Raw genomic sequence first — 1,153,433 nt, 5'->3', positions numbered from 1 at the left:
AAAGTATACTCCGAGATCCTTTTCTATAGAAGTCTCTTCAATTTTAACATTATCTTGTACATTTACAAAATACTCATTCTTCTCATTGGTTTTCCCCATGTACAACATCTTGCACTTGTTGGCATTGAAAGGTAGTTGCCATCTGGTCGACCAGCTAAACATATTATCAAGTGAGATCTGCAATTTTTCTTTAGATTCCCCATAATCATAAACTTTAGTATCATCAGCGAACATCTTGACTTCTGATAGTGCAACTTCAGGCAAATCATTGATAAAGAGTAAGAATAAAATCGGACCAAGCACACTTCCTTGCGGAACACCACTTACCACATCCGACCATTTCGACAGAGTCCCATTTAACATTACTCGTTGTATTCTACCTTTTAAGAAGTCTTGAATCCAATAATAGACGTTACCGGAGATACCATAAGGTTCAACAGAATCGAAGGCCTTTTGGAAGTCCAAATATGCTACATCAATATCATGCCCATCATCTAAAAGCTTAGACCAATGTTCTACTATCTCTAATAATTGCGTTGCTGTGGATCTACCGGACCTAAAACCATGTTGATGTTCCGATAATAAGTTATTGTTGACAAAATGCTTAATTAAAGAATCTCTAATGATGCTTTCCATAACTTTATAACAAACAGCAGTCAAGCTAACAGGTCGATAATTATTTACTTCCACCCTACTTCCTTTTTAAAAAATGGGTACAATATGAGCTTCTTTCCAATTCCGAGGAACAATACCTTCTTTCAATGAAAAAATTTTACTTAGCGGCGGCTCAGAAATATAAGCTCTGCACTCTCTTAAAATCATAGGGTGAATACCATCAGGTCCTGGACTCTTAGTCACATTTAAATTCTTTAAATATTTTTCAACGATTTGGGGTGATATTTCAACTTCAGAACAAAATGTATCAAAAACTCTTCCTTGAAACTCTGGTACGTTATCAATATCTTCCCTTACAAAAACTGCAGAGAAAAAAGTATTAAGTATCTCAGTCTTGGACTGATCATCACTGTGTGTCACATTGTTCTCATCTTTCAGGGATGGCAGTCTCGCTTTAACTTTGGTTTTGGAGTTTACATATCGCCAAAATGATTTGCGTTTCTGTTTTATTTCGGAAGCAATTATTTTTTCAAAGTTCCAAATGGCCTTCTTTTTCATGGATGTTACTTTATTTATAGCATCTTTAAATGTTGCTTTATTAGATCTGCTTGGACAATGGTTATACCTAAACCATGCTTTTCTTTTAAGCTTTATCATTTTCTTCATACCCTTGTTTATCCAAAGAGGCTCTTTGACCTGTTGTCCCCCTTTTTTACCTTGGGAATGTGCCGTCCACTAGCTTCTGCAATAATTTCACTAAACAAATTCCAACACTCTTCTGATCCACCATTTTCAAATTTCTCCTCCCAATCAATCTTTTTTAGCTCTTCATTAATTTGAACATAATCACCGTAATGATAATTTGGTTTTAACAAGATATTGCCTTGCGACTCAATGTAACAATCAAATTGACATGTTAATACTGCGTGATCGCTTTTACCGAGTGGTGCACTATAACAAATGTCGTCGATGATGTCCTCTTCATTTGTAAAAACCAAGTCTAAACGACTAGGATTCTGTCCATCTCTAAATCTAGTCGCTTGTGTTACATGTTGAAAATAAAAATGATGCTGGACCCAGTTCATAAAATATGTTCCATCATGACTATCAGAGTATGCTGATGCTTGATTAATCCAATCAATACTACCAAAATTAAAATCACCAGTTTAATAAATGTGAAAAATTTGTGCTGCATATTATTACTCAACTTGTCCAAAAATAAAACGTTCTGCTCCCGACTATTACTAGGGCTCCTATACGCACAAACTAAAAGTAAAGAATCATTGTCTTTCAATGAAAGTTTCACATAAATAATATCTCCAATATCTCCAATGGATGTCTCTGTCACATATCCACATAAATCTTCTTTTAAATAAATGTCAACACCTCTACCGTCAAAATTTGTAGAAAAAAATACTTGATATCCATCCAAATTTAAATCAATCTCCTGTATCAAATTCTTCTTACTTGGATTCTTTGGGAATATCTCAGTCAACATAATTATACTTGGATTATTAATTGAAATCAGAATCTCCATCTCATTCTTTTTACTTAAAATCGAGTCAACGTTAGAATATACGAAAACAGTTAGGCTCTTTTGCACCATCAAATAAATTACTTCTAAAATTAATGTTTTCTTCTTTGCATTTACAGGATCAGCGAAAATTTCCTTGAAAATTGTCTTGGGGTCTTTGTATAATTTTACCCCTAGAGATAAATAGATTAGGTTCACCTGCACTAATTCGCTCCTGCAACTCTCAGCTTTCTATTGGATTATCTTTGTTGGAATGTTAAATCCGGTGTAATATATACATTATTTTCCCATCCTTCTAATTTCTTAAGATTTTTAGCTCTCGATAGAATTTCTCTTTTTGTTGCTATTTCCTTACACAACACTCTTATCATTCTTGACCTTCTGATATTGTTATTCTGACCAGACACGTCCTTGGGTGTTATCCTTGCAATATGCATTTCGCTTGGTTGAAGTCTTAATTTATCAAGAATACAATTTATTTTATCCTGGTCATGTCTAGATTTTTCCTCTTGGGAAAACCCAACTGGAGCCTCAGGAACTCCTTTAAAAATCAAATTATTAACTCTCTTATCCCGTTCTCGGTGTTCTCGCACCACAATCTGGACCTTCTATAGTGACCATAGAAAATGGTACACTCAAAACTGACCTATTCCGTAAACCCACGGATAAAAATATGTACCTGCTCCCTAGCAGTTGTCATCCCCGACACTGTACTAAAAACATACCGTACAGTCAAGCATTACGTATCAGACGTATCTGTTCTTCAGATTTAGATTTTCAGAATCGTACCGAAGAACTAACCGGACATCTCCGGAATAGAAATTACAAGAAGGAATACATCGAAACTGCTATAAAGAAAGCAAAAGATATTCCTCGATGTCAAACACTGACGTACAAACCACGTCAGCCAAAAAATTCGACCAGAGTGCCATTGGTCACAACCTATCACCCTAGGTTGCCTTCATTACGGGCTATTATTGAGAAACATATGCCCATTCTACAGTCCACAGAACGTCTCAGGACTGTTTTTCCGGAACCACCCATTATTGCATTTCGTAGACCTCACAATCTTCGTGATTTTTAGTCAGATCCAAATTTAAGAGTGAAATTAACTCTCATGACAGCCAAAATTTGGGCAGTCACCTTTGCGGCAAATCTTGCAAAACTTGTTCATTGGTTGATTCTACTGAAAAATTTAAGAGTAACCAAACTGGCCGCATTTTTCGGATAAGACAATCAATTAATTGTCTAACCAAAAACGTCATTTATCTCATATACTGTAATATTTGTGGCAAACAGTACGTCGGAGAAACAAAAAACACTCTCCGTATGAGAATGACACAACACAGATCAGCTATCAAACCATTAAAGCTTGATCAACCTGTAGCCGAACATTTTAATTCAGCTGGTCACTCGATTGCAAATTTCAGAGTTATTGCAATAGACCACGATGTCAAATGGAGCGACAAAACTCGCAAAGACAAAGAAAACCACTGGGAATTACAACTTAAAACCACAAAACCTTTTGGACTTTAGGAACATACTCCCAGATCGGTAAAATTATTCCATTGACTACCAAAATTTAAGTTTCAATATTAATAACCACCATTTAAGCTGTTTTTTAGTTTCATTCCAAAATTGTTTATATCTCTACCAAGCTACCTTCTTTGTTTTCTACTCTTATTACTCCACCCTGCCTTCTGTTGTTGTATTTCTTTTATTCCTGTCCACCCAGGCAGCACTTGCCAGCTCTTATACTATGACGTTATCCAAATTCCTTCACTTGCACTGATGAAGGGCTAGTGTTGCCCGAAAGCTCTGCTAACTTTTCTGGCTGTTTTACTTATCGTTTTGATTTAGCTTTTCGCTTTTTTTTTTGTATCTCCATTGAGATCCAGCCATTGATACCCACAGCATTGTAATTTTTTCAGTAATTGCCTTTGGATTTACATAAATCGAGATAAACACAAATATGTTTATATGTATTTGAAGTTAGATAAGCAAATAAATGATTTTATTTGCTTAATTAGTTATTGGTACAACTAACTAGTCTATCAATGTAAAAGCCAAATAGGCTATTGGAGTAATGTTGGTAATTTCTTATATTATATCTAACCTGGTATCCCAGGCACTTTGTAGGTACTTTTTACAAGCCAAGTCAAAAATTTCTCTAAGAACAACGTTTTCATTATGTAAATTGTCTAATAACAAATGTAATTTCATTTCAGAGGTTCCTTCGTAGAAAGATTTCCAATAATGTTCAAACCCGTTATTCATTAATTGTAATTTCATTGGGTAGAAGGTTTCTTTTCTTAATTTACTAAATGTATTACATTCTAACATAAAGTGTGCGATAGTTTCAGTGTCATTATTGCAGAGTGCACACACACCCGTATTCGTGGGTGACCATGACTGTTCCCTACCTTCAAGGTTTAGAGAGTTAGATCTCACCTTAAATTTCAAACAACTTCTTTTAAGTCATTTTTGTACAGAAGGTATGGTTCTAGTATCGGTTTATTCTTGTACAATACTGTGTCAGAGCTGAGATGATTTTGATTGTGCTCTCTTTTGCCATTCGTTATTATCGATATCCTTGTTCTTGCATTTAAATTGGGTTAACCAATTACCGGGTGATTCGTTGGTGAACATATCACCCATGTTACATTTATGTAAGGCTTCTTTAACTTGATTTAACCATCCCCATTTCAATTTATCTTCAAGAATGTTTATGGCGTTAAAAATCACATTGGAGTAGTTTTGAAGCGATTCTAGTGATTGCCAGCCCAAGTCACCGTATAGAGCTCTTTTGCAACGTTACACGGAGAATGGAGAAAGAATGGTTCTCGCCATTAAAAACTGCAGGTTTTCAACTTTTGCCATTGTTGTTTTTCCGTTACAGTACCAAACTGAGCATGCGTAATTAATGGTAGGGATTCCGATAGATTTCCATAATAGGTCCCCGTAATAAATTCTGTTATAATCGTCTTGTTCATTTATAATGGATTTACTATACGCAATGATGCGATTACCCTTCTTGATAACTTCGTCGTGAAGATTGTCCGACAACGTGCGAGAAATATATACTCCCAAATATTTGTATTTATCAGTTTCTGTTTTAGAATTGTTTCCTAACCTCCATTTTCTATATAAGTTGGTCCTTTGTCCTGTGATAAGGACATTTGATTTATCATAATTAAATGACATTTTTCTTTGTTTAGCGAATTCTGTAGTAGTTTGTAGGAGCATTTTATGTTCTTTCTCGTTTTCTCCTATTAGCACGACGTCGTCGGTTATAGTAAACAATTTATTTTAGTGTTAAAGATGTTAACACCTAGATCTGAGTTGTTAAGCATTATTAGTTCATTAGTAATTCATTGATGTATATTGAGAAGAGTGTTTAACACCTTCATTGATATCAATAACTCCGTCTCTAAATTAGCAAATTGGACCTTACATTTAACATTCTCATATACATTTTGTACGATATTATTTAATTAGGCTACCTTTATACCGATTCGACGTAATGCTTTTATTAGTCCTTCTCTCCAGACTGTATCGAATGCTTTTCGGAAATCGAGAAAAGCCAAAAATGTCTTTTTACCCTCGGCTTGTCGAGTAGCTATCAAGCTTTTAAGGGTGAAGCCCGGGGGGGTGAAGATATTATGGTCTTCACATCGTCTATCTCTACGGAAGCCCCCTTGTGCTTCGGTTAATAAATCATACTCTTCAAGGAATTCTGATATTCTTCGAGAAATTATGCACCTGTATAGTTGTCTAAATTTCGCTGGTCGCCTTTTTTAAATATAGGAACTATTGTGCCGTTGTTCCATTCATCTGGGATACATTCGAGATGAGAGAGCCTTTTAAACAGTTTATACAGTGTTGCAACCATTGTGTTACCGCCGTGTTTTATCAATTCGTTAGAAATATTATCATTGCCCGGGCTTTTGTTGTTTTTACATAGGGAGACTGCGTATTTTACATCTTCACATGAGAATTCGAGTAATATCCAGAGTAGCGGTTTGAAAATTCGTGTTGTAGCTGTCAGCTAAACTGTCATCAAATAGATCATTCTCTACATCTAAGTTTTTCTTACCTAAGGTATTAAAGTAATTCGTTAACAAAGACTTAATTATGGGTGCGTCTGATGTTACATTGTCCGTTCCCGGAATTATTACCTCCGCCAAGGAGGTTATGTTTTCACCCCTGTATGTTTGTTACCTCCGCCAAGGAGGTTATGTTTTCACCCCTGTATGTTTGTGTGTGTGTGTGTGTGTGTGTGTGTATGTGAACAGCCTGGAGGCCACATTTTTTATCCGATTCTCACCAAATTTGGCAACAATGATCTATGCCCCAAAAGCTCGGACGAGTTTGGGGAACTCTAATTTGCATTCTGTCAAATAAAATCAATGTATAGATATAATACAGTATATGCATACTTGACTTTCACTCGAAAGGAAATTTATCAAAGGACTTTCTTACTCTTCTACCTCCTTTTTCTTAACGTGTACTGATAATGCCATTCCATTGTGTAATCAGTTACGTAATTTATAAATTCTGATTAAAATATTACATTTTCCCATTAACATTTTCATGTAAATATTTCAGAATCAACCGGAGAATGCAGGTCAAAGTGCAAAACAGTGTGCACCTCGTCCACAGAACGGAAATGCTGGATTCGTGTGGGCAAATTTCATGTAATGGTGCTCAATTTTTTCAATTTCATGGTATACATAATTACCCAGCTATTGCTGGAAGCACAAGATTGCAAGGTATGTAAAAGCATGACATAATCTGGTCCTTACTTGGACAAACCTAGTCCTTACTTCGACAAACCAACAACTGCCATTGTTTGAGTTCTATTGCAGGAAACGCATACTCATACTGTTTACACATGAAGCTGAATGCTTATAGGTACAAAGAAGGTAACAGTCAGAGACAAGAACAGGGTTTACATACATATACCTAATTTAGGGTAAGTACTAATAGTATTTATCCTATATATCTACGGACCACTTGCATTTATCCAAGTTACGTTATTGTAAATCATTGTGTATCTTTACTTGCTAATTGCATTATTTTCATCAACCTAGTACACTTACTGTACCTACAATACTTTTCATTTAATCTTAACACTACAGTAAAGTTAAAAAGACCCCCTTCCCTACGTTTTTTAGATCTAATTTAAGGTCACAAACTACAATTAATGTAAAAATAAATATTATATGGTAACTTTTTTGTCTTTAAATGGGTAAAAATGTGAAAAATAAGTTGATTCTAGTAATTTTAGAGGCCCGCTATAAATCCGAAAATGCATTGCGTGCGGATTGATATTTTTGTTTTTCTTCTGTAATTCACCCACTTTTTGATTGATCGTGAGACCAAAACAAATGGAAGACTCATAAATTTTCACCGAAAATACCAGGTTTTCCCCATTTTGTATCAACGGAGTCTGGCAAATATAGAAAGACAATTAATGCAGCAACTATACAACGTCAGGCTAGGTATATAACTAGCATACGATATTCGTACGTTACCGATGTTTACCGGCTAGGCCTACAAATATTCCTGATTCTGCATACGAGTGGGAGAGATCCGAGACGTGGACTTAGAATTATAGGATTATAAAATTCCAAACATGATGGTTACAGACATCAATGGTAGTAAAATCTTTTATCTAATCTGCTCTTTTCATTAAGGTATCATTGGTACAGAAGACTGCATATGGCATGAATGAATGCTTTTGAATGCTATGACTACGATTACGCTATGTTGATTATTGAAAGTCTTGATCCTGACACAGAATTACGACGTCTTCACCAATCGTCATTGTGTCTAACGGTTATGTTGATTTGATCAATGGACCACAAGATCACGGCTGGTGTCATGGGTACACATGTCAAGAGCGCATCAGCACATTTATGTCTATCGTTGCAATTGGAGAGACTTATGAGATGTATATGAGAGTTCAACGAATCCTCAAACGTTATGACTTCATTTCCTGAACACAGCTCCAGATCAGAAAATAGTTGTCGGCATCTGGTATGCCAATCCTCAACGCTTAGATGTGTACCATCAAGGTCACTATGTCATGCCAAATAACAGGCAGCTGGATGGAGATATGTTCATATGGGTTCCAGAAGATCCAAATAGACCAGACGATCAGTTCATGACTCCAGCATTTATGGCGAGAACTATTTTGATCGCGATTGGCAGACTCTTTGGATACTTATACGTGGTAGTGACCCAATTGACATCATCACTACACCGGTTATAATGGTTGACGTTGGTGTGGCTTCTGTTGATGTTGATGACTTCTATGAAGAAGATCTTGTTAACAATCTTGCCAGTTTGGTATATATAATACAGTAAGTAAATAGCTTTCTTTAACCATATTAAAGTATCACATAATCTATCCAGATTTCTTCTTTTTTCAGTTTTATATGTTTAGAAATGAGTTGAATTTTATTTCATTGCCTATTCTTTTAATATCTAAACAATAATTAATATTTCTTCCTTACAGGCAATTCAACCCTAGAACATGATGAGTTAGTTAACCTTCAAGCAGAAATTGTTAATGCAGCACAAACCGGTACTTTGTACGAGAGTCTTGTGGTTGAGGTTATTAGCAATGACCGATCCTTCTCCCCCAGCCGAAACCCAACAAGGGGTGTGAGAGCAACAAATACAACAGGAGGTCCAAGTACAGGCAATAAAACGTAAGTCACATTTTAAGAAGTAATGAGTTGAAGTAGAGTTTGTTTTAGAGTTACTGTAGTAAAGAACTGGCTTGTATCGTCTTGTCCAAAGTCTTAAATTGTATTCTCATGTGTTGCTTGCAACGAACATAACCATAATGCCTATATCATTACAAAACAACATAACTAATTGGTTCACATGTATTCTGAGAAGCAAGCTGAAGAAGAGGCATCTAGTGACCCAGGAGTAGAAATCATCTATCAATTCCCAAGCACAATGAGTATACGTTTACAACGGCTGATGCTATTTGAGATTCAACCTTGCATCTCTATATTGGATACCAGTGTAGATTTAACACAATTCTTTCTAAACTGCAATATAGGCTTTCAAGCTGTGGTAATACACCATAGGTTTCTACGAAAAAAAAGGAATTATTCAATGATTTTTACAGGGTGAAATTGTGCAAAATCTGGGACATTCTTCACATCCATGGAAAATGCCCAGGATTATCTGATGCAGAGCTCGTCAGCAACAACACTGTAGATATAATCCATGGCTGGGCCAACTTCACTGATCTTGCCATTAATCTGTCAGGAAGTGGTTACTTCTTTAAATTCAGCATTGTTTATTCCAACTCATCTACGCTAGAAGGTATCAACTCAACAGAGTTTTCTGTCATTGAGGGTGTTTTCCACATATCAATCGCAGATCAACACTAAAAGTTGTTGAGAAATTTGATGTTCAGTTTAATCTATAATTGAAGATTTTACAATGGATATTGCAGAACATCTGGATTCCAAGGTTGGTGATTTTGTAATTAATTATAAGTCATTTTCAAATTGTCAATGCAGTTTTTCTCTCTAATTAACCATCCATCTTCTATTTAATACTGCATTATAATTCTAAAATCACCATCAATTGTAGACTAGTGTATCCAATCTAAGAGCAACTTCTTTTTGAAGACTACAGTCCATTTCAAATTTTCAATGCAGGTCTCCCTCTATTTAACCCACTACCTTCTATTAATACTTCCCCCTACCCCAATTTTAAAAGCATCTTCAATTGTAGACTATCGTATCCACTCTAAGAGCAACAAACGTTACTGTTACCATGAATAGGTATAATAAGTTCAATTTATCCACGGAGGCCCAGATCAACACAGGGTTGCTCTTCCCAGCTTCTCGAACTTCACTAAATTCTTATTGGATGCTACACACACAGATCCTCTCAATTTAAGATGCAGACGAGCATGTTCAAACATGCATACATACTGTACATTAATTAAACAAATATCCAGTCAAATGTGTGTACAACAGGGTCATTGTTTAGAAATTGAGCAACGCATTGCTTTTTCAACCTTTGACATCCATTGACAGTTTTCATTTGAGCACCCACAGCGCCTTAAACTTCTCACTAAAGCTTTTCTGGTAGCTACTTAAAATCTATCCGTTTTAAAAGCAGGTATTTTGAGTCTCTAAGATGAGGAGTGCCATAATCTGTCTTCATATACAAAATGAAGTTTGTAATTGTTAAATATACAGTATATGTTGACATAGTGTGGACACCTTCTTCATCTAGACTCCGATATCCCAGCTCAAAGAGCTCTATGCGAGGAAACAAACAATGAGAAAAGTTAAGAGACTAAGGGGACGACCCAAAATCACATCAAAATTATAGAAAATGAAAAAACAAAAATAAACAAGTCTATGCACACTTTGGACAATAATCGCTCTGATTGGGGAAGTCTTGTTAAGTGCGCTATGTCGCAAGATGTTCAGCGTTCGTGATAGTGATATGTTTGCGGTACAGAACGATCACAGCATGTTGATTGAAATGTGGAGAAAAACGCAACCGTTCTTTTCATATTGATTTCATCATGCAACAATACTGTATGTCAAATAATTTGACCATACACCTACCGTGTATACGTTTATGTACTGTATGTAAGTTTTTTTTTAATATTGTGAGTTATATTATATATTTGTGTTTCTTTGTAGAGCACAATTTTCTAAAATAGAGAAAATGGCACTGCCTGAGAAGGTACCTTAAGTTAAAATGTCAGACTATGCGAATGAATCTAAGGAAGAAGAGTGCTAGCAGTGGATCTAATCAACTATTGTAAGTATTAAGCCTAAGAAATAAATATTTAGAATATTTATTCTTTGTGTTGAAATATACAGTGCCAGTAACTACTGTTTATGTGTACACTAAACTGTTTGCCAATCCAAACTTCTAGCATTCTCTTTATTTGCCTTCTTTCCTTCTTTGGAAACTTAAGATTATATAATCGTTGGGAAAACTAACATTATCAGCTCTATCACTCATTATTTCTGGTCATTAATGGTGATGATTTTTATATTTTTAATTAATAAACAATTTATTGAATCATGGCAATGATTGTTATTAGATTGAGAGAAAATAATTATAAATAGACCACCATGGTTCCTTAGGCAGGATGCTTTACTCTCATTGCCTTATTCTTCGGATGAGATGTAAAGCCGTTGGTCCTGTGTACTTAACAGTGCACATTAAAGAACGTGGTACACTGTTTGAAAAAAGTAGGGGATTGTCTCCCGGTGTGCTGATCTGGTAGGCGCTGCACTGCTGGCTGTCGAGGGTCCGTGGAGGGCCTAATCCGAATTTCCTCAGTTTCCAGTAAAGCTTGAGGACCAGAATAATACATTATAATAATACAGGTTGTGTTAAAATACTTCTATAAAGGAACATTCTTACATTGGAAAGTGTTAGTTCTGTAATTGATAGTGACACTTATTTATTTGTTTCAGATTTTTATGAGCCACATTATTCAGTTGCTTTCTTGGATATTGGAGAAGTTACTGTAGAAAGTCCATCGTTTGTACGTGAATATACATTTCATAATGGCTTCAGTCCTACTATCGGGATGCAATTCAGGATAATGTAATTCACCACACAGTTGGAGCAGGTAAGCAATACCAAAATACTTCTCTTTTCCTTATATAGTAACTTACATTTTAGATTTTAGACAACAACATCGGGGTGATGCCATTTGTCATTGGGTCATCTTCTCTTAGTCATGAAGCTGTTGATAAGTATGTGTGAGAATGGAGTCATCGTTTATAATTGGTACAAGCCTGCTCTTTGATTGCGATGAGTTAGAGGTAGGTTCAGTAAGAATATAAACATTTGTAGCATGTTACAAACCGAATACTGTAATTAAGCAATTATGATGAATTAGATTAGATAATGTATAAATGTAAAAATCATAATGAATGGAACAATGTTAATGACGATGAAATAAAAGTGGGAAACCCAAAAAAGACACACAAAAAAGATATAAACATTTTCAATAAATATGAACATTTTTATTATTCATTTTAAAAGATTTTATTTCTGTTTTTCAAATGTTATTATTTTGTCAGTTTGGGGAACTATATTTTGCATTCTGTCAAATAAAATCAATGTATAGATATTATATATGCATACTTGACTTTCATAAGGAAATTTGTCAAAGGACTTTCTTACTCTTCTACCTTCTTTTTCTTAACGTGTACTGATAATGCCATTCCATTGTGTAATCAGTCACGTAATTTATAAATTCTGATTAAAATATTACATTTTCCCATTAACATTTTCATGTAAATATTTCAGAATCAACCGGAGAATGCAGGTCAAAGTGCAAAACAGTGTGCACCTTGTGGTCCAGACAATGGAAATGCTGGATACGTGAGGGCAAATTTCATGTCTGGTGATAATGGTGCTCCATTTTTTCCATTTCATGGTATACATAATTACCCAGCTATTGCTGGAAGCACAAGATTGCAAGGTATGTAAAAGCATTACATAATCTGGTCCTTACTTGGACAAACCTAGTCCTTACTTGGACAAACCAGTTGAGTTCTATTGCAGGAAACGCATACTCATACTGTTTACACATGAAGCTGAATGCTTATTTGGATAACATAAAATTGCCATTGTATCCAAGTTATCACCACTGTAATGTTGAGGTTGTCCCTTAGTACTGTTTTATCATAAAATATGTCTTTAATATCGGAATACATTTTTGGTGAAACTTACCAAATGAATATATTTCAACATACTTATTCATTTACAAATAAAGGTATTTTGCTCTTTCTTATCAATAGATGTCACATTCGCTCATTTTGATACTGCGTGTAAGAAAGATCATTACGCTACTATGACCAATCCATCAAATGATGATGGTATCCACCCAATGTCCGCTGTAGGTACTGTACAAAGAAGGTAACAGTCAGAGACAAGAACAGGGTTTACATACATATACCTAATTTAGGGTAAGTACTAATAGTATTTATCCTATATATCTACGGACCACTTGCATTTATCCAAGTTACGTAAATGTAAATCATTGTGTATCCTTACTTGCTAGTTGCATTATTTTCATCAACCTAGTACACTTACCTACAATACTTTTTGTAATGTACCGATTTACAATACAAATAAGTGAGAGAGAGACAAGTTCTGTTATAGTTGAAAGCTAGCACTGAAGTGTTTATTCTTTATTCTACATCTACTATATATAATAACAATATCGGTAATGGGTAATTAATCTGTCAAGGTGGAATGTTTAGTGGTCTTAGCAGAGGGTCTACTTTAGCCATTAGTGACCATTAAGTAGCCAGGGTTAAATAGAAGTGGGTTAACATAATATATATGGTAACAGGTGAAGGAAGTATAAATAATTGGTAGCAAGTAATATTAATCAAGTTCAATACATTACATTCCCTCCCTTCTATTATAAACAATTCTAAGCTATTTATTTATAATTGAATCAAAGCAGCACTGTACTAAGTTATGGTTTAATAACACTTTAAATGTATATGGTATAATGCACTGTATAAAGTAAAATATAAGATCAACATTTTAAATTGTCCAGTAATAATGTCCATAAAAGTTTCTATATTTCAGTTATTAAAAATGTCCATATCTTTCCGGCGGTTTTCTATCGCGAGTAAGGTATACTCTTCGCTGAGCAGTAATAGACTGTGCTTCGACAGTCGATTGTGATGTTTCCACTGTTCAGATTTGGATTAATGAGCATTGGAGGTAATTGTGGAGGATCATCTTTGTTTGTAAGCTGTTTATCCTGAGTTTGAACAGGCCTATAACGCTTCCTGATATGGTCGGCATGACGACGACAAACTCGTCCATCTTCTAGTTTTATCTTGAATGAGATGCGACCGGATTTTAATATTATTGTTCAGGGTAACCATTTCAGATTTTGTCCTCTAAAGTTCTTTATATACACCTACTCTCCTTCTACAAAAGTGCGTTCTTTGCATGACGATCATGGGCTAATTTCTGTTTTTCAAGTTGAGTGATAACACGATCTGCTTGATAAGGGTGTAAAAGATCAAAATGCGTTTTCAATTTTTGCCAGTTGTGCTATGAGGTGTATTTCTATATTTAAATATGAATCTTGAATTGTTTTTTTTTAAACTTTATTTGGTAATCAAGGTTAAAAAACAATAAAATATAATACATAGAAAATAGAAAAACAATTGCACGGAAAAAACAGGCCTTGATTACAAGGAATGCCAAGAAAAGTTAAAAACTTATTTCCACTTGGGTCCTAAAAACAAGAAACTGATAACAAGAACATACAAATTACAAGATAAGAATCTTGCGACTTTTGTTTCGATATATCCATCTTTCATACGTTTCATTGTTTCTTTAAATGTGCGTACAGCACGTTCCGCAAGACCATTCGATGATGGGTGATATGGGGCTGTTAAAGAATGTCTTATTCCATTTCGCTTTACGAATGTATGAAATTCATCACTGGTGAAACATGCTCCATTGTCGGATACTATTTTATCTGGCAATCCATGCGATGCAAATATAAGCCTGAGCTTATCCACTGTGGTATTTGTCGTTGAGGAATTTACCGGAATTACCTCAAGCCATTTTGAGTATGCATCGTATTAAAAACATTTTTCCAATAAATGGTCCAGCATAGTCGATATGGCCAATTCCATGGGTGCAACGGTGCTTTAGGTGGTAAAGTTTGATTGGATTGGCATGTATCGCACTGCTTTGATATGTCTTTGTCCATATTAGGCCACCATAACGAATCCCGAGCAAAACTTTTCATTCTGACAATTCCAGTATGACCGTCATGTAGTGCTTGTAGCAACTGTTTTCTACCAGGCTGTGGAACAACAATTCTATTTCCCCACAAAATACATCCATCTTGTGTAGAGAGTTCTCTTTGTCAGATCCAATATGGTTGCAAGTTTTCAATTTTTGGATTAGTATTGGGCCAATGTAGTAAAGAACTCGAGAAAGTGTTGGATCTTTAACCGTCCAACCTTTAATATCTGCTGTGGAAACTGGAGATTGGTTCATTGACTCCATCAATAGAACAGTTTCGGCAGGTTGTGGAATTGATTCTGGTTTTCCTGGCAATGGTAATCTGCTTAAGGCATCCGCATTGGCATGGGACTTTGTCAGTTTGAATCTTAATGTATATTTGTATGTACCTAATTTCAGTGCCCAACGTTGGATTCTAGCTGATGCTTGGCTAGGCACAAGTCTGTACTCATTAATAAGACCCAGCAATGGCTTATGGTCTGTTACCAATGTGAAATGTCTACCATAAATGTAAGACTGAAATCGCGTTACTCCGAAAACGCATGCCAAACCTTCTTTCTCAATTTGCGAATACTTTTTTTCCGCTTCTGCAAGTGTTCTAGATGCAAATGCGATTGGTCTTTCTGTACCGTCACTTTGTCGATGTGCTAACACAGCCCCAATTCCATATTGAGATGCATCACACGATAATATTATTTCCTTTTTTGGATCATAATGTGCAAGTACTCTGCAGGAAAGTAGCAATTCCTTTGATTTATCAAAAGTAGATTGTTCTAAATTTGTCCAGTTCCAAGCTTTATCCTTACGAAGTAAGGCATATAACAGAGCACTTAAGTGTGTTGGATAAGTTTGCTAAAAACTTCATAATAAGATAATAATCCCAATAAGCTCTCAGTTCTGTCAAGTTTTGAGACGCTGGAGCATCTTTAATTGCTCTCACTTTGGCGTTTGTGGGATGCAATCCCTCTTTGTCGATCAGGTGTCCCAAATAACCAACAGATTTAACCATAAAAACACACTTAATCTTTTTTAGACGAAGTCCAGCATCTGCCAGTCGCTTTAGGACGGTTTCAAGAGTTTCGAAATGCTCAAAGTCATTTTTTCCTGTAATTAATATATCGTCCAGGTATACTGTAACACCTTTAATTCCTTGTAATAGTCCTTCCATGACACGCTGGAAAATCGCTGGTGCTGAAGAGACTCCAAACGGCAACCGTGTATATTGTAAAGTCCCTTTTGAGTGTTGATTACAACATATTTTCGAGAATCTTTATCCAATAGTAATTGTTGGTACGCTTGTGACATTTAGTAAATTTTTCTTCGGGGCAAAGGATACTGATCAACTTTGGCTGCTTTATTTACAGTAATTTTGTAGTCACCACAGATCCTAATGGTAGATTTATCTGCCTTAAGTACCGGAACTATTGGTGCAGCCCAGTCTGAAAACTGTATAGGTTCAATAATGCCTTCTCGTTGTAAGCGATCAAGTTCGTCATCTACTTTCTGTCGCAAAGCATACGGAACGTTTCTGGCTTTGCAAAATTTTGGCATTGTCTCTTTATCAACATACATTTTTGCTTCAGTACCCTTACGGGTACCTAGTTCATCATTAAATATTTCTTGGTATTTACCAAGCAGTGAACTTTAATCTAATTGGTTTATTACCTTGATTTGTTTTCAGTCCAACTTTATAAACTGAAGCCAGTCCAACTTTATAAACTGAAGCCAGTCTCGACCAATTAGGGTAGGTCCAATCGTTAACGGTAATATTGTAGTAGTACTCTGGTATGTAACTTCAGCATTAATTTTACCCAAAACATCCATTATTTGTCCAGTGTACGTACGTAGCTTAACTGACGATGGTTCAAGTTTTCTTTCAGGCCATAATTGCCTAAATTTCGTCTGCGACATTATTGATTATTGATACCGAGGCTCCTGTGTCAATTTCCATTTCAGTATCCAAACCATCTAACAGTATTTTATTTATTTTATTTATTCTTTCTTTTGACTGGATTGCATTTTCAGTAACGCAGTACTGCTTTCCAAAATGGTCCAGTTATAAGTTTAAAAGTAAATAAAAATTATAACATAAATACACAGTAGGCCTAATTTAAAAGATATATACAGAACAATTAAAAACAAATAAAATATAAAAAATAAAATACAAAAAAATGTAGGATCACTTGGATGACATAAGAGTTGCTATATTTTTGAGTTTATAAATATGTTTCCCAGTTACTTTTGTTCTAGTTTCAGTTGGTAAAAGATTCCATTCTTTTGTTGCTCTGTATTTGAAGGTTCTTTTACCTTGAGCATTTTTCCAATTTGGTGTATTATTAATGTTTTACAACTTTGGCTACGGGTGCATTTGGGGTGGAGGGAGTCATTAAACCTAAACATTGAGGATAAATATGATGGTGAATGGCCATTAATGCATTTGAAAGTTGTAAGTAGTAGATGTTCCCTCCATCTTTCATTTAGTGTAACCCAATTAAGTGTTTTAAAAATATCGTTTATCGGTGTATATATATCTGCGGATAGCAGAACTCTACCTAATCTATTGAATAATATTTGAAGTGTATTTAAAGTTTCTTTTGTACAATTAGTCCATACAGCACTACAATAGTCAAACAATGGCATTACAAGAGAATTTGCCAGCATAATAGTTGTATGAGATGGCAAGTAGTATTTCACACGCCGTATTACCCCCTTTATTTGATCCTTCCATGTCAATTTAGGATCAAATATAACACCTAAATACTTAAATGATTCCACTCTTTCAATGTTAGTTCCATTATCATCAAGTGAAATATTTTGGAAGTTATTTAATAAGTGACTAGTACCAAATACCATAAGTTTAGTTTTTTTAACATTCAAAGTCAATCTGTTGTTATCTAACCATTTTGATATTTTACAAAAATTTGAGTTTAGATTGTTTTGCAGAGTTATAGGGTTTGAGGAGCTACATAATAGAGTGGTATCCTAGTATCTTAACTTTCATAGGTGGAGGACTAGACGTGGTCTTTATTCCAAATAATTCTTCATACATTTCTGTAGCTATGTTGCTTGGTTCATCGCTTGGCTCATCTGCCACAACATTTTTAACTGTTTGGGGCTTCCCCTTCTTTTTGCTAAGACAAACAGATTGAATGTGTCCTACCTTGTTACAATAATGGCAAGTTGTTTGCTTAAAATAACATTTGTCTGGCAAATGGTTATTCTTTCCACAGCGAAAACATGGTTTCGACTTCTTATTTGTATTTGTAAGCAATTTTGTTTACATTTTCAACTGCAGCTGCAGAGGTTGGCTGCGCCAGATCTCTTACATTTCTTGTTGCAGTTTCGATGCTAGTGGCAATTTCAACAGCTTTTTCCAGTGTCAGTGCTTTTTCTGCCAAAAGACCAAATTCCGTGATTACGGACGCCAAAAACTAGACGATCTCGTAACATTGTATTGAGCGAGGCTCCAAAGTTGCAGAATTCTGCCATCGATCGAAGCGATGCCATAAATTCAGGCACTGTTTCATTATCACGTCGAAAGCGTGAGTTGAATTTGTATCGCTGTACAATTTCACTAGGCACTGGACTGTGATGCCCATTCATACCAGCTCATCGAATGTTTTATCCTTGGGTTTTTCTGGTGTAACCAAATTTCGTAAAAGCTTATAAGATGATGGGCCAATAACTGTTAACAGTGTTGCTTGTTTCTTCTCCTCTGTACAGTAGTAATTTCTTTTGCCTTGAAATACAAGTTACTTACTTACTTACTTGTTTTCATAGCTATCCCCAATATTGGGGACATTTCGCCGTCATTGACATTATGTTGACATAGCACAACTTTTCTTAATTTTATGAGAGACGTTAATTTTGATGAGAAGGTCATGGAACACTAATTAATTTTAAAAACAACTAAAAACCTGGGACCTGTAACCCTTGGTAGGGACCCTGACGGGTACTATCCCTCCGGGTCAAAGGGATATCGAAACTCATCGGTGGGCAGGGGCGCTCATCTCCCTGTTCAGGACTATTCCTGATGATTACCCAACCTATTTACATTTAAAATTAAAATTAAACATCAAGACATAACTTAATCAACTTAATGACTACTGGACATAGTCTTCTATAAAAGATGCTGGAAGCACTTCCTTATATAGTCTTCTCGGTCTAGTTGACTAGAGTTTATAGTTCTCTGAAGTATACTTGGGCTCGGTCTTCCTATCAATTTACTTTGATATCAAATTACTATGATCCCTTTGCAGGGATCATAGTTCTGTCTCCGAATACAGTGTGAAATCCAGTTAGATTGCTGTTGTTGGTAGAATTCAAATACTGATATCGTGTTGGTTATTGCGTAGAGCCTCTGGTTATTGACAACGTACCGCCAATCAGTTTCCTGTTGTTCTTCTTCTTCCTCAGACTCTAGTCTAAAGTCTAAACGCTCAACAAACTGTGACCAATCTTCCCTTCCTTCAATAAATTCTTCAATTTTGCCAATAAGGGCCATTCTCGTCGCCACTGTAGTGTAATGTACCGATTTACAATACAAATAAGTGAGAGAGAGACAAGTTCTGTTATAGTTGAAAGCTAGCACTGAAGTGTTTATTCTTTATTCTACATTTACTATATATTATAATAACAATATCGGTAATGGGTAATTAATCTGTCAAGGTGGAATGTTTAGTGGTCTAAGCAGAGGGTCTACTTTAGCCATTAGTGACCATTAAGTAGCCAGGGTTATATAGAAGTGGGTTAACATATTATATATGGTAACAGGTGAAGGAAGTATAAATAATTAGTTCAATACATTACACTTTTCATTTAATCTTAACAGTAAAGTTAATCCTTCTGATTGCGTGGAGATGGATTGTGATGCATTTAAGAAAGCAATGATTAGAGATGAAGATGGTGGAATTCTAGGAGGATCACGGCCTGGTTATGTTATTCCTGATTCTCCATACGAGTGGGATAGAGATCCGAGACGTGGACTTAAAATTCCTTATGATGAAAAATGTCCACATAAAGGTTGGTTCTCTGCTTTAATGTTGAATTTTAGCTTTTGTAAACTGTGATTCTTCCCTAAATCTTTCCTCCTATTAAAGTTGCACTCTTGAAACAAGACCAGTCCATTCACCGAGACTGGGCACGCAATTTTATTGTGGCATCCCTTTTTTGAGGAGTAGGAGAATCACTGTGTTGTAGCTGTGATCTTTTATATAATCTGCTCTTTTCATTAAGGTATCATTGGTACAGAAGACTGCATATGGCATGAATCTTGGCAGGCTTTTGAATGCTATGACTATGATTACGCTATGTTGATTATTGAAAGTCTTGATCCTGACACAGAATTACGACGTCTTCACCAATCGTCATTGGGTCTAACGGTTATGTTGATTTGATCAATGGACCACAAGATCACGGCTGGTGTCATGGGTACACATGTCAAGAGCGCATCCGCACATTTATGTCTATCGTTGCAATTGGAGAGACTTATGAGATGTATATGAGAATTCAACGAATCCTCAAACGTTATGACTTCATTTCCTGAACACAGCTCCAGATCAGAAAATAGTTGTCGGCATCTGGTATGCTCAACGCTTAGATGTGTACCATCAAGGTCACTATGTCATGTCAAATAACGGGCAGCTGGATGGAGATATGTTCATATACAATACAATACAATACAATACAAATCTTTCTTTATTCTGGAATAGCTCTTTCAATACACAAGTACTGGTCTCCCAAGAGGTCCAGATTTGGAAAAAAAATACAAGAAAAATAAAAGTAAAAGCTATAATAAAACTATGTACAATAGAAGTTATACAAGATGTTTAAATTCAACTTGACTAAGTGTCTCATAATTTTTACGGATATGTACAGGAAGATTATTCCATAAGGTTGATGCTCTATAATTAAACATTCTCTTTCCATAAATATTGTTCCATGCTGGAACATTTAGAGTTTTTGTTGATTGAATATTTTTTGTGTGAAAAGTGTCCATAAATTTGAATAGATTTGTTAAATAAGATGGTGCTAAACCCTGTAGGCATTTAAATAGCATAATTAATAAATCATTTTCCCATCTGTCATGGACACTCTTCCATTTTAGTGAGGACATCAATTCTGTTATAGGGGTGTACATATCAGCATAAAGAATGATTCTAGCTACTCTATTTTGAAGTACTTGAAGACGATTAACAAGTTCTAAGTTACAATTTGACCAAACATTACTACATTAATCAAAACAAGGTAATACTATTGCATTAGCAAGTAGTCTTAAAGCAAAATTTGGAATATAATATCTTAATCTACGAATAATACCGATACGTTGTGATACTCTAGAAGCTACTTGTTCAACATGCTGTTTCCATGACATAAGTGAATCAAATGTAAGTCCAAAATATTTAAAATTGTCAACTCTTTCGACATCATTGCCATTAATAGAAAGAGAAATATGGGTTCCAGAAGATCCAAACGATCAGTTCATGCCAACTCCTGACTCCAGCATTTATGGCGAGAACTATTTTGATCGCGATTGGCAGACTCTTTGGATACTTATACGTGGTAGTGACCCAATTGACATCATCACTACACCGGTTATAATGGTTGACTTTGGTGTGGCTCCTGTTGATGTTGATGACTTCTATGAAGAAGATCTTGTTAACAATCTTGCCAGTTTGGTATATATAATACAGTAAGTAAATAGCTTTCTTTAACCATATTAAAGTATCACATAATCTATCCAGATTTCTTCTTTTTTCAGTTTCATATGTTTAGAAATGAGTTGAATTTTATTTAATTACCTATTCTTTTAATATCTAAACAATAATTAATATTTTTCCTTACAGGCAATTCAACCCTTGAACATGATGAGTTAATTAACCTTCAAGCAGAAATTGTTAATGCAGCACAAACCGGTACTTTGTACGAGAGTCTTGAAGTTGAGGTTATTAGCAATGACCGATCCTTCTCCCCCAGCTGAAGACCCAACAAGGGGTGTGAGAGCAACAAATACAACAGGAGGTCCAAGTACAGGCAATGAAACGTAAGTCACATTTTAAGAAGTAATGAGTTGAAGTAGAGTTTTCTGTAGAGTTACTGTAGTATAGAACTGGCTTGTATCGTCTTGTCCAAAGTCTTAAATTGTATTCTCATGTGTGGCGTGCAACAAACATAACCATAATGCCTATATCATTACAAACCAACATAACTAATTGGTTCACAGGTATTCTGAGAAGCAAGCTGAAGAAGAGGCATCTAGTGACCAAGGAGTAGAAATCATCTATCAATTCCAAAGCACAATGAGTATACGTTTACGGCTGATGCTATGGAGAACCATCCATTTGAGGTTCAGCCTTGCATCTCTATATTGGATACCAGTGTAGGTTTTAACGCAATTCTTTCTAAACTCCAATATATTGTAGGCTATCAAGCTTTGGTAATACACCATAGGTTTGATACAAATATTCTACGAAAAAAAGGAATTATTCAATGATTTTTTGATTTTTTCAGGCTGAAATTGTGCAAAATCTGGGACATTCTTCACATCCATGGAAAATGCCCAGGAGTATCTGATGCAGAGCTCGTCAGCAACAACACTGTAGATATAATCCATGGCTGGGCCAACTTCAATGATCTTGCCATTAATCTGTCGGGAAGTGGTTACTTCTTTGAATTCAGCATTGTTTATTCCAACTCATCCACGCTAGAAGGTATCAACTCAACAGAGTTTTCTGTCATTGAGGGTGTTTTCCACATATCAATCGCAGATCAACAGTAAAAGTTTTGGAGAAATTTGATGTTCAGTTTAATCTAATTGAAGATTTTACAACGGATATTGCAGAACATCTGGATTCCAAGGTTGGTGATTTTTTAATTAATTATAAGTCATTTTCAAATTGTCAATGCAGTTCTCTCTCTAATTAACCATCCATCTTCTATTTAATACTGCATTATAATTCAAAAATCACCATCAATTGTAGACTAGTGACGTATCCAATCTAAGAGCAACTTCTTTTTGAAGACTACAGTCCATTTCAAATTTTCAATGCAGGTCTCCCTCTATTTAACCCACTACCTTCTATTAATACTTCCCCCTACCCCAATTTTAAAAGCATCTTCAATTGTAGACTATCGTATCCACTCTAAGAGCAACTTATGTTGAAGACTAGCCAAAAGTACCTACAAGTCACTCCCATAAAAATCCAATTACAGACTACTTTCAAATTTGATTTCATCGGCTGTATAAATCACCTCAAATTAAAGACAACCTCCCGAACAATTGGATAAATATTGGTCAAACATTGGTCAAACAAGGATAAATATAATATTCTAGGCTTTTCCTGAGGTTTTTGTCTGGCACTTACTTGTTTTGGGTTCAGGCAGTCTATAATTTCAGTATTTTGCAACTTAATAACAAGTTGGGTTAAAATACTTCTATAAGGGAACATATTAAGTGGATTGTTTTTAATAACAGATAATGATCACAAATCACAGGAGATCAGGAAAGTGCTAGATATGCACAAGCATGTGATGCGGTATATGCCCAAAATAAAAAGCAGGCAGCAGAGACTTCGAGGCCACAAGAACAGCCAATAGCCAAGGACATATCAACCTTGAAGAATTATAATGCAATTGCTGTAGTTGCGGGTGAAAACGTTTTAAACACGGCACATCTTTTTTTTTTTAAAATAGGCATTGTTGCTGGTACAATGCAAACTTCACTCTCACAAAGCATAAACACCTTAAAAACCAGAATCTCGCCAAAACCTAGATTATCCCAAAATATTTCCTGCCCTTTATATAGTCCGTACAGCTTATTACCCACACAGTACATATCTTTTACTTACCTGTTCTGCCAGTAGGTAATTGAACAATCAGCAAATTTTGTCAAATTAACAAGTGGCAACACTTGTACAGGTAAGAAGAATAAGAAAAAACACAAATGTACAATGTATCAAGAACGAAAATGTATAAAATATTAATGTTATAAATTGTTTTTGTTTACTACTATAGGAGATGACCTATACAACCATGACGATCTCACAGGTAAGTTTATATTTAAAAAGGTTCGTTCTTCACATGCCAAAGAGCATTCAATTGGTTAAAGAGCAGTGCATATATATGATTAGACTGGGTTCCAGCCCGTAAATAGTAAAGATAAATAATTTGGCACATATGGTATGATAACCTACGTCATTCTTATCGGATGTTTGCGGTCTGCAAATCGATTTCTTCACATATTTCCCCAGTGCGTAAATCTGAGTATTATATTATACGTATAAAACGCCATATGTGCCAAAATTTACGGGCTGGAACCCAGTCTAATATAGGATGGATGTCTGATGTTGTCATATGTACCTGTAGGCCTATACTTCTGTATTTAAGCATTTTAATTGGAATATTGTTGAACATTAAAAGGAAAGAGATCAATATAGTGTTATTTTTTAACAAGTACAGTACTACAGTAGTTATAAAATATGGGCCGGTTGTTGGTCGCAAATATTCAATTTCTCGATTCCAAGTGGATAGCTGTTATGTGACATCAAAATAGGACAAATTTAGGACAAATACATCTGTAAGAGATGATAGAATAATTGCATTTTTGTTTTTCTCATTTTGCAGGCAAGAAAGAGGTAGCGAAATTGTTGACATCAAATCCTGGATTCTCAATTCAAAATTGGATAATTATAAGGATGAAAGTTAAGAATGAAAAAATGATGCTGATGAGTTTTTGATTTTAAAAGGTTTGAAAATAGATATAACATAATGTATGTTAACGTTCTGATTGATATACTTGTTTTTAATAGTGTTACCATATCAATTTGTCAGGCTGTTGCACCTAAGAGCGCGTTTATACAACACGCTATTACACGTATATTCAACACGCCTACGAGAAGTGTGTTCTATAACATCGAAGAGATTCCGTGTAATGAGATTTTAATTGCAAAAAAAGGCTACTTGGCTGAATCCTAACATTTTGTGGATTCCCGGTTGCTGTTATTATTATAAATAATAGTGTAATTTGATATTTGGGCTACAATAGTCTATAGATTATAGCATGGATTAATTAGTTTAAACTAATTGATACATGGTTATATACTACAAGGTGATCAATTTGGAAATGTTTGCAATATTAAAAGTGTAATTTGATATTTGGGCTACAATAGTCTATAGCATGTATTAATTAGTTTAAACTAATTGATTCCGTAAATCTTCTAATTGTAACCCTGGGTTATTATTTTTTGATTGTTTTTTAGGGTGGGTTACTATTAGAAGTGGGGGGAAGGGGGGAGGGGGTTATTATTACTAATCTTAAATTAGGCACCTGAAATAGTAACCCACCCCAACTTTTCCGGTCAGCAAATCATAGAAAAATAATAAAACAGTACGAATAAATAAATTTGTTTGAACTTTATTTTATAAACTCAAAAACACTCAATCCTCCCGAGATCAACATGCATTATCTCCTTATTTTCAAAATATTGCTGCATAATAAATGACCAGTCTTAATGTCATTTTTTCAATAGTTTTTGTGACTCTAATAATAACCTCCCCCATGGGTTACTAGTAGTAGTAGTGGGTTATTATTATAGATTGACTTATAAGTTGGGTTACTACTAGAAGGGGGGTTACTATTAGAGTGTGGGTTACTATTAGAATTGACGGTACATGGTATAATACAAGCTGATCAATTTGGAAATGTTCACAATATTAAAGTGTAATTTATTAAGTTATTCAGTGATTAAATATTTCAAAGTATTTCAGCTAGAATGTCAATGTTTCTAATTTATTTTTCTTTACATTATGATCATTTATTTATACATAAAAATCATCACATATAAGACAAGAACAATTGTCCTGTAATTGATCCTGCTGGAGATAGATTTCATACATGTTAAAAACGTCAAATGTTTTTTAACAAAATTACCGGTATGAATATGAAAATATGAAGCACAATTAGTGTAGTATGTTCCTTAATAAAATTCTTTAAATTAATACTGTAACAGACTGAAATTAGGAACTATCGAGTGTATGTTAGATTCAATTAATAGTATTCCTAACACAGTACATTACTGTAGCAGCTTTGAGCGAGTAGCCAGATTTCTAATTCTTACATGATTGTACAGTAGAACAAATCATCAATAAAATAATCCAATACTTTTACTGGATTTGGACATCAGATGAATCTCTGATGAATCTAAAGATGTTAAAATTAAATTGTTATTTAAATATTTTCAACGTCATGACAATACAAATTACATATTTAGAATATGACATCAACTAAGAACAATATAGCCATAGAAAATGAGAAAAACTGCAACCAGCTGCCCAAGAACATTTACTCCATCAACACATCAGACACTAGGCCTATATGAAAAGGAAAAAGACATTATTAATGTTAACACAACGAGTACCAGACAACATAACTCTTTTGGGATCATTTCAGCCACCAGTTATTGCGGCCGTCAGTTATGCCAGTACATTTTTTTTTTTAATTTATTTTACATGTGCCAATAAGTATGTGTGATTTTTATAAATAAAGTTGTTTTGTTTCCGTTTTGGTTTTATTCTGCAAATTGTGTTTTTTAAATGTTGGAAATTAGTTTATTTATTATTAGTTACCATTACCAATATTAATAATTAATATTCATTTTATCGATAACAGGATTATGGTTTCTGTATCAAGTTATAAACTTCAAGTGCATAGGAAATGAAGAAGTACAATTAAAAAAACGGGAAATATTGTGTTTATGAGATGAGCCTTGTTGTTTGGGGTATCATGTATAATAATGATATGCAGAAATAAGAAAAGACGTAAAAAAAAAAGAAATATACGATTAATTATTATAATTAATTAACATTAAAACTAGATGTTAGATTAGTAAAATTTGTTTTGTATTAAGACACATTGATTAGTATTTATCGGCTGTTTAATAATTAATTAATATTTACTATATTCATAAAAACATTCCGCGGCTGATACTTGACTAGATACTAAACTAGTTTAATGTTCTGTGTTTATTTATGGCTATTTGGAGGCCTCCTTTTGTTTGGTGCGCATACAAAAGTGGGCCCGATCATCCGTTTAACACCCATACGCGAATCCTGGGCGAATATCTACTAGGCCTATTCTAGGCCTACCTAGCTAGGCTTAGGCTAGGGCCTGCAACAACAACAACAACAACAACAACAACAACAACAACAACAACAACAACAACAACAACAACAACAACAACAACAACAACAACAACAACAACAACAACAACAACAACAACAACAACAACAACAACAACAACAACAACAACAACAACAACAACAACAACAACAACAACAACAACAACAACAACAACAACAACAACAACAACAACAACAACAACAACAACAACAACAACAACAACAACAACAACAACAACAACAACAACAACAACAACAACAACAACAACAACAACAACAACAACAACAACAACAACAACAACAACAACAACAACAACAACAACAACAACAACAACAACAACAACAACAACAACAACAACAACAACAACAACAACAACAACAACAACAACAACAACAACAACAACAACAACAACAACAACAACAACAACAACAACAACAACAACAACAACAACAACAACAACAACAACAACAACAACAACAACAACAACAACAACAACAACAACAACAACAACAACAACAACAACAACAACAACAACAACAACAACAACAACAACAACAACAACAACAACAACAACAACAACAACAACAACAACAACAACAACAACAACAACAACAACAACAACAACAACAACAACAACAACAACAACAACAACAACAACAACAACAACAACAACAACAACAACAACAACAACAACAACAACAACAACAACAACAACAACAACAACAACAACAACAACAACAACAACAACAACAACAACAACAACAACAACAACAACAACAACAACAACAACAACAACAACAACAACAACAACAACAACAACAACAACAACAACAACAACAACAACAACAACAACAACAACAACAACAACAACAACAACAACAACAACAACAACAACAACAACAACAACAACAACAACAACAACAACAACAACAACAACAACAACAACAACAACAACAACAACAACAACAACAACAACAACAACAACAACAACAACAACAACAACAACAACAACAACAACAACAACAACAACAACAACAACAACAACAACAACAACAACAACAACAACAACAACAACAACAACAACAACAACAACAACAACAACAACAACAACAACAACAACAACAACAACAACAACAACAACAACAACAACAACAACAACAACAACAACAACAACAACAACAACAACAACAACAACAACAACAACAACAACAACAACAACAACAACAACAACAACAACAACAACAACAACAACAACAACAACAACAACAACAACAACAACAACAACAACAACAACAACAACAACAACAACAACAACAACAACAACAACAACAACAACAACAACAACAACAACAACAACAACAACAACAACAACAACAACAACAACAACAACAACAACAACAACAACAACAACAACAACAACAACAACAACAACAACAACAACAACAACAACAACAACAACAACAACAACAACAACAACAACAACAACAACAACAACAACAACAACAACAACAACAACAACAACAACAACAACAACAACAACAACAACAACAACAACAACAACAACAACAACAACAACAACAACAACAACAACAACAACAACAACAACAACAACAACAACAACAACAACAACAACAACAACAACAACAACAACAACAACAACAACAACAACAACAACAACAACAACAACAACAACAACAACAACAACAACAACAACAACAACAACAACAACAACAACAACAACAACAACAACAACAACAACAACAACAACAACAACAACAACAACAACAACAACAACAACAACAACAACAACAACAACAACAACAACAACAACAACAACAACAACAACAACAACAACAACAACAACAACAACAACAACAACAACAACAACAACAACAACAACAACAACAACAACAACAACAACAACAACAACAACAACAACAACAACAACAACAACAACAACAACAACAACAACAACAACAACAACAACAACAACAACAACAACAACAACAACAACAACAACAACAACAACAACAACAACAACAACAACAACAACAACAACAACAACAACAACAACAACAACAACAACAACAACAACAACAACAACAACAACAACAACAACAACAACAACAACAACAACAACAACAACAACAACAACAACAACAACAACAACAACAACAACAACAACAACAACAACAACAACAACAACAACAACAACAACAACAACAACAACAACAACAACAACAACAACAACAACAACAACAACAACAACAACAACAACAACAACAACAACAACAACAACAACAACAACAACAACAACAACAACAACAACAACAACAACAACAACAACAACAACAACAACAACAACAACAACAACAACAACAACAACAACAACAACAACAACAACAACAACAACAACAACAACAACAACAACAACAACAACAACAACAACAACAACAACAACAACAACAACAACAACAACAACAACAACAACAACAACAACAACAACAACAACAACAACAACAACAACAACAACAACAACAACAACAACAACAACAACAACAACAACAACAACAACAACAACAACAACAACAACAACAACAACAACAACAACAACAACAACAACAACAACAACAACAACAACAACAACAACAACAACAACAACAACAACAACAACAACAACAACAACAACAACAACAACAACAACAACAACAACAACAACAACAACAACAACAACAACAACAACAACAACAACAACAACAACAACAACAACAACAACAACAACAACAACAACTTTTGGCCCTAATTAATAGCGATATACAGTACTATGCGGCGACTATAATAGGCTAGGCCTAAACTTTTAGCTTAGCTGACTAGGCCTATGCAACTAGTTTTTAAAATTGGTACCAACTCACCCCCAACTCACACCTCACGCCCAGCCAGGCGGCAAAGGCCGCATCACTTAGACCTAGGCTAGGCCTTCTAGGCCTAGAATAGAAGACACTGACAACAAATTAAAAGACATGCCTCTAGGACCTAGAATTATTTATAAATTTGGTGAAACAGAATTTAACCATTTAATTATTTTGTTTTATATAAATTGTAGCCTTAAGGATTGACAGAAAACAAACTTAGATAGGGGTCAATCGGTTGATTTTACTTCCCTCTTTTTAGTGTAAAATGGCCTACGGGTAATATAATAAATTCCCCTTAGCACAGCGATTGTGGTATGAAAACGTTAAGGGGAAAGACAAAAAGGGTTATATCTGCCATTTTACCTACAAAATAAAAAAAAAAGTTTGTATCGTAATTGGAATCATTAAAAAAAAAAGAATATATTTAGCCGATATTTTGGTTTAAAACGGTTGTTGCTCCAATAGGGTTGGTGAAATCTGTCCACAATAGGTTACTTTTCTGTCCATAATAGACAGAAAGTAACCTATTATGGACAAACAACAGCGCCCTCTAGTCCCTATTGTGGACAGAAAGTAACCTATTATGGACAGAAAAGTAACCTATTGTGGACAGATTTCACCAACCCCGCTCTGTTTTCCTTATTTTCCCCTTAAGGTCAGCATTTACACACTTTCCCCTTAAGGCGCCTTCTAATGTAAATGTAATTATTATTATTATTATTTTTTTTATTATTATTATTTTTTTTATTATTATTATTTTTTTTATTATTATTATTATTATTATTATTATTATTATTGTTATTGTTATTGTTGTTGTTGTTGTTGTTGTAGTTGTTGTAGTTGTTGTTGTTGTTGTTGTTGTTGTTGTTGTTGTTGTTGTTGTTGTTGTTGTTGTTGTTGTTGTTGTTGTTGTTGTTGTTGTTGTTGTTGTTGTTGTTGTTGTTGTTGTTGTTGTTGTTGTTGTTGTTGTTGTTGTTGTTGTTGTTGTTGTTGTTGTTGTTGTTGTTGTTGTTGTTGTTGTTGTTGTTGTTGTTGTTGTTGTTGTTGTTGTTGTTGTTGTTGTTGTTGTTGTTGTTGTTGTTGTTGTTGTTGTTGTTGTTGTTGTTGTTGTTGTTGTTGTTGTTGTTGTTGTTGTTGTTGTTGTTGTTGTTGTTGTTGTTGTTGTTGTTGTTGTTGTTGTTGTTGTTGTTGTTGTTGTTGTTGTTGTTGTTGTTGTTGTTGTTGTTGTTGTTGTTGTTGTTGTTGTTGTTGTTGTTGTTGTTGTTGTTGTTGTTGTTGTTGTTGTTGTTGTTGTTGTTGTTGTTGTTGTTGTTGTTGTTGTTGTTGTTGTTGTTGTTGTTGTTGTTGTTGTTGTTGTTGTTGTTGTTGTTGTTGTTGTTGTTGTTGTTGTTGTTGTTGTTGTTGTTGTTGTTGTTGTTGTTGTTGTTGTTGTTGTTGTTGTTGTTGTTGTTGTTGTTGTTGTTGTTGTTGTTGTTGTTGTTGTTGTTGTTGTTGTTGTTGTTGTTGTTGTTGTTGTTGTTGTTGTTGTTGTTGTTGTTGTTGTTGTTGTTGTTGTTGTTGTTGTTGTTGTTGTTGTTGTTGTTGTTGTTGTTGTTGTTGTTGTTGTTGTTGTTGTTGTTGTTGTTGTTGTTGTTGTTGTTGTTGTTGTTGTTGTTGTTGTTGTTGTTGTTGTTGTTGTTGTTGTTGTTGTTGTTGTTGTTGTTGTTGTTGTTGTTGTTGTTGTTGTTGTTGTTGTTGTTGTTGTTGTTGTTGTTGTTGTTGTTGTTGTTGTTGTTGTTGTTGTTGTTGTTGTTGTTGTTGTTGTTGTTGTTGTTGTTGTTGTTGTTGTTGTTGTTGTTGTTGTTGTTGTTGTTGTTGTTGTTGTTGTTGTTGTTGTTGTTGTTGTTGTTGTTGTTGTTGTTGTTGTTGTTGTTGTTGTTGTTGTTGTTGTTGTTGTTGTTGTTGTTGTTGTTGTTGTTGTTGTTGTTGTTGTTGTTGTTGTTGTTGTTGTTGTTGTTGTTGTTGTTGTTGTTGTTGTTGTTGTTGTTGTTGTTGTTGTTGTTGTTGTTGTTGTTGTTGTTGTTGTTGTTGTTGTTGTTGTTGTTGTTGTTGTTGTTGTTGTTGTTGTTGTTGTTGTTGTTGTTGTTGTTGTTGTTGTTGTTGTTGTTGTTGTTGTTGTTGTTGTTGTTGTTGTTGTTGTTGTTGTTGTTGTTGTTGTTGTTGTTGTTGTTGTTGTTGTTGTTGTTGTTGTTGTTGTTGTTGTTGTTGTTGTTGTTGTTGTTGTTGTTGTTGTTGTTGTTGTTGTTGTTGTTGTTGTTGTTGTTGTTGTTGTTGTTGTTGTTGTTGTTGTTGTTGTTGTTGTTGTTGTTGTTGTTGTTGTTGTTGTTGTTGTTGTTGTTGTTGTTGTTGTTGTTGTTGTTGTTGTTGTTGTTGTTGTTGTTGTTGTTGTTGTTGTTGTTGTTGTTGTTGTTGTTGTTGTTGTTGTTGTTGTTGTTGTTGTTGTTGTTGTTGTTGTTGTTGTTGTTGTTGTTGTTGTTGTTGTTGTTGTTGTTGTTGTTGTTGTTGTTGTTGTTGTTGTTGTTGTTGTTGTTGTTGTTGTTGTTGTTGTTGTTGTTGTTGTTGTTGTTGTTGTTGTTGTTGTTGTTGTTGTTGTTGTTGTTGTTGTTGTTGTTGTTGTTGTTGTTGTTGTTGTTGTTGTTGTTGTTGTTGTTGTTGTTGTTGTTGTTGTTGTTGTTGTTGTTGTTGTTGTTGTTGTTGTTGTTGTTGTTGTTGTTGTTGTTGTTGTTGTTGTTGTTGTTGTTGTTGTTGTTGTTGTTGTTGTTGTTATTATTATTATTATTATTATTATTATTATTATTATTATTATTATTATTATTATTATTATTATTATTATTATTATTATTATTATTATTATTATTATTATTATGACTCCATGCGCATACCGAGTTTCGGCGTGTTACTGCCTCTAGAGGACCGCATCGTGACTAAAAAATGTTGTTGATGACCGACCGGTTTGCAAAAGTAATCCTGAAAATAAGCCCATTTCGAAATCAAACTCACTGGGCTTCTTTTAAATGATTATGTGGATGTACATGTTTGTCATAATCAATATATAGGACCTTACAGCCCTTAATACAACCAAGCCTCATACATTTACTTTACACTTTATTGTTTTCCAAATGGCGTTTTGATTGCATCTTGTATCTTCTTCTTGTACTAAAAATTAGCAGGGAATGTCTAAATTCATTCACAATGTTTACAGCATTACAGTTCCCCTCTTGAGCTTGCAAAGTAATCTCCAAAGGAAGCCCACCCAAAAGAAAAAAACAAAAGCCTATGGGCTTCTTCTCGAGGTTTTACGGTATAGCTTTACTCTCTGTTTATAACACTCGTCCGATTTTCCCCAGAGCCATATATATTTGTACTGTCCATTTCAAGAATCCTTCCAATCCAAGAGGAGCTGCTTTATCGCGGAATGACATTCTTGCTAACTTCAAGACTGTTTAGAGAATCCTTTAGCTCCATGAGAATACATAATCCTGTGCCAACATCGCAGTCATAACAACAGCTGCTGCTACGTGTAGTTAAAGGATGACGATGAGTTTTTAGTCGATCTCTTAACATGTAATGAGTGTGAAATCATATCAATAAAGATAATATACCGGATTTAGATGTCAGAAGAAAACAGTTTGTATTACCTAGCGGGTTTCAAAAGTAAAACAGCATCAGACTCACTGTGACCATTGTTTATCTTCAATACAGCATTTTTACATCATCAAAGTTAACTAAACTAAAAGATTATACCTCCGAAAGTTGGATGGCAATTTGTCTATTTCCGGGTGGTGATAGAGAATGTAACTCAGAGAATTTGAATATTTATGTCAACAATAAAATGATAGATAGAGTGAAATCGACTAAATTCCTTGGAGTTTATATCGATGAATATATCACATTTAAGGAGCACATCATCAATGTTACTACAAAGAAAATGCCCCGATGTTGGCATACTATATCAACTTCCCCCATCTGTGCTATTTTGACGATATACACATCTCTCATTCAACCATTACTGAGCAACATAATAATTAATGGTGTAGTACATTTCCAAATTATCTTGATGAGTTATTTAGACGCCAGGAAAGGGCATTACGTGCAATTTCCTGGTCCAAGTTTATTGATTCTATGACGAAATACTTTCGGCCAAATGCAGGCTCCGTGAGAGACTCTAAAGACTCGAAGGTCAGTCAAGCTGGTATCGGGATAAGAGCAAGACGCAAATGGAAAGCAGATGAAGCAGTGCAAAGCGCATAAAGCAGTCTGAAGGTACGGGATATCATATGAAACCCATGTATCGGCAGTCAGAGTCTAGGAAACAGTCATTTCCAGCAATGGAACAAAGAGAGACGGGAGATGGTTCAAATTGAGGCCAGAGAAAGAGAAGATGAAGTTAGAAAGTCAAGGGCTGTTAAGTAGGGAGCATAGGGTTCGTGGATCAAATGGGAATTACCACAGAGGAAGGTGACTTGGTCCGAAATATGGAGAATGGAGCCATTCCGCATTTCATTTTTATTTGCTTTTTATGACACCTTGCCAACCCCAACAAACCTGTATTTCTATGATCCGACGGAAGACCCGAGCTGCAGTGGAGAGAGGGGTTAACTTGCTCATACCTTATCAGGATGCAAGTCAGCATTAACTCAAGGACGGCACAGGTGGAGAGTTATACAGAGTTATAATTTGTGATTTGTAATTTGAAAATATAAATTGTTTGTTTGTTTTTGGCGTTGCTGTTCTATTGTTAGTCAACAAGTATATTATTATATTTTCCCGGAGAAATCTTATGTACGAGAATTTTACAGTAGGCGGAGTGGCTTTCTAGTTTAATTATTCAATACGTCAAATATCTTGTCTTTACTAATTTTTCATTTCTGATCAGCAGTATAACAGTTATACGAATACTTATTAATTTAAGAGGTTTAAAATTTCATTTTTAAACAGACCCCAAATATTTGCAGATTCTTTTTTCTTTAGTTTCTAGTTCTTTATAATATTATAGAATTTTTAAAAAATATATATATTAATTCATTTACAAGTTTGTTTTTTGTACACAAAATGACATTAACCCCATTGGGAAGTGTTGTTGTACTGTTACCTAATTCGGACACTCAACCAGCATATCTTTAAACTTTCTCCACACTTCGTATGCCTAAGGGCTAGCACGGCGGCGGAATTAGTCTAAGCTTCGAAGTTGGTCTAGAAATCGGCATCTTTGCAAATGTTCTATCCATCGGAGACAAACTATCTGTTTAAAACATGTTTATTCGGGGACGGTGCGGCCATACACACCAACTACCATAAACGTTTATTCATAACATATTAAAATACAATGGCGTGAAGATATGAAAGCAAAATCCTCACTTACTCATATAGGCCTATGCTGAATTTAAGACTGCACCTTTTATAGAGGAATATCTCCTTGATAGTACCAATTTTTATGCTGCCAGCTTAAAATTTAAGATACGCTCCAACACACTAGCTTTAGATGGTCGGACGTACAAGTGGGCCAATAGTGCTATAAATGGTAATTGCACATTGTGCTCACTTAATGTCATTGAAGATGCACTTCCTTTTTTATTGTTCAGCATACAGTTGGTAAAATTCTATGTAGCAACTTAAAATTTTAAAAAGCCACCCTTTTTATGTGTAACATACTTTTAACTTTGTTTTTCTAACATATTCCAGTCTATTAAACAATTTTGAAGTTGGTTTTCCCATTTATATTGTGTTTTTGGTATGCACGCTTTATATGCTACATCGGTAAAAGTGGAATAGAATTGTTTGACAGTTGTATAATTTGAAGTAACATTAACATTTTCTCTATTGTATCAACCTCTTTGTGTATAAAACAATAGGTTTCTCAACCACTATAACTTTCCAGCTTCTCGGAATAGCGTCAATTAGTGCCATATATATTAGAAATGCATTTCCCTTTCTTTTCACCAGAGGAGTTTTTTCATTAATATGCTTAAATCTAGACTTAGATTGATCTAACGTGATTTTTTGTTATGCATGACATAGAATATTCTCCCATAACCTCTGAGTTTTTATTTCACATATACATTGAGGTTTTTTTACATAAATATTATTAAACCCTATGCAGGCTTTAAGCATATTTATATAGAATTTATTTACACATTTGAGTGCATTATGCTTCTCAAAGTTTGCTTCTGCCATACCTAATGTATAATCAATTGATAGGTTCTTGATTAAAGGTAATGTTGCAAGAGTTACTAATTTTCTCTTTATCACAACCAATCCACATTCCCCTTGTATTGGATTTATTTAGCATCAGACCTGACATTTCACAAAAACAATCTATTTCGTTAAAATAACTTTGTATGGCTTTTTCATTCTTAGCAAAAATCACAGTATCGTCTGCTAATTGTGCAATCTTTACATTAACATTTTCATTAGTTACTGACGGCAATTTGATACGTTTACACAAATGATTATTTCTTATATTTTTTGCCATAACTTCGACAACTAAAATAAATGAAAGCGCTGAGAGAGACAACCTTGACGGATTCCTCTATTCATTAAAACACCTTCTGACATCCATCCATTATTTACAATGTAACTTTCAGTATCGTTATACATAACTTTAACCCATTGTATAAATTGAATGCCAAAACCAAATTTTTCTAAAGTTTTAAACATAAAATATCTGTCTACAGAATCAAAGACTTTAAAATCTATAAAAAAAACATTGTTGTATTGTTTCTATATCTCATTTTATAACTTTTTAAATTAATTAATATCTTATTATTTATATATATATGATGTATGTGTGTGTGTATATGTATATAGATATATATACTGAAAAAATGACTGTGGGTATCAGTGGCTGGATCTTGTTTCTTTGGACGCACCTTCACAAGTTGAAGTGTGCTACTGACAAAAAAAGTGCAGTGCCAATAAATTATTATTACTATTGCGTAATATTATATTACTGTAGAGTAATGTATAAATCTGTCACTCTGCTCACGGTTTGTCTTGTGGTTGTTGTCACGCATCAGTGAGCATCGGTGAAAGTGGCTTACCGAAGAGTCGATTTAGTCCAAAACGAACCGGTGTACTGTCGTACGGAAAAACGGTAATTGCTACCATTAAATAATAAACATTGTTTGCCGAGAACTCAATTATAAACTATAATGGAACGGATTTACAAACGATAGGCTTTGGCTATCGGGCCCAATGTTAAGACTATCGGGCCCAACGATTAAGATTATCGGCCCCAATGGATGCTGGTTAACCCTTACGTACCCAAACCAACCCGTAACCATGCCAACTCGTACCCAACTTGGCTAACTCAAACCCAAACCAACTCGTACCCATGCCAACTCGTACCTAATTATTTGGCTTACTTGTACCATGGAGTAAAGAATCTTTACTCCATGGTACGAGTGGGCCAAAATTTTGGGTACGAGTAAGCCAAAATGTGGGTACGAGTTGGTGGGTACGAGTTGGCATGGGTACGGTTGACCTGTATCCGGGGGCCCAACCCCAACGCTTAAGACGATCGGGCCAAACGTATAAAGACGATCGGGCACATACAAAAATGGGCCCGATCGTCTCTATGATGGCCTCGATCGTCCTTGGCCGGCCCCGATCGTCCTTGGTCGGCCCGGATCGTCCTTGGCCGGCCCCGATCGTCTGTCTTCTGGCATTATTATGCTTTTTGGCATTATTTAGAGGCCCACGGCATCTGGCATAATTCCGCGGCATTATTTAACCGTTAGCATAATCTGGCATAATTTTATGTTTTTTGAACAACTAAAAAAATAATATACCACAGAACAAGAATAATATTTTGTTTATTCTTACAATTTCGTACATATCAGCTTACACAATATCATATCGTACAAAACAGGTCTGTCGGGTTTTTTCGTACAATAGTGCATCCATCCTTTTGTTTCGGACTCGACCGACCCTTCAGATAGGAAGGCTGCTCACAAACTATAGGCCTACCGAAACCGACGAGGCTAGCCGCGATTGACCAATTATGCTGCTTAGTATTTCAGAGATCATGCAGGTTATTGGATCCCCAGATGTAAAGAAAATTAACGAAAAAAGGTTGGGTTTTTTTTCAGTTCATAATTATAAGCGGCCAAACCCCTACCCCAACCCTTAAAAATGGCAATTTTCGGTAAATTAGCAACTCTAATTAAAACTAGATTTGAACTCGTCACTTTGACGAGTTCGGGTTTTTGAACTCGTCACTTTGACGAGTTCGGGTTATCCGCGCAAACGCAACATGCACATACGTTAAAATATCAACGGCGACAATTATTATGCCATCCTCCAGGACCAGCCCCTGCCTAACCTCAATTTACTTGACTCTCTAATATATCTCTCAAAATAAAAGAAAAGCATTTTATATTTATTTTAAAAAAAAGAAATCCGTACCCCAGCTAGTAGAGCTGAGAAAATCCAAACGATAGTTACTAGAGCACTACGTCCGTTATGCCGCGCCACAATTTACACGAGTAATGAAAGTTGACAATATTATAGTCTTATACGAGCTTCATATTACGTCATTCAATAGCAGCCATCCAACCAACCCATTGATTGCTACTCCTATACAAATATTGATCAGTTGGTATGCCGTGCGTTATTATGCAAATGAGTTGGTGCAGGTGTTGTTAATCATTGCGGTCAACATGCCACACTGTTGAATGTTGATATTGTTGATCTTTACATTAGAAGATTATTCAAATCTTGTAAAAAAAAAACAATTTCTCCGGGCGGAAACCTAGCAGATCCCCTCATTTAGTTTGAAAGAAATCTCGAAAAGAAATCCATCTGGAAAAGAAGCCCTCCTAAGAGTACTAAAAAATGAAGGAGCACATTTGGCTTCAATTGGCCTTAATGCTGAGGCGGGAAGAGCACACCATAACATCTTTTTGATGTTGTAAATGTTATGTTTAGCACAAAAATCAAAATTTAACAGTGTGGCGTGTTGACCGCGAATGACTAACAATACCATCTTTCCCACTACACCTGTACAAACCCATTTGCATAACACCGCCGACATACCACCAACGATGAGATATAAATTCTTTTCTAAACACGTAACGAAGAGAACTATAATTCCTTTTTTTCTGACATTCAATTGTTAGTCATTCGCGGCGGTGGTCAACGCGCCACACTGTTGAATTTGATGTTGTTAATCTTTTACATTATATTATCCTAAATTAACCTGACTCTCTAAATATCTCTCTTTCAAAATAAAAGAAAAGCATTTTATATTTATTTTTAAAAAAAGAAATCCGTAGAGATTCGAACCCCAGCCAGTAGAGCTGAGAGAATTCAATCCAAACGATAGTTACTAGAGCACTACCCGTTATGCCACAATGTACACGAGTAATAAAAGGTGACAATAGTATAGTCTTATACGCGCTTCATATTACGTCATTCTAATCGTTACGTCATAAATTTGCATATTCATGACGTAATTTTGAGGAAACGAATCTAGTTTTAACCTTGCTATTAACCAGAGGGCCGGATAGCTCAGTCGGTAGAGCGTCGTGGAACACGATTATCGTGGGTTCAAACCCCATGCCGGTCGGTGGAAAAGAGTTAAAGCTATGCGAGCTTCTGTGTTTGGGGTTCACAGATTTAAACGTCCCCCTTTCCACCACACATTATGAGGCAATAACATCAAAGCATCTGATGTGTGGTACCCCCAAGGCTGTGAGAGAGCCTTACCGTGCTAGAGGCAAGGGAGCACACCATCATTTTTTTTTGCTTCCCGCCTCTTTCCGATCTCGTAAATTTTATGTTTGGCGCCCTCAATTTTAAGAACACCTAAGTTATGTCAGAAATTTATGAACAAATAAATAGAAATGTGTAAAGATGCCGATGCCTAGCCTGGCTAGTGTATTCTCTCTATTTATTTAAATACATATGCATCATTGTAATAAATAATTTCACAATTTCTGTGTGAATTATTAACTTTGAACAAACGAACATTATTCCAAACCATGTAATACATTTTACTGTGTTTGATCATGAATAAATGAAATGAATTAAGTGAATAATTGATCATGAGAAATCAAAACAACTGATACAATGAATTAAATGATGAACAATAGCAGCCATCCAACCAACCCATTGATTGCTATTCCTATACAAATATTGATCAGTTGGTATGCCGTGCGTTATTATGCAAATGAGTTGGTGCAGGTGTAGTGGGGAAGATGGTATTGTTATTCATTGCGGTCAACACGCCACACTGTTGAATGTTGATATTGTTGATTATTCAAATCTTGTAGGAAAAACTATTTCTCCGGGCGGGAACCTAGCAGATCCCCTCATTTAGTTTGAAAGAAATCTCGAAAAGAAATCCATCTGGAAAAGAAGCCCACCTAAGAGTACTAAAAAATGAAGGAGCACATTTGGCTTCAATTGGCCTTAATGCTGAAGCGGGAAGAGCACACCATAACATCTTTTAATTTTCTGTGGCTTTCGCCACCCGATTTTTAATGTTGTAAATGTTATGTTTAGCACAAAAATCAAAATTTAACAGTGTGGCGTGTTGACCGCGAATGACTAACAATACCATCTTTCCCACTACACATGCACACACTCATTTGCATAACAACGCCGACATACCAACGATGAGATATAAATTATTTTCTAAACACGTAACGAAGAGAATTATAATTCCTTTTTTTCTGACATTCAATTGTTACTCATTCGCGGCGGTCAACACGCCATACTGTTGAATTTTGATGTTGTTTATTATCTTTTAAATTATATTATCCTAAATTAACTTGACTCTTTAAATATCTCTCTTTCAAAATAAAAGAAAAACATTTTATATTTATTTTTTTTTAAAAAAATCCATAGAGATTCGAACCCCAGCTAGTATAGAGCTGAGAGAATTCAATCCAAACGATAGTTACTAGAGCACTATACCCATTATGCCACAATGTACACGAGTAATGAAAGGTGACAATAATATAGTCTTATACGCGCTTTATATTACGTCATTCTAATCGTTACGTCATAAATGTGCATATTCATGACGTAATTTTGAGGAAACGAATCTAGTTTTAACCTTGCTATTAACCAGAGGGCCGGATAGCTCAGTCGGTAGAACGTCGTGGAACACGATTATCGTGGGTTCAAACCCCATGCCGGTCGGTGGAAAAGAGTTAAAGCTATGCGAGCTTCTGTGTTTGGGGTTCACAGATTTAAACGTCCCCCTTTCCAACACACATTATGAGGCAATAACATCAAAGCATCTGATGTGTGGTACCCCCAAGGCTGTGAGAGAGCCTTACCGTGCTAGAGGCAAGGGAGCACACCATCATTTTTTTTTTTGGCTTCCCGCCTCTTTCCGATCTCGTAAATTTTATGTTTTGCGCCCTCAATTTTAAGAACACCTAAGTTATGTCAGAAAATTATGAACAAATAAATAGAAATGTGTAAAGATGCCGATGCCTAGCCTGGCTAGTGTATTCTCTCTATTTATTTAAATACATATGCATTATTGTAATAAATAATTTCACAATTTCTTTGTGAATTATTAACTTTGAACAAACGAACATTATTCCAAACCATGTACTACATTTTACTGTGTTTGATCATGAATAAATGAAATGAATTAAGTGAATAATTGATCATGAGAAATCAAAACAACTGATACAATGAATTAAATGATGAACAATAGCAGCCATCCAACCAACCCATTGATTGCTACTCCTATACAAATATTGATCAGTTGGTATGCCGTGCGTTATTATGCAAATGAGTTGGTGCAGGTGTTGTTAATCATTGCGGTCAACATGCCACACTGTTGAATGTTGATATTGTTGATCTTTACATTAGAAGATTATTCAAATCTTGTAAAAATAACAATTTCTCCGGGCGGAAACCTAGCAGATCCCCTCATTTAGTTTGAAAGAAATCTCGAAAAGAAATCCATCTGGAAAAGAAGCCCACCTAAGAGTACTAAACAATGAAGGAGCACATTTGGCTTCAATTGGCCTTAGTGTTGAGGCGGGAAGAGCACACCATAACATCTTTTATTTTTCTGTGGCTTTCGCCACCCGATTTTGATGTTGTAAATGTTATGTTTAGCACAAAAATCAAAATTTAACAGTGTGGCGTATTGACCGCGAATGACTAACAATACCATCTTTCCCACCCTACACATGCACACACTCATTTGCATAACAACGCCGACATACCAACGATGAGATATAAATTATTTTCTAAACACGTAACGAAGAGAACTATAATTCCTTTTTTTCTGACATTCAATTGTTAGTCATTCGCGGTCAACGCGCCACACTGTTGAATTTTGACGTTGTTAATCTTTTACATTATATCTATATATAAATTATGGTTAATTCTGACATAGGCGAGCACAATGCAAAAACTTCGGTACAAATCTCCGCCTTGGATACCTACCTTATCTATCTCAGATGTACCGCGAAACGTAGATTTGATAACATTAATGTGCAGTTCGACGCTATTTTTCCATATTTCTATCTTAGCAAGGTATTATAAAGAGTTTTTTAACAACATTTATGATTTCAACAGTAGATTTTCTACTCAATTTCAATTCTTGGCGGTCAAGTAATTTCCGGGTTTATGATAAGTTCACCTTGCAGCAACATGGTTTCAACTATTTTCTCTCTTTTATACACAAGGGAGCAGTTAAAATAATAGATTTGACCCTAAAGGTGACTGAAAACAGGCACTTTCCATCAATCAATACGGAAGAAAAAAACAGATACTATAGTAGGACTGGAGCTTAAGTTGGCCATTAGTCATAGCCATTTTAGTATTTTGTTTATTTTAGGAACGGACCGCGCGTGTGAAAGGTACAGTAGTTAAAAAATAAAAATTATACTGCAAATTAATAAAGATCAAATTAAATATACGCCATACAGAATCGGAATATATTGTGGGGAATAGTATTATAAATTACATAGGGAGATTTGACATTAATCGAGTGAAATCCCGATAACTGTAGGCTATCTGTGTCCTGTTAGGACCGAGATGTCTGCCCATGTTGCAAGCCGTAATGTCTTCTTTCTTGGGCCAAAACGGCCCACTCTGTCACGGCAGTTAGTTTCAAAAGATGTTTAAATTAAATAATGTATTAATACTTATTAGGATGATATTTATTTGAATAAACGCCTCTCCAATAAAACATCACTTTGAATAATAATCACAACTATCTAATAAACGTCCATCCCATCCACATTTATAATAACACAATTATACTATTTGTAGTAGAATTCATCGCACTGTTATCTACAATTTACCAAGCATTTGTTTTTTTTTTTTACCACTTTTCATATCTATTAGATAGAGGATTTCATTTGATTATAAATGTTACCATATTATTAAAACTAAAAAATTTAACATATATCCCTCGAATAAGCCCCTCCCTCAAATGAACTCCGCCTCCCCACCTCCGCCCTATAAGGGCCCTACCAAATAATAAAGACTATACTTTAAAATGTTATTAATCATCTAAGACACTGTGAAACAGAATAGTTTAGTTTTACGAATGTCAAGCATTTTCAATAATGGTAACCGACAGAAAACGTAAAAGAAGAACATTATCATTCCGAGAACCATCGTCTACACTTCCTAGAGGGGGAGCGAGCGAAGCGAGCTCACCCTCTAGTTATCCTAAATTAACCTGACTCTCTAAATATCTCTCTTTCAAAATAAAAGAAAAGCATTTTTTATTTATTTTTAAAAAAAGAAATCCGTAGAGATTCGAACCCCAGCCAGTAGAGCTCTCGAGAGAATCCAATCCAAACGATAGTTACTAAAGCACTACCCGTTATGCCACAATGTACACGAGTAATAAAAGGTGACAATAGTATAGTCTTATACGCGCTTCATATTACGTCATTCTAATCGTTACGTCATAAATTTGCATATTCATGATGTAATTTTGAGGAAACGAATCTAGTTTTACTAATTGCTATTAACCAGAGGGCCGGATAGCTCAGTCGGTTCAAACCCCATGCCGGTCGGTGGAAAAGAGTTAAAACATGGCCTTAAGGGGAAATTGTATTTAAGGGGAAATATAACTTTTCCCTTAAAGATGTATTGTCCCTTGAAACACAAAAAAATGAAGGTCAGAATATTCTAAATTTAAATTGGCCATATCAAAGTAATATTAAAGTTATTCACTTTAAGTCGAAAATTCGAGCCAAAAACAACAATTTTACGTAATTAAATCATCGCGAGCGAAAGTAAACAAAGATTTCAAACCATGATTATACATTATGCATGATGCTAATTAGGATTGTTTACAACTCGTCACGGTTGAGAAGGTGTTTTCACACAGATCGCGAGGAAGTTTTATGATTATGCATACAGAGTAGCCAAATAAGCGCGTTGCATTATGAGATATGTTTTGATCGAAAACTTTGACTGGAAGTCAAAGTTATTTTTTGAACCAAAAAACGTCTGTATTTCAGTTAAATGATTTTTTTTTCGACTAATTTTTGGTGAAAGTTAATAACTATTATGATACTTCAAAATGACCCACTTTTTTTCGAAATATTTTATTTTTTTTTTTTTTGGAATTTGACAAAGGGACAATACATCTTTAACGTTTGCAGTGTCAATACGGTACTGGCCAAATTCGGACAATTGGAGACTAGAAACTCAGAAATTTGACAGGTTTTATTAAAATCTCCTAAATAAAAGATAATACAGGTGTGTAAATTCCTGTATGAATTTTTATGTATAAAAGAAAATTTTTTTGTTATATGTTGCTTTCGAAAAAACACGACCTTAAGGAGAATATATATTTCAGCCAAATTCTAACAAATTTGGGATTATATCTTCATTATCTCCTTGCCAAAACAATTCACATATTATATTCTACCGCTGTTATGAATTTCATATTAATTGGTGCATTTTTCTTGATTTTCCAAAAAAACCGACCGTGATTTTGCCCGTTTAAAATCCAAAATTGCTTTTCGTGATTTTCACAAAAATTATTTTTGACGCAAGCGCACTTCTTCTCGAAACGAAGGAACGTCGCCCGCCATATTGAAATAGCGATCGGTAAAATGTGTGTGTATAATGGTTACTCATGACCTGGATTGACAAGCGGGGACTAGAATTATTACATTAGGCCTACTCCATGATCAAAGGGATTGCCGATCAAAGTAAGTATGCCTAGCCCATTATGGGTTTTAGAGTTTGTATTGGTGTGTACTGTAGGAGTTTACCAAATTTAAGTGTGTTGTAAATCACTCCCGGCAGTTTTTAGTACGTACGGTTAGGCCTCTAGCCTAGTAGGGGAGTGATTGCATGAGTCTCTAGACTCGTTCACGGACGAATTCCGATCGGGCCTAGCCTAGACGACGATCAGCTCCACGGACGATCAGGTTTAACCGTTCTAGGCATTTTATGTTATTTATTTTCTCCATGGTTAAATTATACCAACTCTGAATCTTTGTATATTTTTTTTAATAATTATGGTGACACACAATCGGACATTAATTAAGCCTAGTTTAGGCCTAGGCCTAGATTAATACTAAATAAAGTGAATAGGCTAGGGCCTACAGTAGTAGGCCTAGCCTACCCAGGGAGTTGTTAATTAGACAACTCCCTGGCTTACCCAGGCCTATGACATGAAGTTCATATGTAGTGAGTACTGAATTTTATTGATAATGTATGTGATGAATGAATACTCTACAGAGATCCAGAATCTTTACACTAATATTAATAATAATAATAATAATATAACTTGGACATTAGTAACTCTAGGTCTAGTAGTAAGCCTAAGACTGCTAGATAGCATTTACTGTAACATCCAATAATTACTGTTTATGTAGAAAAAGTGTGTATGGCTTTATTTTAAGACTAGCACTATTATAGTGCTACTAGCAGTAACCTGTGCTCCGTCTGCCTTAATATTTGGTTATACTAATTCGCATGGGATGAGTAAGTACTGGATAATATCCCTGATAAAAGTACTCTGACAAACTATTGTATCAAGAATAAAGTTCGGAACTATTTACGGCCATTGATTTTTTATTCCTTCACTTTGAAATATCTGTAAATTTAAAAATGAAAGCAATACTGGATATGGAACTTCATTGTCTTACTGCAGGACATTACAAAAACAAAAGACAATAAAGAAAAATTGTGCTGTGTGAATATTAATCTAGGGTGCGCATCAGAAAGTGACAACGTGCATGTACATGTCGAATAGGAGGGTAAGAAACAGAGATGAGAGGATGAACTCTGTCAATCAGACAGCAGTTTAAAACATGTTATGATAAAATATGAATTGCTAATTTATAGAATTAAGGTATGAGGTATTGGAATAATAATAAAACTACCTGCTTACGGATTTGAAATCAACACACAAAAGTGCATATGATTGTTGTAGTCGAAATTAGATGATGCGCGCCAATAAAAAAGTGGAATAAAAACTACATTTCTGCCTAAATTATACAAATGACCTCATATTGCTCACAATTTTAAATAATGTGTTTTCCATAATTGTGGTGTTTTTTTTTGTGTAGTGTTTATTTTTATTCATTTACATTTTTTTAAATTTCGATGGTTTTTGACATTTTGCATTTATTTTATTATTTACAAATTTCGCGAATTCGAATGGCCACAGCGTCTTTACTCACTGAGCTAACCATGATTTACAAAATATAATTAAATAAAATGTTCCATAAATTGTTAAAGATGTATTGTCCCTTTGACTAATTCCAAAAAAATAAAAAATAACGGATTTCGAAAAAAGGTGGGTAATTTTGAAGTATCATAATACTAATAGTTATTAACTATCACCAAAAATTTGTCGAAAAAAAAATCATTTAACTGAAATACAGACGTTTTTTTGTTAAAAAAATAACTCTGACTTCCAGTCAAAGTTTTCGATCAAAACATACCCCATAATGAAACGCGCTTGTTTGGCTACTCTGTATGCATAATCATAAAACTTCCTCACGATCTGTGTGAAAATACCTTCTCAACCGTGACGAGTTGTAAACAATCCTAATTAGCATATGCATAATGCGTACTCGTGGTTTGAAATCTTTGTTTACTTTTGCTCGCGACGATTTTCCAGACGAAATGTAATCAAACTAATTTACCTGTTAATTACGTAAACTTGTTGCTTTTGGCTCGAATTTTCGACTTAAAGTGAATAACTTTAATATTACTTAGATATGGCCAATTTAAATTTAGAAAAATTTGATCTTCATTTTTTTGTGTTTCAAGGGACAATACATCTTTAATTATAATTTCAAGTTGTCAGTTCAGCAACTGGTTGTAAGAAATAGATACATTTGTAATTACTGTAATTTGCAAACATTTAAATTTTTTTTGCTGGACTTTTATATTTCAATGCTAAATTGAATTACAATTAAAGCCTAAGATAATTTTCTACAATAACCTGTTATTCAATATCTGCTAATGACTTAGGTAGTGTACACCCACTGCTTCACATTTTTCTTTATTTTAACAGATTCCTAAAATAATCCATCGGTCAAGTGTGGCTCACAATCAGGGAGACATGTGAACAAGACTGTTGTTTTCTCTCATTTTGTTTCAACACAATACATGCCATCGTTTTAGGATTATTTAAACCTACCCATCCAATTACAAACCTTTCTATTATAATAAGTGCTTTTTTTTAAAATAAAAGTACTGTACATTACCAAAGACTTCCAACTAGCTACTAAGCTAGTACTACAAATAAACAGTGTGTTTTCCGATGAAAGAGTATGCCTCAACCGAAAACATTACTAACACCCCTTAGTAATGAAATGGAATGAGTCTCAACAAACGTTTCTTGGATTCATCAAGTGAAGATGAGAATGAGATAAGCAACAACACTGTCTGGGCTTCAAACTCTTCCTACTGTAAATTCATTGACAGTATAAATTTTGGCTATGTATTCCTAATTTACTTGAATGATTGTTTTTTATAGGAACCAATGAGAGAAAAAAGAAATATTCGTCATCCCATGAGGAATTTCAGAAAGCAGTTCTCAGGCACAGTGGTGGTTTTTGCTATGTTAAAGGGGAAATTTACCGAGTAAGTTTATTATAAAAATGTAATGTAAATGCATTGTTCAAAAAAGTTCCACAATTTTTAATTTTGCACAAACTTTTATTGTACAACCTCAATTGTAAATCGGTGATGATGTAGAGGGTGCATTTGTAATCTTACTGTATCTCCTTGTTTACTGTTGTAAAGATTGCTAAAACAGACATACAGGTGAGTCATTTCAATTGCTAATTTGATCAACTAAGACAATCAATGTTGATGTTGTAATTAGTAAACATATTCACAATGAATCAGCAGAAAGAAAATATGATGTTAACAAGATTTGTGTTTTTTAGATTTATTTTTAAAATGTATTTCATAACAAATTTTGTCGCTTTTTTTTATTAAAAGAAAATTTAATTTGTTAATATTGTTAATTAAATTTTCTTATTTGTTCCAGCATTTCTTAAATTGTAAACATATATTTTATTGTATATTATACAGTATTTGTTTATGTTAAAAGTAAGAAAAACATAAAGCAGTGGGTGTACCTCAAAAGCCATTGACAGTATTAGCTAGCGATATTGTTGTACCTGATTGGTAATGGTAAATGTCTATTCCACCTTTTTTGTTTTACCATCTGCAAGCAAGCATTCTTGTGACAAAGAGATATCATGTAATACTACTGTACAATTTTGTGGCAGTCTTTCACTAGAATAATTAATTGTAGTCTTTCTTCATTTTGATTTAGACAATATGTTATAGCCATCTAATGGAGATCTTCTTTTCCATGCATTTCTATTTCCTTCCCAAGTAACAGGGGCGGATCTATGGATTTTCATAAATAGGGGGCCGATATGGGAAAATAATCGTCTAGGGGGGTTTTTCTAGATGCCCGGACATAGCATCTGAGGCGTTTTGGCCAGTCGATTCTTGTCATATAATTATCTGAATATAGTGGGTTTTATAGACCATAGCCTATTTAATATACGAAACTGTTTTTTTTTTTTTCTTTTTTGTGCCAATAGCCTAAAGCCTGTTTTCCTGTTGACGAAACGTTTTGACTAGTTGCATTAAGTTGCGTTGAATGTTCAAATCATTAAAGTTGGAAAGAGCTGGACCAAGATGATTAATGGTTTCTTACAGATGGATGAGAAGTTGAACATCTCAAGGTAGTTTTCATTTGATATACATTTCTCTGTTGGTAAACTAGTATAAACCAGATGTTTAAATGTCACATTATAATGAGCATGAATTCATTTTGTTTTGTTTTTAAGTTTTCTCTACAACATTACAATATTCAGGAGCATGTTCATTGATTGTGAATCATATTAGCTGATTATAGTCAATATCAAATTAGTTGTTGTGATTTAAAAACAAATGCTATGTTAAAATGCTGACACTATGTAACTTGGGTGTAGTAATGCGTCATTGTGTCTTGACACAGGAAACCTATTAATTGCCAAACTATGATTTGATATATTTTTGTTCTCTATTGATTGATGATATGGATATGAAATCAGAAAATGTGGAGCTGAGCAGAGTTGATGAATGAAAAGCTTCTCAATCAAATTGACAAACTGAATGAAGTGGTTGCTGTATGGATTGTAATTGTAAGTTTCATGTTTAATATTTATATAATATTGAAACTAATAAATTCCACCCATATTCATGTGATGTATGTTTTGATATACTCCTATTTCATATTTATTATAAAAATTGGATATTACTGTCAGCAAATTACCTAATTCTGGGATTTGTCTGTTATTAAAAATGTTTGACTATTGTTGTGTACATATTCACATACATGTGTTTTTCTGTTTATTATTTTCTTGTACTGTAGATCTGCCAGATGTTTTACGTAAACTTAGCAATTGTTTAGCAGATGTGTCCACCAAACGATCGTCCATGTTTTCCAGATCAATTGCGACAATCTCTGGCAAAAATAATCCTAGGTAATTCATCAAGTTCATTTTACGATTTATCCTCTGTTAAATAGGTGTTCAAAATTAATCATTTTTACGCCTTGTATATTTGTCCGGAACTACAAAGTGCAGTAAAATAGTGAGACTGAGTTTAAGGTTAGTTGCTCTATGTAATGCTGAACGAATGATCACAGCCTTAATTTGGAGTGGAGTTGTGGCTTGGTGGTTATGATGCTTGGTTACCAATTCAAGGGTCCTGGGTTCAAGTCCTGTCAGGTGTCTGGATTTTTTCTAATGATAAATTACAACTCCACTCCCAAAGACTTGTAATAAGAATTTGTTTATGTAGAGCATCTTCTGTATGTTTGTCTTGTGAATAGGATTACCACCTTTTAGTATAGTATAGTGAATGAATTCGCTTATGGTTATCCTTGGCAATTTCCCCAAATATAGAAAGAATTTTATTAATTCATTCTTTTCTCAGTATAGAAGTAATTTAGAAGTTAGTCACAAGTTTAAATTGACTTTTATTAATACAATAAACTAAATTATTGTGCTGTCAGTATTTCTTTAATTTATAGTGTGTTGCAATTTCCACTATCAAAGAGTTTCTTTAGCAATAACTTAATCATCATAATCTCGTTTGTCCACTTATGGTGCCAGGCCTTCTTGTCCTCCACCTTTTTTTTCGATCCCCATCTACAGTACTATACCTAGGTCCACTTCTCTTCCATTATGCTTAATACAGTGTAACCATCTCTTTCTCGCCCCCCTCCCCCCCCCCCCCCCTTTTGGTCTTCTACCATTCCTACTCTTTCTGCTATCCATCCGATTATAGCATTCTTCTCCCTCATCTTTATATATCCATACTATTGTAATGTAATGATATACTTTTATAATTAAGAAATCAACCTTTGTATTTGTATTTGAGTTCACAAACTTGACCCAGAAAGTCCAGAGGAGAGTTTGTCCAGATGTTTTTAATGTCCATTTAGTTTATAATAGAATCCCTAAAGAAAACACTTTGTGACTTTTCCCATCGTTAAACCAGGAGAGATTGACACTATTTAAGTACAGATTTGACAGTGTCATCCATCATTGAAATACCTTATTATACCGTTAATCACTCCCACTTAAACACCCCTGGACCAACTTAGGACCAATCGTTACCCTCACAGATTACGTAGTGACATATGCAAATGAACCGAAGCCAATATACTCCCAAGTTTCAGATGAGCCCAGACACACTTCACAGCCACTTCTTCAGAAGAACACCTTACAGCCACAACACGGAACACACACCTTACAGCCACCTCACGGAGCACACACCTTAGAGCCACTTTACAGAGCACACACCTCACCGACAGCATCACTAATCCTCTGTTCCTTAGTCAGTTAGTTAGCTGCATCATTATTATTGTATCAAGTATATTCTGAATAAATAATATATGTTACGACAGCAAAGCGAGTAAAGAGTCTTCCTTACAAAGTACCTCATAACAACATTATATTACATGGTGGAAGACCCGGATTTTTATAAGGAACAGAGCGAGGAAACCAAAATTTACAAGAAAATTAACATAAAGACAAGAAGCAGAAAATAAAAGCAAGAGATAATTTCTTGAAACAGAACAAGATACGAAGACGAAGAAAACCAGCCACCAGTCAGATAATTGTTTGATAGGAGAAAACTGAAAATTACACGAAGACAAGCTAAAATTTATATTTTAATCAGACAAGCAGAGTTTTTTTCAATTAAGCATTTAACTGGAACGAGACAAGCAGAATTTTTTCAAGTAAGCATTTTAACTGGATCAAGAGAAGCAGAATTTTTTTCAAGACAGCATTTTAACTGGATCGAGGCAAGCAGAATTTTTAAATTTCGTATAACCGTTTGATGAAGATAAAGAAGATAATCAAGGAAGACACAAGAAGACTCAAGACGGAAAACAGAAGCAAGCGGACAAGAACTGTTTCATTTGGACACTTTCAACTTCACGCCAGTGTTTTTTTTTTCGAACGTTTTTTGAACATTTACTTTTTATTTTGACCATTTGAACATTGATGAACACTTTTCGCATTTCTTGAATTCGTTGTTTGAACATTTGAACGTTGTTGAACACTCTTAGCATTATTTCCTTTAATTCGTTTTTAATTGGATCCGAAGCATTGGGGTAAGTCAAAACCATTTTGAATTGTAACCCTGTGTGAAAGTTCATGGTATACACTTAAAATTTTTTTTTATTGTTAAATTAATCGTTAAATGAAACCACCGATAAGAATGAGAAAATTCAGAACACCGTTAATGTAGTAAATGACGAAACCAATATTGAATTTGTCGACGAACATGATAGGACACCCACCCAATTGCAATCAGATACCTTTACACACCCAACTAAAGTAGAACCCATTAACTTGCAACCTTACATTAACTGTGTAGAGAATAACATGGGATTAGCAGCCCCATTCCAAATGAAAGAAGAACAAATTAAGGAACAAACTAATTTAATTATGACAGCACCTAATGATTCAAATATGACATTAAACCGAGGTAGATTTAAAGCAGGACATTTCCAAGTTTTAGTTTCGTATTCTAAACCGACTTCAGCCAAACGTAACACCGATAAAACAAAACATGAATCCAATGTTCGAAAATTTTGGTGGAATATCGACAGATATAACGATACAGATAAATTGATTAAAGAGATTATTAATGATAAACAGATACCGATAAGTGGATCGCCAAAACGATTCATAAAACGTTTGTATAATGCAACAAGTTACTGATTTAATTTTTTTTGCAAGAATTTTTTTTAATTATGACATTTGCTAAATTAATGATAGCATAGTCTACGTATTTGATTTGATTTGTTTAGTAATGATGTGATTTCAGTTAAAGGAGAATTGAATTTATGATTAATATTGATTTTGTAACGAGTTTGATAATGATTATTTTTGAATTTTGATGATCGATATATTGAGATATTGAAAAGAACGACAAGCATTTTGTAACAAATATTTTGTTTAACCTTTGAGTCGTTAATCTCAAGCATTAATTAATTAATTGATATAAGAACAGGAGATTTTCTTAGTACTTTTAATTGTATTTTTACATTAAGTACAAAAGTCGAATTTGTCGACCGATTGAAATCGTAATTACCTGTGAATATAAATGCTTAAATCGATAAAGTTGTGATGATAACGATATATTGTGGATAAGTTTGTGTCAACGGGACACACATTTGTTTATTTTAAAGTTTTAAGTGATTAAGTTTGATATTTTGAGTTAAATATTGATTTTAGGCTAATCAGCCACAGTTTTCAGTTTTATGTTTTAATTTGATTGATTTATGTTTGAAGGCCATTAATTAGAACGCGATAAGTTGTCGCAGGATTTGTTGTATGTTCAATGTAACATACTATTTCTAGTTTAAGTTTTGTATTTTCATTTTTGACCGATTTATGTTTGATTTACGCGAATACCGTTATTATAGATTAGAGTGCATAATTAACAAGAGTTGCCTTCTTGACCGATGTTCTTTAGGGAAACCCAACCGTTGTGATGTCTTTATTTCGGTAATCCGAGTGTAGCATGCCTCCAAAGCAATGGACCCACAATTATGTCGATCTTGAAGAACACTTTTGTTTTTTATACATTTTTTTTCCCAAATTTTTTTATAAATTCCGGAAATTTTATACCAAATTCAGTTTTAATTTCAAATTTTTTTTTAAGAGAGAGAAGAGAGAGAGTGAAAGTGATAAGGTTACACTTCAGAGTCAATGGTTTTGGCTAACTCAATTTTTGCTTATATGTATAATCATGTTTTTTTCTTTTATATAACTTTAATTTTGCATGCCACTATTATAACCATTTTTATATTTTAAATAGATAGAAAAAAAAAACAGGGAAACAGAGGGATGTAATGTAATGATATACTTTTATAATTAAGAAATCAACCTTTGTATTTGTATTTGTATTTGAGTTCACAAACTTGACCCAGAAAGTCCAGAGGAGAGTTTGTCCAGATGTTTTTAATGTCCATTTAGTTTATAATAGAATCCCTAAAGAAAACACTTTGTGACTTTTCCCATCGTTAAACCAGGAGAGATTGACACTATTTAAGTACAGATTTGACAGTGTCATCCATCATTGAAATACCTTATTATACCGTTAATCACTCCCACTTAAACACCCCTGGACCAACTTAGGACCAATCGTTACCCTCACAGATTACGTAGTGACATATGCAAATGAACCGAAGCCAATATACTCCCAAGTTTCAGAAGAGCCCAGACACACTTCACAGCCACTTCTTCAGAAGAACACCTTACAGCCACAACACGGAACACACACCTTACAGCCACCTCACGGAGCACACACCTTACAGCCACTTTACAGAGCACACACCTCACCGACAGCATCACTATTCCTCTGTTCCTTAGTCAGTTAGTTAGCTGCATCATTATTATTGTATCAAGTATATTCTGAATAAATAATATATGTTACGACAGCAAAGCGAGTAAAGAGTCTTCCTTACAAAGTACCTCATAACAACATTATATTACACTATCTTAGCCTGCATTCATGAATTTTATCCCTCTTTTGTGTAACTTATAGTTTCACTCCTTTGATATCTCTCATGCATCTCATCTCAACAGCCTCCAGTTTCTTTATCTGCCATCGAGTTTCAGCCCCATGCATGCCTACTGGTCTATTCATGTAGTCTTATACCTGACTCTAGCTTCCTTGGCATCTCATCATATATCACTCCTCTAACATTCTTTCTCACTTCCTGTTCCTTGCAGTCTTCTTCTTCAGTTCTCTGTTCTCATGCAACCAGCTGCCTAGATACGTAACCTGCTTTAGTTGATATCTATATCTAAGACTCACAGATTGCTGGCGTGTTACACCTTTGTCTTAGCCTTGCTCATCCTTCCTATCAGTTATTGGGTTTGTAACTGTTCATACAGCTCTTCACTTGCTTTCTCTTAGCGTACCTTGCAGCTAACTTTGCTGCAGACATAGCCTGCTTATATCTTTCTCATGCTTTACTGGCTGGAGTTCAAGTTATCTTCTAATCTGTTATTTCCATTTCACTGCCTCCTGTATTTCCTTCGTCTACCACCACTCATCCGTGTTCCCTTTCTTTCCTAACTGCTGTCTCTATTATAATCATTCTGAACTGGTTCTATTTGGTCTCTGCCATTATATCTTCCCCATGGGATGGAATTGGTGGCATCTTCGTTGGCACCTCTCAGTAGTTTATAATACAAGATCTTAGTTTAGCCATAGCCTCATTAAAGACTTATCAATTTGTGTCTGCTGTCCACCACTTCTATAGGTGTGTATAGCTTCTTAAACCATGTGTTGGCAATCTATTCATTTAAGCTTCACACATAGCAGCTGCAGACCTTCCTTAATATTAACAATAAATAAATTATATAATAAACTATATCAAACAATTAATATTCTATCACTCTGTAGTTGTAATAATTATAGTTAGTTATAAATTGGTTATGTGACTTGTTTTTGTTTATTCAGATTAAATTGGCAGGAAGTCTTGAGGCACCAAAATATGTTGTGAAAATGTGAACAAGGGTAACTTAGAAAAAATACAGCAGATGCCTATTTCTTTTCAAGGGAGCATATGGCATTCCTTGGTAATCTTTACCCGATGTGCACAAGATAAGGTTAACTAAACCAGTATTAGCTAGTGATATTGTTGTACCTGATTGGTAATGGTAAATGTCTATTCTACCTTTTTTGTTTTACCATCGGCAAACATGTCCACTCACCCAGTCATTAGTTTTTCCCTCTGTCCATCTAACTTTTAGAATCCTCCTCCACAGTCTCATCTCAAATGCATCTATCATCAATTTTTAGTGTCCAATTACTGATCAAATAAAACATATTGATTTTTGGAGGTTTTATGACATATCTGATACAGCTACTGTATAACCCATCACCTAGTACTGATATGTTAAAGGAAATATTTTTTCAAATGGCTCTCATACTTATTCATATATTATATGTTGTGTGTTTTGTATCGAAACTTGTTGTCATGAAAGAGTTTGCAGTCATACATAATTGTGGATATTGTTTTTTTAATTTGTTGAATAAAGATACAGATATATATATATATTTGCATGTACCTAATTTTTATGGGTCGAATCTTTTCTTGTTAGAGCATTTCTCTGCTTTAAAGGAGAACCAATAAATAAATAAAATATACAATAACTTATAAATTATTGTTTTCTCTTTTAGATATTTTAAAAAGCTGAGAGTTTGGTGTGGAAAAAATATGTATACAGACGGCTATCCAGCAGTAACCTGTAGCAACGTCAACATAGCAATCCGGTAGACTAATTTCTCGCGTATTATTAGGCTAGAGAAATAGAAAAGATATATATATTTATATACATAAAACATCAATGTGAAAAATAATATTATTTATAGCATTAGTATTTATTATATTTATGGCGATAAAAATGGCGAATGTAAAAAAACAGTAGGCCTATGTTAAGGTAAAATAAAAAACATAGATGCTGACAAAAAAAATTTTAATTCACGACTAATATATGACCTTAATGTTTTATTTGATTGGTGTGTACTCAAAATTCTCTGGTGCTTGACTAAAAAGTCATGAATTGCATGTCTGCTTTGCAACAAAAATACCATAAATACAATTTTGCTTTAATGATAAACCAATTACTATTGTTTAGACTTTATTTTTTGATGTTACCCTTCAGAATAATCTAAAGTCGAACAAATAATTGATAACATTGTTACCAAGGCCCAGTAGAAAACTGTTTATGTTGCGAACCCTTACAAACAATCTGGGCTTCACAAAACAACCGTCCACAAAGGATATATAAGAAGATGCAGATGTTGTGTGGCACCCAGGTCTAAGTAATACTATTGAAACTATACAGAAAGGGGTATGTTGTATTATCCTTGGAATTTAAACTAGCCCTAGAAATTCAATCTGCTCTTGAAGGGTTTGATAACTAAACCTCATTCTTCTGACCTCGTACCTCCCGCTCGTTACCAAAAACATAATAGAACACCTAATTGTAATAAAATCACTCAATTTATACAAAACCTGATTCTTTAATAGCCCAATTCCATATTATATTCAATTACTTAATGACTCATGAATTATATATTGTATACCTGTAGTGACTACACAGAGCCACTCTTCTGATTGGTATTGCTGTTGGCCATCTTCCAAGGATGATGCCATACGCCTCTAAGTTTACTGTTTTATGTATTTCTCCTTGATTCATTGAGATTTAAATTGCAATTTTTATATTGTAATTTTTTTTAATAGTAAATATTCTTATTACCTTACAAGCAATTTGGCCCTTTGAGCCACCATGTGTAATATGTTGTTTTATGAAATAAAGTAACAGATATATATATTATAACAACATTGTCATTTTTATATTATTTTGAAAAAATGTGTTTTGTTTAGAAAATGTAATGATATATGCGGTATATAGCTTGCTGTTGTTTTAGCTATTCCAAATCCACTGTAAAAATAATTACATTTAATGCAAAGACGAATATGAAAAACAGTGTGTTATGGCGAAAATAATGAAATTATATTTGTTGAAAATTCTATGGAAATTAGTGTAAACTAGGTCTACACACATGTTCTAGCTATTCCAAATCCATTATAAAAATAATACCATTTATAATGCAAATGGCGAATGTAAAAAAAAACAGACGTTAAGGCGAAATCGCAAAATTATATTTGTTGACAAATGTTATGGACATTTTAATTTAAGACTGCTTTAATATCACTCTCCCCTGATATAGTATAGTTTAAACTACACACTGTTCTAGCTATTCCAAATCCAGTATAAATTATAATACCATTTATAATGCGATGTAGGCCTAGGCCTAAATGGCGAATGTAAAAAAAACAGACGTTAAGGCGAAATCGCAAAATTATATTTGTTGACAAATTTTATTGAAATTTTAATTCACGACTGCTTTAATATCACTCTTCCCTGATATAGTGTAGTCAAAACTACTATCACACATGTTCTAGCTATTCTAAATCCACTAAAAAATAATAATACCATTTATAATGCGATGTAAATGGCGAATGTTAAAAAAACAGACGTTAAGGCGAAATAGTAAAAAGAGCTGTCCCCAATTAAACGAGGGGTTCTACTATAATATAAATGTAGGCCTACACTATAATAGCTTATGAGAAGAAAATTTACTACACAAATGTTATAATGTAAAAGAAAAATACTAGTATCAAGTTTTTTTTTTTAAATAACTTAGGCGCACTTTTAGTAAAAAAAATGTTGTAAATGTATAATAGAACCATAGGCATCATATTTTGAAAAATAAAAAATGTCCAAATCATCTAAAATTTTAGTAAATTACCCAATTTTTATACTAAAGATAAATAAATACATATAGAATTATTGTACCAAATTTGAACAAAATTGAAGTTGGTTAAGTATTTTTCCACGATGGTTTTTGAATGGTGTTTTTACAGTTTTATTTTATCCAAATAATACTAAATTTCTATCACTAATAAAAATCTAACTTTTCGATATACTGTATTACAATTTTGGAATTAAATACTCTTTTATGAGTGGAACATACTTATGCTATTAAATATTAAAATGTAATGTAATTATTAGTCATTAATTAGATATTACTTAACTTTTTTTCCCCGTTATTTGAAACCTACGCGAAATAATAAGAGAGGACGCTGTTTTACTGGTAATAGATATGGTTATTATGTGTTGTATTCTTCCGCTCGAGTATTCTTTAACCCCCACAGACTACATCGCCCAGATAAATAGCGAGATCCTAAATATTTTTGTATTCTTATACTATAGGAAAGATGATTCCATTTTGCTAAAGGAACCTTTAGAAATACAATAGCTTTATTTATTTGCAGTTTATTCAACAAGAAACGGAAACTAAATATCTAAATAAATAAAGTATAGACATAATGAATTAAATTAATAAGTACTTTTAGTACGAGAAAATGTATTATCAATGGGCAAAATGTGTAGCATTGATGCCATAAAAAATAAATTGACGAGTATCGGTAAAAATGTAGGCTTAGCTCGTGGTTCAGTGTAGAGAGGAGGAAATTCACTTCAGCTGCGTATCCTTATTACCACAACGCTAACGAGGACTTAATTATGGGTGCGTCTGATGTTACATTGTCCGTTCCCGGAATTATTACCTCCGCCAAGGAGGTTATGTTTTCACCCCTGTATGTTTGTTACCTCCGCCAAGGAGGTTATGTTTTCACCCCTGTATGTTTGTGTGTGTGTGTGTGTCTGTGAACAGCCTGGAGGCCACATTTTTTATCCGATTCTCACCAAATTTGGCAACAATGATCTATGCCCCAAAAGCTCGGACGAGTTCGAATTTGAGGGGAAAAGGTCATAGGTCACAACTAACAAAAAACTATTTTACTGCCTAGAGACAACAGTTTTTATCCGATTCTTACCAAACTTAGCCACAATGATCAATGACAAATCATATAATTGTGGTTAAATTTTGAAGGGTCAGGGTCAAAGATCAAGGTCCACAAAAAAAAAAAAAAAAAAAGAAATAAAAAAATAATTAAAAAAAAAAAAACCTCAGTGGGACTTGAATCAGCGATCTCAACTGTGAGAGGCTGGATACATAACCATTACACCACACTGTCATCCACAACTTTGTAGTGTGCAGTTAACATATTTACACTTAGAACTAATAAAAAAAAATGTAAAAAAAAAAATATTCAGGGGGCATTTTATGTAGGGGAATTTTACAGTAGGCGGAGGTTTGTACTCTCGGAGTACCCTCTAGTTATAGATGTAACACTGTTCGTTCGTTTATTTCCTTTTAAAAAGAAGTCTCTAGACTGAGGTCCGCCTTTTTCCATTATTTTTGAACATCTATCCATCCGGATTTGCATCGTTTTTTGTCTAATTAATGTTTTAAATTCTAGAGAATATCCCTTATAGTTTCATTAAAGTCAGAATTAGTTTTGTTCTTACAATAAAGTCGGTGTGCTCGACAAGCTTTTTTTCGTTTTTCCATTGACTGTTCAATATCACAATCAAACCATTGTTTACTTTTTCTGGACTGTTTTTAATAACCTATTGTCTCTTCGGCAGCAGACACTACAAGGCGTTTCCATGATTCCCAGCTTCATTAGCATCTAAAAATGGGCTGGGTCCCAGTTAGTGAATTTAGATTCAAGGTCCTGTTGGAACGTTGTCCAATCGTGGTTATACTTTATATCCCATCGTTGTTTAAATGTTTCAGGGATTGTGTTATTATTATTAATGATTCCACATTCATATCAATTATAAACATTTTATGATCGCTACCTATATGTGAAAGTTACATTGGTCATCTATCATGAATTCATTTATATCGTTTTTAATATTTGTTAATACAAGACCATAGGCCCTAATCCAAAACACTTTTATGTTGATTCTTTTACCCACGTAAATACTCCTGTGCATTTTTCACTACCGTTAAGGATAAACAGATTTGGTAGAACTATTAAATTGCACTTTTACCCATAGTCGTTCGAGAGTATCACATCTCGTATCTAGTACATCCATTGTCATCTATGATCTTAATGTCGTCCCTAATTAGGAAGCCGATCCCGCCTTGACTTTTTTTAGCATATGATGATCTATTTTTCCCAATCCAATTATAACCTTTGATTTGCATATCTTCCTTATCTTTTAGAAATGATTCAACTATTCCAAAATACATTAATTTTATTGATATTTACAAATGTTTGGATATCATATACTTTTTGCTTTTGTAGCCTCTGATATTATTGTATGCTATTTTAATGTTAGAATTAGTATTACGAGTCAAATGGCCGAGCGGTTAAGGCAGGGGCGCCGTTTACCGTACCTAAAGAGCCAACAACATCAGCAAGAGTTCGAGGCCGACTCGCTCCTAGTTCTGGTGGTTGAACAAGACTTCTCGGATAAGGACTATAAACCGTAGGTCCAGTGTACACAGTTATAACCTGTGTGCACTTTAAAGAACCCAGTTCATTATTCGAAAAGAGTAGGGGGTTACTCCGGTGAAACGGTTCACAAAATATCCCCTGTATCAGGGGGATTACCACCTATCTGATAGGACAGTGATTAATTCACTATTGGTAATCCTTGGCCACATTGCCTAAAGACATAAAATAAAAAAAATAAAAAATTTAGATTTCTTTTTACCCCGTCTAACTTTAACATGTTTATGTTTATTTGGAGGCACGTTGTTTAACTTAGGATCAGGATTTACACTATAATATAGCGATATCTTCGCTATTTTTGTTAATTGTTATCTCATTTATACTACAGGTATTGTTATTACATTCGTCAATTAAGAAGTCGTATACATATTGTCATGGTTAAAAGACATTACATTAACCCACAGGTTTCTCCTGGTTGGTTCAGGATCGGTGTTTACCTCATTTTAATTGCCTGTTTCCTATTGTCGTTATGGTTCATAATGAGGTTCATAAAAAATATGCATGCATGAGCGATTTTCAATTGACCAATCAATTGCGTTGATTCTGCCGGAATTAATCCTAACCACTTTGTAACTACGGTAATATTATACCTGTCTCTATTTACCAACAGCGTACCACCACCAAAACAACTGTCCTCGGCCGGCCGTGATCCGAAAATACATCTACATCGTCGGCGGTTGCTAGGAGAGAGGCGCAGTGTAAAGTGTGTTTATCATCGAAAGATTGTATAAGCCGGGACCTAGCTAGGCCTAAAAAGGCTAGCACCATCTTCTCTCTCTAAACGCTGCACTGTTTGTGAGAAAAAAAAGGTAAGCCTAGGCCTAGCCTAGGCCCTAATTAATAAGAATTCTTTTGTAGGCTAGGCCTAGGCTAGGCCTAGGCCTAGCTAGGCCTGGCCCTAGCTAGGCCTAGATAGGGACTGGCATATATTTTTCAATTTATCTTTCTGCATTTGAATAGTGTTCAGTTTGAAAGAGTATATAATCATAAGCATTTTAAACTTTAAATCAACAAAATTGATTGAGTATTTCGAAAATTATGAATAAAATAAGGTGTACAATTTGGCACTCATCACTACTATATGCTTTGTTTACATAGGAATCCCCACCCCGCGTTTGTGACCTTGTACACAAATAGTCACTGGGTGAAAATACTACTAAAACACATATAAATACATTTTATGAACATATTTTTAATTAGAAAGTTGATGGTGACAAATATATATTTGCATAGTACCACATTTTGTTTGGAAATTGTGTCAAAAGCACAAAAATAAGATAGAAAGTACTTATTTTATGTTTACCCTCTCCCCGGACTGCGCGAATGTCCCGGAGGAATACCCCCACCTCAGCCAGGCTGTGTGATGACGTCATCAGGGACTTCGCGGCCTAGAATTGCTTACTCACCTAGCATCAGGTGATTTAAAACCTTTTGTGATCCAATATAGGTGATATTTATGTAAAACCAAAGGCGTACACTGTTAAAATATAAATATATCTAAAATATATAAGCAAAATCCCAAAAAAAAAAAATATTTTTTTCTGATTTTACTAACATTTCGAGCCCAAAATAAAATGTCATCGCGAAGACATGTGGGCAAAGGAATTTCAAATTATTTATCGGAATTTTCCGGAGAAGATCGTACAGTCATTCGTTTTTTCTGAATACCCAATCAGAGTTCGTAAATTCATGCGCAAGTTGACCCCTTTTTAACAGGTTAAGGGTCACACTTGTCTATTCCCTAAAGATGTCTGCTGCCCTCTAGCGGTTTTGCTAGTCGCTAGCCTAGAGGCTAGTATAGGGCTAGGCTAGGGCCTAGCTAGCCTAGGCCACCGCTAGTAGCCTAGCCGCCTAGGTACAGCATTTACACTTGAATATTATTTGTACCTCCGCCAGCGAGAATAGCATATAGGCCTAGGCTAGTGCATACATGTGCGATCGTAATTTACAGCAGACAGGTTGTATTACCCAATCAGGAGCGCGTCTTCCCGGTCAAGCAGAGTGCACGTGAACGTTTTTGTACACGCCGCAACTATTAATATTATTAGCAAAACCGTTACAGTGGCCACACAGTACCACTCTCTGTGTATTCTTTAGGCCTATCTATGAGACAAGTTGAATACATTTTTTATCAAATTTAGTCGTAATTAGAAACAAATAAAACATATAGGCCTAGGCCTAGCTAGGGTAGATGTACCAATTAGCGGTTTGTCCCAATTAGCGGTTAATTCATTTATTAATGTAATTCATTATTTATTCACAACTAGTATTATTTATCGCCCTGGCTAAAGATAAGGTACCCTATCCTAACTTCCGTTTGCTTAAGGTACGGTAAAATTGCATTACGTCATAATCAGCCAATGGGTTGCTGGTACGTGTGTGACATCATCGTATAAGGACTTTGGATTTGTTGTATCGCGAAAACAGTGATCAACCGCTTAACATTTTCTTTATGCTTCATTTATCGCTATTATCGCCGTCGTGTGTGACAAAAACTAAATGTAGCCTACGTCTGTAATTATTGAAAAGTCAAAACATGTTGATTTTAATTCTAGAATACAGAAAACCGTTTCAAAAGAGGCCTACTACGTACTATAACCTATAGCCTCATATATGAGTTTTTTTGTGTAGGGAAAGCGGTGTCAGGCTGTGGCCAGCTGCAGTGTACGCTGATTTCTGTGACTCAGCCCTGGGGCTACTGTCTAAATCATAGTATTTGAGGGCCCCTTTATTGTCCGCATTTGCTTGTTGTTTATGGTCACCATCTGTAAACAAAGGTTAATAAAAAATATAGGCCTAAATAGGCCATTTGGAATAAAAATAAAACCCTCATAGTAACTATGGACGAATGAACTAGACGCAACACAATTTCCAACATTGAATTATAATTCCTTTACTTCTAATTAGGCTATCAACATATCAGATTATAATACTACTACTATATGTTGTATAATGAAATAATATTTGAGATTGAGTGCATGTTTTAAACGCTTTATGTAACGTCCACCAACCACATGAACTTGCTCTATTACTACAGCTTCGACGTTGTCACCTGTTATTAAACTTCTGGATTCAACATTGCTGAGTCACAGAATCAGTGCACACATCTATGCAGCCTGGCGCTGCATTTTCTACAGACGCGATATGAAAAAATCCAAAGTCCTTATACGATGACGTCACACACGTACCAGCACCCCATTGGCTGATTATGATGTATGCAATTTTACCGTACCTTTAGCAAACGGAAGTTAGGATACGGTACCATATCTTTAGCCATGGCGATTATTTCTTTTTTATGTTAGTAGTGCCTTTTATTATTTAATATATTCTTTCAAAGTTACAATCCTTTATTTTATAATTCCCTAAGCTATTTCATCGCTAGCCATCAAAACAATGAATGACCTCTTGACCCCATGTGGAAAATTTCACGTCTTTAGCGCGAACTGAAGAAAGGGGGTACCCTCCACTTGATATACCTACAAACTGCATTTCACAATACTTCAATAAATAAAATACCTCATGGACTAGTCCATTGTACACTTATCTTACTAACTATTATGAGATGTAGAAGAAAAACCAGCTAATTGGACCAGCCATGTGGCCTGATCCAATTAGTTGTAGGTTGGTTTTTAATTAATATTTTTTCATTATTGTCACATTAAATATGTAAATGTAAACATATTTTCAATTAATTTTAAACTCTATACCAGACATTTTTGATTTTGCTAAAGAGTTACGTTCTACTGAAATTGGTTCAGATGATGTTCTGGTCTCTTATGACGTAGTTTCTCTATTCACCAATGTTCCACTTGATGAGACCATTAACATTCTTGTTCATAAGGCCTTTAAAGATGACTGGTTTAATATTGAACACGGTTTAAGGACCTACTTACAATTGTGACCAAAAATCAACTTTTCCAATATGATGGTGATCTATATGAGCAGGTTGATGGCGTAGCCATGGGTTCACCGCTTGAACCACTGATGGCAAATGTTTTCATGTGTTACATTAAAGATACCTTACAAGCAACAGGGAAAATGCTGCAGTTCTATCGTCGCTACGTTGATGACACAATCGTATCCATGCCAAGCCAGGTTTCAGCACAGAATTTTTTGAACACTTTGAACAATTCACACGATGCCGTTGATTTTACAATGGAAATTGCTAGAGATAACTCAATAAATTTTTTAGGTATGACTATCTCAAAAAACGATGTATCTCTTGAAACCAAAGTATATAAGAAATCCACTAATAAAGGCTTATTATTACATTATGATAGCCATGTGGATATCAAACATAAACGTAATCTAATTCACACAATGCTTAATAGGGCCTACAAATTGTCATCTACGCATGACATTTTCCTATCAGAGGTTGATAATGTAACAAAGATTTTTCAAAAGTTGAATTATCCTTTAGATCTTATTAGTAATATTGTTAAGGCTTTCAAGCAATCCATTAATACTTGTGTGACTCCTAGTAATACTAATGAAGATATGCTAACTGATGAATCTCCCCAGCCTATTAGGATTGTACTACCGTACAAGGATCAAACTTGTTGTAACACGGTTACTAAACAACTTTAACAACTTAGTGCGAAGATTGAAAATGATATTTTACCAGTATTTACAAGTCGTAAGATAGGTGACACCTTAAAACCGAAAGAAATGAAACCCAGAATCATTAATTCACAATGCGTTGTGTACAAATTTCAATGTGGTTTGTGTGATAGTTACAAACTATGTCGGTTACACTAGCCGACACCTTTACAAACGCATTAATGAACATAACAAAAGTATTATAGGCGATTACCTAAAACAACATGGCATAACTGGTGATATCTCAGAATACTTTAGAGTTTTATCTAAATGTAACAATAAGTTTGATTGCCTAATTAAGGAGATGTTGTGGATCAATCAATCAATCAATCAATCAATTTATTTGGAAATTGCACCTTCACATCGGTGGCACACACAGTAAGTGGTGCATCCATATTAAACACAATTAACATAAAATGACGGATACGGATACTTAAGCTAATTTACAAAGTTAAAAGATTAAAAAAAAAATAAATAAAAAAAAAAAAAATTATTACTATATACTGTGGCAATATTTGTCTGACATGAGTTGATACATCATTTTAGTTAAATATATTTATATAATGCATAAAGAGGAAGTAGTTACAAAAATAATTGTTGATGATGCTATTAAAATTATAATGATAGATAATATTGAAATGGTTTCTTATACAGTATAGTAATAACAATAATACATAATGATACAAAATGAAATATATATTAACAAAAAAAAAACAAAAAAACCAAAATACATTCACATAACGTCATAAGTTACTATGGAAAAAAAAATCAAAAAAAAAAAATCTTAACTATACTATACTTTATTTCGTTATAAAGTAAATATATTTAATGTAAGGTATAGCATGTTAATCATTACATTTACAGTTATACATTAGTAGTACCAGACTGGTATTTAAATATTTAACATTTTGGTACGTGAAGCCCATGCTTGTTTTAAGTAGCTTTTGCAAAACATGTCAAATATTTCATTTACTTTATTAACAATTGCTGGTTGCGTCCCAGTAGGAAGGCTAGTGTCACTTCCTAGTGTTAGTTTTAGTTTTAATACTGGGTTACCTAGTAGGAAGTGCAACCAGAATGTATAGAGATTACTATTATATAGGTTACGCTCAAGTTTACAATATTCCGTTAAGCGTAGATCATCAAAATATTTGCATTTGAACATAAAATGTATAATGTCTTCTTTATCATTTTTACATATAGGACATGTACCATCATTATCTTCTTCCCATATAGATTTCTTAAGGTTAAGTGCAAGTGTATTTGATCTTGCCTTAAATTTAAGACTTGCCCCTAAGAAATCTAATTTATCTAAAAGATACGGCTCTATATATGGTGTGGATTTAAGTGTGACATAATTCATCAATGAAGTTTTCTTTCTGGCTTGGTCAAAAATTTGGATACCATCAATACTTTTAATTATATTTTTTGAAATGTTTACCCATTGATTGTTAGAGATAAAACCTACACTCAATAAACAATTGGATTCCATCAAAGCTAAATTGTTTATCTAACTCAGTAGGAGGAGCTAATTACTTAATTAGCCCTCAATTAGCATTTCCTGTCACCAACTTTGGTGTTTAGTGCACATAATTATTATTGTTTTGTATTCACTTGATCTTGAAAATGGTTCTATGATGGTACCGAAACGTCGATCTCTCTTTTTGTCATTAAATTTTATATTAAAATTATATAGTAAACGTCTTTTAATTCGTAATTTTAAACATACTGTAATAAACAAGAATTAATATGAATTGTTTGTGTTTTATTTATGCTTTTAAACACTACGATCATGTTTACATTCTCAGTCACGTGACCAAACTCGAGCGGCGTATCAATTAAAAGCATTACCGCAAATTGGGTACTGCAATCTGGTGCACAGTTACCGCTGTTTGGTACATCAGCCGTCCTTAGTGTTTAATGAATTATTATTAATTAAGTGACCATTGTTTATTTTTTTATGTATTTTAATAAAGGATATACATTATTAATAATTGACAATTGTTCACTTACAACTATAATAACACATTTAGCGTAATAATGATTTGACCTTTCACTAACTGCAAATTGGTACATCTACCCATGGAGGTCTTTTTTATACCTCCATGATCTACCCTATTTACAATTAAAAAAATTTACCTTTATAATGTAGGCTTATATTTTTGTAATTATAGTTTCACCTTAAATTAACAACTGTAGGAGGTCAAAGAGACTATGGTTATTTTAAATTAAATTAGGGTTTTACACTAGCCTACAGGTAGGCCAGATCATAGAGGGAATTATTTCCTTACGGCAGCAGATGACAAATAAAAATAGCCAATCAACAAGGAAATGAAAGAGGTAGACAAGAGTGTTGAAGATATTAATAATATGTTTCAATTGTTACAATATTCAATTTAGGAAATGATAAACTGTTCGGTCTTCGGAGTTTACCGGTTTATGATTCCATTCATATTTATTATTTAACAGACTTTACTTGCAAATAAATGAGTTGAATAATTAAACCACATATCCTACAACTAGTAGTTAATACAGAATAATAAAAAAAATCAAAAAATACAAATATCAATTAATATATTATAATTTATTCATTTGTTACACATTTGCAAGCTTATAATAGAGTACAACTTATTAAATGATTTATAATAATAAATTTGAATATGATTATTTGTAATTATAATTTATTTATGCCTTATTATTATAATTAATAATAATATTAATATATATGAGAACCGTGTCGATATCAGTGAAGCAATCTGAAAAATGTAAAGAAAAAAAATGTTATTATAATAAATGATAATTGATATAAAGCAAAATAAATAGGCTAGTTTTCAGATTTTATTAGGCAAGAAAATACAGTAACAAATTCTTACTCTCTAGTTTAGTTTTTGTGTCTCGCGTATCTCTAAAACTTGCAATAATATTTTGGAACTTTCTCAACATATCATTCACGTGAAGTTGTGCAGCTAACATTTTCATTGATGACATTTACAATTGCACAATGTGACTTACAAAAACGAAACAACAATTTTAAATTGAAACTTAGCAAAAGTATAATTTATATCATGCGCTAAATTTTTGTTGAAAAAAAATGGCATGTTATATTGTTACACAGAAAGTTAGGCGTTTAAAAATGAAATATGCGAAAAATCAATTTCTAATCAACTTTCTACGTGTTTCATTTCATTTTAAGCATGTAAAAATGTCCATGCATGCGCAAATTTTCATGCGCATGGTTTGCACGTAGCGTTAAAGACATATTGTTTTTGCTTGAATTATGTTTTTCCAGCCTTTTCTAGTAATTTTACCAACTTTTAAACAATTTCGACTTAAAATCATGGCATACGAGCACGTCAAATTGGACAATCGCGCGTATTTTTGATGAAAAATTAATTGCAAAAATGGTCTTCCCACTTTACGTATCTGTGGTGTGCGCAAAAATGCAAAAAGTCGCGAAAATAAAGGCCGCGCGAAAATGTTGGGCTTTACAGTATACAATACTGTATATACAGTACTGTATATTTATATACAGTACTGTATTTCCTCATCTTTATCGTTTCAAATTAATTAATTAAATTTCAGTATATCACCGGGCGGTTTAGAATTAATGTTCTTTGCCTGCTGTGTGTATATACAGTACTGTATCTATATACCGTACATTGTAGCAGGTGAAATTATGGAACCCACATATGCTAATTTTTTGGTATGATGATGATGATGAAAATCAAACAAAAAGATGAAAATTTCAGAAGATATGATTTCAGCAAAAATATATAAGATTTGGAAGAAAATTGGACACCATGCCATGGGCGAAAATGTTTACAGATTGGCAAAAGATATAATAAACTATATTTCAACAACATGCACATGTGAACAGCATGAAGTAAATATATGGAGTATTTACACTGCTGTATAATATATACAGTGTAGAATAGAAGAAATTACGAGACCCATTTGAAGAATTTATTAACTTTTTACGAAAAAGATGAAAATCCGACTTTTTTAATTCAACTGGCCATATGATGACGTCATAAAATTATGTCTCATGTAAAAGAGAATTGATTGAGTAAAAAACAGGGAATAATTTCGCCAGTGTAGCATAGCAAAGAGCTATACAAAACAACCTTTTTGCTACACATTTTTAAAATTGTGTAGTAGTATCCCTATTTTAAGTCTAAAAAGGGCCAATCTGGGAAAAAATTAGAAACAAGTGTTTCTCAACTGATTTGAGTTATATAGGTTCTATATATCCACCAAAAAAAAGTTCCAGTTCATCTGGCCTGGGGAAAGCCGCCATTTTGGATTTTTAAAATGGCCGCCATAAAATACATATTTTTGCTCATATATCAGCTTCCACATCATGTATGGATATGATTTTGGTGGCAAAGTATATGTTTTGAGGGTCAATGAATCCAAATACAGCATTTTGAAGTTTACTGAATGTCCGCCATCTTGTTTTTCAAAATGGCCGCCATAAAATACAGATTTGTACTCATCTCAACTTCTACATCGTGTATGAACGTGATTTTAGTGACAAAGTGTAGTTGTGAGTGTCAAGAAATCGAAAAACAGCATTTTCGTAATTCACTCAATGGCCGCCATTTTGTTTTTCAAAATGGCCACCATAAAAATACAGATTTTTGCTCTTATCTCAGCTTCCAATCCATATAATGTATGGAAGTGATTTTGGTGGCAATGTATATATTTTGAGGGTCAAGGATTTCAATTACAGCATTTTTTTTAAGTTCACTTAATGGCCACCATTTTGTTTTTCAAAATGGTCACCATAAAATACAGGTTTTGCTAATTTCGTAGCTCATATACATAATGAAGACATGATTTTGATAACTAAGTCTATGTTTTGATTGTTACAGAATAAAAAATCAGCATTCTAAAATACAGAGTCGGAAAGTGATCAGATCTTCTTATTCCATTTAGGACCAAACTTCATAGTTGAAGGCTTCTGCTCCACTGGCTTTAGATGTTGCTTTTTTTTAATACAGTTTGTTAAATACAGTAATAGTTTTAAAATTCCCAATCAAACTGGCACAACATATAATAATGACAACATTTATGTACAATCCCCTTTGTCTAGTCTCCGAGATCTATCGCTATTACAATCCTCATTATTACTATGTCAACGTCGTGAGTTAATCACAAGATCGAGTTCCATACTGATTACGACCAAAGAGGTACACAAGAAGATACCAGAGAGTGTACTGTAACTATCATTCGCGAGAAGAAACTAATAAACAAGATATTCTAAAGAAGTTACATAGACATGTAAAGATATTTTCCAAATATAAAGAGAAGCATGGCCAACTTGCAGTTAAAAGTACAACTTATGGATAAAGCAAGTAACATATCTTAAGAATACATGGTAATACACTGGGAGATCAACACTAGTCACCCTAAATGGTCTGCATTTATGTTTAAATCTAGCTGCTTATCTGCCATCCTAATAACCTTCGATCAACCAATGTGACGTAAAGTAATGCAAATAATTATAGAAAGAAAACTGGCATTTGTCGTCAAACTCGAAAGATTCTTAAGAGCTTTCTGGGAAAGTCAAAAAGATATCAAGAACATTTAAGCTGTGGCTGTATCATTAGATGGTATAACTTTTTAGGCATGATTGTGCAATTGGGAGCTCCAGGTTCAGATATAGCATCTACAGTATGCTTTCATATTTGCAGCAGCTGGTCATGGCCAAAATGCCAAAAGTGGAAGGCTATATCTGGAAATGCTGAAAGACAAATTTCAAGATACATAAGGTTTTCTCTATTGTCATGTGCTCATGTCTGAAAACTGATTCTTCACCATTATAACACGTTGCATGATATCCATTCTTTTGGAACATCTTGTATTGTATGTATATGGAAATTTGTCGTTCGGGCATATTGGCCATCATGGTCAATTGTCCTATACTGTGTCTATATCTGGAGACAAAATGGTACATCCTCATCTCGTGTCATCATTATATGATACATAGCTGCATCTTCTAAGATCTTTAGAATATACAGCTCTCTTTAAAGTAGGTTATGCACAACTTCAAAACCTCAAGCCACCAGTATGTCCAATATAACCAAGAAAGCTCCTGAAAAGATAAACTCCTCCGTGTCTGATTATTATGACTGGTAGATGAGCAGCTAGATATACGTTTTCAGAGTGGCTGTACCATTGTATAAACTGTTGACATGTTAATTGGATAAAAAAGAATGATCGGCATAAACTATCGTCGATTTGTCCAGTTATCGCATTATACCTACATGCATAAATCCAGACCAGTTATGGTGAAGTAGTGTTAGTCCCCAGTGTATTAGGTAACCATACATTCAGTCACATAAGATATGTTGCTTTAAATTGCTTTATCTATAATGTATCTGATTGGAATATGCTTAACTAAAATTGGCCATGCTTCTCTTTAGGATTTGGAAAATATCTTAAAATGTCGTCTAACAAACTTTTTTAGAATATTTTATTTTTAGGTTCTTCATGCGAATGATATAGTTACAGTACATCGCTGATATCTTCTTGTGTACAGTATCTCATGGGTCCATAATCATTGTGGTTCCCATATATTATCACCAACATATTGACTTATTCTCGTCATCACTTTCCAACTGTATTTCAAAAGCTGAATTTTGTTTTTATTCTGTAACCTTCAAAACATAGGCTTAGCAAAATCATAATCATAGTAGCTCATAAATTAGGAAAAACCTGTAGCTTATGGTGGCCATTTTGACAATCAAAATGGTGGCCATTGAGTGAACTTCAAAAAGCTGTATTTAGATTTCTTGACCCTCAAAACATAAACATTGCCACCAAAATCACTTCCATGCACCTTCCATGTAGAAGCTGAGGTACGAGGACAAATCTGTAAATTTTATGGCAGCCATTTTTAAAAACAAAATGGCGGGCATTAGGTGAACTTTAAAATACTATATTTGAATTCCTTGACCTTCAAAACATATACTTTTCTACCAAAATTACGTTCATATGATGTAGAAGCTGAGATATGAGGAAAAATCTGTAAATTTTATAGCAGCCATTTTGATTTTTAAAATGGCGGCCATTGGGTGAAATTCAAATTAATGCTGTATTTGGATTCCTTGACCGTCAAAACCTACATTTTGCCACCAAAATCATGTCTATACATGATGTAGAAGCTGAGATAAGCACAAATCTGTATTTTAAGACGGCCATTTTGAAAAACAATATGGCGGTTATTGAGTGAACTTCAAAATGCTGTATTTAGATTCCTTGACCCTCAAAACATACACTTTGCCACCAAAATCATTTCCATGCATGATGTAGAAGAGGAGATATGAGCAAAAACCTGTATTTTATGGCGGCCATTTTGAAAATCCAAAATGGCGGCTTTCCCCAGGCCAGATGAGCTGGAACTTTTTTTTGGTGGATATATAGACCCCATATGACACAAATCAGTTGAGAAACACTTGTTTCTAATTTTTTCCCAGAGAAAGTGTAAAATGGGGATACTATAGCAAAAAATACAATACAAAACTATGTTTCTTGACTCAAAAATCAGTTTGATTAGGAATATTGCTAAACAACATTTTAAAATGAAATTTTCCCCTGACAAATATTAAAATCTTGGAGAAAATAGGGTACGGATAAGCGAGATGCACTCTAATAAATGTTATTAACTAGTACAAGTGAGAAAAAAATCCTTGAGTGGCCATATTATGCTTGCATTTCCGGACTCTGGTTACACAATTCCAGGTCATCTCAAAAGATTATTTAAAAGGATGAAATGATATACTTTATGTTAATGTTTTATTCCGGCATCTTTCAACGATGATTGTGTTGCTAGCCTACGATGGTATTTAAAACTTGTGTAGATGTAGCTAACTTAGACTGAATGTAGTAAGTTTAGTTGCCAGTTAAAATATGAAGAAACAAATAAAGTATTTTGGGAAAATTATTGTTTATCTGGAAGCGACTAATTATCAAATGCAGGCCATTTGATGATGTTGCTTCTCCTCGGTGAAAGAATGATGAACTGTGCATGCCACTAGCTAGGCCTACTCCAACCAAGTCCATGTTATGCGTTCGCTTCGGCCTAGCCTACAACCGAATTGTGTGGTATGGTGTATAAAACAAATATTTACTGGGCTCAGTGATCTGGATCGGGAGATAATATAGTCACCAGATGACCTTGGGCTATATTTTTAACAATGCTCCTCATCCCAGTAAACATTTGTATATGTATTGTGTTCCGTTTTATATTGGGTGATCCACTTGATAGTTGATTAACACTATGACTGCCAACAATACCATTGTTTATCTGAACATTTTTTTTATTTTCCAGAAATGTCTACAGAAGATTCAAAGATGGATTCACCTGTACCAAAAGGCCCAGATCCAGATTTAGGAACATTTGAGCAATCAAAATCTAACAGTGTTACACCAATACAGGAAAATGGTGGAAAAAACAATGAGACTAGCTTGGAAGTCGGTCGGTTGAGTATTTTGTCAAGTATTATTTATAATATAATAATTATTTTATAATATAATAATTATTTTATAATATAATAATTATTTTATATGATGATATGATCATTTTTTACTAAATAATGCCATATTAGACTGAATATGAATGCATGCTTTCTGAACATTTTGAGACCACTTTCTGCGACCAGTGGTTGCCGAGATACAAGTACCTATTTATATTTGTTTATATAATCATTGACCCTTTGACTATTGTAACATTTTTCAAAATGTGTAAGAAATAAAAAAATATATATTTCGAACAATTTAAGACCAAATTCAAGTGTCTACGACCAGTAGTTACAGAGATACATACATGCCATGGGTCAGAAATGGTATTTCCAGTCATTTCTGACTAAGATGTCCCATTAGACTGAATATAAATGTGTACCTTCTGATCAATTTGAGACCAACATTTTTGTCGAGATATAAGGACCTATTGGTGTTCGGTCTTATAACCTTTTACCTTGACCTTTTGCCACATTTTCAAAATGTGTAACCAAGCCAAAAAATGATTGTTTGACCACCCTAAACCAATTCATGTAGTCAAATTCTCTGGACCTCAAAGTGCATACGAAAATAAAATACATGTTGAATGACACCTAGTTTGGCCGGAAACGACACTCAGTAGCGAGCTAGCAAACAGCAAAACGATCGTAGCCTTCTTTTTCCGCTGTTAAACATACACTATAAGAAACATTTTTTGCGTTCATTACGAATGTCAAGGGGAAATTCCCAATGAAAAAAATAGCAAAACGATCGAAGCCTACTATTCTGCCTGTGAACATACGCGATAAGAAACTTTTTTAGCGTTCATTACGAACGTAAGGGGGAACTCTAGGTAGTCGGAAACCACATTTTAATTCACTTCGTAAAGTCAACTATACAAAGTTACAGCCATCACTCCCATCGATTTTCCTGACTAACCCGCGTTCTTTAATCTACCGTGTGGACGAACTAGAAACCCTTCTACTTCAAAATTGTATTGATTTAGCAGTTGTCACGGAGACTTGGCAAACACCGCAAATAACAGATGATGCACTGATGATTAACAACTTCAATATTTATACCTATCATAGAACGCATAGGAAGGGTGGTGGAGTGGCCGTATATGTTAATTCTGAATTTCTGTCGCGAAGAATACCTGAAATAGTAGTACCCGAAGAGCTAGAGTGTGTTTGGGTTTTTATAAGACCGAAGAGGCTTCCTAGAGCTGTATCCTCTATTATAGTTTGTGGAATATATATTCCACCTAATTCTTCTGACCAACAACTACTTTTGGATCATATTATTAAATCTCTTGACAGTCTTAAACTTAAACACCCAGACGCTGGCTTCATTATTATGGGGGACCTGAACAGAACTGACCTAGCCCCACTATGCCGTGCACATAACCTAAAACAAATTGTGAAAGAACCAACGCGAGGGGATGCAATACTAGATATTATAGCCACCAATCTGAAGCAGTATTATTGCAATCCCCGAATTGTGTCGCCAATGGGTGCTAGCGATCATAATTGTGTTCTGTTGTCAGCAACTACAAGGACGAATAGCAACAAAATCGAAAAGCCAATGAAAGCGCAAAGTGTTGAAGAATTTGGCCGTTGGATAACTACCCATGACTGGAACGAGGTTATTAACGCGAGTACTACTGAACAGAAAACGCAATCATTTTATTTGTCATTGACTTCTGCTATGAACACTTTCTTCCCGGTTAAATCCATTAAGATACATCCAACTGATAAGCCATGGATTTCGCAACAAGCAAAGGATCTTATAATGAAACGTCAACACGCTTTTACTAATCATGGTAAATCGATGCAATGGAAATTCTATAGGAATATGGTACAAAAAGTGATCAAGAAAGACAAAATGAACTTTTACAATGAACGTGTATTAAACTTATAAGCCACTAATCCCCATAAATGGCACCAAGGCGTGCAGATGTTAGCTAATAAAACTAAATCCCAACCACTTATTAGTGTAGAGGATATTCCGCAGGATGACTATCATGGTATAAGTAATTTTGTAAACAACCAAAGTAAACTTCCCAAAGCAGACCTAGTATTGGTTTATGTAAGCTTCCTACGTATTTACCTGCTAATAAACCCCCTAATGTAAAAGAATGGGAAATGTACAATCAATTAAGAAAAGTTAAAGTAAATAAGTCCCCGGGCCCTGATAATGTGCCTGACAGATTAATAAGAGATTTTGCATGCGAACTAAGCATCCCTATGACTAATATCTTAAATGCCTCCCTCAGTGAGGGTCATGTCGCAACTATGTGGAAGGATGCTATTGTTACTCCGGTTCCCAAAGAAAATGGTTGTACTAGGGTTGACAAATTTCGACCAATCTCGCTTACATGTATCCTAGCTAAGGTAGCTGAGGGCTTCATTAAAAAATGGCTCTTAACAGATATCGAGAAAAATCTTGATAACAACCAATATGGTTGCCGTAAACACTTTTCTACAACCCATAATTTGGTTGATCTACTAAATGTGTTCTATGAAGGTAGTAACATTCCCAAATCTGTTGGTCAGTTAGTTTTAACTGACTTTAGTAAAGCATTTGATTGTGTTGACCACACAATAGCAGTTTCTAAATTAGTAACACTTGGCTGTAGACCTGAAATTGTACCATGGTTAATTAGCTTTTTGTCAAACAGAACCCAACAAGTACGCTATAAATCCACATTATCAATGAGTGTTAATCTAACATGTGGCGTCCCTCAAGGTACGCTCCTTGGGCCTATGATCTTTCTTGCTCTAATTAATGATGCCATGCAAGACTCGCCATGTAAAACTTGAAAATATGTAGATGATTTGTGCATAGGACAGATAGTAAAAAAGGATGAAATTTCCTCAATTCAGAATGATGTTGCTTTACTGAATGTATGGTCTAATGAAAACAAACTAAAACTTAACCCAACTAAATGTAAAACTATGTATTTTAACTTTCAAAGAAATCAATATGAACATGAACCCCTTTTGATTGGTAATGCTACAATTGAAATCGTTAATGAAACTAAGTTACTAGGTTTATGGATACAAGCTAACCTCAAATGGGACCGTAATGTTAAAGAAATTGTATCCAAAGCCAGCAGACGTCTGCATATATTGTGTAGATTAAGAAAGTTCAATCTTCCGAAACTTGATCTTGTAGATGTATTTAAGAGTTACATAAGACCAAGTGTTGAATATGCTGTCTCAGTATGGCATTCTAGTCTCACTAAGAAACAAAGTGATATGATAGAATCTGTCCAAAAAAGGGCTTGCAGAATAATATTGTGTAATGACTACATATGTTATGACCAAGCACTCAATGATCTTTCTTTAGACACTTTATCTGATAGAAGGCGTAATCTATGCTATAAGTTTGCTCTGAATTGTTCAAAAAGTATTCATTTTGGAAAATGGTTTCCAGTGAAGAATGTAAGTAACATAAACTAAGACGTGTAAAGTATCAACAACCCAAATGCAGAGTTGAAAGATATAGAAAAAGTGCAATACCATACCTTATCTCGCTTCTAAATGAATAATCATTATATATCACCCAGTACTGCTATGCGATTCTTATTGGTCCTTTTAGGTGGTTTTTTTTTTTCTATTTTAATATTTTAAGCTAAACCTTTTGAATGTTCCTGTATTGTATTTCTTGTGTAAATTGCCTCCTTTTTTATATATAATTATCATTGGTTTTATACTTTTATACAAATTTTAATATTGAGAAAATGTAAATGTCTTTGTAATTCAGCTAAGGCTGCGATGATGATAGTGAAATAAATGACATGAAATGAAAAAAAAAAAAAAAATGAAATGAGCTAGCAAACAACAAATTTAACCTTCTTGATTGGAATGCACAATATTATATGATCAAAGCAACTAGCAAATGAATTGCGCCTTTGATGATGTGCATACTTTCCGACGAAAGAGTAAATTTCACCGATCCAATTAAAACTAGAGATCGAAGGAGAGACATGGCATGTGTCAGATTCATCAGATCTAGAAAGTACCTGTTATTAATCTATTTTTCGATTGGTTGTGGTTGATATTTTTAAGGGTCACGGATAAGGTTTTAAGCGGCACGGTAGAGAACCCAAGCATCACGGTACCGTGACGCTTCAAAGGCCTGGGGAGAACACTGAACCGTATATGAAAGCTGTCGAATTGTAGATATGAATTCATATACTGTAAAGACCAAAATTTTCGCACGCCCTTTATTTTATGCACCCCTTCGCGAAGACAACAACCGGCAGTATATCTCTCCGATCCCTCCCCTGTCTCAGACTCATGGCTCGGAGCCCTTTTGAATCGCTTGGCTCTGGTGATACAGCACAGGCCTAGCTTTCCTAGCTAGGGCCTCGCATTCAAACCCCACTTTTAACACAGCCACTTTAACAGTTAAATTAGAAGTTAAAATATTATTTACAGTTTTTAAAATTCCACGTTTAAGTGTAACTTGAACTGTATGGTTAAGGTTATACACATTATTTCTAGTCTTTCTCCGTAAATGGGAAAATGGCAACTTTATCGTTCAAGAAGTTAAGAAGACAGAATTTCACGCTCTGCCCATTTTGTTAAAGCTCATGCATAAATTATTCATGAGCACCGTCCTATGGCTTCCCGTCGTGTTTCGTAAAGTCCCTATTATATACTATGACACAAAATCAATTCTACATACATATTACTTCAGGTGATAGGAGGCTAGGATGGCATAGTCAACTCTCTGCGCTCTAAACGTGTGCATGTTGCATTTGCGCGTTCCACCTAATTCGTCAATGACAAATTTCATATCTAGTTCAAGTAATTAAGTTCTGTAAGATTTTAGTGGCGATTACTTGCGTAGAATTGAAATTTAACAAAAAAATAAATAAAAATTATTATTAGTCTATGACCTACAATCTATATTATATCCTACCATCCAGCATTGTTGGTTTACACATTGCAACCCAATTGTTCCTATTTTAAAAATCAGATGTGTGGGGGAAAACAGTACGTATTAATAAATTAAATTCACGTATGTTTTATCACAATTGCTTGAAAATATAATCATTTATACTCTAGGTGATCTGAATAGATATACTGAAGATGATAACTTTGTTTCAAATGACCATGGATGTCAAAAAAGTAATAGAACAAAGTTGGATTTTCCACCAGAACTGGAACCTAAACCAATAGATTATGTAAGTAAATACAAATTTTAAATGTGTTTTATTTATTTTCATTTATTCATAGGAATCACTTTTATTGTGATATAATAAAGAAAAAAAAATTACAATCAACAAATTAGACTACAGATCAAAACAATAATGTAGGTTAATTAATTAAAGTTGTCTAATCCATAAGGAGCAAAACAGGATACATATATTGATACTAGGTATCCCAATAAAAGCGCACATAGGAGTATCACTTTTGAAATAATCAAAAACTAGAATTTAATTAATCACTTAAGACAAATTATAGGTGACTAGGCAGTAACCTGTACTCTGCACGGCCTTTTTCTGCCATAATATGTGGTTATATACTTCGCATGGGAGGAGTAAGTATAATAAAAGTGCACTCTGATAAAAGTACTCTGACAAATTATTAAAATAAAAAGAAATTGTATAAGGCATTGATTTTGTTATATACACTATCCTTTCACTTTGAAGCTCAAATCTGTAAGCTCAAAAATGAAAGCAATACTGGATATGGAACTTTAGACTTTGCTTGTAACTGTTCAGATTTTATGAAAATAAAAAAAAACACTAAAAAAAACTAGAAAAATTGTGCTGTGTGAATATTATTCTAGGGTGCGCATCAGAAAGTGACAACAGCGTGCATGTACATGAGAGGGACATGCACGTTGAACTCAGTCGGCATTTTAAAACATTTCAATGATAAAATATGAATTGGTAATTTATAGAATTAAGATGTATTGGAATAATAACTACAGCTGCTTACGGACTTGAAATCAACACAAAAAAGTTCACATGGTGGTGGTAGTCGAAATTAGACATGAACATGAACGAAAGTCAAAACTATATTATTTTGGGTGTTTTTCATGGTGAATTATTTGATACCTATAGATAAGATAAAATAAAAAAGTGGACACAAATTGGAAACATGACATAAACATAATTAATTGTTTAGTAATAAAAATTATGCACAAATCAAAGTTTTGGGGCAAAATCGTGAAAATAATGACATTTTCCAAAAATTCACTATAGTACAAAAACTAACTATTGTTTCAGAATTTTGTTGTTGCGTGTTGTGATAAACACGATGTTGCCCTATTGGGGCGGGTAAATTTTGTTACTTTCAAAATGACCGCCATGATGCTACTCAAAACAAATTTCCAAGATAGAAATACTATTATATACTATACTATATATAATATAATTATAGAGGGCGCATGATTTTCAAGACAATAATACAACTATAGCGGGCCGTTTTTTTTTCCTGGAAAAAATTTTTAATGACTTGAAAAAATATTCAAGTTCATCGAAAAAATGTAGAGGGTGCTATATATTATAGGCAAATACAATTAAATCATTGTTTTGCCCATACCCGGTATTACCTTTTATACGTATTTCAACGACGTTTGTTTATACCGGGTAGTACCGGGTATACGTAGTGAAAGGGTTAAATGGTGATTCTTTTTATTTACATTTCGCGGATTTGAACTTAACTGTAATGAGCATTAATGTCAATGGCCACGGTGTTTTACTCACTGAGTTGAACCATGATTTATGAAATACATTATTAAAGAACTGTTGATAATTCTCTGATCAAAGGTACAAAGAAGGAAATTATTTTCCACTTAATACTTATAACTAGAAGTGACGTTTTGAATTTAGAACTAGAAGGGCACCCCGAGAGTGCATACCTCCTCCTACTGTAAAATTCCGCTACATAAGATTTCTCCCAAAATTATATATATTTTTTTTATTTTTGTGTCTTTGCTGTGTCTGATGAGGCTACTTTCACTACAACTTTGTGAATGTGAGTTTGGGGTAATGATTATTATATCCAGCCTTATACAGTTGAGGTCCCTAGTTCAACTCCTACTGAGGATCTTTTATTTTCATCTCTTTTTTTAAAAATATTTTATTTATTGTTTTTACAATTATTATTAATATTTTATTTATTTTTTATTTAGTATAATTTTCTTTTAATAGAATTTTTGTTGTTGCCCTATTTAATATTATTAGTGCAGGGCCATACCACTTTACTGAGATGTACGTTTTACAGAATAAAATAAATAATTATACACATGCTGGTACTAAAAAAAATGCTGCAAATAGTACTAACAGAATTTTTTTTTTATTAGTTGTATCAAAAAAACCTGTACTTTAAATCAAATTATGTTTTTAAAATTACAAATTTTCATCGACGCAATTTTCATTACATCGACGCAATGCATATTAATTTTCGTTCTAATGGAAAAGTTTGTCCAAAAATGTTTGGAAGTTTAGAAAATTATTTTAGTGGTTTTTTTAAAATATTTCAATAATCATACTCATTGGTTTCTTTAAAATATGTGATAATTTTATTTATTTTTTTTTTTATAGAGAGCATATGTTAAAGCAAGAGCAACATTACAAGAATTGAAATCAGACCTTTGGACAGAACAGCACTATGAAACAGTAGACACATTTTTCAATGTGTCATCTGCTGCTCGTCTATTAGTCGTATATGTTGATGCTCAAATGGGATTGTGCTTAAATAATAATGTGCCACCTAATATGACCAAGGATATGGCATACTTTATCAAGTTAGATTCTGGTGTTGAAATTAATTCTACAAACATTACAAAGTTAGTGCAGTATGGGACAATGAAACCAGGTCACATCAAAAGTTTACTAAGTTTGATGCAGAGTATTTATGTACCGCTTTTCATGGAAAACAAGTCTTGGCCTGACAGTATCCTTTAACATTTCTTTTGTTATATACTTAGTTAATAAAATATAAACAATGTATAATGCAATGTTTTCCAATTCCTGAAGTAAAATGAAATTGTAAATAACTGAAACTAAAGGTTTTTGTTTCTTGACATTTAGATCCACTAGTCATATCTAAACAAGCTGCTAAATTCCATCAGGAAAGAATATTCCTGTCCTATGTGACATTATATCTTCATGCAGGGAGTGTGTGTAGCTGGTACTGAATAATGCCAAAAAAATCCCCATCAAGTTTTTATGGAGTGCATTTATACTTTTATAAAAAACCTTAACACTTTATGACTAGGTATAAGAAATGATTTCTCAGCACAACTTCATCGTTTCATGGCAACTGTGACAGATACACACTACAAAATGCAGAACCACACTGTACTATACATACCGAATGAAGGTCTTAAAATGGAACCTATTAAAGCTGCCAAAGATAAAGAACTTGTTCAGAGACTTGAAAGTAGGTAGAAGTAGAGATACTATGTTCATTGGAACATACCCAGTCAGAGGAATTTATTGATCTTTGACCAAGTACAGTACTTGCGTTCAAAACGTGGCATTGTGTAGGCCTAGAAATGAAAACGTAACATAAGGTTTATAGAGATGGTTAGGCTACCTTAAACGAATAATTTGCTGAAAATTAATTGTCAAAATATTTACTACGTTCTAAACTGCAGGTGGCGAGAGACCTTGATATGGAATTCTTCACAAACTAAGAAAGTGGAATGAAACATAGGTTTTATTAACGAAAAAATGTACATTATTGAAAAAAACCTAAAATACATGAGAATATATTATTAAATTATAATTACTAGATGGAACCCTCGCTTCGCTTGTATACCATCTAGGTAGAGTTAGTTATCCGCACAACAACGCGCAGCGGCAAAAAAACTGAAAATTTTAAAATGTCCTGAAACGTATCGGAAATTGATTAGAAATAAATTTTGCGCATTTTAAAGTTTTAAATGCGCGTGCGCGCGTAACTTTGTGTGTAACATGCCATTTTTAATCAACAGAGAGTTGACTTTTGATATGAATTAAATTTTCACGAAGTGTCAATAAAAAATGACTTTTGGTTTTTAATCTATGATCAATCATTTAAATTCATAAAATCGCGCACAAGTCACGTTGGGCAACTTTGACGTTTTCAAAAATAGGAGGTGCACAACTTCACGTAAATGTCGATATGTTGACAAAGTTACGAAATGTTATGTTTACACGTTTTAGAGAAACACGACACAAATATAGGGTGGAAAGAAAGAAGAATAATACTGAAAAAAAAGTTGATGATGATCTCACAAGGAGTTTTCCGCCAAGGTGCAGATAACTAAATAGACAGTGATTTATGTAGTCAACTACAATTAGCACCCTGGAATTTACTTCCGAAAGAGAAACTCCCAATTTGTGTTTTGTATGTAACATTAGGGTTGAGGGATAGGGTAGAGGATCGGTGCAAAGAGATATTCTTTATCCACTCAGTAATGTTATCCACTCAGTAATGAAATATTTATGGCTACATCCTTGAACCCATATGTTATAAATCAAATTAAAAGCCTGTGGCAGCATCAAAGATTCTATCGTAGAACCGGAACCAACAGGTAGGTGATTAAATCCAGGTGCTAAAAGGAGATTCCCCACTTGTTACTACAATGAACTATGTGCCAAAAGCGTCAATGTGCCCCATCGGCGCGCGCCCCCATCTTCAGTTCCCAATTGTGTGTACTACTTACATCAACACAGAAAAAACTTGTAGATTCTACAAAACGGAGTAAATTTCACATATAGATCAGTGTATAATTGATAAAAAGTTTCAGCATCGGAGACGATTTCGCAACCCATCAATTATTTTTCGCGACCCAAACAATGGGTCAGGGTATCAATTTAACTACTATGATAAATGGTCTATAATAAAAGAAGAATTTGTAAAGCAAGGATTCAATGCAAATGTGTTTTGTAGAAATTTATAACAAAGAATTTAATTATTTTGTAAACATTTGCTTTCATTTTATAATACAGCTAGCCTGCTACTACTACTCACTAAGCTAGCTAGTGAGTCTGACTAGGCCTAAGTACTGTACTTGTGCCAACCTAACATTAAACGATCTATTCGATTACATTAAAAACATCCAAAGAACTTCAACAAATTGAAATAAATAAAAATTTAATCAATGAATGACCTTTGCCATTACACTGTGGAATTAATTGTTCTTGTACATAATGGAAATTGGCCAGAACTGTCTTGTATTTTCATGCTTACGTGACTGCTGTAAAATCTGAACGAGTGAACAACACTCGCTCAATGCGCAATCAAAACATGTGCTCTTAATCTACTCTTTTGAGATGATCCCTTTACCCTAACTTTCCCTTAATTTGGCATAACAGAACATTTGAATTTATGGGCACCTGGGGAGAAAGTCAATTCCTATGTTCCATTATAGTCTGCATACCCACACATTTAGAGTTAATGTTGCTGAAAATTAGTCGTCTGACAGAAAATTATTTTGGTATGGCACCATATTTTAAAAATAAACTAAAAATGACACCCCTTAACATATTGGTAAAAAGTAAGTGGACAATGGAGAAGATAAATTTAGTTCAAATTAAATGTTGCTTAATAAGTTCTTAAATGTTGTTATATAATACAGAGTTCATTTAGGTTAGTTTTGATTTCATTTGGAAGTTCATTCCATGCTTCAGTGGCATGGAATAAAATTGTTCTCTTGCCTTATACACAATTCCATTTCTGTTCTATTAATGAATTATTTGATTTGCTTCTGGTACATTGGGTATGGTTATTATGGTTAAAAATAAATCTGTTACATAGATAAGGAGGAGCATTTTTTTTAAGAAGGCTTTCTCTCCAATGTTCATTTAACCTCTTCCATTCTAAGGCATTCATTATGGACAATTTACACAGACGAGCGGTAATGGTAATAATAATAATATAATATTATAATAATATTTATTCGGCAAAAGTTCTTAAAATACGTTTTACATTTCATCTTGCCAGGAGCAAGTAATAGGCATGAGCCCAAATAGAAAACTGTTCTTACTCCATAAGCGGTAATGCTAATACTGTGTGACTTGTCCCATTTGCACAGCGCGTGGAATTTGTGAGCAGTGTGGCGAAAAGTAGGTGCTTGTAGGCCAAATAATTGTTAGTAGTACTTGATCAAATGCAACTACAATAGTCAAAAAAGGACATTATAAGTGCATTTGATAGCATTTTAGTAGTGTTGAAAAGTAGATACTTGTTAGTAGGTCTTATTCCTTTTGCAAACTCTTTTTTTGAAACTTTATTACTTAAGTGCATTTGATAGTATTTTAGTAGTGTTTAAAGGTAGATGCTTATTAGTATAGGCCAAACTGATGCTTATCTTATTCCTTTTACAACTTTTTGTATAATTCTGTACAGTTCTCAGTTTCTGCTAACTTTCTTTGTTCTAAAGAAATGAAATTCATGAATTGCCATAAGCCATTAAGCTTGATTACAGTACAAAGAACAATTTCATATTCATAAATGATATACAGTACAGTAATACATTTTTTTTTCTGCAGCTGCAATGGTACATTGGACAAGGCAAATCAAAGAGGTTCTAGCTTCACAAGATGCCATTGAAACCTCTGAGAATGCTGGTCCATTGGAAGAAATAGAGTTCTGGCATAATCGTTGTATTGATCTATCCGGTATTAGTGAACAGTTGCAGAAACATGGAGTCATTCATATCCAGACAATACTTGAGTTTTCCAAGTCTTCATATGTAACACCATTTAGGAAACTTTCTAAACTTATTCAGGTGTTTTTTCATTGTTTTGTTTTGTGTGTCAAGCCCAAACAGTTTATATAGATTGGCTAGAAGGCAGACTAAAAAGTGATCTCACGCTGATACACTTAATACAGGCGTAGTTGTTCTAGACTACGAATGGTTGATTGTAGCCTTCATCTTCTTGGTTCCCTCCCCATGAATAATCATTTTTCTAACTTTGATAACATTGGAGTTCACCCTCTAGCCAGTCTATATTACCTTGATGGTCAAATCATACCAGCTATTTTATAAATTTTTCAATTGAAATAGAAAATGCTGCTTAACGTTAAGCGTTGTTGCACACTCTTTTTTCCAGATTTCTGTTTTACAACCTTTTAACTTATTCCAATCATTAACATCGTTTTCTAACATATTTGAATTGTGAGCATTAATTTATTATTTGGGTCCACGTTAGCACAGTGTATTAACATACGAAAAGATATTAAAATTCAGTGACTTATTTCTATTTTATATCACTGTGCTCCCCTGGCTCCAAATTGGGTCCACTTGAGCACAGTGTATTAGCATACGAAAAGATATTACAATTCAGTCACTTGTTTCTATTTTATATCACTGTGCTCCACTGGCTCCAAATTGGGTTCACTTGAGCACAATGTAATAACATGCGAAAAGATATTAAAATTCAGTGACTTGTTTCTATTTTATATCACTGTGCTCCACTGGCTCCAAATTGGGTCCACTTGAGCACAATGTAATAACATACGAAAAGATATTAGAATTCAGTGACTTGTTTCTATTTTATATCACTGTGCTCCACTGGCTCCAAATTGGGTCCACTTGAGCACAGTGTATTAACATACAAAAAGATATTAAAATTCAGTGACTTATTTCTATTTTATATCACTGTGCTCCTCACTGGCGCCAAATTGTGTCCACTTGAGCACAGTGTATTAACATACGAAAAGATATTAAAATTAGTGACTTATTTCTATTTTATGTCACTGTGCTCCACCAGTGCTAAATTTGGTCCAATGGACCAGTTACCGTAGTACTATTTCTATTTCGGAAGTAAATAAAGGCATAAATGGCGCTCCGTAGAAGTAGAGAATGCTCGATCGTCGAAATGACGCTCTGAATATACCTCGTAAAAGAGCACATGGTTAGTGTTCTCCTCCTCTCCTCCTCATACAGACTACTAGCCTCTGCTGTATGCAGCGCATGCATATGGAAATAAGCAAGATTCTACCGTACACAGGGGCTTCAACGTTATGATACGTACGCGCTGACAATTCTTGATTTTTTACAACGCGACGATGTTTTTTGTACTCTTTTAAAGTCTGATATTTCAAAATAAGTGTAAGTAAAACTAAATTTTAATATAAAAATAATTTAATTTAATGTTTGTCTTTAGTGTCAAGACTAGATTAAGATATCAGCGAAAGCATGTCTTAGGCCGGGTGGGTTGAAGCATCAAAACTTGTAACTTTTTCAATTTTCACACACAGGCCCCGCTGCGCGTGACTGGCCTTGGCTTTGCAAAACTTCACGTCCCAGCAACGTCGAAAGAACCAAGAAACCATTAACGATCGTGTAATCGTAAAAATGGTGTAATATGTTAATGCTGATACTTTTCTATTTTCAAAGAATATTAATCAATCTTAAAATCAGCATCACTAGTCATAAGGGTGACCTAAGGGGATATGATGAATTTGTCGATTTTATTCTTAAAGTTAAAGAGACTGTGTAAAGTATCAACAGTAACATTTTATTTGTATTGACAGTGACAAAATATATTGAATTGAACATGATTTTCACCAAAAACTTAGTTAAATAGATGAATTCCACCTAGTTTTTAGCCCTCTATTAATGTTGCTCTTTTGGCGTTCCATAGAAACAAAATATTGAACATAGAATATGAGAAAAACGTCTGTAAAATCATCAATTTATTTAAAAATTTATTGTTATTTATTGACTCTTCTTCATCTAAGGCCAGAAAAAAAAAAATATTGTGTTGGCCACGTTTTGGGTAAATCCTAAAAATGGGTAGGTCGGTAGGAAAAGTTTTTTTTTTTTTTTTTTTTTTCAGACCAAAAATGTGTTGCCGGCAAAATAATAAACAATTTACACAATTGATACAAAAAGACTTTTAAACACTTTTCATCGCACCCTAGGCTCACGCTAGCTATAATTGTTTCAACAAAAGTTTAAAAAAGGTTTATTAAATAAACGTAGGCCTAGCTTTTTGAGGTAAAAATGCCTAGGCTGCTAGCCCTAGCTACCATTTTTAAAGCCAACAACAAAAACAATCAAGATCGAAATAAACTATTTCCGTGTTAATGCTACATTACGCAAGTTAACATATTATTCTAGATGAAAAATATTGAGTTTTATATTGTTTTATCCATACGTAATTACACTGGCATTAAATATATAACATTAAAATGTAGGCCGTTTTATGAGCCATATTTCGCTGATTTCTTATTGCGGGGAAATTCCCCACCAGCGGCATCGATCGATCGAGGCTAGAGGTCCGGCTAGAAGCCTAGCGTGCATGCCGGAACGGATGGATTATCGCTATATAAATAACAAGTTTGAACAAAAGAGCTTACGACAATCTTAGGTACATTTTTATTAAACGTATATAGGCCTACTTGCTTGGCAAACCCATGCCTTTTAAATCATTTAACAAGTCCGTAATCGGATCGTAGTACTGTACAGTAAAACCAAAAAACACCGCATCAACAACCAACGATCTGTTGTTCTTTTGCTGCAGATCAACATTGGTAGAGTCCATTAATTATGAGGGTGTTTAAAAATGTGATAACTATTAAAAACCTGTCTCAACCACTGTGTAATCAAAGTGTTTATTTTAATTTAAACTTGGATCCCCCAAAAACTAATAATCGCGTATTCCGGTTATCACGTGATTGATTCACGGTTGGTTGCACGCTTCTTTTTTACACGTCCGGCGGAGGTGAAATATGTTCGCCAATTTGGCAAATAAGACAATATTTTTTCACCATTTGGTTTCAAAATTGCCGTTTGGCTAAAAAAAAAAAAAAAAAAGCCGACCTTCATTTTCGGCAGTTTAGGGTCGGTCGGGCGTGGCCAACACAATAATTTTTTTTTTTTGGCCTAATTCTAAGGTCTGGTATTCAGGTTAAAGTTGGTTAACAAATTTAGAGTTAAAATACAAGGCATGTGTGAAAGTGAACTTTCGTAATCTTAGGTCTTGGGGGGTCTTAGCTTTCATGATCTTAGGTTTCGTGACACCCGAAACTTCCTGTTTAGTATTATTAGCCCTAGTTACCAGTTTTATACAAAGGTCTATAAACAGTTTTTTTCCCCTTGATAATGCTTGTTGAAAGCTTTCGATGGCTTGGTTTCAGCCTAGAAAGATATATCATGATACACCAAAAATCACAAAAAAATACCTTGTAGTTTTCCAAACAAATTTCTTATTCAGGTTCTCCTTGTATTCTTCTTTATAATGTTGCATAACTAATTTTTTTGTAAAGGTAGAAGTCACAATTTCTTCTATCTGCAGACCTATATTTGATATAAGCAACATGTCATGCATACTGTGGCCGACTGATTAACCTTCTTCTTAAAATGTTTATATATTAAAGTTGAAAATATATAATTTGCATCATTAAAAAAATGTTTAAAGATATCGTCGTAGTAAAAAATTATGATTCATTGCGGTATATAATTATCTATCTGCGCCAAAGTGGTTACTGCATAACAAATACACAGGAATATTCTTTTATTCAGGTGTGTATATGGCTCGGTGGTCTGTGATTGCGTCTATAATATTCAATGTATCGAGATCGAGTCTCACTTTGGGAAACGAAACAAGATTTTTGTTTCTATATCTGTATTGTTTGTTCAATTTTATTTCTTAGTGTATAAATTATATGCATGATTTATAATGAAATCTAGCGAAAAAATAATGTCTTTATTATTATGTAACAAGGGTGGTTTATGACATATACGCGGAGGGATCTTTGATCGAATTGTTTTATTCAAGTGTATACGGCTCGATGTGCAGTGATACCGGCTATTGTATTTGCATTTCCAAGATCCTATCTTTCATATAAAATAAATAATTAAAGATTCTGACAAAATCAATCAATAAATCTTTTAAAATTAAATTATCTTTATTAAATCAATGCATATAACCTATATTTCGTCATAGTTACAAATTAAATCTAGTTCTATTTTGTTTTTAGAGAAATCTATTCACTTCATAGTAATTTTTAAAAAGTGTATTCCTCAAATAAAAACGATAAAAAATATTACTGGTTTATTTTATGCCTTAGGATGGATCAGCTAAGGCTCAAAGCAACCTAAAGTTCCTGTCTACTCTATCAGCTGATTGTGAAGAACTTTCCAAATCTAGACCTGCTGATATACCCCCTCTGCTTCCTAAGCTCATCAATAAAGTGCGCATGATTTGGCTTAACTCTGATCACTATAAAAGCAGGGAGAGATTGACAGGACTTTTTCGAAAAGTTAGTTGTTTGTTTTTTTTTAGCTATTTCAATTAAAATGTCTGTAAAATCAAACTAATTTTGTGTATGGTTTTTGTTAAAATGTGATTTTTTATATGATGATTTTTCTTAATTACAGATGAATTTAAAAAATATTATTAATTATTCACTTTGAATGAAAACATTTTTACTTTAATATATTTATAAAATGACTCTTATACTTTTTGAAATTAATTTATATATTTTTAATTTACAGCTTAGCAATGAGATTATCCATAGATGCTGCAAGGAAATTAACCTAGATAAGCTATTTGATGGCAATGTACTTACATCAACCAAGAGCCTGAATGAATGTATTAATTGTTGTAACAGCTGGAAAGAGACTTACAGATGGGTAAGGTTTACACACATTTGTATTGTCATCCATTCATGTACCTAAATTATTGAAAATAAAGAAAATAAATCACAGGTAGGGGAAATTTCAAAGGTCAAGGGTAATTTATTCAGACCAACATACTTTGAGAATAAGATGTAGGTCAAGTGTTATTATAATGTTTTTGAAGCTAATTACTGTACTTATATGCCTGTAAAGGATGTAAATACAGAAGAATTCAGTCACAAACCTACAGAAGGATGGAAGGTCAAGATTCATCCATTCATGCCAAAATAATTTGACATTTTTAAGGTAGTTTCTTATTCGCTGTAGTTTGTACTTTGCAAAATTCTTGAATATTATTACTTGCTTTGTATGTTTGTTTGCATGACAATGTCCACAATTTTAAAATTATTATCCTATAAGTTATACAAGCATAATGAAAGTTACAGTCTGCACCCTCTGTGCTAGTCTGATAAGATAAAACAATTGTAAAAACGTTTTAAAATATGCTTCATTTTAAAATTTATTTAGCTCTTCAGAATGCAAGGCATTTTTAACATTTTTCTTGAAATGTATGAAAACTTGATAACATCTCATTTGCATATTAAATAAAATTTTAAAAGATCAAGAAAACTGAAATGTAATGATGTTTGTGTTGTATGTTTCCCTATGTGAAGAAAAATAAAAAAGGATAGAGGATGTAAGAAATAAACTGATATACTGCACTGTAGGTAAACAATTCATTTTATGGTTTTTAGATTCGTGCCATGCATCATCGTCTTAGTGAGGAAGGTTGGGTTCTAGACCAAACCAGCATCTTTGCTCAGGTAGAGGCATTTATTCAGAGATGCCGTGATCTTTTAGAGGCAAGTTACATAGATGATTTCATATTTTTGTTAAATTTCATGTTTTCTAAAACAAAATACTGTACCATAAAACCGTGCTTGCTTTTCACTGCCAAGAAGATAGAAGATGCAATCAAAGCACTTATTTTCGAGATTAGCTTATTTTCGGAAAGAAAACAGTATAAGGTTTTACTTTTAGGCTTGTTGACTAAAAATGTGTCTGTTTTCTTAGGTATGCGAGTGTCAGAGACATTTTGCACGACGTGAAGATGGTAATAAAACCCTAATGCCATATTTTTCTGGTCAGCGTGGGCCAGAGATTACTCGTAGTCTTTTGGAGATTGAAGGTACTTTTGAAAAAAATTTGCAGATTCTTCGAAATGTCAAACACACAATTCTTGATGTAAAAGCTACTACATGGCATGATGATTATAATAGGTGAGATTCATTTGCTTGATAAAGCAAAGTGTTTAGTCATATCATTGACAAATAAGAAAAAATTTGGCAGTAAGATAAAAGAATAATTTGATCTGCTAGTCTGTGCTAAATAACTGCTGTCTGCCTTTTTGAACACATTGTCTCTTGCCACAACCCTCTATGGGAAGTTGCAAATCAACTGATAATTTATAAATTGTATGTGCATTCTGATTACTCTATTGACAAATGTGTCGTGGTTTAATCATGGAGAAATAATTTCTTTTTGAATTGACAAGTGATTTTTATTTTATTAAAATCAGACCACAGAATAAAATTATTTGAGAATTATTAAGATATGTAATTTTTTTAATTTGAATTATTATACTGTTATCAGATAATTCCTAAAGCTTAAAATTACTTTAACCTATAGACTATTAAATAACTTTTTTGGATCATGTATGTCATGTGGAGTTTTAGATTTTTTTCATGAATTTCCCTATATTTTAGATATTGTAGTGTTTGTTGATTGGCTTTTGGTTTTTAGGTCATCTATTACACAGCCAATTACAGAGCCTAAACGAAGAGATTGGAAGTGACCATGGTTTTGTGTCTTGCATATCTTTGTGCCTTTGTTATGCAAATAACCGCAGCTCAGAGATTTTGCACTTGCACAGTTACTTGTGGTCGAAATCAATCCATTTAAGTAAAAACACTGAGCAAATTGCCCCTTGCTAGTAACATGAAGGGCCTAGCTGAAGGCAATATTGTTTTAATAATTAGTAGTATATTCCCTTTTCTAATCAAAATTAAAGCCTGTTTTCCAATCAACCTTGAGTTGCGGCGAATTGCATAAATTTACCGTATTCAACAGTTTTTTACAGGAAAAGTGGTAAAAATCACTGCTAAAAATCGTTAAAATCTGCAAATTTTGAAGTGAAACCAAGTTCAACTTCAATGATACGATCGTTAAAACCGACCAATCAAAATTTAAAAAAAATTACATCATCATAGTTTGTGAAAAAAATATTTATGCACAATTCATGAATTGTTACCAAGTTAAAAAAAACAAGTGTAAGTAAAGAGTCACTATCCAATTTTTTTATTTAAAACGATATAAATGAATATAATTATTTTGTCTTATTTTTTGTTTTTATGAAAAAATATTGTCCTCTTAATAGGGGTTGATGAATATCCCTGTCCCCTGAGAATGGGTTGGCCGTAGTGTTAAAACATATATTTCACCTTCATTTCATGAGAAAGTGTTCCCTTAATAGGAATGTCCCAAAGGAGGGGTTCTACTGTATTCATATTTATATTTCACAATAACTTTGATTTATTTGTCAGATTTCGGGCTGGAATCAAAGATCTAGAAGTCATGGTTCAAAATGTGATCACCACTGCATTTGAAACAATTTCTATGGTTGCACAGGGTGTTGAGCTTCTAGATGCTTTTCAGCATCTGTCTGCCAGAGAGGTAGTTACACTAAATTTTATCACTAGCAATGTAGATATAATTATAGACCTCCACTCCACTGTTGGTATTATTGTTGCTCATTATTTAATTATATTCTTTAAAGATAATAAACTCCTTCCAGATAACCAGCACAGATTTTTAAATGGAAGGTCCTGTACCACTTTGCTTTGCTCACAGATGCTATAACTGAATGATCAAAATTCTTGATGAGCATTCCCTTTCTCACATAGATGCAATATTTCTTGTTTGGTGTAAAGCATAATGCTGGTATCTGTGAGTGTGAATCACTGCTAGATTTGTTTAAGTCATGTATATCATGTAGGTCACAACGAGTTAAATTTAAGGTGTCTTTTAAATCTTGGGTCTCACTGGGTTCCATAATTGTACCTATTCCTTTTAACTTTTCTGTGTCTGACCTCCCTTCCTGTGTTGATTCTAAGATTAATATAGGGTCATCAGAAACACCCAAAATGATAATAATGATAAAAATATTTTACAAAGACCTTCAATTCAAGCTATTTGGTGTATTACCAATAAAATGCTACTGACAAATGTATGCTGCTGCATTTGACTAGATCTGAAAGTCATCATCCAAATCCAAAACAAATTGTATGCTTAGGTTGATTATGCATACTGTCAAATGTTGCAATAAAGATGTTATATATAGGGAAAAATTGTGTAAGTTGGTACAGTACATACTTTTGGTACTGATTTTTAACACCTAATAAACCCTGTTTACTAATTATAGTCAGGTTCCTCATGTATGAAAATAGGGAGTGAGATTAAATAAATAAAGATTCTGACAATATGATAATGCACATAACCTAATAAGTTATTCTTTAATGGCATTCTAGTATATTGACGGTTCTTGATATTTTCACTATTTTTATTGTGCTACTGGTTGGTAAATCAATGATTATGATTTCTTTGAATATAAATATTTTACATAAACCAAAAGACTATAATAAAATATGGACCTTTTGCAACTTGGGGAGGCATTCATATTCAGTCTAATAGGGAATTTAGTAGAAAATGATCAGAAATGCCATACCCACATACCAGGGCATCTTCATATCTCTGTAAGTACTGGTCGTAGAAACTTAAAAACATAGTTTCATGACTATTATACAATATGTCCAGCATATAACTCTATTACGTTTGACTTCCTAATATTGCATAACATTACGTCTATACGTCTCTGTGCAGTTATGTTGTTCTGTCACAATGCAAAAATGTATATTGCGAACAATTTAAGACCATTCAAGTGTCTACGACCAGTAGATGCATACATGGCCTGGGTTGTGGGTCAAAGGTCAGAAATGGCATTTCCAATCATTTTTTACTAAAATGTCTCATTAGACTGAATATGATTGAATGTATACCTTCTCATCGATTTGAGACCAAAATTATCTTGCTGCGACCAGTGGTTGTCGAGATTTAAGGACATATTGGTGTTTGGTCTTATAACCTTTCACCATGACCTTTCATCACATTTTCAAAATGTGTAACCAAACCAAAAATGATTGTTTGACCATCCTAAACCAATTTCTGAAGTCAAATTCTCTGGACCTCAAAGTGCATACAAAAGTTGATAGAACTACTAGAGCAATTACTACTTTTTATTGATTATATCACAACTTGGACTATAGAAAACAATTTATGAAATTTTTTTTATTGAAATTACATACAGTATAAGTTTGGCTTGAATATGTATGTAATTCACAAGCGGTCACACGTGCTGGTCGTCACAAACGTGATATCAGGAAATGACCCCCCAAACTGTCAGTTTCTAACTTTTTATTTTGCAGTCCTTATGTTTTTTTTAAGTTACTTTTTAACATTTTTTTTAACAGGCTATTCGACGTACAATTGATAAAAAAACCGTTGAAGTATATTCTATGTTTAATGATGAACTCAATAGTGTTAAGAAGGAACTTACTCGCAAGAATCCCCAGCTTAACTCAAACATGCCGAAATATGGTGGTCAGGCATACTGGGCAAGGTGTTTGCGTCGACGTATTGATCGGTCAATGGAGGTGAATTAAATGATATTTTGATTACATTTCCTAGAAAATATTTTAGCTGTAGCTGGGCATCATCTATGTACATTAGCTAAGGCACTCTTATGATAATTAATGCTTTTAAATTAGTTAAATACACATGTGCATAATTTTGAGTGCTTATTGCTATTATTGCTTTATGCTACTATAGGGTATACTTATCCTCCGGTGTATTTCAGTAGTTAATCATTCAGTTATTGGCATTGCTTCTTGTTGTTGTGCAAGCAGTACAGTGTAACCTTAGCAGTCAATACAGCCTATAACCATTGTAGGCATGACACAGTTGCTGCTGTGTTTAAACTTAGTAGAACTTCTTAACTAACCATGCCTTTGTCGGCTACTTTGTAGGATTCTGACATACTAGTTTATTTAGCTTATTACAGGCCCAAATATTCTTAACAATCTAGTGGGCATTCTTATGAGATTTTGCACCAATCCAATATCATGTATAGGAGATATCACTGCTTTGTTCTATCAAGTTCAGGTGCCCGCTTCTGGTGGTGACCGAATGAGAACTTGACAAAGGAACCAGTGACTTATAGGCTGACAGTTTGGTGCGAAATCCTCCCCTTCATGTACTAACTTTGCAACAGCCCCCAGGACAACAAGAATTTCATCACAAAGAAGTTCTGACCACTGTACTTAGGAACTTTTCTATGGATGACTGTAAGTCAAAGTTTTGAAAAGTGTAGTTACCTTAATCCTTGATGTTATTATGTCGACATGGTGGGCTCGATATAGCTACAGTAAATGTTACAGTGTTTGATTTTCTTTTGTTCCTTTGTTTTAGAAGGTAGCTGGTTATCGTTTACTCAGCTCAGTTGCTGTGTTTTTTTTTAGCATTGTATCGTTGTTTACCAGCACAGTGTAAACTGCAGTATAGCATGATAGTATGAGTATTAAAGTGAAACGTGAATACAACTATATTGTGGATTTACTTGTACTGCATCCATTAATATACGTACGAGGTATGAGCAGTGACCTAGTTGAAGTCAACTATAGTAAACAACGAAACAATGGCAAAGAGAGAGAGAAAATTTACAGAGAAAGGCTTGGAGTATTATATACAAAACTAGAGGGTACTCCGAGAGTACAAACGTCCGCCTACTGTAAAATTCCCCTACATAAAATGCCCCCTGAATATTTTTTTTTACATTTTTTTTTATTAGTTCTAAGTGTAAATATGTTAACTGCACACTACAAAGTTGTGGATGACAGTGTGGTGTAATGGTTATGTATCCAGCCTCTCACAGTTGAGATCGCTGGTTTAAGTCCCACTGAGGTTTTTTTTTTTTTATTATTTTTTTATTTCTTTTTGTTTTGTTTTTTGTGGACCTTGATCTTTGACCCTGACCCTTCAAAATTTAACCACAATTATATGATGTGTCATTGATCATTGTGGCTAAGTTTGATGAGAATCGGATAAAAACTGTGGTGTCTAGGCAGTAAAATAGTTTTTTGTTAGTTGTGACCTTGACCTATGACCTTTTCCCCTCAAATTCAAACTCGTCCGAGCTTTTGGGGCATAGATCATTGTTGCCAAATTTGGTGAGAATCAGATAAAAACTGTGGCAGACACACACACACACACACAAACACACACACAAACATACAGGGGTGAAAAAATAACCTCCTTGGCGGAGGTAATAAAGAAGAAAGCATTTGATAAAGAAAGAAAGAAATTACACTGGGTTTTCGCTTTAGTTAAAGAGGAATCAAATCCTAGTGAGGACACTATACAGGAGGTCATAGATCAAGAAATTACTGTGTGCCAAGCTTACGTAGATCTATACCCGCTGCTTAGCGAAGCAGAGCGTGGTTTGTATAAAGAAATTATAGACGTACTAGCTCATGCAGAAGTCATCAATGTATCTCTAGGCCTACATAGAAAGAGATAACTTAATTATATTCAGGAAGTGCCAACTTTATCTAATTTACATATCATTTACATGGCAGCATGCACAGTGTGTGGGCCTTTTGTTCCTTTGTAGCTGGTTATCGTTTACTCAGCTCAGTTGCTGTTTTTTGTTTCATAAGTTTGCACACCTTTGAAGTCAACTGTAGTAAAGATGTCTTGTTAGCCATACCAAGTAGTGACTGCTATAGATGTTGTCGACTTGGACTTTAAAGAGAATTTGCCTGCAGAAGAGCTCTTGGAAGTCAATGGAATGTGCAAGAATTAAATTCATCATTTTCAATGTGATGCCAACAAGAAAAGCAATCCTCATTCATTTATCATTTCAGCCAAGATAATCTTGCAGGAGCTATGTGGGTTAAAGAAAGGTTGGGATGAGGAAAATTGAAAGAAAGCATCTACGTTGCTGGCAAAGTTGGTGTCAACAGCTACCATGAATCATTGACCATACCAAAAAACTGCCAACCATTCAGGTTTGGGATGGTGGTAAACAAGCAGCTCCAGTTGCACCTCTTAAAAAAATACCACCCATAATGAATTGTTTGAATATTTATTTTGCTTTATACAATATATCGATCTGAAACACAAAATTAGAAATTTAGAAATAAAAGAAAGAAGACTATTCATACATACCACATAATAGTACTGTATTAACAAAATGCACAATATGGTACAGGAAATACAAATAAATGACTACGATTGAATAGTACTCCTTAAATCGTATCCGGATATTCACCCCCTGGACATTTACCCCCCCGGAAACTACCCCCCGGACAACCACCACCTGGACAACTACCCCCTTAGGACAACTACCCCTTTAGGACAAATACCCCCCGGACAACTACCCCCTTAGGACAACAACCCCCTTAGGACAACTACCCTCTGGACAACTACCCTCTGGACAACTACCCCCCGGACAATTACCCCCTAGGAACAATTACCCCCGGACAATTACCCCCCCCCCCCCAGGGTAATTACCCCGCGGACAACTAATATAGTTGGGAGACCCAAATATAGGTCTCCCTTTTCGTATTGGGTCTCGTGTCAGGTCTCTGGTCTCGGGTCTCTAGTTTCGAAACACCCGTTAAAAACAGATGATTTCATTTTTACAGAAACCGGTCCTATATATTTGTCTACTTTTGGATTGGGGGGGGGGGGGAGTAGTTGTCCTGGGGGTAGTTGTCCTAAGGAAGGGGGTAGTTGACCCGGGGGGGGGGGGGGGGTAGTTACCCGGGGGTAGTTATCCTAAGGGGGGTAGTTGTCCTAAGGGGGTAGTTGTCCGGGGGATAGTTGTCCGGGGAGTAGTTGTCCGGGGGGTAGTTGTCCGGGGGGTAGTTGTCCGGGGGGTAGTTGTCCGGGGGGTAGTTGTCCGGGGGGTAGTTGTCCGGGGGGTAGTTGTCCGGGGGGTAGTTGTCCGGGGGGTAGTTGTCCGGGGGGTAGTTGTCCGGGGGGTAGTTGTCCGGGGGGTAGTTGTCCGGGGGGTAGTTGTCCGGGGGGTAGTTGTCCGGGGGGTAGTTGTCCGGGGGGTAGTTGTCCGGGGGGTAGTTGTCCGGGGGGTTGTTATCCGGGGGTTGTTATCCTAAGGGGGTAGTTGTCCGGGGGGTTGTTATCCGGGGGGTTGTTATCCTAAGGGGGTAGTTGTCTTAAGGGGGTAGTTGTCTTAAGGGGGTAGTTGTCCGTGGAGTAGTTGTCCGTGGAGTAGTTGTCCGTGGAGTAGTTGTCCGTGGAGTAGTTGTCCGGAGGGTAGTTGTCCTAAGGGAGTAGTTGTCCGGGTGGTAAACATCCGGAGAGTAACTGTCTAGGGGGTAGGTGTCCTAGAACCCCTTAAATACAACAATTACGACATATGTATTTGTTTTATGTTAGGTTCTTGATAAAGCTTATTTCCTACCACACATTGGTACTGGTGCTGAAACCAAGATACAGTATACACAACTAAGCATTGCCTTGGATGAGTTTATTCGAAAAACATTTAATGAGTGGACAGCAACAGTAGATAAAGACTGCATGAAACTGCTGGAAGTACCATTGATGTGTCGTAGTATGGAACGCCATGGTATGATGGACATCAACTTTGACCGGTAAATATTGATAGTTCTAATTCACTGATTTTTTTTTTCAGAATAAAATTTAAATGGTGACATTTGTGACAGCTCTCCAATCTTACATCAGGCAGCTTTAATTTTGTGTACACATGAACCATTTTATCTATATATAATATAAATATGTATATGTTTGAAGTGCAGTATGAACAGCCAATTCGATAGTGCATAGCACTCAAGGCAATCCCCAGAGTGCTGCACCGTTGTCATGTATTATATGTTGTTATTTGTGCCTGAAAATTGAATAAAATAAAATTGAAGGGAAAGTATCGCTGCTCTTTTAAACAGCAAAATAACTTTATTATAACATTATTATATAACCTTATTTTAACATATAACATGAGTAAAATGTATTACTTTGTAGAACACTGCTAAAGATGTTTAACGAGATTCATTATTGGGAACGTTTAATGTTTGAGATTCCTCATTATGTTTCTGAAGTGTATTTAAAGAGAGAAGAACTCAGAAGTCTTCGTGAGTTTGTGTTACTTGTTGTCAGGGACTACAATCGGTAAGTAAAAACACAAAATGATTATTTGAAAGTAAACAATCATTTGTTGTGGAAAACTGTAATGAAATTCACTAAAACAATTAAATACACTAGAGGGGGAGCGAGCGACTAGGAAGTGTAGACGATGGTTCTCGAAATGATAATGACTCAGGTAAAAAGGTGTTAGAATGACATTCTCCTTGTATGTTTTCTGTCGGTTACCATTATTGAAAATGCTTGACATTCGTAAAACTAAACCTACTCTGTTTCACAGTGTCTTAGATGATTAATAGCAAGTATAGTGTTTATTGTTTGGTAGGGCCCTTAAAGGCGGAGGTGGGGAGGCGGAGTTCATTTGAGGGAGGTGCTTATTCGAGGGAGGTGCTTATTCGAGGGATATGTTCAATTTTTTAATTTTAATAATATGGTAACATTTATAATCAAATAAAATCCTCTAATAGATTGAAAAGTGGTAAAAAAGAATAACAAATGCTTGGTAAATTGTAGTTAACAGTGCGATGAATTCTACTACAAATAGTATAATTGTGTTATTATAAATATAATACAATATTGTGTGTATAAATACCATCCTAATAATTAATACCTTATTTAATTTAAACATCTTTTGAAAATAACTTCCGTGACAGAGTGGGCCGTTTCGGCCCAAGAAGGAAGACATTTTAGACGGCTTGCAACATGGGCAGACATCCCGGTCCTAACGGGACACAGATAGCCTACAGTTATTCCTGCCAGCTTACTCAATAAAACTCAGCTATCAGGATTTTACTCGATTTTAAACAAAATGTCTTATCATCAGATCTCCCTATGTAATTTTATAATACTATTCTCCACAATATATTCCGATGCTTTATGGCGTATATTTAATTTGATCTTTATTAATTTGCAGTATAATTTTTATTTTTTAACTACTGTACCTTCACACGCGCAGGTCCGATCCTGAAAATAAACAAAATAACTGAACGGCCAACTTCGTTGAAACCAGATAGTTGTGGCAAGATGAATCTGTGAACTCATCGTGAACCTGGAAATTACTCTGACCGGGTACAATTGAAAATGTTGAAAATCTACCGATGTAATCAGAACTTTTGTTTTAAAACTCTTTATAATATCTTTCAAGATAGAAATATGGAACAATATCGTAATAGTGAAAACTAATGACATCAAATTTACATTTCGCGGTACATCTGAGATAGATCCAAGGCAGAGATTTCTCCCAAAGTCTTTCCATTGTGCTCGCCTATGTCAGAATTAACCATAATTTATATATACTGTAGATACAGTACCATCTTGTCAGGATTCGATATCTTATAATTATTTATTAGACTAGACAATCTAGCATTTTGAGTGAAACAATTATTACAACAGAGATTTTTCTTTTTTAAATGGTCACATATAAGGAGATCAAAATTATCTCGATGATATACAAATTAGCTTAAAGATGTATTGTCCCTTTGACTAATTCCAAAAAAATAAAAAATAACAGATTTCGAAAAAAGGTGGGTCATTTTGAAGTATCATAATAGTTATTAACTTTCACCAAAAATTTGTCGAAAAAAAAATCATTTAACTGAAATACAGACGTAGTATCCCCATTTTACACTTTCTCTGGGAAAAAATTAGAAACAAGTGTTTCTCAACTGATTTGTGTCATATGGGGTCTATATATCCACCAAAAAAAAGTTCCAGCTCATTTGGCCTGGGGAAAGCCGCCATTTTGGATTTTCAAAATGGCCGCCATAAAATACAGGTTTTTGCTCATATCTCCTCTTCTACATCATGCATGGAAATGATTTTGGTGGCAAAGTGTATGTTTTGAGGGTCAATGAATCTAAATACAGCATTTTGAAGTTCACTCAATGACCGCCATCTTGTTTTTCAAAATGGCCGCCTTAAAATACAGATTTGTGCTTATCTCAGCTTCTACATCATGTATAGACATGATTTTGGTGGGAAAATGGAGGTTTTGGCGGTCAAGGAATCCAAATACAGCATTAATTTGAATTTCACCCAATGGCCGCTATTTTGAAAATCAAAATGGCTGCTATAAAATTTACAGATTTTTCCTCATATATCAGCTTCTATATCATATGAACGTAATTTTGGTAGAAAAGTATATGTTTTAAAGGTCAAGGAATTCAAATATAGTATTTTAAAGTTCACCTAATGAAATTTACAGATTTGTCCTCGTACCTCAGTTTCTACATCGTGCATGGAAATGATTTTGTTGGCAATGTTTATGTTTTGAGAGGGTCAAGAAATCTAAATACAGCTTTTTGAAGTTCACTCAATGACAACCATTTTGATTGTAAAAATGGCCACCATAAGCTACAGGTTTTTGCTAATTTATGAGCTACTATGATTATGATTTTGCTATGCCTATGTTTTGAAGGTTACAGAATAAAAACAAAATTCAGCTTTTGAAATACAGTTGGAAAGTGATGACGAGAATAAGTCAATATGTTGGTGATAATATATGGGAACCACAATGATTATGACCCCAGGAGATACTGTACACAAGAAGATATCAGCGATGTACTGTAACTATATCATTCGCGTGAAGAACCTAAAAATAAAATATTCTAAAAAAGTTTGTTAGACGACATTTTAAGATATTTTCCAAATCCTAAAGAGAAACATGGCCAACTTTATGCATGTAGCTATAATGCGATAACTGGACAAATCGACGATAGTTTATGCCGATCATTCTTTTTTATCCAATTAACATGTCAACAGTTTATACAATGGTACAGCCACTCTGAAAACGTATACCTAGCTGCTCATCTACCAGTCATAATAATCAGACATGGAGGAGTTTATCTTTTCAGGAGCTTTCTTGGTTATATTGGACATACTGATGGGTTGAGGTTTTGAAGTTGTGCATCACTTTAAAGAGAGCTGTATATTCTAAAGCTCTTAGAGGATGCATATAATGATGACAGGAGATGAGGATGTACCATTTTGTATCCAGATATAGACACAGTATAGGACAATTGACCATGATGGCCAATATGCCTGAACGACAAATTTCCATATACATACAATACAATACAAAAGATGTTCCAAAAGAATGGATATCATGCAACGTGTTATAATGGTTAAGAATCAGTTTTCAGACATGAGCACAATAGAGAAAACCTTATGTATCTTGAAATTTGTCTTTCAGCATTTCCAGATATTTAGCCTTCCACTTTTGGCATTTTGGCCATGACCAGCTGCTGCAAATATGAAAGCATACTGTAGATGCTATATATGAACCTGGAGCTCCCAATTGCACAATCATGTCTAAAAAGTTATACCATCTAATGATACAGCCACAGCTTAAATGTTCTTGATATCTTTTTGACTTTCCCAGAAAGCTCTTAAGAATCTTTCGAGTTTGACGACAAATGGCAGTTTTCTTTCTCTAACTATTTGCATTACTTTACGTCACATTGGTTGATCGAAGGTTATTAGGATGGCAGATAAGCAGCTAGATTTAAACATAAATGCAGACCATTTAGGGTGACTAGTGTTGATCTCCCAATGTATTACCCTGTACTCATAAGATATTACTTGCTTTATCCATAAGTTGTACTTTTAACTGCAAGATGGCCATGCTTCTCTTTATATTTGGAAAATATCTTTACATGTCTATGTAACTTCTTTAGAATATCTTGTTTATTAGTTTCTTCTCGCGAATGATAGTTACAGTACACTCTCTGGTATCTTATTGTATACCTCTTTGGTCGTAATCAGTATGGAACTCGATCTTGTGATTAACTGACGACGTTGACATATAGTAATAATGAAGATTGTGATAGCGATAGATCTCGGAGACTAGACAAAGGGGATTGTAGCCTACATAAATGTTGTTATTATTATATGTTGTGCCAGTTTGATTGGGAATTTTAAAACTATTACTGTATTTAACAAACTGTATGCAAAAAAAAGCAACATCTAAAGCCAGTGGAGCAGTAGCCTTCAACTATGAAGTTTGGTCCTAAATGGAATAAGAAATCTGATCACTTTCCGACTCTGTATTTTAGAATGCTGATTTTTTATTCTGTAACAATCAAAACATAGACTTAGTTATCAAAATCATGTCTTCATTATGTATATGAGCTACGAAATTAGCAAAACCTGTATTTTATGGCGGCCATTTTGAAAAACAAAATGGTGGCCATTAAGTGAACTTTAAAAAAAATGCTGTAATTGAAATCCTTGACCCTCAAAATATATACATTGCCACCAAAATCACTTCCATACATTATGTGGAAGCTGAGATAAGAGCAAAAATCTGTATTTTTATGGTGGCCATTTTGAAAAACAAAATGGCGGCCATTGAGTGAATTACGAAAATGCTGTTTTTCGATTTCTTGACACTCACAACTACACTTTGTCACTAAAATCACGTTCATACACGATGTAGAAGTTGAGATGAGTACAAATCTGTATTTTATGGCGGCCATTTTGAAAAACAACATGGCTGACATTCAGTAAACTTCAAAATGCTGTATTTGGATTTATTGACCCTCAAAACATATACTTTGCCACCAAAATCATATCCATACATGATGTGGAAGCTGATATATGAGCAAAAATATGTATTTTATGGCGGCCATTTTAAAAATCCAATATGGCGGCTTTCCCCAGGCCTGATGAGCTGGAACTTTTTTTTGGTGGATATATAGACCCCATATAACTCAAATCAGTTGAGAAACACTTGTTTCTAATTTTTTCCCAGATTGGCCCTTTTTAGACTTAAAATAGGGATACTAACGTTTTTTTTGTTAAAAAAATAACTTTTCGATCAAAACATATCCCATAATGAAACGCGCTTGTTTGGCTACTCTGTATGCATAATCATAAAACTTCCTCGCGATCTGTGTGAAAATGCCTTCTCAACCATGACGAGTTGTAAACAATCATAATTAGCATACTTGTGGTTTGAAATCTTTGTTTACTTTCGCTCGCGACGATTTTCCAGACGAAATGTAATCAAACTAATTTACCTGTTAATTACTTAATCTTGTTGCTTTTGGCTAGAATTTTCAACTTAAAGTGAATAACTTTAATATTACTTTGATATGGCCAATTTAAATTTAGAATGTTTTGACCTTCATTTTTTGTGTTTCAAGGGACAATACATCTTTAAATATGCAAATTAGGGTGAAATTACAAGGTTATAATATCTCAAAAACTACTAGTCGGAGAGAGTTGATTTTTTCACTGATTTATTCAGAATGTATATATTTATATTTGCTCTAATGAAACATTTTACGAAAAAAAAGACCGGAATTGCAACATTTGACCCTCGACCCCATTTCTCAATGCTTGCATACAATGAAATTAAAATGTCAGTAGAGACTTTGTTCTGCCCTCAAATGGCACAGATACAGGTTTCTAATAGTCAACATAGGATTGTTAAGTAAATCTCAAAATCACACCTGTAAATTAGTAGTACAAGTTACATGAAATATGCAAATAAGGGGGTGAAATTACAGGTTCCCATATTTTGAAAACCGATAAGACGGAAGTATGACATTTGACCCTCAATCCCATTTCTCAACATTTGCATATATAATGCAACTAAAATGTCTGTGCAGACTTTATTTTTGCCTCAAATGACTTGGATACAGTTTTTCTTTAGCCAGCATAGGACCGTTTAGTAATTGATAAAATCACGCCTTTGTCACACACCTCGAAAGTAAGCAAATTATACAAGTCATATGAATTTTGCAAATTACAGTGTTGCCATCTCGAAAAACGCTAATGATAGAGAGAGATATGGCAACTTTCAACCGTTGTCTCAATGTACATTTAGTATTAATTTAAGATTTCTTTCAAAAGGAACAGTTTTTAAAACATGTTCAGTACATTTAAGAAATGAACATTTATTATAACACTTTTTTGTGTCAGAATCGTAGCCGCATTGTCTATCGAAGAACGTAGCTTGTTCAAAGAGGTGATACGTCATCTTGATAAAAAGATTCATCCAGGCCTAACAAAACTTACTTGGGCAACTAAAGGTATTACAGACTTCTACATTGGTGAAAGCCGACAACATTCACAAAAGGTAATGTTATAAGAAATCATAGACATTAACTTTATTGCACATTGAAATTGCATGTAATATTACAAAAAAAATATATTTAATAAATATATATTGTAAAAAATGCATTTAAACTCTCAATACACGAATCACAGATATAAATACAGTTTACAGTACACCACGTATGTATGGTTCTGAAAAGAACTGTTGACTTTCTGGACCTTTCGATCAATATACTACTGAACTGATTGCTATTCGTTTTTTTTGGCATTCCAAACACACCAGAGAATCTATTAAAATCTAGAAACACAATACCGTTCTTTACGATATTGGATTTGTTATTTGATATTTTGCTATCTTTATTCAACAAGAATCGACAGTAAACCATGCCATAGTCTTTGGCCAGTTTACATTTCACAGCCCTGTCTAGACATATGGTATTTGTTTGGGCAGTCTACACCCAGCTTTCAAACAGTCTACACCCAGCTTCCAAACAATGCTCTTTCTATAGCTAGTTTCCATTCACCATTGTTTATGAGAAACAATGCTATATCAATCACTGTGAACATTGCTATTATTTGAGCTTTCACACCAGTCTTATATTCCTAGTTTCCTGAACATTCTGCATTCTAACTCCTGAGGACGATCAAAGTATATTGATTGAAATGTCTAGAAACTCGGCAGTTCTTTTCAGTAATATACATATGTGGTGTACCGAAAACTTTATATCAATAATAATAATACTGTAGTTTAATTAGCTACAATGCCCTTAACTTTCCTTGGCTAGTTTTCTAGCTGACGGATGATATGATTCACCAAAAACACAAGCCATATATGCGATTTAGGCCCAACTAACACCAAAGCTAGGCCTGCTTGATTCTGTCAATATCGTAATAACTTCCGAAACCAGTTAAAGTAAACTTTATAACTTAATTAATTAAGTGACTAACATAGGTAGGATAGTGACGTCACTGTGACGTACCACGTTGCTACAGAGTGATTTTTCAGTGTGTATATTGCCTTGGTTTGTGCGCTTAAAAATAATTTCAAACAATGGTTTCTCGTAAACTACTTGTGTAAATTTATAAAATGTAATAACTTTCTAATAATTTTAATTAAACACCCATTGCAAAGCTAAGTAATCTTAATATATAAAAAAAATACAAAAGAATTTCCAACAAAAGTAAGGTTTAATCATGTCACATTTTGTTATAAAATTGTTATTGTATGTTTTATTTAGGTTCAGGCAATTGTGGATGATTACAAGATGGCTAATTTAACCATTTCACGCAATTGTCAAATGATTAGTGAGATGTTGCTAGTTCGCATCGATAATAAGCGCATTTATGAAGGCATGGAGTTTGATGATGAACAAAGGCGACATCGTCTCAACATCCAGAAAAGACTGCAAACTATGCATGAGAGCATTTTAAACATTATGAAACATACATATGAAGTTTTCAGAAATGATGGAGTAGAGGTATTAATTTTATCTGTGAATTTATGTAAACTAATTAAGTTTTAGTTTTTTGCATGCGATTGTTCATGATAGTCCAGATGATCATAGAACACTACTTGCTAAAAGGTATCTTCTTTCAGAAGAGTATGTGGTATACTGTACTGGTCCATATTAACCCATGTCTTTGTGGGTAGACGATTGGGTGGCGTTCTGTGGTTCAAGGGGGAATCCCATTGACACGCTCTGTCTACTTGGTCATAAATATCACCATTGAATATGAAATTGTTTTTTTCCGTAGCAAGTAAAATTAATTTGCATAAATTGCTTTTGTTTAACCTCATATTATAATTACCATCAAACTATCAACGTCAAAAGACACCATACATTTGTGTGAAGTGTCAACATTTTGGACTTCCTTCACAAATGTGAACGAATCAGTCGCCACACATTGTTTAGGTAATACCAGAAGAAGTAATTAGCACAAACAATTTGTCAGAATATAATTAACAGTTCCAATAGAAGAAACTATTGGTCAAAATTTAGGTGTGGAATTATTTAAAAATATGTATATAAATATTAAATAACATTTAGTAAAAGTTCAAATACAAACAAACATACATTACATTCAGGTATATTAGTTATGCTACTACAAGACATTTACATTTAGTTTGTACTTTATCTTAAAGCATGTTTCTTTCATTCATTTCGTTTGTTTCTATGACTGGACTATAGATCAAAATACAGATCAAATATTTTACAGGTACAAAACCACTGGCACAGGTACACAGAAAAAATGGATCGTATGGTAGAAGAGGCTTTCAGATTAAATGTCAAATGGTCTTTACAAGAACTGTCGAGAGCCATTAATGGTGATGGAAAAAGTATGCCAAACCCTCTCTTCAGAGTAAAGGTTACCCTTGATGGAGTGAAGGTAAATCTTATTTAAATTAACTAACTTCAAATTTTCTTTATTAAGGTTAAAAACAGCTAGGCCTCTAGTTAAATTTTACAACACACCTGAATACACTCTTTGTCATTTTGAGTGATTGGAGGATTCTTGGGTCACATTATATTATATCATTCTATATAACTCTTTTAAACATTATATATTAGGCATACAGTACAGCTATTAACTATTGCTTCGTTCCCGCAAGTAACCATTCTTAAGTCTATGAGTGGCCAATTGTTTTTAGTCGTCTGCAACGCAACTCTACAGCTCACTATGTCGGTCTGTTGGTTGGTCTGTTGGTCGGTAAACACAAACTCAAATTTAAGCACGGTGTGACCATGGTGTTTTGTTTTTTGGTCGTGATCCCACAAATTCTACCCTTACAGTTACGCCCTATGTAGTATTAGTAGGCCCAGAGCCTAAGCCTAGCGATTAATAAGGCTATATTTCTTGTTAAGTTATAACAAAATAATATGATATTGTGTAAAAAGTAATTCCAAATGTGGCCCTACGAAAGACAATTATCCAACACCGCTAATAAAATACATTCATTAATGCATTGAATTTAAATCCAACTGGAACCCATGACCCACATCACTCTGAGCACACCGTCGACACGAAGTGAAAAAAACATGTGGAACATCGATGGCAGTGATGACAATTGACATGATTAAAAACAAAGAAGTTTAATCAAAACCCAATTCACTGTGTAACGTACGTCATAGACATTTCTATCTAAACATAGTATACGGTTTGAACATTTTGTAATACATTATACGTTGCGTGTCTTGCTTCCGCTATTTTCAATTCAGGGAAATTCCCGTTGTTTGGAGTCTGAATGATTTTTTTTTTCAGCAACAACATGCGGTATAATGTAGTACAGTAGAGTACGCTGTAGTAACGTTTGTTCAGTTGACAGGGAAATTCCCAGTTGTGTGGCTGTCACTATCGTGCTGCAAATCTCTGGCTATACGTACATACTGTATACAATGTTATTCTTAGTATAGTAAAGTGCAGTAATATTTTTTTTTTTTTTTTTTTAAATTAAAATACAGTTTTACTTTTATTTAAAAAAATTTGAAACTATAATGATGGCAAAATATGTCTGATCTAAATATCACAATAAAAAATCACAATTTTCCCATGATCTTTCACATTTTCCCATGGTTCTGCATGGTCCTAAAAAGGGTTTATACTTAAATGTAGGCTATTGTATGTTTATTTATTAAATAAACCTATCATCATGGTATAGAATAGTGTAGGCTTACATGTATTTAATGCGAATGATCTTTGTAGAAAAACAATTCCATTTGGTGTAGTGTACACGCACCCTTTTCTTATAAGGAACAACCACGTGCGTTCGTGAGCTGCATGATCAATCATTGGAAAAACAATTCCGAGTGAGCCGAACGATCGTTGTAGAAATTCCATTTGACGTACACACACACCCTAAGAAATTAATATGTGTGTTCTTGCCTGTATAGTATCTGTTCGTTTCTGCTGACAATTGGCAGAACATCAACATTTTTTCAACAACGTCAGCAGTAGGCTATAGTTTCGCGCTAGCTCAGTGGCGATTTGTCATGAACAACGCAGCTATTATTAAGACCATTTTCCGAAAGATATTTGTGTAACGTCAATCGCGAGAGTAATTATTTTATTTAATGATTTTTAATGAAAAGAAAAGCTGGAAAAGAATATTGTTTTCAGAATTATATTTTCAGCTAATAATATTAGCACTGTCTTTTTCATCCTGCTAGTCTAGTCAACAACGTCATGCATGTATATACCACCAACGACATCACACTATATTTAGACGTTGACAGAGTTTGCCCACTGGTCATGAAATATATATTCGATTCATTCATACATATAGTACAATGATAATTGTTTTCTTGGCAGAAAAACACAAACAAAACAATACACACATAATATTTACATTCATGATCAACATGGAACTTAACAACTGATCAAGCAATATAAAATACAAAAGACCTATCTTTGGAGCTCATTGTTGTGTAGTCTAATAGCGCTAGGTAAGAATGAAATTTATATCTAATTGTTTTAACTGGAATTGTTGTTAATCTTCCAGATCTGGTAACTACTAACTTATTGTTGAGAATTTGAGATTCATCAGCTAAAATACTATTTAATTTAGATATCATTTCATCATTACACATTTGTGTGATATCTTTAATCTTGACACCAGTAATTTTGCTTGCATTCCTAACTATGTTCTCAAATTTTTCTTTGTTAGACCATTTACCCAAGTAACACAACAAAGCTTAATACAGATTGAATAACACATTGATAACAAAGAGATAAAGAATTACAGCCTCTATTATATTGTTTCAACTAACTGAATACAGTCGTTAAACACCTAGAAGACACTATGTACATATGTGTATCCCAACTTAGATTCGTATCTATCCAAACCCCTAAATATTTATGAGACTCTGGATTTTCAAACATGATTTCCGTCAATAACGCGGAAAGTGGAATGTGACATTTTTCCTGAATAGTAGGCCTGTTAAGTGAACCAATCCTTCAAATTGTGGTAACATTCTGAAACTTTGCACAGTTCACTTTTCAGGTATATCTCTGCTAAAGAGGCACTTAGAGTTCTAATTTTAGGTGCAAATTATATGTTAATGGGGTCACAAAACATATTGGTATAACTAACATTTTGATTGCATGGTGGCCATGTTGGATTTCAAAATGGCGGACTTCAAATTTTTACTTTTCAGGTATATCTCTGCTAAAAAGGTACACAGAGTTCTGATTTTAGGTGCAAATTATATGGTAAACCAAACATATTGGTATTTAACTAACATTTTAATTGCATGGCGGCCATTTTGAATTTCAAAATGGCGAACTCAAAATGTTTCAGTACGGTACCTACAGTTATAATTTTAGGTACAAAGTATAATATGGTATTTAGGTCAACAAACATATTGGTATAACGTCTTTGATTGCATGGCGGCCATTTTGAATGTAGCTCAAACCATACTGGCTTTACACTATTTGTTTATGTTTATAGTTACATGCATTTAACACTTATTGTAGGTCACATTTTCCCTGGCAACACACAGCTCTGTACATCGTAAATCACTCTTTCTGCATTTAGAGCGTCCAAGATGACTAGTTAGCAACAGGTTAGCAACAGACTAGGCCTAGTCGGTACTTTACTACTCGACGTAGATACGCTAACTGACTCATAACAACTATAAGAATACTATTGAGACTTGTTTGAATACAACGCACGCGACCAACATAAGCGTACGTTCTTAATTGATACGCATAAACATAATGATGCATCGTTACGTAATTCGCGTATAACGCTTAACCTTAATTACAACATTATAATAATAATAATAATAATAATGTTTTCATTAAAATAAAATTATTTTTTCTATGAAATTGGTATCTTAACATTAATACACATGACTATGGATTTTGTAGACACCACCTGTCATTACCATAAATCCTATTTTCAACATTTTCCTATTCTCTTTTTTTGCTGAAATGGTTCATTAGAATGAATATAAAATATAAGGCCAAATACATGTTGCTATGAACAATAGTTTTATCAAGATAAAGCATATATATATATATATATGCCCTGAACATAAACAACGTTTGATGACCTGGTCCTTTGGTTGATTTTCACTGCTGTTGACAATGTGGTTTGTGTAAAATTAAAAGTTCAAAAAGAATAATTGTAATACTATATTCATTCAATAAAAGTTATATAAATATAAAACAAATTCATATTTTTAATGTTTTGAATTGCATACAGAAGTTGGCAATTTGCCAAGCAAGTGGGCGGACTCTACATTGCAGCTGGATTTTTAGTAAACATTTGTTTGGTCTGTTGCACTTGCCTCCAACCACCCTCTCATTTTAGTTGGTTTGAACTTCATTCGGCAAAGGGTGCGTGTGAAGAGATGAATGTAATTAGATATTCTTTGTGCTTCTTTTTTTTAAAATTAGAATTAAATCTTTCGTCTTTGTGGATTATTTTTTCAGGTTGAGTTTTCACCAACACTAATGCAATTAGCATCATTGGTGATGAGCACCAGTAGTCATTTGACCAAGGCTGTCTCTATTATACCAAGACTTCCAGATCTTTTGACGAGAAAAAAATCTACAAAAGAAGTAAGCTTGTGCTGTTTAGACATTAATATTTCAAACTTTAGATTCATCCAGCATACTAAAATTCAATATAGTACTTTGTAAGAAATTGATATATATTCATTACATTGGCCAAACATTAAAGGGGGGTTCCGGGTTTAAAATAAATAGTAAAAAATGTAAAATATATTTGTTTGTCTCTTGAACGGTAAAAGTTTCAATTTATATAAGCGCCCAGTGAAGCAGAACGAAGGCTGTGAAATGAGGCCAGATTACAAGTGCAGCTACGGCGATATGACACTGTGTTACAGAATAGGAAGTTCGTGAAATGGTCAATCTTCCGACGACTCGTTATCATTAACCATATCAATTGCTTTTGTAAAATTATACTTATCTGATGTAATTTTAGTCGGTCTTACCATTTATAAAGTCAATTTTCTATGAAAATTCATCAAAACAGTGAAAAATTAGATATGTTTGCACTTTACGTTTGCCGATTGTCGCACTGACTTAGGGAAAGTCTTCAAAATCAATGAAGCGTAACGTATACATTCCTGCTGAGCGAGGACAGCGAGACGACGATACACATGCTCTCTCTGCCCATGCCTGGCATCGTCACATGATAAGCAGATACAGTATACAATACCAAACTGGTCGGGTCGAGTATACCCCGTCTATAATCACAACATGAACGATGTACAGTATTTGATTAAAGGTCGACTCGACCTACCGGAATGGTATAGATAATATAGCTCGAATGAGAGAGTTGGAATATTTGTAAACATAAGTATTGCTAATTTTAAGTGTAGCCTATAGTAAAAGGCCTGGTAGTATCAATTCGCAAGGGTCTACTACACTAGCTAGCTCAATTTTTAACTGGGCCGGATCGGCTAGGTCTCCTTCCTACTACCTGGTCTACTTGCTTGATGCAGTATCCGCTTTTTTGGAGAGTAAACTAGGCTTATTTTAGGCCTACTTAGACGATCGGGACACCATACGTGCGGACGGCGATCGGACCTTGTTTTGCCTCAATATTTACAGCCGATTTTGTAGAATGTTTTAGGTTTAGATTGTTTAGGAGTTTGGTTGATAGGATGGGTTTGGAATCCACTGAGTTTTGTTATTTATGGGCCAATCGTTTAGTAGTAGGCTAGCTAGGCCCATGATGGGCCCCAATGTTTTAACGTAGCCATATGGAATCCCTAGTCAGAATGGCTCTCACCCATGAAAAAAAATGATTTAGGCTAGGCCTAGCCTAGTACGTGAAGCCGATAATACGATCTGTACTATTCGAGGTATAAAAATAGTATATAATTTATGACTCCGTAACTGTACTAAATTTTTTATTTCATTAAATGTCAAATAAATATATGCTACTACTGTTATTATTACACTTTAGGCCTAGCTTAGAAAATCTACAAAAAAATGTATTTCACAATGATCGGGTGGTCGTCGTTTGACAGGGGGAGAGAGATGTAAATTAGTTGACAAACACAACGTACATGACGTCGCGAGTTTGGAATCCACTGATGACGTGACTTTGTGAATATCTCATGAATATTAATGAGCTTCCCTAAGCTGCTGAAAAACAGACTTTCCATGAATTTACCCTAAAATGTATATGAAATTTAATTTTTTTAATTTCTCGTTACTACTTCTTCATTCTGACATGTCTATATTGTTATAATATTTTTTATTTAATAAATAAATGATATTTAAAAGCAATTTTAAACCCAGAATCCCCCTTTAACAATAGTAAGAAATACATTTTTTGAAATAATTTTAAAAATAACTGTACATATATTAATGTAATCAACCAAGTTTAAAAACTGGTGTTTATAATACAGTATCTGTATAAAATACATAATAAGTGCAAGGCAATCTAACAACAGGACGCTGAGCTCCGCCAGATCAAATGTTTACTTCTAGTTCCGAAACGATCAGTCTATGTCCCCTAAATGCTTGACTGATTTTCGATTTTCCAGTGGGTACCAAAACAGTACCATCCGTACAACTTATTGATAGCATTGCTTTATTATCCAAAACCCCTCCCACTTTCAATATATATATATATATTAATCAATGTGTACATTGAAGTATGTATATGAGAGGCACCCTTTTGGGGAAACATCACAATAAAGTGAGTATAAACATCTGACTTTATGCATTTTAATGACATTGTCAAAATGAAGGTTAAAACATAATTTCAATTCACTCGAAAAAATGAAAAATTTCAAATAACTGTTAACTATGAAATGTTCTGTCCACTTTGATAAAAAAAAAAAACCCAAAAATAGATGGCTATTTAAACTTCATATTTGTAAAAAATCAGACACAGACCTTTTAAAATACTAAAATACAATTAAATAGCAATAAAAACGCATGGTGTATATAGCCTATAATTTGACGGCTTTGTATGAATTTGTCAGATCAAAGTCTGTTATGATAGCCTATCTTGGCAAGTCGAGCTCAGTGTCCTGTTGTTAGATTAGCTTGATAAGAGACACCTTGTGTGTGGGAAAATATTATTTTTGGATGCCAAAAAAATTATATAATTTTATGTGTTGCCTTTTTTTCACAGCCAATATTTTCTGTTATTGATAAAGATGAAGAGACACGAAAAATACAGAAGAGTATTGACAGTGGTATGCAGGCCAATGCACAACACCTTAAGTCGTATCTAAGCACATGGGATAACTATCGAGAGATCTGGGAGATCAATAAAGATGCTTTTATACGTAGATACCAAAATTTGAATCCTCCTGTTTCATCATTTGATGCCGATATTGCTAGGTTAGGGTTAGATTATTTAAGTACAATAAAAATCATATATTCTCTTTTACATAATGTTGTTTTTATTTACTAACATTCACTACTGTAACTACTACTACTGGTAGATATTTAGTTACAATTTTTATTTTGTTTCTTTAATTTTTGTTGTGCAACATTCATTATGTAAAGAAGGCAGTAGTCCCTAGTTTTTAATGGCCTGTTCCTTGTTTAGGGACCAATGTCTAATCATATTCTATAAACAAAAATTGGTGGCTAATTTTGTTAGGTACAAATATAGTTTCTACATACATAATATAGTGCTTGGTTTTATAACCAATCACGCCTATTCGAATGCAGAATTGTGCATTGCCAATAATTCATATTATCTGATCTGTTGCAACTTTATAATTACTGATTAACTGTTTTTATTTGCAATATTTAAAGATATACTGAGGTAGCCAATAATGTACAAAAGGAGGAGACAGTTTTGAACATACAATTTGTTTTGCTGGATTGCTCTCCCCTCAAATTTGCACTTTTACATCACTGCAATGAGTGGCAGAGTAAGTTTACAACGCTCTTACAATTTATGGCCAGCCAAAAACTCACCAAGTTACACACATACCTTAAGGATAACTCAGAAAAGTAAGTCATTGATTTTTAATTTATAGGAATGTCAAAATAAAACAAGATTTTAATAAAACTTTCAATAGTTTATGTCAAGTTGAGAAAGCAGAAATATAGTATAATGAATGTTTATGATTGGAAAAGTTGAAATATTTCGGAAAAGTTAAAATATTTTGGAAGTTAAAAGATTGACTGTTCTCTTTCTATTCTATATGTAGAATCAAACAAATGAAATAATCTCTCCATTTCACTCATAAAGATATATTAACACACATTTGTTTAGTACACGCCCGCTGGCCAATGGCCATTAAAATGTATGGTGGATCTATAATAATACCTGTTCGACCAGTCAATTTTTAACAAAAGAATGTCACACAGTCAAAATGATCATTATGAAATGATCAAATTTCTTCAAGCGCGCCAGACACTTAGTTAAAGGATTGTCTCATAAGTCTCATAATACCATTCATATCCACTGCTTGTAGTCATAGCGCAAAGGTATATAATGTATATACTAGGAAAGATAATCAGCTTGCACAGCTTGTTCTTTGGCAATGGCATGCCATCTTGAAGAAATGCCTGTGCCTGTACCATTTGGTACGTACTATATCATGCTGTGAAATAATTGGATGTGGTACATCAAATATCGGCTTGATGGAGCTTGTTTTATTTTATTTATTTTTTATTTTAACCATATTTAATGAGGGTGATCCATCCAGCAGTTGCTGATCATTTGGGACCCTCAGAACAGATACAATACACAAAATACAACAAAAACAGAAAAGTGAAAGAAAAACAAAAACCTAAAAAATAAAATTAATTACATAAGAATAAAAATCTGAATAATAAGAAAATTTGGAATATAGAAAATAACTGATATGTTAAATTAAGCAAAAATATAAATATTTAGATCTAATATTTTACAATTTAAAATCTGGAAAGGGATTACATAGTTTTGAGAAAAGTCATAAGTCTAGTTTTGAAAGAGGAAAAGGATAAGGAATTGCGGATAGATAGAGGAAGATCATTGTAGAAATGAGGGGCCTTGTAGCTGAAGGAGAGTTTGAAAATTTCAAGAGAGGGTTTAGGATTTAGGAGGGCGTATTCGCCTAATTTAAATATTCAGGAACCATCCGTTCAGTACAGACATTCCAGAACCTGCTCTAGTTAGAAGGTATTACCAGGGAAGAGTGAGTTCAGTCAGTAAAAGTACCTAATTCCAATTTCCAATCCTAAAATGGCTTAAATGCAATACAATTACAAGTACAGTCTTTGTAAATAACTGATTATGATTTGCCTAATACTTTTTATACTGTGTATGTTTTATATGATAACATACACATATATCTATATATACTATGAGCATACAATATGTTTTATACTATAACGCTAGCTGTACTGAACTCACAGCGACGCCTGTACCAGGTAGTTAACCACAATCGAAAGACAACACAAGTATTTTCCAGTCGATGTTGAGTTCACCAGGTTCAACAATTTAACAGGCTTTTTATCGACTTAGTTCAGATCACTGAAATGTGATTGACAGGAAACCAATCAAATGGTTCACAAGTTACGACATTGTAGTTTGTGAACAAAATGTATAACCGCTGATGCTCCTTGAATTTTCATAACGCAGCAATCTTTTTCACCTTTTTGTAAACTTTTAAGGTCTGATGGTCTTTGAAATAAGAAGTGTAAGTCAAATTAAATTATAATAAAAAAAGACAATGTCATTTTAAAGTTTTGTCTTCATTTTTTTGTTGTTGCACTTTTGCATGTCCACTTGAGAGAGGATGCTAAACCAAGGTCGAATTAATGAATTTATGTTATTAGCAGTCCGGCTTGATCATCATTTATTCTCAACTTTATCAAGTTTAAAACTCAACACAACTCAACGTCGGTTGGAAAACCAATCAAATGTCAAGGATAAATTCATGTGTGTTATAATTAACATTAATTTGTTAGTACTGTATAACAATGTTGTTGGTAATTTAATTAAGGCATTTGGTTTTTTACTAACACTCTTCCAGGCTAAGTAAGCCTCCTCAAACGTTGGATGAACTTGGTGACAGCTTAGATTTACTTGAAAAGCTACAGAATGAACAACGAGAGATTGAGTCTCAATTTAGTCCATTACATGATGAGTTTGCAATTCTTGAAAAATATGAAGTTTCCGTTCCAGAACAGGTAATCACCTCAACACATTGTTTTACAGTATTTATTTAAAATATGATTTCTCACAGATAGACCGACCTGACATCTTGTACTCTAAGTAATGTGATATAATTTCAAACTGTAATACAGTGACCAGAATTGGTTAATGTATCAAGTATTGATGTTTGTACAGTGCATTGATATATATTGCAAATATTTTGATTTTGGCATCAAAGATTTATATATTCTCTACTAGATCAACTTTCATATTCAGTCTAATGGGGCATTTTAGTCAAAAATGATCAGAAATGCCATTTCTGACATTTGACCCACATACCAGGGCATCTTCATATCTTTGTAAGTACTGGTCGTAGAAACTTAAATTTTGTATCAAATTGTTCGAAATATACATTGAACATTTGAGACCAAAATTGACTTGCTGTGACCAGTGGTTGCCTACCTATTTGTGTTTGTTCATACAACCCTTGACCTTTTGTAACAATATTTCAAAATGTGTAACAAATAACAAAATGTATATTTCAAACAATTTAAGACCAAATTCAAGTGTCTATGACCAGTATTTTAGATACAGGAGATACATACATGCCCTGGGTTGTTGGTCAAAGGTTAGAAATGCCATTTCCAGTCATTTCTGACTAAAATGTCCCATTAGACTGAACATAAATGTATACCTTCTGATCAATTTGAGACCAAATCGCTGTGACCAGTGGTTGTCAAGATTTAAGGACCTATTGGCGTTTGCTCTTATAACCTTTCACCCTGACCTTTTGCCCCTTTTTTAAAATGTGTAATTAAGCCCTAAACCAATTTCAATAAGTCAAAAGTTCTCTGAAACCTCAAAGTGCATATGAAAGTTGATCTAGCTACTAGAGTAATAATATTTATGAAAAACGTATATTTGAATTTATACCATACTGTTATTTAAATATATTTAACGATATAGTCCAGTAAAACTATGGTTGAACCTAGAACAAATTGCAACAGAATTTTTTTTTGTTTTATATGGTTGATATGGTGAACATGAACATCATATCCAAAGTTTACCAAAATCGGACATCGGGAAGTGGGATAATTAGCATAAATTCAAAATGGCCGCCATTTGCTATTTGAAAGCCCCATATCTCCTTAACGGTTGGATTTAGACCACCTAAGTGCATTACGAGTAGATATAAATGTGATATTAAACATTCTAATTAGCATATTTAAATTCCCATATGACGTACCTATGACGTCATATGGTAGTTGTGACGTCATATATGATGTTATAAATGCTTAAATGACATTATACTATGCGAACAATTGAGAAACTGCAGAAAAACAAGTTTCTTAACATTCTCCTTGTTGAAATGAACATAATTTCCAAAGTTTACCAAAATCGGACGTCAGGAAGTGTGTTAATTAGTATAAATTCAAAATGGCCGCTAATACCTATATCATTTTGAAGCCCCATATCTCCTTAACGGTTGGTTTTAGACCACCTAAGTGCATTGCGAGTAGATATAAATGTGACATTAAACTTCGAATTAGCACATTTAAATTACCATATGACGTAAATATGACATCATAGGGTAGTTGTGACGTCATATATTATGTTATAACTGCTTAAATGACATTATCCTATGCTAAAAAATGTAGAAACTGCACACAAACACATCTCAATTCCCCAACTGGGAATTGAGATGATACATAAAATGATAAATGTTATACTGTAGTTTCGGTATAGTCAGCATCTCCATTCTGCTCTTTCAAAGTTGCTATTTCATTGCCAGAAATTGCATCTGTTTGGTGTCAATCATCGTTTATGACATATAATTTTTAGATTCAATGAGCATATAACAAGGACATTAAATAATGTGTCAACAAGGATGAAGAACCATCAACATCAACGGAATCCAAAAAGTAATTTTCAAACTTGCCACTACTAATTACAGTATTTAATTTTTCGACAACAGACAGTATTCAACTTCCTTGACAGAAAAAGTCAGAAAAATGGAATAGAAACTTTGAATGCAGATGGGGATCTATTAAATATATTACTTCGCCATCATTAAAAAAAGCGATTGCGTTTTAAGACAGAAGAAGCCAAAAATAGTGGAATAATTGGTACTTAATTAAAACATCTTAAGGAGCAAATTTGAAACATCTTTGTAACGCTCTGCACTTGCAAAGAAATATTCGAAGCAAGAACTGTTCAGTCCAAAATTAAAAAAGACATCAGAAAAGCCAATGAAGTAGACTCGCTGTGCCTACATGTATGGTGGAAGTATTTTGACATTTGACATTACATTTTCTATGTATGTATTTTGGATGGGAAACTTGCTGTGATCCAACTCCATATTTAGGATGGGGTCGAATTATTAAAACCCAGACTCATTACAGAATTAAGAATCTCTTTTCTTAAAATATATATGAGATATATATGCTGTTATAAAAAGTTGCAGAAAATTAACTGGAATGTGGCTGAATATCTTCTGATACCCATGATCTTAACCTGGATGTGTTAAATGTTCTACTATTTTCATGAGATTAAAAACATCTTTTCCTACGGTTTCTATATTTTTCCCTTAGAATAATGCTAATTGAGCATTATTGTGGCATAATGTCGTCATATATCTTATGACATCATAGGTACGTTATATGGTAATTTAAATATGCTAATTGGAAAGTTTAATATCACAATTATATCTACTAGCAATGCACTTAGGTGGTCTAAAACCAACCGTTTAAGGAGATATGGACCTTCAAAATGGTATAGTAAATAGCGGCCATTTTGAATGTAGGCTAATTAACCCACTTCCTGACGTCCGATTTTGGTAAACTTTGGAAATAATGTTTATTTCAACAAGGAGAATGTTAAGAAACATGTTTTCTTGCAGTTCTTAAATTGTTTGCATAGTATAATGTCATTTAAACAGTTATAACACAGTTATAACATAATATATGACGTCACAACTACCATATGACGTCATAGGTACGTCATATGGAAATTTAAATAAGCTAATTAGAATGTTTAATATCACATTTATATCTACTCGTAATGCACTTAGGTGGTCTAAATCCAACCGTTAAGGAGATATGGGGCTTCAAAATAGCAAATGGCGGCCATTTTGAATTTATGCTAATTAACCCACTTCCCGTTGTCCGATTTTGGTAAACTTTGGATATGATGTTCATTTGAACCATATTTACCAGATAGAACAAACAAAAATTCTGTTGCAATTTGTTCTAGGTTCACCCTATTTTTGACTTATCTTTACTGGACTAATAATGTAATGTTTAATTTAGCAATTAACGTATAATTTATGCAGATATTTTATATTTAACATTTAGACGTTGGTAAACAATTTTGAGTACCTTTACCACTCTTAGGGTAGCTCCGTGCTTAAAATTACTATATTTTAAAATAAAGCATAGCCATTGGTATCCCCAATGACATTGGTGCTGGAAGTGAAGCATGGGCATTGGTATCCCCAATGACATTGGTGCTGGAAGTGAAGCATGGGCATTGGTATCCCCAATGACATTGGTGCTGGAAGTGAAGCATGGGCATTGGTATCCCCAATGACATTGGTGCTGGAAGTGAAGCATGGGCATTGGTATCCCCAATGACATTGGTGCTGGAAGTGAAGCATAGCCATTGGTATCCCCAATGACATTGGTGCTGGAAGTGAAGCATGGGCATTGGTATCCCCAATGACATTGGTGCTGGAAGTGAAGCATGGGCATTGGTATCCCCAATGACATTGGTGCTGGAAGTGAAGCATGGGCATTGGTATCCCCAATGACATTGGTGCTGGAAGTGAAGCATGGGCATTGGTATCCCCAATGACATTGGTGCTAGAAGTGAAGCATGGGCATTGGTATCCCTAATGACATTGGTGCTGGAAGTGAAGCATGGGCATTGGTATCCCCAATGACATTGGTGCTGGAAGTGAAGCATGGGCATTGGTATCCCCAATGACATTGGTGCTGGAAGTGAAGCATAGCCATTGGTATCCCCAATGACATTGGTGCTGGAAGTGAAGCATGGGCATTGGTATCCCCAATGACATTGGTGCTGGAAGTGAAGCATGGGCATTGGTATCCCCAATGACATTGGTGCTGGAAGTGAAGCATGGGCATTGGTATCCCCAATGACATTGGTGCTGGAAGTGAAGCATGGGCATTGGTATCCCCAATGACATTGGTGCTGGAAGTGAAGCATGGGCATTGGTATCCCCAATGACATTGGTGCTGGAAGTGAAGCATGGGCATTGGTATCCCCAATGACATTGGTGCTGGAAGTGAAGCATGGGCATTGGTATCCCCAATGACATTGGTGCTGGAAGTGAAGCATGGGCATTGGTATCCCCAATGACATTGGTGCTGGAAGTGAAGCATGGGCATTGGTATCCCCAATGACATTGGTGCTGGAAGTGAAGCATGGGCATTGGTATCCCCAATGACATTGGTGCTGGAAGTGAAGCATAGCCATTGGTATCCCCAATGACATTGGTGCTGGAAGTGAAGCATGGGCATTGGTATCCCCAATGACATTGGTGCTGGAAGTGAAGCATGGGCATTGGTATCCCCAATGACATTGGTGCTAGAAGTGAAGCATGGGCATTGGTATCCCCAATGACATTGGTGCTGGAAGTGAAGCATGGGCATTGGTATCCCCAATGACATTGGTGCTGGAAGTGAAGCATGGGCATTGGTATCCCCAATGACATTGGTGCTGGAAGTGAAGCATAGCCATTGGTATCCCCAATGACATTGGTGCTGGAAGTGAAGCATGGGCATTGGTATCCCCAATGACATTGGTGCTGGAAGTGAAGCATGGGCATTGGTATCCCCAATGACATTGGTGCTGGAAGTGAAGCATGGGCATTGGTATCCCCAATGACATTGGTGCTGGAAGTGAAGCATGGGCATTGGTATCCCCAATGACATTGGTGCTGGAAGTGAAGCATGGGCATTGGTATCCCCAATGACATTGGTGCTGGAAGTGAAGCATGGGCATTGGTATCCCCAATGACATTGGTGCTGGAAGTGAAGCATGGGCATTGGTATCCCCAATGACATTGGTGCTGGAAGTGAAGCATGGGCATTGGTATCCCCAATGACATTGGTGCTGGAAGTGAAGCATGGGCATTGGTATCCCCAATGACATTGGTGCTGGAAGTGAAGCATGGGCATTTTCAACTTGTTCGCATATAATGCAAGAATTGAAGTTAAATTATCTATAAAGTACTGTACTATCATTATAGTTTATTCATTGTATGGAATTCACTTTATTTTTACTAATTTTGTTAGACACAAGAAATGCTTGATTCTCTGGGTTCTGAGTGGATGGAATTTCAACATTGCCTAATTAGTAGCGATGTCATGCTGAAGAAACATAAAGAGAAATTTAAATCTGGACTAATCCATTCTTCAGAAGAATTTAAAAAAAATGTACACCTTCTTCAAGAAGATTTCCATAACAATGGTAGGTAAATTGAGTTGGTTTAAGTTTTAGGTTTTATTTGATTGTGGTTATGGTATGAATACAAATCAATTGCAACAATGGAATGATAGTTCTGGAATTTAAGACATTTCAAACAACTAATATTGTCACTACTTTCAAGAATCTGATGCGAAAAATTGGATGGTATTGATAGTGGGTGGCAGTTAGTATGTCTCCATTGTTTGTAATTAGGTAATCTTGCTTCATTAATTCACCTTTGTACAGTTTTACAGAGATATCTTCCTCACAATTAGACATTGTATTTTACTTTAAGTTATTGTGCTGTCAAGAAAGATAGAGAAATACATTATGGAGTACATGTTTTACTTTAGAAATTTATAATAATTTTGTAGTTTCAATAAAAGTAAACATTTCTTACAAATGAACTGATTTATATTTTCTGCGTGTATAAATGGCATTTTTAATTTTAGAATTCTAATTCTATTTCCAATTTGTGTTATCATAGGTCCGTTCAATAGTCAAATTGAATGTAATACATCTTTAGAACAAATTGAAAATATACGTGCACAGCTAAAGGTATTGAAGGACACTGAGGCCACACTAAGAAGAGGTTTGAATATCTTCAAAATTGATCAACCTCCTTCAAAAGAAATACTACAACTTGATAAGGTATATAATATCAACCTTCCTTTAGTTATGAGTGTTTTGGTTTAGATCACTCGTACCCATGAGTTGTTATTACAAGAATGTATGATTCTCCTATCTACATGTGTAACATATGTGTCAGTGGCGGTTCTAGGATCTGACGAGGGGGGGTGGCCACGAAAGTGGAAAACGAGGTGCGTAGCACCGAGCGTGGGTGGGTTTAGGAGGGGGTGTCCCCCTCCCGAGCCTCAGACAATTTTGAAAAAATAGATGCTTACACACTGTTTAATAGGCTAGAGCAACTGTTTCCATCACATTTAATAACAAATGAATGTAAATTTAAATAAATCCTTCCTAAATACTGTACGGATCTTTTTCGACTAACTAATAATAAACTTTGATCGAAAAACACTTCCAACGAAATGAACATTTGCTAATGCGGTACTCGGAAAATGCCTCGATAGTGCATGTGTTGTGTACTGTGTTTTGGTGGTCTGTTAACCTCAGATATATACCCTACAGCCAGGTGAATAACTCAATGTAATTCAGTATACAAAGATTGCAGTAATCGCCATGTCTATAACACAAATCAATAAAATGCCAAATACGCCACACACTTTTTTTCGGCCGTGTACATACATGTTTATTTTATGCCTATGAAATAATAAAAGAACACCATGTTTCTTGTTTATTTTTATCATTTATACTGCATACCATTATTATATAAGAAACCCTCATAGCGGGAGAAACGATATTACACTCCACTTAGAGGTGTAAATATACCACGCTAACGCTTGCACACAAGACGGAGGACCAAGGCGGTAATTAACTGAAATGAAAAATGGTGTGTTTTTGGAGAGTGATGACGTCAGCATTCACATGAGGCGCGAGCTAGACAACGTGACACTGGTAGTAGAAGGAGTGCATGTGTTTTGAAAATAACTAATTTGTGGGTATTTTCCAAAGATTTTAAACCGCGTTTTCTTTTTAAACTCTTGAATTCATAAATAGTAATTAAACTCTTAGCTCTTTCACTATGTATGCCTATTTACACAACTAATGCTAACCCTAGCTCTAGGCCTAAACCTCTTCTTAATTAAAAAAAGTCAGGTGCGTCGAATCCACGTCTGGAGACGGCCGCGGGTATGTTGCATCTTTTTTTTTTCTTCTTTTTAACTTCCTTGCACCCCTATTCATAGACACTGATGTTTATTGATGGGCCGTACATGATAGGCTATGTCACTTTGACGTCTCAGCGACCATGTTAAGTCACTGTATAAACTACGCAACCTCTGTTGTGTACTGCCATGGCCGGATCTACAAATACCATGCCGGGCTGCTATAAAAACAGTCCTTAGTCAACCATATCGAATGATCGCGTCGTTGAAGTTTTAATTACACCTATGCCCTTACGTAAATTTATATATAGATTCTTTGAACAGAATGACTGTAAATCACGGTTTGGCTCAGTGAGTAAAATGCCTTGGCCATTGATATCAATGGTTAGTACGTTCAAGTTCAATCCGCGACATGTGTAATTATTAAGTATCACCGGTTGAAGCTAAAAATAAAAACTAGTCCACAATGTAATTACAGAACTAGCAAAAAAGATACGAAACCTCACGCAAAATATAAAAACACCATGGGAAAAAATGTAAATGATCTAAAAAAAACAAAAAAAAACACACACACAAATAAAACGAATCCAAATGGGTGTCGTGTTTCCACAAAATATCAACACCCAAAAAAAGTCTGAGCGCAACATTTAATTTCGGACACTTTTGCGCAAATTATTATTAAGGCAGACAAGACAGTGTGGAGGACGGGTTACTGCTATAGACCACAATTTAATTACAGAAGTTATAGCAAATAACTAACAATCTTCCACACAAAAAAATTGTAAAATATCAAAACCATTGAAATAAAAATAAATTGTAAATGAATAAAAATGAACAAACACAAAGAAAACGATTCCAAATGGCTTTATATATTGTTGAACATTAAAACAACTTAAAGATGTATTGTCCCCCAAAATCATGAAAAATAAAGATTTTTAAAATCGGACTTTGAATAGGCCATTTTGCAGTTTTAATGAAGTTGTTCACTTCCATAAGAAAAAAAACGGGGGAAAAAAATTATTTCACCTATAAAAAGACAAAATAAACAGTTAAATTACCCAAAAACTCATTGTCTTCCAGACAATTTGACCATTTTTTGCTTTAAATTACATTTTTCTCAGGTAAATAAATTTTTTTCAGACCCAATTTTTTGTGAGAGTGAATAACTATTATGTGACATTAAAATAACATATTCAACAAAAAAATTTTAAAAAATATTTTTTTAGGGGGACAATATATCTTTAACAATTCATGTTTCCACAGCAATGTATTTTTCAATCGATTTATGTTAAACTTTTTTATTTTATCTATATGTATCAAATAATTAATACACCATGAAAAAAACCCCAAAATAATTATAGTATGGTATTTTATACTATTGTTAGTGTTTGCGCACATCATCATTCACACAGCACAATTTTTCTTTATTTTCGTAAAGTCTGAACAGTCAAACGTAAAGTCTAAATTTCCATATCCACTATTGCTTTAATTTTTTAGCCTACATATATTATAAAGTGAAGGGATAGTGTATAACAAATCAATGGCAGTAGTTTCTAATTTTATTCCTGATATAATTTGTTTTTATTTTAATAATTTGTACGTACTTTTATCAGAGTGCGCTTTTATTATACTTGCCCATACAAAGTATACTACATATTAAGGCAGAACAAGACCGTGCGGAGCACGGGTTACTGCTAGTAGTAATATAATATAACAATATAAGAAATTTAAAATCATCATATTCTTTATTGCAACTTGAATTAGCAAATTTAAGTTTAACAGTACAGTAAAAATATAATAAGCTATCATTATAAAAACAGAAAAACACAATTAATGTAAACACAACAAATATAAAAATACAGCTATAAAAAAATAAATATACATATAAAAATATGAGAAAACAAGGCAGATTCTCTGAGCGACGTAACCAAGGCTACCATTCTTTGAAAATTTAGTGATAAATTTGCTCTCTCAGTTTTGATTTTTGAGGGTGGTAACTGGTTTACGTTTCTGAGAGAGTATTTGATATGCCGTTTGGTGTTTTAGTTTTATAAAGTAATTTTTACAAATTCTGTCGCAACGTTCAGAGAGTTCGGGTAAACCAGTAAGGGTCAAGAGCCTGATAGTAGCCAAACCAAGGGAGGATAATAATTAAGATGATAATTAATTAACCAATTGGCAAAAATACACTTAAGTGTATCATAACATCTTCACTTCTCGTGGCACTCTTCATAGACTAATGCACTGTTTTTTAGTCACTATGTCAACTATATTAAACTGTATCAGTGCAATTTTAATTTAATAATTTTTCAAATGTTTAGGACCTTGATAATATTGCAACTATTTGGCAACTAACCAAAGAGTGGGAATTGCTATGGAGTTCATGGAAAGTTGGAAAATTCAGTGAACTTGTCACTACAGAGATGGAACAAACAGCTGGTGTTCTTTACAAGAAACTCAACCGTTTAAACAGAGAACTTAAGGTATATTTAACATTTTCAGCATTGATGTAATTGTAACAAGGAAAGGCCTCATTAGTAGTTAAAAGCCAGGTAAGGCCAAAAAAAAAAATGTGTTGGCCACATTTTGGGTAAATCCCAAAAATGGGTAAATCAGTAGGAAAAGTTTTTTTTTTTCAGACCAAAAATGTGTTGCCGGTGTAAGATTGAAATGTGTCCGGCATTCAAAAGTGTCCGGACACTTTTAAGCATTGAATAGTGCCCAGTTGCATTTTTCAACGGTTCACGGGCGGTTTTCAACAATTGAATGCTGTCCGGCCCGTTTAATAATGTCTGAGCCACGTATTGAAATGTGTCCACCATTGAATGGAGTGGATGGTTGGGATTTGAGATTCAGTTTCAGGTTTGATCGCGCATGTACTTGTCTTCTTTTTAACGACCTTCGTTAAAGACCACTAATTAAGATTATTTTCTGTACATTCGTGCATGTCATAAAAGGTAAAGTAGGTCCAAAGATTTAAATTATAGTTGGCACAAAACAAGTTAAACATGTATTGTCCCCCATGAAAAAATGAAGATTAATTAAATCAGAATTTGAATAGGTTATTTTGTAGTTTTAATAAAGTTAATCACTTCCGTAGAAGAAAAAAAACGAAAAAAACAATGTTTTCACTTATAAAATAACATAATAAATGGTTACATTCAACCAAAAATCCATTCGCTGGCAGCCAATTTGACCATTTTTTGCTTTAAATTACAGTTTTTCAGGTAAATAATTTTTTTTTCCGATCTAATTACGATCACTCAAAGAGAAGTTAAGGAAGATTAGTAAGACAAGGAGACACTAAGATCTTCACTGCATTGGAAGAGGTGTTTAATCAAACAGCTAATCTAAAAAATAGAGTAAATATCACTTATAAAAAGACAAAATAAATGGTTAATTTAACCAAAACCACATTGACTTCCAGCCTATTTTTTGCTTTGAATTACTGTTTATTTGGGTATGCACTATATCATTTTTTTTCGATCAAATTTTTGGTGAAAGTGAATAACTATACGTGACATTAAAATTGCATATTCAACAAAAATATTTGTAAAAATTACTTTGTCAGGGGGACAATAATTATATTTTTAATAGCATGTGATCTTATTAGCAAATATTTCAAATGTAGTTTTGAAACTTTCCCATTACAAACAATTGCCATTATTCTGATAACATTACAATACAATCATCCTCTGGAACTTATTTTCAAATGTAGCTTAAAACTTTCCAGTACAATTCCAGCCATTTTGATGTGTATAGATGCATGCATGTAGCATTGGAAAAGCGTTTGTCTACACTATCAAACTAGTTTAACAAAAAAGGTGTGATGTGCCCAAATATGGTAGTGATATGATGTCATCGTGTCCATATATGGGTGAGTGAGTGGCCGAGCGGTTAAGACAGCGGAACCGTAATCCATAGCCATAACATCGGCAAGGGTTCGAGGCTCACTTGCTCCATGGTTCTGGTGGTAGAAAGTCTTCTCGGATATGGACTATAAACCATAGGTCAAGTGTATGCACATTTCCCGTGTGCACTTTAAAGAACCTAGTACATCTTTCGAGACGAGTAGGGGGTTACCCCGGTGTACTAGTTCACACACACACACTGTCATGGACAGACGTAATAGCGCCGTAGTTGGCTGCCGATGACACGGTGTAACCCTTAGGGGAGAAGAATGTTGTTGAAAAGGTGTAACATCTAAGTCCACAGCGCTCTGATCTTCATGAAATAGCGCTATATAAAGGTCGCATTACATTACATTACACATCACATTTTTTGTCACATAAAGTTTGATAGTGTAGACAGAGTTTAACATTTGTGTAATAAACATGTAAAAAATATGTGTCTCTCCATCCACCCCAACCACCTGCCCTCTCTCGCTCTCTTTTTATAGATTATTAGTTGCTAAATATATGCAAAAAGATGGGTCATAGCTCAAATTGACATTTCCAATTGAATTATGACAAAATATGTTGTTAGAGCAAATATAAATGTGTATATTCTGAACAATTTGACATCAAACTGAACTTTTTAGGACAAATAGTTACCAAGATATCAACATATTCAAATATTAGAGGTCAAGGGTCAAAAAAGCTTAATTTATGGTAATTTTTTGAAAAAAAGTTTCTATTAGACTAAATATTAGATTTATTTTCTTAAAATTTTGAGCCCATTCTTAAATCTCTGAGATTGCACGTTATTGAGATATTAGACGATCAAGGTCAAAGGTCAAACTGAAAAATAAAGCCTTTGCGGCCATTTTTTTACAATTTCTTTCATTGTAGCGAATATAAATATATATCTTCCAAGCATTTCGACAAAAAAATTAATGTAAAATGTCCATGCAATTTTTAGTTATATAATAGAAAAATATAAAAATTGAGGTCAAAGGTCACAGGTCAAATCAGATTTCCAGTAACTTTGTTTTGGCATATCCACACTCTACCAAACTGCTATATTGAATAATTTGTATCCAGTCTGGTAACATCCCACCTCTTTTTCTCCCCTTAGGGACTGGACTACTTAACCCAACCCTCCCTTCCAAACCCCCGGACTCAAAGAATTTTTAAAATATAGTTTAGAACCTTTCCGGTAAAATTGCGGTCATTTTGATACTCTATAATATGTATGGTTACGTGCAGAAACATAAATTTGTATAACGAACAAACATCAAAAGTGGGGAATTTTGACTCCATTTTAGCCCCTAACATGGATCCAAGATGGCCGATGATGTTCAATTATAGATTGCGGTCATTTTGATACCCCATATGTATAGATACATGAAGTAACACAAATTTGTATGACGAACAAACAAATAAACGTACAAACTCTCTCACTTATAATATAGATAATAATATGAAATATCCAAATAGAGACAGTGCTCTATTGCTCTAATAGTAAATAATTTAATAATAAAATAATTTCTTCTTTTCAAATAGGATAAAAACTGGGAAATTGTAGAGACTTCTAGGGTCAAAGTAGATCAATTCCGACGAACAATGCCATTGGTCACAGATCTCCACAACAGTGCTATGCGCCAACGCCATTGGGGTGAACTTCAGCAAGAATTGCAAAAGACATTTGATCACACATCAACAGATTTTACTCTTGAGAAGATCATAGATCTTGGCTTTGATCAACATGCTGAAAAAGTATCAGAGATATCTGCTGCTGCTACTAAAGAACTGAATATTGAGGAGACACTTTCACAGATTATGGAAACCTGGGATCAAACAGTGCTTGAGATTGGACCATATAAAGATAGGGGGCACTTCAAAATTAAGTATGCATTTTTTTGCAAATTCATTTTATGTAGAATATTACATAGTCATTAAAACACATTAAGTCAAGTTGAGCAACACAGTGGATAATTAATTTTATGGATCTTAAATATAATATTAAAAAATAAAATAAACTAAATAGTAAAAAGTAATGTAAATACTTTCACAAAAATATTTATAATTCTGTGCTCAGTCATGGCTCAAATCCAATACAATTTTATATTTAAAAAAAAAGATCTACAGATGAAGTATTTCAAGTCTTGGAAGACAATCAAGTAACCTTGTCAACTATGAAAGCATCACGATATGTGAAGGCATTTGAAAAAGATGTGGATCACTGGGAAAGGACTCTGTCACATATTCTTGAAGTCATTGAGCTCTTGTTAACTGTCCAGCGACAATGGATGTATCTGGAGGTACATTTGATATCTATATATTTTGTAGAAATAACCATCTTGGATACCTACCTTGCTTTTTGCTCTTGCTGGAAATTTGTAAAATCAGTAATATCAGGTGTAATAAAATCGGGTGAAAATTATATTAGATCTGGAGAACTTGAAATCTTGTGAGTTGACAGTTTTGCAGCCCGCTATAAGTTAAAGTAGGTTTGATTAGGGCCGGGACGTTAAGGATTGAAGTTTTGTTGGTCCCTGTTTTCCACTCTTACATTGAATATACTATTTTAATATTTTTAACCCAGAATATTTTCCTGGGCGAGGACATACGAAAACAGCTTCCCAGGGAGTCTGCAGAATTTGATTCTGTTAACATCAACTGGAAGTTAATTATGCAGAGATTAAACAAAGACAAAAATGCACACAGAGGAACGCATCATGAAGGTACTATTGTTAGTTAGGGAATATCTTGATTTTTCTGTGAAAAAATTATTAACAAAGGTTTTTTTGCAGATTCATACTCTATCACAATATCTATCTATATCTATCACTCAATCAATTACCAATATACACCAAAAAATTCCTCCAGACATCAGGGGATGGGGAAAGTGGTTAAATTTGACCTTTGACCTTACAAGGCATATGACACTGTATCTCGGTAACCATTGGTCCGAGAGATTTAGTTTTTGCACCAAAATGTTCCTTATATACATATTTATATTTACTATAATGAAGTATTTTTTCAAAAATTCATTAGAAATGGTGGAAAATGACCTTTGACCTTTTAAGCATATAACAGGTGTATCTCAGTGATCCTTGGTCCTAGAGACTTAGTTTTGGCACCAAAATGTTCCTTATATACATATTTATATTTTCTATAATGAAGTATTTTTTCAAAAATTCATTAGAAATGGTGGAAAATAACCTTTGACCTTTTAAAGGCCAGGTGCAGGCAAAAAATTTCTATTGATCATACATTCCAATAATTATCGATCTATAGTTTCCCCTATGTTTCCTAAATTTTGGGAATTTATTTGTGTTACACGAGCTTGTTGAAAATAAGCACTTTCTTATCAGTGGGGGGATAGTTCAAATTACACAGTAAAATCTCTATTCTTTTGTACACAAATTTTGTAAATAGAGAGGCATTTTAAAAAGCTATGAAAACTAAACGGTGTGGTAAAAAATGTTAACAGATGACTAAATATAGGTAATATAACTTGAATTTTACATTTCTGGTATTTTTATTCAACTTCAGATTTTTATTTTCATGCTATAGCAAAAATTATCCACCGTATATCCACCATCTTTTTTTACCTTCTAGGGAGTCACCACACATGTTATTACATTAGGTTAACTACCTAACTACTGAAAAAAAGTATTCCTGGTTTTTATGGCAGAATATTGCCAAATTTTGTATTTGACCATATTAAGGGAAATTCATGTTTTTTTGTCTTGATTTCTGTTACAAATATTTGATTTATGTACAATTAACCAGATATTATGTTTAAAATTCATGCCTGTACCTGAGCTTTAAGGCATATAACACATGTATCTCGGCGATCCTTGGTCCTAGAGACTTACTTTTGGCATCAAAATGTTTCTTATATGCATATTTATATTACTTGTAATAAAGTATTTTATAAAAAATGAATTAGAAATGGTGGAAAATCATGACCTTAGATGGTCATGAAGCTGTATTCTGAAGACCATTGGTCGTAGAGACTTAATGTTTCTTATGGGCATATTCATATTAATAAAGTAGGTCTATTCTACCAAAAATTGTTTATTATGGTATTTTCCTCAAAAAAAGCTTTATTTAATGCTGAAAAACATTTAGCCTGATTACATATTTGAATTCTCCTATCATAATAAATTCAAATTCAAAATAAACATTTATTTCCTTCAATTGCACTATAGAAACATAATAAAGAACAACAATGAAACGTAATAATAAGGTTTAAAAAAAAAAATAAAATGTAACATACAAATCATAACTTTCATCAGAGAATCATTAAAAGAATGTCAAAATTTCAATTCTGTGTAATAAAAAATAGAAAGCAAAAGAAGGTGGTAAAGTCCAAAAGGCAAGTCTGAGTGGGATATATTAACTAAGGTTGGAAACTAAACGCTATTACACACACACACCCATAAAGTACCCTTATCCCAAAAGTTAATTTTGTCTCCTCCTAATCTCACATGCTATATCCATGGGCCATACCGGCTCTGTAATGGACATGGGTCAAACATTTCCCATATAGTCTGTCTCATAACAGGATAAACTAAAAAAAAAAACCTAGCCCATATGGATTTGCCCGAATGAACCCTCTAAGGACCCTTTTGGGATCTCTATGTGGTGCGCTACATAAGGCCCTGTATTACTATTAGTAATTAATATGGGGTAAATAGTTCTTAGATTGGACCATATATAATAAAACTAAATATGCACCCTTGATCTTGATTATGGATTTGCCCAAATGAACCCAAGGGCCGATCTTCCATGGACCCTTCTGGATTCTCTATGTTGGGCTACAAGAGGCCCTATATTGGAAATACTGTATGTGGGATGAAAATGTGGGTTAATATAGATATGTCCATGGAATAAATCTGCCTGTGCACCCTCGATACTTAAGGAACATTTATGGATTTACCCAAATTAACCCAAGGGCAGGTCCTTCATGGATACCTTCTGGGTTCACTATGTGGCTGGGGCCCCATATTGGAAATATAATGGATGACAATGTGGGTTCATGGAATAAAGCTGCCTGTGCACTCTCGATCCTTAAGGAATCCATATGGATTTGCCTAAAATGAACCAACAGCAGGTCATCTATTTAGACCCTTCCGTGGTTCTCTACTGTATGCTTATCCATATTACATCATCTCTGCCATTGCAACCATCTTCTGTATTAGATCTTAAGCCATCCCCAGAAGTTCAAAATCTTGGGGTTTACATGGATTCCCACTTGCAGATGCCAACATCAATGCCATCGTTCTACTATGTCTGGATAGGGTAACAACTACACGACTTCTGCATGCCTTTATATCATCACGTCTGCACTACTGTAACAGTATTCATGTCGCACTGCCTAAGACCCTGCTTAGTAAGTTGCAGATGTTACAAAATAGTGCTGTCCGTATAGAGTGTCGAACCACATAACACCTATCTTGCATGAACTGCACTGGCTTCCTGTGAAGGAGCGTCTCAACTTCAAGATATTGCTGCTCACATATAAATCTTTTCGTGTTTTCACTCCACAATCATGTTGTCACAGTCTTCGTTCCAATTCTCAGAATCATCTTGTTCCTGCTAAAGTGAAGACCATCTTATGGTCACCGTGCATTATCTTATGCAGCTCCTATGCTTTGGAATTCTCTTCCAAACTGCATTAAATATGCACAGTCAATGGCTCTTTTTAAGAGGCTTCTTAAAAGACATATTTTTTAACATATATTGTTTAATAAATCATATTACTCCCCTTTTTTCTCCTTTTCCATGCCACCTATATTTTTTTTAGATCTAGTTTAAGTAGGGCAGGAGGCACCAAAGTCCGGGATGATTGAGACACAACTGGTGCTGTCCGAGGTTCAATTAGACCGATCTCTGGTTAGTGACGAAAGCGTATCCCCTTACTTCGGTTTGGGTTTTATTTTTGGCATGGTTGGAATCCCTTTAATCGTATTAGTTTGTGTACATCGCTTAGAGGTTTCACATTATTAGGAGCTATATAAATCCAGGATATTATTATTATGGTTATGTTCAGTTCTACATTTGGCCCATGTATCAGATCAATGCATTTGGCTAATAAGACCCTGTATTAGAAATATATTGGGTAAAACTGTGGATTCCAGCCTATCTGTGCAATCCTGATCCTTATGGAACCCATATGGATTTGCCAAAATGAACCAGGGGTATAACCTTTGGATTCTCTATGGCCATACATGCCCTTTATTGGAGATACATGGATATCTGGATGAAACTGTTTGTCTTATAATATGGATTCGACCATATGGGAAAAAGCTATTACATACGATTCTTAAGGAACTCATATCGATTTGCCCAAATGAACCTTTTGCGTACTCTATGGCCTATAAATTGGCCTTGAATCGGAAACATGTAGATCGAACTGTGGGTCCCTTGCATCGGTCTATGTGGGAAAAAGTACTCAATAAATCTTTAAGGTGGTCTGCAGCTCAAATTTTAACTTTGGTTGAGACATATTAACACTGTATTATGTTGTCCAATAACTTCTGACCATTCAGTAAATATTTCTTTAAATTAAGATATAATATTATATGTTACCAAACAACCACCACACACCCCCCACCCCATCACCTCTTTGAATTAAAATCCATCCCGAGAGGCGTGGGGGGGGGGGGGGTGGTTGTGGTGATTATTATTCAAAGTGATGTTTTATTGGAGAGGCGTTTATTCAAATAAATATCATCCTAATAAGTATTAATACATTATTTAATTTAAACATCTTTTGAAACTAACTGCCGTGACAGAGTGGGCCATTTCGGCCCAAGAAAGAAGACATTACGGCTTGCAACATGGGCAGACATCTCGGTCCTAACAGGACACAGATAGCCTACAGTTATTCCTGCCAGCTATCGGGATTTCACTCGATTAATGTCTTATCATCAAATCTCCCTATGTAATTTTATAATACTATTCCCCACAATATATTCCGATTCTTTATGGCGTATATTTAATTTGATCTTTATTAATTTGCAGTATAATTTTTATTTTTTAACTACTGTACCTTTCACACGCGCGGTCCGTTCCTAAAATAAACAAAAAACTAAAATGGCTATGACTAATGGCCAACTTAAGCTCCAGTCCTATCTGATTTTTTTTTTTTTAGTCTTCCAAAGAGACACTGTATTGATTGATGGAAAGTGCCTGTTTCCAGTCACCTTTAGGGTCAAATCTATTATTTTAACTGCTCCCTTGTGTATAAAAGAGAGAAAATAGTTGAAACCAAGTTGCTGCAAGGTGAACTTATCATAAACCCGGAAATAACTTGACTGCCAAGAATTGAAATTGAGTAGAAAATCTACTGTTGAAATCATAAATGTTGTTAAAAAACTCTTTATAATATCTTGCTAAGTTAGAAATATGGAAAAAAAGGGTCGAACTGCACATTAATGTTATCAAATCTACGTTTCGCGGTACATCTGAGATAGATAAGGTAGGTATCCAAGGCGGAGATTTATACCGAAGTTTTTGCATTGTGCTCGCCTATGTCAGAATTAACCATAATTTATATATAGAAACCACACTTCCGGTCATTTTCAGGCAAGATCTTCTGTTAAACTGAATATAAATATATATCTTGGGAACAATTTGCTCTTAATTTTAATTCTCTCCGACCTGCTGCCGTTACTTAGATATGGCGAAAAGAGGTCAAAGGTCAATAACCACACTTCCAGTCATTTTCAAGCAAGATCTTCTGTTAAACTGAATATAAATATACATATTGGGAACAATTTGCTCCTAGTTTTAATTCTCTCCGACCTGCCGTTACTTAGATATGGCGAAAAGAGGTCAAAGGTCAAAATTGCTGGAAATAAGGTTTCCGGTCAATTTTACAAAAAATTTTCTATTAGAACTAATATTAACATATACATTGTGAACTCAATACAATATAGCATGTTGTATGAAAATAGTGGCCATTTTGTTTACATGATAAACAGTACAGAGTACATGAAAAACATGATATTTCTCAGTTTTAGTCAATAACTTCAATCTACACCCATGTCCACAATCAACTATCAAATGGGGGGGGGGGGGGGGGTGGTTGTGGTGATTATTATTCAAAGTGATGTTTTATTGGAGAGGCGTTTATTCAAATAAATATCATCCTAATAAGTATTAATACATTATTTAATTTAAACATCTTTTGAAACTAACTGCCGTGACAGAGTGGGCCATTTCGGCCCAAGAAAGAAGACATTACGGCTTGCAACATGGGCAGACATCTCGGTCCTAACAGGACACAGATAGCCTACAGTTATTCCTGCCAGCTATCTAATGATATTTCTCAGTTTTAGTTTAATAACTTCAATCTACACCCATGTCCACAATCAACTATCAAATGATTCAAATTTTTGTACACATGATCATTATATTGGAGAGATATTTTTAGAGAAGTTTCATTACCATTGAGTGCTACCTTAATTTTTTTTTCTGGTGTAAAAAATAATTTGTTTTTGTTTTTTTGGAAAAAATGCTTATAAATTAGTATTAATTGACCAAAATTCATACTATAACCCAATATATACCTGCATAACTATATATCAAAATAAAGATAATTTAGTAAGCTATCATTTGATACTAAATAAAATGAGGTACATTCAAAATTCACAACGTTATTAAAACAATAACAGCCGTATCTCTAATTTGACACCAAATGACCTTTGACCTCAAAATGACCCCTTTCCCCAGGTCAAAATTCATGGAGGAATTTTTTGGGATGACTTAGGATGCATTAGAACATGAATCCACTGAAAAACCTTTGTTAATAATTATTTCAGTAGCTAGATCAACTTTCGTATGCACTTTGAGGTCCAGAGAATTTGACTTCAGAAATTGGTTTAGGATGGTCAAACAATCATTTTTGGTTTGGTTACACATTTTGAAAATGTGGCGAAAGGTCAAAAGGTCAGGGTGAAAGGTTATAATACCAAACACCAATAGGTCCTTAAATCTCGACAACCACTGGTCAAAGCAAGGTAATTTTGGTCTCAAATTGATTAGAAGGTATACATTTATATTCAGTCTAATGGGACATTTTAGGCAAAAATGTCCGGAAATGCCATTTCTGACCTTTGACCCACTACACAGGGCATGTATATATCTCCGTAAGTTCTGGTCGTAGACACTTGAATTTGGTCTTAAATTGTTCGCAATATACATTTTGTTATTTGTTGCACATTTTGAAAAATGTTACAAAAGGTCAAAGGGTCAGGGTCAAGGGTTATATGAACAAACACAAATAGGTACTTGTATCTTGGCAACCACTGGTCGCAGCAAGTCAATTTTAGTCTCAAAATGTTGAGAAGGCATGTATTCATATTCAGTCTAATAGGACATTTTAGTGAAAAATGATCAGAAATGCCATTTCTGACCTTTGACCCACATACCAGGGCATCTTTATATCTATGTAAGTACTGGTCGTAGAAACTTAAATTTGGTATCAAATTGTTGGAAATATACATATTTACATTCATTCTAACAGAAAATTTGGTGAAAAGATGATCAGAAATAATATTAATTACTAATGTTTCAAACAAAAAACATACCTCTACACAACTTATTCTTATATAAATGTTATGTAATAACTGATGCTTTAATAAATGGTTTCATTATAGGAATTACAACAAATCCTTTACTGTTTGTAATTGTACTTTTGCTTATAATAATGCTAGAAAATATTGTTGACCCCTGAGGACGATCAAACTTTGATAGAAACGTCGAACTCAACAGTTCTTTTCAGAATGCTAAAAGTAACTTACCGTATTTATAAGAATAAACGCCCCAGGCATTTATTGTTTAGAGGGGTGTTTAGGGGGAGGGATGTTTATTCGGTGGAGGCGTTTTTTGTTTTGTTTTTTGGTGTAATATGGTAAAAATATATGTATAAAGTTCAAGTTAGTGTTTACCGACAGACCAACCGACCGACATAGTGAGCTGTAGAGTCGTGTTGCACACGACTAAAAATACAACACAATTAATATCGTAATAATAAGAATAACTGGATTAAACCTCCTTCATCCAGGTGCAAGTACAATCATGATATTTAAAAGGTATCGGAGACAACTATAATAGACCAATTCATTGTCATCATTCTGTTGTATAATGTTTTTGAATGTCACCGACAAAGTATACATATGTGTCTGTTCCCAGTGTACATAATAAAACAATATATTTCTGGAGATTTACTATCAATACCACTAGGTTTTTTTATTTTTTAAGTACTAAATGCATTGACAATTAAAGCATCAGAATTGTATTTTAAAATCATGTTATAGATCATGATAAAATCATACTACAACACACTACAGTACACAAGGGTGTTTTCAGGAAAGCTGGACATATAGTAATGAAACTATGTATTGGCATATATATGCAAAAGACAGTGTTGATTGTTGACAAATTGTAGTCACAAACAAACAGATGATAGAATGAAGATCCATATGAAAAATTGTGTAATCGTGTCTCATATTGTGTCTCAGGATAATGATGTGTCATTGTTTTATATCATTATACTGGCACCTGGAGAGGATCGTTAAATGGAGCCTGTGACAGTGTCACTTTTATTCTATAAGACAGAAACATTTTAAATAAACGCTCACCCCTCCCTTCGATTTAAACATGCCACATGCATATACACAACAAGGCCATTATATGACTAATAATTGTATCACAACACATTTCAATGACTACCATAATCTACAATTTACCAAGCATTTTTGTAACTCTTTTTGATATTAATTTAATTTTTTTTTTCTGCTGTAGATAGTATTTATTTGATTATACATGTTACCATATTACACTAACAAAAACGAAAAAACTTCTGAACAATAAATGCCCGGGGCATTTCTGATCATTTTTGACTAAAATGCCCCATTAGACTGAATATGAATGCATGCCTTCTGAACATTTTGAGACCAACATTGACTTGCTGCAACCAGTGGTTGCCGAGATACAAGTAGCTATTTATATTTGTTCATATAACCCTTGACTCTGACTCTTTGACCTTTTGTAACATTTTTCAAAATGTGTAACAAATAACAAAATGTATATTTCAAACAGTTTAACTACAACCAGTAGTTACGGAGATACATGCATGCCCTGGGTTGTGGGTCAAAGGTCAGAAATGGCATATCCGGTCATTTTTTACTAAAATGTCTCATTAGACTGAATATAAATGTATACCTTCTGATCAATTTGAGACCAGAATTAACTTGCTGTGACCAGTGGTTGTTGAGATTTAAGGACATGTTGGTGTTTGGTATTATAACCTTTCACCCTGACCTTTTGACCTTTTGCCACATTTTCAAAATGTGTAACCAAGCCAAAATTGATTGTTTGACCACCCTAAACCAATTTCTGAAGTCAAATTCTCTGGACCTCAAAGTGCATACGAAAGTTGATCTAGCTACTAGAGTAACAGTTTATTAAGTTAGTTTTTATTGAACAATGGAGATTTTGTGACACCAATATTTGCATACTTTCTGTCAGAATTTCCTTTACACTTTAGGACATTGCCTAACATTCCGTCATGCTTACTGCCATCATAGAGATATTATATCACTATAATATCTCTATGAATATCTCTATGCTGCCATCAATTTGTATCAAAATGCGTTTAAAAAACGACAACTGGCCTTTAAAACTGCATCAACAACATAATAACATACAAGTAATATGCTGCTGCTTTATTTCAAACAAATAAAATAAAAATACTACATGACATCTTCAAAAATTTTTTTTTAAATGATGCAATGTCAAAGTATATACTTCCAACGTTAATATATGAACATTTTAAAGAAGATTAATGTTAAGTTTGTTATTTCGGTCCAAGAAAATGTCATAGTTTATTTGATTGCCGAAATTATTGCAATTAATGGTGACGTAATCAACTTGTTTTCTATTATTTTCATAATAAATCATACACTTTAAGAAAGTGATGCAAAATAGGGGTTCCCGGGCATTCTGACAATCTATATTAATTTTAAAATTTAGCATATTTTCACCATTTTGTTAACTTTCATGTGTGTTGCCTGTCACTTTTGACGTGCTCGTATAACAAAATTTCGAGTTGAAAAGTGAATCAAATATTCCGAAATTATTAAAGAAAGGTTGTAAAATCGAAATCAGACAAAAATAGTGAGTATTAACGTATTAATGACTCAACTCCATATACTCTACATAGGCATAGTTGGACACAAAGATGGCCGGTAATTTACCATGTGACTTTCTAAAATCTGTGAACGCAATGCCGTAACTCTTTATATATATGGTTCTGGCTTAATCAGAAAAGATGAAAAAGTTGTAATTATATCATTGCATGTTAAACCATCTATAAATCCTTTTAGAAACATATGGTGTACTGCAAACATGACTTTACTTTTTGATTGTGTGGTAGGAGACTGTATACAAATAGTCAAATTACAGACAAGTTCTTTACTTCATTCGATACATTATCTGGAACATCATCCATTCACATTCATATACACATATGTTCAATGCAACCCGATCGGCTTTCACACGAAGCCAAGTCAAGAAATAACCACAACGCCAAGTCAAGAAATAACCACAACAAATAATTAGATTTAATTCGTCACTATGATGAATTATAGGTTATATGCATTGAATTAAATAAAGATAATTGATTTTTAGAAGATAGATTGATTGATTTTGTCAGAATCTTTAATTATTTATAATATGAAGGATAGGATCTTGATAGCGCAAATACAATAGCTGGTATCACCGCACATCGAGCTTGAATAAAACAATCCGATCAAAGACCCTCCACCTAATGATGACGTGATCAACTTTTTTTTTCTTTATTTCATAATAAATCATACATATGATACATACACTTTAAGAAAATGAAATGATATGAAAAATAGGGTTCACCGAGCATTCTGACGATCTATATTAATGTTTAAATTTAGCATATTTTCTCCATTTTGTTAACTTACATGTGCATAGCCTGTCACTTTTGACGTGCTTGTATACCACGGTTTCAGGTTGAAAAGCAAATAAAATATGAAGAAATTGCTAAAGAAAGGTTGTAAAACAGAAATCGGGCAAAAAGAGTGGCAAGTTTTTAAATGCTTAAAATTGCCTGAAACGAAATTTCATTGAAAACAAATTTTGAAAATTTTAAGCGCACCTTATATGTGCTACGCTGTATTGCTATATGACCTGAAATTTATGACTACCAAATTTGGTTTAATTGTAATATATGCTTGTGAAGATATGATTACAAACATGATTTCGTTAAAGCGCGCGTAGAGAGTAATATTTGATTGCGCACCGTGAAAAGATAATCGCATCGATTCCTGGCCATTAGGAATATACTCTGAAAAATTGACGTAGCTAGTTGAAATTGACCGACAAAATAATGCTAGAGAAAGAATAAATAAATAAAGATTCTGACAAAATCAATAAGAAACTAGAATTTAATTCGTCACTTTGACGAATTATAGGTGATCATTTTTATCATTTTACTGAAATAAATTTTTTTTAAACATGCACGTACGTTAACATACGATCGGAAAATGTTGATGTATGCCATCCTATTATATGCTTATAGTGCTGAGTTGTGCCTATATGCCATATACAATATGTACAGTATATACTGTATATCTATATACAGTGTAGCATAGGTGAAATTACGGGACACACATGTTCTAATTTTTTGGCATGATGACGTTATCAAACTAAACTTTAAGATGACAGTTTCGAAAGATAATTAATTGAGCAAAAAAATATAAGATTTGGAAAAAAATTTGGCACGTAGAAGCGCTGTGCGCGCTCTTTGAATTGTGTATAACTTTGACGAAAAATATGAAAAAACTACTTTTTCACTTCAACTGGCCATATGTTAACGTCACAACATCCGATAGGCTTAATTTTTATATGAATTAATATCTACATTTCATCAGCTTTCATAATAAATTATAATCATCAAGGTAACCTTCAATTCTGAAGAGCTGTAAGATATTCAAATTTACTGCGAAGGTGAAATTACACGGCCTACGTTATTCAAGTTTTTACGCGTGATGACGTCATTAAAATGAAGATAGTGTCAACTCATGATAAAGATAATTAATTAAGCAAGCACATACTGAAAGTTGTGCGAAATTCGAGCACACATAACCAAGATGCGCTCTGTTGAATGTGATAATCTACACAAAAAGATAACAAATCCTAATTTTTAAATTCAAGTGGCCATTTGATGACGTCAAAACATTTTGTACGTAAAATGTGTACATGAATTCATATCTACAACTCAATGGCTTCCAGAATAAGTTAAAAAAATCGGGGGTCATCTTGCATTCTGAAGAATTATTTTCATTTTAAAAAAGACCTATTTTTCACCATTTTCAGAACTTTTGTAAAATTAATGTGCGCACTTTGTCATTTTTAACGTGCTCGTATAGCGTTATTTTAAGTCGGAACTGACTCAAATTTGGTGAATGTACTAAGGATGGTGAGTAGAATGAGATTTGTAAAAAAAATTCATGTTTTTTACGCTTTTTAAGTATCGCGCGCACAAAAACGCATTTTTGCACAGTAATTTTTTGAAACACGCAAATGGCCTAATTCATGCTCTAAATTGATCAAAACTTAATTTTGAGCATTTTAAATTTTTAACGCGCGATATCACGCGCATGAACCTACGTGCGCGTGCGTTTTTATTTGCTAATATTTTTACCCTTGATCTGAAGTTTACGTGTAGTGAATTTCATTAATATGTGATAATGAATTATGGAGATATGATTGATAATGTGATTTCGCAAAATGGCGTATAAATGTCGTCACGGATGAGTGATCACGCTGGAAAGCTTATTAGGATTAAGTTATATTATTTGAAAGATATTCTGAAATTTTTGTAATCATTGACATTAAACTTTTTGAGATAATTGTTACACAAAATAGTGTACAGAAACAATAAAAAGAAAAAAAAAAATAACTAGAATTTAATTCGTCACTTTGACGAATTATAGGTGATCATTTTTATCATTTTACTGAAATTAATTTTTTTTAAACATGCACGTATGTTAACATACGATCGGAAAATGTTGATGTATGCCATCCTATTATATGCTTATAGTGCTGAGTTGTGCCTATATGCCATATACAATATGTACAGTATATACTGTATATCTATATACAGTGTAGCATAGGTGAAATTACGGGACACACATGTTCTAATTTTTTGGCATGATGACGTTATCAAACTAAACTTTAAGATGACAATTTCGAAAGATAATTAATTGAGCAAAAAAAATATAAGATTTGGAAAAAAATTTGGCACGTAGAAGCGCTGTGCGCGCTCTTTGAATTGTGTATAACTTTGACGAAAAATATGAAAAAACTACTTTTTCACTTCAACTGGCCATATGTTAACGTCACAACATCCGATAGGCTTAATTTTTATATGAATTAATATCTACATTTCATCAGCTGTCATAATAAATTATAATCATCAAGGTAACCTTCAATTCTGAAGAGCTGTAAGATATTCAAATTTACTGCGAAGGTGAAATTACACGGCCTACATTATTCAAGTTTTTACGCGTGATGACGTCATTAAAATGAAGATAGTGTCAACTCATGATAAAGATAATTAATTAAGCAAGCACATACTGAAAGTTGTGCGAAATTCGAGCACACATAACCAAGATGCGCTCTGTTGAATGTGATAATCTACACAAAAAGATAACAAATCCTAATTTTTAAATTCAAGTGGCCATTTGATGACGTCAAAACATTTTGTACGTAAAATGTGTACATGAATTCATATCTACAACTCAATGGCTTCCAGAATAAGTTAAAAAAATCGGGGGTCATCTTGCATTCTGAAGAATTATTTTCATTTTAAAAAAGACCTATTTTTCACCATTTTCAGAACTTTTGTAAAATTAATGTGCGCATTTTGTCATTTTTAACGTGCTCGTATAGCGTTATTTTAAGTCGGAACTGACTCAAATTTGGTGAATGTACTAAGGATGGTGAGTAGAATGAGATTTGTAAAAAAAAATCATGTTTTTTACGCTTTTTAAGTATCGCGCGCGCAAAAATGCATTTTTGCGCAGTAATTTTTTGAAACACGCAAATGGCCTAATTCATGCTCTAAATTGATCAAAACTTAATTTTGAGCGTTTTAAATTTTTAACGCGCGATATCACGCGCATGAACCTACGTGCGCGTGCGTTTTTATTTGCTAATATTTTTACCCTTGATCTGAAGTTTACGTGTAGTGAATTTCATTAATATGTGATAATGAATTATGGAGATATGATTGATAATGTGATTTCGCAAAATGGCGTATAAATGTCGTCACGGATGAGTGATCACGCTGGAAAGCTTATTAGGATTAAGTTATATTATTTGAAAGATATTCTGAAATTTTTGTAATCATTGACATTAAACTTTTTGAGATAATTGTTACACAAAATAGTGTACAGAAACAATAAAAAGAAAAAAAAAAAAAATAATAATAAAGATTTTATACAATAACAATAGGTGATCATTTTATTCTAAATGATCACCTAATAATAAAGATTTTATACAATAACAATAGGTGATCATTTTATTCTAAATGATCACCTAAAAAAAATAATTTTAAACATCATCAATTAAAGTATGACATATTACTATTCTAGTTCAGGCCTAGTTCCAGTACAATAAAGTACAACAAGAAAGAACGGGAACATCCCATTCCGCCACCATGTTCTGTAGCTAGCATACATACGATATGCACACACGTATGAATGACCATCATAATAATAAAACTAGAATTTAATTCGTCACTTTGACGAATTATAGGTGATCATTTTTATAATTTTATTGACATTAATATTAATAAACATGCACGTATGTTAACATACAATCAGAAAATGTTGATGTATGCCATTCTATTATACGCTTATAGTGCTGAGTTTTGCCTATTTATATGCCATATACATTATGTACAGTATATACTATACATCTATATACAGTGTAGCATTGGTGAAATTACGGACACACATCATGATCTAACTTTTTGGTACTGATGACATTATGAAAATAAACTTGTGGATACCAATATCGAAAGATAATGAATTGAGCAATAAAATATAACAATTGGAAGAAAATTTGGCACGTAGAAGCGCGGTGAGCGCCCTTTGAAATTTGTATAACTTTGACGAAAGAGATGAAAAAACTACTTTTTTGCTTCAACTTGCCATATGATAACTTCATAACATTCGATAGGCTTAATTTGTATATGCATTCATATCTACATTTCACCAGCTCTCATAATAAGTTATAAACATCAAGGTCAACTTTAATTCAGAAGAGCTGTAAGGAATTCAACTATACGTTGTAGGTGAAATTACGTAACCACCGTTATTAAAATTTTAAGACGTGATGACGTCATCGAAATGAAAATATTGGCAACTCATGAGTAACATAATTGGTTGAGGTAGAATATATTTAAAATTTTAAAAAAATCGAGCACAGATAAGCGAGTTACGCTCTGTTGAATATGGTGGTCTATGACAAAATGGGAAAAAACCCTATTTTAAAAATTCATGTGGCCAAATGATGACGTCATACCATTTTGTATGTCTAATGGGTATATACATTTATATCTACAACTCATTAACTTCCATAATAAGTTAAAAAAAATGGGGGTCATCTTCCATTCTGAAGAGTTATATTCATTTTAAAAAGGCCTTATTTTTTACCATTTTTAGCACTTTTGTACAATTAATGTGCGCATTTTGTCATTTTTAACGTGCTCGTATAGCGTTATTTTAAGTCGGAATGGACTCAAATTTAGTGAATGTACTAAGTAAGATGACTAGGATGCAATTTGTACAAAAAATTGGTATTTTTTAAGCTTTCTATGTACGCACGCGCAAAAACACGTTTTTGCGCAGTAATTTTTTAAAACACGCAAATGGCCTAATTTATGCTCTAAATTGATCAAAACGTAATTTTGAGCTTTTTAAATTTTTAACGCGCGATTTCACGCGAATGACCTTGAAACGCGCAAGTTTTTATTTGCTAATATTTTTACCTTTACCTGAAGTTTACGTGTAGTAAATTTCATTAATATGTGATAATGAATTATGGAGATATGATTCATAATGTGATTTCACAAAATGGCGTATAAATGACGTCACGGTTGAGTGATCACGCTGAAAAGCTTATTATGACTAAGTTACAGTATTTGAAAGACATTGTGAAATTTTGGTAATCATTGACATTTAACTTTTTGAGATATTTGTTACACAAAAAGTGTACAGAAAGAATAAAAAAAATAAAAAAAAAAATAAATAAAGATTTCATACAATAACAATAGGTGATCATTTTATTCTAAATGATCACCTAATAATAAGTTCACTAGTTAATTAACATGGTAGATATAAGTATAATAGGATTATCAATCAATCACAGTATCTTAAAGTATTATAATATGATTTCAATGCATTTTATCTACAATATATTTCAATGTACCAATAACCTTCTCTTACTCTAGCTTCTATTTCAGGTGAACTACGCTGAACTCTTACACATGTAATCTTATTTAGTACCGTACCAAAAATACATCTTGTGGTATACATAAAATAGTTCAGTAAAATACCATCCTCCCACAATTGTAAGGGTTTCTGGTTTTTGTTTTTTTTTTGTCCTTCGACTTTGATTAATAAAGTGTTTGTTTTTCCATTTTAAAGGTCTGCTTGAGACTTTGAATGAGATGAATGGTAAATTAGAAGAGATTCAAAAATCTTTAGACATGTATCTAGAGACTAAGAGGCAAATTTTCCCTCGATTTTACTTTCTGTCAAATGATGACTTGCTGGAGATTCTTGGTCAGTCACGTAATCCAGAGGCTGTAAGTAATTATTTTTAATGAAAAAGAAAATAGAATTGCTTCTCTTTTACCTTGTTCTTTTCTGTTTTGTGTTACATAGAGAAATAATGTTTTCATTAATATTGTTTAAAAAAAAAATATATATATTATTTAGGTTGATAGGTCACTAGTGAAATGCTTTAGAGCTAACGCCTGTATTCTTAAACCGGACTTTAGTCGTAGTTCGGAGTTAGACTTGAAAAAGTCGTAGTTCGAGCTATTACTTCAAATTCGATTCATAAACGAAGTAATCAAAGTTTGCAGTTCGACTTAATGAAGTCTAGCTTTTAGTCGAGTTGCACACGTCTGAGTAAGAAAGGCTATAAATTGGCCAATGACAAGAGAGTATTTGAATAGCAGACGAAATTTTGCGCATTGATATCACTAAAGTTCCATTTTCTTACAAAACTTTTTACGCATCAGGACTATATACATGAAAAATAATTTTAATCGTTAATTATTAGAACAAGATCAGTATTAACAACAAACAATATCTTCAAAATATATTTAGGAACCATGGCGGTACGGTAACTTTCATATTTTCTAGGCCTCCAACAAAGTATGATCGCGACGAACCACACACACTTTATAGCGTGACAAGAAAGCGCTAGGCCCCCTAAACATTCCATCGCGTGGTGAATTTCTGCATCTCTCATTGTTGCTGTGGCGTGACATAGTTCAAGTCGGACTTGCGCGAAGAAAATAATGTAATTTGTATACGGTTGTAAATAAAGATGATTTTCATTATTATAACATATACCAATGTATATTTAATTAAGCTAATATAAAAATGGATATTTCATTCTTCAATATCTGGCCAATATAACAACTCAATGACTGTTACATTTTTGTAAACCTCGTTTAGGTCTAAAGGTCAGTGGTTTTCCGTTATTTTGCGTTGCAGCTAAAAGTTGCACAGTATTAACTGGTTAAATGACGTTCTAATACCGAATCTTGAAAATTTGTCTACTAGGTTCAACCACATCTAAAAAAGTGCTTTGACAATATTAGTCGTCTCAAGATGCATAAAATGGGAATCACTCAGAAGTTTGAAGCTCAAGGAATGTATTCTGGAGACGGTGAATATGTGGAATTTGGCCATCCAGTGCTCTTAGATGGTCCAGTTGAGGTTAGTACCAACATCTCTTGAGTAAAGTGCAGAATTGACTGTTTTGGGTTTGTATCTGCTTTTTTTGTGTGTTAAGACATTTTTGGCTATTTTGGTGCTATGACCATGCTAGTTAATGCTAGTTCTGCCATTATTGGTCAATAGACAGTGGGACTGTTACTGTATTATGCTATCAAGTCTAAGGGTTAAGTGTTACTGCTATAGCTGCTATTTCGGCTATAGCTCGGGAAGCAGTTGTGGTTGCTACTGATATGCTATTAAAAGTTTATTTTTGTCCAGGAGCCACAAAATCAGCTTCCGATTTTCCAAGATGGCAGCCAAAATCCAAAATGACTGCCAGTAGATTGGATTATCATATATCTCTGCCTGTAAAAGTTACAAATAATGTACTGAATCAAGAATTTCTGAGGTCAGTAAAACCGAAACAGGAAATAATATATATCGAGTTCCAAAATGGCAGCCATCTCCCCCAGGATCTTGTGTTGTGACAAAATAAAGCAGGCCTCCTGATGGAGATTGTATTTATTTAACGGTCTAACGCCATTGGTCTGAACAGGGCCTTAGATAAATTTCCAGTCATGCCCTGATGAGGAGAGCCTCACTTGGGTGTAATAAAAGCTCTTAATCACCAATTCTGATGATTTATGACCCCTTAAGAGCCATTGTCTGTAAAAATCAAAGATTTGGTGGCAGATGTAAAAAAATGGATTTCGCTCAAATTTTTACCATGAATAGACATTTCAATAAAAAGCATATCTACAACATTCATTTTAATTTTTAGCCTCCGTTGTCATGACAACGGTCAATTATCCAAATTGTGATGTTTTTGCCATTTTTCACATATTTTCTATAGTGAAAAAGTACAAACTTGTATACTTATTTTAACCAAAAATACTTACAGTATACAGTTTTTGTTTATAGCAGTGTAAACAACATGTATTGAGTTCCATTTAATGTAGAAAAAAAAAATTTACAAAATGGAGTTTGGTTGATACCATTATTTTAAAAAGGGGTGTTTTTTAAAAAAAAATTTTTTATAAAAGTATACCTCATAAACGTACCTATAACTTCCAAAGTGGTGTTTTTATATCAATGAACTTTTGTAATTTGATAGTCAATAGGTTTGTCAACAATAATCACGAAAAAAACACTGGGGTAAATTTCGTACATAGGTTTTGTGTTGCCAGGAAAATACGAAAAATACAAAAAAATACAAACAAAATATCAACAAACAAAACACATGAAACACAATTTAAATATGGCTAATACAATAATAAAATGTATATGTGGCTTGTCATAATGCTACTAGAGTCATACGAATAGTTTAGATAAAATAGGAGAATGTGTTGCCAGGTTTATTTCAATTAATTGCCAGAAAAACAGTATTTTGCATTGAAATACTGTATTTAGTTGATGGAAAATAACGTTAAACTTTGAAATAATTGCGTCAATGGTTTTTATAAATTTTTACATCTATTTTGTGTAAAGAGATACAGAAAGACCTCGCAAAAAATCTGACCTCAAAGGTCATTTGAGGTCAAAAGGGGTCAGAATGCAAAACAGGACAGGTCCCCACTTTACTACAACTATTAATGTTTGATCAAAATTTACAAGATAGTTCATAAAAAATTCTCAAAAATTTTCATTTTTTACCTATAGTGTTACCTTAGCAACCATTTCTATGTGTAACTAAGGAAAGTAATTTAAAAAAAACCGTAAAAAATGGCGTTTTTATGAATATAAAGAATTTATTGCATTTGTAATTTTTCTCAATTTTACTTCTACTGCATTCTAATAATCTTAAAGTGATGACAAACTTGACCTTGTAAATTCATTCATTTTGAGGTCAAATGAGGTCAATATTTTACCATAGTAACTGTTTCTATGCGAAAATATTTAAAAAATAAGGGGTTTTTCATAAATACAAAACATTTTTTCTACATAGTTTTACATTTCTACTTTTTGCCAAATTTACTTTCAATACTGAATCCTAATAATCTCAGAAAGAAAGTCTTGACAAATCTGAATAAAGGTAAAAAATTGACCTTTAGTGTTATCTTAAACCTGTTTACGTAACTAAGGATAATTTTTTTTAAATAAAATATGGAGTTTTCATACAAAAAAAAAATTATATTTTACATATTGAGGTCAAATGACATTTTACCTATAGTGTACTGTAGCAACTGTTTCTATACGTAACTAAGTACAATATTTTTAATATGGGGTTTCATGACTACAAACAATTGATTACATAGCTTTACTACTTTTTCCCAAATTCACTTACCTACTGAATCCCAGAAAATGTCTGACTTTGTGAAAGGGTCATTTGTTGGGTCAAATTATGTCAAAATGTATTATTTATGTTATCTTAGAACCTGTTTCTATGCGTAACTAAGGAAAAGTGGCCTCTTACGGGCGGTGACCCCTTACGGGAGGTTCTGCCGATAAAGGGCCAAAATCACGTATTATGGCTATACACGATACACGAAAAGAGCCTCTCAATTTTCCAGCTAATTGTATTATTATTTATAATCAGGTGGTTTAGTATTTTTTAGCATTTTCAGACAAATTTTAAAAGCTTTTATCATATGAAAAATGGTCGGTCAAAATCTGTGTAGTTTTCTCATCTCTTCACAGTAATGTTTTTAAAACCGCTTCGAAATAAAGCTAATATAAAAAGAAATACAATAAACATGGACCTCTAATTCATAGGTCCATGCAATAAGTATCACATTTTTCAGGTGGCCGCTTACGGGAGGTCATTTATCATACAAAAAATCTCATTTTTAGTATAAAAAGGTGCCCGCAGCTGCTTATGGGAGGTGGCCGCTTACGGTAGGTACCAAATGCACTAATTAGATAGGAAGAACAAACAGGCTTTTCAACTTGCGTCCGTTAAGGGAGGTGGCCGCTTACGGGAGGTGCCCGCTGTAAATAAAATATGGAGTTTTCATGAATAAAAATAATCACAGAAGAAAGTCCTTATGAATATGACCTTGTGAAACGGTAATTTGAAAATGTAAATAAGGCATGCCTGCTAATAATCTACAAATTTAAATTTGTATAAGATAAGTATGACAAATCTAAAGAATATCTCAATTTTAGTTACCATAGTAACTGTTGCTATGCATAACTAAGGGAAATTAAATAATTATCAGATAATTATTAATTAATAATTAATAATGAATCCAAAACCATCACAGTAAAAAAAATATAGAATTTAAAAACAATATTTAATATAAAGTGTGATATTTTACATGCTGACCTTAAATGAAATAAAATTTCACATCAGGGCTTCAATATTTGTTATGTAGCATTAACATACCTGAGTATATCATTGACTTTTGATTGGTTCAACTTTGGGGAGGGGAAAGTGGTGGATCCAGGAGTTTGAAATAGTAAGGGGGTTGGAGGCGAGGGTCTAAAAACTTAACTTTTTGTCCTATCTTTTGCATTGCAATTTTTAACTTGGGGTGGGTGGGGGCTTTGAGAAAGGGGGAGGGGGTGGGATGGAGGAGTTTGAATCCGTCTATTGGTTGGGCGATGGTAGCGGCAGTGTGGGTGGTGCTTGAATGCATGCATTTGACACTCTATAGTGGATGATCGACCAAAGTGTTGCAGTTTATCTTTTTGTGGTTATTGTCGGGGTAGGGAGGGGGAGGGGGGGGGGGGGGTTGGTGGTAGTCGAAAGTGGTGGTGGATGGGCATGTGGGATCTGCTTAGGTTAGCAAATAAAAGAAGTAAAAAAATGAAAGAGGAGCTTCAAAATAAGAGAGGAGTAATCTGTTGCAAAGATTAAAATTCACAACGATCTGATAATTTATTCAAATTTCCAGAGGATATAACCTATAAAATGACATTAAAACTGGGAATTACATTATTTTTTTCTTACAACACAACTAGAACTATATAAAACATTAAAAAATTTTCTGACCAAAGAGTTTCAAATCAAATAATCAAAGAAAATAAAATGTTTTTACTAATATACCATGTTTTTTTTTTATAAAAATGCCTATGTTTCTCGCAACACTGCTTGTAGATTTTTAAATTACCCCAGTATTTTATTTTAGAAATCAATTATTAAACCTTAGAACAACCTATTTCTAATAAATCAGCTAAAAAAATACACCACTTTGGGCGTTATAGTGAAGTAAAGTTTAGTTGCATTTAACAATTTAAAAAAAGTGAAAAACACCCATTTTCAAATAAATGGTATCTCCCAAAGTATAAAATCAAAAATTAAAAAAAAATTATGAAACAGGTACACAATGCATTGTTATTATGCATACACTCATTATTTGTTATAATTAAATGAGCAAAACAAAAATATCGTTCATCAAATTAGTACCAATATCCATTTTAAAAAACCTTAAAAAATGACAAAATTTGTCAAAAACACAAATTTGGCCGTTGCCATGAAAATATATGTGTGAAATAAAAAATACTTCATATTTGATTTCTCTTAACACATATATAGCCATGTGCAAAATTTGAAAGAAATCCATTTTTTTGAGTCTGCCACTATTTTTGATATTTCTTTGATTCTTACAGACAATGGCTCTTAATTACTAATGTCCAGTGGTACAAGGCCACCTAGAAACTGTACTACTGTAAAGTATATAGCAGTCCCAATGAAGCAGATTGGTGTTACAAGAACCCTGCTGTGTTTGTGTTAAAATGATACCTCATTACAATTTTGACAGGTTAAATGAAATAATAAAAAATCTAAGGCTATGTTCAGACCCATGGCGTTAGACCGTTTTAGCGTACAACGTTACTAGCAAGGTCACGTTACAAACCGCAGAGAAAAAAACGAGGTGTTCAGACCCATAGCGTACGATTATCGTTACAACGGAAGTACGTCATTCAGGTTGTTTCTAGTGGCATATTCATGTGCTCTTACCCACGTGTTTTCATCATTATTTTCACTGTATATAGGCCTAGATCTCAGCCCTACAATTATGACAAAATTTGCCGTAAATAAAACATACCTCAGCATTTATTTAAGAAAAATATAGTAAAGCCAAATTTCTGTTTCTATTGTTTTTATTTTGTAGTAAAAAACATTTTCCCCAGGCTCTTGTGTTACGAAAATAAAGCAGGCCTCCTAATGATGAAGAAAAAATTGATTGTGATTAGTCTATCCAGTCCAGTCAAAGATATTCCAGTCCAGTCGGTTGCTAATAACCCTTAACTTGCTAATAAAAGGGACACAGCTCCCCTTGTTTGTTTACTGAATTTTTTAGGAGTTAGGGGGTTTTCAGCATTAAACTTGTCCAGTCTAGTCTGTCCAGTTGTATGAATGAGTGACTTGATGTCCCACGCTAGTTTTTAGCTTGAATGAAATGCGTGAATGGCTCTAGGCCTAGCTAGGCCTAAAAGCGGATGGGATCGTAGTCCCTATGTTTAAATACAAGGTGCATGTCATTTGTTAGAAAATATAATGGTAATCAGTTGATAGTAGTTTGTAGCCTTTGTAACAGTTGTATTTATAGTGTAGTTAGGCCTTATTTAATCTGGCCTTTTTGTTATTGAAATCCATCTCACACATTGACGATACAAGATGTCAGCCTAGGTCAAACCTTGTTTCGCGTCATAACAGGAAACGTTCTGATTGGATACAACGTTGACTTACAGTAGCGTCGTACGCTAAAACGGTACTATCAACCGTTTTCCACTACAACGCTACAACCGTTGTACGACGCGTTGTACGCTAATCCCCAACTGTTCAGACACACATTCTTTTAGCGTCGTACGCTAAAACGGTCTAACGCCATGGGTCTGAACAGGGCCTAAGGAACTTGTACATGTCATGTGGTAGCCATTGAAATTGAAATACATACAATCGTATACAAAGTCACAAATAGTCCATTCCTTATGTATTTTCATCTGCAAATCAGGAAACCCATCACAATTTTTTTGACTTTGACCTCTGACCTCAATTTGAATATTTTAATCCAATTGAAATCAAAATGGCCATATCTCCGCAACGCTTACATTAAATTTTAATTTAATTTTAGTGCCAAAGTATTTGGAAGATGCAAATTAATATTCGTCCTAATGGAAAACTTTTGTCAAAAAATGGCCGGAAGTATGATTTTTGGTATTTTTTACCTTTGACATACATGTCATATAACACGGTAACAGTTTGACAAACTTTAAGTAGGTCTCAAATTAGGTTTAGGAGTGTGTTAGGTGAGTATCGCACTCACTCGCCTTAAAAGACAAGGCCTGAATGATATTTCATTGGTTGCAGAAGTCCAATATAGGCAAATGAAATAGCAAAACATTATGTATTCATGGTCATTGAAACACATTTGGGAAAATAAAGATTGAGGGCAATGTTCACATAAGTAAAAGTACACTCTTTTACCTGTAACTAATTAAGTTTTTGTCATGAGTTCGGATAATGTTACGTTAAGTGCCTAAAATCAGCAGATATAACACATTTTAATGCTGTACATAACAAATACTGTTGTGTGTTAACAAATTACAAATTTAGTTAATTTAATTAATCATAAATTAATAGGTTTCTTTTACATTTTTATAGAAACTTTTTTATTATAAAACATATAAATATATATTTTTCTAACAAGTTCTCATAAAAAAAACTTTTATGACCACTAATTTTTTACCTATTGCTATTATTACTGATATTGTTTATTATTACTATAGGCACGCCTATGCCTGAACCTATTAGGCCTACCGGTTACGGTATGCACTAAATATGTCCATCATTATGGGATTAAATATTTTCCTTATTTAGGCTATTTATTAAATAATAATATATTACGAACTGAGGCCTACTATGTAGTAGGCCTATGTGTAGCCACAAATCGTTAAACGATATATAAGTTAGTCCTACAATTTCACTGAACTCTAAGTATGTGATCGTAAAAATCATATATTTTATGATATTAATATCATAAATAATTTAATTATACAATATCAGACTAAAATAGAAGAATTTTAGTTTTGCTAAACGGTCATAATATAGACTGAAACATAAATTAAATGTCATATACAGTAATAAAAGTAAAAAATTGTGTCATTGGAATTCTAATATACGTATATTTTTGAATATTCATGAGAACAAATTATATAATTTTTTTCATGCGCGCATTTGCGCGCACTAAAATATGATTTTAAAATAAGTTGGAGTCTTTAATATGCTACAAAATGCACTAGGGTTCGTAAATTAAAAAGTTGCTTAAACGGTAAAATTTTGATTTACCAAATGATACGTCTATGGCTTGATAAAAATATGATTAATTTGTTAGCTGGTATAAAAACTGCGATATCTCTGTGAAAATTTACTTGATTTTTAAACGTTTTTTTCGAGAAAAAAGCTCAAAGAACAATGAACAACTGCACAAAGGTCATGCTTCACTATGATGTATTAGAAACTACTGCGCAGCCTCTGTTTACTTTTCTTGTCACTGATGTCATGCCTGGCTTCTTCCTTAATTAGGGTGTTACGTAATCAGAGCCGACTCTGCAGCGAGTTGCACGGGTAAACAGGATGTTCTCCAAAGGATCGTTATGGGAAGTTTATTACCCTATGCTTAAGCACTACCACACAGCGTGATACTAATTGGATTAACTAGATAGCTAGGCCGTGTTGTGCCTCCTCTTATTCTTTACTCCATGGTCGTGCCCACAGATGGTTCTCGAATACATAATAATTTCAGCGTTAAAAAACTGGCGATTTCAAATGTACGTACCGCAGGACAATAATACATGTTGTTTACAGAAACGAATAAATAGACACTGTGATTTATGTACTCAACTAAAATTAGCACCCTGGGAATTACTTCCGAAAGAGAAACTTGTCACAAAATGAGACCAATTGTTTAAGTCAGATTTAAAGTGGAGCTACACTCAGACTTTCTCAGCTTATATTATGTTTAAGTATGTATAATTGAAAGTGATTACATACAAAAAACAGGGAAGATATGGCAATATTTTCCAAAAACTAATTTCTAAAAAAAAATAGTCTTTTTTACTACATTACACTTTTTCAGTAACTTAAGGGTTATTAGTTTACAATACGTCGCAAAACGCGTTACACTTAGCGACTGACGCGTTTTAGTCGGTGAACGCGTTGGTGAAATGTCTCCCCTTTGGTAAATTATGTGTTGGAAAATGGCGAATCAATTTTATACCAGGGAGTTGTAAATAATTTTTACAACTCCCTGTTTATACACACAATTAATACGATTTGTTTAGGCCCAAGTAATATTTCCGATAAAAATGTCAGCATAATTTACATGTAACATCATGATTTGCACTGTACAACAACAGCATAATAATCTTAATCAAATTGCTTATTAATTTTAAGCTAGGCCTAGCTAAATCGTCTGCTCAGCCTAGCTAGCTAGGCTTGAATTCATGTCTAGGTAGGACTGTAGTCATGGGTTCGAAAATGCTTGGTCGTTTCGTCCCATTTATCTTTCCTAGGTTTTCTCGCACATTAAGAATTGTGAAACACAAAATTCTCTACAAAACAAGACTGGTATTGCTCAGAATAGTAAAGAATAGTAACGGATGTGGAAGCTTATGTCTGACTGAAAAGCAACTATTCAGGCACCCTATCATGGCCCATGGGTAGGCCGAGATTGGGTGCCAGAACAAACTTCACTGCTGTAAGGCTATCAGGCAGCCAGCTAGAGGCCAAGCAGCATCGTTACATACCTAGACTCTAGTAGGCCTAGCTTTATTGAATATACGCCGTGGTTAGGATTCCGGCACCGGAATTCAACTGCCCATCGTTAGGGAATCCGACACGCTATTGCGCATGCCCAGAGCGAAGTAATTATAGCTTGCACTTCTAGTGCCACAGACCGCGCACCACACACCACCGAGAGTCGAACGTTGTTAGTTAGTCGTTGCGCGGGGGATGAAACTTGGCCTAGGCCATACATGAATTAAATAATTAAAATACGACTACGCCACGCGTTCAAATAATTATTATTATGATATTGATAAGAATCAGTATCTATCTAAAAATCGTAATGCTGTAATTATTAGACAGAGGAAGTATGAAGTTTGGAACGGGAGAAAAACTGTTTTTTCACATCATATCCACGCGGCAGCTGCCGCCAACAAATCAACTTGTATACGAGTGCATGTTATTACAGTAATGCGTTATATGAAATCTTTTATTTTGTACTTGAAAATCATATAACTAGTCATGTAGTTATAATTCATAATTATATGAAGTTTATATATGAATGGGCTAGGCTAGTTCGCCGTGGCGCAGCTATTAATAGATCCATCGCTGTTAGCAAAGATAGTGTAGTATGGTTAGTCTGTAGATGATAGAGTATAGAGTCGATCGCCGATTACCTCGCTCTGGGCATGCGCAATAGCGTGTCGGATTCCCTAACGCTGGGCAGTTGAGTTCCGGTGCCGGAATCCTAACCACGGCGTTGAATATATAGGCTAGCCACGTCTTTCTCAAATCTCGTTAAATTTGACATTTTAGTAATAATCTCATAATCACTTATTACACTGTAAAACATGATAGGGTCACATCCAGAATGTTTTAATATACTTTTCCCCCGTCAAAAATAACATCGCGACAATAACAGATCGCCAGCTGCAGTGTGAAAAATGTCGTGAGAAATGTCACGTGATCATATTTCCTAGCAAAGTAAAAAACCCAATTGGACCCAACAGGGGAAAGTGTCTATTTACGCGAAATTGCACAATGTATACGCAATAACAATACCAGAAATAAAAAGATCTGGAAAAATTACATATAAAAACATTTTACATTTTCTTTTTAGGGAAGAAATTAATTTTTTAGGAATATTCAAATATACTCCCCTTTTGCATGTAAAAGAATAGGAAATTACAAGGTATCCCCCCCAAAACGCAAGGCAAAAAGGCGTGATTTTCAAGAAAATCATACTCATTGAAAAAATTTTCAAAAAAATATGAAGTATGAGGGATGATATTTTTAAAGAATAGTTGAAATGTATGAAAAATAGCAATTTTCTGGGTGGAGCTCCACTTTAAACAAACTTAATTTGTGTTTTATATGTAACATTAGGGTTGAGGGATGGGGAAGAGAATGGGTGCAAAGAGGAACAATTTTTAAATATATTCTTTATCCATTTAAAAACGAAATATTAATTGTTTTCATGTTTTACAAATAATATACCACTAAACACAGTAAAACATTGCGATGTAATACTTGTTGAAACTATCACCTAGTCGATTGAAAAGTACAGTACATGTAACGATACATCACTACGACGTGTATATGTTTATATAATGTAAAACAATTTGTGAAAACCACCTCTATTCGGGGCAAATCATAAATTCGATTTAATCGTCAATATATATTAAATTATCTAACTCAACTTAATTAGTAGGCCTAATGGTTTTCAATTGTTTCTTAGAGCCAATTCATACTTAAGTGGGTGGTTTAACTGCAATAATAAATATTTGTACATAAATATACGGCGACTGAAAACGCTAGCTCATTATCCGTTTAAAAAAAATCTATATCCAACCTCTGCAGCACAGATTGGAAAAAAAATGGATCAAATTTCTGTTTTGAGTATACAGTACTTGCCTTTACGACGCCTGAGGGAATAGACACTTGTGGAACAAAGATTGGAATGTTCCATTCATCTCAAATCAATACATTTGTATAAACGTATATTAAATCTATCAAAATAGTATTTTTTAAAGAAAATCGGCCTGTCTTCAACATTATGATACTGTACTCGAGCTGTTCAACCCGTTTTCAGCCATTAAAAACAATTATCGTAGGAGGAGATAGGAAAATGCGAATCATCCTCGTATTATTGTATACGGGTATTTTTCAAGATGGACATGCATTAGACAGTGTATATCACGATTGGAAAACACCCCTATTTGGGACAAATCGTTGAACCTAAATTCGTTTTAATTGTCAATAACTAATTATCTAACTCAATTTAATTAGTAAACAGGGTTACATCAGGTGGTTAAAATCAGTATCGAAAGTACGGACCAACTTCATATACCATCGAGTGAACATTCTAGAAATAACGCGCGATTTACCGAATTTTTCCCTTACGTAAATTTATATATAGATATAGAAATGTGTACCAGTACAGGTCAAAGGTCAATAAAAAAGAATCTGGGTCATTTTTTGGAAAAGTTTGTATTAGACTAAATAGAAACATACATCTTCTGATTAATTTGAGACCTATTTAAATTTTATCCAACTGTTAGTTACGGAGTTATATGACATGTAGGTTAAAGGTCAATAATACCAAAAATAATCTTTCCTGCCAATTTTTGACAAATATTTCCATTAGACCGAATATTAATATACATCTTCCAATTAAATGCGGATAAGACCAAAGAAATAATTTGTGATTCGAGGTCAAAGAAAAACTTTAGAAATTTGACAACATTGGTTTTTGTAGTTAAACAATTCTTAAAATGCAATTCTTGCATTATCTGTCTGATTTGCAGACAAAAATACAGAAGGAATGGATTATTTGTGACTTTGTATAGGATTATATGTATTTCACCACCATTTTTATTTTTGGCCGCCATCTTTGAACTCACATTATATAATATTTCCTGAATAGGTTTACTGACCTCAGAAATTCTTGATTCAGTACATTATTTGTCTATTTTTAACTTTTACTGCCATCTTGGAAAATCAGAAGATGATCGGGTGGCTTTTTGGCAAAAATCAATTAGTAGGTATAAAAGAAGTCTCATGCCAAATTTGGTGCTTTAAGCCACCTGACTATGCAATTGGGTCTTGCCAAAATTGGACACCCTCATTTTAGTAATTTATTGTTTGTTGTGCATGTGTTGTATGTTGTGTTCTTTCTCTGGACCCAATTTTACTTTTGTATTTGGTGAAGACGAATCCTGCAATGTTTTTAACAGCCACTGAATACAATTTTTCTTCTACTTTTCTGTTCCCTAATGAATTGTTTTTTTTTTTTTTCTCATGTCTATCATTATTAATTGATATTAGCGGTATTTTGGCTTTACTATTATTAAACTTTTTTACATATTGTTGTTGTTTGTGTAGGCATGGCTTTGTGATATTGAGAGGACAATGAGGTGGACACTAAAAGATATTCTTAAACAGTGTAAAATCTCCCTTAAAAACTTAGCGTCAAAGAAGAACTCAAAGAGAGATAAATGGATCAAAGAATGGCCTGGACAGGTAACATGGATACATTCTCTGTTTGTAGCATTTATTTACAAAACACAATTTCCTGTATTCATAAAACTGACTGTTGTTTAGCAACTTTGATGATTATTTTGTATAGGACAGGCTAAATTGCCTAATAAAAGATCCTCCAGGGTATAGACATTGTATAGTTAAATATCATACAAGTACATGATCAGAACCTAAATATGACAATGGATATTTAATGATTTGCCTGTTCTTACTAATAGTAATTCATTTAATATATTTTCATGTATAGTCCACACATAAAAGGGTGTTTGCAAAATATTGTCTTTTATTCTGTTTTTTTTTATCCAACTATATAATACATCATTTAAACCAGTGACCAAAATGATTTACTTTATTTAACATGACATTTGCTGATTGATAAAGTATCATGTTTAAACGTATTTAATTAAATTGTTGTTTCAGATGACCATCACATCAAGCCAGATGCAGTGGACAGCAGATTGTACAAAAGCATTAGCAATGACCAAAGAAAGAGGTGAAAAGAAATTCCTCAAAAATATGAAGAAAAAGCAAGTTTCAGTACTAAACAAGTACTCTGAAATGATTCGAGGCTCACTAAGTAAAATGCTACGTGCAAAGGTGGTGTCCCTGGTAACAATAGAAGTTCATGCAAGAGATGTGATTGAAAAGTTGATAAAATCAAATGTAAATGATGTAACAGCATTTGAGTGGCTTAGTCAACTACGTGTTTACTGGGATAAGGAGATTGATGACTGTGTTGTAAGACAGACTAATACTCAATTTCAGTATGGCTATGAGTACCTTGGAAATTCTGGAAGGCTAGTTATTACCCCTCTTACCGATCGGTTAGTTTCTTATTTTTTTATTAGATTTTGACAGCTTTGTTTTGTTTGGATGTAAACTGAATGTGTCGTCTAACCTCTTTGACTAAAAAAATTATGAGTAAGCCTAGAAAAACATACCTCAAGGCATACAAAGCAATGGTGGGTAAAGACTGATGGGTAAAGATGGTTTGAGACAATAGTGAGTTAAAAAAAAAATTGAAAACATTAAACTTGAATTAAACCTACAAAACCTCAAGATCCCTGGCTGCAGTACCACACCACTAAGCCAGCCAACCAGTTGAAAAAAATCGGTGTTAAAAATAAAAATGCCCATGCATGAGCAATTTTCAATTGCGTTCATTACACAGCAATTTCTATGGTTGTTTGTAGATAAGCCCCATTTATTATAATAAATTTCATATTTGTAGACATATTTAAATGGTCAATTCAAGTGATAGAGTAATCCCTCAAGAGTCAAATAAGACAACAATCTTGATTTCGAAAAAAATGTAGTTTTAAGCCCTTTTCTCAAATACCATGTTTTTATAAATATATCTATATATTTTTTAAATTGTTGCCAGTTGTTACATGACTTTGACCACTGCTCTTCACTTGCATCGTGGTGGTTCACCAAAGGGACCAGCTGGTACTGGTAAAACTGAAACCACTAAAGATTTAGGCAAAGCTCTTGGTAATTATGTTATTGTTATCAACTGTTCAGAAGGTCTGGATTTCAAGTCAATGGGTAGAATGTTCAGTGGTCTTGCACAGGTATTTTTTAAATTTATTTATTTCTTCTTTGTATGGGGGGACCTATTCAGTCAAGGTCTGTTCTCCCAGAAGGCCCAGTAGCAAGTCCGGTGGCAGAAGGAGTATCACCACCACCTAATTTTTCTAGACCAGAATTTTCCGTAGATTACGAATCTGGAAGGTACTCGATCAAGAAAGGAAGCGTTTTCGAGATATAAGGGGTCAAAGTTCAAAATTAACAAATTATAACAATGTATTATATTCAAGAAGTTTGTTGACATCTAGATCTTCAACTCAGAAATGCAATCAGAAAGTGCTACTTCAACATCTGTGACCATGGGCTTAAAAGAAAAAAATCAGCATATATGTATGATGACATAAGTTGAAATTAATACATAGATAGGAAGCATACATTGAAAATAGCTATGGTCCTAAAATTGACCCTTAAGGAACAGAGTAATGCACTCAATTGTATGTCCCACTATAGGACCCCCGGGAGAGGTGCGACATTTGTCCAATGTGCGTCATACCATATACCTTTAGGTGACCATGTTGTTTTTATGGTTTGTGGTAAAGTGACGGACATTGACACACTATTGTTTATTAATGTGACGTACCATCTATGTTATTTGACACACCCCTGCATCAATAATTATTATACAGATATTGCCTGCTTAGAGGTAAAATATAAGATTTGACATCCTCGAGGGAATGATATTTTGCTCGAAGGAATATATATTTCCCAAAAAACCAGCTGAGGGAAATATATTTCTCGAGAGCAAAATATCATTCCCGAGGGATGTCAAATCTTATATTTTACCGATATAAAAGGCTATATTTGTTAATGTTATATTATATAGCCAACAACAAGTAGAATATCTGGTGGGTCGGGTAGCTAGGCCTCCTTTTATGTAAATAAGCCTGTCTAGTAAGCACCTTACCTTGCGAAGAATAATATACAGGTAATTACTAATTAATGATTCCTTGGTAATAAAATATTCACTTAGCCCTAGGTCTTGTAAATTAAGAGACGATTTTCCATCAATAAGTCCACATTAATTGGTTATCTGCAACAAAGTTGCAGATAATTTTGATACTGTCACCATGTTAAAAATTTGAATAAATAGCGGTTCCTGTAATTTCACCTATTCTACACTGTATGTATGTATACAGATTATACTGTCTATAGTATATGACACAAAATAGACAGAATTCAGCACTAACAACATATCATATTCTTCAGTTCGGGTCATAATGCCATAATCTTTTTCTTTCTTTCTTTTTTTTGTGCAATATTCCAACTTATTTTTTACAATAACAGTTTTCTTACAGTACAGTGTATCTTTATCGTAAATGATTCTTTTAACGTTTAAAAATGTCATTATGTACAGACTGGTGCATGGGGCTGCTTTGATGAATTTAATCGTATCAATATTGAAGTTCTGTCTGTGGTAGCGCAACAAATCCTTTCTATACTATCAGCCCTAGCTGCAGGCTCAAGCCGCTTTGTATTTGAAGGAAGAGAAATTAACCTTGTTTGGTCATGTGGAATTTTTATTACTATGAACCCAGGTATACATGAGTGTTTTTTACAATACAATGAATGTTATAGTAAATGAGTAATTTGTCTAATTTTTTCAAATATATTCTGGGAGCACATAATTGATGATTTGATCCTGTTCCACTCAGAAGATTTGAACCCTTTGTGTTCTATACTGTACTACTGAAAACAATCTCAATCTTGTTAATTTCACCCCACCTCACCAATGGAGCAAATTTGGCACAAACATTTAGTATGTCACTTAATAAACAAAAAAAGTTGGAGAGGTCATTTCAGCCTCTCTTAAAGTTACCCTTCCTAGCCTGTTAATTTACCCCATCTCACACCAAAATTACTATAGTTATTAGTAGTAATTAGTATGTCAGTATATGACAAAAATGTAAACATTTAGAAACTTCATTTCAAACCCCAATAAATTACCACTCTCCACCCGATTTATCACCCACCAAACATTTTTTTTACACAAACAAATTAATATCTGATTGGAAAGGTCATGGGGTTTGTACATTTTAACATTATTGCATAGATTGATTAAATGAGAAAATGTTATCATATTATGATATTAATATTGACATTACTATGTGGTACTTTGTTTTTTCCATGTACAGTATGAGATGGGGTGAAATCAACATGCCTGGGAGGGGTAAATTTAAGGGGTATATGCTTCCTGTGTTGTTTAGAAATACAGTAAATCAAGTCAAATAATGTGTCGTCCTTGCAGTGATGCTGGGCTCAGTCATTTAGATTGTATTTGTTTTTATTTTACAAGTATGTACTAAATGATATCCAAACAATTTTTTATGCTGAAATATTATGTTTGCATGTACCAATTTTGACCTGTTTATTTTAATTTATAGGATAACAATAATCATAGAGATATTATAGTTCACTATAATATCTCTATGCAATAATCTAAGGCAATGATAAGAGATTTTTTGAAAACACATTTGTTTGACATATTTTTTTGGTGTTCAAATAATAATTTGGTTTTTGTAGGTTATGCTGGACGTTCTGAGCTGCCAGATAACTTAAAATCGATGTTCAGACCAATTTCTATGGTTGTCCCCGACTCTGCATACATTGCTGAGATTATCCTGTTTGGTGAAGGCTTCAGTAACACAAGAGTATGAATTTTATATTACGTTACACTTTATTCAACTATAATACTTTTATTTACTATTTGCCTTATATTTGGGTGTTAAAGTCACACTTATTTTTAGGTAAAATTTTAAAACATTTCTTCATTAAAATAGTGCTATTTCATGACTTATTTAAAAGATAGCATAATTTTGTTTTATTTTCTAAATCATATCAAGTTAAGTATCTTCTAATGAGATAGAGTTCATGAATTGTAAACCATTACTTGGTGGTCAAGACAGTTTCGTCAAGCTGTCAGCTATCTCATTACTAAATCAAATGAAAATGTTTTCACATTTAAGTATCTTCTACTTAAAGTGGAAAGTTCCACAATTGGATTTAGATATAGTACTATCAAGAATTTATATATATTTCTACAGGTACCGAAGGTAAATACTTTATTTTAGTTTTTAAAATATCAAGTGTGTTTGACTTAATGCTGTATTGTTTAAATCATCAGAAAAAAAATCTTCAAATCATGGCACTTTCTCTAAATTTGTTCAGTCTATTTTAAGGTCACAAGCTACATTTTTGTAAAAATAAATCGTATATGGGTCTATTTCAAATTCAATTTCAATCAATCAATTTTTTTTTTGCTTTAATCGGTTAAAAATGAGAAATTTGAAACAAATAATTTAAGCTGCCCTCTATAAGTACCCGCATGCATCATGCACAGATAGATATTTTGGTCTTGCTTCTGTGATGCACCCACGTTTGATGTGATAGAATTGATCGTGAAGATAAAAATTGGAACTTTTCAGCAGGCATACCGCATCTTCCCTGATTAACGGATCCTTCTAAAAAAGGCAATTAATTTACCAATGAGATAGCGTAAAGCTAGGCCTATCTATAGCTAGGGCACGATGGTTGTTTGTTACCGCTGTTACCAGGCTACGAGTAGAGCCTACAAACTATCCTTGGTTCGTCTGGTAGAGAAATACATTTGATACAATGTTTTCTCTTTTGATCATTGCCATAGAGTGTACATAAGACATAGATTGACGTGATTTAATGTTTTAAAGTAATATGTGCTTTATTTTTACAAAACATGAACAGTTTAGAGAGAGCGTTTTAAAGATACCCTGTTATCATTTTTAACATTTTTAAAGTTAAACGTGTATTTGTACCTGTAATTGTTTTACTTTTTTACAGGTTCTTGCAAAGAAAGTGCATACTCTTTACTCATTAGCTGTCCAACAGCTTTCTAAGCAAGATCATTATGACTTTGGTCTTAGAGCATTGACATCTGTTCTTCGATATGCAGGAAAAAAGAAGAGAGCTTTCCCAAATATGACTGATGAAGAGGTAACCATTTTCAGTTTTGTCCCTGACTTTTAAGCCCCCAGTAATCTTGGTACAGTATACTTTTTTTATAGTAACAATGTTTTTTTTATTACTTTATCTTATTAAGAGGAAAAACAATTCTATATTTTGTTTATATTTTTTTTTTAACAACTATCAATTTCAAACCCCAAAATGAATTTTTCTATTTAAAATCATGTAATACTAATATTATACAGTTTTCTCAAAATACTATTTTATTTTCCTGGCATAATTTCTAATAATTTACTCACCAATGGTCAGATTATCATAAAACTTAGCAGAAATCTTCACAACAACTACTTCAATATAATTATCCAAAATTGCTCTAGGACAAATCTTAAATATGTTGTCCGATCATCACTTTAGTTCATAGGTATATATTGCTAAATCTATAATCCAGCTTTTGATTGGTAAGTGAACATTACAATAAATTGGAATGCATACCCTAAGTATTAAAAAAAATTGTAAGCTTTTTTAATATGAAGATTTCAAAAAGTGACCACACACTTTTACCATGGAGGAAACCTCCATGCTTTTACAAAGAATTATTGTGAACATACAGCATATTAGCACTGTTGCTCACATGAAGACTTGATGTGCAAGTCAGTTTGGGACATGTGAACCAGAAGAAACAATAATACTACCTTTATCACACTTTCCTCTTGTAATATTTTAGCTTTTATCTAGTAAGTTTATTTTTGCTTCATAGATTCTGTTGCTTGGTATGAAAGACATGAATGTACCAAAGATGACAGTAGAGGATCTTCCATTATTCAATGGCATTGTTTCAGATCTCTTCCCAGGTGTTGACACCCCTGTCATTGATTATGGCAAGGTAGTGTAGGCTTTTGTGATTTTTCTTTTTTAGACCACTTCAGTGGTCTTATGCCATCTGGCTTATTTTAAAAAGTGTCATTCCTGCCTTAATTCACTAATTATATTAGGTTATCACATTATTTCAATTTTCAAGTTTAAACAATGAAACATGGAAAGCGGTAAATCGGCTTACTACTTAGTAATGGGTTTTTATAACCAGCATGCTTCAAATATTCATAAAACACAATTTTTACACTTTCCCCATGATTTGCACATGAAAATACATAAGGAACTAGACTATATGGCTACACCTACACTTCAGCAGTGAGTTAAGTTTGCATGTTTTCGGTGCTTCACGGAATTCCACTTTTCCCCTTTTTAATATATATCAGCCTCACTATACGAACAAAAAAAATATTAAAATAATTTGTTTTCATAACAAAAGATGCGCTCAGTGATAGAGTCTGAGTTAAAAAATAATGGATACCAGTGCATCCAGTCAACTGTTTTGAAAATTATTCAACTTTACGAGACCAAGAACTCACGTCATTCGGTAATGATTGTTGGAAAAACAGGAAGTGGGAAGACTGTCACATGGAAAATGCTACAGTCTGTCTTATCTCGACTTAAAAAAGAAGGTGACGATAGTTACAATATTGTAAAGGTATGCATTCTTTTTTCATTGATATGGTATGCATTATTTTATTGAAATAAATTAATAAGCATAACTTTTTAAAAGTAAAAGGTGATAGGTTGTGACCAATGGCGCTCTGGTCGAATTTGGCTGATATCGAGGAATATCTTTTGCTTTCTTTATAGCAGTTTCAATGTATTCCTTCTTGTAATTTCTATTCAAAAACTGGAAGCATATCCCATAGTGATTCTAACTGCAGTTTCCAATTGCCAGATCTTGCGGCATAAATAAACATTTCTGCAATTTCAACTAAATTTACATACAGAATCCATAAGCTTGATTTTTTGGAAGATGATTTAAACATTTTGTTGTATTTGTTCATCAAGAGACTGTACACCCTGATCGGAATCTGCTATATGTTATATTCATAACATGAATACCAAAAACAACACCCTACCGTGAATGTTCCTTTCCATTTGAAGTGCGAATTTGAGTCAGCATTTTTTGCGACCTATTTTTCTAATGTTGGGAGGATAATAAAATACAATCGCATTGGTGTATACATTTAATTTTAAGATAGTATTCGTACATTTTGATGTTAAAAGGAATTTTTCAAAACCGGTATTTTTTCCCTCCAAATTGGATGCCATATTGGATTCTAGCATGATGATGTCATTGTTATCGACTCGATTTATCAACTACTATGAGAAGTAGTTATTAAAGTAAGCCTCAGCTAATTTTAATCATAACACAACTCCAAGTAAAAAAAAACCATGAATTGGTTTTCCCTATCCCCTATATATAGGTATTTGTGTGTGTTAATAGGCATTTATGTGTGTTATAGGCCAAAATTTAAAAGTACCATAACAAATTTTGCCCAAGACCCTGGGATGAGGATTTTTTTGACATTCTATATGGTATACTCTATCAGAAAAACCAAAAAAAAATTCCCTATTCCTTTTCCCACAAAATTTGTACTGTACCCAGGCTACATACAAGCACTATTTAATAATCAAACCCTTTTTTACCTTTATATTAGGAATATCCCATCAATCCTAAAGCTTTATCTCTTGGTGAACTGTATGGTGAATTTGACCTAAATACTAATGAATGGACTGATGGTGTACTATCAAGTGTTATGAGAACAACGTGTGCAGATGAAAAACCAGATGAGAAGTGGCTACTTTTTGATAGTCCTGTAGATACCTTATGGATTGAGAGCATGAATTCTGTGATGGACGACAACAAAGTTTTGACACTCATAAATGGTGAACGTATTGCCATGCCTGATCAGGTTAGTATTTTTTCTTCATTCTGTACTGTAGTAGATGTAGGGATTTTCTCAAAAGAATCTGATCAATAGTCATATAACATAGTATCCATTGGGTAAATAATATAACAATTCAACAACACTTACTAGTTTGTCCTTGATCTTCAGAAAAAGTTGTATATTTGTTAAGAGTTTGGGCCTGTATCTCTATTTAGAGTGGGGCTTATAGTCTCTTTCCTAATGAACATAACTTCTCTATTATCAGTTCAGCATTCAGATTTGCAACTCTGACGGTGGTTGGTATCACTGAAATAGTCGTTCATTTAGTGAATGTCGTTGAATTGTTTTATTATTTTTCTACTATTAATCTTCATTCAGAATTGTATCCATTTTTCTTTACTAATGTCATGATTACTGTCTTAACTTTATTCACTTATTTACTCATTTAATGACATTTTTGTTCTTTATAGGTCACATTACTATTTGAAGTTGAGGATTTAGCCGTTGCATCACCTGCAACTGTTAGTCGTTGTGGTATGGTATACACTGACTATGCTGACATGAGTTGGGAACCATATGTCAACTCATGGTTTGATCGCATCAAGAATAAGGTAGAAAAAATAAATATTATTATATATAAAAAATTATAAGGTAGAAACCACTTTTTTTTTACTTCTGTAAAGTATTAGTGAAATTTAAGCAACATTGTATTGACTTGTATAATAATGATAATAATAATGATAAGATTTATTAAGTGCACATATGTCACAAATATCTAGTGCGAGCCTTGTCTACCTATACTATAAACACTTATCTTTAACATATCAAATCATATTTTGCAATTATTTAAGTCGTTTCCATTGAAAATCTATTCTAGGAAATTGTATTTTTGTTCCCTCAAAAATCAACTTTCTTTACAGCACTTTTGTAAAAAAAAAACCGCTAACCCGAATCACGTCATGTTTGGTACCTATCTGTTCGAAAATATATCAGCTACCATAATTTTTAACAACTTAAGGGATTTTTTAAAATTTAGCCAATGGGAATTGGTTTTATTAAGGTGTTAGGTTGCTGAAATTTATAACAAGAATTTGTGAATCCTTGACTGATTGGCTATAGAGATAAATTACGCTCTCTGATTGGCTGACGCTTTTGTTTACGATGAAATAGCATGGCTTCCAACTTAGTTTCTCGAATGAACATTTCAACATTTTGTGAATATTTAGGAATTTAATCGTTATTTTTATCCATATATTTTTTAAAAATAACACAAAACATAATATTATGTACCACACAGTGATATATGTTCGACTAGTTTCCGTTGTTGAGAAGAAAATAGCGAGTTTTGACAGAGAGTTGATCGGCGTCTAGGCCAGGCCCAGCTAATCGGCGTCGCTACTTCATTGTTGATTTTCTCAAAATGAAGATTTCCTGCCTCACGTCGATCATTTTAAAGCTTATTAAATATAGATTACGAATATATAAAAATCTAAAAAATTATTATTTCCGACATTACGCCGATATTGTGATGCCAATGTCATTCAAGCCCCATATCGCAATATAAATTCTCAACAATTATCTACAAGTAACAACTCGTTCTGAGCATATCAATTAATTTCATAAGCAAACACTACAACATTGCCATGGCACAATAAATATTGATAAACAAAAGTTTGTGAGGAATACTTGAGCCCAGGCAGTTGGACGATAAATAACTAGACGCATACAGCTCCACTCATCTATTTTCTACCAATCGCTTTCACTACAAAAAAGTTTTAGGCTAGATGCATACAGCTCCACTTTTCTTTCTTCTTACAACCTTGGCTTGACGGTACCCGTCGGCGACCCCAGCTTGGAAGAATCTCAGTAAATGCTGATGACCAACGATAGTCATTCAGCACCCGTTCAAAACAACCAAACAAACAACCTTAAAAGTAAAATAACCCAAAGTTCCAAATGGTGTGCCCATATACAATTAAGTCAACACTTCCCATCACAATACAATACAATGATTAAGGTAAATAATGTCTGGAGTTACAATTTACTCACCGTCCCAACGGCTAACTACATACAGGAGTGGAGATGTACTCTTAACAGAGAAGCCCACTGTTAACTATCAGATAACTAATTCTACGGATTTGCCCACAATGTAATACCTACACTGCAGTCCACAACCCTGGCAACAACAATGTGCTACCTGCCCAAAATACACTAACCAAAAAACCCTGTAGCCATACAATAAGACTCGCCATGCATCTTTGCATATTAATTACTACACAGCTGGATTATACTACATTGTAATAAGTGTGAGACGCCAATCACGCATTTAGTATAGATATTTACTGGTTTTTACTGCACTTCCGTCTTATTGGCTTCGGATTAATCTACAATTGCAGGTTTTTGTGACAACATACATACATATCCACCAAATTTATTTTTTAAATCTTTCTGCTCATGCTCATTGATATGTCTAGAAAAGTAAGGTACATGTTGAACTGTTGAGATGAATCAAATACAATGAATTCGATCTTGTCATGAAGCTTCAAGAAGTTTATGGACATCCAGATCTATTTTTTTTACAGATTCAAGTTGTTACTCTACTGTGATTCAAATTTGTGTTGATTTTTTTTTATCTAAAAAAATGTTATACTTTCTTCGATAATCAAAATTTCCCAAAAATATATTTAATATGTATATATAAATGAAGACTTTATCCATTTTTTTCCTTAACTCCATAATAACTCTCAAATGTAATTTATACATTTTGGGAAAATATACAAAAATCAAGTAAAAAAAAATGCATTAAAACTTTAACTGCAGTGTGTGTGAAATGCCAAACATGCCTTCAAATGTGCATTACAGTACACTAGATGGTACCATCTAGGGGTCCACACAGATGGTACCATCTAGGGGTCCACACAGATGGTACCATCTAGGGGTCCACACAGATGGTACCATCTAGGGGTCCACACAGATGGTTCTCGAATACAATAGAACCCACGGGGGGACACTACACAAAAATGGAGTTTTCAAAATTGACATCCATTAGACAGTGTATACCAGGATCGGAAAATACCCCTATTTGGGGCAAACCGTTGAACCTAAATTCGTTTTAATTGTCAATGAATAATTATATAACTCAATTTAATTTAATTTAATATACCATCGAGTAAAAATTCTAGAAGTAAGGCACGATTTACCGAATTTTGCCCTTACGTAAATATATATACACTACACAAACATTTTTATTCTGACATGATGACATAAGACATGAAGTTTATTAGCATTTGGTTTGTGGAGATACTGAAATTTTAGCTAGATTGTGTAATTGTCGTAAAAGTTTTATTCAAACAATTTCTGACCGTAAGGATTATACTGTGAATATTTTATTTAGATTGATGATACATATCTCTCAATAATTGACGAACATCAATCATACAGAAGAAAATAATAATAAAAAAAATCATTTTATCTAAGAAATGTATTTATTTATGTAGCAGTTTGATATTATGTTGCATGTAACCATTGAATTGTATTATTTTGTCATTTTTTGTAGCAAATGGTTGATACACTTCATCGTCTATTTGATAAGTATCTGATGAAAATTATTGACTACAAGCGTGTTAATTGTCATGAACTAGTGCCAATATCGGAGCTCAATGGTGTTACTTCCCTGTGTAAACTTTTTGATGCATTTGGGACAGTGGAAAATGGGGTAAGTGATTGTCCCACCCTATACTACCAAAAAAAAAGTGTGTACATTTTTACATACTGTAACTGCAGTAAGTCTTGCACACTTCAAACAAGAAATGCATATCAGATCATTTCTATTGAACAGTATACAAATCAGTTTTTGAGTGAAATAGTACAAACTAGAGGGTACTCCGAGAGTACAAACCTCCGCCTACTGTAAAATTCCCCTACATAAAATGCCCCCTGAATATTTTTTTTTTACATTTTTTTTTATTAGTTCTAAGTGTAAGTATGTTAACTGCACACTACAAAGTTGTGGATGACAGTGTGGTGTAATGGTTATGTATCCAGCCTCTCACAGTTAGGATCGCTGGTTCAAGTCCCACTGAGGTTTTTTTTTTTTTTATTTTTTTTTTATTTCTTTTTTTTTTAGTTTTTTGTGGACCTTGATCTTTGACCCTGACCCTTCACAATTTAACCACAATTATATGATGTGTCATTGATCATTGTGGCTAAGTTTGGTGAGAATCGGATAAAAACTGTGGCCTCCAGGCTGTTCACAGACACACACACACACACACAAACACACACACACACACACACAAACACACACACAAACATACAGGGGTGAAAACATAACCTCCTTGGCGGAGGTAATAATTTAACTGAATTTAATTGTTTATACCATTTCCAGACATTTTCTAAAGGGGTGATCCAGAAAAAAAGGGGACATAAATTCTTCTTTTTTTATTGGGGTTAGACAGGGGTGTAGCATGCATTTGCATTCTTCACAACGTATTTATGACTTTTAACAGATCGTGTTTGTACGTGATAAATACAAAATATCACCTGGTTACACACACAACCCAACAGTCATATCCAGGATTCCAAATTGGGGGTATTTTTGACCACCACAGGTATAGGAACATTTTGTGAATATGGACCCTTATTTGCTATGAAATTGCACTTTCGCACTCAAAATCTAGAGATGCGGAATTTTTTCAGAAAGTTTTTAATAGCACTGGCGAACGTAAAGACATATCACATTTTAATACTATAACAAACGCTAGTGATGTTAGCATATTATTACAAAATTAGTGATCATGATTAGGATTCTTTTACATTTTTACAAAATTGTGTTATTATACAACATTATAAATATATATTTCACATAAAAAAACTTTTACGGCCAATAGTTTTTGAGATATAGGAATGTGTACTACCAGTGCATGTCAAAGGTCAAAAAAAATATTTTGGGTCATTTTCTTGTAATTGTTCTTCATTAGACTGAACATATACATTCAGATTAATTTGAGCCCTAATTAAAGTTTGTCCAACTGCTAGTTACTGAGTTATATATATAATATATAACATGTAGGTCAAAGGTAAAAAATGCCAAAAATCATACTTCCTGCCATTTTTTGACAAACTTTTCCATTAGAACGAATAGTAATATGCATCTTCCAAATAATTTGACACTAAAATTATTTTAGAAAGATATGACCATTTTGTTTTCAATGGATCAAAATATTCAAATTGAGGTCAGAGGTCAAAGATGAATTTTAAAAATTTGACAACATGGGTTTTTATATTATTTTATCTTATAACTTTTTCACACCTGCAAAACAAGATGAACCAGGTTTGCATAGTGTGAAGACAATTTTGTGGAAAATCTCCCAAGATTTCACAAGTAAATGTAAAATGATGAGAGGCCTGTTTCTGAGCACACATGTATTGCCCTGGTATTAAACTCACCAATCATAGTAATCAAATATCACGCAACTATGCTTTCTCCCAAGATTTCTCACTGTTCACGTATGCAAACCAGTTGTAACAATTTATGTGAAAAGGATATTTCATTAAAAAATTCTGTTATCCAATGTTATCCAATCCAATGCCTTTCCCTTTAAGCATCATTTTGCTTTTGATTATTTTTCTTCTAATTATTTATTATGTTATTTTTATAATTATTTTTTCTTTGTGTGGATTTAAATTTTTACTACTAATGTTATTGTTTGTTTTTCATGTAAAAATATAGTATTTTTATAGAATCTTTTTATATATCTAAGGTTGATCCTAATGATAAGAACAATTTTGAACGCATGGTAGAACTTTGGTTCCTATTCGGCATTATCTGGTCTGTCTGTGCATCTGTTGATGAAGATGGGCGAAAGAAATTAGATAATTACATACGTGAAATTGAAGGCACTTTTCCAAATAAAGATACTGTGTATGAATACTGTGTTGATCCCAAAAATAAGAATTGGGTACACTGGGAAGAGAAACTGCGAAGTGGTTGGAGATATCCATCAAGGTAGGTTAAAAGTTACAAAACAAACGTTGTTCTCTCCATGCAGGTTAATTTTTTATTTGTAAACACAGATTTTCCTTTAATAAATTGAGCCAATTGTGTAACCCTAACACATAATGTTTTGCCTCATTCATATTCATGAGGTGATTACAGACTCGTTTGCTTCATTTACTGAATAATAAAAAACAGTACATGTGGTAAATGGTTTGAATATGATGATATAATTCAGAGGAATTTCAGTTATTCCCATTCCCACAAACAATTTTTTAGCGACAACATACGATATAATGTAGTACAGTACGGTAGTAACATTTGTTCAGTGAACAGGGGATCTCCCGTTGTGTGGCCGTCACACCGCCGTGCTGCAAGGCTCTGACTATACATACTTACTGTATACAATTTATTCTTAGTAATAGTAGGATTGGGTTTAAAAAAAAATTAAAATACAGTTTTACTTTTTTTTTTTTTTATTTGAAACTATAATGAAAATATGGTAAAATCATGTCTGATCTAAATATTTACAATAAAAAATCACAATTTTCCCATTTTCTTGCACATTTTCCCACGGTCCTAAAAAGGGTTTATAATTACTTAAATGTAGGCTATTTTTATTTAAACCTATCATGGTGTATGTGTATTTATTGCCAACGATCTTTGTAGAAAAACAATTCCATTTGGTGTAGTGTATACGCACACCTCTACTATGAACTACCATGTGTGTTCATGAGTTGCACGATCGCAAGCATTGGAAAATAATTTTGATTGTTGTGGAAATTCCATTTGATTGTACACTTACCCCTCTGGTCAGAAATAACCACGTGTGTTCATGCGAGTTTGTCTTAACGAACGAACGATTATTCTGGACATTCCATTTGATGTACATGCATCCCTCTGGTAAGAAATTACTACATGGGTCCGTTGTATCATGTGAGCCGAAACATTGTTGTGGAAATTCCATTTGATGTACCCCTCCCTTACTAAAAGTGGTTATTGTAAAACCGTACGGTACAATAAATCATAAAAATATATATGGTGTTTCGTGTATTTCATTGGTTACCAGTTCGTGTAGGCCTACATACAGTAAACAAAATAGTGTTTGGGGTTTATTGTCAAGTAACAATAACAAAGTTACAAATAGAAAATAAAACTTGTTGCCCATTTTCCATAAGATATTTGTGTAACATCAATCGCTATGTAATTATTTTATTTAATGATTTTAATAAAACGAAAGAGTACACAATTCCTGCTAGCCTATATAGTCAACAACTATCGCACTATATTTAGATGTTGACAGGGTTTGCTCACTGTCTGAGTGAGAGCGTGCAGCTTGTTTTTGAACGTGTAAACAATGGTATAAATAATAGTAACAGTAGAATGTAATCAAATTAGGCCGGATATTTTATTTAATGCTTTTATTAACCCCAAAAATCAACGAAGCGAATGAATATTCATTTGCTTACTTATGAATAATCAATTTGCTAACGCAATTACTGAAATCCACAAGATTATGCAGAAACGAACATCCGTTGTAAACATTGTATTAACTGCGTTACACGGCGTAATATAATTTTGATACGGCCCCTTAATATTATTATGAACTATGAACTGTGCCTCCTTTGTTTTTCTTTCTTTTATTCCAGTCCATTCAGGCAGCGATTGCCTGATTTATATTATCAATCTTGTCTAAGTATTCTTGCTTGTACTGAAGAAGGGCTAGTGTTGCCCTTTTTTATTTTCTGTCTCGCCACTTTTGATATTTAGACAAAATCATCACCGAACAATGCTATTTGAGACCTAATAAATTGTGTAAACTTTTTTTATCAATGATAACCAGTAGAATAGATTAATTGTTTTATTCAATTTTTTATTGGCTGATTTTTAAAATAGAATATTTGTAGGTTGAATAAATTCTATACCGCCACCATGACATCTTGTAGTTTTTCTTTTATGGCTACGATTAACAAAATTTTAATATTGTTTATAGATTATTTTATATTTCCAACCACCAAAGCTATTCTGCTAAACTTAAATAATTTTAAACAACTTTTTAACATTTTCCATCCCGCCACTTTTGATTTAGACAAAATCACCACTGAACAAGCAGTTTCAGACCTATCAATTCTGTTAAACAATGTAAAACTAACAAAATTGCATTTTGAATTACTGATTCTAAAATCTGTTTCTTTCCTAACCTTAATTATATTCCTAATTATTCTGCATGTAATTTGACGGGTGTAGCAGGTCGTGGAATTATGAAAATACCTACTCGCACCCATCTTCCTTCACCTCCCCCCAACCCCCACGGCACTTCTGCATACCACTACCCAGGATTTTCTCTATATACTTGCAATGAAGTATAAACACCAAATTGACCAAGCCTGCAATATAATATTATTTTTTAAATCTGGAGAAAACATAAGGTATCGAACTTTCAGCCCCGTTTCAAACAGTTCTTCTCATGATTAAACTTGTTGAAACTCCACTGGTAAATAAACCGAAAAGCAATTTCTAGTAACACATTTTAAATGTTGTTTTTTGTTATAATATGAGTGTTTCCTCAAATAATAGAGTGAACATTGGCTAATTTAATCCTGCGTACAGGCAATTAAAGTGACCAATACCTAGTATGTTAACAGTGATATCAAATAATATAATAATATGTTGTCAAACTATGTTTACTGGTAAATGGTTTAATGGTTTTAAATTTATATAGCGCAAAATACAAATAGTCTCTATGCGCTGTTTAGCACAAGTGTAAAAATGAAAAAGTTGATGTAAAATAAACGAGGAAATAGCCTAATAAACCGAATAAATTGACCAAGACAACAGAAAAAAGTCTTTCAAGATATCAAACTGTCCGGGGGAACTTATTGACACAATTAGTAATTACCTCTTCCTCAGCTGTTGCCTGTACTGGAAGATTTTGTTTTATTGTATCTCATTATAAATATGATGTCTCTGTTTGCTATCATTTATCAAAGAACTTTTAATTCTAATATTTTACACTATTACTCATTATTTAAAATTTATGAAAGGTAGTTTTGTACATTCAACATAACATTTGTATCCACAAAGAGAATGAAATTTATTAATAAATAATTTTCATCTGTAGCTCTCCTTTCTACAAGATTATTGTCCCCACTGTGGATACTGTACGCTATGATTTTATTGTACGCCGTTTAATTCAGCGAGTGCAGCCAGTTTTACTCTGTGGCCCAGTAGGAACAGGAAAAACTTCTGTAGCTCAGAATGTTTTAGGCCATATGGATTCAAACAAGTATAGTGTGTTGACAATTAACATGTCTGCACAGACAACATCTAGCAATGTGCAAGACATCATTGAGAGCAGGGTTGAAAAACGTACTAAAGGTAACGTACAACTATGCTTTTATTTAGGATTTAATTAAATGTTTGCAAACTTGACATTTTGAATACTAAACTAGTATACAATATTTTTTGTGAAGAACATACATACTTAAACCTCCAATTAATCTCTGCAGTTTCAAAAAGTGTGGGAGGTTAAAGGAATTAAACGAATATTTCACAGTACAGGTGGCCTGTTAATTTTCCAGGCACTTTACTTATTTTTATTTATTGACATTTAAAATTGCCTTGTTTACATAGGTGTGTATGTTCCAATTGGTGGCAAGAAACTTATAACTTTTATGGATGATTTTAATATGCCTGCCAAAGACACATTTGGTTCACAGCCCCCACTTGAACTCATGAAACTGTGGATGGACTATGGATTCTGGTATGATCGTCTCAAGCAAACCACAAAGTGTATTAAAGATATGCAGCTTTTAGCCTCCATGGGACCACCAGGGGGTGGTAGAATGGTAATCACTAAGAGACTACAAAGCAGGTTTAATCTCATCAATATGACATTCCCAAGTGTAAGTTTTTTTTTAACTGTCTATATAAATTGTTGCAAATTTTAAATGATGTAAAAAATCATCTGATAAAAAAAAACATTCTATAATTTTATAACTAGAACGTGATTGGTCAAAATGGCATCACATGAATACCTAAATAGTAATAAATAAAGAATATTTAACATCTGAGATAGTATAACTTTGCCAGAAGATTGATCTGTACCTGTCGATGTGCAAGAAACTTTGTTAATAGTGCAGCGTAAGTTAAGCGCGATTTTATAGTTGATAATAAATTCTGAACAAAAATTCATTTTTCAATGAAACTGTACAAAAGTGTACTTCATAATATGGAGCAATTTTTAACATAATAAAAATAGCGTGCTGAACAAAAATGTACATGCTTACGCGTATTTAATATTTCGATATGCGCAAAATTTTAAAATGTTCCAATTGCTCGTACAAAGCGTAGAAAAATGTTTTTTTTGCAATTGATTTTTGTTTTTTTATACCTTCTGTAGTAGATTTCATTTTTTTGATGAACTTTAATTGCAAAATAATGACGCATGTTCTAAAAAAAAAGTAATTTAATGCAAATTTGTGCAAAAATATACCTATTATATAAAATGTTTACCTACCCGATGTTCTGAAGTCACCATGTGGCCACTCAAATTTTGTGTGCACGCATGTTTTGAATCTATCATATGCTCATCACTGTCCTATAAGATAGGTGGTAATCCCACTGATACAGAGACTATTTTGTGAACTGCGGTAACTCCACTACTCGTCTCGAATAATGAACTGAGTTCTTTAAAGTGCACACGGGTTATAAATGTGCACATTGCACCTACGGTTTATAGTCCTTATCTGACTTGTTCCACCACCAGAACTAGGGGCAAGTCGGCCTTGATATGTGATTGGTCAGAATGACATCACATAATTACCGTTTGGTGGATCATTATCATCATCGTCATGTTTTTTAGACTGAGTAATTCTTGTGTTCCCGTCATTATACATATAAAATCCAGTGAGATCTTAAGATCTTTGTTATATTGACTGAGTAATTCTTGGGTAAGAATTGGCATCTGCCATTACAAACAAATAAAAATGAACAAATGTTGGATTTCGAACTTGTGATCTTTAGATCCATAAGCATCGCCTTTTATATCTGTGAAATATACAATTTGACATCCCAGAGTGATGTAAAATGTTACATCCCAAAGGAATGTCAAATATTATATTTCACCTCTAAGCAGGCAATATTTGTATACAGCATATTGAAAAGTTTCTTTCTTTTTTATCCAGTTTCTGTTTGAAGGTTACACCATGGCTGCTCACTGTAGCAGTCGGCGTGTACCATTCAAAAAGAGTAAGGGTAATCTTATTGACAAACACTTGGAAATAAATACAATAGAGCCACGGACTGCAGTTATAAACTTTATTTTATATAAACTGGACATTATATATTGTTATCACAGAGTATCACAACATTAATTAAAATTAATCATCCAAATTAATATTTAAGAATTATTTATACTGATCAGTAGAGTCAGTAGTACACGACAAAGCAAGTGCTGGTGCACATAAGTAAAACATACATTATACCTGTACTAAATACAAATAAATTGAATTAGCACAAATTATATAACTTCATTTTATTAAATTACATACATATATGTTTTGTTTGTAGCTGAAACTAAGAATATCTGCTATAATATTTTGACATGTCAAAGTTGTTTTCCAACCATTGTACTACTAAATAAACATGTCTTCCAATTCAAAAATCCAAAATCTGTAAAACAAAAAAATAAACAGTAAACTATTTTGTTTTGAAATTGTCATGAAATTAAAGTTATATCTATTTTATAAACACTTTAACTTCAAAATTGACAACCGATGAACCAACCACTTTACCAAAATGTGAATGGTACATTCCAAATCTATCGCTAAACCGCTACAGAAACAGTAGGCAATATACCACTTTTTAAAACTGCTCTTACTAAATAATTATTAAGTTTTACAAATTATAAATAATATCAAACTAGTACCTTATAATAGTAGAATCAGAAAATCAACACTTTAACTAGCTTTGTAAGTTATAAAACAGCAATTTTGCGTGATATTATAAAGCTACTTCTACGTGGACTCAGCTATAGATTTCGAGTGACGCTATCTCCCAGTGCTTAAAGAAAACTTGCTGTGATTGGCTTCATTCATACAAAAGGTACCAGTCCGATGAGGATAGTTGACCAATGAAAATAAGTTTTAGATCATTGTTTGGCAAACATTACAAGCTTGCTAAAAGTTTTTGGACAAAGAAAATCGCTCCAGGAACAGCGGAGTTGTGATGCAAAATGTTAAAGCTTGATCAGTAGAAATCGGGGTTTTCACGTAATTTACGCTGCAAATAAAACTAAATTAGCTACATAAAACCTTAAAGTCCGACACTAATATTTATAACATCTATTTTTAATTACAATATAAAAATAGGATTTGTTTTGATCTTATTAAATCTTTTTGGACAAAAAAAATCGACCCACTCGTTCAAAAGTTCGAGCTTCCGCTAAGGAAATGTGTGCCGTAAAACTTTTCAATATGTATTAGATATTGTAGTTTTTAAATTGATTGAATGCCTTCAACAATTTTGAAATTTACATCAAACTCATTTTGCTTGTTACTCTTCTTTTTCTGACTTCCATTTTTAGGACTCCCAAATTAAACGAATTTTTGGAACAATGATTAATCAGAAACTTCAAGATTTTGAAGAAGATGTTAAGCCAATAGGTGACATCATGACTCAAGCTACTCTTGAGATGTACCAGGCCATTGTGCAGAAATTTTTGCCAACACCAGCAAAGATTCATTACTTATTTAATTTAAGAGACATTAGTAAAGTGTTTCAGGGTTTGCTACGTGCTCATAAAGACTTCCATGATACAAAGGCTAGCATGACTAGACTATGGATACATGAGTGCTTCAGGTTAGTATTTAGCTGTGTATTTAAATATTGGAAAGATATTGACATTGAGGAGAAGACAAATAAGAGAAATTATAGGTAAATTAATGATAATGATACCTAATTACTAATACTGTAAGTGCAGTAATACGGGATTTATACTTTCCATATTTCAGTTGTTATATAAAACATTAACCAAGATTTATAACGGTGCTAAGTAAAGTAAAAAAGACAATATGGTAACTCAAACTCAAATCTTTTTGCAATATGTAGCACATGTAAGCGAAATTGCACATAAGTCGCATGTGCAGATTTGTAGAAACAACCAAAAACAATAAGGCTGGAAAATTACATTTTTTTTTTATTTTTAATTTTTACAGAAAATGATAGCTAAAACAGTATTTATTTACATTACCTTGGTGTTTTTCTATTTTGAGACAAATAAATAAATAAATTTAACATTTTGTGTGGTATGTTGGTTAAAAAGATGGTGTAAATTATGTATGATTTCATAAAACCTATCATGTTTTATGCTTAAATTGAAAGTGTTCCAGTGGCTTGTTTTTAAATTTTTTACTTACATTTTAAAATTAACTTTTGCAACACAAATTCTCTCAGAGTATTTTCAGATCGTCTAGTTGATGATCATGATATGGAAACGTTCATCACTATTCTCTCAGAAAAACTTGGTAGTCTTTTTGAACAGACTTTTCATAACATCTGTCCCAACAAACAACCACCCATTTTTGGTGACTTCATGACTCAAGGCGAAGTTCCAATCTATGAGGATCTTCAAGAATTTAATGCTTTAAAGAAATTTATGGAAGAAGCACTAGAGGACTACAATTCAACACCAGGTGTTATATCGATGGATCTTGTACTTTTTAGAGATGCAATTGAGCATGGTAAATGTCCAAGTTATAATAATATAAATTACATGGAAACAATGAATTAAGAATTTTATTTTGTCAATTTTAATCATTAATGATTTTGTTCAATTGCAGTTTGTCGTATCATTCGCGTTGTTTGCCAGCCTCGTGGTAATATACTTTTAGTAGGTATTGGTGGGAGTGGACGACAGAGTTTGACCAGACTTGCATCCAGTATCTGCGAGTTTCATACATTTCAAATTGAGGTTACTAAGAACTACAGAAAAACTGAATTTAGAGATGGTAAGTAACCTTTGTTTTCTTAAAATTTTAATGAATATTTCTTTATGAATTTTATGCGAGCTAAAGGCCAGTGGCCGTATTCACCAATCACACTTAAGTGAAATATTTCCCTTGAATCCTAAGAATTTCCCTTAAATCAAGAAAATAGGGTTTCACTTAAGTGGTATTCACAAAGGTTTTAAGGTTAAGTGAAATCCTTAACTTGGTCTATTTTCCCCTTAACTTTTAAGGGACCTTAGAGGTCCCTTAAAAGTTCCCATAACTATTCATTATCTTGGTTGTGCGGACGATTCTGTATGTGCGAGTACTATGCCTACTTGTAGATAGCCCCACAGTTTTGGCTAGGTAGAGATGCTAGGCGCCCTGTTGGTCTGCCCAGTAACCAGCCTAGGATTCATGTTTGGTTAGAGTAGCATCTAGACCTTTTTTCCTGATCCTCACCATACAAATTAGTCTAGGCTAGGCCTATATATTCATTTATTTGTTTTTGTTTTGACTGCCATTATTTTCGTGGAAGATGGCTTCTCATTTCTTCGCCAGTTTAGTAGGCTACGTAGAGATGCTAGGCCCCTGTTGGTCTGCCCAGTATCCAGCCTAGGATGCATATATGCCTCAATACAGACAGGTTTAGGCCAGACCCATATATATAAAGAGTTACGACATTGGATTAAAGTCGTGTGATATTCAGATCAAATTGTGTCAAACTTGTCTTTGTTAATGCATGTATATTTCCCCTGGCTAGGGCCTGAACAACATCACTATGAATGTAATTTAGGATGGACCTGTATTGTTTATTATATTGTTTTTTCCATTATTCTAATGTTACACACTATTGAAGTTACACACTCATTTGCAAACTACAGAAAAATAGCGTTGTAGAACAAGTTGGTAGGTTATTAAATCCACGTCCTAAAAGGGGATTCCCCACTTGTATTATTAACAACGAACTATGCATCAAAAAGCGTACATTGCCCCAATTGTGTGGAGGATTTAACATGATATCACATGTAAACCGTAATGTTCTGCCTGGACAGTCGGGCAGCAGAGTGCTCATTTAGCCGTTAAAACGCTGTGTTTTAACTGCGCAGGTCACTGACCTTCGCCAAGTTATAGTGACTTCCAGTTTGCTGTTCACTTCGCGGCAAGCATTTTGCATGGGAATACCCTTCCAAATCTGCTGCAATTTCCACCATCCGAGTTAAATGATGTCTTTCTATATTTGGGAATTGACATTCCTAATATGGAAGATTATTCCCGCCACAAATTTTGGTATAAATAGCCCAGGAAAAGACAGCAGTGCAGCTGGAGGTGTGCGTACGTTACAGGATTGATTTTTTTGGTTTCGTAAGGAATCCGGCACTTTTCTCATCAGCACGAAACCTTTATAAAAACTTAGTGGTTGGTTATTAGATTATTGATCTATCTTTTCTGAAAGTTAAAGCTTGATTCACCTTGTAAGACGGATTCAATGTCCGTTCAAAGCTTGGAATATATTCTATGTTTAATACAGGCCGTGTGGTTGAATAATTTCCTTCAATATCAGTATAAGTGTAATCAGTTTTTGAACCATTTAATGTACCCAATGATGTTATTAGTAGGTTTTCGTACCGCGGCTTTAGCCAGCTAAAACCCCAGAGGACATAATAAGAAGCTTTATCATCATGAAAGCTATATATCTAAGGCTGACAGTTTGAATATTTTGTAAAGTCAACTAACTGATATATATTGTTATACTGTATGTAATAATTCTGTATTAGGAATTTAAATAAATTACTGTATAATATTGTACTTCTTCTTGGATAAAGGAAAATAAGCGATCAAATTTGAATTATAAATAAAATTCGCCATTAGCGAAATGAATGCGGCACTTTCTCATCATAAGCAAATCATCAAATCCTTTTATCAGTTTGTTTTTATATATAATCTGGATAATATATATTGAAATGCCTTTGGTTCAAGCATGTTTAATAAGTAAAATCTGATTTCAGCACTGAGTTCCCCTACGTCGTATTGGGGAACCGATCTTGGCAGTATTTCTGAATTAGCCTATCTTTCGTAAACCCCTTTGTGAATTTTATTAATATAAATTTAATTTTATAAATTTGTTTTTCAAATTTTATTGAAGGTTACTTTTGCTACATTTTGTATTTTCGCACTACTATTCCAAGATGGCGGCAATTCAAATTTTGAATAATTTGTGAGGTCATCCAATCTGCTGCCCGACTGACAAAGGGACACCGCCAGACAAGTGTACCTATTGTTTAGGTCGCTGGCAATAATGCATACATATAAAGTGTAATAGCCCTCCGAAGTACTCGCGCTGAATTTGATTATAAGCAGGTTGTTGTTTCTAATTTTAATAAATTAAAAATATTTTGTTTTCTACTGATTCTTTAAAATGATATTATGTTTTTGTCAGATCTGAAACGATTGTACATGCAGGCAGGAGTTGAAAACAAGCCTACTATTTTCCTTTTTAATGACACTCAAGTAGTAGATGAGTCATTTCTCGAAGACATCAATAACATTCTCAGTAGCGGTGAGGTTCCAAATCTTTACAAGTCAGATGAATTTGAAGAGGTTCGTACATCCCTCTCAGAAGAGGCCAAAAAGGATGGTATTCAAGACACCCCTGAAATTATGTTTGCATACTTTATAGAGCGTGTGCGTAGTAATTTACACGTTGTTCTATGTATGAGTCCTGTTGGAGATCCTTTCAGGTAGGTTGTATCCACTTTTTATAGAAATATGTCATTTTTTTGCAACAACAAGAACATGTACAGATTTTGTGCCGCCTTTCAAATGTGTTTGAAAATCAACAGTTCTAATTATTGCACCTCAATAATAATATTCATAAGCTAGAGCACCATTTCAAAACACCTTTCAAACAAACACATGTTTATGTCACACCGATGACTATAGCTATTGTTTTTTGACTGTCAAAACAAAATGGCGATTGTTTGAACACAATTGTGTCACAGAACAGTCCATTATGGAAAATACCCTTTTAACAGTATGGCAAACAAGCAGCATGTGGTCAGCATCGATAGTCTACTCAACAGTTTAAGCTACTTTTTTTATTAATCAGGGATCATAGGGCAGCTATGCTACTGCTTTACATGATGAAAACAGTTTTAAGATATATTATATCTATTATTTCAATCATCCCTGGAATTTTAGTATTCAAAGGTAAAAAAAAATGAACATACTAGGGACTTTACGCAACAGGACAAGAAGCCACAGGACGGTGCTTAGAATAATTTATGCATGAGCTTTAACAAAGTGGCCGAAGCTTAGCATGAAATTCTGTCAGCTAAAACTCCAGAGGACATAATCAATAAGAAGCTTTATCATCGCGAAAGCTGTATATCTAAGGCTGACAGTTTTAATATTTTGTAAACTCGACTAATTGATAGGTCCAAGCTGCTGGACCCAAAAAACGTCTGGGAAAAGAGAGTCTATGAGGGCTCACGGTTGAATGATTTTGGATTCTCGCCTTTTGATTGGTTGACGCGAATCAACAGACTGCAGAAGAATTTTCTCACATGTGTGCCGTTGTCTCTGAGGACTGCTGCATGTCCAACACACGTGTATTGAAATTCTTTGAATGAGGTTAAATAAAAACACTTTTTATTTACGAACTGGCTGCCTCTATGCCTAGTCGTAAATCCAATCCTAAATTCTATATTTACGCCGATATCGCGCCCCTTATAGTTTTTAATAAAATACTAATATGTTATGATATCAGTGGATTGTAAGCCAGCTGGATGGCTGAATGGGCATGTCTTTTTAGGTTACGAGGGCCGGAGGCCCGAGAAAGAGAGCCTTGGCCCAATCGGGTCAATAGGCGTAGATAGAGAATCTAGCTTGGATCTACGACTAGGCGTAGATGCAGCCACTGCGTTTTATTTAATAAGTATGTAATATCATATTTGATTGAATTTTACAATGTTGATATACAAAATATAGTACTAAAAACCATAATTGTTTAAGTTCATACAATTGCCTATCAATATACCTATAGCTAGTAGCTTACTACTACTGCCATTAGTACTATCTAGGAGGCCCCTATGGTCTATTACTAATAGTGAACTAATAGTAGTAAGAGGCATGTTTTCTCTGGCTTGTCGTCTTCATGAGCAAAGGTGCGTAACTAATAAAACGGCTATGTTGCGAACACAGAATCTCCGTCCTCTCCCTAACCATCCTAGTCCCTACTACTACTATATGCGTAATAGGACCACACATATTTTGCTCTCGACTACAGTATCAGCCATTTTCACAACACTGTTTTGCATTTTTGCCTTCTGAGCTCCAATTTATTTTGGACTACACTCTTGGTTCATCGCCCGTTTCACAGTCCTGTCTTGGCATAATATCTCGGACGTTTCTGGTACATTATCACAAAATAGTATGTTACTAAAAGTTTGTTTTCAGTGTACAAGTTGGACCTATTTATTATGTAATTAAGTAATGATTGTCAATAACAGTAATCCAGGCCAAGGTTGGCTTGTTGACTTATACTTAGGGATGACCTAATACTCCGGGATGGTAGTTCTAAGGTTTCCTCTTTTTGAGATATTTTGTGTGGAGAGCTTTGCAATATTTTTTTTAGAGAACACATTATAAACCCTCTATTTTTGCAGAAAACCATGTTTTTTAACCTGCTTTCTAACATGCTGCTGATTTATTTGAGATATGTTGCTAATAGCGCATTGTTTCATGATTTATTGTTTAATATCAAGTTATTAAATGTTTGTACTTCAATCTGTATGGAAATGAAGGTTTCAAACCTTGTGATAAGTATGGTTGGCATGAAGTAAACAAAATATAATTGAAGTAGAAATCAACTGGAAATGTCAAGTCTTTATAGTATGATTACTATCTAAATGGATGTTATCTTCTTTTTTTAGAAATCGTATTCGTATGTATCCAGCATTTGTGAACTGTACCACAATTGATTGGTTTACCGAGTGGCCTAAGGAAGCACTCATAGAGGTTGCTGAAAAATATCTAGAGACAATAGATATAGGGGAAGCTGAAGAAGTTAGTAAACTCTGTCAGTTATTTCCAACCTCCTACTGGAAGAATGTCAAAACATTGTACCGTATTACTTTTTTCCATACCACAATGTTATTTATAGCAAATCATTTTCTAATTCATTCAGTGTTGTTACTTCCTTAGATAAAAACAAATGTAGCACAGATATTTTGTACAATTCACCGATCTGTTGTTGAAAGTTCTCGCAAATTATTGTTTGAGCTAAAAAGACACAACTATGTGACACCTACAAACTATCTAGAATTGGTTACAGGCTACAAAGTGTAAGTCACAGATTATAATTACCTTAACCTTGTTTGCAAATGTTTTGTATAATTTAGAAATATATTTTTGTATGAAATTAATTTTGTGTTTTTAAACAGAAAAGCACTATATTGCATGTTACAGTTTATGTAAAGTATTTTCTCTCATCTTTTGAAAAATAGGTTAAGAATACGTTTTAGTAATTAATTTTGTAGTTTTATTTTTAAAATTGATACATATTACTGTACCATTTTTAACGATCTACAGTAATAAAAACCAGTTAAATAAATTATTGGGAAGATAAATAATTTGGATTTAAAACAAATTTATGGTGATTAGGGAGTGTTCACAATTTGATACAGTACTAAGGTCCTCCTTAACATGAACAAAAAATGGATTTTCAATTTTTTTTTATTAGGTGTTACTAGAAGATATTATTACAAAATCCATTCTATTGTTATACGTAAGGCCAATTAGAAAATCGCAAAAATGAGCATGTACAGTATTGTTATAATATTATATAAAATAACACTTGTTAATAACTTAGGCTGTTGAGTGAAAAAAGAAAAGATCTTGGTGATGCTGCAAACAAACTGAGAAATGGATTGCAAAAGATTGATGAAACCAGAGCTAAAGTAGAAGTAATGTCTGTAGAACTTGAAGATGCCAAGACTAAAGTTGCTGAATTCCAAAAACAATGTGAAGAATACTTAGTAATTATTGTGCAGCAGAAGCGGGAAGCAGATGAACAACAGAAGGTATAGTTTCATAAAAATATTTGCCATCATAAACTGGTCCAAACTGATTTTGATGTCAAGTTTTCTCAGTGGATTTGCCATCACCATTCAATCTCAAAAAGCTTGTCCCGAACCCAAAAGAGACCATTTGTGTTCGAGATATCTCAGTTGAGTCGAATGACCCAGCAATTAAGGAAGGGGCACCACAAATCATATTCAAACAATTGTCACAGGTTCAAGGTTCTCCTTGACCATTGTTCTGGCGGTAGTCTTCTTGGATTAGGACTAGTGAAGGTCTTGTGTGCACTTTAAAGAACCCAGTGCATTTCAGAATAGTATCTCAGCCCCTGTCATTGTGGACGAATGAGTGCCATTTAATAGCAGCTGTACGACATGAATATTCTCGCACATACACATCTCAAAAAGAGACATGCAACTCAACATCTCAATATTGTGTTCTACAGTGGTCACTTTATAGGGGATCTCTGTTTTCGATAGGGAATTTCTGTTTTAGTAGGCTTTTTTTTCTAAACCAGATGAATCTCTACATACACAAGTTAATAGCAGGCTGTTTGGTTTTTTTTCGGAAATATCAATATTTTATCTTAATATCTTACTTGGAAAATGTATATTTAAACAAACCCAAAAATAAAACAATTGTCAATCAATTCATTGTTCCAACTGTAGATAAAATATTTTGATTAATTATTTATTAAAAAATAATTTACTTAAGAAATATTCATGCACAACCAATTTGAACTAGTGTTTTCGATAATTCTAATAATAGATCTCATTACTTAAAAATTATTTATTTCCAATCTATTGTATTAATAAGAAACGCTATGATATTTTGTCTAGATAGTCACTGTTTGATAAACAAAACCTCAACAAATTAAAAATTGCATTTTGTGGAAGTTGTTTGGCAATAAGATTTAATTGTTGGTTTTCTCAACTCATGTAGTAGTCCAAACATGTATTTTATTGTTTTTATTCAGTCTGTACAAGCAAGAAGTGAAAAGATTGCAGAGGAGGAGGTTCGATGTCAGTCTATGGCAGATGCAGCTCAGCAAGATTTGGCTGAAGCATTGCCTGCTTTACAAGAAGCTGTCAAGGTAAAATTTAGGACTACATAACATTTTAAAAGAATCAGTCTCTATTATTTAATATTACATAGCCTATGTAAATACGTGATTGGTTGAAACTGCATCACACAAAGAATTACATTCAAAATCCTGCTCTTTGTTTTCAAAGCTCTTCATAATTCTTCATCTAAGTTCATTTCTGAACTTATTCAACCTTATGTTCCTAAGCGGTCTCTGAGATCTAGATCTGAGTCTCTTCTTGCCCATATATTTCATCCCTCCACTAAGTTTATGGAAATCGTTCATTTTCTTCGGCATCCGTTTCTCTATGGAATGCGTTGCCTATTGAAATCCGTCAGGCTACTTCCACCAGTGTCTTCAAATCTCTCCTCAAAACCCACCTTTTTAATTTGTAATTTTTCAAAATTTTCTGTCTTTGTAAAGCGCATTGAGGCTTTCAGCATAATGCGCTATATCAAGTACCAGTTATTATTATTATTATTATTATCACATGACTACCGCTGCGAGGATCGTAAATATCGCGTAATTATCGTGTCCCTGTCATTAAACATATAAAATCCAGCAAATTCTCGAGTACAATGATATTGACTGTGTAATTTTCACGTGGCAACAAATGGCGATAAATAAACAAAAGTCATCTACTGAGACTTGAACTCACGATGATTTGTCCACACACCATCACAAGACAACGTTTTATCCGCTGCTACAAAATAAACTTCATTAAGCCTACACATACAACATCAAATAAAAAGCTATGAAATCAAATGATTATCGTAGAGTATATAATAGGCATCATGCAGTTAAACTAAGTCTCATTTGAAGCTTAGGCAGTGCAACTGAAAGAGTGTGAGTTATAACCATATATGAACCGCGGACCTTGGGATTGGAAGGCAAACGCCAACCTCAATGATACAGCTCCACTCCAATTGCTGTCAATGGTGAAAACATAACGGCACACAACATAACATAAACATGCTTCGTAGTTTCTTTTCTCCAAATTACAATTAGGTTTTTAATTACTCCTGTAAACACCTTGATTACATCATTTTACAGACAAACGAAACTTTATAGTATGTGTTATCATAAATAAGTGAATAAACATAAACATATTTGTGTTTTCATTGACGATTTTGTAATAGTTAACTTCAGTAACTATTACAGTACTTATTTGTTATACGACACAAGACAAGTGTATCTGATAGGTACGTACATTTATTAGAAAAAATAAGTCTAGATAGATCCCTTAGGCGTCATAAATCACAGCCCAACAAATCAGTACTCATGACAAAAATTTGATACAGTTTTGTTCATACAAATGTTTCCATGAATTTTAACCGTCTGCAACCGATGATTAGCCCTAAATATTTAGCAAACTGTCTGATAATCTCTAGCTTAATAAGAGGTAGACTACAGTTTAATTCGTTACTAAATAAGAGCTATAGCGTTTCCGATCACCGAATGTCTTACTGTATTTATTTAGTGTGGTTCTTATACTGTATAAATACAATCAACCTTACTGCGGTTCCATCACCACCACCCCGTGCCGCCCAATCCCCGTGATTAAATGTCCATTTCTCCTCAATTTCTTGAGTCCATGTCAATTAATTGTTTGTACGTTCAAGTTCAATGTGAACGTACATCTAGGGGAAGCCCTGAAAAAAGCGCAAAATTCAATGCCTATTATAGCTCAATATTTATTTACATCAATTTGTTGAGGAAATTAAATATATCATTATAAATAGCTATGACGTTATTCAAATTCCTTCACTTGCATTGATGAAGGGCTAGTGTTGCCCGAAAGCTCTGCTAACTTTTCTGGCTGTTTTACTTTATCGTTTTGATTTAGCTTTTCGCTTTTTTTTTTTTTTTTTTTGTATCTCCATTGAGATTCAGCCACTGATACCCACAGCATTGTCATTTTTTCAGTAATTTGCCTTTGGATTAATATAAATAGGTATTGATACAGTTGAGTACGTATCGGTGGGTGGCCTAGAAAAAAAAAACGGTTGCTATAATGTTAACTACAGTACACAGTTACCATAGTGTACTATTACAAGATACAAGATAACTTTATTGTCAAATAGTTCATTTTGCAAATCTTGTTTTTCGTTGAATGCCAGATCACTCCGCACGTAAACACACACTCCGCCACCATCTCTAGCTCTGTCCTTTCTTAGTAATATGTAGTTATCAACTTTGATCTCGTCGTGTGGAACAGAACTGTCCAGCCAGGATTCACTTATAGAAAACACAGCAACGTTTGTTTGAAGTATTATTTTTCGTATTTCGGAAATTTTCGTGGTAGAGATCTGACATTTGCATGGATGAAATGTAGACCTTTCTTTTTGAAAGTCCTCCATTTCGAAAACAAGCTAATATCATCGTTGGAATCTGCGCTACCATCATTTACAACATCATCTGATGGAGTGTCGTCTGGAACATCTTCCGCTGCAAAAGGCAATGCTGCAACAGAACATTCGCCGCAGATATACGAGAACGATTGTTGACCATCTACAAGCCGTTTGTATTTCTCGTCCGATATGAATCCATGTGTACATTTGATATGTGTCCACTTTCCACAGCCATGACAATCTACTGCTTTACTTAGTGAGATGACACCTCTTCCACATCCTTGACATGGGCATTTTGGTGTGCGAGTTTGTGACTTTCCAGTTGGTCCAGGATTAACTTCAACATCTCCACATCGTAGCATGCAGATGATGAATGTTCTGAAAATGATGTGATTCGAAATGTTCCTATGTCGGTGGAATTTTGATGGTGCCATAGCAAGGAAAGCTGAACCTTCAGTATAGGATATCGCACATTTCTTATCATTGTTGAACAATATAGCAAAGGTAGGACCTGGGATATCATTCGTAATTCCATTCGTTACGTTTATTGTGTAACGTAAGATCGTCAAGTAGATGCAAATAGCTGTCAAAATTCCGTTGACTGTCATCTCCAGTGTTTGTAAACAAAGCAACGTACGAACGTTGTGGCTATTACGTAACTCTATTGTGATGTCGTAACTCTATTGTGATGCCGCAACTCTATTATTATGGTTTGGCGCAAAAAGGAAAAAGCTACCAACAATTTTTCCTGTAAAATCTCACATTAATAGAGGAATCCAAAACTGCTAGTATATTGTTCTGTAGATAAACTCACCAGTTATAAATTGATAAATTTCCGGTAATCCTTAGGCTCAATTTCCAATAATTGTAGGCCCAGTGAGTGCAGTTTCATTTGACGCTGTCCGTGATGGTAGGGTCCGGTGTGATGGTATTCAAAACCACGCTTGCTTTCTTTGCCCTGGCCTAACCTAGTTAGAGCCTTAAATTCTCACAATTATCATGTAAAAAAATTCTATATCCATTCACATATGATTATTTGCGTCACAAACAGATCCTACTATATCAGATTGACAGATCGAAATAATCCAATGAATTGTAGACCTTATTGCCTTATTGCGTTGAAAGTCAGCATAACATTTTAACAGTCATCTATATATAAATTATGGTTAATTCTGACACACAAATCTCTGCCTTGGATTCCTACCTGATCTATCTCAGATGTACCGTGAAATGTAAATTTGATAACATTAGTTTTCACTATTACGATATTGTTCCATATTTCTATCTTAGGAAGATATTATAAAGAGTTTTTTAACAAAATTTATGATTTCAACAGTAGATTTTCAACTCAATTTTAATTCTTCGCGGTCAAAGTAATTTCCAGGTTCACGATGAGTTCACCTTGCAACAACCTGGTTTCAACTATTTTCTCTCTTTTATACACAAGGGAGCATTTCATATCTATTAGAGGATTTCATTTGATTATAAATGTTACCATATTATTAAAACTAAAAAATTTAACATATCCCTCGAATAAGCACCTCCCTCAAATGAACTCCGCCTCCCCACCTTCGCCCTATAAGGGTAGTTTAGTTTTACGAATGTCAAGCATTTTCAATAATGGTTACCGACAGAAAACGTACAAGGAGAACATTATCATTCCGAGAACCATCGTCTACACTTCCTAGAGGGCCGGGAGCGAGCGAAGCGAGCTCACCCTCTAGTATTATTAATTTTATTATTTATGTAACAGTATTATCATTTTAAATAATGTGCACTAGAAAAAAATATAAGAAATACAATTAACTAATTTACTGATCAAATAATGTGATTACATGTTGACCTTTGACCTTATGTCAACTGATGAAATGATGAATATGCTCTTTTCATTACCTATGATTGATTAACAGGAAGAGAAAACATCATAATTTATGTTAAATGTTAGTTTTTATATTTTTGCACTTTCATACAATGTATATTCAGAATATTTTCACACAATAATTAATTCTCTGTTACTAGCAGTTTCCAAGATATGGGGTGGTTATATTTGCATTTTTAATTCTCCAAATTAGGCTACTTTCCCATGGCCAAAAATGTTCTAACTTTGAAAGTTGTGTGTTAGGGTCCAAAGAATACATTACAAAAAACGTTTCTTTCCTGTGGACTATTAGTTTTATTGTTGCATGCATTAATTTCTAGGCTCTGGAATCTTTAAACAAGAAGGATGTTGGAGAAATTAAATCGTATGCCAAGCCACCTGGTCTGGTAGAGAAGGTCATGGAAGCAGTCATGATACTTAAAGGATGTGATCCTACATGGGCTGAAGCAAAAAGACAACTTGGTATGTTTATTGCTTGTACAGTATCATTATTGCTAAATTCATTGCATGCTGTTGGAACGTGACTCTTGACAACGAATGAGTTTTCTTGGCTTTTTGTATTGTAAAGAAATGCTTTATTCATATATGAAAATATCAGCAAATAAAAAAGAATCACAGATGAATATAATTCCTGCGATAAGAAATACAATTCAAAACCTGAAACCAGAGGTCCTAAGTTCCCCGAAATTTGCGGGGTTTTCCGATTTTCCTCAATTTTTTATTCAGATCCCTGCCTACACAGCCTTGTTTACCCGAAATTTCGTTTTTTTTCAATACATTCACTAATAAATTAATGTTTATTCCTTAATATATCTACAAAAAAAACATGTACAGGTATAGTAAATTTGATTGAAATGTGATGACGAGTAATAGAGATATGATCGATAATGTGATTTCACAAAATGGCGTATAAATTACGTCACAGATGAGTGATCGCGCTGAAAAGCTTATTAGGATTAATTAAAATTATTTTAAAGATATTGTGAAATTTTGGAGATCATTGACAATGACATTTTTTTATATCAATAATAATGCAGTTGCAAAGATCATAATTGTCTGACTTTTCTATAGTGATCTTTGTAAGACATTTGTTGTACTGTATGCCTCATTATCAGAATCTGTATTATATTTATTATTGGTTAATCAATTTGATACTGATACTATAATATTTTAGTATTCTGTATTGTAATTTGATGTGTGAAAACTAGGAATGTAATTTAGAAACAATTTTTCATACAGGTAATCAAAATTTCATAAAAGAGCTTGTTGAATTTGATAAAGAGAACATGTCTGACCGTGTATTGAATAAGATTGGCAAATACTGTTCCCAGCCAGACTTCCAACCCGAGATCATTGGACGCGTGTCAAATGCTGCCAAATCCTTGTGCATGTGGGTACGTGCTATGGAAGTGTATGGTCGTATTTACCGTGTAGTGGAACCTAAGAGACAACGACTAAACAATGCTACATCGCAGTTGCAAGAGAAACAAGCAATTCTTGCTGAGGCAAAAGCTAAGCTTAAAGAGGTACAGTATTTGGACAATTGTTGCTGATCTATAGCTGAAATATTGTTATTACCTTGTTATATTTTTGTCTACTATATTTGTAAAAACGTGGCTTAATCATATTTAATTTGGGGGGTCAGCCCTTGGCGGAAGTATGTAATCTCTGATTGCTCTTGTTGTTAATGTTCGTTAAAATTCAGTGAAATTTTTATGCGTAAAAAAACCTTATAAGGATTACAATTTCTCAGTTTCAAATCACACTTTCATTTGTGTTTATAGGTAACAGATAGAATGGAAAACCTAAAAAAGCAGTATGATGAGCGACTTAAAGAAAAAGAAGAACTGAGAATCAAAGCTGAACAGATGGAGATTAAATTAGATAGAGCTGGAAAGCTTGTCTCTGGCTTAGCTGGTGAGAGGGAACGTTGGGAAATGAATGTTGAGGTACACATGATCTGTAATTACTACACTTTCCCTGCAATTTTTAATGTTGATAAAAAGACAGTTCTTGCTTTGACATTAATGTACACACATATTTCTTACTTTTTTTGGCAGAGTCCATTAATAAAAGACCTGATATTCTTGCTGAAAAGTTGAGGTTCTTCCATTTTAATTTTTTTATTCTATCACACCAAAAGTGGGTGCATGATAGAAGCAAAACGAAAATATCATCCACATAAAATAGAACGAAAAAATTGTAGAAAAGTGTCTTTTCAATCAGTATGTATAGTCACTATAAGTATATTATACTTTCATAATCTATATATAAATTTACTCGATGGTATATAAAGTTGGTACATACTGTCGGTACTGATTTTTAACACCTAATGAAATAACACTAATTAGGTTTAGTTACATAATTAGTTGTTGACAATTTAAAACGAATTTAGGTTCAACGCTTTGCCCCAAATAGGAATGTTTTCCGAACGTGCTATACACTGTCTATGGATGTCGATCTTGAAAAATACCTGCACACAATAATTCGAGGATGCTTTGCATTTACCTATCTCCTTTTACAATAAATGTTTTTAATAGCTGAAAACCAGTTAAACAGCTCGAGTACAGCATCATAATGTTGAAGACAAACCAACTGTATTAAAATATATGTATACAAATGTATTGCTTGGCGATGAATTGAACATTCCAATCTATCTTCCAAGTGTCGATTCCCTCAGGCATAATATTTATTTATTTTATTTATTCAACTTCTCACTAACACTGTTAGTGAAGGATCGGGACCAACAGGTGGTAAACACCTCTAAAAACGGTGAAGTCCCAATTGCACAGTGGCTGTGTGTGACAGTGGCTGTGTTTTGTGTGGACTAGTACACCGGGGTAACCCCCTACTCGTCTCGAAAGATGTACTAGGTTCTTTAAAGTGCACATGAGCTATGTGTACACTGGACCTACGGTTTATAGTCCTTATCCGAGAAGACTCGTTCTACCACCAGAACCATTGAGCAAGTGAGCCTCGAACCCTTGCCGATGTTATGGCTACGTAATTACGGTTTCACTGTCTTAACCGCTTGGCCACTCACTCAGTGGCAATAAATCAGTGCCAAACAAAAGCCAGTACACTCATAACAGAAATTCAATCCATTTTTTAAAAATCTGTGACTGCAGAGGTGGGATAGACATCTGGGCAAAAGCGTGTATAAATTTACGAAAGATGTAGGTTTTTATAGGACATAAAGTTTTATTCGTATTCCTATTATTAAGGACAAATTTCAGTAAATCATGCGTAACCTTTTTCTCAATGGGTTCATACTTTCCGTACCAAATTGTAGCAGCGATTGAAAATGATTTGCTCTGTTTACATTATAAATAAATAATATATATATATATAATAATTTTGGATTAGGTTCTATAATGTAATGTGTAAATATTTATTTATGTGCCTTTTCCAAATTTGGTTGAGATTTTACATGTACCATCCATGGGCACGTACTAAATGGTATGCGAGCGAAGTAATAATAATTTATTGGAAACTTCACAGTGGCACACTTTGATGATAAAGTTGCGTCCAAATATTAACTTAAAATGTAACAAAATAAATGCAAAAAATAACATGTGTTTCTCAGAATGAATAAAGAATATAATGTGTTGGGTGTAATACACAACACTAAGGCATAAAATTAAACAAAGATACTTAAAAACTTGTCAACATTAACTAAACTGAATCAAATTGACACACAAAAGTTGAAAAGCAATTTAACACAACAACATTGACCTAGTTTAAAAGTTTCTTTAAATATAGATTTAGCCAAATAAATCATTATTATTGCCTAAAATTAATTAATTTAGTAATAATTAATTATACTGCATATGGTTCTGCTTTGATTCACCATCCATAACTGCCAATTGTCCCAATTTAAGATTTACCACATTTCTAATGTCAAAAACACTAACAAATCGGGAAATTTTTATAACAATTTATATTAATAGATATTTAACTATAACTCAAAGCAGCCTATGAGTAATATATAATGGAAATCATTAACATTCTGTCATAACCAGAGTTAAAATGTACGACTTGAGCTTCCAGTACGTACAAATAATGAATGTTTAGGAGTGCAAATAGTACAGTACAAATAATTTCATGAAGTGAAAGAAAAAATGTCTATTTTTACAAGACGACAGCCAAGTGAAAATGGAATTTCATATTTCACCGAATTAAATTATTTGTACCATTCCGCGAATATGAAATGAAAGGTACATTTGATTCAGATTAAACGGTAGGCCTAAGATAGGCTAGTTGTTTTTTTATAACAGCAGGTATTTACCATTTATAGGTTTTAAAGACCTTACTTTGAGTTATATCCACAAATATATATATATCCCAAATATATATCAAATTGCTTGCATCGATTTCCTTGTGTGCAATTCTAGGTTGCATTGTCCAGGCTAAATAAAATGACACAGTCCTCTTGAAATCAAAGCATTTTTGTTGTTTGTCAGGGTAGGTCATGCCATCCTGTCTTCCGGCCACTAAGATGTCGGGTACATTTAATTTTTCATGCCATGTTTTTGCATTTTTTAAAATTGTTCCAAGAGTGCCAATTACGATTGGAATCACTATAATGTTCGCTTTGTGATTTTTCTTTATTTCAAAAGGTATTTTTCTTCCTTTTCTTTCTCTCCGTTTATGATATTTTGGTCCGCTGGCACAGCTATGTCAACCAATGTCCACTCGTGTGTGGGCCTACATTTCTTTAGAATAGTAATATCAGGTCGATTGTGTTTTAATTTCTTATCAGTGTAAACTGTCATGTCCCATGTAATTTGAATGTTTTTATTCTCTTTGACTTCTAATGGCTTTTGTCATGCTACCTTGTCATGACGATTTCTATACTCTCTCTGAGTGAGCATCCACTGATAATATGTCTTATCTATCTGTATTTTATCGCATTCGTTTGAGCAGCTAGTATCAAACCTTCTGTCTCCTTCAAAAAACCATTCCTAAGCCATCTCCAAGAATCTTTCCTGATACAGCACAAACTCTTCATGTAGTGCTTTCTCTTTCCAACCCTTGGTTTTCTCCTCTTGCCATCTTTTCTGATAATCTGTAAGATTCTCTTTTCCATCTAACACCTTCTCCCTCAAAGCAGATTGCAGCATCCACTCTGATGTATTTTAAGGTAGCCATGCAGTGACTTACTCTCCTTCTTTACACTGTCTTCAATGCTGATCATCATTACTTCTGGTATGCATACTTCCGTTCATTGCCATAATTTTTCTAGTTCTTCTGTCCATGTTGCCCAGCTTTCCACCGACCAATCAATTATCCCTGCTCTGTAGCATAACACACTAACATCCCATGTGTTGATGCTACTTATCATATTTCCCCCATTTAGTTTAAATTTACATAGTTTTTTAACTCTATTTATATACTCTGTGATCTTGTCTTTCATCTTGGCATTAAGAATCTTATCCAGCTGCAATATACCAAGGTATTTGTACCCGTCTTCTCCAACCTCTCTTATAGGTTGATCCAATCCACTACAGCCAACCGCTTTTCATTTCTGGACCGCACACTTTTCAAGTCCAAACGACATTCTAATATCTTTAAAAATAGATGGTCGTTGTTAGATCCATAAAATTTCAGATCATCCATGAACAAGAGATGGTTAACATGTTTCATGCCCTTTTCAAATTTATAACCAGCTCTCACCTTCTGTAATACAAAGGTTAGTCGCAGCATGATTAAGACAAACAGAACGGTGATAGTGAGTCTCCTTGAAAAATTCCTCTTTTTATATTATTATTTTATTTTTCTCACCTTGCTTTTCAATGCTCTTTTATAGCAAAGTTTCCATTCACTATTGTTCATGAGAAACAATGCTCTGCTATAGCTAGTTTCAATCCCTCCCACTGTGTAAACTTGCCATTGTTTCTGACTCTCACACCAGTCCCACCCTTTCCACTTATATTCTATTATTATATTCTTCTTATTAGTTTCCTGGACTTTCTGCATTCTCACTCCTGAGGACGATCAAAGCATATTGATCGAAACGTCGAGAAACTCAACAGTTCTTTTCAGAACTAATACACGTGCTGTACCGCAAATTGTATATCAACATTTTTATTATTTTTATTGTTATTATTATAATAATATATTGGGTGGGTGCAGGTCAAGTCGGCCCCAAACCGTCTCGGCCAAAGTCAAGTCGGCCCCACGTAAAGTCGGCCCCAAGTCAACTCGGCCTCAATTCAACTCGGCCTCAAGTCAACTCGGCCTCACGTCAACTCGGCCAAAAACTAATCGGTCAACTCGGCCCCATTAAAGTATGGAACGCAAAAAGTGCTTAATATTATTAAGATTATTACTATCCACGCTTTAAAAAAATGAAGAAATAAGAAAAATACTCATATAAAAAAAATGATCTCATTACCGATATGAATAGAAGTACCCGCGTGTTACAAAAACACGTGCAGGTACCGCATTTTAGTAAATCAAAGACGTTGGCCTACGTTCCACCATTTGGCCATAGAAAAAATGATCGTACATCGTTTTGGCGTGCCTCGTTTTTGTCCATGATTTGCGTTTTAAAAAAAGGGGAATCCCCCGGTCAGCGAAAACACGTAGCAGTTCTAGATATCGAAATAGCTACCAAAGCCGCAGGGAGGCGCAGCTACAAATTGGTTTCAGATGTTGTCGCCTAATCAAATGGATATGCATACACTGAAAAAAATCTACGCGTGATTCAACCATGGAGTTAACATTAATATTTTATACCTCAATGATTCAACCAAACAATCTTACTACACCTAATAATGCATGTCCTCGCATATCGGACATTGAATTTTGACGCACGGACGAACATACGCGCCGACGTACGTGCATCATCATTATTGGGCCTACAATGTGTTCCTATTTATTATCCAAATGTTCATTGTAATCATTAGTAATAGTATGATTGCTTATCATTCTTATTTTTGTTGCTAAATGTATCATTGTCTAAATATTAATATTCATTAAAAGTCAGAATTATTCATAGGTAAAAAAATGTGAAGAAATATCAATCCCCTTCCTTTGCACTTTTTGCGTTCCATACTTTAATGGGGCCGAGTTGACCGATTATTTTTTGGCCGGGTTGACGTGAGGCCGAGTTGACTTGAGGCCGAGTTGACTTGAGGCCGACTTGACTTGGGGCCGACTTGACTTGGGGCCGACTTGACTTTGGCCGAGACGGTTTAGGGCCGAATTGGATCGAAATCATTATTTTTATTGTTATTATTTTTATTATTATTTTCCTTTATTTATTTACAAGGTTTAACCCAAACTTAATCTTTCCAGCAAAGTACCAACATGTGAAAATAGGATTTTCACAAAACCACACTTTTTAAATAAATCATAAAAAATAGAAATGTTGAATTTTTTGCCTTTTTTCTTTTGCCTATCTGGATATTGAAGTGTTTCTTCTTTTTTTTTTCAAATTTAAGCCTACATGCAGGTCAAATTAGCAATTGAAATGACCGGTACCTATTTCTTGTATGTTAACAACAGTGAGGTAGATTTTGCTATGCACATATGACGTCACAGCTTTACTGCGATGGCTGTACGGCGAGCTCGTACCGCGAAATTGTAAATCTCACAAATTGTTCTGAAATCATACGTACATCCTTAATACGTTGTCAAAATATAAATATATAAAAGTTGTCCTTTAATGTTTTTGGTTGGGGATGGAGGTCGACTTTACAATTTTCCAAAATTTTACTTTTACATAAGTAGTAGTAGTAAATAAATCTTTCATTATAGTATTATTGTTTTTTAATCTCGAAACTGCTAATTTGAATTTCAATGTATAATTATTTTGGTTGTTGTTTTGTATTAGGAACTTGAAGAAAACATGGTTTACCTAGTTGGTGACTGTCTAGTAGCTGCCGGTTTTCTCTCGTATATGGGGCCGTTCTTATCCGAGTATCGTGACTTCCTTGTCAAGGAGGTATGGTTAAAGGAAGTCCGGAAGCTTTCGGTACCCTGCAGTCCCAATTTTACATTTTCAACATTCCTATCCAAACCAACTGCAGTTAGGGACTGGAATATCCAAGGATTACCGTCTGATTCATTCTCAACTGAAAATGGTGTCATTGTCACCAGAGGGAACAGGTAATATAATGTTTTATTACTATCTAAATATCTAAACATATACAACAGAGTTTGAGTCACTTTGGTATTCACAACAAATTCACATTCAAATTAGTTTGTATCCACTCTCAACATGAGAATCAACAAATGTTCGTTTTCTCTCATTAGGAGCTACACATTTATATTTATTTGAGACCCTTCACCTTTTGAATGGTGGAACTCCCAAAAACTGTAGTGAGTGAAATGTATATCAAAAACTTGTTTACTCATTATATTATAGTTTTTGTATTCGTTTTGAATAGAGCCAAGCACCTGAAGATTGAGTTCATACTCATGAAACAGCCTGTTGTAGTGCAATAAAATGTTCAATTGGTAATTTACAAGCGTCTTTATCATTTATTTCTATTTGACTCTACATCTTGTATCGAGCACTTTCGTTTACATGATCTGCTTTAAATTTACCACGAGTTATATATATATATATATATGAGGCCTGGCATCACAAAAGCGGCGCAGAGTCGCAACCTAAACTTTTGAGATATTTAGCCTTGAAGTTCAGAATGTGAAAAACGGCCTAACCTATCCATATTAAAATTTCAAATACAATACTATAAACACTTATCTTTAACATATCAAAATCTTGTTCATAAAAAAATATCACAAGTATGTGTATTTTGCAATTATTTATGTCGTTTCTATTGAAAATCTATTAGGAAATTGTATTTTTGTTTACTGAAAAATCAACTTTCTTTACAACGCTTTTGTAAACAAAGCGCTAACCCGAATCACGTCATGTTTGGTACCTATCTGTTCGAAATCAGCTACCATAATTTTTAACAACCTAAGGGATTTTTTTTAATCTAGCCAATGGAAATTGGTTTTATTAAGGTGTTAGGTTGCTAAAATTTCATGTTGCGTAGCACTGTGCAAATTATATATGAATCATACTGTCAAATTATAGAAACAGTGCTCATATTCGGAACATGATCTCATAATATATATTATATAGATCTCTTGTGTGCATGCGTACAATTGAGGGACTAGTGCTGTACCATGTCGAGAGTGTTAAAGAGGTCGCTATCCAATCGAGTTTGAACAATACCATGAAAGCTCCAGTGGTCTAATGGTTAGGACATCTGCATATCAAGTAGAAGGTTCCGAGTTCGAGTCTCGGCTGGGGAGACTTTTTCTCAATCTCACAGATTTCCTTATCTTTATCGTTTCAAACAAATTAATTAAATTTCAGTATATCACCGGGCGGTTTAGAATTACAGTAATGTTCTATGCCTGATGTGTGTATATATAAGGGCTAGTGTTGCCCGAAAGCTCTGCTAACTTTTCTGGCAAAAATTACAATGCTGTGGGTACAGTGGCTGGATCTCAATGGAGAAAAGCTAAATAAAAACCATAAAGTAAAACAACCAGAAAAGTTAGCAAGTGAAGGTGCATTGATAGATATACTGTATCAGGCAAGCGCTGCCTGAGTGGCTAAATTAAAAAGGAATAAAAGAAATAAAACAAAAGAGACACAGGCTGGTGAATAGAGGGTGGCGAGAGTAATGGTAGAAAACAAAGAAGATAGCTTGGTAGATATAAACAATTTTGGAATAAAACTAAAAAACAGCTTAAATGGTGGTTAATATTGAAACTTAAATTTATGTAGTCAATAGGGAATCAAATTTGACATTTAAAAAGAAACCAGTATAAATCTTTTTTTTTTAACTAGATGGCCATTGATGGTAGATCCTCAAGGTCAGGCCATTAAGTGGATCAAGAATATGGAGGGTACACGACAACTGAAACTCATTGATCTTCAACAGCATGATTATCTTCGTACTTTAGAAAATGCAATTCAGTATGGCTTTCCAGTTCTTCTACAAAATGTCCAGGAAGAACTTGATCCATCATTGTCTCCAATTCTAAATAAGGCTGTTGTCAAGACTGGTGAGTTCACCATATGTTTCCATTTTTGTATACTTACGTAGCTAGTCTGCTACAAAATAATAAAGCTTGGCAGAAATACTGCATATGCATGCTTGTAGGCAAGTAGGATTGTCCCTTCCATCTTTAAAAAACGAAAACAGCTTTGGTGTTAATGGAATAATTATGTGAACAGACATTTGGCGGTGCATCATAATTATAAAAGTTTGTATAAAAAGTTTTTAGAAGACTGACTTTCACCGCCAGGCACTCACTTCAGGGAAGATCCAGCATTTTGAAATAGGGGGCCCAGAGCAGATACTAAGTCCATTCACCACAGGCACCCCAGGGTGGGGGCTGTGGCGAAGCGAATTTCGTAAATGACAGATGTTCTGAAATGGATCAGTCTAGGAGAGAACCATGTGCGAGATAAAATATTCCGGCTGTGGGTATTTGCGTCTCCAGAAATAAAAAAAAAACAGAATCCAAAATCAATCAACCATGAGCTCTGCCAATCACGGGAAAGCTCAGCTTTGATTAGCTTATAATGACATCATACCACCAGTGGTTTTTGTAGTCAAACTCTCACAGGAATATTCACAAAATTCGTTTGAAAATGAAAGAAATGAACCTTCGACTTTATGGTACATTTTCTCTAAAAGATTTGAATAATAAATGCCTGATATAGAGAAAATATCGTTTTTTAACATTTATAATCAATATTTCTCTTGATAGACAACTAGCAGGTACCTGTCCAATCGCAAATAATAGTAGTGCTCACTTCAAAATGAATGTTTAAAAAACATGCAGTCACAAAAAAAAACTCAGAATCATAATAATTTGTAATATTCATCTGTATCTTTTCTCTTGTTTTGTTTGTGTAAATATATTAATATAATAGACATTTATTATTTTAGTGATTAATACTATTATTTCAATTTTGTTTCCGTCCTCAATTTTGGTATTGGACATAATCCTGCATTTCATAGTCGTCTGGTAAATTGTCATGTTTTGTAAAAACTTCCAAAGTATGTTAATATCAATTCCGACTGGAGAACAATGACTTAGTTGAATCTGGTTGAATATTCTTGCAGTCTCCTGTTGTTCAGTGGAATGTCTTGATTTGTGTTGGTAGTAGTTGGTGGTGTAGGCCTAATTAGAAAGAAGTAAATATGATTACAACTTCATCCTCCTTGTTTGTACCTCGTTGTAGGCCTACACCCCTTGAAAATAAATTACTGTACATAAAACATAATGCAAAACATAATGTTAGCATAATGTACAATATTTCATATCATAAAACCCTATCAGGAGCTAATGAAATGAGAAGCTTCTCTTAGTCAGACATTATATCGGCCTAAAGTGGGCAGAATCGTCCCTGGGCCAAACCATCCCGCATTCAATTAAAGACCCCTTCCCTGCAATTTTGGACGTTTTTTGGAAAATAATACATATATATCACTTTAAAAACATTAAACCATGTCATTCCTTGTCTTAAATGTACGTTTTATGGTAAATCATGATAAAAAGTGAGAAACAATGCACTACCTAAGTAGCTCGCGGCGATCGACCTCTCGTGGACGGTCTTAGGCCTAGCCTAGCTAGGCTTAGTTTTGTAGGCCTAGCTGGTAAACATCGGTAACGTACGAACATCATACGCTAGCTATATACCTAGCCTGACGTTGTATAGTTGCTGCATTAATTGTCTTTCTATTTTTGCCAGACTCCGTTGATACAAATTGGGCAAAACCCGGTATTTTCGCTGAAAAGTTAGGAGTCTTCCATTTGTTTTGGCCTCACGATCGATCGAAAAGTGGGCGAATTACAGGTGAAAAACAAAAATATCAATCCGCGCGCAATGCATTTTGGGATTTATAGCGGGCCGCTATAATTATTAGAATCGACTTATTTTTCACATTTTTAACCGTTTAAAGACGAAAAAAGTTATCGCAATAGGACCATATAGTATTATTTTTACATTAAATATAGTTTGTGATCTTAAATTAGATCTAAAAAACGTAGGGAATGGGGCTTTAACTATTGCCTACATAGCAGCTTTAGAATATTAATTCGTATAAGAAACATAACTTAGCCTAGTGTTATCACTGCATTTGGTGCTCAATCTCAATTTTACGAAAGCATTTGCCAGTTGCAAAGAAATTGGCCTAAAAAAACTGTTGTTCATACAAATTTGCCGTTCTAATATAGACTAATTGATAGAGAGGAATTAAAAGGTGCACCAGTTCAAACAGCGCTAGTATCGGGCTTGCGGTTTAGGAGGAGATAGAGGAACAAATTTTGACTTAGTGCTATTATATTATAGATATTTTAATCACATATTATTTACACATTTGATGGTTGGAATGTTTGAAATAATAAATATTAACGTAGGCCTACAAGGAATTAAATCGTGCAAGTAAATAACAATGGAATGAACTCTTGGCAATAACTCTAAGGTAAAACCCCGTTTAGTAGGCCAGGCCCAGGCAGGACTAAGCCTAGGCCGATAATAATATTTTTCCATCGAAAAAATAAGGGTGGGGGGGATCCATGCCTGCACTAAGGAAGTACACTTCACCACCAGACATTTTTGCTAAATTCATCTGTTTTTCAAAGCTCACAGTGGAGGTTACAAATAAGCTTACCAACGATACCGAATATTTTATTGAAATAACATTCTAAAACCACATAACTATACAAAGAACATGACTCACTTTTAGCATTTTGTATTCAATTAAAATACAAAGGCTAGATAATAGGGTTTTTCACTCCTAGTCTAGCCTAGAGTTTTTCTTTTCAATAAACATACATAAATCTCACATAATTTATTACATTTTATAAATCAAACTTTGATATAAATATACTAACCTCATCTATGTATAATAAGTAATCATTTTCTGAGAGGGAATTGGCAAATATTTATACAATTGCTTCATCTGCAATAAGCATGTTTACATTGATGTCCCATAGAAATGTGATGGCAAACCAATGTGTTTGGTGCGGTGTCGTGAGTGGACTCTAACAAAACAATATTGTCCAGCAGCCAAATGCCTATTTTTTCCATAACCTTGCAATGTTTTCTATAGTTTTTTTTTTGATGGATTTTGATTCTCGATACCATCAGAATGAAGAATTTTTTTACTGGACGGCTGTCAGCATTGAGCAATTTGCATAATTAGCATAAACAAAATGGCCGCTATTTTCATAAAACATGCTATATCTCTGGAAATACTGGACGTAGTGAGATAATTTTGTTGTCAAATTGTTCAAAATTAAGAGCATTAAAATTAGGAGCAAATTGTTCCCAATATATACATTTATATTCAGTTTAACAGATGATATTGCTTGAAAATGACAGGAAGTGTGGTTATTGACCTTTGACATAATTTAATAATGTTATTCTATATTATAATAACATAAATTAATAATATTTGTAGTGGTGTAAAATTGTTCACAATATATATGTTTATACTTGCCATAATGCAACATTTTTTCAAAAAGTGAGTGAAACAGCCATTTTTTCTGTAATTTTAACCTTTGACATGTTCTTCTCATCTAAATAACGACATGGCATAGAGATTTCTAAGCGCAAATTGTTTATAATAGATGTTTTTATTATTATACTGTTTGAAAAATACAAGTGTGACTATTGCTTTGAAATCCTGTACATAAGAGCCAATCGGAGTGGAGTTTAATTCAAAGAGGTGTAGAAGGGGGATACTATTACTACTACTATACAGTACAATGTCTTTTAGAAAAATTTTATAAGCAATGGCAGAATGGTCAGAAGTTATTGGACAACATAATACAGTGTTAATATGTCTCAACTGAAATTTGGGCTGCAGACCAACTTAAAGATTCATTGAGTACTTTTCCCACATGGACCAATTTGCAAGGGACTCACAGTTCGATCGATATATATCCGATGCAAGACCCATTTATACGCCAAGAGTACCCAAAAGGTTAATTTGGACAAATCGATACGAGTTCCTTAAGAATCGTAGCTTTTTCCCATATGGGTGAATCCATATAAGACAAACAGTTTCATCCACGTATCCATGTATCTCCAATAAAGGGCATGATTCATAGAGAATCCAAAAGTTACCCTTGGTTCATTTTGGCAAATCCATATGGGTTCCTTAAGGATCGAGGGTGCACAACAGACAGGCTTTCCCATGGCTTAAACCCACAGTTTTAGTTACCCGATATATTTCTAATACAGGGCGTTATGTAGCCAAATGCAGACGTTCCAACCTAAATGAATTAAAAATCAGGAGGGTATACCGCCACCAACGTTAACACTGTGAAGTCTGTCGCCACCAACGTTCAAGAATAAAAGTATACTGTACTACCAACACGAATCTTAAGACAGCTCTTTGCAAATCAGAGGGAGATATTGAAGTTGACGAATTGTATATGCATGTACGCACGTGTATCGTAATTAGTATTATTTTTATTGTTATATTATTACATCGGTGACAGTACAGTATTTCAGTTATAATGTATTATTTATTTATCTGTAATAATAGGCCTTCAGTATCATTTAACCACGTCACCGTTACTAGTTACAATCGAAATAACAATTAATAAAATAAAAGAAACGATCTTATTTTTCTCTATTCAAGAAACATCACAATTTTTGTGTGTATAATTTGATTTTGAAACATCTATGCGTCTGTGTTTGCGCTGCTGTGTGCTCGGTTGTACTCCATACAGGACCTTTTACATTTTTGCAGGAGGTCTTCAGATGGTTTGAAGCTATGGCAGGGCACAAGACTGGAGGGCATATTCATTTTAATTCGAACGATTGAACTCAGCTGTCTTTCAAGGTCTAGTGTAGACCGGAAATCGGTTTTATTTTTTCTGATTAGCGAAAAAAAACTTTCCTCACCAGCGTTGCTATGAGTAATTGTTAATACCGATAACGCAACTTTACTCAAAATTGGGAGTTTCCCTTTAATATACCCCCATACAACATCCATTCAATGGGTATCTCCACTTTCTTCGTCTGGTCTTTCCATTACCTTGGAATCAATCAATCAATCAATCAGATTTATATAGCGCCAGTATCCATAATAATGTTCAAAGGCGCTTGACAAAGTTTAGCAGGAAATGCCTCTGTGTAAAAATGGGTTTTTAGTCGTGTTTTAAAAGTGTTGATGTTTTCAGATGTCTTTATGTCGATTGGCAGTTTATTCCACAAAATGGGTGCTGCACAGGAAAATGCACGATGGCCATATGTCTGAAGTTTCCATTTAGGAACATGAAGGAGAAGTTTATTAGATGAACGCAGTGAACGAGACGAAGTGTAAAGAACAAGAAGATCAGCAACATACTGAGGTACAAGTCCATTTAGAGCTTTGTATGTAATGAGAAGCAGTTTGAATTTAATACGGAATTGAACGGGCAGCCAATGCAAGTTCCGAAGTACTGGTGATGTGTTCATGTTTTCTAGTACGAGTGATGATTCTGGCAGCAGTGTTCTGAGCACGCTGAAGAAGAGATAGTTGTGAATCCGGTAGTCCAAACAAGAGTGCGTTTCCATAGTCGAGTTTAGCAGAGAGTACAGCGTAGATTATGGTTTTACATGATTCCGGTATATATACCAGCCGGAATATCTGCGGTAGACATAGCCTGATATGCAAGAAATTCTTCTTCCAGTTCATCCATGGTACGCGGGTCGTTAATCAGATCTTTATGAATGTGCTCAAGTGATGTTAAAACATGTTCAACGTTATCCATGCTTTGATCCATTCTTTGAAGGAAGTCAATGAAAACACAATTTTTCATTAATGGGTCATCAAGTGGAAGCCACTTAGCGCAGTATTGGAATGCTGTACTATTAAAGCTTCTCACGCCATCATAAAAAGCGTCAACTTGTCTGACATCGATGTCTCCATCCGCCAAAAGCCGTCTTAGTATTGCTTTTGTCACAAGGCCGATAGAGAGACTTTCGTCTGGCTTCTGATTTTCAAGTGAAGTGTCCAAGATTTCAAAGTTCCAAACTCTTCCCTGTGCTTCATAACCTCCTCGGGCTTTACAAATTTAACTGCCAGCTTATTCATAAAATTTTCCATCTGCTCATGCAGGAGATATATAAGCGGGTCTTCTCTTTGAAGAAACCGATTAAACTTAGTAAACATAGCTATTGTAGACTGAAAAAACAAAAGGCAAACCTCACTGATCGGCTCACTGAATGCAGATTTTAATCGCTGAAATCTGCCATCACGTTCGCTTTCTGATAAAAAGTATGACTTAAGACCATCAAACTTCTTAAGTTCTCTGTTTAAGCAATGCTCCAAAGAAAGCCACCTAACAGAAATATACTTCATTACCTCAGCATACTCCATGTCACAAAATTCAAAATATTCTTTTAGAGCTCCTTTTCTTTTGGTTGACTTGTCAAACCAGTAAAACAGATCAAGGCAATGATCCTCGACGTCAAATTTGGTTGCAACGGCGAAGGCACTTGATGCTTTGCCTGCTGCATTGTGTACCATATGACATGGGCATCCCGCAATGACAATAGTTGGTTCTTTTTCCAACACACGACTTTTAATTGAATTGTGTTCTCCGATATTAGTATTGGTGTTGTCAACACCAAGTCCGGTGACCGAACTCCAATTAAGTCCCTCTCTCTGAAACAGAGCGTCTACGTGCTCGAAGATTGTTGCAGCTGTAGCACTTCTATCAGATTGATATCCAGGAACTTGGTCATTACTCTGCCAAATTCAGGATCGAAGATACGTACGGTTATCGGGTACATTTTTGCAATGTGTCGTTGCTACCATCAATCATTATACTGAATGGTTGCTTTTTCATTTCAGTAACAAGCTGTGTTCTTAGCTCAACACCAATGCAATTAACAATTGCGGACGTTTTTGTTCGTCCGCACGCAAACTGCTCGGCTGCAGCGCTGCCACGAAACTCATGATTGATAATTTTTGTTAGGTGATCAGAAATATTGAAGAAAGTATTATGATGAACTATCATCAATGCCATCTTTACCTCAGCCTGAATAGAAGGGTGAACAGTTGGCTGATCAATTGGTCGTTGTTTTAAAACCGTCGCATTGAAGTATTTCTGATCGATTTTTCATTCAAATTGTGCTTCTGAGTTCCTTTAGTAAGATAACACAAAAAAGGAACTTAATTGATGATGATATATTTAAACCTTATATTTTACTAACTTTAATAATAATTATGTTTGTAAGGGCTAAGTATTATTTATTGCATTAATAAAAGTGAACTAATGGCTGATTGCTTTTTGAAAACTATCGTAATAAATAAAGTGCCTTTTCTGATTGATTTTGCAGTTACGTTTTGCTTTGAGTTGAGAGATACAGTAATACAAACAAAAAGAAAAGAACTTGTTTGGTGATTATAAATTAAACTTGATTTACTAACTTTATATTGTCGTATACACTTAAATAAAAAACCATTCACAGTACAAATCAAATCTGTACTTAGTTGTATTAATTCATTAACAAAAATACAAATTAAAAAAACAACTTACTGGAGTGTACAGCAACATCGTTGATTCCTCCCTGTGAGCATGACGAATTCATGTTACAAATAGTGCAAAAAAACTTGTATTCACTCTTGGTGATTACTCGCACTAACAAACGGAAACGTATTTTTCCATTCATTAGAAAATCTAGTTTTATATTTTTTCTTTTTACAACTTTCTTTAGTCTCTAAAACTACGCTACTACGTTTTTCCGACATACTGTAAAACCAGAAAATTTCACAAGTGATTGCAATTCGCGAAAGTATGTACGCAAAATACAGTACTACAAGTACTTTTCCGGTACATGCGCAGTGAGAATACATACAGTACTGTACGATGGTACGATCGATGCCTGGGCATTGGAATTGGGTCAAAGAACTTGTAACTAGCAATTTCAGTACACGCATGCCTACTACTGATACTGTAGATTCATCGCGTACTGTGGGTAAACACGAAGGGCGTCGCCTTACAGTACTCTGTACTATGCTATACAATCTTTACATACATTACATGTTCGTTGTATCATACGGGGTGGTACGTACGACGTGTGAGATTAAATTAATTTGTAATATTAACTTTCGTGGGAAGATAGATTTTAATTTAATGCAATAATACTGAATTTTATAGAAATGTGTGAAATTTTTCCTGTATGGGCCAGCCTATTGGGACCAAATGTTTTACCCATTTTCATTACAGAGCCCATTATAGAGATCAGAAAAGATCCTTAATTTCATACTAAATGTTTTTTCTGCCACTAAATTAAAATGTAATAACCATTAACGCTATAGAGGTCCGGGTTGAAGAAAATAAGCTTATACAGTATGTAAATTGAGAGACTGCAGTGTAATACCCAACCAGCACAATTTACCGGCGGTCAGCATGTTTTTTTTATTGTAGATATGTTTCTGAACATGCTCAGAATGAATTTCTGACATATTAGACTTGTGCTGCCTTTGTATTTTTATATGTTATTGTATATTATATATATATCCGTAATATTGGGCCGAATTTCCATAGTAATTACAGACGTTCCTAATTGCTTCATTCTGCAAATTTCGATCATATTTTTTTTTCTGAAGTTTGGTTTAAGCAACACTGTTGTACAGTTTATAGTGGATAAATGAAAATGAATTTGGAAATTGTGGTTTTACTGACTTATTTAGTATTTATTTTAAAATAATACGTTTTGCTCAATATATTTATAGCAGCAGCTTCATATTTTTTGTCTAAATTTTTTTTCATTATTCATTGATAACAATAATTAATTTGTATTAATTGATTATAATTGCTATAATTTATTACCTTACTGGAAGTACCTCTGACGTTCGCATTGAACGCAAAAAATGTTATCCTATTGTTAGTTGCATGTGTTTTACCAGCGGAAAATATAGGCAGGCTGGCTACTACGGTATTGCGATATAGAGTGTCATTTCCGGCGAACTAGAGGTGCCATTTATCATGAATTTTACGTGTGAGAGTACCATTTCCGACCATCTAGGGGTGTCATTTAGCAAAATTTGCTTCGCCACAGGGGCAAATACTGTGTCTACGGCCCTGGACTCTTGGGCAACCACCTTAAAATAGTCCTGCAACCGGCCCTGCACATATACTGTATATCCGCGGGTATAGTCCCACTTCGAGTCTAATCCAACCTCCTACTTTATGACTGATTTCACAAACAGGTATAGTCCCAGTATTGACACTTGTTTTGGATGTTACGGCCTCTTGACTAGCCAGTTCAGATGAGTTGTACAAGAAATGCTTATCAATCATTTTTTTCCTGAACCAGGGATTTCCCCGATATATTAACAATCCCATCCCACCCCAATTTCATGTTCTAGGGGGTGGGATTATACAAGATGATATACGGTATTAGTTTTAATAATATTGATAATAATTTTTTATCAATATTTAACACATAAATTATTATGTAAAATCATTAAATGAAACAAAAGGTTTGTGTTATTTTTATTTATAGGTAATCGCATGACAATCCGAGTTGGTGACAAAGAATTGGATTATAACCCTGAGTTTAAATTTTATATAACAACTAAACTTAGCAACCCTCACTACACACCAGAAATTTCTACCAAGACCACCATTGTTAACTTTGCTGTTAAGGAACAAGGTCTTGAGGCCCAGTTGCTTGGAATTGTTGTTCGTAAAGAAAGGCCAGAATTAGAAGAACAGAAAGATACATTGGTGATGAATATTGCAGCTGGAAAAAAAAAATTGGTTGAACTTGAAGATGAGATTCTCAGGTGTTTATGTAATATAATATTCTATTAGAGTACAGTAGTGGTTTCTAGAAGCAGTCAATATATTTTACTAAAATGTTGAAATTTGATCAGCTGCTCTTGAATATATTACTGATACATATTTAGCTCATGTCTTGTTAGTCTGTTTTTGCCAAGTCATTTGGAAATTTGAATTATACAATACATCGCTAAAGAAGATGTTGACTATTATATTTGATTGATTTTGAGTGTAAAAATAATATAATTTCCTTAAAATGGTTGATCTTTGTCCTTGATTGGCACAGGCTATTGAATGAAGCTACAGGGTCATTACTAGATGATGAACAGCTTGTAAACACTTTACAGTCTTCAAAGAAAACGTCTGAAGAAGTATCTGAACAACTACAAGTGTCTGAACAAACAGAAGCGAAAATTGATGCTGCTAGGGAGGTAGGTAACATTATAAAACTGCAATGATTGACAGACTGAACTGTATTAAGCACAATTACATCAGAATAGGCAAACATCTAGGCAACACCAATTAACCAGCTCCCTGGCCCTAAGCAACTAAGTAGTTACTAAATCAAAATGATATAACAATTGATAAAATAAAAATTAAACGCAAGTACTAATTTTTCTTTCAATGCAACTCGTCGCAACTCAACGTCGACTGGAAAACAGGCTTTAGGTACATGAAAAAAACATAAATGAGGCTATTATGTGCTCAGCATATTTAGTAGGTTGGGCCTACCATACATTATTTCTTTTATTTCAATTATTTAATTTATTACAAACAACTAAACATTTGTTCATTTATATTTTGATGATGGTATTGCCAATTTTGCTTTATCCCATTTCAAGTTGTTTTGTAATGTGACTCCAACCAAAAGTATATAGTATAGGTGACAAATGTTAATTAAGCATCATTAATCATGATTTGAAAGGCAATGGAATCTAACTTGTTTGATACCAGCTTTTAACATGGTAACATTTGATAGGGAATTTTTACAATTCTATCAAAGGCTTTAGTAAAGGATGACCCTCCTAATTGTGTGGGCTTCCTCAGCTGCAGAGCTTATGTCATGAACTGCTTTAGACTGTGAACTAAACTGGGGGTTAGGGTTATTTCATGCATCCTTGACATTGCCATACTGCCTTACATCTTATCAGAAGTCACCCAATCACAAACAAATAATTATTCTGCCATTTTATTTTGAAAAGGCTGATGGGTCTTGACTTAGAATAGAATGTTTACTACAATACCGGTAACTATATTATAGGAACAAAACGGGTGCATTTTATATAAAAAAAATAACAATTATTACAGTATTATTGTTGCCCATTGCTTTAACATCTGAAAAAGTTATCATTAAGAATCCCATTTGCTGTACATTATCTGGATCCTCTACAGTTTGCCTATTATTAGAGGAACATGTAGTACTGAGGATGCAGTTATATATAAAATAGATCTGTTTTATTCCTACTTAGAAATTTCACAATAAGGTAACAGCAAGATCATTTACTTTAACTTTTCCTCTGCATTTAATACCATTCAGCCACACTTGCTCAACAAGATCAAAGGATGTACTAAAATTTGCTTAGAATAGTCTATGAACATCAATGCAAAATGGAAAATAAATAAAATAAATTCAATCAAATACTCACTTTTTTATTCTGTTTGTTATTTGCAGGGATACAGATCTTGCGCACAACGAGCATCAATTCTTTTTTTTGTCCTGAATGATATGGGACGAATTGACCCAATGTACCAGTTTTCATTAGATGCTTACATTGATCTCTTTAACATTTCAATTGATAAAAGCCAACGCAGTCCACAATTGGAGCAAAGAATTACAAACCTGAATGAATATCATACTTATTCTGTCTATAGGTAGTGTATAAAAAACAAGAGCAAACTTTGCATTATTTTCTATTTATTATTGTTTTTTATTACAATTGTCATTGTAATTTGGAATCTCACTTCTTTGTTCTAACACATTTGATTAATTGACTGAATACATTTGAGGTATGTTTTATTAAATAGGAGTGATTTGGAGAGTTTAAACATTGTCCATTTACTTTGGATTTATTTTGCTGTTGATCCTGTCATATGTCAGGATTTTTTCTAATGACAATTTACAACTCCACTACAATTTTGTAGAGAATCTTGTGTATATGTTGTCTTGTGAAGGATAGTGAATGAATTTGCTTATGGTTATCCTTGGCTAATTTGCCAAAATATATAAAACAAAACAAAAACAAATGATTTCCTCTCTTTAAAAAAAACAATAGATAGAAAAAAAACCAACTAGAATATAGAATTTAGTTGACAAACATACAAAAAAATTAATTTTTGTCAGTATTTTTTTTTTTTTAATTATTTTTTTATTTTTATATGGCCGACTTCTGTCGTAAACGACAATGTCAATTAGTCTTACATTCATCTGAATGATGATTAAGCCTGGGACTGTTTAAAGCAACTTTGGCTGGTCCCAACATTGACCAAGGGCTTCTCTCGTTCAGTGCCCACCTTAACCAGAGGAGAGGCATAAGCCAATACGTCTGAGGCAGATCCTAGATGCAGGGGCTGCCAGCAGTGCTGATTTCAAATGCCTAATGGGACCCCAGCTCCATATACTGTAAAGCAAATTATTAGTACTTTTGTAATTGTTCATTAGTATTGAATTATATATTTGTTTTTATTGTCTTTAATAGATTTACATGCAGAGGTCTGTTTGAAAAACACAAACTCTTATTTTCATTCCAAATGTGTGCCAAGATTTTAGAGGCATCTGGCAAGCTAAATATGGAAGAGTACAACTTCTTTCTAAGAGGAGGCATTGTAAGTTACACATACATTTTTTATCTAGGCCTCATTAGGCGAACAAGCCCTGGTTACCGTTTGAAAACCTCAAAAAGTGATGTTTTCAACTATTAGCGGCATGACTGATTTTTATGATTAATGTGTTTTACGGACGGTTTCAAGGACTATCCTACCAGTGGGCTGTTCACTGGCCAAATGATTGACACTTGTAACTGGAGCTGTGACAAATAATTTTTTATTGAAAAGTGCCTTGGTATTAACATGGAGATGGAAACAACTTTTTCTATCTACAGTAAAAATAAATGGTCACTATAGTTTCAAACTAGGCTTAATCCACCACCGTATGAATCAAAACCTAAATTAAAATTGTCTGTATTCTTTGGCCGTCGTTTGATTAATTACATCTTGCCATGTTTTATTCTTCTTTTTTTTTTCTGAATAATTTGGCGATACCTTCCTATATTAATTACTAGCAGAGGGTTTGATGAGTTTTGAAAAGTTATGCAAATGTGGTCTAACATAGCAATTCAGTTTTTTTAAGGACCTTCTTCCAGGTCCGAGCCTGGAAAATGACTTACATATATTAAATATTAAAAAGTTATGAATGAAATAAATGTCATTGTAACAAATGTTTCGCGAAAAGTAACACTCAACTTCCGCTCGAGCTTTCTCCGTACAGAATTAATATTTATGTTGGTATTCCTTTCATTTTTTGTACATTATTAAAAATAGCATACATACGGAACAGACCCTGCTCTGAGAAAACAGATCCCCTGAATATGGCATGATTGAATATAGCTACGATATAAACAAAAGACTTTGTATTAAATCGATTGTTTATTATTTGAATGGATATAATATCAAATATGTATCTTTTTTAGCACATTTAAAATGGATAGCATGAAATATTTAAAACAAAGAGCCCGAACAAATAAACAGCATATTATTTCAAATGGATAGCAAAATAGATAGCACAATCAAATGGATATAATTGTACTGTACATTATTCTATACGGATTATCGGGTAGCACATCAAATGGATAGCACATTATTTCAAATGGATAGCACATTAAGTAGCACAATCAAATTGATATAGTACTGTACATTATTCTATAAGGATTATTGTGTAGCACATTCATTCAAATGGATAGCACATTATTTCAAATGGATAGCACATTGGGTAGCACAATCAAATACATAGTATACTGTACATTATTCTATACGGATTATCGGGTAGCACATTCATTCAAATGGATAGCACATTATTTCAAATGGGTAGCACATTAAGTAGCACAATCAAATTGATATAGTACTGTACATTATTCTATATGGATTATCGGGTAGCACATTTTTTCTAAAAAAAACTTGCACATGCTCATTAGGAAAGACATTTGCCTCTCTCCGCCAAGGTGTACAAATGGGTAGGCCTACCTGGTACGGTCAAACTTCACTGATTACAATACAGTACTAGCTACAACATTATGTGAAGTATGTTTCCATACGTGCTTGATTAAAAATGACTGGTATAATAATGTGAAGCTCTTGAGGCTTTGAGCATTCAGCACTATTATAAAAACGGCTGATATTTGACAATCTATTTAGTGCACAATTGGGAGTGTATAAAATCCACAATGCATTCTTTGTTTTGTTTTTTTAGCCTATATCTAGAGGGTTAATTTAAAATAATAGAATTATGAAACAATTATACACAAAATGTATTATACAGAAACAAAGTTACATGCATTAAAATAATAGGTTCAATGTAAAAGAAATTTCATGATTGTTGATTGGTTGTCATCAAATGTTCTCTAAGTTTACTATGTAGCATGAAGATTAATTTATTGCAATAATATCAAGTTTTCTGTGGAACAGGTAGACTTTAACTTAAATGGATGACATTCTATTAATTTCCATAACAGTCATAGTTTAGCAAATGATTGCATAATTTAACATGTTTGTTTTTTTAAAAACACAGCATATTTATTGCCCAATCAATACACATCATTTGTTTTAAAAACAAAATCACCTAAAATGTACATTTTATGGTTAATTATGATATAAATAAAAAACAATGTACCCTAAAATGTGGTTTGCATCTCTAGGCATAGACTTGTACACTTTTCACATCTGCGTAAATTGTTACAAGTTGTAACCGGGTTTGATCTCCCGATTTATTACACACTTTCATATATGCATATGCGAACCCTGAGAAATCTTGTGAGAAAGTATTGTCATTGCATAGTTGGGGTGGGGGCGCTATTTAGTTATTAGTGTACTGTGATTGGTCAGTTAAATTCCAGGGCAACACACATGCACAGTACAAACTCAGGAAGAAAAAAACAGGCCTCTCGTCGGTGTGTTTTTCTCCTGAGATTTCACATGCAAAATCTCGGGAGATTTTCCAGAAAATTGTCATCACATTATGCAAACCTGGTTACAAAGTTGTTACATTTTGCAGATGTGAAAAGGAATTATTTGTAGTCTCTACTCATAGCCTGGTATCAAACCCTACCTATAGGTAGGCCTGCCTCATGTTGTATCCAGTGTGTGTGTGAATTTATTATATTACATAGCCTATGTAAATACGTGAACGTGATTGGTTGAAACTGAATCAAATGACTACTGTTGCGAGGATTTGTAAATCGTATATTGATATTAATTTTCACATTATTATCGTGTCCCTGTCATTAAACATATAAAATCAAGTAAATTCTCGAGTACGATGATATTGACTGTGTAATTTTCGTATGGCACACTCGCGATTGGTGATAAACAAAAGTCTTCTACTGAGACTTGAACTTGCGAAGATTAGTCCACATTCTCACGATACGTTTTACCCGCTGCGCCACGCAACTTGCTTGAAACTATGCATACATAGTGCCCTCATTTGTTATTTGTCCTCTATAGATGTGATGAAAGACTGTTTGTGATTGGTTTACTCACGGTAGTAACCTGGAACACGCGGCGCGCTGAACATCCGGTGATTCGGGTCGAAGAAGACGAATTATTATTTATTCGGCCACGAGGGAATATTTGAGGGAATATATTTCCTCAAACAAAATATCATTACCTCGGGATGTCAAATCTTATATTTAACCTCTAAGCAGGCAATATCTGTATAATATTATATGTTTGCATTTTACTGGAGTTTTATGCTACATGAAATCAAATTTCATAATGTTTATCATTTTGACAATAATGTTCTGTATCTGTGACTTGCTGAAGTAATTACTAGAATTTATAGCATAATTATAGAATTGCATTATCTTGTATTATAGGTACTTGATAGTGAGGGTCAGATTGATAATCCTTGTGGTTCATGGCTTGCAGACTCATCATGGGATAATATAACTGAACTTGACAAGTAAGTCTTGCATGTTTTTCAACTGAATATTAATTCATACTAAAACAATTTTATGGCATAACAATTTTTGTGTGTGTTTTGGAAAACCAATACAGTAACAATGGTGCAGATTAGTTTTGTTCTTCTTGAAATGAGTTCCACTGATATATAGTTGTCTTTATTCTAATAAAGACTCATTATTATACCAATTGTTATAGGTGACATGTGTAAACTATGAAAATACAGGCATTGCTCTTGTGCTCTCTACAAAATACATTCTACAGGGAGGGGCCAAGAAATTGTGAAAAGTGTAGAAAAGAGCACATTCATCATTCAATCCATTGGCATTAAGTCAAAGTTTAACATTTGAATAATACGTCACAAGTAATATACTAAGTAGTATACTAAATAATGCTAGTTATCCAAACTATCAATTAGTCAAATGTAATCACATTTATTACATGTATTTCTGATTTTTTTTAAGCACACGGTTTTCAAAGTTTAACGTGCACGTGTGTCATTATTCTGCAATTAAGATTCATAAAAATGAATGAAATCTATCACAGATTTAAAAAATAAGAGGTGCACAACTTCATGTAAATGTTGATAAAATTAAGTTACGAAATTTTGAGAAACATGACGCACAAAAATAGGGTGGAAAGAAAGAAGAATAATATAGAAAGAAAAAAAAGATTATCCAATACAGTAATAAGAGTTATCCGCTGAGTGCAGATAACTAATTATTAAAATTAATAATTATAAACATGTCTCATATTTTTCATTCAATTTTAATGTACTTTTCATGCAATTTTAATTCTTTTTAAATATTTAATTCTTTGTACGTATTTCTTTTTGGAGAGCCTTGTTACAACCGCTAATGTAGAAAACGCCAGCTAATGTAGAAACACCAACAGCTTATGTAGGAAAGAAACACCAGCTAATGTAGAACAGTCAACAGCTGATGTAGTAATGAAAATTGCCTCACAGCTAATGTAGTTACTATCGCCAGCTAATGTAGAAAATATATATTTTACAAACCTATTTCTAAATCATGTGAAAATGCATCTTTTTACTAAGCTATCAGTCTATCTACCTCTCGTAAGCGACCACCTCCCTAAAACGACCATACTTCGTAAGCAACCACCCTCATTAGCGACCACCTCTTAAGGACCACCTCTATTGAACGATCAACATCTCTGTTAAGGGACCGCTTCTTTTAATCGACCACCTCTCATAAGGGAGGTGTGGTTGTTAAGATAGGTTGTCACTTACGAGAGGTGGTCGATTATGAGAATCGGTCCCTTATGAGCAGTGATCAATTACAAGAGGTGGTCGATTATGAGAAGCGGTACCTTAACAGATATATGGCGAAAAAATGATAGGATATGATATAATGAAATGGTTAATAAGATTGGTTGGATATTGTATATGTTAAAGGCTTCAACATTCAATATTTTTAGGCAATAAACTACTATTCACTATTCACTGTTTTCATCATTTGTCATCAGAAGCAGAGAATAGCAGTTCAACTACATCCACATCAAATGGCCCAGCCCCTATATTTCGGCAATGCTAAAGATAGGATATTAGGTTAATTTCAACATTTCATTTCACAATTTCGAAGGCCCCTTCCTGATCCCCATCTCTTTCTATTTCAAAATCCACTGCTGTAGTGTTTATTTTTGTTCATTGCCAAGTTCTGCAATACCTTTCAACTAGTATTGTTGAGGCCTGAGGCCCCTGGTTTAGGAAACCTAAGTGGCCTTCTAACGCTGGAGGCCGGGCGTTATTAGGCTTTTTTGACATATTTGAATGCCTGTTTTTCCTCTGGGCACTGCCCATGGGCCTTGTAAGTTCTGGGACCCCTGGGTTTAGCCAGTGAGCGCTCATAGCCGTTACGCCACTGAGTTCTACATGATTACAAGTATTGTAGGCATGTTATAATACCTTTGTTTCAGACACTTTAAACATGTAGTGATCGATTTTGATTTGTCTTTAATTTGGTAGACTTGCTAACTTCCATGGATTGGTGCAGTCATTTGAACAGTATCCTCGGGATTGGCACATATGGTACACAAGTGCTGAACCAGAGTCTGCACCATTGCCAGGTAAAATATGAAATGTCTTATGGTACATGAAGTTTAACTGAAGTTCTACAAATTTGCTAAGCTATGTACAGTACAGCTATTAATTACTGCTCCGTTCTCACACCAAACCAGACTTTCCCTCCTTCCCGCAAGCGAAAGGAGTTGCGTCTTCTCTAAAGCTAAATCGTAAGATATATAATTTTTTCCCAGGATAGTTCTTAGAGCTCTTTTTTGAACAGCTTCAATTTTATATGCTAATTTTTTAGTAATTGCGCCATGCCACACAGAGCATGCATACTCGAAAATTGGTCTAATATAACAACAGAACACCTTGATCAGGTCATCCAGACCACCTCCTCATCATAAATAAATCAAACATCTTTCGAGATGCCTTAGAAACTATGTCTGTGACATGCATGTCCCATTTCATATTATCCTGAATAGTAACCCCTAACAATTTGAGGTTGCCAACACATTCAAGAATTGTATCGTTAAGGGTGAATGGCTGAAAATCACTGGCATTGTGCAAAAAATTGATTGTCATAACATGGCATTTAGACGATTTAGGCAACATATTAGCTTTATCGTGATCATACAAAGTATTATTTATTTTAAATCGCAATCCCATGCTCTCCCTGGTCAAAAGGTGGATCGTCGTGTTCACCATTGTTACTAGCTATCAAAAGAAACAATGTTTCTTATTGTGAACGAATGCTGGTAATAATAACCCTCCTTGAATAGATGATCAAAACAAGACAATCTAATTGTCTTGATCAAAACATGTTGATACTTGTCTGGCGGTATCCCCATTGTACAAATTTACTTTAAAACATTTGCTAGAAGTTGGCCCAGTTCACTGACATTCACCGGTGGCATGTGTGAAGATAATTAACATTGAGACCCTTGTCGGTAGGTGATCGTATAATATTTTTATGTTGCGTTTAAAGCAACATTCTAATGTACCATATGTTTAAACAGTAACTGTGTGGATTTGGCTACCGAGTGTGTTACGAACTTGATGGTGTAGCTAGATGCCAACGTGCTGTGGTACTACAGTACATTGATTTTCTAAAATTGATTGCTAGCCCACTTTGATGCAAACAACGACATATCAACAATATTTTTATACAGCGATGATCCAAAGTGTTTCATCTTCTGTCTGATCTGCATTTGATTATGGAAATTGTTTAAAGACACTAGACCTACAATTTTTTACGTGTTTATGGTTAATTATGATAAAAAGAGAGAAACAGTGCACTACCTAAGTAGCTTGTGTCGAATGTCCTCTCGTGTACGGTCTTAGGCCTAGCTTAGCTAGGCTCAGTTTTGTAGGCCTAGCTGGTAAAGAGTAGTAACATACGCCTAGCCCTGTGTTGTCTCGTTGCTGAATTAATTGTCTTTTCTTTTTTTGGCAGAATCTATTGGGACAAAAGACCTGGTATTTTCGCTGAAAAGTTGCAGTTCTTTTATTTGTTTACCATTTCACGATCGAACGAAAGTGGGTGCATCACATCACAATATGAAAATATTAATCAATTTATAGTGGGCCGCTTAAATTATTAGAATCAACTTATTTTTTACAATTTTTTACCGTTGAAAGACGAAATATAGTAATAATACATATAGTATTTATTTTTACATAAAATGTGTGTGACCTTAAATTAGGTTGAAAAAATGTAGGTCTAGTGGCTTTAAGACAGATAAAAAAACGATAAATCAAACTGATAAAAAATAATTGCCCCATTTTTACGCTCGCGAGAATTACGCGACCCCTTAACAACAACAATGGCGATCTCCGCTTGGAGGCTGAAGGCCAAACTTTCATTCAATCTGAATGAAATGAAAAGAATCTACTTAGATGATATATAAAACAAATATTGAATGTTTTTATATTCGTGCTACCTGTATGTACAAATAATTTCATTCTGTGAAAGATGAAAGGTGATATTTTCATCTTTCACCTCTTGAAATTATTTATACCATCACACTCATAAACATTCATTACTTGTATACTATAAGTATATAATATATATATATATATATATATATATATATATTTGTTTATATATATAAAAGTATCTCTTGGGAGATCCCGCCTCGTGAATAAAAATACTGTAAGATGAGGGCGTATCAATTTGATCTCTGGTGCGCGTGCGTACAACTGAGGACTAGTGCTGTTCCGCCGTACCACGCCGAGAATGTTAAAGAGTCGCTATCCAATTGAGTTCGAACAATACCATGAAAGCCCCAGTGGTCTAATGGTTAGGACATCTGCATATCAAGCAGGCGGTCCGAGTTCGAGTCTTGGTTGGGGCAACTTTTTCTCATTCTCACAGATTTCCTCATCTTTATCGTTTCAAATTAATTAATTAAATTTCAGTATATCACCGGGCGGTTTAGAATTAATGTTCTTTGCCTGATTTGTTTATATATATAAAAGTATCTCTTCGGAGATCCCGCCTCGTGAATAAAAATACTGTAAGATGAGGGCGTATCAATTTGATCTCTGGTGCGCGTGCGTACAACTGAGGACTAGTGCTGTTCCGCCGTACCACGCCGAGAATGTTAAAGAGTCGCTATCCAATCGAGTTCGAACAATACCATGAAAGCCCCAGTGGTCTAATGGTTAGGACATCTGCATATCAAGCAGGCGGTCCGAGTTCGAGTCTCGGTTGGAGTGACTTTTTTTCATTCTCACAGATTTCCTCATCTTTATCGTTTCAAATTAATTAATTACATTTCAGTATATCACCGGGCGGTTTAGAATTAATGTTCTTTGCCTGATTTGTTTATATATATAAAAGTATCTCTTCGGAGATCCCGCCTCGTGAATAAAAATACTGTAAGATGAGGGCGTATCAATTTGATCTCTGGTGCGCGTGCGTACAACTGAGGACTAGTGCTGTTCCGCCGTACCACGCCGAGAATGTTAAAGAGTCGCTATCCAATCGAGTTCGAACAATACCATGAAAGCCCCAGTGGTCTAATGGTTAGGACATCTGCATATCAAGCAGGCGGTCCGAGTTCGAGTCTCGGTTGGGGCGACTTTTTCTCATTCTCACAGATTTCCTCATCTTTATCGTTTCAAATTAATTAATTAAATTTCAGCGGGTGGTTTAGAATTAATGTTCTTTGCCTGATTTGTTTATATATATATATATATATAATAGTAACCAAACTGGCCGCATTTTTCAGATAAGACAATCAATCAATTGTCTAACCAAACCGTCATTTATCTCATATACTGTAATATTTGTGGCAAACAGTACGTCGGAGAAACAAAAAACACTCTCCGTATGAGAATGACACAACACAGATCAGCTATCAAAACATTAGAGCTTGATGAACCTGTAGCCGAACATTTTAATTCAGCTGGTCATTCGATTGCAAATTTCAGAGTTATTGCAATAGACCATAATGTCAAATGGAGCGACAAAACTCGCAAAGACAAAGAAAACCACTGGGAATTACAACTTAAAATCACAAAACCTTTTGGACTTAACATAAGGAACATACTCCCAGATCGGTAAAATTATTCCATTGACTACCAAAATTTAAGTTTCAATATTAACCACCATTTAAGCTGTTTTTTAGTTTCATTTCAAAATTGTTTATATCTCTACCAAGCTACCTTCTTTGTTTTCTACTCTTATTCAGACTTCACCCTGTCTCCTTTTGTTGTATTTCTTTTATTCCTGTCCACCCAGGCAGCACTTGCCAGTTCTTATATTATGAAGTTATCCAAATTCCTTCACTTGCACTGATGAAGGGCTAGTGTTGCCCGAAAGCTCTGCTAACTTTTCTGGCTGTTTTACTTTATCGTTTTGATTTAGCTTTTCGCTTTTTTTTTTGTATCTCCATTGAGATCCAGCCACTGATACCCACAGCATTGTAATTTTTCAGTTATTTGCCTTTGGATTTATATATATATATATATATATATATATGTATAAATAAATGAAAGACGCTAGTAAATTACCAACTGAACATTTTATTGCACTACAGGCTGTTTCATGAGTATGAACTCAATCTTCAGGTGCTTGGCTCTGAAGACTGCAGACAGTACTGTTTCGATCTTGTTAGATCTCGTCAGTGCAGCTCAGGTTTCGAAATGAAATGTACCGCAGATCTGGCACAATATGTATATATATATATATATATATAAGCCTATATATATTGTGTCTATTTAGGTGAATGGGATAATGCCTGTAATGAGCTACAAAGAATGCTAATTGTTAGATCACTTCGGCCTGACCGTGTTTCTTTCTGTTCAACCTCATTCATTATAAATAACCTAGGATCCAAGTAAGTATCACTCTTATTAATCTTTTACCATATTATTCTTTATTCACTATTCAATTGCTAAAGATTAAAGGTACACATAAACTTCCTTGACAGAAAACTGCATTCACACCAACTGCCTGTTTTTGTACCTGAATCTTATTAACTAATGATGAGATATGAATATGTTTCAGGTTTGTCGAGCCGCCTGTGTTGGACATGAAATCTGTTGTTGATGATTCTACAACAAAAACACCACTGATATTTGTGCTGTCAACTGGAGTGGTAAGAGGCTTTAAATATAAAATACTAATTTTAAGGTGCTGTACTCCATTCTGATGGTAAACATGAATTGATTCACATTGACAATTTCCAGTCATGCTTGGGCTTCATTCAAGAATTGTCTCTGAGCAAAGTGAGCGTACCCTATTTTGAATAGTTTTAAGATGTGTATGAAATTGCATCACCTTTATAGTTAGTAAGGGCTATATTAATTTTGTGATCCATACATTCATGAGTGAATATCGCTGTCAGTGTCACTAAGCTTGAATACTTTAAACAGCATTCAGAAAAACTCCCTTTTGGCCTTTTTTTTGTAGGTAAAAGTGATACATTGAAGAATAATCTTGATAAATGAAATAGAAAAGTCATAGGTTGTCCTGAAATTGAAAATTGAGGTCATTAGGTTAGCTGGTGACATTATCAATAAATATATAAGGAAAATAGTATAATTAAAAACACATAAACAAATATAAAACATCCATAATTTCATTTCATAGATTTGATAACATTACAACAAGCATTGGATTCGAACCCTCAATCTCACGATCAGTAGTCTCATGTAGATTAAACATATATGGAAACATACTCATAATGCAGCTAGGAATCAGCTCAAAGTATGTCTTGACCTTACCAGGTACCCATTTGTACAGTACCTGTTGACAAAGATAATAATGGTTATAAATACTGGAACCATTTATAAAAGATGTAAAAGAAAATATGTTGGAAATGCATCAAAGGCCAAGGTCTTTGATGGCACGTTCATAGATTATGAAATACATCATCATTGACTTATGGGATGTAGCTGAGTGTGGAAATAATTGATGATATGATGTATCTTGCTGCTGAGGTATTATATGTGTTGTTTCGGATAATCTGAATTTACTGAATGGTAACTTATTCCAATACTGTACTTCTAGTTATCATAATTTGTATACTTATTTGGATTGGATACAACAATTAGATTAAAAAAATCACATATCAGGGCCATACGCAGGATTTTTTTTTTGGGACCAATTTCATAATATTGAGTACTTTGCGAGCAACCATGGGCTGGTCAGAGCAAGTTGGTTAATTTAAATCAGTTTACCGGGCACATATATACAGTAAAAATGCTAAACAATAATAAACAAAATGAAATAAAATAAGTTATTCTTTAATGACATTCTATATCGATGGTTCTTGATTGAAAGAGTAAATTTAAAATCGTAATAAAATGTTTAACTAAGGTAATAAACTATCCCCTGCCGAACACCATCCTGGTATTTCTGAGTCTATGTTTTGGGTTTGGAATAGATATACATGTGAATGTGTGAATTGACTAAAGTAACTAAACTATACCCCGCTGGACACCATCCATCCTGGTGTTTCTCAGCTGAGTCTAGGTTTCGGGGTTGTTATTATGAAATATTATTATTATCATTCTTTCAACCCATTATAATTAAATAGGTAATAAATGATTATTGACTAGGCCTATTCTTTGACAGACTGACTATTGTTGTAAAAGGCGCGCCTACATGACGGGCTGATGAGTATTTCAAAGCTGTTCACTGGTTTTATTATACACTCAACAAATTATACAGTGTGTGGGAACATGGTGTACGCACCAACCTCTAACTGAATGATCGACTATGATTTCTTATATAGTTAATAGCAATAATAAGGGACAAGACAGAGTATACAATTTTTAATACTCTATAAACCATTGTTTTCTAAACACATTTTTGTATTTGGCAATAATTTTGAAATAGGAAGAATCTCAACATTAAATATGGGTATGGTAGTAAGTTCTTACCATGATTGTCATGGATTTTGTGCAAAATTCTTTTTTTTAAAAAAACCTAACAAGGACACTTTTTTGGGCTTGTTCAACTTTATATCTTAAATACTATATTATTTCACAAATATAACATGACACTGGACAGCTTTATGAAACACCTTGTGTTCATTCACAATTAAGTAAATAATGTTCTGCCTTTGTCTTAGGATCCTACAAGCATGTTGTTACAGTTGGCAGAGCAGAGCAAGATGGCCCACAGATTTCATGCCTTATCTCTTGGACAGGGTCAGGCACCAATTGCAACCCGTATGATTAAAGAAGGTGTGAGGGAGGGTAACTGGGTTTTCTTGGCTAACTGTCATCTGTCTCTAAGCTGGATGCCACAGTTGGCTAAACTGGTTGAGCAGCTACAAGTTGAGGAACCTCACCAGGACTTCAGGCTATGGTTGAGTAGTAGTCCACATCCTGAATTTCCAATTTCTATCCTGCAAGCTGGCATCAAGATGACAACAGAACCACCAAAGGTCAAATTTTAATTTTCATAACATTAAAATGATGATGTGATTTTTCTCTCAATCCAATCACACTGGATTTTCAACTTTTCATTAAATGGTTAAAAACATTTATTTTATTTTATTTTATTTAATTTTCAGGCACACATACATGACAACACAGCGGTGCAGCACCCTGAGGATTGCCATGAGTGCAAAGCACTATCGAGATGGCTCTCCATATACTGCACTAGAACATATAAGACAAACATATACACAAGATGCTCTACATAGACAAAGACTTATTATTAAGTTTAAATTTGTTTTTATTATTTTTATAAACAGGGTCTGAAGGCAAATATGAAACGTCTTTACCATTTAGTTACAGAGCAGCAATTTAATCGATGTCGCAAACCAGAAAAATACAAGAAATTGCTGTTCGCTTTGTGCTTTTTTCATAGTGTCCTCCTTGAAAGACGCAAATTTTTAATGCTTGGTTGGAATATCATGTATGGATTTAATGACTCTGATTTTGAGGTATGTTTGGTGTATACATAAGCAAGGAAAATAATTGGTTATCCGCAACGAAGTTGCAGGATAACTCCTTGTGATTGTACGAAATCAACATCTTTTTTTTAGTTATCCGCTCATGGCGGATAACTCCTTGTAACTGTCCTGTTTCATCATCTTTTTTTTGTTCTGTATTATTCTTCTTTCTTTCTGTAATTTTTGTGTCATGCGTATCTGTAAAACTTGCTAGCATAACATTTCGTAACTTTCTCAACATATCGTCATTCATATGAAGTTGTGCAGCGAACCTTTTCAGGTAGTTTACAATTGCGCAACGTGACTTACGCGCGATTTTATGAATTTGGCATAACATAGGTCAAAAACCAAATAACATTTTAAATTGAAACTTTGCAAAAGTTTAATTTATATCATGCACTAACTTTCTGTTGAAAAAAAATTGCGTGTTTTACACAAAGTTACGCACGCACGCGCATTTAAAATTTCAAAATGTGCAAAATTAATTTCTAATCAATTTTTTACACGTTTTATGACATTTTGCGCATGTCAAAAATTCCCACACACGCAAATAATTTTGCGCGTAGGGTGCACACGAAGCATGAAAATCATGTTTTTTTCTCTTGAATTGTGATTGTCCAGCCTTTCCTAGTGATTTTAAACAAAATTTTACGCGCGCGGTGCGCATGTAGAGGTAAAGACATATTTTTTTTGCGTGATTTATGTTTTTCTAGCCTTTTCTAGTAATTTTACCAACTTTTATACAATTTCAACTTAAAATTACGTCATACGAGCACGTCGAATTTGGACAATTTGCGCGCGTTTTTGATGAAAAAGTTCAAAAATTCGTCAAAATTATACTTTTTTTAAACAGTCGTAATTTCTAAACTGCACGGTCAACTTTTTGTGGATGACATATTCTGGAAGTTGATATGTTGTAGATATTGGATCATGTATTAATATGGCTAACCGGACATTGTGACGTCATCGTATGACCACGCGAATATAAAATTTAGGATTTTTGTATCTTTCGTAATAGGTCATCACATTTAATAGAGCGCATCTCCACTTATCCGTTTTCCATTTTCACCCTGATTTTGATATTGTCTAGGTAAATCAACTATCTTTCGCATGAGTTAAAATATTTTAATTTTTATGACGTCATTATGCCTTTTAAATTTAAATTACGTGGGTCATTAATTTCATCTTTACAGTAAATTTTAATCTGTTAAAGCTCGTAAGAATAAAATGTGATAATCCCGATTAAAACATTTTCTGGAAGCTATTGGATTGTAGATACAAAATCATGTGAAAATTTTGCCAATCGGATGTTGTAACGTCATCATATGGCCAGTTAAATAAAAAAAATCGTATTTTCATCTTTTGCGTCATAATTCATTACATTTAAAAGAGGGCGCATTAATATTTCACATATTTAAATTTCTTCTACACGTTAATATGTTGTTGCTGAGATAATTTACTTCCAAAATTGCTACCTTTGCGTTTCATTTTAAAACCGTCAACATGTCAAAAATTGCAATAAATAGCGGGTTCCGTAATTTCACCTATTCTACACTGTATGTGATATGGATACAGATTATACTGTGTATACTATGAATCAAATTAATAGAATTCAGCAATAACAACATATCATATTCTTCAGTTCAGGTCATAATGCCATAATCTTTTTCTGTGTGCAATATTCCAACGTATGACGTGCACGTGGCGGTTGTCGTGCGGATAACTAACTCGTCAAAGTGACGAGTTTCATGTCTAGTTAGTTGCAGGATAACTCCTTGTGATTGTACGAAATCAACATTTTTTTTTTTAGTTATCCGCTCATGGCGGATAACTCCTTGTAACTGTCCTGTTTCATCATCTTTTTTTTTTCTGTATTATTAGTTTCTTTTCTTTCTTTCTGTCATTTTTGTGGGTCGCGTATCTCAAAAACTTGTAAACATAACATTTCATAACTTTGTCAACATATGGGCATTTACATGAAGTTGTGTACCTCCTATTTTTGAATGACGTCAGAGTTGCGCAAAGTGACTTACGTGCGATTTTATGATTTTTTATGATTGATCATAGGCTAAAAACCAAGCATAATTTTGTTTTGACACTTTCTGAAAATTTAAGTCATATCGAGGGCAAACTTTTTGTGGATTAAAATACCATGTTTTATAAGACGTTACGCGCGCACGCGCATTTCTCCTCTATTTTTGTGTCTCGCTTATATCAAAAATGTGTAAACATAACATTTCATAACTTTGTCAACATATGGGCATTCATGTGAAGTTGTGCACCTACTATTGTGAATGACGTCAGAAATGCGTAACGTGACTTACGCATGATTTTATGAATTTCCCGTATTTAACATAGATTGAAAACCATATAACAATTTAAGTTGAAACTTAGCAAAAGTTTAATTTATATCTTGCGCTAACTTTTTGTGCACTAACGAAGTTACGCGCGCACGTACATTTAATATTTGAAATGCGCAAAATTAATTTATAATCAACTTTCTACGCTGATCATCATTTTTTATGTGAATTATGTTTTTCCACCCTTTTATAGTAAATTTATCAAATTTTAAAACAATTTAGACTTAAAATTACGTCATACGAGCACGTCGAATTGTATAATTTGTGCGTGTTTTTAATGAAAAAATTCAAAAATTCGTCAAAATTATGCCTTTTTTTAAACAATCATAGATTCTAAACTACGAGGTAAACTTTTTTTACTTACATATTCTATAAGGTGATGAGTTGTATATCGGATCATTAATCAATATGGCTAACCGGACATTGTGACGTCATCGTATGGCCACACGAATGTAAAATATATGATTTTTGTCTCTTTCGTTTATTGCTCATCACATTAAATGGAGCGCATCACGCTTATCTGTATTCCTTTTTCTCCGAGATTTTAATATTGTCTAGGTCAATCAACTATCTTATACATGAGTTAAAAATATTTAATTTTTATGACATCATCATGCCTAAAAATTTAAATTACGTGTATACAGATTATACTGTGTACTTTAAAATGTATATACTATATGACACAAAATAGACAGAATTTAGCACTAACAACATATCATATTCTTCAGTTCAGGTCATAATGCCATAATCTTTTTCTGTGTGCAACATTCCAAGTAATTTTAAGCATGTCAAAAATTCCCACGCGCCCGCAAATTTTTACATGCGCGGTGCGCATGTAGAATTAAAAACATATTTTTTTCTAGTGATTTATGTTTTTCTAGCCTTTTTTTAGTAATTTTACCAACTTTTAAACAATTTCAACTTAAAATAACATCATACGAGCACGTCGAATTGAACAATTTGTGCGCGTTTTTGATGAAAAAGTTCAAAAATTTGTCAAAATTATGCCTTTTTTTAAACAGTCATAGTTTCTAAACTAAACGGTGAAAGTTATTTTTATTACATATTCTTAAAGTTGGTGAGTTGTAGATATCGAATCATGCATTAATATGGCTAACCGGACAAAGTGACGAGTTTCATGTCTAGTTAGTTATCCGCTTAGTAGCGGATAACTCCTTGTAATCGTCCTGTTTCATCATCTTTTTTTTTTTTTCTGTATTATACTTCTTTCCTTCTGTCATTTTTGTGCGTCGCGTTTCTCAAAAATGTGTAAACAGAACATATCGTAACTTTGTCAACATATTGACAATTACGTGAACTTGTGCACCCCCTATTTTTGAATGACATCAGAGTTGCGCAACGTGACTTACGCGCAATTTTATGAATTTCAATGATTGATCATAGATTAAAAACCAAAAGTCATTTAGTAGTGACACTTAGTGAAAATTTAAGTCAAATCAAGGGCAAACTTTCTATGGTTTAAAAATGGCATGTTTCACAAGAAGTTACGCGTGCACGCGCATTAAAAATTTAAAAATGCGCAAAATTAATTTCTAATCTACTTTCTGATCATGACATTTTGAGCATGTCAAAAATTCCCACACGCGCGAAAAATTTTACGCGTAAAGTGCGCACGGAGCATGAAAATCATGTGTTTTTCTCTTGAATTATGATTTTACAGCCTTTCCTAGTCATTTTAAAAAAGATTGACATAATTTCAAATTAAAATGACGTCATACGAACACGTTGATTTAGACCATTTGCGCGCATTTTAGTTGAAAAAGTTATAAAATATTGTCAAAATAATGCCAATTTTGAATCTATTATAGCTCTTCAGGATCAAAAATGATCCCCAATTTTTTTAACTTATTATGTAAGAAGATAAATTGTAGATATGAATTCATGCAGAATTTTTACCTCTCGGATGTTATGACGTCATCGTATGGCCACACGGATGTAAAATATAGGATTTTTGTCTCTTTCGTTATTGCTCATCACATTCAACAGAGCGCATCTCGCTTATACGTATTCCATTTCCCCCGAGATTTTAATATTGTCTACATCAATCAACTATCTTTCGCATGTGACATGACGTCATCATGTCTAAAAATGTAAATAACGTGGGTCACTTATTTTCATCTTTACAGTAAATTTTAATCTGTTATAGCTCGTCAGAATAAAAAGTGATAATCATGATTAAAACGTTTTCTGGAAGCTATTAGATTGTAGATACGAATTCATGTGAATATTTTGCCAATCAGATGTTGTGACGTCATCATATGGCCAGTTGAATAAAAAAAGTCGTATTTGCTTGCAAACATAACATTTCGTAACTTTCTCAACATATCGTCATTCAGATGAAGTTGTGCAGCGAACCTTTTCGGGATGTTTACAATTGCGCAACATGACTTACGCGCGATTTTATGAATTTCGCGTATTTAAAATAGGTCAAAAACCAAATAACATTTTAAATTGAAACTTAGCAAAAGTTTAATTTATATCATGCGCTAACTTTCTTTTGAAAAAAAATTGCATGTTTTACACAAAGTTACGCGCGTACGCGCATTAAAAATTTTAAAATGCGCAAAATTATGCCTTTTTTTAAACAGTCGTAGTTTCTAAACTAAACGGTTAAAATTATTTTTATTACATATTCTGGAAGTTGATAAGTTGTAGATATCGGATCATGCATTAATATGGCTAACCGGACATTGTGACGTCATCGTATGGCCACGCGAATATAAAATTTAGGATTTTTGTATCTTTCGTCATAGCTTATCACATTTAATAGAGCGCATCTCCACTTATCCGTTTTCTATTTTCACCCCGATTTTGATATTTTTTAGGTCAATGAACTATCTTTCGCATTATTTAAAAATATTTAAATTTTGTTAACGTCATCATGTCTAAAAATGTAAATAACGTGGGTCACTTATTTTCATCTTTACAGTAAATTTCAATCTGTTATAGCTCGTCATAATAAAACGTGATAATCATGATTAAAACGTTTTCTGGATTGGGTTGTAGATACGAATTCATGTGAACATTTTGCCAATCGGATGTTGTGACGTCATCATATGGCCAGTTAAATAAAATATGTCGTATTTTCATCTTTTGCATCATAGTTCGTCACATTTAAAAGAGCGCGCATCTATATTTTACGTATTCAAATTTCTTCTACACGTTAATATGTTGTTGCTGGGATAATTTCCTTCCGAAATTGCTATCTTAGTGTTTCATTTTAATACCGTCGCCATGTTAAAAATTGGAATAAATGGCGGGTCCCGTAATTTCACCTATTCTACACTGTATGTAATATGTATACAGATTATACTGTTTACACTGTATATACTATATGACACAAAATTGACAGAATTCAGCACTAACAACATACCATATTCTTCAGTTCAGGTCATAATGTCATAATCTTTTCTGTGTGCAATATTCCAACGTATATCGTGCACGTGGCATTTGTCGTGCGGATAACTACATGTCTAGTTTGTTATTTAAGTTTTTTTTAACTGCAATGTAAATTTGATTGTTTATTGAACAAAGATACCTTAACCCTTTCATTCACTGCGTATACCCGGTATTACCGGGTATAAACAAATGAACTGCATATACAGAGTATTACCGGGTATGGGAAAAACAATTATTGAATCGTATTTGCCTATAATATATAGCACCCTCTATAATTTTTCGATAAATTGAAAACATTTTCAATTCATTAAAACTATTTTTTAGCACAACATGCGCCCTCTATATGTGTTAATATCGTCTAGAAATTCCGGTTTCAAGTTGTGCCCGCCTGGGGAATACATATCACACGTTATAATCATTTTGACCTTGAAAAGTTGTATTATTAGTTACCAAATTTTACCCACTCTAATAGGGCAATATCGTGTTCATCGTAATACGGAAAAAAAATTCTGAAATAATCGTTTTTTTGGGAAAATGTCATTTTTCTGAGTTTTTTACCCAAAACTTTTATAAAACGATAAAAATAATTCAATTTTTTTTTATATTTTTATTTATATACATATCTTCATCAATATCCAGCGGGAGACCCATATTCCATAAGAATTAGTTAGTTTTTATTATTAATAGTTTTTATCATTGACAAAAAACAGGAATTCCAAAATAGCTGTAATGACGTCACATGATGTCATTAATATGCAAATTAGCTTTTTTTTCCTCCCAACTGTAGACCAACCTTTTTGCCCACCACACACCACAAAAATAATTACAAAACTATCTCATTTAGTATTTTTTGCAATTTATTAAAATCACATTTTTTTTTGCACATAAATATTGCGCATGTAGGTGGGACTAATGCTGCGCAGTGAAAGGGTTAATACATATTATTAGGTACAGAAATGGCATAGAAATTATACTTCAATTAATTAGTTGAAAGGTTTTTACTATATTTATATTATAGATAGATGACTTTATTATTGTGAAAATAACACTCTACATAAAATTACATTCATTATTTTAGGTCTCTGAGAATCTCTTGAGTATTTACCTCGATGAGTATGATGAAACACCTTGGGATGCTCTTAAATACCTTATTGCTGGTGTGAATTATGGTGGTCATGTCACTGATGATTTTGATCGTCGTCTTCTACTGACATACATTAATGAATACTTTGGTGAAACAACTCTTATGACACCTTTCTTTAAGTAAGGAATTCTTTTATATCAGTTTCAAAGAAAAAAAAACGTTCTCATCCTTTGTTCTCAGTTCACAGTTTTTGTTCTGTAATAGAGAGAACAATTATTTTTTTTAGTGAATAATGATGGCTTCAATTAAAATGAGTACAATTCATTATTTCTCAATGTTCCATTGGTCTCAATGTTTAATGTCTATTTATCCAGAGAAAGAACAAAGACACTGTTTGGATAGAATCAGATTATAAAAACACTACATTTTGATTTGTTTCAGGTTGTCATCACTGTCTACATACTACATTCCAAAAGATGGCCATCTCAATACTTACAAGGTAAACTTTTTTTAAAAATTATCAATAACAATTTCTAAAAATATTACAAAGATCAGATTTCCATTTCTTGTTTCCATAATATTTACCAATTTTTGAACTGAACAAAGTGTTTATACTGCTTGTTTTATTGGAAATTGTCAAGGAAAAGCAAAGTTTAACTATACCTTTAACTTTAACCACCCTCCGAAACACGAACAAAATTAGTGCATAAAATTCACTAAACGAAAGATTTAACCATGTTTATTGCATCCTCTACCAAATTCTTGTCTTAATACATTTAATGAATTCAGAGTGATACCTTTACAATTATAACATTCATATCGAACAATCAATCAGAGATTTATTATCACAATCTTATCTCTACCAATAATAAAATAACCTCAAATTTAATTTAAACATTTTAAAACATTATATAAATCTATAAAAAAAGTGAGGTATGACTGTAAATGAAAGAAATGGGACCAAATTCAATGCAACATAATATAAATTTTTGTACACCGCCCTAATAATTAAAAAAAATTCAATTGAAATACAGTGGCATAGATGATTACAATGTTTTTTAAAAGTTGTTAAGGAACCATTTTCAGTAATAAAGTTATTTGCATTTGTGTTTATAGAACAATGTACCACATTAAACACAGTAAACAATTTTTGGTGTTTTGTAAAATGGTATTGTAAACATTTACCTTCCCTTCATTGTTCAGTGTTAAATCCCTGAAATCCCAAATAGTGTATTCAACAACATTCATTTCGACAAAAATCAACATATGTATACAAACAAGAAACAAGAAAGTATCATTTGGTCAAGGGACGACGTAGAGACTGAAATAATTCCGTCACTGTCGCCCCCTCCTCAATTACATAACGTATGTAAACATAAAATCAATTTTACAATAAAAAAAAAACACAAATTAACAAACCGTTGACATAAACATAAATATATACAAAGCATTCATTAACGTTAATAGAATTACAATTAATTAATATATGTTGTAATATCGTGGGTGTTTGCTTAGGTTTTCAATGAAGATTTGTTTTAGTTTGGACTTGAATGTAAAAAATGTTTTAGCAGATGTTAAATTGTGATATTTACAGGTGTGGTTCCATAACATTGGGCCATGTACTTTGATGGAATGTTTATTAGAAATTAGTCTAGTAACGGCACTCTAAATTGCTGTTGTCAGTTCCTTAAAGAATAAGTATAAATAGTGTAACTTTTTACTGTCTATAAGCATCTTTATTATTCTGTCAGGCAAGAACATATTTTGGTCGAATTGTACATAAGTCATAGTACATTCACATTACTTATGCCATAAGTTTAAAGATAAGCTAGGAGTGTTCCAAATAATGCGATGAAGTAACTATTCTTGCTATACACTTTTGTTGTTTAGTAGTGGTAACAAATTAGTCTTGTTAGTGCTTCCCCACACTAAATTTCCATATTGAAGATATGGTAGTATGGGACTATTATATAAGTTTAAGAGGAAGTATTGGGGGAAATAGTGTTTTACTTTGCATATTTAACCCGTTGCTTTAGATATTTTAAGAGATACATTTTTTATATAATTATGATCTACCCAGATGAGGTTTTGATTAATTAAAATGTCAAGGAACATTACTGTCTTTTTCCGTCAATAGGCATGCTGTTAATTTTTTTTTTTAAATCTGTAGCTTTTTGCCTAATATGGGACACAACATAGTTAGTTTTACCCACATTTAGTAGAAGTTTCTTACACATAAACCAGTCGTAAGTATGTGTGGCAGGCTTATTTAAAGCTGGCAAATTTCTTAATGTTTTTTGATTAATGCAACTTTTTTTTTCTTAAATATTTGTTTTATATCACTTTCCTTATCATCTGGAAATGTTTATTTCTGAATCTTAAGTTTGATTAACCATCTTTCAAAACCTGAGTACTAGGCCCGATGTCATCATTGGTTGTGAGACCCACTTTGAGAAGGAACAGGCAAGGTGGAGGAGTCCTTATTACAATTGCTGATAATCTGCCATGTAATGAGGAACCCATCCTGCTAACAGAATGTGAAGTTTTATGGTCTAGAATTTAACTCAAGGCACAGTGGAGTCTTCTTGTTTGCTCTTATTATCGTCCTGACAAGTTGGATGAAAACAGCATTAACCACTTTCAAGAATCATTCCAACGTGCTCTCACAATTGAGAATGCTTTCATCATTATTGGCGGTGATTTTAATTATCCTTGCATTGACTGGAAAACCATCTCAGTTAAGCATGGTGCCCAATATGTAAGATTGCATCAAGACTTCCTCGACTTTATAGATGAAGCTGGCCTCACTCAAGTTGTTAAAATTCCCACCAGAGAATCGAACACTCTTGATTCATATCTGACTAACCTTCCCAACAACATCCCAAGTGTTACCAGGAATTTCTGACCATGACATTGTATTCCTAGAGGCCAATATCTATGCCATAAGGACCAAACATCCACAGCGACTATTGTTCCTGTACACCAGGGCTGATTGGGACTATTTTTGCACCTCAATGAAACAACTGTCTGACCATTTGGTATCCAAGTATGACAAACAGGAAAGCAATCCTGAAGATATCTGGAAAGAGTTTACATCTGGCTATAAAGAGGCTGTGAATAATTGTATTCCACAGAAATTTATCAAGAGCCAAACACCTTGCTCCTTGGATATCAATTGACACACATAAGAAGACCAAGAGGAAGAACAGACTATATAAAAAGTAATAGAAAACTGCTGACCCTATCTGGGAAAATAAGTATAAGGCATTAAAAAGGGAGATACAACACTCACTGAGATGTCAATACTGGACCTATGTTGAAGAGACAGTTACTGAGAAAAGATCATCTGATGGGAAAATTGTGCCCAACAAGAAGTTATGGAAACTAATCAAAAGTAAGAAGTCTGAGAATGTTGGTGTTTCAGGACTCTTTTTGATATCGAGACCATTCATTATATCCTCCTTCATAAGACCTCGTATTCAAGCACAGGTAACAGAAACATTGACTGAGTAGCCTTTTGATGTAAGTACTCAAGAGGTTCTTTGTGGGATGGTGTAATGTTTTCTCTGGTATTCATGCCAATAGAAACAATGTATTCATTGAGTGCATTTGCAATGTTGATCTAAATATAAAGTTTTACTTTTTTAAGGAATACATTAGTATGCTTCCAGCTATTGACCACCCTGAAGCATTTGGTCAACATCCAAATGCAGATATTGCTAGTCAAATAACAGAGACCAGTACATTGTTTGGTACATTGCTATCACTGCAACCGCAGGTATCTATGTCAACTGGTGAGAGTAGAGAGAGTAAGGTATGTAATCTGTTTTTAATATGTATAATAAATAATAATAAATCAATTTGCACAAAAATAGTGTTACAATGAAAACATTTTAAACAATGGGCTCCAATTTCCTAATTTCATATCATTTTATTATAGCAACATGTGTCATCTTCTCTTGTTTGTTTTAGGTGCTGAAACTTGCAGCAGATGTACTTGAGAAAATACCTGAAGATATTGACTATGAAGGAACTGCAAAGATATTAAAAGATGATCCCTCTCCACTCAATGTTGTTCTTCTGCAAGAGGTAAAATCTAATCATCAAATATACAGTATCACTCCTTCAATAAAGGGTTGCTTTCCATTGACAAAGTGGAAGGCTGAAGTCTGATTCAAATCTAATTGTTAAAACTTATACATTTATATGCAATTTTGTTATATAAATGCAATACATTTAGCCTTTGGCTACTTTATTTAATTTTGCTCCCAGTGTATGGCCTAATTCAGAAATGTGTTTTCTAGACGTTTGTGGGTTATTCTTGTCTTAAACCAATGCTGATTTATATTTTTATTACACTATAATTTTTCATATTGTTATTCAGATTCAACGGTACAATGTACTATTGAGAGCAATTCGTTCTTCACTGATTGACTTAGAGAAAGGCATCAAAGGTTTAGTAGTGATGTCAAGTGATTTAGAAGAAATCTTTAATTGCATCTATGATGCAAGAGTTCCTTCCACTTGGCAAAAGGTATCAAATATAATGTTTTTATAATACACCTAATTGTATTTTTGCAATTTGATTGGTCAATTACGCATCATAATATACATAAAATATGATGTTTTGGTTAAGTTTATATCAACTAAAAATGAAAAACATGCATTCGCTGCCGATCAGCCATTTTTTATTGTTAAGTTTCAAAATTATGTCAAAAACTTTAAATTGACCAAATGCCATCCCAATAATGAACAGAAAGGAGTATACTGGGCTTATACGCATGTGCAGTTTAGAGCTGCAAATTGTAACACAATATGTAAAAATCGAAGTGCAATTCGTAAAATGTTTTTTTAACAAAATATGCTTCAATACATATATGATGATGAAGGGCTTAAAGCTCTGCAAATTTGTCTAGCTGTTTTACTGTTTTGAATTAGCTTTTTGCTTATTTTATTTTGTATCTCCATTGAGATCCAGCCACTGAACCCAGAGCATTGCCATTTTTCAGTAATTTGCCTTTGAATTTATATACATATATAAAATATGAAAATTGTATTAAACATTTCATATTTATGAGACTGCATCTTAATAACTGTTTAGCAAATTCATTTTTTTTTTTGGTAAAATTTTAGATTTGAGACTGATTAATAGAAAATTGCTAAAATTAATAATTTATAAATTGTTTCTTATACTTGAAGGCATATCCTTCAAGAAAACCATTAGGTACATGGACTAGAGATCTAGTAAGCCGTGTGGAGCAGTTTGAGAAGTGGGCTACTACAGCGCATCCCCCAGTCATATTTTGGATGTCTGGTTTTACTTTTCCAACTGGTTTTTTAACAGCTGTCCTGCAAACATCAGCACGTCAAAACAACGTAAGTTTGAATTACAATAATTATTCTTTGTCCAAGAAATGGTTGAGGGCAGAGTAATTGGACATGAGTATATCATTACTCACAATTTATTTAATATCTGCTTCTTATCCTTTTTTTTAAATCATATTATTAGGTCTCTGTTGATTCTCTTTCCTGGGAATTTATTGTGTCAACTGTTGATGACAACAATATTATGCAACCACCAAAAGATGGAGTATGGATTAAAGGTCTGTATCTGGAAGGTGCTGGTTGGGATAAGAAGAATTCAGTGCTTGTGGATGCTAACCCAATGCAACTAGTTTGTCCTTTACCAACTATTCACTTCAAACCAGTAGAAAACAAAAAGAAATCGGGAAAAGGTAATTACAAGACATTTCTATGTGTACACATTATTATTACTTGTCTGAAACCACTAAATAGATGATAGCATCTATTTTTAGTACAAGTATATAATAAATTAGTCATTAATTTTATTTTGTTGGTTTTTTTTTTGTTAGGAATTTATTCTTGTCCATGTTATTACTACCCCAACCGTGCTGGCTCATCAGGAAGAGCATCTTTTATTGTTGGTGTTGATTTAAAAACAGGCAATATGCCACCAGACCATTGGACCAAAAGAGGTACAGCTATATTGATGAGTTTAGACTACTAGTACTTACAACCAGACATTCACTCAATTAACATATTATTTTCTGTTAATATAACATTATTTATATATATATATATAAGTTTATGTTGTGGTTATTTTATTGTTAAAATAATACAATTTTTTGTTTTATGAAGTATGCAATAATTAAAAATATGCATCATGATCGATGAAATATAGCTGTCTCATAATTATTTTTTATAAGCCTACACGTTTTTTCTAAAAGTTAATGTTTTACCTGATTTTTCTAAATGTTAATGTTTTACCTGATTTTTCTTGATCTTGAACATCTAAAGCCATGCTTTTGTTTCTCTCTGGTATATTAAAATTTCATGAGTTATACATATAATATTATCAAGTTTCTCCAACCTAATTCCCTTTTATAGTTAGATTATCAGTTGCTGGTTACAATAACTAACCAATCGAGGTTACACATATTTGTAAAATTTGTGTTTGAATTTAGTCCAAATTACTTGTTAAATGTGTTGAATTGCAACAAACCTTTACTAAAAGATTTGCTGTTTTATTGTCATAAAAAATGGTTAAATAAGAACGAGTGTCTGTTGCTGTGATTATTATTGAAATACTGCTAATAAAAATGTTTTTCATTCAATTTTGTTTTTGTGTTATATCAATATCATTTTCCTTCGTTAGCTTTGAGAAAGCTCCAGCAGACAGACCTTTTAAATAGAATCATTTTTGTACAAAAACATTTGACTGCCATTCCGAGGAATATTAAAGTTGGTTTCTTTAAAGCCAGATTTTTTTTTAAATGCACAAATTGCTTGGAAGAAGTTCATTTATAATTTGAATGCCAAAATGCTATTAGATCCTCCGGACACACAAGCTATCAATGTACTGCTGAAACAGGCATTTGACAAGTAAGATATGATCAGTCTGAAAATGACAATATCCCCAGAGTCACAGAACCACAAGATAATGATTATGCAAACCTTTCCATGGGGAACTATTTCTTTTTAAACTAGTGGGATTTTGCATATCATTAACTTTATTAAGATCATTCCTGTTACTATGTATATTTATACAAGTTTCTGGGCCATTATTTATGTTTCATTAGTTGCACTATCTTATCTTCATTGAAATACATCGTTACCAATAATAAGTTTGTCGTATCATCTATATACAAATTTACGCAAGGGAAAAATTCGGTAAATCATGCGTTACTACAATTTTTACTCAATGGTTTGGGCGTACTTTCAGTACTGTTTTAACCACCTGTACCCTGTTTACTAATTAAATTGAGTTAGATAATTAGTTATTGACAATTAAAACGAATTTAGGCAGTGGCGTAACAGGCGGGGGGGGGGGGGGGCAGGGGGGCGGAATACCCCCCACGGCGGATTTTACCGGGTTGAGAAGCGTTCGATCGGGCTGGGTAAGTAAAAAAAATAAAATAAAATACAAAGAAGGGATAGAAGAAAGAAAAAGAAAGAAAATATAAGAATAAAATATACGATATATGATATGGCTTCAAATGAGTCAAATAAGTCACAGTACAGTATGATATTCAAGTAAGATGATATGAAATACACAAAATCCTGACTGACAACTCGTGGGAAGACGCACTGCTTATCAGTACATTAACATGCGGTCAGTTGACTGTGGTTTTTGGCGTCTTTACTCTTTTATCTAAGCCGCCATGCATTTGCCGAATTGCCTACCCAGGGCCGTAACCAGGTTTGACGGCGGGGTGGATCGTTAAGTTGTTTAGTGGAACCATACCCTCAAATTTTTTTTCTCTATAGGCCTATGTATGGCCGCAAATCGCATTTCCGGCTAATCTCTTTTGTTTATGAACTATATAATTTGATGTAATTTCCAGCCCACGAATTTCAATTGCCGACCTTATTGCCGACCTTAAATTGTCAGAGGACGGCATTCTCTTGCCGACCGAAACTAGGCTAGATCCTCCTCCTTTTAAAGCCTCCTAGCAACAACATGGTACATTAAAGGATCGTATCATTGAGATTTTAACAGCCATATTCACCATCATGTGGTGTTTAGGTAACAAACCATGGAATTAAGATGATCCCTGAATTCACTCAACCATTGCATCTTGCACTTGCGTGCTTTCTCTATCAAAGCAGCTGGCTGGGCACATCACACGCACGCCGTGACCTGTGTAGGGGAATACCCTTTTATGTCAAGCAAACAACTACCTCTGTGTACGGCTAGCTCCAGAACCAATGTTCAGCAGTTATCAAATAGAATTTATCTTGTAAATTTTAGTGTTAGGTTTTCATATTTTAGTTAAAATATATTTTATATTCTTATGTCGATTTATATTAATTAAATTTATTAAGGCTTGACTAGTAAACAATCGTAGTGTTGTGTTAGTATGTCCAACAAAAACAAAAGTGGGAGGCCAAGCGGAACTCGCTGTTCAGCGTACAATTACGGGCCTGTAACGCCAAATGAAGTGACATTGCCAAATGAGGTGCGCGTGGTCTGTATCGCACAAGGCTAGGTCACTTAATTTGGCAGCACGTTTCTGGCGAGCTAATCGTGTTATTAAATATTGATATTATTTATTTCCAAATAAACACAAACTGAAAATTATTAACCTGAGTATTTCTAACCTAATAATCTTTATTCATTGTATGAAATTAAACCATTATAACTGAAACATACGACGAAAATTTACGATTTTAGTGTAAAAAACGAAAGGTACTACCATCGAAAAATATAGAAAACTCGACATGCATGATGGGAAGCCTACCGACCCCTTTCTAAGCAGCTGGAAAAGAAGACTACTCGTTTTAGCGCCAAAGGGAAGTGTCTGAAGTCACGTCTGCATGTTATGCGGACATGGTCTGGGACAATTTGCCTTTAGTGCTAAAACGTTGATTGTTTGAGTTATGGGACGCCATTTCTGCATTATTTCCTAGTAATATTTTGATTTGACGTTCCTTTCGTCGGTACATTATTCCCGTTACTATTTTGTTCGTTTTTATGAATTTCTATGTTTATGTTTTCAAATTAAAATGATTATTCGTTGAATATGAATGTATCCCGTTATTCTATTGATTATATTGTATATAATTTTTTGTTTAACATTGCTTAACTATACAGTTTCCTAACCTTTTAGTTTCATTTTTAATCAATTCCGTTTTTTTAAAATGTATAATGTTATTTATGTTTTTTATTTATAAGTTCTTTAAGAATATGAGTTACATGATCACATTTATTTCACTTGTTATACCTACAGTATAACACTATATTTACTTTGATGTCTGAAACATTAAAACATAAATTCGAAATAATGGCGAACCTAAGTCGCAAATTGTTAGTTAGATATTTGTTATAATTTCATCATCTCATTTGTTACACGTGTGTGTGTGTGACCTATAATAAATAAATAAATAAGGGATGGCAGGCTACAGGTAGGCCTACTTCGAGGGGAAATTCATCAAATTGTTTCATCAAAACAATAACTCATAAGGTCGGAAACATTTAGAACATAAATAGATAATGAAACCAAATTTTGAGAATTTGCGTTGTTCTCTTTTGTTATCAACCTTTTCATGTCACGTACCGTAATAGAAGGTAACAGTTGAACATGCATATCACAATAAATAAATAATGGTAATTAACTAATTAATTCACCAATCCTAATGGCATTTTCATCAAGTTTTAACAATCTTTGATGTGGGAAACATTCCCAATAATAGAGACTAATTTTGCAATATGTTAGATATTTTATTCAGCTGGTACTTTTTACCTTGATGTCGGGAACATTTGAACATAAATTCGCAATAATGGATCATAATTGTGCAATGAAGTCGTGTCATCTTGTTCATATGATGTGGGAAAAAACTTTGGATGAGATATGGGGTGAGCGAAATTCTAAGCAAGCTAAATACATGATACTTATTTTGAGGTTGAAAAAAAGCACGTGAATTCGCAAATAATTGAACCTAATTTTGCAATGAAGTCGTCATCTCATTTGTTCATATCGATGTGAGAAAATGTTTGGACGGGAATGTGGTGAGCAAAATTCTAAGCAAGCTAAATACATGAGTTATTTTAAGGTTGGGAACACAACGTGAATTCGCAAACAATTGAACGTAATTTTGCAATAAAGTCGTTTGTTCAGATCATATTACAATGTGGGAAAAAAGTTTGGATGGGAATGGGGCGTTGAGCGAAATTCTAAGCAAGTATTACTTCGAAGTCGGGGGAACAACCTTAAATTCGCAATAATGCAATGGAACCTAATTTTGCAATGAAGTCGGTCACCTTGTTTGATACGATGTTGGAAACACGTTTGGAGGGGTGGACGAAATTCTAGGAAGCTAAATACAGTTAGTTATAACACTAATTATTTTGAGATCGGGAATATTAGAATTTATACTTAAATGGAACCTAATTTTGCAATGGAGATTGCATGCGTTATTTTCATCTCGGTTGTTCGTTCCATCAATAATTATACGTCGTACATAATGTGGAACATGCATGCACTGTTATACTTTGTGGGGTGATGAGAGTGGGATGCTACTCTAATCAAGTTAATATATTATTTATTGACATACAGTAATTTAATTAGCTATATCGATGGAATAGTAGATTAGGCCTATATTTACACATTTGCAGCCTTCACTATTTATAGAATAAATCAGCATTAAATAAGCCAGTGGGTAAATTTTTATGGAATTCATTTAAAAGCAATATGCTATATAACATTGAATCACGGTGAAACATATAACAATAAAGAAACAAGTATAGAAAAATGGGTAGCTTTAAGAAATACTATTATGCTAATATAATTTCTAATTTGCTACGATTATCAGAAAAGGAATTCACTGTGATACGAGTTACAGGTGGTACTGATCTGATTTTATTTCGTTTCATCTTGTATATAAATTACATTGTATAATCCGGGTTGTAAAATGAAAACAAACAAATGAAAATCTCACAAATTCTTTATGTGTAAAATATTTTAAAACGAGATATAGATGATAATGATGATCATTGTCAAGTGTATAGAAAAATATGAACATTAATGAAATAGGAGGTAATACGGAATTGATAAATGTAAAAATGTTACTGATGAATTGTAACGACATTGGGAATTAACAAATGTGTTAAATAATATGTTTGCGCCACAAAAGAGAGAAAAAAAGCTATCGATGGAACGGTGGGTACGAAATCCATGATAATTTAGCTACTTAGCTGAAATAAATTCGACGGGAACCTGATTTCACAAGAGGACCTCTTATATGAGTTTGTGAGGACTCCGTTTATAGAGGACATCTTAATATCTGTTCTAAAAATTCCTTAATATCAGTTCCAGAATTAACCTTAATATCAGTTCTTTTCTAATGAAGAATCTGGGCAATTTACAATCAAGCAACAACACCACATAATTCTACGTGAATTCTACTGTACGTGAACTAGCCTTAATACCGCCTGATTACGGTATATAGGCATACAGTATTAGCTTCAGAATAAATGACGACGCATTCTACAGATATTTAAAAAAATGAAAATATTAAATTGGCTTCGTCGAAATGTTGTACCTTGATAGACAGACCCCCAAGCACAGGTAAATCCTCAGATTCTGCTTGATCACAGACAATCTGCACTGCAGCACAACTAAAAAGCAGTAAAATGATTTTGGCACACAAGGCGTATCATATAATTTGCGGACCATGACCGAAGCACTTCCGCTTCGATCTATTCGACGAAAATCAAAAAAGGATAACTATTTTCTGCTTTATATTTAATTTAATGTAATGGATGAAATAATAATAATAATTTATTAGGAAATGACACCTTTGCATCGGTGGCACACACAGAAGTGGTGCATCCAAATTAACATAATACATCAAAACAATACATAATATGACGGATACAGGTTCTTAAACTATTTGCAAAAATATAAAAGAAAAATCATTATCAACATGGTAATACAGGTACTGTATTAAATTGTCCTACAGTATCATAGGTTTGAGTTGATAATTTAAAAAGGTATATAAAAATAAACATAAAATATATAGTAAAGAGTTTACATTACAAACCATTGTGTTTCAACATCAGGTACTGAAGACCTATAGTTGTTATCACAGGTGTATAATATTTACAAATCATATATAAAAGCAACAATACAAAAGAAAAACAATCTATATATTGGGAGATTTAAGTTCTGACCGTTTCTCCCATGCAGCTCTTGTGTATTGTTTACAAAACAAATCAAAAAAGGTCTCAGATTCTTTACAAATCGCGATAGAATCTCCACCTAAAATATACTGTAATTTATCATCAGCACTGGCTGTTGTGTAACGATTCCATGTGTCATAATCATTACAGAGCACAAGATTATTTTGTAGAATGGATAATTCTTTCATTCTAATATTATCAAATGCTTTACAGTTTAATAAAAAATGTTTAATGTCTTCAATTTCACCATTCCCACATAAAGTACAAAGACCGGACACATCATTGGACCATTTATAAGTTTTACAATCTAAAGGTAGAGTGTTAGATCTTAATTTAAATTTCAGACTTGTCTCATAAAAATGTGTTTTATCAAGTAAATATTTTTCTAAATTAGGGAAAGGTTTCAATTTTGAGTATAAATTTAATGAGGTTTTTTGCATTATATTATTTGACCACTCTGATTTATATGATTCTGACACACATCGCTCGACATTGCTGACTGAGAAAGGAACAAGAGTTAAACTATCATTATCAAAAACATTGTTGTAAAAGCCTATATCTGTACATTTTTCAAATATGTCAACACAACTACTAAGAAATTTATATTTTAAACGATCAAAGTCACATTTCAATTGTAGCATAGAATTAAGTACAATATTAGGCCACCTGTGGTCATCCATAGTTATAAAACGATTGAATAATTTAACTCTGGACAGTTTGTGTAACTTGGATAATGGAACCCACCCAAGGTCACCATAAAGTGCCTCTTTTGGAGTATACCGTGGAGCTTTGAGAAGAAAGCGGGCCATTTGCAATTGCACTTTCTCTAGGTCTTCGTTATCCTTCTTGGAATTATTATACCAAATGCTACAAGCATAATTTATTGAAGGAATTGCAATGGTTTTCCACAGTATGTTTCCATAGTACACCCGGTTAAAGTCATCAAGGTTAGCTATGATACCTTTGATATAAGCTATAAGCCGGTTGCCCTTTTGGATAACATGTTCATAATGTGAATGCTCACTCATGTTTGAGGAAATATAGACCCCTAAATATTTATAACTATTTACTTCTTTTATCGATTTTTCACCTAATTTCCACTCTTTATCTTTATTTATGCGTTTTCCAACAACCATGACATTTGATTTTTCATGATTAAAACCAAGTTTCCATTCTTTGGCGAATATATTGGCAATTTCTAACATTTCAGTCATTTCCCTTTCATTATTAGCAATCAATATAACATCATCAGCCCAAAAGAGCCCTCCCATCCAGACACCATTCATTCTTACCCCGAAATTGCTTTCACGAAGAAGTTTAACAAATTCATTAATAAATATAGAAAATAAAATTGGTGAGAGTACACACCCTTGTTTTACTCCTTTGTGGATATTAAACTCATCAGTCATGCTTTCCCCCACTTTTACTTTTGCTTTAACATTGTCATATAGTGAGCTTATTATTTTCCAAATTTTCCCTCTAACTCCCGTATCCCAGGCACATTTTAGGAGACCATCACGCCATACACTATCAAATGCTTTTCGGAAGTCCAGGAAAGCTAGATGTGTAGTTTTACCTTCAATTGAACGACAAGATAAAATACTTTTCAATGTAAAGATGTGATCTTCACAACGGTGATAGGCTCTAAAGCCTCCTTGGACTTCCGAAAGTATATTTTCTTTTTCAACAAAACAAGATATATACATTGAGATTACTCTGTTAAATATTTTGGAAACACAAGATGTTAATGAGATGCCTCTATAATTATTTAGGTCTTTACGATCTCCCTTTTTAAATATTGGTACAACGATACTCATATTCCACTCACTTGGGATTGTTTCTAATTTGATAATTCTATTAAATAAACAAACTAGTGATGCCGCTAAAGCGTCTCCACCATTTTTTAAAAGCTCATTGGTTATTCCATCAACTCCCGGAGCTTTATTATTTTTAGCGATTGCAAGTGCCTCAATGATTATATCAAGGTCTATATTAATGTCACATAGTAAATTTTCGTCATCGTTATCATTACCTAATGTTTTAGAACGCATCTCATCAACCGCCCGCTTTGTTAAATATGTAAAACAATCATAATCGTTATTAGCCTTACCTAAGTTCTCCCAATACTCTTTAACAAAATAAAGTATTTTTCCTTTATCACAAGTAGTTTCATCTGATTCTGGGATTTTTACACAATTAATGCCTGATTTACTACGTTTGTCATTAGACCCTTTTAATATGTTCCAAAAGTCCCTACAGGATGGTCCTCCTTTATTAGCAATCTCTACCGATTTATTTACCCTAGTTTCAGTAATTTTCTTAGATATAAGTTTTTTGGCATGTATCCTTTTTTCTTGATAAGATTGCCACAGATTATCTGTGTGAGCACAATTGGGATCTAATTTAACTGAGCGTCTATGAGCACGAGCAGCCTCTCTTCGTTCTGCTATTGCTTTTTTAACTTCATTATCAAACCAATGTTTACGTTTTTTACTTAATTTCTTAATACCAATACCATCCTTAGCTGAAGAAACAACAATAGATTTCCAGGATTCCCACAAGTTATCAACATTATTAAAGCCATCAGCATCCCAGTTGGAAAAGTTGTTTTCAATATTTTCTTGATACTTAACAAAATCCTGAATACCTGCAGTATTCCATACATGATTAGCATAAGAATGATGATTGACAGGAGTGATTAGGGTAGTATCTAGTTCTAACAAAAGGCTATTGTGATCACTTCCTGTGCCTAGCTTTCTGTCTTCATCAACAATGAACTTTACTACATTATTCAACATATTTTTAGAACAAAGTATGTAATCAATGGTGCTTTTCTGATTACCCTTGCACCAAGTAACCACCCCTTCACATAAAGGACTACAGTTTAAAATAAACATATTTGAATCATCCTTAAATTGTAGTAAACGCTTACCATTACTATTAACCTGTGGATCACCATTAGCAATTTCATGACCAATTCTACCATTAAAGTCCCCCATTATCAGAATGAGAGGCTCATGATTTTCTGCATTATTTTCTAATTGGATAACTTCTGATAATAATTGATTAGTCAATTCATCTGATTTCTCACTGTCAACTCCATTAACAGGATAATATACTACCGATATATACACTGGTGTGTTTGAATCAAAACACACTTTTACCCAAATTCTTTCGTAGTCATCGGATTTACAATTAAAAACATTGTCATCTAAAATAGTGATATCTTTCGCAACAAAGGCACCTACACCCCCTCCTCTCTTGTGTTTTCTACATTTACCAAACCAATTATAACCATCTATATTAATATTATTATCATTAGTTAAAAAGGTTTCTGCAACGCCAAAAACCTGAACATTATTCTCTTTGATTAAATGAGCAATCTCATTGAGTCTAACAGACGTTAACCTATTGATATTATTAAATACTATTTTAATATTACTATACTTGCTTGTTTTTGATCTACCATATTTCTTTCCACGTCGTCTGTGTTTTCTTCTTTTTTAATGGATGGTGATCTAATAACAGGCGTAACAACACATAATACATATTGTAGTTTAATACTGGCTTAAATATGATTGTTTTATATAAACTGTATTTTAAAAAATGACAATAGAACTTCATTTTGCAATAGTACCTAATTTGGCGCCTTAGACGCCAAATTAAGTGCGGTACCTCATTTGGCGTGACAGGGCCTGCCTACATTGCACTGCATTACAGCATTTCATTCACTCCCGGACAGGCATTCACTTTCTTTTCGCATAGAATAAAATTACTAGTACATGTAACACTTAATGTTTGTACACTACTGTATAGTTTATTAGTTTATTATTTAGTTCAAACACACGAGTATATGGCTAATCTTAATATACATTGCGTTAATATGTCGTATTTGTTTGTGTTTTTTTTATATACGTTGAAGAAGAGACATGTTTACCAAGCGCGGTTCCGGTCCATAGAACACGCTGTGCTGTGCGTGTGAGGCCACCTTAAAAAAATCTACTACTAGGCCCTAGTTGGAGGCGTCATTTATCATGAATTTTATGTGCGAGAGTACCATTTCCGACGATCTAGGGGTGTCATTTACCAAAATTCGCTTCGCCACAGCCCCCACCATGGGGGGGCTGTGGCTCAAGTACTTGGTGTCTGGAAGGATCATCCCCTGTTTGCCCCCCCCCCCCCCCCTGACAAGACCCCCTTGTTACGCGGCTGAATTTAGTTTCAACCATGGTTGTTTTTCGATCATGGTATACACTGTCTAATGGATGTTCATCTTGAAATATACCTGCAAACAATAATACGAGGATGCTTCGCATTTCGGTCCTACTAAACACCACCAGATACCGCCAGATACCTACCAGAGCAACAAATCCTACCACCAGAGAGCAGCCACCTGTTTGGAATGTATTATTAATGGTATATTACAAATTTCAAGGCTTAATTCTTTCAGAAACTGATAAAATTAAAGTTAAAGGTGAATTTCTCGCCGTCGCCATTCCAGAACCGAATGCGTTCGAACTTCGTAACAGTAACGAAACGAACGCGTTCATCCGTGTCTATTGTATTTGGCGGTCAACTATGAGGTGCTACCGATGCATTTATTTGGTTAAATAAATCACTATAACATTTCAAAATAAATAACGCGTTTGTTACTCTGTCAACTGCTCTCACAGAATTTATTTGGTCAAATAAAATCAGAAATTCTTTTTGTACACTATAACATCTAAAAATGAATAAAACTTAAAGCAACTATATTCTTTGGTTGATATTTTGTTCGTCCTTTTTTAATGACACCATACAATTGGCTACGTTCATTCCAGTAATTATCCGACAATCCCTTCTGTCAGTGATGGTATTCTGTTTAATAAATATTCTTCCGGCGAAAGTCGATTATCATTTTAAAATTCGTTAGGCTTTCGTACTTTAAAAAAAAGAGTAGAATCATAGAAGAGGGATGTGGCAAGAACAGAAAGTATTATCGTGTATTTTATATCGCATAGAATCAGCAATAATAATAGTAATTATTATCGTCATGTTAAATTAAAAATGATTGTGTTAATTGTAATTTTTAGTAAAGACTTTCATCTCACATTTTCTGTCTACGTCATCTGGAGAAAAATGTACGACATCTTCAAATAATTGGTACAAGAAAATACACCAATCGATTGCGCGATTTCTTTCATTACGGCCGGTTATTTTGTTTTTCATATTTCGTATGGCAAAAACGATACGATAACATAACAAAACATACAATAAAAGTAAACGTGGAAGTTTATCATACAAAAGGGGTAAAATGGCTTGTTGGTTCCACGATCCTTTATCTTGTCAATCAGGTCGGCTACTTTTAATGTTTTCCAATCAGTTGCTAATTTTAATATATTATTAGAATTTTTCTTCCAATCAAACGGCAACCATGTGTTTGATTTCGGCGGCAAAATAGCGTATTTTAACAAAATCAGGATTTTCTTTTAAGACTCTTTCCTTTAGTAAATCGACATTTTTTGGAAGTCATGTTCGTCTGCATTCAATTAAACCTTGTTTTGAAAAAATAACCTCCATTAATTCTGTGCGTAATATTCTTTTGTATTTTTGTACCAATTTTTTGAAGATGTCTTTGTACATTTTCTCCAGATTGCGTAAACGAATTTTAAATGATAATCGACTTTCGGAAGATTAATTACATGAAAATCGAAAATGATAACATTTGGATTGTTTTGAATAAATACTTTGGGTACAATTTTATATGAGCAAAAGACACACGCATTGTTAAACAGAATACCATCACTGACAGAAGGGCGTGTCGGATTTACTGACTAATGACCGTTTCATTAAAAAAAAAGACCAAAAAAAAGTGTGTGAACATTGTATAGTTTTATTTATTATTAAATGTTATAGTGTACAGAAAAGAATTTCTGATTTTATTTGACCAAATAAATGCTGTGAGAGCAGTTGACTGAGTAACAAATAAGTTAATTATTTTTAAATATATAATTCACAATTACAATATAATTCCTTTAGTATAACACCACTATTGATCGCTTCTTTCCATTCTATTATTTTACATCACTTTAACCTGAAATATCATTTTTCTATCTTCGATGTCATCTTGTTTAAATGATTTACATTTTTTATCTAAAGTAATTTTTATTAAGATTTTAACCAGTCTGTTAGTGGCGATGATTCGCTGTTGGTCTGGAATGAAATAAATAATAAATGTTAGTGCACACAGAATTTATTTGATCAAATAAATGCATCGGTAGTGCCTCATAGTTGACCGCTGAATACAATACACTTTTAACTTCAATTTTTTCAGTTTCTGAAAGAATTAAGCCTTGAAATTTGTAATATACCATTAATAATACATTCCAAACAGGTGGCTGCTCTCTGGTGGTAGGATTTGTTGCTCTGGTAGGTATCTGGTGGTGTTTAGTAGGACCCTTTATTATGTGAAGCATCAGTCAACAATGTTTCCAAATTTGTACCAATCTCTACTGAACAACCAAGAACAAGAGGAAGACCAATGACACATTACCATCCACTCCTGAAAAAGGAGAAAGATATGATTTCAACGGTTCATAAAATTCTTCCAAAAGAAATTGCTAAATCAATTTGTCAAACCGGATCAAGGTTAGCTCATTTGTATGGATTGCCTAAAACATACAAAGAAAAGTTATCTATGAGACCAATCTTGTCAGCAACAGGTACCTACAATTATAAATTAGCTCAGTGGCTGGATGAGAAGTTGAAACCGCTGTCCCAGAATGCATATACAATAGATGATGTATTTAGCTTTGCAGCTGATATACGCTCCACCGTTATAAATGCTAGTGATATTTTGGTATCATATGATGTCTCGTCCTTATTCACAAATGTTCCTTTAACCGAGACAATTCAAATTATTGCTGAACAACTGGTTCAACGATAATTATGGACTAAACTTAGATAAGGACGATTTAATTGTACTCCTCAATATAGCAACGAAAGATCAGCTATTCCAATTTAATGGTAACTTGTATGAACAGGTTGATGGAGTTGCAATGGGATCACCTCTAGGGCCCCTTATGGCAAATGTATTTATGTGCCACATCGAGGAACGCCTTGAATCTACGAACCACATGCCCAAATACTACAAACGGTATGTTGATGACACTAGTATTCATGCCAAATCTAGAAGTAGCCAATGAATTTTTAGCTTTACTTAACACAACCCATCCTGCGATAGCGTTCACAATGGAAACTGCCGTGAACAATTCAATCCCTTCTTTCCTAGGAATGCTGATAACCAAAGATTTGGAAAAATTGCACACACGGGTTTATAGAAAGCCAACAGACACAGGCTTATTGCTACAGGTTCAGGGACGATTCGGCCCTGAGACGATTCGGCCCGGGACTATTCGGCCCACTTTTGGTGGGACGATTCGGCCCACTTTCGGGCCGAAACATCCCACTTTGTGGGCCGAAACGTCTCACCTCAGACCAAATTCATATTCATTTTTGTGGGTATTTATCAAGTTTTTAAAGGTGTTTAACAATCCGTATTTTATTGATATTGACAACGCGTAAACAACAACACTAGTCCATGGGATTTAGCTAAAAAATGACCCTTTTCTCACACAAATTGCAAGAAAAGGTTTTTTTGATGAAATGTGTTCTTTAGACCCTACTGAACACATTTATCAATGTTAGGACATTTTTCGACAACGGGAAGTAGCCTAATTTGCATTATTAAAAATGGCCGCCATTTTTAATAACGTACTCTGTATCTTGGAAACCGCTAGTCACAGATACTTAATTATGGTGTCAAAATCGTTAGAATATATGTTTTTATATTCACTTTATTGAAAAAGTTTGTCCAAAAATGAATGGAAGTGCTATTTCTAACATTATTGACCTTTGACCTTGATTTATCATATCTCAGCAACCACTAATCGGAGATATACAAATTAGGGCTTAAATTGTTCAAAAACTACACATTTATATCCAGTCTAATGGCATGTTTTTGCAAAAAATGGCGGATTCTAACATTATTTACCTTTGACCTTGATTTATCATATCTTAGCAACCACTAATCTGAGAGACACACAATATGGCTCAAACTGTTCAAAAACTGCATATTTATATTTAGTCTAATGGCATGTTTTTGCAAAAAATGGCCGATTCTAACATTATTGACCTTTGAACTTTGCACTACATAAAATCGCATAACTTTGAAAATATTGTACATATGAAATTATTTTTAATGTCAAATTGTTCAGAACATACATGTTTCTATAGAGTCCAATGACACATTATGTCCAATAACGGCCTATTGTATGGTTATTAACATTTGAACTATATTTGAAAAGGATTTAAACCCGGAATCTTCTTCATGTGGACATCCATTAGAACATGTGATTTGGCACTCTAAAATGTAAGAGTTGCAATGTTGACTTATTATGTTTAGTTTAAAGTAGGCCATGGTACATTAAATTTATAAGCATAAACTATTGCATTCATCCATAAACTGCCTACAAGTTTACACGTTTATTTATTTTATTTCTTATCGTCTTCGCAGCTGAAGCTGAATTACAAGATATTTATATTAAAAGCATTAAAATTGATGGTTAAAAAATTGTAAAAATTAAACCACATAGAAACATGGTCCATACACAATACATTCACTTAAAAAAAGTACAAAAATAAATTATAAAAGGTTAAAAACTATACACCACTAGTAGTCATATTGTATATGGTTATTGAAATAAATAAATAAATTCCATAAGAAACTGAGGTTTTTACTGTATACGGCGAAAATATTGCAAGTGGTGGTCAGCCTAATTATGAGTCTCGATAGCCAATTAATTAAACTAAACTAAATATGTTGCATTAATATCGATCTTTTAAAATTCCAGTTGTCAACAATGCGTCTAGTAGTAGAAAAGGCCTTCTTAATAAGACTATGTTTCAACCTAAAAGAATGCCCTCAAGAGTGATGCTAACCTTAACAAAATATAAACTAAATAATCTTTAGAAATTTGTTTTTTGAATATGCCATAAATAAATTACTAAAACTAAAAAAAACTTTAATAAACCTGCGCAAAATGGCATGGCCGATTTAAAGTATGTACAATATATCATAAAAAAACTACATCTTTGTTGGCTCTGTTAATAGTGTCAACACCAACTTTCTCCTGAGTAAGATGTAAGACCTAATTTAAAATTTATTAATAATCCAAACCTATAATGTATGTATACATAGTCTAATATTTTTTTTTTAAAGTAAATATTTTCAGTTTTTAAATTTAATTTAAATCAACTGGTTACATGCACTTTAAAGTACCACCATATTCTAAGCAAGTAGTGCCAAATCACATGTTCTAATGAATGCCTACATGAAGAAGATTCCGGGTTTAAAAATCCTTTTCAAATATAGTTCAAATGTTAATAACCATACAATAGGTCATTATTGGACATAATGTGTCATTGGACTCTATAGAAACATGTATGTTCTGAACAATTTGACACTAAAAATAATTTCATATGTACAATATTTTCAAAGTTATGCGATTTTATGTAGTGCAAAGTTCAAAGGTCAATAATGTTAGAATCGGCTATTATTTGCAAAAACATGCCATTAGACTAAATATAAATATGTAGTTTCTGAACAGTTTGAGCCATATTGTGTGTCTCTCAGATTAGTGGTTGCTAAGATATAATAAATCAAGGTCAAAGGTCAATAATGTTAGAATCGGCCATTTTTTGCAAAAACATGCCATTAGACTGGATATAAATGTGTAGTTTCTGAACAATTCAAGCCTTAATTTGTATATCTCCGATTAGTGGTTGCTGAGATATGATAAATCAAGGTCAAAGGTCAATAATGTTAGAAATAGCATTTCCATTCATTTTTCATTAAAGTGAATATAAAAACATATATTCTAACGATTTTAACACCATAATTAAGTATCTGTGACTAGCGGTTTCCAAGATACATAGTATGTTATTAAAAATGGCCGCCATTTTAAATTATGCAAATTAGGCTACTTCCCGTTGTTGAAAAATGTCCTAACGTTGATAAATGTGTTCAGTAGGGTCTAAAGAACACATTTCATCAAAAAAACATTTTCTTGCAATTTGTGTGAGTTAAAAGTCTAAATCCCATGGACTACACGCCCGGTGGGTAGCGCCCGGTGGGTAGCGCCCGGTGGGTAGCGCCCGGTGGGTAGCGCCCGGTGGGTAGCGCCCGGTGGGTAGCGCCCGGTGGGTAGCGCCCGGTGGGTAGCGCCCGGTGGGTAGCGCCCGGTGGGTAGCGCCCGGTGGGTAGCGCCCGGTGGGTAGCGCCCGGTGGGTAGCGCCCGGTGGGTAGCGCCCGGTGGGTAGCGCCCGGTGGGTAGCGCCCGGTGGGTAGCGCCCGGTGGGTAGCGCCCGGTGGGTAGCGCCCGGTGGGTAGCGCCCGGTGGGTAGCGCCCGGTGGGTAGCGCCCGGTTGATGAAGAACTGTTTATTCGGTAGTTTTTACTAAATAAATTGCATGAAACGAACAATTAAATATTCCACTAGCATTTAACATGATGTTGGCATGTAGTTGATAACATTTTTTATCATAAAAATACTACCGGTGGTCCAGGCTTAGATAGGCCGTAAGCAGTAAATCTTATCATTTCATCTCATTCCAGTGTTAGGGGTCTAGAATTTCTTAACATATTTACAATGTTAATTTTATAGTTAACAACATAACAAGTTCTCCAGAATCGTGCGTGTCAATTTTGAGAAATCATCGATTGATTTTGGTAGGCCTACTCTATTTTGATATACATGTATGTTATGTATCGGCGTGAGTGATTTGGTCCCGCGAAGGAAACATGTTCAAAATTATCCGCAACGTTAAAAAATATGTACCACGTGATTGTATTTCACCAATCATATTATGATTACAGATTGGAGAATCCCCAAAACGCACGGAGTGCAGCAGTATGTACATAGACCGGGCGCCCAGAGAATTTATTCATGTGAAATGCCACAAAAGGTTTGATGAGCTGATTATGTAGATATATGGCTAAGATTCAATAATCAATATTGCTGCCTGGTCATATCCTGTAAATTTTTCCTGGGGACACCAAATAGGAGGGGTAAAAAATGGATTTAATCATCTGAAAGATAATTTAAGTATTTTTTGCTTTAAATTAAATTACATATTTTTCAGGTAAATAATTGTTTGGTTTATTTATTCTTTCTTTTGACAGTAATGCTTTCCAAAATGGTCCAGTTACAAGTTTAAAAGTAAATAAAAATTATAACATATAAAAATACATAGTAGGCCTAATTTAAAAGATATATACAGTACAGTTTTTAAAAAAATAAAAAATGTAGGATCACCACTTAGATGACATTAGATTTGCTATATTTTTTAGTATAAATATTTTTCCCAGTTACTTTTGTTCTACTTTCAGTTGGTAAAAGATTCCATTCTTTTGTTGCTCTGTATTTGAAGGTTCTTTTACCTGGAGCATTTTTCCAATTTGGTGTTATTAATGTTTTTCAACTTTGGCTACGGGTGCATTTGGGGTGGAGGGAGTCATTAAACTTAAACATTGAGGATAAATATGATGGTGAATGTTTTTTTAAAAATACTAATTACAAAAAAATAGCATAACAATAACAACATATAAACGCACGAAACTTTTTTGGCCCGACGTATTTAGCAATTATTTTACTCCCATTTGTTATGTACTTTATTAATTTAAAATGCGTGGTTCCTCATTTTTAAATGACGTTAGGAAGTTCAATAATAATATTATTAATAATAATAATAATAATATAGGGAGTCCGAGAGGCACGCGTCCCAGAGCAGTATTTTGCTTGCCACGATTCAACTACGATACGTTACTATGCGCGCGATTTCTTTGACGTGCTATTTTTCTTCACTAGGCCTAGTAAACAATTTTTGATTATCAATTAGTCTGAGAATAAATATACTATGAAAAAATGGCTTTGGTGTCTAATTATTTACTTATTAATCTAAAAGATCACATAAGTTTGATTTCCAATGCATCATATTAACTATATGCAGGGGCGGTCGCAGGACTATTTTAAGGGTGTTGCCCAAGAGTCCATAATAGAAACCAAATATTTGCGCCACATTTTGTTAAATGACACCTTTAGGTGGCCGGAAATGGTACACTCGCAGGTAAAATTCACGCCGGAAATGACACTCTAATATCTATCAGCAGTATTTATCCCACCTATTTTTTCCGCCAGTAAAACACACGCGACTAAGGATAACATTTTTTTGCGTTGAATGTGAACGTCAGAGGAAGTCCCCGACTAATACAAATTAATTACTAGGCCTATTAATTAATAATTTTAAAAAGCTGCTGCTATAAATATATTGAGCAAAACTTTGAATTATATTTTGAAATAAATGCTGACTAAGTCAGTAGTAGAGGCTATATATGGTTTGACCTTGAAAAAATTCTAATAAAAGGTCTTTTGGTATTTTCTTGTAGCTTTAGGTGTGAATAATTACCAAAACATTTTTGCAGCCTTCTAGTTGCTGCGTTAGTGAGATATTGAGGGTCAAAGGTCAGTGACCTTTTTGTGGCATTTGATGGTTCATAACTCCTCAACTCCTAGGTTTAAAAAGACAAATGTGGTGTCTACATCTATGTTTTAGTGGTCAAACAACAAAATAAAGTTTTTGCAAATTTCGGGTTACTTGTGCCATTGGTCAGATAGTCGGGTCAAAGGTCATTGACCTTTATTCATTAATAACTACTGCTACTAGGACCTGAGTAAGATTTGTATTCATTCAATTTAGGACTGTTATAGGATAATTAGACCCCAAGGAACAACATGGGATATGTGCCAAATTCGTTATCTAGGGCGAACATGCCCAAAATCGGGGTCAAAGGTTAGAAATGTGTTGTTCTTATATCTCGACAACCACTTGTCATACAGATTTTCTTTTGGTGTCAAATTGTTTAGAATATACATATTTATATTTGGTCTAACACAACTTTTATCCAAAAAATGACCGGAAATGCTTTTACTGACCTTTGACCAAAAAACACATTTTCGGGTTAAATTATTATTTAAAATGTCAATGGACACACTGTATGGTATCAAATGAAAGCATATACAATATGCTACCTATTGCTACCCAACTTGTATTAAACATTTTTTAATTAGGAATCTAATCTTATGGAAAATGTGCATATTTTGATTACTTTTATACAAAAATGAATATTTAGTAGCGTAATTGTTGTTGCTTATTTATATAATATTAAATAATTTTAAATAAGTGCTTGGAAGAACTATTTGGTATCAAATAAAAGCCCATACAATATTCTATCCATTGCTATCCAACTTTTAATAAAAGTCTGTAATTATGATGCTACTTTGGTGAAAAATGTGCATATTTTAATCGCTTTTTGACAAAAATTGGTATACATTACCAATACCAGATATTGTTAATTTATTTTGGTTTATTTATCAATATTAAATAATTCAAATGTTTGAAAAGACATATTGGTATCAAAGGAAAGCACATACAATATGCTATCCATAGCTACCCAACTTGTATTTAATTATGTGATGTTATTTTTGGAAAATATGCATATTTTATTAAATTTAGACAAAAATGAGTATAAATTAATGTAAGTTTATTTTGGGTGAAATAATTCTAGCATTGTAATGAAATATTTGGTATAAAAAAGAAAAGTCCATACAATATATGATATCCATTGCTTACCCAACATGTATTGAAAATCTACAATTATGATGCTAAGTTTTTTGGAAATATAATTTTTTTGACAAAAATGAGTATACATTAAGCAGTGTAAATTTATTTTGGTTTATTTATAATATATAATCCTAGAGTTTTGATGAAAGTTTATTAAAATATGCATATTTTCCCCCCCAAAAAAATGATTCATTTTCAATACATATTATAATCTGTATGTACTAGGTATCATGTTTTATAGGGTTTCATTTGATACCAAATAGTTAATTAAAACACTAGACTTAAATTTATAATAAACCAAAATATATTTACACTGGGCGGCTGGGTGGAACAAAAAGTGCTGATGGATTAGTGGTCAACCTAAGAGATCTTTTGCAAACTGAAGCTCTACGTATAATTAAATTGGGAATATATGATTGTGATTTGTCGTGAAGAGATTTTTATGTAATTAACATTAATTTAAAAATAATTTGTTGTTTAATTGGAAGCCAGTGACGTTTATACAATATTGGTGTAATATATGCAAATCTTAAGTGCCGGATACAAGTCGAGCTGCAGTATTTAAAAGAATAAGTTGTAGTTTATTAAGTTCTTTATCTGGTAGACCAAACAAAATGGCATTGCAGTAGTCTAACTGTGATGTTATTAGTGAATGGACAAGTTTAATAAGCGAGGAGTGGGTTAAGGATTTTCGAATTGTTCTTATGTTACGAAGGTGGTAGGTATCAGATTTACTAATGTTGTTGATATGTCTAACCTCCAACGATGGTGTGATTGATGTTTCTAGCAATGGGCAATTTCTTGAAGTGTTTTGAATGAAGAAATAAGATTTCTGTTTTACCAGGGTTAAAAAGAGCATGTTTTTAGTTAGCTAATCCTGAACATCAACAACACAAGCTTCGATAACCGACTTCGCCTCATTAAACTCTGCTGGTTTAAAGCTGATGTTCAGTTGTGTATCATCTGCGTACACATAATATTGGACACAATGTCTCTTAATGATATCACTCATGGGCGAGATGTAAACTAAAAACAATACTGGACCTAGTATTGATCCTTGAGGAACATCGCATTTCAGGTTGATAGAGGTGGATTTGACATTACCAATCTGGACCTGCTGCTTCCTAGAATACAAATATGACTTGAACCAATTCAGAGCAGATCCACGGATACTAATAGACGAGAGTCTTGCAATAAGAATGGAATGGTCCATGGTATCAGAAGCTGCGGACAGGTCGAGGTACACAGAAAAAAGACAATTACCTTTACCCAGAGCTAAAATAATATCCTTATGCACCTTGAGAATGGCTGACTCTGTACTGTGGTGCTTTCTATATGCTGATTGAAGAGGGTCGAACAGATTATTGTCGTCAAGAAAATGTATGAGATCTAAAGCAACGCATTTCTCAAGGATCTTAGATAAGAAAGCGACATTAGAAATATATCGAAAATTTGCCATGGAAGTAGGATCCAGTGAAGGCTTCTTTAAATAGGTGTAACTAGACCCAACTTCAATCATCAGGAAAGGTCGTACCAGTTGATAAAGATAAATTAATAATTCTAAATACTGAAGTCAATCATGCACATTTTCCATAAAATTAGATTCCTAATTAAAATTTTCAATACAAGTTGGGTAGCAATGGGTAGCATATTGTATATGTACATTTTATACCATACAGTGTGTCCACTGACATTTTAAAGAAAAATTTAACCCGAAAATGTGTTTTTTTGGTCATTTTTTGGTCAAAGGTCAGTAAAAGCATTTCCGGTCATTTTTTAGGGTAAAAGTTGTGTTAGACCAAATATAAATATGTATATTCTGAACAATTTGACACCAAAAGCAAATCTGTACGTTAAGTGGTTGTCGAGATATAAGAACCACACATTTCTAACCTTTGACCCCGATTTTGGGCATGTTCGCCCCAGATAACGAATTTGGCACATATCCCATGTTGTTCCTTGGGGTCTAATTGTCCTATAACAGTTGAGATGTTCTCTCCTAAATTGAATTCATACAAATCTTACCCAGGTCCTAGACTAGCAGTAGTTATTAATGAATAAAGGTAAATGACATTTGACCCGACTATCTGACCAATGGCACAAGTAACCCGAAATTTGCAAAAACTTTATTTTGTTGTTTGACCACTAAAACATAGATGTAGACACCACATTTGTCTTTTTAAACCCAGGAGTTGAGGAGTTATGAGCCATCAAATGCCACAAAAAGGTCACTGACCTTTGACCCTCAATATCTCACTAACGCAGCAACTAGAAGGCTGCAACAATTTTTTGGTATTTATTCACACCTATAGCTACAAGAAAATACCAAAAGACCTTTTATTAGAATTTTTTTAAGGTTACATAGGATAAATGTCACATATAGCCTGTACTACAGTAAAACTGTGTTGCTTAAAACACACTCCAGAAAAGAAAATATGATCGAAATTTGCAGAAAGAATAGCAATTAAACACCGTTATTTCAAAGTTCGCAACGTCCGTAATTACTACGGAAACTCGGCCCAATTTTACGGACGTGGAAAACGGAAAAAAAATCCGCTGACCGCCGTTAAATTGTGCGCGGTTAATTTTACGCTGCAGTCAATCAATTTGCATAATAGACTCTTCCAACCCTGGATTTCTATAACGTTAAATGGTTAATATATATGATGAAATGGGATCTAAATTTTAATTTAGTGGCAGAAAAAAACATTTAGTATGAAATTAAGGGTGTTTCCCGGGCAACTGGGGCAACACCCCTGCGTCCGCCCCTGATATGAATAATACAGTTAACGACACAACGACACAAGCCCGTACGACAATTTTCAACGCAAAACGGCTACATGCGGTCCAGTAGGAGGGAGAAGACTTCCCACCTTCAGCGTGGTTTTGAGCCTCTCACAAATTAAAATTTGTTTTCCTACGCCAAGATAATATAGTTCTAAGTGCTAAAAATGTTTATTTTCTCGAAATATTAGGTAGTTTATAATTCGAGTTGTTTATAGATAAATCGTATATCATAACAAATATCTAATTTTTACATGTTTAAAAGAATTTTCGTGAAATTCTGAGAGGCTCAACCACAGAAATATCAGAAGATCATATGATGTCATTTTAAGCGAATCGCGTTGGTGTATTCGCCGTTGACGGGTCGGTCGTCACGGTTGAAGGATTTCTAACAATGCCTCGGGAAAAACGCATGCTACACACACAGTGCGAAAAGTTTCAAAGGAAAATTCCATAGGTCCCTTTCGTGTACAGATTACATGGTAAAATAATTGATTAAATATTTAATTACAATCCTATTTTAATCCATCATCATTGTGTCGTCGCGACGCCTGATCTACACTCATCTTTGTATAATTTATTATTTTGTATGTTTCAAATTGGGTAGTAACAAAGTGCGAGGCACGCGAGGCAAGTCAGAAATGTATGCGAGGCATCGTTTTATCATTTCTCAAAATTGCGAGGCAGGAAATCACCGAAATTGAAGTAGCCTAGGCCCGCTAGGCTAGTTCCCTTTTGCACCTGCCTTGTATTTTAACCAACTTTATCCTGAATACCACAGCTTAGAATTAGTAGGCCTACTTTAATGAAGAAAAATCGGCGCTAGTTCCGTTTCGCACCTGTCATTTATTTCGACTCAAAATTTGTTAAATAAATTTATCGTGAGTACCACACCTTAGAATTAGGCCTAAAAAATACTTTTATGAAGGAGATCACACAAAAAGTAACAAATAAATGCTTTAAATTGATGAATATACAGACGTTCAATTTTAATATATTTTGTCAATGTCAATGCAACAAAAATGTTACTGTTGATACTGTACATGGTTTTCGCAGTTTTCGTTAACTTTTAAGAATGAAAATCGACAAGTTCATCATCATATTACATGTACTGTAGTTTTTATACCTCAATGATCTAAATAATATTCCTCTTAGTCTTAGGCCTAGGCTAGGTAGTGATGCTGATTTAGGCCTAGGGTTTTGTTGCATTGACAAAATATATTAAAATTGAACGTAATTTTCACCAATAAATGCATTAAATATACGCATTATATTGAGTTTTTAGCCGTCTATTATGATTGCTCTTTTGGCATTGACGAACCGATGTGCGAGAAACACGTCTGTAAATTCATCAATTTAAAGCATTTATTTGTCACTTTTTATGTGATCTCCTTCGTAAAAGTATTTTTGAGGCCTAATTCTAAGGTGTGGTAGTCACGATAAAGTTTCTTAACAAATTTTGAGTCGAAATAAATGACAGGTGCGAAACGGAACTAGCGCCGAAAAATCACATAAAAGTAACAATAAATCCATTAAATTGGTGATTTTACAGACGTTTTTCTCGCATACTGCGAATTTCGCACGCTCAATGTTCAATATTTTGGTTTCTATGGAACGCCAAAAGAGCAAAATTAATTAGAGGGCTAAAAACTCTGTGGAATCCATATATTTAACGCATTATTTGGTGAAAATCACGTACAATTTCAATAGATTTTGTCACTGTCAGTAAGGAAAAATGTTACTGTTGATACTGTACACGGTTTCGTTAACCTTTTAAAGAATAAAATAGAAAAATTCATCATAATATCCTTAGTAGGATGTCCTAGGTCTAGACTAGGTAGTGATGTTGATTTAGGATCGATTATTATTCTTTGAAAACAGAACAGTATCAGCAGTAACATATTACAGCATTTTTATTGACAAATTAACAAATATATTGAAATAAAACGTGTGTTTCACCAATAAATGCATGAGAAATTGACGCATTCCACTGAGTTTTAGTCCTCTATTATCGTTGCTCTTTTGGCGCTCCATAGAAACAAAAATATTGAACATTGAATAAGTGAAATTCGCGAACAGTGTGCGAGAAACACGCCTTTTTATGTGATTCTTTCATTAAAGTCTCATGAGGTATACTTCTAAGGTGTGGTATTCACACGATAAAGTTATTTATCAAACAACAATAAATAAAAATCGTTCGTAATATACCTAGCTTACTAAAACTAAAAAATATTACACCAATTATTATTATATCAAAATTGATTAAATTATTTTCTACATAGGCCTCTTATCTACGTTAGGGCTAAGCATATTAGCTAAAGTTTAATTTTAAGCCTAGTATTACAATTGTCGGACGTAAGTCTTTTTTCACACGCGCTCCAGAATTCTCTCGCAATTTTTTTTTCTTTGCGGCATGTTATTTGATCGGCATATCAGTTACCTTTTATTCACCGCCAGTTATTGAACTTGTCCTGGCAATCGCTGTTCACCTTATTTGCGAGAGAGGTACACGTGTTGATTTCCTAGAGAATGGAATGTCAAAAATGTATTTGGCACGCCGCTCAGAGAGAAGTCTGTGCGTTGCTGCTGGAACCACGTGCTATAGGAGGGGAATGCACCACAAGGCCGACTCCTCTGAGCTGAGGGCAGAATCATTCCGCTACCTGCTAAATAGTAAAGAGGGATTTTCCATCTCTCGGGTCTACCGGATCGAGGCGCAGGGGTGTGACAAAATATTATTTTCACTCTGCTATGTTCGAGAGAGAATTAAATTAATTGTAAAGTGAACACGCTCGAAATGCCAACAAACATGGCAGTCATTTGATGAGTGTGTCGCTATAACAATTATTGTTTATCGAAAGTTGAAGACTGTCGTTCAGATTTTTTAACCGTAGTTTGGGCACTTTTGTAAAAGTAAAATTGGACACGATATGACTTGAATGAAAAAACAATCGTTACATAAAAATAAACAACATGATGAGTGTATACACGAATCTATTTAGATACGCTTGTATCGATTGATTATTAGGCCTATAATATAGCATAATAGCACGTTAAGATATGCCTCGCACCTTTTTGAAATTGTAAACTATATGCCTCGCATGCCTCGCACTTTTGGAAATGATAAAATGATGCCTCGCACAAATATTTGGCGTGCCTCGCATGCCTCGCACTTTGTCAACACTCTTTCAAATTTTGTATATTTTTATTGGTTTAGGTACATGCATGTAAAAGTTACCCACAATCTGGCCTTTGGCCACTAGTGGTAACTTGTGGCATGGTGGTGTTCAATGTTTTTGATGTTTTATATGAAATAAAGAAATAATACTATAAAATAATACAACGTAATAAATACAACAAACACGTACGTATTGTTCTTGATTAATAAAAGTACTCGCGCCGGGAGCTAGGCTGTGTAGGCCTAAGTAGACAGAAAGTAGCCGGCGAAAATGTCAAAGGTTGCGAATGCGCCGGTTGCCGGCTACTAACGAAACCCCTAAGTAATTCTTTCCCTCTCTAAGTTATTGTCTTTTGCAATGTTGTAGGCCTACTGCTTTCGCAGGCTCTTCAACTTTGAGTTTACTTGCTTTGCAGACAAGTCTATTCCGTACTCCTGCTTGGGTCCTACTAAACACCACCAGATACCTACTAGAGCAATAAATCCTACCACCAGAGAGCAGCCACCAGTTTGGAATTGATTATTAAGGGTATATTGCAAATTTCAAAGCTTAATTCTTTCAGAAACTGATAAAAAATTGAAGTTTAAAGTTGAATAGCTCGATAACGGGACGATTCGGCCCTGAGACGATTCGGCCCGGGACGATTCGGCCCTGAGAAGATTCGGCACACTTAAATTTATCGGCTTTGATATGCATTTATAAGCATAAAATAAGCTTTTTTCCCCAAACTTTATTTTCAGAGAGACTATGGGGTAGTACTATTAGGGATAAAGATGCAATAAAGCAAACATTTTGAAAACATTGTCGAAAATGATCATTTTTTAGTCACGCGAACGATGTAAACAAGTTACGCCCTCTGTTGGTCGCTTGGCGAATGCACGAAATAAACAAGGTTTTCGAAGTAATAAATTGAATATAAAATTACGTTTTTTTAGTAATTTATTATATATATTATATCAAGATTGTCAATATCAATAAATACGGATTGTTAAACATCTTTAAAAACTGGATAAATACCAAAAAAAATGAATATGAATTTGGTCTAAAGTGAGACGTTTCGGCCCACAAAGTGGGACGATTCGGCCCAAAAGTGGGCCGAATCTAAAGTAACAAAAAAGCATCGGTAGCGCCTCATAGTTGATTGTTGAATACAATACACAAGAGACACGGATGAATGCGTTCGTTTCGTTGCTATTTAATGTTTATAATAATAATAATAATTTATTGAAACTACACCTTTACAACGGTGGCACCCGTTCATACACGGTGCGTTCTATATACAGATAGACATTCAACAGATACAAATTAATAAAAACAAACAGATACAAAATAAAATTATCAACCGCCGACTCGATCGCTATCGTAGTCGTACGGCACTTATGCAAAATACAATGAGTTAAAAAGAAAAAGAAAAGAAATACAAACAATTTTTAAGTAGTACAGTAACTGAAAAAAAAAAAAAAAAAAATTGTACCAAAATTTAAAAAAAAAAATAGTAATATTAAAAACTCAAAATAAAAAGATCTCTATACCGCAACAAAACAAAAACATTACATGCTATCTGCGAGTTGTATAAGATTGTTTCGTATTTTCCATGATCTTGCTAGGTATACTTTACAAAATTTGTCAAGACTCAATAGAACATTATTACTGAGGGGAAGTGTATCCGTCCCCAGAACATATAACATTTTTTCGTCATTGTTACTGGTGCAGAATGTTTCCCAAACATCTAACTCGTTATGAAAAATTAAGTCTTGTTTAAGTATATTTAGCTGTTCTTCTCTTACACATTGTAATGCATCACAACTAAATAAAAAGTGAGATATGTCCTCTATATTTCCAGAGTTACACAATAAACAGAGACCATCATTATCCACGGTCCATTTACTTAATTTAAAATTTAAAGGGAGAGTATTGGAACGGGCTTGAAATTTAAGACGGGCACCATTAAAATTTGTTTTATCAAGTAAAAACTTTTCAAGATCCGGCTTTGATTTTAACTTTGCATAAAAAGATAGCGACGATTTAGATGCGAGGTCCTCTGACCATTGATTATTTACATTATCTAAAATATTTTGTTTCAGTAAATTAAACCAATTTTCCATAGTGCGATTTTTAATAACATTGTTAAAAATATGCATGCATTCAAATCTACAGAAAGTGGTTCGTACACAACTAAGGAATTTAAATCGTAATTCTTTTGTGTTGTAATTAAGCATAGTCTTGTACAATAGGTTGGGCCATCGTTTTTCATTTAACCCGACTAAACGTTCAAAGAATTTTAGTTGTAATATGTTATGAGATACGGTTAAGGGTATCCATCCTAAATCTCCATATAAGGCCACTTTGGGTGTAAACACTGGTGCTTTTAAAATATATCGTGCCATCTGCATTTGAAGCCGTTCCAGTCTCTCAATATCTGAATTGGACCCTCCAGTCCAAACAGAGCAAGCATAATTAATAGAAGGTAAAACTATTGTTTTCCATAGGATATTTCCGTAATATACTCTGTCAAAGTCATCAAGATTATCAATTATAGATTTAACATATGAAACTAATCTATTACCCTTTTTAACAACATTGTCAATATGCGGATGTTCACATAAATTTCTTGATATTAGCACTCCTAGATATTGGTAGGTGTCTGTTTCTGTGATGTGATGTTTGCCAAGATCCCATTGTTTATATTTATTTATCTTTTTTCCAAAAATCAAGACTTTTGATTTTTCATAGTTAAAATTAATTTTCCAATCATTTGAAAAATCACCTGCTAATTTAAGCATCTTTTTAAGGTCATGCTCATTATTGGCAATTAGCACGACATCATCAGCCCAGAAAAGACTACCCATCCATTTATTTTGGATCTTAACACCAACATTATTTGACTCTAACAACTTCTTAAATTCATTAATAAAAATGGAAAAGAGTACAGGAGATAGAGTACATCCCTGTTTAACTCCCTGATCGATTACAAATGAATCAGTAGAAATGTTTCCAAATTTTACATATCCTTCAACATTTTTATATAATTTGTCAATAAGTTTCCATATATTACCCCTAATACCACAGTTCCATATAGCTTTTAGTAGCCCTTCTCGCCATACACTGTCGAATGCCTTTCGGAAGTCCAGGAAAGCCATATAGGTGTTTTTCCCTTCTGCAAATCTGCAGGCAGCAATACTTTTTAATGTAAAAATGTGATCCTCACACCTATGCTGTGCGCGAAAACCTCCCTGTACTTCCGAAAGGACATCCCCTTCTTCAAGAAAATCAGTTATTGAGAAAGCAATAATCCTATTGAAAATCTTAGATATACAGGAAGTCAACGAAATACCTCTATAATTATTTAAGTCTAACCTATTTCCTTTTTTGAAAATAGGGATAATAGTAGATTTGTTCCATTCATTTGGAATTTCTCCTAGTTCGATAATTCTTTGGAACATAAACAAAAGAGAGTATTCAATATAAACACCCCCATTTTTAAGGAGTTCGTTTGTAATTCCGTCTGGCCCTGGCGCCTTATTATTTTTGGCATGTGCAAGAGCAATTGAAACAGTATTAATATTTAATTTGATATTATGTAGGAATGATTCCGAGTGTTCATTACTATTTGCATTATTATCATTAATATTAGTATTATTAGGATTGTCTGAACTTAGATCGGAACGTACCTTCTGGATAAACATCGACGTGTTAAGTGAGATGCAATCAGACATATTCATATGCATTTTTCCTAGAGTTTCCCAGTATTGTTTTACTGTTTGGTTCATTTTAACCTTTTCTGTAATAATTTCGTCCGAAAAAGGTGATTTAATACAACTGACCACTTCCTGTTTATGTTTAGGGCCTCTTAGGGCTTTCCAGAAATCTTTACATCTTGGTCCACCTTTATTAGCAATTTTAATTGAATTATCGACTCTTTTCTTGTTAATCTTTTGTTTAATTAAAATTTTAGTATCGGCACGTTTTTCCAGGTAATTATTCCATAAAAATTCTGAAGTAGCATTATCTTTATCTTCTCTTTTGATGTACTTTCTATGCGTTCGTGCAGCATTTTTCCTACGTTTTATTGCAATATCAGCTTCTTTATCAAAGCATGGTTTATGTTTATTATTAATTACTCTCTTTCCAATTCCATTTACCGCAGCTGAAATAACAATTGACTTCCATGCTTCCCAAATGTCATTAACATTATTGAAGTTGTTAACAATAACATCCCAGTTATCAAATCCTAAGTTCAGTTCTTGGTGGTAAGCAGAATAATCTTGACCTTTATGTGTATCCCAAATAAATGACTTATTCTTTCTTTCATCTAAACTATACTGATTATTTTCATTATTAATTAAATTTAGGATCAACATGTTATGATCACTACCAATACTATAATGCCTAAGTTCGTCTACAATTAGCTTACTAATCTTATTAAGAATACATTTAGAAGAGAGCATATAGTCAATTGTACTGGTCTGATTACCTTTTACCCATGTTATTTTCCCTTCACAGAAGATAGTACGATTCAATATTGATAAACTAGAATTATCACTGAACTCTAGTAACTTAATTCCGTTTGAGTTTAAAGTTCTATCACCATTTACAATTGCATTGCCTATCCGACCATTAAAATCGCCTATTATCAGGATAGAGGGGTCATCCTCTTCGTTAATATTTTCTATCTTTAAAATTTCTAATAAGAGTTGATTATATAATTCTGCAGTCAACTCTTTGTTAACTCCCTCGACGGGAAAATATACAACGGCAATATAAAAAGGTTTGTTATTAATATTCATTTTTAGCCACATCCTTTCATATTCATCTAAATTGCTTTCAAATAAGTTTTCATCGAGTACAACAATATCATTAGACACAAATAGGCCAATACCCCCTCCATTCTTAAGCTTCCTATTTTTACCGAACCATTTATACCCATTAACAGAGACTGTCATATCGTTTCTTAAAAAAGTCTCTGCGACACCAAAGATATCTATATTATTGTTATATAGAAAGGATGAAACTTCATACATTTTAGGTCTGAGATGATTAACATTATTAAAGGCAATTTTAAGAGTTGACTCTTTAAATGGTTTTTTAAACTGTTTACCTTTTTTACCTCCTCTTCTATGTCGATAGTTCTTTTTGGAGTTCGAGCTAGATGGTGATTCAATTAGTTCTGCTATATTGGTTTTATGTGTGATTGTGAGTTCATCATTTAATAAGCAAAATGTATTGTCCTCATGACGTTCGTAGTGTTTTGAAAAGTTGCGGGCTGTATCCTATGGTGACCGGTCGTTGTGTAACCCGTCTCGTTGCTGAGTACAGTTGTATGCCTTGTGTCCTATCTTGTGGCAAGTGAAACATTTTATCGCGTGATTGTGTGTGCAGTTCCTTGTAGTGTGATTTGTTAGACCACACTTCTGACAACGCGATACATAGCTTTGCGACAGGCGTTTTTCTTTTGTTGTTTTCGTAACATTGTGTCCTCTATTGTCTTTCCGCTTCCGTTGTGCTATCTTGTGGGTGTTCGCGTCATTTACTCTTGTTTTAATAATGTTATGTACCATATCGATGTTGTGAATTAGGGTTCGCGTGCCTTCCTTAGAGAGATGCAAGCCACTACCGTTAAGGTTCCTTCTTGTTAAAGATCCATTTTGAAGCTTAAACGTTTGATCATGATCGACGAACTCGCAACGATGAGTCTTCGCGATTTCTTTGATTGCATCATTAAAGTCGTTGACAAGTAGTTGATATTGCGGGTTATCAGATCTTGGACATACAGATGAGATTAATAATGAAGCGTTAGGTAGATCAGATTTCAACTCTTCTATCATGCCTTTGAAATCGGCAATTCCTTGGTTACATTTTTCTTCGGATACACAGTTATTTGTACCCACATGTATTACGATGTTTTCATAATGGTGGTCTGACTTATTGATAACACTCAATTTATCCTTTATATCACATACTTTTGCACCTCTCATGCAGATGACTTTGGTTGTTTGAAGTCCTCCTTCATTTATATCCTTCACCATTGAGTCGCCGATTATTAGATTCAATTTTTCATTAGGCTTATTTTCGGGTCTTCCTGATGACTTTGAATGGGAATGTTTCGATGAAGAAGGTTGATTCACACTGTCTGTGCAAGGCGTATCTTTCGTTGTAGTTGTTGACTGCATGCGTAATTGCGATTGCATGTTTGTAATTATAGTCGCTTGTTCTTTCATTTCGTTCTTTAGTTGTTGGTTGATTTTGATTAGATTTGTAATCGTCTCCTCAAGTTCTGATGTTTTCTTATGCATATTGCTGAGATTCATAGGGATCTCTTTACAAATCGGGCATATCCAAATGCGTGGATTCTGCTTTACTTTCATTCCCACACATAGCTTGTGGTAGTGAGCTTCACATAACGCGCATTCTAGTGATTTGCCTTTTTCCAAATTATCGAATTGACAACGTGAAATACATTTGATTGTGGATGGTATTTGGCTGTCGTCTTGGTAAATCTCTGGATCAATATCTTGAAAAACTGAGTCCACTGTAGTTGTAGGACCATCGTCTCCATTTGAGTGTTCCATTTTGATTTGAAGGTATATTCTTTGTTCTGACAAAGGATGTTAGCTTTTATGGCCTAGCTTCTAGCTTGGTTGGGAACAATGGGTTCACTTCCTGTAGCAGTAGCTTGTGTTTAATATACCACAATGAATTGAGTACAGCCTAGTAGGATCCACATAAATGAAGTACAAAATTCTGTCTAAAATCAGCATCCAAAGTTGATAAAATATGTATAGAGACTATCACAAAACAATCTGCTTTAGAAATATTAAAATTTTACCGAAGAATAATGAAACTTTACCTGAAAAAAAAGAGTTTTCAAACAAAGCTTTTGAATTAGCCCGCTAACACTTCCATCATTAATCCTCATAAAAAGGATAAAATACGAGCATTCGGTTCTGGAATACGACGGCGAGAAATTCAACTTTAAACTTCAATTATTTTATCAGTTTCTGAAAGAATTAAGCTTTGAAATTTGCAATATACCCTTAATAATCAATTCCAAACAGGTGGCTGCTCTCTGGTGGTAAGATTTATTGCTCTAGTAGGTATCTGGTGGTGTTCAGTAGGGTGTGTGACCGAAACGGCCGCCGACTGAAACGGCCGCCAACATTTTATATTTATTTACGTTTATAATGACATCTACAGTCCAATGGATTGGGTGATATTCCGACAGCAAATTCGTACCAACAACGATTTGGAAGGTTACCACCAACGCCTCAATCACAGAGCTAAGCGAGGTAAGTTAGTTTTTTTGTGTTCTTTGAACATCATTTGTTTTTAGTATAGTTTGTTATTTAACATTGTTTTGTTCTCCTTTAAAGCGAACCTTCACTTCTACTTGCTGTAATGTAATGCAGAGCTCATTTTTAGAGAGGATGAGATCCGAAGACAGTCACGACATGCCGTCATTGCAACACAACGATTGAACGGATACTGGGACGAGTACGTAAGAGGTGCACGAACTGCAAGATCGTTGCTGTTAGCATCAAGCCGTGTCATCAGCCGAAACGCACGTAATCCTTAGAATACAAACAAAGACTTCACTAATACAAATGGTGTAATATTTAATTAACTTTGCTAATGTATAAACATATTTGTTAAGCACTTAATATTGTAATTTAAGATATTTTGAAAAATAAAGTGTAAATCAATTCTCTATAATTACTATCTACTGTATGCAAACTAACTTATTTAAGCAATCTGATTATTTTATTATTATTATTAATGATTATTGAAATCTATTTTATTGTACATATATGAAATAAATTAATTATAAAGTTCGTTTTGATTCATAATACATAAATAAATCGGTTGTTAATAAAGGTTACTAACTGTAATATAATATTTAATGTAATGTGAAATAAAAATAATGATCTGTGTTTAATATTAAAGCCATGACCACCATTAATTGTAAACAATTAAAAATAATAATAATTTGAATAAAATGTCCTCGTTTGTATTTTGAATAAAATCGTGTTGCGTATTGTTTAGCATTTGCTAGTGTCTGTGTGTGTATTGTTTGTAATTAAAGTCGCTATTGTTGCGTTGAATCGATTGTGTTGAGTTTGTGATGTCAACGCCCTAAGTTGTCTTCTTATCTAACGTAATTGTTATTAATTATATGTTATATGATTTAATTGCGAACATGATGACATTCCGCAACGAAACCGCTACAATTGTTTGAAATAGTGTTACCGGTAATTAAAAAAAAGTAATGTATCTTAAAAAACTAATTCTTAAAAAAAGAATAAAATTTAATAAATAGGATATTTAAACATTTATTGAACTTAACTATGTAGGTTTACTACAGTATTAGTACTAGGGAGAATTTAGATTTTAATATAATAATAGTAATTATTTATCATTTATTTTGTCCAATTCCAATTCTTTTCCTTACACTTTTACTGTATAGGCCTACATTAAAAAAATATATAAAAAACCCAATTATGTTTACACAATATTCATTATTATACGATAAACATAATAATACATAAATAATTAAAAACATCTATCTATTAATATTTATTAAGTCACATACGTCTAAAGTCATTTCAATCTGAAAAAAAAGTAAAACAATTGTATTAAACCACACGTCGTTTTGATTGCACGTTGTATGACAAACGGCACACGCGGCGTTTCATACATTTAATTGCGTTTCAATTGGCGGCCGTTTGCGTGGCCGTTTCAGTTGGCGGCCGTTTCGGCTGTAAACCTTTAGTAGGACCGCTCCTGTGTTAGGTATCTGGTGGTATCTGGTGGTTTTTAGTAGGACCGCATAATAAATGTTCATACTCACTTCTATCCATGACTACTACTCCTGATCCTTTGTCTGGCTTTGTGATGATTATATCATCTCTCTTCTTTCATTGGCCAAGCGCTCTTGTTAAGGCTTTTGGTGGGGATGGTCCTTTCCTTTCTATATAATTAAGTGCGATAGACTTTAGAGTAGCTGCTGTTAATTCTTTAGTTTCCTCACCAACAATTTTAGGCTCCAGCTTCATTAGGTTTGCGATTTTCTTAGAATGTCCATTTATTTCTGCTCCATACTGATTACAGCGTAGCTTGGTCATAGTCTGAAGAATAGCGAGATAACGAAATGACGAACATTGACTTCTGATTTCTGTGTAAATAGTATTTATTTCTTTTCTGAGATTACCAAGAAGTTTCAGCTTCGCTTTCAGCTTCGCTTTCAGCTCTTCCGATATTACATTTTCCTCAAAGAATTTAGCAGAATTGCTCCATCTCTTTGACTTTTCCTGATCCACTTTGACAAATGTTGGAGTGAGTCCAAGGTTTTGACATAATTGAAGAAATTCAATTGACGTTTCACAACTTACTAATTTCTTACTACACTGTTGAAGTCTCCTGAACAAGTTAAGCTGGTCATCGTGTTTCAAATTACGAATGAGGGTACGTTTATTGTAAATACATAATATAAAAATAACGCTTAAAAAAGAACGACGTTTCGACTCCATCATGGGGTCATTATCAAGTCCAATGAATAAAATATAAAACAACAACTAATTAAATAGCACAAGCCAAGGGTCAAAAGACCTATTGTCTAACATCCTGTCAAATCATGGAGGAAAAAATAAATTTATTTTTTCCTCCATGATCAAATGAAAAGCTTAGCTTTTACCAGGGAAGAGTTAAATTACTCTTCCCTGCTTTTACAGAGTCACTTTGTTTATTCAGACTAGGTTTTAATTGTCTGATATACAACATTTCATAGATAAGACGGTCAAATTTGTTTTTGCATTTCCTAAGTATACTATTCTTTGGCTATAATAATAATATTGGAACAACACTTTTTTAACAGTGGCACACATGCGTAGATGGTGCGTCCATACAAATTACAAAATTTAATACAAAAACAATGGAAAATAAAAACTGAAACTAAAACATTTTTCATATTTGATTATGAACTATAACAACATAAAATTTGACTAAACGCTATTACAAAACTTATTTTAAAACTAAAACTACTAATTTTGCAACAGCAGTGGAAAAGAAAACACACATTTTTAAAATAAAACAGTTCAAAGTTGTGATACAATTTCATCTCTTAGTTTCCAAGCACGGCTTGTGTAAATTTTACAATAACTGTCAAATACAGCATAATTTTCATGAAATAACGTGCTTCCTAGGACATATTGAACCTTAATAGATATTAAAACTGCAGCTTATCACATGTGCTGCTGTCTCGTATCGATAAATTGTGACGTAGGAAAATGGCAGAGAATTACCGAACTCAAGGTTCGGCAGTTGCAAAAAATTGGTCTAAAAAAAACATTTTTTGTACAAATTTGCAATTCTAATATAGACTAATGGAGAAAGGGGAATGAAAGGGGAATAAAAAGGCGCTAGTATCGGACTTGCAGCTTAGGAGGAGATAGAGAACACATTTTGGCTTAGTGCTATTAATACATCATCAACGCAATTGACTGGTCAATATAAAATCGCTCATGCATGCACATTCTGATAACCTCATGTACAGTGCAGTTTAACACCAATTTTTCCGACTGGTTGGCTGGCTTAGTGGTGTGGTACTGCGGCTAGAGGTCTAGTGGTTTTGTAGGTTCAATTCTCAATCAATTTTTTTTTTATTAAAAAAATTGTATTTTATTCACCATCGTCCTTATCCATCATCGTCTTTACCCACCATTGCCTAGAGGGATGTTTTTTTTTTTAGTTTTAGGTTTTAGTTCACAGTGAATAGTTTCTGTCTGAATCTGTTACAATGGGCAGTTGAGTTCCGGAATCCTAACCACGGCGTATATTATGATGATACTTAGATCTTAAGAACAACTTCATATACCATAATTTAAGTATGTATTGGGATAATTTTAATTGTGGATCTCAAGAATTATAACACCACTTTATGCTAGACAATTTATTCACTGAGAATGAAACATTAGGAAAAATTTTTGATTTTTTTAATGAAAGCATGGGTTACTAGATGTACAATATTATCAGCATTATCTCTCTCAAACGTAAAATCATTAATTAATAGAAAACAAGATACAGACTTCTATATGAGTATTGTATCTGTAATCTGTAAGTTTTAGTTTTTTAAAAATATCCTATACTTTTATTGTTCTGTTTTTGTTTTATTTATTTATTATTTATTATGTATTTACATAATGTTTTGATGGTATGTAGAACTTTGTGGCTTATGTTATTTGTAATTTCATTTTTTTAAATGGATGTACCGATATAAATTTGATTCCTATGAATAAATAAATAACTACTACAGACGGCAAAAATAAATATTAAAATTATAATTTCAGTTTATTTAGATCTGACGTTTTAGTAACTATGAAACATCTATTGTCCTGATATAGAATGTAATTCTATTGTCTCGAGTCCAGATCAAATAGCAGGACTGGTAGCAGTAAGGTTTTCCTTAGTGTGATATCGCTTGACTTTCAAAAGGACTTGACAGTATTGAAAGACCTTTTATGATTGCATCTCATAAGAAATTTGGCTTTGGAAAATCATGTATCAAATTGAAATACTTGCTAACAATATCGGAGAAAATAAACTCATTAGAAGTGGTATAAATGTTGATAATCATGACACAAAAATTTCTCAATAGTTATTAAAAAAAATAATATGGCCACATGACTTGTTTTAATGGGCCAAATAACTATTATATGTATTTTTTGACATGGGTACAATGGGAGGTAGTAGAATTTTGGCTAGTTTGAAATCCATGGCAGCTATTAAGGCTGGTAAAAAAAACAAGTTGGTTAAAAAGATCTATTTCAGCACAAAAGAAACACAAAAAACAAAAATATTTAAGTAAATTTAATATATATTATAATATATAGTATTTATTTATATGTTTTAAATTTATTATAGTATTCATGATTGTGCTTGTAAAGATCCTAATCTGTATCTTGTCTAGGATACTTTTGAGAAATAAGCTGCTTTATTTATACAGTAGGTTCTTATTTTTAAAAATTCATTACTAGTGTCATTTTAAATTTATTTGATAACTACAGTATGATAAAACAAGTCCAATTCTAGAAATCGATATTAAAAGTATGCATGTTATTTTGCACCATCTTAAAATTAGTGACACATTTATTTGTAAAATGACCACTGTAAAAATTCTCCCAGTAGCTAAAATTAAATAAAGTAAACTGCTTCCAAAATCTTATGGAATACTGTGTTTAAAAACACAGTATCCTATTATTAAAACACAATTTATAAATTAAGTAATTGAATATATTTCACTTATAGATAGATAAATATTGGTGTTAGTGTGATTTAAATTTCTAGTAATGTTCTTTACATTCTTCACATATAGCTGGTTAAATCTGTGCTGTGCATCTACATCTTCTTTTTCGTCACTTTTATTGGCTGGCTATGACTTTCTGTTGACTAGAGTTTGAAGCAAGGTTTGATCTCCTGAAAAAAAAAATTGGAATAGTTCTGTACTAGCTCAATTGAAAGACTGACTGTAAATCCCACCATCTTAAAAGAATATGTATTAAGGTTTATTTTATAATTATAACAATAAAACCAATAATATACAAATAACAGGCCCGTAGCCAGGATTTGTTATGGAGAGTTCGAATCTGGAACTAGATTTGAACTCGTTACTTTGACAAGTTCAGGTTATCCGTGCAAACGCAACATACACATACATTAAAATATGAACGGCGACAATTATTATGCCATCCTATGACATGAATTAAATATGTTTACAGTGCTGAATTGTACCTATTTTGTGTCATAAAGCATTTACGGAATACACTGTATATGTTATATACAGTGTAGCATAGATGAGAAATTTTAATCTATTTTTAATCCAATTTTTAACATGATAATGTCATCAAAATGTAACATCAAGATTTTAGAAGATAATTATCAAAATAATTACATTAATTAAAATTTTAAGAATTTTAGACACAAGAAAGCGAGGTGCGCGCTCTTTTAAAAGGCAAATTTTTACGAAAGAGATGAAAATCTGACTTTTTGAATTCAACTGGCCATGATGACGTCATGACATCATATAGAAAAAATGTTCTATTTATTTAAAAAGGGGTGTTTTTCACTTTTTTTAAATTGTTAAATGCAACTAAACTTTACTTCACCAAAGTGGTGTATTTTTTTAGCTGATTTATTAAAAATAGGTAGTTCTAATGTTTAATAATTGATTTCTAAAATAAAATACTGGGGTAATTTAAAAATCTACAAGCAGTGTTGGTATATTAGTAAAAACATTTTATTTTCTTTGATTATCTGATTTGAAACTCATTGGTCAGAAAAATTCTTAATGTTTTATATAGTTCTAGTTGTGTTGTGAGAAATAAAAACAATATTTTTAATTATAGATTCAGTAATTCCCGTTTTAATGTCATTTTATAGGTTATATCCTCTGGAAATTTGAATAAATTATCAGATCGTTGTGAATTTTAATCTTTGCAACAGATTACTCCTCTCTTATTTTGAAGCTCCTCATGCCCATCCACCACCACTTTCGACTACCACCCCCACCCCCCCCCCTCCTACCCCGACAATAACCACAAAAAAATAAACTGCAACATTTTGGTCGATCATCCACTATAGAGTGTCAAATGCATGCACTCAAGCACCACCCACACTGCCGCTACCATCGCCCCAACCAATAGACGGATTCAAACTCCTCCATCCCACCCCTCTCCCTTTCTCCAAGCCCCCACCCACCCCAAGTTAAAAATTGCAATGCAAAAGATAAGACATAAAGTTAAGTTTTTAGACCCTCACCTCCAACCCACTAACTATTTCAAACTCCTGGATCCACCACTTTCCCCTCCCCAAAATTGAACCAATCAAAAGTCAATGATATACTCAGGTATGTTAATGCTACATAACAAATATTGAAGCCCTGATGTGAAATTTCATTTCATTTAAGGTCAGCATGTAAAATATCACACTTTATATTAAATATTGAAATTCTAAATTTTTTTTACTGTGATGGTTGGATTCAGTATTAATTATTAATTAATAATTATCTGATAATTATTTAATTGCCCTTAGTTATACATAGCAACAGTTACTATGGTAACTAAAATTGAGATATTCTTTAGATTTTTCATACTTATCTTATACAAATTTAAATTTGTAGATTATTAGCAGGCATGCCTTATTTGCATTTTCAAATTACCGTTTTACAAGGTCATATTCGTAAGACTTTCTTCTGTGATTATTTTTATTCATGAAAACCCCATATTTCATTTACAGCGGCCACCTCCCGTAAGCGGCCACCTCCCTTAACGGACGCACTTTGAAAAGCCTGTTTGTTCTTCCTATGTAATTAGTGCATTTGGTACCTACCGTAAGCGGCCTCCCGTAAGCAGCTGCGGGCACCTTTTTATACTAAAAATGAGATTTTTTGTATGATAAATGACCTCCCGTAAGCGGCCACCCGAAAAATGTGATACTTATTGCATGGACCTATGAATTAGAGGTCCATGTTTCTTTATATATTAGCTTTATTTCGAAGCGGTTTTAAAAACATTACTGTGAAGAGATGAGAAAACTACACAGATTTTGACCAACCATTTTTCATATAATAAAAGCTTTTAAAATTTGTCTGAAAATGCTAACAAATACTAAACCACCTGATTATAAATAATAATACAATTAGCTGGAAAATTGAGAGGCTCGTTTCGTTAAGAATATCGTGTATAGCCATAATACGTGATTTTGGCCCTTTATCGGCAGAACCTCCCGTAAGGGGTCACCGTCCGTAAGCGGCCACTTTTCCAGGTCCCGAGGGTGGCCACTTACGAGAGGTTCAACTGTATTTAAAAAAACAATTATCCTTAGTTACGCATAGAAACAGGTTCTAAGATAACATAAATAATACATTTTGACATAATTTGACCCAACAAATGACCCTTTCACAAGGTCAGACATTTTCTGGGATTCAGTAGATAAGTAAATTTGGGAAAAAGTAGTAAAGCTATGTAATCAATTGTTTATAGTCATGAAACCCCATATTAAAAATATTGTACTTAGTTACGTATAGAAACAGTTGCTACAATACATTATAGGTAAAATGCTGATGTCATTTGACCTCAATATGTAAAATATAATTTTTTTTTCATGAAAACTCCATATTTTATTTAAAAAAAATTATCCTTAGTTACATAAACATGTTTAAGATAACACTAAAGGTCAATTTTTTACCTTTATTCAGATTTGTCAAGACTTTCTTTCTGAGATTATTAGGATTCAGTATTTAAAGTAAATTTGGCAAAAAGTAGAAATGTAAAACTATGTAGAAAAAATGTTTTGTATTTATGAAAAACCCCCTATTTTAAAAATATTTTCGCATAGAAACAGTTACTATGATAATATGTTGACCTCATTTGACCTCAAAATGAATGAATTTACAAGGTCAAGTTTGTCATCACTTTAAGATTATTAGAATGCAGTAGAAGTAAAATTGAGAAAAATTACAAATGCAATCAATTCCTTGTATTCATAAAAACGCCATTTTTTACGTTTTTTTTAAAAATTACTTTCCTTAGTTACACATAGAAATGGTTGCTAAGGTAACACTATAGGTAAAAAATGAAAATTGTTGAGAATTTATATAACTATCTTGTAAATTTTGATCAAACATTAATAGTTGTAGTAAAGTGGGGACCTGTCCTGTTTTGCATTCTGACCCCTTTTGACCTCAAATGACCTATTTACAAGGTCAGATTTTTTGGGAGGTCTTTCTGTATCTCTTTACACAAAATAGATGTAAAAATTTATAAAAACCATTGACGCAATTATTTCAAAGTTTAACATTATTTCCCATCAACTAAATATTTCAATGCAAAATACTGTTTTTCTGGCAATTAATTGAAATAAACCTGGCAACACATTCTCCTATTTTATCTAACTCAAGTATATCGTATCGTATGACTCAAGTAGCATTATGACAAGCCACATACACATTTTATTATTGGATTAGCCATATTTAAATTGTGTTTCATGTGTTTTGTTTGTTGATATTTTGTTTGTATTTTTTTGTATTTTTCGTATTTTCCTGGCAACACAAAACCTATGTACGAAATTTACCCCAGTGTTTTTTTCATGATTATTGTTGACAAACCTATTGACTATCAAATTACAAAACCTCATTGATATAAAAACACCACTTTGGAAGTTATAGGTACGTTTATGAGGTATACTTTTATAAAAAAAATATTTGTTAAAAACACCCCTTTTTAAAATAATGGTATCAACCAAACTCCATTTTGTAAATTTTTTTTTTCTACATTAAATGAAACTCAATACATGTTGTTTACACTGCTATAAACAAAAACTGTATACTGTAAGTATTTTTGGTTAAAATAAGTATACAAGTTTATACTTTTTCACTATAGAAAATCTGTGAAAAATGGCAAAAACATCAAAATTTGGATAATTGACCATTGTCATGGCAACGGAGGGTAAAAATTAAAATGAATGTTGTAGATATGCTTTTTATTGAAATGTCTATTCATGGTAAAAATTTGAGAGAAATCAATTTTTTTACATCTGCCACCAAATCTTTGATTTTTACAGACAATGTCTCTTAAATATGTTTACAGTGCTGAATTGTACCTGTTTTGTGTCATACAGCATATTACTTCACAGTATTTACAGAATACACTATATATGTTGTATACAGTGTGTAGCATTGATGAAATTACGAAGTTTAACATAAAAAAAATACATTGCTGTGGAAACACAAATTGTTAAGTTGTTTTCATGTTCAACAATATATAAAACCATTTGGAATCATTTTTGTTTGTGTTTGTTCATTTTTATTCATTTACATTTTATTTTTAATTCAATGGTTTTGATATTATTTTTACAATTTTTTTGTGTGGGAGATTTGTTAGCTATTTGTACTTCTGTAATAATCCGGTCTGTATAAAAGCGCAATACTGGATATGAAAGTGACAACGTGCATGAGAGGTGCATGTTGAAGTATGTCAATCAGTCGGCAGATTAAAACATTTTAATGATAAAATATGAATATGAATTAAGTTATAGAACTATAGAAACTAAAACTACAGCTGCTTACGGACACAAACAGTGTCCAAAATAAATGATGTAATGTAATTATCTGTAATTACAATGTGGTCTAGTTTTGATTTTTAGATTTAACCGGTGATAGAATGAGAGATATGCGTGCAACAACATTTGTGGAAGAAAGAAAAACAAGAAAGATGAAGGAAAAAAAAAGATCCTGACAAATACAAGGGATTATCCGCCAAGTGCGGATAACCAAAAAGTGGAGCCTTTGATGAACCAACCATGATTAATTGTATCCAAAAATTAATCAATAATTGAAACTGAAATGTACAGAACGAGATAAGCAAGACGCGCTATTTTGAATATGATAAACTATGACGAAATAGACAAAAATCCTATTTTTTCCATTTGAGTGGCCATATGTTGACGTCAGAACAGTTGTCAAGTAACAATATTACATTAATTCATATCTACTACTCATTAGCTTTCATAATAATTTGAAAAAATGGTGGGTCACCATTCATAGGCATATTTTTCATAAATTTGCATTGAATTAGCAATTTTTATGAGCACAGTTTTTAAAGTTTAACGTGCACATGCATCGTTATTCTGCAATTAAAGTTCATAAAATGAATGAAGATGAACAAAAATTAATTGCAAAAACTATGAGTGTACGAGTTGTCCGCAAGCATGCGCGCGAAACACACAAAAAATATGAACATTTTAAAATGCTCAAAAGGACCTGAAACGTATAGAAAGTTGATTTGAAATGATTTTAAACGCGTGTGCGCGCTTAACTTTGTGTGAAACACGCCATTTTCACTCCACACAAAGTTGACACTTGATATGAATTAAATTCTCAGCAAGTGTCAATAAAAAATGATATTTGGTTTTTAATCTATGATGAATCAATAAAATCCATAAAATCGTGCGTAAGTCATGTTGCTGCAACTGTGACATCATTTAAAAATTGGAGGTGCACAATTCATGTAAATGTCGATATGTTTACAAAGTTATGAAATATTGTGTTTAGACGTTTTAGAGATGTATGCACAAAAAAGGGTGTAATGAAAGAAGAATAATACAGAAAAAAAAGAAAGAAGATGATCTCATACAATTACAAGGAGTTATCCGCCAAAGTGCAGATAACTAATAAATTTGCTTAATTTTCATATATATTTTATAGGCGGGCCATAACCCGACAAACGATGAATTCAGAAATGTTTTAATATTTTGTATACAATTTATGTATAAGTATTATACAATTATAAGTCAAACTATTTATTGATTTCCTCCATGTATGCACTTAAACAAAACCTCAGAACATCGCGGCAAATATTTGTCATGTCATCCAAAATGAAAAATCCAAAATTATGGTAATCGGAATGTAGTTTTGATGATAAAAATGAATTTGGGACCTTTTGGTATAGAGTTTCTGGTTTTCAAATAGTTTGGTATTGAGAGATTTGACTGCATTATTCTTTTGGATTGGTCATTTTGAATCACATGGCCAAATCTGGCATAATTTTGTTCTATCTGGATATCAGGATGCTAACAAATCTGGCATAATTTGATTTAATATCTGGAATCCTTTTACCCTAAATCTGGCATCATTTTTCTACAAATTGGGAAACCATGTTTGTACAGTCCAGTCTATTTGGAATCTGATTTATGTCCACAATATGTATGGTCAACCAACCAATCCTGTATAAACAATGCCTATTTTGTTATTTGACCAATAGGCACAGAGAATTTGTTTCACTGTAATAGTTCAAATTTTACTGCACTTTCAATTTAACAAATTGCATTTCTTAGAGGAATTGTATAAAACGTAATTCATGTAATTTTGTTGTGTTCACATTGTGTAATTTATCAATCCATACAAATACGTCAGAGGATCTATGGTGTTTCATAACTTATTTCCCTGTCATACCTTTCGTATTCTTGTGTATTACTGTACATTCAATAACGTCAAGAAATGTTTTGAAGTAAAACATTTGTTAGTAAAAATCCAGTAATATCTAGGGTACACAAAATTTGTTTCTCTATGAATCTTTAGTATGCATCATTATATATGATATAGTATGCATTATTATACTAATCTTACCTTGCCTTTATCCGCTCACATTTTTTACAATCTTTGGTTGTTTGAAAACATACTACATGATAACATGCCCAGCATTCTAAAATGAAGAATAATACATTTAAATGTTCATTACCATTCAAAGTAATTTTGGGTAATGATTTAACTTTAAAATCAATGCAGTCTGTGTGTAAATTGTTATTTGTTATTGTTTTAAATTAACTGTTATTTTACATTTCAGCAGAAGCTATTAACAGTCAACAACAACTCTGTGAGTGCATCTTCCGTCTCCGGAAAATATATATTTTTTATTTTTGTGTCTTAGTGCTACATGTGATTAGGCTAATTGTTGAGATCCATGGTTCAAATCCTACTGTGGACCTTTTTTTTTTTTGTGGATATTTTTTATATTTCAATGGACGTACAGCCTAAGTAAAATAAAAAAAAGTGGTCCTGGTCCGGATTGCTTGTGAGACTAAAACCAGGTTTCTATGACAACTGGTTTTGAGAAAATGACATCTTTAAAAGTGAGGTCATAGGTCAAAAGTCCTACTCCCGGTCATTTTTCACAAGAAACTACAATTGTCCCCCTGAAAAATATTTTTTATTTCAAATTTGTTTTTGAATGTGTCATTTTAGTGTCACATAATAGTTATTTACGTTAACCAAACAATTATTTACCCGAAAAAATGTAATTTAAAGCAAAAAATACTTAAATTGTCTGTCAGACAATGGTTTTTGGGTTATAATTAAACGTTTCTTGTGAATAAATATTTTTTTGTTACAGAAGTGAATAACTTTTGTATTTGAAGTAAAATACAACAAGAATTCATACTTTAATATGAAACAGACTCAATTTCTGTCACTTTAGTTTATTTTTTGCTAAGGTCAAGTCTAGGGGTCACTTCATCAAGCCTAGATACTTCAAGTGTGAAGTATCCTATTACAAACAAAACTTTACTATGTGTACTTTTTTTATAATAATTCAATGATTATCTGACAGCGAATTACAGTATTATAATATCGGTCTAGATTGACAGTCAAATGGGATTCATTGTAAATACCAGAAATAATGTTTTGATTATTTGACAGTGAATTATTATAACTAGATGGAAAATCGTTTGCGAGCGAAAGTAAACAAAGATTTTAAACCACGAGTATGCATTATGCATGATGCTAATTAGGATTGTTTACAACTCGTCACGGTTGAGAAGGTATTTTCACACAGATCGTGAGGAAGTTTTATGATTATGCATACAGAGTAGCCAATACAAGCGTGTTGCATTATGAGATATGTATTTCAGTTAAATGATTTTTTTTCCGAAAAATTTTTGGTGATAGTTAATAACTATTATGATACTTCAAAATGACCCACCTTTTTTCGAAATCTTTTATTTTTTATTTTTTTGGAATTAGTCACAGGGACAATACATCTTTAAACAAACCCAATTTGTGTTTTGTATCTAACATTAGGGTTGAGGGATGAGGATGAGGATAGGTACAAAGAGGAACAATTTTTAAATATATTCTTTATATTAAATTATTCTTTATATTTCTTTATTATCCACTCAGTAACGAATTTTTTTTTTATAGTCCTATAAATAATATACTACTAAATAGAGTAAAACATTTCTGATTTAATACTTTGTTAAAACTGTCACTTTCATTGTCGATTGAAATAGTAAAGTACATGTAATGATACACCACTACGACGTTTATATTTTTTTCAATCATTAATTAATACAAACATTGAGAAGCAACTGTCAGTAATAAAGTATTATATTACATAGCCTATGTAAATACGTGAACGTGATTGGTTGAAACTGCGTCACATGACTATCGCTGCGAGGATCGTAAATCGTATATATCCTCGAGAACGATGATATTGACTGAGTAATTTTCGCGTAATTATCGTGTCCCCTGTCATTAATCATATACATTCTCGAGTTTGATGATATTGACTGTGTAATTTTCGTGTGGCAACACTCGCGTTCGCCGATAAATAAACAAAAGTCATCTACTGGATTTGAACTCGGGTGGAATTGTCACTCCATCGCAAGACAACGCTTCCGCCGCTGCGCCACGGAAGTTGCTTCAAGAAATTATTCATCTAAACTATTTAAACTATGCATACATAGCGCCCTCATTTGTTATTAGTCTTCCCTAAATGTGATGAAACACCGTTTGTGATTGGTCAATACTCACGGTAGTAACCTAGTAACTAGTACGCGCTGAACATCCGGTGATTCGGCTCCTCGAAGAGAAGACGATGAATTGTTTATTCGGCCTACCTGATTATAATATTATTATTAATAGGCTTATTGATGGAAATTCTTCTGTTAATTTAAACGACCTAGGCCTAAGTGAATATTTTATTGCCAAGGAATCATTAATTAGTAATTATCTGTATATTATTCTTCGCAAGGTAAGGTGTCTAGGCAGGAGGCTTGTTTACATACAATACAAATACTATACTGAATAGGAGGCCTAGCCTAGCTTCACCCAACCCAGCAGACTTGTTCTTGGCTATATAATATAACAGATATCGCCTTTTATATCGGCAAAATATAAGATTTAACATCCCCTCGGGATGATATTATGTTCTCGGGGAATTATATATCCCTCAGCTGCCGCTTCGGGATATATATATTCCCTCGAACATAATATCATTCCCTCGGGGATGTCAAATCTTATATTTCACCTCTAAGCAGGCAATATCTGTATAATATTATTATGTGTTTATAATCTAAAAGTAGGGGCTACCCACACTCACAGTAATAAAGTTTATTATTATATCTAACAGTACCAACACACACAATAAGAAATTTGCAATTCAAATGGCGATCAAAAGTGGTTAATACCTATTTACAGTATTGTATAGCATTACAATACTATTTATGTTTATTCTCCAAAGGCCCATAAATTTACCTACTTGTGTTAAACCATGGAGGTATGCATGCATGGTTAAACCAAATAATTTGGAATGTTCCATTCATTGCAAATCAACACATTTGTATAAACGTATATTAAATCTATCAAAATAGCATTTTTTAAAGAAAATCGGCCTATCTTCAACATTAAACAACATTAAAAACAATTATCGTAGGAGGAGATAGGAAAATGCGAAGTATCCTCGTATTATTGTATGCAGGTATTTTTCAAGATGGACATGCATTAGACAGTGTATACCACGATCGGAAAACACCCCTATTTGGGGCAAATCGATGAACCTAAATTCGTTTTAATTGTCAATAACTAATTATCGAACTCAATTTAATTAGTAAACAGGGTTACATCAGGTGGTTAAAATCAGTACCGAAAGTATGAATCAACTTTATATACCATCGAGTAAACATTCTAGAAATAATGCGCGATTTACGGAATTTTTCCCTTACGTAAATTTATACATAGATACTGGCCTATGTTAACAGCAAGAATTCATTATTTATTGAACAAGATTTTACAGATTACTGTCTACATACATCTATAATAATATCAGCAAATTTTTTCATGGACTCTCTTCTCCCAAACGTGCTTTGGGATTTGTAATTTTAGCATGACCTGTCCTAGTTTACAAAAACCAAAAATGTTGGCCTCTAGAACTATAACTGCTGCTTGCTTTCAGCTTCTGAATGAGTGGTCCTCTTGGGACGTAGCTGGCTAAAGCAGCAGCGTGAAAATGCATATCGAGAGTACTTTGGCACAATAATTTTATTTCTATGTCTGTTAGTTATCGAGAACTGCAAATGCACCAAAATACAGCAAAATTTGTAAAAGGACAAAAATATCATTTAGCCAAAGCGGATATTGGCCCTTGATGGCATTTGTAGCAATTAAGAAATTGAATTGAATTGAATTGAAGTAGATAATGGAATAAGCAAGTACACACTGTATAGTTTCAATACGAGATTCTGTTTAAAGAAAAGAGTTTACTTAGTCTGAATGATTTGTACAGTAGAGGATATTATAATATACTTTTCTATAACTTCATTCTTATATTATTAATTTGACAATCGACGAACGTTCTATTATTATGGCGTGGAACCTTCCCCTCCCCTTGCCAACCCCTCATGCATTTTGGTTTGAAATTCTATTATAAAAAAGTAAACCAACCTTGACACTGATGAGTTTTATTAAGTTCAAATGGAAATATAATATCAGACTCATTGTTACACAGTTCACAGATAAATCCACGTGCCTGACAGAGCTAAAAAATATTAATATAGAATGGTAGGTTAAAAAAATAAAAGGACAACAATTAGACAAGATACAACATAACTTGTTGTGTTCAATGACTTAATCCAGACTTTATGCAGTAGCTATGTAACCGGCCCGCCACTGCCACAGAAGAATAAACGTACGAGTAGCATGGGTGTTATACCTTAGCTATCTACTGCATTGTTAAATAATAATGGATTTTGCAATTTAACTTCTATGTTAAACATAAATATGTATGGAATGAATAATAGAAATATTTTTTTTTTAAAATATATTTATACATAAGGTTATACAGTACTGTACTCAGATTAATGCAGAATAATACAAGTAATCATTATAATACCACAGTATTTGAAATAATAAACCAACTAATTAACAACATGCCTAATGTGTATATCTTATACAAATATATTTAAACTTGATCCAATTGGTTCTGGCATATCTGGATTATTTAGAATTAATAAACTTTTTATTTTTTTTTTAACCTGTGGCGTGGTATGGCGGAACAGCACTAGTCCCTCAATTGTACACATGCACACAAGAGAACAAATTGATACGCCATCATCTTTCTGTATTTTATTCAAGAAGCAGGATCTCCAAAGAGATACTTTTATATATATAAGCACATCAGGCATAGAACATTAATTCTAAACCACCCGGTGACATACTGAAATTTAATTAATTAATTAATTTGAAATGATAAAGATGAGGAAATCTGGGAGAATGAGAAAAAGTCACCCCAACTGAGACACGGAACCTTCTGCTTGATATGGGGCTATATATATTATATCTGTCTGTATATTGGATATATGGATATATACAGAACTGGCACATATATAGGCTTTTAGTCTTTTATGCGATGATGATTATAATCAAAGTTTGATTTTATTCATCTTTATTTTTCATGTTTCGGGGGATAACATTCTTTCCATTTATTAGATTTTAATTCATAAAATACTTACCTGACACTGTTGTACATGGTGTTTTATGTCCTCTACTAAAACGTGTAACTCATCTGCTAACTCTCCAGTCTTTACCTTCAACAGATCATGTATAGAGTACAAATGAATATCTGTATACAGGTGCTGGGGGTACTGCTGAAGAGTTGGCAACAAACTATGGAAAATATATATAACAGAAAGAATTGTAAACAAAATACCGCAAGAGTACAAATACAGATTTTTTCTATTTTTAGCATTTATATTGTTCAATACAGCAAATCTGCAAAAAGACTCTGCTGAGAAGGCAAGCAAATAAAGCCGAACATGTTATTGCTTATATGATATATGAACTGGATTCTTCTTTTTGAACTAATTTGAAGTTTGATTTAAACACAGAAATTACAAATGGTGAGGATCAACTTAATGACACTTAAGGTTTGTCTAGTATTAATATGTTTACATGATCTAGTTGATTCTATTGACATTCATGCAGGTAAATGTGGTCATTGGTTAAGCCTTTATCTGATTCAGTACCTAAGGTCTTTTCAAAATTTACCAAAATCTGGTTAGTGGAACATATAATTTAGGGGTCATTAGAGGTCAAATTTGGTATTATATAACTTTTTTAGATATAAGTTATGACTGGTTTACCAAATAAAGTAATGTAAAGCCCAACATTTTCGTGGCCCTATAAATTTTCATGATTTTACATTTTCAACTATTTCGCGACCTTTTATTTTCTTGATTTGATTTTCTTGTGTAATTTGTTGCACCAAATTGGCGAATGTATTTCGCCTCCGCGATGAACGTCAAAAACAACAATTGAATAGTGTCAAGAGTAAATTTACAGAATACGTGATTGTAAATTTAGGGATGTAAATAAATAAATGTTTTGGATACTGTCTGTGACGCACTTGTTTAATAGGCTCTTAAATAGTTAACACTCCCATAATTAATGTACTCTACCAAATTATTAAACAACGAACGGACGCAACACCGGCCAGATGGTGGTTGTGGAGAGCATGGTGATGGTATTTTTGGCGTTTGCTGCACCACAAGCTAGGCTTATGCACGTAGAATAATTACTTAATGAACACATTACAACTTATTATTTTATTTAATGGACAAAGGATTCGTCAAGCAATACACTATACATTTCATAAAAATTACCTAAGAAATGTTGTAAGCTTTTTTATTCCAATTCGAACAATTATTTTAGCGATCAATCCTCCCACGGCAGTATGGGCGGCCATTAGGGCCAAAATAGACAAACGTTGCTGTACGAACAATTCCGCTCCCGTAAGGCAAACTAATGGCGTTAAAGACATAATTCCTCGAGTGACAAACAAATATTGCCGTACGGACTTATACTGGACGACTAAGAAAGTACCCTAGTACAATCCCACCAAGTGACTCCCAGGAGCAATCCGCCGTTTTCTCACAAATATTTAATTTCTAATACCATAAAAACCATAAGTAACACTGAAAATGTAAAAAATACACAAACGGCGTTTCATAATTATTGTTGGCTGGAAAAAATAAAAGTGGGCTGGCCTATTGCTGGCTAGCTTGACACAAGCCTTCCATGATTATGTTTTTATTCCCCAGCAGGACTGGACACAGAGTGGTTTCAGTCACGTGGTTTTAAAATACTATGCTGCCCTCAACGTTTATATTTAGTTAGACTGTACGCCGATTTGTCCTTACGCCAATTTTTTTCCTTTCGGCAATTTTGTTCTTTCGGCAATTTTTGTCCTTACGGCAATTTTTGTCCTTACGCCAATGTTTGTCCTTACACCAATTTAACCATACGGCAATTTGTTCATAATTATGGCAATGTGTTACGGGAGCGGGAGCGGAATTGTTCGTACGGCAACGTTTGTCTATTTTGGCCCTAATGGCCGCCCATAGGCAGCGCCTCACGTGTCGATCGCTGTGAGGAGGAATTTCATCATTGTTTTGAGCGAGGCAGCCTAGGCTTAGCTAGCATATTCGGTCGGTTGCAATTTATTTTAATGTTTTAATTACACCTAAACAAACAATATAAATAATAATCAGGGTTCGTAAATGTTTCAAAGAATACACAATTAGAAGTTTATCGTAACTATTTTAAATCTATTTTGTCCATATTTTAAGCCTCTAGCAAGGCCTAGCTAACTAAGCCTGATTGACAGTAAACAACATCGTTGGGAATTTCGCTATTTTCGTGCTCGTTGTTCATCAATCGCATTTTGGGCTTTACAGTATATAATAGCAATTTAAATTATCTATCTAATGGTAGCAAACATGATACGTTTACATGCAAACATGGTATAGTTTTTGCGTGAAAATTGTAATATTTTTAAATTTTAATCAAAAAATACAATTTTTCAATAATTATATTTTAGTAAAAATAGAATAGGGTATGTTCAGACTCACAGCGTTAAGGTAATCCGTGGCGTTAAAACACTCAGATCAGGTCAAAGCAGATAGAACTATATGTATACATTCATGACAATGCATGAAAGTTTACATCGCAAAATTGTTTTTTTAAATTTTTATTTATATAATGTTACCTTCAAATATACTGATTTGTTCTTACTACTTGTAGAATTGCATTTTATATCAAAATAACTTAACGTAATTATTACAAGGACAATAATCTGATTGATTTAATTTATGAAAATATCATATCACTGACGACAACTTTACTGTTCTTTAAAATTGAAAACCTGAAAATACATTTGGACATAGCTACTTCACTGTCATATACTAGGGTACATGTATGTAGTTGCTGTCTGTTAATCGTGGTCGTGTCTTGGTTAAGGTTAAAATCACTGATGCGTTACTGGATTAGCCTTATCTGCTGCTAGGGTTATTAACGCCACTGGCGCGGTGCAACAGCTCCCTAACGCTAATCCGCGGCCTAGTTCAGACACAAAAATATGTACGCCGCTTACATAACAGCACCTTAACGCTGTGAGTCTGAACATACCCTTAATGACATATTTTGATACGCAATTTGGTACGAAATTACAGGAATTACAATAGAAACACTCAAAAGTTTATGTCAAAGGTTAGACTGGTCCAAACTAGGACAAAACTGCTATTCTTTCCTGTCATCTCAATGGTATTTTCAACTCGGAATTGCCATCCAAATACCATATTATTTAAAATAACCTTGGGAGCCACGCTTATCCATGATCCATGATGCCGTCCAAAATGGATGCCAAATTTATGTAAACTGTATTCTTAATGCCTATTAAATGTCCATTTCTCACTTTTTAAAGTTCTCAGCAAGTTAGAATGTTAATTTATAATAAAATTTAGTGGCATATGACTTATGTGTGTGAATAATGTGTTTTACGGATGGTTTCAAGGACTATCCTACCAGTGGGCTGTTCACTGATTGACACTTTGCATCACCTTTTGTAACTGGAGCTGTAACGACCTTGCAAGAAGACTAGGCCAGAATTTGTAATTGAAAAGTGCCTTGGTATTAACATGGAGATGGAAACAACTTACCATAGTAATTACGAATCGAAACCTAAATTAAAATTGTCTGTATTCTTTGGCCGTTTTATTCTTTTTTTCCTAATAATTGGGCGATATCTTCATTTATTAATTACTAGCAGAGGGGTCGATGAGTTTTGAAAAGTTATGGAAATGGTGGCCTTACAATTACATATAAAAATTCAGTTTTTTTAAGGCCCTTATTCCAGGTCCGATCCTGGAAAATGACTTTGGTTATGCCATGGAAATGTTAAAAAGTTATGAATCAAATATATTTGTGTTTTCATGTTTGTCAATGTAAGAAATTATACATCATTTCAGATGTTCCGCGCTGCTTTTGTATTTGTTGGCAATGTTTCGTGCTTTGTCTTGTTGGCAAAAGTAACGCTCAACTTCCGCTGTACATTATTATACAATAATGAATGTTTATGAGTGTATGGTACAAATAATGGCATGAGGTGAATGATGAAAGGTTATACATCAACGAGGTGACAGCAACTACCGTAACCTTTCATCATTCACCAAATGCCATTGTTTGTACCATTACACAAATATAAAACATTCATTATTTGTTTTATATAACATCTAAATAGATTCCTGTCATTTGAATCAAATAAAAGGTAGGCCTAGCCAAGGCCTACAATTGAATTCACTTGGTAACATTTGGTTTTTAAAAATTATTATATTAAATATTATTATTTATATGGATTTTATAAATGCATCTATTGTTAGTGTTAAATATGTCAACAAACGACCAAACAATCCTAGGCCTAGCAAGGCTAACCCGCCTAGGCCTAGGCTAATAACTAACAGGCCTTAGCCTATTAGGCCTAGCTAGGCCTAGGTTGAAGATAGCAATACGAAACCTTGACAGACAACTGGAACTCATCTAGGCTAATTATGTTTTTCCAACGATTCCATGTGTTGTAAAGATGTTCCCATTAATTAATAGAAATCCTAAAAACGATCTAAAGTTAATTTAAATGCCTTTTTGATCTAAATTAGTACATAAACCGAATTATTTCAAGCAGACAGCACATTATTTCAAATGGATATAGGCCATAAGCAGTAAATTGTATCGTTTCATCTCGTTCCAGTGTTATGGGTCAAGAATTTCTTAACATATTTAGAATGTTAATTTTATAGTTACCAACATATCAAAAGTTCTCTACAATCGTGGGTGTCAATTTAGAGAAATTATCGATTGATTTTGGTACTCTATTTTGATATACATCGTGATTGTGCCAAAATCTTTCTGGATAAACGTTTCGTACAAATTGACACTACAAGTGTGTCTTATCTCTAGCAAGTAACTTCATATTTTGGTCTTTATAACTTTGATACAGCCCAGATATTGACTCGTGAACAACAATGAAAATGAGTTCGTTCATTAGATGTTGTACTATAATATTGTATATATTGTTACTAGAAATGAGTTGATGAAATATATTAGATATATTAGAAGGCCTAATAATTTGTTTCCCTCAGAAATTACTGAAGTGGGGTGGGAAGAGTTACGAAATCCATTCCGACTTAAAATAACGCTATACGAGCAGGTTAAAAATGACAAAATGCGCACATTAATTGCACAAAAGTGCTGAAAATGGTAAAAAATAAGGCATTTTTAAATGAAAATAATTCTTCAGAATGCACGGTGACCTCCAATTTTTTTTAATAATTCTGGAAGCCATCGAGTTGTAGATATGAATTCATGTACACATTTGACGTCAACATGTTGTGACGTCATCAAATGGCCACTTGAATTAAAAAATTAGGATTTTTTATCTTTTTTTGTAGGTTATCACATTCAATAGAACGCATCTCTGTTATTTTGTGCCCGATTTTCGCTCAAATTTTAGTATGTGATTGCTCAATTAATTGACTTTCTTATCACTTGCCACTATTTTTTATTTTGATGACGTCATCACGCATAAAAACTTGAATAACGTAGGTCATGTAATTTCACCTTCGCCGTAAATTTGAATATCTTACAGCTCTTCAGAATTGAAGGTTACCTTGATGATTATAATTTATTATGAAAGCTGATGAAATGTAGATATGAATTCATATAAAAATCAAGCCTATTGGATGTTGTGACGTTAACATATGGCCAGTTGAAGTTAAAAAGTAGTTTTTTCATTCCTTTAGTCAAAGTTATTATACAAAAATCAAAGAGCGCGCATTGCGCTTCTACGTGCCAAATTCTCTTCCAATTCTTATATTTATTTGCTCAATTCATTATCTTTTGAAATTGTCATCTTCAAGTTTATTTTGATAATTTCATCAAACCAAAAAATTAGAACATGATGTGTGTCCCATATTTTCACCTATGCTACACTGTATATATAGGTATACTGTATATATTCTATATTGCATATAATAGGCACAACTCAGCACTATTATACAAATAATGAATGTTTATGAGTGTAATGGTACAAATAATGGCATGAGGTTAATAATAATTCACCAAATAAAACATTCATTATTTGTTTTATATAACATCTAAATAGATTCCTGTCATTTGAATCAAATAAGGTAAGGTAGCCCTAGCCAAATGCCTACATTTCATTCACATTGATTAAAAACAGTAACATTGGTTTTTAATATTATATTAAATGTTATATTAATTTATATGGATTTTATAAACACACCTACTTTAGTGTTAATTATGTCAACAAACGACCAAACAATCTTAGGCTAGACCTAGTAGCCTAGTACTAGCTTGGCTGAAAGGCAAAACTTCGACAGACAATTGGAACTTATCTAGGCTAATTATGGTTTTTCCAACAATTCCACGTCTTGTAGGGATGTCCCCGTTAATTAATCAAAATCCTAAAAACGATCTAAAGCTAATTTAAATGCCTTTTTTTTTTTTAATTAGTACATATATATGTCCAAATCGTACACAAATATCTGCTGCTGTTGCATATCTCACGGTGGTGTTTACAAATGAAACTGAGACCAGACGACAGGTGACGCTGTTGTATTTTACAGTAATTTGTATAGTAGATTTTTTTTCATCCGCGAAACGTTTTTTTTTTCGTACACAAATGTTTAAAAGAGAAATGAAACTGAGGCCCGACGACAGGTGGCGCTGTTGTATTTCACAGTACAGAGCCATATTATAGGGTAATTTGTATACTAGATTTTTTTTCATCCGCGAAACGTTTTTTTTTCGTACACAAAAATGTTTCAAAAAGTACTATTAAACGATCGTTTAACAATGCGTACTATTGCACGCCATGTGACCCACAATCGTCCAATCAAATGACAGGAATTTATTTAGGTGTTATATAAAAGCGTTTAATGCATCAGGTCATAGGATACATTTATCAATCGTATGTTAACGTACGTGTATGTTTTTAAAATTTAATGTCAGTAAAATTATAAAAATGATCACCTATAATTCGTCATAGTGACAAATTAAATTCTAGTATTGTTTTTACTCTTGTACGTCTGATTTTGTTTGTGATCCACCAGTGATATCAGTTATGATACTGAAGGTATCTTCACAATAAAGACAGAAATAAATAAATAAAATACAATAAATCTTATTTGAAATGTTTATGTGAAGCCTAAAATAACTTTAATCATTATTTTTTGCAACATTACTTACCTTTGACCAACACGGCATGTTTTTATGAAGTCTTTTAAGTGGTAAAGTTGTAATCGTAATTCCTAAAAATAAAATAATAAAATTTTATGTTGAATTTAAGTTTTTCTGGCATTGACTGGTTGTAACCAATAACAACAGTGTGGTCAAATTTCTACTTTTGGATTGTTTCAATCATGTCTAAAATAATATTTATTTTTTGACTGATTCTACTATATTTTGAAAAAGCAGATTTAAATATACTGTAAAGTCGAAAATGTGCCTTTAATTTTCTTAAAGAATTTCCCAATTAGACTGAATAAGAAGTTAACATCTTGGAATCGACGGATGCATGCAAAAAAATTGGTGATAGATCACATTTATTGGCCAGAATCCAAAATTACTGCGCAGTATTGACAAAATAGAATCTGTTTCTATCCTGAGCGGATTTTCGCTCAACTGCCTGTCTGCTCCGCGTTCTGTGTAAATGGTCATAAGAAATGACATAGATTCCATATTTTTGTTTTCCACTTACTGTTAACACTAGTCTGTGTAAATTGGCCTTTAGGATGATACGACTATCTGTTGTAGTGAAATTAATTTTTTTTCAAATATACATACTGTACATAAATAAATAATTTGGAGGTTACTTACTCTGCACTGGTCCAATATATTCAATTTTCTATATAAAAAAGAATTCCTGTCTTGCATATCAAATAGCGCATCATTGTGCATCTTGCGAAGAAGTTCAAATGAAAAATTTGAAACACTAAATTTACGAAAGTCCCACTTTTCAAGAATGTGACCAGGAATAACAGCAGTAGAGTTATTATGGCAACAATGGCAAAAATATTTTCCGAGGTAATGACAGTAACGCAAACGATTCTGATAACCAACTTCCACTCTCATGCCACAGCCTGCACAGCGCTGATTCTGCCTTTTCATTACATCTCTCCTCCTATAAATTATAAGGAATTAATTAGTGTTCTAACTATAGCAATCAATTCTAAAAATAAATTACATTAACTTAGTTCTTCACAAATAATTCCCTAATAATAATAATTTGACATACATACTTTTGATTCTTATGGATATTAAACACAATTTGGGCTCTGGGTGGTGCCCACTCTGAATTGCCTCTGATACGAGTCTGTAAAAAAAAAAAGCTTGTCAGTCAATGTATAAATATAATGGCACCTTATATATTAGTCAGTGTCCTCATGTAATTCCATGTAACAGCCACATTTCAAAATGGCCCACAAATTGCCCTATCTCCGTAACCCTTTGGTCTATCAACAAGATATTGGTATCAAAATACTCAGAATTTTATATTTATTGTAATGGAACATTTTGCCGAAATGTAATAGGAAATGCTATTGTGGTCTTTACAGTGTTCTCCCCAGGCCTTTGGAGCGTCACGGTACCGTGACGTTTGGGTTCTCTACTGTGACGCTTTACGGTCGGCTGTGACGCTTAAAACCTTATCCGTGACGCTTAAAAATATCAACCACAACCAATCTAAAAATAGATTAATAACAGGCAGGTACTTTCTAGAGCTGAGGCGCAGCATGCATAAAGCCTAATGCATACGAGACACGTGACATGACCACAAGCCAAGAAACAAAAGACTGCATAACAAAGTGTTATAACAACTGAGACGCGTTTTCACCGGCCGTCGCCGAGAGATGTAAACACAGTGGGAGTCAATTGTCACTAGTAAAGAAAAATAGCATTTCTGGTTACATTTAGTCAAAATGGTATATTACAACGAATATAAATATATATATTTCGAGTATTTCGATACAAATATCTTGTCAATAGACAGAAGGGTTATGGAGACAACTGAATGCAAATCCTTGTAAGCTATTCTCTATGTCAAAGGTCAATAACTTTGCTTCCGGACATTTTTTAACAAAATAATGCATTACAATAAAATAGGTCTGAGCAATTTGAGACCATTTTTAGTCGCGTGGATGCGACTCTATAGTTCACTATGTTGGTCGGTTGGTCTGTCTGTCTGTCTGTCTGTCGGTCGGTCCGGTATCACTATGCGTTTTATCGCTTTCTGACCTTATCTTGATATCAGTTTAATCTAGCTAAGTCAATTTTTCACAGAATATTCCTTATGGCCAGGAATCGATGTGGTTATGTTTTCACGGTGCGCAATAAAAAATTATGCGGTCTACGCACGATTTAACGAAATCACGTTTGTAATCATATCTTCACAACCATGAATCACAATTAAATAAAATTTGGTACTATAAATTCAGGGCATGAATCATCATATGGCAATACAATTACGTGCGTAGCGCATGTAACGCATGCGTACGCGCGCTTAAAATTTTCAAAATTTATTTTCGATGAAAAAAGAGTACGTTTCAGGCAATTTTAAGCGTTTACAAAATTGCCATGAGTGCACAGGTTTTTGCGCGCGCACTGCGCGTTAAATGTTATTGCGCACTTTTTTTGCCCGATTTCTGTTTTCTTGACTTACTTTTCAACTCAAAATTACGTTATACGGGCACGTCAAAAGTGACAGGCTACGCACGTGTAAATTAAAAAAATATAAATGTTTTTAAACATTTCAACATTTTTAAACATGTTCAGTAATTTCGGTCAGTATAGTTCACTATGTCGGTCGATCGGTCGGTCTGTCTGTCGGTCTGTCTGTCGGTCCGGTATCACTATGCATTGTAGCATGCGACTTAATGGCTGTTGGCCTTGTTTTAAATGGTTCCAATCACAAAAGCCTAGAAGGTTTGAAACTAGACTTGCCCCAAGTCTGTATTCATTGTCTTTTTAGTTGCGTGGACGCGACTCTATAGTTCACTATGTCGGTCGGTGGGTTGGTCGGTCGGTCTGTCTGTCGGTCTGTCTGTCTGTCGGTCCGGTATCACTATGCATTGTAGCACACGACTTAATGGCTGTTGGCCTTGTTAAGATACAATACGAGTCAAGGCCAAGGGTCAAAAGTACAGAAAAATAGCATTTCCGGTTGCCTTTAGTAAAAATGTTCTATTACAGCGAATATAAATATATATATTCTGAGTATTTTGATACCAATACCTTGTCAATAGACCAAAGGGTTATGGAAATAAGGCCATTTGGACGCCATTTTGAACCGTTCATACATGAGGAACCTGACTACAGCCAAAGTCTGTTTAACATTTAATATTTGTATGCCTTTTAAATTATTTTATGGATCTCTTTAATGGTAATATAGTAAAAAGGATATATCACTTTAATACAAACATTTCATTGAATTTTCATGTTTCAGTTCCAAAACATTCCATACTTCTATTCCAGTATTCTTATATGGTACTGAGTATTTGATACAATTCACATTAGATTTAACAAAATAATAAAAATAGATGAAACAAACATTTCAAGAACCTTACACTTTTACTGCTTAAAGAAGACATGTTGAAATTTTCTGTTTGATCAGGAGATATTGGCACAGACTTGGGAAGTGGAAGAAGCTGTGAAAAAAATATACACATAACAGTAATTAATCTTTATTTATATATTCTTTCCTTAGCATTATTTGTCCGTCAATTATCTTGAGATCAATTTCATCTAGGTACATCAATTTTTCAGAGTATATTCCTTATGGCCAGGAATCGATTTGATTATCTTTTCATGGTACGCAATCAAAAATTATGCGGTCACGTTTGTAATCATATCTTCATATTATAATTAAACCGAATTTGGTAATCATAAATTTCAGGTCATATTTTATCATATGGTAGCGCATATAACGCATGCGTACGTGTGCTTAAATTTGTCAACATTTTTAAAATTATATTTTCTATGAAATTAGAGTATGTTTCAGGCAATTTTAAGCGTTAAATGGTAATGTGCACTCTTTTTGCCTGATTTCTGTTTTACAACCTTTCTTTAACAATTTCATCATATTTTATTCACTTTTTCAAATTGAAACCATGTTATACGAGCATGTCAAACGTGATAGGCTATGCAGGTGTAAGTTAACAAAATGGTGAAAATATGCTAAATTTTTTAATTAATATAGATCGTCAGAATGGTGACCCTATTTTTCTTTTTTTTTGCTTAAAGACCCCTTCCCTGCAATTTTTGACGTTTTTTGGAAAATAATACATATATATCACTTTAAAAACATTAAACCATGTCATTCCTGTCTTAAATGTATGTTTTATGGTAAATTATGATAAAAAGTGAGAAACAATGCACTACCTAAGTAGCTCGCGGCGATCGACCTCTCGTGGACGGTCTTAGGCCTAGCCTAGCTAGGCTTAGTTTTGTAGGCCTAGCTGGTAAACATCGGTAACGTACAAACATCGTACGCTAGCTATATACCTAGCCTGACGTTGTATAGTTGCTGCATTAATTGTCTTTCTATTTTTGCCAGACTCCGTTGATACAAATTGGGGAAAACCCGGTATTTTCGCTGAAAAGTTAGGAGTCTTCCATTTGTTTTGGCCTCACGATCAATCGAAAAGTGGGCGAATTACAAGTGAAAAACAAAAATATCAATCCGCACGCAATGCATTTTGGGATTTATAGCGGGCCGCTATAATTATTAGAATCGACTTATTTTTCACATTTTTAACCGTTTAAAGACGAAAAAAGTTATCGCAATAGGACCATATAGTATTATTTTTACATTAAATATAGTTTGTGATCTTAAATTAGATCTAAAAAACGTAGGGAAGGGGGCTTTAAGGCCCATTTACACTAGGACGATAAATAGATAAATATGCATTTTTCATACATAAAACAAAGGAAATCTAAAAAGTTTTCATCCTAGAACTATAGGATAACCATATATGCTGTCTTTGATGAAAATTACATTTCCACACGTCCAATCAAATGACGTTATGATCAGTAAGATCAATAATATCGTGGTAATACAATGATGTTATTGTTTTTATTGATCATGACGTCATTTGATCGGATTTAAAAAATATTATTTTTATTAATGACAGCATAAATGATTATCCTATAGTTCTAAAACAAAAACTTTTCCAATTTATTTTGTTTTATGTAAGAAAAATGTATGTTTATTTATTTATCGTCGATCATTATCTGCTATATCTGCTATAGTATAAATGGACCTTTAAAGTGTATGTATCATATGTATGATTTATTATGAAATTAAAAGAAAAATTGCATATTAAATAAAACATTTTTAATTTCGACAATCAAACAAACTATGACATTTTCTTGGACCGAAAAAACAAACTTAACATTAACCTTCTTCTTTAAAATGTTCATATATTAAAGTATATACTTTGACAGTGCATCATTTAAAACATATTTTAAAGATATCATCATAGTAAAAAATTATGATTCATTGCGGTGTGTAATAATCTATCTGCACCAAAGTGAATCATCACTCTCCCTGATCGATTCCATTTTCAAACAATTCAAACTGAAAATAAATGCGACTAAAACAGAAACCATGACTACCAATCATAAATTCACATATGGAGAAGATGTTTATCCCAAGAGTGTTATATCCCTTGATGGAAAACCTATCAAAAACACCGAAATTTTTTCGCTATCTTGGCTCTCAAATCGTCCATGACCAGAATACCACAGGAAACTGGGAATATTCTTCTCCAAATTCGTTTGATTTTCCTACTAGCTTATATTCGAAGTCGATTGACATTCAATTGTCAAAACTAGGTTTTAACGTCTGCACAATCAAATAAACTTGATTTTGACCTGGTGTACATTTTTACGACAAATGATCCGTAATGGTTATCGGCGAAAAAACACTTTAGATGATGAATGTTATAAACTGTATTACACTAACATCGACATTCACAATATATTTAAGACATGTGATTTATCTACATTCATCAAAACCCAGAAATTATGCTGCACATCTGATTAGATCCGATAATGATCGGATGACGAAAAAGATATTCTTCCAAGATGACAAATGCTCGAAACGTGGTAGAAATACGAACACATTATTCAAACAAGTTCTCGATAATGTTGGAATGGTCAGACAAGCCTTCATTAACAACTCGAAGGCCTGCTTATTTTGAATCGGCATTTATTTATTATATGCCATCTAGAACACTCTGTCAGAGTTACAGATTAAATGTTTATATTATATTATATAAAGTGGTTACTGCATAGTAAATACACAGAGGAATCTTTCTTCAACTTTCATTCAGGTGTGTATATGGCTCGGTTGTCTGTGATCTCGTCTATAGCATTCAAGGTACCGAGATCGAGTCTCACCTTGGCAAACGAAACAAAAAAAAAATTTTGCTATATCTGTATTGTTTGTTCAATTTTATTTCTTAGTGATAATTATGATTTATAATGAAATCTAAAGAAAAATTAATGTCTTTATTATTATGTAAGAAGGGTGGGTTTATGACATATACGAGGAGGGATCTTTGATCGGATTGTTTTATTCAAGTACCTAGGGTTACAGGTCTCAGGTTTTTAGTTTTAAAATAATTAGTGTTCCATGACCTTCTCATCAAAATTAATGTCTCTCATTGTTGTGCTATGTCAACATAATGTCAATGACGGCGAAATGTCCCCAATAATGGGGATAGCTATGCAAACAAGTAACAAGTAAGTAGTATATGGCTCGATGTGCAGTGATACCGGCTATTGTATTTTGCGTTGCCAAGTTCCTATCTTTCATATATTATAAAAAAGATTCTGACAAAATCAATCAATCAATATATCTTTTAAAAATCAATCATCTTTATTTAAATCAATGCATATAACCATGCACATACAACCAAGCAGTAACACTGAACCCATAAACTTCGATAGCATATTAGGATATAAGTATTAACCACAACTGCTTTCTAAGCTATAGCAGAAATAGCAGCTATAGCAGTAATACCAAACCCATAGACTTCAATAGCATAATAGCATATCAGTAGCAACCACAACTGCTTTCTAAGCTATAGCAGAAATAGCAGCTATAGTAGTAACACTAAACCCATAGACTTCAATAGCATAATAGCATATCAATAGCGAGCACAACTGCTTTCAATTGCATCAATCCAGTCCTCAGTAATGTTTAATAAAGCTGATGTGGTAGAGAAATTAGGTCGGAAACCTGAGATTGTTGTTCATAGATTAAAAGGTCAATAAATGGGTAAAGCTGATCAAAAACAGCAGTTCAAGAAGTTTAGATATAATGGGCAAAATTTAAATTGGTTGATAATTACATGATTCTTTATATTACCATTTAAACTTAATATTTTACAGTTACGTTAACTAGCACCTGGACAATAACTTACTAAAGTTTCAAAAAATTTGATAAAATCCTAAAATTTGTACTAATTAATTACTAATTAGCATATATAATATGGCACTAACGAAAACCTTATTACGACATCTTCAGATAAAGGTAAAAATTCTGGTAAAGTTACAAAATGATATGCTTTTGAGATAAGCTGTGCACAAAAATCGTGGAAAGAAAGAAGAATAAAGAAGATGGAAGATGAAAAAAAAAAGGGGGTGGTAATACCTTGCGGATAACCAATTATTGTCTGATTACAAACAACATGGAGATTTCATGTTCTTTTAAATCGGTTGTTGGTGGAGCTTGTGGATTCGATGGGAAAGAGCGCAAGCAGAGCACTAAAGTTTACCTTTACAAGCATGCCAGAAGGAAATTTCGTAACATGCATATTTCTATTTGTCCTAATGGAACATTTTGCAGTAAATGACACTCATATAATGAATATTTCTTAATTTTTGTAAATGTATGTTAAAATCCAATCAGGGTCTCTACATAAAATGCAGCTTTCTGTGCTAAAAGTTTACTATGCTTAGAAGAAAAAACAAATAGAAATAACAAGTCCTAGTGAAAGTGAAAAATCAAACTTGGCCAAATCGCATAAAGTAAATGACAAATGCTGCCTGACTAAGAAGTTTTCCCCAAGACCTTTTAGGGCCTGTTTCTGCTGCTACTATATATAATACGGTATTTTCTAAATACCGTATAAATACGGTATATTTTTGGCAGCAGAAATGGTGCTTGCAAAAATACCAAATTTGTGGATAAAATACGGTATTTATAAATTTATACCGTAATTGTGTACCCTTTTCTGCTGCCAATACAAAATACTGTATATTTTGATTTTCAGAAAAGCGGACCCTTATATGTATATATTTTGAAAACAAGAAAAACAAGTTATAATTACAGCTTGTGGTGCATCATTTTCTGTAACCATCCATTGAAGGTCTGAAGCCGCTGGAAGATGCTTCTCAGAAAACTTCTTAAGCAATGAGAGGGCAACAGATTCTGCTGTAACAGATGGGAGAATTGGCAAGACGTATGTAGCAGCCACAACACCTCTACGTACATCAGCATCTGCACATAAAAACACATTAACACCGTAATTCTAGGCTTTGTATTTGTGGTTCAGTATAATCAGTAATAATGTAACCTTATAAGTTAATGTCACTCTACTATAGAGGGCGTTCAGGGAGAGACCTTGTGGGTTAAGGAGGAGAGACTTGTGTTGTGAAATCAGGTTGTGTTGGAAAACCCAATAAAGTGTTGTATTTTTTAGCTATTGAATGTCAAGTCTCTCGCCCATATTCTTAAAGCTCAGGTACAGGCATGAATTTTAAATATAATATCTGGTTAATTGTACATAAATCAAATATTTGTAACAGAAATCAAGACAAAAAAACATGAATTTTCCTTAATATGGTCAAATACAAAATTTGGCAAAATTCTGCTATAAAAACCAAGAAGACTTTTTTTCAGTAGTTAGGTAGTTAACCTAATGTAATAACATGTCTGGTGACTCCCTAGAAGGTGAAAAAAGATGGTGGATATACGGTGGATAATTTTTGCTATAACATGAAAATAAAAATCTGAAGTTGAATAAAAATACCAGAAATGTAAAATTCAAGTTATATTACCTATATTTAGTCATCTGATAACATTTTTTACCACAACGTTTAGTTTTCATAGCTTTTTAAAATGCCTCTCTATTTATAAAATTTGTGTACAAAAGAATAGAGATTTTACTGTGTAATTTGAACTATCCCCCCACTGATAAGAAAGTGCTTATTTTCAACAAGCTCGTGTAACACAAAGAAAATCCCAAAAATTATGAAACATAGGGGAAACTATAGATCGATAATTATTGGAATGTATGATCAATAGAATTTTTTTGCCCGCACCTGGCCTTTAAACCAGACTTTAGTCGCAGTTCGAACTGAGACGTTCAAAAAGTGCCAATTTAAGCTATTCAAGTTCGATTTAATGAAGTCAGGCTTTTAGTCGAGTTTCACACGTCTGTGTAAATAAGGCTAATTGTCCAATGATAAAATTTTGTGTATTAATATCACTTTCCATTTTGTTACAACAAAACTTTTTACGCATCAGGACTATACATGAAATATAATTTTAATTGTTCATTATTAGAACAAGATCAGTATTAATTTAACAATGAAGTACTTTTGATTAACAACAACCAAAAACTACAAAATGTTTGTAGGAACCATGGTGGTATGGTAACTTTCATATTTTCTAGGCCTCCAACAAAGTATGATAGCGACAAAGTATGATAGCGACAAACCATGCACTTCATAGCGTGAACAGAAAGCGCTAGGCCCCCTAAACAACCCATCGCATGCGTAATTTCCGCATCTCCCGTTGTTGCTCTGACGTGATGTAGTTGGACTTGCCGCGAAGAAAATAATGTAATTTATATACGATTGTAAATAAACATGCTTTTCATTATTATAACAGTAACACACTACCAATTATACCCAGCCCAGGGCAGGGTTTCAAAATTAGTTTAAAACCTTCTCAGTACAATTCCAATTATTTTGATACCTCATAACCCCTGGACCTACTGTATACTCACCAACCTCCACTAAGCTATGAAATCCAAATGGAATTGCAAGCCTACCTACTCTAAATGGGCATGTTTTTTTAATTGATCTCTTAAAATGCCGACCTCTGTTCAAATATGTTTCGCATTCTCACAGATTTCCTCATCCTATCGTTTCAAATATATATATGGACTGACAAATCTTATAAGAAACGTCCAAAAGAAAACAAGTTAACAAAATTTATGGGAAGAAGATTTGACCTTTCACAACAACTAATTAAAAAAGAAACTGAAAAAAAAAATGTAAAGAATGTTCATTGTTAAACGTGAAAAGCCAACAACTTTGAGAAGAAATTGTAGCGATGCGAAAATCGGGAGAGGAAATGGGGGAAAAAATTGGATGATGTTAAATCTGAAAATGAAAATCTTGCTTCAAAATTAAAGAAAGCTAACATAAAATGGTTCAACTTTGCACTGAAACGAAAGGAAAAGCAAATAAAGCTTAAATAGAAGAAAGAATGAAAAAAAGAAATCAAATTTTTTTAAAACAAATGCAGATGTGAATGATGTACACAGCGAACTGAGACGTTAAACGGCAAAACAGAACCTCCCAAAGGTTTTATAGAACACAAAATAACAGATCATCCAACCAAGTCAAGCAAGTAGCAGAACAGCTCTTGATGGTAAAAAAAGCAGTTGGAAAATGATGCGAAAGATCAAAGTTCTCTTGGTGAACGTATACAAAAAAAGGATGATGGAAAAACGTTCAATCCAAAAATCAGAGAAGTGGTTTACTTCTGTTTTTAACATGAAGTGACGGCAGCTAATATTGCTCCAGTTATCCGTCACATTGTAAACATGACTGGTTGTAAGGTCAGGCAGCTGTCTGAGATTGTTGCGTGAAATGCAGGAACTTTCACGATTACATGTGAAGAGTGTTTTAAGTTCAAAGGAAAACACCACACTATACTATGATGGTACATTTAAAAAAAAAACATTTTGCTGACGCACAAATTAGTGATGCCGACCAAATATATACACTAGGCATTGGAGAAATGGCGTCTGGAACAGCAGATGCATATGTTAAAGTGGTAAATCACTTAATTGAGCCACTCGATGAAGGAAAAAACAGTGTAATAAACAACGTAGCTAACACTATGACAGATAGATGTGTAGCAAACAAAGTTGTCAATGCTCAACTTAGACAAGCAAAGGAAAACAAGGAACTGAACGAATTCCATTGAGCAATGCACCCACTCGATTCTTTTGCTAAATCTATACGGAAGACTTAACACCGCCATAAAATGTTTAGTTGCCTTAAAAACTTAACATCCGAAAACAATTTCTATCACAGAAAGCAGACCCAACTCTCTTCTGCTTTTCATCTGCAGGGAAGAAGTTCAACAACAATAAACTTATAAACACTAATAAACTTAAGTAATGTATCAACCAATCAATCTAATCAAATACATCAAATTATTACATCACATCACATCACATTCTGATTGGAAAAAAAATCCAACACCTATGGAACAATCTATGCCTATGGAACGATCACGATAAGTTGTGGGATGGCAATATTGTAGATATGGTAGAGGATGAATTTAAAGTAGACTATGTGATAGAAGATGGTACATCTTTCTTAGAATTAGAGGAAATAGTTGCTGATTTAAAAAATGGTGATATGATTATTGTTTGATTGTCTGTGTTGTAAAGTAAATGCACACACAAAGAAACGAAGAAGTGTTGCAAAAAAATTGAAATGTCTGTGACAGACTTAAAAAAAAAATGATGTCATCAACAGGTGTTTAGATCTGTCCATGGTGTAAAGTAAATATACACACAAAGAAACAAAGTGTGAAAAATTTAAATATCTGTGACAGACTTTAATGGTTAGATCTGTGGAAGGTGAAGGGCAATTGTCAGTTTTGTTAAAGGATTTTGATTAAAGGAACATTGCGTATTTGAGCTTACTGTGGCGAATTTTGACACCCCTAGATGGCTGGAAATGGTACTCTCGCACATAAAAATCATGATAAATGGCACCTCTAGTTGGCCGGAAATGACACGTCTCTAATATTAGCGAGCTCGCCATTGGCTCGACATTTGCGTTCAATGCTAACGTCAAGGGGTTCTCCCGAACCATAAAGATTTCCCCTGGCTAGGGCCTGAACAACATCGCTATGAGTGTAATTTGGGATGGACCTGTTTATATTGTTCTTTCTAATGTTCTAATGTTTATTGTAAAAGTTCCCACTGAGTTCACAGTTTTTCAGTCAAGTTACACACTCCTTTGCAAACTACAGAAAAATAGCGTCGTAGAACCATTTGGTAGGTTGTTAAATCCACGTCCTAAAAGGGATTCCCCACTTATATATTAACAACGAACTATGCGTCAAATACGTCGATTCCCAATTGAAACAATTTTCGTGAATCTTTTTTTTTCTCAACCCATAGGTTGCGGAACGGCGGTGTAAAGTAAATGCACACATGAAGAAAACAAAGTGGTAATGAAAAAAATTGAAATATCTGTAACAGACTTTAAAAAGAATTAAAAAATTGAAAACATACCATGCGTGCACATGTTTTCTGATGTTGTTTTGTGTCCGTCGTTTAGTTTTATTGGTTTTTATTTACGATGCATAAAATAATAATTGACACAGTCTTTCTCAATCAAGCAAAATGTCCCGAATTATCCTTGCTTCGCTGCGTAAGCAGGCGTTATATAGTGGACTCTTTCACACAGATCAGGCTTACGACTGTGACGGTAATTATTATATTGTATTAGTTCTTCGGTTTAAGAATTAAAATGAAAAAAAGTTTTAGCTCGTACTACGACTAAAGTTCGGTTTAAGAATATGGGCGTCTGTATTTTTTATAACTGCCACTATATGATCAATGGTTACAATAACTCAAAACCAATCAAAGAGAACTCACTCGGTAAATGGTAAACTCGACAGTAATAGTTTAAAAAACTGTAAATCCCATTTAATGTTTATTATGAACAATATACAATTTTGAGTTTCTCAAGACAATTTTCACTTGGGCCATACAAACAAAGAACTGGGAAAATGTACACAAACAATATTATTATATAATAAAAATAGATCAAAAAATATACTGTAAAACCTCAAGTCATCTTTCGAAAAGAAGCCCATCTCGGATAAAAGCAAATTTAATGTGACCAGTGGCAGATCCATATTTGTATATAACTGTAATTTCCAAATCATAAGTTCCCATCATTTGCACCTGCAAACACTCCTTTACACAGACCTAATCGGACTGCTTGACACTAAATAGAGGAAAAAATCACACAGACTACAACTTCCTTGTTACCTGAATACAGTGATGCCATTGAGCCTGATAGTCCACTTGTTGTCATAGATTCTAAATTGCTACTTTTCTCAGTCAGTTCTTCTGATGAGGCACTGCTACTATCAAAATGTTCTATAAAGTAAAAGAAGACATAACTTGTTTCATCAAAGATTGTATATGCGTAAATAGATCACACCATTTAGTTCAGTACGTAATGTTGCAGTTCATGAAAATTTTATAATACATTTTTTTATGCACCAGGGGGGGGGGGTGTCAGCCTCCATTTAATACTGCAAAGCAAGTATTGCCAGAAAATTGTTTTTTCATTCTATCATCATCATATCATTTTATGATTAATTTATGTTCAATCTGTTTAATGACATATTTGTCATTTCTTCTGAAGAAGCTGTCCGAGCAGGACAGCGAAACTGTCAAGTTTCCACCAAAACGATTTAATATTATGAATTTGCTCTAAACAATAGAAATGAAGTCACAGAAATCATTCTGAAGATATAAAAATTGTTAGGCAAACTATTTCTACTTGCTGTAATGGTACATTTTCAAACTAGAAAATCCATTATCCCATAAAACAGGAACATTTGTATTTATCCAATGATAATTAGTAATTATAATCACTGTCAGATGAATCAAACAATTCTTCATAAAGATGGTAACGGTACATTGTGGTATATCTCCTCTGTCTCACAGTACATATCTTCATTTGCTTTACGATTTAAGGTTGTCTTTCTTGTACAGCAAGCATTAACTGGATAATATTGGTTTCATAATAATCTTAACAGTATATGCCTAATTGAATGATTAAATGGTGATTACAAAATTTTGATTGACATCTCCGAGACCTGTATATAAAATATTCACACGGTAAAATAATCTAGCTCCTATCACGTAAAATCTATATAAACAACGAAAATGTGATCGCACCCCATACATCATGCCGCAAGCCAATGGGTACGAGTAAGACAACAAATTATATTTTATTTATTTTAACATTATTTTACGAGGATGGCCCGTTCAGCCGAAACTGATCATTATAGACCCTTCCAAAAATTCAATTTGACAAGACATTCACATACAACAACAATAATAATGGGTACGAGTACGCCAAATTATGGGGTTCGAGTTAGCTAAACTGACTTGGGGATGAACGAGTTGGGGATGAACGAGTTGGGGATGAACGAGTTGGGGATGAACGACTTGGAGATGAAGGGTTTGGAAACAGCTAGCTTCATGATGATTGGTTTGGTTTCACCATGATTGGTCTAGCGATAAACAATTTGACTTCACGTGAAGGGTTTGATTTCGCGATGAACGTTTTGTGTTCATGATGAATGATTTTGCGATGAATCGTTTGACTTGACGACCACAGATTTGACTTCGTGATGAATGAATGTTTAGGTTGATGATAAATGCATTGTTGTTGAATGGTATGAATTGAGGACTATTGGAGGAAGTTTTTTTTTTCAGAGCAACCTAGGCCAGTAATTTCCAATTTCCGGGACTTAGAAGCTTTATTTTTCAAAATTTTCTTACAGATCGGCCCACATTTTTTCGCACCCACAGACAGCAACTAGCCTATGCCTCTGGCACTATATAACGTAATATTGAGAGATTTATGGGGTCTATATTTTTTAGATTTCTTGAAAACAGAGTTTTCACATGCCTATACACACAAGAAAATACTCATGGTAATAAGTTTTTTAAACTCTACATGATGATGTGTGCATTATTATGAACCTTTTTTTAAAATTTCAAATCAGGACCCTATTGGAAATAAGCTTTTTCAGCTAGCTTTATGGGTTATCTTAGTATGTATAAAAAATAGGAAGAAACCCTGGGCTGTGGGTCCTTCTAAACACCACCAGATACCACCAGATACCTACTAGAGCAATAAATCCTACCACCAGAGAGCAGCCACCTGTTTGGAATTGATTATTAAGGGTATATTGCAAATTTCAAAGCTAAATTCTTTCAGAAAGTGATAAAAATTGAAGTTTAAAGTTGAATTTCTCGCCGTCGTATTTCAGAACCGAATGCGTTTGATAAACATTATAGCAACGAAACGAACGCATTCATCCGTGTCTCATGTGTATTGTATTCAACGGTTAACTATGAGGCGCTACCGATGAATTTATTTGGTCAAATAAAATCAGAAATTCGTTTCTGTACACTATAACATTTATTAAAAATAAATAAAACTGAATGCCAACTACCTTTTGTCAGTGATGGTAATCGTATGTTAAAATAGAGTAAACTCATTATAGAATAGGAATGTGGAAAGAGAAAATAAAACAGAAGTTTTAACTTGATATTACCGTGTATTTTATGTCTAAAGAAATCTGGTGAAATAGAAAATATACAACATTTTTTATTTAATTGCTAAGCTCTTAATGCTATAATTATAAGAGACATTGAATTAGTAAAGCTAAATAATGACCTTGAAATTTTGGATGAGTCTGCAACAAAGGGAAATAATTAAAATTAATGTGCAAAAAAAATGTTATCGTATGCTATTTGTTATGTTATCGTTACCGATTTTGACATACAAAACATGATAAAAACATAATGTCAAAAGAAAGACTAATCGCGCGATTGGTGTATTTTATGTGACTGACTAAAGTAACAAAAAAGCATCGGTAGCGCCTCATAGTTGACCGTTGAATACAATACGCAAGTACGCAGTACACGGATGAATGCGTTCTTTTCGTTGCTAATGTTTATCAAACGCATTCGGTTCTAGAATAAGACGGCGAGAAATTCAACTTTAAACTTCAATTTTTATCAGTTTCTGAAAGAATTAAGCTTTGAAATTTGCAATATACCCTTAATAATCAATTCCAAACAGGTGGCTGCTCTCTGGTGGTAAGATTTATTGCTCTAGTAGGTATCTGGTGGTATCTGGTGGTATCTTGTGGTGTTTAGTAGGACCGCCGGGCTGTTGTTGTTGTTATGCACTATTTTTCATTGATCCATGGGTATCATTTTTTCAAATCCATCTTTACAGTCAGTTCTTCTTCATACTTATAGATAATATAAATAACACAAACCTGCATTTTTCTGAACAAAGTAACCATACCCAGAGTTTTTCGGAACTAGAGATAGATACCATGTGTTGCGTCTAGCCAGATGAAAGGGGCTACCTGTACATTTATAGATGTTGTGTTGAAGGCATGGTGAAAGGATTTCAATCTACTGGTACATGTTTGTTTTGATGTTGCACATACTTTTGTGTTATGTTCCTGTGCTTGGAGAATGACTGTAGTTGATGGGTCATTGGTCATGTATGTGGCATCGGTGTTGCATCTATCTGTCTGACGGCTTAGTTTTATCAACTATGAACTTGTCTTGATGAAAAACATAAATAATAAAATTCGTCCTAAATATTAAAAACCTAACCCTCTAAATAATCTGTCTCAAACTAAAAAAAATATTTAAAAAAAATTGTCAAGTAGGAATACAAGCCTACTGAGTCATCCAGCTCGTCGATCCAATTGGGTGTTACTTTGTATATGAATGAATAAAACATACATTATACGTAAGCATTCAGAATCCTGGATATTACTTTTAACGGGTCTTGTGTGTCATATTTATCATGTACAAACACAATCTGTTAAAAGTCATAAATACCTACGTAAAGAATGCGAATGTACGCTGCAAAAAACAATTTATGTCCTTGGTTAAAGTACCCTTTTTTTCTGGATCTTTCTTTTAGAAAATGTTTGGATCCGCTCCAGCTTGCCATAATGATGTCGCATTTAATCCAGTTATTATTGCTGACCTGTGTCAATTGGCTGTTGTAGAGCCTGTCAGATGTGTGTTGCTCTGCAAATGCATGTTAACACATTACATGTCATGCAGAGAATATATTCAATAAATACTATGTGTACAACAAGCGAGGTGCAGTAGAGAACTTTTTGATTCATCTGATTCATTACAGTGATTATGATTAATATCAATCATTGGATAAACACAAAATGCAACCGTTTTTTAATTAATTTAGTAAAAAAATAGCAATAAAAAATGGCAATAATGTTTTTTTGACAACCTATTAAACAAATATTTTATTACAGCTAATACAAACCTTAGTATTTGGAACATTTTGATACAATGTCAACAATGTGTTGATATATTGAAAATTAGGTGAAAAATATTGTATTTCAAAAGTTAATTATTTAAATAAAATTAATGGTATAATTTTCTTTTTAATTTGTTGTATGATTGATTAATTTACTGCAGCTGTTTTTTGACATAAATTAATATAGTAAATGGATTTTGGTAGAAAAAAAATCTACATCTACCCCCTCTATGGCGAGTAAGTAACTAGCTTTTTCGAATGTTATAACACTTGACCTATTTAATTTTTCAAAATATTTTGGTATGCATCGATGACCCTCGACCTAATCTACCATTTGCCACCCTAGTTTCACAAACTATTTTGCATCTACGCCCTCTACGACGAAAAGTAACTTGCTTTTACGAACCTTATAACACTTGACCTACTCAATATTTTGGTATGGATCAATGACCCTTAACCTAATTTATCTTAGTTCCGCGAACTTTTTTGCATATACGCCCTCTACAGCGAATAAGTAACTAGCTTTTACGAACCTTATAACACTTGACCTACTTAATATTTTCAAAATATTTTGATATGGATCGATGACCCTTGACCTACTCTACCATTTGCCACCCTATTTTCGTTTTTGCATCTACGCCGTCTACGGCGAATAAGTAACTAGCTTTACGAACGTTATAACACACACAAATTAAAAATTAATTTTAAAAATTGCGGAACTAGGGCAGCTAATGGTAGAGTAGGTCAAGGGTCATCGATCCATACCAAAATATTTACAATTATTTGACCGGAAGAAGTAGAGGTCAAGGCTAAAATGTTGATGCAATAACAACTCAATTAGACAGTTATTACGTATTAAAATCTGTTTTTTGATATATTTGTGACATGTCCCTTTAATTTAATTTGAATAAGGAACTAGGAACTAGTAAACAACTTTACAGACATTATTGGACTATTGTGTATAACATTTTAATTCATTCACTCATTCCTTCATTATTTAATTCCTAAAATCTTCACATATATGGGAAAATGAACATTTGAAAATAATTAAATTTCAACTTTTTGAAATAAGCAGCAGACAAAATCTGTACAGAAAGAAACAAATATGATGATTAAATAAAGAGTTTGTGTAACAATAATGAAAAGAGTAACAAAACATATTGAAATTTGGGAGAAAATCGATGAAGGATATCAGAGATACGCAATGAATATTAATTAAGTCATTTTTATTACAGATAGGAATGGTTAATTCTGTGTACCCCATAAATTGCATGTGTAATTTTTAAATTCACACTGTTTTTAGGGCACGGTATCTCAAAATTAGCATCTAAGCTATTGGATGAAAATGTCCAAAATCATTACAAGGTTCAATAAGCTGGCAGGAGTGGGCTAATCAAACACAAAAGTCATACCTAAATCAGAGCTTTCTACTGGCGAATTTTCTCCACTGCTCGAGGTTGTAGTAGCTGAAATAAAAATTATCATTTGGTAAAAAAAAAACACTACAAACATATGTATTCTGAAAGGGGTTAAATGTAGATCTACAGTACTATAACAAACTACAAAATAAAATTTTCAGCACTAAAATTAGCACCCTGGGAATTACTTCCGAAAGAGAAACTTGTCACAAAATGAGACCAATTGTTTAAGTCAAATTTAAACAAACTTAATTTGTGTTTTGTATGTAACATTAGGGTTGAGGGATGGGGAAGAGGATGGGTGCAAAAAGGAACAATTTTTAAATATATTCTTTATCCATTTAGTAATGAAATATTAATTGTTTTCATGTTTTACAAATATAATAATATACCACTAAACACAGTAAAACATTGCGATGTTTGTTGAAACTATCACCGTCCTAGTCGATTGAAATAGTACAGTACATGTAACGATACATCACTACGACGTGTATATGTTTATATTTATGTAAAACAATTTGTGAAAACCACCTCTATTCGGGGCAAATCATAAATTCAATTTAATCGCCAATAAATATTAAATTATCTAACTCTACTTAATTAGTAGGCCTAATGGTTTTCAATTGTTTCTTAGAGCCAATTCATACTTAAGTTGGTTCCTATCCTACCCACCAAAGTTGTTCTGCGTTTAGGGCATGTGATGCACCGTAGGTCTATCCTCTACTGGCTTTACAACGCTACTCATGCCAGTGAGGGAAGGGTGATGATGTGGGTGGTTTAACTGCAATAATAAAGATTTGTACCTAATATACGGCGACTGAAAACGCTAGCTCATTATCCGTTTAAAAAAAATCTATATCCAACCTCTGCAGCACAGATTGAAAAAAAAAATTTCTGAATTTCTGTTGAGTGAGTGCTTGCCTTTACGACGCCTGAGGGAATAGACACTTGTGGAACAGAGATTGGAATATTCCATTCATCGCAAATCAATACATTGTATAAACGTATATTAAATCTATCAAAATAGTATTTTTTAAAGAAAATCGGCCTGTCTTCAACATTATGATGCTGTACTCGAGCTGTTCAACCAGTTTCCAGCCATTAAAAACAATTATCGTAGGAGGAGATAGGAAAATGCGAAGCATCCTCGTATTATTGTGTGCGGGTATTTTTCAAGATGGACATCCATTAGACAGTGTATACCACATCGAAAAACACCCCTATTTGGGGCAAATCGTTGAACCTAAATTCGTTTTAATTGTCAATAACTAATTATCGAACTCAATTTAATTAGTAAACAGGGTTACATCAGGTGGTTAAAATCAGTACCGAAAGTACGAACCAACTTTATATACCATCGAGTAAACATTCTAGAAATAACACGCGATTTACCGAATTTTGCCCTTACGTAAATTTATATATAGATACTGTATATAATATGATACAAAATAGGTACAATTCAGCACTGTAAACATATTTAATTCATGTCATAGGATGGCATAAAAATTGTTGACGTTCATATATTTTAACATGTGCATGTTGCATTTCCGCGGATAACCCGAACTCGTCAAAGTGACGAGTTCAAATCTAGTTGGTTATCCGCACTTATCCGATTTTATGAAATGTTATGGTTGATCATAAATTCTGAAAAAAAAATTCATTTTTCATAATATAATATAGAGCAAATTTTGACATTATAAAAATAGGATGCTATGAAATAAATAAAAATTAAATAAAATGCGCAAAATTAATTTCAACTTCCTACGCGATTCATGACATTTGCGCATTTCAAAAATACTTGTGCCAACAATTTTATGCATATGGTGCGCACGGAGTAAAAAAAATCATGTTTTTTTCTCTTGAATTATGATTTTCCAGCCTTTCCTAGTCATTTTAAAAAAGATTGACATCATTTCAAATTAAAAAAGAAAGATCTCTCGGATGTGGTGACGTCATCATGGCCGCCTTATAGGATTTTTGTATCTTTTGTCACAGCTCATCACATCTCACTAACCCATACTCCGTTTCCCTCCAGATTTTAATATTGTCTAGGTCAATCAAATATCTTTTGCAAATACTTTAATTTTAATGACATCATGTCAAAAAATTTGAATAACCTGGATCACTTATTTTTATCTTTACAGTAAATTTCAATATGTTATAGCTCGTCAGAATGAAAACTGACCCCCGTGGTTAAAATGTATTATCGAAGCGATGTCGATTCATGTAACAATTTTTCAGAGCGGATGTTGTGACGTCATCATATGGCCAATTGAACTAAAAAGGTCAAATTTTAATCTTTTGCATCATAGTACATCACATTTAAAAGAGAGTGCATCTATATGCTACATATTCAAATCTTTTTAACATGCTAAAATGTTGTTGCTCAGACAATTTTCTTTCGAAATTGCTATCTTCGTGTTTAAAATTGATGACGTCATCATGCTAAAAAAAATACTAAAGAGAATATCTGATTGAATCTGGGAAGAAGAGACACTACCAACAGATTGGCAAACGATGTTAATTACACTCATACACAAGAAAGGAGACAAGCTAGACCCATCAAATTATAGAGCAATTTCCTTACTTTCAATACCCAGTAAAGTATTCTGTAGAATAATTATAAATAGGATAAAAGAAAAAGTTGAAGCAACGTTAGAAGAAAGCCAATTTGGATTTAGATAAAGGAAGAAGAACAATGGATGCCAATTTTCGTAATATGACAGATAATGGAAGGGCAAAGAACACCAGGTACCTGTACATTTGATACAATATGGAGATAAGTCCTTTGGAAAATGCTCAGCACCATCAGTATCAATCCAAAGATCATCAACATCATCAGAAATCTTTATGCTGACACCAAGTGTGCAGTGGTGAGATAGATGGTGAGATTACCAACTGGTTTGATGTGCTGGTGGGAGTTCGTCAAGGATGTCTCCTATCACCAACACTTTTTAACATTTTTCTGGAATTTGTTATGAAAGATCTAAATAGTATTCAACGTTCATTTGATCAGAACAGCAACATCTCACTAGATGTAAGATATGCAGCACCACCCTAATTTCATGCATCTTTGCGAAACTGTCGACCGAAGAGCTTGAGATAGCGTGTAGCAAGTGGGGTATGAAGATCAATGTAGACAAATGCAAAGTTATGACTTCACAAGATTCTAACATCACATAGACAGCAAGTGTTCGTTTTCTTGTCTGTCGTCGAATCTCCCTAGCAGCAAGTGCATTTGGAAGACTAACAGTCCCGATATGGAGCTAAAGAAATATTGAAAAAAATTAAAAATTAGATTATACATGCATTAAAGATGTATTGTCCCTTGAAACACAAAAAATTAAGGTCAAAATATTCTAAATTTAAATTGGCCATATCAAAGTAATATTAAAGTTATTCACTTTAAGTCGAAAATTCGAGCCAAAAACAACAAGTTTACGTAATTAACAGGTAAATTAATTTGATTACATTTCGTCTGTAAAATCATCGCGAGCGAAAGTAAACAAAGATTTCAAATCACGAGTATGCATTATGCATGATGCTAATTAGGATTGTTTACAACTCGTCACGGTTGAGAAGGTGTTTCACACAGATCGCGAGGAAGTTTTATGATTATGCATACAGAGTAGCCAAACAAGCGCGTTGCATTATGAGATATGTTTTGATTGAAAACTTTGACTGGAAGTCAAAGTTATTTTTTGAACAAAAACACGTCTGTATTTCAGTTAAATGATTTTTTTTTCGACTAATTTTTGGTGAAAGTTAATAACTATTATGATACTTCAAAATGACTCACTTTCTTTCGAAATCTTTTTTTTTTTTTTTTTGGGGAATTAGTCAAAGGGACAATACATCTTTAAACATCCCCATTGCGACATATGCATCATAAACATGGACTCTAAAAACCGATGACAACAGAAAGCTAAATACATTTGAAATAAGATGCTTAAGAGCAATACTTGGTGTTACGCGTTGGGACAGACTAAGAAATGAAGACGTAAGTGACAGATTAGGAATAAAAGAAACAATCTCTGAAATAATTCAAAAGGAACGAATATGCTGGTTCGTACATGTGATTAGGCGCACTCCAAACACATATGTTAAACAGAAGTTACAAACAGACCTTAAAAACAAAAGACCAAGAGGGTGTCCGCCAAACAGATGGAAGGATCAACTAATTAAAACATAATACCGGTCTACCTCTACTAACAGCAGGACAGAACGCGCTACAAAGAGTCAAGACGTCATCATGTTAAAAATTGAAATAAAAGGAGGGTCCAGTATTTTCACCTATGCAACACAAAACAGACACACTAGTAACAAAATTTTATTTTCTTCAGATAATAATGGCATACGGTAATCTTTTTCTGCACGCAATATTCTAATGTATGATTAATTTTTATCTATACGGTATATTTCAATCTGTCATAGCTCCTCGGAATGAAAAGTGACCCGCACAAATAAAATTTATTATGGAAGCTGTTGAATTGTAGATATGAATTCATATACAAATTTTGTCTATCTGATGTCATGACGTCATCATAATATGGCCAGAATTCAAAAAGTCAGATTTTTATCTCTTTCGTAAATGTTTGTCGCATTTAAAAGAGAGTGCATCTCACATTTACGTGCCCAAAATTCTTCAAATTTTTTTAATATAATTATCTTCTTAAATATTTATCTTTATATGTCACTTTTATGACGCCATCATGTTAAAAATTGGATTAAAGATGGGACACTGTATATAACATATACAGTATATGTTATATACAGTGTATTCTGTAAATACTGTATGATACAAAATAGGTACAATTCAGCAGTGTAAACATATTTAATTCATGTCATAGGATGGCATAATAATTGTCGACGTTCATATATTATAACATATGTGCATGTTGTTGTATTTCCGCGGCAAAGTGACGAGTTCAAATTTAGTTATTCTTCTTTCTGTTTTTCTGTTTTTACACAGAGCATAACAAAATTGATTTTTTCATTATATATACTTTTAAAGCCTTTCCTATTTATTGCATAAAATGTGGGACTATTTCAATTTGAAATCACGTCATACGAGGACTCTGAATTAGAAGATTTGCACATGTTTAATAGTTAAAAAATATTGTAAAATTGATGCCTATTTGTGGCAGGGACAAGCCAGATCAGTGACATGTCGTAAATATTTAATTTTGAGATAATATCATTATTATGCAGGTTATTATCTGTTTTATAAAAACAATTATTGCAATCCGACTTTTAATTACAAAGTTATGTGAAATTTAAAACATGTATGTGTTGGAACTCTCTGGATTATGTTTCGGAGAAATGTGCGTTCAAAGTTTACCACTGTGGCCTTCGCGGAATGAACACGCTTGCAACGGACAAGAGGACACAGTTTTATTATTGTTATATTGCTAGTTATCAGATGTTAATAAAATTCCGACAATTTGCTCACGATAATACTTTAATTGTTTAGCAATTTCAGTTTTGTCTTGATCTTTACACGGCATTATTAATTTTAATTTTTTACCAAGTAAAGTATACACTGCTCTCATGTTGTGTCCTGCTTCCTCCTCTGAACCACTGCACATGTGTGTGGATATTTGACAGCTACAACATTGTGAGCATGCGCAGTCGTGAGCTTTAAAGCCATATGAGCACAATTGGCCAATCACAGCATCGAATACAGCGTTCATCGTTAAGGAAAATATTTTTGTTTATATCACTAAAAAAGTAGTTATCATTGGTTAGGATGAAGAACAACTGAAATCATTGTCCAATAGAAATTCACCTCCTTAAATTAGCATTATATTCATAGTAAACAAGCCAGATTTCTCTTAGAAAATGGTAGCATACGAACCTTTTGAAAAGACAATTCTACAGGCGAAAAATTCGACATCTTACAAAAACATAGCCTTTACTTGTTTTAGGTTGAACAATAGAGAGGTTTCGCAATCTTACGAATACGATAACGAAAACGGATACGTCACGCACACGTATTCGTTTTCGTAAGCCATAAAAAAATCTGTTTCGCCTGGCAACGAAATATTGAGGCGCGTCCAAAATATGACTGCGGTAAATTTGAGCGAAGCACAGGTATGTGTTGCTTGGTGCTTGGCTGCCTAGGCCTAGCGTAACATCAAAGAGAGTGAGGACTTTAAAAACTGCTATTTATCAAAATTGACTTGACATTTTAGTAAATTACTTTAGTAAATTACTTTCAATAAATCTATAATTATATTATAATCATGAATCATTCCTGATTCAAATGCAAAATGTGCAAATAGATCAAAAACTATACTCGTTTTGTAGTTACGAATATGACTGGTGATATTCGTCAAAACGAATACGCTTTACGAATATGAAATGGGGATCAGCTCAAAAGTTTCACAAATGTATGACGTATCCGTTTTCGTTATCGTATTCGTAAGGTTGCGAAACCTCCCTAATTTTTAAAAAAACCAACACAGTATGATTCTAGAATACATAATGGTTAGATTTAATCGATAAAATATTTGTCAACATGATTTTGCCTATTCCAGGCTGTATCTCAGTTCGGGGATTACCGACAAGCGACTGGTTTGGCTTGTCCGTGCCACATTTAATCTATTGTAGCTCCTCGGGATAACTGGTGAACCTCCATTCTTTTAATTTATTATGAAAGCATACTGTATACGAGTTGTAGATATAAATTACTGCAACATTTTTGCTTGCCGGGTTTTTTTATCTTTCATCATAAATCATTATATTCAAAACTACTGTTACATTAGTGGTTGATTTGAGTTATGTTAGTGGTTAATGTTATGTATGCGGACTTAAAAGCGGAAAAATATGACTTGATTTATTTTGAGCCAATACAAATATGTATAAATTTGAAAGAGCCAGAAATGCCTTGTATATGGAAAAACTATTTGCAGGAAAAGCGCAACAACAGATTATCAGACGCATATACATATGTTACTAAATTGCAGATATTAAATATCATCATCTGTTGATAATTTCCATGACTCTTATGGTGATACAATCTTTGTATATGCTTCCGCCAGGTACAGTAGTTTTTGGTCTACCAACTGGTCTTTTAATGTGAATAATATGATTCTCTTACTTACTATCTGTTTTACTTTCACCATCACTGAATAGAGACTTGGCTCTAATTTTTTGAGAATGTCGTTCATTTCTTCTTATTCTAATACGCTGCTTTAATTCTTGAATCTCTTCATCTGATGCATCAGAATCATGATTACTGTCAAGAATGGTTAACTGTTTCCATTTTATTTGCTCAACTGCAGAAATGATTGCTTCTGATATACAAAAATGAGCATTTTCCTGCAATAGAAAAATTATTACAGATAATACAATGGGTGAAATATAATCAGGGATGTTCCACTTTTAAAAGAAAAACATACCACTTCTTAAAGCTCAACCAATGATTGTCAATATTCATTTTAGTGGTAAATTTTAAAAATGTAAAATATAGGTGTATGCATTTTAATGTATATTACAATAAAAATGTAGTTTCCTGAATGCCAACTCCAACTGTATTACCTCCGTCGTTATTGAATAATCAATAATACCCTCCCACGCTATTTATTAGAACTTTAAAATAACAGTTTCAGCAAAGTATATAATCTCAACATACAAATAAACTTAATAGTAGATGAAGGTGAAAAAATAATTATTCCTTAAAAATTACACTGATTAAACCAATGTTATGACAGTACCTTGCCGTTGAATCGTTTTGCATTATTCTTATGTTAAGTTGAATTGACTTTTAGTCCCATTTTTTTCTGTGATTGCCATACCCTTGGTAATTTACAAACCACTGAGATTTATAAAAATTATAATATTATTAGTGGGTTATGGTTTATTTCTGCAACTAAATGGTATGCTATGTGTACCATCTAGGTTGTGCCAACAGATTTTTGAATAATTTAATCAAGCTTCAGCATAAATAACCCACAATTTTCATTTATGTGCATCAGTAGGAGAATACTTGATAAAAGTATATATGTAGCAGGTCACTCACTTTCCTGGAATTCATGTGGTTGACCATACTTAACTAATGTAGGCTATATACCTGGGCTATAACCACTAAGGTGTTTTATTTGAAGAAACTGGTATCTAATAATTACTTGAGTGGGACCTTAATGGATGTACCAGCTCTTGGGAGGAGACAAGTAGGGTCACTGAACTTATAAGTCACCCTCTTTACTGTTCCTTGAATAGTATGTATATTCTGTAATTAACTCTTTTTAAAATTCACAATATGGAAATAACTTGAACTAATAGCTACAACTTAATCATTCTCTGAGTACCTGTATATAGTGTAAATCAAGTACTGTTGAGAAATTAACAAGAGTCTGTGTCAGTAATATATAGCTACATATATATAGAACCATGTTTTTATATAGATTATATAGAAATAAATCGTATAGAGGTGAGAGTTTAGTGTCAAAGTGGGCAAAATTCATCTGACTGGGTTTATGTTCTATGTTTCAAACTAGAATTTGAAAATATTGCCAGAAATATACAAAAAAACTAAATCTGGTCGCTGGGTAAATAACTATAAGAAAACAGAACATAAACCAAGTCATTTTCGCACTCTTTTTAAAATTTCAATTTAATTTCTCGACTATGCACAAAATAAAGATGGAAGGTTACATTTTTTTCCAAAATACAATGCATTAACATACCTGACATTTTAAAGTGTTGTTTAGATTTATTTTGTTTATGTTAGTAATTTAATTTTGTTACATTAGTATATAATTAAGTTTGTTTAGTGGTTAATATTACATTGTTAGTTGATTTGTTAGTGGTTGATATATGACAGGCCTACACAGCATAAATGTTGTGTACCTATAATAACATTGCATGCTAATTATCTTACTCTGTCTAATTCAGGACACATTTTGAAATCTTTTAATGACAAAAAACTGAGTAGTGATTGACCTTCGACTGGGCGAGGGAAGTAGCCATCTGTAACTGGAGACACACTGCAGGACCCTACAAAATAACCAAATGCACTGAAATTAATATTAAACGAGAGATATTATAATTCACAACACTTTTGAATGTATTAATAATTATAACAAAATATAGAATAAAGTGTAACAATTCTCAACAACAAAGTTTATTGCAAACTTCCCAACTTGTAAAAATGAAATATGGGAATTTTTAAAATACATCAAACCATAGAGGGAGCTTTTAAAAAATGTAAAGGTATTGGTATTTATAATAGTAAACCTGGGCTGGATGTCAGACGTGCCAAAAACAGAAAATACGATGCCAACTCATTATTTAACTTAACTAATAATACATGAATGTATTATCCATTTAAACCTAACATTATTTACACGTCGTCTAGTAGTACCAAATATGATACGCTTAGGTTTTTCCGGCATGCATCGTGATACAATTAACAAACAATTATTCAATTTAGCTTCAATTATAATAGGATTTGGATCACTATACAAAATAGCACAATCGTCGGCATAAAGAAAAAGTATACAATGAGGATCAATTGATGTTACAATGTCATTATTACACTAAGAAAAGTAGGGGGCCCAGAATACTGTTATTAGTACATGCTATTATGACCCAATGTGGCATTCTTAACAGCAACATATTGTTTTCTGTCTGATAAATAAGACCAGAACCAGCCAGTGGGGTCACATCCTATATCGTACAGTTTTTCACATATAATACCATCAACTGAATCAAAGGCTTTACGCAGCATGTCCTGTAAGTTGACCATTAGCCATTTTCGAATTAACATGGACGATGAGATGAATGAGGTAGGTCTCAGTTGAGAAACCTTCACTGAAGCCAGATTGTAGGCTATATATCAGATTGTTGTTTTTCAGATGATTGGCTAGTTGGACATACATTGCCCTTTCAAGAATTTTTGATGCAATGCATAAAACGCCAACAGGTCGATAGTTATTGGGGTCTGTACGATCCCCCTTTTTAAAAATAGGCTTAACTTTACCAAGTTTAAAGTCATCGGGTACATTTTCACTAACAATTGAAGCATTAATTATGTGTGTCAGTGTAAGCTTAAGGATACCTGTCCCGTCTTGTAAGAAACGAGCAGGTATTTGGTCAATAACGCTGATGAAGTCATCGATGAAATCGTGATATCTTGGTGGCCGATAAACACATCCAACAATTATCGGTTTTGTATAGGGAAAGATAATTTCTATCCAAGTGGCTTTCAGAACTGAGATAAGTAGATCTCTCATTAAGTTGATCTCTTTGTAAGTTTGTCGCTTACATATAAGAGGGTTCCTCCGTGTGAATCATTTAGACAATCTTGTCTAACAGCACTATAACCACTTATTCGTATCTCATTGTATGTTACCGTAGCATTTAAGTTTCTGAGACTGCCAGCACATCAGGTATTTTCCGCAATCAACTTGATTTCTGAGAGCTTTGGTAATAACGATCGCGCATTGAGATGAAGAAATGTTAATTGTTTTTTAACACTGACAGATCCACCATGGGATCAAACCCATCAGTGATTTTGATCTGTGATGGTGAATGATTTAGAACAGCTTCATTTATTTAATTGGGTATGTGTACAAAAAGTCATTTTGACAAATCTAAGTAGTGAAATTTGCTTTCCTATAGTCGTTTGGAGACACTCGTCCACATTTTATGTGGCACTCAAGGTTGCAATCTGTACTTCTTATGCACCTATGTGATACCACAACGGGTCTATCACATACTGAACATGGGTTCTTCACTGGACCCGGATTCATCTCTATGTCACCCGTAGATACCCATAACAAAAAGTCTTAGTAGTTATAGCTCTATAGCGGTTAGCTTTATAGTCTATCCGGCTTAGTAGATATAGAGCTGTCGCCTATTTATCACCTACTAGTAGATAGATATTTGATAGATTTTTTATAGTCGTTATTTACGACATTATTTGCCTATTATTGGGCTATTAAAAATCTACATAAAAATGGCTATTATTTGTCTACTAAAAATCTACATTATTTGGCTATTATTGGGCTATTAAAAATCTACTTAAAAATGGCTATTATTTGTCTACTAAAAATCTACATTATTTGGCTATTATTGGGCTATTAAAAATCTACATAAAAATGGCTATTATTTGTCTACTAAAAATCTACATTATTTGGCTATTATTGGGCTATTAAAAATCTACATAAAAATGGCTATTATTTGTCTACTAAAAATCTACATTATTTGGATATTATTGGTCTATTAAAAATCTACATAAAAATGGCTATTATTTGTCTACTAAAAATCTACATTATTTGGATATTATTGGTCTATTAAAAATCTACTTAAAAATGGCTATTATTTGTCTACTAAAAATCTACATTATTTGGCTATTATTGGGCTATTAAAAATCTACTTAAAAATGGCTATTATTTGTCTACTAAAAATCTACATTATTTGGCTATTATTGGGCTATTAAAAATCTACACTATTTGGCTATTATTGGGCTGTTAAAAATCTACTTAAAAATGGCTATTATTTGTCTACTAAAAATCTAAATTATTTGGCTATTATTGGGCTATTAAAAATCTACATTATTTGGCTATAATTGGGCTATTAAAAATCTACATTATTTGGCTATTCAAAATCTACATAAATTGGCTATTATTGGGCTATTAAATATCTACATTATTTGGCTATTAAAAATCTACTACATAATTGGCTATTAAAAATCTACATATAACTATTATTGGGCTATTAACAATCTACATATAGATATTATTGGGCTATTAAAAATCTACATATAACTATTATTGGGCTATTAACAATCTACATATAGATATTATTGGGCTATTAAAAATCTACATATAAAGTGGCTATTAAAAATCTACATAAATTAACTACTGTTAATTTAGATACTTAAAATCTACAGAAATTAAAAATCTAATCTTTTCTGGCTATAATACAGATACAGAACAATAATTCATCTTATTGGCAAATAACAAATGTATAATGATTAAAAAAATAACAAATTAATTTTTTTCCCGTATTTGTAAACCTTAATCTTGTCCATACATATGCGAGTCCGAAAACTTTAAGCACATATTTTAACTCAGTTGGACATGTAAAAGGAAGAATACCAAACAACAACAGTTACTTTTGTAACAATTTAGACTTATTAAATGAAACAAGACATTAGTAACCAAATATACAGTATACATTTTATAAATTTATTTAACAAAAAATTAAGATAGTACAGTATTTGTAAACCTTAATATCTTAACCATAACATTGCACATGTTTTAACTCAGTTGGACATGTGACAGGAAGAATACCGAGTAACAGAGCAACACTCATCACTTTTGTAACAATCTAGACTTATCAAATGAAACAAGACACAGTATCCAAATATACAGTATACATTTTATTTAAACTTCAAAATTCAAAACAATTCCTGAATGGAATTAGACCAGACAATACGAAATGCACCAAATATTGTCACTATTGACATGAAAAATTAATTACGCAAAAGCACACTTCACCATAAATTAATCATCTTTGCACTTGACCATCAAATTTGTACTAGTATAGGTTAAAGATCGTCTCTCTGAAAAAAATAAACATTTTTTTGTTGAATATGCCATTTGAATTTTGCTATACAAGGGCTACCTACCAGTAACCTATTCCTGGGAAGTAGGCCTACAACAAACAGGCAATGTAGGGCCTCTAGGCTAACTAGTAGTAGGCCTATAAGCCTAGGCTATAAAGTATATTAGGCCTAGGCTAGGCTATTATAATTATAACTTGAATGAAAAATGCCTAGTGCAATTTAAAAAAGACTAGGCCTAGGCTAGGGCCTACCTAGCTTAGTAGCCTAGCCTACCTAACTAATACAGGCCTGGCTAGGTTATAGAGCCTACTAGAGGCCTACTAGCCTAGCTCTAGCCTATCAAAAAGGAACACTTTAACTTTAACAAATAAAATGTAAAGATATGGATTGATTCACTTACCACTAAACTGACATTGTGGTTGGAATAAAAATAAACATTCATGGTCTGATCGAAAAGGCCTACAACAAGCGAATGCTCCTTTTTTTCTCTGATCATCTGCATCGTGCATGCTGCTGCTGCAAAAAAGAAGCGGGAATTTGGGTGTAACAATTGTTATACACACGCACTAATATATAGACAACGGCTATCTATAACCTATTAACAAACTACATTTTACATTTAACTTATATTCCATACCTACTAAATATCTATTATATATAGATAGATGGAGGCTACTACAAGTCTATTAGAAATCTATGAGTAACACCGTTTTGTATTATCTATCAACTGTCTACTTATAATAGATAGACAGCAGCTATCTATAACCTATTAACAAACTACATTTAACTTATATTCCATACCTACTAAATATCTATTATATATAGATAGATGGAGACTACTACAAGTCTATTAGAAATCTATGAGTAACACAGTTTTGTATTATCTATCAACTGTCTACTTATAATAGATAGACAACAGCTATATCTATAACCTATTAACAAACTATGTTTAACATATATTCCATACCTACTAAATATCTATTATATATAGATAGATGGAGGCTACTATAAGTCTATTAGAAATCTATGAGTAACACAGTTTTGTATTATCTATCAACTGTCTACTTATAATAGATAGACAACAGCTATCTATAACCTATTAACAACTACCGTTAACTTATATTCCATACCTACTAAATATCTATTATATATAGATAGATGGAGACTACTACAAGTCTATTAGAAATCTATGAGTAATACAGTTTTGTATTATCTATCAACTGTCTACTTATAATAGATAGACAACAGCTATCTATAACCTATTAACAAACTACGTTTAACATATATTCCATACCTACTAAATATCTATTATATATAGATAGATGGAGACTACTACAAGTCTATTAGAAATCTATGAGTAATACAGTTTTGTATTATCTATCAACTGTCTACTTATAATAGATAGACAACAGCTATCTATAACCTATTAACAAACTACGTTTAACATATATTCCATACCTACTAAATATCTATTATATATAGATAGATGGAGACTACTACAAGTCTATTATAAATCTATGAGTAACACAGTTTTGTATTATCTATCAACTGTCTACTTATAATAGATAGACAACAGCTATCTATAACCTATTAACAAACTACATTTAACTTATATTCCATACCTACTAAATATCTATTATATATAGATAGATGGAGACTACTATAAGTCTATTAGAAATCTATGAGTAACACAGTTTTGTATTATCTATCAACTGTCTACTTATAATAGATAGGCAACAGCTATCTATTATACAGATATTGCCTGCTTAGAGGTGAAATATAAGATTTGACATCCCCGAGGGAATGATATTATGTTCGAGGGAATATATATATCCCGAAGCGGCAGCTGAGGGATATATAATTCCCCGAGAACATAATATCATCCCGAGGGGATGTTAAATCTTATATTTTACCGATATAAAAGGCGATATCTGTTATATTATATAGCCAAGATTAGAACAAGTCTGCTGGGTTGGGTGAAGCCAGGCTAGGCCTCCTATTCTATAGTAGGCCTAGAGTATTTGTATTGTATGTAAACAAGCCTCTTGCCTAGACACCTTACCTTGCGAAGAATAATATACAGATAATTACTAATTAATGATTCCTTGGCAATAAAATATTCACTTAGGCCTAGGTCGTTTAAATTAACAGAAGAATTTCCATCAATAAGCCTATTAATAATAATATTATAATCAGGTAGGCCGAATAAACAATTCATCGTCTTCTCTTCGAGGAGCGAGCCGAATCACCGGATGTTCAGCGCGTACTAGTTACTAGGTTACTACTGACAAATCACAAACGGTGTTTCATCACATTTAGGGAGGACTAATAACAAATGAGGGCGCTATGTATGCATAGTTTAAATAGTTTAGATGAATAATTTCTTCAAGCAAGCTGCGTGGTGCAGCGATGAAAGCGTTGTCTTGCGATGGAGCCACCCGAGTTCAAATCCAGTAGATGACTTTTGTTTATTTATCGGCGAACGCGAGTGTTGCCACACGAAAATTACACAGTCAATATCATCGAACTCGAGAATGTATATGTTTAATAACAGGGGACACGATAATTACGCGAAAATTAATCGGTCAATATCATCGTTCTCGAGGATATATACGATTTACGATCCTCGCAGCGGTAGTCACGTGACGCAGTTTCAACCAATCACGTTCACGTATTTACATAGGCTATGTAATATAACCTATTAACAAACTACATTTAACTTATATTCCATACCTACTAAATATCTATTATATATAGATAGATGGAGACTACTATAAGTCTATTAGAAATCTATGAGTAACACAGTTTTGTATTATCTATCAACTGTCTACTTATAATAGATAGACAACAGCTATCTATAACCTATTAACAAACTACATTTAACTTTCCTTCCATACCTACTAAATATCTATTATATATAGATAGATGGAGACTACTACAAGTCTATTAGAAATCTATGAGTAACACAGTTTTGTATTATCTATCAACTGTCTACTTATAATAGATAGACAACAGCTATCTATAACCTATTAACAAACTACATTTAACTTTTTTTTCATACCTACTAAATATCTATTATATATAGATAGATGGAGACTACTACAAGTCTATTAGAAATCTATGAGTAATACAGTTTTGTATTATCTATCAACTGTCTACTTATAATAGATAGACAACAGCTATCTATAACCTATTAACAAACTACATTTAACTTTTTTTTCATACCTACTAAATATCTATTATATATAGATAGATGGAGACTACTCCCTGTCTACATAAAAACTCTTAAGGTGAAAAATATCTATTAAAAACTACTACAATGGTGTAGCTTAAAGACCTACTTTAAATAGTGCTACATCAACTATGATACAACTACTTACTGTGTACTTTTAATAGGTAGTACCTATTATGTCACCTATCTATTTTATGTAGTCAGAAAGTAGTCAAAGAAATTATGATAAAATCCTTAGTAGCCAAGAGAAAAAAACTACTAACGGCCTATTAAGCCTACTAAGGATAGAGCTATTTCTATTAAAGACTATCTAAATATACTTAGTTATTTCGTTATGGGTAGAAGGGTGATATGTAACGTAGCTGTGCAGTTACTGTAGTACGCGCAGCAGCACTGTACTTGATGATCTTTCTTGATGTAGATAATTGCAGAAGTAGACATACCGTATATTTCGGTGTATAAGTCGCACTTTTGACACGCAAATTTGACCTCTAAATTAGGGGTGCGTCTTATACACCGAACATAAATGCCTCGCCACACAGATTGTACATATCGTCACCTCGTTGGCTAGGCCTGAGTAGGCTAGGCCTAGCTACAGTGTACTAACGTAACGGCAACCTGCTTCTGCCTAGTTTTCAAGGCATTTTAGCGTGATGTTATAAATGATGAAAAGATTTGTTCATTATGGAGCTGTTTTAGGCGCTCCGATAAAATTTCATTTGTAAACGTTTACGATTGGAATAGGCCTAGTAGTATTTATTTATAGTTATACGCACGATCGCCGACCGCCGTACCCCCAGCCCTTCTTGGTGTACGGTATTCGACTAGCTATGCTCACTGAACCGTAAGAACGAGTTAGTCTCTACTTGTAGACATAGGAAAAAATTCTTACTAAATTGCAGATCCAAATAGTTTATCTAAATCTAAGACAATAGGCTATTGTATACGACTTCCTGATGACTCACTTCTATTAAGCACTATGAGACAACTGTGTCACTTATGTTTTACATAACCTTAACACCTGAAGAGTGCGGCCAGCTACATGCTGGTCGTACAAAACAAATTTGTAGTGACTAAAACAATGAAGTAACCAAGTTTTGTGCTGTTATTTTATTTATTTATTTATGCTCTACCTTGGTATTGAGCACTCTATCCTAACGGTCTGATAATTTCAACCTGAATACTGAGGACTAGTGCTGTTCCGCCGTACCACGCCGAGAATGTTAAAGAGTCGCTATCCAATCGAGTTTGAACAATACCATGAAAGCCCCAGTGGTCTAATGGTTAGGACATCTGCATATCAAGCAGGCGGTCCGAGTTCGAGTCTCGGTTGGGGCGACTTTTTCTCATTCTCACAGATTTCCTCATCTTTATCGTTTCAAATTAATTAATTAAATTTCAGTATATCACCGGGCGGTTTAGAATTAATGTTCTTTGCCTGATTGTGTGTGAAACATGCCATTTTTTTTACACAGTCAGTTACCGCAAGATATAACTTAAACTTTTGTTAAGTTTCAATTTAAACTGTTATACAGTATGGTCTTTGATCTATGTTAAATACGCGAAATTCATAAAAACGCGCGTAAGTCACGTTGCGCAACTCTGACGTCATTCACAATAGCAGGTGCACAACTTCACGTGAATGCCCACATGTTGACAAAGTTATGAAATGTCATGTTTACACGTTTTAGAGATATGCTCTGCACAAAAATGACAGAAAGAAAGAAGAATACAGAAAAAAAAAAAGATGATGAAACAGGACAGTTACAAGGAGTTATCCGCTGAATGCGGATAAACTAATAACTGAAAAAATGACAATGCTTCAGTTGGTAAAATTGTTTCACTGACTATATGAGGCCTGGCATCACAAAAGCGGCGCAGAGTCGCAACCCAAACTTTTGAGATATTTAGCCTTGAAGTTCAGAATGTGAAATACGGCCTAACCTACCCATTTTAAAATTTCAATAAAAAACGATACACAGTGATATAGTTTGCCGTTATTGAGGAGATAATAGCGTTGATCGGCGGGCTAGGCTAGGCCCAGCTAATCGGCGTCACTACTTCATTGTTGATTTTTCAAAATGAAGATTTCCTGAGGTAGAAAGTGACTCGTATGTTTTCATTTATAACTCTTCATATAATAAACCAAATTTTAATAACCAACACCTCATTTTAAAGCTTATATTAAATATAGATTATGAATATATAAAAATCTAAAAAATTATTATTTCTGACACTAAGCCAATTTTGTGATGCCATGCCTCATCAGTGAAACTGACTTTACCTGACTTACTGACCTACCTTCTTCAAGTAAACTTCCACTTTGACGTTCCATAGCTTTTGGAAAAGATGATGAAAAAAGGCTACCCTTGTTAAATTCATCAGCTTCTGGAGGTCTTTTCATTGCAGACAAACTGTTCATTTTATGAAGAGTTCGTCTCCTTTGTTTATTAGACATTGCTGCTGACTTATCATTGTTATCGGCAAAGAGTTGATTTTTTGGTAATGTTGATAATTCCCTAGGCTGAAGGGTCTGTGAAGTATTCCATTGGATTTTATCATCTTCTGTAATCTTTAGTTTTTTTCCACAAAGGCGACAGTAGGCTTTCCCGCCACCATAAACAAGGGCAGCCTCCATTTCACATTTCCATTCAGAATCAATATCTGAGTTTGTACTACATTCACATGATCCTTTCTTTTTTGATAAATTCTCACTTGGAAGATCAGAATGTGCCATATGTCTATCAAACTTCTCTTCAGCTACACGACTTATATTCATCAAAGGGTCGTTTGAAACATGTGTAATATGCGATTGCCTGATATTATTACTAAGCGCTTTATTTTCTTGTAAAACTAACATAAGAGCATCTTTTGCTGTAGTTCTGTCACGATTTTGTGTTTCAGCAGATTTATCAAGGGTCAACACATCATTTGTAGGTGATGTCAAGACTGCAGCATTGATCTGATTATAAGATGGATTATGATTAAAAGTCATTGTCTTATAGAAAGGCAATGATGAACTTCGGCTATGATGACCCACGTTTTGTCTCTGAAGCTGAAATAAAAAAAATATGGTTCAATATAAGTCATGAAAAAAATGACACAACAATACCACAAGTCATGGGCTTGCAAGAAAAATTGTCTATACTAGATTTACCGAATTTTGCCCTTACGTAAATTTATATATAGATGCAGGAAGCAATTTAATTGTTTAATGGTTATTGATTAATAGGTTGCTGGTGAAGTTGGCCTCATATGAGGTCAAAGGTCAAAAATGGTAAAATCATACTTTCGGCCATTTTTGGACAAACTTTCCCATTAGAACAAATTTTAATTTGCATCTCCCAATAAATTTAACACTACAATTATTTCCTTAATCTAAGTGTTGCACTTTTGCATTTTGTTTCAATGGGTCAAAATATTCAAATTGAGGTCAGAGGTCAAAGATGAGGTTTTATGGGATCCAGTCAAGTCGCCCCAGCACAGTCGCCCCATCGCAAAGTAGCCCCAACGCAAAGTTGCCCACGGTTTTATTTTGGTATGAAGCGCTGCCGCTAGTAGTACGCTGTTTTAATCATATTGGTTGCGTTTGATATCGATCGCATTGTTACTTTGGTCGTGCAAAATGTTGTATACATTATAATGTTTATCCTTGTGTTTTAATTTTTATTTTACAGGTTTTACTGGAGTAATGTGCTTTTTGAAAATCACAACAAAATAGTTCCTTGTTTGAAAGTTCTAAAAATATTATCCCTGATTTATAGTTTGGAAAATGTTAATTTAAAATGATTTCAAAATTAGTTACCAGAGACACAATTAAGATTTTTTCTTCAACCTACAAGTGGATACCAGCTCATTTTTTAGGATAATATAATAAATGTATAAATGTGTAGTAGGCCTTCGTATAGATTAGTTAAAACAAACAGCGTTGTAAGACAATGAGTGTTATAGGCTACTTATTGATCATTTTCCATTTATTGACAAGTTATATGTCTATTGTTATTTAATTTTTTATTATGACTTTTCAAAATGAAGAAATAAAAAATACTCAAAAAAAAAGAATTTCATCGCAGATATGATCGTTTTACATGCAGGTACTTTAGTAAAATTAAAACGCTACATTTTGACCATGGAAAAACCATCGTACAGTATCGTGTGCATGTTTTTATAAAAGGGGAATCTCCGATGGTCAGCAGAAAGACGTAGCAGCTGTGAGGAAACAGCTGCCAGAAGGCACAGCTCCGATTGGTTTCAGATTGTGAGTCGCCTTTTGATCAACAGCACAATGATCATTTTACTGAAGAAATTCCTTTCAACCCTTTTGGTTATAGAACGTTTTAATTATCATACCTAAAACTATCCTCATATCGGGTGTTTATTTAATTTTAAATTAAACAAGACAATGAAGAGGCACAGAATAATAAGTACATGGACGTACAACGAATACACACACGCATGTCATCATTTACGAATATAGTGGTGATATGATGCAATTTTATAATGGATAATGATGGGATTGCCTTATAATCAAATGTTCATTGTAATACTATACTAATAGTAAACAGACGTAGCCTACGTTCCCTATAAAATATTTCACATTTAAATAATTATGTACTGTTAAATGACATTATGCTGAATAATATTATAATCTTAAAGATGTATTGTCCCTTTGACTAATTCCAAAAAAATAAAATATAAAAGATTTCGAAAAAAGGTGGGTCATTTTGAAGTATCATAATAGTTATTAACTATCCCCAAAAATTTGTCAAAAAAAAAATCATTTAACTGAAATACAGATGTTTTTTTGTTTAAAAAATAACTTTGACTTCCAGTCAAAGTTTTCGATCAAAACATTCCCATAATGAAACGCACATGTTTGGCTACTCTGTATGCATAATCATAAAACTTTCTCATGATCTGTGTGAAAACAACTTCTCAACCGTGACGAGTTGTAAACAATCCTAATTAGCATATGCATAATGCGTACTCGTGGTTTGAAATCTTTGTTTACTTTCGCTCGCAACGATTTTCCAGACGAAATGTAATTTACCTGTTAATTACGTAAACTTGTTGTTTTTGGCTCAAATTTTAGACTTAAAGTGAATAACTTTAATATTACTTTGATATGGCCAATTTAAATTTAGAATATTTTGACCTTCATTTGTTTGTGTTTCAAGGGACAATACATCTTTAAACTATGTTTACAAATTGTCATTTTTTAAGGCACATCTTTCTCATCATCGGTAAAATAAAACAAATTCAATTATTAATACTAGAATTTAATTCGTCACTTTGACGAATTATAGGTGATCATTTTTATCATTTTATCGAAATAAATTTTTTTTAAACATGCACGTACATTAACATACGATCGGAAAATGTTGATGTATGCCATCCTATTATACGCTTATAGTGCTGAGTTGTGCCTATTATATGCCATATACAATATGTACAGTATATACTGTATATCTATATACAGTGTAGCATAGGTGAAATTACGGGACACACATCATGTTCTAATTTTTTGGTATGATGGAATTATCAAAATAAACTTGAAGTTGACACCTTTCGAAAGATAATGAATTGAGCAAATAATTATAAGAATTGGAAGAAAATTTGGCACGTAGAAGCGCAATGCGCGCTCTTTGAAATTTGTATAACTTTGACTAAAGAAATTTAAAAACTACTTTTTAACTTCAACTGGCCATGATAACATCACAACATCCAATAGGCTTATTTTTTATATGAATTCATATCTACATTTCATCAGCTTTTTTAATAAATTATGATCTTCAAGGTCACCTTTAATTCTGAAGAGCTGTAAGATATTCAAATGTATGGTGTAGGTGAAATTACACGACCTACGTTATTCAAATTTTTACGCATGATGACGTCATCAAAATGAAAACGCCGACAACTCATGAGAAAGATAAATAATTAAAACAAGCACATACTGAAATTTTTGAGAAATTCGAGCACAAATAACCGAGATGCGCTCTGTTGAATGTGATAAACTACACAAAAAGTTAAAAAATCCTAATTTTTAAATTCAAGTGGCCATTTGATGAGGTCACAACATTTTGTACGTCAAATATGTACATGAATTCATATCTACAACTCAATGGCTTCCCGAATAAGTTTAAAAAATTAGGGGTCATCTTGCATTCTGAAAAGTTATTTTCATTTTAAAAAAGACCTATTTTTCACCATTTTCAGCACTTTGATGCAATTAATGTGCGCATTTTGTCATTTTTAACCTGCTCGTATAGCGTTATTTTAAGTCGGAACGGACTCAAATTTGGTGAATGTACTAAGGATGGTGGGTAAAATGCGATTTGTACAAAAAATTCGTATTTTTTACGCTTTTTAAGTATCGCGCGCGCAAAAACGTGGTTTTGCGCAGTAATTTTTTGAAACACGCAAATGGCCTAATTCATGCTCTAAATTGATCAAAACTTAATTTGGAGCTTTTTAAATTTTTAACGTGCAATTTCACGTGCATGACCTTGAAACGCGTAAGTTTTTATTTGCTAATATTTTTACCCTTGACCTGAAGTTTATGTGTAGTGAATTTCATTGATATGTGATAAAGAGTTATGGAGATATGATTGATAGTGTGATTTCACAAAATTGCGTATTAATGACGTCACGGTTGAGTGATCACACTGAAAAGCTTATTATGGTTAAGTTAAAGTATTTAAAAGACATTGTGAAAAATTTGTGATCATTGACATTTAACTTTTTGAGATAATTGTTACACAAATTTGTACAGAGAGAAATAAATAACTAGACATGAAACTTGTCACTTTGACGAGTTAGTTATCCGCACCACGACAAACGCCACGTGCACGTCATACGTTGGAATATTGCACACAGATAAGGATTATGGCATTATGACAAGAACTGAAGAATATGATATGCTGTTAGTGCTGAATTCTGTCAATATTGTGTCATATAGTATATACAGTGCAAAAAGTATAATCTGTATACATATTACATACATGTAGAATAGGTGAAATTATGGGACCCGCCATTTATTCCCATTTTTAACATGGCGACGGTATCAAATTGAAATACTTAGATAGCAATTTCAGAAGTAAATTATCTCAGGAACAACATATTAACGTGTAGAAGAAATTTAAGTACGTAAAATAATGATGCGCGCTCTTTTAAATGTGATGAACTATGACGCAAAATATGAAAATACGATTTTTCAATTCAACTGGCCATATGATGACGTCACAACATATAATTGGCAAAATGTTCACATGGATTCGTATCTACAATCCAATAGCTTCCAGAAAACGTTTTAATCATGATTATCACTTTTTATTCTGAAGAGCTATAACAGATTAAAATTTACTGTAAAGATGAAAATAAGTGACCCACGTTATTTACATTTTTAGACATGATGACGTCATCAAAATTAAAATATTTTTAACTCATGCAAAAGATAGTTGATTGACGTAGACATTATTAAAATCCCGGGGGAAATGGAATATGTATAAGCGAGATGCGCTCTGTTGAATGTGATGAGCAATAACGAAAGAGACAACAATCCTATATTTTACATTCGTGTGGCCATACCATGACGTCATAACATCCGAGAGGTAAAAATTCTGCATGAATTCATATCTACAATTTATCGTCTTACATAATAAGTTAAAAAAATTGGGGTCACCTTTGATCCTGAAGAGCTATAATAGATTAAAAATTGGCATTATTTTGACAATATTTTATAACTTTTTAAACTAAAACGCGCGCAAATGGTCTAAATCAACGTATGACGACGACGTTCGTATGACGTCATTTTAATTTAATTTTCATGATTTTCATGCTCCGTGCGCACCTTAAGCGTAAAATTGTTCGCGTGCGTGGGAATTTTTCACATGCTTAAAATGTCAGGATCAGCGTAGAAAGTTGATTAGAAATTAATTCTCCGCATTTTGAAATTTTAAATGCGCGTGCGCGCATATCTTCTTGTGAAACATGCCATTTTTAATCCATAGAAAGTTTGCCCTTAATATGACTTAAATTTTCACTAAGTGTCAATATAAAATAACTTTTGGTTTATAATCTATGATCAATTATTGAAATTCATAAAATCTCGCGTAATTCACGTTGCGCAACTCTGACGTCATTCAAAAATAGGAGGTGCACAACTTCATGTAAATGTCGATATGTTGACAAAGTTACGATATGTTCTGTTTACACGTTTTAGAGAAACGCGACGCACAAAAATGACAGAAAGAAAGAAGCATAATACAGAAAAACTAGATTTGAACTCGTCACTTTGACGAGTTCAGGTTATCCGCGCAAACGCAACATGCACATACTTAACCATATGAACCTCGACAATTATTATGCCATCCTATGACATGAAATAAAAATGTTGTCACTTTTGCAACTAAAACGCGCGCAAATTGTCTAAATCAACATGTTCGTATGACGTCATTTTAATTTGAAATGATGTAAATCTTTTTTAAAATGACTAAGAAAGGCTGTAAAATCATAATTCAAGAAAAAAACACATGATTTTCATGCTCCGTGCGCACCTTACGCGTAATTTTTTTCGCGCGCGTGGGAATTTTTGACATGTTTAAATTGTCATGATCAGCGTAGAAAGTTGATTAGAAATTAATTTTGCGCATTTTTAAATTTTAAATGCACGTGCGCGCGTAACTTCTTGTGAAAAATGTCATTTTTGTGTCAAAACAAAATGACTTTTGGTTTATAATCTATGATCAATCATTGAAATTCATAAAATCGCGCGTAACTTACGCTGCGCGACTCTAACGTCATTAAAAATATGGAGGTGCACAACTTCAGGTAAATGTCCATATAATGACAAAGTTATACAAAAGATATATTCACAAGCAATAGGGGATATGCGACGCACAAAAATCCGGGAAAGAAAGAAGAATAACAAAGAAGATGAAGATGAAAAAAAAGATATTTACAATCACATGTCATGTCATTTTAAATTGAAATGATGTCAATCTTTTTTAAAATGACTAGGAAAGGCTATAAGATCATAATTTAAGAGAAAACACATAATTTTCATGCTCCGTGCGCACCTTACGCGTAAAATTTTTCGCGCGCGTGGGAATTTTTGACACGCTCAAAATGTCATGATCAGCGTAGAAAGTTGATTAAACTTAAATTTTAAACACTGACATTTTATGAAAGTGCATACTTTCAAGTTTTATATATTAAAATGTAAAGAAAAAAGATAAACGTTATGTTTATTGTTTTACTCTTTGAAAATGTTATTGTTTGTTTGATGATAAAAATTTCGAAAATTATATTTAATATGCAAATAATGTAGCCATCAAACACGTTTTAACATTCAACACTATAATAAATCAGACCTACGATTCATAGACTGTAATAAAATAAAATAAAAAACGGGGGTAACCTTGCATTCTGATGAACTGTATCACTTTTAAAAGTAGACATATTTTGCAACATTTTCACAATTTGTTGACGTTTTCGTGCGCAACCAGTCATGTTTAACATGCTCGTAGAACGCCATTTCAAGTTGAAAAGTGAATAAAATAACGTAAAATTGTTAACCCAAGTTTGAAAAACACAATTTATGCAAAAGAAAAGCTTATACGCGTTCCCTGTGCCGTGCGCGCGTAAAAATGTGCGCACCAGTGGCAATTTTTGCTTGAAGCGGATAACCAATAAAAAAAGAAACACTACAATTCCAAGGGCTTATCCGCTTGAGGCGGATAACCAATAAAAAAAAGAAACACTACAATTCCAAGGGCTTATCCGCTTGAGGCGGATAACCAATAAAAAAAAAAAAGAAACACTACAATAATAACAATGGTTATCCGCTTAAGGCGGATAACCAATAAAACTAGATTTGAACTCGTCAAATTGGCATATAAAGATAACAATTTTAGAAGATAATTATCTAAATAATTACATTAAAACAAATTTGAAGAATTTTGGGCACGTAAAAGTGAGATTCGCTCTATTTAATGTGATGAGCAATAACGAAAGAGTAAACAATCCTATATTTTACATTCGTGTGGCCATACGATGACGTCATAACATCCGAGGGGTAAAGATTCTGCATGAATTCATATCTACAACATATCTGCTTACATATTAAATTAAAAAAATGGGGGTCATGGATGATCCTGAGGAGCTATAATAGATTAAAAATAGGCATAATTTTGACAATATTTTTTCACTTTTGCAACTAAAACGCGCGCAAATGGTCTAAATCAACCTGTTCGTATGACGTCATTTTAATTTGAAATGATGTCAATCTTTTTCAAAATGACTAGGAAAGACTGTAAAATTATAATTCAAGAGAAAAACACATGATGTTCATGCTCCGTGCGCACCTTACACGTAATTTTTTTCGCGCGCGTGGGAATTTTTGACATGCTCAAAATGTCATGATCAGCGTAGAAAGTTGATTAGAAATTAATTTTGCGCATTTCAAAATTTTAAATGCGCGTGCGTGCGTAACTTTTTGTGAAACATGCCATTTTTAATCCATAGAAAGTTTGCCCCTGATATTACTTAAATGTTCACCAAGTGTCAATACAAGATTACTTTTGGTTTATAATCTATGATCAATCATTGAAATTCATAAAATCGCGCGTTACTTACGCTGCGCGACTCTAACGTCATATAACAAAGTTTCCTGCACATCTACAGCTACAGGTCAATCTTTTGACAAAGTTATACAATCTTATGTTGACAAGGATGAGAGATATGCGTGCAACAAAATTCCGGGAAAGAAAGAAGAACAAAGAAGATGAACTAGACATGAAACTCGTCACTTTGACGAGTTAGTTATCCGCACGACAAACGCCACGTGAACATCATACGTTGAAATATTACACACAGAAAAAGATTATGGCATTATGACCTGAACTGAAGAATATGTTGTTATTGCTGAATTCTATTGTTTTGATTCATATATAGTATACACAGTATAATCTGTATCCGTATCACATACAGTGTACATGTAGAATAGGTGAAATTACGGGACCCGCTATTTATTGCAATTTTTAACATGTTGACGGTTTTAAAATGAAATGTGAAGGTAGCAATTTTGCAAGGAAATTATCTCAGCAACAACATGTTAACGTGTAGAAGAAATTTTAATACGTGAAATATTAATGCGCGCTCTTTTAAATGTAATGAACTATGACGCAAAAAAAATTAAAATATTTTTAACTCATGCGAAAGATAGTTGATTGACCTAGATAATATTAAAATCTCGGAGAAAATGGAAGACGGATAAGCGTGATGCGCTCCATTGAATGTGATGAGCAATAACGAAAGAGACAAAAATACTATTTTTTACATTTGTGTGGCCATACGATGACGTCACAACATCCGTAAGGAAAAAATTCTGCATGAATTCATATCTACAACATATCTGCTTACATATTAAGTTAAAAAACTCGGGGGTAACGGTTGATCCTGAGGAGCTATAATAGATTCAAAATAGGCATAATTTTGACAATATTTTGTAACTTTTGCAACTAAAACGTATGCAAATGGTCTAAATCAACGTGTACGTATGACGTCATTTTAATTTGAAATGATGTCAATCTTTTTAAAAATGACTAGGAAAGGCTGGAAAATCTCAATTTAATAGAAAAAAACATGATTTTCATGCTGCGTGCGCACTGCACGCGTAAAATTGTTCGCGCGCGGGGGAATTTTTGACATGCGCAAAATGTCATGAATGGCGTAAAAAGTTGATTAGAAATTAATTTTGCGCATTTTAAAATTTTAAATGCGCGTGCGCGCGTAACTTCTTATAAAACATGCTATTTTTAGTTAACTAAAAGTTTGCCCTTGATATGACTTAAATTTTCATAAAGGGTAAAAAAAAAATTACACTTGGTTTTTAAGCTATGATCAATCATTAAAAATCATAAAATCGCGCGTAAGTCACATTGCGCAACTCTGACGTCATTCAAAATAGGAGGTGCACAACTTCACGTAAATGCCCACATGTTGTCAAAGTTATGAAATACAGTAGAACCTTCATTTTACGTACCCTGATTATACGTTCCCTTGATTTTACGTACGCTTAAAACGACCGATGACGTCATCATTTTCTTACATTGAGGGCGCAATTTAACAACAACAAAACACAAAGCCATGGCTGTGTGTGTGAGGAACTCATGTGTATTCCCCTACAGCAGCGACTGTTTTTATTGATAGAAAATACAAGAACATTGATGTTTTATTTATAACACTTTATTTAAACTAAATCGCACAGCCTGTATATACTGTACTTTTCTAGGCCTCACATCTTGCTAGGCCTTCTAGCCTGGCCTAGATTAGTCTAGGCCTAGGAAGGGCCTAGCTAATCTAGTGACCATCTGCATGCTGTTGGCAAACACGGCAGCCTTTTTAGCTACGATCTACGTATTTGGGGGTCAATTTAAGGTCAACCTTGATTTTACGAATCCCTTGTTTTACGTACGCCTTTCGGTCCCGTACCGTACGTAAAATGGAGGTTCTACTGTATTATGTTTACACATTTTAGAGATATGTGAGCCACAAAAAAACGGGAAAAAAATAAGAATAATACAGAAAAAAAAAAATATTGATCCACTACAATCACAAGGAGTTATCCGCTACTAAGCGGATAACTAAAAAAAAAAAAGATATTTACAATCACAAGGGTTATCCGCAACTTCTAAGTTGCGGATAACCAAAAAAAAAAAGATTTTTACAATCACAAGAGTTATCCGCAACTTCTAAGTTGCGGATAACCAACTAGATTTGAACTCGTCACTTTGACGAGTTCGGGTTATCCGCGCAAACGTAACATGCACATACGTTTAAAATATATGAACGCCGACAATTATTATGCCATCCTATGACATGAATTAAATATGTTTACAGTGCTGAATTGTACCTATTTTGTATCATACAGCATATTACAGTATTTACAGAATACACTGTATATGTATATGTATACAGTGTAGCATAGACGAAATTACGAGACCCATCTTTTAAATCCTTTTATTAACACGATGACGTCATCAAATTGACATGTAAAATAACAATTTTAGAAGATAATTATCTAATTAATTACAATAATACAAATTTGAAAAATTTTGGGCACGTAAAAGTGAGATGCGCTCTCGTTTAAACACAATGAACTTTTACGCAAGAGATGTAAATGTGACTTTTTGAATTCAACTGGCCATATGATGACGTCACAACATCTGATTGGCAAAATATTTACATGGATTCGTATCTACAATCCAATAGCTTCCAGAGTATTTACATCTTCACACTTCTGTCTTTCCTTGTGGCTTTAGTGATCACGAATATGTATACACCTGCTTATCATCAAAAACACCAAAGATGAATCACTACACCAAAATGTTTAGATCTTTCAAGAACTTCAACGAAATCAATTTTTTAAATGAGCTTCAACACCAGAATTGGCAAGATCTCTACAACTTAACGAATGTCGATGCTGCACTCACGTTTTGGACCTCCAAATTCTCACATATTTGCGACAAGTTTGCCCCTTATGTCACTAGACGTTTTAAAAGGACATTGCCGAATGGCTCAATAATAGACATGACATTTTTGATATGTTTCACCAAAGAGATGCTTTAAAAGTCAAAGCTTATAAAACCAAAAACGATATTGACTTTAAAAACTACCGTAAAATTAGAAATTCTGTAACTAAACTATGTCGAGATGCTAAAGCAATTTACTATAAGTCTTTCTTAAATAACAACAAAGGTAATACTAAAAAAATCTGGAATGGCCTGAAAGATCTTCTTCCTTCTAAATCTAATACCTTCCCTCCGTCTTTTTCAATTAATGGTTCAGACATCTCTGATCATTTAATTATTGCCGACTCTTTCTTCACTAACAATGCTGTTAAGCTTTCTTCTCTTATTGACGCCTCTAATTGTCCTGACCCGTCTTCTTATCTGTCTTTTTGCAACTCTTTCTTTTCTCTGAGCTGCATCGATGAAGACTTTGTCCAAACTGAATTAACATCCATCAATCCCAATACTTCTACCGGACCTGATTTAATTGATGGTAAATTTCTTAAAGCTGCTTCTGCTATTATTGCTCCTCATCTTACCTTTATCTTTAATCTTTCTATCAATTCTAATTGCTTTCCCTCTGCCTGGAAAACATCTAAAGTTATTCCTATCTTTAAATCAGGCAAAAGAAATGACCTTAACAACTACCGGCCTATCTCTATCCTTCCCCTTTGCTCCAAAATTATTGAAAAATCTATTTCCCAACAAATCTATTCTTACCTTGACTCTAATAACTTAATATCTACTTCTCAATCTGGATTTCGTCCCCAACATTCTACCCTTACTGCTCTTACCAACACATGATAACTGGCTTCACAATATCAATAATAAGAAACTTACTGGCACTATCTTTATCGATCTCAAAAAAGCTTTCGACACTATTGACCATAATATTCTTCTTGCTAAATTACCCTACTATGGATTTTCTCCTTCAACTATCTCTTGGCTCCGATCTTATTTTTCTAATCGCTCTCAACAAGTTCTTTTTGAAAAAACTCTTTCTTCCTCTGGTTTTCTTTCTATTGGAGTTCCTCAAGGCTCCACTCTTGGTCCTCTTCTCTTTTCCATCTACATTAACGACCTTTCATCTTCTCTAATCTCTCATAACTCTAATCTACATGTTGACATGTATGCTGACGATACCATCATCTACTATCCAACTCCTCTTCTAAACTTATTGAACAGAATCTTAATAATGCTCTAATTCATCTCTCTACCTGGCTAAAATCTAACAGACTAACACTCAATATCTCAAAAACTAAATCTATGCTCATTGGCTCTTCTCAAAAACTTAAATCTAACTCTATCACCCTTACTCTTAATGATTCTCCAATTCAATCTGTTACTTCTCATAAACACCTTGGAATCATAATTGACAATACTCTAACCTGGAAATCTCACATATCTTTCCTCTGTAAAAAACTCAATTCTATTATCTACTTACTCAAACGTACCTCTAAATTTACAAACAAATCTTCTCTTCATCTTCTGTACAATTCACTTTTCCTTTCTAGACTTGACTACTGCTGCTCTGTCTACAACATATCTGCTTACATTACATATTAAATTAAAAAAATTGGGGGTCGTGGATGATCCTGAGGAGCTATAATAGATTAAAAATAGGCTTAATTTTGACAATATGTTGTCACTTTTGCAACTAAAACGCGCGCAAATGGTCTAAATCAACGTGTCCGTATGACGTCATTTTAATTTGAAATGATGTAAATCTTTTTTAAATGACTAAGAAAGGCTGTAAAATCATAATTCAAGAAAAAAACACCTGATTTTTATGCTCCGTGCGCACCTTACGCGTAATTTATTTCGCGCGCGTGGGAATTTTTGACATGCTCAAAATGTCATGATCAGTGTAGAAATTTGATTAGAAATTAATTTTGCGCATTTTTAAATTTTAAATGCGCGTGCGCGCGTAACTTCTTGTAAAACATGCCATTTTTAATCCATAGAAAGTTTGCCTTTGATATGACTTAAATATTCACCAAATGTCAATACAAAATGACTTTTATTTTTTATCCTATGATCAATCATTGAAATTCATGAAATCGCGCGTAAGTCATGTTGCGCAACTCTGACGTCATTCAAAATATGGAGGTGCACAACTTCAGGTAAATGTCCATATAATGACAAAGTTATACAAAAGATATATTCACAAGCAATAGGGGATATGCTGCTCACAAAAATCCGGGAAAGAAAGAAGAATAAAGATGAAAATGATTTTTACAATCACAAGGGTTATCCGCAACTTCTACGTTGCGGATAACCAAAAAAAAAAAAAATACGATGAAACAGGACGATTACAAGGAGTTATCCGCTACTAAGCGGATAACTAATAAAGATGAAAATGATTTTTACAATCACAAGGGTTATCCGCAACTTCTAAGTTGCGGATAACCAAAAATATGATGAAACAGGACGATTACAAGGAGTTATCCGCTACTAAGCGGATAACTAATAAGAATAAGAAGAAGAATAAAGATTTCATACAATAACAACAGGTGATCATTTTATTCTAAATGATCACCTAATAATAATAAATATTCATCAACCAAAGTAAAAATAATCTAGATCATAACATCATTTTATCGCAACCAAAATTAAACGTGACCGATTTCATTGTAAAAGTCGGAGTGACTCCGGCGGGGTTTCCCTTTCTTCAGATGGTGCGCTGTAGTGCAACAACGGCGGAGTAATTACAGGGGTTTCCCTCTGGTGAGCTAGCGTGTTAGTGCGACTGCGGAGTGATTAGTCGGGGCTTCCTCTCTGATGGGAGCGTGCCGATCGTGTGACCTGAGACTGCATTACGGGGCTTCCCCTTTTATGTCTACACGTTCCGTTACTTTGTGTATCATTGCGACATTTTACGCACTTGTAAACTATTTTAATGTTTTGGGACGACTTTGCGATGGGGAAACTTTGCGATGGGGCGACTTTGCGATGGGGCGACTTTGCGTTGGGGCGACATTGGGATGGGACGACTTTGTTTTGGGGCGACTTTGCGATGGGGCGACTTGTAAGGGGTGACTTTGTATGAGGCAACTTTGCTATGGGGTGACTTGACTAGCATCCGTTTTTATAACCAGCATGCTTCAAATATTCATAAAACACAATGTTTACACTTTCCACATGATTTGCACATGAAAGGACTTTTTATGACATAGGAAACTGGACTATTATTTATTCATTTACATGAGCATTGATGTGATACGCTCTCTCATTCACTTTCCTGAAGAGGCAGTTGGATAATTGTGTATTAATAGTTTCAGTGTCATAGGCTTGTTTCTGCTGCATTTCATCAATCAATACACAACAATATATACAACACACGGTATATATAATTTGATGACCCATTTCTGCAGAATCTACTTTGTTGTAGGAAAGTTGTCTTTCATTAACCAAAATGCATTTCGTTAGTTGGAAGAAGTATGGATTGATCCTCTGAACTCCCGTCAAGCAAGTCATGGGAACTTGCAGTCATCGTCCAAATTTTATTGTTTGCATGCAGTATTTTATTCTTACATTTCACTTGCTGGCCTGCGAGGTACTATTTTAAAACATATGGGTATTATCACATTTGTGGGCATTTTAATATTTGCGAGTCCAACATTATTCTCAACCAGAATATTATAAATTTAGCACTTACAAGTGATGTATCAATTTCTGCTAATACAGATATGTCATTACGCTCCACTGCTTGTAAACACAAATAGAGTGCATGAAAATGTGAGGGACTTCTAACAAATGCATCATCTGTAATAATAGAAAATAAAACTATAACTAGACAAATTATAGGTGATTTTTATAATTTTACTGACGTGACATTTAATTTTAAAAAACATGCACATACGTTAAAATAGGATTGCAAAAAAGTTGATGTATGCCATCCTATGACATCATGCATACACTTATAGTGCTGAGTTGTGCCTATTATGTGTCATGTAGCATATGTACAGTATACTGTATATCTATACACAGTGTAGTATAGGTAAAATCATCTTCTAATTTTTGGGTATGATGACGTTATCAAAATAAACATAAAGATGACAATTTCGGAAGATAACGAATTGAGCAGGTGAGTTGGAAGACAATTTGGAAGAAAATGTATAACAGATAAGTGATATGCGCTCTGTTAAATATGATTGTCTAAGATGAAAGAAAAAAAATTTTAAAATTCAGGCCATATGATGTCATAACATTTTGAACGTCAAATGTGTACATGAATTCATATCTACAACTCATTGGCTTCCATAATAAGTAAAACAAATTGGTGGTCACCTTTCATTCTGAGGAGCTATAAGAGATTTAAAAAGATATGATTTTACAAAAATGTGCATTAAATTTACCATTGGAGGTCGCACGATTAACTAAGTTTCATGTGTGCATGTGTCGTTATTTGACATTTAGAGGTCATGGAAATTATAGCAATTCACCACATAGGGTATGAAGAACAAAAATTAATTGTTAAAACAAACTTTTTGCATTAATTACGTACTATGTGTGCAAAAACCTTGCGCATGATGCAAAAAAAGGCCAAATCTTTTTACACTCAAAATTTCCTAAACGATGATTTGTTTAGAAATTAATTTTGAACATTTTCAAATTTTCTGCGTACGCCTATCTTTTTTTGTGCTTATATGTTGACTCTTGAACTGAGGTTTATGAGTAGTTATCTGTAATATAATAGCCCTAAGCCAAAATTTGTTTCTCTATCTCCTCTTAAACCACAAATTCGATATTAACGCCATTCGTACATGTACGTAGGGTCATTAAAAATGCTTAAAATTCCGTTTTGATCAATTTAGAGCATGAATTAGGCCATTTGCGTGTTTCAAAAAATTACTGTGAAAAACCTAAGCGATACTTGTATACATTTAAAACATTAAATATATTTGATGTAATTGAATTAAATACTGCCATAATAATGTACAAAGCCCATGGACAACAACTTCCTCCTATAATCCAACGGTATTTTAAACAAAATAAAGATATTATATGATACCAGACAGCATTAACATTTTAATACCAATTTAAGGAAAACTATGTTAAAACAAATGTGTTTATCAAATAAAGGAATTTTAATATGGAATAAACTCTCCCGTTGAACTTAAAAACTCCACAAATGTTCATGTAGTTAGAAAACTGTACAAAAAAACGTCTATTAGAAAATTATATAATATGATAAAGTAATTAGTAAACCCATTCCTATGCATTTGATTTCAGAAAGTAATTCTTCTTTTATAAATCAAAAAAAAAATTTAATTGTTTGCTTAGTATTAATGTAGTATTTTGTTGCAGAAAACTTCTTTGAAATTATAATTTTTAGCTGATTTACATTTATTAATGAATTTGATATTTAAATGGTGAAAATGATGAAATGATGAAATGGTGTCTCAGAAAACCAGGAGGTTTACAAAATATTATAGTGCATGTTTAACAGTAAAAATGATGAGGGGAGAAGACCAAAACATGGACAAGCTAATTATTTACAAATAAATAAATAATAAAATAACAATTAAAAAAAATATGTACAGTGTATTTTTTTTTTTAGATAGTAATTATAATATTATTTACAAAACAAACAAGGATTTGCGTTTTAAATGAATGTACAGTAGTAGTTTAAAATATATAGACATTTGTGTATACTCGACAAACTGTTAAAAATTGTAAACTGTATAGTGAATGAAAACATAAAGAAAATAGAATTTGTCTTGAGAAAAAAAACAAACTACTGTACCAACTAAAGCATATTTCACTCTTACCTAGTTAAACGGTCTGCCTATCATCAAGCTGGTTGTGTTTTGGCAAATGTTCTAATCAACTGAGAAAGGGCAACACGTTATTGTGATGGACCAGATTGAATATTTCATATATATAATATGACGCTAAAAAGCAACATACCATTAACTGGAGGGCTGGTTTATAATTTTCCCAGTAAATAAAACAAACCTAATTATAGGTGAACATTGTGATAAAAGATAATTTTAATGAAATTTCATTTTTTTAAATATGGCTAGATATATTCTTAAGGCATCTAGAAACACGCCGCATGCAACCTTATATGGTGAACTGGGTTGGTTCCCACTAAATGTCACACACTATAGCTTGCATATAAAATATTTTAATCGAATTGTACACATGGTTGATTGTACACAATCACATCGTTGGCCAAAGGTTTTGCTTAATGCTCTGCTTCAACTTAATTGTAATCAGAATGATTTTCGTTTTAAATTTTTAACTTGTTTACATACTACTTTTTCTAAATGTGGATTAGATAATTTGTTTGAAGAGACATGTAACACGATAGATAACCCCACCGTAGATCTGACCAGCTTTATGTTGTCTAAGATTAAAGAACGTGCTTGTATTGATTGGAGGAGTTAATTATCTTGCATTAAAATCTTCTCTTTTAGACTATCAAATTATTAAAGAAACCCCCTGCCTAGAAAAATATTGACTTGAACCATTAGACTTCGAAAGCGCAAGCATAAAATTGTAATTGCGATCTAATACGTTACCATTAAACAGACGTACCTCAAGGTGGTCAGATAAAAGCAATAATGACGGTCTATGTACCCTATGTAACTCTAAATCCACTGTCCTGCGCTCCAGAATATTAGACTGGAGGAATTGGTAATACTCGAGGCAAAATCTATCAAATGCAATTAACGTTTGGAACCAATTTATTATTGGAACAATATACCAAAAATTAATGCATGTTCTTGGTTCACCTACTTGATCTTCCTATAAATATTGAAGTTGTATTCGATAGATTTTGTAAAGGTTTCACTAAACGGGCATGGAAAAAGAGAAGGGAAATCAACAATGAAAATTATTAGTTCTTTGCTTTGTAAATCCTGTATTACTTTTAATATTTTTTTTTTTTTTATATCTTGTACATAATATATTTCAAGTTTCCTTGTATTGTAAATAGGCCTATTGTTATATCATTTTTTTTCTTTAACTATTATTTTACTTACTGTATTATGGACGCACCTTCATTCAAGAAGTGTGCCATTGTTTCAAAAGTATTACTTTTGTTAAAATGTTATTTTTTTATATCGTACATAATTTAGTTTAAGTTTCCTTGTACTGAAAATAGGCCTATTGTTAAATCATTTTTTTTTTCTCTAACTTTTATTTTACTCACTCTGGACGCACCTTCATTCAAGAAGTGTGCCACTGTGTATTTGTATTTTTTTTGTTTGTGCATGGCCCCAGGGAAGAACAAGCATGTGTTGATCTGGTCCTTCGTGGTTAAATAAAGTTGAATTGAATTGAATAAAGTGAGGCTTGCAGTACACCATATGTTTTTAAAAAGGAAATAAAGTATAGTTGAGAATACCTCAACTTTTGGTTGTTATACTACAAATGTCTGTTTTAGTACAAGACTGTTATATTAACATCAGTAGCTTGAAGGAAGAGCATGAACAAAAGCACTGCTAATAACATTCATATGCAGATTTCTCTTTTTTTTCTTTTTTTACTACGAAAAACACTTGTACAAATATCACAAAATATCGGGCTGAGAAGCTCGCCATCAGAACTTGAGCGACAAAGGAAAATTACACAACTCATTAACACCAAAATCACCCCAATATCAGTAATACATATGAAAAGGCTGTGGCTTTAAGTTTAAAACTTCACAAGATAATGAAAAGTCATACCCATCCTTTACACGATTCCTACAATTTTAATGGATTTGGAATCCGACTTTTGCTACTGAGAACATCAAATTTATTTGTGCCAAATAGCATTCATAGTTTTAAATCAAATGTAAAAAAGCCCTAATATTTTAACAGTACATTTAAAGCAAGTTTTAACATTTTTTAAACATACATTTAATGACTTTACTGTATTGCTACACATTGTATGTGCCTGTAATGTTTTGATGTTTGATATTTGTTATATATAGTGTAATTTTTACTGTATAATGTAACTGTTATTGCAGAGTATCACAAATTTCTGTATATTTATAAGGACAATAACATTTTCTTGCATATGACAGAGCAAACACAGGGAGAGATCTTCTTCAGGTTTTATTCAAGTGTATATGTGGCTCAATATGCAATGACTGGCTATAGTATTTTTAACCATGGCAGATAACTCTTTGTTATTGTATGGAATAATCTTTTTTTGTATTATTCTTTCTTTCTGTCCCTTTTGTGTTGGTCGCGTTTCTATCTATATATAAATTATGGTTAATTCTGACATATGCGAGCACAATGGAAAAACTTCGGTACTAATCTCCGCCTTGGATACCTACCTTATCTATCTCAGATGTACCGCGAAACGTAGATTTGATAACATTAGTTTTCAGTACTACTGTACGCTATTGTTCCATTTTTGTCTTTTACAACGACAAAATTTAGCGTTGCCTATCGAAATTTGTGGATATCACAGGGTTATTTTTACATACTCGCGCTGTTGTTCAACTGGCTTCCGGGTACGTCACTTCTTGCAAAATGGCCGTTGGTGGCGACATTCAATATTAAATACAAATATTTTAGTGGTTCAACTGATCGTGAACTACTGCAATTAATTTGTTTTAGATATTCAACTAAAAGGCATTTACTTTACGTACAATTACGTACAACCTACAAATTGTTTTAGTAATTTAACTATTATTGAAGGCCTTTACTTTTACGTGAACTACAATGTAATTTTAGTGATTCAACTGAATCGTGAACTACAATTTATTTGTTTTAGATATTCAACTAATCAATTATAAAGGCCTTTACTTTACGTGAAATACAATTTGTTTTAGTAATTGAACAAATTATTTATGCTATTTATTATTCATTTTATCAAATTTAGGTGCGATTCAATGTTACTATAGGAGGCAAATTGAACTAATTATTTATGCTATTTATTAATCATTCAATCAAATTTAGGTGCGATTTAATGTTACTACTATTATAGGAGGCCTGGTAGGCCTACCAGAGAAACACCTTTACTGTTTATCATTATCGATTATTTCTGTTGCTTGCTCTATTTATAATTATATATGGTTTCTACTACGACCGATATATAAGTAGGCTACGAAAGTTGTTTTTGATCATTTTTTCAAAAATTAACAAGATGATGTTGTCATGATATATTGTGATACAAATGTTAAAGCACCGCTCACTGTCACCCACTTTGATAAACTATGCTTTTGGTCTCTTGGTACGGTCACGTTAGAGACAGTTTCAGTGATTGATGACCCCTATTAACGGGTTCCTCCTGTGTGTAACGTTCAGATAATATATATAATAATATATTATGTATATACTGAATACTGAATACTGAAATGCTTTATTTGTCCATCATAAAATAACAACAGAAATTCTTCTTGAAGATTGACAATAATTAGTAAAATAATAAATAGATATACAATAAAATATATTATGTACACACACATAATTGCACAAAAAAATACAAGTTATGAAACACGGTGTAAAAATGACAAGGTATAAAAATTGAATAGGATTCAGGAGATTAAAATAGTTTAAAATAGTTTAAAACAGCTTTAAAAGGATTAAAACAGCTTTAAAAGGATTCAAACCATTAGAATGTTCCTAAAACCTTACAATTTATAAATTGCTAAAATTCAAATAGGCTAAAAATGTTTAAAACGTTTAAAAATATTAAAAATATAAAAACATTTTTATAAAGTTTCATTGTTTACATTTATCGATGGTGACGTGAATTAATTATATGAATAGCATTTGCAACAAAGGCATATCTCGATCTGTTTGTCTTAGTTATTGGAACATGTATTCTACCATTTCGTTTGATAATAAAGTATTTGCTAAGGGGATGATCAACATCCTTAATTATTTTATGAGCTGCCTTCACTATCCAATCTATGTATATTTCATCTAACTGCACCAACGGATCTTTAGCAATATATTCAGCTTTCTTTGTAATGCGATTCAATTTATTTTTATCTTTTTTATTAATATTTTCATAATTGCATATCAAACAGAACGACATAATACTTTGGATCATGGTGGTATAAAACAATTTTAACAGGGAGCTATCAATACTAAGTGATTTCATTTTGCGAAGTATAAACATTCTTTGATTGGCTCTTTTAACTATTCTATTTGTATTGGTTTCCCACGACAGTTTGTGGTCCATGACAAAACCTAAGTATTTATATTCTTCTACTCTATCTACTTCGTTACCATCAATCAGAACTGGAATAATAGGATCTTTCTTTACTCTAAAGTCTACGACCATCTCCTTAGTTTTACCAACATTTAACTTTAAATTATTCAATTTGCTCCAATTTACAAAATCTAATATCAATTTACGGTAGTCACATTCATTATCATGCTTATCACCTAAAATGTATCCTGTGATAACAGTATCGTCTGCATATTTAATCACAGAACATGACTCATTTGGTGACCTAAAGTCAGAAGTGAAAAGGGAATACAACACAGGTGATATTACGCAGCCTTGAGGTACTCCTACATTTGTTATCCTGCTGTCAGACATGTGCCCATTAGCTATTACAAACTGAGGTCTACATTTCAGGAAATCGGACAGCCACCTGATGATATTGTGGTTTATCTCCATGTCTTTAAGCCGACGAGCAAGAAATGCAGGAATAATGGTGTTAAAGGCACTTGAAAAGTCTACATGAGATCTAACATATGATCTTGACTTATCTAAGTGATTACAGATCTTATTTAGGTGTGTTAAAATAGCATCCTCCACACTTCTATTAGACTGATAAGCAAATTGATAATTGTCTTGGAAATTACTTGATTGATTGACGACATCCTTGAGAATTATTTTTTCAAGACATTTGACAACATTTGACGTGAGGGCAATGGGTCTATAGTCTTTTAATTCATTTGGTTTTTTTACTTTAGGGAGAGGTTTGATAAAAGAGGTTTTCCATATTTTGGGAACAATTCCATTTGTTATACTTAAATTAAAAAGCCTAGTAAATATGGGTACTAATTCATTTTTACAATATTTTAAAACACGATTTGAGATGCCATCTGGTCCTGTACTTTTATTGACCTTAACTTTCGAGAACACATTCCTGACAGACTCCTCAGAGATCAGAGATTGGTTAACACAATTTAGAGGCGGCATCTGTGTATTCAGTAAATTATTGGTATCAGCTTCATCATCGAAACGGCAGAAGAAGTCATTTAATTTATTTGCAAGATTTGGATCGTTGTTTGATGTGTTAGTGTTTGTACTTTTATACCCTGTAAGAATCTGAAGACCTTTCCATGCTGCTTTAGGGTTATTTTCCTTAAATTTGTTCTCTATTTTACACTTATACTTAAATTTATTCTTACTTATACTACAGTTTAATATATTATACGTATGCTGTTCTTTACAATTATATTATTTGCATCTTACGGTCTTATGATTAATACCAATTGTTGTAAAGTTTTTACATCATTACAGGGGAATTAATGTACATTTTGTTTACAAATAATTAAATCTATTGTGTAACTTTTCCCCTTCACGTTCCTATAACCACCGATTGCTGTCACATGACCATACATCATTACTGACAGGGGACATAATCAATCATAATTGGCATACATTTCGCATCTTACCAAACTTATTTTCAGTACAGGTTCAAATCTCACACACTCATTTGGCGGAAGACCGAATATAATAATTAGCCTATATTGTTCTCTATTCATACATTTTTTAATTTTACTGATTACACTATGCCCAAGATAAAGAAAAAATCAACTACGTTTCACGTCTACTACCGAAGACAACGAAGGACATGCAAAGCACAAAACCGGTTAGTTTGATAGCATTCACACAACAACAGTCCCACATAGAATACCCACATTACTTGCCCTACCACAATATACTCTAATTTGCTATATTACCCTGGAAGCGATATTTTTGGCGTACCTAATTTATGGACCACCATGAAACATCACAAAATAAACATGCATTACTCATCAGTCATATGCATAGGTGTCACCCGGGCTTCAATTTCCAGAGGCGTTGGTCATGTTTTCGAGAACCATTCGGGTACACCCACTAGAGAGTGCGAGTTTTCCGTTAGGAGGCTTATTAATTGTACAGGCGAGTAGTTGTAAATCGCGTTATCTGTAAATGTACACGCGCTCGACTAAGGAGAATTTATTTTATGAATAGACATGCGCAGTAATTGTAATTACGAACAAACAAACAAACTGCGCATGTGTATAGATGAAAATATCGCGCAATAACAAACATGCTGCATGGACATTCCGACGTTGTAGTTCGTTTGTGGTGTGTGTTACGATGTTTTCGCGAGTGAATAAGAAGCATATAAAACACAAACGAAAACTATTTATTCTTAATTATCTTAAAAGCGTAATAGTAACATCAAAATGAGTCTTTGTGATATATTAATATTTTATTGACCAGTACTTGTTGGAGTTGTATTATTTTGTACAATGTAGGTATTAAATTGAAAACTTCTGTAAGTAATTGATGATAGGCCACTGACCTTGCTAGGCCTTGACAGCTGACAGCTTTTGAACATATTTTTTCGGGCTGATTTTTTTCAAAAATCGCATGGTCGGAGTATAAGTCGATTCCCTGATTTTGCAATTAAAATTTTCCCACAAAGTCTTGACCTATACTCCGGAAAATACGGTATAGGTTGATGAAAGACAAATAATTTTTTTAGTTTCACTGGAAAATATTTTATTTTCTATAGTTTCAAAATGTAAACGACTTAAAGTATTAAGACCTACTGTATAAACTTACCATAGTAACAAAGCTGAACATGTTCTTGATTCTTCACAAGCAGTTTAAGTTGGGATGATAAGCTCAAATTCTCAAGACTAATTTTAACCCACAATTCACCTTTAACACAACCTTGTTCCACTGCTTGACGACTTATTTGGTCAATAGAGGGTGCTAATACTGGATCTAGTGTCCGGAGTCTCTTGATAAAAATCCAATGATCATCAAGATGTGTAAACATCATCTAAAGTATTTAATAGTAGCATTGTTTTACAATTGACAAGACAATGACAAAAAAAGAACAAACTTGAATTTTAAAATAATATAGGTATATAATATGGGTTCACAGTGAGTTATCATCTTGCAACTACCTGGTTGAAAGTTGGCTGTTGGTGGCGATAGCCATTTCAGTCTTTTTGTTTATTTTCGGACCGCGTATATGAAGCTACAGTAATTAGCAAAAAATGGAAATTAAACAAACGGAGATTGGGCGGCACGGGGTGGTGGTGATGGAACCGCAATAATAAAGTTGATTGTATTTATATGTATAAGAACCTCACTAAATAAACACAGTAAGACATTCGGTGATTGGAAATGCTAGCTCTTATTTACGGTAATAAAAAATTAAACTGATAGTCTACCTCTTATTAGGCTAGGGATTATAAGACAGTTTGCTAAATATTTAGGGCTAATCATCGGTTCCGGTGTTAACATTTCTGGAAGCATTTGTGTGAACAAAACTGGATCGAATTTCATGAGTCATGAGTACAGGTACTGATTTGTTGGGCCGTGATTTATGATGCCTATGGGATCTAGACTTATTTTTTCGAATAAATGTACTACTATTACAATCTCATCAATGAAAACACAAATATGTAGTTTAACTGCATGATGCCTATTATATACTCTACGATAATCATTTGATTTCCTAACTTTTTATTTTATGTTGTATGAGTAGGCCTAATAAAGTTTATTTTGTATTCTTGTTTTATATGTAACCATGTACACATCAGTAGGCCTAATTCGCTGGTTGGATGGTAACCGAAAACGTGAGCTATAGATCTAGTTTAGTTCTTATAAGTCTAACTACACTCCCAGTTTGATGAATCTTCATTTATCGGTCATGGATCTAAAATTATCCAAAAGCCACTTTAAGTTTTACTGTTCTGTATACAACACACGACACTATTTCTAATCTAAGAATTTGTCGAAATAATGCGCCCTCTATTTACCGAGGAATTTGAAGCTTCAAATACAGATTGGAATGTTCCATTTATCGCAAATTAATACATTTGTATAAACGTATTAAATCTATCAAAATAGTATTTTTTAAAGAAAATTGCCCTGTCTTCAACATTATGATGCTGTACTCGAGCTGTTCAACTGATTTTCAGTTATTAAAAACAATTATCGTAGGAGATAGGAAAATGCGAAGCATCCTCGTATTATTGTGTGCGGGTATTTTTCAAGATGGACATCCATTAGACAGTGTATACCACGATCGGAAAACACCTCTATTTGGGGCAAATCGTTGAACCTAAATTCTTTTTAATTATCAATAACTAATTATCCAACTCAATTTAATTAGTAAACAGGGTTACATCAGGTGGTTAAAATCAGTACCGAAAGTATGAACTAACTTTTATATACCATCGAGTAAAAATTCTTGAAGTAAGGCGCGATTTACCAAATTTTTCCCTTACGTAAATTTATATACAATAGATTCATAAAGTATCGGAGTATAGTATATAAAATTACATAGGGAGAACTGATGATAAGACCTTTTGTTTGAAATCGAGTGAAACCATGATAGCTGAGTTGTTGAGTAAACTGGCAGAACTGTATAACGGTGTGCTATCGCAAGCCGTCTAAAACGTCTTCCTTCTTAGACCGAAACGGCCCACTGTGTCGCGAAAGTTAGTTTTAAAAAAGATAAATATTGTATCAAATATACCAATTAGGATGGTATTTATTTGAATAAACGCCCAATACCTCCCCAATAAAACATCAATTAGAATAATAATCGCCCCACCCCCAATCATCTAATAAATGCCCATCCACATTTATACACACAATATTGTATTACATTTAACATTGATACATTAACACAATTATAATATTTGTAGTAGATTTCATCGGACTGTTATCTACAATTTACCAAGCATTTTTCATATCTACTAGAGGATTTCATTTGATTATAAATGTTACCATTATTATTAAAACTAAAAAATTAAATTTATCTCTTGAATAAGCACCTTCCTCAAATGAACTCCGCCTCCCCACCTCCACCCTGTAAGGGCCCTACCAAACAATAAACACTATACTTTATACGGCATACCATTTGGACTTTTGCACAATCTCAAACCGGTGGTAAGTACAATACTGTATTCTTGCTCATGTTTCTACCTCATGCACGCCGCTCGTGCCAAACATAAGATTGAGCACCCTTTTACCATTTTTCCAAACACCAAATGCAGTAATAACACTAGGCTAGGTTATGTTTCTTACTAAACTCCTAAGCTGCTATAGGCCTACTGTATTATAGGCGATAGCTGAATGTGGGACGATTCGGTCCACTTTTAGGCCGATATATCTAACTAAGAGATGCTTCTAATTCTATTAGCTCCCAGGGTTTTATGATATGAAATATTGTGAAGTACATGTATGTTTTGTTATTTTTTTTGAATTTTTAATTTTTAAGTAATAAGTAATGTAATTTAAGTTTTATGTAATTTATTTTCAAGGAATGTAGCCTACACCAACAGAAAACATACATTGTTATTCATCTTAAAGAAAAACCACTAAACATTTTTACCACCAAAAATCAAGACATTCAACTTAACAACAGAAGACTGCACAAGATTATTTAACCAGATTCAACTAAGTCACTGTTCTCCAGTCGGAAATTATAATAATATAAACATACTTTGGAAGCTTATACAAAACATGACAATTTACCAGACGATTTTAATATATTTACACAAACAAAATTAGAACAAAGATGTATATTAAAAATGAATATCTAACCAGATTCTTTTTTTGTGACTGCATGTTTTGCAAAAATTCATTTTACAGTGACCACTAATATTATTTGCAATGACTCTGCAAATTTGTATTTAAAATTGCTTGCTTGAACCTTAAAATCATTATACGATGGTGCCCGTCGATTGGATGGTACCTGCTAGTACCATAATAAATACCATATTCACTTTGGCCAACAATTGGATTGAAAAAAAACAATTATTTACATGATGAAACTGTAATCTAAAGAAAAAAATCTAGGCTAAACAGACATCAAGTTGGAAACCAATGGGTTTATTTTATTTTTAAAGAGAAATCCAATACCTTCTTTGGCCAAAAGCTAAATTTTTTATATCCTATCTTTTATTTTCATGTTTCTTTAAAGTTTTATACTTACTTGATTTTGTCTAAGTTTATGGCATAGTATCTTGTTGACAGCACTACATAGCCTACCAAGTCCACCATATGTTGACCATACATAGGTTGAATGAGATGCTAGTAATCCCTCAACAGTTGATTTAAGTGATAGTAATAACTCTTGCAAAGTATCTCTAGAATGAAAATTATGTAAGACTTTATTTACATGGTGATAGTGGCATTTTATTTCAAATTGTTAAAGATAACTTTCAAAAACAACTATAACACACAATTTATTAAGAACGAGCACACAATGGGTTCCTAGATTTAAAAATCCAATTCAAATTGTTTTTTGTATGTAACATTAGGGTTGAGGGATGGGGAAGAGAGACAGGTGCAAAGGGGAACAATGTTTAAATAATATAATCCACTCAAAAGGTATATGTTTTCATGTTTTATAAATAAGGTACCAGTAATCATGTCCATAGACAAGCCCATAGCCAGGATTTTTACAGGGGGGTTCTTTTTTCCCCAAAAAAGCACCTGCCAGAGGTTCCAAGTTGAAAAAACGAAATTTCAGGTAAACATAGAGGGCATACTATAATAATTAAAAATTATATAGAGGGCGCTATATAAGCTAACATTAAGTTATACAACAAATCTCGAGCGTACATCATCTGGGATATCCAATACCAAATTTACTAGGCCTACCCACCACATGCAGGTTTATGGGCGCTACTGCAGTTTCGCTGTTATATCTTCGATGTCTCACCTAAATTTTTTCTCACACCCACATCATACAATTTTGGGCTATTATGTAACATGTTCCCATGATTTAGCCACCGTTAAATTACCTTTATCACAATAAAAAATGTCTTTCAAAACAGCTCCTTTTTCTACATTTTTTGAGGAAATGAAGCATACATTCTGGCAATTAATTGTTAAATATAAGATGGTAAACATTTCGCAGTGTGTTCACAGCGATTTCAGTATCGTTTAAAATGTTTTGAAAAAAAATTACTTCGTAAGTGGTCAAATCGTATAAACATGTTACATAATATTATGTTGTGAGTGTGAAAAAGGAAAGTTTAGGTAAGAACGGTGTGGTGCGAAACTGCAATAGCGCCGGTTCAGATCCTGATCTCAGAGACCGCTTAGGAAGGTTGAATAAGTTCAGAAAGAAAAGCAGGGTCTTGAAGGTAATTCTTTGTGTTACCGGAAGCCAATTAAGTTGTCTCAGCACAGGTGTGATATTTTGCCTTATGGGGCTTTGAACGACCAATCGGGCAGCTGTGTTCTGGACTCGCTGAATTCTAGAGATATCCTTTGCTGGTAAGCTATAAAGTAATGAGTTACAACAGCCTAGCCTTGATGTAACAAAGGCGTGAACAAGAATCTCAGTTGATCTTGAATCCAGGTACTTCCGAATGCTTCCAATTTTACGAATAGCGTGAAGCCCAGCTTTGCAGATGTTATGTACCTGATTACACATACTAAGCGTTGAATCCATGACAACTCCAAGGTTTCTACAGGAGTTTGTACAGCGATTCTCTAGTGTGATGCAAAATCATGTTCGCAGTAACTTTATAGTTTCGTTATTAAATTGATTGTTTTGATCTTAAATTCGATATTTAAAGCCTTGTGAAAGTTATACATTTAAAAAGCAAAGAACTCGACTACATACTTTAATATCTTTTATACATAATTTGTATTTTCATTTTATTTTACAGATAATGAAGTAATGTGCTTTTTGAAAATCGTTTTAAAAAAAATGTTTTTGTTGTTTTGTTTTGCAAGTTTTGGAAAATATTAAGAGCCATTGTCTGTAAAACTCAAAGATTTGGTGGCAGATGTAAAAAATGGATTTCTCTCAAATTTTTACCATGAATAGACACTTCAATAAAAAGCATATCTACAACATTCATTTTAATTTTTAGCCTTCGTTGCCATGACAACGGTCAATTATCCAAATTTTGATGCTTTTGCCATTTTTCACAGATTTTCTATAGTGAAAAAGTACAAACTTGTATACTTATTTTAACCAAAAATACTTACAGTATACAGTTTTTGTTTTCTATATAGTTTTACATTTCTACTTTTTCCCAAATTTACTTTAAATACTGAATCCTAATAATCTCAGAAAAAAGTCTTGACAAATCTGAATAAAAGTAAAAAATTGACCTTTAAACCTGTTTCTATACATAACTATGGATAATTTTTGTTAAAATAAAATATGGGGTTTTCATGAAAAAAAAAATTACATTTTCATTGAGCTCAAATGACATCAACATTTTACCTATAGTGTATTGTAGCAACTGTTTCTATGCGTAACTAAGTTTTTTCACGCTGCTGCTCTAGCCCGCTACGTCACACGAGATGACTCATTTATTAGATGAAATCAAGCAACAGTTATAGTACTATACTTTGACATTTTTGTTAAAATGGAAACTCGACTATAATTTATAGGTACCAACTGTATTTCTGGTATTTATGAGTCCCATGAAAATACTGTATTTTGCTGTCAGATAATCATTGAATTATTATCAAAACAGTCCAGGAAAGTTTTTGTTTGTAATATGATACTTCACACTTGAAGTATCTAAGGTGTGATGAAGTGACCTCCAGACTTGACCTTAGCAATAAAATAAACTAAATTGAGTCTGTTTCATATCAAAGTTATTCACTTCTGTAACAAAATACACATTATAAAAAGAGAAAAAAAACGTTTAATTATAACTCAAAAACCATTGTCTGACAGACAATTGAAGTATTTTTTGCTTTTAATTACATTTTTTCAGGTAAAATAACTATTATGTGACAATAAAATGACAAATTCAAAAACAAATTTGAAATAAAAAATATTTTTCAGAGGCCTATATATCTTTAAAACTGTTACGTCAATAAGCGAGCAGCGTTTTTTGTAAGAAATATTTCTTGTTTAATACAGGGTTTCATGACTACAAAAAATTGATTACATAGCTTTACTACTTTTTACTGAAATAAAAGTGGGACGAGCCCATAAAAGACAAAAAAAGTATCACATTTTTCAGGTGGCCGCATACGGGAGGTAATTTACCATACAAAAAATCTAATTTTTAGTAAAAAAGGTGGCCGCAGTCGCTTACGGGAGGTGGCCGCTTACGGTAGGTACCAAATGCACTAATTAGATAGGAAGAACAAACAGGCTTTTAAAAGTGCGTCCGTTAATGGAGGTGCCCGCTGTAAATAAAATATGGGGTTTTCATGAATAAAAATAATCACAGAAGAAAGTCCTTACGAATATGACCTTGTAAAATGGTAATTTGAAAATGCAAATAAGGCATGCCTGCTAATAATCTACAAAGTACGAAAAATCTAAAAAAAATTCTCAATTTTAGTTACCATAGTAACTGTTGCTATGCATAACTAAGGGAAATTAAATAATTATCAGATAATTATTAATTAATAATTACTACTGAATCCAACAATCACAGTAAAAAAAATATATAATTTAAAACCAATATTTCATATAAAATGTGATATTTTACATTCTGACCTTAAATGAAATTTCACATCAGGGCTTCAATATTTGTTATGTAGCATTAACATACCTGAGTACTGTATATCATTGACTTTTGATTGGTTCAATTTTGGGGAGGGGAAGGTGGTGGATCCAGGATTTTGAAATAGTTAGGGGGTTGGAAGTGAGGGTCTAAAAACTTAACTTTATGTCCTATCTTTTGCATTGCAATTTTGAACTTGGGGGACGGGGGAGGGGGTGGGATGCAGGAGTTTGAATCTATCTATTGGTTGGGGCGAAAGTAGCGGCAGTATGGGTGCTGCTTGACTGCATGAATTTGACACTCTATAGTGGATGATCGACACAAGTTTTGTAGTTTATTTTTTGGGGTTATTGTGGAGGGCGGTGTAATATGGTGGCGCTAGACCCCAATTTGCATACACACCTGAGTGGTGGTGTGCTAGGTATTACTGTATATAAAGGACGTGTTGTTTCTTGTAGTACAGGCGTACTGACTGGTATTTCTCGGATGTGTTGTCGATTTCGTCTGGTGATTTTACCATTAGGACTCTGAACGAAGAATGATCTTGGTTCGTCAGCTATCCGATGGATAGTGGCCGGATCCCAGCATTTAGAACTTTGGTCCTGGATTCTGACCTGTTGACCTGGAATTAATGGGGTTAGTTCATTTGTATGAGCATGCAAGTCATAGTAATGTTTTTGAACTTGTTGTCTTTTCTTCAATTCGTCGTATATTTTGTCAGAGTCATTGGTGTTGGTTAGGCTTATCTTTGTTGGTAGACTGCATTTCAATTTTCTTCCCATTAATAGTTGAGCTGGACTGGGAAGAGATTGACTAACTGGTGTAGATCTCCAATGAAGAAGTGCAAGTTCATAATCGGTTGACGATTGTTTAGCTTTCTTTAATATTGATTTTACCGTCCGTATTTGACGTTCGATGTACCCATTACCTTGAGGTCGTCGGGGTGAAGAAGTTGTATGATCGAAACTCCAGGCTTTAGAAAATTCTTTGAACACGAAACTGGAAAAATGCGGGCCATTATCACTTACAACTTTGGATGGAACGCCATGTTCGCCGAATACTTGCTTGAAAACATCGATGACGACTCTGCTTGGACTAGATTCAGGTAGTTTGCGAATGATCGGATACTTCGAGTAATAGTCAGATATAATTAGCCATTGATGATCGTCGAACGTAAACAAATCAGCTCCAAGTACGCTCCATGGTTTAGTTGGTATGTCATGTTGCAGGAGAGGCTCGGACATTTGTGATAGTTGGTGCTGTTGACATATGGAGTATGACTGAACTATTTGGTCAATGTCTTTATTGATGTTCGGCCAAAATACAGTTTTCTTAGCAAGTAGTTTTGTTTTTTCTTGACCAAGGTGGGAGGTATGTAATTGTAGCAGTATATCACGTTGCATAGTTGAGGGTATTACGATGCGTTGAGCTTTAAGCACAAGGCCGTTGTTGGTTGACATCTCGTCTCTGTAACTCCAATATGGTCGCATATCTGTTGGTAACTGTTTGATGTTTTCCGGCCAACCATTGATGATGATGCCTTTAAGTTGGTTTAGGATTGGGTCTTTGGTGGTTTGTTGTTGAAGTTGGGTTACTTTTTCTGTGGAGAAACGAACAAGATCAACACGTACATCCAAATCAATGATTTGATTATTATTCATATTAGGCAGACGTGATAAACCATCGGCAAGTTGATTTTTGACTCCTGGTAAATGTTCAATAGTAAAATTATATCCTTGTAATTTGATCAGCATCCGTTGCAATCTAGGAGGTGCAGATGTTAGTGGTTTATTTGTTATCATTATCAATGGCTTATGATCCGTAATAACGTGAAAACTTCATCCAAATAAAAAGGTGTGAAATCTTTGTACTCCAAATACAATTTATAATAGTTCTCGCTCGATACATGCATAACGCTGTTCGGTGTCTGTAAGACAACAATTAGTTAGTGGTAACAATAAATCTTCAAGTTTGCTGTGAAGGGGATGTTGTTATATATTCTAAAAATCTAAAAAAAAAAAAAATTGCATGATTGCATATCTAGCTTTCTATTTTTTGTCGATAAGGGGGATGTAATATGGTGGCGCTAGACCCCAATTTGCATACACACCTGAGTGGTGGCGTGCTAGGTATTATATAAAGGACGTGTTGTTTTGCCATTAAACACTTGTACTTATCGTAACTTACATGGTTGTCTCTCTGTCTCATTTCTTTCGTCTAACACCAGATTTTACAGTCGGAAGTGGTGGTGGATGGGCATTTGGGATCTGCTTAGGTTAGCAAATAGAAGAAGTTAAAAAATGCAAGAGGAGCTTCAAAATAAGAGTAGAGTAATCTGTTGTAAAGATTAAAATTCACAACGATCTGATAATTTATTCAAATTTCCAGAGGATATAACCTATAAAATGACATTAAAACTGGGAATTACAGAATCTATAATTAAAAATATTGTTTTTTTTCTCACAACACAACTAGAATTATATAAAACATTAAGAATTGTTCTGACCAATGGGTTTAAAATCAGATAATGAAAGAAAAAAAAATGTTTTTACTAATATACCATGTTTTTTTTTTTATGAAAGTGCCTATGTTTCTGGCAACACTGCTTGTAGATTTTTAAATTACCCCAGTATTTTATTTTAAAAATCACTTATTAAACATTAGAATTACCTATTTGTAATAAATCAGCTTAAAAAATACCCCACTTTGGGCGTTATGGTGAAGAAAAGTTTAGTTGTTTTTAACAATTTAAAAAAACTGAAAAACAACCCTTTTTAAATAAATGGTATCTCCCAAAGTATGAAATCAAAAACAGGTACACAATGCATTGTTATTATGCATACACTAATAATTTTTAGTCGCATGGACTTCACTATGTCGGTCGGTCGGTCGGTCGGTCTGGTATCACTATGCGTTTTAGCACGCGACTTATGGCTGTTGGCCTTGTTTATAATTAAATGAACAAAACAAAAATATCGTTCATCAAAGTACTACCAATATCCATTTTAAAAAACCTTAAAAAAGGACAAAATTTGTCAAAAACACAAATTTGGCCGATGCCATGGAAATATATGTGTGAATTAAAAAATACTTCATATTTGATTTCTCTCAACACATATATTACTCTAGTAGCTAGATCAACTTTCGTATGCAATTCCAGAGAATTTGACTTCAGAAATTGGTTTAGGGTGGTCAAACAATCAATTTTGGCTTGGTTACACATTTTGAAAATGTGGCAAAAGGTCAAAAGGTCAGGGTGAAATGTTATAATACCAAACACCAACATGTCCTTAAATCTCAACAACCACTGGTCACAGCAAGGTAATTTTGGTCTCAAATTGATCAGAAGGTATACATTTATATTCAGTCTAATGGGACATTTTAGTCAAAAATTTACACTAGACACCAAAAAAAAAGTAAACGCCTCCACTGAATAAACACCCCTCCCCCTAAAAACCCCTCTGAACAATAAATGCCCGGTGCGTTTATTCGGATAAATACGGTAAGTTACTTCTAGCATTCTGAAAAGAACTGTTGAGTTTGACGTTTCTATCAATGTTTGATCGTCATCAGAGGTCAACAATATTTTCTAGCATTATTATAAGCAAAAGTACAATTACAAACAGTAAAGGATTTGTTGTAATTCCTATAATGAAACCATTGAAAGCATCAGTTACAATGAATGTAAATATGTATATTTCCAACAATTTGATACCAAATTTAAGTTTCTACGACCAGTACTTACATAGATATAAAGATGCCCTAGTATGTGGGTCAAAGGTCAGAAATGGCATTTCTGTTCATTTTTCACTAACATGTCCCATTAGACTGAATATGAATGCATGCCTTCTCAACATTTTGAGACTAAAATTAAAATCGAGATACAAGTACCTATTTGTGTTTGTTCATATAACTTTTGACCCTTTGACCTTTTGTAACATTTTTCAAAATGTGCAACAAATAATAAAATGTATATTGCGAACAATTTAAGACCTAATTTAAGTGTCTACGACCAGTAGTTACGGAGATACATACATGCCCTGGGTAGTGGTTCAAAGATCAGAAATGGCATTTCCGGTCATTTTTTACTAAAATGTCCCATTAGACTGAATATAAATGTATACCTTCTGATCAATTTGAGACCAAAATTACCTTGCTTTGACCAGTGGTTGTCGAGATTTAAGGACCTATTGGTGTTTGGTATAACCTTTCACCTGACCTTTTGACCTTTTGCCACATTTTCAAAATGTGTAACCAAGCCAAAATTGATTGTTTGACCACTCTAAACCAATTTCTGAAGTCAAATTCTCTGGAATTCTGCATATGAAAGTTACTAGAGTATATAACCATGTGCAAAATTTGAAAGAAATTCATTTTTTTTAGTCTGCCACTATTTTTGATATTTCTTTGATTCTTACAGACAATGGCTCTTAAACTGTTTTAACATTTCGAAAATATTTAATACATTTTTAAGTAGTCACTCATTTTTAAAATCACGAAACTATTTAAGTGGATACCAGCCTCATTTTTGCTGCTAAGTGAGCATAAGTTTTAGAATACATGGCATGGGCAGAGAGCATGTGTATCGTCGTCTTGCTCCTCAGCAGGAATGTACAGTATACGTTACGCTTAATTGATTTTGCCGTAGCTGCATTTGTAATCTGGCCTCATTTCACAGCCTTCGCTCTGCTTCACTGGGCGCTTAAATAAATTGAAACTTTCACCGTTCAAGAGACAAACAAATATATTTTTTACTATTCATTTTAAACCCGGAACCCCACTTTAAACAGGGAGTTGTTAATTCAAATAATTTTAAATATACCAATACAATAGAAATAAAAATTACTTGATCAAATGTAGGCCTAATCAGGGAAGATAATTAGGTGATAAGAATAAAAATTGGTAAGTATAAAAGTTATACGTTATTGGTGCTTTACCTCTGGCTTAATTGAATTGTAATACTATACAACAGTTAATTTTTTATTAATTAATGTTGTCTTACGTAAATAAAAAAGACACAAACATACGTTTATAAAAATATAATACTACATTGAAATAAATGTTAACAAATATAATGCCTGATTAAACGAAGTTTACAATCAAAGGTCATTTTTATTGGCACACATTTCACCGAGATCTGTAAAATAAAAAAACAATTTAAATATAAAAATATTCATACGGCAAAAGCATACCACTAGTTTTGCGCCAATCAAATCATTACCAAAACAAGTAATTATTCAAATTGGGTACGAGTAGGCCAAATAATGGGTACGAGTAAGCCAAAAATGGGTACGGGTAAGCCAAATAATCGGTACGAGTAAGCCAAATACTTAGGTACGAGTAAGCCAAATATTTAGGTACGAGTTGGCATGGGTACGGGTTGGTTTGGGTACGGGTTAGCCAAAGTGGGTACGAGTTGACCAATTATTTGGGTACGGGTTAGCCAAGTTGGGTACGAGTTGGCATGGGTACGGGTTGGTTTGGGTACACGTTGACCAGCACCCCCTACTACTAACCCTCCTAGCTAGGCCTAGGCCTTTAGGCCTAACTACTAGGGGGCCTCTAGTCTAGGTAGGAGGTCATCAACTGTCAACATATTGTTGGAAATACAACATTTCTTAAATGGCATGATTAGCAATGGTAGTTCAATCACATTTAGAAACTTGATAAATACCGCAAAAACGTAGGCCTAGCCTAGGTAGGCCTAGGCCTAGTTTGATCTAAAAAATGGGACGAATCAATCGCCGACCCGCCCGGAATCCCCTCCCTACCCTGACCTTTTTTAGTAATTTTAAGTTAGAGTCTGGGTGGTACGGTACTAAACTGCACCGTCACCTATAAACTTATGGCGAACTTTTATCCTACCTTGAATTATCTGGATTAAATTCGGAGGAGGAGGAGGAGGAGGTAGGCCTAGACATTATCGTAATTTGGTAAGCATAATAGGCGGCCTCCTACTAGGCCGGCCCTACTGTACTAGTACTAGGCGAGGTATATTCAGAGCGTCATTCTGACGACTGGAGCATTCTCTACTTCCCCACGGAGCGCCATTTATGCCTTTATTAACTTCAATAATAGAAATAATACTACGGTAACTGCTCAAGTGGACCCAATTTAGCACCCCAAAATAGAAATAAAGTCACTAAATTATAATATCTTTTCGTATAGTCCGGTGACAGGAGGGGGGAATCACCACCCGGAAGGGGACAAATTGCCATCCAACTTTTCTAGACTAGAATTTTCCGTAGATTACGAATATGGAAGGTAATCGATCAGGATAGGAAGCGTTTTCGAGATATAAGGGGTCAAAGTTCAAAATTGACCAATTACAACAATGTATTATGTATATGTATTTATATAACAAATTTATTGAAGCACAATTTGGTCTTTTATTACATTTTTATGATTATAAGTGTCTATTCAATCACCTTATGAAAAAAAAATCCTTTTTGATTAAGGGTCAAATGTCAATATTGACTAATCATAGAACGTACCTATAAAACCAAATAAAAACTAATATTTAATACAAATTGGATGTTTTCTCATCCTGTTAATCAATCATACGCAATGTAAAAGAGCGAATACATCATTTCATCAGTTGACATAAGGTCAATTTCATCAGTTGACATAAGGTCAAAGGTCAACATTTTAATACGCGTATTAACAAATAAATGCAAAGTTGTCCAAACTATGATATTGATGGTTTTACAAGTAATCAAATTATTTGATTAGTAAAATTATGTTATTTCATTATAATTTTGATTAATATAATTATAATACTGTATTTAATCAAATCAGACTTCGATCAGGATAGGAAGCGAATAGGAAGAGATAAGGGGTCAAAGTTCAAAATTGACCAATTATAACAATGTATTATAACCAATTTATTAAAGTTCAATTTGGTCTTTTTATACATTCGTATGGTTATAGGTATTGTATGGTGTTATTCAGTCGCCTTATAAAACAAATACTTTGCAATTGAAGGTCAAATGTCAATATTGACCAATCACACAATTTGCATTTAAAACCAAATAAAAACTAACATTTAAGACAAAATGTTATGTTTTATCATTCTGTTAAGACATCTATCAATCATACACAATCAAAAGAGCACATTTATCATTACACAAGTTGACATAGGTCAAAGGTCAACATTTGAACAAATGATATACTAAATAATGCAAAGTTATTCAAACTATGAGATCGATGTTCATAAATGTAATCACGTTATTTGATCAGTGAAGTTATGGTATTTTTATATTTTTTTCTAGTGCGCATTATTTTAAATGTATTAATATTACTGTAAAATAAATAATAAAATTAATATTATGACGGTTAAAATGTTATGATGTTAAAATGTTGCGCTGACCTTCAATGATTTGCCATTATACAGTTGCATTTATTAGGGCTACAATATTCGTTTTTGGAAAATAAACTACTATTCATCAGAACCAGAGAATACCAATTCGTACAGGATAGGGCATAGGCAGATCCAGGTGGCCAAACTCAATCCACAACTCACTACACAGACAGACCACAATTTTTATATAGCCACAGATAGTTTGGCCCATACAGGAAAGAGTTTCCTGTACACAAAGGATTCTAAAATAACCCATATGGATTTGCCCGAATGAACCCTCTAAGGACCCTTTTGGGATCTCTATGTGGTGTGCTACATAAGGCCCTGTATTAGAAATTAATATGGGGTAAATAGTTCATAGATGAACTATGGAATAAAACTAAATGTGCACCCTCAATCTTTAAATAACATTTATGGATTTGCCCGAATGAACCCAAGGGCCGATCCTTCATGGACTTTTCGGGGTTCTCTATGTGGGGCTACAAGAGACCCTATATTGGAAATAATGTATGTGGGGTGAAAATGTGGGTTCATAGAGATATAATAAATATCCCTGTACACCCTCGATCATCCATAAGGAACATTTTATGGATTTGCCCAAATTAACCCAAGGGCCGGTCGTTCTCCATGGATGGACATTAAGCCCCATAATGGAAATATAAGGGGTGACACTGTGAGTTCACATAGACAGGCGGGGCCCATGGAATAAAGCTGCCTTGCACTCTCGATCCTTAAGGAACATTTATGGATTTGCCCAAATTAACCCCTAAAGGCCGGTCCTCCATTGATGGACATTAAGCCCCATAATGGACATATAAGGGGTGACACTGTGGATTCATAATAGACAGGCGGGGCCCATGGAATAAAGCTGCCTTGCACTTTCGATCCTTAAGGAACACTTATGGATTTGCCCAAATTAACCCAAGGGCCGGTCATCCATGGACATTAAGCCTCATAATGGATAAGGGGTGACAATGTGGGTTTATATAGACAGGCACATGGAATAAAGCTGCCTGTGCACTCTCGATCATTAAGGAACCGATTTGGATTTTGCCTAAAATGAAACAACAGGTCATCTATTTAGACCCTTCTGTGTTTCTCTACTGTATGTTCAGTTCTACATTTGGCCCCTGTATCGGATCAATGCATTTGGCTACATACGTTACTGTGTTAGAAATATATCGGGTAACTAAAACTGTAGGTTCCAATATTAAGCCATGGGAAAAGCCTGTCTGTGCACCCTCAATCCTTTTAAAAGGAACCCATATGGATTTGCCAAAATGAACCAAGGGTAACTTCTGAATTCTCTATGAGCCGTACATTCCATTTATTGGAGATACATGGATACCTGATTGAAATTGCTCAAATATTTCTGAAAGACATTGTACTGTATAGTAATAGTATTATTCCCCTTCCACACCTCTTTGAATTAAATCCGCCCTGATTGGCTCTTATGTACAGGATTTCAAAGCAATAATCACACTTGTATTTTTCAAACAGTATAATCTATTAGATTGAATAAAAATATCTATTATAAACAATTTGCCGTTAGAAATCTCTATGCCATGTCGTTATTTAAATGAGAAAAACAGATCAAAGGTTAAAATTACAGAAAAATAGGTGTTTCAGTCACTTTTTGAAAAAATGTTGCATTATGGCAAGTATAAACATATATATTGTGAACAATTTGACACCAAAATTGGCTCCTTACGACAAATATTTATTAATTTATGTTTTTATAACCTTATTCAATTATGTCAAAGGTTAATACCACACTTCCGGTCATTTTCAAGCAATATCATCTGTTACACTGAATATAAATGTATATCTTGGGAACAATTTGCTCCTATTTTTAATTCTCTCCGACCTGCCGTTACTTAGATATAGCAAAAAGAGGTCAAAGGTCAAAATTGCTAACAATGGGGTTTCCGGTCAATTTTACAAAGAAAGTTCTGTTAGAGCTAATATAAACATATACATTGTGAACAATTTGACACCAAAATTATCTCACTACGTCCAGAATTTCCAGAGATATAGCATGTTTTTATATTGGTCAATTTTGAACTTTGACCCCTTATATCTCGAAAACGCTTCCTATCCTGATCGATTACCTTCCATATTCGTAATTTACGGAAAATTCTGGTCTAGAAAAGTTGAATGGCAATTTGTCCCCTTTCGGGTGGTGATATCCCCCCTCCTGCCACCGGACTAGTATGTTAAAAAACCGTGCTCAAGTGGACACAATTGGGCACCAGGGGAGCACAGTGATATAAAATAAAAATAAAGTCACTCAGATTCAATATTTTCGTATTAATACACTGTGCTCAAGGGGACCAAAGTTGGCGTCAGTGGTATAAAATAGAAATAAAGTCACTTAATTTTAATATCTTTTAGTATGTTAATACACTGTGCTTAAGTGTACCCAATTTTGCGCCAATGGAGGACAGTGATATAAAATAGAAATAAAGTCACTTAAGTTTCAATATCTTTTCGTATGTTAATACACTGTGCTCAAGTGGACCTAATTTGAAGTCACTTAAGTTTCAATATCTTTTCGTATGTTAATACACTGTGCTCAAGCGGAGCACAGTGATATAAAATAGAAATAAATCACTGAATGTTAATATCTTTTCGTATGTTAATACACTGTGCCCGAGTGGACCCAATTAAGTTTCAATATATTTTCGTATGTTAATACATTGTGCTCCAGTGGATCCAATTTGGCGCCAGTGGTGGAGCACAGCGAAATAGTCACATACAAAAACATCCAGAAAAAATACTTCTGGAATTCAAGAATATTTCAATCTTGGTATATATGTTCAATGTCGGTTACTCCATCCGTAATGCAAAAGAAAAATTTGTTTCAAGCCATATCAGTGATTTTAATAACTTGCGTTTGTCTAAGATAAATACTTATTTAGTGTCTCCGGAAAGTGCACCTATTGATTCATTGAAATATGAAATTAAATATGAAGTCTCCAGTACTAGCCCACCATGGTTGGGGCAGAGCTAATAATGAAAATAGAGCCCAGAATTGCACTTATACTATACTTATTACTATACATAATCACCTATGATATTTGTTAAAAATTCAACTATCCAGATGCGACTTCAAAATTTGAGGTGGAGTTTTCTACATTAAAAACTCGACTTCGTATATGCCTAAGGCCTAGCCCGGTGGCGGAATTAGTCTAAGCTTTGAAATCGGTCTGGAAATCGGCATCTTTGCAAATGTTCTATGTTTGATCTTATTTCACTCTCCATTAACCCCATACACAAATCATCGGAGACAAACTATCTGTTTAAAACATGTTTATTCTGGGACGGTGCGGCCATACACACCAACTACCATAAACGTTTATTCATAACATATTACAATACAATATCTTGCATGAATCGGACATTTCGCTACCAATGTAGCAACATTGATTAATTAACGAAATCAAAATTCATCAGTGTGGCGTGTTGACCGCGAATTACTAACAATACCATCTTTCCCACTACACCTGCACAAACTCATTTGCATAACAACGAACGGCATATCAAACTACGGTGAGACATACACACACGTAACGAAGATAATTAATTTCTTTTTTACATTAAAATTGAGGGCGCTAAAAATAAAGTTTACGAGATCAAATACATGTAGCAAAAGCCAAAAAAAAGAGTAAAAAATGTGCTCTGCCTGCCTCAGCACTAAGGCCCTGCCACAGCCTTGGGGTCGTTCCCACCACATCATCACCAGATGCATTGCTAGTGCCTTCTCAAGATGTGTGGTGGAAAGGGGGACGTATAATTCTGTGAACCCCAAACACAGTTGGTCGCATACCTTTAACTCTATTCCACCGACCAGCGTGGGAATCGAACCCACGACATACGTGTTGTCAACACGACGCTCAGTCGCCTGAGCTAACTGGTCATTTTGGTTTTAACAAGGTTAATATGATATTTATGACGTAATGATGAATTACGTAATACACGTATAAATAGACTATTATCAACTGTTCGGTCGTGTACTACTTTATGGCGTAAAGGGTAATGCTCAGGTTTGAGTGCTCTCAGTATTGGGTTCGAATCTGTACGGATATATATTTTTTTTTAATTGAAAATAAATATTGATTTGAAAGGGAGATATTTTGAGGGTTGTAAATGTCAGGCCTAAACAAGTGGACTTTTTTTAAAATCAGAAACAAAGTTGCATGGAAATATTTTTCATTGATTCATCATTCATTTCATATAAATAGACTATTATCAGCTCTTCAGCCATGTACTGATTTGTGGCGTAACGGGTAATGCTCAGATTTGAGTGCTCTCAGCATTGGGTTCGAACCTCTACAGATATTTGTATTTTTTTTTTAATTGAAAATAAATATTGTTTTTGAAAGTTAGATATTTTGAGGGTTGTAAATGTCAGGCCTAAACAAGTGGACCTTTTTTAAAATCAGAAACAAAGTTTCATGGCATTATTTTTCATTAAATAGACTACCATATAACCTCGAAGAGAAGCCCATGTGCTCCTTCATTTTTAGTACTCATGGGTGGACTTCTTTTCCACCTTGAGTTCTTTATGTCCGATTCATGCAAGATATTGTATTGTAATATGTTATGAATAAACGTTTATGGTAGTTGGTGTGTATGGCCGCACCGTCCCACAATAAACATGTTTTAAACAGAGAGTTTGTCTCCGATGATTTTTGTATGGGGTTAATGGAGAGTGAAATATGATCAAATATAGAACATTTGCAAAGATGCCGATTTCCAGACCGATTTCAAAGCTTAGACTAATTCCGCCGCCGGGCTAGGCCTTAGGCATATACGAAGTCGAGTTTTTAAAGTACAAAACTCCACCTAAAATTTTGATAGTTTTTTTAACAAATATCATAAATATCATAGGTGATTATGTATAGTAATAAGTATAAGTATATGTGCAATTCTGGGCTCTATTTTCATTATTAGCTCTGCCCCAAACATGGTGGGCTAGTAGGCCTACTAGAGACTTAATATTTAATTTCATATTTCAATGAATAGGTGCACTTTCCGGGGACAAGCTCTATTGTCCTGGTGAGTCTTATATAGTTTGTTTCACATAATTTCAAATCATGTAAAGTGCCATTTTTCGGGCGGGAATCTATGTAGCTCTATTTTTCAAAATTGTCTTTGCTCAGCCCCAAGTATGGTGGGGTACTGAAGATTCTTATGCATGTTGTTTGAAAAAATAATAGATGTCATTTTCGGAGACCTTGCAGCTCTATTTTAAACAGTTTGGTATTGTAATATAGTGGTGTTATGAGGTACTGACTTGTAATGAAGACTCTTTACTCGCTTGACTGTCGTAACACATATATTGTTTATTCAATAATACTTGATACAATAATAATGATGCAGCTAACTAACTGACTAAGGAACAGAGGATCAGTGATGCTGTCGGTGAGATGTGAGTGTAGATCTGCTTCTGGAGAAGTGGCTGTGAGGTGTGTGCTCCGTGAGGTGGCTGTAAGGTGTGTGTTCCGTGAGGTGGCTGTAAGGTGTGTCTGGGCTCTTTTGAAACTTGGGGGTATATTGGCTTCGGTTCATTTGCATATGTCACTACGTCATCTGTGAGGGTAACGATTGGTCCTAAGTTGATCCAGGGGTGTTTAAGTAGAAGTGATTAACGGTATAATAAGGTATTTCAATGATGGATAACACTGTCAAATCTGTACTTAAATAGTGTCAATCTCTCCTGGTTTAACGATGGGATAGGTCAACTGTTAAGCACAGTGTTTTCTTTAGGGATTCTATTATAAACTAAATGGACTTTAAAAACATCTGGACAAACTCTCCTCTGGACTTTCTGGGTCAAGTTTGTGAACTTATTTAAATTCTAATACAAAGGTTGATTTCTAAATTATAAATGCATATCATTATATTACATCCCTCTGTTTTCCTTTTTTTTTAAAATCTATTTAAAATATAAAAATGGTTATAATAGTGGCATGCAAAATTAAAGTTATATAAAAGAAAAAAAACATGATTATACATATAAGCAAAAATTGAGTTAGCCAAAACCATTGAATCTGAAGTGTAACCTTATCACTTTCACTTTCTCTCTTCTCTCTCTTAAAAAAAATTGAAATTAAAAATGAATTTGGTATAAAATTTCCGGATTCGCGTAAATCAAACAAAAATCGGTTAAAAATAAAATTACAAAACTTAAAAAATAGTATGTTACATTGAACATACATCAAATCGTGCGACGACTTATCGCATTCTAATGGCCTTCGAACATAAATCAATCAAATTAAAACATAAATCTGTGGCTGATTAGCCTAAAATCAATAATCGACTCAAAATATCGAACTTAATCACTTAAACCTTAAAAGAAACAAATTTACGTGTGTCCCGTTGACACAAACTTATCCACAATATATCGTTATCATCACAACTTTATCGATTTAAGCATTTAAATTCACAGGTAATTACGATTTCAATCGGTCGACAAATTCGACTTTTGTACTTAATGTAAAAAATAAAATTTATAAAGTACTAAGAAAATCTCCTGTTCTTATATCAATTAATTAATTAATGCTTGAGATTAACGACTCAAGGGTTGAACAAAATATTTGTTACAAAATGGTTGTCGTTCTTTTCAATATCTCAATATATCGATCATCGAAATTCAAAATTAATCATTATCAAACTCGTTACAAAATCAATACTTAAACATAAATTCAATCCACTTTTGACTGAAATCACATCGTTACTAAACAAATCAAATCAAATACGTAGACTATGCTATCATTAATTTAGCAAATGTCATAATTAAAAAAATTCTTGCAAAAAATTAAATCAGTAACTTGTTGCATTATACAAACGTTTTATGAATCGTTTTGGCGATCCACTTATCGGTATCTGTTTATCATTAATAATCTCTTTAATCAATTTATCTGTATCGTTATATCTGTCGATATTCCACCAAAATTTTCGAACATTAGATTCGTGTTTTGTTTTATCGGTGTTACATTTGGCTGAAGTCGGTTTAGAATACGAAACTAAAAACTTGGAAATGTCCTGCTTTAAATCTACCTCGGTTTAATGTCATATTTGAATCATTAGGTGCTGTCATAATTAAATTAGTTTGTTCCTTAATCTGTTCTTCTTTCATTTGGAATGGGGCTGCTAATCTCATGTTATTCTCTACACAGTCAATGTAAGGTTGCAAGTTAAGGGGTTCTACTTTAGTTGGGTGTGTAAAGGTATCTGATTGCAATTGGGCGGGTGTCCTATCATGTTCGTCGACAAATTCAATATTGGTTTCGTCATTTACTACGTTAACGGTATTCTGAATTTTCTCGTTATTATCGGTGGTTTCATTTTATTATTATGATTATTTTAACAATTTAAAAAAAAATGTTAAGTGTATACCATGAACTTTCACACAGGGTTACAATTCAAAATGGTTTTGACTTACCCCAATGCTTCGGATCCAATTAAAAACGAATTAAAGGAGATGCTAAATAAAAGTGTTCAACAATGTCCAAATGTTCAAATAACGAATTAAAGAAATTCTAAAAGTGCTCATCAATGTTCAAATTTTCAAACAACGAATCCAAAAAATGCGAAAGGTGTTCATCAATGTTCAAAATGGTCAAAAAAGTAAATGTTAAAAAAAAACGATCGAAAAAAAAACGGTGTGAAGTTGAAAGTGTCCAAACGAAACAGTTCTTGTCTGCTTGCTTCTGTTTTCCGTTTTGATTCTTCTTGTGTCTTCCTCGATTATCTTCTTTGTCTTCATCCAACGGTTATACGAAATTTAAAAATTCTGCTTGTCTCGATCCAGTTAAAATGCTTACTTAAGAAAATGTCTGCTTGTCTCGATCCAGTTAAATACAAATTTGATAAAATTTTTGCTTGTCTCGATCCAGTTAAATACAAATTTGATAAAATTTCTGCTTGTCTCGATCCAGTTAAAAATGCTTAAAAAATGCTTGAAAAAAAATTCTGCTTCTCTTGATGGAGTTAAAATGCTTGCTTGAAAACAAATTCTGCTTCTCTCGTTCAAATATAATTTCAGCTTGTCTTTGTGTAAAAGTAAATTTCTTGTTTTCTCCTTTCAAACAAATATCTGGTTGTCTTCGTCTTCGTCTCTTGTTGTGTTTATTTCTTGTTTTCTTGTTAATCTGTTTGCTCACTCTGTTCCTTATAAAATTCGGGTCTTCCACCATGTAATATAGTGGTGTTATGAGGTACTGACTTGTAATGAAGACTCTTACTGGCTTGACTGTCGTAACACATATATTGTTTATTCAATAATACTTGATACAATAATAATGATGCAGCTAACTAACTGACTAAGGAACAGATGATCAGTGATGCTGTCGGTGAGATGTGAGTGTAGATCTGCTTCTGGAGAAGTGGCTGTGAGGTGTGTGCTCCGTGAGGTGGCTGTAAGGTGTGTGTTCCGTGAGGTGGCTGTAAGGTGTGTCTGGGCTCTTCTGAAACTTGGGGGTATATTGGCTTCGGTTCATTTGCATATGTCACTACGCCATCTGTGAGGGTAACGATTGGTCCTAAGTTGATCCAGGGGTGTTTAAGTAGAAGTGATTAACGGTATAATAAGGTATTTCAATGATGGATAACACTGTCAAATCTGTACTTAAATAGTGTCAATCTCTCCTGGTTTAACGATGGGATAGGTCAACTGTTAAGCAAAGTGTTTTCTTTAGGGATTCTATTATAAACTAAATGGACTTTAAAAACATCTGGACAAACTCTCCTCTGGACTTTCTGAGTCAAGTTTGTGAACTTATTTAAATTCTAATACAAAGGTTGATTTCTAAATTATAAATGCATATCATTATATTACAGTATGCCGTCGTGGTTGTTATGCAAATGAGTTTGTGCACGTGTATTATGGGGAAGATAATATGTTAGTCATTCGCGGTCAACACGCCACACTGTTAAATGTTGATGCTGTTAATCTTTACATTAGAAGACTGTTCAAATCATGTAAATAAAACATTTTCCGGGCGGGAACCCAGCAGCTCTCGAAAAGAACCCAAGGTGGAAAAGAAGCCCACCCATGAGTACTAAAAATGAAGGAGCTCATGGGCTTCTTTTCGAGGCTTTATGGCAATCTATTTAATGAAAATAATGCCATGCAATTTTGTTTGTGATTTTAAAATGACTTTATGGCGTAACGGGTAATGCTCAGGTTTGAGTGCTCTGAGTATTGGGTTCGAATCTCTACGGATATATATATCTGTTTTAATTGAAAATAAATATTATTTTTGAAAGTGAGATATTTTGAGGGTTGTAAATGTCAGGCCTAAACAAGTGGACCTTTTATAAAATCAGAAACAAAGTTGCATGGAATTATTTTTTATTGATTCATCATTCATTTCATATAAATAGACTATTATCAGCTCTTCAGCCATGTACTGATTTGTGGCGTAACGGGTAATGCTCAGGTTTGAGTGCTCTCAGCATTGGGTTCGAACCTCTACGGATATTTTTTTTTTAATTGAAAATAAATATTGTTTTTGAAAGTGAGATATTTTGAGGGTTGTAAATGTCAGGCCTAAACAAGTGGATCTTTTCTAAAATCATAAACAAAATTGCATGGCATTATTTTTCATTAAATAGACTGCCATAAAGCCTCGAAAAGAAGCCCATGTGCTCCTTCATTTTTAGTACTCATGGGTGGGCTTCTTTTCCACCTTGAGTTCTTTATGTCCGATTCATGCAAGATATTGTATTGTAATATGTTATGAATAAACGTTTATGGTAGTTGGTGTGTATGGCCGCACCGTCCCACAATAAACATGTTTTAAACAGAGAGTTTGTCTCCGATGATTTTTGTATGGGGTTAATGGAGAGTGAAATAAGATCAAATATAGAACATTTGCAAAGATGCCGATTTCCAGACCGATTTCAAAGCTTAGACTAATTCCACTAATATCTCACTTTTAAAAACAATATTTATTTTGAATTAAAAAAAAAACAAAACACAAATATCCGTAGAGGTTCGAACCCAATGCCGAGAGCACTCAAACCTGAGCATTACCCGTTACGCCACACATCAGTACATTGCTGAAGAGCTGATAATAGTCTAATTATATGAAATACATGATGAATCAATGAAAGTTCTTTATGTCCGATTCATGCAAGATATTGTATTGTAATATGTTATGAATAAACGTTTATGGTAGTTGGTGTGTATGGCCGCACCGTCCCACAATAAACATGTTTTAAACAGAGTGTTTGTCTCCGATGATTTTTGTTTGGGGTTAATGGAGAGTGAAATAAGATCAAATATAGAACATTTGCAAAGATGCCGATTTCCAGACCGATTTCAAAGCTTAGACTAATTCCACTAATATCTCACTTTTAAAAACAATATTTATTTTGAATTAAAAAAAAAAAAACACAAATATCCGTAGAGGTTCGAACCCAATGCTGAGAGCACTCAAACCTGAGCATTACCCGTTACGCCACACATCAGTACATTGCTGAAGAGCTGATAATAGTCTAATTATATGAAATGAATGATGAATCAATGAAAAATAATGCCATGCAAATTTGTTTCTGATTTTAAGAAAGGTCCAATTGTTTAGGCCTGACATTTACAACCCTCAAAATATCTCACTTTCAAAAACAATATTTATTTTCAATTAAAAAAAAATAAAAATATCCGTAGAGGTTCGAACCCAATACTGAGAGCACTCAAACCTGAGCATTACCTGTTACGCCATAAAGTAGTACACGACCGAACAGTTGATAATAGTCTATTTATACGTGTATTACGTAATTCATCATTACGTCATCAATATCATATTAACCTTGTTAAAACCAAAATGACCAGTTAGCTCAGGCGACTGAGCGTCGTGTTGACAACACGTATGTCGTGGGTTCGATTCCCACGCTGGTCGGTGGAATAGAGTTAAAGGTATGCGACCAACTGTGTTTGGGGTTCACAGAATTATACGTCCCCCTTTCCACCACACATCTTGAGACGGCACTAGCAATGCATCTGGTGGTGATGTGGTGGAAACGACCCCAAGGCTGTGGCAGGGCCTTAGTGCTGAGGCAGGCAGAGCACATTTTTTTTTTGGCTTTCGCTACATGTATTTGATCTCGTAAATTTTATGTTTAGCGCCCTCAATTTTAATGTAAAAAAGAAATTAATTATCTTCGTTCCGTGTTTAGAAGAGAATGTATGTCTCACCGTAGTTTGGTATGCCGTTCGTTGTTATGCAAATGGATTTGTGCAGGTGTAGTGGGAAAAAGATGGTGTTGTTAGTAATTCTCGGTCAACACGCCTCACTGTTGAATTTTGATTTTGCTAATCAATGTTGCTACATTGGTAGCGAAATGTCCGATTCATGCAAGATATTGTATTGTAGTATGTTATGAATAAACGTTTATGGTAGTTGGTGTGTCCCAGAATAAACAGGTTTTAAACAGATAGTTTGTCTCCGATGATTTTTGTATGGGGTTAATGGAGAGTGAAATAAGATCAAATATAGAACATTTGCAAAGATGCCGATTTCCAGACCGATTTCGAAGCTTAGACTAATTCCGCCGCCGGGCTAGGCCTTAGGCATATACGAAGTCGAGTTTTTAAAGTAGAAAACTCCACCTAAAATTTTGAATGTCGCATATGGATAGTTGAGCTCTATTTTCATTATTAGCTCTGCCCCAACCATGGTGGGCTAGTACTGGAGACTTAATATTTATTTTCATATTTCAATGAATCGATAGGTGCACTTTCCGGGGAAACTAAATAAGTATTTATCTTAGACAAACGCAAGTAATTAAAATCACTGATATGGCTTGAAACAAATTTTTCTTTTGCATTACGGATGGAGTAACTGACATTGAACATATATACCAAGTTTAAAATATTCTTGAATTCCAGAAGTATTTTTTATGGATGTTTTTGTATGTGACTATTTCGCTGTGCTCCACCACTGGCGCCAAATTGGATCTACTGGAGCACAATGTATTAACATACGAAAATATATTGAAACTTAATTGGGTCCACTCGGGCACAGTGTATTAACATACGAAAAGATATTAACATCAGTGACTTATTTCTATTTTATATCACTGTGCTCCACTGGTGCCAAATTGTGTCCACTTGAGCACAGTGTATTAACATACAAAAAGATATTGAAACTTAAGTGACTTCAAATTAGGTCCACTTGAGCACAGTGTATTAACATACGAAAAGATATTGAAACTTAAGTGACTTTATTTCTATTTTATATCACTGTGCTCCACTGGCGCCAACTTGGGTCCACTTGAGCACAGTGTATTAACATACTAAAAGATATTAAAATTAAGTGACTTTATTTCTATTTTATATAACTGTGCTCCACTGGCGCCAAATTTGGTCCCCTTGATCACGGTGTTTTAACATACGAAAAGATATTATAATTTAGTGACTTTATTTCTATTTTATATCACTGTGCTCCCCTGGTGCCAAATTGTGTCCACTTGAGCAGTTACCGTAGTATTATTTCTATTATTGAAGTTAATAAAGGCATAAATGGCGCTCCGTAGGGAAGTAGAGAATGCTCCAGTCGTCAGAATGACGCTCTGAATATACCTCACTAGGCTAGAGGCTAGCCTAAATATAGTACTTTAGGAGACTAGTAATAGTATGGAACGCCGTTACTGCCTTCTTCGGCTCTTTTACCATTCGGTCCTTTACCGAGGCGGACTTGTATTGATGGTTATAATAGGTATTAATAATTAAACGAAACCCGATGCGGTTTGTTAGGTATTGCCTCTTTTCTTTTTTTTACTCAAGAGGCAGAATATTATATTTTTACGAATGTATTTCTGTTTTTTATTATGGAAAAAAGAATTTTATATATTTAAACACATTACATCCTCTAATATAACTATTATCATGATGGATTATTTATACTTTATGTGCATTATATCGGACGTGTAATGATCTCCTAGTTATCTGGTTTTATTCTGGGCATTATTCTTTTTTCCCACTTCTTTTTTAAATATCACTCGCAATTATAATCTTAATTAGAGTAAGAACTAATCATTTAATGATAATTCATTTCGCGTATACGAAAGATGATACCTGTAGTACTTTCACTTTCCAAAAATTAAGAGCGTATCAAAGTTTGGCTGGTTTGGCATTCATCTGAATCATATCAACATTTTTAATTTTCCCCTTTCACCCGCCACCACACCCACCGCTTCCCCCATTGCCAATGGGGAGGAGGAGCCGGTTTGTCCTCTGGCCTCAACATCGTACCGATGTGTGAAGTTTATGAGCCAATAAACGTCATCAATGACGATTATTTAAGTTCGAAGTCGTCTTCCAGAATTCAGAGTATTCTAAAGTTAAAGTATTTTTCCGTTTTCCATTCACATTTCACTAAATAAAACAGAGTGAGATGTTGGAGTGTGATGCAAGATTCGCGAGAAACGACATACATTCTAATATAATGTTTTTTGGTGGAGAGTAGTCCTACAATGATAATTATTGTTGGACATGTTATACACAAAGCATCTCATAAACGATCGGTTCACCTCCTGAACGGCCTGAAAGTTCTCATTTGGGACGAGAAAGTATAAAGTAACTTTAGTTGTATATGCATTTATGCTACGTCGATGAAAATAAATTCCAGTATTCTGTGGTATTAAAATAATAGATTTAAAGAAAAACGCTATTATACGTTGGCTATAGAAAATATATTTTTGCATGGTAAACAATCGAGTGAGCTCGGAGGTCAGGACGTCCAAAGTCATAGGTTGACCGGGATAAAAATATTAATTGGACAACATGAGTATATCATCAAACTGAAGACCGACCTACTTGGCGATCCATTATTGCATTTTCGAGGAGTCTTCAGACATAGATGACATATATCGATATATTTTGCCAAGAAAAGATGTTTGCCGTGCCTCATTTATGTCATTTAATGCTCCAAATCCTTAATTCTGGTATATTGCATGCAATTACTTTAAAAATATTCTTTTAATTGGCTTCTTATACTGCATAGGTATAGTTGAAATCACCAGAACGTATGTTAAAACGAGTGTGTTCACTGTTTAACAGGACACTCGGCCGTATCCTATGTAACTGAGTTGTTGGTGGGACAATGTTAACTTTTATGACTTCTAACATTAGGGTTGGTGAGTACCCTGCCAAAATACGCAAATTATGCCAAAATACGCAAATTGAGGGCGCTATGCTTTGCCAAAATACGTAAATCATGCCAAAATACGCAAACTGAGGGCGTTTTGCTTTGCCAAAATACCCAAAATCGTGCCAAAATACGCAAATTAAGTGCGCTATGCTTTGCCAAAATACACAAATCATGCCAAAATACGCAAATCTGCTTTGCCAAAATACGCAAATCTGCTTTGCCAAAATACACAAATCATGCCAAAATATGCAAATTGAGGACGCTATGCTTTGCCAAAATACGCAAATCATTCGCTCCTCCTGTAAAGAGGCCCGAAAAAAACAAGTATTGGCTTAGCAAGAGGTACAAAAACGTAGCCGTATACTTTACTATCATAATGTTCATATTTATTGTGATACTCAAGCTCTAATTCACTGTGTTATATTTATTTTACATTTATGGTGAAAATGTCTATTAAACTGTTAGTAATGTTAAGAATAGTATTCTTTATAGTAAAAATATTAAATATTAAATTATAATATAGCCTAATAGGCCTAGTTAATAAATTAGTACTTACTTTACTTATATTAATTTTTAACAATAAAGGATGGATACAATTTGTTTTTGCTGTTTAAAACTGTGTTTCAACCAGTTGATTTTATTTTCATCTGAGTGCGTACGTTGCTATGCTTTTGGTATGTCTACGGTACACCTCACCTATTTTGGCATGATTTGCGTATTTTGGCATGATTTGTGTATTTTGGCAAAGCAGATTTGCGTATTTTGGCATGATTTGCGTATATGGCAAAGCATAGCGCCCTCAATTTGTGTATTTTGGCAATTTTTTTTGCGTATTTTGGCATGATGCTCACCAATGTTAAATACCATTTAAACTGTAAAATAAATGTATGATATAAATAACTTTTGTTTTGATATTCAAATAGTCTATCTCGAAAAGAAGCCCATTATCTTGAAAAGAAGCCCAGTGAGCTTCTTTTCGAGAATTTTAAAACAGTAATGGTTTCAAAATACAGAATACCTTTTAAAAACAAAAATAAACTAGAATTTAAGTAAGTATAAGTGATTTTGTGCTTGCAAATTTAACATACTATACAGCAAATATTGATATTGTCCACTCAAGAAAATTCAGAAGCTAACAGGATACAGTTGTAGCTGTCATGAGTGTGTGAAATTAGCCGTGTGGCTCTTCGCATGATTAAATCTTGTATGGCTCAACGGGCATTTTTGGGCTACTGTCTGGGGTAACTTACAGGATAAAGTTGCTGTCAATGGTATTTTTGTGCATCCCAATGTGTACCTAACAGTTACAATGCAAAAGGAATTAGCATTGTGGCTCTTGACATTATTAGTGGTCATTTGGGGCTACTGTTTCGGGCAACTTACATGATAAAGTTGCTGTCATTGCTGTTTAACCATTCTATACACATATGCGGACAATGTCCAACAACTTTTATCCGTGTGGCTTTTCACATTAAATTCATTTTTTACCCCTTCTATTTGGTGTCCCCAGGGAAAATTTACAGGATATGACCCGGCAGCAATATTGATTATTGAATCTTAGCCATATAGGCCTATCTACATAATCAGCCCATCAAACCTTTTGTGGCTTTTCACATGAATAAATTCTCTGGGCGCCCGGTCTAATACAATGTCTACGTGTGTTGCTCTCGCTGGGGTGTGTCGGCAGCTTATGAATTTTCATTAGTTGTTTAGTACACAGCGAATGCTTGTACAGTAAGACTTATATAACTAGAGGGTACTCCGAGAGTACAAACCGCCGCACTGTAAAATTCCCCTGCATAAAATGTTAATTTTTTTTTATTAGTTCTAGGCAAGTGTAAATAGGCTAACTGCACACTACAAAGTTGTGAATGAGAGTTTGGTGTAATGGTTATGTAGGCTATCCAGCGTCTCGCAGTTGAGATCGCCGGTTCAAGTTCCGTTGAGTTTTTATTTATTTAAAAAAAAATTTTTTTTGTGGACCTTGATCTTTGACCCTGACCCTTCAAAATTTAAACACAATTATATGATGAGTCATTGATCATTGTGGCTAAGTTTGGTGAGAATCGGATAAAAACTGTGGTCTCTAGGCAGTAAAATAGTTTTTTGTTAGTTGTGACCTTGACCTATGACCTTTTCCCCTCACAATCGAACTCGTCCAAGCTTTTGGGACATCATTGTGTCCAAATTTGGTGAGAATCGGATGAAAACTGTTCACAGACACACACACAAACACGCAAACATACAGGGGTGAAAATATAACCTCTTTGGCGGAGGTAATAAAACATTGAACTTGTTTACTACAAATTGTAGCGGATTAAGTTGTTTATGTAAAGGTTTATACAATTTGGGATCAGAAGGTTATAATTATCATGGATTAATATAATTTTGTTTCAGTTACTAATGAGTGTATTTTGACGGGTCGAAAGTATGACAGTAGGCTTATGCTAGGGATTTGCCTAACAAACAGTGTATTGAACAAATGTTAAAATAATGTTATAATAGCTATTCAATCATACGTCAGTTCTTGTTTCTAACATGTAAGTTATGACTTGTATTTGCTTTCAGATTTGAATGAAATCTATTTTCTGAATAAATCGTCTCAAACACAGGCGAATCTCAGTGTAGCGGGACGATTCGGCCCTGAGACGATTCGGCCCGGGACTATTCGGCCCGGGACGATTCGGCCCTGAGACGATTCGGCACACTTACATTTATCGGCTTTGATATGCATTTATAAGCATAAAATAAGCTTTTTTCCCCAAACTTTATTTTCAGAGAGACTAGGGGGTAGCACTACTAGGGATAAAGATGCAATAAAGCAAATATTTTGAAAACATTGTCGAAAATGATCATTTTTTAGTCACGCGAACGATGTAAACAAGTTACGCCCTCTGTTGGCCGCTTGGCGAATGCACGAAATAAACAAGGTTTTCGAAGTAATAAATTGAATATAAAATTACGTTTTTTTAGTAATTTATTATATATATTATATCAACTTTGTCAATATCAATAAAATACGGATTGTTAAACACCTTTAAAAACTTGATAAATGCCAAAAAAAAAGAATATGAATTTGGTCTAAAGCGAGACGTTTCGGCCCACAAAGTGGGATGTTTCGGCCCAGAAGTGGGCCGGATCGTCCCACCAAAAGTGGGCCGAATAGTCCCGGGCCGAATCGTCTCAGGGCCGAATCGTCCCTGAATCAATCTCAGTGCTTATTGTTCGTTATAAAAGATACTTTCCTTACAATTCAAGGTGGATTCCTTAGGTGGATTGAGAAAACTCATCACCATCGGAGCAAGAACTGCAAGAAGGACTATTAAGAGTTAAAAGAACGTTTGATGCCATTGAGCAATCTCATGCGGAGTTAGTCGAGTTGATGATGATGATGATGATGAATATGATGAATTTCAAAAGGAAGAAGAAAGGATGATAAGATGCAAAAAGGAATATATGACAGAAGTCCATACTATCAAGACTGAATATAAGACCAAAACAGTATCTAACAACCTAGCAGCAAAAGCAATTCAAGATGTTGAAACAAAAACATTAGAAAAGACTCAACCTGATACTATAGTTAATGATAAGGTAAACAATAGTGAAAATCATAATGTTGTAGATCAAGCTAATGTTGTTGAAGCTAATGTGAACAATCACAATAATGTGTAGGCCTACGCTTCGTACACCCTGAAACATTATGACAGGGACCTTGTATATTATCATTCCTTTATAACTTCTTACCAGAGCATGTCAGGAGTTAATGATGATAGTGTTAAGTTGAACACCTTAATAATTATTATTTTGTAAAGGTAAAGCTCTGGATGCAATTCAATTCTGTGTCATGAAACCACCCACTGAAGGATTTAAAGCAGCTTGGGACACCTTAAGTGAAAGATTTGGTAATACAGCAATCATTGTCCAGGCATGGGTCCAAACTGAGATTTTGACTAGAGGAAAGGTGAATGTTTAAGGGAGTTTTTAGATGACATTGAAAACGGTTATGAAACACTAAGTGCACTCGGTTATTTAAATGAATTGAACAATCAAGCTAGTTTAAAGCAAATAATTGACGGTTTGCCTAAGTTTCTCCAAAAACCCAAGAAAAGCACAAGGTGAGAGTAAACCAAATTGCTGCCAAACAGAATACCATTTAAATGTTGGGTAGGTCTGTACAGAAGTGCAATTGGCAATAAACCATTACTGCAGGTACTCGAAGTTGAGGTAATTAGGCCTAATGGAAAAACAAGCAAGAAAGCAAATGTGATGTTAGACAACGGCTCCCAAGGTACTTTCATAGGGGAAGGCTTTGTTAACAGTTTGGGTATCCATGGTAAAAAAGTTACAGCAATCTTTGACATACAGCTCGTAGGTGAGAATCCAAAGAAAATACATGTTAAAATCAGTAAACCTGTTGACCTTGCAGATTTATGGTCAACCTGAAGCAATGGGAGTAGTAGACAGTTCCCTACCCATGGGTAAGAGATCCGTCTGACCTGATGGACAATAAACAGCGGAAAAAATGTTGGGTGTGTTAGAAAGGAGATTAATTTATATTAAGTATACATATATAAAATACTTCGGAAGATACTAAGTATCATAGCAAGGTTGTTTGACCCTATTGACAAAATTGAGAATTCAAGAATTGTGGGAAACAGGAGTTGATTGGGATGAGTAGTTAACTGAACAAACTGAAAGCTAATGGAAAAGACTGATGATGTAACATTTAAAGGATTAATGATGTAACATTCTCCCGATGCTTGACCCCACATAATATTTCAGATGAGCTTGTATTGGTGATTTTCTGTGATGTTTCTGAGAAGGCGTTTGGCGCATATATAAGATGGAGACTGAAAGACGGAGCCTATGATACACTATCTAATTATGATTATAATAGGTAAATCAAGAGTAGCACCGTTAAAGACACTTACTGTTCCAAGGCTCGAGCTTCAAGCGGCTGTAATAGCAGATAGAATGAAAGCTGCAGTACCGAAGAATTGACGCTGAGGTTCAATGAGATTATCATGATGACAGACAGCATGGTAGTTCTGGGTTGGATCAGGAAGCTCAGTTAGTCACTTCGAATCATTTTTAGGCATCAGGGTAGCAGAGATTCAAAGTAAAACAGAAATAAAGAGTTGGAGACATGTGCCAGGCAGCTTGAACCCAGCGGATGATGTTTCCTGAAGAATTCCAGTAGAAACATAAACGGTCGATGTTCCTCAAACTCAAACCCATGCAGAAATGGCCCCATGAAAGAATTGAAATTTAGGAAGACAAAGGGAAAGAAAAAGGAGTAAAGTTTTGTGGGGCTATTATAAACTCAGGTGATTTAAATGTAGCGGAATTTGGATCATGGGAAGATATGTCAGAAGAATATAGAAAGACAGTATACCGAGTAGATTCCGAAGCATTAGATGTGCAGAAAGTGGGAGATATGGAACTGATGCTTTTACGAGAGAATGTTTCCCAGAAGAAGTGCAGTTGCTGCAGAGTGGGAAAATGTGCAAAAAGGTATCCGGCTAGTTAGCTTTGACCCACAATGGGATGATTCAGGATTAAACAGAGTGAGAGTAGTAGACGTAAAAGTAGACGAGAAGGTTTATAAGCGTCCTGTTGTAAAACTGATAAAGTTTGATCAATGGGAATAAGTATGATCAATGTAGTTTAAGTGAGTTATAATACGTTTATGATAATGTTTTGAGTTTGCATTGTTTAAGTTAAATTTGTATTTATTTTTAAGGAGATTTCCTCATTGCTGGGGGAATGTAGGATTTATAGCAAATCAGAGTTGTAGCACCTACCCAGTAACTATGTCAGTTGCTAACCCGGATGTTGAACGCGCGTGAATAATGTCTTAGATTGAAAAGGACTGGATCTGGATCATTATACTCCAATAAAGGGTCTTTGGGCCCGTTTACGAACAGCAAGTATCCGGATAACTTTTCATCTTTTGGGGTCATTAATCATGCCATAACGACCCTTAATGGCTTTTCTGAGTACTACCACCTAGCTTATCCGGATCAACCTCAGCCCGGCAAATTTGGAGGGTTGGCTTGTCCTCAGGGGAGTTGAAGGCGACCTTGCTGGATTAAACAATGTATTTTATGAGATAATCATGCAAATCAGGCTGAAAATAAGGCCATGAGTAGTCGGATAACTAGAAGTCTGTAAACGGTAGGAAGAATTTTGTTAGCCTTGTCAGGAAAGACCTCTGGCATATCCAGATACTTTAAATGTTCATAAACACAACCTTTCACACCCGTTCCGGCACGGTTCCGGTCCGGCGAATCGAACATCAATGTTTCGTTTTCACGACGCTCCCCGCGGCTATGCGCCAATCGATATGCGCGTAGCCGCGTGAAAACGAAACATTGACGTTCGATTGTATTTTCCGGCGCCGGACCGGAACCGTTTTGGAACAGATGTGAAAGACCCTTTAAGCAGGAAAACTGCATCACACTAGAGTTTATGACCCGACCTTTAGTTGTTGATATGACTGGGTTGATTGTAGGTTGTGATGAGTTCATTGTACATTATGCCGAAGTATTTTTTAAGTCCATTTTAAAATTGAACAAAAATATGTTGTGTGGTAATTCATTCCAATGTTTCACTGTCCATGGGAAAAAACTGGTTCTAGGACACCTACCCCTAGACAGTTACCCCCCGGATGTTTACCACCCGGACAACTACCCCCTTAGGACAACTACCCCCCGGACAACTACTCCCCGGACAACTACCCCCTTAGGACAACTACTCCCTTAGGATAACAACCCCCCGGACAACTACCCCCCGGACAACTACCCCCTTAGGACAACTACCCCCTTAGGATAACTACCCCCCGGTCAACTACCTATTATACACTGTTGCAGAGTCAGGTTGTTCATAGGGGGTAATTGCCCGGGGGGTAGTTGTCCAGGGGGTAGTTGTCCTAAGGGGGTTGTTGTCCTAAGGGGGTAGTTGTCCGGGGGGTATTTGTCCGGGGGGTAGTTGTCCTAAAGGGGTAGTTGTCCTAAGGGGGTAGTTGTCCAGGTGGTGGTTGTCCGGGGGGTAGTTTTCCGGGGGGTAAATGTCCAGGGGGTGAATATCCGGATACGGAAAAAACTATATTCGAGGAGAGTCGTTCTTGTTTGTTGACGTTGGTTGGCCGCTGTACTCGAAAAATGCAGATGTAACCTGTGTGTGCAGATCTGAGCCACAAACAATAAACCCCTTTTGAATCAGAGATGCACAGCAAAAGACCTTGCTGCTTCAATGATGCTGCTCATGATTGTGTGCAGCTTTGGCTGAAACACAATATCTAATTTGTGGATTCGATAAGAAGAAGACGTTGGTTCATATGGGTTTTTCTTTATTGACGCAGAGGTTTTATCAAATAATTTTTCCAATCGATGTCCACCAATGAGTGACTTATTTTAAACCTCATGATTAACCATGTGATAGTACGTCGACTTGTCTCAAGACTTTGCTATTCATGTAGCATTGATGTGACACTTGATTCCCGGGAATAGTCATTTTTACATAATTTGGCTGCATCTTTGGATCATATCTAAGCGGTATCTTTCCTTGTTTGTACTTAGAAACAATGCTGCGCAGCCACACTCCAATTTTGGTTGCACAAGTGATAAATATAAGCGTGATTTAACTGATGTAGGCCTACATGAATTAAAGTTCCTGCGGATATAAATAGTGGAGCTCCACCCAGAAAATTGCTATTTTTCATACATTTCAACTATTCTTTAAAAATATTATTCCTCATACTTCATATTTTTTTGAAAATTTTTTCAATGAGTATGATTTTCTTGAAAATCACGCCTTTTTGCGTTTTGGGGGGATACCTTGTAATTTCCTATTCTTTTACATGCAAAAGGGGGGTATATTTGAATATTCCTAAAAAATTAATTTCTTCACTAAAAAAAAAATGTAAAATGTTTTTATATGTAATTTTTCCAGATCTTTTTATTTCTGGTATTGTTACTGCGTGTACATTGCGCAATTTCGCGTAAATAGACACTTTCCCCCGTTGGGTCCAATTGGGTTTTTTACTTTGCTAGGGAGTATGATCACGTGACATTTCTCATGACATTTTTCACACTGCAGCTGGCGATCTATTATTGTCGCGATGTTATTTTTGACGGGCGAAAAGTATATTAAAACATTCTGGATGTGACCCTTCACAGTGTTTCACAGTGTAATAAGTGATTATGAGATTATTACTGAAATGTCAAATTTAACGAGATTTGAGAAAGACGTGGCTATATATTCAATAAAGCTAGGCCTAGGCCTACTAGAGTCTAGGTATGTAACGATGCTGCTTGGCCTCTAGCTGGCTGCCTGATAGCCTTACGTAGGTACCTAACATAAAAATTCAAACTTATTGAAACAGATCGAGTCATACATCAAAAAATGAAGAAAAAAAATAGAAATTTAATAACACAAAAATAATTAAAATTCGTCAACATGGTAATTTTTTATAATTTTTTTAATGTTTTTTTTTCATAAAAAATCAGTATAGGCATTTCAATGCATAAGGAAAAAAAAGTGTGGCAATGAAGTGCAATATTCTTAAAAATTGTTTGAAAATTATTATTTAAATTTATTATTTTTCCAAACATGAATCTACCTCTTCTCAACAACAACCAAACCCATTTACGTTATAACAACTTTTTCCCTACCCTCTGACAATTATTACAAATTGTCTTTCAGTCGAATTGATATTCACAAACATACTATACTTGCTCACCCAAATCTACACCAGCTTGGGTAAAAACACGCACTCTGATTGGCCGCATTGTAAACTGACAACCTAGCGTACTAATATTCATACGGGTTATTGTTATTAATAAAAAATATTTATTTGCAATCTTTTAAAATCGCTGTATTCTAACAACTTTAGTACCAAAACATAATTGAATGTTATAAATCAAACATTGTTTTATTTTATTTCCTACTTTTTAAAACATATTTAGAGTGATTTAGAGTGAATATTATGTATACAAAGGAGTCGACATAGACCGTCAAAGGCCTATTCTTTAACCAGGGAGATACATCCCTGCGTAACACTACATCCTATGCTATGCTAGGCCTAGGTAAACATGTGGAAAAAATACAAAATTTCAACATCTAAAAATTCCATTGTAACATCTATCAATATACACAAAACTTATGTCAAAATAATCGTAATAGCATGTAGTATATGGACTGAAACATGAAAATAATGGACTAACTCACTTTTTATGAAAAAAAGACGTGTTTTGATGAGGTATATTTTTGAATCGTTGTAACTCATGAAATAAACATCAGAAAAAAGAAGAAAAAATTTCCCAGCAGTAGAACAACTCCCTGTTGACATTTTGGTACCAATAATGTCATCATTATCCAACCAGAAGTAATTTTAAAGATTTTTTTTAAAAAGGACCTTCAGCGCGATCTGAATATCAGGTCACACTTTTTTGGCGACATCAGAAAGGGGCGTGTCACCATAAGTTGCAGGTACCTACTTACAGCAGTGAAGTTTGTTCTGGCACCCAATCTCGGCCTACCCATGGGCCATGATAGGGTGCCTGAATAGTTGCTTTTTAGTCAGACATAAGCTTTCACATCCGTTACTATTCTGAGCAATACCAGTCTTGTTTTGCAGAGAATTTTGTGTTTAACAATTCTTAATGTGCGAGAAAACCCAGGATACGATAAATGGGACGAAACGACCAAGCATTTTCGAACCCATGACTACAGTCCTACCTAGACATGAATTCAAGCCTATGCTAGCTAGGCTGAGCAGACGATTTAGCTAGGCCTAGCTTAAAATTAATAATAAGCAATTTGATTAAGATTATTATGCTGTTGTTGTACAGTGCAAATCATGATGTTACATGTAAATTACGCTGACATTTTTATCGGAAATATTACTTGGGCCTAAACAAATCGTATTAATTGTGTGTATAAACAGGGAGTTGTAAACATTATTTTACAACTCCCTGGTATAAAATTGATTCGCCATTTTCCAACACATAATTTACCAAAGGGGAGACATTTCACCAACGCGTTCACCGGCGACTAAAACGCGTCAGTCGCTAAGTGTAACGCGTTTTTCGACGTACTGTAAACTAATAACCCCTAAGTTACTGAAAAAGTGTAATGTAGTAAAAAACACTATTTTCTGACCGATTTTTTAGAAATTAGTTTTTGGAAAATATTGCCATATCTTCCCTGTTTTTTGTATGTAATCACTTTCAATTAAACATACTTAAACATAATATAAGCTGAGAAAGTCTGAGTGTAGCTCCACTATAACACCAAGTACCTTTTTGCTATGGAACGCCATCGCTGCCTCCGGCAGCAAACTTTAATTCTATTCGGCTCTTTTAGCATTTAATACGTTCGGCTCTTTTAGCATTCGGCGCATTTCTATTCGGCCCATTTACCATTACGTTCGGCTCCTTCAGCATTCGGCGGTACAGTTTTAAAAGACAATATATTATATTGTCCCCTGAAAGATATTTTTTATTTCAAATTTGTTTTTGAATGTGTCATTTTATTGTCACATAATAGTTATTCACATTAACCAAAGAATTATTTACCTGAAAAAATGTAATTTAAAGCAAAAAATACTTAAATTGTCTGTCAGAAAATGGTTTTTGGGTTATAATTAAACGTTTCTTTTCTGTTTTTATACATGAATAAATATTAATTTTTTGTTACAGAAGTGAATAACTTTTGTATTTGAAGTAAAATACAACAAGAATTCATACTTCGATATGTCATAATTGTGCAATTGAAATTGAAAAATAAAAAATACTGAATCTGCTTATTAAATAATTTAAATAAAAATGATTTCTAAATAATATTACTTTATTATACTAAACAGATTCAATGTCTGTCACTTTAGTTTATTTTATTGCTAAGGTCAAGTCTGGGGGTCCGAACAAATTGTATCCTATTATAACCAAACATTTTACTATTACTGTATATGGACTGTTTTGGTAATAATTCAATGGTTATCTGACAGCGAATTACAGTATTAATATATAGATTGACAGTCAAATAGGACTCATTGTAAATACCAGAAATAATATTTTGATTATTTGACAGTGAATTATTATAATACTGGCCTATGTTGACAGCAAAAACAAAGTCATTATTTATTGGACAAGATTTTACAGATTACTGTCTACATGCATTCTATAATACTGTATTATCAGCAATTTTTTTCATAGACTCTCTTCTCCCAGACGTGCTTTGGGGTTTGTAATTTTAGCATAACCCGTCCCAGTTTACAAAGTACCAAAAACGTCGGCCTCTAGAACTATAAATGCTGCTTGATTTAGCTTCTGTATGAGTAGTCCTCTTGGGACGTACCTGGCTAAAGCAGCAGCGTGAAAAGTCACTAAACATACATTACCCTTGATATAATGGTACAACCCACCATTAAAACAAATTATTAGTTTTCTAGATCTAGAAAACTAAGATATTTTAGGTCTTTGTTTTCTAGATCTTAGTTTTCCAGACACCCATCATCGGATCTAGAAAACTAAGACCTAAGGTATCTTAGTTTTCTAGATCTTAGTTTTCTAGACACCCCAACAATACTAATAAGAATAATAGCAATATAAAGGTGTCGTTTTCCAATAAAGATTATTATTTACTATTACTATAACTAGTTATTATTACTGTAAATAGTAACAGTAAATAATAATCTTTTTTTAAAAACGACACCTTTATATCGGTGGCACACGTGTCAAACGGTGCGCCAAAAAAAAACTACGAACTGAGTATACAAAAGTAAATCAAAAGTAGTAAAAAATAAATCAAATAAATCAAAAAGAAATCAAGGAACTATGTAAAGATTAAACTTTAAAAGAACACAACGATTACTTATGGGATTGAGTCATCAATCAATAAAGATGATCGTTTTTCCATAAAATTTGTCTATTTTTTGGATTATAACATTTTCATAGGTATTTAATGTGACATAATACGGTATCTTCTTTAGTCTGTATACATCCGCCCGTGTGAGGGCGGGCACCCATGCTCTTTTAAAAGTTATACAAATTTCCAATGCAAAAATCGCGGATTGCTCATTCTTCTCTGACGATTATATTCTTTGATTATACTATTTCCGGGTTGCGATTTTTTTTCCGTACGACGACGGCAGTAATTCTCATCCATCAGTTCGTTACTATGGAACGCCATCGCTGCCTCCGGCAGCAAACTAGTTCTATTCGGCTCTTTTAGCATTCGGCGCATTTCTATTCGGCCCATTTACCATTACGTTCGGCTCTTTCAGCATTTGGCGCATTTCTATTCGGCCCATTTACCATTACGTTTGGCTCTTTCAGCATTCGGCTCTTTTTTATTCGGCCCATTTACCATTACGTTCGGCTCTTTCAGAATTCGGCTCTTTTTGATTCGGCCCATTTACCATTACGTTCGGCTCTTTTTGATTCGGCTCTTTTTGATTCGGCTCTTTCTGTATTACGTTCGGCTCTTTTTAAATTGGCATTTTTTATACGGCGCAATTAAAATCTAACCTTTTACATGGGGTCAAATGGAAGAAAATCAAGCTGAAAATGAGTTTACAAACATTTCATCATCATGGCGTCAACCACGAGTAGCCAACCGATTAAAGATGTGTTGAATAACCTAAATTTAAGTCATCTTTTAACAAATTTTGACAGAGAAAGGATAAATTATTATTATTAACTTTTAGGCTGATAGGCCTAGCTAGCCTAGGTCATAAATCATTTTTCTCTCTCAAAATGGTCAATAAGGTGGGACAATTGCAAGTTCTCTAACACATTAATCATGTCAATAAAATGATTCGTCACATTGAAATAGCCTTCAAATTCATTTAATTCTGCATCTGTATGTTTTGCTTTTCATAGACTCATTTCCAGCCGTTGATTTTCTTCCATTTGACCCCATGTAAAAGGTTAGAATTTAATTGCACCGTATAAAAAAGGGCCGAATCAAAAAGAGTAACGTAATGCAGAAAGAGCCGAATAAAAAAGGGCCGAATCAAAAAGAGTCGAACGTAATGGTAAATGGGCCGAATAAAAAAGAGCCGAATGCTGAAAGAGCCGAACGTAATGATAAATGGGCCGAATAAATAAGAGCCGAATGCTGAAAGAGCCGAACGTAATGGTAAATGGGCCGAATAGAAATGCGCCGAATGCTGAAAGAGCCGAACGTAATGGTAAATGGGCCGAATAATAATAATAATTTATTTGGAGATTACACTTTTACAACAGTGGCACTCGACCAAATGGAAGGTGCATCCAAAAGAAATATACAAAAAAAAAAACAACATGATATAGAAAATAACAATTACAATAAAAAGTCGACGTAGGTCAACATGTCAAAACAATTCAACTACAGTAACTACAATACCATTGATAATTAACACTACAGCAGCAGGAAACCCACTGACACCTAAAAATACAAAATTACAAGAAATAAACATATAGAATAGGTAGGAACTGTACAATATAAAATGAATTGGGCAATAATAAAAATGAATTGGGAATAGAAATGCGCCGAATGCTAAAAGAGCCGAACGTAATGCTAAAAGAGCCGAATAGAATTAAAGTTTGCTGCCGGAGGCAGCGATGGCGTTCCATAGTATTCGTTTTAACATCCGGATCGACTCCGAATATCAATCAATTCAATGAAATTTCGATCGTTTTTTACTTGCGCATAGAGCCTGGCATTTCGTATTTTGTTGGAAGTAAGTAATCTACCTTATTCATAAAAGAGAATAATGTCAACATGAAAATATTTTTTAGATACTTTTTGAGCTTATTAATTAGACCTATAGGCCTAAGCCTAGTTAGGCCTACAAACAAAAATACTCGGTAGTCTAGGCCTAGCTAGGGCCTAGGCCTAGGCCGGATTCCCGTCTAGGCCCTAGAGGCCTAGCCGGCTAGCCTCGTTAGGGTGTCAGATGAAATCGGTTGCGATAAAATCAACATCCGGTATTTTGTATGGAGCGCTAGCCTAGATACGCTTTTTATTATATTAGTTACCTTTGATATCAGTCGCGTTTTATTTTGGTCGCGCTAATTTGTATACAAGCGGTCTATATAGATAGGCCTATAAACAGTCTTCAATTCACTATTCCATTTGGTGAAAGATAACGGGGCCGGACTGCTATAAATAGTCTTAGCGCTTAGGAAAGTATGCCCTCTATTTGTTACTGTACGCGGTCTTAGCTAAGACCGCTTTATAGCAATGGTCTAACAGGAGTGGCTTTAGACTTAGTAAGACCCCTGGCGCATATACCCATGTGGTCCTTCGTCAGTATTCATCCAGATCCAGACCATCTATCTGATAAAGCCGGCTTTTTGGGGAGTTAAGACCGTCAGTTAACACTTAGATCTTCGTGTTTGGAAACACAACGCTTGACTGCCAAACACGAAGATCTTTGTGTTTCGCGTTTTTTTATGAACTCCGGTAGATATGTTAAAGACCCCTTCCCTGCAATTTTGGACGTTTTTTGGAAAATAATACATATATATCACTTTAAAAACATTAAACCATGTCATTCCTTGTCTTAAATGTACGTTTTATGGAAAATTATGATAAAAAGTGAGAAACAATGCACTACCTAAGTAGCTCGCGGCGATCGACCTCTCGTGGACGGTCTTAGGCCTAGCCTAGCTAGGCTTAGTTTTGTAGGCCTAGCTGGTAAACATCGGTAACGTACGAACATCGTACGCTAGCTATATACCTAGCCTGACGTTGTATAGTTGCTGCATTAATTGTCTTTCTATTTTTGCCAGACTCCGTTGATACAAATTGGGGAAAACCCGGTATTTTCGCTGAAAAGTTAGGAGTCTTCCATTTGTTTTGGCCTCACGATCGATCGAAAAGTGGGCGAATTACAGGTGAAAAACAAAAATATCAATCCGCGCGCAATGCATTTTGGGATTTATAGCGGGCCGCTATAATTATTAGAATCGACTTATTTTTCACATTTTTAACTGTTTAAAGACGAAAAAAGTTATCGCAATAGGACCATATAGTATTATTTTTACATTAAATATAGTTTGTGATCTTAAATTAGGTCTAAAAAACGTAGGGAAGGGGGCTTTAATTTTGGTATATACTATAAATATGGACACTCTTTTCGGTCTGGACTGTCAATATTTTACTATTTGAAAGTAACTAATCTGGTTACGAACGACTGTCAAAATGGTACCTGCCGAAATAACATACACCGCGCATCACAGTAGCGCGTAGAGCGATGGCTTGGCGCATTGTGTATCGGTCGCGCGCTAGCTATGCCGCCGAAGCATTACAAGTCAGTCACGAGTCATTTTCATATGAAGTCTTTAATCGGCTTCAATTATCAGCATATGCAGCCTGCCTGGATGAAGTTTTTCATCACAAACAATATAATAAATAGTTTGAGTTGTATGCTTCCTATTCACTCACGAAAATATCGTAACATACACCGCGCATCACAGTAGCGCGTAGAGCGATGGCTTGGCGCATTGTGTATCGGTCGCGCGCTAGCTATGCCGCCGAAGCATTACAAGTCAGTCACGAGTCATTTTCATATGAAGTCTTTAATCGGCTTCAATTATCAGCATATGCAGCCTGCCTGGATGAAGTTTTTCATCACAAACAATATAATAAATAGTTTGAGTTGTATGCTTCTTATTCACTCACGAAAATATCGTAACACACACCACAAAAGAAACTACGATGACGACGCCGGAATGTTCATGCAGCATGTTTGTTATTGCGCGATATTTGCATCTGTACACATGCGCAGTTTGTTTGTTTGTTCGTAATTACAATTATTGCGCATGTCTAATCATAAATAAATTCTCCTTAGTCGGGCGCGTGTACATTTACAGATAACGCGATTTACAACTACTCGCCTGTACAAATTATAAATAGGCCTCCTAGCGGAAAACTCGTTTTAATTTATTCGAGTGAGGCGAAAAAAACGTCGTTGATGGTAAGTAACGCTACATCGCTGTCACTTATAGGCTGGATGGCGGCGGCGGCGAAGTCGTTGTGGTTTACATAAAACTTTAATATTTGAAGCCTAGCTAGGGCCTGGGCGCGGACGAAGTTTTGAGTTTTGCGAATGATATAAATTTTTTTTTCGCAAATTGACAACTCCAATCGCAATTTGCGAAAACGCGAATGGCTAGCGTGCGCGTAGGATATTATCATCTGTTTGCTAGCTAGGCTAGTAGTACCTACTAGGCTAGCCTAGGCTTACAGTAGTCGTAAAACGGTTCCGGACCAACTTTAGGCCTGGTTTTTTAGGCCTGGTGTCTTTACTATGTGGATTTTGGCGAAACATTGATGTAAGATTTATGATTTATAAAATGTAATACATTTTTCGATAGTGATAACTTGTTTTTATAGGCCTATCGGTGCCATGTAAGTAACTTTTTCATTGTTTGTTGATCTCACCGGGTGATATTTTCATATTGTGATTCCTCCATTTTCCACGAAGCGCAACCTCACAATTAATGAAATCAGTGATGCGTTACCAACATAGCTTTCTGACTGAGTGGAGGTGTACTCAAGGGCTTTTCTTTCTGTTATTTACTTCAGTATATTATTATTAGTATGTACAAACAAACAAATTCAACAATTTTTCGAAAATATCGAAAAAGCACTGTATATTTTTTTTCAGCAGTTTGGTGGTTAGTTGTTAAGGTCATGTTATCATGTTACGTTATATGTCTTCTCCCCTCTCTCTCTCTCTCTCTCTCGCTGCTGCTGCATGCTTGACAAGCGAGACGACACAATGTGTATTCTCGTCTCATCATCCTGATCAAACAAACCCTAGGCCTATTTCATTTACATTTATTTGACCAACAAACCAAATGAAAAATATACAGTTAATTGCTAAAGTAAATAAAGATTACTCTAACTACAAGAGTCTGCAGTCCCATGATCTTAACTAAAACTAGATTTGAGAGTAAATAAGCAAAAAACTTTATATTATATATTTATTTTTAAAGTTTTCCCTGAAACCACTTCACTACAGAATGATAATGGAAGATGATGATGGATCATCAGTTGTCTCGCTTCCATTGCATGTTGTAATCTTTCCAGTTTTAGATGAGGTGAGTAATAATAATTTTCTTTTTAACTCCTCTTTTCAGAAATGTAGAGAAATGTTATAGTAATTCTGTTCTTCCCTAATGTAAATTTAAACCAAACATAACATGGTTGTCTGGAATATGGAAATTGATTGTAAATTTAAGAAAGATGAGTGAATTCATGTGCTATGTAGCTTTTTATATAGCGCTGCAATGTTTGACATAGTAGTACTGGTACATTTTGTATAATACCTCACCAACTCATACGCGCTGCCCATTTCAGCACTTTCTCTCACCCCAATCCATCAACATAGGCTAAATTAGGCTAAATTGTCAGGGTAGGTGCCATCAAGCCAGTTTTGAAAGTCTTTTTTCAATTGTCCATGTTTTGCTACCATCAGCATTTGATAATGCTTTCAACATAAATGCTCCATTGTAATGCCAGTTAGACTGCCAGATGATAATGCTGCTTTTTGCAAAAATGCTTGACCTTTTTAGTGTTGTTTAGAAATTTGATATTTCAATTAATTTATTCAAATTCATACTGGATTTGTAAAATAAATAAATTTCACAATATTAATATAAAGAAGACTTACAATGTTTAATATCAAACATAGTTACAAAAAACAGATCTTGCTGCAGCCCAAACATTGAGAGCAGCATTAAACAAAGTTGAGAAAAAGCATCCAGGCTTTACACAGGATCTTGTCAATGGCATACTTAAGGCAAAGTCTGCAGATGTGAAATTAGCTGAATGCCTTCTACGCTTAGCAGCTTATGATAGTGAAGGTATGTACATATTTAAACTTTGTAACCTTCTAAGTTCTAGTGGTGGAGTGGCAGACATTAAAAAAAAATAGCTACTCTGAAGAATACCTAGCTATAGCAACACCCGCATATACAGGTTTTTTTTATAAACAAAACCCAAAATCCTAAATTTGTTTTGCATGTCTCTTTTTGATATTTGAGATTGTTTAACATTCATTCATTTTACTTTTATTTCGGATACGTACATCCATAGTACTTTCAGTTTTTGTGACAGGGATTTCGTATTTCCGTTTATTTCTAAGTTGCATTGATGAAACATTTGTTGATTTTGGTAGCCAGTGATTAAAACATTCATTTTTGCTTACTTTTTTTGCAAAACTTATGCACAGGTTGGTCCTGCGTTTTTGCACCTTTTCAAGCGAATCAAGTTTTACAGAAAGCCCAGGGGCAGCATATTCTAAAAGGGCGAATATAGCCCAAGTAAACACTTACTAATTCTTTATTGTTAAAACCAAATTCTCTTAATTTTCTTAGCATAAACATTTTTTTATTTGCTTTTTTTATCATTTGGTCAATGTGGCTATCCCATTTAAGGTCATCACTTAACACATTTTATATTGTCCTTTAATATATTCGACAATTCCTCCTCCTCGTTGGTTGTTTCTGCACTTATTAAAAACAGTATATGATTGCATATTATACAATTCAGGGATGGTATGTGGAGTGATCCAAGATTCCGTTATAACAACATAAAAATGATATCGGCCTCATCAATTTTGTTTAGAATAGACCAAGCATTAGTTGTTGCAATAACAGGAAGAAATAAAAGACTGGGCTTAATCCCATTTTTACGTTTACTGGTGTGGTCAATTTGTTACATTTACAAGATTTTGATGATGAGAAGATCCATCTAAGTTTAGGCCTAATATTGTTTTTACGTCTAATATTCCTACCTCCACATATACCTCTTGGTCGTCGCCTTGAAAAACAATTGGTTAGCATTGTAGCGTGACTTGTCATATTATTATTGTGATTATTAACTGAAAGTGCGTTTATCCTCATCAATAAAGGTTTTAAACAAATTCGGCAAAAAATCTAAAACTATATATGGTACAAAAACAATTACAGCAAAGTACAGACAAGAACAGCACAACAACAGCAGAGCACGACAACAAAACAGGATACAATTAATTCACTAGAGCAGGTTGAAGAAAGAAAAATAGTCCACAGCAATAAGAACAACTTGTACAGTATGTAACGTAACTACTAGCATAGAGTGTAGTGACATTCCTCCCTCACATGTGATTCATGAATAAAGAGAACGGAGCATGGACAGTTCCAGCTGCTCGGCCTAGGTAGCTTGATGTTGTCGAGAGTGCGTGTTCAGTAGGCCTAGGCTACTAGCAAGAACAAAAAAACATCATAAAGTATTACAGTCAACCATATCTAATGTTAACACCATACAATATCCACAGGTAATTAAAAAAATACAATGTAAAGCATAAACAAGTAAAACAAAACGACAACACTCAACGACTGCAGTTCATGAAAGCGCGTTCAAATATATATTTCATTTTTGCTACCAGACATTCTCTGTAACAATGAAAAGACAGATTTTCTTAGATACTCCCCAAAAGACGGGACGCCTTTATTAACACTAACACTGCAGTGTCTAGGCTTCTAGGAGAAGCATTGTTGTAACATACCCGTAGAGCATTAAGTGAACTTTGAGTGTGATTAGACCACAGAGAACAGCATGCATTTAACACCAAAAGAGCATTTGCTGAATTTACGTGCTAGCGTATTAGCTGGAATACATAAAGATCTGTATTGGTGTCTAATGTCATCATCATCCCTAAGATTAATACAGATGATCTGACCAAGATACGTTACAGATGTTGAGTACTCTAATTCAAAATCGTTTAAAACAGTTCTAGCCTTACCCGTAACTTCCGTACCTTCGGGAAAAACAACATACACATTATTATTAATAATAATAATAATAATAATAATAAAACTTTTTTGCATTGTAGAATATCAATAGCATGCGCATAAGATTGGCATAATCCCACAAGGGCCTAGTGTTCACCTGTTATACCATCAAAACCACCTGATTTAACAAGTGGTAGTTTGGAGATAAGGCCACCTTTAGCTTCACCAATAATATTAGTCTGGGCACTATGTTTTCCATTGACCTTTTTGACAGATTCCAAATATATGAAAATTACAGCTTGCTAAAAAATTAGCTAGAGAATCTGCCCCTAAAAGGTCTTCATTATTTTTATTCTTTTAATGCCATTTTCAATCTATACCTGGATATACGCATAGCATGTCTGTACGCAATAAATTATATAATTATGCAGAACACTAGTGCAATATAACAAACCTAATTTCATATATATTTCTAATGAAAATTAATTTCAAATTTTACTATGATTATTCATATTTACAATAATAATAATAAAAATAATAATTTCCCCATCCTTTTTTTTCAAGGCCCCAGTAGCTTAATGGTTTTGTTCTTTTTTGTTTTCTTTGGTAACTTGATTGTTTTTGTTATACTGTGTATATTTTTTCTTTTTAAAATTTTTATGAATAGTTATGTCAACTTCATCATTGTTTACTTGATGCAATAAAGGAAATGAAATGAAATAGCTTAAAAAACAGGCCCAAACCTTGGATGACCATTGTCCCGCCAAAAGAGAAAAGCTTCCCAGGCAATATTGTGTAAACTCATTACATTTCTCATTACAACCAGGAACAAATCTTAAAATGACTATGCTTATTAATCTTAAGACAATTCAGCACCTTCTTTCAAACTATAATAATTTAAATAATTGACTTTTACGACCCACACTCTCTCTTAATCCATGTGAACAGCTAAGCTATCACCAGCCACTCAATGATCGTACTGTATGTGAGCTATGACCTCTAGATCAGATCGGCCCTACTGTGTTAAACACTGGATCACCAGAGTTATGCAGTGTTGGGCCCATTTACACAGAACATGGAGTGGACAGGCGGTTGAGCGGAAATCCGCTCAGGATAGAAACAGATTCTATTTTGTGACAATACCGCACGGTAATTGTGGATTCTGGACAATCAACGACATGATTGATATGACGTCAACTATAAACAACTTTTAATGTAGACCACTATGTAATTTCGCGTCATTTTTTTGTTAAAAGCAAAATTCCAGCTGATTTAGTGTCTTTAGAATGTAAAGTAATGAAAAAAATATGCTGCCATTTTTTTTAAAAAGCTTAAGGGTGTCAAATCCAAGATGGCCGCCAATACGTAAAATATCCAATAAATGTACCATATTGGACAAAGTAAGACCCATTATGAATAATGTTTAAGTTCATATGGATTCTTTGCTATTTAAGAATTATTATAAACCTATATTCATTAGTATTCTGACATTTTGAATTTCAAAATGGCCGCCATTTTTTAAAAATGGATTAAATTTCTTATTAAAACATGTGCAAGTTATGACGTTGATTGAAATCACATAAAATGATAGGCCTATGACAACAACATTGGTAATTAACACAAAATGGTGGCCATTTTGAATACACAAAATGATATGCTTATGACAACAATATGGTGATTAACAGAAAATGTTGACCATCAGGAGGTCTATAGTACTGACACTACACTTCTTCATATTCATAAAACATCTTATAAACTTCTTCAGTTAAATGACAACTAACTCTGCCAAAGTCCTTCAATAAAATATTTCTAATCTTGAATGCAATACAGTAAGTTGACCTTCCTTTGTTTTCTACTACTGTATCCATCAAACTTCCACAGACTGATCTGCGATCCCAACAAGCTTGTTCAGAAACAGATTGGCAAAAGTACTGCAATACCTCATTTCACCGCCAAATAATCTCTATAGGAGTCCTCTTTTACTTTGATAAGTTAGTCACCTGTATTCACCGTCATATATATTTTTTGTCAATATTCGTCCTTTTCTTAGGATCCCATAGTTTACCTTCTACAAGACTTTTACCAATGCCTCAAACATTTTCTGTCTAATGTCATCATGCCATGGCCAACAAACACCTTTGTGCGAATTGCAGCATTCTTCATTAATCTCTCTTTAAATGTTGGCTTTTAAACTCATCAACTAGATTTGTCAGCTCTGATGAAATCATTAATTTGTGTTATTCCAATGATACCACCCTCGATGACCCTGATCAATTGATGTAAATCCAGCAAGTCCCACACATACATGTCCTCTCATAAACTCCAATATCTGTAATTTGTTTCAGTAATCTGTTGAAATTGATACAACGGAGGTAACCGTTCGTAGTTCAGGTGGTCAAAGAAATATTTGATAAAAGCATGTGTACTTTCCATGTGTGCAGATATCTTGTGTCTCGGACATATATAGGAATAGTTTAACCACATCATTTAGATTTCGTCGACTCTCTGTATTCAAGTTAATATCTTTATGATCAGCCTCTTTCAAACAAAATGATACATCACTTAGAATCTCGTTCTCTGTCTGCATTTTTTCTAGAAGTTGTAGAGAGAAAGCAGAATTATTGTGCTTCTGTCCTTTAGAGATGTTTTCCATTTAAGATATTTGTGTCACTGGTTGTATAGGTAATACAAGTTCAGTTTCAACAAAAGCACTGGCCTCAACACTATTTTCATAGTTCACCGGATCGACATAATAATTGCTTCTTGATGTCATCTCTGTCCACCTCCAATCATCTCGGGCAAGAGTCATGATTTGATTTGATTTGAATTTATTTGGAAAATCATCATAAAAAATACATACAAAGTGATAACATAAATTACGGACATTACAAATAATACATTTATAAAAGATTTTCCAGGATAGCCCAAAAAGCTTATCAGCTTATTTCCATTGGGATCCTTTATCATCAGGCATTCTTGTCTTTCCCTAGTACATGAGTTTTTATACCACAACAACCATGTGCACTCATCAAACCAGTGTATAATGGTGGTCCATCTGTAGGGGTACATATCTAATGAAATCGGTTGAGATTGTAGAAGATGAGAAGTAGGAGTTAATGCTGCCTATGAATAATCTTGTGAATGATCTGTATCTTTATTTCCTTCAAGCTTCTGCCAAAAGTTGACAGGTTGAAAACTTACCAACCATACTGGTAACTATGGCCCTGAAGGTTTAGACATTGAATTACATAGGATTTATTATTTAACATCATATTTATACAGGATTCCACAATAAGGTATAAATGCACTTGTTTTATATTGTGGTCCTGTCTGAGATACACAAATTGGAATACAAGTTTCAGTTTTAAAAAAAGAAATGAGATCTGTAATTTAGAATCTATATATAACTTATGGTTAATTCTGACATAGGCGAGCACAATGAAAAAACTTCGGGACAAATCTCTGCCTTGGATACCTACCTGAACTATCTCAGATGTACCACGAAATGTAAATTTTTCACTTTTCACTATTACGATATTGTTCCATATTTCTATCTTAGGAAGATACTATAATTATAAAGAGTTTTAAAACAAAATTTCTGATTTCATCGGTAGATTTTCAACTCAATTTCAATTGTACACGGTCAAAGTAATTTCCGGGTTCACGATGAGTTCACAGGTTCACCTTGCAACTACCTGGTTTCAGCTAAGTTGGCCGTTAGTGGCTATAGCCATTTTAGTTTTTTGTTTATTTTCAGATCGGACTGTGCGTGTGAATGTACAGTAGTTAAAAAATAAAAATTATACTGCAAATTAATAAAGATCAAATTAAATATACTCCATAAAGCATCAGAATATATTGTGGGGAATAGTATTATAAAATTACATAGGGAGATCTGATAATAAGACATTTTGTTTAAAGTCAAGTTTTTTTTAGTAAGCTGGCAGGAATAACTGTAGTATCTACAGTATCTCTATCTGTGTCCCGTTAGGGCCCATGTTGCAAGCCGTCTAAAACATCTTCCTTCTTGGGCCAAAACGGCCCACTCTGTCGTGGAAGTTAGTTTCAAAAGATGTTTAAATTAAATAATGTATTAATTATTAGGATGGTATTTATTTGAATAAACGCCTCTCCAATAAAACATCACACTTTGAATAATAATCGCCCATCCACATTTATAATTATACACACAATATTGTATTATATTTATAATAACACAATTATACTATTTGTAATAGAATTCATCGCACTGTTATCTACAATTTACCAAGCATTTCTTATTATTTTTTACAACTTTTCATATCTATTAGAGGATTTTATTTGATTATAAATGTTACCATATTATTAAAACTAAAAAATCCCTCGAATAAGCACCTCCCTCAAATGAACTCTGCCTCCCCACCTCCGCCCTATAAGGGCCCTACCAAACAAATAAACACTATACTTTAAAATGTTATTAATCATCTAAGATACTGTGAAACAGAGTAGGTTTAGTTTTACGAATGTCGAGCATTTTCAATAATGGTAACCAACAGAAAACGTACAAGGAGAACGTCCTTCTGAGAACCATTGTTTACACCTCCTAGAGGGGGAGCGAGCGAAGCGAGCTCACCCTCTAGTTAGAAGTAATTGTTGTTGAATATTTTATATAAATTGGTAAGTTGTTCCATACTTTTGCAACTCCAACTTTGAACGATTAGTTAATTTAAGAGTCATAGTGGGGTATTATCTGTTATATAGAGAACATTGACAACTTTAGCCTTATATTTAGACAATCCTATGAGAAGTGACTATTTTAGAACATTGTGTACAAACAACAATTTTTAGTGAAATCCAAGATGGCCGACAGATTATCGCTTTACATAGTTAAGATTGTATAATGGGTAATACTATCAAAACGGACTTGTTCCACATTCATAATTTATATTATTGGTGATATTCTTATTTTGAATAGGGTTATTTGAATGTTGGCGGCCATCTTGAATTTGGTCCTTTAAATGTCTTTAGAAAAAATTTTCATTCCTTATATTATATATATATATACACGACATAAACGACATACCAGCCTACACTATTTCTAGTTTTTGTAAAATCTTGTCGATCGTCTGTCAACAATCAAAATTTTGAATGTTGTTGGGGAAAAATTTACAATGATTGGTACATACTGGTCTTCTAAAACCAGCCAGTCCTAGGCTCAGCTGCTAGAGTAGTAGGCTTACGACAATCGGTAAATAAGTCTAAATAGAGTGGCGCTGCTCAGTGAGGCGACACAGCTTGCATTTTTCGTCTGTTAAAGTTGGTTATTTCTGTCCTTTATAGTATTAATTTGAGCAGTTTTATGTTTATTTATTTTTTCCTGATGTTTTGGAGACTGATAGTTTATCTGTTAATTGGTTATTTTATGTTGGCCATGAGTTTTAACTTCCAAAATACGGTTTGGCTCATCTATTCGAGCACACATGGACAAAGCATACCTAAATAATGCCTCCCTTGGAAAGTACATTGACTGGCCTAAAGAAATTAAACGCCGCAAACAAGGCAAAGCAGGAGGTCTTGGAAACACATTCGATGGAGTAGGATCCAGACCGTATATCCCATCACTGATAATCGGTAATGTACAATCGCTGGATAGCCAACAAGGGCTGAAAATGAATGAGCTCAGATCAAATGTGCAGCACCTAAATGAATTTAGGAATGTAAGTTTAATTTCATTTACTGAAACCTGGCTAACTGACCAAAACAATGATAGTCATTCTGAGCTAAGTGGTTTTTATATAGATATGGATAGAGACTCGCTGGCAACTGGTAAATCGCAGTGGATATTGCCATCCAAATAACGTATCGGTAAAATCCCATGTATGTACAAGAAGACAAGAAGATCCTAATTATGTTTTATAATGCTGTAATCTGCAGTGTCTGGTTGTATTGTATAACAGTGTGGGCGGTAATGTCGGAAAGGTAGACAAAAGTAGAATTGAATCAGTAAAATAAATATGATATATAATATTAGCAACTCAAAATAAAAAGCATTTTCATTTTTTTGTCTAACCCACTTTTTGTTTCTTCAAATTGCACATATTCCATAAAGGTGCTTTAGTGCGTAGACCATTTTCCGTCTGGGAAATCAGTTTATACCTCCCAGGTGTGCGTTCGTACCATCTGGATTTTTGATGTACGGTGAGAAGACATACAGGACATTGATAATTTAATAACTTAGCTATAATAAGATGTTGGCTAAACGAAAATTGCATGTTTTTTGTTTAGTAATGTGGGCCTACAGTAGGCCTACAGGCCCACAGTACAGAGGGTTAATCGTAAATAAAAAATTGGTGAACATACGGACAATTAGATCATTACCATAATTCGTACCCTTTTTCTCTAGCATATGTCGATACACAATACACGATGTAACGCATCTGCAGTGTTCTCCCCAGGGCTTTGAAGCGTCACGGTACCGTGACGCTTGGGTTCTATACCGTGACGCTTTACGGTCGGCCGTGACGCTTAAAACCTTATCCGTGACGCTTAAAAATATCAACCACAACCAATCTAAAAATAGATTAATAACAGGCAGGTACTTTCTAGAGCTGAGGCGCGGCATGCATAAAGAGCCTAATGCATACGAGACACGTGACATGACCACAAGCCAAGAAACAAAAGACTGGTGTTATAACAACTGAGACGCGCTTTCACCACCGGCCGCCGTCGAGAGATGTAAACACGTGTTTTGTTTACTGCCATGTCTCTCTTTCGATCTCTCTAGTATTGGCTGTTGTCTGAATCGTCTAAAAAATGCGGTAACTTGTATATTGTAAATAAAACAGTGATTGATTGTATTGTTTTTCTTGTAAAAACGTTATGTGTATTAAAAAATTAAAAAATAAATATCAATGATATTTTCAATATCACACTGAATCGACTCTCTATGGATCGGTGGGATTTAATACTCTTTCGTCGGTAACGTTACAGGCCTCGAATTTTACCGCGGCCAGTGCCGTCGGTGCCCTCCCAGTTGGCCTCAATGCCCTCGAAAATGAACAGCACCCACGGCCACTACTGGCCTGCCCTTTTTTGCGTTGGCCGTGAGTGCCCTTCCCGAGTTTTACCACAATAAAAACCACTGAAGTAGATAGAAAATAATGTCAAGAAGATTTGTTTACACGACTCAGACGAGACGCAAAACTATCGCCTGTCTTCGTTGCAAGGGATTTCCCTAAACGCTACACAGTAGACAAAACATCGAACATATTTGTGTAAACCAAAACATTATCGTCCCGGCCGCCGTGTGCGTGGTAAATCGTGGTATAGATAGTTACGTACATTAAAATACAGGGGTATACACTTTTAATAATCAAGCTAAAAACGTTCCTCGATCGGAGGTCACTGAAAGTATTAAAGTCGCACCACCCCCGCCTCAATATTCGAGCTAGCCGCCTTCGTTGAAAAAAAATTACACGCACTCCTAGCTTATCCTCCCACCACCGCCGATCCGATCGAACACACGCAATTCAATACATTGGGAAAACAATTCCATTTGACGCACACGCACCCTCTGATAAGAAATTTCACACGACGTACGTGTGTCGTGTACGACGAAGGAAAAACAATTCCTTTTGACGTACACGCACCCTCTGATAAGAAAATACCATGTGCGTTCCTGCATGGTGTAGTCCATTATACGTGTAAAATTAGGGGTGTCCACTTTTAGTACCAAAGTTAAACCCACACCTCAACCCGACGATCGTTGAAGTATATTATATTTATATTTTATCGCACCCACCTCAATAATCCAGCCGACAGATCATCGAAAAATCTTGTTTAACAACGTCGTTGAACTACAGTTGTCCTACTGATGAGTATATTTTTTTTTCATTGGGGACTTCTCCTTGACGTTCGTAATGAACGCAAAAAATGTTTCTTATCGCGTATGTTTACCGGCGGAAAAAGTAGGCTAGGCTACGATCGTGCTGTTTGCTAGCGCGCTATGAAGTGTCCTTTCCGACCAACTACAGAGTTGTCCTACTGATGAGTAGGCATATTTTTTTTCATTGGGGACTTCCCCCTGACGTTCGTAATGAACGCTAAAAATGTTTCTTATCGTGTATGTTTACCGGCGGAAAAAGTAGGCTATGATCGTTTTGCTGTTTGCTAGCGCGCTATAAGTGTTGTTTCCGGACAAACTAGAGGTGTCACTCAACATGAATGTTACGTGCGAGAGTACCATTTCCGGCCATCTAGGGTGTCAATTACCAAAAATCGCTTCGCCACAGCCCCAACCATGGTGGGCTGTGACTCACGTACTTAGTGTCGGAATGGTCCCCCTCCCCCCGTGACGCTTGATGTGAATCCTGGGGAGAACACTGCATCTGTAACCATTGTATGACCAACTGAAAAATCACATGTAATAAATAACGAATATTGTTGGGAGAGCATAAATAAAACCCACACTTTGATAACCGTTTCTAATCTTTTTAATTTCCAACTTCAGTTTCCCGTTACTTTGGTTCATCAATCAACAAATTAAATAATTCAGGTAAAATTATACAAATTAAGCAATGGTTTCTGACAGCCCACTACTAACTACTAAAGTGATCTAAAACACATCCAATTCCTATATTTAGAAACAAACAATGAATAGAATAAAATAGAAAAACCAACACCAATTTATATATCTAGAAATTATAAACTCTAGAACTAATATCGTGAAAATCACTTGTACATGTCTAGCGCCACCAAGGTTTGCGAGACGTAGCAACTTCGCTAGATTTGTCTGAACTTGTCCATGCTCATTCAAGTGTGACGGACAGAAATAACAGTGTTAATACAATATGGTTTATAGGTAAATTAAATAACTAGCTATCAGTATGTCTACGGACATAATCAATCAATTACACATTATTTATCTATATCTCATTATTCTTGATTCATGTAATTATTCGAAAGCCTAATATAATGATCATTTTAATTAATCATGTTTAACATAAATGTGAAAGTGCTCAACACGATAATCACGCCGGTGATTCGGACATGACCACGCCGGAATCGTCAACCACGTCCAGGCTAAACTAAAACAGAGCCTAAACAAAACTAAACACATTATAAGTGTAAATCAAGGCAATCAACGTATACTATAACTATCTAATTAACAACTAATCTAATGTTTTAATTACTTACATCTATAATTCGAACAAAAGAGACTTATTTGAGAGGGTAATTCATCTAAGTAACATTACTCCGCATTCTATCATCTCCCTCTGCCGCTAGGTGGTGGTATCATTTATTCTACTATCACAATTGCCTGGAAAGTAATAGTCCATGGGATTTAGCTAAAAAATGACCCTTTTCTCACACAAATTGCAAGAAAAGGTTTTTTTGATGAAATGTGTTCTTTAGACCCTACTGAACACATTTATCAACGTTAGGACATTTTTCGACAACGGGAAGTAGCCTAATTTGCATAATTAAAAATGGCGGCCATTTTTAATAACGTACTCTGTATCTTGGAAACCGCTAGTCACAGATACTTAATTATGGTGTCACCCATACAGTATAACAAAGGATTCATGACTAGTAGTTTCAATCTAAACAATTTGAAAAATTGCAATAGTCAGTCTGATAGTAACTGTAGATCATAGATAAAGAATGTGGTATATTTTGTACATGTAAATTCAATTACTTAATCAAATTTAAGTAATTGAAGTTTTTTGTGTATTCATTCACCAATTTTATCATCTAGCAATATATCTATTGTAGAGTACATGATTATGCGTCCTGAACCAGAGTTCAATAAGCTAAATCAACAAGCACACAATCTAAAGCATATATTGTCCATGCTTCCAGATGAAATTGAGAATAGACCAGCTTTTTTACAGAGAATAAAGTAAGTAAAACAATTTTCTAATTAATACTTTTATTTTAATGTTCAATTTTCATGATGAACTTAATTCTGACAGCATGTGTGGAGGGTGGGGTATGAGTATCTATATATAAATTATGGTTAATTCTGACATAGGCGAGCACAATGCAAAAACTTCGGTACAAATCTCCGCCTTGGATACCTACCTTATCTATCTCAGATGTACCGCGAAACGTAGATTTGATAACATTAATGTGCAGTTCGACGCTATTTTTCCATATTTCTATCTTAGCAAGATATTATAAAGAGTTTTTTAACAACATTTATGATTTCAACAGTAGATTTTCTACTCAATTTCAATTCTTGGCAGTCAAGTTATTTCTGGGTTTATGATAAGTTCACCTTGCAGCAACTTGGTTTCAACTATTTTCTCTCTTTTATACACAAGGGAGCAGTTAAAATAATAGATTTGACCCTAAAGGTGACTGGAAACAGGCACTTTCCATCAATCAATACAGTGTCCCTTTGGAAGACGGAAGAAAAAAACAGATACTATAGTAGGACTGGAGCTTAAGTTGGCCATTAGTCATAGCCATTTTAGTTTTTTGTTTATTTTAGGAACGGACCGCGCGTGTGAAAGGTACAGTAGTTAAAAAATAAAAATTATACTGCAAATTAATAAAGATCAAATTAAATATACGCCATAAAGAATCGGAATATATTGTGGGGAATAGTATTATAAAATTACATAGGGAGATTTGATGATAAGACATTAATCGAGTGAAATCCCGATAGCTGAGTTTTATTAAGTAAGCTGGCAGGAATAACTGTAGGCTATCTGTGTCCTGTTAGGACCGAGATGTCTGCCCATGTTGCAAGCCGTAATGTCTTCTTTCTTGGGCCGAAATGGCCCACTCTGTCACGGCAGTTAGTTTCAAAAGATGTTTAAATTAAATAATGTATTAATACTTATTAGGATGATATTTATTTAAATAAACGCCTCTACAATAAAACATCACCCTCTAGTACAAACAATCAGGAGAACGTTTTCTGACATGTCCAAACAACAAGTGAAGATTTGCTAATCTTTTCGGAAATGTGTTTAGGCTATATAGTCCATATTTTTAATTTGTAATTTGTTTTGCCATTTTTGGAGTCTGTTCTTTATACAATTTTCTATTCAATCACTATTCCATTTGGTGAAAGAACGGGGGCGGATTGCTATAAACAGTCTTAGCGCTTAGCCGGCTATAATTTGTGACGTAGTCTAACCTGTAAGTGGCCTACTCAAGTGAGTCTTAAACCTCTCTTGTTGTTGCTTTTACGTATTATTGAAGTGTAAAATCAAATAATAATGGTGATTTTATTCTTAAATAGGCCTAGAATAGATTTTCTCACGTAGAAATGTACATACTGTTATGATTGTGATTTGAACAAGCATGACCTACATTACGCCCTAAATTTGTTATTTTACAAGGTCTTAGCTAAGACTGCTTTATAGCAATGGTCTAACAGGTGGCTTTATTAAGACCATCTATGATTAACCCAGCTGTAATCGAGGAATTAAGACCATCAGTTAAGACTATTTTATAGCAATCCTCCCCAGAATATTGCTTTACAGCAGGAACAATGCATACACTGAACTAATAATGCCGAAATGTGAACCAAAATTGATATTGCCAAGGTTGCTCTGGGCAAAACATTTTATAAGACTATAATTACAATTTTAATGGAATTAATTGTTTTCTTTTTGTCATGTCTTTGAAACTGTTTTTTGCCATTCAGTTTTTAAACTGCAAGTTGGGCTGTCACGCCAAAATTGGTCCGGCCGGACCAATTTTTGCTGTAATCACTGGCCATAACAGGTGCGGTGAGGCCAAAACTGGGCCGGGCCTTTAAAATCACTTATTTAATTAAATTCAATTCAAAATTCTTTAATCATCCCACACAGGGCAATTCAAATAAAAAGGTCTGGATTAAAATGATCTTACAAAATATTACAATACACAGTACAATATAACAAGAGTCAAAGTTCAAGAATTTAAGAGTCGGATGGCCACTGGCAAAAACGAATTTCTTTTCCGGTTTGTTCTACATGCCGGGCATCGAAAGCGACGGACGCCCATGAAACATGAGCTCGAAATCACTGAACAAAGCATGGTTAACATTTTTTAGAATAGCTCTACTTTTTTCTAGAGTTTGCATGTCACAGTTCTAAAGAAGATAAGCTACGAAGTTGACAACCTATTAATTTAGAACTTAAAGATGTATTGTCCCTTTGTCAAATTCCAAAAAAAAAAAAAAAGATTTCGAAAAAAAGTGGGTCATTTTGAAGTATCATAATAGTTATTAACTTTCACCAAAAATTAGTCGAAAAAAAAAATCATTTAACTGAAATACAGACGTTTTTTGGTTAAAAAAATAACTTTGACTTCCAGTCAAAGTTTTCGATCAAAACATATCTCATAATGCAACGCGCTTATTTGGCTACTCTGTATGCATAATCATAAAACTTCTTTGCGATCTGTTTGAAAACACCTTCTCAACCGTGACGAGTTGTAAACAATCCTAATTAGCATCATGCATAATGTATACTCATGGTTTGAAATCTTTGTTTACTTTCGCTTGCGACGATTTTACAGACGAAATGTAATCAAATTAATTTAGCTGTTAATTACATAAAATTGTATTTCATAATATGGAGCAACTTTTGACATGATAAAAATGGCGTGCTACGCAAAAAATTACGCGAGTACCCGTATTTGTAAATTTAAAATGGGCAAAATTAATTTCTAATCAATTTTGCATACATTTCAGGCAATTTTAAGCATTTCAAAATGTTCAAATTTGTTTGCGTTTTTTGTGCACGCACTTGTGCGCACAGCTTGTACAAAGAGTAGGAAAATGGTTTTTGAAATTGATTTTTGCTTTTCATATCTGTAGCAGATTTCATTCATTTTGATAAACTTTAATTGCAAAATAACGACGTACGTGCACGATAAACTTTATTAATCGTGTGCTAAAGAATAATTAATTTAATGCAAATTTGTGGAAATTTTAATATAAAGTTATAGCTCCTCAAGCATTTTAATACATTTTAAAATGTATTATAGAAGCTATTGTAGATATCAATTCATGTACAATTTGTACCTACATGATGTTTTTATGTCACCATATGGCCACTCGGATTTTTAGAATAGATTTTTTTTTCTCTTTTGTACTTACTAGTTAATCCAATTTAATAGAGCGCATCGCGCTAATGCGTTCCCCGTTTTCTCCTAGATTTTAATACATTCTTTCTCAATCAATTCTTTTTCACAAGAGTTACAACAATTTTAATTTTTACTGCATCAATTGATGATGTCATCATGTTAATAATTGGATTTAAAAGATGGGTCTCGTAATTTCGCCTATGCTACACTGTATATAACATTATACAGTGTATTCCGTAAATACTGTAATATGCTGTATGACACAAAATAGGTACAATTCAGCACTGTAAACATATTTAATTCATGTCATAGAATTGCATAATAAATTGTCGGCGTTCATATATTTTAAGTATGTACGTGTATGTTGCGTTTGCGCAGATAACCCGAACTCGTCAAAGTGACGAGTTCAAATCTAGTTATCATTATTTTTTTTTTGCCTTTGTGAGAAATGAAATCCGTCTTAATTTTCCCTACGAATTAGCTAGAATAATAGACGATTCCAAACCGAACGCCGATTTATTATTTATTAATGTTTCTTTTTATAGTTTCTTTCCGTTTGTACGATAATATTTAGTATATTTACTTTAACATAAGCATAGTTTACTTCAACCATTTAGATTTTTTCCAGGCTTCTTACGACATTTTTAAGAATAAATAAAAGCGATTTTAAAGGCCAGACCTGTTTTGGCAGCTGTTTCAACGCCAAAATCGGTCTGGCCGACCAGTTTTGGCCCCGGATAGGATCACCGTTATTATTAATTAACTGGGTCTCTCATGCAAACAGCAATTCTTGTTTTAGTACAGAACCATCATTAAGGGCCTGTTTCTGCTGCATAAAAATAACCGGTTAAAATCGGTGTGAATAAATTAAAATCGGTGTGAATAAATTAACTCCATTTTCTTGCCAGCAGAAACAGGACACATTTTTGGTAACCGGTTAAAAGGCAGCGCAAAATAACCGGTTAAAAACACCAATTTAAATCGTTTAACCGGTTATCGCTGAGCAATTCTTAGCTGCAACACGAAATAACGGTTATTTGATTGACAGTTGTGACCCCGGGTCAGATACCGTCGCGTACCATGTGTGTTTTCCTCGTGGTTTTGACAGTCGAACGAAGAAGTGAACATGTATGTGGATGAATGAAATCACAAGATATGTTATTCAGTTGTGGGGGAAGAGAAAGTACGGGGAAGGATGGCAGGCAATAGAAAAGATTCACAGATATATAACAGCATTTTTGCGAAAGTAAAAGAGGAATTCGGGGTGGAGTTCCGGACTACCCAAGCTAAACAATTTAAGGCCTTAATACACGCTCGCGAAGGATATGCCTATGGTCCTATAAATACCAAAACGGAAACAAAAGGGACTCAGAATGTTGCAAATACCTACCAAACGAGAATAGATAATGATTAATTAATTATGAAAACCCAAATTTTATATCAAAAATCGTCAGAATTTATGTTAAAAACGATGAATTTAGCAACAAAAACTGAAACCAAACGAGCGTATTTATGGCACGCCCTTAGTGCATTTAATAGGAGAACAATGAACAATCTTACTTTGATCGTTTTACATCATCATTTTTTATAAAAACATCACATCGACCGAAAACAAAGGTTATCAGAGCCTTTGATAATATATTAAATATGATTTTATTAAGCATAGAAATGTGCTATTATTTATGTTAGTACATAAATATACGAAATAATGTTCAACACTCATTATTCTATTAAAGGCACTATGTGCGTGCGATATTCTATGACTTGGATACACTCGTTTGATTTAAGTTTTTGCGGCTAAACTCATCGTTTTTAACATAAATTCGGACGATTTTTGCTATAAAAGTTGGGTTTTCATAATTAATTAAAGATGTATTGTCCCCCTGAAAACATTTTTTTTTAAAATATTTTTGTTGAATAGGCCATTTTAATTGCACATAAAAGTTATTCACTTTGAACTCAAATTGGATCGAGAAAAAAAAATTATTTACTCGAGAAAATCGTAATTTAAAGCAAAAATTAACCAACCGGAAGCTATTTGTCTGGAAGACAAACGTGTTCCGGTTTAATTTAACCCTTGACCTGAGTTAGCTCATAAATATTCATATTGTATGGATACATCGTGTGGATGATGGTTCTCTCAACAAACAGCCAACAACGCGACGATAGCAATGCATAGAGAGAGAGTCGAGTAGTGACGCGAGACGATCTTGAAGAAAACACGAAAACTATATCTAGCAGAATACTATTGTAGAACTGCAGTTGGTAACTTTGAGGTTGAATCTTATTCATTTAGGTGAGTTTTTATTTCGCTTGCAGGAGAGGCCTAGCTAGGCCTAGGCCCGAATTTTCTGCTACTGTTACTAGTCTACTACATACTACTAGGCCTAGTAGTACTAACTAGCACAACCACATGGTAGGCAGTCTCGAGTAGCCTTACTGCTGCCTCCTGTTTCTAGAAGTAGAGGTAGTAGGCCTAGGCTAGGCAGCACACTGCTAGCTAGGGCTAGACCACCACCAGGAGGGATGTATTTTTGTTTTATAATTTTTTTTCCATCATGATGAATTGGTTTAATTTGTTAGGATTTCAACTACCGTATATTTCGGTGTATAAGTCGCACCTGTGTATAAGACGCACCCCCTAACTGAGAGTAAAATATCGGTATTTTTTATATCGTCGATGTATAAGACGCACTTTATATTTCATCAAAACAATGTTTTTTTAAATTGTAATCAATATTATTGTAATAATATATTTTGTTATATCTACAACGGCGTCCTTTAGTTAGGTTTTTTCTTACCTAGGCTCGGCCGCACCCAGCCTCAACAAGTTCTTTCTAACTTGTTATTCACGAGTTTCGCACCCGCAACATCGAGTGCATGACCGTGTGTGTAACACACGCACGTGTGTGGGCTAGCCTCGCTCGATCATTTCGAGAGGGCGCACGTTTTCACGGACAATCGTATTCGATTAGTATCTATGTATCCGAGAAGTGTGTACGCTAGGTCCATGCTATAATCAACTGGAGAATATACTAGTCGAATACCGTACACCATGTGGCCGCCGAGAAGGGCTTGCGCTGGGGGTACGGCGGTCGGCGATCGTGCGTAAAACTATAAATAAATACTATTCCAATCCAATCGTAAACGTTTACAAATGAAATTTTAACGGAGCGCCTAAAACAGCTCCATAATGAACAAATCTTTTCATATTTAGTATAACATCACGCTAAAATGCATTGAAAACTAGGCAGAAGCAGGTTGCCGTTACGTTAGTACTACTCAGGCCTAGCCTAGCCAACGAGGTGACGATAGGGCCTATATGTACAATCTGTGTGGTGAGGCATTTATGTTCGGTGTATAAGACGCACCCTTAATTTAGAGGTCAAATTTGCGTGTCAAAAGTGCGACTTATACACCGAAATATACGGTATCTATTCTGCAGAGAAAATTACCAAATAAATCTAAATATTGTTTTGGATGTTTACTGTACAGTATTTTAAAAATATTTTCTGCATCAAATGCAATAGGTTCAAATCAAAATTTGCACAATTAACCATTAATTTTATGGGATTCCATTTTATGCAGATATTTTGACACAAATGTCTTCTTTTTTTTCAGGTATTAACATTGATTGAACAATAAGAGCAAGTGAAGTAGTGAGAAACACAAAATGTATCGTACAGTGGCAACATTCACAATTTATTGAAACATTTCTTACTATTAAAATGACACTGTGTAATGGATATGAGCGATCTTAGAAGACTATAGCTGCCGTAATTACTGCCACAATCAACACATTGATATTAGTAGACAAATTGACACAAAAGACAATACAGGAATTCAATAAGATATACTGTAACTGTATATATATATATTTTTTATTAAACTCCTTTTGCACTGTAATATTTACAGTAACATTATGAAGTGTAAGTAAAATTGAAGAATTTATTCTGTGTACTGTTGTAGTATTTTTTATTTATTGAATGTTATGTTTACAAAATAATATACTGTACAAATATTATTGCTTTATAAAAAAAATTATACAACATTTTACAAGCTGAACAGGAACATATTGGCCGAATGCAGCATCACAAATATTTTTCTTGCAATATCCAATCATATTCCAATACAGAGTCTATCATCAGTTGTCTTTATGAAGTATGAATGTGACCTCTGTTCCAGTCTTCATCAGCTCAACGTCTTTAAATAAAAATTTTTAAATAATGATGTATAAATAAGTTAAATATTTCACAAAATCTAAAGTTTTTAATTTCAGCAAAGTACGAAAACCTGGAATTTGGTATTTAGAAATAGGCCTAGATCATGCACATTTAGTGCAAAATGTGGGCTAGTGAAATTGTACACTAACTTTCTATGGTAAAACACATTACAACTTAACAAAGAGAAAACAAATATTTGACTTACTACAGTACAGAGTAACATGGTGAAGAACAGTAGTTTGTGTTGTAAAATGGCTAAGCTGGCTTTTCCCGGGTGTGTAGAAAGCGACGACCTCGAATTGGACGACCCCAACGACCCGGGCGACCTCGAATTGGACGACCTAGAATTGGACGACCCATAACACGAAACCGACGACCCCTATAGCCTAGCCTAGCCTAGCCTAGGCCTAAGTGTGGTATTAACATCCCGAAGCCGAACATAGCCAAAGATCTTTAAACCATACCTTATATAATACTCGCAAGCAAGCAATTGGTTGAAAAAATACAGAAATATCGCCATTTGATACTGAATGTGTCGACACGAACAAACGAACATATATGGAACGCCAAGAGTGCATCATTAAAACTGCATTTGACTCGATTGGCACACGAAATATCATAAACATGGCAAACCGGGTCAAAAAACGGCCCCTTTTTCAGCGGCGGGTAAGGTTTGCTCAGTGGATTGGACATCGCTAACCCAAATAATCAAATCAAATCAAATCACCTTACCCGCCGCTGAAAAAGGGGCCGTTTTGACCTGATTTCCCATGTTTATGATATTTTGTGTGCTAATCGAGTCGAATGCAGTTTTAATAATGCACTCTTGGTGTTCCATATCTGTTCGTTTGTTCGTGTCGACACATTCAGTATCAAATGGCGATATTTCTGTATTTTTTCAATCAATTGCTTGCTTACGAGTATTATATAAGGTATGGTTTAAAGATCTTTGGCTATGTTCGGCTTCGGGATGTTATACCACACTTAGGCCTAGGCTAGGCTAGGCTATAGGGGTCGTCGGTTTCGTGTTATGGGTCGTCCAATTCTAGGTCGTCCAATTCGAGGTCGCCCGGGTCGTTGGGGTCGTCCAATTCGAGGTCGTCGCTTTCTACACACCCGGCTTTTCCCCTCTGTCTACTTGTACAGTGCTGCTGGAGGAAGGTTCTCAACTTCAGGCTTGTAAGTTGTATTGTAACCATTTTCCCTGAAAAAATGTTTGTTTTATTTTTATCATAAAAACTAGTTAAACAAGATTCAACTGTAAATTATGTTTATGGTACAGCAGGCTGGCTGTATTTTCGGATTGATGGCCTAGCCTAGGCCAGTCTATGAAGAGTACAATGTATAGGGCCTAGCTAGGCATTTTCTGCAGGGACCCGATTGTCCCAGCAGTCTGCCTGCTCTACTACTACTAGCCTAGGCCTATACATGTATTATTCTAGGCCTAGCCCTGAAAAAATCCCAGGCTAAGTTAATTAATTACCTTCCTGTTATTACAAACGTCTGTCTAGTTTGCGTTATATATATAATTATTATATTTAAAATAACCGTCTAGGCCTACTTACCGACAAATTAACAGCTTAGCTTTACATACGATCAGATCAGGGGGAACCCCCAGTCGAGACCCCCAGTCGAGTCGTGTCGATCTCTGGGTGCTGTGTGTACGTACATACAACGTGCATCATCCATGTTTGTTAGATCAGATCCCAGCTGTGTCGATGCTCATTAACATATCATGCATATTTATGAGTTAGCTCTATCGGCCTAATTTTTGAGCTGACAAGTTGGGAAAATTGATTAACTTATTTTGCTTTTTTCTTAGCGAAATTAATAATTTTTTCGGATTTTTTTTCGGCAAAAGTGAACAACTTTATTATAGCTACAATATGGTCTATTCAAAATTTGATTTAATTGATCTTCATTTTTCATGTTTTGGGGGACAATACAACTTTAACAATTATATACTCTCGTTTGGTAGGTATTGCAACATTCTGAGTCTCGTTTTTGTTTCCGTTTGGTGTTTAGTAGGACCTCGCTCGCGAAAAGACAACAGTCGTTCACGTGGGAAGAGGACCGTAGACATCAGCTTTTTGAGGAATTAGGCTAGATAATAATTATCCTAGGCGATCGGGCGCTGCACGACCCTCCCCATGTTTATTGAAGGCGGCATGAGAATTAATTTTATTAGTGATGGTAAGTAGGCTTTACAAAAAACAAAACTTGTAGACCTGGAGACAACATTTTATTATGTTAACATGTTTGAGATGTTCGACGATATCACACACGTGTGTACTGACGTCGATGTAAACAAACAGCCAACTTGCTACTTCCGTTTGAGTGTATTGCATTTTGGGTAATGATGACGTTTTGCTCGACGACCACCCATAGATTTAACCGGTTATTTCGGAGCACAAATTGAGCAGAAACGCGGTCTTGTTATTGTTATCTATTTTTAATCTATTTTAAAATAACCGGTTAAATTGCGTTATGCAGCAGAAACAGACCCTAGGACTTCAATCAACTCTTGGTTCATATTGTGATCATACAAAAATTTAATGTATTGGTATAACTAGCTCACAGCTAATAAATTGACCACATGCTTTTTGTTGAGTGGAAGGTTAGCTTCGGTTCAACTAGGGGTTATGTAAATAGTTCTGGCTTTAAAAAAATTTCTTTCATTGCTGGCTGTAAACAAATCATGCTGTAAGTCAGCTAAGATAATGTCGTCATCCGAACCAAGTTGACTACATAGCAACATAAAAAAATCAGAAAAAGACCAGTATAGATATTAGTAAAATTGGACTGCTTTTTTTTTGTGTAGCTTAGGTAGACCTATATTATACAAAAATTATCCACAATTTTTTTTTTGTGAAACTGGCTACCTGAGCTGTTCAGTAGGTTTACTCAAAAGTGGTATCCTGTCATTCTGAAGATTGGTTATTGCCATTTCAATAATTGTTTGCCTTAACATACAACTCTTGCATCATAAAAATTATGTGGAAATATTAATCATGTGCATTTTAACCATAATTTTGGATTAAAAAACAGAGAAATTGACTAATAATTGACTCAGAAATTATTTTTATACTGCAGAGATATTGCCAGTGGTATTAAAGAGCTCCTGCAAGCAGTAAATGTCATATTTAAACAATATGAAGCTTTTCGTCTCAATGAACATATACGAGTAAGTAGTCCCTTTTGATATTATTCATATAGACATTGATTTATTTTGTTTTAATTTATTTATTACATGTAAAATTTGATTGATTGTTATTATATTTTATAGTTCATTCAAGACGTTCTGTGTGTCCCTGAAAATAAGAACAGGTTTTGAAGAACCACTAAAAAAAGAACCCAATCGGCACCCAAAAAGCCAATCTAAAATAATATTATTACGCTAATGTGTCTTCCGAGGTACAATCACACTATTAAGTGGTTTCACAAACTAATAAAAAAAAACAAACACTTGAATGAGGGTCCTTTCAATATTACGGGCAGTAAAGCTGTTATAAAATGAATTTGATTTGAAATATGATATATACAGTATCAAAATTAATGCTGCTTTGTTTGGATGGAGTGATAAACCTATTACAGTAGAATCTTCATATTACGTACGGCACGGGACCGAAAGACGTACGTAAAACACAGGATTCATAAAATCCAGGTTGACCTTCAATTGACCCCCAAATACGTAGATCGTAGCTAAAAAGGCTGCCGTGTTTGCCTACTTTACTTACAGCATGCAGTGGTCACTATCTATTCTAGACTAATCTACAGCAGTGGGCCAGGCTAGGCCTAGCTAGCTAGATGTGAGGCCTAGCTGTGAGGCCTAACTAGAAAAGTATATGCAGGCTTTGCGATGTTTAAATAAAGTAAAAAAAATCAATGTTTTTGTATTTTCTATCAATAAATAAACCAGTTGCTGCTGTAAGGGGAATGCATGCGTGTGGCTTGTCTCACAAGTTATGGATTAGTTGTTGTTAAATAGCTCCCTCAATGTAAGAAAATAACACTGTAATAAAATACTAAAAATTGATGACGTCATCGGTCATTTTATGGGAACGTAAAATCAGGGTACGTAAAACGAAGGTTCTACTGTAATACTATAGTAGTTTTGGGTTACAACCAAATGAATTAAAGTTGAAAAATTATTAAATTAAATTAAACAGGACACTGAACTCACCTTGTCAAGATAGAAACTTGTAACGTTCCTTTGATCTTATGTCCGGCTGCAGCAAATACCAACAGTACTGTACTATGTACATATTCTCCACAGCGCGTGGTGTCTGTTAACGGGCGAGGAAATGATCGTGTCGCAGCCATAGACAAACCCTTTGATCTCCGAAGCTCAGCATCCTGTTAGATTGCCTTGATTTAAGATATTTCAGCATTTAAAATTGAATGAATTTTTACTTTCAAACCATCAATCATTACCTTAGAAGCCCAAAGCCCTAGAGATTTTTTTATACACTCAAGTTTCATGACAGCCATTTAGATAGAGGATAGTAATGGCGCTAGTATTTTTTGCTAGTTTATAGAAATTATAAATGTTTGTACACTTAAATAGGTAACACCTCCGATACTTTATTTGGCAATTTTCAGTGACATCATCATGGTTCACCATTTCCTACCTTTGTATTATTCTTGTTCACTGCCAGCTGCTTGATTTCAGTTTTAACCCTAATAATTACTAATTATTACATTTTTTTAGGAACTGGAGCTTCATAAAAAGGAATTTATCAAGTCCTCCAAAAAGTTCAGCTACACCTTAAAAGGTTATTTTCGTGATAGTAAAATTGATAACGTCTATGACAGTGCAAATGTTCTTGTTAATGAGACCAACACAATCCTAAAAATGTTGAAAACTGTGAGTCGAAAAGTTCCTGATCAACAAGCAAGTTCATAGAGTTAATGGAAAGATACTAATCATCTACATATTTGTTTGCAGCTTGCAAAGTATAAATAGATTTGAAAAAGTAATTATATTAATCATACTGCTGTAAACTAAAATCATAACTTTATAATTTTGTAATAAAATAATTAGCAGTAGTCTGTAGTTGTACAGTGACCTATTTGAATACAAAGAACTAGCATTAACTTTCCAACCTTTCTCAACCCTAAAGACAACAAAGTCCATAAAAAAATAGTTTATTTCAATGATACTTGTATGTTCTATTTTCTGTATTAAAATGTTTCCAACTACAGGTACTATTTTAGTACTTTATATATTTATTATTACTGTTTTAATTAGTTTAAAACCTTTCAGGTCTATATGCCCGCTAGAATGGTACTGTGTCATGCACTTTTCTATAGGGTCTACAAGCGTTCCTGCTCCCAACTAGTCATCCAAGCAAACCTATAGAATGGTCCCGAAACAATGACTATAATATTTCGGCTTTATTTGATAGAAGATTCAAATGGTTTTTTAGAGAGTATACGATGTTTGATTATATTAGTGTAGATGTGCAACTATATTCAAATTCCATGTCAAATCAACCACAGCTCCCTATTTGAATATTTTTTATTTTGATGAAACTTCATAAAATGATCGACTATGTGAAAAGCCAACAAAAAAACTGGATTTGAAATTGTCACTGTCACTGCCTAGGCTGCACAACAAGTGTACAAACAGCATAGCTGTAGGTATTTCAGTTGAAATTTGAAACAATTTCTACCATTCAACATGCATAAAAAATTGACACAATTATAGTATTCTACACAACTCGCATTTATTCAATTATTTGACCATGATGCCATCTTCAAAATAATTTTTTTCAGCAATGACTTAATTAATAATAAGAAGATTGAAAATCGATAAGCGAGATGTGCCCTATTAAATGTGATGAACTATGAAAAGAGCTTTCATAATTCTTTAAAAAAAAGTAGGGGTCACTATTGCTCTGACGTGCAGGTGACAATATACTTTATATCTTAAATAAAATTCTGTCTCCAGTATAATTTACAAAGCAACCATAGATCATCTTTCTTCAGGCATAACTATTTGGTATGAGTAACATAATTAAGACAATATCTTATTAATAATTAGCATATATCAGTCAGCTAAACAAACAAAATATTTTATGAATAAATTTAGCAAGATTCGACAATTTCTTGCTGGTAATAAATAATTGATACATTTTAATTTAAAGTATGATAACAAATGTGTTTATATATGTATTATTTATGTCGTTGATATAAAGTTTGCGGTACACCTTGACATTTCGATCAATATACTTTAATCGTCCTCAAGAGTGAGAATACAGAAAGTTAGGGGGTTTTTGTAAAGTGTGTCTACTCAGGCCTAGTACCTATACAATTATTTTGCAAGTCGTAAGTAATAATTTATTGCTTTCTACTACAGTAATTAGAGGCTACCTTTTAACTTGTTTTAGGTCAGGGTCTAACATGTAAGTCACTAAATAAAACAAATATTGTACACATGGGCTAGCTGGTAGAAACAGGTACTGTAGATTATAGATAGGCCTACCTTGTATAGATAACTATCAAACTATTTCTTGAACTTTAATTTAACTACAGTAACCAGTTTTTATTTTATTAATTATATTTCTTCAATTTATGTCATTGTCAAGTAATTATTTTAAATTTTGAGAGTACAGTACTGTAGTAGAAGAGAAAGTTACAGTAGGCTATGATTATGTAAGGCAAAGAAATAAGTTATTCTGTAATTTTTCTACAATCTGTTAATTTCAGTAAATTACTACATTATGATCTTTTTACAGACTGTATATACTTGTAGCTAAATTTAATAATTTTCAATTTATTTTGTTACGTCTTAGTCTTGATTATTTTTGATTATTTGTAATATTATTACTTTTCAGATGTCACTGGTATGGTGGTGGCAATTTCAGACGTAACAATAAAGTAAAACCAAGATTAATTTCAGATTAAAATCAGAAATAATAAACCATGCCTTTTGGTGTTGTCTTCTTGACAGAAACACAGTAGTCTAAATTTAGTTTAGTCCAAATGGTTGCTGATACTGATGCAATGTGCAACATTTTTAGTTATCCGCTTGGTATACCAAGCGGATAACTCCTTGTTATTGTATGAGATCAACAGTTTTTTTCTGTATTATTCTTCTTTCCATCCTTCCTTTTTGTGGATCGCGTTTCTCTAAAATGTGTAAACATAACATTTCATAACTTTGACAACATAGGTTGTGCACCTCCTATTTTTGAATGACGTCATAGTTGCGCAACGTGACTTACGCGCAATTTTATGAATTTCAATGATTGATCATAGATTAAAAAGCAAAAGTCATTTAGTATTGACACTTTGACAAAATTTAAGTCATATCAGGGGCAAACTTTCTACGGATTAAAAATGGCATGTTTCACAAGAAGTTACGCGCGCACGCGCATTTAAAATTTCAAAATGCGCAAAATTAATTTCTAATCAACTTTTTATGCGTTTCTTGTCATTTTGAGCATGTCATAAATTCCCACTGGCGCGCAATTTTTTACGCACGCGGTGCGCACGTAGCGTTAAAAACATATTTTTTTCTCTTGAATTATATTTTTCAAGCCTTTCCTAGTAATTTTGAAAACAATTTAGACCTTTTCCAATTTAAATAACGCCATACGAACACGTTGAATTAAACATTTCATGCGCCTTTTTTATGAAAAAGCTTAAAAAATCGTCAAAATTTTGTATTTTTTTAAACAGTCATAGTTTCTAAAGTAAACCGTGAACCGTTTATTTTTATTACAAAATCTAGAAGTTGATGAGTTGTAGATATTGGATCATGCATCGATAAGGCTAAAAAAAACATTGTGACGTCATCGTATGGCCACACGAATGTAAAATATAGGATTTTTGTCTCTTTCGTTATTGCTCATCACATTCAATGGAGCGCATCACGCTTATCTGTATTCCTTTTTCTTCTACATTTATATATTGTGTAGGTCAATCAACTTTCTTTAGCATGAGATAAAAATATTTTAATTTTTATGACGTCATCATGCCTAAAAATTTTAATTACGTGGGTCATTAATTTCAACTTTACAGTAAATTTTATTCTGTAATAGCTCGTAAGAATAAAATGTGATAATCACGATTAAAACGTTTTCTGGAAGCTATTGGATTGTAAATACGAATTCATGTAAACATTTTGCCAATCGGATGTTGTGACGTCATCATATGGCCAGTTGAATAAAAAAGTTGTATTTTCATATTTTGCGTAATAGTTCATCACATTTAAAAGGGTGCGCATCTATATTTTACATATTCAAATTTCTTCTACACGTTAATATGTTGTTCCTAAGATAATTTCCTTCTGAAATTGCTATCTAAGTGTTTCATTTTGATACCGTCAACACTGTATGTAATATGTATACAGATTATACTGTTTGCATGTATATACTATATGACACAAAATTGACAGAATTCAGCACTAACAGCATATCATATTCTTCAGTTCTTGTCATAATGCCATAATCTTTATCTCTGTGTGCAATATTCCAACGTATGACGTGCATGTGGCGTTTGTCGTGGTGCGGATAACTAACTCGTCAAAGTGACGAGTTTCATGTCTAGTATATTTTGTAATTGTCAAAGATCATCTTTTTTTTTCTTTTTTTTCTGTAATTTTTGTGTCTCACGTATCTCTAAAACTTTCAAACATAACAGTTCATAACTTTATCAACATATCGTCGTTGACGTGAAGTTGTGCAGCTAACATTTTCATGACACTTACAATTGCGCATGTTAAAACCATATTTTTTTCATGTGATTTATGTTTTTCCCGCCTTTTCTAGTAATTTTACCAACTTTTAAACAATTTCGACTTAAAATCATGTTGATGAGTTGGTTTGTTTTTTTATTTCATTTCAAAAGACATTTATTTTCCTCCATAGCAATACAATACAAAATAGAATACAGAAATAATAAGGTAGACAACTAACCCCTTAGGACAACAACCCCCTTAGGACAACTACCCCCTGAACAATTACCCCCTAGGAACAATTACCCCCCCACCCCTGGGTAATTACCCCGCGGACAACTACCTCTGACACAACTACCACCTGGACCTGGACAATACTCTGAGGGCAAATAATCTTTTAGGACAACTAACCCCTGGACAACTACCACCCAGACAACTATCCCTTTAGAACAACTACCCCCCGGACGGACAACTACCACCCAGACCATTCAACAACCTGACTCTGCAACAGTGTATAATAGGTAGTTATCCTAAGGGGGTAGTTGTCCGGGGAGTAGTTGTCCTAAGGGGGTAGTTGTCCGGGGGGTAACTGTCTAGGGGGTAGGTGTCCTAGAACCTAAATATTAAAAATGGAACTCTTCCGTAAAAGCTATATTATTGTAAACCCAATCATAGTCAAGACTATAACCCAATAAACATCTAGGCCTACTACCACATACAACAGAATAATGATGTGCACGTCGGCTGGGCGAGCAAGTTCATTTCGCTGTTGGTACTAGGCCTACTCTCTAGCTAGGCTAGGCTACATATCTCTACCAAAAACGAAAAGCCTAAAAAAGGACATGCAAAACATCATTAGCCTGGACTGGTGGGATGTAAGGGTGTACTCCAACGCAGAATCTTATTCCACTGGAGACTCTCGCTATAAATCAAATGTTTAACTCATCGTTGTTTTGCTGATCGTCGTCGATCGCGCAAATAAACAGCATGCTTTGTGAATGAGGGTTGCCATACTCTAGAGGTCAATAATCGCTATTTGTGTTGCAGCTCAAAACTGCTCCGCAATAATCGGTTAAAACACGAAATGGATTGAGTGTTTTTAATCGGTAATTTTTAATCGGTTATTTCATTTTGCGCCGTTTCTGCTGCAAAGTACAAATGAGTTAGTACAAATTCTAGAAGTAACGCGCAATTTACCAAATTTTTCCCTTACGTAAATTTATATATAGATTAGAAACAAATCAATAAAATACAAATACCATACTAACTATACTGAATAAACACCATTACTTTTATTTTATTCACAGATACATTACATTCAAATTATGTATACTAATTACTATAGCGTAAATGACACAGTACACACAGATTGAATCATAGAGATAGTGACTTACAATATCTCAATGATTCAACATGAATAAAAATAATAGAATCTAATCTTTATAAAAAGCCAAATTGACAATCTACCGTACTGTATACATGCTAGACCACAATAGCCGGGTTCACATTCAGAAATTATCGTGAGTTTCTTTATCATCATGTTCTATGAACCTGCAGGAAGTCGTTAACGTGATCTCGGAGAGCCTGATAATTTATCATGATCTTACGAAGTAATCATGATACAAGCGACGTGAGTGAGGTGAAATAAGTAATAGAGACGGGCCCGGTTTGTTTTCAAATTAATTCATGCTCGCTACTTACTTAGGCCTACTTTTTGACACGAAATATTTGAGGCCTGCTGGCTAGCTACTACTACTAGATAGAGGCCCACACTACAAAAACAAATCAGCAATCCCTTCCCACGTCATGTGCAGTGCCCTCATTAGCATACTTATATCACAATGTAAATAAATGTGAACACTCTTCCTGCTGACGTGATATTCAATATCACGATAAGAAAGTACGATAAAATCTTATGTGAACGTGGCTGTTATGACAGTTACTTATCAAAACAAGGCTAAAACTTAAATGGGATGACCTTGACACTGGTAATAAACAACGAACTAAAACATTTTCAAATATAAACTGGTAAAAAATGGATAAAAGCATTCCTAATTACATGAACATAAACAGTGACCTCATAAAATAGGCTACAACTACAAGATAGCATTCTGGTTCAGTGGTGGAAGCTGTACCTATGACAGCAAAATACTTTCACCTCCTCAGTTTGTTATATAATTACTATTGAACTTTGTTGTGTAACTATTGGGATAAGTAAATCTCCCTTTAGCACCCTTTCACATTCAAACAACTGTAAACTATTAGCAATTAACATTTACATAAATGTACCGTTCACATGTTTGCCAACATTTTGATGAAAACTGGTATATATATTGGGTTTGGTCTATTAATGGCCAAATCTTAAATTGTAAGCAAAATCTGGTCATTATTTTGGAACACATCTAAAGTTGACTATCAGTCAAAATAGGTTCACTAGGGTAGTAAGCTTTTGGGAATGTGGGTACAAGGAGTTGCAAATTCTAGCCATACCATGTTAAAAAAAAACATTGTTCTGTGTTGCTCAAACTTTTGATTTTTGGCATAAAAACCCCACTCAATATGTACATCAATTTTCATCAAAATCAAATCATGTATAAAATGCTTTGGATGATTTGATAAGAAATGACTTTTGACAGTAAACAAAGTAGTACCAGATAAAACTCTAACATCTAACTACATCCCTTACTATTATGTGAAGATCTAAAGCATACAAATGTTTTCCATTCAAAATCAGTCACATGGATCCTTGCTCAATTATAAAAGTAATAAAATAGGAAAGTGTCAACATCTACATAAAAAAAATTGTTTCATTTGAAAAGTCAACTGCAATTGAAAACAAATTGCTTATCATTTGCATTGATTGGACTTCAAATGATTAATACTGTAGATAAAAATCACTTGCAAATTATGTATTAGAGAATTTCATACATGTATGTTTTCAGTGCTTTCTATAGAAATAATACATAAAAAATCAGCACACGCTTGGACCCAATGCGAGACCATGAAAGTACTATGAAACACATATTTCTTTGCATAGTATTACTAGTAGTATTGAGTTAAAAACAAAACAAAAATGTAAAACCAAATGTAGGTTTTCTTTTCATTTATTAGTTTATATTAAACTATTTAATTACATATTCAAATGACTTGTATGTATTTATGAATAATTTTCATAGTTTTGCTTGAAATATTAAAAACAAAATTCTCTCTTTCAATAATCTTTTATAAAAAAATCAAACTAAACTTGGGTTTTAACTCATCACTTATGCCAATTTAGGCTATCCGAGCTAACGCAATATACACATATATGAGCACAGAAAACTGATTTGTAATCCTATGCATTTTTGGAAATTTCAAAGATTCATCAACTAAGATGATGCGCATGTACTATGTTACGTTAAGACGATGTGGAGACCAGTGGGGGATCTGGGAGGGGGGGGGGGGTGTGAATAGGGTGGCTAGGCTTAATTCTCCACAAAAAAAAAGATGCTACATACCCGCGACCGTCGCTAGACATGGATTCAACGCACCCGACTCGTTTTTTAATTAAGAAGAGTAGGCCTAGAGCTAGGGTTAGCATTAGTTGTGTTAATAGGCCTACATAGTGAAAGAGCTAAGAGTTTAATTACTATTTATGAATTCAAGAGTTTAAAAAGAAAACGCGATTTAAAATCTTCGGAAAATACCCACAATTGAGTTATTTTCAAAACACACGCACTCCTCCTACTACCAGCGTCACGTTGTCTAGCTCCTCGCGCCAATGCTGACGTCATCACTCTCCAAAAATACACCATTTTCCATTTCAGGTAATTACCGCCTTGGTCCTCCGTGTGTGCAAGTGTTAGCGTGGTATATTTACACCCCTGAGTAGAGTGTAATATCGTGAAATGAATAAAACAATAGTTTACACAGAGATTAAAGTTATTCTATTTTATAATTAACGGTAAGATTTCCAAAACTGGTTTTTCTAAATAACATCATCATAAATCATCAAGGCAAGGATACTGAGCAAGGGTCTCATGTGACTGAGTATCATTAAACACGCCCATTTTTAGGCCGCATTGATACAAATTCATCATAGCTAAGATTATACTTTTCACTTTGGTAACGTACAACACGAATTGTTTTCAAAAATTCTAATGTAACTTTGCCTCTAAAACCACCTTTCCGTAGAAGAGCTTCAAGTGTTTGGCGACGGTTCCATCCTGCAAAAAAACAAAGTTATTTAAAAAAAGGAGTAAAGTAAACAAAATAAGGTACTCTTACGGATGATGAAATGTTGAAAAATTATTTGTTGTTGAGTTGTTTTTCACCCCTGGTCGAGTTGTACATGTATATCGAATATTATTATGCTTGTAAAAATATATTTCTAGCTTTATGAGCAATGCAACAGGTACATTATTTAGACTAAAATCCTTTATAATTAAGCCAAATGATCTCAAAATTAACAAAACCAGAAATACATAAAAAATTTAGAATTGGGTTATAATAAAAAAAATAAATACAATGTTGTGTAATATGATACAGATACAGTAATAAATACTGCAACATTTGGATGCGTAGACTACGTTTTGGATGCGTGGCAACTTTGTAGGATTCATGTAGGATGCTACGCGAATGGTATGGTGACAGTAGGAGGATATTTCCGCGATACGACAGTTTTCACCGTGTAGCTGCTGCACCCACGTGTGTATCGTGCATGAATCCTACTACTCTACTGTCTGAACTGTTTTGTTTACTATAGTTGGGGAGCCAGAAAGTGTTCACCTGCACCCTTTAGCAAACTATGCCAACAATGCTTTTTTTCCTTCCTTATATCAATACAAATCAATTTTTTGCTGTTGCCTGAAAAAAAAATTGGGATGCTTGGTCAGTACAGGGGCCAAAAGACCTTGCATAACTTGGTAACTACTGGGTGTATTGGAATATTTTACCAAACTACTCAGAAGACCCATATTTCTATTCACTCTAATGGGAAACTTTTGCCAAAAGTGGACGGAAGCCCCTTTTCTGACCACTGGTCAATAAATTGGCCATATGAATATAGCTATGATAATTGTGGTCTCAAATACTCGCAAAGTATATGTTTATATTTGTTCTAATGTAATAAAAATCATAAAACTGTCAAAAAAAACCCTTAATTTTGACCTTTTCCATATAGCCGGCACAAACATTTTTGGCTTAGAGCACATTTTTCATATCTTAGAAATTGTTGGGCGGATATGGTCGTAGTTGGTGTCAAAATATTCAGAAGATACATATTTCTATTCACTTTAATAGACAACTTTTGCCAAAAATGACCGTGAAACTTAATTTTTGACCAATTTCTAACACCTAAGAGGTCATTCAGACAATGATTCCAATTTTGTTAACCTGCCATGCACTTATATTTCTGTGCGCATAGCACATAAGTAATGCAAAAAGTTCATTTTTACAGTAATTATTTGTTCTTTATATATACCCTATGTGATATATTGCTTCCATTCCGTGTCCTCTAAATGTCAAATAACGACACACGTGCACATGAAAGTTGCACTCTCCAATGGGAAAAAGATACCTATTTTGAATTTCTTATAGTATTATTAACATACGTGCATGTTGCTTTTGTGCAGATTTTAAAAAAATCAAATGTAGGTAAAATTCTCTTTTTTTCACAATGATCACCTATAATTCGTCAAAGTGAGGAATTAAATTCTAGTTTTATCTTTTTCTTTTAACTAATTATTAATTGTACAATTAAGGATAAAACATATTATTCCTTGGTCTTCAATTTTTGGTTAAGCACAATTGATCTACATTTTAACATACCAATTTAGGTTTCACAGTATATTCATGTATTTATAATACCTTGTTCAGAGGCAACCTCTGGTAAATATGTAGCTGATTTACTAGATCCTTTATCATTTGTAAATTCGATACGAATACCGTGGCGACCAATCTGTAAAAAACGTTTGATCAAATTAGTATATTATATAATATGTAGCTGTGATCATCATTTAATTATAAATCCTCATGAATATTAACTTATACTTATAGCTATTCAGCAGAGTGATGTTTCAAAAACATGCCTAAACATGTTTGCCATTGTTTTTTTATTCCAAAACCTTAGGGGGGGCTTGTTAAATCCACAAATGTGATAACGCCCACAAATGTGAAAACGCATCACCCACAAATGTAATAAACAGCGCCTACAAATGTAAAAACAACCATCGCCCACAAATGTGGTAACGCCTACAAATGTAAAAAAAAAAAATCAAATGTAGTGCTAGACTCAACAATTTTGATCGAGTTAATACATTATATCATGATTAGGCCAAAAAAAAAAAATTATTGTGTTGGCCACGCCCGACCGACCCTAAACTGCCGAAAATGAAGGTCGGCTTTTTTTTTTTTTTTTTTTTTTTTGAGCCAAACGGCAATTTTGAAACCAAATTGTGAAAAAATATTGTCTCATTTGCCAAATTGGCGAACATATTTCACCTCCGCCGGACGTGTAAAAAAGAACCGTGCAACCAACCGTGAATCAATCACGTGATAACCCGAATACGCGATTATTAATTTTTGGGGGATCCAAGTTTAAATTAAATAAACACTTTGATTACACGGTGGTTGAGACAGGTTTTTAATAGTTATTACATTTTTAAACACCCTCATAATAAATGGACTCTACCAATGTTGATCTGCAGCAAAAGAACAACAGATCGTACATCGCACGAGGTTGTTGATGCGGTGTTTTTTGGTTTTACTGTACAGTACTACGATCCGATTACGGACTTGTTAAATTATTTAAAAGGCATGGGTTCGCCAAGCAAGTAGGCCTATATACGTTTAATAAAAATGTACCTAAGATTGTCGTAAGCTTTTTTGTTCAAACTTGTTATTTATATAGCGATAATCCATCCGTTCCGGCATGCACGCTAGGCTTTTAGCCGGACCTCTAGCCTCGATCGATCGATGTCGCTGGTGGGGAATTTCCCTGCAATAAGAAATCGGCGAAATATGGCTCATAAAACAGCCTACATTTTAATGTTATATCTTTAATGCCAGTGTAATTACGTATGGATAAAACAATATAAAACTCAATATTTTTCATCTAGAATAATATGTTAACTTGCGTAATGTAGCATTAACACGGAAATAGTTTATTTCGATCTTGATTGTTTTTGTTGGCTTTAAAAATGGTAGCTAGGGCAACAACAACTTTTCCTACAAACCTACCCATTTTTAGGATTTACCCAAAACGTGGCCAACACAATAATTTTTTTTTTTTGGCCTTATATTGAGTTGTTTCAATACATCTGTTAGGGTCGTCGTTAACGCGTTGAATTATTACTATTTTGCGATCTTTTTGCGCATGATACTACAAGGTCAAGGTCATATATACCATTGCTACTTGTGTTTGGTTGTTAACATCGTTGGCTTATTGTTATATGTACGTATAGTTCCAAATTGATGTTTGATTCGATGTTTGTATGTTGTGCACGTACACGACACTACAAGCAAGGTCATGTATACCATTGCTACTTGTGGTGTGTGGTTGTTGTCTTACTGTTATGTACATCTAGTTCCAAGTAGATCTTCAATGTTTTTTGAGAGTGAACATGATACTACAAGGTCAGGGTTATATAGTGTCGGCGGCTGTATAACGAAAGTTATGGGAAATGAGACATTTTGTTTACAAGAATGTTGGGGTTTGTGGGTCACTACGACATTAAGGAATAACGCCCCTACACCAGAATATGTAAAGTACTATAGTTTAGTCTAAAATTATACTTTTTTGTAAGAAATATTTCTTGTTTTTTTGATATTTTAAATCTAACATTTATGTATTCTAGAATCATACTGAGATTTTGCATGTTACAAGAGTAATATAAAAACAAAATAATTCCGGAATTTTATTAACATCTGATAACTAGAACAAATTTCTCCGAAACATAATCCAGAGAGTTCCAACACATACATGTTTTAAATTTCACATAACTTTGTAAGTAAAAGTCGGATTGCAATAATTTTTTTACCATTATAAAACAGATAATTAGCTGCATAATAATATGATATTATCTCAAAATTAAATTTTGTGACATGCGACTGATCTGGCTTGTCCCTGCCACATTTCAAGCAAACATTGGACTACCAGTTTAACACCAATGTTCGATATTATTATTTTATTATTAATGCAGTATATGTACCTTCACCTGAATGTTTTGGTTGTACTGTAATTTACAGTAGTCTTATGTGGAGGCCAGTCTGGATAATACCTGAAGCATCCAAAGTAAGTAGAGAATTACTAAAGTGTGAATGTAAAAAGCTGCCCTTCTGCTCAGGCCTGTATTTAAAATTTACGACTTACTTTTGGCTGTCAATCTGGGACAATATTATAATAATTCGCCATCAGCAGATAATCATTGAATCATGGTCAAAACTCGAACTGGGCATGCTCATGATTGTACTGGTTTTTGTTGGCCACTGATTTATTATGCTTGGGGAAATTGAAACTTGGAAGAGAGATTGGAATGTTCCAATCGCCAAGCCATACGTTTGTATATTAAATCTTAAAATTGTATAATTTTTAAAAATAAAGTTGGTTTTTCTTCAACATTATGATGCTGTACTCGAGCTGTTTAACCGGTTTTCAGCTATTAAAAATGATTGTAGATGGATATGGGTAATTGCGAAGCATCCGCATATTATTCTGTGCAGGTATTTATCACAGCATCGACATCTTTTGAGGCAAATCGTTGAACCGAAATTCGTTTTAAGTTCAGTTGATCGTCTTGTTTACAAAAATAACCCTAGACTTCCGCTCGAGCTGCAAGAAGACGTACGTCATGTGTGAAAAAAGAAACCATATATTTTGTTTGTTTACAAAATAGAAATACTGCTCAAGCTACTTGAACATCGACTTCAATCGGTGCCGTTTTCATAATATTGTTTACAAAATAGAAATATCCTTGATTCCCACTTGAGCTTTAAGAAGTACTACTGTGTGTAAATACTCCATTGTAATACCACATGCATTTTTAATATAATATACAGTAAAAATCGTTCGCGTTCACTTCGTAGCTTCAGCGCCTAGAAAACAGCGACGTTCCATTGACCGTGAGTACGTCAGAGGGCTTATTATGCACTTTATATGCATTCATTATTGCCAGCGATCTAAATACTAAATAATAACTGGGTACACTACGTACGTTGAGTCCAGACGCGTCATATCATGTTCCATCCAGGGACCAAAATGTGTACTGTAGTTACTTTCCAGGCAAGGTTTACCGACGGTTACGTCATGTACTGTGTGTCGACGTACGCTTCAGCAAAAACGAATTTTGTTAATTGTTCGTACTGTATGTTCACCAATTTTTTTATTTACAAGTAACCCTCTGTACCGAGGGGGCACCTAAAATAAATACATTACTAAACAAAAAACCATGCCATTTTCGCTTAGCCAACATCTTATTATAGCTAAGTTATTAAATTTTCAATGTCCTGTATGTCATGAACTTCTCACCACTCGGAAGTCCAGATGGTATGCACGCATACACTTGGAAGGTATAAACTGATTTCCCCAACTGAAAAGGGTCTACGCTTGCGGACGCACCTCTCCTCCCCAACGACGATTGCGTCTATACACTTGTCCGTTTTGCTTAGCGACCATTTATGATCTCGGGGTTCAGATAACTTTCGCGGGAACCCATTCTCGGCCTTTAAAGGGAAAATCATGATTTTTTGTCATGATGTATGTTGCACATATTTGATTTATGTACAATTAATCAAATATTATATTTAAAATTCATGCCTGTACCTGAGCTTTAATGATTCCGACAAATGTCACTTAAAAAGCAGTACAGCGATCTGCTGCTGCTCATTCACTAACGTACTTAGATTGTTGTAACATGACATGAAACACTATGTGATCACCTTTTAATTCCTCACCCACGCTTACATGTTTTTCTCTCTCCAAATTCGATGCTATGCTCACGCTAAGGTCAAATTGGCGAAAGGTCGGTTTTGTTGTTTTTTACCAAATTGTAAATTGTTTAGCAAATTTTAAAAACCATGAAAATGGTTAAATTTCCGGTAAATATATCAAATAAATATGTAGGTTGTAGTCTTGTGTTGTTTTTATCTTTTGTTCATTCAAAATTTGTGATTAAAATACAAATAAAACATTACCGCATGCAAAAGGCCTATCTACTGCAGCCTCACCAGCCTGACGCGATACCTGTCGTACGAGTCATGCATGATCCACGTCAGGCCTTTATCAGGACAGCATGTGCAGCCTGCCTGAATCAAGTTTTTCATTTATTTACCCACTAAGGTTGATAGGTTTACACGGTTTTAATAACTCTTTTATTTTACAAGTAATGTAGAGTATATTTAATAGTACAAACTACAAGTCGTCGTATAATATGTAAAGACATTCACCCCGAAAACATGACTACCAGAAATCAGTTGAATTCATGCACGAACAATTTCCCTAATGAATATTCAATGCCTGCTCATTAAAAATCAATTTGTAAACGAAATGATTAAAAATGAATAACATTAACAGCATGGGCCTACATAAACCAAACCGTTTATCATCTACTCCATTAAAAAAACATAATCGCGGTGCATGTGGAAGAATAATTTTGACACGCTCCCTTAATTTGTCATGTTTTGTCCAGGGAAAATATTAGTATTTATCTGGATTTGAAAGGTTCCTGTTTTGCCTCAATTTCTATGGGCCACCCACCATTCATTCACACATGACAACACATGCAATAAATCCGCAGTTGTTTTAACAAAATTGAAATAAAACAAGGCCAACAGCCATAAGTCGCATGCTAAAACGCATAGTGATACCGGACCGACAGACAGACCGACATAGTGAACTATAGAGTCGCGTCCACGCGACTAAAAATTAAATGAATGAAAGGTGTTGTGTTGGGTATTTATTGACAAACTTTCAAGCTATTGTGGTGACCGTTAATCGCGATTTGCATGTTTAAAAAATGCACAAATTTGATGCCAAATATTCTCCTGGACTATTAAAAAAATTTAGAATTATGACCTCATGGCTAAAAATTACAGACAAAAAAGAGCTGCCTCGGAACATCAACCACTTGCATGAAAGTGCCTGAAAATTTTATGACATTATACCATACTTACTTCCCAATCCTGATAATCTTTTGCATCTTGAAAATGACGTAAAACAGAAACAGAGCAATGTAGATGAGGGAGCTCTTCTTTAGCAATTGGAGGAAATCTACTATCTCGAAGAGCACTGAAATTAAAAAGATAAGACAATAGTATATGTTACGAAAACCTGCAATTGCACAATCTACCTGGATCAATCTGTGCTTCTTGACCAGAAAATATTCTTCTTTGATTCATACTTTAACAGGTGGTCAGACCTATGCTTTTTTTTAGTGCAGTTTTAAATTAGTTTAAATTTTGAGAGTGCGCACTCTGATAAAAGTACTTTGACAAATTATTAAAATAAAAACAAATTGTATCAACAATAAAATTCGGAACTATTGTATTTACGGCGGCCATTGATTTTGTTATATACTATCCCTTCACTTTGAAATACTAAAAAAGCAATACTGGATGGAATTTTATACTTTACTTTTGACTGTTCAAACTTTGAGAAAATAAAAGACGCTAAAGATAAATTGTGCTGTGTGAATTAGATTTTTATATTTGAGGAATCTACCATTTTTTAACAAAGGTTATATATAATATCTGTGCGTTACAGACGGAAATTTCATAAGAATTTTCAATAAGGTTTATAGTAGATATCCCAATGAAGCAGATTTTCGTTACCGCAATTTGAACACGTTCGTGAAATTTCAAAAAGTGGATATGTCTTTGAAGTTAAAAATATACTATTTCTTATGTACCCATGTGAATAAATTATATGTCTGGAAAGATCTTGTTTAAGGGATTATTTTTATATATTTTTAATTTGAGTCTTTCTCATTATCAAAATCTGGCTAATTTAGTAAAATTGAAGCTAATTTATATTTCTGTTTGATGAACAACATTGTTTTATTTGACTTTGCGTGGACCTCGTGCAAAGAGGCCAAAAAGACCAACCACTGAAAAAAATAATCCCTACCATAAACATCACTGTTTACCATTTTCCTTACAGTAGGTATCCCAATGAAAAAATTCAGATTAATTTTTTTACTTTTTCTTTCAGTTAACCATAAAGAACTTAATGTAATTAGCATTTTGCAATTTAAATGATTGAAATCCGATTACCCGTTCTAAAGTTATGGTTATTTAAAGTGGTAAAAAAATATACGAGTTTTGCCTAAAAATGGTGTTTTTTGCAGTTAAAATTGGAAGCATTTTTAAAAGGTTATAACTTTTACAATAATCAGTTAAAAGTTTTGAATATCACAGAGTTGTACAGCCTCAACGAAACCTATTTTAAAAATTATTGGTCCGCAAAGTTGGTCGGAAAGCATTTTGCTCCTTTTTTTCTGGATTTCCCTAAAAAAATGAAAAAACTGCAATTTTTCAATGATCTGTAACTTTTGAACTACTGTACTGTATTAATTATTTAATTTTTGTTGTACTTGTTAGAATGTAGTGTATATTTCATTACTAAATATATTTGAAATTCAGAGATATGTGTAATATGAAAAAAAAAATATTTTTTTAATGGTGAAATTTAAAATTATCAACAACAAAAATGAAAAAGTATGTTAAAAACTGTGGGTACGTTTCAATCATAAATACTATAATATATAAGTTTTAAATACGTAAAACAAGATAATAATGCTCTTTTAGGCAAACACACAATGGGTCAAAATAAACTCATTTAAAATAATCAATGTTAATTAAAACAATTAATTGTTTACCTGAATAGTATATAACATTATAAAAATGGTTTTCTTTTCGTACGTTACGTTACGTTACGTTAAATTACGTTATTAAATTGAAATACGGAGCTAAAGTTTAGGCAGTTGCTCCCGTCAAAGTATTTCGGTCTCAGTTAATGACTTTCGATCGCGGTATACAGAGTCAAATGTAATGTTGGTAAATTAGCTTAATAAATTTCTCTGGTACATTTAAACCTAACGCATTTGCATTGTATACTTGCATAAATAAATCTTCCGCACATTACACCAATTTTAAGTTGTTAAATTAATGTGTAAAACCAGATATTCTACGACGGAAAAGGACAGGTCAATCGCCGACATCGCTGCTGTCACACATCACGCATCGAGCTGGCCGAACTCGAGCGAGGAAAACTAAACAACGTGTTTAAAATATGGAACGTACCATTTGATTATAGGGTGCATTAATGTATTTAACGGAAAATGTCACAACAAACGCGCGCGTATTTTACAGTACAATATTTTACTCACTACAATATTCACCGGATTATAATGGTTGAATCTTTAAAATTTCTGAACAGGATTTACGCCTCATGCACCATTTTAAAATGTAGTTCGCACAATTACCATGCACAATACGTTTGTAATCTATGTTTTATCGATTTCAATGTAGATCTAGCTATAATTTAATACCAAAATCCATAAAATTTTTCCATAAACGGTGATTCAAAATTGGATTTTTGTCACAAAAATTGACATTTCGTTACGAAAAACCTATTTATAGAAGACAATTTTCGTATCAAATTAAAGCTCATTTAAAGCCTGATAACATACAACAAAATTAGTCCTCCGCTTATTACTAAATTACGTCGCCCAGGCAATGTGCATGGTATGCATGTATTAGCGTGTTAATTAATGATTGAATACCCCCGCCGTGGACTGTTCCATTTTCAGAACTAGTCTTCGCCGCACATGAGGCATGTCGAAAAATGTTGCCTCTCATGGAACATTTGCTTTGAACCATCAATTTTGCCGATTTATTAAATTATTTAATAAGTGGAATATTTATCAATCTACTATAATATAAAGCAAGTACGTTAGGAAGAAATGTACCGAAGAAAGTTAAGAAGCTTTGAATTTGCTATGCAGCAGCCGTAACCAATTCTATGTAGACATTCCGCTGTGGGTAATTCGCGTCCACTAATCAAATAGCTAGAATCCAAAATCATTTAACCGTGAGCTCTGCTGATCGCGGGAAAGATCAGTTAGTTTTGTAGTTGAACCTCATGGAATATTCACAATTTTGTTTAAAAAATGAAATAAATAAACAGTTGTTATGGTATGTGTGCTTTTTCTCTAATAGATTTGATTAATAAAGGCCTCATATAATAGTATAATGTTAACATTATAATTTTATTTTCCTTTCCATTATTCTAACCGTAAAGATGTACATTAAATTGTAATACGGAAGTTTAGGCCAAGTAGCAGTATACATACAACGACAATTCTTGTTAAATCGCATTTCGGCCGAATACACATCACGTATTTTGGCCGCTGCATAGCAAATTCACTTTGATAAACACAGAGGGCCCAATCTGATTTTCAGACAAATTTTAAAAGCTTTTATCATATGAAAATGGTTGGTCAAAATCTGTGTAGTTTTCTCATCTCAATCTAAAACACACAGAAATGTTCTTCACAGAAATTTGTTTAAAACCGTTTCGAAATAAAGCTAAATAAAGCACAGTAAGCATCAAAATTATATTTTTGTTGTCAAAAGTCAATACAAATTTTTCGGGTGGTCGCTTACGGGAGGTAATTTACCATACAAGGTACCAAATGCACTAATTAGATAGGAAGAACAAACAGGCTTTTGAAAGTGCGGCTGTTAGGTAGGTGGCCGCTTGCAATTAGTTATATTAATCTGTTTTCATCCGAGTCACGGTAGAGGTCCCAAGCATCACGGTACCGTGACACTGAAAAGGTCTGGGGAAAACACGGATATAAACCAGAGGCCTATACAAATTAGTTAAAATTAGCTTCTTGTATTACCGTTAATAGTTAAATGATTTCCACCCAAACATTCAGGCTTAATTAAACTTTTTATAATCTGAATACAACATTACCTAGTTATTGCATATTCCTTAAGACCTTCATGCAACTGCATAGCAGTGAACGTTCCTATACAACCTCGTAATTTCTTTTCATTTCCAACTTTCCAGGTAACAAACACAGGACTGTAAATAAAAATAAAATACCACTAATAAAATCCATCTAGAAGACGGGAAGAAGGTGGAGGGTTACTCTATCTACCGAGCTGGCAAATTCGTACAAGGCTGGGTATAAAGAAGGGCGAGGGAAAGACAAAGAAGGGAGAAAGATAATGAAATAAAAAAGTAAGTAAGTGTATCAATGATGCAATATCTCACTGGTATACAACAAATACGACTGCGCACAATGGGCACATAGTTTGTTGTTAACCGCAAGTTATTTAAAGATTTTAAAAGTCATATTTTTATATTTTGCATCACATTTTAAAGAGCGCGCATCCATATTCTACATATCCAAATTTCTTCAACACGTTAATATGTTGATAGTTAATAGTTTTTGCACTTGAGTGTTCTTCTGTATACCTTTTATGAAAAGTTCATTACATTTTTTATAAATTATGAATGTAAAATAATGACACACATACACGTCAAACAAAATTCGTGCACCTGAAAATGGTTAATTTTATGCAAACTTGTGTAAAAATATGCCTATTTTGAATCAATTATAACTCTCCAGGATGGCTGGCTATTTTTTAAACTTATTATAAAGTGCAATGAGTTGTAGATATGAATTCATGTGAAATTTAGATATAAGTATGTTATGACGTCATCATATGGTCATCTGAATTTAAAAAATTGGATTTTTATCTCTTTCGACACAGTTCGTCACATTCGAGTGCATATCGTGTAAACGTCATGAATTTTCTTCCAATTTTCAATGTTATTACTCAAACCAACTCAGACATATGAACTTTATTTTTAATTTGAAAAGGTCATCATATTCAAACAATTAAATAAACATAAAAAAATGTAAAATAAAAAATAACCGTCAACTAAACCGTTTACAATGCCAATACCGTCAACTGTTGATGCTTGTTGAACAACTTTGATCGATGCTATGCTGTTTGTACAATCGTTGTGGTACAGCTTACTGTAGACTAAGCCTAATAAATAGAATGTGCATGTTACGATGCGTTGCGCAATAGCCTAATCTAAAAAACAGGGGTTATCCGCCAAGTGCAGATAACCCCTTGTTTTTGTCACAATCTTTTTTTTTTCTATATTCTTCTTTCTTTCCCAGAATTTTGTGTCATGTGTATCTATAATTCTCATCAACATTACATCGTATAACTTTGTCAGAAGATTGGCCTCTACCTGTAGAAGTACAGGAAACTTTGTTTTATGATTTTAGAGTCGCGCAGCGTAAGTTACGCGCAATTTTATGAATTTCAATTATTGATCACAGATTAAAAACCAAAAGTCATTTTATATTGACACTTGGTAAAAATTTAAGTCATATCAAGGGCAAACTTTCTATGGATTAAAAATGGCATGTTTCACAGAAAGTTACACACGCACACCCGTTTAAAATGCGAAAAATAAATTTCTAATCAACTTTCTACGCGTTTCATGTCATTTTAAGCATGTCAAAAATTCCCACATGCGTTAAGAACATATTTTTTCACGTGATTTATGTTTTTACAGTCTTTTCTAGTAATTTTACCAACTTTCAAACAATTTCGACTTAAAATCACGTCATACGAGCACGTTGGATTGGACAATTTGCGCGCGTTTTTGATGAAAAAGTTTTACAAATCGTCAAAATTATGCCTTTTTTTTAAACAGTCATAGATTCTAAACTACGTGGTGAACTTTTTTTTAATTACATATTCTGGAAGTTGATGAGTTGTACTGTAGATATCGGATCATGCATCAATATGGCTAACTGGACATTGTGACGTCATCATATGGCCACTCGAATATAAAATATAGGATTTTTGTCTTTTTCGTCATAGCTCATCACATTTAATAGAGCGCATCTCTACTTATCCATATTCCATTTCTCCCCATTTTTTATATTGTCTAGGTCAATCAATTATCTTTCGCATGATTCACCATTTTTTAAATTGTGATGACGTCATGTTCAAAAGCGTCAATAACTTTGGTCACTTATTTTCACCTATTCTGCACTGTATGTAGTACGTATACAATATTATAGTGTATACTGGATACTTAGACGTGAAACAAAATAAAGAGCACACTAACATTTTTTCAATGGCATAATCGTTTTTCTGTGCGCAATATTCTAACGTATGACATGCAAGTGGCGTTGCGGATAACCTAACTCGTCCATAGTGACGAGTTCAAATCTTTCTTTCCACAAATTTTGTGTCACGTGTATCTATAACTCTTGTGCACAAACATTGTATAACTTTGTCAGAAGATTGACCTTGAACTGTAGATGTGCAGGAAACCCTGTTATATGACATTTGAGTCGTGCAGCGTAAGTTACGCATGATTTTATGAAATTTTATGGATGGCCATAAATTCTGAACCAAAATTTATTTTTTAATGAAACTTTAGGCGCCTTCGGTAAATTATTTCAAACGACAAGAAGGCGTTTAGATTTTGACCGTCGTTTAAACGTATTTGACATCAACCATTCTAATTAGTGCATCTAATTGAATATTCGTGAGATAGACCACGTTCCTGACACGCCTTTCCAAACAGAGCCGGAGTGTTGTAGGAGCGTTTGTGTCACACAAACGGCTTCCCCTTTGTTTTTCAAGTTCAAATAAGGCATCGACGTTTGAACACGTTTGTGTCACAGAGTAGCATTTTCTATTATTTTGGACTTTTCTTGCAAACAAATCGGGGAACCCCCTTTCGCAGCAAACAACATCACATCACTGTATAATAACTACTAGGCCTGGCCATAATTAATACGGAAGCAAAAAAACATCTAAAAACGGTTTTCATAGATTTGAAAGTAAAATAAATTTTTTTTCTTTTAAGTGTTTGTTTATTTACATATGATTCCATCAGATCAACTATTTTTTATTTTCAGTACATCCAACCAAACATGTAAACAATGTGGTTAAAAGATCGTATATCTAGCTTGTACGGCCATACGCATTAGATTGTTTACTCAAAAACCATTCGAACGGTCCGGTGACCTTACCCTATTCAACCTTGTTTTTGTATTGAGCCCCTCATGACCTGGAGATTGTTTGTCTTCCTATGCCAAGATAATATAGTTCCACATGCCATGTGCTATTTTCTCTGAGAAATCTATATATTAATGCTACTAAATTTTTCACATAATTTTACGTATCTCCTCCAAAACCACTGAAAGGTACATGCTTTTCATTTGACACACCGATGTTTATTGAGGGGCACACGATAGACTATGTCACTTTCCTGAATTTTAAGGATAAACACTAAAAAAAGGCAAAAAATAGCAGTAATTTGACATCTCAGCGACCATGTTACGTCACTGTATAAACTACGCAACCTCCTCTGTTGTGTACCGCCATGGCCGGATCTACAAATACCATGCCAGGCCGCTAATTAAACAGTCTTTAGTCAACCGTATCGAATGATCGCGCCTATCCTTGGAACAGAATGTATTTTGTAAATCACGGTTTGGCTCAGTGAGCAAATCGCCGTGACCATTGATATCAATGCTTAGTAGGTTTGAGTTCAATCCGCGATATGTGTAATAATTAAGTATCACCGTTTATAGCTGAAAATCAAAACTAAACCACAATGTAATTACAAAAAAAATACAAAAAAAAACCTCAAAAAAAAAAATACACACAAATAAAACGAATCCAAATAGTCTAGGTGTGGTGTTTCCACAAAATAAATAATAAATAAATAACGTTTTAGCATTTTATGGGAGGTTGTTGGGTGAGGGGAATATAAAAAACCATGAAGTGAACAAAAATGTAAATTAAAAAAAACACACACACACAAATAAAACGAATCCAAATGAAAAATACACCCAAAATGTTTGTGTCCGAGCGTGTCATCTAATTTCGACTACTTTTTGTGTTGAGTCCGTAATCATTGATATTATTCCAATAGGCCTACTTATCTTATTGACAGAAGTCTGTCCCGCTCATGTACGTTGTCACTTTCTGAGACGCACCCCAAATCCAGTATGGCTTTCATTTTGTAGCTTACAGATATTTCAAAGTAAAGGAATACTCCGTGTATAACAAAATCAATGGCCGCAAGTAGTTCCGAATTGTATTGTTGACAATTTGTTTGTTTAAAAAAAAACAAACAATTTGTCAGGGGCCGGGAAGCGATTTTTTATTTCGTACAGAAGTTGGGGCCCCTTATGTGAAAGATAGCCGAACTACTTAAGTTCCTAAATAAGTAAACCTAACCCTCAAAATAATGTCTCTCTCACTACAAAGTAAAAAGAACTTGCTCATCTGATTCTAACCCCATAAGTCGACATGTAAAGTCCATAGCCTAATCCACTCGGCTCGACAGAAAACCTTTGTATTAGCGAATTGTTAGCTCATTTCTAACGTAGCTTTTTGGACATGATTAATGAATATTCATGTTTATTTTGTGATGTCTCATGAGGGGGTCCCCAAATTATGTACGAAAAGAAATATCGTGGCCGAGAAAATTACGCTTTTATTATACTAATAATCATGCCATGCGAATTATTATTGGAGCGGAGCACGGGTTTTTGGTAGACCACACTTTAATTACAAAAGTAGCAAGTACGTAACAAATCTCGATACAAAAAAATTGCAAAATATTAAAACCAGTGAAATAAAAATAAAATGTAAATGAATAAACTTATTTCGTGTTTCCGCAGCAATGTGTTTTTCATTCGATTTTTGTTTTTTATTTTTGTTTTTTATCTCTACGTATCAAATAATTAATACACCACGAAAAACACCCAAAATAATATAGTTTGGCATTTTTATACTTTCGTTATGTGTTTGCGCGCATCATCTAATTTACACAGCACAATTTTTCTTTAGCATCTTTTATTTTCCAGTCAAAAGTAAAGTCTAAAGTTCCATATCCACTTTACTATTGCTTTAATTTTTTAGCCTATATTGAAGTGAAGGAATAGTGTATAACAAACCAATGGCCGTAAATACAGTAGTTCCGAATTTTATTCATGATACAATTTGTTTTTATTTTAATAATTTGTCAAAGTACTTTTATCAAAGTGCGCTGTTATTATACTTGCCCATGCAAAGTATATAACAACATATTAAAGCAGAAAAAGACCGTGCGGAGCACGGGTTACTGCTAGTATTTATTATAAGTGCCAAAAAACGGTTTTGAGGCCTATATATTATTCAAATCTTTTAGAGAAAAAGCACACATGTGCGATAAAGAATGTCCATCTATTTCATTTTTTAAACAAAATTGTGAATATTCTGTGAGGCTCAACACAAAAACAACTTTATCTATCTTATAACCATTTAATAACATATTTTATTGATATTTCCAATGTTGATATATAAAATAAATGATTAAAAGACGTAATTATTTTAGCGAAAATGTCGTAGTTCATACAATTGTCGACTGAGGGCGCAAATTGTTTACATCGTTCATGGCTAAAAATGATCATTTTCGGCGATGTTTTAGACACTATATTTAAAAAACTAGAAGTCAGATTTTCGTAATTCTTTTTTATTGTAATATTGATACAAAAATACTAACAGATAATGTTTAATTTGTTGAAAAATAAAAACTTTTAATTTGGCATCGTTATCCCTAATATTAGAGACTTTACGAAACAGGACGGGAAGCCACACAACGGTGCTCATGAATAATTTATGCATGAGCTTTAACAAAGTGGCCGGAGCTTAGCGTGAAATTCGGTCGTCTTAACTTTTTGAAGACAACAAAGTTGGCATTTCCTCATTTACGGAGAACGAATAGAAATAATTGGTTATTACGAAATAACATTTTTATTTGGTTAAAATGGCTGTTTCTAAAGCCATGCATTTTGCGCAGCGTTTGAATGCGAGGCGAGGCCCCTAGCTAGGAAGACTAGGCGCTGACCGGCTACTTCACCAAACCCACGCATTTCATAATAAGGTTGGAAAAAATGCATTACGATGTTTTTTGTGAGGTAACAAGGTGTGCACAATTAAATTAATGAGTCAATTTTGACTGACGGAGGACTAGGCCTAAGTTGTAAATTACTCGGAAGCATTTATTAATAAATATTAATTGTAATCGTTTTTTCGTGGTGTTTTTTTATCGACTCGACGGCGAATATATATAAATAGAAATTTCCCACGGTAGAGGCTGATGGCACCACCACACGGTGAACCACAATGAACTAGCCTAGTAGTATAGGCTTAGGCCAACTTCTAAAAATAAAACGTTCAGTCGATCCAGAAACGATGCCAACAACAAAAGATCGTTAACACTCTAAATATAGTATCGGAACGTCGATCGCGCGCACAGACCTAGATTTTTTTTGTGGCTCATTATCATATGGCAGGCCTGGAAACGTGTACCTAGATTGCGTGTCACGTGACATGAAACGCGATACTCTCTACTAAATAAACTGTTCCCACCACCTCACGTAGCACATGTTTTTTTCACTCAAAATTAATTATGGTGGGGTTAGCTCTACAGAATACTAGGGCCATTTTTATTACAGTGACATGTCGTAATAATTGAATAGGCCTACAGTAGGCCTATGTTAAATCTTAACATGGAATATATTGATTTTGCATATATTTTGTTTATGTTTACGTCGGCATATTTATTTATAATTCGCTAAGCCAAGGTAGGATTAAAAAAATTAGCGTAAGCCTAGGCCACCGAAACTAGACTCCACTCCGATGTCGATTCTTCGGCGCACGGTGTCGTCTCCTACTAGGCCTAGCCTTAGGTAGGATTTTTAGGCTGCGCTGATTTAATTAGTGACCAGTACATTGTTAATTTGCATTGTCCATGCGTTTTCTAAAGACGATGACAATGTTGTTTATTAACTCTACGAACCACCCTATGATCGACGCGTTGATAATTATAATAACAATACATCGTATCATAGTAGTAAGTTACGAACAATAGGCTATACGATCTACATGCGTAAATATAGTGGTGGTCGGCGTCATGAAAATGGTGGTCAGAAATTCAGAGTCCATCGCCGACCACCATGGTGACATCCCTGCTAGGCCTAGTACAGTATGTCATTGTCACTCCTTCTCCGGCCGGGGCCGACGCAATACAGTACACGTGACAGAAAATGAAAACCAACAGCTTTAAAGTAAAACATCTTACAACTACAATATAACCCCATTAATACCAACAATGATATTTCGGCCCCTTTTTAAATAACAGAACAGCCTTTTGAATAAAATAAAATATTAAAACAAGAGTAGGCAAAGCCTCTCACGGATTTTCAAAGTAAAATCTATATTTTTATTCCATATTATAATGACTTAAAGTAGTAGGAATAACTGTATAAACGGCCAAAATAAAATCAATAATACGCTGCTATCGGCCGAAGTACCTGAACAATTTAATACACAAATTAATATTTCTTTATAATAAAAATAATTAACTCATCTCTTTTCGTTGTTTATTCGGTCCTGAAATATATGTACTAGGCCTACTTTCTCTATTTCTAATGATTCAAATACACCAACAACAAAACATAACCGATTATACGTTTACGGAAGTATTCGTCCACATGTTTCTGTTTACATTTCTTCTCAAAGTTCATTTTCTACGTCGAAGAATAGGAACTTCCTCTTTTATTCACTCATCATCACGTCGACGGCCACGAACCAATCACATTAACTGTGTGTCATTAAAACGTCATCGCACGCTCTGCGCATGTGTAAACATACATAAAATGCTGTGGTGGTAAAAAGCGAATTCTCGCTCCCATAAGAAGTCACGCCGACCAGGCTAGGCCTAGGCTTGGAAATGTATTTTCGACAATTTGGGGAAAGAGGCAATATTTATTTTCGCCAAATGGAGACTCCAGTCGCCATTTGCGAATTGGCGAGCATTTAGCACCAGCATAGCCCCTGTCAATGACATAGCGCGCATGGTAACGTACGTGGAGTTGAATCGTGGCAATAACAATGGAGACAACTCTTGGTAACCCTAATGACAGATATTGGGTACATAACTTATATAGTCTAAATATCACATTTTCCATCTCTTCAATCATCAATGGAAGCCTACCCTTCTATGATTTGCAAAAAAAAAAAAATGTTTTTGTAGTTTTGTACACCTTTTGTACATATTAATTGGGGCTTGAATCATGTACGTAGCGCATACACTTACAGACAGAGGTAAGATGAATAAGCAAAGAAAAATAGACATAAGGCACATTTGGCATGCCATATACACGACCAATTCGAAACGCGACCGATTTCAAACGCGACCGAAATGATCTGTAACACTACTCTACTAGGCAGTAGGCCCTAGGCCTAGTCCAGGCTATCTCTAGTAGACAGTAAGTAATCACTCACAAAGAATGGTTGGCAAATTTTGGTGTTGAAGACGGTGGTGGTTGATTGTGAAGATGGCAGTAAAGAAGGTCGAAACAAAAACAGCACATTTCTGCACACACGACTAGACTGCGATCTATTCCATTCGATGGATAAACTGCATTAGATCCATTACAACAGTTTTTAGTGCAGTTTGATCCACTACAAACTTTCTGTCTTTTAACACCACAACACCCCGTAGCCATCTTTGATACTAAACACTGTATTGCGCATGTGTATTTATTTTATTGTCTCACGCCCTCCGCGATGACGACGACCAAAAATAGTTTAGTAGACGCACAGTTGTTCGCTGTTGGCCAGGCAGTCGAGGAATCAATTCAAAGTGTGCCAAAAAGTCAAAATTGGTAATGTGGAAATTTAAACTTTTTGAAGTAGTATTTGGAAGAAGTATTTGGTGGATTTTAACAGTGTCTTGTAACAATGGAAACTGAAAAAAAATAATCATGCAATTTCACTTAAAATGAGCAAATCAACAGTTTTGATAAATTCGCTGTTATTTGATTTAGAAGAAAGCGATGGATTTAATACTTATAGGAAATATTTATCTGTTATTAACCATATTATGTAGTAAAATTGAAATTTTCATTATTGCTTTATTTGGAGGTTAAAGGTCATCAAATATAGGCCAAAATACACAAAATCGTATTTAAAAAAAACACTAATAGTTTAGATTCCAGGCGATTCCCGCCTTAAGTTTGACATTACTATTTCGAGCAAAGCTTAAGCTTTACATTAATACCAAATTCTGACAATCCACGACATTGCATCTATGCGTGCCGTTTTAAAATAAATTTATAATACATTCAATGTGATATGATAGGCGCGCGTTTTGTTGAATTGCGCACATTGATGTGTACCGCAAACGTGACGAACCTGACGAAGAAGGACTTTCCAACACACCTGTATTGGAAAATATATCATCACATGATATCACCACATGGTATTAATCATTCATTCATTAAGCTACAGTTAACATGGCCTCCATATATGAAATATAGGCCTACAACTTTGTGATTCTATTCGGCTAGTTTATTACAAACATCAAACAAGCGTGCGAAGTTATATTTACGTGAAATACGTGTACATAATGTACTTGATGATGAGAACGTAGGGCCTACCAAAAGAGCTTATGGAGAATGCTTCTAAAATTATCAAAAAATATTGTTATCGCTTTACCAACGACAACGAGAGGTACATGTATGTACGACGAAACTGAACTAGATAAGACAGATGAATTAGATGTGCCAGAAACATCATCCCAGCTAATATAAGAACTAACTATATTTCGTTCTAAACAAGGAAAAGCGCAGCAGTTTGTATCAGAAGAAGAGAACCAGAGGAACTTATGTTGCGTCCCAAAGCAAAATTTACATTGAAATATGTTCTGAAGTTTGCAATGTTTTAATCAGCAGCTTTAAAAACTCCACAGCCAAGAGATGTTGAGATACCCTTAAATTCCAGTAATCTGACATTGAGCAGTGGCTCATAAGAAGCAGAATAATATAATTAGACAGATGACAATAACCTATATAGATATAGATAGATATAATGCCATGTCATTTTAAAAATGATTTAAAGATCCACAGAGTTCAATGAAAAACCATATTTTTATCCAGTTACCGGTATTACAAATAACATTGATGTCAAACAATCAGAAAACAGTATTGTAATGACATCACTGTACATTAAAAATATGGTTTCATTAAACTCTGTGGATCTTACAGTTACAGTACGTACCTCAAAGAAGCAAATTAACCACACATAATTCATCAAGTCGTCCAATCCCAACAAAATAGTATTTTATGTCACATAGGCCTATATTAAAAAATGTTCCAGTTGGAATTATTGGGTCTTTATAGAAACCCCTATACATGTTCATAAAATTTTACCATCGTATTTGAACGCCAACTTTAAACAAGTTTGCGATCAACATAATCACAGTACACGATCCCACCAATTTGTAAAAATATGACAAAATAAACTATTAAGTTTAACCAAAAACCCACTGGCTGGCAGCCAATTTGACTATTTTTTGCTTTAAATTACAGTTTTTTCAGGTAAATACATTTTTTTTCCAATCCAATTTTTTGGTCAAAGTGAATAACTATTATGTGATATTAAAATGGCATATTCAACAACAACAAAATTTCCAGGGGAACCATACATCTTTAACGGATCTTGCGTAACAGCGTAGTTCAGTGAACAGTTGCTCTACCGTACTCGTTTTGATTTCGCTTTGACGGAAAGTGAGTGTAGAACGCAACTCATGTGTCGCGCACGCAACATACGCCGCTAGCATTAAAACAAATCATGGAATACCTTGTAGTCTAGGCAACCTAATACCTACTAAAAAGAGGGTAACCCAAAAACAAATTGCAATAGTTTTCAAACCTTTTTTTTATCTGATTCAGTAACTAGTAGGACACTTTCTTTTCAAACTCTACCAAAATCTGGTTAGTGGAACATATATTTTAGGAGTAATTAGAGGTAAAATATGTCAAATTTGGTATTAATCACTTTTTTGGATATAAGAATTAAGAATAAACATGCGCACACCGCAAAGCACGTCTGGGAAGAGAGTCCGAAATGGGAGTTTGTAAACTCAAACTGGGCATGCACACAGAGAGTCTGTGAGATGTATGCAGACAGTAGTTACCGGAAGATATCATCTTCTTCTTTTCTTTCTATAACCTAATAGCATTAAGCTAAAATTTGTTCCTCTATCTCTCCTCTTAAACCGATACTAGATACAAATGTCACCCGAAAATGTAAAAATAACCGTAAATGTTATAGCATAGGCCTAATAACTGCAAATGTAAAAATAACCGAAAATGTGAAAATCTACGTAACTGCAAATGTCATAACACCTCGCATGTAAATGTGAAAAATTTCATTTTTGTGACCACAAATGTAAAAACATGTCACCCGCAAATGTAAAAATGGGTTCATTTCTTTCATTTCTGGTTTTATTCATTCTACTCATTGCAATATATAACATTGAATTGAGAGTAAAATACATATACAAATTTCACAATAATAAAAAAAACAGTTAAAAACATTAAAATCTCTGAACATCAAACAGTTAAAAACATTAAAATCTCTGAACATCAAACAGTTAAAAACATTAAAATCTCTGAACATCAATAAGTCGAAGAAGATTATAAAAACAAAATATCGTAGCAAAAAACTATAAAGCTGTACACAAAACAGGACGTTGTTGTTGTTGTTGTTGTTGTTGTTGTTGTTGTTGTTGTTGTTGTTGTTGTTGTTGTTGTTGTTGTTGTTGTTGTTGTTGTTGTTGTTGTTGTTGTTGTTGTTGTTGTTGTTGTTGTTGTTGTTGTTGTTGTTGTTGTTGTTGTTGTTGTTGTTGTTGTTGTTGTTGTTGTTGTTGTTGTTGTTGTTGTTGTTGTTGTTGTTGTTGTTGTTGTTGTTGTTGTTGTTGTTGTTGTTGTTGTTGTTGTTGTTGTTGTTGTTGTTGTTGTTGTTGTTGTTGTTGTTGTTGTTGTTGTTGTTGTTGTTGTTGTTGTTGTTGTTGTTGTTGTTGTTGTTGTTGTTGTTGTTGTTGTTGTTGTTGTTGTTGTTGTTGTTGTTGTTGTTGTTGTTGTTGTTGTTGTTGTTGTTGTTGTTGTTGTTGTTGTTGTTGTTGTTGTTGTTGTTGTTGTTGTTGTTGTTGTTGTTGTTGTTGTTGTTGTTGTTGTTGTTGTTGTTGTTGTTGTTGTTGTTGTTGTTGTTGTTGTTGTTGTTGTTGTTGTTGTTGTTGTTGTTGTTGTTGTTGTTGTTGTTGTTGTTGTTGTTGTTGTTGTTGTTGTTGTTGTTGTTGTTGTTGTTGTTGTTGTTGTTGTTGTTGTTGTTGTTGTTGTTGTTGTTGTTGTTGTTGTTGTTGTTGTTGTTGTTGTTGTTGTTGTTGTTGTTGTTGTTGTTGTTGTTGTTGTTGTTGTTGTTGTTGTTGTTGTTGTTGTTGTTGTTGTTGTTGTTGTTGTTGTTGTTGTTGTTGTTGTTGTTGTTGTTGTTGTTGTTGTTGTTGTTGTTGTTGTTGTTGTTGTTGTTGTTGTTGTTGTTGTTGTTGTTGTTGTTGTTGTTGTTGTTGTTGTTGTTGTTGTTGTTGTTGTTGTTGTTGTTGTTGTTGTTGTTGTTGTTGTTGTTGTTGTTGTTGTTGTTGTTGTTGTTGTTGTTGTTGTTGTTGTTGTTGTTGTTGTTGTTGTTGTTGTTGTTGTTGTTGTTGTTGTTGTTGTTGTTGTTGTTGTTGTTGTTGTTGTTGTTGTTGTTGTTGTTGTTGTTGTTGTTGTTGTTGTTGTTGTTGTTGTTGTTGTTGTTGTTGTTGTTGTTGTTGTTGTTGTTGTTGTTGTTGTTGTTGTTGTTGTTGTTGTTGTTGTTGTTGTTGTTGTTGTTGTTGTTGTTGTTGTTGTTGTTGTTGTTGTTGTTGTTGTTGTTGTTGTTGTTGTTGTTGTTGTTGTTGTTGTTGTTGTTGTTGTTGTTGTTGTTGTTGTTGTTGTTGTTGTTGTTGTTGTTGTTGTTGTTGTTGTTGTTGTTGTTGTTGTTGTTGTTGTTGTTGTTGTTGTTGTTGTTGTTGTTGTTGTTGTTGTTGTTGTTGTTGTTGTTGTTGTTGTTGTTGTTGTTGTTGTTGTTGTTGTTGTTGTTGTTGTTGTTGTTGTTGTTGTTGTTGTTGTTGTTGTTGTTGTTGTTGTTGTTGTTGTTGTTGTTGTTGTTGTTGTTGTTGTTGTTGTTGTTGTTGTTGTTGTTGTTGTTGTTGTTGTTGTTGTTGTTGTTGTTGTTGTTGTTGTTGTTGTTGTTGTTGTTGTTGTTGTTGTTGTTGTTGTTGTTGTTGTTGTTGTTGTTGTTGTTGTTGTTGTTGTTGTTGTTGTTGTTGTTGTTGTTGTTGTTGTTGTTGTTGTTGTTGTTGTTGTTGTTGTTGTTGTTGTTGTTGTTGTTGTTGTTGTTGTTGTTGTTGTTGTTGTTGTTGTTGTTGTTGTTGTTGTTGTTGTTGTTGTTGTTGTTGTTGTTGTTGTTGTTGTTGTTGTTGTTGTTGTTGTTGTTGTTGTTGTTGTTGTTGTTGTTGTTGTTGTTGTTGTTGTTGTTGTTGTTGTTGTTGTTGTTGTTGTTGTTGTTGTTGTTGTTGTTGTTGTTGTTGTTGTTGTTGTTGTTGTTGTTGTTGTTGTTGTTGTTGTTGTTGTTGTTGTTGTTGTTGTTGTTGTTGTTGTTGTTGTTGTTGTTGTTGTTGTTGTTGTTGTTGTTGTTGTTGTTGTTGTTGTTGTTGTTGTTGTTGTTGTTGTTGTTGTTGTTGTTGTTGTTGTTGTTGTTGTTGTTGTTGTTGTTGTTGTTGTTGTTGTTGTTGTTGTTGTTGTTGTTGTTGTTGTTGTTGTTGTTGTTGTTGTTGTTGTTGTTGTTGTTGTTGTTGTTGTTGTTGTTGTTGTTGTTGTTGTTGTTGTTGTTGTTGTTGTTGTTGTTGTTGTTGTTGTTGTTGTTGTTGTTGTTGTTGTTGTTGTTGTTGTTGTTGTTGTTGTTGTTGTTGTTGTTGTTGTTGTTGTTGTTGTTGTTGTTGTTGTTGTTGTTGTTGTTGTTGTTGTTGTTGTTGTTGTTGTTGTTGTTGTTGTTGTTGTTGTTGTTGTTGTTGTTGTTGTTGTTGTTGTTGTTGTTGTTGTTGTTGTTGTTGTTGTTGTTGTTGTTGTTGTTGTTGTTGTTGTTGTTGTTGTTGTTGTTGTTGTTGTTGTTGTTGTTGTTACTACTATTATTATCACATTGTTATTATTATCGTAATTAGTACTAAAAACGAAACAAAAACGGTAATCAATGTAAAAGCCAAATCAAAACCAGGAAAACGCAAGTAGCAAGTTGGGAGGGGGCGGTGGGCGGGAGAGGAGATCACTTATTTTTATTAATTAGGCGAGGGAAACAAGAATTTCTTTCTTCTTTTCGTTTTGCAGAAAAACTCTCTGAGATTACCACTGTTTCCAAGGACCCTTCCACATGTGTCCGCTCTCCTTTTGGTTAATGCATTGGGTAAAATTTTGTCAATACCTTTTGCAAATTCAAGTAACAATGATTCCCGTCTAACTTTCAGTTGAGGTAGACTAAGCAGTTCAAGTGCTTGATTATACGATTCAAATTGCTGGCCAAGGATAATTCTGCAAGCACGTTTCTGTATACTCTCTAATTCTTTAGTCTAAGATAAGATAATATAAATTTGTTTAAGATGGTTACATGGCATACTAAATTTCTTTAAGCATGAAAGCATGTATAACTTTTTACCTGCCCTACTAGCAATATCATTAATGTGTTTGTCGCACTTTAAATCATCAGTCAACCAGACCCCAAGCAACTTTAGAGAGTCAACTACTTTGACCTCTTCGTGTGATTGGACCTGATTATTGTGAGAAAAAGTTATATTCATGCATTTACTTTTAACAGGGTTGATAACCATGTTATTAGATTTAGTCCAATTGGAAAGTTCAGTTACATGTTCTTCAGTTAAAAATGTCAGTTAATGGAACCGATAATTCAAAGGCAAACTCTTTGATAAGTTTCGGAGGTAAGTCACCAGGAGCTACAGCTTTGTGACATTCAATTTTCTGAAGTTGATGGTAAACTTTCCAAAAATTCAGTAGGGGTATATCAGTAACACTGGGTAGATATGCTGGTAATTTATCAACCTGCAGTGGTCTAATTCGCTGGCAAATCTCAGCAAGATGATCGTTTACCATATCACAAACCTTGTTAGAATCATTTAACAGGCATTGCTAAATTCAATGATGTGGCTTATTTTTGCTAATACCACAAATATTGTTGATGTTTTGATGCCACTGTTTCGGTTTCGCTTTTTGTAAATTCATCACTTCGTATTTGTAGTACTTCCGTTTTGACAGGTCAATCTCTCAAATAACGCGGTTTCTCATTGTGCGAAATTGCTTCGACATTTTACCAAATTGTTGGAAACATGTTTGCCGTTGTTTGCATAGTTATTTAATTTTTGGAGTTACCCATGGTTTGTCGTTTGAGTTCACTTTAATTTTTCGGATAGGAAATGACCGCTCATATGCTTCAGACAATGTACGATCGAGGACATCAACTTTCTCAGCTAAATTATCCGATTCAAGAATTTCATTTCAATCTTGGGCAACAATCCATCTATCAAATACGTTTATTGAAGAATTGCTCAATGGTCGGAACGTTTTAGTTACTGTGCGGCTTTTATTTCTAAAGTATTAGTTACTACCGTATCGTTGTTTTCTATTCAATTTGAATAAAAAAAAAAGTTTTTACAATATTTCATAACTGGACCCCTAGAATTAAAGTAGTCATGAACTTCAAGTCATGCGTTATCAAAGAATGGCAGATTACGCATGTTCGTACGTGTCAAATTTTAAACAAATGTTTAAAAAAATTATTAAATGTTTTTGATGGATAAGAGTTTAAAATCTTTTGAGGCGTTTCGTAAATTCCAACGCGTGCGCACTTTTTTACGCACAATCTGAAGTGCATTTGTCAAACCTTAGGCCTATTATTATACATCAATTCTGGTTATACGACCACATTTAATGCGACGAATTGCGCACATGTAGACTTAACTTGTTATATACATTGTTTTGAAAACTTCATCTCATCAGAATGTACATTAGTGCAACTCAAACATAATGTTATGTAACGTCATGTTGCATTTTAATGAAATTTGAACGCGCGATTTTCTGAAATCAAAATTGTTATCATATCTTCACAACTGGCAGCAGCTTAGAAGATGTGTTACTGTATCTTACAGAAATGAATACGTGAAGTCCTTTGAACGCGCGTCCAATATTTAGAAATGGTAAACAGTTTATATTGTAATGGGGTTTTATTCTTCTTTATTTTAAGGAGGCTGTAATTACAAGCAGTGCTTTCTATTAGGATTTTTCATTTTATATTTTTTATTTGAGGTAAAACATATAAATTAAATGAAAGGATAGTGGGCATAAACTTCAGGTGAAGGTTGTGAGCGGAATTTACCATCCTGTCATGTAACGCGTATATTAATTTTGACTAGACGAACACTTATTTTAGGAAGCGTTACGTTTTCTTGATATATGCATTACATTTCTCCGCAGAAAACAAACAATATACTAAAGATTTGTTTTGATCTTCTTTTTATTGAAAATTAACAGGTATGATAGATATCAACAGTATTGGCCTTTTGATTGATTGATGTGTTCTTTTAAATTAGGTTATTAACGTGCCTTTTGATTCGTTTCGTCTTTAAATACGTTTTACTTAGGACTACATATATTACTATAATAGTTAAGAATGCATTCATAATTGACATTATGCCTAATTGTATTACACTCATATACTGACATTACACCATCTTTACATTGTGTGCATAACTTACTATCCTATTTAATATGTCTCCTGTAATTGGAGATGTAAATGAAACAAACAGTAACATACTAATCTATAACTCAAAGAAAAATATCAAAACTTAATTTAAAAGCAATCTGGAGACTACCATGAAATTAGAACTTTGAAAAACAACATTTTATGTGACTGTTTTCCTCCAAAATACGCGTTTGACTGTATACTACCCTGGTCGATCATTTCTAGATACAACCAACCATGCAAAATACCACAATGAGGCATTTATAATACTTATATTCATACTCAGTCCACTGTATTTTCCTGAATTTCTCACAATTTTGTTCACACTTAAGCACCCCGAGGATCCTAAGTTTAATGCGTGTTGCATTGCTGGATTTATATATATACATAATTCTTTAGGGGAATGACTTCTAGCAGCAACATTAAATCTTGTACTAAGAAATTGGAATTGCCGAGATGAAATGTCGTGTCTCATGGCATATTGTACAATCTGAACTAAAATTTCGAATGGCAGTTTGTCAAATTGACATTCTGCAGGTTCATCTTGATTTGTGTTGTGCGAGTTTTCAGAGTCACTGCTAAGTAAGTTGTCATCCGATTCATAAATTTGCGCGATCTATATTTGTGCTTTCAGCATCACCCCCAGCGAAAGTTACATCTGGTTGGTCTTGATTTGTATTATACGAGTTTTCAGAATCACTGTTAGCTAAATTTTCACCCGGTTCATCGGAACTTGCGTGATCTATACTTGAGCTTTCAGCATCGTCCTTAGGAAACGTTACATCTTGATTTGCACCATCATTTTTCAGAAATTTCATCCTCTAATAAAATTTGAGTACTGATTTTCATGATAGAAACCAGTTGGTCCAAATCATGTCGGAGTGAAACAAAGTGCTCACCATTTCCTTCTGCTAGATTTTAATCATTAATGTACAGTATATTTATTTTTTATGCATATTGTAAATTTTTCTGTATTTTTAATATTAATGTAATGTTTAACTTTTTATTATATGTACTACAATAATTTCAGACTTGTTCAGCTTTTTGTAATGTTTTTTATATACCTGAATAAATAAAAATAAATAAATGTCCATGACAATGCAAGGAATTTCAAATGAAAACAATATTTTCCCTCCTACCATTTAGAGTTATCAGTGTAGTTCCTTGGTTAAGAGATGAAACAACAAATATTTGTACATTAAACGGCCTGGAGAGTAATTTGATCGCCATACGTGCCACCTTGAACCATTCGATTAAGGTACCTTTGTGGAGATTCTGTGATGAATGAAGACCATGATGAGTTATGTATATGAAGAAATCGTACAACTTCCGATCGGAGTGTTTCATGAGACCTATCTATGTCAATAGTTCTTAATTGATGTGTTAACGCAGAAAATTGGCAATTTCCATCACCAATCGGATTGTATGGAAACTGACCATGATCAATCGAATCGAGCCTGTTGGTCAATAGTAAAGAAGTCATTTGATTTATTACCGGTAATTTGCATTTTCCGTAAAGATATTCTCTTTTTTTTCTGTTGTGCTAGCGTTATCCCAGTAATATTAGAAACTCTAAACCAATTTTCAGTGTCTTCTTTTGTAGTAGGATGGACAAATGTTACTTTGTATTTATACTTTTTTAACACAGTTAACCTACTACAAACTCGAGATGATTTTGATGGAAATTTTATAAAAACTTTGTCCACTAGTTCATATATAGGTGTTTTAAGTCGTCGCTGTTGATTAATTTTTGCTCTTTTATTTATGTGTCTGGATGCAAGATACGCCTTTTCTCTAATTGAAGAATGTGGTAATTTGTTGAAATCCTTTCTCTTTATGTTTTCAGGGTCATTTCGTCAAAAAAACGGTGAACGGAGACATCCATCCTAGGACTTCTTTTGGTTCATCATTAATGATTTTATCATATTTTGGTAATTCATGAACCCAAATAACACATGGTTTATTAGTAATCAAGGCAAAATGTATTTTGGACCTTAATGATCGATGCGATCTTTCAACTTTACCTTGACTCTGAGGGTGGTATGGAGCACTCTGTATATCATATATACCTTGGTTATGAAGCAAACGCTTCACTTTACCCCTAAATTCTGAGCCCTGGTCATGTTGAATAATTTTTGGGGAACCAAAAATATCGAAAATCTCCGATTTACGTTATTACTAGACTTGAACAGTAGCGGTCTTAACCAACTGTATCTTGAGAAAACGCCTAAATCAGTGAGAATATAATGATTTGTAACATTTATTTTTGTGTCTAATTCCAGGGTTCATGTTTATTAAGTCAATCTGTAACCTGTCCATCCCATGTGTGGCCACTATGGGAATGTTGGGTGCTTTATTAGGTTATATGCATTATCATGCATATAACCTCTTGATTCTGTCAAAATCTTTATTTGTTTATTTATTCTTTCCTTAGCACTATTTTGTCCGTGAATTATCTTGATATCAGTTTCATCTAGCTAAGTCAATTTTTCAGAGTATATTCCTTATGGCCAGGAATCGACGTGGTTATGTTTTCACGGTGCGCAATCAAACATTACGCGGTCTACGCGCGATTTAATGAAATCACGTTTGTAATCATATCTTCACAAGCATGAATCATTTTTAAACAAAATTTGGTACTCATAAATTTCAGGTCATATTTCATCATATGGCAATATAATTACGTGCGTAACGCATATAACGCATGCGTACGCGCGCTTAAAATGTTCAAAATTGTCAGAATTTATTTTCGATGAAATTAGAGTACGTTTCAGGCAATTTTAAGCGTTTAAAAAATTACCACGAGTGCGCAGATTTTTGCACGCGCACTGCGCGTCAAACGTTAATGCGCACATTTTTTGTCCGATTACTGTTGTATAACCTTTCTTTAATAATATCATCATATTTTATTCACTTTTCAACGCGAAACAGCGTTATACGAGCACGTCTAAAGTGACAGGCTACGCACGTGTAAGTTAACAAAATGGTGAAAATATGCTAAATTTTAAAATTAATATATATCGTTAGAATGCTCGGGAACACCTATTTTTTATTTCATTTTCTTGAAGTGTATGTATCATATGTATGATTTATTATGAAATTAGGAGAAAAAAAGTTGTTTAAGTCATCATTAATGGCATATTAAATTTAAAAAAATTAATTATGACAATCAATCAAATTATAACATTTTCTTGGGCCGAAATAACAAACTTAACATTAACTTTCTTCCTTAAGAAGTTCATATATTAAAGTTAAAAGTATATAGTTTGACAGTGCATCATTTTTTAAAATTTTTAAAGATGTCATCATAGTAAAACATTATAATTCATTGCGGTATGTAATATTCTATCTGCACCAAAGTGGTTACTGCATAGTAAATACACGGGGGAATCTTTCTACATCTTTTAGTCAGTTGTGTATAGCTCGGTGGTCTTTGCTCGTGTCTATAGCATTCAAGGTACCGAGTTCGAGTATATTATACACATGATTTATAATGAAATCAAGATAGAAAGTAACTTATGTCTTTATTATGTAACAAATGTGATTTATGACATTATACGTATATACGCAGAGGGATCTTTGATCTTATTGTGATACCGGCTATTGTATTTACATTAGCTAGATCCTATCATATATTATAAATAATTAAAGATTCTGAGAAAATCAATCAGTCAATATATCTTTTAAAAATCAATTATCTTTATTTAAATCAATGCATATAACCTATAATTCGTCATAGTGACGAATTAAATCTAGTTGTTCCTTACGTGCATATGGCGGTGAGGTATGCTACTAGAAAGAACATTTTGAATAATTCTTTCTGATAGGCCAGAAACACTGTCTTTGAGCTTGTGATTTAGACGTCTTGCACCAGATCCTTTGATTTTAAAATGCGCATTTTCGAAGCTCAGACGTTCTCAGTACCCTCCTATCATCAAGAAATAGTTCTTGTGGATATCCTCGCAGAGAATATCGATGCCTATTTCTGTAAAATCGTGCAATGGCAGTCTGTTCTAATCGTTCGCTCATGACATGGGACAGCAAATGAACCTTCAACAAGCTTTACTCTTATTTTGTAAATGTCATCATTCATAGCTGATGGCTTACGAATACCACCAGCACATTCAACAACTGTTATGAGCAATAACAGTATAAAGACCTAAAGAATAATAATACCGATGATGTGTTTATGTCTAACTTGAATATTTCTACTTATTTCATTTTATTCCAATTCGTATTCTACAGCAAAGAACCTCATAATTTTACTTTTTTTTTTAAAGCCTGCAATATCAATTAATTGATATAGACCCTCCCTATTTATGTCTTGGCCTTTCTAATATGATAACATGGCTAACTGTGTCAAATGTTTTTAATTCGGGTTGTGCCATACATACATACATGGTTTGTCCTAGAAGTTTTTTTTTTAAAATTGAATATTCCTACAGTTATTACAAAATCGATTACAAATTTTAGTTACATCATACGTCGACAAATAGTTGTTAATTTAGACAGATAGATGATTTTGGGTTTTTCTTTTTTTTGGAACCTCTTCAATTGCATTGTTTAACACTATTATGAGGGCTGCATACCGCACAGTTGATGTAGTGGTCATCTCTGCAGGAGGAGTGATTTTCTGTAGATTTTTGTATATATTGCTTTTTACCTTTACCACGGCGATAAAAATAAAAATCAATCTTTCTACATCCATGTGTTAATATATTACCTGTTAGTTTACATTGGCTGAACTTTATAGTGATAATGAGAATTTATTTGAGAGTAAATGCAATTTCAGGGCAAGTAGAGGTTCAAATTTCCTTAGCACAGCCTGAACCATGGTGGCTTGAGTACATGGATGGTGAGAATAAACATATAATCTATTTCCAATGGCCTTAGACATTTTAAAAACTTTGTTATAGGACTTCTTGCTGGAGACTCTTTGTGGCGGCCATCATTTCACTAAACACACTGTTTCCATCAAGAAGGAGTGAGGAAGGCTTGTCAAACTCAACAACCTGTATAAAAACAAACATCCTGTATTAAAGTGTGATTCCTTTTTCATTAGTTTTATTAAAGTAAATTCTATATTATTCAAAATAAAATGGCATTGCAGAAAATCTGTGCCAAGTTTACATTCAAATAAATCATTATATAAAAAATATAAAATGTTTAACCACAGTACAAAAAGACATTACATTAATTAAGATATATTGCTTAAAGCTAAAATTTAATTTTCAATTCCAAACAAATACATTCAAAATACAAAAAAAAAAACAAGACAATCAAAGCAAAATTTAAAATCTATTTTGAGGTTTGAAGATTAAGTCACTTGATAATACTGGGTACAGATGATTTTGTGAAACGTTAAGTTCTGAGTTTATACTGAGTGAGTTTAGCATTCGAGTGGAGGTATCTAATTCTATTGGGTTCAAAAAGGTTCTTCAAGGCTTTCTAAGGATTATACTGTTGGCGCAAAATAAATGCATGCTGATCTGATTTCTTTAATTTAAATTGAATTTAGAGATTATTGCAAAACTGGAGAGGGATATTCATGAATAGACTGAACAAAAATAATATAAAGCATTCACAAAATGGGGAAGGGAAATCCAATTTTTAGTAAGGCAATAGTGCACAACGTACAAAGAATTTGATTTCAACAACAGTGTCTAAAACATTATCATTAACAAGAACTGATTAATACAATGCCATTCATTGTTTTACAATTTAAAAAAAAATTTAATTTCAACTTTACATGGTTATTGTTGTTAAAATGGTTTTATACCACCATGATCCAAAGTATTATGTCATTCTGTTTGATATGCAATTATGAAAATATTATTAAAAATGATAAAAAGAAACTGAATTTAATACAAGGAAAGCTGAATGCATCGTTAAAGATATATTGTCCCCTTGAAAAAATAATTTTTAACAACATTTTTGTTGAATATGCCATTTTAATGTAAGATAATATTTTCACCCCTGTATGTTTGTGTGTGTGTGTGTCTGTGGGACAATACATCTTTAAGTTAAGTGTCATTTTTTGGACAAGATATATTGTCTTCCTGAAAAAATAATTTAAAACATTTTCGTTGTGTGTAATACAGTATAACACTTTAGGGTTAGTTATTCACCTTTAACAATGATAATATTCTTTAATTTTCATTTTTTTTGGGATGATACATTTTAAATTTATTATTTTGCGAAAGTATTCAGGAGTAGTAAAAAAGAAGGCATCTGGTTGATATTTAATGATACCTTTAAAAAGTGTATTTATGTGAAAAAGTCATAAGATAATATACAGTGTAAATAATGAGTTTGGGATATTTATTACATTTAAATAAATGAGGAAAAAGCTGTGTATGTTTTGTCATGAATAATATAATATTTAATAATAATTAGAAAATGAATGTGAAAACTTTATATTAATATAGGCCTATAGTTTATATTTGAAAGTGACAAACCCATGAAGATTCCCAGTTCGTGTTTATATGAAATGTTTTATATGGTTATAAATTTTTGTTGCAATGTGACTGTAATTATAATTGCACCTCTGTGTTGATTGGTAGACTGCTGCTGCAAAAGATATTTGTAACACCACTAATAAATACAGTCAGCAGATCACATGTATGTGTAATCAACAATAAACGCTTTAATTCTTGTAACTGTATTGATATTGGATACATCTTCTTCTGTCCTTGTGATACGATGTTTGACTGCTTGTTAATATACATACAATCATGCACATTTCAGGCTTTGGAAAAGGATAACATTTTCCCACCAAAACCAAACACTGTGATTTTAATTTAATGTTGATATAAAGTTTGCGGTACACCACGTGTATTAGTTCTGAAAAGAACTTTTCAGAACTAATACACGTGGTGTACCGCAAACTTTATATCAACATTTGATTTCGCCATGCAAACCTTCAAACAATATTTTAATTTAACTCTTCCCTGGTTTAACTTACACTATTTATTGTATGCAGACCCAACCCGGAACACCCTACACAAACAGCAGCAGCATGCACACAGAACATACAACAATCATATTCATCAGTTGCTGTTGTCTGTATACAGTAATTGATTGGCTTTCTCTTTTTGAGTTGTTTTGTTCTGGAAGAAACTACCGAAAGTAAAAACCTAGGCCCTGAACGAGCTGGGCCCTTACTACTTCAGTCATCTTCTCTGATTATTTTAAATGTAGCATTGTATTGGCCAACATTTTCACGATGTTGAAATATTGGCCTAACCCACCATCTCCTAGGCCTAGCAATCGTGCCGAACAATAGACGCATGACAATACAACTTTCAAAGCGATCCGTCGAATGACGCGTGATGCATGACGCTTTGCTGCTTTGCGTTCGGTGTGCACCAGCCTTTAGAACTAATAAAAAAAACATTTTTTTAAAAATATATATATTTTCCGGGGACATTTTATGTAGAGGAATTTTACAGTAGGCGGAGGTTTGTACTCTCGGAGTACCCTCTAGTTTATATCTGTTTTTTATCGTACTAATATTTGCCAATTTTTAAGAAGAATTTCTAATGTTATTTTATTATGATAATGGACAAATAAAGCTTTTCAGTATTCAGTATATTTGCTCCACTGAAAAAGGTATTAATATGAATTTGTATTGCATCAGTAACATTTTTATTTGAATCTTTCAGATCATCAACAAATTTCCACCCTTGTTCAGTAATATAACAGCTAATTTATATAACAGAATCATTGACTATAATTTAGTACCTTTTGGTACACCACATGAAATTGATTTGTAGTGGCTGACAATTAATTACCAATTGAATACATCTATATATAAATTATGGTTAATTTTGACATAGGCGAGCACAATGGAAAAACATCGGGACAAATCCCTGCCTTGGATACCTAACTTATCTATCTCAAATGTACCGCGAAACGTAGATTTGATAACATTAGTTTTCACATCGACGCTATTGTTCCAATTTTGTCTTTTATGACAAAATTTAGCGTTACCTATCGAAATTTGTGGATATCACAGGGTTATTTTCACACACTCGCGCTGTTGTTCAACTGGCTTCCGGGTCCGTCACTTCCGGCAAAATGGCCGTTGGTGGCGCCATTCAATATTAAATAAAAAAAATATTTTAGTGGTTCAACGTATCGTGAACTACTGAAATTAATTTGTTTTAGATATTCAACTAATCAATTATATTGATTAAAGGCATTTACTTTACAGGAACTACAATTCGTTTTAGTAATTTAACTTTTATTGAAGGCCTTTACTTTTATGTGAACTACAATGTGATTTTAGTGATTCAACTGAATCATGAACTACAATTTTTCCTTTAGATATTCAAATATCAATTATAAAGGCCTTTACTTTACGTGAAATACAATTTGTTTTAGTAATTTAACTAATTATTTATGCTATTTATTAATCATTTTATCAAATTTAGGTGCGATTCAATGTTACTATAGGAGGCCATGCCTACCAGGGAAACACCTTTACTGTTTATCGATTATTTCTGTTGCTTGCTCTATTTATAATTATAAATGGTGTCTACTACGACCGAAATATAAGTAGGCTACGAAAGTTGTTATTTGATCATTTTGTTCCAAAATTAACAAGATGCTGTTGTCACGATATATTGTGATACAAATGTTAAAGCCCCGCTCACTGTCACCTACGTTGATAAACTATGCTTTTGGTCTCTTGGTACGGTCACGTTAGAGACTGTTTCAGTGATTGATGTGTTCAGATAATATATATAATAATATAATATGTATATTATACATATACTGTTCTTTACAATTATATTATTTGCATTAATACCAATTGTTGTAATACCAATTGTTGAAAGTTTTTACATCATTACAGGGAGAATTAATGTACATTTTGTTTACAAATAAATAAATCTATTGAGTAACTTTTCCCCTTTACGTTCCTAACCACCGATTGCTGTCAAGTGTCCATACATCATTACTGACAGGGGACGTAATCAATCATAATTGGTATACATTTTGCATCTTACCAAACTTATTTTCAGTACAGGTTCAAATCTCACACACACATTCGGCGGAAGACCGAATACAATAATTAGCCTATATTTTTTCTATTCATACATTTTTTTAACTCTAATTTGCTACATTACCCTGGAAGCGATATTTTTGGCGTACCTAATTTATGGACCACCATGAAACATCACAAAATAAACATACATTACTCATCAGTCATATGCATAGGTGTCACCTGGGCTTCATGATTTCCAGAGGCGTCGGTCATGTTTTCGAGGACCATTCGGGTACACCCACTAGAGGGTGCACGAGCGAAGCGAGCGGACCCTCTAGTAACTTTAAATTAAACACAAAATAACAAGTTATGAAAAAGTGGAGCCTTTTCAGGTATCAAATGATAAATTGATACACTACGGTACTCTAGGTCCGTAAACTAGTTTTTAAAGAGGGGTTCGAATTTGGAAGCCTTTGATGGACCAACCAATTTCGATTAATTGCATTAAATGTGAAATACACTGGCACTGGTGGATGATGGTTTTCACTGGAAGAGGTGGCGATTAGGAGGGTCTCCACCACCTCAGCCCCAACGTGTTGGATTGAGTAAGGACATTTTGAAAATATGGACCTATAGTTGGCCAGAGATTAGGTAAAAATTGTATCAAAGTTCCAGCTTGGAGTCAATTGTATAAAACCTTAACCAGATATTTGAATCTGAAATATACACATAGGTCGAGCCGATTTCAATGGCGATTAAGTGACATTTTATAAGATAATTATCTAAATAATTACATTAATGAAAATCTGAAGAATTTTGGGCACGTAGAAGTGAGATGCGCTCTCTTTTAAATGCAATGAGCTTTTACGAAAGAGATGAAAATTTTACTTTTTGTATTCAACTGGCCATATGATGATGTCATGACATCATATAGACAAAATTTGTATATGAATTAATATCTACAATTCAACAACTTCCATAATAAGTTTTAATCACGTCGGTCACTTTTCATTCCGATGATATCTAACTGATTAAAATATACTGTATAGATGAAAAAGCAAAAAGCATCACATATTGGATATGTTAATGTTTCTCTGCTAATTAATGATGCAAACCTAAAACTTTAAAACTTTTTTATTATAAACCAAACATTCATTCAACTTAGATAATTAATGGAACATTATTTGTTACAGAAATGGTACCAGGCTTGGCTACAAAATGATTATCCAGCTTATTAGTACAGTAAATCTATACAAACTACAGTGTTGTTTCTTTGATGGTAACATAAAGAATCGAAGTTTTCTACATTTACAGTACTGTATAAATCCAACACGAAAATTACTGAAAAAGGGATCAGACAATGCTGTGGGTATATCAGTGACTTTTTGCAGCTTCCTCAATAAAAACATATTTAAGATTACAATACCAAATTCCATATGCTGTTTAACCAACTATCTCAAGAAGTCATGGTATGTGAATTATTTATGATGATACTGCTTCTCAAAAATCCCAAAAAGTCCCAAATTGACTAAATAATCTAAATTGTTCAGTTTTTCTCACATACAGAATACGCAGATTTTAAATTTCAAATTTTAGATATGGATTTACAATCCACTTAACTACCCACATGGTAAATATAATAACACTTGGTGAAGTATTTGTAAAGTTATTACATAAAAATTGGTCCAGACCTAAAAAAAGGCTATTTTTGCAGTACCTTTAAAGGGCTATATTTATTTCACAATATCAACTTTCAAAATGTAGACCTCGAACGTCGGAACAATAATCATTTTCTAGGCCCTTTTTCAGCTACTGCTTATGGCATAATACTACTACTACCGTATATTCAGCTGATTTAAGTAAGGGTAGAATTAAACGACTTTAAACTCATTCAAAACTTAAGAATCTCTTTTTTCAAAGTTATCAAATGCAAGCAAATAGGCCTATATGAGATTTCAATTAACTGGAATGTTCTAATACTGTTCATATTGTGGCGGAAATGAACTTCTGATACACAGTTGATGATCTGGATGTGTTAAATGTTCTACTATTTTCATGAGATTTAAAACATCTTTTCCTGCGGTTTCTATATTTTCCCTTAGAATATGCCAATTGAGCATTATTTTGACATCCTTATATAACTATTTTATGACGTCATACAGTAGGTACGTTATATGATTGTTTGGAAAATCTTTTTAGTTCAGTTTAAGTACAGTATCTGAATAGTATTTGAATTGTTCGGTTCCGGAACACGAGGTCGGCGATTGCATTGATGTATCGCTATCCTCAAATGCACACGATTCCAAACTACATGCGATGTCTGTCTAGCCTCTGCAATCGGGACACCAGATTCCATTAATGTGTCAAAGCTGACCAAACTGGACATAGTTTGGTATATGCATCTAAACCAGTGTTTGATATGATTAAAGAAGAGAAATTGATAAAGGGTCATTCCTTAAAGCAAAATATGTAAAATCACAAATATTTAAACTTGCCGAAATCCAAACAAAGCACATACAATTTCCCGTCTGCCAATCAAACACAAGATTTTATCAAAATATGTAAAGTTGCATATTCACATTATGTGCAAACACCTTAGAGCAAAACAGAAAAAAGCTAATCCATTCAAAGTCGTAACTCTTTCAATATATGGCTCTGTGTCAGCATGCTCAACTTACAAAACATTATCAAATCACTGTTGCCAGCCACCCAAACTTAATCGTTAATACCCTTTTTTTGCTTTATCATAGAAATCTGTAGTTTACACATTGTTTCTATTATATATCAGGTCAGTTTTATAGTGTATCTGGAAAAAAAACTTGAGACTTCTTCTTCTTCTTCTTCTTCTTCTAAGACTTCTTGCCTTAAGTAACAGAATTACATGTTGTATAACGTAGATTTAGCTGGGGTTTTTTTGGGCTAAAATTCAACACTTTGCTTTAAAAGAAGTTATTTGATGACAGTAATGTTAAAACCAATTTATTGAATAGATAATGTAAATAGCTATAAATCAACACTAATTTTGACAAAAAGACACATTATCGAGTTATGAACAATAATTGGCAGTTAAAATGGCGGCCAGTTTGGACTAAAAACAAGGTAAGTGAAATAATTCACTATCTGGAATCAAAAACCCTCACAGCATGTCTAATCTTGGGTGATTTGATCTCTGTTATGAAAATGTCATATACCCTAAATCAGACTATAAAATGGTGTTACTGTTACCACAATACAAACAAAAATCAAATCGTATCAACTATGCAACCTCCTCTGTTGTGTACTGCAATGGCTGGATCTACAACTACCATGCCGAGCCGCTAAATTAAAACAGTGTTTAGTCTCGGCAGCCGGCCAACCGTAACGACTGATTTTGTGTTGATTTCAAGTCCGTAAGCAGCTGTAGTTTTATTATTCACTTCACATCTTAATTCTATAAATTACCAATTTATATTTTATCATTTAAATGGTTTAAACAGCCTACTGATTGACAGAGTTCAACATGAATGTCCCTCTCATGCACGTTGTCACTTTCTGATGCGCACTCTAGATTAACATTCAAACAGCACAATTTTTTAGTCTTTTATTTTCGTAAAGACTCATATCCAGTATTGCTTTCATTTTTGAGCTTACAGATATTTCAAAGTGAAGGAATACTTTGTGTATAACAAAATCAATGGCCGTAATGAAATAGTACTTTTATCGGGGAAGAGTGCTCTTTTATTATACTTACTCATCCCATGCGTATAGTATATAACCACATATTAAGGAAGAATAATACTATACAGAGCACGGGTTACTGCCAGTTGGCTGACTAAAAACTATATATAGTTAATATAATAAAAAAATATAAAAAAAATGAACAGCATAAAACATACCTTTCCATCATTTAGTACCATGATCTTGTCACAATCCAGAATTGTATTGAGTCTATGAGCTATCGTTAACATTGTACAACTCCTAAATGCCTCACGTATTGTAGCTTGAACCAAGCTATCAGTCTCAGTGTCAATGGCGGCAGTAGCTTCATCTAATATCAAAATCTAAGAGAAACATGTTAATGTAAGATTCTGTAACATGACAATTTTTTTCAAACTAGGAATGTTACAGTAGGAGTAAATTAATTTCATTGCAATAATTACAGCAGACACGAAACCAACTAAGATTAATAGAGCACTAAATAAATAAAGCCAACCTACAGATTTTAATCAATTGTTTTAGTCCTTGACGGGCAGGAAGATTTTAAAAAAAAAACAATTATTGAGTAATAATCATATTGTTCAGAATGAGATCTATTTTAATATTAGCATAATTCAATATCCTTTGGTATTTGTTATAATATTGCAAATCATGTTTATTTACAAATGTATAAAAATAATAGCAACAATAAGAGATGCGAAAATTCATCATGCAAGATTTTTTGTGGTTAAAACCAAGTTTCAATTCTTTGGCAAATCTATTAGCAATTTCTAGCATTTCAGACATTTCCCTTTCATTATTAGAGATCACTATCACATCATCAGCCCAAAAGAGCCTTCCCATTCAGATACCATTCATTTTTACACCTAGATTTCTTTGTCGAATAGAGTACACAACCTTATTTTACTCCCTTGTGACTCTTTTGTCATACCTTCAACAACTTTAACTTTTGCCTTAACATTATCATATAAGTTTATAATTCTCTAGACTTTCCCTCGTACAGTGATTATTTACAGTAATGATAATAATATACACAAAATACTGACTTTAATTGAATTATACAGACTATTAATTATGTTGTTGACATGACTGATAATTAATTTTTTTTATAAATAACTATATGGGAAATGCAAAATTAACTAAAATATAAAAGCAATAAATAAAATGTTTAAGATTTAAATCTTAACACACAACACCAATCATTGCTGAACATTGTGGTTCTGTGCATGCTGTGTACATCACACAGTGCAGGGATCATCTTAATTACATGTTACGACACATCACACAGTGGTGAATATTCCTATTGAAGTCCCATTAAGACGCTCTCTTAACTTATTGCATTAACAAAAAAAAATCCTGGAATTTTTCAAAAGTGATGCGCGCACTAATAATTATTTTTATGGGTCTTACTACATTGCTTCAAAACTTTTCTTGAATTACATGAGTTCAATCTATCTCAATGCTTACTAATCAGAGCAAGAAATCTGTACCATTTAAAAAATGGTGCTTCATCCATCACTCCGAATTTGTCCACCGGAACAAATCTGTACGGAATCTGCTATGAGCTTAGCTTCTATTCTTTAATACTAAACCCATTTTTTCACAACCTCAGTGTGAACTTAGCGTAAGAAGAAGACATAGATAAAAAGATAGACAACATTGTCTGGTCTTACCTTGCTGCTTCTTAATAAAGCTCTTGCCATACACAATAGCTGTCGTTCACCCACAGAAAAATTCTCACCATTTTCAACAACAGTTGTTTTTAGTTGTTTATTTAAATTAACAATCTGAAATACATAATTGTTTACAATAGGTCAACTTTGATGAAGGGCAAATTCAAACTTTTAGATTTTTTTATTCACAAAATTAATTCAGAAATAAAAAAACTTAATATATTAATCCAAAGGCAAATTACTGGTGAAAAATGACAATGTTGTGGGTATCAGTGGCTGGATCTCAATGAAAAAAATTAAGCAAAAAGCTAAAACAAAACGATAAAATAAAACAAAATACATAAATAATGAATAAAACAACAATACTGTATATTTTTATACATTTATATATTGTTCTTTTTAATAGTAATCATATCAATTTGAATTGCATAAAATAAATAATTTTATAATAAGAGGGGCTATGAAAGCCTAACCTGCCACATGAATATATATATAGCTGTCGAAATTTAAACAACTTTATTTTTTATTTTTGCTATGTTTAAATATTTCATGTAAATTGTACTAATAATTTGATACAGTGTGATTTTGAGAATTACTAAACAGTCCTATGTTTGCTATTAAAAACCTGTATCCGAGTCATTTGAGGCGTAAAAAAATTAGACACTAATATAACAAATAATAATAATAAGTATTAAGACTTACACTCTCTTTCATGTAAGTCCTCTCAAGAGCACGCCATATCTGTGCATCTGAATACTGGTCAAAAGGATCTAAATTATATCTGAAATAAAATATTTACAAAATCAATTTTAAACTTTATTATTATATTGTGATTATTAGGCTATTGGAAATGTCAAGAAATCAGTTTTTTCTGCCCATTTCTTGTTGACGATGTTGTCAGTGATATATAGAGTCTTAAATAAATATTTAGTGATTAGTTATATGCATATTACTGAAAGAAAATATTGCAAATTATCTATTTTCATAACTAAGGTTTAATTATGTAAATGACTGGTCATCATTACAATACACGCTTAAAAAAAAAAATCTCTAGATTTATTTATTGGTTATCCGCACTTTGCGGATAACCCCTTGTTATTGTCACGATTTTTTTTTTTTTTAATAATCTTCTTTCTTTCCACAAACGTATCTTTAATTCTAATTATATGACGTTAGAAAAAATTATGCGAGTACGCGTATTTGAAATTTCAAAATGCGCAAAATTAACTTCTAATCATTTCAGGTCATTTTGAGCATTTCAAAATTGTCTAAATTGTTTGCGTTTTGCGCACGCACTTGTGCGCACAGCTCGTACAAAGCGTAGAAAAATGTTTCTTGCAATTGATTTTTTGTTTTTCATTATTTTTAGCGCGATTATTATCGCGCTAATGCGTTCCACATTTTCTCTTAGATTTTAATACGTTCTTTCTCAATCAATTTTCTTTTACAAAGATTTTAATTTTTGTTACGTCATCATATAAAAATATTAGAAAACGTGAGTTAATTAATTTCATCTTTACAGTATATTTTATTCTTTAATATATATTTAATTGAGATTGCACCACCACTAACTAATGTGAATTGCGCCTTGAAAGAGGGACCTTTTCTGGACTAATGGAAGACTGCTATGATTGTTCCTTTGCCTTAAAGGCCACGTGCGGGCAAAAAATTTCTATTGATCATACATTCCAATAATTAGTTTCTATAGTTTCTCCTATGTTTCATAATTTTTGGGATTTTATTTGTGTTACACGAGTTTGTGGAAAATAAGCACTTTCTTATCACTTTTCTTATCTTGATAGTTCAAATTACACAGTAAAATCTCTATTCTTTTGTACACAAATTTTGTAAATAGAGAAGCATTTTAAAAAGCTATGAAAAATAAACGGTGTGGTAAAAAATGTTATCAGATGACTAAATATAGGTAATATAACTTGAATTTTACATTTCTGGTATTTTTATTCAACTTCAGATTTTTATTTTCATGCTATACCACCGTATATCCACCATCTTTTTTCACCTTCTAGGGAGTCACCAGACATGTTATTACATAGGTTAAACTACCTAACTACTGAAATTTTGTATTTGACCATATTAAGGGAAATTCATGTTTTTTCGTCTCGATTTCTGTACAAATATTTGATTTATGTACAATTAACTAGATATTATATTTAAAATTCATGCCTGTACCTGAGCTTTAAACAAAATCTGCTGTAACGACTAGCTTGTTATTTAGTTAGCTTGATTGTTCAGATGGTTAAAGACATTGAGGGGGGTAATAAATATGTTAATCTTTGTGCTATTGACTTTGTAAAAGTGTTTGATCGGATTTTATTACTTTTTGCCCTTTGGAAAATCTCAGATTTTTTTTTTTTGTTGCAATAAGTTAATATATTTTATTCAATTTTTAATTTATATATTTTTGCAAAATATAGGCCTAGCTAGGAAGGCATATTGTATGTTAGCATTTGCCCTGGGCTAGGTCTAGCTCTAGGTTTACAAGGCTAGCCTTTTAGCCATTTAGGTCTTTTATTTCCACTGTCTGCAGCTTTCTGGTGCTATATAAATACAAAAGACAATTTTTATTATTAAAAAAAATCATTATCATTATTATCATCATCATCATTATCATTATCATTCTGAGTAATAGCACTATTAATACTAAACATGAGAATAAATTTTCAGGGAACCAAATTGGGTCCTATTTTGTTTCTCATTTAGTTAGAGAGCTTGTGTGATATGGTAGCCGGTCAAGTCGACCCTAAACCGCCTCGGCCCCTTGTCAAGTTGGCCCTACGTCAAGTCGGCCCGAAATTAACTTGACCTCAAGTCAACTCAGTCATAAACTAATCGATCAACTAGAAATTATTCCAACTGACAAAAACACATCCAACATGTTTACTATTGATATACATATTATCATAATAATAAAAAAATAAATAAATAAATAACACAACCGTGTGGTCAGTACGTAAGTTTATTATTATACTTTTTGCAGATGTGAAATGGGTATAAGTTACAATAATTGCTTTAGGTAAAAAACAATCGAAAATGGTGCTTTATCAGTTTCCAAAGTATAAAAAACCGAACCTGACATGTTAATTAAAGGCCACTATGCAGAGTGACTTGAGCTGTTTCCATCAACTCAACACATTTGCAAACAAAATTTATATATCAAAACGTTGTTTACTGTATCAGTATCATATATTAACATTTAAAAAAGGGCTACTTTGGTTGATTAAATAGAACATTGTTATTTTTATTAAGAAACAAAATACGAAAAAAACTTAATTATGCGTTAGGTGAACATTATACAAACACCACAAACGAAAAAGGAGTACAGTAGCTTAAAGATATATTGTCCCCCTAAAAAAATTTTTTTTTTATTTTTTTGTTGAATATGTTATTTTAATGTCACATAATAGTTTATTTTAAATTTATTTACCTGAGAAAAATGTAATTTAAAGCAAAAAATGGTTAAATTGTCTGGAAGACAATGAGTTTTTGGGTAATTTAACTGTTTTTTTTGTCTTTTTATAGGTGAAATAATTTTTTCCCCGTTTTTTTTCTTATGGAAGTGAACAACTTCATTGAAACTGCAAAATGGCCTATTCAAAATCCGATTTTAAAAATCTTTATTTTTCATGATTTTGGGGGACAATACATCTTTAATAAAAACATTATTTATTATTATTTAGCAAGAAATAATTTAAATAAGCATATTCAAGTACAGTGTTGTAATTTACAACCGGCTGCATGAGGGCCAGGCACACATGATGTAACATGGAATGACGTACTTCCGTGTAATGAAATATTTTCAGAGCAAGCAATCTTCTGATATACAATCTCTACTTATACTTACCGAATAGTTCCAACAAAAAGCACTGGATCTTGAGGAATAATGGATACCTTCGAGCGAAGATCTTCCAAACCAATTTTTGAAATGTCAATACCATCAATTATTATACTACCAGCACTTTTTTCCACCAGTCGAAATAGTGAAACTCCAAGAGATGACTTACCTATAAAGACTCAATATCATCAGTTTTAAATAACAATAGGGGGAAATAACGGTCAGAATTGGGGTGCTAATTTTCCTATGTTTATACATGGGTCAATGTTTATGTTGTGAAGCTAATAATCCTGTCATATTTATAATCTTAAATGTAAGTTATATTTTCAAAGACTGTTTTATTTTTACTAATTACTCCACTTTGCCATATGGCAGATTATATTGAGTAAAGAAAATCAGTATGTGTAAGAAATAATAAATTGTTTGGCTCTGGTAGGTAAAAAAATCTTCAGTTAATAAAATGTGTTCAGATTTACAAATGCATTTATGAAAGTGGTGCTATATTGTAATACCTTCTTTTAACTCTATATACAAAATTATTATTATTAAACTAGCCAATTTTTATAGGTATTCTGATTAATTTAAGCTCTATACAAAGTTGTTGTTAGTTTTTTTTTTTCTCAAAAAACTTTTTCATTAGAGCGAATATAAATGCATCTTCCAAATAATTTGAAATCAAAATTATTTCATTTAATCAAGTATTGCAGATATCGAAAATATATATATAATATATATATACCCAAATCGAATATGTATTTTGAATATTCAGAAAACAAAATGTTTACACATTCCCACTGTGTTAGTTAATGTTACAAGTATAATAGGTTAGTGTAAGTTCTAGATAGTGATTTTGGCATACACAGCACGTCATATCTTTTATTGACGTCATATTGTGAAATTGCAGGATTCTAATCGGTCATTTTATTAGGCAATGGCAGTATAAACAATGACATGGAAAATTTGTAGTACTTACCAGAACCTGTTCTTCCCACAATGCCTATTTTTTCCTCTGATTCTATGGTAAATGTGACGCCTTTAAGTACAAGAGGTAGATTTGGTCTATAACGCATTTTTAAGCCACTGAATTGTATAGTACCACTAGATGGCCAATCATCTGGAGGACGATTAGAATCAACAATTGTTGTAGCTTCTGAAGCTAAATTCTAAGTAGAAAACCATCACAAGTGTCAATGTAAATAATTGTAATTCTGACCTGATTAAAAAAAATAAAATAGAGCAGAACAATTACACCAACATCTACACAAAATTTAACTCTCTGATGAAAGCTACTTGTAGAAATTAAATCATCATGCTGGTTTAGCACCTGATTATAGCTTGGAGGAATCTAGTGGAAAGCTTGGTCCTCTAAAGGTACGATCCGAGTCATCCTAGTATATTTGATTATAATTAAAAATCTTACGTTGATATAATAACATATCCTTTCAACTGATGTAAATCTTGCTTCAACCTCGGATGAAATTCGAACAGTATATTGAAAAATACCTAGCATCTTTTTAAAACAAAATGAAAACATTGTTTAATCAATTAAGTGGATAGACAAAATAAAGATACAGTTTTCAATTTTATATTATTGTAGTGTGACGGTAAAATATTGTAAAGGAGATATTCGGAATAGATTTGTTACGGAATAGATTTTATTACGTGTACATATTATGCAAATTATTTTATTAGAATATTTTATATTGTTAACAATATTCCCAAAATCAATTCGGTAAGATTACAAGGGTGTTTGGAATCTACAGACAGGGTATCCATGTTAATTGAGGACATTAATGTATGTACAGAGACTGTAGTGTCATATATAAGATTTTGTTAGGACCTGTTATCCCACTGTGAGGGTGCATCCTAATAGTCCGGCAGCCAAGGGGTTTAACCTTGCAATGTTTCTATATTTTTTTTTTTATGGATTTTGATTTACTGGACGGCTGTCAGAATTGAGCAATTTGCATAAATAGCATAAACAAAATGGCCGCTATTTTCATAAAACATGCTATATCTCTGGAAATACTGGACGTAGTGAGATGATTTTGGTGTCAAATTGTTCATAATGTATATGTTTATATTAGCTGTAACATAAATTATTTGGTAAAATTGACCGGAAATCCCATTTTTAGCAATTTTGACCTTTGACCTTGTTTCGCTATATCTAAGTAATGGCACGTCGGAGAGAATTAAAACTAGGAGCAAATTGTTCCGAAGATATACATTTATATTCAGTTTAACAGATGATATTGCTTGAAAATGACCGGAAGTGTGGTTATTGACCTTTAACATAATTTAATAAGGTTATTCTATATTATAACATAAATTAATAAATATTTGTCGGGGGGGGGGGGGGGGAGAAATAGGGATGAGGTGGGTACACTTTGGTACCGTATGAAGAGCCCACATCGAAAATAATTATGTACAGGGAAGGGTGCCTTCTACATATGAAGGAACCTATAAAGTTTTTCCGAATAATCTCACATGCCATATGGGATCTTTATGGGATTGGATCTTTTCTGTTCTCTATGGGCCATATGGGCCAATACTGGCTCTGTAATGGAAATGGGTAAAACAGGTCCCAATAGGCTGGCCCATACAGGAAAAAGTTGCCTGTACACACAGGATTCTAAAATAACCCATATGGATTTGCCCGAATGAACCCTCTAAGGACCCTTTTGTGCTACATAAGGCCCTGTATTAGAAATTAATATGGGGTAAATAGTTCATAGATGAACTATGGAATAAAACTAAATGTGCACCCTTGAACAATTATGGATTTGCCCAAAAGATCCCAAGGGCCGATCCTTCTATATGTGGGGCTACAAGAGACCCTATATTAGAAATACTGTATGTGGGGTGAAAATGTGGGTTCAAAGAGATATTGTTCATGAAATAAATCCCTGTGCACCCTCAATCGTTAAACCTCTTTGAATTAAAATCCACCCCGATAGGCTCTTATGTACAGGATTTCAAAGCAATAATCACACTTGTATATTTCAAACAGTATAATCCATTAGATTGAATAAAAATATCTAATATATTATAAACAATTTGCACTTAGAAATCTCTATGCCATGTCGTTATTTAGATGAGAAAAACAGGTCAAAGGTTAAATTACAGAAAAAATGGGTGTTTCAGTCACTTTTTGAAAAAAATGTTGCATTATGGCAAGTATAAACATATATATTGTGAACAATTTGACACCAAAATTGGCTCCCTACGACAAATATTGATTAATTTATGTTATTATAATATAGAATAACCTTATTAAATTATGCCAAAGGTCAATAACCACACTTCCGGTCATTTTCAAGCAATATCATCTGTTAAACTGTACTCATCTCTTGCATAATGTATTTGAGGTGTTACATAGCAGTAGACGTTTCCGGTCCATTATTTCTCATACTAATAGGTTTCGTAACAGTTTTATCCAGCTGCCATTCGGGCACTGAATGCTTGTCAGTATACCATATGAGAGTGATGTTACACTTTGAATTGTATTGTGTTTGTTATCTGATTTTGTATATCTCAGAGCAAACATAATTTCTATGTATATTTTATATGCAAATGACAATAAATGGAAATAATTTTCCACTGATGAATGAATCTAATGACCCTGAGGTTAGATGAAAATCAATATGAATGTTAAGGAACCAAATGGAAATAAGTTTAAATTATTTAAAACTTTCTTTGGTAATCTGGTTCAATTAATTTCTTTTTTACTGTTCCATATTTGTGCATCATCTTATTCATGTTTTGAACCAAATAAATCAAATCAAAAGGAGGTAATTCAACTTACTTGGGTAGAATATGATAAAGCTAAGCCAGCTAGAGAAGCAGGAACAACTCCATGAGTTACAACAACTAATACAGCTGTACTGACTGACATGATACAGGTTAGAAGATCAAATCTGATGGCTAACCACCGATTAGCAAAATAGAAAAGGCACAGGGCTACAGAATTCTCATCAAGGAGTATGTCAAATCTATGTAAAATATAACAATTTAAAATTGATCATTACAGTACTTATCCACCTAAAACATAACATGACTTTGCATTGTATCTATTTGTTTTCATTTCCTCAAATTGAAATAAAATTCAATAAATCATTTTTCTTCCTTTAAGTCAATTAAAACATAAGTAGCCTAAAGTTCATACTACTTACTTTGCAATGTACTCTGAACCTTTCTTAAATGCCCAAATCGTTTGCAATCCCAAAATGGTTGTGTTAATATGAGAAAACCAGAAAGAACGTGTAATATTATCTAATTTCTTAATTTCTCGTATTCCATGACGGAAAAGTTTAACCAGGAGAACAAAGAAAATCAGCATGACAAAAACGGGAATAAGAAACCAAGGGAAGACTGCAATGATGCTACTTATTGATAGAAGAATAAGGATGCTATTCTGTATCAAAGGTTCCATAACAAATGGCAATCTAACATCAACTGTAAAATATAAAGTATTTATAAACATTATCACATATTAACAGTGTACTGTTAACTTCTTCTAAACATTTAAATGGCAAGAAAATCAAAGTAGTCATGTTGGATTTTAGGAAATGATAAATCACATGGCAATTATATTTATGTAAACTTCAGATATTACAGATGTCACAATTTCAGAGACCCTAGAAAAATAATATAGCATTGAGTATCAAATAACGGTATTAAATAAGAGAATTGAGGCGGAAATTGTAAATAAATTCTAAAAATATTTGTTGTCAGTCAAAAAGCGCAAATTTCATAATGAAAGATAATAAAATACAATGAAATTAAATAATGATGTAAGATTAGAGTTATTATTATTTACTCATGGTGAATAAATAATGTACTATGCCTAATAAGAAATCATAAATGTATTATTGTATCAATAAAAATAAGAAAATCATGCAAATTTATCTATGTTATCGTACAATAGACGTGTCGGGATATACGGTACCATATAAAAAAAACATTGAAACCACACAAATTTCAATTTCATGTAGGCTATGTAACTTTATTTTGGAAACACGTGTTTCATGGAACTTTATTTTTAGAACACAATTTGATGTAGGCCTGACTTTATTTTTAAAACACAATTTCATGTACATAGGCCTGACTTTATTTGGAAATACAAATATACAAATATCAACATAAAATATAATTTTTGTGAAAAATATGAAAATAAAAACCAATATTGATTCATTGTGTATGTGTGTCACTCATCTGATCAATGTGACAGTATTGTGCTGGTAACTTGCATATGGCGGTTTTGGTGTTCCATAGATATTGTTTGTGGCTGATGTGGTATGTAGCCAACCTGACCGTTACTACATTATTTTGTCTGTCACTGTATGTAGAATAGTTTACAGTACATTATCTATAAATGAAAGTGCTTCTTTATTGACCTGTTACATAACATGTAAGCACCACCATCTATACAACAATCGCCTACAATCAATAAAATAGAGTTGAAAATCTGCCTCACAGTGGCATAAACTCTCACACCCCAATAAAATTGTAAGATATTTTATTTAATTTGAACAAATTAATTTTAAAAGTATAATACCATCTCGATGTGCAGTTTTTTGGCGCTTTTTGACTGAAACTAATTGCAGAGATTTTCTTTTTTAAATGGTCACATACGATGAGATCAAATTTTAAGCATTACACTTCTGTCACTCATCTCAGTGATATGCAAATTAGCTAAAATATGCAAATTAGGGTGAAATTATCATATCTCAAAAGCTAGTGTTGATTTTTACACTGATTTATTCAGAATGTATATTTATATTTGACACCATTTCTCAATATTTGCATATATAAAGCAAAAATGTTTAAGTTTAAGTTTATTTATGTGAAAAGCCACAAAAGGTTTGATGGACTGTGATTATGTAGATATATGGCTAAGAGTCAATAATCAATATTGCTGCCAGGTCCTATCCTGTAAATTTTCCCTGGGGACACCAAATAAGGGGGGTAAAAAATCGGTTTAATCATGTGAAAAGCCACACGGATAAAAGTTGTTGGACATAATCAGCCCATCAACCCTTTTGTGGCTTTTCACATGAATAAATTCTCTGGGCGCCCGGTCTATTTGTTTGGGTCTCAAATGACTCGGATACAGGTTTCCAAAAACCAGCATTGGATCATTTTGTAATTTCCAAAATCACACTCGAAAGTATGCAAATTAGAAGTACATTTTTCATTTCATTTATTCAGTAAAGAGCAGCCTCCGGTCCATTTCACAATAAAAAATCATACTTATTTTCGGACATGCAGAAATGTGTTTTCTTAAATGATTTAACTAAATGTAATGCAAAAAACTGAATTATTTGTAACCAAAATATTTCTAAGCTTATATACATTCAGGTTGGATATATTATTTTCTTATTTTTTTATAGAATGGGCAGTGGAATAAAAAATGATATTCATCTTCAATAATATTCAAGTCACAAAATAAACAAATTCTATTTTCTCTATGAATTTTCAAAAAGTGGTTTTCGAAAGATGGGAAGACACTAATTTCACCTCCTTACTTGCATATTTCATGTACTACTAATTTGCATACTTTCGAGGTGTGTGACAAAGGTGTGATTTTGGGAATTACAAAGCGGTCCTATGCTGGCTATTGTAAATACAAACCTGACTTTGCTGTGGAAAACAGTCTCTTTGTAACCAATACCAGATTTCAGAAGAAGGAGTCTAAGCTTTGGACCTGCATACTGCCGAGTGGGTATAAGGTGCAACTTGACTACATCTTGACCAGGAGAAAGTGGCTGAATAGCGTGATGGACTCACAAGCTTATAACGTGTTTGGGTCTACTGGATCTGATCACAGGATTGTGAACACCAGAGTTAGACTGAGCTTACGTGCCAGTGGTAAGACCCCACCAAAGAAAGTATGATTGGAGTATATAACAACAAGATCCTGAAGTGCAGGAAAAGTACACCATAGGAGTAAAGAACAAATACACCATTCTCAATGATATGTGCGAGGACAATAGCTCCACTGCCAAATATGGAAACCTGATAAGAGCTAACAAAGCAACTGCTAAAAAATTGCACCCAAAAATACAGAAGAAAAGACAAAAGGCACTTTACTTCAGAGCCAAAATTGAGAAGGCAAGAACAAACCTAAAAGCTGCTTATAAAAGTCACATCCTCAGAGACAACAAGGAATCAGCCCTTAAATTTGAGGAAAGCAAAAGGCAACTAGACAAAGCTTACGAGGAAACCAATACACAGTACCATGACAAGAAACTCAGAGAAGTTGAAAATGCAACCCTGAACCAACAACATAAAATTACGTGGAAACTAATAAATTAAGTCAGTGGGAGAAAAAGGTCAAGAGGAGGACAACTGAAAGGAAAGACTCTTGTTGCAAAGACATACAACAGGATGATCTTGAACAGGCTTAGACCACACATTGACAATCTACTGAGGACAAAGCTAAATGGATTCAGGGAGGGCAGATCAACTGTATCACATATTCTAGCCCTTTGACGGATCATTGAAGAAATTACTTCCAATAATCTCAGTGCTGTTCTTACCTTCATAGACTTCAAGAAGGCATTCGATACCATACACCGAGGAAAGATGCTGAAAATACTCGCAGCCTATGGAATACCAAAAATCATCATTGATGCCATTGAAGATACCTACTGCAACACACAAGCCAAAGTCATTACCTCTGATGGCGAGACCAAGCTTTTTGAAATCCTTGCTGGTGTACTACAGGGAGATACTCTTGCTCCGTATTTATTTATAATAACCCTGGACTACTGCCTCAGGACAGCCACCTGTTACTTTGTTACTTGTTTGCATAGCTATCCCCATTAATGGGGACATTTCGCCGTCATTGACATTATGTTGACATAGCACAACAATGAGAGACATTAATTTTGATGAGAAGGTCATGGAACACTAATTAATTTAAAAACTAAAAACCTGAGACCTGTAACCCTAGGTAGGGACCCCGACGGGTACTCTCCCTCCGGGTCAAAGGGATCCCGAAACTCATCGGTGGGCAGGGGCGCTCATCTCCCTGTTCAGGACTATTCCTGATGATTACCCAGACTATTTACATTTAAAATTAAACACCAAGACATATCAATTAATTAACTTAATGACTACTGGACATGGTAGTTATTGTCTTCTATAGAATATATGCTGGAAGCACTTCCTTATATAGTCTTCTCGGTCTAGTTGACTAGCGTTAATAGTTCTCTGGAGTATACTTGTGCTCGGTCTTCCTATCAATTTACTTTTTTGGTCATAAAATGTTAGAACTTTGCAGGGATCATAGTTCTGTTTCCGAATACAGTGTGTGTGGTAGGGAGGAAGAACTCGGTTTTACTATCAAACCTTGGCAAACCCGTAGAATTGGGCAAAAGGTAGTAACTGACCTTGACTTTGCGGATGATATTGGATTTACCTCAAACACTATAGACCAAGCACAGATCGAAGTCGAGGAAGCTGCTCTTCAAGTTGGGCTAAACATGAATGCTAGCAAAACAAAGTGCATTCTCTTAAACCAAGACCAGAATGCTGAATTATTCACCATTGACGACAGTAAACTTGAATCTGTGACCGACTTTAAATATCTCAGGTCATGGATTGGTAGTACCCAGATGATATCAGTGTACGCAAGGCACTTGCCTGGAAATCCTCCAATGCCCTTTCCAAAATATGGAAGTCAAATCTCTCAAGAAAGATCAAACTTGTTCCAAGCTACAGTTGAAAGTGTACTCCTTTATGGAGCAGAAACCTGGACAATTACCAACAAATCAGGAAATCACTTGATGGTTGCTACACCTGGATGCTGAAATCTGCTTTCAATATCAGCTGGAAAGAAAGGTTGACCAACAAAGAGCTATATGGTGATCTCCCCCCATCTCAGAGAAAATCAAAGAGAGACGATTGAGATTTGCTGGGCACTGTTTCCGAAGCAGAGAGGAAATCATCTCAAACCTCATTCTTTGGAGACCACAACATGGACATCGGAATTCAGGGCGTCCTACAACCTTCTACCTAGACACTCTAATTAAGGACAAAGGACTTAAAGCAGAAGAGCTTTCAACAACCATGACAGATAAAACCACCTGGAGAGCCATCATAGGAGTCCGACCGAGGTCGCCTTAAATAAGTAAGTAGTAACGTCACCCTAAATTGCATATTTAAGCTAATTTGCATATCATCGGGATGTGACAGAGGTGTGATGCTCAAATTTGTATCTCTTCATCATATATGACCATTTAAAAAAGAAAAATCTGTTGGCAATTTATTTCACTTTAGGCTGTTTTTCAGCTTGATTGCCTAGCCTAGCACCATTTACAATTTGTTTTATGTACCCAAAGATCCCGGAAACTATTGTTTCAGAATTTTTTTTTTGCGTGTTGTGATAAACACAATGTTGCCCTATTGGGGCGGGTAAATTTTGTTACTTTCAAAATGGCCGCCATGACGCTACTCAAAACAACTTTCCAAGATAGAAATACTATTATACTATACTATATATAATATAATTATAGAGGGCGCATGATTTTCAAGACGATAATACAACTATAGAGGGCCATTTTTTTTGCTGGAAAAACTTTTAATGAAAAAAAAAAAATTAAAGTTCATCGAAAAAATATAGAGGGTGCTATATATTATAGGCAAATACGATTAAATCATTGTTTTGCCCATACCCGGTATTACCGTGTATACATATTTCAACGACTTATGTTTATACCCTGTAGTACCGGGTATACGCAGTGAAAGGGTTAAGGAGTTTTTTTAAATATATGTTTGTTAATATTTGACCAATTTTTATGTCGGGTTCGGTATTGCTATGTATAATTAATTACCTACAATGTCATGTAATTTTTATTTTATCAGTTTATGAAACATCGTCAGCATTGGTTTTTAAGGTAAGAATATCCCCAAATCGTCCTATGTTAAAGTATATTCATAGATTGGAACTACAGTAATTCTCAGATTTTGATTTTTAAAAAAAATGCAGATTCATACATAACATTCTAGCACTTTCATGATTAAATCAACATTTATTAACATATTAAAATACAAAAACGAGACTGTATTAGCGTGCATATATGGCGTTCCATACATATTTCTTTTATCGTGTTGGGGGTCGACATAGTGTGTGGCCGATCTGACCATAACCCAAAATAATTGACATTCTGTACGTATACATACCCTCATCAAGGTCTTTTGAGAAACGATTGAGTATTCTGCCAAGTGGATTTGTATCGAAGAAGCTCATTGGGCAAGTTACAACACGTTTAAAAACGATGTCATGCATGTGAGATGAGGCACCTAATGTTACCTGTTTTCAAAATAAAAATAGCTACTTTCAATAGTGGATTTTACAATCAATTTAATGTATATTGATTTAATCTGAGATAAACAGATATATAAAATTTTACCCTATATTTAAATTAATAATAAAACCCAGGAAGATGCTTCACTTACTTCTATGTTCATACTAAACTGTACTCTTCTGATCGTGGCCCTGATTTTAATCATCAAAAACATGATCGTCCATGATATTAAAATGTTTTGTTTGTTTTTGTTTTGTTTGTGGCAGTTTTATTTGTGTTAACATTTTAATATTAGGTGTGTGAAAGACCTAACTTGCTCTAGAAAGCACTAGTCAATGTTCATAGGTGATGGCAGCCATAGTGATCACCTGTGAGTGGAATGAAGACAAAATAACAAAACAATACTTACATTAGTATAAAAGAAACTACGAAGACATATAAGAAATATGAAAACTACAGCCGATAAAATGTACACTATCTGATAAAAGTAGGTGTCTTGCTCCCCATATATACTCCCAACCTCCAGACTTGTGGAAACATTGTAATCCTGCATATACGTTAAGATACAAAGGAATTTAGTTATGGAAAACTATTTCGTATACATATAAACAGAATGTGCAAGAAACTATACCTCTGTATGCTGTTGATTTAACCAGTAACTAAGCCACCAGTTGCTGAATGTGGAGCAGCCTGCTGTTATAATGAATAACAACAAGACAAACAATGTTACAATATAGCCACCAGCTGCTTCGATATAAGCTTTGTATGTTTTTAAACCAACAGTGCCTTCACTTTTCTCTTCTTCTTGTATTAATTTTCCTAAATAAATATAAATATAATTTAATGTTGTTTTGATCTTTTTCACGCTGCTGCTCTAGCCAGCTATGTCCCATGAGGACTCATTCATAAGCTAAAGCAAGCAGCAGTTATAGTATCTAAGGCCGACAGTTTTGCGACTTTGTAAACTCGACTATAATTTATAGATCCCAGCTGCTGGACCCAAAAAACGTCTGGGAAAGGAGAGTCTATGAGGGCTTACGGTTTAACGATTTTGGATTCTCGCTCTTTTGGTTGACGCGAATAAACAGACTGGGAAGAATTTCTCACTTGTTGTCTCTAGAGGGTTGAGGTTGAGGTCACACACAGCACATTAAAGTTCAAAATTGACCATTTTTAAATGGACATGTGAATCATAATTAAAGAACTATCTTTTATTTGTATGTATTTTTGCGATTAAAGGACATCTTCTATATATAAATTTACGTAAGGGCAAAATTCGATTAATCGTGCGAGTGGCTTTGACAGTTGTTTACATGCCATGCAAGATGAACCTATAGAGAGGAAATCGAGAGAGGCCTGTCGTAGGTCGCTCTTGATAGAATTTGCACTTCATGATGGAATGGATCTCAACATGTGACATGTGAACGTGATAGTAATTATGAGGGCGTGTGGCGCAGCGTGTTGGACGTTCGACTACTGATCGTGAGATAGAGGTTCGAATCCAACTCTCGCCGCATTGCTTGTATCCTTAGGCAAGATACTTTACTTACGTTTGCCTCTCTCCACCCAGGTGTATAAAATTGGTACCCGGTTAGATCAAGACACAACTTTGCGCTGATTACTAGCTGCATTCTGGGAGTATGTTTCCTTGCGTGTTTGATCCAAAAAAATAACTGGGGTAATAATGTTCAGCGCATTGAGAGCTTGCTTATATGCGCTATATAAGAATGGACTATTATTATACAACTTACCATCATTGAAAATACATTCCTCAGATTCACAAAGAGTTTGCAATGACTGATGAATTGTCACATCCTTACCGATTTCCTTTGGAGGAACAGATAAATTATGTTTTTGAAGCATATCTTGAAATTGGTTTTCTTCTTCATACTCAGAACTAGATTTAGGCTCCTTAAAATCATTGTAAAATGTCTGTAAAAGAGCAGCATATGCTCCATTTTGAGACATTAGGAATTTATGAGTGCCATGCTGTATAATGCATCCATCTTTCATGAGAATCACATCATCACAACGGTCTAAATACTGCAGTTGATGAGTGACAAACAAAACAGTTTTTTCTTTTAAACCATTTAGAATGTAGTTGTTGAAGATATGAAGACCTACATGGGAATCTACAGCACTTAATGGATCGTCCAATAAATATATATCACTATCAGCATACAGTGCCCGTGCCAGACTTATACGCTGTTTTTGTCCACCACTTAGGTTAACGCCCCTCTCTCCAATCTAAAACAGCAGCAAAAAAAAAAAATTTAATTATGATAGTATAAATGCATCTTATCTAATAATTAAAAGTTAGTTTTCACCTAATTTCTAAGTCTACCTTAACTTCACTACAGGGTTAGTAATTGATTCTCCCAATGTATTTTTGGAGTAAGTTTGCCGAGTCATCTACAATAAGCTAAAGTGTGCACTTATAAAGAACCCAGTACATCTTTCGGAAGAGTAGGGGTTACCCCGGTGTACTAGTCCATTCAGCTCCATTTGGTGGCAGCACTCGACACAAAGGGACTCTTAGGGGAGAAGAAAGTTGTGGTATGTGTTGTCTACACCTGTGCGCAATTCAGCCCAGTAGGCTGCAAGTCGCAGGTTATTCCCTCATTACATTTACAGCTCATTGGTCATCGGTGACCCTGCAAATGTGCGCTTGCGCAGTTTTACTTTGTATTCAAAATCAGTGATCCATGAATGTTTGACCAAGGAATCTCACGAACTGAATTACGCCGATGAATGCACATAAATCCCTGTAATTAAGCCCTGGCTAAATAAAGGTAATGCGACGACATTGGGCCTAAATTATGTTGAGTAAATACATAGTGTATTTCTTTTTCAAATGAAAAATAAATACACACAGAACAAAATTTATTATTTAGCTATTAATAAAAGGTAAGTAACTGATACAATATCATAAATACGATACGATTTAGGGAGTGTGTATTCAGCGAAAACTATAAAATCAGTAAAATAATCATTATTTAATTAATTTTTTAAAATAAATTTCAAATCAGACACACAAAAATAGTTATTCTATCATAATAAATTTCATCGATTACACTAATGTCTTTTAGTGAAATTGTGAGGCTCTAAATACTGGTGTTTTTAGTTAGCTGTTACAAAATGACACACTACGACGCCGACTTGGGCTATTCTTGGGCTACACATAAAAATGAATTCACTAAGAGGTAAATCGAAGATCAAAGGAGCTGACATGCGTCTTAATCTCTTTTAGTTGTTGTCTCAGGTACCGGTACTAAAATTGTGCCTTTTCCGGGCATCTAGCGGGATCATATTTAAAAATTTGATCACCCATTAAAAAAATAAAAGAAACAAAAACATTTTTTTCAGACTCTCCTAGGTCCTTGGTGGCTCCAATTATTAGAAAAACTTGACCACAATCAATTCATATGGCATTATAGATGGATGTTGAGAAAAGTATATACACCCTGTGGCAACAAATGCAATATCCATGTTCAATGAATAATATCAAATACCTCTGTCTTATCTCCATTTGGTAGCATATCTATATCCTGTTGAAGACTACATGCGAACAGCACTTGCTCATACTTTTCTTGTGACATTTTTTTACCAAATAAAATATTTTCACATAGTGAATCATTAATAATCCATGGTTGTTGAGAGACATATGCTATAGATCCATCTACTGCAACTTTGCCTAATTGTTTTATAGGAAAATTTAATACAGCTGACAATAGACTGCTCTTTCCACAGCCAACAGATCCACAAATACCAAGTACATATCCCTTTAAAAAAACAATTGTACAGTATATTTATCAGAACTGAATTAGAGATTGCATCACAACAATTTACAGCCATTATATTTGTAATTTTCATTCTCTTTACTGTACTTTCTACTAACAACATTCATTTCTTGGTTGAATTAGACTAGAGCTTACAGTGCATGATGTAATAAAAAAAAAAGACAAGAGCAAAAGTGTGTTATTGGGTATTTAGAGTTCAAGGTGTACAGCACACAGCCACAATCTCAAGTAGGCCTTTTAGTAGGACCCTTAGTTCTGTAATAATCAACATGTTGATTGTGGATCACTTATGACCATGAAGATGAAGAAGAAAATAATAACTTTGATGTTTTATTTTTTACATTATGAATTTTGAGGTTTCAATGTTTATAATGTATTGCTTTTAACGAAACTGAATACATTTAATTCAATTGAAATATTTTACTTTACATTATGTAACAAGAGTACTCTCTATTTCAATAAACTTTAGCTATTATAAAAACATAGATAATGCCATAACCATAAAATGGACAATTAAACTTACCTTTTTAATTGTTAGGTTAATATCAAAAAGTATTTTTACAAATTCTTCTTCACTTTTCACAAGAAAGGAATTTTCTTCTTCGTTGCCAATTTTTGTAACTCTTGTTTTTGAATTCCTTCTTCCAAACCTTTGTAGAACTTTTGAGTTTCTTCTTACTGTTTTAAAATTAAGTTTTTCCTCATACTTAGAAACAAACGTTTCTTTATCCCATGCAAACGTTGCATTTTGAATTTCAATGGCATTCATTTCAGTTTCTGGCTTGTCTGTATGTACTTGTACTTCATCAAGAATAAATAATTCCTGAAAAACATAATTTCCAAAATTTTAACATATCTTTAACTGAGATAACTATTTAAAAGAGATTCACAACGCATGTCAGTTCTTTTGATCTTCAAATTTAGACATAATGTTCTCATTATTATGCAAATTATGTGTGTGCTTGAGAATATTCCGACTCGGAGCCCGCTTCATCATATTAACAGTTTGCCAGATTTGTTAGCAACTCCCTGGTTCAAGTTACACTTGAATTAAAATTTCAAATAGTTTTAAATAATGTTTGGTACTTATATATATTGGTATATCTTTATTCAAATGACACAAACAGCCGATGGCTGAAACCGTAGTCGTACAATCATGATAAAAACAGGTAAAATATAAAATATTTAAAAAAGCAGATTATCAAAATAACATTACAAAACATTAACTTCATTTAACAGTCTAGTCATAGTAGGAACAGGTGATTTCTTAAATCGCTCAGTTCTGCCCAACGGAATACGAAGGAGTGGGCGAGACCGAAGGCCGACATCAAATTCGCGACATTGAGGGAGCATATTCCGAAATATGTCAGAGGCAAGAAGTTTCTCACCAAAAGACAACACCAGACCCACCCTCCTCGTCGCAAGCGATGGGAGATCGACGATCTCGCACGCCTCTTCATACACGTGATCAGTCCCTAGTATTATTCGAAGAGCACGTTTCTGGATTCTCTCTATAGCTCGAGACTTCTCCCCAGTTAGGTAACCATGCCACACAGGACAAGCATATTCTAACAAAGGTCTAATATAAGCTAAGTAAGCATTAATAAGGTCATTCATTGGAGCATTGGCCTTTTTTAGAATGCATGTGAACAATTTTCTCGAAGCCCTACGTACGATATCATTAACATGAAGATTCCATCTTAAGTCATTACTAATAGTAACACCTAGGAGTTTCATATGACCAACCACCTCAAGATCAACACCATTGATGGAGAAATTGGGAGGAGGAACATCACGACGAAGAAAACTAATTTGCATAGAATTGCACTTGGAGGGCTTAGGTAACATGTTATTATTGTTACTCCATTCGTTAAAGTCATCTAGTAAAGACTACATTATTTGAATTATCACCAATTCTATTCATCTCACTTAAAGTTAAATCATCCACGTATTTCCACTGTCTGCAGCTTTCTAAACAAGCATCACTTAACTATTTTTCAAAGAAAAATGCATCTAGTTTTAGTAGAACTAGGTCTGCAAAGGGGTTGGTCCCACCTTAACACCACCTCCTTTCTCCTTCTCTAGAAAATCAGGATCTGTGCCAGTGAGTGACAATAAACAATACTGTATGTCACATAAAATACTGTACTCTCATTGATAAATTGGTTAATAATAACAACAAATGTGGAGGATGTTTCTTGCCCAACCAAACCATCTGAAATGCATACACAGAAACCAGTGCAAAAGAATAGTCATTGTATTCTTTATTATTACAGATAATGAAAAGAATTGGTAGACAATACAAGCATTGTTAATGGTTAATAGTTTTAAATTTGTATAGCGCATATACAAATAGTATCTATGCGCTGTGGACTGTGGACCTAGAAACTACCACCAGAACTATGGAGCGAGTGAGCCTCGAAACCCTTGCCGATGTTATGGCTAGATTACGGTTCCACTGTCTTAATTAACAGCACCTGTTAGCACCCAAGAAGAGGCAGATACACTAATGATCCCTCATGGCATTGAAGTATCTTCACCAGGAAATAAAGTCGACTTCTTCACGCAAGATACCGACTGGTTTGTTTTAAGGCGCCTACAACATACTGGAATTTTAACAGGCACAGCTGAAACAAGAAGAATTGCTCTTCAACCAATATACAATCACCTTGGACCAGAAAAGGCAGCCGGACTACCAGGTTTCCATGCTATCACATGATGTGATACGGGTCACATAAATGGTGTTGAGAAAAAAGTCACCTCCTCACATCATAGAAGCTTTAGTCAAACTCTGAGATGTTCAATGTGAAGGCAGGAGGCGAGGAGTTTCTGTGCAGTCTTCTTGGAACTAAAAGAGTGTCAGCCAAAGATTTATCAACCCTGAGATGGAAACGGTTCAAAACACTGCAAAATAATCAAGGTGTGGAAAAATTTCCACCAATTTCTGGAGCGTGCACATCTCCAGGCCAATATATGGAGCCAAGATGTCACTTTAAAATGGCTGCCAACTCCCCTTGTCTTCAATAGGTGGTCTTAAGCGAAATTGTGTGTGAATCAGACAAAGAAAATTTAAACATTCCACTGAAACGCTGAATGAAGTCTAAATAGATTTTTCGCGCCACATCTACTGTCTACACCATTATAAGTTGTCAGGTTTGTTAACATCTCTAATTCAACATTCAGCATTTGTAAGTGGTAAAGGACTTCCAGATTTTGATTTTACTAATTGATGAATCATGGGCATTTGATTTTGAATTTACAACCACGTCCAGCTCTTTTAATTTTCTCTGATTTTAAATCATTGGAGTATTTTTCATTTTTTACACATTAGTAATAATAGGTCCATATGATTAAATGGATATGCTTTAAGCATGAATGCCATAAACTCATTGAACCTAGTACCTAGGTCTAGCCTACTAATATATGGTAGTAATAATACTACTAGTACTAGATCCCAGGGCCTTGGCCTACTATTTTTTAATTATTAGCCTAATAATAAGTATTGTTTGAGCCTAGACTATGCATAGGCCTACTAGGCCTACTCTACTACTACGATTATTTAATATCAATAACTAGCTCAAACAAATCATTTTTTTTCAATTTAAGTCTTGTAGTGTTGTATGTTTATAAAACATTTTATATATAATAAAAATAATTAAAAAACTCTAGCCTTACCATATTTTTTCTTTGATTATCTCAGCTCACGCGAGATTAAAAAAACATTGAATCGGGGCAGTGCAAATTCATTCATTCGTTCAGAGTCTCCGATGACTCAGAAAATTTGCATAACAAAGAGGTATGTTACACTGAAGCTGCAAATGCAGTTCACAGGAAAATCGTACACAATTTTAATCTCTCTAAATAGTTATCTCAGGTTTTAGATACATATTTTAAATAAAGTTGAACCTCCCTGACACATCTTGTAAGTCCCTCACATAGAATACACTAAAGCATGTTATGTTAATTAATTGATTGATTGTTGATAAAATTCTATTATTTTATAATGCTCACTGGTTATTTATTAAATTAAAAACAAATATATAAAAAATTTTTTCTAATATCTTTTCCCTCAGATCTTTCTATTTCTGGTATTTCTATGGTGCAATTTACAATGGAATATAGGATTAAACATAATTGTTTGGACTGAACAGTAATGTGTTAAAAATGTTTCATACCTTCATACGTGTTGTAGTAACCTTTGTTTCTCCAAGGTATCTGATGCTAGCTGGAGTTACAGCCACGATGACACGTGTGGCATTCAGGCATGCTATGTATGTAAATGCCTATAAGAATAGTAGTTGAGAATCTTCGTTTACATGAAATTAATTTCATAAACATTTGAAAAACAAACACAAACCCATTTCCTTCTTTCTAATAATTTTGTTTAGTATTCAGTTTTCAAATGCAATGTTTTCATATAGTTTCATTTGAAATTCAGCACCTACACACATTCCAATGAAACAACATTCACTAGGATACACCTCTAATAGATGTCAGCATCAAACGCTGCTTATGATTCAACACTTTATTCAAGATATCTAGGGCCAAATTATCAATGTTGTAATTTAGTAATGTCATTATGTAATTTCATGTTCAATACGTGTCTTAGTTTAACTAATAATGTAGAACCACGCTATAAATTGATTCCCAGTTTTGCTAAGACATGGTCATCAATAATATGGACATCGACTTGATTTTCGAAAAATTCCTGCCTTGGAAATGACTCTGATAGTCATTGGGTTAAGAGATTTAAAGAGGTACTGTGTGACACAAACATTGCATTTTGGAATAGTGAAAGAAAATGTATTGAAAATGTGCAAAAGCAGGCTTGCCGATTTTATTTTAGGTAATTGTTGTTCTTCATACTGTGGTGCCCTTGAATTCTTCTTCATACTGTGGTGCCCTTGGAATTTTTAAAACTTGAAACGTTGGCTCATAGAAGGGTAGAGCATTGTCGGAAGTTTGCTGATGGTCTTTCCAAAATTAAACGAACCAACTAGACTTGGCTGTAATGGTAGGAATTTAAGAATTAAAAAATTACCCAACTAGTCACTAAAACAACTAGATTTGCTAACAGTCCTGTCCCATTTTTCGTCAAATTATTAAATTCTAAAATGCTAATACAATTTTACCTTCCCTACTGACTTGCGACTTGCTCTTGCCTTTTTTGACTTGTTTTTTTATGCCTGCTTCTTTTGTTTTTAACTTTTTATAAGATTTTTACTTTTTTAATGCTGTCTTGATTCGTATACATTTTTATGCGATATTGATATCTTTTTTTTTTTCTAACTTGTTTTTACATGCAATTTGGCAACGAGTAAAGTTGGTCAGTATTGTTGTATATCTTGGAAATAAGGGAGAATATATATGTATGATGATGATACCATATCAAATGTTTTTTGATTGTCACTGTAAGCAGTATGTTAAAAGGGCATGGACACACATAAGTGTTGTTTTAAGTGAGTAATGCTAGATGGCTTCTCTTTCATTATAGTGTTAGGTCTGCATTGTTGTTACCCAATTAATTTTATATTGTACAGTTTTTTTTTACTTGTGTTTGATTTTAAATTGTTAAATTTGTTAGTTATGTTGTTTTGTTTATTGCATTTTATAAGTTTTGGTGTATTTTGTTATTCTTTTTTTATGGATGCACCTTCCTCTTGGTCGAGTGCCACTGTTCCAAATACATAATTATTATAATGATAAGGCCCAAGTGAAAATCCATTCCACCACCAATGTCATTTTTCTTTGAAAAATCTCCAACTTTCATCATATATATTTTAATCCTTTGTAAACTAAGTGGCCTACTATTCATGTGTCAGACAGAATATACAAATGCCGCAAACAAACAAGCTCATTCTATAGAACCATAAGTTATTTTCATGTTCACTTTTTGAAATAACTATTAAATGAATAATACTGTAATAATAATAACATTTACCTGTGCAGGGTTCAAACTATTGCCAAGAAAGGTATGAACAGACAACGTTATCACAGTAGCAAGAACTGGTATCAGTGGGGTAAGACCATTATTAATACTTTGTATATATCCAGCTTTTTCTAACACTGACTGTTCTTGTGCACGTATTCCTGGAAAAGTTAAATAACAGGAATATAAACTTAAAAATGACCTACTGTAGTACACTATGCTTATGATCCTAAACCAGACTCAGGTAATGCTCCAACTTTGTAGTAGAATAGTTGATTTGCAAACACAGATCAGTAGATCAGTCGATCAGTCAACAACCTCGCGTAGCAACAATTATCCAAATGTTTACAAAAAACTAAACATGCTTTAAAGCCTATTAATTATCATAATTAGATATTACTTACAGTTTGGTAGAACCAATACCGAATGGCATGCGATGTTAAATAATAAAAATATATGAGTTGCTTCTTGAATTTAACATTTGAATACTGCATGCAACTGAATGAAAGTGATTGATTACAGAGATATGAAACAATCAATCACAAACATTTTTTGTTAAAGTAGGTAACTAGTTAAAACAAGTTGTTTGTCACCACAAGCTACATTATGCCAAATTTACAGAGTAAATACGCTTTTCATATATCATGACTGCATTGATTCCTATATAACATAGGAATCAAAAAAGGAAAATTATGTATAGAATATCTTTATGTCCTGTAAAGATATTTGCCATCCATTCTCTGTATATGTCAATGCACCTAAATCAGTGCTTCGCAAACTTTTTATTTTGCGGCTTTAAAGTGGAGGTGTACTCAGGGCTTTTCCTTCTGTTATTTACTTCAGTATATTAATATTAGTAGGTACAAACATAAAAAATCATATTAAAATAAGCAGTTTCTGAGAAATCAGAAAAATAAAAAAATGTGCAAAAATATCGAAAAATCGCTGTATACTTTTTTCAGCAGTTAGGTAATGACCTTAGTTGTAAAGATCACGTTACCATGTTAAGTTACGTCACGTCTCTTCTCTTGTCGGCGGATCGCTAGCTCGAGCTGACGAGACGCGCTACTTACTACTACCATGGACCTATAAATTAGGGTTATAGGTCCATGCTACTACTACAAGTGTATCATTTTCGTCTCCCTACTCATCATCCACATCCGATCGAACGAAGACAATTTATTATTGTCTTGCCTTTTGTTATTACTTTTTGCGTCTACTCTTAGCTTCAAAATGAAGCACTGTATGGTATATAATTGCCATAACAAGTCACATAGAGATATCAATCAAGTGAGGTTAATCTCCATTCGTCTCTTTGTTGCTGGGGCCTAGGCCTCGCTAGGCCTAGGCTAGTCTGATTTACATCTTCGCCGTCGGCAGTTTGTGATGATTGTATGGGCCTAGCGTGGCTCAAGTGGGTAGTTTTTTTAATTACGTTAATTAAGCAAAAATGAATTGGTCAAGCCCTTAAAAACACATCGGGAAATCAAAATTCGGCTTCCGAAGAATCTGAAATCATATATGTATAATATTTCTGGAACTTACATATATTTTTTACGATTTTTTTCAATTTACAGGCAAATGAATAGGGAAAAAGGTTTCTAATTTGAACTATCCCCCCAGATGGCATTTTTTGATGTTTTTCAGAATAACTATGCAGCATAGAACAAATTAAAAAAATACCTTAATTAAGATGAAAGTAATGTTTATTATGAACTAAATAAAATAAAAATGTGAAATTTATTTAGAGCACCTCCACTTTAAATTCTGTTCCGCCAAGCTAGAACAACGTAATGAATCTACTATAAAAGAGTCCGCCATCCCAGCTTCAATTCAATATTTAGCTTAAATCTATCAAACAAACCTGCAATTGACTTTGCAAATGACTTTTCCCAAGCATACATCTTAATAAGCTTGATACATGTAATGATTTCATTCATCATCTTGACACGGCAATCAGTCACGACAATACCTTTGGTCCGAAAGTATGCAATTACCTTTGACATAACAAGCTGGTTATAATTGAAAAAACAATATTAGTATCAATTTTAAAGAAACTAATCTATTGAGCCTAAACTTATTTTTGTGTTCAATGAAAAATTAATAAAAAACATACCTGTAAAGGGTAGAAAAGAAAAAACACGCCTGTTCCAATAATAGCCGCAGGACCAATAAGAGCAGTTGTGTAGACAAGACAAACCATGGCTAGTATTGGGCCAATGAAAAGGAACGGCAAAAACATCATCATATCAAAAACGCGCTGACCATCATTAGTACATAAGTTAACAATCTGAAAATTAAATAAAGTAAAATGTGTGGACATTCAAATGGAGTGTTTTGTCAGTCAGTTTTGTTTATTTTGTTCATTATCTTTTTACACTCGATTGGGTAACCAGATGACTACACAAGTACAGAGCACGTCAACAGGTAATATCTAATATCATATGCATGTAAAAAACGGCTACAGAATTCTGCTGCTACATATCTGCATTATTAATGGCAGTGTAAAAAGGTTGTGGTTTTAGAAAAATCAGTATAATACAACAAAAAGCTTCAGAAATTGAAAAATGTTACATACCTCACCAGTGGACTTTCCTCTTAAACTGCGTAGACAGAGAGTCTTACGATAAATAGCAGCAATGGTAGCACCTCTGAGCCTGGTTGCAGCTCTAGTGCTTAGGTACCATGTTAAACCCATGAACACAATTGTGATTATTTGGAATATGAATAAAAAACACACTAACAAAAACCCATAGTAAATATTAGATTCAGTTGATTCAGCATAATCAAGTAGTCTTCGAACAACTACACTCTGCGTGAAAAAGAATTGTTAACATTAAAGTTTGACATGGCAAGAATGTTGAATAAAGGCACACCTTTTTGTTCGTTTTTAACAAAGCTTTAAATATATCTATATAAATTTACGTAAGGGCAAAAATCGGTAAATCGGGCGTTATTTCTAGAATGTTTACTCGATGGTATGTAAAGTTGGTTCGTTTTTTCGGTACTGATTTTAACCACCTGATGTAACCCTGTTTACTAATTAAATTGAGTTAGATAATTAGTTATTGACAATTAAAACAAATTTACGATTTGCCCCAAATAGGGGTGTTTCCCGATCGTGGTATACACTGTCTAATGGATGTCAATCTTAAAATATACCCGTACACAATAATACGAGAATGCTTTGCATTTTCCTATCTCCTCCTACGATAATTGTTTTTAATAGCTGAAAACCGGTTGAACAGCTCGGGTACAGCATCATAATGTTGAAGACAGGCGGATTTTCTTTTGAAAATACTATTTTGATAGATTTAATATACGTTTATACAAATGTATTGATTTGCGATGAATGGAACATTCCAATCTCTGTTCCACAAGTGTCTATTCCCTCAGGCGTCGTAAAGGCAAGTACTGTATACTCATAACAGAAATTCGATCCATTTTTTTTTCAATCTGTGCTGCAGAGGTTGGATATATTTTTTTTTTAAACGGATAATGAGCTAGCGTTTTCAGTCGCCGTATATTATGTACAAATCTTTATTATTGCATTTAAACCACCCACATCATCACCCTTCCCTCACTGGCATGAGTAGCGTTGTAAAGCCAGTAGAGTATAGGCCTACGGTGCATCACATGCCCTAAACGCATAACAACTTTGGTGGGTAGGGTAGGAACCAACTTAAGTATGAATTGGCTCTAAGAAACAATTGAAAACCATTAGGCCTACTAATTAAGTTGAGTTAGATAATTTAATATTTATTGACGATTAAATCGAATTTATGATTTTCCCCGAATAGAGGTGGTTTTCACAAATTGTTTAACATTATATATACTAGATGGTAAAACAATATTTCGTTTCTGAGTGGATAGAGAATATATTTAAAAATTGTTCTTCCCATCCTCTTCCCCATCCCTCAACTCTAATGTTATATACAAAACACAAATTGGGTTTGTTTAAATGAGTTCAAATAAAAAAATTGAACTCATTTTTAAGACAAGGCCCAATTCCCAGGGTGCTAATTTTACATAAATCACAGTGTCTATTTATTCGTTCCTGTAAACATGTATTATTGTCCTGCATTATTGTACATTTGAAATCGCCAGTTTTTTAACGCTGAAATTATTATGTATTCGAGAACCATCTGTGGGCACGACCTAGATGGTACGCTCGCTTCGCTCGCGTACCATCTAGTATAAAAAAACAGGAATAAATAGGCCCACATTGAATTTGTTAAAAATGGACCTGAAATTGTTTCATTTTAGAATGATGTTTTTGGGGCTTTTATTTTTTCTATTTCAGGTTCATTTTAAATCTGAATGGTTGTTGTTTGCTGTATGTACGATATTATCAACGTCGCCGAAAAATGAATTAATAAATTTTCAGTATATATATGTTCTGTGCGTGATGTGTTTATATATAAAAGTATCTCTTTAGAGATCTAGCTTCGTGAAAAAAATACTGAAAGATGAGGGCGTATCAATTTGATCTCTGGTGCGTACAATTGAGGGACAGTGCTGTTCCCCCGTACCACGCCGAGAGTGTTAGAGAGTCCCTATCCAATCGAGTTTGAACAATACCATGAAAGCCTCAGTGGTCTAATGGTTCGGGTATCTGCATATCAAGCAGAAGGTTCTTGGTTCAAATCTTGGTTGGAGCGACTTTTTCTCATTTTCACAGATTTCCTCATCTTATCAAATTAATACATTTTCAGTATATCACCGGGCGGTTTAGAATTTGTTCTGTGCCTGATGTGTTAATATAATACACAATACAGCTATTAATTACTGCTTCGTTCCCATGTGTAAACTTACTGGTATGGTATGACCTTGCTATTAGCTTGCAGTGTAATACAAACTTACAACTCAGGGTAGCCAGGATCAGTCAAGGGATTCGGAGACTAAAGCTCTGTCTACACTATCAAACTTTATGTGACAAAAAAATGTGATGTGCCCATATATGGACATAATAATGTCATATCACTACCATATTTAAGCATATCACACACTTTTTTGTTACATGTACAGTAAAGTTTGATAGAATTTTTTAGAATTTGAGCCACAGGCCTCACCTGTGGCAAAGCGAGTTCTGTTAAATGACATACCTAGATGGCCAGAACTCTTGCACATAAAATTCATGAAAAATGGCACTTTTAGTTGGCCGAAAATGTCATTCTTATGTAGCATGCTACCAATGTGCAAAACGATTTTTCTAAACACACTAAAGGACGATAACATTTTTTGCCGTATGATAGATGTGCATGTTCTGGTGGAACTGCCAATAGTTTGATCATTCACTTGGCATTTTGTTTTGATTGAGTTGGGGAAGAAGTCTAGAGGAAGCCGCAAAGCCAGTACTTCCGGTGTTAAGAAGGAAAATTCAATGCTAATAATACTGTAGCTCTATATTCATTAACATAAATTTGTTGAGGAAATTAATTACATCAATCTAAACATTTTTTTTTTAAAATTGATACGTATCTGCCGGTGGCCTAGAAAAAAATAAACGGAGGCTGTTTTGTAAACTAAGTACATGATACCATAGAAATGTTAGTGTACTATAATATTCATTGTAATATCTCTCTATGACTATACTTCATAGCCACACATATAAATGATGTGGGTAACCATGACCATTTTTTAAATTGATACATATCTGCCGGTGGCCTAGAAAAAAATAAACGGAGGCTGTTTTGTAAACTAAGTACATGATACCATAGAAATGTTAGTGTACTATAATATTCATTGTAATATCTCTCTATGACTATACTTCATAGCCACACATATAAATGATGTGGGTAACCATGGCATTCCATTTTTCAATATATGTCGGAGGGCTATACACTTTATGAATGCTGACTGCCAGCGATCTAAATAATAGGTACGCACTTTTGTATGGTGGTGTCCCTTTGTACGAATCGTTCATGGCCCAGCTCACTGTATACGGTATACAGATGGGCTGCATCATGTTACATCCAGCAAGGCAATCAAGCTATGCATTGTTGTTAACGGCGCCCGCTAGGTAAACAGACCACCCCTCCGACCAAATGAGGGCGTTGCCCCGATAGCTTTAAATAGATTAGGTAGAATTTTGCTTTCTGTTGATATTAAGACCTCAATTGATTTTATTTTAAATAACCTTGGCTGGAAAAGACTAAATGTACTCTGGAATGAAAAATTATTATTAATGACTTTCAAGTGTTTAAAAGGGTGTGCTCCTCCATATTTGACCTCAAAATTGACTTTTAATAATACTACCCATTCTAAAGGCACACGACCAAGCGCGATGCCCCGGCACCTAAGTATGGTAAATCAGTGGCGGCGCCACCGAATGTGCAGTGTTTGACGCCTGTTTCCATCTGGACCGGCTGCAGAGAGACCTGCAACTTTCTCGACGGGCGGACCCCTGGACGTAGAGCGAGTGGTGCTGGTGAAAAGTGGAACTCAGCCTATGGAAGTGGTAGGCGGGATTGCCCTGTTTGGTGATCCAACCACTTACCCCACCGAGCGGGAGATTGGCTGTTTGGCAAGGAGCGGCTGTGTGGTGGGCTTGGGAGTGGCTCCTGGCTACTCACCGACAACGGCCCAATTCGATAGGCTTCTGGCCTTAGCCCAATATTGAGATGTTCGAGTAATCGGGAGAGTGGGATTGGACCATTCGGCCCAGCCGAAGATCATCTCAGAAACCTCTCTCAGGTTCAGCAACGATTTCGTATTAACAACTTTAAACTTAAACCTAAAAAGTGTGTCTTCTTTCAGAAACAGGTTGAATTTTTAGGGCGAATCGTTGGCGAGGATACTGTGGTGGTGTCCGATTCGGATATAAAAGTTGTTCAGGATTGGGCGACACCTACCAATCTGAGAGAAGTACAGCAGTTCTTGGGGTTGGCTAACTACCATAGAGAGTTCATTGAGAACTTTGCTGGTTTAGCTGCACCTCTATATGAACTAACTAAAAAAGAGGTGAAGTTCACTGGAACGATGAACAACAACAAGCGTTCACTGGCATGAAAGCTGCTCTCACTCCTTAGCCCGATCTCGAGATGTTCGAGTAATCGGGAGAGTGGGATTGGACCATTCGGCCCCGCCTACGGACTGGCCAAGACAAGATTAGCTGCTAAAGAGGGTGTTGGGTCGTTGCTTGGACGGCCGCCACCACCGCATCCGCATGGACATTACTGGAATTCAAGGCGATGTCACTGGGTACTACTATCGCGTCTTGGACATCTTGCGTCTAAAGCCTGGTTTCCTGTCGACGTAAGATTTGGAAATGCTAACGTTTGTTACGATTGTTGCGTTTGTTACGTCTCTTCCGTTAAGTTGAACAAAAATGAACGTCGTTTTGATCGTTCTGAACCGCAGGCTCACGAGCCGATAACGACCCTTACGTAAAGTTGACTTTTTTAACTTCAAGCGCTTACGGTCGTCTTATGATCGTTACGTAAAGTTGAAATTTTTTTCTTACGCTTCCGTGTTTGCTCGATCGATGGTTGCCCATGTCAGGCAATTGTTTTTCAGGTAGGCAGCCTAGACTTAGAAAGGCATACATGCTGTGTGGCATATACTGTACATAGGCCTAGCTACATAAAACATGCCTAGGCCTAGGCCTACATCATAACCACTACTATTTTACTGTAATATAGGCAAGAGCCCTGTACTAAAAATGTCCTAGACCGTAGCCTTCTTGTAGGCCTAGCCTAGGCCTACTTTAGTAATACTAGGCCTAGGCTAGCCTACTACATAGCCTAGGCCCCTAGTACTTAGTAGTAGTAGGCCTCCTATACTAGCCTACAGGCTAGGCCCTACAAGTACTAGGCCTAGGCCAATTAAGTGGACCACCATCTGTAGGCCTAGGCTAGCTTTGAAATTAGGCATAAATCTCTCATTTTTTTTAGTGTGACTTTATTTTATATAATAGGCCAAATTTAAAAAAAAACATTTTAAAATTTTAATGTATTGGATCTACACACTCTACACAATAATTCCAACTTCTAAACTGCAACAAAAATGATCTACAGTGAAACTTCTCTTTTACATGCCCTTTGGTTGGAATGTGTTTAAAAACTAAATCTTTGTAACTAAAAATGTTATCTATACTGTATACATAACTATAACTAATAACAGTAGTTCAGCTGCTTAACAGGAAAATTCTATAAAATTAAAATTTGTAGTCATTAACTTAAGAAAAACAAGTGAAAAACACTTTAAATATGTTTAATTATTTTTCTTTGATTTAAAATAATTATTGAAAAGCTTCAACACACTAGTTTTAAAATGTTAAATATTTTTACAGAGCAAATTTTAAACACAAAATGAGGCCTATAATGATTCCAAAGTAAATACTGCCCAGTACATAGGAAATATCACACTTATTTATTATTAACATTTTTACATGTGAACAGAAAGTCTGCTTCTAGTACCACTGAAAATTAAACAAAACATTGATATTAACATTGATAATGTATCAACATTAAAAGTGTATGTGTTGCATTTACAAATTGTTTTGCTTTATTAAATAGATATACAAGAATGACACCAGAAAGATTGAATCAACTTGTGTCCTTAATTCAGCCCCATCTGAAAGAGAGAAATTACAGTACAGTGTACCACAGTTTCAGAGTTTAAAAATATGTTTATAGTTTTAGTATTCAACTTTTTAGATTTATTTAAAGGTTTAATTTCCTGTATCATATATATTGTGTGACACAGTGTATGCAAAGAAAGTTACTGTAGGGCCTATATCACTTAAGGTAATCAGTAAAAGTGTTTGTGTTTGCTTTTTAAAAATGTATTTAGTTAATAAGTAAGTAATTAGTATTTAGTTAAAGGTTTGATTTTCGGTATTGTATATTCTGTATGCCATGGTGTATGCATCTATTATTTTTGAGAATTTATATAAATGGCCTAATCCATAAAATAGTATTGTGCAGAATGTATTTGTAAATAAATTTATTTAACAAGTATTTACTGTATGCTTCTTATTATTAAGTGTGGAGGGATATTGAATGGCAATATTATTTAATAACTTTATTATTATTATTACTACTATTATTATTATTAATTGTTATTAAATATCTTACCTTCTGTATATTTAATATTACATCTACTGCATCAGAGTCTAATAGCATGCTTCTTATAACAACACAAACAACAAAAACATTGATTAGAAAAACTCAGATGGAGCAAATAGTGCCGGTTTAAATTGTTTAAAAACATCGAATCATTTCTCCTAATAAAAGAATAGTTAATGAACTTAATTACCGGAAGGAGAATATGTCAATAAAATAAAGAAAAGTGTGAATAGAAAGAACTTTAATATAATTGTACGTTTTTAATATAGGGCTAATTTTTATCCTTTTTTGGTAAAGAGGTGTTGTAAAAAAGCTGCTTTTATTAATGAAATTCGTATTTTCGTATCTATTAAAAATAGGCCTATCCTTTTCCATTGTATATCTTGCGCTTACGACTCTTACGCTTACGTAAAGTTGACTCCAAGTCAACTTTACGTAAGAACCGTTAATAACGCAACGCAAGTGATCGCAAGCAATAAAATCCCGGTTTCCTGTAAATTCGCGATAAATCGACGTATCAGACGGAGATTCGATACCCCGGTTTCCTGTCGATCGTCTATTTTTCTTGCGTTTACGTCGATTTCACCAAAATATTGTCGTAAGCGGTTTCCTGTCAAATGTTGGTTTCTTACGTAAAATCGACGTAACAATCGTAACTGACGTTAGAAAAACTGCTTCTTACGTCGACAGGAAACCAGCCTTAAGACGCGTGTCGAAGGAACAGCGGCTGCTTCTGGCAGACTATGCTTCTACGGAAGGCGTAGCAACCGCCTACCTCCGGCATTTCCCAAGGACATACTTCAGTGTTACCAGCCGAGTGACGGGCTTTACAGCCGATCAACGGAGGCGTTTCATCGCCACAAATGAAGATCGGCGACTGCTGATGGGGTCCAACGGCCCGGACTATCCTCCTGCCGGATATCCGGTCGGAGCACCTCAGGAGGAGGAGTGTTGTGAACGGCGCCAGCTGGGTAAACACACCACCCCTCCGACCGAACGAGGGCGTCGCCCCGATAGCTTGATTTGCATACAGGGGGTATGCAAATGTTAACGTGCAATGCAATGCAAACGTTAACGAACCGGTCTATTCGAAGCAGGAACTGAAGAGAAACGGACATACCGAACGATATATTTCGATTTACTGTTTCGGATATTTGTGTGATTTAGGACAAGCGGGACTTTAATTATCAGGCCATTCCAGCACCACCCTAAAATCACAACAACATACAGGGACCAAAATGCTTAGTTATTTTCCAGACGAACAAGTACAGACACGTATTGATGACGTGCGCTCATACAGGGAAAAAAGTATGAGATACGTTCACGATCGAGTATAAACATTTTTCAATTTACGAATAACCCTTGGTACCGTGGGGCACATATGTGGAGGAGTGTCAGAGATGGGCTTATCGTAGTGGGGATGGGGGTTCCCTGTCGGTTTGCTGTAAAGGGGGATTCACTCGAATCATAAATAAAGCTACGGGTCTGCAAATGGTATACGACTTTGCACTGCAATACAAGTATCACTAGTAATATCACTTTGCATCATTGATAGTTGTTTTTGCCTTTATGCTTTTCTATATGTAATTCATTAATTGTTATATATTATATTGTTATTGTGAAGGATGCACCTTTGTGCTAAAAGTGTGCCACCGATCTACATGCTATCTGCATGCCCCTCGTCGGGGAGCCAAACCCCCCCCTCCCCCACCATTCTCAAGGAACGCGGGTACTTTTGTCAGGGAATATAATACAGTAAAATTACGTTCACCTCGCCTAGAAAACCGTGACATTCCATTGACCGTGAGTATGTCATATCATGTTCCATCCAGATCAAAATGTGTACTGATTTACTTTCCAGACGAAGTTTACCGACGCATTACGTCGTGTACTGTGTATCGACAGCAAAATCAAATTATGTTAATTGTTTGTATGTTCACCAATTTTTTAATTAACGAGTAACCCTCTGTACCTTGGGGTACCTAAAATAGACATTTCATTGTACGGGCCTACAAACAACATACCATTTTCGCTTAGCCAACATCTTATTATAACTAAGTTATTACATGTTTTCAAAGTATCTATATATAAATTATAGTTAATTCTGAGAATTCTTAGGACGAAACGGCCCACTCTGTCGCGGAAGTTAGTTTCAAAGATGTTTAAACTAAATAATGTATTAATTATACCAATTAGGATGGTATTTAATTAAATAAACGCCGAACACCTTCCCAATAAAACATCACTTAGAATAATAATCGCATTTTTATAACACAATCATACTAGGCCAACCTAAAAAGAAAATTGTCTCCTGTCGATTTTTGGCCAAAAAAAAATTCCAGTCGGGAGGCCGGATTTTTTTTTTTGCACTGAAAACGTACATATGCGCGGCTAACTAGGCCTAATTTTTATATAGACCTGACACAATGACACACATGGGTTGTCACCGCGGCACAAAAGCGCCTGTCTGTACAGATAAATAAAGAAAAATAGCCTATCCTAGTCTAGGCCTAGCTGTAGAGCCTAGGATAGACCTATTTCAACAGATTATTAAATTAGTAGGCTATCCTACTAATATTAAATAAGCCCGAGACAAAACATCGAACATATTTGTAATTGTAACCAAAACAATATCGTCCCGGCCGCCATGCGTGGGAAATCATGGTATAGATAGTACATTAAAATACAGGGGTGTACACTTTTAATAATCAAGCTAAAAACGTTCCTCGATCGGAGGTCACTGAAAGTATTAAAGTCGCACCCACCCCCGCCTCAATAATCGAGCTAGCCACCATCTTGGAAAAAAAATAACCCGCACTCAGATTCCTTTTGACGTACACCCTCTGATAAGAAAATATCATGTGCGTTCCTGCATGGTGTAGTCCTTTATACGTGTAAAAAGAGGGGTGTCCACTTTTAGTACTAAAGTTCAACACGTACCTCAACCCGAAGATCGTTGGAAGTATATTATATTTATATTTTACCGCACCCACCTCAATAATCGAAAAATCTTGTTTAACAACGTCATACACTAAATTAACGAACACGTTTTTACCGAACTCAAGGAAATGGTATTGTCCACAATACATGTGCAGAAGGCTATACAGAGAGAGGGGCCAACACAAAATAATTTTTTTTTTTTGCCTAATGTCATTGGCTTCATTTTTACCGTGTATGAATAGTTGTAGGTAAGGCCTATCATGTATCATGTTTTCTCCGTCCGCTGCTAAGTAGCTTGCTGTTGTTAGGGTCTTCACCTGTTGGGCCTTGGTTGGCTTCACATGCATTTTTTGATCGCATTATTTTAAACTAAACGAAACATTCAACACAGGACGGTAAACGCTAAACATGATTTTCCCATGTTAATGTAGGCCACTATGTAATTTCGTGTCATTTTTTTGTTAAAAGCAAAATTCCAGCTGATTTAGTGTCTTTAGGATGTAAAGTAATGAAAAAAATATGTTGCCATTTTTTTAAAAAAGCTTAAGGGTGTCAAATCCAAGATGGCCGCCAATACGTAAAATATCCAATAAATGTACCATATTGGACAAAGTAACACCCTTTATGAATAATATTTTAAGTTCATATCGGTTCTCTGCTATATAAGAATTATTATAAACCTATATTCATTAGTATTCTGACATTTTGAATTTCAAAATGGCCGCCATTTTAAAAAAATGGACTAAATTTCTTATTAAAACATGTGCAAGTTATGACGTTGATTGAAATCACATTAAATGATAGGCCTATGACAACAACATTGGTGATTAACACAAAATGGCGGCCATTTTGAATTTCAAAATGGCCGCCATTTTAAAAAAATGGGTTAAATTTCGTATTAAAAAGTGTGTAAGTTAAATAAAATTAGATTGAAATACACAAAATGATATGCTTATGACAACAACATGGTGATTAACACAAAATGTTGACCATCAGGAGGTCTACAGTACTGACAGTAAACTTCTTCATATTAAAACATCTCATAAACTTCTTCAGTTAAATGACAACTAACTCTGCCAAAGTCCTTCAATGAAATATTTCTAATCTTGAATGCGATACATTAAGTTGACCTTCCTTCGTTTTCTACTACTGTATTCATAAAACTTCCACAGACTGATCTGCGATCCCAACAAGCTTGTTCAGAAACAAATTGGCAAAAGTACTGCAATACCTCATTTCACCGCCAAATAATCTCTATAGGAGTCCTTATTTACTTTTTGTTTGTCACCTGTATTCACCGTCATATATATTTTTTGCCAATTTTCATCTTTTTCTTAGGATCCCATATAGACAGTTTGCCTTCTACAAGACTTTTACTAATGCCTCAAACATTTTCTGTCCAATTTCATCATGCCATGGCCAACAAACACCTTTGTGCGAATTGCAGCATTCTTCATTAATCGGGATATCATCTCTCTTTAAATGTTGGCTTTCAAACTCATCAACTAGATTTGCCAGCTCTGATGAAATCATTAATTTGTGTTATTCCAATGATACCACGCTCAATGACCCTGATCAATTGATGTAAATCCAGCAAGTCCCACACATACATGATGTCCTCTCATAAACTCCAAGATCTGTAATTCGTTTCAGTAATCTGTTGAAATTGATACAGCGGAAGTAACCGGTCGTAGTTCAGGTGGTCATGAGCGAAGAAATATTTGATAAAAGCATGTGTACTTTCCATGTGTGCAGATATCGTTTTCTTGTGTCTCGGACATATATAGGGATATAGTTTAACCACATAATTTAGATTTCGTCGACTCTCTGTATTCAAGTTAATATCTTTATGATCAGCCTCTTCCAAGCAAAATGATACTTCACTTAGAATTGAATTGAGAATTGAAATTGAAATGCCTCAAACATTTTCTGTCCAATTTCATAATGCCATGGCCAACAAACACCTTTGTGCGAATTGCAGCATTCTTCATTAATCGGGATATCATCTCTAAGATGTTTTCCATCTAAGATATTTGTGTCACCGGTTGTATAGGTAATACAAGTTCAGTTTCAACAAAACACTGGCCTCAACACTATTTCCACAATGCTACATGTCCAAAAGTCATGTAGTTCACCGGGTCGACATAAGAATTGCTTCTTGATGTCATCTCTGTCCACCTCCACTCATCTCGGGCAAGAGTCATCACCAGGCATTATCTTGTCTTTCCCTAGTACATGAGTTTTTATACCACAACCATGTGCACTCATCAAACCAGTGTATAATGGTGTGGGGGGGGGGGGGGGGTACATATCTAATGAAATCGGTTGAGATTGTAGAAGATGAGAAGTAGGAGTTAATGCTGCCTATGAATAACCTTGTGAATGAGCTGTATCTTTATTTCCTTCAAGCTTCTGCCAAAAGTTGACAGGTTGAAAACTTACCAACCATACTGGTGACAATGGCCCTGAAGGTTCAGACATTGAATTACATAGCAATAACGCATTTATTATTTAACATCATATTTATACAGGATTTCACAATAAGGTATAAATGCACTTGTTTTATATTGTGGTCCTGTCTCCTGTCAAGTTTCAGTTTCATGAAAAGAAATGAGATCTGTAATTTAGAATCTATATATAAATTATGGTTAATTCTGACATAGGCGAGCACAATGGAAAAACTTTGGAACAAATCTTTCCCTTGGATACCTACCACCTGAACTATCTCAGATGTACCGCGAAATGTAAATTTGATAACAGTTTTCACTATTACGATATTGTTCCATATTTCTATCTTAGGAATATATTATAAAGAGTTTTAAAACAAAATTTCTGATTTCATCGGTAGATTTTCAACTCAATTTCAATTGTACGCGGTCAAAGTAATTTCATCACACTGTTAACTACAATTTACCAAGCATTTGTTATTATTTTTTACCACTTTTCATATCTATTAGAGGATTTTATTTGATTATAGGCTAAATGTTACGATATTATTAAAACTAAAAAATCCCTCGAATAAGCATCTCCCTCGAATGAACTCTTCCTCCGCCCTATAAGGGCCCTACAAAACAATAAACACTATACTTTAAAATGTTATTAATCATCTAAGACACTGTGAAACAGAGTAGGTTTAGTTTTTCGAATGTCAAGCATTTTCAATAATGGTAACCGACAGAAAACGTACAAAGAGAACGTCCTTCTAAAACCTTTTTACCCGAGTCATTATCATTCCGAGAACCATCGTTTACACTCCTAGCCCACCCTCTAGTTAGACGTAATTGTTGTTGAATATTTAGTATAAATTGGTAAGTTGTTCCATACTTTTGCAACTCCAACTTTGAACGATTAGTTAATTTAAGAGTCATAGTGGGGTATTTTATATCTGTTATATAGAGAACATTGACATCTTTAGACAGCCTTATATTTAGACAATCCTGTGAGAAGTGACAATTTTAGAACATTGTGTACAAACAACAATTTATGCACACATATTTAAAAAAAATTATTTAAAGAATTTAATTTTTAGTGGCGGCCATTTTGAAATCCAAGATGGCCGACAGATTATCGCTTTACATAGTTAAGATTGTATAATGGGTACAGTAATACCATCAAAACGGACTTGTTCCACATTCATAATTTGTATTATTGGTGATATTCTGATTTTTAATAGGGTTATTTGAATGTTGGCGGCCATCTTGAATTTGGTCCTTTAAATGTCTTTTGAAAAAATGGCAACATATTTTTTTTTATTCCTTATATTATCAAGATATGAAATAAAGTCAAAGTTTGCTTTTAACAAAAAAAAAACACGACATTCATATAAACGACATACCAGCCTACACTATGTGCGGTTTTCATCAATTATCACCCCAAGGTGTTTACAGCATTTTACTGTTAAGAATTTTATTGCCAATTTTAATACTACTATCAATATTAGAAATCTTTTGATGAATTGCTATGATTATGTATTCTGTTTTGTTAACATTTAAACTAAGTTTGTTTAATTTGAGCCACCTCTGAACATTATCTACTGTAGGTCCTTATTTATAGTTTCAACAACATCAGATATCAGAAGATGAACAATTTCTAAACCCATTGGTAATGGAATATTCCAAATATTAATCCCTGCGCGTCGCTGTTAATGGGTAATTCATCTAGGTGGCCAACGGTCCGATGCGTCGGATAGGGGTCAACTTATTCTGAGAAGCCTTTTTGTTGTAGTGATTTTTAAAATGTTTAGCATTTCTGTTTTAATTTATATCTACTAACTTTAAATCTATTAATCGATCTCAACCAGCATTGGTGTGAACTTAGAAACGCTGTTCATAAGGTCATAACCCATGCTAAGCATTTTGCAAATGTTTATCTTTAGAGCCACCAATCTACCCAGGTAAAGTGAAAGCTGTACTGGACAAATTAATAAATCAAGCCATCCAGGAGCTTCCACTCTTACTAACATTTTAATCACCACATACATGAAGGATTCCCATTATCTTGAAGAGTGCTACAGTACTGACTACAAATCATGTACCATAACCTGCGTTTGTCGTGTGTGTAAAACATGTGAAATTGCTGCGTGCCTGTAATTGCCGTGTGGACCATTACGTCATCACTTTGCAGCTTTTACTGGTAAAATATGGAACTCCTGGTACAACGTCCGCGACAACAACACACGTGGGTATCAGTTGTTTTGCTTCTATTGTTTAGGTCTACCACAATAATTATGTAATCTGAACCCGCCCGTTACTGTATGTAACAAAGTTTACTTTCTCTCTATTGTTAGGTAAGCAATAAATAAGAAAGAGTCTATAGACTGAATTCATGTAAATTGTTTTTCATCGGGGTTTTGTCCATGTGTTGTTTAGAGTTCGCATCGTATTATTTTATTAATTAATGTGAGGCATACAGTGAGAAGTGTACAGGCTAGGCTAGAGAGCTACCTAAGCCCCCACAAAAAAAATATTTAGCGATCTTTAATAGATCAATTAATAGCCTAATAATAGTAATATTATAAAATGATGTTTCCTTGTATTTTCCTAACCGGGGGTCAAATATTTAAATTAAAATACAGAGCTAGTGTTTTAGGCCAAGTAGGCCTACAGTAATTGCTCAAATAACTTTCGTGTGACTATGAATGGGTTTCCGCCTGGTGTAGAAAGTCAAATTATTACATTCTTCTAACACATTTATTAAATGTCTTTAGTATATTTCTATCTAATATGTCTGCATTCTATACTTGCTTTATAAATTCTCTGCTTATGAAACGACTTAATAAGTTGCTAAGTTGACGTTTAAAGCAGATATTCTGCAGAATTTGTCTGACATCAGCCCATATTTATAATGAAAACAAAACAAGGAACAATGTCCCGAAAATGGTACAGTCCAAAATGAGGTGTGCAATTAATTAATTACCAACTTAAACACATGCGCATGGTATCAGGGCTGTAATTATAAGAGAACTGATTTGGTAAAAATCAGTTGGGTAAAAAAAATGGTAAAAACTTTTATTTATTCTCCCTCGCTCTGGCTGTGTGCTGAGGAACTCTACAACGTTGTTTTGTGGAGCGATTAATGGTCCAGTCCGTAACAGGGGTGTACATAGTTACCACGCTAAATACATGCATGATACTCATACTGGCGCTGCAATACTATAAGAGAACAGTTTTCCTCCCGACGGTAAATGGTAAAAGCCTTAATGTTTATATTCGGCCTATAACTGTGTGTACTCTAATGGTGGAGGAACTCTACAACGTGGTGCGTATAGAAAGTATGTCATTCGATCCGCCAGCGACAATCATGTTTTTTTTAATTCGAGTTTTTGAAAGATATTGTTGGGTCTTTTCTACCTTGTTTTTTTAGTGAGTTTTCTCAAATACTTAATAAATATGACTTAAAAATATATATAAACAAACCCTGGTAAAGAAAATAAAAATCTGGTAAAGTACTGCTAGTGGGAATGGCTTCAGAGTTAAAATTGGTATTTCTTTCGATAAAGGGTGCTTTAAAAAATTTTTTTAACTGATCAGACGTAATCGTAAAGTGGAAGTGGATCTTAGTTGGCCTGGAAACCAGGCTTTCAAACAGAAAAATTTAAAGATTTTAATATTTAAATACAGAAGTTTCAATGAGAAACAAAGGTATCATCTTGCTTTAATATCACATTAAAATAAATCTAAATCAGGTGTCGATGCAGTATTTTGGGATTTTCAAGGTCGCTCTGTCATTACTATAAAGTACAAAAAAAAGACTTACAGCATTTGAAAATGAGGCTGCTAGGCATATAAAAAGCACTAAGGAAGCTCTCAATGTATCCTTCCAGATGAAACGGGAAATAACACGAGTGAATGTAGCTCCTTCTTTGCCATGGATGTCTAACTCTTGTTGCCACAGTTGTTCCAATCTTAAACAAAACGAACATTTACTCAAAGTTGTATTCTTTTTTACACTATTTCAATTCAATTCAACTTTTATTTCAGACAATTGTCCATATGGTATAATACATTACAAAAAAAAAAGATGAAGGAGAGAGGACCAAAACTTTTATCTATAACTATAACAATGTAGTATTTAATTTGTTGTTTAAAAAAATAGATCTGCTGTATAAAAACCATGCAGAATTGAATTACATTACCATATAGTTTGAATCAATGTATCAATATATATTAAAGCAGGGTCTCTATCCCAAGCTACTATAAACTAAACATGTAATAGCAATCAAAAAGGAAATATTGCCTATACTTATTTATACAATTAATCTACACAACAAACAATAACTTACATTTTAGCATTTGTTTTAGCTGAATCTTTCTCCACAATCTGGAATAGATCAGACTGCTCGAGTGTTGTCTTAATTGCTTTCAAGAAGTATTTACTACACCAAGAAAATGTAAGTATAGAAAGAAAGAAAGCATCATCAAATGGGCATGGAGGTCTAGAAAAAAAATCAATTTACAAGTGATGAACGCATGTACATTTAAAAACAATCTGTAGTGTAATTCCAATTTCTTGAAATGTGTAAACACATGTTAACACATGATTTAGATGTGTTGACAATAGGATTTTCCACCAATTCATAGCATCTGAGATTCACCTCTTACATGCATTTTTTTTGTGGATATCATGCCTAAATTGCTCATATACATACAATTAATTGTTTTTGTTAAAATTATTGATGATAAAACTTAATTTAGGCAAGTAAAAATTGATTAAAAATAACCTTAACAGGCCTCGAATTTGGGTATTTCAGGGGCAAGGCCAGTTGCCTCCGGTTTTTCGTTAATTTGAGGGGCAGCAATGCCAAATTGGAAGGCACTAAGGCCATTATTTTTTTTTTAATTCACCAAAAAGGCCTAGCCTACCGTAAAATTAATACTGTACCATATTTACGAGGGAGGTGTTTATTCAAAGCAGGGCGTTTATTCGAATAAATATTGTACTAAAAAAGGTAATGTTTTGTTTTGTACTGATAGAAAGTATTGATGTTCACAAAACTGACACTATAAAACAAAATACAAAAAGTTAAAGCATATTTAAATTTTGTTCTGTGGTACATTAAACCCCGGAATAGACATAATAAAACAAGACTTGTAAATTCTATCCGTGATGATCAAAGACATGATTTTCACTGGTGGTTTTGTGATTTCTGAACGTAGCTTTAACTTCATGGAAAAACACTCACTTTAGTTTTATTGATTTACACTTACTTTCCTTCAATATCTTCTGGCAATGAGGAGTAAGCTCTGTTGTTAGTCACGGTTACCTCTGGTAAATCTTCACATCTATTTATATCTAATTCACTCTTATCAGGTATTTCATCCATTATCTACAAGAATTAAATTATATCTAAATCAATTGTGTTGCATAGCACTGTGTAAATTATATATAAATCATCTATATATAAATTATGGTTAATTCTGACATAGGCGAGCACAATGCAAAAACTTCGGTACAAATCTCCGCCTTGGATACCTACCTTATCTATCTCAGATGTACCGCGAAACGTAGATTTGATAACATTAATGTGCAGTTCGACGCTATTTTTCCATATTTCTATCTTAGCAAGATATTATAAAGAGTTTTTTAACAACATTTATGATTTCAACAGTAGATTTTCTACTCAATTTCAATTCTTGGCGGTCAAGTTATTTCCGGGTTTATGATAAGTTCACCTTGCAGCAACTTGGTTTCAACTATTTTCTCTCTTTTATACACAAGGGAGCAGTTAAAATAATAGATTTGACCCTAAAGGTGACTGGAAACAGGCACTTTCCATCAATCAATACAGTGTCCCTTTGGAAGACGGAAGAAAAAAACAGATACTATAGTAGGACTGGAGCTTAAGTTGGCCATTAGTCATAGCCATTTTAGTTTTTTGTTTATTTTAGGAACGGACCGCGCGTGTGAAAGGTACAGTAGTTAAAAAATAAAAATTATACTGCAAATTAATAAAGATCAAATTAAATATACGCCATAAAGAATAGGAATATATTGTGGGGAATAGTATTATAAAATTACATAGGAAGATTTGATGATAAGACATTAATCGAGTGAAATCCCGATAGCTGAGTTTTATTAAGTAAGCTGGCAGGAATAACTGTAGGCTATCTGTGTCCTGTTAGGACCGAGATGTCTGCCCATGTTGCAAGCCGTAATGTCTTCTTTCTTGGGCCGAAATGGCCCACTCAGTCACGGCAGTTAGTTTCAAAAGATGTTTAAATTAAATAATGTATTAATACTTATTAGGATGATATTTATTTAAATAAACGCCTCTACAATAAAACATCACTTTGAATAATAATCACACCCCCGTCCATTCCATCCACATTTATAATAACACAATTATACTATTTGTAGTAGAATTCATCGAACTGTTATCTACAATTTACCAAGCATTTGTTATTCTTTTTTACCACTTTTCATATCTATTAGATAGAGGATTTCATTTGATTATAAATGTTACCATATTATTAAAACTAAAAAATTTAACATATATCCCTCGAATAAGCCCCTCCCTCGAGTCAAATGAACTCCGCCTCCCCACCTCCGCCATATAAGGGCCCTACCAAATAATAAAGACTATACTTTAAAATGTTATTAATCATCTAAGACACTGTGAAACAGAATAGTTTAGTTTTACGAATGTCAAGCATTTTCAATAATGGTAACCGACAGAAAACGTAAAAGAAGAACATTATCATTCCGAGAACCATCGTCTACACTTCCTAGAGGGGGAGCGAGCGAAGCGAGCTCACCCTCTAGTACTGTAAATTATAGAAACAGTGATCATATTCAGAACATGATCTCATAATCGCATCGAGCATAGCTCATTGGCGAAAGTTCCGTATTTTTTAGTTGTATGAAAAAATGTCTCTGGCGGGATTCTGACTAACTAGCTACAGTAGCTAGTCCTAGGAAATAAACAAACTTAAACTTGTTTTAAAGTACCTCAATGGTATAATGGTAACATTATAATATCATTTTCCTTTCGACTACTGTTTTCTATTCTAACTGTAAGTTGCATATTAAATTGAAATACAGAGACAAGTTTAATAACAGCATAGGCCTATGCTAGGCGCACAATCTTTATGTGTACAATGGCAACAACACCACTTTTCAATTTCAACCGTTAACAGTAACACAGAATTGGTAAGCAAGCTTTTTAAATAACTTCAATATATTTTTGGTTTCTATATCTCCTTGATAAATACTGTTTTCATTCAATCCATCTAATTATAAGTCATTAAAATTGATGTAACAGTGTTCTTACTGAAAATAAATGTTTAGAAGAAATTACAAATATGAATAATAATAAATCCCCAGGCCATGATGGCCTACCTCTTGAATTCTATAAATGCTGTTGGGAAGATATTAAGGTATTCTTGTTAGTTGCTTCAATGAAAGCTATGTACATAAAGAGTTGTCTCCAACTCAAAATTGTGGTATATAATATAATACAGTATAATATAACAATTTATATAGTGAACATATCCACTAAAAGTGCTCAAGGCGCTAATCACAACACTGTTTGTTTATGCTTCATTAATACCATATGCCTCAGCAAAAAGGTATGATTTTAATGATTTTTTAAAAGAATTAATTGTATGGCAATGCCTAATCCATTCAGGAATGTCATTCCACAGACGCGGAGCATTAATAGAAAAAGCACGATCTCCAAACGAGTGGTGAGATTTCGGTTGAAATAAAAGCAACTTATTTGGATCGTAAATTACATTTAGTATGAGCTGAAGCCTATGCAGTTGTTTATGTGGGAGACCAAATAACAAGGAGTTACACATATCGAGACGCTCAGCAGCTACATGATTTAAGTACTTTCTGATGCCTCTAATATTTCCTAAATGATATGACGATGCAGAAGTAATTTTAGAAATATGAGCCGTCATTGTCATGTATTAGCATCCAGAATTACTCCAAGATTTCTAACTTGTGTAGTATTTTCAGTACAGAAGTTACCAATGGAAACCCTCCTAGATGGAATTTTCTCTAATTGTTGTTGCGAACCAAATAGAATGTACTCAGTCTTATCATCATTAAGTTTTAAAAAGTTTTTGGCCATCCAGACACGAATTTCAGAGATACATTTTTCAAGCAAATCAATTGATAATTCTATCTGTATCATGGTAGGTTTAAACGATATATACTGAGTTTCATCAGCGTAAACATGATAGCTAAGATTATATTTCTTAATGATATCACAAATAGGATGTACATAAATTGTAAACAATTGTGGACCTAAAACAGATCCTTGCGGAACAGAGAAGATTAAAAGTGTTAGGTTGAGAGATTGCCTCTCTAATACAAATGTGTTGAGGTCTGTCCGCCAAGTATGATTGACACCATCTTAGTGCACATCCCTCAACACCAATAGAAGCATGCAACCTCTCAATCAGAATACTATGATCTACCGTATCAAACGCAGCACTCAAATCAAGTAAAATTAAATATAATTAGTTTAATATATAAAAAAGGAGACATGAGTAATTTATCAAACTGGCATCCAGCCTATTCAATGTTGACTATAAAATAGCAGCCCATGTGTTAGCCAAAATAATACAAAAAGTAATACCTAACATTGTAAGCTCAGAAAAAACTGGTTATATTGAAGGTAGATCCATTGGTCATAATATTAGATTGGTTCATGATGTAATTGACTACTGTATGTAGATGGAAACAATGAGAAAGGATTGCTCGACTTCAAAAAGGCCTTTGACAGTATTGAAAGACCTTTTATGAAATTAGGAAGTTTGGTTTTGGAAATTCCCTTATCATAGAAACATTATACTATTGTACGATTTGGAGATATATTATATGTACTAATTTCATTCAAAAAGGCATTTAAATTAGCTTCAGACCATTTTTAGGATTTTGATTAATTAATGGTAACATCTCTACAAGATGTGGAATCGTTGGAAAAAACATAATTAGCCTGGATTAATTCCAGTTGCCTGACAAAGTTTCGTATTACTGTCTTTCAGCCTAGGCCTAGTAGTAGGCCTAAGCCTGTTCGTATTAGGCTGGGCCTAGGCATTTTAGCCTTGCTAGGCCTAGGATTGTTTGGTCATTTGTTGACATAATTAACAATAACAGTGCATAACGGTGCATTTATAAAATCCATATAAATAATAATAATATATCTAATATAATTATTTAAAACCAAATGTTACTGTTAATCAATGTGAATCAATTGTAGGCCTTGGCTAGGTCTACCTTTTATTTGATTTAAATGACAGGAATCTATTTAGATTTTATATAAAACAAATAATGAATGATTTATATTCGTGTAATGGTACAAATAATGGCATCTCGTTGATATATAACCTTTCATCATTCACCTCATGGCATTATTTGTACCATTACACTCATAAACATTCATTATTTGTATAATACTAGAGAAAATAGACTAATTAGAGATTAGATGTTGACAATCATGATATAAACATTTTTCAGTATGCAGATGGTACCACATTATTTGTAAAAGATGATGAAAGTATCATTGAAACAGATTAAAATGATAAAATGGTTAAACTCAACAAATTTTGAATTCATGGAAAAAACTAAACCTCACTCTCTTTGGAAAAGTGACAGTAATTAATAGTCTAGCACTATCACAACTCATCATGAAACATGGTTGCACGGTTTGTCTAAAATTATCTGAGGTTAGTAACAAATTCATTTATCAAAACATTATTGTGAAAGAATGAGTTCCACCAAAAGGAATTGTGTACTAGCAAAATGTGCTAAACAATGACCAAATATATTGATTGTTGTTTGTCTACTGCGTTTTAGAAACAGCGACTACTACCAAATTTATTGCATAACGGCAATAAAATTACACAGTAACTTTATGTTTGTTTTGGAATTTTATTTACATTTTAATATATTGGATATATGAAGAAAAGAAATCAAGATAAAGAGAAGTAATTTTATATGATTTCATTGTTTGTTATTGATAGCTGATTTGTGTATTTATTTAACATGGAACCCAGAGAAAGAAAATTACCTGAAAAGGGTTTAGAATATATGAAGCAGTATAAAGGAAAATGCCTTTGCAAAAGAAAGGAAGAAGTTGGAAAAATGTATAGAGTCATCATGCATTCTGAAGAGTTATTTTCATTTTAAAAAAGACATATTTTTCACCATTTTCAGAACTTTTGTGAAATTAATGTGCGCATTTTGTCTTTTTTAACGTGCTCGTATACCGTTATTTTAAGTCGGAATGGACTCAAGATCGGTGAATGTACTAAGAATTGTGAGTAGAATGTGATTTATACATCAAATTTACTTTTTTTATGCCTTCTAAGAATCGCGTACGCAAAAACATGTTTTTGCGCAGTAATTTTTTGAAACACGCAAATGGCCTAATTCATGCTCTAAATTGATCAAAACTTAATTTTGAGCTTTTTAAAATCTTTACGCGCGATTTCACGTGCATGACCCTGAGACGCGCAAGTTTTTATTTGCTAATATTTTTTACCTTAACCTGAAATTTACGTGTAGTGAATTTCATAAATATGTGATAATGAATTATGGACATATGATTGATAATGTGATTTCACAAAATGGCGTATACGTGACGTCACGGATGAGTGATCACGCTGAAAAGCTTATTATGGCTAAGTTAAAGTATTTGAAAGACATTGTAAAATTTTTGTGATCATTGTTATTTAACTTTTTGAGATAATTGTTAAACAAAAAGTGTACAGAAAGAAGAAGAATAACTAGACATGAAACTCGTCACTTTGACGAGTTAGTTATCCGCACGACAAACGCCACGTCCACGCCATACGTTGGAATATTGCACACGGAAAAAGATTATGGAATTATGACCTGAACTGAAGACTATGATATGTTATTGCTGAATTCTATTATTTTGATTCATATATAGTATACACAGTGTAATCTGTATACATATCACATACAGTGTAGAATAGGGGAAATTACGGGACCCGCTATTTATTGCAATTTTTAACATGTTGATGGTTTTAAAATGAAACGCGAAGGTAGCAATTTTGGAAGGAAATTATCTCAGCAACAACATATTAACGTGTAGAAGAAATTTGGATACATAAAATATAGATGCGCGCTCTTTTAAATGTGATGAACTATGACGTAAAATATGAAAATACGACTTTTTTTATTTAACTGGCCATATGATGACGTCACCACATCCGATTTGCAAAATTTTCACATGATTTTGTATCTACAATCCAATAGCTTCAAGAAAACGTTTTAATCGTGATTATCACATTTTATTCTTACGAGCTATAACAGATTGAAATTTACTGTAAAGATGAAATTAATGCCACACGTAACTTAAATTTTTAGGCATGATGACGTCATAAAAATTAAAATATTTTTAACTCATGCTAAAGATAGTTCATTGACCTAGACAATATCAAAATCGGGGTGAAAATGGAAAACGGATAAGTGGAGATGCGCTCTATTAAATGTGAGGAGTTATGACGAAAGATACAAAAATCCTAAATTTCATATTCGCGTGGCCATACGATGACGTCACAATGTCCAGTTAGCCAAATTAATGCATGATCTGATATCTACAACTCATCAACTTCCAGAATGTTTAATAAAAATAATTTTTACCGTTTAGTTTAAAAACTACGATTGTTTAAAAAAAGGCTTAATTTTGACGAATTTTTGAAGTTTTTTATAAAAAAAGCGCGCAAATTATCATATTCTACGTGCTCGTATGACGTAATTTAAAGTCGAAATTGTTTAAAAGTTGGTAAAATTACTAGAAAAGGCTGGAAAAACATAAATCACTCGAAAAAATGACGTTTTTAACGCTACGTGTGCACCACGCGCGTAAAAATTTGCGCATGTGTGGGAATTTTTGACATGCTCAAAATGACATGAAATGCGTAGAAAGTTGATTAGAAATTGATTTTTCGCATTGTAAAATTTTAAACGCGTGTGCGCGCGTAACTTCGTGTAAAACATGCCATTTTTAGTGCACAAAAAGTTAGCGCACGATATAAATTAGACTTTTGCTAAGTTTCAATTTAAATTGTTATATGGTTTTCGATCTATGTTAAATACGCGAAATTCATAAAAACGCGCGTAAGTCATGTTGCGCAACTCTGACGTCATTCAATTATAGGAAAGCACAACTTCACGTGATTGCCCATATGTTGACAAAGTTATAAAATGTTAACTTTACACGTTTTAGAGATACGCTCTGCACAAAAATGACAGAAAGAAAGAAGAATAATACAGAAAAACTAGATTTGAACTCGTCACTTTGACGAGTTCGGGTTATCCGCGCAAACGCAACATGCACATACTTAACTATATGAACCTTGACAAATATTATGCCATCCTATGACATGAAATAAATATGTTTACAGTGCTGAATTGTACCTATTATGTAGCATACACCATATTACAGTATTTTACAGAATAAACTGTATATGTTATATATATACAGTGTAGCATAGACAAAATTACGAGACCCATCTTTTAAATCCAATTATTAACACGATGACATCATCAAATTGACATATAAAGATAACAATTTTAGAAGATAATTATCTAAATAATTACTTTAAAACAAATTTGAAGAATTTTGGGCACGTAAAAGTGAGATTCGCTCTCGTTAAAACGCAATGAACTTTTACGCAAGAGATGAAAATATGACTTTTTGAATTCAACTGGCCATATAATGACTTCACAACATCTGATTGGCAAAATATTCACATTGAGTTTCAGAACATTTATTTCTCTTCTCTTTTCTATTAACAGTGTTTGTAAAAAAACAATTTTAAATAAGAGAGGCGAACCCCAGAAAGTGTAAACTTGTGGTGGGCTGCCAAAAAATAAAAAATATCAAAAAAACATAAAAAAAACCAAAGTAAACAAAAAAAACCGATTGAAAATATCAATGAAATTTGAATTAATATTATTTAGGATTCAGTGATTATATGTGGATAATAGATGCCTTTTTAGCTTAAAAGTGAAATGTTTTTTTGTTGGCGATTCAGTTATGTGTTTGGGTAAGTTGTTCCAATATTTTGGCCCTGAAAACTGAATGTTATGTTGGAAAGATAGTGTTTTGTGTAATGGAATATGTATTTTATTTGAGGTTCTTGTGTTATGACTATGATAGTTGAAATTGAATTTGAACAGGGGTTGAAATTGAGCGGGGATTAGGGAATTTAACCAAGAGTATACAAAAATACATTGTTGAAGGCAATTTATATCGTAAATTTTTAAAAGGGAAAGGGATGCAAACAACGGATCTGAGTGGGCTCTTGGAGGCGAGTTTGAAATGTTTCTAATACATTTTTTTTGTAGTAAAAGAAGTTTGTTTAGGTACGACGGATAAGTGTTCCCCCAGACAATATTGCAATAGTGGAGATAAGGAAGAATAAGGGAGCAATATATAGTACGAAGGATGTTTTGAGGAATAAATGCTGAAAGTCTAAAAATAATACCAGAACTTTTAGATATTTTGTTTTCGATTTCGTTAATATGGGCTTTCCAGGTCAATCTACTATCTAAATAGACCCCAAGAAATTTTGTTTTATTCACTAATGGTATTTGGTAAATGCCAAACTGGAGTTGGTTTGGGCATCCTACTAGTGGTTTGGGCGAATTCCGAAAAATCATAAAATTGCACTTCTTAAAATTTACGGAGAGCTTGTTTGCAGAAAAGTAATCAAGGATGCTGGGTATGCTATCAATGGTAACTTTAAGGAGCGAGTCTAAATTTGTGTCAGTATATAGGAGGGTGGTATCGTCTGCATATAAAAGGAATGAAAGTAAATTTGAGGATCGGTAAATATCATTTATATATAGCAAGAACAGTAGAGGGCCTAACAGGGATCCTTGAGGGACTCCACATGTAATGGGTTGGAGATCGGATATGGATTGTTTAAATTTAGTGCATTGGTAACGGTTGGTCAGATAACTTTTATAAAGATTATACGCAGGGCCACGGATTCCATAATTAAATAATTTTGTCATTAGGATATCATGGTCTATTGTGTCAAATGCTTTGGAAAGATCGATAAAAAGGCCAATTGCTAATTTGTTTTTTTCAAATGCTTGTACAATCTCGTTTGTTAATTTAAGAAGTGCAATAGATGTGTTATGATCCTTACGGAAGCCAAATTGATTTTTGTATAATATGTTATTCTGCTGAAGAAATGTGTATGTTCTGTCATAAATAAGACGTTCAAGAATTTTGGAGAAGATTGACATCAATTCGTATCTACAATCCAATAGCTTCCAGAAAACGTTTTAATCATGATTATCACTTTTTATTCTGACGAGCTATAACAGATTGAAATTTACTGTAAAGATGAAAATAAGTGACCCACGTTATTTACGTTTTTAGACTCGATGACGTCATAAAAATTAAAATATTTTTAATTCATGCGAAAGATTGTTGATTGACGTAGACAATATTAAAATTTCGGGAGAAATGGAATACGTATAAGCGAGATGCGCTTTGTTGAATGTGATGAGCAATAACGAAAGAGTAAAAAATCTTATATTTTACATTCGTGTGGCCATACGATGACGTCATAACATCCGAGTTGTAAAGGTTCTGCATGAATTCATATCTACAACATATCTGCTTACATATTAAATTAAAAAAATTGGGGGTCGTGGATGATCCCGAGGAGCTATAATAGATTAAAAATAGGCTTAATTTTGACAATATGTTGTCACTTTTGCAACTAAAACGCGCGCAAATGGTCTAAATCAACGTGTTCGTATGACGTCATTTTAATTTGAAATGATGTAAATCTTTTTTAAAATGACTAGGAAAGGCTGGAAAATTACAATTTAAGGGAAAAAAACATGATTTTCGTACTCCGTGCGCACCATACGCGTAAATTATTTTGCGCTCGCGGGAATTTTTGACATGCTCAAAATGTCATGATCAGCGAAGAAAGTTGATTAGAAATTAATTTTGTGCATTTTGAAACTTTAAATGCGCGTGCGCGCGTAACTTCGTGTAAAACATGCCATTTTTAATCCATAGAAAATTGACCCATGATGTGAATTATAATTTTATTAAGTTTCATGAAACAATATGTGTTGGTTCTAAAGTTATGATCAGTTATATAAATTCATAAAATCGCGCGTAACTTACGCAACGCGGATCTGACATCGACCAAAAGCTTGGCTGCACATCTACACTTCAATGTCAATCTTTTTACTAAGTTATACAAAGTTATGTTCACAAGCAATAGAGATATGCTGGTCACAAATATCCGGGAAAGAAAGAAGAATAACAAAGAAGATGAAAAAAAAAGATATTTACAATCACATGGGTTATCCTGCAACTAAGTTGCGGATAACCAACTAGATTTGAACTCGTCACTTTGACGAGTTCGGGTTATCCGCGCAAACGTAACATGCACATACTTTAAACTATATGAACCTCGACAATTATTATGCCATCATATGACATGAATTAAGTATGTTTACAGTGCTGAATTGTACCTATTTGGTAGCATACAGCATATTACAGTACAGTATTTACAGGATACACTGTATATGTTATATACAGTGTAGCATAGACAAAATTACGAGACCCATCTTTTAAATCCAATTATTAACACGATGACGTCATCAAATTGACATATAAAGATAACTATTTTAGAAGATAATTATCTAAATAATTACATTAATACAAATTTGAAGAATTTTGGGCACGTAAAAGTGAGATGCGCTCTCGTTTAAACGCAATGAACTTTTACGCAAGAGATGAAAATATGACTTTTTTAATTCAACTGGCCATATGATGACGTCACAACATCTGATTGGCAAAATATTCACATGAATTCGTATCTACAATCCAATAGCTTCCAGAAAACGTTTTAATCATGATTATCACATTTTATTCTAACAAGCTATAACAGATTGAAATTTACTGTAAAGATAAAAATAAGTGACCCACGTTATTTACATTTTTAGACATGATGACGTCATAAAAATTAAAATATTTTTAACTCATGCGAAAGATAGTTGATTGACCTAGATAGTATTAAAATATCTGAGGAAATGGAATACGTATAAGCGAGATGCGCTCTATTTAATGTGATGAGCAATAACGAAAGAGTAAAAAATCCTATATTTTACATTTGTGTGGCCATACGATGACGTCATAACATCCAAGGGGTAAAGATTCTGCATGAATTCATATCTACAACATATCTGCTAACATATTAAATTAAAAAAATTGGGGGTCATGGATGATCCTGAGGAGCTATAATAGATTAAAAATAGGCATAATTTTGACAATATGTTGTCACTTTTGCAACTAAAACGCGCGCAAATTGTCTAAATCAACGTGTTCGTATGACGTCATTTTAATTTGAAATGATGTCAATCTTTTTTAAAATGACTACGATAGGCTGTAAAATCACAATTCAAGAGAAAAACACATAATTTTCATGCTCCGCGCGCACCTTACGCGTAATTTTTTTCGCGCGCGTGGGAATTTTTGACATGCTCAAAATGTCATGATCAGTGTAGAAAGTTGATTAGAAATTAATTTTGCGCATTTTGAAATTTTAAATGCGCGTGCACGCGTAACTTCTTGTGAAACATGCCATTTTTAATCCATAGAAAGTTGACCCATGATATGAATTATAATTTTATTAAGTTTCATGAAAGAATATTTGTTGGTTCTAAAGTTATGATCAATTATAGAAATTCATAAAATCGCGCGTAACTTACGCAACGCGGATCTGACATCATCGAAAAGCTTGGCTGCACATCTACACTTCAATGTCAATCTTTTTACCAAGTTATACAAAGTTATGTTCACAAGCAATAGGGGATATGCTGTAGACAAAAATCCGGGAAAGAAAGAAGAATAACAAAGAAGATGAAAAAAAAAGATATTTACAATCACATGGGTTATCCGCAACTAAGTTGCGGATAACCAACTAGATTTGAACTCGTCACTTTGACGAGTTCGGGTTATCCGCACAAACGCAACATGCACATTCTTAACCATATGAACCTCGACAATTATTATGCCATCCTATGACATGAAATAAATATGTTTACAGTGCTGAATTGTACCTATTTATGTAGCATACATCATATAACAGTATTTTACAGAATAAACTGTATATGTTATATACAGTGTAGCATAGACAAAATTACGAGACCCATCTTTTAAATCTAATTATTAACACGATGACGTCATCAAATTGACATATAAAGATAACAATTTTAGAAGATAATTATCTAAATAATTACATTAAAACAAATTTGAAGAATTTTGGGCACGTAAAAGTGAGATGCGCTCTCGTTTAAACGCAATGAACTTTTACGCAAGAGATGAAAATATGACTTTTTGAATTCAACTGGCCATATGATGACGTCACAACATCTGATTGGCAAAATATTCACATGAATTTGTATCTACAATCCAATAGCTTCCAGAAAACGTTTTAATCATGATTATCACTTTTTATTCTGACGAGCTATAACAGATTGAAATTTACTGTAAAGATGAAAATAGGTGACCCACGTTATTTACATTTTTAGACATGATAATGTCATAAAAAAATAAAATATTTTTAAGTCATGCGAAAGATAGTTGATTGACCTAGACAGTATTAAAATATCTGAGGAAATGGAATACGTATAAGCGAGATGCGCTCTATTTAATGTGATGAGCAATAACGAAAAAGTAAAAAATCCTATATTTTACATTCGTGTGGCCATACGATGACGTCATAACATCCGAGTGGTAAAGGTTCTGCATGAATTCATATCTACAACATATCTGCTTACATATTAAATTTAAAAAATTGGGGGTCGTGGATGATCCTGAGGAGCTATAATAGATTAAAAATAGGCTTAATTTTGACAATATGTTGTCACTTTTGCAACTAAAACGCGCGCAAATGGTCTAAATCAACGTGTTCGTATGACGTCATTTTAATTTGAAATTATGTAAATCTTTTTTAAAATGACTAAGAAAGGCTGTAAAATCATAATTCAAAAAAAAAACACATGATTTTCATGCTCCGTGCTCACCTTACGCGTAATTTTTTTCGCGCGCGTGGGAATTTTTGACATGTTTAAAATGTCATGATCAGCGTAGAAAGTTGATTAGAAATTAATTTTGCGCATTTTTAAATTTTAAATGCGCGTGCGCGCGTAACTTCTTGTGAAACATGTCATTTTTAATCCATAGAAAGTTTTCCCTTAATATGACTTAAATTTTCACTAAGTGTCAAAACAAAATGACTTTTGGTTTATAATCTATGATCAATCATTGAAATTCATAAAATCGCGCGTAACTTACGCTGCGCGACTCTAAATTCATACAACAAAGTTTCTTGCACATCTACAGCTACAGGTCAATCTTTTGACAAAGTTATACTATCTTATGTTGACAAGGATGAGAGATATGCGACGCACAAAAATCCGGGAAAGAAATAAGAATAAAGATGAAACTAGATTTGAACTCGTCACTTTGACGAGTTCGGGTTATCCGCGCAAACGCAACATGCACATACTTAACTATATGAACCTCGACAATTATTATGCCATCCTATGACATGAAATAAATATGTTTACAGTGCTGAATTGTACCTATTATGTAGCATACACCATATTACAGTATTTTACAGAATAAACTGTATATGTTATATACAGTGATCATAGACAAAATTACGAGACCCATCTTTTAAATCCAATTATTAACACGATGACGTCATCAAATTGACATATAAAGATAACAATTTTAGAAGATAATTATCTAAATAATTACATTAAAACAAATTTGAAGAATTTTGGGTACGTAAAAGTGAGATGCGCTCTTGTTTAAATGCAATGAACTTTTACGCAAGAGATGAAAATATGACTTTTTGAATTCAACTGGCCATATGATGACGTCACAACATCTGATTGGTAAAATATTTACATCAATTCGTATCTACAATCCAATAGCTTCCAGAAAACGTTTTAATCATGATTATCACTTTTTAATCTGACGAGTTATAACAGATTGAAATTTACTGTAAAGATGAATATAAGTGACCCGCGTTATTTACGTTTTTAGACATGATGACGTCATAAAAATTAAAATATTTTTAATTCATGCGAAAGATAGTTGATTGACGTAGACAATATTACAATTTCGGGGGAAATGGAATACGTATAAGCGAGATGCGGTTTGTTGAATGTGATGAGCAATAACGAAAGAGTAAAAAATCATATATTTTACATTCGTGTGGCCATACGATGACGTCATAACATTCGAGTGGTAAAGGTTCGGCATGAATTCATATCTACAACATATCTGCTTACATATTAAATTTAAAAAATTGGGGGTCGTGGATGATCCTGAGGAGCTATAATAGATTAAAAATAGGCTTAATTTTGACAATATGTTGTCACTTTTGCAACTAAAACGCACGCAAATGGTGTAAATCAACGTGTTCGTATGACGTCATTTTAATTTGAAATGATGTCAATCTTTTTTAAAATAACTAGGAAAGACTGTAAAATTATAATTCAAGAGAAAAACACATGATTTTCATGCTCCGTGCGCACCTTACGCGTAATTTTTTTCGCGCGCGTGGGAATTTTTGACATGCTCAAAATGTCATGATCAGCGTAGAAAGTTGATTAGAAATTAATTTTGCGCATTTTTAATTTTTAAATGCGTGTGCGCGCGTAACTTCTTGTGAAACATGTCACTTTTAATCCATAGAAAGTTTGCCCTTAATTTAACTTAAATTTTCACCAAGTGTCAATATAAAATGACTTTTGGTTTATAATCTATGACCAATCATTGAAATTCATAAAATCGCGCGTAACTTACGCTGCGCGACTCTAAAGTCATATAACGAAGTTTCTTGCACATCTACAGCTACAGGTCAATCTTATGACAAAGTTATACAATCTTATGTTGACAAGGATGAGAGATATGCGACGCACAAAAATCCGGGAAAGAAAGAAGAATAAAGATGAAGAAAAAAGATATTTACAATAACAAGGGTTATCCGCAACTTACTAGTTGCGGATAACCAAAAAAAAGATATTTACAATCACAAGGGTTATCCGCAACTAACTAGTTGCGGATAACCAAAAAAAATAAGATGATGAAACAGGACAGTTACAAGGAGTTATCCGCCATAGTGCGGATAACTAACTAGATTTGAACTCGTCACTTTGACGAGTTAGTTATCCGCACGACAAACGCCACGCGCACGTCATACGTTGGAATTTTGCACACGGAAAAAGATTATGGCATTATGACCTGAACTGAAGAATATCATATGCTGTTAGTGCTGAATTCTGTCAATTTTGCGTCATATAGTATATACAGTGCAAACGGTATAATCTGTATACATGTTACATACAGTGTAGAATAGGTGAAATTATGGGACCCCCCGTTTATTCTTATTTTCAACATGGCGACGGTATCAAAATGAAACACTAAGATAGCAATTTCGGAAGGACATTATCTCAGCAACCACATATTACCGTGTAGAAGAAATTTGAATACGTAAAATATAGATGCGCGCCCTTTTAAATGTGATGAACTATTACGCAAAATATGAAAATACGACTTTTTTTATTCAACTGGCCATATGATGACGTCACAACATCCGATTGGCAAAATGTTATAGCTTCCAAAAAACGTTTAATAATGATTATCTCGTTTTATTCTGACGAGCTATAACAGATTGAAATTTACTGTAAAGATGAAAATAAGTGACCCACGTTATTTTCATTTTTAGACATGATGACGTCATAAAAATTAAAATATTTTTAACTCATGCGAAAGATAGTTGATTGACCTAGATAATATAAAAATCGGGGTGAAAATGGAAAACAGATAATTGGAGATGCGCTCTATTAAATGTGATGAGCTATGATGAAAGATACAAAAATCCTATATTTTATATTCGCGTGGCCATACGATGACGTCACAATGTCCGGTTAGCCATATTAATGCATGATCCGATATCTACAACTCATTAACTTCCAGAATATGTAATAAAAATAATTTTTACCGTTTAGTTTAGAAGCTACAACGGTTTAAAAAAATGCATCATTTTGACGAATTTTTGAACTTTTTCATCAAAAACGTGCGCAAATTATCCAATTCGACGGGCTCGTATGACGTAATTTTAAGTCGAAATTGTTTAAAAGTTGGTAAAAGTACTGTAAAAGGCTTGAAAAACATAAATCATGCAGGAAAAGTATGTTATCATCGCTACGTGCGCACCGCGCGCGTAAAAAAATGCGCGCGCGTGGTAATTTTTGACATGCTTAAAATAACATGAAACGCGTAGAAAGTTGATTAGAAATTATTTTTTCGCACTGCAAAATTTTAAACGCGCATGCGCGTAACTTTGTGTGAAACATGCCATTTTTTTTTCACAGTCAGTTAGCGCAAGATATAAATTAAACTTTTACTAAGTTTCAATTTAAAATGTTATATGGTTTTCGATTTATGTTAAATACGCAAAATTCGTTAAAACGCGCGTAAGTCATGTTGCGCAACTCTGACGTCATTCAAAAATAAAAAAGCACAACTTCAAGTGAATGCCCACATGTTGACAAAGTTATGAAATGTTAACTTTACAAGTTTTAGAGATACGCTCTACACAAAAATGACTAGACATGAAACTCGTCACTTTGACGAGTTAGTTATCCGCACGACAAACGCCACGTGCACGTCATACGTTAGAATTTTGCACACAGAAAAAGATTATGGCATTATGACCTGATCTGAAGAATATGATATGTTGTTAGTGCTGAATTCTGTCAATTTTGTGTCATATAGTATATACAGTATAAACAGTAGAATCTGTATACATATTACATACAGTGTAGAATAGGTGAAATTACGGGACCCGCCATTTATTCCATTTTTTAACATGGCGACGGTATCAAAATGAAACACTAAAATAACAATTTTGGAAGGATATTATCTCAGCAACAACATATTAGCGTGTAGAAGAAATTTGGATACGTAAAATATAGATGCGCGCTCTTTTAAATGTGATGAACTATTACGCAAAATATGAAAATTTGACCTTTTTAATTAAACTTGTCATATGATGACGTCACAACATCTGATTGACAAAATGTTCACATGAATTCGTATCTACAATCCAATAGCTTCCAGAAAACGTTTTAATCGTGATTATCACATTTTATTCTTACGAGCTATAACAGATTAAAATTTACTGTAAAGATAAAATTAATGACCCACGTAATTTAAATTTTTAGGCATGATGACGTTATAAAAATTAAAATATTTTTAACTCATGCGAAAGAAAATTGATTGACCTAGATAATATTAAAATCTCGGAGAAAATGGAAGACGGATAAGCGTGATGCGCTCCATTGAATGTGATGAGCAATAACAAAAGAGACAAAAATCCTATTTTTTACATTTGTGTGGCCATACGATGACGTCACAACATCCGTAAGGAAAAAATTCTGCATGAATTCATATCTACAACATATCTGCTTACATATTAAGTTAAAAAACTCGGGGGTAACGGTTGATCCTGAGGAGCTATAATAGATTCAAAATAGGCATAATTTTGACAATATTTTGTAACTTTTGCAACTAAAACGCATGCAAATGGTCTAAATCAACGTGTACGTATGACGTCATTTTAATTTGAAATGATGTCAATCTTTTTAAAAATGACTAGGAAAGGCTGGAAAATCACAATTTAATAGAAAAAAACATGATTTTCATGCTGCGTGCGCACTGCACGCGTAAAATTGTTCGCGCGCGCGGGAAATTTTGACATGCGCAAAATGTCATGAATGGCGTAAAAAGTTGATTAGAAATTAATTTTGCGCATTTTAAAATTTTAAATGCGCGTGCGCGCGTAACTTCTTGTAAAACACGCCATTTTTAGTTACCTAAAAGTTTGCCCTTGATATGACTTAAATTTTCACAAAGTGTCAAAACAAAATTATGCTTGGTTTTTAGTCTATGAGCAATCATAAAAAATCATAAAATCGCGCGTAAGTCACGTTGCGCAACTCTGACGTCATTCAAAAATAGGAGGTGCACAACTTCACGTAAATGCCCATATGTTGACAAAGTTATGAAATGTTATGTTTACCCATTTTAGAGATACGCTCTGCACAAAAAGTGAGGGAGAAAGACAGAAGAACTAGACATGTAACTCGTCACTTTGACGAGTTTGGTTATCCGCCGCGCAAGTGGTGCAACATTAACATTAAGGGGATAGGTTGAGGACAAAAGGAAGTGTTCACGTTGGCATTATGACCTGAACTGAAGAATATGATATGTTGTTATTGCTGAATTTTATTATTTAAATTCATATATAGTATACACAGTATAATCTGTATCCATATCACATACAGTGTAGAATAGGTGAAATTACGGGACCCGATATTTATTGCAATTTTTAACATGTTGACGGTTTTAAAATGAAACGCGAAGGTAGCATTTCCGAAAGGAAATTATCTCAGCAACAACGTATTAGCGTGTAGAAGAAATTTGAATACGTGAAATATTGATGCGCGCTCTTTTAAATGTAATGAATTATGACGCAAAAGATGAAAATACGACCTTTTTTATTTAACTGGCCATATGATGACGTCACAACATCCGATTGGCAACATTTTTACATAGTTTCGTATCTACAATCCAATAGCTTCCAGAAAAAGTTTTAATCGTGATTATCACATTTTATTCTTACGAGCTATAACAGATTAAAATTTACTGTAAAGATGAAATTAATGCCACACGTGATTTAAATTTTTAGGCATGATGACGTTAAAAAAATTAAAATATTTTTAACTCCTGCGAAAGATAGTTGATTGACCTAGACAATATCAAAATCGGGGTGAAAATGGAAAACGGATAAGTGGAGATGCGCTCTATTCAATGTGGTAAGCTATGACGAAAGATACAAAAATCCTAAATTTTATATTCGCGTGGCCATACGATGACGTCACAATGTCCGGTTAACCATATTATTACATAATCTGATATCTACAACTCATCAACTTCAAGAATAAGTCATCCACAAAAAGTTGACCGTCCAGTTTAGAAATTACGACTGTTTAAAAAAAGGCATAATTTTGACAAATTTTGACGAATTTTTTAACTTTTTCATCAAAAACTCGCGAAAATTATCCAATTCTACGTGCCCGTATGACGTGATTTTAAGTCGAAATTGTTTAAAAGTTTGTAAAATTACTAGAAAAAGGCTGGAAAAACATAAATCACGCGAAAAAAAAAGTTTTTTTGCGCTACGTGCGTACGCATGCGTAAAAAAATTGCGCGCGCCTGGGAATTTTTGACATGCTTAAAATGACATGAAACGCGTAGAAAGTTGATTAGTAATTGATTTTTCGCATTTCGAAATTTTAAACGCGCGTGCGCGCGTAACTTCGTGTGAAACATGTCATTTTTTGTCCACAGAAAGTTAGCGCATGATATAAATTAAACTTTTGCTAAGTTTCATTTGAAATTGTTATATGGTTTTCGATCTATGTTAAATACGCGAAAAACGTAAAAACGCGCGTAAGTCACGTTGCGCAACTCTGACGTCATTCACAATAAGAGGTGCACAACTTCACGTGAATGCCCATATGTTGACAAAGTTATGAAACGTTAACTGTACACGTTTTAGAGATACGCTCTGCACAAAAATGACGGAAAGAAAGAAGAATACAGAAAAAAAAAAGATGAAACAGGACAGTTCCAAGGAGTTATCCGCTGAATGCGGATAACTAATAATACTAGACATGAAACTCGTCACTTTGACGAGTTAGTTATCCGCACCACGACAAACGCCACGTGCACGTCATACGTTGGAATATTGCACACAGATAAAGATTATGGCATTATGACAAGAACTGAAAAATATGATATGCTGTTAGTGCTGAATTCTGTCAATTTTGTGTCATATAGTATACATGCAAACAGTATAATCTGTATACATATTACATACAGTGTAGAATAGGTGAAATTACGGGACCCGCCATTTATTTCAATTTTTAACATGGCGACGGTATCAAAATGAAACACTTGGATAGCAATTTCAGAAGAAAATTATCTCAGGAACAACATATTAACGTGTAGAAGAAATTTGAATACTTATATATATATATATATAGATGCGCACCCTTTTAAATGTGATGAACTATTACGCAAAATATGAAAATACAACTTTTTTTATTCAACTGGCCATATGATGACGTCACAACATCCGATTGGCAAAATGTTTACATGAATTCGTATCTACAATCCAATAGCTTCCAGAAAACGTTTTAATCGTGATTATCACGTTTTATTCTTACAAGCCATTACATATTAAAATTTACTGTAAAGATGAAATTAATGACCCACGTAATTAAAATTTTTAGGCATGATGACGTCATAAAAATTAAAATATTTTTATCTCATGCTAAAGAAAGTTGATTGACCTACACAATATATAAATGTAGGAGAAAAAGGAATACAGATAAGCGTGATGCGCTCCATTGAATGTGATGAGCAATAACGAAAGAGACAAAAATCCTATATTTTACATTCGTGTGGCCATACGATGACGTCACAATGTTTTTTTAGCCTTATCGATGCATGATCCGATATCTACAACTCATCAACTTCTAGATTTTGTAATAAAAATAAACGGTTCACGGTTTACTTTAGAAACTATGACTGTTTAAAAAAAGACATAATTTTGACGATTTTTAAAGCTTTTTCATAAAAAACGCGCACAAATTGTGTAATTCAACGTGTTCGTATGGCGTTATTTAAACTGGAAAAGGTCTAAATTGTTTTCAAAATTACTAGGAAAGGCTTGAAAAATATAATTCAAGAGAAAAAAATATGTTTTTAACGCTACGTGCGCACCGCGCGCGTAAAAAATTGCGCGCCCGTGGGAATTTTTGACATGCTCAAAATGACAAGAAACGCGTAAAAAGTTGATTAGAAATTTATTTTGCGCATTTTGAAATTTTAAATGCGCGTGCGCGCGTAACTTCTTGTGAAACATGCCATTTTTAATCCGTAGAAAGTTTGCCCCAGATATGACTTAAATTTTGTCAAAGTGTCAATACTAAATGACTTTTGGTTTTTAATCTATAATCAATCATTGAAATTCATAAAATTGCGCGTAAGTCACGTTGCGCAACTATGACGTCATTCAAAAATAGGAGGTGCACAACTTCACGTAAATGCCCATATGTTGTCAAAGTTATGAAATGTTATGTTTACACATTTTAGAGAAACGCGACTCACAAAAAGGAAGGAAGGAAACAAGAATAATACAGAAAACTAGATTTGAACTCGTCACTTTGACGAGTTCGGGTTATCCGCGCAAACGCAACATGCACATACTTAACTATATAAACCTCGACAATTATTATGCCATCCTATGTCATGAAATAAATATGTTTACAGTGGTGAATTGTACCTATTATGTAGCATACACCATATTACAGTATTTTACAGAATAAACTGTATATGTTATATACAGTGTAGCATAGACAAAATTACGAGACCCATCTTTTAAATCCAATTATTAACACGATGACATCATCAAATTAACATATAAAATAACAATTTTAGAAGATAATTAACTAATTAATTACATTAATACAAATTTGAAGAATTTTGGGCACGTAAAAGTGAGATGCGCTCTCGTTTAAACGCAATGAACTTTTACGCAAGAGATGAAAATATGACTTTTTGAATTCAACTGGCCTTATGACGTCGTCATGACATCTGATTGGTAAAATATTTACATGAATTCGTATCTACAATCCAATAGCTTTCAGAAAACGTTTTAATCATGATTATCACTTTTTATTCTGACGAGCTATAACAGATTGAAATTTACTGTAAAGATGAAAATAGGTGACCCACGTTATTTACGTTTTTAGACATGATGACGTCATAAAAATTAAAATATTTTTAACTCATGCGAAAGATAGTTGATTGACCTAGACAGTATTAAAATATATGAGGAAATGGAATACGTATAAGCGAGATGCGCTCTATTTAATGTAATGAGCAATAACGAAACAGTAAAAAATCCAATATTTTACATTCGTGTGGCCATACGATGACGTCATAACATCCGAGGGGTAAAGATTCTGCATGAATTCATATCTACAACATATCTGCTTCTATATTAATTTAAAAGAATTGGGGGTAACGGTTGATCCTGAGGAGCTATAATAGATTCAAAATAGGCATAATTTTGACAAAATTTTGTCACTTTTGCAACTAAAACGCGCGCAAATGGTCTAAATCAACGTGTTCGTATGACATCATTTTAATTTGAAATTATGTCAATCTTTTTTAAAATGACTAGGAAAGGCTGTAAAATCATAATTCAAGAGAAAAACACATGATTTTCATGCTCCGTGCGCACCTTACGCGTAAATTTTTTTGCGCGCGTGGGAATTTTTGACATGCTCAAAATGTCATGATCAGCGTAGAAAGTTGATTAGAAATTAATTTTGCGCATTTTGAAATTTTAAATGCGCGTGCGCGCGTAACTTCTTGTGAAACATGCCATTTTTAATCCATAGAAAGTTTGCGCTTGATATGACTTAAATTTTCAGTAAGTGTCAATACAAAATGACTTTTGGTTTATAATCTATGATCAATCATTAAAATTCATAAAATCGCGCGTAACTTACGCTGCGCGACTCTAACGTCATATAACAAAGTTTCTTGCACATCTACAGCTACAGGCCAATCATTTGACAAAGTTATACAAAGTTACGTTCACAAGCAATAGGGGATATGCGACACACAAAAATCCGGGAAAGAAAGAAGAATAACAAAGAAGATGAAAAAAAAGATATTTACAATCACATGGGTTATCCTGCAACTAAGTTGCGGATAACCAAAAAATATTGATCCCATACAATAACAAGGAGTTATCCGCTCTACCAAGCGGATAACTAATAAAATTGAAACAGGACGATTACAAGGAGTTATCCGCTACTAAGCGGATAACTAATAATACAGAAAAAAAAAAAAAAAAAAAAGATGATGAAACAGGACAGTTACAAGGAGTTATCCGCCATAGTGCGGATAACTAACTAGACATGAAACTCGTCACTTTGACGGGTTAGTTATCCGCACGACAAACGCCACATGCACGTCATACGTTGGAATATTGCACACAGAACAAGATTATGGCATTATGACCTGAACTAAAGAATATGATATGTTGTTATTGCTGAATTTCTATTATTTTGATTCATATATAGTATACACAGAATAATCTGTATCCATATCACATACAGTGTAGAATAGCTGAAATTATGGGACCCGCTATTTATTGCAATTTTTAATATGTTGACGGTTTTAAAATGAAACGCGGAGGTAGCAATTTCGGAAGGAAATTATCTCAGCAACAACATATTAACATGTAGAAGAAATTTGAATACGTGAAATATTGATGCGCGCTCTTTTAAATGTAATGCATTATGACGCAAAAGATGAAAATACGACTTTTTTTATTTAACTGGCCATCTGATGACGTCACAACATCCGATTGACAAAATTTTCACATGATTTTGTATCTACAATCCTAAAGCTTCCAGAAAACGTTTTAAACGTGATTATCACCTTTTATTCTTACGAGCTATAGCAGATTAAAATTTACTGTAAAGATAAAATTAATGCCACATGTAATTAAAATTTTTAGGCATGATGACGTCATAAAAATTAAAATATTTTTAACTCATGCGAAAGATAGTTGATTGACCTAGACAATATTAAAATCGGGGTGAAAATGGAAAACGGATAAGTGGAGATGCGACCTATTAAATGTGATCAGCTATGACGAAAGATACAAAAATCCTAAATTTCATATTCGCGTGGCCATACGGTGACGTCACAATGTCCGGTTAGCCATATTAATGCATGATCTGATATCTACAACTCATCAACTTCCAGAAGATGTAATAAAAATAATTTTTACCGTTTAGTTTAGAAACTACGATTGTTTAAAAAAAGGCATAATTTTGACGAATTTTTTAAGTTTTTCATCAAAATTAAGCGCGCAAATTATCATATTCTACATGCTCGTATGACGTAATTTGAAGTCGAAATTGTTTAAAAGTTGGTAAAATTACTAGAAAAGGCTGGAAAAACATAAATCACATGAAAAAATGATGTTTTTAACGCTACATGCGCACGCCGCGCGTAAAAATTTGCGCGCGTGTGGGAATTTTTGACATGCTCAAAATGACATGAAACGCGTAGAAAGTTGATTAGAAATTGATTTTTCGCCTATTGAAATTTTAAACGCGCGTGCGCGCATAACTTTGTGTGAAACATGCCATTTTTAGTGCACAAAAAGTTAGCGCACGATATAAATTAGACTTTTGCTAAGTTTCAAAAAATTTAAATTGTTATATGCTTTTCGATTTATGTTAAATACGCGAAATTCATAAAAACGCGCGTAAGTCACGTTGCGCAACTCTAACGTCTTTCAAAAATAGGAGGTTGACAAAGTTATGTAATGTTATGTTTACCCATTTTAGAGATACGTTCTGCACAAATAGTGAGGGAGAAAGACTGAAGAATAATGCAAAAAAAAAAAGACACAGGACAGTTACAAGGAGTTATCCGCTGAATGCGGATAACTAATCTGACTTGTAGATTCCAAAATATAAGGCCTAAAAAATATCACCAAAAATGACGTAACCATGTTGCCCCCCTCAGGCGGCAGTTGTATGAACTAGGCCTACACCATTTTTCGGTAAAATAATTACATAAAATCACCGTTTTTTTAGGAAAATATTTTGTGTATTAAAATTGTAAAATTCAATAAAATATGATACTAAAAGATAGTAAATAAAAAATAATAATTATTTAACCTCATTCGAAGAATATCAATACTCTATTGTCTTGGAGACAACGTGATTTTACGTGGTAGGCCTATACGCGAGAAAAATATTATGGAGTGCATGGCATTTTTACCTTGAATTGAAAGATTAAAAACAATTAAATTATTAAATATGACTACTTTCCATTGCTGTGTTGTTATGGCGGTTCAAACCAACAAAATTGTAGTATGTAATTATATATTATTTATTTTCATGACACAATATAAAGACCATGAACTTATACTAGGACACCAGCCACTCTAATCACTACGCGAAATGTCGTAAAAGACGCACTGGGCGTTTCATAGAAATTACCGGCAGCTCAACTTGTCGGCGGCCCAACCGGTCATATGCCTTTAGTAGGACCCAGGCCTAGCCTAGGTCTAGCGGCGACTTAACTAGCATCCTAGCTAGGAAGAGGCCATGTAGACTACTAGTATAGAGTAGGGCCTAACTAACCTCAGAATTAGGCTTCATAAGTACTACTTTGGATGAAGGAAAGTAACAAATAAATTCTTTAAATTGATGACTTTACAGGAACAACGAAATATCGTGTCTCTCACACTGCTCGTCGCATAGGCCTACTCCTCCTATTAAGGTTAAGCTAATCCTATGGACTAACAATCTTTGGTGGTGGTTGTTACCATGTTGAACGCAAGTGATCTGATGAAGCGGAAGAAAGTTTTCATTTCTATGGCGCGCCAAAAGGGCCAAAAACGCTGTGTGGAATAATAATAAACTAGAAAGCCACTCCGAGAGTGCATACTTCCGCCTACTGTAAAATTCTCCTACATAAGATTTCTCCGGTTAAAAAAAAATATATATATATATATTTGTGTGTGTCTTAATGCTGTTTGTGATTTAGGCTAATTTCACTACAAGCATGTGTATGCGAGTTTGGTGTAACAAGCCTTTCAATTAACAATAGCTTCAGTTAAGCAACAACAACGCGAAAATCAAACGAGTGAATTTGAAAAGAAATATGTTTTTTAAACTACTCGCATCAAAAAATGTGCACATTAAATCAAACTATGTTTTAAAATTACAAATCACAAATTATAACTCTTGCCTCTTGTACAAAAAGTTTTTTTGGACAAGTAGTTCTCGAGAAAATGCAATTTCAGTTTACTTGTTACTTTAAGACTGCTCGCCGGCTTTTGAAAATTATGTCCTATCTTTTAACACTAGCAGGTCTGAAAAGTATACTAAAAAGTGGTCCAGAATTGGGACCATGGTCCCAAAATTTAATGGAATGGTCCTTGACCACATATCTATCTGTATATTCATTTTGGTAAAGATCTTGTAATTACTTTTTGAGTAATCCTGCTAACAAACAAACAAACAAACTAGCCTTCGCGCATAGCGCGATACTTGGCCAAATCAAAATTGGCCTCCTGACATTGACCCAATTTTCACCAAAAAAGTGTGTGTCTTATGCTGTGTGATTTAGGCTAATTTCACTACAATGTGTATACGAGTTTGGTGTAAAGGTTATGTTCAACTAACAATAGCTTCAGTCGACTAACAATAGAACAGCAACGCGACAAACACACGGGTGAATTTGAAAAAAAACTATTCGCATCAAAAAACGTGCACATTAAATCGAATTATGTTTTAAAATTACAAATCACAAATTATAACTCTTGCCTCTTGTACAAAAATTAAGTTTTTTGGACAAGTAGTTCTCGAGAAAATGCAATTTTAGTTTACTTGTTACTTTAAGACTGCTCACCGGCTTTTGATAATTCTGTCCTATCTATTAACACTAGCAGGTCTGAAAATAATTCTAAAAAGTGGTCCAGAATTGGGACCGTGGTCCGGATTTTAACCAAAATTGGGCAGTGTCGTCCTTGCACCAGGGGACATGTATGGTATTAACTTGGAGTCATTCGAATCAAAATTGTGAGCGCTAGAGATGACAAACAAACAAACACACACACACACAAACCCCACCGATCAACATACTTGGCCAATTTTCAATTTGCCCAAGTAACAAACACACGCTACCGATTACATATACCTCCTTGGCGGATATTGAATCATCTATATTATAAGTGACAGAGTTTGTACGTTTGTTACTTGGCCAAATTGAAAATTATAGTATGTTGATTGGTGCGGTTTGTCTGTCTGTTTGTTTGTCATCACTCTAGTGTAATATAATGATATACTTTTATAATTGAGAAATTAACCTTTGTATCAGAATTCAACTAAGTTCACAAACTTGCCCCAGAAAGTCCAGAGGAGAGTTTGTCCAGATGTTTCAAAAGTACATTTAGTCCATTTAGCTCATAATTAAATCCCAAAAGTAAACAGTTTATTTGACCTCTCTAACCGTTCCCATCGTAAAACAATTAGATATTGACAGTTTTAAGCAAAGATTCGACAGGGCCAATTCATCATTGTAACCTCCCCAGATAAGATCAATCACTCCTACTTAAACACCCCTGGATCAACTTAGGACCAATCATAAGCTCCATAAACGACGTATTGACATATGCAAATGAACTGAGCCAATATACCCCCAACAAGTTTCAGAAGAGCCCAGACACACCTTACAGCCACTTCATGGAGCACACACCTTACAGACACTTCTTGGAGCACACACCTCACATCTCACCAACAGCATCACCTAATCCTCTGTTCCTTATCTTTCCTTATAGTTGTATATTATACTGTTATTGTATCAAGTATTATTGAATAAACAATATATGTGTTACGACAGTCAAGCGAGTAAGAGTCTTCATTACAAGTCAGAAACCTCATAACACTATATTACACTAGCGCTCACAATTTTGATTCGAATGACTCCAAATTACTACCATACATGTCGCCTGGTGCAAGGACAACACTGTTCAATTTGGGTGAAAATCCGGACCACGGTCCTAATTTTGGACCACTTTTTAGAATTATTTTCAGACCTGCTAGTGTTAAAAGAGGACAGAATTTTCAAAAGCCGGTGAGCAGTCTTAAATTAACAAGAAACTTAAATTCCATTTTCTCGAGAACTACTTGTCCAAAAAACTTCCTTTTTGTACAAGAGGCAAGAGTTATGTTATGTCTAGCTATGGTGCCAGTAGGCAAGATGATACATTTGTTATCAGTACATTTCTTCCTGTATTATCAGTTGGTTTACAAATACCACCTGTACCTATACCAATTTGTATGAGTCATATAGATAGTAGAATATTATGAATAAAAGAGTTGTTAAAAAGTAGTCGAAATACAATACATTACAATACATTTACTACTACTGTACAAAGGTACTGGGGTATATAACAAGTTACAATTTGTGATTTGTAATTTTAAAACTTAATTAGATTTAATATACAGATTTTTTGATGCGAGTAGTTTAAAAAACCTATTTCTTTTCAAATTCACCCATGTGTTTTTCGCGTTGCTGTTCTATTGTTAGTCGACTGAAGCTATTGTTAGTTGAAAGGCTGCTTACATAACCTTTACACCAAACTCGCATACACATGATTGTAGTGAAATTAACCTAAATCACACAGCATTTAGACACACTTTTGGTGAAATCGGGTCAAGGTCAGGAGGTCAATTAGATTTGACCAAGTATCGCGCTATGCGCGAGGGCTAGTTTGTTTGTTTGTTCGTTATACAAATGTTTGTTATTGCACATAACCTTAATTTGGGTATCAAAATTACCGGAATTGTACCGGGAAAGTTCTAAGCTACATTTGAACATCATCCGCCATCTAAGAGCCAAAATGTGGTCAAAATGACCCACTTTCGATGTTTTTTCGTTATACAAATTTCTTTTTCTGCACATAACCTTAATATGGGGTATCAAAATGACCGCAATTGTACCGGTGTTTGAGAGGATGGTGGGGATTTCTGCTTGGGCTAGGGGTAGTAGGCTATCAAATTGACCAGAATTATTGTAGTAGGACACTATTAAAGTATTTTAATTATCTCTGGGAAGGGGATGGGAGTTTGGGGTGGGGTCGAAGGCCTTTCGACATGACTGAAACTGTACTGGGAGAGTTTTTGAAGCTAAAGTTGAATTGAAATTTGTTCTCTTTTGTGGTGTAATCTACCACATTTGAAAACTGCCACTGAGGGATTATGGGTTGGGAGTGATGGCTAACATAATTTGTACTGGAAACGTCTTGAACACATCACCCAGTATCTGGGGTGTTTTGAGCGGGAGAAAGAGGGGCGGAAATACTGGCATAATGAAGTATAACATGATTGGAATTGTACTAGGAAAAGTTACTACATTTTAACTGTCCAGGGGAAAGCTAAAGTTGAATTGATTTTTTTTCTCTTTTGTGGTGTAATCTACCACATTTTCGTTCATCATACTTATAACAAATACATATTAACATATAATTAACTCTCTTTTTTTTTCCATTATTTTCTTGAATTTAGAATACTCAAGGTTATAGTAAATAAAAGTAACAATACATATAATAAACAGTATTTATATAGCGCCTAATGGATCACTGACCCCTCTAGGTGCTTTACATTAGACCTTAACTAATGGTAATAAACTATCCCCCGCCGGACACCATTCCGGTATTTCTTAGTCGAGGTTTCGGGGATGGAGACAATCAATAATGTGAAAAAAAAATGTAATTAAGCTTAACTATGCTTAACTAAGGTAAAACTATCCCCCGCCGGACACCATCCCGGTATTTCTGAGTCAAGGTTTCGGGGCCAGAATTAAGAATAGAGAGTAAATGAAGCATGCAGAACTTAAGCTAGGGTTAAACTATCCCCCGCCGGACACCATCCCGGTATTTCTGAGTCAAGGTTTCGGGGAAGGAATAAATGAATGAATGAATAAGTTAATTAATACCGGATGAGAACAGATGGGCTTTCAGTCGTGATTTAAAAATACTGACTGAAGGAGCAAGTCTCACAAAGAGTGGAAGTTTGTTCCATAATGAAGGTGCTATTGCTGCAAAAGACCTTCTACCATAAGCAGTGGATGATTTTGGTAATGTTAGAAGAAATTGATCACCAGACCTTAAAGAGCGCGACGGGATGTATTCAGAAATGAGCTCGCGAATATAATCAGGGGCAAGCCCATGTAACGCTTTGTAAGTGATCAGCGAGATTTTAAACGTTATTCTCTTACACACTGGCAGCCAGTGAAGCTCTTTCAACACCGGTGTAATACTGTGCCGCTTTTTAGTCAAAGTGATCATCCTTGCAGCAGTGTTTTGAACTAGCTGGAGTTTTGCAATCTCATAGTCAGGTAAGCCACATAAAAGACTGTTACAACAGTCAAGACGCGAGCTAACAAACGCGTGAATGAGCTTTTTAGCAGATGCTCTATCAAGGTACTTGCGAACTTGACCGATTTTCCTGAGCGCAAAGTTAGCTGACTTGCAGATGTTATTAATGTGTCCCGACATACTTAGCTTGTTGTCGATTGTAATGCCAAGATTGCGTGCAGAAGGAACCGTTAGAACGAACTCCGAGCCAACCTGAATTTGGTCAATTTGGTTATTGGTCCGCAAAAACCGGGAGGTGATGTGAAGACCTCTGTTTTGCTGCTATTAAGTTTGAGTTTATTGACTACCATCTATTTCTTGACTTCTTGGATGCAAGATTCAAGTTGTGAAATAGCACTATCTGTTTGCAAAGGATTAAACATCATATACAGTTGTGTGTCATCCGCGTACACCATCAGCTCAACTCCATCATAAGAACTAACAATATCTTCTAATGGCGATGTATAAAGCGTGAAACACAGAGGCCCAGTACAGACCCCTGTGGAACACCATCCAGTAGCGGAGACGGATTCGATGTTGACTCTTTAATAGCAACGGATTGAGTGCGGTTGAGCATGTATGATTGAAACCACTTGAGAACTGTGCCATCGACTCCATACCGATTTGATAGTCTCTGCAGTAATATTTTGTGATTTATGGTATCAAATGCTGCAGTTAGATCAAGTAACACTAGTACTGCTTCACTGTGTACATCAACAGCGCGAAGTAAATCATTAATGACACGAATCAGAGAGGTTTCAGTAGAATGGTGTTTACGATAGGATGATTGTCTCTTGCCGTGCAGGTCATTTGTTACAAGATGTTTAGTTAACTGAGCGGCAACACATCTCTCAAGTATTTTTGAAATGAAAAATAGATTATAGATTGGACGGTAATTCTTCAATATTTCTGGGTCTAAAGAGAGTTTCTTAATAAGTGGTGTTAAACGTGCAGCCTTGAAGATATCAGGAACTGTTCCACATGATAGTGATCTGTTGACAATGTCACATATGGTGGGAATGAGTTCATCGAGACATTCCTTCAAAAGCTTTGATGGTATAGGATCTAGAGGACAAGTAGATGATTTGGAAGCTATTATTATCTTGCGTAGATCCTCGTGAGACACAGTAGCAAAAGTATTGAAAGAGTACTGTACATCAGCCTTTTTATCATGTACACTACCGACACTGTAAGGGTCATTCTCGAGTTCAATTTTAACTTTATGAATCTTATCACGAAAGAATTCAGAAAATTGACAAGCCATATCCTCTGAAGACTCATGTAGAGGAAGAATCTGCTTATGATTTGCTGAAGTGAGATTGTCAATCAGGTTAAATAGCTTGCCTTGCTCACACTTTGATACTTCGACTTTTCAAGTAACTGTTTGTATGTGTTGCATTCGCTGTGGTACAGTTGTTTATGTACCTCTAAACCAGATGAAGCCCATTTCCTTTCACAGCGGCGTTTGACTCTCTTTTGTTTACGCAGGTTCTCATTATACCAGGGAGCGTGAGGTCTCATTATTATGGACCTGGTAACTATTGGGGCATGCAAATTCAAAAGATGAAAAAGGACGTTGTTGTATTGAGATACAAGTGTGTTAATTCCTGCAGCAGGGTTCGTAATCAACTCAGATTTCACAATGTCACTCTTAAAAGACTTAATATCAATTTGGCGCAATTTACGGAAACTAATTCGATGCCTAGTGGAATCCGGGCGTGATATACTCAAATGACACACAGTTGAATAATGATCAGAAGGCTGATCAGTATGGATGCTAATATCAGTTATAAGTTCATCTGTATCTCTGCAGATTAACAAGTCAAGTGTGTGACCACTCTTGTGAGTGGGTCCGGTAACGTGCTGAGTGAAACCAGAAATGGATAGAAGGTTCTTCATAGTAATCGCATCACTGTTTTGCACGTCGTCCATGTGTAGATTAAAATCCCCTGCCAATAGAACACGACCAGGAACATTATTGATCAACTCAAGAAGAGTCGAGAAGTCTGAAAAGAACATCTTAGTTGTTATCTTGTTGTTTCTTGAGTAAGGTGGTCTATAAATAATGTACAGCCTACAAGAGGACGACTTTGCAGTGATGGTGATATCTATATATTCAAATGATTTAAATATCGGTCCACTATTAGCAGTAGCTAAGAAGCCTTTTCGCAAGATCACACATACCCCTCCACCTGTTGAGTGATTTCTGGATCGGTGAAGAAGTTCAAAGTCAGGAAGAGTATTTTTAATATCAGCTATAGCACGGTTGGAACGATCATCATTTGTCAGCCATGATTCGGTTATAGCAAAGATATCTAATTTCTTAGTAATTGTATTGTATCACAGACAGAAGCAGTCTTAGGTTTTATAGACCTGGCATTCCATGCAGCAAAGTTGACGGGTTGTATACGTGAATTGTTACGAGGTTGCAACTGTATCTTCACTAGATTGCTATTATCACAATGTTTGTTATCAACTACAGGTATCGACACCTGTAATGATTTGTTTACAAGTCTCCTTTTGGCTCTCATACCCCTTCGAGTACGCTTACCTCTGTACAATCCCAGTGAACAAACATGATGAAATAAGGCAAGGGGTAATCCTGGTTTGGCACAAATATTGAAGGCCAATAATGCTTGCCTAGAGTATGACATATTTCAATTCACAAATATCAGGTAGCCATATGCAAATTAGTTTTTTTATAATGATGTTTACAATACAGTGTAGTATATACATCAGTATATCTAAAATGGCTATATAAAATATCTCATCAGGAGGTGGGAACACCATGAATGATTAATAAAAGTATCTTATATATTGTAAATATATGAATGTACATAAAAAACTAGCACCATTTGCATTGCAGATTCTTGTTGTCACTTTTGTTGTGTAACATAAACTGAATATATTCAAACTTAATTCATGCAATATAATTATGCTACATTGTATGGTAAAATAAATATAATAAAACACATGTAAATCAAACCTACGGCAGTCATATCAACTACATTAGATTTAAAGACCACCCATGGATTTTGACAAAACGGTTTTTTAATTCATTATATATTTTTATTTTATAAATAGTATAGGTAGCGATGGTATATAATCGGTTTTTTGTATAATTTCCACTGCCAAGAATGAGCTCTTTAAAAGAGCTTTTACTACCATCAATATTCTAAAAATTGTTATCTATATTTCCCCATAAATTCTTGTTACCTGGACATTCAAAGAACATGTGTTTTTCATCGTCTAATGCATCACAATTATTGCATTTACTAGTACTCTTAATATTCCACATATATAATCGACTATTGGTAGGAATAGTTCGATTCAACAATTTATAATTAAATTGTGCATATTTTTTGTTTTTTCATTTAATACTTTTTGCTTTCAAACTTCTGGCCATTTTATTGTATTTTTAAAAACATTCTCCCATTTACGTATACATTGAGGAGGAATAAAAATGCTGTTGACAAGGTATAAATATGCATCTTTTGTAGTGGTTTCTAAAATTGTATCGATTACGTCACATTTTGTAACCATATTATTTACCTGTTTATTGTTTTTCCTAATTACATTTATCCACATTTTTGGAATTGCCTCAACAAGTGTAGTGTATTCACTAGTCCAATTTCTTCTTATACCCAAATTATTCTTTATTTCACTTGGGTTTAATAAATGATTAAAGGAAACAACGTGTTTCACTTTGTAAACCCTGATGAAACCCAATTTTTATAAAATAAAGCCTTGTTATTTATTTTAACATTCTTATTTCCCCATAAATATTGTTCAACGATCTGTTCATAATTACTGATAGTTTCAACGTCAACATTGTTAAAATCGACGCAACTCTCAATAACTTAAATAAAATAATGGCATACCTTGAAAGATCTTCTGATTAGTGAGATTTATGCATGACATAGGCCTACTGAATAAAATATTCTCATTACCTATTCTATTGATGTAATGCAAAGGCAACAATTTCCACCTTACATGTTTTCTCGATAGGAGATTTCTCGCCCATTTAATTTTAAGTGCTTTTACTTGTAGTGAGAAATCAGGCATGCCAATGCCTTCTTCTAACGGTTTACCAATTAATGTTTTTCTTTTTATTTTTTCTTCTGTTCCATTCCATAAGAATTTATATGACAATTTATTTACTTTCTCGATAACATGGTTAGGTTAGGGACATCTATAATTGAAGCATTGTATATCAATTTTGACAATGCGAGACTTTTTTAAATTGTCACCTTACCATAATATGTTAGATCTCTCATTTTCCAAGTATTCAGTAGTCTTTCAAAGTTTATCATTTTAGTATCCCAGTTTAACTCTTTGCACAATCACAACGCGTGACGAACGTCCCCAGGAAAGCGACGCATGCGCAGTGTAACTGAAATTAACTAACTAACGGCAAACAAGGTAAAATCACGAACTTTCTTTGGTAAAATAAAAGGCAATTGAAAATACACTGCGGCGGAATTATTAGTTATTTTAGGAGACGATCTTGTTATTTTCATAGTATATATGTGGGGTCGATACTTCAAATTTGGTTAGAAGCATGAAATTTGGTATGGCAACTCGTATAAAAAATTCCCAACTTTCAAGATTTGAGGCCATTTAAAATTTGACCTTTGACCTCAGATAATGTCCGATTCCTCAGAACTCGTAAACCACATCCTAGAAACACGAAATGGCGAATTATGCAGAAGTACTACTTTCTATTCATGTTTAATAGACATTTAACTCAATACTATAGGAGTTATCTTAAATTATTAGTTCTGAACCTATTGGGCGAACCTTCTAAATGGAAAAAGATGCATTAATATGATATTTACTGTGTTGACCTTAGTATTTATGTAAAAAAGGAAATCATTCCTTTTTATTATTATGCTGTTTGTATCTTAAATTTAAAAATAACTGTAATCTAACCCTCTCACAAAGATTTACTTAAAAGGCAAATGCAGTCGCAGCTAAAAAAATCTAAAGGCCGTGCTCGATTTAGAAAATAACAAACCAATGCCATAGGCCTATATCATTTCCAAAGGTGCCACCCTGTTGAACCCACAAATGTAAAAACGCCTACAAATGTGAAAACGACCACAAATGTGAAAACGTATCACCCACAAATGTGAAAACGTATCACCCACAAATGTGAAAACGACCACAAATGTGAAAAGGCATCACCCACAAATGTGAAAACAACCACAAATGTGAAAACGCATCACCCACAAATGTAATAAACAGCGCACACAAATGTGAAAACAACCATCGCCCACAAATGTGATAACGCCCATAAATGTAAAACAAAGAGAGACTTTTTCGCCCACAAAAGTAAAAAAGAAATCAAATAAAATTCTAAGACTATCGGGCCCAAAGCGTGACACGATCGGGCCCAGACAATCGGGCCCAACAAACAAGACGATCGGGCACGTTTTATTTTGGTCACAATTAAACCAACTTTTGGAATTTTTTTTATGGCGCGCGTCAGTCTAGCTATGCATTTTTGTATCATATCTGTAGTGTTTTTTAAATCGATTGGGTTATTTTCGTGATCTTTTTTATATTAGGTATGCCTACAGTAGATTATTTATTTTTTTAGACGATGAGTATTTATTAATTTACCGTACAACCAAAAATACTTACAGTATACAGTTTTTTTTGTAGCAGTGTAAACAACCAAGTATTGAGTTCCATTTAATGTAGAAAAAAAAGATTTACAAAATGTAGTTTGGTTGATACCATTATTTTAAAAAGGGGTTTTTTTTTTAAATATTTTTTTTATAAAAGTAAACCTCATAAACGTATACATATAACTTCCAAAGTGGTGTTTTTATATCAATGAGGTTTTGTAATTTGATAGTCAATAGGTTTTTAAACAATAATCACGAAAAAAAAACTGGGGTAAATTACGTACATAGGTTTTGTGTTGCCAGGAAAATACGGAAAATACAAAAAAATATCAACAAACAAAACACATGAAACAAAATTTAAATATGGCTAATCCAATAATAAAATATATATTTGGCTTGTCATAATGCTACTAGAGTCATACGAATAGTTTAGATAAAATACGAGAATGTGTTGCCAGGTTTATTTTAATTAATTGCCAGAAAAACAGTATTTTGCATTGAAATATTTAGTTGAACTTTGAAATAATTGCGTCCAGGTTTTTATAAATGTTTACATCTATTTTGTGTAAAGAGATACAGAAAGACGTCCCAAAAAATCTGACCTTGTAAATAGGTAATTTGAGGTCAAAAGGGGTCACAATGCAAAAACAGGACTGGTCCTCACTTTCCTACAACTATTAATGTTTTATCAAAATTTACAAGATAGTTTCATTTTTACCTATAGTGTTACCTTAGCAACCATTTCTATGTGTAACTAAGGAAAGTAAAAAAAAGGCGTTTTTATGAATACAAATTCAAAAAGAATTGATTGCATTTGTAATTTTTCTCAATTTTATTTCTAAGCATTCTAATAATCTTAGTGATGACAAACTTGACCTTGTAAAATCAAACATTTTTAGGTCAAATGAAGTCAACATTTTACCATAGTAAAATAAGGGTTTTTTCATAAATACAAAACATTTTTTCTATATAGTTTTACATTTCTACTTTTTCCCAAATTTACTTTAAATACTGAATCCTAATAATCTCAGAAATAAAGCAAATATATAAAGAAATACAATAAACATGGACCTCTAATTCATAGGTCCATACAATAAGTATCACATTTTTCGGGTGGTCGCTTACGGGAGGTAATTTACCATACAAAAAATCTAATTTTTAGCAAAAAAGGTGGCCGCAGCCGCTTACGGGAGGTGGCCGCTTACGGTAGGTACCAAATGCACTACCGTAATTAGATAGGAAGAACAAACAGGCTTTTCAAAGTGCGTCCGTTAAGGGAGGTGGCCGCTTACGGGAGGTGGCCGCTGTAAATAAAATATAGGGTTTTATGAACAAAAATAATCACAGAAGAAAATCCTTACGAAATGACCTTGTGAAATGGTAATTTGAAAATGCAAATAAGGCATGCCTGCTAATAATCTACAAATTTAAATGTGTATAAGATAAGTATAAAAAATCTAAAGATTATCTCAATTTTAGTTACCATAGTAACTGTTGCTATGCATAACTAAGGGAAATTAAATAATTATCAGATAATTATTAATTAATAATTACTACTGAATCCAACAATCACAGTAAAAAAAATATATAATTTAAAACCAATATTTTATGTGATATTTTACATGCTGACCTTAAATGAAATTTCACATCAGGACTTTAATATTTGTTATGTAGTATTAACATACCTAAGTATATCATTGACTTTTGATTGGTTCAATTTTGGGGAGGGGAAGGTGGTGGATCCTATCTTTTACATTGCAATTTTTAACTTGGGGTGAGTGGGGGCTTGGAGGAAGGTGGTGGGGTGGGATGGAGGAGTTTGAATCTGTTGCAAAGATTAAAATTCACAACGAACTGATAATTTATTAAAATTTCCAGAGGATATAACCTATAAAATGACATTAAAACTGGGAATTACAGAATCTATAATTAAAAATATTGTTTTTCTTCTCACAACACAACTAGAATTATATAAAACATTAAGAATTGTTCTGACCAATGGGTTTAAAATCAGATAATCAAAGAAAATAAAATGTTTTTACTAATATACCATGTTTTTTTTATAATAAAAACGCATATGTTCTGGCAACACTGCTTGTAGATTTTTAAATTACCCAGTATTTTATTTTAGAAATCACTACTATTAGAACTACCTATTTGTAATAAATCTGCTTAAAAAATACGTACACCATTTTGGGCGTTATGGTGAAGTAAAGTTTAGTTGTTTTCAACAATTAAAAAAAAATGAAAAACACCCATTTTTAAATAAATGGTATCTCCCAAAGTATGAAATCAAAAATATATTTAAAAAAATATGAAACAGGTACACAATGCATTGTTATTATGCATACACTAATTATTTTTTATAATTAAATGAACAAAACAAAAATATCGTTCATCAAAGTACTACAAATATCCATTTTAAAAAAACCTTAAAAAAGGACAACATTTGTCAAAAACACAAATTTGGCCGTTGTCATGGAAATATGTGTGAAATAAAAAATACTTCATATTTGATTTCTATGTGAAATCCATTTTTTTTAGTCTGCCACTATTTTTTATATTTCTTCTCTTCTTTTAATTTCTGATTTTTTCAGTTCAGTTTTTACAATGATTTTCAAAGAGCACATATTCACAAACATCTTGCAACCTGTAAAATAAATTGAAAACAAACATTATAAGTAACAAATATTGATCAGAACCAGGGAGTCTAATTAACAACTCCCTGCCAGAACCATACAACCGCAAAAGCGTATCAGCGACGCTCCATACCGAATACCAGAGGTTGATTTTTATCGGAACCAAAATAAAACGCTGGCCACGACAAGAACCAAGTTACGACACTACTCACAAGCATGTAATTGTAAAGGAGTATACTCAAGAAGAAGCTTTTCGTAGAGTAAACCAAGTAAGTGCTGTAGTAGTACAGGAGTATTTTGAAATGCATCTTTTAAAAAGGACCTCAGATTGGTTTCAGTTGAAATCGATTGTTGCAAGATGTCGACGGTTTCTCCAATGGAAAAACCCAAAACTTTCTACTACTCAAGAATTACAAGAAGCAGAACTTTCACTGTTCTTTCAAGTCAAAGAGTATGGAAAGATAAAGAATTGAACAACTGGACTATTATAAAATTGAACCCTAAGTTTGATCAGAGAGTAGAAGGTAGATTACGAAAACTAAACATTCAAGAGTGCCAAAAGCAACCAGTTCTTCTGCGAAGAGGATCACCAATAACAGACACATTTGCGAGACACATTCATTTTTCTGTGAATCATCAAGGTTACAGAGTTGCTTATGCTTTCAAGAAAGCAGTTTATAATAACAATAATATTTATTTGGAACAACACCTTTAAACAGTGGCACACATGCGTAGATGGTGCGTCCATACCAATTACAAAATTTAATACAAAAACAATGGAAAATAAAAACTGAAACTAAAATAAAACATGTTTGAGATAACGACATAAAATTTGACTCGACGCTATTACAAAACTTATTTTCAAACTAAAACTACACTAATACAACTACTAATTTTGCAACAGCAATGGAAAAGAAAACACTTCAAAGTTGTAATACAGTTGTATTTCTTAGTTTCCAAGCACGGCTTGTGTACATTTTACAATAACTGTCAAACACAGCATAAATGTCGTGAGAGTTATTTTTATGAAATAACGTGCGACATATTGAACCTTAATAGATAGGTCACCAGAAATAAAATTAACCCAAGTATCTACACAATTTATTGCAATAAGATTACATTGAAGTGTTTGTAATTCTTCAATTCTAATGCAATGTAACTTACTACAAATAAACAGGAAATGTTTAACATCTTCTTAACCTGACCCACAAACCTTACACTTATCATTTAGATTATCAATGTTCCGCTTATTTGTAATTTTTCCAAGTGGTAAAGTGTTTGAACGAAGTTTAAATTTTAAACTTGAACCATAAAAATCTGTTTTATCCAATAGGTAAGGTTCTAGGCCATGTGGCTCTTTTATCAAAGAGTAATCAAGAAAAGATGATTTTGTTACTACTTCTTGTTTCCAAAAAGTAGAATACGATTGTTAAATTGTATTTTCAAATGGCTTTACCCAGTTTATATCAATATCAGTACCTGTACATAGGCCTATATCATTAAGAATGGCATTGAAATCGAACTTAATATAATAACAAGTTAATTAATAAATTGGTACCTTGAATTAAAATTCTTAAGTCTAATAATTGTATTTAATAAAAGTTTTGGCCAACGATTAATTTCCATACACATAACATTTCTTTTATATTTTGCTTTAAAAATATCCTGAGTTACTTTAATTGGTTGCCAACCTAGATTGCCATAAAGTGTCTCTTTTGCAGTGCTTCTACTCGCTTTAAGAATTGTTCGCGCCATTTGTAATTGAAGAGACTCAATCATTTGTATGTCTTTAGTATTTGTATTAACACATACAGCACAAGCATAGTTAATAGTCGGAAGGCCGATACTTCTCCAAAGGGTATCTCCATATACAACACGATCAAAATTGTTGAGTCTATCTATAATATATTTAATTTACGCAATGATCCTATTACCCTTTTTAATAACTTGATTGATGTGGAAATTGTCTTTTAGATTTCTAGAAATGTATACACCAAGATACTGTTTCAACTTCAGATATAAAAGTATCCCCCAATTTCCAAAGTTTTTCGCTATTCAAATTCTGGCCTATCATCAAAACATTTGACTTTTCACTATTAAAATTAAATTTCCATTTTTAGCAAATAAGGATACTAAATCTAACATTTTATTGAGTTCTTTTTCGCTATCTGCTAAAAGTATGATATCGTCGGCCCAAAAAAGGCTACCCATGCAGATATCGTGTATGCGCACACCTAACGCGTGTTCTCGTAATAATTTAGGGAGTTCGTTCATTATTATGCAAAACAGGGTTGGGGAAAGGACACACCCTATATCAAAAGACTGTGTTTCAATGTCACCAAATCTTACTTGCCCCTTAACATTGTCATACAAGCTACTTATAATATTCTATAATCTACCACGAATTCCTATATTCCATATTGCCATTAGCAATCCATCTCTCCATACGCTATCAAATGCTTTTTTTATGTCAAGGAATGCTAAGTAAGTCGGGTGTGTAGAAAGCGATGACCTCGAATTGGACGACCCTAGACTTGCCCCAAGTCTGTATTTTTTGTCTTTTTTTTTTATTTATTTGTTTTTATTTCGACCGCGATTTTTGTCTGAAAATACACGTAATACACGTATGAAACGCCATATGTGCAAAAATATTTATATTTTTACAAAACTCCGTCTGGAGCCCAGACTAGGACGACCCCAACGACCCGGGCGACCTCGAATTGGACGACCTAGAATTTGACAACCCATAACACGAAACTGACGACCCCTATAGCCTAGCCTAGGCCTAAGTGTGGTATAACATCCCGAAGCCGAACATAGCCAGGCGCCACATAGCCAAAGATCTTTAAACCATACCTTATATAATACTCGCAAGCAAGCAATTGATTGAAAAAATACAGAAATATCGCCATTTGATACTGAATGTGTCGACACGAACAAACGAACAGATATGGAACGCCAAGAGTGCATCATTAAAACTGTAAACAAAGATGGTATTTCGACAAACATATTAAAAATAAATTAAAAAGAAATAAATATTATACATTACATGGTTAAACCATGGACGTATAATTACATCTCGTCTTCTTATAACGAACACTAATAGGCCTATAGTTGCCTTCAGCAAGTCGGCAACTAGCAATGTTTTTAAGAGTGAAAATGTGGTCTTCACATCTGCGGTGGGGTCTAAACCCTCCCTGAACTTCTGAAAGGGTATTGTTTTCTTCTAAGAAGTCAGAAACTGTGTAATGTACAACTCTATTGAATATTTTATAAACGCAAGATGTTAAAGATATTCCTTTAAAGTTGTTTAGGTCCCTTCTATCACCCTTTTTATATATTGGTACAAAAATGCTACTATTCCATTCCGACGGTACTTTTTCAAGACTCAAAATTTTTTTGAATAGTGATAAAATGAATCTATTTAAAATTGTCCCACCGTTTTTTAGTAATTCATTAGATATATTGCCAGAACCGGCAGATTTGTTGTTTTTTGATTGGTAGATAGCAGATTTCACTATATATAATGTGAGTTTAATGTCAACGATTGATTTAGTGCTATCCTCAACATTTTGCCTCAACATATTGCGGGTGGAACAAAGTTATTCAAGGATATTTTGTCGTACAAGAAGATGAGTGCTGTTTAAGGCCAACTCAGACAGCGTCGGACGACGAGACGTCTTGTCTGGACTTGACTTGTCCGTGCTGTCTGAGTTGAATCCAGACGAGAGATAGCATCGGGGGTAGTTTTAGGTTGTCGTGAGCATATTAAACATGTTTAATTTTCACACCCGACGGGACGACGCGTTTGCTGGGTAATGACCAATCACAAGCGATTAAATTATGACGGCAGGTCAAGAGGGGAAAAGCTTTTATCGAAGAGCGCGAAGATTATTTCCATCATCAGTGGTGGTAGTGCACGTGAAGAAGATTTATGGTCAGAAGAGGCCGAGTCTTGCCTTATTTTGACATTTGGAGGAATGAAATTGATACGACACTACCTCCAAAGAGTATAGCAATCGACAGCTTAGGCAAAAAAAGTAGAAGAATTTCCTTTAATATGGTCAAATACAAAATTTGGCAAAATTCTGCCATAAAAAAGGAAGACTTTTTTTCAGTAGTTAGGTAGTTTAACCTAATGTAATAACATGTATGGTGACTCCCTAGAAGGTGAAAAAAGATGGTGGATATACGGTGGATAATTTTTGCTATATGATAAATAGAAATTTTGCATCCCGGAGAAGATGGTTGGGTGCGCAAGGTTACGGTAAAGACTGTGGTGTCAGTGGATTGAAAACTGTTACTCTGAAAGAAAGGCCGATATAGTCAGGGTCCTCGTGTATTTCCGTAGGATTTTAATGCCCAAAGTGAGATTTCACTTGATTTAACTTTATTATGGTTCTAGAATACCAAAAATGCTAGGTAACAAATTTTCACGACCCCGTTGGTAACAGCCCCAAGTTTAAAATGGCGACCAAATGGCCATATCTCCATAACCCTTTGGTCTATTGACAAGATATTGGTATCTAAATACTCGGAATAAATATATTTATATTCGTTGTAATAGAACATTTTTACTAAATGTAACCGGAAATGCTATTTTTCTGCACTATTGACCCTTGACCTTGACTCGCACTGTATCTTAAAAACGGCTGATTATAGAAATTTTAAAATAGTCTCAAATTGCTCAGACCATACATATTTATATTTATTGTAATGCAACATTTTGTTAGAAAATGACCGGAAGTAAAGTTATTCTCTTTGACCTAATAAACATGAACTTTATGTATAAGCATTTATCTATTTTTTTTTTTTTTTTTATAGTTCAAGATTCAAGAAATTTTATTTGTCCATAAAAATGGAAATTCACTTTGCTTGGTAGATTAAAACAACAATATTGCAACAATTTAAAACGTGCAGTATTATAACAGATTAAAAATACAAGATAAAAAGTTAATAGTTATTTGAGCATGTATTGGCAATTGTTTGTGGTAGGGATTAAAAAATGAGTTTATACATATTATTATAATTGGAATATTTAATTTTTAATTCACATATTTAGTTTTTTTTTTTTTTTTTTTTTTTTATCTTTTGTGGTAAACGACCACCTTTATTCAACAATTACAGAATCTCATATATATATTTACATTATTTCCTGCATATTTTTTTGTTATGTTATCTATTACAAAATATATTGCATGTTTAATGAAAAAAGTTGTTTAGTTATGAAACGTTTGTTAACTTATTTATCATAATTGTGTATCTTTCAGTTTATATATTTGTATTTGATTTGCCCTTTAGGGAAATGCTTAACAAGTGGTGTAGTATACCAGGCCACTGTCACAAGAAATGGCACTAACAAAATTGAAACATATGTTGGACTGACAGAAAATACATTTAAGTGTAGATACAATGGGCATACAAGCTCATTCTGTAATGAAAAGTATAAAAATAGTACAGCGCTTAGCTAACATGTTTGGAAACTAAAGATGACAACATTAAATATAATATTAAATGGCGAGTATTAGCCAAATGTAAGCCTTATTCCAATTGGCATATATCACTATCAGCTAATTTCCATAGTTTTAATTTTTTCCTACATGCTATAATTCTGTGTAACAATTTAAAGTTGAATTGAGCGACTTTTACAATATGTTTGGTATTTAAAACTTTATTACACCATATTGCGTGCCAATTTAAATCGACACCAAATTCCTGTTCCCATTTCACTTGTGATCTTGGGATAGAGACTTTACTATTAATAAGATATCTATAAAACGTAGATGATTTATTTTGTTTATAAAATGTAAGCATGTCAAAGGTTTTATCTATTTCATTTTCAACATTCGGTGTTTTAACAATTGTTTTCCATTGATGCGGTATGGCATTGATAACAGCAAAGTATTCAATCAACCCGTTTTCTTTGTTACATAGCATTGGAATCAACCTTTGATATGTTATTAGTTCATTATCAACAATTAAATCATTTATTGTTTTGATACCAGAATTTAACCAGGAGCAGAAGTACATTGATTTGCCATCTAGTGTTACATACTTGTTTTCCCATAATTGTTGAGATTTAATTTCGTTTACAGTGTGTGGTTCTGTAGTAAATATGTTATTTAGAATCACAACAGCTTTTAATAATTGTTGATAGAACACTGGCATATCTTTTAAAATTGTATGATTTTCAGTATTAATTTTACTAATCTTAAGTGTACATTCTATTGGGTACATATAATGTCTAGGGATAAATTTCCATTTCCCTGGATCTGGGCTTAGCAAACGCTTGACCCAGCTCAGTTTTAGAGACTTTACTAATGCATTAAAATCAACCATGTTGAGACCTCCGTCTTCGTTTTTATTAATAAGTGTTGTTCTTTTAATTTTTTCTCTATTTCCGCTCCATAAAAAATTATAAATTTCCTTTTCAACAATAGGAAAGATATATGTTGGTACATTTATTACACTAGCATTGTAAATGAGCTTAGATATAGCTAGAGTTTTAATTATTATTATTTTTCCAAAGAAAGATAAGTGTCTTGTTTTCCATAGCTGTATATACATACATATTTAGTTTTTATAAATTTTATAAATAGTATATACTTTTATAGTATAAGTAAGCACATTTATCTATGTAAACAACTTTGGACAATAGTAACAATTACAGCAGAAATTCATTGCACTGTATTCATTTCCTCCCATCCACTTCACTAAAATGACGTAGCTAAATTGATTCTTCCTGAACTTTTTCTGAAATGTTAATTGCTATACTTTCTACATTTTTCCTGATAAGAAACTGGAGCTTCAATATTGGATTAAAACATCTTTAATTACATCAATTACCATGCATTTATTGTGTCAGCATCCTCGTTGCCATTAAGACAGTCAATACGTGAGAGTGGTTGATTCTTCAACTTTTGTACCTTAAATGTTTGTTCTTCTTGAAACATTTTCATATAAGGAGGTTTCTCATACATTGAACTGCTGCCAACCATACATTATTACGTGGTTAGACGTTCCCTGGTTTTTCTTCTTAGATGTTTCGAGATGCAATCTTTCAATGCTAACATTGACTGCCAATGAGTCATATCGGCAAGCCCAGTAACCAATTTAAGGAGTGAGATTGTTAAAAGTGAAGAAGAGATTGTTGATTGTTTCGGATTTCGAACTTTGACGTTGGTGGCGTAAATATTTGTTTTGGTTGTATACAGAATTGTCAGCAAGATATCACGCTTACTATCTAGTAGTAGATACTGTATTTCTCTTATTTCTGACAGTGATACGTGGGAGTACTACGTACGTTATATAACCTTTAAGTTGTGTTAATGTTCTAGACTTTAGATATTAAAATTATTTGTTAGGCTATTTAGTTAAGAGTTTCGATCTTCTAATTGGCCATAAGCCTGACTAGCCCTCGTGTAGTAGTTTGACTGTATGTATCTGCTACGCTGTATTTTGGGGCTGTGCTGCCTTGTGCGTGTTTTCATTGAGTTTATTTGTGTTTCAGACTTTACCAAAGAATAAAGAACGGTTAAAGCAACTACCACGAGTTTGTGTATCATTGTCCGGATTAGTAAAGTGTATTCCCTTATAATGGAGGAAAATACGTTCATCGACCTCAGCTTCGAAGAGCTCGAGGTCAAACACCGTTCGTTTAAAGGTCATCTAACGAGGGCAAGGGACCGATTTACCCGTGTTCTCGACCGAGACGAACCGGAACTGGTTAAAGTGGCATTCGACCATATACAAAAGAAAATTCGAAAGATAACCGACTTACTTGATGCTATGGACGTTGTCAAACCACCTGATGAGACTGACACTACTACACGTCTACATGCAGAACTAATGTCAGCAGCTGATGACGTGGAGCAAAAATATCAAGAGTACAGAAGGGTTTCAAGGAATGAGCAAACCGCTCATTCTTCCCAGGGTGAGCCAACTGCAGCAGGAAAGGATGAAGAGATGATAAAATTAATTAAAGCTCAGTCTGAAATGGTGGCAAAGCTTACTATAAAATTGAACGGAAACGGCTCAGACAACAAACGGCCTTCGATTAAAACACCAGGACTCCCAGCCCCTCGGTGGGATGGATCTCCAAGAAACTTCCATTCTTGGCATGTACGAATTGACCAATACTTCGAATCTGCTGGTATTAAAGGTGACCAAGAAAAATTGATGGTTTTGCTCAATGGTAATGCGTTACCCAAATCTATTCAAGATCATATTGCTGATTGCTGCTCGGTTGAAGGTGATAATGGAGCTTGGGCTCGTCTGAAGGAAAAGGTCCCGACTTCAGCTATTGTTCGTGATGTTATTCTGACACTTCAGATGATGAAGCCAATGAAGTCAGCAACAGCAAAGGAAATGCGACCTGTTTTAAATGGACTCACGGACTTTGCAAGACGAATGCGTGAACTTGGAAAAGAATTAGAGCTCTCATCGTCAGTAGTTGTTGAACTAGCGAGTCAGAAAGTCGATGCTGAATTAAGTTTCGAATATATGCGGCAGATAAAGCAAGATGAGCCGACAATACCAAGTTTGATCTCATTCTTACGAAGTGAAACGGAAGCAAGGGAACGCCGAGAGCAACCTCATATGTTTGGCGATCAAAATGCATCTACTCATCACATTACAGGACAAATTAGTACACTTGAAAATACTACCCAATTTCCACCGAAATCTAATTTTAAAGGTGCTGAAACTAGCACGGATGATTGTCCTTTCTGCACTGACCACTCACGTCACTTGATTATAAAGTGCCCTATCTTTAACTCAAAATCTAATGAAGAGAGACGGTTAATGATAATGGAAGCTAGAAGATGTTTCCTATGTTTTCGTACAAACCACAGTGCGCTCAGATGCCCCAGACATGACAAAAAACGCTGCTCTGTGTGTCAGCTATTTCACCACCGACTGATTGCTTGCCCACCCAATCGCACTTTGAGAATTAACAACACAGGCGGTTTCAGTCAAAGTCAAATGTCACCTAAAACACAGGCGGGAGCAAGCACAAATCTACGGCCAATTGTACGCCACGAAACCCAAGTAGGAACTAACTTAGGTCAGAATCCATTCATATATTTGCCAGCATCAACTAACCAAACTGTTTCAAACATGAATTTAGATCAAACGTCAATAAATTCACCTCAGATAACTCAGGCGGGAGCAAACCCAAGTCTAAGTCAGACTGTTGCAGGACCAAGTCAAAATCCATTCGTGTCTTTGCCTCCATCAACAAACCAGACAATTTCGAAAATGAATTCGACGAGGTATGCCGATCGTCGTCGCTACTCACCGACTACATATGTTGAGGTAGAAGACAACGAGGGCAATTGGCAGAAAGCTGTTGCGTTCTTTGATAGTGGTGCTGATACCACTCTGGTCAAGTGCTCCACCGCTGAAAGGCTGGGCTTAAACGGACAGCCCTTTGTATTTACTTATGGTGTGGCCGGAGGAGGCATCGTACAAGAAAACAGTGCAAGGTATCAACTTCGAGTCAGACCACTACGGAAACTGAAAGCATACGACTTGGTTGCAATTAGTGTACAAAAGCCTGCCCATGATAGCCCATCTGTTGGCGAAGATATCTTTGACGAACACCCTCACTTAACGGTAGTTAAAGAACATTTGCCTGCGGAGGAAGCCGAGATTGACTTACTCATTGGATACGACTATCAAAGTCTTACTACACCACTGAAAACAATACGTTCATTAACTGATCCTGATACATCACCAACTGCGGCAAAAAGTGCTCTAGGTTGGACAATCATCGGACAAACCATTCCAAAGCCAACTTCCAATGTCATCTTCCACATCACAAACGTAAATTTCATGGATGACTCCCAGCTTTTATATACATCCGATGTCATCGGAGTTAAACCAACAACCTTGTGTACATGTACAGATAAGGAAATTGCTGAATCTCAGTTTATCAAACATTGTAGAAAAAATCTCCAAATAAATGAGAAGGGCCGTATTACCGTGGAAATGCCATGGAAGGATGGATTTCCTGAATCTCTAGACTGTAATAGAGTACAAGCCGTGACGAGGATGATTTCACATGAGGCTAGGTTGCTAAAAAACAAGCAAATCAATAAATACAATGATGAAATTCAAGCTCTCCTTGACAATGGATTTACGCGCGAGCTCACGCCAAGTGAAGACAGAAATGAAGGATGGTACCTTCAACACCATGCTGTCCATCAGCAACACAAGACGACAAAGATTCGGATTGTATGGAATTCCGCTGCGAAGTTTAACGGACTGTGTCTCAATGACGGATTCCACAAAGGGCCAGATTTCCTAAACTCACTTGTGACATGCTTTCTACACTGGCGGAAGTACGGAATTGCCGTAGCTGGAGACGTTCGGAAGATGTTTAACCAGATTGCATTATCAGTGCGTGATCAAAAGTTTCATCGTTTTGTCTGGCGATTTGGTGATACCTCAAAGGAGATTAGGTATTTTCAGTGGTTGCGTTTACCGTTTGGGGACAAACCAGCACCGGACATTTCTATGATGGCCGTTCGTTTACTTGCTGAGGCTAACACCGGTTCAGATCCTATAGGGGCTCTTAGGATCAAAGATCGTATGTACATGGATGATATAACCGACTCATTTACAAAACCGAATGATGCAGTTGAGGCAGTTGAGCAGGTTACTCGTATTCTAAGAAAGGGATCTTTTGAAATAAAAGTGTGGCATTCTAACCATCCGATGGTAGACCAGTGCCCTGAAGAGAAACACACACGTGTTCTAGGCCATTTGTGGAATAAGCTAGATGACACTGTAACGATTCAACGTTCGATGAAGAACAGACTACACTTACCAAAAGAAAAGTTTCCAGTCTTGTTGCCAGGTTATGGGATCCATTAGGAATGTTGAGCCCTGTGACCATTCGTTATAAAATTGGACTCCAGGAGATTTGGGCAGCTAGGCTTGATTGGGACGACGTGTTTGATGATGAGCAAACAGCTATGTGGAAAGGTTTTATAAAGGAGATGAATCATCTTTTGGGATTTGAAATTCCACGTCAGCTAACGCCTGAGGATTCTATTGCTTACCCTCAGTTACACTGTTTCAGTGATGCTAGTGAAGCTGCATTTGGATCTGTCATCTGGCTGCGTTGGGATACCCCAGCAGGAGTTAAATTGACATACGTTATAGCAAAGGCTCTAGTTGCACCATTAAAGAAAAGATCAATTCCAAGACTAGAGTTAACTGCGGTTGTTATAATGGCTCGACTCGCTAAACTTGTCTTAGAAGTGGTGGGAGATGTTAGTCTATGTAAGTTCTGGACCGACTCGAAAGTTGTCCTGTCTTGGGTTAGGTCGCCCGCCAGGACCTTCAAACCTTTTGTGTCTGCTCGTGTTCAAGAGATTCAGGATACGCTTCCAACATTTATTGATGACTTATGTTACATCCCTTCTAACATCAATCCAGCGGATCAGTTAACCAAGCCAATATACCCAAGTGACCTTCAGAAATGGATTCAAGGCCCAGATTTTCTTTTTCAAAGTTCTAACCAATGGCCAAACTATGAACCCGACTATAACACAGAGTTAAAACAAATGGTCGTAAAGGAGTATACAGCGGAGTCTCTGCACAGAACGAATTATGTTACAGCTGTCAGATGTAGGCCTACATTTGAAGACCTGTTGGTCAACACCGTGTCAAATTGGAGTCGGCTGGTTCACCGAATAGCATACTGTCGTCGATTCATTTTAAAAAGGCGACCAGAAACCCTGTTCTTGACTGTCGACGAATTGCAAAGGGCTGAATTTTCACTCTTCTACGTTTCTCAGCGCACTGCGAACGATCGTTTGGATGCTTGGAGTACTAGAAAGCTAAACCCTAAAGTGGACGAGAGTGGTATTATAAGGGTCGAAGGAAGGCTTAACAAGCTTCATATCCCTGAACAACAAAAGCGGCCGATTCTTCTTCGTAGAGGATCATTTCTGGTAGAGTTGTTTGCCAAATATATTCATAAGACGATTGGTCATCAGGGATACCGAGTGGCTGTTGCAAGCACATTTAAACGTGGAATTTACATACTCGGAGGACCCAAATTGTTTAAAGATATTGCTGCCAAATGTATGTTCTGTCGAACTCGACGTAGGAGTTTACTTAGCCAACAAATGGGAGAACTTCCCAGTTTTAGAGGCGATCCGCATACACCACCCTTTTGTAACGTAGCTCTTGATTTCTTTGGACCGATTTCTATCAAGCTCACTCGTAATACCAATACTGAAGGTAACATTCTGATAGTGACCTGCATGACCACACGAGTTATCTCATTGGAATTGGTGGATTCTCTATCATCAGAATCATTCATTAATGCTTGGAGACGATTTGTCTGCTCGCGGGGGATCCACCCAGTAACCGCTTTTAGTGATCATGGCCGCAATTTGTGGGCGCTCAGCAGAAGTTGAGAGATTGGATCAAATCATGGGACGAACTAAAATTAAAGATGGAATTCAGGAAAACCAATACATCTTTCGACTGGCAGTTCAATACTCCGTACGCTTCTCACATGAATGGAGTTGTCGAATCGCTTATAAGGAGTTGCCGTAAAGGTCTGGATGCCGTAGTCGATTACCATCATCGCCGTTTTAGTGCCCTTGAATGGCAGACTATTTTGAGTGAAGTGACTTATCTTATAAACTCACGACCATTGTTTCCGGATGGGCCTGATCCACTTGAATCACCGCCAATTACTGGTAATGATATTCTATTTCCACATGGACAACCTGTACTCTTGCAACCGAACTCGGAAGTGGTAACGAATCAGAAGAGTATTGTCGACATCGCTCAACGACGTGTTCATGCATTCTGGGATTGTTGGATGTGTTATATGCCACCTCAATTAGTACAACGTTCAAAGTGGTTTCACCCAAGAGAAAATTTGCAGATTGGAGATTTAGTGCTAGTACTGGAACCTGGATTAAAGGGGGTTGCAGCACCACGTGGGCATTGGCGACGGGGAATAGTTGTAGATGTGAAGCCAGGGAAGGACAATCTTGTTCGGAAGGCCATGATTAAAACTGTAGAAAGATCAAATATAAGTATTAAGGAAAGGCCTGTACATAAGTTGTGTTTGATTGCAACTGTGGGAGAACTTAACCACGGGGTTTCTTCTAAATAAGGAATGCTTTTATTATGTAACTACTTAAGTTGTGAACATTTAATGACTGCATTTTAATTAAGATTCACTTGTTGTTGTTATTTTTCGAAATCCTTTATGTACTGTGACTCATGTCAATTTGTCACGAGGCGGGAGTGTTTCGGATTTCGAACTTTGACGTTGGTGGCGTAAATATTTGTTTTGGTTGTATACAGAATTGTCAGCAAGATATCACGCTTACTATCTAGTAGTAGATACTGTATTTCTCTTATTTCTGACAGTGATACGTGGGAGTACTACGTACGTTATATAACCTTTAAGTTGTGTTAATGTTCTAGACTTTAGATATTAAAATTATTTGTTAGGCTATTTAGTTAAGAGTTTCGATCTGCTAATTGGCCATAAGCCTGACTAGCCCTCGTGTAGTAGTTTGACTGTATGTATCTGCTACGCTGTATTTTGGGGTTGTTTGCACACGTAGCTGTGCTGCCTTGTGCGTGTTTTCATTGAGTTTATTTGTGTTTCAGACTTTACCAAAGAATAAAGAACGGTTAAAGCAACTACCACGAGTTTGTGTATCATTGTCCGGATTATTGATGTTTACAGCATCTTATGATTTTATCTCCTTCAAGCTACTAACTGTTTTCAGGGAGTCCACAATCAGACTTTGCTCAAAAACTTCAAAAAGCTTTAACTCCTTTTTTTTATAATCTCTGATAAAGATATATTTATTTACTTCTTTTGTGTTGATTTTGTTATTAATGTATTTTGATGAAATCTTGAAGGATTTGTGTGTTTTGTGAGTGTTCGATGGGATATCTAGTTCGATTTCCTCATCCTCAACAAGACCACCAACCCATTTTAATTGTTTTCCTTCTATTCTAGAGCCTGATCTGGGAAAAGAGCACTATTTAAATACAGATTTTTTTCTTTACATTCAAATGAATTATAAATCTTTTATTCACTGTTATTGGGTCATCAGTCTACATCAAGCCAAGCTGGTTCATTTGTGTTAGATGGCAATGTATCAGACGAGGCATATAAATAAAAACCAGTCATGGGCAAAACAAATCTGCAAGATACCTTCTTAATAATATAGGTTATAATTACCATAAAATCTCACTCTGACATTTAATACTTACTACTACCAAATCAGAAATTACTACATTTATAAAGGTTCAAAGTGGCAATTAAAAACAATATTTGAAAATATGAGTTTCGAAAAGAACTGAATTCATAACATAAATATCCTAGTGAACGTCAAGCTAATGATCTGGAGGTTGTTGGAGTCCCACCCACATTACTTAAGTATTAATAATGTATTCTTAGTAAAGGTGAAAATTACGTCAGAGTAGGGCCAAAACATCTGACCAATATTTATCCATCCTGGGGCGGATCCAGAGGGGGGGTCCACGGGGTCCGGACCCCCCTAAATTTTAAGGGGAGTAGGCTACACTAACCCCAAAAATAAAAACAGAAATTTATCACAATGCGTGCGATGTTAAGTTACGGCGGCCGATCAAAGAGCATCGTGAGAGGTGGTGACGCGTGATGATCTCTACTTAAACTTCTAAAAATAGATCGTTTCACATACTACAGAGGGCGCATGTAAACTTTTTTCGCGCTATTTTCAAGAAGATGCCTCGTAAGGAGAGAGGGAGAAAGCGCAAACAGCAAGATTTGGCAGAACAAGCCAAACATTGTGTCAAATTAGGTGGCTGGTTGTTACATACTAGTAATAAGGATGATCAGCTAGATACCTCTGGACCACCTATTTTTTTACCCGCCGCCGCTGAAGTCTGTAATAATGATCAGCAAGGCTTAGATCAGGGAGATGTAAAATAAATTTTACATCTCCCTGCTTAGATACCTCAAGCTCTGGACCACCTACTTTTTTACCCGCCGCCGCCGACGAGGTCTGTCTCTTCCCAGGTTAGTACACTGTACCTACAATTCAGTATTAACTAAGTTAGTCTATATTATTAGCCTAATGATCATAATACAGTAAGTGTATATTTAGGTGTAGGCTTAGGGTAGTATTTCCTAGTTAAATTACCTTGCATACATTTTAGTAAATCTATTCTTAATCTTAACAGCGCAGGGACTCCATTTTCATTACCACGATTAAACGGCGCGCACGTTACTATGCGCGTAATGCCGCCATTCGCGCGGTGTTGTTACACATTATTAATAAACACTTTTTAGTTTTATTCTGAAAATAAATTAATCATGAAAATATTTTTTTTAGTGAATATTTATTTACCTATAATATAAGATCAAGTATTTTTTATTTCCATTTCACTCAACCACAAACATGTGAATAATGAATGTGGTTGTTAAAACTAAAAAGATTGTTATTAATATTATCGTCCTACTAGCTAGATAGAGGCCTATAATATACTATCTATAGGCCTAGCTAGTAGTAGTAGTATAGCTTTTTTGTTTACTACGAAACCCTCGAACGGCTCCATTGGCATTATCTACCTTATATTATATTATCTTATTTCTCTTGATCTCTATTGTTTTACCAAATCTTTTAGATGGAAATAATATGTAATACTTGTTTTAAACTTATCTACTCAAATCAACCCCGCATAAAGTGTTATTCCTGCAATTCACACTATCATGTAAGGTGTGTTTACACTGACGAAAGTGATTTTAAAGACTGGTATTGTTTCAAATGTACAGGAGATTTATTTCCTTTTAATCATTACACCGATGACGATGAGTTTAGATTTGCTTTATTTTGTCACAGTAACTCTACAAATTTTAACAAAATGCTTAGTTTGAAACTAAACCCTTTTGAAATTGATGAACAGTTGCACAACGCTAGAAATGAATATAGTAGCATAAATAACCACAATATATCGCACAAGTGTTCATATTTATATGATAATAATATAGATATGACTCCCCATGAAAATGATTTTTCAATTTTGCACATAAATCCTCGCAGCCTCAATAAAAATATCGATAACATCCGCTCTTTTATATCCAGTTTAAGTCATACCTTTACAGTAATTGCAATGTCAGAGACATGGTTTGACGACAATAACTCGAATATAATAGATCTTGAAAATTACAACTTAATAAATGATTCCCGTCTTGGACGAATGAGTGGTGGTTCAGCAATCTATATTCATAACTCCGTTGAATTCTTTGTACGAAATGATCTTAAATTAATAGTTGAATCATCAATTAATAACCACTCCGAATCTTCATTTATGGAAATCTCAAATCCAATCGGTAAAAATATTATTGTTGGTAATGTTTATAGTGCACACCGTACGGACTGCAACTTGTTTATCAATGATCTTGAAAATTGTTTATCCAAGGTTACCAGTGAAGGCAAGAAATGTTACATCTCTGGTGATTTCAATCTCGATTTATTAAAATACAATGTTAACGATACCATCAACAATTTTCTAAATGTGTTCTATGCTCATAATATGTACCCACTTATTAACAGACCAACAAGGATTACCCCAACATCCGCATCATTGTTAGATAACATTTTTACGAATGTTTTTGACAATCAAATCCGATCAGGTATTTTTGTTGTTGACCTTACTGATCACTATCCAATTTTCCAAATTACTAGGTCAGTTCAAATTTCTTCAAATCCAAATAACCGCCCCCAAATGCACCGTTTGTTTAACCAAAATAGGCTAAACGCTTTTTATAATAATGTATCTGAAACAGATTGGTCTTTTGTTTTAAATTATAATTTATGTCAGGATGCATATGATGTATTTATCAAAAAATTCAGTGACATTTACAATTTTCATTTTCCTATTGTAAAATCTCGATCTCTTTCTGGCCGTAGGCGAACTCGTATTTCTAAGAAGCCGTGGATATCTTCTGCTGTGATAAAATCTATAAATCGAAAACAAAAACTCTACAAAAAATATATGAACAATCCCACAGATCTAAACAAACAAAAATACCATCATTATCGGAATGTACTTACTACCTTAATTAGAGTCTCCAAAAGACAATATTATTCCGAAAAACTTGAAAATTGTAAACACAATTCTAAACATTGGAACATTCTTAACACTATCTTAGGTCGTCATAAAACTCATACTCTTCCTGGAACATTCAAAATAAATAATTCTTCTATATCCGATCCATGTACAATTTCTGACCATTTTAATTCTTATTTTGTTAATATTGGATCTAATCTGGCCTCTAAAATGCAATCATCAAACAAGGATTTTATGTTTTTTCTTAATAATGTTATTTCACCAATAAATTCATTATATTTTACCCCCACAAATTCTAATGAAGTAATTGAACTATGTAAATCATTAAAATCTGGTACCAGTTGTGGTCATGATGACTTAAAACCTGATGCTATCAAGTTGCCTCCCCCCTTGCTCATATTTTTAATTTGTCTTTAACATCTGACACTGTACCTACACAATTGAAAATAGCTAAAGTTGTCCCAATTTTTAAAAAGGGTGATCAAAATCTGTCGTGTAATTACAGACCAATATCAGTTCTTCCCGTCTTTTCAAAACTATTAGAAAAAATTGTCCACACAAGACTATATCATTTTATTTCTCGTTTTAATTTATTACACAATTCCTAATTTGGTTTTAGATCAAAACATTCCTCATACATGGCGCGCGCGATACTTGAAGCCTATAATAAAATTGTGACCGAGTTAGACAAAAAATGCCATACTCTTGGAATTTTCCTGGACCTCTCGAAGGCTTTCGACACAATAGACCACGACATACTTTTACTAAAACTAAAACACTACGGGGTTCGTGGGATCGCCTTCGAGTGGTTCAGGAATTATATTACAAACAGAACACAATTTGTTATTTACAATGGTCAGAAATCGTCAAATCAGAATATTGCATGCGGTGTGCCTCAAGGGTCGATTTTGGGTCCCTTGTTCATTTTATATTTAAATGATATTATATATTCTAGTAACTTCTTTTAATTTATCATTTACGCTGATGATACACATTTATTAGCATCACACTGTAACATTACACATCTCATTCGCACAGTAAATTTTGAAATGACAAAGGTATCAACCTGGCTAAAAGCTAATATTCTGTCTCTCAACTTGGATAAAACCACATACATGCTATTTAAAAATAAACATTGTAACCGCACTTATCTTAATGTTGATAATATATATATTGATAATATTCCTATTTCCAAAGTTTCAACAACTAAATTTTTAGGTATATTAATAGATGACACATTAACATGGAAACAACATAACATGTATGTCACCAATCTTGTTTCAAAATATACCGGTATCCTTTTCTGACTAAAAGTGACACTAACAACTAAAACCCTATTTATGCTTTATCAAAATCTTGTTTTACCACACATTCAATTTTCCAATATTATATGGGCTGATTCTAATAACTGCCACCTGCATTCAGTTCACATCAAACAGAAAAAAATTATGCGTCTTTGTACAAACTCGCATTACCTTGCTCCTTCATTTCCTTTATTCCATAAATTAAACAGTCTTTCAGTTTTTGATATCCACAAGCTTCAAATTGCAATTTTCATGTATGAATTCCACAATAACTTACTTCCTGACATCTTTTCTAATTATTTTTTTAAATCACATTGTTTTCATTCATATGAAACTAGATCATCTAATTTGTATAGACCTCACTTTTTTGTTACTGACCTTGCTAGGTCTTCTATCAGAGGACAGGGTCCGAAAATATGGAATAAAATTGCCCAAGATATTCGCAATTCCAGTTCTTTATATTCCTTTAAAATTAAATTCAAAGAGTATCTTTTATCTACATATTTAGTTTAAGCACATGATTATTTTTTACCTATAAGAGAAATACCATTTGATATTATTAGTTGATTTTTGCCATGTTTGTTTGTTTTTTCTCACTTTATTTATAAATATGTGTACATATGTGATACGTTTTTTTTTTTTATATGCATGTATACTTTTATAGAACCTTTAATGTACATATGTGTATTCATATTTATTCAGTTTTTATATATATATATTTTTTTTTTTAACTTATTATATTTTTGTCTTATTTATTTGTTACTTTATATATATATATATTTTTTTCATAGGTGACCATCTGTTACGAGCTATGCTCTTCTTGGTCTTCCTTTCGTTCACAATGCTTCTTATTTTATCACCTGTTTTATTTTTTGTGTTCGATAAATAAACTGCAACTGAATGCCGTTTGGAATGCGGAATGCACCAGCCACATTTCAACGACTCCTGCATAGTTTGATTGCAGACATCAACGGCTGCGAGGGCTACATAGACAATGTTATTGTCTACAGTGATACTTAGCAAGGCCATGTTGAGAACATTTTTCAAGAAACTTTAAAAAATATAACAATTAACAAAATGTGAATTCAGCAACAGCAACTTGATATTATAATGTTGTACACAGGTGTTTTTAAAGAATAAAATATATTTCTGTGATTTTAAATACAATTTTTACATTTTAATGTATATAAAAAGTTTGTATGCAAACTTTTTCTTTGAGGGGTGTTTAGGAGATACATTTATACTTGTTTGGTGTGAAACAGATATTTATTTAGCTAATATTGAGGGCGTCCTTTCTTGTTTCTAAAAAACAAGCGTAGATCCAGCATGGCGAGCAACTGACTCGCCTCGATGTTTTTAAACATATTTTAATTCTGTTAATTTAACAGTTTTTAGAAAATATCATTAAGATATCTATACTGTGATGTTTAGGGTAGGTGTTCTTTATCTGAATACTGTTACTGATTTAATGTGCCATTTTATACAATTTATGTAATTAATGATTGTTGAAGCATTGAGAGCATGTGTTATTGCCGCTACGAAAGCCTTTGTTAGGGCTTCGTTTCTATATATCCAGAATTTCATGGATGCTTTTTGAGTTAATTTACCGACTTATTTATTGTGTAATCTAGAATTATTGCGGTTATGAGATATTGTAATGTTATAGGTAATTTTTATATGTTTTAAGAATAATGGTTTTATAATGAAGATAATTGATTCCAATGAGTTTTCAACTTAGAAAATATCAGTATAGACCATTTGCTAAAGCACGTCACATAGCCATTTGTTTTAATGACTATTGAATATTCCTGAGTTGTACCTTGCTAGCTGTGCATTGGTTACATAATACTGTAGGAATGTTATCTGACCTTCCTTTGTTCTTGCATAGTTTGTTTTATGGTTTTTGTATGGCTGTTTTCAGCTGTAAACAGATTTGTATCTATTTAGTGTATATGTATTTAGACTGTAGTTCTTAATATTATAGGATCTACCAACTACTGTTAATCTGTTTAAGATACTGAACTGAAGTTAATCATTCAGAGACTTGTTTAAATGTTAATTACATCCGGTCAAAGTAGTAAGTTTCAATTGATTATGCTTTATAATATGTTTGAATTAATGAATCAGAATGGAATATGAAAAGAATAATGTTAACTATCTAATGACAAGTCATTGATAGTGTTGATGATTAAGGATTATGGTTGCATTAATCTAATATTGAAATAATGTTTTATATATGTTTCTTATCTTTATATTTATATGAGCTTTTTAGTCAGGTTGACTTTTATCACAACCTTTTTTTTTATTCAATCTTTACAGAATTGAATGGTGTTCAATAAACACTCATAAATTAAGACCAGTTGTGATATTGTACTTTCCTTCTGTCCGCCTCACCACAATTCAATTTACTATCGTAAACCGATGAGGAGTGATGGATGAAAAGAAACTGAAGAGACGAACAAGTAAGTCCAGATTCACCAGGCAGAAGAAGAACCTGGACAACCTGATTGATCATGATGAATCCGTTGAGGAAATCCAAACAGAATTTGGAAAACTGGAATTGGCATTCAACAGACTACAAGACAGACACGATGAGTATTGCGAAATGATTGAAGATGAGGAAGCATACAACAAGGAGGAGGAATATCTTCAGGCATGTATGGATGAGTTTTTAGCTATTAAGGCTAAATACAAAAAAGGCGCTGAAGAAAACTCCACCTCAACTTCCGTTACCAGTACAAGTACACGGACCGTCTAATCGATCGCATCCTGCTTCGATTAATTCTGCATCCCTGTCAAATTCAGTTAGTGAAGTCATCGAGTCTTTGAATTCAACATCAACTGTGCCAACACGCCAGATAAAACTAAAACCTAGAGCTGAAAAACCAAAGCTACCGGTGTTTAGAGACGTCAGTGAATACTGGACCTTTAGAGACGATTTTAAACACATGATTGAACCTGTCTATGAACCAAGAGATGCTGTTTCAATACTGAGGACCAGTCTAACAGGCAAACCATTAGAGTTACTAAAGGGAATAGGAACCGACTATGTTGCATGCTGGGAGTACCTAGATCTGTATTATGGGGATCCAAGAATAATTTCAGATGCTGTGACACAAGATATATCAAAGTTTAGAATGCTTAAAGAAGGAGAAGATCATCGCTTTTGTGAGTTCTCACACCTAGTCAGAAGATGTTTGAACATACTAGAACAAGTTGGTAAGGAATCAGATATGAACAATAATCATATGCTAGACCTAATTCAAATGAAACTAACCACAGATGATAGGAAAGTGTATGCGAGACAACTGCAACAGAAAGAAGACGCTTCCTTAGAAGGTTTGCTTAAGTTTCTTGAAGTAGAAATGAGGTCTAGAATGAGAGCCACTGCAGCCGTCCGTAGTACCCAGTCACCTGCTCAAGGTAAAGTTAATATGGGACAGCAGGAAATAGATGATCAAACCAAACCAGATAACAAACATAAATCCAATCAACAGAAGTCAAACCAACATAAGTCTACATGAAAGAAATGCTGGGGTGAGGACTTGCAACCGACGAAAGCAATGCAGCCAGGAAACTCCTACTAATAATTTAGCTAGTGTTGCTGCAAATGCCAATGATGTTGTGTTACCTGTAATTACTGTGAGGTTGGGTGTTGGTGACAATCACATAGCTGGAAATGTCATGCTCGATTCGGGAGCTAACGTAACGTTAATTCGACAAACTGTAGCAGAGGGACTCAACCTGGAAGGAAAACCAATAAGTATTGACATTGGTACCCTAGGAGGTGAAATTCAAGCCCATCAGACCAAAATCTACCGAGTCACAATCTTAGCTAACCAGAAAGAACATACGATATCTGCTATTAGAGTTCCTGAGATAGCCAAGGTTAAAAAGCCCAACAAGAATGTCATCAAGAGTTTAGAACGAGAGTTAGACCCTACGTTGAGCCGAGGAGATGGTGCTGTTGATGTTCTAATTGGTGTAGACTATCCTATGATGCATAGTGGGGAGACTAGGCAAGTAGATGGCTACTTACTCAGAAAATCACCATTAGGCTGGGTAACATTTGGGTCATCCAACAACCACCACAAACATAATTTGACGGTGTTAACGATCAACTTAACTGAGAAGACCGATCTAACTAAGTTTTGGAGAACAGAAGAAATGGGGGTTCAGTTGCCAAATTGTTCCTGTAATCAATCACCATCTGATAAATTAAAGTTGACACGTGATGTGGGAGTCCTGTAAAAAGGTCGGAGACAAGTGGCACGTACCATACCCATGGAAAAAGTATGCTTCAAAGCTAATTGACAACCAACTGCTTGCAGAGAGAATGCTAGTCTCGACTGAGAATTGACTGAAGAAAGACCCATCACACATGAAATGCTATCAGCAACAAATGGAAGAAATGGTACAATTAGGTTTTTCCCGGAAACTATCAGAGAAGAAATAGCGGCTTATAATGGACCAATATTTTATCTACCAGACCACGCCGTTATTAGATCAGAGAAGAAGATGACACCTGTAAGAATTGTCTTCAATGCATCCGCTAAATTTCATGGTCAAGCACTGAACGAGTTTTGGGAGAAGAGTCCTGACTTACTTAATAATCTGTTTGGAGTTCTCTTGAGATTCAGGCAACAAGAAATCGCACTAGCTGCTGATATTTCAAAGATGTATCATCGTATATTTATACCCGAGAGTGATCAGCAAGTCCATCGATTTCTATGGCGTGACTGTAATCAAGCAAAGAGGGCCGACACCTATGCTAAAACTAATGTCACCTTTGGCGACAAACCAGCTCCTGCCATGGCTCAAGTAGCATTGAGAAAAACAGCTAAAGTTAATGAGACTACTCATCCAGAGGCAGCTCAAGTTATCACCAATGAGAGTTATATGGATGACATACTGACGTCAGTGTCCGATGTTATATTATTAAATCTGCCGAACAACTATCAACAGACATCGACCAGGTGCTGAAAACAGGAGGCTTCCAAGTCAAAGAATGGATATCCAATGGTCAAATTAACAACTCACCTACCAATCAACAACTAAATGACAAATCGGTCCTTAGTGACGAGTTAGAACAGAACGTTCTGGGGGTAGTATGGAACCCTACCACCGACCTATTGCTTTATAAAGTTAAACCTGCCTCATTTCCAGAAAATGTACTTACCAAGAGAATTGCTACGGCATTCCTGATAAGGGGAAAGATTCTGAAGCAAAAGCTGTGGCAGCAAGTGTGTGACTGGGATGACGACTTAAATGAGAACTAGATTTGAACTCGTCACTACGGACGAGTTAGGTTATCCGCAGCGCAAACGCCACGTGCACGTCATACGTTAGAATATTGCGCACAGTATAACGATTATGTCATTGAAAAAATGTTAGTGCGCTCTCTATTTTATTTTCACGTCTAAGTATATACAGTATACACTATATACTGTTTACGTACTACATACAGTGAAGAATAGGTGAAAATAAGTGGCCAAAGTTATTGACGCTTTTGGACATGATGACGTCATCACAATTTTGAAAACGGTATATCATGCGAAAGATAATTGATCGGCCTATACAATATAAAAAAATGGGGGGAAATGGAATACGGATAAATGGAGATGCGCTCTATTAAATGTGATGAGCTATGACGAAAGAGACAAAAATCCTCTATTTTATATTCGAGTGGCCATACGATGATGTCACAATATTAGGTTAGCCATATCAATGCATGATTCGATATCTACAACTCATCTACTTTCAGAATATGCAATAAAAAATAAAATTCACCTTGTAGTTTAGAATCTATGACTGTTTAAAAAAAGGCATAATTTTGATGAATTTTTGAACTTTTTCATCAAAAACGCACGCAAATTATCCAATTCCACGTGCTCGTATGACGTAATTTTAAGTCGAAATTGTTTAAAAGTTGGTAAAATAACTAGAAAAGGCTGGAAAAACATAAATCACGCGAAAAAATTATATTTTTGCGCTACATGCGCACCGCGCGCGTAAATTTTTGCGCGCACGTGGGAATTTTTGACATGCTTAAAATGACATGAAACGCGTAGAAAGTTGATTAGAAATTGATTTTTCGCATTTAGAAATTGTAAACGCGCGTGCGCGCGTAACTCTCTATAAAACATGCCATTTTTAATCCATAGAAAGTTTGCCCTTGACATGACTTAAATTTTCACCTAGTGTCAATACAAAATGACTTTTGGTTTTTAATCTATGATCAATCATTGAAATTCATAAAATCGCGCGTAAGTCACGTTGCGCAACTCTAAAATCATAAAACAAAGTGTCTTGCACATCTACAGTTAGAGGTCAATCTTCTGACAAAGTTATATAATCTTATGTTAGCAAGAATTAGAGATATGCTGCCAACAAAATTCTGGGAAAGAAAGAAGAATATAGAACTAGATTTGAACTCGTCACTTTGACGAATTCGGGTTATCCGCCACGTGCAAACTGCACGTGCACGTCATACGTTAGAATATTGCGCACAGAAAAACGATTATGCCATTGGAACAATTTTAGTGCGCTCCCTATTTTGTGTCACGTCTAAATATATTAAGCATAACACTATACTGTATACGTACTACATACAGTTCAGAATAGATGAAAAAAAGTGACCAAAGTTATTGACGCTTTTGAACATGATGACGTCATCACAATTTTAAAAACTGGTAAATCATGCGAAAGGTAATTGATTGACCTAGACAATATAAAAAAATAACGGGAAATGGAATACCTATAAGTGGAGATGCGCTCTATTAAATGTGATGAGCTATGACGAAAGAGACAAAAATCCTCTATTTTATATTCGAGTGGCCATACGATGACGTCACAATGTCGGGTTAGCCATATCGATGCATGATTGATATCTACAACTCATCTACTTTCAGAATATGTAATAAAAAATAAAATTAACCATGTAGTTTAGAATCTATGACTGTTTAAAAAAAGGCATAATTTTGACGAATTTTGAACTTTTTCATCAAAAACGCGCGTAAATTATCCAATTCCACGTGCTCGTATGACGTGATTTTAATTCGAAATTGTTTAAAAGTTGGTAAAATTACTAGAAATGGCTGGAAAAACATAAATCACGCGAAAAAAGCATGTTTTAACGCTACGTGCGCACCGTGCGCGTAAAAATTTGCGCGCGCGTGGGAATTTTTGACATGCTCAAAATGACATGAAACGCATAGAAAGTTGATTAGAAATTGATTTTTCGCATTTTGAAATTTTAAACGCGCGTGCGCGCGTAACTTTGTGTGAAACATGCAATTTTTAATCCATAGAAAGTTTGCCCTTGATATGACTTAAATTTTCACCAAGTGTCAATACAAAATGACTTTTGGTTTTTAACCTATGTTAAATACGCGAAATTCATAAAATTGCGCGTAACTTACGCTGCGCCACTTGCACGGGATTGAAAACCTTATTACGACATCTTCAGATAGAGGTCAATCTTTTGATAAAGTTATACACTGTTATGTTGAGAAGATTTAGAGATACACGCGCAACAAAATTCTGGGAAAGAAAGAAGAATAAGAAAAAAAAAAAAAAAAAAAAGATCCTGACAATAACAAGGGGTTATCCGCCAAGTGCGGATAACCAAAAAAAAAAAAACAAAAATCCTGACAATAACAAGGGGTTATCCGCCAAGTGCGGATAACCAATAATAAAGCCGAATGGAGAAAATTCTTTACAGAATTAGCAGACTTAGATAATGTTTCCTTTGCAAGATGCCTGTTGTCTAATTCCAGCCTCAAACCACCTGAACTAATTGTCTTTTGTGATGCTTCCGAGAATGCCTTTGGCACTTGTTGTTGCATCAAGACTGTACAGTACGATTAAAGAAGAGATGACAGTGAGTTTTGATCGAGTTGTATTCTTTTCGGATAGTATAATAGCTTTGTCTTGGATCCGAGGTCAGTCTAGACTCTACAAGTCATTTGTAGCAAACAGAGTTGCCGAAATTCAAGGTCATACCGATCCATCTGATTGGTGTCATATACCAGGAGAAAACAACATCGCAGACCAAGTATCTTTCTGAAGTCACCGGAAGAACAGTGGCCAAAGTCTATTCCTAAAGCGGACACTAAAGAAATAGATAGTGTTAATGGTAAGCGCAGAGAAGAAAGTCATCGACAGCGAAAGGTTTTCCTGCTGGAGAAAGTTAATCAGAGTCACAGCATATGTTTTTAGATTTATTGTGAACCTGAAGGCGAAATACAGTATAAATGAGGGTTCTCTTTCCGCGGAAGAAAACATGGCGGAAGAGTATTGGATTTTTTATGCTCAGAAACAATTTAATGCCAGAATTCAGAAAGGAGAGTTGAAATCATTAAGCCCGTTCCTTAAAGATAAGTTAATATATGTAGGAGGAAGAGCTTCGAAAAGTCTATTGTCGTACGACCAACGTCATCAAGTATTACTACCGAGAGATAACCATATTTCCTATCTGATTACCCGAAATGTTCACGAGCGGGGTCACTACGGAGTTGCTACCACAGCTGCTAAAGTCTGAAGCAGATACTGGATAATGGGTGTGACGAATTTAGCTAAGACGATTAAATTTTGTTGTGTAAAATGCAGAACCATGGAACACCAAACTGAGACGTAATTTATGACTGATCTTCCTGTAGAAAGAATGGCTTCTGATACACCACCTTTCTATTATACAGCATGCGACTATTTCGGGCCATATATTGTCAAAATTAGCCGAAACAAGACAGCAAAACATTATGGAGTCATCTTTACCTGCCTCAACACCCGAGCTGTACACCTGGAAGTAGCAACCGATTGTTCTACGAGTTTCTGTTTAAATGTTAATTACATCCGGACAAAGTAGTAAGTTTCAATTGATTATGCGTTATAATATGTTTGAATTAATGAATTAGAATGGAATATGAAAAGAATAATGTTAACTATCTAATGACAAGTCATTATTGATAGTGTTGATGATTAAGGATTATGGTTGCATTAATCTAATATTGAAATAATGTTTTATATATGTTTCTTATCTTTATATTTATATGAGCTTTTTAGTCAGGTTGACTTTTATCACAACCTTTGTTTTTTATTCAATCTTTACAAAATTGAATGGTGTTCAATAAACACTCATACATTAAGACCAGTTGTGATATTGTACTTTCCTTCTGTCCACCTCGCCAATACCATTTATCTAATTAATTAATTAGTTGATTATATCTTTATTATCACTTTACTATAGTATTATACTATATTATATATATATATTATATTGGTTGTAGACTAGACTAAAGTTCAGTAACCAGGTTTTTAGTAATTGTCATAACTCAAGTTGTCAGAGACACTTGTTTGATATTCTATATAAGGAAATTGTTACAACAACTTCATACTAAAGATGATGATGTTATTTGAATTTCATCTTAAAACCAATGTCATCATCTTTAAGTTATTTGATGAGATCATTATGATCACCCCATATATCCTGCATAAGAATATAAAGAGTTGTACATTAACCATATTTAATCAGTCCTAATACGAATACTGAGATGGCTAAACTAAATGCTGTTAAAGTCTATTGAAGTATCTAGAAGTCTGTTTGACTGTTTTGAACAACTGAAGTAAAGCTTTATATTAGCCTTGGGCTCAGCTATATTTGTAAGTCTTGAATTGCTTTATGTATTTTGATGGTGTGTTACCACCATCTTATGCTTTGATAATTATTTTATATTATTAATTAATCTTTATCTTTATAATCATTTTAATTGATTTTGTTATCTTTTGCTTTTCTGTTTGAAGAATAAAACATAGATTAGATTATATAACTTATCCTTTGTATTGCCTGTCTTCTGTTTGTGCCTTGCATGTAACAATTGTATATAAATGATCTTCGAAATGTTAAACTGAGTATGTATGCAGATGACACTGCTTTGTATTACATATCTAAAGATCCAAAAGATACTAATATAAATAACTGGCTATGCAACAACAAACTAAGCTTATCTGTAAATAAGACAGAGTTCATGTTTATTGAATCGCATATAAAATTATCAAAGCTATCAATCGCAAACTTAAATATTAATATAAATGGAATCCCACTTCAAATTGATGAATCTCTAGCGTGGAACAAACATGTTGAACTTATTAAAAACAAAGTTCTGCCAGGTTTGTTCTATCTTAAAAAACCTAGTTGTTTGTTGCCAAAGTATCTCCAGACAATGCTATATAAAACAATTATAGTCCCCCATTTTGACTACTGTAACATTGTATGGGGCAGATGCAATAAACATCTAAATCATAAACTTCAAGTGCTTCAAAATAGGTCAGCAAAAATAAAGTATGATTCAGCTACAGAGGCACTTGAAGAACTTAATTGGAATAATCTTACCTACAACGAAAAAGTCTTAATGTATAAAATAACATTAGACTTATCTATCAACAATGTGGAAAGCCTTTGGATTGAATTTCACTTACCTCATAATAAACCATTTATTATTGGGACTGTTTATAGGCCCCCCAGTGCTAAGGCTGAGTACCTTGAAAACCTTGATAATTTATTACAATCTTATTCATCCTCATATAATGATACGATAATTATGGGTGATTTAAACCTTGATATCAAGAAAAAATGTAACCAGTCAAAAATTAACAAACTTTCTAACCATAGTGGTCTATCACAACTAATAGATCAACCAACACGAATCACTGACTCAACTCAAACAATTTTGGATTTAATTTTTGTATCAAATCCAAATAAGTATACAAATTATGGTACTAGGAGTATTGGAATAAGTGACCATTCACTCATTTATATTGTTCGGAAAAACCAAAAAATGAAATCTGAACCAAAAACTATAAATATTAGATCTTTTAGGAAATTCAATGAACATAAATTTACTGAAACAATAAGAAATTTAAATTGGAACTTAAGTGTTTCAATCAACTAATACAGATGAAGCTTTAAAAATTTGGACAAACCTCTTTAAAGAAGCGTGTGATATCCATGCTCCATTCAAAATTAAGCGTATTAAGAACTCTATGCCTGAATGGATCACTCCAGAATATCTTAGATTAAGTAAAGACCGAGACTACTTCTTTTCTAAAGCTCATAAAACAAATGACCCTGCTGATTGGGCAAAAGCTAAACAATTCAGAAATAAAGCTAACAACATGAATCGTCACCTTAAAAAGAAATGTTGTTCTACTGCAATTAATGAAAATGTTAAAAACCCCAAAATGATTTGGAAAACTATTAAAAGTATTATACATGATGATAAAAAACAATCAATTAACTCTCTTATAACTGAGAATGAAGTTGTCTCTGATGACATTAAAATAGCTAACAAATTTAACTGTTATTTTTCTTCTATTGGAGAGTCTTTAGCATGTAAAATTGTCAGTGATTCTAACAATACTAATGACACTTCTTTTAACAGTAAATTTTCTTTTGATTTGATTGCACCAGAAGTAGTTTTTGATCATATAAACGCTTTTCAAAACAACAAAGCTTCTGGTATTGATAATCTTGATTTAAAGTTACTTAAACTTGCCTCTCCTATTATCTGCCACTCACTTACTCACATTATAAATTTATCATTAACCACAGCGACATTTCCATCAGCCTGGAAAGTTGCTAAAGTTACCCCAATTTTTAAAGATGGGGACAGATCTAATACAGAAAACTATAGACCAATTTCTGTCCTACCTATTTTATAAAAAATCATTGAACGATTTGTTTACGATCAACTTTATGAATATCTAACATATAACAATATTATAACTCAATGCCAATCAGGATTTAGAAATTTTCACTCTACTAATACTGCACTTATTGATGTTTCTGAATACGTGCTTAATAATCTTAACAATGGCAAAGTCACTGCTGCCATTTTTCTTGATTTAAAAAAGGCTTTCGACACAGTTGACCATAAACTTCTATTAATTAAACTTGAACAATATGGAATCAGAGACCAGATTTTTAATTGTAATTTTGTTTTAATTTTTTGATTGTATGTTCTACATTTCTGAATGTCTTTTATATTTGTATATTGCATTGTATTTTTCTGAGTGAAACGCTTTTGTTAAACTTCAATCTTTCGTTTGATTGCAATAAAGTTCTATTCGTATTCGTATTCGTTCTCAACATACCTTTCTGGAAGGTCACAGATTGTTAAAATTAACTCAAAATTATCTGAACCTAAAGATGTTACTATTGGTGTGCCTCAAGGATCCATCCTTGGGCCACTTCTATTTATTATTTATGTAAATTCCTTACCAGAAATTATAACTACTAATTCAAAATGTGCAATGTTTGCTGATGACACTAATGTCCTTTGTTCTGCCTCTGATCCTATCGAATTACAATCTATTATTGATAAAAATGTTGCTAATATATCAAAATGGTTTAAAACAAACAAACTAACAATTAACGTTAAGAAAACCAAATTCATGCTATTTAGTTCCAAACATAATTTTCCAAACTTTTGTAATATTTCTTGTTTAATTAATGATAACATTGTAGATAGGGTCGATAGTTTTAAGTATTTAGGAATCACGTTTGATACATTTTTTACGTGGGGAAAACATATTGAGAATTTTTGCTCAAAGATTTCCCAACGTATTGGTGTTATACGTAGATTAAGAAGTTTCATTCCAAATTTTTCTCTTAAGCTCTTAGCAAATGCCTTAGTTTTACCATTTTTTGATTATTGTAGTCCCGTTTGGTCCAACTGTTCATCAGCGCACCTTAACTCACTCCAAATATTGTTAAATAGACTTGCCAGAATTATCCTATATGCTGATATTAGAACACCTGTTGATGATCTCATGACATCACTCAATTGGAAACATATAAATCAACGATGGGACCATAATATTCTTATAATGACCTTTAAATGTTTAACAGGTACTGTTCCCGATTACCTAATTGATTTTTATGATTTTATTGATAATTATCACAATTTAAATACAAGAAGCAAATCGAAAAACACTTTAGTCTTACCAAAATGGCATAATGATTCTGGTAAAAGAACATTTCAATACCGCTCAGTCAAACTCTGGAATAATCTTTCACCAGATATTCGCAGCTCTATAAATTCATTAACTTTGCAATCGTTTAAAAATTTGATCTAACTGTATTTTTCTCTTGCTTCTTGTGATATTGTAGTCTTTAAAAACGTTTTCATAATTTTCCATTTTTATTGTTTATATTTGTAATTTGTAAGTGTTAACTGGACTTCAAGGAAGAACAATGTACAAATATTGAATGAATATCCAGAATAAAGAAAGATTTCTATCTATCTATCTATCAAATAAATTTACTCCAAGAAAATCCTCATATGATACTAAAGATCTAAAAATGACCTATGTCTAGTAAAGCCAAACACAGAAATAAAAAGAAAGTTTTTCTTTCTCTGGAGTCAAAATTTGGAACATAAATTATAAAATATAAACACAAAAAATGCTCTTTCCCTAAACAATTTCAAAAGATTCTTAATTTAAGCCTGTTTTGTTGTAGTGAGTTTTATAATTGTTTAGCTTTTCTGTTTTAATTTGATCTACTAACTAGAAAATCTATTAATTCATTAAAGATGTATTGTCCCCCAAAATCATGAAAAATAAAGATTTTTAAAATCGGACTTTGAATAGGCCATTTTGCAGTTTTAATGAAGTTGTTCACTTCCATAAGAAAAAAAACGGGAAAAAAAAATTATTTCACCTATAAAAAGACAAAATAAACAGTTAAATTACCCAAAAACTCATTGTCTTCCAGACAATTTGACCATTTTTTGCTTTAAATTACATTTTTCTCAGGTAAATAAATTTTGTTCAGACCCAATTTTTTGTGAGAGTGAATATTATTATGCGACATTAAAATAACATATTCATAAAAAAAATTTAAAAAAATATTTTTTTAGGGGGACAATATATCTTTTAATATAATTTTTTTATACTTTTTTAATGTATATTATTTTCAAAGGCTAGGTTACTTTTTTTTTTTAGTCATACTTTTTGCCTTAAAATGTTCTAGATTAGCCTATCGTAAATGCTATATTTGATATTTGGTATGGGTTGAAATAAGGCAATCTGATTTTTTTTGTCTGCATAAAATTATTGACACAAATTTGTATTACATGAATGGTTATAATATGATCTTTGATGATGAAAACATGAGTTTAATCACCAAATTGGTAAATTTATCATTGTTATTGGTTGAAATATGTAAAAAACTAATTTGCATAAAAGTATATATGGAAAATTCTACACTTGTGCTAACATAGAAAATCATTTTCTAGTGGCACTAATTAAAAAAAATATTTCCGGGGTGCATGATGTTCTGGCGAATAGACTAGTATTGACAGTATGGTTTTAAGAAACAACAGAAGCATGATTACAGTTAGTAAATTGAATCATGCAGGTAGATTATGAAAACTTGTAATTACATTTATTTCATGTTTATTAAATATCTAACCAACAAATATATCACTGGGGACAGTTTTCAGTCCATTTTTTAATATACCCTTTTTCTCTGTTTATGATATATCATGGGGCTTCGTAATTTTGGTTCTTTTGCTTTGTAGATTTCATTAAAGTCAAGTCGAACTGCAAGAAGCTTCAGACTTTCATCATTGTGTTCTGTCAACATCACCAAGAATTTCTGTACCATATCCTGTAAATAAATATAGAAGAAATGTTGTAATTTATAAAAATTTTTTCTGAAAGTTCTGAATGTAGAGGAATGAGCTGTTAGGTCATTTTATTAGGCCTTGGCATTATGTGGTTCCTTATCCTCCCAGAATATGTAATAAAAATAAACTTAACTGTTTAGTGTAGTAACTATGACTGTTAAAAAAAAGGCTTATTTTTACGAATGTTTGAACTTTTTCATAAAAAACACGTAAAAAAAAATAAATTGTCCAACGCACATGGACATTTTTACATGTTTAAAATGACATGAAATGCGTGGAAAGTTGATTAGAAATTGATTTTTCACGCGTAACTTTCTGTGAAACTTGCCATTTTTTTTCATCAAAAAGGTAAAGCATTAAATTACAATTTTGCTATGTTTCAATTTAAAATGCTATTTCGTTTTTTACCTATGTTAAATACGCGAAATTCATAAAATTGCGCGCAAGTCATGTTGCGCATTTGTAAACGTCTTGAAAACCTTAGCAACAAAAGTTGCGGATAACCAAAAAAAAAAAGTTTGAACTCGTTACTATTAACGAGTTAGGTTATCCGATACAGTTTGTGATTTATATAAATGGTATATATTGAGAATATTGAGTTGCTTAAAGATCGGTTCAGAAGGTGTGCAATAATGAGAAAAAGTAATAATTCGGGAGGCACGTTTAATTAATTTATTAAGTTTGTCTAAATTTGTTGGATAATCTGCTGTCCAAATTAAATTACAATACAAAAGATGTGGTTGAATTAGTGTATTGTATAACATGAGAAGGATTTTTAATGGGAATATGTGTTTTAATTTACTTACGATACCAATCACTCTTGCTATTTTTTTTAATACATAATTTTGGTGACTGGTCCACTTTAAATGTTCATTTTTTATATAAACACCAAGAAAAAGTGGTTGATTTTTTTGTTCGATAATCCGGCCATTAATTTCAATGTTGGAATAATTACTAATGTTAATTTTCATTTTTTATATAAAAAATATAATTTGTTTTTTGAACATTTATTTTTATTTAGAATTTATTAGAATTGAACCAGTCAGTAAATAATAGTTTTGTATTAACAGTATTAAATAAATATTAAGATCAGAGTGATTGGTTGTGTCATGCGCAAATGATATAACTTTAATATCCCTTTCACACCAAAAGCAAACTCCGGAGACACTGCGGAGTTGACTCCCCGCTGTTTTGGTGTGAAAGGTAAAATCAAGAAACTCCGGAGTTTAAAACTGCGGGGTTGAACAGCTGAACATTCTCCGGAGAGCGAACTGCAGGGACACCCCGGTGTTTTGGTGTGAAAGGTACCAACATCAAACTCCGGAGTTTTTAGGTCAAAAGGTCATCCGCACACGATCACGATAAAATCGCGCGCAAGTCATGTTGCGCAATTGTAAACGTCATGAAAATGTTATGCTGCACAACTTCACATGAATGACGATATGTTGAGAAAATTATGATATGTTACGTGTAAGTTTTAGAGATACAGTACGCGAAACACAAAAATTACAGAAAGAAAGAAGACTAGATTTGAACTCGTCACTGTGACTTTATCCGCACGACAAATGCCACGGGGACATCATACGCTGGAATTTTACACACAGAAAAAGATTTTGGCATTATGACCTGAACTCAAGAATATGATATGTTGTTAGTGCTGAATTCTGTCTATTTTGTGTCATATAGTGTATACAGTATAAACAGTATAATCTGTATACATATTACATACAGTGTAGAATCGGTGAAATTACGGGAGCCGCCATTTATTCCAATTTTTAACATGGCGACGGTATCAAAATGAAACACTAAGATAGCAATTTCAGAAGGATATTATCTCAGCAACAACATATTAACGTGTAGAAGAAATTACGGGGCCTGCCTTTTATTCCAATTTTGAACATGATGGTGTCATCAAAATGAAAGACATAGATAGCAATTTTGGGTGGAAGGGGTGGAATGGATCAATTTGCCTAGTGGAAGAGAAATATAGATTTACAATGTTGAATCATACATTATAATAAATATTACTAGACTGAAAATAACGACTTTCCACTATGCAGATCTGTGAAAAAATCTAGTGTAAATTGAACGAAATGAAGAAAAATTAAGTAATCGGCTTTACAGCAATCTAGGTAGATGATGTCAAATGGGTGGCCCTCAGTTTGAGCATCTTCTATTTCACAAAAAAAAAGTAACTGGGTTTAAAGCAAAACGATTTGAACAAAATTCATGTTGGTGAATGGAAAAATGATTATGCATTTCCAAATGAGACATTATTAGTTATATAGATAATTTTCTCCAGCAATTTACAGATGATGGATGGAAGTTAACTGGATGATAGTTTAATGTTTGATTTCCAACCAGATTTTAAGATTGGAATAACAGTCGCTTCCCTTCAACTACTTGGTATTGATCCAGTTAGTTACTGATTTCCAAAACAAGTCGTTTATTATGAAAAATATCCCACATTGCTTGTACAAGCTCATCATTAAACTGTTGATTCCAGTCAACATCTGAGAGCTTTTCATCCATAGTAACATTATTGCCTTTATAGAAATTAAATTTGGTGTTTCCTCACTTTGACTGACTGAGCCTTCTAACTAAAAATATAAAATTAAACTGCATGATCGCTTTTGCCAACCGGTGCATATTTTAGATTCTCAACATCCAGTTCATTGCAACTAATAATCAAGTTGAGTAATGACGGTTCATCGTTCCCATGTATAAATTCTAAAACATCCTGAGTCATTTTTGTTTGAAATTAAGCACCCCAGATGTTGTAGATTGTAAATCCCAGTCGAGTCCATTCATGTTTAAATCTCCACAAATTAACATTTGATCGGATATGTAAGAAGTGAGGTTCAAGCATAGTTAAAATTTCTCATTGTATTCAATTAATGAACTAGGGTTACAATATTCAATTCAATTCAATTCAATTCAATTTATTTTCATAAGATACATCATTGTGAAATAATATTACAGTGTGTTTTTTTTTTTTTTATAATTAGAATGCACTTATGCTGGAGAAACATAAATAAGCCCGGAGGGCTTTAAGGCTAGTTCCACCAGAAAAAAAAAAAATTCAAAAAGTATATATAATAAATGTTTCAAAAGTAGTCAATAAATAAATAAATGAAAATAAAATATGAATAAATAAATAACAAGAATAAAGAAAAAATAATAAACAATTTAAGCTACATACACAAGCACAACAAGACACAGGACAAAAACACGTGACAGAACGAGGACAGAAGGGACGAAGACGCTGGACAAGAGTTAAAAAACTGGGTTAGAGGATAACGACTGAATTCTTAGGGGAGATCGATTGAATACTTTGATACCAACGATGATTTGTAGCTAAACTTGAAGGATTCGAAAGAGCGGTTAGTTAGGGAGGTGTGAAAAGAATTCCATAAAATAGGGCCAGTGGATTTAATTGAGTTTCTTGCTGTGGAATGGTTATTGATTGGGATATATTTATTAGAGTTGCGGGTGTTATAATTGTGAACTTCGTTGTTTTTTGTAAAGAATCGGTTAAATGTGATCGGAAGTTTCTGATTACTAAATTTGTGCATGAACAAAGCAGTCTGTAAATTATTTATGTCGAAGATGTTAAGAGTTTTTACTTTGTAGAAAAGGGGTTTGGAATGAGTGAGGTGTTGGGAATGGGTACAGATGCGGATCGCCTTTTTTTGTAGTTTAAAAAGTTTGTCAAGTCTTGTTGTTTCTGTGCTAGTCCATGGACAAAGTGTTTGGTGTTTAGAATGTGTGACAGCCCAAGCAATGTTGCAATAATTAAGATGTGGCAGGATAAGGGTATTATAAAGGGAAAGTAAAATGTTTTGTGGGAAAGTGAATTTGAGTTTGTTTATTATACCTATAGATCGAGAGATTGTGTTGGAAATTGTATTAATGTGACGCTTCCAGTTCAGTTTGTTGTCAATTGTCACTCCAAGGAATTGAGTATGATCAACTTGTTTGATTAAAACATCGTCTATGAAAATTTCGATGGGGTTTTCTTTAGATTTTTTACTATTGGAGAAGTGAATAAAGTTAGTTTTATCAATGTTTAATGAGAGTTTGTTAGTTTTGAACCAGTTTGAGACGTGGTGAATTTCGGAATTAAAAGTTGAAATTAATTGGTTAAGGTCGGGATGAGAGAGGAAAATATTGGAATCGTCGGCAAAAAGAACATAAGAAAAAGAACTTGAGGCTTGTTGGATATCATTGATGTAAATGAGGAAAAGGAGAGGTCCGAGTATAGATCCTTGGGGGACGCCACAAGTCATAGGAAGGCAGCACGAGGAGTGAGAATTAAAGGATGTGATTTGGGTTCGGTTTTGGAGGTAGTCAGAGAGTAGAGAGTAGGGAGTCCCACGAATGCCATAGTGATAAAGTTTAGATAGTAAGATGGAATGATCAATTGTGTCGAAGGCTTTAGAAAGGTCAAGGAATAAGCCGATTGTGTGATGATGTTCAGACAGGGCAGAGGAGATTTTGTTAAAGATATCGAGAACGGCAAGATCAGTGGAGTAGTTAGGTCTGAAGCCATATTGGTTGTCTTGAAGAATATTGTGATAAGAAAAAAAGTTAAAAAGTCTATTATATATAAGACGTTCGATTATTTTTGAAAAACACGATAGAAGAGAGATGGGACGATAGTTTGCAAAAGAGTGAGGGTTTCCTTTTTTATAAATTGGGATAATTTTAGAAGTTTTTAAGGCTGTAGGGAATTTTCCGGTAGACAAGCACAGATTGAAGATGTATGTTAACGGTTCAGAAATTAGAGGTGCAATGTCTTTAACTACTTTTGGAGAAATGTCGTCAAGGCCCGGACTTTTACCGTTTTTGAATTTTGAGGTTATGTCAATAATTTCTTTTTTAGAAGTAGGAGCGAAAAAAATAGAGTTTTTAATAGGGTCTTTTAGAAAATCAGAATGGCTCCCGGAAGATGATTGAATGTTTGAGGCATACGTAGGACCTATTTCTGCGAAGTATCGGTTAAAATTGGTAGCAATATCAACGGGGTCGGTGATTTTTGTGTCATTGTTATTAAAGAAATTAGGTATATTTTTAGTTGTGTTGTTGATTGTTTGCCACGTTTTTTTAATGTTGTCTTTGTAGCTGTTAAATTTGTTTGAGAAGTGTTGTTTACGTGATATTTTTATAAGTTTGGTTAGTTTGTTTCTATAGTCTATGTACTTTGTTTTGTTCTTTGATACTGGTAATTTTAAATATTTTTTGTACAACTTGTTTCGAGTGTTTATGGATTTAATAATTCCTTTTGTTATCCATGGTTTTGCTATTTTTCGTTTGTTTATTTTAATCTTTTTTCTAGGTATGTTTTTGTTATATAAGATTGAAAATTTGTTACTAAATAAATTAAAAGACTCATTTGCTGAGTTATGCTGGTATATTTCATTCCTATACCTATGCAATGGATAGATTTCAACCATATCGCAAATGGAATGTCACAGCCTCAATGTCACGGCAATAATAACTTCAGAAGAAAATGTCCTTATAAACGGGAATAACAACACCACCCCCTCCATCGCAAGAGGACCATGTTGAACCCAAAAATGTGGAAACGCCAACAAATGTGAAAACAACCACACATGTGAAAACGTATCACCCACAAATGTTTTTTGTGCGCATACATATGGAAGCCCAAACTGTCATTTAATCATTAACAAAGCTATCTTAGTTTTCAATAGAGATATCTTAGTTTTCAATAGAGATATCTTAGTTTCCAATAGAGATATCTTAGTTTTAAATAGAGATATCTTAGTTTTAAATAGTCGATGTTCAATGTTTTTTGCACGCGCACACAATACTACAAGTTTTAAATAGAGATATCTTAGTTAATCGACTACCTACTTACAGTTTCGTCAGTAATCACTACAGTTTTAAAATGTTAATTTATGTTATTAAACACCATCATTTTACAGAAGTTTAGGTTAGGTTTAAACAAGAAATAAATACACATAAATACACGCATCTTTTCTCCTTGATAGGAGTTAAATTAAGAGAACCAGTAATACACGGAATTGTCTGTTGAGATGACTGTTCTGTATGAGGATTATTAAATATTCCTCAATATATGTAGCGGTGGTATGTGTAGTATGTATATTTGGGTTTTCTTCTACACAATGATAGCAAACTACCATTTGGCATGTGTAACTAACAGTATACATAACGCCCAACCACCAGTTAATTTGAATTGTTGAAGATGAGGAAATCTATAAGATACATAACATTACAGGTTCCATATAGATTGTCTTACCTGGTAGGATTGACTAAGAACTCTAAACTGGGCCCTACAGCCTGGTAAAACTTGACAGATGAAGTTTGCCTTTCTTTTCTTTTCTGCTTCTTCTTCCTTTTCACTTACACCCCATTTCCCCTAAATAAAGTATAATTCTATGTAAATACACAATACAAAACTAGATTTAATTCTTAGTATGACGAATTATAGGTTATATGCAGGTTTTAGAAATAAAATATAAGATAACAATCTATATTTTTCCTATAGTCGGTACCCCGAATGGAATAGCCGTGATCACTGACCATTGAACTAATTTATACACAAATTTGAAGAAACATTCTTTGGTGTATTTGAATCATAATTTTTAGGCTGACCAATATATACATTTTTACTTGTTTGCCACACTTTTTCCAATTAAAGACATCTAATTTAAGGTTACAAACTGCATTTTATGTAAAATTAATACTATTGGGCCTATTGCGATAATTTTCTTCGTCTATAAGATGATTTTAATAATTTAAGCGGCTCGCTATAACTTCTGTGATTCACTCACTTTGATCGATCGTAATGGCCAAAACAAATGGAAGATTCATAACTTTTCAGTAAAAATACCGGGTTAACAGATTCTGCCAAAAACAAAAAGACAATGCAGCAACTAGAGTCAGGTAGGACTATAGCTAGCGTACGATGTTCTCTCTTTTTATCATATTTAATCATAAATGTACATTTAAGACAAGGAATGACATGGTTTAATGTTTTTAAATATATATGCATTATTTTTACAAAACATCAAATATTGTAGGGATAGTATCTTTAAGTTTTATGCATATTTATAACCAGTTGGACAGAGTACAGCAAAACCTAATCATACTAAAGCAAACTGTAGGCTACTGTTACTATAATAGGTCAACAAAATCAATTTTCTAGGATCTATAACATGTCATCAACAAGAAGTGTATGTGGTGAAATATTCTATAATAAATAAAACACTAAACAAAACAGTGGTGTTTTGTTTTCAAACTTGCTACAGTAGATATGGGAAAATATTACATAGAAAAATATGTGATTGTGATTGGTTGAAACTGCATCACATGACTACCGCTTTGAGGATCATAATTCGTATATGTCCTTGTGTACGATGATATTGATAATATAAAATCCAGCAAATTATCCAGGAGTTTGATATTGACTGTGTAATTTTCGAGTAAGAACTTGCATCTGCTGTCGTAATTGGCAATTGTAATTATTTGCCTTAATTCGTCGCAAGGTAGACTAACTAGCCAAGCTTAATTACATCGGATAGGAGGCTTAGCAGGGGCGGTCGCAGGACTATTTTAAGGAGGTTACCGTAGTTTTAATCAGCTTAGTAAAAACATTGACATTGGTTATAAAACATTGGCGAGGCAGTTTCTAATGGGAAAAACCTCTGACAGTCAAAGTGTTAAACCTGAATGCATTTCTGTGAAACCTTATAATCAGATCAGCTTTATGTATGAACTATTTAGGAATACCAAAAGATTATGACTCGACATAACATCTTAAAAGTTCCTTGTATTGCATTAAGTTTGCAATCGTATTTAATAACCTTTAGAAGAGAATCTGGAGATGATGGTAAATCTGCTGGGAGGGATTAGCTAGAACATATCCCATTCTTTTGGATTCAAGTTGACACCTACCACTAGAGTGGGGGAATTGATGCGTTGGCACTATGAGTAATCCCAAAACAGCTCCATATTTGATTTCAGAGGCATACTTCCAACTAAGTTTATCTATTACACTTGCTGATCGCAGTAGAAGGTTGAGTCTTTTGTAGATGAAAGAAAACCTTCGACAGAGTTTGGCATGTGGCACTATGGGCAACAATGAACAAATATAACATGAGACAGAAGCGGATCCACACAGTCAGCAAAATAGTACTGGTTCAGGGAAATGGTTTCATACATCAGCTTACCCAAGGCTATCTATGTTCACCTACACTCTTTAATATCTTTTTTTCGAACGCATTATGAATGAAGCTCTTGCAATACACCAGGGTACACCATTTTCTGAGGGAATGTCAGTTCCGTTTTGCAGATAACATTGATAGAGTAGACGGCAGTGAAGAGGAACTTGCCCTAACGATGAACCTGTACAGTAACATCCTCCAGTTGTGGCATAGAATTTAGTTTCGAATAAACAAAGATCATGACCAATAGTGAAAGGCCAATCTCAATCAAGATCGAAGTCACCGGGCATGAGCTTCAGACAGTTAATATCTTGTTCGACCATCAAAGAAGAGGGCTCAAGAACAGAAGTAATTGCAAGAGCGCCATAACCAACCATTGCTGTCGCAAAGCTAAAAATTATTTGGAGAAAAAATAAAAATTGAAAATAAAACTTGTTACTCCGCACACTGGCCATCACAATCTTACTGTATATATACAAGTCTTGGACATTAACAGCCGAACTATAATGAAGAATCCAGGCCCTGTAAATGAGATGCTACAGAACCAGTGGCCGTATTCACCAATCTCACTTAGGCTAAGGGAAATACTTACCCTTAAAATTTAAGAATTCCCTTAACAAAGGGAAACACTTAAGGGGTATTCACAAATGAGTTAAGGGATTCACTTACCTAAGGAAAACACTTAATTTAAGGGTAAAACTTAAGGGTAAAAATAATCATAAATATTCATGAGTTGTCCCATTGTCCAATCACAGAGGATTTAATTCCCCTATGGTCCAATCACTTTCCTCTCTAAAACTAATTTGCATATTTAAAAAAAGAGTAAGGAGATTGGGAAAGGGGGACGGGGAGAAAGTGTGTGGACGTGACGATGATCAATAAAAAGAAAATGGCAGTCAAAACAAAAACAAGTAAATGAATAGACCTAGACTAATTTGTATGAGGATCAAGAAAAATAGGTCTAGCCTAGATGCTACTAACAAACCAACATTCTGTGCAGGCTTAAACCTGTCTGTGTTGAGGAATATGCATCCTAGGCTGGTTACTTGGCAGACCAACATCTCTACCTAGAGACTAGCATCTCTACCTAGCCTACTAGACTGGGGGATAATTTCTATTACAACGAAATGAGAAGCCATCTTCCACGAAAATAATGGCAGTCAAAATAAAAACAAATAAATGAATATAGGCCTAGACTAATTTGTATGGTGAGGATCAGCAAAAAAGGTCTAGATGCTACTCAAATCAAACCAAACATGAATCCCTAGGCTAGGCTGGTTACTGGGCACACCAACAGGGGGCCTAGCATCTCTACCTAGCCTAGACTGGGGCTGTCTACAAGTAGGCATAGTACTCGCACATACAGAATCGTCAGCACAACCAAGGTACTTAATAGTTAAGGGAACTTTTAAGGGACCTCTGAGGTCCCTTAAAAGTTAAGGGGAAAATAGACCAAGTTAAGGGTTTCCCTTAACCTTAAACCCTTTGTGAATACCACTTAAGTGAAACCCTTAATATTTTCTTGATTTAAGGGAAATTCTTAGGATTTAAGGGAAATATCTCACTTAAGTGTGATTGGTGAATACGGCCACAGGTTCCCTATATTTTTACCCTTAATTTGCATATTTCAGTTGATTTGCATATTTCAGCTAACTAGCTCCTCCAGAATGGCAAGAGGTTGTGTGGTCGATCGTGTGTGTGTGTTTGTTTCTACATTTGTTAGAAGTATTACTCAACAAGTTATTGGCAGATCTTTCCAAATTGAAACCACAGATAGATATGTGGTCAGGAACAACTCCATTACATGCTGAAGGCAACCCGGATCCCAATTCTGGACTACTTATTATTATTATTTTACCATAAGAACAATTTGGAAAAAAAAATTAACTCTCGACAACTAGCGGTTGGCATTCTATGGGTAGGTATACAGATAGGTAGATACCCTATATTTTAACCCATAATTTGCATTTTTCAGCTAATTTGCATATGTTCTAAAGGTGTGACCGATTTGTGGAATTTCATCTCCACATCATGTGTGTTCAATTTAAAAAATAAAATTATAGATTGCCTAAACTATACCTGATATAAAGAAAAATTCTGTAAATAGCAGCCATTTTGGTTTTATGGACATTAACCTAATTTCTTCAACTGTATTTTTTCTCCATTTTTGATGTTGTTCTGATAGGATATTTAGCACAAAAATAAATTCTGTTCTGATTTTGTCTATGTATTTTTGCTACATTGACCGGACTATTGGTATGTCATCATCTATAATTTCTTCTTAAAGATGATGTCATTTAAGTTTCATCTAAAAACTAACTATGCTCATCTCAAAGTTATGCGATGAGGTCAGAATATTGTTATGTGTTATGATATGGACTTTGTTCTGAAATAAAAGTGAATTGAATTGAATTGAATAATAATAATATAAATAAACTAAAGGGCCTGTGGCGAAGCGAATTTGTTAAATGACACCCCTAGATGGCCACAAATGGTACTCTCGTGCACGTGAAATTAAAGATCAATGGCACCTCTAGTTCGCTGTAAATGACACTAATTAGAAAGAAGTAAATATGATTGCAACTTCATCCTCCTTGTTTGTACCTACTAAATAAATTATATAAAACGATCAATTAAAAATTCCCCAAAAAACAACAAAACATAATGTTAGCTTAATGTACTTCACAATCTTTCATATCATAATGAAATTAGAAGCCTCTCTTAGTCAGACATTATATCGGCCTAAAGTGGGCCGATTCGTCCCGTCAAACCTGGGCCGAATCATCCCACATTCAGCTATTGCCTATATAGCAGCTTAGAAATAGTAAGAAACACAACCTAGACTAATGGTATCACTGCATTTGGTGTTTCGAAAAATGGTAAATAAAAAGGGTGCTCAATCTTATGTTTGGCAGGAGCAGTGTGCACGAGGTAGAAACATGAGCAAGAATATAGTTTTGTACTTTTCATTTGAAATGGCGCAAGGCAGCATTGCTGCTATACTATAACTGCAGCTGCGCTGATCACATGTGCTGCTGTCTCAATATCGCTAATGACCGGAGTGATCTAATTTACCTAATCTACCCTGATCTGCCCATTTTAAATGACCTAATTTGCATAAAATCAAAATGGCTGCCATTTTACAACTTTGGCCCCAATTATCTCTTAAACCATAAAGAATTTGGTATAAGAATGTATTAAACACAAATATAAACATGACCCCAAATATTCAGAATAATGTACTTGATTTGTCTTTAGGGTCAAGGTCAAAGGTCATTCCAGCATGGCATCTAAAATATGCTAATTATCTTTTAATTCATTAGCTATTCTGAATAAAGAATGTATAACTATAAGTCCAAATATAAACAAGACTCCAAGATTCAGAATAATGCAATTGAGTTGTATTAGGGGTCAAGGTTTAAAAGGTCATCTAATTACACCATATAAAATATGAAAATCATCTCTCAAAACATTATTTAATATAAATATGACCTTAACTATTCATATGCAATTGAGTTGTATTAGAGGTCAAAATCAAAAATCAAAGTCATCCAATTATGCCATATAAAATATGCAATTTATCTCTAAAAAAAATCAGATATTTTGAACAATAATGTATTTAATAGAAATATAAATATGTTCTTAAAGATTTGCATTTGATTTGTATTTAGGGTCAAGATAAAATGTCTAATTATGAAGTGAATTCATTTGAATTTGGATGATGTACCTGAACATATCATGTCTATAGAAAACCTCATTTGATTTTACTCCAAGGATCAGACTATTAGGAAAGATCATTTAATTGTAAAGAATTACATTTTATTATATTTGGGGTTTTTTTTAGATTACACTTACAGTACACATATTCAAAATTTGAAAAACAACGATAACAAGAAATATTTCTTACAAAAAACGCAGTTTTAAAGATATATTGGCCGCCTAAAATTTGTTTCTTTCAAATTTGTTTTTTAATGTGTAATTTAATGTCACATAATAACATGCACACAACAATAGAAAAAAGTATCCTACTTTTCACAAATAATACCACCACGATTATATCCAATACGTTTCCACAAGTGGAGTGTATTTGAAGTAAAATACAACAAGAATTCATACTTTGATATGTCATAATTGTGCAATTGAAATTGAAAAATAAAAAATACTGAATCTGTAAAAGATGAGATAAAAGTGCTTATTAAATAATTTAAATAAAAACTAGACATGTAACTCGTCACTTTGACGAGTTAGTTATCCGCACGACAAACACCACGTGCACGTCATATACGTTGGAATATTGCATGACATGCTTAAAATGAAACGCGTAGAAAGTTGATTAGAAATTGTTTTTTCCCATTTTCAAATTTTAAATGCGCGTGCGCGCGTAAATTTGTGTTAAACTCGCAATTTTTTTTCCACAGAAAGTTAGTGCATGATATAAATTAAACTTCTGCAAAGTTTCAATTTAAAATTTTATTTGGTTTTTGACCTATGTTAAATACGCGAAATTCATAAAATATTTTTTCAGGGGGACAATATATCTTTAATGTATTAGTTATAATATTCAATTTTTTACTCGGGCTACCCGAGTCTAGGACTCGTTCTCCTCTTCTTCTATCTGGACACTATTGAGCCAACTTTCAAGTCCTACTAGTTCTTTGCATACATATACTAGGGTAATAGGTGAAAAAAGCTATAGAGAGAAAATTTTCGTACTTCAATCGGATGCAGAATTACGACGTCATAAACATGGTACCAATCGAAAAAATTGTGATTTTTAAAGTACTACTCGTCCCTTATTCATTGTAGTATTGAGCTGGGATTTTGCATGAATATACTACAGGGAAATGTCCTCTAAGCTATAGAGCCAGATTTTTAAATTTCAATCCGGATGCAGTCATATGACGTCTTCGAAGATGGTACCGTATAGCCGTATTGGTAGCGAGGTTGATGATGTGTATGTGACGTCACATCCCCTCTTATGACGTCATTACAGCTTCTTTTGCTGTACTCCGAGTATCGCAAATTCGTGCTTGTTTCAAAATGTTTAAGGTATATATAATCATTGACCTACTGTATTAATCTCTGGGAGGGAGGGATGTGGGCGCAGTGTGCAGACATCAATATTTTTATACAATATAGTTGTACATTCTTATACAAAATTCTTTATGGTTTAAGAGATAATTAGGATGAAAGTTGTCAAATGGCAGCCATTTTGATTTTATGCAAATTAGGCCACTAATACTCGGCAGATCAGGGTAGATTTTGGATATAGTATTCTCTAATATATTTCGAAACATATTTCAACAATAAAACAAACTTTTGCAATTTGTTTGACTCAAAGGCTATTTTTGAGCTATTTCCACTCGTCTAAAACCACAATTTACAAACTCATTTTCATTTATCCACTACAAACTGTGGTGCTGCTTAAACTACACTCTATATAAAAGAAAATATAATCGAAATTTGCAGAAAGAAGCAATTAAACACTGTTATTTCAAAGTTTGGAACGTCTGTAATTACTACGGAAATTCGGCCCAATATTACGGACATAGGGAAATGAAGATATACTTAAATGATGGGGAATCCCCGGCAAAATGCAACAATTATCAACAACCCATATGACAGGGTTTTCTACGAACACAGCGTACCTTTTCATGACACACACAAGCAATCCAGTCAGAAATTCATTCTGAGCATGTTCAGAAACAAAACAAAACAACAATAATAACAGATATCGCCTTTTATATCTGTAAAATATAAGATTTGACATCACCTCGGAAATTATATTTTGCTCTCGGGAGTATATATTCGATCAAGCAAAATATCATTCCCTCTGGGATGTCAAATCTTATATTTCACTTCTAAGCAGGCAATATCTGTAATTATAATTTTGTGTAGAACAGTATAACAAAAAAAATACCTCTTGAGTCCGTGTAGTGATGAGATTTCTCATCTGTTGTTGCGCTTCAAGCTCATCCAGAGCCTTCTTGTACATTGTTTCTTGTGCTGATTGGTACTGAATTATTAAGTCAAATATTGCTCTTAACTGAGTTAACAAACGCTATATAAATAGGAAAGATAGTATTTCATGTGATTAAAAGATTTATTTATTTGTATCTCATTGAAAAATACATTTGTGGTTTAGAATTGTCTATAGATTTAGAATGTTATATTACTATGGGAAAGGCATTCCAATTCTTAATAGCTGAATATTATTTAGTATGAGCAGCTTTATATACAGTAGGTACTCGAAAATTGAAATTGCTCCATCTGGTATTATAATATTGGTGACATTCATTAATGCAAGAAAAATGGGATGTAAAGTGGACAGTAATCATTAAAAATGATACAAATTCAACGATTCAGATGCATAAAGTGAGTAGATTTAGCTAAAAAGCATGATTTTCCTTCTGGTAATAAATATTGGCTTCCAAGACACGGTGCAATATAGAGGTTTCAAGACATATCTGGTGGAACAATCTTGTCTTGCATATTGTCGCCTGATATAATTTGGAGATTACGCCTTAAGTAAGTTGAAATATTATCATAACAACAGCGATAAAGTAATTAAAAAATACTAGAATGTGATGACAACTGTATGCCTATTTATAAAACAATTAACTTATTCTAATTTATCTATCTAATAATAAATTCTTACAGTAGATTCTGGATCAAGTAATGATCGTTTAATGATGGTGTCAAGAAAGTCTTCATGAGCAGATATTATGTGGTCAAGATCTTGTGCATTTGTAACCTGTTTCCATAGCTCACACCAAGCACACTCCAACACCTAAACAAACATAATTCAAATAGTTGTTACAAATGTGCTACTCTATCCCATGCTAATAGTCTGAGAGATGAGTTGATTTAGTGCACATATTTTTTCTTGTGATGCACTTTCAGGTCAGAGGTCAATGACCTATTTTTTTACGTAATTTTACCAATATCTTTATTTTATGGCACAGTATTGGATGAAATGCATCAATTGTTTTGGAATTAAGCTCAATGTAACGCCGATGATAATACTACTCAATTGATTATTATGAAAAGTCATTATTTTACAAAATATGTGGAAAATAATCTCATTTTTTCCATTTTTTGGTAAAATTTCATTTTTTAATTTAATGAATAACAAATATTTTTGTAACATATGCTTTTAAACTTTTAAAAACTGCCCTAACTATATGGGAGTGGATATCAAAAAGATATTTTAAATTTGCGTTACAATTAGAGCTTGTATAATTATGTAAAATACTGATTTTATTCATTTTTGGGTAAAAATCGCTAAATCTTGAATAAAAATGAAAGGCAATAATAATGTTTATATTCATTGTAATGAAAGTTTTTGTCATAAACCTATAGTTATCATAAATTTAGAAAATACTGATTTTGACAATGAATCAATACAATGAATATAAACATTATCATTGGTTTTCATTTAATGTATGATTTAGCGTTCTACGGCAAGTAGTTCAACAGATAGCATGTTGTAATTTTTAACCAAAAATAAATGAAAATCCGTATTTTCTAAATTTATGATGATTTATAATATGTTTATGACAAAAACTTCCATTACAATGAATATAAACATTATCATTGGCTTTTATTTATTTAATGTATGATTTAGCATTCTACTACAAGTAGTTAGCAGATAACATTTTTTTTTTATTTTTACCCAAAAATGAGTAAAATAAGTTTTTTACAAGCTCTAATTGTAACACAAATTTAAAATTTCTTTTTGATATCCACTCCCATATCCACTCAAGCATATGTTACAAAAATATTTGTTATTCATTAAAATAAAAAAATGAAATTTTACCAAAAAAAATGGAAAAAATTAGTTTATTTTCCATATATTTTGTAAAATAATGACTCAAATGACTTTTCATGATAATCAATGTGTAGTATTATTCATCTGCTTTGAATTGAACCTAATTTCATAAAAAAATAAACACTGAAATAATAAAGATGAAAACAGTATAATGCTGTGCGCTATACATCCATTTACACATTTGTGTATACTGTATTACTATAATATTGCTGTACTATCTTTTTGATTCCCGAATCATCCCGAATAATTATAAGATGGTGCCCGTCCATTGGACGGGTAACTGCCAGTATTATATATTTCTTTTTAAAAATTTGTATGGTTGATAATGTTTATTTGTATGTAGTTTAAGTTATTATTAATCTTTGTTAATGTTAATCTTGGGGTTTACTCTCTCGTACAGTATGATTTGGATTTTACAAATTATCAAATTAATTTGTTTTACTTTAATTTATAATGTTATGTGTAAATTAAGATTTTGTTTTTAGTTAAATTCTTATTAATAATTAATTAAGATTTTTAGTATTTATTTTCAGTTTTAGTTAAACTCTTGTTTAATTGTTATTTTAATTTTTGTATGATGTCTTACAGCCTTGCGGAAAAACACCATTGAGGTGAACAAGTGTTACCGTGATGGTATAGGACATAATAACGCATTTCATAGTCGTCTGGTAAATTGTCATCGTTTGTAAAGCTTTCAAAGTATGTTAATATCAGTTCCGACTGGCGAACAGTGACTTAGTTGAATCTGGTTGAATATTCTTGCAGTCTCCTGTTGTTCAGTTGAATGTTTTGATTTGTGGTGATAAGAATGTTTGGTGGTTTGTCATCACGTCTGGTGTACCACAGGAATTCGTGCTGGGTCTCTGTTGTTTAATTTATACGTATCTTGGTTGAATCGGATATGCCACAGCATGTGGATGACACAGTTTTATTTAGAGTCAGCTGGACTCGGGCAGATAGTGTAAAACTACAAGATGATTTAAATGTTGTTTTTAAATGGGGAATTGAACATGGCACTAAATAGTAAAAAATGTAAGCTGATGCAAATTACACGGAGCAGGAAAAGTATTTATGATGAAAACTTTATTAGTGGTAATAAATTAGAAACAGTTGATAATATGAGATATCTAGGTTAACTATTACAAAAACACTAAAATGGGAAGAACATATCAACATTGTTTTTTCCAAATATAAAAGACTATACAGATTTATTAAACGTACTGCTAAGTCTACAAACCAAGAAATTCTGATTAAATACTTCTATCTATTATTCAATATGGTATCCCTGTATGGTTACCATTTCAGCAGGACAACATTGATAAACTGGAGGAGGTCCAGAGAAGTCTTACACGGTCTTGTTTTCCGTATACCAGGCACGATAACTCAGACATATATCGTATCACAGTAGACATGAAATCTTAAATATTCCTATTTTATATAGTCGTTTAACTTTTCTTTATATCATGTTTGTTGTAAAATGCCTCTATAATCTGTTCACCATTGTTCCATAAATCAATACTTCCAGAACCCAGTCATAGCAACTTTATACAACAAAAATCTAGAACTAATGCTTTCTTTAACAGTACATTTAATAGATTCCCTTGGATCTGGGACTTAATCCTGTCAGATGTCCAGGACATATGTGTATTTGATGTTAGACTTTTTTCTATTAAACTTAAACAAGTAATCTATGAAAACAACAATTTAAATTGTTACGAGACAAAAAGGTTGATTATTTTATATTTTATACAATTCAGTTATAACAGGCCCGTAGCCGGTGGGGGTATGGCTCGGGACGAAACCCCACCCTTTTACAGCGAACCCCCTTAACCGACTGCGAACCCCCATCCCTGACATGCCGAACCCCCATCCCTGAAAATCCTCCAAACACGTGCCCCACAGTACAAAAGGTTATTTTTAAATTAAAAAATTTGTTAACTCAATCGTGAATAACTCATACCTTCTTCCCTGTATGAGCATACGTTGAGCGATAAGTGTCTGTAAATTTCTAAGAGTTGCAAATGAATTGCCAATTTTTAACTGACAAATAAATAAAAATGTTTGGTCCCTGGATGTAACATGATATTGACGCAAATACCACAAACGATTCGTACAAAGTACACCGCCAGACAACCCAAATACTTAGTGTCCCTTGACAGATCCTGGCTACGGCCCTGTATAACTCGTGATGAATTTAAAGCAGATCATGTAAACGAAAGTGCTCGATACAAGATGTAGAGTCAAATAGAAATAAATGATAAAGACGCTTGTAAATTACCAATTGAACATTTTATTGCACTACAACAGGCTGTTTCTATGTTCTATTCAGTTATGTATTTATATGAACTTAGTATTTGAGTTTGATATTTGATCTGAAGTACTAAATGTTTGGTTTTAACCAATCTATTTTATTTATCTTAAATTTTCTAAAGTTGTATCACTGCTGGCTGGGACATGAAAGCTGGAGTTGCCCGGGTCTAGCATGTGTATTGTATGTATTATATGTTGGCTGGCACATCAAAGCTGGAGTTGCCCGGGTCTAGCATGTGTATTGTATGTTTTATATGTTGGCTGGGACATCAAAGCTGGAGTTGCCCGGGTCTAGCATGTGTATTGTATGTTTTATATGTTGGCTGGGACATCAAAGCTGGAGTTGCCCGGGTCTAGCATGTGTATTGTATGTATTATATGTTTGCTGGGACATTAAAGCTGGAGTTGCCCGGGTCTAGCATGTGTATTGTATGTTTTATATCTTGGCTGGCACATGAAAGCTGGAGTTGCCCAGGTCTAGCATGTGTATTGTATGTATCACTGCTGGCTGGGACATCAAAGCTGGAGTTTCCCGGGTCTAGCATGTGTATTGTATGTATTATATGTTGGCTGGGACATCAAAGCTGGAGTTGCCTGGGTCTAGCATGTGTATTGTATGTATTATATGTTGGCTGGGACATCAAAGCTGGAGTTGCCCGGGTCTAGCATGTGTATTGTATGTATTATCAATGAGGGCGCTTCACTGATGCCGTTTGAAATTTAAATTCGCTCTCCTTTTCACCTAACATTTTACCATTTTTTAACGCCTTTTTTTTCGTCTCGTGCTGAGTATTGTGCAAGTTGGTTGTTTGGTGTCTATTATTATTTGTCTTTTGATGGTATTTTGCTAGTTTTGCCTGTATTAACTGAACTTTGGAGTTAGGCCTGGTCACCAAGCCAGCTGTAGGAGCAGGTGTACATTTTTGTGCGCGGTACACACAGGTAGCACGTCTCGGTGCTGGCATCTCCTCGATGGCTGTCCGTTACTCTACTGCTGACCTAAAATCTTTCAACCAGGGTAAATGTTTCTACGATAATCCATCTTTCTTCAACATTGCTAAGGAGCTCCTGATATTGAGGAAACCGAGAGGTTCTCGTGGTGGCAGAAATAAAAGGCGTAAGATTAAAGTCGTTATTGGTAATGGGCGTAGGCCTAGGCCTACCAACATGGCCGCCCTCAACAAAAGTGGCTCTTCTCGAAATAATCTGGTCACAATTAAACTACGTAGATCAGGAGTTTCCTGTCCTAGACTTTTCCTTGCTAATGCCCGCTCTGTTAAAAATAAGATTGACGAATTTGAAGCCACCATTTCCAAATTCAAAGTCGATATAGCTGTGTTAACAGAGACTTGGCTGAATGATGCTACTATTGATTTTGTGAATTGTTCCGGTTTTAAAAAGTTCACGAAGAATAGATGCAACAAGAGAGGTGGTGGTGTTGCTATTTTTGTTGGTGATGATTTTGCCTGTGAATCTTGCATTGCACATGGTAGCTGTAATTTCGAATGCTTTTGGATAAAGACAACTATTCCAGGCAAGTCAAATCAAGGTAGTCACTTTTATATTGGAGCTATTTATTATCCACCGTCTGCCGCTAATGCGGATTTGTTGATACAATTGATAACATTCGTTCTATGGATTTCGCTGCTCCTATTGCTATTTTGGGTGACTTTAATGACCTAGATCTAGCTGAGCTGGAAGTGAATGTTGGACTATCGCAAGTTGTTAACTTCGCTACGCGAAAGGATGCCCTGTTGGACAAGATATTTTTGAGTCGTGCTGATCTTTACCATCTTCCGGAACGCTTAGCGCCACTGGGTCGGAGTGACCATAATGCCATCCTATTGGAACCACTGATTGAATTACCTCAGCACAAGCGTCTATCAGTGCGTTCTCAGCCATATCGTGACTCCTCTGTTTTGTCCTTTGGTCAATGGGTTACAACCCATGAGTGGAATGATGTGCTGAATATTGAGGACGTCAATCGAAAAACCAAAATGTTCTCTTCAATTTTGAATGGTGCTTTTAACAAGATCTTTCCTGTGCTGATTAGGAACAAGCGCACTGCTGACAAGCCCTGGATGTCCGACAAGATTCGAAGATTAATTGACTCGAGACAAACTTTGTTTCGTAGGTTTGGTAGAACGGATGAGTGGCGTTCAATTCGCAACTTAGTCCAAGATTGTATTAGAAAGGCAAAAAACAAATATTATTGTAATTCCTTATTAAGTCTTAAACGTAACAACCCTGCCATGTGGCATAAAGGTATTAAACAACTATGTAATCTTAAGACTAAAAATTCTAATTTCACCTTGCCTGGGCTGTCCAAAGTTGAAACTGCCTCTGAGATTAATGCCCATTTCTCTAGTGTTTGTAATGACATCCCTCCTCTTAATTTAAACGATTTGCCTGCTTATCTCCCAGCCCCTGGGCCACCACCTTTAATATATGCTGGTCAGGTCCTAAAAGCCCTTTGTAATCTTAAGCCTAACAAAGCTGGCCATCCAGATGAACCCCCTATTAAATTATATCGAGATTTTGCTCCTGAACTTGCTGAGCCTGTTGCGGATATCTTCAATCATGCATTGAAGGATGGTGTTTTCCCCGACCTTTGGAAAAGGGCTACTGCAGTTCCCATTCCTAAAACTGTGAATGCTAGTTCTGTCTCTGACCTTAGACCTATTTCCCTTACCTATATTCTTGCCAGGGTATTTGAATCTTTTATTGTTAAGTGGATTCTTGAAGATATTAAGGGTAAATTAGATTCTCGTCAATTTGGTAGTAGGAAAAAGGCTTCCTCAACTCACTATCTTGTTAGTCTTATTGACTCTACACTCAAAGATGTTGAGAAGGGTAAATGTTATGTGAACCTATGTGCCACTGACTTTACTAAAGCTTTTGATCGTGTTGATCATAATGTTATTATTATAAAGTTGATTGAACTGGGTGTGAGGTCGTCCATAATTCCCATCGTCTGCAGCTTTCTCACTTCCCGTTCTCTCAACACCAAGTTTGCTGGGACTTTGTCATCTTCCAAGTCACTGACTTGTGGTGTCCCACAGGGGACATTGCTTGGCCCTGTACTTTTCCTAGTACTTATTAACGATGCTTGTGTTGATTGCTGCAGACGATGGAAATATGTGGATGACCTCACCCTTGGGGAGGTCGTTCGCAAAGGTGATTTGCCTTCCATGCAATCCCTGTTAGATGATCTGAGTGTTTGGTGTTCATCCAATAACATGATACCCAAACCCTCCAAATGCCATATCTTGGTTGTCAATTTTCTTAAGGACAAGTCGGACGATATTATATCGCCTTCTTTTAGTCTGAGTGGTTCCATTTTACAAGTAGTTGATCACATGACGCTTCTTGGTGTAATCATTCAAAATGACCTGAAATGGGAACTTAACACTACTAATATTGTGTCTAGAGCTTCTAGACGTTTATTTTCCTTGTGTATTTTGAAAAAAGTTGGAATCTTAATTAATGATCTGTTGACTGTTTATATGGCTTATATAAGACCTATTTTAGAATATGCTGCCCCTGTTTGGCATGGCGCTATCACTAAGGATATGTCCAAGTCTATTGAAAAGGTACAAAAGAGAGCATTGCGAATCATGCTAGGTAACAACTACTTGTGCTATGATCATGCATTGTCTGTTACTGGTTTACCTACTCTTGTTGAGAGAAGAAACAAACTGGTGTTGTCTTTCGGGGAAGGCTTACTAAAATCCGAGCTGTTTAGAGAAATACTTCCCCCTCTTCATAAGCCAGCTCGGTCTCTCAGATTCAACCGATTTCTAGAAGTACCTCATTGTAAAACCAGCAGACTTAGGTCGTCTCCAGTTCCCACCATGGTAGATATAATTAATAGGCATCACTAGCTCTTTTTTTAGATATGTTATAAGTGAATGTTTTAAGGTTTTTTATTCATGTATGGTTTATAATTTTATGGTACGATATCTAATTTTAATAAGATGTTTCTATTTTTATAGCAATTTTAACTAATTTTTATTTATTTGTAATACAATTCATTTCAGTCTTTGACTGTCGTTTTGTAATATATTTTTATATACCGATTAAATAAATAAATAAATAAAATTATATGTTGGCTGGGACATCAAAGCTGGAGTTGCCCGGGTCTAGCATGTGTATTGTATGTATTATATGTTGGCTGGCACATGAAAGCTGGAGTTGCCCGGGTCTAGCATGTGTATTGTATGTTTTATATGTTGGCTGGGACATCAAAGCTGGAGTTGCCCGGGTCTAGCATGTGTATTGTATGTATTATATGTTGGCTGGGACATCAAAGCTGGAGTTGCCCGGGTCTAGCATGTGTATTGTATGTTTTATATGTTGGCTGGGACATCAAAGCTGGAGTTGCCCGGGTCTAGCATGTGTATTGTATGTATTATATGTTGGCTGGGACATCAAAGCTGGAGTTGCCCGGGTCTAGCATGTGTATTGTATGTTTTATATCTTGGCTGGCACATGAAAGCTGGAGTTGCCCGGGTCTAGCATGTGTATTGTATGTATCACTGCTGGCTGGGACATCAAAGCTGGAGTTGCCCGGGTCTAGCATGTGTATTGTATGTTTTATATCTTGGCTGGCACATGAAAGCTGGAGTTGCCCGGGTCTAGCATGTGTATTGTATGTATCACTGCTGGCTGGGACATCAAAGCTGGAGTTGCCTGGGTCTAGCATGTGTATTGTATGTATTATATGTTGGCTGGGACATCAAAGCTGGAGTTGCCCGGGTCTAGCATGTGTATTGTATGTATTATATGTTGGCTGGGACATCAAAGCTCCAAATATTGTTAAATAGACTTGCCAGAATTATCCTATATGCTGATATTAGAACACCTGTTGATGATCTCATGACATCACTCAATTGGAAACATATAAATCAACGATGGGACCATAATATTCTTATAATGACCTTTAAATGTTTAACAGGTACTGTTCCCGATTACCTAATTGATTTTTATGATTTTATTGATAATTATCACAATTTAAATACAAGAAGCAAATCGAAAAACACTTTAGTCTTACCAAAATGGCATAATGATTCTGGTAAAAGAACATTTCAATACCGCTCAGTCAAACTCTGGAATAATCTTTCACCAGATATTCGCAGCTCTATAAATTCATTAACTTTGCAATCGTTTAAAAATTTGATCTAACTGTATTTTTCTCTTGCTTCTTGTGATATTGTAGTCTTTAAAAACGTTTTCATAATTTTCCATTTTTATTGTTTATATTTGTAATTTGTAAGTGTTAACTGGACTTCAAGGAAGAACAATGTACAAATATTGAATGAATATCCAGAATAAAGAAAGATTTCTATCTATCTATCTAAAGCTGGAGTTGCCCGGGTCTAGCATGTGTATTGTATGTATTATATGTTAGCTGGGACATCAAAGCTGGAGTTGCCCGGGTCTAGCATGTGTATTGTATGTATTATATGTTGGCTGGGACATCAAAGCTGGAGTTGCCCGGGTCTAGCATGTGTATTGTATGTTTTATATGTTGGCTGGGACATCAAAGCTGGAGTTGCCCGGGTCTAGCATGTGTATTGTATGTATTATATGTTGGCTGGCACATGAAAGCTGGAGTTGCCCGGGTCTAGCATGTGTATTGTATGTATTATATGTTGGCTGGGACATCAAAGCTGGAGTTGCCCGGGTCTAGCATGTGTATTGTATGTATTATATGTTGGCTGGCACATGAAAGCTGGAGTTGCCCGGGTCTAGCATGTGTATTGTATGTATTATATGTTGGCTGGGACATCAAAGCTGGAGTTGCCCGGGTCTAGCATGTGTATTGTATGTTTTATATGTTGGCTGGGACATCAAAGCTGGAGTTGCCCGGGTCTAGCATGTGTATTGTATGTATTATATGTTGGCTGGGACATCAAAGCTGGAGTTGCCCGGGTCTAGCATGTGTATTGTATGTATTATATGTTGGCTGGGACATCAAAGCTGGAGTTGCCCGGGTCTAGCATGTGTATTGTATGTTTTATATGTTGGCTGGGACATCAAAGCTGGAGTTGCCCGGGTCTAGCATGTGTATTGTATGTATTATATGTTGGCTGGCACATGAAAGCTGGAGTTGCCCGGGTCTAGCATGTGTATTGTATGTATTATATGTTGGCTGGGACATCAAAGCTGGAGTTGCCCGGGTCTAGCATGTGTATTGTATGTATTATATGTTGGCTGGGACATCAAAGCTGGAGTTGCCCGGGTCTAGCATGTGTATTGTATGTATTATATGTTGGCTGGGACATCAAAGCTGGAGTTGCCCTGGTCTAGCATGTGTATTGTATGTATTATATGTTGGCTGGGACATCAAAGCTGGAGTTGCCCGGGTCTAGCATGTGTATTGTATGTATTATATGTTGGCTGGGACATCAAAGCTGGAGTTGCCTGGGTCTAGCATGTGTATTGTATGTATTATATGTTGGCTGGCACATGAAAGCTGGAGTTGCCCGGGTCTAGCATGTGTATTGTATGTATTATATGTTGGCTGGGACATCAAAGCTGGAGTTGCCCGGGTCTAGCATGTGTATTGTATGTATTATATGTTGGCTGGGACATCAAAGCTGGAGTTGCCTGGGTCTAGCATGTGTATTGTATGTATTATATGTTGGCTGGGACATCAAAGCTGGAGTTGCCCGGGTCTAGCGATGTGTATTGTATGTATCACTGCTGGCTGGGACATCAAAGCTGGAGTTGCCCGGGTCTAGCATATGTATTGTATGTTTTATATGTTGGCTGGGACATCAAAGCTGGAGTTGCCCGGGTCTAGCATGTGTATTGTATGTATTATATGTTGGCTGGGACATCAAAGCTGGAGTTGCCCGGGTCTAGCATGTGTATTGTATGTATTATATGTTGGCTGGCACATGAAAGCTGGAGTTGCCCGGGTCTAGCATGTGTATTGTATGTATTATATGTTGGCTGGGACATCAAAGCTGGAGTTGCCCGGGTCTAGCATGTGTATTGTATGTTTTATATGTTGGCTGAGACATCAAAGCTGGAGTTGCCCAGGTCTAGCATGTGTATTGTATGTATTATATGTTGGCTGGCACATGAAAGCTGGAGTTGCCCGGGTCTAGCATGTGTATTGTATGTTTTATATGTTGGCTGGGACATCAAAGCTGGAGTTGCCCGGGTCTAGCATGTGTATTGTATGTATTATATGTTGGCTGGGACATCAAAGCTGGAGTTGCCCGGGTCTAGCATGTGTATTGTATGTATCACTGCTGGCTGGGACATCAAAGCTGGAGTTGCCCGGGTCTAGCATGTGTATTGTATGTTTTATATGTTGGCTGGGACATCAAAGCTGGAGTTGCCCGGGTCTAGCATGTGTATTGTATGTTTTATATGTTGGCTGGGACATCAAAGCTGGAGTTGCCTGGGTCTAGCATGTGTATTGTATGTATTATATGTTGGCTGGCACATGAAAGCTGGAGTTGCCCGGGTCTAGCATGTGTATTGTATGTATTATATGTTGGCTGGCACATGAAAGCTAGAGTTGCCCGGGTCTAGCATGTGTATTGTATGTATTATATGTTGGCTGGCACATGAAAGCTGGAGTTGCCCGGGTCTAGCATGTGTATTGTATGCATCACTGCTGGCTGGGACATCAAAGCTGGAGTTGCCCGGGTCTAGCATGTGTATTGTATGTTTTATATGTTGGCTGGGACATCAAAGCTGGAGTTGCCCGGGTCTAGCATGTGTATTGTATGTATTATATGTTGGCTGGGACATCAAAGCTGGAGTTGCCCGGGTCTAGCATGTGTATTGTATGTATTATATGTTGGCTGGGACATCAAAGCTGGAGTTGCCCGGGTCTAGCATGTGTATTGTATGTATCACTGCTGGCTGGGACATCAAAGCTGGAGTTGCCCGGGTCTAGCATGTGTATTGTATGTATTATATGTTGGCTGGCACATGAAAGCTGGAGTTGCCCGGGTCTAGCATTTGTATTGTATGTATTATATGTTGGCTGGCACATGAAAGCTGGAGTTGCCCGGGTCTAGCATGTGTATTGTATGTATTATATGTTGGCTGGGACATCAAAGCTGGAGTTGCCCGGGTCTAGCATGTGTATTGTATGTATTATATGTTGGCTGGCACATGAAAGCTGGAGTTGCCCGGGTCTAGCATGTGTATTGTATGTATTATATGTTGGCTGGGACATCAAAGCTGGAGTTGCCCGGGTCTAGCATGTGTATTGTATGTTTTATATGTTGGCTGGGACATCAAAGCTGGAGTTGCCCGGGTCTAGCATGTGTATTGTATGTATTATATGTTGGCTGGGACATCAAAGCTGGAGTTGCCCGGGTCTAGCATGTGTATTGTATGTATTATATGTTGGCTGGGACATCAAAGCTGGAGTTGCCCGGGTCTAGCATGTGTATTGTATGTTTTATATGTTGGCTGGGACATCAAAGCTGGAGTTGCCCGGGTCTAGCATGTGTATTGTATGTATTATATGTTGGCTGGCACATGAAAGCTGGAGTTGCCCGGGTCTAGCATGTGTATTGTATGTATTATATGTTGGCTGGGACATCAAAGCTGGAGTTGCCCGGGTCTAGCATGTGTATTGTATGTATTATATGTTGGCTGGGACATCAAAGCTGGAGTTGCCCGGGTCTAGCATGTGTATTGTATGTATTATATGTTGGCTGGGACATCAAAGCTGGAGTTGCCCTGGTCTAGCATGTGTATTGTATGTATTATATGTTGGCTGGGACATCAAAGCTGGAGTTGCCCGGGTCTAGCATGTGTATTGTATGTATTATATGTTGGCTGGGACATCAAAGCTGGAGTTGCCCGGGTCTAGCATGTGTATTGTATGTATTATATGTTGGCTGGGACATCAAAGCTGGAGTTGCCTGGGTCTAGCATGTGTATTGTATGTATTATATGTTGGCTGGCACATGAAAGCTGGAGTTGCCCGGGTCTAGCATGTGTATTGTATGTATTATATGTTGGCTGGGACATCAAAGCTGGAGTTGCCCGGGTCTAGCATGTGTATTGTATGTATTATATGTTGGCTGGGACATCAAAGCTGGAGTTGCCTGGGTCTAGCATGTGTATTGTATGTATTATATGTTGGCTGGGACATCAAAGCTGGAGTTGCCCGGGTCTAGCGATGTGTATTGTATGTATCACTGCTGGCTGGGACATCAAAGCTGGAGTTGCCCGGGTCTAGCATATGTATTGTATGTTTTATATGTTGGCTGGGACATCAAAGCTGGAGTTGCCCGGGTCTAGCATGTGTATTGTATGTATTATATGTTGGCTGGGACATCAAAGCTGGAGTTGCCCGGGTCTAGCATGTGTATTGTATGTATTATATGTTGGCTGGCACATGAAAGCTGGAGTTGCCCGGGTCTAGCATGTGTATTGTATGTATTATATGTTGGCTGGGACATCAAAGCTGGAGTTGCCCGGGTCTAGCATGTGTATTGTATGTTTTATATGTTGGCTGAGACATCAAAGCTGGAGTTGCCCAGGTCTAGCATGTGTATTGTATGTATTATATGTTGGCTGGCACATGAAAGCTGGAGTTGCCCGGGTCTAGCATGTGTATTGTATGTTTTATATGTTGGCTGGGACATCAAAGCTGGAGTTGCCCGGGTCTAGCATGTGTATTGTATGTATTATATGTTGGCTGGGACATCAAAGCTGGAGTTGCCCGGGTCTAGCATGTGTATTGTATGTATCACTGCTGGCTGGGACATCAAAGCTGGAGTTGCCCGGGTCTAGCATGTGTATTGTATGTTTTATATGTTGGCTGGGACATCAAAGCTGGAGTTGCCCGGGTCTAGCATGTGTATTGTATGTTTTATATGTTGGCTGGGACATCAAAGCTGGAGTTGCCTGGGTCTAGCATGTGTATTGTATGTATTATATGTTGGCTGGCACATGAAAGCTGGAGTTGCCCGGGTCTAGCATGTGTATTGTATGTATTATATGTTGGCTGGCACATGAAAGCTAGAGTTGCCCGGGTCTAGCATGTGTATTGTATGTATTATATGTTGGCTGGCACATGAAAGCTGGAGTTGCCCGGGTCTAGCATGTGTATTGTATGCATCACTGCTGGCTGGGACATCAAAGCTGGAGTTGCCCGGGTCTAGCATGTGTATTGTATGTTTTATATGTTGGCTGGGACATCAAAGCTGGAGTTGCCCGGGTCTAGCATGTGTATTGTATGTATTATATGTTGGCTGGGACATCAAAGCTGGAGTTGCCCGGGTCTAGCATGTGTATTGTATGTATTATATGTTGGCTGGGACATCAAAGCTGGAGTTGCCCGGGTCTAGCATGTGTATTGTATGTATCACTGCTGGCTGGGACATCAAAGCTGGAGTTGCCCGGGTCTAGCATGTGTATTGTATGTATTATATGTTGGCTGGCACATGAAAGCTGGAGTTGCCCGGGTCTAGCATGTGTATTGTATGTATTATATGTTGGCTGGCACATGAAAGCTGGAGTTGCCCGGGTCTAGCATGTGTATTGTATGTATTATATGTTGGCTGGCACATGAAAGCTGGAGTTGCCCGGGTCTAGCATGTGTATTGTATGTATTATATGTTGGCTGGCACATGAAAGCTGGAGTTGCCCGGGTCTAGCATGTGTATTGTATGTTTTATATCTTGGCTGGCACATCAAAGCTGGAGTTGCCCGGGTCTAGCATGTGTATTGTATGTTTTATATGTTGGCTGGGACATCAAAGCTGGAGTTGCCCGGGTCTAGCATGTGTATTGTATGTATTATATGTTGGCTGGCACATGAAAGCTGGAGTTGCCCGGGTCTAGCATGTGTATTGTATGTATTATATGTTGGCTGGGACATCAAAGCTGGAGTTGCCCGGGTCTAGCATGTGTATTGTATGTATTATATGTTGGCTGGGACATGAAAGCTGGAGTTGCCCGGGTCTAGCATGTGTATTGTATGTTTTATATGTTGGCTGGGACATCAAAGCTGGAGTTGCCTGGGTCTAGCATGTGTATTGTATGTATTATATGTTGGCTGGCACATCAAAGCTGGAGTTGCCCGGGTCTAGCATGTGTATTGTATGTTTTATATGTTGGCTGGGACATCAAAGCTGGAGTTGCCCGGGTCTAGCATGTGTATTGTATGTTTTATATGTTGGCTGGGACATCAAAGCTGGAGTTGCCCGGGTCTAGCATGTGTATTGTATGTATTATATGTTGGCTGGGACATCAAAGCTGGAGTTGCCCGGGTCTAACATGTGTATTGTATGTTTTATATGTTGGCTGGGACATCAAAGCTGGAGTTGCCCGGGTCTAGCATGTGTATTGTATGTTTGATATGTTGGCTGGGACATCAAAGCTGGAGTTGCCCTGGTCTAGCATGTGTATTGTATGTATTATATGTTGGCTGGGACATCAAAGCTGGAGTTGCCCGGGTCTAGCATGTGTATTGTATGTTTTATATGTTGGCTGGCACATGAAAGCTGGAGTTGCCCGGGTCTAGCATGTGTATTGTATGTATTATATGTTGGCTGGGACATCAAAGCTGGAGTTGCCCGGGTCTAGCATGTGTATTGTATGTTTTATATGTTGGCTGGGACATCAAAGCTGGAGTTGCCCGGGTCTAGCATGTGTATTGTATGTATTATATGTTGGCTGGGACATCAAAGCTGGAGTTGCCCGGGTCTAGCATGTGTATTGTATGTATTATATGTTGGCTGGGACATCAAAGCTGGAGTTGCCCGGGTCTAGCATGTGTATTGTATGTTTTATATGTTGGCTGGGACATCAAAGCTGGAGTTGCCCGGGTCTAGCATGTGTATTGTATGTATTATATGTTGGCTGGCACATGAAAGCTGGAGTTGCCCGGGTCTAGCATGTGTATTGTATGTATTATATGTTGGCTGGGACATCAAAGCTGGAGTTGCCCGGGTCTAGCATGTGTATTGTATGTTTTATATGTTGGCTGGGACATCAAAGCTGGAGTTGCCCGGGTCTAGCATGTGTATTGTATGTTTTATATGTTGGCTGGGACATCAACGCTGGAGTTGCCCGGGTCTAGCATGTGTATTGTATGTTTTATATCTTGGCTGGGACATCAAAGCTGGAGTTGCCCGGGTCTAGCATGTGCATTGTATGTTTTATATCTTGGCTGGGACATCAAAGCTGGAGTTGCCCGGGTCTAGCATGTGTATTGTATGTATTATATGTTTTATTGTTTGTATATAATTGAATTGATCAACAATTTTCAATTTAATCTTTAATAGTAAAAAGGTAAAGGTATTTATATTTGTCCTCAAGCTTAACTGGAAACTGAGGAAATTCGGATTAGGCCCTCCACGGACCCACGGCAGCCAGCGCCTACCAGATCAGCACACCGGGAGACCAAGTTCTTTAACGTGCACTGTTAAGTACACGGGACCAACGGCTTTACATCCCATCCGAAGGATGAGGCAATGAGAGTAAAGCATCTTGCCTAAGGATGCAATTAGTATGGTACAGATAACCTCGAACCCATGCCTATCACATGCTAGTCCGATATTACCATTACAACATCACTCTCCAGTATATACAGCACCCGCCGCGATTTCTAGACGGTCTCCCATCCAGAACGTAACCGGGCCCAACGTTGCTTAACTTCGGTGATCTGACGAGAACCGGTGTTTCAACGCAGTATGGCCGTATAGTAAGAAGTATAGTCCAGTTATTAATGGAATGACACAACGTTAAAACTGTGTCCAGTAAGCAAAATAGGCTCTTAGTAAAATGCAGATGAGAAGCCATTATTATATACAATGCACCTGGCGGGTTGGTCGGTGGCATAAAACTGAGCAAGGCCCAGATGTTGGGTTTTGGAAAAGTCTTAATAATGGAAATGGCATTGATCACTAGGCATTGTACAGCATTGAATTGCATAAAGCAGAATGGCACCCCACTACATTATTAGCCTAAAATTATCATGTTTTTTTTGTTATGTATATACTCAAATAGACCAAATAAATAATGAAATTAAATTAAATGTAAAGTGTTTTATGTGGACTATGGTAATTAAAGCTGAAAATGAGTATTTAAAATCTGACACAAACATAAATAAAGCCTACAATTACCTCAAAGTTGATATAGTACTGCATTTGTTGTACAAAGTAAATCATCTCAGCAGCTATCATATGACACTGATGTAAGACCGGTGCCATTTCTAATAAAAGACAGGAGAGGTAGAACTGGGTTTTTGGGTGTTATCAAAACTTTTTGTCATGTCTGTATTAAAAAATAGTAATAAACAACGCTATTGTCTGTATTAATTCAACCTTTTATGTGAAAAGAAAGAAATACTTAATAATGTATATAATAATAATCATATATAATGGCAATACTTGTCACAATGTTTTCGGTCTTAAATATCACATACCTGGAATTGCCTTAAGCATTCTAGCATAGGTCATCTGTCCACGCCATACCTGAGCTAAGATATATTCCATACGCTTTGCACGCCACAGAAAATTAAAAGCACGTAGGTACATAATAATACATTCCGACTTGAAAACTGTTGCAATTGGCCCATCCACATGATAATCAAGACTAAAGACATCCCAACCAGTATCGCCTGGTGATACCTGTAAAATTTTATAGTCATACAGTACTTGTACCATGGTCTTCAGCTTTATATTATTATCTCCATGGTTCAGTAAGATTGCTAATGTTTATATAATATAATATAACCTATAATGCGACATTTATATAGCGCTATTTCATGAAGATCAGAGCACTGTGGACTTAGACATTCTTCTCCTCTAAGGGTCACCTCGTGTCATCGGCAGCCAACTACTGCGCCATTACGTCTGTCCACGACAGTGTGTGAACTAGTACACTGAGGTAACCCCCTACTTGTCTCAAAAGATGTACTGTACTAGGTTCTTTAAAGTACACACGAACAATATGCATACACTGGACCTATGGTTTATAGTCTTTATCCGAGAAGACTTGTTCTACCACCAGAACCATGGAGCGAGTGAGCCTCGAACCCCTGCCGATGTTATGGCTATGGATTATGATTCCACTGTCTTAACCGGCCACTCACTCACTATGAGTTTAATTAGTAAGAATATTTTCCAGAGTTGAAAGATTTACTGATCTATTCAAAGCCAAGTTGAATAGGACAGTTAGGCTTTTATGAAAGAAATGAATATGAAACATTTATAACTACTTACTATTTAAGTAACCTTTCATTAATAGCCTCATAAAAGTAGGCCATCAGAGTTAACTCAATATTTCTTATGACTCAACAATGTTACAATATATTAAATGAACTATGAACAAATTATTTCATCAGATGTACGCCTGTCTGGTTAAGACAATAGGGACTTTACGAAACAGGATGGGAAGCCACAGGAAGGGTGCTCATGAATAATTTATGCATGAGCTTTAACAAAGTGGGCAGAGCTTAGCGTGAAATTCTGTCGTCTTAACTTTTTGAGGACGATAAAGTTGGCATTTTCCGGTTTACGGAGAATGACTAGAAATAATGTACATATAACCTTAAATAAACAGTTCAAATTAAACTTAAAATGTGGAAACTCTAAATGTCATAGCCCAGTTGGTTGGTTGGTTTGTTGGACATCCCTCTCCTCGTTGGTCTGTCTGTTGGTTTGTAATATTTCTGTCATCGTTGGCGGCGGCGATGTGCGATTTGCATTTTGCAGGTGCTTCTTCGTTAGAGTATTTGCGGTGCGATATAGACAGAAGACATTATGATTTAGACCAAGGTGGTCGTGGTTATTGATAAGAAATTGTGTATTCGACCAAGGTGGTTGTGGTTATCTAGGTTTAAATCTAGAACAAATGATGCTTTACGATTGTAAGTTAATTATAACTTAACTGTTAATTCTAAAGTTAAGACATAGCTTACTACACATGGTAACGAGAAATTGTGTATAACATATAATACTCTGTTAGATAGATATAATCAATGCTATTTATTCAATGCTAATCTTCATATTATGTATTTCTATGTAGATATGGCGATGCGTATAATTATTGAATAGAATTGTAAACAGAGATTATTCTAAAGGCAAAAAAAAAAAAACAGGTAGAAAAATGGTATCTATATATAAATTATGGTTAATTCTGACATAGGCGAGCACAATGGAAAAACTTCGGAACGAATCTCCGCCTTGGATACCTACCTTATCTATCTCAGATGTACCGCGAAACGTAGATTTGATAACAACATTATTAGTTTCCACTATTACGATATTGTTCCATATTTCTATCTTAGGAAGATATTATAAAGAGTTTTATAACAAAATTTCTGATTTCATCGGCAGATTTGTAACTCTACGCGCGGTAGAAGTAATTTCCGGGTTCATGGTAAGGTGTGTCAATCACCTTGCAACTTCCTGCATGGTTGGTTTCAACTAAGTTGGCCGTTGGTGGCGATAGCCATTTTAGTTCTTTTTTTTATTTTCGGACCGCGCTTGTGAAGGTATAGTAGTACATAAAGATCAAATTAAATATATTCATAAAACATAGGAGTATATTGTGGGGAATATCGAGAGAACTAATGATAAGAGCTTTTGTTTGAAATTGAATGAAACCCTGATAGCCGAGTTTTGAGTAAGCTGCCAGGACTTTTTGTATACTGTGCGCTATCTGTTAGGACCCTGGGATACTTATGCCCATGTTTCAAGCCGTCTAAAACGTCTTACTTTTTAGGCCAAAATGGCTCACTGTATTGATTATACCAATTAGGATGGTATTTATTTAAATAAATGCCCCGAACACCTACCCAATAAAACATCAATTAATAATTACCACCCCAACACCCCCCAACAATCTAATAAACGCCCATCCACATTTATACACACAATATTGTATTATATTTATAACACAATTACACTATTTTCAGTAGATTTCATCGGACTGTTATCTACAATTTACCAAGCATTTGTTTATTTTTTACCACTTTTCATACTACTTTTTGAAAGTCTACCATTTCGACATCAAAGATCTGTGTACTTCCTTAACATATTGAGCACATGTGGCTAAAGGTTATACACTAAGTATTTAATTTCTGAAATACTGTGAAAATTATGATTAATTGATTATTAAATACGTCACTCAATCCATTAATAATTACTTAACATACCTCTAATAGCCTAACATCAAGTCTCTTGAGAATACCTGGATCATCATATTGGGCATTAGTTCCTCTGATGGCAGTCTCCAATACACCAGTTACATTGTGCAAATACAAGACATTGGCAGGTTTTGCCAAATCATCCCTTAAAAAAATAAATATTGTAACTAAGTACCACAAAACCATGTTATCAAAAGTTGTATTATTGTTTCTTTCCTATTTCCAGTTTTCTAAAAAATATTATATTTAAGAGTTATTAAAACAAAAGTATTTGCTTCTATCTGCTACTGTATTAATACACTAATTGTCATTTACTTACTCAAGCAAGTCCATGAGATGTTTAATGAAATCACCCTGGCCCAACAGCAAGTATCGCCTCATAGCCTAAACACAAATACAAAGTAGACTAGAATTTAATTCGTCACTTTGACGAATTATAAGTGATCATTTTTATCATTTTACTGAAATTAATTTTTATTTTACATGCACGTACGTTAACATACGATCAGAAAATGTTGATGTATACCATCCTATTATACGCTTATAGTGCTGAGTTGTGCCTATTATATGCCATATACAATATGTACAGTATATAATGTATCTATATACAGTGTAGCATAGGTGAAATTACAGAACACACATCTTGTTCTAATTTTTTGGTATGATGACGTCAAAATAAACTTGAAGATCACAATTTCGAACGATAATGAATTGAGCAAAAAATTATAAGATTTGGAAGAAAATTTGGCACGTAGAAGCGCACTGCGCGCTCTTTGAAATTTGTATAAATTTGACGAAAGAGAGAAAAAAACTACTTTTTAACTTCAACTGGCCATTTCATAACGTCAAAACATCCGATAGGCTTAATTTTTATATGAATTCATATCTACATTTCATCAGCTTTCATAATAAATTATAATCATCAAGGTCACATTTAATTCTGAAGAGCTGTAAGGTATTCAAATGTATGGTGTAGGTGAAATTACACGACCTACGTTATTCAAGTTTTTACGTATGATGATGTCATCAAAATGAAAATGTTGACAACTCATGAGAAAGATAATTAATTGAGCAATCATATACTAAAATTTTAGCGAAAATCGAGCACAAAATAACCGAGATCCGCTCTGATAATCTATGACGAAAGAGAAAAAAACCTAATTTTTAAATTCGAGTGGCCATTTGGTGACGTCACAACATTTTGTACGTCAAATTTGTACATGAATTCATATCTACAACTCAATGGCTACCAGAATAAGTTTGGGGGTCATCGTGCATTCTGAAGAATTATTTTCATTTAAAAAATGCCTTATTTTTCACCATTTTCAGCACTTTGATGCAATTAATGTGCGCATTTTGTCATTTTTAACCTGCTCGTATAGCGTTATTTTAAGTCCGAACGGACTCAAATTTGGTGAATGTACTAAGGATGGTGAGTAGAATGCGATTTCTAAAAAAAAAATTTGTATTTTTACGCTTTTTAAAAATCTCGCGCACAAAAACGCATTTTTGCGCAGTAATTTTTTGAAACACGCAAACGGCCTAATTTATGCTCTAAATTGATCAAAACTTAATTTTGAGCTTTTTCAATTTTTAACACGCGATTTCACGTGCATGACCTTGAAACGTGCAAGTTTTTATTTCCTAATATTTTTACCTTGACCTGAAGTTTACGTTTAGTGAATTTCATTAATATGTGATAATGAATTATGGAGATATGATTGATAATGTGATTTCACAAAATGGCGTATAAATGACGTCACGGATGAGTGATCACGCTGAAAAGCTTATTAGGACTAAGTTAAAGTATTTAAAAGACATTGTGAAATTTTGGTAATCATTGACATTAAACTTTTTGAGATATCTGTTACACAAAATCTGTACAGAGAAATAAAGAATAAAGATTTCATACAATAACAATAGGTGATCATTTTATTCTAAATGATCACCTAAATATAAAGCATTGTAACTCTTGACCTGATGTTTTCATTGTTCTACTTTTGTTCTCATGTTTTAGAGAAGATAGAAAAAAGTATATTTACCATTCTCTCTCACCAAAAATATTTTAATGTATAGTATAACATATTTTGATTTCATAAAAAGCAATTATTAGTAATATCCAGCAACTTTATATCATTTGTATGTTAAATGTGTTGACCGGTTAAACAATTATGTTCTTGCTTTAATGGGTGGCTCAGTGTATACTTGACTCATAAATGTATCAAATGATGCTCACTGCACATATTTTATTTGATCTCAGTGCTGCTTTTGGAGAGTTTTCATCATTATTTACATTTATTGAAAATAATGCAGGTTTGCATCTTACATTTCTAACTTTTCTTCTGGAATGTCCAAGACTAATCCTATTTTTCTTGATTACTCTTAGGGTCAATTTTGGGACATCAGCTGTTTTCAATCTATATGCTTCATATCACTGAGATTGTACCAAAGTTCAACCTATGTCATCACATATGTAGTGACAGTGATGACACTCAAATATATATATATTTTGTTTAAGCACATGGCCACTGATAATGATGTATATTATCTTAATTCAATCAAATTTAGGAATTTCAAAAAGAATGTCACATGTTCCAGGTCATCGCATGTATTACTAGGCAAATGCAGGAATGACAAGATACTGATTTAAATATAAAAACATCTGGCAATTTGCTGACGATTGTAGCACGGTCTGTAGTCGGGATATTTCTCAGGGTGAAAAAACATAATTTGCATAATAATAGTGATGGAACATCAAGATCAAAAGAACTGACATTTTATTTCAATCCCCTGGATTGTTGTCTCAGGCAGTGTAGTGAATTTCATGTAAAGTGGAATATTATTGAAAAAAAGCAAGTGTTATCATTACGGAGGTAACAGCGGTCTCAGACTACTAATCTTAAAAGATATGTTAATACAGTATATCTATGCTCACGCTAACCATTCACGTTTTCGCAAATTGCGATTGGAGTTGTCAATGTGCAAAAAAAAAACATTTTTTTCGCGTCACTCGAATAAATCAAAACAAGTTTTCCGTTTGGAGGCTTATTAATTGTACAGGTGAGTAGTTGTAAATCGCGTTATCTGTAAATGTACACGCGCTCGACTAAGGAGAATTTATTTTATGAAAAGACATGCGTAGTAATTGTAATTACGAACAAACAAACTGCGCATGTGTATAGATGAAAATATCACACAATAACAAACATGCTGCATGGACATTCCGATGTCGTAGTTCCTTTGTGGTGTGTGTTACGATGTTTTCGCGAGTGAATAAGAAGCATATAAAACACAAATGAAAACTATTTATTATTTTATATTGTTTGTGATAAAAAACTTTATCCAGGCAGGCTGCATATGCTGATAATTGATAGAGGCCTGAAGCCGATCATACATGACTCGGCTGTGACATAGTCAACCATTGAATAGGCCTCCTATAGGCTATGGCCATGGTGACTGGTATCGCGTCAGGCCGGTGAGGCTGCAGTAGATAGGCCTAACATATTTGAATTCGGTTTGTATTGTATTCACAAATTTGGAATGAATAAAAATAAAAATAATACAAGCAACAACCTATATATTTAATTGATGTATCTACCAAACAATTTAGCCATTTTCATGGTTTTTAAAATTTGCTAAAGAATTTTCAATTTTGCGGGAAAAAAATCTGCGACTTTTCACAAATTTTGCGAAAGAAAATTTGACCTTAGTGTGAGCGTAGAGTATATATACCTATGATCTACCCGCCGTTGAGCTACAAATGGAAATGTACATTTGATACATGAATGTAAACTTACATGCTCAGATTTATCAATTTCAGTATGTTATAGCCAAGACAATTCTTATAGGTGAGGAGTATTTTTTGTTTGAAAAATTGTAATCATATCCATTTATGTAGTTTTTAGTTTGTTTAATGCATGAAATATGCTTAAATTAAAATATTACCTTTAGATGATCCAAAAATTTGTACTTGGTGAAAAATATGTCTAAAAGATGTTTACTTGTTTCTTTGTAGACAGTGTTGATAATCTCTTGAAAACCTCCATCCAAATCCTGATTAAATAACAATTCAGCTGCAATAATATAAATCATATATTTCAGTTTCTTTCTTGTTAGTACATAAATATATTAATTTATATCAAAATCTTTATCTAAAATAGAGGATGGATTAGTGATTAGTTTTTTACCCTGCTTGCTTAAAAATTTAAATAGACCACCTCTTATACAGTAAGTGCAAAATGACAAAAGTTCTAAAGAGAAATGTGTCCCATATTATTACTGTATGGATGAGAACTTGCTGGTTGCTTTGCTTCACTGCAATAAAAAACAAGTCGTATAGAAATATGCGGTTAAGACAGTGGAACCGTAATACGTAGCCATAAACACAGACAAGGATTCACTCGCTCCATGGTCCTGGTGGTAGAACAAGTATTCTTGGATTAGGACTATCTTAGTACATCTTTCGAGAAGAGTTGGGGGCTACAACTGTCACACACAGCTACTCATCATAACTGGGTCCTCTGGAAGAACAGTCTTTGACTGAAGAGGCCACCCAGTATAAAGAATAATTATATTGTTTGGTACTTACATCTATGATCTTTCTTCAACATTTCTTTATTCAACTTGTTTTGCCCATTAAGTACTGAATGGTCATGACAAACTTGTCGAATGAAGTTGATTGATTTTCCAATCAATAAAATCTAAATGGAATTTGTATGTAAATGATTATCTATTTCATATAGCAGAAGAGTTTTAAATTCAGTTCTTTGAACCAATTCAAATAAATATAGTGTTCCTTTATGCAATTTATAGACTGTTAATCAGAAGTCACAGCCAGAGGTTCAGAATACATAAGACCAGAACATGTACAAGGGTATTTTCTTTCCAGACACCATCCATCTTTGAAACACACTACCCCAAGAGGCCGTGGAGTCAACATCACTAGAGGGATTCAAGAATTGTATCTCTTTAACATAAATTATAAATCTGAAATTATCTTAAATAAAAAAGGACAAACAAAAAATAGAAAAATGTTCAAACCAAAAGAAATAATAAATAATAATAATAATGAAATGTGTAAAACATGAGATAATCCAAATTTTGGAAGGAATGTTAATTTTGTATTACAGTATAATGACAATTTTAATTTACCTTTGATGCTTGTTCCATTGATAGGAAAGATGGAATCATAGACTTGCGGAGGGAATAGCGTTCATGCCATAGCCCTACATCTTTAACAGTAGGGTCAGCAGCAACAAAGAACTATAATAAAGATGTGTTCATTAATACTGTCATAACTGAAGTAATGTCCATTAGTAGTTTTAGATAGGTAAAAATAGTCAAGCAAAAGGCAAAGTTTGTTTTTTTGCTGATGTATGTATCCAAAATCTACCCCAATCTGGTCATTATAAATGACCTAATTTGCATAAAATAAAAATGGCTACCATTTGACAACTTTGACCCAATTATCTCTTAAACAATAAAAAACCTGATAATTGAAACAACACATTTGTATGTTTGTACATATCTTTTAACAATAAAAACAACTAACCTCATGACATCGATCTTCTAATTGTCCATCATAAATCCATTTATCAATAAAATGTTGTATTGGGTATGCAGCTAGTTTCAATACATGTTGCATTAGTCCATGTACATCTGGGTCACCATGCATTGCATATGAATGAATGGCTGAGGATAATGCTCCTCCTTTTTTATCTAAATAAAACATTAAGCACGAGACTGTCAGTTTTAATGATAAAAGTTTAAAAATATATGTTTTATAACACATCTATTCAATTTATCCATCGTAAATTATTAACAAATAATAGGCCTGGAAGCTAGGCCATTAAAAAAGGCAGTGCTCTAACTTTAGATGCGAAGTAGAACAATTATAATAGACAGCGTGCACTACAGGCTGATTTCGAAATGTCAACAACATCACATGGCAAAAATTCTCAAAAAGTTTACTCAAAGCTGAACATGCATTAGAGCATGTTAATTATCACCTTTTCCATTAGGTAGGGCTAATGCCGAATGACACGGGATGCACAATTAATCAATCAAATTGCAAATGTGTGTTATAATAATATACACTCAGACATTTGGGTTAACCATCTTTTGACAAGTAATGATATGAAGCTTTGTTACAACCGCTAACCGAAAACGCCAGCTAATGTCGAAAACAACCGTTAATGTAGAACAATCCACCACTAATGTAGTAAAACCTCTAGCTAATGTAGAAACACCAACAGCTTATGTAGTAAATATAAATCAACACCAGCTAATGTAAAAACGGTCAACAGCTTATGTAGTAACGAAAATTGCCTCCCAGCTTATGTAGTTACTATCGCCAGCTAATGTAGAAAATGTTATATATTTTACAAAAGAGTCTAAATCATGTGCAAATGCATAAATCTTTACTTAGCTATCAGTCTTTCCACCTCTTGTAAGCAAAACGACCACACATCGTAAGCAACAACCTCTGTTAAGGGACAGCTTCTCACTTACTACATAAGCTGTTGACCATTTTTACATTAGCTGGTGTTGATTTATATTTACTACATAAGCTGTTGGTGTTTCTACATTAGCTGGAAGTTTTACTACATTAGCGGTGGATTGTTCTACATTAACGGTTGTTTCGACATTAGCTGGCGTTTTCTACATTAGCGGTTGTAATAGGCTTCAAACAAGATTCAAGTAATTTAATATGGATTAAAATCTTTACCTTTACAGTAGTCTACTAGTTGGGCTAGCCATTTCAGTCGTTGCTTGGGATCAAGAACCCATACAGAAAGTCTAAGTAGAGTCAAAGAGCATCTGGGGTCACTTTGCATCCCTTCATCATCTTCTTGTTTAAGCTTTATAAAACATTACACAAGATATTAAATTACTCTGAAGATATCAATGCCAAACATTACTAAAGGCGTGAATAATTTCTAGTAACACATTTTAAACATAAAATGTTTAACATATGTACATTCCTAATACCTTGTCAAACTATGGTAACCCGTGAAGTTGTCCTTTAATATAGTAAATTCTACAATATATTTAATTCCTGATGATCATTAGTGATACGCTATGAAGAAAGAGAAAAAATTCCTATTTTTCCATTCGCGTGGCCATATCACGACGTCACAACATCATTTTTAAATGAATTAATGTCTACAACATATCCGCTGGCATAATAAGTTAAAAAAATTGGGGGTCACTTTAGTTCCTGAGGAACTGTAATAGATTAAAAATAGGCATAATTTTGCCAATATTTTGTATCTTTTTCAACTAAAATGTGCGCAATTTTTATATGAATTCATATCTAAATATCAGTTTTAAACATCAAGCTGTAAGATATTCAAATATAAGGTGTTTAATTTTTTAGGTGGGATGACGTCATCAAAATGAAAATGGTGGCAACTTATGAGAAAGATAAATGGTTTCAAGTACATATTAAAATTTGAAAGAGAATCGGGCACATATAAGCGAGATGCGCTCTGTTGAATGTGATTATTTATGACAAAAGAAAGGTGACCATATGATGATGACGTCATAACATTTTGTACGTCAAATGTGTACATTAAATCATATCTAGAACTCATTGGCATCCATAATAAGTTTAAAAAATTGGGGGTCACCGTGGATTCTGATGAGCTATAAGAGATTCAAAATAGGTATCTTTTTAACACAACTTTGCATTAAATTTCCTATTAGAGAGTGTACGATTATTTAACTTTCATGTGATGTGTGTTGTTATTTGACATTTAGAGTTAATGGGAATTTATCATGTCGATTAAATTGATATCTTTCTAAAATTAATACTACCTGGATGAATGAGAATATTTATTAGAAATTGATTTTGAGCATTTCAAAATGTTGACGCAAAATTGCCTGCAAAGTTTCTGCGTATGCATATGTTTTTTTGTGCTTATATGTTGAGCCTTGACCTGAAGTTTATGTGTAGTAAATTGAATTGATATCTGAAAGGCAGTTATGAAAATATGATTGATATGGTGAATTCACAAATTGGCGGCCTGATGACGGTAAAGTGATCACGCTGAAAAGCTTTTATTATACAGATAATAGTGTAAACATTTAAAATCATTGAGATAACATTTTTTTTAGATAATCGGTACACACAAATCTGTACAGAAAAAACATAATAAGATTTTGTACAATGACAATAGGGCCCTGTTTTTGCTGCCCAGAAAATACTGTATTTAATACGGTATTTTTTTAATACCATGTTTTTTTGGCAGCAGAAACTGCGCTCATAAAAAAATAACCGTATTTTGTATACCGTATTTTCCCCACAAAATTTGTGGATAAAATATGGTATTTACAAATTTATACAGTATTTTTTGTACCCTTTTCTGCTGCCAATAAAAAATACCTTATTTTTTTTGACCTGCGACATGAGGTCAACATCGTGTTTTTATTTTCTGTCGCTGTCAGCTGTTTTACACATGTGTATAGATATATTCGGCGAAAATGTGGAGCGAAGACGTTACGGTTACTATATAAATCTGTGTGGGGGAGGGGGAAGGGGAGGGAAAGCTACGATGTTTTGGCCCGGATATTGGGAGATCGGGCCATATACTCACAACATCTCTATCACTAGGGCTAGGCTGTTGAAAGTGAGGCGTAAAACTTCCTTTATTGCGACTTTTAATTATCGACCAAATAAATGAATGGCAATTTTGGTAAAAAGGATGAATTTTAACACGACCACCCAAGAAGTATTCTTAGCAGAAACAAGGTATTAAAAAATACGGTATTAAAATTATGGTATAAAAAATACTGTATTTATACCGTATTTCTATACCATATTTTGAGCAGTTGCAGCAGAAACAGGCCCTAGGTGATCATTCTAAATGATCACTGTCATAACATTATGTTTGTGCTTTCCTGTGGTTAGATAAAGGATGTTTTAGACTAGGTCTGCTTTATAAACCAATCATGTTATAAATTTGGTAGGAAACTTTTGGAGGGAACATTTTATCCTACTCTGAAGCCCCTAATTTGCATGTTGATTATAAATAGTAAAATGTTATAGATATTGGAAATTTGGGAGGAAGAGAAAATAATATCACAGTAGAAAGACGTATAGAGTAGAGAAGAAAGGTCTAGTCTGATAGAAAGTTGTATTGTATTAATACTGTGTTACAAGAAATAAAAGTTGAATATACTTCTGTTGTATGTAGAATTATTTAGCACAGTCTGTGTACGTCTTGTGGAATAATACGCCTGAGAACGCATTACGCTCAGAACAACACCCTACTACCAAATACCAAACCAATAAAACCTAATAAAATTAAATGCTCTAACCTGTGCCTGCAAAACTGATAACAGTCTATAGTACTCTGTAAGTTCTTCTTGTAAAGCAGCAATAAAACTCTGTCATAAAATTTTCAACAGTTAATTGTCACATAGATAACAAAGAATAAAAAAAAAAGCAAATAAATTTACCTTAAAAATGTTTTTTAAGCAAGTTAAATTGTTAAAATTCCGTCAAAATACAAAGGTGTATGTTTACCAAAATGGTCTATACCCTGTCTACATATAAATGTACGTAAGGGCAAATTTCAGTAATATAAAGTTTAAGTACATACTTTCGGTACTGATTTAAACCATCCTATTGATACCCTGTTTTATAATTAAGTTGAGTTAGATAACTAGTTATAGACGATTAAAACGAACCATTTCCCCCAAATATGGAAAATGTGATACACATTGTTGTGATTGTATACTGTACAAGATCTAGACTTTAGTTTTGGTGGTTGGTCGCTAAAAAGGGCTGGGGCCCTTAAAACCCCCCTGGCTACAGGCATGGGAAGTAATACATTGCTTTACTTACCTGGCCAACAAGCCCAAATGTTTTGTCTTTGTTTCTATTTTCTGTATACTTTTTAATTTTGTCATGTAACCAGCCAAGTTCAGCTTGTTTGTGCACTTGATCCCGAACTGCACGTGCAACACCAATCTATAGAAAAGTTAGTACAAAAGATATTGTGTATTTTGTACTCACAATTGATAGTACAGTTATTTATTTTTTAAATTATAAATGCTCAACAAACATTGCAAGGAAATACTATTAAAGATGCCGGTTCTTTGATCTGTGTGCATTGCACTGGTAGATGAAATTTCTGCGTTGGGCCAGTAAATTGAGGAGGATAATTATGACTAGTGGTTTTAAATTTTTTGAAATATTCCCTACAGTCGTAATAAAATTTAAAGTTCTTTATCCTGTGTAAACCATGGGAGAATACTTTTGAAAATCCACTGAATTATTTTGTTCAATTACTTTTTGTATGGGGGTCAAACAAGTAGCTCACTGTGCAACATTTTCAACTATAGGCTGGGCAATGCTGCAAAAAACACTAAAACCAGCTTTATACGTTTGTTTTAGGAAATAAAGTCTGTAATTAGCCTTTGTACACATGCAATCAACATTCCATGTCCGATTATCAGTGACAAACTATGTCTGATTTTAACATTTAATAGGGGTTCTACGAAAGCCCATTAATGCCATTTTAAGTATATGTTTTTTAAAATCACTGATGCATCACTGAATTAGAGTTATGAAATCTACACTCTCCCGCTAGAGTTATTAACGCCACTGGCGCGGAGTAACAGCTCCCTAACGCTAATCTGCGGCCTGGTTCAGACACAAAAATATGTACGCTGCTCACATAACTCCACCGTAACTCCGCGAGTCTGAACATACCCTTAGGCATAGTATATAAATAGCTGATTTATTTGGGTACAAAGAAACAAATTGGCTAAAAAATGTTTGAACCTGTTACCATTTTGACAAAAGAAAATTTTAACCTACCGTGAGTATTTTATCACTCATTCCTAAATGGTAGTCATACCTGTCTATCAATACGATACGCTTCCTCTGATTGGTCAAATTTAATCATTTTTCCATCAATACCTTGAAATATGTAAACCAATTCACGTAATATAGCTCCTTCAGAACCTTCATTTAAATCTAATCATAAAAGAAACATTTATATAGTCAACTCTTCTATAATTGGACTACCTGAAATTTTTGTCTTTTTTTTTTGTTTAAAGATGTATTGTCCCCCTGAAAAAATGTTTTTTTTTTTTTTTTTTTTTGAATATGCCATTTTAATGTCACATAATAATTATCCACTTTGACCAAAAATTGGATCGGAAAAAAATGTATTTACCTGAAAAAAGTGTAATTTAAAGCAAAAAATGGTCAAATTGGCTGCCAGCCAATGGTTTTTGGTGAAATTTAACCATTTATTTTGTCATTTTATAAGTGAAAACATTATTTTTTTTTCATTTTTTCCTACGGAAGTGATTAACTTTGTTAAAACTACAAAATAACATATTTAAAGTCTGATTTAATTAATCTTCATTTTTCATGTTTTTGGGGGACAATATACATCTTTAATTATAAATTTTTAAATATACACGAAAGACATTTTTTATTTGTAATTTTATTATTAATTACCTACCATATTTATTTGAATAAATTGATTGTTCAGGCTTTTATTTTAGGGAGGCGTTTATTTGGAAGCGAATTATTTTGGATGAATATTTAAAAAAATACCCTGTAGCTACGCTCACACTAGCCATTCACGTTTTTCGTAAAATAGCAATTGGAGTTGCCATTTGATATATCCTTCGCAAAACTGGCAAAAATGAATTTCCCTTAAAAAAACATGTCCATCTAGGCCTGTCTCTGAATAAATTTTTCCGAAACCACAACATCGCCGCAGACAGCCGACCTAGAGAGATCACATTGCATGACTTGCCCGTCACACATGTTTTTTCACGTCAATTGAGTAAATTAAAATGAGATATTAATATTATATAATAATATATTATTTCATGAAAAGTCGGAAAAGTGTGAGAAAAAATGTTAAATTACTGCGATACTTACAGTTTTCATCTTCTCCAATTGTATAAACAGATCTGTCCACTACCTGAGCTTGTGATGGTAATACATTTCTATAAATGATATGCTCAGCAGGCTGACTGCTTGTCATTATTTTAGCAAGTCTGGTTCCCATAGACTGAACATCTCTTTCAGCAAGATTGTAACCAGGTGTTGGAGCAAAGCTATAAATGTATCATAAATAAAGAAATATAAGATGAAAGTTCAGTTTTGGAGTTGTTAAGATGCTGCTTTAGATGTGTTGGTCTGAGCATGGACATATAAATTAGAATGTATAGGTCCATGGTCTGAGCTACAACTGTGATGACCAGACATCATCAAAATGTTCTTAAAATTGACCAACAAAAAAAGATTAATAATAAAAAAAAATTGATTTCATAAAAAATCAATATGTGACTAAAGAAAAAGACAAATTAAAATTATAAAATGAATAAAAATATAATTTAGACATAAAATCATACTGCCGGTTACTCTGAATCTTATTTTTTTGTTTCCTTCTTTCCTCCTTAAAATTTTAAAAAGACAAAAAATTCACAAAAAAGGTAGCCTTTTCCTTCGATATTACAACCATTTATATTTTTCCAAAAGCCATTTTAGTCAAAGTTAAATTCTAGCCTAGGCTTATGTACCAATATTGTTTGCATTACAAAGGTTAAGTATAAAGTATAGGCCTTTTAATTCAAATATAAAGGATGTTTTTCAAGTCTGGACCTAGACAAGTCACCCTATTATAAACGGATCCTGTATTATTAGCTACCGTGGTCTAAAGAGCACAAGGTCTAGGCTACATATCGACACAGAAGCACTATCAATCACCGCTGTACTGACTAAAACAATAAGCATGTGTAAATTTCCTTTCTGGGTTGCCAATAGACATGACGATCATTGGTAAGGTTCCAATCATGAACTTCATGAAAAAGCCCCTGCAAAAATACAGTCTTCATATTACCGTGTCTTCTATTGCTAGATGAGCATATTACAACTGTGTCCCAGTGATGAGTTAAAGCTATAAAGCTATAGCTATAATAACTTTTTCAAATAACCATTCTATTTACATGGTTTGTGTCAATGGCTGGTAGGTACTGTATGTGCTTCTCTTATCATAGCAATTTTTTCTATTCTATTACAGGTCAATTGTGAATATATGCATACATACCTTGGAATAGAACAAGGTCTGGAATCAGCTGTAATGCTACTTATGCCTGTACCTATAAAAAATAAATAGCTTTTCTTCATTGTTTTTTTTTTGGTGAAATAATTTAACTTTACTTAGACCCCATTTACATGGTCCAGAGCCACTCCCACTGGCCAAATATGCTAGGCTGGAGTGCTTATACCTTGGAAATAAAGAAGCTTGAAATTTTTAGCTGAAAGACTTTATCGCAGATATTCGTTTGGTTTCGACACTCATTATTGAACATTTATTTCTTTGTCCTATTTCTTAAAAAAAATAATAACATCTCTAGAGCTTACATAGACTAGCCCAGAGAACATTGCAGTGGTATGGTTTAAATCAATCAATTGTCCTGATATCAATATCTAATTTAACCCTTACAGACACCTAGGGGAATAAGCTTTTTAAGATGTTTACTCCATCTATAGTAAGTCAGAATACCATTTCTTTGGATTTCTACGTCATTGAAGTACTGACCTTTTGGAAATAAAGTATAGGTTTTTTTTACATAAAAATGCTCCAAAGTTGACTATTTGAACGGTTTTACGCAAGCGATCCCTGAAAATCAGCACTATAAGAAAAGGTGTGAGATGTATCTGAACTGAAGTGACGATGGTGGAAGGGGGACAAAAGGATTTAGGCATAGGCTTAGAGAAGGAAGATCATTTGAGTGACAATTAGAGGCGCATGGTTTTTTTTTTCAGCAACATTCTAGACTTTTAACTACATTGATATAATAAACTGAATAACATCCATTTAAAAGGAAATTTTATTAGGAATATGTTTTTAATTTTGAGCAAAAAATCATCAAAAAAAAGATTGTCATGTATATTTGTGTATCTTTATGTGATTTAATTCAACAGCACAAAAACATTCTGCATGAGTGAACTTTAGCATTGTAAGGGTTACCCATTTTGCTATGTAAGCCAATCCAAATGAGCACATGGACTGCCAAAAAACAATCAAACAATTTACACTTATCAGACCTCCTAATGGAGGTAGTGTCCAGATAAATAAAGTGATCTAAAGGTGCAATATTTCCTAATTGTTTTGGATACAAAAAACATCTTGTTACCACCTACTAGTAGCCCTTTTGGTTAACTAAAGGCAAAAAATGCATTTTTCACAATGTACATCAGCATAATGACACACTTGTTTAAGATTTTTTTTAAAGCAGCACCCTCTATGATTGAATGTATTTTGTAAGGTGCCCTCTACAGTTTAACCACATGTTTTAAATGCCAACTCTGCGTCTGCAATTGGTGACCATGCTGTACTGAATTATTTTGAACATAAAACAAGACTGGATGGACGGTATAGTATTCTCAGCTCATGTGCTCATTATTTATTAAAGAAATTGTGTTTTTTTTATTGATATTCTATTTATATAAAATTTATAAATAAAGTTAAAGAAAATACATGTGTACCTATCCCACTGCTTGAGACACTATAGTGTTTTGAAGATGGTGTATTGTATGGCTGCTGTCCGGCATGTATGTTTCTTGCTACATAAGGTGTTGACGTTGCATGACTTGCAAGCCCATGACTAAAGAAAGCTCTACTTTCTGTGATCTGGAAACAAACATAATGTAAATGATTTGAACATGTTCCGTAGCTTGAAAAAGAGCTGGTAGGAATGTATTTGGTATAAAATAAAATAAGAAAAAGTCAATATTTTTTGGAATTGGCTAAAATTAATTTCACATATACCAATACCTTTGGTCTCTTTTTCTGTGGGTCTTGATAAAGTTCAAACAAAAGATAAAGCACAGCCCAGCGATTAGCCAACACAGCCTGTAACAAAAAATCAAATAATAAACCTAACTTAGATTAATTAAAAATAAAGATTTTCTAAACTTTTTATTGAGCAAATATGTTAACTCAGGTTTATTAGGAAGCAGCGATATAGTAATAATGCAATAAGCAAGCAATATAAATGCAGTTGCCCTGTATGCAGTTTGAAGAAATTATTTGACTTAACTGCTGCCAAGAGAATGGAGGCAATTCATTCCGGGCCTGTAAGGGTTTTACGATATAAAATGATATCAAGTATCACAGAGGGCAGTCTTCAGTCACAGAATAAAGCTATAAATCAGTATTTTGACTTACATTACTAATTTTGATTTTAAAATGAATAAAACTTACAATTAAATATCAAAAGCAAAAAACTAAATCAAAACGATAAAGTAAACAGCCAGAAAAAATTTGCAGAGCTTTCAGGCAACACTAGTACTTCATCAGTGCAAGTGAAGGAATTTATAATTTAAATAATATCAAGATACAACAATGAAGCAAACACCTTAATAGACAGAAAAGAGAGCAAAACCAATATTATGTGAATAAGATAAAGCAAGAATTATAAGAAGCAAAGACGACAATATCACTTTGCTCACGGCAATATCATTTTGCTCACGGCAATATCATTTTGATTCATGTTATCTAAACTCTAATATTCATGACACACTGCAATAACAAATTATTTAATCATCAGTAATTCATTATGGTGATCGTGCACAATGAACGGTTGTCACGCATGTAGTAAAATCTGTGTAATTTCTCTGTGTCTATTCAGCTACTCATATTCATGTAAATTGTTTTTATCATTTAGAATTGTATGGTATGTAGTAGAAGCATACAATACTAGTAGGTTAATAACTAATAGCTAGCTATCAAATTTAGCCTACACGATACAAACAACAACAAAAAACACAAATTTGTAGTAATCTTTGATAACAAGTCATGTTCTAGAGTTTCTACTTGCTAAATTGATGTTTAAAGCAGATATATATGCAGAACTTTTCACGACATCATCCCATGTATGAAAAAACAACAACAAGGTTCCAAAAAAATTGGTACAGTTCATAATGGGGTGTGTAATTAATTATCAAGCTAAAGACATGCGCACGATACCGGGGCTGTAATTACCAGAGAACTGATTTTCAGGAAATGGTAACAACTTTATATTTCTATATTCAGCCTAACTTCTCTGTGGAGGAACTCTACATGTTGCATAGAATACCAACCTCAGAGATTTGAAATGCATTACAGACTACACTATTTTTTTTGGGGGGGGGGGGGGTTTAATGCGAATGTCCCTGTGGCGAAGCGAATTTAGTTCACTGGCATCCCTAGTGGCCGGTAAGGTACTCTCGCATGTAAAAGTCATGATAATTAAATGACACCTCTAGTTGGCCAAAAATTACACTCCCTAGTAAAACAATAGTATTTTGCGTTTAATGCGAATGTCCCCAATAATAAGGTACTTCCTAATATTAGATTATATTTTTAATCTTTTGTTTGTTAATCTGTTATTATCAATATCATTCAACGTTATTATTTTCATGCTGATTCTTAAATTTATTGGTTTTCATTTCATTTTCTATTCATTTATTTTGTCTCCATAAAAATACAATATCAAAAAACGTGAACAAAGAACAAGAAAACATCACACAAAACCAGGCAGAGACAGGATTCCTAAAAAGCGAACCTAATCTCTACCTAGTAGGTCTCCTATTGCACTGATTGTATAAAAAACATTTAGAATAAAATTTGCATAAACAGTAAAAATGCATATAAATACTATATCAAAATAAATTAAAATATATTGCAATATCATTAAAAATCGCACCCCCATGTTTTTTTTCTATCTTATTCTTCTTTCTTTCACCAAATATTGTGTCATGAAATCACGTCAAGTTTGGGAGGTGGGCTTATACCTGAGGATCCAAAAATGCAGATCGTCAAAAACAGCACATGTACTGTGTATTCAATCATGGACATTCTTCCTCTGAAACTCAGAGCCATGTATATATGGCTCTGCTGAAACTACCATGCGAGCGCCCTCACAAGGTGTTGCAACGTGTACGATGTTGCCTAATACACGAGGTGTAGAGTGTCGGAAAATTAAGCTTATAGTTTGTGTAGTTTATCGTAGAATATCTTATTTTAAACATCAATTGAACAAGAATTTATCAAGCAGAAAAGCAAGTATACAATGTTCGTTAGATATAAATGTACCAAAGAAATTTAATAAGCTTGTTTATGGCAGTCGATACCAAATAGGGGTTTTCCGTTTTGGCGACTTGTGATTTGAGCGTTGTGTGTGAAGCGATCTTCGACCGCGATGAAGTGTAAACAAAACAGGACCGCTAGGCCTCACATGGCCTAGCGTATATTACCCTAGCGTATGTTATTAGCCTAGCTTGGTTATGATCAAAGGTAGGTGTATGCGGTGTATGGACGTCACCAAATGCAAAATAATGTATTACGGCACACACTGTAGATCTTTGAATTAATGGGTGGGCTAATACCCGAGTGCCTCATTTTTCATGAAAATTAGACAAAAGTCGGGGGTGGGCTTATACCCGAGTATGGGCTTATACCCGCGTCAGTACGGTAATCTCCACTTATGCGTATTCCATTTCCTCCAGATTTTGATATTGTCTAGGTGATGATGATTTACCATTTTAAAATTATTTAATGACATCATTATGATCAAAAGCGTGAAACACTTGGGTCACTTATTTTCATCATTACAGTAAATTTTAATATGTTATAGCTCCTCAGAATGGAAAGTGATACTCATGATTAAAACATTTGCTGGAAGCTGTTGAATTGTAGATACAAATTCATGTACAAATTTTGCGCATCGGATGTTGTGACGTCATCATATGGCCAGTTGAATTATAAAAGTCATATTTTCATATTTTGCATAATAGTTCATGACATTTAAAAGAGCGCGGATCCATATTCTACGTATCCAAATTTCTTCAACACATTAATATGTTGTTGCTCAGATAATTCCCTTCCAAAATTGCTATCTACACGTTTCATTATGATGACATCATCATGTTAAAAATTGGAATAAAAGGCGGGTCTCGTTATTTCCACCTATTCTGCACTGTATGTAGTATGTATACAGTATATAGTGTTACATACTTAGACACAAAATAGAGGGCACAGTAACATTTTATTTATTCTTCAGGTCACAATGGCATAATGTTTTTCTGAGCACAATATTCGAACGTATGACGTTCACGTAGCGTTTGCGCGGCGGATAATCTAACTCGTCCATAATGACGAGTTCAAATCTAGTTTTATTTAAATTTCTTTTTTTGGAGGGTCAAATTGAACTGATTCACCAACTAAAGGCAAGGAAATTCAGCAGGACCGTCCCGCGAGACGGATGGTAACTATGGTGTTGTGTGGAGTGATTAATGGTGCAGTCCATTACAGGTGTGTACCCTTTGCAAAAAAGCCGTATACGAACGTATACGATTTACATACGTTTCGTATATGTTTCGTATAGGAAGTCCATTTCGTATACGAAACGTATACGTCAATTCGGAAGTTCCTGCCCGCATAATAAACATATACGAACCGTATATGATCATTTATAAACAATTTCCTAATTATACGACCCGTATACGATACAAGTACGCGTGTATACAAACTGCATCATATTACCAAGCGAAAAGGGACTGTCCCTCTTTTTACAAGACGACGATAGCATAGGTTTACGATGGCAGGAGCATCTTTACTTCAATAATTAGTGTACAATTTGTTTGTTTTTTTTTTCAGTCGGTATATGTACATTAAATTCCCTATGATGATTTAGTTCATAGTTTTCGCTAATGAAAAAAATTGGTGCTGTATTTTACAAGACGTTATTTTTCTATCAAGCATAAAAACCCACTCAGGCTGTTCCGTCTTGTTTATCCCCTCTGCTATTTCTTTACCTTTGGTACGTTCCATTAATAAGTGAATCATACAAAATGTGCTGTTATTGATTTGAAAGTGCTTTAATTAATATTAATGTACTTGGAAATAAATAAATAAATATTAAATTGGACCCGCAGTATATTAAATTTAAAACGAGTAAGTAAAATCCATAAATTACGATGTAATAAAAATGTAGAATACATGTGGCTCCCTATTATATATATGGAATGATCCAAATAAATTCGCCCAAAACGTGCCTGTTGTGTGTGCTGCATGCATGCATCACATGGATGGATCAGATTTCATTCATTTTCAATCATCATTGTTGTTGTCCGGATTTTTTTTTTTGCTACGGGTTTTAACTCGCCATAAAAAAATAAAAAATGGGATGTAGGCCTAGTTACAGTAGGCCAAAGTAGATAGTAAATTCGATGACTTCTAGCTAGCTAGGCTATAGGCATATTGTAATTGTATAGATCGAACATGCAGCTACTGCAGCAGCTCTAGTAAACTAAGAGTAACTAGGCCTGGGAAAAATACGCCAAGGAAAAGAGTCTGTGGTACACTCATTGTGAAAATAAGCTAGCTAGCTTTCCCCCATATATTAGATTTGGTTATATTGGTTGTATTATTATAATAACCTACTCTAGCTAGTAGTAAATCAACAACGGTGAAATAAAAATATGGTGCATTAGGGGGTGCCAACAAAACATTCAACAGCCAAAAATACAAAAAAAGAAGCTCCGACGTTAAGCATTTTACTATTTTAGGCATCAGAACTAATTGCTGTAAATTACCTAGAGTTGTCACTGATGAATACAATTTAACATAACCTACATGTAACTTAAAAAATCCAAATGATAAATTGTACGCGAACGTAGTAAAACCAGGTAAATGTTAAATACTTATTTTACATCTCCCTGGTAAAAAGGTACCCCACGCCCCCATTTTTATGCCTCCATCATTGACAGGCCAAGCGGTATTTAATTATATTTTTATTTAATATTTAATTCGTAAATTTTAAAAAAATCGTTAATATAAATATGTGAACCTTTGTAACTTTTTGTTGTATATGCGCGGGCGCGAGATACTATTTAATAAGATAGGCTTTATTCATATCATATGTGTTGGAGTGGTAAACAACTATGAGCCTAGTTGCGAGGATACCGCCTCGTAACTACGTATTGACGTATAGACGTTTTACTATAATATTGAATATGTGTTACTTAAAAAATGATGTAATAAATTGTGTACAATATTAGTAGCTAATAGTTTTGTTGTGCCCCCTCTGTACACACGGCTGCTGGATATTTGTTTATCATTTTAATGAATGTAGTACGAGTCTAACTCCAAATAAAGATATAGAACACATTTTGAGAATTCAAAGTTTTGATCTTTTTCAAGAATCTGATAAACCTGACTCATCTTTTTACATAATATACAGCATCAGCATGTACAATCTAATTTAATTGTCACACAATTGAATTAACAAAGGACAAGGATTTCAAATAAACTGTTACAAATAAACAATTATGAATGAAATAGTTGGGGTATTGTTGGGTCCATGGGAAATCAACAATGTTTAGTAGACTTATTTAATTTGTTATTTACAGTTGAGGGTGGTTATTTTTTAAAGACATGTTTTATGATTTCTTAATCGCCAAGCAGAAATACCGCTGAGATAAATGAAAGCAATTCAATCTGTTTGCTTAACCGGGAAAAAATTGAAATTCGATATAATTGTATTTACTATAACCACAATTTTGTTTTTTCATTTTTTTCTACGGAAGTGATCAACTTCATATTCAAAATCCGATTGTATTCATCGTTAAATAATTATTATTATATAATGTTAATGTACATAATCAACACATCCCACTTCTGTTTTGGATCATGGTTTTCCTCTTCGGCATTATTTGCCAAATTATTGTTACTCCATCTCCATGCTAAATAATAATAATAATAATATCGCTTAACATAAACGATGTAATTTGACCACCCAAAGCTCGCACGTGGTGTGACGAATTGAGAAGATTGAACGACGTACCCGATGATATGCATGATTGGCCACCGAAGAGCCGAGTCGACCACGAGTTGCAACTGTAGGCAACCGAGCGACGCTCGGTCGTCGTCGGCGGCTGAACTTACTGACCTCTGTCATATTTTATAAAGGAAAACTGCAAACAACATCGTGAAAATGGCCCCTTGTCTTGTCCTTTCTAGGCCTACCTAGTAGTAGTATACCTGTTTAGCGTATTTTATTGACTTGCGAAAAACGTTGTTTGAATTTTATCGGTAGCCTAGGCTATCTAATAAATAGAAACAAATATGGTCTTATGTCCTAGCTCCTAATACTACTACTAGTACTAGGCTATACTAATAATACTACTAGACTAGTGGCTGGTGCTAGCCAGGCCAGAGAGCCAGCCTACGTACGTATTTGTTGTAATGACAATTTAAATGTTTTATTTAGCTCTATTCTACTTATTACTACTATTATAATTTATAAAATGGCCTAGTTTGTTCGTATATGATTCGTATACGTCCCGTATACGATATTCTTATCATGAATAAACAACGTATACGTTACGTATGCTAAACATATACGACGCCAACTCTTTGTGGAGCAACAGAGTGGAAATAATGTAAACAGTGAAATCGTATACGATCCGTATACGTCGTATACGTTTTCAGCGTATACGGATCGTATACGGCTTTTTTGCAAAGGGTACACCACGCAAAACACATGCAAGATGCCAGTATTGTAATAATAGCAACAAATTAAATAAAATCAAATGTTTACCTGTTCTTGTAGCTGTCTATATAACTGCATGAATCTTACAGCATCATTGGCGTGTCCTTGCAAAGCCACTACATTAAAATAAATTAGCTGTTATTATTAAAATATTATCAACACATTGATAAGAAGACTCAATGTAACATCAATATTGACCACTGGAACACTGTTGGGACTGTTTTAATTTGATGGGACCATTACAAATATGTTTTCCGAAAAAAAAATTGCAAAATAATGACAATTTAAAGAGACTGAAAGTAAAGTACTTTTGGATATACAACTCTGGGAAAGAGAATGATAATCTGATTCAAGTGAGGATTAAATCTGAATGATATGCTAGTTACTTTTAGCTATACAAATTTTAAGGAAATTGTCTTTGAAACTTACACTTTTTTTTTATTTTTTCAAGGACTTGAAATTCATCAGGCTCAACTGTTAACGAAAAATTACTGTAAAAAAATGACAAATTGCAATTTATGTAGTAATTTAATTTGATTTTTAGAAACAACAGTACATATTTTTATATTAATTATGGTATGTTCAGAGCTATAGAGTTATGATTTCATATAATATTATATTATTTTTTAAAATATTGAACCATGTTTCATGAGGGTAGCCCATCCAAAAAACTGATCATTGGGACCCTCAACAATACAATACATACAGCTCAACAATTTCATAAAAATAAAATTATAAAAAACTACTATAAAGATGTGAAGATACCAGAAAATTATTTCATTTTTTAATAAAAAATGTAGCAATTAAAGATTTAATATAAAAATACGAAATGTTGATACAGTGTTGTGCTACTGCTAGCTGGAGTTTTTGTATTGAAAAGATAGTAACTAGATTTCACTAATTTTTGTCTAGATCTAACTCAGTAGCTGAACATGGTCAGTAGTGGAAGATGAGCTTATCCAACAAGCTGCCAGAAATGCTAGATACAAATAAATAAATGAATTCTAACCTACTAATCACTCTGAGTACATGTTGAAATTCTGCTATAACCTTATCTGCAATACAAATGTTTGCAAAATGTTATAATTGAAGAAATCTTTCCATTGATTTTTTTTCTACTGTAAAATCGTTTAAGGTTTACATGGCAAATAACCACTTTTAGTAGATATACTGTAGGTAGGTTTATGGTACCACCATGTGTTTCAAACAAGGAATATAAAGTATGCTTGTCTTTTTAGTATGTAACGATTTTGTCTTGATGTATAGTATAACAACTGAAATGTACAAACTCTCAAACTCATGTATAAACTATAACGTTATGTACAGCAAAAACCATATAAAATGAGCTTTCAGAATTAATAATCTACTCTACATTAATTAGGGTCACAATTACGCTTGGTGGCAATTAAATATAACTACCAGGTCCAATGGACGGGCACCATCTTATGATGATTTTAAATCAAAAAGATGAATGTTTGAAAAATATGCAGTCACAAAAAAAACCAGAATCTCGTTAATATAATAATTTTATACATATCTTTGTTCTTGTTTTGTTTGTAAATATATTAAAATAATAGACATTTGTTATTTTATTGAATAATATTATCATGTCAGTTATTTTCCATTAGGACATAATACTGCATTTCATAGTCATCTAATTTTGCTAGTTAAAGATTTCTACTTCATGATCTAGGGTAAATATAGTACATTATCGTTCTGTCTATTTTTATAAACATACCTTCTTTTCGTTGAAGTATTTTAACTACCAATCTGTGTAGCAACTGATGCGGATCATCTTGGCCTTTCATTGCCATGTCAATTCCGTTTTTATTAAAAACTTGAAAATAAAAATAAATTACCCACTAATTAATCCTAAATTGTAATTGTAAACCATTATTTACATGCTTGGCTTACAAAAATGGTGTTTTTGTAGTCGAGCTCAAAAAATTATTTCACAAAATTTTAAAAATGGATACTGGTAGGCCATTTTTCAATAATTTGGTTACTGTAGTGTAACATCAACAACACAATATTTCATTTCATCCACTTGGTATGTATGCCGAGAACTCAATTATAAACTAGCTAGGCCTATAATGGAACAGATTTACAAATGATACACTTGGCTATCAGGCCGAATGTTTAGACTATTGGGCCCAACGATTAAGACTATGTGGACCAATGACTAAGAAAATCGCCTGTTTACCATAGATAGCCTATACTAGCCCTAGATAGAGAATGGCTAGGCCTAGCTCCTAGTACGGTTGTCAGACGATCGGGACCACGGACGATCAGGTCCAGAAAATGTGGTCTTCAGCGTTGGGCCCGATCGTCTCATGTGTTAGGAACCATGTTGGTCCCGATCGTCTCATTCGCTGGGCCCGATAGCCTTGTGTTCAATATGGTAAAATCGATTGCATTTTATTTTGATTCTGATAGAAATCAACATCCAGTATTCGGTACGGAGCATCACTGATACGCTTTTGTGGTTGTGTTCCAGTTTTATTTCTGTCGGGCGTTTATATGTGCGGCCTAGATACATTTTCGACGTTTCCCAATTTAAAAATAATTTATTGAACAGTTTTTATTTTACAGGTTGCAAGAAGTTTGTAAATGTGTACTCTTTGAAAATCATTGTAAAAAAATTAATAGTTAAAATATAGTTTATAGTTAGTAATACTAACAGAGTATTTATTACATTATGAGACGTTCTTTCTATGCCTACAATACAAAGGATGCCAGAGTACTTAGGGTAGGCATATTATATTATAAAATAATATGTAGATTGAGGAAAAATGAATCTACCGTAGCGTATTGACAAAACACTATAGATATAATTATAAGAATAATAAAAAGGTGTGCGATTTACCCAGTGTACATGCAGAAATTACCCAGATGTTAATTACAAACGGCATACCATTATATGTATAAGACACAGACTTTTTTGATTAGTTATCCGCACCTTGGCGGATAACTAATCAAAAAAGTCTGTGTCTTATAACTGCGGATAACTCCTTGTTATTGCATGAAATCATTTTTTTTCCTGTATTATTAGTTATCTAGTTATCCGCACTCGGCGGATAACTCCTTGTCATCTCCTACCACCACGTAAAATTATCTGACATTTGACATTCATTATATTAAAATGATTACATTTAAAAGTTTTAACATTTAATAAGTATAATTATAATTATAAACAATCATATTTTTACGGTAATTTTGAAAAGCATATCCTCTGTTCCTCACCTGTAATAAAGTAAATGAAATATATAATTAGCATAATAAATATTCATCAACAACTAAAAATATCCAGACGGTAAATGAATAATCTACCTAACATAAAAACGATCACGAAATGTATAATTATCACGAAAATGTATTTAGTGCGGCAAATACAAAATAGTGCGGCAAATACAAAATAGCGCGACACAATAAATCTTTTTAAATACTACCGATATGATAAAAAAAATGCATAGCTAGTCGCATGCGCCATAAAAAATTCCAAAAGTTGGTTTTAATTTTATTTTGACCAAAATAACAAATGCCCGATTTGGGCCCAATCATCTGGTCCCAATCGTCTTAAAACCTTGTTCGTTGGGCCCGAGTCAAGAAATTACTCCTTGACCTTCAGTCAAACAAAGCTTCTGGACCAGACCAGATACAGCCAGGATTTTAAAAGGGTGTGCAAATGAATTTCCTCCCATTCTCGCAACATTTTTTACTCAAAGTCTGAATACTGCTACATTACCATCAGATTGGTTCATGTCTCATACTGTAACTCCCATCCATAAGAAAGGTAGTAAAAGTTCTCCAAGCAACTATCGTCCTATCTCACTCACCTCCATTTGTTGTAAGCTAATGGAACATGACATTATCAAGTCATATTATGGATCATCTGGACCGTTTTGACATTTTAAATGATGCCCAACATGGTTTTCGCAAAAGAAGGGGTTGTGATACACTAACTGGTTTTAACAACGTCCGATTTGGCTTCATCTCTTGACAAAAACAAGAAAGTCGATGCAGTGCTTCTTTTTTTTTCGACAGAGTTTCTCATACCCGTTTGCTTTTAAAACTTGAACACTACGGTATTACAGGTCACATACTCAATTGGTTAAAATCGTTCCTCACCCAACGCAAGCAATGTGTCGTCCTTGACGGAATATGTCATCCACCTTAGATGTCTACATTAATTTCAAATTTTTAAAGAAAAATCACACATACCATAAAGAAGGTCCATTTATTTCATTTTTTAAATAAAATTGTGAAAATTATGTGAGGCTCAACTACAAAACCTTCATTTTGTGATGTGATGTCATCGTAAGTCAATCAAAACTAAGATTTCCCGTGATCGGCAGAGCTCACGGTTGAATGATTTTGGATTCTGGCTATTTGATTGGTGGACGCGAATCACCCACAGCGGAATGTTTTCTCTCGCGTGTACCGCGATGTCACGTGGTCACTCTGTACTGATCGTTACTACACAAATTTAGAGCAAGGAATTTGTACGAATTCCATTAAATAAACAACTTTATATATTTTATAAACATTTAATGACATATTTTATTGATATTTCCAATGTTGATATATAAAATAAATTACTATAAAACGTAATTATATGCAATTATTTTAGCGAAAAACGGCGTAGTTCATACAATTGTCGACTGAGGGGCGCAATTTGTTTACAACGTTCATGGCCAAAAACGATCATTTTCGGCGATGTTTTAGACCCTATATTTCGAAAAACTACAAGTCAGATTTTCGTAATTCTTTCTTTATTGGAATATTGAAACAAAATACTAACAGATAATGTTTAAATTGGTTGAAAAATAACAACTTTTAAAGCCCCCTTCCCTACGTTTTTTAGATCTAATTTAAGATCACAAACTATATTTAATGTAAAAATAATACTATATGGTCCTATTGCGATAACTTTTTTCGTCTTTAAACGGTTAAAAATGTGAAAAATAAGTTGATTCTAATAATTATAGCGGCCCGCTATAAATCCCAAAATGCATTGCGCGCGGATTGATATTTTTGTTTTTCACCTGTAATTCGCCCACTTTTCGATCGATCGTGAGGCCAAAACAAATGGAAGACTCCTAACTTTTCAGCGAAAATACCGGGTTTTCCCCAATTTGCATCAACGGAGTCTGGCAAAAATAGAAAGACAATTAATGCAGCAACTATACAACGTCAGGCTAGGTATATAGCTAGCGTACGATGTTCGTACGTTACCGATGTTTACCAGCTAGGCCTACAAAACTAAGCCTAGCTAGGCTAGGCCTAAGACCGTCCACGAGAGGTCGATCGCCGCGAGCTACTTAGGTAGTGCATTGTTTCTCACTTTTTATCATAATTTACCATAAAACGTACATTTAAGACAAGGAATGACATGGTTTAATGTTTTTAAAGTGATATATATGTATTATTTTCCAAAAAACGTCCAAAATTGCAGGTAAGGGGTCTTTAATTTTGCATCGTTATCCCTAGTATAAATAGGATAAACATTATAATATAGGCCTATTATACGACATTTAGCGCGACCAAAGTAACAACGCGATCGATATCAAACGCAACCGATATGATTAAAACAGCAAACTACTAGCGGTGGCGCTTCATACCGAAATAAAACCGCGGGCGACTTTGCGATAGGGGCAACTGTGCCGGGGCGACTTTGCGATAGGGGCAACTGTGCCGGGGCGACTTTGCGATGGGGCAACTTTGCGATGGGGTGACTTTGTATGATTTTGAAAGGCTTTGAGGATATTGACCCAAAAGATTTATTTAAATTGTCTCACAACATCAGAACCAGGGGACACAGCTTAAAACTATATCGTCCAAAACTTAGAGGAAATCTTATGTGCAGGGTCAACTTTTTTACCATCAGAGTCATACATCACTGGAATTCTCTGCCTAAATATGTAATACAAGCCTCTTCAGTGAACATCTTTAAGTCTAGACTTGACAACTATTTTCGGCTAGAAATGGAATCTAATAGGCACTAGCCTAAACTATTTCCATCAAACATTAAGTGTAAGTGTAAGTGTATGGGGCGACTTGACTGGGATCCTTGACTGTATCCCGAGTACGGATGCTAGTCAAGTCGCCCCATCGCAAAGTCGCCCCATACAAAGTCGCCCCTTACACAGTCGCCCCATCGCAAAGTCGCCCCAAAACAAAGTCGCCCCGACAAAGTCGCCCCATCGCAAAGTCGCCCCATCGCAAAGTCGCCCCAACGCAAAGTCGCCCCATCGCAAAGTCGCCCCATCACAAAGTCGCCCTATCGCAAAGTCGCCCCAAAACGTTAAAAAATAGTTTACAAGTGCGTAAAATGTCGCAATGATACACAAAATAACACGGAACGTGTATGCATAAAAGGGGAAGCCCCGCCATGTAGTCTCAGGTTACACGATCGGCACGCACCCCCATAATCAGAGAGGAAACCCCGACTAATCACTCCGCGGTCGCACTAACGTGCTAGCTTACCAGACAGAGGGAATCCCCCGTAATTACTCCGCCGTTGTCGCACTACAACGCACCATCTGAAGATGGGGAAACCCCGCCGGAGTTTTACGATGATATCAGTCGCGTTCGAAATCGGTCGCGTTTAATTTTGGTCCCGATAAAATGATGTTATACAATCTAGATTATTTTTACTTTGGTCGATGAATATTTATTATTATTATTAGGCCTATATTAATAATTGATTTTTGTTTCTATTTTACAGGTCAGTATGATGAGAAAGATGTGTGCCTTAAAAAATGACAATTTGTAAACATAGTTTAAGATTATAGTATTATCCAGCATAATGTCATTTAACAGTACATAATTATTTAAATGTGAAATATTTTATAGGAAACGTAGGCTGCGTCTGTGTCTTTTATTTTATTCGCCGTACGTCCGTGTACGTATTATTCCGTGCCTCTTCACTGTCTTGTTTAATTTAAAATTAAATATACACCCGATATGAGGATATTTATTAGGCATGATAATTAGAATGTTCTATAACCAAAAGGGTTGAAAAAAATTTCTTCAGTAAAATGATCATTGTGCTGTTGAATAAAAGGCGACTCGCCATCTGAAACATTCTCTGAAACCAATCGGAGCTGCGCCTTCTGGTATCTGTTTCCTCACAGCTGCTACGTCTTTCTGCTGACCGTCGGGGATTCCCCTTTTTAAAAAACACGCACACGATACTGTACGATGGTTTTTCCATGGTCAAAATGTAGCGTTTTAAATTTTACTAAAATACCTGCATGTAAAACAATCATGTCGGCGATGAAATTTTTTTTTTTTTCTTTATTTTGAAAAGTCATTATAAAATTAAGACACATAACTTGTCAATAAATGCAAAATGATCAATAAGTAGCCTATAACACTCATTGTCTTACAACACTGTTATTGTTTTAACTACTGTAAATCTATACGAAGGCCTACTACACATTTATACATTTATTATATTATCCTAAAAATGAGCTGGTATCCACGCGTAGGTTGAAGAAAGATTCGTAATTGTGGCTCTGGTAACTAATTTTAAAATCATATTAAATTAACATTTTTGAAACTATAAATCAGGGATAATCTTTTTAGAACTTTCAAACAAGGGACTAGGCCTATTTCTTTAATGATTTTTAAAAAGCACATCACTCCATTAAAACCTGTAAAATAAAAATTAAAACACAAATTATGTATATAATAGGATAAACATTATAATGTATACGACCAAAGTAACAACGCAATCGATAGCAAACGCAACCGACTACAGCGTACTACTAGCGGCGGCGCTTCATAATCATACCGAAAACCGTGGGCGACTTTGCGATGGGGCGACTTTGCGATGGGGCGACTTTGCGTTGGGGCGACTTTGCGTTGGGGCGACTTTGTAATGGGGCGACTTTGCGATGGGGCGACTGTGCCGGGGCGACTTTGTTTTGGGGCGACTTTGCGATGGGGCGACTTTGTATTGGGCGACTTTGTATGAGGCGACTTTGCGATGGGGCGACTTGACTGGATCCCGAGTACTACTAGCCTATAAGGTTACCTAGGCCTAGCCTACTAGGCTATAGTATTAGGCTGGGCCTAGCCTAGTAGTGGTAGGCCTAAGAATTTTGTTTGACATTTTTATGTAAGTTTCACTCCAAATGGTTTTATAATTGGTAACAGGTGAGCATGGATAACAGTGCTATATTTGGAGTAGTACCTAGCTAGGGCCTAGGCTAGGCCGTTTTCATTTCCTAAATGTTGACAGAATAAATCAGGCTAGCCTAAATTAAAATGTTAATAGGCCTAGGCCTATATAAATAATGAAATCTTACCATGTAAGTTGTAGACGTTTGAGTATTGTTTGGTAGCCTAGCCTAGCTGGCTAATATAATACAAAGGAGGCCTAGTCCAGGTGCGCCTAGGCCTAGTGTACGTAATAATATTGAATTTGGATTATTCGCGCGAACCTTTATGAAGCGCCAAAGATGCATTTTAAAGATGCAATTAAAATTGCTTTTTTTTAGCGCTCTTATTTTCACGACGACGACCTATCTGTTTTATTAAAATATACTGTACTAAAATATACTAGGCCTCATTCATTCATCTTTTATTGATCTAATTCATATAAATCAGAAATTTTTTTTTAACACTGCAGCAAATAAAAAAGTTAAGTACCGTATTTATTCAAATTAACGCCTTCATTGTTCAGGAGGAGGGTTTTTAGGGAGGAGTTTATTAGGGGGAGGCGTTTATTTTTTTGGGTGTAATATATGGTAACATGTATAATTAAATAAGTACAAAAATACAACACAATTAATATCAAGAAGTGATAAAATATATTGTAAATTGTATCAAAATGCTTGCTTGGTAAAGATCATGTCAATCATTGAATGAATTCTGGAACGAATTGATGTGTTGTAATACAATATTATGCATGTGGAGAGGCGTTATTCAACAAAGCGGGGCGTTTTCGAATAAATACGGTATAAATAAAAAAATAGAAAAACACAGTACATTTTTTTAAAGTTAAATATTACAGTCGAACCACCCCATATTAAAGGAACACCATCGGTACCCAAACAAATGAATAAATATTTGGTATTTTTAGTCACGTGCAATGCGACTCTACAGCTCACTTTGTCGGTTGGTAAACACTAACTTAAATTTGAGCACGGGCAGCCATGTATATGGCCTTCTTGTTGTTTTGTAATGGAAACAAAATCAACTATTTGGCACATTCAAACGTGTCCCTGTTTCCCTTGTGTTTCGTCGTTGAGCGAAATTGTTTGTGTGCCCTCAGTTTTAGGTTTGAGGCGAGTCAACAAAAATAGTTGAAAGAGAACAAATAATCATCAAAGATAAGATTGTTTGTTTAAGATGCCAGAGCGTAAGTTCTGAATTTGTTACTTATAGTTTTTACTTATTTAGTTGACCTTTGTTTGACCTACATTTGAGTGAACAGGCTTCACTCATGTGGGCCTTTTGTATACCGTAAATCTTCTAATAGTAACCCACACTCTAATAGTAATAGTAACCCCCCTTCTAATAGTAACCACCTTATAAGTCAATCTATAATAATAACCCAGTACTACTCTAATTATAGTGAGAGTCACAAAAACTGCTTATGATGCAGCCATATTTTGAAAATAAGGAGATAATGTATGTTGATCTTGGGAGTGGGGAAGGATTGAGTGTTTTTGAGTTTATAAAATAAAGTTAGAGTCACTTTACTGAATTTTAAGGATAAACACTAAAAAAAGGCCAAAAATAGCAGTAATTTGACCATGTTACGTCACTGTATAAAGTATGCAACCTCCTCTGTTGTGTACCGCCAGGCCAGATCGCGTAAATCGCATAAATGGGCGTGGCTTAACCCCCAACTACTCTCGCGCATGCGCATATTGTCTACATTCAGCAGAGAGAGTATGCAGAGATATTACATCATTTTTGTAAACAGCGTTCGCCAACCGAAATGTTTGGTCTAGTGGTAAAGGCATTAACCTATTACACTAGAGCCCTCGGTTCGCGGTCTTTCAAGAACATGTTTTTTTTAATAGTTGAGAGAGATTATTTAGAGGGTTAGGTTTAGTATATTTAGGAAGTAGATCAGCTATCTTGCAACTCTTTATAATAGGAAATAATTAAGGTAATGAATTATTCATGGTTTCTGCCCTCGTTCATCCTGGAAAAAAAAAATACGCGGCCAGATCTACAAATACCATGCCGGTCCGCTAAAAAACAGTCAACCGTATCGAATGATTGCGTCGTTGTTTTTAATTAATAATAATTAATTACACCTATTCTTTGAACAGAATGATTTTTGTAAATCACGGTGTGGCTCAGTGAGTAAAACGCTGTAGCCATTGATATCAATGCATAGTATACGTTCGAGTTCGAATCCGCGACATGTGTAATTATTAAGTATCATCGCTTCAGGTTAAAAATGAAATTACAAAACTAGCAAAAAAGATACGAAACGTCACACACAAAAAATTTGCAAAATATAAAAAAAACATGAAATGAAACAAATAACACGAATTCAAATGGGTGTCGTGTTGTCACAAAATATCAACGAAAAATACACCCACAATTTAAAAGTTTCTGTCCGAGCACATCATTTAATTTCGAGTTGTGCACTTTTGTGTGTCCGTAAGCAACTGTAATTTTATTAGTATTCTATAACTTAATTCATATTCATATTTTATTATTAAAATGTTTTATTCAGGCAGACAAGACCGTGTGGAGCACGGGTTACGGTTACTGCTATAGACCACAATTTAATTACAGAAGTAGAAAATAGCTAACAAATCTCCCACACAAAAAAAATTCAAAAATATCAACCCCATTGAAATAAAAATAAAATGTAAATGAATAAAAATGAACACACACAAACAAAACGTTTTATATATTGTTGAACATAAAAACTTAACAATTCATGTTTCCTCAGCGATTATTATTTTTTAATCGATTTATGTTGAACTTTTTTATTTTATCTATATGTATCAAATAAATAGTTTGGCATTTTATACTTTTGTTGGTGTTTGCGTGCATCATTTAATTCACACAGCACCATTTTTTCTTTAGCGTCTTTTATTTTCGCAAAGTCTGAACAGTCAAAATTAAGGTATAATGTTCCATATCCTGCAGTATTGCTTTCATTTTTTAGTCTATATATTTCAAAGTGAATGGATAGTGTATAACAAAGTCAATGGCCGTAACACAGTAGTTCCTAATTTTATTCTTGACGCAATGTCCCCGGAACCACCAGTAGGTGGCGCTGTACACGACTAAAGCTTTTATGGGACACACTTAAATACTTTCGTAGAGAGAAATCAGGTAATGACCTAAAATGCCCCAGATATCTATGTTGTTGTAGCCAACATTTTGACATTGTATCGCATGGAATGCCTTAGAATGGTTTCAAGAGGTTAGGAAACGCTGAAAAATATACAAAACAGTATATATCTGAGCCAAAAAGTGAATTTTATTATTTTATTTAAAAATAAAGGACGTCATCTTCGGCATGTCTTTGGAAGCATTGGGATGTTTGGAAATGTCACCCAAACAAAGATTATGCTGATTGTTCGGTTAAAATGCTTAAGTATGTTTTATTCATTCATATACAAAGTAAAACCCGATTGAATCGACGAGCTGGATGGCTCAGTGAGCTTGTATTGAGGGTATTGCAATAATTCTCTACTTGACAATCTTTTAACATATTTTGAGTTTGAGAGAGATTATTTAGAGGGTTAGGTTTTTAGGACTACGTTTTTTTTTCTTATGTTTTTATCAAGACAAGTTCATAGTTGATAAAACTAAGCCGTCATGTGAGAGGATGCTTTCCCCATATGGGTAATGCATCCTCTCACCACCAGAATTCTTCATCAACTACAGTCATCCTCCAAGCACAGGAACATAACACAAAAGTATGTGCAACATCAAAACAGTGCAAGACATGTACCAGTAGAATGAAATCCCTTCACCATGCCTTCAACAAACATTGCATGTATGTAGCCAAAGTAATTGTACCTAGTCATTTTGCTAACACCTTCATCTTTTAATTATTGTGCAGCGGCACAACATCTATAAATGTACAGGTAGCCCGTTTCATCTGGCCAGACGCAACATATGGCATCTATCTCTAGATCCGAAAAACTCTGGATTTTAGAATGGTCATTGTTTCAATGCCGGAGTTTGTATTAAAAAAAAAATTCACCCGTTTGTTTTTGGTGTTGCTGTTCTATTGTTAGTCAACTGAAACTATTGTTAGTTGAAAGGCTGGTTACATAACCATTACACCAAATTGGCATACACATGCTTGTAGTAAAATTAGCCTAAATCACACATAGCATTAAGACACACAAATATATATATATAATGCTAATGCTATGTGTGATTTAGGCTAATTTCACTACAAGCATGTGTATGCCAATTTGGTGTAATGGTTAGGGCAACTGCATATCAAGGAGACGGTCCGAGTTTGAGTCTCGGTTGGGGCGACTTTTTCTCATTCTCACAGATTTCCTCATCTTTATCGTTTCAAATTAATTAATTAAATTTCAGTATATCACCGGGCGGTTTAGAATGAATGTTCTTTGCCTGCTGTGTTTATATATATATATATATATATATATATATAAATCCAAAGGCAAATTACTGAAAAAATGGATCTCAATGGAGATACAAAATAAAAGCAAAAAGCTAAATCAAAACGAGAAGTAAAACAGCCAGAAAAGTTATCAGAGCTATATATATATATATACCCGAAAGCTCTGCTAACTTTTCTGGCTTTTGTACTTATCGTTTTGATTTAGCTTTTCGCTTTTTTTTTTGTATCTCTATTGAGATCCAGCCACTGATACCCACAGCATTGTCATTTTTTCAGTAATTTGCTTTTGGATTTATATATATATATATATATATTCCTGGAGAATTCTTATGTAGGAGAATTTTAGAGTAGGCGGAAGTATGCAATCTCAGAGTGGCTTTCTAGTTAATACATGTAACCATTGTGCCATCAACATGAATACTGTTACACCATTGCATAAAAAAAGTAATGACATATTAAACCATGTTTATGGGTTATTAAATTTAGTTCTGAATTGTTATGACATTATTATTATTATTTTTGCTTAACCTTCTCTCAAATTCTAATATGAGATTATTCTCTATCATAACAATGCCCACGTAAATCAACAATAACCACTCTTGTGAAAATGTGTTAAAGATGTATTGTCCCCCAAAAAACATGAAAAATGAAGATTAATTAAATCAGACTTTGAATATGTTATTTTGTAGTTTTAATAAAGTTAATCACTTTCGTAGAAAAAAAAGCCCAAAAAATAATGTTTTTACTTATAAAATGACAAAATAAATACTGTAGTTAAATTTAACCAAAAACCCATTGGCTGGCAGCCAATTTGACAATTTTTTGCTTTAAATTACAGTTTTTTCAGGTAAATAATTTTTTTTTAATCCAATTTTTGGTCAAAGTGGATAACTATTATGTTACATTAAAATGGCATATTCAACCAAAATTTTGTTAAGAATTATTTTTTCAGGGGGACAATACATCTTTAAACGAACCTACTTAATCATTAATTGTTTATAATACGGTATTAATAAAACTGTCATAGTCGATTGAAATAGTAAAGTACATAATAATTAATACAAACGTTGAGAAGCAACTGTCAGTAATAAAGTTTATTTGTATATTATATGTTTATAATCTAACAATAGGGCCTACCCCCACAGTCACAGTAATAATTATTTGTATATTTGTTTATATTATATCTAACAGTACCAACACTCACTGTAAGATTCAAATGGTGATCAAAAGTGGTTAATACCTATTTACAGTATTGTACAGCATTGCAAAACTACTTATGTTTATTCTCCAAGGGCCCATGTGTTAAACTATGGAGGTAGGCCTATACCTCTATAGTTAAACCAAATAATCTGGAGTGTTGTATAAACGTATATTAAATCTATCAAAATAGTATTTTTTAAAGAAAATCAGCCTGTCTTCAACATTATGATGCTGTACTCGAGCTGTTCAACCGGTTTTCAGCTATTAATAACAATTATCGTAGGAGGAGATAGGAAAATGCGAAGTATCCTCGTATTATTGTGTGCGGGTATTTTTCAAGATGGATAGTGTATACCACGATCGGAAAACACCCCTATTTGGGGAAAATCGTTGAACCTAAATTTGTTTTAATTGTCAATAACTAATTATTTAACTCAATTTAATTAGTAAACAGGGTTACATCAAGTGGTTAAATCAGTACCGAAAGTATGAACCAACTTTATATACCATCGAGTAAAAATACTAGAAGGCGCGATTTACCCAATTTTTCCCTTACGTAAATTTATATATAGATGCCTATTGCAATAAAAGACCAATATATCATGAATTTTCTTACAAAATCGAATTTCATGTATAGTCAATTTATTATTGATAATTATAAGTAGTAATAACTGAAATTACTAAAAAGAATTATACAGTATAAAGTTGCTTTGATTTTATAAAAAGAAACATTCGTTGGTCTATGTTAGAAGGAAACTTTATTTATCTAGGTACAATATCTCTGAAAGCGACTCCACATTTGACATAAATAAATGTTTACATCGGGGTGAACATGACAAAAAGTAAAATGGCAACCTCCGAATGCCAAAAGCTTTGCGACATGGCCGGATAAGTCTTAAACCAGATCCATATAAAGGTCCTTGGCAACAATCACAAGTGGTGTAGCTAAAAAGGAGAAGCAGAAGAAAATTTAATGAAATATTTCTCTGACACTTACATTATGAAAACATATCATATCAAAGCCATTTAAAAGAACACACAATCAGTGTAATTCCTTTCCACTTATAACTGATCAAGACTGAGGTTGTAACAATGTTTTGGGTCATTGAGGCTTTTGTTTGCAGAATTAGTCTGAACTAAATTTTGAAAAGCGGTAACTTTGCTATGAATCATCTGATTTTGCATCAGTGGGAACGATAACAATAAGTTGAATCATTGGGGAAAAAGAGAAAAACACCAACTAATGTAGGCCTAGGCTAAGATAGACGCGCCTAGAAGAGATCTTTTTCCACAAATAACAAATTTTTTGTATTTGTGGAGAGAATATTTCCCCTAAAAAATATTCATTATTTGTATAATTATTTTTCATCTTAGGATTTTTTAACATTCAAAATTAAAGCACATCATATACCGGTACTAAGATGCACAAAGCTTTGTTGCATTAAAGTATTCGACCCACCAACATGAAAACTAGATTTACTTTGACAGACTATAAAACTCCTTTAACCATATATTGACTGTTTCAATCATTTATAAAAGATAGCATTACCTACAGTATGTGATATGGTACACTGTTCCAGCATATTCGACTGGTATGGTAACATTAAAAACAATGTACAGTATGGCTCTGTCTATTACATATAAAGTACAATAAAAGATCATTTTGAGATTTAAAGTTTGAAAAATTTACAAAACTTTCAGTAGAATGAATTTCCATAGATTTCTCCACACACAAATTTCAGTTAAATCATTTAATTCTGAGAAATGTTTGTTCCGCCTTAACTGTTTCATTAGAAGATACTGTACCAACAGAAAAGAAAACATGACTTCTTTTAGGATAATAAATAAGAACAATACAATACAAACCTGTTGATAATAATTGCCAGGTCCTTGGAAACTTCTGTATAGACATTATCCAACCCATGTTGCTTCAAAATTAATGCACACAAGTCAGAAAGCCGCTGCAAAAAAATAATAAGATTTGTTTATTATAGAATCAGTGAGAAAAGACCAATCTTACCTGAGACACTGTGAAATAATAATAAACACTAGCAGTTATCCGTGCTCCGCACAGTCTTTTTCTGCCTTGATATGTATTATTTGAAACTGGTTTTTTTGTGTGACAGCTTCTATATATAAATTATGGTAAATTCTGACATAGGCGAGCACAATGGAAAAACTTCGGTACAAATCTCTGCCTTGGAAACCAACCTGATCTACCTCAGATGTAACATGAAATTTGATAACATTAGTTTTCACTATTACGATATTGTTCCATATTTCTATCTTAGGAAGATATTATAAAGAGTTTTTAAAGAAAATTTCTGATTTCATCGGTAGATTTTCAACTCAATTTCAATTGTACGCGGGTCAAAGTAATTTCTGAGTTCATGATGAGTTCACCTTGCAACAACCTGGTTTCAACTAAGTTGGCCGTCAGATGTCATACAAGTACCGTGGCATGGATAGCAAAGACCAGTGCAAGAAAGTCCTGCTGATCGGAATTTGCAGTTGTCAGAAGGGCAACTTTTTACATTCACACTTTAGTAATTCTCTACAGACTTTGGATGCTTCAGGTAGTATCCAGACTGGCATCCACATAGGACTACTGTAAATTACAGTCCAACCAAATCCTTCGGGTGAAGGTACATACTGCATTAATAATAATATAATAATATCGAACATCATTGGTGTTAAACTGGTGGTTCAATGCTTGCTTGATATATTGATTTGTTTGAATGTTGCAGAAGGGCAGCCTATAATAAACAAATGAATTGATGGTAAAACAAATCCATTCATGCAGTCAAAAATGCAGAGAAATATTCCCCCAATAAGACATAAGACATCCATACATTTGACTGCATGAATGGATTTGTTATACCATCAATTCATTGTTTACCTCCGCCAAGGAGGTATATGTAATCGGTAGCGTGTGTTTGTTTGTTTGTTAGCAGGATTACTCAAAAAGTAATTACAAGATCTTTACCAAAATGAATATACAGATAGATATGTGGTCAAGGACCATTCCATTAAAATTTTGGGACCATTTGGGACCATGGTCCCAATTCTGGACCACTTTTTAGTATACTTTTCAGACATGCTAGTGTTAAAAGATAAGACAGAATTTTTCAAAAGCTGGCGAGCAGTCTTAAAGTAACAAGTAAACTAAAATTGCATTTTCTTGAGAACTACTTGTCCAAAAAACTTCATTTTTGTACAAGAGGCAAGAGTTATAATAATAATAGTAGGGTGTGGCTGCATGACATTATTATGTTGTTTTCAGTGTGTTCTATACACTCATTAATTTAATGACTTTTAAGATTGTTTACAAACTTATTTAATACACTGAGTATATATTGTTGTGGCTTAAATGATGTCAAAATATTGATCAAAATATTTTTCACATATGCTTGTGTTGTTATACATGTCATAAGCTTTAATTTGATACCTTTCAGGCAACAGTAGCCCTTCATCAGTGCAATTGTTATAACAATATATATATCCAATCTGCAGACTGTACTGTTTCGATCTTATTAGATCTCGTCAGTGCAGCTCAGGTTTTGAAATGAAATGTATATATATTTACATAACTTTGTGAAAAATGAAAAAAAAATATAAACATGTCAAGTTTGGTCTAACTTTTCTTGCTGTTTTACTTTATCGTTTTGATTTAGCTTTTCACTTTTTTCTTGTATCTCCATTGAGATCCAGCCACTGATACCCACAGCATTGTCATTTTTTCAGTTATTTGCCTTTGGATTTATATATATATACATATACACATGCACATATTGCACTGATGAAGGGCTAGTGTTGCCCGAAAGCTCTGCTAACTTTTCTGGCTGTTTTACTTATCGTTTTGATTTAGCTTTTCGCTTCTTTTTTTTTGTATCTCCATTGAGATCCAGCCACTGATACCCACAGCATTGTCATTTTTTCAGTAATTTGCCTTTGGATTTATATACATATACATTTACATAATAATTAATATATTTAAAAGGGGTGTGGTCAATTATTATGACGTCATTAAATTGTTCGAATTTTTGGGCACCTCTTCTAGAATTGTTAGTTTCGAACACTATACCAAGACGAATGGGGCTGTGTACTCTAATGTAACATTGTATTATGCAGTCGGCTAAACTGGTAGTTATTGTGTTGTGCGCTGAACCGTGAGGGATTTGGCAAACTGGCCTAGAATCATCTCTAGTTAGAGTAGTTAAAATGAATGACTAATTTTTACCTGTGGAGTATTTGTACTGTTTTCAAACCAGAGATATGGATGCATATAATTGTTATATACACGGAGATATTCCAAGTTGTGAAGTTTGAGTGAACCAGCAGGCATGGCAGCTAACTGGTTGCCTTCTAAATTTAACGCTCTTAATTTCCTGGAATAATCCAAAAATTTAACATTACCATATATATTAAATAAACAAAATGCTGTTATAATTTAAATATACTTAAAAAATAATAAATCAAAAAAAATATACATACATTTATTTTTCAGATTATTTTTTTTTAGTGCCATAATAATAAGATTCACATTGGTTTACTTGCTCAGCACAAAATTTAAACTAAACAAGTCAAAAAGTGATTGTAAACAGAACTTACTTCAATTGTTTAATTTCATTGGGTAGAAAAGATATCTTGTTGTGTGATAAATCTAGAAACTGCAATGGGAGTGTGTACAAACTATAAAGAAAATATGCATTTTTAAATAGGAATCAAGCCAATCAATAAACCAAAGTTAAATAAACTCAAAATAAGATCTTTGCGGCCCTAACATTTTTGAGATTTTACAATTCCAACTGTTTTGCGACCTTTTACTGTAGTTTCGCAATTTCCTTTTCTTGTATAATTTGGTGAACAGTAATTGTCCTCTTCTCAAATATCGTGCAGTGAATAATATAGAATGCGCGATTGTAAATTTAGGGATGCATCTAAACGTTTTGACTACACACACACGCACACACTAAATAGTGAACACTCCAATAATGAACGGATCTACCAACATTACACATTACAACTTATTAAATATTTAATAGATTCTTCAAGCAATTACACTATACATTTAATTACAAATTTACTAAACAATGCTGTAAAGCTGTTATATTTTAAAATCAAATTTGCTATTTAGTGATAAAACCAGCTAGCACCCTTCTCGATTGTTGGGTGAAGAGCAAGCTGATTGAGGAAACATTTTCGCCCAGTCCAGTTGCAATTTGTTTTAATTACACCTGAAAAAAATATAATCACTGTATAGGTGAATTTATGATGCTACTATATTTTCTGCACCTACTGCTTTACAGTATACATATTAATTAGTAATTATGGTATATATTAATAGGATTTGGATTAGTATTTACCTTCATTTTGCAAACCTGTATTCAACTTAATACTAGAACACTATGTTAATGGACTAACCTCAGTGGTAACGATGTAATTAAACAAAAAGAGACAACCAGCGTTTGAAGCTTTGTTAATCTGTTGATATCTTGAGGAAGCTCTTTGAGTGGATTATTACGCATCTTCAAAACTTCAAGTTGCTTTAAGTACAAGATCTCACCTGGAAAAACCTAAGAAAATAAGGCTAAGCTTAAAATATGGTTGATAAAACTAAAAATAAGAACCCACCAGTTGGCCTTATTTACAATACTTCACCAAAAACTAAAATGGCTTGCAAGAAAATATTTGTTTTTCTTCATCCATACCAAAATAATTTGTTCTGTAACTAAACATACATGGGCAGACTTGTGATGAGACTGGAAAGAAAGCAACATTTCACACTACAGCACACACAGACCTTAAAGCACAGGTACAGGCATGAATTTTAAATGTAATATCTGGTTAATTGTACATAAATCAAATATTTGTAACAGAAATCAAGACGAAAAAACATGAATTTTCCTTAATATGGTCAAATACAAAATTGGGCAAAATTCTGCCATAAAAACCAGGAAGACTTAGTAGTTAGGTAGATCACCTAATGTAATAAGATGTCTGGTGACTCCTTAGAAGGTGAAAAAAGATGGTGGATATACGGTGGATAATTTTTGCTATTGCATGAAAATAAAAATCTGAAGTTGAATAAAAATACCAGAAATGTAAAATTCAAGTTATATTACCTATATTTAGTCATCTGATAACATTTTTTACAACACCGTTTAGTTTTCATAGCTTTTTAAAATGCCTATCTATTTACAAAATGTGTGTACAAAAGAATAGAGATTTTACTGTGTAATTTGAACTATTCCCCCACTGATAAGAAAGTGCTTATTTTCAACAAGCTCCGCCAGTTTGGCTGTTATGTCACGTACGGCGCTCCATATGAGCCGCCTCGTTGTTGTTGTTGTTACATACGAATGTTTACTGTTTGCTTTGTTAATAAAGTTACATTATTGTTATACCTCAAGTATCGGTTATTCAGTTGTATTATCTGTGTGAGTATTGTCTATATTATTACCAAGTTGGCGTGGTGGCAGCGTCAGGAGACGAAAATCCTACGCAACACATTTTACTGCCCACAAGAATATCGACTTACCGTCTACACAGGAGGCAGACCTAGGCCTAGCCTATAACTATAGTACTTATACTGCCGTTATCGCACATCCACAGGCGAGCAACTGACCGGCGCATACTGCCGTCGCTGTAATTCTCCGTTCGTCAATAGAGGAATAACGTTTTCATTCAGTACACTTTGTATAAACACCACAACAATGGCTGCATCCAATCGTGCCCCCAAGCAATGGTGCTTAGGTAAAAACGAAACAATAAACACATTTGAGAATTGGCGTCAAAACCTCATGTACACGTTAACATTAGACACTAAATTCGCCAATTTCCTGGTGGAAGGTTTCTCGTGGGGCAAGAAAACCAGAGCTTCCCCACTCCGAGGGTTCACTGATGACAATGGTTTTGAAGACAACGTAGCTAATGCTTTATCTGCACAACAGAAAGTAACCATGTTGGAACTAATGTTAGGTCAAATTGCTAACTATTGCCCTGTAATCTCAAGAAACACTATCGTAAAATCATCCACATCACTACCTTGCATCTGGCAGTGCATACGATTACATTACGGGTTCCAATCTAGTGGGGCTCATTTCTTAGAGTTTGCTAACATAATAGTCTGGGCCCAGATGAACGCCCAGAGGATCTATACCAACGTTTGCTAGCTTTCATTGATGACAATCTTCTTCAAGCAGACAGTGTTATAACTCACCACAATCAACCTATTACGGAAGACGAAGAACTCACCCCTTCACTTGAAAACCTACTCACACTGACATGGCTACGCTTAGTTCACCCTTCACTTCCCCAACTCGTCAAACAGAGGTATGGCACAGAGCTTCGCTCACGTACACTGGCGTCCATCAAGCCTGAAATTTCACAAGCTATGACTTCCCTATTAGAAGAAATCAAAACTTCCGATGACACAAGAGTCATGCGTTCAGCGATTTTACCGTTTCAAAGACCAGCTTCTCTTCCTTCTCAACCACCGCGTTCCCGCTACCCACCTAAGACATTCAATACTCAGACATACAATAACAAACCAAATAAATGCTGCCCATTTTGTAAACAAGGTGGACGACCAGACCGCCACTTTCTCAGTGAGTGCAAGTTCCTTCCGGAACGCGACCGCCGCTACATGGCACGTGCCCGGGCCGCAAACATCTTCGACGATGACGACAGCTACTGCTATGAACAGGATTCCACCCGTGTCGAGGATCCCAACGACCCACCATCTGGTTCATCCTCAGCTCTTCGAATACAGGTACGTCAGTCGCCATATCTCGAAGCCTTTCACGGCTATAATACCGTACATATTACTATAGACAGCGGTGCTACTGGCAACATGATCCGTGAATCAACTGCACGTTTACTTGGCGTTCAGATTAAGCCCAGTAGTCAATCAGCACACCAAGCCGATGGATCTTCACAGTTACAGGTTATGGGCGAGACAAACGTCACCTTTACACGTGACAATAAAGACTTGACTTTCAATGGCCTCGTCGTTAAGGACCTCGACGTTGAGCTACTCGCTGGTACACCGTTCATGGAACAGAATGATATTTCTATCCGCCCCGCTAAGCGTCAAGTAGTTATGGCCGATGGCACAACATACATCTATGGCTCCTTGCCTACCACTTCGTCCGAACGCCACTCGATCAGACGCGCTCATGTTCTCCGTGCTCCTTCAACACGCACTGTGATATGGCCAGGTAGTTACATTGAACTTTCACTCCCAAATGACCTCACCGACATAGACACTGTTGCTATTGAACCTCGCATTGATGCACCAATCTCGAAAACATCTTTGCCATCTCATGTTTGGCCTGAACCACGTATCATATCGTGCGTTGCCGGACGAATTCGCATTCCTAACCTGTCAGACGAACCCAAAGTGCTTTCACGCCATGAACAGTTTTGCCAAGCTAGCCCTGTGTTTACACCTAACCTACCTGACACTTCATCATCCCCGATTAAACCACCAAAGCTTAACACTACAACAGTTCACACTTGCTTCTCTGATAGCATTAAGCTGGATCCGGATAGCATTCTACCTCGCAACATACTCGAACAATTTACTAGCCTCCACAAGGAGTATGATGACATTTTCAACCCTTCCTTTAAAGGTTATAATGGTGCTGTAGGCCCGTTTGTTGCCACCGTAAATATGGGACCAGTCCAACCCCCACAACGCAAAGGTCGTCTTCCTCAGTATGCAAGAGACAAGCTCCTCGAACTACAACACAAATTCGACGAACTCGAAACACTTGGAGTTTTTGCCCGTCCAGAAGATGTTGGAGTTGCTGTAGAATATCTCAATCCGTCATTCCTCGTGAAGAAACCCAACGGCGGTTCCAGATTAGTGACATCCTTTGCCGATGTCGGCAGGTACAGCAAACCACAACCGTCACTCATGCCTGACGTCGACTCCACTCTTCTTAAAATCGGACAGTGGAAATACATTATAACAACGGATCTCACCAACGCTTTTTACCAAATTCCACTTTCAAAACCGTCCATGAAATATTGCGGAATCGTCACTCCATTTCACGGTGTCCGGGTATATACCCGTTGCGCAATGGGCATGCCGGGGTCAGAGACCGCATTGGAAGAACTTCTAAGCAGAGTAGTGGGTGATTTTTTAGAAGAAGGTTCAGCTAAAAAACTCGCTGATGATCTTTACTGCGGCGGTAATACAGTTGAAGAGGTCTTGAACGTATGGAGAAGAATCCTTCATGCACTATCCAACTCAGGACTACATTTATCCGCTACCAAAACCGTTATCTGTCCTAAGACTACTAACATTCTTGGGTGGATATGGAGCCAAGGGACACTCCGAGCTAGCTCTCATCGCATTTCAACATTATCTAGCTGCCCGAGACCAGTCACCGTGACCGGATTACGATCGTTCATTGGCGCATTTAAGATGCTATCTCGCGTTCTCCCGCGATGTGCACCTATTTTGTCACCTCTTGAAGCTGCTGTCGCTGGACGACAATCCCAAGAGAAGATAGACTGGTCTGACGAATTGCTCGCTAGTTTCGCAAGTGCGCAATCTATCCTCAACTCACCACACACGATTGCCATCCCACGAGCAAGTGACCAATTGTGGATTGTTACTGATGGTGCCGTCAAGAAATATGGCATAGCTTCCACCTTGTATGTCTCCCGTGACAGCAAACCATTACTCGCTGGTTTTTATAGCGCTAAACTACGCGGACGACAAATGACCTGGTTACCATGTGAAGTCGAAGCTCTTTCAATTGCCGCATCCACAAAACACTTTAGTCCATTTATCATACAATCCGCACATCAGGCACACATTTTGACAGACAGTAAGCCGTGTGTCCAAGCCTACGAAAAGTTGTGCAGAGGTGAATTCTCTGTGAGTCCTCGGGTTTCAACCTTCTTATCCACTGTTAGCCGCTATCACGCATCTGTTCACCACCTCGCAGGTTCCGCAAATATGCCGTCTGACTTCGGGAGCAGGAACGCACAACCTTGTGACGCTCCTTCTTGCCAAATCTGCTCTTTTGTCCAACAAACCGAAGACTCTGTTGTTTTCCAAGTGAACATTAAAGACGTTATATCTGGCTCCACTAAGCTACCTTTCACTAGTCGTCCTGCTTGGCTGGCCATCCAGTCTGAATGTTCGGTCCTACGACGCACTCACGCTCACCTTTCTCAGGGTACTCGCCCCCACAAAAAAATCACAAACATTAAAGATGTCAAGCGCCTTCTACGGTTTTCTACCATAGCCAAGGATGGTCTTTTGGTCGTTCGTAGGGATGAGCCACTCGCACCCGTACGCGAATGTATTGTTGTTCCTCGTGATGTCCTCGAGGGCCTTCTCACAGCACTTCATCTGCGTTTTGACCACCCTTCGTGCCATCAGCTTAAAACGATCGTTCGCAGATATTTCTTCGCTCTCGACATGGATGCCTCTGTGGAGCGTATCTCAGCAAGATGTCACCACTGCGCTGCCCTTCGCTCTATTCCACATACCGTTATCCCGCAGTCCACCGGAGACCCACCCGATGCAGTTGGTACCACCTTCGCTGCTGATGTAATTAAGCGTGAACGACAACTTATTCTAGTGATGCGAGAGTGTGTAACATCATTTACAGTCGCGTGCATTATCGACAGCGAACGTCACGACAGTCTACGAGACGGTTTAATCCGCCTTTGTATTGAGCTCAGGCCTCTTGACGGCCCACACGCTGTAATTCGCACCGACCCTGCTCCTGGATTTGCTTCGTTGGTCAGCGATAAGTTGTTAGCGCACCACAGAATAATGATTGAGCTAGGAAGAACCAAAAACCCAAATAAGAACCCAATCGCCGAAAAGGCCGTACGTGAAGTGGAAGACGAACTTCTTACACAAGAACCCACTGGTGGATTAGTCACCCCAACTATGCTCAAAATTACTATGGCTTGCTTAAACTCTCGACTACGCTCATGTGGTCTCTCTTCTAGGGAGATGTGGACACAACGCGACCAATTTACTAACGACCAAATTCCTCTGTCTGACAGTCAATTAATTATCTCACAGCACAAACGTCGTTTAGCCAATCATGCACATAGTGAAAGATCAAAGGCTCCAACGGGCCGTTTTCCAGCAAGCTCCGATATTGATGTTGGTGATCTTGTGTACGTCTTAGCCGATCGCAACAAGTCAAAGGCCCGTCATCGTTATCTCGTAACGTCGGTTGATAACACTTGGTGCAATATCCGCAAATTTATCGGTTCTCAGTTACGTAGTACGGCGTACAAAGTCAAGCGTACTGAATGCTACAAGGTTCCCTCGTCACCATCTCCTCGATCGCAACATTATTACCAAGAGGACTCGAACAGCGATGACGATTATCAAATTCCTGAGCCACCGCGTACAAACATACCTATTGAGCTGTCAACCCCAGCCGATCACGCTTACCAGGTTGATCCATTGCCTACCGGTACCGACTCAGAGTTCTTAACTCCTGCTGCTTCTGATGATGTCCGCCCTCTCACTGACCTCCATAAAGTCGTTATTCCACCACCAGTGATAGAACCCAGACGATCTACTCGCAGTCATCGCTTACCCACTCATCTTAACGATTTTGTACTTGACAAGTGACTTCTGATAAGTATTGTGGGGCAGAATAATCCCCAAGCTGGAGGGCAGTCTACCCGATGAAAGCTCGTTTTTCAATTTTTTATATATGATTCACAGTTTGTCCCGATTTGCCGTTTTTGTTGTTGACTTTGTTTTTTTTTGAGAAAAGGAAAAAAGGTAGTCACGCCAGTTTGGCTGTTATGTCACGTACGGCGCTCCATATGAGCCGCCTCGTTGTTGTTGTTTTACATACGAATGTTTACTGTTTGCTTTGTTAATAAAGTTACATTATTGTTATACCTCAAGTATCGGTTATTCAGTTGTATTATCTGTGTGAGTATTGTCTATATTATTACCAAGTTGGCGCTCGTGTAACACAAATAAAATCCCAAAAATTATGAAACATAGGGGAAACTATAGATCGATAATTATTGGAATGTATGATCAATAGACATTTTTTGCCCGCACCTGGCCTTTAAGAGATACCAAAATAACTTTTTCAGCCACTTACTGTATTTATTGATCAAGTCAAGTAGCATTTATTGTCGTCATTTGTTTTAAGAAAAAAACATAGAAACTCTGTTTGCGGAGCACAATATCCAACGGACACAACACAAACTCCAAACAAAAACATTACAAAAAGTGTCTACATGATGTTTAAGGCTCAAATAGCTCCTGAAAAGAAACTATTTCTAAATCGTGCCTTACTGGCCTTAATAGAATGAAATCGCCGACCGCTGCGCATAAACTGGAACATATTAGAGGCTGGATGAAATTGATCATCTTTGATAGCCACTGCCTTTTTAAGAAGACGATCCGAAAATATGTTCTCCAAAGGCAATTGTGCAGATCCAATTATACGCGATGCGGTCTTGACTATTCTATTTAGGTCCCGCTTTTCATTTCATACCGAACCATACCATTAAAGAATACGTTATGACACTCTCTATAACTGACCTATAGAAGGACGACATTATTGCAGAGTTAAACCAAATGACCTAAGTCTACGTAGGTAGTAGATTCTTCCCTGGGCCTTTCTAATAATGTTACGTGTGTTACTATGCCACTTCAGATCATTCGAAATATAAATACCCAAGAATTTAAATTCTTCTACAAACTCGACTGATATACCATTAATAAATATTGGACAGATTGTTTTCGTTACACCAGTCTACAACTCGTTTAACTTGGTTGCGATAATTAGACTCATCACTGTCATCATTGATTAGACCTACAATGGTAGTATCATCCGCGAATTTAGCGATATGACAGTTACTGTACTGTAGTAGGTAAGACAGTCATAGGTAAATAAAGTAAAAAGAAAGTGCGACAATACACAGCCATGTAGTATACCTGTATTTATAATATGCTTATCCGATAAAATGGTGCCCACTTTTACTTTAGTACGTTGGGGTCAATCAGTTAAAAAGTTTAACACCCAGTTACATATAGAAATATCGAAACCGATTTCAACCATCTTAGTGTGTAACTTATACAGTACAATCGTATTAATTGCTGAACTAAAATCTATATAGAATCCTAGCATATCTTTTATCACGTTCGAGATGCTCTAAGATCTTATGCAAAGTGATAGATACAGCATCTTCGATAGACCCGGTTTGGTCTATAAGCGAACTGATATTGGTCAAGATTTTGAGGACACTTGGCCTTCAGGTAATTAAGGACTATATGTTCAAAGCATTTTCATCAGAACCGACGTTAATGTTATAGGTCGGTAATCATTCAGGGTTTCGATTGGGGAACGTTTCAGAATCGGAATTATTATAGAATCTTTAAAACATCGCGGAATAATTTGAGATCTGATTAGAGAGAAATTGAAAATATATGCAAAAATATAGGCAATCTGCTTGCAACAATGTTTAACAAGTATAGGGGATATACCGTCTGTACCTGCTGACTTCTTTGACTTACATCTACTAAACTCATTACAAGTATCCTCTTCAAGAACAACTAACGGTACATCATTACCATTTTCATAATTATTGTCTTGATGGAGAGGGGGAGTGTCAAAATGACTGGAGAAATCATTCAGTCGTTGGGGTAGGTCATCATTTTTAAGTTAATTTTATCCGATTTTGGTTTGTAGTTTTTTATTTTATTTAAGCTTTTCCATAACTCTCTGGAATCGCCGGAAGATATATCTTCCTCTAACCTGTTTTTATATTCTCTCATGGCTTTATTTATTCTCTTTCTTAACTCGTATTTTGATTTCCTAAATAGATCCTTTGATCTGAAAGCCCCCTCTCTATTTCGTATCAGATCCTTAATAGACATATTAAACCATGGGTTTTGATTTGGATATATCTTAACTACGTCTTTATCGATACATATGTCCTGGCAGAATTTAATATATGAAATAACGGATTCAGTACATAAGTACTGTCTTTAAAATCATTCCAGTCCGTACAATCAAAGCAGCCTTGTAGTTTCATAATATTATGTCCATTTGCTAATCACGCATGATTTGACAGCCTCGCCTAAATTAGGTTGTGGCCGGACTCGCCAAGTGGAGGTCGCTTTAGTGATCTGTAAGCATCTTTAATTGTTGTATAACAATGATCCAAGATGTTATTGTTAATTCGTTGTCAGTTACTATAGTAGATAATTGTTTAGCCGAGGATTCTGCATTTGCATCAGGAGGTATGTAGACTACTGTTATGATTAGCGACGTCAACTCCCGTGGTAAGTAGAAAGGACGACAGCGAATCGTAAGCGCCTCCAGCTGCGATGTGCATGTGGCTGACAGATTCTTTACATCCTTACACCAATTTTGATTAACAAGTAGACATACTCCGCCCCTGCGGCATTTCCCTACAGCTTCCGAGTCGCGATCCTGTCTGTACATCCCAAAATTCTGTGATGCAAAATTGACACTATAATATTTATTTATGCCTGGTGCTATATACTAATGCTGAATCTTCTAGTATCACCAAAATTAAGGAAAAATCTTAACAATAACAAAAGATGACACAGCATATGTCACCACCATGTACAGAGGCGAATCCAGCATGTTGAAATTGTTGGCGCATGTTGGTAAATGACACCCTAGATGGTCGGAAATGGTACTCTCGCACATAAAATTCATGATAAATGGCACCTCTAATTAGCCGGACACTACCATGTATTGTGAAGCAATCAGCGATCCTAATCACGATAATTTTCCGCCGCTAAAAACACAGGATGACATAACATTGTTTTGCGTGATTGTTTGATTGTTGATCGTTGTTCAAACAGTGTTTTGTTTTGCATTTACAGTAACTACAATACACGGTTAAGTCAATAGTTATAAGAAGCTGTGCAGCTACGCCAATCACCAAACCCACCCACCCTTTGAATCCACCCCTGGATCAGTCCAGAGAGACCATGTGCGAGATACTAGTTCGACTGTGGTATTCGCATCTAGCAATAAAAAAACCAGAATTCAAAATCAATCAACCATGAGCTCTGCTGATCATGGGAATGCTCAGCTTTTATTGGTTTACAATGACATCATACCACCAATGAACAGGGTGTTGAGTAATTGGTCAAATGTTTTGCCCTACTCTGACATAATTTGTACTTTATACCAAGTACATTGAGAATACTTCCGCAAAGCTACTCGACAGTAGTTACAAACAATTACAATCCTGTTGGTGCAGTACCCGCTGCTTACTTGGGCTCGAATCTAACCCCTAGCCATCAGGGCAAGCTCAGTGGTCTACAGGAGAATTTCTTATTCTCAATGTACATACTGTATAAAGTACAAATTACGTCAGGGTAGGGCAAAACATTTGACAAAGCCTATACACGCTGAAGGTAATTGATACAAAAGGTACAAAAAAACCCATTTAGTAGTAGACCAGGCCCAGGGGTAAGCCGAAAAAAATTGGGTGGAGGATCCACGCCTGATCTAATACAATTACTGTCAATCTATTTTGTTACAACTCTGTTAAAACACATTAATTTAATGAGACTGAAATAGACTTACCCAAAAGTTATTGAAAGAAAGGTTCAGGTAGGTTAAAGTTGTCCTTAGAGGTGTAATCTCAGGTAACTGTGCAATAAAATGAGCCTAAAATGTGACAAAATTTATTCAATTAAAAATAGAGACAAGAATAATATTTGAAATGCTCAACTTAGGTACAGTACACTGCTTTTTTAGTTCTTTCTTTATTCTTTTATATAGTATACTCATAGAAAATTCATATTATCATTTGACAAAGTCACTAAACATATAATTTAAATTATATTTTTGAATTTCATTTTATTCACATGATTCATTGTTTGACATTTATATGAAGTAACACAAAGAGTAAGATGTTGAGAGCTCAGATATTAATGCGAGGCAGTAGTCGCCTGACATAAGAACACATACTTTTAAGCTCAATGCAAGACCACCATTCACTAGGCAATCTAGAATAGCCAGCTCTGCTGGGGTTATTGTTGAAGACTGGTCAGAATCATCTGTAAAAAAAATAGTTCACTCAATTTTTCATTCAGCTCAATAAAACCATAATTAAAAATTACAATAGCTGTAAAATAATATACAAATAATTAATGATTATAAGGTGGATAGTGAGAATATTTCATGAGTTGACTGTTCTATTTCATTTAATGAGACAGAGCCATCAATTTTTCAACAAATGAAATATTCTCTCCATTCAACGAATACAAAACATTCAATATTTGTTTTGTTATAATATACAACACCTAAATAAAGTCCTGTCATTTAATTAGATGATTGTGGGTCACATGGCGTGAAATAGTATGCACTATTTTAACAATCATTAAATAGTACTTTTTTTTTCCAAGGACGAACAAAAAATCTTTTTTTTTGCATACGGGAAATATTTTTTTAGGACCATTTATTTAGAAATCCAACAGTGCCGCCTATATAATTTTTTAGAGATATATCATACATGCCAACACTCGTGTTTTGGCCGGTAGACTCCCATATTTCAGACTCATCTCCCGGCCTAACATTGTTCTACTGTTTTTCCACATTTTCTCCCGGATTACAAAGATAACTGAATTTTGATGTATATGTGTTGTTTTCTGCTTAAAATACAACAAAAAAGGCTTCACAAGCAAATTTATGATTTTTAAGCCATTGTACGACCATGAACGGAAAGGGGATTCCCCTCACATAGCCACCACGCGATACTGCGTCACACACTACACTCCTTACATCTCGAATAATAGACAGAGGGTGCTGTTGACAAAAAACACCACTTCCCGTTTTTTAAACTTCAGATGTTGGCATGTATCTACTAAATTAGACCAAAAAAAGCATTTAGATCGTTTGTATGATTGTGATTAATTAATGGGTACATCACTACAAGAAGTGGAATCATTAGGAAAAAACAGAAATAAAGATCAGTTTTCTACTGTAATAGTATTAGATTAGGCCTAGGATTGTTTGGTCATTTGTTGACCTAATTAACACTACAGTAGGTGTGTTTATAAAAATATACAAATAAATAAAATACTTAATATAAAAAACTATATAATAAAGCCAATTAAATGTTACTGTTTTAATGTGAATCAAATGTACCTTTTATTCAATTCAAATGACAAGAATCTATTTAGATATTATTTTAAACAAACAAACAATAATGTGGAGTATAGTTATAGAGGTTGCGACAACACGTTGATTTCGGAACGCGATTAGTCAACAACGTCGCATGGCAAAAATTCCCAAAATGTTTAAAGAAAAGCTGAACATGAATTCGAGTGCATTAATTATCATAATTTTTATCACTTTTTTGTTAGGTAGGGCTAATTTCAAATGACACATCATTAACCAATGAAATTGCAAGAATACAATCAGGTGTGTTATAATAAAAATATATACCATAATAAAAACAAGTGAGGTTGACACAGTGCCAAAGACAGTTGATGCAATATTTTAGACCGAAATTAAATATTGATTATGAAACGCCAAGCAGGAACAAGAGTAGACAACATTACAGAGTCACACTTCTTAAAGAAGAAGAAAATAATGTTATGAAACACAAAGGGGCTCTGAACAATTAACTGAACAGTGCGAGATAAATAAGAAAGACTCATTGTGCCTACAGGCTTTCCTTAAGAACAAATGTATCAACGGCTGGCATTATGTGCATGAACTTACTGAAAGGAGAATAACTACGCTTGGCCCCTTGAAAATATTTAGCAACTGGAACTGTAACTATTGCTTCATTCACATATGGCATGTCATGTCTGTAAAACAAAGAAAGAGTATTGTATTATTATCATCATCCATAAAAAAAATTCTCTCTTGCATGCCTAGCCACCATTCGAAATATTTTTTTTCACAAATTTGACATTTCAGTAGTTGAAAAATAGATTAAAATGCATGCTTTACAGTATTTTAGTACCAATGGTTAAATAACAAGCAATAAAGTTACAAAACTTACATTTTTTTCCGCATTGGTTTGCCCTTGTCCAATGGAGTTAACTGACTGTTTGATGTTATATAGACTTGAGTAATATCATTATGTATACCTTCATTCATCAACTCTCGCATTTGTTGACGAATAGTTAATGCAATTTCAGCCAACAACTGACACTGAGGAATTCTGGGCTGAACATTAGGAATATTTTCACCTATAAACAATGAAATATTTTCGTAATAAGTAATAGTTTAGTAAGTAAGTAATATTTACTTGCACAAGCATAAATGATACAGTAAAGTAATAAGTTGGCATGTCACTACATAAGCAAGCCAAGTTTTACATGTAAGAAAACAAGTATGAACAAAACAAATAGGTTAACATACATAAATAATATAAAAAAACATTATTTATAATAATAAAAATTAAAACAATACATTGATTAGTCATTTGCCTTTAATTAAATTATTAGGACATTCCATAGAACATATTAATCCTACCTTTTAGCTGAATTGTGTTTACTTTCTCTTGTCTTGGTGTTTTAACAAATGTTGCAAACAATGTTGTTAATTTCTTATAGTTCTGTTTTGATAGCACAGCTTTTGTCATAGTAACTTTTGGCATTTCATAAATAGAATTGATATCAAACTGAAAGTCATTTAATGTAAATTCAGGAAACTTTAAATTCTCCATATCAAAAGTGTCTGTATATAATAGTTCCTTTTTAACTTCTGGGGGTCGCATAGGCTCTCTAAATGGAAATGCATCTGGTCCTCTTGGTTTATAAGGATATACTATTGAGGGTGACTCAACCTTAGATAAGTAATTGTGGCTCAATTGGTACCTAGGCTCCATCTTAAATCTAAAATCATGTTTTCCAGTGAAAAGGGGTGCACAAGCATTTTTTTTTGATTTCCTACTCTTTGCTCGTGTGCGTGGTGTGTTTGCTGGTGTCTGAAACTCTGCAAAATCACCTGTTTCAATATCTGACGCTAGAGTTGGTGCAACACTTGGCACTGGAGATAAATTCTGGCTTGAGCTGACAAATGACTTTGTTTCATGTACTACAACATTCTTTTCATTTAAATCTTTTTCAACCTTTTCTACTGTTGATGTTTGTGGTGGTGCTATTGGTCTTCTGAGAAGTTGGTTACTCTTCCTGCAAATCTGTACAGTATAAAAATTATAAAAAAAAGTGAGTTCAAGCTTTTTCCAAACAAAAATTTACAATTTTGAGATTAATTCATTTCGAATAATAAAACCACAACAATACAAAAACAGTTGATAACATTTTCATGGAGAAAAGTCATGTTATCATATATATAAGGCAATCATAAAATTGACATACAATGGGGGTTTTAGGGGGTTGGCTGAAACATTTTTACACAAATTAATAACATCAATGTTATGTTAAAGTTATTATCTTTGGTTTATTAATTTTACAAAAGAATTTTCAGATTTTATCCCACCAAAGTATCACGATTTTACAGTGGGCCCAATCCGTCTTTTTCCTATTTTTTAAATAGATCTGATCATCCACACAAATCTGGACCTGATATTTTGATATGGACCAGATCATTCATAGACTGGATCATCTGACATTGACAATTGTGGAGGCCTCTTCTACTAGGCCTAGGCTAATTTCACATAAATAGATTAAAGATGCTATCACTCTAAAATGATACATTTCAAACTTTTGCATTCTTCTTCTTCGTCCCATCTCATCCATTGTTAGTTTCTAGTAATAGATAGATTAAATAATAATTTACCCCTAAAGTAATTCACATTTATGATTTAGTCATTTTTTAGTGGCGTGATTTTGGTATTTACAAAACTTTCCATGGCTATTGGAAACCTGTATTTGAGTAATTTGAGGCAAAAACAAACTCTCTACAGACATTTTAGTCACATGTTTATGCAAATATTGTGAATAGTAATTTTTACCCTATTTCACCCTTACTTGCATCCACCGGGATAAGTGACATGCTAAAATTTTGATCGCCTCATATGTGACCATTTAAGAAAGAGTAAACATTTTGGTAAAAGTGATTAGCCTGTGGTGTAAAGGAGGATAGTAAACAGTCCTCTTCCTTATCTTATATCTCTTATAGCTTATTCTCTTTATTTTTTATTTTATTTTATGTCTTTAGGCACATGTGGCCAAGTATTTCCAATAGTAAATTAATAAGGCTGGCTATTTTGTGAACCAGTTCACAGAGGTAACCCCTACTTGACTCGAATGATGAACTGTGTTCTTTAAAGTGCACAGTTACAACTGAGTCTGTGTACACTGGACCTACTTGTTCCTCCATCAGAACTAGGAAGCAGCGTTGCTAGTGATAACATTTAAATTATGCTGTAGCCTGTCTCAAATAATGCCAAATTGATAATAATAATAATAATAATATACCACATTTATATAGCGCCCCCTTGAAAAAACATGCTCGAAGGACGTCTGTAAAACTCCAACTGACACAAAATAGGGCCTAAAATTGTATACCCATGTTGTTCCAAATTTATATTTTTAGTTTTGTGTGTAATAACTAATAATTCCCAATATTTGGGATGCGAAAATGGTAATTGCAAAATATATAATTATGTTTGAAAAATAGCATAAAAATATATTAATGTTCTTCAAGAAAATTTAAAATAAAAATGTATAAGAGTCTGTAGGACCTCGGCCCACCATGGTCACTGGGGCTGAGGTAAGAACAATTGGAAAAATAGGGCTGTTACGATGCCCGGAAATGGAACTTTCTGTAGCAGAAAAAGTTACCGGAAATCACCCTTTTAAGGGTGCATTCTAGTGCAATTTGAGGTCATTTTAATCAAATTTAGGGTATCCAACTATTTCCATTTTGTTATGGTACTTAAATAAAATACTGTGTGCAAAACACATTGCACGAGGTCCAATGCGATGACTATGTGTAAATCCATTATTTCAATTTAAATAATAAAGTGACCTTTTTCAATATGCCTATATTTATCGGGTAAGTAAATTGCATTGGCTACCTGTTGAAAGTAGAATCACTTTTAAAGTGTTACTTCATGTCTACAATTGTATTAATAATAATGCGCCCTGTTATCTGAGAAATTTCTTACGGGTGTATAGATGTGCTAAGAGAGGCCTGAGGTCCGAGATTGATCACACTAGATTGGATCACTGTCTCAAAAAGCGGACCTCTGGAAATAATACTTTCTCAAAATTTGGACCGGTGATGTGGAATGAACTCCCGTCTGTGATCCGGGAACAAACCACTGTTTTAAAATTTTAAAAAGCCCTCAAAACACACTATTTCCTAAGAAGTAACTCATTGTTGGGTCTGCTGATGTAAAGCGCTTTGATCATTTTACACTAATTTGGAAAAGCGCTATATAAATAAAATAATACAAAATAATATTAATAAATTGTAGTATAGAAAATATACTCGAACATAAAACATGCCCACAGGCCAAGAGATTGTTAATCTCAGAGGCGCGCATAGGCTGATTGCTGAATGGGGATTCGAATTGTAAATGCGCAGGACTCCCTTGGGCTGACCTGCAAGAAAATTTTGAAAAATAGAGCTGCTAGGTCCCCAGAAATTGCAATTATACATTGGTATATGAAACAAAATTCCAGCCCACCATGGTTGGGGATGGAGCTAAGAAAATTTAGAAAAATAGAGTTGCTTCTAAGGTCCCCGGAAATGAGATTATATAGGCCTTCTTCGAAATATAAAACAAACTATCTTCAGGACTAGCTATTTGCTAATAATTATTTAACCTCATTCAAAGAATATCAATACTCTATTAGTCCTGAGAGACAACGTGATTTTACGTGGTAGGCCTACATGCGAGAAAAATATTATGGAGTGCGCTGAATTTTTACCTTGAAAGATTAAAAATTGTTATTATTATTAATTATATTAAATGACTACTTTCCTTTGCTGTGTTGTTATGGCGGTTCAAACCAACAAAATTGTAGTATGTAATTATATATTATTTATTTTCATGACACAATAAACCTAAAGACCATGAACTTATGTACTAGGTAGGACACCACTCTAATCACTACGCGAAATGTCGTAAAAGACGCATTGGGCGTTTCATAGAAATTACCGGCGGCTCAACTTGCCGGCGGCCCAACCGGTCATATGCCCTCTCTAGCTACCCAATTTAAAAACATTCACCCACTGCGCGGCAGTGATGGTGAATGACCGAGAAGTCTTATTATGCCCAGTTTTAGGTGCAAAACTGCAGAGCGCCGGACAAGGGTGTCCCACCAAGCAGGATAGCTATCCAAGCCTACCTAGGGGGCCTAGGCCTAGGTAGCTAGCCTAGCCTAGTAGTAGTAGGGCCTAGCTAGGCCTACTTTAAAGTAGTTTATATAGACCTGGACTAGGCCTACAGCTCTATATAGTAAGCCTAGGCCTACACCGTACACGAGGCCCTGCCTGCAAGCTAGGCTAGCCCAACCGTACTAGCTAGCTAGGGTAGGAGGAGGCCTACTAGCCTAGCTAGCCAAGGCCTAGGCCCTCTAGCCTAGCCTAAAAGGCCTAGCTAGGAGGCCCCTCGCCTAGACTAGGCCTAGCTAGGCTGCATGTAACAAAACTCCTAGCCTATATTTGCAGTTTTTAAACTCACATAGGAAGGCATTTCAACATTATTTGGGCGTTAGGCCTATATATAATATATTAGTTAAGATGAATAAGTAAATCCAATCGTCGAATCAACAGAAAATAATTTAGGCCTAGTCTAGGCCTAAAACCAAAACAAACGCCAAGCAAGTTTTTTATGACTTTGTTAATGTTGTTCACAAAAAATTAAACTGGTGGTGGTGTGACGTGTGTGTGTACTCTGTCGCCATGCTAACGGTTATGAAACGCCAAGTGTGCCTTCAGTTGAGTCCTCTTAAATACTAAGCCCAACCAAGTCCCTATCAATTATAACCAAGCCCCATCCCCATTACACAGTATAAAGTGTAAATCATACAAAATAGGATATATTTAGAGTGTTTTGGTTTTTCATTAAAAAAAAATCGATTGCGATTGGTGTAAAAAATGTCAAATAATCGATCAAAATCGAGGATGCAGTACACTGCGGAAACTATTGTACGTGTCCACAGCAGTTTATCAGAAAATGAAACGACTGTACCATGGAACTATAACTTAGTGCGTGTATAGTATAGGCCTTTTTCACGAAACGGAAGACGTCCATCGATGATAAACATCGCCCCAACGCAAAGTCGTCCCATCGCAAAAACATTAAAATAGTTTACAAGTGCGTAAATTACGCAATGATATTCTATTTGAACACAAAATAACAGAGAACGTGTAGGCATAAAAGGGGAAGCTCCGCCGTGTAGTTCGCACCTCGGCAATGCTCCAATTAGAGCTGAGGAACCCCGCCATAATTACTCCGCGGTGTCGCACTAAACGCGCTATAGTTCATCAGGGGAAGGGAAACCCCTGCGCGGGGGAAGTTAGTATGATATTTCCTAACAAAAATAAAACAATACCCTATACTAACTGAGTGTGCCAAATCAAGGATTTTCAACTTTAAAAGCGACTAACTACCCTTAAATTATGTTTAATATCGTCTTGAGTTTTCCAGAGGCTCCACCGTGTTGCGTAATAATCGAGTAGGAATAGCAAATTCGTACCACCAGGCTGCTGGGTAGAGTGTTGACAAAGTGCGAGGCACGCGAGGCAAGCGAGGCAGGCCAAATATTTGTGCGAGGCATCATTTTATCATTTCCAAAAGTGCGAGGCATGCGTGGCATATAGTTACAATTCCAAACAGGTGCGAGGCATATCTTAACGTGCTATTATGCTATATTATAGGCCTAATAATCAATTATTTATATTTTTATAATATGCGTAGCGTATCTAAATAGATTCGTGTATACACTCATCATGTTATGTAACGATTTTTTTTTTCATTCAAGTCATATCGTGTCAAATTTTACCTTTACAAAAGTGACCAAACTGTTCAAAAGTTGTGCATCCGTATGCGCTATATTTTTGAAATCTGAACGAGAGTCTTTAACTTTCGATAAACAATAATTGTTATAGCGACACTCATCAAATGTTTGTTTGTTTGCATTTCGAGCGTGTTCACTTTACAATTAATTTAACATGTCTCTCGAACATAGGAGAGTGAAAATAATATTTTGGCACACCCCGCGCATTGATCCGGTAGACCCGAGAGATGGAAAATCCCTCTTTACTATAGCACGTGGTTTCAGCAGCAACGCACAGACTTCTCTCTGAGCGGCGTGCCAAAGACATTTTTGACATTCCATTCTCTAGGAAATCAACATGTGTAGGCATACCGCAAATAAAGTGAACAGCGATGGCCAGGACAAGTTCAATAACTGGCGGTGAATAAAAGGTAACTGATATGCCAATCAAATAACATGCCGCAAAGAAAAAAATTGCGAGAGAATTCTTTAATGAAGAAGAATCACATAAAAAGTAACAAATAAATCCTTATATTAATGATTATACAGGCGTGTTTCTCACACACTGTTCGCTAATTTCACTTATTCAATGTTTAATATTTTTGTTTCTATGGAGCGCCAAAAGAGCAACGATAATAGAGGACTAAACCTCAGTGGAATGCGTCAATTTCTCATGCATTTATTGGTGAAAACACGTTTAATTTCAATATATTTGTTAATTTGTCAATAAAAAATGCTGTAATAAGTTACTTCTGATACTGTTCTGTTTTCAAAGAATAATAATCAATCCTAAATCAACATCACTACCTAGCCTAGACAGTATCAACAGTAACATTTTTCCTTTCTGACAAGTGACAGTGACAAAACCTATTGAAAATAATTGTACGTGATTTTCACCAAATAAATTTCATTTTAAAGTTAAAATACAAGGCAGGTGCAAAAGGGAACTAGTGGGCCTAGGCTACTTCAATTTCGGTGATTTCCTGCCTCGCAATTTTGTGAAATGATAAAATGATGCCTCGCATTTTTGATGATGGTAAAACGATGCCTCGCATAAATTTCTGACTTGCCTCGCTTGCCTTCCCTGCCTCGCATGCCTCGCACTTTGTTGCTACCCTGCTGGGTATAAAGAAGAAAAAAGAGAGTGCATGGGAAAGGCAAATAAGAAATAGGTTGATTGTTTGTAGATCAATGCTTAATGTATGTAATAATAATAATAATAAACAATATTTATAGCGCCTAATGGATCACTGACCCCTCTAGGTGTATTGAATATCGTTAATAAATCAATACTTTCTATTCTACTAGCTACTTTATGACAACGGTAGAAGCAAGATTCAGCTTTGGCTGAGGTGGGCCTATAACGCACAACTTAAAGTATAAGTAATTTTCGGGGACCTATCTTTGCACTCACTCTGAACCAAGGCTTCTCCCTAAACGGCCCCAGCCAGTGGATACCAGGTTCGCGCGCATGCGCCCTCCTCCCCGTCGGAGACTTCGGCTGGAGAAAATCCTGGCACCAACCACTGGTGGCCGCACTAGGTTATACCTTGTGGATATACAGGTCTAGTAGGGGACAGACATGTGCCTTATAAAATGACAATTTGTAAACGTATAGTATAAGATTCGCGGCATATGCTAAGACAGTACATAATTATTTACATGTGAAATTTATAGGGAATGTCTGGCGTCGTTTATTTCATAATGCAACACTTTACGTAAACAGTACAAAGGACACCGCCATACAAACGCCCGTACCGTAGGCCTACCTATTGTTTAGATCGCTGGCAGTCAGCAAGCATAAATAAAAGTGTATATACGTCAAAAATGGAACGCCGTGGTTACCTACATCATCATAGAGAATATGTTAATAATAATATAGTACACTAACTGTGGTAACTGTGTACTGTATCAATAGGCCTACCTATTTATATATATTATATATTTAATTTCTTCAACAAATTGATGTAAATAAATGTTGAGCTATAAAAAGCATTACATTTAGCGTTTTTTTCGGGGCTTCCCCTAGATGTCGTTCGTTGAACTTGAACGCAACGCAATCAAAACAAAATACTGAGTGAATGAAATCGGCAACAAAATGTTATATCGTCCTGTAATTAGTCACGTGTGATTATTGGAGGGAAAGTATGATCGTTTTGCTCATTGGTAGCATGCTGCATGAGTGTCTTTTCCTGCAAATTAGAGGTGCGATTTATCATGAATTTTATGTGCGAGAGTATACCATTTCCGGCCATCTGGGGCGTCATTTAACAAGTTCGCTTCGCCCTTCGCCACAGGTCCTGTCGACGGCCCTGGACAAGCACCTTTTTCCGCCATGTGCAAACGCTGACTTGCGCGAAGCGCCCTGTTGTGACGCTTTTACTTAAAGATGTATTGTCCCTTTGTCAAATTCCAAAAAAATAAAAAATAAAAGATTTCGAAAAAAAGTGGGTCATTTTGAAGTATCATAATAGTTATTAACTTTCACCAAAAATTAGTCGGAAAAAAAAATTATTTAACTGAAATACAGACGTTTTTTGGTTCAAAAAATAACTTTGACTGGAAGTCAAAGTTTTCGATCAAAACATATCTCATAATGCAACGCGCTTATTTGGCTACTCTGTATGCATACTCATAAAACTTCCTCGCAATCTGTGTGAAAACACCTTCTCAACCGTGAAGAGTTGTAAACAATCCTAATTAGCATCATGCATAAATGTATACTCGTGGTTTGAAATCTTTGTTTACTTTCGCTCGCGACGATTTTCCAGACAAAATGTAATCAAATTAATTTAGCTTTTAATTACGTAAAATTGTTATTTTTGACTCGAATTTTCGACTTAAAGTGAATAACTTTAATATTACTTTGATATGGCCAATTTAAATTTAGAATATTTTGACCTTCATTTTTTTGTGTTTAAAGGGACAATACATCTTTAAAGTAGGCCTATGAGGAAAATTTATACATTTATAATAACGTGAGAGTGCCATTTCCGACCATCTAGAGGTGGACTCACTACAGTTGCGCCCACCCCCTTTCACAAAATCCTGGATTCGCCCCTGGTAAAACAATTTATTAATATACTATTACAATGAACATTATTTTGATTAATAAGCCCGGAAGCAATCCCAGCATTTATATCCATGATATTGCATTCCAAATATGTCGTTCAAAATTAGCAAATAATTATGTAAGCGACTCACAATTTCTGAAACCAATCGGAGCTGCTCCTTCTGGCAGCTGTTTCCTCACAACTGCTACATGTTTCTGCTGACTGGGAATCCCTTTTTAAAAAACACGCATTAAATCATGGACAAATACGATATGCACGATCGTTTTTCCGTGGTCAAAATGTGGCATCTTCTTATTTACTAAAACACCTGCATGTAAAAATCATATCGGCAATGAGATCGTGTGCAAAATAGGAAGGCTTAATTTGGTTGAAGAAAATGAATATGTAGTTGCTTTTTATTTATTTAGTACTCTTTCGTTTGGTTGAATGGCATGTATTACATGATTTGGAAATTGGTCTGGTTTAAAAACAAAAACATACAAATTTCGTTTCATTTATTTATTCAAATTTATCCAATAACAGTTCAAATTAAAATTAAATAAGATCATGTAAATTAAAGAGTATATATACGAAATGTAAAATGCTATTTAATTGAGACTTTTTTACTGCAGATATAGTAAATTGTGATTCATGCATAAAAACATTAATTTACATTTTCCTAGACTATTTGTACAAAAGTTATTATGTTAAAATAATATAATAAGAATAAAATATTCTTGGGCATTGAATTTGTCAATTTATGATGGCTGGACATGAATATATTAAAATTAAATCTGGTGACTAGACTATACTACCGGTATACCATCAAACAATTATTATTGGCCATAAGATATAATTTTATTGCGACAATTTGATGTACAGATTTTGAGGTAATTGAAAAACAAAAATAATAAATATAATACAGATACTAACCTAAAAACAATAATTGTGTAAAAGTCACAATGTCGTCCAATTAAAATAACAAAATAATAAACTAGATTTGAACTCGTCACTTTGACGAGTTAGTTATCCCATGGATTAAGGAATCCATGGTTATTCGCACAACAACGACGTCACGTGCACGTACGCTAGAAAATGCGAACAGAAAAATATTACAGCACTTATGACCTGATAATAATATGTTGGTGCTAAATTCTGTCTATTTTGTGCCTTATAGTGTATTCAAATTACTTGTATTATTTATAAACTTGGACATTATAAGTAAGGTTATCATGCTTTAGAAGCAAATACAGAAAATACTTGAGCTATTTGAAATTTCAAAATACTTATTTTAAATTGCGCAAGAAAATCCTTGTGCAATTTCAAATTACGCATAACATACATAATTGAAGTGTATAAAATAAGTATCAACTACAGTATACTGTCCTTTCCAGAAAATCATGAAGGCTTTAATAATAGATTATTTCTTGTTTAATCACAATGACAAGAACAATGTTCAGATTTGGTGAAATCCATACTTAAATTGTAAGGCTTCACATATAATTTTATTTCAAGCTATTAATGTACATTGACCGACCGAGGTAAACGTTTAAACCTGTAAGTTGAAAAGTGCCACAATACTGGTGCCAACAACAGACTCAATGTAGTTATACCAAGTATCAGCAAGTATACCTAAAAAAAAAAAACATTGATTAATTAATTAATTAATTAATTAAAAGGGAAAGAGAAGGAGTGCTACCCTTAAACCCTTCTATTAAAGATGTATTGTCCCCCTGAAAAAATAATTATTGAAAATGTTTTTGTTGAATAGGTCATTTTAATGTCACATAATAGTTATCCACTTTGACCAAAAATTAGATTGTAATTTAATGCAAAAAATAGTCAAATTGGCTGCCAGCCAATGGATTTTTGGTTGAATTTAACCATTTATTTTGTCATTTTATAAGTGAAATTTTTTATTTTTTCCCTAAAGAAGTGATTAACTTGATTAAAACTACAAAATAACCTTTTCAAAGTCTACTTTAATTAATCATTTTTCATGTTTTTGGGGGACAATACATCTTTAATTGGCTTGCATAACTAACCTCTCTGGACAGAATTCCTAAGCGTCTAGCTCTGCTACCCAAGACAAAAGAAAACTCACTGACTTGCGCAAGACCTGATGCTACAATCCACTTAATGTTAGAATCTGTAGTTGGAAGGAGAAATCCCAATACAAATGCAGCAGTCACGCACTACAAAAAAAATAGGCCTAAACTGTTTTAAAAGATGTCTTGAATACAATAGCTCTAAAATCATAATCAGAATTACACTCCAGTTTAGCTTAAAGACACGACATCTACATCTAATTGAAGGACACAAACTGCATTTTATGTAAATATAAATACTATATGGGCCTATTGCAGTAATTGTTTTAGTCTTTAAACAGTTAAAAAATGTGAAAAAATATGTTGATTCACAAACTACTTAGGTAGTACATTGTTTTCCTCTTGTTATCATACTAAACCATACTGTTGAATGTACATTTAAGACAAGGAATGACCTGGTTAAATGTTTATATGTGTAATTGCAGAGATAGTTTCTTTAAAATTATTTACTATAATTCTTAAAACTAGTTCATACTGCCATTCGACACCAGCATTTAAAAAGAAATAGACTGAGACTTATCTAATATCTATCATTGTTAAATACATGGTTTGTCACATATCATTCTTTGTCAGAGAAATATGTCAACTAGACTAAATTATTAGCAATTGTTACTAATAATAATTGTATTTATACTCTTTAATGAAATAAATTTTTTTATAATTGCAAATCTCAACACTGTCTAAAAACCTGTCAATCACAATAGATGTTCAACTGGATTGTGGATTACCTAATTTAAGTGGTAGTACTTTGTTCAAGATGAAATTCTAAATACAGTAAGAATAAAGTAAATTGTAATGCCTACAGTGAGTGTTCTTGTTTTCTTCATACAGTTATTGTTATAATGGAAATTGCTGAAGCAGTTCAAGTCGGCCCTAAACCATCTTGGCCTCAAGTCAACTCCGCCTTGCATCAAATTGGCGTCAGGTCAACTCGGCCCCAAGTGAAATCGCCCAGAAACTTATCAGTCAACTTGGCCATAAATATGGTATGTTACACAAAGAGTACTAATACTTTTATACATTTTTTACATTGGATAGCTGTCCAAAAAAAAAAAGGTCTACTACCAGGTTTCAGATTTAAAAAAAAATCTTTCAATAATAATCGACGATGATTGGCCATCACAATTTTGAAAAATTGCTGTAAAACAAGGGGATGTTCTTGGATTTATGTGTTCTAAAGATGATTTACTATTTAATTAAAATAAGTGAATAATTGGAAATAATTTAGGCAAAAAGTTGACATGGGCCAAGTTGACTTATGGGGCAGAGATGGTTTAGGGCTGACTTGAATCACATTTGTTATCATACCTTTGTTATAACCACAATGAAGGTTAGACTAAGCAGGATACTGAATTCATATAAAACAAATGTTGGGAAAATGTGCAAACCTGAAATGATTACAATTATGCTTTTAAAAATATAGTCATTCATTACTTTTAATTTAATTTCAATATGAAATCACAAGGTGCAGATTATATCAATATTATTTATTCATTCACACTAAATTTCAGCTATATGATTGAAAAAGACTAAGTTTTTTGACTAACCAATAGATGTAAAAAACAATGCTGAAAAGAAGTCTTTAAGAGGTTCTGTGATATGCTGTATCTCATCTACCAATGAGTGTCCTTGAGTACTGAGTATTGCACCAGCCAAGAAGCACCCTAATTCCATAGAGATTCCAAATGAGTTGGTTATCTAAAACAAAATAATATACAAATGAGTTAAAAGATTATTGTAGTGGTGTATCATTACATATTTACTATTTCAATCGACTATGACAGGGACAGTTTTAACAAAGTATTAAATCGCAAATGCAAAAAATAATATACAAATGAGTTGAAAGATATTTCATGAGTTGAAAGATTGACTGCTTGAAGTATAAAAAAGAGCAGTCAATCTTTCAACGAATGAAATATTCTCTCCATTCAACGAAGACATTTTAAAATGATAAATGAATGAACCTGCATTTATTCAATTTATCATCATATCGTCATTGACGAATAGACCGGGAAGCTAGGCAATTCAAAAAGCTGAACGTGCAGTAGAGCTCATTAATTAATTTTTCTGTTAGGTAGGGATAATTCTAATGACACAATTCATAATTAACCAATCAAATTGCAAGAATAACAATTAAAACAGGTGTTATTTTTTAGAGCAAATTAGTACTTTTAAATTGACAAATAAATTTCCAACATGCTTTCTACGTAAACAATTTTTTGTGTGTGTCTGTGTGTTGTTATCTATATATAAATTTACGTAAGGGCAAAATTCGGTAAATCGCGCGTTATTTCTAAAAGGTTTACTCGATGGTAAATAAAGTTGGTTCGTACTTTCGTACTGATTTTAACCACCTGATGAAACCCTGTTTACTAATTAAATTGAGTTAGATAATTAGTTATTGACAATTAAAACAAATTTAGGTTCAACGATTTTCCCCAAATATGGGTGTTTTCCGATCGTGGTATACACTGTAAATGGATGTCCATCTTGAAAAATACCTGCACACAATAATACGAGGATGCTTCACATTTACTTATCTCCTCCTACGATAATTGTTTTTTTCAATAGCTGTAAAGCTCAAGTACAGCATCATAATGTTGATTGTTGATTTTCTTGAAAAAAATACTACTTTGATACAAATGTATTGATTTGTGATGAATGGAACATTCCAATCTCTCAGTCTCAGTATAATTATTTGGTTTAATACAAGTAGGTAAATTTATAGGTCTTTGGGGATAAACTGAAAACCTTTAGATATAGTATTGCAATGGTTTGACAATACTGTAAATACGTATTAACCATTTTTGGTCGCCATTTGAATAGCAAATTTCTTACTGTGAGTGTGGGTACTGTTAGCAAATAATATATAATATATAATATATATAATAAATAAGAATGATTATTCCGCGATTTTTGCATGAGAAATTTGTAACAGAGCGTGATGCCCGCCCTCATAAGGGCGGATGTATACAGACTAAATAAGACTTATTTATTAGATATTATACATGTCACATTAAATAGAATTATGATAATATATTTTGCAATTGTAAAACATTTTATAATACATATTTAATAACAAACTAGTGTACATTCACTTCTACAGAAAATTATTTACTAACATGCTAAATTAGTTCACAAAAAAGGCCGAACAGCAACACCAAAAATCAATGAAGCATTATTCAGCACGGCCTATTCTTTACCATTGCCTCGTACTAATCTACGCCCGGTAAATTAAGTATTGTTTTTATGATATAAATTAGTATAAAATACATGTTATTAATAGGATACAATGTTAAATTTCATTAACATTTATTTGTTTTACCAGAAACAAGTTAAATATAGAAATATTATTAAACTATCCTGGTAAACACCAACACGCCCGGTAGCGCCCTGTTTATTCGGCAGATTTTACTACATAAATTGCATGAAACGAACAATTAAATATACAAACAGCATTTAACATGAAGTTGATAACATTTTTTATCATGAAAATACTATCGGTGGTCCAGCCTTAGATTAGTGTAACCGTCACAGAAAGTTGTATACATCCACACATGGACAATATTACTGTTACAGGGAAAATCGCGGATTACTCATTCTTGTGATATATATTCTTTGCTGTTAGATATATAAACACATATACAAATAAACTTCACTACTGTAAGTGTGGGTAGGCCCTACTTTTAGATAAATAAACACATAATATACAAATAATTTTTATTACCGACAGTTGCTTCTTAACGTTTGTATTAATAATTACAAAATATATAAATGTCGTAGTGGTGTATCATTACATATTTACTATTTCAATCGACAATAACAGTGGCAGTTTTAACAAAGTATTAAATCGCAAATGTTTTACTGTATTTAGTGGTATATTATTTATATTTTGTTACTGAGTGGATAAAGAATATATTTAAAAATTGTTCCTCTTTGTACCCATCCTCTTCCCCATCCCTCAACTCTAATGTTATATACAAAACACAAATTGAGTTTGTTTAAATGAGTTGAAATAAAAAATTTGGACTCATTTTGTGACAAGTTTCTCTTTCGGAAGTAATTCCCTGGGTGCTAATTTTAGTCGACTACATAAATCATTGTGTCTAATTATTCGTTTCTGTAAACGACAATGTATTATAGTCTTGCGGTACGAACATTTAAAAAAACATTTTTTTTACGCTTAAATTACTGTGTATTCGAAAACTATCTGTGGGCACGACCTAGATGGTGATCATTTTACAGCGAAGTGAGCGTTTTATGCTAAACTAATTTTTCATTTTGCACATTATTCATCAGCCTCACAAAGCATGTGAAAAAAAAATTGTTAGATAAAATTAGAAGGAATAGAAAAATGGATGGATGGATAAAAATAACAAGTCACAGGAAATAACTCAACGAAAATTAGAGAAGGAAAAGAATCATTATGAATGACATAAACAACAAAGAGCTTTATGCTGAGATGAAGGAAAGGGAACAGTGGAGGAATGAACCTGCCAGGTAACGATATATTCATTAATATCTATAATTACAATTTTTAAAATATTCTTAAAAGTGTGAAATGTTGAATTAATAAAGCTAATATAGGCTGTAAAATTTTAACTTCAATACAGTGTCCTCTAACATTCCACATTGAAACGTGGAATAGTTTGTTGTTGAACAAATAAATTAGTATGTTATTGTTACTGCCAGTTGTCTTCTATAATTAACTATGACTATATAGTAAGTCTATATATTTCAAGTGCATTTTTAGTATTAAGTGACATGTCATCAATATTTTCCTCTTGGGATGTACCTTATAAGTCTTTAAGGAAATACATAGAAACCTTCAGGTCAAATATCTATTATATTCAAATGTAATACTGTAGAAGACAACTTCCTTTGATAGGCCTAATCAGTTGTTCATACACAGTTGTCAACCCAATAGCTTTGGACCTACAATATCAACAGCTTTTTAAAATCAGTCAGTTTTGATATGTAAGTTTGCAGTCATTTTTACCATGTTATACATATTCAACAGATATGCAGATATTTGTTGAAAGTTTAGGGTTTTTATAACACACCTGAATTGTTTTAGATATCACATATGCCATTCAGTAGTTCTATTGATAATTACTGCCAATAATGAATGCTACTACTTTTTGTAACAAATTGCTATTTTTCGCACCAAAATCCTACTAGCGTCACCTAGTTTGCATATTCAAAGAAAATAGATCAATTTCTCTCGCGATATTTCATTTCTAAAAAGGCCTTCCTCTATACAAATAAGTCTAACCTAGGTTCTGTCGTTCAAATACAGTAGGTTATAAAACAAACAATGAATGTCAGTTTGTATTCATTGAATGGTGAGAATATTCCATGAGTTGAAAGATTGATTTGACTGTTCAATTTAACGTGGCAATTTACTTTCTTTCTTTCTATTTAATAGATTCTTCCTTTGTAAATAAAAACTATCACTACATTTTTGTATGCAAATTTGATTCCTACACTACTGTATGTGTTATTATACATTGTTTTTTTTAAATACATTTGGTCATTAACCCTGAGCAGACTTTTCAGTTGTTATACTTCAATCTCATGTTACCATATTAACTGTTACATTGATTTCAGATTCTGAGGCAATTAGCATTTCTATTCATCATACATTCCAATATTTATCACTGTATAGTTTCCCCTATGTTAATTTTTTTTTCTTATCAGTAGGGGGATAGTAAAATATGTATTCTTTTGTACACACATGTTTTAAATAGAGAGGCATTTAAAACAATTATGAAAAATGACTTAAAAGTTCATTTAATCCTAATTGAAACTATTGTATTATAAAAAGTAGCACATGACAGAGGAATCGGTCACTAGTGAGATATTAATATGCAGGGTTTGTAAAACAAAGTGTTATTTGGCTCACTGAGAGTGTAAATTTTCAACTAAATTGTATACAGTAAAAATTTACTGGTAATTACATTTCTGTACGTTTTAAACATTTGAGTTGATATAAAGTTTGTGGTACACCACCTATAGTATGTAGTTCTGAGACGAACTATTGAGTTTCTTGATGTTCGATCAGTATACTTCGATCGTTCTAACTCCTGTACACAGCAAGTTTGTGTTGACCTTCGTTGACAGACTTTTTTTAAAACTTTACTTTTTCTTCTCAAACAGAAATGCTCCTTGGCAGAGGTAAAAAAAAACTTATAAAGTTATTAATCATAGAGTAATCACTCATTTAGTGGAATAAGATTAAATGATTTCAGCATCATGCAAAGCCTAAATCCACATTGAATACCCTACAGTACATTGCATAAAATTAGATTATGGTAAGAGAAAACAGATTTTTTGTTTGTACCCGATTTGTAAATTATTTTTCAGACAGCATGATGTACGTTTTGTTGTTAGTGTGTGTTACTATGCAGCACCTTGAAATTACAGCAGAAGGTGCAGATGGTTCCCAGAAAACGCTGCATAAATCAATCAGATATTCAGAAGATTGTGAAATACCTGGAATTCCAGGTTTACCAGGTCACCATGGACCTGTAGGAATTGATGGAAATATGGGTATTGATGGTTATATGGGACAAAAGGGTTATTACGGTAATGCTGGAGATATAGGATTATATGGGCCAGATGGACAAATGGGACCAATTGGTTTATCTGGACAACCTGGAGTTGAAGGTATTGAGGGTCATAACGGTGCTGATGGCTACAGAGGTAATCCTGGCAATATAGGTGATCCAGGTCTACCAGGTTACAAAGGAAGTTCTGGGAAAGTTGGTACCTCAGGTCTGAAAGGTAACCCAGGTCCAGGTGAAGTACCACAAGATAATATAGTTGCATTCACTGTAGCAAGAGCAACTGAAATGTCTGCAAGGAAAGAAATTAGCATTGATTTCACTCATATATTATCAGATTTAAATGGTGACTTCGACATGGTGAATGACTCGTATACCTGTCGCATTAAAGGTGTCTATCTTTTTAGCTTTTCATTCGCATCAGATAGTACAACAAGTCCATCTGTCAATATTATACGCAATAGCACCAACATATTGAGCACGCATTCAACAAGCGTTTTTTCAGTTGTACAGACATCTACAAACATAATGGTTCTAAATCTGTTAAAGGGGGACACAATATGGCTTCGAATGGATGCTGGATCTAGCATTCACTGTAGGGGAAAAATGCTCTGTAGCTTTACAGGTGTTCTTCTCCATGCCACATAGTATTCAGAATAAATCATGCATCCTATTATTGGTAATTTAAAAAAAAAATAATCTGCTGAATTTAATATAATTACACTATGTTTAACTACCAGTTAAGTATTTTTAGTGCATAACACAAGTGGTCTTAACAGGCTTATTAAATTTAAGTCAAAGACAAAAAAGTTAATATTTATTTCATTCATGTTCTCTCCATACATTTGCATGCAAAATGTTAGCAATGAAAATGTACTGAATATTAAAGTATGTGTGAGAAATCTTGCCGAGAAAATCATGTTTACTCATATGTAAACTATAGTAGGCCTACCCAATACTTGAACTCGAATCCCACCATAGTCACAAATTAAAATAGAGGATGATGGTAGACAGTAATCAGGAGATGACTCGTTTAAGTATCACAATATAAAAACAAGAGTTTTCAATTGAACACTTATTACCGTACTTGATTCTCCTGATGCATAAAAAGAACTTAAGCTCTCAGTATAAGACAACCTGCAATGATGATTTATTAGAACAATAATACATAGTGTACTCATTTGACTTCTACTGTACTATGTTCTAACAAAATATTTATTAGAGTTAATATTTTTTTCTCATTTTGTCATTATGTATTTTGATTTGTTGATGCACAATAAAAATTAAGAGAATAATATAAATTGAAAGAATTTTTTTTTATTTAGTATTCTAAAAAAGGACTCATGATTCTTATCCGACTGGATTGCTTGAAACAAATACTTGGTCTGAAGAGCTGAAATGATGAATGAATTTGAATGATGTTATCGAAAAAGAATTTCAGTACTGAACTTTATAATTAAGATTTTTATTATTAAAATAAAAGTCTACATCAGTGTTAAGTCAATGGTTGAAAGCGTATCCGGACAACCACCCCCTGGACAATTACCACCCGGACAACTACCACCCAGACAACTACCACCCGGACAATAACCCCCATAGGACAACTACCACCTGGACATTTACCCCCTAGGACAACTACCCTCTAGGACAATTACTCCCTTAGGACAACTACCACCCGGACAATTACCCCCTAGGACAACTACCCTCTAGGACAACTACCCCTTAGGACAACTACCACCCGGACAACTACCCTCTACAACTACCCTCTAGGACAATTTCTATTTTATTTAGATTCCCTCGGATCTGGGACTTAATCCTTCAGATGTCCAGGACATGTGCGTAGACCTACTTGATGTTAAAATGTTTTCTGTTAAACTTAAACAGTGTTATACGAAAGAAAATGTTAGTGTTAGTGTTGCTTATCTTTTATTTTATATTATTCAGTTATGTATCTATCATGATCTTATATGAGTTTTAAATAACCAATGTTTGGTCTTAACCCTTTCACTGCGGCGCATTATTCCCACCTCTGTGCGTAATATATATTTAAGAAAAACATATGATATTTTAATAAATTGCAAAAAAATACTAATTGACATAATTGTGTAATTATTTTTGTGGTGTGTGATGGGCAAGGGTTAGTTTACAGTTAGGTATAAAAAAAAAAGTAATTTGCATATTGATGACGTCATGTGACGTCATTACAGGTATTTTGGATTTCGAGTTTTTTATCTATTCAATGATAAAAACTATATTTTCTATAAGAAATTCTTATGGAATATGTTTTTCCAACTGGATATTGATGAAGATACGTATAACAAATAAAAATATAAAAAAAAATTAAATTATTTTTATTGTTTTATAAAAATTATGCACAAATCAAAGTTTTGGGGCAAAATCGAGAAAATAATGACAGTTTCCAATAATTCACTATAGTACAAAAACTAACTATTGTTTCAGAATTTTTTTTTTTGTGTGTTGTGATAAACACGATGTTGCCCTATTGGGGCTGGTAAATTTGTGTTACTTTCAAAATGGCTGCCATTACGCTACTCAAAACAACTTTCCAAGATAGAAATACTATTATATATACTATACTATATATAATTAACTATAGAGGGCGCATTATTTTCAAGACGATAATACAACTATAGAGGGCCGTTTTTTTTGCTGGGAAATTTTTTTAATGACTTGCAAAATTATTCAAGTTCATCGAAAGAATATAGAGGGTGCCATATATTATAGGCAAATACGATTAAATAATTGTTTTGCCCATACCTGGTATTACCGGGTATACGTAGTGAAAGGGTTAACCAGTCTATTTAATTATATTAAATTTGTAAATTTGGGATGGGACGTCCCATCGAGAGTGATGAGTCCCCCATCAGTAAAATCCAGAATAAATTGAATATTCCCTTTGGAAAACTACCCCTCTAGAACAACAACAGACTCTGGACAACCACACCTAGTATAACTAATCTCATGACACCTACACCTTAGTCTTTTCACTTAATTTCATTTATTTTGCTTTTGACATGAAGATGCCATATAGAAATCTAGGAACACAGTTTACCAAGTTGCACCAGTCATCGAAAATCATATAAACATTTTTTTTTATTAGCCCCTTACTATCGATACAATTGGCCTGATTTTGTTCATTCTTTTTTTTTTCCATAAGAGTCATGCTCTTTAATGACATTATGCGTTTACTGCAAGTCCAGTAAATATGGAATATTGGTTTGACTGTTACCAACCCAGAGGTAGTAATTTGTCCTAGGGAGTAGTTGTCCTAGGAAGTAGTTTTCCTATGAGTATGGGTAGCTGTTCTAGGAGGTAGTTGTTCTAGAGGGTAATTGTTTTAGAGGGTAATTGTCCTATGGGGTAGTTGTCCTAGAGGGTAGTTGTCCTAGGGGGTAATTGTCCCAAGAGGGTAGTTGTCCAGGGGTAGTTGTCCTAGACCCGGTTGAAAGATCCATGAACGGTTTAATTTCATTTAATATATTAACAGACACAACTTTAGGGTACTATAAATACAAATAGTACAGCTAAAAAAAGTATATTTTGTTGTTTAACTTGCCTTATATATAAACAACATTTTTAAAAATGTTCTTTATTCATAACCTAAATTTGTTATTTATAAATAAATTGTCTTTTCTTTTGTAGAAAATTCCAAGATAAACATGACATACACAATAAGACTGTGTCTTTTCATATTAAGCCTACTTAGTGGATCTTTCAGTCAAGTAGAAATACCAGAAGAGGAAGTAAATGTCATGCCTTCCTGTGGAGTCAAGTGTGGTATCCCAGGTGTACCGGGAAACCCAGGAATACAAGGTATACCTGGTAGAGATGGAATTCCAGGACGAGACGGAATAAGAGGTGAGAAAGGAGAAAAGGGAAATGCTGGTATTCAGGGGCCTCCTGGAAAAAGAGGTCCAATGGGACATCAGGGAGAGACTGGGTTATCAGGTCTTGATGGAACCCCTGGTATACCGGGACATGATGGTGTTCCTGGCTCAAATGGACCAAGAGGTGTAGTTGGTAATATTGGACCTAAAGGTTCACGGGGACAGCGTGGTGAAAAAGGCAAGAAAGGAGAATCTGGTAGAAATGTCATAAACAATAATAACATGGTTGCTTTTACAGTTGCTAGAACTAGTGACTTTTCTTCAAGAGAAACTGAGGACAGCTTTGTTGATTTTGATCATACCACAACAGATCTTAACAATCATTTTGACTTATCAACAGATACTTTCATTTGCAAACTTGCTGGTGTGTATATTTTTACATTCACATTTGGTTCAAACACTGCAAAAACGCATTCAATTTGGCTTAAGTGGAATGGTGACAACATTATGGGAACATTTGCGCAAAGTGATTTTTCAATTACACAGACATCTACAAACACAGTAGTCCTAAATCTAGCAAAAGGAGACATGATACAACTTGTCTTGGAAGCTGGTTATGGTATTCACTGTGGCGAAAATAATCCATGTAGTTTCACAGGAGCTCTAATACACGCAACTGAATAATGCATACAACATGGCACTAGAATGTAGAAGTACAATGTTGTTTAACTAAACCCATAAAACTTAAACTTCCCAATATTAGGCACAACTTGAGATCAAAGAAAATTATTTTTAAAAAGCACCTATTACACCTGACCAAATCTGACAGATTTATGTAAAGACTGCATGACACAGTTTTATATAATTAATACAGTATATATTTATCATTTTCTTAAACTACACTTCTTTTGTTAGGTTGAAATTACATTAAAATATGCATCCTCCTCCAACATGATATTTCTACAAAAGCCTAATCCTGCCACATAAGTATAAATCATTATTGACTTAGGGTTTGTTCAGACTGACAGCATTAGGTTTGTTATCTAACAAAAGGCGTACAGTAATCCATGGCGTTAAGAGTCAAGGTGTTCAGACACAATGTTCAACATTCCAATGTCTTGCGTTAACATTCAGATCATCAGGTCCAAGAAGATAGAACTACATTAAGTATACTGTACATTAATGACAAACGCATGAAAGTTTATATCAGAAAGTTGGTTTTTTTTTAATTTCAATTATGTTACCATCAAATATACTTGCAGAATATAATAATTTTAAACATAAATATTAAACGGAAAAGTATTCATTTAATTATTATGATTTACGAAAACCATATCGCCGATGCCAAAACTGTACTGTTCTTTAAAATTAAAAACCTGAAAAATATTGACGTTTAGCAAATTCTCAGTCGTAAGCCTAGGGTACAGGTACAGTATGCTTTTGGCCTGCTAATTGTGGTTCTGTCTTTTTATTGGTTGGTGTTGACTGAAGGTTAAAATCACTGATGATTCACAAATTAGCCTTATTAAATCTTCCCCGTGCTGCTAGCTTTACTAACGTCAAATGCAAGGCGTAACAGCTGTCTAACGCTAGTCAGTGGCCCAGACACAAAAATACCTTAACGTTGTAAGTCTGAACATACCCTTAGTATGTCGAAAGAGCTATATGTAGCAAATATATGTATGTGCAAAAGCACAATTGAACCATAATATAAAGAGCACTCTTGCAATATTTATAAGTAAAGAAGACATTAACCCAAGGTTGTCAGATAAGCCCAGTCCCACATTCCATTCCCATGATGTGCACAGATAAGATAAGAAATACAAAGTGTAACACTGCTCAAAATTACTCAACAACCTGTTTTAAGTTTTCTATCTGGCCCGTACGACTGGCTCTTTTAGGTAAGAAATTGTATTTGTATTCATTACCTTTAATTGATTTTTCATATCTAATAAGTTTTATAGGATAGATTTAATAGACTATTGATTTCCCATTTTGTTTATGATAGTACAGTGTGTAAAAGACACTCACGTACCAACGATATGCATTATAGGCTACCTATATGCATTAAAGTAAGGTCCCAAACTGTTTTAGCGAGTTTGTTGTACCTTAATAGCAGTGTATTAATTACAGTGTACTTATATTGTTATTATTTTAGTGTACATCGAATTTCATTAATTATTAGAAGCAATTGCTTAGACGAAAGGCTACCGTATTGTTAAAGATATTCCAATGAATATGTTTGTCTTAGTAAATAAATGTATAAAGTGATGAAGCATTAGCGTGTTTTATATTGAATTTTTACTTAATTACCATTGCTATAGCCTTTATGTTTTGTTACGATATTATTGATTATGAAGACAATTTTGGATTAATTCGAGATCAAGAGTATACCATAACACATTGTTTTGTATTGTTTGTATGTTAGTTATCTTATATACATATATGTATTTTCTCTTTTAGTTTCAGAATAAACACTACTTCAATTGGAATAACCTCCGGAATAAATATAAATTTATTTGGAATCCTAGTTTTATTATCTTTTCGAACCGGGGTTACAAATTGGAGGCTTGTCCGGGAAACCCAATTGAAGATTTTTACAAGGGATGATACCGCCTCTCATAATTCTACGAATTTTGGTCCTAAATGAATGTGAAGATTGGCTGCGTAAATCAGTTTAGGTCAGGTCTATGAGAGACTTTATTTCTCAAGTTCGATAAGAAAGTTCATGAAATACAGGATATTGACGAGGTGGGTAGAGCCCCCCGTATCTCTCACACCTCTACTAATTCTGGAGAAAATGTTCCCATTTTGGACAAATCTGAATTTCTCTATTTTAGACACATCATTTCTCTATTCTGGACAAAATTCCTCAATTTTGGAGAAATCGGATTTCTCTATATTGGACATGCTTCCCTATTTTGGAAACAGCACTTCCCTATTCTGGACAGAAATTTCCCCATTTTGGACAAATCGAATTTCTCTATATTGGACAGCTTCACTATTTTGGACACAGCACTTCCCCATTCTGGACAGAAATTTCCCCATTTTGGACAAATCGGATTTCTCTATATTGGACAGCTTCCCTATTTTGGACACAGCACTTCCCCATTCTGGACAGAAATTTCCATTTTGGACAAATCGGATTTCTCTATATTGGACAGCTTCCCTATTTTGGACACAGCACTTCCCCATTCTGGACAGAAATTTCCCCATTTTGGACAAATTGGATTTCACTATCTTTCACTATGTTGAACAGCTTCCCTATTTTGGACATGATATAATCTGGTTATGGCCCTGAATATGTTACTGCCAATTGAGATAAACGAAATAATTGTTTTGCATATACATCACTTAATTTTCACTTAATAGAAGGTTCAAGCTATCAATGAGGCCTCTATATAATAAGGATATAGTAGGCCTATTGTGTAGGTACAATGTATTTCTTACCGTAAGCATAAAGAAAGCCAATGATACTGCACCTAGTAACAATAGCTCCTTGTTTGCCTCACCTCTGAGTCGGTAAAATATAGGTGAAACTAAATATCGGCTAATGAAGAAACTCAGCATCAACACTGACCATAGAGCTAACAAAAATTAGAATATACAAAGATTAGAAATATACATTATTCATAAAATATCTTCTGTAATCTTACAGTGCTTCAAAGTGTTCAGGCCTTGTAAAAGAAATTTTATTTCCTTTCACCTCTGATGCAGACTCAAGAAGAAAATATACTTTTAATAGTTTATTTAATAATGCCCATCCTCTAGTAAGTGTACATGTATGGTTCTTGGAAACATGAATAATGCCTTAGAAAAACTTTAACCTTGTGAAATGTAAGCAAAAACCTTTCTTTTATTTAGTATACACAACTTGGGACCATAAACCTACAATAATATAATTTTGCTTGCCTTTTGTGATGTTTTTTTTTTGTTAAACCCCTAACCTATTCTTTGGTGTGAAAATGAAAAAAACATATGGATGAATTCTAAACAATGATCAGGAATTCTGCAGTACTCCCTCTAAACTGATTGATTGAAGCTCTGTTTTTCTTTAATAATTTTAATATCTATGTAAAAATAATTCCTATTCAGTTTTTATTGACTGCGATTTGGATTTAAAAACCCATTATGATTGTTAGTTTGTTGTTACTTACATGCAACTATTTCAAATATCAAAATAAGTACATGAAAAAACTTGAAAGCTTTAGATGAAGAGTGATGTTCATGAATCACAAGTTGGTTATTAGCTCCTGCTAATGCTGGGAGTATTGCCACTAACAAACCTAGTTGAATGTCTTGTACCACCAGAATACTAAGCAAAGTACTGCTGTAATCTGTATCCTCTATATCTAAAAAATGGAAATACGAGCTTTATTAATAACAGCATTTGATGAATTGTTGGTATTTCTCTACAAATTAACAGACACTGACTGTCCCAAAACAACTCATGATATGCAGTGTATATCAGGAGTATGTAATTTACACAAATATTAAATTATTTTATCTATCTAGGGTCAGATGTCAGAATTTTATTTTTTTTTATTGCCAATTTCCATTTCTTGAATGAAAACCAAGTGAGCTGTCATTTTTTGTTATGACTCCATCATTTGGCTAACATTGAAATCCGCATTCCCTACATTTTTTTGATCTAATTTACGGTCACAAACTGTATTTTATGTGAAATTTAAATACTATATCGCCTTACTGCGATAGTTTTTCGTCTTTAAATGGTAAAAATGTGAAATATAAGTCGGCCCACTATAAGTACCATGTATAAATACCATGTATATAACACTGATACAGTTAAATGTATAGTTACATAGTTATTTGCCATTGAAACATATGTGCCATGATTTAAACCTGTGAACTCGCATAAACTATGAGGGTTTGATTGTTCAATACCATATTCAATTGTTTTCCATTCCAGGAGGCAGAGCAGAGCTGTGTGTACCCTTACTGTATATCTGTACACTTTTCAACACTCTTCTGTCGGTTAGTATTGTTGTTTACCATACATCTATTTTCATTAATAATAAATGACCTTTTTCCAATTTCTCATGTTTTCTAGTAAATTGTAATCTACATGTTCTTGCATTTCAACAGGGCATGAGATTAGAAAAGAACAGATCCCTATTTTGCAACATACATCACTATTAATCTTAACCGTTAATCATCCATTGTTTCCTCAGTGCAGATAATGAGCACTTTTAACCAAGGTAGAAATATTTAACATAGGCAAACAGAGGCAAATTGCAGAAGTAAAGCCAAAAAACCGAACAGAGGTTTTATTCCACGCATATAAAAGAGAATTAAAAATGTTATTTGTTTTTTTAGTTATCCGTAACTTGGCGGATAACTCCTTGTGTTGTATGAGATCTTCATCAACTTTTTTTTCCTGTATTATAGTTAGTCCTGTATTACATTTTAATATTGTCTAGTTTAATCAACTATCTTTCGCATGAGTTAAAACATATTTCATCATACAGACATATCATGTCTAAAAATTTAAATAACGTGGATCAATTATTTTCATCTTTACAGTAAATTTCAATCTGTTATAGCTCGTCACAATAAAAAGTGATATCTTGATTAAAATGTTTTCTGGAGGCTATTGAATTAGATACGAATTCATTTGAACATTTTGCGAATTGGATGTTGTGACATCATCATATGGTCAGTTGAATAAAAAAAGTCGGATTTTCATCTTTTGCGTCATATAGTTTATAACATTTAAAAGAGTGCGCATCTATATTTTATGTGTTGGAATCCCTTCAACATGTAAATATATTGTTGCTCAGATTATTTTCTTCCGAAATCGCTATCTCCGTGCTTCATTTTGATGACGTCACCATGTTAAAATTGGAATAAATGGCGGGTCCCGTAATTTTACCTATGCTACACTGTATGTAATATGTATACAGAATTTAGTGTATACTATATATTTAGACACAAAATAGACAGCACTAACATTCCATTTTCTTCAGGTCATAATGGCATAATCTTTTTTGTGCGCAAGATTCTAACTTATGGTGTGCACATGATTTGTCATGCGGATAACTAACTCGTCAAAGTGACGAGTTCAAATCTAGTCTTCTTTCTTTCATTCATTTTTGTGTCTCGCCTATCTCTAAAATGTGAAAACATACTGTAACATTTCATAACTTTGTCAACATATGGACATTTATGTGAAGTTGTGCACCTTCTATTTTTGCATGGCATCAGAGTTGCACAACATGACTAACGCGCGATTATAAGAATTGTTATGATTGATCATAGAATAAAAACCAAACTTAATTTTTATTGACACTTGGTAAAAGTTTAATTCATATCAATGGCAAACTTTCTGTGGATAAAAAATGGCGTGTTGTACACAAAGTTACATGGGTCACTTATTTTCATCTTTACAGAAAATTTCAATCTGTTAAAGCTCTTTAGAATAAAAAGTGATACTCGTGATTAAAACGTATTCTGGATGATATTAAATTGTAGATACGAATTCATGTACAAATTTTGCCAATCGGATGTTGTGGCATCATCGTATGGCCAGTTGAATAAAAAAAGTCGGATTTTCATCTCGTTATCATGTTATAAATTTGAATAAAAGGTGGGTCCAGTAATTTCAACTATGCTACATTGTATGTAGATACGTACGTGCATGTGGCGTTGTTGTGCGGATAACTAACTCGTCAAAGTTCAAATCTAGTTTTATTTAATATTTGTATTTTTCCTGGACATCTTACTTCTACTCAGTAATAGTTATCCTATTTAGTACAAACAAATAAATAATATAGTATACCTTCAGCTTTTCCATGTTTATGAGTAGACCCTAGAAACTTCACCACCAATGGTGTACTAGACAATGAAAGACAGGCTGCAATAAAGGTACTTTGACTTGGTGCAATATGAAGAAAATAACCACATACCAGACCAAACAGCACCATTAACATAGTCATAGACATACTTCCAAATACCGCAACATGTAAAACCTTCAAAGAAAGTACACATAATTTAGCAACATTTGATATATAACTGATGTCAGGTCTGTCTCAACTGGTTGAATTTGTTTTGCTTATTTTAGTTAAAATTCATTAAGATTGTGAAACAGTTTGTTCTGTATATTACTTACCAATAATATGAGTACAATTTTTGACAGTAGGCAGATATAATCCTGTACCCCATTTATAAGCATTGGAGAGAGGACTCCATATTCTCATTCAGAATTGCCGAACAATTTTGATTATATTATAGAGCAAATAACTTGTAATCCACAAATAAAAAAGATACAGAAAATACATATTTAACAAGGCCATATACATCGCTGCAGTCGCATGCTCAAGTTAGTTTACCGACCGACCAACCGACCGACCAACCAACCGAAATTGCTGAACATGCATAGCCTGTCACTTTTGACGTGCTCGTATAACGTAATTTTGAGTTGGAAAGTGAATCAAATATGATGACATTATTAAGGAAAAGTTGTAAAACAGAAATCGGGCAAAAAAAGTGCGTATTAACGTTTAACGTGCAGTGCACGAGCACAAATCTGGGAACTCATTGCAATTTTTTAAACGTACTCTAATTTCATAGAAAATAAATTTGATAATTTTGAAAATTTTAAGCGCATGTACGCATGCGTTATATGCGATACGCTCGTAATTATATTGCCATATGAGGCATGGCATCACAAAATCGGTGTAGTGTCGGAAATAATCATTTTTTAGATTTTTATATATTCGTAATCTATATTTAATAACCTTTAAAATGAGCCGTTGTTTATTAAAATTGGTTTAATTATATGAAGAATTGTTAATGAAAACAAAAGAGTCACTTTCTAGCTCAGGAAATCTTCATTTTGAGAAAATCAACAATGAAGTAGGAATTACCCTACGCGCCCAGTGTAGGCCTACATGTTTGTCACGCGGTTAGCGTACATCGTTATCACAGTCGCTGAAAAATGTGACTTTCCGGGCTGAAAACCAATTCTAAACGTGAGAATCCTCTGTTTATATAGATTGGGCAATGAAGGGGGGCGTTTATTTGGGGCGGGGCGTTTATTAGGAACAATACGGTACTTGTGATATTTTTTTATGAACAAGAGTTTGATATGTTAAAGATAAGTGTTTATTCTATCGTTTTTTATTGAAATTTTAAAATAGATAGGTTAGGCTGTTTTTCACATTCTGAACTTCAAGGCTAAATATCTCAAAAGTTCGACTCTGCGCCGCTTTTGCGATGCCAGGCCTCATATGATGAAATATGACCTGAAATTTATGAGTAGCAAATCTAAGAAGTTAATGACTTGCTTGTTTGCTTCTATGGTAATGCGTAGGCCATTATCTTTGAATATCTGGCATATGCCTTTTTTAATGTTTTCTGTGATGGTGTCTATGACGGCAAGGCCGTCATCTCTGTAAAGTCCTATGTTGATTCCTAGTTTCTGTTGTAACTGGTGTAACAGGAAGCTCCCAACAAGTTCACACGTTTCTGCGCCATCATAACTATCCATAGTCACATCGAATGCTGTGGGGCCATTAACTTCTTAGACATCACACTCAACCTAGCGAGGAACACATACCAGCCCTATACCAAACCAAACGCCACGTTACAGTATATCCATCAACAAAGTAACCACCCACCGATCATCCTAAAGAATATACCCGCTGGAATAAACATAAACACAAACGACTCTCGTCCTTGTCATCCGACAAGAATTCATTCAACCAAGCCGCCCCTGTATACCAGAAAGCCCTTAACGACAGTGGATACCAGCACACACTAAAATACAAGCCGGTAACCCAGATAAGATGAAAAAACAGCCAACGAAACAACATTCTGTGGTACAAGCCAAAACGTCAGCACAAACATTGGACAGAAATTCCCATCCCTGGTGGACAAACATTTTCCAAAAGATAACAAATTACGGAAAATCTTCAACCGAAACACCATCAAGATTAGCTACAGCTGTATGAAAAATATGAAACAGATAATAGAGAGTCACAACAAGAGAATACTGAACCAAAACAACATCCATGGAAAACATGCAAGAAAACAAAACATGCAACTGCTGAGAGAAAGACACATGCCCGCTAAACGGAAATTGCCTACAACCATCTGTAATATACCAAGCTACAGTTACACGCAAAGACAAATCCACCTCGGAAACTTATATCGGACTCACTGAAAATGATTTTAAAAAACACGATACAGAAATCACACCGCATCATTCCATCATACACATTCTAGAAACTCAACTGAATTCAGTAAACATATTGGACACTCAAGGACAACAACACAGACTATTCAATTTCATGGCGCATCTTGGCATCTACTAAAGCATATAGTTGCGCAAACAAAAAATGCAACCTCTGCCTCAAAGAGAAATATTTATCATCCGCCACCCTGAATTATCGACATTAAACAAACGTAACAAACTTGTGTCTGCCTGCTGACACAGAAAGAAAGCATTGTTACATAACAGCTAACATTCCAAAATATATCACCTGTAAATGCTAATTCTACAAGTAAATGTGCTTATAATCAACGTTGATTGTTCTCATTATAGTCTCCTGATGAGTGAGTTGCACGACTCACTAAACAAGCCTGTAGAGACCAAACTGTAGTTTTTACTTCTTTTCCAGACTTAACATATATTTCAGCTCTCTTTACTGTATTGAACACTTTTTAGACGGTTACATTGAACCAAACATTCATATATATATATATATATATAAATCAATTGTGTTGCGTAGCACTGTGTAAATTATATATAAATCATACTGTCAAATTATAGAAACAGTGCTCATATTCGGAACATGATGATCTCATAATCGAGTAGGGCATAGCTCATTGGCAAAAGTTCCATATTTTTTAGTTGTATGAAAAAATGTCTCTGGCGGGATTCGAACCTGCGACCTCTCGCTTACAGGGCGAGTATCATACCACTAGACCACAGAGCCATGTATGGTATTATCACAGATATTCACCCACCAGATACATTCCCTCATACAACAAACGCCCTCACAATCAGTGGAGACCTAACTAGTCAGAATAAATTCCAACTTTAATACGCAACGGTTTTTAAAATAATATTGTGTATATGTAAATCAATTGTGTTGCGTAGCACTGTGTAAATTATATATAAATCATACTGTCAAATTATAGAAACAGTGCTCATATTCAGAACATGATGATCTCATAATCGCGTCGAGCATATATATATATATATATATAAATAATTAAGTATGAATAATTATTATTATTAAGTATAAATAATTGAGTATGAACTCAATCTTCAATCTTGGCTCTGAATGATCATTCAGAGCCAAGTAGTCCGGTGGCAGGAGGGGGGATATCACCACCCGAAAGGGGACAAATTGCCATCCAACTTTTCTAGACCAGAATTTTCCGTAGATTACGAATATGGAAGGTAAGCGATCAGGATAGGAAGCGTTTTCGAGATATAAGGGGTCAAAGTTCAAAATTGACCAATATAAAAACATGCTATATCTCTGGAAATTCTGGACCTAGTGAGATAATTTTGGTGTCAAATTGTTCACAATGTATATGTATATATTAGCTCTAACAGAACTTTCTTTGTAAAATTGACCGGAAACCCCATTTTTAGCAATTTTGACGTAACGGCAGGTCGGAGAGAATTAAAAATAGAAGCAAATTGTTCCCAAGATATACATTTATATTCAGTGTAACAGATGATATTGCTTGAAAATGACCGGAAGTGTGGTTATTAACCTTTGACATAATTGAATAAGGTTATAAAAACATAAATTAATAAATATTTGTCGTAAGGAGCCAATTTTGGTATCAAATTGTTCACAATATATATGTTTATACTTGCCATAATGCAACATTTTTTTCAAAAAGTGACTGAAACACTATTTTTCTGTAATTTTAACCTTTGACCTGTTTTTCTCATCTAAATAACGACATGGCATAGAGATTTCTAACGGCAAATTGTTTATAATAGATATTTTTATTCAATCTAATAGATTATACTGCTTGAAAAATACAAGTGTGATTATTGCTTTGAAATCCTGTACATAAGAGCCTATCGGGCGGATTTAATGCAAAGAGGTGTGGAAGGGGAATACTACTACTATACAGTACAATGTCTTTCAGAAACATTTGAGCAATTTCAATCAGGTATCCATGTATCTCCAACGGAATGTACGGTTCATAGAGAATTCAGAAGTTACCCTTGGTTCATTTTGGCAAATCCATATGGGTTCCTTTTAAAAGGATTGAGGGTGCACAGACAGGCTTTTCCCATGGCTTAATATTGGAACCTACAGTTTTAGTTACCTGATATATTTCTTACACAGTAACTTATGTAGCCAAGTGCATTGATCCGATACAGGGGCCAAATGTAGAACTGAACATACAGTAGAGAAACACAGAAGGGTCTAAATAGATGACCTGCTGTTGTTTCATTTTAGGCAAAATCCAAATCGGTTCCTTAAGGATCGAGAGTGCACAGGCAGCTTTATTCCATGGTGCCTGTCTATATAAACCCACATTGTCACCCCTTATATTTCCATTATGGGGCTTAATGTCCATCCCTGGAGGACCGGCCTTTGGGGGGTTAATTTTGGCAAATCCATAAGTGTTCCTTAAGGATCGAGAGTGCACAGGCAGCTTTATTCCATGGGCCCCGCCTGTCTATATGAACCCACAGTGTCACCCATTATATTTCCATTATGGGACTTAATGTCCATCCATGGAGGACCGGCCCTTGGGTTAATTTGGGCAAATCCATAAGTGTTCCTTAAGGATCGAGAGTGCACAGGCAGCTTTATTCCATGGGCCGCGCCTGTCTATATGAAATCACAGTGTCACCTCTTATATTTCCATTATGGGGCTTAATGTCCATCCATGGAGAACGACCGGCCCTTGGGTTAATTTGGGCAAATCCATAAAATGTTCCTTATGGATGATCGAGGGTGCACAGGGATATTTATTATATCTCTATGAACCCACATTTTCACCACACATACATTATTTCCAATATAGGGTCTCTTGTAGACCCACATAGAGAACCCCGAAAGGTCCATGAAGGATCGGCCCTTGGGTTCATTTGGGCAAATCCATAAATGTTATTTAAAGATTGAGGGTGAACATTTTAGTTTTATTTACCCCATATTAATTTCTAATACAGGGCCTTATGTAGCACACCACATAGAGATCCCAAAAGGGTCCTTAGAGGGTTCATTCAGGCAAATCCATATGGGTTATTTTAGAATCTTTTGTGTACCGGAAACTCTTTCCTGTATGGGCCAAACTATCTGTGGCTATATAAAAATTGTGGTCTGTCTGTGTATTGAGTTGTGGATTGAGTTTGGCCACCTGGATCTGCCTATGCCCTATCCTGTACGAATTGGTATTCTCTGGTTCTGATGAATAGTAGTTTATTTTCCAAAAACGAATATTGTAGCTCTAATAAATGCAACTGTATAGTGGCAAATCATTGAAGGTCAGCGTAACATTTTAACATCATAACATTTTAACCGTCATAATATTAATAATATTAATAATTTTATTATTTATTTTACAGTATTATTTTAATACATTTAAAATAATGCGCACTAGAAAAAATATAAAAATACCATAACTTCACTGATCAAATAACGTGATTACATTTATGAACATCAATCTCATAACTTTGCATTATTTAGTATATCACTTGTTCAAATGTTGACCTTTGAACTATGTCAACTTGTGTAATGATAAATGTGCTCTTTTGATTGTGTATGATTGATAGATGTCTTAACAGAATGATAAAACATAACATTTTGTCCTAAATGTTAGTTTTTATTTGGGTTTATATGCAAATTGTGTGATTGGTCAATATTGACATTTGACCTTTAATTGAAAAGTATTTGTTTTATAAGGCGACTGAATAGATACCTATAACCATACAAATGTATTAAAAGACCAAATTGAACTTCAATAAATTGGTTATAATACATATGTATATAATACATTGTTATAATTGGTCAATTTTGAACTTTGACCCCTTATCTCTTCCTATTTGCTTCCTATCCTGATCGAAGTCTGATTTGATTAAAAACAGTATTATAATTATATTAATCAAAATTATAATGAAATAACATAACTTTACTAATCAAATAATTTGATTAATTGTAAAACCATCAATATCATAGTTTGGACAACTTTGCATTTATTTGTTAATACGTGTATTAAAATGTTGACCTTTGACCTTATGTCAACTGATGAAATTGACCTTATGTCAACTGATGAAATGATGTATTCGCTCTTTTACATTGCGTATGATTGATTAACAGGATAAGAAAACATCCAATTTTTATTAATATAAGTTTTTATTTGGTTTTAGAGGTACGTTCTATGATTGGTCAATATTGACATTTGACCCTTAATTACAAAGGATTTTTTTTTCACAAGGTGATTGAATAGACACTTATAATCCTAAAAATGTAATAAAAGACCAAATTGTGCTTCAATAAATTTGTTATAATACATATACATAATACATTGTTGTAATTGGTCAATTTTGAACTTTGACCCCTTATATCTCGAAAACGCTTCCTATCCTGATCGATTACCTTCCATATTCGTAATCTACGGAAAATTCTGGTCTAGAAAAGTTGGATGGCAATTTGTCCCCTTTCGGGTGGTGATTCCCCCCTCCTGCCACTGGACTAAAGATTGAAGATTGAGTTCATACTCATGAAGCAGCCTGTAGTGCAATAAAATGTTCAGTTGGTAATTTACTAGCGTCTTTATCATTTATTTATATTTGGCTCTACATTTTGTATCGAGCACTTGCGCTTTCATGATCTGCGTTAAATTTACCACGATTTATATATGTATGCCCCAGTGGTCTAATGGTTAGGACATCTGCATATCAAGCAGGCGGTCCGAGTTCGAGTCTCGGTTGGGGCGACTTTTTCTCATTCTCACAGATTTCCTCATCTTTATCGTTTCAAATTAATTAATTAAATTTCAGTATATCACCGGGCGGTTTAGAATTAATGTTCTTTGCCTGATTTGTTTATATATATACATACATATACACGCTGTTTCTATTGTTATATTTCTTTTATTCCTGTCCACCCAGGCAGCACTTGCCACCTCATATGCTATGACTTTATCCAAATTCCCTCACTTGCACTGATGAAGGGCTGGCTGTTTTCTTTATCGTTTTGATTTAGCTTTTCGCTTTTTTTTTTTGTATCTCCATTGAGATCCAGCCACTGAACAAACATACAGTATGTGAGCATTACTCCGTAGACTTAACAATAGCGAGCAGTCCATCCAATAAACCCCATTTCAAGATGGCATTCAAGACTGTACTTTCAATTGGTCCTCGCTTTAAAATTGCCTACAGTATCTTTTGATACAGGTACTATTACTGTGTATTATTTATATCCTCGAAACCCAATGATCTTTGTACGAATGACATGACCAACTAAATGGAAAAATACCAAAGCTAAGTTATGACAAAATGTCTGTTTATTTAGTGCAACATACCTTTCTTATTTTTTCAGGTGAAAACTCCAATCCAACACAAAACAATATGAAAAATGCACCAAACTCACTTAATGTTTCTACTTGAACAACAGCCTACAAAGGAAAATTTTTTTTAAATGAAAATTCAACCTGATATTGATAATATTACACTTTTTTTGGCATTTTAACAATAAAAATTGTATCAGTATGGAATGGGGGCGACATAGGAGGTTTTCAGAGTGTAAATCAATTAGAGGTTTACCTTATTAATACATACATGCAGTTTAATTGTTTCCCAATGCAAAATATATATTAAAAATGCTAAAATTAATAATTTTCCAGTTTTTACATTTTGAATCAACTATATTACTGTAGTTGATGCACAATCCAGTAGTGTAGTACAGTTCAATACTTCAATACTGTTTTCCCAAATTAGGCTAATTTCTTTCTCCATGTGCACCATGGGAAATTTCTATAATTTATGTTTGACCCATTACAAACATATTTTTGGCCAGTGCAACAGCTAAACGCTCCGCTCCAGAAGTCGCTAAAAATGCTGATTTGTTATCGTTTTTCCCATTTTTAGTTAATATATATTTTAATCTATAAAGAATACAATATAATTGGTTATCTGCAACGAATTATGTGATTGTCAAAGATTATCTTTATTTTTTCTGTAATTTTTGTGTCTCGGGTATCTCTAAAGCACATTTCGTAACTTTCTCAACATATCGTCATTCATGTGAAGTTGTTCAGCTAACATTATCATGATGTTTACAATTGCGCAACGTGACCTTACACATGATTTTATGAAATTCGCGTATTTAACATAGGTAAATTGAAACTTAGCAAAAGTGTAATTTATATCATGCGCTAACTTTCTAATGAAAAAAAATGGCATTTTTCACAGGAAGTTTACTAAATTTTAAATCATACGAGCACGTAAAATTAGACAATTCACGCACGTTTTTGATGAAAAAGTTCACAAATTCATCAAAATTATGTCTTTTTTAAAAAAGTCATAGTTTCTAAAATAACTGTGAAATTTATTTTTATTACATATTCTGGAAGGTGATGAGTTGTAGATATCGGATCATGCATCAATATGGCTAATAACCGGATATTGTGACGTCATCGTATGGCCACTTGAATATGAAATATAGGATATTTGTCTCTCTATTCATAGCTGATCACATTTAATAGAGCGCATCTCCACTTATCCGTATTCCATTTTCCTCCCAGATTTTGATATTGTCTAGGTCAATTAATTATCTTTCGCATGATTTACCATTTTTAAAATGTTTATGATGTATCATGTGCAAAAGCGTGAATAACTTTGGTCACTTATTTTCAACATTCCAATAAATTTCAATATGTTATAGCTCCTCAGAATGAAAAGCGATAATCATGATTAAAACGTTTTCTGGAAGCTGTTGAATTGTAGATACGAATCCATGTACACATTTTGCGCATCGGATGTTGTGACGTCATCATATGGCCAGTTGAATTATAAAAATCGTATTTTCATCTTTTGCATCACAGTTCATTCACATTCTATACACATCTATATTCTACGTATCCAAATTTCTTCAACACGTTAATATGTTGTTTCTCAGATAATTCCCTTCCAAAATTGCTATCTTCGCTTTTCATTTTGATGACGTCATCATGTTAAAAATTGGAATAAAAGGCAGGTAATTTCACCTATGCTACACTGTATGTAGTATGTATACAGTATATAGTGTATACTGTATATACTTAGACACAAAATAGAGAGCACCGTAACAACATTTTATTTTCTTCAGGTCACAATGGCATAATCTTTTTTCTGTGCGCAATATTCTAACATATGACGTGCACATGGCACTTGTCCATAGTGACGATTTCAAATTTTAGTATTGGAATTAAATTTGTCATTATCAACCCAAAAAAGTAGGCAGCTAAAAATGAGTGAACTAAAAAATTGTTGTAATACAAATTATTTTGAATGGCAACCTATCTTTAGATAGAGATGCTTAGTTTTTAAGGTTTTAAATTTTGTGAAGTTTTGAATTGGCCAGTAGATTAAAACAATTTAGTTCTACCTCCCAAAGGTGTGTACCTCGCCATTCGATTCCCAAACTAGATGCATGGCAATATTGTTTCTTCTTTTGTTTAATACAAGTGGGCAAAATTTAACAATTATTTAAATAAATACTTATTTTGTAATTACTGTACCTTGATAGCTCCAAATCCTGAAGACCCAAGAATTACACCTGCCATAATATAGCCAAACATTGCTGGTAAATGAATTGAGTTGCAGAGCCATCCACAGACAAATGCCACTATCATAAGAATTATGATATCCTAGTAAACACAAACATAAATGTACACAAGTTACAGTATTTTGAAAACATATAAAAACAAGATTTTTTAAAGACTTTTGTCAAAACTGCAAAGAATCTGTTGCAGGTTAGGGTGCCGGATGTCGTCCCTAAACCATCTCGACCAAAGTCAAGTTATTCCCACATCAACTCATCCCCACGGCAACTCAAGTCACCGTGTTCTCACATAAACTTTGGTATACGTAAGAAAAATAATTATTAATTGATTTATTGTAGTATAAAATTATTAGGTGATCATTTAGAATAAAATGATCACCTATTGTTATTGTATGAAATCTTTATTTTTTTTTGGTTATCCGCAACGAAGTTGCAGGATAACCTCTTGTGATTGTACGAAATCATCATCATCTTCTTTTTTGTCATCTTCTTTCTTTCTGTATGATTTTTGTGTAACGCTTTTCTCTAAAACTTGCAAACATAACATTTTGTTAACTATGTTAACATTTTGACATTTACGTAACGTCGTCAAGCGAAGCTTTTCATGACGTTTACAATTGCGCAACGTGACTTACGCGCGATTTAACGATTTTCTCGTATTTAACATAGGTCGAAAACCAAATAACATTTCAAATTGAAACTTTGCAAAAGTTTTATTTATATCATGCGCTAACTTTCTGTAGAAAAAAAATTGTGTGTTTTACACAAAGTTACGCGTGCACACGCATTTAAAATTTCAAAATGCGCAAAATTAATTTCTAATCAACTTTCTACGCGTTTCATGTCGTTTTAAGCATGTAAAAAATTCCCAAGTGTGCGCAAATTTTTACGTGTGCGGTGCGCACGTAGCATTAAAAACAAATTTTTTCCGCGTGATTTATGTTTTTCCAGCCTTTTCTAGTAATGTTACCAACTTTTAAACAATTTCGACTTAAAGTAACGTCATACGAGCACGTCGAATTGGCCAATTTGCGCGTGTTTTTGATGAAAAAGTTAAAAAAATCGTCAAAATTATGCCTTTTTTTAAACAGTCGTAATTTCTAAACTGCACGGTCAACTTTTTGTGGATGACATTTTCTGGAAGTTGATGAGTTGTAGATATCGGATCATGTATTAATATGGCTAACCGGACATTGTGGCGTCATCGTGTGGCCACGCGAATATAAAATTTAGGATTTTTGTATCTTTCGTCATAGCTCATCACATTTAATAGAGCGCATCTCCACTTATTCGTTTTCCATTTTCACCCCGATTTTTATATTGTCTAGTTCAATCAACTATCTTTCGCATGAGTGAAAAATATTTTAATTTTTATGACGTCAACATGCCTAAAAATTTTAATTACGTGTGGCATTAATTTCATCTTTACAGTAAATTTTAATCTGTTATAGCTCGTAAGAATAAAATTTGATAATCACGATTAAAACGTTTTATGGAAGCTATTGGATTGTAGATACGAAATCATGTGAAAATTTTGCCAATCGGATGTTGTGACGTCATCATATGGCCAGTTAAATGAAAAAAGTCGTATTTTCATCTTTTGCGTAATAATTCATTACATTTAAAAGAGCGTGCATCAATATTTCACGTATTCAAATGTCTTCTAGATGTTAATATGTTGTTGCTGAGATAATTTCCTTCCGAAATTGCTACCTTCGCGTTTCATTTTAAAACCGTCAACATGTTAAAAATTGCAATAAATAGCGGGTTCCGTAATTTCACCTATTCTACACTGTATGTGATATGGATACAGATTATACTGTGTATACTATATATGAATCTAAATAATAGAATTCAACAATAACAACATATCATATTCTTCAGTTCAGGTCATAATGCCAACGTGAACACTTCCTTTTGTCCTCAACCTATCCCTTAATGTTAAAAGGTACGTTGTTAAACGTCCATGTTTCACCACTTGCGCGACGGATAACCAAACTCGTCAAAGTGACGAGTTACATGTCTAGTCTTTTTATTGTTTCTGTACACTATTTTGTGTAACAATTATCTCAAAAAGCTTAATGTCAATGATTACCAAAATTTCAGAATATCTTTCAAATAATATAACTTAATCCTAATAAGCTTTCCAGCGTGATCACTCATCCGTGACGACATTTATACGCCATTTTGCGAAATCACATTATCAATCATATCTCCATAATTCATTATCACATATTAATAAAATTTACTACACGTAAACTTCAGGTCAAAATATTAGCAAATAAAAACGCACGCGCACGCAGGGTCATGCGCGTGAAATCGCGCGTTAAAAATTTAAAACGCTCAAAATTAAGTTTTGATCAATTTAGAGCATGAATTAGGCCATTTGCGTGTTTCAAAAAATTACTGCGCAAAAATGCGTTTTTGCGCGTGCGATACTTAAAAAGCGTAAAAAATATGAATTTTTTTTACAAATCTCATTCTACTCACCATCCTTAGTACATTCACCAAATTTGAGTCAGTTCCGACTTAAAATAACGCTATACGAGCACGTTAAAAATGACAAAATGCGCACATTAATTTTACAAAAGTTCTGAAAATGGTGAAAAATAGGTCTTTTTTAAAATGAAAATAATTCTTCAGAATGCAAGATGACCCCCGATTTTTTTAACTTATTCTGGAAGCCATTGAGTTGTAATCTATATGAATTCATGTACACATTTTATGTACAAAATGTTTTGACGTCATCAAATGGCCACTTGAATTTAAAAATTAGGATTTGTTATCTTTTTGTGTAGATTATCACATTCAACAGAGCGCATCTTGGTTATGTGTGCTCGAATTTCGCACAAATTTCAGTATGTGCTTGCTTAATTAATTATCTTTATCATGAGTTGACACTATTTTCATTTTAATGACGTCATTACGTGTAAAAACTTGAATAACGTAGGCCGTGTAATTTCACCTTCGCAGTAAATTTGAATATCTTACAGCTCTTCAGAATTGAAGGTTACCTTGATGATTATAATTTATTATGAAAGCTGATGAAATGTAGATATTAATTCATATAAAAATTAAGCCTATCGGATGTTGTGACGTTAACATATGGCCAGTTGAAGTGAAAAAGTATTTTTTTCATATTTTTCGTCAAAGTTATACAAAATTCAAAGAGCGCGCACAGCGCTTCTACGTGCCAAATTTTTTTCCAAATTTTATATTTTTTTGCTCAATTAATTATCTTTCGAAATTGTCATCTTAAAGTTTAGTTTGATAACGTCATCATGACCAAAAATTAGAACATGATGTGTGTCCCGTAATTTCACCTATGCTACACTGTATATAGATATACAGTATATACTGTACATATTGTATATGGCATATAACAGGCACAACTCAGCACTATAAGCGTATAATAGGATGGCATACATCAACATTTTTCGATCGTATGTTAACGTACGTGCATGGTTAAAAAAAATTAATTTCGGTAAAATGATAAAAATGATCACCTATAATTCGTCAAAGTGACGAATTAAATTCTAGTTCTTTATTATTTTTGTTCCTATTGTCTAAAATTATTCATTTAAAAGTCTTCTTGAACAGCTATATTCCCCATGCTCTTTGTTTGCAACTTTTGCATTCCATACTTTATTGGGGCCGATTGACCTATTAATTTGTGGTTGAGTTGACGCAGGACCGACTTGACTTTGGCCGAAATGGTTTATTTTATCTGTTGAGTAGCTAGCCATGTATACTTTTTATATTCTTCAAAGCCTATCTGTGTTCACGGACACGAACTAGTTTTTACTGTAAGAAAGGCATTTTTTTGGACTGCAGATTGAATTTATAAATACTTTTTTAACTTTGGCATACAAAAATATCATCTATAAAAATACATCAAATTTCTTGTTCCTGGCAAGATTGTGCTTGAAATGTCAAATAATAATAATCATCAAAGTAATTTGTTTACCTGAATGAAATGATGGTCTTCATGGGGAACTGTTGTATCTTTAGGTTTAGTTAAAACATACTGATTATTATTAGTGTCAACCAATAAACTCATAACATCTTGATGATTGTGTCGTGTATTTGAATTATTCATATTCCTACCATTCTCATCTAAACGAACAACTGCTTCAATAAAAGCACCTCGAACCTAAAGATATATAATGAAAACTTTGAATGCAATTCTGATATTATGATTGATGATTCTGTATACAGTGCAATTCATTCTTCCTTTATTTCTGACCTACTGCTCCGATTTGGTGCCATTTTGGATACCTGCCAACATTTGGGAGTAAAAAGTTGGTAGTTGGTCACAGAGAGAAAACATTTGCCTTGAAATATTCAGGACTAGGCTATATTCACACTGATGGAGCTTACAATGCTGATTGCAAGGTCACTTTTTTCTTTTGTTGCATCCTTTCCTGGAACGAACTCTCGATTCTTTCAAATTAATTTTAAAACAATGGTAAACAAGGCCATATACATGGCTGCAGTCGCGTGCTCAAGTTAGTGTTTACCGACCAACCGACCGACATAGTGAGCTGTAGAGTCGCCTTGCACGCGACTAAAAAGGATACAGATTATTGATAAATTCAGACACAGAACGGAAGTTCCGACATTCATGACTATTGCTATTGCTTATTGTTACATATTCATTACGTAAATTGTTTTCCCACTGCCTTTTAAAATGTGATACCGTGATATCAAACTATAACAAGATGTACCAATACATACAATAAATAAAACACTTGATCAGTGTGAACAGGGCCTTAAATGAATCTCTAGTGAAAGCATGGATTGTGTTTTATGATATACAATCATTATTGGTTTATTATCAAACAAAAATTGTGTTACCTGCTTTGATTGATCAAATGCATGATCTTCAATACGATTTTCCAGATTATCTGCTGCTATAGCAACCTCTGCCAATATCTCATCCAAGATAAAATCAACTTTTGTTCGATTGTCTCCAAAAGATTTATTTCCTAGTTGTTTTAAATGTAATTGATATTCAACCTGATGCTTCTCAGCTGCCAATAAGTCATTAAACTCTTGTTCCTCTCTTAAAGTTGCCTCTCTTAATGCCTCAAGTCTCTCAAGACTACTGTCTTTTATGTTAATTATGTCTTTGTAATCTCCTTCCAAGTCTCTTTTCAAAGAATTAATTGCCATAAATATTGAATTCTCACTCTCATTTAACTCTTTTTGAAATATCTCAAAGGTATGTACTTGAAATTGCCTTTCTGGTGCCTCAATTTGCTGATTTTGTTTAACTTCACTAATTGCAATATCCAGTTTTTTTATTACTTTTTTCTTCATTAAAAGAAGTCCAAGAATATTTTCACAAGAGTTTTCCAGCCATGCTGTATGTCCTTTGTCTTGAAGCTTTTCGAGGAACGAGCGCCCTCTATAAAGTTTTAATTCATGATTAGCCAGGTCTTTTATAACTGGCTTAACCTTTAAACTATTGGAAAATACAAACCCCAACATCAGCTGTCCAATGAGTGTTAAAAATAATTTAGACGTCATCCTGAATGTAGATTCTAAACGGAATTACAATTTTATCATGATCCTTTTATAAGCATACAACAAAGGTAGCTTCCATTTCCTGTAATTAACAAAATGTTCATACTGTATTTACAGTTTTCAAATAAACGCCCCAAACCCCCATAAAACATCTTTTGGAAAAAACTCCCCATCGGATAAAAGCCTCAACTATTTTTTTCCTCCAATAAACACTTTTAATTTAATTAATGCATTTTACCATCACCCAAAAAAAGAAATGTCTCTCGACTATTCTAGAATAGTAGTAGCTTACTAGCTAGTAGTAGGCCTAGGCCTGTTTAAAAGAAGGTAGACTAGAGGGTAGCCTAGTTGGTAACAGATCATTTCAGTCGCGATCGTTCGGTAAATTATAAAAATGTTTTCGCCACCAATCCATCGAAGAAACACTACAATGCGGTGAAAACTTTTTTTTTCAATCATACAGTTATGTAGGCCAATCTTTTAAAAACATTTCACAGTAATTTTTGTTCTCATACAACCCTTCGTACGTGTACAATTTTTTAATCAACATAGTGTCCAAAAATCCACTGTTTGTTTGTCATCTCTGCAAGATGGCTTCCGTAGCACAAAAATTGTCTGTCAATACAACTAAAATGTTACTGTTGATACTGTACACGGTTTTTGTTAACTTTTAAGAATAAAAATCGGACAAATTTATCATCATAACATGTAGGTTTATATTAACTTAATGATTGAAATAATATCCTTGATATTGATTGATCGATTGATATTCTTTGAAAACAGCAACATTATCAGCAGTAACATGTTACAGAATTTTTATTGACAAATTATATTGAAATTAAACATTTATTTCAATAATAAATGCATTAAAAGTAGATGCATTTTTTTCGATCCAATTTTTGGTCAAAGTGGATAACTATTATGTTACATTAAAATGACATTAAAATGGCAAAAAAATGTTAAATAATTATTTTTTCAGGGGGACAATACATCTTTAATATGAAATATGACGATCTGTGCTGGAAAATTGGGATGGGTGGTGAAAATCTGCCTCATGCTGGCTACGGCCCTGCTATGTCATGAATGATATGATACTATCTATATAGGCCTAATAGCTAGCTATTCCTAACTAAAAAAAGGGCCTACCTACTATGGTTTACGATGAAATCGGTCGCGTTTGAAATCGGTCGCGATAAAATCAACTTCCGGTATTTTGTATGGCGCGCCGCTAGAGCTATACTTTTGATGATATCGGTCGCGTTTGAAATCGGTCGCGCTATTTTGTATGGATCGAGCGGGATGCATGCTAGAGCGGGATATACATTTTTCGTTTAATTTATATAGATTTAATTGATATCTTTTAGGAACTAGATTATTTATGTGGATATTTTTTACTTGGTTAATAAATTTATTATCAATCATACACATTAATTTTTTTGTTTGTATTTCACAGGTCTCGGAGAAGGACTATGTCTTTTCAAAATGGCCATTTATAAACACGTTTAAATATAATATTATATTAGGCATAATGTTATATTAGGCATATAATAATTTACCTCTATTTATATGTGCTGTAATTAATATATTATATAGAGAATATACGTCTGTCGTGTCTTTTATTATGCAAACAATTACGTAAAAGAGAACAATTTATTTAAAAACAATAATTTTTACAATATAGCCCGTAAAGTCAGCGTATCCATTTTTATACTTATGCATACTGTGGCAGATTATATCATATCCATGTCGTTAACAACATACCTACTATTCGATCACCTTATTTCTATTTTATTTCTATCCGTTATGTAGGATAATATTAAGTGTATAATGATTATTGTTGAGGCAAATCACGTGTATATTTTTATTTCTAATGTTTAAAATAGTTTTTAGTAAAATGATCATTATATGCGGATGGTTAAAAGGCGATTTACTGAAATAAACCCCCGAATACGCCATATCGGACATGCGCCTTCTATGATCGTGCAGCTGTTAACAATACGTTATTTTGATGACGGGGTTTTCCCTTTTTAAAAAACACGCACTATTACTAATAACCATACGTTTGAAACGTCTATAGGCGCGCCTCCGCACGGGTTTTTTTGTGAAACGATCCAATGAGCTATAGATGCTCGACGCGATTATGAGATCATGTTTATTCATTCATTCATTCTTTATTTAGCCTTTAAAATCGAAATACATTTAAAACATAAGTAACGAAATCAAGACACGTGGAAATCTAAGGAGGCAAGGATAAGCAAAAGCAATTAAAATCGCTGTAGCTCAGGCTTGCTTATCCATAATAATTACGAATAAAGCACTGTTTCTATAATTTGACAGTATGATTTATATATAATTTACGTATATACGTCGGCGATACTATAGATTTTAATTTGAATATCTTTTATTTCTTCATTTATAATAATCATTTAATGTAAATAATTAAGTAAGTGCAACTCAGTGTCTCACATTCATACGTCGTTCGTAAATCTAAATGTTTAAATATCAGTGCAGATTACCCCTTTGAGAATCGTTTCCACCTTTATTATCCATACATTATTATTCTCACATCTATCATTGTACATCATAGTCCTACTGTAGGCCGGTAGATTGATTTATAACGGCATATTATCTATATATTTTATTAATATCCTAAAACCATACGTAATTGTTTGCATAATAAAAGACACGACAGACGTATATTCTCTATATACTGTAATATATTAATTACAGTACATATAAATAGAGGTAAATTATTATATGCCTAATATAACATTATGCCTATTATAACATTATGACTAATATATTTAAACGTGTTTAGAAATGGCCATTTTGAAAAGACACAGTCCTCCGAAACCTGTGAAATACAAAAAAAAATTAATTTAATGATTCATAATAAATATTTATTATTATTAACCAAGTAAAAAATATCCACATAAATATTCTAGTTCCTAAAAAATATCAATTAAATCTATATATAAACGAAAAATGTATATCCCGCTCTAGCATGCATCCTGCTCAAATCCATACAAAATAGCGCGACCGATTTCAAACACGACCGATTTCAAACGCGACAGATATCATCAGAAGTATAGCTCTAGCGGCGCGCCATACAAAATACCGGAAGTTGATTTTATGGCGACGGATTTCAAACGCGACCGATTTCAAGCGCGACCGATTTCATCTGACACCCCTACTACTACTCCTCTAGGCTTTAGACCTAACTAAAAAAAGCTGCCTAGGACTAGGTCCTGGATAGCCTAACTACTGTAGTTAGTACTACTTCATATCTATCTTAATATAATTCATACAATAGGTTCAGTATTAGAAAGACCATTGATTGATGTTGCGTCGTACAAAAACTGTGATTTTTAACGAGACAATTGAATTTATCCACACGTACTATGGAACGCCGGGAGTGCCACTTTCGGCGACCTTTTAATGCGGCGACTGCTATTTCTTTCGGCGACCTAAGCATTTCGGCGACTTTGGTACTTAGCGGCGACTTTTCCATGCGGCGACTCGGCGACTTTACCATTCAGCTGCAACTTTTTATGCGGCGACTCGGCGACTTTACCATTCACCTGCAACTTTTTTATGCGACTACCCGGCGACTTTACCATTCAGCTGCAACTTTTTCATGCGGTGACTCGGCGACTTTAACATTTATTTTTATGTGGCGACTTTGTTTCGGTTGAATAACTTTGTCGGCGACTTCTTTATTTGGCGACTTAAGGATTAGGCAGCTTTGTTGTATGCCGACTAATTGCGCAACGATAACAGCTTAACCTTGGAAGGTCACGGGACATTTTGCAACGTCTGGAATGAAAAGGCTAACCAACTTATCAGGATCAAATTACCTCTCTTATCTGTTGTTGCATGCAGCGCATGCCAGAGTGTTGATTCATTTAGTATTTTATTATTATTCATGTGTACATCTTTATGAAAGCACCTTCAAAATGAAAACGTTGCGTGAAATTCTTGATGAAATTAATTTAGGACATCTTCATGTCAATTTTGAAAGAGAAAATGTAAGGATTTTTGTTTGTTTTTTATTTAGTAGAATAAGCTGGCCTCTATATAGCCACCTATATCTCTCTACTAGGCTACTAGACCATGGAGTAAAGAATTCTTTACTCCATGGCTAGACCTAGCTAGATAGAGAGGCCCTATAATATTAATAGGCCTAAGCCTAGTAGGCCCTATAACTTGTAAGGTGTAGGCCCGGCTAGACTCACATTGTCACAATAATTGAGAAATTTAGTAGTAGTAATAAATACATCATTAATATCATTACTGGTGCCATGAAGGAAAGTTCCTCCATGTCCATGGTGGTAAAAACTATGTATTGTAGGCCTACAAAACAGAAAAGGTCCAGCTTTCTAGGTCTGATAACTGATTAATTAATGGGTAAAACAGACCAATGTAATAATAAATTTGATTGCCTATTTAATATGAAACCTACACTCAACAAACAATCTTATTTCATCAAATCAAAGCAAAAATGTTTATTTAAATCAGTTGGAGAAGCTAATTTTTTAATTAGCCCTCAGTATTTGCCATTGATCAATTTATAAAAGAGGTACTTAATTCTCTTGTCATTGTCCTTTGTCTGCCATTTTTAAAAAACTTTATTACATTTCTATGTTTATATATTTTATAATTATGTTTTTGATAGAAAATAAATATATATTTTGATTTGATATTTCAAATATTGTTTGAATTTGGGTAAGATAAACATTTTTTTTAAATAAAAATTATTTAGATTGATGCTGCAAACATTGGTTCACTAACCAACTCTGAACTTGACATGCTGGGTGTAGTGTCGATAGGAGATAAGCACAGACTTCGTAACAAATTCAGATTAAATGGTATGTTTTTACTGTTTCAATTAATTGCTAGCATAGATAATAGTAATAATGTTAGGTAGTAGTAGTCAGGTGTGAATGACACCCTTTCGCATCCAATCTTAGCCTAATATAACAGTGTATACTTCCACAAATATTGTTAAGGATTTATTTTATAGAAACTATAAAAAAGTCTCCCACTTGATTTTATTTTGTTATAGGCCTACACCTGAAAAATAAATTGTACGCAATATATATCAAATGGTCTAATGGAAGTTAATTAATAATTATATGTAACCTTTACTATTACACGACGTGCAAAACACAAAAGACTCAAATACAGGTACAAAATATAGTGTGAGAAATTGCTTTATTGATGTTGCTCACTTAAGGCTCTGACTGCGAATGCTCTTCCAAACCATTTGCATTAAGTTTAATCATTATCAGAACAAAGAAAATACACTTAATTACTAAAACAGGAATTAAAGCTAATTGATTAATGGCCGAAACAGATATCAATGACCAAAAGAATATATAATGGTTAATCCTATAAACAAATAGTGGACCACAGACATTTCCAGATTACCCTATGGGGAGTAAATGTGGTGTCTATTCACATTTTAAGTCAAAAACAAATCAACAAAATACTTAATAGCATTCCAAAATGCTGTAAATAAATTAAAAGTAAAATAATTAAAAAGCTAAAAGTAATGTATGCCACATATATAATAGTATGTACAGGTCTCTACAGCTTTAAATCCATTGAGACCAACCATACTGTATGTCACACACAAAATTGACTTTGGACAACCTAATGCACAAATGTGGGTATTGGAATTAACATTAGACCTATAGCATGTATGTTTATTTCACTTTGATAGTAAATATTCATTTTCCTAGGCACCCTGTTATCTGCAATAATAGGCAATAGAGAAACAAAAAACCAAGGTAAAAAAAGAAAAGGGCAAGGTTATGGTGGCACCTCATGGACCAAAAAGGTAGTCTGTTTGGCAGATCCTGAAATGGAACATGCCCCAACCATGGCCGAAAAGCAGGAGTTGGCAGATGCTGATCTTGGAGAAAAGGTGATGTCAATAAAGCACTCTAATTTGTCACCATCCAAGCTGAAGGAAGTAATGATGGAGTTATTTCCAAAACTTACAGAAGGTGGTGGCTATGAGTTGCTTTCGTGTTCTGGGAACAATAGGGCTTTAGTCCCAATAAGTGGTGCGTACACACCAAAAAACATCAAAGATAGAACTGGGTCTGGACGTATTTACATCCGACCCATTCAAAACCAGCTCAATCTGGATTCAGGAAAAGTAAGTACACTAAAAACTACCATACATCCCAATCCATGCCAGATCCAGGATTTTAATTTGTGGAGAGTTGGTAGGTGGGGGGGGGGGGGGGGGGGGCATTTATTTCATTGTTTTCGGACATAATTTGAATATATAAAGTAGGCCTACCTCTATTATATATATACAACCTATATCTGTATATTGTAATATCTTTTTGCCTTTTTTTACCTTGAAGAATATACAGGCAAAATGTTTGGAAAGGTATTTCAATGAATTGCCATTCGATAATTTTATTTAATAAATGGTTTTGACAGATAGTTTTTCAAATTTTTCTTTTTTTTCCTAGAATTCAATTTCTGTAGAAAGTGGCTTATCGGAGCACTGTTTAAAGTGTCATGAACTGTTTGCCGTACACTTACTAAAGGAACATGTGAAAACCTGTTCTTTGGAAAGGTAATTTAAATTATTTGGCCTTTTTTCATTAGACTTTTTCTTATTACACTTATTTATTAGGATTTATCAATTACCTATCTTGCAATGCACATACTTTAAACTAATACAGAGAAGAGGGAAGAGTGAACCTGGTATTACTATGGAGAATAACTGATTTCTATATGGCAAATACTAATATGTACTATATATTGATAATGTATGGGTATTTCAAAATTATTATATAGTAGATCTGATGGGCAAGAGTCTTTCACCATAGGAGGACCTTCAAAATCAGCATCAACGTCAGCATCCAGAAGGTACTTTTGGCCTTTTTTTGTGTTAAAAGGCAAAAATTAATTACTTTTATTTCTCTTTATTTACAAATATAATAACATAGTTGTTTGATTTGATAGTTGGATTTATTAATTTAATATTGCATAACATTGAATCAATTACTTGCCTTGCAAATATTTTTTGTACTGTAAAATTAACCTATAGAAACGAAATCACGCAGGTATTTTGGCTTTATTTCTGTTATATATTTGAAGTAAATGAACAAAATTAAATACCACATACAATATAATTTTTTTAACATTATTATATACTAGATCTGATAGGCAAGAGTCTTTGACCATAGGAGGACCTTTAACATCAGCATCAACGTCAGCATCTTACAGGTATATTTGTCTTATTTTTCAAGGCATAAATCAACTTTTTTATTTTTGGTGAAAAAATTATCAACTATATAGGGCATTGTCTCTAATGCTTACAACAAATATATTTTTTCAGCTCAATTTCTTATAAATACTGTAGTTACTGTAATTTTAACAGTTCTTTCCTATTTTTGTGTGTAAGCAAAGACTTTACTGGATAATCTGTATGGTTCTTATTTGTGTTATATTATATTTTTCAGCCAGTATTGCTCTATTTTAGAGGAGTCAATTTATCTGTCTTCTGACTCTGCAGAAGATGATTATGATGATGAAGACATTTCAGTAGCATGCGCAGCTTGATGGATGAGAAGTAATTTTTATTTTTATTTTCTGTATGTGTTTTTGTAAGTTTCCAGCAGTATTAAATCACCGAATGAGTACAGTATTATGCTTTTTCACGATCATGATCATTCTACATTTACTATTTTCTACTCTAACTTTTGCACTGTTTAACAATATAAACATATCCAACCTTAACAAACTGTACACTAAACCTGATACAAAACAGCATGTAGTGGAAGATTTTCTTTTATATCATATATCAGAATGAAAAATGTGCCCAAACATAAGAGCCAGATCTTTTATAGAACAACTGTTGGGACATGATTATTGAAATTGTAAATTTAAAAAAATATTTTAATACATCTGCAGTTCCACTCTGCAGTTCCACTAAAGATTTTTTCTGTTTTCCAGACCTACTACATTGACTACTGCAGAGTTGTTTAACTCGTTGAATACAGCAAAATCAGACAGCACAACAATTAGTATTTTCAACATCTGCAGGACTAGAATTTGGGATGGAGCAGTAAGAGGCCTGAAACGGAAAACATTTGATCCAGCCAACCGGATTTCCGTCAAATTCACAGATTCAATTGGGCAGACAGAAGGTGCAATTGATGTTGGTGGCCCTCGAAGAGAGTTTTTTTCATTAGTTCTTGACCACATTAAAAACAGCAATCTTTTTAAAGGACCACCTACCCAAAGAGTATTGGCAATGAATGGCACAGGTAAGATACTAGTATTGTTTTGTGTTGTAAAAAAAATAGCAAATTCAAACTGAAAAAAGCTTGCATACACAAAACCCTGCCCCTTAACACTAATGTGAATTCTCTGTAAATAAATACTGGCATGATGGGAAAGATTGTAAGTGTAAAGTAATGGTTGTATCATTGATTATAGTAAAGTAGGACTAATTACTGTTTTACTAGTACAACCATCCAATATGTTTTATGTATGAGACAGGTCCTTGCTGTGTGTTTAATGGTAAACGGTAAAGCTTCGTATCCATCTTTACACATATACCAGACTTCCTACCACCATGTAATTAACATTACATAAAAAACATACCTGGGGCAAAATAATAGTAAGTTGATATATATATTTGTTTTTTTCCAGCAATGGCCAATGACAATTACTTTTATGCTGGACAATTGATTGCTATGTCTCTTGTACATGGCGGTCCATCACCAACGTTTTTTTCCAACACTCTGTACGAGGCCATAGCCTATGGATACAACCGTTCAACTGCTGGACTTGATGATGTTGGCGACTTAGAAATACAGTCAAAATTGATGAAGGTAAACATTTATTATTGTAAAACATTACTTGCATAAACTATCATACAATTAAATTGTTTGTTTATTTTATTTGTTTACTACACACATTGTATGCAAATAATATATAGTAAGAACACTACAAAGTTGTGGATGAGAGTTTGGTGTATTGGTTATGTATCCAGCCTCTCACAGTTGAGATCGCTGGTTCAAGTTTTTTTTTTCTTTTTTTTTTGTGGACCTTGATCTTTGACCCTGACCCTTCAAAATGTAACCACAATTATATAGATAGATACAAATCTTTCTTTATTCTGGATATTCATTCAATATTTGTACATTGTTCTTCCTTGAAGTCCAGTTAACACTTACAAATTACAAATATAAACAATAGAAATGGAAAATTATGAAAACGTTTTTAAAGACTACAATATCACAAGAAGCAAGAGAAAAATACAGTTAGATCAAATTTTTAAACGATTGCAAAGTTAATGAATTTATAGAGCTGCAAATATCTGGTGAAAGATTATTCCAGAGTTTGACTGAGTTTGTTGAGAATCGGATAAAAACTGTGGTCTCTAGGCAGTTCACAGACACACAACAACATACAGGGGTGAAAATATAACCATCTTGGCGGAGGTCAAATATAGCTATTAACCATCTTTGTGTAATCAAAAAATGCTCTCTTTTCTGTTATTATTCAACATTCTTATTTATAGAATTTATTTAATATCCAATATGCCACTGAGCATTTTAGATTTTCCAAAGTTCAAATATACTTAATGTTCAATTCCAGTTTGATTCATGCTTAATGTTTTTATTTCTGTCTAGATTCAGTCATCCACTTCTGTTCACTACAATCAGCTGTGGATGAGGCTGAAGATTTTTTGAGTTTAGCGGGTGTGTTAACACACATAGACTCGCTAGATAAAAAAAACAAAATTGTGTCCAATGCTGTAAGATTCTATGTCCTTGACAGGACACGATCAGCCTTTGAAAGGTTTGTAAATTTGTAAGAAATTGGTATATGTTAGATGTTATTTAGAATCGTTATGCAAAGGTCAAAACAATCTGTAGACAAAATGGAACAATTTATGTGATCACGAAATAGACCATGCATTTCAATTTCAACATCATCAAAATGAAGGTTAACGATATATATAATTTCAATTCAAATGGGCAAAAATTAAAATAACTGTAAAATCTGAAATATTGTGTCTACTTGAAAGGTCAAGCTCAGCATCCCGTTATTAGATTTCCTTGGCCTGACTTTCCTTAATTCATTCATTTTAAAATTATACGCAAATTCTTATTTATCCTTTTTTTGTAGAATGCTTTCCGGGCTTGAGACACTTTGTGTCCTGCAAATTGTCAGAGAAAATCCTGTAGCATGCAGGAAATGCTTCCTACATAGTGAAGTTCCTGCAATAACAGCAGAAACGCTGAGAGACCTCTTTTTTGTTGCTTATAGCGAGAGAGGAAGCAACAAAAGAGCAAAGGAAGAGGTAACTGCCGCTTTCTGGTATGATTACCTGCTTGACATTGAAGGTACAGTGTGAACAATTTTTAAATTGAGCGTATGTATGTAATGCAATTAGTGTATTAATTGAACTACAGTATTATGTTATTGTCTATTGTATCTTTTATTTAAAAATACTTTGGTTGCATGGGCTTTTCTTAACATAATGAAAATTGTCCAACTACACCTGTTTCATTTTTTTTTTCAGAGGGAACAGTCCAATCTACTCTAGCTGATGTATTGGCTTTTTCCAGCGGAACCACCAGCATCCCAATAACGACCTTTTCAGAATTGCCCACAATAAACTTTTCGCACAACGATGAAAAATTCCCAACAGCAAACACATGCAGTGTGGTGCTTAGACTTCCAACTAGCCACTCCGACTACATCAAATTTAAAGAAGCTATGGATTTTGGTATCCTAAATTCGCAGTCTTTCGGCACAGCATAGTATTTGTATAATTAGATGTAGCTGTAGTTTCTTTATAGTGTACGCCAAAAATTAAAGTGTGGAGCTCTATTACATCACCTACATCCCCTCTAAAAATGTTGTGCAAATCTTTGTTTTACTATTTCACATTTGTTTAAATAGTTCTTAGTTGCAATACATAGGTACCTTTCATTTTAAATTTCTATACCTAATGTTTGTTGTTGTTGTTGTTCAAAATTTGAAATAGGTACAAGCTCCTTGTTTCAATTTGTTTGTATTTTTTTTCATTTTTAGACAAATGTAGATCTACAGTAGTATCTTTTATGTTGCTAAGTAGAGTGTAGCTTCCCCCATATGGATTTATTGCTGTCTTTTCCAAATCAAAATACTGTGTAACATATTGCATCAATATTTAATACTTTTTTACCATACATTTTTCCATTTATTACAAAGTTGTTGTTGTATTATATGTACAGTTTATAAATTAGTCTAGTCTCTGTACAACTATGCATCATATTTTCTTTGCAATAAAAACTTTTTACTAATATTTGTTGAAACTTATTTACAAACTTTCTAGTTAAGGTAATTACATAATACGTTATTCAATCAACAATACTTTCATTCCTGAATTTTGTATCTTTTAAGAGAAGCATAAACAGGGATAGCAAAATAGAAAGGAAGTTGAGGGGCACTGGCTATTGATGAGTTATTTCTAAAATATTTTTATTCACTAACTTTATTCACAAATTTTGTATGTCAGGGATACTGTACTACAGTATTTAAAAAAAACGATTTATTCATCAATAACATTATTACTGATGTACTGTAAGACATCACAATACACGTCTACACCATGCTGAGAGCTAGGTCTTAATGGGCTGATTTCTTCTTGTAGCTGATGATACACTTCATCCATCAGTAGATTTCGTGGCTCTTCAACTACTACATGCCCTCTTGCTCTTTCATCTAATTCCAGATCCGCTACAACATTCTACCAAACAAAGAAATAATAAAAATCCATTATTTACCAAAATTTATTTATTTGGACCTTTTATTAATTTAGAAGAATTTCCAGGTTAATAATAAAGGGCAAAATGAGCTTTAGGATGTTTCGCCTCCAATTACATTTTCATCCAAAATAAAAATAAAATGTTGTCAATTACCTCTTGCAAAACATCATCAAAGCCAGTGTACTGTTCAACCTGCCCATCAACCCACAATTGCAAAGGAGTCTTTCTATTTTCCGTTCTTATTTTATGATTGATCCAACCATTAAACCAATCTTGAAGTGATCTATTAATTCTCGGAGTGAATACATATTGTAATGCAAACAATTGGATCTCATCTAATGTATCCAAATCCCCAGAGTTTTCCAAGTGGGAAAATAACTGATAAAAATACTGTAAACATCCTTGGAAAACGTCTCCCCAAAGTCTTTCGATTCTCTGGTTGTGGGTGCTCTTCCCAACTATTAGACCTGGTTCACCTGTAAAATGCACATTGCCAAGTTGTTGTAATATATTCAATTATAATACAATATACAGTGTTAACAAAAAATACCATAAACAATCAAGCATTCAAAATGTATAATTGCAAAAAAAAAAACAAAACCGGAACTATAATGCTTCATTCCTATATTTACCTCTTTTTTGTGTTATGTACTGCCAAACTTTAACATTTTCTCCTCCAGCATCTGATCGGACACGTAATGGAAGCCCGTACATTTCAACTGCTTCTTGGAATGCTGTAAGCACAGTTGATGATCGATTGTTTGTAGAACATTTTAGGTATACTGGAAGACGACTATAACCATCAACGCCACCATGAACAACAAATCCCCATCTTAAAAAAAAATACCAAATTTGAAAATTCATAATACCCCTTTTAAACAATTTTATTGGATTTTAGACTTAATATAAAAGAAAATGCAAATAATAAATTCTGAATAAATTTCAATAGGGCTACCGTTTTACAAAATTACAATTAATTTATTTAAGCCTCTTTTGGTCAATAATGTGGCATGTAATTACTATTTTTCTTTTGAATTATTCTGTTATATTATGTTTCAAATTATATCAAATTAAATAAAACTCTTTTGGTTTGAATTGAAACGCCTTTCTTGGTCTATCTAATCATCTTGTTTAAACCAAACAAACCTTATTAATTTGTGGTTGCCATCAATATGCCAAAGGTGATTAGGTCCTTCTACAGAGTAGACACGTCTGTGTAAACGTCTCCTCCTCCTAAAATCTGCCCCTCCACCATCAATCCGTCTTAATGATTTTCTCAGATCTTTTCTTGGTACAGTTATGTGTCTATGTTTTAAATAACCTTTCATCATGACTTCTCCAGTATTTGGGTGACTCAATAATATAGAATGAACATTATCATCTAGTGTAGCTTCATCAATGTCACTATACATTCGAGAAGAAATGCCCAAACTTTGTAATCTTCTAAACACAGTTCGGCGGCTTACAGACAAATGAATTGCAATTGAGTTGACATTGTACCCAGAGAGTCAAGTAACCTTTTAATAATTTGATTGTCTGAATCACTATCCTTTTGCAGATTTTCCTCCATTTCCATTACTCTTTGACATTCTTCTTTTAACTCTGAACATTGTCCTTCATCTTCAATTCCAAGTTGATGGAATTCCGCATCAGACAGTTCAGTAACTATTTCGATAGTAATCTACATAAATTCAGTAAATTGATTATTACCTAAATTAAAGTTGTCATGAAAACAAAAAAAACTAGAAATTTATTAATATTAGCAATACTACAGGGCATTTAATAATTATTTTTCTATTTATAATGTTGTTTGTGGGTCATACTAATCTACACCAGTAGGACTTTTATGGTATAAAAAAACACATCAACTACATGTTTTTAACATGGTCAAATGTTAAATTTAATATATATTTATTTATTACTATTGCTCCTCACCCCCGAAGCAAATCAGCCTCTACAAATTCCCATTTTCTTCACAATAAACATAACAATTAAACATTATTATTACTTGTATAGCACACATTACTGCCATGTATTTAAGTACACAACACAAACAGTTTAATTTAAAGAGATCAGATCCTAGGCCTAGTACACTATATAGTAGAGAGGGCCTAACTAAGGCTAGAGTACTAGGCCTCGTCTAGTAGGATGAGGGGCCTACTAGCCTAGGCCCTCTAGCTAGCCTAGTAGGCCTAGCTAGCCTAGGCCTAGGCCTAGCCTTTATTTAACTAGCCTAGGCTTACCTTTTCCCTAATAAATGCAGGTATTACATGCGTCATAGACAGTTCATTTAGAATCTCGTTAAGTTTTTGATCCATTTAAAATTTTTATTCGGACATATCATGGATGGGGAAACCATATTAATCTACGACAATCGACGAAGGCCTATCTATCTTCTTTCTTCATAAAATATAAACGTGAACAATTGCTAGACTGGAAAACAGCCGTTGCTTTCGTACGTTTTGACCTAATGTCAAAGGTCAACATTTAATTGGTCCAAAATGTAAAAGTCGCCAAATTAAAAAGTCGCCATATACACAAGTCGCCGGATGGTGTAGCTGCCGCTAATGACAAAAGTCGCTGCTGAATGCCAGTCGCCGCATTAAAAGGTCGCCGAAAGTGGCACTCCCGGCGTTCCATACGTACGACTACGACGTCTGTTACGTCTCTCCTCTCTCTTTCCACACCGATCATCGAGCCTAGAGTCTCCTCAGCTCAGCCCTCTCCACGTCCAGTGGCTCTGCTGTCGTAAATTGTTTACCGCGAATGCGACAATGCGTAACCAAAATTATATTGCGCCCTCATTCAAAACAAACGTGTTTTTTTTCAGTGATTTGTAACATAATACTAATAGCCGAAACTCACTTATTTTCCGGTTTAAATGTACGTCTTCCATCTAGGCCCTAGCCTAGTGGTAGTAGGCCCTAGGCATAGGCCCTACCCTAGCCTAGGCCTAACCTTTTTAGTTAGTAGGGTGGCCTAGCTAGCTAGAGCCTAGCCTACCCAGGCCTGCAGTAGTTGTTGTGAACGAAGCGAGTGACATAAATAAGTTTCGCCGTGTACGGTCATGCCTCGGTATCGCCAGGCAGGTAGATCGCCTGGTACGGTTTTATGATATAAAATGATGTCAATCAAGTACATGTTATTAAGAAAAAGTCGCCCCAAACGAGATTCGAACCCGGAACCTTCTGCTTGATATGCAGATGTCCTAACCATTAGACTACTGGGGCTTTTATGGTATTGTTCAAAGTTTTGCCGTGTACAGTCATGCTAATCGGTATTGCCAGGTAGGGGGGCCTGGTACGGTTTTATGATATAAAATGATGTCGAGTACATGTTATTAAGAAAAAGTCGCCCCAACCAAGATTAGAAGCCGGAATCTTCTGCTTGACATGCAGATGTCCTAACCATTAGACCACCAGGGAGTTGTTATTAGTAACAATAATAAGTAATATTAATAACAACTCCCTGAGATCACTAGGGCTTTCATGGTATTGTTCAAACTCGATTGGATAGCGACTCCTTAACACTCTAGGCATGGTCCGGTACAGTACACATGTGCACCAGAGATCAAAGTGATATACCCTCATCTTTTCAATATTTTTATTCATGAAGTGGGATCTCCGAAGAGATATATTATATATAAACACATCAGGCGCAGAACATGAATTCTAAACCACCCGGTGATATACTGAAATTTAATTGGTGAGAATGAGAAGTCGCCCCATATATATATATATTTTTTTTTTCTTTCCAGAAACAAGTTAAAATATCATACATGCCAACATCTGAAGGTAAAAAACGGGGCTTTTTTTTTCGGTCAACAGTGTCCTCTATTTTCGAGATGTAAGGAGTGCAGTGTGTGAAGTCATAAGTGGTATCGCTTGGTGGCTATTTGAGGGGGAATCCCCTTTCCGTTCATAAAAAAATACAAAAATTATGACCGCAGATGGCTTATTGTAAATTTAGTTGTGTGTAAGCTTTTTTTTTGTATTTTAATGCAGAAAACAACACATATACATCAAAATTCAGTTATCTTTGTAATAATATAATTATATCAAAAAATGTACAATTAAATTAATTAATATCACAATAATATTAAATATTATTTTAGCATGTACTTGATAACATTTTATATCATAAAACCCTACCTGGCGAAGATTGGCATGACCTGCTGTTGAATTGTTCTGGCAGAATAAGTTTTATAAAAATAGGCTGGCTAAACATCCAGTATGGAGCACCACTAGATATGCTTTTTATCATATTGTATTTGATATTCGTTGCATTTATGATATTGTTCACATTTTATTTCGGTCACATCAAATTAATTCTATTTTTAAGTTCTAATTTATAAGTATTTATAAATACATATGTTTATAGCTACTATTTATAATTTTTGTTTTCATTTTATTTACAGGTTTCATGGAAGTATGTGTGTTTTTTTAAAATCCTTGTAAAATGTTTCTTATAAAGTTTACGGTACACCACATATATTTAGTTCTGAAAAGTACTGTTTCTCGATATTTCAACAGTGGCGTAATGGCTAAGAGGCGAAAAATGCCCTCTTCAGCATTGGAGGGTTAGAGTTCCTAAACCAGGTGCCTCAGGTCTCTACATTACGCCATTGCATTTCGATCAATATACTTGATCATTCTCACTCCTCAGGATTATCAAATCAAAATATATTGATTGAAAAGTCGAGAAACTAAAAACTTTAGAACTAAATATACGTGGTGTACTGCATACTGTATATCAAAATGTTTCTTGTTTTATCTTTAAGTTTCTGAAATTATTTGGAGCGGATTTAGGCGGGGGATAAACAGACTAAACAGATAACTGTCCGATCCTCATTTCTAATACAGATCCTCATATTTAATTTCTGTGGAGTGAAAGGAAAGTGGCTATCAGCATGGAAAAATGTGCATGTAATTTACTATTTTCAATCAGAATGATTGACCGTGTTTTCTATCAGCATGTTCACCTTGTACTTGGTGCTGATAAGACAATAATTATGGAACATGGTCAACCTTGCCCATGGAAAGAAAACGAGGAATTTGATACGTAAATCCTTGTTGATTGAAAATACTAAACATGCACTGTTGGCTGACCAAAATTCCACCTTTCCTCCTCCATTTACAATTGACAGCAAAAAAACTAGCATTATTTTAGACCTTATTTTGTAAATAGTGATTGTTGAACTGACAAATTGAATATGGGAATAAACAAGATTTTACAAGGTGTAATGAAGTATAGGACAACTGTGAAACCTGGGATAGTGCAGAAAATGAAGGCAGTTACTGATCACCCAAAGGTGAGTTTAAATACTTATTTTAAATTCATTTTACTAACTAAAATGGTCAGCAATGATTAGTAATAATTTAGCAATACATACCATTATTTGTTTTGCAGCCAATAGCTCTTGTTTTCACTTGCATGGACAGCCGGATGTTGCCAACAAGATTTACCCAAACAGACATTGGTGATGTATTTTATGTTCGTAATCCAGGGAATATGATTGCCCCAAATAATTTATCTTCCATATGTGATTGTTTAGAAGGACCAGCAGCTTTGGATATGGCTTGTAATATAGTAAAAGTTCAAGATGTTGTTGTACTAGGTCATTCTGATTGTAAGGTTAGTATGTGAAATTTAACAGAGAGACAAAAGAAACTGAAAGACTGCATTAACAGTGAGATCAAACAATTATCTAATGTGCTAGTCTATGCTATAAGCACTGTTGAAAAGTGATGCATTATAGTCCATGTGAGGTTTTTTTTAATTAATCTTACCATTCAAGTGAACAGATTCACACAGTAAATGTCGATTTGGGGTTTTCCCTTTTTGTGTCTTACCATTCAAATGAACAGATTCACACAGTAAATGTCGATTTGGGGATTTCCCTTTTTGTGTCTTGTTATTCAAATGAACAGATTCACCAGTAAATGTCGATGTGGGGGTTTTCCTTTTTGTGTCTTTCCATTCAAATGAACAGATTCACCAGTAAATGTTGATTTGGGGGTTTCCCTTTTGTGTCTTGTTATTCAAATGAACAGATTCACCAGTAAATGTTGATTTGGGGGTTTCCCTTTTGTGTCTTGTTATTCAAATGAACAGATTCACACAGTAATGTCGATTTGGGGGTTTCCCTTTTTGTGTCTTGCCATTCAAATGAACAGATTCACCAGTAAATGTCGATGTGGGGGTTTCCCTTTTCGTGTCTTGTTACTCAAATGAACAGATTCACCAGTAAATGTCGATTTGGGGTTTTCCCTTTTTGTGTCTTGTTATTCAAATGAACAGATTCACCAGTAAATGTCGATTTGGGGGTTTCCCTTTTGTGTCTTGTTATTCAAATGAACAGATTCACACAGTAATGTCGATTTGGGGGTTTCCCTTTTTGTGTCTTGCCATTCAAATGAACAGATTCACCAGTAAATGTCGATTTGGGGTTTTCCCTTTTTGTGTCTTGTTACTCAAATGAACAGATTCACCAGTAAATGTCGATTTGGGCGTTTCCCTTTTTGTGTCTTGCCATTCAAATGAACAGATTCACGAATTTGACGAACTCAAATTATCCGCGCAAACGCAACATGCACATACGTTAAAATATGACATCCTATGACATGAAGTAAATGTTTACAGTGATAAATTGTGTCTATTTTGTGTCATACAGTATACAGTATTTTTACAGAATACACTGTATATAATAATATACAGTGTAGCATAGAAGAAATTGCGAGACCCATCTTTTATTCCAATTAATTTAACATGATGATGTCATCAAAATGAAACATGAAGTTAATAATTTTAGAAGATAATTATCTAAATAATTACATTCATAAAAAATTGCAGAATTCCTGGCACGTAAAAGCAAGACACTCTTTTAAACGCGACAAACGTTTACGAAAGAGATAAAAATCCGACTTTTTGATTTCAGCATCCGACATACAATAGACAACATTTTTACATGAATTCATATTTACAATTCAACAGCTTTTATAATAAGTTTTAATAATGTGGGTAACTTATCATTTTGATGATCTATAACATATTGAAATTTACTGAATAGATTAAATTAAGTAACTCACGTTATTCTAATTTTTTTATATGATGACATAATAAAAATTAAAATTTGTGTAACTCATGTGAAAGAAAATTGATTTATCAAGAACATATTTAAATCTAGGAAAAAATGAGGAACGCATTTAGCGCAATGCGCTCTATAAAATTCTATTTTTTTAAATTCGAGTGGTCATATGGTGACGTCACAACATCCGGTAGGTACAAATTTTACATGAATTGATATCTAAAACTCATCAGCTTCCATAATACATTTTAAATAAAAAATGGGGGTAACCTGCCATCCAGAGGAGCTATAACTGATTACAAATTGGTATATTTTTTCACAAATTTGCATTAATTACCCTTTTTTTTACACATGATTATTAAAGTGTGCATGTGCGTTGTTATTTTGCAATTAAAGTTCCTCAAAATTAATGCAATCTAATAAAGAAGGTATGAAAACTAAAAATCAATTGTAAAAAGAGCCTTTCTATGCTGCTTAAGAGCTGCGTGCGCAAATGTGCGTGCAACGTAAAAAAAAAATTTTTGAAATGCTCAAAATGAGAAATTGATTTTTCGCAATATAAAATTTATAATGTGCGTGCGCGCTTAATTTCTTGTGCAATAAGCCATTTTTATTCCATACAAAGTTGACCCCTTAATTATGATCAATAAAAAAAATGACTTATCGTTCTGAATTCATGATCAATCATAAAATTTCATAAAATCACACGTACGTTACACTGCGCAACTCGGGCGTTAATGGAAACCTTATTACAACATCTTCAGATAAAGGTTTAAATTCTGGTAAAGTTACAAAAAGTTTTTGAGATAGGTTGTGCACAAAAATCGTGGAAAGAAAGAAGAATAAAGATGGAAAAAAAAGATCCTGACAACCTGGCAACCAAAGTTGCGGATAACCAACTAGAACGCTGGACCCCCAGCCAGCCAATTTATTGTTTAGCATAGATTGTACAAATAACAAGTAACTTTTTTGTTATCACAGGCAATGAATGCATTACATGCAGTACACTCACAGTCACATGCAAAATCTAAGGATGATGGAGTTGATTCTGATTCTCTTGTTAGTCGATATCTTCTTCAAATAGGAAAGCCTACATTGGTTAAGTTTGAGGATCTCAGTAAATGTAATTCAGCTGCATTGTATTTCGAGAGTGAAGTTCCTAACTTGTCTTTTAAGGCATTTATAGATCCTGAAAAACAATTTACCTTAATTGACAGACTTTCTCAGGTAACTTACTGCGCAGTTTCTGTTTTCTTTTTAAAACCTTTTATCATTATACCTCGGGTATCAGCTGGTAAATACTAGGAAGTTTTTGATTTGATTTTAATGTCAACATGGGTGGGAAATCCCAGCAGTAGACTAACTCTTCCCAAATTGTATAAACTTGTGCAGTACTATTTTAATACATTGGCCAGTATGAAAGTGCAACTTGGAAACACCTTAGAGTAACCTAAGGCTAGGCCTAGCCAAGATCCTAAATTGTCTGAATGAAGACTGGCCTCTTAGTAGTGCTAGGATTCCTAGGACCTAGGCCGTAGCCTGTATTATAATACCACTGAATTTAATTCAAAATAATGGATGACTGCTCAATTGGTAAATATAGTTTAAAACTAAAATTATGCTTATGACAAAATTTAAATTAAACGCATGCCTATAAAATGATAATTCATTTTTAGGTAAATCCTTATTTTCATTTGAAAAGGAAGACTGTCAAGATTATGTGTGTGACGTTTCTTGTATTAATTTAGATTACTAACGTTTTAGAAAATTTGATTCATAATTTCCTTTTTGATTATTAAACAAACTTGGAAAAAATAATTTGTGTTCTTTAAAATAAAGCTTGTAAAGTCATCATTAGGGAGCTGCCTTTCAGGCGATAGTGGGTTTCCTGCTTTTGCTGCTCCTGACCCTGTATGCCAAATGAATATAAAAATGAAATAAATAAAACATTGTTATTGCTAACATTATTTATTTTGCTAATAGGTTAACACTCTGCAACAACTTCTTAATCTTTCCACTCACAAGTTCATCAAACATCAACTGTGTAAGGGTCAAGTCAGACTCCATGCCATGTGGTTTGATATCTTATCTGGAAATATGTTCATCTTTTGTTCAGAGCTGCAACGGTTTGTTGAAATAAGAGAAGACACAATAGACCATCTTTTATGTCAATTGAAAATTAATGATAAAAAACAACAAAGTTAACGTACAAAAGCAATAATGCTTTTTTAAATTATTAAATAATATATGATATGACGAATGCCATATAAAGTATAACGGGTTCATTTTATTTTATTTGAAAACTTATTTTAATACTATTTATTAAATAACTTTATAACACACCTGAATAGATTCTTGTCATTTGATTGCAGGATTGTGGGTCTTGTGGGATTGAAACACATATAATGGAATTGCACTCTCGGTGGCGTAAATGTTCAATGGAGTAGTTGAATATCATGTGACCCACAAATCCTCCAATCAAATGACAAGAATCTACTCAGGTGTGTTTTAATATTGAATATCGCACAAAAACATATTTATTTTATGTAAGATTTTTAATTTGATCCTTTTTAATGTTACATTATTGCTTTAAGTATGGTTTTCACTAAATATGTTTAAATTTTGTCATTGCTGTTTTCTTTTACAAAAATAAATGCCTGTATCACAAATTGATCCAGTGTCCTACTTACCTATCCCAATGCTTAACTCGTTCTTTGTAAGTCCTGTAACTCAAGATGAGGTTTTAAATATAGTTAACAATTTAAACCCTAACAAAGGATCAGGGAGTAATAATGTTGAAACAAGTACTTCCATAATCAATCATTTTACACATGCTATTAACTGTTCTTTTTCATTTGCCGTATTTTCTAATTTTTTTAAAAAGGCCAAAGTGTTTCCAGAATTAAAAAAAGGTGCAAAAGATCAAGTTTCAAATTATTGTCCCATATCTCTCTTAAGTATCAACTTCTCATGCCATCCTCGATCTTGTACAAAACATTACTAACTCATTTGAAAATAGTTTTTACTAGCTATATTCATTGATCTATCAAAAACATTTGATGTCATAAGTAACTCTATCCTTTTTCGTAAATTATCTAATTATGGAATTAGGCGTGTAGTTCTAAGTTGGTTTGAAAGTTATTTAAAAAATCAATATGTTGATTTAGGTTCATCTCGATGATCAGTGAGGTATGCGACTTACGGTGTGCCACAAGGATCAGTCTTAAAACCCCTCTTATTTTTAATTTATGTAAACAACCTTTCTAGATTAAGTGACATACTTCGGGTCATATCCTTTGCTGATGATACAACAAATATTTTCTCTCACAAAGATATTAATTCCTTATATAACATTGTTAATACCGAGTTAACGAAGGTCATGAAATGGTTTTTATCAAATAGGCTCTTTATTAATACACAGAAAACCAATTGCATCTTGTTGAGTACCCCTAACAATTGATTTACCTAACCTTTTCTTACAAATTAATGGTAAATGTATTGATCGAAAGAGTTCTACTTTATTTCTTGGTGTATATATAAATGAACATTTAAGATGGACTTATCAACTTATGTGTCCAAAAAATATCTAAAATAATTGGTGTATTCTGTAAATTAAGACATATTTTCCCTCTACACATCCTCATTACTCTCTATAACACTCTTCTTCAACCACATGTTCTGTATTGTAATGTATTATGGACATCTGATTATCCATCCAATATAAACAAATTATATAAACTATTAAAACGCACCATCTGAATCATAACCTTTTCAGACTTTCACACCCCATATAAGCCACTTTTTAAAGATTTATATATATCAAATGTCAATGACCTATATGTGTCAGCTGCTACATTTATAAATTCTTCCCATAACACTTACTTTAAAATAATTGTGAGCAATTTTTTCTAAAAAGGTCTTGTTGCTTTGTAGTTGTTATCTTTTTCGTTGGGATCCTACATGTGACAAGTAACTTGTCTTATCCTCATCATCCTTATCCTCAATAATGTCTTAACTATATTATGTATATTGTTATTTTGCCATTATTGAAATTAATAAATGTTCTTGAAATGAAAAACTTGTGTATGTCTAAGATTTCTGAGCAGCGTTTATGGAATATATGTTGTATAACGCCTAAATAGATTCCTATCATGTGATTGGACGATTGTAGATCACATGATAAAAAATAAGTGCCCTATCAATACACTCTACAGAGAGAGAGAGAAAAAGCTGAAAGAGAACATAGATACAGTACTAAAACTAGTTTGAATAAAGACCACAGTGAAAAGTTATGGCAAAAGTATCAAGAAAAAAGAATCTATGTAAAATGTTTTTGCTAGGAAGATAACAGAAAGTAGAGTCAATAAATCAGTTGATATTGCAAATAAAGGGGGACCATCCTACAGGGACTTCTGGGATATCCTAAAAAGTGTGATGGAAAACATAAATCAGGTATCACTTGTATTAAATCTTTAGATTCAGGAGAAATTATTACAGACAAAGGTAAAATTTTGGACAATGCTAAAAAATACTGGGAATATCTTGGTAAGCCCCACATAGATAAAGATTGCTTTGCCTATCTAGTACACAGAGAAGTAAATGAAATGTACAATAGATCTTACAACATAATGATAATCAAAATATTTTAACAGATATAAGAATAGACCTACAGATAATACATGAAGCACTGTTTGCAAAAAATAATAAAGCTCCAGGAGTTGATAATATTGGTGGTAATGCAATTGAAATATCTCTAATGCAATTATTTAACAAATTTATTACAAATTGAAAAGATCCGAAGTGTGTGTGTGACGTGAAGGAATATTAAAATCAGCATGGGTTGCCGGGATAAGAGGAGAGGTGTGGCAAATCATCAAATGCTTATATCGAATATTAAATAATAATAATATTTATTTGGTCACCAATGAACAATAACCAGGATTGAAAATAGACTAAAGCCCAACTAGATTCTAAACTCACTCCATATTATAATTACAGCAAACAATTAGTAAAATATAACATTAATGAATGTACTCATTTAGAAAGTAAAATAGAAAAATTCAACTTTGAGTTATCTAAATCCAACAAAATAAGGATCGAAAAAGAAAAAAAAAAGATAAAATATGGCATTTCATGAAAAAAAAAACCACTTTATTGTTAACGTTAACGATAGTTTATGTTATGTTTCATTAAGTTGATTTTCATATACATTTTACATGTGCACAGGGGTGTGACATTTCTGAAATAAATATTCTTATCTTTATGAAAGTATGAGACTAAAATGAAAATAAACGTATCTACCTAGTATTTCTGGAGATATGTAAGGTCCAAGGTATGACCAAGGTGTGATTTGTATAAATCTATATGCTTAATTTTAAAAAATTGTTTTCAATGTGTTTGACATTAAATGCTGGATTGATTTAGACTAATATATTAGTAGGGCCTATGACCCCCTCTTTAATGAAACAAAATCACTGAAGCATTGATCTATTCAACTCTTTGTCATTGTTAAGTATTTGTTTTTTTATTGATTCACGTTGTGGAAATTATATTAGCATAAGAATTAAAAGTAAGTAGGTGTATTTAACCATGACTTAACCATCTCTATGATTTAACAGAACTAAGTGCAATCGACCATTGAAGTTCATTTATTATTAATTTACTTCTTTTAGGAATCTGATGAATTTTGAAATTGAAATAAACCTATTTGGCCTATAAGGTATTATAGTATCTTGTGTCACGTAAATTCTTAAAAAGGTAAGTTATGGAGATATCATTTGAAAGGACGTCAACCACGAATGCTGAGTTATTGTACCTAAGAGTTTATAGATTAACGTTGTTGATAGGCCATGGATACTATACAGTGCTGTATTCATTTAAATTCATTTGTATTAAATTCCTGAAAACAGCCTAGAATATTCGGAGGGTAGATTAGATTTACGTATAGTTTCCGGCCCTTTCGCCTCAGAAAGGGCTTTTTGTAAATCATAACTGCACACGTAATCGTATAGTCTGTCGTAGCTCTTTTATTTACATGTTTTGTCGGGTGCAGGTCAAGTCGGCCCCAAACCGTCTCGGCCAAAGTCAAGTCGGCCCCACGTCAAGTCGGCCCCAAGTCAACTCGGCCTCAAGTCAACTCGGCCTCACGTCAACTCGGCCAAAAACTAATCGGTCAACTCGGCCCCATTAAAGTATGGAACGCAAAAAGTGCTTAATATTATTATGATTATTACTATCCACACTTTAAAAAAATGAAGAAATAAGAAAAATACTCATATAAAAAAAATGATCTCATTACCGATATGAATAGAAGTACCCGCGTGTTACAAAAACATGTGCAGGTACCGCATTTTAGTAAATCGAAGACGTTGGCCTACGTTCCACCTTTTGGCCATAAATTAAAAATGATCGTACATCGTTTTGGCGCGTGCCTCGTTTTTGTCCATGATTTGCGTTTTTAAAAAAGGGGAATCCCCCGGTCAGCGAAAACATGTAGCAGTTGTAGATATCGAAATAGCTACCAAAGGCGCAGGGAGGCGCAGCTACGAATTGGTTTCAGATGTTGTCGCCTAATCAAATGGATATGCATACACTGAAAAAAATCTACGTGTGATTCAACCATGGAGTTAACATTAATATTTTATACCTCAATGATTCAACCAAACAATCTTACTACACCTAATAATTCATGTCCTCGCATATCGGACATTGAATTTTGACGCACAGACGAACATACGCGCCGACGTACGTGCATCATCAATAGAGAGGTTTCGCAATCTTACGAATACGATAACGAAAACAGATACGTCACGCACACGTATTCGTTTTCGTAAGCCAGTAAAAATCTGTTTCGCATGGCAACGAAATATTGAGAGCGCCGTCTAAAATATGACTGCGGTAAATTTGAGCGAAGCGCGGGTACGTGTTGCTTGGTGCTTGGCTGCCTAGGCCTAGCGTAACATCAAAGCGAGTGAGGACTTTAAAAACTGCTATTTATCAAAATTGACCTAGCATTTTAGTAAATTACTTTAGTAAATTACTTTCAATAAATCTATAATTATATTATAATCATGAATCGTTCCTGATTCAAATGCAAAATGTGCAAATAGATCAAAAACTATACTCGTTTTGTAGTTACGAATATGACTGGTGATATTCGTCAACACGAATACGCTTTACGAATATGAAATGGGGATCAGCTCAAAAGTTTCACAAATGTGTGACGTATCCGTTTTCGTTATCGTATTCGTAAGGTTGCGAAACCTCCCTATTATTGGGCCTACAATGTGTTCCTATTTATTATCCAAATGTTCATTGTAATCATTAGTAATAGTATGATTGCTTATCATTCTTATTTTTGTTGCTAAATGTATCATTGTCTAAATAATAATATTCATTAAAAGTCAGAATTATTCATAGGTAAAAAAATGTGAAGAAATATCAATCCCTTCCTTTGCACTTTTTGCGTTCCATACTTTAATGGGGCCGAGTTGACCGATTATTTTTTGGCCGAGTTGACGTGAGGCCGAGTTGACTTGAGGCCGAGTTGACTTGGGGCCGAGTTGACTTGGGGCCGACTTGACTTGGGGCCGACTTGACTTGGGGCCGACTTGACTTTGGCCGAGACGGTTTAGGGCCGACTTGGATCGAAATCGTTTTGTCATGTCATCCCCAAACAGAATCTACCCTGGGGCGGATCCAGACATTTTTGAGAGGGGGGGTCCGCCGATAAAAAGGGCACATCAGATATTGAGTATTTGAGCCACAGCCCCCCCATGGTGGGGGTTGTGGCGAAGCGAATTTTGTTACAGGACACACTTAGATGGCCGGAAATGGCACTCTCGCACGCAAAATCCATGATAAATGGCACCTTTCTAATTAGCAGGGTATAACGATGCAAAATTAAAAGTTGTTATTTTTCAACCAATTTAAACATTATCTGTTGGTATTTTGTTTCAATATTCCAATAAAGAAAGAATTACGAAAATCTGACTTGTAGTTTTCGAAATATAGGGTCTAAAACATTGCCGAAAATGATCGTTTTTAGCCACGAACGTTGTAAACAAATTGCGCCATTTTTCGCTAAAATAATTACATATAATTACGTTTTATAGTAATTTCTTTTATATATCAACATTGGAAATATCAATAAAATATGTTATTAAATGTTTATAAAATATATAGAGTTGTTTATTTAACGGAATTCGTACAAATTCATTGCTCTAAATTTGTGTAGTACCGTTCAGTACAGAGAGATCACGTGACTTCTTGGTACACGCGAGAGAAAACATTCCGCTGTGGGTGATTCGCGTCCACCAATCAAATAGCCAGAATCCAAAATCATTCAACCGTGAGCTCTGCCGATCGCGGGAAAGCTCAGCTTTGATTGGCTTACGATGACATCATATCACAAAACGGTGGTTTTGTAGTTGAGCCTCACGTAATTTTCACAAATATTGTTTCAAAAATGAAATAAATGAACCTTCTTTATGGTATGTGTGATTTTTCTTTAAAAGATTTGAATAATAAAGGCTTCATATCGAGAAAAAAACATTTTTTTTGGCACTTATAATAAATATTTCTCAGAGAAAAAAGCACATGGCTTCAACTTGTAGAACATATTATCTTGGCATAGGAAGACAAACAAATCCCAGGTCATGAGAGGCTCAACTACAAAAACAAGGTTGAATAGTCTAATTTCGATGATTTTTTAGTAAACAATCTACCGCGTATGGTCGTACGCGCTAGATAGTACGATATTTTAACTACATTTTTTACATGTTTGGTTGGATGTAATGGAAATAAAAAATAGTTGATCTGATGGAATGATATGTAAATAAACAAATACTCAAAAGAATTATGTTTACAGTTCAATTATTTTCAGAATAATAATACATAAAAATGTGTTTACCAATGGACAAATAATCGAGTCAATGACATAGCGCGCATGGTAACGTACGCGGAGTTGAATCGTAAAAAGTTTACATGCGCCCTCTGTAGTATGTGAAACGATCTATTTTTAGAAGTTTAAGTAGAGATCATCACGCGTCACCACCTCTCACGATGCTCTTTGATCGGCCGCCGTAACTTAACATCGCGCTCATTGTGATAAATTTCTGTTTTTATTTTTGGGGTTAGTGTAGCCTACTCTGTGCATACTAATATACACACAAATATGTCACACAAATAAAATATTGAACCTCTAAAAAAAGGGAACCCTTAAAATTTAGGGGGGGTCCGGACCCCGTGGACCCCCCTCTGGATCCGCCCCAGCTACCCACCGGGTTTGACTGTTTGCCTACCCTTTTTATTCATGTTTTTGTTTTGGTTATCTGAGGCTTTAGCTGTTCTGTCCTTATTTTATTTATTTCATAATTGAGCTACCTAAAAGGGCCAAAATATATCTACCTGTGCCTCTGTTGTGTACGGTGGCCCACAACTGTCACGCACACTATAACACAGAATCACACAATTAAAGAAGGAATCACACAATTAAAAAAGAAATCGCACAATTAAAGAAGAAATCGCATATAAACAAAAGAAAGCATGAAAATATAAAACGAAATGCACAAATAAAGAAGAAACGCGCAATTAAAGAAGAGCTAAGCACAATTAAAGAAGTCCGCAACAAATTCGAAAGCTCCTCGCACAATTAAAGAAGTCCGCAACAAATTCGAAAACTCCTCGCACAATTAAAGAAGTCCGCAACAAATTCGAAAGTACCTCGCACAATTAAAGTACAGTAGTCCGTATGGAACGCCATCGCTGCCTCCGGCAGCAAACTTTAATTCTATTCGGCTCTTTTACCATTACGTTCGGCTCTTTTACCATTCGGCGCATTTCTATTCGGCCCATTTACCATTACGTTCGGCTCTTTCAGCATTCAGCGCATTTCTATTTGGCCCATTTACCATTACGTTCGGCTCTGTCAGCATTCGGCTTTTTTTTATTCGGCCCATTTACCATTACGTTCGGCGGCTCTTTTTAATTCGGCCTTTTTTTATTCGGCTCTTTCTCATAACGTTCGACTCTTTTTGATTTGGCCCTTTTTTATACGGCGCAATTAAATTCTAACCTTTTACATGGGGTAAAATGGAAGAAAATCAACGGCTGGAAATGAGTCTATGAAAAGTTTAATTGTGTAATTCCTTCTTTAATTGTGTGATTCTGTGTTATAGTGTGCGTGACAGTTGTGGGCCACCGTAGTTGGCGTGGATGTTAATTCTCTAAAATAGGCATATATTCTACAACTCCTTTTTGTAGCCTCTGCAACTGGAGCCCTAAATCAGCGCTTCTTGCGTTTCTATCAACTCCATCCCATATGGGAGGAGTCTCAGTTTTACATCTCCCTGGATATTCCAACCCCTGATTGTTGAAATATCGATTTTGAACGCGGGAAATTATGTTAAATAGTTTTGGGCTATGGGAAGAATTTGGAGATGGGAAACATTAACGTTCACCACAACGTAGTTATCTGAGGCTTTCAGAGATTAATCCCACATTTTATTAATATTCTAAAATACTTAAAACTATGGTCGTAAGAAAATGGGTAACCATTTACTATGCTGTCTTTAATGAAAATAATATTCTTAAAAATCCAATTATAAATCGTTGTAGGCCTATGTCACGAAATGTGTGCTCTTCTAATCATTACGTTATTTGATTGGACTTGTGTAAATATTATTTTCATCCAAGATAAAATGCATGATAAAATAAAAAATGGTAATCCCATAGTTAAGGGTGATGATCGATATCGTCCTAGAATAAAATATAAAATTATGTGCATTTACTCTGTCGGCTTCTTGCACAGTTTCTGTGTCAGACTCGGATACTAAACTTTCAGCATTTACGTTTTTTTAAAATAATTAATTCTAATTGACTTTCTAGTTTTGACGTTCTTGTCAAAAAACACTTCATTGGACGATTTATTTATTTTATTATCTTTAGGCACATGTTGCCAACGATTACCAATAGTAAATTAATCACTGTCCTATCAGATAGGGCCTAGGTGGTAATCCCCCTGAAACAGGGGATACTTTGTGAACCAGTTTACCAGGGTAAACTGGGTTATTTAAAGTGCACACGGGTAAACTGTGTATAGTACACTGGACCACTTAATCCATGACTGGACCTACGGTTTATAGTCTTTATCTGAGAAGACTTGTTCCACCACCACCAGCTAGGAGCGAGTTGGCCTCGGACCCATGGCGATATTGTTGGCTCTTTAGATGATGTAGTAGGGGTGTCGTGTCCCCTTTTCCTTCGTCTCCCAGTCACATGTATCTTTTAAAACTGTTGTCATCCACTTCTATAGTAAAAACATACCTCATCGGTTAACTCGATTCGAATACAACAATATGTTTTGATATTATTTTCAGAAAACGTTAAAGTGATCTTCCGGCGAATAACTTCGGTGCAATTGAACTTTAATGCAATAGTATACAGTGTTATTTTATTATTTTATTTAATTAACCTTTAATTTTGTTCAAAATACAGACAAATTGTGTTACACTGGACAGCAAGTGCATTCAGCAGACAAGAACCGATCAACAACATGACATTACGAACCCGAATGTGCTGCTGTACAGTTATTCTAAGTTTAACATTCATTGTCGTGCAAGTAATAACATTTCAAATATCAGCGAATTACGAAAATAGTGTTAAACGACACCGTACGTTATATTTTATAAATTATTTCAAAAACCTCCAAACGCATGATTTCGAATTACAAAAAAAATATTTGAAAGTTAATACAACCGAACATATCACATCAGCTGTTGAAAGAGATCCAGATAACTGGCCAGACATTACTGATGCAAAATTAAAAAGCGACAGTTTAAATCACATTTCAAATTCAGCGTTTCATAAATATTGGGATGTTAACTGCACAAAGATTATTAACGGACAACATTTATATATACAAGAAGTATTTGAAATGTTAAACTATTACAGGGACTCTAAAAATAACCTTCCAGTACCTGATGATGTGGACGTTTTGAATTGGGTAACAGAATGCAACGAGTATAAGACAAAAAGCATGTATCCTAATATGCCATTATCAGAGGAAGAAGCAAATTTTCCAATAGCCTACATTATTACAACTCACAAGGATTCTGCGCAATTAGAACGTTTACTGCGAGCTATTTTCCATCCACAGAACGTCTACTGCATTCATCTAGACGCAAAGTCACCGCAGACATTTCATAGTGCCGTGAATAAATTAGCTGGTTGCTTTGATAACGTTTTTGTTGCCTCAAAACTTGAAAGCGTACAATATGCTGGATATACAAGGTTGTTAGCTGATATCAACTGTATGAGTGATCTCTTGCGAAGACCTGAACCATGGCATTACGTTATGAATTTGTGCGCTCAAGATTTCCCTTTGAAAACTAACCTCGAAATCGTTCGTCAACTTAAAATGTATAATGGCCATAACGACATTAATGGAATATTACCTCCATCATATATAAAACCCAGAACACAATACAAGCACCGTACTACAATAAAGGGAAAGTTAGTCAGGACATCAAAAAAGAAAACAAATCCTCCACACGGACTTACAATATATTTTGGAAACGCATATTACGCAGCTACACACCGTTTTGTCAATTTTGTTATCAACAATCAATTAGCAACTGATCTATTGAAATGGTCGAATGATACCTACAGCCCAGACGAACACTATTGGGTTACACTACAACGAGCTAATGGTACTCCTGGTGGCTATCCTAAAAGTACTTGGCATGAAAATGTACGATTTATGAAATGGGCCGATATACCAAGACACCCGAAATGCAAAGGGAAATATGTGCGCGCCCTCTGCGTGTTTGGAGTTGGGTACATGCAATATCTTACTCGTCAACCTCATTTATTTGCCAATAAATTTTATTACAGTTTTGATCCGGTGACGTTACAATGTCTTGAGGAACTACTTGATTACAGAACTGGTTATCCAGAAACCGTACATGTATTTAAGACTTTTCCAGTTACAGATTTGGTTTGGCAAAACCATACTACAGTATAAACTGAAAAGAATGACACACCACCACATTAGAAACATGGACCAGCAAGTTAATATATTAGACCGTTCATTTATTTCAACTCTTAAACTTTTCTAAATATGGGAGGTAAGGTTGTCAAATAAATATTGTAATCTGGGGAAAAATGTTTTATTGATGTTATACAGTATCACTCAAGTGATTTATTTTAATAAAGAAAACATCTTCAAATTGATTGTCTAGTCTGTATTCTTGTAAATAACATATTTTATTAGTCAAATAAATGTAGGCACTGATATGGATTAGAAACCAACACCATCAGGCATAATATTAATTAATTTAAATATTTAATATCAAGTACATTTGAATAAAAAAAACTATGAAAATTCATACAACAAAAGCGATGTACAATAGGTGTCCCATATACCATTTAAAATGTATTCATAATGTCACATCTTCCTTTCAATCTATCTAAACCAAAATAAACTAAAACACCAAATGAAAGCATTAAAATATATTATAAAAAAGATAATCTAAAAAAAAAGCCTCTTTTTGGGCAACATTTTTTGTAGAATTTGGAATACAAGGTGATAGATAACTGTGTAATCTGACCAAAAGTAGAACATTTGTATACCTTTTTTTATTTTGTGGTATCATACATTGTAGTGTGCCTTTCAAACAATTTGGCAAAACTAACAATTTAACAACAAGAAGGAATTCTGCCAGCCCTGTGCGAGATTGAAAGGCAATCTTGTGTGTTTTTTTATATCTCCTATAATTATTAACTAAAGTTTTGATTTAGCTTTTTGCTTATTTTATCTTGTATCTCCATTGAGATCCAGCCATTGATACACACATTATTGTCTTAGTAATTTGCCATTGGATCTATACAGTATATATATATATATATATATAAACACCACAGGCATAGAATAGATTCTAAACCGCCCGGTGATATACTAAAAATGTTATTACTTAATTTGAAACGATAAGATGAGGAAATCTGTGAGAATGAGAATATATATTTACAATTGCTTAACTTGCAGTGAAACTCCTTCATAGGAGATACATTTCAGCAAAAAAGTAACCGATTCTGTAATACCTTACCTTGTATTGTCCCCCAAAAACATGAAAAATGAAGATTAATAAAATCAGACTTTAAATAGGCTATTTTGCAGTTTTAATAAAGTTATTTTATAAAAAGACAAAAGAAAGAGTTAATTTTAACCAAAAACCATTGTCTGACAGACAATTTAAGCATTTTTTGGGCTTTAAATTACATTTTTTAAGGTACATTTTTTTTTCCGATCCAGTTTTTGGTCAAAATGAATAACTATTATGTGACATTAAAATGGCATATTCAACAAAAAATGTGAAAAAAATGTTTTTTTATATCTTTAATAGGTGATCAATACAGGGATAATAAACAGGTAATTGACATATTGCTATATACCCAAAATTGAAGAGACAAAATGTATGTTAACACCACCCAAATTTAATTTTAAAACAAATTTATGTAATTTTTTATTCTATTACAATGTGAATTTGAGTTTGAGAAAAGATTCTAATATTTGAAGCCAACAAAAATGTTAATACTGTTATATGTATTGGGGAAAAAGAAACCAGAAAATTAATTTTTTATTGAATTAAATTTGAATCTATGTTGTCAGCTATTGAAGGTTCTATACAAAATACATTCAGTAGTCAATTTTATAATTTGGCCATTAAGCATTGTTAATGAACACTTGAAAGTAAACATGTAAATCTTCCATCAATACTGTAATGTCATAAATAAATAACAATGTCAATGTTTTAAGCAAGTCCTAGTTGTACAACTTTCTACTTTCATGTTTTACACATATCACCAAATCATTACAAACAATGTAAGCAGAAAAAGAAAATTAAGTATAAAAAAGCCTATTGAATGGGCAAACAACAAAATGAATTTGCATTAGAAAAACAATTTGTTTATATTATATACTGCTACTTTGCCTGTTGTTGATTGTTCTTTTACCAAAGGTAGTAATACACCTTGCAGATCCTTTTAGTCAATCCACTTTAACAACACTGTAAATCTTCATTACAAACCAGAGGCAAGAAAAGAAACCCACAGTTCCTATGAGAAAAAAAACGTTTCTTTGCTATTTAATTTCCCAATGCTGATAACAGTACAATACAATATAATATTTACAAAAGACAACAAGACTTTAATAAAATAAGAAACAATAATTTAAAAAAAACCAAACAGAGATGTTGCTATCATTTGATAGCCCACAATCAAATCATTTTGGCAACTCACAATATTATGCTTTCGGAAATGTTTGTCAACTAACCCAATACTTTTACCAAAAATCATTCAAAGTTAAAAAAACAAAGAAGTTAAATTTAGTACTTTATATTAATATAAATTATTCTGTTTTAAACTTATAATCATCGTTCATCTTAAAGATGTATTGTCCCCCTAAAAAAATAATTCTCAACATTTTTGTTAAATAAGCCATTTTTTAATGTAACATATAAGTTATCTACTTTGACCAAAATTTGGATCGAAAAAAAATGTATTTACCTGAAAAACTGTAATATTTAAATTTAAAAAATGGCCAAATTGGCTGCCAGCCAATGGGTTTGTGGTTGAACCATTTATTTTGTCACTTTATAAGTGAAAACATTATTTGATTATTATTATCTGATTTAATTAATCTTCATTTTTCATGTTTTTGGGGAACAATACATCTTTAAATGACATCCATGCAATAACAGTAGTTATTCATCTTGTGCTGTTAATAGATAATCTTTGCATGTTAAAAACACAATTTACTTACCACAAAACAAAAAGAAAAGAAGGACCATAATAAATGTATATCCAAAGTACAAAAGAGTGCTGGCACCACCTACAATTTGAAGCTTTGACACAAAATAATGCACACAATATATTCCAAAATAAAAGGCTGTAAATCCACTAGTCAAGAAAGATCGCCACCACCAATGATAATCCTGAAATAAAAACATATTTAATTAATTATTTTATATTTCCTGCAATATAAAATGCAATAGTGTTGACACTATTGCAAAAATGCTTACAAGTTGAATGTAAAGTAGTTGAAAGTATAATATGCAGTGATTAAGATTTAAATCTTGATGAAAAAAAGAAAAGTTTTTATTTTTTAGTTTTTTATTAAGAATTTATATTTAAAACATTTTTAAATGAATTGAGATCTGAAACATATTTTTGGTCATCTGCATGGTTCTTTCAAAGTTTATAACCATAAAATTGAAATTGCGAAAAATTTCAAATCTACCTATATTAGGTCTAATCTATATTTCACATTATAATTTTCAAATTTGTCAGGATGTGCAGATTATCATATCAATATGTATGTCCTAGGTTGTCACAAACTGAAAGCTGTCTATTAATACATTATATCATTACCTCTGCACAAAGATGAAAATAACACAATAGTATTGTTGCTTCTGAGCAAGTGATGACAAGAATAAGGGCAACCACAAACAAAAAGCCAAACATATAGTAGAACTGATGGGACCTGTTGAAAGGACAACACAATTTTAAGATTGGTTCATACACAAATGCGATTTAAAATTAAAAAAATCAAAATAGATCTAACTTACTTGGATATACACATTCAACAAAACAAAATTAACCCTTTATCTAATATGATGTGAAATTTCCTGGCAGGAAACTGGAAGAATCCAGTGTATTCTGTATTCACAAATACTATGGCCGCACTACAGCCTCATGCCTGGCTTGTTTTTAGGATTTTGAAGTAACAAGTCAAATGTGTGAATGCCCATCACTGGCTTGAAATTTTGATCGCAATGAGCCAAGCCAGATTGTAGTGGAACTTCAGTATTTGTGAAGGGCAAATGGTTTTGAAGGTTCACATAATCACAAATTACAATGGGTTTCTTCTTATCTACAGTATTAATGACAATAAAAGCTTTATTTTATTTTGAGAATGTAAAATTATTATGGTAGAAAAGATGTTTTGTGCAGGTAGTATTTATATACATATACAGTAATATTAAAAAATGTCACTTAATCTGTTGCTGGTTGTAACAACCTATTAAACCTAACTGGCAGCTATTTCCAATAAATTAATTAACAATATTTACTTTATCAGGTTTATCCAAACTTGATATTGTTGGATAAAGTATATTCAGATTTAAATGGCTAATATATTTTGTATTCACATACCATATACTATTAAGAATAAAAAATAGTTGAATGAAAATACATCCAAACGGCAAAATTCCTCCCATAACAATGCCAGGCAATGGGCGAGTGTAGAAAGACTGCTCTGGAATTTGCCGTGGGATCTGATTTGTTCGTACTGGTACCTCAATTGGCTGAAAGAATGGATAGGATACAATTACACATTTCAACATAAATGTTGAAATTGGTCATAATGCTCATTGGCTTGCACTAGATACGCAGTTATTTATTATCTGTTACAAAAACCATTGTTTCTTTTTTATTTAGTTTGAATTTAACATACGAATGAAAATTAATGATACAATATTTTGAACTTACTAATAAAAAACAAAAACAAAATATATTCAATACAAAAGAATTTCAATCAAAAATACAGCTTGCTATTCTCAGAAAGGCTGAACTATACATTTAGGTTTCAGAGTTCAAAGGACAATACAAAGGAGGATCTCAGTTTCTGAGAGAAAAATTAAAATGAGAGAAAATTGGGTAAAAACCTTAAAGATGTATTGTCCCTTGAAACACAAAAAAATGAAGGTGAAAATATTCTAAATTTAAATTGGCCATATCAAAGTAATATTAAAGTTATTCACTTTAAGTTGAAAATTCGAGCCAAAAACAACAAGTTTACGTAATTAACAGGTAAATTAGTTTGATTACATTTCGTCTGGAAAATCGTCGCGAGCGAAAGTAAACAAAGATTTCAAACCACGAGTACGCATTATGCATATGCTAATTAGGATTGTTTACAACTCGTCACGGTTGAGAAGGTATTTTCACACAGATCGTGAGGAGTTTTATGATTATGCATATACAGAGTAGCCAAACAAGCGCGTTTCATTATGGGGTATGTTTTGATCGAAAACTTTGACTGGAAGTCAGAGTAATTTTTGTAACAAAAAAACGTCTGTAAATCAGTTAAATAATTTTTTTTTCGACAAATTTTTGGTGATAGTTAATAACTATTATGATACTTCAAAATGACCCACCTTTTTTCGAAATCTGTTATTTTTTATTTTTTTGGAATTAGTCGAAGGGACAATACATCTTTAACTTTACTATTATTGTTCTTTTCAATATATCGAACAATCCCACCATAAAAAAACCTCTAGAATTTTAAGTTTGGGTTTTCCCACTGAATCAGATGTCATAAAAATATATAAATCTACGTTCTACTCACTCTGTTTTTATAACCAAAATATGCCCCAAAAAATGTTAGTGGTGTAGAAACACAGAACCATAGCGCTAGCAATGCTACTAAAGTGGTGAATGGAATTGCAGCTGAACTACCATAGATCCACAGTACCAGATTCATGACAAAGAATACAGCAAAAACCATACTTGGTACAAGAAAAGATGTTAGAAGGACATTTGACTTCCATTTCTCACCACCAAAAGCTAAAATAAAATAATTTTATTAATAAATAATATTGTAAAATAGCATTTAAAAAAATACTAATACATATTTAAAAATAGGTTAAATCAAAGGTTAAAAATTATCGCATTTATTAATATTTTATTTGAGATAATTATTAGCATATTTTTCTCTGTTCATTTTTGCCTGCGGAAACACGACCTATATGGAGGCTTCATCAGTGTGAATTACTTACTTTTGTAAATTCTTGCCGAAATGTACCCAGCCGGTGTTCCCAAAAGCACATAGAGGACCAGAACACAGGTCATAAGAGCTCCTCGATTAGCAGGTGACAAAAAGCCAAGACATGCAAAAACTATTAACAAAACAAAGTTATTCAAATATTATCAATTAAATTTAAAATTATCTAATATTCAATTCTTATCAGATTTCAGTGCATTTGTAGACCTTTGTTTGGTTTGCAGAAGACCAACAGGCCTACAGTACAGAAAGAAATTATCGATTTGTATCTATGCGCAACCTTTCGTAGCCTACGCGTAGGTAGATCGTAGTTCTGAACGTAGCCTACGAAGTATGGTTTATGGCCTGTCTCAGCTCACACAGAGTCGAGCCTACAGTAGCCTAGTTTCAGTGGCCTACACTATACATTATTTAATCCTACCTTGGGTTAGCGAATTATAAAACACCGACGCCTGGGCTAGGAAACATAAAAATTATATGCAATATATATTCCATGTTAAGATATAACATAGGCCTATATTCAATTATTATTATAACATTATTAAAAGAAAGAGGCCCGACCAGAAATTGGAGTGGAAAAAAACATGCAAGACGTGTGGGAACAGTTTAGAGAGACGAGTATTATGTCATGCGACACAGAATCCAGGTACACGATCTTATCGTCAGAGCATGCACAGCCATCCTTAAAAGAGAGAGATTGCGGTCAACCACAACAGAGTTTACTAATTACAGTCTTCTGTCATGTCAGCAGCCTTTTTGGAGTGATAGACTGAATGTTCTGATAATATACTTAGAATTTATAATTTTTTTGTCGGAATAATTTCTGGATGGACTGGACGTTCGCTATATTATTTTTATAAGTTGGCCTAGACTACTAGTTCATTGAGGTTCATCGGTGGTGCATCGAGTACTGTAGGTAAACAAGCCATACAGCCAAGGCCTACATTTGATTCACATTGATTAAAACAGTAACATTTGGATTTTAGTAATATTATATTAAATGTTATATTTATATGGATTTTATAAACACACCTACTTTAGTGTTAATTTTTTCAACAAACGACCAAACAATCCTAGGCCTAGCAAGGCTAAAACACCTAGGCTAGACCTAGCCTAACACTAACAGGCCTAGCTTGGGTTGGCTGAAAAAAAAGTGAAAGGCAAAACTTCGACATCTAGGCTAATTCTGTTCTTTTCAACGATTCCATGTCTTGCAGCGATGTTCCTATTAATTAAAAAATCCTACAAACTATCTAAAGCTAATTTAAAAGCCTTTTTGATCTAAATTAGTATGTATATCTCTCCAGAAATATACTTCCAGCGCGAAAAACCAGTCATAACATTCAAATCGTGGCGCTATTGTATTTCAAAAGCAATAGTATAAAACAACATATTTTCCAAACGCGAAAAGATTTTTTGTTCGTACACGAAGAAAAGTACTATTAAACGGTCGTTTAATAGTGCGTACTATTGCACTCCATGTGACCAATTCCTCCAATCAAATGACAGGAATTTATTTAGGTGTTATATAAAGTGCATTATTACATAATGTATTACTGTATCTCTTATTTTGCTGTCTTATACACAAATTGTATTCATATTTTAAATTTCTACCTCTTAAGATATGAATGTAGCTATATCACCAATGGCTATTGGGAACTAATTCAATGGCGAAAACAGTATTGTTGCCCTCTTAACATAGGCAACCATTAATTGTCAGCCCTTGATTGCAGTACTTACTCAAAGTGATGAATGTCATTACAAATATCTGAGTTCCACTTCCCACAAAAACAGATAACAGCATGCCTCGACGCGGAGGACGGAAAACATCACCATGTACTAGTTTCCAGCCAAACTCCTCCTGTGCTTCTTCCTAAACAATGATAGTTGATAAAATTAAACTTTCAATGGTTTCACAGAGCCAATCAAGGAATTTAAACTGTTAAACAGGGATGAGAGAGGAATATCAAAAAAAGATCAAAATACCAACACATAGGCTGAGGGGCCAGGGGGCCGCTGGCGCTACTGCAATTTCACACTTAAAACTGGGCATAAGACTTCACGGTCACTCACCATCACCGACACACAGTGGGTGAATGATTTTAAATTGGGTAAGCTCGAGAGATTGTGGTGCAAAAGAACAGTAGCACCGTGCCGTCTATGGCCGCCTGAAACTTCACAAACCTTCGTACTCCCAGGTTCAATGTCATTGATTTTGTAATAAATTACAAACGAAACATTTAAACTATATAAATGTAGATTTTATTAACGAATGTTTGCGGTAAGATCGAGAGAGATAAACAAGCATGAAGATATTAACACCCCGCGGTCGGATTCATTACACAAATATTTTAACAGACCATGGTTACTGAATATTACAAAAAACAAAACGATCGCCGTGTTAATGTACAGTAAATAGCGCCAACAAACGCAATAGTTTGCTAGAAAAAAAACTCATTTTTAAAAATCCAGATCGCGAAAATTATTATTACGATCGTTTGACTGTGCCTAAACCCCCCCTAAAAAAAAAAACTCTTCGGAATTGAAATAATATCGAGAGGTTCAAAATAATACTTAAAAACACAGAAATCCGTGGAGAAATCTCATCCCTGGTTATGACTTACTGTTGTTGTATGTGGGCGCCTACTGAAATATCTCATATGTATACATTGTAGACTTTAAAGGGTTCAGAGAAAGGCCACTAGAATAATTATGTACAGAAAAGAAAGAAATTGGGACACTTCATATTTATATAGGTTAAAGACCCTAAATATTTTAAGTATTGAAGATATATTTAAAGTGTATAGACTCACATTAGGTTTTAAAATAATGCATGGCCTCTGTCCCTCATCCTTTAATGAGTTTGTGAGATCAAGTGAGAGGTGTGAAGGGCGGTTAATACATTTTTAAATTCATCGTTTGTTATTTTCCCTACATTATGGGAGCAACTTCCCAATGAAATTAAACAATGTGCTACAATTTCAGACTTTAAAGCCCGACTCACCAAACATTTGATCTCAAAATATTAAGTTGTAATTGTTTAATCAATGCAGCTTATTTTTAATTGGTGTATCTCATTATAACTTTGTTTTGTTTTGTTTTTACTTAATTTGTGCTACTTAGTTTTGTTATTTTTGTATTTTATAAGTAATGATGGAGTAAGAGCAGTTTTCTGTTTGGGCTCATGCCTATTACTTGCTCCTGGCAAGATGAATTGTAAAATGTACTTTTATGAACTTTTGCTGAATAAATATTATTATTATTATAAATTAAACAAAAATAAAATATTCTTACCGTGTCCATTTGATTGTAGCGTGTAATATCCTTGTGAAGTGTTCTAAGCATGATCATGGCTACCATTCCAGATAGAAACAGTACAATAACTAGTGAATTCATAATACTGAACCATTGGATATTGCTATGTGGCATAGACTCCAGAATATAATCCCAACGAGATGCCCAACGAATTTCCTTTTGTTCCTGTGATAAAATTTGAATGAGTATTTTTCCAACATAATGTTAAGGAAAACATTCTAAAACAAACTTTAGTAATAATTTCAGCTAAAATGACCAAAACATCAAATTCACATTTTAAATATAGATGAAAATTTAAAATGATCTGTTTTCACATTTTCCATTTCGTTTTGGTGTGAAATGCAAAAATTTATATTTCTTAATTAAAAATCGATTATGATCTGATTATTTGAACTTACAGTATATCAACTTATTCAGTTTCATTTTAAAAAGTTCTAATTAAAATAGTGTTTTCTACATGTTGGTAGGTAGTGGTTCGTCTGTACCATCAACTGACAAGCTTTCAATCTCCACTATTTTGACACCAATAAATAATGAAGCTTTCATTACAAACAACATTACATCATAAAACTTACTTGACAGTTCACATTAATAATAGATGAACCAATATAAGTACAGCGATGCACCTCTCCCCCTAATGGCACATAATGTAAAAATTCATTTTGAAGCATATTATATTTATAAACTCATCTTATAAAATGTTTCCATAATGAATCAAAGAAAAATATTAAAAACTAACCACAAAGTTTACAGAATAACTGTAACTAATAGACAATTTTTCACCATTTTCCTCTAGTTTCATATTGATGCCCATTGGTTCATTGACTTCATTAGTCTTGTCAGGACAGACACCAGGCTTGGGATGTTTAAAACTAAACATGAAACAATGGTTATTGTAAATATAAATGCAAGCTTACTACTACTACTACTACTAAAAGCAAATGAACTTGGTACAGTATAATTGTTTATTTTACTTTAAATATAAAGTTCACTACATGTAAAAAGGAAATAGTTAATAATGTACCTATAATCTCTTTTTTTTTACCTTTTGGGAGTGACTTTAGCGGATACAAGTCTAGATGCCTGTTGTGCATCTTCTTCTAGTGTGTGGTATCCAATAACAATATCCACATGATTAAACACATAAAAAGTGTTTGCAGTTCCATAATTTACCTAAAAAAGGTGATTTTATACAAAATCTTTCAATAAATGTCAATGATCTTTAATTGTAGACAAGTTACAGTAACCTACTGTAGCTACACTTACACATCTTTAAACTGAAAACTAAATCAATTAAATTTTGTTTTATTTTAAGAAGTTGATACAGTAAGATAAACATACGTCAATGACACAAGCATCCATGCGATTGCTATCCTTTGTAACATAACAACCAAGAGGAAATCCAGGGGCACAGTAGTTCTGCTCATTGTCAACTTCGTAACACCAAGTAACTGGCATATTATCGATGATCCTGTATTAATGTTAAACAAAATCTATTAAAAATTGAACTTCCACACCATTTACCGATGCACAACATAAGGAAGAGTTAACCACTGCATTTTAAAAAGTCGCTTGAATTTTAAATAGTTTTTTTTTTCAGGACACAAATGGATATACACCAAGAGAAACTACAGTATTTCAAAATTTGTTTTTCTGTGTATTCCACTTTTGGCATCTTTTTTTATTTATATAATATTTAAATTTGTTTTTGCACTGATGAATTGCTGATAAGTACAGTTAACATTAAAATAACATAAAACAAGGAAACCTTTACTCACCAATGCTGATGATAATTTAACATTATGCCTTTTTTCAAAAAGTTCAGTTTTTTCTTATCTGCCTCAATCTTTAAGTCATAATTTTTGGTGCAGACATTGAAACAATCCTGCTTTTGTTTGAAAGTAAAGTTATATGGGGATGAGTGAATACGTTCTCCAAACACAACCTGACCAAGATTCTCCACTGGACTAAACTCTGTGGATAGCTGACATAGGTCAAATCTAATTTTAAAAGAGAAGAAAACTGAGGTTACTGTTTTGTGGATGGGAGAAAATTGTAAGTGTGTACAGAAATTTTGTACATTATATTCATTTCATTACAGTAATATTTAAAGAGGATGACCCTTCCAGTTCTCTTGCATGGGAGCTGATATCCAGGGGCCCTCTTTATCCAATCAATTACAATACCTGTATAGATATACACATAATCATCATAAATGTGAGATTTTTGACAGTAGATAAAATCTGAGAATAAAACACAATCAGGTGGAACTGATTGAAACTTGTCACAATGTTTTCAATTGCGTTCAATTTCGGAAAAAAAGAATCTTTAAGTCCATGACCGTCTCAGATTTTGACGGAATTCCACAAATACTACATGTGAAAACCAACCGATGCCAGCCAAGGCCAGCTAAGGATATTTCAAAACTGCAGCGTGTTCAAAATGCAGCTGCGCCCGTTTAGTCACTCTCCCTTCATAATTCCTCGCCTGTTTTTATTTCGAATTTGATTCATCCATTCAGTATATTCCTAAGAGATCTTTGCGATCTTGTTCAGAGTCTCTACTCGCATATTCCATCCACCCGTCAAATAAAGCATTATAGTTTTCGTTCCTTTTCTTGGGCCTCTGTCGCCCTTTACCAATCTCTAACCATCAGTCTACTTCAATCGCTTATTTTAAGGCTGCTCTGAAAACTCACCTTTTAACTATTTTTTTCTCTTTATATATCTTTTGTTAAGGGCATTGTCAATGGAAGCTTTTCGGACATATATTGAGACAAGATAGGAAGACACCAGCAAATCTGGCCATAAAGTTCTACTTCACAAACACAAAAAATACAGAGGTAGGCCTAAATGCACACTTCCAGAAGGAATGGAGAAACCTGGTACAAAGAGTAAGCAAGGCAGCCCAGGCGGAGAGATTACTCGGCGAAAAGGCACTAAAATAAATAATAATAAGGGCATTGAGGTTTTGCATAATACACCATATAAGTCCCTATTACTATTTCCAACATATTAGCATCACCAAAAAAGGGAGTGGTATATAGCTTTTATAATTACAAGTTTACCTTGTAAAATTGACAGTCGAGCAAGGGAGTTCTGGTTGACATGGAATGAGCATAAAAAAACACTTACTTATCATATTCATAAGGTATTACACTCTCCACCGAGTCAAGACGGTTGACAAACATTTTAATGAGATTCTGTAAAGAAAAAAAAGTTTAACACAAAGCAGCAACTTTACTCAATTAAGAATAAGGCATAATTTAAACAATATCAAATCAATTCTACTTTACTTTAAATCAACAAATTTGATAATTAACCTTTTTGATATTCTTGTCTTTGAATGTTTTTATTCTGTTTTAAAACAGAATAAAAACACTCAGAGACAAGAATATCAAAAAGGTTAATTATCAAATTTGTCATAATGGTTTTATTGATTTTTTTAATATGATTGTAATGTAATAAGGAGCCAAATCATTTTATATTTATTATGCGACAATAAAATCTATTGAATATTATTATTACGAATACTGTACTGCAGTGTAGGCCTCTGTTACTAGGCCTACAGTATAGTATGTGTAAAGTAAGTGGTCCTCTAGGCCTACACAAAACGTGTAATCATCATTAATATAGGTAACCTCAATGTGTAAAATTATGATGTATGGTTTTGGTCATATTTTAGTATCCTAGGCCTACATTACCTTTTTAGGATAGCTACAGTACTAACAGGGCTAAAATAGGATAGGCCTCTAGGGCTAGCTACAGTAGTCTAGGCCATTCGCTTTTGAAGTTCTGCTTTAGAAAGAGAAACACTACACAAACAACAAACAGAAACATGTTAATCTTCGCCCGGTATCGCCTGGTAGGGTTTATGATATAAAATGATATCAAGGTACATGTTTAAATTTAACTTCCAGAAACAAATTAAAAACAGTTATAAAAATTAAAACTTTCCGTTTCTCACAACGCGTCAACAACAACAAAAAATCACTTATCACAGTTAATCACTTATCACGTCTTCAGTTTCGGAAAAAACATCAGTATTTTGAGTTTTATATTTGAAAACTGTATAAAACGTACAATTAAATTAATTAAATATCACAATAACATTAAATATTATGTTAGCATGTACTTGATTAACATTTTATATCATAACCCCCTTTATCCTGAATACCACACCTTAGAATTAGACCTCGTTTTTTCCATAAATTGTCTCCCTATATAGTTCTAGTTGTGTTCTAATAAATATTAATTGGTTTGAAGGAGGTTTGCGCAGCTTTTTTTGGGTTTGCGCTGTGAAATCTGTAATTTTCCCAAAAAATTAAAGTTTTTGCCCCAAAAAAAGGCAAACCTACAGCAATTTCAATATTGTTTTTTCCATAAATGTCTCCCTATATAGTTCTAGTTGTGTTCTAATAAATATTAATTGGTTTGAAGGAGGTTTGCGCAGCTTTTTTTGGGTTTGCGCTGTGAAATCTGTAATTTTCCCAAAAAATTAAAGTTTTTGCCCCCAAAAAAGGCAAACTTACAGCAATTTCAATATTGTTTTCCCCATAAATTGTCTCCCTATATAGTTCTAGTTATCTAATCAATATTAATTGATTTAAAGGAGGTTTGCGCAGCTTTTTTGGGGGTTTGCGCAAACCTTTAAATCTGTGAAATCAGTAATTTTCCTAAAAATTGAAGTTGTTAACCAAAAAAAAGGCAAACTTAAAGGAATTTCAAATTTTTTCCCCATAAATTGTCTCCCTATATAGTTCTAGTTGTGTTCTAATAAATATTAATTGGTTTGAAGGAGGTTTGCGCAGCTTTTTTTGGGGGTTTGCGCTGTGAAATCAGTACTTTTCACAAAAATTGAAGTTTTTTACCCAAAAAAAAGGCAAACTCAAAGGAATTTCAAATTTTTTTCCCCATAAATTGTCTCCCTATATAGGTCTAGTTGTGTTCTAATAAATATTAATTGGTTTGAAGGAGGTTTGCGCAGCTTTTTTGGGGGGTTTGCGCTGTGAAATCAGTACTTTTCCCAAAAATTGAAGTTTTTTACCCAAAAAAAGGCAAACTCAAAGGAATTTCAAATTTTTTTCCCCATAAATTGTCTCCCTATATAGGTCTAGTTGTGTTTTAATCAATATTAATTGATTTAAAGGAGGTTTGCGCAGCTTTTTTTGTTGTTTGCGCTGTGAAATCAGTAATTTTCCCAAAAATTGAAGTTTTTCACCCAAAAAAAAGGCAAACCTAAAGGAATTTCAAATTTGTTTTCCCATAAATTGTCTCCCTATATAGTTCTAGTTGTGTTCTATCAATATTAATTGGTTTGAAGGAGGTTTGCGCAGCTTTTTTGGGGGGTTTGCGCTGTGAAATCAGTAATTTTCCCAAAAATTGAAGTTTTTCACCCAAAAAATGGCAAACTTAAAGGAATTTCAAATTTTTTTTCCCATAAATTGTCTCCCTATATAGTTCTAGTTGTTATCTAATCAATATTAATTGTTTTGAAGGAGGTTTGCGCAGCTTTTTTTGTTATTTGCGCTGTGAAATCAGTAATTTTCCCAAAAAATTGAAGTTTTTCACCCAAAAAAAGGCAAACTTAAAGGAATTTCAAATTTGTTTTCCCATAAATTGTCTCCCTATATAGGTCTAGTTGTGTTTTAATCAATATTAATTGATTTAAAGGAGGTTTGCGCAGCTTTTTTTGTTGTTTGCGCTGTGAAATCAGTAATTTTCCCAAAAATTGAAGTTTTTCACCCAAGAAAAGGCAAACTTAAAAGAATTTCAAATTTGTTTTCCCATAAATTGTCTCCCTATATAGTTCTAGTTGTGTTCTAATCAATAATAATTGATTTGAAGGAGGTTTGTGCAGCTTTTTTTGTTGTTTGCGCAGTGTTTGCGCAGTTTAGCAATACCCCTCATGAGTACTTTTACGATGGAAAATCACAGAAAAAGTAACAAATAAATCCTTTAAATTCATGAATTTACAGACGTGTTTCTCGCACACGGTTTATGAATTTCGCATACTCAATACAATGTTCAATATAGACGTTTCTATGGAGCGCAAAAAGAGCAACTATAATAGAGGGCTAAAAAGTCAATGGAATGCGTATATTTAATGCATCTATTGGTGAAAATTACGTTCAATTTCAATATATTTTGTCAATGTTAATAAAATGTTACTGTTGATACTGTACATGGTTTCGTTAACAAATCGACAAATTCATAATTATAAGAATAAGATGTACTGTAGGTTTATATACCACAATGATCTAAATAATATCCCTCTTCTTAGTCTTAGTGCCGGGCATAGACTACAGTAATTGGTTATGCTGATTTATGGTTGGTTAATGTTCTTTGAAAACAGCACATTATCACCAGTAACATGTTACAACATTTTTATTGACAAAAAAATTGGAAATTAAAACGTGTATTTCATAAATAGATGCATTAAAAGTGGACACATTTTAATGAATTTTTAACCCTCTATTATAGTTGCTCTTATTGCGCTCCATAGAAACGAAAATATTGAACTTCTGTATGCAAACAAATTTGCGAACGGTGTGCGAGAAACACATCTTTTAAAAAAAACAAGGCCATATAGATGGCTGCAGTCGTGTGCTCATTAGTGTTTACCGACCGACCGACCGACCAACCGACCGACCGACCAACCGACCGAAATTACTGAACATGTTTAAAAATGTTGAAATGTTTAAAAACATTTATATTTTTTAAATTTCCACGTGCGTAGCCTGTCACTTTTGACGTGCTCGTATAACGTAATTTCGAGTTGAAAAGTAAGTCAAGAAAACAGAAATTGGGCAAAAAGAGTGCGCAATAACATTTAACGCGCAGTGCGCGCGCAAAAATATGCGCACTCATGGCAATTTTGTAAACTCTTAAAATTGCCTGAAACGTACTCTTATTTCATCAAAAATAAATTTTGAAAATTTTAAGTGCGCGTACGCATACGTTACATGCGCTACGCACGTAATTGTATTGCCATATGATGATTTATGCCCTGAAATTTATGAGTACCAAATTTTATTTAATTGTGATTCATGGTTGTGAAGATATGATTACAAACGTGATTTTGTTACATCGTGCGTACACCGCGTAATTTTTTATTGCGCACCGTGAAAACATAACCACATCCATTCCTGGCCGGCCATAAGGAATATACTGTGAAAAATTGACTTAGCTAGATTAAACTGATGAGTGATATCAAGATAAGGTCAGAAAGCGATAAAACGCATAGTGATACCGGACCGACAGACAGACCGACCGCCTTAGTGAACTATAGAGTCGCGTCCACGCGACTAAAAATATGCTACTAAATATATACAGTACAGAAAGAAAGTACTGCAACTTTACCTACGAAGTAGCTTCGTAGATAGAACGTAGGCTACGTTGTTGGCTTCGTAGGTTCCATTGTTTGGCTTCGTAACCTCAATAAACAACTTTCAATGAGCTACTTTCTGAACTTCGTAGGGAGTTCGTAACCTAAATAAACAACCCTGCGATGTTCTTAGTGAAGTAATTAAGAAGGTGTGAAATTAATGTGTTAAATTTAACTGGCGGAGGACCAAGTTGTAAATTACTAAAAAATAAATAATATTTTTTAATCGTAATCTTTTCCTTCGTGCATGTTTACCTACTCAACGGCGAATATAAATTTCCCACGATGTAAACGTATAGAGACACGATCCAACACAGGTGAACGGCAACGAACAGCAACAGGCCAACTAATATAGCGAACGTCTAGTCCATCCAGAAACGATGCCGAGAAAAAAAGATCGTAAACAATTCATTCTAAATATAGTATCAGAACGTTCAATCGGTCGCTCAAAAAGACTGCCGACAGAAGACCGTAATTAATACAGACCTAGTTTTTTTGGTCACATGGCATGAAACGCGATACTCTCTGCTTTACCGCAATCTTCACATGTTTTTTTAAACTTAGTACGAGAGGGTGGCTGCCGGTCTGACGACGATTAATAAGATCGTGTACCTGGATTTTGTGTCACATGACATGAAACATAATACTCTATCTCTGAAACTGCTCACATGTTTTTTCCACTCCAAATTCTGGTCGGGCTTTTTTCTATACACATGTCGTAATCATTTTAAAAGGCCTAAGCCAGGCCTATGTTAAATCTTAATATGGAATATATATTTGTTTTGCATATATTTTGTTGGGTTAGGTGTCGTTGTTTTTATAATTCGTAGGAATTCCAAGGTAGGATTAAATAATTTTTAGTGTAGGCCGCCGAAACAGGCTAGCCTCGACTCTCTCTATGTGAGCTGAGGTCCACCGGCCCGATGTCATTTCGTCGGCGGATTTCCGTCCAAATTAGGATAACCGATGCGTAGGGCGGCTACAAAAATTGACGTCTACTATCTTTAGATAGGATTTTAATTAGCAAACAATACATCGTTTGTTTGCATTGTCAATGCTTCTAAAGGCGATGACAATGGTGTTTATTAACCCTACGAACCACCCTACGTAGGCGCGCCTAGATAATTATCCTAACAATACATCGTAGGCTACGAACAATACTGTACATCGTAGGAGAGAACAATACATCGTAGGCTACGAACAATACATCGTAGGCTACAAACAATACATCGTAGGTTACAAACAATACATCGTAGGCTACGAACAATACATCGTAGGACAGAACAATGACCTACGATCTACCTACACGTAGGCTACGAAAGGCTACGCGTAGATACGAAGCAGTAATTTCTTTCTGTACTGTAAAATCTGTGCAAATGTGAGTTTGAAGCCTAACTTTTGACAAACATTTTGATACCAAACTTGTTTTGGTTGAAACATAAGTTTCTTCGTCTAATTTTCTGCAAGCTACACATCTGAGATAGCGGAATAAGCTCCCGATAAACGCTGGTGCGCGTGAGAATGGCGAATTTCAAGTCGCTTTCAGTATGTTTTTGAATAAACAGCGGCGACGACGCTCTCGGGGCGGCTACCGATAGGCCTACTGTAGGCCCCATATTGTCTACTAATTTAATACTAACTTATTATATTTCTTATATAAGAAATAGGTTTATTAATGAATTATTTTGCAATTTTTTGCATTTGTAGTCAAAGATAAATTAAACATTTTTAATAATTTTCATAAAATTTTTCTAAAATATGCATAATCCATACTCTGCCAAAGTAAGTTGTAACACAAATTTGATAACATATTTGAACAGAAATAAAAATGTCCTTTTTCTTTTTTAATTTCTGTCTCTAAAAAAAAGTTATGGTTAAACATGTGACAAATGCCTTTTTTAGGTCCCGGGAAAGTAAAATAAACTTAGGGGTCAATGGAATAAAGGATTTATCTGTTACTTTTTATGTGATTCTTTTTCATACAACTACTTATGAATGAGGCCCCATTCTAAGGTGTGGTATTCACAAAAAGTTACTTAACAAGTTTGGAGTCGAAAGCAAGTCGAAATAACAGGGGCGAAACGGAACTAGCGCCCTTCATTTAACGAAAATCGTCTACCTGGTCGTACCTACCTACTAGGCCTCTCTATGCCTAGGCTAGTACAGTAGGGATAAGTTGTACGCCTAGCCTATAGCTAGGGCCTAGGCCTAACTAGCCTACTACTAGTAGGTATCCCAATGAAAGCGCACAGAGGGGTATCACTTTTGAAATATCAACAAAATTTGAATAAGTAGTATGACTTTGATGGTAAATAAATGGTATTCACTCTTAATTAATACTTAAAAAATGTATATTGTTTGAAAGTACTTGTTTTAATCTATGTATAAGTGTGTTTACAATTAAAATTAATGAAGTAGTTGCCGAGAAAATGCGATTTTAAAACGGTTCTAAAATCCCGTCGAGCCGATTTCCGCGCGTTGAAAACCTCATCAGAAAATCCCCATCAGTTTTCAAAACACATTAATTTAACAACTTAAAATTGGTGTAATGTGCGGAAGATTTATTATGCAAGTATACAATGCAAATGCGTTAGGTTTAAATGTACCGAAGAAATTTATTAAGCTACAGTAATTTATCAACGCTACATTTGACTCTGTATACCGCGGTCGAAAGTCAGTAACTGCGACCGAAATACTTTGACGGGAGCTACTGCTGATCGCTAAACTTTAGCTACGTATTTCAATTTAATAACGTACTTACGGTTAGAAATACGAAAAGAAAACCATTTTTATAATGTTATATATACTATTCAGGTAAACAATTAATTGTTTTAATTAACATTGATTATTTTAAATGAGTTTATTTTGACCCATTGTGTGTTTGCCTACTAAGGCTAGTAAGAGCATATCTTATAGCCCGGCTTAGATTTGGTGTCATAATCATACGGGCCTAAAATCTTGTTTTACGTATTCAAAAGTTATATATAATAGTATTTATGATTGAAATTATGAATATAAAGTATATTAAAATAATATAATAATCATACTTACCAAAAATTAGTGTGAAAAAAAGGAAACGGTACACACAGTTTTTAACATACTTATTCATTTTTTTTTTTAATTTCACCATTAAAAAAATTTTTTTTTTTCATATTACACATATCTCTGCATTTCAAATATTTTTATTAATGAAATATACACTACATTCTAACAATTACAACAAAAATTAAATGAATTAGTACAGTAGTTCAAAAGTTACAGATCATTGAAAAATTGCATTTTTAGGGAAATCCGGCAAAAATGGGCGCAAAATGCTTTCCGGCCTACTTTGCGGACCAATAATTTAAAAAATAGGTTTCGTTGAGGCTCCAAAAAAAATAGAGTTGTACAACTCTGTGATATCTAGGCTATAGGTTTAACAAAATTCAAAACTTTTAACTGATTATTGTAAAAGTTATAACCTTTTAAAAATGCTTCCAATTTTAACTGCAAAAAACACCATTTTTAGGCAAAAAATCGTATATTTTTTTACCACTTTAAATAACCATAACTTTAGAACGGGTAATCGGATTTTAATCATTTAAATTGCAAAATGCTAATTACATTAAGTTCTTTATGGTTAACTGAAAGAAAAAGTAAAAAAATCAATCTGAATTTTTTCATTGGGATACCTACTGTAATGTAATGATATAGGCCTACTTTTATAATTAAGAAATCAACCTTTGTATCAGAATTCAATAAGTTCACAAACTTGACCCAGAAAGTCCAGAGGAGAGTTTGTCCAGATGTTTTAAATGTCCATTTAGTTTATAATAAGAATCCCTAAAGAAAACACTTAGTTTAACATTTGACCTATCCCATCGTTAAACCAGGAGAGATTGACACTATTTAAGTACAGATTTGACAGTGTCATCCATCATTGAAATACCTTATTATACCGTTAATCACTCCCACTTAAACACCCCTGGATCAACTTAGAACCAATCGTTACCCTCACAGATTACGTAGTGACATATGTAAATGAACCGAAGCCGATATACTCCCAAGTTTCAGAAGAGCCCAGACACACCTTACAGACACTTCACAGCCACTTCTTCAGAAGAACACCTTACAGCCACTTTACAGAGCGCACACCTTACAGCCAGCATCACTAATCCTCTGTTCCTTAGTCAGTTAGTTATTCAATTATTGTATCAAGTATATTCTGAATAAATAATATATGTTACGACAGCAAAGCGAGTAAAGAGTCTTCCCTACAAAGTACCTCACCATAACATAACATTATATTACATGGTGGAAGACCCAAATTTTACAAGGGACAGAGCGAGGAAACCAAAATTTACAAGAAAATTAACATAAAGACAAGAAGCAGAAAATAAAAGCAAGAGATAATTTCTTGAAACAGAACAAGAGACGAAGACGAAGAAAACCAGCCACCAGTCAGATAATTGTTTGATAGGAGAAAACCGAAAATTACACGAAGACAAGCTAAAATTTATATTTTAATCAGACAAGCAGAGTTTTTGTTTTTTCAATTAAGCAGTTAACTGGATCAAGAGAAGCAGAATTTTTTTTTCAAGACAGCATTTTAACTGGATCAAGAGAAGCAGAATTTTTTAATTTCGTATAACCGTTTGATGAAGATAAAGAAGATAATCAAGGAAGACACAAGAAGACTCAAGACGGAAAACAGAAGCAAGCGGACAAGAACGTTTCGTTTGGACACTTTCAAGTTTTTTTTAGAACGTTTTTTTAACATTTACTTTTTTTAATTTTGAACTTCGAGCATTTGAACATTGATGAACACCTTTCGCATTTTTTTTGAGTTCGTTGTTTGAAAATTTGAACATTGATGAGCACTTTTAACATTTCTTTAATTCGTTGTTTGAACATTTGAACATTGTTGAACACTTTTTTTGCATTCGTTTTAATTGGATCCGAAGCATTGGGGTAAGTCAAAGCCATTTTGATTTTTTGATTTGTAACCTTGATTGAGGAGTGCGAGTTTACATATATATATATACACTAAATTGTTTTTGAAATTTTGATTAATAAAATTATAAAGTATGGTTGACGTTGATAACGAAGTAATTGTAAATGAGCCCGCCCATCCTCATCCCGTGCCCCATTTAAGACAAACGGATTTTCTGCCCAAAAGATACGATGGTTCCATCACCGATCACGATCAATGTAGTGCACACTACTTATCATTCACCGATTACCTCGAAGCCCACACTTTAGAAAACCCTGCAAACAATGCCCAATTACTTAATGTTATAAGTATATTCAAACGTAGCCTTCAAGGCCAAGCTAGACTGTGGATAGAAGGAAAGCAGTTCGATTCCCTAGAATCCTTAAAAACCCAATTCATTAACAGGTTCAGTAAGAACAAATCAATCTATGCTCACATAAGAGAATACGATACTATTACTTACAATACCGGCGACAACGCCGAAAAACACTTAACCAAAATCAAACAAGCCGCAGACAGAATTGGTTACGCTGACCAGCAGATCAAAAATAAATTTATTTCGACCCTTCCACCAAAATGCAGAGCAGCAGTTGCCATGTCCACCCCAATCGATGCCACTATTGATAATATCGTAAATAGCGCACAAAACTACTTTGACCTTTCCGTCGATGATCCCACACGGGAAGTTTCATTCAACATCAAACAGGAAACAGATAATAGTCTCGAATCGCTCCAACATGAGATCAATTCTCTTAAGTTAGATATGGCCACAACAAAACGATCCCTTAATGATGATACTCGACGCTCACGTTCCCCCACCCGAAATTATATCCCAAGAAGAAACCGAAGCCCAAGTCCCTACAAACCCCGATTCCAGACCCCAAGATATACTAATAGACAACCTCCCCCAACCTGTTATTACTGCGGGAAGTCAGGCCACATAGCAAGGCACTGCCGACAACAAAACCGTTCCTACGGAAATTATCCCCCGCCATACCCATACCAACAGTCAAACAATTATTACCCTAGCCACCAGCAGGATTTTTAAAAAGGGGACTAGATGCCGCCTATAATCTGGCCCCCCAAACTAAAAACGACAATTTTAAGGCAAAATACTTAGGGAATTCAGATAAGATTGACTTGTTACTTAACGACAGAAATTACGTTAAAGGAAATTTACCAGATGGTAGAAATGTTTTAACCTTATTTGACAGTGGTTCAACTAGAACTATAATCTCACAATCTTACGTTAATTCCTCACGTTATTTATCGCGTCTAAAGCCAGTTAAAGTAAACACAACTAAATTTCGATTAGGTAACGGTGACTTCTTATATGCCAACCACTTAGTGCAATTCGAATTATTTATCCAAGGACACAAATTTAAAATTTCAGCATTAATCGTTAAAAATTTGACAGGTATTGACCTGATACTTGGAACCGAAACATTGTCTGAACTCGACGGTACTTTAAATTTTAAAGAAAATACATTTCGCATTAGACCAAAGATTTTTAGCTTTCGTCCAGTACACAAGATTTTTCTTAAACCCGGTGATACTAAAACAGTTAAATTAAAAGGAAGAGTTCCCGCCTTTGTACGCAATTCTGATGTTGTTCTACATGCAACTACCCATATTTCAAAACTTTGTCCATCAGATATGTTAGTAAAATTACATAGAGGAGAAACCAACATTGATATCACTAACAACACAAACAGAAACGTATCCCTTAATACACATCAACCTATCGCGAGCCTTCATTTAACCAACCTTGTAACAGTTACTAACGACCTACCAATTGATAGAATAAGGTTAACCAATGACAACGCAAACAAGTACCCACACTTAGAACGTACAGACCCATTGCTATCTTTAACTGAGGAAGAAATAATCAGAAAACAAGTTGATTTAACAGACAGCGTTTTAACAAATAGAGAAAAAGAGGATTTGTATAAAACATTACAACAAAACAGAAACGCATTTTCACTATATGGTGAACTATCTAGCTGCCCAAACTTCAAAGCCGACATACACCTCTCTAATGATGAACCATTTTTTATTCGACCATACTTCGCGACAGACAAAGACAAACATGTTATTGAGGCCGAATTGAACAAATTAGTCAAACTAGGAATCTTAGCAGTAGGACACCAATCGTATACTTCCCCTGTCCTTCTTGTTTCAAAGAAAAATTCAAAAGATAAAAGAGTTGTCACAGACTTCCGCTATCTAAATTCCAGGATAAAACGTATTAATCACCCATTCCCCTTATTAGCCGAAACTTTGAAAACAATAGGTAACGCTAATGCACAGATTCTTAGCGTAATTGACTTGAAATCAGCGTTTCACTGTGTACCATTAGCCGAACATGCCCAACAATATACAGGTATAGCTTCATATCATGGTGGAAAGCATTATTACTATAAGAGATTAGCACAAGGATTAAACGTTTCGCCAGGTATATTTCAAGCAAAGATTGACGAAATTTTAAATGAAATCCCAAATTCTAGAGAATTCTGTATCGCCCATCATGATGATATTATTTTATTTAGCCAAGACAAATTTGCTCATAAGCAGCACCTTGTTTCCGTTTTACAAGCCCTACAATCAAATGGTTTTAGAATTTGTCCAAAGAAATGTAAGTTATTTAAGAATAAAGTGCAATATATGGGACACACCATCCTGATTAATTCTTCAGGACACGCATGTATCACACCATTAGGCGACAGGTGTGCAGCTATCCGAAATTTGCCAGTCCCACGAACCCATAAAGAAACTAAACGATTTATTGGTGCAGTAAATTATGTATCCCATTTTTTCCCTCAAATACAATCAATTTTACGTCCGTTACATACACTCGCAAGTAAACGCCGAAAATTTGTTTGGTCTACTGAACACCAGAAAGCATTTGACGAAATTAAACAATTAATGGTTAAACCACCTACTCTTCAAATGCCTAGAAAAGAAGGTAGATTTACGCTATATAGCGACACTTCAAGAACCGCAACAGGTTCATATTTAACACAAACAGTAAACGGCAAAGAACACATAATAGGTTATTATTCCAAAATCTTACCACAAGCCTGTCAACGATATAGCGTCACAGAATTAGAGTTATTCGGACTTTACATTAATGTTTCAGCATTTCGACACTTACTAAAGGGTTGCGAATTTGATGCATTCGTAGACCACTCAGCAATTGTACAAATTTGGAATTCAAAAGATCAGCCATGTACACCCCGTTTACAGAAACTAATATTACGATTATCCGGATACATTTTCCAAATTGGTTATAAGAAAGGAACTGAATTAGTTTTAGCAGATTTTCTCTCCCGAGCCCCTCGTGATGACGATTCCGAAATTGATCAAGTTGTACCCATTGCATTTAATATTACAGAGACTGAATCTCTTAACCCGACTACAAACACATCTACTAGTAGCAGACCAGTAACAAGGTCTTATGCTAAGAAAATGGGAATAAATATACCTGACCTACATAAATGCAAACCAGTACAAACGCCTGTCATTAATCAAAATCCAGTGACAACAAACACGCGACCTACACCTCAACCTACCGCTACACCACAGATAATCACGAGACAACAAACAAACGCACATCGATCACCACCTATCGTAACGCCAACCCCAATACGTAATGTAAACATTCGACAACCTCCAGAGGAAAGACTAGTAGACAAAAATAATAAGCAAAGCAAAGATACTACACATCGAAATGTACCAGTTGAATTGTATACATCGCCCAAACCACTAGTACCCAACATAACTGAATTTAAATCAGCACACATCCCAAAACAACAAGACTTAGATAGATTAATGGATGTTATTCAAAGAAAGATAATTAGAGATTATAACCTCCCAGTAGATGTTAAACAATTACGTGTTGAACAAGAAACTTCACCATTTTTTAAGCCAGTTTACGATTATTTAGCTCATGATATCCTTCCAGCTGATAAGAAAGCAGCTCGTGCAGTTCAGAATAAGTCAGAGCAGTACATATTGTGCAACGGTTTACTATTCCGTTTATTTTTCCAAGATAAAGGTGGAGAATTTGTATTGCAATTAGCTGTTCCTGAAAACTTAGCCGAGACTATCATTTCTCAGTATCACGACAATTTGTTAAGTAGCCACCAAGGTACGATGCGTACTTACCTCACTATTAGGAAATTATTTTACATGCCCCTTATGTTCGAGAAAGTCAACAATTATACTCAAGCGTGTCTTAGATGTCAACAATTTCGTCCCAAAACCGATAAATTACGTCCTTTACACGATCGAGTACCAGCAACTTACCGTCCCTTTCATACACTTAGTCTAGATTTTAAGAGTATGCCAACATCACCTTCAGGTTTTAAACATATTATGGTAGTATGTGATGAAATTACTAGATTTTTGATTTGTGTACCTTTGAAATCCATTGATGCCGAAACAATTTGTGAAGCACTAATTCAAAAGGTAATCAGTATTTTTGGACCCCCATCTCGTCTTATTTCAGATGCAGCAACCTCCCTTACAGGAAAATTATTAACACTCTTATGTAACACCCTTAACATTGATAGGAAAATCATCAGCGTCCATAATCACGGTAGTTTACAAGTTGAACGTCATATCCGCACCGTATCGGACCTGTTAAAGGTCAACCTTAACCAATTCGGAACAGATTGGGTTAGATTTGTATCAACAACATGTTATGCTTATAACTCGTTTTCATCCCCACATCTAGGAAACCACTCCCCTTACGAATTAGTTTTTGGCCGCCAACCTCCAAGTTTGACCTCATTAGCATTTAACCCCGTTTCAGGATTGTCTCATTCCTATGAAGAATACTTTGAACACCTCAAGAAGAAATTTCAAAACATTTCACAGACAATGCTACAATTACAGCGAACACAACAAAACGTCCAAAACTCGAAAATTTCCCAACGCTTAGAGAAAAGTCCAATTTACTCGGTAGGACAACTCGTATATCTATACAAGCCAACATCATCCTCACTAACGGCAAATTCAAAGAAAATCGCCGCAGAATGGGTCGGACCATTAGTAATTCATGAAGTACTAGACAGAACACACTACATCCTAGCAACGATTAAAGGAGAAATACTTCGCGACGTATTCAATTATAACAGACTGAAACCTTGTTTTATGAGAACGCCTAAAGAACGCAAACATTTTACACATCTCCAAAAACTTAAGCAATTGTTGAATGAACCCACTGATAATAACGAGAAAATTCAGAATACCATTAATGTAGTAAATGACGAAACCAATGTTGAATTTGTCGACGAACATGATAGGACACCCACCCAATTGCAATCAGATACCTTTACACACCCAACTAAAGTAGAACCCCTTAACTTGCAACCTTACATTAACTGTGTAGAGAATAACATGGGATTAGCAGCCCCATTCCAAATGAAAGAAGAACAAATTAAGGAACAAACGAATCTAATTATGACAGCACCTAATGATTCAAATATGACATTAAACCGAGGTAGATTTAAAGCAGGACATTTCCAAGTTTTAGTTTCGTATTCTAAACCGACTTCAGCCAAATGTAACACCGATAAAACAAAACACGAATCCAATGTTCGAAAATTTTGGTGGAATATCGACAGATATAACGATACAGATAAATTGATTAAAGAGATTATTAATGATAAACAGATACCGATAAGTGGATCGCCAAAACGATTCATAAAACGTTTGTATAATGCAACAAGTTACTGATTTAATTTTTTGCGAGAATTTTTTTTAATTACGACATTTGCTAAATTAATGATAGCATAGTCTACGTATTTGATTTGATTTGTTTAATAACGATGTGATTTCAGTTAAAAGGAGAATTGAAATTATGATTAAGTATTGATTTTGTAACGAGTTTGATAATGATTAATTTTGAATTTTGATGATCGATATATTGAGATATTGAAAAGAACGACAATCAATTTTGTAACAAATATTTTGTTTAACCTTTGAGTCGTTAATCTCAAGCATTAATTAATTGATATAAGAACAGGAGATTTTCTTAGTACTTTTAATTGTATTTTTTTACATTAAGTACAAAAGTCGAATTTGTCGACCGATTGAAATCGTAATTACCTGTGAAAATAAATGCTTAAATCGATAAAGTTGTGATGATAACGATATATTGTGGATAAGTTTGTGTCAACGGGACACACACGTTTGTTTCTTTTAAAGTTTAAGTGATTAAGTTTGATATTTTGATTTTAGGCTAATCAGCCACAGTTTCTTAAGTTTTATGTTTTAATTTGATTGATTTATGTTTGAAGGCCATTAGAATGCGATAAGTTGTCGCACGATTTGATGTATGTTAAATGTAACATACCATTTTAAGTTTTGTATTTTTATTTTTGACCGATTTTGTTTGATTTACGCGAATACCGTTATTATAGATTAGAGTGCATAATTAACAAGAGTCGACTTCTTGACCGACGTTCTTTAGGGAAACCCAACCGTTGTGATGTCTTTATTTCGGTAATCCGAGTGTAGCATGCCTCCAAAGCAACGGACCCACAATTATGTCGATCTTGAAGAAAACTTTTGTTTTTTATACATTTTTTTTTTCCAATTTTTTTATAAATTCCGGAAATTTTATACCAAAATCATTTTTAATTTCATTTTTTTTAAGAGAGAGAAGAGAGAGAGTGAAAGTGATAAGGTTACACTTCAGAGTCAATGGTTTTGGCTAACTCAATTTTTGCTTATATGTATAATCATGTTTTTTTTCTTTTATATAACTTTAATTTTGCATGCCACTATTATAACCATTTTTATATTTTAAATAGATTAAAAAAAAAAAAAAGGGAAACAGAGGGATGTAATGTAATGATATAGGCCTACTTTTATAATTAAGAAATCAACCTTTGTATCAGAATTCAATAAGTTCACAAACTTGACCCAGAAAGTCCAGAGGAGAGTTTGTCCAGATGTTTTAAATGTCCATTTAGTTTATAATAAGAATCCCTAAAGAAAACACTTAGTTTAACATTTGACCTATCCCATCGTTAAACCAGGAGAGATTGACACTATTTAAGTACAGATTTGACAGTGTCATCCATCATTGAAATACCTTATTATACCGTTAATCACTCCCACTTAAACACCCCTGGATCAACTTAGAACCAATCGTTACCCTCACAGATTACGTAGTGACATATGTAAATGAACCGAAGCCGATATACTCCCAAGTTTCAGAAGAGCCCAGACACACCTTACAGACACTTCACAGCCACTTCTTCAGAAGAACACCTTACAGCCACTTTACAGAGCGCACACCTTACAGCCAGCATCACTAATCCTCTGTTCCTTAGTCAGTTAGTTATTCAATTATTGTATCAAGTATATTCTGAATAAATAATATATGTTACGACAGCAAAGCGAGTAAAGAGTCTTCCCTACAAAGTACCTCACCATAACATAACATTATATTACACTACTACTAGCTAGGCTATTTAGTATTAATATTATTGTATTGTTGGTACATAGTAGGGCGTAGGCCTAGCCCAGCTATGCAGACCTAGTATACTGTTAGGTCTCCTACCTATTCTCTAGTATAGTCTATAGGAGGCCCTAGCTAGGCCTATACAATAGCCTTTTCACACCGACCGTACCCACCTTGCATTCCTGAGTCTCCTTCTCACAAAAGCCAACCGGTGCAAGGCCTGGCAAATAAAACCCTTGTATCAAGGATTTATCAAATGCCACCAACATCCATGTTGCGACTATCAACACCTTTATTTTCATTTTTTTTAAATCAAGCAATTCTTATTGTATTCTTAATTATAGCAGAGTGCTCTTGGTTGTACACAAAATGAAGAGTAAAACACCGATACTGAAATCGATCAAAATGGCGTAAAGTGTGACGACACACACACAACACCACGACCACGTACACGATATTAATTCACAACGAATGGATACTGATTATGGAACGCCGTTACTGCCTTCTTTTTGGCTCTTTTCAATCCAGTCCTTTAGTTCGGTGCTTTCATCAGTCAGCGGTGCTTTTACCGTTACCCCTTTCTTATCAACACAAATGTAACCGTTGTGCCTGTTTCTGATGGCAGAAAAAGGTTTTTTTTCTCCAGCACTAGAAATGGCCCTCTGATAAAAAAAAAACCCAAAGTTTTTCTGATAGAAAAAAAAACGGGTTTAAAAACCCAATTGATTGGTTTTTGTGGAGCAACACAATTGTGTTTATGTTTTGCTTTTAAATCAGCTATTCTACACTTTATTAGCTGCTAATTCTATTTTTGTCACTATTAAAGCTACATTTCGCTTTACTATTGCTAAGTTTGCAATTTCAATAGTATTGCTATTTTAATTATGTCTTTTGTCAAATCGAGTAACAATTTTTTCAACAAAGTTTGCCATTTTTGTTGCTTTTTTTAGCAATACTATATTACCAAAACAAAAATTAATTTTACTGTTTCGTAACTTACAATTTTCGCAGTCCCCAGAGAGCAACCAGCCTGACTGCTAGCGCTCAACTTTGCTTAAGCTGATAAAACTACTTTTGCAATTTCAGCAATGCTGCTGCTAATCCTGCCTTTTCTCTCTTGTGCTTAACATTTGCTTATCTATAACTGCTATTGCTGTTGATGAAAATTGCATCGATGAACATTCATCGTAAGGAAAATTCCATCCATGATTATTGCATCGATATGAAAATTTCATAGGGAAATTTAATTGATTACATAATTGTTACCATATTACACTTAAAAAAAACGTCTCACTCAAATAAACGCCTCCCTCGAATAAACTCCCCCACTCCAAAGCCCCCGATATAAACGCCCCGGGGAGTTTATTCGAATAAGCACGGTATTCGGATTCGATAACGAAAGAAAGACGGCATAGAGTAGGCATATAGACGACGAAATTTGTTGGAAAATTTAATAAAATGCTATAAGCTTACTATTTGAATTGTTTCCATTTCGTGTATTAATAATTTACGCAATACAATGCAATAATACTCATTTTATAAAAATTGTATTACTACGATTTCAATAACATCAAATTGTTTCATAATCGCTATCTTACGGGATATTAATTAGTACTATCGAAGTTTTATAAAACCAATCGTTATATATTATGCTATAGTAATGTATTCACTCCTCTAAGAATAAAGAAAATGCAATACTGTCCACATACCATTGTAGACAAAGGTGCTTGATTATAATTATTTACTAGACGGGATAACACCAAAGTGCACAGAATAGCCTCGAAATGAATCTGGATACGTTTTAGGCCATTTTGAGCATTTTGATAAAACTTTTTGTAAGTTATCACATTAAATGTAAACTGTTGTACTGTATTTATGATGAAAAGTTATCAAGATATTTAATTGTAAGTTGATGAGAGACATTATTGTATCTGTATTTCAGTGATTTTTTTGTGGTTTCACATTCTGCAAGATTAATATGATTGTGGATATTTGTGGTTTAATTAATGACTGGATGTTGCCATGAAGATTTACAACTGAATGTTATGGTATATAAGGTCAACGGTTATAAATGATTCTCTTCTCTATTTATTTCAATTATAGAATTGAATGAAACTATTTCATCTCAAACTTTTAAACCGTGGTATATCTACTCATTGTTCCTGTGTTTCTTTAAAATCATAATGAAACAAAGCTATATTAAATGGGTTTTCTCAAATATTGTATTATTATTGTTGAACTGTTTATATTAATTAACCGCAATTGTGATCAATATGTTGTATTACAAACTGAACAAGGAGAACTAATTAGATTGTGATTCAATATTAATCTGTGTATAGGCCTATATATGACACTCGTATTCTATAATATTACTATGTAACTGCTACATACAATGTGTACCTTCACTCCTATTTCCTGTGTACCTTCACATCTATTACAAAGTACATTTTAATACACATGGTTTAGCGACACCTTTTTATATAAGTTTAAACTTACGCTTATAATAAGTATGTATGACAGCAGCAGATGCAATGTGCGTGCGTACATTTCATATTATTTCTTTCAACATGGTATTATGGTAAAACAAACCTTACACATCTATTACAACATAGAGTTTGACGCATCGTAATAATAATATGCAAACTAACTGTTGCAAAATATAACACAGAATAGAACTATTATTAATTTAAATTTATATTAAAGTTTGGTTATTCAGTAACAAATGATGAACTCCACAAGAAAACCAAGAATAATAAAACTACAAAGCTGGTTTACGTACACTGAGGAGCCTCGTGCGTTTACATGGTACCCTATCGAGGTTCGAATCCCACAATAAAAGTTACTACATCTATATATTCACTGTAAACTATGCTGAGTATGCTCAAAAGAAGTGTTGTCCCGATTCGTTCTTCCTCCTGGGCCGATTAAACACTATATTAATATTGTATCAAATTTGTATAGATTAGTATTTTTATACCTCGGGCCGCTGCTTTATGTATTTTGAAATTAGATATTATCCTTGACGCCGAGTCAAGAGATAGATGAAAGGCACTATAAACATGTGTACGATTTACAGCAGCGTTTCGCAGACTTTTTTACGCGGCATGAAATATGGTTGCCTGTGCCCGAGACCAAACCGTGGCCCGACCACACAGCTGGACCAATTCAATTCAATTCAAAAAGTCCACAACTTTCAGTGGTTAAGTTAAGAAAATTGCAGTTCCTCTGATATTGCACTTTTTTGAAGGATGAAAATTGCGCTGATCCACCGCCAAAAAGCAAACATTCAGCGCAGCCAGAGTGTTACCCTTTATAAAGCACACGATATCACGTCACTGTATTGTGGCGTCAGTTCACATAAAGATTATTCATCATCCATCGCCTCAGCTCACTCACTGTTGTAAGCTGCGTATTGCTTACGACGCTATAACAAAATTGCTTTTTTAAACGAATATTAGTTTACGGAATGTCGCCTTACAGTATAGTGTCTTATGTTCAACCACTTCATACAATGTCAAAATCGGTATTTAACCTATGTACTAATATGTACGTGAAGTTACCTAATTAACAATGATTCCATACTGGCAGTTAATAAATTTTCTCTGCTTTTTGTTATTCGTCCATCTGGGAAAACAAACATACGGCAAGCGTCACACACATCTTCCAATCCAAATTTCTTAGATACCTTAAATACATTCACACAATCCCTTGCAACTAAGTTTATTTTACCCGTATATAAAAACGTAAGAAGTTTTCGAAAAATGTCTGGTTTAAGTTTCGGAATATTTACTTCCAAAATGCCAGCCCCATACTTTTCCGGTTCAAATAGTTTAGCAAAAAAAGGACTGAAAGATTCTAGCATAACCCGATGACACATGAGTTTGGTTGAACTGAACCGTACCATGACTTCCGTGAATAACTCTTCGTTTCGAAGTCGATTTAGACCTCGGAGCAATTTTCTAGCATGATTTGGATCAGAAAACGAAAATTCCTCCGCTATTGCGTTACTTTGAAATATACGTCGATGATGACCGACAAAGGTCTCCCCTTCTTTATCGCTAGAACTCACACATATCTTTGGATTTTTATTAGTTTTGACCTTATTGTTATTTTCAAATACGGTATCATCTGAATCACTTTCAGTGTGTGATTTGTATTGTACCGTATTGACGTTTTCTCTTGGCAAGCTAGCAACACTTAATGCACTATCAGAGCGAAATCCAGAATCAAAACTACCCGGTGAAACTGTTCTTGGCGAATCTCCACATTTACATTTAGTTTCCGTTTGAGATGATGCGTCTACCATTGTTGGTGTGTTTTCTGTTAATTCACGATCTGAATTCACGACAGAATTCACAGATTTTCTATCTCGAACTTGTGCAGATTTCGCCGCAACTGACATCCCGTCTCTCCGACGAAATTTGTCCCTTGGCTTCAATGAATTACGTCTAGTATTGTTTGTGTTGACGCCTGAATTCGATGAATAATTTAATCGTGAATGTGAAGATGTTTGTTGATTTCCTTTCAACTGATTACAAATGTTTTGTTGTGACGAATCATAAAGTTTTGTATTAGAAGACCATCTCTTTGGCTTATCGTTTGTTTTAGGGACTGTTATGTCCTGTTTCGGATGAGAAAGACTATTAAGTCGGCTTGCGGATGCAGATCGTTTCTTTAATTGTGATTCTACTCCATGATGAACGGACAAATCTTTCTTTTCAAGCAATCTTCTACCTTCAGGCGTTCGCGTTCTGCCTCTCGTAGTTTCTGACGATACTGTGCGAGATCGTGATGTTGAACGTTTACGATATCGTCCAAGATGTTTGCGACAGGCGTCGACAACTGAACTAAATTGCAAGATATTTGCTGCTTCATTTAGTGCTTGTATTTTCATTTTAGGTAGCGTTAACTCTGCAGTATACGCGTAATCAATCAATGAAAACAGAACTTCTGGGTCAATGCCACTTAGTTCTATGTATTCGTTGCGTACCTTTTGTGTTGAACAAGTTAAAATATCAAAAAAGTAGCTACTGACCGAGGATAAGACCACTCTGTGGCAGTGAACTTCAAACGAATTTATTTTTATAATTAAATCTGTTCCCCTTTGTTCATTTTTACAAATTCGAAACATTTCCAATACCTTATCGGCATGGTCAATATTGATAAAATCCTCGCCAAGGCAAGATGAAGGCATTAGAAGGCGGTTTGTTGGGTTTGCTGATCGCCAAGAAGACCTAGGTGAATCAAGTGACGCTACCGATTCAGGTGACGATTCTTGAAGCGAGTTAGATATATCTGATGGGTACTCTGATGCAACTGATAATAGAGAATAAGGGGCTCCTGTGTCCTCAGCAGCCGAAGACTCGCTTGTTGACTCCATGATGAAGTTTATTAATCTTCGGAAGGGTTTTCTTTTCTAAAAATAAAAATAAATTAGAGATTTATTGATAATTTTATATTGAATTTCATTTCCAAAAAATTATCGGTGAGCTTGAAAGATGATGAAAGTGAATGAAATGAAAGGGACAGTTCGAATGATCTTTCGCTGGTACATTTTCTTACTTACGTTGTTTCTTCCTACTGTGAATCAAACTTTAGGCATGTATAAATAAAACTGTACACTAGTAACAGGACGAGTATCACGCGTCGTCCTGTTTCGTTACGTAACGTACCGTAGGCCATGTAAGACATAGAAAACTAAAATAACACTGTAGGCATACACATTGTAATAAAAGGAAAAAACTCTAAACCGTACAGTGGTATGTGATATATTTATAAAACGGCAAGGGTAAATACATTTGTAAGATTAAAAAACCGCTATGGCAAACTATAAAATTCGAGTCAGGCTTACAGGATGTATCATGAAGGAGCATAAATGTGATATTTGTTGACGAGTAGGCCTACGAGAATGAGTGCTGTTTACTAGGCTGTCAGAGAGCTATTATCAACAAAGTAATCTCTATTTTTTACCTTTATAATGCTTCTCTGACTATCGTATACATTATAAATTCCGTCAACAAATTAAATATACCATTGCGCACTATAAAACATTACTTACTAAAATTACATTGCTTCATATTTCGTTTAAAAGATCTGTTTATTAAATTGTGCCGAAGCAGATGACCGTCTTTGCTATGTGCGATTGACGATCTGATATATAATTAATAATTATTAAACATTAAGGGCCGTCTAAAATGAATTTGAATAAATTTACCTTTTAGAATACCGTGGATAACGATATCTTAGTTCTCCGATGTATTAAACAACAAAATTTTAAATAATTTGACAGCTCAGATAGAATCTTGAAAACAATCGTGTGATATGACAGGCGTGGGTATAATTTAAGGAAGGAACAAAACTATACAACGGAAACGATACTTAAGGACAATTTGAACGCTTTAACCAATACTAATTTGGTAGTAGGCCTAGATTTATTTCACCGGACATTACATCGTTCTTGAGTGTGTTTCGATATGACTGTATGAGCAAGTTATTTATATTCATGAACATTTTGCTAGAAAAGTTCTATTACCGAAATTAGTATGTTGTCTATTCATTTTTACGTAGACGCGTTAGAACTATAGGCGCCAGGGAGCACAGAATAATTAAAGTTTGGCTTCTCAAAGAATATAATACAAATTAAGAGTTGTCATGTTGTTTGGCTTTTATGAATCCAGTAGAAAAATTAAGTGTTAAAATGCACTGAATTCCGACTGTAATTCATGTTAATTATATAGGTGGGGCTATAAGTTTCCAAGGTTATGGGGATCTGGGTCTGGCTAAACTAGGTCTGCAAGTGAAATTAAAAAATTACAAATGTCAAGCTGTATTCAATATGCCATTTGGATTCCATGTTATTTGTTTTGCTATCAATTCTCCCTAATAAAATAGTAGCTCGAGTCCCCAAGAAATATTAGTAAGAACCACATACTAGACACAGACTCTGTTTATAACTTAGTTAGTTTTGTTTTTATTTGTTAGCAAAGAATATTCTCTGCGTTCACCAGCTGCGTTTATTATCCTTTTTTAGAAACTAATGATTAGTTAGTTATGACATGCCACAAAACGCCCAGAACCGCTGAGAAACAATATTTGTTATGGTAAATGCAGTCACAAATCCTAAAAACATTTCTTTTCGTCTGTTCGCTACGTAAAAACAACGAACACTAACAAGAGGATAAGTAACTATACATATTTATCAAAAGGCAAATTACTTTAATAAAAACGACATTGCTGGCTGATTGCTGTGGGTATCAGTGGCTTGATTAAAAAACAATGGCCTACAAATAAAATAAGAAAACAGCTAATTCAAAACGATGAAGTAAAACAGCCAGAAAGAAATTGCAAATCATTCGTGTTTAGTTGGCCTATCATGTACTGCATGTGCATTTTTCATACTATGTTATGAAAATGGTAATGGTTAATCACAATGTACCATTGGCCTACAATATGCCTACACTTGACTCCTTTATTGCAACTATACCCATTTCCACCTAGATTATATTACACTTTTGTTTACAGTTTTTAATTTATCAGAATAATAAGCCGGTTTTAAACAGATCTGCTAGAAATGATGGGTGTGTTCCGTTCTTATCTGTTCGTGAAAGGGAAGGCAGCTTTTATATAGTTATTTTCAGTGTCCTTAGGCCTAATTCTATCATTGCAAGTTTATCTATACGGTACTTACTATTATTTTATAATTAAAAATTACGATTATTTGAAATTTGAATACTATACATAATATTAACTGAACATTTTTTATCACATGATTATACAGAATGATGCCATTTATTATTTAAGTTACTTGTACATTGGGTGGGGATAGGCCCAATCAAATACAAACACTTTCACGTATTTACCAGCATGACAGTATGGTCGCCACCAATATTTTGAAAGTCTAAGTAATCAGAATTTACTTTTGAGGCCCACCTGACGAATCTAATATACTTCGACAGATATTATAAAGTTCCTTACCTTTATGTTTATCCATTGTTACTTGTAAGAATTAAATAATACGTACAGGAGATAATTATATACAAAAAGCTCGGAACCGTAAGAATACACGGAAACAGAGCTGTGACAGTATATCGGATTGCTCTTGATAATATTATGCTATAATTATATGGCGTAGGTACCGGTAAATTGGCAAACTGAACAACAGCCAATCGTGAACTGTAAATTACAAAGAAGCCTGAGTGCAATGGTTATAAACATGCCCATAATGTGGTCTCTTCCATAATATTATCGGTTATTGCATTTTATATGTGGTATTAATAAATCATGATCCAGAATTTATACATACCTGACAGACAGTGTGATGAAGTCAATTTGTACAGCTCTATAACTAATCCGATAAGTGTAGGTACTTGATGCTAGCCAATATTATTTAGTTCTCGTCCGCTAATTCGCTGATTCACATAACGACCTAGATTTTTTTGAGGGAGCAAAAAGGCGAATATGAAAAACTCAGTGTTTTTTGACAAATGCATTGTACCCCCAAAACATGAAAAATGAAGATTAATAAAATCAGACTATGAACAGGCCATTTTGTAGTTTTAATAAAGTTAATCACTTCCAAAGAAAAAAAAACACGAAAATAATTGTTTTCACTTATAAAAACACAAATAAACGGTTAAATTCAACCGAAAAAAACATTGTGTAATTGCTGAAATTCCTTACTGAAGTTTTACATTAAACATACTTGAATGTTAAGACAAATATATATGACGGATAAAGGGACATCAGGCAGGTGACAAGAAGTTTGAAGGCAAAGTTTAAAGTAAAACTATCATGATAGAGATAAAGATCCTTTGTCCGAGTGTATTTAAGAAATTGATGTACGAGCGGACAAACAGTCCATAAATGATGAAAAACAATACAAAAACATAATTTAAAACTGTTATTACGTGTGGTTGTATTATGAATGAAGTTTACTACGTTAGTGGTTAAGTTGGTGATTAATGACAGTTGGGTAGTGGTTACTGTATAACATTCGTGGTTTTTTATTTTGATGTGGTGGTTGGGTTAACATCCACGGATTAGGCCTACCTACCTAATCCTATAAAAATCATAATGATTGAAACCTCGACAGGCTTTCAACATTAGATATTATGTAGGCCTACTGCTCTGCCTAACTATTAATTTCCATTTGTACGTTTTGATTAGCAGAACAACAAACTGCGCACGTGTTGTGATCTTAGCAGCTGCACGCATTAATAGCCATTGATAATATTATGGTGCGTGAAATCAGCAGGCCTATCGTATTCTATCAACAAAAGAACGTGTTTTTATAGAAAATGGTGTGTGAAATTGTTTATGTAAACAATCTTCTAAAACCAACCAGTATCTAGACTGTGTCTATAGTGAATATGCTTATAACAACAATCAATTACCGGTGACTAAAGCAACAAACGAATAAATAATTCAGGTGAAAGAATTATCGCTAGAATTGTGCAGGTAATTGAGACTTGAATAATAATAATAATTTATAATAACCCCTCTCTCTCCTCCCTCTTTCAGATTTATTCATTCAGATTATACTGCACGGTAGACCTATATCGTATCCTATGCAAAATGAGGCCTATTTTTCGAGCGTACAAAGCTCAATTTAATGATAAGCATATTATAATAATGTAGGAATATATAATAATAATACTCTATCCATAATGCACGATCCTAAATTACCATATCTACGCCGTGTCAATTATCAACACCGTGAATAAATCTGAGCAGGTTTTAGCTTTAGTTAAAAAACAAAACAACAAAGAACATAAAATGAGTAGGCCTACGTAATAAAATTTGTATTTATGGTAGGTCTATCTACACATACAGCAAGATATAATGTACACAAATATTTATCGATAGTTGTTTGACCTACGTTTGATTTATAAATAATCTAATCACGCAAAATATGTTTGTTTTTAAAGTAGTGCCTACAGATCGGCGTCGTAGGCCTACACAATTACCGTCATGTATGGTAATTGTATAATACTATTATTAATATTACAGAAGTAAGAAAAATGACAGATTTTGTCTGAGTTGAGTGTCGATAAGTCTCCTATCTCCTATGTTTTTATGTTTGTACAGTATACACATACTAGTTAGGTCTAATGGGTAATAAATAAACATTATTAATATATTAATAATGAACGAGATAAGGATGGTTATGACAACTGATTTTAGTATACCTTACCTTTATTTTATCCTGGCCATAGGTGTTGGTGCACATACGTCATTAGCAGTGGAAGTTAATTCCTATAAATACTTATCACCTTATTTTTTCTGTATAACGGCCAACAGAAATAATACACTGTTTTTTGGATTGTAGGCCTACTTGTATGGTATTCGTCGCCGTTGAATAAACACCTTCATGATATAACTGTCGGTTCGATAATTACCAATCATGAGTCACAAATCACAGTACACACGCCAGAAAGCACATAATTATCATCTTATAAACGGTATGCCCTCTGTTGACAAATTGTAAATGCACACAGCAGCTGCACAATGGCGCGAATACAAAAAGCTGTGAATATCATAACGCATGAGAGAAACTAGTACAATTAAATTATGCAAATGCTTATTTTTTTAATTATTATTATTAGTAGTATTAGTATTAGTATTAGTTGTTGTTGTTGTTGTTATTAACATTGTGTAATTTGAAATGGCGCAAGGAAATCTTTGCGCAATTTTAACATTTTATTCTTTTACCTGTGTTTTTTAAAATAAATTATACGGATTTATATGAGCTTATATTTATCAAACACTGAAAATTACCATGCGCAGGGATCACAACCCATAACAAAAACACACAACAGTAAAAAGAAAAGAAAATATCACATTACACTAACAGATTTTTTTTGGAATACCAATACTGGTGGTATTCTATTTTAACTTAACTTAATTCAATTTGTTATTAGGTTATATTTGTTATTTCGTGGTTAACCGCCATCTTTATTCATTCATTTTTTTCAATTCAATTTTTTATACATCTTCTATCTTTTTTTCTTTTCGTAATATTCTGTTTTTGTATCCTCTTTAATATTATTGTAACACATATTTCATACTACTAATAAACTGAACATTATGTATGTTAAATCATATTGATATAGGCCTATTATGTCTATCACATTACAGTAATGCTAACAAATTGTATATTCTATTGTATAGTCTATATATAACTACACTCATCTTTTCATAACATTTAACTTCCAGTTTATATTTTTTGTTGCTATTATTATTAATTGTAATTGTTATAAGTATTTAAATTTGCATCCGTTTTTGTCAACAGGACCACAATGCAAAACAAGTATATTTCTACTTGATTGTGTATAATCCTGTATAAATATGTTGTTAAATAAATAAACTTATAACGGCCGCTAAATAATATTGTTATCTCCGGAATAGAAATTACAAGAAGGAATACATTGAAACTGCTATAAAGAAGCAAAAGATATTCCTCGATGTCAGACACTGACGTACAAACCACGTCAGCCAAATTTGACCAGATTGGTCATTAGTCACAACCCTATGTTGCCTCCATTACGGGCTATTATTGAGAAACAAATGCCCATTCTACAGTCCACAAAACGTCTCAGGACTGTTTTTCCGGAACCACCCATTATTGCATTTCGTAGACCTTGTTGAACTCATAAATGTGAAAACGCCCACAAATGTGAAAACAACCACAAATGTGAAAACGTATCACCCACAAATATGAAAACAATCACAATGTGAAAACGCATCACCCACAAATGTGAAAACAACCACAAATGTGAAAAAGCATCACCCACAAATGTGAAAACAGCGCCCACATACGTTTTCACATTAATTTGTGGGCGTTTTCACATTGTTGGTTCAACAGACCTCCCAACCTTCGTGATATATTAGTAAGATCCAAATTTAAGAGTGAAATTAACTCTCATGGCAGCCAGAATTTGGGCAGTCACATTTGCGGCAAATCTTGTAAAACTTGTTCATTGGTTGACTCTACTGAAAAATTTAAGAGTAAACCAAACTGGCCGCATTTTTCGGATAAGACAATCATTGTCTAACCTAAAACGTCATTTATCTCATATAGGCCTACTGTAATATTTGTGGTAAACAGTATGTCGGGGAAACAAAAAACACGCTCCGTATGAGAATGACACAACACAGATCAGCTATCAAAACATTAAAGCTTGATCAACCTGTAGCCGAACATTTTAATTCAACTGGTCACTCGATTGCAAATTTCAGAGTTATTGCAATAGACCACGATGTCAAATGGAGCGACAAAACTCGCAAAGACAAAGAAAACCACTGGGAATTACTACTTAAAACCACAAAACCGTTTGAACTTAACATTAGGAACATACTCCCAGATCGATAAAATTACTCTATTGACTACCTAAATTTAAGTTTCAATACTAACCACCATTTAAGCTGTTTTTAGTCGCGTGCAACGCGACCTTACGGCTCACTATGTCGGTTGGTTGGTCGGTCGGTCGGTAAACACTAACTAACACTTGTATATGGCCTTGTCTTAATATGATATCAGTTTCATCTAGCTACTTTTTCAGAGTATATTCCTTATGGCCAGGAATCGATGTGGTTATGTTTTCACGGTGCGCAATCAAAAATTACGCGGTCTACGCACCAATTCACGTGTAAGTTAAAATGGTGAAAATATGCTAAATTTAAAAATTAATATATATCGTCAGAATGCTCGGGAACACCTATTTTGCATTTCATTTTCTTAAAGTGTATCGAATAATGTATGATTTATTATGAAATTAAGAGAACAAAAGTTGAATAAGTCATCATTAATTGCTTATTAAATTTAAAAAAAGCAGATTTTACTTCTTACATAAAATCCACAAAGCAGGCAATCCTGGTAGACCCATTATTTCGGGCAATGGCACTGTTACAGAGAAAATGTCTGAATATGTGGATGATTTACTTACATGTGACTGATCTCCCTTCATACATTCAGGACCGCAAAATTAACCAAATTCAAAATTTACCTAATAATTCTGTTCTGGCTACATTTGATGTTTCATCGTTGTATACTAATATTATATCCCTCACGAAGAAGGAGCCGACGCATGCATTTTAAATTACGAACAAATTCTAGGCAAAACGCCTACTATAGTACGAGAACGAGAACTGGTCATGTTGATTTTTACCAACAACAATTTTATTTTTGGCAATGACCATTACCTCCAAATTAATGGCACAGCGATGAGCACAAAAATGGCGCCATCTTTTGCAAATTTATTTATGGGACAATTTGAGGCCAATTTTCTGCCCCTCCAACCTAATAAACCACTTGTTTGGTTTAGATACATTGACGACATCTTCATGATCTGGACTCATGGTGAAGATAATCTGGATTCATTTCTTCTGAATATTCCGAGTTGCACCCACCCCATAACTTCGAGGACCGTGTGACCCTAGTCTCTGAATAAAATATATGATTCAAATTCGCCCCCTGGATTTACAAATAAAAAAATAATATAATTCCCAGAGGGGTGTTGACATACAAAACGTCCAATTTAGCTCCCTTTTCGACCTTCGAGTATAAACTCACGAACAAGACACGTATGGGAAGATGAGCCGGTCTCGGTGACAACTCGTCTTTCTGTAGGTAACTTCGATGAACATCACAGACAAATCGCCAGGGCATGCGCCCGGTAATGGGTCCGACGGCGGGAGCACACTTATTAATTATTTTTTTAAATTATGAGTCCGGCAGGTATAGGACGATATAGACCAGGAGGAAATTAAGATGGGTGTCATCCGTCTCGGAAATTTGACGGACCATTTTTTTTTATACCATTTTAGAGGACACTGATTCCTTTTGTTATAATTTCGTATCCCAGCTGGGTAGAACTAGTACTTGTACTTCACCGTCCCTATCCTACCACTTATGATGATAGAGTCGCTCCCACTCTGCATATTTCTGGGTTCTCAGCTGTTGGACTATGCTAATTTTGGTCCCATGAAATAATCCTTTCGATGTGGTAGAGGAAGGATTGTAGTTCAAATTGTCTAATGCTCCAACTACTAGATGGGCACACAATATTACACTACCTACACATCGAGTGAGTTTAGAGATCCCACAATCTGAAGGATTCGTTTGTAAGTGATGCTTATACCTAATTGCGCAAGTTAATCTACTAATAAACATTTTTATTAACGTTGTACCTCAAATGCTATACCTTTCACTCTCGATCTCTTTCTGTTTTTGTTAGTGATACCTTTGAGTATTCATGAAGCTTTTGGTATGGAATCTTCTCTGCAAAAAAAATACAGTTGTTGCTGCAATGTTCTGTCTTTGTGATTGATCTGATGTTTTCTTAACCTGTCCAGCTTTTTATGATTGCTTCTGGTGTCCCATAGTCTCCATAGTCTAATGGAAGTGGTAAAGCTTTTAGTTGTTTACATTAAGTAAAAATGCTACGTATACACATTCAATGTTTCCTCTTATTTGTGGACATCGTAAACTTTCTGATGTGACGGACTGGTATATAATGCATGTTGATCAGTCCATTGTAAGTATTGAAATGTAAGCTACGTTCACAATTTACACCTAGTCATATAGTTTCGGAAGTAAATTCTGTGAAATAAACAAACCTAAATAAGTGACAATCCTGGTGGTTAACAGATAAATATAAATGTTCATTTCCCATCATTTGATTTGTACATTGTCACTATGGGTCTCTATACTTTTGATTATAATTTGTAAAATATTATTTTAAAAAGTTTTTTTTTTAAGTTAAAGTTATAGACAGGCAGCCCAGAGACATTCGGTTAGATGACCTACTGTAGGTACCAATATCTGACTATGTGGGTGTGAGGTTACCTGAAGTCAAAGAAAATGCTATATCATAACATTGGTAGCCTGTGGTATATACAAAACTGTATCTAAGGTAGGTTGCTGGTGGTATCTGCAATGTCTATGTAGGCTACTTGGGTATGGGGTGGGGGAAGGGGTTTCTGTAGTCAAACTTCAGCGGGGTCTGTCAGGACCAAGTGTATAAGTGGTCTGTAATATTATATGGTCATTTGGTATTCCTTACAATGTCTGAAATGATATAATATTGGTTGCTGTTGTTATCTACAATGTATAAGATAGCCTAGTTGAGGTGAAGGGAGGGTCTCTAGTCAAAATTTAGGGTGTCTGGTACTTGCGGTGCAGCGGACAAATAGTCTGTCGTTACCCATTAGTATTGTATAAATTCAACTTCATTTATTCTATCCCCATTTTTAGGCGGCTTATTGCAGTGGATAAAATGCCTGTCATTTGTGAATTTGGTATGAGGATGTCAATGAGCATTTCATGGTGAAATTAGGTGGTATCTCACTCATCTATGCTATCCCCATTTTTAGGCCCTCCGTCCGTATAGGGGTGGGGGGGGGGGGGGGTGTCTGGCAGGCCTATTGCAGCGGATAAAATGTCTGTCGTTTGTGAATTTGGTCCCCCACGTCTATACGCAGCGGGGGGCACCCGGCAGAAAAGTAAATGAATGTAAACAAAGTGTATTAATGCAGTAAATCAATATATATGTAACTAGAGGGTACTCCGAGAGTACAAACCTCCCCCTACTGTAAAATTCCCCTACATAAAATGTCCCCGGAAAATACATATATTTTTTTACATTTTTTTAAATTAGTTCTAAATGTAAATAGACTAACTGCACACTACAAAGTTGTGGATGAGAGTTTGGTGTAATGGTTATGTATCCAGCCTCTCACAGTTGAGATCGCAGGTTCAAGTCCCGCTGAGATTTTTTTTTTTTATTATTTTTTTATTTCTTTTTTTTGGGGGGACCTTGATCTTTGACCCTGACCCTTCAAAATTTAACCACAATTATATGATGAGTCATTGATCATTGTGGCTAAGTTTGGTGAGAATCGGATAAAAACTGTGGTCTCTAGGCAGTAAAATAGTTTTTTGTTAGTTGTGACCTTGACCTCTGACCTTTTCCTCTCAAATTCGAACTCGTCCGAGCTTTTGAGGCATAGATCATTGTGTCCAAATTTGGTGAGAATCGGATAAAAACTGTGGCCTCCAGGCTGTTCACAGACAGACACACACACACACACACACACACACACACACACACAAACATACAGGGGTGAAAACATAACCTCCTTGGCGGAGGTAATAACATAATTGTTTGCAATTAACAATTGTTTTATCAGCAGGCAAATACTTGCCACTTGGATTATCCAACTGTCATCACATTGGAATGGATAAACTTTTAGCCAATCAGAATGCCAGATTTTGTATGGAGGCCCAAAATGGCCATAGTTTGAAGTTGATAATATTATAATCCAGCAAGCACCGACAGACTACCTTGTGTTTTTTTTCTCCAGATCGTAATTGATGAAATCATTGTTAATTTTAATATGTATTATTCTTATTTTTTTTTCAACCTGTTATTGGTGTTTTACACTGTTGGTTTGAAATAAGGAATAAAAATATATAGAACTGTTATATAAAATACTGTGATTTTAAAAAAAAAAGGTAATTGAAATGATATACAGTATAAATATATACATATCGGATCATTTAAGCCCAATATCACAATTTCATATCCATTTTGTTACCGAAATGTGAGACTATAAGGTCAAAGGTCAATATTATTGTTTCCAATAATTTGTGGACAAAATTTTTCATTAAATCAAATATTAACATATATGTCATATATATACCATCTTAACCAAAGAGCCTAAACGCAAAGACAGACAGATTAGAGAATTACATATAAGGAGAAATAAAGAGAAGACCATGAACCGGGACACTGGAGCCCACGAACTCTCGCATTTGTACAATGATTTGATAGACACATCACCTGGCCGAGCCCCGCACAACCTCCAATCTACAACCGGAGGCGTACGACGTCATCAACAGATGACGTCAAACATGACCAAGCTGCATTAACATTCCGCAGTCATTTGAGAATGATCTCTGATAGAGATCGAAACGTCAGAGTAAGTACTCCGTTTTAGCTTTTACAAAAACGAAATTTTGTCATCTATATAAAATCGAAGCTAAATGAAATTTTTCCAAGATTCATTAATGTGTTTTTCTATAACCTCCTGATTAAACTCAAGTTTAAAAAAACAATGGGATAATCAAGAAGATTAGGAAGATCTAAATTGTTATTATCAGGGCTAAAAACAGAATAAAAAAATGTATTAAGTAAGTGTGCTTTGTCTTTTACAGTGTAAGCTGATTGATTATTAAATTGTAGTTCCTAAGGATCCATGACCAAAAACGTTTCGGATTAAGACTCAAGTTACAACATAAAGAATTAACATAGGTACGATACTTAAATTGACAAAGTCTTTTGACCTAGCAAATCAAAAATGTTCACTATTTACCCTATTTTCTCTAAAATATGATTCTTTAGATTTCAGTGCAACATAAAGTTCATTATCAAACCAGAGTTTTCTCTTAGGTTTGAAAACAGGGACGAGATCTTTAACAGTAGCCTCAATTATGTCAACAGCAAGATCAAGTTGTAGAGAACTATAGTGTATAATTAACTAATATTAGCTTTTGCTTTGATTGGAAAATTTAATCATAATTGATGCTTTCTTTATTTATCACTTCTTCATCTTTATTAAATTAAGTGTTCATCATTCGGTATACCATGAGAATGTTGAGCCCTGTGAAATAAAAATTACATATTTTTTGTAAATACATATTTTCATGTGTATTTATAAGATTATACTTCTTGTCTCTAAAATTTGGTTGATAAATTTAACAAATACAGTACTTACTGAATACTTAATACTAAAGTACAGTACAAGAAAGTTCTTGCAAATATACAACATAGATACTGTAGATTGGGGGCTACTGTATCATGATAAAATAAATTCCAACGAGTTCTAAACCAGGTCTAAACTACATTCAGTCTTACTGTATTACAATTGTATAGAAAACAAAAACATACATACATTGCACATTTGAGTAATTTTCTTTCTTGTGAGAGGACTTGTATTAGCTGATGGTCCTTGTCACTTTGTTTTAACATCTTCAATATGGGTTCAAGTGTATCTGTTGCCTTTGGAAATAGTTAATAGTTAAAATTAAAATAAATGTAAATAATGTCATATCTTAAATCTGTAAATCATTACAGAGTGAGTGAACTAAAACTAATTCTCATTTATTATCTGATACACAGTATTTGAAAAAAAATAAAATAAAATCCCCTAGCTGGGTCAGAATGGAAAGCTAGCTTCAGTATACCATGAAGATATGAGTTAACTATTTCTCTATGGTATACTCGTTGAACCTTTTAGCTCATGAAAATATACTTCCATTCCATGATTATTGTTTGTTTGTTTATTACATTTTCCACAAATAACAAAAAAACAAATAATACAGTTGTTCATTCTAATACAACATAGATTAATTATAAATTAGATTAAAAGAAACATGTGTGTAGATGGAGGTCAAATAAGTTGAAGAAATTAAAGGTTGATCCCCATTTCAAACATTATTATACATACATTATTATTATTATTATTATTATTATTATACAATTATAAATATGTGATAAAAAGAAATGAGTTAAAAAAAATGAGTTAAAAAAAAAAATAAATATATAAACAGAGTAGTATTCGGATAGGCCTATGGGATAAATAGCAAATATGCATATGAAAATATGTAAAATCATGGCACATATTACAATAACAATATAATGGAAATGTAATTGATACATTATTTGAGAGAAAAGGATATATATAGGCAAAACAAATAAGATTGCGCATGTCAGGCAATTACTCACCCTATGTACAGACCAGAGATTTCTTGAGGTTATATTTAAAATTAGCAATGGATGGTTTGTTTTTTAGTTCAAATGAGAGAGAATTCCAAAGTTTGGGACCAGTATATAAAACAGAATTACGTCTAAGGTTTGTTGTGAAAGCTTTGGTTACAATTACATACATCATCTGCATGTCTAGTATTAAATGTATGCTTGACAGATGATTTAACAAATGATAAAGAAATATGAGGTTGAATAATTCAATTATGAATACGATTATTACAAAACATCAAATATTTCTTACAGCAACACAATTATGTTCAGCCTGTGTGTTCTAAATAATATATGTACCGTAATTATTATTTTATTTTAGTTCTCTTTATCAACACAAAGACTGCTGATTCTTTTTAAAATGTATTTCAAAAGCTAAAACATGGTCAGACTTTTACTATTGGGAAGAGCAATTTCGAGATGGCACAGTTTATAGGACGGTGTCAAATATCTATGGAGATGGCATGGGATAAAAATAATTTTGAGAAAAGCTTGCCACTGAATGGAACTACTGACTAATTACTTTTGCCATTAAATGGAATAAAATTACAAATGTCATGTAATATCAAATCAACCAATAAAATTTTGAGGATATACTTTATGTTTGTTACAAAACATTATGTATTAGTTTTGTAACAACAACATATCTACTATACTGAATACTTTACATATACAATACATTTCTTGTCAGATACTACTTACATAAGCTGACCTTTCCAGCAACCACTTAATGTTGGTTTCGTCAAGATCAACACTCTCAACGAGATCCTCAAGAGCTTGGTGCTCTACTTGATACATTTTCACCAAAGAGGTCATGTGATCATCATAGCTGAAATTATTTAAAAACAAACAACCCTAATGTGAAATACTATTAAGTATTAAACTAAAATGGTACTGTATGTGTGAATTGTTAACTTATATTAATATCAATATTCAAATTCATTATTATACTGTACTAAACCTAATATACATCTCCTTCAGTTCTTTGTATAGATCATTGGCTTGTTCTACAGCTTTATCCCGCTCATTTTCGATCAAAGAAAATTCTTTCTCCTTTCTGGCAAGGAATTCCACAAAATTATCTGACATGCCATCACTTGTTAATCTAGTAGATGAATCTTCCAGGTAAGGAGCAGTTGATTTTGATTGTCTAATATTAGCAGATGTGCTTTCACTAGTACAATTCTTCTGAAACAATGCATAAATCAATATAATGTGTAACAGTACCCTAGCTAGAATCTATTATTAATACAAAGTGTGAAGGTTCTTTCATTTTTTTCCTTTCATTCAAAAGTGGGTGCATCACAGAACAAAAACAATCCGATACATGCTGGTATTTATTACGATTAGAATCAACTTATTTTTCACAGTTTTAACTGTTGAAAGAGGAAATAAATTACCGCAATAGGCCCATATTAAATAAAATTTTAGAAATTTTAACTTTTTATTATCTTAAAGATGTATATTTTTTGTTGTTGAATATGCCATTTTAATGTCACATAATAGTTATCCACTTTGACCAAAAATTAGATCGAAAAAAAAATTATTTACCTTAAAAAATTGTAATTTAAAGCAAGAAATAGTCAAATTGGCTGTCAGCCAATGGATTTTTGGTTGAATTTAACCATTAATTTTGTTATTTTATAAGGGAAGACATTATTTTTTCCCGTTTTTTTTGCTACGGAAGTGAATAATATTAAAACTACAAAATAAACTATTCAAAGTCTGATTTTGATTGAATCTGATTTTATTAATCTTCATTTTTCATGTTTTTTGGGGGACAATACATCTTTAACATTTTATAATTCTATAGTTCTATATTTTATATTTGTTGAGTTGAAATATGTACTTTTTATAGTAAGCTGATGTAATCCATCTCATTCTTTTGTTTATTGCCTCATGAGGGATGAATACAGATATTACTGATATAGTGTAGTTCAATTTGTCACCTTAAATTAGATTGAAAAAATGTAGGGATACTTTTTCTATAATGAAAACCCCAAAATTGGTGACTTGCAATGTCTGGATAGTGAAAAAATATAATGAATGGATAGTGAACTTCTTAACAATTTTCATGAGGAGAGTACATGGTGTATTCTATTTCAGAATTGGCTGGTAATGGTTGTAATACCAATATAAATACAATTGAGTTGGGAAAGTTGAGAATATGGTGGGTGGATACAAAAGGTTGGTAAAACTAGGTTCATCATAATTACCCCCATTCACAATGATGGTCATAAATCACTTTGTAATGCAGTGGCCTCTAACCAGTATTTTTTCAATGTGATATTTTCCTATCAATTCAATACCAGCAAAATATTTTAATGAAATAAATATATTTTATAAAATATTTTTTGGAACATAGATCAAATAAAGTATAAAAATGTATAAATTTCATACAGTTTAAAAAAAAACAAATTAATTGTTCATTTCATTTTTAATTGACAATAATACAGATGCAGACAGAATGACATACAAATAAAGAACCACTTACAGTTGAGATTGCTATATGACTTGCGTTTTTCATATTAATTGTGGATTGTCGAACATTCATTTCTGGGTGCATGTAGATTATCCATACTTTAGGAAAGAACATACAGAAAAGTGCAGACAGTCCATTTGCAATAAAACCAATACAGCTAATGATTGTCTTAGTGTAGCCATTCTTGGTAAACATTGATGCTAAGAAGATGAACCATATCAGACAACATGTGAGGATCGTGAACGATATTGATCTGGAATCATTGAACTGGCCTGGTAATTTGCGGATACGAAAAGCTTGGTATCCACACAGCAAAGCCAACGCCAAGTTGTACACTGAAAGTGATCATAATCAAAATCTCGATATAATAAAATCCACAATAATATACTGTATCATAAAAAAAGCATGAATAAAACTGTGCAAAACTACTTAGTAGTATAGTATAAATAAATTTTGGCCACGGAATCTTCATGTAAAGACAGACAAATAAAATAATCCATTAAAATAAGAAAACATGGTAATACTACTGTATGAACAGAGACGAAGGCGGATTGGAACTACAAAAACTGTATAACAACATACTAAGGAGGAACCCCCCCCCCCCCGACTATCACATTTCGGGAAACCTGACTGTTCTACTAAAGATGGAAATACAAACTACAAGTTTTCTTGGTAACATTTCCAAGTTACATGGACTCGCTCATGATTAAGCTGTGTCCATGAACCAGAGTAAAAATCTAAGATTTTATTCTCATTGGATCATCAAAAAGAAAATGTTTTTAATACTAGAAAGCTTTATAGGTCAGTTTTAGTATGGTGAAACAGCCATCAAACTACGCCATATAGTAGTTATAGTCATTTTTGTATCACTATCAGAAAATTTATATTTATATTTTAACATAGGATATTTGAGAGCATCTTACTTTAAAAATAAGTATTAAAAATAACATGAGATTGTATATCTGTGATTCTGCGCCGTTCAGTGGAAAACATTAAACATATTGTAAAGGAAAGAACTACTTCATATTGTCAAGAATTTCATGTATTCAAAACAGAATTAATTACAGTATACTGAAAGAATTTTAAAGATGGAAGACGAACGTTGGTCTAGGATATTAGAAAGACAAACATCTAAATGGTCAAATGACCTAATGCTAATGGTTGTTGTGCAACAGAAATGAAGAAGAAACCATTATGCACTTTCTCTTAACCATGTACCACTCCAGAAGAAAAAAGAAAAAATGAAATTGCTAAATTCCAACAAGAACTTTTGGAACTTAATCTTTTTTATCTAATTAACAAAACTCTTCTTTTCTAGACAATGATTTATTTGATAATATTATTAAATCTTTAATTGACAAATTCTGTAATATAAGTCATTGGCTAAATCTTTATGGAAGAAACGATGTGCTCTTTTAAACTATGTTAATGTTGTTGTGTTATAAATTGCTTTTCAACTTTTGTGTGTCAATTTGATTCAGTTTAGTTAATGTTGACAAGTTTTTAAGTATCTTTGTTTAATTTTATGCCTTATTCATGTATTTATGTTTGTATTTCACATTACATTCTATTATGTTTACATTTATTTTGATTCATTTTAAGTCAATAATTAGTTATCTGCACTTGGCGGATAACTCCTTGTTATTGTATGAAATCATTTTTTTTTCTGTATTATTCTTTCTTTCTGTCAATTTTGTGTCTCTCTAAAACGTGTAAACATAACATTTTATACCTTTGTCAACATATGGGCATTTATGTGAAGTTGTGCACTTCCTACTTTTCAATGACGTCAAAGTTGCGCAACATGACTTACACATGATTTTATGAATTTTGCATATTTCATTTCATTTCATTTCATTTCATTTATTTATTCGACATAAGATCGAAAACCATATAACAATTTAAATTGAAACTTAGCAAAACTGTAATTTAAATCTTGCGCTAACTTTCTGTCAAAAAAAAAATGTCATGTTTCACAGAAAGTTACGCGCACGCACATTTAAAATTTGATAAAAGGAAAAATCAATTTCTATCTGTCATTTTAAGCATGTAAAAAATGTCCTGGCCCGTGCAATTTTTTACGCACCCGGTGCGCACGTAACGTTAAAGACATCTTTTTTTTTTGCGTGAATTATGTTTTTCCAGCCTTTTCTAGTAATTTTTCCAACTTTTAAACAATTAAGACTTAAAATCACGTCATAGGAGCACATCGAATTGGACAATTCGCATGCGTTTTTGATGAAAAAGTTCAAAAATTCATCAAAATTATTCCTTTATTTTATTTTTATTTTATGTCTTTAAGCTATGTGGCCAAGGATTACCAATAGTAAATGAATCACTGTCCTATCAGATAGGTGGTAATCCCACTGATACAAGGGCTATTTTGTGAACCAGTTCACCGGGGTAACCCCCTACTCTTCTCGAATAATGAACTGGGTTCTTTAAAGTGCACACATGTTATAACGGTGTACACTGGACCTACGGTTTATAGTCCTTATCCGAGAAGACTTTGTTCCACCACCATTTAAACAGTCATAGTTTAATAGCATATAAATCTTTGTTCTATGCGCATTTTATTTAAAACAGGTTTAATGTACGTGCGCGTGGCGTTTATGTTGCGGATAACTAACTCGTAAAAGTGACGAGTTAAAGTCTAGTTTTGTTTACTATGCTGTATTTCACACAACATTTTTTTTTTTGCATTTATTTTATCATCAAAGTGTACCATTGTTGTAAAAGTGAAGTTTCCAATAAATTATTATTAAAGACTTTAAATATTTACTATATAAAGTATAATTTTGACATGGTCCTGCTAACACACAAACCCTCTCTAAATAAAGTTGAAATACAATAGCAAATAATCGCAGACAAGAATATAACACTGACATTTTGTAAGTTCATATTTCCTAAGGTTTACACCAGCCTAGCAGCTCCCTTTTGTAAAAGTTGAAAACGTTTAGTTTCTTTGAGCCAAAAAATAATTCATTACAGAAGTCAAGTCTTCAAGTGGTAAAATTGATAGTTACTAAAAAAAAGTGTATAGTGTTTACCTATAACTGCAACTGGTTCAGCCAAAGAACTGTGCTTGCATTGAATGTAGGTGGTAGTCGTTGACAAATAATACTCTTGCATTGAAGGAGAGGAGTAGATAAGCATACCTTGTACAACTACAAGTATCATCACAATTACAAATATAAACAGCAGCTGGTACTGCAACAAACAAGGAACATTTAAAACTCACAACAAAAATGAGTTGGTGAGATAAATTAAGAATAAGATATAAGTATAGTCCATGAATGTGTTATGTTGAGTTATCTCATCTGAATTTTTTCACAGTAAAATCAAGTAATAAAAGTTATATAATATTCTAACAATCTATAGAAAACCTTATTATAATATGCAGTAGCAAGTATTAAAATGTAATAATCAATGCAGCAAGAATAAGTATTCTTCGAGTATTTTGTTCAATTTTTATATTTTTTTGTTTGTGGGGGTGTCCCAAGCACACAAATAATATGGTCAATTTTTGCATAACGTAAAATTAAATTGATGCGAGACTAAAAGAATCATAGATTTTAATATTGAATTCTCTAGTCACAAATTACTTTATATTTGAATGCATCTTACCTTGATGTTCAGGTAAATGGACGGCCTGCCATCAGATAATTTTCGATTAAAAATTCTAGAGATTCGATTGGTCTTCATAAGCAAAGCACCAACATAAATGGAGAAGCTTACACCCATCATTACTAAACGTGCATTGCAGATAAAATCTGTTGGCTTTCCCATGAACATGAATGTGCACAAGAAGCTAACAATAACTCCGATACCAAGGACATAGCTTAGCTCAGTACTTGTAGCTTTGATTGTGGGTGTATTACGATACCTGATATATACTGTTAGACAACCTATGGCCAATATCATTCCTAGTATCACAAACACAATTAGTAAAATTGTAGCCGATGAAGACCATTCAAGGTAAACAATATCATTTTGCAAGCAGTCTGTTTGTTCAGGATTAACACTAAATCCTTTCTCGCACAATAGGCATGCCTTTTCATCACCTGTAGTAGTGTACCATCTATCTGCTTATAAAAGAAAAAAACAATTGAAAACAGTTGTTGGCCATACAAGAGTAGATTTTTAAAGTTCAGATACAGGTACAATTTTAAATACTAGAATTTAATTCGTCACTTTGACGAATTATAGGTGATCATTTTACTGAAATTAATTTTTTTTTAAACATGCACGTACGTTAACATACGATCAGAAAATGTTGATGTATACCATCCTATTATACGCTTATAGTGCTGAGTTGTGCCTATTATATGCCATATACAATATGTACAGTATATACTGTATATCTATATACAGTGTAGCATAGGTGAAATCACGGGACACATATCATGTTCTAATTTTTTTCGTATGATGGAATTATCAAAATAAATTCGAAAATGGCAATTTCGAAAGATTATGAATTGAGCAAATAAATATAAGAATTGGAAGAGAATCTGGCACGTAGAAGCGCTGTGTGCGCTCTTTGAAATTTGTATAACTTTGACGAAAAAGATGAAAAAACTACTTTTTAACTTCATCTGGCCATATGTTAAAGTCACAACATCCGATAGGCTTGATTTTTATATGAATCCATATCTACATTTCATTAGCTTTCATAATAAATTATAATAATCAAGGTAACCTTCAATTCTGAACAGCTGTAAGATATTTAAATTCACAGCAAAGTTAAAATTACACGACCTACGTTATTCAAAGTTTTACGCGTGATGACGTTATCAAAATGAAAATAGTGGCAAGTCATGAGAAAGCCAATTATTTGAGAAATCACATACTAAAATTTGAGCAAAAATCAGGCACAAAATAACAGAGATGCGTTCTATTGAATGTGATAATTATATGACGAAAGAGAAAAAAACTTAATTTTAAATTCAAGTGGCCATTTGATGACGTCACAACATTTTGTACGTCAAATGTGTACATGAATTCATATCTACAACTCAATGGCTTCCCGAATAAGATAACAAAATTGGGGGTCATCTTGCATTCTGAAGAGTTATTTTCATTTTAAAAAAGACCTATTTTTCACCATTTTCAGAACTTTTGTGAAATTAATGTGCGCATTTTGTCATTTTTAATGTGCTCGTATAGCGTTATTTTAAGTCGGAATGGACTCAAAATCGGTGAATGTACTAAGGATCTTGAGTAGAATGTGATGTATACATCAAATTTTATTTTTTATGCTTTTTAAAATTTGTGTGCGCAAAAACGTGTTTTTGCGCAGTAATTTTTTGTAACACGCAAATGGCCTAATTCATGCTCTAATTTGATCAAAACTCAATTTTGAGCTTTTTAAATTTTTAATGCGTGATTTCACGCGCATGACCTTGAAACACGCAAGTTTTTATTTGCTTATATTTTTACCCTTGGCATGAAGTTTACGTGTAGTGAATTTCATTGATATGTGATAATGAATTATGGAGATATGGTTGATAGTGTGATTTCACAAAATCGCGTATTATTTTCGTCACGGTTGAGTGATCACACTGAAAAGCTTATTATGGTTAAGTTAAAGTATTTGAAAGACATTGTACAATTTTTGTGATCATTGCTATTCAACTTTTTGAGATAATTGTTACACAAAAGTGTACAGAAAGAATAATAACAAAAACAACAACTAGAATTTAATTCGTCACTTTGACGAATTATAGGTGATCATTTTTATCATTTTACCGAAATTAATTTTTTTTAAACATACACGTATGTTAACATACGATCGGAAAATGTTGATGTAATGTATGCCATCCTATTATACGCTTATAGTGCTGCTGAGTTGTGCCTATTATATGCCATATACAATATGTACAGTATATACTGTATATCTATATACAGTGTAGCATAGGTGAAATTACGGGACACACATCATGTTCTAATTTTTTGGTATGATGGAATTATCAAAATAAACTTGAAGTTGACACCTTTCGAAATATAATGAATTAAGCAAATAAATATAAGAATTGGAAGAAAATTTGGCACGTAGAAGCGCAATGCGCGCTCTTTCAAATTTGTATAACTTTGACTAAAGAAATTTAAAAACTACTTTTTAACTTCAACTGGCCATATGATAACATCTCAACATCCGATAGGCTTATTTTTTATTATCTAGATTTCATCAGCTTTTTTAATAAGTTATGATCTTCAAGGTCACCTTTAATTCTGAAGAGCTGTAAGATATTCAAATGTATGGTGTAGGTGAAATTACACGACCTACGTTATTCAAATCTGTACGCATGATGACGTCATCAAGATGAAAACGCCGACAACTCATGAGAAAGATAAATAATTAAACAAGCACATACTAAAATTTTTGAGAAATTCGAGCACAAATAACCGAGATGCGCTCTGTTGAATGTGATAAACTACACAAAAAGTTAAAAAATCCTAATTTTTAAATTCAAGTGGCCATTTGATGAGGTCACAACATTTTGTACGTCAAATATGTACATGAATTCATATCTACAACTCAATGGCTTCCCGAATAAGTTAAAAAAATTAGGGGTCATCTTGCATTCTGAAAAGTTATTTTCATTTTAAAAAAGACCTATTTTCCACCATTTTCAGCACTTTGATGCAATTAATGTGCGCATTTTGTCATTTTTAACCTGCTCGTATAGCGTTATTTTAAGTCGGAACGGACTCAAATTTGGTGAATGTACTAAGGATGGTGGGTAAAATGCGATTTGTACAAAAAATTCGTATTTTTTACGCTTTTTAAGTATCGCGCGCGCAAAAACATGTTTTTGCGCAGTAATTTTTTGAAACACGCAAATGACCTAATTCATGCTCTAAATTGATCAAAACTTAATTTGAAGCTTTTTAAATTTTTAACGCGCAATTTCACGTGCATGACCTTGAAACGCGTAAGTTTTTATTTGCTAATATTTTTACCCTTGACCTGAAGTTTACGTGTAGTGAATTTCATTGATATGTGATAAAGAGTTATGGAGATATGATTGATAGTGTGATTTCACAAAATCGCGTATTAATGACGTCACGGTTGAGTGATCACACTGAAAAGCTTATTATGGTTAAGTTAAAGTATTTGAAAGACATTGTAAAATTTTTGTGATCATTGCTATTCAACTTTTTGAGATAATTGTTACACAAAAAGTGTACAGAAAGAAGAATAACTAGAATTTAATTCGTCACTTTGACGAATTATAGGTGATCATTTTTATAAATTTATTGACATTAATATTTTTTAAACATGCACGTATGTTAACATACAATCGGAAAATGTTGATGTATGCCATCCTATTATACGCTGATAGTGCTTAGTTGTGCCTATTATATGCCATATACATTATATACAGTATATACTGTATATCTATATACAGTGTAGCATTGGTGAAATTACGGACACACATCATGTTCTAAGTTTTTGGCACTGATGACATTATCAAAATAAACTTGTGGATACCAATATCGAAAGATAATGAATTGAGCAATAAAATATAACAATTAGAAGAAAATTTGGCACGTAGAAGCGCGGTGCGCGCTCTTCAACATGTGTATAACTTTGACGAAAGAGATGAAAAAACTACTTTTTAACTTCAACTGGCCATATGGTAACTTCATAACATTCGATAGGCTTAATTTTTATATGCATTCATATCTACATTTCACCAGCTATCATAATAAGTTATAAACATCAAGGTCAACTTTAATTCAGAAGAACTGTAAGGTATTCAACTATACATTGTAGGTGAAATTACGGAACCACCGTTATTCAAATTTTAAGACGGGATGACGTCATCGAAATGAAAATATTGGCAACTCATGAGTAACATAATTGGTTGAGGTAGAATATATTAAAAATTTAAAAAAAATTGAGCACAGATAAGCTACTTGCGCTCTATTGAATATGGTGGTCTATGACAAAGTGGGAAAAAACCCTATTTTAAAAATTCATGTGGCCAAATGATGACGTCATACCATTTTGTACGTCTAATGTGTATATACATTTATATCTACAACTCATTAACTTCCATAATAAGTTTAAAAAAATGGGGGTCATTTTAAAAAGACCTTATTTTTACCCTTTTTTAGCACTTTGGTACAATTAATGTGCGCATTTTGTTATTTTTAACGTGCTCATATAGCGTTATTTTAAGTTGGAATGGACTCAAATTTGGTGAATGTATTAAGGAAGATGAGTAGAATGCAATTTGTACAAAACAATTTTATTTTTTACGCTTCCTATGTACGCACGCGCAAAAACGTGTTTTTGCGCAGTAATTTTTTGAAACACGCAAATGGCCTAATTCATGCTCTAAATTGATCAAAACTTAATTTTGAGCGTTTTAAATTTTTAACGCGCGATTTCACGCGCATGACCCTACGTGCGCGAGTGTTTTTATTTGCTAATATTTTTACCCTTGACCTGAAGTTTACGTTTAGTGAATTTCATTAATATGTGATAATGAATTATGGAGATATGATTGATAATGTGATTTCGCAAAATGGCGTATAAATGACGTCACGGATGAGTGATCACGCTGAAAAGCTTATTATGGCTAAGTTAAAGTATTTAAAGGACATTGTGAAATTTTGGTAATCATTGACATTAAACTTTTTGAGATATTTGTTACACAAAAAGTGTACAGAAAGAATAAAAAGAAACTAGAATTTAATTCGTCACTTTGACGAATTATAGGTGATCATTTTTATCATTTTATTGACATTAATTGATTAATTAATTACCGAAATTATTTTTTTTAAACATGCACGTACGTTAACATACGATCAGAAAATGATGATGTATTCCATCCTATTATATGCTTATAGTGTTGAGCTGTGCCTATTATATGCCATATACAATATGTACAGTATATACTGTATATCTATATACAGTGTAGCATAGGTGAAATTATGGAACCCACATCATGTTCAAATTTTTTGGTATGATGGAATTATCAAAATAAACTCGAAGATGACAATTTCGAAAGATAATGAATTGAGCAAATAAATATAAGAATTGGAAGAGAATTTGATACGTAGAAGCGCAATGCGCGCTCTTTGAAATTTGTATAACTTTGACAAAAGAAATTTAAAAACTACTTTTTAACTTCAACTGGCTATATGAAAACATCACAACATTTGTTTGGCTTAATTTTTATATGAATTCATATCTACATTTCATCAGCTTTCTAAATAAGTTAAAATTTTCAAGGTCACTTTTAATTCTGAAAAGCTGTAAGATATTCAACTGTATGGTGTAGGTGAAATTACACGACTCAGGTTATTCAAGTTTTTACACGTGATGACGTCATCAAAATGAAAACGCTGACAACTCATGAGAAAGTTAAATAATTAAGCAAGCACATACTGAAATTTGTGCAAAAATCGGGCTCAAATAACGGAGATGCGCTCTATTGAATGTGATAATCTACACAAAAAGATAAAAATTCCTAATTTTTAAATTCAAGTGGCCATTTGATGACGTCATACCATTTTGTACGTCTAATGTGTGTATACATTTATATCTACAACTTATTGGCTTCCATATTAAGTTAAAAAAATTGGGGGTCACCTTCCATTCCATTTTTAGCACTTTTGTACAATTAATGTGCGCATTTTGTCATTTTTAACATGCTCGTATAGCGTTATTTTAAGTCGGAATGGACTCAAAGTCGAAGAATGTACTAAGGATTGTGAGTAGAATGTGATGTATACATCAAATTTTATTTTTTACGCTTTTTAAGAATTGCGTACGCAAAAACGTGTTTTTGCGCAGTAATTTTTTGAAACATGCAAATGGTCTAATTCATGCTCTAAATTGATCAAAACTTAATTTTGAGCTTTTTAAAATGTTAACGCTCGATTTTACGCGCATGACCTTGAAACGCGCAAGTTTTTATTTATTAATATTTTTTACCTTGACCTGAAGTTTACGTGTAGTGAATTTCAATAATACGTGATAATGAATTATGGAGATATGATTGATAATGTGATTTCACAAAATAGCGTATACGTGACGTCACGGATGAGTGATCACGCTGAAAAGCTTATTAGGACTAAGTTACAGTATTTGAAAGACATTGTGAAATTTTGGTAATCATTGACATTTAGCTTTTTGAGATATTTGTTACACAAAAAGTGTACAGAAAGAAGAAGAAGAAGAAGAACTAGATTTGAACTCGTCACTTTGACGAGTTCGGGTTATCCGCGCAAATGCAACATGCACATACTTTAAACTATATGAACTTCGAAAATTGTTATGCCATCCTGTGACATAAATTAAGTATGTTTACAGTGTTGAATTGTACCTATTTTGTAGCATACAGCATATTACAGTATTTACAGAATACATTGTATGTTATATACAGTGTAGCATAGACGAAATTACGAGACCCATCTTTTAAATCCAATTATTAACACGATGACATCATCAAATTGACATATAAAGATATTTTATATTAAGATAATTATCTAAATAATTACATTAATACAAATTTGATGAATTTTGGGCACGTAAAAGAGAGATGCGCTCTCGTTTAAACGCAATGAACTTTTACGCAAGAGATGAAAATATGACCTTTTGAATTCAACTGCCTATATAATGACGTCACAACATCTGATTGGCAAAATATTCACATGAATTTGTATCTACAATCCAATAGCTTCCAGAAAACGTTTTAATCATGATTATCACTTTTTATTCTGACGAGCTATAACAGATTGAAATTTACTGTAAAGATGAAAATAGGTGAACCAGGTTATTTACATTTTTAGACATGATGACGTCATAAAAATTAAAATATTTTTAACTCATGCGAAAGATAGTTGATTGACCTAGACAGTATTAAAATATATGAGGAAATGGAATACGTATAAGTGAGATGCGCTCTATTTAAAGCCCCCTTCCCTACGTTTTTTAGATCTAATTTAAGATCACAAACTATATTTAATGTAAAAATAATACTATATGGTCCTATTGCGATAACTTTTTTCGTCTTTAAACGGTTAATAATGTGAAAAATAAGTCGATTCTAATAATTATAGCGGCCCGCTATAAATCCCAAAATGCATTGCGCGCGGATTGATATTTTTGTTTTTCACCTGTAATTCGCCCACTTTTCGATCGATCGTGAGGCCAAAACAAATGGAAGACTCCTAACTTTTCAGCGAAAATACCGGGTTTTCCCCAATTTGTATCAACAGAGTCTGGCAAAAATAGAAAGACAATTAATACAGCAACTATACAACGTCAGGCTAGGTATATAGCTAGCGTACGATGTTCGTACGTTACCGATGTTTACCAGCTAGGCCTACAAAACTAAGCCTAGCTAGGCTAGGCCTAAGACCGTCCACGAGAGGTCGATCGCTGCGAGCTACTTAGGTAGTGCATTGTTTCTCACTTTTATCATAATTTACCATAAAACGTACATTTAAGACAAGGAATGACATGGTTTAATGTTTTTAAAGTGATATATATGTATTATTTTCCAAAAAACGTCCAAAATTGCAGGGAAGGGGTCTTTAATGTAATGAGCAATAACGAAACAGTCAAAAATCCAATATTTTACATTCGTGTGGCCATACGATGACGTCATAATATCCGAGGGGTAAAGATTCTGCATGAATTCATATCTACAACATATCTGCTTACATATTAAATTAAAAAAATTGGGGGTAACGGTTGATCCTGAGGAGCTATAATAGATTTAAAGTAGGCATAATTTTGACAATATTTTGTCACTTTTGCAACTAAAACGCACGCAAATTGTCTAAATCAACGTGTTCGTATGACATCATTTTAATTTGAAATGATGTCAATCTTTTTTAAAATGACTAGGAAAGGCTGGAAAATCATAATTCAAGAGAAAAACACATGATTTTCATGCTCCGTGCGCACCTTACGCGTAAATGTTTTCGCGCGCGTGGGAATTTTTGACATGCTCAAAATGTCATGATCAGCGTAGAAAGTTGATTAGAAATTAATTTTGCGCATTTTAAAATTTTAAATGCGCGTGCGCGCGTAACTTCTTGTGAAACATGCCATTTTTAATCCATAGAAAGTTTGCGCTTGATATGACTTAAATTTTCAGTAAGTGTCAATACAAAATGACTTTTGGTTTATAATCTATGATCAATCATTGAAATTCATTAAATCGCACGTAACTTACGCTGCGTGACTCTAACGTCATATAACGAAGTTTCTTGCACATCTACAGCTACAGGCCAATCTTTTGACAAAGTTATACAAAGTTACGTTCACAAGCAATAGGGGATATGCGACACACAAAAATCCGGGAAAGAAAGAAGAATAACAAAGAAGATGAAAAAAAAAAAGATATTTACAATCACATGGGTTATCCTGCAACTAAGTTGCGGATAACCAATAAAGATTTTATACAATAACAATAGGTGATCATTTTATTCTAAATGATCACCTAAAAAAATAATAAAGATTTTATACAATAACAATAGGTGATCATTTTATTCTAAATGATCACCTAATAACAACTAGAATTTAATTCGTCACTTTGACGAATTATAGGTGATCATTTTTATCATTTTACTGAAATTAATTTTTTTTAAACATGCATGTACGTTAACATACGATCGGAAAATGTTGATGTATGCCATCCTATTATACGCTTATAGTGCTGAGTTGTGCCTATATGCCATATACAATATGTACAGTATATACTGTATATCTATATACAGTGTAGCATAGGTGAAATTACGGGACACACATCATGTTCTAATTTTTTCGAATGATGGCGTTATCAAACAAAACTTTAAGATGACAATTTCGAAAGATAATTAATTGAGCAAAAAATATAAGATTTGGAAAAAAATTTGGCACGTAGAAGCGCTGCGCGCGCTCTTTGAAATGTATATTATTTTGACGAAAAATATGAAAAAACTACTTTTTCACTTCAACTGGCCATATGTTAACGTCACAACATCCGATAGGCTTGATTTTTATATGAATTCATATCTACATTTCATCAGCTTTCATAACAAATTATAATCATCAAGGTAACCTTCAATTCTGAAGAGCTGTAAGATATTCAAATTTACTGCGAAGGTAAAATTACACGGCCTACGTTATTCAAGTTTTTACGCATGATGACGTCATCAAAAAGAAAATAGTGTCAACTCATGATAAAGATAATTAATTAAGCAAGCACATACTGAAATTTGTGCGAAATTCGAGCACACATAAACAAGATGCGCTCTGTTGAATGTGATATTCTACACAAAAAGATAAAAAATCCTAATTTTTAAATTCAAGTGGCCATTTGATGACGTCAAAACATTTTGTACGTAAAATGTGTACATGAATTCATATCTACAACTTAATGGCTTCCAGAATAAGTTAAAAAAATTGGGCGTCATCTTGCATTCTAAAGAATTATTTTCATTTTAAAAATGCATTATTTTTCACCATTTTCAGCACTTTGATGCAATTCATTTGCGCATTTTGTCATTTTTATCCTGCTCGTATAGCGTTATTTTAAGTCGGAACTCACTCAAATTTGGTGAATGTACTAAGGATGGTGAGTAGAATGCGATTTGTAAAAAAATTTCGCATTTTTTACGCTTTTTAAGTATTGCGCGCGCAAAATATTTTTTTTGCGCAGTAATTTTTTGAAACACGCAAATGGCCTGATTCATGCTCTAAATTGATCAAAACTTAATTTTGGGCTTTTTAAATTTTTAACGCGTGATTTCACGCGCATGACCTTGAAACGCGCAAGTTTTTATTTTCTAATATTTTTACCTTGACCTGAAGTTTACTTGTAGTGAATTTCATTAATATGTGATAATGAATAGTAAAGATATGATTGATATTGTGATTTCACAAAATGGCGTATAAATGACGTCACGGATGAGTGATCACGCTGAAAAGCTTATTATGTCTAAGTTAAAGTATTTGAAAGACATTGTGTAATTTTTGTGATCATTGCCATTCAACTTTTTGAGATATTTGTTACACAAAAAGTGTACAGAAAGAATAAAAAACTAGAATTTAATTCGTCACTTTGACGAATTATAGGTGATCATTTTTATAAATTTATTGACATTAATATTTTTTAAACATGCACGTATGTTAACATACGATCGGAAAATGTTGATGTATGCCATCCTATTATACGCTTATAGTGCTTAGTTGTGCCTATTATATGTCATATCACATTATGTACAGTATACTGTATATCTATATACAGTGTAGCATTGGTGAAATTACGGACACACATCATGTTCTAAGTTTTTTGCACTGATGACATTATCAAAATAAACTTGTGGATACCAATATCGAAAGATAATGAATTGAGCAATAAAATATAACAATTAGAAGAAAATTTGGCACGTAGAAGCGCGGTGCGCGCTCTTCAAAATGTGTATAACTTTGACGAAAGAGATGAAAAAACTACTTTTTAACTTCAACTGGCCATATGGTAACTTCATAACATTCGATAGGCTTAATTTTTATATGCATTCATATCTACATTTCACCAGCTCTCATAATAAGTTATAAACATCAAGGTCAACTTTAATTCAGAAGAGATGTAAGGTATTCAACTATACGTTGTAGGTGAAATTACGTAACCCCCGTTATTCAAATTTTAAGATGTGATGACGTCATCGAAATGAAAATATTGGCAACTCATGAGTAACATAATTGGTTGAGGTAGAATATATTAAAAATTTAAAAAAAATCGAGCACAGATAAGCGAGTTACGCTCTGTTGAATATGGTGGTCTATGACAAAATGGGAAAAAACCCTATTTTAAAAATTCATGTGGCCAAATGATGACGTCATACCATTTTGTACGTCTAATAGGTATATACATTTATATCTACAACTCATTAACTTCCATAATAAGTTAAAAAAAATGGGGGTCATCTTCCATTCTGAAGAGTTATATTCATTTTAAAAAGGCCTTATTTTTTACCATTTTTAGCACTTTTGTACAATTAATGTGCGCATTTTGTCATTTTTAACGTGCTCGTATAGCGTTATTTTAAGTCTGAATGGACTCAAATTTAGTGAATGTACTAAGGAAGATGAGTAGAATGCAATTTGTACAAAAAAATTGTATTTTTTACGCATTCTATGTACGCACGCGCAAAAACGTGTTTTTGCGCAGTAATTTTTTGAAACACGCAAATGGCCTGATTCATGCTCTAAATTGATCAAAACTTAATTTTGGGCTTTTTAAATTTTTAACGCGCGATTTCACGCGCATGACCTTGAAACGCGCAAGTTTTTATTTTCTAATATTTTTACCTTGACCTGAAGTTTACTTGTAGTGAATTTCATTAATATGTGATAATGAATAGTAAAGATATGATTGATATTGTGATTTCACAAAATGGCATATAAATGACGTCACGGATGAGTGATCACGCTGAAAAGCTTATTATGTCTAAGTTAAAGTATTTGAAAGACATTGTGTAATGTTTGTGATCATTGCCATTCAACTTTTTGAGATATTTGTTACACAAAAAGTGTACAGAAAGAATAAAAAAAATAAAAAAAAAAATAAACTAGAATTTAATTCGTCACTTTGACGAATTATAGGTGATCATTTTTATCATTTTAATGAAATTAACATTTTTTAACATGCACATACGTTAACATACGATCGTAAAAAGCTGATGTACGCCATCCTATGACATGATGCATATACACTTATAGTGCTGAGTTGTACCTCTTATGTGTCATATACAATATGTACAGTATATACTGTATATCTATATACAGTGTAGCATAGGTGAAATTATGGAACCCACATCATGTTCAAATTTGTTGGTATGATGGAATTATCAAAATAAACTCGAAGATGACAATTTCGAAAGATAATGAATTGAGCAAATAAATATAAGGATTGGAAGAAAATTTGATACGTAGAAGCGCAATGCGCGCTCATTGAAATTTGTATAACTTCGACTAAAGAAATCTAAAAACTACGTTTTAACTTCAACTGGCCATATGATAACATCACAACATCCGATAGGCTTAATTTTTATATGAATTCATATCTACATTTCAACAGCTTTCATAATAAGTTATAATCTTCAAGGTCACCTTTAATTCTGAAGAGCTATTAGATATTCAAATGTATGGTGTAGCTAAAATTACATGACCTAGGTTATTCAAGTTTTTACGCGTGATGACGTCATCAAAATAAAAATGTTTACAACCCATGAGAAAGATAATCAATTCAGCAAGCACATTCTAAAATTTTTGCGAAAATCGGGCTCAAATAACGGAGATGCGCTCTATTGAATGTGATAACCCACACAAAAAGATAAAAATTACTAATTTTTAAATTCAAGTGGCCATTTGATGACGTCATACCATTTTGTACGTCTAATGTGTACATGAATATGTATCTACAACCCAATGGCTTCCCGAATAAGTTAAAAAAATTAGGGGTCACCTGTCATTCTGAAGATTTATATTCATTTTCAAAAGGCCTTATTTTTCACCATTTTCAGCACTTTGGTACAATTAATGTGCGCATTTTGTCATTTTTAACGTGCTCATATAGCGTTATTTTAAGTCGGAATGGACTCAAATTTGGTGAATGTATTAAGGAAGATGAGTAGAATGCAATTTGTACAAAACAATTTTATTTTTTACGCTTCCTATGTACGCACGCGCAAAAACGTGTTTTTGCGCAGTAATTTTTTGAAACACGCAAATGGCCTAATTCATGCTCTAAATTGATCAAAACTTAATTTTGAGCTTTTTAAATTTTTAACGCGCGATTTCACGCGCATGACCCTACGTGTGCGCGCGTTTTTATTTGTTAATATTTTTACCCTTGACCTAAAGTTTACGTGTAGTGAATTTCATTAATATGTGATAATGAATTATGGAGATATGATTGATAATGTGATTTCACAAAATGGCGTCTAAATGACGTCACGGATGAGTGATCACGCTGAAAAGCTTATTAGGACTAAGTTAAAGTATTTGAAAGACATTCAGAAATTTTGGTAATCATTGACATTAAACTTTTTGAGATATTTGTTACACAAAATCTGTACAGAAAGAAATTGCGAAGAAACATTTTTTGTTTTACAAAAACAATTTCTCACTAGAATTTAATTCGTCACTTTGACGAATTATAGGTGATCATTTTTATCATTTTACTGAAATTAATTTTTTTTAAACATGCACGTACGTTAACATACGATCGGAAAATGTTGATGTATGCCATCCTATTATACGCTTATAGTGCTGAGTTGTGCCTATATGCCATATACAATATGTACAGTATATACTGTATATCTATATACAGTGTAGCATAGGTGAAATTACGGGACACACATCATGTTCTAATTTTTTCGAATGATGGCGTTATCAAACAAAACTTTAAGATGACAATTTCGAAAGATAATTAATTGAGCAAAAAAATATAAGATTTGGAAAAAAATTTGGCACGTAGAAGCGCTGTGCGCGCTCTTTGAAATGTGTATTACTTTGACGAAAAATATGAAAAAACTACTTTTTCACATCAACTGGCCATATGTTAACGTCACAACATCCGATAGGCTTGATTTTTATATGAATTCATATCTACATTTCATCAGCTTTCATAACAAATTATAATCATCAAAGTAACCTTCAATTCTGAAGAGCTGTAAGATATTCAAATTTACTGCGAAGGTGAAATTACACGGCCTACGTTATTCAAGTTTTTACGCATGATGACGTCATCAAAAAGAAAATAGTGTCAACTCATGATAAAGATAATTAATTAAGCAAGCACATACTGAAATTTGTGCAAAATTCGAGCACACATAAACAAGATGCGCTCTGTTGAATGTGATATTCTACACAAAAAGATAAAAAATCCTAATTTTTAAATTCAAGTGGCCATTTGATGACGTCAAAACATTTTGTACGTAAAATGTGTACATGAATTCATATCTACAACTTAATGGCTTCCAGAATAAGTTAAAAAAATTGGGGGTCATCTTGCATTCTAAAGAATTATTTTCATTTTAAAAATGCATTATTTTTCACCATTTTCAGCACTTTGATGCAATTAATTTGCGCATTTTGTCATTTTTATCCTGCTCGTATAGCGTTATTTTAAGTCGGAACTCACTCAAATTTGGTGAATGTACTAAGGATGGTGAGTAGAATGCGATTTGTAAAAAAAATTCGCATTTTTTACGCTTTTTAAGTATTGCGCGCGCAAAATATTTTTTTTGCGCAGTAATTTTTTGAAACACGCAAATGGCCTGATTCATGCTCTAAATTAATCAAAACTTAATTTTGGGCTTTTTAAATTTTTAACGCGCGATTTCACGCGCATGGCCTTGAAACGCGCAAGTTTTTATTTTCTAATATTTTTACCTTGACCTGAAGTTTACTTGTAGTGAATTTCATTAATATGTGATAATGAATAGTAAAGATATGATTGATATTGTGATTTCACAAAATGGCGTATAAATGACGTCACGGATGAGTGATCACGCTGAAAAGCTTATTATGTCTAAGTTAAAGTATTTGAAAGACATTGTGTAATTTTTGTGATCATTGCCATTCAACTTTTTGAGATATTTGTTACACAAAAAGTGTACAGAAAGAATAAAAAAAAAAAAAATAAAAAAAAAAATAAATAAAGATTTCATACAATAACAATAGGTGATCATTTTATTCTAAATGATCACCTAATAAAGATTTCATACAATAACAATAGGTGATCATTTTATTCTAAATGATCACCTAAAAAAACTAGACATGTAACTCGTCACTTTGACGAGTTTGGTTTTCCGCCGCGCAAGTGGTGCAACATTAACATTAAGGGGATAGGTTGAGGACAAAAGGAAGTGTTCACGTTGGCATTATGACCTGAACTGAAGAATATGATATGTTGTTATTGCTGAATTTTATTATTTAAATTCATATATAGTATACACAGCATAATCTGTATCCATATCACATACAGTGTAGAATAGGTGAAATTACGGGACCCGATATTTATTGCAATTTTTAACATGTTGACGGTTTTAAAATGAAACGCGAAGGTAGCATTTCCGAAAGGAAATTATCTCAGCAACAACGTATCAGCGTGTAGAAGAAATTTGAATACGTGAAATATTGATGCGCGCTCTTTTAAATGTAATGAATTATGACGCAAAAGATGAAAATACGACCTTTTTTATTTAACTGGCCATTTGATGACGTCACAACATCCGATTGGCAACATTTTTACATATTTCCGTATCTACAATCCAATAGCTTCCAGAAAAAGTTTTAATCGTGATTATCACATTTTATTCTTACGAGCTATAACAGATTAAAATTTACTGTAAAGATGAAATTAATGCCACACGTGATTTACATTTTTAGGCATGATGACGTCAAAAAAATTAAAATATTTTTAACTCCTGCGAAAGATAGTTGATTGACCTAGACAATATCAAAATCGGGGTGAAAATGGAAAACGGATAAGTGGAGATGCGCTCTATTCAATGTGGTAAGCTATGACGAAAGATACAAAAATCCTAAATTTTATATTCGCGTGGCCATACAATGACGTCACAATGTCCGGTTAGCCATAATAATACCTGATACGATATCTACAACTCATCTACTTCCAGAATATGCCATCCACAAAAAGTTGACCGTCTAGTTTAGAAATTACGACTGTTTAAAAAAAGGCATATTTTAAACGAATTTTTTAACCTTTTCATAAAAAACGCGCGCAAATTGTCCAATTCGACGTGCTCATATGACGTATCTTTAAGTCGAAATTGTTTAAAATTTGGTAAAATTACTAGAAAAGGCTGGAAAAACATAAATCACGCGAAAAAAATACGTTTTCAATGCTACGTGCGCACCGCACACGTAAAAATGTGCGCACGCGTGGGAATTTTTGACATGCTTAAAACGACATGAAACGCGTAGAAAGTTGATTATAAATTAATTTTGCGCATTTTTAAATTTTAAATGCGCGTGCGCGCGTAACTTTGTGTAAAACACGCAATTTTTTTTCCACAGAAAGTTAGCGCATAATATAAATTAAACTTTTGCAAAGTTTCAAGTTGAAATGTTATTTGGTTGTCGAGCTATGTTAAATACGAGAAAATCGTTAAATCGCGCGTACGTCACGTTGCGCAATTGTAAGCATCATGAAAAGCTTCGCTTGACGACGTTACATAAATGTCAAAATGTCAACATAGTTAAAAAAAATGTTATGTTTGCAAGTTTTAGAGAAAAGCGTTACACAAAAATCATACAGAAAGAAAGAAGATGACAAAAAAGAAGATGATGATGATGATGATGATTTCGTACAATCACAAGAGGTTTTCCTGCAACTTCGTTGCGGAAAACCAATAAAAAAACTAGATTTGAACTCGTCACTTTGACGAGTTCGGGTTATCCGCGCAAACGCAACATGCACATACTTTAAACTATATGAACTTCGACAATTATTATGCCATCCTATGACATGAATTAATTATGTTTAAAGTGCTGAATTGTACCTATTTTGTAGCATACAGCATATTACAGTATATTTACAGAATACACTGTATGTTATATACAGTGTAGCATAGACGAAATTATGAGACCCATCTTTTAAATCCAATTATTAACACGATGACGTCATCAAATTGACATATAAAGATAACAATTTTAGAAGATAATTATCTAAATAATCACATTAATACAAATTTTAAAAATTTTGAGCACGTAAAAAGAGATGCGCTCTCATTTAAACGCAATGAACATTTACGCAAGAGATGAAAATATGACTTTTTGAATTAAACTGGCCATATGATGACGTCACAACATCTGATTGGCAAAATGTTCACATGAATTCGTATCTACAATCCAATAGCTTTCAGAAAACGTTTTAATCATGATTATCACTTTTTATTCTGACGAGCTATAACAGATTGAAATTTACTGTAAAGATGAAAATAAGTGACCCACGTTATTTACGTTTTTAGACATGATGACGTCATAAAAATTAAAATATTTTTAATTCATGCGAAAGATAGTTGATTGACGTTTTGGAGGAAATGGAATACGTATAAGCGAGATGCGCTTTGTTGAATGTGATAAGCAATAACGAAAGAGTAAAAAATCCTATATTTTACAATCGTGTGGCCATACGATGACGTCATAACATCCGAGTGGTAAAGGTTCTGCATGAATTCATATCTACAACATATCTGCTTACATATTAAATTAAAAAAATTGGGGGTCGTGGATGATCCTGAGGAGCTATAATAGATTAAAAATAGGCCTAATTTTGACAATATGTTGTCACTTTTGCAACTAAAACGCGCGCAAATGGTCTAAATCAACGTGTTCGTATGACGTCATTTTAATTTGAAATGATGTAAATCTTTTTTAAAATGACTAAGAAAGGTTGTAAAATCATAATTCAAGAAAAAAACACATGATTTTCATGCTCCGTGCTCACCTTACGCGTAATTTTTTTCGCGCGCGTGGGAATTTTTGACATGCTCAAAATATCATGATCAGCGTAGAAAGTTGATTAGAAATTAATTTTGCGCATTTTGAAATTTTAAATGCGCGTGCGCGCGTAACTTTTTGTGAAACATGCCATTTTTAATCCATAGAAAGTTTGCCCTTGATATGACTTAAATTTTCACTAAGTGTCAATACAAAATGACTTTTGGTTTATAATCTACGATCAATCATTGAAATTCATAAAATCGCGCGTAACTTACGCTGCGCGACTCTAACGTCTTATAACGAAGTTTCCTGCACATCTACAGCTACAGGTCAATCTTATGACAAAGTTATAAAAGGTTATGTCTACAAATATTTGAGATATAGCTGCAACAAAATTCCGGGAAAGAAAGAAGAATAAAGATGAAAAAAAAAAAGATATTTACAATCACAAGGGTTATCCGCAACTAAGTTGCGGATAACCAAAAAATAAATAAAGATTTCCTACAATAACAATAGGTGATCATTTTATTCTAAATGATCACCTAATAACAAAAACAACAATAAAGATTTTGTACAATAACAATAGGTGATCATTTTATTCTAAATGATCACCTAATAATATCTGGTTAATTGTACATAATTCAAATATTTGTAAGAGAAATCATTTTTTACCACACCGTTTATTTTTCATAGTTTTTGAAAAATGCCTCTCTATTTACAACATTTGTGTACAAAAGAATAGATATTTTACTGTGTAATTTGAACTTATCCCCCCACTGATAAGAAAGTGCTTATTTTCAACAAGCTCGTGTAACACAAATAAAATCCCAAAAATTATGAAACTAAGGAGAAACTATAGATCGATAATTATTGGAATATATGTGTACAGCCACATCAAAACCAGGCGCTTGTCGCTAGATAGGGATTTGTGTAAAATGCATTTGAATGTGTGAAACTCATATTTTGACCATTTTGTTTTTTTACCATTATCTGATAGGAAATTTACCGTAGATTTCAAAAATATATGCCTTATTAACTAATTCAAATGGAAAGGTGGTAAAAATTACATAAATCTGAACCTCTATCCTCGTGTTTCGATTGAAAGAACGAGGTAATTCGTTACAAAAAAGCAGTTATTTTCGTCATTCCTATGCCGTAGTTTTGTAGATAACCCCTGAAAGCTTGGTATCATTCGATAGGTATTTTTTTCATGAATCTAAAAATAAACGAATGATGTCACAGATTGTACGATATAGACCAATAAAAACCGATTTTATAGAACCCTTTAGTGTAAACAAAAACGGCCTTGTTGCTACGAACACGCTGAAAGAAGCGATTTGATTGGTTTAATTTTGTCACATGACCCATCCAGCATGGAAAATTCCAGGTCAACAAAATCTTATGCTAGTACACGCTCGTCGAGGAAAATATATTTTTAGTTCATCTAAGTACTGTACACAGTAATACTAAAGTGACGTGTACTGACGCATACTTGCTAACAATAAGTTATAAACATACTAAAGTAAAGGGCCTAGCTAAGTTATTTATCGTAAGACTAAGAGTTGACTAGGCCTAGGCTAGACCTGACTCTACTAATAAGCCTAGGCCTAGGCCTACTACAGTACTACTACGTTGGGCTACTAGCCTAGATAGGCTGCATGGCATAGGCCTAGCTAGCTAGTAATAACAACAACAAGGCCTAGGCCTAGCCCAATTTAAATAAGATAGAATTTTCATCTCTATAGTATAATAAGCCTCCTGCAATGCTTTACTTACTAGGCTATTTTATTTATTTTAATTTGGTTAAATTTCATTATGCTTAAAATGCCAATGATGGGCCGGGTGTGTGGGGATTGTGTGTACCTGTCAATAAATGGATATTTTGCGAAACATAAACAGTAAAAACAAGTACAATACAAATCCCTCACAAATAAAATACTGGTACCTTGGCTAAATTTCACGTTATTCATCATGCTTAAAAACATTGTTCAAGCTAACGGGTGTGGCTACCTGTCATGATCAGGCCAGGTGCTGGTTCAACAATAGATGTATTACATAACATTAACAACAGTAAAAACAAGTACAATACAAATCCCTCACAAATAAAATACTGGTACCTTGGCTAAATTTTACGTTATTCATCATGCTTAAAAACATTGTTCAAGCTATCGGGTGTGGCTATCTGTCATGATCAGGCCAGGTGCTGGTTCAACAATAGATGTATTACATAACATTCACAGTAAAAACAAGTGCAATACAAATCACTCACAAATAAAATACTGGTAACTGAATTTTGCCGACCAGAAACGAGAGACATTGTGTGCCCTGCGCCATTTTGAATAAAAAGCAGATAAAATAAAGTAAAAAGAGAAATAAAATTGAATAAAGTTCATTAATAAAATGTTTGCTGTTTTTTTTAAAATTTGTTCAGAACTAATAATAAGCTAAGGAAATCTTCTGAATACCTACTAGTAGGCCTACTGTATTATTCTTACACTACACTATTATAAATGAATTTGACAGATTTTACGTAAATTAGTGGTATTTTGTAATCGTCATAATTAACTATGATAACCACCTCGGATTTTGATGAAATTTTCAGGAATATCAGAAAACACTATATTGAACAGGTGTGCCAAATTTCAGAATGATTGTTTATCAAGAAGGTAGTGTTGCTAAGGTGTTAATTGTTCAATCTGTAACAGCATGGGGCAACTTCCTGTCTGATTTGTCATTAAACTTTGACTGTTAATTACTCAGTAATTAAAAGTAAATTGTTGTATAAATGCTATATACATTTATTGCTATAACTCTGGGAATATTTGCTTGATTTAAATGATCCAAACACCATTTTGAAGGATATATTGTGAGTAATATAATTATAGTAATAACTAAAAAAAAAAATATTTCACCAAGTGCCTGGTTTTGATGTGGCTGTACACATATGATCAATAGACATTTTTTACCCGTACCTGGCCTTTAACACTACGTAGAATTAAAGATAGATAGATGATATAGCATGAAATCGGATTTTTTGAATATTTATAATCAAGTCAATATTTTAGTTGATCTTGATATATAAAAAACTACCAACATATTGAATCATGACTTCCTTTTCATTCAAAGTTGTACTTGGTTTATAAACAGAAAAAAAGTGATCACCTTGGCAAGGTTCACATAACCAACAGCAGGCAAGTTTTTCCACCTTCTGGTATGTTCCAGATGGACACGATTCAGAGCATCTTCCTATAGGTGGATTCAATCCATTTTTCCATTGAGTCTGGGTATTTTGAACAGTAAAACCTTCATCTGGATCCCATTCCATTACCTTTTCAAACTTGTTAGATTTCTGTTTACATTAAAAATAAAAACAACTCAAATTGTAATATAGGAATAGAGAGGTGGTGGTTTGATGGGACTTTTATAAAAGGCAATGTACATTTTACCTGTAAGTTGAATATTTTGTATCTAGCATAAGGATCACCATTATTGTCAAAACCAAACCTTTCCTTGGTCACACCTTTAAATGACACATTCTTAATGTAATCTGCATAATTGTTGTAGTCTCCTAAAAAAAGGTAATAATCGTAATATTAATCATATATTTTAAAACAGTATACTCATTGTATAGTAACATATTTAAGGTGGATATTTTTTATATTATAGTATCCTGATACAGTGGTGGCAGGGATCAGGAAGAGGTATGCTCGTTTAGCAATCATGTTTCCATTACCATTAGAAATACATGCTACTTTTTCACATTGAATTAAATTAACATTCTAAATTATTTATTTTGTGGCACTGTATGACTAGCAAAAGGTCATTGTGCTTTTATAACTATTTTTAATGATTTGATTTACTGTGTACTTTTACATATAATATTGTTGTTAGATTCTTTTGAATTTTTATTTTGTACGTTGTTTGCAGAATTTTTCAGCTGTTGGCTGCCTTCTGTTTGTACTATTTAGTGTTTTTATGAATAAAATTATTTACAAAAAATATGACATTTGATATCAGACATAATAAATGTACTTACCATGGTTTCTATACAAGTCATCCAATGCATATGCAAATGCGTACACAGAGTCCATAACAAATGCAGACCAAATATCAATATCAATGATATCCTTGAAGGTATCGTTACTTGTACATTGTCGTTTTTCAGAATTTGATAATGAGCAATTGTGCAGTTTTTCTAATGTTTGTTTGTAGAAAGGGTTTGTATTTGTATATGGATTAATTTTTAACAAGTATCTGCAAAATAAGAAACATGTATAAGAATGAGATGCTTTGATTTTGGTAATTATATTTAAAAGTTATTTATTTTAATATAAATTCAAAACAAATTTGCAATTTATTTGTCTTATCACACCCCCACCCCCCACACACAGCGTTAGTTAAAAGTACTTACTCATTGAATTCTTGATCTACACCAGACATAGGAATAACTCCCAGCATTCCATGTACAACATGTTCATAATTGTTTATCACTTGATTACTATTAGCCCACGAATCACAAGCAATCCAGGTTTTATTTGTCATGTTTTGTTTATCCGCTTCTTTAAGAATTTTAGAAATGTAATTTTTTCCACAAAATGTGAAGATGACCTAAAATAGTAACAAGTACTACAGTATTTAGACAGTTTTTTTTTAATTAATTAAATTAAATCAGAACAAACTTTATTTATCTGGAAATACAGTAATAGAACGGGCGGCCAGAGAGTTTATTCATGTGAAAAACCACAAAAGGTTTGATGGGCTGATTATGTAGATATATGACCAAGATTCAATAATCAATATTGCTGCCGGTTCCTATCCTGTAAGTTTACCCTGGAGACAATTAGGGTAAAAAATGGATTTAATCATGTGAAAAGATAAAGTTATTAGACATCGTCCCCATAATGTGTATCCAATGTTACTTTATCCTGTAAGTTGCCCGAGACAGTAGACCCAGGATACCACTAAAAAATAATAATTATGTCAAGAGCCACACAGCTAATTCCTTTTGCATTGTAACTGTTACACATTGGGATGCACAAAATACAATTTACAGAAAATTTATCCTGTAAGTTGCCACAGACAGTAGCCCAAAAATTCTGATTCCGCCCCCTACAAGACTCGAAGAGCCATTAAAGTCTAATTCCTTTTGCATTGTAAATATTACCCTATTTTTGTGCATCCCAATGTGTAACAGTTACAATGAAAAATGAATTAGCTGTGTGGCTCTTGACATGAATAACATAATTTTTAAATGGTCACTTTCTCGGGCAACTTACAGGATAAAGTTGCTGTCATTGAATGAATGAATGAATGAATGAATGAACAACTTTTTTCTGTGTGGCTTTTCACATGATTAAATCCATTTTTTATAATCCATCTACATAATCAGCCCATCAAACCCTTTGTGGCTACAAAAATAAACTCTCTCACCTGATCTATAATGGCTTGAAATTTATTTATCATAAAAATTGTAACCCTACCTCAGATTTGCTTTCCTTTAACTTTGTTACTATTTCTTGTTCTGCATTTTGCTTATCCTTTATAATCAGACTCTGACCAACACATATATCAGCCTTTCGGAAATTCTTTTCTAATTCTTCTCGACCTTCAATACCATAATTATCATTGGAGTAAATTATATCAACAAGATTCCATTTGTACTTCTTGGCTATTTCACACATAACATGGGCTTGGTGCTTGTCAGAAGGGACAGTTCGAAAGAAATAAGGAAATCGTGATTTTTTGCTGAATTCTGCGGCTGTAGCTGAATAACTTATTTGAGGAATTTTAAACAAAGCTGAAATAACAAACAAGATATTATTATTAGTTCAATAATAGTAGTGCAGGAGTACCTAGAATCCATGGAAAGATATGAGGACATTTGCATTGTATTTTAACTTATAATGACCTCCCACTTAATCTTATTTCACAATGCTTGCTTTATAGCCCATAACATGAAACTCATTTTGGCAGATTACCAGTATTGAAGATTCCCATCGACTTCGGACAGATTTTGATGCGTTTTGCAATTGGTGTGAAACTTGGGGTATGCTTATTAGTGTTAAGAAATGTAAAATTTTGAATATTAGCTTGAAAAATTGAATATTATTTTCCAATATCATATTAATAATCACACTCTTGATACTATACTGATAACAAACTCAACTAATCGTCGTATCAAGTACTGTACATAAGTAGTAAATGTAATAGAATGTTAGGTGTTACTGTTACTCTCTGAAAATATTGTACATGATTAAACAAAAATTGTGGGAAATTAAACATTCCCACAGCCATACTGTGTTGAAACACTGGTTCTCGTCAGATCACTGAAGTTAAGCAATGATGGGCCTGGTTGCATGCTGGATAGGAATAGCGGAGGGTGCTGTATATACCTTCCGCCCATAAATAATGTTATTGTTAAATAAAAGAAACGCAAAATGATTTTTAAAACCACATATTTGTAGTCTATAGTCTATACTGCTCGGGAACACCTATTTTTCATTTCATTTTCTTGAAGTGTATGTATCATATGTATGATTTATTATGAAAATAAGAGAACAAAAGTTAATTAAGTCATCATTAATTGCATATTAAATTTTAAAAAATCAATTTCGACAATCAAACAAATTATGGCATTTTCTTAGGCCGAAATAACAAACGTAACATTAACTTTCTTTCTTAAAATGTTTATATATTGAAGTTAAAAGTATATAGTTTGACATTTCATCATTTTTTAATATTTTATAAGATGTTATCATAGCAAAAAATTATAATTCATTGTGGTATGTAATAATCTATCTGCACCAAAGTGGTTACTACATAGTAAATACAAGGAGGAATCTTTCTACAACTTGTAGTGTATCGCTCGGTGGTCTGTGCTCGTGTCTATGGCATTCAAGGTACCGAGATCGAGTCTCACCTTGGGAAACAAAATAAGATTTTTTTTTGTATCCGTTTTGTTTGTTCAATTTTATTTCTTAGTGTATAGATTATACACATGATTTATAATGAAATCTAGATAAAAAGTAACTTATGTCTTTATTATTAATGTAACAAATGTGGTTTATGACATCGCAGAGGGATCTTTGATCGGATTGTAAAACTGGCTATTGTATTTGCGTTAGCAAGATCCTATCATATATTATAAATAATTAAAGATTCTGAGAAAATCAATCAACATATCTTTTAAAATCAATTATCTTTATTTAAATCAATGCATATAACCTATAATTCGTCATAGTGACTATTTCAAAGTTTAGTTTATTTTCAGCTGGCTGAAAATAAACTAAACTTGAGTACTTATCATATTTTACATAACAGATTAGTTTAAAAAATAATTTTTTTTTTTATATGACTCGTATCTGAAGCCCTTATAATCTATTAACTTACTGAGCAGATCAGAAACCACTTTTGATGTAGAACTCTTGCCTGTTCCAACAACTCCCACAGTTTTTACTTCATTTGAACATGTTTCAGAACCTTCATCAGAATTTGCATCTATAAAATCTAGTGTTTGCTAAATTGAGAGAAAATACGTTTTGACATTATGCAAAATCATTATCAATGATACAGAGAAGAGCCCATGACCTGTAATATTATTATTTTCTTTTTGAAACACTTAAATATACACAAGTATTAAAAGCAAAAACCAGTGGCATAACAGGAGAGGGTAGTGGTGACATTTACCGGCTTGCATGGATTGTTTAAATGTCACAATCGGGACCAATATGATTTTGAACACATCAGACGATACTCAGGCCAAACACTTACCGTAAGATGATCGGGACCTTATTTCCTGATCCCGATCGTCTGACAACCTAATAGAGAAAAGTTTATTTGATTTTTACATACAGTAGTCAGTAGTCACACACACGAGAGCAGCTGCTAGAAGGATAACAGTACACGTTTTGACACTGGATTTGAGTAACCAAATTGGTTGACATTTTCAGGAGAAACAATTCATTAAAAAGAAGTGAAGCATACTCTACTCTAAACTAGATTTGAACTCGTCACTTTGACAGGTTAGTTATCCGCACAACATAAACGCTAGAAAATGCGAATGACAAAAATCCATTTTTTTCCATTTTGAGTGGCCATAATGATGACGTCAGACAACTTGTCAAGCAACAAAGTTACATGAATTCATATCTATTACTCATTAGCTTTCAAAATAAGTTGAAATAATGGTGAGTCAACGGTCTTCCTGAAGTGGTATAATAGATTTAAAATAGGCATATTTTTTCATAAATTTGCATTGAATTTGTATTTTTAAGCGCACGGTTTTTTAAAGTTCAACGTGCACATGCATCATTATTCTGGAATTAAAATTCATAAAAATGAATGAAATCTATCACAGAAGGCATGAAGAACAAAAATCAATTGCAAAAACGGCATTTCTATGCATGTACTGCGCAACGCAAAAAAAATGAAAATTTTGAAATGCTCAAAAAGTCCTGAAACGTATATAAAAAAATAATTTTGCGCATTTTAAAATTTTGAATGCGCATGAAACATGCCATTTTTAATCCACAGATAGTTGACTATTGATATGGAAGTGTCAATACAAAATGACGTTTTGTTTTTAATCTATGATCAATCATTTAAATTCATAAAATTGCGGCTACTCACCTGTAATGCTCGGCTTGTATCTGAACAATCATCACGAATGTCATACCCAAGAGTAGTACTTGGCAACACACTATCATTGTTATTAACAACTTTTATTGCATAAATCATACTTTCTGTCCACAAGCCCGAACGTATTTGAATCTTCCCACATTGAATTTCATTATCAGTTAGATGCACCGGAAAAAGTCCTCCAATGATCACATCTCCTCTAGCATATGCCCTACTACTACTACTACTACTAGTTCTATCCTCCATTTCCTTTATTAATATTTGTTTACTTTTATTTTTAGCTAGTATTATGGGACTCCTTTTAGTTTTGAAGTGTTCGTGAATCACTTTGTTGGTGTGATATTTTGAAGAAAATGAAACATTAACAGAAATTATGCCCTCATCTAGGCTCACTGTTGGATCCTTCTTCTTGTCAATTGCATGTAGGCCTAAATTTTGGTCTCTCTGTTTAGTATACTTTTTAATAGTAATAGGTAGGGGCGGCGAAGGTGAAGCCCTCAAATTAATCAGGCTAGGCCTATTATTACTAACGCTTAGGCTATTATTAGGCCTAGACCGAGTAAGAGTGTCATTGTTTTGCCTAATAAAATCAATTCCTATAACAAAAACAACACAACTGTGTAGTAACACTGGGAGCAAGAACACATTTAACAAAAACATCTCTTAATCTTTTCCTCGTGTCCTTAGAAATACTGTATACAAAAAAAAAACGCCTAGCTAGGCCTAGGTCCTAGGCCTATAGGCTAGTTAGTACTAGCCGCCAGCCAGGTCGATTCGCCTAGCTTGTTTGTGACGTTTTGCGCCGTTGTATTATTATAGCTGCTCCAAAAATGAGAAAGACATTTCAGGCTGCTAATTCTGGTTGAGAATTCTCAAAGGTTTTATGTTTTTTAAATGTTCTAATCCGGGTGTGTCGAAAGCGAAGACCTCGAAAGCGAAGATCGAAGACCGAAGACCTCGAAAGCGAAGACCCTACCTACCCCGAAATGGTAGTGTACACAAAATTCGACCAAAATCACACAAAATCGATGATAACACCTTGAATTTACAGATTATAAAAAAATATTTCGATTTTAATCGTTATGTTATCAAAAAACATGACTTTATATATGAACAAGCTCACTTGTTTTCGCCAATATGGAGTTAATATGGGATTTACGAACAAACACATCACGCTATTTGCAAGGCGACGGACGCACAAGAAGGACATCGCACAGAGCATTGAATTGAATGCAATATTAAGTCACTTGTTCCGATAACTTTGTAGCACACGTCGCCTACAATTTTAAACCATAGCCAATTGTATAAAAGTATAGAAATAAACTACAGTAAGTAAATTGTAAGAAGTAAAGGATGGCGATAGGCCTATTTAGGCTTATTTTAGAGCCTATAAGCCTATAAAAAGTGTCCGTATCATAGATTTTACACTTGTTTTTAAAAATGTTATACGCATGAATACAACTTGGAGATCCATTTTTTTTGGCATTTAAATATTATTATGTTGATGTATGTTTATTATCTATAATATTTGCCTATTGTCTAAATGTATGAATAAATACAATAATATATTTATTTTCCTTTAGTTATCCTGTATAGTATTTAAAACTTTTACATTTTCCCCATTGTAGTCAGTATTACTGATTTAATTATTCGCCAGTTTAAAAATGTTTTTTCTAATGTATTCATAATGGACAAATAATATTATCAGTATCGGTTAGTGTGGTTGGTGAAGCGACAGTACTATGTAAAGAAAAAAAATGTAAAACGTAAAATAAATATTTCATTAACCAACGTATGAACTACTAAACGAAAACATCCTGCCGCAACGTATCGTATTGACGCGCGCAACATAAGGTTAAGAAAATACTCTTCTATCTATTTTGCATTCCCTCTTACGATGAGAATCATGATGAACGTAAAGCAGAAACGGTGTTGAACACGTCGGTTCCCACTTGTGATGACACGCAAGTTTGCACTTTGCGTCGATCTGGAAACTAATTCCAGCTCTTAAAATATTTCCCGGGCAAAATTTGACAGAATATATTCAAATTATGATTTGACAAAAAGCTAAAAAGAACGAACGATGGCATCCGCGTTCTGCAAATTTTGGTTATAAATCGATCGTTTCCTGCGACATATCATCAGTTTCACAGCTTCCATAATTCCGAATAACATTTAATTAAGCCATTATGTCAACGTTCACAAAGACAAAAGCCATTCAAATCAAAGATTGAAATACAAAATATTCGTTCCAAAATAAAGTTGCCGATTTTGTTACGGTTGCAATGTGATTAGTGACGATAGTGTGTTCACGTTTAATATATTTTTCAAGATTAAAACGGGTGTTTATTCAAATCGGTATTACGTTTACCGACACTGTCAAAAGACATGTTTAATGAAGTCCCAGTTCCGCCAACCACAATTGTCCTCATCATCGAATAAGAATAAGTTTTCAAGCATTGCCCGTGGTGAATACAAAAAGAGATACTCTCTATAAATCTTTATTAAGTGATGGTGAATGTTTATCGGGCTTAACCACTCTAACCCCCAACCTTCTATCTCACAGGCTTGTGGATGAGACGACTATTCAACAGTCTCCCGATTGTCGACGTCCCGCTTCTAAATGTTTGCATCCCTGCCATGAGTCTCCATTAACAAAAGAAAATATAAATTTTAAAAAATTAAAGAAACAGGTTACCGGTTGTGTATAATGACCATTTAATATAGAATTGACACTACACAAACAAATCTAACAGAATCATACTATTATAACGGGTTAACGATCAAGCAAAATTTTCAGAGGGTGATGTCTATCTATATTTTTGACTTTGACAATACAAAGATATAAAATAAAGTTCCGTTAGTTCACGGTAAGCTCTTGGGACGAACTGTCATTGGCCCGGGAAATATTTTAAGAGCTGAAATTGGTTTTCAGATCGAAGCAAAGTGCGCCGTAAGGAAATAACCTTGCGTGTCATCACAAGTGGGAACCGATGTGTTCAACACCGTTTCTGCTTTATTACGTTCATCATACGATCGTAAGAGGGGATGCAAAATAGATAGAAGGTGGATAGATAGATTTTCTGTTGCGCGCGTGAACGTTGCGGCAGATTTTTTTTTGTTTAGTGGTGAAATATTTATTTTCCTTTTTACATTTTTCTTTACATAGTACTGTACTGTCGCTTCTCCAACCACACTAAATATTCTGATACTGATATATTATTTGTCTATTATGAATAGGCCTACATTAGAAAACATTTTGAAACTGGCGATTAAGTAAAATAGCAATAGTATACAATATGAATCAAAGATCTTATATACTAAGATATATAAGATCTTTGCTACAATGGGGAAAATGTAAAAGTTTAAATACAATACAGGAAAATGAATATCTTGTTGTATTTATTCATACATTTAGATAATAAACAATAGAAATAGGCAAATATTGTAGATAAAAAACACATAGCAACATATTTAAATGCAAAAAAGATCTCTGTAAGTTGTATTCACACGTAACATTTTAAGTGTAAAATCAAAATACGGACACTTTTTATATAGGCTCTAAAATAAGCCTAAATAAGCCTATAGCCATCCTTTACTTTTCTATACTTTTCTATACAATTGGCTATGGTTTTAAATTGTAGGCGACGTGTGCTACAAAGTTATCGGAACAAGTGACTTAATATTGCATTCAATTCAATGCTCTGTACGATGTACTTCTTGTGCGTCCGTCGCCTTGCAAATAGCGCGATGTGTTTGTTCGTAAAACCATATCACATATTAACTCCATTGGCGAAAACGCGTGAGCTTGTTCATAGATAAAGTCATGATTTTTGATATAAATATAACGATTAAAATCGAAATTTTTTTTCAGGATCTGTAAATTCAAGGTGTTATCACGATTTTGGTCGGATTTTGTGCACACTACCATTTCGTAGGTCTTCGCTTTCGAGGTCTTCGGTCTTCGATCTTCGCTTTCGAGGTCTTCGCTTTCGACACACCCGTTCTAATCCAAATTGTATTAATACTAAACAGTAGTGACATTTATGAACACTTGCATACATTCACTCATTTTAGTTATTTACAATTATATTGAGGTATATTCAGAGCGTCATTCTGACGACTGGAGCATTCTCTACTTCCCTACGGAGCGCCATTTATGCCTTTATCAACTTCAATAATAGAAATAATACTACGGTAACTGCTCAAGTGGACCCAATTTAGCACCAGGGTAGCACAGATATAAAATAGAAATAAAGTCACTAAATTATAATATCTTTTCGTATGTTAAAACACTGTGCTCAAGTGGACACAATTTGGCACCAGGGGAGCACAGTGATATAAAATAGAAATAAAGTCACTTAATTTTAATATCTTTTAGTATGTTAATACACTGTGCTCAAGTGGACCCAATTTGGCGCCAGTGGAGCACAGTGATATAAAATAGAAATAAATCTTTTCGTATGTTAATACACTGTGCTCAAGTGGAACTAATTTGAAGTCACTTAAGTTTCAATATCTTTTCGTATGTTAATACACTGTGCCCGAGTGGACCCAATTAAGTTTCAATATATTTTCGTATGTTAATACATTGTGCTCCAGTAGATCCAATTTGGCGCCAGTGGTGGAGCACAGCGAAATAGTCACATACAAAAACATCCAGAAAAAATACTTCTGGAATTCAAGAATATTTCAAACTTGGTATATATGTTCAATGTCGGTTACTCCATATAATACGTAATGCAAAAGAAAAATTTGTTTCAAGCCATATCAGTGATTTTAATTACTTGCGTTTGTCTAAGATAAATACTTATTTAGTTTCCCCGGAAAGTGCACCTATCGATTCATTGAAATATGAAATTAAATATGAAGTCTCCAGTACTAGCCCACCATGGTTGGGGCAGAGCTAATAATGAAAATAGAGCCCAGAATTGCACTTATACTTATACTTATTATACTATACATAATCACCTATGATATTTATGATATTTGTTAAAAATTCAACTATCCAGACGCGACTTCAAAATTTTAGGTGGAGTTTTCTACTTTAAAAACCTCGACTTCGTATATGCCTAAGGCCTAGCCCGGCGGCGGAATTAGTCTAAGCTTCGAAATCGGTCTGGAAATCGGCATCTTTGCAAATGTTCTATATTTGATCTTATTTCACTCTCCATTAATCCCATACAAATATCATCGGAGACAAACTATCTGTTTAAAACGTGTTTATTCTGGGACACACCAACTACCATAAACGTTTATTCATAACATATTACAATACAATATCTTGCATGAATTGGACATTTCGCTACCAATGTAGCAACATTGATTAGCAAAATCAAAATTCAACAGTGAGGGCGTGTTGACCGCGAATTACTAGCAACACCATCTTTCTCACTACACCTGCACAAACTCATTTGCATAACAACGAACGGCATACCAAACTACGGTGAGACATACATTCTCTTCTAAACACGGAACGAAGATAATTAATTTCTTTTTTACATTAAAATTGAGGGCACTAAACATAAAATTTACGAGATCAAATACATGTAGCGAAAGCCAAAAAAAATGTGCTCTCCCTGCCTCAGCACTAAGGCCCTGCCACAGCCTTGGGGTCGTTTCCACCACATCATCACCAGATGCATTGCTAGTGCCTTCTCAAGATGTGTGGTGGAAAGGGGGACGTATAATTCTGTGAACCCCAAACACAGTTGGTCGCATACCTTTAACTCTATTCCACCAACCAGCGTGGGAATCGAACCCACGACATACGTGTTGCCAACACGACGCTCAGTCGCCTGGTCATTTTGGTTTTAACAAGGTTAATATGATATTTATGACGTAATGATGAATTACGTAATACACGTATAAATAGACTATTATCAACTGTTCGGTCGTGTACTACTTTATGGCGTAACGGGTAATGCTCAGGTTTCAGTGCTCTCAGTATTGGGTTCGAACCTCTACGGATATTTTTTTTTTTTAATTGAAAATAAATATTGTTTTGAAAGTGAGATATTTTGAAGGTTGTAAATGTCAGGCCTAAACAAGTGGACCTTTTTTAAAATCAGAAACAAAGTTGCATGGCATTATTTTTCATTGATTCATCATTCATTTCATATAAATAGACTATTATCAGCTCTTCAGCAATGTACTGATCTGTGGAGTAACGGGTAATGCTCAGGTTTGAGTGCTCTCAGCATTGGGTTCGAACCTCTACGGATATTTGTATTTTTTTTTTTTTTAATTCAAAATAAATATTGTTTTTGAAAGTGAGATATTTTGAAGGTTGTAAATGTCAGGCCTAAACAAGTGGAGCTTTTTTAAAATCAGAAACAAAATTGCATGGCATTATTTTTCATTAAATAGACTGCCATAAAGCCTTGAAAAGAAGCCCATGTGCTCCTTCATTTTTAGTACTCATGGGTGGGCTTCTTTTCCACCTTGAGTTCTTTTCGAGAGCTGCTGGGTTCCCGCCCGGAAAATGTTTTATTTACATGATTTGAACAATCTTCTAATGTAAAGATTAACAGCATCAAAATTTAACAGTGTGGCGTGTTGACCGCGAATGACTAACATATTATGTTCCCCATAATACACGTGCACAAACTCATTTGCATAACAACCACGACGGCATACCAAACTGTTGAAAATAGAGCTGCAAGGTCCCCGAAAATGACATCTATTATTTTTTCAAACAACATGCATAAGAATCTTCAGTACCCCACCATGCTTGGGGCTGAGCAAAGACAATTTTGAAAAATAGAGCTACATAGATTCCCGCCCGAAAAATGGCACTTTACATGATTTGAAATTATGTGAAACAAACTATATAAGACTCACCAGGACAATAGAGCTTGTCTGCGGAAAGTGCACCTATTCATTGAAATATGAAATTAAATATTAAGTCTCCAGTACTAGCCCACCATGGTTGGGGCAGAGCTAATAATGAAAATAGAGCCCAGAATTACACTTATACTTATACTTATTACTATACATAATCACCTATGATACTTATGATATTTGTTAAAAATTCAACTATCCAGATGCGACTTCAAAATTTTAGGTGGAGTTTTCTATTTTAAAAACTCGACTTCGTATATGCCTAAGGCCTAGCCCGGCGGCGGAATTAGTCTAAGCTTTGAAATCGGTCTGAAAATCGGCATCTTTGCAAATGTTCTATATTTGATCTTATTTCAATCTCCATTAACCCCATACAAAAATCATCGGAGACAAACTATCTGTTTAAAACATGTTTATTCTGGGACGGTGCGGCCATACACACCAACTATCATAAACGTTTATTCATATATATATATATATAAACTTTATTTAGACACGAGACTGATGTACAGCACAACTCGTTCAATCAACATTGATTGTTTTTACACAAGTTCGTGATACTGTATTACAAAAAAAAACCAACACCATATAAATACGAAAGAAACGAAAAAATTGAAATTGAAAAGAAACAAAATTACAGCAGAATCCCCTTCATCTGACACCTCTATTTAGGGTACACCATACCGGTACTTCCCGTGTAAACGGGAACCCTTATCGAAGTGTATAATTTATGGGGATTCTACTGTAATACATAATAAATCTTTTTGATTTCATTTACCTTAAAATAATAGTGATAAAACACACATTTTACATGATATTTAGCCATTTTAAAAGTTGGATGTACACCATCGTAGATTACCATACCATTATGTTTTACAATGCATTTTTCAGATACGTTTTAAACAACTTAACTGAATTTGGAAGGGTATCAACATTGAGACTATTCCATATAATTGCTCCACGATAAGACAGACTTCGTTTTTTAAAATCGGTAACATATTACAATACAATATCTTGCATGAATAATACCATCTTTCCCACTACACCTGCACAAACTCATTTGCATAACAACGAACGGAATATCAAACTACGTTGAGACACACATTCTCTTCTAAACACGTAACGAAGAAAATTAATTTCTTTTTTACATTAAAATTGAGGGTGCTAAACATAAAATTTACGAGATCAAATACATGTAGCGAAAGCCAAAAAAAAAGAGTAAAAAATGTGCTCTCCCTGCCTCAGCACTAAGGCCCTGCCACAGCCTTGGGGTCGTTTCCACCACATCATCACCAGATGCATTGCTAGTGCCTTCTCAAGATGTGTGGTGGAAAGGGGGACGTATAATTCTGTGAACCCCAAACACAGTTGGTCGCATACCTTTAACTCTATTCCACCGACCAGCGTGGGAATCGAACCCACGACATACGTGTTGTCAACACGACGCTCAGTCGCCTGAGCTAACTGGTCATTATGGTTTTAACAAGGTTAATATGATATTTATGACGTAATGATGAATTACGTAATACACGTATAAATAGACTATTATCAACTGTTCGGTCGTGTACTACTTTATGGCGTAACGGGTAATGCTCAGGTTTCAGTGCTCTCAGTATTGGGTTCGAACCTCTACGGATATATATTTTTTTTTAATTGAAAATAAAAATTGTTTTCGAAAGTGAGATATTTTGAGGGTTGTAAATGTCAGGCCTAAACAAGTGGACCTTTTTTAAAATCAGAAACAAAGTTGCATGGCATTATTTTTCATTGATTCATCATTCATTTCATATAATTAGACTATTATCAGCTCCTCAGCAATGTACTGATGTGTGGCGTAACGGGTAATGCTCAGGTTTGAGTGCTCTCAGCATTGGGTTCGAACCTCTACGGATATTTGTATTTTATTTTTTTTTTTAATTGAAAATAAATATTGTTTTTGAAAGTGAGATATTTTGAGGGTTGTAAATGTCAGGCCTAAACAAGTGGAGCTTTTTTAAAATCAGAAACAAAATTGCATGGCATTATTTTTTATTAATTAGACTGCCATAAAGCCTCGAAAAGAAGTCCACGTGCTCCTTCATTTTCAGTACTCATGGGTGGGCTTCTTTTCCACCTTGAGTTCTTTTCGAGAGCTGCTGGGTTCCCGCCCGGAAAATGTTTTATTTACATGATTTGAACAATCTTCTAATGTAAACAGCATCAACATATAACAGTGTGGCGTGTTGACCGCGAATGACTAACATATTATCTTCCCCATAATACACTCACTCATTTGCTTAACAACCACGACGGCATACCAAACTGTTTAAAATAGAGCTGCAAGGTCCCCGAAAATGGTACTAGGACATTTAGCCGAAAGACATTTAGCCGACCGGACATTTAGTCGACAGGATATTTGGTCGACAGGACATTCCGCCGACAGGACATTTCGCCGACTGGACATTTCGCCGACAGGACAATTCGCCGACAAGACATTTTGCCGACAACTATTTCGTCGACAGACAATTGGACGACAGACAACTGGCCGACAAGACATTTCGCCGATAACTATTTCGTCGACATAGGACATATTGTCGAATTTATTTTAAAACACTTTTTATGATACTTATATAGAACAATATTAATAAAATCCCAAATCGAAATAAAATTACAATTAATTGTTGTTTTTTTTTTTTGCATTTTCTATTGACAGTGGCTCATCAGACAGTTATCTAATGTTTTGAAATAGGAAAAATAAATTTGAAACTGAATTTGAACCATTACCACTTCTAAGTGGCGCGGACGTTTGTTTAAAGAGCGAAAACACGTGTGAAGATATCGCACTTTTGTTTCCCATGGTAAGGAGGAAAGGATGAAATGTCCGCTCGCTTTTTAGAGACATTTTAGGTGATGTTTCTTTAGTCCCTCAGTCCTAGTTTCTCCAAATCCAAGTCCAAATCTGTACATTGCTGAAGAGCTGATAATAGTCTATTTATATGAAATGAATGATGAATCAATGAAAAATAATGCCATGCAACTTTGTTTCTGATTTTAAAAAAGGTCCACTTGTTTAGGCCTGACAGTTACAACCCTCAAAATATCTCAATTTCAAAAACAATATCCGTAGAGGTTCGAACCCAATACTGAGAGCACTCAAACCTGAGCATTACCCGTTACGCCATAAAGTAGTACACGACCGAACAGTTGATAATAGTCTATTTATACGTGTATTACGTAATTCATCATTACGTCATAAATATCATATTAACCTTGTTAAAACCAAAATGACCAGTTAGCTCATGCGACTGAGCGTCGTGTTGACAACACGTATGTCGTGGGTTCGATTCCCACGCTGGTCGGTGGAATAGAGTTACTAACTGTGACCAACTGTGTTTGGGGTTCACAGAATTATACGTCCCCCTTTCCACCACACATCTTGAGAAGGCACTAGCAATGCATCTGGTGATGATGTGGTGGAAACGACCCCAAGGCTGTGGCAGGGCCTTGTGCTGAGGCAGGGAGAGCACATTTTTTACTCTTTTTTTTGGCTTTCGCTACATGTATTTGATCTCGTAAACTTAATGTTTAGCGCCCTCAATTTTAATGTAAAAAAAGAAATTAATTATCTTCGTTACGTATATGTATGTCTCACCGTAGTTTGATATGCCGTTCGTTGTTATGCAAATGAGTTTGTGCAGGTGTAGTGGGAAAGATGGTATTGTTAGTAATTCGCGGTCAACACGCCACACTGTTGATTTTTGATTTTGTTAATCAATGTTGCTACATTGGTAGCGAAATGTCCGATTCATGCAAGATATTGTATTGTAATATGTTATGAATAAACGTTTATGGTAGAATAAACACGTTTTAAACAGAAAGTTTGTCTCCGATGATTTTTGTATGGGGTTAATGGAGAGTGAAATAAGATCAAATATAGAACATTTGCAAAGATGCCGATTTCCAGACCGATTTCAAAGCTTAGACTAATTCCGCCGCCGGGCTAGGCCTTAGGCATATACGAAGTCGAGTTTTTAAAGTAGAAAACTCCACCTAAAATTTTGAAGTCGCATCTGGATAGTTGAATTTTTAACAAATATCATAAATATCATAGGTGATTATGTATAGTAATAAGTATAAGTATAAGTGCAATTCTGGGTTCTATTTTCCAACCATGGTGGGCTAGTACTGGAGACTTCATATTTAATTTCATATTTCAATGAATCAATAGGTGCACTTTCCGGGGACACTAAATAAGTATTTATCTTAGACAAACGCAAGTTATTAAAATCACTGATATGGCTTGAAACAAATTTTTCTTTTGCATTACGGATGGAGTAACCGACATTGAACATATATACCAAGTTTGAAATATTCTTGAATTCCAGAAGTATTTTTTCTGGATGTTTTTGTATGTGACTATTTCGCTGTGCTCCACCACTGGCGCCAAATTGGATCCACTGGAGCACAATGTATTAACATACGAAAATATATTAAACTTAATTGGGTCCACTCGGGCACAGTGTATTAACATACGAAAAGATATTAACATTCAGTGACTTATTTCTATTTTATATCACTGTGCTCCGCTTGAGCACAGTGTATTAACATACGAAAAGATATTGAAACTTAAGTGACTTCAAATTAGGTCCATTTGAGTACAGTGTATTAACATACGAAAAGATATTGAAACTTAAGTGACTTTATTTCTATTTTATATCACTGTGCTCCATTGACGCAAAATTGGGTACACTTGAGCACAGTGTATTAACATACTAAAAGATATTAAAATTAAGTGACTTTATTTCTATTTTATATCACTGTGCTCCACTGGCGCCAAATTTGGTCCCCTTGAGCACAGTGTATTAATACGAAAATATTGAATCTTAAACGTGACTTTATTTTTATTTTATATCACTGTGCTCCCCTGGTGCTAAATTGGGTCCACTTGAGCAGTTACCGTAGTATTATTTCTATTATTGAAGTTAATAAAGGCATAAATGGCGTAGGGAAGTAGAGAATGCTCCAGTCGTCAGAATGACGCTCTGAATATACCTCATATATTACGATAAAAGTGTTGTGTCTGTATTTCACAAGACTATGACTTCCGTATAACGTGGATTGTGGGTACTAAGCTGGGGAATCCTAATTAGTAGGCAGAATATGGGGGCGGGGCAGCCAAACTTGCTCAGCAAATCAAAGCACAGTAAAGCAAAGGTTAAACTCAATATACTGTACAACAAATAACATAAATGTACGATCCCGTTTAACACTGTTCTCAACTATAGTCATTTTGGTATACTTGAGCAAAGTGATAAAGAATAGGGTGAACTTAACAATATACAAATAACATTGTGTGCGATCATAAAGAATAGAATAAACTTAACAATATTCAACAAATAACATTATTGTACGATCCAGTTTAACACTGTTCTCAACTATAGTCATTTTGGTAGGCTATACTTGAGCACAGTGATAAAGAATAGGGTGAACTTAACAATATACAAATAACATTGTGTGCGATCATAAAGAATAGAATAAACTTAACAATATTCAACAAATAACATTAATGTACGATCCAGTTTAACACTGTTCTCAACTATAGTCATTTTGGTATACTTGAGCACAGTGTAAAGAATAGGATAAACTTCGAATAAACAGCAAATAACATTAATGTACGATACTGTTTTTAACTATAGTCATTTGTGTATAATTAAGCACAGATAAAGAATAAGGTAAACGTTAATACTTTTTATTAAATGAAAAAAACAAACAAATTCTATTAAAGCATACTTATTTACATATACTTTCACTGTTGATTTCTTGTTTAACAAGGCCATAACATGGCTGCAGTCGCGTGCTCAAATTTGAGTTAGTGTTTACCGACCGACCAACCGACCGACATAGTGAGCTGTAGAGTCGCGTTTGCGCGCCACTAAAAAGTACACAAAAACGTAGGACGGGGACAGGGGGGTTTGTTCGAAACTCCAACCCCTCCCCTTGCTATGCGTTTGGATTTTGCATGCCTCCTTCACAAACCAAGATTATTAGTAGAATACTATTAGAATCAAACACAATTCTTGTCTATCAATATACAGATACATTGTTGAGGCCATATCCATCTATACATTTTAGTGTTATCGATATATATCAATACTCATCAACATGTATACGATATAACGATAGTATTTATTGCAACGTGTCCATGTCATATTCATTTACAAATATAAGTTTTTATTACTGTACTTTTAAAAGTCTATTTATATCAATATCCATCAACATGTACGTGTGCATATTATAATGTTAATTTTGTATTTTTATAGTAAATTTATTTATTTATTGTTTGTATTGTTTGAGGGTCCCTAATGATCAGCTTATGCTGGATAGATCACCCTCATTAAATAGTGTTCATATAAAATAAAAATAAAATTTAAAAACAAAAATATATACATCAACATAAATGTCATATCATCTACAGTCATTAGTGTTATTTTACTTTTATTATTAGTGTTATTTCACTGTTTTCTTCACTTGTTATTTCCTTTTAGATTTATATCAATATACTCATCAAGATAAGTACGGTACGCGCAATTCACGTCTTATTCATGTACAATCAATAGTGTTATTTCACTTTTAAATGTCGATTTATATCAATATACTCATCAACATATGTACGTGTTCACTTTATATTTATCTACAAATATTAGGGTTATTTCACTTTTAAAAGTCGATTTATATCAATAATGATATAATTTGAACACATCAGGCAAAGAACATTAATTCTAAACCGCCCGGTGATATACTGAAGTTTAATTAATTAATTTGAAACGGTAAAGATGAGGAAATCTGTGAGAATGAGAAAAGGTCGCCCCAACTGAGACTCGAACTCGGACCCTCTGCTTGATATGCAGTTGTCCTAACCATTAGACCACTGGGGTTTTCGTGGTATTGTTCAAACTCGATTGGATAGTGACTCTTTAACATTCTCGGCGTGGTACGGCGGAACAGCACTAGTCCTCAATTGTACGCACGCGCACCAGAGATAAAATTGATACGCCCTCATCTATTCAAATAATGATATATTTGAATATATTCGTAAAAACAAACAAATTATTAATTCACATTGGGTGTGCCCTCTTAAACAATCTCTCTTCGATTTATCAATTGCTAATTGGAGCCAAGAGTTAAGTCCTTCTGGACAAAACAGATTTTGAAGGGGTAATCATCAAATTTAAGCTGCGCACAAATACTCTGCCATTAGAAGGTAGAAAATACAATTGGCTACCTGAAAGTGATGGTTTATGTATAGTTTTTGCAATATGAAACGTATAGAAAACGTAACACACTTCCTATTTGAATGTCCTGCTTACGACGACATTAGAAAAGAAGAAACCATGAGATTAAAACTACAATTGCAATCTTCTAACCTTAATCATATTTGGCACTTATTCATAAACTCTAATACACCTAACACTATCATGTATTCAGTAAAGAAACCCATCTAATACTTGATACATTTTGCAAAATATATGACAAAAGAGCATGGAAAAAGCGCTCCGTAATTATCAATTAATAGATCTGAGATTGTACCAGATTTCAGTTCTGTATTGCAGTGTAAAACTAGCATAGTGTAAATTTCTGTTTGTTTTTTTTACTATATCAGTTGATTTTAAAATGCATTGTCATTTATTTATTTCTTATGTTTAACATTATAATGTATAGTAATTTGTTAATTTTGCAAATATAAATTTCTGTTCATTTTAGGCCTTTTTATCTGTATTTTGTATCATCGTTGTAAACGACATTTAGGCCTAACTGCTGCATGGTGGAAACTTTAAATTTATATTTAATAAACTTTCAAAACACAATTAAATCAGGATTATAATTTGAGGTAAAATGGTTAATAAAACACTAAAAATAAGATTAAATATTAAAATTAGTAAAATTGAAATAATAATAAAAAATAATACCACTTTAACTAAATAACAAATAAAGATCATAACTCATATAATTTATACAGTATTAACAAGAACATAAATAATAAAATAATAATAAACAATATAGTATTTAAATTAAATGACATCTTTAATATAAATAGGTCTAATAATATTTTCTTTAAAAAATAACATATTAATAACATTGATAATAATACTAATAATAAACTAGATTTAATTCGTCACTATGACGAATTATAGGTTATATGCATTGATTAAAATAAAGATAATTGATTTGTAAAAGATATATTGATTGATTGATTTTCTCAGAATCTTTAATTATTTATAATATATGCTAGGATCTTACTAACGCAAATACAATAGCCGGTATCGCAATCCTATCAAAGATCCCTCTGCGTATAATGTCATAAACCACATTTGTTACATAATAATAAAGACATAAGTTTCTTTTTATCTAGATTTCATTATAAATCATGTGTATAATCTATACACTAAGAAATAAAATTGAACAAACAATACAAATAATAAAAAAAAATCTTATTTCGTTTCGTTACCCAAGGTGAGGCTCGATCTCGGTACCTTGAATGCTATAGACACGAGCACAGACCACCGAGCCATACGCAACTTACTAAAACATGTAGAATGATTCCTCCGTGTATTTACTATTCAGTAGCCACTTTGGTGCAGATAGATTATTACATACCGCAATGAATTATATTTTATTACTATGATGACATCTTTAAAAATTTAAAAAAATGATGCACTGTCAAACTATATACTTTTAACTTTAATATATGAAATTCTTAAGAAAGAAAGTTAATGTTAAGTTTGTTATTTCGGCCTAAGAAAATGTCAAAATTTGTTTGATTGTCGAAATTAATTTTTTTTAATTCAATATGCAATTAATGATGACTTAATCAACTTTTGTTCTCTTAATTTGATAATAAATCATACATATGATACATACACTTCAAGAAAATGAAATAAAAAATAGGTGTTCCCCAGCATTCTGACGATATATATTAATTTTAAAATTTAGCATATTTTCACTATTTTGTTAACTTATACGTGCGTAGCCTGTCACTTTTGACGTGCTTGTATAACGCAATTTCGAGTTGAAAAGTGAATCAAATATGATGATATTATTAAAGAAAGATTGTAAAACAGAAATCGGGCAAAAAGAGTGCGCATTAACGTTTAACGCGCAGTGCGCGTGCAAAATTCTGCGCACTCGTGGCAATTTTTTAAACGCTTAAAATTGCCTGAAACGTACTCTAATTTCATCGAAAATAAATTTTGACAATTTTAAAACTTTTAAGCGCGCGTACGCATGCGTTATATGCGCTACGCACGTAATTATATTGCCATATGATGAAATATGACCTGAAATTTATGAGTACCAAATTTTGTTTAAAAGTGATTCATGCTTGTGAAGATATGATTACAAACGTGATTTCATTAAATCGCGCGTAGACCGCGTAATTTATGATTGCGCACCGTGAAAACATGACCACATCGATTCCTGGCCATAAGGAATATACTCTGAAAAATTGACTTAGCTAGATGAAACTGATGCCAAGATAATTCACGGACAAAATAGTGCTAAGGAAAGAATAAATAAACTAGATCTGAAACTCGTCACTTGAGGACGAGTTTGGTTATCCGCCCGCAACAAACGTATCTTGCGCATTCAAGTACTTTTCAATCATGACTTTTCCAAAAAAGTAGCCTATTCAAAATTAAAACTGCCCTTTCAGTGTAATAACCTAATAAATCCTGTTAATTGATTGTTTTCCCGTGATGGGATTCGAACCCGGTACCTCTGATACCAAAGCCGGTTGCACTACACATCGAGCCATATGAGCACCTGGTGAAGAAAATCCGAAGAAAGAATCCTCGTTCATTCGGTATGTCGTGAACCCCCTCGATGCAAGTTGATTATTACATATCGAACTTAAATCATAATTTTTACTATGATGAAATCTTCACAAATTTTAAACAGTCACATATTATGAAAGTGCATACTTTCAAGTTTTATATATTAACATGTAAAGAAAAAAGATAAACGTTATGTTTATTGTTTTACTCTTTGAATATGTTTATGTTTGTTTGATGATAATTATTTCAAAAATTACATTTAATATGCAAATAATGTTGCCATCAAACACTTTTTAACATTCAAGACTATTATAAATTAGACCTATGATTCATACACTGCAAGAAAATAAAATAAAAAATGGGGGTAACCTTGCATTCTGGTGAACTGTTTCATTTTTAAAAGTAGACATATTTTGCAACATTTTCACAATTTGTTGACGTTTTCGTGCGCAACCTGTTATGTTTAACGTGCTCGTAGAACGCCATTTCAAGTTGAAAAGTGAATAAAATAACGTAAAATTGTTAACCGAAGATTTAAAAACACAAATCGTGTAAAAGAAATGCTCATACGTGTTCCCTGCGCCGTGCGCGCGTAAAAATGTGCGCACCAGTGGCAATTTTTTAAACGCTTAAAATGACCTGAATCGTGCTCTAATTTAATCAGAAATTGATTTGAAGCATTTTAAAATTTCAAACGCCGTTTACGCGCGCACTTTCTAATGTTACAAATTGCGGTAGCGTTAAAAAAGTTAACTATTGATGTGAAGCAAACGTGGCTGAAAATGACGTTAAAAAATATTCGTTTGTTTCGAAGTTATAACCAATTTAAGATTTTCAGAAAATCACGCGTAACTTACGCTACGCGGCTCTGACTTCGTCAAAAAGCTTGGCTGGACAACTTCAGTAAAATGTCTAAATGCTGAACAAGTTACAACATATTATGTTTACACGTTGAAGAGAAACAGCGTGCACAAAATAAGAAGAGTAAAATATTTCAAACGCAATTTACGCGAAAACTTTCTAGTCTCCAAAAATTTGTTAAACATTCCAAAAGTTAGCCATTGATGTGAAGAAAACGTGGCTGAAAATTTCGTTAAAAAATATTTATTGGTTTCGAAGTTATGACCGATTTAAGATTTTCAGAAAATCGCGCGTGACTTACGCTACGCGGATCTGACAGCGTCCAAAAGCTTGGCTGAACATCTTCAGTTAAATGTCTAAATGTTGACCAAGTTACAACATGTTATGTTAACACGTTGAAGAGAAAACGCGTGCACAAAATCTGAGAAAGAAAGAAGAATAATAAAAAAAAAGAAAAAAAAAAGTAACACTACAATTCCAAGGGCTTATCCGCTTGAGGCGGATAACCAATAAATAAATAAATAAAGATCCTGACAGAATCAAGAGGTTATATGCATATCATGCATATAACCTAATAATAACACTCAATCAAAGTTAAGTATTGTACTTTTTTGCTCTTTAGTTTCTTTTTTGTACAATCCGTTTCCTTTCTTATAAATGTTTTTTCTTTTATTTTCTCTTTATACTTTTATTTAGCCTTCAGGCTAACATAATGTATGTAATGTATGTCCAGAAGAACGTGTGCCGCCGATTTAAAGGCTTATTTACTTACTTGTTTACTTGTTTCCCGTACACTTTCGTCTACGCACTCAGTGCTTAAAAGCCCCTCTTAGCAATAAAATCATATTCTATATAGGGTGAAAACTTCAGCGGGTGGTTAGACCATGCGACGTTAAGTTTTGCTTTGAACAAGTTCACCGTAGCACATGAAACTACATCCGTAGGCAGAGCATTCCATAAGAGAATAACTCTCCTGGAGAACGTGTCCCTCCTAATATTAAGACGAGGGCTTTTAAACTTGAGTTTATAAATATATGGGTGTCCACGGGTCCGAGATTCTAGATCAAATTAAAAAAATGTGTTGATCGAAATACGATCGAAACCTTTAACAATCCTAAAAACTTGGATAATATCCGCTCTCTGCCTTCGATATCTCATGGTAGGAAGACCAAGAATTCTCAAACGTTGTTCATAAGGGATATTTCGGTACCTAGGAATCAACCTTGTTGCTCTTTGCTGGACCTTCTTTATTTCATCCTGATCTCGTTTTGTAATAGGATTATAAACAGTGTTACAATATTCAAGCGTTGGCTTGGCCTGACAAATAGACTTATACAGCTTCAAAAATCCATCTTTATTCAAGAATTTAAAAGATCTATAAATCATTCCTAGTTTCTTATTAGCTCTTTTACAAATATCCGCTACATGTTCAATAAAGTTTATACTGACGAGATCTAATAAGATCGAAACAGTACTGTCTGCAGATTGGATATATATATATACAGTATATATTTATATACCTGATCGTTGCTTACGCATCATCCACTGACTTTTTAGCCCTCTATTATAGTTGCTCTTTTGGCGCTCCATAGAAACGTCAATATTGAACAAGGAGTAGGACTAGCCTATGCGAAATTCACAAACCGTGTGCGAGAAACACGTCTGTAAATTAATCAATTTAAAGGATTTATTTGTTACTTTTTCTGTGATTCTCCATCGTAAAAGTACTTATGAGGTCTAATTCTAAGGTGTGGTATTCAGGATAAAGTTTCTTAACACTAGCTAGGCTACCTAGGCCTATAGTATAGGAGCGCCACTAACTACACTACTACTAGCCTAGCTAGGCCTAGATAGGCCTAGAGGAGCGCCACTAACTACACTACTACTAGCCTAGCTAGGCCTAGCCTAGCTAAGGGGAACAGACGATCGGGACCACGGACGATCGGGCCCAAGACGATCGGGCACTCATTTTGCGGGCCCGATCGTCTTTAGCCTGGTTTCCTGTCGACGTAAGAAGTCGAATTTTGCAACGATTCTTGCGTTTCATACGTTTCTTACGTCTCTTACGAAAGTTGAGAAAAAATTGACGTCGTTGACCTTAGTCAAGATCGTGTCGGGCCGCAGAGAAACATCTGTAGTTATGCCTACATAACAATAAGCCTACGAGTTAACAACCAAACACTACATACAAGTAGCAATTTAACCTTGATCTTGTAGTATCGTGAGCGCACACAAAAACATCGCACATCGACTTAGAACTATACGTACATAATAGCAGGGGCACAGCCAGTGGGGGGGTCACGGGGGTCCTGATCCCCCCTTTTTTAGAAAAAAAAATAAAAACATGAGACAACAATACAGATCAAATCATCCTGGAGACACTGTGGAAGATTACTACCGAGCAGTATTACCAATTCAACTTCTTGATCATTTACAAACTGAGTTAAAACCCCGTTTTTCTGCTGAAAACAGGCCATGCTTTAAAATATTTGGCGTAGCACCCGAGTCTATATTGAAGTGTAATGTTGAAGAAGTGTTCAAGGAACTTGAATTTGGTACGATGATCTGCCAAGACACGGAACATCTTCATTCCAAGCTTCAGTGATGGAAGCGACTGTGTAAAATTAGCGAATCCTGATGTGTTCCCGAATGTGCATGCATTTCTTCTAATCGCATGTGTAGGCATACTGCCCGTAACGTCTGCTGAAGCTGAGGGGAGTATTTCAAAAACGAAAACCTGTTTGCGAAATCACATGTCTTATGAGCAGCTTTCGGGATTGTGCCTCATGAACATACACTTTAACATGAAAATTAATACGAATGTCATTCGCGAATTCTGTCTCCAAAAGCCAAGAAGAATGTTCCAAACTTATTGTTTAAAGACGCATCACGCGATGTCTAGAGCGCCGTTATAGTAACTAACGTAAAATGTATGATAATAATTTAGAAGTTAGTTATTAGAATTATGTATAAGCTATCACCTATACTATACATTCGAACAAAATAGGTATATTTTTAAACAAAATATTGTATGTACAGGCGATAAATATGTTAGTGTAATGCGTATATACGGATGGGTATGATATGTGTCTCACATACACACGGAGCCAAGATAGCTTCTTGGACTTGGACTACAGTGTATGAACTCTAACCTTACGGTTGTCATTTAATGATATCACTCCATGCTATCATTCTAATTTCTTTTTTCAAACTTTTGCATCTCTACGTTCATTTCATGCAACTTTTGTATTGGTGAAAAGGGAGGAATTCAAATAATTCCTCCTCTGAGTTTACAGCTTCTCTACCCAAATCAGCAAACAAGCAAGAAAAAAAGTGTTTGTAGGCTATCTGTGGCAGCCTGGAATATAAAAATGTTCTGTACGAAAATGAGAGTTGTTTTTTGTTTTCTTTGTTGCAGTTTATTAGTGTTAACATTGTCATATTTGTGTGTTCGTAAACCGATTCAAATGATCTAGATTGCCCTAGACCGCCAAAGCTTCCAGGGGGCCCTTGGGGGGCCCTTGGCGGCCCCCTGGCCCCCAGCCCATTGTTGCTCGCTTCGCTCGCAAAATACTCACATATTAGTTGACCCCCCCTTTATTTCTTTGCTGGCTGCGCCCCTGAATAGTAAGTCAACAAGTTAACAACCACACACTGCAAGCAATAATGATATAATATGGCCTTGATTTAGAAGTTTTCGTGCACGCGCGCAGAAAATAACAAATATCGTACTATTACGTACATTAAACCAACGAGTTAACAATGCAAATATCGCGCGAATGAGCAACAAAATAGTAATAATCCAACACTTTAACGACGACCCTAACAGACGTATCGTGAACACACAAGTATTGAAACAACTCAATATAATCATGATATATTAACTCGATCAAAATTGTTTGAGTCTAGCACTAAATTTGATTTGATTTTTTTATTTTTTTTACATTTGTGGGCGTTATCACATTTGTGGGCGATGGTTGTTTTCACATTTGTGGGCGCTGTTTATTACATTTGTGGGTGATTCGTTTTCACATTTGTGGTTGTTTTCACATTTGTGGGTGATGCGTTTTCACATTTGTGGTCGTTTTCACATTTGTGGGTGATACGTTTTCACATTTGTGGTCGTTTTCACATTTGTGGCCGTTTCACATTTGTGGGTTCAACATCCCTTCTAGGTGGCATTTCTTTGAAGTTGTCTTTTCTATAAATATATTGGATTGGATGGAACAACTCAGTCACCATGTACTTCATCAGAGTGAAAATCTAAATTCTTGAAATATGATCTAATCGGATACTATAAAGGATAATTAGTTATCCGCATTCAGCGGATAACTCCTTGGAACTGTCCTGTTTATCTTCTTTTTGGTTATCCGCAACTTAGTTGCAGGATACCTTCCTACCTACCTTGTGATTGTAAATATCTTTTTCATCTTCTTTGTTATTCTTCTTTCTTTCCCGGATTTTTGTCTACAGCATATCCCCTATTGCTTGTGAATATATCTTTTGTATAACTTTGTCATTATATGGACATTTACCTGAAGTTGTGCACCTCCATATTTTTAATGACGTTAGAGTCGCGCAGCGTAAGTTACGCGCAATTTTATGAATTTCAATGATAGGTCATAGATTATAAACCAAAAGTCATTTTGTATTGACACTTCATAAAAATTTAAGTCATATCAAGGTCAAACTTTCTACGGATTAAAAATGGCATGTTTCACAAGAAGTTACGCGCGCACGCGCATTTAAAATTTTAAAATTAATTTCTAATCAACGCTGATCATGACATTTTGAACATGTCAAAAATTCCAGCGTGCGCGAAAAATTTTATGCGTAAGGTGCGCACGGAGTATGAAAAACATGTTTTTTCTCTTGAATTATATTTTTCAAGCCTTTCCTAGTAATTTTGAAAACAATCTAGACCTTTTCCACTTTAAATAACGCCATACGAACACGTCGAATTAGACAATTCGCGCGTTTTTAATGAAAAAGCTTAAAAAATCGTCAAAATAATGTCTTTTTTAAAACAGTCATAGTTTCTAAAGTAAACCGTGAACTGTTTATTTTTATTACAAAATCTAGAAGTTGATGAGTTGTAGATATCGGATCATGCATCAATAAGGCTAAAAAAACATTCTGATGTCATCGTATGGCCACCCGAATATAAAATATAGGATTTTTGTCTCTTTCGTTATTGCTCATCACATTCAATGTAGCGCATCACGCTTATCTGTATTCTTTTTTCTCCGAGATTTTAATATTGTCTAGGTCAATCAATTATTTTTTGCATGAGATAAAAATATTTTAATTTTTATGACGTCATCATGCCTAAAAATTTAAATTATGTGGGTCATTAATTTCATCTTTTTAATTTTAATCTGTAATAGCTAGTAAGAATAAAATGTGATAATCACGATTAAAACATTTTCTGGAAGCTATTGGATTGCAGATACGAATTCATGTTAACATTTTGCCAATCGGATATTGTGACGTCATCATATGGCCACTTGACTTAAAAAAGTCGTATTTTCATCTTTTGCGTCATAGTTCATTACATTTAAAAGAGCGCGCATCAATATTTCACGTATTCAAATTTCTTCTACACGTTAATATTTTGTTGTTGAGATAATTTCCTTCCAAAATTGCTGCCTTTGCGTTTCATTTCATCTTGAATCCGTTAACATGTTAAAAATTGGAATAAATAGCGAGTCCCGTAATTTCACCTATTCTACACTGTATGTGCTATGTATACAGATTATACTGTGTATACGATATGACACAAAATAACAGAATTCAGCAATAAAAACATATCATATTCTTCAGTTCAGGTCATAATGCCATAATCTTTTTCTGTGTGCAATATTCCAACGTATGACGTGCACGTGGCGTTTGTCGTGCGGATGTAAACATAACATTTCATAACTTTGTCAACATATAGGTATTCACATGAAGTTGTGCACCTCTTATTGTGAATGATGTCAGAGTTGCGCACCGTGACTTACGCGCATTTTTACGTTTTTCGCGTATTTAACATAGATCGAAAACCATATAACAATTTCAAATGAAACTTAGCAAAAGTTTAATTTATATCATGCGCTAACTGACTGTGGAAAAAAATGACATGTTTCACACGAAGTTACGCGCGCACGCGCGTTTAAAATTTCATAATGCGAAAAATCAATTTCTAATCAACTTTGTACGCGTTTCATGTCATTTTAAGCATGTCAAAAATTCCCAGGCGCGCGCAAATTTGTTACGCACGCGTGCGCACGTAGCGCAAAAAACTTTCCACGTGATTTATGTTTTTCCAGCCTTTTCTAGTAATTTTACAAACTTTTAAACAATTTCGACCTAAACTCACGTCATACGGGCACGTAGAATGGGATAATTTTCGCGAGTTTTTGATGAAAAAGTTTAAAAATTCGTCAAAATTATGCCTTTTTTTAAACAGTCGTAATTTCTAAACTGGACGGTCAACTTTTTGTGGATGACATATTCTTGAAGTTGATGAGTTGTAGATATCGGATCGTGTATTAATATGGCTAAGCGGACATTGTGACGTCATCGTATGGCCACGCGAATATAAAATTTAGGATTTTTGTATCTTTCGTCATAGCTCATCACATTTAATAGAGCGCATCTCTACTTATCCGTTTTCCATTTTCACCCCGATTTTGATATTGTCTAGGACAATCAACTATCTTTCGCATGAGTTAAAAATATTTTAATTTTTATTACGTCATCATGTCTAAAAACGTAAATAACGTGGGTCACTTATTTTCATCTTTACAGTAAATTTCAATCTGTTATAGCTCGTCAGAATAAAAAGTGATAATCATGATTAAAACGTTTCCTGGAAGCTATTGTATTGTAGATACGAATTCATGTGAACATTTTTCCAATCCGACGTTGTGACGTCATTATATGGCCAGTTGAATAAAAAAAGTCGTATTTTCATATTTTGCGTCATAGTTCATCACATTTAAAAGAGCGCGCATCTATATTTTACGTATCCAAATTTCTTCTTCACGTTAACATGTTGTTGCTGAGATAATATCCTTCCGAAATTGCTATCTTTTATTTTTCATTTTGATACCGTCGCCATGTTAAAAATTGGAATAAATGGCAGGTCCCGTAATTTCACCTATTCTACACTGTATGTAATATATGTATAAAGATTTTACTGGTTATACTGACTGTAACGGAATGGTATAGCCCAAATCATTTATTTCCTACCTATTTCTATAATGTAGCAGGCCAAATAAGACTAGGTTCTGATTGGCTATTTTACTATTCGTGTAAAAACTACTCACTAAATTTTGGTAAAACACTTATCCAGGGACCTAGTAGGTCTCTGGCACTCTTCGTTTTGATATAAGGTAATAAATGCCATGATCTTTTCTGTGTGCAATATTCCAACGTATGACGTGCGCGTGGCGCTTGTCGTGCGGATAACTAACTCGTCAAAGTGACGAGTTCAAATCTAGTTACGTTTATAATTTACAGTCCTTTCTTTTTTTATGCAAAAAATAAAGAATACTAAAATTAGTTTTAATCAGGTTATTTAACAAATAATGATTTAACTCTTAAAAAATAAATAAAAAAACAGTAAATCAAATACAAACCCATTGAATTTCAGACAATGTCTACTACTCTTTTTTAAAATTATGATTTTATTAGTTTAAATAATTTTTCGTTTTCATCATTATGACATTAAAATAGCTTATTCAATAATAAAAAAAAGTGTGGGGTCGGGGGTCATTTAAGCCTTTGACCTTTATCCTTGTGTCTCCAGAAGAAAGCACAGATTAAATGTTATTTTAAAGCTTTGTACCTAATACATTCTTATTCAAAATACTCAAGTTTAAGATATAAAATAATTTTATATAGTGCAATAAATTGACCTTTGACCTAGACTCCAAAGGCAAAATAACATTAGTTATTCCAGAGAATCTGAATCTTAAGGATAATGTTTAAATATGTATTTAAAACATTCTTTACAAAAAACATAATTAGGGACAAAGTTTTCAAATGGCAGCCATTTTGAATTTATGGAAAATAGGTAATTACTAATAAACAAATTTGGAGGTATGCATTCTCGGAGTGCCTTTCTAGTTTTAATATTTAAAGTTAATTTAAGTCAAAATTCTGATTAGGTTTATTCCGAAAGTGAAGACCACCCTCTGTGATAAGTGATGTTTTGTGAAGCTGACGATTGACATGTTTTAGAATAAAAAGTAAAAATATTTTACCCATTTTTAACTTCTGGAAATAAAAATATATATTTAAGTTAAATTTACCACCTAATTAAAGCATGTTAATAACATCCCTACCAAGTGATTACCAGGCGTAGATTAGTATGCGGTCCCGAAGGTGTTGTACAGTACTGTATACATCCTGTAGAAACCAATTGTAATAAAGACACCTTGACCCCTCAAACTCAAGAAGTAAATTCAGTTTTGAAGAGAAATGAAAGTGAAAATTACAAATTACAACATTTATTGCTAGCTACATAGATAACTCATGTTTGTTTGTGATTTTTAGAATCTTTTACTTTTATTCCAGGTAATAGAAGAAACTTGATCCAATTATGATGTCATCAAATAGACTATTTTTTCCCAGTCTAAGATGCTTTGAAAAACATATTTGGCACACATATTTAGTAGGAAGATGTACTAGAAAAAGTAGAAGTGTGGTTACGTGGTCACCTCTTGCATCAGCTTTTAATTTGAAAACAAAATGGAAAATTAACTTGGGAAAGTCAAAAGTGGTATGAAACAAACTTCATATTTTGTTCACTGTTTATAGAGAAAGAAATCCATTTAATAGCAGGCCCATATCTAGGGGTGAGTGTGTTTGGTGCGTACACATTTTTTCCACCCTTACTTCAGCCTATTGTTGTTCCTGGCTACCCACGCAAAATGTACATATTCCCCTCCCCCTCCCCCATACAAATAAAATTCCTTGATTGCAGGCTGGAATAGAAAACTACAGTACTTTCAATATTACCGGTTTAACATTCATTACACTTTTTTCATTAATTTAAGGGCTTATTTGAAATGCCAGAACTTTCTTCACCATCAGGATTCCAAAACGCACAGCAAAAATGCATTATGGAGGCTGAGGAACTTGTACTAGAAGCTATAAATGCTCCCACAACTCCCCACATTGTGTCTATATTTGACAAGTTATCTGATACCCTGTGCTGTGTAGCTGATCTGGTAAGTTGAAAGTACCAATGTATACATACACTGTACCAAAACAGGGTAGTATTTACCCCAAGTTCAATTGAAACTTTAGAAATTCAACTACAACCTTGTTATTTTTCATGTACAATTGTTAATTAAAGCTGGTCACCATCTTATCTAACAACTCTATATCACGCTCACTCCTAAAAAACTTACACATTATATTGGCATATAATATTTAGTATAATCTTCTTGTTATTATTTACATTATTTATTCAATTTCTGCCATATACAATACAAAGAAGACAAAACAATTATAAAAGGGGGCAAGGAAAGACCAAACAGGTACTAAATACCTATGCTAGTTGGTCAACCCAGAACATACAGAGCACAGAAATAAAGAGATAAATAAATAAATAATATTACGTTCTACAATTAAAGCATCTACAAGAAAGCGACCAACTACACACATTTTCAATATCAAAATTATTTAAAAAGTAAATATTGAGATAATTTAACTAACAGAAATATCTAAATGTTCTATCACAAAACTATAAACTTCATTCATGCATTAATAATAATATTCGGTAAACATTCCAAGAGCATGTAATAAGCATACAGCAAGCCTAAACAGAAACATACATTATATATTAAATATAAATCAAAAGGCGAACTTAAAAAATGACAATGCAGTTGCTGGATATTAATGGAAACAAATAATATAAGCAAAGAGCAAAATCCAAATGTTGAAGTACTGTAAACGGCCAGAATTTACAGAGCTTTCGATAACACTAGCCCTTCCTCAGTGCAAGTCATATAATAGATTAAAAGTGTATATTATTCATTTTTAAACAAAAAATTTATTTTATATTTGGATTTCTTAGGCAGATTTTATTCGACTGGCTCATCCTAATACTAAGTTTGCTCAAGCAGCTGAAGATACCTGTATGTCAATAAGTGCACTGGTAGAAAGGTAGACAAATATTAGGGAATTTTTGATTTGCATGTCCACCATGTCGACTGATACTCTATGACGTAGTGTGTGTCGACTGGCACGTCAACTGCCAAATTTGAGAACTTACTCAGTTGTATTATGACATTTGCTTGAGTAGGAGTTTAACCTTGCAATGTTTTCTATAGTTTTTTTTTTATGGATTTTGAATCTCGATATCATCAGAATATTGTTACTGGATGGCTGTCAGCATTAAGCAATTTGTGTAAACAAAATGGCCGCTATTTTCATACAAACATGCTATATCTCTGGATTTACTGGACATATTGAGTTAATTTTGGTGTTCACAATGTAAATATTAGCTGTAACAGAATTTTTTTTGGTAAAATTGACCAGAACCCCACTTTTAGAAATTTTGACCTTTGACCGATTTTCCGCCATAACTAATTAGATTATTTATTGTAATACTAGCAATTATACCCGCCCCAGGGCGGGTTTCAAAATTAGTTTAAAGCCTTCTCAGTACATAACACCCGACTCCAGTATCTCCCTATACTCATCAACCCCCACCCCTCTTCAATAAAACACCACACTTTTTTTTAAAAAAAATTCTTCCCAGGACAACTTCAGCTTCAAAATGAGAGTGGTATACATAGCTACGATAGGCCTATGGTTTAAGTACGTTGTAAACTGTGTAAATGAATAGGTGTCATATTGGCTGATAATTAAAATATCTAATTTTGATACTGCGGGCCCCCAGCCTTCTTTCTCTTCTCACCATCCAAGCCACAATTAACAAAACTTAGCTCCTTCCCTGGACAGTTCAAATGTAGTAACTTTTCCTATTACAATTCCAAACATATAGGCTACTTCATTACGCCAGTATTTTCGCTGCTCCTCCTCCTCCCCCTTCAAACACACCCCATATACTGGGTGATGTGTTGAAGAATGTTCCAGTAAAAATTATGTTAGCCATCACTCCCAACCCATAATCCCTCAGTGGCAGTTTTCATCCCCACTATCTTCTGAACCCCAACTACCACACCCAATCTCCCACCCCTCTTCAATAACACCCCACACTCTTTTTTTAAAAAACAAATTCTTCCCAGGACAAATTCAACTTCAGCTTCAAAATGAGAGGAGTATACATAGTTATGATAGGCCTAATAATGGTTTAAGTACGTTGTAAACTGTGTAAATGAATAGGTGTCATATTGGCTGATAATTAAAATATCTAATTTAGATACTGTGGTCCCCCAGCCTTCTTTCTCCTCTCACCATCCCAGACACAATCAACAAACCTTAACTCCTCCCCTGGACAGTTCAAATATAGTAACTTTTCCTAGTACAAATTTCAATCACATACTTCATTACGCCAGTATTTCCGCTCCCCCTCCTCCCTCCCAACACACCCCAGATACTGGGTGATGTGTTCAGTGGCAGTTTTCAAATGTAGTTTAAAACATTCCCAGTACAGTTTCAGTCATGGTGAATGGCCCTACATCCCCACCCCAAACTCCCAGCCCTTTGCCAGTGATAATTAAAATACTTTAACAATTTCCTACCACAATTCTGGTCAATTTGATAGCCTACTACCCCTAGCCTAAGCAAAATCCCACTATCCCCTGAACCCCAACTCTCACCTTATCTCCCAATCCTCCTCTCCCACCAAATCCGCGGACTTTTTAAAATGTAGTTTAAAACCTTCCCGGTACAATTGCGATCATTTTGATACACCATATGTATGGTTACATGCAGAAACAGAAATTTGTATATTGAACAAACATCGAAAGTGGGGAAAAGTGGGCCATTTTCACCACATTTTGGCCCCTAACTTGGATACTAGATGGCGGATGATGTTCCCAGTACAATTGCGGTCATTTTGATACCCCATATGTAAGATTATGTGCAGTAACAAAAATTTGTATAACGAACGAACAAACAAACGGACAGACGTACAAACTCTCTCACTTATATAGATAAAATGAACATGCACCGGTATCTAATTTTCAGTGATGCAATATTTGTAATTATTACAGCTGACAATGGGTGTATTTTACATATACAAGCTATAACTGTAATGCAAATTTAAAATTTCTTTTTGATATCCACTCCCATATAGTTAGGGCAGTTTTTAAAAGTTGTTTGAAAAAAAAAATCAAGCATATGTTACAAAAATATTTGTTATTCATTGAAATAAGAAAAATGAGATTTTTCAAAAAAAATTGAAAAAATGAGATTATTTTCCATAAATTTTGTAAAATAATGACTCAAATGACTTTTCATGATAATCAATGTGTAGTATTATTCATCTGCTTTGAATTGAGCCTAATTTCAAGAGAATTGATGTATTTCATCAAATACTGTGCCATAAAATAAAGATATTGGTAAAATTTTGTGAAAATATAGGTCATTGACCTCTGACCCAAAAGTGCATCACCAGAATCGCTTAAGAATTAGGTTTTCAGATGTAACAACGTATGTCTCACACAAAAATCATATTAAGACCAATGGTAAAAATTGTGCACTAAATGGACTCATCTCTTAGACTAATATGGGATCTTTTCTGTTCTCTATGGACCACCAGCACTGTAATGGAAATGGGTCAAACATTTAGTCCCAATAGGCTAGCCCATACAGGAAAAAGTTGCCTGTACACAGACCAGCACCCCCACCTCTTTGAATTAAAATCCACCCCGCTCGGCTCTTATGTACAGGATTTCAAAGCATTAATACACTTGTAATTTTTCAAATAGTATAATCAATTAGATTGAATATATACAGTGTATATAAACACATCAGGCATAGAACATTAATTCTGATGGTATCGAGAATCAAAATCCATAAAAAAAAAAAGCTATAGAAAACATTGCAAAGTTATGGAAAAAATAGGCATTTGGCTGCTGGACTTAAATCATCTACTATAATGTGTATAATATTTGATGACAAAAGATTTTAGACAAATTCAACTGTAGTAAGCATGTCTTTGAAACGGTTACCCTTTGAAACATGTGTATTACATTGCATACATATTACCTTAATCTGCTGAGCCTTATTTGTACAGTATGTAAATCTTTGCAAGTTTCAAATAGTTTGAAAATGAGCTTGTTTCTGCTGTGAAAAAAATAATCTGTTATTGTCTGTGTAAAATTACCCCCAATTTCTTGGCAACAGGACAATTTTCAAAAGCTGTTTAAGCACAAGCTTAAATAGCAAATATAACTATTATTTAAAAATATATATATTTTCAAATACTGTTATTCGGCATGAAATGGTGCAATGAGAAATAAAACAAGTTTATTTATAATCTTATCAAGGTTAAATACAAATGTTGAATTACACCAGTCAATTAAAAGGTTGTTAGATTGCAAAGACGCCATGGACTCAATGGATGAAGAATCAAAAAAAGTTGCTCAGTTGTTCTTGTTTGATTTTGAGCAAAGTGGAATACACTTAGATGAAACAAAGGTGAATCATTATTGAAACTAACTAATGAACTAAATTTAAATTGAAGGTTTTTTGATTTAAAGCATCATCTTGTATAATCTACAGTATGTCTATTTCAATCCATGGTAATGTTTTTGTGTATATCATACATCCCCTTATTTGCACTGTATACTCATTGATGCTGTATGATATTCATAACAAATTTATGTAATCTTGCATACCTACTGCACACTACAAACAAATACTGCTACCTGGATATATTTTATATTGACACTGTTGATTCGTCTATTTGTTATTTAAATATTTTATATAGTTTATTTTATATCATTGTTGTTACTTTGGGAGTACGGAACCTGAACTCTTGTTATAGTGATTAGGTTCACTTTTAGGTTCCTGCCTACTCCCTTAGTTTCTGTGTTTTTGTTTGTTTGTGACTGGTTTTTGGCAATAAATAATAATAATAATAATATATCTAGAGTCCAAATACTGTGACGTAAGCTGTATTTGTGTACTATAGTTTTTTTGATAATTGGTAATCAATGCATACTGCCAACAATTTCTTGCCAGTGAAATTTTGTTTATTACCTACTGTATATCACAAATCTTGTTATAACAATTTTTTTATAAAATGAATTTATCATAAATAGAGATTAGAGGCTGTAAAACTGAATGAAGATATTCTACTTCTTGGTAGTCAATTCATGCAAGGGACCCAGATGCCAACAGCTTTACACAAAAATCAGCTTCCAGAACATATCCGCAACGGTTTCACAGTTGATGGTAATAATGTTATGATTAGTTCATTACATTCAGATCATCACAGTGAACTTGTAAGTGTTTCTTCTACAATATTGATTCCAGATTCCTTTTATAAACACATCAATTTTTGCGCTAGTTCTTGTATTTCAGCTCCAAATTTGTTAACTAACTTTTAATCATGAATAGCACACCTCTGAATTAGGTCTATAAATACATTTATGAAGTTCAATCGCATAAAAAAGTAACAAATAAATCCTTTAATGCTTTTACATGACATGTTTCTTGCACCCTGTTCGCATACTGAATGTTGAAGTGAAAGAATATTTTTGTGTTTCTACGGAGCAGCAAAAGAGAAACTATAATAGAGGGCTAAAAATGTATTGGAATTCGTCTACTTTTAATGCATTTATTAGTTACATACACTTTCAATTTCAATATAATAATTAACCCTAAGGGGGATATTATGATAATGATAATCTGATTTTTATCCTTAAAATCAATATTTTATTTGTATGACATTGTCAAAATAAATGTGCTATAAATGGATTACTAGAGAATGTCTTACTTCACTAACATAAGGACAGTACTCCTAACAAATGTTCTTTCTAACACCCTGCATGGCTAATTGTTTATATCTCATTTACATACTTATGAATAGACTGTAGTTATTGTCTGCCTTTGGAATTATTGTTTCTTCCTGATGATGATCAAATAAAGATCGAAACGTTGAATCATGTCTTGCATCTTGTTATTTGGAGTTAGTTTTATATTAAATTGATATGGCAAACCACACTCTATTATACTGTATTTCTCATTTGAGGGATGACCACATAAATTTGTCAATTATTTAAAATTTTGACCAGGATTCTTTTCTAATTACAAAGTAGGTGACTGTTTTTGATTAGCTGATGAATTTGTTATTATTGTATTTGTTATTTGTAGGTTAGAGAGACTGCATATAAGGTATATTTGTATCCAAACCAAACCCAAATTTCCTGTTTGGACAAACTTCTTGAATCAAGACATAGATTAGCAAATCTTGTGGGATTTCCAACATTCGCACATCGAGCTCTACGTGGTACGATGGCTCAGAGTCCTAAGAATGTCATGGAATTTCTTAAGCACTTGGCTGTTCGTCTACAACCTATGGCTAAGGAGGAAATTCAGCCACTAAATAGTGTCAAGAAAGTTAACAACAAATATAGTACTAATAGCAATGTACGTATAAAATACAAATACAATTTTTATCGACCGTTTATATAAACAATTTTACATCCCAATACAAAATTAATTGTTGACATGTAGATCAATTTTCAATACAGATATTTTGGATATTGAAGACATGCAGATATACTTTTTTGCTTCAAAAGAAAACTATTTAAATTTTATTTCTTGTTAATGTATGTGACCTATAATGCAGTATTTGTATTATTACAGGAACTTAAACCATGGGATTGCTCGTATTATATGAGTACAACAAAAAAACAAATGTGAGTCAGATTTTTATATATTATATTGTAATAAATTTGTCATCTTTGTCTGTCATGGTTCGTCTAAGTCTAAGGCTAAACCTCTCGACAATGTAAATAAATGAAACAGCAAGTAAAACTGTCGGAGAACTCTGTCAAGGTGCAACCACTGGCTAACTACGTAACCATTAGTGAATAAGTAATCCTGAGTTGAAGCATAACCACCGGCTAACTCTGTAAACCACCAGTGAATCAAGTACTCCTCAGTTAAGGTGCAACCACCGGCTAATTCTGTCACCTCCAGTGAATCAAGTACTCATCAGTCAAGGTGCAACCACCGGCTAACTCTGTAACCACCAGTGAATCAAGTACTCCTCAGTCAAGGTGCAACCACTGGCTAACTCTGTAACCTCCAGTGAATCAAGTACTCCTCAGTTAAGGTGCAACCACCGGCTAACTCTGTAACCTCCAGTGAAACAAGTACTCATCAGTCAAGGTGCAACCACCGGCTAACTCTGTAACCACCAGTGAATCCAGTGCACATCAGTCAGGGTGCAACCACCGGCTAACTCTGTAACCACCAGTGAATCCAGTGCTCATCAGTCAAGGTGCAACTACTGGCTAACTCTGTAACCACCACAAGTACTCCTCAGTTAAGGTGCAACCACCGGCTACTCATCAGTCAAGGTGCAACCACCGGCTAACTATGTAACCACCAGTGAATCAAGTACTCATCAGTCAAGGTGCAACCACCGGCTAACTGTGTAATCACCAGTGAATAAGTAATGCTCAGTCAAAGTATAACCACCGGCTAACTATGTAACCACCAGTGCATAAATAATGTGACTCCCGGCTTATCTCCTACCACGCTTCACTGTTTTACAGTTTCCTCTAAGGAAACGACCCAAAAAAAACAATACTACTTACGTCTCTTAAATTTCCCAATTCCTTTATTCAATACAAATGATTTCTCTTGCTCTATTCTTATCTCTATCTCTAATATTATTTCTCGTCTGGCTACACACGTCTGCTCTCTACTGCTCCTGCTAACCTACTCCCTGCTTTCTGCTGCCTTCTACATCGTCTTTCTTCCCCTCTCTCTCTCCTGACCAATCAACTTCCAGAAATACCCCCAAATTCATTATGCTGGCTTTACTTCCAAATTCAGAAAAAATCCAAGGTTTTCTTTGTGTTGTATATTCAGAAACTCAATTGAAGCAAAATAATTACTGACTAGTATAACAGTAAGATGTTTTCTTTTTGAATGATTTATGTTTGTTTCATTTATTATCAAACGTGATCATTTACTGTAAAAATAATAAAATCTAATCTAAATATCTAAAACATTTTTTTGTACATATACCTAGGTATGATGTTGACAGTGTAGATTTATCACAGTATTTTTCCCTTGGATCATGCATGGATGGACTAAACATGATATTCAATTGCCTCTATGGTATTAGCCTAGCCAATGTGGAACCACATTATGGTGAAACGTGGGCTCCGGATGTAAAAAAATTGGTTAGTTTTTTTTTTACTATATTGAAACCAGTCTGATTCAATTCACTATTTAGATGTCCTTGGGGAGTAGATGTCTCGACAGTGCACTATATAGTTATTTTATTTGAATGGCATACAAGATTAACCAATGTTGTATATTATTATTTTTCTCCACCCTTTTTGTGGTTGTAGATTAAGAATCGGTTAATATAGTAAAACATTGGTATCCCACAGGTTTCAGATTTTGATCAGGGGAGTTTCAATCAGACCTCCCAACTCCTCGAAAATCGTGCAAGTTTTCCAATATTTCAAATGTACCGCCTCCCACTATTTCTCTTGATTGTTTTGAATATAAAAAACATCCCGATAGTTCATAATTTACCATTTAGGCTGTAATTTATAGGCATTTTTAAAAAACTAATTTCCCACATTGTACAGTACATCGGCATATGCCATGCTAGTGCATGGAATACCTGAATAATTCTATAGGTGCTTTCTCACAGATGTGCTGGCAAAATTCTACATCGTTAATGGTTCTTATTGGTATATAACTATTTGCATCTATAATCAGTATTTACCAACTTTCAGTGAGAAAGGTCGAGATATATCTAATCAAATAGTATATTATTGAGGGCGCCCTTATTTTTCTGTTATAAATGGTGATGAATTAAATTCTAAAAATTGCATTTGATACAATATTGGCAATTAAATTAAGTCATTGTATTGACCCATTTTGACAGAAACCAAACTGGCATGGTAATAGTATTCCCTGTTTATTCTGGCACACAGTTCTGTGGCTTATGTTGTGTAGAGGTTTTATTGTGAAATGGTTGATTATTGAAATATTGGTTTTATTACTTTCCTATAGGGAGTTATGCATGAAACTGAAGGTTTATTAGGATACATATATTGTGACTTCTATGATCGTCCAAGTAAACCTCCTCATGATTGTCATTTTACGATACGTGGAGGACGCGTTTTGGAAGATGGTTCTTATCAACTGCCACGTGTTGTGTTAGTCTGTACTTGTATGTAAGTATTTAAAAAATAATTTTATTATATTCTAGTCTATACTAAAGGTCATAATTGTGTTATCATCAATCATTGACTTATTTGTTGTTATTTCAGACCAGCTCATTCTGGAGCACCAGCGCTACTAACACATGGAGTAAGTAATTAAAGTCCATAAAATAACATCAAATTCATGCACTGACAGCTTATTTTTGATTACATTATTTCTAATGATACAAAAAACGGTTATATTTATAATATAGATAATATATATGTACATATCCAAAATGTATCTCCAACTTCACAGAATATTATCAGTTGTAAAACATTGATTTTTTTTATATTGGAGTGCCCAGATTTTTAAAATAATCTTATTTAATATGAAAAAAAGCATTTATCGATATGTATATGATATGTAATGGCTGCTTCTAGTACAAAATTTTACTTTAACCTTGAGCCTAAAATTGAAAATGTTATGGAATATAATGTAGTTATTAAGGCAATATTTTGTAATATATTAATAAACACATTAGGCATAGAACATTAATTCTACCTGCCTGTTAATATACTGAAATATTTTATGTCTTTAAGCACATTTGGCCAAGGATTACCAATACAGTAGTAAATTAATCACTGTCCTATCAGATAGGTGGTAATCCTCCTGACACAGGGGCTATTTTGTGAACCAGTTCACCGGGGTAACCTCCTACTACTCATACCATGGATTAATGTATAGAAGGATACGTATCGACGTTGGCATCAAACAATTTTCCAACGCGCTCGCCTATACTAAAGCACTGCTGCCAATCAAACAAACACGCTCTTTGAACTCAGTGTCTCTAACCGCAGCCCTCTATAGAACGCTGCGAATCAACTGTTACATTTTTTTTAGAACAAAATGTAGCCATGTAGAAATCGTATGCGCAAACTGATTTTTCTATTGATATGTCTGCGTCGATGATTAACAAGATATTGCTGAGCAATTTGTTTTAATTTCATCACAATCAGACTACGAAAAGTTCACTTTCTTATGACCATAATTTTAAGTAGTTGGTAATGTTAATAAAATATGCAATTTTTATATTTGTATTATCATATTGTCCTCCAACATACTGAAATCAAAAATTGCATTAATCTATAGAATATTAAATTATGCATTTGACCATGTATGTCGTTACCGTGTGCAATGGTGTGCAGTACAACAAACGTGTTTTTAGTATATGGCTATAAGCATTGTTTCTTCATGAATCTCCTTAATTATCGAAGTGATTATATTTAAATTGTAGTGCCTGGTGATTGGCTAGTGTTATGTCATCCACAGCACAGCCAATCAATGGGCCTAATCTAAGTGGGCCTAATAAAGTGCACACGGGTTATAACTGTGTACACTGGACCGGCGACCCTGCCTTAACCGCTCGGTCATTTAACTTGCAAATGTATAAATTATCTAATCAAATTGGGGCAAATTTGTCAATAATCAAACAAATGCTGACAGAAATTGAAACAAAGTTTTATCAATTGTATATTGTTATATCATAGACCATAGGTCCATGGTTATATGAAGCAGTCCATCTCAAAAGTGGTGCAATCTCAACTATCGAGTTATGTCTTGAAGTTCACAAAGCAGCCTAATTTTGAGGTTTTAATAAAAATGATGCTATAAACACTTTTGTTCATGGAAAAATATAAGTGTGTATTTTTCAATTATTTAAGTAATTTCCATTGAAATATATTGAGGAAATTGTATTTTTTTTTACTCGAAAGTTGACATAATTTAAACAAATCGCTAACCCAAATCACGTCATGTTTGGTACCTATCTGTTCGAAAATATAGCAGCTCCCATAATCTTTAACAACCCAAGGAATTTTAAAAAATCTAGTCAATTGAAATTATTTTGTGGTGTTTGTGAATCCTTGACTGTGATTTGCTATAAAATTAAAATATACTCTCTGATTGGATGACACTTTTGTTTACAATGAAACAGCATAGCTTCCATCGTAGTTTGTTGAATATTTCAACTTTTTGTTATATTTTTGTCTATTTGTTGAAATAACATAAATATAATATCATGTACCACAATGATATTTTTTCAACTAATTGAAAAGAAAATGGAGAGTGTTATAGTTTTTGTCAGTCGGTTACACTAAGCCTATCTATTAATTTCCTCAAAACAAAGATTTCTTGAGCTATATGCAATGTTTTTATTAACAACTGGGGACAAAATATAACAATTTTAATAAACAACCCTTATGTTAAACCTTATTAAATGCCGTTTATAAAAATATCAACAATTATTGTTTTTTTCGCTTCTAGATTTTAAGTTTGAGTGCCTCATATATTCACACTTATAATATATGTTGAGAATACGGTTATAAATCGTTTAATTTAGCAATTTATAGTGAAACGATAAAACTATTATTAGTTACAATTATTTTTCTTTCAGATGTTGGAAAACCTATTCCATGAGTTTGGCCATGCTATTCATTGTAAATGTAGTATTTTATACTTTATTATTTTGTCTACAGAAATAAAGAATATTTTGATGAAATCAGACTCATTTTGATCTCTTAGATCCTTTCCATGGAGTACAAAGTGAAAATAAACTTGCATAATAATACTACACACTTCATGGGTTGCTGTGCAAAGCAACATTTTGTTCCTCAATATTAAACCATGGACCTATAAATTATATTTAATATATAAATCCAAAGGCAAAATACTGAAAAAATGACAATGCTGTGAGTATCAGTGGCTGGATCTCAATGGAGATACAAAAAAAAATGAAAAGCTAAATCAAAGCGATAAAGTAAAACAGCCAGAAAAGTTAGCAGAGCTTTCGGGCAACGCTAGCCCTTTATCAGTGCAATATATATATATATCCGGGCAGTTTAGAATATACTGATTTTGGTAGTGGAGTAGAGCAATTTTGATCTCTATAAGTTGTCACACACAATCTCGAAAGTGTTTACGAAATGTTAATGTCCAATACAGTAGGTTTTTACTATAGCCCCATATAAATATTGTCTTGGTTATTAAGTTCACATAATTACAACCAGTTGTATATTCCATATGAAATATTTATTTCAGCCATGCTAGCCAGAACCAAGTTCCAGCATGTAACAGGTACTCGATGTGCTACAGATTTCGCAGAAGTGCCTTCAATATTAATGGAGTTCTTTGCCAATGATTATCGTATACTCAAGAAATTTGCTAAACATTATAAAACACATGAAGTAAATAGGTTTTTTTTTCATAAATCCCTTCAATTGTTGATATTTAGTTGCTACTGTATATTATTTAATGGTTTGCATGGAGAAGAAAAACTATAAAGTACACCATATGATTCCTAAAAAAAGACTGGGACTTAGAGGCTGGTCTACAAATAATGTCCAACAGCATATTGAAATAATGAAACAGTATTTGAAATGTGAGCGTCTCACTACAAAATGAGCCTAATCTACAAAATAAATAAAAAATCTTCCACGATATTTTTTTTCTGATACACTTATATTGTAGGTGTTATAGGTGTATTTGTGTATTTGCAAAATACAATAACATATAGTCATGAAAGAACATGTAATTGCACATCTTTTTGTTGTTGAATTATTTATTACAGTGCATATTGATTGAAAACTCTGAATATAATTACCCAAATTGATTATTTAAAGACGCATTAAAGTCTATAATGTTATTACAGTACAGTACTACACCTCAATTTTAACCATAACTATGTAATCAGTAAAGAAATCATGCTTTTGCAAAACTAATTCGGAACACACTGTATTTGTGATTAAAGTGAATAAATCAAATGAACAGACTGACATTTTTTATTTTAGACTTTACCAGAAGAAATGATTTCTAACTTATGTTCCTCAAAGAAGATGTTTTCAGCTTATGAAATGCAAACACAAGTATTTTACTCAATCTTGGACCAGGTTTTTCATGCTCATCATCCTCTAAATAAGGTGTTGTTATTTATTGGGTCTCTAATTTTATTCCCTTTTATCGTATTTACATTTTAAGGTACTAATTCTAAAACAATCTGTATTTACAATATTTAACATTATACCACCCTCTGCAGTCATCATTTATATTTTTCTTCACATAGCTCTCCTCACCTACTGGCTCTTGATGATAATAGAGGGTGGTGTATTTGAAGGATTACTTTAAGATGTATTGTAATTCTTAACATTTTTTGTTGAATATGCCATTTTAATGTCACATATTAGTTATCTAAAAATTGGATTGAAAAAAAAAGTTTATTTACCTGAAAAAAATCTGTAATTTAAAGCAAAAAATAGTCAAATTGGGTATTCTACTGTGTATCAATGAATGTTTGTTTAATTTATTTACTGTTTTGTTTATTTGTAATTATTGTCATGAACTTTTTCACAGAGTACAACAGAGATCTTAGCTGATGTTCAGAACAATTACTCATGCTTGCCACACGTTCCAGGAACAGTGAGTTATTAAAAATTCAGATTCATTTTTGTAATAAATAATTGCTTAGTATACTGTGTGTCTTTGGCAAAAAGTGGTCCAAAAAACTAATGAGCAGATGTATCTGTATATAAATTATGGTTAATTCTGACATAGGCGAGCACAATGGAAAATCGTCGGGACAAATCTCCGCCTTGGATACCTACCTGATCTATCCCAGATGTACCGCGAAACGTAGATTTGATAACATTAGTTTTCACTATTACGATATTGTTCCATATTTCTATCTTAGGAAGATATTATGAAGGGTTTTGAAACAAAAGTTCTGATTTCATCAGTAGATTTTCAACTGTGCACGGTAAAAGTAATTTCCGGGTTCACGGTGAGTCCACGGGTTCACCTTGCAACTTCCTGGTTTCAACTAAGTTGGCCGTTGGTGGCGATAGCAATTTCAGTTTTGTTGTTTATTTTCGGACCGAGCATGTGAAGGTGCAGTAGCAAAATAAAAATTATACTGCAAATTAATAAAGATCAAATTAAATATATATGCCATAAAGCATCGGAGTATATTGTGGGGAATAGTATATAAAATTACATAGGGAGAACTGATAAGACCTTTTGTTTTAAATCGAGTGAAACCCTGATAGCCGAGTTATTGAGTAACTGTGGGCTATCTGTGTCCCGTTAGGACCGAAACGGCCCACTCTTTTGCGGAAGTTACTTTCAAAAGATGTTTCAACTAAATAATGTATTAATTATACCAATTAGGATGGTATTTATTTGAATAAATGCCGAACACCTTCCCAATAAAATATCACTTAGAATAATAATTGCAAACAATAAACACTATACTTTAAAATGTTATTAATGGTCTAAGACACTGTGAAACAGAGTAGGTCTAGTTTTTCTGAATATCAAGCATTTCAATAATGGTAACTGACAGAAAATGTCCAAGCCAGAACGTCCTTCTAAAACCGTTTTACCCGAGTCATTATCATTCCAAGAACCATCGTCTACACTTCCTAGAGGGGGAGCGAGTGTATCTTGATATGTTTTTTTTACAAGCTCCTGATTTTCACTGTTTAGAGTGTTGATATTCCTACTACTAGATTCATCTGTCTATGAAATCAGAGCAGTAGGTTTCGCCATGGAGGAAAAAATATTAATATTAATTAAAATTATTTTTCCTCCATGGTTTCGCCCTCTATTGGTTTTTGCGGTGGGTCATTTTGTCCCAGTTTCTCACATGAATGAATGAATGTTCTTATGTGTTACACACAGTGTTAAAATATTAATATATATATAACATTGGTAATAATCCACGTACCATACACCACTACTGTGCGTTTGCGACATATGTTTAATTTACCTATTGCCTCCCCAACAAAAAACCCGTCACTCTCAGTTAGAGATGTTTAGCTGAGCGTGGCGAAGCGCATTTTAAACATTGCATTTAGACCGTACGTTTGAGGCGAAAATCAGACCTGTATTTTAACAATTACACAGTACGTTTTAAAATTTCCACTTGTATTTTTGCGTGACACTTTGCTGCGTATGGCACCTCATACCCCCACTGCATAATATATGTATTCAGTATGTTAATGTTGCTTATGCCAAAATATACAGTAGTTTTTAAAATTTGTTTTCACTTTATTAACAAAGTTTGTTTTACGTAGGCCTGGCAGCTTCGTTTTGGACACCTTGTTGGCTATGGTGCAAAGTATTACTCATATGTACTGTCAAAGGCAGTTGCTACTAAGATATGGAGACAGTGTTTTGCTGACGATCCTTTGTCGAGGTCTACTGGTGAAAAATTTAGAAGGGAGATGTTAGCAAGTGGAGGAAGTAAAGATCCAGTAACACTTGTTAAGAGTAAGAAAATGCCATTTAATTAAACTTAAACAAAAGGAAATGTGTGTGTGTATACACTCACAAATCACGTAAATTGAAAAATTGTCGTCCAATCATAGTAGTTTAATAGTACAATATAGAATCCATGTCAGTTTTAGTATGGAACTCTGCGACAATCTAGGACTTATATAAATTATGCATCACCAAGTCATACACTAAAATCATTTTCAATTTTAGTTTGCAAAGACCGTGTACAATATAGGTTAAAATGTGAATGTTTGTGATATAGTCCGGCAGCCAAGGGGTTTAACCTTGCAATGTTTTCTATAGTTTTTTTTTGATGGATTTTGATTCTCGATACCATCAGAATGAAGAATTTTTTACTGGACGGCTGTCAGCATTGAGCAATTTACACAATTAGCATAAACAAAATGGCCACTATTTTCATAAAACATGCTACTGTATATCTCTGGAAATACAGGATATAGTGAGATAATTTTGGTGTCAAATTGTTCACAATGTAGATGTTTTATATATAGCTCTAAAAGTAAAATTGACCGGAAACCCCATTTTTAGCAATTTTGACCTTTGACCTCTTTTCGCTATATATAAGTAAAGGCAGGTCGGAGAGAATTAAAATTAGGAGCAAATTGTTCCCAAGATATACATTTATATTCAGTTTAACAGATGATATTGCTAAAAAAATGGCCGGAAGTGTGGTTATTGACCTTTGACATAAGTTAATAAGGTTATTCTATATAAGAATAAAATCACCGTTATTATTTGATTTAACACTTAAAACTCGTTCAATTGATTGTCTTTGACGATAAATAATTCGTAAAAGCAACAAAAAGAGAGGTTTAAGACTGTTTTAAGACTCCTTCGAGTAGGCTTTAATTTTAAAGACCGCTTACAGGTTAGACCGCGTATAGCTATAGTCTATAATAAAGACTACTTGCTACATCACGAATTATAGCCTAAGCGCTAAGGCCGTTTATAGACCAATTATAGCAATCCGCCCCTGCTGTTGTTTCATTTTAGGCAAAATCCATATGGGTTCCTTAAGGATCGAGAGTGCACAGGCAGCTTTATTCCATGGGCCTGTCTATATGAACCCACATTGTCACCCTTTATATTTCCATTATGGGGCTTAATGCCAATGGAGGACCGGCCCTTGGGTTAATTTGAGCAAATCCATAAATGTTCCTTAAGGATCGAAAGTGCATTACATGGGCCTGTCTTTATTAACCCACAGTGTCACCCCTTATATTTCCATTATGGGGCTTAATGTCCATCCATGAAGGACCTTGGGTTAATTTGGGCAAATCCATAAATGTTCTTTAAAGATCAAGGGTGCACATTTAGTTTTATTCCAGTTCATCTATGAACTACTGTATTTACCCCATATTCATTTCTAATACAGGGGCTTGTGTAGCACACCACATAGAGATCCCAAAAGGGTCCTTAGAGGGTTCCTTCGGGCAAACCATATGGGTTATTTTAGAATCCTGTCTGTACAGGCAACTTTTTTCTGTTCGGACCAAATGGGACCAAATGTTTTACCCATTTCCATTACAGAGCCAGTATGTCCCATAGAGAACAGAAAAGATCCAATCCCATAAGGATCCCATATGGCATGTGAGATTATTCGGAAAAACTTTATAGGTTCCTTCGTATGGAGAAGGCACCCTTTCCAGTACATAATTATTTTCGATGTGGGCTCTTCATACAGTACCAAAGTGTTACAATCAATACCCACCCCATCCCCCCACCCCACCGCTTTGAATTATAATCCATCAATAGGTTCTATATATAGTATTTCAAGGTCACTAATCACACAAGTTATTTTTCAAATATTGTAATCCATTAGAGTGAATATAAGTATATAAGTTCTATTATTATAAACAATGTGCGCCTATTTTTAACTCTCTACGCCATGTCGTTATTTAGAGGAGATAATCGGGTCAAATGCTAATACAAAAAAATGCATGTTCCGGTCGCTTTTGGAAAAAATGTTGCACTATTATAAGTATAAACATATATATTGCGAACAATTTGACACCAAAAATCCCTACGACAAATATTTATTAATTTATGTTATTATAATATAGAATAAACTTATTAAATTATGTCAAAGGTCAATAACCACACTTCCAGTCATTTTAAAGCAATATCATCTGTTAAACTTATTGTAAATGTATATCTTGGGAACTATTTGCTCCTAGATTTAATTCTCTCTCTCCGTTACTTACATATAGTGAAAAGAGGTCAAAGGTCAAAATTGCTAAAAATGGGGTTTCCTGTCAATTTTACAAAAAAAATTCTGTTAGAGTTAATATAAACATATAGATTGTAAACAATTTGATACCAAAATTGATCTCACTATGTCCAGTATTTCCAGAGATATCGCATGTTTTATGAAAATAGTGGCCATTTTGTTTATGCTAATTATGCAAATTCTGCAAAACAGTAAAAAAATTCTTCATTCTGATGGTATCGAGAATCAAAATTCATAAAAAAAAAAACTATAGAAAACATTGCAAGTTTATGGAAAAAATAGCCATTTGGATGCTGGACTAATACAGAATCCAAGGTCATCATCTGGGTCAGACAACAACAAACTTTTAACAAAATTCACAGACAAAATAAATTAACATGATGTTATTTGAAATCTAAAGCTCCTTAATCTCGATTAATGAATGTTTTTATCTTTAAAACATATATTTTAATTGTTTCTTCAGTATTTATGAGCAGTTTTGCATTTTTATCTTTTTTCTTTAAATAATTTACATCAAGAAAGTAGTTTTGTGTTACTATTTCAGATATGATTGGACATGAACCCACCAATGAAGAGTTAGTTGAATCACTGATAGCTGGATTACAGTAGTATTACAGTATTTTTCAGAATTTCAAGTTGAACAACAAAAATTCACATTATTTAGACTGCCTTTATGAAACCATCAACCACTACGTAGCCATGTATGACACGCAACTGAGCATGCAATTTATGCTGCACCCCTAGGCGAGTACAAAAATGACAGAGTGAGATTTTTTTGATGTGCCATTGGTTCCACAGAAGCAAACTGTTACAGATAGGTGATTCCTTTTAAAAGCACAACACAGTTATTGCATTAGAGAACAAAATAAAGATATAATCATTATTATTGATTGATGTTTATAATGTTTTTTATATACTGTAACACCATATATTCCTGTCATTTGATTGGACGATTGTGAGTCACACTCACACATCTATCGCTCCACATAGCGCGGTAAATTCAGAAATGGACAGGATGAAGCCAGAACAGCGCGTCCCCTTAACGACTGCATAACAACACATGCTACAGCGAGAGCGTGGTGAATTACAACATCAATTGATCTCCGGTTGAAATTTTGATCTGTCGCGAGTGACGAAATTACTATACTACATGATGCAGACTAAAAAACACCAAAAAAAAAAACAATTTAAATATGCGGTCAGTAGGCTATAGAGGTAAATACTTTCATTAGATATCCTAGGCTAGTCTATGTTTCAATCTGAATCAAAATGTAGGCTGTGCCTAAACCTTTCATTCAATCTGAATGAAATGACAAGAATCTACTTAGAATTACTGTAGCCCCTTTCCTAATGGAAAAGTGATACTAATGGTGATAGTGAATGCACTCTAAGCATGTTCAGCTAGGCCTATTTTCAAACATTTTGAGAATTTTGTGTGACATGCACCGTCTATTTAAACCCATAGTATATTTTTACAATATACTTCTAATTTAGTACAGTTTTAAAAAAGTAATTTAAAAACATTTTTTTTGTTGAATAGAGGCCATTTTAATGTCACATTAGTTATTTACTTGAGCAAAAATTGGATTGAAATACAACTACCGTATTTAAGAAAAAATAGTCAACATGTAACCGTTTATTTATCTTCTGTGGCAAAAGTGGATAACTTATTAAAACTATTCAAAGTTTGATTTGATCTTTTATGTTTTTCATGTTTTGCGGGTGTGGCAATACATCTTTAAACTGAAGTCAACCAACGAGGATGATGACCAAAGCCATTAAAAAAAAATTAAAGTAGGCCTATGGATACGTTTGTTAAAAATTGGCTTACTGTAAAACCTCTTGCTTCTTTTCGGGAAGGGCTTCTTTTTGAGATTTCTTTTGCAAACTAAAGAGGGGGCTTCTTTTTTAGAAATGAATGCTGTAAAATTTGTGAATTTTATTAGACATTCCCTGCAACTGAATTACCAAGTTCACATAATTTAAATTGCCTAACGAAGCAGACAAGAAGAAGATACAAGATGCGATCAAAGCACCATTTTGAAGACATGCAAAATAAATGTATAATATGACAAAACGTTTCTTGACATTCACAAAGAAGCCCTCTATCTTGAAAAGAAATATATAGGCCTAGGCCTATTTAGTTATCCGCACTTGGCGGATAACTCCTTTTTATTGACAAAGATCATCTTTTTTTTCTCTTTTTTCTTTGACTATTCTTCTTTCTTTCTGCCGTTTTTGTGTCGCATTGTATTTCTAAAATGTGTAAACATAACATTTCATAAATTTGTCAACATATGGACATTTACTGTACGTGAAGTTGTGCACCTCCTATTTTTAAATGACGTTAGAGTTGAAAAAACTTTTTCCACCTTTTTGCTAGTAATTTGAAAAAAATAATAAAACCATTTCTACTTTAAATCACGCCATATAAACACATTGAATTAGGACATTTTGCATGTTTTATTTTTTAAAATGCCAATTTTTAATCTATTATAGCTCTCTAGGATCAAAGGTGACCCCCAATTTTTTAAAACTTATTATGCAAGCAGATAAGTTAAAGTAGATATGAGTTCATGATTAAAAATTGTTACATTCCTGATGTTATGACGTCATCATATATGGTCACCCGAATATTAAATATAGGATTTTTGTCTCTTTCTCTCATCACATTTTAAAATAAAATATGGATATTAAAATATCAGTATTTTATTCCCCGCCCCCAGATTTTAATATTGTCAATTAATTATCTTTCGCATGAGTTACAAATATTTTAATGTTGATGACGTTATATGGTTTATCATCATTGCAGCATATTTCTATCTCTTATAGCTCCTCCGAAGTGATTTTCATGATTTTTACTTTTTTGAAAGAGGTTCAATTGTAGATATGAATCCATGTAAAAAGCATTGACTATGTTGTGATGTCATCATATGGCCAATTGAATTTAGAAAGCTGGATTTTCATTTTCAAATTCACTACTATTTCTAAGATTGTAAGATTGAACCCGTCGTTTCGGTAATAAATGATTAAGTCTGTTATTTTCATTCTTAAATTTTTGAAATGTTGTTTTTGAAATGTTGCCTGCACAACCAGGTTCGTCGATCTTCAAGTGATTTGAGGCCCAAAACTGAGGAATGTGCATATCGTTTTCAAAGCTCTACATTGAACAGATTCAAGAATTTTGATATGATCTTTGGTAATATACGTGCTCCACACAGGAGCCATGTATTCATGTCGAACAATACTACTGTAGTATAACAAGGCCATATACATGGCTGCTGTCGCGTGAGCAAATTTACCGACCGACCAGCCACGAACCCTGATGATCGGTGTATGACCTAATTGATCATAGTACACTTATAAGAAAATTGGCATAGACAACATTTTATTTATTTATTAGTCTCCTTTGTTGAAGATTTCTTGTGTAACCGAAGATAACGTATTAAATTAAATAATGCCTTTCTTCTTGGAATACCCCAAACGGGAGAATACCACAGGGTTCGTGACTTTGGGGCCAATTTTAATTAACAAGACTCGAACCTCTTCCTCATGAACATCAGTCGCAGTAAAACATTCATGGAGAAATAAGCGCATCAACGGTCGAAACACCCTTACTACAGCCAAACTGGTTCAAATCGCTTTTGTCTTTGATTTGGACCCATTTTAACTCCCCAAAAAATACTATCGAGAACTTGAAATTGTAGAGTAGTAATAATAATGACTGCATCGTCGTCCTGACAAAGGAGAGAGGGAAGCGGTAACTCAGTTGTTATTGCGAGGACGGTTGCAGATTTCAATGTGAAGAAATCTATAGTATTTGTTATGTTTAATGAAATTTATTAATTATAATTGTAAGTAGTAATGTTCTTGTTATAGGCTACTACTGATTAGATTGATATAGATAATAGTTTAATAATTTAATTTTAATTCATGTCCCCGAGCTATTTGTAATAGAAAATGTTATTAGAACCTTGTGACAACCTTGGAAAAACGTGCAGCAGTAGTGCACGCGCGCGCCGTTCTTGTTGTGCGTAAACAGGGCCAGCATGTTCATGTTTTCATTAATCATATGTAATCAAGTTTACGTGATGAATTAGATCATCTGATTCATTTATGTAAATTAAAGTTTATGTAGGATTGTTATGATGTTTTGATAGTTGACTACAGTACACTTCATTCTTGATAGTTATTTAAACAATGTTACGTTGATAGTTTTTCCATAATACTTTTGAGAATGTTTGCGAGAGAGGTTTTGTTTTGTTCCGCTTGAATGCGTTTGTTTATTATTAGTTTAGTTTCAGTTTCAGATTTTATTTCACACAAAATATAACTACACAATACATACATTTTTCTTTTAAAAAAAAATAAACAAATATATACATGTAAAAATAGTAATGACTGAAATAAGCAAGAAAAATACAATGTATGATCTTATAAAAAGAAGAGGAAAAAAAAACTAATAAAGTGCATAACTATGAATTAATAATTGTTTATATATTTTTTTTAAAGAAGCTAAAGTATTTGACAATTTAAGATTAAAAGGCATAGTATTCCATAAATATGGTCCATAATAAATAAAAGATGTCCTACGTAATAAAATAGAAAACTTTTCATAAATGATATTTTTTGAAGTCGAAGACCTAGTATTATAAGAATGCAATTGACAAAAATATGAAAAGAAAGTATTAAATTTTGAAGGAAGCTGGTTATTACTGAAACAAAACATTAACGTAGCTGTTTGGAGTTTGTTGATATCAAAAATATTTAATGTATTAAGTGAATAAAACAGTTGTTTGGTATGAGATCGATGAGATCCTCAAGTACAAATTCTAAGGGCTTTCTTTTGAATATAAAATATTTTAGATGTTTCAGAACTTGTCCATGGACATAAGTATGTAAATTTATCAACAGTTGTAGCCCAAGCAATGTTACAATAATTTAAATATGGTAATAATTTAAGAGTGTTGTAGAGTGAGAATAAAATATTAAACGGAAGTGTGTACTTGAGTTTAGATAATATTCCAACATTTCTTGACCGTTTTATAAATATTGGCAATATGAACGTTCCAAATTGAGAGTCAATTATGACCCCCAAAAATTTGATATGGTTTACTTTTCTGATGATTATCAATAACGATATCAAATGGTAGATTTCTTATCATAGGCCTAATTAAAGTAAATAAAGTTAGTTTTAGATAAATTAAGTGATAGTTTGTTGGCTTTAAACCATGCAGAAACATTCTTTATATAAGAGTGTGTACATTTTCATCTGAAAAAACTATACTGGTATCGTCAGCAAACAAATACATTTGAGGCATTAGGGAGATCGTTTACATATATTAAAAAAGCAATGCACCCAAGATTGACCCTTGAGGTACGCCACAAGTGATGGGCAATACAGTATATGAGAGTCTATTGAATGAATAGATGTAAATTGCTGTCTGTTATAGAGATAATCTTTAGTTAAGTTTAATGGAAGGCCTCTAATGCCATAATGACATAATCTTTTTCTGTGTGTAATACCATGAAGTAAAGATGTAATAATAATTAATAAATAATATTCTAACGTGTATAACATGTACGTATGTGGCGTTTGTTGTGCGGATAACTAACTAGTCAAGTGACGAGTTCAAATATAGTTCAAAGTTATTATATTACTCTTTTTTTTCCCCGGGGTGGGGAAATCTTTCCAAAAGTCCGGGTTTTACTGCTGGCTTACTTTAGTAACGAAACCGGAAACAGCACTTCCTGTTTGTGTATTTCCAAAAGGAAAGTTTGTTTACCTTATAACTCGTCACGTGATGTGGTTGTGCAGTGTGATCATCAGCAACTAGCTAGTTCCTCTCTCTCAGCTCTCTGATCTAGGCCAGGCCATATCGTCAAGAAAAAGGATCGCCCGCCGCGAGACGACCACCACCACAACACTCACCACGCGCGGGGGGAACCACATCAACAATTCACACGAACCTTATTTGTACTAGAATTGCACTCGCTTGGAGAGTCGGTCGTCGACGGAGACACATCGAACAGTATAACAAGCAAGATCATGATGGGCTAATTAAAATGTACCGTCATCAAAATGGCAGAACCTTCAATTCCAAATGTTAGGATATTAGAAAGCTTGAAAATTAAAATTGGTAAGCACAAAAACAAAGTAGGCCTAGGCTAGGGCTCCTAGCCTCCTAGACTAGGCCTGGCTAGGCATAGCCCGGCGAATAGCCTAGGCTTAGCTCTAGCTAGCCAGCCTAGCTAGCCACATTAATTAACTTAAGCCTAGGCCTAGATACGGCCAAACCTCCTGGCTGGAGTCCGCCTGGCTCGGGCTAGTTTTAGGCCTAGGCCATGCTCTAGGCCTAGTACTACCTAGTAGTAGGCTAGCAGTTAGGCATTTGTTTAGATAGCCTAGAGTCCTAGTACTATAGGGTAGTATGGCCTAGCCTAGCTAGGTAGGCCTTCGAAGTGGAAAAACAAACAATAAACAAACAAATGATGTATTTTAATTAAATGGATAAATTTGAAAAAAACAGCGTGGCTAAAGATACATTACCGTATCCTAACTTCCGTTTGGATAAGTATGGTAAAATTGCATTCCGTCATAGTCAGCCAGTGGGTATGTGGTACATGTGTGATGTCATTGTGTAATGACTTTGACAACCGCTTAACATTTTCTTTTATGCTTCATTTATCGCTATTATCGCCGTCGTGTGTGACAAAAACTAAATGTAGCCTTACGTCTGTTGATTTTAATTCTAGAACACAGACAACCGTTTCAACAGAGGCTTACTACGTACTATAACCTATAGCCTCATTATATGAGTGATGAATGTGTTATTTTAATGTCACATAATAGTTATTCACTTTAAAGACCCCTTCCCTACGTTTTTTAGATCTAATTTAAGATCACAAACTATATTTAATGTAAAAATAATACTATATGGTCCTATTGCGATAACTTTTTTCGCCTTTAAATGGTTAAAAATGTGAAAAATAAGTTGATTCTAATAATTATAGCGGCCCGCTATAAATCCCAAAATGCATTGCGCGCGGATTGATATTTTGGTTTTTCACCTGTAATTCGCCCACTTTTCGATCGATCGTGAGGCCAAAACAAATGGAAGACTCCTAACTTTTCAGCGAAAATACCGGGTTTTCCCCAATTTGTATCAACGGAGTCTGGCAAAAATAGAAAGACAATTAATGCAGCAACTATACAACGTCAGGCTAGGTATATAGCTAGCGTACGATGTTCGTACGTTACCGATGTTTACCAGCTAGGCCTACAAAACTAAGCCTAGCTAGGCTAGGCCTAAGACTGCCACGAGAGGTCGATCGGCGCGAGCTACTTAGGTAGTGCATTGTTTCTCACTTTTTATCATAATTTACCATAAAACGTACATTTAAGACAAGGAATGACATGGTTTAATGTTTGTAAAGTAATATATATGTATTATGTTTACAAAACGTCACAAATTGTAGGGAAGGTGTCTTTAACCAAAAATGGATCAAACTAAATATTATTTACCTGAAAAAAATATGATTTAAAAGAAAAATACTGCCAGACAAAAGGTTTTTGGTTAAAATTATATGTTTCTTTTTTTATAAGTGAAATAATTTTGTTGTGTTTGTGACAGAATTGAATAACTTTAATAAAACTGCAAAATTTCCTACTTAAAGTCTGATTTTATTAATCTTCATTTTTCATGTTTTTGGAGGACAGTACATCTTAAATTGACTGACTGACAAACAGACAATTAAGTATTAAGGGTGCATATTTGATTGACAATGTTATCATATTACACCCAAAAAGATAAACACCTCCCTCAAATAAACTCTTTGAAAATCCTTCCAAACAATAAACGCCTCAGGGTATTTATTTAAATAAACAGTACTTGAATTATCCTACAGAATGTGCAAGTAGTATCACTCTGATGATTTTGAGTTTTCTTTTATTTTCTTGATTATCAAAAAAATATTTTTTGGTTTTACTATAAAAATAATTATTGTAGTTTTTAATTTTTAAATATCCAAATGTTACTGTACCGGTATGTTTTTTTATTTACTTATTTTTGTTTTAATCATTTTTCAGGAGAAGCTAAAAACCTTTATTCTGGTACCAAAGATTATTATTGTTGTATTAAACTTGACCAGGAAGAAGTTTATCGTACAGCTGTTCAAGAAAAGACTGATTGGTAAGAGATACATTAAATTAGTAGATAATAAAAGTCCTATACAAAGAAAGGTATGTTTTTTTTTTCATTTTGTTGTTTTGATTCCTCAGTCAATAAATTCCCAGTAGTGTCATTTGCTTTTTAAAATTTGCTTTTTTTTAGTCCATTTTGGGCCGAAGAATGTGACTTTGGTGTTGCAAAGAAATTCCGTATCTTAGGTTTTTATGTCTACGAAAAAGATAGATTGATAAAGAGGTTGGAAAATATTGTTGGTAAAGTTGCTCTTAGAAGGGATGAACTATATAAATACCATGGAAGAGAGCAGTGGTTACCATTGACACTTGTTGACCAAGATTCTGAGGTCCAGGTAAGCAAATATTAATAAGAATAAATACAACTAGCAGTAACCCGTGCTCTGGTCTTTTTCTGCCTTAAAATATTCTTTGCATGGGCAAGTATAATGACAGCGCACTTTGAGTAGTACTTTAACAAATTATTAAAATAAAAACAAATTGTATCACAAATAAAATTCGGAACTACTGTATTTACGGCCATTGGTTTGTTATACACTATTCCTTCACTTCAATATATGTAGGCTAAAAAATTAAAGCAATAGTACAGTGGATATGGAACTTTGACTTTACTTTTGACTGGAAAATAAAAGACGCTAAAAAAAATTGTACTGTGTAAATTAGATGATGCACGCAAACACATAACGAAAGTATAAAAATTGCAAACTATATTATTTTGGGTATTTTTCATGGTGTATTAATTATTTGATACGTGGAAATAAAAAAAAGTGGACAAAAATCGAATGAAAAATACATTGCTGCGGAAACACGAATTAAGTTTATTCATTAACATTTTATTTGACTGGTTTTGATTGCAATTTTTTTGTATGGGAGATTTGTTACGTACTTGGTACTTTTGTAATTAAAGTGTGGTCTACCAGAAGCCTGTGCTCCGCACGGTTTGTCTACCTTAATAATAATTCACATGGCATGATTATTAAGTATAATAAAAGCGTACTTTTCCCGCCACGATATTTTTTATTTCGTACCTCATGAGACGTCAAAAAAAAATTGCTAATACAAAGGTTTTCTGTCGAGCCGTCTGTGTAGCCGAGTGGATTAGGCTATGGACGTTACATGTCGATGTATGGGGTTATAATCCGATGAGCAAGTTCTTTTTACTTTTTAGTGAGAGAGAGATTATTTGGAGGGTTAGGTTTAGTTATATTTAGGAACTAACTATCTTTCACATAAGGGGCCCCAACTTCTGTACGAAATAAAAAATCGCTTCCCGGCCCCTGACAAATTGTTTTTTTTTAAACAAACAAACTGTCAACAATACAATACGGAACTACTTGCTGCCATTGATTTTGTTATACACAGAGTATTCCTTTACTTTGAAATATCTGTAATGTAAGCTACAAAATGAAAGCAATACTGGATTTGGGGTGCGCCTCAGAAAGTGACAGCATGCATGAGGGGGACAGACTTCTGTCAATCAGTCAGCAGAGAATAAAACATTTTAATGATAAAATATGAATTGGTAAGTTATCGAATTAAGATTTGAAGTATTGGAATAATAACAATGATTACGGACTGAACACAAAAAGTAGTCGAAATTAAATGATGTGCTCGGACACAAATATCGTGGGTGTATTTTTCGTTGATATTTGATATTTAGCGGAAACATTTGGATTCGTTTTATTTGTGTGGGTGTGTGTGTGTGTTTAATTTACATTTTTGTTTATTTCATGGTTTTTTATATTCCCCTCACCCATAAAATGCTCAAAAATGAAACAATGACACAAAACTAAACACCCAAAACATTATTTATTATTTATTTTGTGGAAACATGACACCTAAGCTATTTGGATTCGTTTTATTTGTGTATGTTTTTTGTTTGTTCATATACATTTTTTTCATGTCTTTTTTAAAAAAATTTTTTTGTGTGTATTTTTTGTTATCTTTTTTGCTAGTTTTGTAATTGCATTGTGGTTTAGTTTTGATTTTTAGCTTTAAACGGTGATACTTAATTATTACACATGTCGCGGATTGAACTCGAACCTACTAAGCATTGATATCAATGGTCACAGCGATTTGCTCACTGAGCCAAACTGTGATTTACAAAATACATTCTGTTCCAAGGATAGGTGTAATTAATTAGAACTTCATTCGATTAGGTTGACTAAAGACTGTTTATTTAGCCGGCCCGGTATTTGTAGATCCAGCCATGGCGGTACACAACAGAGGAGGTTGCATAGTTTATACAGTGACGTAACATGGTCGCTGAGACGTCAAATTACTGCTATTTTTTGCCTTTTTTTAGTGTTTATCCTTAAAATTCAGGAAAGTGACATAGCCTATCGTGTGCGGCCCCTCAATAAACACCAGTGTGCCAAATGTGAGCACGTACCTTTCAGTGGTTTTGGAGGAGATACGTAAAATTACGCGAAAAATTTAGTAGCATTAATATATAGATAAGTTATATTATGTTGGTATGATGATAGGGTTTGCTATGTTTTTTTAGGTTTGCAGGTTTTAGTAATACCCCTTCTTTCTGAAGTAGGATTGGCGATGTAAACAAGTTTTGTTTCTTTTTGAAATGAGCTTCAGTACAGAAAGAAATTACTGCTTCATATTTACGCATAACCTTTCGTAGCCTACATATAGGTAGATCATTCTGATCATAGTATTTTTCGTAGCCTACGATGTTTTGTTATGATAATTATTTAATAACAAACACCATTTTCATCGCCTTTAGTGGACATTTACATTGATGTGCCAGTGAACATGTGACGTAATGAACTTGGGATCTGACCTTAATCTGTAGTAGCGCTCGTCCGTAGAGCTATTCTACCACACTGGGCCGGTTGAAGTACACAAACTTAGGCCAGGCTAAGTGTATAGCTTAGGCCTAGCCTACTGTAGATCCTTAATTTTCTGAACGAAGGGTGGCGTCCTAGTGAATAGACCCAAGCTATAACCTGTATTAATAAAAGTTTTATTTAAAGTAACCAATAAAATCAATAATTCACAGTTTGTAAATTACTATAGTAGCTAGATCAACTTTCGTATGCACTTTGAGGTCCAGAGAATTTTATTTCAGAAATTGGTTTACGGTGGCGAAAGGTCAAAAGGTCAGGGTGAAAGGTTATAAGACCAAACACAATTAGGTCCTATATCTCGACAACCACTGGTCACAGTGAGGTAAAATTGATCAGAAGGTATACATTTATATATTCATTCTAATGGTCCATTTTAATAAAAAATGACAGGAAATGCCATTTCTGACCTTTGACCCATAACCCAGGGCATCTCTGTAACTACTGGTCGTAGACACTTGAATTTGGTCTTAAATTGTTCGAAATATACACTTTGTTATTTGTTACACATTTTGAAAAATGTTACAAAAGGTCAAAGGGTCAGGGTTATATAAACAAATATTAATAGGTACTTGTATCTCGGCAACCACTGGTCGCAGCAAGTCAATTTTGGTCTCAAAATGTTCAGAAGGCATGCATTCATATTCAGTCTAATGGGGCATTTTAAAAATGATCATAAATGCCATTTCTGACCTTTGACCCATATACCTGGGCATCTTCATACAGTATCTCTGTAAGTAGGCCTACTGGTCGTACTGTAGAAGCTTAAATTTGGTATCAAATTGTTCGAAATATACATATTTACATTCATTCTAATAGAAAGTTTGGTTAAAAGATAACAAGAAATACTATTAATTACTAATGTTTCAAACAAAATACATCTCTACACAACTTATCCTTAGACAGTAATGTTATGCAATAACTGATGCTTTAAATTGTTTCATTAATAGGAATTAAAACAAATCCTTTACTGTGTGAAATTGTACTTTTGCTTATTATAAATAATAAATAATGCTAGAAAATATTGTTGACCTCTAAGGACGATCAAACATTTTGATAGAAACGTCAAATCCGGGGGGCGTTTATTCGGATTAATACGGTAAGTTACTTCTAGCATTCTGAAAAGAAATGTTGAATTTGACGTTACTATCAAAATTTTTGAGCGTCCTCAGAGGTCAAAATGTGTAACAAATAACAAAATGTATTTTTCGAACAATTTAAGACCACATTCAAGTGTCTACGACCAGTAGTTACGGAGATACTTACATGCCCTGGGTTATGGGTCAAAGGTCAGAAATGGTATTTCCAGTCATTTCTGACTAAAATGTCCCATTAGACTCAATACAAATGTATACCTTCTGATCAATTTGAAATCAAAATAACCTCACTGTGACCAGTGGTGGTCGGATACTGTATAAGGACCTAGGAAGGATCATTCTCGACCATGATTTTGGTAAAAATTTGCAATGTTATGACATCATACGTCCACTGGTACTGATCATGTCAGAGAGTGAATGGCAAAATGCCACTGAACAAGTGCATGTAACATAACATAAAAATGATGTAATAGGGTAGCAGTCGACATGAAAATCTAAAAGTTCCTATTTATTAAGATATTAATTTTCACACAAGAACATCATACTGTAGGGTTGTTTATTAAGGTTACAAACTTCAGAATGTAGCACATTGCAAGTTGTTTTTGAGATTACGAAGCCAAAATTATTGTAGGAGTCCTCGTATTATTGTGTACAGGTATTTTTCAAGATAGGCATCCATTAGACAGTGTATACCATGTTCGGAAAACTCGTTGAAACCTATATTTGTTTCAATAATTAATTATCTAACTCAACTTAATATAGTAAACAGAGTTACATCACATGGTTAAAACAAGTACCGATAGTATGAACCAACTTTTACAGTATATACCATCAAGTAAAAATTCAAGAAGTAACGCATGTTTACCAAATGTTTCCCTATTTATATATAAATATACCTGTGTATTATGTATATTTATCTGAATTGTTAATATTAATAATTTGACAGGATGCAGGATAGGAAGTGACTAAAAATTGCTCATTTAACAGTGCTTCAAAGAAATCTTAGTGTCATTTGTAGTTATCATGACAAATGTCTTTAAATAAGTTATTATTATAATGATAGTAACAAGAAAATATTGCTTAATTTACATTAAATTCATGTTAACACACAGATAGAGATTATTGCAAATGGGATACCTCCAGTATTTACCACATATTTTTTATTTTACATATTGTATACATAGTTGTTTGATCATGTTTGTACAAACTTAAACTGGTTATCTATAGATAAAGATAGTAAATACTAAAAAAAATGATGTTTAATCAGTAAGTTTTTTAAATAAATATATTTTGTTACCCTTATTGGTGCGTCGGGGGAAACTCAATACAGAAGAAAATAACAACTCCTGCTAATTGTATAAGCTTTGTGTTTTATTCAATCTGTAAGTAAACAGAAATAACACATCCAAAATGTATTCAGAACAACAATAATAACAAATTTAACATTCGCCCTCAACACTGGCGAATCATGCGAACAAACAAACTATAAACGCCCTCAGCGTCGATCAAACAATTGACTTACATAATCGTTGCTCATTTCATACATGCAATACCGCATCTCTATACGGCAACGCACAACAGAGCGTTGATCACAGTATACACCGTTCTAGTGACAACCTTTCGCCTACCGTATAACTTGCTGCAACTAACTTACAGTTATTTCTAATTATAAACATATTTCATCATTTCTACGCATGCGTGATACAAACGATTGTTCTATAACGATCCACTTATAATCTTCAATTATTTTTATAATTAATATTTCATATTTTTTATTGTAAATAAAAAGGTTGCATTTAACATTGCATAGAAACTAAACTGTTACTAACTAATTTACTGTCCCATCCATAATGACATAATTAGCTCATTAATAATGTTTAAATCCTGTCTAAATAATAGCCCATTTATTTAAAGAAGCTTTTTTATTAAAATGAATATTGTTGTCTTTGCTGTACCCAGCATTTAAAAGGGCTGTGAGAAGGTTAATAATGAGTTATTATTATTAATATTATTATTATTTATAAATTTTAATGTATTCATTTGTTGTTCAATAATGTTAAAATGTTAACACAATAGACTTATTGTATTACAAGGTTATTATCTTTTTTAGGGCAAGGTTCATGTGGAAATAAGGTGTGGAGAAACCTTGAATGGAGATAATGGAACATCAGTAAACAAAGTAGCAGTTAGGTGTGTGAACTTAACATGTTTCCTATCATAAATGTACATTTTATATTCTTTTTATAAGAGTTTGAAAGAAAAGAAATAAATTACCATTGAACAATAATATAATACTATAAATAAATGTATAGTATAAAGATTATATCATATGTATATATTTCAGGAGGGTTTTTAGGGGGATGGTTATTCCAGGATGTGTTAATTTTGTTGGTGTAAAATGGTAACAACAAACAACCCCCTCCAAATTAAATGATGTTCATGTGGTTGGGGGAGGTGGAGGAGGTGTTTCTTTTAGGGGATGAGGTTTTATTCCAAAAATATGGAATAGTGTACATCAATCTACTTAATATACAATTTATCAATGGTAATAATTGTATGTTTTATTTTTAGGGTAATTGAAGGAAGTAACCTAACAATTGTTAACAGGCACTGTGACACATTTGCCACTGTAACATTTCTTTCACCTACAAGGTAGGTATAATTCGCAAAAATAATAAATAAATAAAATCATTATATCTTTGTATTTATTTATATAGTACTTCATAACACTAACAGTCACACTGAAATTCTACCTTCTAACATTTTGCTGAAACAGTTTATGTTGAATTTTATTCAAAATGGACGGATTTTGGACAAAATTTGTTCATTATTTATGAATGACCACAGGCATGGGTGAATTTTTCCAATATGTAGCCAATCGATATTTTTCTATGTGTTATCTACTTACATACAGTAAATTAGTAACTGGTTTAGGTGGTAAAAGTCAGTACCGAAAGTACACCAACTTTCTAATACTAGAAGTTACAGTACATGCAATTTTAACATAACACATAAATTTATATACAGATGACAAAACCCAGGTTGTTTTTCCAAGACACATAAATTTACGGATTGTTGATTTTATGAATGACTTGCCAAATCGATTGTCATTCAACATACAAATAAAACATAATTTATTTCCGCCGATTTGAACTCAGATGGTCTACTTAATATAAATATTAAATTTGATTTGAAATTAATTGCAGACTTTGTAAACTACAGCACAACTATACTTCCTAAACCTACATATAGGTAGATCGCAGCGTTCCATTTCGATGTTGACTTAATGCAGAATCATGTTACATGATAAGTGATCTTTATTCGTTTATTTGGCAAAAAACAAAGCAAACGAACAAATAAAAAACACCAAGACATGAACAAAAACAAAACCCAGATATCTTTGCCAGGATAACCCGTAAACATTTTATAACTTGTTTCCAACAGGGTCCAAAAGATTGCTGGATGACAAGAAAAACTAAATTTAATAAATAACGAAATACAAAAAAAAATAAGTATATATAAAAAATGTTGTAATCATCAAACTATTACTATCTAAAACATTTTTTTAACATACTTTTTACGAATGGGTTAAAACATGCACTAATATATTTGAAAGTTGGTACACATCATTTCCATTCACTCGTCTATAGTTGCTGGGCTGGGTATCGTTATTACATCCAGGGACCAATGACTGTGTAGTTACGTGGTGGTTATATACATTTCGAGAATCGGCTAAACATTTGGACTGAATTTAAAAGTTTTTGCATGTGCCTCATCATGAGATATTGAAATTTTTGTATTCGCTGTTAAAGCTGAGGTACAGGCATGAATTTAAATATAATATCTGGTTAATTGTACATGAATCAAATATAATAGAAATCAAGACGAAAAAACATGAATTTCTCTTAAAACAATCAAATACAAAATTTGTCAAAATTCTGCTACAAAAACCAGGAAAACTTTTTTTCAGTAGTTAAACCTAATGTAATAACATGTCTGGTGACTCCCTAGAAAAAAAAGATGGTGGATATACGGTGGATAATTTTTGCTATAGCATGAAAATAAAACTCTGAAGTTGAATAAAAATACTACAAACGTAAAATTCAAGTTATATTAATACCTGTATTTAGTCATCTAATAACATGTTTCATCCCACCGTTTATTTTTCATATTTTTTAAAAAATGCCTCTCTATTTACAACATTTGTATACAAAAGAATAGAGATTTTACTGTGTAATTTGAACTATCCCCCCACTGATAAGAAAGTGCTTATTTCCAACAAGCTCCTGTAACACAAATAAAATCCCAAGAATTATGAAACATAGGGGAAACTATAGTTTAGTAGTATAGTAGTTTATTGGAATGTATGATCAATAGAAATGTTTTGCCCGCACCTGGCCTTTAAGTTTAAACCACGTTTAAGCATACACTCACTAAGAAAGCGATTAAAAACATTCACGTTAAAATTGTTGTTTATTGACTTACTCTTTGCCTAGAATGAATCCGACACATTGCTTTTGTGCATGAAATAGATGTTTTAATGTAATTATAATAGCAATAAAATAAACAAATAAAGTGATGAAAAAGCTGTGATTTGTTGATTGTCATTTTTCACTACTATCATGTGTTTCAGTATTGTCTGTAGTCAGATTGAAACAATGAATGATGACATTTATATTGTTCATTATTTTATTTAGATTTTTGTTTGATGCAACATTTGTTGGAAAGCTAAAGTTTTAAGTAAACTTTAAACAGACATTTTATTTTATACCATATACTGTATATAAGTTAACCATTAACCAAGTATAATTGTAACCATTTCAGGACTGAAACCAAGAAAACTAAAATTAAACGAAAATCTGACCATCCGCTATATGATGAAACATTCTTTTTTGAGGTATGTGAACATTCTTTCATTTCAAGACAAATTAAATAAGCATGGCTTCAAGGTCAAAGGATTACTGTTTTACTATATAATTGCAGATTAGCCACAACCTAATATGCAATGTTGTTGAATTATTAAATTATACATGAAGTTTTTAAATTTGTCATTATTTTACCAAACCACTTCTATAGTATTCTGGATTTTAATTGTTTGTAACTACTGTGAATTAGCTTTGCGTCAGGGTGTTTGCCATACTTAATTTGTACTTTATACTAAGAATACTTACACCTCCAGATCACTAGCCTGGCATTCATACCTCCAGAATAATTGTTTACACCCAAGAATTCTCAATGTACTTAATTACATAAGTACAAATTAAGTCAGAGTATGTCAAACATCTGACCAATTACATTATTCATTTCAAACTGGAAACATAAATTACATTTTAAGTTGGAGGAATTTCATTCTAAAACATTTTGATAGTAAATTAACATTTGACCTAAATGTGTTTTTATCCTTTTGTAAACTTTAGAATGAATAAATAAAAAGTTTAAACTAAAATGTTTGATTTTTTGACACAGTTGGTGAAACATTCAAATTCTCATGGTGAAAAGTACCAGTTTAGTCCAATTGAAGAGGATATTACAAAAATTGAACTCAAGTAAGATTATTGCATCCAATAGTAACCCATTACTCTTACTTACTTACTTACTCTGGGACATACCCAAACTTATATGACTAGATTCCCCATAATTTCCTATCCTATTTCCTACCAGTATCTGTCTCTAGGGCATCAATGTATGTGAGTGCTGGTCTTCCTTGTTCTTAAAGATGTATTGTCCCCCTGAAAAAAATAATTCTTTAAACATTTTTTGTTGAATATTCCATTTTAATGTAACATAATAGTTATCCACTTTTACCAAAAATTGGATAGAAAAATAGTGTATTTACCTGAAAAAAATGTAATTTAAAGCAAAAAATGGTCAAATTGACTGCCAGCCAATGGATTTTTGGTTGAATTTAACCATTTATTTTGTCCTTTTACAAGTGAAAACATTTGTTTTCATAATGGAAGTAATTAACTTTATTAAAACTACAAAATAAGATATTCAAAGTCTGATTTAATTAATCTTCATTTTTCATGTTTTTGGGGGACAATACATCTTTAATACTCACTACTTTAAATTAACCCATGGGGTTTACTATAGTATTATAATCATGATGACATACTGAATAGGATAAACCTTTTTTTTCTAAATAAGAATGATAGGCCTATGTTTTTAAAGTTTATAAATGTTAAATAAATTGTACAAATCTATAATATAATAGCACTAAGCCAAAATGTGTTTCTCTATCTCCTCCTAATCCGATCCTAACCCCTCTATCCATTAGTCTATATTAGAACGGCAGATTTGTATGAAAAATGTGTTTTTTAGGCCAATTTCTTTGCAACTGTCAAACGCTGCTTTCGAAAATTCTCGGCCATTTTCCTACGTCACAATTAAGTCAGTCAGGTAATTAGCAATATTAATTATTAAATGCGGGATTCGGCCCAGGTGTGACGGGATGATTCGGCCCACTTTTAGGCCGATATAATGTCTGACTAAGAGAGACTTCTCATTTCATTAGCTCCCGGTAGGGTTTTATGATATGATATATATTGTAAAGCACATTATGCCAAAATTATGTTTTGCATTACGTTTTATGTAATTTTCAAGGGATGTAGGCCTACAAGGAGGTACAAAAAAGGAGAATGAAGTTGCAATCATATTTACTTCTTTATAATTAGGCCTACACCACCAGAAAACATACATTGTTGTTTATCTTAAAGACAAACCACCAAACATTCTTACCACCAAAAATCAAGACTCGACTAAGTCACTGTTCTCTAGTCGGAAATGATATTAACATACTTTGGAAGCTTTTTACAAAACATGACAATTTACCAGATGAAATGCAGGATTATGCCCAATACCAAGCATGAGGATGGAAAAAAACTGACATAATAATATTAATCAATAAAATAATAAACGTCTATTATTTTAATATATTTACAGTACACAAACAAAACAAGAACAAAGATACAGATGTATATTACAAATTATTATGTTAACAAGATTCTGGGTTTTTGTTGACTGCATGTTTTTCAAACATTCATTTTACAGTGAGCACTACTATTGCGATGACTCTGTACATTATTATTTAAAATTGCTTGCTTTTAGAATTAAAACAAAATAGACACTGAAATTATAAAGAAGAATACAGTATGCCTATTAACTGAATCTTCCTTCTAATATAAATGCTGTATAATGTACCCCTCAGCACTAAACATCCATTTGTAGATTTGTGTATACTGCATTGTACTATATTACCTTATTATCTTTTTGATTCCCGAACCTTACAATCATTATAAGAGGATACCTGCTAGTTGATTTTATTTGTGCTGTAGTTATTTTACATAATTAGATTGGTTTAGATGGGTTACTATTTGTTTGTAATAGTATATAAATAATGAATGTTTATGAGTGCAATGTTACAAATAATTAGGTTATAATGTATAATTATATTTTCATCTTTCACTGAATGAAATTAATTGTTCCATATCACAAATAAATATTTTTGGTACACAAACAAGAACTAGGCTAGAACAATAATAGATGGCACACACTTAAGGTTGATCAAACTTGTTCAGCCCAGCTCTTGTTGCGTGTGTAACAAAAATGAATGTGCAAAACAAAATTGCAGTAACTCACGCACATATATAACCATTAAAAAGGCAGTGCTCCAACTTTAGATGCGGATTAGAACAGTTATAGACAGCACGTTTAACAAGTTGATTTTCTGAACGCGATCAGTCAACAACGTCGTGTAGCAAAAATTCTCGAAATGTTTACAGAAATTTGAACCGTGCATTAGAGTGTGTTAATTATCACCATTAGATATCACTTTTCCATTAGGCAGGGCTAATTTCAAATGACAAACGATGCCTTATTAACCAATCAAATGGCAAGAATACAATCAGGTGTGTTACTGAATGAATGTTTAGGAGTTGGATGGTGAAAATATTTCATTTGTTGAAGTTAAAATAGAGCAGTCAATCTTTCAACGAATGAAATTTACAATACCGAACTAATACCGAATGGCAAGTGACGCGTAATTAACCAATCAAATTCCAAGAAAACAAGTGTGTTATAACACCCCAACCCCTACTTTAATTGTACTGTAAGCTACCCTAAATGACAATCAAAGTGTAGTAACCCTGGTGTTAGAAGATTTTATACCAAGTTGTTTTCATCAAAATAATAGTTATGGTTACTTCCTATCATCATGTTGATGATAAGTTTACAAGTTATCCTGTTTCAGCCAATGTAATACGTTTTACATATGATAAATAAATGATTGTTGTATTATTTTATATTGCATTGTTTTTAGAATAAGTGTGTGGAACTCAAGCTCAGCACATATTGGTGAGGTATTCATTGGTGAAGTTAAGATTCCATTAAGTGCAATAGATATGTCCACAGCGACACATAAAGCATGGTAAGTGTAAACAAAAACGTTGTCTCCTTCTAACATTAAAAATAAGCCAATATGGCCATCAATCCTTCCGCATACAGATACAATGGAACTTTTTCTATAATTTATTTAATTTTAGGTATTTTTTAAAACCAAGGGAAAATATTGTGAACCGATCACAAAAAAATGACATTGGCTCTGTCCGTGTGAGAATCAATTACTTAGAAGATCATGTTTTTCCATCCAAATACTACAACAAGCTCAGGGATATTATTTTAAAATCACCAGAAATATCGGTAAGTTTAATGTCTGCATCAAACATTAAAATTAAAGTTACATGCATTCTCTGTTGTTTTAAAGCGATTATTGATCTCGGAATTGATTCAAAAACCTTCAATACTACAGTACATATTTTGTTTTTGTTCTCTCTTTTAGCCTACTTCTTCAAGTGGTGCATATATATTAGGCCAAGTTGTAAGAGAACGCATTGATGCAGCATGTCCTCTTGTTAGGCTATTCTATCACCATGAACAACTGACAGAGTTTACAAAGGCATTAGCAAAGCATGAAATTTCACAAACAGCGTATGTTTCTTTAATTGACAACTTTTTTTTTCAAATTTGCCAGCATCTTGTTTATTTTTCATATTATTACCAGTATATTTTAATGTTTTGTGTTATGATGGTAGTTTTAGTATACAAATAATGAATGTTTATGAGTTCGATGGTAAGAATATTTTATGAGTTTAAAATGGAGCAGTCAATTTTTCATCAAATGAAATATTTTCTTTATTCAACAAATACAAAACATTCATTATTTGTTTTAACACACCTACAGTTATTCAGTTTATCCATTATAAATAATTGAATGTTTACAGAAAGCTGAACATGCATTAGAGCCCGTTAATTATCAACATTAGATATCCCTTTCGTTTAGATAGGGCTAATTCCAAATGTTACGTAATGCATAATTTACCAATCATATTAAAGTATACAAATAATGAATGTTTATGAGTGTAATGGTACAAATAATGGCATGAGGTGGTCACCAAATGCCATTATTTGTACCATTACACGAATATAAAACATTCATTATTTGTTTTATAAATATAACATCTAAATAGATTCCTGTCATTTGAATGAAATGAAAGGTAGCCCTAGCCAAGGCCTACATTTCATTCACATTGATTAAAACAGTAACATTTGATTTTTAATATTATATTAAATCTTATATTTATATGGATTTTATAAACACACCTACTTTGGTGTTAATTATGTCCAGAAACGACCAAACAATCCTAGGCCTAGCAAGGCTAAAATGCCTAGGCTAGGCCTAGCCTAATACTAACAGGCATAGGCCTAGGCTAGACCCTAGTACTAGCTTGGCTGAAAGGCAAAACTTCGACAGAAAATTGGAACTTATCTAGGCTAATTATGGTTTTTCCAACGTCTTGTAGAGATGTTCCCATTAATTAAACAAAATCTTACACATGATCTAAAGCTAATTTAAATCCCTTTTTGATCTAAATTAGTACATATGAGGCATGGCATCACAAAATCGGCGTAGTTTCGGAAATAATCATTTTTTAGATTTTTATATATTCGTAATCTACATTTAATAACCTTTAAAATGAGGCGTTGTTTATTAAAATTGGAAGAGTTATTAATGAAAACATACGAGATACTTTCTAACTCAGGAAATCTTCATTTTGAGAAAATCAACAATGAAGTAGCGACGCCGATTAGCTTGTTGGCCTAGCCTAGCCCGCCGATCAATGCGACCAGACTCTCTGTAAAAACTCGCTATTTTCCTTTCAATAACGGCAAACTAGTCGAAAATATATCATTGTGTGGTACATAATATTATATTTTTTGTTATTTTTAAAAAATATATGGATAAAAGTAACGATTAACTTCCTAAATATTAATTAAATGTTGAAACGTTCATTCGAGAAACTACGATGGAAGACATGCTGTTTCATCGTAAACAAAAGCGTCAGCCAATCAGAGAGCGTAATTAATCTCTATAGCCAATCACAGTCAAGGATTCACAAATTCTTGTTAGAAATTTCAGCAACCTAACACCTTAATAAAACCAATTTCCATTGGCTAGATTAAAAAAAAAAAAAAATTTTCGAACAGATAGGTACCAAACATGACGTCATTCGGGTAAGCGGTTGTTTACAAAAGCGCTGTAAAGAAAGTTGATTTTTGAGTGAACAAAAATACAATTTCCTAATGATTTTCAATGGAAACGACTTAAATAATTGCAAAATACACATACTTGTGATTTTTTTTTATGAACAAGAGTTTAATATGTTAAAGATAAGTGTTTATAGGATCGTTTTTTATTGAAATTTTAAAATGGATAGGTTAGGCCGATTTTCACATTCTGAACTTCAAGGCTAAATATCTTAAAAATTCGGGTTGCGACTCTGCGCCGCTTTTGTGATGCCAGGCCTCATATATCTCTCCAGAAATGTACTCTGATCGCAAAAACATTAAAATCGCTGCGAAAGTACAAAATAGGTGGCGCTGTTGTATTTCAAAAGCAATAGTATAAAACAAAATATTTTCCAAATGTACACGAAAAAATCCAAAAAAAGTACTATTAAACGATCGTTTAATAGTGCGTACTATTGCACGCCATGTGACCCACATTCGTCCAATCAAATGACAGGAATTTTTTTAGGTGTTATATTAAATACAATAGCGTATGTTATAACAGGCATGCCAGCTGATGACGGTATAGATACATGCATTGTGCCTGCATCGTTACTGGCATATGGTTTATTAATTCACATAGGACTATCATGCCAGGAATATAACCAGTATATACCGACTTCAAGTGAGAAAGGGTCTCTGGCGCAGATCCGCAACCCACTAATTTTAAAAGGTGCCCTTTTCTGTTTAATGGTAATTATTTTATGTATAGGCCTAGGCAGCCCAAATCAATCAATGTATACGGTGTCTGCCTGTTTTTAGTCGCGTGCAACGCAACTCTACAGCTCACTATGTCGGTCGGTCGGTTGGTCGGTAAACACTAACTTGAGCACGCGACTGCAGCCATGTATATGGCCTTGTTTATATTTATGTTTATGGTGAATAGAAAGTTGATTACATCTAATATAAGAGATAATAATAAGATTTATAAAGCGCACATATCCACAAAGTGCTCAACTATTTTTTAATTGTAGGCCTTCTAAAATTGCAAACATTCCTCCATTTTCCAAAAAGTGCACACTTCACAATGACATGAATGAATTAGTATTAGTATTAGTATTTTCACGAAGTTTAAACATAACATGCAATAGTAGCAGTAATGTACACATGTCTATTTTTGTTATAGGGATGCCAATACAATATTCAGGGGCAATTCATTGGGAAGCAAATGTATTGATGAGTATATGAAGTTAGAGGGTATGCACTATTTGTATGATACATTGAAAGTTAACATAGATGAAATTCATGATGATCACTGCTCCTGTGAAATTGATCCTGCCAAATTACGGGATGGAGAAATATTAGCTGATAACCTTGTAAGTAATCTAAAATTGTTTTCATCTATTTTTAGGTTATATGCATTATCATTATTGATTCTGTTTTGTCTTTATTTATTTTTTCCTTAGCACTTTTTGTCCATCAATTATCTTGAGATCAATTTCATCTAGCTAAGTCAACTTTTCAGAGTATATTCCTTATGGCCAGTAATCGATGTGGTTATCTTTTCATGGTACGCAATAAAAAAATTCCTCATTCTACGCGTGATTGAACGAAATCATTTGTAATCATTTTCACAAGTATGTATTATAATTAAACCAAATTTGGGACTCATAAATTTCAGGTCATATTTCATCATATGACAATACAAATATGTGCGTAGCGCATATAATGCTTACAATTTTCAAAATTGTCAAAATTTATTTTCCATGAAGTTAAAGTATGTTTCAGTTTCAGTTTTAAGCGTTTAAAAATTGCCATGAGTGCGCAGAATTTTGCATGCGCACTGCGCATTAAATACGCGCTCTTTTTGTCTGATTTCTGTTTTACAACCTTTCTTTAGCAATTCCATCATATTTTATTCACTTTTCAAATTGAAATTGCCCGGCTATGCACGTGTATGTTAACAAAATAGTGACAATATACTACTTTTAAAAATTAATATAGATCGTCAAAATGCTCGGGAATCCCTGTTTCATTTCATTTTCTTAAAGTGTATGTATTATATGTATGATTTATTATGAAATTAAGAGAAAAAAGGTTGATTACGCCATCATTAATTGCATATTTTAATTTGAAAAATTAAGTTTCGACAATAAAACAAACTATGACATTTTCTTGGACCGAAATAACAAACTTAACATTAACCTTCTTCTTTAAAATGTTCATATATTAAAGTTAAAAGTATATACTTTGACAGTGCATAATTTTTATTTAATTAAAAAAAAAAAATTGTTAATAATTAAATTATGATTAATTGCGGTATGTAATAATCTATCTGCACCAAAGTAGTTACTGCATAGTAAATACCTGGAGGAATCTTTCTTCAACTTTTAATTAGTTGTGTACGGTTCGGTTGTCTGTGCTCGGGTCTATAGCTTTCAAGGTACCGAGATCGAATCTCACCTTGGCGTTTATGTCTTTATGGAGATAAGGATTCCATACCTGATTCCATATCTGTTATCACCGACAGCCATTTGCCACTCCTTCCAACCTTGATATAGTCCAATATTGAGTCCAATTTTGAAAACAAAGAATCGATACCCAGATTTCTCTTTCGAGATTTCTTGAAACACAAACTTAAAAAAAAAGATTGAACAACAAAAATGTTGAAATAATTACATTATAGGGGAACCCAACAAAAACTTATCAACATTAGGTTATATCTGGGGTATCTGTTCTCGAGATTTTTCTAAAACAAAACTTCTCAATATTACGAGTGACTATTCCAACCAAGAACACGTAGCGGCATACATTTGCTGACCGGTCATTCTCTTGGACAGCTCCATCCTTATGGAGGAGTACTCTTCCACAATCAATCAAGAATGCCAATTCTATTGCCATCTTCAAACAATTGCTGAAAACCCATCTCTTTCGAATAGCCATGAAATGACATAATTTCCACCTTGTTTCGAGCCTTGTGGACATAGCGCTTTAGAGAAAAGTTTATTTGGTTAAGTGCTATATAAAAGACAATTATTATTATTTTTGTTATAATAATATAGTAAAAGACCAATATTTTGGCACATATGGCGTTTCATACATATAATACTTGACCTATTTTTTCCGACAAAAATTGAAACGCTGACTGTTGACCAGTTGATCTTCAAAAATAGTTGTTTTTATATATCTGTTGATGTAGATGATTTTTCGTGAATAAAATAAAAATTTTATATTTTGAACTTGTTTGACCTTTTGACCACATAAACTGACCTTAAAACCCAAAACTGAAGATGGCATCCACCCCTATCGTTTTCGTCATCCCACAAAGGATACTTTCAACATGGTTGCCTGCTATTAACAAACAAGGCCAACAGCCATTAAGTTGCGTGCTACAATGCATAGTGATACCGGACCGACAGACAGACCGACAGACAGACAGCAAAATATCATTCCCAAGAATATCTGCTGGGTCGGGTAGCTAGGCCTCCTTATGTAAATAAGCTAGTTCACCTTACTTTGTGAAGAATAATATACAGACAATAATCCTACACTATTAATATTATTAATACTAATAGTAGGCTGAATAATTACTAATATTAATTCGTCTTCGAGTCGAATCACCAGAAGTTCAACAAATAACAAAATGAGGGCGCTATGTATGCAAAGTTTAAATTAAAATTTAGTTGAATTATTTTTGCAAATTACACATTTAATATCAAACTCATCAAGAATTTGCTGGATTTTATATGTTTAATGACAGGGACATGATAATCACGTGAAAATTAATAATATCATCATACTCAAGGACATATATGATTTACAATCCTTGCAGTGGTAGTCATGTGATGCAGTTTTAACCAATCACATTCACATATTTACATAGGCTATGTAATATATACAAATAATAAATATTTATGAGCGGAATGGCACCAATAATATCATGAGGTGAATGTGAAAGGTTATATTTCCATATAGCCTTTCATCGTTCGCCTCATGACATTATTTGTAACATTCCAAGAATATAAAACATTCATTATTTGTTTTACATAACATCTAAATAGATTCCTGTCATTTGAATCAGATTAAATAAAAGGTACAGTTGGCCTATATTTGATTCACATTAAAACATTAAAATGTATTTGATTTTTGTAACATATTACATTGCAAAACAATTCTATACAGTACCTACAGTAGTGTTAATTAAAAAACAACCAACCAATCTTAGGCCTATAGCTAGGCTAAAGCGCCAAGGCTAGAAACCATTACAACACTTTGCCAGGCAAATGAAACTGTTCTACAGTAGGCTAATTATTTTTTTTTTTCAATAATTCCACGTCTTCTATAACCTTGAAATGTTTTCTATAGTTTTTTTTTTATGGAATTTGATTCTCGAGACCATCAAAATGATCATTTTTTTACTGGATGGCAGTCAGAATTGAGCAATTTGCGTAATTAGCATAAACAAAATGGCTGCTATTTTCATACAAACATTCCATATCTGGGACTACTGGACATATTGAGTTAATTTTGGTGTCAAATTTTTCACAATGTATATGTTTTTATTAGCTCTAACAAGAAATATTTTAAGACCGGAAACTTCATTAACGGCAGGTCAGAGAGTATTAAGATATATACTCCAAGATATATATTTATATTCAGATCTTGCTTGAAAAGTGTGGTTGACCTTTGACATAAATTATTAAATTTATTTTATATTTTGATAATATTAAATAAATAATTGATAAATATTTGTTGTACCAATTTTGGTGTCAAATTGTTCGCAATATATGTGACCCGATCTGGCAAAACCCTCTCTTTGTCGGCATTTCAAAATTCACGTAATCAGTCAAAATACGTCCAAATCGACTACCCTGGCAGATTACATGTTTTTGTATTTTCGAAATATTTCACTATTTAAGAATACGTCTAGCTGATTTAAACTCCCGAAATTTAATGAAAATTATGAAAAAAAAAGAGTTTTAAAAACATGTATTTTCCTCAAGCCTAACAATTTATTCACGATCTACGCTAAAATTGTGTGTAAATTCAGTTGAAAGTGGCTGAGTTTGACGAAGTTTTTTGCTGCACAATGTTGAAAGGTCACACATCAAAATAAAGCTCATCCATTTGAAGTTTTAGGGCGGAGTTTAAAGAAGGAATCAATGACAAATTTGGTTTATTATGATATAATTTCAGAAAAGTCGGTTCTTCAAAGTTTTTGGAACAGTGAACTGTGTGTGTTGCTATGGCGCATAATCGCAATAACAAACGTTAATAGTCAACGCGCTAGATGTTACACGCTCTACGCACGGAAATAAAAAGTTGTTTACATTTTTGTAAGGTTATTTTCATTTTACACTCAGCATGTGGTAAATTGGAATAAAAACAATTTTAATATTCAAAGTAAAGTGTTCTGCAATAGCTGTAGCCTGTATTTGTTTATTCTATAGTAAAATAGACAAGTCAAAAACAATTCACGTCATCAATTCAATTGTATTTTCTATATTTTTTTGGGCTAGGCCTAGGTCTTATTATTGGTTGTACTTGTAGGCCTACTGTGGGCCTAGCTTATTGTCAATAGTTTTATTCATACATTTTATATATCCAATCGGCTCTTAATTATTTATTTAATTTATTGTCCAGACCTTTCATATTACATGTTTTTTTTCAATCATTGGATTCAAGCCCAAACATCTTCCACGTTATAAAAAACAATCGTCAATACAATATTAGCTAGCAATTAGCTGTGACTCTGCAAAGCACTTAACTTAGTCTAGGCTACTTTACTACTAAAGCTAGCCCCCATGTCGATGCACAGCTGCCATACACAGCCTGAACACCCAATAGTAGTAGGTCTTACAGCTGATGACGGCGAAAATCTGAAGCCAGGCTAGCTTGGTTCTTCCCTGTTGATATCATAAACACTTCCGAAACCAGTTAAAATAGGCTTGGTTAATTCGAGTGACTAAATAGGTTAAAACGGCTTCTGAAATCAGTCAAACTGACCATCATGTACACGCTGCTATATATTGCACACACTTCCTGGTATGACGTCATTGTGCCCTAGACCAAAATACTGCGTTGCTACGAAGTGAGTTTTCAGCGCGTATCAAAAAGAATTTCATTGCAAACTTCAAACGCGCTTTTCTCATAAACTAATTGAATGATTTGTAAGTTTTTAAAATGTAATAACTTTTTAAATATTTACTCAATTTTTACGAAATAAACACCATTGAAAAGCTTATGATTCAAATAATCCAAATATATAAAAGTAAGGTTTTGCAAGATCGAGTCACATATATGTTTATACTTCTCATAATGCAACATTTTTTCCAAAAGTGACCAGAATACCCATGTTTTGTGTATTTATTTGACCCGCTTTTCTCATCTAAATAATGACATGGCGTAGAGAGTTAAAACTAGGTGCACATTATTTATAATAGATACTTATATTCACTCTAATGAATGATAATGTTCGAAAAATAACTTGTGTGATTATTGACCTTTGAAATACTGTACATGTAGCCTATTGATGGATTTTAATTCAAAGAGGTGGGGTGGGGAGCGGGATGGGTATTGATTGGTATTGTATGAAGAGCCCATATAGAAAATATGAACAGGAAAGGGTGCCGTCCTTGAAGGAACCTATACATTTTTCTGAATAATCTCACATGCCATATGGGATCCTTATGAGATTGGATATTTTCTGTTCTCTATGGATGATACCGGCTCTGTAATGGAAATTGGGCAAACATTTGGTCCAATATAGTCTGGCCCATACAGGAAAAAGTTGCCTGTACACAGGATTTTAAAATAACCCATAGGGATTTGCCCGAATGAACCCTCTAAGGATCCTTTTCTCTATGGGGTGCGCTACATACTGTAAGGCCCTTTATTACAAATTATTTTAATATGGGGTTCATAGTTCATAGATTGGACCATATGGAATAAAACTAAATGTGTACCCTTGATCTTTAAAAAACATTTATGTATTTGCTCACAAATGAATACAAGGGGCGATCCTCCATGGACCCTTCTGGGTTCTCTATGGAGGGCTACAAAAGGCCCTATATTGTGTGTGATTTAGAATGTTGTTTATTTTTAAAGTTCATATTAGATAATACTACAGGAGTATTTGTTATTTATTGAAAGAATTGAATTAAACAGATTTTATTATTCATTTATTTGATGTAATGTACCTGTTTTTAGGCAAAACTAAAAGAGTATGTTGAAAAGATTTTCAAATCGATTGTGGATTCAGCAATGGCCTGTCCACGTGGAATGTGCAAGGTGTTTTATGCACTCAAAGAAGAGGCAAAAAACCACTTTCCAGGTAAGGACATTTTTGTGTGTGATTCATGTGACATTTTATAATAAATTTTCACTTAGTATCGCAATAAATAATAATTGGTGAATTTCAAACTAGATAAATTATAGATAATTTATTTATTGATTTGGCAGATAACCCAGATGTAAAATATTCTGCAGTGAGTGGATTTGTTTTTCTGCGTTTCTTTGCACCAGCTATCCTTTCACCAAGACTCTTTAGACTTAGAAAGGATAATCCGGTAAGACATTCCTTTTATATATAACAATTCAACATTTTGTCTCATTTGACCAAAAGTAAAACCTAGAAATAGGGAATTCTCAATATGTATGTATGTGCTTACTCTTTAGAGCAATCACTCTTGGGATAGATTTGTGTCTTTAAATAAACAGAAAAAGCATTTCATCCTTGGAAATGAGAATAATATCTATGAGCAAGTTCTTAAGTAAAAACTATGGAAAGAGCAATCATCTGTACTGATAAATTGATGGTTCTTTTACAATTCTATATTGTTTTTAAAATCTGTACATTTAATTTGTATTATTACATTTATTATAAGTTTTTTATTTTATATTTTTGTTTTTTGAATGCCACTGATATAAAGGTGCCGTTTTCAAATAAAGATTATTATTATAAAGATTAATACTTGCAATATATATTCATTATTCTAATACTTGTAGGATTCTTTAGTTTCCCGAACATTAACATTAATATCAAAAACTATCCAGACGTTAGGAAATCATGTTAAAAAAGATGTATTGGTAAGTTTTCCTATTAATTATTCAATGCAAAACCCACCCAATTATTGTGTTCTAGATTAATCAAAATATCATCCTCTCACGCATGAAGAGACACTCTAGTAACGGTCTACATATATGCCTCCTACAATTTTGTTTTAATAAAGCCAATAAAAAAAAGAATATTTCTTGAAATAAAATTAATAAAAAATACTGGTACGTTTATTTATATAAAACTAATAGGCAAACAAAATCAGTATTTTTTCATTATATGTAAATTAAATACTATAGTGAGTAAGGATAGAAACCACCTGGGAAAAAATATGCGAGATTGTTTTCACCACAAACACGGGTATGTGCCTGGTTAACTTGACACTGAATACATTTCACATCACTAACTTGCCTGAGTGTTTCAGCAACCCGGGTAACTGTTCAGGTTGTTAACACTGGCCTACATTTCCGGGTACAACTCGGGTTACACAACTCCGGATCACTTCTGAATGTTTGCTGGTTGTGTAAAAGGGGTATTAGTCAGCAAATTGTTACTTAAACTGTAAACTGTATATGACTAGATACATCTATCTACATTACCCAATAACAATTCTTAAATACTCTTTTTACAAATTGCATTCAATGTTTGGAGACATTTTATCAGATTTAGATATATTGCCAATGATTAAACTATTGATCATCTCCATCAAATCATTTTAAGACCGATTCTATAGTCGGCAGTGCAAAGTGTCAGTCCTATATTTCATTTATATTTATTAAAAGTATTATCTGTTATTTGTAAATCTGTGAATCATTAAATATGTATCTGTTATTTTATTTTTGATGTCTGCTTCCAGACTACCTCATCTATCAAAGAAGACTATATGGTGCCTTTATATGAATCAATATTAAATGCTGAACATGTGAATGGAATTAAAATGGTTAGTTTCCATTGTCGGTTGAATTTTACAAATCTCTAAATAACAATTAACAATTACTTTTTAAGTTTATAATGTCACAGTTAAAACAACGGTCAAAACATTTCCATTTTAAAACGCATATTTGCTACCATGAATATATCAAATTCAGTATTTTAAATTATTAGGTGATCTTTGTTTATTTATTTCTTTCTTTACACATTTTTGTGTTACGATTATCTAAAATTGATCTCAAAATTGTTGTATTGAGTAAATGCTTTTCAGAGTGATTATTAAACAGTGACATTGTGAATTCACAGACAGCTCTTCCAATACCGCACACACTTAAGCTTGTCTAATATGTCTGGTTTGGTAAAAAATATTTTTGAACCATTTGGACCTCAAGAAAAGTCTGGTTTACGGTTTTGAGATAGTTAAGCCTGTTTTCCAGTTGACGTTGAGTTGATGTGAGCTGTGTTGGATTTCGTTGAATTGACCAGATTCAATGATTTTACAGGATAAGGGGCAAAAATCAATGTTAAAATCTTTAAAATCTACATTCATTGAAGTTTAGCCTAGTTCAACTTCAACATTGCGATCGTTAAAAATGACCAATCAAATGGTTCACATAGCGACTCAACGAAACTCAATGTTGACTGAAAAACAGGCTCTAACAGTATAATATATTATATTATTATGTATCCCTTCTAGCCAATATCAATTCACTGTACACACAGGTCAATTAGTTTATTTTTAGTTTCTAGATATTGTGTCATCTTCAAGTAATGCTAATGCAAAAGACCCAGAAGCACCTATAGTGTTGAAAGAAGGGTGAGTCAATTTAATTCAAAGTAAAAATATTTTGTGACTACTGCTATTGCTAATGACATTCCTCTTTTTAGAATACATAATATTGCAAAATACAAAGTATTATAAATAATACCAATGTAATGTGCCTTATTGTTGAAAAAGTAAACATACAAGATATAAGATAAGATAAGATAATAACATTATAAAGCGCACATATCCACAAGGTGCTCAAGGCGATATTTGTGAGCATTGCGGAATGAGAGACACTGATTATAAGTGTTTACAAAACATCCAATAATATTTGTCAAATAACCATTAAACCCTTGTCTACACTAGCAAACTCTATAGTTATGTATAGTTCATAATATTTAATACAAAAGAAACATTGAAAAATTACCTCATATTTATTTCTCAAGAATAGCATTATCTTTTTAATAAACCTTAAATTTATACAACCTAATTTCACAGAACTATTCCTAATAATACAGTACAGAAAGAACTGCTTCGTATCTACGCTTAACCTTTCGTAGCCTACGCGTAGGTAGATCGTAGGTCATTGTTCTCTGAACGTAGCCTATGAAGTATTGTTCGTAGCATATGATGTATTGTTATGATAATTATCTACGCGTCGATCGTAGGGTGGTTCGTAGGGTTAGTAAACACCATTGTCATCGCCTTTAGAAGCATGGACAATGCAAACAAACAATATATTGTTCGCTAATTAAAATCCTATCTAAAGCAAGAAGACATCAATTTTTGTAGCCGCCCTACACATTGGTTATCCTAATTTGGCCGGACATCCGCTGACGTGACGACATCGGGCCCGTGGGCCTTCAGCTCACGCAGAGAGAGTTTTGGCGGCCTACACTATAAATGATCTAAGAGAGTATTATATTACGTTTCATGTCATGTGACACAAAATCCAGGTACATGATTAATTACTGTTTTGTAGCGACCCCTCGTTACGAACTCCCTACGAAGTTCAGAACGTACTGTAGCTCATTGAAAGTTATTTTTTTGAGGCCAAAAAATGTAACCTACGAAGCCAACAACGTAGCCTACGTTCTATCTACGAAGCTATTTCGTAGGAAAAGTTGCAGTATTTTCTTTCTGTACTGTATGTGAATATTTTTGTGGTTCCATTTACTTTAAAAAGAGGCAGTTTGTGTTCACTAATTGTCATTTTAGGTACATGATCAAGCGAGCACAGGGAAGAAAAAAATTGTTTGCAGTTAAGAATTTCAAGAAGCGATGGTTTCGTCTCACCAACCATGAGTTAACATACTCAAAAGGATCAGGTATTCTTTTGTTTCCTGTTCATTTGTGAAAACCTGAAATGTTTTTTTAACTAGGCACCTGGGTACAACATCTTAAAATGCTACTTAGTTGCAGAGAACAATTTCCTAAAAACTTGGTCAGTGTGAATTATACCACTTGACATTTATATTTGTTTTCAAGGTGCAGCTGTGTGTCACTCAAGTAGTTAGGAAATCATTTGAACAAAGTAGAGTAATAGTTTATTTAAGTATCTTACAATTACTAAACTGATTTACATATAACTGGACACAAAATAGATGACTGGGTTCGTGTCTCTGTCTCTAGTTTAATGTGTTAATTATCTTCAAAATATGTCATATGAAAATTAAAAACAATACCTGAATTGAATAGAAATAATATTTTTAGATGTTTTAAATAGTGTGGAAAATGTACTTTTTTTACTTTATTTTATTTCCATAAAATATTTTACAACTATAATTATCATTTTATATTTGGTAACCTACATATGAGTTTTTGAATCACTCAATTTTTGGAGAGGTGGGAATTTGTCCAAAATCATGTACTGTATACCTGCACATTTGTTGGATCTTGGGACCTTTGTCAAGTTGTATAAAGCCTGGGCTAAGTTAGACTAAAAGAATAACAAAAATGTTCAAAGGCGCACTAATTACACAGATGTATTCTCTCTTGACTAGATTGTTCAGCATTGTGTACAATAGCTGTTGATAAGATACTTGCTGTTGAGAAGGTTCAAGAAGACTCTTTCCATATGCAAAATGTAAGCTAATTTTAACGTGCAAGTTATAGTTATAGTATAACCCTGAACAAGATCGTTTCACAATGCCAGCCCACGAATTACAGAAAAAAGGTCGACTGACCTAAAATTTGCCAAGGTCGGCAGTTCTAAAAATCGAAATTTCACCAAAGGCCTCTTGCTAACCTAGGCCTTCCAAGCCAACCTACAACAATATATTATAGGCCTAGCCTAGGCATATATTATGCCAAAAGAAGTATCAAAATTAACTAAAATATAAAAACCTAACACTAAAATTTACAAGATAAATCCTAACCCAAACACAAATCTGATAACTGCTGAACATCGTGGTTCTGCAGCTGTACACAGTTGTTTGCTTGACATAACAGGGTATTCCCCTACACAGGTCTTTGCAGTGAATCTGGGACTATTCGGCCCTGAGACGATTTGGCCCACTTTTGGTGGGACGATTGTGCCCACTTCTGCGCCGAAACATCCCACTTTGTGGGCCGAAACATCTCATTTAGACCAAATTCATATTCATTTTTTTTGGTATTTATCAAGTTTTTAAAGGTGTTTAACAATCCCTATTTAATTGATATGGACAATTTTGATTTAATATTAAATAAATTACTAAAAAAACGTATTTTTATATTCAATTTATTACTTCGAAAATGTTGTTTATTTCGTGCATTCGCCAAGCGGCCAACAGAGGAAGTACAGTAACTTGTTTGTTACTGCTCACTACGCTCGCGCTAACCGCTCGCCAATTCGCCAATGGCGACTGGAGTCTCCATTTGGCGAAAATAATTATTGCCTCGTTCGCCAAATTGGCGAAAATACATTTCCAAGCCTAGGCCTAGCCTGATCGGCGTGACTTCTTATGGGAGCGAGAATTCGCCACACTTCGGTACTTTCTGACTCGGGTACACTTTTTACCACCACAGCATTTTATGTGACGACGTCACGATCGCCATGTTCGTTTTTTTTGTTCTGTTTAAACATGCGCAGAGCGTGCCTCGATGACGTTTTAATGACACACAGTTAATGTGATTGGTTGGTGGTGGCCGGCCGTCGTCGACGTGATGATGAGCGAATAAAAGGGGAAGTCCCTATATTCTTCGACGTAGAAAATGAACTTCGAGAAGAAAATGTAAACAGAAACATGTGGATGAATACTTCCGTAAACGAGGCTGTTCTGTTATTTAAAAAGGGGAATTTTAAATTTAACAAAGTAATTACTTCAATAGTATAATGTTAACATGTTTAATTTGATTTCCCTTTCGATTATTCTAACCGAAAGTTGCGCTTAAATTGAATAGCTAAGAAACAGCGTATACTACAACGGCAACCCTGGCCAAAGCGCGTTTCGGCCGCCTACATAGAATGGGTTACGGCCGCTGCATAGCAAATTCAAAGCTTCTTAAATTTCTGCGGTACATTTCTTCCTAACGTACTTGTTTTATATAATAGATTGATAAATATTCCACTTATTAAATAATTTAATAAATCGGTAAAATTGACGTTTCGAAGCAAATATTCCATGATGAGAGGCGACATTTTTCGACATGCCTCGTGTGCGGCGAAGACTAGTTCAGAAAATGGAACAGTCCACTGCGGGGGTTATCCAATCATTAATTAACGCGCTAATACATGCATACCATGCACATTGCCTGGGCGACGGTAATTTAGTAATAAGCGGAGAACTGAATCCCCCGTAAGGAAAATGGTAAACACTGATATTTATGGTAGGGATTATTTTTTTCAGTGGTTGGTCTTGTTGGCTTCTTCGCACGAGGTCCACGCAAAGTCAAATAAAACGATGTGGTTTATCAAACAGAAATATAAATTAGCTTTAATTCAATACTAAATTAGCCAGATTTTGATAATGAGAAAGACTCAAAGAATTCAATTTTTATCGTTAAAATTGACATATGAGGCGGATGTACATAATAATAATAACCGATTTACATATCAAAATAAGGAGTATTTAAAGCCTAATAACATGCAACAAAAATTACTCCACCACCTATTATTATTACCTCGTGCGATCGGGTGCGAAAATGGGTAGGTGTTTTCCAAAGTTATTTTTAGTGCGCGGATTTCGGCTCGCCGGCTTTTGTACCTCATTTTTAACTCGCGTTTTCTATTAAAATATTTAATAAACATAGATTAAAAATATATAAAAATAATCCCTTACACAAGATCTTTCCAGGCATATAATTTTTATTCTCATGGGTACATACGAAATAGTATATTTTTAACTTCAAAGACACGTCATTTTTTTAAATTTCACGAACGTGTTAAAATCGCGGTAACGAAAATCAGCTTCATTGGGATATCTAATAATAATATAAATGTAAAAGAAGTAAAATAACAAACAAATACATGCATTATTTATTTAATAAACATTTTTGCGAATTTTTATGGTTTTTTAAATTTGGCTAAAGGATTTTCAATTTGGCTAATGTTTTTCAAAACCTTTCGCCATTTTGGCGAAAGAAAATCTGACCTTAGCGCGAGCGTAGTCTCACAAACTACCGTGTGTGCGATAGACAGCACAACGATACAGACAAGGCTTCTATACCGACCACCACTATATTTACGTATGTAGATCGTAGGCTATTGTTCTTAACCTACTACTTCGATGTATTGTTATTAAAATTATCAACGCGGCGATCGTAGGGTTAAGAAACAACATTGTCATCGCCTTTAGAAAACGCATGGACAATGCAAATGAACAATGTACTGTTCACTAATTAAAATTTCCGCCGTCTAAAAATCCTACCTAGGCTAGTAGGAGACGACACATTTTGGTGGTTAGCCCATGGTTAGCCTAATTTAGCCGGACGAGACGACATCGTGGGCCGAATCGACATCGCAGTGGAGTCTAGTTTCGCCGGCCTAGGCTTACGCTATTAAATTATTTAATCCTACATTGCTTAACGAATTATAAATACGCTGACATAAACATAAAAAATATATGCTAAATCAATATTAATTTCCATGCATTAATTTAACATAGGCCTATTCAATTACTATGACATGTCACTGTGTAAAGAAAATGGCCCTAGTATTCTGTAGCTACCCCGACCAGAATTAATTTTGAGTGAAAAAAAACGTGCTACTGTGTTTCTGACCTCATCTTCAACCATGGTAGGGCTGAGGTCCTTTAGACACTAAAAATATTTTATTTCCTTATTTTTAAATTATAAGTGCCATTTTGGACCATGGTGGACTGAGATCCTGGAGGCACTAATAAATGTATTTTTATTTCATATTTGAAATTAAGTGCCATTTCCACCCATCGAGTAGCTCTGTTTTTCAAAATTGGTGGGGCTAAGGTCTTAAAGACAATAATACATTTTATGCTATTTCCGAACATATTTCAGCTCAAAAATTCTAAATTTACATGGCTGTTTATAGGTTTTTTTTTAAATTACCATTTTCGCACCCGAAATATTGGGAAGAATTAGTTATTACACACAAAACTAAAAATATAAATTTGGAACGACATGGGGATATAATTTTAGACCCTATTTTGTGTCAGTTGGGGTTTTACAGACGTTTTTTAGACATGCAACCGTTAGGGCCACATTTTGAGGATTTGGCATTATTTTTCCCAATCTGGCATTTGAGACAGGCTACGGCATAATTTAAATTTATTTCTGGCAACACTGTAGGAGACTTGAAAGGGAAAATGATCACTCAAAAGCACTCAATCTAGCCTAGTGTGCAATGTAGCCTAGTTTCTACATCGGCAAAATAATGCTGGCCAATTTAAGGTTGCTTATTGCTGATTGCTGATTGCAGACGTGAAATTCGTGGGTGCAATGCAATGATTCAGTTCAAACACCGTTGTTTGTGAATGGAAAAATATACTGCTAGCAGAAAATCATGATTACATCTAAGACATTGATTTTACAGAAAAAGGAGGTAAAAATCAACGTTTAAAATCTGCAATCGTTAAAACTGACCAATCAAATGGTCCACAAATTATGTCATTGCAGTTTGTGAAAAAAATAGGTACGCAGTGACAATTCTTGAATTTTTACAACGCGACAATGTTTTTCACCTTTTTTGTACACTTTTAGGGTCTGATATTTCAAAACAACAAGTGCAAGTCAAACTAGATTTGATCTCGTCACTTTAACGAGTTTGAGTTATCCGTGGAAATGCAATATGCACATACGTTAAAATATATGAACGTCGAAAATTAGTATGCCATCCTATGACATGAATTAAATATGTTTAACCCATGTGGCGCCATGAGCGCCACATGGGTGGAGGATACCGGCGCTATATAAATTTTCATTTATTATTATTATTATTAAGTGCTTAATTGTACCTATTTTGTATCATACAGCATATTACAGTATTTACAGAATACACTGAATATGTTATATACAGTGTAGCATAGATGAAATTACGAGACCTATCTTTTAATCCAATTTTTAACACAATGACGTCATCAAAGTGACATATAAAGATAACAATTTTAGAAGATAATTATCTAAATAATTACATTAATACAAATTTGAAGAATTTTAGGCACGTAAAAGTGAGATGCAATCTCTTTTAAATGCGACAAACATTTAGGAAAGAGATGAAAATTTGACTTTTTGAATTCAACTGGCCATATTATGATGTCATGACATCAGATAGACAACATTTTTATATAAATTCATATCTACAATTCAACAGCTTCCATAACAAGTTTTAATCATATTAGTCACTTTTCATTCCGAGGAGCTATGACAGATTGAAAGATACTGTATAGATGAATTTAAGCAAGTCACGTTATTCAAATTTTTTTATATGATGGTGTAGCAAAAATTCAAATTTTTGTAACGCATGTGAAAGAGAATTGATTGAGAAGGACATACGATCTCCTATCCCTATACCCCTCGCTGCTGGCACCACCAATGTTATAGTATATTGTTATGACAGTACAAATGTAAATGAACTGATTTATTAGACACAGTAGTCCTATGCATTAAACATAGGACTGCGTTGTCTATATTATAAAATAGGGATATATCTCGATACTTTTCTGCCGCAATTTTCTAATTAATAGCACTTAAAATAATGTGTATATTGTAGTTCAGATCTTCGAATAAATATATAAAGCATTGTTAAAACTGTTATAAAGTGGTAATTAGATCTATCATTTATGTTTTTTGGTCCTTTTTTAGGCATTTTCGCCATTGGTGGCCATTTTGTTTAAAAAAACCTGGATTTTTCTAGACTTTTAGTATATTCATAAGCGTACTGTGCTTCATTAAATGGAATTAAATATCCTATTTTTGAAATTTGAGTGGTCAGAACATCCGGTAGATATAAATTTTACATGAATTGATATCTACAACTCATCAGCTTCCATAATAAAATTTAAAAAATGGGGGTCACCAGCCATCCCGAGGAGCTGTAACTGATAAAAAATAGTTATATTTTTTCACAAATTTGCATTAAATTACCCATTTTTTAGCACACGATTCTTAAAGTTTGACATGCATGTGCGTTGTTTTGCAATGTAATCTACTATAGAAGGTATGAAAAACAAAAATCAATTGCAAAACACCAACAATTTAGAACATTTTGGAATGCTCAAAATGACCTGAAATGTATGCGAAATTGATTGCGCATTTTTAAATGTTAAATATGTGTACTCGCGTAATTCTAGCATAGCACACTATTTTTATCATGTCAAAAGTTTTTCCATATTATGAAATACACTTTCATAAAATTTCATTGAAAAATTAATTTTTGTTCAGAATATATAATATTATGAGCAACTTTGAAATTTACTAAATTCCTTTGTCTTTTTAGATGTTTCAAGTGATACAACCTGAGCGTGTGCTGTATGTTCAAGCAAACAATAGTGTTGATGAAAAACAATGGTACGTATTGTTTAGTTTATTGCTGTACTGCCACACCAATTGCAAAAGGACATAACTAATAAATCCCTGTTGTTAATGAAAACATGCATTGTATACACGGCCGTTCCAAGGCAAAACAACTACAAAATGTTGCTTTTTCGAGAAAAATTGAATTGAAGTTTGAGCGTTTGCATTTCAGCAACAAATTATCGTAATGATGTGAAATTATTATTACATACAAAATGTTAAATAATTTAAACAATTTGGTCAAAAGTTATTACCACTTTTAACAGATACTTTGTTTTCTTGGAAATGACGTGCATAGAATGAAAATCATTTATGAGGCAAAACAACGTAACCGCGATATTCTGTGACAAAACAACGTGTGGTCATTCCATGGCAAAACAATGTAACTGTGATGATTTTGTAGTAAAAACAATGAATGGATTGAAACTTTTTTGTACAGGGAGGGATGCGATCACTAATGATGCTGCCTACGAACTGGGTATTGGCTTAACAAAGCGTGCATTTGTAGATAGGCCTAGTCATTTGGATCTACTATTTAGGATATAGACTTCTTACATTATTATGTTATAGCCCTACCTACTAGCCTGTTACTACAAGGCCACATACAAACCAGATTAACAATTTCGAAAATAATAAATCTCCTGGTCTAGATGGATTTGATGTAAAACTTGAAATTAGCTGCACATATTATATGTAATTCTCTCGCATTTTTATGTAACTTGTCACTTTGTACTTCAACATTTCCTGCAGAGTGGAAAAACGCTAGAGTTGTGCCTATTTACAAAGAAGGTGATAAATTAGATGTAGCAAATGACAGACCAATATCGGTACTACCAATTATCTCAAAGATCATTGAACGATCAGTACATGATCAACTGTATAATTATATCTACTACTAATTTTCTTAACCCATGTCAATCAGGCTTCAGAAGAAACCATTCTATTAATTCAACCCATCCTGTTGTTTCTGATCATATCTTAAATAATATGAATGATGGTAAAGTAACTGCAGCCATATTCTTAGATCTAAAAAAGGCATTTGATACTATCAACCATGAACTGTTAATTATTAGTAAATTGAATCAATTAGGAATTAGAGACGATGCTTTATGTTTGTTACCTTTGCAATAGATTGCAAGTTGTAAAGATCAACTCCTCTTTATCTGTACTCAAATCAATAAATGTTGGGCCCCTCAAAGCTCCATACTTGGGCCTCTCCTCTTTATTATATATGTTAATTCACTACCAGATACTTTAACTTGTAAATGTGCTATGTATGCCGATGATACTACACTTTTACTTTCTTCATCTGACTTCAAAGAGATATTGATGGTTTGAATTTAACATACCTAACCCTTAACACTAAAAAAACTAAATTTATGGTCCTCGGAACAAAGTTTTGCCTAAACAGTTAACATTGAAAAGGTTGATCAATACAAATATTTAGGAATTCATTTTGACTCTCATATGTCCTGGGACAAACACATTGAGAAAGTTTCTTTAAAAAATGTCACAACATATAGGCATAATTCGAAGAATTCGATATTGCCTACCTAACTCAACTCTTTGTCTACTGGTAAATGCAATTGTAATTCCTTGTTTTGACTATTGTTGTTTCTGTTTGGTGTAATTGTAATAATGATAATATTAACTCACTTCAAATACTACTAAATTCTTGCTTGCTAGAATACTTTTATTTACTGACATTACCACTCCGGTAAATGAATTAATGTGAAACTTACAGACAAGTTGGATGAGCAATTGTTGATGCTAGTTTTTAAATGTTTAAAAGATATTGCTCCTTCATATCTATCACCCCAGTTTCAATTTATGCACACCACTCATCATACCCTATTTACTCCAACATGGACAAATTTACAAGGTAAAAGGACCTTCCTATATCGATCTCCTAAACTCTGGAATAACCTCCCAATTGATTTATGCCAAAATTACTAATTAATGAATTTAGAAGTATTTAAGAGCAATTTTAATATTTAAAGTTTTTTTGACATATGTATATATTATGCTTTGTGGTTAAGTCACAAATCTGGACCTCATGGGAGACCAGTACTCATGTATTGAATGAGTTTTCCAGAATAAAGAAAGATATGAAATGAAATACTGGGGTACTAGGCTAGATTAGGTAGGTCTGTCAAAAATAATAGCCTAGCCTAGTTTCAAGCTTGCCCGAATTTTTCATAAATATAGTTAATTCTTAGAATAAATTTAAATATGTCTAATAGGCCTAGTATTGTTTAATATATCTTTTACTTTTAGTTAATATCATTGCTATGCATATCGTCATGCATCAGCGGTTTAGCTGCTTGTGAGAATTTGAAGCAAAAATTTGCATTTCCGTGGCAGAACAACATACAGTATCTGGTAGATACGTTGTTTTGCCTTGGAAAATACCAGAATTATTTGTTTTTTGCTTAAAGATACGTGATATCTCTAAAATGATCTCTGATACCGGAAATTTTTAAAGGTTGTTTATAAATTTGTAATAATTCCCCAAATGTAAAAATCTCAAAATTGACAAAAATGACGGCTGTACAGCACTCTCATTTTGTATTTTCTTTTTATTTATTTAATTTATTTATATATTTTGGTATAAAATAAAATATATATACAAAAAGCAGCAATACCTGAAAGTATTGTATTTGAAATAATAATATATATGGGCTGTACTTAAAACAATTAACAACTAGATTAGCAACATTTTTGTTTAAATGTGAAATGCTTATAATGTCCTGAAACATGTAGAAAGTTGATTAGAAATTGATTTTGAGCATTTTTAACTTTCAATGCGAGCGTATGCACGAAAATACCAATGTTCAAAATTTTGCTGATGATACAGGAAGATGACCCTTGACATGAAGCATCAGTGTGTGTGTCCAAGTTTCATTTGAAAAAGGCTGTTAGTTTTGAATTTATAGTCAATTTAAGAATTTCAGAAAATTGCGCGTAGTTACGCTACGCGACCGTATTTTCATTTAACCAAAGTTTGTTGCACAACTACATATATAGGTGCATCTGCTGGCCAAGTTACAACATAACTGCTACCGCCGCTTTTGAGATCTGCGTGACACAAAAATTGAGCAGAAAAAATGAAATTTTTGACAATAACAATAGGCTATCGCTCTATAGAGAGCGATGATAGCCTAATACAATAGATAATATTAAAAAAGATTTAAAAGACCACTATTCACTCACATTTACTATTGATATTTTTAGGGGTGATGTATTATCAAACATTTGTCGTAGCAACCATGATCGATTGATGACCTACCATCCTGCAGCATATATTAACGGAGAATGGATGTGGTAAGAAATGTATGCTTGTGACCATACAAATTGGTTGACTTGAATCATAAAACCAAATGATCCACTGATTACAGTGAAATGGCAGGGGTGCCGTTTACCGTACCTAAAGAGCCAACAATATCGGCATGAGTTCGAGGCTGACTCGCTCCTAGTTCTGGTGGTGGGACAACTCTTCTTGAATCTGGACCATAAGCGTAGGTCCAAGTACAGAAAAGATATTCTCAGAATTAGTAAAATGTTGAAAAAATTGCAACAACATTTTTTTCACCACAATGCATTTCTATATGGTCCCTATATGAACATACTTGGTTTCTATTATGGCCCTGGACTCTTGGGCAACCCCTTAAAATAGTCCTGCGACCACCCCTGATACATATTTATGTCTATGTTTACATGGCCTCCTCTAGAAGTATAATTTTGACCAAACAACAATCACCCCAAGGATACATTAATTAAGTATGCAGGCAATATTTGTATGATAACCTAGTTTTAATTCTTAGGATAATATAAATATATGAATTATTTTATTTTCAGTTGTAATAGCCAATCAGAATGTCAAGAAGGTTGCACACCAGCTAGTGGCAGGTATATCTACAGTAATCAAATTGAAGTGAAATGTTTTATTTGTAATAATTATTTCCAAAATTCTAAGGGCCTTGTTCTCATTTTACACTCCAAAAATGGCATTCATTGAAACCTGTTTTGGTAGTTGTTTATTTATCCACAAAAATGGACCCACAAAAATACAGTATTACCCTATTTTGGTTTGAATTTGATGCAACCCTCATAAAACTACATTTAGATAATAACACATAATGCTGTGATATATAAATGTATTGTCTTATCCATTTTAGTAAACAAATTTGTCTAACAAAAGCTGATGTGGATTCAGATCGTGAGATGGAGCGCATACATTCATTGTTTCTTGCAAACATTGATAAACTTGAAAAAATGAGAGGCAAGTATCCTAGAGTTAAAATTTGTATATGTATGTATAATATAATATTTTAATCACTATTTTTGTAAACAAATTTTCTTTGACAAAGATTGAGAGTGATCAAAGCTGTTTCTTTTATGTTTTGTTTTGCTGGCTTCAAAAATGTTTCATGGCACAAATGCTTGGTATTGTTATGTCTAAAACAGTTGACAACTTGTCTTTGAATGAATGAAAAATTAATTACTATTTAAATTGAGAAAAATAAAACAGCATAGGTTATGTGGTAACTTTTCACATGCATGATACATCTCTGACCTGACCACAGACCACAAAACTCATGTGCTTAAAATGCATTGATATTAATGTTCATATGTTGTGACATCAAGGACTGCTCAATCTGTAAAACAAAGGAAATGTGTTTGTATGTATTATTCTAATAAATTAATAAATATAGGATTAAATTGAGCTAATAAAAAATAGATATGCTTGAATATGTATCCAAAAACAACTGAATAATCTTTGGATGATACACTAAAAATATTGAGCAAGGTTGGTAATGTAGTCAAAGATCATTTAAAAAAATTAGAAATAGTTTTAGCTGGAACTATGACCAAATAATTTTGTAAGAATACAATTGTTGATATAAGTTTGCGGTACACCACGTATGTTAGTTCTGAAGAAGAAGAACTGTTGACCTTGCTTTTCACACCTATCAGAAACAATGCTCTAGTTTCAATCCTGCTCCCACTGTGTTAACTTGCCATTGTTTCTGGCTTTCACACCAATCCCACCCTTTTCCACTTATATTCCAAGTTTCCTGGACTTTCTGCATTCTCACTTCTGAGGACGATCAAAGCATATTGAACGAAAAGTCAAGAAACTCAACAGTTCTTTTCAGAACTAACATCACCGCAAACTTATATCAACATTTGATTTCGCCATGCAAACCTTCAAACAATATAAGAATACAATTAACGTTTTAGTACAGTCACATATGTAAGGAAAACTAGCTCCAGCTCGATATTTGTGCCAAAATAGATTTTATTGGCTAACTTTGTTATTCTTGAGTTGCTGAATTAAAAAAAGTTAATTTCAATTTTTTCAACTTTTTTTCCCCTTCAGCCGCCATTTTGAATTAAAAATGGCTGACTGGGGGAAAATGGAATACGAATAAGCGAGATGCGTTTTATTAAATGCGATGAGCTATGACAAAAGAGACAAAAAAACATTTTTTTTTATTCAAGTGGCCATATGATGACGTCAGACTACTTGTCAAGCAACAAAGTTACATGAATTCATATCCACAACTCATTAGCTTTCAAAATAAAGTGGTGGGTCAACGGTCTTTCTGAAGCGCTATAATAGATTTAAAATAGGCATATTTTTTCATAAATTTGCATTGAATTTGCAATTTTTAAGCGCACGGTTTTTTCAATTTTAACGTGCATGTATGTCATTATTCTGCAATTAAAATTCATAAGAAATGAATGAAATCTATTACAGAAAGCATGAAGAATAAAAATCAATTTCAAAACGGCCGTTCTATGCTCCTACTCTTAATATGAATTAAATTTTCACCAAATTCAAAATGACTTTTGGTTTTTAATCTATGATCAATCATTTAAATTCAGAAAGAAAGAAGAACTAGACATGAACTCGTCACTTTGACGAGTTAGTTATCCACACGACAAACACTACGTGCACGTCATACGTTGGAATATTGCACACAGAAAAAGATTATGGCATTATGACCTGAACTGAAGAATATGATATGTTGTTAGTGCTGAATTCTGTCTCTTTTGTTTCATATACTATATACAGTATACACAGTATAATCTGTATACATATTACATAGTGTAGGATAGGTGAAATTACGGGACCTGCCATTTATTCCAATTTTTAACATGGTGACGGTATCAAAATGAAACACGAAGATAGCAATTTTGGAAGGAAATTATCTCAGCAACAACATATTAACGTGTAGAATAAATTTGAATACGTAAAATATAGATACGCTCTCTTTAAATGAAAATACAACTTTTATAAATAAACTGGCCATATGATGACATCACAACATCTGATTGGCAAAATGTTCATATGAATTCGTATCTACAATCCCATAGCTTCCAGAAAGTGTTTTTATAATGATTATCACTTTTCATTCTGACGAGCTATACAGATTGAAAAAAGGTGACCCACGTTATTTACATTTTTAGACATTATGACGTCATAGAAATTTAAATATTTTTAACTCATGCGAAAGATAGTTGATTGACCTAGACAATATTAAAATCTGGAATCTGAAATGGAATACAGATAAGCGAGATGCGCTCTTTTGAATGTGATGAGCAATAACGAAAAAGACAAAAATCCTATATTTTACATTCGTTGTGGCCATACGATGACGTCACAACATCCAAGAGGTAAAGATTCTGCATGAATTCATATCTACAACATATCTACTTACATATTAAGTTAAAAAAATTATTGTGACGATATTTTGTAACTTTCGCCACCTAAATTTGTATGACGTCATTTTAATTTGAAATGATGTCATTCTTTTTAAAATTGACTAGGAAAGGCTAGACAATCACAAGTCAAGAGAAAAAAACATGATTTTCATGCTCCGTGCGCACCATACACATAAAATTGTTCGTGCGCGAGAATTTTTGACATGCGCAAAATGTCATGAATCACGTAAAAAGTTGATTAGAAATTAATTTTGCGCAATTTAAAATTTTAAATGCGTGTTTGCGCGTAACTTCTTGTAAAACATGCCATTTTTAATCCACTGAAAGTTTGCCCTTGATATGACTTATATTTTCACAAAGTGTCAAAATTACGCTTGGTTTTTATTCTATGATCAATCATAAAAAATCATAAAAACGCACACAAGTCACATTGTGCAACTGTGACGTCCTTAAAAAATAGGAGGTGCACAACTTCACGTAAATGCCCATATGTTGGCAAAGTTATGAAATGTTATGTTTACCCATTTTTAAAGATACGTGATGCACAAAAAATGGGGGAGAAAGACAGAAGAAAAATATAAAAAAAAAGAAACAGGACGATTACAAGGTGCGGATAACTAAAAATTGGCTAAAAAAATCTATTTTGGCACAAATATCGAGCTGGAAGACATAAATCCTTACTATTTTAATAATAAAAAAATGCGATAGTATCATCAATAATTTGCAACAAATGTAATGAATTGTACATGAACATTTTTCATTTTCATTTATTTATTCGACACAAGCGGTCCAGGGGTTGCGACAGCAACAGAGCGCCATAACACATTTGTGTCCGCAACCCCTGTTGCTATTGCTATTACTACTTTAACATTTTGTATGAATTGTCTGTTTCTTTATTTCAATTGTATTGTTTTTCTGTATTATTTTATGCTCTGCTGCTATTATAGATGACCTATCTTGGGAAATCTACCATAGTGAAGTCCACCACAGTGAGTTTATCATAGGGTGACTGTTTAAGACTGGTAGCACATTATTGTTTTACATTTGTTTGTTGACTGCATGTTGTAAGATGTCTTATCTGGAATGTTTTCTTCAATTTGCATATTTTGCTAAGTATCTGATACAAAAACATAAGGAAAAAAATTATGTCTGCATTTCATCAAACCAGCATAATACATTTACATTCTCCTTAATATAAATTCTGTTACATCCTGAATGATAAGGCTGCATATAAATGGTATCATCTTATTCAACAAAGTAAGATTTTAAAAACTAAACAACATGTGAATGAACTACTGTAGTTTTTTCTTTTATATTCCATATCTCTTTGTTGGTTCTTTGTTATTAGTTGTTTATTTTAATGTGTTTGTGAATCCCACATTCTGCAGTCTGTGTCGTAATAACAAGCTATGAGTAGTTGTTTAGACGTAGTTTCATGTCATTCTTTATTCAGTTTGAGTAATTTATTTATTTATTTCATATTTCTCATGTAAATTGAATCTATTGAATCTGCCTGTAAGTCCCTAAAAATTATGTTTTGCGAAAAAACAATTATTCCGTGCAGGTAGTAGTGGATTATTGCATTAATTGTTTGCACAACTGATGAAACTTAGGAAAGAAGTTGGTAATATATTGATTTAAACTGCCTAGAAAAACTCACTGGGATTTAATACTGGAATATTTTGTTTGGTGGGATTTAAAAAGGCAAAAAACTTTGTAAGTTCACCTGTGTTTGAACACCTGAATGCACTCCGTTTCTCCACAAACATAACAGGGATGCAATGTGAAAGGTACAAACGCCAGTGCTTAGGGTCAGAAGATTACTCTCTGCTGAACATTCATCTATTTAATCATCCATAGCATAATATAGGGAAGTATTGTAAGCTTTTTTTTAAATTGCAATACGTTGTTGTTGCAGGATTGATTTGAATTGATAGATCGGTCTCAACTTCAATAGAACGGGGTGTGTGCACTGCACCAGGAAATAAAGAAAAAAAAGTTGATTCCATCATCATTAATTGCATATTAAATTTTAAAAATTAATTTTGAAAATCAAACAAACTATGACTTTTTTGGACCGAAATAACAAAGGTAACATTAACCTTCTTCTTTGAAATGTTCATATATTAAAGTTAAAAGTATATACTTTGACAGTCCCATTAAAAAAAATTTTTAAAGATGTCATAGTAAAAAATTACGATTCATTGCGGTATGTAATAATCTATCTGCACCAAAGTGGTTACTGTATAGTAAATACAAAGAGGAATCGTTCTTCAACTTTTAAACAGTATATGTCTTGGTGGTCTGTGCTATCGTCTATAGCATTCAAGGTGCCGAGATCGAGTCTCACCTTGAAATAAGATTTTATTTTATTTTCCGTATTGTTTATTACATTGTATTTCTTAGTGTATAGATTATGCACATAATTAAAATGAAATCTAGGGAAAAAGTAACTTATGTCTTTATTATTATGTAACAAATGTGGTTTGTGACATTATATGCAGAGGGATCTTTAATCGGATTGTGATACCCGGTTTTGTATTTGTGTTACCTTTAATATCTATATATAAATTATGGTTAATTCTGACATAGGCGAGCACAATGGAAAAACTTCGGTACAAATCTCTGCATTGGATACCTACCTGATCTATCTCAGATGTACCGTGAAATGTAAATTTGATAACATTAGTTTTCACTATTACGATATTGTTCCATATTTCTATCTTAGGAAGATATTATAAAGAGTTTTTTAACAAAATTTATGATTTCAACAGTAGATTTTCAACTCAATTTCAATTCTTCGCGGTCAAAGTAATTTCCGGGTTCACAATGAGTTCACCTTGCAACAACCTGGTTTCAACTATCTTCTGTCTTTTATACACAATGGAGCAGTTAAAATAATAGATTTTACCCTAAAGGTGACTGGAAACAGGCACTTTCCATCAATCAATACAGTTTCCCTTTGGAAGACGGAAGAAAAAAATTGATAGTAGGACTGGAGCTTAAGTTGGCCATTAGTGGCTATAGCCATTTCAGTTTTTGTTTATTTTAGGAACGGACTGCGTGTGTGAAGGTACAGTAGTTAAAAAATAAAAATTATACTGCAAATTAATAAAGATCAAATTAAATATACGCCATAAAGAATCGGAATTGTGGGGAATAGTATTATAAAATGACAGATTTGATGATAAGACATTTTGTTTAAAATCGAGTGAAATCCCGACAGCCGAGTTTTATTGAGTAAGCTGGCAGGAATAACTGTAGGCTATCTGTGTCCCGTTGGGACCGAGATGTCTGCCCATGTTGCAAGCCGTAATGTCTTCTTTCTTGGGCCAAAACGGCCCACTCTGTCACGGAAGTTAGTTTCAAAAGATGTTTAAATTAAATAATGTATTAATTATCAAGATGGTATTTATTTGAATAAACGCCTCTCCAATAAAACATCACTTCGAATAATAATCCCCCCAACCCAACTATCTAATAAACGTCCATCCACATTTATAATAACACAATTATACTATTTGTAGTAGAATTCATCGCACTGTTATCTACACTTTACCAAGCATTTGTTATTCTTTTTTACCACTTTTCATATCTATTAGAGGATTTCATTTGATTATAAATGTTACCATATTATTAAAACTAGTTAATAATTAAAAATTAACATATCCCTCGAATATGCACCTCCCTCAAATGAACTCCGCCTCCCCACCTCCGCCCTATAAGGGCCCTACCAAACAATAAACACTATACTTTAAAATGTTATTAATCATCTAAGACACTGTGAAACAGAGTAGTTTAGTTTTACGAATGTCAAGTATTTCGCAATAATGGTGACCGACAGGAAACGTACAAGGAGAACATTATCATTCCGAGAACCATCGTCTACACTTCCTAGAGCTCACCCTCTAGTTATAAATAATTAAAGATTTTGACAAAATCTGTCAATCAATATAACTTTTAAAAATCAATTATTTTTATTGAAATCAATGCATATAACCTATAATTTGTCATACTGACGAATTAAATCTAGTTACCTTTTAGCGCTGTATTAATTTAATTGACATTTAAACATTTATTAAAAACTTTTGTTGCAAATAATTGGTTATCCTCAAATTTTGTTGTGGATAACCCTTGTGATTGTCAGTATTTTTTTTTATCTCTTTGTTATTCTTCTTTCTTTCCATGAATTTTGTTGCATGTGTATCTCTAATTCTTGTAAACAATTCTTTGTCAGAGGATAGACCTGTAGTCATGCAAAGTAGGTTTGTCATGCGGATAACTAATTCAAGTTCAAATCTAGTACTTTAATAATTGTTCTCATATATTTTTGATGGATTAGTAGAGCAATATAGAATTTATTAAGTTTATTTTTTATTTAGATTCCTGTGTAATAGATTCTGTGTATCAAGGTCCAGGCTTTGAACCTCATATTCACATTGAAGATCATAAGTCCTGTTACAAGACTGTACAATCTATCATGGATGAAGTCATTACACTAGAACAGCATCACAAGAAATACGTGGAAAGGGTTCAACGTGAAACACAATATGGCAGCGAGTATGTATCAGAATTTATTATTTCAGGATGTTTTTTTTTGTAGAAAAACAGACTAAATTTGTACTATGAATTTTAATTTTCTTTCTCATCAGCGGAAACCCCCCACCCCCCAAAAAAACCCCAATTAACAAAATGGATAAAAATTCCATCAAAAAAATTAATATAAAATATTTTAAACATTAAACAATATTACAGATTAGATTCAGTTTAAAACAATCAATGATTAAAAATGCCATTTGCAAGAATGTAAACATTAATATAATTATTACATTATTAAAATGATATGCTAGCTTCGCTCGCGTCCCATCTAGGTCGTGCCCACAGATGGTTCTCGAATACAGTCATTTCAGCGTAAAAAAACTGGCGATTTCAAATGTACGTATCGCAGGACTATAATACATGTCGTTTACAGAAACGAATAAATAGACACGATGATTTATTTAGTTAACTACTACTGGGGATTACTTCATAAAGAGAAACAAAATGAGTCCACATTTTTTATTATAAACAAACCCAATTTGTGTTTTGTATGTAACATTAGGGTTGAGAGATAGGAAAGAGGATGGGTACAAAGAGGAACAATTTTTAAATATATTCTTTATCCACTCAGTAACGAAATATTTTGTTCATGTTTTATAGGCCTATAAATAATAATTATACCACTAAATACAGTAAAACATTTGCGATTTAATACTTTGTTAAAACTGTCACTGTCATAGTAAAGTACATGTAACGATACACCACTACAACGTTTATATTTTTTTGTAATTATTAATTAATACAAACGCTGTTATTAATAAAGTTTATTTGTATATTATGTGTTTATTATATATCTAACAGTACCCACACTCACAGTAATAACGTTTATTTGTATATGTGTTTATATATCTAACAGTACCCACACTTACAGTAAGAAATTTGTCATTCAAATAGTAACCAATACTATTAACTGTATTGTCAAAGTATTGCAATACTATATCTCAAAGGTTTTAAGTTCATCCCCCAAGGGCCCATAAATTTACCTACTTGTGCAAACCAAATAATTATGCTGGGAGACTTGAGTTTGGAATGTTCCATTCATCGCAAATCAATACATTTGTATAAACGTATATTAAATTATTATTATTATTAATTTTTTTAAAAAGAAAATCGGCCTGTCTTTAACATTATGATGTTGTACTCGAGCTGTTCAGCTATTAAATACAATTATCATAGAAGGAGATAGGTAAATTCGAAGCATCCTTGTATTCCTGTTTGCAGGTATTTTTCGACATCCACGATCGGAAAACACCCCTATTTGAGGCAAATCGTTGAACCTAATTTCGTTTTAATTGTCAATAACTAATTATCTAACTTAACTTAATTAGTGTTATGGTTTTCGTTAGGTGTTAAAAGTCAGTATCAACAGTATGTACCAACTTTATATATCATCGTGTAAAAATTTCAGAAGTTACGTGCGATTTACCAAATTTTGTTTACTTACTTGTTTACTTGTTTCCGGAGCTCAGCTCAACTTTGAAATGAAATTGCATTTGAACACTGCCAAGAAAAATAAGACAGCACAAATCATGTGTCTGATATGACATGCATCAACACACCAAGGCAAATTGTTAATGCTAATGAAGTTTAACAATACGCAAAATTAAATTCAGACATAAATATAATTAAATTAAATACCAATCTATGTACCTAGTGGGGCTCCTCTTTGCATAATACTAAATACAACTTGGTGGAATTTGAAACACAAATGGAAACCATATTCGATTCCAATCTCTTTCAATTGTTGTCTCAGAAAAAGCTATTTTTAAATTGTAACATTGATGCTTTTGTTAACTAATTCTGTATCCACATTGCCTATATTTTCTTACTGTACATTTTAAATTTGTATAGACATTCTCCTATTGGTGATGACAACTACATGTTTGGAGGTCAATATGGAGAGCTACTAACTGACAGGTGAATGTCATTGTCATCTTTCCTGAAAAACAACTACTGTATCAAGTCATTTTCTAAACATATATTTTAAGCTGTAGTAGTAACTTACAATGTTACATTAAACTAAGTATATTCTTTGAATAGAATAATCATATATATGTGTTAAAAGTTACCAAGTTACCTGCTGACTTTACCATCTCAGTACTAATTGCACACACACAATCATACACTATATTAACCAATTAAAATGTTTTTTGTTTTAGCAAACAGTCTGATCTGTACATTACATATGACAATGTAATAATTCATGCTATAAGCTCTAGTATGTGTTTCATTTAGAATAATTGTGCAAATTGAGATAACTGTAAAGTGCCATGATTATTTAATAGAGATGTGTTTTGGAAACATTTTTACCTGTTGCAGGTATCAGGTATTCAGTACATGTTATGTAATGAACTGTATTTCCTTAATTAGTTACTTGAATAATATCAGTTTTAAAAAATTGCATTGGTTTGTAATTAAGCTTTACAAAATATAATATAGTATATTAAGTATTCTATTATAGTTATTAATTTATGTGTCAACTTTACTCTTTTCATTATTTCTGAACATTATGATATTTGAATTGACTTTGTTCACTTCTTGCATCATTGTGATATGGGAATCTGGCTTCTGTTATAGTTTTCCTGAAATGAGTTATCTGTCTGACTTCTGGCCTCAAAGTAACAAAACCGAATTGTAAATTCTAACAAAATAGTAACTGGCAAAAAGAAGAATTAATTATCATTAACATCTGACTGTACATCAATCTTACACAAAAGGTACATTACCTCACTTTGAGTGCTCAAGTTAATGTGATCTCAAATAATGTTACCAAGCCCAATATTAATATACTATATTTAATATAAAGCAATGTTAATGTTAATGTGAATTCACAGGTTTACCTAAACAAATATCTTTGGAACCAGTAATATTTTTTGCATTTAATTTAAATTCAAAAGTATTCGTTGTGTTATAGCAAAGTATTTTTGTACATAGATGCTGTACATAAAAGCATATTTTTATATAAATTCTTCCATATATTTTCTTTTTCAAATACATAATCAAATACTGAAAGTGTATTGCTATCTGTAATTTATTTTTAATTTAACTAGAATATAATAGTTATTAACTTGGATGAGATCAAAACATTTTTTTACCTGAAAAAACTGTAATTTTCTTTAAAGAAAAAATATTTTCAAATTGGTTTTTGGTTGAATTTAACCATTTATTTTGTCGTTTTATAAGTGGAAAGATTTCGATCTAACCCTAAACCGTCTCGAGCCACAAGTCAACTCAGCTACAAGTCAACTCGGCCTTAAGTCTACTCGGTCTCACAGCAGCTTGGCCAAAAACTAATCGGTCAACCGTTAAAGTATGGAACGCAAAAGGTGCATGTGTAGGTATGGAAAACCCAAAACATAATATAAACAGAAAAAAATAGAAATACCAATGCAAAATTCCAAAAATTTAATACTTTAACAAAATTATTGATGTAAGTTTATTTTCTACTCCTAGCATAAATGTAATTAAAGGTTTCTGTTTATATATTTGTTCTCTCTTTTGTTATTTTTAAATTAGTAATGTATTAAGTAGGGGAGTCTAGTTAGCTAGTAATATGGGTTGCTGTACGCGGTAACGATGAAGGAGGGTATGGCCTGAGCCAGGTAGTCTAGACTATTTTAGGCCACTAGTGAGTAGGTATCTAGAATCATATAGAAAGCTTCTTCTTCGTTCAAATACCGTAAACAACTATATTTAATCTGCTTCTTTGTTATCAGGAACAATAATTATTTTATTTTCTGTACCGACCGCACCCCATCATTCATCACTGAAAACATTTTGTAAACCATGAGGGCGAGCAAAAACATTCCTTTCATTTACTTTAACTGCATGCGAAGAAGTTTTTAAAGTTATACATTTTATATAATTTTTTCTTTTTTCAATAGATTTCTTGTTTGTTCATCAGTTTGATAATTGTGATATTGTAGTTTTATTTCTTTCATACGGCCTCGTTGAAGAAGACATTTTGTTGTGAACGAGCCTCCGTTTTAAAATAAAGATTTTATATTATTATAAAGGTTTTTTATTATATCCAGTCAGGTTATTGTACTCCAACGCAATCCGGATGAATGTCGCACGACAATTTAGTGCACATATCATATTCGCCGTTCCCCTTCCTTTAGAATCACAATACCACTGGCACTGGGAAAAGAAGATACACTATCTTTGCACTGGGATGGGGTACATTATGATTTTCGGATTCACCGCTAAGAAGCCTTTTGTTTATTTTGTAACATTGTGGGCGGTCCACCCTCTCTGTCGTCAAGAGCCATGGAACCTATATACAGTATATATATTACTATTAATTAATAATCCATGGTTGAATCATGGAGGTATACAATAATAACTCTATGGTTGAATCACGCATAGATTTCCACAGTAAAATGTATGCATTAGGCGACAAACTTAGCACCTTGACAGCTGTTCGATCAAATGCTACGTGTTTTCGCTGACCGAGGATATTTGTTTTAAACGCTCAATTATTCTCAAATCATGGACAACAATTATAGGCCTACAATCGTTCTTTTATGGCCAAATGGTGACGTCTTCGATTTACTAAAATACCTGCACGTACTGATCGGCAATGAGATAATTTTTTATGAGTATTTTTTATTTATTCATTTTTTTTAAAGCGTGGATAGTCATTATCATAATATTGCGTTCCATATTTTATTTGGGCCGAGTTGACCGATTAGTTTTTGGCGTGAGGCCGAGTTGACTTGAGATGCGGTCGACTTGACCGGCTACCAGTGGAAACTTTTCCATTAGAGAAAATGTTCTCAATATCTCATCAGCGGCTGGCTGTGGAGACTTTAAAGTTGTTCCAAATTATTCAGAATGCCCAACTTTCTCTCCATTCTAATGAAAGAAAAACTTTCTATTTTGACATTTGAACTATTGAATGACCTAGGCATATTTTAATTTTATAGCAATTTATATTCTCTTTAATGGAAAAGGTAAAGTTGAAAACATGCATTTCTAGTAATTTTTACTTTAAAAGTAAAAATGACTAGAAATACATTTTGAACTTTGACCCTAAATTTGAGTTCAATACCTCAATTGCTGGCCGTAGAGACTTCAACATTTTCCTAAATTATTCCCAATTGTGCCCAACTTTCTATTCACTGTAGTGAAAAAAAAATACCAAAAGCCTTTTTAGAAACCACATATTTTACCCTTTGAACTATTGATCTGGTCATTTTTAGTCGCGTGGACGCGACTCTATAGTTCACTATGTCGGTCGGTCGGTCGGTCGGTCTGGTATCACTATGCTTAGCACGCGACTTATGGCTGTTGGCCTTGTTTATATCATAATTATATAGAAATATTGGTGATCGATAGGAGTACATAAGCGAATTTGTTGTAAAAATGTTCCAAAACACCCATGTTTGTATTTACTTTTATGTGACTTTGACTTTAGTCACTACATAATGAAGTAATTTAAGTTGTCCCAAATAGCATGATGGACGAATCATACCATTCATCATGCCATGAGAGGTAAAATTTGTCTCAAATAGCCCAGAAAAATGTCCGATGAACGAATAATACTATTCATCAGTATTTTCGATTTTTGGAGAATTTTGATTAGAAAAAACTTTTACGTTTATCTTCCGCATCTTTAAGATAAATGCAATAATTATTTTAAAATTAAATTGCATCATATCAGATAAGAATTGGAGGTATGACTAGAGCCTAAAATCAGACCTAACTGAGATACCTTGATAAATGGTTGGGAGGGTGACTTACTATATGTACAGTATGCAGTTTTAGACAATTTAAAAAATATCATAAGATGAATTTACTCCAGACCTATATACACAAAGAAATGTAATAGTGCGGCTTAACTGTAAAAAAACAACCAAATCAACCAGTAGCGGTATCTAGCCTACTATAGATTAAATGGCACTGCAGAGGAGGAAACATTTCAGAATTGGTAGGCCTATAGCTGCAAAGTTTAATCATGGACATTAGCCATTTAGAAAAGGCGTGGCATTTTTTGGAGGACTAATCTTTAACATTAATATTTAAAAAATAAATAAATAATAAATCTACCAATGAATAAAAGGAGTGAAAACAGGCAAAAACCCAAGCAGACAGTAAAATAATATCATCAGATAGGCCTATATAGTTTAAAATTTGGGCTTGGTTTGTCTGTTTAGCATTCGAGCAATTTTGAATAAATTTTACCTCTCATGGCATTGCCATAACCTCATACCCATACTGATGAAATGTTATGATTCTGTCCATCATGACATTTTTCTGGTCTATTTAGGTCAACGTAAAATTACTTCTCATTAAAATGTAGTGATTAAGGTCAAAGGTAAAACAACACTTTCAATCGCATTTAGTATACCAGAGTGAAAAATAGAAACCTGGGTGTTTTGAAGTATTTTGACACCAAATTCCCTTATGTATTCCTATCGATCACCAATATTTATATATAACTAGCAGTAACCCGTGCTCCGCATGGTCTTTTCTGCCTTAATATGTGATTATATACTTTGCATGTATAATAAAAGCTGCTCACTCTGATAAAATTACTTTGACAAATTATTAAAATAAAACAAATTGTATCAAGAATACAATTTACTATGTTATGGCCATTGATTTTGTTATACACTATCCCTTCACTTTAAAATATCTGTAAGCTAAAAACTGAAAGCAATACTGGATATGAAACTTTAGACTTTACTTTTTACTGTTCAGACTTTATGAAAATAAAAGACGCTAAACAAAAATTGTGCTGTGTAAATTATATATATTGTTTTGGGTGTTTTTGTTTGGTGTATTCATTATTTGATACATACAATAAAAAAGTGGACATAAATCAAATGAAAAACATTGTTGTTCAACAATGTATCAAACCATTTGGAATCGTTTTGTTTGTGTATGTGTATTTTTTTCATTTGAATTTTTTTATATTTCAATGGTTTTTCTATTTTGAAACCATTGTGTGAGGTTTGGTATCTTTTTTGCTACTTTTGTAATTACATTGTGGTTTAGATGTTTTGCTTTAAGCGGAGATATTTATTATTTACACATATCGCGGATTCGAACTCGAACATAATAAGCATTACTGTCAATGGCCACGGCGTTTTACCCACTGAGCCAAACCGTGATTTACAAAATAAATTCTGTTCCAAGGATAGGTGTAATTGATTAAAACTTCTACGACGCGATCAGTCGATACGGTTTGGCTGCTGCTGACAATTTTCAAAAATCCGGCGAGCAGTCTTAAAGTATCAAGTAAATTGAAATTGCATTTTCTCGAGAACTACTTGCCTAAAAAACTGTTTTGAAACGATTATTTTAAAAAAACTTATTTCTTTTAAAATTCACCAGCTTGTTTTTCGCTTTGCTATTTTATTGTTAGTCAAATGAGACTATAGTTCGTTGATAATTATTTTTGTTAGTACTTGTGTCATTTTTTATTTCGTTCTGTGCATAGGTCCTTACAGAACATGCCTGTTCATTTTCAGGAAAATTGATTGATATTGGTCATGTCACAAAAGCTTGTCTTCCATACCATATATTAAATATCACACCCTCTGTATTCTTTTAACGTGGACATATTCTTTGACATGGACTAAACTATTAGTCGACTGGTCGAGCGGTTAAGCTTACTCCATGGGTTAAGCCATAGGGCAGGGCAACTCGGTACAGCTTCAAGACACTCCTTGACCATTGTTCTGGTCAATCTTTTCTTCAGAAAGGTCGTTGTTGAAATTCCGAGTTTTTTTGTAAATTAAAAACATATTATAAACCCCAGCAGGATTTGAACCATGTAGGTAAAGCTAATACCTAATACAAAACAAATTATCTTTCAACACGCTCCCTCTCTGTGGATATATTTTGCCAAGTATAGCTTTTGTATGTAAGTTTGTTTGTTTGTTAGCACGATCATCATCATCATCAGGCATCCTTCAGTCAAAATTGACTATGGAGACAACATTGGAGAGAATTGCATCAGGTATCCAGTGAGTCTATGTGAATTGCAGTGGCTGATATAGATTTTCTTTTCAGATACCTCTCTTCATTTTCCATACGATATCTTTCTTCGCTGTGTATACATCAGCCTTTTTTCCAGGTGTTAACATTGATGTCCATGGCCTTCAAGTCTCTTTTACATGCATCTTTAAAACGCAAAAGTGGACGTCCTTTTGATCTTTTGCAATTCGCTAGCTCACCGTACAACATAACCTTTGGAGTTCTTGTATCATCCATTCTTCTGACATGACCAAGCCATCGTAGTCTTCGCTGTCGAATTAATGTAAACATCGAAGGTTTGTTACCCTGTCCTGCCTGTTTCTTTTCTTGTCTAGCATAGGTTGTCCACGACACAGCTTCATACAAGAGGACACAATGACACATGCCATATATACTTTTATCTATCCTACAGCCACTCTAATATTTTTTTGTTTTCCCAAACACGTACAGACAACTGACTGAGAGTACTAGAAGCTCTTCCGATTCGAATGTTTAGTTCACAATCAAGAGAGTTGTTATAATTTATAACTAAACCAATTTAAGAAAATTTACTAACATTTTCAAGTAAAAAATTGTTGACAGTAAAATTGTTTTGACCAGTTGTTTTAAAGGTAAAATCCTTGTTTTCTTTACACTTATGGTGAGACCAAAATGTTCACAGGCACATGAACATTTATCAAGTAGAAGTTAGGAGAATGGCTGCAGAAGCAGGCAACATCTGCATAAAGAAAATCACTAAGAAGAACCTTAAATATTTTTGTTTTAGCTTTAAGTCTGGCCGAGTTGTACAGCTTGCCAGTACAATGCAATAAAACTCCTTCCATAAGATTAGGTTCAAAAGCTCTTTGGAGGACGGCTGCAAAGTAAATCCCAAAAAGAAGATGGACAAGAACATCTCCTTGTTTTGTCCCACTCTCGACATCAAATGAGTCAGACACTGCTCCACTGTACTTGACAGTAGCTTGTATTCCTTGATGGAAGGATCGGATAATATTTAATACAGTAGGTGTACAACCAATTTTCATTAGGATTTCAAATAGACAGTCTCTATTAATAAGGTCAAAAGCCTTAGTGAGATCGATGAAGGCCAGGTAGTGTTGCTGTTTTTGCTCAACACATTTTTCCTGCAGCTGTCTAATAGAGAAAATCATATCAAATGGTAGATCATCCAGAGCGAAAACCACACTGAGACTCGACTCTGAATATACCCTTTCCGCTAAAGGCAGCAGACGTCGTAGAACTACTTTTCCAAATACTTTTCCACAGATATTGAGCAGTGAAATGCCGCGATAATTATCACAGCAACCACGATCACCTTTATTCTTGTACAGAGTGACAATGGATGCATTCTTGAAATCCTGTGGAACTTTACCAAGACACCAACAGAGACTAATAAGCTCATGCAGATGATGTATTAGAGTTGGGTAGGCATCAAGTTCCAACTTAGTTGGTAAACTTTGAACATTTCTAAGTTCCCCCTAGAATTTGTTAGCACGATAGCGCCTACAATTTTCAAGTGATAGACCGGGCGCCCAGAAAGTTTATTCCTGTGAAAAGGTTCGATGGGCTGATTATGTAAATATATGGCTAAGATTCAATAATCAATGTTGCTGCCGGGTCATTTTCCCTGGGTACACCAAATAGGAGGGGTAGAAATGGATTTAATCATGTGAAAAGCCACACGGATAAAAGTTGTTAGACATTTTCCCCATATGTGTATACAATGTTTAAACAGCAATTTCAGCAACTTTATCCTGTAAGTTGCCCCAGACAGTATAGTCCAAAAATGCCCGTTGGCAATCATGCGAAGAGCCACACGGCATACTCCTTTTACATTTTAACTATTATCCTTTAGGATATACGAATACCGTTGACAGCAACTTTATCTTGTAGGCCTAAGTTGCCCCAGACAGTAGACCAACGATAAATACCATTGACAGCAACTTTATTCTGTACGAAAATACCATTGAGATATAAAAAATACAGCAGCAATTTTTTCCCCAGACAGTAACCCAAACATATATATATATATAAAAGGCAAACACAAAAAGTTTGTCCTCTATGCACGCTGCGGTACAACCTCTAATTGGTGTGAATTTTGCACTCAACATCAATCTTGCAACGGAGATGGTCATGGTCTATATAAAAAGTTCGTAAACCAAATATTTGTATCATAATGAATATACTATATTGTCCTCTGCTGCTTGTACAATGAATAAACCATGGTGCAATTTAACAAAAGTTAACTAGTAGCGTTACATAAATAGCAGATTAGTTCAATGGTCATCACATTCCCACCTGTACCAACATAGCGTAGATAATTGATGTATACAAATCATTGTTTTTATACACATAAACATATTCAATTTTGCAAGAGCCAACCCATCCCATAGTTTTAATAAAGTTAATCACTTCCATAAAAAAAAAAGAAAAAAAAAATGTTTTCACTTTTAAAATGACAATAAATGGTTAAATTCAACCAAAAATCCATTGGCTGGCAGCCAATTTGACCATTTTTTGCTTTAAATTACATTTTATTCAGGTAAATACATTTTTTTTCGATCCAATTTTTTGTCGAAGTGGATAACTATTATGTTACATTAAAATGGAATATTCAACAAAAAAATTTTTAAGAATTATTTTTTCAGGGGGACAATGCATCTTTAAATCTGGCAGACAAAAAATAGGTTTGCTGGTTAGTTTTGACATAAGTGTTTTGAAAGCATTTTCTTGATTTACCTCCCATCGTATCTTGATTCTTCGTTCGATCCGTCAATGGAGACGCAATAGCAGAATAGTGTGGTATAAACCGACGATAATAATTAATTGTTTCTAGGAATGATCGCAGTTGCTTTTTGGTTTCTAGACGTTTTGCTTGAACGATGCTTTGAATTTTCTCAGGTCGTGGTTAAAGATGACCCTTCCCAACCAACAACATGGCCCAAAAATTCAATAGATTCGTATCCGATGAAACACTTACTTGACCTTGTTGTTAAGTTAGCTACTCGTAGACGACGAAATAGTTCTTTTAGAATTGTTACATGTTCGTCCCAGGAAGATGTATGTATTAAGATATCGTCAATATAATTTTTCATTCTCTGAAGTAATTTCCTCATTATTCAACTAAACGTAGCTGGGCCAAACCAAAGGGCATAACTTTAAACTGGAATAACCCGTCGGGCGTTACAAATGATGTAAGTTGTTTAGAACGTTCATCCATCGGTACCTGCCAATACCCTTTGCTAAGATCTAGTTTTGTGAAATAATTATCAGTGGCCAATTTTGTAAATAACTCATCTTGGTCAGATATTGGTTCTGCATCGAACACGGTGCTTTGGTTTACCTTTCTGAAATCAACACAGAATCTATTTGATCCGTCCGGTTTTTTAACAATTGGAGAAGCACATGGAGGGCATGACGGTGAAATTACGCTTATTTTTAACATCATACTCACTTCATCTTTCACTGTATCCCGCAATGCCTGTGGTAATGGGTATGGTTTGGTTCGAATAGGCTTATCTGTATGAAGTTTAATGTCATGGTTGCCAAGAGTGGTTTTACCTGGTAAATCTGTGAGAACGTCCCTATAATTTGCAATAAGTCGTTTTACCTCTTTTCTACCCATTTCATTAAAATCGTCACTGATGTGGACATCGGCAATAGTTTCTTTAGCCTGCAAAGGATGAAGCTGCAAAAGGTTATCATTGGTCATTTGTAAAGCAATTGGAGCATCACTTACCATATCCTCACTTTCGATTACAGAAGTACAGGCTACTTCCAGCGCACCTTGTGAAAAGTCCGATTGGAGCCCAGCTAGCGCGGCTACAGATACATCTTGACGTTCATAGTATCGTTTACGAAGATTTGCATGAAATGTTTTTAACTTCCCATTTAGGTTTATACGGTAATCTAAATACCCCACTTTTAGCTATGATTGGAAAAGGACCTTTCCACTGGAGTAGAAGTTGGAAGTAAAAGCAAAACCTTATCTCCTACTTGGAATTCTCGTGCTCGACTTTTCTTGTCGTAGTACTTTTTGTATCTTCTTTTTGCTTTTTTGTAGATTCTTCTGTGCGACTGCACATGTTTCGTTCAATCGTTCCTTTAAGTCTAGAACATACTAATAAGTGGTCTTGGTTTCTGGCGTGTGAACTTAACCTGTCCATAACTCTCTTAAAATGGTCATAGGGCCTCGAAGGTTACGTCCATATAGAAGTTCAAAAGGTGAAAACCCAAGACTCTCTTGTGGAGACTCTCTAATGGCAAATAACAGAATTTATATACCTATCCCAGACGGTGGGTCGTTCCGCACACACGTTTTAGCATCTGTTTCAACGTGCCATTAAATCGTTCAACAAGACCATTGCAGGCCGGCTGATATGGCGAAGTCATTATTTGCCTAATAGACAGTAGTTTGCATACTTGTTTCATCACCGTACCTTTGAAGTGAATTGTGACCTTGATCCGTCAGCATCTCCTTCGGAATTCCAAATCTAGAAAAGACTTTGACTAAACCTTCCGCAACACGTTCAGCTTCTCTACTTGGTAATGCGATGGCTTCCGGGTACATTGTAGCAAAATCTATTATAGTTAGAATATATCTATTTCTAATTTTAGAGATAGGATGAATTGGACCAACGATATCGACAGCTATGCGTTCAAAGGACGCTTCGATTAAAGGCATATTCCCTAAAGGAACTTTGGCTACTCTACCTTTTTGAACGGTCCTTTGACAGATATCACAGGAACGGCAATATCTGGTAATGTCGGCGGTTATCCCTGGCCAATGGAATTTCGTGGTTTTTTCTTGATGGCCGCCTAATAATGAATCGTGCGCCTGTCGCATTACTTGATGTCGCAAAGACTTTGGGACAACAAGTTGGGTAAATATATTTCCGTGTTCAACTGACGGAGAGGTGAATTGTCTATAAAACAGATTATTTTTATAGAAGAAGTGAGAAGTTGCGTTATACTTTTAATTTAACACCTTCAGTTTCTGCCAGTTCTCTTGCTCGGAGTGTTACATCTGTATTTTGTGCGTTCCTTAAATTCTCAGTAATGACTTGATCGACTGCTTGTAGAGTTTTGAGGGATTTAAATGGTTTTGATTGTGTTATAGCTTGTGCCCGAGTAGTGACTGCACATGCTGGAACGTTTCGTCCTGTCCACGTTTTGTCAGGATCATCCGGAGACCGAACACCTTCAATACTCCCTAATATAAGACCAAAAATCGGATTATCCATACATAACGTCATACCTGTAAAATAAGGAGTGTTTACTTGTATTGTAGCGAACGGCAGCCTTCTCACAGTACCGTCAATTAACACACATGTTTTCACGTTACCAGTAAATTGATATATTTGTCAACTATTTAATCATATTTCTATAACCATAGCACAATCATAATCGTATTGCATATCTTATCTGAACATGATTAACATACTTTACGGATTTCTTTTCTGTTTTTCGTTAACTTATACCGACTTTCAAATGGTAGAATTTGGTTAAATAGCGTTTAGTTTATGGCGCTATTTTTCCACTCATAGCCTGAGGTCAACACGGCACATCATGCACTTTGAGCTGTCTGGCAACATTTAAATTAAATTTTCCAACAATGTTTTTTACACAGGCGAAGACACTCATCGACACAGGAGCCGGATTTTTTCTGGAAGTTTCAAATGGGAGTCCGTCCTATGCAAGTGATAAGGTATATCCTTATAAACATGGTGTTTGTCTTTTAGCGAATGTGCCAAAGTGTTCAAAAACAAAAAAGATGTATCCTCCCTATTGGTCCATACACGGTTGACGAATGTGTTGCGATCCCAATCTGCGCAAATGCCATCAATATCAGCGCATTCATGAATATTGTTTATATATTAATAAATCGTTTTCTTTCTATAGTTTAGTGAAGAATCTTCTTCATCTCTGGAGGATACAATGGACGAACCGATTAAACAAGACCCGTCGTCATCGATTGATTTATCAGAGGTAAGAATATATAAACGATTCTGCATCCATCGTTGTTCGCAAAATACGTTTTGCATCCACACAACTTAACAGACCTGAGTGTAGCAGTGGACACAAAATGTGTTTAAACCAGCACTCATGTTGTACATCACTTTTAGAATATCCTTGCGTGTCCAAGCATTTCGTCGAAAATCAGGAGTTTCATTGGATATGCAAATCCTGGCGCCACCACTGCATGTATTTGAAAAAAATGAATCAATAAAGTATGAACAGTCGAGATCTTAAGATAGCATATTGTGTTTTTGTTGGTTAATTGATAAAAGGGCAAATAACAGTTTGTCAAAACTTATGATACCATGATCTTATTTTTTATGGAATCGAGGAATCCCAAAGTAAAAACCCTGAAACAAGAACACAGGACGACACAGATCAGTTGAATGAGATCTTTCGACGCAAATTAGATGTACAGAAGTACGAAGTTAAAGCAGTGTACCGACTTGGGAAAAGAGATTCAGAAAAATGCAGACCGTTGAAAGAAGTGATGGATCAAGTCAGTACATGTTGAAAGTAGTGATGGATCAAGTCAGTACATGTTGAAAGTAGTGATGGATCAAGTCAGTACATGTTGAAAGTAGTGATGGATCAAGTCAGTACATGTTGAAAGTAGTGATGGATCAAGTCAGTACATGTTGAAAGTAGTGATGGATCAAGTCAGTACATGTTGAAAGTAGTGATGGATCAAGTCAGTACATGTTGAAAGTAGTGATGGATCAAGTCAGTACATGTTTAAGTCTCTAAAAAACTGAGAAATATAAAGCCAGAATCTGTACAAATATCCAAGGATCGACCAAAATCTGAGAGAGAGAAGTATAAGGCACTTAGAATGATTAGATAGTGGAGAAGAAAACCTCGTAATTAGAAACTATAAAATAGTTCATTGTAGTTTTCGGACCACTGACATAGCCGAGTAGAAGAAATTTAAATCTACAGAAAAATTTAAGTTTTAATGTCTCAAGTAGCACAAACAGTTCTGAGGGGGGAAACGTATCAATCAGAAAAAGAAATTAAGAAAAAGAAATTGTCAATTTTGTATACAAACTGCGATCACGTAATGAATAAGAGAGAAGAACTTCAAGCGAAAGTTATTATTCAAGACCCTGATTTGGTTTTGTTAACAGAAATTGTACCTAAAAGGTCACCGGAGAAATACAAAGTTGCGAGTTACTTTTAGAAGGATACCAATTATTTGTTCCAGAGGTTAAGAAGCGAGGTGTGGCCATTTATGTAAAGAATATTTATTCTGCGTCGATTGTAAATTTTGATCATATACTTTACAAAGAGTCTGATAAAACAAGTATTGGTTGTGTGTACCGTAGCCCATTAAGTGACGAGCTGAACAATTTATATTTAAGAAATTTAATAGAGGAAATACATTTTCACTATTCACTTATTGTTGGTGACTGGAATGTAAATACAGTAAGCCTACAGGGTTCGGCAAATAGTGAGGCAGCAAAATTCTTGGATTGTATAAATGATTTATTTTTATTACCAGCATGTGCAAGCCCTAACTCGTTTTCGTGAGGGTCAAAATCCTAGCTTGTTAGACCTTGTTTTAACGAATGGAGAGGACTTAATCCAAGATTTAGAACTTAAACAACCGATAGGGAAATGTGATCATGTATCTATTATTTTTGATTTGCTGATTGAAAACAAACAAGACGATAGAGAAATATATACAAGAAGATACTATAAGGCGGATTACAAAGCAATATACAGGCGGCTCCAAAACACAAATTCGGCAGAAGGAATAGAGAATGTTACAGGAGAATCAGCTTGGAAATACATGGAAAACGTGTTGACAAATTTGTACCATTAGTAAAGAAAATAGACAAACCCAGAGCTCAATGGTTTAACAATGATGTAGCTAAAGTAGTGAAAGAAAAACATAAAAAGGTGGAACCAATTTCAAAAACAGGATAAATTTGTGGCGGCACGGAACAAAGTAACAAGAGTAGTGAGGCAGCAAAAGCTGATTTGAACATATGATCGCAGGTGAAATAAAAGAAAAAGTTGTTGGAGCTATGTAAAGAGTAAAGTTAAATCCAAAGTTGGCATTCCTGATTTACAAGATTCAAATGGAGTTCTTGTTACGACTAATGAAGGCAAAGCAGAAATGTTAAACAATTACTTTTCCAGCGTCTTTACCAGGGAAGATACTTCTTTTAAACCTACCCTTGAGCCTTTTATTTTCGTATTATAAATTTGTCTTTTTACTTTTCTTTTATTTAAAAAAAAATAATAATGTAATATTCTAATTTAAATACAATTTATACAAGTACATGACTTAACATTTTATGTACATTAATTCATCAATTGAAATGTTCACTGATAGAAAAAAGCAATAATACAGAATGTCTATGCGAATGTGGTACATTATGATGGCATGTTAAAAAAACACCAATCTTATGATAAAAATCATGAGCACTCACTGACTAAACCCATGGGCTCAGAGCTTAAGCAGCTTAAATAAGTCAGTCTAAAAAATAAACATTAACACTAATGATCTAGCGTATAAACATAAAGGCAAACAAATATGAGGAAGACTTAAATAGTGCTTGAAGATGGTCAGAGAAATGGCATCTTCCCTTCAATCAAAATAAATGTAAAATTATTCATTATGGTCGAAAACCAAAAGTTTAAGTACAACATGGGAGAGACTAATAACAAAACAGATATCGCAGTTGTTTACGAAGAAACGAATCTGGGAGTGCTTTTTGATACCTCACTGTTTACCAAACACATTGCCGAAATTGCAAAGAAAGCTAATTCAAAATCAAGAGATCATTTCAATTTTTAGATGAGCCTTCTCTAATTATAAAAAAGCATAGTACGGCCTTCTTTAGAGTATTGCAACTCAGTATGGAGCCCAATATAAAAAAGTTCAGCAAAGAGCAACAAAAATTATTCCGAAAATACGTAACTACAATTATAGAGAGAGACTCAAATACTTAAAACTGCCAACACTATCTTTCAGAAGACGGCGGGCAGATATGCTTCAAATAATAATTTGAAATGATGAGAGGTATCGATAAAGTAGATGTCAGTAAATGTTTCAAGATGAGTAGTGTGTCCAGTACAAGGAGTCATCAGCTAAAAATACAGAAACCAAAAGTATCGAATGCAAGACAGAATATGTTCTCTATAGATCTCTTTAAATTGTTGGAACTCTTTGCGAAAATATGATTAACTCTCAAAATTTTAATAAATTTAAAACCGCACTAAAAATTACTGGTCTAACCCGTTAAAATACAGCCCATATAAGAAGAATATGTTCTGGTCACGAGGGGCACAGAAGCATTAATGCTTTAAGTCTTAAAATCCAGGTAGATCCATCCAGGTAGGTAGATGATTACAATTCTCATTAAGATTTGAGAATATAAAATTCAACATTTATAAATTTATAACTAATGAACATGCTGGCCTTGTTGTTTTTTTTTGCAACATTCTGACTCTCGTTTGGTTCCGTTTGGTGTTTAGTAGGACCCCTTCAGTTTAGTATCCGTCTGCCCTCCGTGGAATCCAGACTCTCACGTGTGTCGTCAATGTTTCCGCCGTAAAACAGTACAAACTCCTGATAAGCGCCTTGAGCACTTTGTGGATATGTGCGCTTTATAAATCTTATTATCTAATATCTGCAAAATATTATGCTGTCGTAAAAACGCCCTCGTTCGGTGAGTGTGCTGGTCTGTTAACCCACCACCAACGGGCGCCGTTCATAACCTCCCTCTCCTTTATATATATGGCTCTGCCTCCCTCTCTCCATTCTCCATCGCTGATTATCCTCCAGATCCTCCTTTCTGGTTTTTAAAAACAAAAGATGGATAAGCCTAACATAGGATGGAAAGAACATATTTTGCAACAACTAAGGGACAGAAACGGGCAAAAAAACATTTTCTATAAGGACATTATTCAATTACGTATGTTTTTAAATTATCACGTAGGCCTAGGCCTAGCTAGGTTAGCCTAGGCCTAGCTAGAGGCCGCCTAGCCTACCTTACTGTATTAGCTAGTGGCTGGGAGATCCACAACAATGCAATTATTAGATAGGCCCCTATTTATAGGCATAGCCGAACATTGGTTTAAACTTAGATGATAGGTATGATATTGATGTGGTATAGGCCTAGTTGTACTTTCAAAAGGCCTTTGATTCTGTACTTCACATATAAGACTGCAGTGTTAAAAGGAAGGTTGAAGCTTGTATTTCCAGAAATGTCTAAAATACAAGATTTTTTAAAGGGTAGAAGACAATGAGTGTTAAATGGGACTGTCGAGATGGTCGGATCTAATAAGTGGTGTTCCGCATGAAAATGTTTTTGGTCTGATTTTATTATTACACTTTATAAAAGTTTTTCCCTAAAGTTGCACTATCTGAAGTTTAAGATGTCTGCTGATGATACCAACGTACGTACGTATGAATGGGCAACAAAATTGCCAAAGCAAATTTGCAGTTCTCACTTGATAATATGTTCAGCTGGTCAAATGACAACTACCTTTCAATGCAAACAACAAGTGTAAGATTTTGTATGTGGAGAAATAATGAGAAGAAAAAGTATTTTGTTCAAGATAATGTGACCCATGTCACTGCTATTGAAAATGATCTTGGTGTATACTTCGATAGTAATTTGAACTTTGATTACCATATAAATAACTGTGTTGCTAAGGCAAATAAAATAGTGGGTCTCGATCATCAATCATTTGGCTTATCCTGATTGAAGTTTTTGGGTTTCGCTACACTGGAGTACAGATGATTAAGAGCGGATATGATCCAAATCTTCAGAATTATAAATGATGTTATAGAATTCAGCAAGTTTTTACATTTGTTGATTGTCATGGAACTAGAGGTCATGAGTACAAGTTATATAAGCATGTTTAGGCTCAATACCTCAATACTGTACTATATTTTTCCTTCAGTTATAGAGTTGTGAACTTGTGAAATAGCCTACCTTCTTATGTTGTAAAAGCCTAAATCAATTCAGGTCACTGCTTAATGATCATTGTAAGACTCTTGACTGCAAGTTTACTTTTTCACACTTAAAAACACATCAAAACATAACACCCAAACTCAAATATTGTCATTTAGTTATCTTTTTAATATATTATAAACAATCAATTATCGTTATCTGTACCATACTAATTGATTAGGCAAGATGCTTTACTCTCATTACCTCATCCTTCGGATGGGATGTAAGGCTGTTGGTCCCGTGTACTTAGCAGTGCACGTTAAAGAACTTGGTACACTATTCGAAAAGAGTAGGGGATTGTCTCCCTGTGTACTGATGTGGTAGGCGCTGCACTTCTGGCTGCCTTGGGTCCGTGGAGGGCCTAATCCAAATTTCCTCAGTTTCCAGTTTCCGAATTTCCTCGGTTTCTAGTTAGGCCTGAGGACCAGAATAATGCATTTAACATTTTTAACATTTAGCATGTTTTGTAAAATTAGGTAAGTAGGCCTACTTCGTATCCATATTGGCGATAGATCATTATTTTTAGTGTTTTTTATTTCTTTATTTTGAAATGTGTGGATTATTCATAACCATAATAATATTAAATAATAAATAGACATAACACTTTTTGTGTTCCATACTTTATTATGGGCCGAGTTGACCAATTTGTTTTTGGTCGAGTTGACTTGAGACTGTGTTGACGCAGGGCCGACTTTGGCTGAGATGGTTTGGTGCCAACTTGTCTGGCTAATTGGCCTAGCCCTAATAGGGAGCCAGCTAATTGTAGCTATGTTTGTAGCTATGTTTGTATTTTTTTCCTTTTTGATAAACCATAAAATAGTAAATATTTTTTGGTTTATCATAAAGGAAAAAAAATTACAAAGATAAAACATTTGAAACCATATGAATTTTTTGGAGAACAATATTTGTAACTAGTAACAAAAACATTTTGAAATAATTTGATTCTCGGAAAGTAAAGTTTGATCCAATTATTCTACCGCTTCCACCTTGAATAAAATGTTGAAAACCCCAGCAAAATTGGCTGCACAGTGTTTGTTTTATTTACATTAAATTAATTTATATTAAGTAAGGAAATACTTTAATAATAATAGTCACACTATTATTGGTTGTCAATTATCATCCACTATTCTGTACAGTCAACTATTAGGCCTAGTATCAATCATGATATCAATTGTCACTGTAAAAAACATTATTAATAATTTTGACATACAATTTAGTATTTAGGACCTGGATACTACTTTGTTTGTGCTGGGTTAATACCAACATGCAACTAACTTTCAGCAAAGGCTACATACAAGAACTTTACAGTGATTATAGATTTAGTTAGTTAACATGTGGCGCAGTTTGTTGGACGTTGGACTATTGATTGGAGATCGTGGGTTTGAATCCAATGCTCCAATGTATCCTTAGGCAAGACCCTTTACTTACGTTTGTCTCTCTCCACCCAGTTAATTGTACAAATGGGTACCTGGTAAGTTCAAGATACAACTTTGCGCTGATTACTAGTTGCATTATGGGAGTACATGTTTCCATAAGTGTTTGACCCAAAATGACGAGGGTGATAATATGTACAGCGCTTAGAGGTTTCACAACATTAGGCGCTTTGTAAATCCAAGATATTATTATTGTTAATATTATTATTAATATTACATTTTACAGATAATAAGTTAACTTTAAGTATTGACACTGTAAAGGTCGAAAATGTTCAACTGCAAATAGAAGTTGCCAAACTAAAAGATGCAAATTTAAAACTACAGGTGCAAGTTGAAGCAGGGTTAGTTTTTGTTGTTTATTATAATTTCCTTGAACTATTTAAGTGAAAGACAGCAGTATTGTGAATATTCAAGGTATAAAAATGTGAATTATACACATCGCATAATATATTTAAAAATGCAGTACTGTAAAATGTACAAAATGTAGAAAACCACTGAAACATTTAAGTCCTTAGATCAGTCTCAATATTTAAGAACATTTTTGTTACATTGTTAAACTCTTTGCTTAATAGTACAGTAATAATAAAATACCAAACATGAATGATGTAATTAACTTATTATTGGAAATCAATTTTTAATTGTAGTGTTTGCTCTAGTAGTGTACCAAACAAGTTAAAGATAATTGTTCCTCTAAAAAATAATTGTGAAAACTTTTTTTTATCATAGTTTCACATTAATGTAGTTCACTTCACCAAAAATGGAATGAAAAGCAATTTATTTACCTTCTAAATCTGTAACTTAAAGAAAAATGTAAACTGGAAGCCCATTGTCTAGTTCGTCAATGGGGTTTTGGTTCAATTTAATTACCTGTCTATTTTGTCTTTTTAAAATGAAATCATTATTTTTGTTCATTCAAAATTGAATAACTTGATTAAAACTACAAAGCCTACTGATAATTAATTTATAATCAAATAAAACTTATGTACTACAAACATTTAAAGGTACACAAAATCTAAAAAAACTCACATCTTTAATTAGGTTTATGGAATACATACTTAAATATTAATCAATACTTATTGTGTTTGATAATGAAGACATTTTCTTATTCAATAGTAGTGGTGGGAAAGGAGGTGGTGAAAAGAATACTGCAATGGAACAGAAAATGTATAAATTGCAAGAGGAGTTGACAGATTTACATAGAACAAAAGGAGAAGTAGGAATTGAATTTGATGTCTGTTGCATGTATGTTGTACAGACCTTAGGTCTGCTAAATCGCCATATTTTACACTGAAAAGATCGCATGTTGCTGGGGTCTTTGCTCAAAAGTTTACTAGCAAATTTAAAAAACATTTACTGTTTAATTTAATTATTGATATATTTTATTTCCATAATAGTGAGTTTTTGGTACAGTAGTAGTAGTAGTAGCGGTAATACTCCAACATGCAAACTCATAGGCTCTGCTGTCTTTGTAAACAAAAAAGTATGAGGGGAAACATTAGTTATGCGAGCACATAATTTTAATGAATTTATCAAGCCAAAACTTGAACAAATTGTTTACTTGCATGGACATCACAAACTAATATATATTTTAATAAAAATGCAGTTGAATGGCAGGCCAACACTAGTTGAATATTTTATTCATGGTCTCGTTTTCGTTTAATACTTTGACATTTTTGTATCAAGAACAAATGGACTGTCACAAATATATATTTCAGCATGTTAGAGTTCTTGTTAAAATTTCTTTTTAGAATGCTCAGCAGATAATTGATATTTCAAAGAAATTACAACTAAAAGAAAAAGCAGTGAACTCTGCTAATGAGAAGTAAGTCTTGGAATTAATAATTACTGATATTTTTTCTACAATTTTGATATTTTGGAAGAATTTTAAGTGATTTAATTGATACATATTTCATGGTTCCATGTTGGTAAACTTCCATATGATAAACTTTTTTTTTATTTTCAAAGAATATTTGAATTAGAAAGTAGCTTAGCTGCATTTAAATCAGAAATGAAAAATATGGAAAGTACTGTTGTTCAAAAGGAAAAAGAAAACGAGGTATTTTATATTAAACTTTACTGTACTCTACTATCAACAGTTTCAAGAATAACATAATTAACTGTAGCTAGTTGCAACACGATTTCTATAGACAAAATAAAGTATTTACAATCAGACATACTCAATGATACTTTCCTCATTGTTTTCAAGCAAATCCTAAATAAAAATTTAGTTTTGAAAAAATTTCATATTACGTGAAGGAATGTAAAAACTTTGAACTCGCCCAACACTTTATCAAGGTAATGTCAGCGATGGTATTGGTATTTGATGATTTGCTGTAAGCAAGATGGATGACCGGGGGCCAGAGGTGTTCCAATAACATCTATAGGAGGCACAAGTCAAAGAACATCAGATGACTTCACCAAGGCCGTTGGCAGCAATACTATTGCTGACATTAAATTGATAAAGTGTTGAGTGAATTCAATGTTTTTATTTTCCTTCACATAATATGAAATTCATTCAAAAAAATAGATAAAAGAACTAGATAAATTTATTTAATTTAAAATCATTAATTTTGACTAATTATGAAATAATTTATATTCGAAATATACAGATACTGCGAGATGAACAGCAAGCATTGCACCTAGCCTATTCAGGTTTAGAGGTTAAGTTACGAGATGTACAACAAGATAATGATGATTTACTCAAGCGATGGCTTGAGAAAAAAGCTCTTGATGCCAACATTATCAATAATAGCAATGATAAATTTTACATGAATCAGGGGAAAAAAATAGCAGAGAATTTAGAAGAGGCATCAGGTCCAGTGATTACTATTCCTGAAAGAGGAATGTAAGTTTTATTTTAAAATATAATAACTACATTCTAATCAGATATCTCAGTGGAATATACTCATTTTATTTTATTTATTTTTTATTTCAACAATGTTTATAGAGGTTGACCCTTCCTTTGCAGAGGAACTGATATCTTAGGGCCCTCTTTATTATCAATCTAAAATACAAAAATGACAATGAGAAAAGTACATTCATGAGATACAAAACGGCATAAAAATTAGACTTTATAAAAATTGTAAAAAGTTACTAAAAATAACCATTTCTTTGATAACCATATTTAATATTTATTTATATATTTATTGTTAATATTTATTAGGTGATCATTTAGAATAAAATGATCACCTATTGTTATTGTATAAAATCTTTATTATTATTTTTTTTTTTATTATTTTTTTTCTTTTTATTGTTTCTGTACACTATTTTGTGTAACAATTATCTAAAAAAGTTTAATGTCAATGATTACAAAAATTTCAGAATATCTTTCAAATAATACAACTTAATCCTAATAAGCTTTCCAGCGTGATCACTCATCCGTGACGACATTTATACGCCATTTTGCGAAATCACATTATCAATCATATCTCCATAATTCATTATCACATATTAATGAAATTCACTACACGTAAACTTCAGATCAAGGGTAAAAATATTAGCAAATAAAAACGCACGCGCACGTAGGTTCATGCGCGTGATATCGCGCGTTAAAAATTTAAAACGCTCAAAATTAAGTTTTGATCAATTTAGAGCATGAATTAGGCCATTTGCGTGTTTCAAAAAATTACTGCGCAAAAATGCGTTTTTGCGCGCGCGATACTTAAAAAGCGTAAAAAATATGAATTTTTTTTACAAATCTCATTCTACTCACCATCCTTAGTACATTCACCAAATTTGAGTCAGTTCCGACTTAAAATAACGCTATATGAGCACGTTAAAAATGACAAAATGCGCACATTTATTTTACAAAAGTTCTGAAAATGGTGAAAAATAGGTCTTTTTTAAAATGAAAATAATTCTTCAGAATGCAAGATGACCCCCGATTTTTTTAACTTATTCTGGAAGTCATTGAGTTGTAGATATGAATTCATGTACACATTTTACGTACAAAATGTTTTGACGTCATCAAATGGCCACTTGAATTTAAAAATTAGGATTTGTTATCTTTTTGTGTAGATTATCACATTCAACAGAGCGCATCTTGGTTATGTGTGCTCGAATTTCGCACAACTTTCAGTATGTGCTTGCTTAATTAATTATCTTTATCATGAGTTGACACTATCTTCATTTTAATGACGTCATCACGCGTAAAAACTTGAATAACGTAGGCCGTGTAATTTCACCTTCGCAGTAAATTTGAATATCTTACAGCTCTTCAGAATTGAAGGTTACCTTGATGATTATAATTTATTATGAAAGCTGATGAAATGTAGATATTAATTCATATAAAAATTAAGCCTATCGGATGTTGTAACGTTAACATATGGCCAGTTGAAGGGGAAAAGTAGTTTTTTCATATTTTTCGTCAAAGTTATACACAATTCAAAGAGCGCGCACAGCGCTTCTACGTGCCAAATTTTTTTCCAAATCTTATATTTTTTTGCTCAATTAATTATCTTTCGAAATTGTCATCTTAAAGTTTAGTTTGATAACGTCATCATGCCAAAAAATTAGAACATGTGTGTCCCGTAATTTCACCTATGCTACACTGTATATAGATATACAGTATATACTGTACATATTGTATATGGCATATAGGCACAACTCAGCACTATAAGCATATAATAGGATGGCATACATCAACATTTTCCGATCGTATGTTAACGTACGTGCATGTTTAAAAAAAAATTAATTTCAGTAAAATGATAAAAATGATCACCTATAATTTGTCAAAGTGACGAATTAAATTCTAGTTTATTATATATATTTATACATATATAATGCAGATGTCCTTTACCATTAGGACATAATATAATCTACATATTTTTTATTTAAGTTTTATTTGTCAATAGATTGCATTCAAATACATTTTATGTAACTTTTTTTCTCCTTGTAGCCTTGGAAGTCCTAAATCTCCATTAAATTTTACAGTTCAAATGTCAAGTATACCAACAAGAGTACTTAGGAAGTTTGTAAGTATGCTTATTTTTCTTTCTATTCTCTTTTTATTTATATTTAGGTGATCATTTTGAATAAAATGAGCACCTATTGTTATTGTAAAAAATCTAATTTTTTTCCTTCATTTTATTTCTTTCTGTACAGATTTTGTGTACAAATTATCTCAAAAAATGCTATCTCAATTATTTTCAAATGTTTACAATATCTGTATCATGAATAGGCTGAATACACCATACAGTATCAATCATATTTTCATAACTGCCTTTCAGGTATCAATTAAATTCACTAGATAAACTTCAGGTCAAGGGTCAAAATATAAGCACAAAAAAACTTTAAGCACTTGATCGTTCATCAACATTTTAAAATTCTCACGCCTAAAAATTTGAATAACATGGGCCTTATTATGAAAGGTTCTGAAAATGTAGATATGAATTCATATAAATTTTGTGCCTATCGGATGTTGTGACGATATCATATATGGCCAGTTAAAGTTAAAAAGTTAGTTAAAAAGTTATACAAATTTAAAACATTGTGCACCATGCCTATGCCGTATTGTTTCTAATAAACGCCCCCCTCTGAGATTTTGTTTCCATTGTAATGAGTGCTCAATACTGCATGTGTATCCAGTCCATATAGACTTAAATTAGTAAGAGAAAATATTTATTTCACAATAATGTACCCACCTAACGATTTTTGTAAAGCGCCTTATACTCAGTCTTTTATTATCGACCAAACTAGGCTAATTGTAAGCTAGGCCATACACAGCAGTATCGGTTCTGGTTTGTTTACTTCCGCTCCGCCGTGTGCCACGGGAAAGATTGCTGCTTCAGCACACAATATGCTCGACGAATCCCACTCGACTCGACCAGCTAGAAAATGAATGACCACCATCCATCATGTACGTCGTACATAAGGTGCAATGTTTTCTGAAAATGGTATGGTCCATTGTGGGGATAATTTCCACTAATATATTACAGTAGAGCAATTAAGGTACACATGCACGGACCATTGCGATAATATCGGATAATTTATTTCCCCCGACAGAAAATGGTCTACACTGAGATATTTTTTTAGGTAAATTCCCTATTGTTTTTGACAAGCCATGCTGTTTGATCAGATATTTACCTTAAAAATGTAATAATCAGTAATAATTTAATAATAAAGTACTTCTGATTAACAACATACAAAAACTACAAAATGTGTATAGGAATTTGTTTGATTATACATATATTACACACACAAAAATAAATGCCTCCTATGAATAAACTCCTTCCTCGAACAAACGCCCCCCTAAAAACCCTCCTGAATAATAGACACCCACATATGTTTTTGGGATGATGACAATTTCTGAAGATAATGATTTGAGCAAAAAGAAATTGGGATTTGTAAGAAAATTGGACATACCGTCGTATTGTTTCTAATAAATGCCCTGGGGACGTGTAAACATAACATAACTTTGTCAGCATATGGACATTTACGTAAGTTGTGCACCTCCTATTTTGTAATGATGTCAGAGTTGCGCAACGTGACTTACGCACGATTTTATGAATTTCAATGATTGATCATAGGATAAAAACTAAGTGATTTTTTATTGACACTTGGTGAAAGGATAATTCTTATCAAGGGTCAACTTTTTGTGCACTTTACAAGAAGTTATGCGTGCACGCGCATTTAAAGTTTCAAAATGTGCAAAATTAATTTCTAATCTACTTTGTATGCGATTCATGACATTTTGTGCATGTGGAAAATTCCTGCGCGCACAAACAATTATGGAGAGTACGAAGCATGAAAAAAAAAAGATCAATCATTGAAATTCATAAAATCGTGCGTAAGTCACGTTGCGCAACTCTGACATCATTAAAAAATAGGAAGTGCACAACTTAGGTAAATGTCCATATGTTGACAAAGTTATGTTATGTTTACACATTTTAGAGATACCTGAGACTCAAAAATGACAGAAAGAAAGAAGAATAATACAGAACTAGATTTCAACACGTCACTTTGACGAGTTCGGGTTGTCCGTGTAAACGCAACATGCACATACATTAAACTATATGAACATCGACAATTATTATGTCATCCTATGACATGAAATAAAAATGTTTACATTGCTGAATTGTACCTATTTTGTATCATACAGCATATTACAGGTTTACAGAATACACTGTATAATGTTATATACAGTGTAGCATAGATGAAATTACGACACACATCTTTAAAATCCAATTATTAACACGATGACGTAATCAATCTGACATAAAGATAACTATTTTAGAAGATAAGTATCTATATAATTACATTAATGAGAGATTTGAATTCAACTGGCCATATGATGATGTCATGACATCAGATAGACAAAATTTGTATATGAATTCATATCTACAATGCAACAACTTCCATAATAAGTTTTAATCATGTGGGTCACTTTTCTTTCTGATGAGATATAACAGATTAAAATATACTGTAAAGATGAAATTATGTAACTCATGTTATTCAAATATTTTTATATGATGACGAAATTAAAATAAACATTTTGTGAAAGAGAATTGATTGAGAAAGAACGTATTAAAATCTAGGAGAAAATGTGGAATGCATTAGCGCGATGCGGTCTATTATATTGGATTCTAACTAGTACAAAAGAGAAAAAAATTCTATTTTTTGAATTCGTGTGGCCATATGGTGAAGTCAAAACAACCAGTTGGTACAAATTTTTCATGAATTGATATCTACAACTCATCAGCTTTCATAATATATTTTTTAAAAATAGAGTCACCGACCATCCTGAGGAGCTATAACTGACTAAAATAGGTATATTTGTGCATAAATTTGTATTAAATTACCTATTCTATAGCACACGATTATTAAAGTTTAACGTGCACATGCATCGTTATTTTGCAATTAAAGTTCATCAAAATGAATGAAATCTGCTAGGAAGGTATGAAAAACAAAATCTGCAAAAAAACATTATAGAGAAATCCGATTTGTCCAAAATGGGGAAATTTCTGTCGAGAATGGGGAAGTGATGTGTCCAAAATAGAGAAATCCGATTTGTACACAGCACTTCCCCATTCTGAATAGAAATTTCCCCATTTTGGACAAATCAGATGTCTCTATATTGGACAGCTTCCCTATTTTGCACACGGCACTTCCCCATTCTGGACAGAAATTTCCCAATTTTGGACAAATCGGATTTCTCTATATTGGACAGCTTGTCGAGAATGGGGAAGTGATGTGTCCAAAATAGAGAAATACACAGCACTTCCTCATTCTGAATAGAAATTTCCCCATTTTGGACAAATCGGATTTCTCTATATTGGACAGCTTCCCTATTTTGGACACAGCACTTCCCTATTCTGGACAGAAATTTCCCCATTTTGGACAAATCGGATTTTTCTATATTGGACAGCTTCCCTATTTTGGACATAGACTTCCCTATTCTGGACAGAAATTTCCCCATTTTGGACAAATCAGATTTCTCTATATTGGACATATTGTGGGATAACGGGTCAATTTAAGTGATAGAGTATACCCCCAAGAGTCAAATAAGACAAAAATCTCAATTTCGAAAAAAATGTAGTTAAACCCCTTGTCTCAAAGTACGACAGTATTGGTTTTATACTTTTCAAATAAAAAGTGTTTAATCTTTAAAAATGAAGGATACACATGAAGGAGATGTAAACGCAATCCGTTGTAGCCCTTCTGGAAAGAAGTTTGCCACTGGAGGTGCTGATAGAAAAGTTAACCTGTGGGACTTTTCTATACGAGGTAAGACCGCTCATCAGATAAAATAAATTTAACAGTTTTTAAATTAAAGACAGTTTTTACTACCAACAAATTACACATGAAGTATTTTAAGTTCACCAAATTGTAGATTCTATACTATATTTTATGGTATATTTTGCAGAAACTGGCCAAATTATGTATTTATAGCATTTTATTAACACAATTTTATCGTACTGTATTGTGATACTGCAGCTTTCTCAGATTGCTGTTCATATTGAAATGGAAAAAGTATTTTTTATTGTATTTCTTTGTACCCTTGCAATAAAATATACTTATATCTTTATAAATAAACAAGTACAGTTAAGTTACACTATTATAACTGTAGTATTACAGTAATTGTATAGTGGGTTGGTCAAGTTGAAACTATTTGTATTTTTTGTAGATGCATCATCTACGAGTCCTAAGTTAGCAAGTTTAACTGGTAGCAATGCAGGTATAACATCTGTAGATTTTGATGTACAGGAAAACTTTGTACTTGGTGCTTCCAGTGACTTTGCAGTGAGATTATGGGGTGTACAGGATCATAGATTAAAGGTTCTTCCTAGTTTTTATATTCTTAAAAAAAAAGTTGTTAAACACAAATAATTAATTCAGTTTCAAATTTAAATTATACATAACATGAAGACAAATGTCATTTTCAATTGCCTTATAAAATGCTTTATTGAAATATTTTGATTTTAATCAAATGAATACTAATTCTAATTGACTACATAAAAACCCTTTTAAGTGACTATGATTTGAATAAAATAAAAGAAATGTTATTTAAAATTGTGAGGACACTCTCATAAGAGAATTAAATTCATCTAGAAACCTGTTTGTTCTTCCTGTAGTGTAATAGTGGATTTAGTACCTTCTGTATGAATGATGTATGCTTTGTATATTTTACCTCCCATAAATTGAAATCAAAAGTGTTTTAATATTCAGATGAACAAAATTTCTATACAAAATACTGGCAACCAAAATATTTTGAACAATTAAATAAAGTATTAGATAAATTACACTGCCTACAACATTAGTAGGCCCTCTGTGTTTATAATGCTTAAAAATATCAGTCAAAGCACTATAATATTCCTGTGGCCGTATTCACCATTCACACTTAGGCTAAGGGAAACATTTACTGTACCTTTAAAACTAATCAATTTAATGGAACTACTTAAATATTTATTGACTTATGTGAAATACTTAATATTCACGGGAAATATCTCATTTAACTCTCCCACTGGTCCTGACACCTCCCGTAAGCTGACAATCTTGACGATCTGTCACCTAACTTTCTTCTCTAGGAGGATCAACTGTATTTATATAATTTCCACTATTTAAAGTAAAGTAAAAATTATATTTAAAAGTACAGTAGTTTTATTATACTTTTTAACAGCATGCTCTAACAGGTCATGGTGGAAAGGTGTTAGCTGCCAAATTTCTTGGAGATGCAAATAAAGTTGTCTCTGGAAGTCATGATAGAACTCTAAAAATATGGGATCTCAAATCTCGTGCATGTGAGTATCAATGAGAAATTCAAATTAAAAAATGTTTGTTTAATATGATGAAAAGCAAATGTAAAATTCCAACTATAAATTTTTCTGTTTCGAGTGGTCAATTTTGTGTTCAGTTGTAGGCCTATAAACAGAAAAATGATTTTTCTGTACTATTTGAAAGTTTTAGTACACTGACAAGTGTACCATGGTTGTTGATGGAAGTTTTAACAATTTTATACTTTTAGTCTTATCAACCATCTTGAAATGCTTCTTAAAAACAACACTATTATTAAACAACCACAAAACAATAATACAGTAATAAAACATTTCATTCCTTCATTTCAATGCTATTATAGGTTCTAAAACAATGTTTGCTGGTTCCATGTGTAATGATCTAGTTACAAGTGATGGTGCTGGTAGCAACATCATCAGTGGACATTTTGATAAAAGAGTTCGCTTTTGGGACACAAGGTTGGTTTTCTTTCTTTATAAATATACAGTTTCTATCTATAGAGTTCTGCGGTGTGACGTCACAACGGTAGAGGGCGTTGCATGGTTGCTAGCCAACCAAAAAATGCGTTCAACGCTACTATGTGGATAAACTGTATACTGTAGATCTGTATTTCTATCAAATTATGTATCTTAGCTTGATTTTTTTTAACTTAAACTGTAGTTGAAGAATAAATTAAATAATTAATTAAAAACAAATATTTAGTGATCTTTTGAAATTTTAGTTTGTTTTATTGAAAATTATTAAGTTTTAAAATGACTACTTCATGTAAGCCTATTCCAAACCATTGGTGACCTGAGAGTCACTCAGGCAGGTTGAACGCATTTTTTGGTTGGCTAGCAACCACGCAGCGCCACCTATCGTCGTGACGTCAGCACCGCAGAACTCTATATTCAGAGCAACTCATTTTCACCCGTTGGTTACAATCGCCAGTTTATATATACCGCGCAAGCTAGTGTCTATTGATGTGATGTTAAATTGATGTGATTTTATTGAAATACACTGATGAATCTATGAAAACACTGATGAATCTATGAAAACACTGATGAATCTATGAAAACACTGATGAATCTATGAAAACACTGATGAATCTATGAAAACACTGATGAATCTATGAAAACACTGATGAATCTATGAAAACACTAATGAATCTATGAAAACACTGATGAATCTATGAAAACACTGATGAATCTATGAAAACACTGATTTCAAATATTTAAACTGTAGTTCTCTAATATTAAGACCTTGTTTCATAGTCTTGTTAAGACCTTGTTTCATAGTCTTGTTAAGACCTTGTTTCATAGTCTTGTTAAGACCTTGTTTCATAGTCTTGTTAAGACCTTGTTTCATAGTCTTTTTGTTTGCTAAATATTGTCTATACACATTATTTAATTTGTTATATTGTTTTGGTATTAATTTTATTGTAGATCACATGATCCCAATGCAAATGAGATTTTATTACAAGGTAAAGTAACATCTTTAGACCTATCAAATGATAGGACACAATTATTGGTTTGTTCAAGGGATGATACACTCAAAGTTATTGATCTCAGGATGAATCAAGTTATGCAGACACTATGGTAAGTATACTGAGATAAATAAGTATTCAATATGTAGAATATTTTTACATGGCATTGATTTAAAACAAATGTTATTAAACATATTATATATACTAATGTTCTATTGCTGTTAAAAATGTATTATCTTCCAAAAACAAGAAAATTGAAGATTAATAAAAAAGACTTTGAATATTCCATTTCGGGGTTTTAATAAAGTTAATAACTTCAGTAGAAAAAAAGTGATGTATTTATTTGTAAAAAGACAGAATAAATAGTTAAATTGAACCAAAAATCTTCCAGTCAATTTGAATATTTTGTGATTTAAATTACATTTTTTTAAATAATTATATGTCACATAATATTATCATTAAACAATATATCTTTATATTCTGCCAATTGTGGGGGATTTGGAATTGTGACCAGCATAAATCATTCATTTAGACAAACTATTGTTTGCTTGTCTTCTCCACCTAACCTTTGACTTTCTGCATTTTTTTATCACTGTAATATTAATCCTGTGACCGTTATCATCTCAGGTTACATTTTAATAAATAGAGATTTCATTTCCAACTTATTTGCTAATATTGAGCTATGAATAAGGAAAACATGGACGTTTATAGTATTATCAGCGGTCCGTATTTAGTGAACCTATAGTCCAAATCAGCTAAAAATTGGAATTGTGACTCCGCTTAAAAAAGTGTAAGCAAAATCCATGAGATGATGATATTAATTTGCATTCTTAGAGTTGAATTGAGGTGGAATATCCATAGAACCATTCAATATCACTTTTATTTTGAATGTAACAAAATTACTAATGACACTTATTTTCAGTGCTGATGGATTCCATGTTTCATTTGATTGGACGAGGGCTGTATTTAGTCCAGATTCAGAGTATGCAGTTTGTGGTTCAGGAGATGGATCTATATTTTTATGGAATGCAAAGACTAACAAATTGGAAAAAACTCTCAAAGAACATAAGTTAGTAATAGTTTATTATGAAATTGTCACACCTGATTGTATTTGATTGGTATTTATGCAACACGTGTCATTTAGAATTAATAGCCCTACCAACTGGAAAAGTGATAACTAATGGTGAGTGATAACTAATGCGCTGTAGATTTCTGTAAACATTTTGAAAATTTTTGCCATGCGATGTTGACTGATTGCATTAAAAAATCAATACATTTAAACCTTATTTATTCACGAGACTGGTGTATATAGCACAATTGATACGTAGTTCATTGATTGTAAACCAGTAATTTTAACTTACGTTTCAAGACAGTTTCGTCTAGCTGTCAGGTAGACTTCATCAGTTGTTGTCTGTTGTTACAACACCGATGGATGTTTTTGGTGTGTAACCTAGAGGACCAGTAGTTGTCAGGAGTGGATCGTAAATATGTGAAAGTTGGTGCCCTTCGTCTCTATTCATCGTTTTATCCTGTTTCCTTATGCTAATAGATTCTTTAATTTTACGTGTGAGCCAAACTTGTTCATTGTGTAATAAGTCTATATTATCTCAATTAAGGATATGATTATGCAGGGTCATATGGTTAGTGATTACTGATTTATGTAACCTTGAGGAAGAAGCTTTCCTCGATGCGCGTGTCTGTATGTTTTGTGTGTTGTCATCAACATCTTTCTTATGCTTTTTAAATCTTGTTTATAGTGCCCTACTCGTTTCTCCAATATACACCATTTCACAATTGGTACATCCCACTTCATATACAGGTGGGATATATAATAAAATTGGTTTAAAAGGAGGCCAATTGGCCCCGTAACAACAGCTAGATGGCAGCTAGACGAAACTTTCTTGAAACGCAAGTTAAAATGACTGGTTTACAGTCAATGAACTACTTATCAATATACTAATCGAAACCAGAGAAAAATGTTTTCACTATACAGCAAAACATGTCAATCAACATTGATTGTTTTTACACAAGTTTGGGTTGTGCGCGCCGTCTATAGCTATTGTACTCTAAAGTTGGAGCACTGCCTTTTTGAATGGCCTAGCTTCCTGGCCTAGCATTAGTCAATGATTTGTGATGGATAAATTTAATTAAAGTAGGTGTTATATAAAATAAATCAATCAATGAAAAATTAACTGCTCTATTTTCAACTCAACTCTGCCTCGTTAAAAATGGAGCAGTCAATTTTTCAAGTTACAATATATTCTCACCATCCGACTCATTAACATTCATTAATCATAATAAACTCCCATCAATCATGTTTTAACAGTTGCTCTATTTGTAATTCAATTTAGCTCTGCTGTTGTATCAGTGGCATGGCACCCAGGAGGACAGTATATGTTCAGTTGTGACACAAGGAAGAAAGTTATCATTTGGACAGAAATATAAAAACTCAATTTGATGTTTTTATTTGTAAAATATAAGATGGATATATAGCAAATTATTATTATTTACAACAAACCTGTTATATCTATTATAAAAAAAAGAGCCAAATTAACCTGTAAAAAAATTAGGTTACATTTCATTTAGGTAGTTAAACTATGGATTAAGATTGGATATGTACTTATAACAAACTATATTTACATCTGTTGTTTTTGGCTCCTTATATACAATACACAATTTGCTTGTGCTTGTTCAGTACAACAGTCTAGTCAAAAGGGCAACATTGTCAAAATTAGGACCTTTGTACCTTAGTAATTACTTGGAATAATCATTTACCTGAGATCTTTAAAATTGTAATCATATTTACTAGTATTGATAATGACCTTGGTGAGAGTTTTAACTGTGACGTTAGTCATTATAATAAATAATGGTTAAGTAAAAATGCCGTCATTTCGTCGTTCACAAACAAACATTCAGACTGGTCAGAAACATTCACTTTCTGACCAGTTGATGCTAATATATGTATATGGCCATTTTTATGACCAGTGGTCAAAATAGAGTTTCCAGTCAAAAATGTTTCATTAGTGTAAATACAGGTATTTTGATACCAAACACTACCGTATTCGGTCAACAACATTTTTAAAATGTGCTGTATGCAAAAATGTCAAAGGTCAAAATAAAGTATCTATTGGCATTTTTTATTGCATTATTGCAATTATAAACATATACACCAAAATGTTGAGATAATTCATATGGCCAAGGTCCTAATTTTGACCATGTTGCCTTTTTGACTGCTGTATTGAGCAAGCATCCCAATTTTGTGTCGACCAACAGTGAAAAATTTACTGAGTATACCAAGGAAGCAAAAACCATGTGAATATAGTGTGCAGGTAAACCCTTTCTGGCTCCCCAACAAATTATGTAGAATATACAACATGGCAAGTTAAGGTAGACCATTTCTGTTCAACAAGATGAAAACATTATTGTTCAATCTTAAATCTGGTTTCAGTATGCGTTTTTAGATGATTAACCTGACGCTTTTATTGAAGTAGATTTTCTACAAGAAAATTACAATTAGGGCACTAGTAGGCCTAGTAGAAAGTGTGTCAGTCAAAGCACACAACGATTGCATTCATACATAAAAATTGACTAGAAAATAATGAAAATATATCACTACTGTTATTACTTCCCCAATTTTATTCTCTCATAGTACCAAACAGATTAATTCTGAGATTATGTATAAGTAATTCCAAAATGTGTTGTTGAGAAGAAAAGGTTTGTATCCACTATTGACCACTTATGTCTTTATGGAGAAGTTAAGTATTATTACAAGGTATCCAATTAAGTAACATTTGTTCACATTGTAATAGTGTGTTCACATTGAAATAATATGAATGTGTTCACACGACAGCAATGCTTTTATATATGCTTTTTTTCACTTTTTAGTGTGTTAAATTTATTTTAATTTGTTTATATTTTTTTGTAGAACAATTCATAAGTTATAATACAGAGTTACTTGTGTGTAATAGGTACTGAAATAAATATTGATATCATGTAAGCCTATACTGGACATTCACATTCAAATAGCTGTGGTTTGCAAAAGTAATCTCGAAAAGAAGCCCATCTCGAAATCAAGCCCATTGGGCTTCTTTTCGAGATAGACTAATGTCAAAGGAATAGAAATGTATGATCGTGTATCAATTGATGACCTTCACAACCCCTAATTATCTCAAAATCAAGCCTCGTTTAGTAATATGAATTATATTATCAACATTAATAGAACATAATTGCAATATATAAAAATTAGCAGTTGATATTTATGTGCATGTAAATGGTTTATGCTATGCTTTACGTATTGTTACTCAATAGGCCCATGGAGTACCGTAAAGACTACATTCATGAAGGTATCAAATACCTCCATTAGGCCTAATCTTTCAATCTATGTCTTCAATAGGAACATTGATGATAGCGGAACTAGATTAATGATGGGTGTGATAGTGGGGGGGCAGTTTAAACACGGTTAATTAAATCAACTTTTAATTTATGTTGGTTTACCCGCTGGTTGTCGTGCTACACATGACGCTTCGTCAAATATGTGTAGACGTAAATGCCTCTCTATAATTAGTACCGTATCTACAGTATACTGATGAATGGTGCAATGCCTAAGTCTCGCGCAATTCGGCATTTCTTAAAGCCGCCTCACGCATTTATAATGTATAATATTTGGTACAATGTTGAAATAATACAATGACCTACTGTATAATTGTAACATTAAATATATCAATAGTAATTTTTATCGTAATTTTTTGCATGAATAATGCATGAGCATAATTATTTATAATTTAACTGATTCCAGTTTCACAAGCTCAACGTACAATTTAGACAAATAGCTGGCTCAGAAAACATAAACCAATTTGATCTATGTTCATCGGAGACATATGATGTGGTGGTTTTTCTTTGAGTAACTTATAGGTCGTTTCAATCGATTTCTGAGCACATAAAAATTCCGCCCGGAAGAATACAATTATTTGGGTTGAAAGTACATACGATATGTCATGCGTGTCATAGAAGTCTTACTTTCTATTTCGTTTCAACAATTTAATGATTTTGCTGTTGAAAAGTGTGGGGGACAATCCTCCACTAAAAAATGGGGGGGGGGGGGGGGGCGGGAGAGGGGGGAAGGTAGACAAGTACCACGACACTCTAAAAACATGATCACTCTGATCTGAACACTAGAAATTATTGTTATCTTCGCGAAGAAAAGAATCGATTTGCCCTGGATGCAGTGTGTTGTGCTCACACGCCTCTCAAAACACTCAATCGTCTTAGTCTGGTATTTATTGTACAGTATTAATTTCTCTGACGTGTATTTATAGCGACGCATGGAAATATGTAATCATAATCAACCAATTGGAACGACATCGTTTGCTAGACTTCCTTATGATCCTTTTATACAACCAATTAAACACAAGCATTTTACTATGATGGGCTTCAATGAATGTGATATGAAATCACTAGTCTGAACATATTGTATAGGCTACACCATATCGAATCGTTTCGCCTGTGAACACTACACTCCAATCTCTCTGTTGTTTATAGCGGACGGGTAATGGCAACATTTATTTTTGCAATGGTTGCATCTTTTCAATTGCTTATAATTGTACATCTGTATAATATATCAGTAAATGGAGCAATATGCAGCAGCAATGTTGGCGGCATGACTATTGAAGGCAATATCTCGATTGGAGGAATATTTCCTCTTCATGAAAGATCTGAAGTGTTCAGTACGTCATGGACTTCAGGTCCACCCGTGGAAAAATGTGTGGACTTCCATCCCCCTTATTTCATGGCCGCTGCCGCCGCTAGGTTTGCAGTGATGGAGATCAGGGAAAAAAAGTACATCGACCTCGGATTCGAACTCGGCTATGTTGAAGAGGAATTTTGCAATTCTCCCGTGTCGGCGGCATCTGCAACTCTAAACTTGATAGGCAATGCAAATGTTAAGGCAATTGTATCTGGAGCATTGTCTAGTAGTATGATTACAATTGGACCAATTGTTGCACACCATGCCATCGCCACCGTCGCAACGTGGGCTACCAGTGAAAGGCTGACAGACAGCAATATTTATAGAACACTGTTCAGAACAGTACCTGGTGATCAATCCCAATCACTGCTTTTGGCGGAGATAGCCAACTATTTTGAATGGGAATGGGTTGGTGCAGTTGGAACTGATGATGCATATGGACGAGACGGCTTGCGAATGTTTATAAATAAATTAAAAGAAAGGAATATATGCGTCGCATTTGAAACATATCTACAGGTCACCGGTGGGAAAGATGAAATGGATTTGTTTCTCAATCAATTGAACGATTCATCAGTCGAAGTAATTTTCTTTTTCTCTACGGTTGACCTAGACTTCCGATACTTTTTTCAGAAAGCCGATGATATCGGTATATCACGTAAGTTGCGATTGCTTTATTTTGTGTATTGAAGTACATGCGATTTATACATGACCTAATTATTTTGGGCTTAAAGGCCTTCTACTGCTAACCTCAATCAACTTAATGCGATTGTAGTTGAATAAACCCTTGGGCATTAGTACGTTTTATATGGGCATGTTTGATTGATAAATCCCACATGAATTGCTTTCTACTTGGCCCCAATGTGATGCCCATATAAAATTGTCCACACAGAACATGGCTCATATGGGCTTTCTGCATGGATGTTTGGCAGATGGTTATTATGATTTATGAGTACGGTGTACTCGCACTTTGTAATAACCTGTCGCACTTTGTAATAACATGTCGCAGTTTAATAACTGCTGTGACACTTTGTAATAATCGACCTGCCGCACTTCGTACTAACTGCTGTTGCACTTTGTAATAACCTGTTTAAATTGCTTATTCAATAAATGTTATAAATGAATAATTATTACTGCAACGTTATTACGTACTTTAAATTAACATTTTAAACACGCGGTTATCTGAATTTACTGTGTATATAAGGGTCGGCTTTGTTCATGCAAGATATTCTATTTTTACGCTCGTGCATGAATGTCATGGTAAATTAAGTTACCGAGTTTACAAAATGTAATTTTAAGTACTTATTAAATGACCTTGACGCAAACACCGAAAGAACGAATGAGCAATATTATAAATACGCTAACATTGACCTCATGTCGTCATTCACGTGCACATAATATAGATGATTTAGCGGAGTCGCAAACATATTAGTGAAACGCGTAATAACATTGCATAAAGTTTATGAAATAATCAATTTAAACAGGTTATTACAAAGTGCGACATTAGTTAGTACAAAGTGTGACAGCTTTCGTTATTACAGAGTGCAAAAAGTAGGTATTACAAAGTATTAGAAAGTGCGTCAACAGCTATTACAACGTGTGACAGTTTTGTTACAAAGTTCTACGATTTTGTGCGACAGTACACATGTGTGTTAACCTAGATTTTTTTTTCACCATATTTAATGAGGGTGATCCCTCCAACAATTGCTGATCATTAGGGACCCTCAGAGGTTCACAAGACAAACATATACAAGATGCTCTACATAAACAAAGTCTTATTACAAGTCTTTGGGAGTGGAGTTGTAATATTGTCCTTAGAAAAATCCTGACATGTGACGGGACTTGAACCCAGGATCCTTGGAGTGGTAGCCAAGCATCATAACCACCAAGCCACAACTCCACTAAGATTAAGACGTTTTAGTGTCGATATTGTTTTTATTTTCACCCATTGTAAATATTATTTCAATTATACTGCAATATCTAGGCCACGTTCGTCTGTAAAAGATATTTTAGTTTTTTAGAAGTTGACCAAACCAAAATGTGTTCCTGTACGGTTTATTTATTGTAGACCTACTACTACATCCTGTTCAAGTATCCGTTGTTTGTTTTTCAGGAACAATAATTCCATGTAAATGTATCCGTTTGCAATGTAAATTCTTTAGGGCTTGGCTAACCAGGTCAGTAAAAATACAAATACATTTACCACTGTGATGTATTCATTTTTAAATTGTTTTTTAGGTGTCACCTATAATCTATATTATTATTCTTCTTTCTGTACAAATTTTGTGTTATTATTATTGTGATTTTAAATTTCAATGAATACCAATATTTCACAATATCTAAATAATTGTTTTATTCCTAATACATGTTTGCAGTGCGATCAGTCATCCGTGACGTAATTTATGCGCCATTTTGTGAAATCACACTATCAATCATATCTCCATAACTCGTTATCACATATCAATCAAATTCACTATACATAAACTTCAGGTCAGGGGTCAACACATAAGCACAAGCAAAATGTACAGATTTAGTGAGATAGATAGAGCGAGTAATGCTAAAATATACAGAATAACAAAACAAGAAGAAGTAGTAAAGGAATTTAACAAAGAAGATTAAAATGGTATGGACAGATAATTAGACTATGGTATGACACACCAAATAAAAACAAATTTAAAAGGAAAAAATGTAGACTTTAGCACAAATAACAAACCATCCTGCCCAAAACAGAATAATATGGAAGCAAATCGTGGAAAGCGTAATGTCGGAATGACGCTTCAACACTTCAAGATAAAGAGATAAGTTGGTTACGAACGAGACATTTTTTTTTACGTCAATGCAATATTTGGTTTACAAATGAAAATATAATTCAACCTTCGAAATACTGTTGATGATATTATTTATGAAATAAATCATTCAAAGAGTAGGCCTAATTAAAAAGAAAAATAATTGCTACCAAAATAATCAATTTATTTAAAAAAACATTACTGATTTAATAGTTATGCTTGGTATTTAAACAAGACTTCCAGTTCTTCTAACACATTTTAAGGCGAATCTTAAAACATTGGCATTGACACCTGACGTCTGAATTTGTCAGTGGGTATCCAAGTTTAACATTTGAAATTTGTTTCTACCCTAGCTTGGATTTAACATTATTTCTAATTTCAATCTAATTTTTTTGTTTATATTAATTAGTATCTGATTTAAAGGTTAGTCTGATTTGGTTGAAAAATCACAAAGAATGAAATTTATATAGTGATGACCACACCCAATGTTTTTTTGGTTCTAATTCATACTGGTCATGTTATTTTGGATTTAACTATTATTCTTTTAGTGATTTGTTATTAAACAACTGTTAACTCCTTTGTACTTACCAGTCTACAGTAAAAAAACACTTTTCTCAGGAGGAGAAAATGAAATATCAAGATTTTTGTATCATTACTTTTCAAATAAATGAATAGATGCATTTTTTCCGGCCAACAGCAAAAAATTAATTTGTATTAATATAAGGAAGCTAAAAAACATTGCTAACATAGTTTGCTAGAGGGTGCAGATAATTAAATGTAAGGGCGTTAGAAAAAGGAGTGCCACGTGTGCAAACTTTGATAGTCATTAGATTGTTGTAATATATATTTGTTGTATTTTCCAAAAGAAATTGAAAAGAATTGATCGGTGATGATTTATTGTCTAAAGATAAGTTATTCGATACAAAAGTTGGTTAAAAATAATAATGGTTTCATAAGAACGGAGCTTACTAAACAACGAGTTAAATGAGTTTTATAGTAACATGAACAACAGTTTGAAGTTTAATTATATCAAATACGTTTAAAGTGTTTAGCTGATGAAATAATTGACTTGTGTGTGATCTTAAGGGTGCAAATTATTTGAGCCATCTTAAAGAGACATATGTTTGACTACTCCGTGTTAGACTATAACCAGAAGGCCGCATCTCCCTTCTTGGAAGGCTTTAGTAGAAGCAGATACAGCAACTACAAGTAGCTGTAATTGGTCAGATGTTACTCTGACGTATTGTAACTTATACCTTACTAAAAGAAAGATACCTTTTGAAAGATGGCCTTTTGCAAGGATGTGTTAATTTTTCATACAAACAGCAAGATCTGTGGAATATTCTAAACAGAAACCATATTGATTATCATAAATCTATTTTAAATTAATTCTTCAAGAATTGTTTTAAAGACTGAAAGAACTTTGAATTATCTGTGAAAATTGGTACAATTTTTTTTTTTAGTAAGGTAAACACAAATGTATCTTCTAAAACTGGTTTCAGATGCAAACAATGATGCTATTTTACTTACTGATTTAACTTTTAAACAAAATAAATCGTTTGCGATGATTCAGAAACATGCTGTCGTATAATTTTTGATAGAGATAATATTTCTCTTGGTCTTGATCATTTCTTTGATACAGTAAAAGAGTGGAGCACTGCCCAAAACCTCCATCTATCTATTAAAACTGCACATTTGATTCCACCAGATTTGAATAACATGGTAGAATGCTGAGAAATGCAAATAAACTATCGCAATTTAAGGGAAAACAACGTGATTTGATTGTAGTCCAATTTCTTTTTATATCGAGCTCCTCAATTCTTAATTACTTTCTTTGCGGCAGTGTCCCACTTTTTCTCGCGTTGTAAATCATATGCCATTTGGCCGTGACGCCACGAGATATTATCATTGTTTATAATGTGATTTTAAATTGTTTTTGAAAAAATAAAAGACTACAATCATTATGGAAGCTGATGAATTGTAGATATTAATTCATGTTTAAAAAAATACATATAGGTTATTGTGACGTAATCATATTGCCAGCTGCATTTAAAAAGTAAGATTTTTATTCTACAGAGCAAACGACCCTTACAAATGTTAATATATTCCGGCTCATGCAATTATCTTGCGTAAAATATTCTTGTTTCATATTTCAATACTGTACGTGCATATATTCCAACGTACAAGTTAAACGGTGCATTAAACCGAAAACCTAACTCGTCATGTATTTTATGTAACCCTAATGCTACTATTAATGTTATGTATTGACCATCATGAAGTAAATGTATAATAATTGAACTTAAAGATATATTGGTCTTTTGTTTGAGATGAACGAAAAATTAACAACAATTATTTATATTTATACCTGGCAAAGAAAAATAAAAATGCATATATGCCTATAATATGTTTTATCTCAATTTTTTCTATCTTAGCTAGTATTTAACTAAACACATCACGTTAACGATAACTCTCCTATAGTATATATATATAACCATCTTGGTTCTTTCCAACTTTTAAATTATCAATTGAAAGCCAGCGGTGTTAGACCTTGTCCCAGAGCACTTCACTTTTGCATCGTTCGTGCCTACATAGTGATATTGTTTTCTTAGTCATTAATACTGTTTCATGTTGATATAGAAGATTGATTTAGCCCTAGAAACGGTGTGTTATGATATCGTTGATAATTGAACACACGTTTAATCGAGTCGGTCGTAGAATATTAATTCACTTTTCGGTGAAACAAATATAACCAGGTTATTTTATTCAAATAATAAATACGTTTAGTTCATTATAAAAAATTGTTTTAAATAATAATAATAATAATAATAATAATAATAATAGTAATGATGATGATGATAACAATAACAATGCGTGTCAACCGATGTTACAACCAGTTTTTTATACAATCTACAAAATACTTGTTAATAATACTTGTGATGTTGATTACTAATTAGTGCCATCCTATTTAAAGTTTTGCACCTGACCCAAAATACACGATAACCTAAAATCGTGTTTGTAGGTCACGTATACAGATTCGTATACAGAATATTGAATTAGGTCTAGACCTATATAAAATTCAAACATTTTACTGAATACAAAAAACAATTCGAACTAAAAATTATATTGTATAATATTATGAAGATAAATATTGTTTTTCAACTGCATGATTATCAAATATTGTTTTGCTTTAGGACATTTTGATTCATATCAAATGTATTTAATCGATTAGAAAATACAATCAATAAGTAACAGCACGTTGTAAAAGGTTGAGTTACGGTTTACCAGGCCATTATAATACACACTTATATTAAGTATGCAGTGCGTCAAATTCAAATCGAAAATTTGATCGATTTCATTTCTTATTACCAATTGGTACTGTATAACCTACTATTCATATTTTAGCGGCAAAACAAAGGCCTACAGGTTGACTTAAAGTTTACAGAACAAATGTCCATCCAATTAGTTTTATTAATTTACATTTGGTGTATAATACAGTAGCATACGGTATAGCTTTACTCATCTATCATTTACTTTATCTATCAATTCATCAATGTATATTTAAAAAAAATTTAATGTTACATTCCACAGGCAATTCATAACTAACTTTTTAATGTTATCGTTTTCATCTATTTAACCTGTCTGTAACTAAACTGAAACTGAATGATAATAAAGATAATTATGGTTGTCATATAGAGCGCCTAATGAAAATATTTATACATAGAAGTCATTGATTGAGTGATTGATATTTGAATATTATGTAATTTTGGTAATGTTAAAGAGAGTTTAAGAGAGCAGCATCATTTGAAAGGGAGTGATGTACTGTAGAGTATAAACACAATATAGGCTCTACAATATACCGTAGACTAATTAACGGCATTCGTGTACAAAGACAAATGTATTGTTTCTAAGAGTGTGCTCTATTCTAAAATAAAAAAAGTAACGGTCATCCTTAATGGAAATCTTATCAGTCTTAGATTAGTAACAAATATAAGTATTAGAATTTCCATAACATTGTGTTTCCAGTATTATCCTTCATTGGTTTACTTCCAAATGTGCATTTATACTGTAAAATATTACCTTGGATTTTAAAAGTAATTTAGAGATTTTTTTTTTAATTTTCAAAGATTGTATGTTATGTTGATGTTGAAATATTACATGTTTAGATTCAGAACGAAAGTTCAATATTGATCAAAAGTATATTATTGTCTAGAATTCACTTTCAAAAGAAACGAATGAAACGAAACGTATATTCGTAGTAAAGTGTTTTGACCCATGAATAAACCTTTAAAGTATGTTATAATGATCGAGTGTTAACAAAATTTCTAAACTTGAGGTTAATTCATATTTAGTTTCCTGGATAAGTAAGTTTTTATATTTAAGGGAACAGCGTGTTAAGGTATCTAACTGTCTTTGTGGTAACTGTTATTACCACAAATGCTGATTCTCCTCAAGGTTGTTGTTTATCACTTCTGTTGTATGTATTATATAGCCTACTAACGATTGTATATCCCATTGCCCGAATACCTATTTGCTTAAATAGATGACACAGTAATTACTATCAAGAATGTGTGATACCAATAAACTTGTTGGAAATAGTAAGAAAACGAAAGAATATGTTATGATGTGATTGAAATATTATCAAGCATCTTGGTTTGACTATATTGATAACAAGCTTAACTGGGGAGAACACTGTAAAGGGCTTGTTGTCTTACACGTCTGTATTTAATATATAAGGCTTAATCATTTCCATGTTGATCCAACGATCATGAAGCTTTTTTATTCTTCCGTTGTTGAAAGTGCGATCCTTTTTTGTTCTATTGTATGGTTTAGTAGTTAATCGGATGTTGGAAAACTTAAGCAATTATTAATAAGGCCTGTCGTATTATTAAAGAAAGTATCTCAATTGATGTAGAATAGACAAAGGGCATTATACTAAATGATAAACATCCATCAACTGTGTTTATTAGCCCAAGTTTATGATCCAAGTATAAATATTGAACTATATGTGTGGCTTCCCGGTAATTATAATTATTATATCATTGTCATTGTCATTGTCATTATTATTATCGTCGAAAACAACAGATATCGGCATATCACGATCAATTTCTACTTAGTGTTCGTCGTACCTCTTCTTTTAGTTACCTATCCGCTTACTTTCAAACTTGTTGATTTTATGATGACATGTGGAGCACCAGGTAGTACGGTTAGAGGCACGGGTTTATTCGAGACTTGCTTTCCGGTGGTCTTTGAATCGCTACATTGGAGCTACAACATGCTGTAGTTTCCCTACCACCAGTTCACCGACAACAGTGAATACTATTTGGTTCCACGAGGACGTTTCATACGCCCATCAGAGATTTGAACGCAAGGCCACAGCTGCTTGGTATACATTGGGTTTTGTTGGAAGGGTAAGGGCCACAAGCGTCGTGTGACACGTCCAAATGCAACAATTGGCTTTTCTAATACTTAACATTTCTGCAATCAATCTTATAGTTATTGCTAAACATGCTTCCGAAGTAACAGAATGTTTTGATTGCTTGAAGTTGTTGTTTATTGGCAGATTCAGTGGATCAACAGATGGTTTTGGTTGGCAAGATACTTCAGTTTATAGTTAGCCGAAAACGACCAGCAGAGGCAGCGCATCCATCAACGCTTGTGCATCTTTTCAAACAGTTCCTCAAAAAAAGCCAATGCACTTTCATCACGGTTTACGCGTAAAGAATTCTTTCGCTCTACTATCTCTACACAGGCAGTCAGGAGACCGAAGTCCCTCCCTTAGGCTGCCGTTGGCCAACTTCGTCTTCCGATAACATGAGTGTTCTGTAGTGGCAGATACCCACCCCTAGCCTTTGTTACAAGTAAATTTGCCCACAATACACAGTGGTATTCCCGCTATAGTTATAGCTATTATGTTATTTATATTTATTGCAAGGTAGAGGCTTTCAGAGACGAACAGGCATTATCCCACTTGACAATCATCGTGCATTGTCCACCGAGTAAATGTAGTCATTTAGTGTGATTAGCATGTCTAGGATGGAGATTTTGCTTTCAACTATAGATTCTTTGTTGAATTTGATTTCGTCTGTATAATATATGTTGTCAAGAAGATGTTTGTTTAATGTGGGTACCGCATTGTGAGAGATACAAATAAAACAAGCAAAAAACATAACTCAAAAAACTAAGTAACATATTTTGATAATATTTTAGTTTGGCTTTTATGCTAAAGTAATTGAATAGTTTCATTTTTAAAATGTTGCAATGAAGTATTTCGGGACAATTATGACATATAGATTTTGAACGAAAGTTTGATATTGATACAAATAGCTTACGACGGTAATATCCATGTCATATTTTGTTTTAATATTCATTTCAAAAGCAACGAATGATTCGCTTATTATTTAGTGGCCTAAAATACACATATGACATATTAGTTACCACATCTTTATCGCAGTTTAGTAAAGACAATCCAATTATAGGGTTCCTTTAATTACACAACCACTTTAATTAAAAATTATGTTCAATCAATTTTCGATTTTTTTTTTCAGATTAATCCATATTTTCATGAATAAAGTACAATATGGATATTAATTATTTAAAGATTCCGAGTTTAATAAAAAATGTGTTAGGCTATGCTACATGGTTGTTATGAAAAACATTGAACAAAGAACGCCATCTGTAGGAATAGCTATAATTGCAAACATTTTCCCTATTCGTTTCCATGTAAATTGCAAAAAAACGATGCGTTTAAAAAAAATCGTACAAAATAAGTTCCAAAAAATATTATATAAATATGTTTTCAGAGTCTTCGTAAGCCAAATTGTTCATTTCCGATGTGTTTTTAAGGGCTTGACCAATTCATGTTTGCGTAATTAACGTAATAAAAAAAACTACCCACTTGGGCCAAGTTGGTAATTTTTACTTTCCAGGGAGTCAATTAATCTGTGTGCATGCGCCGGCTTTTGGCTTTCCTCCTCTCGCTCTCTGTCTCCCCAGATCTCTCGCGATTCGCTTCCTCACGAAAACAATGTACTATAATACAAATTAAGATTATTTTGTGTGTTTTGCATGGTTATTGGTCATTCTATATATAAATAGATATTTCATTCAGATCTTGAGCATCATTAGAACGAACATGCGGCCTTAAAAATATATATATAATCAGACTTTGCATTCTGTACGCCATTTTAATGAAGTTATTCACTTCCATTAGGAAAAACGTACAAAAGCAACGATTTTACATATAAAAAAAACAAACAGTTGAATTTAACCAAAAATCCATTGTCTGACAGGCAATTATTTTTCCCTTTAAATTTTGCGTTAAGTTTTGTTAGGTAAATATTTGTTTTGCTGATCCAATTTTTGATCTAGATTATAAATCATTTAATTATTATAAACTGAAAAGTGTAACTGAGAAATTCTTATTTGTTAAAGCTGTATGTTTATAAAGGAACAAACAATAATTATAATTATTCTAATTTAATTCACAGCAAGATTATGGATTGCAAGTGATGGTTGGGCAGATAGAGCTGGACAATTTTATGAATACAAATCAGTCGCGTCTGTGCTTGGTGTAACAATTGCAGATAAACCACTGCCAGATATGTTAGTACATCTCGCTGATTACACCAGGATCCGGCAAAGCAGTAGAAAATCGTTTCGAGAAAACTTTGAAGAATGGATTTGTGAACACGAAAACTTATGCAATGACACGTTGTGTAAGAAAAAGAACAATCAAAATACAATTCATAAAATAGAAATCGCTGCCAGAAAATATTTAAACAAGGCCATTAACTATGAAGCTTATACAACATATATTGCTGTATATGCAATTGCCCAAGCTCTTAAGGATATCGAGTTATGTGAGGATCGAAAAGGTCTCTTAGCTGATGGTAAATGCCCATCGATTAAGAATCTCAAAAGATGGCAACTAGTGACTTACTTGGATAATGTCAACTTTACCGACAACAATGGTTCCATATTCAATTTTTTAGAAAATCGACAAATTGAGCCATCTTACATTGTTTTAAACAGTAGAATGAATAATAGAATTGTTGAAATGGTTAAGGTTGGCTCTTACAAACACAAGGAATTGAAAATTTTTGACAATTTGAGCATTTACTGGGGAACTAGTACAGTAAGTATGACATTTCTTTCAGTAAAAACCATACAGTCATACGGAGGCCTAAATACAAAACTAACACGGCACAGATATGTGCCGCCCGTAACTAGAATGTGACTGGTTTTGTCTATTGGTGAAGCCAACATGTACACGTATTTCAGCACAAGAGTTTTGAATTGCTTGGCTTGAAATATCGTTATAGTTGTAAACTGTATGAAGGAAAAAACCTTCTTTCCTAAATTTCTGATCTAAAAACCATACCTAGAATCAAACAATTTCACAAATTCCACCAACCCAGTTGCCCTGAGCTTTAGAAATGTTAATCAGGATATATGGTGCTTAGGCGTATCCTACGAAACTACGTTCCAATTTTCGCAACTGTCGTTTTGTAAATCAATACATTCTATGAAAAGATAAAACAATCCTCTTATTTATCCTCCTTTATATAATCCTCTTTATTATCTTACAACAATCCCTCCTAAAATTGCGGATAATCTTTTTCTAAGATCGTTAAAAACACTTTCATCGATCCAAAATTGGACCTCGTTTGACAGGTCAATCCAGATCTAGTTCCCTTTTACTTTTTACCTAAAATCAAAGCAGGCAATCCTGGTAAACCGAATATTTTGGGTAATGGCTCTTCTACAGAAAAAATCTTAACACTAAAAAATGGACAATAGTTGTCTTATATCGCCTTAAACATTCTTGATTTCATGAACTTTATTCGCAAAATTAAGAAAATTATCTAATGTGCCTAATACGACAGTTCCCGCTAAATTTGTCAAAAATTGGCCTAATATAACTCATATAGAAATATAACCTAAATAGAAGAAAATAACAGCACGTCAACCAGTTTGTACTGTCCTAGAGTATACTTATTTTAAAGCGTGTTTTCCTTGAATTACCTTCAACTGTAGGACTATGCTCGTTTGTCCCTCTTGATCATTCACTCTTCATGGGAGACATTTTAACTGTTTTTTCTCTAAATCAGATTTTAATCTATTTATGCATAAAGAATCAGGTAGATTGCGTTTTATTTGAGGACAGTGATTAGAGAATTTTTTATATTATAACTTTTCTTTCAGAAACCACTAGCAATTTGTAATGCAAATTGTAAACCTGGTACACGACGACATTATATTGAGAATGAACAGACATGCTGCTTTAAATGCATAGAGTGTTCTGGAAATACTATATCAAATACTCAAAGTGAGTGGGTTCATTGTTACTAAATAAAAACATTATGCACACATGAACCACCTAGATTCTGCAATTGTTCATGTCTTAGTCCGTGACTAGTTTTGAGAACGCTAATTACTGTAAGTTCCCACATATGGTTCTCGAATATATAAAGCTTCGACTAATAACTAGAAATTGTCAAAATGTACGCAAGAATCCCCACACATAGCGAATGAATATAGAAACGATATAATTTATGTAGTCAAATATAATTGTATACATCATGTAAGTATTTTAAATATCACAACACAAATGAATACATTATTGACACTTTGTATTAGAAATACACCCGAACATACACACCCACTTAAAATAATAATACATATAGGAAATGAAATACAGAAAGAAATAGGATGAACAGTCCAATTTAACATGTATTATTTATAATTATATCGTTTTACCTAAATTCGTTTTATCGCCAGTAACTAATATAATGTAACTCAACTCACTTACTATACTGGTTTTCATTTGGAGGTAAAATTAATTATTGAAAGCTTGAACCCACTTTCAAATGGTTGATGCCGAAGTTTTAAATGTCTCATTAGAGTAAATTTATATATTCTGAGCAAGTCTGAAAAAACAACCTCGTTCTGAGTAGTGGTTTTTGAGATATGGTAACCCTATAATTTCTCCTTAATTTGCATATTTAGGCTAATTTGCATACAATTGAATAAGTGATAGAGGTGTGATGCTAAAGTTTTGATCTCCTCATGACCATTAAAAAAAATAAAAATTGTTTCTCTCAAAATGCTAGATTGCCTAACATACAAAGATAAAGTACAATTTTGCGATTTACAGATCTTTTTACAAACGAACTTCGGTCAATGTTTCCAAGACAAAAATGGTTGTCTTTACAAAGTGTGGAAAACAGAAAGACAGAAACCTTGTTTCTATGTAAATTCTCGTAATTCCGCACAAAATTCAATATTGTTTAACATAATTATATAAATATAAAAGCTGTGTTGAAATAATGTCAGTAAATTCTATTTCTACTCAAACATAATTATTTTAAAATGATACCAAACGTTTTACAAATTTGAGAACATTACCTAAAAAATAGTAAAATTCTTAAGAATTCATATAGAATATATTCATAAGAATGAAAACAATTTACAATTTCACTCAAATTTAACATATTTATATGTTCCACGGACCACATTTTGGTAGATTTTTAAAACGAAGTGTCCTTTAACTACTGAATCGATAAAAAAAACTTCTTTTGGGTTTACTCCTTTTTCATAGGTTTCCAGCCTCGCGATTTTGGGAAATGCTAAAACGGTTCCTCGCAATTCCCAACTAGACGTTATGATTATGCCCGACTCTTTTTGAATGCCATAATAATTGTTTTCATGCCTCGCTCTTTGTCAACAATCCAATCAAGTAATTCTGTCTGACTAGTACAGTTGACGAGAACCTTGATTAAATTGGGTTAATCTCTAGAAATGATTAATAGAATAATTAACTTAATCAACTGTTAACTTACTCTTATTTGCATCATACAGAAAAGGAATAGCCTACTTATTTAAATCCTATTATAATATTGATTTAACGCGACAAATAGTATGAATTACTATACATTGAATCTGTTCTTATAAATCATAATACGATGTACCATTTGATAAGAACTAATAAAATAGCATCTAATTTTGAAACCAACGGCGTATTTATTTGTCCGAATATCAGTCAATGTTACATTAAGATACTAACAATTAATCTGTGTAATTACAGTTTATAAGCACACTCTGAAAATTACGTCATATGTAAACGACCGTTATAAAAATAAATGTATAGGCCTAGATATAAATGACCTTACGAAATAACACAATATGGCACACTGGTTGTAAAGTTTATAGTGTCTGCTTTTATATTGATATTGATCTGTGTTTTTAATTGTTTCTTTAATCAATGAATTTGAAGATTATTATTAAAAGACAAAAAAAAGTTTCTTGATGAGCACATTCTGAATCTTATAGTGACCCAGATGGCTGATGCTGTTAGCAAACACTTTGCTAGGATTTTTTCTCTCCCCAACTGTTTTTTTAAATATTATTGTTATATTTACGTGTTTAATGCTATACTTTGTAATGATTATATTTTTTATTTTAGATTGTAAAAGGATCCCAATGGAAATAAGCTGATAAGCTTTTTGGGCTATCCTGGAAAATCTCTTATAAATGTATTATTTGTAATGTCCGTAATTTATGTTATCACTTTGTATGTTTTTTTTTTATGATGATTTTCCAAATAAATTCAAATCAAATCAAACGAGCAATGCTTGTCTGCTTACTGATATTAATCATCCTAATGACCTTTCCGTCGTATTAAAGAATTGAAAAAAGAAAAATTCTAGTCACTCCTTTGCCATAAAACCATGACCTGTGACACATAGGCCTATATCAGTAACACCGACTTTTGCCAAAGAATATTTGAGAGTTTTCTTTCTGATGGATCGTTTTCGGTCCACAAGAGTTACGAGAGGATCCTCTTCTACTCACTACCTAGTACATAAGTTGTTGTCAAGACTTGAGAGTTCTGGTATGTGTGCTACGTTACGTTATGTACTGCCGATTTCAGCAAAGCATTTGACGTGCTAACCATTCTATTTTGGTTAAGAAGTTAATCCAATTATGATCATGCCTCTTTTAGAGAAGCAAAATATGAGATTTGGTGGGTAGTTTCAACGCCAGAGCTAATGAAATGAAGTGTACCTAAAGGTACAAAAGATAGATTGGCTTGATTTTACACGATTGTGGTTAATGGCTTGATGAACCATGTACCGGATAGATGGAAGTTTGTCGATAATCTAACGATCATATTGAAAATATTGTTGTTGTTGTTGTTGGTGTAATGAAAATAATTAAGCAACAAATCTTGACAAGTTGTATGTAACTAGATGGTACACACACTTCGCTCGCGTACTATCTAGGTCGTGCCCACAGATGGTTCTCGTAAAAAAAATATGGCGATTTCGAATGTACGTACCGCAGGACAATAATACATGTCGTTTACATGAACGAATAAATAGACACTGTACTCAACTAAAATTAGTACCCTGGGAATTACTTCCGAAAGAAAACTTGTTACAAAATGAGACCAATTGTTTGAGTCAAATTTGAACAAACTTAATTTGTGTTTTGTGGATCGGGAAGAGGATGGGTGCAAAGAGGAAACATTTTAAATATATTCTTTTATCCATAACGAAATATTAATTGTTTTCATGTTTTACAAATAATATACCACTAAACGCAGTAAAACAAAACATACTTTGTCACCCTCATTAAATATGGTTAAATAAAAAATAAAAATTTTTCTAGCTTAACTGAATTAGTAGGCCTAATGGTTTTCAATTGTTTCTTAGAGCTAATTCATACTTGAGTTGGTTCCTTAACCCGGCCACCAAAGTTGTTCTGCGTTTAGGCCATGTGATCCTTCGTACTGTAGGCCTATCTTATACTGGCTTACAACGCTACTTATGCCATTGAATGAGGGTGGTGTGGGTGGTGGTTTAACTGCAATAATAAAGTTGATTGTACACTCAAAACGCTAGCTCATTATCTGTTTAAAAAATACCTATATCCAACCTCTGCAGCACAGATTGAAAAAAAATAGATCGAATTTCTATTATGAGTGTACTTGCTTTCATGTTATTACGCCTGCGGGAATGGACGCTTGTGGAACAGAGATTGGAATGTTCCATTTATCGCAAATCAATACTTTTGTATAAACGTATATTAAATCTATCAAAATAGTATTTTTTTAAAGAAAATCGGTTTGTCTTCAACACTATGATGCTGTACTCGAGCTGTTTTCAGCTATTAAAAACAATTATCGTAGAAGGAAGAAGGTAATTCCGAATCATCCTCGTATTATTGTGTGCGGGTATTTTTCAAGTTGGATATCCATTAGACAGTGTATACCACGATCGGAAAACACCCCTATTTGGGGCAAATCGTTGAACCTAAACTTTATATGCCATCGAGTAAACACTTAGAAGTAACGCGCGATTTACTGAATTTTGCCCTTATTTAAATTTAAATATAGATGCGTATCAACTTTCTTCGTAAAGATTTTAAAATTAAATTAGGCCTATTGTAATTTGGTAACTTTTCCAAAGCTTTATTTGTCTAATGGTATATTGAATTTAACTGATAAATAATTAAATTGTATTTTAAATTAATGAATTGTATTTTTTTGAATAATGTTTGTTGTTTGTTATTATAGTTATATTTCTTAATATATTGTTTTTGTAAAGTTTCATGTTCTAAGTCTTTATTCCAAAATAAAAATTTAAATAGTACCGGTGATGTTTTTAGAAAGCTTCTTATATTATTTGTATTTCCAAAAATTCTAAAACAAAATTTTAAATCTAAATGTCTTTTAACATCGTCTGTTTCTATGACATGAATGTCAGTTGCTATGGCCTAATTTTTCTACCGTCATTATGCTTAATTGTTGTATCAACAACCCCAACAGACATGTCATTAATCAACACCTGTGATGCCATACTATCCTATAGATATATGTAAGCTTGTTGTGTAGGTTGAGGAATTAGGTGTAGGAATTAATATATGTAACATACTGCATGATTACCAAATTTACTTTCACTAGGTCGCGCCCATAATGTATTGTTGTCGAATACACAGTAATGTACAGGAGGAACAAATAAATAGACACGGTGATTTATGTAGTCTAACTGAAATTAGCACCCTGTAATATTACTTCCAAAAGAGAAATTGTCACAACGTTTTAAGTAAAATTTAAAAAAAAAACTTTTTGTTGGGAAGAGGTTTGTTGCAAAGAGGAACATTTTTTAAATATATTCTTTATCCACTCAGTAAACGAAATGTTCATGTTTTATGAATAAAATACCACTAAACACAGTAAAAAATTGCGATTTAATACTTTGTTGAAACTTTCACTGTCATAGTTGATTGAAATATATATACATGTAACTCAGCGGGGTACAGTGGAAAAGCACTAGCCCTCTAGTGTATGTACGCACAACGAGATCAGATTGATATGCCCTTATCTTTCTGTATATTAAATTCACGAGATCGGATCTTAAATTAACATCCCAACCAAATATGTTTGCCGCCCTGATAAAGAAGTTTATTTGAAAGCCAGGCACTTTCTTTATGATTATTTTACTTTATTGTATGATTTACCTTTTATCCTATTTCATTTGTTTCTCCGTTGAGATCCAGAGCTGCAACTCAGAAAATCAACACAAATTGTTAAAATCAACAAAAAAATCTATAAAAGAAAATTAACTAAATATGCATAATTATTTTATAAACCAATCAGTGCACTGTCTGGATTCTGTATCATTAAAATTCTCCGGCAACATTTTAAAACGATACTACTCCAATGGCAAATTATACGGTAAAGAGCATTGTCATTGTTCCACTAATTAGTAAGAGATTTGCTTAATTTTGCGAATAAAGTCAGTACAGACCTGAATGTACATTAATGATATTATCTTGATCTGGACCCACTTTTGCATACTTTTTTTTATTTCAATTAACTCATGCCTACTTTATATTCTCGCTTTAATACCTCTCTCTCTAAACGCTCTGCAAAATTTCTTTCTGGCTGGTTTACCTTGTAGTTTTGATTTATTTTGTTAGTATATTTAAAAATTACCTCTTCTATACAAGTTATACATGCGTGGTTGTGCAATGGTGGTGCAATTTTTCGAAAGAAATAAAACTGCCTCAAATCGTAATAAAAAGTTTTGAAAACTACATTTCATTAAAAACAATATTTTACAAATTGCGTTGATTTTAAGGGTTTGTGTGTTGATTTTTACGTTTAATTTACGATTTGCAGTTTTACGTTATATTACTGGTACCCACAATGTTATCATTTTTCAGCATTTTGACCTTTGATTTATATATACATACACTTGTAGACATTTTGTAAATATTTCTAGTCTCTTTTGTAGCGTAAACAGGTCCACTTTTATTTAAATTAATATAATCATAGTTATGTCATCACCATTACACCTTCATATTATTTTCATTTCTAACACATTTTTGTTATTTTCTTTTTTTTTATAATTAAAATTTCAATCAACTTCATTAGTGGTATAACATTTTAAATTTTGTAAATCCACTTTGTATTCCATATCACCTCCATTTTTCATTAATTTTATTAAGTGAGTAAAGGTTTAAAAAGCAAAACAAAAGTTAACACAAATAAAAGACGATATGCCTACTGCATCGTTAATCGTTTTGTTTCCAAGCATCGTTATAACATATATAATTTCCTTATCATAATTATCATTATCATATATTTCATTTTAAAATAAAATTAAAATATTTTACACAGAAAAAAAATTTCCTTTTTTCTTTTAGTGTTATGTTATGTGATTGTAGAACTCTTATCTTACAATTTATATATATATATATAAGATAAAAAAGTGTGTTTTTTTGTAGATGCTGACAAATGTGAAGTCTGTGGAAACGACCAGTATGCAGATGTCAATCGCACAACCTGCCTTAAGAAGATACCGGATGTGTTTTTGTGGGGAGAAATTATTTCTGTTATTTTCTGCCTTATTAGTGTCGTAGGCAGTTTAGCAACGGTTGCTGTCACCTGTACCTTCTACCGACATCGTGAAACGCCGGTTGTAAAGGCTTCTAGTTTGTCACACAGTTTTGTTCTGGCGTTCGTTCTGCTTTTAAGCTTCCAGATGGTATACTTCTATATAGGAATTCCGACTGACAATGTGTGTAAAGTTTTATCGGTTCTTGATGGTCTTAATCTCACAATAATTCTTGGCATTTTCTGTGCTAAACTGTACGTTATTGTAAAAATTTTCAACAATAAGCAACGTTTCAAGATACCGACTGCAGCATTTTATCGGTATTCGTGGATTTTAGTCGTTGTAATAACAGCCATTCATCTAGCATTCAAGATAATCCATGAAACGATTTATCCTAGTCACGCAGTACGTGATTATAATAACTCCTTAACAATTATACCTGTTTTCTGCAGAGAAACAGATGTTGGTTATATTGTCACCAACATCTACCAATTATTCTTATCATTAATGTGTTTCATATTTGCATTTCGGGCCCGCAATCTACCCAAGAATTTCCAAGAAGCTAGATTTATTTGGTTTATTATGTTCACATGGTGTATATTGGAAATATTTTCAATTCCTGCTCATTTTGCAGCTGCTGGACGACTTAAAATTTGCTTTCGGGTAATATTTCTTCTGTTATTTAATTTTTTAACTCTTTCTGCATTTTATTTTTCTAAATGTTATCTTATTTACTTTCGTCCAGACAAAAATACAAAAGAGTGTCTTAGTAAAAACATCCGTGAACGAAGAAACAACAAAACAAACAAACGAACTAGAAAATATGAGTGTAATTCAACGCCATCAGGAGGTGACACGGATATAGACCCATAAATATAGGGGGACTAGACAGGGATGTGATTAAAACAAAGACGTTTAAAATCATTGATCACCTCTTCTCACCAAACGGTTACCTTTTGCTGCCCTCAATGACGCATGGTGCCTCCGTGGTTAAAGTTGAATTGAATTGAATGGAATAGACAGTCAAATTTCGTAAACAAAGTCAGAAGTGCGTTTTAACTGTATCTACTCGTTGCGATTGTACACGTGTCGGTGTGGTAAAACTGTAAATAAATTAAATAAACCTAGACTAGCATTCTATTGCTAAACCAATTGTATATAAATTAACATTTTATTTAGATATTAATAGTGAGAAGGTGTGTTGAACCCACAAATGTGAAAACGCCCACAAATGTGGAAAAAACCTCAAATGTGAAAACGTATCACCCACAAATGTGAAAACAACCACAAATGTGAAAACGCATCACCCACAAATGTGAAAACAGCGCCCACTAATGAGAGACCTTTCGCCCACAAATGTAAAAAAAAATCCAAATTAAATTTTGTGCTAGGCCCAAACAATTTTGATCGAGTTAATGTTAATGTATTTTATATACATTGTATTGAGTTGTTTCAATAATTGCGTGTTCACGATACGTCTGTTAAGGTTGTCGTTAACGCGTTGGATTATTACCATTTGCTGCTTGTGCGCGCGATATTTGCATGTTAACTCGTTGATTTAATGTACGTATAGTTCAAGACGATATTTGTTATTTGCTGCGCGCATGCACGATACTTCAAGGTCAAGGCCATGTTATATCATTGTTTTTTGTAGTGTGTAGTTGTTAACTCGTTGGTGTACTATTGTACGTATAGTCTTAAATCGATGCAAAAAACATCGAACATCGACTTGGAACTATTATATACGTACATACACAAACGAGTTAACATGCAAATATCGCGCGCACGAGCAGCAAGTGGTAATAATTCAACGTGTTAACGACGACCCTAACAGAAGTATCGTGAACACACAATTATTGTAACAACTCAATACACATGATATAATGTATTAACTTGATCAAAATTGTTTGAGTCTAGCACTGAATTTGATTTGATTTTTTTTTTTACATTTGTGGGCGAAAAATTCTCTATTTTTTTTTTACATTTGTGGCCGTTATCACAGTTGTGGGCGATGGTCGTTTTCACATTTGTGGGCGCTGTCTATTACATTTGTGGGCGGTACGTTTTCACATTTGTGGTTGTTTTTATATTTGTGGGTGATGCGTTTTCACATTTGTGGTTGTTTTCACATTTGTGGTTGTTTTCACATTTGTGGGTTCAACGGCGTGCACACAATGCGACAATCTTTTGATTATAATACTAATCTATTTGGTTTAGTTAACTTTAATTATGATAGTACTATTTAATTATAGCACCATCAATGGCTACGGGGGCTCTATCCCCCTCCCCCCTCCCCCACTCCTTCGAGGAATATAATATACAGTAAAAATCATTAGCGTTCACCTCGTAGCTTCAGCGTCTAGAAACCGCGACGTTCCATTATTTTGACCGAGTACGTCGGAGGGCTATTACACTTTATATGCATTCATTATTATTATTCGTTATTGCCAGCGATCTAACTAAACAATAGGTACGCACTTGTCTGGCGGTATCCCTTTGTACGAATCGTTCAACATTGGGTCCAGCACATTGCGGTTTACGCGCGATATCATGTTTCATCCAGAGACCAAAATGTGTACTGTAGTTACTTTCTAAACGAAGTTACTTGTGTACTGTGTATTGACTTACGCTACAGAAAAAGGATACGGCTTATGGTAAGGATCTGATTGTGTTCGTATGTTCACCAATATTTTAATTTACGATTAACCCTCTGTACCGTAAAGTTCTTAAAATAGACGTTTCAAATCAAATGTATATAGATGAATGTAAGCTAAGTAATGTAGACAATAGAAAAGCACTGGAATGTTTTCTCTGTAAAGAATCCTATCATCGAGTTTGTCTGAACATTAAACCACAATCTAACCCTAAAGTTTGGCTATGTCCACCGTGCCATGATCTACCACGCTATTTGAAAGAACTTTCACGCCACAACCAACAAAAACAAACCATGTTAACTAAATCGGCTTCAGATATTGCCTCCTTGTAAAAAATTGTTAATGATCAGCAATTGATGATGGCCCAACTCAATTCCACAACACAGATGCGACCAGAAGCTGCTACAATCACCACGGCCAAGAAAAAATGCCTAATTATTAATGAACGAGGCCTCAGTAACTCAAAGGTAACATGCTTACGTGGTGGAAAAATCAAGGATATTGGTCAGAAACTAACCGATCATAATGATTTTGATACTATCGTCGTTCATATTGGTACAAATAATTGCACGACAGATGAATACCTTCAGAAATGGAGTTAGCGACTATCAGGAAATGATTGCTGATGTAAAATCCAATCATCGACAAACCTGGTGGTTTCAACTGTATGCCCACGTACAGATGATTTAGATCATCAGACAAGAGTTAATGACATGAACAGTAAGATAAAGGAAATGGCCACAAACATCAAATAATTGACAATGACGAGACATTTTTAATGAAAAATCGATCAACTGCACGTTCAAACCTTAATGGAGGGGACTTAAGCAACATAAATGCTATCCATACAGTCATAAGGCCAGCTAATCAAAGAAAACCTGCAACTCATCATCGAGGAAATTATGATCAACGAAGATACAATATGCACCTCCGCAATCACAGCAACTCTTATGCAAATAAGCGAGGAGGATACAGATTTGACTACGATAGCCAATATAACTACAACTCTATACCGCATGCTTTTCATAGATTTATCCAGAATCGTACCAAATAGGACACTGTCAGTAATACCAAACTGAATCTATCAAACCGCTTTAGTGTAATAGACAATGCAACTCTACTTTTTAACAATAAAGACGCCTGTGAGAATAATGGTAGTAAAGATGAAACAAGCATTAGATAAAAATAAAAGAAATCGACATAGACGAGCGGGTAAGAGAAAGAACAGGCAATACAATGGGTGCAATTCTATAAATAATTTGAATATTGCTTTTAATAATGTTAATAGAATTAGACCTAGATTATATGAAATTGAAAGATTTCTTTATGATATGCTTGGTGTTTCTGAAACTTTTTTAAAGAATGAATCAGGAATTAATATTAACTAATATAATTGGGTTGGTAAAAAATAGAAAAGAAAAGGGAGGTGGTGAATAGGCATTTTGATTTCAGAAAGAATGAAAGTAATCTATAATAACTACCTTAACTCAATGAATGATAGTTATAAAATACTATGGGTTAAAATTATCACAAACAATGATAAGCATTTATACATAGCTGTAGCTTATTTCCCAATAGAAGGCGTTAATCCGGATTTAACCAATGAATTGTATAATCAGTTATTATCAGAAGTAATTAGAATAGAAAATAATGAGAATGTATACTACTTATGTGTGTTAATAGTTAATAGAAGTAAGAAAAAGTGAATAATGTTAATGATAATTATAACAATACTAACACAAATAATAATAACACTAACAATAATATCGGTGAAGACCTTTGGCGGCCGTACCAGGAAAAACGCAATCATGTTAAAAGAATGATTAAGGAAAGAATATCACAACAGCGTGTACAAAAATCTGTTGATATTGTAAACAAGAATTTTGGAAATTATTAAGAGGAAATATAAAGGGTAAAGAAATGGAATGCATTTAAATACCAGTTCAGATAAAAAAATTTTTTTCGCTTTTGTGGGGGCAACCCACTTTTATTGCAATGATAAATAATATGATATCTATCAATGAATATTTAAGTGATATTACACAGTCTGAGGTTAAAAGAATATAGAAAATATTTTGATATTGTGTTGAAATCTAAATATGATAAAACAAATAGGCTATGTATACCAGAGAAAATTTATATTACTGAGCTACGATATAAAGATTGATATTCAGTATTAAAAATTGAGATTCGGTATAATAATGATAAAATGGTATATTGCATTATAAGATTGTGCTTTGTTTGAATACTTTGATAAAATGGTATAGTTGTACATTGATAAAAACATTTTGAACATAATATTGCTTTTACATGAATTATATGATAAAATAACAAACTAATAAATATTGCAAAGCTAAACCCAAACCGAAGTATGGGTATAGGCCCTCGTCGCTAGCCAGGTTTATTTTATAGTTTAAGTCCTGGCTAGCACCAGTTGTGTCTCAGTCATCCCGGACTCGGGCGCCTCCTAGAAAACAATAATACAATAATGGTGGTAAACTAACAATTGATCTAAACTCAAGAAAATATACTGTATACCGTACGTTCATGTTTTTTCTTGTGTATTTCTTAATTAAATGAAATTCTTTTTCTTTTTAGATAATTGATTCAAGGAGTTTTTCTTTAACGTCGTTCCATTTTCTTTCTGCTTTGTTTAGATTACATAAGTATTCATTTGAAATTAAATTTTTTAGGTCTATCTTAAATAAATTCCAAGTGATAATCCAATCTTTACGTTTGCTTGTTTTATATATAATGCAATATTTGTAAATACTAAATTTAAATAAAGAGATGAGTTCATTAACAAGCGTGTTCTGAGTTCCTATAACTATGTCTGACCATTCGGGGAAACCTGGCCGTAATGTTTCATTAGTCGCAATACATTTAACAATCAGTTTACGGAACTTACTCCAATCTGATTGAATGCTATTACAGGTGTACAACATATGTTTTTCACTTTCTATTTCTATACAACACTTTTCGCAACAATCACTTTTATTAAGATTCCACTTCTTTAAGTTTTTTCTACAAGCTAAGATACGATGTAATAATTTATTCAGATGAATTTATTACGGATAAAGATAAAATTAATTTAAAGAGTATTTGGAGAACTGGGTACAAGTAATATGGTTTTAAATGATTGTAATAGCTATCTCACAAAAAACTATGTTAAATAAACCAGAAATGAACTCTCTAAAGAACAGTCTTGACCTGATGATATAGAGCAAAACCATCTATTACGATATTGTGCTTAATTTTGACACTGTTGAAAAAGCAGTTAATTTTAAAACAATAAAGCCTCTGGTTTGGATGGAATAACAAACGGATTATTAAAAAATGGAGGACAATCCATTACACTATCGCTACTTAATACTTTATTTGAAAAATGCATTCAACTAGAACAAATACCTCAAGAATGGAAAAACGGTATAATTACCAGTATTTAAAAAGGGAGACTAATGATTTAAATAATTATAGAGGTATTACTTTAACGTCTTGCGTGCCAAACATTTTCAACAGAATTATAACTCAGTGAGGTTTTCGTGCTTTTCGCAGATGTGAAGATCACAATTATTTACTTGTAAATTGTAGCAGCTTGTCGTTTAAAAGAAAAAAAAATACACATATATTGCCTTCCTGGATTTCCGTAAGCCATTCGATAGTGTTTGTAGAGATGGATTATTAAAATCTGTTTGGCAATCAGGCATTATAGTTTGGAGGTTGATAGACAAACTATATGAAAAAGTAACAGGTAGTGTAAAGATGTATGAAAATGGGTAGAGCTAACAAAGATTCATTTGGAATTCATTAGGATGTTAAGCAAGGCTGTGTCTTACCACCAGTTCTATTTAGTATTTTTATCAATGAATCTATATATAGATTTACGTAAGGCCAAAATAGATAGAGTTAGATAGTTAGTTATTGACAATCAAAACGAATTTAGATTCAACGATTTGCCCCAAATAGGGATGTTTTCCGATCGTCGTATACACTGTCTAATAGACGTCCATCTTGAAAAATACCCGCACACAATAATACGAGGATGTTTCGCATTTTCCTATCTCCTCCTACGATAATTGTTTTTAATAGCTGAAACCCGGGTAAACAGCTCGAGTACAGAATCATAATTTTGAAGACAGGCCGATTTTCTTTAAAAATACTATTTTGATAGATTTAATATACGTTTATACAAATGTATTGATTTGCGATGAATGGAACATTCAAATCTCTGTCCCACAAGTGTCTATTCCCTCAGTAAAGGCAAGTACACTGCAGAGGTTGGATATAGGTTTAAAAAAAAACGAATAATGAGCTAGCGTTTTCAATCGCTCTAAGAAACAATTGAAAACCATTAGGCCTACTAATAAGTTGAGTTAGATAATTTAATATTTATTGACGATTAAAGCAAATTTATGATTTGACTCGAATAGAGGTGGTTTTCACAAATTGTTTTACATTATATAAACATATACACGTCGTAGTGATGTATCGTTACATGTACTGTACTATTTCAATCGACTAGGACGGTGACAATTTCAACAAAGTATTACATCGCAATGTTTGACTGTGTTTAGTGGTATATTATTTGTAAAACAATTAATATTTCGTTACTAAATGGATAAAGAATATATTTAAAAATTTGTTCCCATTTGCACCCATCCACTTCCCCGTCACTCAATCATAATTTTACATACAAACACAAATTAAGTTTGTTTAAATTTAACTCAAACAATAATTGGTCTCATTTTGTGACAAGTTTCTCTTTCGGAAGTAATTCCCAGGGTGTACATAAATCACCGTGTCTATTTATTCGTTCCTGTAAACGACATGTATTATTGTCCTGGGGTACGTACATTTGAAATCGCTGAAATTACTATGTATTCGAGAAAAATCTGTGGGCACGACCTAGATGGTAGGCGAACGAAGCGAGCGTACCATATAGTTTATGGTAATAATTATCGTAGAAGGAGACAGGTAAATGTGAAGCATCCTCGGATTATTGAGTGCGGGTATTTTTCAAGATAGACATCCATTGGACAGTATATACCATGATCGGAAAACACCCCTATTTGGGCCAAATAGTTGAACCTAAATTCATTTTAATTGTCAATAACTAATTATCTAACTAACTTTTATTAATAAACAGGGTTACATCAGGTGGTTAAAATCAGTACCGAAAGTACGAATCAACTTCATATACAATCGAGTAAACATTCTAGAAGTAACACGCTATTTGCCGAATATTTCCCTTACGTAAATTTATTTATAGATGGCTGAAAACCGGTCAAACAGCTTGAGTACAGCATCATAATGTTGAATACAGACCAAATTATAAAAATACTATTTTAATAGATTTAATATACCTTTACACAAACTTTTTTTTTCTCTCTTTTGTGGGGATTTTACCCACTTTTATTTCTTATAAAAATTCATATTTTTGTAAATAATATTTATCTTTATATAATATGCACAATTTTCATTAATATTTGTTTCTCTACTCTCAATTAATACAGATGTAAGTTTTTCTTATTACATTAAGATATAATAATAATTATAAAACAAAATTATATTTTCATAACTATATACAAGTATTTCAACTCAAATATCCATAACAAAATAATTATAATTTTTAATTAATACTGTACTTTAAAACATGTTCATAGCATTTCTTTAACACTTTCTTTTTACATGAACATAATTATAATTTTCTTATGGTATTATATTTTATACATATTAAATTTAAGTATAAATTGTTAATATACACATATAATTCCTTTATGAATGTATATTTCTACTTTAATCATGCTTTGATTCTTATGTAACATTATCTTCTACATAAATTCATATAATAATTCATAGTTTTATCTAGTATAGTTTGTTATTTGCAACATTATTTTATCTCATAAAAAAAAAATTGTTTATATTTCTACCAAGCTAACTTTTTTTAAATTATTAATAAAACATTTGAAGTTATATAGTATAACCTTCACATGTCTCTCTACAAATAGAAGAATTATTAGTTTACACAAACTTATTGATTGGCGATAAATGGAAAATTCCAATCTCTCAGTCTCCCATTTCAGTATAAATATTTGGTATAACACAAGTAGGTAACTTTTAACCTAACTGTAGTTATAAAATAAGTGTTTTTAGTAGTGAATTTGAACAATTTTAATTGTTCAAATCTGCGCTTCAAAATGGTTTATCTATTAAAATAGATAAACCATTTTGAAGCGCAGATTTCTTACTGTGAGTGCGGGTACTGTTAGATATATAAACACATATACAAATAAACGTTATTACTGACAGTTGCTTCTCAACGTTTGTATTAATTAATAATTACAACAAAATATAAACTTCATAGTGATGGATGTATCGTTACATGTACTTTACTATGTTAATCGACTGACAGTGACAGTTTCAACAAAGTATTAAATCGCAAATGTTTTAATGTGTTTAGTGGTATAGGCCTATTATGTATAAAACATGAAACAAATATATTGTTACTGAGTAGAAAAAGAATATAAATATTATTTCTCGTTGCACCCGTCCTCTCCCCCATTCCTCAACTCTTCTCCCCCATTCCTCAACTCTAATGTTACATACAAAACACAAATTGGGTTTGTTTAAATTTGACTCAACAAGTTTTTTCTTTCGGAAGTAATACAGTGTGCTAATTTTAGTTGACTACATAAATCACCGTGTATATTTATTAATTCCTATATAAACGACATTGTAGCAGCGATAAAATTGAAATTATGCCGTAAACTGTCTCAAATAATGCCAGATTGGGAAAAATAATGCCAAATCCCCAAAATGTGGCCCTAAATAGCGCCACCAACGGTTAAAGTCTAAAAAACGTCTGTAAAACCCCAACTGACACAAAATAAGGCCTAAAATTTGTATCCCCATGTCGTTCAAAATTTATATTTTCAGTTTTGTTTGTAATAACTAATAATTTCCAATATTTTGGGTGCAAAAATGGTAATTGCAAATGATACCATCCACCCTAATATCCTAATACGGTGTTATAACGCCCTAATTAGGGCGTTATAACGCCGTATTATTATAAAATAATTTTTTTCTTTGGCGGAAATCAGCCACCGTACTCTAGGACCTCGGCCCACAATTGGAAAAATATGGCTGCTATGATGCCCGGAAATGGAACTTAATTTGAAATATGGAAAAAAAATTGTTGGTTGTTAAAAAAAACACCAAATTATGCCAGATTATGCTAAAAACGGCTAAATAATTATGGCATTATGCCAGATGTCGATGGCCTCCAAATAATGCCAAACAGCATAATAATGCCAGAAATGTAAATTTGAAATCGCCAGTTTGTTTACGCTGAAATTACTGTGTATTCGAAAATCATCTATGGGCAAGACCTAGTTGGTACGCGAGCGAAGCGAGCGTTCTATCTAATTTAAGAAATTACTCGTTTCACATGATTTGAGTGTAAGGATTGATGGGGGTTTATTCTGGGCAGACGATATCGCACTGCTTGCAATCAATGAATTTGAAATGAACAAAATGCTGGAATTAGCCTCTAAATTTTCAAAAGAATGGAAGCTTAATTTTAATTGTGAGAAATCGAATATATTAGTAATACAATTATAAGTTATTAAATTGTCAATGTCCTGTATGTCATGGACTTCTCACCGTACATCAAAAGTCCAGATGTTATCGACGTATAAAGTATAAACTGATTTCCCCGACGGAAAATGGTCTACGCTTGCTATTTTCTTAGGTCAGCCCCCACCACAGGGCTGGTCATGGGTACTTAAAAATGTCGTTTCATATTTCCAAGTATAATAAGTGCATTTTCCGTTGACCTAACAGCTCTATTTTTCTAAATTGTTTTAGCTCAGTCTCAACCGTGGTAGGGCTGTTTCTGGAGACTTATATATTTTGTTTCATATTTCGAAGTGTAATAAGTCCAATTTCCGGGACCTACCAACTCTATTTTTCACAATTTTCTTAGCTCCACCCCAACCATGGTGGGCTGGTTCTGTAGACTTGTAATTTCGTTTCATATATCAATGTATAATTGCAATTTCCGGGTACCTAGCAACTCAAGGGAGTTAGTCCCACGCATTTACAATTTCCGCACACCCAGACAGCAACCAGCCTACGCCTCTGCGATTAACGATATACCTCCTGGCCCGTGGGTACGTTTTACGTCACGTATATTTTCTATGCTACAATTTACCCGTATTGAACTTAGGTTACTTCATTTTTCACATTGAAAGAATGGATTTACACACAGTCATCGCTAGTCTGGGCTCCAGACGGAGTTTTGTAAAAATATAAATATTTTTGCACATATGGCGTTTCATACGTGTATTACTTGAGTTTGGATACTCCGTCTGGGGAAACACGCATAAGTCACGTGGTTTGACACCAAGAATTCTTGGTGCATAAATTATCCAGTTGACTAGTTTCAGCCGCATGCCATTGGCTACTCACTCGTACGTTGTTTTAATATTCATATTTCAGAATTTCAAAGACTCGACATCTAAGACGATGCGCATGCGCTATGTTACGTTTAGACAATGTGTACTTGAGTACATTGATGAAAGTTTTTGAAGGCTAGAAATGATTTTATATGCCTAGTAAGTAGTAAACATTTGATGAGATTTTTCCCAAGAACATGAAAACTCGTCTTGATATGATAGGCTAGCTTCTCCGCCAAATCAAACATTGAATGGATCATTTATTTAATTCCCACCCAGACCCTGTCCTGTTCTGTGTGGTGGTGTAGCCCTGTTGTGTGCCCGTCGGTGGTGGTATGTACCTTATTGGCGTTTTATTTGGCAGGTCATACGTACAAGTTGAGTAGCCCTACGAAGGAGGCCTAGGCCAGGACTAAACAATTAATAAACAAAACAACTTGGCAACACGATTTTATATTTCAACAGTTGTTCAGTCTCGATCGTACATTCAGCACTGTACGTACTCGATCTTTTTCATTTTGAAACAAAATGATCATTGGTTGATTCGAAATCCATATTTACATACCGCCCGCCCCATATAGCCAAATACGGTATGATAACCTACGTCATTCTTATCGGATGTTTGCGGTCTGCAAATCGATTTCTATACGTGTTTCACAAGTCTGTATTTTCAGACAAAAATCGCGGTCGAAATGAAAACAAATAAATAAAAAAAAAAGACAATAAATACAGACTTGGGGCAAGTCTAAGTCATCGCATCGGATCTCGCGCAGTGTGTTTTGCACGCAGTATTTTATTTACAGTACCTAGGCCTATATATACCATAAAAATAGAAAAAGTGGCTACCTTAAATCTGATTAAAACGGCCTCAAATTACGCTAGAACGCGTTGCTTCCCTTGGCGGCTCCTTGCCCCCAGCCGAGGGATGCTATCATAGCCTTCACTCCCGGTCAGGGAGTTTAGCCCTCGTGTCGCCACCGCTGTGTCCATCTTGAGTACCTTGAAGGAGAGACAGTAGGCCTAATCACGGTGTAGTCAGCAATTTGACGAGGTAACTATTATCATGTTTGCTTCGACATTCATCCGTATTATATATTATAAAGTAGGGGAGAAAGAAACTAATAATCCATAAAACAAAATTACGTTGAAAACCAAAATTATAAATAATTTGTTAGTATTAGTATTGTATTAGTATGATATTGAAGGCAGAAGAAAAGTCAACGAAAAGCATTCTAGCATGCGATCTGGGTAGTTTAAAACAGCTTGGCATCCTCGACACCACTTCCAGACCTGATACGCGAACTGTAGTGGGTCGAGTTCCGGTTCAACAAGAGACGTAATATTTTATTATTATGAGCTTTAAAGTTTTTCAAAGATTGTCATCAATTCCATCAGGTCTGGAGGTCTTATTAATATTAATTTGTTTGAGTAGCTTTCGAACATTTTCCACTGTTATGGTGCATAGTTCATAACTTTTTGCCACACCCGGTTGCATCTTACTAATCGTTATAGATATGTCATGATTTTCATACCTAGCGAAACAATTGTTTAAACTGTCTGGCAGAATATGATCAGCAACCCCTTCAACACTTATTTTAGTACTTTTCTTATTTGTAGCAGCTGTGTTAATTACGAACACATCCATTATTTAACTTATTTTCTATTTTATTTCTGTACACACATATTTAGCCTTACGAACAGCAACCTTAACCTCCTTATTTACTTGTTTTGTGTCGTCCTTACTACCCTGATAGAATACCATTTTTTTCTTATGAGTGTTGACAAAGTGCGAGGCAGCGAGGTTTATACGAGGCACGCCAAGAATTTGTGTGCGAGGCATCATTTTCTCATTTCCAAAAGTGCGAGGCATATCTATTATGCTATTTTATAGGCCTAATAATCAATTATTTATATTTCTATAATAGGCCTAGCGTATCTATAGATTCGTGTATACACTCATCATGTTGTTTATTTTTATGTAACGATTGTTACCGATCGACTGCATGCTTGAATGGCATTTCAAGCGTATTCACTTTACAATTAACATTTCGAACATAGCAGAGTAAAAATAATACTTTGTCACACCACCGCACCTCGATCCGGTAGACCTGAGAGATAGAAAAGCCCTATTTACTATTTGGCAGGTAGCGGGACGATTCTGCCCTGAGACGATTCGGCTTTGGGGGCGATTCGGCCAGCAACGCACAGACTTCTCTCTGAGCGGCGTGCCAAAGACATTTTTAACATTCCATTCTCTAGAAAATCCACACGTGTACCTCTCTTGCAAATAAGGTGAACAGCGATGGCCAGGGAAAGTTCAATAACTGGCGGTGAATAAAAAGGTAACTGGTATGCCCATCAAATAACATGCCACAAAGAATAAAATTGCGAGAGAATTCTGGAGCGCGTGTGAAAAAAACTACGTCCGACATCGTAATACTATTAGGCCTACAATTAAACTGCTTAGCCCTAACCTAGAGGCCTATGTAGAAATTCAATTTTGATATAATAATAATTGATGTAATACTTCTGTTTTAGTAGGCTAGGTAGCCTATACTATGAACGATATTGTTGTCCATGTACGTACTAAGCCTGGCGTTATACCTTCCTTAGCTTGTATTTTGACTCCAAATTTTTGATAACTAACTTTATCGTTTGAATACCACACCTTAGAATTATGCCTCATTAGTAATTTTATGAAGAAGAATCACATTAAAAGTAACAAATAAATCCTTAAATGATTTTAGAGACGTGGGTTTCGCACACTGTTCCCGAATTTAGCATATTCAATGTTCAATATTGTTTCTATGGAGCTCCAAAAGAGCAACGATAATAGACTAAGACTAAATCTCGTGGAAGTGGAATTCGTCAGTTTCTAGTGCATTTATTGGTGAAATACACGTTTAATTTCAATATATTTTGTTAATCTGTCAATAAAAATGCTTTAATATGTTACTACTGATACTGTTCTATTTCAAAGAATAATAATCGATCCTAAATCAACATCACTACCTAGCCTAGACCTAGGACATCCTACTGAGGATATTATGATGAATTTTTCTACTTTGTTCTTAAAGTTAACGAAACCGTGTACAGTATCAACAGTAACATTTTTTCTTTATTGACAGTGAAAAAATATATTGAAATTGAACGTGATTTTCACAAAATAATGCGTTAAATATATGGATTACACAGAGTTTTTAGCCCAATCATCTAATAATGTTGCTCCTTTGGCGTTCCATAGAAACCAAAATATTGAACATTGAGTATGCGAAAATCGTGAACAGTATGCGAGAAAAACGTCTGTAAAATCATCAATTTAAAGGATTTATTATTACTTTTTGTGTGATTTTCTTCATTATTAAAGTAATAATTCTAAGGTGTGGTATTCAGGATAAAGTTAGTTAACAAATTTGGAGTTAAAATACAAGGCAGGTGCGAAAGGGATCTAGTGGGCCTAGGCTACATCAATTTCGGTGATTTCCTGCCTTGCACTTTTGGGAAAAGGTAAAATGATGCCTCCCATTTTTTGATGATGGTAAAACGATGCCTCGCATAAATTTCTAACTTGCCTCGCCTGCCTCGCACATTGTTATTACCCTGGCTGGTTATTAGCAAATACAACAACCTGTTTATTTGGAATAACTAACAAGAAAAATAGACGTAATGTCGAAACAACCGTTAACGTAGAACAATCCACCGCTAATGTAGTAAAACCTCCAGCTAATGTAGAAACACCAACATCTTATGTAGTAAATACAAAAATCAACACCAGCTAATGTAGAACGGTCAACAGGTAACGTAGAAACGAAAATGGCCTCCCAGCTAATATAGTTACTATCGCCAACTAATGTAGAAAATATTATATATTTTACAAACCTATTAAAAATCATATACAAATTCATCTCTTTACTTAGCCATCAGTCTATCCACCTCTTATCTCGTAAACGACCAACTTTCTAAAACGACCACACATCGTAAGTAAATTGATTATTATTTTTATTGATTATACTGATTTGTATACAAACTGAAAAAGTCAAACATCTTGTTAAATAACTTACTTATCTGTAAGAAACATTATTATTAAGTCAGTATTTACAATAATTATCAGCAACTGTTCTTTTTTGAAGTTAGGAGTGACGGCATGTTTATATCTAAATACAGTATTTACCGTTTCTTTGATATTTACTTTGTGACTTTGTCATGTAAAATCATCATTGTGGCTCACTTCGACCGCACGTAAAGCTGAACTGAAAAACAAAGAAAATTCATTGATTATAATATATGATAAAAAAATAGTGTAAAATGGTCAAAATATTGTACAATACGATGTTTCAAAATAAATTTTAACAATCAATAAATTTGAAATTAAGTGTACAACTAGATAAACCAAGAAATATTATCAAGTATGTATAAAATGTATATTTTATGTGATGGTTAATTTAAATTATCAAGAAATTATAGCCTAATGAAGATTGATTGGAATTCAACGGAGACAATTTGAGATTCTAATTTAGTGCCCTCTAGCGATATTAATTTGTTTTCATAAAGTTAAAATTCTTTCAATTTACCTCAGAGTAAAAAAAAATATTAAAATTCATTATTATGAAAGATGAGTGAAAGTGAATTGATTGACTTGTTTTAAATAATTAATAATAACATACATTGGGATCAAATGAAATCCTGTGGTAATGGTCTGGTCTGTAGCCTTCCAACGAAGATACATCATTACCAGATAATGAAAGATTTACCAAAGACAAAGTCTCATCTAAAGAACTACACGTATTACACCGAGGTCCATAGATATAATTATCTTTAAAATTATCAGGATTAAATGCACTGTTGATTATCTCCTGAGTGAAAGTTATTATTGCTTGCAAGACGTGCATAACCTGTGATTGATCATCATTTTGTATGGCGAGTTTTATCATGTTTCTTTGATACGGTTTAATGTTTCCAGAAATTCTATCGGTCATAATCAAAAATAGACAGGATTGACTAGCTCTAACTCTTGCGGCATTATAATATACCTTATCCCATGTAAATTCTTCACAGCATTTAGCAACAAGCCGCAGAAATATAAATTCTGTTAAAATCTCTCCAAAGTCAAAATAAAATATGATTTGTGACGCATCTTCGTTGTTCCAGATTGTGGAAGTATCAGCAATCGTAGGCAATCGACATCCAAGAAAAAAGTTGCCTTTTGGATGCTCTTGATTAGTTACACTAAGGGGAAACAACAAATGTGTACCAACTAAAAACGAAATAACGTAAGGATACATTGCCCAAATGCCTTGCAGTCGACAGATATGTTCCAGTAATCGGCTGTTGACGATTCCTTCTTCCTTTAGTTTATGCCAATATTTGGCTACCTCTCGATTTCTATTGTGAGGTTCTGGAATATTTACCAGGTTCTTGAGAAAGTCTACCAATAGCTGAGGGTCACATACTACGTACTTACGAAGTAACTCATCATGATCCTTGTAGATAACCTCTCCAGATCTGTCGAAAAAACTCAAAAGTTGACGCAATTCATTTGTTGTCCACGTAGACTTTTCAGTTTCTGAAATTTCATCTAAGCTAACAATTAAACTTTGTTTTTGACGAAGTGTATACAGCGTTTGATTAAACAACAAATGTTTGATAGAGAACGTTTGTCGAAAAAAATATAAATTGTTAATCTCATTAAATATTACTTCACGTAATACATCCCGTTCTGTGTCAATGTTCAATGAGTTTTCAAGGAAAAAGAATAACTTTCCCGATGGATGAAATACAAGTAGTTCAGTAAATCGATTGTAAAGATTTTCAGTAGCTAATTTTACAAATGTTTCAAGAGCATTCATGTCCTTAATATCATCTCTTCTGGTTTCTATAAGCAGTACTACAACATTTCCTATTTCTGCATGCATGGCTACAGATTGGAGCCAATACCTCAGTCGTTTAATTTCACTTTCTGGATTCAAAACAGCTTGAACTGCATTGAACATTATCAAATAAACACCTTGCTTAGGCATAAACAGATGGTGTGTGTTATAATACATTTCTTGTCCCGCAAAGTCCCATAAACTAAGCCTAGCATCCAAGAAAGGTTCATTACGAATTACTGCTTGTAGTGATTTTCTAACGTGTGTTATTGGAATAGACGATGTATGTTTAACTTTCATGTATGCAAACCATTCGTAGAGAATAAATGCAATAATCGGTGAAACAATTAACAGTAAATTAATCAAATACAGAGATATAGATACGTTTACTCTATTTTCAAATTGAAAACCCACAAGTTTCCAATCGCAATAATATGCTATAAATAACCCAACTAAAAAGCCAACTGATTTTTTGAATATATAATTTTGAGGTATATATCCATAAACAACACATTTTCGTCCGACTGTTATACCTTTTGAAGTACAAAAAACAGTTACTGCAACACAGGAAGAAGTGAAAACACTTGTGAAATGTTGTTTTCTAATGAAAAACAGCACATTGAGAAACATCACAATACTCGTCAATAGAATGATACTGTTTTTCCTACTCAAAGTGTACAGTTTGGAATGAACATTTCTGTAGATTATAATAGTAATGATAGCAAAAATACACATTGACAATTTAAAATATACTCTACTATAAATTATTATTAATGCTTCAGTAACATTTGCAATTGAAAACATTTTTTGTCTTGGATGTACCATAATACTGAATGCAATACAGAGGCCAGTTCTTCCTCCGGCTCCAATAAGTGTACCCATTACTAATCCAATCACTCCATACATACAGACTGACATTGTGCCTTGCATTGTGTCTGTCCAATCTATCACAGTTCCGTATGCTTCAGTATTAGCTTCATTTGTACTCATGGCGCTATCTACAAGTACCATTGCAGCCGTATATGCTGAACCAAATCGATATGCACTGTGGACATCAAGAATTGACATTAAACATATTATGGACGCCCATGCAACAAGCCCAAATCCGAAAAGAAATCCACCATTAAGAAAGGTTATCAGAATGGGAATATTGTGAAAAACCTGGTAAGTTATGTCTTCGATTGTCCGTCCTATTAACAGTTTTGTTTTTCCATTCGGTTTATCAATATGTGACCTTGTTCTTGAAAACCTTTTACTGCGTTTGGACACGTTTGATACTGCCCACCATGCAGCAGAACATTCGTAATCTTCTAGAGGTGTATTAGTTACAGGACACCATTTACTGTTAACATCAGTGACTTTAGCTTTGACAGTGTCCGTTTCAATTCCTATTGTACTAGGTTCATTTTGTCTAAATTCTTTTCCTTGTAAACGCCTACAAGTTGAAGTTTTTCCCGCAGCATGATCTCCTAGGATAAGGATTTTCGTTCTATTAAATGGAAGATTTCCCGTTTGTTGTGCAGTTTTATATGCTTCTTCCATCTCAATATCATCTGCTAAAACACGCTTGTTACAACTGTGTTCAAACATGTAAAACCCACGGAGATATTGTCCTGCCTTTTTATCCATTGAAAATATTCTGGATAGGCCTACGCATACTTCAGTTAAATGTGTAGGTCAACACGTTATTTCAATGCTGAAATAAATGTTTCAAAATATATCAATCTTTAATATCTCTATTTTATAATAATTTGTTTTATTATTGTCATACAATTTTTAATTGTTCTATATAAAAATATAAATTTGCAACAAATATGTTGTGTCTATCATGACCATCTATATATAAATTATGGTTAATTCTGACATAGGCGAGTACAATGGAAAAACTTCGGTACTAATCTCCGCCTTGGATATCTACCTTATCTATCTCAGATGTACCGCGAAACGTAGATTTGATAACATTAGTTTTCAGTACTACGCTATTGTTCCATATTTCTATCTTAGGAAGATATTATAAAGGGTTTTATAAGAAATTTTCTGATTTCAATCGGTAAATTTTAACTCTACGCGCGGTAGAAGTAATTTTCCGGGTTCACGGTAAGGTGTGTCAATCACCTTGCAAGTTCCCTGCATGGTTGGTTTCAACCAGGGAGTTGTAAAACAACTCCCTGTTTCTACTAAGTTGGCCGTTGGTGCTTGGTGGCGATAGCCATTTTGGTTTTTTGTTTATTTTCGGACCGCGCGTGTGAAGGTATAGTAGTACATAAAGATCAAATTAAATATATTCATAAAACATAGGAGTAAATTGTGGGAAATAATTATATAAAATGACATCGAGAGAATTGATGTCATTGATGTCTTGTTTGAAATCGAATGAAACCCCGATAGCTGAGTTGTTGAGTAAGCTGCCAGGACTTTATGATACTGTGCGTGAATTTAGTTTTACGAATATCAAAAGCATTTAAATAATGGTAACCGACCGAAATCGTCCAGGCCAGAATGTCCTTCTAAAACTTTTTACCCGAGTCATTATCATTCCGAGAACCATCGTCTACACTTCCTAGAGGAAGGAGGAATCACCCTCTAGTAATTATAATTATTTATAGTGCTAAACTACAGTAGGCCTATTCTTGTTTCCATTAGGAGAGACATGCTGCATTCGGCCGAGTATATCCGACATGATCCGATATTTCAATTTGTTCAATTAAATCTTTAATTTATTTCGTTAAAAAAAACTTGAGTACAAAACAAAAGTATAACATGTATTCTTAAAAACAAGGACAAAATAACCAGGAAACTACTCCCAGGTCAGCCCACATAGGACCATCTATGGACAAAACCTTAAGGACCACTACTCAGCAAACCAGCAAACCATATATAACCCTAAGTCCCATTCATTACGTTTTTTAGATCTAATTTAAGGTCACAAACTACATTTGATGTAAACATAAATACTATATGGTCCTATTGAGATTACTTTTCTCGTCTTTAAACAGTTAAGAATGTGAAAGTCGATTCTAATAATTTTAGCGGCCCGCTATAAATTCCAACATGCATTGCGCGCGGATTGATATGTTTGTTTTCTTCTGTAATTCACCCACCTTTTCGATCGATCGTGAGGCCAAAATATGTGAAAGACTCTTGTTAGCGAAATAGCGGGTTTCCTCTAATTTGTCTGAGTTTGGCAAAAACAGAAATAAAAAAAAACACAATTAATGCAGCAACTATACAACGTCAGGCCAGGCCTATAGCTAGCCTACGATGTTCGTACGTTACCGATGTTTACCAGCTAGGCCTACACAACTAAACCTAGCTACTTATGTAGTGCATTGTTTCTCTCTTTTTATCATAATTTACAATAAAACGTACATTAAAGACAATGAATGTTTTTAAAGTAATTTATGCATTATTTCTACAAAATGTCGCAAATTGTGAACCTAAGCTTGAAGATAGTACCATAGTTGTGTGACATAGTTCAGGACTGCTTGATTTGATCGATATTAAAATGTTACTTTCGAGATATAGAGTAAATATAATAATATGCATACTAGTGTAATAAGATAGACCGAAAATTATAGAACATCGAATCAGGGATGCACTGTCAACAAAGCTTAGAAATGAATGTTATATAGGCCTATGGACATTTAAATGGTCCGTTGGTAAAAACAATCCCGGTTCTTTTATGTATAAATCAATTTAGTTTAAATTACTTCTTCTACGCTTTAAGTGTAAATTATATACTTACATACAGCCTGTTGTGGTGGAGCGTAATCACTAACAAAATTATGACGAACTAATATTTTGTAAATGTAGTGAAGTGGAATTCCGCCAACCAAACTTACACTTCTTGAGCACTGTACCGTACCAGGATATTGTAATTTCTTCACCGTCTGTGACTTTTCGACATTGTGTATTGTTTACATTATTATGAACAATTTATGTGCTAAAATTATTGTTGAGGGAAAATCCCACCACTGCACTAGATCACAATTGCCTTAAATACTAAAGTTAATTGTATGATTTTGATTCGCTTCAAAACACCATACTTTAGTATTAAGTATGACAACAAATACATAAACGTAGCTTATCCTGATGATTATGACTTTTAGATTTTCACCGCTACCGTATTACGTCATTTTTATTATATGCGCATGCGCCAGGCGACTGGCACGTCGACTGGCAAATTTGAGCACTTGTTCAGTGGCATTTTGGATACGGGTTGGGTAGGTTTGGCCAGTATGCGCACCTTTTTATGAACAGCGGGCGTCCCGGCTATTGCGTAATATGGCCAGCGGGCGTCCAATTATTATTGCGCAATATTTTTCAATGGTAGCGTCCGTGCGTGGAACACATAAAATGCGACAATGGCGCAACACAATAAGACGGAACTAAACTATGACTAATAGCTTCACAATAAACACGTTTTCAATTGGATTTTATATATTTCCAAATCATACATCCAGGGACCAAAATTCTTCTATTTTTCAGGTGAAAATAGGCAATTCATTCGCAACTCTTTATTTACATACACGTATCGCTCGACGTTGATCAGTATATCTTTTGTTTAATCTCGGGCAACTGAATGGAAAAAAAAACAAACAATAAATTGAAATCAGTTTCAGTTCTTTTGATATTCACTTTCCTTTCCGTATTATTATTGTAGTTATGTAAATTAAGTTTCAGGTTTATATATTTATTTTAGATAATGAATAAATATTATAGGGCCTACTTGTTAATACTTTATAATAACCATCTGATATGATTACAGTTTATTTTAAGTTACAAATAGTTTACGTACTTATTTTTGCTGAAGCCCAGTTGCACCCATAATTGTAAGTAGCCTACCGTACTTATCATCGATATGCCTGTTGTGGAATGTCCAATATAATAATAGAAGGATGTATATGCGCGGTACACCTTAAAAGCTAGTAGAAATACACCTAAAGAGGCCTTGTATGGGGATTTAGGGTGGGTTCCAATTAAAGTTATTCAAGATATATCTAGAGCCAAATTTATTAATTAGGTAATGAACATAGATAAAAACCGTTGGCCTAACTTTATGCTTAATACGTGTCTAAGTTCAACTACAAATGTAGAACCACGCTATAAACTGATACCCAGTTTTGCTAAGACGTGTGCGTCTATTAATATGGACATCGACTCAATTTTCGAAACTTCCTACCTTGGCAATGACCCTGACAGTCAAGAGATTTAAAGAGTTGCATGACACAAACATTGCATTTTGGAAAAGTGAAATGCTAAGAAAATCGTCACTTCAGACATACTCTCTTATTAAGTCTAATTCGTGCCTTGAAAAATATTTATTGGATTGTACAGACTTTCTAGGATCTAGCCTCAAATTCAAACTACGTTCTAACACCCTTCCTTTAGGTCACAGGAGTTGTAAGTGGCTTCCTGAATATGATGGTATCTGTAAAATGTGAAAGAATGGTTTAGAAGACATTCAACATTTTCTATTCACAATGTAACCAACTCAATGGCATAAGGATTGAAGAATATACCAAATTAGAATATATGTTAATCGATATCAATCATTTAGATGTATGGGAAAATTTTATCTCTGGTGACCTGAACACCAAATTAAATCTTGTATTTGGTGGAACTGATAACTACTATCATTATATTATGTGGTATGACATCGATTCCATATCAAATGTCTTTGATCGTTACTGTAAGCACTATGTTAAAAGAGCTTGGGCAAACAGATGTATTGTTTTAGGCGAGTAATGTTCATATCAATCAAACTAAATGATTGATATCTATCTCATTATAGTGTTAGGTCTACATTGTTGTTGCCAAATTCATTTTATATTGTACAGTTCCTACCTATTCTATATGTTTATTTCTTGTAATTTTTGTATTTTTAGGTGTCAGTGGGTTTCCTGCTGCTGTAGTGTTAATTATCAATGGTATTGTAGTAACTGTAGTTGAATTGTTTGTTTTTATTGTAATTGTTATTTTCTATATCATGTTTTTTTTGTGTATATTTCTTTTGGATGCACTTTCCATTTGGTCGAGTGCCACTGTTGTAAAAGTGTAATCTCCAAATAAATTATTTATTCAAAACCCCAGACCTCGGAGACGCAATCTCAACCTGGACGCAATGTTCCCGGATCCATCGGTAGGTGGCGCTGTACACGACTAAAGCTTTTACGGAACACACTCGATACTTTCGTAGGGAGAAATCAGGTAATGACCTAAAATGCCCCAGATATGTATGTTGTAGCCAAAATTTTGACATTTTATCGCATGGAACGCCTTAGAATGGTTTCAAGAGGGTTGGAAACGCTGAAAAACATACGAAACAGTATATATCTGAGCCAAAAAATGATTATATGATTTTATTTAAATAACCTGTGACGTCGCAAAGAAGGTCATCTTCGGCGTGTCTTCGGAAGCAACGTCATCGGAAGCATTGGGATGCTCGGAAATGTGTGGACATAACATTTTTGGGTCAAAGATCAGTAAAATCATTTCCGGTCATTTTTTTGTGCTAAAAGTTGTGTTAGACCGAAAATAAATATGTATATTCTGAACAATTTGACACCAAAAGCAAAGTGGTTGTTGAGATATAAAAACCGCACATTTTTAACCTTTGACCCCGATTGTGGGCATGTTCGCACCGGATAGCGAATTTGGCACATATCCCATGTTGTTTGTTGGGTTCAAATTATCCACAGTTGAGATATTCTCTCCTAAATTAAATACATACAAATCTTACCCAGGTCCTAGACTACCTGTTATACAGGGTATTTGATCTCTGAAAATGTTTTAAATGTGTTCATTGGGTTTAAAAACAGGGTTTGCCACAAATTAATTGTAATGAATAGATTACTGTATTAGTTTAGGAGATACCGTGAAAATATGGGTTTTATAGCAACTTTGCATAATGTTATGCTCATTTGCATGAAGGCAGTGGATGACGAAGGGTTGATTTGTTGTATGTGGTCGAGAAAACATATATATTATTCAATTAAAACGGAAAACCTTTGCCTACAATTTTGTCCCAGTTCACAGTATTATTTAGCTAGATTCAGTAGCATACTAGAGTGTCACTCCACAACATGCGGCAAGATCGTGATGAAACAGTGCGGACATTTTGATGCCCGACTCCTTGGGTAGTTCCGTCGTGCCCTGGCTGTTCAACAGACGTTAACTACACGGAGGAGGCCATATTACGTGATGTGCTCACACGCGGAATCGAAGACCACGACACACAACTTGACCTGCTTGGTGAAAACAATCAAAACATGACGCTTGAGGAGGTTTTCCTATTTGTTGACGCCAAAGAATAAGTAAAACGCTTTGCATCACGCCTTCTTGACTCGGAGACCACATCATCGGCCCGAAGCTAATACACACTCAACAAGAAGATGAAGAAGCAACCAGCCCATCAAACCCAACAGCTGTAAGGATGACCAAACAACATCGTAAACTCATCACTCTTGATCACCACCTCTACAACCACCTGACTCAAACATGGGTTAAACGAGAATCACAGCCGTTCATTCGTCTTACTGTTGACATTAACGAGAAAGAATACACCCTCCTTGGATACTCACTCAACATCAGACCAAGATCAGCCAACATATTGGCCATGTCTTGAAGACATACAGGCCCTGTATCATCTCGGTCTCAAGCGAAACGACTTTATACCTGTCACTCAGAAGATTGATGCTGCCAATAACAAGAGACTCATCCTTGGTGCCGCTATCCTACGATATTCAGAAAGACAAAACCGGCAGAGAAGTCGAAACTCGCCAGGTAACGTACGTCACCGACAACTCCGATAACTATTCTTCAGCTGGGAAGCATGCATCGTCTTCGGTATGTTCACTAATACCTTCCCAACAGTTGGCGAAACAAAGTTACTAGAGGAATCGATAGCTGACACCATTGGCATTCAACCACCTCATATCAACACCCAAAGTGGACGTATCCGAACCATACAGCTGCCTTAAACGCCAACTGTATACTAAACAAGGCTTCCTTTCCTACAGTAGCTACAGATGACAATCGTAGCCGACATAGTAACAACAGTTCATCATTGACTATTACGTTCATGTTTAATAAGTACATGTTCCCATAATGCATGCACGTGCAAGAAAAACAATCTACAATGTACCGAGATGTGTAACTGCGAAGCAGACGAGAATAACTGCAACAAAATACGACCATTGTTGTCTACATCCGATTCAGACAGTGATAGTGATGGCGAAAGTGACGACGAATAAGTAAAGTATTTAAACACAAATAATAATATGTTGTTATGTTGGTACTGTTATATGTATTTAATCAAGAAGAAAAACCAATTTGATTATGTGGCCATTTCAGATAAAAATGGCGGCCATGTTGGATAAAATAGTTGCCATTTTGGTTGAAATGTCAGCCATTTTGGCTTGTTCTGTTACACAAATCATGGACCTATAAATTAGATTTATAATTTATAGGTCCATGCACAAATGATGTGAAATATTATTTGAACATTTATTGTTACTTATATGATTGAATTTCTATCTCCATAACATCTTTTAATGCCATAAACTTACAATATTTGAAAAAATTGTCAAAAATGGCGGCCATTTTGAAATTTCTGCCTATGAAAAAAAATTCAGTGATGTCTATTCTACAACATATCCAATTTTTACGAAATATATGTAAATAAAGTTTTTAAAAAAAGTATTTGATTGGTATGTGGCCATTTTAGATAAAATGGTGGCCATATTGGATAAAATGGCAGCCATTGGCTTGTTCAGTTACACAAATGATGTACTGTAGTTGGAAATTATGTGTAAAGTGACAGATATATATATATAAATACGTTTAGCAAGTTAAGTCAAGTGTAAACATTTGAAAACAATGTTTTAATCGGTGGTATAATAATATGTACTGTAATGCATAGTTGTCCATAAAAGTTAGCTTAATATAGGTATGATAGTTATACCTGGAGGTATAAAAATAGGTATAAAATCTTTGTTTGGATTTGTAACTCCATGAGTTATCCATCACATGCTTAAAATAATCACCATTTAATAATTGTGTATTAAAGTTAACTTATAAATTAATAATTATTATTTATTGATTATGTTGGTTGGTGGATATTTTGAATTAAAATTAATCTTTTTTTTATTTATTTCAGAAACCATTTATATTGTTGACATTTTGGAAAATACAGGAAATAAAAAATAAATAATTTAAAAAAAAGACATTTTGAAAACATGGAATACAGAAAACCGATCGTAACGACAGATGATAGATCATATTATAAGCTTTTTGGGCTATCCTGAAAAATATTTTATTATTAAATGCATTTATGTCATGTCATGTCAATTAATTTTCACTAAGTTATATGTATTTTTTTATATGACTTTCCTAATAAATTCAAATCAAATAAAGATACACATACAATAGTTGTAGGCCTATAATCATCATTTATTTCATACTGTATTGTTAATACATATGAAATATAAATAGGGCACTGACTAAACACATACGTAATTTGATACATATTAACAATACTTACTTTTTTCCTGTTTTCATTGTATGTTTATTGTTAATCATTTTGTGGTACATTATACATTTCCAATACGAGAAAATAAATAAAATATTAAGTTTTGCAAACGCTCTGTTTAATTTTTTAAATGTAGGCTAGTAGAAAAGTACTTTTAATTGAAAGAAATTTACTCATACAAGAAACATTAATTGGATTCAAATAAAATGATTACAAGATTTTAGTATCAGTTATTTTTGTACATTATTTTTAGTATTTAATGACCTAATAATTTAATTTCATGTTATATTATTCATAATTTGATTTTATTGTATATACTGTAGTACTCTAATAATATTAATGCATCTCTAATGCATAACAATAAAATTCGAAGAAAAAATTATATATAGTAATTGAAGAAACTATTAGGATTCATAAAGGCCACCTAAATCAATTACTACTTCAATTGGCACCAATAAGTTTAATATAAAAAAGTATAAATAAAAAAACACATACTGAACATCATTTCCGAATGCATATAATATAATCATTTACTTTAAAAAGTAATACGCTTTGTTTGTTTACTTACTTGTTTACTTGTTTCCGGAGCTCAGCACTGCTGCTTCCGGAGTCGAGGCTAGGCTATGCCTATAAGGCCCTCAAAGGCTATCCATAGGTCCATGGGCTATCTACAATGACATAGGCTCTCCTCGTTCGTGACAAAACTTAGGTCTTCCAGCTTCAACTTCAACAAATAATGTTATCTGATACTTTGATAGGGCCTTATTGGGTCGTACACCTAGGCTAGGCCTATTAAAGTTTAAATATCTATAAAATGCTAGGCATATTATGTAAGAATATTACTGTTTTTACAAAGTAGTATAAATCTGGCATACTCAAAGTTGTATTTAAGTGTAGATTTATTTTATTACTGTTGTGTGAAGCAATGATTGATATTTTGCCTTGTTTTTATGTGAAGTAAAACTCGCGGTTTGTGTACGTTGTCACTCATCGGTGAGCATCTGGAACTGGCTTACCGAAAGGTCGATTGAGTCCGAAACGAACCGATGGAGGAACTAACGTACGGGGAAAAATTGCGTACCGGACTTCTCCACAAGGCTACATTGCTTCTGGTGATGGCTAATCAAGGCATTACGACGAGATTGTCTCTGACATTCCGAATAAAACCAAATGCATCGACAACACTTAGCTTTGGTCCGACACCTTGGAACATAAGTTCCAAGTTTTTTCCAAGCAATCAACTGGCTCAACATATGTGGAAGAAACGGCATCACACTCAACCTAGAAAAGTTTATCTTTGGGCAAGAGACTGTAGAGTTTGCCGGCTTTGAATCACACCCAACAATGTACGTCCCTGGCAAAAATACCTGACTTCCATCAAAGACTTCCAAACACCGAAGAAAATCACTGACATCCGTTCTTGGTTTGGATTAAATAACCAGGTCACTTATGCTTTCTCCATGGCAAAGCGAATACTTCCATTTCGTCTGAAATTACTGAAATCTGAACATCCTTTTACTAGGACGACCACCTAAACAATCTCTTTGAAGAATCGGAACTGGTGATCATCAGTGAAATCGAAGAAGGTATACGTATATGTGCCGACTACTTCCACTACAAAGGAACCAACTATCTTGTCGTCGTAGACAGATACTCAAATTGGCCGATAGTCCGATGGAGCCAAGGGTCTCACCACTAGCTTACGTCGCACTTTTGTCATCTTCGGTATTTGCGATCAATTATCATCTGACGTTGCGCAACAGAAAATTTCTCCGCAAATATGAACCTGTCTCTGCACCAGAGCGGCGGCTAACTCTTGACAGTGACATACGCTATCGTTCTTATCTGTATCAACCTCCTCCACCAGCAGACACAACCACTGCTGGAACCAACTGCCAACACTCAACAAGCCAATAAACGAAACGTTTAACATTCCTCACCAGCCAGATCAAGCTCCTGCGGAGACGTGTCCCCCGGTCACCGCTAACATCAGTTGCTACCACTCCACAGTGTTAAACGCTCTAAGCCACCCGTTTGGCATAAGGACTATAAACTATCGTCTTTGTCCTTGTCAAAGACTGGAGGAGAATAGAACAATAATAGAACTTATGAATATGCAATGAACCAAAATTACACCTATTAAATATAAATAATCACAAACTACTTATATAGTAAATCACAGCATGCATACCCACTTCGGGCTCCAAGCATTGTGATTCACAATAGAACTTGTTATTGTTATGATTAAAGCTTATTTGAAGTTACAAATAGTTGGCGTACTTATTTAACCTTAAACGTAGATTTAAGACAAGGAATGATCTGGTTTAATGTTTAGTAATAGCATTGTCTTTACAAAACGTAAAAAAAAACAAAAACGTAGAGAATTTGATTTTAACAGGAAGACTAGTTGTGTATGCCTAGCTGGCGTAGGCTACAGCAGTTACGCTAGATAATAGGACTGACGTTGGATTTGTTTATACATTAAATGTAATTTGTGAACTCAAATTAAATCTAAAAGACAAACATTAATCATACAATTCAAGATCTTATTTGAGATCAAAGTTCACGTCTTTTGCACATAACTGATTTATGACCGCCTGTTTGATTACTAGTCTTTATTAAAAATGCACTTGGTAATAGGCCTATACATATAATTTATATAATATTATTTTTAAAAAAGAGGACCATTTTCCTGTACCAACATATATAGCTGGAACTTAGTTTTGAAAAAAATTATAATCAAAACGGTCTTTCTACGAAAACCAGAACAATATAACTATAAAGACAAAATCTTACAATTATATACAGACATGTTTTTTCAAAGAATTTGTCTTTGTGTATTCTTTTCGAAACCGATTGTTTTCTCCATAAACCGATCAAAACGCGCCGCCGTGATCTGATCTTGCGTTTAGTTTGTTTTGCTAAACACTCGAAACATTTAAATGCAGTTTTGTTTGATAAATAGAAGTGGTAAATTTTGAAAATTATACATGGTTAATTACTTATACCCGTACACCCATAGGAATAATAATATTCTTAAAGATGTATTGTATAGTATTGTATGTTTTTAACTGTTGTTATTTTTATTGTAATTTGAACCTTGGAAGGCAAATTTCATTTACTTTGTATTTGACAATAAATTTTAACTTGAACTTGAACTTCAAAAATCAGACTTTGAATATGCCATTTTGCATTCAATCAGTCATAAAAAAACCAGAAAAAACGGTTAAATTAAATGAAAACCCCATTCTGGCAGACAATTTCACTGTTTGTTGTCCTTTAAATTACAGTTCTTTATGTAACTCATTTTTGGATCTAATTTTTGGTCAAATTCAATAATTATTATGTACATTAAAACGGCATATTCAACAAAAACTGTAAAAAAAATCTTTTTAGGGGCACAATATATAAGTATATAATTTATAATATGAAAGGGAGTAACAAGAAAATATAGCAACCTACTAAGGCTCATATAAATATAACAAAAGTGAACCCTTACTGATAATAATCAACAATTCCAATAGTGTATTGACATATATTATTGTGAAACTAGGTTTACAGTTAAGGAGACACTCTTTAATTTTAAATTATGCAAACCTTCAGTGTTGTCTATTGTTGGTTATTTCAACTGCATTTAAAGGTGAACATGACACTTTTTTCCAACCTATATTTTAACAAATTTGTATAATACACTAGTTCTTCCGCACCTCCAGTATGGAAACATTATTTGCGGCAGTACCTAATGATAGTACACTAGAATGCCTTCAGCAAAAGCTCCAGAAAGAGGCTGCTAGAATTATTTTATTTAAAAAGCCATGGCAACATTCTGAGCCATTGTTAAAGCAATTGAATATACTTAAAATAAAGATATTAACAGCGTTACCGTCATATAAAAGTTATGCATATATTATGCGTGATTTTTTGTCAACTTCCTTAAAAAATCTTACTTCATGTTATTTTTGTGATTATATTTTTTTCCAAAAGGACAATTACTTGTCACTGTAAGATCCATGTAAATGTAAATTTGAAAAAATAAAATGAAAAACAATAAAATGCTTCGTGCATTGTTACGGTATATTAAAGCTCTGTCTACACTATCAAAATAGTTTGACAAAAAAAGTGTGATGTGCCCAAATATGGTAGTGATATGCCCAATTATGGTAGTGATATGACATCATCATGTCCATATATGGGCACATCACATTTTTTTGTCACATAAAATGTGATAGTGTAGACAGAGCTTAAGGCAGAAAAAGACCGTGTTTTTGGTATTTAGATTATTTTATTTTGTTTTTGGTTTGTTTTCGGTTCGTTTTCGGTTGTTTTTGGTTGTTTTCGGTTATTTTCGTGTTCTTGTCATTAAACATATAAAATCCAGCAAATTCTCGAGTACGATGATATTGACTGTAAATGTAATTTTATCACAAGACAACGCCTTATGCGCTGCGCCACGAAACTTGCTTGAAGAAATTAATCAACTAAACTATTTAAACTATGCATACATAGCGCCCTCATTTGTTATTAGTCCTCCCTACTAGAGATGTGATGAAAGACCATTAATTTGTGATTGGTTAATACTCACAGTAGTAGCCGGTACGCGCGCGACGCCCTGAACATCCGGTGATTCGGCTCGAAGAGGAAGAAGACGAATTATTATTTATTCAGCCATGGAGGTATATACCTCCATGATTCAGCCTACCTGATGATAAAAATATTATTATTATAATGTAGGCTTATTGATGGAAATTCTTCTGTTACTATTTAAACGACCTAGGCTAGTGAATATTTTATTGCCAAGGAATCATTAATTAGTAATTATCTGTATATTATTCTTCGCAAGGTAAGGTGTCTAGGCAGCTTGTTTACATACAATACAAAAAGGAGGCCTAGCCTAGTCTAGCTTGGACGTCTAGCTTCACCCGACCCAGCAGACTTGTTCTTGGCTATGTAATATAACAGATATCGCCTTTTATATCGGTAAATTATAAGATTTGACATCCCCTCGGGATGATATTATGTTCTCGGGGAATTATATATATCATTCCCTCGGGGGTGTCAAATCTTATATTTCACCTCCAAGTGGGCAATATCTGTATAATATTGTATTAATAATATTAGCTGCAAAATTAAAAACTGCGGTTTTGTGTACAGTAGGCCTATATGATATCTGTGGTTCAATAGTAACAGATTGACCCCGGAGATTGACTAATTGCCTTTGATGTTTTAATTTATCTGTATTTATTTTTCTGATGTATAGGCAAAAGAAAGTGAAATGTATTCTAAAGTGTTTTATTTGTTAATATAAAAATTGTTTCAGAGTATGTTTATATTTTTGGGATGCATGAATTCATTTTTCCATTCTTGGAGTTGAGTTGAATTAAAATACATATGAACACCTGTCAGAATGAATGAATCATTTGAGTTTAATCAGGGAAGAGTTAATTTCCCTGGTTTAATACAGCACTTTTGAATTGGTGCATTCTCTAGCATTAATGTGTCATCTACTTTTTTACCTGCACAGGGGCTTCGGATGCACCAAACATCAAACAAAAGAAACAAGTGGATCAAAATGGAAGGTTTAATAGGATGTGCATCTCGATGCAAACACATAAATTAGAATGGAATATAACTGAGCTGTTGGTGCAATTTTGAATCCAACAGATATTGAAAATTGTATCTCCACAGAATTCAGTCTCTATGATTCGACCACGCAAGAGGTAGACAGAAGACGGATGGATCATTCAGAAATTGATTTTTAATTATTCATTTAGGCCTATATTTTAATTGTTTTTTGTATGATATATTCAATTAATACTTTATAAATAAATAATTTCCTTTAATTAATACAGGTTGAGTATTAGTATTCTTATTGTTTAATGATTTTGTTATGGTGACCGTGAGATGCGAGATTGGTTCAGAAATTAGTATATCGAAACTACAAGTAGAGCACAACTGCTGTTTGGCAATGGCCACATTAACAGAAAAATTCAACAACGTTGAGTGTCTTCAATAACGTCAGTGAACATTTTGTGAACGTTACTTGAAGGTTAAACCCAACGTTAACAATAACGTTTAACGGGCGTCAAAAAGGGTCCCATTCACGTTATTTGAATGTTATTTCTAAACATTTAAAAAACGTAATGGTAATATTCACCTAACGTTTGGTGAATGTTGGACTCAACGTTCTGTGAACGTTGTTTTAGGGTTAAAACTACGTTAGTCATAACGTTCAGCAGACGTCAAAAAGGGTCCACAACTTAATGTTATTTGAACGTTATTTCAAAACATTCAAAAAACATAAACGGTAACATTCAAATAACGTTTGCTATTAATGTTCGATGAATGTTGTTGATGGTTAAACTAACGTCAGTTATAATGTTCAGCGGACGTCAGATCAACGACGATAGCGTCGAATAACGTCGACAGGAAAACAGGCTTTAATGTTATTTTAACGTTATTTAAAAACATTATAAAAACATAAACTGTAACATTCAACTAACGTTCGGGATTGCCTGATTGCCGATAATGACAGAAGTCACAAACCTTCTTTCTCACCAATTGATGCTGCTATGGATATAACACCTTTATCAGAACTGACAACAGCTGACGAAGATGAAATCAGATCTATTATTAGATGTTCATCTTGTAAATCAGCATCAGATCTTGATCCAATTCCAACTTCTCTTTTGAAAAAATGCATTGATGTTGTTCTGCCATCTATTACGGTAATCGTAAAAAAATCTATTGAGAATGGAGTTTTTCCAGACGCTCTGATGGTTTCTCATATTAGACCCCTGATCAAGAAACCTACCTTAGATCGTGATGCACTTAAACACTACAGACCTGTATCTAATCTGAAGTTCCTTGGAAAGACTATTGAACGGCTTGTTTCCAGACGTCTCGCAGAGCATGTCAAGACGTATAACTTACTTGACCCTTTTCAGTCGGCATACCGGCCACATAATAGTGTCGAAACAGCAATGCTACGTGTTAAAAATGATGTTCTTCAAGCTATGGGTAAGGGTATGCTCACTGCACTTATCCTGTTAGACCTTAGTGCTGAATTTGACACGGTTGACCACACCTTGCTTTTAGGACGCCTCCATCAATATTTAGGAATTGAAGACAGTGCTCTTCGGTGGTGTTCCTCTTACCTTTCCAAGCGCCAACAAGAGTTTGTGTGGGAATTGCTAAGTCTGCTCCATTCTCACTTGATTATTCTGTTCCTCAAGGGTCAATTTTGGGATCATCTTGGCGTACAGTCTAACTAAATGTAAACGTTGAGGGCAGCATGCAACCACAACGCAACAGGAAACTTTTCTGTGGCTCGAAACTTTTTGATCATCAACTCCGAGTATTGTTCAAATTATGGGCGGCCATTAGGGCCAAAATAGACAAACGTTGCCGTACGAACAATTCCGCTCCCGTAAGGCAAACTAATGGCGTTAAAGACATAATTCCTCGAGTGACAAACAAAATTGCCGTACGGACACACAAACACATTGTCATATGAACAAATTGCTGTATGGTTAAATTGGCGTAAGGACAAAAATTGGCGTAAGGACAAAAATTGGCGTAAAGACAAAAATTGCCGAAAGGACAAAATTGCCGAAAGGACAAAAATTGGCGTAAGGACATATAAAATATAAACGTTGAGGGCAGCATAGTATTTTAAAACCACGTGACTGAAACCACTCTGTGTCCAGTCCTGTTGGTAAATAAAAACATAATCATGGAAGGCTTGTTTATCTTTTAAATCTGAATGTAACTCAATTACGATTTTTAATATTATAGTGAAATTCGATCAATCAATCAATCCGCCGTTTTCTCACAAATACAGTATAAAATTCAAAAGATAAATGCTGAGTAAACGGGACCAGAGCTCCTACTCTAACTTATACTGGACGACTAAGGAGGTGCCCTAGTATAATCCCACCAAGTAACTCCCAGGAGCAATCCGCCGTTTTTTCACAAATACAGTATCAAATTTCACTATATATAAAAAAACGTAATTGAGTTACACTCAGATTTAAAAGATAAATGCCGAGTAAACGGGACCAGCGGTCCTACTCTAACTTATACTGGACGACTAAGGAGGTACCCTAGTATAATCCCACCAAGTGACTCCCAGGAGCAATCCGCCGTTTTCTCACAAATATTTAATTTCTAATACCATAAAAACCATAAGTAACACTGAAAATGTAAAAAATACACAAACGGCGTTTCATAGTTATTGTTGGCTGGAAAAAATAAAAGTGGGCTGGCTATTGTCGGCTGGCCTATTGTTGGCTAGCTTGACACAAGCCTTCCATGATTATGTTTTTATTCCCCAGCAGGACGACTGGACACAGAGTGGTTTCAGTCACGTGGTTTTAAAATACTATGCTGCCCTCAACGTTTATATTTTATATGTCCTTACGCCAATTTTTGTCCTTTCGGCAATTTTGTCCTTTCGGCAATTTTTGTCCTTACGCCAATTTTTGTCCTTACGCCAATGTTTGTCCTTACGCCAATTTAACTATACGGCAATTTGTTCATATGGCAATGTGTTTGTGTGTCCGTACGGCAATATTTGTTTGTCACTCGAGGAATTATGTCTTTAACGCCATTAGTTTGCCTTACGGGAGCGGAATTGTTCGTACGGCAACGTTTGTCTATTTTGGCCCTAATGGCCGCCCATATCAAATAACCCATCTAAAATATATTGCACTTTATTTAGATTAATTTCCTCATTTTCGAGAGAAATTGCAAGGCGCTGAATTCTGTTTCCAAAGTTTGTTACAATTCTCGCTTTCATGATTATTTTGTTAACCTACGCTTCCCCGCCCCCCCCGAACCCCAGCAGAGTGGTTTTGGTCACGTGGTTTTAAAAATACTATGCTGCCCTCAACGTTTACATTTAGTTTGACTGTTCGCCAATTTGTCCTTACGCCAATTTTTGTCCTTACGGCAATTTTGTCCTTACTCCAATTTTTGTCCTTTCGGCAATTTAACCATACGGCAATGTGTGTGTCCGTACGGCAATATTTGTTTGTCACTCGATAAATATTATGTCTTTAAGGCCATTTGTTTGGCTTACGGAAGCGGAATTGTTCGTACGGCAATGTTTGTCTATTTTGGCCCTAATGGCCGCCCATAATTTTGGCCCTAATGGCCGCCCATATGTATGTGATTTGCTAGCTTGCGATAAACCCAAAGATTGTATATAGCCGAAGGCTAGATCGCAAAGAACAGTGTTATCGCAGTTAGTGATAATGAAGTGATTCTCCATGGCATGGAGAGAGGTAACCAACAAGATATGGCGACTGCAATCGACCAATCAGATATGCCCTACGCAGTACGCACTGCTATATGCCTGTGTTGAGCCTATTTGCGTGAGAACAATACCCAATGCAGCGTGTTAAGCGTATAAACACGAACGCATTCTATATGATCCTCGTATACAAAAAATGCTAGATTACCAAGAAATTATTCATTCAATTGCGCCGATTAACAATATTATATTTAATTTTATAAAAAACTTCACTGTGCTTTGACAAAAATATGTGTTGTAATTTATGTGGTATTAATGTATTATATTAGATTATTATTTTTTATATTAAATAATGTTTTTGAACACATTTACGGCCGCCATCTTGTTGGTTCCCCCTCCTTTGGAATCACTTTTCAGTCTGGAGTACGCCCTCTAGCCTTCGGCTTTACCTCACTGGATAAACCTTTATTGGTCAATTTTGAACTTTGACCCATTATATCTCGAAAACGGTTCATAGTTGCCATTTCTGGCATTATTATGCTTTTTGGCATTATTTAGAGGCCCACTGCATCTGGCATAATGCCGTGGCATTATTTATCCGTTTTTAGTATAATCTGGCATAATTTTGTGTTTTTTGAACAACTAAAAATATAATATACCACAGAACAAGAATAATATTTTGTTTAATCTTGCAATTTCGTACATATCACCTTACACAATATCATATCGTACAAAACAGGTCTGTCAGGTTTTTTCGTACAATACAATAGTGCATCCATCCTTTTGTTTCTAACTCGATCGACTCTTCGGATAGGAAGGCTGCTCACAAACTACCGTGTGTGCGATAGGCAGCACAACGAAACCGATGAGGCTAGCCGTGATTGACCAATTATGTATTGTATTTTCGAGGGCCCCAATGATCAGCTTTGCTCGATGGGCTACCCCCATGAAACATGGTTAAATAAAAACAATATGAAACGAAATTATAAGTCTACAGGACCAGCCCACCATGGTTGGGTGGAGCTAATAATTTAGAAAAATAGAGTTGCCCGGAAATTGGATCTCGAAATATGGAAAGAATATAAGTCTCCAGGACCAGCCCATGCCTAACCTAAATTAACTCATGGAGAGTTAAATTGTAATTTAACTCTTCCCTGATTAACTTAACTCTCTAAATATCTCTCCTTCAAAATACAAAAAAAACATTTTATATTTATTTTTTAAAAAAATCCGTAGAGATTCGAACCCCAGCTAGTAGAGCTGAGAGAATCCAAACGACAGTTACTAGAGCACTACCCGCTATGCAACAATGTACACGAGTAATGAAAAATGACAATAGTATAGTCTTATACGCGATTCATATTACGTCATTCAAATCGTTACGTCATAAATTTGCATATTTATGACGTAATGTTGAGGAAACGAATCTAGTTTTAACCTTTAACCAGAGGGCCGGATAGCTCAGTCGGTAGAGCGTCGTGGAACACGATTATCGTGGGTTCAAACCCCATGCCGGTCGGTGGAAAAGAGTTAAAGCTATGCGAGCTTCTGTGTTTGGGATTCACAGATTTAAACGTCCCCCTTTCCACCACACATCATGAGGCAATAACATCAAAGCATCTGATGTGTGGTACCCCCAAGGCTGTGAGAGAGCCTTACCGTGCTAGAGGCAAGGGAGCGCACCGTCATTTTTTTTTGGCTACCCGCCTCTTTCCGATCTCGTAAATTTTATGTTTGCCGCCCTCAATTTTAAGAACACCTAAGTTATGTCAGAAAATGATGAACAAATAAATAGAAATGTGTAAAGATGCCGATGCCTGGCCTGGCTAGTGTTTTCTCTCTATTTATTGAAATACATATGCATTATTATAATAAATAATTTTCACAATTTGTTGTGAATTTTTAACTTTGAACAAGCGAAAAGGATTTCAAACCATGTACTACATTTTACTGTGTTTGAGCATGAATAAATGATATTGAATTAAGTGAATAATTGATAATGAGAAATCAAAACAACTGATACAATGAATTAAATGATGAACAATAGCAGCCTGAACAAGCCTGGCCATCCAACCAACCCATTGATTGCTACCCCAATACAAATATTGAACAGTTGGTATGCCGTGCGTTATTATGCAAATGAGTTGGTGCAGGTGTAGTGGGGAAGATGGTATTGTTAGTCATTGCGGTCAACACGCCACACTGTTGAATTGTGATGTTGTTAATCTTTACATTAGAAGACTATTCAAATCATGTAAAAAAAAAACAATTTCTCAGGGCGGGAACCTAGCAGATCCCCTCATTTAGTAATCTCGAAAAGAAGTCCATCTGGAAAAGAAGCCCACCTCAGAGTACAAAAATTGAAGGAGCACATTTGGCTTCAATTGGCCTTAGTGCTGAGGCAGGGAGAGCACACCATAATATCTTTTATTTTTCTGTGGCTTTCGCCACCCGATTTTTGATGTTGTAAATGTTATGTTTAGCACAAAAATCTAAATTTAACAGTGTGGCGTGTTGGCCGCGAATGACTAACAATACCATCTTTCCCACTACACCTGCACAAACTCATTTGCATAACAACGCCGACATACCAACGAGGAGATATACATTCTTTTCTAAACACGTAACGAAAAAATGTATAATTCCTTTTTATCGAACATTAAATTGTTAGTCATTCGCGGTGGTCAACACGCCACACTGTTGAATTTTGATGTTGTTAATCTTTTAAATTATATTATCCTAAATTAACTTGACTCTCTTAATATCTCTCTTTCAAAATAAAAGAAAAACATTTTATATATAGTTTTTTAAATCCTTAGAGGTTCGAACCCCAGCTAGTAGAGCTGGGAGAATCCAATCCAAACGATAGTTACTAGAGCACTACCCGTTATGCCACAATGTACACTAGTAATGAAAGGTGACAATAGTATAGTCTTATACGCGCTTCATATTACGTCATTCTAATCGTTACGTCATAAATTTGCATATTCATGACTTAATTTTTAGGAAACGAATCTAGTTTTAACCTTGCTATAAACCAGAGGGCCGGATAGCTCAGTCGGTAGAGCGTCGTGGAACACGATTATCGTGGGTTCAAACCCCATGCCGGTCGGTGGAAAAGAGTTAAAGCTATGCGAGCTTCTGTGTTTGGGGTTCACAGATTTAAACGTCCCCCTTTCCACCACACATCATGAGGCAATAACATCAAAGCATGTGATGTGTGGTACCCCCAAGGCTGTGAGAGAGCCTTACCGTGCTAGAGGCAAGGGAGCACACCATCATTTTTTTTTTGGCTACCCGCCTCTTTCCGATCTCGTAAATTTTATGTTTGCCGCCCTCAATTTTAAGAGCACCTAAGTTATGTCAGAAAATTAGGAAAAAAAAAATAGAAATGTGTAAAGATGCCGATGCCTGGCCAGTGTATTCCCTCTATTTATTTAAATACATATGCATTATTGTAATAAATAATTTTCACAATTTGTTGTGAATTTTTAACTTTGAACAAACGAAAAGGATTTCAAACCATGTACTACATTTTACTGTGTTTGAGCATGAATAAATGATATTGAGAAATCAAAACAACTGATACAATGAATTAAATGATGAACAATAGCAGCCTGAACAAGCCTGGCCATCCAACCAACCCATTGGTTGCTACCCCTATACAAATATTGAACAGTTGGTATGCCGTGCGTTATTATGCAAATGAGTTGGTGCAGGTGTAGTGGGGAAGATGGTATTGTTAGTCATTGCGGTCAACACGCCACACTGTTGAATGTTGTTAATCTTTACATTAGAAGATTATTCAAATCTTGTAAAAAACAATTTCTCCGGGCAGGGACCTAGCAGATCCCCTCATTTAGTTTGAGAGTAATCTCGAAAAGAAGTCCATCTGAAAAAGAAGCCCGCCCAAGAATACTAAAAAATGAAGGAGCACATTTGGCTTCAATTGGCATTAGTGCTGAGGCGGGAAGAGCACACGATAACATCTTTTATTTTTCTGTGGCTTTCGCCACCCGATTTTTGATGTTGTAAATGTTATGTTTAGCATAAAAATACAAATTTAAAAATTTACACCTGCACAAACTCATTTGCATAACAACTCCGGCATACCAACGAGGAGATATAAATTCTAAACACGTAACGAAGAGAGTTATGATTCCTTTTTTTCTGACATTAAATTGTTAGTCATTCGCGGCGGTCAACATGCCACACTGTTGAATTTCATGTTGTTAATCTTTTACATTTATTATCCTAAATTAACTTGACTCTCTAAATATCTTTCTTTCAAAATAAAAGAAAAACATTTTATTTTTAAAAATGCATACAGATTCGAACCCCAGCTAGTATATCTGAGAGAATCCAAACGATAGTTACTAGATTAGTCACTAGTCACTTTGATTGTTCGCATTTTAAAATTTTAAACACGCGTGCGCGCGTAATTTTGCGTGCAAATAAGTTCGGATAACCAACAACATTTTCTCCTAGAGAATTTGTTTTCCATATTTCAAATTCAGTTCCATTTGCATCGTAGCAGCCCTATTTTTAGTCGCGTGCAACGCGACTCTACAGCTCACTATGTCGGTCGGTTGGTCGGTAAACACTAAGTTTAGCACGCGACTGCAGTCATGTATGGCCTTGTTTCAAATGTTCTTACCTCAGCCTCAGTGACCATGGTGGGCCGAGGTCCTAGAGACTCTTATTTCCGGCCATCGAGCAGCTCTATTTTTCCAAATGTTCTTACTTTAGCCCCAACCATGATGGGGCTGAAGTCCTGGAGACACATACATTTTTATTTCCTATTTTAAATTATAAGTGCCATTTTCGGAACATGGTGGGCTAAGATCCTGGAGGCACTAATAAATATATTTATTTCATTTGAAATTAACTTAAAGTGCCATTTCCGGCCATCGGGCATCTCTATTTTCCCCAATTTTCTGGCTGGTGGTGTTTGGTGACATTTGCAATTACCATTTTCGCACCTCAGATATTGGGAATTATATTAATAGTTATTATGGAAAATATGTCAATTCACCGATTTCTGTTTTCTGCCCAAGACTATACGTAACATTGTGTTGTTTTGTGAGAATGAAAATTACAAGCGCCCTCAATATTTGCACGGAGGAGAAGCACTACAAACAAAAATAATGTTGGCAAATATAATTGGTGTTTTGTGTAGCCCTAGGCCCTACGTACTTATAACTATATAATGGAAAAAAGGTTGAACTTGGAAGCTCCATGTACGTAATGTTTGATATAATATTGCTAAATATATATATGTCCAATAGATAAGTCTAAACCGTGTCGCTTGAGCTAGGCCTGGAATCCGGGACGATTCGGCCCTGAGACGATTCGGCCTGGGACGATTTGGCCCACTTTTGGTGGGACGATTCGGCCCATTTTTGGGCGAAACCATCCCACTTTGTGGTGCGAAACGTCCCACTTTAGCTGGTTATAAAGTATATAAATTTCATATTTCTTCCTTTAAATTAACATCCACACATTTTAAAATTATTAAAGGGGACCTGAAGTGAAAATAAACCTAATCTGAATATGTACTCAATTTTATTTTCACTAATTAACAAAGAAATTAAAAATTTGAGTGTGTGGGTGCTACAACATGTGATGGTCAAAGGTTCACTGCAATGTTTACATGCTGAAGGTTGCAAGCCTGCCACAAGTAGGCTAGGTTTCTTATTTGAGCCTGAACTAACATTTCTAAGTGATTAGGAGGATGAAAGTGACGATGATAGTAGCCTAATTGATAATGAGTTTGATTTTGGATGGCAAGACAGGAGATAATGACTTTTACTGCTAATTAAATAATAGTATTAGTAATTTCAATTAGAATATTTTTCATTATTTTACTATTTTTAAATGAAAACAATAAATATAATGTATTAACAATATCACATCCTCAAACAAACCAACAGTAGGCCTACTTCTTTTAGTAAGGCCTAGTGTTTATAAAGCAACAAGGTGTACGCCAGTTTCTAATTTGGCGAAAAGACGTGACCAGCTGAGCTGAAAAACAAAAATAACAGTGTTTTCAGGGGATTTCAAGACATGTTAATTAAAAAATCGTAAAAAATATTACTGTAAAATATTTTACTACATAAAGATCAAAACATGAGTTTATATTTCAGGGAATAAGTAATGAGTAATCTGGTGGTTTAAATGAATAATACATATTTTGTCCTTAATGAACCATAACATAACCAGCAGCCGAAATGATCAGGCACCCAAGAGGTCTGGCCGCAAAGAACGACAGGAATCCATTTAAGATTAAGTGGTTGGAGTATGACCAAACAAAGTGTTTATTTAAGAACCCTAGGGCCCTTCTGTAGCCTAGAGAGAGTGCTATGTGTTGCTAACTGTACTTTCACACACCACCTCCAATATCTAGAGCTTACTGTGGGTACAGTTCCTGGGCAGAACTGCACAGCATTCGGAGATCTGACATAGGCCTACTAGCCTATGCCTAATGGCGCTTGCTATAAGTATACACTGTGACTGTGAGATGGTCGCGTGTCCGGCCCTCTAAACCTAAAAAAAACACATCCAACTTGGCAATAGTGGGTAAAGATGATGGGTAAAGACATTGATGAAAAAGACACTAATGAGTTTTTTTTATTGTCAGAGAATTTAATTAAACTACAAAATTAATACCACACCACTAAGCCAGACAACTAGTCGAAAGAAGCAGTGTTAAACTTTGTACATGAGTTATAAAAATGTGCATGCATGAGTGATTTTCAATTGACCAATAAATCCGCTGACAGAACTCTAACTATTCCGTTACTTTAAACTGACTTAATTGCGTTGTCACAGTTCACACAGAATTTTTCCATTACATTTTACATAAAGAAATGAAAGTTCTTGAAATTATAAATATTTAGGGCATGGTTTATAAGAGGTAGTAATGGACGTTAAAATAGGTTTTGGTAGTTTGAGATCACATTGCTGCCTTTTATTCATTAATGAATGCGTTATTCATTTGTTGCTGGTCGTTCATGGTTTGTTGTACATGACGTCATTAAAGTCCACAGAGAGAACAGTAGTCAAAACAAGTTTTAAAAACAGTTTTTATTACTGCTACTACTACAATATGCTTTCTACTTGATTTGTTTGGGTGTACAAGTACACGCATTCTAATTAATTCAACATGAATCAAGTGGTTTTCTTTAAAGTATTTTGTGGTCATTTTCAAGTGTCTCTTAACCTTCGAATATCATTTTTAATTATCGTAAAGTGGTTTATTGATTCACCAATTCAATTATAACTTGTATGCAATTTCTATCAACTTTGCTTTTACTTTACAATATGGGTTTTTAGTGAGTGCATTTTTCTATGTCGTCAATGAAAATATCAAGAGAATGAATTGAAAATAATGCATCCTGGTAGTGACATTTATAAAGTAAAAGATTCGTTTAGATCTCGCCTGAAAAGTGTACTGTATATGGTGATAATAATAATAACAAAAAGTAAAATTAAACTAAATACTGTACTCATTCAACTGTACTGTATTCTTTTTAGTGCAGTCACCAGAAGGGATTATTATGCAACCCCCGGAAATTAATTGTTTTGGCTAAAAAGAAAAAGAAGATCATGTAGAAAACCAAAAAATGTTTTATATCGCGAACAATACTGTTTATTTATTTACTAATATGGTAATATTTTTACTGATACTGAAATTAACATAGCAAGTTGAGAACTCTTAATATAATAAATTAATATCAGGCTAATTACACAAAAGTAGTGAAAGTTGAGATTTTCTAAATCGATGAAATATGAAATATTTTATTAATTGAATTTAAAAAAGAAACAATTATTAATGTAAAATAAAAATGTTACAATTTTAAAATGACTATCATATTATTGCTACCAATTATTTGTATTTAAATTAGTATGGTATCTCTGTTTACCGTATGACAGTGTTAAGTGTTTGCTAGATTATGCCTAATTCCTTCTTACAGGAAAAATCATTTTATTTCAACTCAGCAGAATTTCAGATTGAGCATTCATTGGTTGATAACTTAATCCCCCACTCTATATCTGATTGGTCGTTTGCAAAAAAGCTCCTGTCTCATTTTAAGCATTAGCAAATTCAGGGAGGGATTCCTGTTGATTGTTAGTATGAGCCCCAATGAATAGATATAGGGTCAAGAAGAGGCCACTGAACACTGCCTGCCAGGACGCGCGCTGCCAGGACAGTGTCATTCCATAAAAGTGACTATTTGCTTTCTGCTTGCCGCTGAGTGCAGTATACATTCATAAAATAAGATAAGAAGGTAGGTTTATTTACCATATATTAACGTATAGTCAATTATTTGGCTAAAAGCTATGAAAAAAAATTTGTTACAGTATGATTAAGTTAGACCTTTTACACACTGAGTTTTGTAATATTTGTGTGTGTACTTTCATGTGATTTTCTAACCCCAATTTTGATGTTTATGTCTTTTGTGGCCTCGTCCCACTTTTATTGTTTAATATGTTTATAACATTAATGATTACAGGTTGCATGTAAGATATTAGAGTAGTTTATATAGGATAATACAAAATTGTAGTTACCCTAAACATAAGCAACAATATTTTAAATCACCTTTTTTCTTTATTTAAAATTGAAATTGATTAAAAATAAAATTGTATTAATGAAAAAGATGTTAAAGGTAATTAGGAAGTAGGAACAGCGTTCTAGTTTGGGTAGGAGGATAATAGTATAAATCTTAATTTCTAAAAAGAAAGGATTTAATATTTAATATCTGGCATTCTGTTGATTACTCCATCTAGTAATATTTTGTACAGTATGCATACAGTAGTAAACAAAAGATAATTTATTTATTTTTTTCTAGTCAGCCATTGTCAAAAGGGACAGATAATATTTTAAAACCTTTGAATTTGGGTTTTTAATATTATTTTTTAGTTATTGACATATTAGGTCATATCAGAGTTTTTGGTAATTTTGTGTTTTGTACTTGTCAAAGTACCAGGATAAATTATAATAATAGACTGTAAATATAATATTATTGCTGCCTGGTTTAAATTAGTAATTTAGTGTGTGGCCTGCCAGTATCAGCAAGGATTGTAGCTATTTTATTGTAGGCAGTGACATGACATCAATACAAGGATTAACATTGTCTAACTGTATAGATATATCTGTGTGGTTTTAAATACATCATCTCTGTTTAGCAAAATAGTGTACAGACATAAGTAACAGTTAATTAATTGTATTAAATACTATAATTCTTGAACTATTATCTGTAAGTATACTGTATGTATTTGAATGTATCAATTCATGATATAAAATATCAACTTCCTAGTATTTGTTTGCAAATGCTAATATTGAAGATATTAAAATAAAAGTTTCATACAGTAGGTTTTTACAGTGTGAATAAATTAAGCCAAATTTCTTGGCAGCAGAAACAGGACAAATTTTCGTTTTTAAAATGGCAGCCTAACATTGGTTAAAAACGCCCAATTTTTTCGGTGTTGAAACATCATTTAACCGTTTATCGCTGTACAACTTTTAGCTGCAACGCAAAATAACGGTTACTTGATTGACAGCCGCTGACCTTGATTCAACTACACTATGTTTGAATTGACCGCCAGAGCCCATTGTATTTTGGTAATGCTAATTACTGTCAATGACCACCAACAGACGGTTATTTTGAAGCTCAAATTTAGCAGAAAATAAATGCAGTTGATATAAAAATTATATTTTAAATCTAGTTTGAAATAAATGATATTTATTCGGTGAGGTCTTTCTACAACCATATCAACCAATAATTAAAGGACGCTAGTTATCAAGGACGAAGTTCCCGCTACCGGGAAAGGTTGGTTTATTCTAGGGAAGATTAACCATGTTAAAGAAAAATTGTAATATCTTAAGGATAACACTACATATTATAGATCTGTAGACAGATTTTTAAAGGAGTGGGGATTAGAAGTATTGAGTATTGCATGTGCAGTGAGTAAGATGTAATGTCCCCCCGAAAAATAATTTGTTGTTGTTGAATATGCCATCTTAATGTCACATAATAGTTCAATAATCTACTTTGACCAAAAATTGGATTTAGACAAAATTGATGTACTGTACCTGAAAAAACTGTAATTTAAAGCAAAAAATGATCACATTGGCTGCCAGCCAATGGATTCTGGTTGATTTTAACCATTATGTTATTCTAGTGAAGTAAGTGAAAAACATTGTTTTTTTCGGATTTGTTTTTTACGAAACTGCATCAAGTAGGAGGCCTAGTCGGTCCGACTCAATTAGAGCCTAGCTAGAGTATAGTAGGCCCTACACAAATTGATACTTACCAGGCCTAGCCTTTGTACAGTAGGCTACATCTGTCAAATTATCAAACAATACTCATATTTACAAATTTATTTTCTCCCTTTACTCTCTCTTGAGCTGTATTATCTATACTATTCTGGTAGGTCGAGTATGGTCGACCTTAAATCAAATACATTGTGCATGTTGTAATAATGTAATGTTGTTCGATTTATAAAGCGCTTACAATCAAAAGATTGTCCCAAAGCGGTGAGAGAAAAAAACAGAAAGAAACTAGATTTGAACTCGTCACTTTGACGAGTTCGGGTTATCCGCGCAAACGCAACATGCACATACTTTAAACTATATGAACCTCGACAATTATTATGCCATACTATGACATGAAATAAATATGTTTACAGTGCTGAATTGTACCTATTTTGTAGCATACATCATATTACAGTATTTACAGAATACACTGTATATGTTATATACAGTGTAGCATAGACGAAATTACGAGACCCATCTTTTAAATCCAATTATTAACACGATGACATCATCAAATTAACATATAAAATAACAATTTTAGAAGATAATTATCTAATTAATTACATTAATACAAATTTGAAGAATTTTGGGCACGTAAAAGTGAGATGCGCTCTCGTTTAAACGCAATGAACTTTTACTCAAGAGATGAAAATATGACTTTTTGAATTCAACTGGCCATATGACGTCGTCATGACATCTGATTGGTAAAATATTCACATGAATTCGTATCTACAATCCAATAGCTTTCAGAAAACGTTTTAATCATGATTATCACTTTTTATTCTGACGAGCTATAACAGATTGAAATTTACTGTAAAGATGAAAATTGGGGACCCACGTTATTTACGTTTTTATACATGATGACGTCATAAAAATTAAAATATTTTTAACTCATGCGAAAGATAGTTGATTGACCGAGAGAGTATTAAAATATCTGTGACAATGGAATACGTATAAGCGAGATGCGCTCTATTTAATGTGATGAGCAATAACGAAAGAGTAAAAAATCCTATATTTCACATTTGTGTGGCCATACGATGACGTCATAACATTCGAGGGGTAAAGATTCTGCATGAATTCATATCTACAACATATCTGCTTACATATTAAATTAAAAAAATTGGGGGTCGTGGATGATCCTGAGAAGCTATAATAGATTAAAAATAGGCATAATTTTGACAATATGTTGTAACTTTTGCAACTAAAACGCGCGCAAATGGTCTAAATCAACGTGTTCGTATGGCGTCATTTTAATTTGAAATGATGTCAATCTTTTTTAAAATAACTAAGAAAGACTGTAAAATCATAATTCAAGAGAAAAACACATGATTTTCATGCTCCGCGCGCACCTTACGCGTAATTTTTTTCGCGCGCGTGGGAATTTTTGACATGCTCAAAATGTTATGATCAGCGTAGAAAGTTGATTAGAAATTAATTTTGCGCATTTTGAAATTTTAAATGCGCGTGCGCACGTAACTTTTTGTGAAACATGTCATTTTTAATCCATAGAAAGTTTGCCCTTGATATGACTTAAATTTTCACCAAGTGTCAATACAAAATGACTTTTGGTTTATAATCTATGACCAATCATTGAAATTCATAAAATCGCGCGTAACTTGCGCTATTGCGCTACGCGACTCTAACGTCATATAACAAAGTTTCCTGCACATCTACAGCTACAGGTCAATCTTATGACAAAGTTATACAATCTTATGTTGACAAGGATGACAGATATGCGTGCAACAAAATTCCGGGAAAGAAAGAAGAACAAAGAAGATGAAAAAAAAAAAAGATATTTACAATAACAAGGATTATCCGCAAAACCTTACGGTTGCGGATAACCAAAAAAAAAAAAAACTAGATTTGAACTCGTCACTACGGACGAGTTAGGTTATCCGCAGCGCAAAGGCCACGTGCACGTCATACGTTAGAATATTGCAATCAGGAAAACGATTATGCCATTAAAACAATTTCAGTGTGCTCTCTATTTTGTGTCACGTCTAAGTATATACAGTATACACTATATACTGTATACATACTACATACAGTGCCGTTTAGGTAAAAATAAGTGATCAAAGTTATTTACGCTTTTGAACATGATGACGTCATCACAATTTTTAAAATGGTGAATCATGCGAAAGGTAATTGATTGACCTAGACAATGTAAAAAAATGGGGAGAAATGGAATACGGATAAGTGGAGATGCGCTCCATTGAATGAGATGAGCAATAACGAAAGAGACAAATATCCTATATTTTATATTCGCGTGGCCATATGATGACGTCACAATGTCCTGTTAGCAATATTAATGTATGATTTGATATCTACAACTCATTAACTTCCAGAATATGTAATAAAAATAACTTTCACCGTTTAGTTTAGAAACTACGACTGTTTAAAAAAAAGCATAATTTTGACGATTTTTTGAGCTTTTTGATAAAAAACGCGCGCAAATTATCCAATTCGACGTGCTCGTATAACGTAATTTTAAGTCGAAATTGTTTAAAAGTTGGTAAAATTACTAGAAAAGGCTGGAAAAACATAAATCACGTGAAAAAAGTATGTTTTTGCGCTACATGCGCACGTGCGCGTAAAATAAATGCGCGTGCGTGGGAATTTTTGAAGTGCTCAAAATGACATGAAACGCGTAGAAAGTTGATTAGAAATTGATTTTTCGCATTTTGAAATTTTAAACGCGTGTGCGCGCGTAACTTTCTGTGAAACATGCCATTTTTAATCCATAGAAAGTTTGCGCATGGTATGACTTAAATTTTCACAAAGTTTCAATACAAAATGACTTTTGGTTTTTAATCTATGATCAATCATTGAAATTCATAAAATCGCGCGTAACTTGCGCTGCGCGACTCGAAATTCATAAAACAAAGTTTCTTGCACATTTACAGCTACAGGTCAATCTTATGACAAAGTTATACAATCTAATGTTGGCCAGAATTAGAGATATGCGTGCAACAAAATTCGTGGAAAAAAAGAAGAATATAGAAAAAAAAAAAAAAAAAAAAAAAAAAAAAAAAAAAGATCCTGACAATAACAAGGGGTTATCCGCCAAGTGCGGATAACCAATTACAAAGAAAAAAGATGGGTTTTTAAGAGTGTTTGAAAACTGATTAAATACGAGCATATTCGACCCAACCAATATTTTAATAGTAATTTTAAACCAGAAATCAAGGCAGTGAAAACAAAGACCTCACCCCAATAATTAAAATCAAAGATATCGGGTAAGGCAAGCCAAGGAAGACCCAACTAAAAATCGTACAAACTCAATGATACAGTAGCACTGTACATTTACTTATAGAATTTCTAAAAAACATATTTTGATTTTAGTCTTTCGATTTTTGATCCAGAAACCACTGTACTCCTCACATTAATTGTGAATACATTAATCATGATCAATTTAATTATAGATTACAAAATTGATATTTTGAGAAACCGGCCTGTCTTCAACATTATGTCGATGCTGTACTCCAGCTATTCAACTGGTTTTCAGCTATTAAAAACAATTATCATAGAAGGAGGTAATGTGAAGCGAAGCATCCTCGTATTATTGTGTGCGGATATTTTTCAAGATGGACATCCATTAGACAATGTATACCACGATCGGGAAAACACCCCTATTTGGGGCAAATTGTAGAACCAAAATTTGTTTTAATTTTCAATAACTAATTATCTAACTCAATTTAATTACCGTAGTAAACAGGGTTAAATCAGGTGGTTAAAATCAGTACCGAAAGTACGAACCAACTTGATATACCATCGAGTAAACATTCTAGAAGTAACACATGATTTACCGAATTTTGCCCTTACTGTACGTGAATTTATATATAGATAATGTTTTTTTGAGGGACTCGCAAACTCACCTGCATCCACATTCTTATATTTACTGAAATGTTTTTTTATTATAAGGTTTAATACAATTTTAATAATTCTCACTAGGTTTGTAGTCATCAATAATGACTGATATTGATTATGAAGCAGTCACTAGTGGAGATGACAACAACTCACCAGAGTCGTTACGACCACGATCTAACTCATATGATTCATATTCAGAGGCAGTTCATCGCCAAATGGAAGTGGTTTTTGCCAAGCATAAGCGAGTTTACAACCAACTTCATAAACATGAGAAGTAAGTCACATGGTACTATACGCAGATAATTTGATCAAGGACTTGTGAATGTTCTTATCCCAGGCCGTAATAGTCTTGCTACCAAATACTGTTCTATAGTATTTAATTTTTTGAACACAACAATAATTGTTAGAATTTCAGTTTCACCTTCCATGCTTTTTCATTACATCTACTACAAACAGCAAATAATAACAGATTGTTTTGTCTAGAAAAAATATTCGGGTAGGATACAGTACATATTAAAACACCATCATTATCAGGAAAAAGCATTTCAAAACCTGGATTTATTTTACCAGGTAAAACCTCCTTGAGGTTAAGACTTATACAATGGATATTTGTTATTTACAATGATCTGACCTACATTTTCTAATAGTAATATATGTAGTGTGTTCTAATCTATTGATTTCTTTTGTGAATATTTCGTTTCATGTGCTCTGTAAATTCAATTTTGTTTTGATACTGTAAATACAAGGAAAAATTCTTGCAATGAAAGTTCAAAGATTTTGGAAGTGCAAATGAGAGTAATTTTTGTTTGATTAGTTTAGCAATGAAATTGAAGTAGGCCATGTACTGATAACAATTGACTTTACCAATAATAGTCTAGACAAGCCAGTTAAAATAACAATATTCAGTCTGTATAGATTTATTTTATTTTGTATCAGTCCATTTTATTATTAAGTAATAAACGTTTTACAATTCAATACAACATATGTGACATTGGCACTATTTTTGTAATATTTGAAAGAAATAACACCTTTTAGCAGCTGTATAATGTGTCTATAGATATATTGACATTTGAAGTTTTCTAAATAAAATTTACATTTTACCTATTTTTATTGTATAATAACTTTGGCGAACAGAAATGGGTTACCACAAAAAAGAACGAAATTTAGAAACAGTTTTAGAAACCTGATTTTATTTTGACGTCGTTTGAACGTAAACCATTTTTAACAATTTCAATTCTGAGAAGCTTTTAATATGAGACGTAAAGTATAAGTATATAAAAGTATAAAATAAAGCCTTTTTTCCTGTCTATGATGTAACTTCATAAGCAATCACATGTATTGAATTTAAAAAGATTAGTACAATTTATAGGAAAAGGTAGTTTTACTTATAATAATATAAATTGTATCAAATGGCAAAACAATCGATAAGTTTTTACTTCCACATTTAAATTGCTGTTCAGTTCGCTGTTGATAAACATTAATTATAATGGAAGTATTGACCAATACATTTTTTGAGTAGAGAAACATCGCTTTTCAATGTAAAAAGACATGTTCTCACTCCCAGTCAGTTTTTAAACTTTGCATTAGCTTCTCTGCTGTGTTTAGTGTCTGATTTTGTCACCTGACAAGATAAGCTTGTTTGTAGAGCATCATTGTGTGTATTATTTCCTGATTGCCACTACGATCAAAGTCATTTAGATTCGATATTGTGCAAATAATTTAATAGGCAAAATTGATATAGGCCTATAATAGCTGATATTTTACATAATAAAAGAAAAGTGTGTTTATTGCCCAATTGTCAATGCTAGTCACTAGCCAGAATTCAATACTGAAGAACTGAGTAAGCTGGGTCTAGGACAACTACCACCAGGACAACTACCAACCGGACAACTACCACCCGGACAATCTCCCTCCTTGGACAACTACCCTCCTAGGACAACTACCACCTGGACAACTATATATGGCCCAATCCCATCATGGCAGTCCAAAATATTATTTAATTAAGCTAAGTACAACAACAACAACCCTCAACAACTACCCTCCTAGGACAACTAACCTCCTAGGACAACTACCCCGCTAGATCAACTACCCCCTAGGACAACTACCCCCTAAGAAAACTATGCCCTAGGACAACTACCCTTTAGGTGTACAGCTTAGGACAATTATCCCCTGGACAACTATGATTGGTAACCAAATTAACAAGCTGCTTCTTTTGGTGCCTAGGGTATACTTTTTTTTTGGACCATTCGTTCAGCAAAGACATTTTTTTATGATAAATCAATGGGAGGCCTTAAAGATAATGATACGGCAACATGGCATCACAGTGTACATAAACTGTGCAATCTAAAAAATCGAACCATGCTAAAATTCCTTGGCCACTCAAATCAAGACCTTGCAAATGACACCACAATTTTTTCTTCACCAAGTTGTTTGGGTCATTCCTTACTGATTGGGTGACTAGTGACATTCATGAACCTTTAGATATTAAACAATTTGGTTGCTGTAAAGGCTCCTCTGCTAGCCATTATCTTGTGGACATGATTCAGTCTGTAATTAGTGACATTGAAAAAGGTTTGATTTTACAAAGGCCTTTCGACCGAATTGACCATACGGTCATTGTTAAAACGCTAGTCGACATCGGAGTGAGAACATCTATTATTCCCACCATCTGTAGCTTTCTGATGGATCGTAAAATAAGTACTAAACTTAGTTCATCCTCCCCTTATGCCAACATCACCTGTGGGATTCCACAGGGTACAATTAAGCTTGGGCCAATTTTGTTTCTCATAGTCAATAATATTTCTATGGAAGGCTGTAGATGGTGGAAGTACGTTGATGATCTCACTCTTGGTGACACTGTTAAACATGGTGATGCCCCTAAACTTCAATCTTGTCTTGATGACCTTACTGAGTGGTGTGATACAAATCACATGGTCCCTAAACCCTCTAAGTGTCATATCATGAGAGTCAATTTTTTGAAAAGAAATATTCCCCCTCCCAATTATTACCTAGCGGTATGACAATGACACTCAATGTTATTTTGTGTATGTCGCTCCTTGGACTTATTATCCAGGATGACTTGAAATGGGACAATAATGTCAGTGACATGGTCAAAAGAGCATCCAGAAGGTTATACCGTAGTTCCCCGGGTATAATCCCACCCCCCTTGTACGTGAAATTTGCCCGAATTTGGGAGGTGGGACTATACCCGGGGATTTCCCGCTGCATGAACTGAAAATGACCATATTTCTTCTAGCTACGATTTAGGCTATCTAAAAGCTATATTCCGATGTAGGCCTAGCAATTAGACGGCCAGGACATCTAGGCCTACACGGCCTAATTGGTCTTACCTGTGCTATGCCTACCGTATAGATTTTCCCCGAGATTTCTACTTAAAAAATACCCTAAAATGTGATCTAGGCCTAGCTTCCTAAATCGACATGAACTCGATCGTACGAGTTCTCCATGTTCACCCACACGCTCGAGCTCTCTGTGTAAATCGCATGGTGTTAAGTTGCATGTGACACAAACTCTACTGCACAAGCCGGTCGGTATAGAGGGCGGTGTTTTTTTTATGGTAATCAAGCATGCAGAGTAGTGTAAACAACAATAGTAGAGCAGTTAACGCCATAAAAATAGCCAAGTTGTGCACTTTATTACCAAAGCATGAAACTTTCCACAAAGTTTCTTTGATGTATATAGATTCAAAATATCGGGGGGTGCCAAGTGTGCAACGTCCGGTATGGCGGCCATCTTGCTTTCAAAATGGCCACCATAAAAACAAAAAGTGTTCATATCTTGGCAACTATAAACAGTAGAGACTTGATTCCGGTGTTAAATTGTTCACAAACCACATATTTCTATTTGCTCTAATGAAAAGTTTCGTCCAAAAATGACCGAAATGACGTTTCTTCCAGTTTGATCTTTGACCTCTTATCTGTATACCCAGTAACTACTGATCATTTTCAATCGATTTTGGTGTCATTTTGTTCAAAATAGAGACATTTATATTTGTAGTAATGACACATTTTCACATAAAATGACTGGAAATACAATTTATAACCTTTGACATATATAATTATGTGAACATACTGTATGTGGTTTACATTGGTATAAATGCACCTAATTTTTATACCGAAATAAATGACACTTAACTAAAAAATGACCAGGAATTATTATTCTGAATTTTTGACGTGATAGGATAGGCATAATGACAGATCACTGAGCTCATCTATGCCCACTTGTTTGCTTAACTGTGATTTGTCAATCGTTAGATAAAAGTTTTGGTCCTCTCTCCTTCATCTTTTCTTTTTTTTAAATGTATTATACCATATGTTGAATTGAATTGTTAGATGCCATTTGGAAAAATTTTTGATGTAAAGTAGCATTCTTTCGTTGGCCTCTTTGATGTTGCATATGAGACAAGTTCGGAAAGTTCTCATTTTCATGAGTTAAGAGAAGAGAATACCGTCTTTCAAAGTACTTACTACAAACTTATCCTGCATTTGTGCAGTAGACCTACTTTCTTTAGTCAAAAACTCAGATAATTCTTGTTCATTTTCGTTGCATCTAAAAAAATGTACTTCATTTTTATGGTAATGGGCCTTTGCTGTAAACCTTTCATCTGAATCATTTTCCTCGATTTTCTCTAGTCATTGATTTTTTAGCAAAATCCGAACCAAATCAATTCGTAAAAGACATCTCAATATAATTATTCAAGTAATCCTCAAATTAGTGACATGGACCTACAATATACTGTTCTGTACAAGACCTTTTTAGGCATTCACCTGTGGACTTTCACTTTGAAGGTCATGGTCTCCTAATCATACAAGAAACAATGTCTGATTTAATCAATCAAAGTAGTGGGTCCAGACAAAGAAGGGGGTGTAAGACCATCCACAGACAAAGAAGGGGGTGTAAGACCATCCACAGACAAAGAAGGGGGTGTAAGACCATCCACATACAAAGAAGGAGGTATAAAACCATCCACATACAAAGAAGGGGGTATAAGACCATCCACAGACAAAGAAGGGGGTATAAGACCATCCACAGACAAAGAAGGGGATATAAGACCATCCACAGACAAAGAAGGGGGTGTAAGACCATCCACAGACAAAGAAGGGGGTGTAAGACCATCCACACACAAAGAAGGGGGTATAAGACCATCCACAGACAAAGAAAGGGGTATAAGGCCATCTACAGACAAAGAAGGGGGTGTAGGACCGTCCACAGACAAAGAAGGGGGTGTAAGACCATCCACAGACAAAGAAGGGGGTGTAAGACCATCCACATACGAGAAGGAGGTATAAAACCATCCACATACAAAGAAGGGGGTATAAGACCATCCACAGACAAAGAAGGGGGTATAAGACCATCCACAGGCAAAGAAGGGGATATAAGACCATCCACAGACAAAGAAGGGGGTGTAAGACCATCCACAGACAAAGAAGGGGGTGTAAGACCATCCACACACAAAGGGTATAAGACCATCCACAGACAAAGAAAGGGGTATAAGGCCATCTACAGACAAAGAAGGGGTGTAGGACCGTCCACAGACAAAGAAGGGGTTGTAAGACCATCCACTGACAAAGAAAGGGGTATAGGACCATCCACAGACAAAGAAGGGGGTGTAGGACCGTCTACAGACAAAGAAGGGGTTGTAAGACCATCCACTGACAAAGAAAGGGGTATAGGACTACTTACAGACAAAGAAGGGGGTGTAGGACCATCCACAGACAAAGAAGGAGAGGTAAGACCATCCACAAACAAAGAAGGGGGTATAAGACCATCCACAGACAAAGAAGGGGGTGTAAGACCATCCACTGACAAAGTAAGGGGTATAGGACTACTTACAGACAAAGAAGAGGGCATAAGACCATCCACAGACAAAGAAGGAGGTGTAGGACCATCCACAGACAAAGAAGGGGTGTCGGACCATCTACAAACAAAGAAGGGGATGTAAGACCATCTACAGACAAAGAAAGAGGTGTAAGACCATCCACACACAAAGAAAGGGGTTTAATACCATCAACAGACAAAGAAAGGGATGTAATACCATCAACAGACAAAGAAGGGGGTATAAGACCATCCACAGACACAGAAGGGGGTATAAGACCATCCACAGATAAAGAAAGGGGTGTAAGACCATCTACAGACAAAGAAGGAGGGTTAGGACCATATTAACCCAGGAAGCATACAAAAAGAAGATGCAATCAAAATAGGCCTACCACTTGGAAAACAATAAATTGTAGAATAACTGAGGCTTAATTGTTGAAATATAAAGGGTTCTTTGTAAGGTCATTAATTATAATAATATTGATATAAACACGATCATCATACTAATTATTTGAAATTCAAATACAGTCTATCTCGAAAAGAAGCTCATACTATCACCTTTTTGAGGTTTTACGGTATTCCATGAATCCATACATGTATGTTATTTCCTCTGTCAAACTAATAAAACTTTTAGCGAATCAGAAGGTGCCAACATCGTTGAACTAATGGTACCACCAAGCACAATGTTTACCAATTTTATGTACTATATACAATTTAAGTCCATTAATCATTTAATATAATTACGCCTATCAGGAAAAAGTTCAAAATTAGGTGCATTTAAGACCAACAAAAACCACATACAGTATATTCACATAATTAAAAATCAATAAATAAATGTCAAAGGTCATAAATTGTATTTTCGGTCATTTTATGTGAAAATGTTCCATTACTACAAATATAAATGTATTTATTATGAACAAAATGAAACCAAAATCGATTGAAAATGACCAGTAGTTACAGAGATATACAAATACGAGGTCAAAGGTCAAACTGTAAGAAACGTCATTTCCGGTCATTTTTGGACGAAACTTTTCACTAGAGCAAATAGAAATATATAGTTTGTGAACAATTTGATACCAGAATTAAGTCTCTAATGTGTATAGTTGCCAAGATATGAACATTTTTTGATTTTATGGTGGCCATTTTGAAATCAAGATGGCCGCCATACCGGACGTTGGACACTTGGCACCCCACGATATTTTGAATCTATATACATCAAAGAAACTTTGTGCCAAGTTTCATGCTTTGGTAATAAAATGCACAGCTCATGTCATTAACTGCAAGAAAGAATGTACACGACGGCGAAAGGATGTACAGAACGTGATGATCGGGACATGCTAGCCTTAAGGTTGTTTTCAACTTAACAATGTTTAATGAGTTTTAAGTCAGCCAAATTCAGAGAAATTACTCTATTTTTTTGGTGAGAAATTGACGTCGGCCTAGCTAGCTACAGTAGGCCTAGGCCCACCTCTGGCCTAATGTTAAATTATACACTGGGACTTTGCCCGGGGATATGCTTGCGTGCGAAAGTAATCGTAAAGTCGGGGGTGGGATTATACCCGAGGTGGGATTATACCCGAGGAACTACGGTATACGTTATATATTCTTAGAAGGGCCAATGTACCAGTTCATGATATGATATCAGTTTATGTTTGTTATATTCGCTCAATCTTAGAATACGCCTGCCCTGTGTGGCATGGAAGCATCAATAAGGCCCAAATACCGACCATTGAAAGAGTGCAAAAGAGAGTTTACGTGTTATTCTGGGTCCTGCTTCCCTTACGTATGAGTCAGCTCTTGAGCTTACAAATCTGACCACTCTCGCATCTAGACGAGAGACGTTAATTTTAAAATTTGAAGATAGGCTCTTGAAATCGGAGTTGTACAGAACTGTTTTGCCCGACTACCGCATTATTACTGGAGAGCTTAGATCAACCACGGTAGATAAACCTGTTTGTAGAACTAACCGTCTTAAGACCTCGCCTGCCCTTACTATAAGTAGAATCCTTAATTTAAACAGTACTTAAAATGATCACACGCTGAAGATGGCTATGTTATAAATATATACACATATAGACCTATGCATTTGTATATAAATTTTGGAGTTTTTTAATACAATTTTATTTTTTAACTGACTTTTTCAAATTTTTTAATGTTTTGTATAAATGTTGTATTTTTTAAATATTTGTGTTCTCATATATATTTTTGTAAATCAACAATTTCAGCCTTCGAGCTTCATGTTTTTTACTATATAAACCTGAATAAATAAATAAAAATAAATAAATAAAATTGAAAACAAATTGTGTGTAAAGGAGGGGACTACATGGGCGGTGTACTAAATACATTATTTGACGTGAAATTATTATCTACCGGTCTTATAATATGTATATATACAGTATTTGTAGTCTATTTTGTAATAACTGTAGCAATATTTATATAAAAAAACTTACAGGACACAAACAATGACACAACCCGAAAATAATTTCCTCAAGAAGAATAAGAATTTAGAACCTGTCGAACAGGGGAGAGAGAGAGAGAGATTGATTTTCAAATCGTCTAATGTATTGTAATCATTCAATTAATTAATATTGTTAGGATTTTTTGGAAAAATTTAATGTAAAATTAGGAGGTTCTTTGCTGTAGAATATGAAAAGTTCAAGTTAGACAAAAACACATTATGGGTATTATTCCTATTTATTGTCCTATTTTCTCAGGGGTTGAGAGAAATGTAAAAAAAAATCAATTAAAGTTCCTCTATGAAGTAAAAGTATTAACAGCCAAACCAATATTCCATATACCGGACTTGCAGTAAACGTATAATGTCATTAAACATCACGTAAAGCATTTGTTTTGGAAAAGAAAATAGGGAAAAAAAATCGGGCTGATAAAAAATAACTTTTTAAAAATGATTTTCTATTGACTGGTGCAACTAGGTAAACTGTATGTTCCTAGATTTCTATATGGCATCTTCATGTCATGCAAGAATAAAATAAGCCCACCCTTTTATTTTTCAAAATTGGAATACGTTTTAAGATAATTTGAAGGGTTATCGATTCTCGTTTAATGTCATATAACTGACGAATACGCATATTAAAAGATTCAAATGCTTTCATTTAAGATCAATCTCTGAGTCTCTCCCTAAGTTCAGTAGGTTTTACAAGATCATAGTCAAAGTGTAATGTAATTTATTATTAGAAAAAAGCATAATAAATGAAACTAGATTTGAACTCGTCACTACGGACGAGTTAGGTTATCCGCAGCGCAAAGGCCACGTGCACGTCATACGTTAGAATATTGCAAACAGGAAAACGATTATGCCATTAAAACAATTTCAGTGTGCTCTCTATTTTGTGTCACGTCTAAGTATATACAGTATACACTATATACTGTATACATACTACATACAGTGCCGTTTAGGTAAAAATAAGTGATCAAAGTTATTTACGCTTTTGAACATGATGACGTCATCACAATTTTTAAAATGGTGAATCATGCGAAAGGTAATTGATTGACCTAGACAATGTAAAAAAATGGGGAGAAATGGAATACGGATAAGTGGAGATGCGCTCCATTGAATGAGATGAGCAATAACGAAAGAGACAAATATCCTATATTTTATATTCGCGTGGCCATACGATGACGTCACAATGTCCTGTTAGCAATATTAATGTATGATTTGATATCTACAACTCATTAACTTCCAGAATATGTAATAAAAATAACTTTCACCGTTTAGTTTAGAAACTACGACTGTTTAAAAAAAAGCATAATTTTGACGATTTTTTGAGCTTTTTGATAAAAAACGCGCGCAAATTATCCAATTCGACGTGCTCGTATAACGTAATTTTAAGTCGAAATTGTTTAAAAGTTGGTAAAATTACTAGAAAAGGCTGGAAAAACATAAATCACGTGAAAAAAGTATGTTTTTGCGCTACATGCGCACGTGCGCGTAAAATAAATGCGCGTGCGTGGGAATTTTTGAAGTGCTCAAAATGACATGAAACGCGTAGAAAGTTGATTAGAAATTGATTTTTCGCATTTTGAAATTTTAAACGCGCGTGCGCGCGTAACTTTCTGTGAAACATGCCATTTTTAATCCATAGAAAGTTTGCGCATGGTATGACTTAAATTTTCACAAAGTTTCAATACAAAATGACTTTTGGTTTTTAATCTATGATCAATCATTGAAATTCATAAAATCGCGCGTAACTTGCGCTGCGCGACTCGAAATTCATAAAACAAAGTTTCTTGCACATTTACAGCTACAGGTCAATCTTATGACAAAGTTATACAATCTAATGTTGGCCAGAATTAGAGATATGCGTGCAACAAAATTCGTGGAAAGAAAGAAGAATATAGAAAAAAAAACTAGACATGAAACTCGTCACTTTGACGAGTTAGTTATCCGCACGACAAACGCCACGTGAACATCATACGTTGAAATATTACACACAGAAAAAGATTATGGCATTATGACCTGAACTGAAGAATATGTTGTTATTGCTGAATTCTATTGTTTTGATTCATATATAGTATACACAGTATAATCTATCCGTATCACATACAGTGTACATGTAGAATAGGTGAAATTACGGGACCCGCTATTTATTGCAATTTTTAACATGTTGACGGTTTTAAAATGAAATGCGAAGGTAGCAATTTTGCAAGGAAATTATCTCAGCAACAACATGTTAACGTGTAGAAGAAATTTTAATACGTGAAATATTAATGCGCGCTCTTTTAAATGTAATGAACTATGACGCAAAATATGAAAATACGACTTTTTTTATTTAACTGGCCATATGATGACGTCACAACATCCGATTGGCAAAATTTTCACATGATTTTGTATCTACAATCCAATAGCTTCCAGAAAACGTTTTAATCGTGATTATTACATTTTATTCTTACGAGCTATAACAGATTAAAATTTACTGTAAAGATAAAATTAATGACCCACGTAATTTAAATTTTTAGGCATGATGACGTTATAAAAATTAAAATATTTTTAACTCATGCGAAAGATAGTTGATTGACCTAGATAATATTAAAATCTCGGAGAAAATGGAAGACGGATAAGCGTGATGCGCTCCATTGAATGTGATGAGCAATAACGAAAGAGACAAAAATCCTATTTTTTACATTTGTGTGGCCATACGATGACGTCACAACATCCGTAAGGAAAAAATTCTGCATGAATTCATATCTACAACATATCTGCTTACATATTAAGTTAAAAAACTCGGGGGTAACGGTTGATCCTGAGGAGCTATAATAGATTCAAAATAGGCATAATTTTGACAATATTTTGTAACTTTTGCAACTAAAACGCATGCAAATGGTCTAAATCAACGTGTACGTATGACGTCATTTTAATTTGAAATGATGTCAATCTTTTTAAAAATGAATAGGAAAGGCTGGAAAATCACAATTTAATAGAAAAAAACATGATTTTCATGTTGCGTGCGCACTGCACGCGTAAAATTGTTCGCGCGCGCGGGAAATTTTGACATGCGCAAAATGTCATGAACGGCGTAAAAAGTTGATTAGAAATAAATTTTGCGCATTTTAAAATTTTTAATGCGCGTGCGCGCGTAACTTCTTGTAAAACACGCAATTTTTAGTTAACTAAAAGTTTGCCCTTGATATGACTTAAATTTTCATAAAGGGTAAAAAAAAAATTACTCTTGGTTTTTAAGCTATGATCAATCATTAAAAATCATAAAATCGCGCGTAAGTCACGTTGCGCAACTCTGACGTCATTCAAAATAGGAGGTGCACAACTTCACGTAAATGCCCATATGTTGTCAAAGTTATGAAATATTATGTTTACACATTTTAGAGATACGTGAGCCACAAAAAAACGGGAAAGAAATAAGAATAATACAGAAAAAAAATAATGATCCACTACAATCACAAGGAGTTATCCGCTACTAAGCGGATAACTAACTAGACATGAAACTCGTCACTTTGACGAGTTAGTTATCCGCACCACGACAAACGCCACGTTCACATCATACGTTGGAATATTGCACACAGATAAAGATTATGGCATTATGACAAGAACTGAAGAATATGATATGCTGTTAGTGCTGAATTCTGTCAATTTTGTGTCATATAGCATATACATGCAAACAGTATAATCTGTATACATATTACATACAGTGTAGAATAGGTGAAATTACGGGACCCGCCATTTATTCCAATTTTTAACATGGCGACGGTATCAAAATGAAACACTTGGATAGCAATTTCAGAAGGAAATTATCTCAGGAACAACATATTAACGTGTAGAAGAAATTTGAATACATAAAATATAGATGCGCACCCTTTTAAATGTGATGAACTATTACGCAAAATATGAAAATTTGACCTTTTTAATTAAACTTGTCATATGATGACGTCACAACATCTGATTGACAAATGTTCACATGAATTCGTATCTACAATCCAATAGCTTCCAGAAAACGTTTTAATCGTGATTATCACATTTTATTCTTACGAGCTATAACAGATTAAAATTTACTGTAAAGATAAAATTAATGACCCACGTAATTTAAATTTTTAGGCATGATGACGTTATAAAAATTAAAATATTTTTAACTCATGCGAAAGAAAATTGATTGACCTAGATAATATTAAAATCTCGGAGAAAATGGAAGACAGATAAGCGTGATGCGCTCCATTGAATGTGATGAGCAATAACGAAAGAGACAAAAATCCTATTTTTTACATTTGTGTGGCCATACGATGACGTCACAACATCCGTAAGGAAAAAATTCTGCATGAATTCATATCTACAACATATCTGCTTACATATTAAGTTAAAAAACTCGGGGGTAACGGTTGATCCTGAGGAGCTATAATAGATTCAAAATAGGCATAATTTTGACAATATTTTGTAACTTTTGCAACTAAAACGCATGCAAATGGTCTAAATCAACGTGTACGTATGACGTCATTTTAATTTGAAATGATGTCAATCTTTTTAAAAATGACTAGGAAAGGCTGGAAAATCACAATTTAATAGAAAAAAACATGATTTTCATGCTGCGTGCGCACTGCACGCGTAAAATTGTTCGCGCACGCGGGAAATTTTGACATGCGCAAAATGTCATGAATGGCGTAAAAAGTTGATTAGAAATTAATTTTGCGCATTTTAAAATTTTAAATGCGCGTGCGCGCGTAACTTCTTGTAAAACACGCCATTTTTAGTTAACTAAAAGTTTGCCCTTGATATGACTTAAATTTTCACAAAGTGTCAAAACAAAATTACGCTTGGTTTTTAAGCTATGATCAATCATAAAAAATCATAAAATCGCGCGTAAGTCACGTTGCGCAACTCTGACGTCATTCAAAATAGGAGGTGCACAACTTCACGTAAATGCCCATGTGTTGACAAAGTTATGAAATGTTATGTTTACCCATTTTAGAGAAACGCTCCTCACAAAAAGGAAGGAAAGAAAGAAGAACTAGACATGAAACTCGTCACTTTGACGAGTTAGTTATCCGCACGACAAACGCCACGTGCACGTCATACGTTAGACTTTTGCACACAGAAAAAGAGTATGGCATTATGACCTGATCTGAAGAATATGATATGTTGTTAGTGCTGAATTCTGTCAATTTTGTGTCATATAGTATATACAGTATAAACAGTATAATCTGTATACATATTACATACAGTGTAGAATAGGTGAAATTACGGGACCCCCGGTTATTCCTATTTTTAACATGGCGACGGTATCAAAATGAAAAACTAAGACAGCAATTTCGGAAGGACATTATCTCAGCAACCACATATTACCGTGTAGAAGAAATTTGAATACGTAAAATATAGATGCGCGCCCTTTTAAATGTGATGAACTATTACGCAAAATATGAAAATACGACTTTTTTTATTCAACTGGCCATATGATGACGTCACAACATCCGATTGGCAAAATGTTTACATAAGTTCGTATCTACAATCCAATAGCTTCCAGAAAACGTTTTAATCGTGATTATCACATTTTATTCTTACGAGCTATAACAGATTAAAATTTACTGTAAAGATAAAATTAATGACCCACGTAATTTAAATTTTTAGGCATGATGACGTTATAAAAATAAAAATATTTTTAACTCATGCAAAAGATAGTTGATTGACCTAGATAATATTAAAATCTCGGAGAAAATGGAAGACGGATAAGCGTGATGCGCTCCATTGAATGTGATGAGCAATAACGAAAGAGACAAAAATCCTATTTTTTACATTTGTGTGGCCATACGATGACGTCACAACATCCGTAAGGAAAAAATTCTGCATGAATTCATATCTACAACATATCTGCTTACATATTAAGTTAAAAAACTCGGGGGTAACGGTTGATCCTGAGGAGCTATAATAGATTCAAAATAGGCATAATTTTGACAATATTTTGTAACTTTTGCAACTAAAACGCATGCAAATGGTCTAAATCAACGTGTACGTATGACGTCATTTTAATTTGAAATGATGTCAATCTTTTTGAAAATGACTAGGAAAGGCTGGAAAATCACAATTTAATAGAAAAAAACATGATTTTCATGCTGCGTGCGCACTGCACGCGTAAAATTGTTCGCGCGCGCAGGAAATTTTGACATGCGCAAAATGTCATGAATGGCGTAAAAAGTTGATTAGAAATTAATTTTGCGCATTTTAAAATTTTAAATGCGCGTGCGCGCGTAACTTCTTGTAAAACACGCCATTTTTAGTTAACTAAAAGTTTGCCCTTGATATGACTTAAATTTTCATAAAGGGTAAAAAAAAAATTACGCTTGGTTTTTAAGCTATGATCAATCATTAAAAATCATAAAATCGCGCGTAAGTCACGTTGCGCAACTCAGACGTCATTCAAAATAGGAGGTGCACAACTTCACGTAAATGCCCACATGTTGTCAAAGTTATGAAATATTATGTTTACACATTTTAGAGATACGTGAGCCACAAAAAAACGGGAAAGAAATAAGAATAATACAGAAAACTAGATTTGAACTCGTCACTTTGACGAGTTCGGGTTATCCGCGCAAACGCAACATGCACATACTTAACCATATGAACCTCGACAATTATTATGCCATCCTATGACATGAAATAAATATGTTTACAGTGCTAAATTGTACCTATTATGTAGCATACATCATATTACAGTATTTTACAGAATAAACTGTATATGTTATATACAGTGTAGCATAGACAAAATTATGAGACCCATCTTTTAAATCCAATTATTAACACGATGACGTCATCAAATTGACATATAAAGATAACAATTTTAGAAGATAATTATCTAAATAATTACATTAAATCAAATTTGAAGAATTTTGGGCACGTAAAAGTGAGATGCGCTCTATTTAATGTGATGAGCAATAACGAAAAAGTAAAAAATCCTATATTTTACATTCGTGTGGCCATACGATGACGTCATAACATCCGAGGGGTAAAGATTCTGCATGAATTCATATCTACAACATATCTGCTTACATATTAAATTAAAAAAATTGGGGGTCGTGGATGATCCTGAGGAGCTATAATAGATTAAAAATAGGCATAATTTTGACAATATTTTGTCATTTTTGCAACTAAAACGCGCGTAAATGGTCTAAATCAACGTGTTCGTATGACGTCATTTTAATTTGAAATGATGTCAATCTTTTTAAAAATGACTAAGAAAGGCTGTAAAATCATAATTCAAGAGAAAAACACATGATTTTTATGCTCCGTGCGCACCTTACGCATAATTTTTTTCGCGCGCGTGGGAATTTTTGACATGCTCAAAATGTCATGATCAGCGTAGAAAGTTGATTAGAAATTAATTTTGCGCATTTTGAAATTTTAAATGCGCGTGCGCGCGTAACTTCTTGTGAAACATGCCATTTTTAATCCATAGAAAGTTTGCCCTTAATGTGACTTAAATTTTCACCAAGTGTCAATACAAAATGACTTTTGGTTTATAATCTATGATCAATAATTAAAATTCATAAAATCGCACGTAACTTACGCTGCGCGACTCTAACGTCATATAACGAAATTTCTTGCACATCTACAGCTACAGGTCAATCTTATGACAAAGTTATGCAATCTTATGTTGACCATAATTAGAGATACGCTGCGAACAAAATTCCGGGAAAGAAAGAAGAATAACAAAGAAGATGATGATGAAGATGAAAAAAAAGATATTTACAATCACAAGGGTTATCCGCAACTAAGTTGCGGATAACCAAAAAATAATGATCCACTACAATAACAAGGAGTTATCCGCTACTAAGCGGATAACTAATAATACAGAAAAATATTGATCCAATACAATCACAAGGAGTTATCCGCTACTAAGCGGATAACTAAAAAAAAAAGAAAAAAAAAAAAAAAAAAAAAGATCCTGACAATAACAAGGGGTTATCCGCCAAGTGCGGATAACCAATTAGGTGTGGTTGTCCAGAAGGTGTTGTTGTACTAGATGGTAGTTGTCCTAGAGGGCAGTTGTCCTAGGTTTTCCTAGGGGGTAGTTGTCCTAGGGGTAATTGTCCTAGGAGGTAGTTGTCCTAAGGGGGTAGTTGTCTTAAGGGGGTAGTTGTCCTAGAGGGTGGTAGTCCTAGGGGTAGTCGTCCTAGGGGTAATTGTCCGGGTGGTACTGTAGTTGTCCTAGGTGGGTAGTTGTCGTCCTCTAGTTCGGCGGTAATGACACTCCCATAGCATGCTTGAATCAGCAAATAATAATTTACTTCTGGTACGGTAAACGATGCAAATATTATTAGATTGTATGTTACTCTTTTGTTTGTTAATCGGTAATTGAACGTTATTTTCATGATTTTTGAATTTATTTTATTTTACAATGTCTTTTTTTGGAGGTTAAAAATTGAACTGATCCACCAACCAATGGCAAGAAAAGCGCAGCTCAGGGTTTCCCCTTTTATAAACGCACACAACATCATGTCACTGTGTTGTGTCAGTCCAACGTAGGATTTTACATTATCATTTTCCTTGATATTGCATACTTTTGTTGATAATGTGTAGTGTTATAATATGAATACTTGCATAATGTTCTATACTTTTTAAAATATACCACCAATTCATTTTATTTTCCTCTCAATTGCGATACTAAATTCAACAACACCAGATTCATTTTCGAATCAGACCGGAGCAGGCATCAATTTCAAGCAGATTATTCTCTGCAAAAACTCCCTATTATTTACTAATATGGAGTTTGTTTTATATTAATCTGCAAATTTGCATCTACTGTATAGCCAATTTGTTATTTGTTGTTTTTTGTTGTTGTATCAGTATATATCTTTATTCATCCCTTATGGGGCAATTAACAAAAAGAAGGAGAGGGATTACAACATGTTACAATAAAAAGTACAAATTACAAATCAAATATTAAACTCTTAAGAATTATAAAATGTTTAATAAAGGTTAATCTTAATTTAATCCAGTTTTATCATTATTCAATCATAATTCCTACTAAATCAGTTTAGTACAGTAGTGTTGTAGATGCATCAAATTTCCAAAGGCAATACATACTAATTAATATAATTAATAAAAATAGTATTTGATATTTAATTTGATAAAATTGTATGTTACTTGTATTGTGAAATTCAAACATGAATTTGTATACATTCTCCGTACTGTATTTATTTTTATTTTCTTTTGCATACTACAGAAGTCTGTAATTTGGCAAGTTTTAAGTGCATAGTTTATGGTTTATAGTGAATGCCACTGTATTATGCAAAGACTGTTAACATTTATCAAATCAATAACATATGGTCTTCTATGTGAATGTTTATTACCAGTCTTTTCAAATAACTGTGAAAAATGTTACATATAATTTAAGAATCCGCCAACCATACAGTATAAAAAAGAACCTCTTTAATCATTCTGTTATTGGGCTTGTACTATTTTATTAACTGGTTTTAGGTTTTTTAGTTTCCATTTGCAAAAATCCTAAAATACGAAAAAAAAACGCAAAATAACAATAATTTATATACAGTACAAAATAATAATACAGACACAACAAGGTCTATTCGGCATCAGAATTTCAAATTTTAGCTTAATCGGACTATCGATTTGTGAGATACAGAAATACCCACACACAAATATTTCAATTCACAAAGAACACTAGTTAAAAAAAATATTTTTATTGTTCAGTTTTTATAACACTCAACAGGGTATTTGTTGCACGTTTTTAACGATATTTTTGTTTGTATTTTGCAGGAAACCAAATCCATTAGATTCTGTAGGGTATTTGTCCATTCTTACGTACTCCTGGTGTACAAAGTTTTTCTCAAAAGCTGCAAAGAGACCATTAGATGTCAATGACCTTTTTGCCTGTTCCCAGAGTGATAGTGCAAAAGAAAATGCAGAAAGGTAATCAATTTTTCAAAAATAATTTAATGCATTCTTGATCCTACTATTCTTCAATATTTTATTTTCTGTGTCAACATAAGCACTCCAAGCAACTGAACGCAACTGACAGGCGCACAAAAAATGTAGACAAAGCTTAGTGTAGTTCCTTTCAGTTGGCCATGTTCTATTTTTTTTCGAAATTAAAACTTTAAATCGTGACATGTGAGCAGTAAGAATAATCGCAGCCAGTAACAATCAGTTCAATGTTTCCATATAAGTGCTCGCGCATACTGGTTTCAATACACTATGAATCATGTCGTGTGTGCGTTATGGAACCACGACAATGTAGTAGTCAAAATAAGTTCAGTGTCGACCTTGATTGTTCACTGGTTCCTTTCTCGACAGTCGAAATTATTTCTTCCGTGCAACTATAGTGACTTTCAGGTGAGTTGAGTTGAAACAACTTCTTAATAATTTTAAATAAAATCTACTGACCAAATTAATTTTAATTAATTATTTCCCCCTGAAAATCTTTGTGGAAATAAAGTGTATTTGAAAAATATTATTGATGATAAAAAGTAATAATTTCAATTTTCAATTAATTGATTAGATAAATCATTTTAAATCAGTTCTTTGGCTTAAATAGTGCCTTAAAGTAGGTTTATGTAATATGCATCCTATTGATTATGTAAAAATATATTATTTTCTTGTTTATGATTTTTGTTGTTTAATTTAATAATTTGTCATCAAATTTTCACAGATAAGGCCAGAAATAAATGTTCAAACTCTAAATAATCAATAAATACATGGTCTCTGCAGCATTTTCGTAAAATTATGTTTTTAATTATTATCTGATCACAACTGGCCATTATAAATTCAGTGCTTATAAATTTCAGGTCATACAGTATGCCAATGCAATCTCCAGACCATACTATAAAGTGATTTTAAATTCCCATGCACAGCACATGGAACATAATAATGTTTTTTTCACATGAATCAGACCGTTCAAAATTTCATGTTATTTCAAATCTGATCACACATTAATGCATATATACCAACAGTACCGACGATGACATGGCAAAAAAACCTACGGTATAATCTTACAGCGATTTGGTGTTCTGATTGGAATAATACTGTATATGTATAGAGGTGATTAATTCATGTTTTTGAGTAGTATGAGCAGCTATTTTATACATTGTGAGCTAAGCCCTTGGCGGGACTATTGAACACAATCTGTATGCTGTGATCATTGCTTGTGTACAGCAGTTATTGTGTTCTGTTACTTAGCTGCAGTCTATAGCCTTGGCGTCCAATCTATGCGGGTCTCTCGGTCAAGATTCAAATTGGCTCTGAAAGTGTGCAAAACAAATGAACAGCAAATCAGGGCTTTACATACTTAGGTCACATATTAACTAAAAATTTAAGAGATGAGGCAGATATTAAACGACAATAAAGATCTTTAAATGTATTAGAGGAAATATCTTATTTAGAAAATTTTCTTACTGCTCCAAATCTATCAAGTGTTACTTGTTAGATCCTATTGTACTGTATAATCTAATTATTTAAAAAAAGATACCAATCGACTTAAAGTATGTCATAATGATGCTTTCCGCATGCTGTTACAGTAGGTCAACCCCGATATCTTGGTGCAAGTAATCTGTTTTTTTCTTTTCTTTTTATGAATTCTTGAGGCTGCCAATTTATAGTTTTCTTTCCAGAATTATGAAAAGCAAAAATAAAATGTTAAATTGTATGAATATTTATTGTTTGATTCCAAAATGTATTTTAAGTATAGAGAGTCACAATATGTCAACAATAATAATTCTTGGTCCTCTCTCAATGACGGTTGTCATAATGCTTTGTACTGTATTTCTTTTTTGTATATGTATGTTTCATATGGACGGTTTGTCTGAAATAAAGTTGAATTGAATTTAAAAAGAAAACAAAATGCTTGTACATCTCATGATCTCATTTAGTGTAACAACGTCATATTTGTCTATTATTAGGTGATCATTAATAGAATAAATTGATCACCTATCGTTATTGTATGAAATATTTATTTTAGGTGATCATTTATAATAAAATGATCACCTATTGTTATTGTATGAAATCTTTATTATTAGGTGATCATCTTTCTGTACACTATTTTGTGTAACAATTACCTCAAAAAGTTAAATGTCGATGATCACAAATATTTCACAATATCTTTCAAACAATTTAACTTAATCCTAAAAAGGTTTTCAGCATGATCACTCATTTGTGACATCATTTATATGCCACAATCACATTATCAATCATATCTCCATAACTCGTCATAAAATATCAATAAAATTCACTATACGTATGCTTCAATTGAAGGTAAAAATATTAGTAAATATAAATGCATGCATACATAGGGTCATGCGCGTAAAACTGTGTGTTAAAATTTTAAAAAGCTGAAAATTATGTTTTGATCAATTTAGAGCATGAATTAGGCCATTTGCGTGTTTCAAAAAATTACTGCATGCGCAAAACGTAAAAAATACAAATTTTTTGTATAAATCGCATTCTACTCACCATACTTTGTAGTACATTCACCAAATTTGAGTGCATCCCGAATTGCACAAAAGTGCTTAAAATGGTAAAAAATAAGGCATTTTAAAATGAAAATAATTCAGAATGCACGATGACTCCCAATTTTTTAACTTATTCTGGAAGACATTGAGTTGTAGATATAAATTCTTCCAGATCTTATATTTAGTTGCTCAATTAATTATGAATTCGAAATTGTCAACTTCAAGTTTATTTTGATAACGTCATCATATCCAAAAATAAAAACATGATGTGGGTCCTGTAATTTCACCTATGCTACACTATACAGTATATACGGTATATTCTATATGACACAAAGGCACAACTATAAGTGTGTATGCATCAGGTCATAAGATGCGCACATCAACATTTTACGCTCATATTTTAACGTATTTTTAAAAAAAAAATGTCATTAAAATTATCCTTTATCAAAATGATCACCTATAATTCGTGAAAGTGACTAATTCAATTCTAGATTTTTTTTTTTTTTGTCTGAACTCAACAATGGATTTCAATCACCCTGGTCTATATGATTGATAAACTTATTTTTCAGGTATTTATTTATGTATGTGTAGTTGATACTGCGTTGAAACACCGGTTCTCGTCAGATCACCGAAGTTAAGCAACGTTGGGCCCGGTTGCGTTCTGGATGGGAGACCGTCTAGAAATCGCGGCAGTTGCTGTATATACTGGAGAGTGATGGTGTAATGGTAATATCGGACTAGCATGTGATAGGCATGGGTTCGAGGTTATCTGTACCATACTAATTGCATCCTTAGGCAAGATGCTTTACTCTCATTGCCTCGTCCTTCGGATGGGATGTAAAGCCGTTGGTCCCGTGTACTTAACAGTGCATGTTAAAGAACTTGGTACACTATTCGAAAAGAGTAGGGAATCGTCTCCCGGTGTGCTGATCTGGTAGGCGCTGCACTGCTGGCTGCCGTGGGTCCGTGGAGGGCCTAATCCGAATTTCCTCAGTTTCCAGTTAAGCTTGAGGACAAATATGAATACCTTTACCTTAACCTTTTTACCTTTTTTCTATACAAAGAGGAATAAATACAGGGTGAGAAAAAAAATTCCTTGTTGCAACTTGGTATTTTAGTTCAGACAGACTTAAAAGTAACATGAGGACAGACAATCAGATGGCATATTATAGTGGCAGCAAGAAATAAGTATTAATGTAATATACAGATACTGCCTGCAAGTAATATATAATAATTACTATCCTTGTAGTGGTATAGTCATGTGATGCAGTTTTAACCAATCATATTCACGTATTTAGGCTATATAATATATTATATTACATAGCCTACTGTACAGTAAATATGGAATGTGATTGGCCAAAATGACCTGCCATGGTGAATTAGATTTTTTTACCGCATTAGTGAAAAATGTAATTAAAATGTGAACCCCTGTAAATTAATGGACTCTACTAGAATGCACATTTTTTCCCTTGCAATGTAGACATTATATATGCGTCATCTCTTGAATGTGCAGTTTTTTATTAATATTTAATTTTAGAAATGCCCACAAACACAAAAATTATGTCTTTATGATAGAAACTAACATATCCCAACTGTGCAATCGTGTGGTTGCTAAGATTGACAGTTTAGTTGATTCAATATGTCATTCATAATGCAAACTTCATCTTCTCTGTCACCAGTTTTTTCTTTACGTTTTGTCTTGACTTTCTTAATTAGTGAGTTGGTGACCAAATGGACTCTAAGTTTAACCTTGATAAAGGGGCTTTTACTAATAGTGCTGTAGCGAAGTCCATCAAACTGAATTGGTTAACTAATTTTGTGGTTTCATTAGTAGGTCTAACAGATCCTACAGAGATAATAAATGGGTTTGCTTAAAGATGCACATTTCTATTAGGTGTGTATGTTTCAAAAGTATGATTGAATTGACCAGTAGTCTTACATTACAGGATCGATAATCACATTTTTTAGTGTACATAAAATGGCACACACACAAAAAGACCAACCTAAAATGAAACAAAACTTAATTTTAATAAGCTGGTAAGTGAAAGCCATTTGTTATATAAATCTATAGGAAATCCTTTAATTAAAAAGAAATTATTTTGCAATAGGTTAAAAACAAATGGTTCATTGCCAATGGATACAAATACAGTAGTTTTTTCTTAATCATATTTGCAGCAGATATTTATATTTAAGGTAAAAGCCCATCCCCAAATTTCCAGTAAATTTAGCTTTGTCATTTCCTTGGGCTACACATGCCTATAGTTACAGATTTTATTAAATTAAAAAACATGTACTAGTTCATCTTTGATTTAATCACGAACTTACATAAATTTATAAGTTAATTAAATAATTAGCAAATGCATTTTGGTTTAATATCTATATCAAATCACTGTTTTTATCCAATTAATTAGCCAACAAAAACGTGATAGCTTGTATGCTCCAATTGAGATAATTGAGGACTTCCTACTGCAGCAGTAAGCCTACAGTCTGTGACATTAGATCTAGACCAACATTCTGTATCAATATGAAGGCATTCCAGGTGCAAGTGACGTGTTACAATTTAATTATTCGTGTATGCATAATGTTTGTGGTTTTCAAAATTCTCTACATGTTAAGATATATTAATAATAATAATAATAATAATTCACAAATAAATGTATTAAATGATGACTTTATGATGAGACCACTATAAACAAATTATATTTTTCTTTCATTCACTTTGACATGTAAATGTTTATTTTATTTAAACATACCAATTTTAGAATTTGTATTTGTGTTTTTTGTTATCACGAACAATAATATCCATTAAATAATGAATATTTAGAAAAACAAATAAGATTACTTACAATTATTATTACAACTACTGTTTATTATCATAACATTATATAAAGTACTTTAATTTAATCTAAAATAGATGAAAATATCTACTATATTATTTGTATATCTATTGAAAATAATATGACATGTTTGAAATTTGATAGCCACTTGGTTAACAAACACTTTATTTAGAATTCATTTTTAAATTAACTATACATGATAAATAATAACTTGTGTATCATTTTTCAGTATTCAATATCATAGAATGAACAATTTTATACGGAAATAATAAAATGAGATATTGTATTTGAAATTGAAATCTGAGCCTTTAAAAAATACAGAAAGTCAGTTTTATTGCATTTTATTTCATAATAGCAAAATAAACCAATGCCAGTTTTAATAGCCAAATTAGAAATGATAAAATTATCAAGATAAAACTGATTCATCCAATATTCATGGCAAAATCATTTTGCTCATGGCAGTATCAGTTAGCTCACAGCAATATTATTTTAGCTCACAGGAATATCATTTAGCTCTTAGAAATATCATTTAGCTCTTAGAAATTATATTTTGCTCACAGCAATATCATTTTGCTCACGGAAATGTCATTTTTGTTCACGGCAATCTCATTTTTGTTCACAGTATTATCATTTTGGTTCACAGCAATTTCAGTAATTAAAAAGAAATTGGATTAGTAAATACAATACACTTGTTGAGGCAATTCCAAAAATGTTGTTAAATGTAATTAAGAACAACAATAAACAGGTAAATATGGTTATAAATTTGACGTAATAGACACCATTTTAGAAATGACTACAAAATATACATATTTACACTTCGTCAAGAACACATTTATTCCTCCTCAATGTATACATAAATGGGAGTGTGTATTCAATAATACAATAAAATGTTGACAAAAAGTCTTAAATAAAAAAACAAAAAATACACACAGTTTATGGAATATTAAAAAGTACTAGCAAATACAATAATTGTGATGACTTGACAATGAGAAACATATGTTTTTTGTGTCCAGGTAACAAAAAATATAGATAGCATTTTTAAAACAATTGATGGTAGTAAAAGCTTCTTTAAAGAGCTCATTCTTGGCAGTGGAAATTATACGCAAACCGATTTATAAATTAAAAATATATAATGAATTAAAAAAACCGTTTTGTAAAATCCATGGGTGGTCGTAAAGCTAACGTAGTTGATATGACCGCCTTAGGTTTGATTTAATGTATTTTATGTATAACATATATTTTTTGTGTTTGAAGTTTTTCAAATATCAAAATGAATGTAGCATATATTGCTATTCATTTCGATTATACTTAACTAGCATTAGTACCCATCTTCGACGAATATGAGCCCCACTGATTAACAGATTTTTCAACAGTGCCGAGGAAACAAACGTATGCAAAATTATAATATATGCAGGAGTTACAATTGAAGTCTCATTTTCTATGCTTTAAATCCATTGATACAAAAAAAAGTTCAACATTACATAAGTCTGGTAGGCTAAATGCTTATTATAAGTATGCAATGTATGCGGTCAGTAAAATTCATTGTAACAAAATAAATACAGAACACTTTACACTATATTTTAAATTCTTGCTTTGGAAGTTTTGGGTAGCATCCGTAATCTGAAGTTCCAAAGGTAAGTCCACTGTTATTTACGAATTTGAAATTTTTCAGTATTTTATTTGTACTATGATTTTCTATTTGGATTGTATACAGATTGCCTTTCTTCATACATTATAGTCTGCCAGTCTAAAGTGTTTTTTACAGGATTGAGGTCAAGCATCACATTGATTCCAAGACTCTGAGTGAAAGTGGTTTTTTTAAATTAATTACTCTACCATATTGATAGAATATGACTTTATGAAACTTTATGGAAAATGTAGTTCAAACAAAGGTTTCCAAAACTATCAACTAGTCTTTATTAAAACAGTTTACATCACAACTATTTATCAATTGAAATATATTAAAAATGATGTGATTCACCATTTAAATATGTAATTTAGTTTCACTATATAATAAAAGAGATTATGTATCATTTTGGTGATTGACTTAAAACTAACAACTTCTTGTTTCTAATTGTGTTTTGCTATGGTAAAATATCAATGTTTAATATGACTAAGTACTGTAATATAATGCATATGGATCTCATCTTGTCAATTGTATCAATTTACTGTTTGCTTTATGTATAGGATTTTCTTCAGCTCAGCATTTCTTATACCTATACCTGCTGACCCAGCTTTACATGCTCTTAATGTATTGATTTCAGTTGTTGACTGTATACAGTTTTGTTCTTAGGTTTTTAGGTATATTGTTTCAAATTTTCGATGGAAATTTATTTTTCTTTATAAATGTTTTTCTGATTGTGAATTTAGCTATTACAAAAGCTCTGATACATTTGAAGTAATAGTATCTTGTAGCTCATCATATGTACTCAACATTGGATACTCTTAATATATATTACTTAGTTTTAAAACATAATTGGAATATTATACAATTGAACCCTCCCTGCGGACAACTTTCATGAACAACTTCCATAACTGAATAACTCATTTAAAAGTTTGTTCCCATCTAAGTATGCATTTGTTGAGGCACCTCCTATAAGTGTAGACTAAGACTTCTTGACCATACAATTTTGTGTTTTATATCAACATATTGAACACGACAAATAACTGCAGTGGCGGATCTAGGGGGTGAATAGGGTGGCTAGAGCTAGGGTTAGCATTAGTTGTGTAAATAGGCCTACATAGCGAAAGAGCTAAGAGTTAAATTACTATTTATGAATTCAAGGTTAAAAAGAAAACGCGATTTTGAATCTTCGGAAAATACCCACAACTGAGTTATTTTCAAAACACATGCACTCCTACTACCAGCGTCACGTTGTCTAGCTCGCGCCTCGTGTGAATTCTGACATCATCACGCTCCAAAAATACACCATTTTCCATTTCAGTTAATTACCGCCTTGGCCCTCCGTGTGTGCAAGCGTTATTTACACCCCTGAGTGGAGTGTAATGTCATGAACTTTTTTCTCGCTTATGAAGGTTTTTTATATAATAATGGTATGCAGTATTAATATAACGATAAACATAAACGAGAAACATGGTGTTCTTTTATTATTTGGCATAAAATAAACATGAAATGTATTGTATTGTATCGAAAAAAAGTGTGTGGCGTATTTGGCGTTTTATTGATTTGTGTTATAAACACGGCGATTACTGCAATCATTGTTAAATTACATTGAGTTATTCACCCGGCTGTAGGGTATACTGAGGTTAACAGACCACCAAAACACACAGTACACAACACATGCACTATCGAGGCATTTTCAGAGTACCGCATTACCAAATGTTCATTTCGTTTGATCAATTTAAATTTACATTAAGTAACATTTGTTATTAAATGTGTTGGAAACAGTTGCTCTAGCCTATTAAACAGTGTGTAAGCATCTATTATTAAGAAACGAAAAAAAAGCTTTTCACGTTTATTGATCTAGTCCCAACTTTGCATAGATGCTATTTTATTTCAAGTGATTGATTCTATCTTACTTATTCTTATACCTGAAAATGACGTACCCAAAATATGGACATAGGGTGACCCCGAAAATCACAAAAAAAGTTTTGTCATTGCTCAAAATGGCTACTTGAGGTCTAGATAACTTTAAAAGTAATAGTAATCTGATGCCATTATGTCTATAATATGGCCTGGAATAAGTAAGAATTCCAAGTAACGAAATTTATGAATTTCTAAGAACCACGCCCCTTTTTTGCGACGTCAATATCTCATAACTACATATCGTATGAGACTAATTTTCTTTGTGGGTTAGTTTTTCACATAGTTTCGTTAAAATCCGAGTCGGATAGGTGGATTGACCCTACTGTACAATTATTAATTTTAAAATGTTTTTTACCTTTCTATTTATTAATGTTATTATTATTTTCATTTTATAGATTTGAAAAGCTTTGGCAAGAAGAACTAGCAAAACATGGTCCTGAAAATGCATCTGTTGCAACAGTCTTTCAAAGATTTCTATGGCGACCTATAATCATTAGTATAGCTGTTCTAGTTATAACCCTTGGTTCATGGTTTGCAGAAGCTGTAAGTAAATATTAAGTTCTAGTTTGCATATTTTTTTAAATGGTATACCTCTTACATTTTAATAATAATAATTTTAATAAAGCAATTGTTACAAATACTACAATAAACAACATTTTAAAATAAAAAAGTTTTTTGAATACATTTTTCAGTTCAGTTACACATTAATGTACATGGATTGAAAATGTAGTCATTTGTTAAAGATATATGTCTGTCACCCAAAAACATGCAACATTGAAGATTAATAAAAGCAGACTTTACATAGACCATTTTGCAGTTTTAATAAATTTATTCACTTTTATTTTATTTAAAAAAAATTATTATTTCATTTATAAAAAGAAGAAACGGTTAACTTTAACCAAAGACCAATTGTGTGACAGACAATTTAAGTATGTTTTGCTATTAATTACACTTTTTTCAGGTGAACATTTTTTTTTTTTCGATCCAGTTTTTGGTCAAAATGAATAAAACTATTATGTGACATTAAAATGGCATATTCAACAAAAAAAATGAAAAAAATATTTTTCGGGGGACAATATATCTTATAAGTTGAACTTCTAAAATACGGAAATTAATTATAAGTTAAAACACTGAAAAGGTAGAAGTCAAAACAAACAAATTCATGTTTAGTTTACAGTACCGTAATGATTTATTAACGTTTCCATGTTTCATTGAATTATTATGATTATTCAAGTTTTATTGATGACTATCAATTTTTTGATTCAACTAATAAATAAGTTTTTATAAACAAAGCAAAAAATAAACTGAAACATTTTATTTTTATTAATTAGAGTGTTGTTGTACGCAAGTTGTTAGAGTATTCAGAGCAACCTGTGGCTGATTTGCAGTATGGCATTATCCTGGTTGTAATTCTCTTTATTTGTCAGTTAATAACATGTCTGGGATTTGCCCTAGAATTTTACTTAAACACACGATGGGGGATGCGTTTACGTACAGCCATTGTTCATGCAGTTTATCGTAAAATCATGCGCATTAGAAACCTAAATGGAAAGACAGCTGGAGAGGTTAGTACTATCTTTAAAGTTAAATTTAACATAAAATAGACAGTCATTAAGTTCTTTATGCCAAAAGGCCTAGAACCATGTTTTAAAGCCAAAAACGAGAGATTGAAAGAAAACTATTTCCGTGTCATATGCTATTAAGCTAGTATACATTATTTCAGAGTTTTATATTGTTTTATCCATACTTAATTACACTGGCATTAAAGATAACAATAATTGTAGGCCTTAATCAGCCATAGTCCGATTTCTCATCTAGAAGGGGAAATTTCCCAGACGTACTTGGATCGATTGAGGAGTCCTAGGCCTATTATTAGGGCCTAGCATGCCAACACAATCATTTTTTTTTTACCTTAAAGATGTATTGTCCCTTGAAACACAAAAAAATGAAGGTCAAAATATTCTAAATTTTAATTGGCCATATAAAAGTAATATCGAAGTTATTCACTTTAAGTCGAAAATTCAAGCCAAAAGCAACAAGTTTACGTAATTAACAGGTAAATTAGTTTGATTACATTTCGTCTGGAAAATTGTCTCGAGCGAAAGTAAACAAAGATTTCAAACCATGAGTACGCATTATGCATATGCTAATTAGGATTGTTTACAACTCGCCACGGTTGAGAAGGTATTTTCACACAGATCGTGAGGAAGTTTTATGATTATGCATACAGAGTAGCCAAACAAGCGCGTTTCATTAGGGGATATGTTTTGATCGAAAACTTTGACTGGAAGTCAAAGTTAGTTTTTTAACAAAAAAACGTCTGTATTTCAGTTAAATGATTTTTTTTTCGAAAAATTTTTGGTGATAGTTAATAACTATTATGATATTTAAAAAGGACCCACCTTTTTTCGAAATCTGTTATTTTTTATTTTTTTGGAATTAGTCAAAGGGACAATACATCTTTAACTGTAGATGTAATGTCAAATTTATACAGATATCCACATAATGTATTACAGTAAAATATAAATAATGTTAACAATAGAAGCAGATCATTATCTGATGTATAAATTATGCTTAATTCTGAGGTGGTCAGACACAGAGTTTGCGCCCTTTCAGGTTAGTTTTTTATGTTTATATACAATGCTCAAAAACAGAGCCTGTAATATTGATTAATATTTATTATTGATTTCGCTAATTGATATTACTGTAGGTGGTAGGTTAATTCATTCCAAACTATTTATCTAAATAATGGCTCGCGGTAGCCAAAAAATTTATAAATTGATGACATATCCTTATATTTCATTACAATATTTAGAATTATATAAAAACAATATTTAAAATTATATAAATTATTAATATGATTGAAAATGATCATCTGGTTTGTAATAACTCAGTCACGTGACCCTGTCATTAAACAGAGTTGGCCCTCTAGAGGTCAATCTGTTTGATGATAGATCGTCATTACTTCTGAAGAAGCTGTCCGATCAGGACAGCGAAACTGTCAAGGTTAGTTTATATACTAATTGTTGATTTGGAATAAAGAATAATAACCTAAAATAAATTATTGAATCATAATTTAATATTTTTCATTATTTGAAATCATCCTGATGCTCAAGTTTACCCAAGGCATTGTTAATGTTGCCGAAAACCATGTATACCATACCATACCATATACTTACTACGTGGGCTAAGTGAGTGCACCACCATATTCTATAAAAAAAAGTCAACATTAAAGGACAAGTTGACCGAGGACCATATTTTTACAACGTATTAGGGATGTACATATGATTTTAGAACAATCGCGAGATTAAGGATATCGCCGCATGCACACGCTCGCTCTATAGCTGTCGCCGTAAATTGCTGTGACGTCACAGGTGCATCACAAATCTACTCTAGATAAGCAAATGAAACAATAAAAAAATCAACATTTATATTTTTTACGATTTATTTACGAAGTGTGTTTACTAGAAATGTTCACGATTTGTCAGACTTTGCCAGAAAACTCATGATGTAACTTTTGCGATGCACCTGTGATGTCACACCAATTTACGCCGACGGCTGTACAGCGAGCGTGTGCAGCGATATCCTTAATCTCGCGATGGTTCTGAAATCATATGTAATCTGTAGTGGTAGTACTGTAATAAAAGGTTTATCATTGACTTGTACATACTGTATCTTATTTCATTTTGAAAACACATTGTATATTTCTGGTGAACCTAATATAAATAAGGCACATAAATTATCAATGCTACTTTTCTTGTTGGTATAATGTAATTGAATATCATTGTAGATACACCATTGAGTTTAAAAGTTTAACACTGCCAATTTGACAGCTTTTTGGGGGTTAGTTTTCCTGGCTGGCAACACCCAAATGACAACAAGTTGCATACTAAATTTTATGTTTTAAACAAGAATCATAAATCACTGATTTCATTGCAAAGGATATGGTTTACTGCATTTGCAGTGCATGTTAGTCAATGACTCCCTAGTTAATAACAGAAGCACCATGTTGTTTTCAGGTTCACTTGTGATAGGATCATAAGAACACCTACCAGTATACCAAACTATACATGCCTTGGTATTAAATTGTTTTATATCAGACTATCATACTGACTTAGAATTACATAATATTCTTAATTTGTACACATTCATTTATTTTACACAGGGTAAACATATTTTTTTTTTTCAATTTACTATTATTTAATTATTACATGGTGAGTTTAAAACAGGTGAGTTGGGTGAGTTGAAACCAGGCCTTTTTATATTCTTGGTTTGGATTGACCATGAACAACAAGCTATCTGTACCACATGCTTTGCAAACAATAATTTTAAAAACAAAACTAGAATTTTATTCGTCACTTTGACGAATTATAGGTTTTTTATCATTTTTATAATTTTACTGACATTTAATTTTTAAAAACATGCACGTATGTTAAAATATGATCGCAAATTGTTGATTTATATATATTCATACCCTTATAAGTGCTAGTGAGTTGTGCCTAATATATGCCATATAGAATATATACAGTATGTATATCTATATACATTGTAGCATAGGTGAAAGTACGAGACACACATGTTCAAATTTTTTGGTATGATGGCATTATCAAATTAAACTTGAAGATGACAATTTCGAAAAAGATAATGAATTGAGCAAATAAATATAAGATTTGGAAAAAAATTTGGCACGAGAAGCGCGGTGCTCGCTCTTTGAAAGTTGTTAACTTTGACTAAAGAAATTAAAAAACTACTTTTTAACTTCAACTGGCAATATGAATGTCACAACATCCAATAGGCTTAATTTTTATATGAATTCATATCTACATTTCATCAGCAATCATCAAGGCAACCTTCAATTCTGAAGAGCTGTGAGATATTCAAATATACGGCGAAGGTGACATTAAACGACCTACGTTATTCAAGTTTTTACTCATGATGAAATGAAAATGGTGGCAACTCATGAGAAAGTCAATTAATTGAGCAATCGCATATTAAAATTTGAGCGAAAATTGGGCACAAAATAACCGAGATGTGTTCTGTTGAATGTGATAATCTATGACGAAAGAGAAAAAAAACCCTAATTTTTAAATTCAAGTGGCCATTTGATGACGTCACAACATTTTATATGTAAAATGTGTACATGAATTCATATCTACAACTCAATGGCTTCTAGAATAAGTGAAAAAAAATTGGGCTCATCGTGCATTCTGAGAATTATTTTCATTTTAAAAATGCCATATTTTTGTGCAATAATGTGCACATTTTGTCATTTTTAACCTGTTCATATAGCCTTATATTTTAAGTTTAGTTGGAATGGATTCAAATTTGGTAAATGTATTAACGATGGTTAGTAGAATGTGATTTAGGCAAAAAAAATGTTTACATTTCTTATGTATCTCGCACGCAAAAACGTGTTTTCGAGCAGAATTTTTTTTAAACATGCAAGTGGCCTAATTCATGCTCTAAATTGATCAAAACATAATTTTGACTTTTTAAAAATGGTTAGCGTGCGATTTCACGCACATAACGCCACATGCACATTTATTTGCTAATATTTTTTACCTTTGACCTGAAGTTGTATAGTGAATTTTATTGATATGTGATGATGATCGAGTTATAGAGATATTATTGAAAATGTGATTTCACAAAATCGGGTATAAATGGCTTCACGGATGAGTGATCACGCTGAAAACCTTATTAGGATTAATTTAAATTATTTTGAAGATGTGAAATTTTGGTGATTATTGACATTTAACTGTTTGAGATAATTGTTACACAAAATAATGTACAGAAAGAAGAATAACTAGAATTGAATTAGTCACTTGACAAATGATAGGTGATCATTTTATAATTTTAATGACATTTAATTGAAAAAAAACATGCATGTATGTTAAAATATGATCGCAAAATGTTGTGTCATAGGTGAAATTATGGGACACACATCATGTTCTAATTTTATGGTATGATGGCATTATCAAAATAAACTTGAAGATCATAATTTTGAAAGATAATGAATTGAGCAAATAAATATAAAATTTGGAAGAAAATTTGGCACTTTGAAATTTGTATAACTTTGACTAAAGAAATTTAAAAACTACTTTTTAACTTCAACTGGCCATACGCTAACATCAAAACATCAGCTTTTATAATACAGTATAATCATCAAGTTAACTTAACCTACGTTATTCAAGTTTTTAAAATGAAAATGGTGGCAACTAATGAGAAAGTCAATTAATTGAGCAATCACGTACTAAAATTTGAGCAAAAATCGGACACATAATAACCGAGATACGCTGTGCTGAATGCGATAACCTACAAAAAAAGATAAAAAATCCTAATTTTTAAATTCAAAATTTGATGACGTCACAACATTTTGTACGTAAAATGTGTACTTGAATTCATATCTACAACTCAATGGCTTCCAGAATAAGTTAAACAAATTTAGGGTCATCATGCATTCTGAAGAATTATTTTCATTTTTAAAATGCCTTATTTTTCACCATTTTCAGCACTTTTGTGAAATTAATGTGTTGCGTATTTTGTAAAAACGTGCTCGTATAGAGTTATTTTAAGTCGAAATGGACTCAAATTCTATTTGATGTGATCATATAATTTGATTTGATTTGATCATATAATGTACTAGAATTGTGAGTAGAATGTGATTTGTACAAGAAATTGTATTTGATGCCTATCACATACTAGTCAGATATTACTACACCATCACTCTCCGGTATATACAGCACCCAACACGATTCCCAGACGGTCTCACATCCAGAACGCAATAGTTTTTATTAGGCCTGAATTTGAATATGGGTATTTGGGAAAAACAAGCAATAATATGCAAGGATTGTAAATTGTTATTTGTGAGCTTTCGCATCATGACGGTAAATGAAAGGAGACGGTAATTTATACAAATATCTGCGCATGCATAGCCATAAAGTATACACCATTCAATTCATTATATCTAATTATAAATTTAGCCTATTATGTAAAGACTTTGTATGAATCATAATGTTTTTTTAATTATTTAAAAAAAAGTTAATGGTCTGTAGTTTGAATTTTTGTGCAGAAGTAAACTTTGAAATAATTTAATGTAGATACTTATTTACTACTACAAATGCTACTAGGCTATACTATGTGTTAAATTTTTTTTTTACTCTACTTTGTAACACCTGTATTTAGAATGACTGATTGGTTGTACTGTAATTTCCAATATTTTAGCATTGTTGATTTGATATTTTGTGTGTATTTCTTCATACATATTTGTGCCTCAACCAAACAATGTGCTTCAGTTCACACTTAAATGTATGTTCTTATTCTTATACAAAGAATTTTGTTGTTGTTAGGGATGTATAGACTTGCATCTGAAGTTGCGAGTGACTTTTCAGTTGATGTCACATTCACATGGCGTGAGTTACATGCCATTTTGTGAAAACCTATGATTGTTTAATTTTTTCAACGAAACTTGGCACAAGTAAAATCAAAGATTAACTTTCTGCATCATAAAAATGCCATTCATAACAATAAGTTATGCTGATGTGTGCATTTGACAAGAGTGTGCAAAATAATTTTTTTTAATTAATTAATTGTTTGTATTGTGCGCGTGATTGTGCACACTGCACATATATAGCGTAGGAGGACCGTTTTGCAATTGATTTCTGTTCTTTATATGATACATATCATTCCTTTTTATGTAAAAAAAAAAGTGAAATAAAAAACTTAAATATGCCTAATTTAAATCTGTAATATCTTCACATCCCCACTTGGATAATCAGGCAGGCCTCAACAATGGAAGTGTCATGTAATAGAATGTGGTTTCAGCAACGCAACGCACAAAACAGGCGTACCTCTCTCAGCCGTAATACTAGTCATGCATTATAAAACATTGCACCTATTGTTTTCAGTTCAATTCTAAATTTGTCATGTTCATCTGCGTATTAACAGACTCGATATATGGCCAGGGAAAGAAAACAGTGGCTACTGGCACCAAAGCATGTGCATGTACTTGGCCTAGGCCTAGCCCCTGAACTACAGTTGTGAGATTTCTTTAAAAATGTATTTTTTAATTGGTCACTGACAGATCTTGCATATAATACAGCACTATATGCACCACATGCAGTATTAAAGGGTTAGGAAAACAACAACGTAGAATCGCATTCAAAAAGTTGAAATCACATCACATTATTTAATACTTAAAAATGTTTTCTTCTTAGAAAGTCCTTATTTTTTTTACCCAAGTGTGTTCAAACCCTGGGTTCCCATGACCAATAGCAATCAGTTTGAGGTACCATAAGTTTTTAAGTATGTTTCTTACTAATAATATATAAGACAGTATACGAATCGTATACTAACTATATCCTATTTATAAATTGGCGCTGACGCTCCCTGAAGACAATCAAAGGATCAGCGCTTAAAATAGCGGGGAATTATATATTTCCTCGAACATAATATCATTCCTATGGGGATGTCAAATCTTATATTTCACCTCTAAGCAGGCAATATCTGTATAATATCTATTTAAATGGTTTAATATGCAATTAAATACTTTATATATAGTATGAATAATTATGTTTACGAAATTAAAGATTCACAAAATTGGAACATCCAATAAACAGGAAAACACATAAAAATTGTAAATTAACTTAATTAATTGCAGTATATACAATAATTTTTTAAAATTATCTTATATTTATAACAATATTATTACTAAACTAACCTAAATACAAAAATCAATAAAAAGACTTGATACGTTGCCTAAAACTTAGGCCAACGTAAAATGATAAACATGGAATACAGTATATTTATTGTAGGCCTACTGTTTGTTTCATGTAGGCTACGGTAGATTGTTCATGCAAGCCGAAATGTTGGAAAAAACAATTCCATTTGATGTACACCGCACAACTAGTAAGAAAATTAGTGTTCCTGCGAGCCGAACGATTGATTGTTGTGGACATTCCATTTGACGTACACGTACCCTTCTTGTAAGAAATTACCACGTGAGTCATGATGTGAGTTGCCGCAGCGAATTGAAAAAAAAATTCCATTTACGTACAAACACCCTTTTGGTAAAAAATTACCACGCTTGTTTATGCGAAAAACAATGCCATTTGACGTACATGCACCTCTCTGGTGTAAGAACAAAATCCACAAAATAGAATTTCAAAAAATCGGAAATAATGTTTGGCAATTTGGATTAATTAATATTTTTCATCATCAACAGTATTAGTAGCTAGTACTGTAGCTAGCTCAGCGGCGATTGTTGACAAAAATTAAACAATGCTCGACTTACGTCCGGGATTTACCATGTGTGTTACATAAACTGTTCGGTACAGATTTGCATGCAGGTACGATTTCGTCATTTTTATACATTAAATATATACAAAATTAACAATAAAGTATAGTAAATTGAATATAATTATATAAAACAGTAAAGTTCAAGTAACAAACTTAAACAGCTAAATTTCAAACTATTACATTGTATTATTCCTACCAATAGAAGGCTCTTTAAATGGAATATTAATAATACAGACACTTGCCTGCAATGCAATGTAATAGAAGATGATAAACACTTCTTTTACCAATGTACTGAAGCAAATGATTTATGGAAATACATTAATGTTTATACCACATATAAGTTTGGAATTGAGGCAAACTTTCAAAATATTGTACTCGGTACCGGAAACAGATATGTTGACCACATGTTCTCTCTTGGATGCTTCTGTATCTATAAAGCACACATTTTGAAAAAAGTAAAGAAATGGAATTATGGTTCACTTTCTCGCCTCTTTTTGGCAGAAAAAAATAATAGGTTATACCTTAACCGACTATTATAATACGGTATATTCTACAGAGGTTTATATAACGCTGTACAATGACAATAGGTGGTTAAATCTTTATATAGAATTATTTAAAAAAAAATTAAAATAAATGAAATAAATATTAAAAACAAAACGAAACGTAACATATAAGTAAGCAACAATTATAACCATGAGACATAAAACTAAAACACAAGAGTAAGGAAAGAATTTTTAAAGCTTACTATAACTATTTGAATTTTATATTTTTATTTATGTTCTTATTGTAAAAAAAAAAAAAAAAAAGAATTAAGAATAATAATTGTATTGCATTTTATATATTGTAAATATTTATTCATTTATATACCTTTGTCGTGGGTATGCATGTGTGCAATCATGTACTCGAATATATGCACTTGTGTGTTTTGTACAAAGACATAGACCTATTGTAGAAAGGAATAGTTAAAATAAAAGAAAATAATGAAAAAAGTGGATAATACATATAAAAGTATAAAGTATATATATATATATATATATTTGACCGAGTTGTTTCGATCAAATCGTACTAAAGATAAAAGAAAGTACAAGAAAATAACAGAACAGAATAACAAGGGAATATATATTTTGGATGAAGTGTAAAATCATTGTATTGATCATTTGAGAATGAAATGAATAAAATAGTGGTTAACGCCACAAAAGAGAAAAAAAAAAAAAGTTTAGCTACCAACGTACGCTATCGTCATGTGCTGTTTGCAAAAAGTGGGATAGTCCCTTTTCGCGTTAGTTCTCTATGTATATCAAGATCTTTGGTATGATGCAGCAGTTCGGATCGTATACGCGTCGTATATGCAGGAACTTGTTTATAAATGATCAAATACGATGTCATATGCGGGTCGTATATATTATTGATTAATAATGCTGAATTAACTTATACATTTCATTACATATACGAAGTGGATGTTGTATACGAAACATACACAAAACATGTATGTATGTAAATCGTATATGTTCATATATGACTTTTTTTCAAAGGGACACCACCAGAAAGCATACATTGTTGTTCATCTTAAAAAGACAAACCACCAAACATTCTTACCAAAAATCAAGACATTTAACTGAACAACAGGAGACTGCAAGAAATATTCAACCAGATTCAACTAAGTCACTGTTCTCCAGTCGGAAATGACAAATTACAAAACATGACAATTTACCAGACGACTATGAAATGCAGTATTATGTCCTATACCAAACTTGAGGACGGAATATCATAAACGTCTATTATTTTAATATATTTACACAAATAAAACAAGAACAAAGATACAGATGTATATTAAAAATTTGATATATTAACGAGATTCTTTTTTTTTTTGTGACTAAATGTTTTTCAAACATTCATTTTACAGTGAGCGCCTATTATTATTTGCGATGACTCTGCAAATTTGTATTTAAAATTGCTTGCTTTTAGAATTAAATCAAAATAGACACTGAAATATAAAGAAGAATATAGTAGTAGTATAGTAGCCTTTATCCTCCTTATATAAATGCTGTAATGTACCACTCGGCACTATACATCCATTTACAGATTTGTGTATAGTATTACTATATTACTGTACTATCTTTTTGATTCCCGAACCTTAAAATAATTATAAGATGGTGCTCGTCCATTGGACAGGTACCTGCTAGTAATTTTTAATATCTTACATTACAATGATTAAATCATATCCACAATTTTGAAATCTGTGGGGTCATGAAAAAGTGTAATTTTGCCTGAAGGATATTGGATATGGTGAGTAGACTGGAGATGATGTATTGTCTGTATATGTTTCAAAAAGTCAATTTTAATACCAAACTTTCCAATGCTTGGATTAACTCATTAGTCATGTGACTATGTATGCACTGCAGATGACCTCGTTGGGAATGATGTTGTTGAACCATTGTTTAATTCATGTTCTTAATATCTTATTTGTGATATTGTTTTCACTGGCACTGTAGATTCATAAGAATGGTTCTTTAGGCCAATCGACTATAAGATATTTTGGTCTTGTTGCCAATAAAACAATTTTGTAATGCAATTCAATTCTGGAATTTAGTGGTCCTTAAAATGAATGATTTCACATTGGTTTTCTCTTAGATTACTAATATTTATTAGATTGTTTTTGAATTTGTTCAACAATATATTCTCAATTTGTAAATAATCTATCGGGTTAAGTATTTTGGATAACCTGGCATCCCTTAGTTACTTTATAAATGTAAAATTATTTTTGTAAATGTGCAGCTTTTCTGTTAATATAAGTTTCCTCTGTCTACCCAAGAGTGGAAGTGGGTACCTGGAACCAATAGGTTGAATTGCTAAATTTATGATAAATTTACCCAGGAGATGAGTATTAGATAAAGAAGTCTAGAAATTACATTACAGATGACATACAACTTTGACAGACGATTATGGGTTAGAAAATATGTCAAAATAACAAACTATGTTCATATTAGTCTGTTATGTTCTTATCATAAAAATACACATGTTCAGTGTCAAGATTCAAAATTCATATCCAATCTTTTTGTATATTAAACATGTACCACACATTTTAAAATTTTAATATAAAAATAACATCAAGGTTTTTGAATAATATAAACAATTTACAGAAAGGGCTTTTTGTGCTGTGTGAGTTGTTGATTGGTCCATCTATATATTAGTGCTACTAAATTGGTCGCGTTTTATGCATCTCCTCCGAAACCGCTGAATGGTATGTGCTCACATTTGACACCCTATGTTTCTTGATAGGCCGCACACGATTATATTATGACTGTTAAAATGTTATGATGTTAAAATGTTACGCTGACCTTCAATAATTTGCCACTACAAAGTTACATTTATTAGGGCTACAATATTCGTTTTTGGATCAGAATCAGAGAATACCAATTCATCCACATCTAGGGCATATGCCCTTTCACAATTTCTAGGACTCTCTGCATGGGCCATTCACGTATCCCCATCTCTTTCTATTTATTATGATCTTGGATTCGTCACTATGTGTTTGTCTTTTCATTGTCAAGTTCTGAAAATACTGTATGTTTCAAATGTTTCAATGATTATATTTCATAAGAGACCACCAGGAATTCTTTCCCTTTAGAAAATATTAGGAGAATTGCCTGTTTCCCACATTTACTCAGATCTATAATCTTGATCAATAATGCTTTAGATTTTTAATTTTTTTGGCTAAAAAACTGGAATCCACAACTCACTACACATACAGACCACAATTTTTATATGAGTCTCGATATGGTTGCTAGCCACAGATAGTTTTCCTGTGCATAGTGTAGTCCCAATTTTGTTTTCTGAATGAAAAGAAAGAAAACCTTTTTATAATAAGGTCTTTCTTAATGTTGCATATATACTGTTCAAAGTTAACAGTATGATATCAGGAGAGAAAAAACACATCTGATTCTCTTCTTTATGTGTCTAACGAACATACGATATTTTCATTTCAATTTATTAGTTTATTCATAATAAAACATTACATAGTATTGGAAAACATAGACTATTAGTATAAAATGAATGGGACATCAAAAATCATTATTGGCAGTGGCAAGGGTCGGAGACTAATAGAAACAAGTCAATGTCAACTAATATAAGTTTTTATTTGGTTTTATAGGTATGTTATGATTTGTCAATATTGACATTTGACCCTTAATCACAAAGGATTTTTTTTCATAAGGTGATTGAATAGACACCTATAATCATAAAAATGTAATAAAAGACCAAATTGTGCTTCAATAAATTTGTTATTAAATATTGTTATTTATTATTTATTTGTAATTGGTCAATTTTGAACTTTGACCCCTTATATATTGAAAACGCTTCCTATCCTGATCGATTACCTTCCATATTCGTAATCTACGGAAAATTCTGGTCTAGAAAAGTTAGATGGCAATTTGTCCCCTTTCAGGTGTTGATACCTCCTGCCACCGGACTATTACAAATCACTGAATCGTCTGACAAAGTTTTACGCTGTTATTCTTGACAAGAATTACAGATACACGTGCAACAAAATTCGTGGAAAGAAGAATAGCAAAGAAGAAGATAAAAAAAAAGATCCTGACAATCACAAGGGGTTAATTTACCACAAAAAACACCCAAATAAGTTTGGTATTTTATATTTTAGTTAGTGTCCGCGTCGTGCATCATCTAGTTTGGTATTTTATATTTTAGTTAGTGTCCGCGTCATGCATCATCTAATTTCGACTACACTACTATGTGCACTTTGTTGATTTCAAGTCCCAAAGCAGCTGTAGTTATATTATTTCAATACTTCACATCTTATTTCTATAAATTACCATTTCATATTTAGGCCAAATCTCAATTTTTTAGGATATCAATGTATACATTTAAATGTATGTTGTGTTTTATTTATTTGCAGATTATGAATCTGTGTACAAGTGATGGGCAACGTGTTCTGGACATGGTGTTATTTTTGCCATTTCTATTCGTTGGACCAGTGTTGGCTATTTGTGGGTGGATTTACACAGGAATACTGATTGGACCATCTGCTATACTGGGTACTGGAGTTTTTTTCTTATTTTTTCCACTTCAGGTGAGTTGAGTACATTGTATCTTGTAACACTGTTTAATACTAGTACTGCAAATTGACTTCTCTGTCATTATACAACCAACCACGAATGAACATGACCAATGAAAAAAAAGGTTATATTTTGAATAAAAAACATAATCTTTTTCTTTGTTGATTTGGAGACTTTAAATCGTCATTAACTTAATGAATAACCATTTATATTTATATTTTTTCTGAAATATTCCATATTTTTAAAAAGGTATCACCAAAAACAGTTTTTGTAGTACCGGGAGGGATAGGAGTTTATTCGCCTATTATCCACAAATTGTTTGGATTTTCAAATGGGGCTAAGCACCTAATAGCGGCAAAAACATTATTCTAAAATGAAAAAAAAATATATAAAAATGCATTTTAAGTGTTACAGAAAGGAGTGACCGATGGTATTCACTATGCGAGAACTGAACCGTACATTCACTTATGTTTCCTTTTAACCCCAGTTTGGGTAAAAAGTTATGTGACCTAAATCCATGAACTAGAAAATATTTGGTTGTTTGCGCCATTCAGTGACCATCTGAGATGAGGTTAAATTGAGACCGCGATTGCTTTGTAGCTAAAAATTGCTCCAGGGAAACCAATTTTAAAACTGGCTTTGATGATCGAGACTGGTGTTGCATGCATTATCCTTATTCGTCTACAAACAATTTTAAGTTTTATTCTGTGCTTCATTTTCAATAGTAAAATAATCAAATAAATAATATCAGTTTGACCAGTTTCTGACATTTTGACCAATGGTTGACATTTTGATCAGACATGAGATGCTGGAGTTCATGATTTGACCATTTTCTCAACTCAACATCAATTAATTATTCCTCTTATTTTATGATCAAATATTGTCAGTGCTGTGAGCAGTTTCTGTAGATGACAAAAGGTGAATGTGCGCTTGGTTGAAAACCTGTTTGCATCAAATAGTGTTTAGGTCATTTTGGAAATAACTATTACTGTTTTTAAAATAAATTCAACCTAATGTAATATACAATTACCATTAATAGCACAGATTAATTATAAAAGGATTAAAGTAATCGGGGTTATTGAATTATGGGCATTGTTTGGTTGGGGGAAATTATACAATATTATAAAATTATATTTAAAACAATATCTTACTGAGTGTCTAATCAAATAAATAATGTACTGTAATTTACAGACATAAAATTATTCCACATTGTTTCTATTTGAGTACTGGTTTCCTATATACTTATAGAGACAATATGATATCGTCTTGGCTTCTGCATGCTTTTCCCCAGTTTGACCATCCCCCAGCCAATGGATGCTTGCTTCGTGCACATACGTAATGTTTTTTTTTTATAGATATCTATCAGTAGTGTATTTGTATCGACATCCAGTTGTAAAACGATTGTTTTGGTGTACAAGGCCTGTGAGAAAACTTCCAATTAATCTTTATTTAAGTAGGAAATTGAATTAGGCTATAATCATGTGTTATTTTTGTATAAGCTTAGAACATCGTACTCTTCCCTGCCAATGACCGAATATTACTTGATGTGCAGTTTGGTATACTGCTTATAAACCTGCTATAAATTTTAGTTAATTTAAGGATTTAACCCACTAGATTACAAATCTTGATCTTGATATGTATACAGGCCAAATAACCACAAAGAAATACAGCAATATCATCTGTCTATGGTACTTATCTGTTAATATAGAGTAGTTGGAAATAAACAAATAGTATAGGGTCTTTGTAAGAAAAAAAAGTGTGAAACAGATGTCATGCAAAAGAAGTTAATCCAACTATCTAAATAAACCTCCATAGTTCAATTAAGTTTTTTGTTTACACTGTGTAATTTTATATAAAACATCTATTAATAAATGTTTTTTTAACAGAAACCTTTTTGTTACAAAATTAATCTGCATTCTATATTTTCCACAAAAAAAAAATGTTTTTGGTATTTAATTTAGTTATATTGTCCCCCTAAAAAAAATAATTTTTAAAAATATTTTTGTATATATTTTTTTGTATATATGTTATATATAGTGTAGCATAAATGAAATTACGAGACCCATCTTTTAAATCCAATTATTAACGTGATGACGTCATCAAATTGACATATAGAGATAACTATTTTAGAAGATAAATATCTAAATAATTACATTAATGAAAATTTGGAGAATTTTGGACAGGTAAAAGTGCGCTCTCTTTAAAAAAGAGCTTGACATCAGATAGACAACATTTTTATATGAATTCATGTGAAAGAGAATCAATTGATTGAGACAAAACGTATTAAAATCTAGGAAAAAATGGGAAACGCATTAGTGCAATGTGCTCTATTAAATTGGATTAACTAGTACAAAAGAGAAAAAAATTGTATTTTTAAAATTTGAGTAGCCATATGGTTACGTCAAAAAACCGGTTATTGATGTATAAATAAGCAAAGTTAAATATTTCACAGAATGTCTGTATAATTATGAAACTGAAGTTTTCAATCTCAGCAAAGTACTATTGTACAGTAACAAAAACCTGGAATGGTATTTCGACAAAAAAAAATCAAAATAGATTGGGCTAGTAAAATTGCTTGCTTTGACATTGGCTGCGTTTATACAACACTAAATTTAAACACTAATTTTTAGCGTGTTGTAGGGGCCAAGGTCACCCCCCTTTTTTTTCAAATATCAATTGTTTTGCCATTTCTTATTTTTACTATAGACCAACTTTCTGTCAATTTATATCTGGATTTAGCATAATTTCATAAATCTTTTTTATATTTTTTTCCAAATCTTTGGCCACACTGTTACAGTGATTTCCATAGATAGCGACGGTTCCATAGATTATAGAAAATGATTTCTATTCAAGAATAGGTCTTAGGACAAATAAAATATAAAAACGTATTTTTAATACCTTTTCCACACTCTTCCATAATTAAATTTATTTATGATTATTCATGATGTCTATGCAATTAATTGTAAATGACAAAGTGGGTCTTATCTGACAGCTGTGTTCAATGAATGAGTAATTTAATGAATAGTGTACATTGTTTATCATGTCACTTTAAAATTAATAATACAATTGTATGTGATTTAAATAAAAAATGTTTGACAAAAAAAAGATAAATTTACTCATCAAAATTGATTTAGAGGGTTTAGATTGCATTAAACCCATTGGCCTATAAGGTTTATTCTTAAATAAGTATTTAAACATTTGTATTTCATATTAAAACGCAATTTGCTTTCCTTCCGACAAATAGGCACAACACTATCAAAATCTTAAATTTGACAGCAATCCAAATAGGCAAGCATTAATAATAGGAAAAACTGGAGGAAAGCATTAAGAAGCAGGTATTGAGACTTTAGAAAACTTGTCAGTGGAATAGCATTTATAAATAAATTGTTCTAATCTTTCAAATTTAAGAAAGCATTTCAGAAAATGTAAAACATTGGAGTAATAGCTTTATGAAAAAATGTCATCCTAGTGAGCCTAGGTATGTTATTACACATTTTTATGAACAAGTTTACTACCTTGAATTAAAAAATTATAATTGTTTAAAAAAACATCATCAAATTCTTTACATAATAATCCATTTTCCCAAGGTTGTTTGTTGTGTACATTCACAAATGGCTTATCCATCGTAATTGTATGGATTTCCGTTTAAACCGCCATTAAATTAGAAAAATATGAACTACATGAATTTCCTGCAAACTATAATTCCATAGTTTATCTTCAAATGTAAAAGGGATTATTTAATTGATCCATTTACCAGGAATATGTGATAGTCATTTGCCATCTATAAAGTTTTAAAGATTACCCTTTCATGTATTTATACTGTTTCTTTGTCCTATAATTTTGTGTTGTTGATATATTCAAATTCACACTTTTTTTTATGTGTTTGTTACTTGTAAATCATGTAAGTTTAATAATGAAAATCCATTACAGAAGAATATAGCAGTGAAAGCCATTCGCTGTCAATAAATCACATACTAATATGCAAATCAACTTATATAAGTTTCCCCACCTGAACCCTTCCCCAGTAAGTTCAAGGCCTCTGTAATACAAACTACTTTTTAATGTTTAATTTGCATTCTAAAATATCTTGAATTTCTAAGTGAATTTGATGTCACTCAATCTGAATGGCGTAACTAATCACTTGAAACATATCACTAGCAAGGATCCTAAGAAGTGATTCTCGCTACCGATTGATTTCTTTCAAGTATATTTTGAAGCAATGGCATGTCAATTTAAATGTTCAATCCCAGTGTGCATTTTTATTTTACACAGGATATGAAAAGAATTGTGTATCCTTTTAAATTTGATCACTTTGACATTTATTAGTTGAAGTTAGTTTTCGGACTTGTTCTATTAGAATGTGAACAATACTATATGGGCATGGGGTTGATAAAAGTGGTCAACCTGCTTTACTCTCTCTGCTTTTATTCTCCCCAAACTTGGATAAAAAATTTAGCTTAGTTTGGCATTGATATTAAAAATGAGAATATGTATACACGTTTTACAAATCTACGAATGCGTATATCGATGATGTCATCAACAAACAAATAAAGTTAGTTAAAATAATTGATTATCATACACAAATAACTGTTGCATTATTCATTTATTAGCCATCTCTCAAAAGTTTGACCGATCGCTGGCCACACAAGGCATAGTTCTTTGTGATACATTTCTATTTACAGTCACATGTTTATTGCTGAGTTTAAACAATTAGTTAAACTTCCATTGGCAAAATAAATTCCCAGTTAAAGTCTCAACTGAAATCCTGATTGAAGTTGTTGGTTGGATTTTCTTACTTAAAGCCATTCCTGTTAGACCATTGCTTAGACCAGTCTAAGGTAGAGCAAATTGTTGACACACTTTATTCATAGAATACCAAATAAGGTAATGTTTGTCACACTTGCTCAATCCACAATTATAACGGTACATACATTTTTGTGCAAGAAAATATATTTTCTATCTAAGAACATCATTGTTATGTGATCTAACACGGAAAACTTGATCAATGTGTGTGAGACGAAGTGTAATGTACAAGAAGATCAGGAATATACTGAGTTGCAAGTCCATTTAGAGCTTTGTATGTTATGAGAAGCAGTTTGAATTTAATGCAGAATTGAATGGGCAGCCAATGCAAGTTTCAAAGTACTGGTGTGATGTGTTCATGTTGTCTAGTAGGGCCTACGAGTGATGATTCTGGCAGCAGTGTGATAGTTGTGAATCCGGTAGTCCAAACAAGAGTGCATTTCCATAGTCGAGTTTAGCAGCGAGTACAGCGTAGATTATGGTTTTACATGATTCCGAGAATAAATATTTCCTGATGTGGTTAATTTTCCTGAGATAAAGGTTTGGATAACAAGAATTTATATCTTGACATAGGAGAAGTTGCTATTTATTATTATAAAATTAATTTAGATGATGTGTTTTATCCCCAATTATCAGCAACTTTCATTTTAAATTATGCTCTTTGTTTTACTGTACTGACGTACACTTTATCTATATTGTAAGGCAAAGTATAATTGCTACAATTTCTGTATTAATTACAGTTTTAACTGAATATTACATTGAAAACTGGCAGCAGATATTTTTTTTACTATGATAATACCATACAAGGTATTACAAAGTGATATATACCATTGGTATATTTCGCTTTGTAATACCTTGTATTGGTAGTGGTTTTGTCACTATACAAATGACCAGTTGTTTAAATTCAAGTAGATTGGTTACCTAGGAAACGCATTTTATTGTCAAAAATGTTGAAAAATCTACAGTAAAGATTTATATGAAGTACAAATATATAATATTAAATACTTTGTATTTTATAACTTGTACTGTATATTGCAGTATTTTATTAATAATATTAATTTTTACAATAATTTATTACTATACCTGCCAACTCTAATGCATAATGTGCCAGTCTTGCTCTCGATTTTTCTCACGCATCCTTAAAAATATTCAGAAAATAATATAAAAAAAATAAATAAATTGCCTATTTTGAAGAAAAATAGCCTATGACTACCGTATACACATTATTTAATTAATTTGAGCAAAATTAGTATTGATTGATTGTTTTGTATTTATGGTTGATGTAGTATAGGAAAGCCTAACACAATTCGGTTAAAAAGAAACATTGGAGGTGTATTTCGCAATTATTTTGAGTTTTTATAACATAGAGGGCGCTATATGCAATTGGCCACTGAAAAATTTGGCAGATATATTACATAATACATGATAAGGGATTGGAATAAGAGCCTAACACACCTACTATACTCTAAATAAACTATTATTCAATGAATCCATTTTGAATCATTGCACAAGGCAGGCCGGGAAGCTAGGCCAATTCAATTTTGGCTGAGGTCGAGTAGAACATTTTTATAAGGCACACACACCATTGATTTTGAATCACAAGTCAACATAACCTCACACACCGGCGCAGATCCTGGGGTGTACGAGAGGGACATGTCCCCCACCCCACATATTTTTTTAGTGGGAGATTGTCCCCTCACTTTTTAACAGCAAAATCATTAAATTGTTGTAGAAAGTAAGACTTGACTGACTCGCACGACGTATCATATGGCGTATATATTTGGCGTGAATATAACCAGTGGAACGTCAGGACCAGTGCATAAAATGTGCATAACTCAATGTTCTATCTTTGTTAGTAATTGTATTCTTCCGGGCGGCGGCGGATTGCGGAATGTGGAGGTGGAATGTTCTGTCTACTCCGGATCAAAACAAAAACGAACTGATTTTTGTCATATACTTCGATGCTGGGCCATTCCTTTAATGTTTATCAAGCAGTAAACTCATACATTTTCATATTTTAAAGAGCCAGTGTTAATTTAATTATATTGCAACAATCTTTTTAAAATGAAACGGAAAACTAAGCATATGAAGCAGAAAAATATGTCCGCTTATTCCAGCAAGTACAATCTACTGATACTGATAAATACTAATAAATTTTAGTAGCATTTTTGACGGTCACAGTCATGTAAATGTTTTCTATCATTAGCAATCTTCAGACGAATTCATATTCTTCTTAGGAAATTTATAAAGTTCATTGGTGACATAAAAATTTATTATTCTAGTTAATTCCAATATGCACGAAAAAATGACCAACTGTGTTAATAACTCTTATTTTATATTTTAAACAAACTAAGCCTATATTTTCTCAGACCATTATTTAAAAATGTCAATCCTCATCAGCTAAGAAGGCATGTAGTTCTTTCAATTTTTCAAAGACTATCCGACTTAAAGAAAACATAGAATCCTTTGTGAAGACGGCAATTGTTTTTTCTACTGCATACAAGATCAGTTATGAAAAATAGAGAAACCTTTAGTAGTTTTAAATTTAATTTTATAACGTTGATTATGATATTGCTATAGACATATATTATACAGTTGTTACCATTTACTTCTTTTAGTTGTGATACCTAAAATAATACTAAGTTTGTGTGGCGTGTCATGTTCGATTAACTTTGTCGACTATTAACTTTTTTACATTCAAGGTCAAGGTTTTTCACATAGATATGCTCATAAATTAAACCGAATGAAAAAAGAATTATTATACAACATATATCGTGGACAAAGATAAAGTCGTTGGCAAAAATTGACAATTTTGATGTAGTCAGAAATCGATTGAAATATGAATTATGATTTACTTAAAGAACCAGGCATTAGGTCTGTGTGTTATATTTATGATTCTGTTTAATTACAAGATTACAAGCAATATCCTAGATAAGAAATGGAAGTTAAAATTTCAAAGCATAAGCTAAACAATTAGGCTTACTGTATTTAAAAAGTATACAGTAGTTATAGTGGCATGTTTCTAAAAACATGTATTTTGACCAGGATAGTCCATAAAACCCTGATTACACAGGGTTATTTTTATTGCTGTCCTGAAAAATGTGACAGAAAATTGCTCTTATTCTTAAGCTTAACTGTTTATGAGGTGACTGTTTTGTTGCATTAATATTCTATATATTATATTACGTGTTATAATAGAACTGAAACAAAAATTCCATCAATTATCTTTAGATCTGTTCCATCTATTTTCCTTTAATAGGACACCCCTATTCAGGGGACATGCTTATTACACTAATTAATAGCAATATTTTTACACTACGGCAAACCCCTATACTCAGGAAACACCCCTATTAAGGGGACGGAGACACTTTTGAGTGGGACAAATGGTTGATTCAATTAATAGGACAGTATTCTTTTTCCATCACAAAAATGACCGAATAATTTGATGATATTTTAAAATTATATTTAAAAAATAGATATCATAACAATTATGTACAGTTTTTATTGGTGAAATGTTTGGCTGCTACATTTTCAATTTCCAGTCCAGGTCCATATTGTTCATATTGGTATACAGTAAATTGTTTTTGTTTTTTCCCACAAAAACCACTATTAAGGAGACAATTTATTTTTTGGCTAAAAGCCTGTTTTCAGTCGACGTTTAGTTGGGATGAATTGCATTGAATTAACCAGATTCAAAATAAACGTTAAAAATTGCTTACGTTTAACCAAGTTCAACTATAATGATGATTGTTCAAATTGACCAATCAAATTAAGTCATTATGGTTTGTGAACGAAGCAAGTGTAAGTCAAACTATATTACAAATAAAAGTCCTATAAGACTTTTCCAATTTTCACATGGCCTTCGGTTTGCAACACTTCATGTGAGCGTGTCCCAGCAACAAATAGAACAAAGAAAACAATGTGTAAATATTAGCAGTCCGGCTCGATCATCATCGTTATTTATTTTCAACTTTAATGATTTAAAAAAGGCAAGTGACTGCAGTTGATACAATTGCTCAACATTTCTATTTACTATAACATACTGTAGGCCTAAAAGAATAAGAGTTAGATGCTTTGTTATCGTCTGTGTTTAGTATGGTACATACACATACCATTTAAACTTCAGGCTTATTACTGCAGTTGAGAAATACTGTATATTTTAAATGTTAATAGTTTCATAAATTTATTGTAAATATTAATTAGCCCCAGGTCAATGAATTGCTCAGCATTTTTCATTTGTGTTGTTGTAGCTTGCTTGATTCACATTGTTGATATGTCTTATAAGGATTTTAAGGGTCCCTTGTGAAACATTGTTTCTGTACTGGAAGGAAGTCATTTCAAGTGATGTTCAGCTGGAACAACCCCTACCCCTTTCCCCATATTGGTGTATTCTGGTGATTGATTCAATTTTATTGTCGTCTGGGGAAAGACTGGCAATTTTCATTTTATTTTGACATTTCGTGCGAAAGGGTTGATAAGCTGTACCTAGTTTAAGGTTCAAAATCAATTCCCTTTGTATAGTTGCAGTATAGGCAATGATATGATGACAGAGTAAAGCTGTTGCTATGTGTATGCAATTTTAGATTTAAAACATAAGATCAATTATAGTTGATCGCTGATTAGCCTGGGTTGAACAGCTTCAGGCAGATTTAGATTAACATAACTGGCTGTCATAAGAATTTTAAATTAAATTTATAATTCCAAGAACAAAACCAGATTTAAATTTGTGCTGCTTGATTGAAGTTTATTATAAGAATTATTTTACTAAACATAAACTTGTTTTAACTTTGCAGTTATTTTATTTACAGCCATTATCTTATGATTTTAACTATAACATTTTCTGTGTCTTCAAGGTATAACAAAATCTCTATTAGTGATTCGTAGGATTTAAAGATGATTATTGTCCCCCTAAAAAAATAATTTGTTAAAATGTTTTTGTTGAATAAGCCATTTTAATGTCATGATTGTAATATTCACTTTGACCAAAATATGTATCGAAAAAACAACTGTATGAAAAACTTACTTTAAGTTAATGGGGTTTTGGTTTAATTAGTTATCCGGACCTTGGCGGATAACTCCTTGTGGTTGTATAAGATCATCAACTTTTTTTTTGGTTATCCTCACTTGGCGGATAACCCCTTGTTATTGTCAGGATTTGGTTTTTTTCCTATCTTATTCTTCTTTCTTTCCACGAATTTTGTCCGCAGTGTATCTCTAATGCTTGTCAACATAAGATTGTATAACTTGGTCAGAAGATTGCTATGCACAAAATTACGCCAGTACGCGTATTTGAAATTTCAAAACATGCAAAATGAATTTTTAAAAATGTTCAAATTTGTTTGCGTTTTGCGCACCCGCTTGTGCGCACAGCTCGTACAAAGCGTAAAAAATGGTTTTTGCAATTTATTTTTGGTTTCATCCCACCTGTAGATTTTTGTCTGTTTCGTCATAGTTCATCACATTTAATAGAACGCATCTCGCTTATTTATATTCCATTTTCTCCCATTTTTTAATATTGTCCAATGTAATCATTTATCTTTTGCATGAGTTACAACTATTTTAATTTGGATGACGTCATCATGTCACAAAATTTGAATAACGTTGGTTTCAGTATGTTACACTGTATGTAGATAGATACAGACGTATTATACTGTATAAAGCACAAAATAGACATAATTTAGCACCAACATATTATTATCAGGTAATAGTGCTGTAATCTGTTTCTGTTCACATTTTCTAGCGTACCTGCATGTGGCGTTGTTGTTGTGCGGATAACTAACTCGTTAAAGTGACGAGTTCAAATCTAGTTTACCATTGAATTTGTCTTTTTATAAGTGAAAATTAGTCGAGTCAAACTGTTTCATTACCCCAAAAAAATTGCAAGAAAATGTTTTTTGATAAATTACAATAAAATATGGTCTCAAAAAATATATATTAAAAGTTTACCAAAATCGGACTACCGCAAAGGTTCAAAATTTGACGTTAAAAAAGATGGCCGCCAATTTTTGAAAATCGGTAACCGCTTGTAGTAGACAGCTGTATTTGGTGTCAAATTGTTCAAAATATATATGTTTATATTTACGCTTTTTGAACATTTTGTTGAAACATGACCGGAAATTCCATTTTGTGACCTTTGACATATATCTCGCATAAAAAAATGTTCATATCTACGTAACTAAAAATGACAGAGTCTTGATATTGGTGTCAAAATGTTCAGAACATACATATTTATATTTACTGTTTTTGAACATTTTGTTCCGAAAACACAAGGTGTAACCGAAAACACAAGGTTTTGACCTTTGATACTTGTGGCCTGAAATATTTTCACATACATATACATGAGGCATGTTTTACGCGAATGATATTTTCATGCAGAGCCTGTAATCTGCTTTTACGCACTTACGACACACATCGTGTTGAAGATTCAAACGTAGTGTTTTGTAAAAATTCTTAAATATAAAATACCTAATTTATTCCTAACTTGATTACAGATTAATTTAGAGGAATCTTTATTTGTAATAACTGCCAGGTTTGTGGACGTTCAGTTTAATTGTTCCGACATACCACTCTTCTGCTCCTTTGTAATTGAAGAATAGAAAAGAAGATTTGAGGCATGTTCAAGAAGAATTCTATTATATTTTGTTTTCATTATTGCACCACAGCTCTTACAACTTTCTCCCCCTTTAACCCCCTTCTTTTAATCATTGTAAACGTGCTAGTTTCACTAGCATTGTTTCACTTCTCCCTTTTTATTGCTTCCAATTACTTTGATTTAATCTGTAACTGTTCAGCTTTTAACTCATTGATATATCAGAGGCCAATGTGCTATAGATGGTTTTAATTCTTCCTTTTGTTGACATTTCTTGGTGTGTATCGTGATATTTTTTCTCTTGCATCTATTATTTTTTACATTATTTTCAAACTGTATAGTTACACAATCAAGTTCCTTTGCCATTGTTTGCATTTGATTGTTTTCACTGCCATTTGCCTTTCCTTTAATCCATTTTCACATGCAATTCTTCCAGATCCTGTATGTATATTACAGGCTCTGCATAGACATCGTGTCAAAGGGAAAACCTTGTGTTTTCGATTATTTTTCAACAAAATTTTCAAAAACAGTAAATATAAATATGTATGTTCTGATCATTTTGACACCAATATCAAGGCTCTATGATTTTTAGTTACGTAGATATGAACATTTTTTTATGCCATCTATGGGTCAAAGGTCACAAAATGGAATTTCCGGTCATGTTTCAACAAAATGTTTAAAAAGGGTAAATATAAATATGTATGTTCTGAACATTTTGACACCAATTTCAAGACTCTGTGATTTGCAGTTACGTAGATATATATAAACGTCATACCATATATGTCAAAGGTCACAAACTGGAATTTCCGGTCATGTTTCAACAAAATGTTCTAAAAGTGTAAATATAAACATATATATTTTGAATAATTTGACACGAAATACAGCTGTCTACTACAAGCGGTTACAGATTTTTAAAAATTGGCGGCCATCTTTTTTAACGTCGAATTTTGAACCATTGCGGTAGTCAGATTTGGGTTTTTTTTTATATATGTTTTTTGAGACCATATTTTATTGTAATACATCAAAAAACATTTTCTTGCAATTTTTTTGGGGTTAGGCCTTATATTTTCATATTTTGACCCGACTAAATGTTATTTTTTGTGATAACTTTATTAAAACTGCAAAATGCAAACATTCTTTTTTTTTTATTAATATTCATTTTTCATGTTTTTGGGGACAATACATCTTTAAGTATAGTTTTTGTTTTCCTTAGATGGTGATCTTCAAAATAGTATCAAGCCTTCGAGAGAGTGCAGTTTCCATTACTGACGCACGTGTAAGCAAAATGGATGAGATTATCAGCAATATAAAAGTAATCAAGATGTATGCTTGGGAGTTGCCATTCATTAATAAAATTGCAAGTATGTGTTTAGCTTGAATTATTTTGTTTTTTACTTCTATTTAAAATTTATTTATTTCTAATTTGACTGGTAAAAATGATCTTATGTAAGATTAAGAAAACATTATTTTTATTTTTTTATTTTATTTTATTTTTAAAACCAGAAACAACAGCAGAAACAAATCCGCCACTTACAGCTTGGTTTAACATATACAATACAATTACAACAACTCAGAAACACTTAAATTACGACAAAACAGATAAAGATTGGAAATAAAAATGTCAATATGGGGATGGGCCTGGACTAAAATTTTATTATAATATAAACTTAATCTACTGATGTAACCATTTTTTAGAACATTGACTCTACAAAAGGGAACACAAAGGATATTGTTGTTTCTTAAGTTACGGGCGGGAACACGAATACCGAAATTGGAGATAAAGTTGCAGTCAAAAATTGAATGAAGACATTTAAAAAGAAAAATAACATCATGTTGTGACATCTACGTAATGAAGCATGAGATATGGGATATATTTTTTTATCATCATCACAATTATAAATATTGTTACATTTAAAAAGGTTATTCTGATTGTGGCTGATGCAGCGCAAAAATCTAGAGTAGAGTCGGGCAATACGTGAGGCTTGGATTTTGGAGATTGAATTGTAAATAACAGAACAAAAGTCTAAATTAGGTTGAATTAAGGCAAAAAAAATTATAAACTTTGGAAGAACGACTTAAGATATTTTCCATTGCGCCACATCAGCCCAAGCAGCTTATTGCATTTATTAAGAAGATGATCAACATGAAAAGAAAAAGTAAGGAAACTATCTAAAATAATACCAAGGTCACGATGTTGATGCACCTTATTAATAGGTTTGTCGTCGACGGAATAGACATAAACAATTTTATTTTTATTTAAAGTAAAGGACAAAATATTGCACTTGGAAGAGTTTAACATCATGCCCCACAAAGTGGACCAGGAACTAAATTTAGTAAGGTCTCCCTGAAGCATTTCAGCATCTTCATAACTGTTGATAGTTTTAATAATTTTTAGATCGTCAGGAAACATAAGACAATCTGAATAGCGAAACAGCGATGGAATATCGTTCACATACAGATTAAAAAGGAGGGGACTGAGGATTGACCCCTGAGGAACACCAGAATGAACTGGAAGCCACTATATTATTATAATTGTACTTACATTTCAGTAATTAATAAATATAATTTTAATATTAGATGTGAACTCGTAACTTTTGATGAATTAGGTGATCCATGCAATACAACGTGTGAAACAAAAGGATTTTAAACAAAATGTGAATGCAGAAAATTGATTATATTATAAGTACAGTGTTAAATTGTGTCTATTTTAGTTATGCACCCCAAAAAAGTAAGAATTTTGAAATGCTAAAAATTACCTGAAATATTCGCTAAATTATTTAGATATTGATTTTGCACATTCTTCAAGTTTGAAGGATGTACACGCACGCAACTTATTGCAAATGTCATAGGAAGTTGACCCTTCATTTGAAGCGTACAAATTTCCCTGATTGAATTGTTTGTTACCAGGACGCATAGTATAATGACATCATAGAATGCAAGAATTCTCATAAACATCACCACTTTATTATTTTAAAGTTCATTTCAAATATATTTTTCATTCATTGGTTATCCGCAAGGTAATTGCGGATAAGCCTTGTTATTGTTAGGATCTTTTTTTTTTTCATTATCTGCAACTTTTGTTTGTCAGGATCTTTTTTTTTATCTTTATTCTTCTTTCTTTCCACGACGTGCAGCGTAACGTACGTGTGATTTTATGAAATCCTATGATTGATCATAAATTTAGAATGATAAGTCATTTTTTATTGAAACTTAATAAAATCATAATTTATATAAGGGGTCAACTATGTATAGAATAAAAATGGTTTTTTGCACAAGAAATTGCGCGCATGCGCAGTTAAAATTTTATATTACGAAATATCAATTTCTAATCAATTTAAAAAATTGAATTTTGTTTGCTTTTGTACTAGTTAATCATATTTAATAGACTGCATTGCGTTTCTTAGATTTTAATATGTTTTTGCTAAATCAATTTTCTTTCACATGAGTTACGAAAATGTTAATTGTTATTACATCATCATATAAAAAAATTAGAATAACATGATTTACTTGATTTTATCTATACAGTATATTTTAATCTGTTATATCTCATCGGAATGAAAAGTGACCTACGTGATTAAAACTTATTATGGAAGCTGTTGAATTGTAGATATGATTTCATATACACATTTTGTCTATCTTGATGACATGATGTCATCATATGGCCAGTTGAATTTAAAAAGTCAGATTTCGTAAATGTTTCTCACGATTAAAAGAGAGCACATCTTGCTATTATGTGCCCAAAATTCTTCAAAATTTGTATTACTGATGATTATCTTCTAAAATTGTTACTTTATATGTCAATTTTTTATGACGTCATCGTGTTAAAAATTGGATTAAAAGATGGGTCTCGTAATTTCATCTATGCTACACTGTGTATAATATATACAGTGTATTCTGTAAATACATATGCTGTATGATACAAAATAGGTACAATTCAGCACTGTAAACATATTTAATTCATGTTGTAGGATGGCATAATAATTGTCGACGTTCATAATAGTTTAACGTATGTGCATGTTGCATTTTCGCAGATATCCCAAACTCGTCAAAGTGATGAGTTCAAATCTAGTTTTAGTTTTAGATTTTAAAAAAGGAAAACAAAATGATTGCAATTATGTTTTTGAGTCTATTGTTTAAGAGCTATTGTTCATTCACCAAGCTCCCATTTCGTTGCTATGAAGATATATGTTTTATTATAAGAAAAGGATTCCATTTCACTAACAATAAATCCAATTAAAAACATTTTTTTTCTTTGTTTGATGACTACAGTATAGGTATAACCATAAAGTATTAAATGTAGAGATGTACAGTAAGACATACTTTGAGTATTAAAGTTCAAAATAGATATTTATGTTGGGCAGTGATTCAAGGCCTGGGGTATGATTACCAGCTATTGCTCATGGCTACGGGGTGACCCCTCTTCTCATTTTACTGTTTCTACAATCACTTTAATAGCTTTTAAGAATACTCTGTGACAGTGTGATGAATATGCAATGTATCTTCTGTCCCTTATGGCTGCTCATCTAACCACTCAGCACATTGATGTTTAGTAATATTGATGCTGATCAAATGTTACATTTGCCTCAGGAGAGTTGTTTATTAGTCTTCAGCTGGGTTTACCCTTAACATATCAAGTTATGGCCTTGAAATCCTTATAGTTATTTTAATGTCAATATTTATGTAAACAATATAATAAATCTAAAGGCAAATTACTGTAAAAAACTGAGCAGTGACTGGATCTCAATAGAGATATGTAAAAGAATAAGCTAAAAGTTAATTCAAAATGATAGAGTAAAATAGACAACAATAACCGTATTAATAATTTAACAGGCACAGAATATACCAGTGATATGATTCTGAAAATTTAAAACTAACTTGAAATGATAAAGATGAGGAAATCTGTAAAAGTGAGAATCAGCCCTAATATTAATATATAAATTCATGGCCTGTATTAATATGTGAATGGTTGAAATTGCATCACATGACTACAGCTCAGAGGATCGTAATACTGAAGTTCCTCGTAGATTTTGATATTGACCGATATATAAAATTCAGCGAATTCTGGATAAATTTGATATTGACCGCGTCATTTTCGTTTAGCAACTCGCATCTGCCGTTGAAAAAATATTTCTGCACAAGCGTTGAGGCACAAACTCGAAACCAAAGATTGACAGGCATTGGTTTCTCCCCACGAGCCATACAATTCATGCTTAGTGATTTATAAATATAACATATTTATGTATGGTTACATGTAATGTAATGTAATGCAACATTTATAAAACGCTATTTCATGAAGATCAGAACGCTGGGGACTTAGATGTTACACCTTTTCAACAACATTCTTCTCCCCTAAGGGTCACATCATGTAATTGGAAATCCCCTACTCGTCTCGAAAGATGTACTAGGTTCTTTAAAGTGCACACGAGCAATGTGCATACACTGGACCTACAGTTTATAGTCCTTATCCGAGAAGACTTGTTCTACCACCAGAACCATGGAGCGAGTGAGCCTCGAACCCTTGCCGATGTTATGGCTATGGATTCTGGTTCCACTGTCTCACATAGCGTCCTCTAAAATATGATTGTAAGACCTTAGAAAGACCATTTGTGATTGGTCAAAACTTCGCGAAGCTCTACTCTGTCATCATTCCAAATCCAACTTTTAAAATAAATGAAGTAATTAATTTGAAATGACTAGATAGTTCTCGAATACATAGTATAATTTCAGCGTAAAAAACGATTTCAAATGACGTACCACAGGACAATAATACATGTATCAAACATGGATTGTTTTCTTACAAAAACGTCTTGCAATTAAGGAATTATATATAATATATTTGTTGTACACTACTCATACATTTACTGGTGTTATTAGCATTTTCAGTGTTACATATAATTTTAATTAATTTGAAACGATAAAGATAAGGAAATCTGTGAGAATGAGAAAAAGTCTTATAAATAGTATTTTCTAAAAGTTTGCTGCTGTTTGTTTATAGTTTTCTTAATCTAAACATCTAATATACATTGTATGTTGATTTTTGTTTATACTGTAGAGGTTCGCTTGAATGAGAAAGTTTTTCTTGAGAAGGCAGCAATAATTCAGAGTATTAACTTGTCACTGTCACCATTGGTTCCCATCATAGCAACTGTTGTTACAATACTGGTACACACCTTGTTAGGAGATAGTCTTACTGCAGCACAAGTATGTAATTTCTTTACTTTCTAATGTGAACAATTATTGATAAATGCAAATCTTAAAATTGATCAATAGATAGATGCTTACATGAATTTGAATATGTTTGCTTCTGGAAGCTCATAGCCGGAAATGTTATAGTAGTAGTGGTGGAATTTTCCTGCTAGCTGTTTAGGATGGCTAAAACATCATCATGAGATTGCGTAGGCCTTGGTTGTCTCTAGTTGGAAAAGAGGACTTCAGCAAAGAGGTGTGGAGGGTTCTTCAAACCCTATGAACACCATGGCATGAACTTTGTGATGAAAAATGTCTAAATAGTCACTTGCTGAAACCAGGAATAGGCCATATTTTAAAAAAAATTAATAAAAAGAATGTTTTCACTTCAAAAGACAGTTAGACGGTTAAATTCAACCAAAACCCATTGGCATGGCAGCCAATTTTACTATTTTTTGCTTTGACTTAGCAGTTTTTTCAGGTAAATGATTCATTCATAATTCATTCATTTATTTGTCAAAATGAATAAACTTTTATGTGACTTTAAAATGTCACCAAAAAATTGAAAAACATTTTTTCATGGTGACAATGTATCTTTAAGCATAATTCAAAATGTGAAAAAAACATCTCTTCACTAACATGTGTTTTTCATCAAACAAATGTTCTACACTTAATATCTAATCATCAATTTTCTTGGAAATTTATATTGATATGAGCACTGACTCAAGTCAAATTCTATGTATTATAAACAAACCTTCCAAAACAATATGAAATATTTAAATTATGACCATTATTAAATGAAATATTTCAAAAATTCTTGATTACAGGCATTTACATATGTTGCTTGCTTGAACTCTATGAGAGTGACACTTATGTCCACACCCTATGCTATCAAAGGAGTAGGTGAAGCATCAGTTGCTGCAAAAAGAATTAAAGTAAGATCATTCTTTCTTCTTATTCTTCAAGTTTGAACTTCTTTTTGAGTACATGGCATTATGAAATGTTGATGATCAGACACTTGGTGAAATCTTGAAAAGTTGGATCCTAATGGACTGTCAATTTATGATGCATGTTTGTCCTTACGGTCAAATAATCTAAAGTGGTTGAAAAAATTCAGTAATACTCTAATAAAATTACCAAATTGTGAATGCAGCTAAAATTCGTACAATGATAATCCTTTAATAAGGAGGTTTTGCACAAGCACGTAAACGCTTACTTTAATGCTATTTCCCAACAAGCAACTCGTCAATGAAAACATATTTTACCAAATGGTATTGAAACATGCAAGAATCATTACATTTTTACAGAATAGTAATATAAGAAACCGCAATGGTAAATTCAAATGTTATGTTTTAAATTACAGCAACAATGAAAATTGTTTATCACAATACGCTTTCTATCACCTAATCTATGCTATGCCTAGCCTCTAGAACCGAGCCCTTCCATGATTTGTTTTAATGCAACTGGCGATTGTTGCGTGCTGACATCCAAAATGCAATCAATGAAATCAATCATTCCAAATATTAAGTTATTATATTTAAAAAAAAAATAAGTAGTACAGTAGATTTCCTAGAGAAGTCTGCAAACAATGCAAATCAATAAAATAAATGTGCAATTACTTATGAAAACACTGATTCACTGTACATATTAATGTGTATATGTCCCAATAGACATGATATTTTCTAATTAATGCCTGCTGAATGAGGTAATAATAAACCATGCATGATAGAATGTTTGATTGACTGATTGATTAAAAGCCATGCACTCACTACTGGGTTCATCCATAGAGATATTATAGTGAACTATAATATCTCTATGGTTCATCATTCATTTAAAAGTTTTGTATATTTTACATTTGCGTTTTTTTTAGTGTTAAAAACATAATTGTTTTGCATGAACCATGGAGCTATAATTTGGGAACGTTTTTGGTGTCTTTTTTTACACAGTCATAGTTTCTAAAGTACACGGAGAATTTTTTTTTTTTAAATACATATTCTATAAGTTGATGAGCTGTAGAAATCAATATGGCTAACCGGATATTGTGATGTCATCGTATGGCCACACGAATATAAAATATAGGATTTTTGTCTCTTCTGTCATAGCTCATCACATTTAATAAAAGCGCATCTCTGCTTATCCGTACCTCAATTTCCTCAATATTTTGATATTGTCTAGGTCAATCAATTATCTTTCGGATGATTTACCATCTTTTAAATGTTGATGACGTCATCATGTTCATAAGCATGAAAAACTTGGGTCACTTATTTTCATCATTACAGTAAATTTCAATATGTTGTAGCTCCACAGAATGAAAAGAGATACTCATAATGTAAACGTTTTCTAGAAGCTGTTAAATTGTAGATACGAATTAATGTACAAATTTTGCACATCAGAGTTGTGACGTCATCATATGGCCAGTTGAATTATAAAAGTCATATTTTCATATTTTGCGTCATAGTTCATCATATTTAAAAGAGCGCGCATCTGTATTCTACATATCCGAATTTCTTCAACACGTTAATATGTTGTTGTCAGATTATTTTCTTCCGAACTTTGTGTTTCATTTTGATGATATCATCATGTTAAAAATTATAATTAAAGGCGGCAGTTTGATCTATTCTACACTGTATGTAGTATGTATACAGTATAATTATACTGTGTATACGGTATCTATATATAAATTATGGTTAATTCTGACATAGGTAAACAAAATGGAAAAACTTTGGGACAAATCTCCGCCTTGGATAGCTACCTTATCTATCTTAAATGTACAGCGAAACGTAGGTTTGATAACATTAGTTTCCACGATTACGATATTGTTCCATATTTCTATCTTAGGAAGATATTAAAGAGTTTTGAAACAAAATTTCTGATTTCATCAGATTTTCTGTGCGAGGTGGAAGTAATTTCCGGGTTCATGGTGAGTCCATGGGTTCACCTTACAACTTCCTGGTTGGTGGCGATAGCCATTTTAGTTTTTTGTTTATTTTCGGACCGCCTGTGTGCAGTAGCAAAATAAAAATTATACTGCAGATTAAATATACGCCATTAAGCATCCAAGTATATTGTGGGGAATGGTATATAAAATTAATTGATAAGACCTTTTGTTTGAAATCGAGTAAAGCCCTGATAGCCGAGTTATTGAGTAAGCTTGCAGAAATAACTGTGGGCTATCTGTGTACCGTTAGGACCCACATGTTGCAAGCCGTCTAAACGTCTTCCCTCTTAGGCCGAAACGACCCACTCTGTCGCAGAAGTTAGTTTTAAATAATGTATTATTTATACCAAATAGGATGGTATTTATTTGAATAAACACAGAACACCTTCCCAATAAAACATCACTTAGAATAATAATCACATTTTGTATTATATTTATAACACAATTATACTATTTGTAGTAGAATTCATCAGACTGTTATCTACAATTTACCAAGCATTTGTTATTCTTTTTTACCACTTTTCATATCTAATAGAGGATTTTATTTGATTATAAATGTTACCATATTATTAAAACTAAAAAATTAAACGTATCCCTCGAATAAGCACCTCCCTCAAATGAACGCCGCCTCCCCACCTCCGCACTACAAGGGCCCTACTGGTAAGGTTAGTTTTACCAATATCAAGTATTTCAGTAATGGTAACCGAAAGAAAACGTCAAAGTCAGAAAGTCCTTCTAAAACCTTTTTTCATTATCATTCCGAGAACCATCGTCTACGCGAGCTCACCCTCTAGTATACTATATAACACAAAATAGACAGAATTCAGCACTAGCAACATATTTTTAGGTCATAATGGTATAATTCTTTTCTGTGCGCAACATTCCAACGTATGGCGTGACCTGTACCTGTTGATGTGCAAGAAACTTCTTCTGTCTTTCTCCCCCATTTTGTGTGCATCGCGTATCTTTAAAAATGTTATGACATTTACGTGAAGTTGTGCACCTCCTATTTTTCAAAGACGTCATAGTTGCACAACATGACTTACAGTACATGTTATGATTTTTAGTTATCCGCTTGGTATACCAAGCGGATAACTCCTTGTTATTGTATGAGATCAATATTTTTGGTTATCCGCAACTTAGTTGCAGGATAACCCATGTGATTGTAAATATCTTTTTCATCTTCTTTGTTATTCTTCTTTCTTTCCCGGATTTTTGTGACCAGCATATCTCTATTGCTTGTAAACATAACTTTCTATAACTTGGTAAAAAGATTGACATTGAAGTGTAGATGTGCAGCCAAGCTTTTGGACGATGTCAGATCCGCGTTGCGTAAGTTACGCGCGATTTTATGAATTTCTATAACTGATCATAACTTTAGAACCAACAAATATTGTTTCATGAAACTTAATAAAATTATAATTCATATCATAGGTCAATTTTCTATGGATTAAAAATGGCATGTTTTACAAGAAGTTACGCGCGCACGCGCATTTAAAGTTTTAAAATGCGCAAAATTAATTTCTAATAAACTTTCTACGCTGATCATGACATTTTGAGCATGTCAAAAATTCCCGCGCGCGCAAAATAATTTACGCGTATGGTGCGCACGGAGTACGAAAATCATGTTTTTTTCCCTTGAATTGTAATTTTCCAGCCTTTCCTAGTCATTTTGAAAAAGATTGACATCATTTCAAATTAAAATGACGTCATACGAACACGTTGATTTATACCATTCGCGCGCGTTTTAGTTGAAAATGTTACACAATATTGTCAAAATTATGCCTATTTTGAATCTATTATAGCTCCTCAGGATCATCCATGACCCCCAATTTTTTTAATTTAATATGTAAGCAGATATGTTGAAGATATGAATTCATGCAGAATCATTACCCCTCGGATGTTATGACGTCATCGTATGGCCACACGAATGTAAAATATAGGATTTTTTACTCTTTCGTTATTGCTCATCACATTAAATAGAGCGCATCTCGCTTATACGTATTCCATTTCCTCAGATATTTTAATACTGTCTAGGTCAATCAACTATCTTTTCCATGAGTTAAAAATATTTTAATTTTTATGACGTCATCGTGTCTAAAAATGTAAATAACGTGGGTCACCTTATTTCATCTTTACAGTAAATTTCAATCTGTTATAGCTCGTCAGAATAAAAAGTGATAATCATGAATAAAACGTTTTCTGGAAGCTATTGGATTGTAGATACGAATTCATGTGAACATTTTGCCAATCAGATGTTGTGATGTCATCATATGGCCAGTTGAATAAAAAAAGTCGTATTTTCATCTCTTGCGGAAAAGTTCATTGCATTTAAATGAGAGCGCATCTCACTTTTACGTGCCCAAAATTCTTCAAATTTGTATTAATGTAATTATTTAGATGATTATCTTCAAAAATTGTTATCTTTATAATGTCAATTTGATGACGTCATCGTGTTAATAATTGGATTTAAAAGATGGGTCTTGTAATTTCGTCTATGCTACACTGTATATAACAATTACAATGTATTTTGTAAATACTGTAATATGCTGTATGCTACAAAATAGGTACAATTCAGCACTGTAAACATATTTAATTCATGTCATAGGATGGCATAATAATTGTCGAGGTTCATGTAGTTTAAAATATGTGCATGTTGCGTTTGCGCGGATAACCCGAACTCGTCAAAGTGACGAGTTCAAATCTAGTTTTTCTGTATTATTCTTCTTTCCTTCCTTCCTTTTTGTGAGTCGTGTTCCTCTAAAATGTGTAAACATAACATTTCATAACTTTGACAACATATGGGCATTTACGTGAAGTTGTGCACCTCCTATTTTTGAATGACGTCATAGTTGCGCAACGTGACTTACGCGCAATTTTATGAATTTCAATGATTGATCATAGATTAAAAACCAAAAGTCATTTAGTATTGACACTTTGACAAAATTTAAGTCATATCAGGGGCAAACTTTCTACGGATTAAAAATGGCATGTTTCACAAGAAGTTACGCGCGCACGCGCATTTAAAATTTCAAAATGCGCAAAATTAATTTCTAATCAACTTTTTACGCGTTTCCTGTCATTTTGAGCATGTCAAAAATTCCCACGGGCGCGCAATTTTTTACGCGCGCGGTGCGCACGTAGCGTTCAAAACATATTTTTTTCTCTTGAATTATATTTTTCAAGCCTTTCCTAGTAATTTTGAAAACAATTTAGACCTTTTCCAGTTTAAATAACGCCATACGAACACGTTGAATTAGACAATTCGTGCGCGTTTTTTATGAAAAAGCTTAAAAAATCGTCAAAATTATGTCTTTTTTTAAACAGTCATAGTTTCTAAAGTAAACCGTTAACCGTTTATTTTTATTACAAAATCTAGAAGTTGATGAGTTGTAGATATCGGATCATGCATCAATAAGGCTAAAAAAACATTGTGACGTCATCGTATGGCCACACGAATGTAAAATATAGGATTTTTGTCTCTTTCGTTATTGCTCATCACATTCAATGGAGCGCATCACGCTTATCTGTATTCCTTTTTCTCCTACATTTATATATTGTGTAGGTCAATCAACTTTCTTTAGCATGAGATAAAAATATTTTAATTTTTATGACGTCATCATGCCTAAAAATTTTAATTACGTGGGTCATTAATTTCATCTTTACAGTAAATTTTAATCTGTAATAGCTCGTAAGAATAAAATGTGATAATCACGATTAAAACGTTTTCTGGAAGCTATTGGATTGTAGATACGAATTCATGTAAACATTTTGCCAATCGGATGTTCTGACGTCATCATATGGCCAGTTGAATAAAAAAAGTCGTATTTTCATATTTTGCGTAATAGTTCATCACATTTAAAAGGGTGCGCATCTATATTTTACGTATTCAAATTTCTTCTACACGTTAATATGTTGTTCCTGAGATAATTTCCTTCTGAAATTGCTATCTAAGTGTTTCATTTTGATACCGTCGCCATGTTAAAAATTGGAATAAATGGCGGGTCCCGTAATTTCACCTATTCTACACTGTATGTAATATGTATACAGCTTATACTGTTTGCATGTATATACTATATGACACAAAATTGACAGAATTCAGCACTAACAGCATATCATATTCTTCAGTTCTTGTCATAATGCCATAATCTTTATCTGTGTGCAATATTCCAACGTATGACGTGCACGTGGCGTTTGTCGTGGTGCGGATAACTAACTCGTCAAAGTGACGAGTTTCATGTCTAGTTTATGATTGATCATAGATTAAAAACCAAGCATAATTTTTTATTGACACTTTGTGAAAATTTAAGTCATATCAAGAGAAAACATTCTGTTGATTAAAAATGGCATGTTTCACAAAAAGTTACGCGCGCACACGCATTTAAAATTTAAAAATGTGCAACGTTAATTTCTAATTTTTCTTTCTATGCTGATCATGACATTTTGTGCATGGCAAAAATTCCTGGGCGCACAAGCAATTTTACATGAACGGAGCATGAAAATCATGTGTTTTTCTCTTGAATTATGATTTTCCAGCCTTTCCTAGTCATTTAAAAAAAGATTTCAAATTAAACCACGTTGATTTTAACCATTTGTGCGCGTTTTAGTTGAAAAAGTTACAAAATATTGTAACTTTTTTTATCTATTATAGCTCTTTAGGATCAAAGGTGACCCCCAATTTTTTAAACTTATTATGCAATAGTAAAAATAGTAGATATGAATTCATGTAGAATTTTGACCTCTCGGATGTTATGACGTCATCATATGGCCACACGAATGTAAGATATGGGATTTTTGTCTCTTTCATTATTATCTGTTATAAATAGCTCTTTAGAATAAAAAGTGATACTCATGATTAAAATGTTTTCTGGAAGCTGTTGAATTGTAGATACAAATTCATGTACAAATCGGATGTTGTGACATCATCATATGGCCAGTTGAATTATAAAAGTCGTATTTTCATATTTTGTGTCATAGTTCATCACATTTAAAAAAACGAGCATCTATATTCTATGTATCCAAATTTCTTCAACATTAATATGTTGTTGCTCAAACAATTTTCATCCGAAATTGGTATCTTCGTCTTTCATTTTGATGACAACATCATGTTAAAAATTAGAATTAAAGGCGGGTTCCATATTTTCACCTAAGCTACACTGAATGTAGTATGTACACAATATTTAGTGTATCTGTACTTGGAAACAAAATAGAGAGCACACTGACAACAATGTTCTTGATATTCAGATCATAATAGCATTTAAATCTTTTTTCTGTGCGCATTTTATAAAACAGTCTTGCGTAACGTTTGTGGTGCAGATAACTAACTCGCAAAGTGACGATTTCAAGTTTAGTATATATTATTAGGTTGTTTTGGTAAGCTATACTATTTACATAGAATTTCTTTCTTTTTTTCAACTAAAAATTACATATGCTTTTGGGTATTTTTTTTTATAGGAAATATTATTATTAGAAGATATTGAGAAAAAAAATAAAAAACCTGAAGATCAAAAACATGCAATTACTATATCAAAAGCAATATTTTGTTGGAACAAAGATGCATTCCCAAGTGGTATTAGTGAAGTAAATGGAGACCAATGTATTGATGAGAAGGGAAAAATAAACAATAAGCCTAATCAAGAAACAGACAGTAAAAAAGATGATCATACGAATAGAAAAGAACTTATGATAAAAGATAGCATTGCAGACCACACTGAAATGTGCCAACCATTTCTAAAGATCAGATCAAAAGAAAACTTGATGGAAACGTTGTTTGATGTTGACTTAGTGATTGAAAAGGTGAGTCATAGTTGACATTGTTGTGAATAATAATAACAATAATAATAATAATTATAATAAATGTGTCAACTTTCATAAAGTTGGGATTATGTTATATCGTTTGCATCCATACAATTGACTGTATTGCGTGACACAGTGTAAACAAGTACACCCATTTACCCTACTCATTTTTACACTAGACCTACACCTAGTCCATACTTTTTCTACACTTGTAACATGTTTAAATACCTGTAGGATTTGCATATGAAATTATTAAATGTGCCTACTAGCTATAGGTAGGATGGCAAAAAAATAATCATGATTCAGACCACTGTAGTTTCTAGTTTGAAGAGCTAAAACGGCTACTATCTTGTTCTACCCTCTTTATATTGAAATAATCGGTTTGCTATTTTGTTTGTATCCAAATCATCCATCCATATTCATTTTTGTTATTCTTGTAGGGTTCATTAGTAGGAGTTTGTGGCAGTGTTGGAACAGGTAAAAGTTCATTATTGTCTGCAATATTGAATCACATGATATGTACAAAAGGAGAAATTGCAACAGATGGGTCATTTGCCTATGCTGCACAACAATCGTGGATAATGAATGCAACAGTTCGTGATAACATTCTTTTTGGAAAAGCATTTGATGAGGAACGTTATAAAAAAGCACTGTTTGCATGTTGCCTTTTGGAAGATCTCAAGAACTTGTCAAACGGTGACCAAACAATGGTAATTGTTCGAAATATCTTTTATAATTGTGTTATTGATTGAGGTATTACTTAAAATAAAGGAAAGGAAAAAAACAGCACACTCTTCTTAAAAAATTAAGACAAATGTTAAGCACCCTGCCTTTCTACTACTACTAAGTACTAGAGAATCCATCCAGCAGAGATGACACATTGTGACCAGTCAACCATAAGAAAAAAATGACAGCATTTTTAGGAGATTTCAGGACAAAATGTTAATTTTAAAATTTTAACTCCTAAACAGTTATATAATTTTTATTGTGGAATGTTCTTAAAAGATTAGCCTACATCACAAAAATGTTATCTCATAAAATGCGTGAATATCTTGAAATAAGGTAAAAAGTATTAAAGCATTGGAGTTAGTTTTGTGGCGTTACTTACGATGGGATATGTAGCCGTCACACTTATTGCCAGGGACGTGGCGTAGTGAGCGGAGTTAACAACGTCACATACCCTTAGGCTAATCTACAGTAAAAAAGGTTTCATTTATACTATGATTTTTTAATTAAAATGCTATCTGGACATCCCTAATGCTACCGTGTGATAGGGTGAGTCCCCCTGATTTTACGGATACATGATTGAAATGCTTTTGTATTGAATAGTAATAATAAGTTCCAAATATGTTCAATTATGTATACAGTTCAAACACGAGCAGGATATTATATCATGAATGCTCTCATTTTTAGTAACTTTTAAGTTTTCATATATTGAGTTGTAAAAAAAAATTATGTTTAAAGATAGGTGAAAGAGGGATGAATCTAAGTGGTGGACAGAAGCAACGAATAAGTTTAGCAAGAGCACTATATGCAGACCATGACATTTATCTATTAGATGATCCGTTAAGTTCAGTGGATGTTCATGTGGGCCAACACCTCTTTACTCACCTGATATTGCAAGAACTGAAAAATAAAACTGTTGTGTTTGTCACACATCAATTGCAGGTAACATTTTTGTTAAAATTAATTTAGTGGATTTACACCGATAGAAAAATAGGAAACTTTTGGCAGGATTTTTATTGATACTGTATAGTCATTTCCACTGGTACATGATTGATAACTTTATTTTAATGTTTTACCTTTAAGCATGCACAATTTAATAGTTGTCTATTGGTCATTTCAAGTTAATCTGACAATTCAAGTATTCATCCATTACTTTGACACCTTGAAATAATAATAAATATTTCAAACTGCTTTTAGTTTAATAATGCAAGAACATGTGTGAAAACACAGTATGGCACACACTTTGTTCAACTAAAGTTTATATCTGTTAATCTGTGAAACTAACCACATATCCTGATCTAAGATTATTTGCTGACTATTATGAGGTGTTGGCAGACTTGTTTAGCAGCATTTACTGTCCTGAGCATATTTGTGTCCCTCAGGGACCAACAGAAACCTAGTTTTCACCTTTAGATTTCACCTTCATAAATAGAAACAGCTAGCATGTGCACCCCCTTTAACACCCTCTACAAATCTGTCAAGCACAGGTGTATTATGTTTGTAGGTAAACAGCACTTTGAACACTTTCCATTCACATCAGTATGGTCAGATCTATTGATTATATTAATACAAACACTATAAATAATGCATAGAATGAAATAAAAGTATATTTTGTTTAGAATATTAATTTCTAAATAAAATGACTAAATGGGTAAAACAAATGACGTGTACATGGCGTGATCAACATAATTTCTTTGTAATATGACTTCTTTTACTTTAATCAAACAATTCAATGTATCTTTTTTGTATACCATAACATAGTTTGTCAATGAATTCTATGCCTTCAATAACTACACACAATACCAACCTTGATATAGGCCTAATGTAAAAATAATGCTAATTATAATATTCTATTTATAGCCATACAGTAGTAAAGCTGAAAATCAGTAAAATAAATTTTGAATAATATTCTACAATATGATCTAGAATTCATTCTATCTACAGTTATGTAACTCATTTTTATTAGCTTAGTGAAGGTCTTGATATTTGATTTATTGTTATTTAAATGATATAGCACAATGTTAACAGTATTTGATGTCATATATTCCCAATATTCCTTACAAACCTCTAAATGTATAATATAGTACTTGACTTCTGAACTCAATATCACCCAATAGTGCATTAAAACATTCTGCTTATTTATTTGGATATGGTATTCATTTTGTTGTTTTACACACAATGTATTAGGTCTATGATAAAAACAGATGTACTATATCAGTTTTATTAAAAGTTAATGGCATATCAACATCCAATTACTTATTATAATAATCTATTTGATATTCTTAATGAAAATCAATTTTGTGGTTTTTTAAATGTTTGTATATCAATCTGTCAATCAGACTGTCTTTTATGAATCAGCTATTCATAATAAAAACAGTCATAGAGAAAAGACAAACTATTTCCTCACCCGAACTAATGTTATATATTTCTAAATATAAAATACATACTGTATTGTTTAGAAAGTAGGCCATGTCACCTATCCCACTAGCTAATTGTTTTGTATAATTGTACTCTAGTGTATTACATGCTTACATTGAACCAGGTGTCCGGCTTCCTAGAAGCTATTATGTTCAGTTCATTGCAATGTAGGCTACCTACAGCACATAATAGTCCAAAGTTTAAACATGTGAAAACCCACAAATGGTTTAATGGTCTGGTTTATGTTGATATATGGCCAAGATTCAATAATCAATATATCTGCCAGATCCTACTTACCCTGGGGACACCAAATGGGAGGGGTAAAAGTATATTGATCGAAACGTTGAGAAACTCAAAAGTTCTTTTCAGAACTATACGTGTTGTACCTTCACCATGCAATAATAATAATAATAACAATAAGATTTATACAGCGCACATATCCACTAAAGTGCTCAAGGCGCTTGTGAAAACCATGAAACATATTCCCCTTAAACCTAAATACTATTGATAAATTTGATAAAAACTGAATAAAAAACAAAACAAAATCGAACCCACATCACTGCTTCCGTTTACCAGCAATTTAAGGTGCATAGACCAGCCAGTACATAACTTACAGGTGTTCTCAGTGATGTGGGTATCTAGCAGATGTGTCTTAAGCAAACCTTCATACAATTGTACTATATTACTGGGACAATTTGTTAGGTCTCGAAGGTGTCCCCTCAATAGGCGTTCTACTGTACTTTGGTTGCCCACAATGCCACCACCTATCCAGCTTTTGTATACAGACATTCACCTGTCTTTCAACCTAATTTGGTTTGATGCAAGCATCCACTTAATCCTAATCTGGCTTTGGTTGTAGGCATACACCTAATCTGACTTTACCTGATCCAGTTTTGTTTAGTATTGTAATTTATCAGTTGCAAGCATCTACCTAATTCCACTTTGGTTGCAGGAATCTGCCTAATTCTACTTTAGTTGTAGGAACCTAATTCGACTTTGGTTGCTGGAATCTACCTAATTCTACTTTGGTTGTAGGAATCTACCTAATTCCACTTTGGTTGCAGGAATCTGCCTAATTCTACTTTAGTTGTAGGAATCTACCTAATTCTACTTTGGTTGATAGGAATCTACCTAATTCCACTTTGGTTGCAGGAATCTACCTAATTCCACTTTGGTTGTAGGAATCTACCTAATTCTACTTTGGTTGCAGGAACCTAATTCTACTTTGGTTGATAGGAATCTGCCTAATTCTACTTTGGTTGATAGGAATCTACCTAATTCTACTTTGGTTGTAGGAATCTACATAATTCTACTTTGGTTGATAGGAATCTAACCTAATTCTACTTTGGTTGATAGGAATCTGCCTAATTCTACTTTGGTTGATAGGAATCTACCTAATTCTACTTTGGTTGTAGGAATCTACCTAATTCTACTTTGGTTGATAGGAATCTACCTAATTCTACTTTGGTTGCAGGAATCTGCCTAATTCTACTTTGGTTGCAGGAATCTGCCTAATTCTACTTTGGTTGTAGGAATCTGCCTAATTCTACTTTGGTTGCAGGAATCTACCTAATTCTACTTTGGTTGATAGGAATCTACCTAATTCTACTTTGGTTGTAGGAATCTACCTAATTCTACTTTGGTTGTAGGAATCTACCTAATTCTACTTTGGTTGCAGGAATCTGCCTAATTCTACTTTGGTTGCAGGAATCTGCCTAATTCTACTTTGGTTGTAGGAATCTACCTAATTCTCCTTTTGTTGCAGGAATCTGCCTAATTCTACTTTGGTTGATAGGAATCTACCTAATTCTACTTTGGTTGTAGGAATCTACCTAATTCTACTTTGGTTGTAGGAATCTACCTAATTCTACTTTGGTTGTAGGAATCTACCTAATTCTACTTTGGTTGCATGCAGGAATCTACCTAATTCTACTTTGGTTGTAGGAATCTACCTAATTCTACTTTGGTTGTAGGAATCTACCTAATTCTACTTTGGTTGTAGAAATCTACCTAATTCTACTTTGGTTGCAGGAATCTACCTAATTTACTTTGGTTGTAGGAATCCACCTAATTCTACTTTGGTTGTAGGAATCTACCTAATTCTACTTTGGTTGATAGTAATCTAACCTAATTCTACTTTGGTTGATAGGAATCTACCTAATTTTGGTTGTAGGAATCTACCTAATTTTACTTTGGTTGTAGGAATCTACCTAATTCTACTTTGGTTGTAGGAATCTACCTAATTCTACTTTGGTTGCAGGAACCTAATTCTACTTTGGTTGATAGGAATCTAACCTAATTCTACTTTGGTTGATAGGAATCTACCTAATTCTACTTTGGTTGCAGGAATCTGCCTAATTCTACTTTGGTTGTAGGAATCTGCCTAATTCTAATATGGTTGATAGGAATCTACCTAATTCTACTTTGGTTGTAGGAATCTACCTAATTCTACTTTGGTTGATAGGAATCTAACCTAATTCTACTTTGGTTGATAGGAATCTACCTAATTCTACTTTGGTTGCAGGAATCTGCCTAATTCTACTTTGGTTGTAGGAATCTACCTAATTTTACTTTGGTTGTAGGAATCTACCTAATTCTACTTTTGTTGCAGGAACCTAATTCGACTTTGGTTGCTGGAATCTACATAATTTTGCTTTGTTTGCAGGAATTCTGACTTAATCTGACTTTGTTGCAGGCACTCATACTATCCTCTCTAATTGATACCACTTAAGTCTCTTTTGTGAAGTCATAAACGTTTGTTAGAAAATAAAAATAATGATTGATAGAAAATGAAGATGTTTTATTTTGTAATAACCACCTGTCCATATATAGTGTATGTTTGTTTTACAGTTTAACAAACGGAAACATGATGAAATTAATAAGCAGTATTTTTATGCAGCTGTCAACATTAACTGTTATGTTAGCATTGCCTGTAAGAGATGATCAATAAACATTTTTTTCCATCTAAATCAATGATTTAAAAAAACCACTAGTTTACTTATTTCGACATAATTATATAATCTATATCAATACAAATAATATTAGGATTTTAGTTACCTTAATCTTAAAACCTCAAATGAATGTTAGAATATGGACAATATTTTGGGAGATCTGATACAACTTGGTTATTTTAACCAAATTAATACAGTGTGATCTAAGCTTTAGATATTAAAAAGTTTAATTTTACTATCGTAGTGAATTGGAATCTGTAGGCTATCAATCCACTGCAAAAAATATTCCATCAGGGGGCCGGGAGATACTCATTGACATGAAACTGGACGAAGATCAGCTATGTCTAGAACAGGTCCTTTAAAAGAGGTGGTCACTGTCTCGAGATGTGGTCGATAAGAGAGGTGGGCACTTCCTAGAGGTGGGCGATTATGAGAAGCGGTCCTTTAACACAGTTGTTGTTCAATAAAGGTGGTCCCTTAAGAGAGCTGGTCACCTATGAGGATGGTTTTTGCTTGATGTTAACCATTCTCCATTAGCTGGTATTGATTTTGATTTACTACATAAGCGGTTAGTGTTTTACATTAACTGGAGGTTTTAATTACTACCTTAGCGGTGGATTGTTCTACATTAACAGTTGTTTCAACATTAGCTGGCGTTTCCTACATATAGCGGTTGTAACAGTCCTGCTTATTTTCGTAACAACAAGAGCCTGGGGGAAATGTTTTTTACTACAAAACTAGAAACAATTTGAATGATGCAACCTAATTTTTTTCTCCACGGTTTGTAATGTGACCTTGCTAGTAACATATGCTATAACGCCATAGCCTGTTATGTTTGGTTTTTTGGTGAATGCCACTTTCACTGTTGTGTTTGATAATGTCTAGGTCTAAATTGAAAGAGTAATTTTAAAGTCTTCAAAATTTGTTTCTAAATAATTTTTTTTGGTGAAAACATTTGATGAGTAATAAGTGGGTAATTGTAGTTGATGTCATCAGTTGTTTTTACCAAATGATAAAAATATATAACCTTCACCAGCAAGGAAATTATTTGTCAAACCTATTATTCAAGTTCAAATTTATGCACGTTGTTAAAAAATTGTCAATTGTCAAATGCATTTTTTTTTATTTCTCTGTTGTTTATGAGACAACAATTACCATTCGACGTTGAATTTCACTGAGTTTTAAAATGGTTAAAGTTTAGAATTAACAGTCACGGATCCAGGATTTTGAAATAGGGCGCCAGGGCCTAAAAATTGCCAGTGTATTTCTATTGAGTATTGCTAAGATATTTGGATGAGTGTTAATAATTTCAATTTGTCTGTGTTGCAACCCAAGCCAAGAACTTGCTAATCAGATATCTTGACCTAGGCTAAAAACAAAAATGATATTTAATTAAAGTTATATATTTTTAGTTTTTTTTTAGTTATTATATTAACAATATTATTTAGTTTGAATTACATTTAATGTTTCAAAAGAAAATTAATCTAAAAAAAAATTCAATATCTTGTACATAATTAGTTGACAAACTATGATGATGCAATTTGTGAACCATATTGATTTGGTAACAATTAACAATTGCAGTCATTGAATTTTTTCAATGATATCTTGTACTATATTGAAATTTACCTTTTTTCCAGACATACCCACTTTTACTGTGAAATCCTTGAGACTTTTTGACTCACCACAATTCACTTCAAAGTCGACAGGCTTAGGTAATAGGTAATAGCTGTTGCATTTGTACCATACTCGGGACAAAATAATTGCTATTCAATCAATAATAGAAAATACCATGAAAGTCCATGGTAAGGATGTTATGACAGGGTTTTTCGACAATTTAACTCTTAACTTTATGTTTATTTTACAATGTTATAGGTGAATTGTGTTTCTCTTTTTTCGTTATTTATACATTTATGCTAAGATGAGAATGTATCAATTCGATCCTTTAAGTTATAAGTTTTATCAATAAAAATAAAATCATTAAAATGTTTAATTTTAGTATTTGAGCCACTGCAATAAGATTATACTAATGAAGTCTGGTAGAATCAGTGAAACTGGCTGCCATCAGGAATTGATTGCACTAGATGGTGATTATGCTGATCTTATGAGATCATACAATAGCAAACAGAAGAACAACAACAATTTAAGTCAACAAAGGTTAACACATGAACAACTACAGAAATTTGAAAGTATGAAGAATGGAATTAAAATAGAGGAAGAAAGACAACCAATAGAAGGAGAAAGTAAGTTTATTCTGTATTATATAACACCTAAATAAATTCCTGTCATTTAAATTGACGATTGTGGGTCACATGGCGTGCAATAGTACGCACTATTAAACGATCGTTTAATAGTACTTTTTTCCGTGTACGAAAAAAAAAATCTGTTCACGTTTGGGAAATATTTTTTTTATACTATTGCTTTTGAAATAATAAACAGCGCCACCTATTTTGTACTTTTGTGCAAATGTTATTGTTATGACTGGTTTTGCGATTGAAGTACATTTTTGGAGAGATATATATGTACTAATTTAGATCAAAAAGGCATCATTTTTAGGATTTTGATTAATAAATGGAATCGTTGGAAAAAACATAATTAGCCTAGATGAGTTCCAGTTGCCGGTCAAAGTTTTGTATTGCTGTCTTTTAGCCTACAGTAGGCCTAGCTACTGTAGGCCTAGTAGTAGGCCTAGGCGTTTTAGCCTTGCTAGGCCTAGGATTGTTTGGTTGTTTTTTTGACATTAACACAATAGGTGCATTTATAAAGTCCATATAAATAATAATATTTAATATAATTATTAAAAATCAAATGTTACTGTTTTATTCAATGTGAATCAAATGTAGGCCTTGGCTAGGCCTACCTTTTAGTTTATTTGATTCATTCAAATGACAGGAATCTATTTAGATGTGTATTTAGGGGTGTGTAGAAAGCGACGACCTCGAATTGGACGACCCCAACGACCCGGGCGACCTCGAATTGGACGACCTAGAATTGGACGACCCATAACACGAAACCGACGACCCCTATAGCCTAGCCTAGCCTAGGCCTAAGTGTGGTATAACATCCCGAAGGCGAACATAGCCAAAGATCTTTAAACCATACCTTATATAATACTCGCAAGCAATTGCAATTGATTGAAAAAAGAAAAATCAAAACAGAAATATCGCCATTTGATACTGAATGTGTCGACACGAACAAACGAACAGATATGGAACGCCAGGAGTGCATCATTAAAACTGCATTCGACTCGATTAGCACACGAAATATCATAAACATGGTAAACCTTTTTCAGCGGCGGGTAAGTTTTGACCGTATACAATGCATATGTGAAATGTATTGTAAAGCTTTCTTATGGCCCTCCCCATGCACATGTTCGCAACACGCTGCTTGGTAGGCCTATAGTGTTCGTTATAAGAAGACGAGATGTAATTATACGTCCATGGTTTAACCATGTAATGTATAATATTTATTTCTTTTTAATTTATATTTATGTCGAATGCAGTTTTAATGATGCACTCTTGGCGTTCCATATCTGTTCGTTTGTTCGTGTCGACACATTCAGTATCAAATGGCGATATTTCTGTATTTTTTCAATCAATTGCTTGCTTGCGAGTATTATATAAGATGGTTTAAAGATCTTTGGCTATGTTCGGCTTCGGGATGTTATACCACACTTAGGCCTAGGCTAGGCTAGGCTATAGGGGTCGTCGGTTTCGTGTTAATGGGTCGTGCAATTCTAGGTCGTCCAATTCGAGGTCGCCCGGGTCGTTGGGGTCGTCCAATTCGAGGTCGTCGCTTTCTACACACCCGTGTATTTAGACGTGTACAAGTCCCTTAGATTTTTGAACCAAGATCATTTAACCTGTCAAAATTCTAATGAGGTATCCTGTTGTGAATTGTTTACACAACACAGCAGGGTCCTTGTAACACAAACACTTTAGACTACGGTCACACTACAGCGTCAAGCCTGGCACGACTCACCGCGATTGAGATTTCAAGCCAGGTTTGAGTTTATTGGGCGGTCACACTATTCGAATTCTGTTGGGTTGTCCTCCGAACGAAACCGGAAATCAGTCGGCTAGCTAAATAAATTACTTGAGCCAATCTGTAGTACATACAATTTTATTTAGAATTTACTAGGCCTATGCATTTTGTTGTTTAATTTAAAATATATATGTAATTGACTGATCATAAGCATAATATTAATATAGGTCTAGGCCTAGGCCTGCCGCAGACTCCGCACCGCAGACACAGACGGCATCCTATATAGGCTAGCCGATGTTAGTTTCGTCTTTAATTCAATCACTAGACAATGGCAATGCACATCATACAAAATGCCGGTGATAGTTACGAAGGACCTCAGATTACAAGAAGAAAAATGAATGCACAAATCTCTTTGATATCTTCATGTGTTATCTAAAAACTCAACCAAAACCCGACGAAATTGAAAGATCGGCGAAAAAAAGCCATGTGGATATCCATCCACTAAAATTCTCAATAAACAAAACAGAGTTGATGGCTGTGATTGGCCAGATTCCAAAAAAGAATGTCAATCCCGGTCACGCTAAGGTCAACCCAGGGTCAATCTGGGTAGCGCGCCTGGGTTGAGTTGTTTGGATTGAAATCGATTTCAAGCCAGGCGCGAGTCGATCCAGGTTGGGTCACACTACAAAAATCTCAATCTCGGTGAGTCGCGCCAGGCTTAAGGCTGTAGTGTGACCGTAGCCTTACAGTTACAGTTTCTAGGTGGCCTTTTACAACTGGACATCAGTGATTAAGGGGTCATAAATCATCAGAATTGGTAATTAAAAGCTTTTATTACACCCAAGTGAGGCTCTCCTCATCAGGGTATTACTGGAAATTTATCTATAAAACAAATAATGAATGTTTTATATTAGTGTAATGGTACAAATAATGGCATTGGTAATATTGGTTATATATCAATTCGGCTGTCGCCTCGTTGATATATAACCTTTCATCATTCACCTCATGCCATTATTTGTACCATTACACTAAGAAACATTCATTATTTCTATACTACTAAAGCCGATTGGTTCCAAGTATATATTGTTCAATTCAATTAAAAATACATTTTATTTCTCAAAATAAAAAAAGTGAAATCGTCTTCAATAATAATCATACTAAAATCTTAACCATAAGAAAAGAAGAAACTAAACAAGAATTTGATTTGATTTACTCTGTTCAAAGCAATGAAAAAAATGATGAAATCTGGAGGCATAGTTTTCTCAAATTGAAAAAAAAACAAATATTATTAGGTGAATTTACCAAGGCTGGCATTGTAATGACCTCAATAATACAAAACATTAAAAAAAATCTTCTTTTGTATAGGAACAATTAATCCTATAGTTTGTTTGTTGAGGAAGAAACAATCCTTAAAACAATAATCCTAAAACACAGTACTAGTAATTCCAAAGTAACTATTGTTCGTATCAGTCGTTTAATTTTCAGATAAACTGTGGACACGTACAATAGTTTATAATTATTTAGTCTCCTATCAATTAAATTCTTTGACATGATTATATTGATGTGTAAACCAATTAAAACAACCTACAATTGCTGAGCGAGCCATCTCACTCCCTGCCGAATATTGCTTTATCTTCCACCACCCACATCTTTTGAAATAGATCTATGTACTGTAGATGGTAATACTGAGTGTCATGGTCGGTGCAAGTGTTTTTCAAATTACTGTGTAGTATTTGTGCAGATTTTGCTTATCCATGGTTTAGAGTATGACCATGAGCTACCAAAAAATATACTGTAACATTACATTTTTTAAATGTAATTAAATTTGTGATATCTAGAATGGTTTGAGCAATTAGCTGCATGGAAAACATGTTACAGTATACTGTATTCTCATTTCATAGTAACTTTTATTTCCTTTATAATATACAAAATATAAATAATACAATACAAAATTCATAACGAGAAGTAAGGTAGTTAAAACAATACAATTTTTTTTTTTCATCTTTAAAATGAATAAAACAATATTATTTTGATTATGGATTGTTAACAATAGCTTCTCCGGTCAAATAAGTATGAAGCTTTTACAAATAACTTTACTAAACTAAACAGTATTCATGGGTCTAACCACTTATACTTGGTGAAAATCATAAGAGGGTGGCACGTTTGGAAATGATATAGGCATGGCATCGGTTTGTTATTTTCTAAATTGAAAATTGTCTAATTCAACATGCTCGTATGATGTCATTTCAAGTGGAAATGGTCTAAATTTGTTTAATCACTAGAAAAGGCTTGAAAAAAATGATTCAAGTGAAAAAACATATTTTTTACATTCCGTGCGCATTGTACGCGTGGGAATTTTTCACAAAAAAAATATGACAAGCAAATTGCAGGCAACTAAAAAACAATTGATATGCATTGATATAAAAACAAATATAATATATACACAAATAAGTCAAATGTCAAACTTTTTGGTTTAAATGTGATGTCAACGTAAAGCATTCCATTGTATACATTCTAGACACATTAACCATGTGACTATGTGGCGTCAGTTTATTTATATATATATATTTTTTCCTTTAAATTTATAATAATGTAGACACTAATTTGTTCTTGAGCTATGGAGAATTTTGTACTGTGTATTATTTTTTCCAAAATAAAAGATGTATTAGCATAACTTGTTGTGCTTTTTTTCTTTGTTCAATATGTTAGAGTTAGTTGAGGTGGAGGAGGAGGAGAAGAGTGAAGGTAGAATTGATGCAAAGACATATCACCAGTATACACAAGCTGCTGGAGGTTATGTCATACTAGTGATGGTTCTTGTCACATTTGCTGTTACTATTGGATGTGCTGTTTTTAATAACTGGTGGTTGAGTCATTGGTTGAGTCAGGGTTCTGGGGTAAGTCATAAAATACCAAAAAAAAAACTCTTTCCTGCATCCAAAAAATTTATAAAGTTCTGAAGATGCTGAAGTTCAGTTCCATACAAACAATGAAACTCAAATATAAGGATGATACTAAAGTTCTTTGGGGTGGTGTAAACTGAGTATGAGAAGAACAATTACTTATAATGTTATTCAAGTGTCTAAATGATCATGCTCCATGTTGCACTCATATTGTACACGTAGCCAGAGTAATAAAACACTCATTGAACCATCATGGAAAAATACACACGGTAAAAGAACTTGTATATCGATCAACCAAATTATGGAACAAACTTTCAAAATGACACAAAAACAAACTATAAATATATCACACTTTCAGTCCCCCTGAACAAATACTTGTTTTAATTTTTTTGTTGAATATGCAATTTTAATGTCACATAATAGTTATTCATTTTTTACCAAAGATTAGACCAAAAAAAAAATTATTTACTTGAAAAAACTGTAATTTTAAGCAAAAAATAGTCTAATTGGCTGCCAACCAATGTGTTTTTTGTTGTTAATGTAACCGTTTATTTTGTCGTTTTATAATTGAAACATTGTTGTTTTTTTTCCGTTTTTTTTTCTACGGAAGTGATTTACTTTGTTAAAACTACAAATTGTATTAATCTTCATTGTTCATGTTTTTGGGGGACAATACATCTTTAAGTATCTTTTACCTTGAACTCATTCCATTATTTATATACACTGTATGTTGTATATTGTTAATGTTCTCCACTGAACCACTTTGGAAACCAGTCCTGAAAGTGTCATTCAGTATAAAGACAGAATAAATAAACTAGGAAAAGGGCACTCCAAGAGTGCATATCTCCGCTTACTGTAAAATTCCGCTACATAAGATTTCTCTGGAAAAAAAAATTTTTTTTTGTGTGTCTTAATGCTGTGTGTTATTAGGCTAATTTCACTACAACCATGTGTATGCGAGTTTGGTGTAACCAAGTAAAATTGCCTCAGTTATTTCAAATTCTAACACAAGATTTTATGAAGAAGTGGCCATACACTAATTTTGTTATATTATTTAAATAGTACACAGGAATAAAAAACCAGATGTTAAAATGTCCAGTATACTTGTCACTTTTCCTCAAAATACATAATTTGGCAGTCCAATTATGTGTTCACGATCCAAACCTAGGCTGTGTTAATACAACACCCTTCTTAATTTACACGCCTATTATGTATATGCGTGTTTTCACAGACGAAGATCAAACCGAGCCATTGATACATGAACGTTAACTGCCGTGTTATGAACAGGAAGGTCAGTCACAGCCAAACGTCTGCTGCTATAATAAAGGGCAACTTGTCCCCCTTAAAAAGGCTACTTCAGCTCACCAACCGGCCACATTTGGCCTATCCTCAAGTAGCCTTTTCAAGTAGCCTTTCCAGGTGGTTTAGTAATTACAAGGAATCCATGTCTGTTTATACAACACGCCAACGTAGAACTGTGTTGATTTAGCGTGTTGTATAAACAGGCCCCTAGATATATTCAAGGGGGGTTTATTTTTTATAAAAAGCTATCACTACAAAACGTTAAAATGCTATGATGATAAGAATGTTTTTCTCCATTATAGTCTAAATTAATTTATAAATGGTGAAGAAAGAAAGGAAGAAGAAGAAGAAATCTGTGAGATGTATTTGATATTGTATTGTTTTCTTTGATTTTAGGACTTTGTACCTGAAAATGTTACAATGAAGAGCATGATGATTACAGACAATCCAGACATATCTTTTTACCAGACAGTGTATGGTATGACTGTTGTAGTCTACATTCTATTTACTATTCTTAGAAGCACCTTTTTTGCAAAGGTAATTTCATTCTTTTTCAAGAATCAATATTAAATCAATTTTAAACAAAAACATATATTCAAATTCATTTACATATGACATAAAATGGAACTTTGTAAAATGAAACCAACAATATGAAAATATGAGTTTAAATTATTTTATGTATTGTGCATTTTAGGCACATTTTTAAAGTTGTGTTTGTAAATTACTAATTCAAAATACATTTTTTGGATCATGAAACATACTGAGGCAATTCTGCGAATAATTGGATTGGGAATTTAAACACAAGAGCTCAACTTTGAGATTGCATATTTATTTTTAAATAGTTTTGTCGTTTATTTTATTACAGGAAATAAAAACCTAAAGTTTTTTTTAAAAGATTATAAAGGATAACAATTTAGATAAACATATTTATATAAGCAACAAAGGACATTTTGTTATTGATTGATTGGTTGTTTCTTATTGTAGAGAAGTTTAAAATTTTAAAATTCCAATAATGGTGGATGCTTATACAGAAACATTAATACTACAAAATAAAACTATTGTACAATTGAGAAACACAAAACTGCAAACAAAAATAGAATCTAATACATGTTGAAATTAATTATTAATGTCAACAAATGTTGGACAAGATTCCAACCTGTTTCCTTGGTTAAATGTCATGCATCTTATCTAATTATATTTCACAGGTGACTCTTCAAGCTTCTTCCAAGTTGCATGATTCAATGTTTGGAAAAGTTATTGTAGCAACAATGAGTTTCTTTGAAACTACCCCATCTGGGCGTATTTTGAATCGTTTCTCAAAAGACATGGATGAATGTAAGTAAATCAAGCCATCAGTCAATAAATAATTGTAACCTGTTCTGTAATATTCCCTGAAAATTGGTGTATTTGTGTTAATTTGTATTAATTATACTATAGTAGGATAACAAAAGACAATGACCCAGTAGGGAGAAAAAGCAAGACAAATGAAAGATTGTGGGAAACCTAAATCATCTTAGATTTCTGCATTGATGTTCTACGATATGTACTAAAATATTGTTAGATAAGATTATGCGCAACAAATTATTTAATAACATATAGCTATATAGGAAATATGAATCTTAGAATCAATGTGTTTGCTTACTTTCAGTGGATGTACGTCTTCCTTTCAACATGGACCTGTTTTTGCAGCAGACCATGCTTATAATACTTTCCTTGTTTACTGTTGCTAAGGTCTTTCCATATTTCCTCATTGCTGTGGTTATAATGGTCATTATATTTGGTGTTTTAATCAATCTGTTTCGTCATGGTTTTCGAGAAGCAAAGCAGCTTGACAATATTCTACGCTCACCATGGATAACGCACATATCGACCACAGTACCAGGTCTTCCAACAATACAAGCTTATAACAAGACAAAACACTATGAAAAACAGTAAGTTAATTATGAACAATTAGGACATTGGATTTACCTTTCAATGTTTGCTTTAGAAGGATTGTATTTCAGAATCAACATTTTTCACACTTCAATATAAATGAAAAGAACAATTAAAACGAAATTCATTATTAGGTTTGCTTACCCTTAAAGATGTATTGTCCCCCTGGAAAAAATTTTTTTTTTTTCATTTTTTTTAATAGGCCATTTTAATGACCAAAAATTGAATTATTTGACTGAAAAAACTGGAATTTAAAGCAAAAAATAGTCTAATTGGCTGCCAGCCAATGGGTTTTTGTTAACCGTTTATGTTGTCATTTTATAAGTGAAAACATTATATTTCGAGGTTTTTTTCTACAGAAATGATTAAACATTGTTAAAACTACAAAATGACCTATTCAAAGTCTGATTTTATTAATCTTCATTTTTCATGTTTTTGGGGGACAAAATACATCTTTAAATTTCCCCAAAATTACGATCAAGATTAAAATATTAATTTTTTTGTAGATCAGTCAATCAATCGGATGCGCCCGAACCATTGATAAAAGCTCTCTACGTGTCCCTGTCTGCCATCGTCTGCCTTAGCTCTTCCATTGTGAGGTCTGTGTCATTTTCCAACTTCTTCCTGCCTCTTAGTGTGCATGATTGGGCTTCCAAAACAGTGTCAGTGTTATTGGTTCAGAACTTCTTCTCCAAGAGTGTCAACGGTATCTTATTGTGATCCCATATATAGATCGTCATTTGAGATGTGTTGTCTCCAGTTTATGTTTTGAGCATGACGAAGTCCTGTGTAGCAGCCATCAATGTTCTTTTTATCACCTTTGCCGTTGTGCTTGTATACATAACATGGCATTGACTATGGCAGTTGGAATACCAGACGCCACTAATATTGTGAACATTCCACCTCGGCCAATGAAGTCGAAGGCCTTGCAGAATTCAACAAATGTGAGAATAGCTGGGGGGTTATTGATCTTGACTTCTTCAATGATGCTCTCTGAAACCATTTTGATTCATGCGTAGGATTGTTTCAAGATGTGGTTTTAGGCGATTCATCAGCATCTTATTGTAGATTTTTGCTGCTGATGGTTACTTACTTACTTGTTACTTGTTTGCATAGCTATCCCCATTATTGGGACATTTCGCCATCATTGACATTATGTTGACATGGCACAACAATGAGAGACATTAATTTTGATGAGAAGGTCATGGAACACTAATTAATTAAAAACTAGCAGGCTGATTCCTCTGTAGTTTTGTCTATTGCTCAAATCTCCCTTTTTAGGAATCGGTATAATCGCCGATTGTCTCATAATGGGTTTTTCATTTGCTGGTATCAGCGTGTGGATGACCATTGGCTCACTGAGAGCTCATCTGCCCTATTTACAGCTCTTGTTTTTAGTGCTGATGGGAGTCCACAACCCCCTCCTCACCTGGAGAACCAGGTGGTAGGAGAGGGGGCAGCTTATTTGCCGACTTTTCAACCATGAGACAGGTGGCCACTGGGTTGTAGATAGTCTCAACAAATCAAGTAAAAAGTGTTTGGTAAAAAAAATGGTTTGGTAAAATTTAATTTCAAATTCTTTTCAGATATTAATTCTGTAAATGCTGTCTTACAGCTACCTTTCTTTTATATTTTGATGAGTATTAGGCACAAAAACGTTTTATACTACTACTGTAGATTAGACCATTTTGTTTAGGCCAAAAAAAATATTTCAGAATTGGAACTTTTAAGAGTACACCAGTGGATGTACAAAATTATTTTACCACCATGCTAGAATTAATTTGCAAAACAAGCCTATTTTTAAACAAACAGCGTCCTAAAAAGTCAACATAGTCTATTCTTTGCTAGCTCTAAAAATCAAGGATTGCTCATTCTAAGTAGGCCTATGTTTGTCATCCATGTATAGGTTGTCTCTAAGATGCAGAAAAATATTTAGGGCATAATGTCTACTTCTGTCTATTACTTTATGCATTAAATGTTTCTTATTCAAACATAATTTTATTTCATAGGTTTGAGCTTCTTCTTGACAACCACTCTGTAGCTATGCTGTTATTCAACATGGCAAGTAGATGGCTTGGTCTAAGATTTGATTTTGTTTCAACACTTATGGCCACATTTACTGGAATACTGGTAGTGCTTTTCCATGGCAGTGTATCTGCTGCTTACAGTGGTCTAGCATTATCCTATTCATTACAGGTACCATGTTTCCATTATTAATTTACAGTTTAAGATAAAATGTATTTGAAAACAAATATACAGCATACATATAAGGCCATAAAACATGTCTTGGGTCTCTCTTGGCTTGTGAGCGGTTCATCATGTGAATGGCCACTCATGTATGGAATCTATTGAGAGCGACCCACAACAGGCCGTTCTCGATAGAAATTGCACATGAGGCATGTGCATAGCTGTCGAAAGCTTCTCACATGCAGATGACATCTTTTTTGTACATGATATCTACAACCTTTCTTGTGAAGTCAAATAGGGTAGCATAATTACATGGACGTAAGTCAATAAATAAAATTAAGAAACTTAACTTAGGTATTATCATATTGTTCACTTTATAACATAATAAACATGTTTATAGATGATGGCCATCTTCCAGTTTGCTGTTAGATTGACAGCAGAAGTAGAAGCAAGATTCACATCTGTGGAAAGAGTAATCAAATACATAGAAGTAAGTCTAAATAAATTAAAATAGAATATTGCATCCTTAATGAAAAAAATATTTTATTCATGCATAAGCTGCCTTTTCTCATGAAGGCTTAGTTAAAGGTAGTGTGGCTGGGACCCATGCTATTTATTGTCTTTGTCGATGATCTTATGGCAGGGGTAGTGTGGTATATTAAATACATTTTAATTAGTTATCCGCACCTGGGCATTGTGATTGTATGAGATCATCATCAACTTTTTTTTGGTTATCCGCAACTTTTGTTTGCGGATAACCCTTGTAATTGTCAGGATCTTATTTTTCTTCTTTATTCTTCTTTCTTTCCACGAATTTTGTTGCATGCATACAGTACCTATATTTCTTGTCAACATAAGATTGGTATGACTTTGTTAAAAGATTGACCTGTAGCTGTAGATGTTCAAGAAACTTCATTATATGAAGTCAGAGTAATCGTAAATTATGCGCGATTTTATTAAATTTTATAGTTTATCATAATATTCTGAACAAAAATTTATTTTTCAATGAAACTTTACGGAAGTGTATTTCATAATATGGATAAACTTTTGACATGATAAAAATATGGTGCTATGCAACAAATTATGCGAGTACGCATATTTAAAATTCAAAATGCGCCAAATTAATTTATAATCAATTTCGCGTTGTACTAGTTAATCCCATTTAATAGAGCACAGTACGCTATGCTTACCACATTTTGCCCTAGATTTTAATATGTTCTTTCTCAATCAAATTCTCTTTCAAATGTGTTACAAAAATGTGAATTTCTATTACATCATCAAATAAAAAAAATAGAATAACATGACTTTCTTAATTTAGATACAGTATATTTTAATCTGTCATAGGTCCTCAGTATGAAAAGTGACCAGCATGATTAAAACTTATTATGGAAGCTGTTGAATTGTAGATCTGAATTTATATAACAATTTTGTCTATCTGATGTCATGATATGGCCAGTTGAGTTCAAAAAGTCAGATTTTCATCTCTTTCGTAAATCTTTGTCGCGTTTAAAATAGAGCGCATCTCAAAATTCTTCAAATTTATATTAATGTAATTATTTAGATAATTATCTTCAAAAATAGTTATCTTTATATGTCAATTTGATGACGTCATCTTGTTAGAAATTGGATTTAAAAGATGGGTCTCGTTGTATATAACATATACAGTGTATTCTGTAAATACTGTAATATGCTGTCAGCACTGTAAACATATTTATTTCATGTCATACTCATAGGATGGCATAATAATTGTCGGCGTTCATATTTTAACGTTTGCGCGGATAACCCGAACTCGTCAAAGTGTGACGAGTTCAAATCTAGTTCTGTATTATTCTTCTTTCATTCCACCCTATTTTTGTGAGTTACATTTCGTAACATTGTCAACATATCGACATTTACATGAAGTTGTGCACCTCCTATTTTTGAAAAACGTCTGTATTGTGCAACGTGGCTTGCGTACAATTTTATGAATTTCAATGATTGATCATAGATTAAAAACCAAAATTAATTTTGTATTGACACTTGGTGAAAATTTAATTCATATCAAGAGTCAACTTTCTGTGGATTAAAAATTTTGCATCATAGTTCATCACATTTAAAAGAGCGTGCATCTATATTCTACGTGTTAAACATGTTAATATGTTGTTGCTCGGATAATTTACTTCCAAAATTGCTATCTTCGTGTTTCATTTTGATGACGTCATAATGTCAAAAATTGGAATAAAAGACGGGTCCCGTAATTTTACCTATGCTAAACTGTATGTAGTATGTACTATAGTGTATACTGTTTATAGACACAAAATAGAGAGCACACTAACATTTTATTTTCTTCAGGTCATAATGGCATAATCTTTTTTCTGTGCGCAATATTCTAACATATGATGTGCACATGGTGTTTGTGTTGCAGATAACTTAACTTGTCAAAATGATGAGTTCAAATCTAGTGTTCAAATTCAATTTGTATACATTTATATAGATAAAAACTACTTTTTGATGTTTATTTTTGACAGACTATTATTATATGTTAATTATTATGTATGTTAGCATTCCTCCGTCTAAAAAATCCTGGATCCCCTTGAGAGGTACCTGCACATTCTAATTAAAGCAGATTGAAAATAGGCAATAAATTCACATTTTTCAATAATACTTAAAATTCAAATAAAATTTAATCCACTCTCTCGTATAATGAGGGCTTAACATGGATTTTGTGCTCATTGTTTTGCTAAGGACGTGATGTGATTTGACTTTATTTATCCATAGAGGGCTGTTGTTAACTGGTTTTGTATCTCATTTTGCTTTGACCTCTAGTTTCACTGATCTCATTGTTTTTCAATGAATTTCTCTATTTTTAAGATCAATAAAATGTTTATCTATCTACCAATAATTTCATTAGGATGTACCTACAGAGGAAATTGAATATTCTAAAGAAAAGAGCAATGAATGGCCAGTAAATGGTGAGGTACACTTCAAGGATGTCTGCTTGCGCTACAGACCAAACTTACCACAAGTTTTACATCAAATTAACTTCAATATCAGGTCAAAAGAGAAGGTTGGAATTGTTGGTAGAACAGGATCAGGTAAGAAAGAGTGAACTAGAGAACATTTTAATGATTAATTAATTGTTAATTGAATTGTATTTAATTAATTATAAATTAATTTATAATAAATTCAAATTTTGTTTTGTACGCCACACATAAACACTCAGATTTGAACAGCTAGATTTCTATAAAGCCTGTTGATCGTTGAGTTACATTGAGTTTTGTTGAATTGCGTTAATTTGACAGGATTCAACGATATTACAGGAAAAGAGGGTAAAAATCAATGTTAAAATCGTTAAAATCTGCAATCGTTGAAGTTTAACCGAGTTACGATCGTTAAAAGTGACCAATCAAATGGTTCACAAATTACGTCATTGCAGTTTGTAAAAAAATAGGTTTGCACTGACAATTCTACTAAACTAGACGATGTTTTTCAACTTGTTTATACTCTTTTAAGGTCTGATATTTCCAAATAACAAGTCTAAGTTAAACTAAATTATAATATTAAAACAATTTAATTTAATGTTTGTCTTTAGTCTAAGCCTAGATTAAGATATCAGCGAAAGCATGACCTAGGCTGGGTTGAAGCATCATAACCCGTAACTTTTTTAATTTTCATGCAGGCCCGTCTGCGCGTGGCCGGCCTTGGTTTTGCACCTCACATTCGCGTGTACCGCTCGAAAGAACCAAGAAACAATTAACGATCGCGTAAAAATGTGTAAACATTAGCGGTCCGGCTCGATCAGCGGTATTGTTATTTTATTTTCAACTTTAACGATTTCAAAATTCAACTCAACGCAACTCGCCATATCGTTACGTCGACAGGAAAACAGGCTTTCTGTTGTGGGCAACAATGACTATTATCTCTTATATATCAAACTTTTTAAAGTTTAAAGCCACTAGACCTACGTTTTTTGACTTATTTTACGGTCACACACTACATTTTATGTAAAAATAAACACTATATGTGCCTATTGCAATAATTAATTTTGTCTTTAAATGTTTAAAAATAATAATAATAATCATAATAATGATTCTAATAATTTAAGCGGCCTGCTATAAATACCAGAATGCATCGCACAGATTGATATTTCCATATTGTGATGTGATGCAATCAGTCGTGAAAGGATAAACAAATAAAAGAACCGTAACTTTTCAGCGAAAATACCAGGTCTTCCCCAATTTATATTAACGGATTCTGCCAAAAATGGAAAGACAATTCAGTAATGAGACAACGCTGGGCTAGGCCGATAGCTATCGTACAATGTTCCTACACTATTAAGCCTAGCTAAAACCATCCACAAGGGGATGTTCAACGTGAGCTAATTAGCTAGTGCATTTTTTCTCTATTTTTATCATAACATTAACAATAAAACGTACATTTCAAACAAGGAATGACCTGGTTTAATGTTTTTAAAGTAATACTGTATATATGCATTACTTTTACAAAGCCTAAAAAATTGTAGGTCAAGTCATGAAGCTATAAATTAAATTTTATAGCTCAATGTCTTTAATTTCTCAGTGTCTCTAAATTGTTTGCTCTATCTGTCAATTGAGTACAGTAACTATAGTACTGAGGGAGACTAGGTAGTCCATCCTCTCAATATGTTCAAGCAATCTCAGGTTCAGTTAGTAGTATGCCCTCAATAATTTATTTTTGATTTTGATGATGGTATGACTATATGAATTGATATTGATAACTTAAAGATGTATTGTCCCCCAAAAACATGAAAAGATTCATTAAATCAGGCTTTGAATAGGTCAAAGTGAATAACTATTATGTGACATTAAAATGGCATATTCAACAAAAAATGTTTTAAGAATTATTTGTTCAGGGGGACAATATATCTTTGAGGATAGAATAGTTTTTATATTTATGTTTCCGTTACTGTATGAGACAAGCACCATCATTTCCACAAATAAAGTTATCTTATCTATAATATTGTGTTCATATTGACATTCAGCAACACACAATAGAGTAAACCAAACTGTCACTCTGTACACTTTAGACATGTCAATTTTGTTTGTTTAACCTCTTCCTCCATATTAAGTTTAGATTCCACTGAATGTGTACCAATACATAACTTGATGCTAAGATTATTTAAAGATAATATTTATACCAGTTATGTTATCAGTACAACAGTTATTCAACCTAATATATCAGAATGTTTTGGTACTGATTTTAAATTTCAAATCATTAACAAAGAAAGTGACAATGCTTGTTTTTTAAAGGAAAGTCTTCTCTTGGTGTGGCACTGTTCCGTTTAGTTGACAGTGAAAGTGGTTGTATTTTAATTGATAATAAGGATATTCGTAATATTTCTTTATGTGATCTACGATCCAAAATGTCAATAATCCCACAAGATCCAGTACTGTTTGCTGGAACACTCAGGTAGGATCTAAATCACAATCTTACTTTATTTACAACAAGTCAGCCTTTTTACTCTTACTTACTGCCAGTCAAAATGCAGAGGTGATTTGTCCAACCTGACTTATAACACAGAAATGCTGGAGTAGATTTAAATCTTTACAGCTCATTGATGTGGAATAGTTTCAACATCAACCCAGGCATGCACAGATAAGGTTAGATAAGGTTGCCACAAAACAAACCAATAATACAAAGACAGCATTGTTATCATGGACCTCAGGTAGAAGTGATACCTGTATCACAGAGGCAGATTCAGGGCCTATGAGTGCTCACTTGCTCCTTTTTACAGCTAAAATGAAATCATGATCTATTTTTTACCGACTATTAATATTACATGTTTGAAACAAATCCTGTGTCACTAGGACCAAGAACAAAAAGTTACTATGTATCCATAATTTACATACAAATATTAGAATACTTTTATCTTGTTTGCTTACTATATAAATGTATAATTTCCAAAACTGTTATTCTAAAGTAGTGTTCTGATTATTCAGTAGCATTAGTATGATAGTACTAGTAAGTTGTAAAGCATCTTTCACACCTGCTCTGTTCCAGCTCTGACACAAACCTGAACTGGAGCTGCACCGGAGCAGGTGTGAAAGACCCTTTATACTAGAGTGTTTTTCATGTGTGAGATGGCAGTTTTTTTACTATTTGAAACAAACTTGGTGCTGGTTGTAATTTTGTTGTATAAATGCATGCAAACCCTGAAATGTATCCTGACACCACACAGCCTTGTTTTAAACATGGCAGTGTAAAAGTATTACAATTACAACCGAACATCATTCAAAACCTTCTAAATTATGTTGCATTCATTATAAAAATGTGCCAATATAGATTATGTACATTAAATTGTTAAATTTATTATGTAGATATAATTTAGATCCATTTGATGTATGCAGTGATGCTGATATTTGGAATGCTCTTGAAAAGACCAAGATGAAGCATGTTGTAAGTTTATCACAACAAAATTGATTTAAAATTGTATTTATTTATTTTTAATGTGCTTTCACTAACATTTATTTACAAAATTAAAAACTGTAAACTTTATATATGGATACGGTGACATATCACTCCCATATTTAGGCACTTCACACGTTTTTTGTCAAACTGTGTAGAAAAGAATAAAAGACCCTATACCTGCAATTTTTTATATTTTGTAAAAATAATGCATATAATATTACTTTAAAAACATCCAAAATTCTATGTCTTAAATCATTTATTCATCTTTTTATTTTGAAATACCATAAAACTGACTTTCTCATCAAATGATGGAATATGATTTAAAACAAACAACACTATGGTAAAATTCCATTAAATGTATGTTCTATGGTATAATTATGAGAAAAACAATATACCTTGTACAAAAAAATAATTTTAGTTCAACATTAGAATTTACCTTGTTTCTATTTTTAGGTACATGGACTTGCTGAACAGTTAGAAGCAACTGTAGCAAATAATGGTGATAATTTCTCTGTTGGAGAGAAACAGCTACTGTGTATGGCCAGAGCTTTACTTCGAAATAATAAGGTACATTGCATTAATTACCCAGTCAGCATCTGCCAATTAAATTTTAAAATGCTACTAGTTCTCCAAATTTGGTCATTTATGTGGCGTACATAACCTGGGGTCAAAGGTCACATACTGTAGTGGTCAATATGGTAAAAATAATAAAAGGAATAAAAGACAGTTACTAATAGCATAGTAGTAGTACAGTTTTGAGCATATTGTTCAGGGATTTAGGGTCCAAATTCAAGAAGCTAAATTTAATTTGTTGTTACGTAGGGGGAACTATGATATTCTTAGATTAATGAACCACTAAACATAAACAGTCCCTTCAACAAATGGTCTGTAGGGCTGGTTTCCCCCTCCCTTTATGCCATGGGGTATTTGCAAGTTTGTAGTGAGAAAATGTGAGTTCATGTAGGAGCACCAATGAACATCTGTCTAGTTTTTTTCTTTTTCGTTTCTAGTAAACTTAGCAAAGATTAAATTAATGTACTTATAATAGTTATTTTAGTACCATAGTATATAGTAATAATAATAGTCTTTTAAACTTTCCCTAACCAGTTCCAAATCTGCTGATCGAATGCCATCCATGTGATCACATCACTATCTACTGTATACAATCTTTGTTTTATGGCGTGTTTAACAAATAATATTCTATATATCTTCTATCTTTATTTTCTGTTGAAAAGCAACAATAATATTGTAGGGAAATTATTATTTGTTTTGTTTATTATACTGTACTTGCAGATTCTGATGTTAGATGAAGCAACAGCTGCTATAGATACAGAGACAGACAGCATCATTCAAAACACTTTAAAAGAAGCATTTAGTGATTGTACAATACTGACAATTGCTCATCGAATACATACAGTTCTCGATTCTGATCGAATTCTTGTATTACAAAATGGAGAGGTTTGTGAATTTTGTTATATTATATAATCTATGTAAATACGGCATCAAATGACTATACATTGTGATGTCAGAACTTGATAGTCTACAAACCAGAATCTTAAGGCCCAAGGTCCCAATCCCGGGATTGCCACCTTTAAGAAGGAAAGTGAATGAATTCGCTTATTTATCCTTGGCAATTTACCTAAATACTGTATATAAAACAAAACAAAAACAAAACTGTCCCTAAACATACAGACAATACATTTAAAGCCAGTCTGTGTCCAGTTTTGGAAGAGTTGGTTGTACTGTCAATACTCAAAATGTATACACAATGAGCAGTTTAGTTGTACTGTACATGTTTTCTATTTATTTCCAGATTGTACAATATGATAAACCATCTGTATTAATGGAAAGTACCACGTCACATTTTAATCAATTGATGATGTCAACAGTAGGTTCTACAGACAAAGAAACTGATGTTTGACATAATTGTTTAAATCATTTGAACCTGCATTGTGACATTGAAAAAAATTGGTTTTTCAATCTGCTGTTTAAAAAATAATCATAGTAGCAATATGTAAAGCATAATTATGAATGTATAAAAGTTTTATTTCTTGCTTATTGAACAAACATAAAAGTGTTCATAATGTGATTAAGAGGTTTAATAAATATTGTTAACATATAGTTTATAAAAACATAATGAAAATATAAATAATTGTATATATTAAACACTTAAATCAGGACTACTGGTGCAGATAAATAACAAGGTATTCAATTTTAATGTTATGCAATCATGTAGAGAAATTTTACTGAATTTAGCAATTTTATTTGAAAATATTAAACAATGCATTACACAGAGTAATTAAAGTACTATTTCCATTATTAATATTTATTATTTTAAATATAGCTAAGTATAGCTTTTTTATGACTCTAACATTATAAGTAATTAAAAGTATCATTTATCATAATATAAACAAGTGTTGGCATGTAGCTAAGTTCTCCTCCTAAAAATGAAAGTGTTAACTTGTCATCGTTGTTATTGTGGCTATGTAACATGGGGTAATATTGTTTGTAATGAATGTATCTAATAACTACCAAAGTAAAGATATTGTATTTTTTATCATTTATGTGCAAAAAAAGATTGTTTTATCTCTGAGAATTTGAGTATGAGTACTTTCTTTAAATGAAGTTTATCATACTCAACCCAGGACTAAAAAGTAAATTCCAATTATTTAAGTTTTCCACACTTACTTCCATTACTAAGTTGAGTGGCCGATAAAAACCATAGTTATACAATCGGCACAGATTCAAGGCACTCCCAAGATCATTGTTCTGGTAGAATAAGTCTTCTTCTTTGGAGATCCAGATCTGGCTCGTATGCACTTTAAAGAACCCAGTTCATCTTTTGGAAGAGTAGGAGTAGGGACCTACTCCGGTACATCTCAGCCCCTGTAATGGACAGATGAATGAGCAGTTTGGAAGAGGAAAATTGTGTCGTCCACATATGTGCGCAATTCAGGCCAGTAGGCCGAGATTCAAAGGTTATTCCGCCATGTTTTACATTAACATTAGCAAACTTTTGTTTATAAACTTTGTCACTGTTTGGATAGGTTTGTAAAGCTGGTTTCAGTAATACTGGAGACTGAAGATGTTTTTCATCTGCAGGATATGAGACCACTAAAATTGTTATTTGATACACCAACATAATTCCTTGTTAGGAAGAAAAAAAAAATAACAGAAATGTTACTAAAAACAAGCTGTTTTTATATCACATTAAACCTACACAAAGAATTTAACCAGAATGAAGACATTTTGACATAATTTTTGGTGGGCTACAAATAATGTATAATTCTAAGTAAAAATACTGAAAATATTAAGAGAATTGAATACAGGAGATCATCATACATCAATAATAATCAAGTACTGTAAAGTGTTTTACTCTTTTATAATATTTATCTTGGTATATTTCTATTATTGTATCTAATTTAAATTCAAACACTACATTTAATGTAAAAATAAATGAAAAGAATGTGAAAAAAAAGTGAAAAATTGATCACTGGCAGTCAGCGTCAAAAATAAAACGCTGTGGTTACCTACAGTATATGTGGCTATTATAGTGTATCATCATCATCATAGAGGATATGTTAATATTAATAATACACTAACTGTGGTAACTGTGTACTGTAGTATACATTATAGCAACCGATTTTGTTCTAGGCCACCCACCCAACTGTACTGTATTCCTCAACAAATTGATGTAAATAAATATTGAGCAACGCAATCAAAACTAAATACTGAGTGAATGAAATCGGCAACAAAATGTTATCATCCTTTAATTAGTCACGCGTGTTTATTGGAGGGAAAAAGTATGATCGTTTTGCTCATTGGTGGCATGCTACATATGAGAGTGTCTTTTCCTGCAAATTAGAGGTGCCATTTATCATGAATTTTATGTGCGAGAGTACCATTTCCAGCCATCTGGGGCATCATTTAACAAAGTTCGCTTCGCCATAGGTCCTGTCGATGGCCCTGGACAAGCATCTTTTTCCGCCGTGTGCAAACGCTGACTTTCGCCAAGCGCCGTGTTGTGACACTTTTACTCAATATAGGCCTATGGGGAAAATGTCACAATTTATTAGGCTAGTATATATTTAAAATGTTAATAAATTTATAATAACGTGAGAGTGCCATTTCCGACCATCTAGAGGTGTTATATTTTCAAAATTGCCTCGACTCAGCGACTCTACAGTTGTGTGCACCCCCCCCCCCAACTTTTCACTAAATCCGCCCCTGTAAATATACCTGTATGTTCTTAAGAAAGAAAATTGAGTGTCTGAAAACATTTTTCTGCCATTCTTTTGAATTTAATATTGCCATAATAATGATTAACAAATATTATTATTAAAATGATTGTAAAATGCATAACAAACATAACTATCATAGGGCAATTCCAGCGTTATGGACGTACAGTTTGTGAATTGTATTTTTAAAAGTAATATATAAAATATGATGAAAACTCCATGGAATGTTTGCCTAAACCTATTAAATCAATCCTCCAAATTTCATTCAGGAAGAACAAACCATTGTTGAGAAAATTGCTAAAAACCGTGCATTATGGACGTATGTGATGGAAATTGATTTTGAACTCTACATTCCATCAAATATTTTAGGCCAAACTAAAGATGTCTTTATTTTCATCTTAAAAACACATAACATTTTGACTATGTAAATATGCATTTTCAAGGCAGGATTTGTATTCATCTACTGTTATGGACGTACAGAATTTCTGTTATGGATGTACATCAACCACATAATGCATTTTATATGAACAATGATGCTTGAGATGTGTGCAAGTTTGATATACAAACTTTATTTAAATTGTTAAAAACATGAGTACTGTTGTGGTTTAAAGCTTTTCATTTCATTATACTTCAAATATTCAATAAACAATATTCAATTCAATAATACAAGAATAATAAGTTACATATATGGAATAGCAGAGGATAACCCTCCCAAACCATCATCCATTAATAATAGGCCTACAGTATCTGGTGGTGACTACTGTATGTATGTGATTGAAATGGACTTGAGACTAATAATATAGCAGATTATTGTAATTTATTATTATATTTAAACCTTGGTTTACATCATATAGAGTAGATGGAAAAACTAGGCTTACACACACATACTTGCTTTAAAGACATATTTCCCATGCATACTGTATACTTCATGTATCAAACGACAACAATTTCAGCCTTAAACAATATTTTTTATAAAATCAATTTGACAATCAACATGGCAAGCTAGATGCTTGACCTTTTACAGATCAGCCTGAAATACGTAATATTTTTACTTTTATAATTTAACTTTGTACTGATATAGTTACCCTTCTAATAGATGAGCACCATCTACACTAGTTAGTAAATTTGTGTTTAACATCCAAATAGCAAAAATTAAGGTACTCGGACTACTATACTGTACTATAAGTTTAAATTTAATGTGTAGACATATGAATTCAAACACAGTATATATAGAGAAAATATTGAAAAATAAATGTAAATTCTAAAACATCGTACTCTATTTGGCTATATAAAATATTCAAATATTGTCGATGTTGGTTATGCCTCCATATAGATTTTCATTTAGTACTTTTATAAAAAGATGACTATATTTTAGAGGGAACACCACTTACCTATAGTAACATTTGATGTATAGATTTGTTAGGGAATTTATCTTAGCCCGTTCAACTAATGTTATGGACGTACTGTTATGGACATACATAAAAATGTACGTCCATAACGACAAAAAAAAAAGATAATTAAATGAAATGTTCACGATTTATGAATTATTTTTTAATCATAGTTCAGCTAAAAAAAATCCATATCAATATCTAATACTCAACTAAGAAAATATGATTTGTTGTAATTTTGTTATGGTCGATGTACACACCTAAAATTGAAAAATTTTGAACAGCCAGAATTTTTTTCTAGGGAAAAATTATAATTATGCATTTCCTTTTTAAAAACATTCAAATAAATTTCCCTATCATGTTAGAAAAATAATTTTACATTATATGTTTGTTCATTCATTTATTCAGTTTTTAGCAAAATTGAGAAAAAAAATTGTACATATTCAGATAACAATATTTGTTTTTTTCTGGTTATATATAAAAAAACCAATTATAATTAATAAAAATTCAACTAATAATCTTTAAACCACCATTTATGATTTGTGTAGACAAAAATAGCCTGTACCACCAGGAAATCTAAAATTGTTTACTGAAAATCTCATCACATCATAGAAATAACTCACCCTTTAGTAGTAATTGAATAATCTAATTCCAACCAATAAAAAATCACTAAAAATACATTACCTTTGATATGGCACAACCCACAATTTAAAAAAAAGCTTAGTTTTCTAGACACCCATTTAAGCGGCCCGCTATAAATCCTAACATGCATTGCTTGCGGATTGATATTTTTTTTTTTTTTGTGAATAAAAATTAAATCAATTTATGTTTTAAAATTACAAATCACAAATTATAACTCTTGCCTCTTGTACAAAAATGAAGTTTTTTGGACAAGTAGTCCTCGAGAAAATGCAATTTCAGTTTACGTGTTACTTTAAGACTGCTCGCCGGCTTTTGAAAAAAATTTTCCTATCTTTTAACACTAGCAGGTCTGAAAAGTATACTAAAAAGTGGTCCAGAATTGGAACCGTGGTCTTAAAATTTAATGGAATGGTCCTTGACCACATATATATCTGTATATTCATTTTGGTAAAGATCTTTTTGAGTAATCCTGCTAACAAACAAACAAAAAACACACACGATCGATTACATATACCTCCTTGGCGGAGGTAAATAATGAATGTTTATGAGTGTAATGGTACAAATAATGGCATGAGGTGAATGATGAAAGGTTATATTTCAACAATTCGTATTGATTAAAACAGTAACATTTGGTTTTTAATAATTATATTAAATATTATTATTTATATGGATTTTATAAACGCACCTACTATAGTGTTAATTATGTCAACAAACAACCAAACAATCCTAGGCCTAGCAAGGCTAAAACGCCAGGCCTAGCCTAATACTAACAGGCCTAGGCCCACTAGGCTGCAGCAATATGAAACTTCGACAGGCAACTGGAACTCATATATAGGCTAATTATGTTTTTTCCAACGATTCCACGTCTTGTAGGGATGTCCCCATTAATTAATCAAAATCCTAAAAACAATCTAAAGCTAATTTAAATGCCTTTTTGAATGAAATTAGTACATATATATCTCCAAATCATACACAAAAATCTGCTGCTGCATATCTCGGTGGTGTTTACAAACAAAACAGAGGCAAGACAACAGGTGATGCTGTTGTATTTCACAGTAATTTGTACACTAGATCGTTTAATAGTGTGTACTATTGCACGCCATGTGACCCACAATCGGCCAAGCAAATGATTAGTGTTACATAAAAATGTTTAGGCTTAACATTTATGGTTTACTGTATATACAGTAGAATAGGGATCATTTCATTACTTATTTACATAGTTACCAACCCGCATTTCAAAGTGATTTTTAATGAAAAACATGCGTGACCATTTTTGTCACATTTAGCAGAAGTATATGCATGATCACTTTTTATCACAATTTGAGAGGAAAATGCATTCAAATTAATTGGTATATTTTAAAAGTATAGAACATTATGCGAGTATTCATATTATAACACCACATAAAAAAAAATACATAATATCAGGGAAAAATTACGATCAATTTTTTTTTAAATGATGGGCCGATAGCCAGCATATTCCTTTAGTCATGATCGCGATTACTACTATTAAAATCCTACATAGGACTGACACGACACATTGACATGACGTTGTGTGCTTTTATAAAAGGGGAAACCCCGAACTGCGCTGAATTTTCTTGCCATTGGTTGGTGGATCAGTTCAATTTTTACTCTCCAAAAAAGAAATTTTTAAATCTATATATAAATTTACGTAAGGGCAAAATTCGGTAAATCGCGTGTTATTTCTAGAATGTTTACTCGATGGTATATAAAGTTGATTCGTACTTTCGATACTGATTTTAACCACCTGATGTAACCCTGTTTACTAATTAAATTGAGTTCGATAATTAGTTATTGACAATTAAAACGAATTTAGGTTCATCGATTTGCCCCAAATAGGGGTGTTTTCCGATCGTGGTATACACTGTCTAATGCATGTCCATCTTGAAAAATACCCTCATACAATAATACGAGGATACTTCGCATTTTCATCTCCTCCTACGATAATTGTTTTTAATGGCTGAAAACCGGTTGAACAGCTCGAGTACAGCATCATAATGTTGAAGACAGGCCGATTTTCTTTAAAAAATGCTATTTTGATAGATTTAATATACGTTTATACAAATGTGTTGATTTGCAATGAATGGAACATTCCAAATTATTTGGTTTAACCATGCATGCATACCTCCATGGTTTAACACAAGTAGGTAAATTTATGGGCCTTTGGAGAATACATGAATGAATAAACATAAATAGTATTGTAATGCTATACAATACTGTAAATAGGTATTAACCACTTTTGATCGCCATTTGAATCGTAAATTTCTTATTGTGTGTGTTGGTACTGTTAGATAATATAAACGCATATACTAATAATAAACTTTATTACTGTGAGTGTGGGTAGCCCCTACTTTTAGATTATAAACACATAATAATATAATACTTTATTACTGACAGTTGCTTCTCAACGTTTGTATTAATTAATAATTTTTAAAAATATAAACGTCGTAGTGGTGTATCGTTACATGTCCTTATCTATTTCAATCGACTATGAAAGTGACAGTTTTAACAAAGTATTAAATCGGAAATGTTTTACTCTATTTAGTGGTATATTATTTATAGGCCTATAAAAAAAATATTTCGTTACTGAGTGGATAATAAAAAATCAAGGATCATGAAAATAACGTTGAATAACAGATTAACAAACAAAAGAGTAACGTACAATCTAATAATATTTGCATCGTTTACTGTACCGGAAGTACACTATTATTTTGGACTTTCCCCTGGCATTCGCATTAAATGCAAAATATGATCATTTTTCTGATTCCTAGCGTGCTATGAGAGTGTCATTTCCGGCCAACTTCATTATAAATTTTACATGCGAGAGTAATATTTCCGCCCATCTGGGAGTGCCAGTGAACTAAATTCGCTTCTTCACGAGGGGCTGTGACTAAAATACTTTGTGTGTGACCGAATCCCATCAAAATAGTCAGTCCCGCATTTCACATCTCTCAGGTTGGTAACTATTATTTATTATATATTAATATTACTAATACTACTAATATTTCACATTTTATCCTTTTATCCAACTAATACAGTGCAACACTACAATAAGTAGTCAATTTTCAAAACAGATGATAGGTCCTGTTTCTGCTGCAAAAAAAATTAATTAAACAATTAATAACTGTATGAATAAAGTACAGTACCCCCAATTTCTTGGCAGCAGAAACAAAACAAATTTCAATAACCAGATAAATTGAAGCAATGGTTAAAACACCAAATGAAAAACCGGTTGTCACTGTACAACTCATAGCTGCAATGCAAAATAACGGCTATTTGATTGACAGCTATAGTATCTTGATTATTTGACCACCTGATCGCATTGTATTTTGGGTAATATTATATTTTGTCAACTACAAAAAAACAAATTTAAGCGGTTATTTGGGAGTACAGATTTAGCATAAATGCGGTCGGTCTAAAAATTGTATTTTTGAATAAACGGTTTATTCAGGGAAAACAGGCCCTTAGTTATTCTTGCAATAGAAGGTTAGTAGCCATTGTGACATCGTTATTTACAACCGACAAAGCTTGTAGAACATCTGACCTGCTGAATCCCATTTCAATCAGCTGTACTATCTTATCTTCTGGTGGTTGCTGTGGGGCTCCATTATCTCTATTCATATGAATTCCTGTAATAGAAAAATGTTTATACTACCACATACTTCAGATTCACAAAAGGAACTGTTTATAATAATATTATGTAATGTTATTTAAATTGTTGATACAGTTATATATTATCTATTGTAATATTTAGCTAGATAATCTAATTATACAACTTTTAATCTCTAAATGTACCTGTTTGTATTTGGTCTGGTCGGGCATTATGCCTTCTCCGAATGGCATGCTAAATAATGAAAAAAAAGTATTTCAATTAGACACAGTACTCTAACCAGTATCAAATTATTCATGAAATGCAAAAGAATTGATTTCTTCATGTAGACTTCATACTTATCAGACATCAGTTTTAAGTATGCATTTTTTAAACTGTACAACTACTCTTAATGGTTAAAGGTAGTTCAAAGCTCTGTCTACACTTTATGTGACAAAAAAATGTGATGTGCCCATATATGGACATGATTATGTCATATCACTACCACATTGGGCATAGCACTACCATATTTGGGAACATCACACTTTTTTTGTCAAACTAGTTTGGTGTAGACAATGCTTTAGCCTCACTTGTAGGGTTACTTGACTATGTAATTTGAATGCATCCAAGAATTGTGATAACATGCTCTGGAGTAATGACAGTTTGTGATGCAATTGAAGTTTGATTATGATATATAAATGTTTATGCATCAATATGTATGAATACATGACCTCAACAAAAGGTGCTCACACATCACCACGCTATGATAAAAAGTGGGACATCATGATTTGAAATTCCTGTTAATACTTGATTTGCACTTATACGATTGAAGCCAAATTAGGTTGAAAATAGTTGGATACACACCTGTCTATTTAAAAAGCCTTGTGCCTGTGTTAACAGCATCTCTTGTTCTAATAACTCCATTCTTTGTTGTCGTTGAATTTCTCTCGTTGCTCCCATGGGCTGCAAAAGTCGCTGTGGTGGCTTAGTTCTTACTATGGCTCCTACAGTTCTACTAACAAAATCTGCAACACTTTCAGGAATATTAAACCAGTTTTGGAGATTGATGAAATTAAGTCGATATAAGATACCCATTAGAATTCCACAAACACTAAATATTGCATTCATTGGTTCTAAAAATACTATCTGTAAAATATAATAATTAGTTCAAATTATATGTACTACTGTATAATTGAGTATATTTCTATTCATGTGCAAGACCACCACCACATGTTTGACTGTTAGGAATGCAAGTTAATTCACATTTATTTTAGTAAACCTTAAAACAGACTTTCTTTTAAAGCCTTATTTAAATCATTTTCTACCATTTTACTAGAATAAAGCATAACACAATCTTACTTGTAATCCCATAAAATAAGTAATTGACTTGCTACTAAAAGGTATCCCACATATTGAAGCTGCATTTGTCCTAGGTACATCCATGTAGAATTTGACAAAAAATGACATCAATACACTGTGACTATAGAAAACAAACAATAATGTATGTACACTACTTAAATTAATGCTGGTGTATATTTCTGATTTCAATTTCCTAAGCTTTTCTGCAATCTAGTTGCAGACATTTCTTTCTTAGTATTTTCAGTGTGTCTACAATTTTTGGCATCTGACAGATATTTCAAAATAATAGTAATAATAAATAATTAATATAAATTATTAAGTAAACTTACAATCCAGGTTTCCAGGTTAGTTTTTCAAATCCATGTTGCATCACAACTAAACAAAAGATTTCCAACAATGTACATAATATGAACATCGATTGAATATATGACTGTAATAAATGGAAACAAACATACAGTATTGTAAGGGTGAGCTTATTAGATAATTAACATTGTTGCTATTGCATGATGTACTAATGAATTTACATAAGGGAAAAATTCAGTAAATCGCGCCTTACTTGATGGTATATAAAGTTGGTTTATACTTTCGGTACTGATTTTAACTACCTGATGTAAATAACCCTGTTTTAATTAAATTGAGTCAGATAGTTATTGACAATTAAAACAAATTTAGGTTCAACGATTTTCCCCAAATAGGGGTGTTTTCCGATCGTGGTATACACTGTCTAATGGATGTCCATCTTGAAAAATACCCGCACACAATAATACGAGGATGCTTTCGGATAATTTTAGATCCACGACCGATAAATGAAGATTCATCAAACTGGGAATGTAGTTAGGCTTATAAGAACTAAACTAGGTCATTTGTTTGCGGCTATAGCTCACACTTTCGGTCACCATCCAACCAGCGAATTAAGGTTAGGGTTGATGTATATGGTTAAATTAACAAGAATACAAAGTAAACTTTATTAGGCCTACTCATACAATATAAAGTTATGAAATCAAATGATTATCGTAGAGTATATAATAGGCATCATGCAGTTAAACTAAGTCTCATTTGAGGCTTAGGGAGTGCAGTTGGAAGAGTGCGAGTTTGAACCCCGGACCTTGGGATTGGAAGGCAAACACCAACCTCCATATACAGCTTCACTTCAATGGCTGTCAATGGTGAAAACATACAATTTGGTTTTTAATTACTCCTTAATTTTAACCGTCTGCAACCGATGATTAGCCCTAAATATTTAGTAAACTGTCTGATAATCTCTAGCTTAATAAGAGGTAGACTACAGTTTAATTCGTTACGTTACTAATCCGATCACCGAATGTCTTACTGTATTTATTTAGTGTGGTTCTTATACTGTATAAATACAATCAACTTTATTACTGCGGTTCCATCACCACCACCCCGTGCCGCCCAATCCCCCTGATTAAATGTCTATTTCTCCTCAATTTCTTGAGTCCATGTTAATTAATTGTTCTTTATGGTATCCAGTATTCGTGATTTTGTCTTTATTTCTGAATACCCCAATTAAGGGGACACTTCCATTTTTATTTTGTGTCTCAAAAATGTCCCTGTGGGTTCTATTGTATTCGAGAACCATTTGTTGTATGAATTCGGCAAAGCCTAACCGCAGATCAAAGTCTGTTACGATAGCCTATCTTAGTGTTAGATTGCCTTGATTTAATTAAGAAAAAAGGCTTATTTTGGAGATTTTGTCTGGGAGAGAACCTCAAACTTGTTCCCTCACTTACTGTCTGAACTAATTTCTCCATGCATGGTAAAATAAAATGCTACACTGATGATAAGACTACTAGATTTGAGTCTACCATATCATGTATAACTTACACAGAATTTTCTTGAACCTGCTCTTCTTTCAAAAATTCGAAAGTAGTAGATAAGTATAAGGCCACACACAAGATCAGTTGTATGATGAAAAACAAGTTTACATGATAAAACCTTCCAGACCTAATAAAAACAACAGGTATTAACTTTAATTAATTTACAGAATATATATACTGTACACTGTACTGTACATTATACAGTTTACAGTTAGCATAGAAGAAATCACAGGGCCCACATATACAGTGATGACGACAACGTCATCAAACATGATGTCAGACAGGTCAGATGCACAACTTTTATGTACTACATGTTAGTTAAGCTACAAACTATTCTGTGTTGTTTAGATAGGAGTTAAACATAACTAACAAAAATAGCAGAAGGATATTGGAATTTTATTTAAAATAATGATCTTGACAATCAACAAGTTTATCCGCCAAGTTAAGATAAAAAAACAAAACGTGACCATAAAAATGTGTTGTTCCTTGTTTAAAATTCATAAGAATATGCTTACTGTATGCAGTAATTACCTTGTATGGATTTGTTAAATCTTCAAGACTGTACAAGAAAAATGGCCTCAATGTGGGTGTAAAATTCAAGATTAATGATGGTATAGCGATGATCGGCATCAAAACTTTGCTTACCGGGGTTTTATCTGTGTAATAATTAAGTCAAATTACTTTAGAATGTAGATTTTTAAACACACCAATCCTGCCCTATGGTTAGTATAGAAATTCATAGTATTTATCCAAATTGTTTTAATAAAACATAGTATTGTTATAATATATAATTCCAAACTCTACATTAGACCAATTTGTTCAACACCCTTGTCCCTACATATCGACTTTATTTACTTTTATTACAGTCCTACAAATTACCGAGTGTACCTTGTTAATAGAGCACTTATTAATTTTTTTAATATAACAAAAAATTCAGTAATCCGTATTTTGGTTGTTTAGTCAAAGACAAATATTGATAATGTTCAATTGGCCATGTATTCAGAATAGATGGATACGTATCGATGGTGACATCAAGCAATTTTCCAACGCGCTCACCTAAACTGTACTGCTGCCAATCAAACAAACACGCTCTTTGAACTCCATGTCTCTAACCGCGGTCCTTCATAGAACGCTATGAATCAACTGTTACATTTTATGATCATGATCAACAACAAAACATACCCATGTAGAAATCATATGCGCAGTTTGATTTTTTTATTGAAATGTCTGCGTCGAGGATTAACTGACAAGATATTGCTGAACAATTAGTTTTAATTTCATTAAAATCTGACTACGAAAACAAAAATTCACTTTCTTAAGCCTGGCGCACACTATAGCTACCGGCTGAGCCAACTGGCACGAGTAACGCTTTGCTCACAGTCCATGTGTGCCGCTGAGGAAAATATCGTGTTTAATAGTGTTTGGCACGCTTGTAATTTTTCTCAAGTATGCGCCGAACGTGAGCTAATACCTCACTAAAAAATTCCACTGCGCATGACATGTTCTGATTTATTATGTCAGCGCGTGCCATATAGCGTAGTAAGTAATTATCCAATCAGAAAATCGCATACTGAATGCATTTAGTGTGCAGTTTGCAGGAAATTTTTTACTGAGCAAAGTGTTACTCTTGCCAGTTGGCTCAGCCGATAGCTCTACATATGCAATATATCGCTAAGCAGTGGTTTTTACATGTACTGACATGATTATTGTAGTGCCTGGTGATTGGCTAGTCATCTACGTCACAGTCCGTCTCCGGACCTAATCAAATCAAAACTGCGATCTTTGACCTGTGATTAGGTGGCTACGTATAGTTGCGATACGTCACTAAACCCTACTACTCCAGCGCTCGTTTTGAAAGTAGACACAATTTACCGATTTGCTAACTACTACTAGTAGTAGAACTACAGTGTCTACATATCCAGTCTGGTTGTACTCCATACAATCGGAATGAAGATTTTGTGCACAATATCATATTCGCCGTTCCCCTTCCTTTACAATCACAATACCACTTGGGGTACATTATGATATTTGTCTGTAATTTCAATTGCGGGCAAGTCGTTGTTGAAGTTAAGAAGCCTTTTTGTTTATTTTGTAACATTGTGGGCTCTGTCAGCCTTTGATCTCGAACTAATGCATATCCATCTATTCATTAATCCATGAATTGGCTTAGGTCCTGTTTCCGCTGTTATTTCTGTTGGTTATGTTTCACTGCATCATAGCATTGTTTGTCATCGATAATATTGTCATTGACATATGTTCCAACCCTCCCAATTTCTCCTGGATACCCTAAATTTTCATGCCATCTTTATTTTAGGTCGGAATGGACTCAAATTTGGTGAATATACTAGGCCTACATGGCGAGTAGAATGCGATTTGTAACAAACCCTCCATCGGCCTAGTTAGGCCCTAGTAATTAGCAGCCTAGGCCTACATCACTCAACCCTACTACTAGCATTAGCTAGGCCTTATGTTATCTAGATAGCCTAGCCCTTAGATAGAGGGATCTCCTACCTACACCTAGCCTAGCTATTAGGGCTAGAGAGTAGGGTCCAGGACAGAGTGCTGCTACTGCATTTTCACAATCACAGTCACACCACAATCTTTCAAGCTTACCCAAATTTAAAAACTGCAAAACTGCTGCAGTAGCGCCGGGCCTAGCCGCCCTTCTTAGGCTTATTATTAGGCCTCTACTAGCCTACTAAGCTAGAGTAGGCCAAAAGCCCAAAGCTAGCCTAGCTTAGAGTTTAGGTGACTAGGCTAGCCTCCTGCCAGGCCGGGAGGCTAGGGCTTATTAGGCCTACCTACTACTCTAGGCCTATAGCCTATAGTATAGGCTAGGCTAGTAGTAGTAGGCCTAGGTTAGGGCATATTACTTACAGAAACCCTGAATATTTAATTGGATAGGCCTAGGCATTTTTGTCTTGACAACGTTCCTATTTATCTTTTTTCATTACACCGTCGTCGTATTAAAATAAAGAAAAACAAAACATGACAACGTCTGTAGTAAAAAAAAACATAATTGATGGATGGCTCTGCGTTTTTGACACAAACTGCGCCGCCAACGTTATTAAATTTCAGAGACTCTACTCTACGCGTAACGACGACTCGTTCTTCATCATTCATATTATGTACGTGTATATATACACAAATAGAAATATGAACATTCTAAATACCATGAAATTAAATTTATTATTTATTTTGTGTGTATCTAAACATTTTTATTTATTTTTATTCCTCTTAAGTTTGTTTTATTTATTTATTTTGATTTAAAGTATTTATTTTTTTTTTTTTTTGTAAGAGTTATGTTTTGTGTTTCATTCATTCATTTTGATTTATTTTTAAGTTAATAATTTTACTTATTCTTGTATGTTATTATTTGGACGCACCTTTATCATCAAAGTGTGCCACTGTTGTAAAAGTGAAGTTTCCAATAAATTATTATTATTATTATTATACGGCTGTGAAAAAATCAACACTCTAGCATTAGCGGTTTTCGAGATATGGCAACGCTGTAATTTCAATCCCTAATTTGCATACTTTCGAGGTGCGTGACGAAGTTGTGATTTTGGAAATTATAATACAGTTCTATGGTGGGTATTGAAAAACAATATCCAAGTCATTGAGTCCAAAATAAAGTCTCTACAGACATTTTAATCACATATTTATGTAAATATTGAGAAATGGCGTCAAGGGTCAAAATTTGGTACTTCCGGACATTTTTATGTAAAATGTTTCATTAGAGCAAATATAAATATATATATTCTGAACCAGACTGTGCAAAAATGAACTCTCTACGATTAGTAGTTTTTAAGATATGGTAACCCTGTAATTTCACCATAATTTGCATATTTGAGCTAATTTGCATACCTTCGGGATGAGTGTCAGGTGTGATGCTCAAAAAATAATCACCTTATCATATGTAACCATTAAAAAAAAAAAATCTCTGTTTGCAATTTGTTTCACTCAAAATGCTAGATTGACTAGCCTAATAATTTTAATTTGGTAAATCGCGCGTTACTTCTAGAATTTTACTCGATGGTATAAAAAGTTGGTTCGTACTTTCGGTACTGATATTAACCACCTGATGAAACCCTGTTTACTAATTAAATTGAGTTAGATAATTAGTTTTTGACAATTAAAACGAATTTAGGTTCAACGATTTGCCCCAAATAGAGGTGTTTTCCGGTCGTGGTAGGCCTACACTGTCTAATGGATGTCCATATTGAAAAATACCCGCACACAATAATTTTTATTTTAACACAGTTATAAGACAGGAATCGCACAAACTTCCGTTGAACAGCGTCGATTCGACG

General features: G+C 33.6%; 30 protein-coding genes, 3 long non-coding RNA genes, 1 other non-coding gene and 3 pseudogenes across 56 annotated transcripts; 19 read left to right on the top strand and 18 right to left on the bottom strand.

Annotated features, from left to right (window-relative positions):
- The first annotated feature begins 10,870 nt into the window (after positions 1-10,870).
- Positions 10,871-13,094, top strand: LOC144843394 (fibrocystin-like). The gene is made up of 3 exons (XM_078700180.1): positions 10,871-10,888; positions 12,479-12,653; positions 12,973-13,094. Exons 1-3 carry the CDS (start codon positions 10,871-10,873, stop codon positions 13,092-13,094), a joined length of 315 nt encoding a protein of 104 aa, XP_078556306.1.
- Positions 13,095-45,155: 32,061 nt separating this feature from the next.
- On the top strand, positions 45,156-57,438 carry LOC144842093 (uncharacterized). 4 transcript variants are annotated; one of them, XR_013612078.1, is made up of 6 exons: positions 45,156-45,243; positions 48,033-48,139; positions 49,120-49,263; positions 49,615-49,704; positions 49,935-50,046; positions 56,282-57,438. It is a non-coding gene; the product is annotated as an uncharacterized LOC144842093 (long non-coding RNA). The 4 variants fall into 4 exon arrangements; XR_013612080.1 differs by lacking the exon at positions 45,156-45,243 and adding an exon at positions 55,559-55,758 and having other exon boundaries at positions 47,536-48,139; XR_013612077.1 differs by lacking the exon at positions 45,156-45,243 and having other exon boundaries at positions 47,541-48,139.
- A 4,266-nt stretch (positions 57,439-61,704) lies between these two features.
- LOC144842612 (dynein axonemal heavy chain 2-like) lies at positions 61,705-244,143 on the top strand. Of its 2 annotated transcripts, none has more exons than XM_078699067.1 (74): positions 61,705-61,852; positions 73,978-74,124; positions 79,223-79,341; positions 81,712-82,063; positions 82,388-82,552; positions 85,651-85,889; positions 90,182-90,373; positions 90,609-90,746; positions 91,487-91,594; positions 91,806-92,011; positions 93,335-93,464; positions 95,318-95,500; positions 99,306-99,520; positions 99,906-100,052; positions 105,951-106,107; positions 107,324-107,563; positions 108,303-108,473; positions 112,521-112,649; positions 115,207-115,418; positions 115,842-116,042; positions 118,055-118,211; positions 123,495-123,669; positions 124,154-124,317; positions 127,733-127,894; positions 130,856-131,199; positions 131,433-131,613; positions 131,898-132,036; positions 148,063-148,223; positions 149,215-149,370; positions 161,426-161,563; positions 162,002-162,405; positions 162,966-163,155; positions 164,526-164,706; positions 165,692-165,819; positions 166,985-167,137; positions 167,865-167,990; positions 168,417-168,635; positions 169,645-169,899; positions 170,346-170,486; positions 173,432-173,590; positions 175,638-175,882; positions 178,992-179,248; positions 179,504-179,775; positions 182,457-182,731; positions 183,326-183,612; positions 183,712-183,879; positions 186,299-186,599; positions 188,793-188,925; positions 189,064-189,203; positions 189,731-189,941; positions 190,916-191,032; positions 195,574-195,715; positions 196,493-196,779; positions 197,038-197,202; positions 203,094-203,368; positions 205,074-205,291; positions 214,755-215,037; positions 215,319-215,463; positions 216,705-216,904; positions 217,729-217,855; positions 221,116-221,201; positions 223,188-223,288; positions 227,458-227,572; positions 227,743-227,833; positions 229,814-230,131; positions 230,444-230,635; positions 237,503-237,687; positions 237,950-238,007; positions 241,158-241,322; positions 241,481-241,597; positions 241,893-242,042; positions 242,708-242,884; positions 243,018-243,243; positions 243,382-244,143. In XM_078699067.1, the coding sequence occupies exons 2-74, from the start codon at positions 73,980-73,982 to the stop codon at positions 243,534-243,536; spliced, it is 13,566 nt and encodes a 4,521-aa protein (XP_078555193.1). In that variant the 5' UTR covers positions 61,705-61,852; positions 73,978-73,979; the 3' UTR covers positions 243,537-244,143. The 2 variants fall into 2 exon arrangements, with proteins under 2 accessions (XP_078555193.1, XP_078555192.1); XM_078699066.1 differs by having other exon boundaries at positions 73,978-74,145.
- Positions 65,004-65,630, top strand: LOC144843393 (uncharacterized). The gene has a single exon (XM_078700178.1). It carries the CDS (start codon positions 65,004-65,006, stop codon positions 65,628-65,630), a length of 627 nt encoding a protein of 208 aa, XP_078556304.1.
- LOC144842426 (uncharacterized) lies at positions 211,182-212,269 on the bottom strand (annotated as a pseudogene).
- Positions 244,144-281,238: 37,095 nt separating the features above from the next.
- On the bottom strand, positions 281,239-374,424 carry LOC144842633 (run domain Beclin-1-interacting and cysteine-rich domain-containing protein-like). 2 transcript variants are annotated; one of them, XM_078699112.1, is made up of 18 exons: positions 374,324-374,424; positions 364,957-365,110; positions 361,560-361,782; positions 352,468-352,574; positions 337,540-338,293; positions 328,314-328,429; positions 326,536-326,752; positions 319,424-319,477; positions 313,940-314,050; positions 308,954-309,123; positions 304,181-304,261; positions 301,859-301,932; positions 301,437-301,740; positions 300,807-300,868; positions 293,720-293,873; positions 292,653-292,746; positions 288,564-288,639; positions 281,239-281,857 (listed from the first exon to the last, which is right to left on the bottom strand). In XM_078699112.1, the coding sequence occupies exons 1-18, from the start codon at positions 374,377-374,379 to the stop codon at positions 281,803-281,805; spliced, it is 2,862 nt and encodes a 953-aa protein (XP_078555238.1). In that variant the 5' UTR covers positions 374,380-374,424; the 3' UTR covers positions 281,239-281,802. The 2 variants fall into 2 exon arrangements, with proteins under 2 accessions (XP_078555238.1, XP_078555239.1); XM_078699113.1 differs by lacking the exons at positions 361,560-361,782; positions 364,957-365,110; positions 374,324-374,424 and adding an exon at positions 354,584-354,606.
- Positions 374,425-403,602: 29,178 nt separating this feature from the next.
- Positions 403,603-432,727, top strand: LOC144842687 (programmed cell death protein 10-like). The gene is made up of 6 exons (XM_078699217.1): positions 403,603-403,706; positions 406,972-407,076; positions 407,670-407,841; positions 419,506-419,632; positions 430,137-430,227; positions 431,755-432,727. Exons 2-6 carry the CDS (start codon positions 406,999-407,001, stop codon positions 431,947-431,949), a joined length of 663 nt encoding a protein of 220 aa, XP_078555343.1. The 5' UTR covers positions 403,603-403,706; positions 406,972-406,998; the 3' UTR covers positions 431,950-432,727.
- Positions 426,473-428,667, bottom strand: LOC144842716 (uncharacterized). 2 transcript variants are annotated; one of them, XR_013612147.1, is made up of 4 exons: positions 428,609-428,667; positions 428,160-428,247; positions 427,245-427,303; positions 426,473-427,023 (listed from the first exon to the last, which is right to left on the bottom strand). It is a non-coding gene; the product is annotated as an uncharacterized LOC144842716 (long non-coding RNA). The 2 variants fall into 2 exon arrangements; XR_013612146.1 differs by having other exon boundaries at positions 426,478-427,023; positions 427,249-427,303.
- A 5,423-nt stretch (positions 432,728-438,150) lies between the features above and the next one.
- On the bottom strand, positions 438,151-459,331 carry LOC144842686 (nuclear protein AMMECR1-like). Its single transcript, XM_078699216.1, has 5 exons — positions 459,100-459,331; positions 450,683-450,793; positions 446,875-446,989; positions 441,574-441,664; positions 438,151-439,931 (listed from the first exon to the last, which is right to left on the bottom strand). Exons 1-5 carry the CDS (start codon positions 459,321-459,323, stop codon positions 439,762-439,764), a joined length of 711 nt encoding a protein of 236 aa, XP_078555342.1. The 5' UTR covers positions 459,324-459,331; the 3' UTR covers positions 438,151-439,761.
- LOC144842685 (beta carbonic anhydrase 1-like) lies at positions 442,570-750,000 on the top strand. 3 transcript variants are annotated; one of them, XM_078699215.1, is made up of 5 exons: positions 442,570-442,580; positions 745,428-745,551; positions 745,650-745,874; positions 748,309-748,554; positions 749,311-750,000. In XM_078699215.1, exons 2-5 carry the CDS (start codon positions 745,453-745,455, stop codon positions 749,530-749,532), a joined length of 792 nt encoding a protein of 263 aa, XP_078555341.1. In that variant the 5' UTR covers positions 442,570-442,580; positions 745,428-745,452; the 3' UTR covers positions 749,533-750,000. The 3 variants fall into 3 exon arrangements, with proteins under 3 accessions (XP_078555341.1, XP_078555339.1, XP_078555340.1); XM_078699213.1 differs by lacking the exon at positions 442,570-442,580 and adding an exon at positions 742,984-743,123; XM_078699214.1 differs by lacking the exon at positions 442,570-442,580 and adding an exon at positions 743,504-743,527.
- LOC144842620 (ATP-binding cassette sub-family C member 5-like) lies at positions 471,103-550,707 on the bottom strand. Its single transcript, XM_078699079.1, has 24 exons — positions 550,602-550,707; positions 525,452-525,570; positions 524,527-524,679; positions 524,001-524,148; positions 508,313-508,546; positions 507,851-508,024; positions 507,599-507,746; positions 505,747-505,895; positions 503,981-504,088; positions 500,329-500,628; positions 499,518-499,787; positions 497,757-498,252; positions 496,637-496,824; positions 496,415-496,552; positions 495,881-496,010; positions 489,865-490,147; positions 489,498-489,684; positions 487,113-487,202; positions 486,666-486,855; positions 485,702-485,861; positions 482,542-482,620; positions 481,840-481,953; positions 480,346-480,510; positions 471,103-472,493 (listed from the first exon to the last, which is right to left on the bottom strand). The coding sequence occupies exons 1-24, from the start codon at positions 550,617-550,619 to the stop codon at positions 472,392-472,394; spliced, it is 4,143 nt and encodes a 1,380-aa protein (XP_078555205.1). The 5' UTR covers positions 550,620-550,707; the 3' UTR covers positions 471,103-472,391.
- LOC144843392 (uncharacterized) lies at positions 554,951-555,523 on the bottom strand. The gene has a single exon (XM_078700177.1). The coding sequence runs from the start codon at positions 555,521-555,523 to the stop codon at positions 554,951-554,953; it is 573 nt and encodes a 190-aa protein (XP_078556303.1).
- On the top strand, positions 571,251-574,532 carry LOC144843391 (uncharacterized). Its single transcript, XM_078700176.1, has one exon. It carries the CDS (start codon positions 571,251-571,253, stop codon positions 574,530-574,532), a length of 3,282 nt encoding a protein of 1,093 aa, XP_078556302.1.
- Positions 574,535-576,088, top strand: LOC144843390 (uncharacterized). Its single transcript, XM_078700175.1, has one exon. It carries the CDS (start codon positions 574,535-574,537, stop codon positions 576,086-576,088), a length of 1,554 nt encoding a protein of 517 aa, XP_078556301.1.
- LOC144843389 (uncharacterized) lies at positions 576,127-576,801 on the top strand. Its single transcript, XM_078700173.1, has one exon. The coding sequence runs from the start codon at positions 576,127-576,129 to the stop codon at positions 576,799-576,801; it is 675 nt and encodes a 224-aa protein (XP_078556299.1).
- On the top strand, positions 583,244-590,913 carry LOC144843388 (uncharacterized; annotated as a pseudogene). Its single transcript, XR_013612258.1, has 7 exons — positions 583,244-584,147; positions 584,390-584,723; positions 584,770-585,591; positions 585,644-586,317; positions 586,495-586,986; positions 589,849-589,924; positions 590,196-590,913. The product of XR_013612258.1 is annotated as an uncharacterized LOC144843388 (transcript).
- LOC144842634 (gamma-tubulin complex component 3 homolog) lies at positions 596,495-661,278 on the bottom strand. Of its 3 annotated transcripts, XM_078699114.1 has the most exons (26): positions 661,149-661,242; positions 656,043-656,076; positions 654,572-654,670; positions 653,843-653,888; positions 653,263-653,324; positions 652,882-652,949; positions 646,074-646,151; positions 645,785-645,929; positions 644,340-644,391; positions 643,169-643,347; positions 642,126-642,244; positions 641,108-641,233; positions 640,579-640,647; positions 637,985-638,117; positions 636,809-636,975; positions 636,409-636,519; positions 635,846-635,957; positions 635,203-635,330; positions 631,577-631,641; positions 631,267-631,402; positions 628,531-628,735; positions 628,229-628,317; positions 611,629-611,760; positions 610,891-611,031; positions 603,044-603,163; positions 596,495-596,741 (listed from the first exon to the last, which is right to left on the bottom strand). In XM_078699114.1, the coding sequence occupies exons 1-26, from the start codon at positions 661,149-661,151 to the stop codon at positions 596,583-596,585; spliced, it is 2,778 nt and encodes a 925-aa protein (XP_078555240.1). In that variant the 5' UTR covers positions 661,152-661,242; the 3' UTR covers positions 596,495-596,582. The 3 variants fall into 3 exon arrangements, with proteins under 3 accessions (XP_078555240.1, XP_078555242.1, XP_078555243.1); XM_078699116.1 differs by lacking the exon at positions 656,043-656,076 and having other exon boundaries at positions 661,149-661,278; XM_078699117.1 differs by lacking the exon at positions 656,043-656,076 and having other exon boundaries at positions 654,572-654,695; positions 661,165-661,210.
- LOC144843957 (5S ribosomal RNA) lies at positions 627,688-627,808 on the bottom strand (annotated as a pseudogene).
- On the bottom strand, positions 667,251-689,898 carry LOC144842650 (uncharacterized). 2 transcript variants are annotated; one of them, XM_078699147.1, is made up of 11 exons: positions 689,762-689,898; positions 685,126-685,792; positions 684,650-684,839; positions 684,364-684,452; positions 682,606-682,694; positions 682,219-682,302; positions 672,050-672,201; positions 671,237-671,317; positions 670,866-671,013; positions 668,492-668,586; positions 667,251-667,570 (listed from the first exon to the last, which is right to left on the bottom strand). In XM_078699147.1, the coding sequence occupies exons 1-11, from the start codon at positions 689,870-689,872 to the stop codon at positions 667,384-667,386; spliced, it is 1,893 nt and encodes a 630-aa protein (XP_078555273.1). In that variant the 5' UTR covers positions 689,873-689,898; the 3' UTR covers positions 667,251-667,383. The 2 variants fall into 2 exon arrangements, with proteins under 2 accessions (XP_078555273.1, XP_078555274.1); XM_078699148.1 differs by lacking the exon at positions 689,762-689,898 and adding an exon at positions 689,252-689,396.
- LOC144842648 (transmembrane 9 superfamily member 2-like) lies at positions 670,330-789,723 on the bottom strand. 2 transcript variants are annotated; one of them, XR_013612143.1, is made up of 15 exons: positions 789,492-789,723; positions 772,618-772,685; positions 771,262-771,483; positions 770,825-770,954; positions 770,529-770,656; positions 770,223-770,355; positions 769,463-769,648; positions 767,909-768,041; positions 766,164-766,283; positions 765,734-765,951; positions 764,539-764,690; positions 763,756-763,867; positions 763,148-763,319; positions 761,217-762,441; positions 670,330-670,377 (listed from the first exon to the last, which is right to left on the bottom strand). XR_013612143.1 is itself a non-coding variant. In XM_078699145.1 (14 exons), exons 1-14 carry the CDS (start codon positions 789,618-789,620, stop codon positions 762,374-762,376), a joined length of 1,971 nt encoding a protein of 656 aa, XP_078555271.1. In that variant the 5' UTR covers positions 789,621-789,723; the 3' UTR covers positions 760,561-762,373. The 2 variants fall into 2 exon arrangements, 1 of the variants encoding a protein (XP_078555271.1); XM_078699145.1 differs by lacking the exon at positions 670,330-670,377 and having other exon boundaries at positions 760,561-762,441.
- Positions 694,127-742,926, bottom strand: LOC144842644 (transmembrane and coiled-coil domain-containing protein 3-like). Of its 5 annotated transcripts, none has more exons than XM_078699133.1 (12): positions 742,887-742,926; positions 727,771-728,524; positions 726,881-727,066; positions 722,870-722,998; positions 720,674-720,766; positions 712,944-713,133; positions 710,302-710,496; positions 709,595-709,731; positions 697,278-697,428; positions 697,039-697,118; positions 695,668-695,817; positions 694,127-695,254 (listed from the first exon to the last, which is right to left on the bottom strand). In XM_078699133.1, exons 2-12 carry the CDS (start codon positions 728,443-728,445, stop codon positions 695,141-695,143), a joined length of 2,100 nt encoding a protein of 699 aa, XP_078555259.1. In that variant the 5' UTR covers positions 728,446-728,524; positions 742,887-742,926; the 3' UTR covers positions 694,127-695,140. The 5 variants fall into 5 exon arrangements, with proteins under 5 accessions (XP_078555259.1, XP_078555258.1, XP_078555257.1 ...); XM_078699132.1 differs by lacking the exon at positions 742,887-742,926 and adding an exon at positions 731,843-731,939; XM_078699131.1 differs by lacking the exon at positions 742,887-742,926 and adding an exon at positions 731,751-731,823.
- Positions 700,601-708,420, top strand: LOC144842683 (uncharacterized). Of its 2 annotated transcripts, none has more exons than XM_078699211.1 (2): positions 700,601-700,707; positions 702,097-703,608. In XM_078699211.1, exon 2 carries the CDS (start codon positions 702,102-702,104, stop codon positions 702,942-702,944), a length of 843 nt encoding a protein of 280 aa, XP_078555337.1. In that variant the 5' UTR covers positions 700,601-700,707; positions 702,097-702,101; the 3' UTR covers positions 702,945-703,608. The 2 variants fall into 2 exon arrangements, with proteins under 2 accessions (XP_078555337.1, XP_078555335.1); XM_078699209.1 differs by lacking the exon at positions 702,097-703,608 and adding an exon at positions 705,960-708,420 and having other exon boundaries at positions 700,610-700,707.
- Positions 716,032-716,103, bottom strand: Trnat-ugu (transfer RNA threonine (anticodon UGU)). Its single transcript has one exon. It is a non-coding gene; the product is annotated as a tRNA-Thr (tRNA).
- On the top strand, positions 736,032-738,173 carry LOC144843387 (G2/M phase-specific E3 ubiquitin-protein ligase-like). Its single transcript, XM_078700172.1, has 4 exons — positions 736,032-736,042; positions 736,516-736,739; positions 737,128-737,309; positions 738,114-738,173. Exons 1-4 carry the CDS (start codon positions 736,032-736,034, stop codon positions 738,171-738,173), a joined length of 477 nt encoding a protein of 158 aa, XP_078556298.1.
- On the top strand, positions 738,218-739,384 carry LOC144843157 (G2/M phase-specific E3 ubiquitin-protein ligase-like). Its single transcript, XM_078699879.1, has 2 exons — positions 738,218-738,830; positions 739,010-739,384. Exons 1-2 carry the CDS (start codon positions 738,614-738,616, stop codon positions 739,249-739,251), a joined length of 459 nt encoding a protein of 152 aa, XP_078556005.1. The 5' UTR covers positions 738,218-738,613; the 3' UTR covers positions 739,252-739,384.
- LOC144842680 (uncharacterized) lies at positions 739,662-742,875 on the bottom strand. Its single transcript, XM_078699204.1, has 5 exons — positions 742,484-742,875; positions 741,387-741,921; positions 740,873-741,072; positions 740,394-740,716; positions 739,662-740,221 (listed from the first exon to the last, which is right to left on the bottom strand). Exons 2-5 carry the CDS (start codon positions 741,650-741,652, stop codon positions 740,024-740,026), a joined length of 987 nt encoding a protein of 328 aa, XP_078555330.1. The 5' UTR covers positions 741,653-741,921; positions 742,484-742,875; the 3' UTR covers positions 739,662-740,023.
- Positions 752,947-760,554, top strand: LOC144842663 (N-acetyllactosaminide beta-1,6-N-acetylglucosaminyl-transferase-like). Its single transcript, XM_078699164.1, has 2 exons — positions 752,947-753,084; positions 758,824-760,554. Exon 2 carries the CDS (start codon positions 758,882-758,884, stop codon positions 760,349-760,351), a length of 1,470 nt encoding a protein of 489 aa, XP_078555290.1. The 5' UTR covers positions 752,947-753,084; positions 758,824-758,881; the 3' UTR covers positions 760,352-760,554.
- Positions 789,724-790,784: 1,061 nt separating the features above from the next.
- Positions 790,785-794,535, bottom strand: LOC144842032 (uncharacterized). Its single transcript, XM_078698367.1, has one exon. It carries the CDS (start codon positions 794,510-794,512, stop codon positions 792,875-792,877), a length of 1,638 nt encoding a protein of 545 aa, XP_078554493.1. The 5' UTR covers positions 794,513-794,535; the 3' UTR covers positions 790,785-792,874.
- A 3,085-nt stretch (positions 794,536-797,620) lies between these two features.
- Positions 797,621-799,732, bottom strand: LOC144842033 (uncharacterized). The gene is made up of 2 exons (XR_013612073.1): positions 799,511-799,732; positions 797,621-797,743 (listed from the first exon to the last, which is right to left on the bottom strand). It is a non-coding gene; the product is annotated as an uncharacterized LOC144842033 (long non-coding RNA).
- A 6,907-nt stretch (positions 799,733-806,639) lies between these two features.
- Positions 806,640-841,698, bottom strand: LOC144843742 (metabotropic glutamate receptor 3-like). The gene is made up of 15 exons (XM_078700665.1): positions 841,296-841,698; positions 840,731-841,265; positions 839,492-839,618; positions 837,583-837,899; positions 836,514-836,710; positions 836,139-836,356; positions 835,549-835,670; positions 835,265-835,451; positions 814,243-814,700; positions 813,666-813,825; positions 810,628-810,950; positions 809,095-809,321; positions 808,836-808,962; positions 807,271-807,377; positions 806,640-806,979 (listed from the first exon to the last, which is right to left on the bottom strand). The coding sequence occupies exons 1-15, from the start codon at positions 841,397-841,399 to the stop codon at positions 806,934-806,936; spliced, it is 3,255 nt and encodes a 1,084-aa protein (XP_078556791.1). The 5' UTR covers positions 841,400-841,698; the 3' UTR covers positions 806,640-806,933.
- An 18,167-nt stretch (positions 841,699-859,865) lies between these two features.
- Positions 859,866-886,034, top strand: LOC144842643 (mitochondrial intermediate peptidase-like). The gene is made up of 17 exons (XM_078699129.1): positions 859,866-860,000; positions 866,818-867,022; positions 867,300-867,473; positions 868,325-868,413; positions 871,710-871,860; positions 872,487-872,669; positions 873,541-873,816; positions 874,036-874,088; positions 875,435-875,588; positions 876,436-876,599; positions 876,696-876,735; positions 879,023-879,065; positions 879,667-879,812; positions 880,416-880,544; positions 880,975-881,040; positions 882,696-882,891; positions 885,693-886,034. The coding sequence occupies exons 2-17, from the start codon at positions 866,843-866,845 to the stop codon at positions 885,755-885,757; spliced, it is 2,109 nt and encodes a 702-aa protein (XP_078555255.1). The 5' UTR covers positions 859,866-860,000; positions 866,818-866,842; the 3' UTR covers positions 885,758-886,034.
- A 5,036-nt stretch (positions 886,035-891,070) lies between these two features.
- On the top strand, positions 891,071-943,670 carry LOC144842640 (ras GTPase-activating protein 3-like). 3 transcript variants are annotated; one of them, XM_078699124.1, is made up of 26 exons: positions 891,078-891,155; positions 891,195-891,288; positions 893,238-893,340; positions 893,482-893,686; positions 899,420-899,499; positions 899,881-899,961; positions 902,134-902,206; positions 902,776-902,855; positions 905,627-905,734; positions 905,850-906,006; positions 906,146-906,294; positions 909,059-909,248; positions 915,082-915,205; positions 915,334-915,440; positions 915,880-915,960; positions 916,785-916,868; positions 917,602-917,675; positions 918,843-918,952; positions 919,628-919,710; positions 925,516-925,586; positions 928,827-928,916; positions 929,451-929,501; positions 929,771-929,874; positions 933,272-933,313; positions 936,707-936,884; positions 938,775-943,670. In XM_078699124.1, exons 2-26 carry the CDS (start codon positions 891,231-891,233, stop codon positions 938,842-938,844), a joined length of 2,553 nt encoding a protein of 850 aa, XP_078555250.1. In that variant the 5' UTR covers positions 891,078-891,155; positions 891,195-891,230; the 3' UTR covers positions 938,845-943,670. The 3 variants fall into 3 exon arrangements, with proteins under 3 accessions (XP_078555249.1, XP_078555251.1, XP_078555250.1); XM_078699123.1 differs by having other exon boundaries at positions 891,071-891,288; XM_078699125.1 differs by lacking the exon at positions 933,272-933,313 and having other exon boundaries at positions 891,071-891,288.
- An 11,047-nt stretch (positions 943,671-954,717) lies between these two features.
- On the top strand, positions 954,718-973,027 carry LOC144842656 (autophagy-related protein 16-1-like). 2 transcript variants are annotated; one of them, XM_078699157.1, is made up of 14 exons: positions 954,718-954,853; positions 957,557-957,671; positions 958,447-958,543; positions 959,079-959,152; positions 959,296-959,386; positions 959,940-960,175; positions 962,228-962,303; positions 965,946-966,054; positions 966,455-966,606; positions 967,448-967,568; positions 967,904-968,018; positions 968,985-969,137; positions 969,948-970,094; positions 971,377-973,027. In XM_078699157.1, the coding sequence occupies exons 1-14, from the start codon at positions 954,754-954,756 to the stop codon at positions 971,468-971,470; spliced, it is 1,680 nt and encodes a 559-aa protein (XP_078555283.1). In that variant the 5' UTR covers positions 954,718-954,753; the 3' UTR covers positions 971,471-973,027. The 2 variants fall into 2 exon arrangements, with proteins under 2 accessions (XP_078555283.1, XP_078555282.1); XM_078699156.1 differs by having other exon boundaries at positions 958,444-958,543.
- A 1,546-nt stretch (positions 973,028-974,573) lies between these two features.
- On the top strand, positions 974,574-994,462 carry LOC144842637 (extracellular calcium-sensing receptor-like). The gene is made up of 4 exons (XM_078699121.1): positions 974,574-975,423; positions 985,039-985,685; positions 986,756-986,879; positions 993,347-994,462. The coding sequence occupies exons 1-4, from the start codon at positions 974,574-974,576 to the stop codon at positions 994,327-994,329; spliced, it is 2,604 nt and encodes an 867-aa protein (XP_078555247.1). The 3' UTR covers positions 994,330-994,462.
- Positions 994,463-1,008,675: 14,213 nt separating this feature from the next.
- Positions 1,008,676-1,012,062, bottom strand: LOC144842424 (uncharacterized). Its single transcript, XM_078698873.1, has 3 exons — positions 1,011,276-1,012,062; positions 1,009,231-1,010,543; positions 1,008,676-1,008,816 (listed from the first exon to the last, which is right to left on the bottom strand). Exons 1-3 carry the CDS (start codon positions 1,012,060-1,012,062, stop codon positions 1,008,781-1,008,783), a joined length of 2,136 nt encoding a protein of 711 aa, XP_078554999.1. The 3' UTR covers positions 1,008,676-1,008,780.
- A 22,278-nt stretch (positions 1,012,063-1,034,340) lies between these two features.
- On the top strand, positions 1,034,341-1,138,589 carry LOC144842619 (ATP-binding cassette sub-family C member 5-like). Its single transcript, XM_078699078.1, has 25 exons — positions 1,034,341-1,034,458; positions 1,043,488-1,043,677; positions 1,061,471-1,061,623; positions 1,070,937-1,071,084; positions 1,071,873-1,072,106; positions 1,084,751-1,084,924; positions 1,097,516-1,097,663; positions 1,102,355-1,102,503; positions 1,103,316-1,103,423; positions 1,110,881-1,111,222; positions 1,111,663-1,111,932; positions 1,112,687-1,112,890; positions 1,119,314-1,119,557; positions 1,124,008-1,124,195; positions 1,125,900-1,126,040; positions 1,126,709-1,126,838; positions 1,127,152-1,127,434; positions 1,129,445-1,129,631; positions 1,130,023-1,130,112; positions 1,132,513-1,132,696; positions 1,134,890-1,135,049; positions 1,135,958-1,136,036; positions 1,136,502-1,136,615; positions 1,137,342-1,137,506; positions 1,137,862-1,138,589. Exons 2-25 carry the CDS (start codon positions 1,043,505-1,043,507, stop codon positions 1,137,967-1,137,969), a joined length of 4,176 nt encoding a protein of 1,391 aa, XP_078555204.1. The 5' UTR covers positions 1,034,341-1,034,458; positions 1,043,488-1,043,504; the 3' UTR covers positions 1,137,970-1,138,589.
- Positions 1,138,590-1,143,372: 4,783 nt separating this feature from the next.
- LOC144842679 (ubiquitin-associated domain-containing protein 2-like) lies at positions 1,143,373-1,152,121 on the bottom strand. 2 transcript variants are annotated; one of them, XM_078699202.1, is made up of 8 exons: positions 1,151,998-1,152,121; positions 1,149,652-1,149,776; positions 1,149,128-1,149,247; positions 1,147,612-1,147,712; positions 1,147,283-1,147,403; positions 1,146,788-1,147,069; positions 1,146,130-1,146,178; positions 1,143,373-1,145,963 (listed from the first exon to the last, which is right to left on the bottom strand). In XM_078699202.1, exons 1-8 carry the CDS (start codon positions 1,152,032-1,152,034, stop codon positions 1,145,803-1,145,805), a joined length of 996 nt encoding a protein of 331 aa, XP_078555328.1. In that variant the 5' UTR covers positions 1,152,035-1,152,121; the 3' UTR covers positions 1,143,373-1,145,802. The 2 variants fall into 2 exon arrangements, with proteins under 2 accessions (XP_078555328.1, XP_078555329.1); XM_078699203.1 differs by lacking the exon at positions 1,146,788-1,147,069.
- Positions 1,152,122-1,153,433: the final 1,312 nt, after the last annotated feature.

This window comes from Antedon bifida, chromosome 5 (genome assembly GCF_963402885.1).
Source record: "Antedon bifida chromosome 5, ecAntBifi1.1, whole genome shotgun sequence".
NCBI lineage: Eukaryota > Metazoa > Echinodermata > Crinoidea > Comatulida > Antedonidae > Antedon > Antedon bifida.
The sequence above is the reverse complement of the archived record's forward strand: the minus strand, read 5'-3'. Positions and strand labels throughout refer to the sequence as shown.

Bases quoted from the DNA above. Each gene is read 5' to 3' on its own strand.
- LOC144843394 (XM_078700180.1), top strand. The intron at 12,654-12,972 runs GTATGTAAAAGC...TCTTATCAATAG, and splicing joins TGGAAGCACAAGATTGCAAG to ATGTCACATTCGCTCATTTT.
- LOC144843393 (XM_078700178.1), top strand. From the start codon at position 65,004: ATGGGTTCACCGCTTGAACCACTGATGGCAAATGTTTTCATGTGTTAC.
- LOC144842612 (XM_078699066.1), top strand. From the start codon at position 73,980: ATGTCTACAGAAGATTCAAAGATGGATTCACCTGTACCAAAAGGCCCA. The intron at 132,037-148,062 runs GTACTATTGTTA...TCCATTTTAAAG, and splicing joins CAGAGGAACGCATCATGAAG to GTCTGCTTGAGACTTTGAAT. The intron at 237,688-237,949 runs GTAAGGAATTCT...GATTTGTTTCAG, and splicing joins CTTATGACACCTTTCTTTAA to GTTGTCATCACTGTCTACAT.
- LOC144842633 (XM_078699112.1), bottom strand. From the start codon at position 374,379: ATGTCTAGGCCTACCTCCTCCTCCTCCTCCTCCGAATTTAATCCAGAT. The intron at 292,747-293,719 runs GTAAGTATTTTA...AATATTTTTTAG, and splicing joins ACCATGTACAACAGTGTCAG to CTCTGTCAGGCACGTGGATT. The intron at 281,858-288,563 runs GTAAGATTAGTA...TTTTTTTTTCAG, and splicing joins TGTGAGCGGATAAAGGCAAG to GAGATCAAACCTTGCTTCAA.
- LOC144842687 (XM_078699217.1), top strand. From the start codon at position 406,999: ATGATAATGGAAGATGATGATGGATCATCAGTTGTCTCGCTTCCATTG. The intron at 419,633-430,136 runs GTAAGTAAAACA...TTTATACTGCAG, and splicing joins GCTTTTTTACAGAGAATAAA to AGATATTGCCAGTGGTATTA. The intron at 430,228-431,754 runs GTAAGTAGTCCC...ACATTTTTTTAG, and splicing joins GTCTCAATGAACATATACGA to GAACTGGAGCTTCATAAAAA.
- LOC144842686 (XM_078699216.1), bottom strand. From the start codon at position 459,323: ATGGCTACGGGGTGTTGTGGTGTTAAAAGACAGAAAGTTTGTAGTGGA. The intron at 450,794-459,099 runs GTGAGTGATTAC...TTTTATTTACAG, and splicing joins AAATTTGCCAACCATTCTTT to TCCTGTGTTTGTTACCTGGA. The intron at 441,665-446,874 runs GTAAGTATGGTA...CGTTTTTTACAG, and splicing joins AAGATTATCAGGATTGGGAA to ATTGGTCGCCACGGTATTCG.
- LOC144842620 (XM_078699079.1), bottom strand. The intron at 498,253-499,517 runs GTATTTGATATT...CTGCTGTTTTAG, and splicing joins CAAATGGAGATAAGACAGAG to ATTGGAGAGAGGGGCGTTAA. The intron at 482,621-485,701 runs GTAAGTATAAGT...ATTTTATTTCAG, and splicing joins CTTTTTGTTGGAACTATTCG to ATATAATTTAGATCCTTTTG.
- LOC144843392 (XM_078700177.1), bottom strand. From the start codon at position 555,523: ATGTCGGGACACATTAATAACATCTGCAAGTCAGCTAACTTTGCGCTC.
- LOC144843391 (XM_078700176.1), top strand. From the start codon at position 571,251: ATGGAGGAAAATACGTTCATCGACCTCAGCTTCGAAGAGCTCGAGGTC.
- LOC144843390 (XM_078700175.1), top strand. From the start codon at position 574,535: ATGTTGAGCCCTGTGACCATTCGTTATAAAATTGGACTCCAGGAGATT.
- LOC144843389 (XM_078700173.1), top strand. From the start codon at position 576,127: ATGGAATTCAGGAAAACCAATACATCTTTCGACTGGCAGTTCAATACT.
- LOC144842634 (XM_078699114.1), bottom strand. The intron at 653,325-653,842 runs GTTAGAATTCAT...ATTTTTTTACAG, and splicing joins GTACTCAGAGTGATTAGTAG to TAATTTTTCGTTAACAGTTG. The intron at 645,930-646,073 runs GTATTGGTATAT...GTTTGTTTCCAG, and splicing joins CACAGAAAAAGAGACCAAAG to ATCACAGAAAGTAGAGCTTT.
- LOC144842650 (XM_078699147.1), bottom strand. From the start codon at position 689,872: ATGTTTTTGCGATGGGACGACTTTGCGTTGGGGCGATGTTTATCATCG. The intron at 671,318-672,049 runs GTTAGTCCATTA...TTTTCTTTATAG, and splicing joins ATTACATCGTTACCACTGAG to TTTGTACACACTCCCATTGC. The intron at 671,014-671,236 runs GTAAGTTCTGTT...GGATTATTCCAG, and splicing joins AATGAAATTAAACAATTGAA to GAAATTAAGAGCGTTAAATT.
- LOC144842683 (XM_078699209.1), top strand. From the start codon at position 705,977: ATGACATACACAATAAGACTGTGTCTTTTCATATTAAGCCTACTTAGT.
- LOC144842644 (XM_078699133.1), bottom strand. From the start codon at position 728,445: ATGACGTCTAAATTATTTTTAACACTCATTGGACAGCTGATGTTGGGG. The intron at 713,134-720,673 runs GTATGTTGCACT...CTTTCTTTGAAG, and splicing joins CACCTGAAAAAATAAGAAAG to GTTTTACATGTTGCGGTATT. The intron at 697,429-709,594 runs GTAAGAAATACA...ATTTTGTTTTAG, and splicing joins TGGCTTTCTTTATGCTTACG to ATAACCAACTCATTTGGAAT.
- LOC144843387 (XM_078700172.1), top strand. The intron at 736,740-737,127 runs GTAAGATACTAG...GTTTTTTTCCAG, and splicing joins ATTGGCAATGAATGGCACAG to CAATGGCCAATGACAATTAC. The intron at 737,310-738,113 runs GTAAACATTTAT...ATTTCTGTCTAG, and splicing joins TACAGTCAAAATTGATGAAG to ATTCAGTCATCCACTTCTGT.
- LOC144843157 (XM_078699879.1), top strand. From the start codon at position 738,614: ATGCTTTCCGGGCTTGAGACACTTTGTGTCCTGCAAATTGTCAGAGAA. The intron at 738,831-739,009 runs GTACAGTGTGAA...TTTTTTTTTCAG, and splicing joins TTACCTGCTTGACATTGAAG to AGGGAACAGTCCAATCTACT.
- LOC144842680 (XM_078699204.1), bottom strand. From the start codon at position 741,652: ATGTATAGTGACATTGATGAAGCTACACTAGATGATAATGTTCATTCT. The intron at 740,717-740,872 runs GTAAATATAGGA...TGCATTTTACAG, and splicing joins GTACATAACACAAAAAAGAG to GTGAACCAGGTCTAATAGTT. The intron at 740,222-740,393 runs GTAATTGACAAC...TTTGTTTGGTAG, and splicing joins TTGATGATGTTTTGCAAGAG to AATGTTGTAGCGGATCTGGA.
- LOC144842685 (XM_078699215.1), top strand. From the start codon at position 745,453: ATGGGAATAAACAAGATTTTACAAGGTGTAATGAAGTATAGGACAACT. The intron at 745,552-745,649 runs GTGAGTTTAAAT...TTTGTTTTGCAG, and splicing joins CAGTTACTGATCACCCAAAG to CCAATAGCTCTTGTTTTCAC. The intron at 748,555-749,310 runs GTAACTTACTGC...TTTTGCTAATAG, and splicing joins TAATTGACAGACTTTCTCAG to GTTAACACTCTGCAACAACT.
- LOC144842663 (XM_078699164.1), top strand. From the start codon at position 758,882: ATGACATTACGAACCCGAATGTGCTGCTGTACAGTTATTCTAAGTTTA.
- LOC144842648 (XM_078699145.1), bottom strand. From the start codon at position 789,620: ATGAAAATAAAGGTGTTGATAGTCGCAACATGGATGTTGGTGGCATTT. The intron at 768,042-769,462 runs GTAAGAATATTT...ATCATTGTTTAG, and splicing joins GCTACAATCAAATGGACACG to GAAGAAGCACAGGAGGAGTT. The intron at 763,320-763,755 runs GTAATGATATAA...TTTTTATTTCAG, and splicing joins ATTTTCATCTTTGTGCAGAG to GATTATCATTGGTGGTGGCG.
- LOC144842032 (XM_078698367.1), bottom strand. From the start codon at position 794,512: ATGCCTTCATCTTGCCTTGGCGAGGATTTTATCAATATTGACCATGCC.
- LOC144843742 (XM_078700665.1), bottom strand. From the start codon at position 841,399: ATGTTTTTGTTAAATGTGTTCTTGCTCCCAGTGTTACTACACAGTTGT. The intron at 839,619-840,730 runs GTGAGTAGCCGC...CTCTCAATTTAG, and splicing joins ATACAAGCCGAGCATTACAG to CAAACACTAGATTTTATAGA. The intron at 808,963-809,094 runs GTTTAGTACAGT...AAATAATTTCAG, and splicing joins CTGAAGGAGATGTATATTAG to CTATGATGATCACATGACCT.
- LOC144842643 (XM_078699129.1), top strand. From the start codon at position 866,843: ATGATGTCATCAAATAGACTATTTTTTCCCAGTCTAAGATGCTTTGAA. The intron at 872,670-873,540 runs GTAAGTGTTTCT...TGTTATTTGTAG, and splicing joins CAGATCATCACAGTGAACTT to GTTAGAGAGACTGCATATAA. The intron at 882,892-885,692 runs GTAAGAAAATGC...TTACTATTTCAG, and splicing joins TCCAGTAACACTTGTTAAGA to ATATGATTGGACATGAACCC.
- LOC144842640 (XM_078699123.1), top strand. From the start codon at position 891,231: ATGGCAGAACCTTCAATTCCAAATGTTAGGATATTAGAAAGCTTGAAA. The intron at 906,295-909,058 runs GTATGTTTCTTT...TTTTTGTTATAG, and splicing joins CATGAAATTTCACAAACAGC to GGATGCCAATACAATATTCA. The intron at 925,587-928,826 runs GTACGTATTGTT...TGATATTTTTAG, and splicing joins AGTGTTGATGAAAAACAATG to GGGTGATGTATTATCAAACA.
- LOC144842656 (XM_078699156.1), top strand. From the start codon at position 954,754: ATGGATAAGCCTAACATAGGATGGAAAGAACATATTTTGCAACAACTA. The intron at 959,387-959,939 runs GTATTTTATATT...CGAAATATACAG, and splicing joins AAAAGGAAAAAGAAAACGAG to ATACTGCGAGATGAACAGCA. The intron at 969,138-969,947 runs GTAAGTATACTG...ACTTATTTTCAG, and splicing joins CAAGTTATGCAGACACTATG to TGCTGATGGATTCCATGTTT.
- LOC144842637 (XM_078699121.1), top strand. From the start codon at position 974,574: ATGGCAACATTTATTTTTGCAATGGTTGCATCTTTTCAATTGCTTATA. The intron at 985,686-986,755 runs GTAAGTATGACA...CTTTTCTTTCAG, and splicing joins TTTACTGGGGAACTAGTACA to AAACCACTAGCAATTTGTAA. The intron at 986,880-993,346 runs GTGAGTGGGTTC...GTTTTTTTGTAG, and splicing joins TACTATATCAAATACTCAAA to ATGCTGACAAATGTGAAGTC.
- LOC144842424 (XM_078698873.1), bottom strand. From the start codon at position 1,012,062: ATGGATAAAAAGGCAGGACAATATCTCCGTGGGTTTTACATGTTTGAA. The intron at 1,010,544-1,011,275 runs GTATTGCATTCA...TGTTCAATGCAG, and splicing joins CGGAGGAAGAACTGGCCTCT to TTCAAGCTGTTTTGAATCCA. The intron at 1,008,817-1,009,230 runs GTATGTTATTAT...TTTGTTTTTCAG, and splicing joins GGATTTCATTTGATCCCAAT to TTCAGCTTTACGTGCGGTCG.
- LOC144842619 (XM_078699078.1), top strand. From the start codon at position 1,043,505: ATGACTGATATTGATTATGAAGCAGTCACTAGTGGAGATGACAACAAC. The intron at 1,043,678-1,061,470 runs GTAAGTCACATG...TGTATTTTGCAG, and splicing joins CAACTTCATAAACATGAGAA to GAAACCAAATCCATTAGATT. The intron at 1,130,113-1,132,512 runs GTAAGTCTAAAT...TAATTTCATTAG, and splicing joins GAGTAATCAAATACATAGAA to GATGTACCTACAGAGGAAAT.
- LOC144842679 (XM_078699202.1), bottom strand. From the start codon at position 1,152,034: ATGCCTAGGCCTATCCAATTAAATATTCAGGGTTTCT. The intron at 1,149,777-1,151,997 runs GTAAGTAATATG...ATTATTACACAG, and splicing joins ATTAAATATTCAGGGTTTCT to ATAAAACCCCGGTAAGCAAA. The intron at 1,145,964-1,146,129 runs GTACATTTAGAG...TTTCTATTACAG, and splicing joins ACCAGACCAAATACAAACAG to GAATTCATATGAATAGAGAT.